Source organism: Chlorocebus sabaeus, chromosome 15 (genome assembly GCF_047675955.1).
Source record: "Chlorocebus sabaeus isolate Y175 chromosome 15, mChlSab1.0.hap1, whole genome shotgun sequence".
Taxonomy (NCBI): Eukaryota; Metazoa; Chordata; class Mammalia; order Primates; family Cercopithecidae; genus Chlorocebus; species Chlorocebus sabaeus.
Genome location: NC_132918.1, coordinates 86,744,834 through 87,891,378, shown reverse-complemented (window position 1 = coordinate 87,891,378; position 1,146,545 = coordinate 86,744,834). Strand labels below are relative to the sequence as shown.

General features: G+C 37.9%; 3 protein-coding genes, 1 long non-coding RNA gene, 1 other non-coding gene and 1 pseudogene across 11 annotated transcripts in view; 5 read left to right on the top strand and 1 right to left on the bottom strand.

Moving 5' to 3' along the window:
- Nucleotides 1–117,254, top strand: part of MB21D2 (Mab-21 domain containing 2) — a 118,200-nt gene extending 946 nt beyond the window's left edge. The window contains exons 1-3 of one of the 5 annotated variants that reach the window (XM_038002364.2): nucleotides 109,667–112,452; nucleotides 112,949–113,117; nucleotides 114,408–117,254. In XM_038002364.2, the coding sequence (XP_037858292.2) occupies nucleotides 112,976–113,117; nucleotides 114,408–115,672 (1,407 nt within the window). In that variant the 5' untranslated portion in view covers nucleotides 109,667–112,452; nucleotides 112,949–112,975 and the 3' untranslated portion in view covers nucleotides 115,673–117,254. Of the gene's footprint in view, nucleotides 1–109,666; nucleotides 112,453–112,948; nucleotides 113,118–113,874; nucleotides 114,006–114,407 lie in introns of those variants that run through there. The other 4 variants (XM_008009542.3, XM_008009541.3, XM_038002365.2 and 1 more) reach the window with 4 other exon arrangements.
- A 52,855-nt stretch (nucleotides 117,255–170,109) lies between these two features.
- Nucleotides 170,110–170,271, top strand: LOC119626113 (U1 spliceosomal RNA). Its single transcript, XR_005242296.1, has one exon. It is a non-coding gene; the product is annotated as a U1 spliceosomal RNA (small nuclear RNA).
- Nucleotides 170,272–172,236: 1,965 nt separating this feature from the next.
- Nucleotides 172,237–757,667, top strand: FGF12 (fibroblast growth factor 12). 3 transcript variants are annotated; one of them, XM_008009538.3, is made up of 6 exons: nucleotides 172,237–172,342; nucleotides 172,511–172,653; nucleotides 545,481–545,591; nucleotides 570,483–570,586; nucleotides 735,766–735,964; nucleotides 752,933–757,667. In XM_008009538.3, exons 2-6 carry the CDS (start codon nucleotides 172,641–172,643, stop codon nucleotides 753,049–753,051), a joined length of 546 nt encoding a protein of 181 aa, XP_008007729.1. In that variant the 5' UTR covers nucleotides 172,237–172,342; nucleotides 172,511–172,640; the 3' UTR covers nucleotides 753,052–757,667. The 3 variants fall into 3 exon arrangements, with proteins under 3 accessions (XP_008007729.1, XP_037858296.1, XP_008007726.1); XM_038002368.2 differs by lacking the exon at nucleotides 172,511–172,653 and having other exon boundaries at nucleotides 172,276–172,342; XM_008009535.3 differs by lacking the exons at nucleotides 172,237–172,342; nucleotides 172,511–172,653 and adding an exon at nucleotides 495,237–497,440.
- On the top strand, nucleotides 216,005–216,561 carry LOC103241917 (small ribosomal subunit protein uS12-like). The gene has a single exon (XM_038002369.2). The coding sequence runs from the start codon at nucleotides 216,056–216,058 to the stop codon at nucleotides 216,485–216,487; it is 432 nt and encodes a 143-aa protein (XP_037858297.2). The 5' UTR covers nucleotides 216,005–216,055; the 3' UTR covers nucleotides 216,488–216,561.
- On the top strand, nucleotides 362,136–362,228 carry LOC119626089 (small nucleolar RNA U13; annotated as a pseudogene).
- LOC119625619 (uncharacterized) lies at nucleotides 446,035–497,165 on the bottom strand. The gene is made up of 4 exons (XR_005241784.2): nucleotides 497,080–497,165; nucleotides 480,616–480,711; nucleotides 464,202–464,314; nucleotides 446,035–460,798 (listed from the first exon to the last, which is right to left on the bottom strand). It is a non-coding gene; the product is annotated as an uncharacterized lncRNA (long non-coding RNA).
- Nucleotides 757,668–1,146,545: the final 388,878 nt, after the last annotated feature.

Genomic DNA, 1,146,545 nt, shown 5'->3' with positions numbered 1-1,146,545 from the left:
AACCCATTCCCCCTTCTCGACCTCTTCCCTTCTCGGTTTCCTTCCCGAGCCGGTGCCTGGGGTATAAGCCATCTCCGTTCCGCCTCTCTCTTCTTTCTCCGCGGAAAGCCGAGCTGCCTGCCTTCCCCTCCTTACTATACTTTACGCCGTGTCTCCCTTTTCCCCTGTTCGCTTGCTCTTTTGTTAATTTCTCCGCCACCGGGGGCTGGCAGGCAGGTGAGGCGTTCGCGGTGAAGCTTTGCACAGTTGGGGGAAGCCCCTGGAAGCGGGTGCGGTCCAGGTGAGCCCCTGAGGTGCCTTCCCTTGAGGGATTTGGCTGCCGGAGGCAGGGACCTGCGCCTTCCCGACGCCGGCTCTTGGGTGCTCTCCCGAGCTGGGGAGAGCGGAGACGGCTCAGGGCTCTGGCTTGGCGCCCGAGCGACAAGTTGCTTCTCTCGTCTGGCGGCGCGGCGCTGTCATGCCGAGCCCCCGGTGGCCAAACTTGTTGGGTGTTCCCGAGTCACCCGCTGAAGTAGTCTGGGCGTCCGGAGTTCCTGCAACTTTGATTTGCAAATTGACTTCCCTCTGAAGCGTTCGGAAGCATTTCCGGTGCTTCTCCGGGGCTCTCGCTGAGCTCGGAATTCCTAATTCCCAGCTCTTCTGTGACCGGGCGCCGAGCTCTGGCCGCAGAGGAGCGCCGGTTCCCTGCTCTTTGTGTATTGTCTTAGCGCTGACCGACGGAGGTGCCCAGAATTTCCAACCCCGGAGACGTCGGGGGCTAGAAAATGTGCCCCCCACTCCCACCTCCAGCCCCTCACCTACGGCTCCTGAAACATGATTGAGTGCTGTGTAAAGGAACATAATTGAGCCAGGCCCGGGAGACCGAGCCCACCCTCCCCAGGTGTCCTGCCGTTGGGATTATTGCTACTGAGGTGTAGTGTGAGTTTGCCAGGCGCCTGGGTTGTAGCTTGCGGCTCCGCCAGTGGATCCGTGGCTGTCATGCGGTGCGTGGCCCGCGGTCAACATTCCGCAGACCTGGTACTCCAGGGTAGTGCTGCTCTAACGCTCGTCTCTGTGTGTTCTCTACAAATAGATCAGCCAATTTTCCGGGTGTTGAAACATTTGATTGGAAAAGGTCTTTTGGCCACAGAGGAAAACAGGGCTTTTCTATTTCTCCTGCAGTCTACTTGGGTTTCAGTTGGCTGTTGCTGCTTCTATCCTGGGATACCTTCTTCCTTCTAGGTTTTCTTCTTCCTCACTGCCCAAGGAGGGGGTAATACAGACTGAACGTGTCTGTGTCCGCTGGTAGTTGTTCACGCGTTGGGAAGTTGGATGAAACATGTTAAAACTCTAGGATGGTTTTTACCTTTTGCGCCGCACTCTCCAAGTGTATCCTACGTTGCGTATGGGGTTGAAAAACTCTTTTTATTGACAGATTCGACCGTTCAACTATTTAGATGAATAGATGAATTAAATATATATATGTGTATATATTGAAATTAATAACCTGGTAGGAGTGAGCTTTCAGAGGGAAGCCTAAAATGCTTACAAAGCCAAAAGCCAACATAGTGATTGTCGGGAAGGTGGGGGGACACACAGAAGGCTGAGGGCAGGTATTTAAGTTGTTTAGTCAGTCATAGCTTTTCTCTGTGGCACAAATAATGGAAGTCTGCCATTGTGTTAATACAGCCCCAGATCATTTCTGACGTCACTTGCGTAGGTCATTTACTAGAAGAAGGTACTGGGTCACCACCAGTTAGGGTAGTCATAGGTCAGGAAATGGGATAATGTAGGGAGGGTAAGTTTAAGTGCCTGGCTCATTAGGAACTTCTGTACTTAACTCCATAGCTGATACACTGAGTCAGCAAAGCTTTTATCCAAATACAAAGTAGTAAATTATTCTAGGGTGCTTAATTTTTGCATGTGTTTAATGCCATGGGTGGCATTGTGTTGACAGGCAAACTAGATTTGCTTCTATTCCTTTTTACCCAGTTGACCTTGCAAGCAGTCTTTCTTGCCCCCTGGGAATTTAGCATTTCCACCTACAGGAGAGAAAAGCCAGGAGAATGTCATTGAAGCCTTTTGCCCCTCTGGACACTAGAAGGCAGATGGCAAAATGAGCTTGCCTGTGTGTGGTGCTGCATTCATTTGCGAGTTCCTTGCTTTCCTTTAATGAGTTGCTGGCTGCTCTAGACAAGTGGAGGTTTGGCGACAGCAAGGGTTCCTATGTGGATTTACTTTTTCTAAAGCAGATTTTGGCTTGGCTTAAAGAACAAAATCATTTTTTTGTACACTTTGTTTCACTTGCCACAGCCTTGGTTCTTTAATGAATATGCAAATGAAGTCTCTTAATGACCCCTAGCTGGTTAAGGTGTCACTTGGGTGGCACCAGGCCCTCATTTCAGGGAGTTGGGGGGGCAAGTCCTCTTGGCTTTGTTCTGTATCTGAGCTGCACCTGAGGATTGTTAGCAGCTTACACATATTATCCCCTCACGCAGAATGAAGTGGCCAACCATGAATTGGGTGCAAGCCTCTTTAGTGGAGCTGAGAAAAATACTGCCTCATGTTTCAGGCAGTTGGCGGGGGTGAGGCATGTTACTCTCTTTCTGTAAGGTTGTTAGCCAAGTCTGAAGCCCCTCCAGCTTCACAGATCCTTTTCATTTTGTCTCGTTTGGAGGAATTTTACACTGAAGAGCAAGGAGGTGGTAGACAGCTGTCGTAATCAATGACCTGTCAACACCAAGACACTCCACTGTCTTATCAAAGCAGGGTTCCGCACAAGCTGTGGGGTTGATCTGAGCCTGCTGGTGGTCACTCAGGTCTCTGGGATCTGTCCTGATGCTCTCTGTTTGTAGAGATTCTGATTTTTTTTGGAGGCAGGTGTTAGCTGCCATTGTCTAGATTCACTTCTTATTCCTCTATATCTTGGTCTTTTAGGAGAATGATTGGTGTTATTAGCTAGTTAATATTTGAGAGCCCAGACTGTGCGAGAGGCTGGCAGTGCATAATAAACACCATTTATCAAAATTCAGGGAAATTGCCAGAGTTCATTAATGTTTTAATAATATTTTGTATTTGCATAATGTCTCCGCCAGCTCTTTTGTTATCTTCATTCCCTGGTGAGGCTGGATGGAGACTGGTTTGTGTCCCCATTGAACAGATGCAGAACAGGGGGTATGCAGATGCTGGAGAAGGCAGGAAAGAGACAAGCTGTCACCTAACCTACAGACCAAGTGGTCGGTACCATGGCATGATTTTTACGGTAGTTAATCATTTACTAATTGTCTTCTCAGGGCCAGGACCCTCACATAGACTTTTCAGGAGGTATTGCTTTCCCATTACATAGATGAAGATCTTGAAATCTAGTGGGGTTAAGAAACTGGATAGCCAGGGTCACGTAGCTAATAAATGGTAGAGATGCTACTAACACTCAGATCAGCCTTACTCTAAGATGTGTTCCTCTTCTCTTACTTGAGATTATTAACAATAGATGCATAAAATCCAGAGGAGAGGCTTTGTTTTAAAAAATCACTTCTTCTTTCAGGATTTTGTTTCTGATTTTAGCTATAAGTTTTAGCATAATGTAAGTAGATTTCTGGAACAGTCTGAGTTCAAGTATTCTATAATAAGATCTCCTATTTGAATTTTTGATTGAGAAAATCATAGTAATTATAATAAAATGTTAAAATCTATAGTTCCATTCCCAGTCTGCCTCTTGTTGGCTGTGTGGTTTTAGTATTCTCTCTCTCTTTTGTGAGACAGGATCTTGCTCCGTTTCCCAGCCTGGAGTGCAATAGTATGATCATGGCTCACTGCAGCCTCAAATTCCTAGGCGTAAACGATCTTCCTGCCTCAACCTCCCTAGTGGCTAGGACTGGAGGTGTGTACCACCATGCCCAGCTAGTTTTTTATTTTTTTTAATTTTTGTATAGATGGAGTCTTACTGTGTTGCCCAGGCTGGTCTGAAAATCCTGGCCTCAAGTGATCCTCCTGGCTCAGCCTCCCAAAGTGCTGGGATTACAGGCATGAGCCACCATGCCTGGCCAGTTTTTTCATTTATTAAACATGGATAACAGTAATGCATTGTATTTCAGAACTGTTATGTCAGAATGTGAAATTACTTTGCTAACTAAAAATACATACATGAGTTTATTATTTAAATAAATGTTTGTTTATTTATTTATTTGATTATTTATTTGAGGCACGGTCTTGTTCTGTCACCCAGGCTGGAGTGCAGTGGTGCAATCTCAGTTCACTGCAATTTCTACTTTCCAGGCTCAAGTGATCCTCCCACCTCAGCCTCCCAAGTAGCTAGGACAACTGGTTAATTTTTTTTTTTTTTTTTTTTTTTTTGGAGACGGAGTCTCTTGTTGCCCAGGCTGGAGTGCAGTGGCACAATCTCAGCTCACTGCAACCTCCGCCCCTGGGGTTCAAGCAATTCTCTTGCCTCAGCCTCCCAAGTAGCTGGGATTACAGGCATGCACCACCACACCTGGTTAATTTTGTATTTTTTAGTAGAGACGGGGTTTCTCCATGTTGGTTAGGCTGGTCTCGAACTCCTGACCTCAGGTGATCGGCCCGTCTCGGCCTCCCAAAGTGCTGGGATTACAGGCGTGAGCCACTGCGCCCAGCTACTTTTTTTGTATTTTTGGTAGAGACAGGGCTTTGCCATGTTGCTCAGGCTGGTCTCACACCCCTGAGTTCAAGCGGTCCGCTTGCTTTGACCTCCCAGAGTTCTGGGATAAAAATGTACTTTCTTAGAAAATCCAGTGAACTTAAATTGGAATGATTTCTGCAGCTTGACATCTGAAAGAACTTTGGAGTACAATTAGGGTAGCCCAGGAGTACAATAGGGTAGCCCAGGTACTATTGGCTCGTACTATGTGCTGACCGTGGTGCTAGCTACTTTGCCTAAATCCATTAGCTCATGTAATCTTTTTTCCACAACTGTGTAAGCATCATGACTATTTTGGAAGTGAAATAGGTGTTATTATCCCCTTTTAAAGATGAAATGGTGAGGCTCAAAGAAAGAAGTCAAGAACTTAGGCCAAGATAATTCAGAGTTTGAGATTGAATCCAGTTATTCCTGACTCAGAAGCTCATGTTCCTTTTACTGTAGTAGCAATTGGTTTCCATCACTTTTGGGTGAGACATACTACACTTAGTAGCCTGCCTAGCCTGGAGGAGCAAAGATAATTTCTTTTGTTTTGAGATAGAGTTTCGCCCTTGTTGCCCAGGCTGGAGTGCAGTGGTACGATCTCGGCTCACTGCAACCTCTGCCTCTTGGGTTCAATCGATTCTCCTGCCTCAGCCTCCCGAGTAGCTGGGATTATAGGTGCCCACCACCATGCCTGGCTAACTTTTGTACTTTTAGTAGACATGTGGTTTCACCACGTTGGCCAGGCTGGTCTTGAACTCCTGACCTCAAGTGATCCACCTGCCTTGGCCTCCCAAAGTGCTGGGATTACAGGCGTGAGCCACCACGTCCTGCCTGAGATAATTTCTTTTTGTCTTCCTGTCTGTCCCTCTTTCTCTCCCTCTTTGTTTTTTCCACGCATCTGACGAATACTTTATGAATGTAATAGTGTTTGCCAATCAGCATGCAGGGCTCTGAGGATAAAACGGTGAGCAAAAATTTGAGAAATTCATAAGGGCCTTTAGGGACCCTTCCCCTATTTCCTTTGCCCACCAACTCTAGCAGGATATTTTGCTGGCTGTTTCTCCTCCCAGGACAGTAAGTGCCATGTGGCCACTTCAAAGATGGAAACCACGGTGTGGTGCTCCTGGACCTACCATAGTTCTAGGCACTTTCCACATCGCCAGAGTGGGTAATTTTGAAGCCCTACCTTTCCAGCGTTTGATTGCTGCTTTTCCCCTCATGAATTCCCCCAGCAGAATTGGCCGTGGGAATTTATCATGCATTGGTGTTTCGTGGGCCTCCAAGTGCCTGGGAAGTTCGCGACCAGAGTTGTGTCCGCTTACGTGCTACATCTGTAGAGTAGACAGGATAATCTCGGAAGCTTGTTCCATCTCTGAGAACATTATGTATCCCAGGCAGGGGATCCCTCTAAACATTGATTTTTGTGCTAGTTTGGATTGGTTTCAATTCCCCCTCCGTGGTTCTGGGCGGTGGCTGCCTTTCATCCCTGAGAGAAGAGGCCTAGAACTGTTGACAGTCCTGGATCTTCCTGTCATTCCTTGTCGTGCCACCCATTGGATAATGCAATGCTCACAGTGAGGCTGAGCGCCTTTTTAATTCACAGAAATATTAGATTCTAACAATTCAAAATCTCTGGTCCCATTCAGACCTATTGAATCCAAATCCCTGGAGATCCCCAGATGAGCTGCTCAGCATTTCGACATCCTGTCCCGTGTTAGGCCTGATGTTCTGCATTCTCTGTTCTAGGCACAATGAGCGTGATTCCGGTTGACTTTTGAGAGTAGAACCAAGCTACTGAGCCTAATGAGCAGATAATGTCTGTCCGCTCCTGGAAAGTAATAACAGAGTTCAAGAACCACCTGGGACAGAGACAAAGCGGCATACTGAGTGAGACAAGGGTGTTCACTCTGTCACAGGTTTTCGTAGGACTTTACACGATTGTATCATTTAATCATCACCGTTACACTTTGAGGTGGAAAAAAAAGCTGTGGTGAAGCCTAGAATTAGAAAAATACAGGAATTCCTCCAAGTTTACCAGCAAGTGAGTGGCATAGGTGGGACTTAACCAGGGTCAGGATGAATACAAAGGCCTGGTTTTTAACAAGGACAATATCCTGCGCTCAGGAGGGCCAAGAGACTCAGATTTTACCTCTGAATCCGCAGTTATTAGTATTTGCTGTGTGACGTTGGGCAAGTCACTCAGACTTGAAGCCTCAGTTTCTAAATCTATAAGTTGGGGTTAATAATTATATGTACTTCATGTGTTCAGGTGCATTCAATTCTGAATCTGAAAGCTTTTATATAAAATATGAGAAAAGGGAATTTCTGAGTTATTGTACCAGCTCTGTTTTATACTATGTGGTATGTGTTTTACCCTAAGTCTCCTAACCTATGTTGGGCCTAATTTTGCCCATTTTCCAATGATAGAAAGTATAAAGGAAAAAGTAAAATCACTCCTAAACTTTAATCACTATTAACATTTTGATGCGTATTTTTTTCTAAACATCTATGTTATACATATGCTTATACCCAGACATATGCATACATTTACATAACAGGGATGGTGTGGGATCCATGCCCTTCTATTAATAGTAAATTTATCAATATGCTGTCATCTACTGCATTTTAAAAGAGGAGCTATAAGTTGAAACCTGTAGAATGATGTTTTCCTAGCTTCTTTCATTCATCTCTTTTTGTTCCAAAGAAGATGCATTTCTAGAACTTAAAGCACATTCTGTTATTTATGTATATATGTATGAATGACAGGTCTCACTCTTGCCCAGGCCAGAGTGCAATGGCACCATCACGGCTCACTGTAGCCTCGACCTCTTGGACTCAAGCGATCCTCCTACCTCAGCACTTCAAGTACCTAGGATCTCTCTCTCTCTCTCTCTCTCTCTCTCTCTCTCTCTCTCTCTCTGTCTCTCTCTGTCTCTTTCTCTCTCTCTCTGTCTCTCTCTCTCTGTCTCTGTCTCTGCCTCGGATTACAGGCATGAACCACCGTGCCTGGCCGAGCCGTTTTTCTCTATCAGAGTTCCCTAACCTGGGTTCATGGAAACAACATGAGCCTGTGAACTTGAGTGGGGAGAAAGGACATCTTTATTTGTATTAACCTCTAACTTAAATATAGCGTTTTCTTTCAAGATGGGAAACCATAGTGTTATTAGTGGTACATACGTTTTTGTTACCAATAGAAATCCCAGGCATCTTTATTTCACATTACAGTTGTTGCAGATATCTCAAAAAATGTTTACTGCTGCTTTGAAATTATGGTGGATATTATACTTGCTGCTAGATTTTATTATTTAAGGCACTAATAATCACATATGGTACTCTATCACAAATTTACTTTAAAATGCATTTTGTATTTTAATACTGATTTTCTTGGAAATCTTGTGTGATGTTATAATATTCGTTTAAATATGCTATTCTCTGCAGGGATCTATAGGCTTCTACAGTCTGTTGAGAGGATCCATGTCACAGAAACAATTAAATGTCCCAGCTTCTACAGATGGCCTTCTGACACCTTATCTGTGCTTTATTTTTCTCTCCCAGCTCGGATGCCACTTGACTCATGAAGCCTGCCTATATCTCTTCGAGAAGAAGAAAATTTACCTTTCCTGTGTTTCCGCCTAATGCCTGGTCCCTTTTATGGCCCTTAGCCTATTCTTTCCCATGCTGTAAAGAATCCCTGGCTTATATATCTTTACAGCACCCGGGGGGTCATGCACCTAGTAGTTGCTCACTAAGTGTGATGTGACTTGAGTCACTCTTTGAAAGAGCTGTTCCCAGTGAAGTTTTTTATTGCAGTCTCTGAGAAATCAGCACTTTCTAACCTTGTCTCTTTATGATTTTTAAAAATCCATTGAGCTATGCTATATCATGTTCTCTGGAATCAAGAAAATCTTGATCTTATCTCCTTATGTGGTAGAGGGGTGCAGGGCAAGTTTTTCTACATTTCTTAAGACCTATCCTAGGGCAATATAAGAAATGTCCGTAGTGGTTGCTGTAGCTTGTTGACTGGAAACAGCAAACTGCAACTCATGACTCATAGGAATGTTCCCTTTCTTGTGGACCCCAGTGTTTCCTCACAGGCATGTTAGGGCACTTCTGGACCTCTGGCATGCCCACACTCAGGGCTTTCCAGAATGCACAGTGGGCACACGTTATCTTTCTCATTATGGCGTTTGACGTGCTTATCAGTCATCCTCCCAAGTGTTTGGATGGTTCATCTGGAATGCAAGTTGTAGGAATCCTTTATTATTATAAACTACTGTTATTTGCCATCAATCATAATTTACCTTTGCACAGTGCTTTATAGATTACAATAAATATTCACATCTGGTACGGTATTATCCTTAGGTGAGGCCTTTGAGAAAGGTTGTAGAGGAACTGTTAATCCCCATTTCTAGATGGGAGTACTGAGACTCTGGGAGCTGATGTGCCTGAGTTCAAGGTCACAGAATCAGTTGTAGATCAAGACTCCAACCAGCCGCAGTGTCTTCTGCCACAGTCAGTATATCACCTGGAAAGAGCTTGCAGACTTTTCTACCCTTCGCCATCTTTCTTGGGTTGCGGGGGTTGACTCCATAGTTGCAGACAAGGGAAGGATAATAGGTTTCATTCCCCTTTGGGCCTCTCCGCTGTCCACCTGAGTCAAGGGTATACAGGGGGTCAGTCTGACTGAGACGGGAATGAGTAAATACAAGCCCTATAGACATATTCATTCCCCAGGTCTGATTTTTAGGCCTTGCCCAACTCGTCCTTAGGGCTTGTGACAGTGTTTACAATAGACCTGGGTAAGTACTTGCCCGCTGAGTAATCTCTTTTAAGAACTGTTCATAATTATGCCCTTCTATGAGGCCCTGTTTCCAGGAAACAGCTATCTGTTTTTCATCCACTTAAGTGCCTTTTCATGAATTCACTCTACACAAGATAAAGAGATAACTAGGGACAGTGCTGCTATGAATAAAGCTGGCATGGGAACTGTTCAATTTGTTTATATTTTATATTTTTTCCTTAACGCAAGAAGACTTGTGAGTTAAGTCAGTAGTGGGAGTTGGTATAAGTCTTGTTTAGACTTTTGTCTCTTCCAGCTACTATTTGAATAGCTACAATGTGTGTAGAATAGTGTTAAGCATTCATTCATTCATAAATTCATTCAACATATGCTGGCATGCCTGCCACGTGCTAGTGTAATTATTGGTGCAATTACTGTGTCAGTACACAGAGTAATGAATGAGAACCAAGACCACTACCTCCATAGATCTTCCTTTCTCTGGAGGATTTAACAAAATGAAGCATGCAAGTGAACAGGGGTGTGTGCTGTAAAAAAACAAGAAGCAAAGAATATGATGATGGTGGGCAACTGGGTAGGATAGAGTGAGGAATGGTTGAGAAGCCTTCCCTGAAGCAAAGACGTTTGAAATGGAAGCAGCAGCAGCAGCAGCAGCAGCCATCTGAAGACTGGCTGGAAGTGTATTCCAGGTAGACAGACAGCAGGTGCAAAGGCCCTGAGGTGAGGGGTAAACTTGAAAGGAGCTTTCAAGGTGGCTTAAATGTTAGCAAGTTTAATTTGGTCTCCATAAGGAGGAATGGTCTATGTTCAGATAAGGTCTCTGATGGGGTGGGACTGCCTGCCTTGGCATGTAGTGGGCTTCCTGTGGGTAAGGTAAGTCCTCTGATGGGGTGGGACTGCCTGCCTCGGCATGTAGTGAGCTTCCTGTGGGTAAGGTTTTCCAGGTGGGACCACACTTTTGCTAGACTCCTGTTAACAGCATTCAGGGATGGCGGGGTTGGGTAGGAGGAACGCAGAAAAGTTGGATTACAAGTCCTCAGAAGGCCCTCTGTAGCCTTGTGATTCTCAGATTTTACCCCTGATAGTCCTAGGCCAGAAACAGTGACTTCTACATTCGATGATTTGTGGTTCAAACTGCAGTTTTCATGGGATGGTGCTGACAGGCCTCTATTTTTATCTAGTCCTCCACAATTTACAAAATACTTTCGTATGTATAATCTGATTTGATTTATTCCTCACAGCAACCCTAGGAGGTATTATTATTGCATCTGTTTTAACACAGGAAGAAATGATAATCAAGAGAAGTTAAGTAACTCATTCAAGGTCACTAAATGGTGGAGGTGGGATCAAACTCAAATCCTTTGAAACTCACCTCATTCTTCATATTACAATAATTTTTCTTTTCTTTTCATTTCCTTTTCTTTCCTTTTTCTTCTTTTTGAGACAGGGCTTGCTCTGTCACCCAGGCTGGAGTGCAGTGGCGCGATCTCAGCTCACTGCAGCCTCAACCTCCTGGGCTAAAGCAATTTTCCCACCTCAGTCTCCTGAGTGGCCGGCACTGCAGGCACACACCTCCACGCCTGGCTAATCTTTTCTTTTCTTTTCCCTTTTCTTTTCTTTTCTTTCTTTTTTTGAGACAGGGCTTGTTCTGTCACCCAGGCTGAAGTGCAATGTCATGATCTCAGCTCACTGTAACCTCCACCTCCCAGGTTCAAGCAATTCTCCTGCCTCTGCCTCCCGAGTAACTGTCATTACAGGCGCCTGCCACCACCCCTGGCTAATTATTGTATTTTTAGTATAGACGGGGTTTCACCATGTTGGTCAGGCTGGTCTTGAACTCCTGGCCTCGTGATCCACCCACCTTGGCCTCCCAAAGTGCTGGGATTACAGGCGTGAGCCACTGCACCCGGTCACGCCTCACTAATTTTTAAATATTTTGCAGAGATAGGGTCTCCCCACATTGCCCAAGCTGGCAATAATTTAAACACAAAACAAAACCTTTTCTACCCCATCCCACCCTGTCACAAGGAATGGAAAGGGGATGATTTCTGGTCTGGAGAAAGGCATTGAGTAAGGCTCAGAGAAAGAACTAAGCCAGCAGACTGTAAGCCTGCCTGTGCCTGATGGGCATTCAACCGTGAGCACTGTTTCAGGCTGCTTCAAGATCACCCTTTTAGCAGCTGCAGCTGTTCTTAATAGCAGCTGCTTGCGCGGATTGTGTTGTGATTAATAAAGGCAACTCAACAGTTTGTTCTTTCAACTGTGCCCTTGGTGTGCACAGCCTGCATTGCATACAGTTTTGATTTGGAACAACTCAATCCTACGGGCATATGGTGCCTGCGGGCTCATTACCCTGTTGTGAGAAGAGATGGTCCACCTAGGTCAGAGCTGCTGAGCCCAAGACCGCCCAGGGACTGGATGGTAAGGAACATGAGTGGTGGGTGGCTCAGTAAATGCCGACTCCTCGGTAAGAGTTGGGGATGCCAGGGAGGCAGGGGAGGTTAGTAAATGGAGATCACCTCTTGTCCCTGTTGTGTGATGGGGCCACTGCCCTTCAACACCTGCCCGTTGTTCCTCCACTGCAGTGGTTCTGGAACGTCAGTGTGTATCAGTGTCCTGCTTGTTGAAACACAGACGGCCAGGCCCCACTTTTACAGTTTCTGATTCTGTAACAGAGCCTGAGAATTTGCATTTCTGATGAGTTTCCAGGTGATGCAGCCGCTGCTGGTTGAGGGACCACACTTTAAGAACCACAGCTAGGGGCCCAGGGCTGAGGGTCTGGGCTGATAGAACTTTGGATGTTTTGGATTTTTATGAAAAATCTCCAGGTTTTAAGTATTGAGAATAAATCAAATTGTAAAGAAACACCATGGGGTTTAAAACGATAAGTCACACAGAACACTGCCTGTCAACTTACGACCTCTGATCGGAATACTTTCAGGAAAGATCTTTTGCAGCCTGCTCTGAAAACTGAGACCCAGAGAAGGGTGGGAGTTCATCCACAGCATACAGCCAGTTTGGGGCAGAATCGTGACTAGAAGCCAGTTTTCCTGCTGTGTGTGTGTGTCCTTGCATACTGTCTTCTGAGTACATTTTCTCTTTGAATGGGAAAACGTTTGAAAATAATAATAACCACACTAAAATATTGCTAACTATGTTCCAGGTGTGGTACTAAGTACTTTATGTCTATTAGCTAAATCAGTCCTAACGCCAACACTGTGAGGAAGGTGCTTGTGTTAGGCTGTTCTTGCATTGCTATGAAGAAATACCCAACACTGGTATTTTAAAACAAGGTTTAATTGGCTCACAGTTCTACAGGTGGTACAGGAAGCATGGTGCTGGCATCTGCTCAGCTTCTGGCGAAGGCTCAGAGAGTTCCCAATCATGATGGAAGGAAAGTGGCAGCAGGCACTTCACATGGCGAATGCAGGAGCAAGCAAAAGTGGGGGGAAAGGTGCCCCCATACTTATAAATGACCAGATCTCTCAACAGCTCAGAGTGAGAGCTCGCTCATCACCAAGGGTGTGGCCCAAGCCATTCATTGGAGATCTGCCCCATGATCCCAACACCTCCCACCAGGCCCCGCCTCTAATGCTGAGGATTACGTTTCAACAGGAGATACCAGTTGTTAGGGGAGCAAATATCCAAACTCTGTCAGTACTATTATCCTTATTTTACTGATGGGAAATCTGAAACACAGAGAGGTTAAGTAATTTGCCCAAAGTCACAGAGCTACTAGTAGAGTGAGGATTTAACCCAAGAAGTCTAACTTCAGGCAGAAATTGACAAATAACTAAAGTTTTTTTTCAAAACTTCATGTAAAAAAGCAAAACAAAACCTCTTACCATGCAAAGTACAAATCATGGACAGATTCTTATAATTTTAATGCTGCCAGGAGACTTGAAAATTAGGTGGCTTGACTTCCTCCCTCCTCCTTTTATAGACATGGAAACTGAGGGCCAAAAATAAGAGGGGACATGATCATCCTGAACACTGCCTTTACTTTTGGGCAGAATGGAGGTTAAGTAAATGTTGAGTAAGTAATGCTTTCTAAGAAAGATACTTGCACCTGAGACAGTTGGCTTCGTAGCATTTGTGCCCCAGGGAAGATTCTACTGACTTTGAAGACAAGGAAAGTCACCTCGAGAGGGCTGTGCTTCAAGGTAGGGAAAACTTCCCCTGTTACAAAGCCACCTTGTAGTTTGAAGTTCTCTTAATTGCTATTAGAGGAAGGATGCTACATAAATAGCCTCATAGGCAAGGTGTATTTTTGGTCTGTCGTGTTTGCTTTGGTCTTTTGATTTGTTCCTCGTGTCTTTCTCTCTGGTTTCTTTCCTCTAAACTGTGACCTTTTCTTATGCCTGTGCTGTTTCCACAGCTTTGAATAGCATGATGACTATTTTGATCTCTGAACAATTAATATCTATAATAAGCAAGGCTGGCAGGCTGGACTCTGGACTATGGGACCAGCCTGTGACTGGGAGGAGCTGCAGCTGCATGGGCTGAACCATCTCCTCGAGACCTGAAAGAACCAGCATAACCTTCACTCCCTGCGGCTGGGCTTAGGGCTTAGGAGGATTTAGGGTGTTGTAATGGGATTCAGAGAATTAGAGAGGAGTTAAGCTAGTGGGAATCTTTCTGAGATCAGCTCATCCACCCCATCGTGTTACTGATGGAGAAACTTAACCCCTAGTGAACAGTGACTTGCTCAAGGTCAAACAGTGATGGTAGTGATGAGAATGATGAAATTGAGAAACTCTTCCCTCCTGTTTGCTAGGCGATGTTCCAAGTACTTAGAATTATTAATCCATTGAATCCTCATAACAGTCCTGTACTGAGAGTGCTGTTACCTGTCCACACATTATAGATAAGAAACTAAAGCCGGGAAATCACTTTGCTCGAGCTAGTGATAGAGGCTGGATTCAAACGTCGGCAGTCTGGCTCCTGCCCTCTTTGCACCTTCACAAAACCGACCACGCCGGGCTCTGTGTGGTTGCTGGTGTACAGAGGTGGGGTGGTGCCACACACTGAGCGGAAGAACAGAAGTGAGGGGTAGTGGGCAGGTGGACGAGATGACGGTTTTGCTCTCCTGGAAACCAGTTGCTGATGTGGTTCCGGTTCCTGGTCCAGAGCCTTTTTCACTCTATCGGTTGGTCTTCCTTGGCAGCTCCCAGGACAAACATTTTTTGATGCTTGTGATTTTGTTTATTGAAAAGTCCTTGGTATGAAATCTCATCCTAGCTACAGCCTCCTCCTTTTGGAAGTAAGAAGGTGTGTCCCAGCTAACTGATTGATTTAAAGAGGTATAAAGGTCAATGGGGCCCTTGACACTAAGTAAATGAGGGCAGCCTTATGAAGATGCAGGCTTTCCCCCGCTCTCCCCCAGTGGGTTCATTTCAGATGTAGAACATTTAATTAGGACATAGTTAATGTAGCCTGTCATTGTGGGGATAATGGGGGAGCACATCTATTTTTCAGGGAAAGGCAGATGCCAAATGTATTTTTAGGAAGTTGACTTTGAGGCCACAATTTATAAATTGAGTTGGGTTTTATGTGAACTAAGCGATTGGCCTCTTTAGTGCTGTAAGTGACTCTTACAGTGACTAAAAAGTGACTAATTATTTGTTAATATGAATAACCCTCCCAGCTTTCCTGCTTTCCGAGGGCATATGTTTGTATATCGACTTGTCTTAAAGCATTGAAGCATATTCATAGGATGGTACACAATTGGTTGTTGGGGTGAAATGACTTCTTGAGATCCTGGTGCTCATGATGCAGAGGATTGGAATTGAAATTCTCAGAGAAGCCTCGTTCCCAACATACTTACTCATGGTTTTCTGGCAATAAAGTCTTAATAGGAATGGAAACATTCATTTCTCCATGGAATAGTGAACCATCTGGACGTTGTAGAACCTCATAGGAAACAATTTAAAAATCTCTGTTTCTTGGGGAAGAGGATTGATGAGAAATGATCCACCTAATGTCTCTATCATCCAAGACCAACCAACCCTGGCTCCATCCTCTCTGCCATCTCGGGCTCTTCACCTGGGTATTATTGCTGCCTTCTCCATCTGTAGTTGTTTTTCAGTACTGTTTCCTTCCTGCATTCATACATCCATCCTTCATCAATTTCTTCAACAGAGACCTTGGAGACCTTTGTGCAGCAAGTCTTTTTTTTTTTTTTTTTTTTTGAAACTGAGTCTCACTCTGTTGCTCACGCTGGAGTGCAGTGGTGCGATCTCAGCTCACCACAACCTCTGCCTGCAGGGTTCAAGCGATTCTCCTGCCTCAGGCTCCCGAGTAGCTGGGACTACAGGCAGGCGCCACCATGCCTGGCTAATTTTTGTATTTTTAGTAGAGACGGGGTTTCACTATGTTGGCTAGGCTTGTCTTGAACTCCTGAGCTCAAGTGATCCACCCACCTCAGCTTCCCAAAGCTGGGATTATAGGCGTGAGCCACAGCGCCCGGCTGTTCAAACTCCTTAGCCTGTTCTACAAGGCTCTTGGAAACCCAGCTCCAGCCCACATCTCTAACTTCCTCTCCTGTAACCACTTCAGTTTTACTGCATATTTCTTGTATGCCTGCTATGAGATAGGCACCGTGTGAGGTACTGGCCTTGTATTATATGTTAAGGTAAAGACACAAACACTCTGAACATGTTGAGAGGTCCTCAATGCTCTTTCTCCTGTTGCGTCTTCAGCCACACACTGAAATCTCAGAAGCTCTTACTCTCATTTCAACCACATTGACCTTTCAGTTCTTTGAAAATACCACATCCTCCTGCCTACGGAGGCCTTTGATGGAATGCCCCATCTCTGTCATCCCACTTAACTCTTACTGATCCATGAGATCTCAGCTCCATCAAATCTCCACTTCTTGGGGAGGCCTTTCAGGCTAGCCTAGAACAGGTCAAATTTTTCCCTGGCCTTCAGCATCACAGGTTTCTTAGTTGTACCAGTCAGTTATGAATTTGCCATTATTTGTGCTTAATGTCTGGTATTTTACACTGCCATAGAAACTCAGTGATGGCCTTTTGTGTATCTGTTTCTGTCTTTTTTTTTTTTTAATTGCCTGAAAAGGAGATCAACAAATATTGCTGGTATTGTTGGCTATTTTACCTTCGTTCTTGAACGTGGGCAATTGGGTGGTACATCATTCATGATGAGGCACTAAGATGGCTATGAGTGTTCTGAGCTTTAAGTATATACTTTGATGTATTTTGGGAACTTATCTTTCCTTCCTGGTCTCCCACTTCTTTGTAGCATATAATCATGAAATGATAAGACTGACATCTTTTGAAATTGTCTAGTCCAGTTATTCCCAGCCTTTTCTAGATAGGAGAATTTCTTTTTTCTCAATTAAGAAAATTATGAGATAGTGATGCACACCTGTAGTCCCAGCTGCTTGGGAGGCTGAGGCAGGAGGATGCTTAAGTTTAGGAGTTTAAGACCAACCTGGGCAATATAGTGAGACCCCATCTCCGGAAAAAAATACATGAGGTTCATGTATTTTTCGTTGTATTTTTGCTATCAGTTATTTTTTTTTTTGGAAAAAATAAATAGTTATAAAATGCTACTGTGAATTTAATTATATAAATTAGTTTAAATTTTATCTTAATAGCATCTACATGTACTTAAAATGTAGTAGTATATTTGCATGAGAGATAATACTATAGCACCAATAACTCCATGCCCGTGTGGTCTCTCAGTCGGGAATCAGCTATTAGTATTGGTCCTTTATTTAAAAAAAAATTTTTTTTTTATTGGGACAGGGTCTTGCTCTGTCACCCAGGCTGGAGTACATGATCACAGCTCCTGGGCTCAAGCGCTCCTCCCATCTCCACCTCCCCAGTAGCTGGGACTACATGCCCTCCCAGCTAATTTTTGTATTTTTAGTAGAGGTGGGGTTTCACCATGTTGGCCAGGCTGGTCTCGAACTCCTGGGCTCAAGTGATCCTCCCGCCTCGGCCTCTCAAAGTGCTGGGTTTACAGGTGTGAACCAGCATGCTCAGCCTTTGGTTTTTTATTTTACATGCATCATATTTGGAACTGGTTACCTGTGAGCTTATACCACCCTGCCCCCATATGTGTTCGATCTGACCAGCATGCTGTTTGTAAAATTTTGGAGCAAATATTTAAAAGCTGGGAGATTGTCTTGAAAAATTGGAAGAACTAGACATGATTTCCTGTATGGCCATAATCACCCGGACTGAATATCGGCTGCCTTCTCCAGACGTGCCACGTTTTCTTCAGTTTGTCACAGTCCTCACTAATCTCTATCTTATGGCAAGTTACTGGTAAAATGGGAACTCAAAACCGAGTGACCTTAACCCTAGGTTCATGGGGCCTCCTGTCAGTCTCCACAGAGGCTGTGAGCAGGAGCCCTGGGGTCAGGGGTCCAGAAACCTGGGTCTTTGTCTTCCACTGTTGCTGACTAGTTTGGTGACCTTGAACGAGCTATGCAACCGTTCTGTTTGTTGCATAGTTTGTTGCATCAAACTAGTCTCTCTGACTAGTTTGACGACTTTGAACAAGCTATGCGACCTTTGTTACCTGTTACCACATTCTAATAAATACCTCATGGATCCCATCAGGTTGTTTAATCTACTGAGGGAAAATCGTTTGCTACAAGTTGCAGAACTTGTTTGTTGTCAATTTCCCTGTTTTCTGTTTCCTTGTCTCTTTTCTCCTCCTTCCATAGAGGAATTTACTTCTTGTTTCACCTTGATGGTTCATTTTAGAAATCCGAGAAGGCAACCATTGGTTTTCCCTCACTTTCTCATCTTGCTGTTTCTTCCACAGGTCGTGTCTGGAGGCAGCTCTGCTCCTTTCATCCCATGCTCTTTGCTCCTCCTAGGAGCTCCTCCACAGCCATAAGCAAGCTCCTGCAGTGACACCCGAGACACCCCAAAGCTGGAACTTTTCTCCCAATATCAGAGTTCTAGCTGGATTATTGCCTGTTGAGATACTCAGTAACTAGCCAATGATGGTAATTATTTTGGTGTTGCTAATATCCATGAACTGCTAACAGGATACTGGGCTAGTAGGGGAAGATTTGGTTTCCAGTGGCAATGTCTTTGAGGCAAAATTTGTGGTTGTGTGTTAAGTTTTCATTGTTTGAGATGAACAACACCAGTGCTTTTGTCCTTGTGGATCTGGAAGGGAGGATGGGCATCAATGCCACAGAAGAAGAAATAAATATGAAGGAAAGCTGGGTGTGGTGGCATGCACCTGTTGTTCCAGCTTCTTTGAGGCTGAGGTGGGTGGATCACTTGTAGCCCAGAGGTCGAAGTTGCGGTGTACTATGACCACACCTGTGAATAGCCACTGCACGACAGGGGGCAACATAGAAAGACCCCATCTGTAAAACAAAAAAAGGCGAAGGACGCTGGGTGGTGTGGTGTAGTGGGAAGAGAGAACGTGGACTTTGGAGTCAGGCAGACCTACCTGTTACAGCTCGTGTGGGACAGCTTGTGTGACCTTGGGCAAACTATACTTTCTGAGCATCAGTTTCCTTGTCAGTGTAATAGGGATAAAAGAATGTGTTTCATCTTCTAATTTTATAGCCACGTTTTTTAAAAAAGATTTTGTAGAGGATGAATGCCAACTTCATAGGGCTGTTTTAAGGATTAACTTAATGCCTGTGTCGTGTGTTCAACGAGCAGCAGAGTACATAAAACTGCACTTCTCTTCCATGTTTTTGTGGAAAATCCTTTTTTTCTGTCTCCTGAAGTAGGATTAGTTTGTTGCCTGTGAAAAGAAAAGTAGCATGAAGTTGTCTGAATAAAGGTCTAGTGTGATTCTTTGTGCAAAGAATTTGACTCAATGGTTTCTTAGTCCAGGCATGGTGGCACACATCAGTAGTCCCGGCTACTTGAGAGGCTGAGGTGGGAGGATTGCTTGAGCCTGGGAGGCGGAGGTTGCAGTGAGCCAGGGCCGTGCTATTGCACTCCAGCCAGGACAACACAGTGAGAGCTGGCCTCAAAAAAACAAAACAAAATGAAACAAAGCAGCCCCCAAACACCTTGAGTAGGTAGAATGAAGTTCCTAATGATTTTCTAAATATCTTATAAATACAAAAAAGCTAGATTTTCCAGGAAACTGAATGAAATTGGCTTTTTCTTTAATAGTTTTCTGGATGTTTTAAAAGGTATATAATTGGCCAAACAGGGTGCTTATTCCAGCCGCTCTGTAAACCAAGCCCAAGAGGGCCTTCAGAAGCGGGACAGAGCCTCTGCTTCTCTGCAGTCAGTCGTTGGCTTCCTTGATTGAGGACCTCTTGCCTGGCTGGATTAAAGTGATTGAAATAGATTGAAATAAAGCTGAGGTTTCAAACGGATGCTTGTATTAGTAATTTTTCCATAGAACAGAAGAGAGATAATTGAGGGAGACCTGATTTGGAGATGATGGGGACTATGTCTGGGTGTGGGAGTGTGGAACTCCCTCTTGAAAGTCTGCATATGAGATTTAAGATTCCACTAATCTTCTTGAGGGTGAAGCTGGTGAGGTGGGTTGGGCACCTGCTGGTGAAATGAAGAAGGTGAGCGCTGGACCAGAAGGAATGGTATTAAGAAAATACTCCTGTTCCTTCAGGCCCCTCGAGAAGCGGGAGCCATGGAGTGATTTCCCTAGCAGGCCCCCTCGGCCCCCTCCCCCCAACCCAGGCCACCTGTTTCCTGCTTCTGTGTGGGACTGGCTGGTTATGTGGAGAGGGTTGGTGAAGAAAGAGTTGGTGATGAGTTTGATGCCCAGAGAACCCTCTTAGACTGAGGCAAGCTCGGGAATGTGCTCTGAGATGTCAGACAAAGAGGAGATTTCTTTATCAGTGTTTGGTTTTCTTATCAGTCTTACCTGTTTGTGTTGTGATGAGGTGAGAAAAAGCCTAAAGGGAGGTTTCCCTTGAAGGAGAGCTGCCTGGTGAAACTGGTGCACCCTAGTTACAATGCATGCACCTGTTACTCAGGGGAGAGATGGAAGAACGGGGTGGGAAGCAGCAAGAGGATTCTTCAAGAGTGGAGGGGTGGAGATTCATCTCAGTTTGAGCAATAAAGTGGAAACTCCAGTCGCTTTCTCAGAAAAAAATGTTATGTTACGGACATGGGCAAGATGTTTGTAAGACTGGCAGCTTTGAAATGTTCCCAGGTTTGTTTCTCCAATTACCTGTCGCCTCCCTATAAAATGAGAGGTGAACACCTCTCAGGTGAAAATAGTCCCTGTGCTTGTCTTCAAGGGAAGCCAGGTACAGGATTGGGCAAAAAGCTGCAGAAACCATGTTCTACTCAAAAATCCTTTGGAGGCCAGGCTTGGTGGCTCACACCTGTAATCCTAGCACTTTGGGAGGCCAAGGTGGGTGGATTACTAGAGGTTAGGAGTTCGAAACCAGCCTGTCCAACATGGTGAAACCTCGTCTCTATTAAAAATACAAAAAAGTCAGCGGGGCATGGTGGTGGGCACCTATAATCCCAGCTACTCATGAGACTGAGGCAGGAGAATCACTTGAACCTAGGAGGCAGAGGTCGTTTTGAGCCCAGATTGCGCCACTGCACTCCAGCCTGGGTGACAGAGCTCAAAAACAAAACAACACAAAACAGAAACAACAAAAATTTGCTGGGGAGAGAAGAGCTTGAACAGGGAACAGAATGGGAAAATGAGGTGGCTCTTTAAATTATTTCTTTTTTCGAGACAGAGTCTTGCTCTGTTCCCTAGGCTGAAGTGCAGTGGCACGATCATAGCTCACTGCAGCCTCTAACTCCTGGGCTCAAACAATCCTTTTGCCTCAGCCTCCAGAGTAGCTGGGGCTACAGGCACAGACCACTACACCCAGCTAATTTTTGAATACGTAGTAGAGACAGGGTCTCACTATGTTGCCCAGACTGTTTTCAAGCTCCTGACCTCAAGCGATCCTCCCACTGTGGGCCTCCCAAAGTGCTGAGATTACAGACATGAGCCGCCTCCCAGCCAGGGGTGGCTCTTTAAAGATGTGGGGGGTGGGGATCACGCACTGGTTTTGAAAGGGAGAAAAGTGCTTGGACATGGGGGAATGCCTGGACTGGACCGTGAGAAACGGGCAGGGAAGCCCGCCTGAGGCTGAGTGCTAAGTGCTGAGAATTGTTGAGGATATTTCCCAGATGTTTCAGGAAATGCAATGTTCTCCCATGCAATCAAGGGGTGTTGGCAGCCTTCTTCTGTCACTCACTGTGTCATCTTCAGCTCATCACCTCCCCTCTCTGGCCCTCACTTTCCCCAGCTATAAAATGAGGAAATTAGGCTTCCCTTCCTAGTCTGTGATTTTAGGGCTGCATAAGTAGAGTCGTCTCTTATTGATATCAAAACCTGTGTCGGGTAGCTATACTTTTGAAATGATGGGTTAGATGTAGAGATTTGCAGTTGTGGTCGGTTTGAGGGCAGTGATTTATATTTCCAGGAGATCTTTGGAGATCAGTTTCTGTTCTCATTCGAAGAAGTGAAGACGTCGTGTCACTTGACACACGGGGAAGCCCACAGCCCTGCCTGTGACTCTCAGAAGGCTGACTCATTAAACTCCAGGGACGCTTTGACCTGCATTGGGAGGTTGGTAACTTGGCCCCTGCTGCTTCTGGTGGTGCGAAAGCTCTGGGCAGCTGGCTGGGCTGAAGGTAACTGTGCCTTGGAAGGTACCAAAAAGGCCCTGAGCAGTTTACATTGACTGTGGAAGCCAAATATTGTCGTGCAAATTAAGTAGGACACCAAAAGGGAAATTCATCTTAATCTTCTTTAAATACTTACTGCTCATTTGCCAAGGTTCTAAGTAATACAATTTCAAAGGTTCAGAGGTGTCTAATACAATTTTCCCCCCTTTGTACATAATTCTATGCCCTTTGTGTAATTCTGTTAGAAACATTAGGGTAATTATAGAGCTACGTTCTACTTTCCAGTTGCTATAATATTAGCCCTGAGTCTGCTTGTACCAGCTGTATTAATAAGCAGTGGCTATGGCTGAGTGCAGTGGCTCATGTCTGTAATCCCAGCACTTTGGGAGGCCGAGGAGGGCAGATCACCTGAGGTCAGGAGTTCCAGAGCAACCTGGCCAACATGGTGAAACCCCATCACTACTAAAAAGTACAAAAAGTAGTCGGGTGTGGTGGCAGGTGCCTGTAATCCCAGCTACTCGGGAGACTGAGGCAGGAGAATCCCTTGAACCTGGGAGGTGGAGGTTTCAGTGAGCCGAGATCGCGCCAGCCTGGGCATCATCAGTGAAATTCCATCTCAAAAAAAAAAAAAAAAAAAAAAAGCAATGACTACAGTTTAGCAGACTGAGCCTTTCTACTAGAGGCAGGCAAGGTCTTAACCTGGGATGAGCTTTGGCTTATTAATTCAAGGACCCAGTATCTAAATCCTCATCTGTAAAATGGGGACAAAATTGTCTGAACTCCCAGTGGCTAGATGTGGGGACCAGTGAGCCTGCTGGGTGTGAAGGCACCTTGGGAGCTGAAGATGGACCCTGCAACATGGGCGGTGGGGGTTATAATGTAGCACAATTCCTAAAGTGTGGGTCAAAGGAGCTGCTAATGCCACATGAATTTCTGAGTGGTCTTCTTGGGTGTGTGTGTCATGGAATAGAAATGTTAATATTTAATATCTGGGCTAATAATTGTTATAATTGTTTGACACAAGAGAATGTACAAGATGATTTTACTCTATGAAGTAAATGAGTTTGTTTTTCTCCCTTCTACAAACCAAGCAGTAAAAGTGCAGGTAGGTTACATAATAGGCCTCAAATCAAATCACCCATTTGATAGATAATTTGTTAAAACTTTGCTTTGTGTTCACAGGTTTTAGAGCTTTTCTTTTCTCATGGATCACATTTTTGGGAAGGGATTCCCATCACCTCTGTACCAGTAATTACAGCTGACATTTATTGAAGCTTGGTCTTTGCCGACGCATTTTACAGATGAGAAAACTGAGGTAGAAATGTTAAGTAGTTTACCAAAGGTCGTGCAGCTCGTGTGGAAGACCCATTTAAGCTTTTCCTATCTTAATCACAGTAATAAAAGCATTAATGTGTATTGGCTGTTTGCTAGGTGGCAGGCATCATGTTAAACAGTGTCCTCTAGAACCTCATTTGGTGTCACACCAAGCCTGCAAGGGCAGCCCTTGAAAGTGTTATGCAGATGGAGGACTCCTATCATCTCTCTTCTCTTGCAGTGGATTTGCAAATACCTCTCTTTTGCCTTTCTTTTACCAGCTTGGAAACAGCAAATGTCAGTGCCTCTGATGATGCTTTTCCTGCTCTCATTCTATTACATTAATTATTCTAATCCAGATATTATGAATCGGCTGCCTGCAGTCTGAATTTAGCTTGCAGCCTTGTCATGTTTTGACCCTCAATGTATTACAAATGCATGGTTGAATTAGTTGGCAATGTGTAAAACTTCAGGTGACCATATATAAATATGGATTTATGGTTTCTCATGAAAAATTGCGTAATACACCTACCTGTTTGAGATACAATGACTCACCCAATTAATTTGACCAGAAAACTCTGTAAGAACTTTGTACAAGTCAGAAGAAGGTGTTTTGTAGTTTAAATAAGTCTTCCCCTGAATGGTATTCCTTTTCTTTGAGATAAGCTGCTAAGAAATAATGTAAATGACCTCTAAAAATACAACGTTAGACTTGGATAGGAGACGTTGCCATCATTTTTCCCCCACTCAGGATAAACTGAGTTTTTATGAGTAATGTTTAAAATCATCATTCTTTCTTCCTCTCCCCATTTCTCTGCGTGGACCTAGTATTTAGGGACTCCTGAGAAGCACATACATCCTATGTCAATAACTGCCTGCCATGGAGGACGTAAGGAGGATCATGATGACGTAATGCCATATCCTCACAGCATGTATCATTTTTGCTGACATTCGCTTGTTTCAAAGGCTTTTACCAGATAGCACAATGACCTGGCTTCATGGCTTTCAGAATTTACGAGTTTGTACCTGCGCAGTCAGGAGTGGCAGGGTATGCCAACTGTTAACTTTAGAGGTAGGATTTTCTTTTTTTCCTTCCTATAATCATTGCTTAGAGATCAGATTGCAGCGGACTTTTTCTGTACCTAGAAAATTTTCACGTATGAAGTTCAGGTTTCCCTTTTGTCAGGATGCCCCATCAGACATTACAAGCTAAGCCTGCCCCCTTCTGAAACCCAGGCTTTCTTTTTTTTTTTTTTGAGACAGAGTCTCGCTCTGTTGCCCAGGCTGGAGTGCAGTGGCTGGATCTCAGCTCACTGCAAGCTCCGCCTCCCGGGTTTACGCCATTCTCCTGCCTCAGCCTCCCGAGTAGCTGGGACTACAGGCGCCCGCCACCTCGCCCGGCTAGTTTTTTGTATTTTTTAGTAGAGACTGGGTTTCACCGTGTTAGCCAGGATAGTCTCGATCTCCTGACCTCGTGATCCGCCTGTCTCTGCCTCCCAAAGTGCTGGGATTACAGGCGTGAGCCACCACGCCCGGCCTCTTTAAAGGACAAGTATAAGCTCTTTGTTTATTTGGTGTCTTGAGTTTCCAAGACTTGCTCAAATTATGATTTCCCTAAGTATATCGCATTGAAAATACCAGGAAAAAACCTTCTTAGTCTTTTTATTTATGTTGGGACTTTCCCCTGGCATCTGTGATCGGTGCAGATAGATCATCTACATAATGATGAGAATTTCTGTTTGCGCATTACCGTTAACTCGTTTTATATACTGAAAATGATCCTACATACCTGTTCTGTGAGGGAAGCAGGGACATGCTGCACTGTTGATTCCGTGAAGAGATTTTTTCCAGAAACACCAGAAGGATGTCAAGAAAAGGTTGCCCTTGGTTCTTGTTTCTGTTATTCTGGGAATAAATAAAAGTAAAAAGAATTTTTTTTTTTTTTTCTGAATAGTTGTAGTTTCAGAAATGGCATTAGACATTTCTTATTTCTTGAAATATGTCCTTCACAGTGAAGTCATTTGTGATGTCTGTCCTTGAATTTTTTTTTTTTTTCCTAGCTGACTAAGCAACACTTTTGTTATTTTATATTGTCAAACTAAGTGTTGACTCTGGATGTGGGTGTTCAGGACCTTAATTCTTTTATATTGGAGGTCGTTGGACTGAGTTTAATCCCAGCAGTGATAAGAGTTGCAATGTTTTATTGTTATGTTGCAGGCTGTACAAATAATTCACAAAACACTTTTCACATCTTTATACTCTGCATACATGGATTTGTCTTCTTTGTTAGGTATTTTGGCTTGGGCTTGAGAGTCACCCTGGAACAAGCCTCTGGAAACTGTATTTGTACATTAAAAAAAAATCTTCCTGTGATAAACTCTAGGGCCAGCAGAGGTAGGACCTGGCCTGGGCAAGTATCTTGTAATTTCCCTACAGGCTGCAGCCTCAAGGAAATGCTGCTGGAACTAGGTGCAATAAGACTTTTTAAAAAGAATAACACTCTCAAGTAAAAATTAAGTATTAATTGCAAAGTTAGAGCTTCAGAACAAAACGGCTTCTTTTAATAGCCAGCCCATTGAATTCTTTTCTGCCAGGAGCTCCTGCTGTCTGAGTCTATGCATTCCAGGCATTCCAAGCTCCTCTCTAGTCTGTTCTTACGTGCTTCAGTGTCTGAGTTCATTTTCCCCCTTGTTTATGTGTTATAAGTACTCTTTGAAGGTCCAGCCCCAAAACCATTGTAATAAGAGAACTCCTTAACCCTTTTGTCAGAAGGGTTTCCTCTGCCTGCCTGAACTACCTGTATATGTGTGTGTGTGTATCTGTTGAATAAATCATACATCGATTTTAATCCTTCTGCCTGGCGGCCTTTCCACTGGATTGCGTGCTTGCTGAAGGCAGGGACTTGGGTGGGCTCCTTCCATGCTCCTCCCAGTGGCTGGCTCCCTGTGTGAACCATAAGAGGCATGGTTTGAGCTGGTAGAGATGGGTCTGGAGTTCACAGGGCAAAGAGCGTAGCACCTGCTCCTTTACATCATTCTGCTGAAAGAAGCTAAGAATTAACATTTTAGGAAAAGTACTTGCGAAGAGGGGAGGGATTTAGTGAGTAAAGACCCAACAAATAAAATAGTGACAGAGTATTTTAGGTGAAATAAGTCATATAAACTACTTCGTGCTCACCTCGAAAGCACAATAAATGGGAGCTGTGTGATCCTATGGTAAGAGCTTAAGAATCGTCAGTGATAATCCCTGTCCTCCGGGCATTCATAGTCTAGCAGATAATAGAGCATTTCTGTGAGGACAGAAGACTTTGGTTGAGTCAGCCTGACAACCATAACACATTAGAGGGAATAACTGCATTTTGTGGATAAGATTTTCTATGGGTAGAAATTCTTTTGATTCTTCAGAGATGTTGATGGTTGCTTAGGAGCATGCATGCTTCAGTGAATGTTATTTCTTCATTTAGTGGAATTTACTAGAGCTTCTAAGATATTCTGCGTTTAACCTTCCTATAGTTTGTTAATGATTCCCAGCTCTTGCCTGGGCCTCTGCACTTTGGTCTCTGGATGTGTTTCTTAGTCATTACTTAATAGATTGAGGAGCAGAATCTTTCAGGGCATTAGATTTTCATGGCTATTTAAGGAGTTTAGGTGTGTAAGGCTGGTCCTGAAGGAATAAAGCTGATTGCTAGGATGTTTTTGTATGATGCTGTCTATTTTAGAGGTTCTCACTAAGTGAATAGTGATGCCTGGTGCTGGGGTGCAAAGGAGTCAGGAGGCTGTTTCCCGGAACGGAGGAGCAGTGTTGGTGCTCTTCTAGTCCCCATATATGCAATTTAAATAAAGCCTTGCTAGATTATCCCCTTGCAAATACTTGCAGCCTTTGAGTGCCCTGTTGCCTTGTTCCTCAATGTGGGACCTGTGAGGCAGCACCAGCACCTGGAAGCTTGTTTGAAATGTAGCGTTTCAGGCCCCACCCAAGCCTCACTGAAGAGAAACTGCATTTCCACTGGATCCCAAGGTGACTCAAATGCACATTCAAGTTTGAGAAGCATGTCCCTTCTAGAACTGCAAAAGGTAAAGCAGGTCTTCGGGCTGCTAGCATTCAAAAAATAGGATGCTTTTTTTTTTTTTTTTTTTTCCTAACATAAGAGCAAAGCAACCTGTTAGTAAAGTGAAAAAAAGTTTTTGGTTGGGCTAAGCCATTTTTAAAACTTTATTTTGGAACTTCAAACATATAAAAGTAGAGGCTAGTATAATGAACCCCCATATACCTATCACTGAGCTTTAATAGTTAGTTTTGTTTTTTCTGTAACCTCTACCCCACCATGGATTATTTTAGATCAAACCTAGACATATAATTTATCCCTAAATATATCTCTTTCCTTTTTTGAATATTGTGGTAAAATACACATAGCATAAAATTACGATCTTAACAGTTTCTAAGTGTACAGTTTAGTAGTGTTAAGTACATTCACATTTTTGTGCAATCAATCTCAAGAACCCTTTTCCTCTTGTAAAATTGAAGCTCTATAAATATTAAGCAACCTCTTTTTCCTTTTGAACACACCATTATCACTCTTAAGAAAAGTTAACAATAGTTGGGTGTGGTGGTGTGTCCCTGTGGTCCTAGAGGCTGACATATAAGGGCTGCTTGAACCCAGCAGTTTGAGGCTGCGGTGAGCTATGATCACGTCACTGCGCCTCACCCTGGGCAACAGAACGAGACCTTGTCTCTTAAAAAGTAAAGTTCGTTGATATCGTCAGATGTCTGGTTAGTGTTCACATTTCCCAGAGCGGATAAAGAAACCAAAGAATTTAGTTCAGCATCTTCTCGAAATGAATTGGTAGCCCTGTTTGTATAGTGAAGAATCTAGGGACGGTGGCGAAAGTGGAGATTTTTTTTTCCCTTTCCTTAACTTACAGCTTGATGGGATTTTAAATGAAGACTTAGTAATTTCCAGTCTTCTTGAGAACAGAGTTTTACAGTAGAAGAACATGGACTTATGGATGAGAACGAAATCTGAATTAGTCATTGCTTCTTAGAATCAGGCAAGATATTTACTCTTTCATTATTTTAGGTAAAAAGTTACTGTGAAAATTGAATTAAATTGGAATTAATGAACTAGAGTTATATTTCCAACAAAGGTAAAATTCAAAAACGTAAGGTTTAGAAAAGCAAGTTGTAGAATGACTAGTACATGACACCATTTATTGAATGTTAATATTATAAATTGCTTATGAATGCACACGTGTGGTAAAAGTATGAAATGTACTTTAGAGTGATACACTCATATTTCAGGATGGTAGTCATCTCTCTAAATGACAGGAGAGTGGAATGGAATAACTGTATCTGTAGCTTTTGTTATTATTATTCAAAAGCTTGAAGGAAGTGTAGCAAAGTGTCAAGATTTGCTAAAGGTGGCTGATGGATGAATGAGTACTCATGGTATTAGTTCTGTTATGTGTTTGGAAATACTACAAAAGAAATACCTTAAGAAAACTGGTCAGTGTATGTGAAAATATTTTGTGAACTCAAGTACTCAAGAATGTTAGCAAGTATGATTTTTATTTATACTCCCACCTCATCACAAAACAATGGAGACTTTGTAAAAAAATTATAAAAATAGGCCAGGTGCAGGGGCTCACACCTGTAATCCCAGCACTTTGGGAGGCCAAGGTGGGTGGATCACGAGGTCAGGAGTTCAAGACCAGCCTGGCCAAGATGGTGAAACCCTGTCTCTACTGAAAATACAAAAATTAGTTGGGTGTGGAGGTGGGCGCCTGTAATCCCAGCTACTCGGGAGGCTGAGGCAGAGAATTGCTTGAACCTGGGAGGCGGAGGTTGCAATGAGCCGAGATTGTGCCACTGCACTCCAGCCTGGGTGACAGAGTGAGACTTCGTCTCCAAAGAAAAAAATTATAAAAATAATTGAACTAGTGGGGTTTAAAGATGTAATGAAAATAATTAAAAAGAGCCGTTTGTGACGTGTGTGGGGTTGTCCAAAATTTGAACAAGCCTTCTGTTCATCACTTGAGACTCACGTGAAGTTCCAAAGAGTTAATGATGGTGAGCCATGGTCGTTTTTGTTTTTATTGGAATGTATAGTTGTGCTGCTTCCAAGGAGGATTTGAGGTGGCCGAGTCCCAGCTTGCTGTGGCCTTGTGGCCCTGAAAGCATCTTGTACTCAGAGAGCCTGCACATCGCCCTGTCATTTGTGCCTGTCCCGTCTCTAGGCAGCACTACTTCAGAGCCATCTGAGGCGAATGTTGGTTTTAAAGATGATTGAGAAGGAGATTCTTGGGGCTTCTTAGAGAGCTGTTGTGTGTTTAATTGCCTTTCCCTGTAGGCTGGCCTTCCTCACTTCAGGGTTTTCCTGCTGTGCGTGTGGAGGCAACTGATCAGTGTTCTTATTATAATAATCCTTGCCTAAAGGGTGTGATAAAGGTCACAAATTTGATATTTATTCATGAGTAGAGAACTGAAACCCATCACTGTAGATGTTCTTTCTGGCAATGGAGAAGATTTGGGATTTTAAATCAGAGTACGTGTCGTGGGAGTGGAGAGCAGAAATATTGTTAATTAAGCCACATTGACAAAAATGATAGAATTTATCTTGCCAAGAGTTTAAATAATGTGCAATTTATGCAGGTTGTCTGTATCAAGATCTCTTCGTTGTGGATGTTTTATTGTTAGTAATTAAATTGGGCTTACGATGTAGTCACATCCGGTATCTGAAGACAGCTTGAAGTCTGTCTTTAGTCTAACCCTTGCTATTATGATTTTATTTCCCTCACAGAACCAATTTTTGTCCTCTTAGTCATATTTATTGCTCTTACCTCAACTCTCAAATATCTCTAATCTTCCAGAAACATATATAATTATCTTTTAAGGGTCTGAATCGTGCCAGATGTAGCAGAAGAATTGCTTCCTGGCTCTTGCATGACACTAAATCTTTTTGTATCAGATTTTACCTCTGTAGAACAGGAATGACGCTCTGTCCTTTTCTATCTGAGTGATTCACAGATTTGTCCACGTATTCAGATATCTATTGGGCTCCTCTTATGTGTAGGGTGCTGTGGTGGGTGTTATGGGGAAGGCAGGCCTGGAAAGGGGAGAAATGTACACATGGGTGCATGTGCCGAGAGAAAAAGAGGCTCCATTCAGCCTCAGATTTTCTGTTCGACTTTGATCAGGATGGAACAAGACATGCACCTCCACCTACCTGCGTCTCCAACACTGTTGAAGTTCACTTCAATTTCAGTTGCCATATTGTTAAAAAGGAGAGAGGATTAGTACAAAATTAAGGAATGATTTACAGTGTTTGAATGGTGGAGAAGTTAAGGAATGATAGGTTTAGAATGTAAACAATAGCAATGAAGGAAATGCAGGAAAATGCAGTTCTCCGTCCCCACATGAATACTGGACCCTAACTTTGAAAGGCAGGGGAATGTCTCATCTGATACATGCCCCTGCCAAGGGCTTTGGACATGGCTTTTCATGTGTGTGAATCTAAATGGTTTTGACTCAACGTTCACCTACTTTGCTGTGACAAGGAGTCTCAGATGCCGAGAGTCAACCACAGAAACGGATCAAGCTTGAGAGCGTTGTGAGATTTCATCCAGATTTGATTGTTGCCTTCAGGCAGCAACACCACTATTAATATGACTTATTTAAATGGAATAAAAGACTCCCCTGTTTCTGGCAGTGAGATATCTCTAAAGGGGAATCAAGGAAGCCAGAATCAAGGTGATTTAAGCCTCAAATCAGGGAACTATTTAATAGTTATATATCTTTGGAGCTGGAAACCAGCATTCAGAGAGAGGTGACTCTCCTAGTATTACAAAGGCACTCCTGGGACTGGAACTCTGCTCTTTTGCTCTGCTGATCCCACTAAACTCTAACAGAGATACAACTACAGCTACCGGGTCATGTTTCCAGATACCTTCTAATGGATCGTTTCCTTTTCCGCATTCTTTCAGAGAATGGCCAAGGATTTATATTCCTGACAATAAATACAAAACCTAGTTATAAACTAAGCTACAAGCCATTTTTAAAATTCCCTGCACTTCAGCAGCTGTCAATAGCTGTCTTCCACCCTACCATTTTTAACCTAAAATATAAACGTTTATGTACATGTCTTTCTTCATGCTGTGCTACAAACTAGATCTTTTCTTATTTTTTTGTCAATAGGTAGTTTTTAAAAAGTTGTAAACATGACTCTCATACAAATACAAATAGCAATAGGTACATAGCAATGATGTATTTAACTCATTAATGAGGGAACCAGTAGGAAGCTAAAGCTGGTTCAAAGAGCGTTTGAGGAGCTGTGTAGTTAATAGACCCTGAAGAATACCGGCATAAGATTGCTAGGTTAGATATGAAACTGGTCAGGCCGGGCACGCGGGCTTGCGCCTGTCATCCCGGCACTTTGGGAGGCCAAGACAGGTGGATTACTTGAGGTCAGGAGTTCGAGACCAGCCTGGCCAACATGGTGAAACCCCATCTCTACTAAAATTAGCTGGGCATGATGGCTCATGCCTGTAATCCCAGCACTTTGGGAGGCTGAGGCGGGTGGATTACCTAAGGTCAGTAGTTCGAGACCAGCCTGGCCAACATGGTGAAACCCCATTTCTACTAAAAATACAAAAATTAGCCGGGTGTGGTGGCTCATGCCTGTAATCTCAGCACTTTGGGAGGCTGAGGCGGGTGGATCACCTGAGGTCAGGAGTTTGAGACCAGCCTGGCCAATGTGGTGAATCCCCATCTCTACTAAAAAAACAAAAATTAGCTGGGTGAGGTGGCGGCGCCTGTAGTCCCAGCTACTCAGGAGGCTGAGGCAGGAAAGTCGCTTGAACCCGGGAGGCGGAGGTTGCAGTGAGTCGAGATCGCACCATTGCACTCCATCCTGGGTGCTGGGTGACAAAAGTGAAATTCCATCTCAAAAAAAAAGGAAACTGGTTAATGTCCTGTAGGGCAATAAACCAGTAACATCTGGGGATCTTATTTCTACCAGGCAGAGAAATCATATACATCTATAATGGATAAAAATCTCCAAGTTAACATGTAACTTCATAAAGTCTGAACCGTAACCAATGGTAAACGGTCAGTGAAACACAGGTGCATCATCTCCTAGAGAATCAGATAACCCTTGGGTGCACCTATTAGACAGTACACCAGTATGGCATTGAAAGGACATGCTGCCTGCCTTTTGCCTTATTTCCAGGTGTTGCATGGTGTTTCGTCTTATCCTTAGTGTCACTGCATTTAGCCAAGGAGCATACACATTCATTCATTTGGCCATTTTGTTTAATAATTACTGAATGTGCAGGGCGCAGTGGCTCATGCCTGTAATCCTAGCACTTTGGGAGGCCAGGGCAGGCGGACCTGAGGTCAAGAGTTCGAGACCAACCTAACCAACATGGAGAAACCCTGTCTCTACTAAAAATACAAAATTAGCAGGAGAATTGCTTGAACCCAGGAGGTGGAGGTTGCAGTGAGCCGAGATTGCGCCATTACACTCCAGCCTGGGCAACAAGAGTGAAATTCCGTCTAAAAAAAAAATTACTGAATGTCAGTTTTGTGCCAAGTCTTAGGGTAGACATTAGACATACATAACTGAATAACAGACGACCCTTGCCCTCAAGGACTTCAGAGGCTATTCCATCCTGTGAAGGAAGTAGCCAGGCAAGAGTTCCCTTTGGGAAATGTTTTATTGTGGGATAAGCCAGAGGAATCATCCTTTTTGGCTCACCGTTCCTTTGGATCCCAGTGTTTATAAGACTGGGATAAAATGCAAATATCACAGAGAATGACAACCAGAGCCCAATACTTTTGGGGACAAGAACAGATAAACATTGATGCCACTTTGTTTTGTTCATGTGGCATTTATAGTGATATCCCTAGTGATAACATTTCACAGGAATTTTGTGTTGGCCGTCTGACATGACGGGCCGTCTTTGGCCAGTGCTGCCAGGTTTCTCCAGAAGCCTTCCTTTCTTGGCCTCCACAGGTACCGAAGAGCTTATTTCTCTTGATTTGGCCAGTTTGTGACAGAAGCTTCCGCAGCTTCTGAGACAAAGACCTGCCAGCGAGGCTGCTGTTTTCCCAGAAGGGTTTTGGTAACTGGTAGACAGCTCAAACTTCATAGCTGTCAGTACAGTTTTCTGAGTAACGCTATACGTTTAGGGTATTTTGTGTGTGTGTCAGTTAAATTTAGCTTCTCATTACAAAAAAAAATGGGGAGGGAAGGTGGCTGCCATTTGTTTTAGAACCCTAAAACATCGAGCTGGAAGGAGCCATAGGGATCTTCTAGGTTCCCCCTGCCTCAGAAACAGAGCTGCAGAGCCACCAATCATTAGCCTTTGTTCTCGTGGTGATTCACTGTTGGATGCAAGACTTTTGTCTAGTTTTGGGGTCCTTCCTCCATAATGCTGGTTCTCAGCTGGATTCGTGGGTGGGATATAGAAGTCCTCCAGAGGGGATAACGGATGCTTTTGTTTTAAGTTTGTATCTTTGTTTCTGTTTACAAAGACAGATAACTTGCTACCAAAAATGCAGTTAATACTGAAGGATATTAAAATGAAAGCAAAATCTTTCTGAAATCATAGCACCTAGAGATAATTACTGTGAACAATTTTCGGAACATCCAGACCATCTTCTATATAAATACGTACATCTATATATACAGACGTGTGTATAAATATATACATGTATATCTATATACAGACGTGTGTATAAATATATACATGTATATCTATATACAGACGTGTGTGTGTGTCTGTTCCTTATAATTTTCAGTAAGTGGGAAGAGCAAAATTTTCTTGCACTTGATTTTTCTATAATCTGAAAAATGATTGTCATCTTAAGCACTAATGCAAATATTTCCTATTGGTTTGTATTTTATTCATATTAGTAAATTCCCAGTAACGTAACTTAAACTTTTAATCTTCTTAAACTTCACTGTAAATCTAAAGACAGGTTATGTCTTTGGAACAGGTGGACGTGCTAACTGCAGAGATGTGCCAGCCTGGCTCCCTTTGAGGGAGGGCTTGCTGACAGTTGCAGGTAGTGCACTCTGCAGACAGCCTTCTGCTCCCTGTCAGCTCCATGAGGATCCGTCACCTCTGAGAGCTCCTCGCCCTAGGCCATGCTTTTCCTGGGGGACTTACATCTGGAGACATCTGGTGACAGGCAAGGTTGGAGTATTAAGGCTTACTGGACACCAGACACCCCATTGAGGCTTTCGTGGGTTGCTTTCTCTGCCTCATCCTGCTTCCTTTAAAAGGGTAGTTCTTCTAATAAATATCTTGAACCTCAAACTTTGTCTCAGCATCTGCTTCTGAAGAATCCAACCTGCAGCAGTGGATTCTATTGTGGTTTTTGTTGTTGTTGTTGTTGTTGTTGTTGTTTTGAGATGGAGTCTTGCGTTGTCACCCAGGCTGGAGTGCAATGGCGTGACCTCTGCTCACTGCAACCTCCGCCTCTTGGGTTTAAGCAATTGTGCTGCCTCAGCCTCCCGAGTAGCCAGAATTACAGGCACCTGCCACCACGCCTGGCTAAATACTAATTTTGTATTTTTAGTAGAGACGGGGTTTCACTGTGTTGGTCAGGCTGGTCTCGAACTCCTGATCTTGTGATCCACCTGCATTGGCCTCCCAAAGTGCTGGGATTACAGATGTGAGCCACCGCGCCCGGCCTTATTGTTTGTTTCTGGAGTGGTTGACTAGCCATTGGTGAGGCAAGAAATCCTGCCATTTCTCTTGCTGGAGTAGTCCTGGGAGCTGGTGGAGTCCTGGGAAGCTGAGGATCTGCCGGTCCATTCCTCTTCTCAGAGCGAGCTCATCCTCTCCTTGTCTACTCCCTGTCAGAGGTTTGGCATTTGAGGAATTTGGCCTTGGGCAAGGTGCTGAAGTTGACTGCTTTGTGGTTTTAAGGAAAAGCTTAAAAGGTTTTCTTGCTATGGGTATTCTCTGTAATAAAAATCCATTTTAATTGTTTATGACATTAATCAATGAAAGATTTATCTGTTTTGGGAGAAATTTCTCTAGAACAATTGAAAGCTTCTGCCTAAAAGTTGATTAAGAAAGATTTTTCTTTTTTGGCCTCCAACAGATATCCCCTTCTCTGCCCCTTCCTGCTTCCAACCTGCCACTCAATGAATGGTGTCTTCTGGGAAGCCCTCTATTTGTACAGCCTCTCCAATCACTTTTTAAATTCTAGGGGAAATTGTAATCTCACGAATCACCTAGAAAGGAATGTGACGATGGGAGTATGAAGACACAGTTCAGGCCTTGAGACCCGGCGGGGGTTTGTTCTAGTCACTGCATTTGCTCGAATGCTTTGTGTCTGTGGTTAATACTGGGAGTATCGGTGGACCTGGCTCTCCATCTTCTCAGAGTCCCCTTGCAGACCTTCACCCTTCACTTGAAGGCTGTGGTGCTGGTGACATCGGTGTGAAGAGAGCCACAGGTGCTGTCTGGTCCCTTGGAATCTCTTCTCTTTATTACAAAGTACCACTGGAGGCAGAGAAAGAGATTTTTGATCTTTCCTTCTAGCCCATGAAGCTCAGTTTAATTTGGAGCTTTTAACCTTGAGCCTTAACCAGCCCCTGCTGTGTGGATTTTAGAATCAGTGTGAATTTTAGGGAGATAAGGAACGCCTGCAGAAGTTTGACCATTGCTTCTTGAGCACCTCTTTCTGTCTTTTGGAGGAGAGTGGGGGCGCCTTTAGAATTACGCTGACATGGTGATTCTTTCTTCTTCTTCTTCTTCTTTTTTCTTTTCTTTTTTTTTTTTTTTTTTGAGAGACAGAGTGTTCCTCCATAGCCCAGGCTGGAGTGCAGTGGCACAGCCTTGACTCACTGCAAACCCCGCGTCCCGGGTTCAAGCGATTTCTCCTGCCTCAGCCTCCCCAGTAGCTGGCATTACAGGTGTGCACCACCACGCCCAGCTAATTTTTGTATTTTTAGTACAGACCAGGTTTCACTACGTTGGCCAGGCCGATCTCAAAATCCTGACCTCAAGCGATTCGCTCACCTTGGCCTCCCAAAGTGCTGGGGTTATAGCCCTGAGCCCCCGCACCTTGCTCTTCAGCACAAAGTGCCCATCCCATGGCTAGCATGTTGGCGAGGACAGAAAAGTAGAATTGCGATCTTCACAGTCAGGTCCGCAAGACATAGCTTATAGAAGTGCCGACACATTCAAAGACCTCACTTGCTTAATGGATGTTTTTTAAGGCTATAAAAAAGTTAATTTTTCATGAAAGGGCAAACTAGACCAGAAGATGCTGCTGAATAAGTCTTTATTCTATTGAAAGTAATAGGCAAAAACCTAATACCATAGAAATTGTTAAGCTTTTTATTTCTTCTCCAATTTTCTCTCTAAGGGGAGAGAGGTCTATAAAGGCGTTCATCTGTGTCCACTTTTTAAATGACTTGTCCTGCCACTGAATTTGCCTGGGGGAAGAGAACTCGTAAGTAGATAATACACCACGGAGTCAAGCCTTTTGGAGTCATTTTGTCGCTCTCTCCTTTTTTGGGTGTTGAGGTGAGGATAAGAGGAAGAATTGCTTGAAGATGTTTCGTAGGGGCAGTTTCTGCCTAGTATATGGCTTATCCCACCATCGCTGCCTCTCAATGATTCTTTTTTTTTTTTCTTTTTCAATAACAGGTTCATGTGAAAGGAGAGTAATGATTTATTTGGGAACCCGCAAATCCCTAACCCCTTGTGTCTTTGGCACTTTCAAGTTCTGACAACAGAAATGCCCATCAGAATTTATACATGGCAACTTCTGGACACAAAGGTGTGCAGAACACGTATATCAGTCTGCAGTACTTGCATGTGCGTTTGCTAGATCCTCAGCCCCAATCTGAGTAATTTGGTGTCACTAAGCTATTACTTATTCATAAAGACACATTGTATAGGAGTTTGAGCTAGATTCCTTGAGCTGAGTAACTACAGATACGTGTTGTACAATATGTATGTCAAATATATAATTATGAATATACAGTACACCGTGGGAAAGCCTCTAGATGAGGTCTTGTGGGAGAACAGTGAGATAACTGTAGTGTCACTGACACTGGTGGCCAAGGAGGCCATTGTGGATGAGTTGATAGACACGACGGGCAGAGCTCAGGGTAGAGAAGTGGGACTGGCATGAACAGAATTTCAGATATTGTTAAAGGATACGCATGACCTGCGTGGTGAAGGGTAACTAGTTTGAAATGGTTTGAACACTCAAAATGATTGTCGGATTTTATTCTTTTGAAAGTTTAACTTCATATTTTTTCTCAAATTATGACCTAGAGAGTTATGAGCTTTTTTGTGTGTTTGTTTGTTTTAATGAGCTCAGAATCATCTTGAATGATTTGAGAGGGTAATACAATTTAAATGCAACATAGGAGATGGTAACCTCCAGGAATTTCTTCCATCTTTTAAATTAAATAAACGAAGAAAGTATGTGTTCAGCCATGGTTTCTGTGGAATCCTTCAGGCCCTGGCTGACACAAATCCTGTTGTAGTATGGGGTCTTGGGATTGCTTAGAAATCCATTGCTTTTCTTCCGTTCCTTTATTCCTGTTTCTCTCCTTCTCTTTCATACATTCCACCCATAAGCATATATTAATTACTCACTGTGGGCAGATGCTGTTCTAAAATCCAAACTCAGGGGCAGAGGGTGGCTCATCATTTCACTCAACTAGCAGACTTAGAATTCTGGGTATTAAATAGCAGGTGCCATGGGAGCACATAGGAAGAGCATCCAACTCACTTTGGAGCCTGTAAGGAAGTTTTTAGAGAAAGCCGGAGCCTGAAGGAACAGTGGTAGGAGGTAGCCAGACCAAAAGGGAGGAAGGAGTGGGAAAGAGAGAGCATTGTAGCCAGAGAACATATTATGTTCAAAGGCTATGAGCCCAGGGAAAACATGGCTCCTGGGGGAGCCACAGGAAGCTTAGTATAACTGGGGGAGTGTCAAGAAGTGAGAGGGAGCAGGGGCTAGATCATAAAACATCAGCCTTAGGAGGTAGGGCGCTATCCTAAGGGCAGTGTCTATCGCGGTGTTTTAAGTGAGGAAGTGAAATGCCCTTTCGGAAGACCAACCACTGTGGCCACAAGGTTGAGAAGGGGTGGAATGGACTAACGAAGAAGACCAGTTAGGAAAGTGTTGACATAGTCCAGGAGAAAAGATTGCTGCAATAATCCAGGAAGCCTGAACTGGAGTAAGAGCAGCAATTACGGAGAAAACTAGACAGATTCAAGAGCTAATTAGAAGGCAAAGTGAGCAGAGTTGTTTTGATGTGGGTCGTAAGGACAAAGGCAGAAATAAATTCAAGATGACAGCCATGTTTCTGTCTTGGGCGCAAGGATGCGTGGTGGGGTCATTCTCAGGAAAGGACTACAGACAGCCAAAGGAAGCAGGTTGCAGGATGAGATAGAGTTTGGCATTGGGGACTGCTGAGTTGGCAGGGCCTGGGGGAACATCCAAGGAATTTTATTGACTTTCTACCATTGCCATTGGATGTCTTCACACTGGAGGTAGTGAGCAGAAAGTGTCAGAACTGTAGGGATTTGTGGTTTGGCAAGGGACTGTTAGTTTACGCATGAGGAAAGTGGACTCGAGAGAGCTGGAATAACTGGCTTAGGGGCACATAGGTACCTCCTGGTTAATCTGGGACAAGTACCTACGTCTTCAGCATCTGTCTGGGAGTACTTCCACTTCTATTGTTGGTTTAGTGACCTCTGAAAAATGTGTAGAATTGAGTGTATGTAGCCATGTTGTCCCTTGCTTGGGAAGAACTGCTGATAATAAAAATGTGGGCCATAAATCCAGGTAATCTCACTTGATTCCACCTGCCCTGTCTTAATATGATTATGGCAACTTTGTTAGGCAAGTGGCTGCTTAACGCCGTGGAAAGTCTTAATTACTCTTTAATAGCTAGGTACAGAGGGAAAGTGTTAATATTTAATCATTTGGTTGTCTCTAAAAAAAGTTTAGTATTCCATTTGTACATCCATTAAATGTATATATGCATATTTACTACATTTCCATTTCATTCCAGATTTCAGGGACACAAAATATTTTCTTTTTAAAGTATTATTGCTGTATAAACATAGCAAATTCAATGAAAAATTAAAAAATCCACCTACAGTCTTTCTAAAACAACAACAACAAGAAAAATTCAAGCTTTATGTTCTTTTAATCCTTTTCTCTACGCATCCATATGGCAATCCTGATTTATATTCTCTTTTCTAACTTTTTTCTTTCACCATAGATTTTACCATGCTGTTTATTCGTCCATTCATCCATTCGTTCAGCAAACAGCAGAGTATCTTCTAGATGCCAGGTAATCTGAAGGATATTAAGATTTATAGTAGTGTCAGTCCTCAGGAAACTGACACTTGGAGAGTAGGGGAATGGCTGCATGCATTACACATTAAGTAATAAATAATGACCAATAAAAATTGCAGTGGAGGCAGTAAACATGGTGTAGCATGGTCTTTCCATGTTGCAGATGTAACATAACTGCTTTCTGTTTGTTAATCACTGTTTCAGTCGGGTTCTCAGTAGAAGTCAGGTGGCACACCCAAATTAGGATAAATAGAAGAGTTTTTTTTTTTTTTTTTTAAAGGGACAGTTTACGAAGGTGTGGTTGGGGTGAAAGGAAACCACCAGGATGGTGCATCGTCAATGCAGTGGCTGTAAAGCACCCCTAGGCCTCACAGCCAGGGGAGGGAGAGATTTCTGAAACCCTGAAGATCATTTGGTAGAATGGATGCGTTGAGAGACTGGTTGAGGAAAGCAGCCATCCCAATTGACCTTGCAGAGGAGTTAGGAGAATGGATGCTCCAAGCTTACGTTCCTGTCTTCCTCGAATCTTTCTCTGTTTTTCTGCTGTGCTCCCTACTGACTGGACCCTACTGGAAGCCAGCAAGCTAGAGAGTCTCAGTGCAGTCTGTAGAGGTCAGCTTTCCAGGGCAAGGAGCTGGGGGGAAGTGAATATGAAGGGGCACACAGGATATCTAGCACAGACAGTCCATAAAAAGTTATTTTTAAGAGTGTTTTGATGGGAAGCACTGGATAAGCAACTATACATTCAGGATAATAAAGTAAGTGGTGGGGATAGGGCTGGAATAGGGAAACTGGGAGTTAGTGACATCGTTTAGGTAAATTTTGATGTTTGTGGATACATTTTTTTAAAACATAAGACAGTGTGAGGTTCATTAGTGTTATCAGCTTAAGTTCTATAAGGTATCCTAGTCATTGTTAGTGATAGAGCTTTGGGGAATGGACCTTGATTCTAGCTGTGGTTCTGACTCATTTATTCCTTTGTTCAGCCATTCATTCAACAAATGCTTTTTCTTCTTTTTTTACTGAGGTACAACTTTTGCATAGTAAACGGCAAAATTTTTATGTACAGCCCAGTAAGTTTTTACACAGTATACACTTGTGTAACTACTACTACTCAGGTCTATGGAGAGAAACTGCTAGACCCCCTGGATGCTTCTTTGTGCCTTTCCCATTCACTTCCTCTTGTACCCGTCTTTGGTCTTTGAGTAGACACTACCACTCATTTCCATTGGGAATCAACGGACATTTTTTACAGTACTTTCAGTGTGCTAGGCAAGCATTGTGCTCAGTGTGAAAGTGAAGAGAATAAATGCACTAAGGCCCAGTACTTTGGCTGGCCCAGGCAGGCGGATCACCTGAGGTCAGGAGTTTGAGACCCGCCTGGTGAACGGTGAAACCCCATCTCTACTAAAAATACAATTACCGGGCGAGGTGGCGGACGCCTATAGTGCCAGCTAGTCAGGAGGCTGAGGCGGGAGAATTGCTTGAACCCGAGAGGCAGAGATTGCAGTGAGTTGAGACTTCCCCACTGCACTCCAGCCTGGCAACAGAGTGAGATTATGACTTAAAAAAAAAAAAAAAAGAAATACACTAAGGTAGTCTTCTGTTTCCAGGGAGTGAAGCCCTCAGACTAGGACAGCAGGTCAGACAGTGGTAGAGGAGGGATAACAAGATAACAAGAGAGTGACGCAACAGAGGCTGCTTGGTGTCTCCGGTGGTGAAGTGGCCTGAATGGTAGGAGTGGGAAGAAGGGAAGGTTGCGGTGAACTCACTTGTTTCTTAGGCAGAGCTTTTCAGTTTGGGGTCGGGATGGGCTGTAGGTAGAGAATGAGGGTGGAGACCTGCAACTGGTTACTTCTGGCCCTGAGGAGCCTCTTCCCCTTCACCCTAGTATCATATACATATTATAAATTACATTATCACTCTCTGTGTGTGCTGTGATGAAGTTGGGAAGTTTCCAGGGGACCGTGCAGTCGAGTACTGTCATTCTAGAAATGCTCCTTGGAATATAGGAAGTGACACACTTGGGTATTGTTAACCATCACTTAACGCTAATGTAATTGTACTAATAGTAATTGTGTGTACGGCGACCGTTCTATTGTAGCCCTTGTCAAGGTGGAGGGAGGCAGATAGAGCCGGGGTAGACTAGGGTTTCATTCTGGAGACAGTGGGGAGGGTAGCACACGAGCAGTCCCCACGCTGATTGGTGTCGAGGACAAGGGTGTACAGGCAGGGGCGCAGCATTTTGAGTTGCTTGCCTGGGGGTGTGTGTCTTCTAAACTTGTGAATTTTATATTTAGTGTTTTGCTGAGTATCACCAAATTTGGGATCTGTTGGACTAAGCTACTGGGGAGCTAATGAATCACTTTTGCTGAGCTTCCTAAGGGAACAGAGGTCAGGATCTAATGGCACCGCTAATGTGTGTGTGAATGAAACCTTGGCTGGGACCGCTGTTTTGAAAGACGTAGGGTGGGGACCTCTCTGCTTTTGAGTTATTAATTTTCTATTGTTTTGCTCTTCTGACTGGGGGAGGGGCTTGTCCAAAGATGACCCCAGAGAAAATCTAGAACCTGATTCTGTTTCATAATTTTAGCCACCCCCGTAGGGAACATTACCTTCACCCATGATTCTTTTCTCCGTGTTGAAATATTTAGCCATAAAGTCAGAGCTTTGCAACTTTTTTTAAATTTTTTTTTTAAATTTTGAGACGGAGTCTCGCTCTGTGGCCCAGGCTGGAGTGCAGTGGCCAGATCTCGGCTCACGGCAAGCTCCACCTCCCGGGTTCACGTCATTCTCCTGCCTCAACCTCCCCAGTAGCTGGGACTACAGGTGCCCGCCACCTTGCCCGGCTAGTTTTTTGTATTCTTTTAGTAGAGACGGGGTTTCACCATGTTAGCCAGGATGGTCTCGATCTCCTGACCTTGTGATCCGCCTGCCTCGGCCTCCCAAAGTGCTGGGATTACAGGCATGAGCCACCGCGCCCGGCCGGCTTTGCAACTTTTGATCCTTAGACCCTAGGGGGCTAGTGCAGAAGGCAAACAATTATCTCCCTTACCTTGTGATACATTTGGTTGGTTTCTGTTTACCTTTTTTATTGTAAACGACCTCAAATCCTTTTTAGAAACAGGTGGGGTTTTGCGTAATAAATGAGTAAACTTTTCTTTATCCAAATCCAAACAGCCAGAAAGCCAGGTAAGGATTATTCCCACACCTCAGTTTTATGAGAAACAAACTTGGATCATGATTATATAAAAGAAAATGAGTGAAATGTTTAGGATATGTGGTAAGATGCGTTCAGCTCTACCTTCATCTACTGCACCAGTGGTTTTTCTATTTCAGCACCATGTGGTGTCTCTATCCGGTACCCAAGGGCATTTCTAGTTACTGAAGGGCCTTTTGAACCACCCGGGAGAGTCCTAGTAATTTTCCCCTCACACCCCTTGCTGCCAACAGTGTTGTCCCTATCATGTCACTCCCTTGCGTAATAGCTTCCATGGTTCCCACCATAGTTAACTCAAAAAGCATTCCTCTTAACCTGTTTTAGGGCCACTTGGCTTCTCCCCACCTCTGCAGCCCATCTTTGGCCTCCACCCTCTTCATTTTCTTGGCTCTGAGTTCCTTTGAGGCCCTTTATCCTGACCACTCTTGGCTTCAGATCTTGGAATATGCTCTGCCTTCCTTATTCTTTGGCCTTCTTCCCTGACTCTGTAAATGAGGCTAGGTTTTTGTTTTATTCCCATACCTGCACCTCTAATATCTATTTGTTGTTATAAAATATCAGCTCTTCTTTATAGAACGTAATCCCCATGAGGACAAACTCTATATTATTCTGTGTTCTGCTGTATCCCTGTATCCCTCTCAGTGTTGGGTAAACAGTCAAAGATCAAGAGAGATTTGCTGAAAAATTGAAATATATACTTTACAGGGGCTACACTTTTGGCGTAAGTAATCTATATTTAGTAGGTCCCATCAACCCGTAAATAACTGTCATTTTTCATAAGTTAGTATCCTTCCTTTTCTAATAAGCTTGGGTACATTCAGTTTGCAGGTATGTGTAACTTTTCATGTCAGGTGATTGTCAACAAGGGCGGGGTGGGTGGAAAGTGGATTCTGTGAGAATAGATGGACTCAGCCCCTGCCTTCGTGAATATGCCCGTGTTCCATGTGAGTTGAAGCTTCACAGGTGGAAACTTTCACGTTCATAATCCCCATTCATGGCCTTTTAATAACCTCTGAACTTGGCAGAGCAGACGTCTTTATCCCCATCTTACGACTAAGATACATTTATGATGACAGCAACAATGTCTTATTGAGAAGTTGCATCCAACATTTGCTCTGAGGGTGGTAATGACCAACTGTCCTCACACTGGTTGGGAGAAGAGAGGCATAGGATTAAAATAGCTATAGGAAGCCATTCCCAGTTGGGTCATAATGTATTTTGGCCTTAAGACATATGATGAGAAACCATCTGCCTGTTTCTACATGGGTTTTGCATTTTTTTTAACTCCTCAAACTTGTTAGCCTTTGCAATTTCTCCTCTCCTCTCCTCTTTCTTTCTTTCTTTTTCTTTTCTTTTTTTTTTTTTTTTTTGACAGAGTTACCCAGGCTGGAGTGCAGTGGTGCAATCTCAGCTCACTACAGCCTTCACCTCCCAGGTTCAAGTGATATTCTTTCCTTAGCCGGGGATTACAGGCTTGCACCACCATGTCCAGCTGAGATTACAGGCGTGCGCCCCCATGCCTGGCTAATTTTTGTATCTTTAGTGAAGGTAAGGTTTCACCATGTTTCCAGGCTGGCCTCGAACTCCTGACCTCAGGTGATCCGCCCACTTCGGCCTCCCAAAGTGCTGGGATTACAGGCATGAGCCAGTATGCCCGGCCAGCCTTTGCATTTTTAAGAATAAGGGTAAGCATGACAGAAATACCCATCAGATCCAATGTGCTCACTCATCGTGCTCGCTAGTCTTGGGCTTTAAATGTTTCTGGCTTATTTAATCCTTTTACAGATGAGAAGCTGAGGGTCAGAGGCTGCCATTTACCAGAGAGACACAGTCAGGAATCCTGACTAGGTTTCCTGACCCGTGTTATGGATTTGTGTGACAGAAGTCCTCCCTGTGGATTAGAAGAGACAGAGGAGCAGTCCTGATTGTGTGATTTTGAGGTTATTGTGTGTCTAAGCAGTCGTGGGCCAAGAGCATCAGTATTTGGTGGTGTAATTTATTTCCTGAGGATAATTGTGAGCCTTATTCTTCGGCTAGCCTTTCTGATAAATCTCAGCATCTTGCTCCAAGCTTAAGCATCATCCATCCAAGTATTACTGATATGCAGTTTGTTTTTTTTTCTTGGAATTGCTCTGCATGGCTGTAATATAATTTGAAGGCTGAAGCTCCCTTATTTCCTGCTGTTTGAGTATCTTTCCTAGCTCAGTTCAGCAGGTTATAGACAGTGCTGATGGCTGCTCAAAGCGCAGTGATGTTTTTCCTTATTGATAATGTCAGCGGCAGGCTTGTTGCTGTGTCCTGTGCAGGCTGGAATAGGCTCATTGATGGCAGATATGCTTCCTTCCTGCAGAACTGGCCATGACCCCAAGTGCAAGGTGAGGTCAAGTGTCTTTTTATGGGGAGGAGAAAGGGGAGTTTTCAGAACCAAGAAGCCAGTAAGAATCTGGGTAATTGGCAGCTTTTAGTTTCCTTTGGCAAAGCCAGGAAACCCAACTGTGACTAGAGCCTGGGTTGAGTCAGACACATACTACATGACTCTGGATAGAAGTGCTTTGGGGTTTGTTCCAGTGATTGGGAGACAGGATGGTTACAGCATCGGACCTCAGGTGGAGCCAGCTTTCAGGTGTTGGATTGTTTTATTCACTGTGTCAGTCTCCGCCACTACTCAAGCCTATCACATTATTCCTCTTTCCTTCCTTCCTTCCTTCCTTCCTTCCTTCCTTCCTTCCTTCCTTCCTTCCTTCCTTCCTTCCTTCCTTCCTTCCTTCCTTCCTTCCTTCTTTCCTTCCTCTCTCTCACTCTCTCTCTCTCTCTTTTTTCTTCTTTGGAGTGTCACTCTGTCACCAGGGCTGGAGTGCAGTGGAGTCTCACTCTTGTCACCAAGGCTGGAGTGCAGTGGCTCCATCTTGGCTCACTGCAATCTCCACCTCGTGCGCTCAAGCAATTCTTCTGCCTCAGCCTCCTGAGTAAGTGGGGTTACAGGCGCACACCAACATGCCCAGCTAATTTTTGTATTTTTAGTAGAGATGGGGTTCCACCATGTTGGCCAGGCTGGTCTTGAACTCCTGACCTCAAGTGGTCTGCCCTCTTCCTCTTATTTCATCACTAAATGCAGTACATTTCTTTTAACAACTAGTCTGTGGCCTACCTAATTACTTAATGTATCATTTCACGGACATAGTTGCACTTAGTAGCATAGTCCCCAAACTTACCATTTCATTGACTATGTCATTCCCCACTGTGCTTTCTATGATGGTTTGCTTAGCTAGCCACTCATGTCAGTCTGTTGGGTTATCTTATTTTTCATGATTTTATGTGGCAGTGAATTGTATGAAAGAGTTGCACTGATAGAATCCTAGGGATATTAGAGACCATCCTTCCCTGAGCATAGCGCCGAACAACCTTTTCATTTTGTGGACTGCAAAATGGAGCCTTGGTATATTTAAAACTTTGCCTATATGTCTTTTCCCCCCTTTAAGATGATTCTTTATTTTGCCACTGATGACTGATTATTTAGGAATGGAAAAAATCAAGGGCAAGTGAAACCCCTCTTTCCATTAACTAGCAGGAGTGTCAGCAGCAGCAAAATTTTTTTAAAAACTTAATACAAACTTGCTTAAGCAAAATATTAATTTATTAACTGTCAGTGATAAGTTCATGGGTAGAGTTGGCTTGATCAAAGGAGTCAAATGATGTCACTAGTCCTTGTTTCTTTCCGTTTCTTGGCTCTGTCTCCCACTGCATTTTCAAAGAGATTCTCTCCCCTTCTGCTTAGTTGCTTCTTCTGTTTCAAGTTCAGTGGGGACATGGATTCTGAAGAGTCAGACAATGAGAGTCCAATATAAGCATGCACCTAGCCCTTCTGTCTTTTGGATATGACTGCCGTAGTGAGGATGGGCTAAGAGGTGGAGGACTGCTGGCACACATGAAGATCACGGAATCAGAGTTGTTAGGGCTAAAAGGGCATTTATAGGTCCCTGTATCTGTTACTGATTGCTGCATAAAACTACCCCCAAACCTAGTGGCTTAAAATAATACCTTATTATATCTGGTGATTGTTTGAGTCAGAAATTCAGACAGGGTACAAAGGGGATGGCCTACAATTGCTCTATGATTTCTGGACCTCAGCTGGTAGCTGACCAAACATTTCTTCCCTTCCCTCATTCCAGTCTTCCTTCCCTCCCCACCCCCAGCCTTTTTGTGTGATTCGCTTGGCCTTTCTCATGGCATAGCAGCCTTAGTCTAAGTCAGCTTCCTTATGTGGAAGATCCGGGCTCCCAGAGAGAACATTCCAAGAGATATGAAGTGGAAGCCGCCAGTTTCTGAAGGCCTAATGCTGAAAACGAGCAAACCGTCACTTCCCTCTTACTCTGTTTGTCAAGCAGTCACAGAACCCTCTTAGATTCAAGGGCACAGGACCTGGCCCCAACCTCTTGATGGGAGAGTGTCAAAGAATATGCATGCAGCCATCTTGCACCTGCCATGGCCATCTAGTCACGCAGCCTTTTCTCAGATGAAAAACTTGAGGCCTAAGAGGAGCAGCTATTAGTCCAATTTCTCTGAGCCCTCTTTTTAGAAATCAAATAAAAAACAGCAACCAGGACAGAAGCCTATGCCCTCTAACCAGCCAGAGTACCTGTACTGACCACTTTCTGCTACCTTCCCCTTTTGCTCTGTGTCACTGAGCCATGGAGGTACATAGTGAGGTGACAGACAGGGTATATTGTTTTTTCTTTGCAAATAAGATGCTGACAAAATGCTGCTTGTCAGTTTTGAGGGAGCTGCTTTGCATCAGCCTCAGGCTCCTTGGCTCTGCTGGGACACCTTTCTCAGCCAGAGAGAGAGAGAGAGCGAGCCCGTTTTGATTGTGTTGTAGCGGGCATCTTTGCTTGTTGCATTAGGGCTGTGGAAGTTGGGGTACAACGGACTGAGGATTACAGCTCCTTATTTGAGCAGCCTTTTCCTCCCTTTACCCAGTACTCCTCCCATTCATTAGTGGTCCACTGATGCATGCCTGTTGGAAAGTCAGTCCTTTTATAACCTAATATTGCAATATTTTCTGGGTTTATTATCTCCCTCCAACCTGCGGCTTCACACCTTCTGATGTGCATGCATGCACACAAGGGAGAAAGCTGAGAGGGAAGGAAAACAGCTTTACCTGTTCCTTCTCCCTTCTGGGAGGAAGGAAAATGTACATTCTTTCCTCATGTAGGACTTGCTGTCAGTTTCTAGGTGTGTGAAGCAGGAGGGGAGGGATGGTCAGAGCACATGGTAATAGAGGGTATTTCGGCAACTGGTCAGAAATCCAATGAAGTCTCTTCTAAAGATGGGAACTTGCTTCTCTCCTGAGTTATCTTTTACCTGGTGTGAGGACAATTTTTATTTTTTAAATATTCTTACATTTCATGTATCATGCCTCAAAAACAGGCAGCCTACATGGATAAGCCAGACTGTTATGTTGATTTAGAATTCATTTACGACCTAGGGGACCTGAGAAAGAATAAATTAATTCAGAATTAAATGTGGATGTGTACGTGCATGTCTACATACATGAGCACACATGCATGCTGAGATGCATTGTATCTTTAACATTGTAAGTCAAGTAAAAAGAAATCTCAACAGCATACATATTGGGGTGGAGAGTAGGTTGAGGTGAATAAATTAATTAAATGTAACATTCTTTGATTTTCTTGCATCATTTCCTTCCCTTCTTAATCAGAGAAAGAGCGATCTTCTAACCAGAAGATGCGATCTAATTGATGTTCTTTTGTTTCTTTCATCCTAGCAAATTAAAGAGACTTTGCCAGTGATGTTTTTAGTTCTTTCAGGAAGAATGTGATTCCTGCTTACACTTGTACGTTGTAATTTTAGTATATATTTAAAGTTTGCTAAACATATATACTAAATATATACTTAGTATATATTTATAAAGTGTTTTCCTAACCTGAGCATTTTGGAATTCTGAGCCTTAGAGATGAACAATTAGCTTGAAGTAATGATATTTAAGAAGAAAAATCTATTGGTACACGAAGCTCAGTGGCTCTAGTCTCAGTTTCTGATGAGTTGATTTTATCACTACCCTTGGAATCAGAAACTTCTTTTTTTTTTTTTTTTTTAAAAGACAGGGTCTTCCTTTGTTGCCCAGGCCAGAGTACAGTGGTACAATCACGGCTCACTGCAACCTCAACAACCTCCCAGCCCCAGCAGTCCTCCCACCTCAACTTCCAGAGTGGCTGGTACTACAGGCATGAGCCCCCACACCCAGCTAATGCTTTAATTTTTTGTAGGGACAGAGTCTTACTATGTTGCCTAGGCTGCTCTCAAACTCCTGGGCTCCAGTGATCCTCCCACCTTCACCTGCCAAAGTGCTGAGATGACAGGCAGGGATCAGCAGCTTCTTTTGTTTCGTTTGTTTTTTGTTTTGTTTTATTTTGTTGTTATTATTATTATTATACTTTAAATTCTAGGGTACACGTGCACAACGTGCGGGTTTGTTACATATGTATACTTGTGCCATGTTGGTGTGCTGCACCCATCAACTCGTCATTTCCATTAGGGATCAGCAGCTTCTTAAAGGCCGCTGATAGAGACAACCATATGTTGCGCACAGAAGAGTGGTGGGGCGGGGTGGGGTGGGGGTGGGGGAAGATGGGGAGGGGGCCTGGTAGACCAAACCTGCTCTCTAAGCTTCATCACAACCGCAGACATCTTACAGCTTCAATTCTCGCTTCATCCTTAACACTTTTCTTAGGACTTCCAAATTCAGAACGCAGAGGTGTGGTTATTTTGATCATGTTTCTGAAATCTCTCTTACTTGTGAGATGAAGCAAAGCAGTACTTGCTCTTTTTGCCCTTCCAGTGGAATGTTAATGCAGGCACTTTGAATTTCTACATACTCCTGCTGAACCGTTTCTCCAATATACAATCCTACAAGCCCTTCTATATGCTTCTTATGAAAATCAAGCAAAACCATGAAAGGCGACAGCATCCCGGGAGCAGGAGACTGAGGTGTAACCTTGGGTCATCTTCTATGTTGCAGTTCACCTACCTCTGAGGCTCCTTCTAGCCTCATTCATGCCGATCGGCTCCCTGGGTTGCTGTAAGAATAAAGCCCAGGGACACATGAGAGTGTTCTGGAAGGGTGGAGAGCTCCACATGCAGGAGGTTACATAATTATGTTCTAAGATCGTTCACAGCTGTCAAGTGCGACACACTGACATCCTCACGCTCCTCCACTGTTGAGAAGCAGCTGTTACTTTCATTTCAGCCTCTCCCTTCTCCGTAGGCCAGATTGAGGAGAAATGAATGAATTAAAAATCTGTTGGGGGGTGGAGGAAACCATCTGAGGTGTCTTCTGTCTGGTTTTTCATCTGCGAGTATTTTAATATTCCCATCGAAACTGTAAGGTGGGTATATAAGCAGCGTAGGAGGAGGAATATGGAACTGGAGTCATTCTAAAAATGAAACAGTAGAAATAACAGTGCTCTGGGTGAGAGGGCAGTCACTGAATACGACTCTTAAAAATTGGAGTTAGAGGTCAGGCATTGTTGCTCACACCTGTAATTCCAGCACTTTGGGAGACTGAGGTGGGCGGATCACCTGAGGTCAGGAGTTCGAGACCAGCCTGGCCAACATGGCAAAACCCCATCTCTACTGAAAGTACAAAAATTAGCCAGGCATGGTGGTGGGTGTCTGTAATGCCAGCTACTTGGGAGGCCGAGGCAGGAGAATCGCTTGAACCCAGGAGGCCGAGGTCACAGTGAGCCAAGATCGTGCTATTGCACTTCAGCCAGGATGACAAGAGTGAAACTGTCTCAAAAAAAAAAAAAAAAAAAAAAAAAGCATGGTAGTTCACACTTGTAATTCCAGTTCTTTAGGAGGGCAGGGGAGGAGGATCGTGTGAGGCCCGGAGTTCAAGAGCAACCTGGACAACACAGCAAGGCCCCATTTCTACAGTAACAGTAATGGTATAATGATAACATTAAAAAGAGGACTGTCTGAGCACCTGCGGGGTTTCCTGGACCAGTTCACACACAAACTGAGGTGCTTCAGCACAGCTTTTGAGGTTTATTTCTTGTCCTTCCCTCCTTATTCCCCACATTTATCTGTGTCTGGAAGAGTTAGGCCAAGGCCTTTTGACGTGCCTAGAAAGTATTTCCCCACCTTGCTCACCTGACGCACACCTACTTTTTAAAGACGTAGCACAAACGTAAACTTTACAGAAAGCCTTCCCTGATACCCACTGCCACAGAGGATCATTCTTCACTTTTTCTTACCTCTGTGTTTGTAAGTGCCTCTGTCACAGCTTCCACTACTGATGTAAACACATCTGTCACGTTATGTTTTTACATTTTCTTGGCGGGGAATGTCTTAGTCCATTCAGGTTGTTCTAACAAAATATCATAGATTGGGTGGATTATCAGCCACAGAAATTAATTTCACACAGTTCTAGCATCTGGAAAGGTTAAAATCAAGGATCTGGGCAGATTCGGTGTCTGGCGAGGCTCCCTTTCCTGGTTCACAGACAGCTGTTGTTTCACTATGTCCTCACCTGATGAAAGGAGAAAGGGAGCTCTCAAGTGTCAAGTGCAGAAATCCCATTCATGAAGGCGCTGCTCTTACGACCTGGCCACTTCCTGGAGGCTCCATCTCCCAGTAACCGTCACCTTGGGATTAGGATTTCAATGTGAGTTTTGCGGGGACACAAACACTCAGACTGTAGTAGACAATGAGCTCTTTGAGGACAGAAATCATGTCTTCTTTGTCCTTAGGGCACTGCAGAAGTTTTGTCCCATATTAAGTACTCAGTAAATATTTAATAAGTGTATGAATGAGTTAAAAAGGAAAAAACTAAACTCACACCATGTGCTAACATTCCTTTTGATTTAAGAATTAGTGTTAGTGCACCATCACAATTCCCACTTGGAAAACAACTGTTAGTCCCGTAGATATAGCTGGAATGTCCCCGAGTTGGGTGTTCGTGTATGTTAGTTTCCTAGGGCTGCTGTAACAAATTCGGTGGCCCAAAGCAGATGTGTTCCCTCACAGTTCTGGAGTCTAGAATTCTGAACTCAAGGAGCTGGCAGGCCAGTGCTCCCTCTGAAGGTTTTAGGGGAGGATTTTTCCTTGCCTCTTCCTAGCTTCTGGTGGTTGCTGGCAACCCTTGGTGTTCCTTATCTTGTAGCCACAGCACTTCAGTTTCTGCCTCTGTAACCATTGCTACGGTCTGGAACGTCTGTGTCCCTCAGAATTCATGTATTGAAACCTAATCCCCAGTGCAGTAGTATTAAGAGATGGGACCTTCAGCAGGTGATTAGCCCATGAAGCCTCTGCCCTTGTCAGTGGGGTGAGTGCCCTTGTAAAAGAGGCCTCACGGAGCTGCTTCTCCCTCCTGCCATGGGAGTGTGCAGCAACAGGGCACCAGTTTTTGAGGCAGAGAGCAAGCCTCCCCCAGGCACAGAATCTGCCAATGCCTTGACCTTGGACTTCCCAGTCTCAAGAACTGTGAACAATACATTTACATTGCTTATAAATTACCAGTTTAAGGTATTTCGGTATAGCACCCCAAATGGACCACAATTGCCGTCTCCCATCTGCGTACGTCTGCGTCCAACTTTCCCTTTTCTCTGAAGTGTATGAGTCATTGGATTTAGGGCCCACCCTCATTCAGAGTGAGCATCCTACAAAGACTCTATTACAGTTAAAGGAGCAGGGGGAGTTAGGACTTGAACATACCTGTTTTGCAGGACACAATTCAACTGACAACAGTACGTTGGTCTTATCATGAAATCTTGACTCCTGAGCTCCTCAGTCTCTCCTCTAAATGGTCACCCAGCATCTGTTTCAGCACCCTGAGGAAGTTACTTCTTCTAGAGGTGAATTTCTATATTTGGGCGGCAGCTTTCTGAGAATTATTATTATTGAACCCAAATTTGTCTCCCTGCTTTCTCTATTATTCTACAATTCACATGAATATGGAATCCAATCCTACTTATGTTTCAGAGGAGAGAGGGAGCTTTAAAGTTTTAAGATGGTGCTCCTGGCCTCCTTTCTGAATGTTCCCAGTTCCTTCAAATCGTCATCCAGTCTGTCGTTTCCTTACCTCACTTCCTCCGTATTGGCAGAACTTCCAGGATGTTGGTTGAAGCAGGTGTGGTAAGAGCAGCACAGATGAAAGCAGATACATTTCCTTCCAGGCAGTCTACTTCTGTTCATGCAGCTTCATTCACACAGTCTTGGCCGCCAAAGCGCACTCTTGAAACATTTGAATTTACCGTTCGTTTCATGTAATGTTGCTGAACCATGTTCCTTGAGCGTTGTACCGTTGAGCATTTTGGCCCCAAGACCAGGGCTTGGCTCTTGTATGATTATATTTGACTTTGCTGTACTTGGCCTGTTGCCTCAGTTTGTTGAAACACTTTTATCATAATGTTGTCATTGCACCTTGCATGGTAATGGATTGTGGTGGGGGGAGAGTAGAGACATGGTCATGATAGACACGGGTCTATGTTTTTGTTTTTGTTTTTGAGACGGAGTTTTGCTCTTGTTGCCCAAGCTGGAGTGCAATGGCGCAATCTTGGCTCACAGCAACCTCCACCTCCCGGGTTCAAGTGATTCTCCTGCCTCAGTCTCCCAAGTAGCTGGGATTACAGGCATGCGCCACCACACTGGGCTAGTTTTGTAGTTTTAGTAGAGACAGGGTTTCTCCGTGTTGGTAAGGCTAGTCTCGAACTCCTGACCTCAGGTGATTCACCTGCCTCGGCCTCCCAAAGTACCGGGATTACAGGAGTGAGCCACCATGCCCGGCCCAAAATGGGTCTGTGTTAAAGGTCACTGTGCTGCTGCTTCATTCCCAAACACCTTATCAGAACAGGACCCAGATCTAATTTGGGGATAGCTATGGAAAAGGCTTTAGGATTTTGTACTGTTATTCTAGGCAACTGAGGAGGATGCAGCTCTCTCCTACCATTTAGCAGGGTCTCCTCTGACACTTGGGTACTAATTAGATGCACATAGATGCTGGCAATTCTAGCCCTTTTTATCTGAATAAATACATAGATGGTCAGAACTAGAACCACAGGGGACTTGGAAATGGTAACTTGAAGGATTGAGAACCGAGCCCCAGAAGTCAGATTTGCATACCTGGCTCCATCTCTTGTTTTGTGACTTTGGAGAAAGTACTTTGTAAAATTGGGTTAATAATAGTATCAACTTGTAGGGTTGTTAGAATAATTCCCATTTAATTTTAGCCAAGATGCGGTCACCAAGAGAATCTAAGAGCTGGAGAAGTCCAGGGATTTGCCTGAGGCCACTTGTGTGTCCACCTAAACCAGCAACGATGTTCAGCCTTTTAGTTTCTAGTTTAATGCTCTTTTTTTAAAACTACTCTAACACTTTAGAAATCATCAGCTTATGTTATTTATTTTCTCATTCTGCTTTTGTTTACAGAATAAAGGAAGATAAATCCATAGAATTGGTATTTAAAACCTTTCTCACTAAAATCCTGGTTGGGTTCCTCTGTGGTGTCTATGGATTTATTTCAGATGTGTCTGGATTAGTGGGGAGACATTGTTGCCTTCTGAGACAGGGACATAAGGAGGGGAAGTTGCCCCAGTCCTTACGTTTTCTCAAGACTTGATCAAGTCTCCCACCTCTGCTGGCAGAGCTGGCTCCCAGGGCGGGCTGGCACCATGTGCAGCCTGTCTGTGCATATTCAGCAATTGCTTGCATCCTAAAGCCACACTGTCTCCATTTAATTTGCAATGTGGACTCTATTTTCTCTCAATTTCTGTGAATTGGCGAGGTGCATTGTACCAGCTTTCTTAGATTGCCACCATCAATATTCTACTGCCTTTATTTTTTATGCACGTTAATGACTTTTCTCCTTTTGAAATATACTTGTTTCCCAGATCAGTCTTTGCACCGTTAAAATAAATACATACATAAATAAAGAAAATAACCCCCACATTTTAAAAAGAGCCTTCTACATCAGGGTCAGTTTCTGCCTGGCAGTTCGTGGCATGAATCTGAACTGGAGGTAGAAAAGCACGGCTCTGCTGTGCTGGGGAGACCCTGTTGGCTTTTCTGGGTGGGTCAGCACATCGCCAAGAGTGAAGAGGAGGTAGGCTTTTGGCTCAGAAAACTACTTGGCCGTGTGGGCACCAGTTTGGAGGCCTGTCCCGCATTCGTTGGCTTTCAGGAATCATCCTCCACCTCCCCCCACTTCCCACCTCCCTGAACTGCTTTCTAACAGGGCCTGTGTAATTGTGGGGACACGAAGGTGGTCTCCTGAGAGTGAGCGGTGGCCCTCCACCCTTGCTTATACGCTTTCCACATTTTGGGCTTCATTCTGCATCCTTTCTGCTTTAGTGTCATTTATGCATCTTACGTTTCAGACAAAGGAGCGCCTCACTGGTGTTATTCCAGCCCCACACTTCCCCGTCTGAATACTTTTCCCTACTGTTTCTTTCACCTGGGATGTTTAACTGTGGTCCCAGTTCTTGTCAATGGCTCCTTTTTCTGAACACCATCCATTTAAAGGGGATTTCAGTGGTGTCTTCTTCACAAAGCCGCCTCTGATTTCTGTTTTTATTCATTCGTTGATTCGTCCTTTCCAGAAGCCATTTTATTGAGTACCTAGTATGTCTGAGGCTCTTTGCTTGGTGCTGTGGATGAAGTGCTGAAGGAAACACACAGATCATTGCCCAGAGCCGTTGCTTTACTCAGGGCAGAGAGGAAAAAAAATGTATGTGTGGGATGTTAGATGCTAGGGCAGGGATGGCGTTACAACTTTAAATAGAGTGGTCCAAGAGGGAGGTCTTACTGGGAAGGTGAAATTTGAGTTAGGATCTGACAGCAAAAGTGCTGTCTTCTTCCCCCGCTCCTCATCCGGCACTGTCTCGGCTCTATTGTGGGCAGCAACCATGTCGGGGGTGGGGGTGGTTTGACAGGAGGGAGAGATGGAGAGACAGTGAAAGATACGAGAGTATGCATGTATCTCTGTGTGTCCACTCTTCCAGTGCCGTCTAGCATTTTTCCTCATGGTGCTTAATACATGATTTGGGAGTGAATATTTCTGTCAGGCTTGTGTTGCTGCTCTGCTCATTGAGATGAAACACGATTTGCTCTGTGTTGCGCAGTACTGCTCAGGGATGGGTTGGGATCCCTCTGGGTCTGCGGGCTTTGTGATGATGATGTTGGAGTCGGCCAGCATGGCTTTGCTGTGGCAGTTGCTCTGTGAGCCCAGCACACATGAACCCCTACCAAAGACTTAGTTTTCTCAACCTTAAAATCAGGAAGTTGACTAACTGATTCCTAAGAGCTTTTCTGGCACCCAGGTTTTTCCATTTTGTATGATAAAATTCTCACGGTGTGCAGGAATCCTTTGTGGATGATTCCAGCTCACAGATTGTTCCATGGTTTGTACGCTGTAAATAGAGCCTTTATTGCAGTACCTGTATACCTGCAAATAGAGGTATATTGTCTTGGACACTGTCGTCTTCCTGGGAGGATATCCTCTCCAAGTAGATTGTGAGCCGTTAAATGACAGGCCTGGGGACATACCTTGTGTCCTTTATAACCTGCAATAGACTGCACGTTCAGGGCTGGTTGATTCGTAGCTCCGTCTGTCTATCTGTCCATTTTTTGAGTTCCTAGAAAGTATGAGAGGTATTCAGTATTAAATACTAGAAATGCCGAGGGGGAAGTGTGAATCCTGATCTGCAGAAGTTCACAGCTTGTCAAAGGAATAACATTATTAGTAAAATACTTTGTTGTTTGCATGGTGCGATCACATTTGTTTTGATGTATTGATCTTCAGACATCTCTAGGATTCCGATAGGAATTATAATATGACGTTATATTTCAGTCCTTTAAATTCCAGGAATGTGACTTGGAAAACATTGAGAGAGAGCAGTGGAAATGGTGCTGGCGACATGGGGTTGGGAGCCCCAGCCATGAGGCAGTGTCCTGAGGGGCAGGGAGCTGACTGATGGGAGACATAAGTCTGTTCTCTTTTTTGGCCTCAGGTCCCATGTGTCTCTTATGATATAGGCATTAAAACATGTCAGCCTTACCTTTTCAGTGAATTTACAGATTTCTGCCACCACTGTTTTTGGTTTGATTTGTTTTGTTTTGTTTTGTTTTGTTTTTTGAGACAGAGTTTCACTCTTGTTGCCCAGGCTGGAGTGCGATGGTGCGATCTCGGCTCACCGCAACCTCCATCTCCTGGGTTCAAGCGATTCTCCTGCCTCAGCCTCTCCAGTAGCTGGGGTTACAGGCATGCACCACCACGCTCGGCTAATTTTTATAATTTTAGTAGACACAGGGTTTCTCCATGTTGACCAGGCTGGTCTCGAACTCCTGACCTCAGGTGATTCACCCACCTCAACCTCCCAAAGTGCTGGGATTACAGGTATGAGCCACCACGCCCGGCCTAAGGCCACTTTTATTATATGTGATTTTGCCAGGTCCATTGACTTATGAACTGAATTCCTCGTGCAGCGTGTTTCCACCTTTGTCCCATGTCACAGATGAGATGGTCTCAGAAGGAGGAATCTTAAAGAATCTTCCTCCCTGTCTACGTGGAAGACAGTCAGGATTGATCATATGCCTTCCTAACCCACAACCAGGGTTTTTTTCTCTTTAGCCTAATTGCTGTAATTTCACACATGTGGACTAGTCGTGCCTACGGGAGGAACCGGGTCCAGTGGTTGGGCAAGATGCGCACGCTGAAAGGGATAAAAGAGTGGTTTCTCTTTGAGTCTCCAGCAGCTCTAGGCTGCCCTGGGCTCCTTCTGGCTTGGGTTGGAGATGCCTGTTTAGAAATCTGTAGCTGTTTCTCCTCTGGCATCTAATGAATTCTGGCTGACTTTGAATGTTCCTTTGACATGACTGCAGTTCTTTAAAGCTCATCTTCCACATGGAATTCGCAGGTTCATTTAATTGTTTGGGAGCCAGATAAAAATGCTTTGTTCTTTGTTCTTACATTATCCCATTTCAGAATCTCCCTTCTCCCACAAATTGCCGAGACTGTTCAGTTTGAGCTTTCAATTGCTTCTCTCTGAGCAGATCTTTCAATTTATTTTGCAGGGCCTGTTGTTTTTGATTAGACAGTTAGAATATCAGCTGGGTTTCTTAATCTATTTATTCATATTTCTGCTTGCCTTTCTTTTTTCTACCTTTCAGTCTCTTTTATTGTGAAAAGTATGCAGTCATAGCAGCTATAATGAAGTACAAGTCCTTTTTTTTCTTGTTTGCTGACTGTAGTATGTGATCATTTTTTCCTTTGCTTATGTTTTAGGGTAATAATAATGTCATCATCATTGTTATTATTTTTCTTTTTAAATCAGTTACTATGCTTAGATCTCAAACAGACAGAAGATAATAAGTACATAAGAGAAAAACTTAAAATGGCTGTAATTTGGCCCGGCACAGTGGCTCACACCTGTAATCCCAACACTTTGGGAGGCCCAGATGTGCAAATTGCTTAAGTCTACAAGTTCAAGAACAGCCTTGGTAACATGGTGAAACTTCACCTCTACAAAAAATACAAAAATTAGCTGGGGTTGGTGGAGTGCACCTGGAGTCCAGCTACTCGGGAGGCTGAGGTAGGAGGATCGCTTGAACCTGGGAGGCAGAGGTTGCAGTGAGCTGAGATTGCACCACTGCACTCCAGCCTGGGTGACAGAGCAAGACTGTCTTAAGAGAGAAAAACAAAAACAAACAACCCCTGTGATTCAAATTTCAGAAAACATGCAAGGGCAATGCCAGGTGCTGAGGTAGAGCCACGAAAAAGATTAGCTGGGTCTCATCCTCATGGTGCTTACTGCCTAATTTCCCCCGTTTCCTTATTTCACCTTATAGCAATCTGGTAGGATAGGTATTGTGATTCTCATTTAACTCATGGGAAAACTGAAATTTAGAGGAGTGAAGTGACATAGTTAAAAGAATTGCAGCTGGATTTTAAACCTAAGTGTGGAGTCTCCGGGTCTAGTGTTAGAGTCTGTGGGCAAAGGACTGTATCTTACTGCCTCAAACAGACCTCTAAGAAGACCAGAGCATCCCCTCTGAATGCAGTCAGAGTCTCCTCCTGGTTGATTTTATTCTGAACTTTGGAAACATGACAGCATGTAGGTCTCTGATTCTGCCTTTGTCTTGCTTTATTACTATTATTTTCTTATTTATTAATTTTTTATTTATTTTTTGAGACAGTCTTGCTTCATTACCTAGACTGAAGTGCAGTGGTACGATCTCAGCTCACTGCAGCCTTTGCCTCCTGGGTTCAAGTGATTCTCCTGCTTCAGCTCCTGAATAGCTGAGATTACCACTTGGCTAATTTTTGTATTTTTAGTAGAGACGGGGTTTCGCCATGTTGGCCAGGCTGGTCTTGAACTCCTGACCTCAGGTAATCTCCCACCTTGGCCTCCCAAAGTGCTGGGATTACAGGCAGGAGCCACCATGCCCAGCCTGTCTTGCTTTATAGCTTCTTTGAAGCTTCATTTTCTATCCTGTAAATGGAGAGGTAGAAAAGGAGGGGGAAAGTGGAGAGGAGGTTAGTCATCAAGAGAATGGGTTCTAGAGTACATGGACCTAGTACTGAATCCTGGCACTTCTATGTTTTGACTCTGATTTTAGAAACTGGAGCTTCAGTTTCCTTATTTGTAAAATGGAGATGATACTGCATAGAGGCATACCTCAAAGATATTGTGGGTTCATTTCTACACCATTACTAGAAAGTGAATCACACAAATTTTTTATTTCCCATTACCCTATACTGTATTAAGTGTACAGTAGCATTTTGTCTAAAAATGTACATATCTTAATTTCAAAATACTTTATTGACTGGGCACGGTGGCTCACACCTGTAATCCCAGCACTTTGGGAGCCCGAGGAGGGCAGATCATGATGGCAGGAGTTCGAGACCAGCCTGGTCAACGTGGTGAAACCCCGTCTCTACTAAAAATACAAAAATTAGCTGGGCGTGGTGGCGGGCGCCTGTAGTCCCAGCTACTGGCGAGGCTGAGGCAGGAGAATTGCTTGAACCTGGGAGGTGGAGGATGCAGTGAGTCAAGATCGCGCCACTGCACTCCAGCTCTGGGCAACAGAGCAAGACTCCATCTTGGAAAAACAAACAAACAAACTTCATTGCTAAGAAATGCTGATAAGTATCTGAGCCTTCACATTTACTTCAGAACTACTCATTGGTACATGAGTTGCATAATGGATGTTGTATCAGCAGACATGAAAACAACATTAATTGTATTGTACATGTCCTTCAGAGTTCTTGAGTGACCAAGTGCATTGTCAGTGAGCAGAACTATTTTGAAAAGAATCTTTTTTTCTGAGCAGTGGGTCTCAACTGTGGGCTTAAAGTATTCAGTAAGCCATGCTGTCAACAGATGTGTTGTCATCTAGCCTTTGCATTTCCATTTGTCGATCACAGGCAGAGTAGATTTAGCGTAATTCTTAAAGACCTTAGGATTTTCGGAATGGTAAATGGACATAGGCTTCCATTTCAAGTCACCAGCTGCATTAGCTCCTGACAAGAGAGTCAGCCTGCCCTTTGAAGTTTTGAAGCCAGGCATTAACTTCTCTTAAACTATGAAAGTTGCATTGACATCTTCTCTGAATACAAGACGGTTTCATCTCCATCGAAACGCTGTTGTTTACTATAGCCACCTTCATGCGTTATTTTAGCTGGAGCCTCTGGATAACTTGCTGCAGCTTCCACGGCAGCACTGGTGGCTTCACTTTGTACTTTTATGTTACAGAGATGACTTATTTTTTTAAATCTCATGAGCCAGCTTCTGCTAGCTTCAAACTTTTCTTCTGCAGCTTCATCACCTCTCAGCTCTCAGAGAATTGAAGAGAGTTGGAGCCTTGCTCTGGATTGGACATTGGCTTTTGGTATTCTATCTAAACCAGTAAATCTTTCCCGATATCAACAACAATGCTGTTTAACTTTGCTATCATTCATGTGTTCACTGCAGTAGCACTTTTAATTTCCTTCAATAACTTTTCCTTTGCATCCACAGCTTGGCTCTTAGGCACAAGAGGCCTGCCTTTCAGCTCATCTCAGCTTTTGACATGCTCTCCTCACTAAGCTTAACTATTTCTGTCTTTCAACTTAGGGTGAAGGACATGTGACTCTTCCATTCACTTGAACACTTAGAGGCTACTGTAGGATTATTCACTGGCTTAACTTCAAAGTTGTTATGTCTCGAGGAATAGGGAAGCCCACGGGGAGGAAGAGAGCTGGGGTAACAGCTGGTTGTGGAGCAGTCAGAACACACTATGGATGTGATTCCTGGTGCTCCAAGACAATTACAATAGTAACATCAGAGATCACAGATCACCATGACGTATAATAACAATGAAAACATTTGAAAGATTAAGAGAATGACCATAATGTGACACAGAGACGCACGTGAACCCTCCTATCGGAAAAATGATATTCACTGGCTTGATGTAGGATTGCCACAGACCTTCCATCGGTAAAAATCACAACTATCTGAGAAGCACAATCAAGCAATGCACCATCAAACAAGGCGCACCTGTACCTGTAAGTCTTTTGAGAATTAAAAAAACAAAAACAAAAACACCAGAGATGTATGTGGAACATCTAGCATAGTGCAACATAAATATTTCCAGCTATTTTTCTGTTTGGGTCATTGATTCATTTACACATTCAGTGTGCATTCGTTGAGTGACACTCAGGTGGGAACACCACTGCTATTGTTGTAATCCCTATTTTGTCCCATGATGGGTACTTAGGGGCACAATAAGGCATTATGGATAAGACATGGTTAAATCTGCGGTGAGTGGCGAGCTGAAACGCCGCAGGTGTCCGATGATAAAAGTTACCTTATGTTAAATGCTACCTTAGTGTGAAAAAGCACTGGTCACAGAAGTGCCTCCTAAAGAGAAAGGAGTGTTAAATTCTTACAGGGTCAGCGTGGGATGGAATGACTGTTGGTTGGTGTGGAGATGTGGAGTGAGGGGTCCTGAAGTGGGAGGAGACCCTAGAGGGGCAGCGTGGTTGGTGGGTGTGGTTGGTCTCAAAGGCCAGGTTAAGGAGTCTAGATCGCTTTCATTCATTTGTCCATTTATAATGCTGGGACTATATGGAAGAGGGATCAAAGAGTCAATATACTAAATACAAACCAGGTCAAAGGCCATGAAAATGGTCTCAGAGAGAGAGAGAGAACTGAAGACTGGATTTAGGGCAGTGATAGGGAGAAAGAAAAGTAGTTAACAGAAATGAAAGATGATGGGATATTTTAAAAAGCACTTTTAAGAATCTGGATTTCCAGGAAGTCATGAAGGTAGGAACAGGAAAACCTGGAGTAATTTGGAAATGCAGCGAGACTGTTACAGACAGAGGATGGGGGGCATCTTGGTTAAAGTGACGGGAAGTGGGGGTCAGTGGTGGGGAACTCGTTCTGAAAATTCTAGGGCAAAATTGGAGAACTTGCCAGACAACTGGTCTTCACCTGCTTCTGGCAGTCGTCCATCTCCAAATTACGTTAGCCGTGCTAACAAATGGACATTGATTTTTATTTTGCTCTTATTGTTTAACATTTCCTGTATGTATTGCTTTTGGATTCAAAAAGATGCAAGAAACTGAATCTATTTTTTCTTTTCACTCTGAAGTAAAGAGACTGTTTTCCTTGTTTGAGGCAATTGCTTATTTCTCCCTCTTCTGTTTTTTTCTCCTTTAAAATGTTCTGCTACGAAGTGACCTCTAGAACCTGTATATGAAACAGGTTGCAAGGGTGGTTCTGCTGAGTGCTAGAAGAGATTTAAGAATTCTTTGCTGACTGCCAGTTCAAGCAAAAAGCAAAGCCAACAAAAACCTGCGGCTTTGAAACAAGGGCTGTTTGCTTCTTGTGGCGTTCTTTTGCCTCACAACCTTTCTTTCCAGTGTCTTCGCTTTTGTAGCAATTACATCGATCGAAGAGTGACCATACATATAGGTCTGCATTTTGGAAATGGGTGCTGTGCATCCTAAACAGTGTCTCTGAGTGTGAATCCTGGTGAAAGGATGAAGGAGGCGTCTCGCTCCGTATTTTCTCTCCCTGAACTGGTCTGTCTCAGTTCTGCTTTCTGATCATTTCCCCTGTTGGCAGAACCTGCCCTTGACCCTTGGCCACAGTGAATCTGTGTACACTGGCACGACTCCAGATGCCTGGGGGATAAAACTTCGCCCAAGTTTGCCAGTCATTCCTCGAAGCTGCCCAGTTGTTCCAGTCTTTGTTGATGTTTCCTAGAAAATTTTGGCTCCACGTTTATCGTGGTTCCTTAGTTTATTTGACAGCGTGTCTTGCTTTGTGGATACTTGAGAGGATACAGCAATAAGACTTGGGCACTGTCTTGGAGTAGCTCAAAGAGGAGGAAGATAAATAATAAGAACCTTTTAAACATTGGCCAGGCACGCTGGCCTACGCCTGTAGTCCCAGCACTTTGGGAGGCTGAGTCAGGGGGATCACTTGAGATCAGGAGTTCAAGACCAGCCCGGCAAACATGGCAAAACCCTGTCTTTACTAAAAAATACAAAAATTAGCGGAATGTGGAGGTGCATGCCTTTAATCCCATCTACTCTGGAGGCTGAGACAGGAGAATCGCTTGAATCCAGGAGGCAGAGAGGTTTCAGTGAGCCGAGATCACGCCACTGCACTCCAGCCTGGGCAACAGAGCGAGACTCCATCTCAAAAAAAAAAAAAAAAAAAAAAGACAAAGACAAAAGAAAAAAGTGTGCAATGTAGTGGTTTAGTATATATACAAAATTCATATTGATGACTATCTAATTTTGGAATATTTTTATTGCCCCCAAAAGAAACCCCATACCCATTAGTGGTCCCTTTCTACTCCCCCCTCCCCAGCAGCCCTTTGCAGACACAAATCTCCTTTCTGAATCTATGGATTTGCCTATCCTAGACATTTCATATAAATGGAATTGTATCATAGGTGGCCTTTTGTGTCTGGCTTTTTTTTGACTTAGCATAATGTTTTTAAGGTTATCTGTGTAACAATACTTCATTTATTTTTATAGCTTAATTATATGCTATGGTGTGGCTATACCACATTTTGTTTATAGGAGTCATATCTTGAGGGTGTTCTATGTTCATTGTTCCATGAGCTTTACCTTTTAAATTCATTTGTCTTCACAGTTACTCTACTTCCTAGGCAGAGTTACTGTTGCCATATTGCCGGTAAAGAAGAAGGCACACATAGGTTACACAGCGACAGAAGAAGGCGTAGACAGGTTACACAGCTAGTAAGTGGCAGAGCAAGCTTGGTTTAACTGCAGAGTCTGCGCTCTTAACCATACTCTTCCCGGCACACAGCATGAGTCACCGGAGAGAAGACGTATTTAAAAATGATTATAAACGTGGGAGGGAATTACAAAGGTCTTAACTGACTGTGGAGTTCAGTAGCTCAGAGTTGGGGGTGGCCTGTGGTGTGGGGTGGCTGTGACAGTGTGCTGTACTTCGAGGCCTTTGTACTGCCCTTCAGATGATGGTGCACAGTGGACTTAGGGCAGCACAAGTGATCTGGGCTTCAGGGAGACGGGGTGGGCTCCGGTCCACTGACAGGATTGCTCAGGGCTGATTCAGCAGCCTGCAGGGCTGAGCCTGAGGCCAAAGGCTTTCAGCATGTATGTGTATCTGGGTGGGGCCTGGCCTGTGCACGCAGGGACTTGATAGCAAGCACCTCTTTTCTGTGGAATGTGGAGAAGTACAAGCAAGTCTAACCATGCTGCCCAGCTCACCACACATGCGATGAAGGATGGAATGAATACGAGATGTGGTAGGTGGGTACTAGATTTGAGAGCCTTGAACCTCAAATTGAAGAGACCCTGCAGTGGCCTGCCTTGAGAGGTATACAGTCTGTCCACTTCTCTCTTACTCTGCTTAAGCTTGCTGTCTAGATTCTACTAGGAGATATCACCCAGGTGCTTTCCTTCAGTGTAGAGTCTATCTCCTGGGAGATCAGAATTCCCAGCTTAGTCTTTTCTTAGTGGAACCCTAGAAAATTGTTCTATGGGCCAGGCACGGTGGCTCACGCCTGTAATCCTGGCACTTTGGGAGGCCGAGGCGGGTAGATCACGAGGTCAGGAGTTCGAGACCAGCCTGACCAACATGGTGAAACTCCCTCTCTACTAAAAATATAAAAAATTAGCCTGGCGTGGTGGCGCACACCAGTAGTCCCAGCTACTCAGGAGGCTGAGGCAGGAGCATTGCTTGAACCCAGCAGGGACGGGTTGCCGTGAGCTGAGATCGCACCACTGCACTCCAGCCTGGGTGAGAGAGTGAGACTCTGTCTCAAAAGAAAAAAAAAGAAAAATTTTCTATGACATAATGTTTCTGTCTCTGACAGTTTAGTTATTCACTCAACAGACATTTATGAGGCATATTCTGTGCCAGGAATTGTTCTAGGCACTTGGGACATGTGAGTGAGCATATAATACAGAGAAGGACTTTTGCTGTCTTTATACTCTCCTGGCAGGGCAAACAGAATAATAAGCAATAGACATAAATTATGTTTTTTTTATTTAATGAAATAAGTGTTATATGAAAAAAAATGGAAGTAGAGCAAAGTAGAAAGGGATGTAAAGTGGTTGAAATATTAAATAAAGTAAGATGGTAACAGCCAGGTACGGTGGCTCACGCCAGTAATCCCAGCACTCTGGGAGGCCGAGGCAGGTAGATCACGAGGTCAGGAGTTCAAGACCAGCCTGACCAACATGGTGAAACCCTGTCTCTACTAAAAATACAAAAATTAGCTGGGCATGGTGGCAGATGCCTGTAATCCCAGCTACTCAGGAAGCTGAGGCAGGAGAATTGCTTGAACCCGGGAAGCAGAGGTTGCAGTGAGCCGAGATCGTGCCACTGCACTCCAGCCTGGGCAACAGAGCGAGACTCCATCTAAAAAAAAAAAAAAAAAGACGTGAAAAACTTGCACTTGAAGATGGTTAAAGAATTAGCCACAAGAGCATTGGAGGAAGAGTCTCTCAGTGCAGAATTCGGAAGGTTCAAGTAACAGGCTGGGAGGCAGGTGCGAGCATGGGAGCGAGGAGTGGTGGGAAGCGTGGAAGCCGGCTTGTCACTCCTCTGGCTAGCCAGAGGATCTTGGTTTGTCCTCATAGTGGAATGCCAGCCGTTTCAGGACTGAGCAGAGGGGTGCCGGATGTAGACATGTGCTTTAAAGTTCTCAATGGGTTGCCCCATTGAGAATTTCATAATGAAACTGAATTTGTGATATGTTAAGCACAATTAGAATAGACAGATTAGCTCAAGAAATAAAAAGTTACAAGAATCAAAAGTACTTATTTTATCTGGCTTGATTTGGAGCCTTACCTGGGCCAGAGTTTTTTGAAGATGCCCCCAGAGTTTAAAATTTATGTTTTATTTGTTGTACTCCTTTCTTCCCTCCCCATTAGAGATTTGTGGGATAGCTCTTTGGCAAAATGTCAGTGCAAATGTTTGTAGAAGTGGGTGAATGAATTAAAAAGCAGAGTAGGCATTTAACTGGCAGGCTGAAAGAAAAATGTCAGTTTCCGTGGGTTAAGCAGGATCTTTGCAGCATATTTAGCACTTGACTTCTTCCAAATTTGCCTACATGAAGTAACCTCTCTGTTTTCACACATGAAATATTTAAATAACTTTAAAATATGTGTGTAATGCCGGGTATGTGACCAGATGGAAGAACACTTCTTGGCCGAAAATGTAAACAAGCTGCCACCAATGTTAATGTTACAGCTATAGACATCAATGTATTTTGGTGGGTTATATTTTATTTTTGAGCATGTACAGTTCATCAGAGTTAAGCCCACACTGAATTCTGTTTGAATGTTTTTTTGATGGTCCTTCATATTTATTTGGATTTTTACCTGCCCTTCTTGTCTGGGATATTTTTACCCCATGTAAAATGGATGCGACTGTTTGTTTTTCAGATCATGTCCAAATAATCATTTCCATCTCTAGTTCCCCAGGGAAGAGTGTTATGCAAACAGCTTTAGGATGTTTTAGCCAGTTAATAAAGTAAGTTGTCAGGTAGGCTGAGGAGTTACTGAGTTTGTAGAGTCTGGACAACTGATTTGCTGCTGTGTTGAACTGGGAATTGCTGTTTCTCCTGCAAGAACTTTGATTTTGGAGCACTATGATGAGGGGTGTTTCATGGTTATAACTGTAGAACAAAGGAAGTTAAGTATCTGCTGTGTGGCACAGGCTGTCTCATTTAATCCTAGTGTTTCATGTGAGTTGATCTTATTTTGCAATGAGGAAAATTCGCCTTTTGGAGACACCATTTGCAAGATCCTAACTGCCAGTTAGTGGCACAGCTAGGGTAAGGACCCAGTTTCAACCTATTGAAGACCCCATTCTCTTTTCACCGTCTCTGGTTGTTTTTAGGGAGGGAAGAAGGTGATATTTGTCAAGCATGTCCCAAATGATTGGGTCTGACAGATTCAGTGTTTCTTAATCTCTAGATAATTAAATGGAGAAACTATGCCTTTACATGTTTATGAATTCATTTTCAACATTGAATCAGCAAAGTAATGTTGGGTCTCTGAGCCCCAATCATCTGAATCTTGTTTGACAAATAATCGTGTGAGTATCTGGGGGATTAATGAAGGCTTAGATTCCTTACAGCTCCCTTGACCTGGAGACGATGAAGACTCAGGGATGACTCTTTCCAAGGTGTTTCCAGAGCCTCTGCTTCCGTATGGTGATGAGTCTTCCCCCAATGGGGCTCTAACTGCTACCTCTAAATAAAGGAGTCTAGGGAACCCTGAAATCAGACCACGTGGGAGATTTTAAATTAATTGGCATTTAATCAAAATGTTTGCAGGGATGAAGGTGCCCATGCATGCAACTGCCAGTGTTTGTGCTTACACCTCCTATCTTGAAACAGGTATAAGAGAAAAGTGAAAATGAGAAGCCTCAAGAAAACCACAGACTCAAAGTTTCTGGTGTGAGGAGCAGGAATGATAAAAGTGGTCCTTGGGTTTGTTTATTCTAGGGAGTGCTTTTCAGTAGTGCATGTTCAGAATGTGGCTTGGTCAGATGATGGCTGTTCCTCTGATTCTGAATGAGACAGCGTGACTTTCCTGTTCAGGGTATTCTTGGTAGGTTTTAGAAAGAGATGTTTCTGAGACCCCAAATCTCCAGGTTCCATAAGAGGTGATGCTGTGAGCGGGCTAGGAGTTGGAACTGTGTTGCCGGTGACCCTGTGGGGTGGATTTGTTTAGGTACATGTGAACACATTGGGCCAAGGGCGTGGTTTGTGGCATTGGTGCAGGAGAGGAAGGAAGAACAGTAGAGCAGGTAATTAAATATAAAAACAAAATAAACAAAATACCAAAACTTAGTTATGAAGATTCACTGAAGTAATGTATATGAACTAGTCCAAGCCTGGCCTAGAGTAAGCACTCTATAAATACTGTTTTTAATGTTATTACTCTTGTTTTTATTACTGTTATTGTATGTATCTCAGATGTGCATGGAAGAAAGGCTTATATGGATTCATAAGATATGCTATGTAAGTTTTATAACATTTAACTAAAAGATGAGATAATGACTGTGATTAGAGTCTAAACCAGACAGATGATTGGGCATTTAATCAGAATGTTTCAATGACTTAGCTAAAGGCATTATTTTTATTTTATTTTATTTCATAGATACAGTTTTGAGACAGGGTCTCAGGCTGGAGTGCAGTGGCACGATCATGGCTTGCTGCATCCTTAACCTCCAGGGGCTCAAGTGATTCTCCCACCCCAGCCTCCCAAGCCGCTGGGACTACAGGTGTGTGCTACTAATGCCCGGTTAAGTTATTTTTTAATTTTCATAGAGACAGGGTCTCACTCTGTTGCCCAGGCTGGTCTCGAACTCCTGGGCTCAAGCAATCCCCCTACTTCAGTCTCCCAAAGTGCAGGGACTACAGGCATGAGCCACCGCGCCTGGCCCCCAGCCACTGGCCCCTGGCCTCTGGCATGATTTTAGAGCATAAAAGAATGTGGACTCCTGTGTACCACTCTTTCTGAGCCTCTGGTGGAGGGGAGTGAAGTAATATTTGACATTTCGGTCTCTGTTTTCCTCCCCTTAAGGCCCTCTGAGCACTCTGGTGGGGAAGGCAGAGATTATCAACCTGTTAGAGTGTGGAACCTTCAGACCTGAGGCAAGAATTATGGGCTAAGGAGCAGAGCTGGAGGATTTGCTCATCTTTGTGATCCTTCGGTCTTGGGATGGGAATTTATAATTGGAGCATAGGAACATAGATGAGGATGCTCAGCAAGTCAGGGAGTGGAGGGGAAACACTTCTTTATGGGAATTGTGATTCATAGCTGCAAAATGTTCTCTACCACAAAGCTTACCCTGGACTCTACAGTGAAATGAGAACCTTTGGGGATGCGAAAGGCAGTTACCCGAGTTAGGAATGGTACCTTGTCCTTCCTGTGACATGTAACTGATGGAAGCGGCTGGAGTTACTTTTACCCTGGCTCTTAATTATAAAGGGAAAAAAAACCTTACTCAGTACTTTATGTCATTTGAGGAATATGTGCTGGTCACCCTATCATCCTTCTGTTATTGTTCTGTAGGTTTCTTCATCATTTAGTCTGCAACTTCCGAGTTTCCCGAGGAACTGAGACAATGAATACATGTTTCTTTTACTTTTGAATCAAATTGACTTAGCAGCCAAATCAATAGTGAGTAGAGGATCACTCTTGTTTAAGAGGCTATTAATCACCAGTTGTAAACGTTCCAAGTGGGAACGAAAGGGGCAGAGCTTTAATCATGTTGGCCTTCCTTTGGAGGAGAAAAGAGAAAGAGGCTGCCAACTGCCTGGCCGAGAGATGGGAGGCTTGGAAACAGACTTTCTCCTACACATCAAAGGAGGGCTCTTGGCTTATTCAGGTTTCTCTTTTTCAGGCAAAACATGGTTGTATGTGAATGGTGTCCTTGTGAAGGAACAGGCTGGAATCAGACCGTAAGAGTTAATGTGAAGAAGGGGTCAGGTTGATGGGAAAGGGTGTTGAAGCATTTCCTCTCTCCCTGGAGTCTCCAGCCCATCAGAATTGGGGAGCTCTGTTTTAGAGGTGTCCCAGGGCTCCACCTAATCTCCCTCAAGAGCTTGTGCTGGCTCCATCTGCCAGAGGAGAGAGGTATCAGGAGACATGAGCTTGTAAACAGAAGTGGATGGGTGGTCTTTGGATTGCATTTTTTAAAAAATTTATTTTACTTTAAGTTCTAGGGTACATGTGCACAACGTGCAGGTTTGTTACATATGTATACATGTGCCATGTTGGTGTGCTGCACCCATTAACTCGTCATTTACATTAGGTATATCTCCTAATGCTATCCCTCCCTACTACCCCCTCCCCACAATAGGACCTGATGTGTGATGTTCCCCTTCCTGTGTCCAAGTGATCTCATTGTTCAGTTCCCACCTATGAGTGAGAACATGCGGTATTTGGTTTTCTGTTCTTGCGATGGATTGGATTTTAAGCTTTTGCATCTGCTCATTTACTAATCAGTTGGTGAAAGGAAGGGACAGGGGAAGCTAAAGAGCGCACAGCAATGGGGAGAGGCAACTAGAGATTGGCAGAGGTCTTAGGGAAGAGATACTTTTGCCTCTGAAGTAACCACATGAGTGGGGGCATCCGTCTCCTGACAGGGTGATGAAGATGGGGACATCTAATTCACATGAGCACCAAGCGACATTCAGGGCAGCGAAGCTGTCCACACTCCTTGCCTCCAAAAGTACGGAAGTAAAATAAAAATAAGCTTGACTGTTAGTGGGCATTGTGCGTCCAGGCTCCATCATCACCGAGGTAAGGACAGTGTAAGTGAGAGTGCCTGGCTGCACTAGATGCCCCGTGGGCTGGTGTGGCTGCAACACGGGGGGATTCAGGTGGGGTCAGGACAGGTTTCTAGCTGAGAGAGGCAGAAGTAGAAAGAAAAAAGTTGAGCAGGAATCAAACCCTGGACAGAAATAGCACATTTCATAATCAGCAGATGAAGTAAGCATGGTAGGAGAGGAGGAGTGGGAGTTCTGGGGCTGGGAGGACAGGTGCTCTGGCCCGAGTCTGCTAGTGTGGGACTCATACACAAATGGAGCATACGTTTCAGGAGGCTCCTTGTCTGATTGTGCATGGAGGTTTGCCATGGCTGCTTGTGAGCCTGGCTGGGGGCTGTGTAGGTACTTCTCTCTCGCAATCTTTTTGGCAGGTTGGCAAAGAAGAGGATATTTATTTCTATTTTATAATTTGGGTAAACAAGGCTCCAGGAAGTGAAGTAACCTGCAGGTCACATGGCTAAGTGGTAAAGTCAGGATGTGAATATAGGTTTTCTGTTACGATTTTTGGGATGGAGAGCGACTCTCTCTTCCCTGACCCAGCTGTCTTGCTATTTATATGTACATACTGTATACAGACGTCACTGTTTCCCAAGTAGAGATATGTTTATATTTCTGTGAATTTATCGTGTCTAACTTTCATGAGCAAATGTCCCTACCTCTATTGCTTTTTAATCTAAAAGGACGCTTGCTGAGCATCTCTGTGGTCCCAGCACAGTATGATGTTAGCAGGACTGGCCTCTACGCTGTGATGACAGTCTCCTTGTCTGATCATAGCAAGCAGAGAAGCATAGGTTACTCAAGCTGGGTTTTTAGCACGTGTTCCCCATAAGAAAGCTGACGAACATTCCACTCTGACGTGTCAGAGACAGGAAGGAGCTTTCTTTCAGCACTTGTCTTTTGTAGTTCCATTGACAGGACTAACTTAGTGACAGAGGATCCTTTAGTGACAGAGGATCCTTTAGCGAAGCTGCCGATGTGGGTGATTGAGCCTCTCCCTGCCCGGGGTTGAAGTATGTTATTCCCTTAGTAAATCTGGATGCCAGCCCCGATCTCATCTTCAGGCTCTCTGACCTGAGCTAGTAGCTTTAATTTCTCAGCCTCAGTTTTCCTAACTACAAAATGAGTGTAGGCTAAAAGACCTCCCACGCACACTAAGCTAGCTGGGCACTACCCTTGTATATCTGGGAAGGAAAGGCCACATGTGTTCTTTTCACCCCGAGGGCATGTTACTTCTTTACCTCCAGTCTCTTAAGACTTCTGTTGGTCAAAGACACAGTCTGCCAAAGGCTAGGGCCCTTTTGTCAGTTTTCCTGCCATACTTTCCACTAGAATGGCCCTGATTGCACTTAACATGCACAGTGGATATGACAACCTCGGAGTCATTGGACCATGTCCACTTCCCAGAGAACCAAAAAATTCCAGGATCAGAATGTTCTTTGAATCTCCATTGATGATTTTTCTTTTGTTGCATAGGATGACTTGATGAGATTGATAATACTAATATTGTTCTTCAGGCCTTTCCTCCTCAGACCTGTCACTGGTATAAAGGATTATTTTTTGAATTTTCTCTGTATTACTTCCATGTGTTCTCTTTTATTATCAGTATTATTAGTTGACTTCATTTTATTAAAGATAGTGTAATTTGGAGTCAGTTCTTGCGGCCAAGTTGATTTAAGAGGAAACGAGGCTTACATATTTACTATAATTTTGTGTCTATAACATCTACAATATTTATGGCATTAATTTTGTAGTGCGATGCACTGTGTACCAGAACAGCATGTTATATGCATGAACGGTGGTGCTTTGAGTGAAAAATGTGTCCTGCGGTAGCTGTGTCCTCAGGCATGGAACTAAATATGCACACATATTAAATGACCAAGTGAGTGCTTAGAAACCTCTGGCTCTGACAGGCAGCCACGGGAGGCCAGTGTTCAACGCGGTAGACCATGTTCCTGCCGTACTTCCCATTCATCTCTTCAATCCATTCCTACTTCAGCTGTGCCCCAGTTCAGCTCTTTGTTTCCCCCACTGGGTCGTTATGGAAGGCTCCTGGTTGACCTCTCTGCCTCTGGTTTTACAACAGCTATTTCATCTTTTATATGCCCCCCGAGTGGTGACTCACACTCCTAGCTACTGCCCAGTCATCTCCTTGCCTAAGGACCCTACTTGCGCTCCATTCCCTGTATAAAGTGTAGACACTCTGGCCTGCCATCCCTGGCTCTTGACCCACTGCCCATGGAGCTTTTTTGAAACCCTCTCACCCCTCTGCCTGGTTCACTTCTACTCGTGTCTACAGCACATTAGACTCTGCCACTTCTTACAAACTCATCCTTCCTTCAAAACCTGTTCCTTTGACAAAGAACCCCTAGCCTTCAGGGATTTCTTCCTCTTCCAAACCCTAGCAACCCCCAGCGTAGCCTGATGTATTAGTTACCCATTGCTGTGTAACAGATTACTCCACACTGTAACACAACAAATGTGTATTACCTCCCATAGTTTCCGAGGGTCGGGAATCTGGGAGTGGCTTAGCAGGTGGCTCTGGCTCAGAGTTGCTCATGAGGCTGTGGTCAAGTTGTTGGCCAGAGTCGCAGCCTTTGGAGCACTTGACTGGGCCGGAGCATCCACTTCCAAGCTCGCCTGTGAGGCTCTTGGCAGGAAATCTCACTTCTTCACTTCGTCCTCTCCGTAGGGCTACTCAACATCATGTCAGGTGGCGTTTCTAAAGTGAGTGATGAGAGAAAGAGAGACAGACAAAAGACTAAGATTGAAGCTGCAATGCTTTTTATAACCCAATCTTGGATGCAAAAACTATCACTCCTATTTATCACACTGACTGCTACCTTTGATACAAGGTGAGAGGTGACTAAGGGTGTGAACAGCAGAAGGTTAGGGGCCACCGGGGAGGCGGGCTGCTACACCTGCCTTCCATTGTTTTTGCGCGCATGTGTTCTGTTTTGCTAGCTAGCCTGCACTGTGTAAGTTTGTAGGCTGGTCTCCTTGACTGTGTGGTTCCCTTACTTCATCCAAAGTGCTTTTCATGAAGATACTTACTTTGTTTTCAGAATAATCTGTTGCCCTCTCCTCCTTTTCTAAGAGATACAGGTAACTGGGGCCCCAAAGGGTTGGTTATCTAAGTCAGTCTACTGTGTGACAGAGCACGTGAATTCGCTTCTAGGTCTTTAAATCTAAAACCTGTGTTCTGTCCACTATACAAATGGTATGCTGACTTTACTTTCTATAATATGTTTTCTACAACCTGCCTCTTGTCTATAAGCTTTGGTGTTCATTAAAAGGAACAACTTGGAAGCTCCCAGTGCTTGCAGGGAAGTATTTGTATATAACAATTTTAAGGTCGGAAAAGTTTCCAAGAAGTTGTCTTAAGCAACTAAAACCTCATCTTCCCGGCCTTCATCTGTTCAGCAGCTGCCTAGCCAAAGCCTCTGAGTTATTTGACTGTTCTGCTGATCAAGGGAGCTTAAGAGGCCCATACGAATACTGTGTTTTAGCAGTTTTTTTCTTATTAAGTCATCTGGGGAGATTCAGCTGGTCACCTCCTCCCACCACAAGAAACTTTCTACCATAGCGCCTTGCTCACCTGTTTCTAACAAGTCATGCTCTTGTGAACAGTCTCTGGGTTTTCTAGGTTTGGAGGGATTGCGCTGGAAATTCAGTTGGAAACTCTCCGAATAACGCACTCTGGATACCGCGACTTAGCTTCAGAGGGAGGTTCTAGGAAAAGAAAAGAAAAGAAAAGAAAAAAGAGAAAAAAGTCTTTGGCATACTCCCAAGCACAAAGTTATGGTGGTTGAATTCAGTAAAGGAGCTTTGATTTTCTTTTTCATTTTGAACAAAATACTGGTCCCTTTGGGTGACTTTGAAAATGTGTAATGTGTATGTTTCTAATTTCAGTTATTCGCCCTTTCCTGCAGAAAGGGGAACACCGCAGGCGCTTTCTGAAACTTGAACGCCTCGAGTTTTTGTGTTCCCTCTCATGATCATCTTTTATATCTGCAGGGGGACGTTAGACTTATTCTTGTAATGATCTTTAGATTTTTGGCTTATTCGCTAAAGACCTATCTTTTTGAAACATTTTTATTGAAGTATGTCTTCTACCCCCCAATGGTTGGAGGAATTTCGAATATTGTTTTCCAACCTCCTTTCTTATCTCTGCATAGAGATGCTTTTTATTTTTTACCTGCAGTGGCCGGGGGTTGGTTTAATGTTACATGCTTCTCCACGGTGAGTTTCCCTAAAACGGAATTTGTTGGATCTCTTTTAAGAGTCTGAACATACTGGGAAAAGATGAGAAAGGGATTTGAAAAAGAATTGAGAATGAACTTTCTCAAATACATCTATATTCCTAGGTGGTTAGAAGGTTGTTTTCCGTATAGATTGACATATAGATTGACATTTTCTTTAGCGGCTATACTCTGAATCAAATTCCTTCCTCTGGGGCTCTGGGAAAGCTCCCATTCTGATGACGGTAGAATTCTCTCTTGGTAGTTTGTTTTTACATGTATCTAGATCTAGACTTAGGTAAGTAATAGATACACACACACACCATAAATCTATGTGTAGACATATCTGCAAATACAACACATTTCCAGAAACTTCTATATTTATGTGCTGTTCCTTCTTACTGTCACCTTCAACATAAATGAACATTTAAACATTTAGGGAGCAGTTAACTGTAAGTCTTCAAGATGAGTTGCTTGATGAAGTCGCATTGGGCACTTGTTTAAGTACATTGTACAGGGCCCATCCAGTTCTAATTGCCAGGAACACCACAGGTAGGACAGGTTTAGCAGAAGGAAAACATAGTTTGGAGCAGGGAGATGAGGGCCCCAGAGAGAAGCAGAAGGCTGTTTTGCTCCAAGAAGAAGGTGTACAAATCCAGAGTGGGTACATGCAAAAGGAATTAAGGTGACCTGTGTGTGTTGACCTCTTCACCTTCTGATATGTATGTATTTTTGCTTATAATAAGCATGCTAGTAATTGTAATTGTTAATATTTACAGCACTCAGCTGGCTTTCCAGCACAGCCATGTACTTTATCTTCTTTAGCCCTCACAAAACCCGGGCCTCCCGCTCCCCCCTCACCACCACGAAGTCATAAGTAATTTTCCTTTTGTAAAAGAAAAAGGTCGTAACTTAGTGGCTAAGTGATGTACATAGCTAAAAGTGGGAAACCAGGGTCTCAAACCCAGGCTTTTTTGACTTCTAATTCAGTACACGATGTGCCTCTGTTCCTGACCTAAATGGGCATTCACCAGTTTGACTTCCAAAAAGGAAGATAATACAGTGGATACTTCCGTTGTCCCTTCTATCCCTGCTCCAAGATTCCATGAGGGCAGAGTCAAAATCGTGTATGTATTTTTGTATCTCTAATTTCTACTTCATTCTTGGCGTGACAGAAACATTGGAAAGTATGCTGGTTTAAAATATGTCCACAAATTATTTGATATTCACTTCAAAAGATGGAGCCCAGTTTTCTCTTGAAGGTGGGTTGGACCTAGTGACGTGCTTTTCATGCATGGACAAAAGTGGAAGCAATAGTGTGCAACTGTATAGACTAGTCATTAAAGGCACTGTGGTGGCCGGGCGCGGTGGCACAAGCCTGTAATCCTAGCACTTTGGGAGGCCGAGACGGGCGGATCACGAGGTCAGGAGATCGAGACCATCCTGGCTAACAAGGTGAAACCCCGTCTCTACTAAAAAAATACAAAAAAGAACGAGCCGGGCATGTGGTGGGCACCTGTAGTCCCAGCTACTAGGGAGGCTGAGGCAGGAGAATGGCGTGAATCCAGGAGGCGGAGCTTGCAGTGAGCTGAGATCCGGCCACTGCACTCCAGCCTGGGCGACAGAGCGAGACTCCGTCTCAAAATAAATAAATAAATAAATAAATAAAGGCACTGTGGTTTCCTCCTTGCCCTCTCTTGGATCACTTCCTGTAGGGGAAATAGCTGCTATCATGAGCACACTTAAGATGTCTCATATAGATGCCCACGTGTTAAAGAACCAAGGCCTTCTGCCAGCAGCCAGTGAAGAACTGAGGCCTCTGGTCAATGACTTGGAAATAGATTTTCAGCCCCAATCAAGCCTTCAGATGGCTGTAGCTCCAGCCATGAGTGATGTCGCTGCAGCTTCCTGAGAGAGCCTGTGCCTGTGCAGGCATGTAGCTCTGCTGCTCCTGGATTCTCAGCTTACAGAAACGAAAAGATAAGAAGTGTTTGTTGTTAGAAATCCCTAAGTTTGGGGGTGTTCTGTCATGTAATAATAGAAAACTAATATAGAAGTAGATGGGCGGTACTTCCGGGTTTCTGATGTTTCTGATACTGACTTGGTAAGAACTGTGATTTGTTGGCATTGGCTTCTTCTCAGTTGTTTTGTTTTCTTTCAACTAAAAAATGTGTGGCAGTTTTGTGTGTTTCTCAGATTAGACAGTCACCTGGGGATCATTTAAAAATACAGAATCCAAAGCCCCAGACTCATGACGTGGAATGTCCTAGAATGGCATTTTGGAATCTATATTTTTTTTGCAAAACCTTTTGAGATGATTCAGATGCAGAAAGGCCAGACTCATCCAGGGAATGTCATTTGGAAACCAGTGGGCGAGAGCCCTTTCCTTGATTCAGGTCTGACAATCAAGGTTTGCTACAGGAATCCTCCATTGGGTTCTCTCCCAGGAGCTCATCTTAATGCCTCTCTGCTGAGGGGCATGCCTTGGAATGATGAACTGTTACAGTCTGCAGCTTGTTCTCCCCTTGAGCTGCGTCTTGTGCTTGGTGGGGAGCCCAGGTCGGACAGGAATGGAGGATTGCCTGTTCAGGCCTTGAGTGTGACCAGGAGCCGAGAAGGAGACATGTTCCAGTGCTAATGTTGACACTGATGTACGGTAATACTCTTAACAATAGGCGTGTTTATGTGGGAATGTCTCTCCGTGTTTACAGCCTTCAGAAGGCCCTTTTGGGAAAGAAAGCCACTCAGAGGAGAATAAGTAGCAATGGAGAGCTCTCTCAGGAGGAAATGTGTTGGCTTTCTAGGGGGAAAGAAGAACTGCTAATACTTACTGTGGTCAGCAGATGCTGACATAGTTCTGGGCTCAAACAGGGCATATTTTAACATGTATTTTTTTAGTTCTTCAGTGTCATAATCCTAATTTAAAATGGGTTCTTCAAGCATTATGACCGTACCCTGGGTATGGTCTTTGGATGTCTATGCCAAGTGTTTTGGTGTTTTGTTGTACCATCTGCATTTTTTAAAAAGAAAAAAGTACAGATGTCTGAGGGTACCTGTTTCTTCCCATGAGCCGTGTTCGAGTACCTCTTCTGATGCTTAAGTAACTGGGTGACCTTGGGAAAATTAGTTACCAGCATTAAGATGAAAGTCTTTTCTTTAGAGAAAGGAGAAACCTAGGCAGGCTGATTGTATTGTATTAGCTTGCTAAGTCTGCCATAACAAAATACCACAGACAGTGTAGTTTAAACAGCAGAAATTTGTTTTGTCACAGTTCTGGAGGCTGGAAGTCTAAGTTCAACGTGTCAGTAAGTGTGGTTTCTCCTGAGGCCCCTCTCCTTGGCTTGCAGACGGCTGCCTGCTTGCTGTGTCCTCACATGGCCTTCTTCTGTGTATGTGCACCCTTGTGCATCCAGATATCTCTTCTTATAAGGCTACCAGTCAGATTGAATTAGGACTCACTCTAACAGCCTCATTTTAATTTAATCACTTCTTTAAAGGCTGTATTTCCAAATACAGTAACATTCTGAGGTTACTGGGGGTTAGGGCTTCAACATAAGAATTTGTAAGTCTACAACTTAGCCCATAACAAGCACCCAGGTTGCTTTTGTGTGTTAGAGTTCTGTGTGAAGCAATGGCTTGGGGTGGGTGCCAGGCACCCTTGGGTTTCTGTAGCAGAAGTAAAATAGAGTAAACTCCCTAAAGACATTTGATCCATTTTCTGCTTTTTCAGAAACATGCTCTGAGATTATCTCTGTGTTAGGGAGTCACCGAATGCTACCTTCAAGGAATGCCCTTTATTTAATATTAAAGGAAGCTGAGGTCCAGGTAGGGATAGAGCTATGTCTATAATTAGAGCTCTTGATATATAACCCAGTTCCATCCACTCAGAAACAAACCAGAGCATATAACCATATTCTCTGACCTCACTATTGCCTCACTCCAACACCTCAGAGACACCCAGCTTAGGAGTGGTGGGACTTTTTTTTCAACTCCGGAGAGGGAGGCTATAATGGTGCTTTACTGGGAATGTGCTAAGAACATTCTGAAAATAGTGGCATCCTGTAATCAAAAGCTTTTTGTCTGAGGGAAGGCTTTTTTTCCTCCAATCCTTTCTTCTTCTTGATCTTCCAAAGGAGGTCAGGTTTTTCTCCATGAGTTCTAGGATCAAGGCTAGTAAATCTGTAAGTTGGCAGAGTTTTGTTATATTTAAACAGAGGTAGAACAGAGACAATAGTAGAAGTGATTCATCTAATTTTTTTAGTTTAATTCCAGAGTTAAGATTGAAAATGATTATGATTCTTAATGTCTTAACAGTTTTAGACCAACAGACAGTTAAAATGTTTTAAGAAATTAGATCAAATTGTTATCATTTTTTTCCTGGAATCTGTAAGTGACTTGGGAATCAGAGCCTAGCATTTTTCTGGATTAAGTGGAATAAAATTTGCAAATGTGGTTGTATGTTTTTAAGACTTTTTTTTTTTTTTTAAAGACACTTTCCAAAGATCCATGGGCAAATAAAATGTGAATAATTGGCTGGGCGCAGTGGCTCACGCCTGTCATCCCAGCACTTTGGGAGGCCAGTGCAAGCTGATCATGAGGTCAAGAGATTGAGACCATCCTGGCCAACATGGTGAAACCCTGTCTCTACTAAAAATACAAAAATTAGCTGGGCATGGTGGCGTGCGCCTGTAGTCCCAGCTACTCAGGAGGCTGAGGCAGGAGAATCGCTTGAACCTGGGAGGTGGATGTTGCAGTGAGCTGAGATTGCGCCACTGCACTCCAGCCTGGCGTCAGAGCAAGACTCTGTCTCAAAAAAAAAAAAAAAAAAAAAAATGAAGAGTCCTCTCAAACATCTGTACCTCTGATAGAAAGCAATTGTCTGCACAATCCAAGGAACATTTCAGTCTATCCCGGAAAGAAATTCTGCCAGCATTGTATTGTTGTTCCCAATTTGTCTTGCTCTCACAGTAGAACAACTGGCACTTCCTTGTTGTGTTTGGCTTCCTTGTTTTTGTTCCTTGGCTGAGATGTGAAGGACTTGGGAGAAAGCTTGGGAAGGTCAGAAAAGTAGTGGCAGAAGACACAAAAAGTAGTGGCCCCACAGGAGAAAACAGCATGTGCAAAGAGGAGGCATGATGGAAAAGCAGTGGAATGGAGATGAGAAAATCTGGATTTTTGTCTTTTTTTTTTTGGATATACCTTTGGGGAAAATTACTTCCTCCGTCTTCATGTCCTTATTTGCATCATAACTGGATTTGTTTTGTTTTGTTTGTTTGTTTTGTTTTTTGAGATGGAGTCTCGCTTTGTTGTCTGGGCTGGAGTACAATGGCACAATCTCGGCTCACTGCAACTTCCACCTCCTGGGTTCAAGTGATTCTCCTGCATCAGCCTCCCGAGTAGCTGGGACTACAGGCGTGAGCCACCATGCCCGGCCTCATAACTGGATTTGAGTCAGAGAATCTGAGGGACCTCAGTGTCACTGAACTCGATTCATTCATTCACACCAATTGGCCGAGTACCTGCCATGTGCCATGTGCCTGCAGTGTGATTGATCCTGCAATTCAAAGATGAATGAACTGAGATCATTGACCTCAAGCTGCTTGGTTCAGTAGCAGAGACAGACATATGAGACAACCATTTGTGATGCCATGTTGAGTGTCATGGGAATACAGATAAGGATGGGATTAGCCTTGATGGAAAGAGAGGGAAGTCTGCAGGACTCAACAGAGGAAAAGATCTTTCCCTAGAAGAAGAAGGTGAAGTTAGCCTGGGCAGCCAGGCTGGTATGAGAAGAATCATAGAGATTGAGAAACTTCATTGGAACAACAGTGAGTAACACTACCACACGATCTAAAGTATTGACAACTCAGTCGTGTGCTTTTGAGACACTACGTACCCCCAGAGCTCTAGGGTTGATCTGCGGGTTGATATGGAAACCCTTGCCCCGTGTCTCCTTGCTCTGTAAGGCTGGAAAAGCATAGAGTCTATTTTTGTGCTCTGACTTCGTTGCCCATCTGTCAGAAAATGCCCTTTTCACAGCAGGGTTCTAGTGACTTAATTATTGTTTGTGAAATATTTAGAAGTTTAGGTCAAGGATGAATTTCTGTTGCGAAACTGAAGGCACACAAGTGTGATGTTTAAAAACGAAGTGGAAGTTTTTTGTTTTTGTTTCGTTTTTGCAGAAAAAAGATTTTTAATGGCTTGAAGGTGCTGCCATAGTTGCGTCAGATTGTCAGAAAATTATGTTGTACGTCGGAGGAAAAAAAGAAGAGCCTTTTGAGGAGCTGCTCTAAAATTATTTTTTGTTTAGTCTCTTAACTCTTTGGCTTGAATGAGTCATTGACTTTCCTTGCCAAGATAGGGTTAGCATTTGTTTTGTGTTTTAAAAGCAGGCCAAGGGATTGCCATGAGGGGAGACAACCCAAGCAACTGGAAGAAGAATTGCTAGAAATTGTGGTACAGTTGTTTAGTCTGAATGTGATTAGAAACAACAACAAAAATTACGTAACATTATTGATTTTAAAATTTGTTTTCTGCTTTCTTCTAAAAAAAAAGTCTAAAGAAAAAAGATTTTACTGTAATGTGTCCATTAAAATACAGGGCAAAGCTAAAGTCTCACAGGAAGGTTTATGTAGCAGGACATGTTTTATTTGACATAGGTAGACAGCTATTGTTTGAGCGCATAAATTTTAGATAAAAGATTCCTGGCAGTCTATGCAAAAAAGGAAAAAATGGTTGCCTAGCAACTTTTATTGATGGATTTAAAAGAGACAGGTCTGTCAGTAGAGGTACTCTTTTTTTTTTTTCTTTTTCTTTTCCAGATGGAGTTTCATTCTTTTCCCCAGACTGGAGTGCAGTGGCTCGATCTCTCGGCTTACTGCAACCTCTGCCTCCTAGGTCCAATTGATTCTCCTGCCTCAGCCTCCCGAGTAGCTGAGACTACAGGTGCACGCCACCACGTCCAGCTAATTTTTGTATTTTTAGTAGAGACAGGGTTTCACCATGTTGCCCAGGCCGGTCTCAATCTCTTGACCTCGTGATCTGCCTGCCTCGGCCTCCCAAAGTGCTGGGATTACAGGCGTGACCCACCGCACCTGACCAGACATACGCTTTCATATCTTTATTATGCAGATTTGTGAATATTATAAACATTGAATAGTATAATTTGCCATCACTTAAGTTTTCCAGCTGATGATAAACTTTACTTGGTAAGACAAGTTTTTTTGCATTGGCCTTCAGTAAAATCTTTCACTTAGTTGAAAACATTTTTATATGGGGAGGGGACGTAACTAAGGCAATCTAGGTTTGTGATTTTCTATTACAATTTGATCCAAGAAAAAATATCAGTAAGTGTGTCAATATTATCTTGTTTAGATCAGTGTTTTAAAACTTGTATGTTCGTAAGAACTGCCTAGGGCCCTTGTTAAAATACAGATTCCAATGCCAGCTGCAGATTTACTGAATCAAAGTCTCTAGGCAAGGGGCCTGGGTGTATATTTAACAAAGGCACCAAGTGATTTCTTATGCTCAAACAGGTTTAAGGAACACTGCTGTAGATGGTTTTCCTTGACTATTTTTTTCCTCTCAGCTGGGCTTTGTAGCAGTCATTTTGAGTATAAATTGTGATAGGAGCCTGAGGCAATAGCATTAAAAGTGAGTTGGCAAAGCCCAGCAGAGCCAGTTTAATTAGCTAGTTTGGATAACTGTAATGTCATTTCCCCTTCTCAAGCTGTGGTGCTTCAGGATGCTGCCCATCAAGTTCCTTCCAGGTGTCTTTTCATCTGTTATTCCATTGATCCTTACACCATCTCTGTGTGGTAGGCAGAACAAGTAAAATAATTGTATTTCATTGATTTTTTTTTTAAGATGCTCCCCTTTCTCACAATTGTACATCCCTAATAATAGTATGCATCTTAGAATTGATTGTCTAAATATGAATATTTTTTGCTATTCTAGTGATTTGTAAAGTAACGGTGCATCTTACATCCAAAAGTGTTGAAGATTTGACGAACTGCCATGGCTCCTTTCACAGATGAGTCATCTGAGATACTAAGAAGGTGATGTGACTGGAAAATTGCTACTAGTTGAGAAAACCCAGCCTCAGATCCATCTTTCTGTTCCTGTACTGGTTTTCTGCTGCTGAGTAATCAATTACTCCAAAACTGAGTGGCTTAAAACAACAGTAAGCATTTGTGGTCTCACAGTTTCTTGGAGTCAGGCATCTAGGAGTGGTGTAGTTGAGTAGTTCTGGTTTGTGGTCTCTTACGAGGTTGCAGGGCTGCAGTCATCTAAAATTTGACTGGGGCTAGAGTTTCCACCGGACTCACATGGCTGGCAAGTTGGTGCTGGTGTTGGGAGGCCTCGGCTCATCCCCTTGTGGGCCTCTCCACAAGGTTCCTTTGAAGTGCTGCAACATAGTGACTGGCTTCTACCCAAGCATGTGATCCAAGGAATCAAGGCAAGAAAAGGTTGCAGTGTCTTTATGACCTAGCTTCCGAAGTGTCATACTATCATGTTTACCTATTGGATTTGCCACACAGGCCAGCCCTCATTCAGTGTTCGAGGGGGCTACACAAGAGTTATGGGTATCAGGAGGTGAGGATCACTGGGTGTCGGCTATTTCCTTCAGACCACACAGCCTTTTAGACATGGTTTTGTCCTTATTAGCTTGGCCATCTCATACCCACAGGTCAGTCCTTAAATTGAATAAATGGAAACTCCCTGTGATTTATGTTCCTTTCCAGCGCTTCCAGAACTTTAACATGCCTATAGATCCACTGGGTCTTCTGTTAAAACACAGATTCTGGTTCATTAGGTCCCAAATGCAGGCTGAGATTCTTCATTCTAGCAAGCAGATGATGCCTTTGCTTCTGGGTCATGAACAACACTTTAAGTGGCAAAATGAACAGACAGGCAGACTTCCAATAGCACTTGCACTGCAACCCAAACTCTTCTCCTTCTCAAGATGTACTTGCCTCTTCCTTTTCTTTTGCAGAGAGATAACTGGTTTGGGGAGAAATAACCAGAAAAACAGAGGAGCCTGCCTCGTGAAGTTGGTTAGCAAAAGGGATGTATGAAGCAGATAAGAGCCATGCATTATTAGGTAGGCAGAGTATTGCAGCTGTGAGTCTGTTCATAGTGAAAGTCAGGTTTCAGACAGCAACAGCTGGGTGCTCAAAGTGGTGAGGTCATTAGCTTGCAGAGGGTGGGGGTGCGGAATGGAACCCAAACAGTGCTTAAAATGAAACATGTCAATGCATTATTCAGAACTCAGAGCTCAGATGTCCATCAGTGGATCCTCATCTTTTTTCTCTTCTCTCCCTTTGACACACACACACACACACTCACACACACATCTTTGAAGCATTAACATACTAAGAGTCAGAAAAACTCTATGTTCATAATATATTTTTTGAATAAAATGAAGAATGTAGCCTGATGTGGTGGCTCACATCTGTAACCCTTGCTCTCTGGGAGGCCAAGGTGGGAGGATGACTTGAAGCCAGAAGTTTGAGACCAGACTGGGCAACTAGCAAGATCCCAACTCTACAAAAATAAAAAATACAAAAAATTATCTGGGTATGGTGGCATGCACCTGTAGTTCTACCTACTTGGGAGGCTGAAGCAGGAGGACTCCTTGAACCCAAGAGTTCAAGACTAGCCTGAGCAACATAGCAAGACCCCTGTCTCTACAATAAACAAATACATTAGCTGGACATGGTGGTGCATGCCTGTGGTTCCAGCTATACAGGAGGCTGAGGTGGGAGTATCACTTGAGCCTAGGAGGTTGAAGCTGCAGTGAGCTGTGATTGTGCCACTGCATTCCAGCCTGGGAAACAGAGTGAGATCGTGTCTCACCATTTATAGATACACCATACATACAAACATAAACAGAAGAATGCACCAGAAGAGTGCACACATGAGGCATTGATTTGTCAAAGGAACAACAGTCATTATCTGAGGCTGCCCATTTAATGTCATCCAGTCCATACATGGCTGGTGGGAATGCAAAATGGTACAAGCACTTTGGAAAATAATGTGACACTTTATAAGAAAGTCAAACACACACCCACACTTAAAAAATGGAACAGCGATTGCACTTCCAAGTATTCATCTGAGATAAATGGAATTTATTTCTACACAAAGGCCTGTACACAAATGTTTACAAAAGGTTTATTCGTATTAGCAAAAACCCAGAAACGGGTGAATGGATAAATTGTGTCACATCTGTACAAAAAGAAGCAAGCTATTGATACTCAGCAAAGTGGATGGACTTTAAAAGCATCATGCTAAGTGAAAGAAGCTAGTCATAAAAGGCTATATACTGTGTCATTTATATGTCATTCAGGAAACAGTAAAACTACAGGCATAAATCAGAACAGAGATTGCCTGGGGGCTGGGAAGGGGATTAACTGCCAAAGGGTGTGAGAAAACTTTTTGGGGTGATGGAAATATTCTGTCTTAATTGTGGAGGTTATACAACTTTATACCTTTGCCAAACTTATCCAACTGCATCTTTAAAAGGGGGTGAGTTTTATTGTATATATAGTATACCTTAATAAGTATGACTTAAAAAAAATATATCAACCTGTCCAAATCTACCATTTTCCAAATGAGAAAACAGGCCCCAGATGAGGAAACGGCTTGCTAGCTCTTGTGAGTCAGCGACACAGGCATCTCGGGCCCCACTCCTACTGCAGAGGTGCGGTGGATCCTTGGTCTCCTGTCCCATTCCAGAGCACACTCCAGGTAGGACTCAGATGCTGATCTTCACTTCTCCATGCGCCATTGTGTGTGGCTTTTTAAAACCCACACTTGACTCTGCTGCCCTTTGGGCTGTTGACCTACAGTTTGGCTGGAGGGCTCCTAATTAGAAAATAAAACAAACTTGCATTCAGCCAGAATCCAAAGAACGTTGTATTAGTCCATTTTCCCGCAGCTGATAAAGACATACCCAAAACTGGGTAATTTATAAAGAAAAAGAGGTTTAATGGACTCACAGTTGCACACGGCTGGGGAGGCCCCACAAACATGGTGGAAGGCAAAATGTATGTCTTATATGGCGTCCGACAAGAGAATGAGAGCCAAGCAAAAGGGATTTCCCCAAATAAAACCGTCAGATCTCGTGAGACTTACCACCACGAGAACAGTATGGGGGAAAACCAATCCCATGATTCAATGATCTCCCACCGGGTCCCTCTCACAACACGTGGGAATGATGGGAGCTGAAATTCAAGATAAGAGTTGGGTGGGGACACAGCCAAAGCATATGGAACATAAAGCTACAGCAGGAACTTCTCTGCACATATGGCATTCTACTTTTATGGTGGGGAGGGGGAAGCAAACTATCAGTTTATTCAGAAGAGTGCCTTGAAGGACACTAAGTCAGTCTGGAAAAAACAGAATGTTCTATAAACACCAACATTTTGTTGCAGAAAGCAGGTAAGATGGCCGGGTGCGGTGGCTCACGCCTGTAATCCCAGCACTTTGGGAGGCCGGGGCCGGCGGATCACGAGGTCAGGAGATCGAGACCATCCTGGCTAACTTGGTGAAACCCCGTCTCTACTAAAAATACAAAAAATTAGCCGGGGGTGGTGGGGGCGCCTGTAGTCCCAGCTGCACGGGAGGCTGAGGCAGGAGAATGGCGTGAACCCGGGAGGCGGAGCTTGTAGTGAACCAAGATCGCACCACTGCACTCCAGCCTGGGCCACAGAGCCAGACTCCGTCTCAAAAAAAAAAAAAAAAAAAAAAAAAAAAAAAAAAAAAAAAAGGGCAGGTAAGATTTGGAATGAGCCAGACCTGGTTTTAGTTTCTGACTCTCCTTTCCCCCTTCATGCCCCTGAGTAGCCACTTAACTTCTCTGTCTGGGAAATAGTGACCGTAACTCATACATCACAGGGCTTCTGTGAGGTTTAAATAAGAAACTGGGAAATAGAGTACCTCTCCAGCGTCAACAGACTTCTCTAAGTGTCAGCACTGGGCTATGTGCTTCACACACATCATCTTAAACCCTCACAATCATGGTTCCCGTCATGGAGGTGAGCCAGCCCAGGGAACACAATCTGCCACGGATTATACCAGCTGGGCAGACCAGTGGTCATGAGTCCGTTTCAATACACGATTGTGGATCTGAATCAAGTTCTATTTATAAGATAATAGGTTGGGGAGCTTGGAAAGAGTGAAATTTTGCTTCTTAATTTGAGAAGCTTTCTTTGATACTTTTTGCTCTTTAAGAAAGAGAGGGGGCCGGGCGTGGTGGCTCACGCCTGTAACCCCAGCACTTTGGGAGGCCGAGGTGGGCAGATCACGAGGTTAGGAGATGGAGACCATCCTGACTAAAGTGGTGAAACGCCGTCTCTGTTAAAAAAATACAAAAAATTAGCCAGGCGTGGTGGCGGGTGCCTGTAGTCCCAGCTACTCGGCAGGCTGAGGCAGGAGAATAGCCAGAGCCCGGGAGTTGGAGCTTGCAGGAGCCGAGATCGCACCACTGTACCCCAGCCTGGGTGACAGAGCGAGACTCCGAGACTCCGAGACTCCGTCTCAAAAAACAAAGAAAGAAAGGGAAAACAATTGACGCCTAATTTGGAATGCGGAGTGAGTGCCAAACTTCAGCTGTCCTCCCCTATCTTATCTGCACTCAGCCACCTTCTGCGTCTAGAAAAAAATGCTCCAACCACCAGGAGACCTTGGGCTATTTAGGTTCCAGCTAATACCAGAATTGCAGGGAGATTCTCTCTGAGGGCATTCTCTGTAATCTCAAACTCGTCTGCCTCCTGAGATGAAGAGGCCAGTTTAACACTAGCTGACATGGGGTCAACTAGGTTTAGGGTTGACTTGTATTAAAATTTAATTTATTTTTCCCTTTTATAATCACAATGACATATAAGTAGGTTTTCCATCTTCACTTGAAAATGGTTTCTCATTCTGTCACACAGCCAGGCTAAATTTATAAAACACCAACTAGTTTTAATAGCTCAAGAAAACTGGCAAAATACCAACTGGCAAACCTACTGAAGACAATAGAATTGCTTCCCATTCTATATGTTTAAATCCCTCCACCATTTGCTACACGTGCCTTGACTCAATTTTCCTTTCCTGACTTGTCATCCAGTGCGAAGTGGTCAGTTAAACTTACATTCCTACAAGCCCTGTGTACCATTTTGTGTTACGGATGTTGTACTCAAAGGGCATAGTTTGGTCTGAAAGTAAGTATGCAAGGTTCTAGTATATAGAGAATATGATAAATGTTAAACCTCTGCATGGGGAGAAAAAAAGCACATAGTGTTTTAAGTACTAGAGATTTCTCTACTGCCCAGGGCGGAATTACTATCCTCCTGAGTAGTTTAGGAGCCTGAGGACCAGAAAAATTGGAGTCAAGACTAGTGGTCAACATGGGAGACTATAGACAGTTTCCCAGCAGCAGCCCAGAGCTGTGTCTGCTAGAGCACACCACATTCCCCTTGTGTAGGTTATTTAATAAATTCATTTCACAACCCATAGAGCACAGTAGGAAACAATGCAATTACTGAACCATTGGAACACAGCTGCCAACATCTTGTTTATTCAGAATTGTCCAAACACTTCCATGTGGGGGCGGGACTGATGCAATTTGCTGGTTCAACAGTTGACATTGATAAATTGGAGTTTCATTTCCTCTGCTTTCTGTTGGAGGTGCTAATGAGCATTGAAAGGCTGGAGAAACACAGAAGGGAGAGAAGGGAGAATCTTGCCTCATCTACATACTAAGTAATTGAGCCTGGAAGATGTAGACTTGACACCATTAGGTAATAGGTGGACACATTTGAAGTCACTAATAAGGGCCAAATGCAATTAGTGTTGTGAAAATTTTAATTATTTAAATTCCACTTGCAGATCATGTGGGCTGGAAGCTTCATTTAATAGGAGAGAATGTTTGCTTTTCCTAATTTTCTTTTATGTTTTCTAATTTTTTTCTTTTTATTTCATGGGCACTATGCCAACATTCCTTGGCTTCTGGAAAATGAGGGAATTGGACTAGATGATCTCTGAGGCCTCTTCCATACTCCATTGTTTGACTTGCTCTGGCATGAGGATTTGCCTGAAATGAACTGCATTCCCCTATGCACACATTTATCCAGTCCTCTGTTTTCCAAACCACTAATTTACTCATTTCATTCAACAGGCTTACCATGTGCCAATTACTGTGTTAGGAACTAGAAGTAAAGTAGCATCCAGGCTGCAGTGAGCCATGATAACACCACTGCACCCCAGCCTGGGTGACAGTGAGACCCTGTCTCAAAAAAATTAAGTAGGTAAGTGACCTGAACATCACCAGACTTCGATTCTCAAGAGCTGGCTTTCTGAATGGGAGACAGGAAAGTAGAATATACTGGGGCTCTTCTACATGGCAGAACATGAGCACATAGGAGGACCCCTAAGCTAGACATAATCAAGGACAGCTACTCGGGGTATGTAATGTTTTAGGCAGATCTTTTACATAAGAAGGTAAAGATTGGGAGGAATAAGCGTTTGGATAGACTTTGTTTTGTGTACCTCTCAGGACTTTCTGTGCACCTTTTCTGTACGTGGCATAGAAGAGGAACAACAAACTTTAATTAAACTTTCCATCATTAAAAAATTTAAAAATACATGAATGTTTTGCCATATTATTTGTGGCAACTACATCTCCCAACCTACTTGAGCAATTTATTTTTTCTTTGATCCAACAAATTGAACTTTTACAATGAGGGCCTTAGACACCGAGACCCTGGGCTGTGACATTGTTCTTATCCCCAGAAAAAGCTTCAGGTCCAAGTGGGAGGATGGATAACACGGTTTTAAGGGGTGAAGAGTCTTAAATTCTTCCTCGGAGTTTACATCCCTCAGTGATCTGACCCTGTTCTACTGTTCAGTGTTCTCTTGGTGAAGCTGGATATATTACTAAACTAGACAATGCCAGTTGTACTCACTGAGGTCTCTCAAAAACAAGTTCCTGAAATGCAGTGATTTTCACTATCTTTTCCTCAAAGGTTCTTAGGCCATCTGGATGTCCTCAGACAGAAGTATTTCTGCTATGTTTTGGCATAGGAAACAATTATTATTTCCACAGTTTTAATTTTTTTTCACTCTTTTAATGTTAGTTTGATTAAAAAATAAGTTTATTTGAATAAAACAGGTTAACATGAGTACCGGAGTTCTAAAGTAACCTTTTATACACATGAATATATGTCCTGCAGTCCAAGCTAGCCATAAATATTCTTTTTCCTGTCTCTTAAGCTCTCAGCCAGGAGAGTAGACTTATTTTGGAGAAGGGTGTTTTTTTGTTTTGTTTTGTTTTTGGGGGTGGTGGTTGTGGTTGTTTTTAAACATAGTTCCACTCTTATTTCCCAGACTGGAGTGCAGTGGCGTGATCTTGGCTCACATTGTGCAACCTCCGCCTCCCGGGTTCAAGCGATTCTCCTGCCTCAGCCTCCGTAGTAGCTGGGGTTACAGGCATGCGCCACCACGCCGGGCTAATTTTTTGTATTTTTAGTAGAGATGGGGTTTCTCCACGTTGGTCAGGCTGGTCTTGAACTCCCAACCTCAGGTGATCCGCCCACCTTGGCCTCCCAAAGTGCTGAGATTACAGACGTGAGCCACCGTGCCTGGCCAGAGAAATGGGTTTTGTGAATCAGTGAGTAGATGCAGTTAGGAATTCTCTAGCTGCAAGTCATTACAGGGATTGTCAGACATTTACTCAGTGTTTTTAAAGCAAATTGGATTCATTTTTTATGACGTTAATTAAAATGAAACCTAAACAATTTCTTTGCAGGTAATTGTGATTTTATTTTAAATGTGTTTGGTTAACGCTACCTATAAATACACTAGAACATAGGATCTTTGGTGTGAAAATAATTCAGATATGTGTTTTAAAGGTAAATTTTAACTTTAAATGAATATTACACTGGCTTATAAATGTATCAGATATGGCATATTTTATTATATTTTATCATATCCATGTAGTAGAAACTATGGAGATTGAATGTCAACTGAATGTTGCCATTAGGGTGATGGCCAGACTGTCGTGTAAGGATATAGCTTTACACATTTTCAGGTCATCTCATCACTTTGTATGGTAATAGTTGACTGATAGCAGGGTATCGGAGTGCTCGCTTAAGAACCAGGAGACCTTGCTCTCATCTTAGTTTTGACACTGCGTGGCCTGTAGCCACCAGCAGGACCTCTTTGGCATTCGGGGTTCTCATCCATACAAGGAAGCAGTTAGATTAGATGTTCTGAGGGCCTGTGCAGTTATAAGGTGAATGAATGTGATCAGTGGAATGTTTCCGTTTTGCACACAGAAAAGCAAAAGCCATAAAGGATAAAGTGACCTGACCATGGCCATGGGGAAAACCACTGGCTCATCGGGAATAGGTCAGACTAAGTTTTGGCCTTCATGCTTCCTCGTGGTCCCCCGGTAGAACTTCCCTGCAGTGGACCTTATTCTTTACAATGCGAGTTATTTGCATTTGCTCTTACATCTATTAGGAGAACTTCTATGTGGATATTCAAAAGGGGTGGGAGGAATAAAGTTACTTGGTGAGTTCCTATGCTATTAATGAGGTCTCTACCTCCATGCCTGTTGAGACTGGTATCTGAGGTGAACTCTTGTTACCTTTTCTGTTGAATCTTATTTTGGGGAGAAACCAATAATTGAAGTGAAACAGTGTAAGTGACTCTCCAATGTATCACAAGTTCTCTTCAACTCAATTTAGAAATATCTCCTATTAGGAATGAAAACTTGAAGCAGATGCCCCATTCCAACCTCCCACCCCACCCCACCCCACCCCACCTTTTTTCTTTTGAACTCTTATGCTTGTTTGTGGCACACTGAATTAGCTTCTCAGGGACTTGCTGTGAATAATACCTTCCTCACATTTAGAAATGCGCTAGGTATACATTTGTTTGTTTAGAATCAGATCATGTATTTCCACGTAAAGACATTTCAAATAATGCCTAGGTTCACAGGTGCCTTTTTTTTTTTTTTTTTTTTTTTTTTTTTGAGACGGAGTCTCGCTCTGTCGCCCAAGCTGGACTGCAGTGGTGCGATCCTGGCTCACTGCAAGCTCCGCCTCCTGGGTTCACGCCATTCTCCTGCCTCAGCCTCCCAAGTAGCTGGGACTACAGGCACCCGCCACTGCGCCCGGCTCATTTTTTTTTTGTATTTTTAGTAGAGACGGGTTTCACCGTGGTCTCGATCTCCTGACCTTGTGATCCACCCGCGTCGGCCTCACAGGTGCCATTTTAACTCAGTTTGCAACTGGAATGCAGTACTCATCCTGTTATCTTGGGTTTGGGGAGTAGGAGACTATATAGGAGAGGAGGGAAAGGAAGAGGAAGAGAAAAAACGTTGAGCACAGTTTTGAAATTGACAAAGCGTTTCCTGGGTGCTGCCTCTTGCTGCGTCCCTGGCTCCTACTTCTGTCCTCAGGACCTTTCAGGACCCCGACGGCCCATCGTGGTACTTTGTAAACCTCCAAATCACTGAGTCAACTCTGAATCAAACTCCCATTGTGGCACGGCAGGTGTTCTCTGCTGTGTTAAGAATATTGTTCTCCAATTCCAGACATCGAAACCAAAGAGTAAATGTTAATTAGCGCCTTAACTTCCGGGAAGCAATTTCCAGTTTCTTTTTCAGTGTGACAGTGAACCTAATTGGTAGAATTAGGCAAGAAGAGAGGGAAGGGGCAGAAAATTCTGGACTGAGAACTTGCCTCTAGGTTTGGTGCTCCTTGCTTGTGCCTGGATCTCCCAGCTTCCTTCATTTCTGGATCCTGTAGTGTTTGAAAGCTGCAGGTGCTTTGCTGTCTCCCAGGGCAATAGTGAAGTTGTGAGATGAGGTTGAGGAATGAGGCGGGAGCAGGTGTGGATAGTTCACACTACTCTGGACGAGATGTTTGTGAGTCCACTCCACCTTTGGAGTCAGACAGCTTGGTTCAGCTATCAGATCCACTGACTATGTAACTTTGAGCATTTGTTTAACTTCAAGGTCTTCATCATAAGAGGGCATTATAAAGATTTGTAACAATTCACAAGAAACCTTTTGGCCTAAAGTAGGTGCCCAGTAAATGAGTGATGTTATTAAGAGCCCAGGTGCCATCGGATAGTGACATTAGCAAGTTCTGGAAGGCAGCAGCATTAGTCAAATAAATGATGTGTTCATTGTTATTTGAAGGGTACATAATGTTCTATTTGTTTAAAATGGATTTGTGAGGGATGGGTGTGAAGGATGGCTTGAGGCCAGGAGTTCGCAACTAATCTGAGCAACATAGCAAGACCTCATCGCCACAAAAAATAATAATTAAAAAAAGCTGGGTGTGGTGACACCACCTGTAGTCCTGGATACTCAAAAGGCAGAGGTGAGAGGATTGCTTGAGCCCAAGAGTTTGAGGCTGCAGTGAGCCATGATCACACCGTTGCATTTCAGCCTGGGTGACAGAGCGAGCCTCTGTGTCAGAAAATAGGATTTGTGGGGATGGAAAACGGGGTGCAGCTGCGAGATAGGTAGTCTGAAGTTGAACCTCCAAATGCTGGCTGAGTGAGGCAGCAGAGCATCTCTGAGGAGGTTGGGCCTTTGCAGAGAGCCCGGGGCGGGACGCTGGAGGAATGTTTGACACAGTCTGAGTGGCCTTTACACAGGCACTTTCATCAGCAGTCATTCCTCGTCTGTCTATAGGCGAGAATCAATAACAGAAGAAGGTGACAAATCATTCATTGCCCGGAGACTGGCTGTAAATCCAGTGCCTGTTATTTTCTTTCTAATCATTTTAACAGAACTTATGTGTGAATCCTTTCCCTGCAACACAGAACCTCATCCCTGGACTTCGAAAGGCCTTTGGAAAGATCTGAAATTACCTTTTGTATTATCCAAAGTTGTTATCTCTGGGGAGTTCAAGGTCTACCTTCCTCTGTTGTGCTTAAGTTAAATCAGCATTCATAATGTCATTGTTTTCTTTTTTACAGTCTGTTTCATGACACTCATAAATTTTAGAGAAATCTGTCTGAAGGATCTGCATATGCCTCTATGTGTTTCTGGGGGGTGTGTACTTTTATATGTCTTAGCCCTGACTTGCTGTTATACAAACTCACTCTTAATCCCGCACCTCCCTCCCCTTTCTCTCCCCCACAGAAACACAAACACATTTACTTATGTATAGAGTCCGGAAAGTCAGAAGGACATTAAAAACCATGTATTCCACCCAGCTTACTTGGTAGCCAAGGAAACAGAAGCCTAGGGAGAGGAGGTGATCCTCCTACCCCCTTGTAGGGAGCACCAGGACTAGGCCCCGGGTGTCCTGCTTCAGGTGCAGAGCTCGTCCCCAGAGCAGGAGCTGCAGGGCCTGCTCTCCAAGCTGCCTGCACTTCTACAGATGGACGTCAGGTGCCTCCCAAGCTGGAATACCTGGAAATGGGTAAAAATAGTTGAACAAGTGGGTACAGTTGGTGAAGAGTAGTCTTTTTAGACAGCTTTGGAATGATTAGAGAAGGAACTTGGGGACCCCTCCAACAGTGGTCTGCATAGAAGATCTTTTGTAAGCACTGATTTATTTTTCTGCTGAGGGGCCAGCCTCAGGCAGAATTGGGAAATAGGCAGCTTGATATGATGCAGTGATTTTCTAACCCTTTCCCCATCTACCTTTTAAAACTACAGGACTCTTCCTTCAAATAGAAGCATAAGAGGAAGCCCAGTGTGTAAAACCGATCCACGTGGTTGAAGCGGGGGTAGGAAGCCCAGGTTCTGCTCACTTGACTCACACATTCTTTCCTTGCACTTCATCTTCCACCTCCACCCTCCACTTATTACAGGGCTCCTCCGGAGGTCCAGCCCTTGAGCTAGGTTTGGAAACCACCATTGCCGTGAAAAGCCAGTGTTTTGGATTCAGGCAACCCTGTGTTAATCACTGTGGGTAAACCCCTTCACCACTGAGCCTGACTTTCTAAATGTCAATAGAGGATTAAGTCTCAAAGATGTTTGCATGTAAATCTTAATACATAATATAACTGGGCCTTAGCAGAGTCTCTGTAAACATTGATTCCTATCTCTCTTTTCTTCTTCTCCCTTCCCTTTTGCCCCCAGATGGCCTCTCCCTCTTCAGGAGCCCTGAGACCTAGCACTCTTCAGACATGCTCAGCTATCCAGGAAAACTATGAGTCACTTATATTCCAGTGCCAGGTCAGGTCCGCCTGTCTTGCCCAAGAGCGTTTCCATTGGCAGTTCAGATTCTAGCAAAAAAAAAGCTCCATTCCTGCCTCTCGGATATTCAGTTAGGTGAGAGTTGGCTCAAACAATTGACATTCAAGGGAACTGTATTGAGGGACCTTGTAATCATTCATTTATTAAGACCAGCAGTTGGCCTTCTATCTCCAACTGAACACTGGTCTAGGCACTTATATAACAATATAGTATATATATTCCTTAAAATCTTCATATTCTGCACAATTGCATTCTGAAAACAAGCATGACTTATAGGAAAAGCAGGGTTACGAGCATATCACCCAAAACCTATTTGACTTTGTAAGCAGGACATTAACAAAAGCAAAAGAAACACAAAAAGATAAAGAAATACTACTCTAAAAAGGACTTTACCTTTAAAAATAGTTGAAGATGGCTTGATGGATTGTAAGGAAGAGATTAAGTTGTTGAATTTTGGAGACAAGGATACAGTAGGCAGCAATACAAAAAGAAACACCACATGCTTTCTGAAGCAAGAACCACATGTCCGTCTGAGCTGAGGACTCTGTGACTTGCTGTGTTCTGTGTTTGAGTACATTTTTTAAAGCTGCTAGTTCTTGATTGCACAAAATATTAGCATTCTAGGAAAACTGCATGTGAAAGCAATACAGCTTTTAATTGTGCTGATGTCATTTTTCTGTCTGCCAGTCGTGTATAAGCCGTTCATGTGACCGTGACATATTCTGTAGCAGGTCAGACTGTTTCCAGATCTCAGTGGCCTAAACCTCAGACACACAACACACGGGGATGCAGGTGAATAAGGCTCCGTTCCTGTCTTCAAAAAACTCACGGTCTTGTGTGAGACAGGAGAATGAGCTCAGATAGCTGTAGTACAAATGCTGTACGAAGGGGGACAGGAAATCATGTGTATGATTGTGGAGGGTGAGGAGGCAAAAGCTTTTAGGTGGGAAGAATTGGCAGGATTTCAGCAGGCAAGGAGGAGGGAGGGTACACAGAAGAGAACAAGTAGAGGCTTGGGGACTGGAAAGCACTGGACATATTCGGGGGACTAGCATATTGTGGGGGATCCATTTGGTGGTTGGAGACAATTCACAACATAGGGGAGCGGTTAAGACAGGGACGAAAATGGAGGTTGGCCTCAGAGTGTGGGAGGCCTTGGCTACGGAGATGGGGGCACTGTGCAAGGATTTTGAGCAGGTGAGTGATGTCATTAGAGCCCATCTTTCAAGAAGCTCCTTCTGGCAGCCTGTGCTGGATGCGCTGGTGGGAGCAGAGTGTAGTTCGGAAGTATTGCAGTTGTCCCTGTGAGAGATGTGAGGACCCTGGCTGGACTGTTACAGTGACACACAGTGGCATGGGGACCCTGAATGGACTGTTACAGGGACACACAGTGGCATGGGGACCCTGACTGGACTGTTACAGGAAGACACAGTGGCATGGGGTGTGCAGGGAGCACACTACACTACAAACATTTTAGGGACAGAATCTGAAGTATTTGTCACCTGAATGATGGTGCAAAACTCTGGTGGTGCCTGTTTGATGATGACAGATTTACTGCTTGCAGTGATGCTAGCTGTCATCATTGAGTCCTGTAAAAGATGATATAAAGCTAAATCAGTATATCTGGTTTTTCCCTTCCTTTCTCTCTCTCTTCTTTCCCTTCTTCCTTCCCTCCTTCCCTCTCTCCTATCTACCAGGTGCTTTGTGGTAATTTTTCATTCAAAGTGTTTTCTGTCCCTTACAAAGCTGACAGAGTTGTCAAGAGGTTTCACCCACTCAACCCACATTACTTGACGCACAGTTACTTGCATTACAAAGCACTGCATGAGGAGCTCTTGGTAATAAAGGGGTGACTCAAACACAGATTCTACCCTCCAGAGTCACATCTGTGCTGTTGAATGTTGAACCACATGACTACATTACTTATTAAAAACTAAAAAGAAAAACAAGGAGGAAGGTGGTAGAATAGTTAGAAAAAATATTGGAATATTTATTTTTAAAAGTCAGATGCCCAAATAACAGGATAAAGAAGAGTGTTATTCATTAACTTACAGAAGTGTGAACAGAATATGATTTTAAAAATGCAATTACATTTTCTCAGTATTGCAAAGTTCCAGAAACTGTACTTGGAGCTTTATGTAACTGTTTCAATCAAGTGTCACAAGAACCTTGTGAGAAAGATTGATATTCCCCCCAATTTTTTTTTTAATGAGGAAACTGAAGTTTCAGAAAGTCAAGTAACTTATCCAAATGTCACACAGCTAATAAATCATGAAGCTAAGGTCCACATTCAAGCTCGCCTGTATCCTAAATTAATAATCTTTCTATCACGTCATCCACATCATCTCTTCTGGCATCCTTCTTTTCTGTCTTCCTTGTTCACCTCAAAGCTGTGAATCTTATCAACGACAGATGTGACATCCCATCATGACAGCAGAATTGCTGCAAACAGCATGTGGGCATTTGAAATTCACCAGCAAGAAGCACTGTGTTCTGACTCACTTTGAAAGCATACCAGTAAAATCAGGTATTAATTTTAAAAATTTATGTTCAACTTCAGGCCTTACTTTTTGGATTGGAGCCAGTCCAATAACTAAAGAAAAATTAGGAAGGCATGACCTCTAGTGGAAAGACTGAAAACTTCATATGATTTTACTGGCGAGTTTCTCCTCAAACCACCTCTTTTTAGATTGGAATTATGGAATTTTTCATCCGAAAGTTACTCTCATGACAAGACTTGGGTCTGTGTACAAAATGTCATTTTTGTCACTATCTTAAAAATGAGATTTTTGCATCTCACAATCGTAGCACACCTGAGTCCTTTAATAACCTTTTTCAAGTCGGCACCATCTTTAAAAAAAAAAAAAATTGTCCTCTAGTCTTTTTGCCACTTCACTATAAAACCCAAACTGGACTTTTGGAAGGGACACAGTGTAAATACAGGTGTCTGTATTTAATCTATCGTCTCTAAATTCAACTCTGGGACAATTGATAGCTTTGGGAATTGTACACCTCTATTCAAACTGTGTGATCTTTGGTTTTGAGAGCTGAGCTGTAATTGTGCCCATCACTGCAGGTTTATTGCTTGGCTGCCAGGTCAGCTCGACACTTGATACTCACTGACCCACATATGTGCTCCCATGCAAAGTGTGGTATGAGCGCCAGTTGTCCTTAAGGATTCAGCTGGTCATGCAATCACTTTGTCTATGCTTGAGGTTGAATAGAGGACAAAAATCCGTCCCTATCTGATGGGTGGAGGGAGATAACAGGCCCTGAAAAAATAGCAGAAATCTAGCACAAAAACATCATTTTCTTTCAAAGTAAATGAATACCTGGGTGGTTAGAGATGAATGAATTCCCTGGTGGTACAGAATGAGACCTCCACATCCCTCCTGAATCTCAATTACTACCATGTTTCCAAAAGCCCGCCAAAGTTGTCTTTCCTGATTTGAAGAGTAGCCAATCTCAGCTCTTCAAGATCTTAGAGAATTACTGAGACAGTAAATTCCTTCCTGTAACTTGACAGCTTTGCCTTTACTGATTTCATGCAGTTAAACTTTCTACTTTGAAATTGAGAGAGAGGCGGTCTCAATTTTTAAAAGCATTTCAACATTGCTAGTTTTAAACACATGTCTGCTTGGAGATTATACTTCCGTCCTTGTGGGGTGAGACATGGGAACCTGCATTTTTAACAAGCCTCGCGGTTCGAGAGCCATATATGAAGTAGAGAGTTCTGGATTGAGAATCAAGGACTTTGGGTTCTATTTCTGGCATCTGTGCCAGGTGCAGCGCTGTGTCACCTTTGCTTTTTGGGCCTTAGCAACCTCATATGTACCATGGCAGTTGGAATAAATAACCTTGAAAGTCAGTTCTGGCTCCATTTCGCCATCATTTGGTTAATAATTTCTGGCTAGAATATTTGAATGCCACTGTTCATCCACCAACTTGCTCCATTGTTAGATGGTTGGGGGAAAGTAGATGAAAAAAGCCATCTGTCAAAATACGACTCTCCCATGTCAGCATTACGAGACTCATCTTTGACTCCCATGTCAGCATTACGAGACTCATCTTTGCCTTTGTCTAAGGCTTTTTTTATTGAGCAGGCGTGGATTTAAAAACACTGCAGCTTTGCCCTCTTAAATGATCTACCCGTGCTTTTAAACTGCAAATTTCAACTTCCGCAGAGGGCTTTTGCTGGTTGTTTTAAGTCTGACTTCTTTTGGTCTGAACATTTTCAAGCTCAAACAATAAAGTAGGTTTTTACCCACATACTGAAAGCAATTATCAGGTAGGCAATTCTGTCTCTGTAGATTCAGCTCTTTATTAGTCTGTTAGCCTGTCAGTATTTTTTTTTTTTCTGTCTGTTTTCCTTGGAAAAACTCATTTGATCCCTTAGTCCTTTCTTAAATTACAGTGATGGGTGTAGCTATACTAATCCGAACTTCTGGATGTATCAAACATTCCAGCTTTACACGATGGAAATACTTGTAAGACTTAATAACGTACTCATTATTTTTCAAAATAGCATGTTTTTAGGATATTACTGATTTGTGATTTGAAAACTAGATTGAGGAAATTAATATTTGAAATAACATTTACTTATTTAAATGAAGGCAAAAACAATAGAAGCAGGAGGTCATTGTGAATAAACCATGTGGAAGAAGCAGGAGGTCATTGTGAATAAGCCATGTGGAAAATTGATTAATAGCTATTAAGCACTTGGCTATCGACACTTAAAGACAAGTTATTTTTCAGGAAGGATGTGTGTGTATTTTGCTGGCATAGGTAAGGAAAGAAGGGAATCTTCTCAGTAACCCAGGCAGTCCGGCTCTAACTGTCATAGATTCCTCCCAATAGAGCACGCAGTACAGTTTGCGCCCTTTCTCCCACCTTGCAACAAATTGACAACTTGATGGGGAAAAAAGTGATCCTCTGTCTTTCCTTCAACATAATTGTGTGTGGCCAGATTAGTTTTAGTCTGGTTTAGGCCAAAGAACTAGGTGGATACTCTGTGTACTCATCTTGACTCGTTACTTAGGGCCAGGAGCCTCAGCCTCCACATCCCTGCAGTGAGAATTCTGGAGCTCCTCTTCAAGTAATTATAGGGAGCAAATGGGAAATGATTGTGGCCATTCTCTGGAAACCGCAAAGCATCATACAATATATGTATTGTTTATTTTGACTTGATTGAAGACAGGTTAAAAATTTTTCTTTTTATTAATCATCTGAGCTCCTAAAGTCTTCAGTGTATTTATTCACTTGTAGTCAGAATGAAACAATCTAGAAGGAAGAGTAGTGTCTTAACCTCATAACATCAAAGGCTGTTTCCTCTGATTTCTTTTTCTTTTATTCCTGGAACCTGAAGCTTTATTCATTAAAGAAAAAAAAATTAGCTGCAGTAGGTGCAAGCAGACCACTCTGCCTTGCGAAGAGCTCCTGAATATGCGTTGGGAACCCATTGTCAGCCATGTTGCTTGCCAAGACAAAGCGTCTTTCAGTCTTGGCTCAACCTAGATGATCCCTTCAGCTCCTAAATTATCAGGAGGATTTTCTCAGGGGAACTAAATGAAAAATTTGTAAGTCACTGGGTGGAACCTCAAAGTAAATAGGCCTGGGACTGATGCTTTTAATGTAGGCTTATCATATTTTAGCCCGTCGATGAGCTTGTTTTCCCGAAGATTTTATTCTAGGATTGTAAGACGTCGGAGCCCAGCTAGAAACTCTTAGTAAATGAGTAGAGTGTGGATGCCATCTCCTGGCAGTTTTTGGGAATGGCTTAGTAAGGAATCCATTGATTTATAGGTTCTCCACTTACACATCAAGGGAAAAAATACATGGTTTTAATCTTTTTAGAAATCAGGTATTAGACTTTGATCATAGATCACACTATAGTTATATAGTAACTTTTCTCCTGCTTCCCTGATGAGGTTATTGACTAAAAATCGTTGCTTTGGAGAATGTCCTAGAGCTAAATTATCCTCAAAGAACAAGAGGGGACGTGTCTGTATAGTTACAGTACAGTTCATTAACAAGCCGCTAGCTTCTCCTTCATCTCTTCTGAGCATGTGATGTGATTCCCTTGCTTGCAGATAGAGAGGCTCTGGAGCCTTTCATCGTGTCTCACAATGACAGTGTTGTCAGTCTAAGTATATCACCTGAGGGTTTCATCCTCTATAAAGATAGACTTCATTGGCCAGGCGCTGTGGCTCACACCTGTAATCCCAGCACTGTGGGAGGCCGAGGCAGCAGATCATGAGGTCAGGAGATCGAGACCACCCTGGCTAACACGGTGAAACCCCATCTCTACTAAAAATACAAAAAACTAGCCGGGCGAGGCGGCGGGCGCCTGTAGTCCCAGCTACTCAGGAGGCCGAGGCAGGAGAATGGCATGAACCTGGGAGGCGGAGCTTGCAGTGAGCGGAGAGCGCACCACTGCACTCCAGCCTGGGTGACAGAGCGAGACTCCATCTCAAAAAAAAAAGAGTTTATTTTAGTAAACTATGTAATTAGGCTACACCATCTGTTTATTGATTCAGCTTACTCTGCTGAACTTCTCTTGTGTTAGGGTGGGAGATACACAAGCCATCAGAGGGACACTGACAGGTAAACACGTAATTGATAATTAGTGTAAGCACTACGGCCGGGCATGGTGGCTCATGCCTGTAATTCCAGCAGCTTGGGAGGCCGAGGTGGGTGGATTATTTGAGGTCAGGAGTTTGAGACCAGCCTGACTAACATGGTGAAACCCTGTCTGTACTAAAAATACAAAAATTAGCCGGGTGTGGTGGCACACGTCTGTAATCCCAGCTACTTGGGAGACTGAGGCAGGAGAATTGCTTGAACCTGGGAATCAGAGGTTTCAGTGAGCCAAGATCGTGCCACTGCATTCCAGCCTGGGCAACAGAGCGAGACTCCATCTCCAAAATAATAATAATAATAATAATAATAATAATAATAATAAAACAAAAAAAACAAACACACACAAAAGAAAGTACGGACAAAAGGTGATTGAACAAAGAGACTAAACATATCATTTAGAATTATTTCTGTACAATTTAGAGGAATAGAGACAGAATAATCATCAACAGAGGCTGAAAGAGAAACATTGTTTTGGTCTTTAAATTTGACTTGAGGCTTTTATGTATGAGTAAGGTGAGTCTGTTTGAACAAAACTCCACTCTGAAGGTTGGTTCCTGGAGTGAGTTGTTTTTTTTTTAATTCACCTTCCCCAACCTTAATCCCCATTGTTCTCTTTGGAATTTAAGGGAAAAAATGCCTGTATCTGAAGAATATATGGATTTTTACCTCTCCAAAGCTTTCCAAAGGTCTTAAAAATGTCCCTTGGAAAGTGAGGAGAATTGAGATAACAACAGAGCAAGAAATAATAGGGAAGATGCTAGCTGTAAATGCATAGAAAAGCAAGCTTGCTGCTCTGAGAAGGCTAATGAACTGTTTTTGAGAATTGTTCCCAGATCTAGTTTTATAAGACGTGTAATGGATCTATAACTGGTTGTGGGAAGGAGCAAGTAATCCCTTATCATCAGCTTAGGCTTCCAGGCTCATGGCCAGTATGAAATATAATTTCATCAAGAATTATTAACAGACATGAGCCTGTCTGTCCCTGATTTACACCCCCCACCCACTACAGTTCCAGAAACAACAATTACTTTGCTGTGGTAGTTCACTTGGGAGGTGACACAAAGAAACAGGAGTGAGGGAACAGAGCAATTGAGACAGAAGGTAGAGAAGCCGATAAAGGTTCTGTCTATTAATAAGCAATTGAACGGGTTAATCTGAGAGGTTGTGTAGAACCCAATGTAGAATCGCGCACAGAGTCTGGGGAAGCCAGGGCATTTATCTACTGATTCTGCCCCATTGGTTGACAGTTGCCCCAGTGGTGTTGGTTCTCTTACATTAACTCCCCTGCACATCCTGGCAGTGGCTGGAGAGAGGTTGCCTTTAGGCAAAGGGGCAGAGTCACTGGCACTTGAGGAGAAGGGACTGGGAACATCTGGGGGACTGCCTGTCACAGCTGCAAGTGGACCCAGGGATGGGCTGGGGACACAGGGCAGGATATCAACAAAGTCACATACATGCATGTGTGCGTGCGCACACACACAAGCACACTCATATTAGGAACAATGTAAATTCAAGTGAGGTCTGTAATAACAAGGAACTATTATTCATTTTATTTAGATATGAGAGTGGTAGTTATACTTAAAAAGTCTTTAGACAAATGTCTTTGTCTAACTGAGAAAGTGTTGTTTCTGGGTAAAATTATAGATTGTCTGGGATTTACCTTAACATATTAGGCAAAAATAATGGGATAAATGAAATAAGAATGGCAAACATGATGGATATGTGGGAATTTATTATACTATTATACCTACCAGTGTATATGTTTGAAAGTTTCTAAAGTAAACAGTAAAACAAGTTAGTAAACTTGTCTAAAGTAAGACAGGGTCTTCTTTGACTAGCCAATGATAGATTGTAAGTCCTTTGGAGGAGGCTTCTTTATATAAATTGGGATCATTTTTAAACTAATTTAGCAAATTCGAATGTGTAATGTAGATCACCGATTCAGGATCTCTTTTACATGGATAGTGACAATTTTTTTTAGGGTGCTGGTCCCAAGGAGCATAATCCCTTATCACAGTTTGATGGATACCAGTTTTTGTTTTTAGGGAAGACACAGAATTCTTCGTTTCTTTCTCCATATCTCAGTGTGCCTGATAAGAGTTTGTACAGAGACATAATGTGACCCTGATAGATACTGCTGTGTCTGTAAAGGGAAAAGACTTTCTTGCTTCAAGGTTCAGTAAAAGCTCCTGGCCTTGTGGTTAGTATGTGTTTGGCAATCATGTTCCTGGCTGCCTCCACCAGCCTCCTCAACCTGGTAGTAGAAACTTAGGGAGGATGACCTTCAAATGAAGGCTCTGATGTTGGGTTAAAATAACATCTTAGACTACGCATCTGAATACGTGGGAATATTTTCAGAGTTTGTACTGGGAGCCTGAAAGAATTTCAAGGATGCCGTTGTGATTAAAACACTTGTGGAATGTTCTTTGAAAGTTGTCCAAGAGCTAAGTATGCAACACATACACACTTGCACACATGTGCACGCACATAGCTGTGTGTCTCAGCACTATCTTTTTATAATGTCATTTATAATCATCTCTTTCCTATGATCCTTGACCCATTTGCTCATATACTTTATTCCCCAGAGATGACTAAAATCAGTTTTTAATCTGTTCTAGAAATCTGTTTACTCCAAATTAGAATTTGTTCCATTTTTGGATGGAGAGATAAATTTCTACTTACTGTTTCCTATACTGTTTATGTGGCAGTTCTAAAGGCCCAAGGTATTACATTGTTTATTTTCTCCTAGGAAAACCTGTTTAATACAAGAAAGCAGCATAGGATCAACTTGAATTTGGATCCCAGGTCAGCTATCATGGCCATAAACAATTTATTTGACTGCTATTTTTCTTAATTTTCTTATCTGTAAAATGGGGACACTAGGCTGGGCATGGTGGCTCACGCCTGTAATCCCAGCACTTTGGGAAGCCTAGGCAGGTGGATCACGAGGTCAAAAGATCCAGACCATCCTGGCCAATGTGGTGAAACCCCGTCTCTACTAAAAATACAAAAATTAGCCAGACGTGGTGGTGCACACCTGTAGTCCCAGCTACTTGGGGGCTGAGACAGGAGAATCACTTGAACCCGGGAGATGGAGGTTGCAGTGAGCTGAGATTGCGCCACTGCGCTCCAGCCTGGTGACAGAGCAAGACTCCGTCTCATAAAAAAAAGGAGTGGAGGGGACACTATTGCCCACTTGAAAGGGCCAAGAAGATTGAACAAGATGACACAGGTAAAGCATTCGGCCTGTGCCTTAGTGCATGGTAGTGACATGAATGTTTGTGTCCTTCTGAGAGAGTCCTTGTCATGAGATGCATGTACATCAAACGTGTACTATAAATTCAGCTCTTCTTTTGCTGTTATGTGTGTCATTGCTAGTGCTAGTTATCTTGTGTAAAGTTGGTGAAGTCGACTGGAGGATGTGACAGCAGCAGGGCTGCAGGTTACAAATGACATAGGGTAGGCCAGATGAGAAGGAAGGGCGGCATCCAGCCTTTGGGCGTAATGCTCAGAGTATGGTCTTCTTACAGCCACTGTGACTGGGCCCACCCTGGATGGTCATAGGTGGCTCTAGAAGTCTACGTTATAGTTGTCTGTCTTTAGTAGTAGGCTCTTGGGATGGGCAGCCACCTCGGAAGACATCTATATACTGAGACTCCATCCCTGCTGAAGATTCTGATTGATCCTCTCGGGATAGGAAAGGTACTGCCTCCACAGGCAGCATTGCTAGAAAATTCTGCCGGATGAATGAGTATACAACATTACACTGAAAACGTCTCTCTCTATGTTCTACTCAGCGAAACCATATAGGTAAATTCCATTTCTTCTTTACTAGCACAACTTATCAGGTATTTGAAGATGGCTCTCATAGCCTTTTTGAATTTTCTGTTTTTCAGGCTAAACAATTTTCACTCCTCCTATTCCTCTTATGCGTTTTGGCTAGGACCTTATTCATTTCCTTCAGTGCTGTTATCTCAGTTTCTAATCACATGTTGATTCGTGTGTAATTATCTGATTAGTGTGGGAGCTGTTCATGCTGCATGTCACAGATTCCCAGTTCTCCCAGCATGTGGTAGAAATTGTGCTTGCTTTCATAGGTGTGGATGGGACCATGTGACTAGTTTGACCAATGATTTGTGTATGAAAATGATGAACGTCATTTCCATGCCAGAGCATTTAACTGCCAAACGAGAACCTCCAGAGCCGCCTTTTCCTCCAGTAGAGTGACTGTGAAGTTCTTTCTAGACATGGCTTGCTCTACCCATCTGGGTCCTCAATGAAGGAAAGAAAAGCACCCCCAATCCCTCCCGCCCCACTCACCCTTGAGGGTCATCTAGTGTGAGTGAAAAATAAAACTTGGTTGTTTCGAGTCGTTGAGATATTAGCTTTGTTACTCAGCATAACTTCACCTATCCTGATTGATACAATTAACACTTGGCTTTCTCACGAAATAATCAGCATTCTGCAGTGGGGGTGGTGTGTTTCTCTTCACCTTTGTCTCTTCAGTGTCTAGCACAGTACCGGCTCATCGGAGACGCTCATACTTACTGCGTGAATCAGTAAAATCTGAGGTTTGAATCCTATCTTTATCTTTGTTGCAATTTCTTGGACTTGGCCTACTTCATTATTTTTCTTCTAAAATGTAGACTTCCCCCTTCTCCTCCCCAGTTAAACACAGCTTTCCAGTTTCGGAGTAATTAAGATGTTTATGTATACGGAATAATTTGAGATGTTTACGTATACATCTCTAAGTGAGAAAGGAATGGAAACCGGACCCAGCTGGGTCCTGGGCAAAGGGTCAGTGATGGGGTACAGTTGACTTCGTTCCGAGCATCTCCATCACAAGCTTGTGGGTTCTTGTGAAGAGCAGGGGAGCATGAACGTGGTCATCCCTGATACATTTCTGTATCCTTACGTAGCTGTTTGACACCATATTGGCATTACTCTTGCTTTTCACTTTTTTTCTTTTTGGCCTTTCAAGAATGAGCCTTCTCAAGTGAACACCCTTCTTATAAAATGTCAATCTGTAACTTTTTACCCTATTGTGACTTTGGGAAGCTGCTAGGTAGGGCTGATACGACTCTCTTTTGAGTCTTGCCGGTAAGTTCTGAATGGCAAAAACCATGAGTTCTTAAACTATCCTAAGTACTGAAAAGAAAGAAAGGTCAGGACTTAGTTGATGGGAAAAAAATATATTGATAATATATTGGTATGTGTATGCATGTGCCAACAAACCCTGTTTACTGATTACCAACTAAGCACATAACCACACACTAAGTAATTTGTTGTGCATTTTCTCATTTTATTCCCATGACCACCCAACAAACTTGTACCAGTTGTTATTCTACAATTTTGTTTAAGGAAACCAAGGTCCACAGTGGTTGATGTTGGCATGAATGAACTGGACTTGAATCCAGGTCTAACTCATGTTCATTCTGTTTAAAATAGCTTGTAAGACTTTGACAAAGCCCACCAATTTTTAAGACCTTCAGTTTACATTTTTAAGAAGGAAAATAATGGAAGATTAGAGAGGCATTTTTTTCTTCCTGTCCTTTAGATTATTAGTAAACACTTTTATACACATATGCTGACAGGATTTCATATTATATTGTGCAGCAAATTCCATAATCCTAGTTTATGGTCAATGAGGTATTCAAGTTGATTGAAAGAAATGGTACACACAAAAAGCAGGTGCCTTCTAATCTAAAGTCTACACTAGCAATGCAGCAAAAAAATCTTGACCACAAGGAGGTTATAGATGTCGCCTAAGATAGGATCTTTCATTTGCGATGCCTTTTTGTGAGTTACTGTGCCAGATGCCTCACAGTTGACCCTTGAACAACACAGGTTTGAGCTGCACAGGTCCACTTATAGGTGGCTATTTTTCAATCAAATGCGGATTGAAAATATACTATTTGAAAAGGATATGAAACCCACTTACAGGACCAACGTGTTGTGTAAGCGGATTCCACAAGGTCAGCCATGGGACTTGAGTATGCACACGTTTCGGCATATGTAGGCGTTCCTGGGACCAAGGGATGATTGTGTATTGTTATCTTGTTTAGGAGGAAAGATACACCATGAACACAGCTCACAATGACACACCCTGTGTGTCGTGCCGCATGATGGCATCCACTCAGAGAAAGCAGCCTTGGCTAGCAGCAGTCCTGGTACAGCCGGGGAGAGAATACTTCATTCATTTCCCTTCCTCTGACATGTTTTGTGTGCCTTGCATGTGCTAGAGGCTTTAAATAGATTATCTTGTTTAATTAAACCTTTGAAATAACTCTGTGGAATCTGTGTTATTTGCTCTTCCAGTTTTATGTGTGGTAGGAAAAGGGAAGAACATATGGGGAAAATGAGCTAAATATCTACGATGTGCTTAGACATTTCATCACAATCCTGTAAGGGTAGGTTTTTATATGCATTTACTTACTTTTCATCAATTTGTTTGTTTTTTTAATAGATAAAGAATTGCTTAGAGAGGTTAATTTGTCAGCCTCACTTAAATAGTAAATGACAAGCCCAGGATCCAAGCCCAAGCCTGTCTTGAGTCCAGTGTTCTTGCATACATATCAGTACCAAAATGGGGAAATACAAAGGAAGACTCCTTTGAGAGACATCTTTTAAATCAGCCCTCTTACTATATGTGTGTGTATATATATATGTAGTTTAGTCAGTAGGTCATTGCCATTACCATATGTGAATTAATCAGTTTTCTAAAAAGTAAGATTATATGCAGTTGTCTCAAATTATGCAAAATAAAGCAGACTCTTTGACATATAAAACATACTATAATTGTGAGTACTAATAATTCAGAATATTATTGAAAAACTGGAAAGCTCCATTTTTGTCTTCTGTATTTCCAGGGTCTTACAGTCTATTTGGGAATACTAATGGCTCTCTCAAGGGAAGCCAGGCCCCCTCTTCCTTATGATAAGTGTGGATGGTCAGACATGCTCTGCCAGTTGTCCCAGGTCCCGCTAAAGATTTGACCAATAAAAATGCAAAGCCAGCACGTTGCCCTGAGACGTCTGCTGCTTCCCCCTGAAGCCACTGTGCATTGTCATGGGGAGATCAGTACGTATGTGCCATTCTGATCTTCGCACAAATGTTGGAATGCAACAATGCTGGTAGTCTGTCACTAAGGCCGTATGACCCCGAATGAGTGATTTCTCCTCTTGGAACCAGTTTTTCCTTCAGAGAGATGATTTCTGGGCATGAACAAGGAAAGGCCTAAAACCTTTTCCATCTGGGGTCATTAAGTATTTCATAGATGAGTGACTTTCTTAGAAAAAGGTGGCCATGCCCACTTCTCAGATGTTTCTCAGAATGTCAAGTAAGTTTGACGAAAATACTTCCGCCCTGGAAACATAAACCATACTATTTTTATAGGAAGGTTTTATATTGTTTATTGTCAACCAAGGAGACTTATCCTACGGGATGCATCAGAATCAAAGAAGGACTTTGTCAACATCATCCCACCCTATACCTTTCCTCCCATTAAAACCCACTGCTGGAATAAGACACTGTTTGTTACTGGTGTGTGCTACATGAGTTGGAGCCAAAAAAGGAAGCTCTTTTATATGAAACAATTAATATTACTGACATATTCAGGCATATATATATATATATTTTCAAAAGTATATAAAAATAAAATTTATCTAATTCTGTAACTTTAATTATAAGACATAAAAATTTTACTTTTTATAAATCTTTCTCCCTTCAAATATGTATGTGTGTATGTTTTAAATAAATCTATACAAGTACTATTTTGACTTATCTACTTTGTATTTCTTGAACTCTCTATTTGAACTTTCACAGACTTACTGGGGTGGGGTTGTAAAGACAACAAGAAATGATACTTAGTTTTTGTGCTCTAGTATTAGCAATCTGGCATTATATGTTTGCATGATGAAGGTTTGCAATTTCAATTTAGTGGAATATGATATAGTTTTATTCACTAGAACATAAAGAAGTCAGGGACAGAGTTCCATTTTTCACTGATATTCTAAAGATAATCAGCAGATAACTGAAAGCATGACATGAAATACATTCCTTAAACTTAGGACCTGAGTATCTCTATTAAAGGGTACTATTAAGATATTCTGAAGTAAAAACTCTGAAATATATCAAAACCAAGAAATGGAGAATCACAGGAAAGGAGGTTGAGTGGCAGTTTTACTTAAGAGCAAGCATATGCCAGTGCCTCCATGAAAAGAAGAGACCCACCCAAGGGACTAGCTATTCTCTATCCTTCTTTTTTCGTTTTGCTGCTAACAAGCTCAGTGGTGTATGTGCATCTTCCTTTTGTTCCCACGCCTACCTTTGGATAATCTCACAGCTAAACAGCCAGGGTCACTCGATCTTATCCTGCCATAATTACACAAAAAACCTTGGATCATTGCAGAGATGGCACTTGTTGGAACTGATCCGTACAGCCAAAGCGTACAGTTGAAATTTTCCCCTCCTCTGTCTTTTTCCCTTCCAGCCCTGTGTTTTGGTTGCATGGCAACCCATCTGCCATGATAGCTGATGTCAGCTCATTTTCACTTAAACTTAGCCCAGGAAAGTTTTCAAGGAAGACATTTGGGCTTGTATAACGCTGGGGAAGGCTCGAGTTGTGTTACTGTATCATTTGTAAAATTGCAGACTAATGGGTTCAGGGAGGCTAAATGGAAATGTGGATGTAAGAAGGGATTAGCTTCTGGAACAGTGTGGCCTTAGGGACTTTGTTTCTAACTTCTAGGGGCTTAGTAAATGTGTGTCTGCAGTATTCTTTCTGCTGCTAAAGGGCTTTCTTTACTTTACAAGGAATAAGAAGTGTTCAGAATTACCCTACCTCCTGAAAATTAGAATTTAGCCAAATACTTGATGTTGACTCCTTTGAATAAAGGATCAACATTTTAACGAGATGCATAAGCCTCAGTTGGGAGGAAAGAGAATATTTTATCAGTGGCAGGAATTTTCTAGTGTATATATTGACAAGTGAAAACACATTAAAACTTCTTATATCCAGCAGAGGGCAGAAGGGAGTTTAGCTATGGCTTACCCAAGACTCTCCAAACGGAATTGTGACAACCCGAGGCAAAATTCAGTGGCACTTTTGTAGACAGATTATCTCTAGGTTGTTAATGCACAAGTTACCCTGATTAGATAGACAAGTCTTAGCTGGTGGGCTCAAAGCCAGTTTTCTTCTGTCCAGGACAAAAGGATACATAGGATTTTCAGTTAGTTGTGCCTAAGAGGAGGCAACAGTGTGGTACTCAAATAACAATATAGCTTTAATAGATGCAGATCTTATTTACTAACCACAACACAGCATTTCACAGTGTTTCTCATGTATATTTATGGTATTCTGAATGCTAGAATGAAAGAATGTTTGAAATAATGAGGAGTACACTGTTTCATTATCAAATATATCTCACTGAAACTGACTGTTCCGACATGTGAGTTCATAAAATAATGAAAATGATTTCCACAACCTAATCTGAATCTGAGAAATCAATTTTATCCTTTAAAGCAATAACCAAAAGGTGGGGTGGTAGTATTTCTTTACCTGGCAAAGATGAGGTTAATATTAAAAGATAATGACATTTGAGAAACAGATCTTTGTCTTGGCATTTATAAGAACTTTCAATCCGGATTAAGTTTGGCTTAAAAAGAAAACATATTTTCCATGCTGAAGATGGTTTTTGCTTGGGTGGTAGGTAGTATCTTCTGTTTTGCTTGGATAGTATTTAGTATGCTGGGTTTCTCAGGAAGCAGCCTCTGAAATGGAGTGAGGATGTTTATGAAGCAGCACCCTTGGGATCTACACCTGTCGAAGTGGGGAAGGAAGCAGGTTCAAGTAGGAGAGGCTGAGCTTCCCTTCAGGCACATCATTCGCCACAGCCAACCCCACTGGGAACTCAGTTTGAATGGCCCTTCAGAGTATCCTGAGCTGGGACACTCCCACACCAGTCAGTTACTGGATGTGCACCTGCAACCCCCATCCCAGCCACAGGACCTGACCTGGTGAAGACGGCCTTCTGCAGCTGAGACAATCCTTAAGGGATAGCATTTAAGCAACTGGGATAAGTCCTTTATTGAAGAGGGACCTGGATGCCATATCACAGTGCAGATAGTGTGAGAAACAGCCAAGAAGTCAGGTTTGCTGGATGTTCTTTCTGGTGAATTGTTGACACTATAATGTTGGCTAACTTACGGTTTTAAAAAGAAAATGATAACGTGCCATATTTCTGTGTGTAAGGAAATGGTACTAAATAAAAGACTTTTTCATGGTTCATGTGGTTTGGAAAATAGGATTTTAAAGAGTGAAAAAGAGCACAATTTAATAAATGAGCGTTAAATTTTAAAGTATAATTGTCTTAGTTCATTCAGGCTGTTATATCAAAGGACCTAGACTGAGTAGCTTATCAACAAAAGGGATTTCTTTCTCGCCATTCCGGAGGTCAAGAAAGCCAAGATCAAGGTGCCTGCAGATTCATTGTCCGGTGAGGGACGGCTTCCTGGTTCATAGAGGGCTGTCTTCTCGCTGTGTCCTCACGTGGCAGAAGGGGTGAGGAAGCGCTCTGAGGTTTCTTTTATAAGGGTACCAGTCCCACTCAGGAGGGCTCCACTCTCATGCCTAATCACCTACCAGAGGCCCCAGCTCCTAATACTATCACATTGAAAGTTGGGATTTCAACATGTGAGTGGGGGGCACAAACATTCAGAGTATAACGATAATAGTAACAAAACACGTGCATATGGTTTATTTGATTTGGGATTGTCCTATGAAGAGCAAACGATGAATTACAATGAATAATGGAATATTATAATCATTTGTGATAGGTCTTTATGATCTTTGGGGAAATGCTGTTAAATAAATCACAGGATGATGCTGGTAGTTTGTCAGATAATCAAAGCATAAGCAAATATATAATGAAAGAGGGAAAACGTGTATGTTGTTTATGGAACAGTCATTTAAGTCTAGCCTTTAAGTATTTATGTTAATTCCATCTATTAATGCTATCCACCTATTAATTTCATGCATTTGTTCCCTTATCATTTAGTCATAGCTTCAATTATGTTCCTACTGCATGCGCGGAGTCTTCTATGCCTGCTTAATACATGAGACATGGTTCTCAAAAGGACTCACAATCTCATCAAAAATCACATTCGTTAATATCACCGCCAATTTAATCAGAAACGTATACAATTCGGGAAGACATCACGCTCATGGTGCGGAGTTTTCTAAATTTAATTTTCTCTTAGAAGTTTCAGTTTTATCATTGGCAATAAATGTTGTCAGTAGTTTCCTTGAAGCCAGGCTCATTTTGTTCATTTTTGAAGCAAATGTCTGCCAAATACCCAAATCTAAATAGCCCATAGTTTTCCATTGTTCTTTAAAGTAAAAATGGTGTTCCATGAACAAAGAAGCTAGTTCAGCTCACAACTCAGTTACGTGAGTGCTTTTCCTGAAGACAGATTTCCTATTTCAGTATAAGGAAGAGAGATTTTATGGTTGCTGCCATTTCATCACACAGACTATTAGGAAGATAATCTTTCTAATGGCTCAAAGGTTGAGATTCAATAAAATAACTTATTTTTCTTCATCAAGGATTTTCTTAAGTAAAACTGGGTTTTTAAAAACATTGCTAATGCATGTCAGTGGCAAAGAATCTACTGACTGCTAGTACAGTTTGCCATCAGTGTCTTGGCTGCTGCTAAAGCACTGGGAGTTTTATCCTCCATTGTTTTTGTGCCATTAGTACAATGGCAACACAGTAAAAAAGTCAAACAAGACTGGGCATGGTGGCTCATGCCTGTAATCCCAGCACTTGGGGAAGACGAGGTAGGAGAATTGCTTGAGACTAGGAATTTGAGACCAGCCTGGGCAACATAGCAAGATCCTGTCTCTTAAAAAAAAAAGTCGAACAATGTGTTAGTATTATTATAAAGAGAGTTCTGAACTCATTACCCCTGAAAATGTCTCCAGCCCACACTGAGAACCGCTGGTACAACGAACAGTGAAGTGCGAAGAGCCTGGGGAAGGAAAACTGCTTTGGCAAGAGATAAAAAAGGCCGAACCTCCTATGATGGCAGGAGAGATGGAGAACAGGGAAGGAGGTGAGAACCCTGGCAGAGGTTTCATGGAAAAGATTTGGCAGTAGAAGGGCAGCAAAGAGTTGAAATGTACTGAGGTTTTCAGTCTGCACGACTGAGTGGATGGCAGTTCCGTTAACTGAGATGATGACTGGGGGAAGAAGGGCCCTGGTTTATTATTGAAAATGATACTGCTTTTCACTAAGAGAGACAAATCTATCATAATTCTTCCATTTGGAAAAGGGTCGATTCTAGCACCAGTGTAAGAGTACTGTTGACCAGATCTGTGCAGCAGCCTGAGATCTGGTTTTGTACTGATAATGAATTTTGGTTCTTGGAACCTCAGAACATTCTGTATTCATGCATAAGACTCTTATGTCTGTGCTTCCTATAATAATGTTGTTTTTTTTTCTTTTTTATTTCTAGGAATGGTGCAAAAGCTGGACCAAAAGCTTCCAGTGGCTAATGAGTACCTGTTGCTCTCTGGAGGTGTCCGGGAAGGCGTGGTGGACCTGGACTTAGACGAGCTTAATGTCTATGCCCGGGGGACTGACTATGATATGGACTTTACCCTCTTGGTGCCAGCCCTCAAGCTGCATGACCGTAATCAGCCTGTGACACTCGACATGCGCCACTCAGCCTTGTGCCACTCTTGGCTGAGCCTTCGGCTCTTTGATGAGGGGACAATCAGTAAATGGAAAGACTGCTGCACCATTGTAGATCACATCAATGGTGCCACCAACTACTTCTTCTCACCTACCAAAGTGGCTGACTGGTTCTATGATTCTATCAGCATTGTCCTATCAGAAATACAGAAGAAACCCCAGCGAGGGATGCCAAAGGTGGAAAAGGTAGAAAAAAATGGGACCATCATCTCCATCATTCTGGGTGTAGGGAGTAGCCGCATGTTGTACGATATTGTCCCTGTGGTATCTTTCAAAGGTTGGCCTGCGGTGGCCCAGAGCTGGCTCATGGAGAACCACTTTTGGGATGGGAAGATTACGGAGGAAGAGGTCATCAGTGGGTTTTACTTGGTGCCTGCTTGCTCCTACAAGGGTAAGAAGGACAATGAATGGCGGCTGTCCTTTGCCAGGAGCGAGGTGCAGTTGAAGAAGTGCATCTCCAGCAGCCTCATGCAGGCCTATCAGGCCTGCAAAGCCATCATCATTAAACTGCTGTCCCGGCCCAAGGCTATTAGCCCCTATCACCTGCGGAGCATGATGCTCTGGGCCTGCGACAGACTTCCTGCCAACTACTTGGCGCAAGAAGACTATGCAGCCCACTTTTTGCTGGGCCTCATCGATGACCTGCAGCACTGTCTGGTCAACAAGATGTGCCCCAATTATTTCATCCCTCAGTGCAACATGCTGGAACACCTGTCTGAGGAGACAGTCATGCTTCACGCCCGGAAGCTGTCCTCTGTGCGCTCAGACCCGGCAGAGCACTTGCGCACTGCCATTGAGCATGTCAAGGCAGCCAACCGGCTGACACTGGAGCTCCAGAGGCGAGGTAGCACCACCAGCATCCCCTCCCCACAGTCCGACGGAGGGGACCCCAACCAGCCTGATGACCGTTTGGCAAAAAAACTGCAGCAGCTAGTGACTGAGAACCCAGGAAAGTCAATCTCTGTCTTTATCAATCCTGACGACGTCACAAGGCCCCATTTCAGAATTGATGACAAATTTTTCTGAGTGTTAGCTGACTTTTTTTTTTTTTTCCCGGTTCTTAAACTCTGATAATGTGTCGTGTTGGTTTATGATGCTATCTTTCTGTTTTTTACATATCCAGCCTAGATTGGATTTGTTAAGAACAAATTTTAAGTTTCCTGGTTCTGCAGGATGGTGCAGGCTCTGAAACAGTATATTACTATTTCATATTCTGCTTCTGATTTCATTGTTTACTTTTTGTAGTTATTGTCTTGCTCTTTAGTTTGTTGGAGTTTTTTTTCTTTTTAAGGAGATCTTGAGCCATAGATGAAAATGCCCATGAGTCCTCCTGCTTTTTTCTGTTTCATGCTTGGTGCAGATTTGTTCATGGGTATGAGGAAACAAATCTCTTTCTGACGCTTAACGATTCTATTGTATTATTTTTATTATTTTGCTTTTGTCTTTTTTTCTTGCGAGCTTTCACCACTACTGATATTTGAGAATCATATGAACCTGGGAACTACCTGGCGTGTTAGCTGGATTTGTTTATTTTGACCAGTGACCAGAGTAGCTTCCCCGTTTTCCACCAAACAATGTAAACTTTGAAAGTGATAATACTACAAATTGTGTTTTGGAGCAACTTCACTGAATGTAATTGTCCTCAAATCAGAGAACACTGGGTGGTTGGAAGGGTGTGTTTGAGTTTTCCAAACAGAATTACCGTTTCCAAATGTTAGTTTTAGCATATGTAATTATTTGAAGCCTTATTTAAATCCTGTTAAAGAACATACCATTATAATTATTATTTGCACTAATCTTTGCCATTGTCAGAACTGCAAAGTGTGTTTCAATATAAATTAACAACCACTCTTGAAATTCTATCATTTTTTCATTTTGCCCATTTCTCTCGATCAGTGGAATGCTTTTTTGCATTTGCTTCGTTCTCCTTCAATAGTGGGGTCCTGTTTTACCCTCTTTGATATTCCTGATTCCTGTCTTACTGAGAGAAGTTTTTAAAGCTTTATACATGTTGACTCCATCTAAAGCTGGGGAAAATACATGCTCGATAAAGTAGGTGTCTTTGTATTTATTCCTTTTGGGGTCGTCGAGGTAAGCTTCTTTTGTAAAGTCTCTGACTCTTCCTGAGGGTTTTGAGGAAAACTGGCGGGAAGAACTTACAATCCCCAAATAGAAGGTACCACGTTTGTTCAAAAGCAGGTATCGCTATAGAGCAGGAACCAGGAAATATCTGTGGGTGCAATCCTTGGTCTAGAGGTGTCCTGTCTTCATGAATGAAGTTACTTGCCTGATTTCGGTGCTGTAAGGCATTGGCTCCCTGTTTTCGTATGGACTCATGGCAAACTGGTGTTTAAGAGGTCAGGAGGCCTGCTGATCTTTCAAAGGACACCCATGATGTCTACTCATGGAAAGGTCAAGCAACGTGTTCATTTTGGTCTTGAATGTCCAAACTCATGGGTTGGATTTCGGCCAATTGAAATCAGACATATGCGATCTTGGGTTTTTGCATGGAAATTAATGTAATGCTTATAAATGAAAATGAAAACATTCAACCATCTAAGTCAAACACAAAAATAATAATAAAAAAGGAAACATACTGGCCTTGAAATTTTGTTGTTGTTCATTTGTAATCTGGGAATTATTTTCTTATTAGTATTATATTAGTATATTTATATATTAGTATATTTTCTTATTAGTATTATACTAACAGCAGTTTTCAATAAATGCAGCCATGGGCTTGCTAGTGTCTTTCAGACCAGTTGTCCGTATAGTGAACATCCAACATTCAGTCTTCCTCGTTCCCCAATTTTACTACTAGTGTCTATCCTTCATATGATCCTTGTCCTTCTCAGGAAATGATTTCATCCCCAGCACTGGAAACGCATCATAATTGGAAAAGCCGATCTGCACAAACCATCTCCCTGGCCACAACATGAACAAGGGACACAGGATGTAAGCCGCTCCAGTCAGGGCCATGCTCAGCGTTCCAAGGTGGAATGCCGGGACAGAAACATACACTCTCCCCGATATGGAAGAGAAAGCATTTGGATTCTTTTGCTACTGACAACTATCATGCAATCTTTATTTATTTATGTATTTATTTATTTTTCATATACTTTAAGTTCTGGGTTACATGTGCAGAATGTGCAGTTTTGTTACATAGGTATACACACGTCCTGGGTGATTTGCTGCACCCATCAACCCGTCACTAATGTTATCCCTCCCCCAGCCCCCTTCCCCCCCCGACAGGCCCGGGTGTGTGATGTTCCCCTCTGTGTCCATGTGTTCTCATTGTTCAACTTCCACTTAAGAGTGAGAACATGCGGCGTTTGGTTTTCTGATCTTGTATCAGGCAGTCTTGACTAGAGCTAGCTTTAGGATGAAGTTGACATTGGATGGCGTTATGGGAGCTGGGAATTAAAACATGACCCACCACACCCTCCAAGTCTTAGATCTCTCCTCCTCTAGACTTCCTAGTTAAATGAGTCAACACCTAAATTATTTTAGCCAGTTTGAAGTTGGCTCATCAAAATATTTAAACTGGTATACCAAACTACTTCAGTATATTTCAACTATTGCACTTGTCGTGTGCCTCTTTTCCTTCTTGGGATAGGTATCAGGGTTACCATGTATTTTATCTAAGAGCTAGTTTATGCTATCTGATTTGATTAATTTAAAAAGCCTCTATAATAACTATGCTTCTGCTAACGCCTGTTAAAAATGTATCATACTTTGACCATTACATTACACTTTGTACATTAAAATAGTTATAAACCATCGAAGTAGCAAGCATATTACAGCAACTGTTCCTTTAAACTATAAACTACCATAACTATTCTCTGAACTGGTGTCTCACATACACTTAGCAATATTTGCAATATTTTAAGTTCCGTGTTTTCAGATAAAATTCCATTACAGGCAAAAAAAACCAAAAAACAAAACTGGTTTCAAAGATCCTCTTGACCCTGGTTTTGTTTTGTTTTGTTTTTTGTTTCATTTTTGCCACTTCTAGTGAAGATCACTGTACAAATTCTTGGTTAAACTTATCAAAAAAGGTCCAGAGGCCTCTGGGCTCTAGTAATTTAAAAATCCTTTAAACAATTCCTGGAATTTCCTATTGGTACCATAACGTAGGACTTTTGGCTCAGATGTTGATCGGGGTAGAAATGGGATGTAGTCCAATACCTTTTCTTATCTGAAATTTAAGCAAACCATTGAGTTACTAACCAGTCTGTCCTTCTGAAGTTCAGAAGATTGGTTAAAATCACTTCTGTTTCAAGCACAGAATACAATGCCTTAAGGCTGGAGTTATAATTTTAACATTATACATGGCTGACTTTTTGATCGGGGGGATTTATAAGCTATTACTCAACAGGCCTTCAATTCTCCAATGAGGCCTTGTTTCACCTATTTTGAGAGTAGGTTATTCTCTGTCCTCTGGCTTTCTCTTCTGAAATGGAAGATCCAAAGATGCCAGTAAAGGTTGGCTTAGAAGTGGGTAGAGCCAGGACCAGACATTTTAAAAATATTTCTGAAATTACAGAATTATTTCAGATAAAATAAGAGCAGGCATATGTGGCTAATCTTACTTCTGTGTGGAGAGGTGGGAAAAGTGGAAAAGAGGGTAAGAGCCCCTAGTCACTTGTGTACCGTAGGCACACACGCACATACATGAGTGTGAGCACACACGTTTTTCTGTCACCAATTGGAGGTTTCTTTGGGGTGACTTTTATCATGCACTTCCTTGAAGAATTAAGCCCCCTGGTCATAACTAAACGTTGGTGGTTTGGAATCAGATCACTGCCTCACCAAGAGGAATTTTCTGAGTTGGAGTTCAACCTTTGCTGGTAATGCTGGGAAGGAAAAGGAGGCGTGTTGAGCAGCGGTGCTGGTCTCCCAGGGCCTGGGGGGACTTCCTGTGTCTTCAAAGCTCAGCAGTGGTCTTTAGAGAAGGTGCAGGTGCCTCACGTTCCATCGCGGTAAGATCTCTCCAAAACCTCTTTCCCTGAGTCACTGAGGGGCTGTTTGTCTGACTGTCTCAGGTAAGCATCTGGGAAACACTTTCTTCACTCTCCCATAGTCTTGCCTAGAGGATAACCCTTTCTGTCATTAAATGGAGCACTAGCTACTACTTATATTAAAGGAAGAATAGGGATCAATCTCTGTTGCTGTTTCTTTATTAATGTCAGGTAAATACAAATGTATTTTTTAGATTATTACAGGGATGTAATCAATGCCCGTCTTTGAGGAAAACAGTTAATTTTTAAAATGTACCTCTTGGCCAGGCACGGTGGCTCATGCCTGTAATCCCAGCACTTTGGGAGGCCAAGGTGGGTGGATTACCTGAGGTCAGGAGTTCAAGACCAGCCTGACCAACATGGCGAAACCCCGTCTCTAATAAAAAGTGCAGAAATTAGCTGGGTGTGGTGGCAGGTGCCTGGAATCCTATGTACTCAGAAGGCTGAGGCAGGAGAATAGCTTGAACCCAGGAGGTGGAGGTTGCAGTGAGCTGAGATCACGCCACTGCACTCTAGCCTGGGTGACAAGAGTGAGACTCCACCTCAAAAAAAAAAAAAAAAAGGCAACTCTTATGCTGTAATTTCTTCAACAGTTAAACAAATAATGTATAATCTAAACACTTTAGAATAAATATTCACCAATGGAGAATTACTTACATATCTAAAATTCTACCTTATGTTAATTACCTGGAAAAATTATTTTTTAGGACTGAAGCTGTAATAATTTACAATAATCGTGTTTCTCTATGCCCATTTCCAGTGCTATTCTCTTAGCAATGAGTTCAAAAGCAGCATGTTTCATAAACCATTTCCTATATCACACTGAAATTTTATGTTGATTTAATGTGACTGTTTTTCTGCATTTGAATTGACAGTTTTTCTCTGCGGTTGGGTCTCGACATTCAGCGATCATCAGAGACACCGTGTGACTGGGTTTGCGTGTTTAAGAATATGCAGGAAATCTCAGAAAAGTCTAATGTTAACCGTCATGTAAATACACTGTTGTTCAAAGATGTATAAAGACATATGTAGCCGTAATTTGGTATGGCAGCTGAGATGAGAATGTTTGCCCTCTGGACCACTCTCCCTCTCTTTTCTAGATGAATGGACTCCTAATGTGACCTTGGTGAGGGTGCATTGATATATTTTTCACTTGCCATTTTCTGCCTCGCCATTAGTCACAGAAGATAAAAGGGGCTAACTTTGGATGTAGTTGAAATTTTGTTTCTTTGATTTTTATATCCTTATCCGTAAAATGTGGATTGGGGTAGCTGTTCTAGCTTTTACTAAAATTGCCTCAGTTTCCAAATTAACCTCAAGTTTAGATCTATACATCTATCCACACACTTGGAATATTCATTTTGACAGAATCTTATTTTTAAAAATCTTACCAGGTTGCACCAACACCTACAGTGGGGCAGAGGAAACACTGAACACCTGCATGTGCAGTTCTTGTTAGATGCTTTCTATTCATGAGCCTATTTAAGTATCACAACAACTCTAAACACAGTAAGTCTAAACTTCAAGACTCAGGAATCAGGTAACCTGTTCAATGTTACATAGATAATTAAGTGGTAGGGCGGAGTCAGTGTTTGAACCCATTTGTCTGTTTCAAAAATTAGGAACTTTCTTCTGTGTTATCCTGCCTCTGGTATTAGAATCTATTTTTATTGTTTAGGAACAATTCTGTTATGTACCTGCATGGGGGGGCTGCATTCAGGTAACAGGTAAACCTTGGACTGTGTTCTGATGACAGAACCCTGAGTATTTCCAGAACTTTTCATCAGCAGAATAGATGGATCATTTAGAGAATGCTAAGAGAAGATAAATGACCATTTATGGAAAATTTTCTGTTTAGGGCAAGGAAATGGACCAAATGTCTCTATCATTTTAATTTCTGAGCTCAGAGGAGTAGGCAGTAGAACTGTTACTATTAGCAAAATACTACTCTTTTTAAAGATACAGGGAGAGAGGTATTTACGAATTAGCTACAAATGAAAGGTATGACAACTTTAATGGATCTTTCAGCTGGCCTTGATGTAAAAATCAAATACATGTAAATAGACCACTTGTATTTTTAAAACAGTATTTCTGTAATTTAGAGGGAGTTTTTGAATATTTTTTGGATGTGATACCTTTTAAAAATTCCGAGCATTTGTAGACTTTGGTAGACTAAACCCACTACAAAAATCTTACTGCTTGCATTTTATAAATCTATAATTTACCATTTACATTAATACTTTTTAATAGAAATTGGAATCTCAAACTAGTTTTTACAGACTATCACCAAACTGAAGATTGAGGTATGGTTTGAATGATGTCCTAGGTGATTGACCCAAGAGGCAAGACAGCATTCCTTGGTTATGATAGTTGAAGCTACCCTGAGATAAACAGAAGGTTGTTTCTGATCCTTGTTCCTTCCAGCCTCAACACGGCCTATGCTTGGAGGACCAAAGCAAGTATCTGCTATCATGAGCCAAACTCTTCATTTATGGGAATTAATACATCTAGAGAAACTTCCCATCTCACAAGATAATGATTAAAAATAAAGTCAGACTCGTCTGATCTTTTGTGGTGATGGGCAGGTACTTTCTATAATGATTGTTGAAATGTACCAAATGACTGTCCTCTGAAGAGGAACCTGTTGACGGAAGAATGTTCTGTACTGGGGAGGAAAGGGCGGGCTGAGGCAACCTGTGAACCAGTAGTGAGTATTTAGACAAGGGGCTGGACCACCTGGATGCAGATGGTTCTGACGTTAGCTGTGACACTTCAAGCAAAGCTTTCCCTTCTCTGGGTCTTGTTTGTTCTCATCATTTGTAAATTGAGGATGAGATGTGTGGCCTGTCTTTAGAGCCTTCGTGAAGAGCTGTTAGCTGTAAAAGAACAAACACCAAGACAACAGCTACCCACAAAGATTAAGCAATGATAAACTGTGACGGTTAAATGGGATTTGCAGATCCTGGCTGGGGCTGTAGATAAACTGAGATGGACAGAAGTGGCAGGGAGTGCTCAGATAGGTTGGAATAAATGAGAGGACGGTGCTTCTGCTTGTCTCGTCCTTTACATCAGGGTGGTATCATTGTTCTGAGACCTCTCCAAGGCCAGTCTCATGGTCATAGTCACAGATCTCTCTGTACCCTCTGCACAGCTGTGATTGTGACATTTTATAAAGCTGTTGCTTACAAAAGGATTTTACTGGAAAACAGAAACTATTTTTGGCTCTCAGGTCCTTAAATATAGTTCAAGTGTTGACCTTCACTAATTCACACATCAGTTTTGTTCAGCTTTTTTATATGAGAATCCTAAAAGTAAGCCATTTGGGGGTTTGCGTGACAAGAAGGTAAGTCTAGGTTGGGTATATAACCTGCTTAAATTTGATCGCTACCTACCATGTGTTCTCTGTGTGGTAGAAACCTTTGGGGACAGCGTCTCCCATCTGAATCCTGTGACTCTGACAAGATCACGGCACGACTGCAGCCAGCGGAATCTTCCTTGCTGTCATATTGACCTTGCAGTCATCTTGTGGTTTTCTATGCTAATGGTGTGGAAAAGAAACTAACAAAATATAAGAGAATAAATAACAAAGTCACAGTCTAAGAATGGCTTCCTTAACAGTGAAGGTCCTGGCCTAGAAGGTGTCTGAATTTTGGCATCACCTGCCTGTTTGTTTCACATAGTTCTATGCCCAGACCAGTTTCCTTATATTGTTCTTAGTGACAATTATATTGAATATTAAGTGGATGAAGAGACCACACCCAAGTTTCTACATTAATTTCTCTTTTCAAATTTCTGTTTTTAGATATCCTGGAGTCTTTTGATCAACACAGAAACCTCATGCTTCAGCCTATCCTTAATTCTTTTGGACCCTCCTTTTTCACTTTCCTATTACTTGTTAGAGAATCACTATCTTCTAAGTACTCCCGCTAGACAGCCAAAAATATTTTGACAAGCATTCTGAGGTTTGTACTGTAAAAATTGTAGGTATTAGGGGATTTTAAAATAAATTTAGAGACTGTGCTTTTTCAAGCTACACACTCTCCTAATTCTAAAACATCATGATGCAATAACCCTCCCCCTACCCCCATTAAGAATAATTTACATACATGGAAGGCCAAGTGGATGTTGAAGGGCTTTTCTAAATTTCTTCTGCCTAATTTGATCTCATAGAAGAACCTGCCCCACTAGAAAGAATTATTTATAAAGAAATGTCTCTATAGCTTGTTGATCTACACAGACTTTGCTCAAGTCTTGAATTTCCTATGGTGGGTAGGCACTTGTGGAGCTTTATTCTAGTGAAATGGGACTGAACATGAAGGGAGAAATCAGCTCCAGAAAATAGGGGTTCCAAATACACATACACACACATCTTTATATGAAAGCGTAGCGTGGTATTAGGTTAGTTTAAAACAAATAAGAGCTTCTGTTCTGCAGCTGTGTTTCCGGGTATGATTACAGCAGCTTCGGCTGGTGACCCATCTACCATTACTGGCCATGTGACTTGATTCCAGTTTCTTTTTCTCTCTACTTCAGCTTTCCCGAGGGCTATGTGAGTGTGTTAGATTTTGAATGCACACGTTAGGGGACACCACGATGTGCTGGTGGTTGGACTCCAGATCCCTCACCTTTCACTCAATGGGGGCAGCTCTAGGATTATTTGCTTTCTGAACTAGAATTTCCTCTAGGAAGTTATTTGGAAAAAAAAAAAAAAAAAAAAAGATGTCACTGTTTTAAGTATTAAAAAGCATGAGATGAGATTATCTCTAAAGGCCTTTCTAGCTTTCTAAGGGTCAGTAGTTCTGGAAAGCAAATGCTGATGTGTTGGGGAGTGAAGGATGAGTGGAAAACACTTCAATTAATTATTCACTCAACAATATTTATTGAGCACCGAGGCTCGACAAACCTTGAAAAACAAAACAAAACAAACAAAAAAGCCACTTTCCAGCTTTCTGGAGTTTTCAGTCTAGTGAAATGCGGATGAATATGGAAGAGAACATCGACCCTAGATGCTCAGATATAGAAACTAGCAGTTACGTAAAAATGCCATAATTTAAAAGTCGAAAACAAATATTGAAATCTATTTTCACATATTCAGCCCACACTGGCACAGTAAATTAAGGTTTCTCAAGTTTGGTACTGTTGACATTTTGGGGCCAGATAATTCCTTGTTATGGGGGGCTCCCCTGAGTATTACAGGACCCCTTTGCGGCATCTCTCGCCTCACTCACTACATGCCAGTAGAATCCTGCACCTCCAGTTTTGACAAACAAACATATCTCCAGACATTGCCAATTGTTCTCTGGGGAGCAAAACTGCCTCTGGTTAAGAACCACTGTAGTAAATAATTGTACCTTACTTATTATTTTTTTAGGGGTATAGACACATTTTACCTTACCTGTTATTTCCTTGGGGATACAGACAATTATGACTAGCTAAAAGTAACAATGCCCATCTAATGTTGGTTGTATTACATTTTTAAGAGTTGAAGTGCTGATGAGGTTTTCCAGAGTTCTTCATTCATCGCTTTTATGTTTGTAACTATTGAAGTGCTTGCTCAACCAGCTCATCAACCAGCATTTCCACTGATTCTGGTTACACTCTTCAAGATGTAGCTTTTTTCTTAAGGAACTGACAGTGTATACAGGAAGATACTGATTGTGTAGGTAGAAGTATAATGAGTAGCAAAACGAACATACTGAAAGGGTTAAATAAAAGACCAGATAATAGTTGTCATAGACGTTGAGTCTAGGGTGAAATCTCGGGCTGGAATATTTAGGGAAGATTTTGAAGGATAGTAGCTTCAAACCATGGAGACAATTGGAAAAGTGTTACAGAATGAAGGAAAAAATAGTGAATAAGACATGGAAAGACTACGCATGGGAAAGAAGGGCAAGAAATAGAAGTAATCATATTATTTCATTCACTGAGGTCTGAAAATGGTTCTTGAACTGTAGATTGAACTCAGGAAACATAGCTACAGCAGATTGGAGTGGAGCTGGAACCTCACTTCTGATCTTAACTTTTGTCAGCCTGGGCAATATATAAAGCAGCTTGACAGTATTTGAGATTCAAAAGTTAGTTGTCATTGAAATTACTTCACTATTAAGTAAGTTTCACGTGTGAACACTGTTCTACCTTGTTATTTTTGGTTGAATTCATAAAGAAACATTATCAAGTCGTTAGCAACCACTAATTTCCAAAGCCAGTCAAGGTTTATTAATAGTCACTAAGGGAAATTCTTTTCATCCCGATAAATTTCTGTCTCAGCCAGTGTCCCAAAATGTCACACACAAAAAATGTTTGCCATTGTTATGTTATTGACCTTCTGTGTGGTTGGGCAATTAAGAATATTCCTCTTCTATTTCTCAACAAAAATATTCAGAACTGCCAACAGTTAAGTATACAAGAGCGTATGAAGTTGACTGTTGATGTGACTGGTTCATAACACATAATCAAATATGGCGCTCAAAGTACTTGTTGATGAATAGTACAATGAACAACAGTAGGATTAAGCAGTGCATTTTCATAAATTTTGGTAAATTTATCCAACTAAAATTTTGTTCTGCTCCACCCATATTTTTATCATTATTAGTTGTCACACAGTTTTGCAGATTCTGCTTCAGATTGTACAGAATTAGTGTTTTTCTCAATGTCTTTGAAAATGTTCTCACCCATAATTGTACCACATACACTACTAGAGGCCAATTCTTTAGTCACATCCAACTCTGCATTGATTCCTCAAATAAACATCACTGAGCAATATTAATACCTGTGAACTCAACAAGAGCCAAGGAAAAACACTTACAATTATTTGTCTTGTTTTAAAAGTGACTGTTGATGGCTGGGTGTGGTGGCTCACGCCTGTAATCCCAGCACTTTGTGAGGTCAAGGCGGGTGGATCACCCAAGGTCAGGAGTTCAAGACCAGCCTGGCCAACAAGGTGAAACCCCTTCTCTTCTAAAAATACAAAAAATTAGTTGGGTGTGGTGGCGGGCGCCTGTAATCCCAGCTACTCTGGAGGCTGAGGCAGGAGAATCACGTGAACCTGGGAGGTGGGGGTTGCAGTGAGCTGAGATCGTGGATTGCACTCCAGCCTGGGCGACAGAGTGAAACTCTATCTCAAAAAAAAAAAAAAAAAAGTGACTGTTGATTTTGCTTCTGGCTTCATTTTGTCCTCTGTTGAGATCCCTCTTTCTTAGCCTTAAAATTCCATATTAAACTATGTTTACAGGTTGACCATTCTGGGAAGTATTTTCTAGTTACCTAGAGTTTCATTTCAGTTTATATAAGACTTTTTTTAAACCTGAGAAATCTTTCTTGAGTTATAGTTTTTAAATATTTGTTTTACAGCATTGTTTGACTTTTTCCTTCTGGAAATCTACTAATACTCATATCCTATTTCCTTTGCTTGTCTTTTATTTCTCTCATTGTCTTAAAATCGTTTTTTCTTTTTCCTATTTTGTGTTTTATTTATTTTATTTTTATTTCTTGCTATTTAAAATCATTTTCTTGAGATTTCTTTGTCTATTTTTATCTTCTAATTTACTCTTTTATTTTATAGAAAAAGAAATGTCCAACTCATAGTACGTTTGCAAGTACAATGCAAAGACTTTTATTTTTCTGAATATTTTAAGAGTATTGTATTAGACTGTTCTCATGCTGTTATAAAAAACCACCCAAGACTGGATAATTTATAAAGGAAAGAGGTTTAATTGACTCACAGTTCTGCATGATTGGGGTGGCCTCAGAAAACTTACAATCATGGCAGACAGGGAAGCAAACACATCCTTCTTCACATGGCGGCAGGAGAGACAAGTGCCATCAGGGGAAATGCGTGATGCTTATAAAATCATCAGATCTCTTGAGACTCACTCATTATCACAAGAACAGCATGCGGGGCAGGAACTGCCCCCATGATCTATGATCTAATCACCTCCCATGAAATCCCTCTCCCAACATGTGGGGATTACAATTCGGATTATAATTCAAGATGAGATTTGGGTGGGGACACAGAGGCAGCCCATATCAAGTACATAGTAAATACAATGTCCCATCACCACTGAAAAATAATTTCCCATTAACAAGGAAAATTTCCTGCATAACCACAGTACAGCTGTCGAAATTAAAGAATTGACGTGGGTCTGTTGTTATTATCTAATCCTCAGACTCCATTCAAATTTGGCTAGTTTTTCTAATACTGTCTTTTATAGCCAAAAGATCCAGTTCAGATTCTCACATTGCGTTTAGTTGTCCCATTTTTTCAGTCTGCTATCTAGCACCTTTTCTCAGTCTTTCCTTAAACTTAGGACCTTGACACTTCTGAAGATTACCAGCTAGTTATTTTTTAGACTATCTCTCAATTTAGACTTGTTGGTTTTTTCTACATGTTTAGGATTAGTTTTTACATCATTGGCAGTAAAAACATCAACTAGATGCTGAGTTTTTAATGCATTCCATCCTGTGGTACATTATTTACATTTTTTTTCCACTCAGTTAAGAAGTTGTCTGCCTGTTTCTCCATTGTGAAGCTTATTTTTTATTTTTTTATTTTTGCAGTGTTTTGTAAGGAGGTACTTTCAAACCATAAATATCCTGCTCTTCATCATATTATTACTTAATCCACTTATTTAAATTAGGATAGACTTACGTAGTTTTTAATTTAAAAGTTTATAATCCATTATTATTATAGTTTATTTCGATAATCAAATTGTCCCAGATTTGTCCAGTGGGAGTTTCTTAAAGATGGCTTCTATGTCGTCTTGAATTGATCCCCATCACTCTTTGAGCACTTCCTTATTTTCATGCACAACAAGATGTTGTGCTTATCTTCTTTGGTATTTTCCCTGCCTTGGCCCAGGTCTGCAATCATTCATTCCTCCAATCATTCATTTATTTTAATTTTATTTTTGGTAGAGAATGGTGTATAGAAACTAAAAACAGGTGCTAGGTATGCTAATTGCCATTAGTGTGTTACTTCTCTCAGGTCCTCTAGTGGAGAGAACTACAGTGCACACACACACACACACACACACACATCAGTATTTATTTCTATATCCATTTATAATTTGAAATTAATGAGGTCACACCAATACCCCAAATGTAATCTACTTTTGAAGGGTTCATTTTAGTTTCCTTCATTTTCATTTCAGCTTTCATGGTGTATGTTTATTTTCTGAGAAAACTGGCCTTGATATATTGTATTTGATCAATCTCTCTGTGTGTAACTAATCTCCTATTCCTTCTGTCATATCTTTGCCACCCAACCCGCAGTGTGGATCCCCTCTCATCCTGCTTGATCTCTGACATGGTCCCTGGGCTGCTGCCCTCCCGCTTGATACTCTCCTTACCTGGTAATGGACCTTCTCCGGGGTAAATGCCCACTCCCTCAACTCCCCAACAAACATGCATCATTCACATAAATACCTACTACACTTGGCCTTGTCTAATAATTTTTGGACTGAATCGTTTGAGGAGAGGGACGTTTTTTCTTTCTTAATTATTTTCAGAGATCTCTGAGTTCTTGTTTCATTTCTTCCTAGATACATAATTTCTGTCTTTTCACTTCTGAGATTTTCTATCTCTGATCTGTGCTATATCTTCAAAGGTTCAGTCATTTTCTTCATGCGTTATAGTTCATTTTCAAGTGCTTCATGACCACCTTTTTCTGTGTTGCAGTCAGATATGACAGGGCTTATTTTAATAGTTTTCTTGTAACTTGTATTTAAGGGGTTCAATTGAATTCACTTTTTGTTTCTCATGTTTAAATAAGGTGAATTTTTCTGGGCTATACAAAGGAGTTTCCTATTGGGTGGAAGAAAGGAAGTAGGGTTTCTTTCCCAGCTTCAGAGCTCAATAACGCTCTTCTCTGTTATCACCTTGAAAACTTAAAATATGGCCTCTCTGTGTGGCCAAGTTAGACTCAGTAACATTTCCTGCCTCTAGCTTTGTGTGCGGCAGCCTCAACTTGTTTGGGCCTTGGTTGGTGCTCTTTGCTTTAGACTTTGTTTTGCTGTTAGAGTACTTCCTTCCTTGAATCCGCCTCCTCAAAGACTTCCTGCCCCTAACTATGGAGGCTTCTCGCTCTTCTTTACCATCAGTGGCCCTCTGCTCTGCTCAGTTTGATTTTTGTTTCCAGTATTTCCCCCCTCGCCACCCCCCCTCCAAAATAGGACTTTATCCTTCTGGAAGAGAATACTTGGTGATTATGTAATTTTCAAAGGCCCCGACTTACTGTAGCACTTTTTGATCTATTGGTATTTACAGTTCTCACTCTGTGAGGGTCTTTGTTTAACAAATATTTTCCAGAACAACCCATATTGGTTTTCAATCAGAATGGTGTTTTCTCTTCTTGTGGATGAGCATTCATTGATACTTTTTAGTTTCAATAGCTTTTAGGGTACAGTAGTGAACTTCCACTATTCAACAGTTATTTCATGCAGGTCCTTCTGCTGTTGATGGCTTGATAACAAATGGTTTTTAGGATAATCTTGTTGAAGATGTTGTTCATGTATTTTCCCCCCTGTACTGATGGAGGTGTTTTTTTCTCAGAAAGTTTTGGTAAAATTAAAAACTACCTCATTCTGTGCTGACCCATGGCATGTGCTCCTGGTTTTGCAATGAAGTGAATTCTTCCTGGGCTAGTTATTTGCAACAGGAAAGTATGGAAGGGCCAGGAATCCTTTCTGCCTCAGATAGAAGTCCCACACGAAGCAGCGTTTGTGATTGTAAGGGGTTAAGTCCTATTCACGTTGACTAAGAAAAATCAGCAACCGCCGAGCGTTTTGGCCATCACAGATTTTCTCCCACCCTTCCGCATGGTAGCAGATACGGCATCTCAGAAGCTTGCTTTCTCTTGCTCCTTTCCTCATTTGTCCTCAATTCTATGGCTTCGCTGTGGTGCTAAAAGCAGTTCATTGAGGCTCCCAGGTGCTGCTTCCTCATCTCCAAACTAAAGGTCATTGCTTTTGCCCTTCTTAATGTGCCTAATATTTGGGAGGCGACTGAAGCCAGCTGCTGCTACTTGAGATCTGTAGTGGGTATGGCCCCTCCCCACTCACCTTCCCCTGGTCCAATTTTCACCACTCTTGACAGCTCTTCTTCAAATATGTGTGACTTAGAGGCAGGGGTGTTTCCTAGTTTTGTTTCAGAGAAATAAGGTTTTTTTTTTTCACTTCAATTGTTGCTTTCAATTAATCACTAAAAGAAGTGAGCAAAGATCATTTCACTTCCCCATCTTCACTCACATCTTGTCTTTTCATGTACTGAGATTTTTTTATTTTAGCTAGTCCAGATATTTTTGAGGTATTTTGTTAAATTGATTAATTGATATTTTTATACCCTTGAGGTCCCTTTCAGAAACATGAATTCATTTCATGTCAATATATCAGTAGATATTCTAGTTTTCTTCATGATTCCCATTACTACAAATGTGATTTCCACTCTTATTCCATTATATATTTTCTCAATAGTTGAACAGCTATAGAAAAAATTTAGTATAGACTGGGAGTGGTGGCTCTTGCCTGTAATCCCAGCACTTTGGGAGACCAAGGGGTATGACTCTCTTGAGCCCAGAAATCTGAGATCAGCCTGGGCATCATGGTGAAACCCCATCTCTACAAAAAAATACAAAAATTAACTGGGCATGGTGGTGTGTGCCTGTAGTCCCAGCTACTGGGGAGGCTGAGGTGGAGGATCACTTGAGCCCAGGAGGTCGAGGCTGCAGCAATCTGTGATTGTGCCACTGCACTCCAGCCTGGGTGACAGAGTGAGACCCTGTCTCAAAGAAAAAAAAATTAGTATCAAGGTAAGGCAGGCTTTGTGAATTTAACTGAAAAGATGGCCATCAAAAATTAATTTTAAGGATTTAAATGTTAAGAATTATCTGTGTCTTGATTATTTAAAGGAATTTCTATTAAAACCAACTAGGACTGATGCCATGTTGTGGAAGGCTTGCATTTGCATTTTTTAGAAGAGTTTTTATAGTTTTTTTAGGTCATAAGAGAGACAAAACCATCTACTTAATTCAGTTGTTTAATAAACATCGTGTGTCAACACTGCGCAGTCTTGGGGACACTGAGGTAAGACATATTCTTTGCTTCTCAGCTTCTCAGGAATTTATTTTAACAGATTAAACTGGCAAATATCCCAATGTTAAATAATGATTAAACTGGCAAAATAACCTGAGTTTAAGTTCTTTTGACAAATCTTTCATTTGATATGATCACTACTTAAACTAATTCTGGTAGGGTGAGTGCTATAATCTTCAGATGAATTATTAATTAGCTTTCTATTTCAGTCCCCGTCATAACTTGTAAAGCAGCATTTTTCAATCATATTTCTGTCCCAACCCAGCCTTCTCAAGGGATATTATGCAATACTATTAATGCCAGTAATTCACTGGGTTAGTGTTAGAACAGTTGAAAGAAGCTGCATGTTGGTTACCCACCATCCACCTTACACATGTGAATTATCTTTCTAGAGCTTATAATACTCAACAATTCCCTCACGTATGCTTACTGTTTTGTTATGTATAAGATGAAGTCACAAGTAACAGTTTTTCACTCGCTTATCATTATAATCTTTGTCCTGACTATCCCATTATTAGGGCAAAGATTATATTTTCCATTTTACAATTGACTGACAAGGCTGAGGCTTAAATAAAATGACGTGGATTCCAGCCTCCTCACTTTAAATGCTAGGTCTTTCCTCTGGACTAGGCTAAGGGCAGTGTCCCTTTGAATCTCTTTTAAGAGCTATGAAGAAGGCAGCTTTTAATTTACATAGCTCCTACTACAGATAGTACCGATCTGGCTGCCTGGTGCTAAATTTCCTTTTCAATTTAACTAGATAATCCTTTTCTTCTTCTATGCCCGACAGTGGTTCCTAGCGCTTCTTTATAAAGAGGAGCTTGAAAGAGCCATGTGACAGCCTTCCAACTCCGTATTTGGGGACTGACAGAAATTACAGAAGTTGCTTCTTTATCAAGACATCTCATCTCATCTTGCTAACCTTCCACCTTTGCTCAGTTTTATACCAATTTGTCACTCAGAACCAACTGTAATTTATGTTGAATAAGAGAAAGTATAGACTGCGAAATGAGAATAGTAAGGAAAATTACTGAGATATGATTTTCTCTTCTATTTTATATTTCATAATGAAAGGAGAACTATAAAATTATTTTATACCTTTATAGTCTTTAAGTGAGTGAGATAATACTCCCAAGGTAAGCACATATAGTTATGGGCAGATAATGAAAAAACAGTTCCTATATAGTGTTTTCACACAGTCTTTATTGTGAAATATGCCATTAAGTAAAATACATACACATGTAAATATGCAACTTCACTTTCACAAATTTTTGTAAACGTGAACACCCGTGTAACCGCCACCAAGGTCAAGAAACAGAACCTTTCCAGCACCCTCAGAGCCCATCGGCGCTTCTTCCCAATTCCAACCTTCTTTTCCCCTAATAAATGTAACGACGTCAAATTTTATGAAAATCTCTTCTTTTTATTTTCTTTATGTCTTCTTCCGTAGCCCTCTGCATTTTTAGATGATATAGTTTAGTTTGACTGTGTTTTAACATTTTGTATAAATGGAATCATTCTTTCATGTTTGGTTTCTCTCACTCAATTTTATGTTTGTAAGATTCATCGATGGTGTTTCAGGAAGCTGTAGTTTGTTAACTTCCAATGCCGTCTGATATTTCATTGCATAAGCACTCCACTATTTACTTAACTATTTGCTGTTGATGGATATTTAACTCGTCCCTAGTACTTATTAATAATACCATTATGGATATTTTCATCCATGTCTCCTAATACTCATACCTTCAAACCTTTTGAACATAACATAATCTTGGATTTTACCTATGATTTCAGAGTATGTTCTTCTTCTACATATGTTTTCTTCAGTGACTGCCACTTGTACTTGTTCAAAATTTAGATATCAAATTTAGGAGTAAACCTTTTCCTAGGTATGGAATTTTAAATATTATAAAAACCTATACCACGTATTTCTCTGTAGGCTTTATTGTGAATTTCTGGTGACGTATAAATGTTTCTACTCTCTATTCTATTCCTTGGTTTTTGTTCCTTCTGTAACAGTTATTAAAAGATATTTATTTAAAGCTCCTAATCCCTATAATAGTAATATAGAAAATCTTTTGCATTGTGTGGTAGTTGCTTTCATTAGAGACTTTGAGAGCACTTTATAGGCATTGTCTGGTGGAGAACATTTTCAGAAAGGATAAACAATTAGAATTCTGTATGAATTCATTGTGGTTTTCTAGGCTAACAGGAAAGGAAAAAGAAATAAGTGTGTTAGGAACACTGAAAGACTAATCTAGCATTTTCTCATTTATGCTTCTTGGTCAAGCATTTGGAGAAATTATTTGAAATGTTGAAGATTAACCAGAAGGGAAATGTCCAGATAGTAAGGAAGCCCAAATGGACATTAATTTATTTCAATAACTTTTACAGAGTCTGAGAGGCTTAGAGATTAACTCCATGAGCAGAGACGGTTTCAACCCCGAGGCTTAACCTACTATTATATCCATTGCCTACAACTGTTTCCAGAGACAAACATCATTCTGTTCTCCTGGGTCCACGTATGACTGCCTGAATGCTTCTCCAGTGAGGTTTATGACATCACCAACCACACAATGTCTATGTTGGTCAAGGTCCTCTTGGGGGCAGCAGAGCAGCAGTTGCTGTCTACTTGGCAGCTACTGAAGAGTCAGAGAAGTCCCGGAATTGAGGGAAGCTCCAGACGGAGAAGAAGACCAGAAGACAAGAGTGGAAGTGTCAGGATCAAGAAAAGATAAAAATGTATACAGCTATGTTCTGGAGGCAGATGTGAGCTGGAAGTTAAATACAGAGAGAATGTAATATTTGCTTTCTCATCAAATGTTTCCTCAGTCCTTAATTTGGGACAGATCTTCAGGGAGGTAATGAGGTCTCCGCCCAATGTCGTATTAAGACATACAAACAAGTACCATGAACTAAGTGCAATGAAGATAAGTAAAAGGTGCTGTGGGAATTCCAAAACAGTGACTGTGGGAGTGGGGAGGTGACAGATGGTGGAAGTGGCAATGGGAAGGACTTCATGTGTGGATGACATTCATCACAGGTCTTAGAGAATGAGTTGCCAGAGAAAGAACAGGGAGACATTAGGGTATATATTGCACACCTTGGCAATGATGAGCTGTTCAGCTGAACCATAACGTAATGTCCCTGTGAGGAAGTGGGGAAGACAAGGCAGTCAACTTTGCCATCCGTGCATCTCCCCTCTAAGCAAATATCTCTTTTAATATACTCTGAGGATAAAGTCCATGAGCGCTCTTCATCAATACTCCTTATTTCCATGGCTCTTTGAGGTTCTTCCTTAAGAGAATGAAGAATAATTTGTTTTGCAGAAAATTGAGAAGTTTCATTATCTGGTTAAAAGCAGAAATCCCCAAGGGAGATATGAAATATGAGCCCTCACTCTGCTACAACATCACAAGATCAGGACATGGGATAGGCAGAAGGGACTTTACTGGAAAGATAAAATGTGTCAACGTATCATTTAACCTCTGCTCATCGTTCCGCTTGGGTCCTCTTGGTGAGCCCTAGGCATCTCCAGACTCTCTGGACTTAAATTTTTAGTGTTATAGATATTGTTTATTTAATTATCCAAATTGCATGTGATAGGAACTTTTTGAAAGTCTTACTCTCTTAATGGACGTAGTATGATCTGACATGAATTTGTTTTATCACCCACTGTGAACTCAGCAATTTGAATTTCCTTTTTGCACTGGCTTCCAGGACAGTAGTTTAATTATCAATTGTGGTAATGATTATTGCTAAGACATATTAGAAATATTAAAGTTTGATATTAAAGTGGGATACAGTATGCAGACAAATAGTCAGGAGTTGTAATCCCCCATTCATTACAAAGAACTTGATGTTAACTGAAGATGAAATCTTTATTGCCAAGATGCATCTACATATATGGAATTTTCCTCTTTTTTTTCCTTTTTGCTTTTCTTCCTAGTTTTAACAATAGTGTCTTTGCCGATATGCATACATCTCTCTGGCCTGATATAACCCTTGATGGGAATATATACCACTCTCCTAAGCCCCATGCATATATAGGTCAGGCAGTTTCAGATCTGTACAAACCATGGTGCTAATTATGACACATGAAAGCAACAAGGCTTGAAAATATCAGAGTCTGACTTAGTATTGTTACTTACCATAGAAAAAAAAAGACCAAGCCCTGAAAAGTAAGGACATCAAAAATTTTACCTCCTGCTACACTTAGAAAAATAATTTTTAAGTGATTTTCATAAATGTAGGTCAAATTACATATCAAAGACATCCTAAATGTGCCACACTGTCACATTGTTTCTTCCACACAGTCCCTCACTATAGGACCATAATATTTCCCAAAGGACGGTGAGCCAGACTGCTTTCTCTAGCTTGTCCTCAGAACCACCAACATCTCACATCTATTTCCTTCTATATTGCATCAGATATATCTGTCCTTTTCTGTGTGTTGTATTTATTAAAACACTCAGCCGGGCGCAGTGGCTCATGCCTGTGATCCCAGCACTTTGAGAGGCCAAGGCGGGTGTATCACCTGAGGTCTGGAGTTCCAGAGCAGCCTGGCCAACATGGTGAAACCCCGTCTGTACTAAAAATACAAAAAATTACCTGGGCGTGGTGGCCAGTGCCTGTAATTCCATCTACTGGGGAGGCTGAGGCAGGAGAATCACTTGAACCCAGGAGGCAGAGGTTGCAGTGAGCCAAGATCGCAGCATTGCACTCCAGCCTGGGCAACAAGAGTGAAACTCCATCTCAAAAAAAAAAAAAAAGAAAAAGAGAGAAAGAGAAAGAGAAAGAAAGAGAAAGAAAGAAAGAAAGAAAAAACAGTCTTTCATTTTTGAGAAGGGTTACAATTGGTGATGCCAATATAAATGTAATTCTTAGGATTATATTTATTTTACATAAGTGCACCACTGTTTTCTTCTGTTACTTTACTGCATTTTATCTTTTATATGTATTTACCTGGATTCCTCTTGTGGTTACATTCTCTTTGAGAACAGCGCTTATATGTTTTTTAAAAAAATCTAGCAACCAATGAATTCCCTATATTCTGATGAAAATAATAGGTGCCTATTCCCCTCAGCTCTATTTTGCCTAGTTGGAAACATGACTTTAAAAGAAATTTGGGCAAATCAGTAGTCAGAGGTCTGGAAATCAAGAAAGCCCTGAGTTTTCAAGTCTAACTCTGGTGCTAATTTGCTCAGTTATTTTTGGTGGATTTTTTTCAGCATTGCTTTTCTTGTCTATAAAATTAAGGGATTTGGGCTAGATTTTCTCTAAAATTTCTGTCATTGTATAGTTCTGTAGAAACAAATTATTATAAACCTTGAACTATCTTTGATTTAGCCCTGATTACAATGAAAATTGAAGTCTGAGGCTATAAGGTGTTTTGTATTGTTTTGTTTTTGTTTTTTAAAGCAGGAACCTTGAGAGCCTGATATGCTGTTGACACAAGTGTTTTGAGAATAGCAGGTAATTACTAGCTGATTTTTAAATTGACAAAGGAAAAGGTTCGTAAATGTTTGCATATCTTCATTTACCACAAAATGTAAGTAAATCTGCACTTATTTGCATCTAATTATTAAGGAAATAGAGTTTATATCTCAGTTAACCAAAAGGGAGATATACTTTCCTATCATGTTAAAATATTTATTTTAATCGCAGTTCCAGGTGTTGTTGGCTTATGTCCTTGAAATTATTATAATTCCATGCATTTGAGTAAAATGTTTTTTATTAAAAACTATCTAAAGTTATGAACTGTTCACCATGGGAGGTTGTACATGCTTAGAAACTGTGATAATTAACCTGCTATGACCTCATCAATTTTGCTTTAATTAACTCAACCAGGGTCAACACCATAGTTTCTCTTAAAATGAGAACACATATAAAATGCTCTTCTCAGTAAAAAGTCATTTTACAAGTAAAGGAAAGGTCTCTAACTAATTAAAACACAAGATCAAATATTAATTTTTTTACAACTGATACTAAGAAATCTAAGTGATCTCAACATATTATTGAAAATTCAGCAACATAATGCTCTCTTTTTTGATAAAAAAGTTACATGAAATATCTTTAATAAATTTATTGCATTCCCAGGAAAGTAAAACCAATGTCATGTTTTGTTTATGGTATCTCAAAACAACTGACAAATACTCATGACATCAACCTCCTGTCTCAACACTGTACCTCCAGGGAAAAAATACTGTTGTGATTCTTGGTGCCAGTGTTAGTCTCTTCGTCTCCTCTGTACGCGATTCCAACTGTTGGTTGCTGGCTACTCTAACCCTCACAACTCAGGAAAAGGGTTAGGTATTATTGGCGAGCGTGGCTGTTTAGGTGATAGTAACAAGCACATACCCTCCTGTTGTCGTGGGTTGCTAGTTTACCTCCAGTTGGGTAGGGGAAATGAGTTGAAAAAAAGTAAGAGAACGCTTAGGTAAAATGTGAAGGAGTATAAGAAATAGGTACTTAGGAATTTTTCCACCATTGTCAATCATTACAAATTAAAAATGTATTGCTACAATGCAGTGATTACAATACACCGAATATATCATAGAAATGGTTCAATTGGTGACAGCTCCATAGCATATGGGCATGTAAAATATGAGTAGACATGTGTTTGGAGTTGAACTTCCAACCAGGCTGTCAATCTGACCACTTCAGCATTATCCCAAGCTTACTATAATCTTTCAGTGATTCTAACACCCCGGAAAATAACTTTCCCCTTGATTGCAAATACCAGTGTTATATGCACAGAACCCAGAATTTACTGATGGAGTGAAAACCTACAGATGGTTCCTTTCCTCATCAATTTACTTATCAAGAGAATTATTACATTAGTGACACGTGATCCTAACCACTGACCGCAGTTGTTTGGTTCGGGAATGGACACACTTAACTCAAGCTAGGTTAGAGTCACTTCTCTCTGAGATTTCTGATCTTCAAGCTAAGAGCTGTGTTGGTATCTCTTGGTTGGCTGCAAGGTTAGCATGTAAGACATCACTGGTGTTGGCAGCTATGTTTCCAAAGTGTCGACAGGACTGCTATAGTAAGGGTAGAATGAAGTCATTCCTAGAGAAAGCAGAGAAGAGAGGTGGGAGTGGGATGGGGTCGGGAATCCTGAAGACTCTCGAGTCCCCGATTCCAGCTGTTCCCGAAGCTTGCTATGGCTTTGCTATTCAAATAGTGTGTAAGATATATCCGTATTCTCCCAATGTATTCCCATTTTGCTTAAGCTAGCTGGAATTTTTTGTTTATATAAAACAAAATCTAACTAACACGGCTTTCTTTTATTATGTTGTGTCTGGTTACTAACAGTGTCTAATGGAGTTAGACAAATTCTGTTAACAGAAAGTGATACACATGATATCCATGGTCTCTACAGAATGTGCTTCAGTCTGAAGTTGAGGGTTATGAAAGCTAGTCTACCAATAATTCCCTATGTATCAATAAATGTGTAATTTTGACTGTTCAGTTAACTCAGAATGGCAGATATGAACATTCAAACATAAGAAGACATAAAGATATGAATGTGAGTCCATGTGTGAAATAGTTGCATGTCTCTTTAGGGGTGAAAAAATTAAGAAAAGTTGTATTTGAGGTAAAAGTTGTCTTTGAAACCATCTAATTCATTCTCATGTCTTTTCCGGATGGATGGACTTAGGCAAGAATGAAGATTGGTTTATAGCAATTAACAATATTACTGTGTTTTCTTGACTTGGGGATCAGTGTTCTCTGTGGAATTCTATGTGGATTGAAGAACATTAACTTGCGGTGTGACCTTTTCTCTCTGGGTCACAGTTTGTCCCTATGACCTGATTGAATCATACCAGATGGTAAATAAGATTCATTCTGGCTCCAATATTCTATGATTCAATAATTTTTTGCTGCATAAAATTATTATACAATGTTTATATATCTATATGGAAATTCTTAAAGAGAAGGAAAAAACTGAGAGGAGAAAAAACTAGGCCAGAAGGACAAAAAACCCGCAAGTAACACAAATTAAGACAAAAATATAATTGATTTATTTGTTGGCAGTTGACAAATTGAATTATTAAAGTCTTTTTAGGAGCCATCTTGCCATTTACATCTGGCTTATAAATAAATTTTACTATTTAATTTTTTTTAAATTTTACTTTAAATTCTGGGATACATGTACAGAACGTGCAGGTTCGTTACATAGGTATACATGTGCCATGGTGGTTTGCTGCACCCATCAACCCATCATCTAGGTTTTAATCCCTGAATACATTAGGTATTTGTCCTAATGCTATCCCTCCCCTTGCCCCCAAACCCCCAACAGGCCCTGGTGTGTGATGTTCCCCTTCCTGTGTTCATGTGTTCTCATCGTTCAGCTCCCACTTATGAGTGAGGACATGTGGTGTTTGGTTTTATGTTCCTGTGTTAGTTTGCTGAGAATGATGACTTCCAGCTTCATCCATGTCCCTGCAAAAGACATGAACTCATTCTTTTTTTGTGGCTGCATAGTATTCCATGGTGCATACATACCACATTTTCTTTATCCAGTCTATCATCGATGGACATCAGGGTTGGTTCCAAGTCTTTCCTATGCTAAATAATGCTTCAATAAACATACGTGTTCATGTGTCTTTATAGTAGAATGATTTATAATCCTTTGGGTATATACCCAGTAATTGCTGGGTCAAATGATATTTCTGGTTCTAGATCCTTGAGGAATCACCACACTGTCATCCACAATGGTTGAACTAATTTACATTCCCACCAACAGTGCAAAAACGTTCCTATTTCTCCACAGCCTTGCCAGCACCTGTTGTTTCCTGACATTTTAATAATCACCTTCTAACTGGCGTGAGATGGTATCTCATTATGATTTTGATTTGCATTTCTCTAATGACCAGTGATGATGAGATTTTTTCATATGTTTGTTGGCTGCATAAATGTCTTCTTTTGAGAAGTGTCTGTTTATATCCTTCACCCACTTTTTGATGGGGTTGTTTGTTTTTTTCTTGTAAGTTTGTTTAAGTTCCTTGTAGATTCTGGATATTAGACCTTTGTCATACGAGTGGCTTGCAAAAATTTTTTCCTATTCTGTAGGTTGCCTGTTCACTCTGATGATAGTTTCTTTTGCTTTGCTGAAGCTTTTCAGTTTGATTAGATCCCATTTATCAATTTTGACTTTTGTTTCAATTGCTTTTGGTGTTTTAGTCCTGATGTCTTTGCCCATGCCTATGTCCTACATGGTATTGCCTAGCTTTCTTCTGGGGTTTTTGATGGGGTGGCCTGCCCCTCCCCACCTGTGGGCATTTCTCCTTAGGTGGAACGAGAGACTTGAGAAAAGAAATGAGACACAGAGACAAAGTATAGAGAAAGAAAAAGTGGGCCCCGGGGACCGGCGCTCAGCATACAGAGGACCCGCGCCGGCACCGGTCTCTGAGTTCCCTCAGTATTTATTGATCATTATCTTTATCATCTTAGAAAAAGGGAAGTGGCAGGATAATAGGATCATCATAGGGAGAAGGTCAGCAGTAAGACATGTGAATAAAGATCTCTGTGACATAAGTTTGAGGAAAAGTGCTGTGCCTTGATGTGCATATGCAAACATCTCCATAAACCTTTTTAGTGCATAAAGAGCAGCATTGCCGCTAGCATGTCCCACCTTTCGCCCTAAGGAGGTTTTCTCCCATCTTAGTAAATAGAACATACAATCGGGTTTTACACCGAGATGTTCCATTGTCCAGGGACGGGCAGGAGACAGATGCCTTTCTCTATCTCAACTGCCAAGAGGCCTTCTTTCCTCTTGTACTAGTCCTCCTCAGCACAGACCCTTCACGGGTGTCAGGCTGGGGGAGGATCAGGCCTTTCCCTTCCCACGAGGCCATATTTCAGACTATCACATGGGGAGAAACCTTGGACAATACCTAGCTTTTCTAGGCAGAGGTCCCTGTGACCTTTAGCAGTGTATGTGTCCCTGGGTACTTGAGATTAAGAGAATGGTGATGACTTTTCACAAGCATACTGCCTTCAGGCACTTGTTTAACAAAGCACACCCTGCACAGTCCTAAATCCATTAAACCTTGAGTCACCACAGCACATGTCTCTTGCAAGGACAAGGTTGGGGGTAGGGTCACAGATTAACAGCATCTCAAATACAGAACAAAATGGAATCTCCTATGTCTACTTCTTTCTATATAGACACAGTAACAGTCTGATCTCTCTTTCTTTTCACCACAGGTTTTTATGGTTTTGGGTTTTACACTTAAGTTTTTAATCCATCTTGAGTTAATTTTTTATATAAGGTGTTAGGAAGAGGTCCCGTTTTTGTTTTCTGAATATGGCTAGCCAGTTTTTCCAGCACCATTTATTAAATGGAGAATCTTTTCCCTGTTGCATGTTTTTGTCAGGTTTGTCGAAGATCAGGTGGTTGTAGATGTGTGGTGTTATTTTTGAGGTCTCTATTCTGTTCCCTTGGTCTATATATCTGTTTTGGTACCAGCAGCATGCCGTTTTGGTTACTGTACCCTTGTAGTATAGTTTGAAGTAAGGTAGCGTGATGCCTTCTGCTTTGTTCTTTTTGCTTAGGATTGTCTGGCTATCTGGGCTCTTTTTTGGTTTCATATGAAATTTAAAATAGGTTTTTTGTAATTCTGTGAAGAAAGTCACTTGCAGCTTGATGGGAATAGCATTGAATCTATACTGTGGGCAGTATGGCCATTTTCATGGTATTGATTCTTCTTATCCATGAGCATGGAATTTTTTTCCATTTGTTTGTGTCCTCTCTTATTTCTGTGAGCAGTGGTCTATAGTTCTGCTTGAAGAGGTCCTTCATGTCCCTTGGAAGTTGTATTCCTAGGTATTTTATTCTTTTTGTAGCAATTGTGAATGAGAGTTCACTCATGATTTGGCTCTCTGTCTGTTATTGATGTTTAGGAATGCTTGTGATTTTTGCACATTGATTTTGTATCCTGAGACTTTGCTGAAGTTGCTTATCAGCTTAAGGAGTTTTGGGGCTGAGATGATGGGATTTTCTAAATATACAATCATGTCATCTGCAAACAGAGACAATTTGACTTCCTCTCTTTCTATTTGAATACCCTTTATTTCTTTCTCTTGCCTGATTGTCCTGGCCAGAACTTCCAGTACTATTTTGAATAGGAGTGGTGAGAGAGGGCATCCTTGTCTTGTGCCAGTTTTTAAAGGGAATGCTTCCAACTTTTGCCCATTCAGTATGATATTGGCTGTGGGTTTGTCATAAATAGCTCTTATTATTTTGAGATATGTTCCATCAATACCTAGTTTATTGAGGTGTTTTGTTTTTGTTTTTTTTTTTTAGACAGAGTCTTGCTCTGTTACCAGGCTGGTATGCAGTGGTGTGATCTTGCTCACTGCAACCTCTGCCTCCCTGGTTCAAGTAATTCTCCTGCCTCAGCCTCCCAAGTAGCTAGGACTACAGGTATGTGCCACCATGCCTAGCTAATTTTGTATTTTTAGTAGAGACGGGGTTTCACCATGTTGGCCAGGATGTTCTTGATCTCCTGACCCCTGGCCTCCTAAAGTGTTGGGATTATAGGCATAAGCCACCGTGCTGGCCCAAGAGTTTTTAGCAAGAAGGGATGTTGAATTGTCTTAAAGGCCTTTTCTGCATCCTTTCAGATAATCAAGTGGTTTTTGTCATTGGTTCTGTTTATGTGATGGATTACATTTATTGATTTGCATATGTCGAACCAGCCTTGCATCCCAGGGATGAGGCATTCTTGATCGTGGTGGATAAGTTTTTTGATGTGCTGCTGGATTTGGTTTGCCAGTATTTTATTGAGGATTTTCGCATTGATGATCATCAGTGATATTGGCCTGAAATTTTCTTTTGTTGTTGTTTTCTGCAAGGTTTTTGTATCAGAATGATGCTGGCCTCATAAAATGAGTTAGGGAGGAGTCCTTCTTTTTCTATTGTTTAGAGTAGTTTCAGAAGGAATGGTATAAGTTCCTCTTTGTATCTCTGGTAGAATTTGGCTGTGAATCCATCTGATCTTGGGCTTTTTTTTTGCTTGGTAGACTGTTAATTACTGCCTCAATTTCAGAACTTGTTATTAATCTATTCAGAGATTTGACTTCTTCCTGGTTTAGTCTTGCAAGGGTGTATGTGTCCAGGAATTTATGCACTTCGTCTAAATTTTCTAGTTTATTTGCATAGAGGTATTCACAGTATTCTCTGATGGTAGTTTGTATTTCTATGGGATCGATGGTGATATCCCCTTCATCATTTTAATTCTATTGTTCTTTTTTTCTTCTTTATTAGTCTAGCTAGTGGTCCTTCTATTTTGTGCATCTTTTCAAAAAACTGGCTCTTTGATTCATTGATTTTTTTTGAGGGATTTTTCATGTCTCTATCTCCTTCAGTTCTTCTCTGATCTTCATTACTTCTTGTCTTCTGCTAGCTTTTGAATTTGTTTGCTCTTGCTTCTCTAGTTCTTTTAATTGTGATGTTAGGATGTCGATTTTAGATCTTTCCCACTTTCTATTGTTGGCATTTAGTGCTATAAATTTCACCCTTAACATTGTTTTAGCTGTGTCCCAGAGATTCTGGTACGTTGTCTCTTTGTTCTTGTTAGTTTCAAAGAACTTCTTTATTTCTGCCTTAATTTCCTTATTTACCCATTAGCCATTCAGGAGCAGGCTGTTCAATTTCCACATAGTTGTGCGGTTTTGAGTGAGTATCTTAATCCTGAGTTCTAATTTGATTGCACTGTGGTGTGAGAGACTGTTACAATTTTTCTTTTGCATTTGTCAAGAAGTGTTTTACTTCCAATTATGTGGTCAATTTTAGAATACGTGCTATGTGGTGCTGAGAAGAATGTGTATTCTGTTGATTTGGGGTGGAGAGTTCTGTAGATGTCTATTAGGTCCACTTGGTCCAGAGCTGAGTTCAAGGCCTGCACACCCTTGTTAATTTTCTGTTTCATTGTACTGTCCAATATTCACAGTGGGGTGTTAAATTCTCCCACTATTATTGTGTGGGAATCTAAGTCTCTTTGTAGGTCTCTAAGAACTTGTTTTATGAATCTGGGTGCTCCCGTATTGGGTGCATATGTATTTAGGATCGTTAGCTTTTCTTGTTGCATTGATTTATATAATGCACTTCTTTGTCTTTAGATCTTTGTTGGTTTAAAGTCTGTTTTATCAGAGACTATTGCAACCCCTACTTTTTTCCGTTTCCATTTTCTTGGTAAATATTCCTCCATCCCTTTATTTTGAGCCTATATGTGTCCTTGCACATGAAATGGGTCTTCTGAATACAGCACACTGATGGGTCTTGACTCTTTATCCAATTTGCCAGTTTGTGTTTTTTAGTTGAGGCACTTAGCCCATTTACATTTAAGGTTAATATTATTGTGTGTTAATGTGATTCTGTCATCATGATGCTAGTTGGTTATTTTGCACATTAGTTGATGCAGTTTCTTCATAGCGTCATTGGCTTTATATTTTGGTGTGTTTTCGCAGTGGCTGGTACCAGGTTTTTCTTTCCATATTTAGTGCTTCCTTCAGGAGCTCTTGTAAGGCAGGCCTGGTGATAAAAATCCCTCATCATTTGCTTGTCTGGAAAGGATTTTATTTCTCCTTTTCTTACGAAGCTTAGTTTGGCTGGATATGAAATTCTGGGATGAAAATTCTTATCTTTAAAAATGTTGAATATTGGCCCCTGCTCTCTTCTGACTTGTAGGGTTTCTGCCGAGAGATCTGCTGTTAGTCTGATGGGCTTCCCTTTGTGGGTAACCTGACCTTTTTCTCTGGCTATCTTAACATTTTTTCCTTCATTTAAACCTTGGTGAATCTGATAATTATGTGTCTTGGGGTTGCTCTTCTTGAGGAGTATCTTTGTGGTGTTGTCTGTGTTTCCTGAATTTGAATGTTGCCCTGTCTTGCTAGGTTGGGGAAGTTCTCCTTGGATAATATCCTGAAGTGTGTTTTCCAGCTTGGTTCCATTCTCCCCATCACTTTCAGGTATACCAATCTATCATAGGTTTGGTCTTTTCACATAGACCCATATTTCTTGGAGGCTTTGTTCATTCCTTTTCATTCCTCTTTTCTCTAATCTCGTGTTCATGCCTTATTTTAGTAAGTTGATCTTCAATCTCTCATATTGTTTCTTCTGCTTGATTAGTTTGGCTATTGACACTTATGTATGCTTCATGAAGTTCTTGTGCTATGTTTTTCAGCTCCATCAGGTCATTTATGTTCTTCTTTAAACTGGTTATTCTAGTTAGCAGTTCTTGTAACCTTTTATCAAGGTTCTTAGCTTCCTTGCATTGGGTTAGAACATGCTCCCTTAGCTCAGAGGAGTTTGTTTTTAATCCACCTTCTGAAGCCTACTTCTGTCAATTTATCAATCTCATTCTCTGTTCAATTTTATGCCCTTGCTGGAGAGGAGTTGTGATCATTTGAAGAAGAGGCATTCTGGTTTTTGGAATTTTCAGCATTTTTGCACTGGTTTTTCCTTATCTTCGTGGATTTATCTACCTTTTATCTTTGAGGCTGATGACCTTTGGATGGGGTTTATGTTGTGGGGGCGCATCCTTTATGTTGATGTTGATGTTTGTTAGTTTTTCTTCTAACAGTCAGGCCCCCTCTTCTTCAGGTCTGCTGCAGTTTACTGGAGGTCCACTCCAGACCCTGTTCACCTGGGTATTACCAGTGGAGGCTACAGAACAGCAAAGGCTGCTGTCTGCTCCGTCCTCTGGAAGCTTTGTCCCAGAGGGGCACTGGCCTGCAGCCAGCCAGAGCTCTCCTGTATGAGGTGTCTGCTGACCCCTGTTGGCAACAACCTGCAGCCAGCCGGAGCTCTCCTGTATGAGGTGTCTGTTGACCCCTGTTGGGAGGTTTCTCCCAGTCAGGAGGCACAGGGGTCAGGGACCCACTTGAGGAGGCACTCTGCCCCTTAGTAGAGCTGGTGAGCTGTGCTGGGAGAATTCCTCTTGTCAGAATCCGCTGCTCTCTTCAGAGCCAGCAGGCAGGAAAGATTAAATCCACTGAAGCTGCGCCCACAGCTGCTGCCTCCAGGTCCTCTGTCCCAGGGAGATGGGAGTTTTGTCTGTAAGGTCCTGCCTGGGGCGTTACCTTTCCTTCAGAGATGCCCTGCCCAGTGAGGAGGAATCTAGAGAAGCAGTCTGGCCACAGCCGCTTTTCTGTGCCCAGCCCATACCTCCCAGCCTCCTTAGCACTGTCAGGGGAAAACCTCCTAAAGCCTCAGTAATGGCGGACGCGCCTTCCCCCGCAAGCTCTATTGTCCCAGGTTGACTTCAAACTGCTGTGCTGGCAGCAAGAATTTCAAGCCAGTGGTTCTTAGCTTGCTGGGCTCTGTGGGAGTGGGACCCACTGAGCCTCATCACTTGGCTCGCTGGTTTCAGCCCCCTTTCCAGGGGAGTGAATGGTGCTGTGTTGCTGCGGTTCCACGCGCCACTGGGGTACGAAAAAATACTCCTGCAGCTAGCTTGGGATCTGCCCAAACGGCCGCCTAGTTTTGTGATTGAAACCCAGGGCCCTGGTGGTGCAGGCACACGAGGGAATCTCCTGATCTGCAGATGGCAAAAACCACTGGAAAAGCATAGTAACCTGGCCGGGTAGCACAGTCCCTCATGGCTTCCTTTGGCTGGGGGAGGGAGGTCCCCGGCTTCTTGTACTTCCTGGGTGAAGCGACACCCCACCCTGCTTCTGCTCACCATGCGTGGGTTGGACTCACGGCCTCAGCAGTTCCAGTGAGATGAACTGGTTACCTCAGGTGGAAATGCAGAAATCACCCGCCTTCTGCGTCGGTCTCACTGGGAGGTGCAGATGGAGCTGTTCCTATTCAGCCATGTTGGCCCCTCCTGTTTACTTTTTTACTTTTAGTATAAGCACAATGTTTTTCAACTAAGAATACATCAGAATCAGATTCAGGAAATAATTCCATGAACAACACTTACAACTGTGGCCTGGAGGATGAAATGTATTATGTTTTAAAAGGTTTAGCTGTAATGATACTATCGAATTTATCATATCTTAAAGCGAGTTACAGGGCGAATATTGACAATAACGTGTTTCTGGGTAATGTAGAAATTTCCATAACATGTTAAGATAGACAAACTCAAACACAATTGTTTTCTAGAAAGAATTTGGCTTGAATCTTGGTGCCACTGCTTATTATCTGTGTATCCTTGGCAAGTTACCAAACCTTTCTAAGCTTCAACTTCGTTTATTTTTGTTTTGTTTTTTTTGTAAAATGAGGATACTATTTATACCTAATTCAAAGGATTATTGTATGTATTAAATGAGATAATGTGTGTAAAGGACTTACCACGGTGCTTTGCGTGCAGCAAGTGTTCAGTAGCTGCTCCTATTAGTGAGTCCTAATGAAGTACGCCACTTATACTGGAGATAACTCTGATAAAAAGAGAGCACCTACAAGCAAGGTGGACTCCAGATTTCTGTTAGCATTCCCATGAATAAGTAATCTGATTAAATCATGGACATGAAACTTTAATGATGAATTGGAAAATTGCAATCCAAACATATTTTACATGACTCAAAGTGATATTTAAGGCAGGGCACAATGACTCACACCTGCAATCCCAGCGTTTTGGGAGGCCGAGGTGGGCGGATCACTTGAGCTCAGGAGTTTGAAACCAGCCTGGGCAACTGTCTCTACCAAAAATACAAAATATTAGCCAGGTGTGGTGGCACATGCTTATGGTCCCAGCTACTTGGGAGCCTGAGGTGAGAAGATCGCTTGAGCCTGGAAAACAGAGGTGGCAGTGAGCCTGAGCAATAGAGCCAGACCTTGTCTCCAGGAAAAAAAAAAAAAAAAAAAAAAAAAAAGGATGGTATTTAATATTTATAGAGTCATTTGTGGTTTATGATACTTTTATATATAAATAAAAGCATGTTTATATATGTGGGTATAGGTATAATTTGAATTTTTTCCATCCACCAAATAACCATATTACTAACTCCATTATTTTTTAATTTTTTAATTTTAAATTTTTGTGGGTACATAGTACATAATTTTTGTGGGTACAGAATTTTACTGGGTACATGAGATGTTTTGATACAGGCAAGTAATACATAATAATCACATCATGGAGAATTGAGTATCCATCCCCCAAGCATTTATCCTTTTTGTTATAAGAACCCAATTACACTCTTCTAGTTCTTTTAAAATGTATAATAATGATCGAGACCATCCTGGCTAACACGGTGAAACCCTGTCTCTACTAAAAATACAAAAAACTAGCTGGGCGAGGTGGCGGGCGCCTGTAGTCCCAGCTACTCGGGAGGCTGAGGCAGGAGAATGACGTAAACCTGGGAGGCAGAGCTTGCAGTGAGCTGAGATCCGGCCACTGCACTCCAGCCTGGGTGACAGAGCGAGACTCTGTCTCAAAAAAAAAAAAAAAAAAAGTATAATAATGAAGTTACTATCAATTATAGTCACCCCGTTGTGCTATCAATTAATAGGTCCTATTCATTCTTCTAACATTTTTTTTTGTACCTATTAACCATCCTCCCCTCCCCCCAACCACACTCCTTCTTCCCAGTTCCTAGTAACCATCCTTCTACCCTCTATATTCATGAATTCAATTATTTTGATTTTTTAGATCCCACAAATAAGTGAGAACATGTGATGCTTGTCTTTCTGTGCCTGGCTTATTTCATTTAACATAATGTAATAATCTCCAGTTCCATCCAAGTTGTTGCAAATTACAAGATCTCATTCTTTTTTGTGACAGAATGGTACTCCATTGTGTGTATGTACCATATTTTCTTTATTTATTCATCTGGTGATGGATATTTAGGTTGCTTCAAAATCTTGGCTATTGTAAACAGTGCTGCAGCAAACATGTGAGTGCAGATATCCCTTCGATATACAGATTTCCTTTCTTTTGTGTATATACCCAGTAGTGGGATTGCTGGATCATATGGTAGCTGTATTTTAAATGTTTGCAGGAACCTCCAAACTGTTCTCCATAGTGGTCGTACTAATTTACATTCCCACAAACAGTGTACAAGGGTTCCCTTTTCTCCACATCCTCTCCAACATTTGTTACTGCCCCTCTTTTGAATATAACCCATGTTAATTTACTAGGGTGAGATGATGTCTCACTATAGTTTTTATTTGCATTTATCTGATGGCCAGTGATGTCGAATACCTTTTCATATGCCTGTTAACTCCATTCTTTAGATAAAGAAACTCTTTAGAGGTTTGATGTTTACATGGCTAATCACTGTTGGTACTGTCATTTAAAATCAGGACTTATGACTACTTCTGGCCCAGTTCTCTATTTAATTAATGTTTATTGAGCATTTATTAGGAGCAAAGCACTATGATGGGCACTAAGAGAAATATATTGTAGTGCACCCTTTTTTTTTCTTTTGCTCCCCTAGCACTTTCTTCGAGAACTGTCCCTTTGTAGGCACTTCCCACAATTTTCTGAGAACTGCTGCTACCCACCAAACTCACACGGTAGGGTGACTGAGAGAGCTTCTACATCAGTCTCACCCCAGCTAGCATAAGTAGCCAAAGGAACCACTCAATGTAAATATGGGAGATTCAGAAATCTTTTAATAGAATCTGCACCATGGTTCATGGAAGAGAGAAAGAGAATGTGAATGTGTGTGTGTGTGTGTGTGTATTTACTTTGGGTAAAGTGGACACTTGATACCTTCAAAACTAATTTGAATCTTTCCCTGAGAATTTGGCCTTACAAAAGAAAGTTATCTGTATATATGGACCGAAATATGTAGCACTGGGGAAATTATGGCAATTACATTCTACTACTGAGGAGAGGAGAAAGCCTGTCTGAGGTGAGAAGGAAAAGCCAAATTAATATTCAGAAGCCCATCAAGACGTGAAACAGAAAAAATCGGAAAGTGACTTTTTCATTGTTCTTGAGCCCAAAGGCAGTCTTTCTTAGAGTTTCGTGATCCACTCCAATGTTCTTACATTTTTTGGTTGTTAAAGTAGCAGAATTATATTTTTATTCTATGCAACAAAGATTTATAATTAATAAAAAATCAAGATTAAAGACAAGATTTCTGTTTCTATGAGCAAGAAACAATATTATATTTCTCAAATGACTAATATTAGGCTAATTGCCTAAGGACTATTGCAGAGCTTGTTGAAATGCAGATTCTAGGGCTTCTTCACCTGCAGGTTCTGGTATAGGATGGCTCCAATTTAGCCTAGACATCTGTGTTTTTAATAAACTTTTCAAATGAGTCCAATGCACAGCAAGAATTTGAAACCTCTGGCAGAAATACTTCTGTAAATATTTTGAGAACATGGCACTGTGACGTCAAGATGGTGCAGGCCATGTCAATTATGATACATCAGCTGTATTTCAGTTTGGGTACTGATTAGATGGTAAAATTAAACATTTCCTCTTGTGGGACTGTTATCCCTTTGATGTGTTAGGAGGAGGGGAAGAGAGAAAGCAATGTAGTCAGACTTGGGGGTTGGGGACAGGGGTGGAAGAACAAGGAAGAACTGAAGATCAGAATTGGAGATGGTATGTAGGAAATAGATTGCAGGTGGGCAGAGGGAATGGAGCCACTCCTCAACTTAACTCAGAAACCATTACAGTGTTAGGCATCCCTGGCCAGAAGCAACGGAAAAAGCAAAAGCAGAACAAAAGCTCTTTTGATGGAAGAAGCCACTGTCATGCCTCTGTGTCTCTTTTCTTGACCTGGCCACTGCTGCGAAGGTAGTTTATAGATGTAGTGGATGATGTTTACCTGATCTTTGCCTCCTGACCTCATGGGATATTGCCAGATGGGCATCTTGGGAGGAATTATTTCCTATCCCAAAATTGACCCTGCTGTAATTTGCATACACCTTAGCATCTTTCAGAAGTGCAGGCCATCAGCAATGCATGAAGCAGCTCTAACCACAATCAAGTTACAAGGACACTCATGAGAAGCTTTTCCATCTGAGAAATACAAAGAGCTCCGTTGATTTTGCTAACACCCCAGAGGTAAGTATGAGAGCAACACAATTTGTCTTGGGGGTAGAGTGAGGAGAAGGGATGGCATAAATGATTCTTGAGTTGTTTCCTAGCCTTGTCAAAAAGCATTACTGGGAAATGGAAACCGGGTGTGATTCAATTCCCAGCAGCTTAGAAAGTCATTGCAGGAGGGAAACTTAGAGATTATCCAGGGCGTAACTCTCTCTACAATTGAGAAACTGAGCTCCAGAGAAAGGAAGTGACGTGTCCCGTTTCACACTTCTAGCTGGTGGCAGAGAGTCAAGCTTAGAATTTAGACCTCCCAACATCGAGCTTAGCGTTCAATAGATGTAACCATGAGTAAGACTTCTGACTGTGTACAGGGCATGGGAATATAGCCAGTCCGAGAAACAGAATTCTAACAACAATTATAGTAGTCAGTTCAGGCTGCTGTAACAGAATACCACAGACTTAACTGTTCCGTGTCGTTATCTAATGGATTCTCGATGACAGATGTGTTTTAAACAACAGAAATGTATTTCCCACAGTTCTGGAGGCTGCAAAGTCCAAGAGCAAGGTGCTTGCTGGTGCCTGCTGAAGGCTTTCTTCTTGACTTGCAGATGGCAAAATGTGACTTTGTATGGTGTGTGGGAGGGAGAGGGGGAGGGAGAGCGCATGCACGCACACACACAAGTACACTCTGGTATCTCTTCTTATAAGGACACTAATATCATCAGATCAGGAACCCACCTTCGTGACCTCATTACCTAAACCTACATTACCACCTTATAGGCCTATGTCCAAATACAGTCAAATCAGTGGTTAGTGCCTTAACATATGACTTCAGGTGGGATATACAATTCAGTCCATAGTGATGACCGTTTCAGACTAGCCTGTATCCTCTGTCTTTGGTCGCATTGATGATTTAAATGGAGGCAGGTACTTTCTCTCACTGCCAGCAACAAAGCCACTGCTTTTGAAAGGAAGAGGATGCAAGAATACGTACCAATAATGATTTTTTTTTTTTAATTTCACTTTAAGTTCTGGGATACATGTGCAGAATGTGCAGGTTTCTTACGTAGATATACACATGCCATGGTGGCTTGCTGAACCTATCAACCTGTCATCTAGGGTTTAAACCCTGCATGCATTAGTTATTTGTCCTGATGTTCTCCCTCCCCTTGCCTCCCACCCCCAACAGGCTCTGGTGTGTGATGTTCCCCTCCCTGTGTCCATGTGTTCTCATTGTTCAGCTCCCACTTATGAGTGAGAACATGCACTCTTTTTTTTTTTTTTTTGAGATGGGGTCTCACTCTGTCACCCAAATTGGAGTGCAGTGGCATGATCTTGGCTCACTGCAACCTCCACCTCCCAAGCACAACTGATCGTCCCACCTCAGCCTCCTGAGTACCTGAGACCACAGGCACGCACCACGATGACTAATTTTTTGTAATTAATGACACCTTTTGTCTATTTTATTTTCTGTGGTGTTTCATTATGAAAACATAAAGGGCCATGGGAAAAATCAACTCAGTACAAGTCAACTAACATTGATGACTCTCTTAGAGGGACAAATGGAGTCACCAATGGTAGTTGATTAGATTGAGTAGTTATACAAATTGAGTAGTTGTATGGATGTACAATCCCTTATATAAAATTCTGAAGTCCAAAATGCTCTGAAATGTGATAGATTTTCTGTAAATGTATAGCAAACGCTCTTGGTCGCAAAATGTGTCATGTCCTTATATGAAGTTGTTTATACTGTTAGCCCACTTATTAATAATATTCACATGTTTTCTGAAGAAACACGAAAGCTTTCAATGATAGGTTCCTGCCCCAGATCCTGCTGGGGTGTTTTTAATATAGTAAGACAAACACTGAACGGTCTTTCTAAAATACAAATAAGTATAAACGTTGAAACGCATATGGCCCCAAAAGGTTTTAGACAAGAAAGTTTGAGTTTCTACTAAAGTGCATATTCTATTTCAAGGAGTAAAATTGCATGTAATATGTTAGCGGAAAGAAAGCAAAGCTAAGCAGGAGTGATTGCTCTGTCAAAGTCTCTAGGAAATGAGCCGATGTTGAGGCCATTGGAGCAGAGCAGGTGAGAACGCAACTGAGCCGCGTGGAATTGCCAATCCTCCTTCTGCCTGACTTCAGTGACTGCAAGTGGAGTCATGGAATTCTTCAAATAAAACGTTTAAGTCAGAACCTTTGGATCTGTATTATATAGGGTTCTGAGGAGGACAGCCATGGTGATTTGGAAAACAATATGCAGTTGTTTTTGTTTTTTTTTTTTTTTTTTTGAGATAGAGTCTGGCTCTCTTGCCCAGGCTGGAGTGCAGTGGCCGGATCTCAGCTCACTGCAAGCTCCGCCTCCCGGGTTCACGCCATTCTCCTGCCTCAGCCTCCCGAGTAGCTGAGACTACAGGCGCCACCACCACGCCAGGCTAATTTTTTGTATTTTTTAGTAGAGACGGGGTTTCACTGTGTTAGCCAGGATGGTCTCGATCTGCTGACCTCGTGATCCACCCGTCTCGGCCTCCCAAAGTGCTGGGATTACAGGCTTGAGCCACCGCGCCCGGCCTATATGCAGTTGTTTTTAGGAATCTGGCAATGCTATCTTATTGGGCAGACTGACCTCCAGGGAGAGAGAAGCTGACTTTCTGCTATTTCCTTCTTATGCATGTTTCTTTGTTAGAAATTAGCCAAATCATTTGACCTGCATGACTCCTTTTTTTTTTTTTTTTTTTTATTTAAGTGGGAATGGTGCAAAGTGCTTACTTTACCATATTCTAAATCAAGACATAAAATATCATTTTAAAAAGACTTATAGTCCCACACAGGCCTTGTTTGCAAGGTTTCATGACAGTACACCCTCTGGTTCTGGTAGAGTGACTTCAGGGCTGGGTGTTAAAGAGTCATGGTTCTAGTTTCAACCTCAATATTAATTTGTAGTGTGACCTTGAGCATGTCATTTTACCCTCTCTAGACCTGTTTCCACACCTAGAAATCAGGAGGCTTGGAAATAATGATCTGTGAGGTTTGTTTTGTGATTAATGCTGAACCTATGAATAGCAAGATGATAATGATTATATGAGGACCCTCTAGTTTGTTTAGCAGTTTATAGTTTATAGACAACTTCACATCCATTAAGTCACAACAAATCTGTTAGTATATGCTAAGCAAGTATAACACTGGAAGTATTATATAGAACATGCTGAGGAAGAATAATACTGAGATGTGTTATTCTCTTCCAAAAAAGTTAAGAGAAAAGGGACACTCCTGACCAACATTACAGAGCAAACTATTGTCCAATGACAAAAGGGACAGACCATGTCTCCTAACTTCCTAACTACCCACCCTGCTACTCGCCTTGTTATTTCTACTCCAGCTTACTACTTCACTAGTTTCAGAGATGGCTTGCTTAATGGCGTTCCCCAAGCAAACACACTTGTGACCCTAGTGTGGACCTAAGTGAATAGCATTTTTTTTTTTTTTTACATTTGACAGTATTGTACTTGGACAGAAAATAGCCAGATCATGTATTAGCTTCTGTTGCTCAAGAAGCTAGTTTTCCTTGTTAGCTGAGAAGACACTAGCAGATGCAATTTTTAAAATGTATAAGAAAGAAAGACAAAAGAGGGAGTCACTTCCCTCCCTGGGCCCCAGTGTCCCCATCTGTAAATGAACCTGGCATTCAAGGCCCTCTGTCTTCTGGCTCTGACCTTCACCAACAGCACTCCTCTCTCTACTCTAAGAACCCAGTTCCTCTATCGCCCGGGAGGCCAGCTCATGCTGCTTTTGCTTCTGTAACTCTCTCTTCCCTTATTTAGCTTCACTATTCCAATTCTTCTTGTTTTTAGGCCAGCACAAATGCCATGAAGCATTCTTTGAACTCCTCTGCTGGAAGCTAGTGTTTCTTCCTCACCTGCCAGTCACCTGTTTGACTTGTGGATGATGCTTAACAATTTCTGCCTCATATTGTAATCATTTGTTACTTGTTCTGTGTCATTATCTAATGGATTCTCGATGACAGACACATCTCTGTGTCCTGTGTCTTCTCCAGGAGTGTGGGCCTCACAAAGTACAAATTTAATAAATATCTGAACAAAGAAAGAATGGATGAGATTTGAGGTCCTTTCTAACACAAACTCTGATTTTAGAGTAACATCATACTCATCCTGAAGCAGGTTTAGTAAGAATTCATTTAGAAGTAAGACACCTTTTGCGAAGTTATTATAGAGACTAGTCTAATCAAAGAGTAAATGATCTTGGCTGAATTCTCCTTCTTTAAAAATAAATCCATTCAAAGGTAGATGCCATGTACTAGAAAACAATGCTACCTGGGTTTTCTTTGTTGTTTTTTTGGTGTGGGAAAAGTTAAATTTGAGATACGGTTCTATTTCTTACTAGCTGTGTGACTTTAGACAAGTCATGCCACTTTTCTAAGTCCTTTTTTTTTTAAACAGCAGGTAATGACATCTTCACAGGGTTGGGAAGAGTTAATGTGATAATGGATGTGAAAGCGTGTTGCAAACTAAAAAGAACCCCACACATAAAAAGGGTTATTATTATCATCACCATTATTATTATTTAAAAAGTCATTTCCATGGGATGTAAATGCAGTCTCTACAGCTCCTCTGGGCCTCTAAGTGTACAGACGGTATTTACAAGTTTATAAAACTCCCAATATGGAGTTGAATAACAGCCAATCAATGCTAATAGCGCTGGATCCTTAGTTACAGAGTGCTTTTCTTCTGAGATCAAGAGCTGTTAAAATCTAAATCCATCAAATTTTAATTAATTTCCATTCCGTAGATTGTCCAACAAATATTTGCTGCATGCCTACTATGTGTCAGGCAGCATTTTAGACAGTGGATGGGTCATTAACCTTGCTAACGATCTACTTACCTTATGGAAAACTGCACATCCACAGTATGTGCAGACAAGGCCAGGGGCAGGGATTCAGTCCAGAGCTTAAGGTGAGTAGTGACCTACATTGTGCTCAGTATACTTCTTTCATGAGCTGGAGCCGGGCCCCTTTGGTAAGAGTCATATATCTTCATCCACAGAAAACTGGGCCTTTTCCTTACTTGCCCATAATGAGAAATGATGTCAGTGGCTGAAAGACACATTGTGTGACCCAAGTTGCAGGGGTTAGGTTTCTGGGCTGCTTTGGTCAGCTCCGTTTCAGACACTTTGGAATGGAAAGTTTAAATGTAGCTACTGATTGAGAGAGATTTGAGTCTGTCCCAGAGCTGACTCCTGCAGAGCCCTGCTCCTGGCTGCAAACACATTTCACAGAGGTGCAATTTCACTTTTATCGTCTAGAGAGAACAGACTCTTTTCCAGTTGGAGGATTTTTAAGATGCTGGGATCAAAGCTCCACTTTCATGTGCGGTTGACTCAGAGAACTGGGAGTCAGCAGGGATATGGTGAGCATGTTTCCCATTTCCAGCCATGTAGCCTTTCAGACGTTTTCTACCAAAGGGTTCCGAGTAGGCCTCCATAGCTTTGGAATATCCCTAGCAGTTTCATCTAGAACAGGAAAATCACATAGATAATTTGCATCATCTTGAACCTGAGCAGGATTGTTGACAGTCATTTGACCCATTTGCTGAAGGATTCTCACTTTTGAGAAAGACCCGGAGATGACAGGGCCACCTCCCTCCAAAAGCTCACTATGGAGTGATTAAGAATATAAATAATTAGAAGGGATGACTCATTCAACAAATAGTCCGTGATAGAGCGTTTTTGTTTTTGTGTTTTTCCCCAAACCACACTCTTCAAAGAGTAAAAAGGATTTTATAAAACCAGAAAGTGTCCCACCTCACTTTTATTTCTGTAATGTGGTATTTGAGATACTTTTGTGGCTGACTATGAAAAATTTTGAAAAAAAAAAAAAAAAAACCACAAAGATGGTTTGTGAATGGGTGCATTCCAGAGGTGAGCAATGTCCTAGAGTCAGGGAAGTGGAAACTGATCCTGGGCACCAAGCATGGTCCTGTGAGGACAGACTGGAGAGTACAGCAGGCAAGAACTGGATAAAGAGTTTCTGTGGGTCACTTTGGCAGCCAGCTTAACTCTGTGAAGGCAATACTATGAAACTTTGAGAGTGCTCTTTGGAGGCATTTAAATGATTGACCATGTACAACCTAACTCATTCGTCTACAGTTATTATCTCACAATTTACCCAATCTCTTATATGTAATAGATTTATCTGAGCAACTGGAAAGCCAGCCTTTCCTCAAATAACAAGTGCCATTGTAATTCGTGATGGATAAAGGCTCAGAATGATCTACCACAGTGATTTTTCCAAGCACTTGTGATTTTGTGTATGTATCATTAATAATTGTCTTGCTTTTGGCAAAGTGGCCCTAGAAAAGTAGTAACCATCCTGAATGATTTATTTTATTTTGATAAATAATATATTGGCTTGGATGAGAAAAAAAAGAAACTCTCCTATCTTCCTTTTGATTATATTCCTTTGGATCACAGGCTCACCTTTCTCCCTGGTTTAAATAAAAGAAGTCATCCTATTTTTGGAAGTAGTTACTTCTTAATTCTTCACTTGATTGTTATAATATTCGTAGTGATTTGGGAATTACTGTATTTATGTAGTTGTCTAAGTGTTCATCAAAGTAATAAACTCACTTCTACGTTTAAGTGTTTCTATTTAAAATTCTTTAAGAAATTCATCGTGTGTGTGTGTGTGTGTGTGTGTGTGTATTTATGACACTACTCTTTTAAAAATACCCAGAGCCCCCAACTGACAACAGTGAGAGAAGTGTAGAATAGTTGATAGGACCTGGCCCTGGAATGCAAGAGTAATGGATTCTCCAGGGACTCTGCCATTTACCAGCTTTGTGATGCAAGGCAAGTCACATACTTGTTCTGAGCCTTGATTTTCCTTCAAGACAAATTCTCACCCTTTCCTGCCTCCAACTAATGTAGTAGTCCCCCTTTATCTCTGAGGGATATGGTTCAAGACCCCTAGTAGGTACCTGAAACTGCAGATAGTCCTCAACCCTATATATGGTATGTCTTTTTGATTTGAAAACAGAGATGACTACTAAGTGATTAACGAGCAGGTAGTGTATACAGTGTGGATATGCTGACCAAAGGGATGATTCATGTTCTGGGCAGGATGGAGCGGGACAGTAGAAGATTTCATCACACTACTCAGAGCTGGGTGCAATTTAAAACTTATGAATTGTTTATTTCTAGAATTTTCCATTTAATACTTTTGGACCCTGGTTGACTGTGGGCAACTAAAACCCTGGAAATTGAAACCATGTGTAAGGGGGGAACTACTGGAATTACTGTATTTATTGACTGTGAGGTGTGGTGCACTGCTCATACAATTATGCGTGCTTCTCTCACAAAGCTTAAAGCCTAAAAGGGTAGGGGGGCAAAGGCTCTCCAGCAGTTTAAGTTATCATGCTCCAGAAATGTTCAAGGTTCTTTGAGAGCCCAGGGTGAGAGCATCAAATCATATAGAGGATATGAGAAAGCTTCCTAGAGGAGCTTACATTTGCACTGAAGTTTGAGTGAAGTAGAAAGAGAAGAAGGCACAATGGTTTTCCAACTAGGGAGAGCAGCATGGATGAACGCAGAGGCATAACACAGCTTGCTGTATCTGGGGGAACAATGGGAGGATCTCAGGAGGAGGTAGGAGAGAGGATAAGCGTGGGAAAGGTGGGATCTGGGGCTGCAGTGGTGAAATCTCTTTTAGGCTAAGCTGGCAATACCAGTGCTGCTAATTATAACTACCTTTTGTTGGCTGAGTTGAAAATACAAGTTACGCTCATTTTTAGATTTCAAAGATTGGTAAAATTAGCATTGTAGAGTGCTTAGCTTTTTACCAAATAATCATTTCTAATATGCACTATACAGTTTCTCAAATGTCAACAAGTATTATCCAGATCTGCTGACTTAACTGAGATCAATTAACAATGTCAAGAGCTAAACGGTTATGGAAATGTTGATGTCCTTTTGTGATATAAAATTTTACAACTGTTCATTTAAATATTCACCCCAGTGCTTTGATAAACTGATCCAAATCTTAGCATATTATCGAGGATAATAAGGGTTTACTAGGTAGTATTTATCCTACTTTAGTTCTCTTGAGCATAGACATTCAGTAGATTTTTTATTTCTTGGCACAATTTTATGAGCATTCAAATTAAAACTATTTTTCATGTTTATTGTAGTAGTAACATATGAAAAGCTAAACAGGAAAATAAAATAAAACCTTAAATTCAAAATTGCAATGAGAGAGAAGTGTTGAAATTCAGTCCATCAATGTTTACTGAATCCAGCCACATGTTAAATTCAACCACTTTTTAAAGCTCTGTTTACTTGATTTATTTAACCTTGTGAACTTAGGAATAATCATTTACAAACTTGACAATAATGCAGTCAGCCCTCCATATCTATGGGTTCTACATCCATAGATTTAACCAACTGTGGATAAAAAATATTTCAAAAAAAAATTGCATTTGTCCTGAACATGCAGTGAACATTGAGTTTTTTTCTTATTATTATTCCCTAAACAATGCAGTAGGACAACTATTTACATTGTATTAGGTAGTATAAGTAATCTAAAGATAATAAAGTAAGTGTACATAGGTTAAATGCAAATACTATACCATTTTATATCAGGGAGTTGAGCATCTGTGGATTTTGGTATCCAAAGGAGGCCCTGCAGCCAATACCCCATAGACACCAAGGTTCAACTGTATAGACAAAGGGCATAGTATATAGAGTAAGTGGTTAATAAACTGTACATATCACTTACCAGGCTTTGTGCCAAGCTCTCTCTTGACCTTACCTCCAGGGCAGAGCAGTTGCAAGAGGTGAGCCAACAGGATTTCTGTGGGAGCAGAGGTGCCAGGAGAGGTAGAGCTGGAAGGGCTGTTATCCTGAAGGTTGTTTAAAAACACATGGAATTAAGGAAGAGAGATAAAAAGCACAGCTGGAAGTTGAATCTGGTATCATGCTGACTAGGGAAGTCAGTTCGTTAACACAAGTCAGACACAAACCTGGTGGCTAAGTAAAGAGAGAGAATCTAGGAGCAAATTGCTTAGTGAGTGGAGTCAAAAGATGAAGAGCTAAATTTGCATGTGGTCCATATTTCTTTGTTTGCAGTCTCAACAGCTTGGAAAGCCAAGACTGAACCCTTAAAGGAGCTGCACTGGGAAGGGAAGGTCTGGTGGAAAACTCATGCAAGATTCAGTCTTTGCAGGCAAGGAGCTAAATCTGACATGACAGGTAAACATGAAAACAGTCAAAACTTCAGATTTGGTAAACTCTCTGTTCAACTGAAATCCCAGGAGTGTTAAGGCTTCCTCCTCAATCCACATCTAGCCAATCTTCTCATCTTCTTCCAGTGCAGGAACACCAAACTGTTTACTTTTCCCCAAATCACCCTACATTCTCTTCACTGAGGCTTTTAATGCTGAAACCTCCGTCAGAAATGGCTTTCTCTGCTTCATGGAAAAGGCTTTTCAATGTTCCCTGCTCCTTCCCTGGCTGGGAAAATAAAGCACTTTCTCTCTTTTGGGTTCCTGTAGCACAAGTTTATATAAACACTAGTGGTGGAAGATGGCTTACCTACCAAGTATATGTCCTTGAGGCATGTACAAAGGTCAACATTTTAAATTCTGTAAGTATTCAGTTGCATTTTTGACCCTACTTCTCACTTGCTGAATATTTTGGGCAAATAATAGACCTTGGAGCCTCAGTTCCTTATCATTGTTGTTATGGGGATTTAATAATACAGTAGATGTAAAGTACCAGGCATAATGTTAAGCAAAATTTAGGATGTTTGGTTTGTTAAATTCAATCTTTGGAATTCATAATATAAATGAACATAAATGTAAACTAGTTGTGTAGCATATAATGGATTTTAGGAGCTACCTTCAGCTTAAGAAAGAATTTCCTAAATTATCATGCTGCCTTTTTGATAAATTCTTTGATGCCACACAAAGACAAGCCATTCTCTTCTCTTGGCAGTTTTACTATTTTATCATCATTATAACAATAAAATGGTGACATTTTAATCTTATTCAATATATAATCCACAAAGTTATTTAAGTCAATTTCGTAAGCTTACTTCATTTTCTCAGTGTTGATTTCTTGATTCTGATTTTCAGTTTATCATGAGATGGATGAACTATCCTGTTTCTTTTTTTCTTTCTCTCATGCCTTCCAGCTTAGTTGCATTCAGATTCCAGTGGGTCTCCCTTCAGGGCCTAAGTAATACTTGTTGCATGATCTCCATGCTTTAAACAATTGAAAAACAACAACAAAAAAATCCAAGTGGAGAAAAGGCACCATTTCTGTTGGCAATTCTCCCACCTCCATCTGTGCCGCCCCGAAGCGTCTGCTTTCTGTACTTACAAGACATTAGTCTTTTGGCACTATCATCCAGAGCAAATAGTGCTGAATGTAATAATAGCAAGTGATTTGGCATGTGCATCAATGTGAAAATAGAGTTTACAAATGCACAATAATGTATCCTGCAAGAATACATCATCTTTTTAAATGTGTTTCTTGAACATACTTATGTTCAGTGAGAAAAACCACATCCATTATTAGAAAGGTAGAGTGTCTCTTCATATTCTGGGAAAATTCTTGATAGATGATTGCTATATTTAGCCATGGAAGCTAACATCTCATTGAAGCGGGGAGTGCCCTCTGTTCAGGGAGAAAACTAAGAATTGGAGTATTTTAAGTTCCCTGCTTAAAAGAAGAAATAATTGGGAGGAAATCAAAAGAAGTGGACAAAAGGATCAAACAGTAACATTCAGCTACATTCAGAACTTGAAACTGGAAAATAAAAATCAATAGGATATTTATCATTCATATATTTCTTTTTCTGAAGCACTCCTTCTTTCCTTGACCAAGTCAGGATACTAGCTCAGCTCATGGAGGTCTATGGAGCCAGGCAAGGAGATTATTAATGAGGATTGTGTGTGTGCTGCTGGTGGTGGTGGTGGGAAGGTGGGTGTTTCAGGAGATGGGAAATCCAAGACCAGAGGGAGAAGAAAGTAAGATTAAAAACGGCCAAAGTCTAAGAAGCCAGGAGTGGAGACCTTTTTTTCCTCCAACTTGGAGATTCGGGGAGAAAATAGCAAGAATAAAGCAGGTTGATGGGAAACACTGACAGTGTTGATAATACTGCCCAATGAAGAACAAGCATGGCTATTCAAAGTTGATTTTTATTTGCTCCTGGGGTATAATGAAGAGTGAATAAATTGAATTGAAAGGTTCAGGAATATTTTCAGACTGCATTCATTTAATCACTCATTGACTGCTTCACTAACGAATTCATAATATAATTACTCTATGCCTACTAGATGCTGGGCACAATGCTATGTGATGGGAATACTCCATCTGTCCTAGCCTATTCAGGATTCTATAACAGAATACCACAAACTTGGTGACTTAAAAACAACAGAAATTTATTTATCATAGTTCTGAAGATGGGGAAGTCCAAAATCAAGGCTGCTGGTAGATTTGGTGTCTAGTGAGTACCCACTTCTCTGTTCATAGAAAGCAGTCTCGTGGCTGTAATTTCACATGGCAAAAGAGGCAAGAAGCTCCCTGGGGTCTCTTTTATAATGGCTGTAATTATATTTATAACTGCTTTGCCCTCATGACCTAATCATTTCTCATAGTCTCCACATCCAAACACTATTATGTTGGGAATCAGGTTTCAATGTATGAATTTTGGGAGAACACATTCAGTCTATAGCACTGCCTTTATAGAGAGACAGATATATAAATAAATGGCAGACATGAATAAAAAATACTGAAAATACTATGAAGATTAAGAGAAGGCTTCTCGTGAAACACTTTAACTGGGTTTTGAAGGATAAATAAGAGTTTCCTGAGCCAAAAAAAAGTGATCCCCAAGTTTATATCCAACCTTGTAGCTCTGTGAAATTGTATCTATCCCTTCTTCTGTATCACAGCCTGAATCATCTGCCAACTTGGCTTGTTGGCATGATGTAGGCAATAAAAATGAGATAAACAAGTAAAAAGATATAAGGGAGAGGGGTAATGAGGCAGGTAGGTGGAGATCATTTTGATGGGGTTTGTATTTCTTCATTCAGTAGCTGAGTGGCATTAGTGGGGCCTAGCAGAATACTATTTTTTCACTTCAACCTATTTTCTGTTATTTACTTACTTTGCCTTTCATCAACATGTGGAATTAAAGTGTAGTAAAGGTAGTAAAGTGACGATATAAGATAATGGCTAACACGACTTTGGATTCTAGCAGTTCCAAGTTCAGATTCAAAAAGTCTTCCCCTCTCAAGCCTCAGGTGTCTCCTCTATAAACTAAAGGAGTTGGGCTAGAGGAACTCTAGTGTTCCTAGAAGCGATGCTGGTCCAACACAGATGCTTCCAATATTACGGCTGGAAAGGGCCTTATAGACTGTTTTGTCAAAGTCCCTTCTTTTACAGAGTAAGAAACCAAGGATACATCTCAATCTTTCCAGTATCCTTTTTATAACAGCTACTACTTTTTAATGATTAATAGCTTGTGATTCTTCAGAAAGAAGGGGAAAATGTTTAATGAACGAATTTAGAAGCGATTGGGTAGGCTAAATAAGAAGTTTGTCTGTCATATAAATAAACATAAATTTAAGATCAGATGAACAACATTTTCCTCTGATACTTTAAATTGAGACAGATTTTAGGTGATGGAAAGGGGCCAGCAGCATCGGCATCATCTTATCACAACCCTAGGCCTAGAGCTGAGTATACAAGAGAACGCTCCGGGCAGAATAGCAGTCTTGGTTCCACCTCTAACTACAACTCTTAGCTTCCTTTACAGTCCTGTAGTCACCTTGCTAGGGCAAATGGTTAGAGAAAAAAAGTGTAAAAAGTTGTGGAAAATACTTTTTTAAAAAAAACTATCAGATATACAAATCCATTTGTCATTTTTTTTTTTAAACTGCAGAGTATCAGTACTATCAGCAATTAGTCATGAACCTCCAGGTCCCTGCTGATAATACCCTTGTGTTAATACACCTGTGGAGTCCACTATGCTATTGCATTCTTTTGCTGTTATTTAATTTTAGTGGGCTTAAATTACTCATTACTCTTTTCCTCCCCTTTAAACAGCAGGGTTTTTGGAACCAGTAGCATAGCTAATTGTTTTATTTCTGCATTTCACCTTCCCTGGGTAGCCGCAGTCGCTATGTGAATTGAGATTTGAATATAAACATAAACCATAAAGATTTTTCATCAATTAAGAGCACTACTAATAAAACAGAGCTTTGTTATTATTTATCGCATGAACAATACACTTGTATCACCTCTATCAGGCATCGTGTAGAACATATTGTGGAGGTTTCTTATTGGCAGCGACACATTTAGTATAGTTACCATTTTCCAGCCCTTCAACAAGAACTTCTGGATGTATTTACTAAGTGAAATAAATAAACTTCTGAAACAATGGTTTGCAGTACAACACACATAGGACTAGTCCTCCAACCTAAGAATGTATACAAGTTTGCATAGAGAGTGCCGTAATGAGATAGGTATCAGCAGACTACTTCTAGTCTTGTTTATGACTTGCTATTTGACTTGAGAAAAGTTGTCCCCCTCCTCCCTCCTAATGGGTCTTATTTCTCACTTTTGTTTAATAAGTATTTGGGCTACAAGATGTATGAAGTTCATTCCAACCGTGAAACTATAAATGTACACATTCTGAGTCCACAGATTCATGGTGTATCCCAGCACCTAGACTAGTGTCTTGCACATAGCAGCTTCTCAGTAAATGAACAAATGAGGGACTTTTGTTAATTTTTCTGTGACTGAATACTTGTATGCTATTATTACAAAAAGATTGAGCATCCATGTATTTGGAATTTTGAGGGGAGGGTGTGAGGAGTACAGGATGAGGAAATGTCAAATGTTCACCTTCTTTAGATGCAGCATTTTTTATGAAGCCTCTTTGGACTAAACGTTGATGTACATTTGGTCTAGTCTTAGCACCAGAACTCAAGGACTGGGTTGGTCTTCATACTGATCCTGAGCAGAGTCAAGAAGTGACTTTTGCATATTAGATTGCCAGGTTATTTCTTATCCCTAGAAGGAAAAGGGACAATCAACTGAAAAGTTTTATTTTCTAGTATCCTATTTTGACTGATTAAGGTTTTGACTCAAAACCTAAACATTAATGAAATTGGCATACCACATTTTAAGTGGGCATTATGCCAGTGTAACAGATGGACCTCGAAATTGTCAGTTGATAGCTTGTGTATAAATCTCTAATATCATCAAGTGGAGATAGTCCTTAACAAGAAATGTAAAAAATGTTTGTCAGTTGGCTTCCAGATGCCTTACCCATGCATCATTACACTGTTACACGACTCTGCAAGTCTCTTCAGATACTTAATAGCCCCCAGAGACATCACTGTTAGACTGTGTGGATGGGTAACTCCATGGAAAAATATACCCAGATGACCTGCATCTTCTGTCCTTTCCTGTTGTCTCAGACTATTCCTTACCTTCATTCCTTCCCTGAAACCTGAACCATTTTTATTGAACCATTTTTACTGAAGCTTTATCATGTGACCTTGCCTTTTTAGGAAGACCGTTCTTTCACTCTCACTCAAGGAAGAGAATGAGAACCTTGCACATAGTAAGCAATCAAGACATGTTTGCCTTCTGAGGGACTCTCTCTAACTTCTACAGCGTGGCCACTTTCACATAGTTTTGCCACGTCAATCCATCTTCTTCTTGTGCTTTGAAATTTTAATCTTCCTATTCTTTCATCTTCTATGACTAATTTCTCCCAGCCTCCTAGCTTGTTTGCAAAGGCATGGCCCACCTATTAGCTTGCTTAAGAGGAATACCTGAACTCAAGTGCAGAGAAAACTGAATGTAGGACTGACTATTTATGGTCTTTGCCCAAGAGTAAGCACTGAGCACACTTGTTAACTGACTTCCTGCCTCGTGGTGATCTTGCTGCTGCCTGCAGGTCACTTATGACCTAGTTTATGCCGTCAAGGATTGCTGATTGATGCTTCTCAGTTGCCAAGTGAATTGGCTTTATGGCCCTGAAAAAAAAAAAAGCTTTATCTCATTAAACTCATTCATTGATTCAATGAATATTAAATAAAACCTTCTAAGTATCACACACTCTTCTAGACGCTGGAAAAACAACAGTGACCAAAACAGACAAGGTCCTTGTTCTTGTAGAGCTTACATTTTGGTGACAGTTCGAACTGACACTCTCAGTGGAAACTGAGCTGACCATTTGTTTCATCTTAGAGTGAGTACTCATTTCTAGAGGTGAGTTGACCTCAATATCATCACCAAAAAGTCCCAATTGGCCAACTTTTCTTTTTTGTACATATAAAATACGTTATAAAAGATGTTAGTTATAAAAAATGAACAGTAAGAAAATAATTGGGCATAAATAAATGGTCACACATTTCTCTCAGTTTACATTCAGCACTTCTGGACAAACAGCATGAGTATATGGAAAAATTGTATGCGGGCTGGTAGTTGGTTTGGCATTTTAGCAAGGCTTTTAAAATAATTATAATGTAATGCCTTGCTGTTAATTAATTTCAATCATTTATATTATTTCTGTACATTCTAGTAGGAACTAAAGGTAGATGGTCATATAATTTATTGTTTGAGCCAGAACTGTTTTTGATGGGCAAAGGGGGCATTCTTTAAAAGTATGTTGTGACAATGAGTATAAAAAGGGAACATTTTGGGAAAACCAGAATGCACATTCACCCCAAATACAAGAAACCCAGTCTCACCTAATTCTTGGCATTTTGAAATAGCAAATTGCTACTAGTCTATTTCCTCTATTCCAGGATTATCATTAAGTGAGTTCATCATAACTAGATCAAATTATGTTTCATCAACACTTTTATGAAGCAATTCTTCCTTTAAATCCTTCCACTTTGGGATGTGGGGATTAGACCCTTTTCTTATTAAAAAGGAGGGGGCCTTCAGGGATTCCAGCTCTAATCCTTAGCTTAGATGGATCCAAAGCCCTATATATAATAGTACAATTTATTGAGTGACCAGTATTTTAGACACTTTTATAAGTATTATGGTCAGTCCTTACAACAGCTCTGCCTACAAGAAGATATTACTTACTTTTCCAGATTAAAAAAATGGGAACCAAATGGATTAATTGCCCAAGATGATACAGTAAGTAATAATAAGCAAACTGTATTTGAGCCCACATCTGTCTGGTTCCAGAATCTATTTTTTTCACTATGCTGTACTGTCTCTCTATTCAAATGTATGATAGAAAACTTAGGTGAGATGAAGATATGATGACGATCTCTCCCACGTACTCTGGAGTTTTGTAGCTCTGGTCCCAGACCCATACTAAGCATTTCTCTGCCTCCTTCCACTTTCCACTTTTACACTGGAGATTCACATCTGGTAGAGAAACCTGGAAAATGATAATAACTTCTTATGTCCGAAAGTACTTTTGCGCTCTCACATGGTCCCTGCCCTGCACTCATACCCCAACGCTGTGAAGCTCAGACTTCAAGAACTAGCTCTGTTTGTGTCTCCTCCAGGAAACTTTCTTAAAACCCTCAGGCTGGCTGCCTGCCAACTCTTCTGCACCTCCTACTCCACCTGTGACAACCTGTCTTATACCTTACTATAGCTTTTAAAATCATTTATGTTTCTATCATCTTCAATAGACTTTCTGCTTCTGTGGGGCAGAGATCATGTTTTATTCATATTTTAACCTCTCTGTACTCTGGGTTGCTTATCTTTAAAACAGAGATAATAATAGGACTAATCTCATAACATTTTATTTTATTTCTTAAATCAACAAATAATTGTACATATTCATGGGGTAAACGGTGACTTTCAATACATATAATGTAAGTGATCAGATCAGGGTAATTATTATATTCATCATCTCAAATATTGATCATTTCTTTGTATTGGGAAACTTCAATATCCTCCTTCTGCTAATTTTAAACTATGTAAAATATTATTATTAACTATAACCATATTACAGTGGTATAGAACACTAGAACTTATTCCTCCCACCTAGCTGTAATATTGTATCCTTTTACAAATCTTTCCCTCCTTCCCCCTACCCTTCCCAGTTCCTCCTATCCTTTGTTCTACTTTTTACTTCTGTGAAATCAACTTTTTCTTTTATCTTACACATATGAGTGAGAACATGTGGTGTTTAACTTTCTGTTTCTTAGGTTTATTTCATCAAACATAATGTCCTTCCATTTCATCTATGTTGCTGCAGATGACAGGATTCCATTCTTGTTTATGGCTGAATAACATTTTATTGTGTATATGTACCCCATTTTCTTTATGCATTCATTTGTTGTTGAACACCTAAGTTGATTCCATATTTTGACTATTGTAATAGTGTTGCAATAAACATGTGGGTGCAGATGTCTCTTTGATATACTGATTCCCTTTCTTTTGGTAAAGAAGATTCCCAGTAGTGGGATCGCTGGATCATATGGTAGTTCTAGTTTTTTTGTTTTTTTTTTTTGAAAACTCCATACTGTTCTCCATAGTGATTGTACTAGTTTACATTCCCACCAACAGTGCATAAGAATTCTCTTCTGTCTGCTTCCTCACTAGCATGTGCTTTATTTTCTTTGTCTTTTGATAATAGCCATCCTAAATGGGGTGAAATGATATCTCTATTTTAAAGATAAGCAACCTGGAGCACAGAGAGGTTAAAGTATGAATAAAACATGATCTTTGCCCCCACAGAAGCATAAAGTCTATTGAAGATGATAAGCATTTCTCTGCTGATTAGTGATGTTGAACATTTTTTTTTCATATATTTGTTGGCAATTTGCATGTTCATATAGCTTTATAAAGATAATATTCACTAAAACATTTAGAATCCTTATAGTGCCTGGCACATAGTAAGCTCTGAGCAATGTTAGGTCAATATTATCATCATTTTGTTATCATGGTGAGTGTAGTTAATGTCACATGGTAAAGTACACAAAAACATGCATGTTAAATGCTACTAATTCGTGAAACATTTTTATTGTTATCTATGTTCAGGACACTCTGTAGACTACACTGAAGAAAGAAAAAGAAGCCGTTTAAAAAATAAGGGTGGGAAAAAGGAACAAGATATATACATAAATTATTCTGATAAGAATAGAAAATAGTGATGGAAAAGTAAATCATCAGTTTTGGAACCATCAGTGAGCGGATCATCAGTGTTCTTGGTAGAGAATATTTTCAGACTGAGAGTATCAGGGAAGACTGTAGAAAGGAGATGGAGTTTTTGTTGGATCTAGAGGAAAATATAAGATTTGAATTTGTAGACACTTGTGGTAGGTAGTGGTTTGATGAGGTCAAGATCTGACAGCAATGATGATGTAAGCAAAGGTAAGAAAAATCTTGACAGAGGAGCTATTGTGATCAAGAAGGTGGTTCTCTCAGTCAAGGTTTGTCCATTGTACTCCAGATGCGCTGACCCCTGCAATTTCCCCACATGTGGGAAACCAGACTGCATAATTTGTGGTGGTGGGGGTCTGTGATCCCACATTCTCCTGGTTTAAAAAAAAGGAAAATATTGAGGTTTGTTTAGGATAATATGTCTAGGAGTTAAGCTTGGAGAAGAATGGAAAGATCTTGAATGTCAGACCACAAATTTTGCATTAAATTTGATTTGCTTTCTATTTAATAAAGCATCTGAGTTCTTAAAATTATGAATAAAAATAATGATAAATTATGAACTAGAAGGTTCTCCCTGTTCTTATTCACTGTAGATAATGGGAAGGCAGTTATATGAAAAAGCATTCTGGATTAGATGGCTTGCCTCTGCCTTTGAAGTATGACGCTTAGGTTCTGAACCCAGATCTGGCTCACCATGTGACTCTTATCACGTGCCGCTCCTCCCCTGCCTTTAGCTTCTCCATCTGTAAAGGCATAAATATGAAGAGTACACAGAGATGCATTCTAAAGATATCTCCTGTTCTAAAACCTTTGAGAAGGAATGAGCATGCAATGGGGTGCAGTATTAAGAGCAGAAATTATTTATCTCAATGAAATAGGCTGTTGTTCTTAAGGAGGAACACTACTCCTACCCTTAGCCTACTTTCTAAGCCTATTCAACACTGAAGAGAAATCCTGAGTTTTGTGATTCTTCCAAATATGTACTTTGGCGTACAATTGGAGAACCTAAAAATTAGTAGGCCCTAGGTTGTGGTCTCTGCAATCCAATACTCTTAAATGCTGAATGGATCCAGGTGTTGCTGACCCACGCAGTTCATTAGCGGGAGTCCTCCACTAATAATGTCCATGTGTGGCTGAACCATCCATGGTTAATATTTGTAATCATGGCCCTAAGGCATTGGAAAAATCAAAGGATGCCCTCTGAATCACCAGAAAAATATTAAATTAGAGATAACTCCAGGTTTCTTGTTGGGAGTACATTTTATTATATTTCAATGTTTTGAAAATTGTGACTAGAAGCCTACTGTGGAAGGATCTTTTGTGAGCTAGAGTATGTGACGAATCTGCACATCTCCTTCCTTAACCATTCCAGATAACAGGGTTTTCTGGATTTCTGGAGAATAAGATTATTATTCTCAAGGAGAGATGATCACCTGAGGAAAATCTGGACTATTGAAAAAAAAATAAAAGTAGTAAATCCAACACAATTTTTCCTATTAAACATTTTGCATATAAACTAAATACAGTGTGGGCTTTAGAAATATTTTTATATGAAGGTAGTACTTCAGGAGATTTTTGATTTTGCATCTTCCTCTAGAGCTCTGTACAAGAAAAATATTCTATCCCTGCAACTTCACAAAAATGATTAGGTATTGCATTTGGAAGTACTTATTATCAAAAAGGCGTCTCCCCACCTTTGGGGACTTCTTGCAGGTTGTTGGAAAAAAGCTAAAAAGAGCACCTCAAAATATCCTCAGTGGCTTTGTTTGAAGAACTTTAGAAGCCTTGGAGCCTACTCATGGAACAGTTTTGAGGTGGAGGCAGGCAGGAAAACACTGAGTCTGAGTAACAAAGAAGCGAGAGAACATTAACCTTTGACAGTTCCATAAGTACTCTCACCCCACTCTCGAAAAACAAAACAAAACACATACAGGAATATAGCAAGCAATGTGAAGTCAGTGGGGAGAGGAGAGGGAAGCAGACAGCTGGAAAGTTACTGCAGCAAGTGGAAAGAGAAACCCAAATTGTGAACATCAAAAACGATTCGTAAATCTCTCCTCTCTGCCTTCTGAATAAAACCATACCCTGCCTGGAGACACTAGCCTCCTCTAAGACTTCAGTAATTCGTCCTGATGCACGCAGTACCAGTCCAATCCATTTTCTAGTTTGCAGAGGAAAATCCGGTCCGGCGTTTATTTTTAGCAGCGCTTCCCTGTGACCGAATGCTACAGCTCCTCAGCTGGGATAACTGAGGACCGTATTGGGGAGCGAGGCGAAGGGGGCGGGGGAGCGGGAGGCGGTGAAAAGGGGAGGGGGGACGCCCTGCGCATGCGTGCCAGCGCCCATGCAAATCTGCTGTACATCCAGAGAGCAAAGTGGGATGATCTGTCACTACACCTGCAGCACCACGCTCGGAGGACAGCTCCTGCCTGCAGCTTCCAGACCCAGGTAAAAAAAAAAAAAAAAAAAAAAAAAAATCTAAGCGGGCACCGTGCATGCATTTCAATATCAGATGCGCGTCGCAACGTATCCCCTGTAGAGGCAATCTGCTGCTGCTCCTAAGTGTCCTTTGGTGGCTGATTGCAGCTTCAAGGTTTAAGAAATCCCATCTTTCAGGAAGCCTGAGGGGAAGGAAGGAAGTACAGGCGAAATCATCAGATTGGCTTCCCAGATTTGGGAATCTGAAGCGGGCCCACATCTTCCGGCCAACTTCCATTGAACTTCCCAGCACTCGAAAGGGACCGAAATGGAGAGCAAAGGTATGTGGTTGTCCCTATCGGGGGACTTCCCGCTGCATGTGCGTGTGGCCAAGGCAATCCTCGGCGAGGGGACTGCAGTGCTTGGGGAGCGAGCATCACACTAGGTCGATAGAGGAGGAGATGCTATGTCCGTTGCAGCACTGGGGAAGTGTGGCAGGAAGGCGACTTCTTTTTCACTCCCACAGCTTGGAAGACGGTGTTTAATACTCCATCAGTTGCGTAGTGAAGTGTGATGAGTTTTTTGGGGGGAGGTGGGGGGAGTCCCCCCAAAATGGAGGAGGAGGAGGTATGTGTTGGTAAAGCAATATCTTTTCTTTATAATGGATGGACTCAGATAAATCTATTTCATTTGCTTTAGAATTGCTGAGAGGCACGTTTGTATCTAATATCCAATAATGCATTGCTAAAAAAAAAAATGTTTGAATTTCACCACCCCCATCTCATGAAGATGGTATTTCTGGGTGTGTATGACCACATCCTACTGCATTTTGAATATATATCAGCAGAGAAATTGGGTCTATTTGGAACAGCATGCGTTAGAACTGACCTCTAAGAAGAACAGTGTATGGGAGTACTGCTTGGTTTCCGAGCATAATGCATTTACTAGTTCTGGACATGTATATTTCAATGTTCTCCTCATAAGCAAATCTGCATAATGTATACATACCAACTGATAAATGAACTGTAAAAATCAACTTCTGAATGGCATATTGAACACACATAAACACAACGAGTATTCTAATCACAAGATTAGATATCTTTTGGATTTAACCCCATCTATGCAGGTCTGTTTCTCCTTTTCCTTAAAACGCCCACCAGGTTGTGAGAGCCTTGAGTGATATGGTGGTCAGATATCCAGGAGGCATACTGGATGTATTTAATTCTGGTGAAATCAGAAGAAATGATGTCAACTTTTATGAAACTATATTCATTACCCAGAACTCGGGAAGCTATATTTGAAACAAGATTTTATTTTTAAACCAGGAATGTCAGTCACTGTGGTAATGTACTTAGGATCAGAGAATGGTGGTGAGTTACCTATTTCTGGGTTGATTAATGAAACTGGAGTGTTGAATGATAGCAGTTCTATGTTCAATACAGTATTTTAAGTATTTAATTGGCAGATTTAAAGTACTTGAACGTAGGCAAGCATTTACAGTATAAAAAGAGCTGAATCAACATGGATTAAGACTAGCCGGCAATTTTCAGTTCTGGCAAATTATTCTTATGAGACGTTGATGGGCATCTCCGTGTCTGACAATGATGTACACATATGAGAGAATCCATGTCTATAAATACACTTGAGGCGTATATTATTAACTCTATTATAAACTTCATTTTAAAATAAAAAGCCAGTCCTTAACACATAAAGGTTCGTAATATTCTAGTTGACTAAGTATTTCTGGGACATAAGGTTAACAACAGAAAAAGAGTATCATTTTACTATGAAACAGTTTTTCTTGCTTCGATGACACCTAGTATTTGTTCACTAAATTTAGTTATTTGACAAGGGTTCTTGGTAACAGTTTTGCCTCCAATGTATATACTAATTCCTGGGCAATCATAAAAAGAGGCTGTATCTCTCAGCAGTCATCTTTTATTTTCCTTCGTTGCCCGTAAAACATGCTACGTGTCACTCAGCATTCCAGGTGGTTTAATGGTCAGATTGCTAACAGTAGAGTTCTAGCTATTCTTTCAGTCTTTTGAGTTCAGAAAGGAGAAAGAATCTCAGAAATATATCCAGAAAGAATCAGTTCAGAAGTTCTATGTCAATCCAGACAGCAGTGATACAGTGAATCACAGCACTGATCCAAAGACAATGAAGACTTCTGCCGTAGGCCAACACTGTGGTCATTTTGCTGAGGTCCCATAATTGCCTCTGAAAAAAAAAATATGATGAAAGTCTTTATGCGTGTTAGTTCCTGGACTTTCTTAGTGAAGCTTTGTCAGCTGCTTGACAATCAGATCAAGAATGGCTTATTACTTATACATTGGCCTGACTTTCTAAGTTGATGCAAATGGCACAGCTAACGATGGTAGCTAACTTGAAATTTTTATTCCAGCCAAAAAGAGCGTATTAAGAGGAATGTGTATTGGTGCAATACTCTAATTGGTGCATCTTTCACGTTTTATGCTGCCATGTGCAAACTTCTTCCCCCGACAGATTCAAATCTAATTCTAGGAAGACATTCCCTAATGTATCTATATATAGTACTTTTCTATTAGAAACTCTTTAAAGATAGAGTCATATTGTATGATTCAGTTGAGGATTCCAGAGTTCTCTATCCCATACCCAGATCTAATGGCCCGTTTAGTCTTGAATCCCATCGCCAACACTTGACAACCTTCACATTACCTCTAGCATTTGAAAACCTTTCTTAGAGCAGTTGTCCAGAGTCCAGAAAGTTGAACTTCAGCTATTTACAAATAAGATCAATTTATTTTTGCTTCCTTATTTACAACTTTGCATCACTCCCTGTCATACACCATAAAGAAGAGAGGAAAATAAATCAATTGACTTGAGGTTCAATTCATGATGTAATTTCAGTGATTTTTGTGCACCATGTTCTTAACATTGTCTCAAAGCTTTGGGTTGGTACACAGTCCGAGCAGCTCTGATGGAATTTGTGCCTTGCATATCTTAAGGGCTTGAGATTCTTAAATGAGTTAAAATGTTTAGTATTTAGACAAGTGGTGCACAAAGTTGGCGGTACACTAGAATCACCTGACATACTTTCTAAACATACTCATCCTGGGATGGCACCCCGTACCAATGAAATTAGAATATTGGGGTGGAAGAAAAAAGCATATATGTTTCCTTTAGAGGTCCCTAGGTACAGCAGTGTTTGAAAACCACTGATTTAGACTCTTGATAGTCAAAATGTGCTTTGCAGACAAATTTTTCAGAACTGCAGAATCTCCATATTTACTCCAGGTCTATTGAGTCAGAATTAGAATTTTGACAAAATACCTAGGTAATTTGTATGCACATTAATGTTTGAGAAGCATGATTTAGAGTGAGGAAAGAGGCTTTTTTCCTTCCTTCCTTCTTCCTTCCTTCCTTCCTTCCTCCCTTTTCCCTTCCTCCCTTTCTTCCTTCCCCCTCCCTCCCTTCCTCTCCTCTTCCTTCCTCTCCCCTCTCCCCTCCCCTCTTTTCTTCTCTCATTTTCTAGCCCTTCTCCTCTCCTCCCCTCCCTCCCCTCCCTTCTTCTTTCCTCCTTTCTCCTCTATTCTCCCCTCCTCTTTCCTCTCCTCTTCTCTCTCTCTCTCTCTCTCTCTCTCTCTCTCTCTCTCTCTCTCTCTCACACACACACACACTCACCTCCCACTGACCCCCACCTATACCACACTTTTCTTTGTCTAGGTAGATTTCCAGCCTCAAGCTGGCTTATTACCTATAGAAACACCTGTAGAGCTTTTCAAATGTAAAGATGCTTAGGCCAAACCCCTAATAATTTGGGTTTAATTAGTTCTGGGGTGGGATCTTGGCATAAGTATTTTTAAATGGCTCCCAAGTGATGCTAATGGATGACCAGAGTTAACCACTGATGTAGGGCATTACTACTGGTGTTCTACAGACCGGCAGCATTTGCATCACCTGGGAATTTGTTAGAAATACAGAATCTCAGTCCCTACTCCAGATCTGCCAAATCAAATCTGGATTTCAACAAAATCTAATGGTCATTTCTATGCACCTTAACATTTAAGAAGCACTGGTGTCGATCTCGGGGAACTGATTGTATCTGAGAATGAATGACACCACTCCAGGCACCTCAGTAGAGAAGATTTGATATTATCTGACTAATAAATATGAAGGCTCGTGGATATGGGATCATGTTCTAGGTCTTCTGGTTGTTTTTGGAAACAACAAAAATGAAATGAAAAAGACACTGCATGTCTCATAGTTAGATCAGAAAACAAACTTACTTTTAAATACCCTTGCTGCTCATCCTCCAATCACTTACTTTCAATCCCAAATTATCCTTAAATATTTATTCTGTACGTTCATGTTAAGCTCCTGACAAAGTCTGCTGTTAAGTCATGGTAATGTGATGATATTTGACTACTTAAATCAAGGCACTTCTAACAGAGTAAATATAACTTTATCCTTTTCTATTGTCATAACTCTCTGTTCAACCCTTTTGAGATTCCTTTGACATGTCCCTTGCCACATTAAATTAATATTTTACTGGTATATTTTATATGACCTAAGTACTTGTGTGTCCCTCACATACTGGCATTTCTTACAATCAACATTGTGATTTTTGTGCTTTTTATTTAAACAAATATTTACTGAGCATCCGATATGTACCCAGTGTGCCTAGTTCTGAGAATGTGAAAGAAAACTAAAATGCAATCTCTGATCTTGACCATTTCACTCTTCCAGTTTCACCACTATATTAACCTTCTTGTGGGCAAAATCTGAGCCTTTAACTTTCCAGCAACCACCTAGGTGTCTATCTCAGGTAGAAAATTTTAGTTTGCATAGTGGGGACTCAGATTATATGCGTTGGATAGCCTTAATTAGTTTTTTAGGCCGACTTCATGGATCCAGAAGATTGTAAGTTGGGAGAAGTGCAGGAAACTTAGGTACCAGGAGGGCTCCCAGAAACATCAGTGTGATTCCAGAACTTGGAAGGGAGTGACTTGACTTGCTCTCTCAAGAGAGACCTGCACATATATTCCCAAGGAAGATTCAATTCTGTGTTCTAGATTTCATACCAGCCATCCGAGTTCAGTCTGGGCCATGAACCAACACACTTAAGGTATAGAAGAGTCATTTCTCTGAAGCCAGGATGATTTACGCTGCAGGGGAGAAAGGAAATGTCTATGCAGTCATTAGTACATCAGAACTGGAAAGTGGTTTTAAGAAGAGCTATTTTGCGGTTAAACAATAACAACAACAATAAGGAAAGACTGAGCCAGTATAGTGAGATAAGTAAAATATAATTCAGTAAAATCATGATATATAGTCACTGAGCATAGGAAATACAGGTTCTCACTCCAGCTCTCATGGTGTAAATTTGGACAAATCTTTTCCTCTCGGGGTATCAAGATTCTTAAATATCAAAGGGGGTCCAGTTCATTTAATTTAAAATACTGAGTTGCCACATTGTTCCAGGCACATTATTAAGTGCGGGGGACAGAGATATAAATAGTTTATTGACTTGCCCTCTAAAAGCTTACACTGTAGGGATATATGAACAGGATTAAGAGCTGTTGATTGCTAACATTTTATGGGTCTTCTCCATTCATCTTTCAGAGTTCTAGTAGGTTATCTGGGGGGCTAGAATATAAAGTCTTACAGTAATTAATGAGCTCCAAAGAGGCACTTAACATTCCACAGCCATAATTCCTGCCCTGCCTTTTGTTTCCCCTTTGGTTTATTTAAACAAAATTATTGTGTGGGAGAACATTTGAACTCAAGCTATGTACCTACTATAAAAGCTATTCCGCCTAGCTAGCTACCTGCCTAACCTGTTTCCTGCCTTAGATTATTGTGAGGCTTGTTAGCCTCAGTAATAGGCCTGGGGGAGGTCAACCTACTTAGCATTCCCTTATCCTTGTTCTTTTATGCTTTTAAGTTTTTGAAGTACCAACCTTATTAGGTATGGTGGTTTGTGCTACTGAGTGACCAATATGGGTTTGTTGCATCTATTAATTTTGGGTTTCCTGAATTGTCACGTATTTACACCCATAAATAACGTTCACGAAACACTTTGTACTTTTTCAAAAGGCTTTTAATATATACAATCTCCCTTAAGACCCTGTGATTGGGCATTTTAACTTTATTTTATGACAAAACAAAGGCTCGTAAAGACTAAATGACTTAGGCAACTCATCTTACCTCTGTTTCTCTGCAAAATAAGAATTCTTATACCCATCCCAAGTGCCATACCATAATATCATGATTATGAAATAAAACTCATGCTAATAAAGTATTTATAACTCTTTAGAACTATAATCTGACTTTCATCCTTTTTTAACTGTGTCTGTCTTTACTTACACTAGACTGTGAGATCCTGGATGGTAGAAACTGGTCGTCTGCCATTTTGGGAGATTTAGCAGCAAGTACATGCATAGACACTCAATAAATCATCTTCATTAACTCCCACAAAAACTTAAGTTTACCAAAAGGAATTTCTTTTGTGCTTATTCTACAGTTTTAATAGTAACTTCTCCAACACCTGAATTTGTCTCTGTTTTGCTAGGACTTAGTTTTGAGGCAGTTATATAACATCTTATGGGTCTGGGGATGGAGATGTATTGAGCCAAGTATTACACCTTGGATGGATTTAAAACATAAACTGTGTAAATTCTGGCCACTAACAATGGTCTCAATCAGGGGTACATCTCAGAACCACTGGACATCCTGTAATACCTGCAACTCAGATATTTAAGAAGCACTCAGGTGATGAGGATGTACATCCTCAATTATGAATCCACAGATAAGCTCCAAGATGGTTACTATGAAACTCTAACACATACATGTGTTCTTTATCAAGAGCACTGTAGGACTCCTACTGCATGGACCTTGTCTTTTATTATCACCCTCTTTAGAGTTAAGAGAGTGTGTGTAGAAGAGAGATTTCATTTCTGTACTACAGACTTGGGATTGAAAATAGATATGCAAAATAGATGGCAGGAGTTTGAGGCTAAGATGACATGCCATTTTCCCCAGCATCTTCTTCCTCATCTCCTTATTAGCATCCTTGTATGCAGAGCACGGTAGGATTTTTTTAGGATCTATGTCAATAGTTCTAATTTTAGCTTTCTCATCTCTCCAGTTACTTTTTGAAATAGTCCCTGTCTCCTTGTCTTTGGGAATGTGAGACTCCCACCCAGGGAGGCCGTGGTATTTAACTGCTGCGATGCCACTGATGGCACCTAGGCAGAAGTCCCAAAGGACACCTGTTGCCCCTTCACAGATCTTTTCTTTTTTCTTTAGTGCATACTCTGCCTGGCTTTTTACCTGAAACACGCCCCGTGACTAATGATTCAAAAAGCACACATAATTAAAAGTGGGACTTTAAACTACGTGAAAGAAGTAAAGGGAAGCTGCCATTCTGTGGTTAGGTTTTTGTTTCTCTCTTGTTTGTGGATTGGCCATTAGCCTGAGAAGCAGCCCAAAGGGACTACACTGCAGAAAAAGAATCCAGAAACTTTCAGAGGCCATTCAGAAGATAACTAAACGCACCAAAGATTCCTTTAACAAGCAGGCAGGAGGAGGCAGCAATGCCAGTGTCTCCCTACCTCATTCACTTCTACAATTATCACCCACGCGAAACAATCAGGTTTTCCTCGAATCCTCCAGTACTGATAGCACTCAAACAGATTGAACAAACCTCAACACAGGTAAATTGGGAGATTTCTTTTCAGATACTTGGAAACTGAAAAATCTAGATATGCTTTCTGCTTCAAAATGTGTTGGGCTGTTTTTCTTTCTTTTCTTTTCTTTCTTTCTTTTTTTTTTTTTTTTTTGCCCTTAGTCTCTTTCACATATTTTAATAAATTGGGGTTAGATTCTCTACAAACAAGACTATTATATAAGATTTATTATATGATCATTCTAACTGTTTAAATCTGGAAAATTTTAAATTAGACTATTTATACATTTTATCTAAAGAGTTTTCTTTCATTTCAAACTATTTTCAACATTTCTAGCACTATTTAAAATTGAATTTGGTTTACTTCTTTCTTTCTTCTGGGATTTAAAAGAAATATTTGCTATGTATCAAGATAAAGGTTTCCATGTAAATCACTGTTTATTTGCAAGCCTACAGATAATTTAAGATGAGATGAAATGAGTCCTTTTTTTTACTATGGGCTTTGATTTGCATTAGCATAAAAAACAAACAGATTATGCAAATATAGCAAAACCGTCAGTAACAATAACATAAATGTGAGGGAGACAACTAAAGCAATAGCACAGACCAATCAGTGCCAGTCTTTTAAAATAAGACCATTGGTTGATTGATTCAATAAGCAGTATTTCCTTAGAACCTGCTATTTGTTAGCTGTTCTAAGGCTGAGCCTTTCTACCTGCAGTGTGCACACTGGTGGGATTATGATATTGTATACTCTGGTGATACACTGAGGTATCAGGTGGTGCATGTTCCAATGAAATACAACTAATACTCTAATGGATTACTCTAACAGACTACTTAGATTATTCTAATCTAACCTGTTAAATGCTAGAAGATCTGGGATCAGGTTATGGTTCCTCTATTTATTCCATGGATGAACCTCAATGTACTAAATCTCTCTCTCTCTCTTAGTTTGCCCATTATTGATTTTTATTTTCTTGTTACAAAGAAATTGTTATTTTAAGCTTGTTTGTATTCTTTCTTGATCCTCTTTAGGCTTAACTTCTATAGAAAATAAAACAGCATGATCATAATTACCACATCAAATTTTAAGGACTCAGTTTGAGTTTGAGCTAGCTTTTCGATGCTGTGAATTGTTCAGCTGAAGTTGTTGGATTTATAACTCTATTGAGCAGTTAATGTGATTCTGAGTGAGAAAGCACGAAGACAGAGGAAAAAGTGCTACTTGGCTCAAGTTTGTATATAGCATGATTGTGACCACATAGGTCACAGTATAGTGTATGTCTGAATTGACGGATGGCTGCAGTGGCCTTGTGGAAAAGACCCTGTCTTGGGAATCTGGAGACCTGGATTTGAATCCTAATTCCCGCCCCATCTTCAGGTTGAGCTGGTGGCTTGCTTTCTATGGCCTTGTTCTTCATCTGCAAAACAAGAGTGGATTAGAGGCAAGATTCTTTTCACTTCTGGGATTGAAAAAACCAGCATTTGTGAAGTGTTTATATAGGAACTACAGTGGATACATTCCATTTCAAGATTTATGATCAGCTGCTTGTTCTCTCCTATCTCTTTTGGCGAACTTGATGGCATTTTTGCTTAGCAGATTGTACATTATGTTTTTATAATGTCTTTTCTTCACCCTCATATGTGTCCTCTTTACAATTAAGATGAGTTTATTTATACAACAGTCATATGTGAAGTTGATTTGGTGGATATGGTTTTCTTCTCTCTGCCAGCCCTAACTAGCACCTTCTTGCTAAAAAAAAAAAAAAAAAGAAAAAAAAGACAGACTAACAGAATAATGACACACAGTCCAAGGGCTGAGTGTTTTACTGACATTACTGATAGGAAGTTTGATTTTCTTCAGTTCTCAATCATTAGTAATATATTATTAAAAAACAATTGCACTCAGTCCTTCATTGCCTTCAAACAATTTAAAAACCAATAACTATGTCTTCCAATGTTTGATTTACTACTGATCATTTTAGATAGAAGAAGCATTTTCTACTACCAGATGAAAGTTATCCAAGGTCTAAGGGTTTCATGGTTAATAAACTGAATTTCTTGATTATGCAAAGAATAAAAGAAAGGGAAATATCTAACAGTCATTAACATGTTTATGAACATGAGTTATAATCAGAAGTGTTTATGACATACGGGTAATTATAAAAATAGTACATGTGGATATATGCACTAATTATAATAATGTAAAATTTGGTCATTGACAAATAGTAGATTGTATTATGTAAAAAGTGGCAATATTTGGATAATGATGATTGAATTATGAGTGGACTTTTATCCTTTTTCAAATCTTTTATCAATATTTTATTACAGTTTTTTCCCATAAAGCAGATTTTTTTTCTATGCTTTATGGGAAAAAAAAACTGTAATAGGTGTTGGACTCAGTTATAAATTTAAACAGATCCAGCTAAACTTAAAAGAGCTCTTTATTCTTCATGCTTTCATGCTTTATTCATGTCAAACATTGAAAGGACATTTGAAAAGATAACTGAGTCTTTTGAAATAATGCTTATGCAGCTTTTACTATGTTTAGGCACTGTACTTTACATATATTGACTCACTTAAGCCTCATAAAAACCCAATGAGGCAGGCACTATTGTCATCCCTATTTTTGGGATGAGAAAAGTCAGGCATAGAGATGTTAAGTAATTTGCCCAGGTCACACAGCTAGTAAGTTGCGGACTGGCTTCAGAGTCTATGAGCTTATCCACTACTTAACACCTAAGGCATACTTTAGCATAGTCTTATAAGCCAATCAACCTTCCTTTGTTACTGAAAAACTAGTCCCATTGTGTATGTACAGATTTTATTAACCTTCAGAATACCCAATCTCTGCAGGCTTAGTCTCACTCAAGCCCTGGGCCAGTGAGATACAGACCTGAGGAATCACTGGGACTTCCTGCCTGTTATCAGGTGGGTTCAAGAAAGAACCCACCGCTCTTATGTGCCTTAAGTCGGCTTCCACCCCTAGGGACTTAATTAAGCACCGGGTTGCAGATTCTTTTTCTAACCCTCACACTGAAAAACTGTTCTGCTTACCTGGGCAGCTCAGTGGTGTGGTAGAAAGATCATAAGACTTGAAATCAAACACATAACTAACAACTTTTTAGTCTTTGTAACTTGGGTAAGATATATTTCTGTATCCTTGCTTCCTAATTTGTACAATGACTCTCTTTCTAGATGGAGACAAATGAGGAAAATATATATAAAGAACCAAGCTTAAAATTAGTACTCAATAATCACAGCTGCTACTGTTGTTATTCTTGTTGTTAGTATTTGACCCTTAGGCTTACTACTTCCTCTGCTTCTATATGGGGCTGGATTCTTTACTTAAAATCCTTAAGATTCCTCTTCACCTTGCCTAGTTTTATTTCACTCATTTTTATCTGTTTGGAACCATAGAACGCCATGCAGTTGTGGTATGCAGTTTAAAACAATGTAGTTAAGATATACTCGTTTTAAATTATGCAATAAAAACTGAATAACAGTGACATCAATTGATTACTATACTGATTTTTTAAATCATAGGTTTACTATTTTATTCCCACTGTCTGGCTTACAATGAAGTCTAATTTCTTCAGAAGAAAGAACCTGACTATTTTAACAGGGATGTTGACGTCGTTGGTTGGGTCCAGGAAACATTGCATTGTTCATGTCAGAAGAGTAAGGACAACTTTCTGACCAGTTTTCGAACTTCAGTGTGTGCCAAAACACAGATCACTGGGCCCCACCCCTTGAGTTTCTGATTCAGTGAACCCGGGGTGAGCCTGGGCTTTTTTGTTTGCTTTTCTACAAGTTCCCAGAAGGTGCTGATGCTGCTAGTCTAGATCTTTGAGAAACCCTGGTGTAGACAATCTAGTCTAAGATTCTCTTGCACTTGGGAATTCAATCTAGAAATAGATGTGTATTTTGCTGATTATTCAGAAATATCAGAATAAGGGATCAGGGATAGCATTCTCATGAGGGAATTCCATAGCTTAAAAGAGGCAATGAGATCACACATAGACAATTAGACCAGCATTACCCACAACCACACTGGCTAATTAATTCATACAAGGATCCATGCTTGGACGTATCCATTTATCTGTGCCATGCACATTGCTTGTCACTGGTGCTAGACATGAAAAACCACGAAGTTACTGACCTCAAGAACACTTCACAAATTAGCTTTTGAAGATATGCATAAACAGAAACCTAGGAAGAACTGACAGTTGGCAATGCGTGTGAAAATTTAGATTAAATTTACTTTTACCATCATATTGTCTGTGTGTATTGCTCTGGCTAGCTGTTATAGGCCAGGAACCAATGACTAAGATAAGGTTTAAACTATCCCCTATTACACTAAATATATAAATGTAATCTTTTGGGAATATAGAGAGGAATTCGACATCTAGAAAAGAGCTGACATATGAACTCACTGTTGCAGAAGGGATAAAATGAAAACATTGGAAAATCATTCTAGGCTGTGAAATATTATATGCAAAGGTAGAGAGACATTAATGTACATGTAGTAACTAGGAAAAGATTAATGGATTGCTTACTTCATTCATCCAGTGTCCGTTTATTGTGCTGGACACTGTTTTAGGGGCTGAATATAGTACTGACACTCTTCCCTCATGAACCATGTAGGGTTGGGACAGGATACAGTAGATGATGAATCATGTAAGAAAGGAAGAAAGGTTGCAAGCGAATTGTGGAAGCCTGTTACAAATTATGTAATGTAGGTGATGATTTCATTTACATTTCAAAAACATTGATTACTGTGATCATCTTTAAAAAATTAGATTCCTAGGGCTTCTAGAATACAATTCTACTTACAAAGCTTTAATTATTCACTAGCTTTTCAAGAACACATCTACTGTGCAAAGCAAAGCATACGTACAAGCACACTGTCAGGGCCAGAAGAAATACTGTGACCCAGTATTTCACTCCGATTTTTGCCAGTCTCTGCTGCTAACACACTTCTCTTGCTTAATGGAACAATGAGTTTCATTCCTGTTCACTTTTGGCTCTCAACTCTCTAAAATTCCAGCATTGAAATTTATAGACTAGTATTCTAGGGTAAAGGTCCTTTTGAAAATAACCTTTTGAAAAGTGTCAGTCTTAAAAATTATTTCCTTAAGATCTATAAATTATTAAGACTCAGAATTATAACGAAGTAAAAATGACACCAGTACTAATATGCGTGCATTTTGCAACTGTGTTATATGAATTTTCTCAAACTCTTCTATGCTTAAATAGATGAAGACTCATGTCAGAAATACGTTTGTCTCCAAACTCACCCATCACTCTTTCAATGGCATATTTTTGATATTCTGATGACCTTTCTTTAGAGAAGACAGAATTCTAAAAGAGGGGTTTCTGAATCCAGTTCTAGTCTTGATTTTTATCTGCCTAATTCCTAGCTGAAGACATTGGGCAAGGGTCCTAATCTCCATAATCCTGGATTTCCTTATCTATATAACGGAGATAATAATAGTAGCTATTTATAGGGTTGTTTTGACTATTAAATAAGATAAGTATTTACCACACTACCTGGCATATAATAAGCATTCAATAAAATGTAGATATTATTATTTTAAGTATCTGGTACAAAATCATCGCCATGGGGTTTTGCTGAGTCTGATGGATTCGAGTTTGCTTAGTTGTTTAAATGAAATTTAAGCACCACACTTCCAATGTGTGCCTTCAGTTGTAGCTCAGTGTAGTGCTGTAAAGTATGGCAGCTCCACAAAGATTATGCTTTTGAATCAAACTCTTAAAACTGTTCCGGGAAGACACACCATACCAAACTGCATCATCATGATCAATGGTTGAAATCTAGAAAGCACCTTGTATAGGGAAGATCTCAGCTTGATTGGTAAAAGATTTATGAACAAGATTTTGAAGATGAAGGTCAGCAGATGATTTTCATCTAATAACCATAAGGTGCGGTTAGACAGATGGCAACGACAACCTTGTCTTTTCTCTGAGCAACCTCTTTTAATCTCAACTGACCCCATTGAATCGTGTCTTAGTAAAGACAGGAGGATGCTGGGGAACACACTGCAATCTCCTGTGATACTCAATTCCATCAGAAATGCTTCTGGAGCAAAAGCAACATAAAAACAATCTCTCACGCATAAAATTTGAGGTGATTTCTTCTTTCTTTTTCTGTTTTTACTTGCTATTTTTGTCACAGTTATAGAAAGTATGTTGTGAAATATAGTACTTTCTTGTCCTCTCTCCCATTTTTTTCCTCTACTATCACTTTCGACTCTTGTTGATATTTACCTTCATATGATAAACAATATTCTCTTCTTACTACCTCTTAATTTCTCAGCTCTTTTTATTGATGTCCCACCAAGGAAATAGCTTTCAAGTCTCTCCTTTTATCACATTCTCACCACAACATGCATCCTTTCCATCTCACCATCTTTCCAAGGCTGGTACATTGTTATTTTTGTTAGATCAGTATTTAGTAGTTGCATGATTATGATTATGTAAATACTTAGATGACTAAGACAAATTAAACTATGATTACTCCTCCTTTTGTCATAAGATTTTGTTTTTTCCGTGGTTGATAACTGTCTTATTTTTATGTGCCCAGCTTTCTACATACTTTGTACTATATTTAACTACAAGTCCCTGCCAGTTATCTGAATCGCATCTCAAGACACTCAGATGCACAGATATTCTATCAATTTCATCTTGAAGTACTATCCCTCAGAACCTGATGACTGGGTGCTATGTGCACACTTTTCTGTGTGCATTGCTTTGGACCTGGGGTTGCTTTATCCATCACCCTAGAAAATTTTTGCTGGTCTCTGCTTGGATCTCTTGTTCTCCTGCATCCTCTGTATTATTCTTTCTTAGCTCACTCTCTTATTTTGGTGGAATACATTCTCCAACAGCTTCCTAAAACAAAGGATACACAATAAAATTTCTGAGCCTTGTCATATTGGAAAATATCTTCATTTTTCCTCATATTTGAACAATCATGTGGTTAGGTATAGAATTCTAGGTTTAAAATAATTTTTCTTCAGAACTTAAATTACACCATTACAACATCTTTTTTTCTGCCAATTCTGGTCTGATGTCATTCTAACATTCTGATTTCTTATTTTTTGTACATGCCCGATATTTTTTTTTTCTCTGAAAACTTTTAGTGTCTATTTTTTTTCTCAGTGTTTTGAAAATTGATAATAATTTGCCTTCTTATAGTTTCATTTTCACTCATTATGCTGTGTATTTACTGTGGACACTCTTCTTTAATTCTAGAACATTTTCTTTAATTCTTTGATCTCTAGAAAATTGAAAATAATTTAGTTTTTGAAATTATTTTCTTAATGATCTCCTACTCTGTGTTTTATTTTGTTGTTGTTATTGTCATTTTGTTCTGGTATTCTGGAAATCTTAATTGTTTATATTTTGGATTATTTTTCATAGGTTTCTATTTTTCATATGTTTTATTTCCTATTCTCTATCTCTTTTGTCTTTTCTCTATTTTTTAGATTATAGGCCCAAATTTATCTTTTAATCTTTTTCTTAGATGTTATCTTTAATTTCTGGTATCAGATTTTTAATTTCCAAGAGGCTTATTTGTCAATTTTCTTTGTTTAATTTTATATTATGCCATCTTATTTCACAGATGCGATATTTTCTAATACTTTGCTGAAAATATTTATGATTTACGTTTTTAAAGAAGTTTTAATCTCCTTCCATAACCTCTGTTTCCAGTAAGCTTTTTGTTTGTTTTCATTTCTATCTTTCATGTTAGAGATTTTCTGAAGATGTTTTTATATTTGGTTACCTGTTCATTTTTAAAAGTGGGTGTAGGGGGCTAAAAAGGTGACTGGGAGCTTTGTGTACATGGGTGGGGCTTGTTGTCAATGATCTTAGTTTTAGAGTGATGTTGGTGGCTTTTCACTGTGGAGCTCCTGAGGTCCATATTTTAGGTCTTACTTCTTATGTTTCCCAAGATTCCTCAAAGAAGACTCTTTGGGAAAGACCTGGCTGTGAGGGTCCTGTGGGTTTTGGCAATCTGTATAAATCTTCACTTAACCTCCTGATTTTCAGTGTGGTATTCACTCTGCCCACTATGTAGAGAGTTTCTGCTCTGTCCAGTGCAAAGAACAAATATCTAGTCTTCCACTGGGATTGAGGAGGGCCGTTGGCTAGATGCTTGATGTTTGGGAGAGGATTTGAGGTTATCATACCATCCTAAAAACAAACTTTCCACCATTTTTGCATAATTTACCCTTTTCTCCTTCACCTCACTTCTAGACAAACCTGGTGCTACCACTTTCTAAACTTCTGGAGATTGTGCAATCCAAGTTAGGTTACCTATTGACTTTCTCCATTGCTGACTTAGGACTAAGCTTTCTCAGATCTGAAAAATCTACCTTCACCAGCTGGTTTTCCAGTTCTAAAATTTTCTTGCTGTTGTCTTCTCTCTCTTTTGTTCCATCTTTAAAGATTTATGCAAAACATATAAACACACATGCCGTTTATTGTACTTTTAATTATGTTTCATGTAGGAATGAAAGTAAAAGCCAGTGTTCAATATTTTATACTTACTTGGAAGTCTCTTTACATCCAAAAATACTAAATAACCCTGTGGAAAGATGCTCTCCATTCAGAAGTGCTTGATGTAGCATTTTGGGGAGTTCTCAGCAGTGCCCTGGCCAGCTCCCTCAGTTTATCCAATATACTGTAGGTTGTCAGACATAAGGGTCATTAAGGTATTCTTCCCTTGAGAAAACACCATGCAAATAGCTTTAAAAAGTTACTGGCTTAAGAAAATTACCAAGGTCATCTCCAGAGAAGTTTTTAACGTTACCTTTGACATTCTCATTCATCTATTCTTCCACTTTTCAAGCATACATTGGACACATAGCCTAAGCCATGCATATCGCCATGCGTTGGCAAAACAGGATAATGAATAAGTGACTGACCTCATGAACCTTCCATGCTATCATGGAAGACAGACACCAGTGTTCAACTTGCAATATGGTAAATGCCATCATAAAGATATTAACAAGTGCTAGAGACTCTAGGGGATGGGAGTGATTAAGTCTGCCTTCAAAACTCATGATTGGAAATGTGTCTTAACTCTCACTATTCAAGCGATAATTTTCCAGAACAATCCCCTTGCCAATTTGTAACTGGAAAACTTAGTACTTTCCTAGCACCATAATAGAGTCTTAACTTGGTCAGAAGAGAATTTGGAAGTCATTTTCAGCTTCTTCATTTTATCTGGAAAAACTGGCTCAATCCTAGTGAAGTCAGGACTGAAACTTAGGTTTCTTGAGTCTCATAGTAATACACTTTCCACTAAATTATAATGAGCCCCCACCCAAAAGCCCTATTATTTTTTGATATGACTGAAATTTTAATCAGTGGCTCTGAGTCTGAGAGATCTGGACTTACTGATTTTAGAAACCTCTAAGAAGTTCTTTCAAAGCAGTAATGTAAATGAAGGAGCTGTACTTTGGATATAGATACAAGACTCCAAACTCTGTCATGTAATGCCATAAAGAGAGAATGGCTTGGAGTTCTCATTGCTTCTTCTGAAAGCAGGGTTACCATTCTTAAACTAGAAGAACAGGGCTCTTTTTATTTGTACAGGTTAGTATTGATTGAATTTCAAATCAGCCAGCAAATTCAGGGGACAGTTGCCCGGAAGAAGCTTTAGTATATCATTTTGCAATATATTTTTGAGACATTTCTGTGTTTACATTGTCTTGAAAGCACACAACAGATGTATAAACATAGAGTTTAAACATTTTAGAGAGGCAGACAATGTTGTCTTCGGTGAACACTTAAGAATGTAATGTATTCTGTTAAATATATGGTTTCATGACTTAATTAAGAATTAGCAAATGGCATATTATGGGGAAGCTAAGAACTATAAAAATATATTGTTCAATTGTCAGTTCTTTATCAGTAATATAATATTAACAATAATTACATTCCTCATTCAAAGCACAATATAACTTGAAAGTGATATTATAATATCTTCCCAAAGTATATTAACTTTGTATTTCCACAAATGCTTAGATTGTAATTTTCTCAATAAAGCTTTTCCTTGATCCTCTTCTGCTAAGAAGTCCTTCTTTCCCTGGTCCTTCAAATCTCTCCTGTAGTGTTGATTTCTTTCTATGCTATACTATAGTTCCTTGGGTCCTATCTTGTCTTCTAGGCTGTGAATTTCATGAAGGCAAGGGCTATGTCTTCTTCTTTGTAATTTCAGAGACTTGGCACATGTTAAGCATACAATAGAAGATAAATTGAGTTAATTCTATAAGGACTATGTCATTCTGCTTTGTAATTTCAGTGACTGGGCACATGTTAAGTATACAATAGAAGGTTAATTGAGTGACTACTATAAAGCCCTCAATATATTAACATAAAATCTTTGTTTATTTAATTTTTATAGCACTTTTCATTATATCCGAGGCATAAAGTAGCTAAAGTCTCAGGGATGATGTACATGTAACACACACACTTCAAGATTTCCTTCTTTCACTTTTGAAATGCCTCTCATCTCTCACCGCAGTCTGTTAGAGCCCTCTAAATAATGGATCCTATTCCATATGACTAAAATTCCTGTTGTCCATGGAAGAAAGTCATCAATCCTCATCTCTGGGAAATCTGGTTCGGCATAAAAAGTTTCTCCTCCACCTTGGTGGAAGAAATTCCTATGCTGTTTCTAAAAATCAGAAAGAAAACATTCTCTGTTGTTCTCATTCTTTTTTTTTTTTTTTTTTTTTTTGAGACGAAGTCTCACTCTGTCACCCAGGCTAGAGTGCAGTGGTGCAATCTCGGCTCACTGCAATCTCTGCCTTCCAAATTCAAGCGATTCTCCTGCCTCAGCCTCCCGAGTAGCTGGGATTATAGGCACATGCCCCCATGCCCAGCTAATTTTTGTATTCTTAGTAGAGACGGGGTTTTACCATGTTGGCCAGGATGGTCTCAATCTCCTTACCTCGTGATTCATTTGCCTCAGCCTCCCAAATCACTGGGATTACAGGCATGAGCCACCGTGACCAGCTGTTGTTCTCATTCTTGAACAATGGGGAACAGCATGATTCTTTATTATTGTGTATGTGTGTTGTGATCCGTCTTCTGGTTCTCTTCCTTCTTGACAGAGACTGGATGTGCTGTTCTCGGTCAGCTCCCATGAAGCCAGCTCTGAACACCTCTTTGCATTCTAAGTACAGCCTTGTCATTAGTTGCATCCCTGGCATTAGTGACTGAAATTGTACTTCTCAGGACCTTTTGTGAGTCCCAACAAGGAGACTTCTGCATCGGTTCAAAGGGTGGTATTTCTGGAGCTACAACGATTACAACCTTTGTTGTTTAAGATAACCTGGGATTTCTGCTTCCTGAGGCCTGAGGTTAGAGGTGTTTCAGTTTCCTCAACTCAAAAGCGGAAACTGAAATAAATGGGGAATGAAGGCCTTTCTTGTCCTTGATGTGTGAATCCATTTTCTGAACATTCGTTTCGGTGACTGTCTTGTCCTTTTCCTCAACAATTCATCTGTTACTTTTGCATGGGTTATTCATCTGGTTAGTATCAACATTCTTTTGAAATCATATTCTATATTAATAAACACTTCACAAATTTACTGGGGAAGCCCCCTTAGAATCTTGATGTAATAGGGTTATGTGAATAATTCTTTTCCTTTAATTCTATCTTTATAACAAAAATTGCTGTGGATTGACGTACAGAAAACTAGATGTGTTGTAAAAAGGTCAGGGTTCAAGTTTGGCTCTGTGACCTTGGACATTTCATTTTATCTTTCTAGGCCTTAGTGTGTTGTAAGTGGAGGTAAATATCTTGCATCTGGGGTTCTTGAGGCAGGGATTCAAGGAGAGAAAGTATTTGGGAAGTGCTTTGTAAATGATATTGTACTATATGACAAGCAAGTTGTTATTAATAGAGGCCTGACTATTCCCAATTGTTTCTGCGTGGTCAGTTAGTTCTAGATGAATAAATTGGAGAGGACAGGAAGGAAGGAAAATGGCACTGGGCTGGGAGTCGGGTGATCTGGAATCCATCCGGGTGCTGTTCGGCAGTCAGTCGGTGACTCGATGTGACCTTGGCAAAGTCGCGTCACCTCATGTGCTTCTGTTACGTCATTGGTAATATGAGGTGGGCGAAAGAAAAGATGATCCAGAGACTTTTTTCCAGTTTATGAAAGCATGTGATTATTAGAGTTTACGTTATGAGATTATTATGTATTTAAGGATATCACTGAGTTTAGATTATTAAATCATAAGTCTTACCAATAGTGGGTCCAAATAATATACATATTTTGAATGTATAATTTTAAGGAATTATTTTAAAGAAAATGCCAAGACTTCATCTTTTAACCACTGAAAGGAACTAATGGAGTCTCCTATTCACTACATTTTTGTATTATATTTGGAAGGAATGTGTGTATTTAAAGGGAGGCTAAGGATTAACAGATGAAATTCTGTATAAAAAACCAATTGTGTCTAGCACCTAAAGCATATTTTGTGATATATTCTCTAGTTACTTTAAATTCGTTTGTTTTCCTTCATTTAACCAAAAAATGAATAATTGTTAAGAATCAGGCGGTATGCTCATCACTGTAGTTAAGAGAATTCCTGTTATAAGATGTGGTTGATCTAGTGTAGAAAACAGCATGGCTTAAAAATTATACAGGGATGCCTTGTGTCATTGTATTTTGCAGATGTTGTATGTGTTGCATATTGAAGCTCTGTGGAAACCCTGAGCTGAGCAAGTCTATTGTACCATTTTTCTAACAGCACGTACTCACTTCAGGTCTTTGTGTCACATTTTGGTAATTCTTACAATCTTTAAAGTTATTCTATTATTATAACTTTCATGGTGATCTGTAATATTTGATGTTGTTATTGTAATTGTTTTGGGAGTCCCACAAACCATGCCCACATAAGACAACAACTTAATCCATAAATATTGTATGTGTTCTGACTGCTGAAGGAAAAGAAACAAATTTAAAGTTACTAGAGAATATATCACACCAAAATCTGTTTTCAGTATTGTAGACATAATTGACTTCTCAAACAGAATTTCACCTGTTAATTCTTGTGTGTGTTCTGACTGACTGACTGTTCCCCCATCTTTCTCCCTCTTCTCAGACCTATTTCCTGAGACACAAAGATATTAAAATTAAGCCAATTAATCACCCTACAATGGTCTCTTAAATGTTCAAGTGAATGGAAGAGTCACATGTCTCTCACTTAAAATCAAAAGCTAGTAATGATTAAACTGAGTAAGGAAGGCATATTGAAGGCTGAAATACACTGAAAGCTGGGCCACTTGCCCTAAACAGTTAGCCAAGTGGTGTATGTAAAGGAAAAGTTATTGAAGGAAATTGAAAGTGCTACTCCAGTGAACACAGGAAGGATAAGGAAATGAAACAGTCTTATTGCTGATGGGAAAGTTGTAGTGATCTGGATAGAAGATCAAATCAGTCACAACATTTCCTTAAGCCAAAGTCTAATACAGAGCAAGGTTCTCTCTTCAATCCTGTGAAGGCTGAGAGATGAGGAAGCTGCACCATAAAAGTTAGAAACTAGCAGAGGGTGGTTCATGAGTTTTAAGGAAAGAAGCCATCTCTGTAACATAATGCACAAGGAAAACCTGCAAGTGCTAATGCAGAAGCTACAGCAAGTTATCCAAAAATATTTAGCTGAGAAAATCGACAAAGGTGGCTACATTAAACAGTAGATTTTCAATGGAGATTGCATAGTCTTCTATTGAAGAAAATACCAACTACAACTTCCATAGTGAGAAAGAAGTCAATGTCTGGCTTGAAAGCTTCAAAGGACAGGCTCACTTTTTTGATTAGGGGCTAATGCAGTTGGTGACTTTAAATGGAAGCCAATGCTCATTCACCATTCTGAAAATACTATGGCCCTTAAGAATTATGTTAAATATACTCTGCCTGTGTTTTATAAATAGAACAAAAAATCCTTGATGAAAGGCCATTTGTTTAAAGGACGGCTTCCTGAATATTTTAAGCCCACGGTTGAGACCTACTGCCCAGAAAAAGAAAGATTTCTTTTAAAATATTACTGCACATTTACAATGCACCTACTCATCCAAGACTTCTCATGGTGCCTGCTAACACAAGAGCCATCCTGCAGTCATGGGTCAAACAGTTATGATCCATGAATGATCAACAGCCATCCTGTAGCTGTGGATCAAATAGCTGTGGATCACAAGAGTACTTACTTACGAAATATATTTCGTAAGACTTAGTTGCTATAGATAGTGATTCCTCTGATGGATCTAGGCAAAGTAAATTTAACATCTTCTGGAAAGGAGTCATCATTTGAGACGATATTAAGAATATTTGTGATTCATAAGAGTAGGCGAAAATATCAATATTGACAGTAGTTTGGAAGGAGTTGATTTCAATCCTCATGAATAACTGTGAAGGTTTCAAGACTTTGGCTTATGTCTATAATCCCAGTGCTTTGGGAGGCAAAGACAAGAGGATTGCTTCAGTCCAGGAGTTTGAGACCAGCCTGGGCAATACAGTGAGACCCTGTCTCTACAATTTTTTTTTTTTTTAATTCGCTGGGCATGGTCATGCAATCCTGTAGGAGGAACTGTCAAACACTTGTCAAACCATCAGATCTCCTGAGAACTCTCTCGGTATCATGAGAACAGCATGGAGGAAAAACTGCCCCCATGATCCAATCACCTTCCACCAGGTTTCTCCCTTGGCATGTGAAGATTATGGGGATTAAAATTACAGATGAGATTTGGGTGAGGACACAGAACAAAACCATATCACAAGGTTTGAGAGGATTTACTCCAGTTTTGAAAGAAGTTCTACTGTGGGTAAAATACTATCAAACAGGATCACATTCTATAAAAAAAGTTTGTGAAAGGGAGAGTCAATCGATGTGACAAACTTGAGTGTTGTCTCCTTTTGAGGAATTGCTAAAGCCATCTCAGTCTTCAGCAACTATTGTCACGATCAATCAGCAGCCATGAACATCAAGGCCAGATTCTTCACCAGCAAAAAGATTACGAATTGCTGAAGGCTCAGATGATTGTCAGCAATTTTTTAGCAATGATGTATTTTCAAATTAAGTTGTGTATATTATTTTTTAGATATAATGCTCTTATATACTTAATAGACTATAATATCATGTAAATATAACTTTTCTATGCACTAGTAGCCAAAAAATTTATGTCACTTGCTTTATTGCAATATTCACTTTATCGTGGTGGTCTAGAACCCAATCCACTGTATCTGTAAGGTATGCCTGTATAAGGAAGATAAAACACAATTCTAAAATTATAGGATAAGGGATTAATTTTGCTGAAAAGATAGAGGGAATATAAAAACAGCATATGTAAAATGCTTTATAGATTATAAGTGTTTCTTATGTACTGTTTTATTTAAATATTAAACAGACTTTGTCAGGTATAGAATGAAATACTATCTTTTGGAAATCAGTTTGAAATCTCCTGCAACTCTCAAAGACTGAGCAATGTAGAGAAAATACTAATAATATATATTGTTATTTAAATAATTAAGGTGGATACCTACATGTAATCCAACTCTTTCAAATTTCTGAAAGTTTTGCCTAAAATGACTTAGACTAGTTTATTTATTTATTATTATTATTATTATTATTATTATTATTATTATTTTTAACAGAGTCTTGCCCTGTTTCCCTTGCCCAGGCTGGAGTGCAGTGGTACAATCTCTGCTCACTGCAACCTCCTTCTCCTGGATTCAAGTGATCCTGCCACCTCAACCTCCCGAGTAGGTAGGACCACAGGTGCATGCCACATACCCAGCTAATTTTTGTATTTTTTGTAAAGCTAGGGTTTCCAGGCTGGTCTTAAACTCCTGGACTCAAGCAATCTACCTGCTTCATTCTCCCAAAGTGCTGGGATTACAGGCGTGATCCATTGTGCCTGGCCTTGGACTGGCCTTTTTATATTTGAGCATGCATATTACCCTATTAGTCATTCTCTTTTTAAATAAGAAGGCTAGAAGAAAGTTTTCAACTTATATAATGTAGGTATTGAGTTCTATGTATGTTTTCAAGGTGAATTTCTCTAATACTTATAGCGCATTCGTTTGTGATCACAAAGCTAGGAGAAGCCTTAGTTCCATTATAGTCAAGATATAAAAACAACCTAAATGTCTATAGAAAGATAAATGGATGAAGAAACTGTGGTATATATGCAATAAAGTATGATTCTCCTTTAAGAAAGGAGAGCCTGACATTTGTGACACATAGATGAACTTGGAGATCATCTTGTTAAGGGAAATAAGCCAGACACAGAAAGGAAAATATTGCATGAGCTCACTCATATGTGGAATATTTTTTAAAAAGTCGAATACATAGAAACAGAGAGTAGAATGGTGGTTACCAGGTTATTAGAGCTGTGGTGGGAGGTGCTAAGGGAAGGAGAGTAAAAAGTTGCAGTTATGTAGGATGAATAAGTTTGAAGATCTAATGTACAGAATGAGCGCTATTGTTAATAACATTGTATTGTATTATATACTGGGAATTTGCTAACAGCAGATTTTAGGTGCTCTTACAAAAAGGTGCTATCTGAGATGATGGAAATGGTAATTGGCTTGACTGTAGTAATCATTTCACTATTTGTATATCAAAACATCATGTTGTACACTTTAAATCTATAATTTTAAAAATCATCTAACTTTACAGATAATGAATACAATATGCCTTTTTTCATAAAATAAATTTTTTTTCATAAAAGATGTGTCTCGCTCAATCACAAAATCAGGACTATAATTACGGTCTCTGAGATCAGTTTTCATGCCGCTATACCACAGCCAGAGTAAAGATCGCAGCAAGTAGAACTTCATTTGATATGGGAGGTGCCGAAAATTCTCTTGGTTGCTGTTTTTCTGTCAGCACAATATTTTTACATGAATTCTTCGAAAAATAATTAATGTTGTGTTTCAAGTTACTACTGCTTGTTGATGAAAAGAGTTTCACTCTGTAAAATATTTGACAAGATTTATTCTGAGTCAAATATGAGGACCATAACTCATGGCATAGCCAGAGGAGATACCAAGAGCATGTGCCCAGAGTGGTGGGGCTATAGCTTGGTTGTATACGTTTCAGGGAGACATGTCATCCGTCAACACCTGTAAGATGTATATTGGTTCCGTCTGGAAAGGCAGGACAACTCGAAGGGGCAGGGCTCCCAAGTTATAGGTAGAGTCAAAGATTTTCTGATTGACAATTGGTTGAAACAGTTATTATCTAAACACCACGAATCAATAGAAAGGAGTGTCTGGGTTAAGATAAAGGGTTGGGGAGACCAAGGTTTTATTATGCAAGTGAAACCTTCAGGTACCAGGCTTCTGAGGTTTTACCAGACTTAAAAAGGTGCCAGACTCCTCGTAGTGAATTAGCTCCTGGACCAGGGAAAAGATCGGGAAAGGGAAGAGGATTCGCTACATATTGTAGATTTCCTTACAAGAGACAGCTTTACAGGGCCATTTCAAAATATGTCAAATAAAGATATTTTGGAGTAAAATACTTCAATTTCTTTCACGGCCTGCTACCAGTCATGTTGGAATTTTATTGCTACAAAGAGTCTGTTTTGTCAATCTTAAGATCTCTGTTTGAATGCTAATGCTGGTCACTTGTGCCTGAATTCCAAAGGAGGAATGTATAATGAGGCATGTCCTACCTCCCTTTTCCCATCATGGCCTAAACTAGAGTTCCAGGTTTATTTTGGAATTCTTTTAGCCAAGAGGGGTTCTATAAGTTGCTGGGGGCCTTAGAATTTTATTTTTGGTTTTCATATTGTACAATACTAACATTTCAAGGAAGTTTGACTCTTTTGTGGCCTCAAATGCCTTTAATAATGTATCTGCTCAAACATGTTAAGTAGTTACACATAAAACAAGGAGATATGGTGGTCAGAATTATTGCTTCCATCTTTGCCTCATTTTCAGCGACAAATCTTTAAAACTGAAACATATCTTTTTATTATGATGTGACAGGACTTTATTTGGATTTGTTTTATTGCTAAGTAAAATTCTAATTTTACTTTATTTGAGCACATTAAATATAGTGAATCTTAAATTTCAATAACTGTACAATTTAATTTTTTTAAAAAAGCACCATTTTCTAGTTTCGTGAATGTGATCTTTGTTTATATGTTATATTGTTTGGATATAGTTAAAGCATTGTGTCCATTTTTGGACTGCAGTTTGGAAGAAGCTCATAAAAATAGAGAGGGTATGTATATAAAATGAGCACTTTAATGGCAGGTTAAGAGAATTGGCATTGCTTAACCTGAAAAAGAGAGAGCTCAGGAAATGTGCTAATTATCACCCTCAGGCATCTGAAGTGATTTTATGAAAAGTACTGTAGTTTTTCTTTCCACTTAGAAAGGAGAGATTTGGGACTTATCTTGTGTTAGAGGTGATGGGAGCATCTCAGGGATTTAGCAAGGGTGATTGCAGTTTTCACTTGTTAATATCTCTTAAGAGAAGAATACAATGAAATGATTACAATGAAAAGATTAGGTGTGATGAAGTAACTTACTCAAGCATGTGGCATTGTCTCTCAAGCTTTCATCCTAAAGATGATGAACTAGAAGCCCAGAGAGTGCTGGAGAAAGAACTTACATCAAGATCTTGCATCAAGCCTTACATCAGGGCTTTTGCATGTCTCTGCACTACTTCTGAATACTTACTGAGTGATCTAATATTTCATTAGAGTTGACTGCACAAAATTAATTGGAATGGGAGGTCAAGCTCAGGATAAATTGAGAAATGCACCTCTTTCCAAGTATTGCAGGCGATGGCTTATTTTGTTAGAGTGGTGACTTTCTGCCAGTGTGGCTAAAGAGAAATAGATGTGTTGATTTTGATTGATTTGCATTTAGAAATTATGGAATATTTGTAATGTGCCCTAGATCATTGTGCTCTTCTTTTACAAACTGGAAAGAAGTATGGAGGCGTGGATACATTGCACCCCACCATGACTGAATGGTTACTACTCGGAATTTTTCACACCCAGCAGTGGTGCTAATGTTTCATCAGGTATAGCTTTTTGAGAGCCATCATTACCACTGACTCATTCCTTTTCTATGGCTTGAAATTGTATAGGAAAGGGAAGAGTAGATAAGTTTAAAGAGATTTCCTTGTTGCAGAAAACACTAAGTTATAACCAAATGAAAGAGTTGCAAATGGCATGGATGATGTGTTGCCCAAACCCTCATCTGAGAGATGTAAAACTTGAAGCCAGGAAAAACACATGGCTGGTATTTGCAGACAGGTGAGGACTAGAAACAAGGGATGAGAAGGACAAACAAAACTGAAAGCTGCAAATGGGTGATAAGGATTTATCGGGAAACACTGATGGCAGGTTTTTAGTGGCTAAGACAAAGTTATCATCCATATCTTTAGACAGAAAGAGGGAAGACAACTCTTTCATGGCACATAACTCTCTTTAAAGCATTAACATAAAGAACTTTTCTGAAAGGGACAAAGGGACTGATCCTGAAAACGGAAGTGAACAAGGTGATGAGCACTCTGAAAGGCTGAGGTGTACCTCACAGCTAAGGTCTCACTGGTATTTTTCTTTGAAAAATGGAGGTGATTCTCACCTTTTAGGGGAAGATCTGTTGCTACTTGACCATCACTGGCGAGTATCTAACTGTTTCACATCTGCAGAGAACCAAAGGTAAATTATAAAGCTGATGGGAATATTAAAATTCATCATTTCTTCTCAATGCATGAATTTGGATTAATATTTAACTGTTCATTAAATTTTTGTATTTTGTCTTCTTCCTACTGTCAGTAAGGTTCAGTGGAATTGAAGTCTATGTTTACTCACTTTTATGGCTTCTATGCCCTCAGGATAATGTCTGACACATATTAACACTCAGTAAATATTTTTATTATTGTTGTTGTACATAAAGCCATTGCTCTTCTTATTTTTAGTATTATATGATATTGGTGTTTAGAAGGGACTTAAAACCTGGTGTAATTCCTGTATTTTGTGATAAAAGACTGAGGCTAGGAAAGGGCCTGTATAAACTTACACAGCTACATGAACGGAACTTGGTTATACTGACTTCATTTATCTCCTAGTCCAGAACAATACATTTTTGAGTAAACAGCTTTATTAGAGAAGGTCATATTTAGTATATAGTTTTGATGAGCATGACATTATCTGAGATTCAATACTTTAATAACCCTCTTATTAATTGATTAGTTAATTCATTAAAATGTTGATTTGTTAATTCACCAATATTTCTTGAGACATATTGTGTGCTAAGCACTGCTTTACATAGAGCAGTGAACAAAAGCCAGTAGAGTTCTCTGAGTTTATGATTTACCTTCTGTGATGGGAGAGAGACTATCAAATCAATAAAACATTTTATGTCAGATGTTGGAAAGTATCATGAAAAAAAAAAAAGATCAGGCAAAGGGATAGGGGATTCTAGGAGACATTAGGGGATTAATTTAGAATTTTACTTAGGGAGGTCATGAAAGACCTCACTGAAGAGGCAACTTTTGGACAAGCACTTGAATTAGGCAAGGGAGCAAGCAATGAGCAAGCAATGGCCTGTTTGGGAGAGCAGCATTTCAGATGGAGGGAACAGCAAATGCAAGTCCTCTAAGGAGTAGTGTGCTTGGCATATTTACAAAGCATCAGGGAAGCCAGTGAAGTCAGTGAAAGTGAGAATATTGGAGATGAGCTTTGGGGAGGCCACAGTACATCACCATCTTCTCATGCCCGATGTCTCCTGACCAGTGGCTTCTGTCACAGTCAAATCTCAGATATGCAAGGCAACACTTCAGGGACTAGTCAGTCCACCTTCTCCCTATTATAGGATGTTTTCTGCCATAACCAGCTCCTTCAGGCAAGTAACATCTGAGCTTTCTGCCAGGTTGAAATAATAAGTGCCTCCTGAAACTGAACTGGGGATGGGAGTTGACCTTCAGTGAATGCCCTTGTATATCAGACATTTGGGACAGTATCAATAATTTCCCCTAGAGAATGTGCATTTCTCTTCTGATGCGAGAGCCTCAGATTGCTGATGGGAGAGACAGAAATGCAAAGTAGTTTGCAAGAGGTGAACTTCTTTCTATTCTGTTTCCAAAAGCAATGCAAGTCTAATGTATACCTTTGAAGAGTTGTTGTAGACTCAGACTATGTTTCATTTAAGAGAGCTGTGTGTTTTTCTACGAGGTTCCTCAGAGCCCCTCTAGTAACCTTTGGGGAATCATTGCATTGCTAAATCACCACATTAGCCTGCTGCCTTCTGGAAAATGCTGATCCCATTGCTTCTGTCAGCAGGAGAAGTCAACCCTTGGGCTAGAACTAACCATATTGAGAACTAACTGAGAGGTGAGGGAGGGTGGGGAAGCCCTTAAAAAGAAGTTCAGATCTTCAGGGTAGTGTGGGGGTGCAAAAAATCCTAGGAAACGCTGTACTAAATAGAAAGCACCTGTTTTTATTATTGCTAATCACCAAATAGCTTTTTTTAAAAATGCATGACAGTTTATAAAGCTTTTCCCTATCCCTTACCTCATTTCATCTCCTCTTCAATCCAGTGTGGCCTTGTTATATAAAATGATACAAACCAGCACATCTGCATCACCCGAAGCTTGTTGGAAATGCCCCCCGCAGGCCTGCTGAGCTAGAATTCACGTTTAACAAGACTGCTAGCCCCTTAACGTTTAAGAACATTGCTATAAAGCCTACAGAACAATAATTTCTTCTGATTACAGTAAGGAAATAGAGAATCAGCCTGATTGGGTGACTAAGCCAAGGTCACCCATTTAGTAAGTAGTGAAGCCGGGCTTCATACCCAAGCTTTGTGCCTCCTGGTCCAGCAGCCTCTTGACTGCAGTCACTTCCCACTCCACAGTCCCTTCATAGCATGCCTGCAATGTACTAGCTTTTGAAAGAAAAACAACCCTTTTTCTCTGAACCCACCTGCTCTTATTTTCTCCACCAGCTGTTCTGGGCTACTCCCTCATCTGCTTGCTGATTCTAGAAATGCAAACACGCTGAAAAGCTCTGCAGCATTGCCCACATGGCGCCCTCAATGAGTGAATCTGATAAGAATTGCTAGCATCAGACACTTCCTCTCAGGGCTTCTGTGCAAAAACCTTCTGGCCTCACTTGGAGGAAAGGGTACGAATTCAGAACAAGACAACTGAGATAAACACACTGGAACACACTGGTGGGTACAAATGGGTTTTTCCACTATTGCTTACTGTTAGGAAAGGATTAAAAAAAAAAAAAGCTGAGCTTAACATCACAGAAAAACACATGTGCAGAGAGCTTCATGGCCCACCATTCAACAGAATCTTGCTCTGTCACCCAGGTTGGAGTGCAGTCGTGAGATCTCAGCTCATTGCATCCTCTGCCTCCCAGATTCAATTGATTCTCCTGCTTCAGCCTCCCGAGTAGCTGGGATTACAGGTGCATGCCACCATGCCCCACTAATTTTTGTATTTTTAGTAGAGATGGGGTTTCACCATGTTGGCCAGACTGGTCTTGAACTCCTGACCTTAAGTGATCCACCCTCCGTGGATTCCCAAAGTGCTGGGATTACAGTCATTAACCACCGGCGCCCTTAAGGATACGAAACGCAGTAAGTGAATGCCTCGTCCTCACGAACTAATTGACCCAACAAGTAGGCAAAACTTAGTCTATTGGGTAAACAATGCCTCATCCATAGGAATCATACTTTGAGTGAGGGAAAATTCTAATAGAATTTTAAATATTTGATTCATAGATCCTGAACTAGAATTCCTTAAGTAAAGCTCACTGACCTCCGGTTGAATTCTCACATTTTATTAGTCAGTTTGTTAACTGAAAAAACTGACATAAGATGTTTCCTGTGAACCTACTATGTACATGAGGGTCATCAGAGTGGGTGATGGGAAAGGTTCTGGTATGAGTGATATCTTCCCTAAGAGCCAGCAGTTTAACAGAATTCACGTATATGTACATGCCAAATGATAATGGAACACAAAGGGACATTTCTTCCCTTACCTTCCACCTCAAAGAATGAAGTCTCAACCTCAAAGGGACATTTCTCCCTTACTTTCCACCTCAAAGAATGAAGTCTCAATCTAGGAGGTGGCATTTGAATTATTTATGGACAGAAGGTAAGTTTGGGACATTCAGAGTCTGCAGAGTAGAGAAAGTCATGGGCAAGGTGAAAGGAACAATGTGAATAAGACACAATGAAAAATGCTAGGTTTGTATTTGGAATAGCAAATAATGTGTTGAATATGACTTGTAATCTATCAACTCAGAGACAAAAGAAATATGCTTTTTTCTTTTTTTCTTTTTGTATATATTTAAGGTTATAGACTTTTGATATACATAGACATAGTGAAATGATTACTACAGTCAAGCCAATTGACACATCTATCATCTCACATAGTTATCTTTTTCTGTGTGAAGAACCCCTAAAATCTACTCCCTTAGCAAATTTTTTGTGTATGGACACACATTATTCACAATACTCCTTATGCTGCACACTAGATGCCTACTTACCCTATACAACTGCAACTCTTTACCCTTTGACCTTCACCTCCCCATTTCTCCCCACCCTCCAACTTTGGTAACCAGCATTCCTCTCTCCGTTTCTATGTATTTGACTGTTTTTTAGATTCCACGTATAAGAGTGATACAGTGTATGCCTCTCTGTGCCTGGCTTATTTCACTTAGCATAATGTTCTCCAGGTTCATCCATGTTGATGCAAATAGCAGGGTCTCCTTTTTTGAAGGCTGTATACTATTTTACTGTATATATATGTGTGTATATATATATACACACACATACATATATATACACATACATACATATATACACACACATACATGTATATATACACACATGTATATATGTATATACACCGCAATTTCTTTTCCATTCATCTGTTGATGAACACATAGATTGTTTCCATTATCCTGGCTAATGTGAATAATGCTGAAGTGAACATGGGAATGCAGTCATCTTGATAAAGTACTGATTTCGTTTCCTTTGGGTATATACCCAGAAGAGGGATTGCTGGGACACGTGGTAGTTGTATTTTAATTTTTTTAGGAACTTGCATACTGTTTGTCATAATAGCTACACCAATTTACATTCCCACTAACAACGTATAACTATTCTCCTTTCTCACCACCCTTGCCAACATTTGTTATGTCTTGTTCTTTTGATGATAACCATCCTAACAGGTGTGAGGTGGTATCTCATTGTGGTTTTGATTTGCATTTCCATGAGTAATGACGTTGAGCACCTTTTCACATAGCTGTTTTAGATTTTTTTTTTTTTTTTTTTTTTTTTTGAGACGGAGTCTGGCTCTGTCGCCCAGGCTGGAGTGCAGTGGCCGGATCTCAGCTCACTGCAAGCTCCGCCTCCCGGGTTTAAGCCATTCTCCTGCCTCAGCCTCCCGAGTAGCTGGGACTACAGGCGCCCGCCACTGTTTTAGATTTTTATGTCCTCCTTGGAGAAGTGTCCATTCAGGTCTCTTGCCTATTTTAAAACTGAGTTATTTGATTTTTGTTATTGAGTTGTGGGTTCCTTATATATTTTGGATATTAACTCCTTATCAGACATATGATTCACAAATGTTTTCTCCCAATCTTTAGTCTGCTTTTTCATTCTGTTTATTGTTTTCTTTGCTGGGCAGAAATTTTTTCATTTAATGTAGTCCCACTTGTTTATTTTTTCTTTTGTTGCCCATGCTTGATGTCTCAGCCAAAAAACAACAACAAAAATCACTGCAAAGGAAAATATTAACAAGCTTTTCTCACTGTATTCTTCTAGGAGTTTTATGGCTCTATATTTAGATCTTTAATTCATGTTGAGTTGGTTATTTTGTAGTGTCTTATAATGTTCTGACTTTATTGTTTTGATGTGGATATATAGATTTCCCAACATCATTTATTGAAGAGACTCTCCTTTCTTCATTGTATCTTCTTCCCTTTTCAGAATTTAGTTGACTATATATGCCTGGGTTTATTTCAGGGCTCCCTATTCAATTCCGTTAATCTCTGTGTCAGTTTTCATGGTAGTATTGTATTTTTTTTATCTTGGTACTATAATTTGAAATCGGGAAGTGTGATGCCTCCAACGTTGTTTTTCTTTTACAGGACTGCTTTGGCTATTCAGGGACTTTTGTTGTTCCATAAAAATTTTAGAATTAATTTTCCAATTTCCATGAAAAGCGAAATTATAAGAGGGATTGTATTGAATCTGTATATTGCTTTGAGTATAATAATTTTAATGTTATTAATATTTCAATATATGAACAAGAGGTATATTTTATTTGTATCTTCTATTTGTTTCATCCTATGGTTTTCAGTATACAGATCTTTCACCTTTTTGGTTGAATTTATTTCTAAGCATTGTATTTTTTTTAATGCTATTGTAAATGGGCTTATTTTCTTGATTTCTTTTTTGGACAGGTAATATTTAGTGTAAAGATATACAATTGATTTTTGTATTTTTTTAATCCTGCAACTTTACCAAAACCATTCTAAGAGTTTGTTGTGAAGTCTTTAGGGTTTTCTACATGAAGGATCATGTCACCTGCAAATAGGATAGTTTGTATTTGGACACCTTTTATTTTATCTTTTCTTGTCTGGTTATTCTTGCTGGTACTTCCAATACTGTGTTGAATAGAAGCGGTGAGAGTAGGCATCCTTGCCTTAAGCCAGACCCTAGAGAAAAGCTTCTAGTTTTCTCCCATTGATTGTCATGTAGACAATTCATAAATGGCCTATAATATGTTGAATAAATTTCCTTCAACACCTATTTTTTGTGAGTTTTTATCATGAAAGGATGTCAAACTTTGTCAAATGCTTTTCCTTGCATTTATTAAAATGACTTTTTACTTTTTTTTTTTTTTTTTAGACAGGGTCTGTTGGCTCTGTCACCCAGGCTGCTGGAGTGTAGTGGTGTGATCTTAGCTCACTGCAACTTTCACTCTGCAGGCTCAAGTGATCCTCCCAACTCATCCTCCCAAGTAGCCAGGACCACAGGTGCTACACCACCACACCTGGCTAATTTTTCTATTTTTAGTAGAAACAGGGTTTCATCACATTGTCCAGGCTAATCTTGGATGCCTGAGCTCAAGCGATCTGCCCACCTTGGCCTTCTAAGTGCTGGGAATACTGGCGTGAGCCACTGCATCTGGCCTGATCATGTGGTTTTTATCTTTTATATTGTTAACATGTTGTATCGCATTGATTCATTTGCTTATGTTAAACCAACCTTGCTCCCCAGGGATAATCTCACATAGTCCCAATGTATAACTTTTTAGATGAGTTGTAAAACTTGGTTTACTAGTATTTTATCGAAGATTTTTACATCTATGTTCCTCAGAGGTATTGGCCTGTTGTTTTCCTTTCCTGTGGTATCTTTTTTCTGCCTTTCATATGAGGATAATACTGGCCTCATAAAATGGGTCTGTATGTATTTTTTCTACTTCTATTTTTTTAAATAGATGATTAAGATGGGTATTAATTATTCCTTAAATGTCTGGTAGAATTCAACCATCAAGGCCTCTGGTCCTGGGCTTTACTTTGTTGGGAGGTTTTTAATTACTACATTAATCTCTTTATGTGTTATTCGTATGTTCATGATTTCTCTTTCTTCTTGATTCAATCTTGGAAGATGGTATGTTTCTAGGAATTTTCCATTTCTCTTAGGCTATCAGATTTGTTTACAGATAATTGTTCATAATAATCTCTCATGTCCTTTTTATTTCTGAGACATTTATTGTAATGTTTTCACTTTGGTTTTTTATCTTCGTTGTGTCTTTTTAAAACTTCTTAGTGATTCAATCTAAAAGTTTGTTAATTTTATTTTTTCAAAACTCAACTCTTAGTTTTGATTTTTAAATAGTTCTAGTTTCTATTTGATTTATTTCTGCTGTGAGCTTTATTACTTTTTTTCTTCTGCTAACTTTGGATTTAGTTTCTTTTTCTAGTTTATTGAGGTAGAATGTTAGGTTGTTTGAGTTCTTTCTTCTTTTTAATGTAGGCATTCACTGCTGCCAACATCCTACTTAGGAGTGTTTTACAGCATCTGTAGTTTTTAGTGTGTTGCATTTCCATTTTTGTTTGACTTAAGAGAGTTTAAAATTTCACTTTTGATTTTTTTCTTTGACTCATCAGTTGTTTAGAAGTATTTACTTTAATTTCCACATATTTGTAAATTTTCTACATTTTTCTCCTTTTATTGGTTTCTAATTTCATACTATTGTGGTTGGAAAAGATACTTGATATGATTTCAATATTCTTACATTCACACAGCATTGTTTTGTGGCCTGACATTTAATCTTTACTCGACAATGTTCCATGTGCCATTAAGAAGAATGTGTTTTCTGTTGCTGAAGGATGGAATGTTCTGTAAATGTCTGTTAGGCTCATTTGTATGGAAGAGTAGTTCAAGTCTAATAGTTTATAATTGATTTTTTTGGTCTAGATAATCTATCCATTGTTGAAAGTAGGTATTGACACCCCCTTCTATTATTGTATTGCTGTTTATTTCCCCCTTCAGATCTATTAATATTTGCTTTATATGTTTTGGTGTTCTTATGTTTGGTACCTATATATTTATAATTGTTATAGACTCTTGATGCATTGACCCCTTTATCATTATATAATGACCTTCTTTGTTCCTTATAGCAGTTTTTGGCTTAAAATCTAGCTTTTTAGATACCTCTGCTCTCTTTAAGCTTCCATTTGCACGAAATATCTTCAGTCTGTGTATGGTCTTAAAGGTGAAATGAGTCTCGTGTCAGCAGCATATATTTGGGTCTTGCCTTTTTAAAAATAATTTATCTGCTCTATGTCTTTTGATTGACCAATTTAGTCCACTTACATTTCAAGTAATTATTGATAGATAAGGATTTACCATTGACATTTTGTTAATCATTTTCTGGATATTTTGTAGATCCTTCCTCTCTTGCTGTCTTACTTTGTGATTTGGTGATTCTTTTTTTTGTAGTGGTGTTGTGGTTTCATTTCTTTCTCATCTTTTGTGTATTTACCAAAAGTTTTTGCTTTTTAGTTCTCATTAAGCATATGTAAAACATTTTATAGTTATACCTATATGTCTACTTGAAGCTGATACCCACTTTGATCACAGAAAAAAGCTTTATGGTTCTACCATTTCCCCACATTTTATGTTGTTGATGTCACAGTTTATTTCTTTTTATATTGTGTATACATTAACAAGTTAATGTAGCTGTAGTTATTTCAAATACTTTTTTTCCTTTCAATCTTTATACTGGCACTATAAGCAATTTACACACAACCATTTCAGTATTATGGTATTCTGATTTTGACTATATATTTACATTTTCAGTGAGTTTTATGCTTTCATATGTTTTCATGTTACTAATTCATAAGCCTTTTGTTTCATCCCAAATAACTCTCTTTAGTATTTCTTACAAAGCAATTCTAGTGGTGATGAACTCCCTCAACTTTTGTCTGCGAATGTCTTTTTTCTCCCTCTTTTCTGAAAGATAGCTTTGCTATGTAATGTATTTTTGGTTGGCAGTTTTATTTCTTTCCACATTTTGAATACATCATCACTCTCACTTGGCTTGCAAAGTTCCTACTAAGAAATCTATAATGGCCTTATTGGCATTTACTTGTATGTGACTTGCTTTTTTTTTTCTACCTGCTTTTAAAGTTCTTTCTTAGTTCTTAATTTTTTATTGTAATGTATCTTGGTGAACTTTTCTTTGGGTTGAATTTGGTTGGATTCTTTTGAGTTTCATGTACCTGCATGTTCATTTCTTTCCCCAGGTGGGAAGTTTTTAGCCATTATTTTTCTAAATAATGGTTTTCTGTCCCTTTCTCTCTCTGTTCTTGTGAAGCTCCTATTATGCAAAAAATAACTCTCTCGATGGTGTCTTATATATCACATAAACTTTTTCATTCCTTTTTTCTTTGTTCTACTCTGACTATATGATATAAAACAATCTGTCTTCTAGATTGCTTATTCTTTCTTCTGCATGATCTATTCTTCTTCAAGCTCTCTATTCCATCTTGTTGTTCAGTCATTGTATTATTTAGCTCCAAAATTTCTGTTTGGTTATTTTTTAATGTTTTCTATCATTTTGTTGCACTTACAATTTTGTTCTTGTATTATTTCCTAATTTTTAAAAACTGTTCTTTTGTGCTCTCTTGTTTGCTAAACTTCTTTTAAATTGATACATATTTGTACATATTCATGAGGTGCATGTGGTATTTTCTTACATACATAGAATATGTAATGATCAAGTCAGGATATTTAGGGTATATATCACTTTAAGTATTTATCATTTCTATGTGTTGGGAACATTTCAAATTCTCCCTTTCAGCTATTTTGAAATATACACATTGTTGTTACCTGTAGTCACCTTACTCTGGTATCAAACATTAGAATGTATTCCTTCTAACTATGTGTTTGTACCTATTAACCAACCTTGCTTTATCGCCAACATCCATATACCCTTTGCATTTTCTGGTATCTATCATTGTATTTTCTACCTCCTGGACCTCCACGTGTTTAGCTCCCACATATGAGTGAGAACATATGTCTTTCTGTGCTTGGCTTATTTCACTTAACATCACCTCCATCCAATTCCATCCATGTTGCTGCAAATGACATAATTTTATTTTTTTTTATGGCTAGATAGTATTTCATTATATATATGTGTGTGTGTGTGTGTATCTCCCATATTTTCTTTATCCATTTGTCCACTGATGAATATTTAGGTGGATTCCATGATTTTGCTATTGTGAATACTGCTGCAATAAACATGGGGGTGCATGTATCCTTTTGATATACTGATTTCCTTTTCTTTGAATAAATACCCATTGGTGAAAATGCTGGATTATATAGTAATAGTATTTTTAGTTTTTCAGAAATCTCTATACTGTTGTTTTTCTGAGCTTCTTTAGAGAATTATTTTGAATTCTTTGTCATAAAATTCATGAATCTCCAATTTTTCTGAGATCAGACAGGATCGGGCATATTCAGGGTGGTATGGCCATAGACAATGGCCAGTTCTTTAAGGTCACTTATTAGAAGTTTATTGTGTTCCTTTGGTGTCATATTTCTCTGATTCTTCATAATTCTTGTAGACTTACAAAGGTGTGTCTGTGCATTAGATGCACGCATGCCTTTTCCAAACTTTATGAACTGGTTTTGGTAAGAGAAGACCCTCACCTGTGGCAGAGGTGGGGGGACGGTTAGAGGGGATACATGCTGGGGCATGCCATGGCACCAGGTGTAGTGGTGTGGAGCACCATGAATGGAGGTATACAGTAGCTCCAGGTCCAGGGGTGGATGTGGTGTCTCGTTGGCTCAGAAAGCTGGTTCTTGGTGGCAAGAGCTGTGTGAGGTCTGCTGTGGCTATGAGGGTCCTCAGCGGTGTCTCTGAGTTTGGTGGCAAGAGGCTGGGGCAGAAAGTGATGGGGACCAGAGTCAGTGGTGTGCATGTACTCAGGTGTGGAGGCTGGCTGAAGGCATGTGTGTGGCAGCAAAGGTCATTTGCAAGCTTGTGCATCGTGCCTGGCAGCAGAGGAAGGGGCTAGGACTGACTGCATGTGCTCATGTTGTAGCAGAGGTTGGCAGTGTACACATGCATGATAGCAGGTGTCAGCTGCAGGCTGGGACGGGGGTCAGGCTGACTCCATGTGTGTAGGCAGTAGTGGGCCTGAGCTGGAGATGTGCACACCTAGGCAGCTGCAGGGGCCAGTTCTGGGTACAAGAATAGTGGTGGAGGCAGGACCTGGCAGGTGGGGCCAGCTACTTACATATGCACAGCTGCAGGGGCAGGGTTGGGTGCATACCCTAGCCTGCTGCAGGGGACAGTCTTGGGTGTGGACATGGTGATGATGGCTGGGTCCCCGGGCCAGAGCTCCTTAGAGACAGCAGCTGTTCTTTGTTTCCTTTAAATTAGGCCAACCCAATTCTGACTTTGACTACTTCTCCTTGGTGGTGAATTATTTGTCAGTCACTATTGGACCTTATCCCACCTACTAGGCAGAGTCAAAGTTCTGCCTGGGTCTTATGAGCTGTAACCCATATGTGGTCATTGGCCACTGTTATGGAATATGTGCCATGTGTGGGGCATGAGTCTTCACTGCTACCAAGAACTGCCCTTTGCCTGGGGTTCAGCTCCCCAGGCAAGTCACAGGGTCACCACTCCCCGGAATGCTGCTGACTGTCTCTACCCGGCTTCCTCTTAATACCCCTTGTGTGTATGTTTTTAGTTCCAAAGAAAACATTTGTCTCATCTAGATATACTTTTTTTTTTTTTTTTGAAGTGAGAGACTATTTTATTAAAAATAAATCGGAGAAAAAAATCATTGTCTTTTTTTTTTTTTTTAATTATACTTAAAGTTCTGGGTTGCATGTGCAGAACATGTAGTTTTGTTACATATAGATATTCTTAAGAGATCTCTTTCCCACATGTACCTCCATCCCTAAGCCTTACACATCTCCTTGCTGAATACAGTCTTTTCTAAGACCTGTGATCTCCAAATAACTTCTAGTTTTCTTACTGAAAAAATACCTGAGTCAAGGAAATACTACCTTAAGTAACCCACTTTAAATAGCACAGGAAACAGAGAAGAACGAATGTAAGTTAATATCTTAATAAACAGCTGCACCACATTCAGAACAACTGGGGCATGAGGTTGGTGAGATAGAATGGTGGGTGCTCAGACTGGACACTTTTTGGGGTTTTGGCGATGGGGAGTGGTGTGGGGCGTCTTCCATTGACTTCAGTGACTCTCCTCACTAAGATCATACAAGCCTATATTTCAGTCTCGGTTCCAACTTTCTGACCCTTTTTATCATTTACAAACTTGCCTCTGTGCCTGTCTTTCCCTCTTCCTTGTTCCGAGCAAGAGTTGGCTCTCCTTTCATTTACAGCCAGTCAACGTTGCCCCTAGATCCTGTCACCTCCTGTGTCTTGTGGGATGCTGCCTCAGCACCTACTTCTAAGGTGCTGATATTTTCATCCTCTCTACTGACTTCTCAGCTAATGACATGCTCACATCTATCCTGTCTGAATACAAAATCAGCACATGAAAAGCCCTTCTTTTCACCTTCCAACTCTTTCTAGCTCCTTCCTTCTCCATTCTTCACAACATCCCTGATTGCGCCACACTGGCTTCTGCCTCCAGGGCTCAGGAGTGCCTGAGAAACAGCCTGTTCAGTGTCAGTCATGGAGACAGATGGGCTCTGCCACTGACCGTATATTCTCCTGGAGAAATATACTGTAAGCTTTTCTAAGTCCCATATTCTTAATGTAAAAAATGATAACAGTGAGGACAACCTTGAAATACTGTTGTCAGGATTCAAAAACAAAGTAAGTACATCTTTTCGTCACAGTCCTTATATATAATACATAGGAAAGATCTGGAAGTATTATTATTTTTCTCAAATATTGCACCCTTAGCCTGAAGTCCGAGCCTCTCCCTCTTCCATCCTTCCAGTTTTCTTGGGAAATTTCTGCTCATCTACTTCTACTGTCATCTGTGCTGGTACCTGCTGTCACCTCCTTCCCTACCTTTCCCCTTGTCTGATGTGCCCCCACTACTCTCTCATGATACCTAAGAAATTGTCTTACAGTTATTTGAATTTTTGTCTCCCTCTCAGTACTGCTTTGCGAGTTCTTGGAGAACAGGAACTGGGGTATAAATCTTATATCCCGTGCCTTTGTTGTGTTGTCGTGAGCACTCAAATGCTTGTTGAATTTAATTGTATTTCACAAACTTTTATAGTGCTTACTATGTTCTAAACACTTTAGAGATATTAACTTTGTAGGCCGGGTGCAGTGGCTAGAATCCCAGCACTTTGGGAGGCCAAGGCAGGCAGATCACGAGGTCAGATCAAGACCATCCTGACTAACACGGTGAAACCCCGTCTCTACTAAAAATACAAAAAATTAGCGAGGCCTGGTGGTGGGTGCCTGTAATCCCAGCTACTCGGGAGGCTGAGGCAGGAGAATGGCCTGAACCTGGGAGGCGGAGGTTGCAGTGAGCCGAGATCGTATCACTGCACTCCAGCCTGGGCAACAGAGCAAGACTCTGTCTCAAAAAAATTAAAAAAAAAAAAGATATTAATTTCGTAATCTTTACAAGGAAACTATGATGCAGATACTAATATCTTCATTCTACAGATGAAGAAACTGAGGCACAAGGAGGTAAATTTGCCCAAGGCCACGTAACACAAGTAAATAGGGGAGTTGACATTTGAACAAGGTCAGTCTCCCTCATCTACTTTGTGTTTATGACTATCTACCCTGGCTTAATATTATTATATATTCCTTGCCTGCTTGAAGGATTGTAATGAAAGTATGATATGAATGAACTTTGTAGACTGCAAAATATTGAATGAATAAAGAAAAAGTGTTATATAAATACAAGTCATGACAACTAAAAAGAGAGCATTATAAACATAACACTTTATAGAAATTTGATGATCATCATCAAAATACTCTTTTAAACCCTGATTTTTGTATCACTGAAAAGAGAGACTGCTATTCTTATATGCTTTTCAAAGGTAAGCAAAAACTGAAAAACAGTTTAACATATGTCACCTCTGGAGTGTGGTCCCACAGTCATTTTGCTGCAAGGATCGATTCTACTTGAGAACAGCTGTTTAGAGCAGATGAAGTTCCTAAAATGGCCCTGGAGAGAAAAAAGCAAACGGGCAGCTGCTTGACCTTTTTCCAAATGAAAAAAAAAACAAACCCTGATCAGTTGGTCTTGATTGGCGTGTTCAGAGTCAAGGAGCTTTAGATCTGTTTTTATAACAAATCACTCGTGATGATTACTCACTGCTCACTAACATTGTATCACAGATCTTCTGGTGGGTCTGATGCGTATTTCCATTTTAACCCCATTAACACAGGCAGCTTGGACAGCATATGCCCTCTCAGTGGTGACCTGTAGGGAAAAGCAATAGAAAGTGTTTCTGCAGATCGCCTGTGTCAGAATTACCTGGAAGGGTTGAACCAAGCAGGTTAATGGGATCAAACTTAAAACTACCAATTCATAACCTTTGGGAGAGGATTCTAAGATGTTGCATTGAGAGCAAGCATCCCCAGGATGAGTCTTAGGAATACGGGGACTGGGTATCATGGAGGGGAGACACTGGCCTCTTACAGCATCATTCTAGAACTTAAGTTGACCTTTCCCAAAAGAATTCCAGATTTTCTTTCTTCTGCTGGTTATGATCAATTAATTGACGCTTACTATTGCGCAGGGAATGGAGATTGAGTTGCAGCTGAACATAAAGATATTCCTAAGTCTGTTTTGGCTCAGTTTACGTTAGTGATTTCAATTCTGTTCCCTGTGCCTTTAGGAAGAAAAAAAGAAATGAATTTTCTGGATGACCAACATTTGAATTGCTTGAGAGTGATAAAAATAAGCCCCACAGAGTAGCATTTAAAGAGATGATATATTAGGGCTTTAGTCAACACCTGAATAATGATGGCTGCCCCCTAGAAAAAAATTTTTTTTTAACTTTGTAACAGCTGCTTAATATAGCAGGGAAATGTTTCTGTTTTAAGCCCTGTTAGGAGGTGCTGGTGCAGACAAGTGTGTCCTCTTTGACATCTTGGAACAATTTTTTATGTCATTCATCACACCAACATAACCATGATTTGAAAATGCTATCAGTAGCTAGTCTCTCATAATCACATAACACCCGTGCTGCCGCCAGAGCATACCAGTAACTATAAGCCAAGGAGCACTTGTAGAAGGTGTTTAGAGTCCATTTACTTGTCTAAGAACACATATAAATTATAATTATTGTCTAGTAGATATATTGTATGCAATGCTACAAGTCAAGTCTGACGCTAACCACTCAGAGTTAGCACTGACTCCACAGGTTAAGGACGCAACCCCCAACAAGATTGCACTGACTTCAGATGCCGGCTGCCAGTTCAGGTTCCTTAGGCCGCTTTCACCTCTCACCAACTGAATACAGATTCGGAAGGGGATTTCCCATGACCCTCTCAGGTTAGATAATTCACTACAACAATTCACAAAATCCGATAAAGTATGGTATTTAGGATTATAGTTCTATTATTAGGGATACGATTCAGAAGCAGCCAAATGAAGAGACACATAAAGGCGGGAGCCGTGGCTCATGCCTGTAATCCCAGCACTTTGAGAGGCCGAGGTGGGTGGATCACGTGGTCAGGAGATCCAGACCGTCCTGGCTAACACAGTGAAACCCCGTCTCTACCAAAAATACAAAAACATTAGCTGAGCGTGGTGGCGGGTGCCTGTAGTCCCAGCTACTCAGGAGGCTGAGGCAGGAGAATGGTGTGAACCCAGGAGGTGGAGCTTGCAGTGAGCCAAGGTCACATCACTGCACTCCAGCCTGGGTGACAGAGCAAGGCTCTGTCTCAAAAAAAAAAAAAAAAAAAAAAAAAAAAAGAGAGGCACATAGAGTGAGGTCTCTAAGAGTTTCAAATACTGAGCTTTTATGCCCTCTCCCCATCAGAGCATGTCACCCTTCTGGCACATTGATACGGTCCCCAGACAAGGAAGCTCGCCAGAGCCTCAAGATCCAAAGTTTTTATTAGGGTTTTGTTACATAGGCATGACTGATTGAGTCATTGGCCACATGAACAAAGTCAACCTCCAACTTACCTCTCCTTCTGACCCATGGCTCAAAGTTTCAACCCTCTAATTACATGTTTGATCTTTCTGGCAGGACTAGCCGCCATCCAGAGACACCTCCTTAACTCAAACTCAGGTGTGGTTCATGGGCCCAGCATGAATCACAGACACTCTGATGATCTGGGAAGTTTCAAAGGTTTAGAACCTCCATCCCGGAAGCCCAGGACAAAGACCAAATTCTTTGTTGTATAACACTGTAATTCTCAGAGGATGATATTTCATATTAAATAAGTCTTATCTATTGGGACCTTGTACAGTGTTGAGGAGGAATGAATCTTAGAAACGATTTAGTCTAGCTTCCTGCGCTGCTTCTCTCTTTCGCTCAGGCCGGTGGCGCCGACAGGATGGGCAAGTGTCGTGGACTTCGTACTGCTAGGAAGCTCCGCAGTCACCGACGAGACCAGAAGTGGCATGATAAACAGTACAAGAAAGCCCGTTTGGGCACAGCCCTGAAGGCCAACCCTTTTGGAGGTGCTTCTCATGCAAAAGGAATCGTCCTGGAAAAAGTAGGAGTTGAAGCCAAACAGCCAAATTCTGCCATTAGGAAGTGTGTCAGGGTGCAGCTGATCAAGAATGGCAAGAAAACCACAGCCTTTGTACCCAACGACGGTTGCTTGAACTTTATTGAGGAAAACGATGAAGTTCTGGTTGCTGGATTTGGTCGCAAAGGTCATGCTGTTGGTGATATTCCTGGAGTCCGCTTTAAGGTTGTCAAAGTAGCCAATGTGTCTCTTCTGGCCCTATACAAAGGCAAGAAGGAAAGACCAAGATCATAAATTTTAATGGTGAAAACACTGTAGTAATAAATTTTCTTATGCCAAAAAAAAAAAAAAAAAAAAAAGGAAATGATTTAGTCTAAACCTCTCACTTGACAGGTGAGGAAACTGAGGTCCAGAGGTGAAGGGAATCTCCCAAGTTAGTTACAGCAGAGGTGGAGCTGGAGTCAGAGTTAGGTTTAGGTTTTCTTATCTCAAGACCTCAGATTTGGGACCCGCATGGAAATTTTCATGCAGAATTTACATGGCAAACAATGGGGATTGGAGAAAATGTGCACAACTGTGTGTGCACAAGCTGTATGTGTTCCGGGGCTTATAGCAGATAATATTGGGTGTCTGCTGTTTAGCTTGCTTGTACCAGGGCTGCCATATGGTTAATGAGGGCTCTTTAAACCACTGCTGGGGAAATTACTGAAACATAAAACTTCAGATGTGTGTCACCATTTCTCCTGGTCTAAGGAAACCTATTATAAAAGAGAAATCAAGAGCCTGGATTCTGTCTGACTCAGTCAACTCACGAGAAAATGATGGGCAAACCATTCTACCTGCCACTGTCTCAACTTCTCCATCTTTATAAAAAGGTGGGCAGAGAAGAATGGTATCACAATGTGACACTATGGAATATCTATGAAACATGGTGTGTGTGTTTTTTTCTTGGGGCACAAATTATTAAAAATGCAAAAAAAAAAAATGCAGTCATCCTATGGTGACCCTCAGTATGTTCTCTTTCCTCCTCTTCTGCACAGAGGGGTTGGCTGACTAGATGATTTTTATGGCCCCAGCCAGCTTCTAGAGTAAATATCTGGGTGGGGAGGTCATCATTGCTCCCTGTATGCCCATCTGTAAAGCAAGAATAAAGATATTTCCTTTAAAAAAGGAGGATTTGGGTGATACTTGGGAAAGGAAAAAGTAGAAAACTTAAAAAAACAACTTCCAGTTAGCTGACTTTTTCTCTTTTATGCTCTTTCTTTATTCATTTCTAAATCCCTCTGGTCACAGGGATTTTTAAAGGTTGGTAGAGACAAGACAGAGGCCTCTACTGACTCCAGCTGAGCTCTTTGTCTTCTCCTCAGTCACTCCCTTCTCTCTGTTTTTCTCACCTTGCCAAATGACACCACAATCTACATAGGCACTCAGAGTGGGAACTTAGTCATTCCTAAGGCAGCCCTTTCCTCACCCAGTCTGACTTTATGTCACCCCTTTTAGCATCTCTAGTTTACATTGTTATATCCCTTTGGTTCTACTGTCTCAGTTCACACTCCTCACCTCTTATCTTCTGCAGTGGAGGCCTCCCTTAACTGGCCTCCCTTATTCTGACCCTTTATCATTTATAAGAAGACATTAATTCTATGATCTGTATTATGTTGAGCCAGGTGGCTTACAGTCAGAAACAGTATTGAATAGATAAAATGTTTACAAGTATATTCTTGAGCTGCCTATATTATTGAACAACTGAATAACCTGAAGACTTGTTCAGCTGAGCCCAGCACAGGCCCTTACTAAATGTCTTCATGTAAATACATTATTTAGTCTCATTTAAAGTAGCTTCCAAGTATTCCTGTTCTGTGATCTTGGAAGTTCATGAGCCTGGGCTTTATGGGTAGGGACACTTTTATTTATTATTATGCGTCTAGTATCTAATGACCTGGCAAATAGTAAGTGCTTAAGTTCTTGTGGACAGAATGAATGCAAGAATATACTTCCTAATGGACTTGGGAGCTAGGAGGACCCTCAGAGAAAACTTAATAGAATGTATTCATTTATAAATACAGATGCTATGGTTAAAAGAGAGGAAGCAAGTCACATTGCGCACCAGCGCTTGTCTGGCTGGGCTGTTCTTATGCCTCTCACGTTTCCTATTGGGTTTCCTGCTGTGCAGTCTTTTTCATTGCGGAGAGTTTTCTTCTGTCCGCATCAGACCTCACCTCACAGTCTGCCCTCTTTGGCTTTCACCATTGATGACCTGAATAACCCCTGCAATAACTCCTTTCTTCATAATCTCCCCCCACCACCACCTCCCAACCAAAGGCCACCACCACCTGCTTTTCTGCCTGAGTCCATTGCACTTATAGCTCCTCCAGCTCCTTGAACCTCTTCTCCCTGTGTCCTGGGCATAGTCCCTTGTCCCCTTTGCCCCATTTCCTTCAGCAGCCGTCATCTTGTTTTTCACCTGGTTATGGCATTAATCTTCTACTCACTCCCCACTTTTTCTAGTTCTTTGTTCAGAATAAGTTTTGGAACAGTGGTGTTCACTTCCAGATTTTTCTGAGGACCCAACAGAATTCCTCCCTTGACCCTACTGTATCTGTTTCTGACTTTTATAAACTGCTTTCTTCACATTGAGGCCATGTGAAACATAGGATAAGCTATTTTTTCCATTAAAGGAAAAAAAAGCCCTTAGTATAGAAATCTTCCATCAACATGGGAGCCAAAGAAAATGTTTGTCTTTGTTATTTCCATCTTTTAAAATGCAATGTTTTACCATCAGGCATGCACCTGGTGGCAGGGAGTAGAAGAAAGGATTTTATGCTCCCCCAACTCAGGAAGAATTACTCTCTCCTACCCTGCCCCTGAAATATGAAGTCCTCGGCTCCCAGGTCTGAAGCCCTATGGCCTGGTTAGCTGGCTCCCTTGATAATGTGCAGTTGTATGGAGAAGCCACAAAAAGCAGCCATCATGATTTAGAAGCTTTAGAATAATAAGGTGTTTGACCTTTGGGTGTGATCCCTGATTGGTAGTGGTGGGCAGGATCTGGGGTCTCCCTGTATGAGAAGATGAATCTAGATGTCTATCAATGATTTTTTTTTTTTTTTTTGGTTGGCAGGCTGGGGTAGGGGACAGTGAGGAGAAAGGGTCCTGCTCTGTTGCCCAGGTTGGAGTGCAATGGCACAATCATGGCTCACCATAGCCTCAAACTCCAGGGCTCCAGTCATCCTCCCACCTCCCACCTCCTGAGTAGCTGGAATTACAGGCATGACCACCACACCTGGCTAATGTTTGTATTCTTTGTAGAGATGGGCTTTTGCCATGTTGTCCAGGCTGGTCTTAAACTCCTGACCTCAAGTGATCCACCTACCTGGACTGCCAAAGTGCTGAGATTACAGGCTTAAGCCACCGTGCCTGGCTAGATGGCTTTGTGATCTGAAGTTGGAGCAGAACTGCTTATCTTTTGTGTCAACTCCGCATTTTCTGCCTATCTTCCTGTACCTCACTTTGTACATTATTGCATCCCAGACTTACCCTGCTGTTTCCATTTCCCATCTAAATATGACCTTCCATGCCTCCTCTATTTGCTGCATACCCTTACTCCACCAAGGAGCTTCTCACTATCTACTCATTTCTTTTTTGTTTAAAATACTTACTATTCTCCAAAGCTGGGATCCAGAGCAGAGATTCTCAAAAGTATGGCCCCCAAATCTGCACTGTTAACCTCATGAGGGAACTTGTTAAGAATGAGAATTCTTGGGCCTCACCCACATACTCCCTGAACCAGAAACTCTGGAGTAGGCCCAGCAAGGTCTTCAGGGGACTCTGAAGCATATTAAAGATGGAGACCCACTGCTCTGGAGTGAATTCCAGGTCTTCCACATTTCCCAGTGAGCACTGTCTAAGCACCCATTGAAATGGACCTTATGAAAGATAAGCTGGGCCTGGACTGGCTCGCAGGAAGGCCCTGGATTCTGTACCACGCCATGCACTGACCCTATTTTTCTTTATCCCATAAATGTTTATGGAGATCTTCTTATTAAATGCAAGGGAATATGGTGGGCTTCAGGGAAATTGCAGAAACAACTTAGCTATGAATTTTGCACGTATATAAGCTGTGGGGAAAGGAGGGAGGTTGAAGGTATATAAACAACTACCAGGCAAAAACTGTCAAATCATCTATGAGAAACTGAGAAAGTTGAGTGGAGGGAGAAATTGTTTCTTGGTTAGGGCATAAGGACATGAACGAATTTGAGTCTTTCAACGACAGTCATGAAATGCAGGTGGAAGAGCTGAGAAGGGGATCCCCACTGACCTCCAAAAAGTTCACAGTCGGGGAGAAAGAAGTGACAGTAATGGTGGCTCTCGGTGCGAGAAGCAGACCAGGATGGTGGTTTACAAGCATGAGCTCTGCAACCAGCTTGGTTTCACATTCTGCATCTGCCATTTATTAGCAGTGTGAATTTGAGTAATGTACTCAACCACGTCTTTACCTGTATTCCTCATCTGTGAGGTGGGAATAGTAAGAGTACCTTTGTAAAGGTAAAGGCACACTCATTGTGTGCTCATCTTTGTAAAGATGAGCACAAGATGAGCACAAAATAAGTGAAAAGCATTTGGAACATTTAGCCTGTCACATAGTAAGGGCTCATAGTAACTTGAGGTGAGTCATTTTGTTATTGAGTATTGTGATAGCAACTTGTGTAATTGAAAACCCGCAAATGAGTACCATATTGTGTAACTGTTTTTACGATGTTTTCCTCATGATGGAGTAGCCTTGGAAAGCATTTAGACAGTAAGCCCAGCTAGGCTTGCTCTCTACCAATACAATTACTTCGTGTTTGTAGAGAATGTAGTGTCAGGACCTAATCTGGAAATGACTCCAGTGTTTCCTCTTCTGATAAATGGGTTCTCAGTCAGCCTGCCCCAGACTTACGGATTAGGACTGCCAAATCCAGAACTGTTAATGCCCGGCAGTCCACTTAGGGTACCAGCTCTGTGTGAGATGGAAGACATGCAGGATCTGTCTTTTGCACCATCATATGTCTCTGGGTGGGGCAGCTTGCATTGAAAAATATAAAAAAAGGGTGAGGTCCCATTGCGTCCATTGGTGCCAAAGCACTCTGCTCAGGCATAGACCACGTGGCTATTTCATTTTCTCAGTTTCCAATTTTAGTTTCTATTCTTTGGAGCCTTTTGTATCTCTCTGTTAGAAGAAAAAAAAAGACAGTATATTGAACTAGCTAGTAAAATGACTAGAAAATATTCATATTTAAACAACTGGAAATTCTGTTCCAAGAGAAAAAAAATTCTCTCGTTGTATACATGTAAAACGCTCTGGGCCAGAACTCTGAGAGCACCACGGTGTGTCCTCGTTTGCCTGACACAACCTCAGGAGTTTCTCTCTGGCTTACTCACCTGTACAGGTGAGATCAGGAAGAGGGAGAAGGCTATGATCATCTCAGCCCCGAAGTTCACCAGTTATTATCAATGTGGGGCTCACTTTTGCATAGAGAACTAGGCCCAGTCAACTCTCAGTGTGGGAGTTGGGGGGGCGCTGATAGTTTGGATGATGAGGGAGGAGTGAAGTCACTGTCTGGCAGGCCATCTTTATTGTATGTGTTAAGGTATGGACTTTTCATGCTACACAAAGTCAAGCAATCTTTATGGCACATGTTTAGGCTGGAGTTAGGACGACAGTCACTACAGGTGAGCAAATCCAGACTGCAGATGAGCGACTTATTAGGTGCTGGAGGAACACTATGCCTCTAACTCAAACTCATTGAATTCGTTTTCTAGGGCTGCTGTAACAAAGTACCACAAACTGAGTGGCTTCAACAACACAAATGTATTTTCCCCCCATTCTGGAGGCTGGAAGTCTGAGACTGAGGTATCAGCAAGGATGGATCCGTCTGAGAAATATTAGGGATAGTCTGTTCCGTTCCATGCCTCTTCCTTAGCTTCAAGTGGTTTGCTGGCAATCTTCGCCCTTCCTTGGCCCCACTGCTGCCTTCATTTTTCCATAGTGTTCTCCTGTGTGTATATTTGCATGTAAATATCCATTTTTTGAGGATGCCAATCATACTGAATTAAAGCCCACCTAATGACCTCATTTTAAGTTGATTACCTGTGTAAGGGCCCTATCTCAAAACATGGTTACATTTTGAGTTACTGTAGGTGAGGACTTCAACATACGAATTTTGGAGAGACACAGTACAATCCAAAAACTCACATATAATGAATTCATTTCAATTCACTTGCATACATTGTTAGATGGAAAGAGTTAGCACTGTGGACCACAAAACAGGAAGCTTGAGGTCTACCTCTAATTTGCCGACTCTACCGCTAATTTGCAATGTGACTCAGACACTTTAAGGCCTCTTTCCATTTCATAGACAGAGGAGTTAGTGTTGTTCTCTTAGATTTCTTTCAACTCTGTGCTCCTAGGACTCTGCAGCTCTTTCTCTGATGTTCTTCTGTTCTGTCTAGGAAGTCTGATGTTGGGTGATACCATCATACTTACTCTTTTGTCTTGTAGTGATATGAGCTGGACCAGGGGTTGCTCCAACTTATTCCAAGCACTCATCGCAAGAGGGGAGGAAGAACTGATTCATGTTTTTCCTTGAACTTAATGCTAAATGGAACTGAGAATACTCACATGGTCTTCTGGTTTGGTGGCTGTGTGATGGGTTCCCAGTAGAGGCTTCCTTCTCGTCTACATTCTCCATTTGGACAGGCTTTGTCAAAAGCACATCTCTCCAGTTTCAGTTTACCTAGGATATGTCAACCTGAGTGAGTCTGACCACCTGGTGTGGTCTATTGGGTTTAAGACCCTTTTGGAGTATAGGCACCAGTGGATTTTGCTGAGTATTCACAGCCAATGCAAATGGTGAGCCACGCTGTGCAGACCTCGGTTGTTGCCACTGATCTGCCTAGCTATTCTTGAGTGCTTTGTGAAGCACATCAGGGAACTGTTGACTTGCAAGCATTTTAATAAGGTGTTTTGATTCCTAGTTTGTTCTTTAATGTTTCTTCTCTTTAAGAATCCTTTGAGCATTATTCTTCAAATATCGTAAGGTGACCTTTTGTGTATCTTGGACAAGGCACTTCAGCTCTCTGAGCAACAGATTCCTCATCTGTAAGACAGGCATAAAAACCTGTATTCTGCTCCCTTCTTAGGCTACAAAAATGGAGCAGATGAAATAGTGGATCATGAACACAGGGTTTTAAGGATGACAACCATGTGTCCCTGTTTATATCTGTTGTTTTGGGGTGATAATTAACGGCATCCCCTTGTACTCTCAAAAATGTCTGAGTGTGCATAATAAATTATATAATCCTCTTGTATTATAAAACAGTGAATGTAAGGATTCTTAGTTTTATCATTTATGTCACTATGTAAATTATCTTAAATTTTGGTTTCTTAGTCTCACTTGAAAAAAAAAGTAGGACTTTTTTATTTTTCTTACTTTGAAGGACAGAATAAGAGCTTTCTACCCACACTCTTTTACATAGTTGAATGTCATTGGCCACAGTGCATCCCAGGCAGACCCTGTTGCTGTGGTGTCCTGGGACCATCCAGGTCTAGCCAGTGCTCAGGTCATCCACAGGCTTCAATCACTCAACTGATTTTCTCCTACCACTTACTCTATCCCTAAGACTGTCTCCAAAGTGATACTGGTTTCTGCATTTTCTCATTTTCTTTCTGCATCTAAACACAAGTACTGAAGCCCAGTCTATTTATAGGATAAAAACCATGATCACACTTGTAGATAGATGATGGTAAAAAAAATAAAAACATGGAAAGGCTGCAAAGCTTAGGAAAGGGTATGATGTTCTTGCAAAGGGCTTGGCCTAAACCTATCCTTCTCTACACCCTTGCTGTGACAGACATTGTAAACCCCACTGGGCTTCTGTCTTCTGCATTTATGGCTAAAGCCAGGACACACACAGTTCTCTCCTAGTTTATAACACATTTTCTCCTTTGGGAAACAGCATTGCTCCATTAAAGTCTTGTTCCTCGACTAAGGCTGAGTAACAGGTTATATTCTTTCCTTGAATGAGCAGTTTTCGCCTTTGAGAATTTCTAGATTGGAGAGTACTCATTTGACAGAAACTTTTATTCATCTAACTGCATCTATCTTATTAATATTATAATTAAAATTTTTTTTACAATGGAAAGCAACTTGGGGATCACAAAATCTACTGCTGTCATCTCCCTTATACAGTGGAAGAAAATGAGCACTCAGAGGTTAGAAACTGTCCTTTAATTACAGAGTATGGGCCTTATGCCGGTCTGCAGGCTTAGGGTTTCTTTCTAACATACTCTCCATAGTCATTTGTTTATCATTTTGTTTTAGTCCACTGTATTGAATATAATAAGTGTTTACCAATGAACAATGCAATTATGGATGGACTGTGTAGTTTCTAAATATGTATCACAAGAATTGAGTCTGTGGATAGCATGCCTTTTGCTGCTTTTGTGGATTACAGTGGCCAGACTTTGGCATCAGTACTTTTTTTTTTTTTTTTTTTTTTTGAGGCGGAGTTTCACTCTTGTTGCCCAGGCTGGAGTGCAATGGCACGATCTCGGCTCACCACAACCTCCGCCTCCCAGGCTCAAGCAATTCTCCTGCCTCAGCCTCCCTAGTAGCTGGAATTATAGGCATGCGCCACCATGCCCAGCTAATTTTGTATTTTTAGTAGAGACGAGGTTTCTCCATGTTCGTCAGGCTGGTCTCGAACTCCTGACCTCAGGTGATCTACCTGCCTCGGCCTCCCAAAGTGCTGGGATTACAGGCGTGAGCCACTGCGCCCGGCCTTGCATCAGTACTTTTTAACATTCATGGTGTTTTGGTTAGATACAAAGCAACTGACCCAAATCTATGGTACATAATAATTTGTCACAAGGTTAATAACTACCACATGGGTTGTTCTAGGGATTACATGAGATACGACACAAAAAATCCTGAGTATGAATGTAAATTCCTTGAGTTGCAACATTGGATATAGGAGGAATCACTCAGTAAGAGAGTCTGGTCATAAAACACTCAGCAATAACTTTTGAATGAGTTAGGATCAAGAATTAGATGATTTGAAAAGGTGTCTGAGTGTGGTGAGTTCTCAAGGATCTAGAACCAGAAATACCATTTGACCCAACCATCCCATTACTGGGTATATACCCAAAGATCATTCTGTTATAAAGATACATGCACACATATGTGTATTGCAGCACTATTCACAATAATAAAGTCTTGGAACAAACCCAAATGCCCATCAATGATAGATTGGATATAAGAAATGTGGTACATATACACCATGGAATACTATGCAGCCATAAAAAAAGAATGAGATCATGTCCTTTGCGGGGGCATGGTTGAAGTTGGAAGTCATAATGATCAGCAAACTAACACAGAAACAGAAAAACCAAACATGGTCACAGCGAGGGGAACAACACACCCTGGAGCCTGTCAGGGGGGCAGGAGGAGGAGGAGAGCATCAGGACTAATGGCTAATGCATGGGGGGCTTAATACCTAGGTGACGGGTTGATAGGTACAGCAAACCACCATGGCACACGTTTACCTGTGTAACCATCCTGCACGTTCTACACATGTATCCTAGAACCTAAAATAAAATAAAATTTTTTAAAAAAGGAAGAGGTCTCTGGATGTAGTTTTTATGAATGTGGGCAACTTGTAATACTTAACTGGTTTGTCTCTGTATCAGAGTGTTCTTTACATTTTTCTTGCTGACACCACAGGCCTCTTTGTGGTTGCCCCTTTCTGATGCTCCTCAAGACAACCTGCTAATATAAGCAAAGAGTAAATGAGTGAGGAGAGCACCTCCTCATGTCAGGAAGCCAAGGGAGTTAGATCACCTGGATTTGCTGATTTCCTGGACAAAAACTGCCCTTTTAATCCTCAATTTCCTATTAAGGCCTGGTTCAACATTATCATTTCCCAGGGAGAGTCTTCAACTTGAAGCGATCGCTCAATCACTAAGAGCTTCCAACTAGAAGCGATCGGAAAACCACTGCAGCTGCACCTGCATTCTCTTATTGCCTTGTGGATTGGACTTTATGCCTTATTTTTTTCTCCATTTCCAAGTGTGCGCATAGTAGGAGCTCATAAAATGTCCACTGAAATTGAGTTGAACAGGAGAGATAAGGCAAGGAAACTCAGTGGATCAAGGCCAGCTCTTGCCAAGAGTTCCAGACTTCGTCTTTGTACCTGAGCTGCATATTTCTATGGCCTTGATGAATTCCTTGGCAGCAGAGTGTTCAACAACTGAAACATGTATGAAAATTTAAGCAAATTGGTCAATAAAGGGAACAAAACGAAGCCCACACAGTCTACTCTTCTGCTCTTTTACTTCTGAAGAAGCTTGTTTGTGTTATCACTTCAACGGTTTGGTAAATAACTGTGCCTTCTCCCTGATCTGTCCGCTGTGTTTGAAGTGGTAAAATGTGATTAGTCATGGGTGAAAGCTGTATATGCATCTTTCCAGGCTACATGGCAATATGTGTGCAGGAATTTGAGGTAAATAGAGATGAGTGCATGGATATCAACCTAGAATGACAATTTTAATACGTGTTCATCTATTTGGAATTTTCAGGTTTGTCCATACCAAACTTTTAAAAAAAGAACATTCTGATACCTTAGTGATTTCTTTCTTTATTTATGGCAACAGAAAAATCTTACTTTAAATACTCATAAAAATCCAGAGTTGCCCTCAAAGCATTTGGTCTGGGAGGTATGTATCAGAGGAGTTGCCTTACTTTATCACCCACTCCTACCCACCCTAGGCTCTTCTCACAACTATGAGATTCTATGAAACACATAAAGCCTCTGTTTTATTTCCTTTTATTGTCATAGTGCTGCAGTTTATTATAGAAGACTATTGGACTGGAAGTCAAGGGAGCCACGTTCTAGTCCTGGCTTGGCTGTTAACTTGCTTTAATGTTGAGTAAGCCAAACTCTCTCTTTGGGTCTCAGTTTCTTCATCAGTGAAATAAAGAAATTTGTATGAGTTCCTTGCTATGGTGATCTAAAAGATTGATAGTTTTATTTAAATCCAATTAATTATGAAAAATTATTTATTCCTTTCAACTTATAGTCACATAATTTTAGCAATGAGCACGGGATTCAGATTTCTTAGATGATGTCTGAATGTTCGTGTGTGTGTGTGTGTGTGTGTGTGTGTGTGTGTGTTGGCTAAGAAGCATAAGATGCTTTATTGAATGCCTCTACTTCACCACAGCCTTCAATTTCTTGCCTAACTAGAGGACTATTTCCAAGGTATAAAGAGTTATCCCATTTATCATTGTGTGTGATCTTTATAGAAACTGTATAAATATAATAAAGGGCATTTCATGTCCATCTTACAGTGGAAGAAAGGGCTGAAGCCTCTGGACTTGCCCCAAAACACACAGCTGGTAAGTGGTTATGAGTATTTCTGCCTACCTGTCCAATGCATCTACCAAATGTTGGGTTAACTTTTGACTGCTAGAAAACCAGTGATTAGATAACATGACCAATACATGGAATTTCCACTGAAAGCCCCACAAATATTTTGTCTTTAATAATTGATATCTTTGAATCCTGTTCACCTAATACAGAATAAATGGTAAATGGGATATAATCTCTAAATAGTTTCCAAACTATTCACCTGATCTCCACTTTTCTCCCCTGCAATACATATTTTACTGGACTACTAGAGATATTTTTTTCTAAAGCACAAAAACAATCACATCACTCTCTTTTGATGTTTTCCTGCTGTCTTCTTCAAAGCTCTGCAGGATAATCTAAATTCCTTTACTTGGTATAGAAAAACATTCATAACCTGGTCTTTGTCTTCCTCAACAGTTCCCTCTCTTTCCGTGCCTTCCATTTATTTATTGAGAACCTATTTTCATACTTAACGATATTCCAAGTTTCCAGGCTAGGATAGACATGAAAGCTGATAAATAAGGTAGACCTAGGTGATTCCCTGAGATTACCATCTACAATCCAGCTGAGCCAAATGTCATGGTTTTGACACTGCTCAGGCTGGATTGTTGTCCCGTTTTATCTATCTTCACTGTACCTGAAAAACATCTACTCGTCTTCGCAATTCAGTTTTTACCCCCTTCATGAAACCTTTCCTTGAGTCTCAAAGAGATTCAAACTATCCTTCAGGTCCCCATTATACTTTGTATGTTTATGATGACACGAATAATGCTTTAACCATTCTTACTGGTGTACTAGACTGAAGACTTTTTGAAAGTAGGGGATTCCATAAACATTTATTCAGTGCTTTAACTGTTTGTGAGTCAAAGTACTTTGCAATCAACAAACCAAGAACATTGGTCTATTTATTGTGCTCATATTATATGTAGAAAGACTGATCTGCCCATAGATCTATCCCAATGGATACATGTACATCAGATCCTGGCCTTTTTATTGTATGGCAATTTGTATTATTCACAACACTATTATTATCATTTCAAAAATATTATTGTTGTTAAAGATTGTTCATGTGTGATGATTACTCCAAAACATTTGGTCTCAGAAGAGCTACCTACTTCAAAATTATTGAAGATTTTGATGAGTTTTTATGTGAATTATATTTATTAATACCTACCTTATTAAAAATTAAAGCTGAGAAATGCAAAAATAGTTATTTGCTTAAAATAAATAAATAAATTATTACGTGCTACTATAAGCAATGTATTTTTATTAAAATAACTGTATTTTTGAAAACAAAAAAATTAGTGTGAAGAATAGCATTACTTTATATTTTGTAAATCTCTTTTAATGTCTGGCTTAATAGAAGACAGCTGGATTGTCATATCTACTTCTGCATTAAATATATGGCAAATACTGTTTTGGTTGAGGTATACTAAAAAAATCCAGCCTTGTATGGAATATAGTTGGGAAATGGAGGAATATTTTAATAATTCTTTTAAATTATTGTGGATATTTTTCTTAACAGTACATCAAAACTCAACCAGTCATTGTTTCTTAAAGGTTAGAGACAAAAGGGAATTCGAAGTCATATCAGTGAACTCTTTATATTCTTTCACATTACCTACCTTGTAATTTGAATGGATCTTTTACCCATGGAATTTGCTTTAATATCATATATTGATCATTTGAAAAATATTGGTTCACTAAGTCATGCAGCTCTTTCATATGTTGACACAGTTTATTACACAATGTCATCATCTGTCATGGAGCCTCTGGAAAACACATTATAAGAAAATGATAATGAAAACGGTAAATAACAATTTAGTATTATTGGAAAAATAATCATGACCTTGTGCTCTCCTTGTAGAATTTCTGGGGGCATCCAGGATTCTCTGGACCACACTTTTTTTGTTTGTTTGTTTGTTTTTTGAGACGGAGTCTTGCTCTGTCGCCAGGCTGGAGTGCAGTGGCATGAGATTTCAGCTCACTGCAAGCTCTGCCTCCCTGCAACCTCCACCTTCTGGATTCAAGCGATTCTCCTGCCTCAGCTTCCCGAGTAGCTGGGACTATAGGTCCCGCCGCCACGCCCAGCTAATTTTTTGTATTTTTAGTATACACCGGGTTTCATTATGTTGGCCAGGATGGTCTCGATGTCTTGACCTCATGATCCGCCGGCCTGGGCTTCCCAAAGTGCTGGAATTACAGGCATGAACCACTGCGCCCGGACCACACTTTAAGAGATGTTCCATTCTGTCAATCACACTCATATCGATGTTCAATTTCTGGAAAATTCCTAGCCATAATTACATTTCTTTTCTTCTATTTTTTCATGTTTTGCATTTTCTATCATCTTTTAACTTCCATTTCACTAATACAATATTCTACTCTAACTTACATACGATTTAACTTATCTATTGAGATTCTTTTTCTAATAGCCATATTTTATTTTTAAAAACCTTATCTTTTGTACTTGCCTATTCTTTTTTGCTCTAACATTTTTAAAACTACCTATGAAACATATTAGAGCATATTTATTTGCTTTTCACATTTTGCATTTTTCTTATTTGCTTCTTCTTATTTCCTAACTGCTTATTCTTTCAGTTTTTATCATGGTTATTAGTCCGTTCTTTTCTCTGAGGGTTCTAATCCTCCTTTTAAAAAGTCTTATTCAGATTTATCTGTTTTCTCTATTTCATGGATATGAATTATCCTGTAAGTTGGGTCTGGTTGCTTTATGTCCCGTTGCTGAGCTTTCTCATGTGCTTTAACATTCTTATTTGAGGTGTCATTTTCTTTGGAGACTGCTCTCTAGTACAGTAGGGAGTTTTGCGGTTTTTAAAATCTGGGACCTACACAATGCACAGCTCCAAACCAAGTCTCATGATAGCGTCTCAGTATGAGTTTTACCCTTCGTGGGTAGTCAAATTTCAGGTCCTGCATCCGTGTACCACGCAGACCCTGTGTACCAGCAGAAAACCAGCAGAAGCCGGATTTCTGCTTCTGCCCTCAGAGTGGCACATTTCTGGCCACAGACCTAGGAGAGTGGGAAGAACTCTTCTCTTTGAAGGTGGGCAGTGCAATCTCAGCTTCTGCATTTATTTGGAGAGCCTGTCTCAGATTCTCCTACTAGGCAGGAGTCATATTTGTCCCCCATTGAATATTCCCATTAAGAATCCTGACCCAATGTTTATAGATGTTCCCAGTTCCCTATAGACTAGTAAGTAGCTTTGTCTCCGCTTATTGCTGTGGGTTGCCGCTCTATTTCCACCAAGAAGAAATTTTTTTCATTCTTAGTTTAGAGTACGCAGTTTTCAATTATATATAACTATTTTGTCGCATCTTTTCGTTACTTATTCTACCATTTTTTTCGGAGTTCAGAGTGGAAAAGGGAATTTTTGGCATGTGCTTAATCTGCCATTTCTACCCGTTTATCCATTTTAGGAAAGTACTAATATTTGTTAAACCAATTCCCCATTCTTGAGCATTTAGGGTGTTTTTAGTTTCTTGTTACTACAATCATCACAATGATAAACATCTTTATAGCTAACCGTTTGCATGTATCCATTATTATAACCCGAGATTACATTTTAAGAAGTAAAACGAATGATAAGTTTTACCTTTTCATTATGTGTGTCTGATAACATTTTTCTTCCAGCTTAAAACCCCTCCTTGGCTTTTCATTTCCTTCAGGATAAAGCACTAACAACATACATAACATGATGTTAAAAATCTGTCAATATCTCACTCTTTCTGACCCCTTGCCTCCTGTTATACCAGCCTTCTCTGCCACACTTGCCATTCTGCCATTCTGTAGACAGCCTGTGCTCTCTCACTTCTGTCTTTCACTGTGCCTGCCCCTCTATCAGGGATACTTCCCCCCACCCCATGTCTTTGCATAGTAATCTCCTACTTTTTTTTTTTTTTTTTTTTTAATGGAGTCTCGCTCTGTCGCCCAGGCTGGAGTGCAGTGGCAGTGATCTCGGCTCACTGCACGCTCCGCCTCCTGGGTTCTAACGATTCCCCTGCCTCAGCCTCCCTGGTAGCTGAGATTACAGGTACGCACACCAAGCCTGGCTAATTTTTTTTTTTTCTTTCTATTTTTGGTAGAGACAGGGTTTTACCATATTGACCAGCCTGGTCTCTAATTCCTGACTTCAAGTGATCCACCCGTCTTGGCCTCCCAAACTGCTGGGATTACAGGTGTGAGCAGCCATACCCAGCCCCTACTCATCCTTTAAAACTCGGCTCATGTGGGCTTTTTGCTGTGAAGCCCTCTGTGACCTTTCCAGAAGCTTTTCTCCCTTCTATGCTATTATATAGATCCTCTATTAAAGCATTCACTACAGTTGTGTTACATGATTATCTCCACCACGAGGTTGGGAAATTCTCAAAAAATTGTTATCTGAATCCCAGCACTTAGCAGAGTGCATTATACACAGTAGGTACTCACTCAATGTCTAATCAATGAATGAGTGATATTCTATAACGTTGTGAATTGTGTCATGTTGTATCATGATTTTTTTCCTTTTGCTTCCACATGTTTTGGGTGAAGACTGTATTATGATGTCTTTATGTCTATCTATCTATCTATCTATCTATCTATCTATCTATCTATCTATCCATCCATCCATCCATCCATCCATCCATCCATCCATCCATCCATCTATCCATCCATCCATCCATCCATCCATCCATCCATCCATCCATCCATCTAAACTATTGTATTCTTTAATCTCTAATCTAGGAATGTGGTGTCAATCATATTGTTGGCACACTAAACATTTGCTGTTTGATTGACTGTTAAGCAAAATTACAGTATTGGTGAGGTTGAAGTGAGTTTATTATGAAGTTCTGCTGCAGGTCATTACACTCTAGGCTGTCAGGATATTTTCACGGAATATTCACTTTGGATGAGCCTCTTTCCCTTTATTAGTTTCCTCAGACATAAACAAAGGCTTTGGACTTGAAGACTTCCAAGGTAATTTCCAGTTCTAATAGTTGATCTTCTTACTCATAATTGTAATCCTAGGTCCAACACCTAGACTATGGCCCCTGTTCTATAAAAAATAAGTGAGCCTCGTGTTTCTTTTTTTTTTTTTTTTTTTTTTTTTTTTTTTGAGACGGAGTCTCGCTCTGTCGCCCAGGCTGGAGTGCAGTGGCGCAATCTCAGCTCACTGCAAGCTCCACCTCCCGGGTTCACGCCATTCTCCTGCCTCAGCCTCCCGAGTAGCTGGGACTACAGGCGCCCGCCACTGCGCCCGGCTAATTTTTTTCTATTTTTTAGTAGAGACGGGGTTTCACCATGGTCTCGATCTCCTGACCTTGTGATCCGCCCGCCTCGGCCTCCCAAAGTGCTGGGATTACAGGCTTGAGCCACCGCGCCCGGCCGAGCCTCGTGTTTCATAGTGACACTTGTTTATAGTATATTTGTATTTTGTGGAGTGCTAAACTAGAAGTTATAGCACTTGTATTTATGTTTTAACTTACATCTGGAAAAAGGATTATCTGAAGTCCCAGGAAGAAAGCTTGTAAATCCTTCTGGAAATGTTTTGACTACAAATGAACACCCATCCATATTTCTAGCGAATTTGAAAGTGATAGCAAAAATGATAAACCGTTTGCTGCTTTGTAGAGAAAGTCATAGACTGAAAATAAAATCTTAAATTAAGCAGAGCTATATAAAACTGAGTTGAAAACAGATATGAAACTCAAGAAAGCATCCTTAATTGATTATGGAAAAGAAAGGTATTTAAAATGAAATGACTTCCTTTTTAATGTTTATTTTATTGTTAACAAATTGAGAGCTATTGTTTTGGGATTTGTTCATTTCTAAAAATCATTCTCTCTTCTACTTCATGGGTAAGTTATATTGGTTTTGTTTCAGCTGCATTAGTACTAAGGATTATTTCTTAGTGGTATTAAAATTTGATGTATGTACTCAGTCATAACAAACAAAGTACCAGAAACTTTGATAATCAATTCAATTTCACCATTACTGATTGTGTCTTCTTCATGAAAGCTCTTATTCCATAACTAATTGAATTGAATATCCTGAATTCTGTTTTGAGTGCTGGTCCCACATATGAGACTTTAGATAAGGCATATTCTTTTTTTTTTTTTTTTTTTTAATTTTACTTTAAGTTCTGGGATACATGTGCAGAACATGCAGGTTTGTTATATGTGCCGTGTGGTTTGTATACATGTGCCATGGTGGTTTGCTGCACCCATCAACCCATCATCTAGGTTTTAAGCCCCGCATGCATTAGGTATTTGTCCTAATGCTCTCCCTCCCCTTGCCCCCACCCCCAACAGGCCCCTGTGTGTGATGTCCCCCTCCCTGTGTCCATGTGTTCTCATTGTTCAACTTCCACTTATGAGAACATGCAGTATTTGGTTTTCTGTTCCCATGTTAGTTTGCCAAGAATGATGGCTTCCAGCGTCATCCATGTCCCTGCAAAGGATATGAACTCATTCTTTTTTATGGCTGCATAGTATTCCGTGGGGTATATGAAGGCACATCCTTTATTGATTTCAGGTTTATCATTTATGGTAATGGCATAGCAATCTGTTCTCTTGCTTCAACTTATCTTTGGTTCAATCTTCATTTCCTTACCTTTTCCTATAATTGTTCCATGAACCATGATGAAGTTGATTTTTTTCATATTTAGGTAAAATTCTATAAAGAGGAACTGGGTCAAATTTATTTTTTTACTCTCTACCCACTCTCCTGCCCCATCCTATTACCAGTGTGTAACATGCATTTAAAAAATATTTTGTAACTACCTGTATTTCAATAAAAAACTGAAGCTCTTTAATATAGAAATCTTATTTCTCATTACCCTTAGATAAACCATGGTCCTGATTTTGCTGGATTTTCAGGATTAATGCACTAAAAATCTTATTGAATGACAGATGGGGTTTCTGGATAATTTGTTTTTCTTCTTTGCATTTTTCTGTGTTTTCTAGTTCTTCTCTACTGGGTAGGTATTATTTAGCTGTACAAAAACTAAATGTTAGTAAAACTCTAGATAGTAGACATCACGTCAATTTGTACTGGATTCTTCTGTGCAGAAAGAATAACAATAAATAATCAAACTGTTTGGGGCTGGCTTTTTGGTGACTTTTTTTGTTGCTGTTGTTGTTTTGAGACGGAGTCTCACTCTGTTGCCCAGGCTGGAGTGCAAAGGCATGATCCCAGCTCACTGCAACCTCCGCCTCCCAGGTTCAAGCGATTCTCTTCAGCCTCCTGAGTAGCTGGGATTACAGGTGCATACCACCACGCCCAGCTTTTTTTTTTTTTTTTTTTTCTTTTTTTTGTATTTTTAGTAGAGACAGAGTTTCACCATGTTAGCCAGGCTGATCTTGACCTCTGACCTCAGGTGATCCACCCTCCTCGGCCTCCCAAAGTGCCGGGATTACAGGCGTGAGCCACCATGCCTGGCCTTTGATGACTTTTAAAAACCTTCTTTGTATAAATTAGGGAAGTAATGCTGATGGTAGTTTTGGTGCTCTGAAAAGACCTCTAAAATCAGAAGGGCCAAGGTCCTAGAACAACTGTGGGGAGTAGTTTCATTCACTTGGAATGTCTGTGGCTCATTTAAAACAGGAAGTGCTCACACTAAATGCTCCTCAGTTGCTACTACTTGTCTAATCCACACAGTGGTAACTTTGTTGGATTATAATGTCTCTTCATTTTATTATGAAGGTATCTTTTTATATCTCACAATAGATTTATTTGGTTCACACAAAATGAAATGTTAAGGTATGTTACAACGAGGAGGACATTGGTTAACGTCACAGTTCCAACCACTTCCTCTTCCACGTATCTTGAAAAAGGTAGGAGCATTTTTACTCTTCACATGCATAGAACCACAATCAGCTTGATCACTTATTAGTGGTAGGATTGGAGAAGCTTGTGTGTACTATGTCCTTCAGGGGCTTCTTATCTAACAGGGGGATACTATTACCTGCCTTTCTATCTAATGGGATTATGCAATGCATGTGAAAATGCTAGACTAATTGCAAACACAGAACAAATGGATGCTGTCACCATTGTTGTAGGATCTCTATGTATGTGCAAAAGTGAAATCCTTGGAGACAAGCTGGAAGATTTTTTTTTTCTTTAGTATTTCTTCTGCCAAAAATATGTATTGATTGCAGCTGGAAGGAAACCATTCTGAGAGGGAAAATAATGTTGAATAGAAATCAGAGCCTGTTTGATATTTGACAGCTTGAACATGTTTCTTTATGTTTAATGATAATAATAATTTGACGTTTAAGTGGCTTCTCTGACATGAGAGCCCACTAAATCAGGAAAGCTATAAACTGATGAAAAGCTATCCCCAGAGAGATCACATGGAAGGGTAAATGGGACTGACCAGTGTATTTGACTGAGGGTACTCATCTGCCTAAGATTTTATGGGCTTCATAGGAGGCCTGTTCTGTGGCATGTGAATGACCCGAAAACAAGTCACCCACCAGCCTTGGACCTCATTTATTGAGATTCTACTATGTGCTACCCTCTGGAGTAGGTGCTTTGACAAAATTATTACATTTGACCTTCAGAACAATTCTGTGAAGAGAGTACTATTGTACCATTAATATCTGTAGGAAAACTCATACTCAAATATTCCCTAGACTACAATTATCATTAGGTCTTCTAATTCTAAATCTGGTACTCTTCTCATTTTATAGACCACTGCCTGACAACCACATATAACTGTATTAGTAACTACGCATTTATAAAGCACTTCTACACAAATTACCTTAATTGATTGTTACTTTTTCTGCCCCTAACTTTTCCAAGTCATGCTTGTGTGTTGTTTCTGTCTCAGTTCTGGTGACCTGCCTAAAAAGAACATTGCATGATCATGAACCAGAATTCTGGTATTGTCTCCTTCACCAATTAGCTTTGCTACTGAAAGCCCTGAAAGAGAAGGGAGTTGCCTCTACTGTAGCTCTTTGGTAGAAGAATCTAGAGGAGAACTCAGGCTTCTTGAGAATCAGGTCTCCCAATGATCTTTGGAGATAAAAAGTACTAAACATACAAGCATTTGTGCATTTGTTGAGGTCATTATTTAATTAAAAAGTATAATTATGATCTGTTCCTTCTGGTAATCAATAAGACTCTGACTCATAAAATGAAATAAGCGAAAATGTTGGTAGAAAAAGATTTACCATAAAGGTTTGCTCCTTATTTATAATGGAAATGATACTTAGAGACAAAGGAGAAGAAGCTGTTTAAAGCTTGCATTCGTTGTAGAAACCCCAGCTTGAGGCATTGAATCTGTAAAAAATGGAGACAGAGTTTGGGCTATACTTAAAAGAGTCTATCAAGGGCTCCTCTTTGTAGAGGACCCAAGTCAGACTTCCTAGAAGGTGAAACCCTATAGAAATCAGCTTGTCATAGCAAATGTATGTATTGGAGACTGACTCTGACCTAGGTAGCTTGCGGGTAATCCTTGGGAAAGATCATTTTAGAGGTTGAATTAATGAGATGGCTAATATGCTTATTGAAGTTATTGGAGACTATTTATTTGGATTTTGCAACAATTAAGATTTATGAAAATGAATTTGTAATGAAAATGAATGGTGGAAATAAGCTAATACAGGAAGTGTTCAGCTACCAAAGCAAACCTGCCTTTACAATAAGACAAGGATATTACCTCTGGAGGATGAATCACATATCATTTGAGATATTTTATTAAAGGTTAGCTGTGTCTCTCTTTTGAAGGCAGTGACTCTCTTTTGAAGGCAGTTGCTATGACTCCAGGGAGAATGACCTTGCGGCTACTTCCTTCTTTCTCTTACCTTTCCTTTTCTTTTCGTTCACCCTTCCTTTTGGACATGCCCTGGTGAATGAAGACTGTGGAATATGGAGTGAGGAATAAGGAAGCCTACTCAGGCTGAGTCAGATGCAGTAGGAGATCAGTGAAAGGGATTTTTCATTAGGGAGTGGGATGTGTTGAGGTGATAAAGCTTCTTGAAGTAGAATTTCATGGCAAGCGTGATATTGTCACTTGCCCATATTATGCAGCTTTTAAGTAGTAAAGCTACGATTTGAACTGGGTCTGTTTGTCTTGAATTCAGAGGCCCCAGGGAATTTACCAGATCTGGCTCTCATTGGTTTTGGATAGCAGAAGGTTGAACCTTGACATGTCAGTCATTTTTATTTGCTGGATTGATTACATTTTGTCTGGAACACGGTAATCTCAGACTCTGCTCAGTCTTCAGCTTAGGAAATATTTTCTTGATTATTATTTCTATTTCACTATTTAAGATTTGTTCTTAAGGATAAAAATTACTTGTAAAGATAAATCTCCAGTCTGTACTATTTTTATTTTCTTCCCTTTCATATCTTTCACCTTTTCTGATTCTTGGGAGAATTTCCTCTTTACATCCATGATTTAATTTTTTTTGAGACCGAGTCTCACTCTGTCACCCACGCTGGAGTGTAGTGGCGAGATCTCAGCTCACTGCAACCTCTGTCACCAAGTTCAAGCAATTCTCCTGCCTCAGCCTCCCAAGTAGCTGAGATTACAGGCTCATGCCACTATGCCCAGCTAATTTTTGTATTTTTAGTCAAGACGAGGTTTCACCATGTTGGTCAGGCTGGGCTCGAACTCCTGACCTCAGGTGATCCGCTCGCCTTGGCTTCCCAAAGTGCTGGAATTATAGGCATGAGCCACAGTGTCCAACTGATTTAATTTTTTTATAGTGCCAGTTTTGTTCTTTTCCAATTCCAATGTAGGATTAATTTGGCTATTGTTACCTTGCTTTTCTCAGCCAGGTCCCTTAATAATTTTAGACTATATTTCCATAAATTGTCTTTTTGTCTCATCATTTATCATCATCCCTAACCTTAACAAGTGTACTATTTCATATATTTACTTGACAGCCTAGAACAGACATTCCCAGTTTTTTCTTAATATTACATTATTATTATTATTTTTAAAGAACTAGGGTTTTCTTCTGCACTTTCAGAACAACTTTTCCTTACTCCAATGTTTATTTTATTTTTTTATTTTTTGAGGCAGAGTCTCGCTCTGTCACCCAGGCTGGAGTGCAGTGGCCGCATCTCAGCTCACCGCAAGCTCCGCCTCCCGGGTTCACGCCGTTCTCCTGCCTCAGCCTCCCGAGTAGCTGGGACTACAGGCGCCGCCACCTCGCCCGGCTGATTTTTTGTGTTTTGTGTTTTAGTAGAGACGGGGTTTCACCGTGTTAGCCAAGTTGGTCTCGATCTCCTGACTTCGTGATCCTCCCGCCTCGGCCTCCCAAAGTGCAGGGATTACAGGGGAGACCCACTGCGCCCGGCCCTTATTTCAATTTTATAGCATGGGTCCAACCTATGCTGTTTTTGTGCCCCACCCCCACCCCCAAATGTTTACTTTTCCTTGAGCATGAATCCAACCCTGGAGTTTTCCAAAAGCGAGGCTTCTGTTTTCCGTTATTCCCCAGTACTTCCCATGAGAGTGTAATAGGTTTGTACAAAGCTCTTCGCTAGTTTTTAGGCGGTCTATGAGTGTGGCTCTGCCTAAATGAGGAAGTATCTTCTGCTTGCAATGTAGAAGATACTTCTTTGTTTCTGAAGATAATTTTTCACCCCCTGTAAGCTGAAAATTTTCTAGTTCTTACTTTTCCAAAAAGAGAGTGTACAATGGTCAGAGCTCTTCCTACCTTCACCAGTACCCACTCACCAGCTTTACATGACGTCCTACTTGACATTTCTGTACCACTGGGCATTACAGTCTTCAACTTCTTCTATAAGGGTAATCCACTAATGCTGCTTTAGGGAAAAAGCAGATGTCACGGGAGAGAGAAAATCATCCTAGATGGCTTAGTTAACCATTTCCTTATTGTATTTTCTTATTATAATATATGTGGGAAGGGGGATGTAAGATTTCTGATTTCTGCAGGTTTGAGAGGCAGCTACACACTGGGAGTGACTGAAGGCTTCTGCTACTTTTCTAGCCCTGTATATACACATCAGCTGGGGATGAGGCCGCATGCTCATCTTACACAGATGAGTATTGATTTCTCCTGGGTACTGAAAAACTGTTGTTAGATATTATTAATTTACTTTTCATTGCTATAGTGATGTCAGCTCATATTTTTGGTTTTTGTGTATTTTAACGGGATGTCGGGAGGAAAAATATGAAATGCCATATGATGTATCAACACTTTATTTGTATGATATCACTCTAATGTATTGCTACAAACCTACCCTCGGTAGTTATAATTTGCTGGGATCCTTTTAGAATAGATGATGTCCATTTTTGAGCTCATGTTTTCCTATCCGTGGAAACCTCGCATCAGCAGCTGAAACCATCAGTTTTAGGATGACTTTCAAGCCTGATTTGTCCTGTCCCATGATCCACTCAAGGCACATAGGGAAGCAGCTTGGTGGCCTGGCTGGACCATTAACCTCTGGAAGGCAGGGGCCGTGTATGGCTTACCTTTGAATCCTGTGTACTTTGCAAAGGGCCTGGCACCTGGGTTTCTAGAATATATCAAATTATGTTTTTGTTTTTGTTTTTGTTTTTTTAGAGCAAATGAAAAGCCTGCAAAATTTCCAGAGAAAAACTCAGTCACCTTTTCAGGCACTGTGTCTTCAGCTTCTAATGGGATAACTATTTTGATATGTAGTGAATGAGGTTTTTAAAAAATCTTAACTGCAATGGTAATTTCATACTAATTATTGCACTGAACAAATAAATTATTTTCATTGAAAACCTAAGTGACACAAAACTATGATTGAAAAGAAAAGCAGAATTTTTAACTCTTCTCACACTAACCCATTATTTCAAAATAAGCCAAGTGCCCTGCTTTCTAGGTAAAGCTAATACACCCTAAAACTTCATTTACTAGTTAGCGTGCTCCAAACTCTGCATTGCTCTGCTCTCCATGATGATCTTCGTGCAGAGGCTGCAGCTTGCTCAGCTTCACAAAGTCGTGGCAGAATGTAATGAAACTGCTGGTAGCAGCATTTAGGTACCCAAGGGAACGTTCTCACAAGCCAGCAGCTGATCTTGAGTTAAAGAGGGAAGTGGTGAGCTACAAAAGCAATGCAGCACTCTGATATGCCAAGTTCTGAGTACCTGACCCCTGGCAGGTTCAGTGTCAGCTTTCAGCCTGCTGAGGCATGGATCCAGTTTACCACCTATTTTGTTTATGTAAAACTATATAGAAAATCTGTTTAAATGTGATCTTTTAAACAGTGGACTGATTGATTATGTAGCACATTTATCATGGTTTTTCTGTGATTTTTCAAGAATCACTGATGTGTCCTATTGTATTTTGTCCTAGTTAAACTTCACAGCATCTCTGTCAGTGCACTGTTTTGTATCTGCAATTGCGAAGTACTGATAAAGGTCCTTTCTCTTTTCCAAAGGAGCAATGATAGAGTGAAAAAAGAAAAAAAAAAACACCTCAAATGGTCTCGTGGGCCTCATTGCGAAATATAGTTTAGCCCAGAGTAAAAAAGTCTTTAAAACTTCATATTATCTTGCCACATTTATTACTTCTGAACATTTTATTAGGGTTTTGATCTTTTCTGCAATTTAAAAATGGGAGCTGCATGTCTGAAAACCAAAATTGTTGTTTGGAAATGTCTAGGAAATGTGGTTTTACTGATAAATTTGGGCTTAAGTGACAGTGGACATGCAGAGCTTGGCAGATGCATAAGCTCTCAATATAGTATAGCGAAATGTAGGATTTTAAAAATTATGATGATTAAAATGTCTACTACCTGTATTTTAAAACCACATGAGTCTCAATCTCATAGATTTAACAAATTCAGGTAGTTGGAACTCAGTTGTAAACCAAGAAATAAAGCCAAAAGGAATTTGGTGTGGATAAAATTGATACCCAGAAGCTTATATAGTCTCAGCTCTTCTTCCTTCTTACTTCCCTCCCCTCTCCCCCTACGCTATGGGACGTTCTTTTAGGAGCTTATTTTACAGTTCTAATAGTTCTTTTTTATTATTAATAATAGTTCTCTCTCTTTCTCTCTCTCTCTTTTTAATCCCATAGAAGACTGGAAGCATCTGAATGTAGGCAGAGTAGCTGTAGTTAAAAAGACGCAGTTCCAACTCTGCCAGGAAAGGCAGACAAAGAAAAATGATAAAAATCAGACAGAAAAACTCTAAAAGCATTGGGACTATCTAGTGAAGTGACAGGAAGCCCTGAATATTTCATTTGCTCTAATACAGGACAATGTGGATATTCATCATAACCACCCTGACATGTTAAGGGAAGATTAAATTATGTTCAATATGGTATATCAAATAAAGTTCAGAAATGCACAGTACATTTCAGGAAGCATTCTGTGCAAGTTATTGTCTTTATGAACATAAGGGAAAAAAAAACCTCAACTCACCAGAGAACATAGATATCCAGAATAGCAACCATTATATGATTACATATTAACCTTCCCATTGTTGATATGTACTGGGATCCTCTGTTATTTATAAGTGCTGTGACCTTGACTGTGGGACTTTATACTAATACCTATCCCTCAGCAATGTTCTGTAGATTCAATAAGATTTATCTTGTAAAGTTTTTCACATTGTACTTGCCAATTAGTGTACATTTAATAATTGTGGCTATTATGCATTTCAAGCTTCCTGTGAACAAAAAATACATTGGAAGTTGGGTCGTGCCAAGAATTACAGAGCGCACGTTACATTTTCATGAGCCTACACTGCTAGGTGTTTTCTTGTTGGGTACTCTGAAAAATATTACATGAACTAAAAGACTGTCAACATTGGAGAGAGTATGCCATAATCTTGAAGTAGCTGGCATTGTTACTAGATATGGATGGCATAAGTCTTTGGTTTGGAAGTGGGAGGCTGTCCTGTGCATCGCAGGATGGTTGGTTAACAGCATCCCTGGCCTTTGCCCACTGGATACCAGTAGCACCCCTCCTCCCACCCCAGTTATAACAATCAGAGATATAGGCATTGCTCAATGTCCCTGGGGGCCAGATCACCCCAGCTGAGAACCACTGCACTAGAGAAACAAATGTGTACATATGGAGCATGAGGTGTTAAACAGTCGTCACAGGTTAATGCTGAGTGTGTTTAAATTCTCATTCCTTTGTGCTATGAGGCTTTGACTACGTGCATCTGCTTTACTGTAATTCTCTCTCTCGCTCTCTCTCTCTCTCTGTCTCTGTGTGTGTTTGTGTGTCTTTTCACCTTATAATTTAGGTGTTGTTTAGTGACAGTTAAAGGAGAGTAAGAAAGGATTGGGATGAAACAGTGTGTTTTATCCCATATTTTGAGACTAAGTCTTCCCAGGTGAGCTTCCGTCACTGAATGGCTGTACATCAATTAACATACATTTATTGAGTGCATATCCTTCTAAAAAGTCCTGTGGCAGGTACTGCAAGGAAAATCATTTTTTTTTCCTGAACCTCCTGGACGAGGGAATTTCTTTTCTGGCGTGTAACGTTTCTTTTCCTGGCCCACGTGTCTGGGGGGCTAGTTCTTCTTCCCCTGTAGTCCCAGACAGCTTCTTTTCCTGTGGCTTCACTGACCTTTTGCTCTAAACTCTTCATGCTTATATTCACCTCTCCTCATTCCCCCATCTCTATTGCATCACTATGCAGGTTTGCAAACATCATCATCTTCTTTCTGGCATGACTCAGACTCCTGATAACGTTCCATTTCTGGTTGCCTTATTTAGGGAAAATCATCATCTTTTTCTAGCCCATATTAGCACGGGACACTGGTCCATCTATTACTCAGTCGCCCTTTAATTTCAAAATATAGTCAAATCAAAATTTTCTAGCTCTTTAGTTTACTTTTATTTTGGGGGACTCATCAGTTGTGATTGAATTGATCAACTAGTAACAGAAATCTAAGTAATACTTGTAAACTAAATAGAATTAATTTTCTCTTGACGTAGAAGTTAAGAGGCTGGTATGGTGATGTGATTTCACCAGCCTCTCAGTTGTTCTCAGTCCTTCTGTTCTGCATTCCTAGTCTGTAGCTTCCATCCTCAAGGTCAAGCCATGGTGGAAAGATGTCTGTCTATTGCAGCTCCATCACATCTGAGTTTTAGAAATAGAGATGTAGAAAAAAAGAAAGGCCTGTCAGTGGAATGCTTTCTGCTTCTCTGAAGTTCCTCTTAAAATTGTTTAAATTTTAACACCTATCTACAAGAGCGGCTAGGATATGTAGCTGGGCACATTGTTGCTATCAACAATATAGAGACTGTGTTAATAAGGAGGAAGTGAGAATAGATATTGGCCAGGCAGCAGATGTCTCTGCACACAGAGAATTTTGAGTGGAATTTATGTCATCGATATTATATATACCATATACAAAATAGGACTTTAAGAAGATTTTTCATAATCTATACAGCAAAATTTACTATGTTTATATTGAGTTATGACTCCTAACATTTGTTCCTTGTGCTTAAGTACAGAGTTGGAAGGATTATTTATCATTGCCCTAAGGAATGAGGGGGAAACTGTCACATTCCTCTGAAAAGTAAAAAATGTGGTCCATCAATCTAGTTGACTATTTTTTTTTCTTTCACACCGATCTGTCAGAAGTGGCTGATTAGCTGTGGGTTTCTATACATAGCTGGCGTTTATCAGAGAATATCATGAGGACACTCTTTCTCTCGAATATATGAAAACCATAAGCAGTTTCTCCATGTAAGGGAAGGAGTGGTACCCAGGTCTGTCAAACTGTGATGCAGGGTGATGTGGGGAAAGGAACGGACTGTGTTCAAGAAGCCTGTATTCTGCTTCACGTTGAACATTTCTGACTCTGTCACTTTTCCTCAATCGCTGTAAGCCTCTGCTTTTCATCTGTAAAATGGGACTAATCCTTACCTCAGCTATCCTTTGTTTCGTCCCTTCTTAAAGATACACTGAATGCCCATCTGTGGCAAGATACTAGGGTAGGACAGAGCTATTGTTAGGCGTAAATAAAATATCATGTAGAAAATCATATGTAAATTCAAAATGCTATTGGCTTGCTGACATGGAGATTATTTATTTATTTATTTTTTTATCATTTAGATCCAGATCAGATTTCAGCCATTCTTGGCAACAGATAAACTCTATTTCTCAAAAATCTAGTAGCAATCAATTATCTCAAACAAATTCTGCTGTCCTGTGTGACACTGCAACTACGTATTACCCATTAATGCTAATTAGGAAGGACCTAGGAAGCACAGCCAGATAACTTATAGTTTATTCCCAGTCCTCCTACTTGCCCTCCAAACTTCCACAAAACACTAGCTTCCTTTGTGCCTACTTCCAAGCCTAAAATTCTTAAGTATTTTTATTATTTATTTGTTTATACAATGACAAAATCCTGAAATCCTTCACATATTTGTTAGGCAACTTTAAATATTTGTGAAGTCTGAGTGGCACCCTCACCTTAAGAAGCCTAAAATGAGGCCAGGTGCTGTGGCTCACACCTGTAATCCCAACATTTTGGGAGGCCAAGGCAGGTGGATAAACTGAGGCAGGAGTTCTAGACCAGCCTGGCCAACATGGTGAAACCCTATCTCTACTAAAAAATACACTTATACACAAAAATTAGCCGTGCATGGTGGCATGCACCTGTAATCCCAGCTGCTCAGGAGGCTGAGGCAGGAGAATCACTTGAACCGGGGAGGCAGAGGTTGCAGTGAGCTGAGATAGCACCACTGTACTCCAGCCTGGGTGATAGAGCATGATTCCATCTCAAAAAAAAAAAAAAAAAAAAAAAAAAGCCTAAAATGAGGAATCTATATTGAAAGAGTTTTATTTATTTATTTATTTTGGTTTAATGAAAATTTGACCTGTTGTATTTTTTAATTAGAAATTATTTGCTTCCATGTTTTCATGCAGGACATACAGGAACTAATTAGAATATTTTTAATATTATAGATCTGTACTGCATTCTTAGAAGGCTACAGAACTCTGTGAAAGAAAACTAATTATTTGGCCTGCATGGTCTAAAAGGAGATCGGATCTAGTTGAGGAAAACTGCTGGCATTGGAGCATGACTTTGACAGATTTTGATGGGCACAGAAAGCAAGGCTGGCTGAGTATTCCAGGAAGAAACCAAAATGTAGGGACCAGAGAAACTCCTGGGGATTACTGGGGAAAAGTGAGAAGATTTTTAGATTGTTCTGAAGAAATGGACTGAATGCCCCAAAAACAAGAGCTGTGACTTATTTCCCGTCACCACTCACAGCCTAGTCATAGTGATGACATAAAGAGAGCTTGGTGATCGTTTATCAAACTGAATTACAACCAGTTTTAAGCAAACCCAAAGACTGTAGAGAAATGGATATGCCCACCATCTCTTCTGTAATTGTCGTGCTTAAATATGACATGGATGCTCCATAAAGAGCATTTCACAATTTCTATTTGTGCACCATTCAAAATATGATGTTACAGAAGGCTAACAGTAAGTTCTATGTCTCAACAAAAGTTTATTCCAAGGAGAGTAGGGCCACAGCTGGCATCCACTCAAATTAACAATGGGTGCTTAAGTCTCCCTTTCAAGTAGCCCTAAAAAGTGATGACTCACCACCTCAGCATAAATTCCTAGTTTTTTCCCAAATAGTCCATCTTGCAGGCTTCCCTGCCCCCTACATGCACACAACATCAGCCTGTAGATTTCAGGAGCGTGTTGGTAATTCTGGGTTAGAACTGATGTCTTTTGGTATAAGGATATTCAAATGGGCAGAAGTCCTTTAAAGCAGTGATTCTCAAATTTGAGTGAGTATCACAATCACCTGGAGTACTTGCTAAAACACAGATTTCTGGGCCCCACCCTCAGTTTATGATTTGGTAAATTTGTGAGATTAGCCAGAGAATTTGCATTTCTCACAAGTTACCAGATAATACCAATGCTGTTGATTTGAGTACCACACTTTGAGAACCAGTCTTAAGGATATTCTGAAGCCAAGAGCAAGTAAACATCCTCTGTGGCAAAGCTTGGAGAATGAAAAACATAGAGAGGATATTTTACTTTGCTGCCTCAGGACTGGTCTGGCTTTCTCTGAACAAAACAATGCCCACTCAGTCTTCCTCCTGCCATACAGGCCAAAAGAACTATCTTCCTAGGTGAGCTTTGCACTCTCATCCATCTGGGCTGTCACTCCTGCTCTTCTTTCCATGTTGGCATGCCTTCCCTTCCAGTGTTCACCTATTGAAATACTTCTCCCTCTTCAAGGCCTCCCTAAAAGCCAGAGGCTGTCTCTGATTTTCATGAACACAATGAATTGTTCAATGGGCTCCCATAGTTCCTTGCTTATATCTTTATGTCCCACTTGTAACATGTGCCCATCGCATACAATTCGTTTTATCCACTTTAACCTCTCCTGGAAGTGTAAGAGCTGGAAGTCCAGAAGGGCAGGGATCGTGTAAGGTTTGATATTCTCTGGCATCTAGCAGGGTGTCTGGCATAGAGTAGGTGCCTGGCAAATAGTTTTTGAATAAATTAATGAGCCTTCCAATCTCTTCTTGTCTCACTTAGCAACATCCTCTGCATGAATAATATGACTGGAGGGAGGGGTTGCATTGATACAGAATGAAGCTGAATTGAATCTAGAGACTGACAATTGAATCTTAGCTCTACATTTATTAGTTGCTGGACCTCATGCAGTACACTGAACCTTTCTGTCCCATCCTCTGTCTAAATCAAAGGGTTCTAACTCTCAGCGATGTTTCAAAGATTAAACAAGGCATGATACATGAGTGCTTTGGAAAACTGTAAATCCTATATAAATATGAATATGTTAGTTGCTTGATGTTTCCACATATAACAAAAGTATGTATATCTACAATGACCCAAAGTGACAGTGGTTTCAATATATTTTCTATAATGAACTAGAATAAATGTTTTATTTGTCCACCCATATTAAATGTGTTGCATGTAAGAAAACCATCTTACTTTTGTTTTTAATTTGTTTTATTTTTTGTCTTCAAAGGTGAGGAGGGAAAATGAGATTGTTGAATTGAGAAGCAGGCCTCTTATTTGCCATATACCAGTAAATATCACTTAGCCTCCTTCATCATTTATTATAACTTGAAACAATCCCTAGCTTGACAGGGTGTGAGACCTGGAAGACTCTAAGGGATATCATCTAGGCCCCTAATTTTACAGAAGAAGAGCTGCAGTTCAGAAAGAAGTCCCCTGCCCAGGTTCATATGTCTGGTTGGTACCCAGTTCACCCCACCTGAAGATCCCACCCTGAAGGCTGCAACAAATGTCAATTGGTCTGAGGAGGTCAATGTTCTGTTTGCTCGTCAGTCCTGGAACTAAGGTTTCTATCAACCCATTGACCCAAGTAATTAGAATGTTTTGCGTGTTTTGGAAATTCCCCTGAATTTACACACTTAGCTTCCTAGTAGATGTCTGTGCCTATGAATACAAAGGACATAGATATACAGATTTCATCTTAAACTATTTTTTGGTGTCTAGATAATCAATATCTAGGACAGAAACATTAGGACAGAAATATATTTAACTTAAAATCTTACTTACTGTTTAGAATTAAATGTTGGTCAATGAAACCCATTATACACTTTTCATGTTCATGTTATTCATATTTTTTAAGTAAAAATATCAAGATATCTTGTTGGATGATAGGACAGAATATTTAAAGTCATAATTGTCCTAGTGGACATACATTAATACATGACATTATTTTATTTTATATTTTAAAAAGTTGCTCTTTAAGAGATGATGTTTCATTCTTTAGGTCATGAATACTTTAGATTTATTCAGAAACTTTTATGGAACATTTTTGTGTGCCAGGAACTGTGCTAATTGCTAATAATATGAAGTTGAAAAATACACAGGTCTTGTTTGGAAGAAACTTATAGACTGACTAAAAATGTATTTAAGGACAAATTATAACAGTGAGGTATAATAAACTCAACAACGAGATAAATAATAGGTATAAGGTTGGCACAAGTACAAGGGAGTGGGTAGTTGTTTGGGTGGCTCAGGGAAGCTCATACAGTTGGGAACTGTCTTTCAGAATGAGTAGGAGTTTATCAAAAGTGGAAACTAGGAAAAGGATGGCAGTTCCAGTAGTGGAAATAGCAGGTGCAAAGGCATGGAGATGTGAAACAGTATGGCATGTTCAAGTGGTTGTAAGTCGGTAGACATCTCTGAAATGCAGAATTTGTGTAGGTTGGTAGTAGAAACTGAGGTTGAAAAAGGAGGTAGGGACAAGTTCCTGGAAGGCCTTTGAAGGCCCATTAAAATGTTTAAAGTATTCTGCAGGCAAAAAGGAGTTGGGAGTATGTGCAATTTTAGAGACAGGTGACACGATCAGATGTACACTTAAAGAAGGTATTTTGCTGTTTGTGTGGCCTCCCCCATGACTCTCTTTGGTTCTTCTTCCCTACAGTCTGCAACAGAGTGAAAGACTGTTTCCTACATGAAGTCTGTGAGAGAGGGAACAGGTTTGCATGTTGCCAAGTTATCAAAGGAAATAAATTTCCTTCAGAATCAGCTTTTTCTCCTGAAGCTGCTAGTAAGAAAAATATGAGAATAAACTTAAGCTGCATATAAAAAAGACTATTATCTTGTATGAAAATAATTCATAAGTTAAAATGTTAAAATAAAAGCCCAGGTGCGGTGGCTCACGCCTGTAATACCAGCACTTTGGGAGGAAGGGGTGAGCAGATCACTTGAGGTCAGGGGTTTGAGATCAGTTTGGCTAACCTGGCGAAACCCCATCTCCATAAAAAATAAAAAAAAATTAGCCAGGCATGTGATGGTGCACGCCTGTAATTCCGCATTCCTACTTAGGAAGGTGAGGTGGGAGGACTGCTGGCACCGGGAGGCAGAGGTTGCAGTGAGCCGAGATGGCACCACTGTACTCCATCCTGGAAGACAGGGTGAGACTCTATTAAAAAATAATAAATAAATAAAAAGAAATAATTAAAATGATATTTCAGTATAATTTTAATAAGAGAAAACTCGGGATGTTTATTACAACTCAAAGTTATAATAATAAGAAGAAAACTAGATTATCAAGATATCCTATGAATTAAGAATTAAAACGGTCATTAGTTAAGCAACAGAACTCTTACGGAGAAGTAAATGAATAATGAGATTTACTGCACTTTGGGAGGGCCTGTCTCTCCCCACCCATTGAACAGACATTACCACTGGGGTCACTCTACTTATTACAAGTGCTTACAATGGTATGCAGTGGCTGAGGTTTGGCTGTGGGGATCAGTCCTCTACTGTTGGATGAGGGATAGGTGAAATCACAGTTAGGAATTTTTCACTGTCTGGGACACTATCAGTTAAATCATATGATGGCTACTTATAGATATACTGATTTGAGAGCTAAGATAACTGCAATTAGATAGGGTGACTCAAAAGCCTTCAACTTTTTTTTTTTTTTTTTGAGACGGAGTCTTGCTCTGTCACCAGGCTGGAGTGCAGTGGCACGATCTTGGCTCACTGCAACCTCTGCCTCCTGGGTTCAAGCGATTATCCTGCGTCAGCCTCCCGAGTAGCTGGGATTACAGGCACACACCACCATGCCCGGCTAATTTTTGTATTTTTAGTAGAGACAGGGTTTCACCATATTGGCCAGGATGGTCTCGATCTCTTGACCTTGTGATCTGCCCACCTTGGCCTCCCAAAGTGCTGGGATTACAGGCATGAGCCACCGCGCCCGGCCAAAAGCCTTCAACTTTTGACACCCTGCTTGTGTTGATTTTTAACATGATAGAATGACCCCTTAAGATCGCAATTTCCCTTCCTCCACACTCAACAACATCTACTCTACCCCTCAAAGATAAGAATGACTTGAAATAATTCCAAGAATGAGCTCCTCGATTTATTTGAGAATCCATATTGGAGATTAATCAGCTCCGAGTTTGGTGAACTCCCTAACTGGCTTCTGACCCCATACTTCCATTTCAGTTTATATTTAGTTGTTACTCAATGGAAAGCCTTACCTCACAGGCAATTTATTCTACTCTCTGTAAGCATTGTTTAAAAAGTATTTTTTCCTTCTATTTTTCTGTTGCTCCCTTTTAATGCCGTTTCTCATCCTTCATATTTTGTGTAAATTTTGGAGCACAAAGCAGTCTTCAGAATGTTGGATGAATTTAACCCCTCTCTGTCTTCTTAATGAAATGAACTCTTAGGTTAGTGCTGGAAGAATAAATGGTGTGCAAAACACCCCTTCTGGTTCCTTGATGAATATTTTATGTGAGATAGAACCCAAAACCTCATTAAAACCCCAGTGTGTTATAACTCTGCCTCATTTTTGATCAGTCAGTCTTATCACTCAGCACGAAGGATGAGACTTCCTAATTGTACTTCTATAAGGTAGCGAGTGGCAACGTTTCATAAGACACATGGATCTTGTCATCTTCCTGTATCTGTGATGGATTACCAAAAGCCTTTTCAGTTTCTCTCCAGGTAAAAAATTAATCTTATGAAACTGAATTTCCAAAGTTCATTGTTCAATACAGACATAACTCATTGAGCCACAACTCGTTAAAGACAATATCAGTTTTCAAAATTAATTCTGATATAATCCGATGTAAGCAAACTCTAGATCTATCTGTATGTTAGTGTGTCATGTATTGACACTAACAGGATGCAAGGAGGTATCCAAGGACATTAAAAAAATATTTATTGATATACAATTTAAGAGCATAAAGTTTACCCATTTAAAGTATACAACTTAGGGGTTTTCAATATATTCATACAGTTGTGCATCTACCACCATTATCAAGTTCCGGAACACTTTCAGCACTGGAAAAGAGAACCTGTACCCATTCAGCAGTGATTCCCCATTTTCCCGTCTCCCCAGCGCCTGGCCGCTGTTAACCTACTTTGTGTCTAAGGATTTGCCTACTATGAACATTTCTTATTATTGGAATCATACAATATGTGGTCTTTTGAATCTAGCTTCTTTAACTGAACGTAGTGCTTTCAAGGGTCATTCTTGTAGTATGTATGAGTATTTCATTCCTTTGTATGCCTGAACAGAATTCTCTTGTATGGCTATCTCACATTTTTTTTATTCATTCCATAAGTTCTTTAGTTTCATCAAAGTGTTTTGTGGATTCCTCTTCCTACTCCCCGGACGAGAACATTTCTGGTGGATAAATTAGCCATATATAATGACTCATATATTTATGTTAATTGGGAGAAAGGGGCCCATTAGTAGATACCATACTGTGATGGAAATGGTCAAAATCTAGGTTTCTTTTGTAGGCTTTACTTCCCCTGCCTCTTTTATTAAACGTTGACTTCCTGTATCCCACACTCTGATGATTGATTGATGATTGATTGATTGATTTATATTGTGTCTCAAGCTATACATTTTCTCTGCATAAATAAATCTGTTTGAACTCACCCCTTTCTACCTCTCATCTTGGGTACATATGAGATGTCTCAACCACACTGACCTTTTTCAGTATCTTGAATACAAAACTAACTCTTTCTAAGTTTAGGGACTTCACATGTGCTGTTCCCACTTGGGGTGACTTTTACTTAGCCAACCCTTTACCAGACTTTCGCTTTAGTTTAAATGCCCATATTTCAGAGAGGCTCTGACCATCTCCTACTCCCCAACTCAGTCTAGATTACATGGCCCCTGCTATTCCTTTTTAATAGCACTCTACATCTTTCCTTAACTTAAAGTAAATTTGTTATCGTGGATTCGTTTGTACTGGAACGTTGGCTCCAAGAAGGCTATACCTTTTTTTTTTTTTTTTTTTTTTTTAACCTGTTTTGTCAACTGCTGTATCCTCAGCATCTAAAACAGCTCCTGGCACAGAATAGGCATTCAGTAAATATTTGTAGAACAAACATTTGACTTTAATTACCACTGTACTCTGATGACTGCCTACTTAGAATCTCTCTCCTAGACATATCTGATGCTCCTTTCTGGTATGGGCTGTCATCTTGACACCTCTATCTGAATGTTCCACATGTACACCAAGTCAGCAGTTCTGAAACTGGACTCGTTATCTTTCTTCGCCAACTTTGCTTCTACCTGCCCTGTTTAGTGGAATAAAAATTCTTCTTACTACCTAACCCAGAAATCTGAGCATCATCTTAAATTCTTTTCTTTCTTCAGCTCTTAATATCGAACTGGTCATAAGGTACAGTTGATCAAGTGTCCTAAACATTTCTTTAATATGTTTTTATTTCCACTGTCACTATCTTACTTTAATTACTTCTTTCCTCTTTGTTGTGCTGTTACGATATCCTCCTAACTCGCCTCACCCCATCCCAGTCTTACTTAATTCATACCTCACACCGCTGTGAGCTTTCTCAATCTAATAGTTGACCACGTCAACTGCTTTGCTTCAAAGCCTTTAGGGATTATTTCTTACAGGTGAGGTCCCAACTTCATTACTTGGCCTGCAAGCCCCAAGCTTCTTCGGCTTCAGCGGGAGCCATGTTCCAGTCATGCCAAACTGGTTTTAGTCCCCGAAATATGCTATGTTTTAACAACTGTGTGCCCTTTCCCATAAGGTTTCCTTTACCCACAAAGCCCTCTTCCTCCCATCTACTTAACAAACTTTAGTCATTTTTTAAGATTCTGCTCAAATGTCATATATTTCTCAAAGATTTGGCTAACTACCCTAGAAGAGTTAGGATTTCTTCCACCACACTCAATGACACCTGTACATACCTGAATAATAGCTTGAACCCTGTGGATGTAATCATCAGGACAGCGATCTCTCTCTAACACTAGACCTGAGCCCTTGAAGGGCAAAAACTCTTCTCTGCTGACCTAGGCTTCGGATGATGGCAGACTTGGGCTTAAATCCTGATTCTTATTTGCAGTCCCACAGCTTGGGTGTGACCTTTAACTCTTTAACTGAGAAGATGTGTGTAAAGTGCCTATTGGAGTACCTGACGTATAATAAGTATTTACTTAATAGTAATTCTTATTCATATTCTTTTTAATAATAGAAGTAACAATAGTGTCCCAGGTGTGGGACAGCAGCTGACATTTAGTACCATTTGTTGAATCAATGATTAAACAAAAATTAACTTTATTGTTGGTGAATCATGATGAAACCATCAGGCAATAAAATAGAAATGAACATAAACTTATGAGGTGGTCCAGGAAACAGGTGCACAGATATCTGACAACAGGGGTTTTAGCCTAGAGTGGTTGGAGAGAGGGCTGGGTGACTTGGACTGTGCTTCCCCCCAACTTGCTGAAGGCCAGATCTGAAAATCTGAAAGAATTCATACAAGAATCCAGGACTCCAAAGGTATGTTCAGACTAAGTTATTGATGAAGTTGTGGTTTGTTCTAAAAATGTATGGACATGATAACAGTAGCAAAGCAGCAAAACACATATTTACATTTTAGCAGTGGACATCACCAACTGAAAAAAATTGTTAGGGAAGCATTATGATCAAATGGGGATGTATGGGCACAAAGAGCCAGAAGACCCAAGTCTTCATGCTGGGTGAGTTGCTTTATCTTTTTTAGACCTTCATGTTTTATGTGTAAGGCTGGAAGTTCATCCTAGAAGGTTCTTTAGGTTTTTTAGCTTTTTAAGTTCTGAAGTCACTTGGTTTACTCTTCAAGTAGGGTGTCAGTGATTTCAGAACAAGAAAGCTTCCAATAAATTAAGACCAATTTATTTTGTGAGAACTCATTGAGGTGATTTACCACACGGTATGAATTCAACTGGTTTTTCATTTTTATTGTTTCATCAAAATTCAGATGCCAAAAAATTTCCCTTATTTGATAGTCTTTTCTGTGGTTTAAAAAATGTGGTCTAGCAAGAAAAATATACGTACTATTTATAATGTATATACCGATATAAAACAGTAAAAACCAGAATGATGAATGTATAAAAATAAGTGCCACTGGAAATGGACACTAATAAAGTTCATTAAGAATTCAAGAAAGCAGAGCCTTGAAGAGTGGACAGGATCAGAATATGAAAATTGAAAGGACATTCATATTATTTAAAAGAACAAGGAAAAATAGTGTAATATAACATGGCTGGTTTGGGAGTAGAATGAGGGACAGAAAGTATAACTTGCATGAAGGAGAGCTCATGGTGGTAAGATTAAAATGGTAGGTTGGGGCCAGATTGCAGACACATTCACTGTATGTATAATCTTTACTTTCAAGATTCACATTGGACAAAATCCCCTTTGGTGGCAGTTTCCTTACTGATTAAGACAATTGGACTACATGATCTGTAATAGTTCATCCAATCATAATTTTTTTTAAATTTTGTAATTCTCCATGCCAGGATGAATAAGTGATATTCTAACTAGCTAGCTAGAGATAGATAAATGGATATATATTCTGACTTTATCTATCTATTTATCCATCCATCCATTCTAAATGATCCCCCACTGTTTTCAGAAGCTTAGAATAGTAAAGAATTTCTCTGATATTTTAACTCTAAGTCTGAATTATTTTTAAAAAATCATGCTTGCCAGCTATGTGCAGAAAACTCTTTTGTGCAATATCATTCCCTGAAGAAACACTTATTGATTGTGAATATAGAGCCAGGTAATTTGCTACTGGTAAGAAAACATAATTGATAGCTGATCTTACTGTAAGTCATGGCATTTAGTAGTAAAAAGGAATCAAAGGAAAGAAATAAAGAGTAGGACTCCAGATGGATTGGGCAGGACTCCCCATCAAGCTCCTCATCAGGTTCCTGCTAGTGCTGGCATGGTGACAAAGAGCAGTGATGTGCTTCATCATTTTCTTTGGGCTACAAGTAAATGGCCCATCAAAATGGATTTCATGGCAAGTGCTGTGCTGACCTCCGATTAACATTTAATTGGAAATTCTCTTTTCCTTGAGAACCATTGGAACTATGTGAAATCTTTCCTTGGAGAGAGGCAATTCTTACTGGTGGGAGTTGCTTTCACTTGGTCATCTTAGTTTGACAACCTTTGAAAACCTTATTTGTTGAATAAGTAATATATGTATATGGCATACATTTTAAACCAAAGAATAATAAGCCTTTCCTAACTTCTTTGGCCAGAGACAAAAGTTCTTCCTGGTTATCTTTCTAGAGAGAACCATGGACAGGAAAGGACTATAATTGTTTTTATAACATTATCCTTTATTATGTTTTGGCTTTTCTAATCTCAGCTGTGATTATCTTCTATCTTTCAGGTGGAGTGCTGTTCTCTTAGGAGCACCTGAGTTCTAGGGTCAGGGCAGGAATCTCTTGCTCACTGAACAGTGCTCTTAGGAAAGTCTTTTGAATTCTCGGAGCCTGGTTTCCCTCTCTGTAAAGCAGCAATAGTAATTATTTCCATGGGCACCTTATGTGAGAGATTAATGGAATAATTTTGAAACAGTAAAGACTTACATAAATATGGTTTGAAAAGGAGGTGTCGATTGTTGAGAAATTAGGAAAAATTCTCAGACATTTGGTATCCTTGATGAAACCGTTTGATAAGCCCATGGATGTATAACCAAAACACAGAAGGATATAAATCAAGTTCTGGGTATGTCTAATTTATAAACAAAAGATAAGCTCTTTGCAGAACACATCAACATATTAAACATCTCTTCACAGACGTTCAGAGAAGGAGGGAGCGAATGTTTTCTGTGAAGAATCAGATAGTAAATATTTTAGGCTTTTGAATGCTGTGGTCTCTGTTGCCACTACTCACTGTCATTGTAGCATGAAGGCTGCTGTAGACAGCAAGCAAACAAATGACCATAGCTGGGTTTCAATAAAACCTTTTATTTATGAGCATGGAAATTTGTGTTTTATATAATTTTCATTAATCAAAAACATTTTCTTTTCAACCGTATAAAAATGTGAAAGGCCAGGCACTATGGCTCACAACTGTAGTCCCAACATTTTGGGAGGCTAAGGCACGTGGATCATTGAGACGATCCCGGGCAACATAGCCTCTGTCTCTACAAAAAAATAAAACAAACTAGCTGGACATGGTGACATGTACCTGTGGTCCCAGCTATTTGGGAGGCTGAGGTATGAGGATCTCTGAATCCCAGGAGATTGAGGGGGCAGTGAGCCATGATCGTGACACTGCACTCCAACCTGGGCAGCAGAGTAAGACCCTGTCTCACACAAACAAACAAAAAGTAAAATAAATAAATAAATACATTTTAAAAAAGTGTGTTTTAACTCTCAGCCTGTACAAAAATGGGCTACAGTCCAAAATTGGCCCATAGGTCACAGTTTCCCAAACATGAATTTAGAGCAAATTGTATATAGAAAAATGAACTTTTACCAACCAAAATTTTTATTTACTTACTCAAGTTTTTAACACATTTTATGTAAGACTGAGCCGACTGTGTGGACGTGGGCAGGCCATGTTATCCTCTGAACCTCACTTTTCCTCCTATAAAATAACGGAGGTACCATTCTATGACCTCTTAGGAGCTTTCCTTTGCTAATATTTTGTGATTTAATGTCTCTGAATAACCTACCTCTATTGGAGTTCATCTTTACTTATATGTGATATATAAAATTTGCCTGTGAAAGCCATTCTCCCAGCAAGCCTTTGGCTTCTATTTTATTTTATTTTACTCTTTTATTTTTTAAATTAAAAATAAAATTTATTGTCCATATTTAAGATATACAACGTAGTGTTATGGGATACATATAGATAGTAACATGATTCCCAAAGCAAATCAGATTTACATATCCATCATCGCACATAGTTACCCATTGTTTTTTGTTTTTTAATGTCAACAGCAGCTAAAATCTGCCCATTCAGCAAATACAGCACACATTTATTAGCTGTAGTCCTCATGTACCACATCCTCCACCTCTGCTACCTCGCAACCTATGACCTACATCCCCCATTTCCTTCCCCCATTCCCGTCCTGTGCCCCTGGTAACCTCTGTTTTATTCTCATCTTCGTATATTTCACTTTTTTTTTTTTTTTTTTTTTTAATGATTCTACATATAACTGAGATTCGGCAATATTTTTCTTTCTGTGTTTGGCCTGTTTCACTTACTGGCCTCCAGGTTTATCCATTTTGTGGCAAATAGGATCTTTTTCTTTTCTAAGGCTGAATAACACTTCATTGTATATACAACAGTCCTACCTTAGTGTCTATGGGGGTTTGGTTCCAGGACCTCCCGAGAATACCAGATCCACAGATATTCAAGTCCCTGACATAAGATCTGCATTACTTGTAATACCTAATACAATGTAAATTTTATAAAAATTATTTTTTTTCTGCATTTTATAGGGAATAATGACAAGAAAAAAGCCTGTACATGTTCAGTACAGATGCAGTTTTTGTCTCAAATGTTTTCCATCTGTGGTTAGTTAAATCCACAGACGTGGAATCCATGGAGGGCAGGCTGTGTATACCACCGTTTCTTTATCCATTTGTTGATGAGGGACACTTGGATTGTTTCCATATCTTGGCTATTGTGAATAATGTTACAATGAGTGTGCAGTTCAGATGTGTTTACAAAGTGATGAGTTCATTTTGGCGGCATATGCCCAGAGGAGGGATTGCTGGGTCTTGTGGTAATTCTATTTTTAATTTATTTAGATATCTCCATACTGTTTTCGATAATGGTTACACCAATCCACATTTCCACCAACAGTGTAAAAGGGTTCTGTTTTCTTCACACCCTTGCCAATGTTTGCGATCTCTTAACTCTTTGATAATAGCCATCCTCATAGGTGTGAGGTGGTTTTGATTTACATTTCCCTGATCATTAATGATGCTGAGCACCTTTTTATATACCTAGTGGTCGTTTTTCTGCCTTCTTTGGAGAAATGTCGATTCAAGTCCTCTGCCCATTTTAAAATCAGGTTATTTGTTTTTCTACTATTGAATGGTATGAGTTCTTTATAAATCTTGGATACTGATCCCTTATCAGATGTATGGTTTGAAAATTTTTTTTCCCCAATTCATAGGTTTCCATTTTATTTTGCTGATTGTTTCCTTTGTAGTGCAAAAGCATTAAATGCAGTGAAAACCAGAAGTGAATTTCTACATCTTTTTGGGCTCAGTTTGCCTTGGTTCCGAGGTTTCTGTTAAATTAGGTGTTTTGGATGTGCATTAACTCTTCAACACCTCCTGGGTACCATTTGGGACACTACCATGTTATTACTGCACAGCCTAGTGAATCTGAAAACATTTTATATCAGTGGGATTTTTCCCATCCAGTACTCCCACAAACGTGGGCTGTAACTCCTACTAAATGAGCACATCTATAAAACGGAGAACTAATACCTACCTTGTGGGCATGTGGTGAAACTTAATTAGTTAATGCTTCTAAAGAACTTTCAAATCCGTGGATAAAATGTATTATTCAATGGCTAAGAGCTGTCATTGTTTATTATTTCCTCTAGTATTTCCCAGTGAGTGCTTTACTATTAGGATATAATGGCAGTGATTTTGAAAGAAGCTGGCATTTGAGTTTGTTTGCAGAGTGCATGAAGCTACAGGTAACATTTTAATGAAATCTTTCCCTCCTCCCCACAGAGTCATTAGTACACAGATACTGCCTCCTTCTCTTAAAGCTTTACACAATTTAGTTGTATATAAGTAACATCATCATTGCTATAAAAAGAATCAAAAGAAAAAATCTTTTTCCAACTAAGACCAAGTGATTTAGTAACTTCATCCTTGTTTATACTTTTTTTGATGCTAAGCCTATGTTGAATGGAAAGAAGAACAATAAGTTGTATTCAGTAATTTACTAATAGTTGCAATTGACCTTTTATGTCGGTCAATATTATAGTTTGGATAAGAGCCACTTGAGACAGGCCCTAAGTTACTCTTCTATTATTTATATGTATACATATACACACACATATATATACACACACAAACACACACACACGTAGCTTTGGCAAGGCTTACGATTTTTAGATGTCATGTCATTTAATGCTCACTTGCAATAACATGAAAGCCAGCCAGCATGTTATGATATGAATAGAAAGAACACTGGCCTGGAGGCAAGCCACCTCTTTGGAGACTCAGCTTTTCCCCTTCTTAGCAGGTTTCTTCTCTTTTTGCGTTTCAGGCTTCTTGTTAAACTGGATGATTACACTTGATTTTCAAACTGTGCTTTTTGGAATTTAAGGCTTAGAACAGATGCTTCAAAATTTCTACCAACAGTTAAGTACTTTCCAGCAAATATTAAAGATTTATATGCCCAAGAACCCCCATTTATTATTTCTTCTTCTTATATATATTGTTTCCTTTTACATTTTTATCTGAAGATTTTTATTACTTAGGAAAAGAATTCTACTCTGTGACTCAAAAGATCCCTTCCAGTGCCGGCGTCCTATAATCTCTCCTCTCAAAGAAACTTGAGAGGAAACTTTAACATGACTTCCTAAAAATACAGCTCTTAGCACAGAGCCTATGACCCATTTAACAGAGAAGGAAAATGAGGCTGAATGCAGGGAGGTCTACCTTCTGAAAGGCACATTGGATAAGTGGCAGAGGTGAAATTTGAACCCAGGCAAACGGACTTCAGTGCCTCAGTACCACGTCAATGCCATATTGCCTACAGATGTTTGGGGCACCATGCTAATAACTGTCAGGGGCCACAGATATGCCACAAATGTTGTCCTCCTAGAGCTTATGGTTGTAATTTAAGCTGAAAGTAAATATGAGTGAAAGCAGTGAAAGAAATGCCAGGCAACCTGCACATCGGTGGCCAGAGGAGAGGTGCAGAACACGGCTATTCTGGGAGTCCTGAGAAGAGGGCAATAGAAACTTGGCATCACTGAAGTGTCATTATAAAACCAGCCAAAAGCAGTGTCAGCATTCCGCAAGATTTCCATTGCCTTATCCAAAGAAATAGGAGCGGGGGAGAGACACTATAAAAGGAAGAATAAAGGAAACATCTATTTATCAGCTGTGTTCTCAGTCATCCCTCGCTTGGCTGGGCTGACAGCCTACGATAATCAGGCTAAGGTGGTTTGTCAGGTAATCCTGTGCAGGCCCATAGCTCTTTGGCTTCCTATCACCTCCCTTCTCCCACCTCCCTAATCAGTGGTAACACTCTCTTCATTGCCCTTGCCCTTCTCCTCTCGTGGCCTTTCTTAATACCCTGGCCACATTGTATCCTTGTTTCCATTTCTGCTTTGAATTTAGTATTATACAAGTATAGCGTTTTGGAACAGTCCTCTCTGATAACCTCACTGTTGCTCTCCCGAGTGCCTGAGTCATCAGGGAGAAGTCCCCTGAGTCACCTCTGCTGACCAGTATGGCTCGGCCACCTCACGTCACAGAAGGATTCAGCAGGCAGGGTAGCCCATAGTTATGACTCTTCCTCAAACTCTGCACCCATTCTGATACATACACATGCACCCACACCCATTTTCAGGGGACCAGACACTATCATATCCTTGACTCATGAAGGAGAAAAGAAGTAAAGATGTAGCATGACACCTTGGAAGAGATTCATGAATCCATTTGTTAAGAGTTGACTTGTGCAGATTTCAACATGATGAAATGGTGGTTGTTTATATTGGTTGTTGAAATTTGTGCAGAGAACTTTCTGCAGCGATGGAAATGTCCTTTGTCTGGGCTGTCTAATATAATGGCCACATGTGGCATTTGAACCCTCAAAATGTGGAACTTGAAGTAAAACCAAGGAAAGAAATTTCAACTTTTATTTAATTTCAAACGTTTGACTAGTGGCTACCGCATAGAACAGGGTAGCTATGGATCAAAGTATCCAAATATTCAGAACTGGATCTAGTGTACCAGTGCTAATACTAGCACTGTGTCTTCCTAGTTATATAGCATATCTTATAAGGTGCGTTTCTATACATTACATGATTGTATTTGAGCAGAAAGGTCTGAGTACATCAAGGATTTCTATTTTATAATTATTTGTTGGAAGTACACACATGCCATTTATCCTCCAGATCCCTGTCTCAGTCTCAGAATCTTCCTCAATGTGGTGTTTCGGGTAGCTAGTGTCAACTGGTTGTATTTTTGAAGTGAGAGACACCTGATTTCTATCTTTGAGGTGCTAGAGACAACATATATAGTGTACTTTGATACAGACATTATCAATTAAGACTTGATGATCAAATGATCCTTAAGGTCTGATCATGAGATTATATGATTCCATCAATTAAAAGGGAATCAGTTCTACATCCTATCCAGACTTCTCCATAGCACTTCAGAAGAGCAACCACCTCTCTAGCACTAAAATACACTAAAAGGATGGCCCTCTACTTCCAATAAACTCCCTCCCCACACTTAAAAAAAAGAACAGAAAGAAAAACATCTACAGCAAGATTTTAAACCTTCTGTGGGTTGAAGTGATATCAAATAACTGATCGTTTTCTTTGGTTTCTGGATTAATGTATACACAGCGTTAGGCCAAGTCATAAGCATTATAAAAACTTACTAAGTCAAGCACTTTTAGGTACTGGTATAGTGCAGGGTTTAATGACAAGTTATTAAGTATTGTAAAGTGATGTAGCAAAATCAACAAAGCTTTACCAGGTTGTACTTAAGTTAAACAGTAAGTCTGTGTGATATATGCAATACCATATATATGTATCAATTCTAGCATCAAAATATACATATATATATGTAGGGATTTCAGTGATTTCACAGTGATTTTTAAAACACAACCAGGTTGGCCTAAAGCAAGAAGAGTTATGAATAAAGAGGTACTTGAAAAAAATTAGAACATTCTAAACACTAACACAGAGGCAAGTGATTCTAAATCATATTATAGCTCCATCTTTTTAAACTGTAAGAATGTCTTATAATTATTATGTGATTATAGTAATAGATCATAGTATTTTAAAAATTACTCTTGGCCGGGTGTGGTGGCTTACACCTGTAACCCCAGCACTTTGGTAGGCCATGGCGGGTGGATCACTTGAGGTCAGGAGTTCAAGACCAGCTTGGCCAACATGACAAAAACCTGTCTCTACAAAAAATACAAAAATCATCCAGGTATGGTGGCATGTGCCTGTAATCCCAGCTTCTTGGGAGGCTGAGGCAGGAGAATTCCTTGAACCTGGGGGGCAGAGGCTGCAGTGAACAGAGATCATGCCACTGCACTCCACCCTGGGAAACAGAGTGAGACTCTGTCTCAAAGAAGAAAAAAAACTATTCTCATCCCTATTGTGAACTTATACCTAAAATCAGTTATTATTTTTAAAACTTCACAGTTATTTTCCTCTTAAATATATAAATTAATTAATTTAGCTAATTAATTTTAAGTAATTTAAGTTTCTATAAAGTCATTTAAATATATAAAGTAATTTATTCATCTATCAGTGATTTATTGTACACCTTGGAACAAAGTATACTGCAGTATACACTCTTTTGAGATAGTAAGGTATGTTGCTTCCTCTCTCAGATGTCGGTGTCTCCTTTTGGAATTAAGTGGGTGTGAATGTGTGTGCATATATGTATATATAGTCATCCCTCAGTATCCATGAGGACACCCTGTGGATACCAAAATCCATGGATGCTCAGGTCCTTTATATAAAATGACGTAGAATTTGCGTATAACCTATGCACATCTTCCCCGTGTAATTTAAATCATGTCTAAGTTACTTTTAATCTCTAATACAATGTACATGCTATGTAGATAGTTGTTATCTGTATTATTTTTAAAATTAATTTTATTTTTATTGTATTACATTTTAGTTTTTTGGGGGGGTATTTTCCATCTTTTGGATTTCCATCAGTTGGTTGAATCCATGGCTGTAGAACCCATGAATGTGAGGGCCGACTGGACATACGTGTATGTGCACATGTGTATATGAATCTACGTGTGTAGGTATCATGTATATACAGAAAGAAAAAGATGAAAGAGGGAAAAAAGGAAAAAGGAAAAAGGAAGAATAGAGCATGATGAAAATTATATTTTGCTTCGTATCCTTTGAAGCAAAGAGGTAGTGCTATAGTAATTGAGGAGATAGATTTATATCTGCACTGGGCCTTTAGGAATGAATTCAGACCTAAATGGATTTCGAGCATGCAGATATGAACTGAGCAGACAGGGATTTCAGGAGAAGCAATAAGGATATACAGTTATAAAAAGCTAGAGGAGATGAAGGCACCTATCTAATTCACCTTGGTTAAACAAAGGTGCGTGAAGGGTTGTTGAGGTGTAAGAGCGGTTACTGAAAATGATGGCCAGGTGTCCAGTGTGGGTATCATGAGCAAGAAACCCTGAACTGTCAGCTGCTGGCTGAAGGGAGTTGAGGCTTCATATAGGACTGTCACCGAGAGTTAATACTGTGCTGATTATTGGAGATTAAAAGAAGTTGAATGAAGCCAGGGCTTTTGCAGGGTGACACGGAGTGACTCCAGTACTGCAGCAGCACATCCTAACTTCTCTGACCCGGGCAGCATAATGTAACAGAAAAAGGGAGTGAACTGGATAAGGGCTGAATATACTGTTGTTTTGGTCTTGGCTCCACATCCTATCACTTGTGTGATTTGGGGGAATCTTTTAACTCTTCCAGAGTGATGAATCGTGTTTTCCCAAATTAATGTCTGCCAAGAACTTAACTAAGGATGTGATCTTATTTGGAAATAGGATCTTAAATGAAGATGAAGCCGTATTAGCTTAAAGGGGGTCCCAAATCCAGTGATTAATGTCCTCATAAGAAGAGGAGAGGCCGGGTGCGGTGGCTCATGCCTGTAATCCCAGCACTTTGGGAGGCCAAGGCAGGCGGATCACTTGAGGTCAGGAGTTTGAAACCAGCCTGGCCAACATGGTGAAACCTTGTCTTGACTAAAAATACAAAAATTAGCTGGGTCTGGCCATGTGCACCTGTAATCCCAGCTACTCGGGAGGCTGAGGCAAGAGAATTGCTGGAACCTGGGAAGTGAAAGTTTCAGTGAGCTGAGATCGTGCTACTGCACTCCAGCCTGGGCAACAGAGTGAGATCCTGCCTCAACAAACAAACAAACAAAACAAAACAAAACAGGAGAGGGCACACAGAGAAAAATGCCAATGAGGGGATGAAAGCAGAGGCTGAAGTGATGCAGTGATAAGCCAAGAACACCAAGTATTGCCTGCAACCATCGGAAGCTAGGAGAGGGGCATGGAATACGTTCCCCCTCAGAGCTTCTAGAAGGAACCACCCCAGCAGCACGTTGATTTCAGAGTTCTGGCTTCTATAACTATGGGAGAATACATTTCTGTTGTTTTAAGATGCCCCTTTGTGCTACTTTGTTATGGCAACCCTAGCAAACAAATACACCTTCAAACCTTAATTTACTTCATTGTTAAAGGGAGATGATGACTCTTACCTCTGAGAGTTTCGATAAGAATTAAGTGAACCAGAATCAAATTAAGAATATATTTGTCAAATTTAAAGTGCTCTACAAATATCTGCAAATTAAAAAATCCATTTCCTAGCGTTGGGAAAGATATCTAACAGTAACTGAGCATTAACTATCTATCAACCAAAGCGTGAAGCACATCATGCCTGCTCTCTCGCAGTAGAATTAGCAATATTTAGTTGTCATTTTATCTGCTTGTCATTTGAAGCTTCATGTCAACAAAATTTTGTCAGTCTTTACTTACTAGGGGAAAAAGTGAGTGCAGTGGTTAAAATGAAATGATTAATGCATTTTCACTTTCTGGCAGGTTTTTTCTTTTAGTCAAAATCATTTCTTTTTCTCTACAGATAAGCAAAATTGCTAGGCTGTGGTTTAATAAGTAAAATATGCACACCAAGTTAAAATAAAAATTTCAGCTGGTGTTGAATTCCATGCTCTGGTTTTCAATTACTACTCACCCTCTCTTAGGAAAGTCACACTTCTCAGCTTCCCTGGATTAGATGGGGGGAAGGAGCTCCATGTACCACGTAGTAAGTGTAATCTGGAATTCCAGGAGAAGATGTATGTGTAAAGCTATTTGGCTCAGTTCATTTTTAGATGATTTGGTAACTGTTGGTTAATTTGTTTGCATTGCTCTCCTGAGAGAACTGTGAATTGCGTTCATTTGTAACATGGAAGCTGAAATGGAGCAGTTCAGTGATTTACCAAATGGGTAAAAGGAGTAGATGTTGCTGCTGGAGCTGGACTTCCAGGATTTTAGGACTCTACTCATTGATGAGCTTCCCCCACTAGCATGTGAAGACCCCAGGCAGAAGACCCACAAACTATTCCCGACCATGCTTTAAATGGCCAAAGAAGTTTTCTGGGTTTATATTCTATCACATATTGCAAAACCCATTTGCTCTGTCTTTAGCCTTCCAGTTTCCATTCCACGGCCTTATATGCAGAAATACACTGACTGTAATGGGGTATGCCCCCTGCCTTCAATGTGCCATGTCTAGTAATGGAGAGTGGAAGTTAAATCACAGTGTGTGAACTGGCATGCCATTTGAGGGCTCAAGTTTAAATAGACAAGGCCACTTCCTTTCAGCAAGAACGTGGAGGAATTATGTAGACCGAAACATCCAGGTGCTAAACTTGCCCATTGGTGTGGTACAAGGAGTTAGGAAAATTATCTAGGTATGGCTGCAAATGAGGGCTCAATCTGGTGAACAAATGATGTTAGCAAGGTTTTCAGTTATAATTAAGCAGTTGCTGTGGGAAGTCAGAAGTGCTATACCGTGTGAAGTGGCATTATGTTCTAATAGTTGGGCTAGATGTCGTGATGGGTGCTAGAGGGGTAGGACAACACAGTTAGTCTCAAATATCCAGACACTGGCATCAGAGTAGTAGGACCTAGTGACTAGCCTGAAGTTTAGGAATAGGACTCTTCTCTATGAAAGGGGAAGTGAAAAGCAAATTCATGCCAGCAGATAGATGGAGGACACTGAACTCTGAAGCAGGTTAGCAAAAAAAGATCCTTATTATAAGAACAAAGGCAACAATAGTGGCAATGGCTCAGGAACTGGAGAAAGAGATAAGGAACAAGCTGCTGGCAAGAAGGACTTCATATTTACGAACTTCAGAATATGGAACTGGAGACAGTTCAGTAAATTGTGTCATATGGCAAACTTTGGGGGGAAAGCCAGAATTGGAAGTGCCTGCTGATGTGAAACATAGCTTTAGCCTCAGCTGTTGGGGGGAAGAAGAGTGAAGAAGTTTGGAACCAGGCTAGGCCATAATATAGATTTTTTAAGAAAAAAAAAAAAGTAGGCTGGGCACGGTGGCCCACGCCTGTAATCCCAGCACTTTGGGAGGCCGAGACAGGCAGATCACGAGGTCAGGAGATTGAGACCATGCTGGCTAACACGGTGAAACCCCGTCTCTACTAAAAAAATACAAAAAAATTAGCCGGGCACGGTGGCCGGCAGGAAAATGGCATGAACCCGGGAGGCGGAGCTTGCAGTGAGCTGAGATCCGGCCACTGCACTCCAGTCTGGGCGACAGAGCAAGACTCCATCTCAAAAAAAAGAAAGAAAGAAAGAAAAACAAAAGTGAATATTTTTTTTGTAGCAGCAATGTGTCACACAGGTTAAGAACACAGGAAGGGTGAAAGAGATCTAGTTCAGCCTTTGTGAGTTATCAGGTGCATGACCCTGGGTAAATTTTTTTTTTTTTAGCCTTGATTTCTGTATCTATAAAAATGAAAACGTTTCTCTATATTAATATTTCCCAAATGGCAGGCCATGGGCTGTGTTAGGCTGTTCTCGCATTGCTATAAAGAAATACCTGAGACTGGGTAATTTATAAAGAAAAGAGATTTAATTGGCTCATGGTTCTGCAGGATGTACAGGAAGCATGACGCTGGCATCTGCTTGGCTTCTGGGGAGGCCCCAGGAAACTTACAATCATGGCAGAAGCCAAAGAGGGAGCAGGCACATCACATGGCCAGAGCAGGAGCAAGAGAGGGAGGGTAGGGAGGTACCCCACACTTTTAAATAACCAGATTTCTTGAGAACTCACTCACTATCACGAGGACAGCACCGAGGGGATGCTGTGAAACCATTCATAAGAAATCCACCCCATGATCCAATCACCTCCCACCAGGCACCACTAACGATACTGGGGATTACAATCCAACGTGTGACTTGGGTGGGGGGAACATATCCAGACCATCTCAGGCTGGCACTAAGTTGCTAATAAGGATCACCTAGGGAGCGTGTTAAAAATACATGTTCTTGTGTTATATCCTCGCAGATTGTGCTTGAAATACTCAGGGGTAGATCCCAGAAGTCTGTGCTTTGCACAGGCACTCCACGTGGTTATGAGGTAGGAATGGAGATGAGACTACCTTAGCCTGGAGACCGTGAAGTCTCTGCAACATTCTGCTTTTATTATTTTGTCTTCTTATCATTTGCCTTTGTACTTTTTTGTGTTCATGAATTGGGATGATGCTCAAAGATCCAATAAAGAAGTTTATCGGCACACTCTTTCCAGCAGTCACTTGACATCTGGGAGCCAAATGATGCAGGGAAGTTAGTTTTTATTGCTTTCTCAGCCCCAGCAACACCAACTATCAAAAGTCTAATCTAGAATCTGTTTTCATCTGACTTCTGAGCCCATTTTTGCAGATGCAGAAGTTTGCATTCTTGAGATCGCTGGTTTCCTTTTCCCATTTTATGAGGCTTTTCTGAAGCCTAACTGGTAACATCACCCCAGCATTTCAAACTCTTTAGAGAAAAAGTTTTCATAAATAAATATAGGATCAGTTGTGGTGATTGGGTGATTTCTATAGTCATACAGGACAAGGGAAAAACTGTCTGGAGTTTATCTTAGATGAAGTAAATCAACTTGCTGTGTTCGGTGGGTTACTTTTGGGGGAAATAATACGCTCCAGGGCCCACATGTTACCTTATTCTCCAGAAATAGCATTTCCTACTCATTAAGCAAATTAATTCTTTTTCTTTTAGAAGATAAATAATTTACAGATTCTTCCTACATTCTAAACCTCATAGAGGCAGTCATGATAGTCTGTTTTATCTTATATTCATATAAGGTTAAAATTAAAGATTATTAGAAACTTTGTAGTTTATAGAAACCATGTTCCAGAAAGAGGAAATGGTTTGCTCAAGATCACACAGTAAATTGGTGGCAAAAATAGTCTCAGCCTCTGGTTCATAGCTCTACATTCAGTGGCCAATAAAAATAATAAGAATATCCTCCATACCTATATTAGTCAGGGTTCCCCAGAGAAATGGAACCAATAGGATTGTGTGTGTGTGTGTGTATATATATATATTAATATCTATATAGAAAGTAATAGTAAAAACCACAATTACTTTTGCATCAACTTATATTTTAAAAGTATATATTTATGTGTATATATATATATACGTACATGTATATATACACACACACAAATATATATTTATATATGTATGTATACATATGAAACTTTGGTTGGAATGAAAAATAGTGTATATATACATATATACTAATATATATACTTATATGTCTGTGTGTGTGTGTGTATATATATATTCCTTTGGTTGGAATGAAAAATTGTATAGCCCCTCTGGAAAAACAGTTTGGCAATTTTTATTTGTGTTATGCTCTTGAGTTTTATTCCAGAAAAACAAACAGTATATTCCCACAAGAACCTGTATATGATTGTTCATAGCAGCTTTATCTAAAATAGCTCCAAAGTAGAAACAGCCTAAATATCCTTAAACAGGAGAATTTAGGTTTAACAAACTGTGTTACACTCATACTAGGAAATACTACTCAACAATAAAAAGAAACAAACTATTGATATCTAACAACGTGGATGAATCTCCAGGGAATTACACTGAGTGAAAAAAGCCAATCACAATGGGTTATTTACTGTATAATCACATTCATATAATACTTTTTAAATGACAAAATTTTAGAAGTGGAAAACAGGTTAGTGGTTTCCAGAGGTTAGAGATCGGTTGGTAGGGTGGGCAAAGGAAAGGAGAGTACATTTATAAAAGAGCAGCATGAAAAATACTTGTGACAAAACTAATTTTGATGGTGGTGACCTCCACAGGAACCTCTACATACGACAAAATTGTATGTAACTAAACACACATACACACACACACACACACACACAGTACAAGTCAAACTGGGGAGGTCCGTGAATTATGTAAATGTTGACATCTTGGTAGTAAGAGTGTAATAGTTTTGCAAAATGTTACCATTGGGGGAAACTACCTGAAATGTACACAGGTTCTCTCTATATTATTTCTTATAGTTGCATGTGAATCTATAATTATCTTGTAAAAATTTCAAATAAATGATATCCCTACTAATAAGCAAGTTAGCATTTTTCTTGTGCCTCAAAAGGATATTTTTATGCTTCTGTTGCTGGCAAGGACAGAGGAAAATAGATACTTCTATTCTGTACTGATGGGAGTAGAAATTGCTGTACTTTAAAACATAATTTGATATATTTAATCCTTTCGCATGATAATTTCACACCTGTGAAATTGTCCTAGGAAAATAATCAGAAAAATGAATAAAATTTATATATGTGTTTTATTATAGTATACAGTATAGTACATTATGATAGCAATAAAACTAAAAATAACCTACATAATAAAATATAGCATTTTACATATTTTATTAAAATTATATTTTCCAACAATATTTGTTAATTGGAGAAATGCCCCTGAGAGAATGTTAAGTACAAAATATAAGATAAAATTTTATTTATTATATTACAAACTGTGTATCAAAATAGATACCTGACTTCTATGCTTACTAGCTGTGTGATCTTGAGTGAACTGCTAAACCTCTCTATGGACTTGTTATCCGTGGAACAGGGATATAATAGGAATCGTTCATTTTCTTTTTTAATTAAATGATTATAGCTCTTCCAAGCATATCCTAGCATGTAGATTTTTAAGCTGATAACAAATAGCAATTGTATTTGGTTAGTAGTAATACTTCTCATATTTACACTCTTCTGTATTTTAAAAATCTTTAACAATGAGTGTGAGCATGTGATACTTTTTGTTTAAAAACAATTACTATAGGCCAGGCATAGTGCTCATGCCTGTAACCCCAGCACTTTGGGAGGCTGAGGTGAGAGGATTGCTTGAGGCCAGGAGTTCGACATCAGCCTGGGCAACACAGTGAGACACCACCTCTACCAAAATTTGTTTAAAAATTAACTGGACATGGTCCAGTTGAAATGCTGGGGCGATGTTACTAGTTAGGCTTCAGAAAAGCCTTATAAAATGGAAAAGGGAAACCAGCAATCTCAACTGAGCACACCTAGCTACTAAGGAGGCTAAGGTGGGAGGATTGTTCGAGCCCAGAAGTTGGAGGCTGCAGTGAGCTATGATAGCACCATTGCACTTCAGCCTGGGTGACAGAGCAAGGCCCATTCTCTAAATAAACAAACAAACAAACAAACAAATTGGCATGTATATGTAGTGTTTAACTTATTCCTTCTTACTCTAATCATGACTAATTCCTATCGATACTTAATTTATATCCAAAATGCCTACAGTTAGTCCATTTCTGAGAGAAAAAGACATGCACATTTCTACCCAGCTGAAATTTTCCTTATACATTCTCTTGGATAGTGACAGAGTCTTTGAATGGAGTATTTAATTTTTAATTTTAGCTATGCCCAAATGTAGGGTGTATACTTAAGGAATATGATTTGATCCTGAATAGCAGAAAAAAAGTGTTGAAAAATATTTACTGTTAATTTTGTTAGTAGATAATTAATTGACTGCCTGGAAAATTAATCATTGATGAGACCATGAAATAAATAACATATGCTAATTATTTCAAAAGATTGAGATGATACATTGGTGATGGGAATTGAAAACGCAAACCACTTACTGGGTCAGGTTATGAAGCATTTAATCATTTACTTATTCTTGGTGAGCATTTAATTTGTCTTTAAAATGGCAGTCATTATAGCAGCCATGAGAACATTTTGTAGACTTTATGCATTGCAGCACCGTCAGAGCAAAGAGCAATGTGAGGAAATAAGAAGCTACAGAATGCGAGTCAACAGGGACTGTCTTGTCTATCTAATATCATCTAGTTATCTAATTTTACCCAACAAACTAGCTATCAATTTACTTTTAACCCTTTACTCCTAACCCTGGGATCTTGTGAAAAATTGCTGTTCATGATATTAGGTTTTTAAGTTTAGAAACATGACATCTAATGACTGTTTTGCCCGTTATTTGTTTCCATTTTTATTTGTTCATGCCCTTTTCCTTTTTAATATATTTTGTGTTTTTCTTTTCAACATTTTATTACCTAAATACCCCGTGGGATAATGTAGACAACTGGTAACACAGTACTTGAAAAAATATGACTTTTTAAAAAAAGTTTATTTTCTGAAAATAGAGATATTTCCTTTATGTATTTGCTCAGGTTTTAAGAAGAAAACTAGAATCTGTATTGCTTTCTGAAAATCATTAGTGTTTGACGCTAGTGTTTCTTGTTTAACTCGTAAAAATGCAGTAACAGCCTGAACTTTTTAGTTTCTCATTTTTAAATTTTTAATATAGAAAAATAATTTCAAAACAGAAAACATTCAAGTGGCTATTAAACATATGGAAATACGCTCAATCTCAATCTTAATAAGAAAAAAGCAAACTAAAAATTAAACATCAATATACCATTTTTAAATCCACAAATTTTCAAAGATGAGAAAGTTTTGTAACATAACTCATAATACAAGTATAAGAATTGGTATAATATTTATCAAGGACAATTTGGCAGTATCTGTCAAAATTACAGATCTATGTATTTTGATCCAGCAATTCTACTTTCAGGAACTTACCTCAGATACCCTGGGACATGTGAAAGATGATTATGTAAAGTAATACATCATAAAATCATCTATAAAAGCAAAAGATTAGACACAACCTAAGTACTAACTAAATGGTGGCACATCTATAAAAGGAAATCCTTTATTTTTGAAACATAACAAAGCTTTTAATGTGCTATATGGAGTATTTCCCAAGCTTGTTAAGTAGACAGAGCAAAGGTACAGGGCCATGACAGTGGTCTGTAGCCTATTTGCTTCTTATGAATGTTTTCATGAAGTATCTCTGGAAGAATACAGTAAAACATGAGAAAATGGCTTCTCTATGGAAGGGTACTGAGAGATCGCAAATAGGGCATAGAGACTTTTAAAATGTATGGTCTCTTATACCTTTTTGTTTTTAAACTATGTGATTATGCTACCTAATAAAAAATTAATTTTACAATCATTGTATACACATATAATATATGGTAAATGGAAATGTTTAAGAGCAACTTTCTCCTTGCTACAAAGCTAATTTTTCCCTAATATAGTCCTTTAACAAGGAAGATGCTATATAATTATTTTATAATAATGATGAAAAATGATTTTTTAAAGTTTAAAGAGAAGAATAAAGCTTTGCAGCGTTGAAGTCAGTTTATTACTTCTACTTGTATTATTCACATGAGAAAAAATATGAATTAACGTCTAAATGAGTGAATCACTTTCCCCCTCTCCTTCCTCCTCTTCTCTCTGCTCCTCCTCCTCCTCATCTTCTTGTCTAGTTTATCTGTAATATTGGCTGATGTCAGAAGGATTTTCAAAATATATTCATAAAATATGGGTACATGCATGACAATTATAAATTAATATTTAGATATTCATCTAAATTATGTTTTTTCTGTGTTCATATAAATAGAAACAGGCCTAACTGCCTTTCTGCACATACCAGCCTTATTTTAATAGCGATTTTATTAGTTTTTCATTTGGTTTCATTTGGGATTTTTTTTTCAACTAAGAGATTGTTCCACATTTGCTACTGGGCTGTATGCCCTATGGATGTTTCTATGGAAAGTATTAGCACATTTCACTAATTTTTGCTATTATCAACTCTAAAGAAAATATGGAAAAAAGGGACTTAAACCGCGGAGCCTCCTAATGTCATGTCACCTCAATCTAGCTCAAGATATGGTGTGTTTTCACATTTAATTAACCTTCTGTCAAATCCTGTGATAACCTAGTCTTAAAATTGATGATGCAGTCGAGCATGGTTTTGGAGGCTCCATAAACGAAATATTTTTTCCAACATGCAGTTTTGGCAACTAGTGGTGATTACTTCTGAGGCTCCTGGAAGGGGCTGTCAATGAAGGGCTCAGATCTGAGAAGAGCCCTGAGAAGCTCCAACAGGGAATGATAGCGGAGAGAGAGGCGAAGTTGGTGAAGTGATTGAACTTCCTCGGTCTCTGGCTGCTTTTCTTACAGTCTCTCCTCCTTCTGCTGAATCTGCACGACAGTGAGTCATTTATGTTCTTTACACCTAAGGAGGACAGCATTCTACTGTCGGCAAATGTATGAAAGAACCTAATGGAAGTCTGGCTTCCCTCGTTCATAGAGCCTTGCTCTTTCGGCAAAACAAAACCAATACATCTGGATAACAAACAGAATAATGCAAAACAAAGTAAACACCAGGGACTATGTACAAAACAAAACAAAACAGCGATCACAACTTTTAGGGTATAATATGTGCAGGATTATGAAGAAATTCAGTTGACCTTGTGGCATCACCCCCAAATCAGTATTAGTAGCACTTTACACTGGTATTCAGCTACCAAATATCAAAATGTGTAATTTTAGCCAACATTGTAATCCCCCGATCAGAAATTTGATCCAGAGCTTTTAAGAAAAAGCATATTTGGCTTGCTTTAATTGTTTACTTTCTTTTGTCTCATCAGAAAAAGGATGATACCCCCCTCTGTGCTCTTGTAGTCCATTTGGCACTGACTTCACTTTTGCCTTGTTATTAGTTGTTTTCATGTCAAATGAACATGAACATGAACAAACTGAGGACAAAGACCATGTTATTTCTATCTTTATCTACCATAGCTTCTAGCAGGGGACCTTATAGCTTATAGCTTATAGCTGTAGCTGTTACATGGTTGATGTTTATTTGATTGAATTGAATAATGAGTGATACTTTGGTTATTCAAATATAAACAAAGGGGAAAGAAAGGGAAATATGTCTGGTTTGAAATATAAATTGGTTTTATTTCTAATATATTAAGTGCTTGCTGCAAATGTCATAATCCAGAAAGATTGTTCTGTGGTCCCTGGATCTAGGAGAGAAGAAGCTACTGACTTGCTCTCCTTGGTTGGCCAGGAAGGTCACCCTAAGTAAACAACAAAACCTTGATTACTTTAGCCACAAGTGTGTGTGTGTGTGTGTGTGTGTGTGTGTGTGTGTCTGTGTGTGTGTGTGCATTTTGGTCCTCGCCTGATGAAGAAAAGGGAGAAATCTGTTTATTTGTGGGTATGAGGTGTTTCACAGTTTATGAAGTGCATCTGTGCTTTCCCATGATCATATTTGACGTTCAAAACAATGTGAGAATACTTTGTCTAGTTTACAATTATGTAAACTAAGCTTCAGAACGGTTAAGTGATTTGCCTAAGTTCACCTAGTTGGTAAAGATTGGAACCAAGACTGGGGTAAAGCCCAATTATGTGGGGACCTGCCTTGAACTCCACAGTGATTCCACTGACTGGCGGTCCCTGCCCCCTCCTTTTCCTAGTCACTGTTTCCATGAGAGAATATGGTATGTCTTGTGTCAGGGTAGTGTGAAGATTGGAAGCATCTGACCCAAGGACTGGACTCCTAGTTTTGTGGTTTCTGCTCAGCGCATTCTACCCAGTGACTTACCTACTGTCTCATTGGTTAGGTGATAATTCTACAGAATGGCTCCACGTGAGGTTGAAAGGAGCACTCCTGGATGACTCTGTTCCCGCATGTCTCTTTCTTTCCCTTTGGACGGCTCCATAGCCTTCCTGTCTCTCAGTTGCCTCATTTTGCTTGATACCCTTGGGCTGAAGGAGGGCATGCTGTGGAAATGATTATATCTACATGCCAGTTGGCACAGAGAAGCCATGCTGTGCGTATTTCTTTGTGCCCATGCCATTTGACAACAGTAAAATTTAGTACTTGGCTTGTGTTTGTAAAGAAATTGGAAAAGAAGCCTTTTCTTCAGTGGGCTGCTCCCCAACAACTGGAAAGATCTGAGTTCTCAATCCTGGCTGGCTGCGACTTTCTTCATATACATCTGGCATTATTTGACTTCTCGTCACAGGGAAAATATTTGAGATAGAAGATATGTACCCATTTCCCTTATTGCCCCCAAAGAACTTGCATTATATCATTTCCACAAGTGCTGTTGGAGCACAGTACCAAGTGTCTTGCCAAGCCCTCCAGATTTCTTGAGGCCCCTTCTGGTTATGAGAGCTGCAGTTCTTAGGGCTGGAGGCAGGAGGATGTGTGCGAGTGTGTGTTCTTTTTTTATATATATATTTGTATTTTGCCTAAGATAATGCCTAAAACTTAATTTAACCCTGCTAGTTCCCTAAACAAAAGACACAATTTTCTCATCAATAAGAATATCTACTTTGTGATGGGCACTATGCTCCGTGAGTTATCTATGTTATCTCTACTCTAAAATAGACCTGCAGAGTGGGTGCTACTATTCCCAATATACTATGAGGAAAGTGAGCAACTCCATATTTTCTCTAAGATTACAGTGGCAGAACTTGAATTCCAAATGGTTCTTGCTGGGCTTCAAAGCCCATGCTTTTTCTGGTATCCGTTACTGCATAGATGAACTAAATAGAAACTTAGTTTTACAAAAGGTAGCAATTAATTTCACACACAGTAACTTTTACCCAACCTGCTACCTATGGGAAAAGATTCTGGACAGAAAATAAATTATAGAAGAAAAAAGAATTTCACTGAGGAAGTACATTTCTCTATAAAATTTTTGAGGAAGGAAATTTATTTGTGAAAATTAACCAGCTAAATGCACGTAGGAAAGGTGAGAGGAAAGTGTGCGTATCATTTTGGGGGTGGGTGAAAAAAAAACAATGGTTTTCAATGGATTTAAAGTCAACAATGGATTGCTTGAAGAGAATGCAAGGTTTAGGGGAGGAGATATTTGAAATTTTCAAGTTATATAGGATTATATTCCCTTAATTTACGTGACTAAAAATATGTAAGTAGTATGTTACAGTCAGATGATGCTGGGAGTTAATTCTCCAACTTTGCAGATGGAGGCTTATAACCTGGAGCTCATACTGCTGTATACATAACCCTAGAACCTGAGTTTCCTGAGCTTGACCTCAGGTCTCCTTTGTGAGCTGCCATGATGCGCTTTGGTAAGGAAGTAGACACCCCAGCTCTTTCAACTTACCTCAAAAATGAATCCAGAGCTCACTGCACTGATGTTGGGGGGCTCAAAGCTGGGAACATGGCAGTTCAGGCATTTTGATCTTAAGAATTTATCTGGAGACAATTCTGAAACCAAATAGACCTCGTAAATAAAACAAGAAGAGTCTTACAGACTAATGTTCTTAGTGAATGATATACTCAGGGAGGACACAGCACATTGGGTTTCAGAATGTAAAAGCTAAATAATGTGGACTCTTGATCAGCAGCTTGCCAGGCGAGAAGCTTGGGCAGCAGGTTGGTGGCATGCTGGCTAGCTTAGACAGGGTGGCATTTTTCCTACCGTATAGTTTTTATGCAGAGCACACTCCAAGCAAATGATTCTCAGCAGGGAAGGATGCAGATTTTTTCTAGTGTATTACAGCCACTGGGGTAGATGAAATATGGGCCCTGGAAGCCTTTTTGGCAAACTCTCCAATTACTGTAAGGAGTGCTTATAAAAGGAAGAATAATGTGGGCTCTTTTTTAGTCTATTGAAACCTTGAAATATTTTTCAGGTTTGAATGTGTGTGTGTGTGCGCGCGCGCGTGTGTGTGTGTGTGTAATTGATCTTGTTAAACTGAATCATGCATTTTTTGTGAATTCAAGGCCAGAATGTATTTTCATGTAACCTTCAATGAGGAGGGTGAGAGTGAGGTGGGCAAAAATGGAGTGTTCACAGGAAGTGGATGCCAATGGGAGTGAACCTGTGTTACGGGGGATTTGAATAAGAGTTCCAGTAAGCTCTTCTCACCCATTGAGCACGAATGACCACAGGGTATCCCGGTCTGAAACAATCAATAGGTTTCTCAATAAGTATTTTTGTCCTCCCAACCTATCTCATTGGAGAATTTCCCACATTATAGGCAAATTAAACAAGCAAAATCAAAGAACTTCTCATAGAAAGTGTCCAAACTGGGTTTACTACTTGGATTCTAAAATCTCACAACTGAGCAGGATGCTGCCATAGCAGTCCTCAAATTACCCCCAACTCAAAGTTGCCAATAAAAGTTCTGAGGTCAGTAAAGGCCTTGGCTATGATACCAAATGCCTCAGAGATGTCAGCAGGAGGTGCTCAGGGGAAGCTTGGCTAGAACGACTGATGGGAATACCAGTCAAGACCCAGATGTACTTCTTCAGCCTTGTCCTGCACCTTCCTGCCATACCCACTGGTCTAATCACCTTTCCCAGTTCCTGCCCACGTTTTCACTTCTCTTTGCTTTTTGTACATGCTTTTTTTTTTTCTGTGCCTGGAAATGCATGTTCCTTCTTTGAGGCCCAGTTCAAACGTCACCTGTTCTGTAACATCTCTTCAGATCCCCACCCATGGCAGGAGGAAGGAGGAATAAATTTCTCTCTCATCTCATTTGCCTGATAGAGGTTTCAGGCAGCCAATTAAAAAATCTAATAACATGCTAACCACTTAAAACAGGACTATTAAAAAAATGTATATGTAAATTAGCAAATGTTTACCAATTAAATTAGTCTTTAATTAGCTAATTTAAGTAGCAAACATTTACCAATCCCTTATATGTATAATATATATATTTATATATATTGACATATATATTTTTATAGGCCTATTTTAAGTGGTTAAAATGTTATATGATTTTTAATTGGCTGGCTGGGACCTCTATCAGACTGTAAGCCAGGTCTTATCTGTGCATTCCAGTCCCTAGCAAGTGTTTCTCACTTAGTAGGGATTGGTAAACGTTTGCTAATTTAAAGCGGATTCTTGGAACTGTTCTCACCCAAAGAACAAATCCTCTTACTATTTTTTTTAGTGTTTATGAGATAGTCTAACTTTGATCTATGAAGGCAGAAGGCACATTTGTAATTGAACAGGGTTATTACTTTTCTTTTTCATCTGTGACTCTCATCTGGAAGACTTAGCAGCTTCAAATGAGACTGAAATTAAAATTTTGAAGCCATCCATTTCTGAGCCAGAGTTTTAGAGAGACTATTTTTGGCTTCAATTCTGAGGAGAAGAATATTCAAATTTATTATTGATATGCTGACATTCTAATACATTAACTAACTCTTCTCATCTTGTCTATCATACTGTAAGTCTTCTTCCTTCCTTCTTTCCTTCCTTCCTTCCTTCTTTCCTTCCTTCCTTCCTTCCATCACTTCCTTCTAGAGGTGATAATTAGTTTTTAACAATCAATCTATTTATTATCTTGCCTTACATTAAATGGCACTAATCTGCCAAAACTTGATGGACTCGAGTCTGAGGTCATGGGATACACATTAAGTTTAGAGACCTGTGCCAGTATGGAATCCAGTTCTACTAGTTAGTAGCATTCTCTGGTTAACTTAGCGGACTTTAGAATTTTTTTTTAGTTCCCCATGATCTCTCTTTATAAAAGAATGTATTCTTTTTCACCTTAGTGATTCCATTGTACCATCAGAAAAACATACAGTAAGAAAGGACTTTGGCCGCCATTTCACCAAGCCCTCTACCATTCCTGTGATAAGGGGTTGCTTATGTTCATCTTGAATACTTCCGTTCAAAGCGATTTATTATCTTCCAAGTTAACACATTTCTTTGTTAGTCAACCTCGATTCTTCTTTGCCATCCTGGGTATACAGATGGAGTCATATTTATATCAATAACCCAAATTTATTTTCCTTTCCTATATATATGTTCTTAAAATACCTAGGATAGCTGAAGTACTCCCAGTGTTTCTGGGTATATCTGGATTGTGTGTGGAGGGTATTTCCAGACTATTCATAAACTACCATGTGGGTTTCAGACCCTGTTCAGCATCTACCCAGTTTTTCCTCTTCTACTTAGCATTTTCCTTGTCAATTTCTTCTCATCTCAATAATCCTACTAAAATTCCTCTACCTGGTGGTTGCTGGACCAACACTATCAAAATTACATGACAGCTCATTTGAAAGGTGGAGTCTTGGGTCCCACGTCAGACTCCACTGAATTGGATCAGCATTTTAATCAGAGCCTTAGGTCGGTTGTATTCTTACATAAATTTGAGAGGCATTGGTCTGTCTAAATAGTGCCTTAGGATGCCTGTGGCTTTGCCCATTCTTATAACACCAATTTCAGGACTAAAAGAGGTGCTTCTGAATGATTTCCAAACCAGAATGGTCAAGTTGAAGAAGGTTCTGCACAGAAAGTGGGAGAATGACTTCTTGAATTTTATGACTCCCTTTATCACTATGTAGCGTCCTAAGCAGCCACGTCCTGAACCCCCCTCTATCCATGGAGCTTTTTATAAAAATTGATCCTACAACCTTCCACCTCCCCCAGTTTCCTTCTGAGGGATCCTGGAAATGCTATCTACACCATTATGATTTTTTCCTATGACCTTTTCAAACTCCTCTTTAGGTTCTTAATATATCCCTTGCCTATTCTCCTTCAGTCTGAAATTTAAAAGCTTACCTAGAAATCAGTTGGTGCCAAGACCTTGTGGACCCACATATGTCACACACACATGCAAATAAGCCTGAATTCCTCCTGGAGTGAACTGGACCATCCCATATTCATTTATATTATACTGGCATTATACCTTCCAAAAACCTAGTTATTTTCTAATTTTTGTCTTCTGAAGCCATGAAAAATATGCTTTTAATCTCTCTTCCATGTAACTGTTCTTTAGGGATTTGAAGGTCATTTTATGCCCCTGTCCCCCAAACCTTCTCATTTCTACACTGCACATTCTCACATCTCTCACATGTTTCTCGTGTTTGATTTTTCAGTTATTTGTCCAGAATGTAGCTTAACTCTCTAAGAGTGGATGATACAAATGGATCACAAAATAAATTGATGATCACAAGCAGGAGATAGCAGAAGGCAGAGAGTAACAACACAGGACATTCTCGTATACATGAGGGTGTACAGAATGCCGTAGAAGATTTCCACATGCAACTAAGCTGGAAAAGAACTCTCTTACTTTACTACCTCTCATGCATCAAACAGATGAGCTACTCATCTTCTCTTCTCAAAATATCGCTGCCCATATTACTTTTTTTCACCAGTTTATTTATATTCTAGATTTTAGTTTCTCAGCGCTTATGCTGAGAACTCTTCAAACAACAAAATTCTGAGAGTCTATGTCTCAAAGGCTCTGTGTGTCCAGGGCTACTCAAATGATTGGATGTTGGAAAATACAGACTTAGGAATCATAATAAATCTGATGTGAGAAACGTTGTGATGGCTGAGGCTTTTATAAGTTGATGAGGCACATACCTAAATAAACATTAAGCTAACTTAGAATCATGGGCTTCACTGATGGTATTCCATTTCTCAGATTGTAGATCGTAATGCTTTAGAGACATACTACTTTTATTTGTTTAGTTAAACAAATAAAAATAAGTTAAATAGACCATCAGTGATTTTGAAACTTCTCTGAGGCTGTGACAATGTGGCACACCTTCTTTTCTTTGCCAATGACTCCAATAAATACAACTTAAGATAATTTTTTTTTCAGTAAAATTTGCTTTATTGAAATTGATTACATATAAGTATCTATAAAATATATTAGTTGTCAGTATATTACATTTGAGGTTATATGTGTTATAGCTTAAGAAAAGTATTTTTTGTAAGCATAAAACTAATAATTATCTATTGTAGAATTTTTAACATCATAATTGATTATATTTACAAAGAAATTAAAATCATCCATAATCCCATTACTTGTAGATAAATGTGATATTTTGATGTACTTTTTTCATTTTTAATCAATGAAATATATAAACATATACGAGTATAGTTATTGACTCTATGTAATATCATATTCTGCTTTTATCGCCTGACATATATTTCCATGTTGTTAAATATTCTTTGGCTTTAATTCTTGCATAACAAACCAGCACAAGAATATGCCATGCTTTGTTTATTTTACCATTATTTTCTTGCTGAACATTTAGATTGCTTTTAATATTTTATTGCTTTCACTGGAATGAATATTCTTATATATATATATATTTCGACCACTTCTGTGATTATTTCCTTATAATGGATTCTGTGAATTGGAATTGGTGAGTTAAAAATTATGGATATATCGTCGTATATTTTAAATGTGTGGGTGGTTTAGTTTGCCCATTAATTCAAATGCCACTTGGGTGGAGTGGATAGTGTGTATGGGCGCTGGGGGGGCTGTTAAGGGGTGAGAAAATGGAGAATTGGAGTTACATATTCTCAAGGAAAGAAAAGGAAAATCATTTGTTAGCAGATGATTCAAGATCTTAGCTGTTAAGTAATTTTAAACACTCTAAAATGTGATTTTATAATGATAAATCTCAATTCTATAATTATAGAGAAGGGAGAATTTCTAATCTTTCCATTTTTTAATAGAATCAAAAAGCACACACTCACATTTAAAGTGTGTAATTAGTTGTTTATCTTGGCATAACACTGAGATTGAATAATCTCTTTAAAATTTTTTTACAAGGTTGATATTATTTTCTTCCTGTCATAAAAGGAAAGACACACAAAATCAATACTGTAAACTCTGTGAAGGCAAAAGATGGCAGCTGTCCCAGGGAGTCTGTATCTCAGTCTCCCGTAGATCTCTTGACACGTGAAGGGTACACAGGAGATATCTGGACAGGGTAGAGAATCTCTTCCTTGTGGCTTCTGGAGTATAAAATAGATCTGGTCAAGATAATTCTATTTTCATCAAAATTCTTAGAGAGCGATATAATGGAGAAAATAATCCCTGTAAACAAATAAAACAAAAACAGTACGTAAAGACCATTCTGCAGGTGAAGTATTTAGAAGGTTGGAAGTGCCTGTCTAGAGTTTGTGGTAGATGGGATTTTTTTCTTAACCACGAAAGTCCAGGAACTCACAGAAAACACTTATCTCTCTTATTTTTCAAATGCCAGTTACCTGAAACTCTGTCTCTCTGTTCTTCCTTTGCCTTATTACAGTGTAAAGAATACCCAGTAACACCTTCAGCAATGTTTCCTTTTAAAATTTAGTCTAGTGGGACTGAGAAAAAAATGGATTAGAGTTTTAAAAAATCTAAATTCTACCATCTGTAGCAATACAAAGAAAACACACTATGCTCTGTTAATGTATTTAAGGTAATAAGCAAATTTAAAGAATAATACAGAAAAAGCTAGATAAATTAACTTGAATGAAATAGTTTTTTTTTTTTTTTTCCTTGAAATGGCTCAAGTCCTTTTCAAACTACCACTGAAGTTTTATAGGACTTAAAAAATCCATGGGAGGATATAGGTTTCTTCCTTCTTGTCACCAATTGAAAGCATTCTGAATACTAAAACTCTAACTTTATTCTCTTCACTTTAGTCTAGATTTAGAAATATAAGGGCAGATGAGCAAAGGATCTTTGTAGCAGATTGTTTCAAAAAAGGAGGATTTAAAAGAAAAAATTTAGCTTTAACCATAGAAAGTGTTGACCCTTACGAAAAATATTTTAAATACAATTGAAGGAAAAAAAGTATGAAGGAAATAAAAATTTAGAAATAAAATGATCTGTGGTAGGGATACACAGAGTGCTACACTGAACACACGTTCTCACCCCCCAGGCTCCTGGAGCAAGTATATATTCAGGAGGGATAAATAACAATGTCTTCAGTGGGAAGCAATGGACAAGAAACGCTAGGATGCTGGGGGAGGTCATGCCCTTGTGATCTTTGATTCAATAAGAAACCCATCCATCATTCCAGATTGATCATTCTTACCACTGATAAATGAGTTAATTTACATTCCTTTGTTTAATGACCTTATTACAATTGTAAATTTATAAGTGATGTTTTAGGATCTTATGCATAATTACTGAGAACAAAGTTTGCGTTTTTGAGCCTGTACACAGGGTTGGAATTTTACTAATCAAAGATTTCATTTTGGATGTTTCCAATAATATGAGTGTAAGTAGGAATGTGTCTTGGTGGTTTGCTTGGTGTACCTGGGATCACTCACCTTCTACTTCTCTTAACTGGGAAAATTGATCATACCTATTTTTTTTCTTTGAACATGCCAAGACTCTTGGCAAATATTTGTAAATTTTTATAAAGTATCTGGAAAATTGTGTTGAAGGTCTACAGGTCAAATAGCATTTGTTCTACAGAAGAGTCCTTATTGGACGATTTATTCATTACATCTTCTCAGAACCCAGATATAATAATATATTCAGATAAAGGTAAATGAATTTAAGTCCTATATTGTTTTGCTTTTAGTCTTTAGTGTCATATTTTTGTAGCAAACACCTTATCATACTGTTGCAGAAAATAAAACAGAGCAAGATATCTGTGGTATACTGTGATGGGGTTGTCTGTTACAATTTCCTCTATCATAAAAGCCATTAATATAAAAATGCTCATAAACAAAATGAGAAAGGGCTTGGAGACAATCAACAAGGGACAAATTTTACAATAAAATTACTAATCTCTTTTCAGAGATAATTTTCATCAAATAAATTGTACAAAAAGTCTTCAAGGAATAATTGACTTCAACAAGGTTTCCACTGGTCAGCAAAACTTTTTACTTTGAAGTAAAACAAAATAAAACAAAATAAAACCAGATCAGAAAATAAAGCAGTAAATAAGAAGTAATGCCTACATCTTCCCGCCAAGAAAAATGAGCAGGGAAAGGTCACCAGCTTGTGTTTTCAGGATTATTTGTCTATCCCACAGTTTGTGGTTCCAAAGTATTTTATCAGCATTAATTAGCTTTTCCCTTAAAATTTTGGAAACATTCAACTCAGAAGAGTTACGCCAATTTAAATCTCAAAGAAAAATTTGGGCACGGAGCATGTCTTGGAACAAGGGGTATAAAGGAAAACTGATTTCTATTTATTTGGTTTCCATTAAAACACCACAAGTTATTGGCTTAAATTTCCCTATTTTTTTATGTTTTGAAATTAATACATGTTCAGCTTAGAAGATTTGATATGAAATAAGCAAAAGATGAAACTATATAGCCCTAATAATGTTATTTCATAGCTATAGCTTGCAGGTCTTTTTTTATATCGTAAGTGGCTTTGTATCCTCCATCCTCACATTTTTTTCTTACTTTATGGTGACCATTTTTCCATGGCATTTCTCATTCTGCAAAGTATTTCACCATATAGGTTTATCATAAAGTATCTAATCAGTCTCCCTTTTAGTAACCATTTATCTATTTATTCTTAATTAAGATGAATATCATCAATTGAATATGAAGTCAATCATGTAAACCAAACACAGTTATGAAATTCAGATGTGTGTTACAGTTCCCAGTTTGGCATAATAAAGCAAAACTTGGTTTCTCTCTCTTCCAAGTGATTCATTTACTTTCAAAAGGCTGACAAAGGAAATGATATACAAACTTGGTCAATTAAGAAGTGCAAAAATGTGGAGAAAATATGAAAAAATCCAGGTAGATAGGAGCACCCAAAGTACAGGGTCATAGAAGGCAAACCAGAGCGTACTTCATCCGGTCACTATAAACCTTTTAAAATATAGCCATTTGACTGGCTTGTTTTCATGACCAAGAACTGGCTTTGGTTGCAATTCTACATGGCTAATATAAATGGGTATATAGAGAGTCATACGGTGGCATGAAGCCCAAGTATGATTATAATCTCAGAGCCTCTGCAGGCCTGTTTAATGGGATTGAACTCATCAGTGACTCTCGCTAGCATGTCTGCCTCATCTCCATCAACTCACTTGAGTGCAGAGCGATTCCCTAGAACACTGAATCTCCATGAAAGGAAATGGAGAATGAATAATTTCCCAAATTTATTTGAACATGTGACCATTTTCTCACCTAAAACAGCCATTAATCTTTCACAGATGACTACTGTCCTTTGGAACACAGTTTGAGGAACATCGCTCTGACTGGACAGCATTACTCTTTCTTGTACTCCTCTAGCACTTACATCTGTTGCTCGTTCAGTATCCACCCTTTTAATATGACAGCAGGAGTAAAACCTGGAGTGAATATTACAATTACCTGGGAAGTACTGAAGAATTCCTCTGTTCTTTGGATTTTCTGAAACCAGGCCGCAGGCATTGGTTTGGTTTTGAGTTTCTCGGGCAATTCTATTATGAAGCTGTGTTGAGAACCACTGCCTGATGATGCACTTTTTCTTTCTGTATTTTACAGAATATGTTTAGTACAGCTTCAGATGTCCTTAAGGCTAATGCAAGGACCTTGTAGATAATAGATTCTCAATAGATATTTGTTGAATGAATGAATACAACCCTAAAACATACTAATGCAAAAGTATCAAAGAAAGATCTAAAATCAAAATTAAAAAGGCAATCCCTAATAACTGCCTCCTTTTCTTACCACTGTGTATGTAGGTTTTAAAAGCTAGAAATAATTCCAATAAGTAGCCATACATTCTTTCCAAGGATACTCTGATCTTCCCAGAGGTTTAAAGAGTTTTCAATTCTACAAGCAAAGCAGAAAACAGAGCTTCTAGTTACGTAGCTTCCACATATGGCATTGCAATGGAGCTCGCCCTCCATCTTTTCTTCTTTTCTTTCTTCTGTAGCTGATTATTAAGTGATTAATATGTAATGAACACTATTGTAGGCTTTGAGATTATGCTAGTGGACACAACAGACGAAAGTTCTTGCCCTTACAGAAGTGAAAATCTAATTGGGGAAAATAAAGATCACAATAAGGGCTAAAGAGGAAAGTAAAACAGAAAAGGGTGTAGGGAGTATAAATGAGGCTGCAATTTTTATATAAGGAGGCTAGCTTAGGCCCTGATGAGAAGGTGTCATTTGAGTAAACAATGGAATGAGGTGAAGGAATATTTGGGTGACGACGTTCTCCAGGCTGAGGGCACAGCGAGGGCAGAGGTTCTGAGACATGATCACATGCCTGGTATATTCAGGAAACAGCCTAGGTATTAGGAGGAAGAGATTGTCAAAGAAGAAACGCGGAAGCCAGATCTTGCAGGACCTCGCAGGTTGTAATACGAACATTGGCTTTAATTCTTAAAGAGATGGAAAGTCATTGAGGCTTTTGAATAAAGGTGACCTGATCTGACATTTTAACAGGATCACTCTGGTTTCCATGTTGAATAAACTGAACAAGGTAATGAATGTAGCAGAGACCAGGCAGAAAGCAATTGCAGTAATCCAGATGAGATGATTGTGGTTTGGAACGAGGTGTTAACAACAGGAGATAAACAGTAGCCAGATTTTAGGTGAATCTTCCCTTTAATCTATGGACAATGTAACAAGAATGGAGAGAACACACAATTTCCTCCCTGGATGTACATCATCATAACTCTACTGTTCATATTGTCTTAGAGCTCAGCGTATATTTCTAGTCGCTTCCTTTTTATAATTGCAGACAATGTAAAATAAAAGGAAAATTTGATTCACATTCAGTAAGCTCTCAGCTTCTTTTGCTTGGATTCTGACTGACCAACGAGTGAAGGAATCTGAAGAGGAGATTTCTGTACCCAGCAGAGGGTGGAAATAGATGAATGTGAGCTTTTTTCTAATTCTGAGATTCTGTGATTCTGTGATCCTTAGTAACTCTGGAAATGGAATGTGCAAAGACTGCAGAATTATATATGATAGTGGCACCAATTGTCACAATACATTGGAAGCAAATACTAATGATCATGGATGTATTTAAAATATTTTACACCTGTCCTGGCACAGACCAGTCAGAACAGATGCCAACTGTAAACAACAGGCACAGCTATGCATCAGGCTGAATACTCGTTGTGCCTATTCTCAGGTGCAAGTCAAATTATATTTTAGCTGACACGGTCTGACAAAGATCTACGTCTGTTTGAACCAAGTCAAGTGAGCAAGTGTCGTGAACATGGATGTTGTGCCTAGGTTTGTGCCTGATATTTTGAGAAAAATATTAAAAGGGGTACAAAATACAGTTGTGACCTTCTGAGTGTTTTTAATCTGTTTCAGAAGACTACACTTTGCACTCAAAACAAACTAAGAATGTTGCAATATATGAGGCCACAACAACTATTTTAGGGGTTCTTGGCCTCCCACTAGCTTGCCTCTAACATAGTAACAGTGTCTTTCCTGAGATTTCAGAGTAGTGTCATAATGAAAGAAAACAAGCTTACTTGCAAGATATTAGGAATTGTTGACTTCATGATGCTTGCTGGCATCTTAAGAACAGACATGCAATGTCTCAAGCCAGCGTTCAACACACTAACTTAGGCAACAGCCGTATAAGGCAATATCTCTTCTCCATATTCATGATCCCTCCCTCCCACCCTGGTTTGGGTGCTTCCCAGCACTATAAGAAACAACAATCACAAGCCAAAGTATATCTGGAGAGTGGGAGAAGCACTCCTGCAAATGCAGCCTTTTCACACCCTTCACCCCCAATTTATGATTGGCTTCAGGAAAATCTGTGTTGTGTGGCATCTGATCAAGTATGGTCGAGGCCTGGATATGCATCATCTCTTCAGCATGTAATACAGTGAGCTGGGTAGAGGGTATGACTACCGTCCAGAATCAACACACCAGGCTCATGTAACAAATATGGAGAGTTTACAGCATTTTAGTTTATTTGACCTATTGAACCCCCGTCATTAAGAAGAATCTAGAGGAAGAAGAGAATGATCAAAGCTTTATCCAGAAGGAACACAGAATTTCCAAAGTTAGCTAACTACAGATTCTGTCCCTTGAGCTGGATGCCCATTATAGCTCAGCCAACTGCCTTTTTTAGTATCCTCCTCTTTAAGCCTGCCTCACTAGGCTGGTTACGTGCCAGATTATGTGGAACTGACCATGCACTTCTTCTGCATTAAATATTTCGGAGCTGGTAAATTTAGAACAACCTAAAGAGCCATGTTATGTCTCTCTCTACTGCTTATCAAATTGGCATAAGGGTTAGAGACTTAAAACCAGGAGCTGGATTTTCCCAGAGGACTGAATTATTTAACTGTCAGCAATTTTGAGGTTCACAGTAAAGTAGAAATAATGAAATCTGCTTCTAGATGTAAAAGCGTCTTCCCAGAAGGCCAGAAGGAGTTTGTAGCTTTTTCTGTCTGTTGGGTGTTCTGGGTGCTGCCTAATACACACTGTTTATCTGACCTGAAATGTGAGAAGATTTTGCCATAGGAGAATAAATTCTGTATAAATTTAAAAGGGAGGGTCTGCATGTGCTGATGGCTCCTTATGAGGCGATAGTTTGTCAAATTTGGTACATATTCCTCTCCTTTTTTAATTTTTAATTTTTGTAAGTATACTGTAGGTGTAGATACATGGAGTACGTGAGATATTTTGATACAGACATACAATGCCTCATAATCATATCAGGATAAATTGAATATCCATCACCTCAAACATTTATCACGTCTTTGTGTTACAAACATTCCAATTATACTCTTTTAGTTATTTTTAAATGTTCAATAAATTATTGTTAACCGTAGTTACCCTGCTGTGCTGTCAAAAGCTAGATCCTATTCATTCTATCTAATTATATTTTTGTACCCATTAACTGTCACCACTTCCCACTGCCCCCACTACCCTTCCCAACCTCATAACCATCCTTCTACTTTCTATATCTATGAGGTTTGATTGTTTTAATTTTTAGCTCCCACAAATAAGCGAGAGCATGCCAAGTTTGTCTTTCTGGGCCTGGCTTATTTCACTTAGCGATGACCTCAATCCTGCAGTTTCCTCATCTGTAAAATGGGCACAGTAATGGCAAGGGCGTGTTCCTAACAGGGTTGTTGTGATGCAGAATTCAGTCAGAGGAGGGACTGGCTCAAAGTAAGTGCTCAGGGAATGTTAACTATTCTTTTTTTTTTTTTTTTTTTTTAATTTTCAGTGTTCTCTGGGTATGTTAACTATTTTTATTTGCTCATGGTGACATGGAGAGAGCTGACAAGAAAATTTCCACCAACGAAATTTTTATGTCCTTTTTAAACATTGTCAAAGTTCTATGGAAATAGATGGGGAGCTTAAATAAAATCAATGAATCATGCATCAGAGTAACAAGAGTAATAATCATCCTATTTTCAAAACAGTGGATTAGAAATGAAGAAAACCTTTTACTCCAACCAAGGAACTGGCATATTTTTGAAAGTGTGCTATCCGTCAGGCATTTGTAATGGCATTGACATCATATTTAGTCTTCCCTTCACCCTGGCACTGCTATCAGCACGTAATAAACTAAATCTCTAGTTAACAGAAGCTCTAGTGGAAAGCAGGATGAAAACGCAAGTCTGATACCCCTGAAACTCCTCCTCTTCCACTAACTCCAAATACCACCACATTCTTCTTTCCTCCTTAGGCCAGGCCTCAGTTTTCTTTCTGTGGTGTTGAAGCACCTTCTCTCTGTGCTCCTCTCTTCTTTGCTCAGCAGAACTGCTTTCTGACGCTGCTCCCGAATGCATGGGGTTTCCTGGATAAGGTGGATTTCATGGGAACTGCTGCAGGATGTGGCAGCTTGATGTGGGTTTTTGTCCAACTTTAGACAAATAACAAGTCTCTTATGTCCAATAATCAATGGCTAACTAAAGACTCTGGTTGTAGTTGTTAAATAAACAACAATGAAAGCGTTTCAAAAGTTACAGAGAACCAGTCAGAGCATACATGGTAAAATTGTGACTGAATGTGTGTGTGCACCTGCGTGTGTGTGTGTACCTCTGTGTGTGCTGGGGGAGGGGGTTGTCCTTGAAGCTGTCTCTGCATTCTTACGAAGTTCCAGTAATAAACATTTGTGTTCACCTGGCTTACTCAGCATGCTGCTGCAATTGCTCTAAGATATTTCACGCTGTTTGGAAGAGGGGGATTTAGACCCGTGAGTCAGGGGGAAGACTGAAGTTTACTGGAGGTGTGGAGCAGGGAATTCCCAGCTGGAAGCTGTCTGATAGCCTGGACTTGAGTATAGAACAGATCCAGGTTCAAAACTTGTGCTGCTTTTAAATAACTGTGTGACGTTGGACAGCTTACTTAACCCCTTAAGCCTTGTTTCTTCCTGTGTAACAGGAAAATAACCGTGTCCATGTTACAAGATTCTCTGTGATGATCAATGAAGTAATGAGAATCAAGTACATGGAACATAAATTAGTGCCTAGTGAACAGTAATTATTAATATGCACTAATTTATTATTATCTTTTAAAATTTTCAACTTTTATTTTAGATCCAGGGGGTGCATGTGTAGGTTTTTTACCTGGGTATATTGTGTGATACTGAGGTTTGGTGTACAGTTGATCCCATCACCCAAGTACTGAACATAATACACAATGGTTAGTTTTTCAACCCCTGCATCCCCTTTCTCCATCCTCTTTTTGGTAGTCCTCAGTGTCACTTATGGCCATCTATATGTCCATGAGCACCCAATGTTTAGCTCCCACTTATTAGTGAGAACATGCAGTATTTGGTTTTCTGTTCATGCATTCATTTGCTTAGGATAATGATCTCTAGCTGCATCCATGTTGCTGCAAAGGACATGATTTTGTTCTTTTTTTTTTTTTGGCTGCATAGTATTCCAGGTATATATGTAGCACATTTTCTTTAGCCAGTCCACCATGGATGGACATCTAGGTTGATTTCACATCTTTGCTATTGTGAATAGTGCTGTGATGAACATATGAGTGCGTGTGTCTTTTGGTAGAATAATTTATTTCCGTGTGAATATATACCCAGTAATGGGATTGCTGGGTTGAATGGTAGTTCTCTTTTAAGTTCTCTGAGAAATCTCCAAACTTCTTTCCACTGTGGCTGCACTAATTTACACACCCACCAACAGTGTATAAGCATTCCTTTTTCTCTACAGCTCACCAGCATCTATTGTGTTTTGATTTTTTAAGAATAGCCATTCTGACTGATGTGAGATGGTATTTCATTGTGGTCTTGATTTTCATTTCTCGGATGATTAGTGACATTGAACATTTTTTTTCATGTTTGTTAACTGCTTGTATGTCTTTTGAGAAGTGTGTGTGTTCATGTCTTTTGCATCTGTATTCTTCTGTTTTTGTTGGGCCTTTTAAAAATGAGATTATTTGTCTTTTTGCTGTTCAATTGTTTAACTTTCTTATAGATTCCAGATATTAGATCTTTGGTGGATGCATAGATCATGAATATTTTCTCCCTTTCTGTAGGTTGTCTGTTTACTCTGTTGACCGTTGTTTTGCTGTGCGGAAGCTCTTAAGTTTCATTAGGTTTCACTTGTCAATTGCTTTTGAGGACTTAGTAATGGATTCTTTCCCAAGGCCAAGTCAATGTACAGAATAGTGTTTCCTAGGCTCTTTTCTAGGATTTTTTTTTATATTTTTAAATTTTATTTATTTATTTATTTTTGAGACAGAGTCTCCCTCTGTCTCCAGGCTGGAGGGCAGTGGTGCGATCTTGGCTTACTGCAACCTCTGCCTCCCAGGTTCAAGAGATTCTCCTGCCTGCCTTCAGCCTTCTGAGTAGCTGCGACTACAGGCGTGTGCCACGACACCAAGCTAACTTTTGTATTTTTTAGTAGAGACAGCGTTTCACCATGTTGGTCAGGATGGTCTCAATCTCCTGACCTCGTGATCCACCCATCTCGACCTCCCAAAGTGCTGGAATTACAGGCGTGAGCCACCGTCCCCGACCCTCTTCTAGGATATAGTGTGAGGTATTACACTGAAATCTTTAATTCATCTTGAGTTTTTGTATATAATGAAAGATATGGGCCCAGTTTTATTGTGGCTAGCCAGCCATCCTAGCACCATGTATTAAATAGGGAATCCTTTCCCTATTGCTTGTTTTTGTTGACTTTTTTGAAGATCAGATGGTTGTAGGTGTGCAGCTTTACTTCTGTTCCATTGGTCTATGTCTGCTTTGTACCCATACTATGCTGTTTTAGTTACTATAGCCTTATAGCATAGTTTGAAGTTGGGTAATGTGATTCCTCTGGCTTTGTTCTTTTTGCTTAGGATTGCTTTTGCTATTCAGGCTTTTTTGTGGTTGCATATGAATTTTAGAATAGTTTTTTCTAGTTCTGTAAGAAAAGGACATTGGTAGCTTGATAGGAACAGCATTGAATCTGTAAATTGCTTTGGACAGTGTGGCCATTTTAACAATATTGATTCTTCCAGTTCATGAGCTTGGAATGCATTTTCATTTGCTTGTGTCCTCTATGATTTCTTTCAGCAGTAGTTTATAGTTCTCCTTGTAGAAATCTTTCATTTCCTTGATTAGATGCATTCCTAGGTATTTTACTTTGTTTTTTGTGGCTATTGTAAATGGAATTGTGTACTTGATTTGGCTCTCAGCTTGAACATTATTGGTGTGCAGAAATGCTACTGATTTTTGTGCATTGGTTTTATATCCTAAAACTTTACTAAAGTAATTAATCAGTTCCAGGAACCTTTTGGCAGAGTCTTTAACGTTTTCTAGGCATAGAATCATATTGTCAGCAAAGAGATATAATTTGACTTCTTATTTTCCTATTTGGATGCCTTTGATTCCTTTCTCTTGCCTGACTGCTCTGGCTAGGACTTCCAGCACTATATTGAATAGGAGTGGTGAGAGTGGACATCATGTCTTGTTCCAGTTTTAAAGGGGAATGCTTCCAACTTTTACCTATTCATGATGTTGACTATAGGTTTGTCATAGAGGGTCTTATTATTTTGAGATATGTTCCTTTGATGCCAAGTTTCCTGCGGGTTTTTATCATGAGGGAATGTTAAATTTTATTGAAAGCTTTTCCTGTGTTTATTGAGATGATCATATGGTTTTTGTTAATTCTATTTATAGAGGGAATCACATTTATTGATTTTTATATGTTGAACCAACCTTGCCTCCTAGGAAAGAAGCCTACTTGATCATAGTAAATTGACTTTTTGTGTACTGCTGGATTTGGTTTGCTAGTATTTGGATGAGGATTTTTGCATTTGTCTTAATCAGGGATATTGACCTGTATTTTCTGTTTTTATTGGGCCTTTGCACACTAATTTGATTAGAAATGCCAGATACTCATAAACAGCAATGTTTTCCTGGGTCACACAGTGGTATCATAGATCTTTTCCTTAACAAGTATCTATCGAAACTTTGCTGTTTAGAAACAGTTGCATGCACACTGTAGCAGCAACTTGTACTCTCCTGAGAGTGGACACTTCTTGTCAGTGTAATTCAACTACACTTCACAGCTCTGAGAAGATATGTAATCATCGACATAGAATTTGATGGACAAGGTGGTGGAAGGATTTGCATAGTTAGCTTCTTCTCATTTTTTAAGTTTTGCACAAATACCACCCCCTGGGAAGGAACTTCCTTGACCATGATCTCTCAAATTCCCCTAACTTTACCCATAACCCAGCCAGCTGTAATCTCTTTCTTTTAGTATAATTTGTTTATAATTTTTTATTTATTAAATAATACATTTAATAAATTTTTTAAAATTATTTTTTGAGCTGTTTTAGGTCCTCAGGAAAATTGAGCAGAAAGTTCCTATATATCCTCTCCCTCTCACCACATACACAGTCTCCCCACTATCAGCATCTTAAACTGGAATAAGACATTTTTTACAATTTTGGTGAACCTACATTGACACATCATTATCATCCAAAGTCCATAGCTTACATGAGGGTTCTCTCTAGGTGTTATACATTCTATCAGTTTAAACAAATGTTTAATGACATGTATCCACCTTTATAGTAACATGCAGCATACAGTCAGCCCTCCATACTCATGGGTTCTACATCTGTGGATTCAACCAACTGTGAAACAAAAATACTTTTTTAAGAAATTGACAGTTGTGTCTATACTGAATATGTACAGACTTCTTTTCCTTATTCCCTGAAAAATATTGTATAACAACTATTTACATAGTATTTGCATTGTAGTAGGTATTATAAAGAATCTATAAATGATCTAAAGTACATGGGAGAATGTTTATGGTGATATGCAAATACTAAACCATTGTATGTGGATTTTGGTATCCATAGGGGTTCTGGAACCCATCCCCCAGCAATACTGAGGGATGACTGTAGTTTCACTGCGCTTAAAATCCTCTGTGCTTTGCCTATTGATCTCCCCGTCTTCACTAACCCCTAGCAACCAGCGACCTTTTTTTTCCTTCTTTTCTAAGCTGACCTATTATAATTGTACATATCTGTGGGGGTACATTGTGATTTTGCAATACGTGTAATGTATATGATCAGAGAAGGGTAATTAAGATATCCATTATCTCAAACATTTATCATTTTCTTGTGTTGGGAACATTCAATATCCTCCTTGTAGCTATTTGAAACTATATATTATTATTAACTATAATCATACTACAGTGGTATAGAACACTGAAACTTACTCTTCCTATCTAGTTGTAATTTTTGTGTTTTAATAGATCTCTCCCTATTTCCCCTGTACCCCTACCCTTCCCAGCCTGTAGCATTCTCTGTTCTACTTTTAACTTCTATGAGATCAGCTTTTTTAGCTTCTATATATGAATGAGAACTTTAACTTTCTACTCCTGGCTTATTTCATTGCATGTAATGCCCTCCATTTCCATCAATGTTGCTGTTAATGACAGATTTTATTCTTTTTTATGACTGAATGGTATTTCGTTGTGTATTTATATCATATGTTCTTTATCCATTCATCAGTTGTTGGACACCTAGATTGACTCCATATTTTGGCTATTGTGAATAGTACTGCAATAAACATGGGGTGCAGATGTCTCTTTGATATTGCTAATTTCCCTTCCTTTGGATAGATGCTCAGTAGTAGGATTGCTGGGTCATATAGTAGTTCTATTTGTAGTTTTTTGAGGAATCTCCATACTGTTTTCCATAGCGGTGGTATGAGTTTACATTTTCATCAACAGTGTGTAAGAGTAACCTTTTCTCTGCATCGCTGCCAGCATTTGTTATTTTCTGTATTTTTGATTACAACCATTATAACTGGAGTGAAGTGATACTTCATTGTGGTTTTGAGTTGCATTTCCCTGTTGATTAGTGATGTTGAGCATTTCATTTGCCCACTTTTAAATGGAATCGTTTGGTTTTTGCTGTTGAGATGTTTGAGTTTCTTGTATATTCTGGACATTAATCTTCTGTTGTATGAATAGTTTGCAAATATTTTATTTCATTCTGTAGGTTGCCTTTTCACTTTGTTGATTGTTTAATACTACCCAAAGCAATCTATAGATTCAGTGAAATCTCTATCAAAATACCGATGATGTTCTTCACAGGATATTTTTTAATCATAAAATTTGTATGGAACCACAAAAGACCCCAGATAGCCAAAACAATTCTGAGCAAAATGAACAAAGCTGAATGCATCACACTACCAGACTTCAAAATGTATTACAAAGCTGTAGTAACTAAAATAGCATGGCGTTGTTATAAAAACAGACACATAGACCAGTGGAACAGATGACAGTGCCCAGAAATTAGTCCACATATCTACAGCCAACATTTAATTTTTGACAAAGGCTCCAGGAACACTCATTGTGGAAAGGACAATTTCTTCAATAATTAGTGCTGGGAAAACTGGATAGCCATATGCAGAAGAATGGAACTAGATCCCTACTTCTTTTCCTACACAAAAATCAACTCAAAATGAATCAAATACTGAAATATAAGACCTGAAACTGTAAAACTACTAGAAGAAAACATAGAGAAAACAATTCAGGACATTGGCATGGGAAAGGATTTTATGAAAAAGACCTCAAAATCCAGGTAACAAAAATAAATATAAACAAATGGGATTATATCAGACTAGCTACTAATTTTACTGTCGCCATACTTTTTTTCCCTATAATGTCATATAGTTGGATACTTTATTTTTAAAACATATATGTTACTATTTGTATTATTTACATGTTTCATTATTTATTTTTTTCCTTCCTCTAGAATGACAGCTGCATGAAAGCACAGTCATTTTTTTACTTTTAAAATGTTGTATCCTCAGTGCTAGACTATGATGGTCTCAGAAAACTCTTCAATAAATATTTATTAGTTAATAAATGAGTAAATCTTCCCCCTATTAAAATTACTCTCATCCTTCTGCTAACATTAGAAACTGGTCATTGGAGATACTTACACAGTGGCAATAATAATATTGGTTGTCATTTTTATTATCTTACAGATGCCAGGCACTGTGGCATACATTCTAAGTACATTATTTTATTCAATTCTCAAAACTACCTTCTGAGGTAGGTAACATTTAACAGGTAATATAGGTAGTACATAAGTAGTCTAGACAATTTTTAGGTACAAAAATGAAATTCAGAGAAGTTAACTTACTGAAGATCACATATTTAGTAAATGGCAAAGTTAAGGCCTAAATTCAGAACTGTAGGATTCCAAAGTTGACATTCTTTATTATTGTTATTATTATTATTCTTTAAGTTTTGGGGTACATGTGCAGAACGTGCAGGTTTTTTACATAGGTATACAGGTGCCATGGTGGTTTGCTGCACCCATCAACCTGTCATCTACATTAGGTATTTCTTCTAATTCTATCCTCCTCTAGTCCCCCACCCCCTGCAGGCTCTGGTGTTTGATGTTCCCCTCCCTGTGTCCATGTGTTCTCATTGTTCAACTCCCACTTAGAGTGAGAACATGTGGTGTTTGGTTTTCTGTTCTTGTGTTAGTTTGCTGAGAATGATGGTTTTCAGCTTCATCCATGTCCCTGCAAAGGACACGAAATCATTCTTTTTTATGGCTGCATGGTATTCCATGGTGTATATGTGTCACATTTTCTTTGTCCAGTCTATCATTGATGGGTGTTTGGATTGGTTCCAAGTCTTCTTAAACATGTTGGAATTTAGTGCAAGAGGAAAGTGTATAGCTAATCCATTCCACTCTTTGGATTTGAAATATTGTTGCTTAATCTAAGTGCCTTGATATTTAACTCTGGTCCATTTAATACTTACACATCTGCTATTTGCTGTGCCATGTGCTCTAAGGTATCACCTGACTTTTCTTAGAAATGAAGACTTTTAGCTGTACTCCTGGCCTACTGATGCAGTATCTGCATTTAAACAAAATCTCCAGCAGCTTTGTATACATGAGATATGTATGTTGAGAAACACCACACTCTAAGGAATATCAAGACCCAAAACTCCCATGTCCTTGACTAGTGAGCAAACAAGGATCTTAGCTTTTAAAATACCTTGCACTTTAGGAGGCGACATAGTTATTCATGCTTATCACACTTGCTAGCACTCATAAACACTCAGAATTCTTACAAATTACACAAGGAATGAACTATCAGCCAGCTCGTAAGGCAGATAGTGTTGCCGAGGGTGAACAAGCCAGCCTCTAGCCCCTCGTCGGCATAAAATATTCTCTTACAGTAATGCATAGAAAATGCACTTTCTTTTTCTCTTGCTGTGATTCAGTGGTAGTGTGGGCATTTGGTGTCATGTTAGCTTTTCTAACTGTAGTTGAGTAGATTTCTGTAATACCAGTTAGACTGTAGCACTTCTGCAATTATGCAGTAATGTGCATTGCCAGGAAGGGCTGATATTTTACTACAAATCACAGAAGTGCTACTGGATGTCCACCAGGGAAGCTGTGGGTGGTCAATCTTAGCACAACTTGAGACTGCTATGTTCTTACAATAGGGAACAAAGTGTTGACTGTTTTCTAACATCTCTAGTCCATACAAACTCAATCTTCATTACCCACTTCACAGTTTATGAGCATTTATTTACACAAGGGAAAATGAATTTAGATACTCCAGGTAAGCCATCTATCCCAGCCTGTCTGCATCAAAATGCCAGATTGCCATCTCCAGTTTAGGACCCCTCTTTTTCCGGTGTAAGTTGTATTTCAGTCTGAGGATGAATTCAGCACTTTAATCAGTGCATTTGTTTTCTGCTTTGTCATACACATAACTGGCAAGTCTGGCCAGGGCACTGTTTGCAGATGAAATCTGCCTGTGCCTGGAATGCAGAGTGGCCAGTTTCTCTGATTTTTCTTCTCTTTCTCAGTCAACACAGCCACTCTTTCCATTTGTTTCCAGTTCTATGCACACTATAATTGTGTATATTTCCTTTCATGCCACTTATACTTACATTTCTGCATCTAGGGTGAATGCAATTCGTTCCATTTTCTCCTTTTTTTCCCCTTTGTGGCTCAAACTGTTGCCTTGTTCTTTCTCATTGATTCCTGCACTGCCAAACAGTCAAATAGAAATACAATATGTTGCACCTGACATCCATTTAAATCACCTGCCATGATGCTAATGCATGCTGGTGATTTCTTAGTAGTCAGTGGAAAACTGTATTAGTATTGCGATAATATGCCTATATTTGCTTTTTCTGGAATATGCTGTGGTTTGTACATGAACGATTCAATAAAATTGTGAGGATTTAGTGGGAATGAGTAATAACACTTCACCCAATATGTTCCTTAATGTTCAAATCCTAACAGTCCCAGCACACCCTTTTGCCCTTTCAATAAGTTAGGGTAGGAATTAGCTCTTATTGTGCATTCTCACTACTAAAGGCCCTGGATTAGGTACTCTATATGTACATTCTTAGTTTTACATATATTTTTGCTTAAACCTTACTAGAGATTAAAGTTTTAATATATACATATAACTTATTTTACAGGCAAGGGACTTAACATTCATAAAGTTAAGGTGATTTTTTTCAAGGTATCAAGCTGGTCAATGACAGAATGACGATTTGATTGACTCCAGCATTTATCCACTTTCTACACACTATCTTCCTCTTTGCAAAATTTTAAATTCCAGAAAGTTTAGCGGCCTCCTTGCTACCTGATGCTGATTAATTGGGTGGAATAGAGTCTATTTTTAAAATCTTATTCAAAGTATTCACTGCAAAGCTGCCGTGTATAAATAATTGTGTGTGTGTAAAATAGATGCTTTCTGTTATTTGTGAGTAATGTATTATGTGTCCAATTGCATTTTAAGAATCTTTTAGCTTATCCTAAATCCTCATGGCATTTTTAATCTAGTTTTCATTGTATGTCTGTAAATAATCCTGGTGAGCAAGACTGAAGATCGAGTGCTAGCCCTGGCTTTGCCATATGTTTGCTTTGTATCCTAGGGAAAGACATATCAAGGCTCTAAGACTTAACTTATTTATCTGTAAAGTAGAGTAATACACATACCCTATTCACCTCACAGGATTGTTGTATATACTGAATGAGATAATGAATATGAAAGGCTTAGGAAACCACAATCATACATAGAAATGTATCATTGTAAGTCATTAGGTGTTTGACAGGTCCATAGCATTCTGCTATGTTAGAAACTGCACTGAGGAGGCTACTAGGATTTCCTTGCCTTCAAAGAAGTTAAAACGTAGGCAAAAAAATGTAGTCATTGAACAAGGTCTTGACGTTTTCATAAATTTACAAAAATTACTCTTATTGTTTTCAATATCATCAGCAGTTGATTCTCAGGTACAGTAGGTATCAGGAGAAATACTATTAATTATTAATATGTTGTAATTCACATTTTAAGAGTATATTATATTATATTTTTGAGTCAGGGTCTGGCTCTGTCACCCAGGCTGGAGTACAGTGGTACGATATCAGCTCACTGCAACCCCCGCCTCCCGGGCTCAAGCCATCCTCCCACTTCAGCCTCCCAAGTAACTGGGACTACAGGCGTGCACCACCATACCCAGCTAATTTTTGTATTTTTTGGTAGAAACAGGGTTTCACCATGTTGCCCAGGCTGGTCTTTAACTTTAACTCAACTAATCCACCCGCCTCAGCCTCCCAAAGTACTGGGATTATAGGCGTGAGCCACCGTGCCTGACTTTAAAAGTTTTTTAAAAATAAAACTTACTTTACTAGGTCTTGCATTCAACTTGTCAAATTGCTACAGTGGAAAATGCCTTCCAATCTACCAAGACCAAATTCAACGCCTACCACTTACTACAACAATGACTGTCCACGTGTGGTCCCTGCACTAGCAACATCGGCATCGTCTGAGAAATTGTTAGAAATGAGAATTCTTGAGTCTCACCCCAGGCCTACTGAGTCAGATACTCTGGGGTGTAGCCCAGCAATCTGTGTTTTAACAAGCCCTCCTGGAGATTCTGGTACATGTTCAAGAGTAAGACCCACTGCTCTACTAAAACCTCAAGGTATAAGTCAGACGTTAAGAACTCAAAGGCTCACCGAGGCCAAGAAGGACACATGAACGAGGGAAAGGACTGGAAATAAGATTATCAGGAGTGGGAGGAGGAAATTGTGTTGAATTGGAGAGTTGCCCTTGCTTAATGGGAGCAGCTTGTGATTATTCTAGACATTGGTTGCCATTTAGGAATGTGAACCAGGTCCAAATATAATTTTCCAAAAGATGAAAGAAAACATGACTGTCTTACAAATATATAGTGAATGTGTCAAAGATTAATTTAACTCGGAATAAGAATTTAGTAAGATGACAGCTGGTTCAAAGGAGAAAATGAGAGGCTGGAATATTTATACAGTCAACAGAAATAAGAATACTGAAAGAAGATAAAGTTAGTTAAAAAAATTGGTTAATATCCTACAAGGAAACGAAACTGTTATCTATGGAGTTATTTATTCTATTGTACAAAAATACTTTACAATCACTCAGTCTTCTACAAGTTGGCATCTAACTTTATAGACTTGTAACTCTAATCAATAGTACACAGTAAATCTAACAATATTGCATCACTAGAGTCTAGGGCCTAGCTTGTCTAGGGCCTAGACAATTGTATAAATCTTAGGCAGGTATCTTAGTCCATTTTCTATTGCTGTAACAGAATATCACAGATTCGGCAATTTATAAATAAAAGAAATTTATTTCTTACAGTTCTGGAGACTGGGAAGTCTAAGACTGAGGGGTTGCCTCTGGTGAGAACCTTCTTGCTGCATCATAACGCGGCAGAAAACCTCACATGGTGAGAGGACAAGAGCATGTCAGCTCACGTCTCTCTTGCTCTTCTTGTAAAATCACCAGTCCCATCATGGGGGCCCAACTCTAGTGACCTTATCTGATCCTAATTACCTGCCAAAGGCCTCATCTCCAAAAGCCATCAACGTATGAATTTGGGGATTACTTTTCCAACACATGAAATTTGGAGGGTATATTCTATTATGATTGAATGAACATGCCATAATCCCTTTGTCTTATTTCCAAGGCCTGGATAATTTTTTCCTAACAAGCAAGTGTGACAGATCTTCTACCTTTAAAGGAAAACTGAGATCAGGATTTATATGTGAAATTCTTTCTTTAATAAATATAGGCTAAATAAAGTGTGCTTGAGGACTGGCAACTGTGGATTGCCACCTTGCAAACCAGGTATAAACCATTATTCAATTTGTGGACTCTAAAAATAGCCTATTCATCATGTGATGACACTCATTCTATTCATTGTATCCATTGTGTCCAGTTATGCACCCCGTGTTTCACTATTAAAGCCTGTTATCCAACTTTTGAAAATAGGCAGTCTCCTGTTCAAATGTCCTTACCAGACATTTCAAGCCTCAGCTCCACTACGTTCTTCAGAAAATTTCAGCAGATTTGCTCCTTTTGCATAACTTGACTCTAACAGACAAGCTGCTTACCCTCTTAATATTTAAGCAATTAAAGGCAAGACTGAGAATGAAAGTGTCTAGACAAAGTAAGACCAAAACCGTTTAAATCCTTCTTACAATATTCTTAGGCAGAGGAATGCAATTTGAGGATTTTTATAAAAAGAGAACTTTTTTTTTCCTGGTTTTTCCTTTGTTCTGGAGCCTTCTACCATTTGAGCCAGTATCTTTCAAGCCTCAGAGGGAGGGCAGAAGCAACCCAGAACAAAGAAATCAATGCCTAGCTTTGAATTGAAAAATGAACTTTTAAAAGTGCACCACAGAAAAAATAGTTTTGAAACCCAATGCAGGCTTCTTGTGAGATTGTTTTTTGGTTTGTTTGTTTGTTTAGTTACAAAGATTGATTTTGCTAATAAAGATTCAAAGTTTGGTGAACTCTCAATTTAGAGTTTGTTCATCCATTCATTCACTCACTCTACAATTATTTACTGAGTATCTATAAAGTGCCAGACACTGGGTATAGAGTAGCAAATAAAATAATCTGTTCTCATGAAGTTTATGTTCCGATGGGTGGAATTGAACATATATCAGCAAATAAACAAATATTATGTCAGGTGATAATAAGTGCCGTGGGAGGAAGAGGCAGAGAGAAGGAGAAGAGGGTCACAGAGGGCGTAGGGTTGATATTCTATATATGATCATGAGGGAAGGTCACACAGATGCATGGTAGCCGACCAGACCTGAAGGCAGTGAGGAAAAAGATATCTGGAGTCTAAGCAAGGGGGACAGCTTGTGCAGAGGCCTGAGGCAAAAGACAGCTAGAGCAGAGTGTTAGAGAAGAGGCAGGAAGGGCAGATAATATAGGGTTTCCTGGGTCAATATCAGAGCTTTGGATTTTATTAAGAATGAAGGGAAAACCAATGAAAGATTTTGCAGAACAGAAGAGTGATGCTATGTAAGTTGCATTTTAAAGGGATCACATGGCTGCTGTTCTGAATATAGATTCTGGAGAACCAGAAGAGGAAGCAGACCTGTGAGGAGGCAATCACAGTAGTGCAGGTGGAGGATGATGGTGGCTCAGACCATCATTGTAATGATGGGCAGGTGAGGAATTATCAGCTTCTGAATGTATTTATCGTAGTGAGTCAGAACCATGTGACACCAAAGGAGACAATTTTGTGCCTAATGGGCAGGAAGTAGCACTAGAGGAGCGATGAGTCGAGCTGAGGTGTACTGAGTCTCCGTGAAATGCTCAACCCCTCTTTCCTTTGCTTGATACCCAGCTCTGGAGACAAAGGGAAGATGGAGACCCTTGGAGAAGTTTGAGGGGATTCTGGGACAGAGGTTTTGTTTCTGTTTTTGCTTTGCTTTACCTGCAAGGACAACTGTGAGCCCTGTGGAGTATCCTGTAGCCTGCATGAGAGTATGATGGTAGAGGAGCAACAACTGGGCGAAGAGCTTGGGAAGATGGACAAGAGTGTTGCTTCTCAAATTCCTATACATTCCGCATGGTGAACAACTAAAAGTTTCCCATAACCCTAAGAAAGAAATAATGATAGGAGGGGAAAAAAGCCAGCAAAAAAGAAGGATCTGTGGCTAGGATCAGGAGGACACAGTTTGCAAATACCACTTTACCAGGACCCATGTCAGGGTCGGAGATGCTGGTAGCAGTAGACAAATGAGATTGGATTCCAATACCTAGAACCAGGTAGTTTGAAACTGCTACAGGGGACACCAGCAAAGATAGGGGCAAATAACGAAGACATAATCTCCTCTTCCAAAGAGGAGGGTTTGTCCTAACAGAGCTTTGTAAAATGTATGCAGTCTTCATCAACAAGACAACACGGATGAAACAACGTCAGACAAAAGGTCTGTTTACTCTGTCAGGCCCAAGTTGAATGGGGAGCAATTATAATTCTAGAATTTTGAACTAGATAAGAGTATCCAGGTATCCAGGGCTACTTGTCCTAATAGAGATTTTTTTCCCCTGCCTAATCTCTTTTTATTGTCCACATAGCCTATAGCAAAACAGAGTAGCAAAAGTAGTCACTTATAAGTAGTTTTTCTTATAATTTTTTTTCTGGCTAAACGACTGAGATTAGGTACTGTGGCAAAAAAAAGAAAAAAAAATGCTTAGCTTCCAATTTTATTTGTGGTAGGAATAGTCTAGTCCCAGCTTTCCCTCTACCCATACCCCTCCTTCATCCTTCCTTCCCCCATCCTTCCCCGAAGTCTTAAGATTCTCTGTCTGTAATGTGAAGGGCTTGTACAGAAAATAATTACAGTTCCTTTAATTCCAAACATGGTGGACTTTCTATTGCCACTTAAGCATTTCCAGCTATACCATCCCCTTTCCTGTGACTCACCTCAGTGTCTGGCACAATGCCTTACTTATATTCGGTACTAAATATCTCTTTGCCTTATGAGTAAATGATGCATGAGAAAGTTGACTGCAGCCTGAGCCCACTGTCGTGCCTTGCTGGAGGTAAAGGGCTTCATGGACCTTGGCCTGAACCCCATTGGAACCAGATTATAAATAAGCCACAACCAGCTTATTTCCTGCCTCTTTTTCCTCAGTGCTACCACTTAACTACTTTCTGGTTTAGTCCTGTAGAAAGAACAATAGGCGCGTTTCTCATTCCTTCTCCTTTCCTTCATTCGCAGCTGTTTTAAGGCATAAAAACTGGGAGCTGAGCACGTCCAGAAGTGAAAGATTCTCTCATGATGACAAATTGAGTCTCTATTTTTTAAAAATGTATGTAAGAGTCCTCAGAAGGGCTAATAAGAAACTTCCAACCCCCAGGAGCACTCAAGTAGAAGATGGATAGAGGACACTTCTTAGAGCAGCGCTGCTGCTTTGGTCTGACTGTGCCTATGAGGGAACTGGGTTTTGCCTGGTCTCCATAGATACCGCCTTCTTCCCTGACTTTATCTTAGACTCACACTACGTGTTTCCAATATGAGATAGCAAAGCACATGAATAGAAAATGAAGAGAGGTGATCTGATTGGACTGAGGAAGGCAAGGCCTCTTGAGACATAGACAGTTTGGTGTTTTGTTAGAAAGTCATACACATGGGAGGAAGATGGAGAGAGAGAACTGTGAGCAAAGGGGAGCAGAACAAAGTTTATGTCAAGAACAGCAAGCTATCAGGTCATCACTGTGAGTGGAGCTGTTTTTGTTTGTTTTATTGCGACAGAAACTTAAGTTGATGGCTCCACTTTTGAGAGGTTTAAAATCTAAGGCCAAGAAGTCTGTATTTCACAAAATCCATAATTCAAGAAAATGTGGCAAGGTCCATGTGATTATCTGCTAGATGTGTGGTACAGAGAGGAGTGGAACATGAGTAATCGTGACCCAAACCTCCATCTTTGGTCTTGAAGCAAAAGGAAGTCATTTGTTTAAAGATGGATGTATAAATAATTTATGTTGATAATTTTTGTGCAGCACTTTTATGGGGTTTTTGATTCAGAATAAATGCTTATCTACATGATTTCATTTATTTGTTCTGCTGAAAAAATTGTTTTCCTGCTAAAAAGAAAAACCTTCAAGTGTTTGTAAACCTTTCTGATTATCAGTAGAACATGTCAGCAGTTCTACTGATACGTTTACAAAAAATAGGGATAAATGAATTTGAAAGGTAGGAATTTAATTTCCTGAGAACTATATATGTTTTCTGAATGAATTAACTATTTATAAAGTACGACAATGTGCAAGGTAGTTTAGGCTTTACAATTTTTTTTTCATGGTCTGAAACTTTTCTCTTTATCTGTGTTCTGATTTTATATATTTCCCTGGTTCCATACATATACTGGTTCTAGAATGAATCACTACAGTGTCTAGTTTTACACTCATTTGTGCATGAATTTGATAACTGAAGCCTGAGTTTTAGGTTAAATACAGTGGAAGGGTGGAAAGAGCAAAGGACTTTGAGAGAAAATAACCAAGATTGGAATCCCCACTCTACCACTTTAGAGTCCAGTGGCCATGGGCAATTTAAAAAAAATCTCCCAAGATCATTTTTTTTCTCATCTGTGTAGTAGTAAAAACGATACCAACCTCCATCTTGGTGGAGAAGGGAGATAAGAGTTTCTCTCATAGGTGCTGAGCAATCGCTACTCTTCCCTCTTCTCCTTTTCCATAAAATATATTACTTGCTTGCATAGTCTTTCACCTAAAAATTGTCATTTTCTCTGAAAAGTCCACCTACTGTGTGACCTTAAGAAAGTGATTTCTGTACTCTGAGCATCAGTCACTCTTTATGTAAAGCGAGGGACTAAAGGAGATTGCTAGGGGACCTTACTTCAATTAGTGCCATTCAGTGAGCTTGGGGGATTTCACCTGCTTCTTGACTCCGCTCTTCCTTGTCTGTGCATTTTCTTCCTCCATCCCATGAATCCTACAGAGTTTCAGTGTGACTTACATAATGGGTGTTCTGTATCAGATATCCTGGACTTGGCTGATAAGATTTAAGCCTAGAAATAAGTTGATAGAATTTGCTGAGACCTACTCATGGAGCACGCAGTGTTTTTCCTCTTGTTAGCTAACTTTCTTTTCCATTCCAAAACATTGTGATTTGCAAGTCTTTAAGAATCTTATATCTTCTGACAATTTAGCACAACCTGCTTGTATAAAATGGTGTTATACAATCCAGTAGCAGTTCTTTTAAAAAAAAATGTCTTAGGACTTTTTTTTTTTTTTTGAGATGGAGTCTCACTCTGTTGACAGGCTGAAGGGCAGTGGCGCAGTCTCAGCTCACTGCAACCTCCGCCTCCTGGGTTCAAGCAATTCTCCTGCCTCAGCCTCCTGAGTAGCTCGGACTACAGGTGCGCACCACCACACCCAGCTAATTTTTGTGTTTTTAGTAGATGGGGTTTCACCATGTTGACCAGGATGGTCCCCCCATCTCTTGACCTTGTGATCCACCTGTCTCGGACTCCCAAAGTGCTGGGATTACAGGCGTGAGCCACCGCACACGGCCAATTGTATTAGTTTTTAATAGTAAATTCCTAAGGCCAATATTGCTGACTTGTATGTTTTAAACACAATAATTGTTGTTATTAGCTTGAAAATAAGCGAATAAAATGTGAAATTCTTAACCCGGCTGATACAGGTTTCTAGTGACCTCTATTGCACACACCCCTAATAGTCTCAGCACTTGGGTATTCTGTTATAGAGCTCAAGAAGTGGTCACAAATACATACAACAGCTAATAAGGTAAGACGATAATATGTTTCATTCTTTTACTCTCTAGAACAAACATTATAATTACTAATTTACCTCTTACCTAAAGAAAAATCCCAAGAATTCCAGAGTGCTTTAATGTAGTGGAAAGTGAACTCAAATAAGAAGACCTGGGTATAAATGCCGTCTCCCAGTTTCTAGCTGTATAGCCTTGGTGGGTTAATTTGAGTTAATTTTCTGAGCTTTAGCATCTTCATGTATAAAGTAGGAATAATAACCCTGGTATCCCAGGATGTTGCATGGATTAAAAGAGTTGATATATGTAAAATAACACTGTAAAGTCTAAAACACAAAAGTTAGCATTATTATACAATGACTTATTTCTTGTTCCTAACACCATTACTGTTATTGTTTTAATTTTATTTAATTTTTATCCAGATGCTGAATTATTTAATATGCCACTGTTTCGTAAAAACTTCTTTCTTGTTCCTAACACCATTACTATTATTGTTTTAATTTTATTTAATATTTTTATCCAGCTGCTGGATTCTTTAATATGGCACTGTTTCATAAAAGAACTTCTTTCTTATTCCTAACATCATTACTATTATTCTTTTAATTTTATTTAATTTTTTTATCCAGATGATGGATTTTTCTTTTTTCTTTTTTTTTTTTTGAGAGAGTCTCGCTCTGTGGCAGTGCAGTGGCGGGATCTCAGCTCACTGCAAGCTCCGCCTCCTGGATTCACGCCATTCTCCTGCCTCAGCCTCCCGAGTAGCTGGGACGACGGGCGCCCGCCACCACGCCCTGCTAATTTTTTGTATTTTTAGTAGAGACAGGGTTTCACCATGTTAGCCAGGATGGTCTCAATCTCCCGACCTCATGATCCGCCGGCCTCGGCCTCCCAAAGTGCTGGTATTACAGGTGTGAGCTGCTGTGCCTGGCCTGCATTCTTTAATATGCCACTGTTGTTAAAAAGTGCTATAAAATACAAGGAAATCATAGATGCCCAAAGAAAGTCTATAGAGTGATGAAATAATTAAATTAGGTAACCAAAAGTGAAGGCAAAAAATAAATGTATTGTCTTTTTCGCCCATGTGTTAAGAAGGTGGTGCCCAAAGTTTTAGAATTAGAAATTCTTTTTCCTCACATTTTCAGATTTGAGAGAGATTATGTATATATAATGAGAGAGAGGTTCTCCCCCTGTCACCCAGCTGGAGTACAGTGGTGCAGTCATAGCTCACTGTAACCTTAAAGTCCTGGACTCAAGTGATTCTCCTGCCTCAGCCTTTTAAGTAGCCAGGGCTACAGCTGTGTGGCACCACGTCTGGAAAATTTTTGTAAGATTAAAAATGTAGTGACAGGGTCTCACTGTGTTGCCCAGGCTGGTCTCAAATTTCTGTGCTCAACTGATCCTCCTGCCTCAGCCTCCCAAAGTGCTGGGATTACAAACATGAACCACCATGCCCCACCTGCGAGAGTGTCTTGAGTTGACTTTCAACATGAAATTATTTCTTTGTTATTATATATAAACATAAGGCTGATATTTAGCTGTCATGCTTGTTAAACTATTACAATATATCCACATTCTGCTGTTCGAAGGCCCTCCTACTACTGCCACAACCTCTGCCAGGAGTGCCCTCTTCACAGCCCAGCAACTTATTCTCCACTCCTAGAATAAGTGGAGGCCTCTGGAAACTTGTTTGATCACCAGGCATTCATTCTGATTGATGACCCTGCAGAACGGATTAGTAACCATTTGGAGTACCACTCTTACCAAGTTCTACATTGAGGATTAAGTGGCTGCATTACTACCAGAAGGTAATGTCTTTTCATTAACAGAAATGCCAGATAGAGCAGTTATGAGCAGCACTTTCCCTTCAGATGCCTTGCTGGCATTCACCTTAGAGATTTAATTTCATTCTGAAATGGGTTTAGACCCATAGCTCTTATATATATTATTCTGAGTAGACTCCCTAGGGTCAGTGATTCCAAAAAAGTGTAAGAATTATCATATTAGACTCTTTCTAAAACAATACATTATTAGATGTATAATGTAGAGACAGGGGGAAATGTGTACAAATGGAAGCCATACTAACAAGAAGTACAGTTGTCAGCAGTTTAACAGAAAGCATTTTAACAAGACTTGAATGATTTTTTTAAAAAGTCAAAGTGAGTGTGGACTAGTCTGCAGCAGGACATACGCACATTTCCAGCATAAACAAATGGATCTCTGTGGCGTTACCTAGACTTACATTTATATTTACTAAAGCTTCTCTATGAAAATGAGAGGATGAAATTTAGTCTTTGATACCCACTTCTGGAGGAAAATAGAACCTTCCTTGCTGGCTTCTTCCTTGCTATCCACTTCCGGCGAAGTTATATTGCAACATCGGCTGTGTCAGAGGCAATCAAGCTCTTTCTGGAGACACTAATGCCAATATTCCAAGCACTGTTTTGGAATGATGTAATAATATTAAGGTCAATAACAATAGCTGATTGTATAACTACATTTATTATTTGTCAGGTACTATACTGAGTTCTGTGGTTACATTCTTTCATTAAATCTTTGTAACAACCAATGAGATGGATATTATTATGGCCCATATATAGATATAGAAATTGAAGTTTAGAGAAATTAACTTGTGTAAATTTCCAGAGTTCATTAGGTAACTCATAAGCAGGAATCCGGAGCTTTTGTAAGCTCATAAACAGAAATCCAATGTAGGGTAGTACACTGTCTGCTTCAGTATTTCAATTATTCCAGGTCTTCAGTTTTAGAAGATGTGATTTACCTGCTTGTTACTTTTGCTTGTCTCATCTGGGTTATATCCCTCCTCCCCTGAAAAATCACAAGTGCACCAGAAGCAAAGACTCATACCTTTTTACTCAATTTGTGTATGTTGCCTTTCACGTGTACACTTGGTTAATTTTCATGTTTAGTAGTCATTATAACAATGATTTTTTTCTTTGATGGACTATTTCCCACTTACCAATGTCAAGTTATTTTCTTTTGATAATTTTGTTGAATAAAATATTTTCTCTTCATATGTTATTACTGCTACTACTGTACACTTTCTTCACTAGTTCTTAGAAATGTGGCTGGATTTCAACTAAAAGTATGTAAATACATTCAACTAAGTATAAGTAATCATGGGGTTTCATCGGTGAAGCTAAACTCTTAGACATAATGTTACATTGCTGTAAATACAGTTATCCCCTTCACCACCTCCATTCAAGGCAATTGACTATTGGCCCCAGTCTTCTACCTACAGTTGTTATTTTGCTGGTTGTGGGTGTTGAGGGGCTCAGGGAGTTCATGGAGGGCAAGATAAGGCTGAGCAGGAAATCTCAGGCAACCCCTCCTCAGAAAGTGTGGAGAAAAAAATTGGGTGCTGGTGTCCCCAGGATTCTACAGGCCCAAGCTCCTTGGGTCAAGCTGGTGAGATACATACCAGCTTGTTAGGTGTCTAGGAGTTTCAACTAATCACTGAGCCTAGAATCCCTTATGGACATTAAAGTGGGAGCAGGAAACTTGCCACCAGGTTGTGCCAAACCACAACTAAGTGTGGGATATGATCTGTACTGAGATGCCTGAAACTGCTCCCACCCCTCACTCCTGCTTACAGCTGGAAAGAGGCACAAAAATCATTACTATATATGGTAGAAAATATGGAGATTTATAGTTGAACAGACCTGGGTTATATCCTCTTGCTTCCAAGGTTTTTGTGGAGTCTAAAATAAGACAGGGGTCAGTGCAAGCAGGTAGGAAGCTCAGTGCCCAGCATTTACCAGGCACTCCATAGTATTGTTTGGACCTGACCTAGAAAGAATTGACTTGACCTGCAGTTTGTTTCTTAGGTATTGAATTCACCTATGCTAATGCCACATTACTTTACTGAAAGCAGAGTAACTTTTTCTCACTTGATGTTGAATGCAACCAAATAAGCCTGTTTCCAGAATGAGAATTTTTTATCTGAAAATAACTGAACCACATCTTGTCTTTAACCAATTCACTGGCTTTAGCAAGGCACCCAGCTAGGGCCTGGCATACACTATTGAAAAGCAGATGTCATATCCCAGAGGTGTCTAGAGATGGGGATGGCATTCCTTGTGGAGGGACAGAGTTTTGTGGGCATCTTTACAATAATTTATCAATAGAGGAAAAGTGACATTGCATAAAAGCCCAAGAGAGGCTTGAGACCCGAGGAAGTGTCTCAGCCAAGCAGAGAGAGCAGAGAAAGGAAAGAATCTTAGAAGCTGATAACAAGATAGCTTGAGGATCAGACAATACAGGGCAGCCTGGCACAATCCGGAAAGGTAGGAGACAGGAGTATCAGATTTTGTCTACCAACTGTGGTGATATGATAAGGCCAGGGATAAAGGATAAATAAATATAGAAAATGTGGCTGACATTCTGGTATGCAACTAAAAGAGCCAAACCCCTATGTGACATTGTCTGAAAGAACCTAGGGCAACAGTAGGCAGCACATTCAATGTAGAGAACCTCAAACTCTGAACCCATTGCAGTCTGCTTCAGAGATGCTTCTGACTTGAGATAAGGCCTCAGTGTATCTCTGGACCTCTCTGGACCTCTGTTTTCCACAGGGATCTCTAATATACCTTCTAGATAAAAATTCTTGTAATTATGTTATCATGATTAAAAATAAGACTGCAAATAATATTCTTAATTGGTGCAAATTTACAAGGCCGAAGAAGGTTGGCATACAACAGAGAAAAGGGCTATGGCTTTTCCATACTTGCAAGTATAGAGTCGTGCCCTCAGGAAATGCCCAGTGATTTGAAGGGTTAACAAGAGTATCAAAGAAACAGTAATTACTAAGGTTAATCTGCCAGTAATTATTCATCTCTTTTACTCCTTCTGAAACAGAGCATAGGCAATATCAGAGGAAAAAAAGGTGTGGGATGAAGCCAGCCCCACATCTCTTAAATGGCTCCTTATTGAAGTTAGAAATACCTGAATCATTAAACTCCATGATTCCATGGTCGATCAGTTTGATGTTCCTATGTATTTCTAAAGAAGATTATGAGCTCAGATGTTTTTTAAGTCAGCAGAACCCTATTCTTCACAGCAGCTCAGCAGGCTTTGTAAAGCTAGTCAGACTGCATTTTTTCCCAGGATTTAAATTAACAGAGAAAAAGATAAAATGATCATTTCAGAAGCAGCCTTTTAAGGCTTATAAAACAAGCTAAATTGGAAGTCAGGGTTAGGAGATAGAGGCTTTGTGAAATATGTCTGTAGAGACAGAAATCCAGTTACTGATGCCTCTCCTAGACACCTGTCTGAGTGTGGAAGCACAGGGGAACCGGGCAGATGGTCACAACTGTGACCTTGCTCTTCAATTGTAGGTAGGATGAAGTCAGGGGGTCTGAAAGTTACATTTTTTTCTGATCCATTTAAAAAAGATTCACATTTAGTATTCTGAAACTCAGAACTTCTTCAGTCTTTTTCTGCTATTATATGTGACTTAATATCCAAGTCTTGAATTTTTGAAACTGTTATTGTCAATTCAGAAGGGCTGAAAAGTACCACTAAAGCAAATCAAAGATAGGTTCACTCTCAGTATCAAAATTGTTTTTTAGCATCTATAACAATATTTTCTCTAGAAAAGGAAGAGCATCATATTGTGAAGATGCTTGGAAAGTATAAACTATTTTATGCAATAATATCATTAAACAATTCACATAGCTCATCTGATATCTTATGTACCTTCAATGTTTTCCACACTACACTAGGCCCCATGGAGAATATCAGAGAGCACAAAGCCAGTGATATTCACCATTAACTTGCAGAGAAAATAAAGGTGTGTGTTATTTGAGGGAGTGTATACTTAGATAGCAAACTGGATATCACTTAGCAATGCATAAAATAAAGATTTGGAAGCTGGAGAAATCAGTGAGAACTAAGGATCTCTTCATGGAGGAGATGAGATGTGACCTAGCTCTTGAAGAAAGGGGATGGTCTGGAAAGATTGAGGAACAGATAAAATCTCATTTAGGCCAGGCTATATGTGATGAGGGGGAAGGGAAGAAGGAACCAAATGAGCAAATTATAGAGTCAGGAATGAAAAGCGCACAGTGTGCATGCTTGTGTTGAGGCTAGGGATGTGAGGAAGGGAAACAGAGTGGGGTAGGCCTGGGGAGTACCTACCGAGAGCTCAGGTGTGGTAGTGTCAAATGAAGCTGAGAAGCTAGGCACATGCATTTGAACTGCCTCATTCATCTTCACCTTGATCCTGGTTCATACCCAAACCTTTATATCTATGTTCATAACGACTGTAAGGTAAGGATTTTTTTCTTTTTTTTCACTAGCTGTGGAAGCATTTACTGCTCCATTTTCTAATCACCAACCACCAGGACTGAGATTCTACTTTGTTTCAAAGCTATTCAAGTCAGTTTAGCTTCTGACCCTTAGGACTGCTCTCACTTCTTACATGGCATTTGAAGTTTTCTTTTCATTTCTCTATGTGCTGGACCCGATCTCATAGTGCTTAGTAGCTGGAAGGTTTCATCCTTGTCAAAAGTCAGCCCATCCTCTTTATAACTTGCTAAGCTATGTGTTAAGGTAGGAAATAGTAATCCAGTAATAACAATAAGTGAACATGATAAAGATACAAACTGTAACTTTAAGTTAGAGTTCCCCTCCTTTATAGGCTAACAATTCCCATTTATATTTATAGTATGTGCTTTAGAAGAAGATACAAAATAAAACATAACATTATATTTTATGTTAACGGTCTATGGCAGATTTGCTAGAATCCTAAAAATAACTTTATAGAGATTCTAAATACACAGCCACAATTATTTTTGAAAGCTTAAAACTATTTTTGAAGCTGCCATAATTTAGTTATTCTGAAATAAAATGGCAAAGTTTAATGCAACAGTGAACCAGGTTAACATCTATGCAGTTATATATAACTGCTTAATAATCAAGAGTTTGTTTTGGGCCTAGAATAATTTTAGTTTCCCACAAATCCTGAACAAATACAAATGTTGCAGAAATATTGTCAAATAGTAAAACATTGAACCTATCAGGACATTTGAATACCCCGAAGAGAGTAAGGCATTCATTGTTTTAAGCATTTTTATATTTATTTATAATCTTTTAGGTAACTAAACATAATGATATTTTAGAGATAAATGTGCTCTGCACATTGAGTAATTAAGAATTCACCATGCCATGTAGATTTGGATGCAGGAAAAGTTTGAATTATAGTGTATTTAGATTAAAAACCATCATGCCATCTGGGTTCTAAAGAATGGAAAAATTTGAAGTCTTCTAAAAGATTTTCATTTACGTTTTAAAAATCTTCAAAGTCAACAGAGAGTGATGGGAGTTGAATATTTCAATGGAAGGGGAGAGAACACTTGGCCTCAATTATAGAGAGTATGACAAAGTCAAGAAATCTTAGAATGTCCAATTGTCCAGAGTTAATATTTTTGACATTTTTTCATGTATTATTCCTGTATATATATATGTATGTGTATATATATGTGTGTGTGTGTGTATATATATATATGTATTTTAGAGAGGTGAGGTGTCATCATGTTGCTTAGGCTGCAGTCTCAAACTCCTGGCCTCCAGACATCCTCGTGCCTCAGCCTCCCAAAGTTCTGGGATTACAGGCATAAGCCACTGCACCCGGCTGTATTCCTGTCTTCTTTTTTTTTTTTTTAGATGTGTGGAAATATATTTTAACAAGCTTTGAGTCTTATAATTCTCTACATACTTTATTTATTTAGTAATAAATTGTGTTTATTGGCCCACATTATTGAAAGTTTTCTATATAATGTTGAATGATAACAATTATCTATGAAACAATGATTTCATAATTAACCATTCCCTTCTCACTGAATATATTACGTCCAATTTTTCTCTATTATAAAAACAGAACATTTTAATAGACATTTTATACATATCTGATTATTTCCTTCATCTCAAATTACTGTTCAAAATTCATGGACATTTTAAGCCTTTTCATATATGTATTTCAAATCAATAAATCTACTTCAGATTAAATCCTCACAACTTGAATTAGCATCATTAAAATTCTTTATTGAGGCCAGACGTGGTGGCTCATGCCTGTAATCCAAGCACTTTGGGAGGCCAAGGCGGGCGGATTGCCTGAGATCAGGAGTTTGAAACCAGCCTGGCCAACATGGTGAAACCCTGTCTCTACTAAAATTATCTGGGCACACTGGTGCATGCCTTTAATCCCAGCTACTCGGGAGGCTGAAGCAGGAGAATCGCTTGAACCTGGGAGGCAGAGGTTACAGTGAGCCGAGACTGGGCCACTGCACTCCAGCCTGGGTAACAGAGTGAGACTCCGTCTCAAAAAAAACAAAAAAACAAAACAAAACAAAACAAAAAAAAACCCTCTTTATTGAGAAGGATTTTTTGAAAAGCCCCAATGTGGGACATAGACCAATTGGCCTCATCAGACATAAACTATGTGGAGTTAGACCTTAGGGTCCCAGTATCTAAATATCATGGCACATTTCCTTAGCAAACTGCTCCACAGGTCAGCGGTCACTAGACGTTTCCTAAAAAAATTATTGAGTTGAATTTCAGGGAGAGCTTGAAGCAGTTTTCATCTCTAATCAATTTTTTTAAATAAGGGATTTCATAACATTTGCAAAAAAAAAAAAGTAAAAATTTGACTCCATGATAAGTTCCAGCAGCTTATTCTAATACCACACACTGGCTGTCACCTTTGTAGCCAGGGAGATAGCACACTGGAACTTGAACTCGATCACTGCGTAAGATCATACATAAAGTGCCTCACAAAAATAAGTAAATAAGCAAATAAAGAAGTAGGCTACAACATTGTGTGTCCTGGATTTCTAAAAAAAAGAAAAAGGAAAGAGCAACCATTGATTTAAAAGTCAAGAAGACCCTAGTCTTCCTCCCTCCCGATTGTAAGTTATTTAAGGTCAGGGAGCACGACGTCTGTCATCACCATTTCTCTCTACTGCCTAGGAGAACGCCCAGCAAATGGCATTCAGTAAAAGCAGGTTGCCTGAATGAATGAGTGAATAGATAAAAGAAATAATGAATAAAGGAATACTGAGCTTGAGGCTCTTAGAAGAATAACATGTGGGGTCGGGTGCGGTGGCTCACACCTGTAATCTGAGCCTTTTGGGAGGCCGAGACGGTTGGATCACCTGAGGTCAGGAGTTCAACACCAGCCTGGGCAACATGGAGAAAACTGTCTCTATTAAAAAATGCAAAAACTAGCTGGGCATGGTGGCACACACCTGTAGTCCCAGCTACTTGGGAGGCTGAGGCAGGAAAATCGAATGAACCCCAGAGGCGTTGAACCCCAGAGGCAGTGGTTGCAGCGAGCCAAGATCATGCCACTGCACTCAAGCCTGGGTTTCAGAGAGAGACTTCATCTCAGTAATAATGATAATAATAACATGTGGTTTACAGCAACATGGAAACAGGGCTTGTGTGGCCTCAGCTTACCTATCCTCCGGGGGATATTTTCTTGGAGATACAGGAAGTGCCTACCGCAACAAATACCTCCACTCCTTGCTCAGGGACATATATGTACAATTCAGTTTTGACTCTCTTAAATGTGTCTTGAGAAATTAAACTTTGAGTGGGTATGAGTTGTCTGCACAATTTTATCTTTCCTTGGTGTATGTGTGTGTGTTTTAAGAATTGCTTTTCATGGTGCTGTAACCAAGTGTTGTACCTTGAGAAGAGATAGAGATCTTAATTTTCTTTACTGGAAACAGGCTTATTACCAGGGTGCAAGTTAACCTTTTCCCAAATAGGAAAATGTTTCCTCAAAATGAAGACACATCATAGATGGAAACAACATTGAAACCCTGTATTTTAAAGATTGTTGTCTATTTCAGAAAAACCTTAATGATGAACATCAGGTCCTTGAAAAAGAACTAGTGAAAATCATTAAAAGAAAGGAGAAAAAGAAATGATAAACTTAAAGGAGTGTTGGAATAAAGATTTGGTGATAGACATTTTACAAACCAAGGCAGCGTGGGAGGTCTTCAATTTGTATTTTTAAATGTGAGCAGATGGGCTGAGCATTCTTATAGAAAGTGGATGTGTGTGTCTATGTGATGAAAATGTAGTTCATGAAGGCTGTTCCTTTGCAGGTGGGAATAATATGAGCTACTCGCTTTGCAATAATAGGAGAACTAAAATCAAATCCGCAAATCATTTTACATATGGTGACCCAGTTCTTATTTTCTTATTAACTGTCTGGGGAGTTGTTTTTTTCTTTTCATTTGATAATTTGAGTGAAAAAGGTCATATTATCAAAAGAAATCTGAATGTCCAGCAAGTAAAGATCAGACACATCATAGCAGAAGAATATCTGTTGTCTCCAAGGTTAAGTGGGGCAAAAATGAAGGACACACTTCCTACTTACAAATCTAATCTGAGGGGCAAAACTGCCATGAAATGAAGGAATAAGAGCAGTTAATAAATCAGTTTTGAATACAACACGTTGTTGTTATTGTTGTTTGATCTTAAAAGACAGTAAAGGGTTAAGAATGCAGACTCTGGAGTCACAAGGCTTGGATCTAAATCCTGGCTTTACTAAATATTCCTAACTGTGTGACCTTGGGCAAATCACTGAATCTTCCTTTACTCCAGTAAAAAGAAAGGACCAAGGAGAATAATAGTACCATTGACAGGGAAGTTTAGGAAGACTAAATTAGTTAATATATGTAAAGTGCTTAGAGCAGTGTCTGGCACGTTGTGATGGCTACATAAACACAGTGTTTTCATTTATTATTACTTACTTGGTATTAATTTGATATTATACAGATCACTAGAGTTTGAAATTATCTTTCAGACAAATGTACCAAAAATATTTTTTGTTGCCGTAGAGAACATGATTATCTTTCATGAAGTGACTGTGCAATGTTGCTATTTTAGATACCCTGTGCCCCACCAACCATAACCCCTTTCACTAGACCTTGCTATCTCCCTGCACCTTTCTTTGGAGCCAAATATTTACCCATAGTTACTGCTTGTCATGAAAAAGAAAAGAGCATTTTCTTTTGTTTCGTTTGAATTGAAGCATCCTTTTAGAGCTTTATCTAACAACTTCACATTAGTATTTTAAGATTTCTTGGATAAATTCATGTTTATTCAACCTATAAACTACAACTCAATTCAGGCACCTGCTATTTGCCAATACTATGCATATCATTGTGAGATTAGAAAGATGAATAAAACAGTTATTATTGGGGGAGTAAAGTACAGTGGTATTCAGGTATTTAAATATATAATGACAAATTATTTTATGAACCTCAATCTTATCACTTTAGTCTTAAGGGATCTCTATTTAAGATTCCTAAATTTTAGTGAATTCCTCTATGCCATATGGCAGAATTTCCTCTTCCTTTGTTCTCTGTCCCAGCTTTTTTCTAAGTCTGTTCCGGCTTCATCTCTCCAGCATTGCCAAAATGCACATAGCATTCCAGGTAAAGTTGGCAGGAACATGTTTCCACTTTGTTACATGTACCCTTTGTGAGTGTTTTGCTGCTGGAACTGAGTACATACAAAGGGCCAAATATTTTGAAGATAAGCACAATGACTCTCAGAACCATTTGTTCATTTAAAAAAGATTCTTTTTCTTGTACTGAGGACAATATGCTCATAGTTCAAAAGTAGAAAAGTATAGAAAAGAATAAAGAAACACAAAGCCATTTATGTTCTCACCACCAGAAAGAACATGGCTAACATTAGTATTATCTATTTTTCTTTTTTTTATTATACTTTAAGTTCTGGGATACATGTGCAGAATGTGCAGGTTTGTTACGTAGGTATACAGGTGCTATCATGGTTTGCTGCACCCATCAACCCGTCATCTACATTAGGTATTTCTCCTAATGCTATCCCTCCTCCAGCCCCCCATCCTCCAACAGGCCCCAGTGTGTGATGTTCCCCTTCCTGTGTCCAGGTGTTCTCATTGTTCACCTCCCACTTATGAGTGAGAACATGCAGTGTTTGGTTTTCTGTTCTTGTGTTAGTTTGCTGAGAATGATGGTTTCCAGCTTCATCCATGTCCCTGCAAAGAACACGAACTCGTCCTTTTTTATGGCTGCGTAGTATTCCATGGTATGTATGTGCCACATTTTCTTTGTCCAGTCTATCACTGATGGGCATTTGGGTTGGTCCCAAGTCTTTGCTATTGTGAACACTGCTGCAATAAACAGTATGATTTATTTTTCTGCCCTCCCCTGCCACCTAGCAGATTCGGGACTAAACTGTTGTTCTTCTCTGCCTTTCAAACTTAATATTAAAATAAGAGCATTTTCTTCCATATCATTAAGTAATCTTACATAATGTATTTGATGGATTTAATTATCATTTGTTTAATCATTCCCTTAGTATAAGGAGAGGCCATAGCATACAGATAAGACATTGACCTGATTTGCCATCAGTACCTTTCTAAGACATTACTCTTTACTTTGAGTCGCACAATACTTCCTTTTCTTATCTTCTTTTCCAATGAAACTTTCTTCTTAAACATTTCAGTGTTATGGAAAATGTGCAAGATTTAGAGTCAGTTATTCTAAAACTAGCTTGCGTGGTATTTGGCAAGTTACTTTATCTGACTTACCTTTAGCTCTCATCTGTGTGACGGGGTCATGTTTCCTGCCTTGTTACAACATAGTTGCTGTGTAGATGAAATCATGTGGTGAATTTGAAATTGTTTTCTGTATTATAAAGTGAGAGATGGTTCTTTCCCTGTGCTTTATTTTTCTAACCCAGAGGCAACTTTCATTATTTTTCTTCTTTTGTAAGCAGAAAAAAAAAGGCTGCATAAATGTGCTGGAAAAGACATCATTCCATTGCCTGACCTCCCAAAGGATTTGTTCATGTTTAACCCCAAGTCACCCCTTGCCCTCAGTGACCTGATTTATCTGATATTTAAAACAAAGGTTATTTGGATGGTGAAATTACAATTCTAAAATTTTCATTGCAAATAAAAAAATCTATTGATGAAAGAAAACCTTAGTTATTTTTTTCCAAGTACCTTTCTCATACTTATCATAGAATATAACCTTGTAGTAGTAACAATATCAACGTAATAATTACAATGTATTAAGTGTTCATAAAGTGGCAGCTAGGTGCTACAGATATCAACACCCTACAGATTATTTGTTGGGATGAAAAGTTTATCAATAGGCCAGAATCATTTAGAGAAGAGATCCAGAGTAGATCTTTAAAAAAAAAATCAGTCTGAATTAGAAAGAAACTAGGCTTAAGAGGGAGCAAAACCTAAATGCAAATAAAAGCAACTCTAATGGCTAAGTGGTACCAACAGAAGGAAAAGGAAAAACAAAGAAAGGACTTCAATATGGAAGTCCTAGTGAGAGGCAGAGAACACGAGTCTTTCCTCCTCCTCTTCCTCTTCCTTCTCTCCTCCTCTTGCTCCTCTTCCTCCTCCTCCTTCTCTTCCTCCTCCTCCTTCTCTTCCTCCTCCTCCTCTTCCTTCTCCTCCTCTTCCTTCTCTTCCTCCCCTTCTTCCTCCTCCTCCTCCTGTTCCTCCTCCATGTTGCTGTGTTAGCCCTTCTTCCACTGCACTGTGGATATTAGCAAAGTGAATGTCCTTTATTCCAAACCTGAGTACATTAGGGCAGGGCCAATGCCAATGCTTTGATCATCATTTTAAATTGATTTTTATAGCTCTATTGAGGCTTAATTGACATATTACATACTGTGCACAATTAAAATGTATAATTTGACAAATTTTGACATGAATCTATTACCGTGATAAAATTAATGAATATAACAATTGCATCCCCAGAGTTTCATTGTACGTGTTTGAACTCTTCCTATCTTTGCCTCTTCTCCATCCCTAGGCCATCACTACCTGCTTTCCATCATAATTTATTAGCTTGTCTCTTCTAGGCTTACTTCACTCCGTGTAATTATTTGAGATTTTAAAGCCTGTTATATATGATAATAGTTCACCTCTTGTTATTGCTTAGTTGTATTTAACTGTATGGATATACCATAGTCTGTTTATTCTTTTATCTGTTCATGGATGTGTACATTATCCATTATTGCATAAAAGATTATCCCAGAACTCAGTGGCTTAAAATAACTATTCATTATCTCACAGTTTCTGTAGGCCAGATATTTGGGAGCAGCTTAGCTGGGTGGCTCTGGTTCAGGGTCTCTCATGAGATTGCTGCTAACCTGTTGACCACTTCTGCATGTTCAGTTACCTGAAAGTTTGACTGGGCTGGAGGAGTCACTTCCAAAGATGCATTTTTATCCACTGTACCAATTATTGTACCTAGTACATAGTAGGTATTGAACAAATGTGTGTTGCTAGAGTAGGTTAAGCTTTGATTATGGAGGTTCTTACATTTTAGGCTAAGCAGTTGAACATTTGCCCTCATCTCCGCTAAGCAATGGAGAATCAGTGCAGGGATTTGAATGGGGAATGCTATGATAACCTATGTTCTGGAAGTCTGGTTTCATTGACAGGAGGTGGCCCTTTTTTGAGTAGGACAACATGAACTATCCAATTGTGCAGTGCTACTCAGAGGTTCAGAGGTTTATTTTCTTGATTTAACCTTTAAGCAAAAGTTTAGATGGTAAAGGGTCAGAAGCATAGCCCCTCCTGCAGAGCAGACATAGTGGATTTTCATGAGGCTCCAACTACACTTTTTAAAATTTATTAAATCTTAAAGACATGCTAAGAGTTGAGGCTTCATTACGTAGCAGGCTTCACAGATCTGCTAATAATGGCTCTATGGTACAGATAGGATATTTTCCCCTCTGAGGCTTTGTTTCTCCATATCCAAAATAAACCATATTGACTAGCTGACTTCTGCACTCCTTTTAAGTTTTAGGATATGTACTATGAGAAGTAGATTATTAATTGCAGAAAAGTCAGTAAATTACAGGAGTTCTGTATGTGATCCCTTCCCAAAGCAGCATCTAGCTTTATAGCTCAATGCTAATGTTTAATCTGGACAGGAAAGACACTATACTTCACTCCCATGATCCTCTGCTAGGGTGTCGCTAGGCAGAGGCCCTTACTTCAAGGGCACCTTAGGGGAAAAGAGGCTGGGAAAGGAAAAAAGTTGGTTAAACCTATTATTGCACTTTTGTTCCTAACTTAAATGAAGACTAAATGACACCTGCTGAATATGTAAGAAGAAGGGCATGGGTAAGATGGCAATTAAATGTTGCTGACACACCAGCAGTGTTGACATTTTAAAACTCAAACTGCTTTTGAAATGTCTTCTTGCTCTGTTTGTTTCTTATACCCAGATTTGGTTGGGTTTTATTTTTTCTAATGAGTATCATAAAAGTAACAGGTATTATGTCAGTCAGGGGTCTCTGGAGAATCAGAATCAATAGAAGATTATTTATTTATTTATTATAACAAATTGGCTCATCTGATTATTGAGTCTTGTCCAGTGTCTGCAGAGCCAGTATCCCAGTTTAAGTCCGAAGGCTAGTAGGGTGCTGTAGAACCAGGAAGAGTTGATGCTTCAGTTCAAAGGCCCTCAGGTAGGAATTTCTGTCTTAATCAGGGGAGAGTTAACCTTTTGCTCTATTCAGGCCTTCAACTGATTGGATGAGGCCCACCCACCATTACAGAGGTCAATCTGCTTTACTTACTCTACTGATTTAAATGTTAATCTCATCCAAAAACAACTTTGCAGGAATACTTAGAATAATATTGAACATATATCTGGACACTCTTTGGCCAGTCGAGTTGACACAGAAAATTGACCATCACAGTATATTGACTATCCTTTTTTGTTTTTTCCAGCTCCATAAGGCACCAACCATCCCATTTCCAATATTATTTTTAAGGCCAGTTCAGAAGTATGTTCCATAAGCACTGAGAACCCCTATCCTATAGGAAGAGAACAACTTTCCAAAATAACCTTTCCTAGTTCTGACCACTGAATATACAATGAGACTCTTTAGTATAAGGTTTTGCTCATGTTGCCATTGCTTTTGGTGTTTTAGACATGATGAAGGCTTTGCCCATGCCTATGTCCTGAATGGTATTGTCTAGGTTTTTATTTAGGGTTTTTATCAGAGTGAACAGGCAACCTACAGAATGGGAGAAAATTTTTGCAATCTACTCATCTGACAAAGGGCTAATATCCAGAACCTACAAAGAACTCAAACACATTTACAAGAAAAAATCAACCCCATCGAAAAGTGGGCAAAGGATATAAACAGACACTTCTCAAAAGAAGATATTTATGCAGCCAACAGACAAATGAAAAAAATGCTCATCATCACTCACCATCAGAGAAATGCAAATCAAAACCACAATAAGATATCATCTCACACTAGTTAGAATGGTGATCATTAAAAAGTCAGGAAACAGCAGGTGCTGGAGAGGATGTGGAGAAATAGGAACACTTTTACACTGTTGGTGGGACTGTAAACTAGTTCAACCATTGTGGAAGACAGTGTGGCGATTCCTCAAGGATCTAGAACTAGAAATACCATTTGACCCAGCCACCCCATTACTGGGTATATACCCAAAGGATTATAAATCATGCTGCTATAAAGACACATGCACACGTATGTTTATTGTGGCACTATTCACAATAGCAAAGACTTGGAACCAACCCAAATGTCCATCAATGATAGACTGGATAAAGAAAATGTGGCATATATACACCATGGAATACTATGCAACCATGAAAAAGGATGAGTTCATGTCCTTTGTAGGGACATGGATGCAGCTGGAAACCATCATTCTCAGCAAACTATCACAAGAACAGAAAACCAAACACCACATGTTCTCATAGGTGGAAATTGAACAATGAGAACACTTGGACACAGGAAGGGGAACATCACACACTGGGGCCTGTCGTGGGGTGAGGGAGGGGGGAGGGATAGCATTAGGAGATATACCTAATGTAAATGATGAGTTAATGGGTGCAGCACACCAACATGGCATACGTATACATATGTAACAAACCTGCACGTTGTGCACATGTACCCTAGAACTTAAAGTATAGTAAAAAAAAGAAAATTTCTAAAAATAGTCTAAGGGGTAAACTTTTAGCATTGTTTCTCTGTATTTGGCCCCAATGTATTTGTGCATAAAATTGTGCATATTTAAGTCCTTGGGTTTAAATTAAAGGGCTAAAATACTATACATGCCACTTTTGCATTCCTTTGAGTTTTGTTTGTTTTGTACTGTTTTTGTCACTACAAAACTTATGTTGCCCTTATATGGCACATTTTTCCTTATCGTATCCTTTCGATGAATTGTAATGACCATTTGTTCTCTGTTAAATGACCTACCTGCTCATCAGCATCACTGAAGGACAAAAGGCAAATGGAGCTTGACCCCGTGCATGATCATGTGAATTTTCCCCTTGCTACAAGAGTTCTTCAAACGGGCCTAAGGAAGATCAACTGGGTACTCAAGGAAGAAATCATTAAGTGCTAAATAATCATTTGGAGGAAGCTGTCAGTCTGATGCTCCTGGAGGATGGAAGAAGTGATAGAGCTCATTTTCTTCAATTAAGTCTCTTTCAAGAAGAAATGAAAAACAAAGAGGAAGGAAAACAGAAGTTGTGTTTATTAAAAGCTTCCATCCAGGATCTGGATTACTATGAGAAGGTTCGTGATGGGTCCTAGTTTCCTAAGCCTCAATATTCTGATTTATTCATTGTTCACTAAATTGTCCATCATATTCTAGGCACTGTGGATAAGTCAGAGATGTATAAGGATTGCTAAAATTAAAGAAAAAAAAAAAAAAAACAGCAATGGTGCCCAGGACCACTATATGGACCCTCAGAAAGTTCCCAGGAGGGGCAGAAACTCCTCACCTCTGGGAAGACCTCTCGAAGGCATGGGCATTGTGAGATCGAGGTAGATTGAACACCCAGGTTGCTACTTGGGCTGCTGCTGAGGAAGTCGGTGATGTGGCTTTGAGTGTGGAAGAAGCAGCTGCTCGGAAGCTGCTCACGTGGCTGCTTTGGTGTTTGAGGAGCAAGTGCAGGATCTTGCAAAAGCTAAATTGCTGCCCTGCCCTGGGGGAGCACCCTTGACACAGGACAGATTCAAAAGCACAGTCTGAGACTGACAGATTTCTTTGAATAAGGCCCGAGAACCCTATCAAGATGTTATCTTGTGGTCAGATGGATACTGAAAGCTTTTGCTTTCTCAGATGGGAAGTCTGGACCCGGGCAGTGGGTCCCCGTCCGCCCCGCGGCACCTTCTGCCTGTTGGTGCCGCGCTGCTCGCGCGCTCGGTCGCTCTGGCAGCGATCCCGGTACTGCATGAGTCAGTTTCGCGCTGAACCTCGGCATCATGGAGGAAGGTGCTATTTTAGGATAACAGGCATATGATCAGGGTTTTTTTGTTTTGGTTTGGTTTGTTTGTGTGTTTGTTTTTTGGGGGGCAGATTTCACAGACCGCGATGTTTGCATAAAGAGCGATCCTCCAGAATTCCTCCCTTTCTGCTAGAGCACAGAAAACAGTTTCACGAAGTCATTGTTACCTTTCCAGGAGCAACCGTTTCACATTTGACATTGACAGTCCATTCACTGTGTTAACAGCAGTAATTGCTTTAGAGCAGTTTAGTGTAAGATGTTTATGTGTGGTTAATAAGGTACATTCTTTTTTTTTCCTAATGGTAGAAATGAAAGCAGAGAGGAATTGGAAAGGTGTGGAGAAGCTCTGAAGCATCAGAAGGTTAATGGAATCATGGAACCCTAAATGAATAGAATTCCCCGTCTGTTTTCCCTCCCTTCTCCGTTACTACGTCATTTACTTTCCTAGGCTTCCTAGGACGGATGCCAAAAAGTGAACTTCCAGCTTAGAATAGTTATTAAGAAGGGATGTGCTAAGGTTATAATCTTATTTTTTTATTTAGTTTTATTTTTCTCTTACACATATTATTACTGTTACTTACAGTGAACTTTTTTTGGTAATAAGCCAAAATCAATACAAATATTTTATGAAAAGATAAAACAATGTATGGATGTGTGTGTGCAATTTCCAGGATTGTGAAGTTTGGGGATCTGCCTACTACTAGATGTGCTGTAGACAATATGGTCCTATGAGTATAGCAGATCTGATTCTTATGTCCACATGATGTACACTCTGGTGTGTGTTTTTTTCATAAATCCAGCTAACCAAACTTGGGGAAACTTCCGGACTCAGTCCTTAATTAGGCTGAGAGATCAAAGGTGACTCTGATGAAATCCCTACCTCCAGACACATCATAAACCTTTATCTTCTATAGTGTTTGTGCCAGCCCTCTTTGGCAATATCATTAATCACATATTTGGACTACAGATTTGCATGTTTTTTTCCCAAGTATTTATCTATAACTAAAATCTTTTTTTGGTAAATTTAACATACATATGCCTAAATGTCTGCTGGAGCTCTCTACTTGGATTTCCATAGGCAACTCAAATTCACTATGTTCCAATCTGAACTACCCATGGTCCTCTTCCCCATCGAAAACAAAAGCAAACACACACAACTACCCTGATGCTTGTATTACATCCTGTCTTAGTAAATGGCATCTCTGTCTTCCTCCTTGCTCAAGCCTGGACCTCGCTAATCATATTTCGTCCTCCTTCTTTTTTCTTCATCCTAAATATTCACTGATTTATTAAAACCTATAGATTCTGGTTCTTACTTGCCTTTGGAGCCTCTGCCTCCTTGCAATCATCGCTGGCACTTTTATGGCACTGGCTCAGTGTAGGGCCTTATCTTCTGCCTTCCAAAAATTGTCATAGCAGTGCTACTGTCCTCACGTCCTTAGTCCCATTCTTCCTCAATCATTGTTTTATACACATATTTCTAAAACACAAATATGAATTGTGTTCTCCCTATTACAACCTTCCAGTAATTCTCTGTTATCATCAGGATAAACTCATTTGCATGGCACGTGCGTTTCTCAATAAAGAAAATGTAAGATCTGGAATCAGACAGATCTGAGTTCAAATCCTCATTCTGCAACTTACCAGTTGTGTGACTATGACTAACCTCTCTATGTCTCAATTTCCTCTTCTGTAAAATGAAAATAATTTGGTGGCTACCCGTGATAAATCTTACTTAATTCCCCAAACACCTGCTTCTCCTCTAATTTTGGACATTATCTTTCCCTGGCCTTTGAAGTTAGGTGTTTAGAAATTACTTGCTTGGCCAAAGAAATGTAAGCACAATAGCTATGTGTCGCTTCTGTGTAGAAATAATTCAATTACTGGTACTGAATTCTCCAGACATTCCTTTGTTGAATGTGAAAACATGGGAATATGAGGGTTCCACAGGAATTAAGGAGATAGAATGCTGTGGCTACACACAGAAGACAACTGTCCTGAGGAATGACTCAAATCCACAGTAGACTATGTGTGGATGAGAAACAAACATTCATTAGATGAAGCAACTGATATTTGAGGGTTGTTACCTCAGCACAGCTTAGCCTACACAGACATTCTACCGCAAAGCCTGTTATGAGAAATTATATAATATACAAAGGCATATGCTATGATGCTTGGCCCCAAAGCAAGTGTTCACATAATGATTATCTTTGCAGACAATATTTTTTTTCTACCTTTCATTGCTCTACTTTATCCAAGGCACTTAACTAGTTGGTTTCACATTTCAGCATCTTTATACATGGTAATTATTCTGCATGTACTGTTTTCTCCTATTTTGCTCACCTCATAACATTTATTTAACCTTACAGAATCAACGTGAGTGTGCCCTTCATAAGTTGGCCTTTTATGAAGGACACACTTAAGTTGATTCTCGAACGTTGAATAAATGTGATCTCATACCTGAGTCTACCCATAGCCTAGAGTGGTCACGTGGGTTCTATGCTTATGTATGCACAGGATCTCTCTTTACTGCTTGCACACTATCTCACAGTGATAACATCATGTATCTATCTCTCTTATTGGGTTGTGGATTTCCTGATAGAAGGACTCTGTCTTGCCCATCTCTGTAGTCTCAGAATTTATTAAATAATCACAATAAGCAGAGATTTAATAAAATGTAAAAATTAACAAAAACACTCTCAAAACTAATGAGGGAATTAGGGTAACTGATTCCACTATAATATGACAAGTAATTGGCATAAAGTATAAATGCTCTCATTTCTCTGAAGCCTCACTGTTCATTTCCTCTCAGACCAAGAATGCTTTTGACTGTGACCATTGGCTGGTCTAACTTTCTCATTTTACAGATGGGGAGACAACCCAAGGAGGGGACACAGCAAAATGGTGTCAGATTTTGGAGCAGAGATCAGATATTACTGCTGTAAAGCAACTAAACACATGGAAGGGCAGGAGTCCATAATATGTACATGCATGAGCTCCCCGCTGGCAGCAGGAAGTACAGTCACAAGAGCATGACACTGGGTTGAATGGTGACCCTTAAAAGATATCCCCATGTCTTCAACCCTGGTAACTGTATATGTGATCTCATTTGGAAAAGGGATCTTGGCAGATGTAATTCTGCAGATGAAATCCATCCAGATTATCTAGGTGGACCCTAAATCCAATGACAAGTGTCCTTATAAGAAACACACGCAAAGGGCAGGGCATGGTGCTCACGCCTGTAATCTCAGAACTTTGGGAGGCCCAGGCGGGCAGATTACCTGAGGTCAGGAGTTTAAGACCAGTCTGGCCAACATGAAACCCTGTCTCTACTAAATATACAAAAATTAGCCAGACGTGGTGGCGGGTGCCTGCAATCCCAGCTACTCAGGAGGCCGAGGCAGGAGAATCGCTTGAACCTGGGAAGGGGAGGTTGCAGTGAGCTGAGATCGTGCCACTGCACTCCAGCCTGGGCGACAAGAGCAAAACTCCAAAAAAAAAAAAAAAAAAAGAAAGGAAGAAAAAGAAAGAAACAAAGAAGGAAGGAAGGAGAAAGGAAGGGAGGGAGGGAAGAAAGGAAAGGGAGAAAGGAAGGAAGGAAGGAAGGAAGGAAGGAAGGAAGGAAGGAAGGAAGGAAGGAAGGAAGGAAGGAAGGAAGGAAGGAAGGAAGGAAGGAAGGAAGGAAGGAAGGAAGGAAGGAAGGAAGGAAGAAAGAAAGAAAGAAAGAAAGAAAGAAAGAAAGAAAGAAAGAAAGAAAGAAAGAAAGAAAGAAAGAAAGAAAGAAAGAAAGAAAGAAAGAAAGAAAGAGAGACACGTGGAGGAGACCATGTGAAAATGGAGGCAGAGATTGGAGTTACGCACCACAAGCCAAGGAAGGCCTGGTGTTAACAGAAGCTAAAAAGTCAGGGGAGGATTCTCCCCTAGAGCTTTTGGAAGGAGCATAGCCCTGCGGACACCTTGATTTTGGACTTCAGACCTCCAGAAGAGTTGTTTTAAGCCCCCAAGGCTGCAGTGGGTTTTTACAGCCGCCCTAGAAAATGAATGCAGGCACCATTTGGAGGATACATGCTTTTCCCCCCAAGCATATTTCTCTCCAGTTAAGCTTTCTATAATAATCTCTAAGAAAATTTTTAGCCTTTGTTACTTAAAAAAAGAAAGCCCTTTCCCTTTCCTTATCTTTTCCCTTTTTTTCCTCCAACTTTGGTGAGGAATAACTTACAGCGCCAACCCCTTAAAATGTTCCCTGTTCTATTAAAAAAAAAAACTTAGATATTTTCCCCATTAAAGTTGAAGATAGAGTATTCCCATTCATATTATATTTCCCCTAGATCATATCCTAAAAGAAACAACGACAAAGGTTTGATCTTTGTCTGACCTTTGAGCCTCTGAGGTGCTTCTAGTACCTGGAGTAAAACTTCGATCTTTATCCTCCACACAAAGCATGATCCTTTTCCTGTTGACTTCTCAGAGTGGTGATAAGAAGTAGACAGTATCTGTGGGAGTTTTGTAAAGTGTGAGGTGCTATGTGGAGATAATGTTACTAGCATTACAGCTGCTATTTTGTATGAACTACATAGAGAATAGATGGAATCTGAGAATTCAATGCATAGCTGCCTCTAGGCTGCTGGCTCCTACTGCTTGTACACTATACTTTGCTGCCATCGTGTGGCCTTTTTGGTAGTTGTCAGTGTTGTTGGCTCTTATATTTTAATAGTTTTAGTCATAAATTTTATAGTTATAAATGTTCAGGATAAAAAAGTAATTTTTATTTTAGAAAAATACTGGTCATAGAACTGTGAAGTTTCTCAGTGTCTGTGTTCTTGTTTGAGGGAAACTAGGAGATATGGTTTGGAAATATCATTTAAAATATTATGACGGACAAATGTAGAGATTAAAAGACTGGGACGCGTCAAAGAGACAATGGAGAGTAATTGTAGACTTTAGAGAAACAAAAGCATGTACCCCATCCAGGGGTATCTGTAAAATACAGTTACAGGAATTCTAACATTTCCTGCAAATTTTCCCAGGCTCTCCACAGGTACTCACCAAGTCTTTTTAGCTTCTTTTCTCCAATATCTCTTTCATTTATTCTACACTCACCAGCCTTATGGCTATTGTGTATTTGTGGCCTTTGTTTCTGTCTGTCTGGATCATTTTAATACCTGGTCTTCCTATCTCCACAATCTCTTATTTATCTTTTATCTTGCACATGCTGCTAGAATGATTTTCATGAAGCACTATAGAAAGAGTACAGAATAGTGATTAAGAGTAAAGTCTGAGGCCAGACTCCTTAAGTCTGAAACTGAGATCCCTCAATTTGGCTCTAACTAGTGGAGTAATTTGGTAACCTGAGGAAAGTTACTTAAATGCCCTTTATTTCAGTTTCTTTACCTGTGAAATATGATACTAACAATGCCTGCTTCATATATAGTCATGCCTCTCTCTCTCTGTTTTTTGTTTTTTTTTTTTTTTTTTTTGAGACGGAGTTTCACTCTTGTTACCCAGGCTGGAGTGCAGTGGTGCAATCTCGGCTCACCACAACCTCTGCCTCCCCGGTTCAAGTGATTCTCTTGTCTCAGCCTCCCGAGTAGCTGGGATTACAGGTATGCGCTACCACAATCGGCTAATTTTGTATTTTCAGTAGAGACGGGGTTTCTCTATGTTGATCAAGCTGGTCTTGAACTCCTGACCTCAGGTGATCTGCCCGCCTCAGCCTCCCAAAGTGCTGGGATTACAGGCATGAGCCACCATGCCCGGCCTAATCATGCCTCTCTGAACGACAGGGATATGTTCTGAGAAATGCATTGTTAGGTAGTTTTGTCTTGGTGTGAAAATCGTGGAGCATACTAACACAAACCTAGAACATACAGCCTGCTGTACAACTAGGCTGTAGGGTGTAGCCCACTGTACATTAGGCTCTATGCTGTAGCCTGCTATACAACTAAGCTGTATGGTATAGCCTATGGCTTCTAGGCTACAAACCTATACAGCACGTTACTGGGCTGAATACTACAACAATTGTATTTGTGAATCTAAACATATGTTAACAAAGAAAAGACACAGTAAAAATATGGCATTATAATCTTATAGGACCACTGTACTATTATGCAGTCCATTGTTGACTGAAACATTGTTATGTTATGTGTAACTTTATTTCTGACACAGATAAAATGAGTGAATTCACATCAGTGCCTATAATTCAGTGTTCAACTAATATTTGCTATTATTAGCACTCTGATAGAATGCAAATTATTTTGAATGCAAGAATTTGATTTGTCTTGGCATCTTCGACTTCACCTGTCACTTTTAAGTTGTAGTAATTTGGTAAGATTTTTAAACATATAGGTGAAGGATCACTAAGCTTTAAGCCAGTTTACTTCTTGGAACTCTCATTATATTACCAAAATATGCTTAAGGTCATCCCATGGTTTGTCTATGCATTAATGTACAGAGAATTTTCCAACTTGCTAAATTTACAGTTAATAAACAGTGATTAATATTTATTGAGCATTTACCAAGTGAAAAGCTCTGTTCAAAATGTTTTATGTGGATAACCTCATTTAATACGTACAATAGTTTTGAGGTGAGTAGTAATATCAGCATTCCTATTTTATGTAGAGGAAACAAAGGTGTGGGAAAGTCCCACAGCCAGAAATAGAGAGTAGATTAGAACCAATGCAATTTGTCTCAAGAGCTTACATTCTTAAGGGAATTCTATGCTATAAATATATTCTCCTCTAATCTTTGGTTGCAGTCCTGAGATGCTGTTTCTGAACACCAAAACACAGAAACATTTGAAAAATTCCAAACCCAGTGGAATGCAGAATGCCAAGCTCATCGCTGCATTGAAGCTACATCAGGCCTCAATTTGCCGTAGCCCATTTTGGGAGCAGTGCTCCATGTGATAATGAACTGTGATCACTGGTTTCTGTTGTACTTGGATTTCTTTAAGTGTGCAGATGGTGTGGAGACCCCAAAGACCAAGTATTTTAAAACTTGTACAGTAGGAAAGATGATGATTCAATTCCAAAAGCAATTCATGAGACATATCGTATATCACCTGCTCCCTAAATGCTGGCTTGTGTTGGAAAGTCTTCCTGAGAATACTGTCCCTGAATCATCAAGTGGACCTGGAAAAGTGTAATCCTTGAGGTAAGTGGAGCATCCGGAACTTCTAGATGTTCCAATAAGTCTATACATGGTCGGCCGGGTGCAGTGGCTCAGCACTTTGGGAGGTCGAGGCAGGCAGGTCACCCGAGGTCAGGAGTTCAAGACCAGCCTGCTCAATATGGAGAAACTTCATCTCCATTAAAAATTGCTGTACATGGTGGCAGGTGCCTGTAATCCCAGCTACTCGGAAGACTGAGGCAGGAGAATCGCTTGAACCCGGGAGGCGGAGGTTGCGGCGGGCTGATATCGCACCACTGCACTCCAGCCTGGACTACAGTCTCAAAACAAACAAACAAACAAACAACCACTACACATGGTCTAGTTTTAAGTCTTGGTCCCTGCTAGTATATAGACAGGTTGAACATTGAAAAATGTAGGCACACGAAATGGTCATCATCCATTGATAATAAGAGCACATACCTATGTCTTGCAATACACTGTTCTTAAGCGTGATTTCAATCAATGAATTGAATCCTCATAAGAAGTCTATGAGACAGGTGTTCTTGTCATCTCTGTTTTCTCAGAGAGGTTAGGATTTCAAATCAGGCAATCTGGATCCAAAGTTCAAGCTTTAACTACTAAGGAATACTTCTTATCATTGTGTTTACCTATTGATAACAGCAGAGTTAAATATCATTTTATTAATTATGTAGAATTTCTCTCTTTGTCTCAGGACACTAATGAGACATCCTTGCTGACAAAGCACTACCCATGCCCACTGTCTGGATGTAATTGTGCTCATACTTTTAAACTTGTCAACTGCTAATCAAGATGTCATTCTCAAATCTTATCCTTCTTCATTGGATTCAGCTTGATTTTTTTCCTCTTTAGCGAGTAAAATTGAAACTACTCTGCCTCTCCTCAGTCTCCAGTATTAAACCATTGGCAGCAGCTGGTAACAAACTAGGAGGAGGATGGGATTGTGTGTGCAAGTCTTCATTGTTCGAGCAAGTGGTGCATGTGTGAGTTGTGAGCTTGGGGGCATGAAGATCCCAGTGAAACATCTGCCCCCAGAAGCATTAAATCTTGGGATATGAGGGATATTAAAGAGTGGCTAGACTAGCCATTCATCAGATGCTTAAAATTTGTGTCTACTTACCTGTTTTCAGTTTATACAACTTTTTAATAACATTCTGTTAATCTTAGATAGATCTAACTTTGTTATTTTGAACTGAAATTGCTTTACTTTTAACTTTAACTGTAGGTCCCAGTTCTAAAGCTCTTGAAATCACATAAAAAAGTCTAATATTCTTTCATGGCATATAAAAGCCACTTATATGTCCAGTATGAGTCTTCTCAAGATCCTTGGAGTCTCTCTGTGATAGGACTTTGATGTCCCTATTACCCTGGTCATACTCATGCAGCAAACAGTGTGTCTATGAGTGTGTAAGCCAAACAGCATTGGTTTCAGTATGGGAAATCCGTGTGAGTGTTTGATACAGAATGTTCAGGATAGGCAATGACAGTGTAAGAAAGAGAGACAATTGTCTGCAAGAGAAGCTTAGTGGATGAAACATAGTAAGTCTCAGATGCAGGGTTGGTATCACCCAGAATTTATCTTCTGTACCCCAATTTCCATACTAGTTGCCATAATGAAGAGTATACCTATTTATTGATGACAAATATGTTTTATTGAAAATAATATAAATTCACAGCAATTATTTGTCCCATGGCGACAAGATGGCCTATATAATTTTTTTATTTATTAATAAGAGCTATATCTAGTACAATTCTACTTCGTTGTGAGTTTTTTATTTCAAACAAGTTTTGAACTTTACTGAAGAAATCCCTTCATGCATTTCTTATTATTTACTTCATGTATGTATGAAGTAAAAATACATGCATTCTTTGTGTCTTTATTGTCCACTTAAAGTAAAATTTAAATGCAATAAAATGCATAAATTTTAAATGCATAATTTATTGAGTTTTGTTAAATGTAACCTGTGTAACCAACACATTCATCAAGACATACATCATTTCACTTGGGAAAATTTCCTTACATCCCTTCCAGTCAGTCTCTTTCCCACCCATCCACAACCAATCATCTAATTTTTCTCATCATACACTTGTTTGGCCTAATCTTGAATTGCATATAAATGAATTTTTTCAGTCTATACTGTTTTGAAACTTCTTCCTAAACAGAATTTTTGAGATCCATCATGTTGTTATTTATCACTAGTTAATTATTTAAAATTGCTGAGTATAAGGTCTATTGTGTAAGCATTCCATGGTGTATATATTTGTTTTTATTTTGGTAGACATTTGGATTATTTTCCAGTTTTTACTAACTTACATAAAGCCTCAGGAAATATTCATGTACAAGTCTTTTTCTTTCTTTATTCTTTTATTTATTTTATTATTATTATTATTATTATTTGCCATGTTTTAACTTCTCTTATGTAAAAACCCAGGAGTAGAAGTACAGGGTCATAGTGTAAGCTCTTGTTTAACTTTATAATGAACTGGCAAACAAATTTGCAAACAATCTGATACTATTTTAAGTGACATTTCTAGAAGTATTATTTTCTAATCATTTGTAACATAGTACACTCCCAATGTATGAGAGTTGCAGTTGGTCCATATGCTCACAAGTAAATAGTATTTTCTGGGCACGGTGGCTCACGCCTGTAATCCTAGCCCTTTGGGAGGCCAAGGCGGGCAGATCACAAGGTCAGGAGATCCACACCATCCTGGCTAACACGGTAAAACCCTGTCTCTACTAAAAATACAAAACATTAACCAGGCGTGGTGGCACGCGCCTGTAGTCCCAGCTACTTGGGAGACTGAGGCAGGAGAATTGCTTGAACCCAGGAGGTGGCGGCTGCAGTGGGCTGAGATCGCGCCACTGTACTCCTGCTTGGGTGAAAGAGTGAGACTCTGTCTCAAAAAAAAAAAAAAAAGAAGTTCCTCACCATCATTTTAATTTTCATTTCCCTGATGACTAATGATATTGATAACTTTTCATGTACTTATTGGTTATTGGTATACCCTCTGTTCTAAAGTGCCTGTTCAAATATTTTGCTTATTTTAAAATTTGTGTTTTCTTTTTATTATTGATTTGCAGAATGTGTGTTAGTGTGTGGGTCTGTGTGTGTATATATATGGCATATATATATGTTGGTCACCCCCCACTTCCCCCTTCCCTTGTAGATTTTCCTGTTCTGGGCATATCAGATAAACAGAGTCATATAATATGTGACCTCTTGTGACAGCCTTCTTTCACCTACCATGTTTTCAAGGTTTGCCCATGTAGCATGAGTCAATACTTTATTCCTTTTTGTGGCTAAATATTTTGTTGTATGCATGTACTATATTTTGTTTCTTCTTTTTAATAATCTGCTAGGTTTGATTTGCTAGAATTTTATTACTCTTTTCACACCTATGTGTATGAGAATATTAATTTGCATTTTTTTCAGTAATAGGTTTGTTAGATTTGTGACAGGTTTTATTTCTTCCTCTAATTTAGGAAAGAGTTTGTTTAAAATTAGCATTCTTCTTTCTTTAATGTTTAATATATAGTTTAGCAGTTAAACAAACCAAGCCTCCAGGTTTCTCTATGGGAAGGTTTTTAATTTACAAATTAAATTTCTTTACCAAGCAGAATTATATTTATTTTCTTTATTTTTCCTGTCAATTTTTAATTCATGCTTTTCAATAAATTCATCCTTTTACCTAATTTGAATATACTAACAAAAGGGCATGTATAATATATGCCCATAGAATCTACAATGACATGCCATATTTTATTCCTAGTATTGGTAATTAGTGTTTTTTTCCTTTTTTCATCAACGGTACCTATGTTAGGGTTTAACAATCTTATTACATTTTTTTTTTACAGAAACGCTTTGGCTTTTAAATTTTCCCATATTGTTTGTTTCATATTTTATTGATTTTTGCTCTTTATTATTTTTATTTATTTGGGTGTAATTTTCTCTACTTTTTCTGTCTTCTTAAGGTAATCCTTAGATTATTGATTTTAATTTTTTTCAAACATAAGAATTTGAATCTCATTTGTTTCTAAGACTTAGTTAAACTGGATCGTACAAATATAGAGTGATTTGTTTTCATGAACATACATTTTCAGAACTTATGTGATGTCCCTTGTTGTTTCTTCTTTTCCTTGGGTGATTTACAAATGTGCCGTTTCATTTGAAAATATTGAAAATTTTCTTCATCTTATTGAATTTTAATTCAATACCATTGTGGTCAGAGAACATACACTGTAAAATTTCAATATTTTAAAATTTATTGATACTTATGGTATATCATGAATGAATCTTGAACATTTTTAGCATTCGAAATGGATGTGTGTTCTGCAATTGTTGCAGTAGTGTCCTATAAATATCAATTAGATTAAAAGGGTTGAGATAGTGCTCAAATCTTTACTTACCTACTGATTTTTTAAAAATCATTAATGAACTTTAGTTTTTAGAGGAGTTTTAGGTTCCTAGTAAAATTGAGTGGAAAGTACAGACAGTTTCTAGACAGACACAACTTCCATTGCTATCAACATCTCCCACCACAGTGGTACATTTGTTGCAATCTATTGACACATCATTATTAATCAAAGTTCATAGTTTACATGACAGTTCTCTCTTAGTGTTGTGCATTCTATGAGGTTTGAAAAACGTATACCCCATCATAGCATCACACAGAATTGTTTCACTACCCTAAAAATCCTCTGTATTCTACCTATTTATCCCTCCCTATCCCTACCGCTTGATAACCACTCATCTTTTTACTATTCCCACAGTAACACTGAGCACGTTTTCAAACACCTATTGGCCATTTCTATGTCTTCTTTGAAGAAATGTCTACTCAAGTCCTTTGCCAATTCTTAAAATATTTTAAAAATTTGGTTATCTGTTGGTTTTGCTATTGAGTTGAAGGGATTCTTTATATATTTTGGAATTAACTCTTCGTCAGATATATGATTTCCCATTGTTTTTTCTCTTTCTTTAGGTTGGCTTTTATCTGCAGATTGTTTTCTTTGCTGGGCAGAAGTTTTTTAGTTTGATGTAGTCCCATTTGTCTATTTTTGCTATTGTGTTGTCTATGTTTTCAGTGTCAAATTCATGAAATCCTTGTGAAAAGCGATATGAAGATGTTTCCCGATGATTTCTTATAAGAGTTCTACAGTTTCAGATCTTGCATTTAAGTCTTTAATCCATTTTGAGTTTATTTTTGTTTGTGGTGTAGTATAATGGTTCAATTTCATTATTTTTATGTGGATATTCCGTTTTCCCAGCACCATTTGTTAAAGAGACTATTGTTACTCCATTTCGTAGTCTTGGCACTTATCTCAAAAATCATTTAACCAATATATATGGATTTGTTTCTGAACTCTTTATTCTATTCCATTGATCTATGTATCTGTCTTCATGCCAGTACCACATTGCATTTATTATGTTGTTTTGTAATATGTTGAAGTCAGGAAGTATGAAGCCTCTAGCTTTATTTTTCTCTCTCAAATCATTTTGGCTCTTCAGTGTTTTGTTGTTGTTTATTTTTGGTTCCATATGAATTTTAGATTTTTTTCCATTTCCACAAAAAATACCAGTGGGATTTTGATAGCAATTATATTAAATCATTAGGTCACTTTGGGTGGTCTCAACATTTTAACAATATTAAGTGTTCCAGTCTTGAACATGGGATGTCCTTCCATTAATTTGTTCCTTCTTATATTTCTTTCAACAAAGTTTTGTAGCTTTTAGTGTACAAATTTTTTACCTCTTCAGTTAAGTTTATTGCTAAATATTTTATTATTTTTGATGCTATTTTAAATGGAATTATTTTCTTAATTTCTTTTTCAGATTATTTGGTAGTAGCGTATAGAAACATAAATGATTTTTGTTTATTGATTTTCTACCTTGCAGCTTTGCTGAATTTGTTTATTAGTTCTGGTTTTTTGTTTGTTTATTCTTATATGCACTCTAGAATTTTCTCTATATACAATCATGCTATTTGAGAACAGAGATAATTTTACTTGCTCCTTTCTGACTTCGATGAATTTTATTTATTTTTTCTTACCTAATTACTCTAGCTAAGACTTCCAGTATGATTTCAGTTAAATAGAAGTGGTGAGACTGCACATTTTTGCCTTCTTATGGAAACATGTTTAATTTTTTACCATTGAATATTATGTTATCTGTTGGTTTTATATATACGGTCTTCATTATGTTGAGGTAATTTCCTTCTATTCCTAGGTTGTTGAGTTTTTTTTAAATGAAAGAGTATTGAATTTGTAAATTTGTAAAATACTTTTTCTGCATCTATTGAGTTGATGATGCAGTTATTACCCTTCATTTTGTTATTATGGTATATCACTTTGATTGATTTTTGTAAGTTGAACAATCATCACATCTCAGGGATATACATTACCCCTGGTAATAAATACATGATTCTTTCAGTGTGCTGTTGAATTTGGTTTGCTAGCATTTTGTTGAGAATTTTTACATCTGTTTTCATTGGGAATGTAGGCCTATAATTTTCTTTCTTTCTGTGTTTTTGTTTGTCTTTGCTATCAAGGCAATGCTGTCCTCATAAAATTAGTTTTGAAGTGTTCCCTTCTCTTCAATTTTCTAAAAGAATTTGAGGAAAAAATGATATTAATTCTTCTTTAAATGTTTTATAAATAGAATTCATAAATGAAGCCATCTAGTCATGGGCTCATCCTTTTTGGAAGACTTTTTTATGCTGATTCAATCTCCTTACCTGTAATTGGTATTGTTTTTTATGTCTGTGGCATCAGTTGTAATGTTGCCTCTTTTATATCTTTTTTTTCAGACTTAACTGTTTTTTTTTTTATACCTTAGCTAAAGGCTTGTTGATTTTCTTTATCTTTTCGAAATACAATTCTTAATTTTGTTGATTTTTTCCGTTGTTTTTCTACCTTGTATTTGATTTATTTATACTTTAATCTTGATTATTTCCTTTCTTTTGGTAACTTTGGGCTTAGTTTGTTCTTTTTCTGGTTATTTCAGCTGTACCATTAAGGTTTTTATTTGAGGGGTTTTTTTTTTTTCCTATTGCAGGCAATTACTGATATAAAATTCCCTCTTAGGGCTGCTTTTGATGCATCCCATACATTTTGGTATGTTGCGTTTTCGTTTTTATTTGTCTAGAGATATTTTTAAGTTTCCCTTTTGGCTTCTTCTCTGACCCAGGTTGTTTATCATTCAAGAGTGTGTTGTTTAATTTCCACGTTTGTGAATTTTTAAGTTTTCTTTCTGTTTTTAATTTCTAGTTTCAATCCATTGTGATTGGAAAAGATACTTCGTATAATTTTAATGTTCCAGGAGCTCAAACAACCCTATAGGAAATAATTTCCTTAAATTTGTTAAAACTTCTTTTGTGACCCAACACATGATCTATCCTGGAGAATGTTTTGTGTGCACTTGAGAAGAATGGTTATCTTCTGCTATTGAGTAGAATGTTTCTTACATGTCTGTTAGGTCCACTTGATAAATAGAATTGCTCAACTCTTATTTCCTTATTGGTCTTTTCTCTGTATGTTTGGTCCATTATTGAAAGTGGAGTATTGCACTCTCCTACTATTGTTGTGCTACTCCCCATTACTCCCTTCAGTTCTATCAATGTTTGCTTCCTAAATTTAGATGCCCATATTTTGAGTGCGTACATATTTATAATTGTGTACCTTCCTGGTAAATCGACATTTTAATTATGACATAATGTCCCTCTTTGTCTCTTATGACAGTTTTTTACTTGAAGTCTGTTTTGCCTTAGATAAATATGGTTACCATGATTCTCTTTGCTTACCATTTGTATGGAAAATCTTCTCCATCTCTTCACTTTCGGTCTATATGTGTCCTTAAATCTAAAGTGAGTCTCTTGCTTACATCTTATAGTTGAATCTTTAAAACAAAAACAAACATCCAGCCACTCTATGTCTTTTGATTGAAGAGTTTAAGCCATCTATATTTGCAGTAATTTCTCATAGGGAAGGACTCACTATTGCCATTTGTTAGCTGTTTTCTGTCTATCCTGTAGCCTTTTGGTCCTCCTTTCTTCTCTTGTTGTCTTCCTTTGTGTTTTGTTGATTTTTTTAAATTTCTTTTATTAAAAGAATATTTTTTCTTTCTTTTATTTCTTTCTCATTTTCTTTGTTGTATCTTTTATAGATACCTTTTTTTTGTAGTTACCATGGGGCTTACATTACTCATTTTCTAGTTGTAACAATCTCTTTTAAGCTGGTAATTTCAATTGTACATAAAAACTGCCCTTTACTTCTCCTCCCCATGGCATCAGTGACATCAGCTGTAATGTCTTCCCATACATACACTATGCTATACATGTCACTAAGTACATCTGTTAATTTTTTTTTCTTTGAGACAGAGTTTTGTTCTTCTTACCATGCTGGAGTGCAATGGCATGATCTCAGCTCACTGCAACCTCCTCCTCCCAGGTTCAAGCAATTCTCCCACCTCAACCTCCTGAGTAGCTGGGATTACAGATGCCTACCACTACGCCTGGCTAATATTTTGTGTGTGTGTGTGTGTGTGTGTGTTTTAGTAGAGATGGGGTTTCAACTTGTTGGCCAGGCTGGCCTTGAACTCCTGACCTCAGGTGATCCGCCCACCTCAGCCTCCCAAAATGTTGGGATTACTGGTGTGAGCCACTGAGCCCGGCCAATTACATCTTTTTATATTGTGTATTAACATGTTTTTATAGTTATGTTTTATCTTTCAACTTCTACACCAGAATTAAACATGATTCATGCACTACTTTTATAGTATCATACTATTCTGTGTTTTTCTATCTATTTACCTTTGCCAGCTAGCTTTAAACTTTCATATGACTTGGGGTTGCTATTTAGCATCATTTCATTTCGACTTGAAATACTCCCTTTAGTTTTTCTAGTAAGTCAGGTTTAGTGGTGATGAACTTCCTCTGTGTTTATTTATCTAAGAAGGTCTTTATTTCTCCTTCATATTTGAAGGAAAATTTTGCTGGATGCAGTATTCTAGATTGCTATTTTTTTTTTCATTCAGCACTTTGAATATATCATCCATGTGCATGCTAGACTGCAAGGATTTTCTCCTGACAAATTTTCTGATAGTCTTCTTGAGCCTCTCTTGTATGTGACAAGTCACTTTGTCTCTTGCTGCTTTCAAAACTCTCTCATTGTCTTTGATTTTTGACAATTTGATTACAATGTGCCTTGTTGTAGATTTATTGTGTTTTATACTAGTTGAAGTATTTTGGTATTCTTGAATATGGATATTCATTTCCTTGCACAGATTTGGGAAGTTTGGGGCCATTACTTCTTCAAATAATCTTTCCTTTCCTTTCTCTTTCTCCTCATCTTCTGAGACCCTCATATTGCATATATTGAACAGCTTGATCTTGTGCCATGAGTTTCTTAGTTTTTTTTTTTATTCTTTTCCATTCTTTTTTTTCTCCTACTGAATAACTTCAATGACCTGCCTTTGAGTTTACCAATTATTTGTTCTGCTAGATCAAATATACAATTGAACCCCTCTAATAAATTTTTCAATTAGTTTTTGTATTCTTTCATTCCAAACTCTCTGGGTATTTACAAATATTTTATTTTTGTTAATATTTTCCTTTTATTCATGAATCCTTTTTTTCTGAGCTCACTGAGCATCTTTATAGTGGCCATTTTAAAATCTATTTCAGGTAATGTATATACCTTTGTTTCTTTGGGGTCAATTTCTGGAGATTCATTTTGTTTCTTTTATTGAGCCATGTTTCCCTGTTTATTAAGTGCCTTATAACTTTGTGTTGCGATCTCTTCATTTGAAAAAAAAAAAAAAAAGAAAGCCACATCTATCAGTTTTTGTGGACTGGCTTTGTACAGGAAAAGATATTTACCAATCAGCCCAGCTAGAGATTCTAGAGAGCTTCTCGAACTTTTCCTATGGATGCGTCTTCTCTGGACTTGTGCATATAAATTCATTAGAGAGATTTGCCGATTTCTTTTTTTAAGAGTTCATCATCTCTTGCTCCCTCTAATGTCTGTGTTATTCAGAACTGCCACAAGATGCCTAGCTCTCTTTTGTTCTCAGTGGCTCCCAGGCTTCTACCAAATGTTGGGACACATTAGTGCACTAAGTCTGAAGACACAGAAACAATTCCCCCTAGAAAGCTCCCTGAAAAGCCAGACCACTAGAGGCATACTCCACTCTTCTCTTCTGGCATGATCCCACAAGGGAGAGACCACCAAATGGCATAGGCCTCTGTCTGTTGTATGTTATCAGTAGCAGCAGCAAGCTGCCCGGCTCTATTTTGTCGTCTGTGCCTTGCAAGTGCATAGAGTATTCCAGGTCCCTCCCATCCATCCTCCAAGACAGGCAAGACAGAATCTAATCCTGTGGGCAGTCCCTTGAAAGGTCAGAATGTTGGACACACACTTTAACTCTTTCCCTCCCCATGGATAAGCCAGGAGTTGAGGCTTCTTTTCCCCCCTACTCATTCTGTACTGAGCCAGAGGGGAAGGGGATAGAATTTTGGTGAGCGAGTGTTTGTTAGTCTAAACCATTACTTTTGTTTTCACTAGTCCCCAACCTGGCACTTTTTCTTTTCCGTGCTTAGATTCAGGCAGGAGATAAACCAGTTCCTTGGGCAGCCCCTGAAAAGTCTGAGTTTTGGGTGTGTTTTAGTCTTTTCATTTCCTCCCCAGAGAGAAGCCAGGAACTGGGACTTTTCCCCAGATTGCACAACTCTGAGCCAGGGGGAGGGACTATGGTGTATGAGTGACACAAGTTTTCTTACTGGTTTCAATGCAGTTGGTTTCATATTTGCCTGAGGTTCAGGAACCTCACAACTGGTTTATGGATTTCTAAGAAGGGACATTTGTCACTGAATTGCTGTTAAATGGTGTCCTATGAGGGGAAACTCGTTCTGGGCTTCTTATTTTGCCATCTTGCTCTTCTACTGGCTTTTTAAGCTGCACTGCTTTATTTATTTTTAGCAGTTGTATGGGGATTAAAATATGTATTCTTAATTTATTACTACTTACTTAGAGCTACCATTGTAGTATTTCATATAAAATGTAAGAACTTTATAATAGTATAATTGTATTTATACTCTTTCCCGTCTTTGTGGTATTGCTGTTATATATTTTTCTTCTACATATGTTATAAGCCCTACAATATAATTTCTTTTTTTACTTTGACCAGTAAGCTGCATTTTAATGACATTTGTAAAAAAAAATGTTGTTTTTTTTTTTTATATAGACTCATACATTCAGCACTTCTAATTTTCTTCTTTCCTGCTTGCTTATCTGTGCTTCAATCTGGTATCCTACTTCAGTTTGAAGAACCTTCAATAACAAATTATTATAGTGCATTTTTACTGGTGACAAATTTTCTCTGTATGCATTTATTTAAAATGTTTATTTTATCCTCATTTTTGAAGTATTTCCACTGACTCTAGAATACTGGCTTGACTTTAAAAACCTTTCAGTACTTTACAGCTGTTGTTTCAAGATCTTCTGGTGTGTATTTGTTTTTTATTTTTTTTTGAGACAGAGTCTCACCCTGTCACCCAGGCTGGGGTGCAGTGGCGTGATCTCGGCTCACTGCAACTTCTGCTATCCAGGCTCAAGCAATTTTCATGCCTCAGCCTCTAGAGTAGCTGGGATTACAGGTGCACATCACCACATCTGCTTAATTTTTGTATTCTCAGTAGAGAGGGGATTTCACCATGTTGGCCAGGCTGGTCTGGAACTCCCAGCCTCAGGTGACCTGCCAGCCTCAGTCTCCCAAAGTGCTGGGATTATAGACATGAGCCACCATGCCCAGCTGGACTGTATTTACTTTTCTGATGAGGAGTCCATCATCTTTCATCTTGTTTCCCTTCATGTGAGGGTTTTTTTTTTTCTTTTTGGTAGATTTTAAGATTTTCTTTTTACCATTATCTTTCAGCACTTTGATTATAATATAGTCAGTCAAGGTTTTATATTTACATGGTTTAGGGTTTACCAAATGTCTTGAATCTGGAGGGTAATTTTTAAAACAAATTTTGAATTTTGAATTTTTTTTTTTTGCCTTTTTATCCCTCTCTACCTTTTCTTCGCTCCTACTTTTTCTCTTCCTTCTCCTTTTCTTCTCCCTCTAGATTTTCACAAATAGTTGAATTTTCTGAGGTACCAGGGCTCTGCTTGTTCTTCTCAATCATTTTCTTTTCCTTGTCTTCAGATTGGTTAATTTATATTCACATGTTTTCAAATTCATTGACCCTTTATTGTAGTGTCTAATCTGCTGTTCAGCCTATCTAGTGAATTTATTCAGGAAAAGTATTTTTTGTTCTAGAATTCTCATTTAGTCCTATGTTATAGTCTTCCTTTCTCTCCTGAGATTTCCCAACTCGGCATTGTGAGTATATTATTTCTACTTTTTTCTTTAAGTTTATATATATAGCTCTACATATATATCTCTATGTAAATAATAACGTATCCACCTATGTATCTATATCTATTTATCCAGTTTTAAGGTCTTTATCTCCTCATTCCAACATCTCTATCACGTTGGGATTTGTTTATATCAACTTCTTTTACTTTTGACTATGGGTCACATTTTTCCTACATCTTTGCATGTCTAGTAATATTTGACTGTATGCTTGACATCATGGATGGTATGTTGTGGGATGGCATGTATTGAGTATGTTTTTTCTCTTTGAAGAGTGTTTAGTTTTATTCTGGCAAGTGGTTAATTTCTGGTGGCTTCTTTTGATTTTGTTAGAATGGATTTATACTTTACTTCAATTTTATCCTTAGTTCTATGGCATGGGCATTGCTTTAGGTCATGGTCTTTCCTCCTAGGCATGCTCATTCCAGCATCTTGACTGAACGCTTGAGTTGCTCAGTGAAGCTTTCTCACTGTGGCTGGGTTAGGACTTTAACATCTATGAGCACTGGTTAATGTCTCCATTCAGATGAGCACTGAAGGATTTGTCACTGCTGTAGTTGTTCTCTTAAGAGTGTCATAGAATACTTACCTGAACAAAAGTAGCCCATCGTTTGGCCAAGGACCTGAGGGCAACCCCTGTGAAGATTTCTTGCTTCCCCTACTCTGTGAAGCTTTCTCTCCTCAGTGCTCGGCCACACAAATTCTAACTACCTTACCAGCCCCAAACTCTGATCTGTGCCTTCTCCTCTCAGTAAAATTGTCATTCTCTACTTGGCCTCTGCCTCCCTTGCTGCCCTTGGAAAGTGACCCCGGGTAGAAAGCTGGAGTTAATACGGGGTTAACTTACATTTTCCCTTTCTCTAAAATATGACAGTCTGGCACCATTTGTTATCAAGCGCTTGAAAATAATGTGTTAATAGTTTTCCACCCAGTTTTGTAATTGTTTATGGCAGAAGGGTAAGTCCAATACTAGTTGGACTTTGTCATGGCTAGAAGCAGAAGTGTTGTTTTAATTTAATATTGCATATACAATCTATTCCTAGGGCTCCTGACCTAAAATAAATGGAGATAATTTTGCTTTTTGTAAAGAGAGAGAAAAAAGATTTTTGTATATTTAAATATTTGAGTATTTTAATGTATTTTTAAAATTTCATTTTAAGTCTTTTACAAAACCTTCATTGAATTATATTTTTTTTCTTAAGTTAACTCTGAACTCTCTGGTTATGTATCAGAAATTTTCCCCTGTGTACCTCCAAAATATCTTTTTCTGCTTACCTCCTACTTTATCTCACCTGATGCTCTAGTTGTGTTATATTATTTGTTCTTTTAAAACTGTACCCTACCTATGTAATTTTCTGTTTGTCTGAAATGGCCCTCTTCCTTTCTTTAAGGCTTAGCAAACTTGATATACTACATTCTTTGTTACTTATTTCTGCATTACTCATGGTTCTTCAGAGAACCATGGTTCATGGAACTCATGGTTCTTCAATAGGTGTTATATATCATAATATTATATCTGTGTAATATATAATGTAACATATGTAATATATAATATATTATATATGTAATATATGTAATTAAATTATATAATATGTATACATATATAATCTTATATATGTATTCACATATATAGGAAGGAAAGGAATATATTCTATATGTATGCACATACATATATATACGTATGTGTGTATATTATCTATGCACATGCATATATACACACATCTATATCTGTACATATACGTATATGTGTATGGTCTCTCACACACCTCACATCCTGTGGCTCACTCAAGTGGACACATAAAATTAACCATCCTGATTTCCTTTTTTCTATATATGTAATTATACATATACACACACACACACTCACACATATACACATATGTAAGTGTGAGTGTATAGATATATGTGTGTATATATAATATATATATAGAGAGAGAGAGAAAGAGAGAGACAGAGGGAGGAGATTTATTGTAAGAGATTGGCTCACATGTTTGTGGAGGCTGATAAGTTCCAAGGTCTGCAGTCTGCAAGTTAGAGACCTAAGAAAGCTGTTGTGTAGCTTCCATCCAAGTCTGAAGGCCTGAATACCAGGAATGCTGGTGGTGTAAGTTCCAGTCAGAAAGCTGGCAGGCTCAAGACCCAAGAAGAGCTGATATTTCAGTTTGAGTCTGAAGGCTGTAAAAGACCAACGTCCCAGCTCATCGCAGTCAGACAGAAGGAGTTCCCTCTTGCTCAGCCTTTTTGTCTATTCAGGTCTTCAATTGATGGATAAGGGCCACCCACACTAGGAAGAGCAATCTGTTGTACTCCATCTACTGATTCAAATGTGAGTCTCATCTAGAAACACCCTATAATCACACCCAGAATAATGTTTGGCCAAATTTCTTGGCATCCTGTGGCTCACTCAAGTAGACACATAAAATTAACACCCCAATTTCTTTTTTCCTATTTTCAAACATGATTTTATCCTCCTTTTCATTTGTTCCCATGTCTGACACTTTATACACTTTACTGTGAATAACCATTATTCTGTCATCAATAACAAATGTCTATTTTTCATTTTGAGCCCCTTTTCTACTTAGCACAATTTCAGGAGCTTGGACATTATTGCTGCTGCTTCTTTGCTTCCACACACAATCAATTACTAAGTTACGTTAATTATTAGAATCTGTTATTTTATTTTTATCACAACTGCATTTGCCATCATTTAGGCCTTTACAATTTGTTTTCGGGTCATCTTGGTTTTCTTTATCTCCATACTAGTACCAGCGTAATCCTCCTGAATCACATATTTGATTACAGCATACTAGGAGTTAAAATTTTTCAATACCTTTGAAGGATTTTTAGAAATCCAGATTTCTTAGCCTGAGCAGCTGTTAGTGTAATTAGCTTGCCTGGTATGGTTTAGGAAGCATAAACTATCACATCCACTTTAATGCCTATTAAGAAATGTAGCAGTGGTTTATAATAGAGAAGTGATGTAGAGATCTAGGAAAGACTTTTTTGATAGAAGCAACACAAGTGAAGTATTTTTTCAGGTTATAAGAGACAGGGTTATATTGTAATGAATTATTGCCACAGGAACACACTGAGATTAGTTATGGAATCAGCTTTCCTTTCCATTTTTTAGGTTAATGTGGCCAGGTTTTTTTTAATGCTGTGTGTTGTTATTGGTGAGATGAATAAAAATATCAGTAAGTGTGTTAGAAGGCATATAACACTACAACTGGGTAAATACATGATTGTCTTTCAATCTGTCTGCTCTGGAACACAATGGAGGCATTATTAGAGAATAGCTATCATCAGAATTAATAATAATGTTCAGAATCTTGCTAATACATACCTTGATGAATTAGTTAACCCCATGTTAGGCACGGTAGATGAGCCATTATAGTGTCACTGAAAATACAGGTGATAGCCACACAGTTGATATGAATAAATCTAGTAGAATCCTCTGGAAAGGGATTTAGAAGTGAAAAGGCTTGAAGTCTGCTCCAAGTTGAGTAATTATGTTGTTAGTGTTTCTGAGTGATTCATTTCCCTATGCCTCAGTTTTTTTCCATTTGTACAATGAAGGCATTGGACTGTGTAATATCTGAAATTTATATCAATTCTAATATTGAATTTGAAATTTAAGAAATATTTCCTATTCATGTTTTATATTTTTAAACACGTGTGTCAATGCTTTGAGAATGAAGGCCTTTAAGTTGCTTAACGTTATGTTGTCACCAATCCAACCGGTAACAGCTCTAAAGTCTCTCTATGCATTAGACACCAAAAATCCTTCTTCTCTCCCTCAGCATACCCCGACACTTCAAAAACAGGAAATGTGTATCTTTGGATGTTATTCAAATTTACTCACATAGAAGTAGTTACTCACTTAGAATAAATGTACTCACTTTGAAGTATGCTAAGAAGGCATTTTCAAATCCTGTAGTAGTTGAAAAGATTTTAAAATCTTGGTTTCATTTTTTGACTTCATTTCTGGTTCTAGTCATCTACATTCTGAATGTACAGAGGCCTCCAGTAAATTTTCTAGCTAATACTTGGGAAGCATTTTTAAGGGAATAGAGTATTATCCCCTAGCACATGTTGAAGAAAATGATAATAGAAGCTATAGAAAAAATAGTGACAGAAGCTACAGGGAAGAAAACGATCATTTTTATTGCAGTGACTGAAGGCAACCCTGGCCAGTGCTGTGATGAGACATAATACTAGTTTCATTGGTTAAGTTCTAGCCTTATATACCTAGAGCAGGTATTTTTAAGAACAGGTTGGAGAACGCTTCCTATTGGTTTTGGATTCAGTTGTGAATTCAGCAAGCTGTTTAGAATCTAGTATCATTTATATGTGGCCAATTTTACTGCAACATAAGCTATAATTTGTATAAATATTGAGATTTGTCCACAACAATATACCATTGTTAAATGGAAATATACCATATTTCCATTCAAAGATAATAACCTGTTATGAAGTACAATAATCATTTATTAGAGACAACCTTCCTGAAATAACTTGGCATCACTGAAGTGATGAAAGAGAGACATTGGCAGAGTTTATGGCAGAAGCAGAGACTCTATAAAGAAAACGGTGAACATGAGTGAGTTGAGAACTACGTATAGTTTGATTATGGATTACTCTACTGTGATCAGACTCAAAAAGACTAATTCATAGAGACTACTCATAAAAAAACATTTAATTAATAAGTCAGATGCCGATGGATGCATTTGCACTGGGAGAGAGACATCACCTGCTCTACTACCAGTGCAAATTGTCACTCTGTTTTCTATAAAGGATTCCATACATGGCTTGTAAAAAGCCTAAGAGTCATCAAAAGGTTTCTTTTGATATGTGAAATTAGTACAGATAGAGTTGGGTAGGTCTAAGGAATATTTGTGGAGGCTCAACTAGAATCTGGTTTGTCTTGCCCCACTCTTGTTTGTTTGAGACAGGGTCTCACTCTGTTGCCCAGGCTGGAGTGCAGTGGTACAATCTCAACTCACTGCAGCCTCAACCTCCTGGGCTCAAGTGATCCTCCCACCTCAGCCTCTGAAGTAGCTAGGACTACAGGTGTGTGCCACCATGCCAGGCTAATTTTTGTATTTTTAGTAGAGATGGGGTTTTGCTGTGTTGCACAGGCTTGTCTCAAACTGTTGGGCTCAAGGGGTCTGCCCACTTCAGCCTCCCAAAGTGTTGGGAATTATAGGCATAAGCCACCCCACCCAGCCCACCCTACTATTTTGTAAATAGTCATGCTTATTAGGGTATTGAGTGGCCACTCTTTTATTCACTCATTTGTCAACAGAAGTCTATTGAGTAGAGACTATGTGACAGAAATAGTTCTGGTCTCTAGAAATACGTTGGTGAATCAGATAAAGTACCTGCCCTCCTAAAGCTTACATTCTATCAGGAAGGAGATAAGCATTGAACCAGGGAACTACAATTAAACCCTTATTCTCCAGTTGTGGTTTTCGTGTATTCTTTATCTGTCAAAATATCCTTGTTTTTTTTTTTTGAAAAGTGTCAATTTCTCATGACAAACATGTTACAAATTCTAAAATTTGCTGCCCATTTTAAATTTCTCCTTAATTTATGAATATGTATATATATGTGTGTGTGTATACATATATATATATAAAATTGATTTTTCCATAGATGATCCTGAAAAGCTAGGATCACTGTGGTTTACGCCTAAAGTATTAGTGATGATAGGTTTAATTTGTTTAGTTCCTATTGTAAGCCCAGCAGTGTGGTAGTCACTTTATGTATAACATCTCATAGACTCCTTACAATACTCTATAATGAGGCATTCTTATCTATATTTAGAGGAAACAACTGAGACTCAGAGAGGTCACGTAAATTGTCTAAGATGACACAGCTGATAAATGACAGAACCAGCATTTGAATCAAAGTTGTCCAGGCTCAAAAGTTATGTTCTTTTCCACTACACCACTCTGTCCCTCATTTACTAGGTCTTTTCTAAGGCAATAATCACAGCTAGCTAATTACATTCCATTCAAAGATGGAGAAGTTACGACTTCTTACTTAGTTTATTTGGGTGGAATCCATTCAGAGCACAGAGATCCTTATGCCTTTAATGAATCAGATTGGACCACTTTTTTTTTTCAAAATCTCTGAGATCTAATTTGTCTTAGAGAGTGTAGCCAGGTGGTTCAACGTCCTTTGCCCAAAGCTCGAATGTCCTCTAAAAGTGAAAAGAAGCTCACTATGAGTAGAGACGGGTAATTCCAACTGTGGATGGATTTGAGGAAGAGAATATTTTTAAATATTGAGTTGAGAATTGTCTCCTTAAAGTACCAGCATCTACCACACTGAAGAATTATAATATTTTACCCATAAAAGAACCCTCTGGTTATTATGTGGACAATTTTACTTTCTTCTGGAAGCTACTTTTTCTAGCACCTAGAGTTTCGTTCTGTTTACCATGTATCACGCTCCTCGGGATAGGGGCCAGTTGAAACTAGCTATAGCTGTGGGACAGAATTCACAGTTTTGCTGGAAGGTAAACATTTCACAAAAGCTCTGCACATACTTGTGAAGGATTTTCTGTGGGAGAGAAAGATCAGTGGTTGTGGAGGAAACCTTTTTCAGGGGTCATTGAAACATCACTATTCACTGCTGAAGACTGTTATTTATGATGCTCACTGTCCTTTGTGATAAAATTTATCATGTGGATGCACATGGTAAATGTCTCCTGGAATTCAGTGCCAGGGAAAATATGTTGGTAATGATAAATTGGTACAATTGTCTTGATAATTAGAGCTTATACACAAGTAGTTGTGGGGGCCAGAGTGCAAGTGTTCGGTTGGTACCTACATGAGGGAATATCCTGTAGTATTTGATTCCCCAGGCAGTTGTAGTTGGCACAGAAATCCCCTATCATGCTATGCTAGAGAGTGCTGCTTCTCATAGGTGTTTCCAGTCATTGTGGGGCTCGCTTCCCTTGGACATGGCTCAGTTGATTGTGCGTGAGTCTTTGTACCAGCTTACTGATTATTCAAGTTCTCCTTAAGCTATCTCACCTGACTTCTCCTCCACCTCCTCTTCCAGGAGGAGAAAAAGTCAAAGTCCAGACAAAGTATTTGTGGCGACTGCCCTGAAATAGATGTCCGCTCTTAGACAGACCTACTGACTTACAAACTGAATGGAAATACCAAGGTCTGCTATACTCACGACTGTACCCTGATTGTGTGCCCAAGGTTATACAACTTGTGTGGGATAGACCTGGGGTGAAAGTCTAAAAAGTCTATATCCAGAATCAGCTCTCTTAAAACCTACAGTACAGTGCTTGACTATTAATACTTTAAAATAATAAAATAAGTGTGAAATCCAGACCCTAATCCTGTTTAAAAAAAATGTAAAATTTTAGGTGTTGTAGAGAGAAATCTATATGTTTTGATATTTGTTAAATAGCTCTTTTGGATAACTTTAATACTGAGATAAAATAAATTTGTAGTAAAATTCTCAGAAGGATAAGATAATTTACATGAGTCCACTGTCCAGATATCGAAACTTACTCCTTCTAAAAATTAAAATATAGAGAGGAAGGCAGAGCAAGATGGCCAAATAGAAGCCTTCATTGATTGCCCTCCCAGCAAGAATAACAAATTGAACAACTATCCACATAAAAAAAGCACCTTCATTAGAACTAAAAATCAGATGAGGAATCATAGTACCCAGTTTTAGTTTCATATTGCTGAAAGAGGCACTGAAGAGGGGGGAAAAGAGAGCCTTGAATTGCCAACAGTACCTGTCGCCATACCCCCAGCAGCAGTTGTGTGGCATGGAGAAAAAAAAATCTGTGTGCTTGGAAGAAGGAAACAGTGATTGTGGGACTTTGCATTGGAACTCAGTGTTGTCCTGTCACAGCAAACAGCAACACCAGGCAGAACTCAGCCAAAGCTAATGGAGGGAGCAATTAGACCAGCCCTAGCAAAGGGGAATTGCTCAGAACCAGTGAACCTGTGAGACATCAGCTTGAACAACAAAGGGAGTGCTTGCACTATCCATTCCCCAACCCCAGGCAGTGTAGCTTGCAGCTCTGGGAGATACTTCTTCTCTTCACCTTAGGAGAGGATACGGAAGAGTAAAGAGGAATTTGCTTGCAACTTGGAACCAGTTTAGCCACAGTAAGGTAGGGCACTAGGCAGAGTCCTGAGGGCGCCATCCCAGACCTTAATTCCAGGATTACATTTCTAGACACACCCTGGGCCAAAAGGGAATCCACTGCCTTGAAGGGGAGAACCCAGTCCTGGCAGGATTCATCATCCGCTGACAAAAGAGCCCGTGGACCTTGAACATGCAGCAGTGGTAGCCAGGCAGTACTCACTGTGGGCCTTGGCTGAGACTCAGAGACGTGCTGGCTTCAGGTGAGACCCAGCACATTCCCAGCTGTGACGGCTATAGGGAGAGAATCCTTCTGCTTGAGACAAGGGGAGGGAAGAGTAAAGGGGGCTTTGTTCCTTAGCTTAGGTACCAGCTCAGCCACAATGGGGTAGAGCACCAAGCAGAGTCTTGGAATCCCCATTCTGGGCCTTGGTTCTTGAATAGCATTTCTGAACCTAGCCCTGAACCAAAGGGGATCCCATTGTCCTGAAGAGAGAGTCCCAGGCTTGGCAGCATTCACCAACAAGCTGACTGAAGAGCCCTTGGGCTTTGAGAGAACATCAGTGGTACCCAGGCAGTACTTGCCATGGGCCTGGGGCAAGGGTGGCCACAGGGAGAAACTCTGTGCTTGTAGAAAAGGGAGGGAGTAGTGTGAAGGAGTTAGTCTTGTGGCTTGGGTGCCAGCTCAGCCACAGTAGAACAGAGCACCAGGTAGAATCCTAAGGTTTCTGACTTAAGGGACTGGCTTCTGAACAACATCGCTGGACCTGACTGGTGCTGGAGCAAACTCACCATTCTGAATGGAAGGACAAAAGCCAGGGTGGCTTTGTCACCTGATGACTGTAGAGCCCTAGGGCTTTGGGTGAGCCTAGGTGATAGGCAGTGGTAACTACAGAGCTTGGGTGAGACCCAGTACCATGCTAGCTTCAGGTCTGACCCAGCACAGTCCTAACAGTGGTGACAACAGGAGTACTCGTGTCACCTTTCTTCTAGTCTAGTTAGCTCAGCACAGAGCTGAGCTGTTTGGGAGAAAGTAAGGAAAGAGAACAAGAGGCTTTTCCTGGTAATCCAGACAATCTTTCCAGATCTAATCCAAGACCACCAAAGAAGTATCTCTGTAAGTCTGCAAGAACCATATTGTTACTGGGCTTGGGGTGCTCCCTAATACAGAAGGGGGTGCAGTGACCGGAAACTTAGATCACAACACCCAAGTGCCTTTGAATGCTTGGAAAGCCTTCCCAAGAAGGACAGGTGAAAACAAAAACAAAAACAAAAACAGACTGTGAAGACTACAATAAACGGCCAACTCTTCAATGCCCAGACACTGACAGACATCCACAAGCGTCAAGATTATCCGGGAAAATATGACCTCACCAAATGAACTAAATAAGGGAGCAACAATTAATCCTAGAGAGACAGAGATATGTGATCTTTCATTCAGAGAATTCAAAATAACTGTTTTGAGGATGCGCAATGAAATTCAAGATAACACAGAGAAGGATTTCAGAATGCCATCAAATAAATTTCACAAAGGAATTCAAATAATTAAAAAATAATTATGCTGAAATTCTGGAGTTGAAAAATGCAATTGAAATACTGAAGAATGCATCAGAGTCTCTTACCAGCAGAATCAATCAAGTGGAAGAGATAATTAGTGGGCTTGAAGGCAGGCTATTTTAAAATAGACAGTGAGGGGAGACAGAAAAAAAGAAGAAAAAAGAATGGGCCAGGCGTGGTGGCTCACACCTGTAATCCCAGCACTTTGGGAGGCTGAGGTGGGTGGATCATTTGAGATCAGGAGTTCAAGACCAGCCTGGCCAACATGGTGAAACCCCGTCTCCACTAAAAAAATACAACAATTTTTAAAAAGGCAGGCATGGTGATGTGCACCTATAGTCCCAGCTACTTGGGAGGCTGAGGGCCCCAAGGTCAAAGATAAAGAAAGGGTCCTAAAAGTGGCAAGAGAAAAGAAATGAATAACATACAATTTAGCTTCAATATATCTGGCAGCAGACTTCTCAGTGAAAACCTGACAGATCAGGAGAAAGTGGCATGACATACTTAACGTGCTGAAGGAGAAAAACTTGTAACCTAAAATAGTAGATTCAGTGAAATTCTCCTTCAAACATGAAGGATAAATAAAGATGTTTCCCAGACAAATAAAACTAAGGGGTTTTATTAACATCAGACATGTCCTCCAAGAAATGTAAGAGAGTTCTTCAGTCTGAAAGAAAAGTTTGTAAACGAGCAAAAAGAAATCATCTGAAGGTGCGAAACTCACTGGTAATAGTGTACAGAAAAACACACTACATTTTAACACCATAATTGTGATGTGTAAACTACTCACATCTTAAGTAGAAAGGCTAAAGATGAACCAATAAAAAATAAACTACAACAACTTTTCAAGATACAGATAGTGTAATGAGATATAAATAGAAATAGCAAAAAGTTAAAAAGTGGGGGGACACAATTAAAATTAAACTTTTAATTAGTTCTCTGTTTATGCAATAAGTATTAATTTGTCATTAATTTAAAATAATGGGTTATAAGATATTATTTGCATGTTTTATGGTAACTTCGATCAGAAAATACACAACAAACGCAATAAAAATCAATAACTTAAAACCTTAAAACATATCGTCAGAGAAAATCACCTTTGCTAAAAGGAAGACAGGAAAAAAGGAAAGAAGGAAGCGAAGACCACAAACAACCAGAAAACAAGTAACAAAATGGCAAGGGTAAGTCCTTACTTATCAATAACAACATTGAATATAAATGGACTAAACTCTTCAATCAAAACACACAGAGTAGCTGAATGGATTAAAAAAACAAGACCCAATGATGAGTTGCACTTTTCCTATAAAGACACACATAAACTGAAAATAAAGGGATGGAAAAATATATTGCATGCAAGTAGAAACCAAAAAAAACAGCAATAGCTATACTTACATCAGACAAAGTAGATTTCAAGACAAAAACTATACAAAGAATCAAAGAAGGTCATCACATAATGATAAAGAAATCAATTCAGCAAAATGATATAACAACTATAAATATATGTGTACCCAATACTGGGGCACCCAGATATATAAAGGAAATATTATTAGAGCTAAAGAGAAAGATAGACTCCAACTCAATAACAGATGGAGGCTTAAAAACCGCACTTTCAGCATTGACACATCATCCTGACAGAAAATTAGCAAGGAAACATCTGGCTTAATCTGCACAATACACCAAACGAACCTAATGTATATTTACAGAACATTTTATCCAATGACTGCAGAATACATATTCTCCTCAGTACATGGATCATTCTCAAGGATATACCATATGTCAGGCCACAAAACAAGTCTTAAAACATTCAAAAAATTGGAAGTTATATCACGTATCTTCTGTGACCAAAATGGAATAAAACTAGAAATTAACAAGAGGAAATTTGAAAACTATACAATCATATGGAAATTAGACAGTATGTTCCTTAATGACCAATGGGTCAAAGAAGAAACGAAAAAGGAAATTGAAAAAAAATCTTGAAAGAAATCATAATGGAGACACAACATACTGAAACCAATGAGATACAGCTAAAGCAGTACTAAGAGAAAAGCTTATAGCTATAATCACCTACGTCAAAAATTAGAAAACTTCAAATAAACTACCTAATTGTGCTTCTTAAAGAATTAGAAAAGCAAGAATAGAACAACCCCAAAATTAGTAGAGAAAAATAATAAAGTTCATAGTAGAAATAAGTGAATGTGAAATTAAGAAAACAATACAAAAAGCAATGAAACAAAATAGTGGTTTTTAGAAAAGATAAACAAAATTGAGAAAACTTTGGGCAGACTAACTAAGAAAGAAAAGAGAGAAGGCACCCCAAAAACAAAATCAGAGGTGAAAATGAAGACTTTACAACTGATACTGCAGAAATCCAAAGGATCATCAGAGGCTACTATGAGCAACTCTATGCCAACAAATTGGAAATTCTAGAAGAAATGTATGCATTCCTAGACACAACCCACCAAGATTGAACCACGAAAAAATCCAGAATGGGAACAGACAAATGACAAGTGACCAGATCAAAGCAGTAATAAGTCATCCAGCAAAGAAAAGCCTGGAACCTGATGGCTTCAATGGTGAATTTTACCAAACATTTAAAGAAGAACTAGTATCAACCCTACTAAAACTATTCAGAAAAATAGTGCAGAAGGGAATACTTCCAAACTTATGAGGCCAGTATTACCCTGATACCAAAACCAGACAAAGTCACCTCAAAAAGAAAAGAAAACTATAGGCCAATATCCCTGTTGAACACTGATGCAAAAATCCTCAACAAAATACTAGCAAACTGAATTGGATTCAACAACTCATTAAAAAGATCATTCATCATGACCAACTGGGATTTATTCCAGAAATACAAGGATGGTTCAGCATACACAAATCAATCAATGTGATGCGTTATATCAACAGAACAAAATACAAAAAACCATATGATCATTTCAATTGATGCTGAAAAATTATTTGATAAAATTCAACAAATAGACCAATGGAACAGAATGAAGAACTCAGAAGTAAATCTGTTTACATGTCTACAGTTAACTCATTTTTAACAAAGATGCCAAGGACATACACTGGGGAAAGGACAATCTCTTCAATAAATTGTGCTAAGAAAGCTGGATATCCGTATGCAGCAGAATGAAACTAGACTCCCTATCTCTAGCTAACCATATACAAAAATCAAATAAAAACGGATTAAAGGCTTGGCGCGGTGGCTCACGCCTGTAATCCCAGCACTTTGGGAGGCTGAGGCGGGCAGATCACCTGAGGTCAGGAGTTTGAGACCAGCCTGGCAAACATGGTGAAACCCCATCTCTACTAAAAATACAAAAAATTAGCCGGGCATGTCATGCACCTTTAATCTCAGCTACTCAGGAGGCTGAGGCAGGGGAATCACTTGAACCTGGGAGGCGGAGGTTGCAGTGAGCCAAGATCGCGCCATTGTACTCCAGCCTGGGGAACAAGAATGAAACTCCGTCTCAAAAAAAAAAAAAGGTGTAGGGGCGGTGAGGGGGATTAAAAGGCTTAAATCTAAGACCTTACATTATGAAACTAATAAAATAAAACTTTGAGAAAACACTCTGGGACATTATTCTTGGCAAAGATTTCTTGAGTAATACCCCACAAACACAGGCAACCAGAGCAAAAGTGGACAAATGGGATCACATCAAGTTAAAAACCTTCTGCAAAGTGAAGGATACAATCAACAAAGTGAAGAGACAACCCACAGAATGGGGAAAAATATTTGCAAACTATCCTTCTGACAAGGAATCAATAACCAGCATATATAAGAAGCTCAGACAACTCTATAGGGAAAAAATCTATTAATCTCACTAAAAAATACATGAAGATCTGAATAGACATTTCTCAAAAGAAGACATGCAAAGTGATATATAAAAATGTGCTCAACATCACTGATTATCAGACAAATGCAAATAAAAGCTAACAATATGTCACCTCACCTTAGTTAAAATGGTTTTTATCCAAAATACAGGAAATCATGAACACTGGCCAGCATGTGGAGAAAAGGGAACCCTTGTACACTCTTGGTGGGAATGTAAATTAGTACAACCACTATGGAAAATCGTTTGGAGGTTCTTCAAAAAACTAAAAATAGGGCTACCATATGATCCCACAATCCCATTACTAGGTATATACCCAAAAGAAAAGAAATCAGTATATCAAAGAGATTTCTACACTCTCATGTTATGGTAACACTATTCCCAATAGCCAAGATTTTGAAGCAACTGAAATGTCCACCAACAGACAAATGGATAAAGAGAATGTAGTACATATAACCTATTCACCCATAAAAAAGGAATGAGATTCTGGCATTTACGACAACATGAATAGGACTGGAGGTCATTATGTTAAGTAAAATAAGCCGGGCACAGAAAGATGAACTTCATATGTTCTCACTGATTTGTGAGAGCTAAAAGTTAAAACAATTGAACTCATGGGGATAGACAGTAGAATGATGGTTACCAGAAGATGGGAAGGGTAGTGGCAGGGAGTGAGGATAGTTTATGGGTACAAAAATGTAGTTGGAAAGAATGAGTAAGATCTAGTATTTGATAGCAGAATGGGGAGACTAAAGTTAACAATAATTTATTATATATTTAAAGTTAACTAAAAGTATAATTGGATTACTTGTAACAAAAAGAAAGGATAAATGCCTGAGGTGATGAATACCCCATTTACCCTGATGTGATTATTATGCATTATATGCCTGTATCAAAATATCTTATGTACCCCATAAATACACCCAGTATGTACCCACAAAAACTAAAAGTTAACAAAATATCAAAAGCAAAAATCTTATTTTTTATATATTTTTTCAAATGTCTTAGAAAATTCTCCACAAATTTTACAATTTTTGTTGATGTCTCAAGATCATTATTATGAATTTTAACAATTGTATTGCCCTGTGAAATACACTTTCGGAGACTTGTTAACAACTTGTTAGGCTGTCTGGTGTTATTTGTCTTCACACATGATGGCACCATGTATTGTGACTTTGGAGGGCAGGATATTTGTTGGTTTGTTGTTTGCTTACTTTTTTGCCATAAAATAGTTATTTCTCACCATATGTTTTTAAATCTGTCTATTTCAACTTTTGCTTCGTGGTAAGAGGTTAGCAGTCCTTTTCTGCTAAGAGCCAGATAGTAAATATTTTAGGCTTTATGGACCTCACAATCACTCGACTCTGAGGTTGTAGCCTGAAACAGTCATAGACAACACAGAAACAAATGGTTATGGCTGTGTTCCAATGAAACTTTATTTTCAAAAACAGGCAGTTTGCTGGATTTGGTGTGTGGGTTGTAGTTCTAGACTGTTGAGTGTGGTGAAATAGCCTTGTAGAGTAGTATGTAAAAAGGTAAGTAGAATTTTTAAAAATATAAATACATATTGTGTTAGGACACAATGAAACCCTACAAGCTATGTAAAATTTATTGCTGCAATTTTATGACAGCATTTGTGGGTGGTTAGATGTCTTTCTTTTGTCCCTTCTTTGCATCTTCTTTCAGGTTTGTATCTATGTGGCAGATGTTTGGGGTTATTGAATAAATGAGCTCTAGAACACTTGCTTCATATGAATACGTGCGTGTGTATGTTTTTGTATCTCAGATATAGCTAAATTCATTGTACCAATTAAGACCTTGCTAAGATTGGTTTGAGCTCCATTCTATGAATTTTAGAGCTCAGTACTGCCCACCCCAACCACCACTAAGTTGTATGCAAATTTTCAGTGTGAGTTTATATTTTCGTGATCTCCTCTAGCTCTTAATTCTGCTTCTATCCAATTATTTCATTTTAGAGACTGTACAGCTATCCTTGTTCTCTAAAAAATCTCTTGGCCATTTCTATACCTCAGACTCCAGCCTCTTACCATGGTTTTGGTTTTCCTTAGTCCCTTCCAGATGGCTCCCAGGAGCTCCAAATTCTTCTCACATTGTTCTGTAGATGAATTCCATTTCCTTCAGTCTTACTCCCAAATTTCTCTGACTCCTCTGTGCATGTTTTGATCTACCAAGATGCTTTGCTGAAGAAAGAAGACCTGTTCTCCCTTAATTGAACTGTCTTCCCAAGAAGGGAGTTTTAATTTTGAGTAGAATTTTTTCCCTATGGATATATGGATGAAAGACTGGGTGAATGAATGACTAAAAAGATGTTATACGGTACTGTATATTAGGATAGCTACTTCATATGGAGGCTAGTACCAAATATGAAAAATTCCCTGCCATAGCCAAAACACACCTTATATACTATTTCTGCTTTTACCTATAGGGAGCATTTTATTCATTTCTTGTTTCATTTTATAGCATATCCTAATAATGATTTTATTACAAAAGGAGTCAGGAATATCACTTCATATGATAGTCTACTAATTGTAGAAATAAAATATAAGATCATAAATTGTGTAAGGTAAAAGACTTAAAATCAAAGTATCCACTGAAACTTACAATAGTAAGGTGGTATTTCTATTTGGAGGAATGTCCCCAGATCTCCAATATTAGAAAAATAGTTATCTTATTAATATTAAATAGTTCTAAAATAGATATTTTAAAATGATTTTATTCAAAATTAATATTATTTAGTCATATATGAATTATCAGCCACTCTTAATTGTCTACAAAGAGCACTGCAAAGAACTTCAAATAAAAAGATACATTTTTAATAGACTAAAGAACATGGTGGCTCATGCCTGTGATCCCAGCACTTTGGGAGGCCAAGGCGGGGAGATCTGTTGAGGTCAGGAGTTCAGTACCAGTCTGGCCAACATCACGAAACCCCATCATTTCCAAAAATACAAAAATTAGTCAGGTGTGGTGGCATGCACCTGTAGTCCCAGCTACTTGGGAGGCTGAGACATGAGAATCGCTTGAACCCAGGAGGCAGAGGTTGCAGTGAGGTAAGATTACACCACTATACTCCATCCTGGGTGACAGAGTAAGACTCCATCTAAAAAAACAAAAGTAAAAATAAAGAACTTACAATCTGGTTTTGCTTCTGGAAGTGATAGAAATATGATTAAATGATTAGAAAAAATCAGAAGTGTAATATATGAGTAAGTTAATTTTTTAAAAACTCACATTTCCTGAGCACTACAGTAACCTAAACCTGGCTTCTTTGAAGTTTACTCAGTGTGTTGAACTGTAACAGAAAGCTAGCAACTATACTGCTTATAGTTTTTTCTTAGAATCACTAGAAAATATTTGACCAGAAAAAATAAATTCTGAGTGAAATTAGTTTTTTAAAAAAACCAAACCTGATCCTTTTGTAGTTCATAAGCATGATGATTGGGTGTTCACGTGCATGTGTGAGATATGCCTTGTCAAGACATCAGCACATTACCCATCTTATATGAAAAAAAAAAAGTCGTCTTATAAAAATTCACAGTGATAAAATAGGAATAGATAGGACACTGAATGCTTTGGGTTTGTTTTGTCAACATTTATGTTTTCAAGCAGTCTTGCTTCATCCAATTTTTATATTCTTTTGAGGAAAAATACATTGCCAGGAATCACAGTATGTAATCAAATCAGACACAGAACTATTCCCTACGGACTTTCTAGCCTGTGAAGAAAGATATGCCTGCAGACAACAGAAGAAATTGGGGTGCTTCTGACTTCAGGCTTTATGGAAGAGTTGATGTTTGGACTGGCCCATGGTAAACTTTAATAAACTAGAAGAGATACAAAGGACATTTTTGGCTGAGGAAAGAAGATGAACAAAGGCTAAAAGTTCCAAAGTCTATGTCCAAGTAAAGCAAGTGCAGGCTTATATTTTACTGTCTTTGATTTCTAAATTCAAGAAGCTCTGAAAACCATTGTGTGTGTTGTTGTTTTTCCTTAAGGTACAGACTGACCTGAATTGACAGGAGGCCATTTATAGTCTTTATTTATCCCACTTATGAGAATATTTATAGATTTTACTGCAGAAATATCAATGTATTTCATTATAGGTGCAGCCCCAACATATATGGCTTTTGCTAGTATTTTATACATTAACTGTATTACTTTAAAAAAAATACCACCTTGTTCCTCCAAAAACTTGAATTACAAAACACACTCAGCCTCAGCTGTTTCTGGTAAGGGATTGTAGACTTGAAGTAATTATGGGGGAAGTGATATTGTATAAACTATGTCCAGAAAGCTAGGTGAAGATTGTGCCAGTTCTTGAACACACCAAGTTACAGATTGTGGTAATTTGACTTTAGGCTACAAGGAACCATATACTTCAAAATATACTTTTGAAGAAGAAGTGAAATATTCAACCATTTTTAATCAAAATTGGTTTGAGTCCCTGAGCACATGCTATTTTAAATTTTTTCTCCATGCAATTACAAAAACTCTGAGTAAGATGGTGTCAGATGAAATGCCTTTTGAAAGTAGATATTTACATCCACCATTTGTTTACTTGTGATGGTGTGTAGGAGAAACAAGGTTAGAGAAAACAATTTCAGATAATGTCTACAGCTTGCTAAGTGTCATGCCACATAAATATGGTCAGAGTTTGATGTCCCCAAATGACTGTGCATTAAAAATACAAGAATTGTTTCATAGAAGAAAAAATGAACAAGCAAAAACCATAAGAAATAGTAATTTATTTCATATTTGGTCATTTTCCGTGCTAAAAATACCTGAAGGCAAATTCCAGAAAATTTGTTTCTGATTTGGTTAAGAAAATTAATTGAGAAATTAAAAATGTTATTGTCATTGTTGTGTATACAGTGTGTGTGTCACTCATAGTGAGTCTTTAAACTCTGCCTTTAAAAACAAGCATCAGAAGTTTGGTATAAAATCAATGTTCACAAATAGTAGAACTGCTATACTCCAACAACGACCAAGCTGAGAATCAAATCAATAACTCAATTGCTTTTAAAACAGCTACAAAAAATAAAATTAAAAAATACTTAGTAATATACTTAAGGAGGTGAAAGATCTCTACAAGGAAACTACAAAACAATGCTGAAAGAAATCATAGATGACACAAAGAAATGGAAAGACAGCCCATGCTCATAAATGGAAGGAATCAGTATAGTGAAAATGACCATACTGTCCAAAGCAATGTACAGATTCAGTGCAATCCCCATCAAAATGTCATTAGTGTTCTTCACAGAGCTAGAAAAAAAAATCCTAAAATTCATATGGAACCAAAAAAGAGCCCACACACCAAAGAAATACTAAGCAAAAAGAACAAATCTGGAGGCATCACCTTACCCAACTTCAAATTATACTACAAGACTATAGTTATCAAAACAATATGGTACTGGTATAAAAATAGGCATGTGGACCAATGGAACAGAATAGTGAACCCAGAAATAGACCAAATACTGACAACTAATTGATCTTCAAGAAAGCATACAAAAACATAAATTGGGGAAAGGACACCCTATTCAATAAATGTTGAAATGTACCAATACATGGGCTGGAAGCACATGTGGGCTTATATAATAAAACTTGGAATTGGTATATTTTTCAAGAAGAGTATTTGGTATCTGCCTTAGCAAAATTGCTTAACCTACTTCCTAGAAGTGGAATTCCAATCATTGAAAGTCTTTGCAAAGAAAATCAGAAAGTTCCATGTAATTCCCAGCTTATGGTTTTCCAGAAAAATTCTGCATTTGACTTCAGAAGAACAGAGAATAATAATAATTTTTATAAACATTATACAGCTCTCACTAGAGCCCAACGATGAAGAACATGTATTAGGTCATAGAAGTATTTTTTGATGCTGTAATCTCAACAATCATATTCTGACTATTTGATGTTCTTAGTGATTTTTATCACTTTATAAGTGATTTTTAAAAAATCACTTATAAGGATAAGATGCTGATTTTTTAAAACAATATTTATTTGATTTAAAAAGTATTCAATAATACTTTTGGAAAATATGACAATATAGAAATGCAGTAATAAGAATTGATATTGATATCTATTTACTTTTTTTGAGGTCCTATTGTCATTGTACCTTACATTTTACATACATTATCTCAGTTAAGCTTTACCCTGTTATATAATATTATTCACATTTTATATAAATAGAAACTGATGACTAGAGAGGTTAAGTGAGTGGCACAAAGTTATATGGCAGTAAGTGGTAGAGCAGAAGTCAAGCCCAGGAAATTCAATTCCAGAATGCATGCTCTGAGCAGCTATTCTCCCAGCTTCCCCACAATTGACAACCACCACCAAAATGGTCACTGAGAAATAACTACAGTTATATTTTTTGTGTATATGCTTTCAATATTTTCCCCATATATATATATATATTTATTTCAATATATAAATGAAATAATAAGGCAGACTGTTTTCTCACCTTCAATGTTGGCTTTTTGCTCATCAAACTTATGAAAACTAAAAGAATGGCAAAGGAATGATTTTAGTATATGCTAATCCAGAATGTAGGTCTAATGCTGAGTGTCTAGGTAAGACCATGGACTAAAAGCAACAAACAAACAAAAAGCACTATCCAAACAAGCTGCCATCAGACTAACACCTCCTGAGCAAAAGCTCCTTATATTCCTCAGCTCGAGGTGTCAGTGACAGCATCAAGCATGTGGTAGAAAATTAAAGGAGGGGGTTGATTTTCCAAATTTTATCTTCACATACCTTCCTTTCAAAATATAACAACCCAAAATGTTGTTAATAACTTTAAGTTTTAAATTTCACCTTTAAGAAAAGTATTTTCATTTGCTTTTAAATAATTATAAATTTTAAAAATAGGGATGACCAATAGATGTTTCATAAAAGGTTCTGACCAGAAAAAAAGAAAAAAGAAAAAATATCCAAACCTCTTTTTCAGAATGTACTAGTCCTTTTAAAGATCATCTGTAAATGGGGAGTCTGCTAAGTGCTAACCTCTATGTTAAGCATTTCCTTTTCTTTCTTTTTTCCTTTTGCCACAACAAACCTCAAGGCAGATTATTAACCTTGTGTTGCAAATGGGGAAAATGAGATTAAAATTAAGAAATGTGTCCATGAACACACAGCTGGGACTTGAACTCAGCAATGTGTAGCTCTCAAGTCTTTCTTATGATGTCATCTAAGAGTCTGACAACCAAACTGATCATAGTATCTACAACGTGGAGTGGACAACTGAAATGAAAACAGGAAAGAAAAAAAAAATCACCGCTCTAATAACGTGTGTAGCTGTAAACTATCTTGCTGTCTAATATTTTTCTGATAGTTTTAAAACATTAAACTGCAGGGCCAGGTATGGTGTCTCACTCCTGTAATCCCAGTTCTTTGAGGCAGGTGGATCACCTGAGATCAGTTTGAGACCAGCCTGGCCAACATGGTGAAAACTGTCTCTACTAAAAATAAAAAAATTAGATGGGCATGGTGGCACATACCTGTAATCACAGCTACGCCGGAAGCTGAGGCAGGAGAATTGCTCAAACCCGGGAGGTGGAGGTTGCAGTGAGCTGAGATCACTCTTTTGCACTCCAGCTTGGGTGACAGAGCAAGACTCTATCTAAAAAGAAAAAAAAAAGGCCGGGTGCAGTGGCTCACGCCTGTAATCCCAGCACTTTGGGAGGCTGAGGCGGGTGGATCACTAGGTCAGGAGATGGAGACCATCCTGGCTAACACAGTGAAACCCTGTCTCTACTAAAATACAAAAAAATTAGCTGGGCGTGGTGGCGGGCGCCTGTAGTCCCGGCTACTCAGGAGGCTGAGGCAGGAGAATGGCGTGAATGTGGGATCATGCCACTGCACTCCAGCCTGGGCCACAGAGCAAGACTCCATCTAAAAAACATATATATATATATATATATATATGTATATTAAAATACAATTCAGATACCACAAAATTTACCCTTTTAATGTGTACATTTCAGTGGTTCTTAGTATATGTACAAGGCTATGCAACCATCACCACTCTCTAATTTCAGAACACTTTCATCACCCTGGGAAAAAACCCCATCCCCATTAGCATTCACTTCTTATAGAATTTTGATGAAGTAAAATCCTTCAAAAGTTTTCTACTAAAAATCCAATTTTCTTAGATTTTTCCTTCAAACAAAGACAATTCTTAAATATTTTATAGCTATAGAAGAGAAATTATTAAAATAATCTCAAATAACAAATGAGCGATATTGCTGTTGTTGAATAAATCTTCAAGGATGAAAGGATGAAAAGGATTATTACTGGTAGAGTTTCCCAAAAGTCATAAATGTCAATAAACTTCTCCACCATATCATTACCACAATTTATTAAGCACCTACGATCTGGCAGGCAACATATTAAGATGGTCTATCTCAATTAATTCTGACAACAATTCTAAGGAAGTATGAATACTCACTCTATTGTACACATGATAACCACTGAAAGATGGAGCAGTCATCTCACCCAGTAAGTGTAAGAGTTGAGAAGTAATCCTAGGTCCAGTTTGATTTCAAAGCTCATGCTCTAAACACTAAGCTCCACCAAGTGACAGAAAGTGGATCAAAAGAGAATGTAGATGTCAAAATTTAAAAAAAAAAAAAAAAAACAGGAGGGAGAGAGGAGGATGAACAGAAGTGGGTTAAGGGTACAAACATACAATCCAATAAGAGGAATAAATGTAATGGTTGGTAGCAGAATAGGATGACCATACTAGATAAAAATGTATTATCCTCAGGTGATGGACACTTTGGATACCTTCCCTTAATTGCTACGCATTAGATATGTATAACATTTCTCATTCACCTCACTGATATGGTTTGGCTGTGTCCCCACCCAAATCTCATCTTGAATTCCCACATGTTGTGGGAGAAACCCCATGGGAGGTAGTTGAATTATGGGGGTGGGTTTTCCTGTGCTGTTCTGTTTCCCGTGCTGAATAAATCTCATAAGATCTGATGATGATATAAGTGGGAGTTTCCCTGCACAAGCTCTCTTCCCTTGTCTGCCACCATGTGAGATGTGCCTTTCACCTTCTGCCTTGATTGTGATGTCTCCCCAGCCAGGTGGAACTGTAAGTCCATTAAACCTCTTTCTTTTGTAAATTGCCTAGTCTCCAGTATGTCTTTATCAGCAGCATAAAAATGGACTAATACAGTAAATTGATACCAGTAGAGTGGGGTGCTGCTGAAAAGATACCTAAAAATGTGGAAGTAACTTTGGAACTGGGTAACAGGCAGAGGTTGAAACAGTTTGGAGGGCTCAAAAGAAGACAGGAAAATGTGGGACAGTTTGGAACTCCCTAGAGACTTGTCAAATGGCTTTGATCAAAATGCTGGTCATGATATGGACAATGAAATCCAGGCTGAGGTGGTCCCAGATGGAGATGGGGAACTTGTGAGGAACTGGAGCAAAGGTGACTCTTGTTATGTGTTAGCAAAGAGACTGGTGGCATTTTGCCTCTGCCCTAGAGGTTTGTGGAACTTTGAACTTTAGAGAGATGATTTAGGGTATCTGGCAGAAGAAATTTCTAAGCAGCAAAGCATTCAAGATGTGACTTGGGTGCCGTCAAAGGCATTCAGTTTTATAACTGAAAGAGAGCATAAAAGTTGGGAAAGTTTGCAGCCTGACAATGCGATAGAAAAGAAAATCCCATTTTCTGAGGAGAAATTCCAGCCAACTACATACATTTGCATGAGTAATGAGTAGCTGAATACTGTTCCCCAAGACAATGGAAAAAATGTCTCCAGGGAATATCAGAGGTCTTCATGGCACCCCTTCCCATGTCAGGCCTAGAGGACTAGGAGGAAAACATGGTTTTGTGAGGCCCATGGGGCCCGGGGTCCCCATGCGATATGCAGCCTAGGAACTTGGTGTCCTGTGTCTCAGCTGCTCCAGCTGAGTCTGAAAGGGCCAATGTACAGCTTTGGCCATGACTTCAGAGTGTGCAAGACTCAAGCCTTGGTAGCTTCAATGTGGTGTTGAGCCTGCCAGTGCAAAGAAGTCAAGATTTGGGGTTTGGGAAACACCACCTAGATTTCAAAGGATGTAAGGAAATGCCTAGATGTCCAGGCAGACTTTTGCTGCAGGGGTAGGCCTCTCAGAGAACCTCTGCTAGGGCAGTGCGGAAGGGAAATGTGGGGTTGGAGCCCCCATACAGGGTCCCTACTGGGGCACTGTCTAGTGGAGCTGGGAGGACCACCATCCCCCAGACCCTAGAATGGTAGATCCACTGACAGGTTGCACCATGTACCTGGAAAAGCTGCAGACACACAACACCAGCCCATGAAAGCAACTGAGAGAGAGGCTGTACCCTGCAAAGCCACAGGTGCCGAGCTGCCCAAGAGCATGGGAACCCACCTCTTGCATCAGTGTGACCTAGACATGAGGCATGGAGTCAAAGGAGATCATTTTGGAGCTTTGAGATTTGACTACTCCACTGGATTTCGGACTTGCATGGGGCCTGTACCCCTTTGTTTGGGCCAATTTCTTCCACTGCCTGAACCCCCATTGTATCTTGGAAGTAACAAACTTGGTTTTATTTTACAGACTCATAGGCAGAAGGGACTTGTCTTGTCTCAGATAAGGCTTTGGACTGTGGACGTTTGAGTTAATGCTGAAATGAGTTAAAACTTTGGGGGACTATTGGGAAGGCTTGATTGGCTTTGAAATGTGAGGATATGAGATTTGGGAGGGGCCAGGGGTGGAATGGTATGGTTTGCCTGTGTCCCCACCCAAATCTCATCTTGAATTCCCACATGTTGTGGGAGGGACCCAGTGGGAGGTAGTTGAATAATGGGAGGTAGTTGAATAATTCCTGTGCTATTCTCATATAATTAATATATGAGAATCACCAGATCTGATGATTATATAATGGGAGTTTCCCTGCATAAGCTCTCTACTCTTGTCTGCTGCCATGTGAGACATGCCTTTCACCTTCCACCATGATTGTGAGGCCTCCCCAGCCATGTGGAACTATAAGTCCATTAAACCTCTTTCTTTTTTAAATTGCTCAGTCTCTGATATGTCTTTATCAGCAGCATGAAAATGGACTAATACACCCATAAATATGTACAAATAAAAAAAATGAAAATAACAGTTCAGTCTAAACGGATTATTTACATAAGCCCAGGATGCTGCAGATGGTTATCTAGTGCTGGCTTCTAGAAGGATTATTGCGGTGATTTTCATATCTACATATTGAATGCTTACAATGCACACTTGCATAAGACCATAGAAAACAGATCATTCTGATCCTTCCATTTTTCATTATTTGTTAATTAACCTATAACACTACAAATGGAAACAATGGCAAAACTGGAAGTATACAACCTTTCAGACTAATACCATGAACCCCTTCTCCCAGGTCTTTTTCTGTTGGTCTTTCAGGATCTTTATCCTAAACCAGTCATCGTCTTAGTTTATTTCTGTTGTTATAACAGAATACCACAGACTGTGTAATTTACAAAGAAGAATACATTTAATTTTCACAGTCCTGGAAGCAGGGAAGGCTGCTAGCATCTGGTGAGGGCCTTTTTGCTGTGTCATATCATAGCAGAAGGCAAGTGTGTGCTAGCTCAGGTTTCTCTTCCTCTTGTAAAGCCACCAGTCCCATTGTGAGGGTCCCACTCTGATGATGTTATCTAATCCTAATTACCTCCCAAAGGCCCCACCTCCAAATTTTATCACTATATGTTTGGGGATTGAGTTTTGAACACATGAAATGTTGAGGACACATTCAAGTCATAGCACCAATTTAAGGGCTCCAAAGGCTCCTTTTCTCCTGGTTTGCATTTCTTTTGGATTTTTTCAAGACCTCCTTTATTTTTACCATACTTGAAACCATGTGGTAGGTGTGTCATTGATTTTTAGGAAAGACAGAAGGCATGACGCATGCTGCTTTTGTTGTAACTGAAATGTAAGGTTATAATAAATTTGATTAAGGCTTTATCTTCAGTCGAACCATATGGTTAACTGTAAAGAAACAGAATCATATAACAATTCTGCAACTCTGGGTAAAGTTTTCAGTTTAATTCAGCAGATATTTATTGACCATTTCCCATGTTTTGAGTAGCATCTGTATATGGGGAAAGGCAGAAATAGTAATATTTCATGATGAATGACTTTTATGACTTGCCATGAAAGGGAACAAAAGTGACGTGTGTGTGTGTGTCTGTGTGTCTGTGTGTATAAGCTTGAGATGAGGAACTGTATATAAACATGTGCCTAACTGTGACACAAGCTATGATGTGATAAGTGCCTCAGTGTTTCCTGATTCCTCTGTGGCTAAATCAACACTTCTACCACCTCTTTAGACACTGTAAAATCATGTACTTCTTTTGTGCAGCTGTTACAGTTGTAATAATATATTAGTTTGCATGACTATTTGGCTAAATTTTCAATAAGTACTTTGGCTTTTTGGAAATCAGAGATTATTGTGTGAAAGTTCTATGCTAAGAAATATGTGCAGTTAAGCTCCAAAGAATGGCACCTAATCCAGCCAGGAAAGGTTTGTTGACAGAGGTGATAATGAATCCAAGTTTTGAAGGGTGGGTATGAACTCACTAGAAGAAGAAAGAAAGCAGGATAGTCTAAGCAAGTGAAATATCATGTGCAAAAACATGTAGACACAAACACGAAACAGTGCAACTCAGGCAACGCATGGTGGCTCACGCCTGTAATTCCAGCACTTTGGGAGGCTGTGGCAGGCATATCACAAAGTCAAGAGATCAAGACCATCCTGGCCAACATGGTGAAACCCATCTCTACTAAAAATACAAAAATTAACTGGGCATGGTGGTGCACACCTCTAGTCCCAGCTACTCAGGAGGCTGAGGCAGGAGCATCATTTGGACCTGGGAGGCGGAGGTTGCAGTGAGCCAAGACGGTGCCACTGAACTCCAACCTGACGACAGAGCGAGTCTCTGACTCAAAAAAAAAAAAAAAAAAAAAAAAAGAAGAGAAAAAAACAATGAGACTCAAGGACATGGACTGAGTTAAGTTCATGTACAGAGATAAAAGAAGACAAGCAAATCATCGTAGGTTTTATGTACCAAACTTAAATTGTCGACTTAATCTTCAATACTATGAAAAGTTTCTGAAGAGCCACATTCTTTAGGGACTTGAGTTTTGAGGTGATTATTTTGGCAGTATGGAGGCCAAATTTAAGGCAGTTGGGATATTTTTGTAAATATGTTGTAGTAATTAGGCAAGACGTGATCAGGGCCTGAAGGAATAAAGTGATGGATGTTAGAGAAGTTAAACAAATAGTATCTATAATACTCTGATCAGAGATAAGTTAGCAAGCACAGTTTAGGATGGCTCACAAGACTTTGAATTTGGAAACTGGATAATTAGATGTAGTTGTTCATTAAAATATGGAGTTCAAGAAGTTTAGAGGGAAAGAAATGTGTCCAGTTGTAGTTATGGTTTTTTTTTTTTTTTTTTTTTAAATACCTGTGGATCCTTTAGTAGAGATTTCCAGGGAAACTTGGAAATGGATGATTAAACCTATGTAGGTATCTTGTCAGCAGACACAGATCCAGGAGTTATCAACAGTGCAAGAATTTTAATGTGTAAGAAGATGTCCAGTAACAGTAAAAATGGAGAAGAGACTGAAGCTTGGCAAATAGTAACACTTAGAGGATGGCAGAAAGAGAACTATGATGTTAATAGAGAAGTAGAAGGAAGACCAAGAGAAAAATGGTGTTTCTGAAGATGAGGAAGAGTTTCTTGAAACAGAATGATCAATAATTTTAACACATATAATTATTGCATATTTGTAGCATTAGGACAAAATGTGCCCATTGTATCTGGAATAGCATTGATTATGGTGATTTTATAAAAAGAACTTTGGTGATTGTGCAAGCAAGTGGCAGCACTCAGTGGGTTTAAGAAAGAAAAATACTGAAGTGAAGGTAGTACATATTGCCTCTTCTTTAAGATGTTTGTATGTTTGTGGAAGGGAAGAAAGAGGATAGAAAAATAATGCACAAAGGAGATTTCAAAATTCCACATGTGGCTCTTGCCTGGTATGTGAGAGTGGCAACTTTGGGCTTAACCTGTGTTATGCGCAGGCACAAAGATATATACATATGTATACTTGTGAATATATTTGTGTGCATAACCATCACCTTAAAGGGGCTAAAATATTCATTCTCCAAATTACTGCATGTCCAACAAACCTTCAATATGGATCTTAATGAACTTCTCCAGTTAACCCTTTTTCTCCTCCTTTTCCTACTCTAACCATTGCCCCACAACCACTTGTATTAGGACAGTTAAAAGCTTGCCATCAGGAAAGTTAGCCAAAGTCATAAGGTTAGACTCTTTCCTATGCCCTTTTCTGAAAGTTAACACTAATAGAAACCTCATAGTTTACCGTAAAGGCAATGCTTATTTTTACTGATCAGATCTTTAAATGAATGATTACCTTCTGCTTCTAGAAAGCAGACAATTTACAGAGAAAATTCAATTTCCAGGGAAAAGAAAAATGTCCTGAAATCATTTCTATGCATATTATCAAGTAAGTTTGATTCTGATGCTATCAAAATCAAGGGCAGCATCATAGCGTCTTTTAAAGAATATTGCACTAGGAAGGGGGCAGGGGTTCTGAGCCACTTAGTTGCAGCCCTGCTGCTGGGGGCCAGGTGACTTTTGAAGAAGTCAATGTTCCTTTTTTTTTTTTCTGTTAAAGGATGGAGTTAGAAAATAAACGTCTACCATGGGTTGACTTACGTTAAAATTTTATTCCCTAAAACCCCAAATGAAGTCATTCCACAAATACATTTCCTTCTCCTATCTGCAATTTGGAAGAACCTCTTCTTTACAAATGTCATGATACTACTCTGTGGTTTTACATGGTTTGCATCCCTCCTAGGCAATCAGAATTGCTCTTCTCATCTGTGCTATTGCTACAGGCTTCACATTTCTCTGTGCATTGTTTGTATAGCTATATATTCTTTCCATCTCTATGAGATAGTGAGTCCACTGAGGGCAGGGTTATATTTAAACAAAATATGCACTTGCTAAATGTGCGGTGAATAGAAATGAGTATTTTTAAATTCATTTAACAGGTGGACTTAATAGTATTTTATAAAATTTGATGACAGTTTTGTTCGGAGAGCTTGGATAATATGAAAGCTAAAAGAGGTTGAGTGAATCTTTATTATCAGACTTGGGTCGGGCTCTTTATTACTGTTTTGGTGTCTTTAATACTCAAGATTGTTGAAATTCCAGAAGGGCATGTGGGAATCAAACACGGTTTCTATCAATCACATGGAAGTAACTATTTTTCCCAATGTCACCTAAATGTAAGACTTCCCATTTAAAAACGAATATATAACTTAAAAATAAAATAAGAGTAGCAGCTCAGATTTATGGCAGTTTGGAAATTTCTTATCATTTACTCATGCATCCCTTCGTCTATCGAAACTTGAACTCCTTTTGGTACCAACATTCTCCTGTTAGGTGCTGAGGTTTTGATTCTCTCACTTAGGTCTTCTGATTCTCAGGCATCAAGACCATATCCCGTTGCAACTTAGAAATAACATTTCTAGTCCCTGTGTGTCTCCTTCACATTCCGGATTTTTGTATTTTAATTAAGCTTAGTAATAAATACGTTTTAAAAATCAAAGCAAAATTCCTATAATTGATTTTTGTTGTTATACGTTATTTATTTTGAAGAAATAATATGCATATGGTGCACTTTTAAATTATAAAATGGAATGCAGTCAAAAGTCAGTCTCCCTGTCTCTGTTCTGTTCTGCTACCTAATCTTTCTCCCTGAGACTACAACTGATGCCAATTTCTTATGTACCTTTTCAGAAAGAGTCCATGAGTTTATAAACATGAATGTATGCACATTCTTCTTTTCTAGATTACACAAATTGTGGCAAGTTATATATATATATATACACACACACACACATATATTCTTTTATATGGTTATTAAATTCAGTAACAAATTTCACAAATCTATTCATATCAATACATATAGTGTGGCTACATTAAAAAAAAATTTTAGCACATTACTTTATGGGAATATACCAAAATGTAAGTTAGTTCCCTACTGATAGATTAGTATCACTAGTATCAAATAGTGTTATCAACAATGCTGTACTGACTACTTTGTGCAGTTGTCACTATTGTATGCTTATACAACCATATCTAAAATATCTACATAAGAAATTGTCGAAGGGGAAATTGGCTTTTTAAAGTTTGAAGGGTAGAGACAAATAGCTATCCATAAAGGCATTAATGCTTACTTTTACCAAGAATGTATTTCCTTTATATTTACCATTTCCTTTATATTTTCTCTAGTACACTAAGTTACCAAACATTTTTACCCTTGAAATCTTATATGGTATTAATATTTTATTTTGGATATATTTAGTATTTCTCTCATGTGTGAATCTTATGACTTTTCAAATGTTTAAAAATAAGTTATATCTTCTATCTAATTCATAGACTTACTCTAAATTCTTTCTGGGCAATGGTTTTTAAACGTAACATAGAATTACAAGTATTTTTCCCAATTGGAAAATCACAAAAAGTCCCCATTTTTTCATTTCACCAATATTTAAATAAATTATTTCTTACATATTCTGGGTACCAACATATACAAACATAAAAGATATGAACATGAACACCAAAATTTGGAGGCGAAAAGCCTCATAGTCTCCTGGGAGGGAAAATATGTATGTGCAAGCTGAATAAAATAAATCCTATAATAGAGGAACTACAGTGTGCTCTGGGAACTACGAGGAAGCTGTGACTGCTTTGGGGGAGGAGATAGGAGGGAAAGTTTACCAGAGAGATGGCTGTGGTTTCTATGGTAGGTCTCAAGAAATGTGTGTAATTTATAGGGTCAGAGAAGTGTTCAGGTGATAGGAGAAAAGGGTGGAAACATCCATTTCGTATTGTGCACCTCTTTTAGTAATGAGTTTTGACTAATGAGCGATTTCTTTTTTTCCTTGACATTCATAAGTATTTATTATCTTGAACTGATTGGTCTCATATTTTGCATATTTTTCAAAATAATTTTTTGACCTCATATTTTACTACGATGATTTAAAAACATTTTCCTTCCATTTGAATTAGATAATTCATCTTTCAAGTTTTCTTATGGCCAACGAGCTCTGTGTTTATTCGAGACAACTTGTTAAAGTGCTATTAGAAGAGATGGAAAATGTCCAACTGCAGCAGCAAATCCGGGAGGTATCTATTCGAAGAGAAGAAAAAAGTTCTCAAACAAATGACAAAATGTTCAAACTCAATCGTAATTAGACATATGCAAATTAGAACATTACAATCAAACTGACATAAATGAAAAAGTAGGACAATACATTGTGTTGGTAAGGCTGTGGGAAAATAGGGACTCATATAGTGCTGGCAAGAATCTAAATTCATACAAGCCTTCAGGAGTGAAATTCAGCAATACTTAGCATAAATATCTATACACATACTTTTCAACCCAGCATTTCCATTTCTAGGAAGCTACCCTGGAGGCACACAGAGTGTATTTCTCACAGGAGTATTGGTTAGCAGTGTTTTCTACAATATGAAAATGCTGCACATAAAGTTACTTATTGCAGCATTGTTTATAATAGCACAATACTGGAAACAATCAAAAGACCACGACATAGAAGTGTGTGTGTGCATTCGTACAAAAGAAGCACAGGCAAGATAAACTAATAAGTGGAAAAAAAGAGTGAACAGGAACTGGCCAGGAGGGATAATGAGGGAATAACAATTACCAAGCTATACTTTTTGGTAAAGCTTTGACTGTAAGTACTATAGTAATGTTTCACACACCCAAATAAAAAAAAAAATTTAAGTTAATGAAATTTAGTTAAATAATCAAAATCAATGTGTATGGAATATAAGTTTACAATTGAATAACCAAATCACACTGAGGAGGATGGGCAAGTAAAGAAACAACCTAAGTCACTTTTAAAAGAAAATGAAATTTTGATTGGATACTGTAAAGTTCAAGACAAAAATAAGTGTATCTAAATACTGCACTCTTATAAGTGTTTCTCATAGGAGTATCAGTTAGCAATTCTCTAACTACCTTAAGTGTAGTAGGATTTAATAAATAAGTGAATATATTATAAATAACGAAAGTCGGGTTTTTCACTGTCAGAAAGAAGTTACAAATAAGGAAAAGGCAAAAAATAAAATGAACCTGGTGGTATTGACTTAGGATCGAAGTATTAATGATATCTATCTCTATCTCTACATGATATATCTGTATCTATCTAAAAAGATAAACCGATAGAAACGTAGAAATAAATATGATGTAGGTGTATGCGTATATAGATTTCCTAACTCTCTCTGCTGACAGCAGTAACACCGCAATAAAAATGAGCACCCTTAGCACTCAGATCTTGGTTGCTATATATTGTTCTCCAAAGAAAGAACTCAGACTCATTGGGCAATCAGTTGATTCCAGGACTAGGGTAGAGGGGACAAAATAAACTTGAAACATTACGTGATGCCAAAAAATTAAGGAACTGCTTAAAAAAATGGAGGTATGTCAAAAGGACACAATAATAAATCAGAAGGATCTCCCAATGGCTAAAGCCAGAACAATTTTAGCCACAAAATAAATAATGATAGTATTGGATTATAATCCTTAGAATAAATATCCTTGAGGCTATACCGATGTAAGTAAATAACTGAATGCATAAATAAATGCAGGAGAAGTAACAGCTGTTACAGAAGAATTCCTATTACTTTAGACAGAATAAAGGAAATACAAAAGTCACTGTTGGGCAAACGGCACAGTAATAATGTGCTTGCTTGTTGCAAGCAAGATCTGTCAGTGGATGCTAAAATCAGTGGATAAAAATTAGAGGAAAAACAGGACATTAGCACAGCATCAAAGTTTTTCCTCAATATATTTATCAATTGCAATTATAAATGAAAAAAATGTAACTTTACAGTATGGAAATCTAGTAGACATAACCTGAACCAGGCAATCAAGGTTAATATCACTAACTAACATCATGTACTCTCCCCGCTGCCATAATGATATACTAAGAAGGATACAACATCTCTTCTATGGCATTCTTGCCAAATGAATAACCTTAGACTAATCATTAGAAAAAATTGGACAAACCCAAACTGACATTCTGCAAAATATTTGACCAATACTTATTAGAAGTCCCAAGGTACTGAAAGACAGGGAGACCGAGGGACCATCACAGATTGAAGGAGATTCAAGTGACATGACAATCAAATGCAATATAGGTCCTAGTTGTATCTGGTACAGAAAAAGGACATGAGGGTGGGGGAGAACTGGTGAAAGCTGAATAAAGTTTGTAGTTTAGTTAATCACAAGGTACTAGTGTAAATGTTCCGGGTTTGTACACTGGTTATAAAAGTCATGGGAGGTGATTGGATCATGAGGAGGATGCCCCCATGCTGTTCTCATGATACTGAGGGAATTCTCACAAGATCTGATGGTTTTATAAGGGGCTTTTCCCTGCTTCAATTTTGCATTTCTCTCTCCTGTCACCATATGAAGAAGGACATGTTTGCTTCTACTTCTGCCTTGACTGTAAGTTTCCTGAGGCAGGCTCCTCAGCCATGCAGAACTGTGAGTCAATTAAACCACTTTCCTTTATAAAAAAAAAAAAAAAATAGGGAAATTGGGTAAATGGTAGGTATGGACGCTCAGTCTTATTTTACAACATTTGCATAAGTGGAAACTTATTTAAAGATAAAAAAGTTTGGAAAATAATAGAAGGAGATAATGAAGATGAAGAAGAGGAAGAGAAGGAGAAGGAGGAAGAAGAGGAACAGGAGTGGTAGGGAGAGGAAGGAAAACGAAATAAAAAAGAACAGAAGGAAGAAGAGAAATTTTAAAATAACATGTTTGCTTTTTAAAAAACAGTATGAAGATTGTATTTGAAAGTATTGCTAACATGAGAGGTACAGGCATGGTTCTGTGCCCTTTCACAGTCAATGGGCTATATGCATAACATGGAACAAAAATACCATGTTAGATATCATACTGATTTTCATCTTTTAGATTATATGTTGGTTTCTTTGTGAAAATAAATTTAATATCAGTTCAACAGATATTTTGCCATTGATATACTCATTAAAAGTTTTGCAACCTAGCACGACTCTTGATATGTTATTACCAATTCAACATTTGCTTCCAAACAGATAAATACAGATTAATGGCACAGCTGATGCCAAGAGTGAACAGATGCCTATGTTTAGTGTTAATAGAAAATATCTTAGATAAGTCACAATTTAAATATCTCAGAACTCCCTTACACAATTATTAATTTCCACAAACTCTTAGTAATTATTTTTAAAAAGAAAAAATTGGGGTACTAGGAATTCAAACACGTTCATCCATCATTATATACCAGAATTCCTAATCCTTCTCAAAAAGTGCTAACTTATTGTATTTTGAAGCCACACTGGTGAGTCACTTGCTAGAATTTGTCCAAGATGTCTAAGTCAATTAGAGAACAGAAAGAATGGCTAACTTTAAAAATCTCAATTAGAGACAGATAACATAATTTAAAATTTGGGTATTAAAACAATAATATATCTTGAATATAAAATTAAAAATATTATTGCCAGTACAATTTTGATTTTGGTTTATGGGATAATAAACAGAAAAGAGAAAAGATGAATGTTCTTGTTCAAACTAAAACACATCACTTTTTTACCCTTCATGTGCTCCTGGCTATTTTGTTTTGTTTTGTTTTGTCTTGTTTTGGGATGTTATGATACATGTAAAAACGAATTCTGATATATTGCTCAAGATACTTCAGAAAGACGGCACTCTATGTGCCTAATTGTGGAAGCGGGTGACAATTACATGAGGAGATGCTTTACAAAGCATGCACATTGAAATCCTGATAAGTGTAAGAACCTTTTTTAAAAAATAAAAAACTGTCTAAGTAATACAATTCCAGTGATCAAGTTTTTTATACTTACTTACAAAGTAGAAACTTACTTTGATATATATTATACTTACAAAGTATGAACTTACTATTATCAAATGTCCATACTATACAGTAAGAAAATATTTTGCATTAAAATGTTACATGCCCTCTGAACTCATCTGAGAGCTCAATAACAACAAAAAAATCTATAAATGTAATACTTCAGTTTGTTTTTATATGTACTGTGATGGACTGTTTCCTCTCTGGTCATAAGAATCACTGTGATGGCCACTTAAACAATACAGTACACCATTTGAATATTAATTGTACTGAGTTGGCTTTCCCACTCTGCATCTTAAACGTTTACAATCCTGTTGTGGAGTCAGAAGAGTCACACATAATTGCTCCCTATAATCAAATAATAGAACCACTGTATTAGACCTTAATAGTTTAACACCTAGAACGCAGGGAGGTTGGTAAAACACCTTATCTTGCAAAGATAATTAAAATCTTCAAAGCACTTTCACATGTTTTACCTAATTGAACTCTTGCCACAACCTTGCCAGGAGGCAGAGAGGGTTATGATAAATATAAAAACTGATGGTCAGGAGGTTATATGTGTTTTAAAATCACACATGGACCTGTTCACTCTGCTCACGTTCCGTCGAGGGAACCACGGCATTGTCCTGTTCATTTGCTATTTTTCCAGGAATAGCACTTTCCTCAAAGTAAGGAAATAGCTCTAGGCATTGGGTTCCAGAATAGGAGAGCTCTACTGGAAAACTGGGTTCCGCTGCAGCACAAAGGACTATTTTTAGATGTTTTCCTTTTGCTAATTGTCTCTCCCTCTGTGGGGAATTTCTATGGGTAGAATCCCAGATGGGCCAAGTTTCTCACTAATTCTCAGAGACAGGAAAGATGAAGCCATGGCTCAGGTTGCCCTGGGGCTGCATAACTTCTTCGGTGATGTCAGTGCAGTGGTCTTTAGCAAGATCTTCAAGGACCTTGGAGCTTAAAGAGCTTGTGATACCACTGAACAACAGGACTAAGAGGCGACTAGAAAGAAAGGCCTAGGCATATCTTTTTGAATCGTGGAATCACCCCAAATGACCTTTCCTGGAGCTTGAGCTTTCAGAGGAGCTAAGAGGGTGTGAACCCAGTGGTGGCTGTAAGCTCAAGCGGCCCTCCAGATGTTCTGGTTTTTCTTCCATCACCTCTGAGAGGAAACAGGAAGAGACTTCTTCCAGGCAACTTCAAACCTCATTTCAAGTGTTAGGGAACATCAGTGGAACCGCGAATGTTTAGCCTATATAAGAGAAAGAGGAAAGGTGTGATGCAAACCATTTTTACTCCCTTGCAGGGAAGAGCTAACCAGTTAGTGCTAGGCAGCCCTGAGACAATGGGTGGAACAAAGGTGAAGTCAGTTGTTGGCTCAGCCTCAGGGAAAACCTAACAGTTTTCGTGCAATGAATTACCTAGGGAGCTGCTGAGTTCTCTGCCAGCTGGACTATTCCAGCAGAAATTCACTGGTATGAACGCTGGCATTCATTGGAAAGTGAAAATGATTCACAACTCTAGAGGTGGGGTCTAAATAATAAGAATTGCAAACACTATTTTAGCACTTACTTTATAACAAGTGTTTTCTTAACTCTCAGGAGGTGTATGAGACAGATGCTATCTTTTAAAGATGAGAACATTGAGGGACAGAGAGGTTAAGTAATTTGTTCAAGGTCACACACCTAGTAGGAATTTGAACTTAGGCTGCTTGTCTCTAGTGTCTGTGCTCTTAACCACTTGCTGTATTGCTAAGTGTCCCCTAAGGTCCCCTCTTGCCCTGAGATTCCACATAGGGTGACTTCCTGTCACTTCGACAGCATTCTTCCCATGCTTACTCACTGCATTTCCAAAAGGGCATTGTTGGAATCATGAAAAGAAAAAAAAAAAAAAAGAGTCAAGGGGGCTGCTGGGAAAAAAGAAAGTCGAGATCTTTAAACTGATGGAGAAGCTGTCTGGTCATCTTGGCGGGCTGGCAGAGGCAGAGCCTGCCAGAAGACTGGCGCCAAAGCGAAGCGCTCTTTGTCTTCAGATTTCCCGCCTCACCTGCCTCCTCTCCCTCTGTCCCTTCTAGCCCCACTTCCCACTGCACCTATGCTAAGCTTTTCCAAGAGCCTGAAAGGCACGGGGACAAACAAGCACGCCGCTGCCAATCCTCTATGTCACACCCTCTTCCCCACCCAGATTGACGGGGAGACGCCCAGCGTGGTAAGTGACTTACCCAAGGACACAGAGCCCCGACCAGAAAACCCAGGTGTCCAGACTCCCACATCGGCACTCTGTCCACGCCTACGCACACCTGACTTTTCATAGCCAGCACCCAAGAGCTTTCTTTCTTCCACGTCCCCGCCTCCCTACCCCACCCCCTAGTTCCCTAGAGTCGCTTCTGACGCTCTGCAGCCTCCGGGGTCCAGCCCTCCCTGCGGGTGCTTCCCTTCCGCCGGATTCCCACGCCGGAGTCGCCCTGGGCCGCGCGGAGCCCGCGGGACCGCTGCCTTCCGGGCTCGAAGCCGCGCAGCCCTCAGCGTCCGGAGCCCGGGACGGCTGGGACACCGAGGTAGGCTCCCAGGGCACAGGGTCCGGCGCCGAGGGCAGGAGCAGGGGAGGTGCCACGGCCCCCGGTCCAGAAGGCACTTGTAAGGAAACACCGACCCGCAGTGACGTCCTCCGCGTCGTCCTCAGACCAGCCGCCGCCTCCGGAAGGTCTCAAGGGGCCGCGTTCGAGCCCACCGAGGGGTGGCGGCGCCTCTGGCTCTCGGAGCGCTGCCCCCGGCGGAGCGGCACTTCCTCGTCCCGGCTCGCCCCCTGCCGGCGCCCGGGCGCCCTCCCGCTCCATGTGCGAACTCCCCTCCACCTGGGCGCGCGCGATGGACTCGGGACCCGGCTGCCGAAGACAGGCCGCCTGTTGGTTGGACGACTAGCGCAGGTGGGCGGGGAGTTGACCAACCCCACACACGCGCTTCTCCATGAAGATTCTTGAGCTTTCTCTGAAGAAAGGAGTGCATATGCTGCAGTGTCTCTGTGGAAGGAGCCTGAGGTCCAGCGACAGCCCAAGTGGTGAGAACATGTTCTTTCCCCAGCCCCAACACACTGCAGAATGCCCCCCTCCCTTCTCCCGGGGCCCTCTCCGCCGCCCTCCTCTGCTTGATTCGGCGCTGCTTGTGTCGGAGGGAAGGCGTTTCCCGACTGGGGCCCCTCCGCTGGTTCTGTCTGTGGGTATTTTTTTTTTCTTTTAAATCCCTGAAGTCATCGACGCGTTGTAGGGGGAGCGCGTTAGCTTTCGCCGGGCGCGCCTGGGCTGAAACCTGCGGGTCTCTCTCCGAGCGCTGCTGGCTGTGACCTGCGTTCCCACCTTCTCGCGGCCCCCTCCTTGCCATTTGTGAGGGCGGCGCGAGGCTTGGAGTTATTCAGTGTCTCCAAAAAGTTGCTCGTGCGTTCCACAGGAGAGGGGACTTTTAAACAGATGGCTGGCAAGGCAGGTATCTTTTCTTTTTCTTGCTTTGTCTGTAAAGTAGACATCTGGCGGTGGTTAGGGGTACGTTTCCCCTGGAGATTGAGCGATTTCTGTCCTTGGCGCTGAAGCATGAGGGTCCCAGTTAGCCTTGGGCTTCAACCCGGTCCCCCGGGGAAGACTCTAGGGAGGAAAAGAAAGAAAATCAGACCCTTTGAATGAACTGAGATATTAAGAAAGGCCATTAAAAACTTAGTGGGGGGAAAAAAAACCCACCAAACTAATATCAAATAAGTGTGATTCTTTCTGCTGAAATCTTGCAAAATGGTGTGCTGTTTCACCACGTTTCCTCCGTTGTCTATCTCTAATTGTTTAAGGTTCTTTAAAAGGTTTGTATAAGTTATCTTTAAAGTGATGTGTCTATTAATCTTGCAAGTGCGAATTCAGTTTCTGTGTCTTTTGATTTTCCTTTTACAAACTGGGAGTGGGGTGTGGGGAGAGAACAATGACACCCTAATACATCTAAACAAGTGTCTTTTGCCAAAAAATATACGTTTTTGGTCCATGAATTCCAAATAACTTTACTTTTCAAAAATTTAACAACATTATACAAGATTTCGTGTTTAAAACTCCATATGTTATTTTGAAGAGTCTGATTCATTTGGTTATGGCACCTATTTTCACTCTGTTCTCGAGCTATGAAAATTATATTTGGAAAGATTAGAATATATGTAGGTTTCATTCATTCTTTTAGATCTTTGACTTTGTGGTTACTCATCAGTATAAATGAAATATAAAACTACTTAAAAAGAACTAATTAGAATTAAATAGAAAACTACTAATTTATGAAATTGCAGAACACACTTTCAAAATGAAATCAGCAACAAGATCTCATTTTTACTTGCATGTAGTTCAGAAGATTATTTATACATTCTTTTTTGCATTATATTTGTAAGTACTGAAAGGCATCTTACCACTATATTCTAAACGAAGTGTCTTTATGTTAAAGTTGCATGTTTTGATATACATATTTCAAGAAGCGAGTAGAGATGTGTGTTATCATTTCATTTTTCCTGGTCCACAGTAAATATAATATGAATAGATTATGACTTGGATATATGTCTCTTAGGAGTGAAAATTTTAAAACTGTTTAGGGTATGTAATGAAGACAGGGCAGTCTCTCATGTCAAATTAGGAAAGATATTCAATTTACCTGCAGAGTCAGTTTCGCAAATAGCGAAAGAGCCAAATAGAGGGGTTAACTTATGTGATTGGACAGCATAGTTTGTTGCAAGTATGGCACCGATTTAGTTGTAACAGTCTCAATAAGGCACTACCCATCTTTGAAACTCATTATTTTTATCTTACAACGGTGGAAATGATAGACATAGCCTTTTTTTTTTTTTTTAAATACATGTTTGACTATACCCTAGGTTTAACAGTGATTCTATGGAAACTTGTCTTTTATTTATATATGCATTTTTACTTAGTGCGGTAGAGGAATTCTTGTAAAATGGTATTTAGTTCCAAGTAGTGAAGTTTCCTTCCCACCCTTTCCACCGACAGAGGTAATATATGGTTATGTATCAGGAGACTGTTTCTTGGAACAAATTACCTTTTAGAAAATTGTGACTCTTTTAAACTTATGATCTTGTGTAACTAATATGGCCTTGCTGTTTCCGAATTAGTGCATAAATGTAAATTACTATAATAATGGTACCTACCTAATAGATTGTAGTAAACATTAAATGAATTAATAGCAACTAAAGATTTAGTCGAGCTCTCGTGGTATGCCAGGCACTGTTCTAAGAACTTTATATTATATACCTATTATTTATACAACTATATATTATATATATACCTATTATAGCCTATTATATACCATATGCTTAGTATAGTTTAGGTCTTTTTATTATTGTGTTCTATTTTAAAGAGATTTTTTTTTTCATATGGCCTGTGCCATTAGCATGACCTCACAGCAATTTTTCATGTAATATTGCCATGCCCAGTGTGCATATGCAAATTGAGGTAATGATATCAAATTTTTTTTTTCATGGAGCAAATGTATAAAAATAGAGCTCAAATGAACAACTCCAATTTTTAAAACTAACTTAAGGAGAACTTAAGTAATATTTTAAACAATGTCGGCATGGATAACAGAGTTTTATGCCAGCTGCTTCTTCTCCATTATTTTACAGTTGAGGGAGGTGAGGCCCACAGAAGGGAAGTGACATAATTTGTTACAATAAATTAAAAGATTCTCCTAACAGATTGCTGAATAGTCAGAATTATAAGCATTTTGATATTTCATTTGTTTTATTAAATGAATGGTACTAAGAAAATACAAACTAATCATTTATTTTGAGCTTTTTAGTATCATTAAAATATGTTATTGCTCCTGTTTTTCCTCTATGTTATCAGATATGAATGTCTTGTCTAGTTTATCCATCATATTAGTTTCTAAGTCCTTGGTACTGCAGTAGGATGGGCATAAGCTATCAAATGGAAGACAGTCTTAGACAAGGTTGAATGGATTGTTTAAGGCTAAATTCTGGGTCCCTTATGATCCTTTTTATTTCTCCATTTCTCAAAATGAAATTGTTTTAAGCATGTAGAGCCCATCCATTAAATTAAAGACATGAAGTTTAAGATGCTAAACAATATTGCTCAGGTTAAATGGCACTTGTACTAATCTGATAAACTATTAAGTATTTAGTTCAAAGGGAAAGTAAAGCAAGTGCATCTTTCTCTAGAGATAGAACCTTTACAAAGAAAAAGACTCACAGAAGAGTAGCAATTAAAACAATAGCTAATGCCTGTTCCCATTCCTCTCAAAATGTGGTCGGGGGAAAAGTGGAAGCAATCCATCAGTGTTACTAAGATTGCAGGTTTCTCATCACCTCAGCAGGAAAGACCATTATAATGTTGTAGAAGAGGAATTCCTGTCTTAACAACCAGGCTCCTGAGAAAACTGGGTTAGGCCTCAACGTGAAACAGAAGGGCAGTTTTTTGGCAGTAGGTCCCTACAGTAGTAGTAGTAGTAGTAGTAGTAGCAGGTGTGTGTGTGTGTGTGTGTGTGTGTGTGTGTGTACACAATGGCTTCCTTGCTTGCCTGTGTTATCACTTGGGCTATCTCAGAAAATCAACCTCCTTCTGTGTATAGTCATGATTCTTCTGTGTTATTTACTCAGGGGCTTCTCAGCCTGGTAGCCTGAAGGATTATCAGATACCTAGAGACTGAGCTAAACAATCACATCAAGTGGCCTTGATATGGAATTGAAACACTGTAGGCAAAAATAGCTCCACGATCCTACAAGAAAACACATAGCCCAAACTCTGTCTTTCCTAACCCCTGAAAACCTGTGGTCTTTTTACTATCACTATAGTTTAGCATTTTCTAGAATGCCATATAGTTGGAATAAGATAGTGTATAGCCTTTTTATATTGACTTCTTTCACTTAATAATATGAATTTAAGTTTCCTCCAGGTCTTCTCGTGGTGTAATAGCTTATTTCTTTTTAGCACTGCATAATATTCCATTGCTTGGATGTGCCACAATTTATTTATCCATTCACCTACTACAGCACATCTCGGCTGCTGCAAGACTTAGAAATTATGAAGAATAATGTTGCCATAAACATCCATGTGCATGTTTTTCTGTGAACGTAAGTTTTCAGCCTGTTTGGGTAAATATCAACGAGCACAGCTATTGGATTGTATAGTAACAGTGTTTAGTTTGGTAAGACAGTGTCAAACTGTCTTTCAAAGTTGCTGCACCATTTGGCTGTCCCACCAGCAATGAATGCAGGTTCCTGGTGCTCCACATACTTGTCAGTGTTGTCAATGTTTTGGATTTTGGGCATTCTAATAGGTGTGGAGTAAGTTCTCATTATTGACGCAATTTGCAATTCCCTGATGGCATATGATATTGAGTATCTTTTCATGTCCTTGCTTGCCATCTGTGTATTTTCTCTGGCGAGGTGTCTCTTAATGTCTTTTGACCAGTTTTAAATGAGGCTGTTCATTTCTCATTGTTGAGTTGTCATTAGCACTTTTCACCCAGTATTTTGGATCCTCCTGCTGGGCATATTGTTGGATGGCATTATCCCATTTATTGGAAGTTAGGTGTGGCCGTATGACTTGCCTCAGGCAAATGAAATGTGAGCAGAAGTGACATACTGGAAGCTTTCATAGCCTGAGCACAACTCACCTGAGGTTCTTTGCTGCTGCTGACGTTCAAGGCAGTGTGTACCCTTAGCCTGTGTGCCTGAGTATCTGTGATGAAGAGCCCTGCCATATGACCCATGATGGACATTTAATGCAAATGAAAAGTTAAACCTCTTTTTGTGAGTAACTTCAATGTTTAAGTTAGTGTATTATCTAGCTTGCCTTGGTTGATATGATAAGGCAGTGCAGCTTAAATAATAAGATTTAATGGAGAGTTACTGATCTGTGTTGCAGACTCTTTTTAGTTAAAGTGCTCTAATTTCTCTATGATACCACGTGTAGTATCTAATAAATAGATGTATTGATTTCTGTTTGTAGTCTTTTGATAATTAGCTTAGCATACCAAATTATGAGGTTTTGTTATTACAGTTCTAGTTAGTGTGTGTCCTGAGGCTAGTTGGTGCCTTAGTCCTTCAGTGATATTGATCTCTTTTCCAAAGGCGTAATTAATCCCCGGTGATGTTTTTCAAGAACTTTGAGATTATTCTTTCAAAGTAATTTAATTGTAATTGTATTTAACAATTTAATTGTAATTTAATTGTAAGACTGTAATTTAATTGCAAGACTCTGAAAAACTCAGTCGTTCCTTTCTACTTACTGTAAAATGTGGAAATTACCTTTTGCTGCTCACAATCACGTTATCTCCATTGCCTGGAAAGCAGTGACGATGTGGTAGCTTTCATCACTGCTGCAATTCTGCCAGGCAATGGAAACTGCAAATAAATGCTCCTTTACTTCTCTCAACTTATAAACAAAGAGTTGTGTGCATTGGGAAGAGTATCAGTGAAGTAGTTTATGGTGAAAGGATAGGCTCAATGCTCCCATCTGGGTCATGGGCCAGCAATCCATTTGCCTGGCTCTGTGTTAAGCACAGAAGAAGAGAGAAGGGAACGCAGACTTTTTCTGAAGGCTAGGATACTTGCACCGTGCCAATTCACCATCCTAATTGCCAGCCCTCCCTTCTTTCTTTCCCTCTCCATCCGAGAGTAGAAAGTTAGAGAAATATGTCTCTTGCTTCAGAGATTGCCATTTTCCAATTTAACAAAAAAATCCTTCAGGATTGATTGTATCTAGCTTCTGTTTTAGGCAATAGAGACTCAGCAGAGAGATCTATACCTATAAGCTAAAGGTATCAAACAAGGCCAAAGTGCCAAAATGAAGTAATTAGGAGTCTCAGTGTGTTTCAGTTCAACAACCCTTATTTGATTTAATGTTTAATGGTAAGAATCACCTCAAGGAAGGAATAATTAATTCAGTCTAAGATTCATGATAATCTCCCTGAGCTTGAAAAGCATTTAGGAGTTCACAAGGAAGTGCTGGGGTATGACAGATGAGAGCTTTAATGGAAATGAGTAGTATCTCCGTATATTTTACTGGAAAAATGTGTTTGAATAAAACTAAGATAAAGATATAAAAAGAAGCAATTTTTTACAAAAGGCAATTACCCTACAACTCAATTCAAGTCTACTTAGCTTTGTCCATATTCAGATATCCTGCAAAGTTACCTACGTGATATCTTTTCTCTGCTCTTGCTTCAATGTAAATCCATTTATTTACAGCCAGATATATTAGAAATCAGCTTCTTAGAAAGGTGCAAGTTCAATTCCATGGTACCAGAGCTATAAAGGGACATCCAGTGAGTACTTATAGATCTGTTCTCTCAATTTCTATGGAGTGTCTTAAAACAATGAAATTCTTTTTCTTTGTCTAATTTAGTGTATGCAATTGTTATCTTTATGCCATGTAATTTTCACTGCACAATATTATGAATGTCATGTTTGAACATTTCTCCTGATGCCATTAAATGTGGGGCATTTGCATTTCATAGGGTACCTATCAGAAAGATACTGTGACTCTTTTTCAGACAATCTCTCTTTCTGAAATGATCTTTCTTGTTTATACATAAGCTTCTAGTACCGACCTACCCCCTCCACTCATTACTGTTTATAGAAACGATAGCATTGCAGTTGGTGTCACTGATTGCCCACGTTGTTACTTCAATGAAGCCAGCTGGGATGCGATTGCATGGTCTTTAAATAAAACTTAGTGACACAAAATGAATCTCTTTTTTTGAGGGGAGAGGGGTTGTTGCTAGCTGGATCATTTTTCTAAGGCACTAATTATTTGCTTAACTTGAAGAAACTTGAGAACCAGTGAATCGCCATCTTGGTTCAGCATCTGACCTTGGCCCTAAGGAACTTGTGGGTGGATACAGAGTTACAGTCATTATGAAGCCATTCTCAAAATGATGATGATGATCCTTTTACCCCAACTCATTCCACCATTCTGCAGATAAGTCATTGACTAGAGATAGTAGACGTGCCTGTGGTTCCAGTTCCTCAAAGGCTGAGGCCAGAAGATTAATTGAGATCAGGAATTCTGGGCACAAGCAGCCTGGGGATTACCTGAAAGTGGTGAAAAGGAGAGTGAAAAGTTGGGGTTGCATTTTCTAAAACTGCCACGGTATGGAATATGGAGAACATCAACCATTACCTTTGATCTTTGGGCTTGCAAATCTTATCGTGAAATAAAGTAAGATAGCATTCCTCCTTACAGTTATGTAAGACAAATTAGGAAACCGGGACTTCCCCAGGTGAAGATTTAGGTCTATGTACATTATTTTATCCCGAAAAAATGTATAAATTTTAAATATGTTTATATCTATTTAAAATGTCTGTGTGTGTGTGTGTGTGTGTGTGTGTGTGTGTGTATTTGGTCAAATGCATTAAAAATTGCTAATGGCAGTATAAACTACAACTAAAGGCTAAGCCCCTTAACTGATTGAATGAACCCTGTCTCAACCAAGAGGCTCACCCCAGAAAAGCCTTCAAAGCCTTAAACACTGAGTTCATGGTCGTGACTAGATGGGAGGTCAGATTTGTACTGTTATATCCCCTCTGTTTTGCAGTTTGGACACCACTGACCAGCATTAATGTTAAAATGGACATCATAAGGCTGACAGAACAGATTCTTTGTGGCCGTAAATTAGCAAATTGTAAATAGAATCTGAGGTCATCCCAGGCAGGGGTTAAGTTATGCACCCCTACACTGAAAGAATGAACTATGTTGGCCGGGTATGGTGGCTCACGCCTGTAATCCAAGCACTTTGGAAGACTGAGGCGGGCAGATTTCCTGAGGTTGAGAGTTCAGGACCAGCATGGTGAAACCCCATCTCTACTAAAAATATAAAAAATTAGCTGGTTGCAGTGTTGCATGCCTATAATCCCAGCTACTCTGGAGGTTGAGGCAGGAGAATCACTTGAACACGGGAGGCAGAGGTTGTGGTGAGCCAGAATCATGCCACTGCACTCCAGCCTGAGCTACAGACGGAGACTTCATCTCAAAACAAAACGAAACAAACAAACAAAACAAAACAAAAAAACAAAAAAAGAATAAACTATGTTCTAACTACCACAAGGTATTTGTTTTTCTCTAGCAGCTAAACGGGCACTGGCTTTGAGATAAGCAATGTTGAGCAATTACAGCTCCACCAAATTCTAACTGACCCCCAGCTTCTCTTGCACAAGTGATAACTGTAGCTTTGATTGGACAAGAGATTGACATCAGTAACTTTCTCCTGATAAGAGACCACTGACCATGCCCTGGCTCTGGCTGACAGAACCTATGTACTTGAGCGCTTTCCTTCCTGTCCCTGCTTCACCTTTTGACCCACTGGGTCCAATTGTAATACACTTAATGTTAAGCCTCCACCCCAAAGTGAACATAGGTCATATGTTACATGCATATTTGTTCAGTATGCATGCATCAGAACTACCTTCATGAATATTCATAACTCCTCCTATAACCTGTTGAATAGCTATATTTAGCCAACCTATTTAGCATAAAGCTCCTAGCCCAACCCCTCCTCCTTCGAAGGTCCTGTCTCTGGTCTTTGCCAGAGCTACACCTCCCAGTCTGCAGGAATGGCCACCTAGCAGGCTGTTACCCTTGATAAGAAATAAAATTTCCTTCGCACATTTATCATTCTGTGATTTTTCAATTAACTGCAGTTACCTTTAGGGAATTTGACAGCTGAGAAGACTAGCTTTTTACTTTACATGTGTTTATATTATTTAAATTTTTATTTAAAATGTGTTTCTTTTATAATTAAAAACTAGTGAGATATATATACATATGCAGATTATGCAGTTTTCTCATGATAACACGAGACTTTGAAAATGTAAAATCTCCATAGAGTAAAAAAACTCTTATAAATCTATAACCCCAATATAATCTCTTTCATTGTATGCATGTGCATTTTTTAAACAAAAGTTATCACACAAACATTAATATGTGTTGTTTGTTTCCTTTCTATGGGACTAAACAATTATTCTAAATATGAAAAGAGGTACATATATTGAAATATTTGGAACATATATTTTTTCCAAAAGGATTTACAAGCAGCTGTTAGTAATGATTACTTGAGGAGAGAAACTTCTGAAGCAGCGGGAAAGAGGCTTTCCCGTTTTAGCTTTTTGCATTTCTGTGCTGTTTCTAATGATGTGTACATATTGACTTTATTTAAATATAAGTAAGGGTGTAACTAGGTGGGGAATAATGAATCATTTTCGTTTCTTTTTTTTTAAGTCTGTCTGTATTTAAAAATACTAATGGATATGCCATCTTGCAAAAGATTCTCTTAAACATTATTTTAAATTACATTACAGGTCTATACCATACTTATCAGTCTACTCAATGTCGTTTGATATTTAGATTTTTTTTTATGTGCTGTGGGCTTGGGGGAGGATATCAGTAATAACTTTTCTTTCATTTTCTTCCTTTGAACTCCCTCCTTCATTCTGAGTTCCAGACAACTGAGAAAATAGAGAAACTTGTCAAACAGATGGCTATCCACCTTCTTAGTCGATTGCTGGAATACTAGATTGGAGATGATCAAAATGGAACTTAGCACCTTTCTCCCAAAACTAAATCTTGGCACGTCTAACTCACCAGAGGGAAGGTCTGGGTCTGCAGAGAGGACTCATCTGCAGAGAATTCCCGCCTCATCTTTGTTGAACCCCAATAGTAGTGTCAGAGAGATCTGGACTCCACATCTGCCTGTAAAAGCAAGTCGAGGTCCTGACCCATTGGGGCCTACTCAGCAGCTCAGGATGTGTCCAGCCTGTGGCCAGGCTGATCCACAGAGAAAGAAACAACAGGCTACACTTCACGTGTTCAGTTTCCCCTCCGATCTCACCAAATGCGCAAAAGTTTTCTCTTCCCTGGAAAAGAGTGAGAAGAATGGACAGAAGGGTAAAGGCTCTTATTTCCGATACTCTGGGAAAGGCAGAAGTGCCTCTTTTGTGGGCCAAGAAGTAACTGTGGCAAGTGAGATAGCAAATATTAACTCTTACAGTGTGTAACTTTCAAAGGCATAGATATTCTTTTTTAAAAATTATTTCCACTTTTGTTTTAGGTTCAGGGGTACATGTACAGGTTTGTTATATAGGTAAATTGTGTGTCGTGGGGATTTGGTGTACAGGTTATTTCATTACTCAGGTACTAAGCATAGGACCCAATAGAAAGTTTTCTGATCTTCACCCTCCCCATACCCTCCACTCTCAAGTAGGCCCTGGTATCCTTGGTTCCCCTCTTAATGTTTATATGTCCTCTTTGTTTGGCTCCCACTTATAAGTGAGAACATGCAGTATCTGGTTTTCTGTTCCTGTGTTAGTTCGCTTAGGATAATGGCCTCCAGATCTATCCATGTTGCTGCAAAGAACATAATCTCATTCTTTTTTATGACTACATAGTACTCCATGGTGAATGTACCACATTTTCTTTATCCAGTCTACCAGTGATGGACATTTAGGTTGATTCCATGTCTTTGCAAAGTCAACAGTGCTGCAGTGAACATACACGTGCATGTGTCTTTATGGTAGAATGATTTATATTCCTTTGGGTATATACCCAATAATGTAATTACTGGGTCGAATGGTATTTCTGTTTTAAACTCTGAGGAATCATAAATACTCTTAAGGGTATTGATATGTCCTCTAGTGACGTACATTCCTACCAACCATATAATACTGTTCTTCAACCCCTTCTGCCTTGTGTACCTTTTCTGTGCTATGATACACTATGCCATATGTATGTGTTTAAAATCTTTATTGGGTATTAGAAAAACATATTCCATTGCATTTATTTGATAACCAGTGTGGGTTAAACCTTGTTTCATATTTTTTTGACCTTTTGTATTTCTTGTTCTCTTTATCTTAGCAAGGAAACATCTTTTTGTTTTTGAGTTTCAAGAGTATGGAAGACCTTTGTTCTAGAGCTGTGCAGTGACTTAGGATTTGAGTCTAGACAGTTTACTATTTTTCCATTTTTTTTTTATCTAGAAAATTTACTTTCTAGAGAGGTGCTTCTCTAACCCACTTTTACTTCTTTAGTTTTTAGTTGAGGAAGTAGAATCACGGCTTTGCTTTGCAGCTTTTATGTATGTTGGAGTATGTGAAACAGTGACACAGTGTGTCCAGTTTTGCAGTCCAATACTGAAAAACAGAGAAACAAGTACCCTCACTTTTTCTTGGTTTTCGATGTCCAGGCTATCCCATTTTCCCATCCTGTGCTTGAAGGATAATCCTGTTTTTACCATATGCTGATGCCCCAACTGCAATGTGTGATCACATTTGATCATTTCTTTAAAAAAAGGTATGTTTGTGCATTTATGCATTTTCTAATTATAAAGGTAGTACAAATTCATTCTAGCAATTCGAAAAAAATACAGATAAGCAAAAAGAATATTAAAATTATTCGTGTTCTCACCCTAGATAACTACTATTTACATTTGATATCCATTTTGTTTTACAAAATAGTATTATACCATATATTCTTCTATAAACTTTTCTTTTTTAAACCTAGCATTATATCAACAGTGTATTCCATGTTAAAATACTCTTAAAAGTATTTTGAATGGCTGTGTAGTAGTCACTTATATGTGGGGGGGATAATCAACTCAACCAATTTCTTTGCTTGACACTTAGATTGACATATATATGTCAATATATATCTCTATATATGATCTATCTATCTATCTATCTATCTATCCATTGTATCTCCTTAAGGGTGGCAGATCTTTTCTCCCCTTAATTTTATGTCTAGTGTTTAGCCTGGTGTTTGCCACCTTTAAGGAGTACAAAAATATTTTAGATTACATGAATGAATTCTGCTTTTTGGAAAATTCATCAGAGATTCAACTTGGGGTATTGGCCTCACTTATTGGCTCTACAGTTTCGGTGTCAGAGTGTCCCTAGTACCTACCACTGATGATTAGCAGCCTTGCGGGAACGGCATAGAAGGAGAGACAGGGTAGAGTACAACTAAAGCTTCCTCTGGTCTCAACCAACTTCTGTGTTACCCTCTCTTTGCCTGTGAAGACCCCAGGAATTGAGCAGTGTGCTACTCCATCCACTGACCACTAACTGTCGCTCTTCACTATGGAGCATCTCTCACCCTTGTGGAAGGGCATACAATTACGTTGATTCTCCCTTCTCTTTCTTATATTGAAGCAAGCATAGAGCACATTTTGAGATTTTCGTTGTTACATGACACAAGAAACAAATATGGTACTTAAAAGTCTCTGAAATTACTCCTTTCTTCTTGTACCCTAAGTTTTTGGGGCCATATAATTGAAGATGGAGGGAAGTTACATACAGACAGCAGAAGAGTCTATAGTGGTGAGAAAGAAGTGGGGAGGGGCAGAACATAATTCCAGAGAGTGGTGTTTGAAAGATAATTAGAATTTCTAATGCAATTTTTAAGGACCAGTTATTCTGTAAATCATGCCACCGTAAGTTATGGATTCCTATGTTTAAATGCCTAAATCATAATGTCAAGGAGTATTTCAGGGTTTTAGAGAAGAAGAAAACTGATGTTTAAGAAGGGATAAGAATAAATGAAACAGTTGTTGACTGATAACATTGGCAGAGACTGAGTGAGGGAGAGTTGGTTTAATGGAAAGTTTATGTTTGTTTTTGTTTTTTACATGCTAAGTGGAAGTGATGGAAGAATGAAAGAACCTCCTGAGATCATGTCATTGGTGGCTGGATAAGAGTTCAAAGAAAGGTTGAAAATTAGGTACATTGTATTTGAAATCCCAGAGTTAGATTGCTCCTAAATAGGGTATGCAGCCAATTGAACTCCATAAGGCCAGCAGACAGCCCTTGGGGCACACAATTGGGGAATTCAGTGGGAGGCAGAATCTAGAGGTTGAAGAAAGATCTTGTAGACAAAGCAGGAATTTATGTCCTGGCTCTGGCACTCGCTGACTGTATAACTGGGCTAGTTTCTTGGTTTTCCTGTGACTCATACATGAAATGGGGATTAATAATAATGATTAGTTTTTAGGAGTGTTCTCAGGATTAAACGTATCAATGTCTGTAAGGTGCTTAACCTGTGAAATCCTGGACAAGTAGTCAGTACTTTTTCTACTCCTCTGTTTCTTGCCACTCATCCTTCCTGGTGTTATAAAATACCAAATGCATGCTGTGAGTGGATGGTTTAACCTAACTTATTGCTTCTCTTAATTTATGGCAAACAAGGTGCACCAATCCTAAATCTTTGAGTATATTTGAAAATTTGATCTGTATGTTGAGCTTTTCCTTATTGTTTAAGACAGACCTTTATTCTGGCAAAAAGCAATGGGAGTGTATATGTAGCCTATTGCATTTCTGAGATTTCTGTTTATTTCCATAAAACTCACAATCGCCGGCCGTGGTGGGCAGATCACGAGGTCAGGACATTGAGACCATCCTGGCTAACACGGAGAAACCCTGTCTCTACTGAAAATACAAAAAAATTAGCCAGGTGTGGTGGCGGGCCCCTGTAGTCCCAGCTACTCCAGAGGCTTTAGCAGGAGAATGGCGTGAACCTGGGAGGCGGAAGCTTGCAGTGAGCCGAGATGGCACCACTGCACTCCAGCCTGGGCGACAGAGCAAGACTCTTAAAACAAACAAACAAACAACAACAAAAACTAACAATCACCATATCCATAGAATTCAGAAAAAAATTTCAGTTTGGTTTTTCATTGATAAAAGAATGTAAAATGGTATTGGGGAGTAATTTGGCTGTAACATGTAACTTGGGGGATAGTCTTTTAAGTGACTTTGGATCACTGATTTTTTCAGAATTCAGCATAGTAACACTACTACTGAATAGTCTATGGTGATCCATTTTCAACCCTCTCTTATGTTGCTAGATTATTCAGAGGATCAGGACAGGAAGCAAGCAAAAATCATACTAAAATTTAACATTATAAATTCTATAACAAACATTTTTGACCTCATTAACCTGTGACTAAAAAGTAAATTCACTTTTATTTCTCAAGTCCGGATAGCTAGGCTCATTCAGTAGATTGCCGATTTTTAATTTTCTTGCTGTTTTTCTGTCACCAAGTAATTTCTAAGAAACACTGCAAGTATTTATACACAAATTCCACAAATTTATCCTGGTGTTAATTTGACGTATCCACCAACTTTTCTCACTCAGAACCACTGAGATGCAAGAACTTTGCCACTCTCCTCTTTCAGTCTTAAGAAAAACCAGACTGTGGGTCTTTGGAATAATTTGCTGAATTCCTACAGAACACAGAAGTGTATTTACAGTGTAGGAAATGGAAATGTTAAGATAGATATTAGCTATCACTGCTTCTACAGCCCTTAGGCCATGTGGTCCCTGGAAGAGCCTCTTGGTTTTCTCTCTTTAACTCCTAGCCTAGATATGCATAAGGGATATTCTTTGTTTCCTCTAGCAATTAGGCGCTACTCCCAATTACACAGAGAAAATTCCTGCTCCCATTCCAACGTTAGTGGCTTTTCTTACTGCCACATGACTGAAGGTGGAGCATCTCTGTCTTTTAGGAGAGACACTTGTACCACAGGACATGGTCGGGCCACTCCTGGTCCAGAAAAAGTAATCACAGTAGTTATCTGTACATTTCTACGTGTGTGGATTATTTCATTTTAAATACTGGACGAGAAACACGAGGAGTCCGGCCCAAGTAGCATTACACCTTTCCATTATCTGTTATACAACGTAGATTGCAAAGAGATTAGTCTGGCATGCTCTTCTTGGGATGATCCGTTCTCATAGACTTTTAGGAAAAATAAGACAATTCTTCTAAGAATGATAAACAAGGATTTTCAAATAGGACAGCCAAATGCAGAGGAAAAATTTTTAAGTCTGCTTAGACTTGGTTCTGCTTAAAATATACCCAATGTAAATTACTAAACAAAATACTTAACACCTCGTTGGAAGCATCTGTTACAATGGTGGTAGTGGGAGGGGGGATTTCCAAGAACAAAGAATAGGAAATGGACTTAGATTTGTATGATTAGAAAGACTCACCAGGCAGTCCCTCTCAAAACAAAGTAATTTCTAGGACAAGGGAAAATTCTAATCTCTATCCTAGGGAGCAAAAATTACGAACACTTTCCAGATTGGTATCTATCTAGTTATAGGAGTTTTAAAGGCCAGCCTCATTGGTCACCCTACTGCTTGAAGAGTTGAATGTTTTAGGTTTGGAAAAGAATGACATTATGAAATACAGCTTCATTTACATGTTTTCTTCAACCAGCATTACTAAGACCTGTGTCATGTGCCAAGCAATGTGCCTGTATGAACCCTATTTTAAAAGAACTCATAGTTTGATAAGGGAGATAACAGGTGAGCAAAACTGATCCTAATTAAGATATTAATGATGTCTAAAGTGTGTCATTCTTAAACAGCACTGTCGTTGTTCTAGCAGAGACTGCTATGTTTGGAGTAGAAATAAATTCTCCCAAATATTTTTGTTTGTAGATTATCTTCTCTGGCAATTATGGTTGGCTGCTGTCATTGTGTACGTGTGCTCAGTTCAAATTCTAGTTGAGTGGATTGGTTGTTGTGTTGTTTTCATCACACTCAGCTGGAAATATTCTATTTGTAGTTACTGTTAGGCAGACTAGCCCTAGATGAGTCATCGTAACTATTTTGTTTTCTAAAATGCAATACTTATGGATTCCATGACTTCAATTGGAAGTAGAGTTCCTGGCCTTGGAATTGGGAAGGCACAGGAGGGAATAGAAGAAAAAATATATGTAGTTTGTTTTTAAGGTTAAGATACAGAAATGTTCAGAGAATACTGTAACAAACACCAATACACCTAAAACTTAGAATGAAAAAATTTGCTGACTTTATGTCATGTTTATTTCAGGTTTTTTTTTAATGAAGAAGTTAAATATTAGTGATGCAATTAAAATTATTAGAACCCTTCCTAGCTCTATTCTCCAATTCTTTTTTTCTCAGGTGTGACAACTTTAATGATTTTGGTGTGTCCCTCCAGTCCATGTGTTTACATTCTTAACATATATGTAATGGTTTTGAGTGTTTTAGACATCTGTATAAATGGTATCTAACTCTGCTGATCTCTTTGCATCTTATTTTTCACTCAATTTTGTGTTTTTGAAATGTATCCCTGTTAAAATAAATTTATCAAATTTAGAAAGAGGTAGACTGATGCGAAATTGTCAACTATAGCGGCTGAGAGTATGGACTATGGAGCCACGTTACGAGGTTTTACATGGCTCTGAGAGGTACCACTTATACGATCTTGAACAACCTTCAAGGTTGTTCTTTAGCCCCCCAGTCCCTCAATTTCTCCATTCATAAAATGGCAATAGCAATAGCACCTACTTTGTGGGGATTATAGTGAGGATTAAAATGAGTTAATTTATGAAAGCTCTTAGGATAGTGCTGGCACCTGTTAAGCACAGTGTAGGTATTTATTATCCGTATTTCACTTGGGAATGCGTATTCAGTCATAGTAGGAGAAACTGTCTTGCTTGGCTAATGTTCTCTGATTTCTTACATTCATGTTAACTAGAAAAAACATTCTGTATTCAGAGTTGGATTAGTCTCAGAAGCAACTGGGCATTGAATGAAGCAGAAAGAGTAGTAACCTGAGTAGGATAGATTAGGTTGTTGCACAGTGGACTGGCATAGAGGGAAATTTGTAGCATCTGCTGAGAAATTGCCGGACTATTCTGTGTGTGGTGGGGGGGAAGTTGGATTTATTATATCAGCAATACCACAGGGACAAAATGAGAATGGTCTGAAATCCTATTCCATTTTCTAGACCTTCCCCTCCTCTCTCCCAGGACTTGTAAATAGGTGCACTCTTGTCATCCCACGTTTTAAATGGAAAGGACATGGTTCTTGGTTGAGCTGGAACTAGAGTGAGCACTTGAGACTCAAGTCAATCCTTCCAGGTATGTGGGAGGAAAAATAAGTGAAAGACAATATGTAGAGCTGGGATTGTCCAGTGACTTCAGATCTGTGTCAGTTCTGCTTTCCAAGCCACATGGGCATCCTTAGCAGGTTCCTTATGACCAAAAATAGCCAGCTGTCTCAGAAAGGTGAAAGTGCATTTCTAAGGCAGACATTGACACTGACTGAGGCAGGACTTTGTTTTGATTGATCTTCTCGCCTCATGAATCCTTTAGGCATTACCAAGTTTCACTAATTCTAATGCGCCTTGCTGTTATTATTGCAACGAAGATTTCAGGAAGAGAAAATCATACCTGGGTTGTAACTTTCTAATGAAGGTTACAGAGTTTAAGTGCAGAGAGCATAAGTGACTTTAAATGCAGAATCTTAATATTGGGATGCTAGCAACAACTGGAGGCATTGAATGCACCCTTTTATTTGGCAGATGAATAAACTGAGGGCCAGTAAGCTTGAGATGTTTTTTCAAAGCCCTAAGTCTGTGTAAAGTGGCTGAATCTTTGAATCCAGAACTTGTACCCCTTAGTACACTTCGGATTTGTCGACTTGTGACTTGAGTTGAAATCTAGTTCTTTTGGTGCCACTCAATGCATGACTTTCGGCAAGTTTCTTAACCTCTTTAAGCCTCAAAATTCTGATCTGTAAAGTGATTATGATCATCCTTGTTTCCATCAAAGCATAGTGAAGTTTAAATGAAATAGTGTATGTCCAAAGCATAAAATAGAAAAAGCATGACACAAATATAACTTATTTATTACCACTGTTGTTATATTTGATTTATTCATAACACAAAGGCTATATCAGGGATAAAATAAAGCTTCATTTTATATTACTTTGGAGAGGATTTAAAGACAGAAGCAAATTATACCAACATGAACCTTACAGCTTCTTTGTCATAAGAGATATATCTTCCAATAGCTATTTTGTTGCACACATTTTCTTCTGACCTATTCTATTATGATGCTGCCTACAGAAGATGCTATCCTTATCAGTTAAATAGAAACTTTTCCGTCTGTGTTGTGGAGTGGGATAACATGATAGAGATTAATGCATTTTGTTGATTTAAACTTGTTTTAATGCATTCACCGGTGACTAATAACTAGACTCTTACAAAGTGTGTGGTAGTGGACTCCAATATCCAGACTTACTTCTATTATTAAAGGCTTGCCTCACTCTAGTTCTCAGTCAATGGTGAGCAAATACATACTCGATCAGAGTTTAATTCCTAGGGCCGACGCGCATTTTTATCTGTAATGCAGAGAGAACAGTTGAATGACATTTAGGTGTGGCAACCACAGTAATGAACACCAACTGTTAATAAAAATAACAGCACAGACAGAAGGAAAGTAAAAGCTCACATAAGCACTAGTGATTAGACATATTTAGACATAATTTGGTTTCTAGTAGGTGCCAGACTTTGGGCATACAAAGATAAGTCAACGTCTGCCCCAAGGAGTTCATGGTGTAGCCAGGGAGCAAATATATAGTCAAAAGTACATCCTCAAAAATAGGTGCTAGACTAAAGATAAGAATAATTATCCACAGGAGCAAACAGAGATGAAAGCAAGTTATCATTCAAGTTGCATTTTTAAATATAAATAGGCATCCACTTGGCATAGAAGGTAATGAGAAAGAACATTTTAAGTAAAAGGGAAAATGTGCACCAAGTCACGGGGCCAAGAAGGAACATGTGCTTCAGGCTCATGAGTTTGCTGTCTTTCATTTATTCCTTCCTTCATTTATTGATGGCCTACTGTTTGCCAGGTGCTATTTTAACTACTGGAGATTCAGTGGTGAGCAAAATAATGTTGATTTTGAAACCTTATTTTCTAGTGCAGAAGTAAAACAATAAACAAACAACTTGCCTGCGTAGAATAGAATGTGAAGTGGTAATAAGTGCTATAAAGAGAATAAACCCATTAAGGGGATAGAGAGTGAAAGGAAGAACTCTTTGGATAGAGCAGTTTTCTCCAAGGGAATTGCTTTTTAGTAAAGACCAAGGAAGTGAGGAAGCAAGCCAGCCTGCAGATACCTGGGGAAGGTGTATCCCAGCTGGAAGGAACAGCAGGTGGGAAAGTCCTGAAGCAGGAAAACATGTGGTATATTTAAAGAGGAGGAAGAAGAGCAGCGTGGCAAGAGCAAAGTGAGGAAGCTTGGTAAGAAAGGCGGTTGTTTGAGGTCTTACGCCGTGACACTTATTTTGGAATGAGGATTATGGGAAGACATGGAAGGGTTTTGGACAACAGTGGCATAAACCATTTATATTTTAAATGGATCCTCTGGCTGCACTATGAAAACAGACTCTTAACAGGGAGACCATTTAGTAGGTTATTCAGGATTTCTGGTGGGAGGTTTGGAATAGGGTGATAATGTGTTGAGTAGTGACACATGGTCTGACTTGGAATATATTTTGAAGGCAGAACTGTCAAGATTTGCTATTGATTGATGGTGGGATTTGAGAGAAAGAGAGGCCTCAAAGATGACTCAAGTAATTGGGCCTGAGCAATGAGGTGAAGAGTGATACCTTTTACTGATTTGGGAAATAGAGTAAATCTGTGTTGTGGGGTGGAGGTGGGGGAGGGTGGGGGAATAAAGTGTTCTGTTCGAATATGTTAAATTTCACATGGAGTAGAGAAGAGACATTGAAGAGAAAGATAAAATTCTGGAATTTAGGAGAGGCTCGGGCTGAGATATGAGTGTGTGATTCATCAGCATATAGATGGTATGTAGGACCACAGAACTGTATTTAGTCATGTAAGGAGTGAGTGTCAATATGGAAGAAACGAGATATAAGGACTAAGACTGCAATGTTCTGTATTTAGCCATCAGGAGCTAAATCCTACCAAAAAACCAGAAGGAGTAGCTTGAGAAGTAGAGGAAATTCAGGAGAGTGTGATAACACAGGAATTAAGTGAAGAGAGTGGCAGAAAGGAATGACCAACTTGATGAGCGATATCCACAATGTGCAGACTGGGAATGGATCTTTCGATTGGGAAACATGGAGGTCATTGGTAACCTTGGTGAGCAGTTTCAATGGAGAAGTGGGTGAGAAAGGCTGATTTGAAAGGGCTCGGGAAACTAGAAAGTGAGGTAGTGGTGGGGACAGTGAGTATGGAAAAATCCTTCTGTGAGAGTTTTGCAGTAAAGTTGTGTGGAGAAGTAAGGGAATGTGAGATCACGAGAACATTGTTTTTATGAAAAATATTATTAGCATATTTATATGCTGATGAGATAGATTGACTAGAAAGAAGGAAAGCTGATGTTGCAGGAAAAAGAGGGAGGATATTGCAAGTACAAAAGCGTCTTCCCATGGCTGGCAAATGCCAGGCTTGGACCAGTATATCAGAGTCACATCAGGCTCTTGTCAAACAGATTGCCTTGTCCTGCACCAGACCTCCTCTGTACCAGAAAGGTTCTGTATTTATATTTTAGAAAAGCTCCTCCCGAGATTATACTGTAGAACTAGATTTGGGAACATTTGTTTTAAGCAATGTAAGATGTTGCAGTGGTGGCAAGAATCCATTAGCTTGGGGTGGAAAGTTAGACTTTTTATAAATGTTTCATCTTGCTTTGGCTTTTCTTGGTTTTGAGTTTCCCCTGGTAAGAATGATAATAGCATTTGTGACTAGAGGCTGCTAATGGTTTTTGGAGTCCATGTGATTTCTTTGGGGAGTATTTACATAAGAGTCGAGCTCTATTTGTGATTAGAAAAACTTTAATCATGGATTTTAGCAAATGGTTTCCTATTTTTAAAAGTGAGGATTAGGCTGGGCACAGTAGCTCATGCCTGTAATCCCAGCAATTTGGGAGCCCAGGAGTTCGAGATGAGCCTGGTCAACATGGGGAAACCCTGTCTCTAAATATATATATATATATATATATATATATATATATATATATATATATATAAAAATTAGTTGGGGGTGGTGGCCCATGCTTGTGGTCTCAACTACTCGAGGCTGAGTTGGGAGGATCGCTTGAGTTTGAGAGGTCAAGGCTGTAGTGAGCCATAATTATGCCACTGCACTTAAGCCTGGGCAACAGAGCAAGACCCTGTCTCAAAAAGGTGAGGGCTATTGGATTTGGAATACAAAAGTCTGGGTTACAATTTTATCTCTAATTTAAAAACTATGTGAATTTTGACAAACTTCGTGTGTTACTTGAAAATGAGTGTGCTAATTCTTTCTTTAAGTTTACAGCATCCTGGAGTTTTGTAAAGATCAAGTAGGTCTAAAACACTTTATGATTGATAAAGACTTACACACATATATAGGTGGGTTTATATATATAATTTTCATGAATTGTGGAAAACAGCTTTTATAAAAACAATTATATACAGCATGATGTAAGTATCTTGGGAAAAAACATTCATATTCTACTGCTTGTGATGCAAAGTAAGACTGATTAAAATGTTTATGTATGAACACTTTATATATTCACATACATATATATAAGCATACATAGATATAAATGCATATGTTGTTATATAATTTTGTTCAGTATAGCTTTGTTATTAGGTTTCTTCAGAGATTAGGATGATTTTTAGATTATGGTTAATGAGACTGTAGAAAATGTATCAGTGGCTGGGTGCAGTGGCTCACGCCTGTAATCCCAGCACTTTGGGAGGCTGAGGCTGGTGGATCATGAGGTCAGGAGTTCAAGACCAGCCTGGCCAAGATGGTGAAACCTTGTCTCTACTAAAAATACAAAAATTAGCCAGGTGCAGTGGCAGGCACCTGTAATCTCAGTTACTCGAGAGGCTGAGGCAGGAGAATTGCTTGAACCTGGGAGGCAGAGGTTGCAGTGAGCTGGGATTGTGCCACTGCACTCTAGCCTGCGTGACAGAGCAAGTCTCTGTCTCAAAACATATATATATATGCATAGACCCTCCAATTCTTCCCACAGCACTTTCAAATATGTAGATAAGCCCTTGAGTTTCACTGGTGTTTCTCTGTACTACACCCTCTGTTTCAATCTGTGTTCCACATATTAAATGAATCACAAATGAGAGAAGGAATAGAATGCATGATACAGTAGGTTCTGCCTTTGTATTCCATGCAGATCACAAAACATTTGCAGGTGGGAAGGAGGAGATTATATTTGGTCTTGGGAATCATGATTTTCAAGGAATATTATCATACTAGAGTGCATCTAGGGAATAGTGACCAGGATATTAGTAGGATTTAGAATCATGACTCAGAAGGAACAGGTAAAGACTAAAAATATTTAACCTAAACAAGAGAGATTGAAGTAAAATATTATGGTCTGATGATTTCAAGGAAGTAGAAGTAGGTTTGAAAGATTTAGTTTGAAAAGCAGCTGTGTGCCAACAGGAAGTACTATTGTAGACAACACAATGGATGTTTCGGCTGCTTATCAACTTGGCAGTTACTGTTATTGTACAAACAGATGCTGGATGTCTGTAGGGATATTGCAGAGGGATTTAAACATCTGATATGAAGCAGAGATAAATGACCTATGAAGTGTCTTCTAGCTCCCACGTTCTGTGTCCAACCTAAGATGTTATGAGAGGAAGAGCTAGTGAATTTTCTGAGCTCTAATGGAGGTTGGAGGGGAAGCTACAGAGTAAGACAGAGATGCAAGAAATGCTTGGTTATGCTAAATGGTAGAAAATATTTCAGAAAGTGTCTGGAAACATGAAACTTGCCATTTGATTTCTGAAGTGTTTAGATAAATCTCTGGGTACATGCTGTTCTGTCAATTCTCTTCTGATCCAAGGAGTCAGAAGAGTGTCCTTGGTATATAGCTAGTTCTCTTCTAAACAACAGAAAAAAGTCATCCTCTGATAGGGTTTGGATCTGTGTCCCCATCCAAATCTCCTGTTAAAATGTAATTCCCAGTGCTGGAGGTGGGGCCTGGTGGGAGGTGATTGGGTCATGGGGGCGGTTTTTCCTGATTTAACACCATCCCCCTTGGTGCTGTCCTTGCAATAGTGACTTCTCCTGAGATCTGGTTATTTAAAAGTGTGTGGCACCTCCCTCTTTTCTCTCTCTTCCTCCTGCTCTGGCCATGTGAATTACTTGCTGCCCCGTCACCTTCTGCCATGATTGTAAGTTTCCTGAGGCCTCCCCAGAAATTGAGCAGATGCCAGCATCGTGCTTCCTGTACAGTCTGCAGAACTGTGAGCCAGTTAAACCACTTTTCTTTATAAAGTACCCAGGCTTAGGTATTTCTTTATGGAAGTGCAAGGCCTGACTGATACATTCTCTGAGGCTTTCTTATGTGTCCCTTGGAGTAGTAAAATTTGCTATAAAATAATAAAACCCTTAGCACGTGGACTTGGATAAGTGGATAAATTGGATGGAAGAAGCAACAATTTAATTTATGGGCCACTTAGTTAAGAAGAAGTCCATTTGACTTACTTAACAGCTAACTATGCTCCTAATGCAGAGTTTATGTTTTATACATAGACTCACAGATTGATGTTGCAGAGAGGAACTTTAGAGATAATTTAGTCCTTTCACAGATGAGCAAGGTAAGATTCAAGGAAGAAATCTGCTAAAGGAGCACAGTCTCAGCACCTAGACTAAGACCCAGGATTCCTGCTGTCATTGGCCAAGGCCTGCTGGAACTCTTTATATTTCCATTTGTGTCTTAAATTTGTAATTCCTATGATTATACGTTGAGATGACTATTTCTAAGTTTTCCTAAAAAGAAGGGTGGATTGCTTGAGCCCAGGAGTTCAAGATGAGCCTAGTCAACATGGTAAAACCCTGTCTCTAAAAATAAAAATTTCAAAAATTAGCCAGCCATGGTAGTACATGTCTGTGGTCCCAGCTACTTGGGAGGCATCATCACTTCTTACCTCTTACATCATCACTTCTTACCTCTTACGTCGTCACTTCTTACCGCTTACGTCATCACTTCTTATCTCTACCATCCTGTGTATAAATTGGAAAAATTTTGGAACTGACCCAGAGGAAAGCACCATTAAGGAGGCTTTTCTGACACCTAATGACATGTGAGGAGCAAATATCAGCTAACACAGTAGCCCAAAACTCTAGAAATTCATGCACCTTTTGAATAATTTTGTTATATTGATGTGCTCCTTTTTCTTTAAATCAACATATCTAAAAATCAATTAAGCTTTGTGCTAGTAATAGTATCTGTAAAATCATAAGTTTAACATGCTGTTTTTTTCTACTATAAAAGTAATTACTTTAATATAACCATACTTCTTTTTAACAGTTTCGTCTAGGTGTCAACTAATATAATTTTGTATACCATGCTTTGGGAAATGCTGAGGAAATGAGACTATTTCAGCAAACTTTCTGCAATGTGTAATAATTTCTTCTTCTCTACCCTCCCCATCTGACTACTAATATCTCAGTAATTTAAGAGGAAAAACATCAATACCTACCTGTGTGTATGTGTGTGTGTGTGTATGTCATTTTTATATACTTTTTCTTTCTCCATAAGGGTGGAGGAAAGAGGAAAGAATTGGAAACTAATTTGTTAGAAAAATGAATGAATCAGGTTACAATTGTATATTAACTAATGATAAGAATCTTTTTGCTGGAAAAAGTGATTAAGAAAATGTACAAAATAAGTATTTCATTTCTTCTTAAATATTGATCAGGTGTTTGCAAATTTATTCTCATTAGATATGTAAGACATAAACACAGCATCCTTTATAAAGTCTTTTTTTCCTGTGATACCACCAAAAAGTCCATGCAAACCTAAATAAACATTCCAAATTCAGTTTAGGAGATTTAAGTCTGTAGTATGAATACTCTTATATGATGAATGACACTCCTGTTTTGATCCCAGTGGTGATTGGAGCAATCTATCTTGTAGATCTACCATTGTGTTTGAGCTCAATTTAGTGGATGTTGCTTGAAGGAGAGACACAATACCTTGATCCTATATGAACAAGAATTTTTAATTTTAGTAAATTCATGGTTTTCTGGCGCTTTCTAGCCAGTGTGCATAATTACCTGTCCTCCAGCTCTTAAGAAGCCTTGTTATTTTACTCTAGTGTATTGTACAATAACTATAATTTTCTAGGTGTGACATGACATGAAAAAGGCTAGGAAATACTACTGGAAGACAATGGAGAACAATGCTTGTAGTTTATATGCAGTTTCAGAGTTTACGTAACATTGTATACATTAAGTCTCTTGAGATACATATCGATTTTGTGAGGCAGACATGATTATCTCCATAATTCAGATGAAGATATTGCAGATCTAATAGATAAAGTTGCCTGTATTAGTTTCCACAGCTAAAGGTGGTGTCGAGTGAAGGCTTGCAAATAAATTCATTACTTTTTCATCCAGTGTGCCTTCTACACTACAGCTGCCTTCAGAATTGCAAAACTTCATGATATTAGATTTTGAAAACTGAAAAACACAAAAGCACACACCAACAGCTGACTTTTGGTACATATGTTTTATAGAAAGCTATTTTGAAGTAAAACTCCCTTCAAAGATGATTGCTAATCTATCTGGTGCATTGCAGTGTGACATAGCACAGATGAGATCCTTGCCATCAGAGAGCTCATAGTCTTATGGGGACAAGAGGTGTTTACATATTCAGACATTGTAATACAAAGGAGCTTGGGATATCTGTTACACGGTAAGTGTAGACAAAATTCAATGGAGGAATAAGAGAGAAAAAGGCTAAATTGAAATGAAGAAGGAATCAAAGGAAGGGTTGTAGAAGAAATGTGTTTATGTTAATGATAATTCTTTGGCATGATTAAACTTTTTTTTTGCTTTGGAAAACAATTTCTTTAAATATCACATACAGAGGAATGCGTGAATCGTAGGTATACAGCGTGGTGTAATTTCACAAAGGGAACACAACCATGTGACTATGGCATAGATTAGAAAACAGAACATTCGCAGCATCCTAGTAGCTCTGCTCGTTCCTCCTTCCAGTCACTGCCTTCCCCAAGGGCAACAATTATCTTACTCTGACACTATTGATTAGGTGCCTGTTTTAAAACTTGAATCAATGAAATAATACAGTACATCTTCTTTTGAGCCTAGGTGCTCTGCTTAGTGTTATCTTTGTGAGATCTATCCATATTGTTGCATGTGGCTATAGTTGCAGTTTGTTCACTTACAGTGCCGTAAACATACCACACATTATCCTTTTTACCACTGGTGTCCATTTGAGTTGTTTTCAGTTTGGGATTTTTATGAATAGTGTTTTATATGCTCAATCTCTGTCTTTTTGGTAAAAATATATATATGTATATGTGTATGTATGTGTATATATGTATATATGTGTGTGTATATATCTGTGTGTATACACATACATATACATATATGCACATACACAGGTATGTTTATGTAAGTTTATATACAATATCCACATATACATATGTGTAATATAAACATATGTGCATTTCTTATTGAAATATTACTAAGAGTAGGCTTACTGAGTCATGAAATACACCTGTACTAACATAACTTTTGATGAAGAAAAATAAAGATGGCAAAATACTTCAGTGATGGAGGTAGAACCATTTACAAAATCCTGCAGTGAACCACAGAGAGAATTCAGAGGATCATGAGCAATTTGAGTGGCTATTTGAGAGCTAAGTGGAAAGTAGATTTAAAGAGAAACACAAGAAACAAGGTGAGACTTTCTTTTTTAGAAGTCCTGAGCTCCTAAAAAAACCCGCTGTATCACGTAGAAAAACATTCAGTGGTAAGTCACAGGCTTCAGTGTCTTCATCAAATGGGGATTGATTTTTCTCAAATGCTAAGTCTGAAAGTAGGCATTTTGCTGGATTTCACAAGGAACTTAGTATTTTTTTAACTTTTATTTTAAATTTAGGGGTACATGTGTAGGTTTGTTAAATAAACATGTGTCTTGGGGGTTTGTTGTACAGATTATTGTATCACACAGGTATTAAGCCTAGTACCCATTAGTTATTTCTCCTGATCCTCTCCCTCCTCCCAGCCTCCACCCTCTGAGAGGTCCCAGTGTGTGTCATTCCCCTGTATGTGTCTAGGAGCTGTCTTTCTGTGGTATCTTTAGCATGTTGCCATTTATACTCTGACTTGCTTTTTTAGTCTCGAGATAGTTGTTGCAGTTCCAGATATCAAGCCTGAATTCAAAGTAGCCAAAGGGTGACAGGGTGATGCCGGCTACCCTCGTCTCTTTTTCTCCTCAGAGGAGTAAAAGTTTCCCAAACATCCCTGCAAAGGCTCCTTCCCAAGTCTAATTACCGCAAGTAGGTGACTTCTGGCTAGAAGTGACGCATAGTATTATTACGTTTGGCTTACATTGACTATTATTAGCTACCTGGGACTAAGCACATTGTTGTTCTGAAGAAAACTGAGACTTTCTTGGCAAAGAAGGAAAAAAAAATAGATTTAGATAGGCGATTAAATGGGTGTTCTATAGCAATGATGGCAGTGGAGTGAAGAATGAATTAGGAGAAAGGGTGTTTTTGTAATGTACAATTTTATATTCACATAGAGAATTAGATAAAAGTGGAAATTTGTATAGGGAAAATTAAGTATTCCATTTGATGGTGGGAAACTCACTAAGTCTTTTTATTTGTAGTATTTTTGCTCTTTTTATTGTTATTTTTATTATTGTGATAATAATGATATCATGAGATTAAAAAATAATTAGATAATATGTCTTAAAGTTAGTTTGGCCCAGCAAGTCATCAGTTACATAAAGTGACTTTGTACCAGCTTTTCCAGAATAAAGTGAAACCAGAGCACAGGCAAGCATTGTGAGGTGCTGCAATTACAGGCAGTGGTGTAAAGAGATTTCTATGATGCATAAATTAAAACATCCTATCATAAGGCTAACAGATCCAAAATAGCCCCAATTTGGTCTTTCATGTGACTTTATTTCTATCTCTAACCTGCAGTTGTGGATTTCTGACAAATTAATTTATCACAAAATCAGTTGAGTTCGTGCACAGAAAGATAGCACATTGATTCAGACGTTGTTTCACAGCCGAAATATGTACTGCCCTGCAAAGAGAAAAATGGTCATATGAAGTTCTTGAGGTTCTTTTTGTTTTAAACCAGTCTTAGAAATCAGGTCAGTCTATAAATTCTGTTTCCTGACAATTGATTCCCTGCAAGCAGCAAGATGAGGTTCTCATCCAATTAAGGCTCACACAACATAACTTTTGTCTTTGATGGTCATTTGTTAATGTTTAATTTGGTGATAAGGTGGTAGAATTAATTTGGCAAGAGTTGAGGTTTTCTGTATTGAGTGGAAGGAAAGAGAAAGAAAAGAATCACAGCTGTGTCATCTCCAATGTAGTACTGATAAAGGTGGAACTAAAGGACTGAGAGATTTTCATTTTATGCTGAGTCTAATGAATGTCTTTTCTGTCCAAGAAGTTTTGCTCAGGGAAAGGAAGAAGAGGAAAGAAATGTGACTGTGATTGGAAGACACAATTTAGACCTGGGTTAAGCAATATTTAGGTAACTCTATTTTCATATGTGGTTATTAGTGATGGATGTGATATTTCTGTATTAGGAAATATTCCCCAGATATTTCATAATTATTGTATCTATTAGTATGTTTCAAGATTATATATTGAACCAATAGAAGTTACTTTTATCAAGAGGTAATCAATGAAGAATTTTATTATTCTGAGGGCTATTATAGATTCGTAATATAAATAGCTTAGGAAAATAGCATATAAGCTAGAAGCCATAGCTCATAGTTAAGTAATTGGTGTTGTTTGGAGAAGAAAGTGATATAGACGATGCTTCTATTATATTTTAGAGATCTCGTCAGCAAGCACGAGCATGGTTTTCCATTTAGCCGTCTCGTGTGTCCAGAGCACGTCTTGTGCTGCATGTCCGATAGCCTGGCATTCACTCACTACTCAACAAAATATGTACTGAGAAGCTTCCCATGTCCCACTACTCTAGGTACTGGAGTTACAGTAAAGGACAAGTTAAAATTCCCTACCTAATGCCCTTACATTCTTTTAGAAGCATTTATTTTTCATGATTTGGCTAAATTGCATACTCTCCAGGCAGATGAGAGTAAAGGGATAAAAACAGGCTTCAGTTAATCTCAACCCAAGAGGTTACACATAAAATACAATTAGGATTGTACGTTCTTTACATTTACATTTATAATTAATTAAATTATAAATAAAGCACTTTAGGCAGCATCTGTTTTGCCACCTGAAACACTTAATTTTGTATACAGTACCCTGCCCCTCAAAGGGTCCAGCCCTGACATGAATAGTAGATGTAAACAGTGCAGAGGGCCTGTGTGAATGTCTTCAGAAACAACCATGATCAAACAGGTGAGATTGAGACCTGAGGTAATGACTCACAGAACTGAAGCTAAGCACTAGGCTTGGATGAGCAGTGAGATAGAACAAGTTGATGTTTCATGCCTAGGTGTGGTCTTGTTCGAGAAACAATGGACAAAGCCATCTGGGACTAATAAGTGAACAAAGATCAGGCTTAGAAAAAAAAAGATCAAGTTGGCATGGTCTTTACCAAGGTTTTGAAGTAGCACTAGGAACAGCTCCCAAGGACTGTGATTGTTATTAGTTACTACGGTTCCTATGAGGAAGTAAAAAATAATAAATGCATCTAGCTGTAGCCAACAAGTAAGCAAAGTGAATGAGGTAGGCTAGTTCTTACACAGTAGGGGATTTGGAAGAAATGTGGCAAATATGAAATCACAGCAGTTTCCAAATGGGGAAATTAACCAGCTGCTACTCAACTCCAGCCAGTTGGTGCTAGGCAGGACTGCAGGCTCAATGTTACTGGATCTTCCAGAAAATAATAATAATAATAATAATAATAATAATAAACAAATCCAAAGATGCAGGAGGAAATCCAGATATTTTAAGTGAAATCTCATGATTTTAATAATTTTGCCAACTCAAATTAAAACATATAAAACACACTAGTAAACACAGTCTTGGCTCTAGTTCCTTTTAAGGCAGTTTTGGCTCTGAGTAAAAGAAGCTGTGTGCTTGTCCATCTATGAGTGTTCAGTGTTTATTGATGACACATGTAACCATCTTACCCACTGTAGCCTGATGTTCTCAAAATACAAATTAGATCATGTTTGTCTACTGCTTATGCTCCTCAGTGTCTTCCCATTCCACTCAGAATGAAGGAAGAACACTTTAACATGGCCTTCAAGGCCCTGAACAGCGTGCCTTGCTGTTCTTCCCCCTGCTCACTATTTTCAAGCCACAGTATTCTTTCACTTTCTAGGCTCTGCCAAACTTTTCCGACACTACAGGCTTTTAATTTTTTGTTCCCTGTTCTACAACATTTCCCCTTGCTATCCATGTTCACTCTTTGTTAACATGGCTCATTCTTTCATCTAGGCCTCATCTGAAGCAGTATGCCCTCTAAGAGGCTCCCACGGATCATTTAATACCAACTAGTCCTCCCAGTTACTCTGTTTGCCACAGGACCATTCATACACTGAATGCAATTTGAATTAAAAAAAAAACAAACTATTTGCTTTCATGTTAATTATCTGTGTCACTCATTTGAGTGTAAGCTCCTTTGAGGATAAGAAACGTCTATCTTGCTCACTAATATATAACTCCAGTGTCTAACACACAGGAGGCATTCAATACATATGAATGGATGGATCACTGCATTAAAGGACTTGAAAGCTTTGTGTCCTGGATATGTTGGTTTGGTGCTGTATTCTTTGGACCTAGATCTTCTGGTGCAGTGCTCCTCAAATTTAGGTAAAGGACTCACCTCTTATAATAAAAAGCCATATTAATGGCCATCCACTGTCAATTTAGGTTATTTTTACTATGTATTATATATGCACATATACAGCATAAAATTCTGTTGTTTAGAGTGCTTACAAAATGATGAAACTAGATAATTTACAAATTAAATTATAAACAAGTCTATCTAGAAACAATTCAATCTAAATTAGCAATATTAATTTAATGTTATAGGTGACGTTTTAATGACATAAAATTACCTCAGTTCAGATGCAGTTTTGTATTTAATGTTTCTATGCTCAATACTTACGCAGAGAATCTGTTCACGTAAGTATGTTGAATACAATTATATTACTAATTTCTTGGTTTTGTTACTTAAGGGAAATTAGACTTCATACCTAACTAAATCTTTGCCTGCTAGAAATCCTCAAATGCAAAATGTAATGATGTCACTAGAAAAAATTTTGGAAGACAGTTAATAAGACAGCATTACTGAAAACTAGATTTAAATGTTTTATGAATTAATTACTGGAATTGGGAACCGAGAAATTTCTCGTTGAATATTTGCTATTTAGTCTTACCATCAATGAATTATTCTAACAATGGTATTCTTAGAGCTGGGATTTTTGAAAGACATATGCCTGCTAAGTAAAATGTCTTCTTACTGCTGAAGCATTAATACCTAAACTTTCAAAAGTCTGGTGATTACTCCATTTTCTCAATTTGAACTACCACAAACAATGATTTCTTCAATACACAGTGATTTCATCTTACCTTTATTGAAGTGAAACATATCATAATAAAACCCAGAAACATTCGTTTCAAAATTTTGTGGCATTAATTAGTTTCTGTAAAGTCATTAAAGTCATTATCCAGATGCCTTGGAATATGTCTACTTCTAAATAATAGATATACATACGCACACATGCACACTTGTTTATAGATATAATACAGGTAGATGGATGTTTATGCGTATACATATAAAATTCAAATTTTAAATTTTAAATTTCCATGGATACTTCCTACTCCATCCTTACCTCATTTGAGAAACAGCGGATTAGAAGATCCAGCTGTGTTTCAACTCCCAGAAGTCCAGGCGTTGATTATGGAGGGTGGGGCTCTAGACGAGTCTTGAAACACGTAGACTTAAAATAAGAATACAAATAAAGAGATGAAACTCCTTCTAGAAAATGCATTGTTGTCTTTGAACTGAGCTCTGGTCTAGAAAATAGCCAACATGTTGCACAATTCTGGGAACACCATTCACATGGCTTTCTGGAATTGTGTTTCAAGAAATGACATTTCATATAAAGACAGTGGAAATGGTGCCCTTTGGGCCTGTGCAATGTGGGCCTGTCGATTCAGCCTGGGAGAATGCATAAGGTCCGCCCACCTTTATGGCAACTGTCCTCTCTTTTCACCCAGAGAAACCAGCTCTTCTCCTGTACTACCTCTCACAGCCAATCATTCACTTTGGCAACAGTTTAAATGATAATTCCCTCTTACAGAAATATTCACATCCTAAAAGTTAACTCCCGTATATTATGAATATGTCAATAATAGAATAATAAGCTAGAACAAACAGGCTGTATTTTGCTTTTTGTGGGGATATGCGAGCTGTAGTCAGCATATTTTATCATGCACTGACTGAAGGGTCTGTGTGGAATTTCAGAGTCTATATTCATGTCAGGTTCTAGAGCAAGTTCTAGATCAATAAAAATTGATGTTCTTTTCTTTTCTTTAGGAGAATGGAAGGATCTCCACTGAATTAAAAGAGCATCCAGTTGTTGAGTGTTCTTTTCCATAGAGATCAGAATCTTTGCACCTAAGTGGTGATAATAGAGAGTACTCTCTCAGAAAAACACTTGCTTTCACAGTATCACCTGTCCCCAGAGCGCCCTTCTCTTTAATTCAAGACCAAAATAGAGTTTGCTAGTTCATCTACTTCACTGGGCCTCTGTGGCTCGTCTTCATTGCTATCAGGGATAAAATCAGTTCCCCAGTCTTTCCGGCTCCGATTCTTGGATTCACCTTTAATATCCTACAATTTATGTTTTTGATATTGATAAGTCACAGATAATTAACATTTGTTCTTTATAATGTGTATTATGCTACAAGTGACTTCTCAAGAGTATAATGTCTCCCTCATGTATCAGCAATACGCCGGTTTGACCTTACAACAATTTTTATTTTCTATTGATGTCTGGCACAGCCCATGTGATTATTAGATGGGTTACATGTCTACCTTTACCACAAATAAAATACATTTTTTTTTTTTAATTCTAGGCTACTGCTTATTTGTTTTTTCTACCTGGAATGCCTTTGTGCTTCCTTTCAATGTATCCAAATAGTAACCTTCTTTCAATCTACACCTCAACCACACTTGTACTTGTTGGCAATTCATGCTGGAATGATCACTGTGTGCTCTGAATTCTTCTCTCATTTCCACAAATAGCTTATAACACTAATTCCCCTACACCATAAAAGTTATTTTCTCCTTCTGTTATTTTTGTTTACTTACTGAACTGATATTTACTAAAATATTTGTGAATTATCTCACTTTAGCATCTTAAGGAAATAAAACTGTATCAGGCATAATTCTGCTCATAAAGCCTTTACAGTTCAGTAAGAGAAATTAGACTTTTTTTAACATGTGACTGTTGTGTAATAGGTTTTCATTTCGTTTGGTTTTGCTTTTAAGAGCAAGCAAGTTACAAGTCAAGGGCTGTAGAAGTTTAGAGAATGAAGGATGACAACTAGTGGTGGTTTATGAATCCCCAGGAAAGAGGTGGCGTTTGAACTGGGCTTTAGGACCTAGTAGTCCATTAAAACATTGTAAATAGTAATACTGTATTAAAAGACATGAGTCGATGTTAAGTAGGCAGATAAAGAGTATTCTTCATGGAGGAATGATGAGAGCCAAGATATGTAAGTGGCTAACATAAGGGGTGCTGAGAAAGAGGTGTCTAGGAATGCTGGACAGCAGGGTTACTGGCAAGCAGAACTCGTAAAGATGAGTAGTAGGAGATGAAGCTGGAAACATATACTGAAGCCGGGTTGTAAGCTGCAGAAGACTATAAATTCTATTCTAAAATATTTGGACTTTATTCTTCAGACAATAGAAAGTTGGCAGCCTCGAACAAGGAAATGAATCAGTGTTTTACCAAGCACATTTTATCTTTCCAACTAGGTTAAATGCTATTCATTTTGTGGAAATCATATGTGAATAATAAAGATTTTATTAAGCTTTTTTACATTATCTAATATCATCCTCTTAATAGCTTTTGAAAATTTTATTATTCTTTTGTTTTACTGCTGAAGGAAGTGTGCCTCAGAAAGTTTAAGTAAACAGCACAAGATCACACCGCTAAAAGGCAGAGAGTAATTTAACCATGTCTCAAGATTCATACTCCAGGCTGTTCTTGTTTTATTTGTTTGTTTTTTTGAGACAGAATCTCGTTTTGTTGCCTACGCTGGAGTGCAGTGATACAATCTCAGCTCATTGCAACCTCCACCTCCCAGTTTCAAGCCATTCTCATGCCTCAGCCTCCTGAGTAGCTGGGATTACAGGCATGCACCACCACGTTCAGCTAATTTTTGTATTTTTATTAGAGACGGGTTGTCTCCATGTTGGTCAGGCTGGTCTTGAACTCCTGACCTCAAGCGATCCTCCCACCTCAGCTTCCCGAAGTGCTAGGATTACATGCGTGAGCCACCATGTCCAGCTCATACTGTTTTTCTTTACCATGGTACCTGTTCTCTTCTCGGTTCACTTTTTAGCTTTCCAGTAAAAGCTTAGATTATCATTTAATAAAATAATCTCAAATAATATATGAATATACTTATATTTTTTTCTCATACACATTTTGCTTAGTTCTTTTCAAATTCTAAAACACTAAGGTTGCAATCTCTTCTATGATTGAGGTTCAAAACTCAAATTTGGAAACTCATAGTGATCCCAATAATGAGGTGCAGTGTTCTTACCATTCTCAGCAGTGATAAGGTTGGCTTGTGATAATGACACAGTAGCAAACGTCGGGCCCAGGAGTCCCCATTAGTTACTATTCCTAAAAATCATCTTACCTTCTTCATATGACTCTTCTTTACTTCTTCATATTTAGACAAATAAAAAGATGTTTGAATATTCAGCAGTCTTTAAGATTCGGTTTATTATTCTCTGACTATAGGCTCTGTGAAAAATTGAGCAAAGATATTGCATAGCAGTTAGGATACTTTTGAGCAGAATTTACAGAAAATATGACTCAGTCTGGCTTAAACACCAGGGGATAACTTGATTCATTTGATTGGAAAACCCAGAGGTAGACCCAGCTTCAGGGTGGGCTGGTCGAGTGGTACATCTCTTTCATCAAGAACTAGATTTTTCTTCACTCTTTGCTTTGCCATTTGCGGTGTTACTGGCTTCGTTCTTAGATTTGTTTTGTGGCCACAGATAGGAGACTGCCTGAAGCAAACTTAGACTACTCAGCAGGATAGTGTGGGTACCACTGAACAACATTCATGAAATCTTTGTGGCCAGAGAATTGTTATTAATTGACGGGTATAGACCTAGTTTATCTTAAACAAACAAGATGCATAGGATTACCTTTATAGATGTGGATTAATTAGGACGTACCCCTAGTTGGAGATGGTGGTAAATCCTATCAAAAGAAATGACTGCTACCCAATGGAATCTGAAAAGACAAACTAGGGTCCAGTATACATCAGGATACATGACTTTTTTTTCCTCAGAGAGGATAAGTGCATTTTTAAAACCATCCAAGCTATTTATGCTCTTTTTCATTTGAGTTTTCTTTAAAATTTTTATATCAGCATACCCTTATATGAAATGCATTTTGAAGAATACTGATAAAAGTCATTCCTCAGCAAACCCTAGAGATCTTAGAAATGAATTTTCTCTTATATACAGTATTCTGAACAAGACATACAGCAAATAAAAAAATGTCATATTTCAGCATTATAGTTACTTGATTTTGAGGGGAGGTTAAATTCAGCCTGTTCTTTTAGAAAAATAAATTAAGCATATAGCGTATTAGCCAGTGCTACTCCTTTCCCTGCCTTCATGTTATGTCTGACCAATTATAATGGAGCCTTCTTTGATTTAATTTTAAATGGATCCTGGAGTAATTAATCTGTGTTAGCTCAGCATGCAGACAAAGAAAACACTTTGATCAATCAATAGTAATGGGTGAATGTCACAAGATAATGCAGTTAAGCTGTTTGGATTCCATTTTAGGTTTCACAATGTAATGACTTATTTTATTCTTAATGTAGAATATATCATGTGTGGAATAAGACTGTAAGTGACTTTTGCTATGTCCCATATTGCTGGTGGTTGGGACTTTCGACAGAAACTTTTTACGTTGCTTCAGTGTAGGGAGAGTTGGAAGAGGTCTCAATGTTTCCCCATAGTGAGATACCTGCTGTCTGCATTTAGCAATGACTCTACTCGATGGACAACTCTATTTGTAAAATACCTTTGTTCTTTTATTGTTTCTATACATGGCAGCATCATTTGTCTCAGATTCCTCTTGGAAAGAGGACTATCTTCTCTAGTAATAAGTATATCCTCTTTGCACGGACCAGCACAGCAATTATATGCCATTTATACAATGAATGACTTCCTAGAATTAGTCATGGGCTCTCATACTGATATTCAAAATCTTGTATTTAGAAGAGAAGTGAAGGAAGTTAATGTTGATACTTAAAGGTGGTTGTGCCAAGTGAAATGTTAGAATCTTATAGTCCAGGTTTTGTGGGAGAAAAATAGATTTTGTTGGCAGGGGTGAGAAGAATGGAAAGGTTCCTTTGCAAAGTCTTATGATTAAGTTTTTTCCTCTTTATTCTGTCTCTGTAATAATCCATGCTTAGTACTGAAATTATTTCAGTTGTCATTAGATTCTGTAATTCCCTTTTTTTGTCTCCACCCCCACAGAAAATAATTCTACCTGTTGGTGCCAGCCAAATATTCCCAGAGCAATGATATCCTCTCTGCTATTATCTTTTCATCATCTGCATGGTATTCCCCCGCTCCCCTAAATCCTTCTTTCTTCTCTTTCCCAATCCCAATGTTGTCTTTCAAACCCAGGCTGGCTCATATCTGTGCCACAAAACCCTTCCCCAATACTCAAGTCTATAAAAATTCCTGTTTGCATATGCTGTATAGTGTTTATAGGGTCTTCATTACCCGTAATCTTATTCTTTAGCCTAGCTCATGTTACTGTAATAATTTTTTAAATATTCTTACTTCTCAATATTCTGGGGGATGGTAAATGTAACTTAAATTGTGCAAACTCCAGAAACTGGGCACAGTGGAGGCTCTCAGTTAAAATGGACCAAATGAACCGGGTAGCATTGTCATGAGTGTAAAACAGGATTTTGTTCAACCAGACTAGGTTAGTAGATCCATTCTACTATTTTTCTCCCCCTCTTATTCACACCTACTGTTCAGGAGTAAGGAATCTCTATTTTGGTTTGCTAAGGAAGATAGGAGAGTCTGTAGACTTTTTTTTTTTTTTCATTTATCATTTTGTTTGGTGAAAGAGAAAACAGGTAATGCTTAAGGTATCCCAGGTTTTTTGAGTTGGACATCTGAAATAAAGAAGCCGACTAGATCTGTGTTATTGAGACTCTATTGGGCGATATGTCTTTCATTGGGCGATATGTTTCCATGGCACCTGACTCAGATGGAGCCTGGGACTTTGGACAGGTGGGCATCTGCTCAGGGACCCATTCTACTGCTGTACCTCTTGAGAGAGCTGCTACTGCTGCCTTCCGAAAGGATGGTGGTGTTAGACTCTAAATATAGTTGGCACTGATATAGTCTCCTGTGGCCTTGAAAGAGTCTTGCAAGTGGAATAATTCCTTTTAGACACTGGTGAGGAGAAGGAGGGAGGCCCAGGCACATTGCCTCCTCAAAAGGGAATATATTTCCTGTATCCAGAAAAAGAAGAACTAAAAGAAGGGAAGAATTTGGCTTTCGATAAGAACACTCATCTGCATGATGTTTCACAGTGTTTTTCAAACAGCATGCCTCTTTTAGGCTTCCATATTTTGATCAATATGTACAACCGGAGATTTATTTTGCCTTAGTAATGCCTGTTCTGCAGAAAAGTGGACTGAGCAAGTTCTAACCAGATAAAACTTGTAGTAAGAATTAAAATATATAGCATAACATCAAGACAACACCAACAGTATGTTTCATGCTTACTGGAATATGAGAAACTTTCTTTTGAGTTTATGCAAGTCAACAGTTACACTGAAACAGTAACTGAATTCTGCAGACCAATTAAATAAATAGTATGGTAGTTTTTAAAAGAATTTTCCAAACTTCTTTTTTCTTTCAGCCAGTGTTCACCTTTAACTACTTCAAGTATGCTTTTCCATAGTCTACTGTTTGAAAATTTTGTCTTAATCACAAGAAAACTGAAAATGACTAATAGATGATCAAAATATTTATTTGAAGAGTGAATGCAGTAGTCTCTTTGAAAAGTTATACTTAGGGAGTGGTCAAGAATCTTAGAATTTGTAAAACAAAAATTATACATTTATATAATTCTTTACCTTTACATAATATTTTAGCGTATTATTTCATTCGAAGCCTAAATGACTATCATGGGGTAGGAGGATAGTAGAGTATATACTAGCTACTAATTATGGAGTAGGAGGATATATAGTATATAGTTTGGGAGTCAGGCCAGGGTCTGGGTTCTCATCCTACTTTACTATTTATTAGCTGCAAGACAACAGGTAAATTACTTAACCCACATTAATAAGACTCACGTTTCTTATCAGTAAAATGGAGATAACTGTCGTACCTACTTCTTGGGTTGTGGTGATAAGTAATGGAGATAAACCTGGTGGTTGGAAAACAGTAATTGCTCAATATATATGTTCTGTGAGAGGTTAGGTAGGGCAAGATGTTTGCTTAAAAAGGTCAAAAGACTTGCCCAGGGTTAGAGAGCTGAAATGCAGTGAGATTTTAGGCCTAATGCCTACCAAAGATATTTTGATTTTAACGATGCTTAGCAAAGCTAAACACTGACCTTTGGCCTACATTTTTCATAAGCCAGTGTACTTATCGGTCATACAAAGAGGTAACCTATGGATCTCCATGTGGGAAAGCAATATCTCCAGAATTGAAACAAGTTGTATTTTTAAGTGATATAAAGTACCACCACTTAGCTCCTGGTTAGCAAACACCAACATTCTTGTTGGTGAGAGTTTTCTATTGTGTCATGAACCTGAAAGAATAATTGATCAAACAGCATATTAAACTATTATTATAAATATTTGGCTTCAAGTGATTTTCAAATCAACCGTATGCAGTCTTCTGCTACTAGTAATTTATAGCTAATTTTTCACGCCAGATCAAATTAACAATCAAAAGTATGTATTTTTGGACCAGATTTGACTCTTCCCCTCTCTCCATTCCCATTCTCCATTTGAATAGCTGCTATGCTTACAGAAACTGGAACTACAATATGAGTCTAGTGTTTAAAAATAAATATAATTATCTTATACAATCATTGGGAATAAAGTATCTTTGTACTGGTGACAATATCCTACCATTGTTTCTACTCATTCTTCATTTGTCTTAAATACAGGTAACTAAAAATCCTCTGTAAACTGTACTGCCACAGAATTTGTCTCATTATTGGGAAGACTTTGAGTCAGATATCTTTGGTTTGGGCCTCCAGATCCCCTCCACTCTCCTACCTCTGCTTTCTTCCTGGGGTTTCCCATATGGGCTTGAGTGTACTCTGGCTGCTTGTTGGGTTTGTCCAGTGGGAAGCGCTGGCAGGAGATAGAGCGAATAGAGAAAGCAAAGTCAGTCTTTATTCCTCTAGTTTCTTCCCTGTAAGGTGACCTCTGACTGGCCATGACAGAATGTCACTGCTCCCTTCTGGGTAGTTTGCACTCTACAGCTTTCTCCCCTGGATTTGGGTAGCCCCTCTCCTTGTTCCATTAAGCTAGTACAGCTCTGTTGCTACTAGCCCTGGGTTCCTACCCACTCCCTATAGTTTCTCTACACTTCGTTCTTCCTCCTGTAATTACTTCTTTTGTAAGTAAATCTTCCCCAAATTATCCAAACTTAAGAATGCTATATCCTTTTGGGATCTAGTCTGATATTAAGTTAATCATCCAAAAGCATTTATCAGATACTTGCTTGTATATGGCTCCAATCATGTCCCCCATTTAGGAGCCATTCAATGGCTCTCTATTGCCTTCAGAGTAAAGATCATCCAAACTCATTTACAACTTGGCTATAATCAGTCTTTCTTTACTCCCACTGGTCTCCTCCAGACAACCTTTATTCTAGCAAAACTAGACTGCTAGGTACTTCTCCGATCCTCAGTGTCTGACTTTGGGGGAGTCACTTTGCTTCTTTGTCCTCAGATCCCAAACTTTGAGCTTCTTTCCTGCAATTTTACATTATGTGGTGTTTGTGGACGTAGTTCCATGAAAAGTCACAGCGGGGATTAATATCAACAAAATAAACAGGGGGCATATTACAGATGGCTGTGAGGCTGCTGGACTTAATGCCATGGATCAATTCATTCATCAATTATTTATCAAGTACTTCCCATATGTTGTGGTAAAATGATGAGTAATTCATCGGGGTAATGTAGAGTGGTGGCAAAAGTCAGGCTTTAGACTCAAACAATTGGGATTCACATTTAGATTCTGCCAATTATTTGTTAGAGACCTCTGGGCTCCATTTTTTTTTTCATCTGTAAGCAAAAGTAACAATATTTTCCTCATAGATGAGAACTAAATGGTAGTCACTTTGCAGAATCATTTAGGTAAATGGATGCAGAAAAAAAGCTTCAAGATTGTAGCTATGATTATTTTTATGTTTTCCTGCCCTTTAAAATATAGAGCTCACATGTGATCTCTGAAGCCAATGTTTAGGCCATGTATGGAAAGTCTTTCAGGTGTCATCTCACCTGGAGCTGCAGGCTCTCTTAGGGATCACGTTATTCTATTTTATGCTGTTTGATGATGGTTTTGGAAGTTCATAGATTGTAACATTCTTTATTTAGTGGGCTAGACTATTTTTCAGAAAGATTTTATCTATCTGTCTATCAATCTATCTATCTATCATCTATCTACCAGCTATCATCTATGTATCTATGTATCTATGTATCTATGTATCTATCTATCTATCTATCTATCTATCTATCTATCTATCTATCATCTATCTACCAGCTGTCATCTATCTATCTGTCTATCTACCATCTATCTATCTACTATCTATCTATCTATCTATCTATCTATCTATCTATCTATCTATCTATCTTTCATTTACCATCTATCATCTATCTATCTATCTATCTATCTGTCAATCATTCAATCATCTATCCTATCTTTCTTTAATGATTTTAGGCTTCAAGTAGTGGACTACTGGAAGGATATTTTCTGGCTGTTAAGTCAGAATCGTATTTCAGACACATAGAAGTTGTGTTCATTCCCTGTGAATTTCCCTATCACAAGAACAGTTTCTGCACTGACTTGTAATCCTTTCATTTCATTGTCATTTAAAAATTATGGTATGAGAAGGTTTGGTCTAGAAAACATGAGCCTCTCCCGAAATACTGGAATCGATAATCACTTAAAGCACTCTGGCTTTTTCTGTTTGGCTTAGCTTTACAACTTTCCCATCAGTGGGTAGAAACATCTTTGAATTTGTGCTTTCCTAGTATTTTCTATATTTATTTCAGTATTTCTGGAAAAATAATTCTTGGAACAAGTTGGTATTTCTGGTCCTCTAAGGCCTGCAACCTTGTGCATCGTGCCCCCCTCATGACCGTCACTGACACCTACATTAGTCGTATGTTTTGTATGTACGTCACTTTTCTGTGTCCCAGTCATTCAGTTTATAGATTAGCCGGGAAAGGTCTTCCCTGGATATGGGTGGAAGCTCTGGAAAGGCTCAGGAACAAGCTATCCTTAATCCTTACTAATTGAGAGCTAGAATGGACCACTGATTAGGGTTCCATGGCATACTTCCAGGAGCATCATCATTCTTTACAACCCAACTTGTTGAATTGGATCAATGTAATGTTTGTTCTGTTTTGATTTATAAACCAATGGTTGAAAGCTACTTTAATTCAGTTATATTCAATAGTACTTGAGATACAGAAACTGAATTTTAATTTACTTAAGCAAAGAAGGAATTGTTAGAAGGATACCAGGACTGCTCACAGAAAGAACTACGTTAATGAGATAGATATGGGATTTCCAGAACTGGGCAAAAGACTCAAGAGCCCTCAGAACATTCTCTCAATTCCACTACTCTGTTTGTGGGCTTTGTTCCCCTTTTCTCCTTCCCTTCCTTCCCTTCCTTCCCTTTCTTCCCTTTCTTCCCTTTCTTCCCTTTCTTCCCTTCCTTCCCTTCCTTCCCTTCCTTCCTTTTCTCTCTTCCTCTCTTCCTCCCCTCCCCTCCCCTCCCCTCCCCTCCCCTCCCCTCCCCTCCCCTCCTCTCCTCTCCTCTCCTCTTTTCAAGTTTCACTCTTGTTTCCCAGTCTGGAGTACAGTGGCGCTGTCTCGGCTTACTGCAGCCTCCACCTTCCAGGTTCAAGCAATTCTCCTGCCTCTGCCACCCAAATAGCTGGGACTACAGGCGCCTGCCACTACGCCTGGCTAATTTTGTATCTTTAGTAGAGACAGGGTTTCATCATGTTGGCCAGGCTGGTCTCAAACTCCTGACCTCAGGTGATCCACCCACCTTGGCCTCCCAAAGTGTTGAGATTACAGGCCTGAGCCACTGCACCTGGCCTTCCTTTTTCTTTATACTTTTTGGGCATGGCTGCACTTTACTACAGCTGTGAACCCAGCAAAAAAGGTAGCAGTTTTCTCCAACCACCTCAGTATATAGAAATTCAAGGAAGGACCCTATCATCCTAGATTATGTTCATATCCAAGCATCAATCACTGTGACTGAGAAAACGAGGTGCTACAATTGGCCACATCTGGGTTATGTGCTTAAACTTGTGGTCTGGGAAGCCAGTGTCCTCTGATTAAAAGCCTTAGAAGAATTACTTGCCCCTAAAATGAGATGAGTATTGTTACTGGAAGTAGAGGAAGAAATTCTGCACTGACAAAAACAACAGATGTCCAATACACAAAGGGGAACTAATTTTTAAAGTTTTAATTTCCACATCATTAAACACAACCTGTTTTACTTTATTGCAATGCTATTAATTCAAAATATTTATTTAGTACCTTTTAGTGTGCCAAGCTGTAAAAAGGCAATATGATATCATTCTTATCCTTAAATTAAAATAAAACCAGTCTTCAATAATTTGCCCTATGCATAAGGTTTTCTTCTATGCTCTGTGTAAAGACCAACTATAAGGCGGAGTGGCTTACGGTAAATATTTAATTCATGCTCATGTACCATGAGCGCTTCAGGGCATGAGTCTGGGTGAGTGCAGTTCTGCTGTGTGTTTCTTTGCATTGTGGAACCTGTACTGAAAGAGCAACACCCCCCGTCTGGAGACGTGAGAGTCTCACGGTGGAGGGCAAGAACAGGAAAGCTTCAGCCGTCCACACACTTACACTAAAGCCTTCTGTTTAATCATGGCAAACGTCTGCTCGCAGTTCTTTTGGTCACACAGCCAGTGCATATCACATGATGGCCAAGCACAAAATCAATGAGGTGGGAATGTGGTCCTTTCCCGCAGAATGGATGACACGTCATTTGACAATAAAGAGAGATGTATAATCCTGTTTTAGAGAGGAAACGTGATTGAGGACAATAACCGAAAATACAACACTTACAAAGCAATATTGAATTTTCACTAATTCATTTCTTATGTGTTTCAGAAATGAAATATTGGTATATAAGTAATAATTACCATGAGTTTTCTTTAGTGTAGATGGAAATTAGATAGAGTGTAACCAGCTACATAATGTCTCTGTATTTCATTTCCTGGATTCACCAGCCATGTATACAGCCTTTAATGACCACTATGCCTTTGGTGACCCCATAATAACCATCAACTCAAGAGAAGGGATGGCAAGTAATGTCACTGGTCTAGAAAACTTGCTGGAAGTAGGCATGGGAATAAATTAGTGAAAGCACAAAGAAATCAGTGTGTCAGCCATTCTGAAGGTTAGGTCAAACCTCTGCAGTTTGAGGGGTGAGGTGTGGTTGAGAATTTTAAGTTACAATTGACTCCAAAACATACCTTATATCTTTAATTTCCTGTTTCAATCAAATGTTTTTCCATAAATTGAACACACCCTAAGAGTTAGAATTACAAAGATGAGTAAACTTATAGGCTCTGCACTGAAAGAAATCACAATGAGTAAAAACATGTCAATTATAGAAGTTTTTTCAAGTACAGAAACAGCACAAAAGAGAAAATGACTAAATCTTTCTGGGGCCTGCCTTGAAGGAGAGGGACCTAGGGAGAGACTTCTCAGAATAGGTGATAGGTGAACAGAATTTTGAATAATGGATAGGAATTATTTAGGTAGAAATTACATTTGTACTTCTCAATACCAAGTAATAACAATAGCAAGTACAAAGTCGAAATCACAGAGACACAGGCTTTGTCTTTTTGTTTTTAACACCCCTGGTCAGAACGAAGGGTATGTAGTGGGAGGAGGTGAGGAGACAGGGCTGAGGAGCCCAGCAGGGAGAGCCAGAGAATTAGAGAAAATGAGACATCCTCTTCCTGGAGTAGAGTGTGAATGACTCCCTCCCTTCCTCCTCCTCATTCCTCTGTGGCATAGCTGGATGCTCTTCATGAGTGTTAGCTTATTAGCCTTTTGGGAGTTTCCAGGGCACTGTGAGTCTTTGGAGGCCCTGGAATGTGGGCTTTGGGGGAACCTTCGGACTCTACCAGAAGATAGAAATCAGAGGGAGAAAAAGCCAGGTGAGGTGTGGAGTGGCATCCAGGTACCATGTGAAAGTGGAAGTGTTATGAAAGGAAATGTTAAGTTTCGTTCCGAGTATCTGCACCTACACAGTGATGTAGCTGGACCGGATGACCGGAGAGGCCGGGCCCAATATGGACGTTAAGGGGTTGTGGTGTCTACAGACTTAAAAATATTAGGCTGGACGCGGTGGCTCATGCCTGTAATCCCAGCACTTTGGGAGGCCAAGGCGGGCAGATCACGCGGTCAAGAGATCAAGACCATCCTGGCCAACATGGTGAAACCCCGTCTCTACTAAAAATGCAAAAAATTAGCTAGGTGTTTTGGTGTGTGCCTGTAATTCCAGCTACTTGGGAGGCTGAGGCAGGAGAATTGCTTGAACCCAAGAGGCAGAGGTTGCAGTGAGCCGAGATCGTACCACTACACTCCAGCCTGGCGACAGAGCAAGACTCCATCTCAAAAAACAAACAACAAAAAAATGAATAAGGTGAAATACAATCTATAAGCTTTTTTTTTTAAATCAGCGTGTGCAAGTATTTTAAACAGTGTCAGTGATAACATACTCTTCCCCTTAAAAACCTGCTGCTGCAGTTGCTTACAGTTGAGTTTTTAGAATAAATATGTAAGCTTGAAATTCTCACATTTTAAAATCATGTATCCTTGAGCACACTGTATTCTATCTATATGAAAGCTAATTTAGAGACTTCCCAGTTCCACAGTCAGTCCTCAATACATGCAAACTCAGCTACACATGTTCATTTTGAGCATAAATTAGCCATGGCTCAGAATATCCCAGCTCACTTCGAGAGCAGCTTGTATCTATCAATTCCTGGATTTAAATAGTAGATTTGAAATCAACAATAATAACACAGTTTGTGAAGATGAAGAAGTAATTTGAGTGACTTCAATTCCTGAGTGACTTCAATTCTGTGACCACTTGAAGAGCTTTTGTGCCTAGCATTTAAATCAGTGAAATAAAATATGAACCATGGTATACAATTTTTCCCTTTTCTAAAAAGTATATTAATGTAATTATTTTATTTCTTCTCATTATATTATTTTTATTTTACTGCTGGTTTCATTATATATAGAATTCAATAAACCATTTTTCACTGTTTGCAAATTTCTCTATTAGTATGATTAAAAATAATTTTATTGCGCATAGGAGAGAAATGTTACAAAATAATTTTTTCTGGTGTCATATGTAGTAGTTATACCACTGCTTGGCTCCTAAAGCTAAGAATAGAAGTAGAGACTCAGAGAAAGCTCTGTTCCCAGGCTGAAAACTGCATCTCAATGAAACATCCCCAAGAAGTACATGTCTGCAACCTTAGCATGATGTTTATGGAGCATCTAATCCTTGCCAGGCACCGTTCCTAGTACTGGTAACATCACAATTAACAGGCCTTGAGGAGCCATACGTTCTAGTGGGGAGACAGTGACAGTCATCCTGTAAAGTAAAATACTTTCAATGAAACAACCAGTGAAATGAAACAACCAGTGAAATAAAACTGCACTGGGGATAATAAAGGATAGAGGAGAGGTGATTTCGAAAGGCGGTCAGGCAAGATGTCTGGGGAAGTGCCATTTGATGAGAAGCCGGAAATGTGAAACTTTGGAGGAAGAAGAGTGAAGACAGAAGGGTCAGCCGCAGCACAGGCCCAAGGAGGTCAGGTTTTCTTTGTCCAGAAGATGGAGAAAGGGCTACAGTGACTGGTGTAAAATGAACATGGAGAATGAAGAGATTAGTTTTCCCTTGTGTGGGAAAAAGCCTAAGGAATAACTGATGTACCCTGATAATGATGAATGTTCATGACAGTTGTCAAACTCCATTACTAGGCCGGGTGTGGGGGCTCATGCCTGTGATACCAGCACTTCGGGAGGCTGCTTGAGGTTAGGAGTTCAAGACCAGCCTGGCCAACGGTGAAACCCCATCTCTACTAAAAATACAAAAATTAGCCAGGTGTGGTGATGGTCACCTTTAATCCCAGCTGTTCAGGGGGCCGAGGTAGGAGAATCACTTGAACCTGGGAGGCAGAGGTTGTGGTGAGCCAAGATAGAGCCATTTGCACTACAGCCTAGGCAGACGGAGACCCTGTCTCAACAACAGCAACAACAGCAGCAGCAACAACAACATTCTATTACCAAAGCAAGACATTTAATAGCCAATGTTGGATTTTAAAGCATCGTAATGCATTTATATTGTTCTCACGTGTTGTTTTGAATTAAAATACCTTCAGTGCTGAGTTTTAAAAAAACCTCTTACCCTTTAGCTTCTGGAGGCCTTGAATGACAATAAATTTAATATGAGTAAAAAATGTGTTTTTAAGGTAAAGGCTTATGTTATTTACTGGCCTTTGATTATTGCATTGACTCCTTACACACTGCCTACTTTGATTTTTACCTCCAGCGAGGACTTTGGAATTAGTTACAGTCTCCAATGCATCACACATAATTATCCTGGTTCAATGAAAATGCATTTCTCTTATTTTGTCATACTCTTTCCCTTTATATCCAGTTCCATTCCCCTTCCCATCATGATGTGCAGGATCTGATATCTCCTGACTCTTCATTCAACACTGTTTTTGAAGTCTATCCAGGTTCGGTTTATTGCACAGTTCCCACTTTTTGTATCCATTACCTTTTACGTTTCCCTTCCCCCAGTGATGGACACCCAGGTTGTCTTCAGTTGCCACAGCTACAAACATTCTGGGGATGGTTAATTACACACATTCCTTTATAGACCTTGAGTAAATAGCATAGAACAGATTCTCTGAGTCATAAACCATGTAACTACTTAATTTCACTTAGCCTAATTTAGATCTTTCACAATTCTACTTAGTTTGGTAAACATACACACTTTCATGTTGGCTGAGTAGGTTATTGTGGAGGACAAGCTCTGCTATTGTTTGTCCTCTGCGAGCCAGGTTTCTTATCTTTTGAGCAGAAGCTACAAGTAAAGAAGGAAGGCTATCATGAGCCCTATGATATTTGATTGGATTTACAGGTGTCAGTAGGAATTTATAGTATTTAATAGATAGACATAGAGAGAGAAATACAGGTGTGTACATGCAGGGGTTAGCAAATGTACATTTATTTCCTAGATCTATTGGCTGAGAGGGTCTAGAAACAGTGGCACTCTGTTTATAATGAACACAGTTAGCAACCAGATCTTTGTTTCATTTCTAAATTGCATTCTTTAATAAAAAGAGCCAGGACACCTTAGAGAAGTGCTGGGGAGGGGGAAATACCAGATGAGCCTGGAGCATCTTGTGATACTAAAAAATGAGGTAGTGCTTAGACAGGTACAAGGACTTGTGAGAAGAACACAGGAGCCTACCTAAAGGCTCTTGATATCCAAATCGGGAACAATTTGAGCATGAACATAATGGTGGTACTAGATTTTAATCCATGGGATAAAAGAAATAGCCGTGAATCTCTACTGGTATAAATAATCAAATAAACAAATGAATGGGGGAGAAGGGATCAGTCTTCTTTTCAGAAGAATTTCTATTAATAAATGTAGGTGGAAAAAGGGAAATAGAAAAATCACTATTCAGCAAACCCCACATTAATAATGACTGCAGATAATGTGCCTGATGGAGGCTAAAATCAGTGGGAAATTTTTGAGAAGAATAGATACTTAAATAGGCTCAGAGTCTCTTCCTAGATATATATTAATGACAAGTGAAAAGGCGGTAACTTTCCGGAGAAGAAACCTGGAAGATGTCAACTTAACCAAGTGATCCAAGTTAATCATCACTAGTAGTAGACATACTAACTAACATCAGCCCCTTGATACGATGTCTAAGAAGGACACAGCATGATTTTTGTGGCATCCTTTCAAAAAAAAATGTGCAGTCTCCATCTAATCATGTGAAAACAGCAGGCAGGCCTAAATTGTGAGACAGTCTACAAAATAACCCATCAATACATTGCAGAAGTGTCAAGATTATGAAAGACAAGGAAAGATTGAGAAAGTGTCGTATGTGATACACTGGAGGAGATTAAGGAGAAATAACACCACAGTGCAACTGGGATCCTGGATAGGATTCTGAAATAACAAGCGGACATTAGTGGGAAATCTGGTAAACTTTGAATAAGGCCTGTAGTTTAGTTAATAGAGTGCCAATGTTAATTTGTTGGTTTGGACAATTGTAACGTGATTGTGTAACCTGTTAACATTAAGGGGAGCTAGATGAAGGATGTGCAGGAATGCTACTCATTTTTCAGTTTTCCAGAAAGGATTGTCATTGAAACCATCAGATGGGAAACCCACTCTTTAGTCATAGGACTCCATGTCTCTTGTGTACTCATGCAAAAGGGGGCTGTTTGAATTTCTGTGTCAGGACTTCCCCACTCTAGGGAGTGGCTCATGGAAACTGGTGTCGTTGGTGAGCTGGTCCAGGGTCCACGCTCTTTCATCCTCTGCTCAGGAGGGAGGACCTTTGGTAAGTGCAAATAGCAAATCCATTTGAGATGTGTGCGGCCTGTCGTGCTCGGTGCCGGCCACTGAAGACTTGTCTGACAGCCTCTTCTAGATGTCAAAGCAAATGTGTTTTCTGAGACAGCTTTGCTACATGTTAAGTGTAGGACATTGGCCGGGGAGTCAGAAGACCTGTCTTAAGGTTAGGCTCTGCCATTTCCTAGCCGGGACGCATTGGGCATTCCGTGGTTCTTTGTGTGCCTAGTATTTCTATCTTTAAAACGGGCCTGAAGCTCCCATTTCTAGGAACTCACAATCATGTAGTCCTCTTTTAAAAGACAAACGGAGACCTTCCTCTCTGTAAATGTAGCTGTGTTTCTTGACATGGCATGTCAGAGGCAGCTAACCTGTGAATGTTTCCTTCTTAATTATGGTCATTGCAATACAACCTCCCACGTTTTCCCGTTCAGCACGGTGCTCTAGGCGTCCCGCTCACCTGTTCGGCCACAATCTGACTGCAGTAGAACTCTGCTGCCATCCTCTGGCTAATTCTAGGTACTGTAGGGCTGGGAAACTTGTTAAAGAGTAAATTGATTCAGGAATTTATGGAATCATAGACCTCTAAGGAGGTGGGAGATTCCTCAGAATCACCTAAGCCCTTCCCTTTGTTAAGAAGGAAACTGAGGCCCGTAGAGGGAGAGCGAACTGCCTTTTGCTACTTACTGATCCGTGGGAGAGTTAGGAGCGGAGCCCAGGCCAGTGCAGTGGAAATTAATTTTCCAACATATATGATGATAGGAAAAAGATTTTAGTACGACAAAAGTTGACTACCTGGAAAAATTCTAAAACCTTTTGCAAAGGGCCTCTCTAGATTCATCTTCTTTTAAATTTACTCTATGCAGATGTTACAAACAATTAAGAAAAAACCTAAAAAGTATAAATAAGAAGAGCCATTATGTATTGTTTGTGTAATCTTCCAACAAAATGGATATTTTAGCCCTAAAAAAGGCGGAACATAGCTAAAAATATGTGGCGAAATTATATTACTTTTTTTTCTCATTTCACTGAGGGCTAATGCAACTTCTTTACTGGTATAAACGTCTGTATACAAACCGCATTTGAGGGAACTACTTATAATCAGGAGAAGCCAGGGGCTCTGGATTTTAGTAACTGGGTCTAATTTCAACTCTTCCATACTCTGTGCGTGTGAAGTAATTTAACCTTGATCAGACCCCTGACCTTCTTTCTCTTGTCCCCCATTTCCTCATCCATGCTAGTGAGTAGCTTCCTCACAGGAAACTTACCAACATTAACTAAGAAAATTAAGGTAAAATTGGTGGTAACCTGCAAGCACAATAAATATGCTTATTATTTTATTGTAATTATGGAGTAAATCAAGATGGGGCAAAGAAATTTGTTAATGATGTGGAGAGCTCTCAGGAACCCCTTTCGTCTTCTGCTGGGGAGGGAACCTTTGGTAAATGCAAACAGCAAATACATTTGAGAGGTATGTACCTGTTGTGCTCGGTGCCGGCCACTGCATATGTGTGAATTTATTACATGTTTAATTTGGTCTCTGAGTGCGTGTGTGGGTGTTTAAGTGCTTTCCTGAGGATCTCGAAGACCACCCACACATTCTGTGATTTGCTGGAAATACAGGATTTAGTAGATACAGTCATGTGAACGACATAACAGCATTACAGTCAACAAGAGACTCGCCTGTATGATGGTAATTGTATAACATTATAATACCTTATTTCTACTATCCTATTTCTGTGTTTAGATATGTTTGGACACACAAATACTTACCGCTGTTACAATCACCTGTGGTGTTAAGTGCAGTAGCATGCTGTACAGGTTGGTAGCCTAAACAGTAGGCTATGCCGCATAGCCTAGGTGTGTAGGAGGCTGAACCATCTCGGTTTGTGTACGTGTGCTCCATGGTGATCGCACAGTGCTCACAGTAACGATCGCCTGATGATGCATCTTCCAGTCATGAATGCAGAAGTGTAGTTGCACTATCCACTGAAGTTTATTGCAGGGAAAGGAAACATGATAGGATCAACAGGGAAAAAGACAGAGACTGTAGAGATCCATGCGGAGGCTTCTAATGCTTTCTGTCTCCTCTGAGGGAGCACTGAGGGTGCTCCTTTCTTCAGCAGCAAAAAAATGCAGTAACGTGTATACAATGTTTCTTCCCAGGAAGCTCATGAGAGACTGAACATGCAAGGAAATTACCTGATGGGGGAACGGGGGGCGGGGGGAGGGGGGCAGTCACGTAGGCGTCCTCTGCCTAACAGCTATCAAAATTTAAGAAAAGTAACTATTCAGCATAAATCGCATTGTTTGTATAGACAGTCTGTGCACAGCAAACCATCTTTATCAGAGAGAGAATGGAGGGAACTCTCCATTGACCAGGTTTCCAGATGCCAGCCCTGGGCCAACCTTTCAAGACAGACATTCTAGAAACAGCAGCCTCAGTTCCACTTTCTTAACTTTTTTCCTGCACAGTCAAGATAGTTTCTACAGTGTAGAAACTGTAGCCTCTGAGTGTAGGGTGAGTCTTGGGTTTATTTTTATCCATATGGTTTTCAAAATTCATGTATTCACCTTATATCTGTATGTTAATTCTCAACTTCTACCTGATTGTGTATTTTTAGGAGGTGTTTCAGAATTTGGGATTTTTGAAAGAAATTTAAATATTTCACTGTTGCCAGGCTGAGTACTTTGAAAAGTTAAGTTTTCAGTGGACTCAAACGTTAGAGAAGTTTTATATTGCCTTATTAACCAGCTAATCTGCATTCAACTTAAAAAGTTCTTCAATGTAAAAATTATTCTATAAGTTTTAACACATATTTGGGATTTAATCTGTCCCAATTTAGACGCCAATGAGGAATTTACATTACTATACACCCACAGAAATATCATTATATAATGTTAAATAGAAGTTGTACTGTGTTATATTAATTATAAAATACATGATCTGTAATAAGAAAGGCCGTAATTAAAAATCACTGGATGTTTGGGGGCCTTTTCTCGTTAACATCAGATCAAAATGAGGTAGGAACTTGTCCTCCACTTTATGCTTCAGCTTTGCTCATTCAGCTTTAGTGCATTTTTCTTCTTAACAGCCAGACTTCTCAGAGGTGTGGCTGCACCTGCTGTGTCTACTGCCACACCTGTTTTAACACATTCAGACAGGCTTGCACTACCCTTCCCCAGTCCATAGGAAAGAGCTGTGATCAAAAATGATCAGCAGTATAGAACATACCCAAATTAGGTTAAATACTCTAAGGTAGAAGGAGAGGAACCTGGAACACAGCGTGTCAGAGGCAGCTAACCTGTGAACGTTTCCCTCTTAATTATGGTAATTGCAATATAACCTTCCACCTTTTCCCCTCAGACAGTGCTCTAGGCGCCCCGCTCACCTGCTTGGTGCACAATGGGGCTAACGCAGACCTCTACTGCCATCCATTTGTCAGAGGAAAAATTAGGTTAAATACTCTAAGGTGAAATATGTGTAAAGCAGAGCCCCTTCTCCTAAAGGCAACGTCTGCCATTCGATCCAGCAGTCCCACTGCTGGTTATCTACTCAGAGGAAAAGAAGTCATTATGTGAAAAAGTCACTGCAACCTCGGCCTCCCAGGTTCAAGCGAAAAAGAGACTTGCAGATGCATGTCATTACAATTAGCAGTTGCAAAAATAAGGAACCAACCCCAATGGCCATCAATCAAGGAGTGCATAAAGAAAATGTCATACACACACACACACACACACACACACACACACACACAATGGAATACTACTCAGCCCTACAAAGGAATGAAATAATGGCATTCACAGCAACTTGGATAGAGTTGGAGACCATTATTCTAAGTGAAGTAACTCAGGAATAGAAAACCAAACATCGTATGTTCTCTCTTATAAGTGGGAACTAAGCTATGAGGGCACAAAAACCTAGGAATGAGACAGTGGACTTTGGGGACTCAAGGGGAAGGGTGGGAGGGGGGTGAGGGATACAAGACTACACATTGGCTACAGTGCACACTGCTTGAGTGATAGCTTCACCAAAATCTCACAAAATCACCACTAAAGAACTTATCCATGTAATCAAACACCACGTGTTCCCCCCAAACTGATTGAAATTAAAAACAACAGCAACAACAAAACTCATGCCTGGGCCCCACCCTGAGCAGTGTAATTGGAATCTCTAAGGGTCGACCTAGGCATTGTATGTTTTAAAAACTTCTCACACCTGGCCGCAGTGGCTCAAGTCTATAATCCCAGCACTTTGGGAGGCCAAGCTGGGTGGATCACGGGGTCAGGAGATTGAGACCATCCTGGCTGACACGGTGAAACCCCATCTCTACTAAAAATACAAAAAATTAGCCAGGCGTGGTGGCGGGCGCCTGTAGTCCCAGCTACTGGGGAGGCTGAGACAGGAGAATGGCGTGAACCCGGGAGGCACAGCTTGCAGTGAGCCGAGATCCCGCCACTGCACCAAAAAAAGAAAAAAACTTCTCACGTGCCTCTAATTTGTAGTCAAGAGTAGAGCCATTGATCTAAGAGTAGGATTAGAAAAAAGAGGGTAGTATGGCAAGGTTGGAGAGCTTCACCACAGAGCCGGGTTTGGGTTGGGAACACTGGCAGGAGTTATATTATGGATGATAATAAAGCATATTGTTTTGCAGGTAGCTCTGTTCTTAATTTAAATAAACAAAAACAGAAACTAACCTAAAAAAGGAACACAACAGATGAATAGCAGCTACTCTGATTTAAGTGAGTTAAGGGACTAAATCCCCACCCGCAAGCTCTTCATCTTCCATCATCCTTTTCACGTGATTCCCTATCATGCCTAGAGCTGCGGGAAGCAGAGTTCCACAAGTCCCCATCTAGGTGCGAGCCACCGTGCTGGGCTGGGAAGGTGTCGAATGGTTGTTGGGAATCAAAACACACAACTGTTAAGTGCAGCTCCTGGGGTATGTGATGTTAACTTTTGGGAATGGCCAGGTAAGCTTGAAGAGTTCATCCCCAAAAGGTAAAACCATAACCAGTTGATGGAAAGAAGGTATGTCTTTTATTTTATAATATTTTCATAATTCCTTAGAATAGCAACTTTTTTTTTTTTTTTTTAAAGACAGAGTCTTACTTTGTCACCCTAGGCTGGAGTGTGTTGGTGTAATCTCAGCTCACTGCAACCTCTGCCTCCCAGGTTCAAGCGATTCTCTTGCCTCAGCCTCCCAAGCAGCTGGGACTACAGGCATGTGCCACGACACCTGGCATATTTTTTGTATTTTTAGTAGAGATGGGGGTTTGCCATGTTGTCCAGGCTGGTCTTGAACTTCTGGCCTTAAGTGATCCACTGGCCTCAGCCCCCCAAAGTGCTGGGATTATAGGCAAGAGCCACCGCACCCAGTCAACAACAAAATCTTCTGTCACCCTAAGGTAACAACTTTTAACAGCTTGGTCTATTCCTTTCTAATGTCTTTGATATCATTTTCCCTCCTCTATACCTGGGGATTTATTATAATTGCAGTTTTCCAGCTTTCTCTTTTCACTTAACACAATAGCATGAGCATGATTTCATATCCCCATAAACTCTTCATACATCATATTTTTAATATCCCTGAAAGCTTTTCATAAGCCATTACAGTTGTCTAGCTTCTACAGAGTGCTTCTCTTATATGACTGGATATTTAAATTGTTTACATTATAAATCAGTTATATGGATAATTAATACCTATCATTACCATATGAAACTTTATACATAAAGTCCTTTTTAAAAGTTTATTAAGTCTACTGTAGGCTTTCAAATCAAAAGCTAGGGGCATTTGGTCCTAATGTCCTCTCAGTGAACTGTCATATTAAAGAACCTTGGTAATGCCTTCTTAACTAGCCGAGACTTCTTAACTTGCCAAGAACTCTGTGTCAGTCTATTTTCTACTGTTTATAACAGAATACCTAAAACCAGATAAAGAATATAAATTTATTTCTTACACTTATGGAGGTTGAGAAGTCCAAAATTGAGGGGCTGCATTTACTGAGGACCTTCTTGCTGGTAGGGGCTCTCTACAGAGTCTTGAGGTGGCCAAGGGTATCTGGTGGCCAGGGGGCTGAGCATCCTGCCACACTAACTCAGTCTCTCTTCCTCCTCATGTAAAGCCACCAGTTCCCTTCCCATGATAAGCCATTAAATGCATGAATGGATTAATCCATTCATGAGGCACAGCCCTTAAGACCAAATCACCATTTAAAGGCCTCACCTCTCAATACTGCCACATTGGAGGTTAAATTTCAACATGAGTTTTGGAGAGTATACTCAAACCAGAACAATTTATACTCCCACTATGTTACTGACATTAGGAATTCTTAATAGTTTCAGTGTTTGTTAATTGTATTATTTTAATATACATTTCTTTATTACTAGTGAGTTTTAAAAACATGTTTTCAATTTCAAAATGAAACAAGCCAGATATTTTATTTGATTCATTTTCTTATCATCCAATAATCATTAAGTAATAATGATTTTTTTTTTTTTCGTGACAGAGATTCACTCTTGTTGCCTGGAGTGCCGTGGTGCGATCTCTGCTCACGGCAACATTCCCCTCCCAGGTTCTAGCAGTTCTCCTGCCTCAGCCTCCTGAGTAGCTGGAATTACAGGTGCTCACCACCATGCTCAGCTAATTTTTTTGTATTTTTAGTAGAGGTGGGGTTTCACCATGTTGGCCAGACTGGTCTCACACTCTTGACCTCAGGTGATCCACCCACTTTGGCCTCACAAAGTGCTGGAATTACAAGTGTGAGCCACTGTGCCCGGCCAAGTAATAATGATTTTCAAAAATCATCTCCCCCACACTCCTGCTTACACACATCCTTCTGTTTAGGGTCAGATAATTGAAAAGTGAATTCAGTTATAATCTCAGTTATATAGCTTGTAGGAACGAGAACATAAAATTCCTTTAAATTAAGAAATAAGAACCACATCGGATAAAAATACTGATTAGGATTTGATAGATATTAGTTTGTAATTTACCTTATAAATATAATGGAATTCCAGTCACTATTAATCCTTCACAGGAATTTTTACTCTTCTTTTACCTTGGAGCATTTAACCTAATTTGCGTATATTCTATAGTGCTCATCATTTTTTATGTCATGGTGCCAATATTTTCAATTATTCTAAATTAGGCAAATGTGTTCCATGAAGTTTCTGTTTAACTTTCTTTTGGATGATCTCAAGCCTGAATGTTTTGAGTTGGAGGCGTGCATGGGGATGATTTTTTTGGCATGTCTTTAAGCATGTTCCTCCCAATGTAATTCAAGGTGTATTTATTATTCAAAAATATCACAAACGTTTTATAATGTTCATTTACAAAAATCCCATTGTTTAAATAATTGCATCTTCTGGATAAGCTTCAACCTGTGAAAAAATGTGTCCTATATGTTATATATGTTATCACACTGAGTAAACATTACTTGAAACAGATCATGGATTATAGGTTTTTAAACTGGCCTCCATATCACTTAGCACAAACTGTGAGCCATACCAAGTGCTTAGTGAATATAAGTACTCTGGATAAAGAGGAAGGGCGCAAACACTTAGCAGCACTGTATGGCAGGAAATGCAAAGGAATTAAAAATGCTTGACTTTTTGCTCCAATTCAGTTAAAGCGATTGTGAGAAATTCATTTTAACTCTCTAAGCCCCATGATTCTTGCCCTAACCAACTTAGAGTGCTCTTGAAAGTAGCAAATTAAATAATATATAAGAAAAAAGTTTCCAACTGTAAAGCACTATCTAAATGAAAGTAAATGCAAAATGGATATATACACACACATACATACATATATATATGTATATATTTGTTGCTATTGTTTGTTTTTGTTTTGAGATGGAGTCTCACTCTGTCACCCAGGTTGGAGTGCAGTGGCATGATCTCAGCTCACTGAAGTCTCTGCCTCCCGGGGTTCAAGCCATTCTCCTGCCTCAGCCTCCCCAGTAGCTGGTACTACAGGTGCATGCCACAATGCCCTGTTAATTTTTGTATTTTTAATAGAGACAGGGTTTCATCATGTTGGCCAGGCTGGCCTTGAACTCCTGATCTCAGGTGATCTGCCTGCCTCGGCCTCCCGAAGTGCTGGGATTACAGGCATGAGCCACCGCACCCGGCCCAAAGTGGATATTTTTTAAGGGTAGGAAAAAAGTGACACTTTTCAAATGTTCAGAAGAGATGAAAAGAAATTCTTTCCATTTCCTCTGCCTTTTAACGTTAGGTTCAACAAGCATTTACTGAGCATAGCACTAGTCATTGATGGGAGAAAAATCATAAAGACGTGGAAAGTCAAAGTCCCTGCAACAAATGCAGCGAGCTCCAAATGTAGTAGGAGATGATCTGACATGCGGCAGGACTGGTGTTCTTACTGCAAACACAGGGCCATGGGAGCATTGTAAAGGGGTGACGGTGAGCTGCAGAGGGGAGGTTCGGAAAGCGTCTGTAGCCTGTGCTTGCTGGTTGCAGAGCATATGCACTCTGCTTGGGGGTGTAAAGGCACTTATGTGACATTTGTTTCAGAGTTGATTCTCAGAGACCTGATACATGAGCCTTATATTCCCCTGTCTTCCCTATATTGAGTTTTAAGTGGGCATATAGACCCATGCTGCATGTTTGCATGTCATTTGTTATTGAACAAAACCACTGAAACAGTTTTAATACGGAAAGCTTACATTTCTTTTAGTTGATAATCATCATCTCCTTACAAAACAACCATCCCTCTCAGTCCAGTTTTCGTGGCTTCTGCTTTGTTGCTGGGGCTGCTACATCTAGCTCTTTCATATGGATTTAAAATACATTCTTCCTACTTTTCTTGCTTGCTCCCAAACAAAACTAGAAAAATGTATATTTTGGGGATCTGCCATGAATTCGCTGGGGAATCTACAATTTCCCAGTGAAATTGAGGCTTGTTGTCTCAGTCAACTTTGCCAAAAACTTCATGTCTTGGGATGGGAACTAGAAAACACTGTAGACAGATCACAGTGGTTGAAAGGAAAGAGAACATGTTCCTTCTCCTGAGAGTGGTTTCACTCAGCAAGGGCTTTTGTGATTATCATGCAGAACTTGCCATCTGGGCAAAAGAATCTGAGAATGATACAAGAATGGCAGGAGACGGGCTGTGTTGAACCCTGGGAGAGGCGAAGATGGTTAGTGTGACAGGAAGTGCAGAGTTTATTATAGTCACAGCTCCACTGCCTACACAACTTGTTTTCCTCGCAGCACTCTGCAGTTTTAGAACCAACTATCACTGGTTTGTTCTTTCTCAGGAAGTTGAATGCATTGCGTTGTTACCCTGGGCAAATCTAAGGTAGACGTGAGGCTACCGTAAGGCCCATGTCTGGTTTAGGTAGACATGTGCTCCTGTCCCTCCAGTTACATGGGTATTTTATTTGAAAGTTGTTAAGAGCAAAGGTTAAATTCTTGCAGGAACCTGAGGAAATCCTACTTCTTAAATGGTCCTTTGTGGTCAAGCATATGCTAAGGGCTGAGCAGTGTACTGGAGTTTTAGCTTTGATGTCAGTAAACTTTTCCCCAAGTAAACAAGACCCCAAATATGATTCAAGTCACCTCTTACTTTTCTAGGCCCCTTTTTGCTTATGGGTTGTTTTGCTTCTGTGTCAAGAGATGAAATCTGTCTCTGCTCTGGAGAAGGCACTAGTTGCTGTGGCCATCCAGGTGGCCAGGCAGGCCTGCGTGGTTTTCAGTCGACATGCCATTCCTCTGGCTCAGCTCTGAGGCTGTGGGCAAAGCTCAGACGCAGGCAGGTTTCTGAATTTAGAAAAAGCTCCCTCGTCCTACCCGAACTTGAGCATGAGTAGGAATAAAATTTGTGTGATCCAAGTAGTTGGTTCAGCTGAGTCTTTTGGAAAAGGAACAAGTTCAGGCAAGGAAGAAAAGGTTGGCGCACGCTTCACATTTTCTTGGCCTACTATGACTGAGGTCTTATGCTTGTCCTTCTCATTAGGTCCCTATGTCATCAGAGTTCCCTAACTCCCCCCTCCCACAAGGTAGAGTTGGTTACCTTTCTTCTCGCCCCCCAACTCTTCCTTGTAAGTATTTGCATTATCACCGTGTCGGAAATGTACTTATGTCTGTTTATCCTGTATGACTCGAAGACAAGGTTGATCTAGATCATCTTTGTAGCTTAAAAGTCTAACACATCTGTCAGTACTTGAAAGGTACTCAATGAGGGTTTTCTGAATGATGTCGAATCACTTTCTGTCCTCTCTCTCTCTCTCACACACACACACACACACATACACACACACATACACACACACACACACACACACACAAAGCATACAGGCAGGAAAGATGATCTTTTCAGATTATTAAGAATTTTTCTTAAAAGGTTGTACAAATATAAGCAATTTTAACCATATTTTAACCAGTCAGATTAAAGCACATACGTCTTCAAAACTATTTTATTTTTTCTTCTGGAAACCATGCAACCATTCTGAATTTGATTCTATTATTAACCCATTTTAATATTTGAATCAATATATGCAATGTGCCCAAAGACAAGGCTCATGCAGAATGGTGCCTTGTTTTTGAAGACAAAAAAGATTAAAATGTGTCTGGTTCCCATGGGAATGTAGCCATAGACATCGAGCAATCAAATAAGATTCACAGTTTTGTAATGTTGTTACTGTGCAGCATTTTCCAAATCCTTTCGTTTTGAATGTAGCATTCGTAACAAATGCAAGTTAAACAATTTAAATTGACCAACTTATGTCTCCTGAATACCAGGCAATTCCTTTGAAATGAAAGAGAATCAGATGTAGGAAATGCCAAATTTTGTTGCCGTGTTATTTAGCATTCACAGCAAGAATTGAAGCTCAATTTTTAGATCTGATGAGAAGTTTGCTAACTTAACTGAGTTAGTGAAATCAAGCAGCCACAGTATTTGATAATTTAATTCTGAATTGCTATGGAATTCCAGGAATTATGCTACAAACATAGATAAGATGAAGTGTCTGCATGTATTAGCCTGTTTTCACACTGCTGAGAAAGACATACCCTAGACTGGGAAGAAAAAGAGGTTTCATTGGACTCACAGTTTCACATGGCTGGGGAGGCCTCAGAATCATGGTGGGACGTGAAAGGCACTTCTTACATGGCGGTGGTAAGAGAAAATGAGAAAGATGCAAAAGCAGAAACCCCTGATAAACCCATCAGATCTCGTGAGACTGATTCACTACCACAAGAACAATATGGGAGAAACTGCCTCCATAATTCAGATTACTTCCCACTGGGTCTCTCCCGCAACGTGTGGGAATATGGGGTTATAATTCAGGATGAGATTTGGGTGGGGACACAGTGAAACCGTATCATTCCGCCCCAGCCCCTCCAAATTGCATGTCCTCAAATTTTAAAACCAATTGTGCCTCCCAACAGTCCCCCAAAGTCTCAACTCATTTTAGCATTAACCCAGAAGTCCACAGTCCAAAGTCTCATCTGAGACAAGGCAAATCCCTTCTGCCTATGAGCCTGTAAAATCAAAAGCAAGTTAGTTGCTTCCTAGATACAGGGGGGGTGCACATATTGGGTAAATACAGCCATTCCAAATGGGAAAAATTGGCCAAAACAAAGGGGTTACAAGCTTCATGCAAGTCCAAAAACCAGTGAGGCAGTCAAATTTTACAGTTCCAAATTGATCTCCTTTGACTCCAGGTCTCACATCCAGGTCACACTGATGTAAGAGGTGGGTTTCCATGGTCTTGGGCAGCTCTGCCCCTGTAGCTTTGCAGGGTACAATCCCCTTCCTGGCTACTTTCATGGGCTGGCATTGAGTGTTTGCAGCTTTTCCAGGCACACAGTGCAAGCTGTAGGTAGATCTGCCATTCTGGGGTTTGGAGTAGGGTGGTCCTCTTCTCACAGCTCCACTAGGCAGTATCCCAGTAGGGACTCTGTGTGGGGGCTGTGACCCCACATTTCCCTTCTGCACTGCCCAAGAAGAGGTTCTTCATGAGGGCCCCACCCCTACAGCAAACTTTTGCCTGGGCATCCAGGCATTTCTATACATCTTCTGAAATCTAAGCCAAGGTTCCCAAACCTCAATTCTTGACTTCTGTGCACCTGCAAGCTCAACACCACATGGAAGCTGCCAAGTTTTGAGGATTCCACCCTCTGAAGCCACAGCCCGAGTTTTATGTTGGCCACTTTCAGTCACATCTGGAGTGGCTGCAGCAGAGGGCACCAAGTCTCTAGGCTGCACACAGCACAGGGACCCTGGGCCCAGCCCATAAAACCACTTTTTTCTCCTTGGCCTCCAGGCCTGTGATGAGAGGGGCTGCTGTGAAGATCTATGACACGGCCTGGAGATATTTTCCCTGTGGTCTTGGAGATTAACATTAGGCTCCTTGCTACTTATGCAAATTTCTGCAGCCAGCTTGAATTTCTCCTCAAAAATGGGGGTTTCGTTTCTATTGCATCATCAGCTGCAAATTTTCTGACTTTTCTGCTCTGTTTCCCTTTTAAAATGGAATGCTTTTAACAGTACCCAAGTCACCTTTTGAATGCTTTTGCTGTTTAGAAATTTCTTCTGCCAGATACCCTAAATCATCTCTCTGAAGTTCAAAGTTCCACAAATCTCTAGGATGGAGGCAAAATGCCACCAGTCTCTTTGCTAAAACGTAACCAGTTCCGAACAAGTTCCTCATCTCCATCTGAGACCATCTCAGCCTGGACCTTACTGTTCATATCACTATCAGCATTTTAGTCAAACCATTCAACAAGTCTCTCGTCTTCTTTTTTGTAAATGAATTTAATGAATTTTTAAATGAATTTTTTAAAAATTTTATATATATATATGTATTTTATTATACTTTATGTTCTAGGGTACATGTGCACAATGTACAGGTTTGTTACATATGTATACATGTGCCATGTTGGTGTGCTGCACCCATTAACTCGTCATTTACGTTAGGTATGTCTCCTAATGCTATCCCTCCCCTCTCCCTACTGTCTTCTTCTGAGCCCTACAAAGTGTTCCAGCCTCTGCCTGTTACCCCGTTCCAAACTCGCTTCCACAATTTGGGTATCTTTTCAGCAACACCCCAATCTACTGATAACCAATTTACTGTATTGGCACACTTTCACACTGCTGATAAAGACATACCTGAGACTGGGAAGAAAAAGAGGTTTAGCTGGACTTACAGTTCTGCGTGGCAGAATCATGGCAGGAGGTGAAAGGTACTTCTTATATGCCAGTGGCAAGAGAAAATGGGGAAGATGCAAAAGCGGAAATCCCTGATAAAACCATCAGGTCTCGTGAGACTGATTCCCTACCACGAGAACAGTATGGGAGAAACTGCCTCCATAATTCAAATTATCTCCCACTGTGTCCCTCCCACAACATGTGGGAATTATGGGAGTATAATTCAAGGTGAGATTTGGGTAGGGACACAGCCAAACCATATCACTGCATGTGTGGATTTATGTTATAATCTAGAAGAGAGTGCCTAGAGTTTGAGTGTGTAGGAATCATACATTCTCACAGTACTAACTCAATTCACTGCAGTATGGTTGAACTGAGTCTCCAAGATATTTACCCAACATCTATATAGCTAAACCCTGCAGGGTGTAATTCTTACCTTGCAGTCCTTATCTGCAAAGAGTTCATACATAAAATGTTTTAGGTGGTGGGATTTAAGTCATTTCATTAATTTTTTTAACTTTTAAATTATTTTTAAACATTTTTGTGGATACATATTAGGTGTACATATTTATGGGGTAAATGAGATTTTAAAATAACTTAAAGAATGAAATTAGATAATTTTACTTATTTTTAAAATATATTCATCAATTTTTTTCTACAATAAGCCTGTATCACGTTTATGATAAGAAAGATTAATCTTTGGAAAGTATTTTTAATGAGTTATTCAGAACTAGCTAATTGCAATGAGACTCCATTCTCTAGCCTGCTTGACAACAGGCTTTGGGCTAAGATATCTCTAAGTCTCAGATGACCTTTGCCTCTTAATTCCAAGTTTGATCAGTGGCATAACAAATTTGGTTTTCCAGTTTCTTTTATACATAATCCTGAAAGTAGAAATGAATTTTTTATAACTGTGTAGGTCCACAACATAACAATATATTTCTAATTTTAGAGCACAATTACATTTTAAATATTTTCTCTTATATTTTTCATAAATTGTGAAAATGTGATAGACGTTACCATGCTTTTATCATCCCTCAGATTTTGTCATATACCCAGAATTATCTGAAAAGGCTTTAGTCAGACCAGGCTTGTCATATTTTGTCTCAGTGTATGAGAAGATGTTGATACCTAATGTATCAATCCACCTTTTCAGAGTTTAGGTGATGTGAGTCAGGTTGAGGTGATAACATATTATGGACTCAAAAGACCAGTTACTGGCTTTCGGTGACCACCTCTGCAAGACCCCACTTAGTAACCACTTTGCTTCTGTCTGGAGCATCCCATGAACTGTGTGAAGTATGTTTTCATCTTTATGGTTTTTAATGCATGTATGTGGAATTGTGTTTGAGGGACCAACGGAACTGTTGGCATTTAGTATCATGGATTCATGTGGTTTTTCTGAACATATTCTCAATTACATCTACTAATATTCTGTGGAAAATCTTAGAATTATTTATGATAGTAGAAACTTAAAGCCATCTCAATATGCAGAAGCATGTTAAGACTAAGTGCATAAGAGCAAATCATTGGAGTATTATTCAGTTATTGATAATGTTATAAAAAGTTTATAACAACATGTATGTTTATATTTAATATATAATGTTAAATAAGAAAGTTATAAAATGTTATCATTGCATCTACTGCCATAAATGCAATACACTGTGTAGAAATTAAAGAGATCCTGTGTGCAGAAGGGGCCAGCGCTGACCATCTCTCTGTCTAAATATATGATGTTATCATTTCTGTTCTCCAGTAGATACACCGTGTTGATGCAGGGTTTCCTTGCAACCATTTCTCTTCCCAGAATTCCAAACAAGATTTGGGTTCAAAGACTTCTGTTCGGTCAGTTTCCACCTGATCAAGAGTTTCAATCTTCTTGTCATCACCCCATCTGAGTTGAGAACCAGAGTGACGGAGTGATTAGAAACCTAAGAGGCTCAGAGAACTTTTGATCCTTTTCTGGTCCCCTCTCAGAAACAGTATTTCTCCTCCAAAGAGTTTCTATGTCTGCATTTTATCTGGTAGAAACTTTCTGTACATCATATTATTCTTCTTTCCAACTCTACAGGCTTTTAATTTTAGGAAGTACTTGCCCACTCTTTTCCAAGCAATAAGTCTTATGGCTTAGCTTTGATCTTAGAGGTTCAATAAAAGTAAATTTCTCATCAGTAAGAGAAAATACATTGAGAACTGGGGGAGGTAAAAAGTATCCTCCCCATATGAAATTAATAATTAAAATAATATTAGAGAAGGTGGAAATATTATAAAAAACTGAGATGTCCAAGACCACAGACATCCAAAATAGATGTTGAACCTTGTAATGTCCCTCTCATTGTTGAGCTAACAATGGATTGGTTATGTACTAGACATCTTCTGAATGTGTCACCTGGCCCTTTCCCTACTGTGGCACCTCTCTCTCCTCAGATCTGCAGTAATTAACAATCCAATATCATTTTATAATTTTGATGAGATTCTTGCTAATGGTTTTGTGCCCTCTTTCGTTTTCTAGAAACTTCCTTTGCTGTATGAAAAGGGATGGAACCACGTAGTCTGAGAAACACGCCTTTGACACTTTGTTGTGTTTCTCTCCTTGCACCATGTTTATCAGACTTCATGGTTTAAGCCCTTTTTAGATTTATGAAGTAAGCCTTTTATTCCTGAATTTTTGTTTCATTTTCTCCTTCTACTATTCAATTATTTTTCCTTATTTTAGAAGTATCTCTCTTTCTGAGTGAATAACATTTCTAGACTGTATTTGTACCAGACGCTCCCCATGTTCATTTTAGTCTGCTGACGAAACAGGAAAATCTTTGTGTTTTTGACAAGGACTGTGGAACTAGAACACACAGGCCCTTCTTGTTCAGAGAAATGTAGGCCGGGCGTGGTGGCTCACACTGTAATCCCAGCACTTTGGGAGGCCAAGGCGGGCGGATCATGGGTCAGGAGATTGAGACCATCCTGTCTAACACGGTGAAACCCCGTTTCTACTAAAATACAAAAAATTAGCTGGGCGTGGTGGCACGCACCTATAGTCCCAGTTACTCAGGAGGCTGAGGCAGGAGAATCGCTTGAACTTGGAAGGTGGAGGTTTCAGTGAGCCAAGATCACGCCACCGCATTCAAGCCTGGGCGACAGAGCGAGACTCCATCTCAAAAAACAAAAAAGAAAAAGGAGAGAAATGTAGATATACATGTTTAACTTGTTGCCAAATTTTGATTAGAAAGGAAATAATAGACCAAGAGTATTGCATGGAGAGAGAAATATCTTTGGTCCTAAATATGTATCATTTACATAAATATTATATTTATTAAAAATACTTTGAGTTTATACAGAAGTAAAGTTTAAACCCAGGTTAGTTAAATTTGATTTAAACAACTGAATTTTGTTAACTAACTGATCAAGGCAAAGATCAATATGAGTGTGAAATTGGGAGACTAATCCCATGGGCCATCATGCTAGGAGAGCTGAGCCAAAGCCAAGCAGGAGACACGCACCATCCCCCAATAAAACAAGCAAAAGTGATCACAGACAGATCAGTACTAGACACTAAATCTCAACCCAAAAAAATGCAAATATTCTCTGAAGGAAAGCAACCGTAATTAATCATTTTCTACTAATACCTTTTAAAAAATTAAAGTGTTTTTACTTCCATTTTGGAATTCAATTCCCTAGGAGACAAATAGATCCTCAGAAGGTAAAGATATTAGATAGAATCAGATACGAGCTTGAAGTTAAATACGACCAAACCCTCCAAAATTAAAAAAAAAAAAAAGACGGGGGCATTCTTAATGACCCTTCAAGAACCAAGAACTTCATATGTTAGAACAGTCAGTTTCGGAATAATACCGAGCTATGTATGAAATATTTTAAAAATAAAATTTATAAGTTTAGATATAGAAGGAACAAAAGATTTTCAAATGTGATCAAATTAGTTTCCAAAAGGAATCAGATACAACTTTTAAAAGTGAAAAATATAATTGAAATTAAAAACCCAATAGATGGTTTGGAAGCATATCAGACACAGCTTTAAAAAGGAATAAACGAAAAGGGAGACATATATGAAGCGATTACCCAGATCATAATAATGCAGAGAAGGAAGGTAGAAAATATGAAAGAAAAGTTAACTGATACGGAGGACACAATAAATATCTAAGCTAGATCCAACTGGAGTCCCAGAAGGAAAGGATAAAGGCAGTTGAGGGAAAGAAGTGACTGAAAATTGTCTGGAATTATGGAAAGATGTGCATCATAGACACACAAAGAAACCTGCACATTAGGTAGGTGAATAAAAAATATCATTTATATACAATAAAATATGTTAATGTCAAAGAAATTATAGTGAAGTTTTAGAACACCAAAGAAAAGGAGATCTTAGGAGCAGCCAGAGAGAAAAGACTGATCATCTGCAAAGGAACAATAATTAGGTAAAGAGAAGACTTCTAAAAAATGGAAGCTGAAAGACCGGACCAATACTGTCCACATTCTGATGCAATCAGTATCAGTATCAATCACAGGTGAGGATGCTGAGTGGAGCCACACAGGCTGTGCACTCAGCAAATCCAGAGGGGTGTAATTCACATAGGATTTAGTTTGTGTAGTGTTCCCTGGAGTTGGCCAATGCAGCGTTAAACAGAATTTTGAATTCAGCAAAATTATCTTTCAAATATGACCTGAAATTTTTCAGGAAGTAGAAGAGGAAGCAATTTCAGCCTCATATCATGAGACTAATATAACCCTGTTACTAAAACCTGACAAAAATACTTAAGAAAATGAGTAGAGACTGTAGCACCTAACACAGAGCCACAGAAAATCCACAATAAAACATTGACAAATCAAATCCATCAATATATCAAAAGGATGATAAATTATGGCTAAGTGGAGTTTGTCCTTAGAAAAGAAGTTTGGTTTATCATTAAAAACTCACCAATCTATGTAATTCAGCGTATTAACAGAATAAAGGTTAAAATTCACATGATCGGCTCAACAAATACAAAATAAAAACAGTTAACAAAATTGAGCACACATTCATCACAAAAAAAACCTCCTAGCAACTGAGAAATATAAGAATCTTTCTCAATTTGATAGAAAATATGTACCAAAAAAACTATAGCTTACTTCAAAATGGATGGTTAAATATCGATCTTTTCTCCTATACTTGGGAATACGGCAAGGATATCCATTTTCATTACTTCTCTTCAATATTGTACTGGCGATCCTTACCAAAGCAAAAAGGCAAGGAAAAGAAGAAAGTCTATTAATGCTGAAAATGTGAATACTCTATAATTATCTATTCTACTTGAAGGCAAACATTCTAGCTAAAACTCTTACACATCACCAGGAGTCACATATAAGAATGGTTATAGAGGCATTGTTTAGCCTAGCACCAGTCTTTACCCAGGTTCCATCAGTAGTGGAATGCATAAATAAATTTTAGCAAATTCACACAATGGGCTATTATACAGCCATAGAATAAATTAACTACGGCTATGCCTTACTACATAGGTGAATCTTAGAAACAAATTGTTGAGTTAAGAAGCAAACTGTTAAATGCAAGATCCTAAATATATGTGATATTTACCAGGTCTTGACATATTCATTGTGTCTGGGACTTTTAGTAGTCTTTTAACTTTAGTGATCTCCTAAACCCTCAACATGACTTATCTTTAGTCCATTAAATACCTAAGGGTCTAAGAATCATCACAAACTTACCTTTTAATATGGCAATCTCCTGCTCAATAGTCATAATGACATCAAATAAGTTCCTGGTACAGTAGGCTGGTTTCAATTCTCATGGTTTGGCCATAGCAAGCCTTTTGAGTTTTCCTGTTGTCAAGCACAATGTATTTTAGACTGGTCATTCTCATAGTTCTTCCATTTCTCAGCTGATGTTACTATCTTTAAATCTTGTCTCTTGACACTTACAATGGCATAGAACAAAGAGAGTGTTGGAAAGTCAGGAGACTTGGATTCTACTCCTGATCATTCTTTACACCTACTAAGTTAACCTGAGAAATTGTCATGAAATGAGAAATATCTATCATAGAACACTGCCAATGTAGAAACCGTTGTGTTTACAGTTTGGGTAAAAATCACATCAGTAAAGTAATTCTTGTCCGAGAGTAACGTACAGCTCGGAGAAACCAAGGAAGATATGTATGTAGTCACCGTGCAAAGTAGAGCACAGATCATGATAAGAGAAACACAGGTCATTCTATGGGGCTTCCAGTGTTGGAGAATGAAGGGGTGGCCTGCCCCTCCACACCTGTGGGCATTTCTCCTTAGGTGGAACGAGAGACTTGAGAAAAGAAATGAGACACAGAGACAAAGTATAGAGAAAGAAAAAGTGGGCCCCGGGGACCGGCGCTCAGCATACAGAGGACCCGCGCCGGCACCGGTCTCTGAGTTCCCTCAGCATTTATTGATCATTATCTTTACCATCTTAGAAAAAGGGAAGTGGCAGGATAATAGGATCATCTAGGGAGAAGGTCAGCAGTAAGACATATGAATAAAGATCTCTGTGACATGAATAAGTTTAAGGAAAAGTGCTGTGCCTTGATATGCATATGCAAACATCTCCATAAACCTTTTTAGTGGATAAAAGCAGCATTGTGCTAGCAAGTCCCACCTTTCGCCCTAAGGCGGTTTTCTTCTTTCTCAGTAAACAACATACTGAGAAACACCAAGATGTTCCATTGCCCAGGGACGGGCAGGAGACAGATGCTTTTCTCTATCTTAACTGCCAAGAGGCCTTTTTTCCTCTTGTACTAGTCCTCCTCAGCACAGACCCTTCACGGGTGTCAGGCTGGGGGACGATCAGGCCTTTCCCTTCCCACGAGGCCATATTTCAGACTATCACATGGGGAGAAACCTTGGACAATACCTAGCTTTCCTAGGCAGAGGTCCCTGCGACCTTTGGCAGTGTAAGTGTCCCTGGGTACTTGAGATTAAGAGAATGGTGATGACTTTTCACAAGCATACTGCCTTCAGGCACTTGTTTAACAAAGCACACCCTGCACAGCCCAAAATCCTTTAAACCTTGAGTCACCACAGCACATGTCTCTTGCAAGGACGAGGTTAGAGGTAGGGTCACAGATTAACAGCATCTCAAATACAGAACAAAATGGAGTCTCTTATGTCTACTTCTTTCTATATAGACACGGTAACAGTCTGATCTCTCTTTCTTTTCCCCATGGGAGAAATCACTTTTCATTTTGTTAGTGGAGACTAGCCAAAGTTTCATGATTGAGGTGATACTGGAAGTGTCACACAAAGGTACTGAGGTGTGTTAAACAGGAAACTATAACCTATGGAAATGCTTTGGAAAAGGATTCTGGCAACTGAAATAAGTACAGGATTGACACATAGTTTAGTACTTTTCACTCTGTGTTAGACTATTAGATACAGAGGCTAACTGATCTCTTCATTATCAAAAATTGATCAGAGATGGTGACCAGCTTGGTACCGTGGATTCTTAATCCATGAAACTGTGTTATATTTTTATTCAGATTCTAATATTAGGAGCCAACTTTTCTTTCTATACTAAGTGAATGACTCTTGACTATTACCAAGAGTAAAGCATCTTTTTGTTTAGTTTGGTTTATTTGGATGAATCATAAAATGAATGCCTGATAGATACACTGTGGTCATTCTAATTGTATAGTTTATTTCATCAAAAGTTAGGATGTTAATCTACTCAGTGTCCTGTGTTGAGTTTTACCTGTCATCTGTGTTTTGTTTGGTATGCTATGTTCGGTTCTATCTGTGTTGAGTGTTACCTGTGGCGTCCCAAATTTGCTACATGATTAAAATTGGATATATTGTCAGTCTTCACTTTTTGCTCCTTAATAGGGTCTGCAGACCTATCTCTGTGTAATGGGCAGTCCTGGTGTAGTGCATAGTATGATATGATGCTTTTGTCTTTGAGTGTCTAAGAAAATGAGTTGGAAGGAGGTTGCTATAAAATGACACTGAGGTTAGTTATTTTATTGTATTAGGTGTTTCTTCCTTTCTTCTCCAACATGTTTTTATTCCTGGAAAGGGTATCTTGGTGCAGTGGGAAAAAACGGGATTTTAGATTTAGAATTTCTTGGTTTTAGTCTTGGCTTTGTCTGTGCTACTCTTGGATTTCATCGTCTTGAAAGATGGTGTATCAATTATGGCCAACTTGGGAGACAGAAACCGTACAGTCATTTGAAAAATGAGAGTTTAATATAAGAATTATTAATTGTAATGTGGATTGAAGTAACAGAAAATTGGCTAGTAAGAAGTACAAAGAATTCTATAGGATGCAGCAATATTATCTATAAATATTTGCTGCTGTCATAAGGCTGAGATACAGTGTCCAGGAAGAGTCCTCTAACCCGCCTCAGGCTGAGATCCAGACTCCCCTGGAGAGGGCATGCCCTTGGCTGATTAGGAATTATTGAAAAGTCACCAAAGTGCCTCCCTTCTGAGACTTGCTGGAAACCTGCCTTCTGGGGTACAGAAAAGCAATCCACAGGGAGATGTTGCCCTCAAACCTTGCTGCAGAGTTGCTAGAGTCGGTGCTGGGTGACGCTGTTTGCTGCTGGGCACTGTTGGTCACCAGATGCTACAAGAACCAAGAGACAGAGACGCCTTCGTCTGTAGGAATGGGGCACTGGAGAAACTGCCCTCTGGAGGGATCTAATGCGTAAGAGTGCGTAAGCCCTGCAGGAAGTGAGCCCTGGCAGGTGCACAGGAGCTTACCCGACAGCAGGGTGGTGTGGAACCTGGGATGCATGGTGTCTACATTGGGAAGTCCATGGCAAGATGATCACTGCGCTGGAACTGGGGACACAAGCTTACCAAGGGGCTGCACATTCCAGCTCTGTGAGCACCACAATTTGTGAATATTCTCCCCACAAATTAGCTGCTGACGGCTCTCCAAAACAAATAACAAGAAAATCATCGTAGAAGTAAACTAGAAGCAGGGAGAGAAACCACTTCCTCCAGCACCCTCTAGTGACAAAGCTTAATATTGTGTTTGCTGCAAAGGACAGAGACTTAAAGGGTTCAAGGCCATTGTTGCCGAGTAGGTAATGAAGGATGGATTTGAACTGAGACACAATAAATTGATAACTTGCATAGAGGAGGGGACAGATCCCTGCACGTATCTGAAGGACTGAATGAGGTTTGAATTTAAAAGCACTTTGTGTACACTAAAACGGAATACAAACATATACTGTTGCTGTAGTTATGATTCTCTGTAATTAAACATGATACTGACATAAATGGACAGTGCCAGAGTTGGATCGGACTGATTGTGCTGCAGCAAGTCTGCTGTTCTTGTTTTTAGGGAATTTATTTCAAGATTATATTTAGGAAATATTGCACCTCAATTTAAACTTATTTGGGTCTTCTAAGCTAAACTATATGGCATATTGGTGGCCATTAGTCAGTATAAAAAATAATATTTATTGAAATCTAATGATATGGCAGAATACATTTACTCATGCTAATATTGACATTACTGGCCCTGTTTTTACAACGAGCAGCTGAGGTAAAGTAGTTTTCTAAGACCATGCAGAAGGAAATAATCCAGGATTCAGTTCCAGCTTTTTCTGATTCTACAACCTGTGCTTCTAACTGAGAACCAAAGCATAGTATCACGCAAGCCTAGGATAGTGTCGAAGGGCCGTCACTTGGGAAACATGCGTATTTACTTTGAACCTTTCATGTCTGTGTCCTGCTTACAGTTCTGATGTATTGTTACCCCCCCCCTCCCAATTTTTAGGAGGATGTTTTTCTTTTATATTCAGTTACTTTTCAATAACTCACACATTTGACACTAGAAGGAAATAACAGATAAGCAGAAATTGATTTAGAGTGGGTTGTCTATCTCTAACATCAGAAAACGAACTTTTTGTAGAGTGCAGAACAACTGAGGCATGTTCGAAAGAAAACAGTTTTCCACATCATTCCACATCAGAAAAAAACAGATTTCTACAGCCTGTTTCATTTAGAGGTGTTTTCTGCTAACAATATGTCTAGACTGAAGCATGGCTAATAACAGGAACTTAATTTAATGGCTGCAAGTTGGAAATAACCCAAATGTCCTTCCACAGTGGCTTGGATAGGGTATAGTGCATGTTAATGTGTGCTTATGTGTGTGTGTATATATAAAATACTTTGAAGAAATGAAAATGAATAAACTACTTATACAAAAGCTTGGATGAATTTAAAAGACATAATATTGAGCAAAAGAAGTCAGGCAAAAAGGGCTGTGGGGTTCAGAAACAGGCAAAACGAATTTACGGTGTTGTAAGTCAGAATGATATTTACTTTTGAGGGTATTGCCTGGGAAGGGACATATAGGGCTTTGGGATGCTGTTGTGTCAAATACTTGATCTGCACGGTAGTTATGTAAGAGTAGACATTTATCAATTTCATAGAGTAGAAAAGATTTATGTGCTTGATCTATGTAATATTTTCAATAAAACATTTAAATATGGGTAACAAGTTTTTAAACATAGGAAAATGATAAGTATACTGTGTAATGGTGAAATGATTTCATGTTAGGTAGTCATTACATAAGTTTACCAAAAAATTTTACATGATAAGTCCGGGCACAGTGGCTCACGCCTGTAATCCCAGCACTTTGGGAGGCCGAGGCGGGTGGATCATGAGGTCAGGAGATCGAGACCATCCTGGCTAACTCGGTTACAGCGTTGAGAGGAAACAGATTAGAGTCCAGGTCTGAATACACTGTACTATTACCACTATGTAAACCAAATGTCTAGAAAATTTGTAGAAGAAAATGCATCAAATGTTAGCAGTACTATAGAAATGGGTGATTTTTCTTTTTACTTCACTAAGTTTTTTCAGATTTCCTGCAATAAATGTATAAACATTTTTAATAATCAGCTATACTAATTATTGAAAAAAATGCGTATTTGGACAGTGTCTTCATCTTTAAAGATCCCAATGTCTCCCATTACCTAATACTTAAGTACTCTAGAAAATGGCTCCAATCTGAGTCTGTATCCTGGATTCGCCCTGCTTCTGCAAATATTCTCTGTGCCTTCACCAAATTGGGCTTTATCATTTTTTTGTTGCTAATTCATTAAATAATTTTCAGGCATCGGTTATCTGCCAAGCACTCTAGGTACACTGCAACAAATAAGAGTGGCTGTGATTTCCTTTCCCTTGATTACTATTTCCTCTGCTGGGGAAGACAATGAATAAGCGATTGTCTTAAAGATTGATTAGGTTGAAGATGGGAAAAAAGTAGAATATTAAGAAAGTTTCTTTATAAGGGAGATCACTGATATCCAATCAAAAGAGGCAGTATTGCTGCTAAAGTTTTGTTTAAGCAAAGACTAAAAAGATGAATAGAAATCCGCCAGTTGTAAAAGGACGGGACAAGTGACAGTGGACAGGAGCAAGAACAATGGATTAGGGATCTCAGGAAGACTGAGGAATTGTTGGGAAGTGGTGGAAGAAAATACTGGAGGACAGGAGGGAGGTGAGTCAGAGTTGGATGTTTCAGATGAAGATTTCAGAGACGGTGTAAGTCCATGTTTGACTTGGGTGTGCATTGTGAGGCAGGATGGAGGAAAATATTCAAGGTGAGGATGCCAGTGGTCTGGGAACTGGTGCTGGATGCGTTACACATGCAGAGGCTGACCTCACTGGAAAGACAATGGAGACGAGTAGAAAGGAAGGACCATCTCTGTTTGCTGACTGCTGTCAGACTATGCATCTTTAAAGACCCACGGGAAGCAGAACTTCTATGAGGCCATCTCTGAATTGCCCAATGTGATACATGCTCTCATTCTTTTAATTCCATAGCATCTAATGGTTCATTGCATAAGTTGGTGCTCAATGAGCATTTGCTTAATTTAATGCTTCCGTGAGACATTACTATTAGAAACGGATGTGTTGAGCTGAATGAACTGTGTGTTTAACCTGCATCTATTGTTATGTTCCAACAGTTCAGGCAAATTGAATTGCCTATTCTGAAAGCAGTTTTGTTGAGAGAATAACAATCCATGTTTTTCAGTTGGTATACAGCCATATAGTTTAGAAAGAATTTCCATGCATTTGTGCTAAAAGGGTAAAACTATAGCTTTTTAAGTAGTCACTTAATGTTTATATTTCTGTTCAGTGTCTGGGTATAGTCTCACTTTTCTGTAGATAAACTTGCAACTCCAAATGACAGGCATGAATTCGAGACAGATGTCTCCAATGTCTGGAATCAAGACAAATTATATCACTTGGCTGTCACAAAGAATGCCTCTTTTGACGTTATGGAGCAATTTGTTTAATGACACAATTGCTAGGCTGTGGAACAGATGACTGTCTCCTTTGTTGCTTAGAATTCCTGGGGCACTGCAGAGAGCCAAGCAGTTGCAAAGTGATTGGTGTGTCTGGATAACGCTGTAGTCGCGGTGCCTGGGTGGCAGAGGAGAGGAACAACTTCGTTCTACCGGTGGCAGCTGCTCTGCCGCTTTAGGGAAGGTGGGAGGTTTGTTTTCTGGTGGCCATGCTGCAAATCTTTTTGCTTGGCTAATCATTTGAAGCCGTAAGATTCCAAGAACAAACTCATAAGAGTTTGGGATGAACTCTTTAAACCTTACCACGTGCAGAACGCTGCTGCATGTGTTCTGAAAGCCCATGTAAAGAGATGCGTGAGAGACCCCCACCGTTCAGAATTTCTAGGTGAAGATATGGATCTCTGATGAGCTAAAATAGGAAGGTGGAATCAAACGACCCCTGGATAAGGATGTTCTTGGCGTGAGGGACTCAGGAAAAGGCATCTGTTTGAATTTTCTGGAATAAATTGGGAACGCTTTCTAGAGGAGATGCTCTAGGAAGCTGGGCTATAAAAAAACTAGTAATAGTGTAATTTGCAAGAACGATGGCAATTCTATTCCTAAATTGCTTAATTCCTGGATTCAATGAAGAAAGCAGTGGGGTCTCTAACTGGAGTGCACAGTGTGCAAGAGAATCAACTAGACGCTAACCTCAAATGCCCCTTCCCAGGATTCAGCCTCAGAAATTCTAATTTAGTTGATACTGGGTAGGGCCTAAGAAGCTGCACTTAAAACAAAAAAAAAGCATAGGTGATTTCAATGCAAATGGTCTGTAAATCACACTCCTCCGTGAATTGCTGGTATTAAATATGAAAAGGTAACTTGTTTTTGCAAAATGGATGGTAGTTTCAAAGATAGAAGAGATTTTTCAGGAAAGATTTAATGGAAGGGTAGTAATTAGTGCTCTGCTTTAAAGCGGGAGTGGAATTTACTGCTCAGATACTATGTAAATTTTAATTTGAATGCAATCTACATAATTAGTGCTCTTTTTTCTTTCTTTAGGTTTCTGTTACAAATCCTTTATTTAAAGAAGTGAAGCTGGGGTTGTCCTTCACCTTAAATTTTACCTGAGGGCAGATTCATTGTACAGATATTTCTCCTGCTACTCAGAGAATCCCTAGGACAGAGAATTCATAAATTCAGGCTTCGCTTCACTGACTGGAAGGTGTTCAAGCCATTTAAAAATACAATTTTCTTAAACGTGTTTTGAGAGCTAAGCCGAAATTCAGTCTAATTTGCAGAGTGAAGCAATTTCCCTTAATTCCACGAGGTGGCGCTCGCCTACCATTGCTGGCCTCCTATGCGTAGCAAGCAGGGCTGTGATGGTGTCTAGAAGCAGAGAGAATCTGGGGAGATCCTGTCAGCATTATGGCATAGGCTTGTTTGAATTATTCTTAGAACATAGAATGACAATATACTCTGCTTTTTCCCCACTGGTTCCAGTCTTGTCTAATGCTGAAGGTCACATTATCTTGTTCCAGAAACAATGTTAGGATCAACTGGCTAACTAGAGCAAACAAAGACAATTTCACAGAAAGGCAAGAGAAAAAAAAAAAAAAAGACAAAAGGAAAAAACAAAGAGGTCTGAGTCAAAAGCACGGAATCCTTCTAATAAACCTACTGAATGGGAAGTGTTGGAAGGTGTGAAGAGAGAAGGAAATTATGGCGGATGATGAATTCAGGTTTGAAAAAAAGTGAGCTCAAATCTTTCTTCTCCTTTTTTCAAGGTCAGCTGTCAAGGTCGGACCAGAGAGAACTGGAGGGGATGTGGGTGATGTCCCACACTGTGGCATGCTGGGCCTTGGTTTTAGGGCTTGGCTACGGAACTCAAGGTGGCCAGACTGATGGTCATTTTCATATTTCTTCCTTGCAATGAACTAGTTAAAGTCCATGCAAATGTCTGTGGCTTGGTGAAGAATTACTACTTTATTAAGGAACTATAGGGACTTCTGGAACTCTGAGAATCCACCGTCCTGAGTTGAGAGGAGGTCTGTGAATCCCGGGATAAGCCCAGTGCCTTACACTGGGCCAACATTGCACCTTGCAGTGCCAGTGCTTCTCAGCCACTGTGTTTGAGCTCTCTTGTTGCTGCCTGCCCCACTTGCTGCTCTCCTGGTTCCCATAAGCTACAGAACCCCTGTGTGCGTGTATCATGGAGCAGAACTTGACCATGATGGGGAATTTCCATCCTGGCTTATTTTGGGTGAAGCAAATAAATAAATGTGAAAAGGGTAAAGCAAAGTCCAAATGAAAATGCAGATTTTGCTGAGCTAGAAATCATCTTTAAATTGTTTTTTCTTGTTTTCATAACTTATAAGGTATATTGAGAGACATTTTGAACTCAGGTCTTAACCAAAATTAAATATTGAGCCAAAACAAAATGATTAGCTGTAATTTTTGAAGCAGAATGCTGATTATGTTGCAACTGCTTTTCAAAATCTTCAGCGAGGAAAGATACAGTTAAATACTAAGCTAGGTATTCAAAGCTCTGCAACAACCTTTCCAGCCCGACTTATTACTACTCTCCTGCAATATTTAAGTGATTCATAGTTTTAGAAAATACCTTCTCTATTTTCATCCACATTTAAAATGTGCATGTAAGAGAAGAAAAGAATATTCCGTTCTGACTATCACAACTCAGTTGTGGATATAGGAGCTATAGGGACAGAATTGTACAAAGCAGTGAAAACCTCACTTAAGGTTATCTCTGAATACCACGCTGTTTACACATTTTACAAAGAGGATGGATATGCTTGAAAATGTCTGAATCCCTCTGTGTTGTATCAATTGAAATCTAGTCTTCCCAAATACAACTCATTCTTTCAGCTGAATCAAAGATCTTGTTAGTAAAGATGGAAGACATGTGGCTCCATTTCTCTATCTGAACACAATAACATGTTCTTTAGCTAAGGCCCATCTCAGTTACCGGGCAACATTCTTTTGGTACTCTCTGAATACAAGAATTCATTTAAATACTGAGATTTTGGGGTTTACTGAAGGTTAATTTGGAATTGATTACATTATACCAGTGCGATATTCACATTTCTTTATCATCTTCTCGCCAAAGGAAAAAAAAAATGATGTGTACAGTCTTGACCTCTTTTCTCTGTCCCAGATGGACAGTACATCTGTAACTTGATTGGGCGTCTTCAGATTATTTTCCCTCTGGCACCTAAAACTTAGAGCATCCAACAGACTCACCAGCATCTTAGTCTGTCTTGAGCCTATTATCTTGTCTTTTATAATATTGCTGATTGCAGTTCATTGTCCCATGCATTTATTCAATTAATAATCAGTAGATGTCCATACTGTGCCAAGCCCAGGGCTATACTGGAAGCGGCTTTCATCCACGAAGCATTGTTTTTCACTATGTAGTCAGTGCCCGATGCAGCGTAGTGAACGCTGGACACAGCAGCCAGTGAATGCACGGAGATACCGCGGTGAACAAGAGCCATGTGTTCCCTGCCCACTGAGCTTGAATCCAAGGGTAATGTCATCGACTTCTTTGAATCGTTCGGCTCTGGCAGTTTATTTTGCTCTGTAGATCCTCTGTCTCTACTTGGTCGTCCTGTAGGCAAAAGAAAGTCTCGCTCAGAAATGCTCTAATTTTGATCTATATATTACTGTAAATCAAAATTAGGCTTCTAAAATGTATGTACAATTGTTGGCATTAAAGTGAGTCAGCAGCAAAAGCAGTTGTATTCTTGTCCTTCTAAGGGAAACTTCAGCTATAATGAGTTCATCTAACCTAGAGAGTAAAATGCTGGTACAAGTATGGACCTTGGAACTACAAACAGGAAAATTCTGTAATGGATGAAATTGTTCACCTGGAAACCGGGCCAGTCTTTGAGAGGTAATTGGTACCTTTCCATATCTGCTCACAAATTTCTGGCCTTAGAGTTGCTAAGGACTCACTTGTTACACAGCTGTGTTTCCTACAGTGGAATTTCTCTTGCTATCTCTTGAACAAGAAGGAAATAATCCAGACCATCTTGGGGGTGAATCTGAGTGCTGCCGTTTCTCATTTAAAGGGGTCTTTTCGTACTGGAAATGAACAGTGCTTTCTGTTTATTGCTTCTTTCTTCATCCTCAAATAAGTAAAGAGTTTCTTTCTGTGACTCCCTGGATCTAGGCTGTGACAAGAGGATGTCAGGAAAAAAACGTGCAATATCAACTGGGAAAGGAGTTACAGGGAAGGAAACTGAGGCACAGAAGGAGAAGAAGCTCACCCCAGATCAGAGAGTCAGTGACTGAACTGGGGCTAGAACCCTGGTTTCCTGACTATGTAACTAATACTTTTTCTACTGGCTAAATCCTCCCTCAGATCCTCCAGTCAAAGATTCATTTGTTCATACCTTTATTTATCCAACATTTAGTCAGAAAAAGATAAGAAACGCTGTCCTAAGTTCTGTGATAAATGCCGTTGCTTTACAGTATACTATCTCATTTCACTGAATCTTCAATATTTATAACTGAGGCAATTGAAGCCCAAGAAAGTGAAATAATTTGCCCAGTTTTACGTAGCTAGTTAAGTGGCCATACTGGCATTAGGACTCAAGTCCCCAAAATAAATCTCTTTTTATTGTGCCATCAACCATTGCCAGTGCCCAAAACAGTGTTAGGGATTGGGAAATGAACAGTATTTAATTTATCAGATTGAAGTACTTTATCCTAGAGCATATTCTGCAATGTAAGATGTGGTTTCTGCTGTCACTGAGCTTGCACTTAACTTGGAGAGAGATTCTATATCCTTTAAAATGTAAGTAAAACTGCGAGTTAAGTGTCATCACCAGATTAGTATATATGATGGGACAGAGAACAGTTACTAGCTTCATGGGATGCTTAGAGGGACTGAAGGGTTAGGTTGTGTGGCTGACAAGGAGGGCATCAATTGCTTTACATTCTATTTGTTGAGTGATTAATATGTCTTAGAAGAGTAGAGAGTTAGGCTTTCAAATGTGGCAGATGTGTGAAAACCTCTTACCATCTGCAAAACAAGATTTTAAGAGATGTCGCCTGATATCCTTGCAGCTAGGAAAAAGAGGAGGGTTAGTGAAGGAAAATCGTGAAGCTCAACACATTAAGATTCAAATGTATGATTTTATGGCTCACAGTGTGTCTGTTGGCAGTATCCCTACATTCCGTGAATGGTATCAGACTATACATTTATTCCAGGAAACTTGACACATTGTTGCTCTCCCGCAAATCCCGTCTGACTAATCACTAATTGCCCCGCTGCCACCACGTCGTCTTGTATCTTTCACCTGAGCTGCTGAAAAATACTCCAATCCACCCTTCTGTGCTAAATGCTCCCTTCCCTTGATAATTTCCCAGACTACAGTCAGAGTGACGTTTTCAAAATCCAAATTTGTTCATTTTATCTCACTCATTCTGTAACACCATTCAATAGATTTCCTGTTGCTCTTATAACCAATAAAAATTGTTTTTAATGATCTACAAAGACAGTTTTTCCCAGTCTTTGAGAAATAATTTCCTCTTATCCTGCACACTCTTTCACGTGGCAGTCTTCCTACATACCATTCCCCATACCTGAAAAAGTACTTAGTTGGGTACCTCCACTCAGCCCTTGGAGCTCAATTCAACATTTACTTCTTCCATAAGGCTTCCCTGACTTCCCTCTCCTTATATTATGCTTTTTCTTTTCTTTTTCTTTTTCTTTTTCTTTTTTTTTTTTTTCTTTTTGAGATAGAGTCTCTCTCTGTCACCCAGGTTGGAGTGCAGTGGTGCAATCTCAGCTCACTGCAACCTCTGCCTCCTGGGTTCAAGCAATTCTTTGCCTCAGCCTCCCAAGTAGCTGGGATTACAAGTGCCCGCCACCACACCCGGCTAATCTTTTTGTATTTTTAGTAGAGACGGGGTTTCACCATCTTTGCCAGGCTGGTCTTGAATTCCTAACCTCGTGATTCACCCACCTTGGCCTCCCAAAGTGCTGGGATTACAGGCGCCAGCCACCATGCCCGGCCATGTGATGCTTTTATACAACATGTACCTCTCCTGCTCACAGATGCAATCTCCCATTTAACTTATATGATTTATTCCCATCTGTCTCTCCTACCACTAGATTGTAAGCTCAGTGGAGGCAAGAACCAGGTCTGCTTTTGCTCACCATTGTATACCCAAGCCAGTGAAATGCTCAGCACATAGAAGGAAATTGCTAAATATTTGTTGAATGAGTGATCCAAGAAAAATGGGACGATTCTGATTCTAGGAAGGGAAGATTAAGGTGTGGCTTTAAAAGGACCTTTATAGGAAGTTGCATTACATGCAGAAAAGTTTGATGTTCTTTTCAGCTCCCCTGAGGATGGGTAAAAGAGCTCTGCATTGTGTTAGACATAAAGAAATATTGGGATGAATTACCAGTAGATGCTCTAAAATCTATATAAAGAATACTGATAGTGTCAGAATGTAGGTTGACAGGAGAGAATAAAGGCTAGGTCAGTGAACTTCTGAAGGGGCCATTGTAGTAAATAAAGTTACTATTTTAATAAAAGCTTTAGGCGATTTTAAATTCCTGCTTGAGTCTTTGACTTAAATCCAAATCTGATTGTCCTTTATAATATTCCATAAGAATGTGGCAAAGGCAGTCAATCCCATGTTGGTGATACAATGTCTTGGATAATTCTCAGAGACCCACTGCAAACTGCAAACTAGTATCTGCAACTAGGTCCGTATAGTTAGTGTTGCAGTTCAGGACAAAGTGGGGGCTTACCCACACTTCATGACTCCCCCGTAGAAACTTTTGTTTTACATTCAGCCCTGTAGAGGTGCTTCTCTCAAGTCAACCTGTTCTGTTTCAGTTCTTCTGAAACCGGGGGGCTTTGTAAAGCTGGGGAGGCTGAGAGACTAAGAGGCTTTGATATGTGGAAGCACACGCATACTGACTTCCTTGGTCACACCAAAAAATGCCACTGCTACTGGTCAAGCATGAATGTCGTTATTGGAATACTCACAAATCATCGATCTTTGACGTGAATGTTTCTTTCCTTAGTGGTGTCTGCCTGATTATAGCAGCGAACCTGGTCTCTTGTCTGGGTACTCTTCTCTGGCTTTTAGCCTTCGGAGGCTGGAACAGAAAGAGGTTTATTAATTAGTGATTTCACTGCACTGGCACCAGGAAATACGAAGATCAGGAATCCTTAGTTCTGCCTCTGCACTGATAAGAGGAGCCCAATCTATTTTCCTGCATTCCTGAAGATGGCTTCTTCTAGATTGGCTATAAGTTTCCAGGAAGGCTTAACATCAGAACTTTGTATCAGTTTATACCTTCTCCAATTAATTTCAAAGGTGATAAGCGCAAGCCTCAAGTCGCATACATGCAAACAATGCATATCTTTGTTCTTAATGATTTTAACATCTGGATGAGAGGTAAGAGTAGAGGGTCATGAGCTATCATTGTAAAGTTAGAGGAATGAAGAAGAATCAAAGGTGGTAATAATATTCATTTAGAATCAGAGATGCTTTTATAGCACATTTGAGATTTTTTAAAGGGCAATAGGATCTCATCAATGGGTGAAAATGAGTAAAATCATATCCTTCAGTTTCAGGTGCCTATGTGATAACTTGCAAAATATGTACAAAAGGCAATTGAAAATAAGAGACTCAAGCTCAGTATATTTGCAGATGTTCAAGGAAAAAAGTTGGATTCATCACTACAGAAAGGACTTTTTTAGTCAGTTGAGGGGATATGACTGCCAAAGAAGAACAGAATTCAGAGAACACGTTTATTCAGGGACAAAAGAAGGAAGGAGAGGCAGGAAATGAAGCTATACAAGGGAGTGGGCAAAGAGTAGGAGGCAGGCCCTGATGCCCAAGGAAGCTGGAGACTTTAAGTAAGAGGGAGTCTCCAATAAAGCTTCTAGATTATGAAGAAGCTGAAGGAATAGATTTGGAACTGGGAACTGGGGGTTACTAGCAAGTAATTTGTCACCTTTTTTTTTTTTTTTTTTTGAGATGGAGTCTTGCTTTGTCGCTCAGACTGGAGTGCAGTGGTGCAATCTTGGCTCACTGCAACCTCCGCCTCCTGGGTTCAAGCAATTCTCTGCCTCAGCCTTCTGAGTAGCTGGGACTATAGGCGCCCACGACCACACCCGGCTAATGTTTTGTATTTTTAGTAGAGATGGGGTTTCGCCATCTTGGCCAGGCTGGTTTTGAATGCCAGAATCTCATGATCCACCCACCTTGACCTCCCGAAGTGCTGGGGTTACAGGTGTGAACCACGGCGCCTGGCCAATTTGCTCACTCTTACACATTCCGCTGACTTCCTTAAAACTTCTGGCTAAAGGGCAATGCTACCTCTCAACTGGTTCTTTACATGAATAGCATATTTTGTTAGTTCCTTGTATTTGATGAACTTCTTTAACAAAGATGGTAGTATTTCTATTTTCCTAATGTTTTTGAGAGTGGTGGTGGTAGTTTTTTTTTTGTAGTCTTTGCAGTTCTATCATCGGCCCTTCCTCTAGTCGCTAGCCTTTTATTTCCTCCATTTTTCCAGAGTTCTCCCTGCTCCCCTCTGCTTACTTAACTATGCCCCTTCTACCCGGCTTCTCTTGCTACAAGACATTTTAAGGAATTACACACTATTCATTCACAAGATGCAATTCAGACTATAGCACTCTCATCCTTAAACACCTCCATAGCCTCTGATTTTTAGAAAGAAAAGCCTGAGTTTCTTGGCACAGCATAGAGTGAGCACTCAAGAAATTTTTTACCTAGATAATTTAATACATTAATCTTTGTGTCCTTTAACATCTTCCCACCTCTGTGTTCTCTAGCACTGGAACACAGTCTGTGTTGAGAAACAGCACTTTGCATATAGTCAGCTACCCAAAAAAGGGGGCTGCATTCTAGTTTTTTCTGGGAATGCTACCTTAAGCGTAACTTTACCTAGAATTTCAGTCTACAGGGCAAGAAATCGTTGATCAGACAGGCTCTTCAGAAACATGTATAATCCTCAAAGTATCTTGAACATGCAGTTATTTTGGGAAAGTGACATTGTGTAATCTAACCCAGTGGCTGTCCAACCTGGATACACATTCGAAACACCTGGAGAGCTTTGTAAAACTACCGAAGTCAAGGCCTTGTTCCAGACGAATTAGCTTATTCATGATCACTCCTTTACAATGGAGGTTTTCCCAGTGTGGGTCCTACATCAGCAGCATCAGCAGCACCCGGGAGCTTGCTAGTACCAAAATCTCTTGACTCCACCTGAGACGTTTCGAATGAGAAATCTGGAAGTAAGGCCCGGCGATCCACGTTTTACTAAGCCCTCCACTGGATTCTGCTGTGTATGACTGTTTGAGAACCATTAATTTACAGCACTAAGCTCTGACTCTCAGTACCACTGTATCCCAGGGGCAAAGCTAGGCACGAAGGAAGGGGAGTGCTCCTCTCTGCTGTGGTACCGCTCTACAACAAAGTGTCTAATTTTTGGCCCAGGAGGCTTCTCGTCTTTACTAATTTAAGTGGGATCACCATCTACAATGGGAGTGAGCTTCTTGAAGACATGGACTATGACAATATCATCCTGAGGTCACATTCTTCTGTTTCCTTCAGAGCTCCAACCCCTAGCACAAGGCCTGGAGTGAAGCGAGTGTTCAGTAAAGATAAGGAGAAAGCTTTGAGGAATGCTGGGACTAGCCGAGAGAAGTAGACATATTCATTGTGGTGTGTTGGTTTCCTTAAATTGTGTTGTTTCAAAAAATATTCTTCAAAATAAAGATTCTTTTTAAAAATGCCAGGGAATTGTAAAACCTGGTTAAGCAAATGTTATTTATCATTTATGCTTCTGAAAATGTGATAACAAGGCTTAGCATGGTAACACATTGAAAATTACTCCGCACTGGGAAAATGATAGAAGCAGATTGTATCATCAGAGCCCAAACAGAAGAACAGGAGAAGAAATGCTTATTTTGATTTAGGCTTGATATATTTTATCAGAAAAGCAAAGGTGTTTCATCCTTCAGAGTAACTTGCCTTTTAGAAAACATAGAGTTTCTGAGAGAGAAAGACCTAAGGAAGTTACTAGGTACAGAAGACAAACGTGAGGCTCAGGAGGCTCATGCACAGCCCACTGGCCGAGCAATGCTGTTCTGGGACCGGACATTGGGTTTCCAGTGCGTCATCTGTCATACCACATGGTCAAAATGGGTCGCCAACTTCCCAGACCTTGCAAGTTCAGGACATCACCAAGCTGGGGATTATCACAGGGAGCAGTCCTGGGAGTAAGAAGCCAGATGGCCAGGCTCTTTTAGAGGCTTTTGCTAAGATCTCCTGTCTCTTTTAAGTGGTTTTCAATTTCAGAATTAAAATTTTTACTGTATTTCCTTTAGCAGTAATTAAAAATTCATTCTTCATTTAGCATTCGAAGAAATAAAGTTAGTTTTTTTTTTTTAAACTAGTGTTGGACTAAGTGAAAAAGATCTGAGATAAACCCAGAATATTCCCCCAACTTCACAGCCTTGAATGTTCTTCTAAAGCTTTCTGATTTGTAGTTTAAAGTAGAAAATAGAGACTTTATGCTTTATAGATCACAGAACATTGGAGCAGCTGTAAAATTACTTATCCTGTTGAGGAAAATGAGACCAAGATGGGGACAGGAGCTGGAGTTGTCCAAAGTGTCAAAGACAGAATAATTGTGAAAATGGGACCTAAAGCCAATTGTCCTGACTTTTTCTTCCATGCTCTTTAAACCCTTCGATGGCTAAGATAGCATCACTGAGAAACATGCTCCTGGACCTGAAAAGCAGTTGGATAAAAGTACTACTACCCCAATTAAATGGATAGAGAGGCCATCATGAGTTAGATTATCTTTCTTGTTTTTTTTTTTTTTTTTTTTTTTTTTTTAAATATCCTGATCATAGGGGTTTTAAACTAACAAACAGCATTCTGGGGGAAACGCTTTGAGACTGGCTTTTCGACCACAACAGAGTCAAACTGTATTTTGAGTAGCACAGCTACTCCTTATGGTACTTAAAAATCAACTCTGTGACTCAATTTTATTCCTAAAGACTCTAACTGTAATCAAGTAGAACAAACAAGAGACTCATCGCAGAACACTTATTTCCTTTCCTTTCTGCCAGATATATACACACGCACAGACACACACACAGGTATACCTGCACATGTACACATGTGCACATATGCCTGCCCACACACATGCACAGTCTCAAGCTTGCTCCTATGGCAGTCTGTGTAGCATACTGGTAAAAGGTGTGAAGGCAGGATTCAGGCTTCCTGAGTTCAATTTTACCTATGCACTTCCCTGGCTATGAGACTGGGCAGTTATGTAACCTTTCCATGCCTTATTTTTCCTATTCCACAAAGAGCTTGATCTGTCTCAGTTTTTCAAGGAAATACTGATGTCTTTCACTTCCCCTGAACAGAGGCTAATCAAGCCACAGCTTCAACAGTTCCTCACTTGTCCAGCCCCTTCCAAGTTCTGGGAGAGGCTCCCAGAGGTCGTTCACTTTTTTTTTTTTTTTTTAATTTGCAAAAGTGAGAATTTTTTTTTTTTCCCCACAATTGGTTAAGGTTGCTACATTTTTCTACTCGGCTATTGATCAGTTTTCCTCTGTTTAAGGGTGGTAGCGTGGTCATTGCCAGTTTTGGCTCTGGCTGAGAAGAAGTTGAGTTGGGGATACATTAGCTTGGTTTTGGTAGGATTGTCATTTATGTTTACAGTCACTTACTAGTAAGTCATTGCCAGCCCTCCTGATGTCAAAATAGCCAGAAATACTGCAGTTGCCCACTGTGCTGACTCAGTGTGGGGCAGGACACAAAACTGCATAGCAAGAGATTGAACCATGCTGTGAACACACCCCATGGAGAGGCGAATTGCACAGGAATTAATCGTGGAAAATTATTCCACGTTTCACAGCTCGTACGTGAAATATTTGAGAAACCAAGGAAATTGAGTTTGTTTTAAAATCAAATTTGATGCTAGTCCTCAATATTTACATGACACTAGCAATAATGAGTGGTAAACCTGAATTTAACAATTCTTAAGTTTTCACAATTAAAAATAAGTTAGTCACCCTGGAGGCAAGATTGATAATCTATTTTATAGAAAATATTGTAACATGTGTGTTATAGGATGAAAACATTTACAGACAAAAATGGTAAAGAAAAGGTATTAAAGCTGTGTCTGAATTTTGTGATGTTAATTGTTCAAATGTGCGATTTGGTCTAAATTCTTTTTCTTACATTTAGTAAATGTTTACCTGGTAAGTAACTTGATATTCATAATTTTGTATTATTTTCTTTAAGGAGAGTTTCCCAAATTACCTAAGCTTCAGGCCACATAAAACTTGTTTGTCCTTCTGCAGTTGACTATTTGTAAGAGGTGAAAGAGGACACTTGGGGCCTGTTTTCATCTAAAACGAGGATCAGGACAAGATTACTGCCAAATATCTTTAAGGACCATTCTGTATCTAAAGTACTGTGATTCTGTCTTCTCAGCACAATGACTAGGGTGCTAGGGTCCCTGGGGTGCTCTCAAAAAGAATGAATCTAAGAATGATGAATCAATGCCCTTTCTAGGAATTCCCTGGATAGAACATATGTGTGCGTTGGAGCGAGGGGTAGGAGAAGATTGATGACAGCTGGATTCTCAGATTGATCACGTTTGATGATCTGACGGGTACCATTCCCTAGAAATTGTGTGGGAAATCAGATTAGGTGGTACCCTCAGGGAATTCACCAATGCTACAGACCACCCTGACTCATTTCATTTAGGGAAGTATAATAGTTCTTTCGTGCTGCATAACAAATTGTTAGTTAAAACAGCATATGCTCATAGCTCAGTTTCAGTGGGCCAGTAACCTGGACACAGCTTAACTGGGTGCCCTGCTCAGGTTCTCACAAAGCTGCAAAGTGTTTTCCATGCTGTTGGTTCTCACATAGAGCTCAGGTCCTCTTGCAAGTTCATTCAGGCTGCTGGCAGAATTCAGTCCCTTGTGGTTGCAAGACTGACAACTGACATCCTTTTTTTTTTTTTTTTTTTTTTTTTTGCTAGATGTCAGTAATGCTTTCTCAGTTCCTACAGGCTTCTCTCAGGACCTTGCCCCATGGCCCTTCCCAGAGGCAGTTCACAACATGACAATTTCTCCTTTAAGGCCATTAGGACTCTCTCTCTGATCTGCTAAGGACGGGTCTTATACAGCATAATCCAGAGAGTGGTATCTCATCATATTCATAGTCCTACTTATGTCGAAGGGGAGTGGATTACACAGGGTGTGCATTCTAGGGGATGAGATTCTTGGGGCCATCTTAGAATTCTGTGTACAACAGAAGGGAAGGGCAATATTATTTTGAGTACCAACAGGATGCACTTATGTTTATTTATTTATTAGAATAATTTTGAGATAGTTGTGATTATCTCATTTTTCATAAGTAAGAACCTAATGTTGGAGAAATCAAGAAATTTGCCCAGAGTTAGAGAAGCTGAGTCTAAATTTGAATCTGTGTCTATTTGACTTGACAGTCTGGTCTTTTTAACATTCCACCTGGCCTCAGGAATTGATTGTCTGTCTGCAGAGAAGAGCATTTAATGACCTCTCTGACCACATCAGGTCAAATGGAATATACAATCACCTTGTGATGCGTCCTGACGCTCGTAAGGGATAGGATCTTACAAACATAATGTGCCCGTTTAATCAGAGCAATTCATATGGTGCAGTTTGAATGTTAGGCTTCTTTCTCAACAAAGTTTCAAGTTGTCCATCTTTAAAATTTCAGTTTAATTCATGAAATATTTCCTGTGTTTCCCATATGAAAAGCAGTGGATAAAATAAAAATTAATAAGGAAGATGTTCTAAACAATAATTTATATAAGAATCCTCATGGTAGAATAGACAGATCACTGAATAAGAATCTGGAGACTTGAGCATCCGTGCCTCCATTTACCAATGACTTCAACTTTCTTGCTCTCAGTTTCTCTCATCTGTAATACTTGTAAGGACACCTGTGAGGATCAAATGAAATAATTGAGGGACAATATTATAAACTGCAATTATTACAACCCAAGTTTTATAGGCTAACACAGGGCTATGCAGGGTGCTACAAAAGCACGAGGAGAGTGAAGGTTATCTCAGGGAAGTTGGAGAGATTTATTGGATGATGTTGATCTTTGAGGGATCCTCTTGTGGATTCCTGAGTAGGGATTAACATTTTCCCCTGGCAATTTTTCACCTCTGAGAGTATGTTTCACAGTGATGTACCATAAAGATGGGAATCTTGACCCTCTTATTATTACCACGGCCTGCCATTCTTTGATTAGAATAGACATTCTTAAAATTCCATGGAGGCCCGGTGTGGTAGCTCACACCTGTAATCCCAACACTTTGGGAGGCTAAGGTGGGAGGATTGCTTGAGCCCAGGTGTTCAAGATCAGTCTGGGAAACCTAGGGAGACACCATCTCTACAAAAAATTTAAAAATTAGCCATGCATGGTAGCACACCCCTGAAGTTCTAGCTACCTGGGAGGCAGGGGTGGGAGGATCACTGGAGCCTGGGAGGTGGAGGTTGCAGTGAGCCGAGATTGCACCACTGAACTCTAGCCTGAGTGTGAGAGTGAGACCCTGTCTCAAAAACAACAAACAAAAAACGGAACCAAAAAACCAGTATTCTAGTGGAAACTTAAAAAATTAATGTTAGCAGTAATTCACTAGCTGCTTCTGCTGCTATAGACCTTAACAACATCCCCTTCATATACCACGCATTTTCGTGCTCACTTGTCCAGAAGCTTCTCTGCATAGACTTGCTTTGTCTTCTTACATATTATTATTTGTTTATCCAAGTGTACGTTGGAGAAATGAGTTTTTGGTTATCATTGTAAACCCTATTTTACAACTGTAAAATCTGCATTATAGAAAATGTAGAAAATACACACAAATACAAAGAAGAAAATTTTAATCTTTCATAAATCACCAAATAGGGAGAAGCAGTATGGATATTTGCAGTTTGCACATCCATTCTTTATGTATTTGTATAAGTGCATATTTCCTCTATACACATCTACATAACATACTTCTTATATGTACTCATATATAAGTTGTCATACATATGTGCAATATACAATTTTAAATGAAATTGAGATTATATGTATTGTATAGTTTTGCATTCCGCATTTTCTCATACTATATTCTATTCCCGTATTTTATTTTATTTGCTAATATGATTTTTTAAAACTGCTCCATGTTTCTTCATGTAAATAGCATACTTTTTACCTCTTCTACTTAAAAATTATTTTGGTTGTTACCTTTTCACAATTTCTCTTACATAATCCAAATTATCTTTGAAAATAGCTGAACATGTCTTACCTCTCATGTACCATACCTACCTCAATGTGCCTAGCCAGTTATGGTCTTACCTTTTGAAAACATGGCAAGAGAAAGGCTCATTTTAAGTTGTATTTCTAGAATGCCTCTTATTCTTTAAGGTCTGGCTTTACTGTCATTCCTTCCTTCATATGAATCAATACTCCCACAACACTTTGAACAGGATTGCATTTGGTTTATTCTGCCCTGTAGTACACTTATTTATTAGGTTCTGTTACCTCCATTAGACTCTCAGCTACTTAAAGGCAAAAGTCATCATTCATTTTCATATCTTTGTTAGCACTTAGGACAGCTCCTGGTACATAACTGGTGTCAGTAAACATTGAAAGACGGTTATTGAAATAAGTCCCTTGAAGAATGGGAATTAAGAGGGAGGTGCCACAGGTAAGCAGACCTGGTCTATGTGGTGCTGCCCAGGTGAGAGGTGATGGAATGCCTGGATAAAGGGTTACCAGTGGGAATAGAAAAAAGATGACAAAAAGACATGTGGAAATAGCATAATGTACGTGTGTATTGATACATGTGTGCTGTGGTTGGGGTACATGAAGGAGAGACTATATCAGAGAGGATGCCCTGTTTTTCCTATTTAATGACCTGGTGAAGGTTAATGCTGTTATCCCAGCTGTTATTTGATAAGCAATGGGACAAGTTAGGCTGATTTGACATGCTGAGTTTAGTATTTCAAAAACATTTCTAGATAATAGAAGGCTTATGTAAGTCGAAGTTTAGATACAAGTCTATTTTACACTTTATGATAATACAAGTCATCATTGGAGAAACACTTGGTACTTGAGTTGGGCAACTTGACCTTCCAACCCCAGGATTCTGTGATTCTATCAGAATTGTTTTCCATTGAGCTGGTTTTATATTTTGAACTGATTTTCCATGTCTCCCTGTCATTTTTCATTACAGGGAGTAGAATCACAGTATAAAAGGAGTCTCTTGGTTTTCTTTAGTTTTCTAGTCACATTGGCAATAGAAATATAAGAATAAAGTGCTATATGCTTTTTAAATTCTCCTTCACACGTTTTCTTTTTAATACAGCTTTACCACCAGGGACTCCAGCTATTTTGTTTCTCCCCTTTAGCTAGGATCTAATCAGCTCCTTTCTATTTTGATTTCCAAGAAAATCAACCTGATACAAACTGTAAATTGAAAGGTTTCACCTACAACTGCTTACAGGCACCACTGAAGTTTCTCTTTTCAGAACCCAGCTCCTGTGTAAGTAGGGCGAGCTTATCTCTGAGATTCGCTGTGGGTGGTAAAGGCCGTTTTTGCCTTTGTTAGAGTGATCCAAGTAATGTCGCCATTCAGATCTCATTTATGTTGGAGTTCTCAAGATAACTCATATCATCTGTTCCTTCATTCCTTGGCTTACAAGATATCTTCAAAATAATATCTGGTGCTTGGGGGAAGTGGGTGGACTCCGTTGTGACTTGAGGTTAACATGAAACCTCAGGTATCTCTTGAAATAGAGAAGAGTTCAGTGGAATTTAAAAATTGTTGATATTGAGCATAGACCCAATTGTTTGAAAAACTCAAAGATTGAGAAATTCAGATAGCAATTATGCTCCCAATACACTGGTTATAGTACAGAAGCAGGTTGCTGTATTCAGTATCAATAGGAGTATGTCCTTCCCTACCTGTGCTCACTAAGACCTATCCAGCACTACCCTCTTGACGGTGATGAAATGCCTTCCCTCATTCCCCCTTTCATCTCAGGGCCAAACTCATTACTTTATGCATAATAGGACCCCAATAAATGAATTGAATGTCTTCTAGCCAACTTGCTTATTACTTTGAGAAATATTTGTACATTGTGTAGTAACTATTTAGAGAGTGGGAATCAAAAACTAAATGGCAGGGGTGAGGTTGAAATAATTGCAGGCATTTTGTTTCAAAGAAGATCTAGTTCTTTATTTTTAATTGAGATAACACAGATAAACTTTACCATCTTCACTGTTTTTAAGTGTACAGTTTAGTAGTATTAAGTACCCTGTTGTGCAATGGATCTCCAAAACTCTTTCATCCTGCAGAACTGAAACTCTACCCACTGAACAACAACTCCCCATTTTTCCCTTATCCAGCTCCTGAAACCACCACCCTACTTTATTCTGCTATGGATCTGATGCTTTAAATGCCTCATACAAGAAGAATAATAGAGCATTTGCCTTTTGTGGCTGGTTTATTTCATGTGGCATAATGCCCTCAAGTTCATCCATGGTGACAGAATTCCCCCCTCGTTTTTTTTTTAAGGCTGAATAATGTTCCATTGTTTCTACATACCACACACATTTGGCTTATTGATTTATCCATCAATGGACATTTGAGTTGCTTCCACTTTTTGGCTATTGTGAATATGCTGCTATGAACATATGCAAGCAAAGAGAAGGCCAAATTCTTAAGGTAATTATAATACTTCCAAAATGAGCTTATCTTAAAATTGCTAATGCTATTTAACTAAAATAGAATAGTGGCAACAGAGACAATCATTTTATTACCATTGAAAATCTACTCTGTGTGGCTTTGAAGAAAGCATCTGGTCTATCTATACAGAAGTATATTTGTTTGTTTGTTGCAAAACATATCTTAAGGGCCTTTTACCTCATTTTCTTCCTTGATAGTCTTTTCTAGCAAAATACACCAGCTGCATTTTTTTTTTTCAGAACGGCATTAAAAGATATCTTCTCAAATTCAAAAATATTGTTATCCACTTGACCTCATTTGCAAAGACAAACAAACACCAATATGTAATCCAACCCTCATGAAAAGTAACATACATTGTAGTTTAAACAAAAATGCATCAATATCTAACCAGATTTTCTTTTTTCTTATTTTTCATGGCAGCCATCACGAAGTACACCTGGCCTTTTGGGTAAAGTACAGGCACACAGTTCTAGAGAAGGAGTAATGCATGTAGAAAGCAGAGAGATTTTGTAATATTTTTAAGATAATGACTATCAATACTTTATGCAAAGGAGAAACTGGAGGAGCATATAAAGGAAGACAAGGAGAAAGAAGAGAAAAAAGGGGGAGTGTTAGGAAAAGAAAGAAAGGACTGCATTTTTCTCAGTCCACTTCTTTTTCCAAAATACTGTAGTATAGAGGACAAGCTCCTCCTTCCATTCCATCAAAATACAGCTTGCTCTTTGAGTGATCCTTCACAAGCCAGTCTTTAAGTGGTGCCAGTGTGCTTTACAGTTTAAAATTATTAATCTGTGATGGCTGTTATAAATAAGGGCAGACGTCTTAAGCTTCATGAAGAGGTAAGTTGATGCTGTCCTCTTCCCTCATCTCTTCCAGTGAACTTACGTATTTCAACTCAATATTAATTTGTGAAGTACTCTTTTTTTTTTTTTTTGAGGCATTGTGCTACGTGTTTGGGGTGAGTAGGGTAAACATAGTTTTTGCCCAAAATAAATTCATGATCTAATTGAGAAAGCCAACATATATCAGTGTATAAATAAAAGTACATAAAAGTGATCCATGGGTCTTTAAGAAGGATGAATAAACTGACTGGAGGAATGAGAGAAGGTTTCAAGGAAAAGACGGCAATGGAGTTGGGTCAAACACAGGAGAAGTAATTCTAGACAGAAGGATTACCATGTGCAGACTCACGGAGCTTTCAAAGCATATGAAATACTTGAAGGAACAACCTCATATGCTTCATCTAAAGTTAAGGTGCTGGAATAATTGATTCATAAAATCCCTCCTTCTTTCTATTAGTTTGTAAAATATATAGTTTTTTTCTCTCATATTTTACTGTTTCAAAATCTGACATTGTCACCAGTCTGGAGAAGTATGGGATTATGCCCAAATTTGGACTTCCTTCTACCATCTTCTGAAGCATCGCCCAATTGTGAGAATCCAAGAGAAGAGTCACTGTCAAATTTTAGATCATTTGTATATTAATAACATCCCAAGCAGTGTTTTTTCTTTTTTCTTTTTTAGGATCCAGATACTCTATTTAATTTTTCAAATGGAAACTTCTCTGAATTATCTGTTTGACAAGCCAGGAGTATAAAAATCAACATCATTATTAGAGTGGCTGCTTTCAGACATAGTAATTTATTTCTCTTATTTTCATACATGTGAACTGTTTCCCCCTTCCCTTCTTCCTCTCCTGACTCTTCCCTCTAACACACCTTTAATTAAACTGAATGTTTCTAGAAGGAGGAAGTTAGATTCCCTGCCTTCTAGGAAATCATGGCCAAGTAGAGGAGATAGACACGAATCAATGTAATGCAAGGTAGGAAGCTGCTTTACCTATGGCAAAACCAGAAAGTGCTTTTGACATTCAGACTTGGGTGGCGGAGGGGAATCCTGTTAGGAGACCACAAGAAAGTTGCAATTGAGAAAGATCTTGAAGGGCTTGAATAAGAAAAGCATTTTCTACCTGACGCAACTTGCTACACAATATTAACATCCTTTGGTTTTGGTTGGCAAAGCACAGTTGAAGTTCTAAGACATTCTCAGTGGCAGGTTACCTGAGTGCCTTGAGTCTGCACTCTGATCTAAGCAAACACAAAATCAAGAGGATATTGTTTCAGATGCCGGCAGGCATGAGAAGAGGCTGTGTCCTCCATACCTACTTCTCTGCTGGTGGCTGCAGTAAGTGGCTCTCTCTGTGTTTCTTGGAAGTCACACAGACGAGTCCTGCTCCCTGCTGCCAAGTCTTAGTGACATTGATGCTCTGTCAGAACGGTACCAGGGAATGCACTTCAAGAGCCTCTCAGTATCTCCTTTTGAAAAATTTTTCTCTTTACACATCTTCCCAGAAACATACTGCTGGACAGTAAATGAAATGGTGTAAAAACCACTCTACCGCTATTTGTATTTATTTACCAAACGAAGTAAATGCCTACCATATTGATTAGAATTAACATCAGATTGTCCTATCCAGATAATGCAAATTACAAATTGAAATGTTCATGCTAATTTGAAAATTTATCTGTGTTTTAGGTTCACTGAGAACCTAGAGTATGTTTGGCACTACTACATACATCATGAGAAAGTGTTAAACAACTTACACTCTTCTTCTTCTACTCTTTTTTTTTTTTTTTTTTCTGAGACGGAGTCTTGTTCTGTCACCCAGGCTGAAGTGCAGTGGCAATCTCAGCTCACTGCAACCTCCACCTCCCGGGTTCAAGCGATTCTCTTGCCTCAGCCTCCTGAGTAGCTGGGATTACAGGCGCTCGCCACCACGTCTGGCTAATTTTTGTATTTTTAGTAGAGACCAGGTTTCACCATGTTGGTCAGGCTGGTCTCAGACTCCTGACCTCATGATCCACCTGCCTCGGCCTCCCAAAGTTCTGGGATTACAGGTGTGAGCCACCACACCCAGCCTACACTCTTCTACTCTTATAGTGCTCTACAAATGTTATTGAAAAGTCCCAGGAAAAAAAGCTAGCATTTATTCATCACATACTATGTGCCATAAACCGTGCCAAGTAATTACTATAATGTATTTTTGTGTAGCTCAAAATAATCATATCAGTAAGTATTTTTATTTCTATTTCTATTTCAAAGATGACTACCAAACTGAGAGACAGTAAATTAGTAATTAACCTACATTTCTACAGTTATTTACTTAAATAATTAAAATTTAAAATCAGGATTCTGATTACAAGTCAAACACTCTTCTACTCTTGAGACAGTTGGTTCTTTTAAATCCTGATACTACTTATGTAAGTGTCTCTCTTTCAAACATAGCTAAGGATAAAAGTAAATGTGCTCACAGTCTCTCTAGCTCTTAATATAGTTACTGGGGTGTCACCATCTTTCTTTTGTATTACACTTTTTATCTCCTACAACTCTCAAGTAATTTAGGAAGTTGATGAAGAATATTATTATACATAGTGGATTGCCATCATCTAAAATGGGGTCATCTCTAGGGTAAAATATAACATCTGTTTGAAGAGCTACACAGATTTCCAAATTTGAAGCCTAATATATTTTCAAAAGTAGCATTAAACATAATGCAGTGTTCCCTTGTAGCTTCCTGCCTCAGTTTTCACTTTATACCTGTATTTGTTCAATTTTAGATGAGTAAAGAAAAGGATGTGATATTTTTCCCTCTGATAATACTATGAGGCTCATCACTCCCTAGCCCCCTGCTGTGCTAAGGATGGAGACTAACAGAGGCCATTCCAGAGACCTCGTTGGAATCACAGATTATCAGTGCTAAACCAGACCATGGAGGGCACCATTTCCTCCCTCCTTTTATAGATTAGGGAACTGGAGCCTAGCAAGGGGAGGAAAAACCCAGGATCTTAGACCAAGTTAATGGTAATAGCAACACCAAATCCAGGTCTTACACTACTTGTCCCTTGCTGTGTGTTATGTATAGCCGTGGGAGAGTTTGTGGATATTTATATGTGTTTTTCTACTTGTGGAAACAGATAACTTTTCAATAACATTTGTAAAGAGGTATAAACTTGGTGAGAGTAAGTGTAACACCTGTGAACTTGGTCTCTTGGAGCTTTGTCTCACGTGCTATTTATATCCATTTAAGAAAGTTGTAGTAAGACAGTGTCATCCCCATATAATTTTAATGTATTGAAATTTAGTTTAATATTATTTAACTTTAATGTAATGAATGAATCTGATTACTACTCTGTTGTACCACATTTAACCCAATTACTTTCATTAAAAACTACAATAGTACTTGACTGTATAGATTAAATTCTATCACAGTTCTCTTAAAAAACTTTCAATAGCTCTCTGTTGCCTTTAAGATGAGGCACAAATTCCATAGCAATGCATTCTATTCGCTAGTGATTTGTTATGATTTCTATCATTTATCTCCACACGTCTTATTTTCTCGACCTAGTAAACTGTTAACACTCTCCAAACACTGTTCATTCATTTACTGTTTTGTTTGATTGATTTAATTTTATTAATCATGAGTTTGACACATGAAAAATGATAGTAAGACACATAGGGTCACTGCCCTGGAGGACATCCCCAGCCTGACATAACCTTGATGTTTGCGGAAGCACCTTTGTGCTTTTCCTTTCCTGTCTGTTTAGAAGGCCTTTCTCAGACTTATTCCTGGGAGACTGCATCCCACTTTTCCTTAAGTGAGCAGTTCTCATGTCACTCCATGGTGAAACCTTGTAAGGACCCTTCTAATTGAGAAGAGTGTCCTTCTCTCCTGAACATCTCAGCACAGAGCCTACCTTTCATTCGTATGTGCTTCATTCTGTTACTACATAAAATACCAGGTCCATCCACTAGACAGTACGCTCTAAGGAGAGAAATTATATTTTATTTCTTTATGTCTCTTATGTGATCAGCAGTTTGGCGTGTGGTAGGTGCCCAATGACTGAGGGATGGATGTAAAAGGAAAAGCACATAAATGCTTTGGTAGAAAAAGTTGGCAGGAGACCGCTTTTCTTCCTCTCTTTCACTAGTTCTTACCATAGCATTTTAAAATTTTATACACACATATATGCAATATACATATAAAACAACAAATATGTATATACAGGACAACTCACCTTGTATGCATCTTGTATGTAGTATGTATCATATTTTATGCATATATATGTATATTGTATATGCATAAAATTATACAGTGCTGAGGCAAGAAGACTGGTGAAGGGATAAAAAAAACATGGTCTATTGCAAAGTTTTATATTGGTAAATAAAGAAATTGGTAAGATGTAAAGATATATGTGTGTGTTTTTGTGTGTATGTCTCTCTGTGTGTGTAAGGCGAATTATTGCTAAGAATAAACATTGTTGTTTACAGACTCTCTTCCTTTGGCATGTGATTCCAATTATATATATTCAGGACAAAGGCAAATTCATATCTTCGTGAAGTTTTCCCTAGACTATAGTTGTTTTAAAAGATAACTTGCAGGTTAATGAATACCCTAGCACCAAGTTGCAAGTTTTGTGTTTAATTGAATCCTTGAAGGCAAGATGCACAAGGGGGTGAACTAATTAAAGAAATTAGTTATGTGACTATCAGATGCTGCAACATCTAAAACATATATTAAAGGCAACGCCTGTCTTGAAATTACCTGGTGGAGAAGATCCTGAGGCAAAGTTTGCATCCTGCCTTTCAGCTGCTATGTATTTTTGGCATGGTACACCAGATGTTTTGCAAACAGCACTACCTGGTGAAGAAAATTCTCATTAGCATTACAAATAATTCTGTATTTTGATGATACTTCTATGGTTACAAAAATAGTTATGACTCTCTTATCCTATGCAATAAACCAGTGTGAGAAATTCCTACTGTTCTAAAGAATCCTGTTTTATTTGAAAATAGATGTCAGATGAACAGGATCTGGGGAAGTGGCCAGTGAAGAAATGCTTAACTAATTGGGGACATTTTGGGGAAAGCATTAATAGTCACTTTTTTGAAGATTTTATAATTCATTTGATCTTACCTGAAACAAATTTAAAGAGGGCAGGGTGAAGTAAAGGTCCGAAGAAGAAAATGAATTTCAAATTTCAAAGATCAGAACTAGAATGCTAATGCAACCTTGGGCCACTTCCTCAGCAGCCTGAGCTTCTGCTTATGCAGCTATAAATTAGGCATATAGTGAATGTTGATAATAATAAGTAACTGTCTTACTGAGTGGTTGTGAGGCTTGAATGGGAAGCTTCTATAAACTGTCATTTTGTACATACTAGTTTTTGTTAGAACTTTTTTTAGAAGCCTAAAATGTAGTCTTTAATAGAAAAATTAAACCTTACACCAGAGAAACCACTGATGCTAGAATCAGGAGCCTAAGCTGTATTTCTGCTTAAGCTACCAAGAACTGTGTGACCTAAAGCATATTGCACCTTTCTCAGTCTTCAATTTCATAATCTTTAAAATGAGGGCATAAGCCTGAATAATTCTTAAAGTTCTTTCCATTTCAAGTATTGTATGTGGTGATTCCATATCTAAATCTTTGCATCTAAGTCTTTATCATGAGAGTCTGCTGTATTCATTTTGGAAATGATCTTAAGAAACAAAAAGTTTAAGCTCTTTGCCCAGGCGCTCTCAATAAGCTAACAGCAGTTATACATGAGAACGAAAAACCCGAGAACTTAGCGACTTAATGCTGTGTGAAGTTGCTCTTCTAGATACATACTTAGAAAATGGCTCCCTTAGATTGAATACTCCAAAAAGAAAATCAGAGGTTGGTATTTTATGCATATTGCCCATATAATTTCTAAAAACACTCACACATTTTAGTGGCTCCAGGAGAATTGGTTAGCAAAACTATACATACTTTCATTACACAAATTATGCAACAGGGGGCTCTCTAACAAAGAAGAAAATTAGTGAGCCACACATTTAGGCCTGATTCTGCTTCAGAAGCAGGATTAAGTCTTACTCACAGTTTTCGAGGAAGTGGACGTGAGATGCTGTGCGATTACAGGGCTCAGTTAGAATGATAAACTCACAGAGCTGTCAGTGTCAAGGCTTACTTAGAAGATTTTCATTCACATCGGGTTTTCCCACCCTGCCCAGCCACGTGCTTTCTTTTCATAGAGAATAAAAAAGAAGAGCTATCATAGCCATCACTAGCACCAGAACTAGCACCCTTCCTCCCCCACTACACTGGGACCACAGAACTGAAAGGTGATTCATCCATTAGTAAGAGGCTGAACCCAAACTTGCTGAGTTCAAATCATGGCCATTCCCTTTGATAGCTGTATAACCTTAACCATGTTACTTTTTTTTGTTCCTCTGTTTACATGTTGACAATAATACCAATGTAATAGGGTGGTTGTGATAATAAGTTGATACATATAAGTGCTTAGCACTCGAAAAAATGTTTGCTTTAAATATTATTGCCTTTATCCAGTTACAGAGAAGTGCTTTATGGCACAAGATAATGAGTCAGGTTTAGTTCTTCTGGGGACTGAGGGAATCTAGCCAATGGCCTAGGGAAAGCAGGATAACCAATGCTCTTTTCACTTTAGTTAACTACTCTGGAGTTACTTTGGAAGATAACAGAAAATGCTTCCTACTTTGTTTTGTTTAAGTAATATGATGTTGGTGAGCTCTATATTTAGAGTCATAGAATTTTAGAGTAGAAAGAGACCTTAGCAATCATCTGGCTAATCTCATTTTAAGAATAAGGAAATAGAGACCAAAAAAGAGGAATAATTTGTCCAAGGTTCTATATTGAGTAAGTAACATCAGAATAAAAATTCAGGTCAGGCTAGAAACAGGTCCATTAGAATATATTTCCTCTGTTGACTCTCCTCACTGTAGAATTACCTCATTCTTTTATCCAAATTATTACAAAACTGTTCATCAACAGTTATCTAAGATTTATTATCTATATAGAAATTGTACACAGGAAAAAAAATACCAAAAGCCAAAAGCCAAAAAAAAAAAAAAAAAAAACTAAAGCAAAAACCTTTGAAGTCCAACTATGATAGGGATAGCTTTATGTTGTTTTGGGCCATCTCCACAGTTAACAGACATCTTCATACTTCTTTCCTTCACCACCAGCACCACTTATTCAGAGATAGCGGAATTCCAATTGAACTAAAATTGGAGAACTTAGCAGCTTCAAGAGAGTTTCGTTGAGATGAGTCATTTATTCTTTTTTTTTTTATGATTAGACTCTAAGTTCTGGGGTACATGTGCAGAACGTGCAGGTTTGTTACATAGGTATACATGTGCCATCGTGGTTTGCTGCACCCATCAACCCGTCACCTACATTAGGTATTTCTCCTAATGGTATCCCTCCCCTGGCCCTCCATCCCCCGACAGGCCCTGGTGTGTGATGTTCCCCTCCCTTGTCCATGTGTTCTCATTGTTCAACTCCCACTTATGAGTAAGAATATGCAGTGTTTGGTTTTCTGTTCTTGTGACAGTTTGCTGAGAATGATGGTTTCCAGCCTCATCCATGTCCCTGCAAAGGACATGAACTCATCCTTTTTTATGGCTGCATAGTGTTCCATGCTGACAATCTTTGCTACAGCTACTAAAGTCATTTTTTTTTTTTTCAAGTAAGCAGTCACATTGAAAATACTTGGGTGCTTTAGACTATATACTTTTTTTCCTTATTGTTTAGAATCTCTAAAACTGAGTGTCACACGTGGTTCCAGAAGTAATCTTCCCAAAGTAATCTTCATTAAAGGACTTAAATCATAAAGATCATTGGTTATTCTTTTAACAATTTCTCATTTTATGGATGAGTAAATTGATGTACAGAGGTTAAGTGACCTTTCTGTGGTCACTCAACTTTCTCACCTACTGGTGGAGCGCATGCCTGCTTTCTACTTTTAAAGATAATACTGTGCATGGAGTTAGTTAAACATTGTCAAGCAGGAAATGGGATGGTTGCCTTTCAACGCTCCTAACTTCATGCATGTTGTGGCCACTGTTGATTCTTGTTGAATATCTCTCCACCCTCTTCATTGCGTTCTGTAGCATTTCATTGATAAAACACTTTGTAAGACTTTTTTTTTCCAGTTTGTAGTCAGTTTTCTCCAATTGGTTTTGAGTTTTTCCAAATTGTGATTCTCCTTTTTCTTCCCAAAAAAATGAAATCAAAGATATTATATGATGAGTTGTGAGTGTGTACTGAGATTTAAGTATTTCTTTCTTTTTGCCAATAATTAAGTGTAGTAGCCCATTTGATGTTGCTAAAAACGAATACCCGAGGTTGGGCATTTATAAAGAAAAGAGGTTTATTTGGCTTGTGATTCTGTAGTTTGTATAAGAAGCATGGCACCAGCATCTGTCTCTGGGGAGAGCTTCAAGAAGCTTTCACTCACAGCAGAAGGCGAAGGGGAATCAGGCAGTGTCACAGTGCTAGAGAGGGAGCAAGAGAGAGAGGGGGTACATCCCAGACTCTTTTTAACAATTAACTCTCACATGAACTAACAGAGCGAGAACTCACTCATTACCATGGAGAGGGCACCAAGCCGTGTGTGAAGAATCTGCCCCCATGACCCAAACACCTCTCACCAGGCCCCACCTCCAATGTCGGCGGTCGTATTTCAACATAAGAGTTGGAGGGGATGAACATCTGAGCTATATCATTGAGTCTCCAGATTTCTCTGTGATTACTTTTAGTGGAATTGGTAGATCTTGTAGGAAACCACCATGACTACAGGCTAAAGTAAGTATTTCCTTTTCACATTTTCTAATATGGGCCTAACACTTAACCTGCAGAAGGCCTGATATGAGGGAACCATAGCAGAGCTCCTAATAGCCCAATTTCCACCCCCCGACCATTTTCTTCTGGTCTGTGCTCACCTTTAAGCTCATCAGCTTTTGGTTCTTTTGAGGTGCCTTACACCAAACTGGAATCTTTCCTACATAGGAATCCAAAAGAGTCAATGACCATCTTCCACAAAATCCACTGTAGTTTTGACGAACAACCTAGTAGCTTTTTATCCTGGCCTTTCCAGGGGAGCTTTCCTCACATGCAACTTAATAGGTTAATATGTTTCTTTTTCTTATTCTCAAATACCACAACTCAGAGGGACATTATCATTTAGGTTTTCAAACGTTTGTTAAAAAATCTACTCATTTAATCAATGACGCGAGCCTTTACAATACACATTTGATGCCATAGAGAAGTGTTTAGCCCTGTGCTTTCTTTCAGGGTTAGTAAAGATGTGCTTTCCATGACTATTTGCATGACTGTCTCCTTGAATCTTCCATCCTTCTGTCATTTCTCCCACATCCCCAGCAATCACTTTCATTATTGATTCATGATTCTTTATTTTCTCTTTTTTGTATCCTTTAAAATGAACAAAAGTTTTCCCAAGTATTCCCTTGGATGCAGTCTATAATGATTTTGATTCGCTCTCCACTCCCAGTAATGCTGACCTTAATCATTTTATAGAATACCTGTCTGATTTCTTGGAACCCACTTCCTATGGTGTTGCTCGTGATCTTGAGTGGAAAGTCTCTGATGGTGGGGAAACCACTTCCCCATTTTGCGATGCAATCTGTTCCATGGGTGGAATAGAGGCATCCAAGTTTGCCTGTACACACACAGAATATCTAGTTCTTAGTGTGAATCTCCTGCACACACAGGATATTCAAGTTCTTCAAATGCTTGAACATAGGCCTCACTTTCCTCAGTGTCTGTTTCCCCAGCTCTATTTGTTAACTAGTGTTTCAAATGGGGTCATGATCACCAAGGAACAAATAGCATGGATGCCCCTGACTTAGATTGTGGGTGACCTTAAATGATAAGTTATCTTACTTTTTTTTTTTTTTTTTTTTTAACATTTCAAGAATATAAATTAGCCTTGTAAGTTCATTTTGTGGATTCATCATCTTTAAAAAAGTCAAGAAGAGAGCTTTGGATTTGGAGTATGCTGAACTAGATTTGAATTCTGGACCTGACCCATATTTCAGACAATTAATTAACTTTCTATGCCTTTTAGTTTTCTCATTGTACCATGTGAATAACAATGTTGGCGTTGCCAGGGTTATTGTGAAGGTTAGTAAAACAACCTGTGTAGAGCCCAGGACTGTGCATGGTGTGCAGAAGGTGTCTAATAAATCTCAATGTCCATATTAGGCTGTTCCCACATTGCTATAAAGAACTGTCTGAGACTGGATAATTTATAGAGAAAAGAGGTTTAATTGGCTCACAGTTCTGCAGACTGTACAGGAAGCATAGCTCGGGAGACCTCAGGAAACTTAAGATCATGGTGGAAGGCAAAGAGGAGAGAGTCATATCTTACATGGCTGCAGCAAGAGCAAGAGAGTGAGAGGGGATGTGCTATACACTCCATACACTTTTAAACAGTCATGAGAACCCACTGTCACGGGAACAGCAAGAGGGAAGTCTGCCCGCATGATCCAATTACCTCCAACCTGGCCCCTCCTCAAACACTGGGATTACAATTCAACATGAGATTCGGGCACGGACACGGATTCAAACCAGAGCAATGTCCTTTCTATTCCCTACCCTATCCTTCCTGTCCCTCAAACACTTTTAACCTATAATTGGAACGCAGAGTTTTTTGACATTTTTCTGTGATTCAAAGGATTTGCCTGAAATTATATAAGGACTTGGTAAGGAAAACCCAATGACTTCTTGACTGACATCATACTGTTAATTCTCCATAGTCTGTGTTGAAGAAGAGCGTCTTGTAGCGAGGACTAATTCACCCCAGAGATACAGCTTGGAGGCTGTCATTAATTATGTTTGTTATTTCCATGGTGCCACGTAGTATGTGGCTCCTGGCCTAAGCATTGACATATTAACTTTTTTATTAATTATGGGCAGCAAAAGAGAGACTGAGCAGGAACATTGACATAAGACTATTGAAAGCCAGGGCTTAACAAAGAAAATTACAATGTGGAGAGTAATTTGCATCTAACATCTACATAACTTGATATGGTTCACTCTTTGGAGTCCACCACTCCAGACTAATATCTTAAAATAATCCCTATGAGATTGTTTTCCTGTGCACTTCCTGGCTTAATTCTGCTTGGTAGAGGATCTCTTCCTTTGTCTGTCAGCACAGCCATAAACATGGGCAAATTATTCAAAATCCAGACGCAAAAGAATAAGGCACAACCTCTTTTTTTGAATTTTAATGCACCTTCCAAGGCTCAGGTTTCTTAGATGTTGCCTGAAACTGTGATGTTTCCCTCACTTAGGGCATAAGCTTTCCCTTCCCTAGAGTGGTGTGGGTTTACCATCGGGTTTTCTCAGGGTTGCTGCAGGGTTTTATCAGGAGTTCAGTATCTGCTAGACGTACAAAAGAGATAAGGGAAACTCTCCTAGATTAAAACCATGTGTTTTTGACCATAAATTTATCAAACATTTATTTCTTGTTTTAATAGCCACTACTTAACTGATGCTATCAGAGATCAAAGGTGATTCCACTATTAATAAAAGCATGCCGAGGGTTTTGCTTAAGGTGATATTTGAGATTATTCTTACTCATCCTGAACATTTATTATTTTTAAGTCAAAGTTAAAAATCAACACATGCTGACAGAGTCTATCTTATATTCAAAACACTATACTACGTTCTTATAGGAGGAACAAAAATTCTAAGTCAGATTCTTACCCTCAAATTCTATGTCTACTCTTATACACAGGTCATTTTTAGAATTTTTTTGTTTTGTTTTTGGTAATGAATTCTACTTATCTTGGCATGAAGTCAACATTCTTTCCCTGCCTTTTGTCCTCACGAATTAATAAACGCTTTTGGTTACTTATCTTCTAAAGGCCAGTTATGGCTATTTTCTTGTCATGGCCTTTTATAGAAATGAGAGAAAGAACTGTCAAAATGCAATGAGGATCATGCTGCTTTTCCATTGCCATGCCATTAGCATACTCAACCAACCCGGAGATAATTTCCAGCCTACTTTTAAATAAATCTCTTCTCTTAAACTGCTGCTAGCTGACTACAATGTGTATGCATTATCTACAGTAGGCTGATGACCTCGTTAACACTTCCAGTTAACACTACAAGTTTAGATATGATTATCCTGTCCAAAACATTGGAGAAATATTGTTTCTTCCTGCTTCAAATACTGTTTAAAGAAATATTCTTATACATTATACCTGCTTTTCTGGAGAGCTGAGCATCGAAATGCATACCTATCTGTGTCTATCTATCTGTCTGTTTTGGCTGTAGACTTCGCAGTCACACAGACATCTACATCAATGCCTCCTTGATGTCCTGTTGCAGGTTGGATTAGTGGGTAATACTAGGCACAGGGGGATATTATTTTATGTAAAAATGATTTTTAAGTGAGTGACAGATTTTTATTACATACTTTCATGTACTATCCTACAATTCTTCAATGCTTTTAATCTGCTAAGACACTCCCCACATCTTGTTAAATTTTTACTGGGAGCAATTTTGCTTAGCCTAGCAAGGCTAATTTAGGGATATTTAAATGAAATATGCTATATTTCCTCCATACAAACATCCATCCACTCATCTGCTTATCTGTTTATTCATTCATTTATTCATTCACAGTTTTTCTCATTTGACAAATCAGTGCCATCATTTCAACCTATTATTTTCACCAATTTAGGTCTTATAATATAGTTATTTTACACGCAAATAAACTTCAACTCAGGCAGACGAAGTAGCTTTATGTAAAGATAAATTATGTACTCTAAATTGCATACTCTTTCTACTTAACATTTTACTCTCAGAGAATTCTACAAAATTAGGACAAGAAATGACCTGTTGGTCACCTTGTCCAAACTTCCATTTGATCCTCTGACAGTTTTTTTCTAATCAGTTAGTATATTTCAGTTATCTCCAGTAAAATCTTACTCAACATCAAATACCTGTGAACACAGGATCAGTGAGAGCTCTCATTAATTGTTACTTTCACAGTGTCTGGTGCTGTGTGCATGCAGAGGACAAAAATATGAATTTATTGTGGTTTTAATAGTGTATTTTGAGTGTCAGTCATGTCCTGGGTGCTGTAAGGGACGGCTATTTCAACAAGATCCATTCCCTGAAAATTTGGAATCTAAATTTAGAAATGAGAGCAACTAGGAATGGCCCATGGAGAAGGAATCTCAGCGAACATGGGTGACAGTATAAATGTGAGGATCATTAAACCATTTTAAGGTCATTTTAGTCATATTCTGAGACTTTAAAGTTGCCTACTCATTTTACCTGATGTCTGTGGCTCTGTTTGCCTTATTATATTCCTTTCTTCTGTGAACATGAGTGTGTGTGTGTGTGTGTGTGTGTGTGTGTGTGTGAGAGAGAGAGAGAGAGAGAGAGAGAGAGAGAGAAGTATCAGAACTGAAAATATAGGCCTAAATATGGGGATGGAGGTTGCTCAGAGCAGAAACCTAGGTACCATGTACCCTCTGAGGATATCGGATTTAATAGATAGATTAGACTTAGGCAGAGAATTTTATGGATTGTTGATAAAACAAAACAATCAACTTTGGAAATGTGAAGGCTACCCTTGAGTTACCTGAGCTTATTTCCTGATCCAAAGAGTTGATACCCCATTCTTCACTTTGGGATGACTGATGCATCTATTTGACTCAAAAATCTGGGTGGATGGATTGATGAATTAATTCATTTATGTGAGTATTTTTTATCTGACTATGTGCAAAGATTATTTTAAGGACTAGAGATAAGAAAGTAAGCAAAATAGACAATGCCACTGTCCTTATGGGTTTTACATTCAAATAGAGATCTTCTAGCCGAGTTTCTCTTTGAAAAGGAAAAGGGTTTTGTTTTTGTTTTTGTTTTACATTTACAAATATTAAATTTATTATAACTAAAATGAATTTAATTGTTCTCAGATTTGGCCACCTTATAGCTCCGTTTAAGGAGGTGATTTGTTAAAAACAAAAGTGCATTATAACTTGGTCAAATTACTTTCACATTAAGGAAAAAAACCTCTAAAAAGGAAAACAAGAAAAGCAATTCTTCAGTTTCACATAATTAAAAGAACAGGAGAAAGCACGTAAGCTACATATAGCTAAATTTACAAAACCAAAGCCAGGGGGATTTCTCTTCTGATGATGTGTCATAAAAAGGTCCACTGTCTTATATACACATGTATCTAATGTTACATTCCATCACCGTAAAAAGTCCCCTTTGCCCCCTCCCGCAAAAAGTTTCAGTCTAGTCTCCAAACTTGGAAAGCGGCGCTGGCTCCTGCTGCAAGTGCAGTTCGTTCTGGGTCAGCAGCACTGGGTTAGTGACAGTGGGACTTAGAGTAGGATTAAATGATGGGCAGTCTGTTGTGACAGGTCTTTCAGCATCCTTAACCAAGTACCAACCGTCTCCTAGGTGGTATAAGTCAAACCAATGTACATTTTTAAGGAATGAAAATGGAGGAAATTTACATTTCTCCCCTTGTAAGCTTCTTTAATTTCTATTTTAACTTAGTTTCCCTACGATTTTCATATTGAGCTCAACTTGAATTACTAAACTAAGAAGGAGAGTGTTTCAAGACCACCCTCCTAGAACCAAAGAAAACATAGTACCCTACCTTGGCCAACAATAGTAAAACCAGGAGTAGCTCCCTCATCTAGAAAAAGGTAAGAGTTTCACGGGGAGAGAATTTGGGATACTTGTTTCCTCTCCCTTCCAACACAAAATGATCTCTTCAAGGTCATTCACAAGACGTGAAACCATGTTAGAAGCTAGTGGATGGAAGTACATTTGGCATTCTCAATTTTCCCCTCCAGGTTACTTTAGTTAGGGCAGTAGTCACATTGCAGTTAGAAGGCCTGGATTAAACTCATAGATCTTCACTCATTGATTGTATGACCTTGGGCTGTCACATTACTTACTGGAGTCTCAGTTTGTGAAACTGAATTATTATTTTGCCTTTAACTTCCATCATAAGATTGTTGAAGAGTCTCAGTGAGATAATACATGGGAAGATGATTTGTAATCAGTAAAGAGTTACATAAATGTATGTGATTTGTATATTCTTATTTTATTGACTTTATTACATGATTGTAATTATTCATGGTGTTATGTTTTTGTTGACATAAGTATGACACAGAAGTAAAGGGGAAGCTCTGGAAATAAATTTTATGGGTGTGAATCTGAACTCTGGCAATTCTTAGCTGAGTGACCTTGGTTAAACAACTTAACCTCTCTGTCCGGGTTTCTTCATTCATAAAATGGTGATATGACAGAACTTACCTTATAGAGTTGTTGTAAGGATTCAACGTGTCAATAATTGTAATGCATTTATAAGTGTGCAGGGCACTTATCATTGGCTGACATTAATTATATCCATGTTTCTTATCAAAACACCTATTCTCCAAAACATTGAAAATTTCCCTATTTGGGCAATGAGGATCCCACTCTTCATCTGTGTCATAAAGAGGAATTAAATATATTCTCTTTTCTGTTTTGGAATATGACCAAAACCAGACGGACATATAACATGTAGTAATTCAGTTTTCAAATTGTTGAATAAAGCACCCTGAATAAATTTGCTATATAAAGGAATTTACAAATTATTAGGAAGTAGTTGTTTATATTGCTTTTGTCAGCCTATTGTAACTGACAATATGTCAGAGAAAAGCAAGTGGAAGTACAGCTACTTTATATAGTAAAATTCATGGAGAAAAGGTCTTCTCCCATTTGCTGTGGCAGAGCCCAGTGAGCTCATATTCACCCAACTTTGAGGCAGGGGCTGATTTCAGAGCAAGATGATGTAAGAGCAGAGCTAGGCTTCTTTGTGTTTTCAAGACAAGGACATTGACAATATTCCACTAATGAAAATTCTGTTTGCCATTACAGTGTCAAGGTTAATCATTCATTTCAAGTAAATTTTCAGCCTTTGTTAAATACATTCCAAGAGTGAATGATGATGCGTATGAATCATAAGGTGTGTTTTCTTGTTTTAAGAATCTGTATTTTATGTCAGGGACTTAATTTAAATGGAAATTTTAATAACAGCATGGTAATTCTCATAGTTTACATTATTATCACATCTTCTTTGAGCCTTGTAAGAGCCTAGTTAGTTAGGTACTGCTAGTATTATTATGGATCTGTTTTGCGGATGTGGTTTAGAGAGTTGAATAACGTGTCCAGCAGCATACAGCTACTGGGCAATTAAAACAAGAGCCACAAAAGATCATAATGTCATGAACTGGAAGCTTGTTGAGGGCAGAGAGATTGTGGAGGTGTATGGAATTCCCCAGTAACTGACAAAGCCCTGGATGCAATCTGTGAACAGTGCAGTGTTTAAAACGAATGTGTAAACTAGCCCAATAGTAGATTTGGAAGTTGAAAGACTTGGCCTATGAATAAGCAAAAGACCAAAAAGCCTCTGTTTTTCCTTTTAAAATGTGGAGATAATTAAGACTGCCCATGTTTTTATTTGTTTGACTAGAGGCCAAAAACATAGACTATATATATGTAACTAAATATAACTACATAATTATCATTTTGATATGCATTTGACAACTTTCTTCAAAGTAATTAAAACTTCTGCTCATAATGTCTTCAGAAGAGGAAGAAGAAATTCTTAAGTTGTTCAAAGAAAGATAGTGTAAAAATAAAAGTATTGGTATCCCTGAGATATAACCCTTTAAAATACCTGGTTGTTAATTTAACCCAAATCATCAGTAGGTTGGCTTAATTTCATTCCTGATCCCCAAATGCAAAGATATTGGAAATGTACAAGTAACTTTGGAGGAAGACTTATGAGATTTAGTGGCCCAAGTAGGAAACCTACGAATTTCTATATACAAAATAAACTGATTTAAGCATTGCTTCTGAGCTCAATATCCGTATATTTGGGTCCTAGCTAACTTCTTAAATTTCTTTATACTCACACCTCTTCTCACTGGGGAAATGGAGTAAATGATGCTGATGATGACTTAAAAAGCCAAAAAGCACTATGACAATAGCTGCAGCAGTGCGAGGAAAAAAGGAGTCTTTGTTGTCCGATTGAATCCAAACACTACGTTCTTTTAATAGAGATCTAAACACAGAAATAATGTTGCTCTCAGAAAGCTGACATTGATTGTTTTTGTTCTGTTCTTTAAATGCCTAACTTGATGTTGTCATGTTAAGACAGAGAGGAGAACTTCAAACAGCACCGGTTACCTTTTTCATCTTTCCTCCTAACTTCCTTCTCTCCTGTGCCTCTGTTTTGGTTACCTTCTGCATCAGCACACCCTCATATCTCATAAACCTACAGAAAAAAATCAGCAACACAAAGACTGAAGAATACACATCCTCTTTCCAGGTCTTTTGTAGGGGGTGTGGGGTGTGGGTGCACAGGACTGCAGTTCTGGAGAAATGTGCCATGTTTTACTTCTGTCTTCTAGTATTATTTAGTTTGCAAACATACATTAAACTCTGAAACTTTGACTCCTGGAGAAATTGTTAAGAATTTAGATTCCCAGGCTCTACCCATACAGACTTCCACTTCGTGTTTTGAGAGACCATCAGGAATCGGCATGTTAACAAGCATTTCAGGTGAATCTCATGCATTTTCTTTGGGGAAAAAAAAGCCATCCTTTTATTCATTCATTTGGCATTTTCCAGTTTTCAGAACGCTTACATATGCATATTCAGTTCTGCGAGGTAGATGAGAATGATTATCCCCATTTTGAGCATATAAAAGAGACTCCAAATTTAGCAATAATTTCCTCAAGGCCTCATTATACACCCCCTCTTGCCTATTTCTCTGGCTACTCCCCTTAGCTGACCTTCGTCTGTTTGGGTGTTTCATTGCAAGGCAGGGAGCCCCCAGAGCCCACTGCACTATCCATGCCTGCCTTGCTCAAGAATGAGAGAAGTCTTCTGTTAGCCACGGAAGGAAACTAATTTTATTTGTGGAATGTGAGCATTTTCCTAATTGATAGAATTACCGGTTGATGTTCAGTAATGCCCCTCACCCCATCCAGATGCACATATGGAAATGCATTCAGCCTTGCTTTGGGTCTTAAGGTATGTGTGCCTGTGTCTTTTTCACGTGTCTGGTTCTGTATTGCTAGAATTCCAAGGATATATCCACTGTCTTCATTCAGCCACACTGAACTGCTGCAGGGGATGTGTGCTCCCCAAATGACAGCTGGGATTCTCCCTTTCCTCAGGATGTCTTGCCTATTTAATCCTCCTCCCAGCTGTTTGTCCCATGAGCCCCTATCTGCCAGCCTTTGCTTTGCCCAGCTGGCAGCCTGGAAGGTCCAGGCCCCTGGGCATTGTAGGATGTTAGACTCCTGCTTGATCTGAACAGCGTCACAGATCTCAATCCTTTTCATCTCCCTCGTGAATCTTGGCTAGGCCCATAGGTTTGTGCTCGTATCTAGAGAGCTCCTGGGGTCCTTCTGAGTCCCACATCCATTTTCAGTAGCTTCCAGGGCCTGCATTTTCCTTGCCTTCTATTAGGATGTTTCCAACATACACCTGTCTGTGCTTGGAAATCATACATTTAATCCTGCCGCACTACTCTAGATGCTTAGTGAGGTGTCTGAAAGAGAGAGATGAGGGATCTCTCTCTAATGTGAAGAGAAATTGTAAGTAGAAACCAATAGCCGCTCCCAGACTTTATCATGAATGGAAGGTGGTTAACGCTTCATGCTGCATTTTAACTTGGAGAACTCCTCTGCCCAGTGTCTCTAACATCAGACATCATCACACTCACGTCTGGAGACCTGATTGCACTCCACAGCTTGTGGTTGACTGTCCTTGTCCACATCACTCCCTCACCGCACTTGGAGTGATCCTCTGTGCAGGTTGCTTATTTGGGCTCTCTTTTTAGGGGCTGAGCCTGCTTTGCAGCTTTCCAGACAGAACCAAGAAATCCGGGTTCCAAGAAGGAGGGAAACACTTTTTCCTGTTCCAAAATGAGCCATAGGTGGGGCCCACGATAAGGTCCAAGAGGTCATTGTTACTTTCTCCAGTGTTCACTTTCTCCCTAACTAAACAGAGAATTCTACGTGCTCAAGCTTATTGGAGAGAGTGTGGACTGCATTTTCTCAGCTCCCCCATCTCTCACCCCTGCTTTGCGCACCTAGGGTCCTCTAACCCTCACTGTGGTTGTGTCTCTCTTGTGGGAGGGACCGGACGGAGCGGACCCGAGCTGCAGTTCCCTTGCTCTGCCTCTGAGAATTTCTCATCCAAACCTCAATCACGTAGGATTGCGTAGAGAGGAGAAAAGGGGAGAGACAGAAAACACAGAGAGGAGGGAGAGGGGTGGCGGGAGGGAGGGAGAGAAGAAGGGAGTCTGGGAGCCGAGGGCGCGAGGAAAGGGAACCTGACTAGAGCGCGCTGTGCTTCCCAGCGCTCCAGGAGCCCGGCCCCCAGCTCTGCCCCACCTGGGCGCTCTTTCGCTCTTCCGTGGGTCGGCGGGCCGTGCGGGAGGAACTCTGGCTGCCACCAGCTCTGCGTCCCACCCGCCATCTCGGTGGCTCTTGCCCCTGCCCGGAGTTTCCTGCGGAGCTAACACTCCAGCTGAGCCAGCCGGTGGGGCAGCGGCGCCCAGAGCCTCAGCCCATGAATGGGACTCCGCCCTGAGCGCCCCCTCCCGGGCCTGGGGAGGCGGCGGCGGCGCGGCGGCGGGGGGCGCCCCGCAAGCCCGCGGCTCTGAGCGGCCACCCGCGCAGCAAGTTGGGCGAGTTGGCAGCCGCCCGCACCTGCCTCCTGGCCCCGGCCCCTGATTCCGCCTCCGGCCCCAAGTGCCCGGGTTGCGCGATCGACTGCCTCCCGCGGTAGCCCCAGGAGGCCTAGGGGCCCCGCCTGCGCCCCCGGCGCCAGACCATGGTGGGCAGCTCCGGCCAGGAGCCGCAGCCTCCGCGAGCCGACGTCGCCTGCAGCCAGCCCCCGCCCCACCCGAGCGGACGCGCGGGTGTTCGCAGCGCGCGGGTCACTTCCTTCCTCGGCCGGGATGGGCGGCGCGGGACTGAGTGATCGGCCTTGCGTCCGGCGGGTAATCCCCATCTGATCTGCTGCCTGTGAGCTGCTGACTGCCGGGGCGCGCGAGCCTGGGGGGCACGGGCAGCAGCGCGGCGATGACCTGATCCCGAGCCCGCCAGGGCGCCCCTTCCTTCCCTCCCTTCCCTCGCTCCCTCTGAGCCTGTGCGGAGACCGGCTCGGTGCGGCGGCCCCGGGTGGACCATGGCGGGGAGCTCCAGTTAAAGGCGTGTGGGCGCCGAGCTGGAGAGGACACCTTCGGCATCGCTGCCTTTTGAGGGGGCTTATTTAAACTACTGAGTCATTCCAGATTTAGGATTCCCTAAATAATCACCAACTGTGCCCGTCTCGTGCCGGAAAGCAAGCGGAAAGAGAAAGAGCGCCCACTCTTGGGACCCCGCAGATCGCCTCTCGCTGGTTTCTCCCCGAGGGGTGCTTGGCCCTCGAGGATATTCCCTCCCTCCCTGCCGCCCTCCCCCCTCCCTCGCCTCCCGCTCTCTTTGCAGTGCTGCTGGCCGGGAGTCGCTCTCACCGCAGCTGGAAACAGCTGCCCCCGCCCCGCGCCCCTACCCAGACTCCGGGTAACCGCTCCCACTTCGCGCCTCTGGGAATTCCAGAACTCGGGCGGCCGGCCCCTGGAAAGCCGCAGCCGGCGCGATGCGTTCTGTAGACCTCACCCTGCCGGGACGGACCTCCTAATCTTCAGAACCGCGGGCCGCAGGGAGTTAAATTGCTGCCTTCCTCTCCTCTCGTGCGGTTGGTGGCTTGTTTTCTAAAGGAACGTTTTATTCACTTTTTAGTATTTTCTACCCGGGGCGCGCTACCCGCCTGGGTCTAGACTCGGCTTTGTAAACGGGTTTTCTATGTATGTATGTGTAGGTATACTTTGGACACCTTACAACGCTTGCGCCTCTCCAACAGAGGCACGGCTTGTTGTTTTGGACATCGTTCTTCCCCTTCCACTTGGTACCCCGAACGCAGTGTGACTAAACTCCCCACTGCCCCTTGGACGCCGATCGCCCTGGGGTGCAAGTTTGGGGTGCAAACGTCTACTTCGCAAGAGGGCCTGGGACCGCCCCGCCCCCGCCGCCAGAGGTTGGGGAAGTTTACATCTGGATTTTCACACATTTTGTCGCCACTGCCCAGACTTTGACTAACCTTGTGAGCGCCGGGTTTTCGGTACTGCAGCCTCCTCAAATTTTAGCACTGCCTCCCCGCGACTGCCCTGTCCCTGGCCGCCGAGGTCCTGCCCTCACCCCGGCAGAGCGCGAGCCGGAGGGCGCAGTAGAGCCTGGGGCCTGGGGCCCTCGCTGAGCAGCTATGGCTGCGGCGATAGCCAGCTCCTTGATCCGACAGAAGCGGCAAGCGAGGGAGTCCAACAGCGACCGAGTGTCGGCCTCCAAGCGCCGCTCCAGCCCCAGCAAAGACGGGCGCTCCCTGTGCGAGAGGCACGTCCTCGGGGTGTTCAGCAAAGTGCGCTTCTGCAGCGGCCGCAAGAGGCCGGTGAGGCGGAGACCAGGTCAGTAGAAGCCCGGAGAGTGGGCTCCCCAGAGGCGGACACCCTCTCTCCCCTTCCTCAAAGCACCTCGGGATGCCGGTGGAAGGGAACCAGGATTCCTCTTTTACATTCTGACCCCTCTTCTCTCATTTCCAGACTTCTCTCTTTCAACCACTCTGTCAATTAATAGCTTCTTGCCCCATATTCAGCAAAAACACTTTCTACTTTGATCAATCCAGGGTTTGACTAGAAGAATTACATGTATAGATGCACTTATTCTAAAAGAGCCTGTAGAGTTCTTGAGGGGAGTGAGTGACCACCTCATTCATTCATTTATTCATTCATTGGTTCTCTCTCTCTCCTGCTCTCCCATCCATCCATCCATGCATCCATCCATCCATGCATCCATCCGTCCATGCGTCCATCCATCTGTAGAGTACAGTACTTACGCTGCACACTGAGGACCTAAGGATTAATACAGCTCTTCCCTTATCCCTCATAATCCATGATAGACACCTAGTAGACACCAGATGAACTTAAATTTATTATTTTTCCAACTCTTCCTCCAGCAACACTTGGCATTGCATATTTCAGACGCCCTTGTCAATTTTTCACCTCTTTTTTTTTCCCTCATGCCCTTTCACTTCCTTTACACAGTCTTCATTTTCCTGTTATTTTCTTCCAACCCCTCTCATGGTTTCCAAGGACTCTGCTCATTAACGTTTCTGTCCTATTACCATACTTAGCACACTCACACTTCTGGGACATTGAGGGAACAAGACAGTATACACAGTTTGGCTTCAAGGAGTGTAAAGAAAACTTCAGCTTGATCAGAGATTTTCATGGCATGGGCTTTTCTGCAGCCCTGACCACAGATGATTGTTTTGGATATGTCTCTACTTGCAAAGGGAAATTGGACACCCCAAGTTTCGACATGATGATTCCCAGCTCAAGCCAGGCCAGTGTTCCCAGCTTGAGAGAATGAAAGCAGAATTGCGGAGAGATCTGTGCTTCCATCAGACTGTTGGTTTTCTGGTTGTGGCTGCAGAACCATTTGCATTCTGCAGATACTCTACCCCTGTTGTGGACAACTGAAAGGCAGCACTGTCTAGAAAGGGAGCCTGCTCTGTACTCAGTTGGCTAGTTTGTCTCTTTGCAACTCTGACTGTGGTGTGCTGTTGGTTTCTAGCAATGAGGCACATGGATGGGTCCATTGGATGAAGGACCACACTTGGGAAGTCTGGACAAGTGGGGCTCAGAATTAGCTCAGAAATTTGGGATTAAGTCTTGTGAAGAAGCGACCCTGTTTCATTTTCCATTGAGTTTTCATGACATTGTCCACTCCATACTAGACTCATTTTCTTATTTTGTGATGATGATAAAGTAGTAAATCTCAAGAGCATACGAAAATAGTTATGATCCCAAGACAGGAGCTACTAGTCTGTATTATTTTATGTCCAATTAGTATAGCATGTTCATTTTATAAAGTGAAGATTTATGCAATAGTTTGAATTACCTCTACAAAGAAATTCACCTCGCGGAAAATAAAATAACCTGTTCTGTTGTGGAGGGATAATTTGGAGGCCTTCTTTTCTTAGGGCTTATGTGGTCTACAGAGAACTTTAAGGTTCTGAACTCAGTGTGACTTTTATATCTCAATCTCTGAGGTACGTGCTTGCGCTCTCGTTGGGATAATTACATGACGTCTTTGAGTTGATCCTAGTCAGCCTCTTCTAAAAAACAAGATAGTAAGAATGATAGGTGGATATATGTGAACGGATAAGATAAACTGATCCTGATCTCTGGAGTTGACTTGGAGATGATCAATGGCTTACTTCTGCATGGCTTTGTTTTCATGGCTTCATTTTGCATGGGAAGGAAGGACCGTATTTACTGCTTCCTGTGGGCTCTTCCTTAGCATCTCATTAGAAAACAGAGATTTGAGGCAATTTCTGAGTTTATGGTTTTCTTCAGTGTCCATTTAATTTGCCTCCCTTTTTCTTCTACATAGTGTTCACCTTATCAGAGAGGATCCTGACTAGTGACTTCCTATAGCTAAAGTGTCACAATAACAATCTGGCAGAGAGATGGCAGGACCTATTAAGACATTCTCAGTGCAAGGGCAACCTGCGTGTATTTGTATACCATTTCAGTTTGTTCTGAAGCTTAGCTTAGAAGAATGGGCGTGTGGTGTGTGGAAAAGCTTTTTGGGAAGATGATAGTGTGCTATTATCTTTACTAACAAAGCCAAATAATTAATCTGTTGATTTGCTGTCAGCAGCCATGATTCACATAGCATGGAATAAGTCTATTTATAGAGAGATAGCACCCTCCACATATCAGTTCCAGAGAGGAATCTTTAGCTGGATTGGGAGGAAGTTGCTAAACACCAAAAAGAAAACTATTTGAATCTGTTTTATAATCACTTTGATGTTGTAGTCACTTAATGTTTGACTTATTCTTGAAACCACTAGCCTTCCTAAGCCATATCATCGTGAACTAACAAAGTAACTCACAAATGGTAAAGTGGCGAACTGGAATAATTTGTCCTGATAAAGAATTTCCACTCTGAATTTCTGTCACTGAGACACATGTTCCATTGGCCAGACTTTCTAGGGGAGTGAGGCTTAGGAAGTGAATCTAAGGCAAGAGTTTGATGGGAAAGGCCACGGTTGTATTTCTGATTTCAGGGCTGACACATTGAGTATCTCTGCTTCTCTTTTTTCTTAGCTAACCAAGTTCTGATATATGTAGTGTTGATTTTTTATAAATATAGTGGCGATCCTGAAATTACCATGGCAAAGGGTTCAGATTTAAAATGACAGTAATGCAGAATGAAAATATGGGAAATGACTAGGTACGGCCTCACATCACACAGTTTCAGGGCCAGGGTGCACAGTGGATCCTTTTTGTGCAGCAAAATCTCTGTCTTTATAGATGAGAAATCCTGGAGCCATTGCAAGTTTCTAATTTATCTAGGGTTGCACAACTAGGTTTTGTCAAAATTGAGACTAGAACTAGATTCAGTTGACTTTCTTTCCTACCTTCTTTGCAACACAGTAGAAAGTATTGTCAACTAGTGTGAAGAACTGGATGTCTTCTGTCACAGTTTTAACCATTGGTATTATTGTTATCATTGTGATCATTATTTTATAATTAGAACAGATATAGGGTAGAGTAGAAGAGGTAACTTGTAGAAGAAGGCATAGGCTAAGGAGGCCATTGGATTTCAGCAATGACCACCCTATAGCATTATTGAAGACCTATAGGCAACATAGGGTTAATAAGCCCCTTAGACACTGTGTGGGCTGTAGATCTTTGAAAATGAAATGTTGGAGACCCTGAACTGGAAAGTTGGATGAGGCCATTGAACTGTGAAAAAGCCTTTAAAACATTTCTATTTTGTGTACTTTCTAATGAGAAAAGAGTGTTCTTATAGTCATTATTTGAGTCATTATTTATGTGTGAAAAGGCTGTATTAGTCAGGCACACTAGAATATTTTCCTAAATGTTGATACCACTTAATTTGCTGTATCTAGACTATTAGCACATCCGTATGAATTATATGCTTATTCATGTCCAACCTTTTGCTTTATTTTGAATAGAAACGCTAGTACAAATGATTGACTACAAAATGATGTATGTTTTGACTCATAAGTTATTACAGACAAAGGGTAAAACTCACAATCAAGGAGGGAAAGGTATTTGCAGAATCTGAATGTCTGAGTGGCCATGAACCTTGGAGGTCATCAATATTACTCTTCCAGTTTTCAAATGAGACCCTCTCTGGAAAGAGCAAAGCAATTGATTAAGCCTAAATCTAGGTATTTTAAGTGATGTGGGTGTTTTTATTATATTTCTATATAGCTTAGTTTCTTACCTCAAACCAGAACATTAAAAGAATAATCAATCAGGAAAAATCTATCTTAAAACCTAAAGGTCTTCAGAATTTTTTTATTATTTAAAGATTCAGTTTCATACACTGATCCCTTTAAAAAGTGATGGGGTAGAATTACCCTACATGGTAAAATAAATCAAAGTAGTAATTGTAATTTACCCAATTTTGTTGATTTTCATTTACCTTATCTTTCTGAGTCCCTGTTTCTGCTGTTATAAAAATTACGGTTATTCAAAATATTTCAGTATTATTTTAAATTGTTTTAGTAGATGCATAGTGTTTAACAGTATACTCAATCAACAGTTTTATTATAAAATATATCCTTTTGCATAGAGGAAGAAAATATCATAGGAAATAGAAACTTCAAGAAGAAAGTTGACAGTAAAGGTCAAATGTTTAATCATGTGATTTATGGAATATGAGTTAGATTTTTATAAATTGCAATAGTTTTGGCCAATATATAGGTCAAGAAGAGATTTATATGACAGGTGATATTTTACATTTATAGGAAGTACTTTGATTACATTTTCTCTTTTAAAAGTATGACTCATATCTGAACTACAAAATCAGCCTAATTAAATGATATTTGGCTTGATGTTTGTTAAAAAAATAAAACAGTGAGACCCCTAACTTTTCAGAAACCCATCTTAGGGTTTAAACTGATATTTTGAACATGCTTTTAAAATTCTTTTCTCTCTATAGCAGTGCGTTCTCATCAATAAATTATGTTTCCATTGCAAGAACATTTTAAAATAGCAGTTATTGTGATCTCTTGATTTCTTTCATCCCACAGAGATCTCATCAAGCCATAACTCGAGATTAAGTCTTTAAAGTTTTAATGAATTTGTTATTCTTGAACAGAAGGAGAAAAACAATTTATAGGAAATGAGGCAGTCTCTGCATTTGAGGAAGCAATAGGAATATTTTGGACGATCTTTAGAAATGTAAGCTTTGTCTCATAAAATTGTATTTTAAAAGGTCTTGGGCTTACTCGTATAGAAACACATTGCTTTTATTCTTGGTGAGAGAATAAATTTGCTCTGGAAAATTTGTAGATTTGCTTTGGAAAACGTGCTAATAGTGATTAATTTTTTCTTGTCTCTTCTTTGAATGCATGATCATCATGTATATTTGCTTTTGACATATAGAATTATTATAGATTTTATGATGGTTCCGCAAAACAGCCTTGTTAGACATAGGAGAAACACTTGATATGCTACATTTTGGATTTTATCTTCTGGCTTACCCATGGAATTACAGAACTTTTCTTATTTTTAAAGAAAGGCACACCACATCTAAAGGGCTCTGATTCCAAGACTACTTCCTAAGCATCTGTGAGTTGGGAAAAGCTTAGATGCAAAATGCCTATAAATTAATCATCTATAATAATAAATTTTAATAATAATGACTTCAGGATTTATAGAATTTCTTTACAATGTTTGCTTGTTTTACTTTTCGTAGCAGTCTGCTGAGATAGCCCCATCTTAGAAAAAAGAAAACTAAGCCTCAAGTGGCAATGAGACTCGTTCAGATTCATGGAATCAGAAGATGACTAAGTGTCACATGGCCCTCAGTCCCACACTGCAGATAATCTGCCTTTATCTCCCACCACACTGAGGGCTAGGAAGCCCTGAATCTGAAATAACTTAATGTGACTTGAAGCTGGGAAACTATTGTTGGGGTGAATATGATAAAAAGCTCAAGAAATGTAGAACATGATTACATGGTTTGTTTTGCTGTGTGTGTGGTCTAGAGCCCCCAGGGTGGAGGAGAGAAGTGGAAAGCTGATGGAGATCTTCAGGGCAGGACTGAAGAAGCAGTCCCATGGCTATGTTGTTATGTGCTGAGCGTCTTAGGCTCCTGGCTCAGATGTTCCTATCTGAATGCCAGGAGCCTTGAAGATATCAAGGGTTGCCACAGGGGATATCTAATGACCCTCTGGGAGACTTGGGCCCAGAGGGCCAGACTCTCTTAACCATAAACATAAACAATTGCTTCAGATGTTTTGGAGAGTGAAGAGGTTAACACCAAGTTAAAGAGAGCCCTGTAAGATTTAATCTTTTTGTTTGTTTGTTTAACTTAAGTGATAGCATAGCAGAATGATTAGGTACCTGGACTTTGGAGTGGGATGTGAATTCAAATTATGGTCTTATTATTTGTAAGAACATTAGGCAAGTTTCTTAATATCTTTGCACCTCAAAGATATCAGTTTGCTGATTTGTAAAATGAAGATATTACCTCTAACTTTTGGTCAAGAAATGCCTCTTTGAGGAAGAATCATTTAAGCTGAGCTGCAAAAGATAAAATAAGCATACAGGGATGGAAGAACATTCAAGGCAGAAGAGAATAACTTGCATGAAGATTGATGTGAGAGAGAGCTCGGTGCTTTTGAAGAAATTGAAGTATAGCTGGAGCAACGAGAACAAAGGGGAGAGGGGTACAGATGATGTTGGAAAGCTTGGCAAGAACTGCAGGACCTTGAGAAGCCTAAGATGAATTTTGTATTTTAATATAGGGTCCAAAGAAAGATCAGCAGTATGGGGTGATATCATTGCAACTTGTATTTTTAACTGGGCACTTTGGCTTTGGAGAAGAGAATGGATAGCAATGGAGCCAGAGTAGAAGCAAAGGAACAGTAAGGAGGCTAGGGCATCAGTCTGGACCAGCAGTTCTCAAAGTACAGTACAGAGGCCCTAGAAGCTTCCCGATAATCTTTTAGTGGATCCACAAGGTCAAAATGATTTTCATAAAAAATATTTCCTAATACCACTAGTTATTTGCCATTTTAACTCATTCTGTCACAAGTGTCCACTGGAATTTTCCAGAGACTGTGTGATATATCCACAATCATCTGTAAAAAGTACTAAAAGTTTCCTCCCTTTTCAGCCACGTTTCTTTATGAGGCCAGGTTATCCTTATGTACTTCATCCACAATAAGATATCAAAAGAGATTGAATGCAGAAGCAGACTTGAGAACAATGACTTCTATTAAGCCAGACGTTAAAAAGATTTACAAACAATTTATAAACTAGTTTTTTCATTAATTCCTTTTTGTTTGTTTTGGAAAATACAGATAAGTTTTATTAGATCATGCTATTCATGTTAACACTTAGTGGAGCTTATTATTGTATTAATAAACAAATAATCATTTGAAAAATTTCACTGTAACTTCTAAATACAGTAAATATTGAGAGATATAAACTACATAAGCACAAAAGCTCTTTGGGGGTACTCAATAATTTCTAGGAGTGTAAAGGATCCTGAAAACAGAAAGTTTGAGAACCACTGGTTTAGGTTATAGATGATGTTGAAACGAAGTTGGTGGCCATGCATATGAAAAGAATGGGTAGAGGCAGAATGAGCAGAACCTCATGAGAGGTAGACGATGAGTGGAGAGTGGAAGGTGCCTGAATGATTCCTGGCTGTGCTATTCCATCGTGAATTGCATGTTTGTGGAGATGGAATGGGGAAGGAGCAGGGTTGATAGAGGTCAAATAATGTAATTGCCCAACTAGAAAACACTATAGAATGTGAAGGTGGGGACTGCGCCTGGTGGCTCACACCTATAATCCCAGCACTTTGGAAGGCTAAGGCAGGCGAATCACAAGGTCAGGAGTTCGTGACCAGCCTGGCCAACATGGTGAAACCCCGTCTCTACTAAAAATACAAAAATTAGCTGAGCGTGGAGGTGGGCGCCTGTAATCCCAGCTACTTGGGAGACTGAGGCAGGAGAATCGTTTGAATCTGGGAGGCGGAGGTTGCATTGAGCTGAGATTGCGTCATTGCACTCCATCCTGGGCCACAGGCCGAGACTCAGTCTCAAAAAAAAAAAAAAAAAAAGAAAAAAAGAAAAAAGAAAAGAACGTGAAGGTGGAAGATTGGATTTTATTTATTGTTAATAGTTTTACAATACCCATATATATAAGGCTGTTTACTTTATACTTGAACTCTCAGGGAAACACTGAGTGGCCTTTGAATAGTCAAGTGACTTTACAAACACAAATTTTGTAAAGTACTCTTTTTCTGCCTATTGTTAGTGATTTGATTAGTTTGTAGTATTTATAGGCCTCCCAGACTCCATGCTTCTAACTTGGACTGACGGTTTTACATTTGAAGATTCAAACAACCATGGAGGGAAATATTTCAAGAAGAAAACCATAGTACAACGATGCTATGCAAATACTCTGCCGTTTTATGTAAAGGACTTGAGGATCCTCAGGTTGGGTATCCTTAGGGTGGGGGTCCTGTAACCACCACTCCTCACCCTGAACACAGGGAGGGATGACTGTACTCCATGCAGTCTTTTCTTCATTACTTTTTAGGAGTCAGTAGAGAGGACCCCTAAGGCCTAAGACCAAACTTGGTTCCCTAGAAGTAAAGAATGACATGGGACAAATAGGATCTGTATGTCATATCACAAAATGTTAGCACTTAGAGCTTATATAAGCCAGTGGTTCTCAGCCCTAGCTGCAAAATGAAATCAACTGGGAGTTTTTAAAATGTACTAATGCCAAACACCTAGAAAGTCTGATTTAGTGTGTTCAATCGGGGACCCAGGCATCAGCCGTTAGTTTTGTTGGCTTGTTTTGAACCCCCTATATGATGCTAATACGCAGCCAGGATTGAGAGTCCCCAACCTGTTCCAATTCCTTTATTTCATAACTTGTGGCCCTTAAACAAAATTAATGGTTTTATTAATGTCTTTAGCAACACATCCATGATGCCTAGAAATTTTATACACCAATATAATTTATAATGATGGTCTCTTCTGTCTCAGTCCATTCTGGTTGTTATGACAAAATACCACGCACAGGTGGGTTAAACAACAGAAATCTATTTTTCACAGTTCGAGAGGCTGGCATTCCCAAGATCAAGGTGCTAGAAGATTTGGTGTCTGGGAGGGCCTGCTTCCCGGGTCATAGATGGCCGTCTCTGCTGCTTTTTCAAATGGCAGAAGGGGCAAGGGAGCTCTCTGAGGTCTCTTTTGTAAGACCACTAATCCCATTCATGAGGGCAGAGCCTTCATGACCTAATCACTTCTCAAAGGCTTCCACTTCCTAATATCATCTTGGAGGTTAGGATTTCAGCATTGGGCAGGGGAGGGGCACGTAAGCATTCCATCCAAGGCACCATTTTTCTCTCTTTTTTTCTTTTTGCTTATATTTGAATCTTTCCTGTGCTTAATGATGTCCCAAAACTGAGCTACATCATCATATAGAATGCTTCCATGCCTCATCTTCTTGGTGAAAACTTCAGTTCCCAAGCACAGGACCTGGTCAGCACTAGATTTCTCAGCACTTAGCATACTGCCTGTGTCACTGCAGTTCTTCCGTTGCCATTAAATCAATGAGGAAATGATCCTGACTCATTGGGCAAGCCTCAGAGGAAGAAGGATTCTGAGGTTAGCATTTCTCCTTCCCACCTAAGGATGCTGAGATCCTGGGACTTCTCAGTTTCACAGGACTGGTTCGATTCTGAATTTGAACTCAGGTTTGTTTTTCCTAATCTAGTTTTCTTTCTACTCTGCCAGTCCTGGAAATGGACCTCAGTTTCTGTCTTTGAAAAACAAACAAGTTATATATAAGAATATATAAGAGCTAGCCTGCTGTGGTGGCTCACGCCTGTAATTCCAGCACTTTGGGAAGCTGAGGCAGGCAGATCACTTGAGGTCAGGAGTTTGAGACCAGCCTGGCCAACATGGTGAAACCCTGTCTTTACTAAAAATACAAAAGTTAGTCGGGCGGGGTGGTGCATGCCTGTAATCCCAGCTATTTGGGAGGCTGGGGCAGGAAAATCACCTACCCTGGAAGTGTAGGTTGCAGTGTGCCAAGATCGCGCCACCGCACTCCAGTCTGGGTGACAAAGCGAGACTCTGCCCCCTTGCCCAAAAAAAAAAAAAGAAAAAAGAATATATAAGGGCTTTTTTTTTTTTTTTGAGACATAGTCGTGCTTTGTTGCCCAGGCTGGAGCGCCATCTCGGCTCACTGCAAGCTCTGCCTCCTGGGTTCACACCATTCTCCTGCCTCAGCCTCCCGAGTAACTGGGACTGCAGGCGTCTGCCACCACGCCCGGCTAATTTTTTGTATTTTTAGTAGAGACGGGGTTTCACTGTGTTAGCCAGGCTGGTCTCGATCTCCTGACCTCGTGATCATCCCGCCTCGGCCTCCCAAAGTGCTGGGATTACAGGCGTGAGCCACCGCGCTCGGCCATAAGGGCCTCTTTAGCCTGAAAAGCCATTAACTATGGCTCCCCTCACCCCAGGAGAAACATTTGTGACTGGGAACATGAAACACAAATCTTTTCCCTGCTTCTTACTTGAAGGACAAGACTATTTTCTTAGTGTGCTTTTTTGGGTGTTCCTAACTGCATCCCATGGTTTAATTACTCACAATGCACTAATAAAGAAATCTGTCTAAAATATCAGTCTTTCTCTTGACACCAATTTAGGCTTATTTTGTCCCTCAAGAATTAAGAATTACATCAGTGTGCTGCGTGCTGTGTTATAGATTTTTTTTTTAAAGGGGGTTTGAAGGGAAGAGTGAAATTCGTGAAAGAAGAACTATAAACCTGGATAAGTTGCGTAAGTTATAAAGATAAAATAGAGTAAAAAGTTCATAAAGTTTTTTTTTTTTTCCAATTGCACTGGTGATTTAAATGTTGCATTTTAATTTTGGGAACTCAAAAGATGACCCAGATCACCTTCACAGTGTCCTAGAATCAGATAATGCTTTAAAAATCATTAAGAAACAGGGGCAGAATTTAAATAAGTGCCCAAAGTAGGGATCTGTATTCAAATTTCCTGGTTAGAATAGGTGTCAGGTTCTGTTTTCAGTCAAATAGCTCTAGCTGTCTACACAATATACCTTCTACACACGATATTACATTTGAGAAAGGAAAGTCATCCAGAGTCACCCACAGAGGCCGCAACAGAAAAGGTTCGTCCATATCTGAGTAATTAACATAAAATGATGGAAAATACAAAGGATCTCAAATTCTATGGAAACCAAAGTTTCTCAGTGAGGAGCGAGTCACATATATGTTGGTCTCCTGCTTTGTTGCTTCAAAGGATATTGCAGTGGGTTTTTGCAACTCGAGTCTAGCTAGGAGAAGAAGAGATGGCATATGAGATGATGGTTCAGAAGCTCAGAATTCTAGGAAAGGAAGTCACAATGATAGAAACCCAGGCATCCTCTGTAGTCTTCTTATAGGATATTCCTCTGAGAAACTGGAGCTTTACTTTCTTTTCGGAAAAGTAGAGAGGATTCCTCATGGCCTCGTTGCCTCACCTGTCTTTCCCTGACAATCCCTGGGCCATTATCCTCTGCAGCTTTTGCTCAGGAAAGGAGTTGGCAGCATTGTGGCCAGGCCGCCTCCACATTCTGCAGCTCTGGTTTCCCAGGCATCTATCTACTCCTCCCTCTCCACCTACAGGTCATGAGAAAAGCAGGACCAAGAAGGAAACTTGCTTTGAAATGATGCTTTTCCTGGTATTGCCACAAAGCTCCCTTCTTTGAAATGCTCCCGAGTGCGTTTTCTGGGTTCCCACATGGCTTTATGAGTTAGAGTTCCATTCATTATGATTCTGCTAATGGAACTACCATCTTGGTTGGGAGCCTGCCCCTTTGGGGTAAGTTTTAGTCTGGTGAAGATGGAGGTTCCTTGGTCCTAACTCTTGTTATTTTCACTGAAACTGCTGTTCTGCCTGCTGTTTTTTTCATGCTCAGCAACTACATTCCTTCTGAAGCTGGTTTTCTTTGAGATTATGTGGACACCTGTGAGGTCTGAAGAGCAGCAAGCTTTATGCACCTGGGTTCATTATTTGAATTCAAACTCTGGTTGAACTGGCACTTTGATTAAGACTTTTGTCTCAGGCCATTATATATCTTGCACTTGGAGTTAAGTACCTGTGACATTAGCCTTGAGATATCTACCTGGTAGGGTATATATGGAAAGTGTTGGTGGGTTTGAATTGGAAAACAGAGCTCATTACAATACACCTGCCCACCTCATGGAAGAAAGAAATGAGACTCATAATGGGTGTTAGGTCATACAACTATGAAAGGCAGAGCAAGGACTGACATTTGCGATAAGGCTATACCTTTACTGCTGCACCACAGCTGCCTCCTTTTGGGGCCCGTTGCCCAGTGCTGGTAGCAAGAGCTATATGCCTGTTCTGTGTCTGGAGCAATATAAATGTTGGGTAGCTGTGTTTAAATATCTATAGTCAAGTTATGTTGCTAGACACCTATTGAGTATTTGTATATCATGTGCTTGGGAGTGGGATATAGAAATACTGAGAAAATCATTGTCTTCTTTTGTGTAAGGTGGTATATAATTAAGATTTGTTAACTCTTGCCTGATTTGCGTTACTGTGTTCCAAGTTATAGTTTTGCTGTATTATTTTGGACCGTTCCTCCTTTAATGTCTATATTTCAAGAAAAACAGTAATTTCTTAATTTAAAAAAATTAGCCACAATCTGTCTTTTAAAAACACATGTGTGGGCTCAATGCCTGGTTAAGAGCAGACAGATTATTATTGTATCATCAATATGAATAGGCTCCACAATCAAGGTTCATTCTCCACCCTTCCCCACATACTACTCTAGCTGACCCAAACCTTCTTGACATTCATAGAACATTTACTGCATCTATCCATTTCAGTTCTTTTAGTTTATAGATGTTTTTATTTCTCCACGAGGGATGCCATTAACCTCCACACCTATCCTTCACTTACCCAGAGACAACCCCTCATTTATCCACTCTGCTGCAGTCCTGCCCATTCTTCAAAGCCCAGCTCAACTCCCATCTCTTCTGCCAGATCTTCGCAGATCCTTCCAGGTAGAATGAATCACTGCCTGCCCCAGGCTTTGTACCCTGCACTGTTGTCTGCAGTTAGTCTGTCTTCTCTTATAATTGCTCTGTAAGTACCTCTTCGTCTCTGCAGCTGGAGAGTGAGTTCCTGGAGGGCAAGGGCCTTGTCATTTCAATGCTTTCTACATAGTAGGTGATCAGAAATCATTCATCAAAACGAAATTAATTCCAATGGTGACTAATGTGCTCATGGCATCAGTACTAGTCAGGCTCTGAGGGAATTTCTGCATATATATGAAAATGTTGGGAAAGAAAATAAATCAATATTTTTGGCTAACACAAATATCTCTTCATTTGATATTATTTGAATATTTGATATTATTTGATATTCATTTGAAATTCCAAAAATATTGTTACTCCAGTTTAATTTGATATGTAACTGTTAGATAAATACTGAGAACGTCATGTCTTTACTTATTCCCCAACCCAACTCGTAATGGCCATCGCTTCTTATACTTAGTATTTACTTTGCCTAACACCTTCAAACTTTACCTCTTTCTTACCAGAGCACCCACTGATGCAGGGGGCAGTTTCTGTGGGAATGCTGAAAGAAGGAACATCTTTATATTAATTTATGTCTTTGCCCCAGAAACCTAGAAGGAGTGGGTGGTGCAGCAAATTTGGAAAAGGGCCCACTTCTATTTTGACTGGCTTAGGTTTCTTAATGTAAGGTTAATGAGGAATAACCTTTGCAATCGATTTCTGATTTAGTCATGTCTGGTCCTTACATTTACAGTTGAGACCAACAAGTCATTTTAGTGTTAAATACCCTTGAGGGAACATATTCACTCTGGTTTCACTTTCTTTGGTGAAGTGCTAAGTGATGGGGAAATACAGTATTGATTGGGTTTAATGAAAAAGGTTCTTTCTGTCAACTCTTGATTACCTCATTGGTTTTTCTTCTTTTCTCTTATTTTAAGGTTATTGATAGCAGCATTAAATAAGTCTTCTGTGTATGCTACAGTTCTCTGTATTTATTCTTTTTCTTGGTTTGAAACTCAACCTTTTTAAAAAGAAGATATAAATAAAAGAGGCTTTTGATTCAGTCTAAGGTAAAATGATGTCAGAGAAAAAATACTGGACTTGGAGTCAGAGTCCTAGTGACCTTGGGGAAGTCATTTTTCTTCTCTTCCACTTAGTTTCGTTATTTTCAGCATAAAAGGGTTACTATCAATGATTTCCGAAATTCCTTTCAGATTTATTGTTCTTGATGTATATTTATGGTGCTGATACTCAGGGAGGACAGGTGTATGTATTCCAAGATATCTGTATGTCAGATATAAGAAAATGGCTTAATGATGTTTGATATGAAGTTCTAGAAGATTTGATATATATTAAATGGAATATCACAAATTTAACAAATATATTTTTATTAGCTTCTCTGTTGTATATTCTTTATTTGTTCTTAGATTCATTCAATGGGACACAAATTTACTGTATTTCTAAATTTTCCTTATTTTAGTTTCTAGGATTTTGACAGGCCTTCAAAGTAGACCATTACATAAGTTTGGACCTCAGCCCCAGAGGAATTTAATAAAATAGTGGAACTAGTATTTGTTTTAATGGAAAACACATTTATTTACTACTGTAGTCTCAAAGATAATGTAACAATTTTTAAAAAACAGACAGGAAAGGAACCATGTGATTTTGAGTGAATGTTGGAGACTTTATGTCTGAGTAGGTTAATGTGTAATGTCATATTGCAGTACAGTTTTAAGCAATAGAAATGTGGTAAAGTATAGGATGCCATGGGAACTGATTGGAATTTTTGTGGAGAGGCAAATCATGCCTTAATTATCAAGTTTTTAGATTTCCCAGACTTGGAAAATAAGTTTTAGATATGTTTTCCACCAGGACTTCATCAATTATGGAAATTTTTAAAAAGACAACATTTACTAAATATCAGTCTTGACATTTTCTTGGAATCATCACGTTTAATATTATGGGCAGTTTGTGAAATTAATTTATGCTCATTAGTGATAATAGTAGAAGACTTGATAAGGAAGGATATGATTAAAATATATCCTAAAATGATATCTTAGAGTTTCTGTGAGTTTAATTTATGTGTATTATCCACATTACCGACTTCCATAGGTGTTATTGGTATTTGACCTTTTTCTTTTCTTCCCCCATTTCCTTTATCTGTGCAGTATGATTACAATAAACACAGGAAAATTCAGTTTTATCTTTTGTACCATTGATCATGTTACTTCACCAAAAAGAAGCTTGGCCTACTTCCTGAATTTGAAGTATAATACAAAATCAGTTTTAACCACGAGAAGGGCTTTTTCTTTTTGAGGAAAATATCCTAAGAGTCAGTTAGAGGCCACCTCATAGTGTGTATCCAACATGAGGAAACTTTTACAAAAACAATTTGGAGAGCTCCTATAGGATTATTTCTCCCTATTTACATATGAGTTGAGAGTGAATGTAGGATTCTACTGAATCACTGGCTAGTTTACTGTTTGATTAGAACAGGGTGCTAATAAAGTCATTTCTTGAGTTTAGTCCTTATGTAGAACATGGTAAAGAACAAAGCCTAGCATATTGCTTGACACGCAGATGTCACATCAAATATATTTGTTAGATGAGTCACCTTACCAATGACATAGGCCTAACAAAGCATGGTAAATGCAGATTATCACTCCTGGTGGAGAGGGAGAGTGAAAGGCACTCAGCAATGCTCTATGAATACTCATAAATAGAGCCATCTTCACATACACTATGAACTTTTGGGAAATTCGAGTTTGTTAGGTGAAATGTTTTGATTCTGCTCTATCCCACATATAGATAGAATTAAAAAGCAAACCTCTACCCCATTAACATTATAATCACAGAGTCTTAATATTGTAGAAAACTTCACAGGCAATGTAACTTCATATTTGAACCCACTGACTGCGTCACCACTGTGCATTCATTTACATTTTCAATTATTTGACAAACATCCATTGTCTACTTGTAATCTATCTAGTACTGAAGTATGGGTCAATAGAGAGAAAAAAAAGGCCTTTATCTTAAAAAGGTCGTGGGTTAGAGGAGATGCAGAACACCACAAATTACATGTGTAGTTCAGCTTGCTTCCTTCTTCCCTCCCTCCCTCCCTCCCTCTCTCCCTCTCCCTCTCTCTCTCTCTCACTTGCTTTCTCTCTCTCTCTCTCTCTCTCTCTCTCTCTCTCTCTCTCTCTCCTTGAGTTTCAGTCTTGTTGCCCAGACTGGAGTACAATGGCGCAATCTTGGCTCACCACAACCTCCTACCTCCTGGGTTCAAGCAGTTCTCCTGCCTGAGCCTTCCAAGTAGCTGGGATTACAGACATGTGCCACCATGCCCAGCGCCCTTCTATTTTATTTTTTATTTTTGTATTTTTAGTAGAGATGTTTCTCCATGTTGGTCAGGCTGGTCTTGAACTCCCGACCTCAAGTGATCAGCCCACCTGCCTCCCAAAGTGCTGGGATTACAGGCATGAGCCACCACTCACAGCTTTAGTTCAGCTTTCTACTTGAATCTTATGATCTTCAATGGATGACACATGCTGTCAGCTCTGATTATTAAATGATTTCCTCCAGTATTAATTCAAAATCTGTCTTTTGGAATCTTCTTAATTCAAGTCTTCTGAGAAACAAAAATAAAAACATAGGAAAAAATGTCAATCCCTTCTCTCCATAATAGTTCTTTAGATCAGCACTTCTCAAACTTGTGAAATGCAGATTCTGTTTCAGCAAGTTGGGGGGTGACTTTGGAATTCCCTCCCAGGTGATACCATTGCTGCCGGCCTGGTGCCCACACATTGAGTAGCAAGGCTTTAGTAAATGTAAATCTTTGATTATGCAACACTGCCTCTCCCCTGCTCCTCAATCCGTGTCTTACTGCCTCCCATCTAAGTCTCACTTAGTTTCTTAGTTCTTTCTGATACAAGGTGGCATTAAGCTCATCTATAGAAGTAATATCGAAAAACTGACATGTCAGAGAGACGTGGTCAGGTATTGAACTTTTCTAATCCTCACTTTTCTTGTCTGAAAATCAGGACACCAAACTTACCTATCCTAAATTTGGAAAGAATTTATTTGAGATGAAGGATTTACAGCACCTAGTATAAAACTGTATTTCATATAGGAGATTTGTTCACCTCCAGTTTATCAATATCATTGTAGAGGGTGTTGCTTGGAATCAAGTATAATAATCCAGATTTGGTCTGATAAACCCAGAGTAAAATCCCTTCAGTCGAGATTAGAATTTCTGTGAGGCCTTTAAGAGATCACTTTATCCCTCTGCACAGTAATATTTGGTTAATAATCCTTGCAACTGCTGTTTATAATGTGCTTTGAGAAAAGAACTTTATAATTTCACAGTAGGGATTTTATTATTTTTTAACGTTAACCAAACTCTTAGGATTTTCATGAGATGTTTTTGCCTGCATTCTAAATTAAGTCTCCAGTTGGTCTAGACCTCATCTGAATTGATTCAGGCACTTTCGCAGGTAGATTTCACAGCATGTAAACTATATGCTCAAAGGCATTACTGTGTGTTAATTTTAAGAATTCTGAGCATATTGTTGTCCACAATTTCATTGTTACAGTCTGAAAAGTATCATAATGAAGAGATATACATTTTGCTAGTCCCCAAACAGTACATCTTATTGTCCTCCTTGGGCTCATGCTTTTCTCTTTGCTTGGCTATGGTTTCTCCTTGGATAAGCTCATTTTTATTGACCTCACTTGTCTCCTCCATATTTTTGAGCCACAGATTAACATCTGAGCTCCTCGTCCATATTTTCCACTACATGCTAGATGCCTGCCGGTAGTTGTTCCACTGGTAACTCAAATGCAATTTGCCTTGATTTGAATGTATTATCTTCCTCCAGAACCCAACCTGCTTTGTGTCTCGAGTTTCCCCTTTTAGTCAACGGCACTACTAATGATACCTAGTAGACACTTAGCAAATATTGGTAGTTTTCTTACACTGACCCTCTTGTTTGCCAAGTTGGGGACTCCACTTATCTTTGACTCATCTCCTCATGTCAGTCACACGCCTCATTGACTCTGTCTCTGTAACGTTTTATTCTATTGTTTATTCATCAGGTACTAACTGAGGACTTTCTGGGAACTATAAGGGATAGTAAGATGAATTAGCACAGTCCTGGCCATCACATAGCTAACAGCTTTTGTTTCATATAACCTTTTCTTCATCCCTCCTGCCATACTTTAGGGGCTTGTTGTTCCAACCTGAAATGCTGTAAAATCTCCTACCTGGTGTCTCAACCTCCCTTTTCTTGAATCCCTGATTATTCTTCACACAGAATTTTTCAAAACATATTTAATGTCACATTACTTTCCTATAAAAACCTTTGCAGAGGTTCCCAATTCCTTACAAGAGCACCTTTAAATGGCTTTAAAATGACTGTACCTTTGTAAGATCTTATCTCATCCAATCTCTTTATCCTCTCTCTCAGCTGTATCCACAGCCCCCACACTCCAAGTATGGCATTTGAGCCAGGCCGGAGAAGATGAGAAGAATTTCAGTAGGCAGTAAGTGTGGGCGGTAAACACATCAACAAATAAATGAATAGAGATGGGAAACTGTATGGCTGCATGTCTCAGCAGTTAAGGAAACTCAGAAATACATGACACAAAAGCGCTTTCCCTCATTCCTCCATTTTGACATTTTTCACGTAGTGTGCTAGAATCTAAACAGCCATTTTGTATGTGTTCTAAGGAAGGAAAACCCATGGACATTTGAATGTTTTTCATAAACTAAGTGAACTAAGTCCGTGATTATGAGTCAGCGTACAGGACAGCTCTTTCTTTATATACCTGGGTTACCATAGTGCCATTCTTGGTTTAGATTAAACATTTTAAAATTGAAAAGGGAAACTTAGAACATGATAAGTAAAGGAAGTTCTTGTTGTTGTCCAGATATTATGGACGATGGTCTTAATCAGACATATAATCCTTATTTCACCATTTGTTCCTCGAAGTGATTTTTTGTGCCATCATCTAGTCTAATTGTAGTTTATATCGGACACTTCTGATTTATCAACTCTTGTAGAAATTATACATTTTGAAAAGTGGGTCTAATAATAACTAATAAGAGAATGGCTTTTTATTAACCTTTTGTATCAAATAAAGATTTTAAAATAATTTTAAGTAGAATCAAAATAAAGTTGAGTTGATCCAAATTTTTGTTCCCTTTTTGCTTCTTTTTATTTTGCTAGATCAAACATTAAAGATTATGAATGTTTAGTTTCTTTTTTAAAATCTAGAATAGACAAATGGAAATGCTAATGCTGAAAGGGTAGCATTAAAATGCACGTATGCTGTTCCCAACCTTCCCCTTGAGGAATTGTTTGATCTAGATTGTCCCAGACCTCAGGGGAAGATTGTGGAATATGTATTGTTTTTGTTGTTGTTGTTGTTGTTTGAGATGGAGTCTCCCTCTGTAGCCATGCTGGAGTGTGGTGGTGCCGTCTTTTCTGCTCACTGCAACCTCCAACTTCAGGTTCACATGATTCTCCTGCCTCAGCCTCCTGAGTAGCTGGGACTATAGGCATGTGCCACCATGCCTGGCTAATTTTTGCATCTTTAGTAGAGATGGGGTTTTACCATGTTGCCCAGGCAGGTCTGGAACTCCTGACATCAGGTTATCTGCCCGCCTCGGCCTCCCAAAGTACTGGGATTACAGGCATGAGCCACTGCGCCCGGCCATGTATTGTTAATTTTAGTCTTTTCACATTGGTTAGCCATTGATTATGTTTCGTTGTAAGATTATCCTTTTATTTTTTTTCTTGGTTACCTTAGTTTCCTTTTTATTTTTTGGCTTCCTTTTTTCAGTAATTTGGTATCACAGACATCAGTATCAGGAAATAAGTGACAAAATTTTGGCATCACTTTATATTTCATAAGACATAGTGAAAATTTTTGCTTATTTTGTTATTCTTTTCCATATGTTTCATTTTTTAAAAAAATTGAATATCTTTTAAAATATATTTTTCAAACTTGAATACTTCTTTATAGAATTCCACAGTCTGGCATCACATAGCAAGTTGCTTTCAAAATGTGAAATGTTTTTAAAATATAATTTATGATGACTTTAATTTTAAGAAAATGATGTTAATTTTTAAATTTTTATTTTACCTTCTATATTCTGTCTTCAACTCTTATTCCATGTATTACTGTATTGAATTTATGTGATTATAAGTTACACATCTTTCTTAATAGTATTAATTCTGTTAGGACATGATACATATGTGATTTCTAATTGTGATCTCTACAACATCTGAGAAAATATCTAGCACATAATTATATTTCTGTAGACAAAAAATAAATAGGAAGCACCTAACATATGTCAACCTCTATAACTTCACAAATTTTAAATAAAATGCAATATAAATTATGATACCTCCAGTATAATGACTCATTTACTGTAGCTGATATTACATTGTATTATAATGATTTGGATTGTCTTTGTCTTTGCTTATTTTTATAAACACTTACGTTTTATGTATTATTATTATTTTTTAGATAGGGTCTTGCTTTGTCGCCCAGGCTGGTGTGCAACAGCAGTGTGGTCACAGATCACGGCAGCCTTGACCTCCTGGGCTCAAGTGCTCCTCCTGCCTCAATCTCCCAAGTAGCTGGGGCTACAGGCACATGCCACCATGCCTGGCTATTTGGTTGAATTTTTTGTACAGATGGGGGTCTCTTTATGTTGCCTATACTGGTCTTAAACTCTTGGGCTCAAGCAGTCCTCCCACCTTTACCTCCCAGAGTGTTGGGATTCAGGTGTGAGCCACCCCCCCCACCCCGGCCTTATGTATGTTCAATTATATAAAATAACTAAGAGTGGCTATAATCAAACTTCAAAGTCATGACATTTCTATGTTGTTACTTTTTATTTTTTGGAGACAGTGTCTCACTCTGTCCCCCAGGCTGGAGTGCAGCGGCATGATCACACCTCACTGCAGCCTCAACCACCTGGGCTCAGGTGATCCTCCCACATCAGTCTTCTGAGTAGCTGGGACCACAGGCATGCACCACCACAACCAGATAATTTATATATATACATATACATATATATATGTGTGTGTGTGTATGTGTGTATATATATATATTTGGTTTTTTTTTGTAGAGATGGGGTTTTGCCATGTTGCCCAGGCTGATCTTCAACTCCTGGGCTCAAGCATCTTCCAGCCTTGGCCTCGGCCTCCTAAAGTACTGGAATTATAGGCCTGAGTCACCATATCCAAACTGTTTTGCTATTGTTTTATTGAAAATAATTATACTACTTTATTGCAAGAATGAAATAATAAGAAATCCATTTTTAGACATTTATTAAACATTATTGAAGCATGCCTGGCTTTTTCAGTTATTTTATTAATATGCCATTTTCTTTCTCCCAACTTAAACAATAGGAGACAGATTTGGTTGTCTGTCCTATAACTAGATGGCTAGATATACTTTTAGTTTATCTAAACCTTAAAATTTTGAGCTTCTAAATAGCCCCTAACTGGTCTTAGACTTGCCACATCTGTTCTGTGAAATCACAAAAGGGCCAACTATGAGATGTCATTTGAATTCTTCATGTGAGATATAATAGAATATTAACCAGCTCTTCAGTAGGGTGTTCCCAGATGCACGCATGCCAGGGAACATTGTGATTCAGCGATAGTAATGGGATCTGATTATGATCCTAGGATTTGCAGTGCAGTGAGACAGGAATACCATGGTTATTTCTCTATATTCTTTCTCAAATACAGTGCACAGCCCTGCTAGCAATTGCCCCTTTTTGTGTTCATATTACTGTTATTTATATTGTACAATGTATAGAGATATTCATATCATAGATAAGGGAGCAACAGACAGGTGAATGTCAACCTTATCGAAGGTTTGACACTTTTAACAATAAAGTATATACCTGTACCTGGAACATTGTAAGTGTTCATTGAATTTTAGTTTATTTTTTGCCTCCCCAGCTTTAGACTTCAATGCCAGTGTTCTTTATATTACCAGAGATTACCTCTCCCAATTGCCTTTTTATTGGGTAGGTCAGAAATAGTTTGATTTCTTCACCTACTCAATTCATCATTTTCAATTTGTGTTCTTCAGACACGTCTCTGTTTCTATTCATGCATTGGCTTGTATGTAGAAGGAAAAATAGAATAATAAATATTCCATAAATTACTCTAATGATTTTATCAGAGCCTCCCTTTAACTTTCATATTCATATTTATTCTGGATTCCAGCTGGGAGACAGAATTTATATTTACAGTAAATTTTTTTAAAACAAGAAAAGTAATTTTTAATGGAATTTGAATGCGGTTTTGGATGGTGAGGTTTATAAGTATTGCATTCCTGAGTCATAAATCAGCCAGAACTTATGACAGATGAAATTTGTGTAGGGGAAATCAAATAATGAAATGAGACTTAATAATTTCTGCAAGCCATATTTAAGATTTGTTCCCAAGATAAGCTGCAGCTAGCATATACTGTGTGTATGTGTGTGTATATATATATACATGTATGATTACACACTAACATAAACATAAATGTATGAGTGAATGAGCTATCAAGAAGAGTATTCAAGACCATGAGAAACTAGGATAGCAGTATGTATTGAAGTCAGCCTGGAACTGTGGAATTAGCTCTGGAGAGAGAAAGAGAAGACTGTGTTCCTGTTGGAGACAATGTCACTAATTAGGTGTGTGTCATTTATTCCTCATCTATTCACCCCATATTGAAAACTTACCATATTCTAGCAACTGGGCTAAGTAACTGTTGCTTAATCTTTCTGAGCCCCAGTTACCTTCATGTTAAAATAGTTTAATGAGAATACTAAAGACTGCTTTAATTCTTGGGCAGGGGCCTTTGTCTTGGACTCTACTCAGGCCTTTCTCCAGGCATGTCCACGTCTGTGGCAGCAAGGAGTCCATGGGAATAAGGGGACATGTTTACCTGGAGCCTGGGCTTCCCTATTCTGTACCACACTCTGGAATCCCAGAAGTTCCTACCCAGACATTACCGAGGCTGCTTCCAGGAGGCGTGTGCTCCTCTTCCTTGGCGGTACTTCCAAGGGCAAATTGTGTGGCAGAGAGTACATGCCCCTGGCCTGAAGGTTCACCAAGGCTGTTAGACAGAGGTGGATGTTGCTTGGACATGTAAACTATTGGGTCTATGTGAATCCCTGTGAGTCCCTGGCAGTGTCAGTTGACTGGAGCCCAGAGTGGGAAGAGAAGAGGTCTGAGCTATGAGTTGGGGGGTGAATTCGCTCAGTCTTGCTTTGTTTGGTGAAAGATCAGATCTGAGGAGCCCAAGAGATCTGTTTGAATTAGGAAAACACAATTTTCAAGTAGCAAAACTAAATATCCTTTATTTGACAGTTAGTTACCTTGATTTATAAATTTAAATATTAAACATATGATATGGGAGTCTCCATTTGTTCTCTTGCTTTAAGCCCTGCAGATATTAGGGCTGAGTTTGAATACTACCTACCTTAAAAGTGTGTGCTGTGAAACAAACAAAATATATATGTTAAAATTTCATTTAAATTAGAAAACATCGACATAAATTTAGGATATATCATAACAATATTATTATTTTTATATATAAATAAATACTAACTGAGCTCCATGGTAATGAGATACTGATACTTCACATAGAGCCTCAGCACACAGTGTTCAGGACATTGTAGGCACTCACTGCCACGGCCACACTGAAATTCATTTAAATATGACTAGCAATTTCATAACTTAGTCTATGAACCTGCTTCCTGAAAAGCCATTTCATCTCCCTTTTCCTCAAATCTATCTATCTATCTGCATTTCTGCCTACCTACCTACCTGTTGCTACTGTATATACATGCGGACATTGTAAAAACAGATGTCACCCAAATGAGAGTGACAGAGTTAAGAATTGAGGCAAGTTCTCCTGACCCTCGCAACAGTCCCTTTTCACCCTCTCTCTGCCTAAGGAATACAGAGGTAACTGACCATTCAGTGCATCTGTGCAGATGGTGCTCTGCACAATTCTTGGGATGTGACACTCACACAAACATCAGTGAATGTCACCCCCGCAGTCCGAAAGTGGGAAACCTGTGGTGGCTCCCAGGAAAAGTCATCCTCAGCAGATATTCAGTGTCGTCAGCAGATATTCAGTGTCGTCCGAGAGAGATTGTGTATGTTTGTGTGTGTATGTGTATAAGTATTTTTTTTTCTTTAAGAATTTTCATATATGTATTAAAAATCTTGAATGAGAATTACCTGCTATAAAGAGAAGTCACCACATTTGGGAGCTCCTTAGCACTTTTGCATCTGAATAAGCAAATTAACATCTGTTCTATCCTTCTTTCCTTCTGTTAGAATGAAGATGTTATTTCTTCTAGCTAAGACCAATCTCCTGTGTTCTAAATCTCATCCCCTCTCACCTTCGTAAGGAAGATACATCACCTTTTATCCCCTCTCTCCTAGCTTCTTGCTGTTTTCAATTTAATATGCTTAAATCTTTATAAAATATCAATAGTCCCCAATCCTTTTTCAGGACTGAAAGAGCGCCTACATTTCTTCTTTTTGATTTTTAACCTTTTAACAAATTCTGTATATTCACTGTTGGCTTTTCTTTACCTCTCACTTCTATTTCATCTTTTTCTAATCTGGCATTTGCACTCAACACTAACACTAACAATACTCTTCTTGCCACCGTTACCAATGACGTCTAATTTACCAAATCTAGTGGATACTTTGCAGCCCTCATTTCTGTGATTTCTTGATAGCAGTCAACACAGCTGGTTGATTCCTGTTTTTGAAATATTCTTTACTCCCACTTTTCTGGTTTCTCCTTAGTCTCCTTAAGCAGTTTACACTCTTTTCCATCTTTAGAGATCCAAGGCTGAGTCCTGGATCTTAAACACTCACTTTGTACTTTCATGGCTTTATTTATCAAAACGTCAACTACTGCCACATTTGTATCTTCAGGCAAGACTTCTCTCTTGAGTTCTAAACCTGTAAATCCGACTTCCATTTGGTGCCTCCAACTGAAAATATCCTAAACTTAATTTGTAGGTTTATTTCTACATCTGTTCCTCTTCTAATAGTTCCCTCCTCAAATAATGTGGTTATCATGTTTAAACAAAGTAGGTACCTTGTACCCACTTTGCCAATGGTGTAGAACCTCAAATATACAGCCATAAAACCTAAACACCTTTGCACAAATTTAGCCTTTGATTTCATCTACCTTTGTCCAAGAATAATGGCCTTTCTTTCCTTTCCAATTATTAGTGTGGTCTTCTATATTACCTATAGCAGTAAGTTTTTTTTTTTAATCTTTTTTTTTTTTTAAAATCAGAATCCTTGGAACCATGTCATGTTAAGGGAGTTCTGACCTCAGAAGTTTATCTGGGTTCAAAGACTTGTGAGAATAACTTGTTTTATTTAAGACTGCCTTGACTGCCTTTTCCCCCTCTGTTTTACTGTCACATCAGCACATCAATATTATAAAGAGGACACACAACAGCAAGGGTACAATTTCTTATAGCATGTGCGGCCTCCCCATTGGCTCTGTAATTTCTCACAGAGGCATGCCAAGCTCAGTAGTCAGTGCAGCTCACAAGGAGAGAAGTATGTTCATCAGCTCAGAAAAGTATCAACTCTGGGTTTTGTCTTCCATGCCATGCTGGGGTGTATATGTTAGTTTGGGGGAGATAGACCAGTGAAGGATCTACTTTGCTGTCTTCTAAGAAGATTCCGTCTGTGCCATGATTACGTACTTCCACTTTCTATTTTTACTGCCCTCCCACACATTTCCCTTTTTGCCCACATGCAATTAATAACTAAGTCAAGACAATTTTACATCTTCACAAACACTCCTTAATCCAAGTCACTGGCATCTCTTGACTGGCCGTGTTATTACTTTCTCACTTGTCTCCCTGCTCATCCTCCTATCTGTTCTCTTGCTGTCAGCCACTACTGAGCTTTTAAAGTACAGCTTAGATACCATTCTTACCCTTAAAACTTTTCAGTGACTTGCCATTACTCCTCATAAAAGTGAAAAGTTTAAAATATAGGCATTTCTTTTACAGGGTAATTTACATCCAAATTTAATAATTGTATATTTTGGGGTAATACAGCTTATTAAACAGAAATGATGAATATGTCTTATATAATTATGAATTATAACTGTTACACAATTTTAATTTATTTAGAACCAGCCTCTTTTGTTTGATTACTTGCTTTATGTTAGTTACAGCAAAGGAAGGAAAAACCATGTTATAGCTTGGGTAAACCAGCTGTTTTGTGCGACTGACTGTTTCTTATAGCAATGTATTTTTTTGTTGTTGTTGTTACTGTAGCTAATAGAGAAGACCACACTAATAATTGGTAAGCAAAGAAAGGCCATTATTCTTGGACAAAGGTAGATAAAATAAAAGGCTAGATTTGTGCGATGGTGTTTAGGTTTTGTGGCTATATATTTGAAGTCTACACCATTGGCAAGGGGGGCACAGGGTGATGAACTGTGGTGTAGCATTTGGTTGATGGACAAGCTCAATAGAAAGTGTTATGCTAGGCCGGGCGTGGTGGCTCACGCCTGTAATCCCAACACTTTGAGATGCCAAGGTGAGTGAATCACATAGTCAGGAGAACAAGACCATCCTGGCTAACACGGTGAAACCCCGTCTCTGCGAAAAATACAAAAAATTATCTGGGCATGGTGGCACATGCCTGTAGTCCCAGCTACTCAGGAGGCTGAGGCAGGAGAATGGCTCGAACCTGGGAGGTTGAGGTTGCAGTGAGCTGAGATCGCGCCACTGCACTCGAGCCTGGGTGACAGAGCGAGACTCCATCTCAAAAAAAAAAAAAAAAAAAAATATTATGCCAGTCTACATCACACTTCCTATATGTCCTGTGTGTCTGACTTTTTCCATTCAGAATTTTCCAAATGACCCTTGCTTTCACACTGCTTCTTCCGCCGTGCTCTATCACATTCCAAATGATCTGAAGTCCTCTTGAGCCACTGTCCAGACTCTTGGTCTTTAAACTCCAGCCACACTTTCCGTTGTTTACATTCACCAAAAAGTCCTTTCTGACCTTGAACCTTTTCTTTTACTTCTGTCCTTGTGTGGAATGTCATTATTTTTTGCTCCTCATTTTTTCTGACACGTACTCACTTCCTCTATCTAATTCCTTTTTCTTTACACTCATCTTCAGTGTTCTATCCTGAGGGAGCCATTTTTGACTCCCTAAGGATTAGGTGAGGTTCAACCTCCATAGCAGCCAGGACTCCTTCAGAACACTTCTTATATTTGGAATTATAATAACTGATTGTGGAACGATTTATTTAATTTCTTTCTTTTTGACAAGAGGGTCAATTTCATGAGGACAGTAGCCATCCCGCCTTGTTCATAGTTGTGTTCTTTGGCGTGGTGTCAAGACCAGGGCATTGGTGGAAGGAAAGATCAAGGTTAGGATGGAAGGAATGAAGGCAGGCAGGCAGTAGGTTTAGGTTATAATTTTTGCTTGCACCATATTTGGTATGTATTTTTCAGAATGTACATGGTCTTTGATTACCTGTACCTTGTTGTTATCGGTATTAACAAGGTCGTCAAGATCATTGTTGCTTTGTATAATAAGTGGTCAGGTGCTGCTTGGAGAAATGTGTCTGTCAAGATGTCCAACCATCTAGGGCTGTGCTATACAATATGGTAGCCACCAGCAACATGTGGCTTTCGAGCACTTGAAAGTGGCTAGTTCAACTGAGATATACTGTGATTGCAAAACACACAGTGTGTTTTGCAGACTTAGCATGAAGAAAATGAATGTATGATATTGCAATAATTTCTATATTGACTACTAATTTGGGATACATTATGTTAAATAGAATATGCCATTAAATATATACTATATATAAATAGAATACTGTATATAAATATATACTCTATATAAATAGAATATCTACTTTCACCTATATATTGTGCTTATTTAAATATGAGTGCTAGAAATGTTTGAAAATACTTACATGGGGTTTGCATCATGTTGCTATTGGATAGTACTGGCCTGGGCATGAAACTCAGCATTCTTTCCCTTGCTATTAGACCCCAAGGGAGAGAAAAGCCGTTCTGGTGAAATGAGGTGACCTTTTTTTTTTTTTTTTTTTTTTTTTTTTTTTGAGACGGAGTCTCGCTCTGTCGCCCAGACTGGAGTGCAGTGGCCGGATCTCAGCTCACTGCAAGCTCCACCTCCCGGGTTCATGCCATTCTCCTGCCTCAGCTTCCCAAGTAGCTGGGACTACAGGCGCCCGCCGCCACACCCGGCTAATTTTTTGCATTTTTAGTAGAGACGGAGTTTCACCGTGTTAGCCAGGATGGTCTCGATCTCCTGACCTTGTGATCCGCCCGCCTCGGCCTCCCAAAGTGCTGGGATTACAGTCGTGAGCCACCGCGCCCGGCTAAGGTGACTATTTTTAACAATGTGCTATGAAATCTAACAAGTTGTACTCTACTTTTCACTGTACAATCAGGGGCGAGTTTTTCTGATTTTGCCTTACTATATTGCTATCAGAAATTAGAATTTCTGTACATAAACACTATTTTCGAAATAAAATAATTGTTACCATTTGATAGTGTTTTATGGTGTAGAGCATTTATTTATAGTTAGATTATTTTTTCTCTCTCATGAACTTATACTCTAGTAGGCACCATCTATACTTTTTTTGCTAGATTCTAGAATGTGGTTTGTTATGTTTTCATTTAGGCAAATGAAAGTTGGTAAGATTTCAAGCTTTGAAATAAACTTGGAAATTTTTCTAATGTGACAGAAAATGTTGAAATCAACCATAAATTATCTCACAACCGATATTAAGTCCAGAACTCTGAATTTTAAGAAGATACCAGTCCATTAAGCAAACAGATGAAATATACTTTGCCTAAAGGTTTATCTGCAGTGCAGTCAATTGTAATTCTTAATAATGAGACAAGGAAGGGAAGCTTGGACACCTGGAACTGAAACTACACATCACCCATTTAATTATTAGTGAATATTAATTATTATTGCCTAAAGTTGGATCTGATTTGCTGTTCTTAGAGATTTCTGGCATAGCCTTTAATTTAAATCTTGTTATTAATTTCCAGTTATTTATTTCCCCAAGTAGTGAGCTATAAAAAGTATGTTATATACCACTGTGGTGTTTGAACGTGTTCAAATCTGGGTACTTTATGGTACCCAATAACTAAAACATAATATAATCGTAAGTCAGTGTCTTATCATTACCACCATTGTTTTAAAGCCGTAGAACAAAAGAGCTAAAAAAGATCTTGATGATCCAATTCCTTTAGAAAGCTGAGTAATGGAGTGAATGGCAAAGCCGGGACTGGGACTTAAGCCTCCTGAGTCCTAAAGCAGTGTTCTTTCTGCGGACTTCTCCTGAGAGTATATTGGTTCCAAAATGTGGTGACTGACTATTGTTAAATTGAGGAAATAAGGCAGCATCCTTAGGTATGTTAAACTTAATAAAAATCCACAGTTATCTATTTGTGTGCGAATGCATGTGTTTGCATGTGTGTGCGTGCTTATATGTGAAATTTTGATGTCATTCTGGGAAGTAGCCACTTTGTAAATATTATTGCTTTGCTAACGATTCCCCAAAGGACTGAGAGCTCTTTCAGTGTCCCTCATGTCTTTCTATTTTTTTCCTTTTATTGTTGAAGATAACAGAGTATAAAAGGACATTTTTTAAAAATAGACTTTTTTTAAAATTTATTTTTTATTTTTTTTTTAAGAGCAGTTTCAGGTTCACAGCAAAATTGAGTAGAAGGTGTAGGGATTTCTTATATATCCCTTGCCCCACACAAAATGACAATTTCTTAGCTTATCTCCAGAATACATGATTTTATTTGTATTTATTAATATATTTATTAAATAGTCATATACACATGTATTTATCACATAGTCATTTGGGAAACGTAGATATGAATTATGGTAGCTGAATGGCTGCTTTTGCAATTCACGATAGCAAAGTCATACAACGACCTATATACCCATCAGTGGTGGATTGGATAAAGAAAATGTGGTACACATACACCATGGAATACTATGCAGCCATAAAAAATGAAATAATGTCTTTAGCGGGAACACTGATAGAGCTGGAGGCCATTATTCTTAGACTAATGCAGGAACAGAAAACCAAATACCACATGTTCTCACTTATAAGTGAGAGCTAAATGATGAGAAATCATGGACACAAAGAAAGGAACAACAGACTCTAGGACCTTATTGAGGGTAGAGGTTCGGAGGAGGGAGAGGAGCAGAAAAAATAACTATTGGGTACTAGGCTTAGTACCTGAGTGAAGAAATAATCTGTACAACAGCCCCCTTCCCCACCATGGCATGAGTCTACCTGTATAAAAAACCTGCATATGTATCCCTGAACCTAACATAAAAGTTAAAATATGTGTATAGCCCACAACCCCATACCTGCCCCCCCAGATCCCCCCCAAAAAAGTGCTTTTGATTCTTGGAGTTTGGAGAAAAAGGATTAAAAATGAAACAAGAAACAACAAATAAATGTGATTTTCTTAAATCAGAATGTAAACTTATACCAAAGAATATTCTTAAAGAGCTGTTTGCTAAAATGACGAAAATGAATCCCTGCTCCCTTACTTTTGGAAATCTTAAATTGAAGTTTACTAAAATTATGTTTATGAATAATCTAAGGTTTACCTATTTAAATTTCCAGTTACAAAAGTAGTTATGTCTGTATCTTTGCATTTTTGGGAAAGTTATTTTAATAGTTAGAGGAGACCAGGCACTCTGGCTTACCCCTGTAATCCCAGCACTTTGGGAGGCTGAGGTGGGCAGATGGCATGAGCCCAGGTGTTCAAGACCAGCTTGGGCAACATGGCAGAAACCCTGTCTTTACAAAATTACAAACATTAGCTAGGCATGGTAGCACGCGCCTGTAGTCCCAGCTACTCAGGAGGCTTAGGCGGGAGAATCTCCTGAGCTCAGGAGTTGGAGGCTGCCGTGAGCTGTGGTCTCACCACTACACTCCAGCCTGGCCGACAGAGTGAGACACTGAGAAAAAAAAGAGAGAGAGAAAGAAAGAAAGAAAAGAAAGAGAGAGAGAGAGAGAGAGTGAGAGAGAAAGGAAGGAAGGAAAGAAGGAAGGAAGGAAGGAGGAAATAGTCAGAAGAAAGGGATCTCGTCTAACTTTGATCAATGTGTAATATCAGAAAAGTCATTTTTTCCTGCACTAGGGTTCTATTTCTTCTAAGGAGTGGGAATAAGAACAGCTTTCCTGACTGGTGGTTTGCAATTCTCTAAGGAAAACATCTCTTCAAATATGTTATTTTCCTTAAAGCAATAGAATAAACTATTCAAAAATTATTTTTCCTTTAAGATTTAAAATTTGGGAACATAAACTAATAAGCTCCCTATTGTATCCCAAGCTCCTTGGATAGTGTCTGACCCTGGGAGATTCTCAACTACTAAATACTGACACTTGGAAGGGATCCGGCAGATGTGTTCATGACTCAGTCCTTCAGAGTGTTTTTATGTCCTGTTTGCACAGTTCTAGCCACAATGATAATTTTGAATATTACACAGTTTTAATGTTACCCCCATAATGTACCACTTGTTAGAGGCATAATAAACATTGATGCCGAAATAAGACTTCGACCATTGTAATCCGAGCTGTTACGAAATGATTCTGCCTCCCACTTAAAATAGGTGAATCTGCTGGAGAAAACATAACAACAAAAATTAAAATGCATAGTTGCACTCAAAACCAAAAAGGGGAAATCACTACGTGCCAGAAAAGAAGAGGGAATTTATATTTATCGAGATGAGCGGGAACTGAGTTTCTGTACTTCAGGTGGCGATTACTAGAACGGCATAGGCATCAACAGGTGAGCGTTGGGCTTAACCTTTATGTGGGCACAGGAGGCTGGATGTCAGAGGCAGTGTCCTTCTGAGAGACGGTGATCTAGAAAAATTCCTATCTGCCAAGGAAAACTAAAAAGAACTTGATGTGTCCACCTAGAGCAATGGGTGGGAAGTGTCATCTATGAGGAATTAGAAACCCAAACGAGGACCGCTTCCTGGGTGCGGTTCAATATCAAACTGTCCTTGTTGGAATTCCAGACTGAGAAGCTAACGTAAGAACTTCTCTCTAGCTGGGGAAATCCGCGAAGTACTACAAGAGGCCAAAACAAAGCCTTTCCATGGGTTTCATAGTCCAGGGAAACACAAACAGCACAGCTTTCTCTGAGGAAAATCTCAGTCTGATAATTGAAACCATGTAAGGATATAAACCATCAAAAAGAAGAGTAAAGCACAACAAATTGCATAATTCATACCCCAGAGTTGTAGATATTAAGATGAATCTAAAATGAATTTTAAAAATAGTATTTAAAATGTTTATTAATTAAATGAAGCAGAAATCACAAGACAGGAAAAGGGCAATATAGAAAAAAAGGTGAATTTTAAAGAAAATAATTATATAGCGGCCAGGCGTGGTGGCTCATGCCTGTCATCCCAGCACTTTGGGAGGCTAAGGCAGGCGGATCCCCTGAGGCCGGGAGTTTGAGACCAGCCTGACCAACATGGAGCAACCCCATCTCTACTAAAAATACAAAAGTAGCTGGGCGTGGTGGCGCGTGCCTGTAATCCCAGCTACTTGGGAGGCTGAGGTAGGAGAATTGTTTGAACCTGGGAAGCGGAGGTTGTGGTCAGCCAGGATCATGCCATTGCACTCTAGACTGGACAAAAAGAGTGAAACTCTGTCTCAAATAAATAAATTAATTAATTAAATGGAATTAAATAAATAATAATACTCATATAGCAATTACAGTAGTAAGAAAGAAAGCTTACGTGTGTGTTCAAAAATAGGCGCTAAATAATAGAAGAGAAAATGATTGAATTGGAAATGAAAGCAAACAAATCAATTCTTCTGAGAGATTAATAGATGGAAAACATTGAATGAGATTTTAAGAGATAGGAAGTATATATAGAGAAGCTCTAACATGCATTTCAAAGGAGTCCTGGGAAAGGAGAAAAGGTACAATACCAGGTCATCTATAATCAAAGAGATTAAGATAGAGAATTTGTGAGAATTTGCAAAATACAAAAATTCATATGGACCTTTCCCATCATGTGGATTCTTAAAACAATCCACACCTGGGAATATTATAGTAATATTATAAAATCACATTATGATGAAGATACAATATTTTAAAAGAAGTCAGAGAGAAGAGACAGATTAACTACAAATGAAAGATTGCAGACTTGTCAGCAACAATAGTTGCTAGAAGATGGTGAAATTTTTTTTCAGAGTACTGAGGGAAAATAAGCATCTTTTTGATGTTATGTGTCCAGTTAATTGCAATCAAAAAGAGAGAGGAAGAAATAAACAAATGTAATGCCAAACACTGAGACATTTTTACACTTTAATAGATTGGTTCTTTATTGGCTCACAAAGAGGGGGTTGAGTCTAGGGGGAACGAGGGGTTACAATGGTGAGTGAAAAAGATGGTAAACATGTTTGTAAATCTATCATAAGAAATGAAAAAAATCTTATGACGAGCATTTCATGGGTTTAAAAAGAAAATAGAACTAAAATACTAGACAGTAATAGAAATATGTGGATTTGAGTTTTTAGCCATTTGCATTATTTGATAAAAGCTTAGTAATTAACAGTTAAATTTGGATTTTGTTAAACTACAAATTTATTTAGATGTGTAAGGGTTACTACTAAAATAATAGAAACAGAACTGTAATTTCCAATTCAAGATAAAGGGAAGGATTGGAGGGAGTATAAGGGAGACTAAATCAATCTAATTGAAGGAACATAAGGATAAAATAAAGAAGCAAAGAAATGCGTAATAAATAAAAACCACAAACTAAGATGATAGAAATAAAAACAGCTAAATCAGAAAATTAAAGTTAAGGCAAAATGACTGTAGTCATTTATTATGGGAATTTCAAATCAGATGAAAATTCAAAATCCAAATACATGATATTAATACAATGTTGAATGAGATAATCAAATTGCTTGATAATATACATGGCACATTTTTATGTTAAAATGCGCAATGCACAAAACGCAGTAGGTACTTTTTGTGAATATTTACAGAGGGAGTACAGGCACAAAAAGATGAATAGGAATGCTACCTCCCAAATTCAGAAATATGGTTGCATCTTGCTAGCAAAATAATGGAATGGAATTAAAGAGATGACTGTAATGGTTTGATTCTATAAAACGATTTGAGGCAATTATGGAAAATGCTAGTGTTTGTTAAATATGGGTGATGAGTACATGGTTATTTGAGAGGCAGTGAGAATGATAATCTGTTCTGTGGGTTCTGGAGCCAGGCTGCCTGTGCTCAAACCCTTACAGCCCTTCTACTTATGAAACATGGGTGAGCCATTAGGCACTCACTTCACTTACACCTTAGTATTAGCATCTATAAAATGAGAGAAAAAAATACTAACTTCGTAGAGCTAATACAAAGATGGAATGAGTAAGTACTAGACACAGAAATCATTTGAGTCCCTGGCTCATGGTAAGCACTATTAAAGGTTATTATTATTTTTCTGTTTTCTGCATGTTTGAAATAGTTCCTGTTAAAAAGGTAATTCAAATTAATAAAACTGTTAATGGATAGGTAAAATTATAATAAGTCTTCAAATCATAATCAAGATAATCTTCATCAAAGCAAATTAAATTTACTAATAAAAATTCCTATGTGCTACAAATAGATGTTTTTAGAGCCTCAATATCAGAGTTAAAGAAGAAAATCTTATGAACATTGTATCTAATTTGTTTTTCCATTTATGACTACAGAGGTGATCGAGGGACGGAATGGATTATGTGTGGATACATACTTGGGAAGAGTTTCAGTTTTTTAATCTTATGTGGTCACTAGAAAGAAAACACAGATATTCTAAAATTAAACCAGTTTTTATAAAACAAAGTACAAGATTTTGAAGCACCAGACAAAAAACCCAACATTTTTGTATTTTTGATTCTGTAACACATAGACAAAACTCAGCATACATTTTAATGTTTAGTTGTTCTCCCAAACATGTGCCCTTTAAAAATTATTTGTTGACAAATCATGCCTTTTCTTCATACAACGTGTGACATGTTAATGGGAAACTGTTTCAAGTTTTAAAATAGGTTATAGGTGTTAAAGTCAAGCTGGCCTTCTCCATAAGGTTTGAGAGAATCCTTATCTATGACCAGATCAATCCTTGCTGTACTGAATCCTGAAATATGCTTCTTGGAGTCGGCCATGAGAGAAGTAGACTTTTGGTCATGCATATCTACAGTCAGATCAGCCACCCTTGAAAGTATTGTCCTAGCACTTTGTCTGAAAACACTGGTTTCTTTATTCATGAGATCTTAGCCTCTATGTCACAGTCCATCATTATCAGTCACAGTGGCAGTTCCTTATACCTGTTTCACTTGTCCCTAAGAGCCTCCCAAAATGAATGAGTTACAGCACTCAACCCATGTTTACATATTTACAGTGTGTGTGTTATCCACATTTGATAAATATTTTCAGTGCTCTTTTGTGTGATGTACTATCAAGTAATAAATTAATTGTATTAGTATAGTTTGTCTAGATTATAATTTAATTGAAATTTTAATAATCTTCATTGATTGACAGTGGTAAGAGATGTATCTATTAAAAATATTTTCTCCATTTTTAATTCTAACATTAAAAATAGCTTGTAAGTATCTCTCTTGACCTGAGAATCCCTCAGGTTTCTGGGACCTAGACTTGGAGCCACTGAACTCTTCCAATACAGTCGTTTTATAGATGAAACCTGAAGCCCAGAGAGAAGAAACTAGGTCACTGAAAAAAACTATGTTTGCTTCCTATGTGCTACTAGGCACTATGCTAAGAACTAGGTATTTTGTAATAAATACAAGTTACATGGCCTCACCCTCAGGGATGCTACAGTCTAGAGTGGGAAATAGATAGTAAACCACAAAGAGAAGTAGCTGTCTAGTTACAAATTGGACTACCTGCAATGAAGGGAGGAAAAAACAAAACGAAACAACAGTGTGCTGCCAGATAATATCTGTACAAATGTGGAGGCAGATTTAGGTTGGAGGCCTAGACAAGACCTCTATGAAGTTGTATTTATGCAGCGACTTGAATTTATTTCAGGAAGAAATCAATCCAGGCAGAGGGAAATACATGTGCAAAAATCCCTGGGTCTGAACAGAAAGAGGGCACATGTGCCTAGAGCTTAGTGAGCCAGGGAGAGAGTAAATCGAGATGATGATGAAACCGTAGGCAGGAGCCAGATGGTGCAAAGCTCTCCCGGCCATGCTAAGGGTCTGACGTTTTATTGTAAATGAAATGGGAAGCTGCTAAAGAGTTTAAGCAGAAGAGTGGCATGATCCAATTTATACTGTAGAATATTACCTTGACTGTAGTGTGGTTTGGAAGGGAAAGAGTGTTAGTGAGGAGGCTATTAATGGAATCTAGCCCGGAGCACTTGATGGCCGGAACAAAGGTGGAGGCAGTGGGGAAGGAGAGGAGCAAACAATTGGAATTAGACCCCACATGTCTGGATCCCAGTGCCCTGCATATGCCCCTGCACCATAGTGCCTGAGCTTACCAGGGTCAAGTCTGATGGATATGTTCTTGGAACTCTCAACTGCTCTTTTGCCAGAAGTATTATTACACCACTAGAACTCACTCTGGTTGACCCTGCAAAAGCAAAGCATTTTTTTGTGTGTGTGATGTTATGAAAAGATGATAGACACAAATCGCATTTAACAACAATACTAATATACTTGCAGGTAATTTACATTTGGGGCGCATGAGGGAATTCCTCAGGCTTGCCAACCTGGGTAAACAGATCTCCTCTGATATCCAAGGCAGTTTCAGGACAAGTCCAACATTTGTGCAGCTCCCCTGATGTCAGGGAACTGTCATGCCTGTGCTCGCCCAAATAATGTGTCCTGTTCATTTGTTTCTGGTGCCAAAAGATGTGTCTGTGAAAAAAGAGACCAACTGAGAAGATTTTTCTATGCCAAATGAGGATGCTTTTATTACAGAAGACTTTCTGTGTGCATACAAGTGTCTGCATCCCTGCCACTTTTTTGTGACAGGAGGCCAAAAGCTATGTTTGCAACTCCAGTTTAGTGTTTGCTTTTTATTCCTGGCCCCTGGCTTTATAGATTTCCACAAGGTTTGTGGGCTGGTCACAGTTAAAGAAGTAGAGAGATATATTAGCACGTTAGAGTTCTTCAAAAGACAATTGATGATTAACAATGAGGTGTAAAGCAAAAAGCTTCCACCCTGGCTCTGGCCTGGATTAACTCTGTAATTTAGCACTAGCGATTTCACCTGTGTAAGCCTCAGTGCCCTAATATTATATGAAAAAAAGCCCAAGGATAGCACCTGCCTTAAATTATTTCAATGAAAATTCAGAGATAATCCACATAAAGTGCCTGGCATTTGTTAACTCCTTGGCATTTCCTTTCTGTGAGTGAAACTCAGGAGAATTTGCCTGTTGCTACTGCTTAACTAACCATGGATTTTCCTATCTACATTAATTCGGTCTGAAAGTTAAATCTACCATATGAGCATGGCGTCCTAGTCTTAGGGCACACTATAATGTGTATTCCTAATTTCTTAGAACAGCCTTTAGTTGAGTGGGTCTTAGTCATCTAAACAATTTCACAAGAAGCAAAGTATGGCTGTGCATGAAGAAATGAAATAGCTTTCTGGATACCATGCAGCTAGTTTGGGGTAAGATCAGGAAACCTCTGGGAGGCACAGAACGGGAAGATCCTGGTATGTTAAAGAACTCTGACTCCAGGGATTGGAAGATGCGCTGCCATGGGAATTTCCCCTCTCCCTGGTGTTTTGTTTCTTCATATGTAACATGAGCCTTGAATTCGATTATGCTGAATGGCTTGTCTGGCTCTGAAATCTTAAGATTTTAGGATTATCTTCGTGTTTGAAGTGTCTTGTGGTCTACATTCTTTGAGCCGCCTGGAAAGCCACATTCATTCCAGGTCTACTTCTCTGGGTGATCGTTTGAGAAAGACCAGGGAGTTGTAATCCAGTGAAGTTGACCAGGGTCAAACTCCCCTCCATGAACAGAGATTCTTAAAAGGCAAGAAGGTATTTGGCTTCATGGGAATGCCTGCGTTGAGCTTTCTTCACCCACACCTTCATTAATATTCTACATTTAAATAGTGCTCCCTTAGGAAGATAATGATTGATTTGGATTCGGATTCGGGATTTGGATTTACAACTGAAATGAGACTTTCATTCTTAAGGTGGCTGAAACGTTAGCACACGAAGCATAGTCAGTCCTCTGGCTGGCAGTTTTTTCCATCCCCATTGCCACTGCCTACGGAAGGCCCTTATTATATGGAATAACTCCGTAACTGGCTCCCATAACTGCAATATCACCCATTCTAACTCAGCCTTCACTATTGTCCCCGACTTTGACTTTCTAAAATACTACCCTCATAATTTTAGCCCCTGATTTAAAATCCTTCCCAATTTTCCCATTGCTTAATGCATTGCCTCTGAAGCATGTGGGGCATGACAGCCATTGGCATATGAAAAAAAAAACAATTACAACTTTTTTTTAGATACAGGTTCTCACTCTGTCTCCCAGGCTGGAGTATAGTGATGCAATCATAGCTCACCGCAGCCTTGAACTTCTGGGCTCAAGCGATCCTCCCACCTCAGCCTCCCCAGCAGCTAGGACTGCAGGTGTGCACCACTATGCCTGGCAATGACAACTTTTGTTTGTGTTTATCATTGATCCCATTTTAAAATTCCTATTTTGATTTATATTATACACAAAATTTACAGAGTGGCACATACGCATGGCATAAATTATACATGTACATATATGGAGGCTGTGGGATTAAAATATTTTACTGACAGAGAGGTATAATTAGAAAAGTTTGGAGATCATTGATTTAAGGAATAAACTAAAAGTTGTTATTAGCTTTGCTTAAGGATCCTCAAGTGTCCTGAACCCTGCTTCTTTTCTGCTGTCGCCTCTAGCCCCTGCATGCACCCCCGTATTTCCTTCACCCTGACCACACCCATCTACATGCGTGGTCCTTGCACATGCTAAGCACATGTGTCCGTCTGTGCCCTTGCTCCTGCTGGTGCTGCTCAAAGCAAAATCCTCCTGCCTATTCTAGGCTAACTATAAAATAGTGCTTCATCTTTAAAGCTTTTTTCAACTGCTTCTTGTCCCAGAACCTGCCATCCCAGGTAAAATTAGCATCCCCATTCTGTGATTCCATGGCATTTTTGTTTGTTCATTTATGACAGCACTTTTCATGTTCACTGAAATAATGATTAGTTGTGTATGTGTCTCCCTGATGAGGCCGTGGGTGCCTTCAAGGCAGGAATTGCATCTTACTCATCTTTGTACCCAGCACCTAGTGCATATCGGAAGTCAATAAACGGTGCTGGAGCTATTTTAAATTTTCATGAGCATATTACAGAGAAGAATCTAGGAGGAAGGGGGCTAATGCTATGAGGAATAAAATTGACTCAGTACAAAAACCTTGTCCCTATTGGCATTTCACATCTTAGCTCAGTTTTCCTGCCCTCCGTCTCCTGTCTTCTACAGCTCAGACTGCTTTGGTGAAGAGGAAACTCCAAAACTGCAGGTTTTTTTCTTTCCGTTTAGCTTTGAGACAGTGTGAAGGTTAAGGATTGCCTGTCTCAAGGTCATTCAATTCCTGTTGAAATGTGAGGCAACTCAGGGCTTTGGAGACTGTGCAGTTTATCGGGGAGGCTGCTGTGCTTGTCAGACTGTGTTCAGTGTGCAGGACCAAATTGGAAGAAACGCACTAGAGGCCAGAGGCATTATATTAAAAGGCTATAAGCAGCTAGCTCTTTGCACAAATGAGAAACTCCTTTGAAAGTCACAAGTGACCAAGGAAAATGCCAGGTATATCTTATTACTTTCGTTCCTTCAGCATACAGACACTCCTCATCTCCCTTGTGCCTGGCACTGTGTTCGGTGCTGGGATAGAGTTGATGAATAAGGTCTCTGCCCTGAGAAGTTCATAGTTCAGCAGCAGACACAGGGGTGTAAACAAGCACCTCTAAAATAGTGCACAGCTCTCCTAACCTGTGCACCACGGAGCTCTGAAGAGGAAGTGATTAATTTTGCCTCAGGGTGTCAGGGAAGACCCTGTGGAAGAAAGCAGTGCTTAGAAGGCTCTGGAGGACCCCTGGGCAGAGGAGGAAGGCAGGGGTTGTGCATTTCAGGCAGAGGTATCTACAGAAGCAAGAGAAAGCAAGTAGAGAAAGGACTGGCGGACTTTCTCATTAAAGGGTCTGTTGGCAAAGATTTCGGTCTTTGCAGGGTATAGGGTGTCTGTTGCAACTACTCACCTTTGTTGTTGTAGCTTGAAAGCAGCCAGAGACAATGCATGACTGAATGGGCATGGCCATGCTCTAATAAAACTTTATTAACCAAATTGGCAACCACAGGGCTACAGTTCGTGAACTCTTGGCATAGAGGAAGGATCTTCAGAGAGCCTCTAATCTGTTGGTTATTAATCTTTTCAATTATTAGGATTGTTTTACACTTACTGCTCCCTGCTCCTGAAAAGCATTTCTGTTAGATATCCTTTATGGTTTCCTTCCTCTCTTTCTTTAGGCCACTGTGATGTTATCTTCTATTCGTTCTGTCGACAATAGCACATCCATCCCTTGCATGCTCTATCCTTTTTTATTGCTTTAATTTTCATCATAGCACTTATATGAACATTTTATTATATATTTTATTGTTTATATGTTTATTTTCCATCTTCCTACTAGAATGCACGCTTTATGTTTTTACCTCTGTTATATTCAGTGGTGAGCTGAGCTGATGGTGCTCACCTCTTTCCAGCTTCACGTCTGTGTTCAGTGATGTCAAGTAGTAGTTTTAAATCAGTCATAGTTGAAGTATTTGCACTGTGGAAATCATCCCATGGACGTCTAGTTTTGGATTTTCTTTTCTGCTCTGTTTTTCTGGCAGGGGAGGGAGGTGGGGGAGAGTTGGTTTACTAGCATGCACTGATTATCCCTTTTGCCCAGAAGAATAACTGTCACAAAGGCTGCTGCTTAATAAATATTCATTTTTTAAAAATAAAAATGTGCCATTAGTGTCTGTTGATAAAGAAAATAAATATGCACTTAGTTACAGAATCCTCTTGGAATATTAGCACTTTTGGGGTTGATTCATGGCCTTCGGGTCGGTAGCTGCTCATGGTGTCTCTCATCTTCATTTGGCCGATGGGGAGATTGAAGATGACGAACAGGACCTGACTCATTTTACTCCACAGAGCAGATTATGCCAGGCTACAGTGACACGTCTTCAACCTTATCCTTTCAGTTCTGGAAGGTGTTCCTCTAGGTCTGTTCACCGCAGTCTCTTGAGTGAATTAGGGGCCTGAGGCCTGCTTCTCCTTTACTAAATAGCATATATTTTTAATGAATCCCCGTAGCTCAGTACAGTCGCAATTTTTCAGTGTGTTCAGAAGTCCAGGTAAGTTCTATCCCTTTTCAAATGCTTACTGTAGCTCATTTCTGATTTGTCGGAGACTTTGATTTATGGTATCTAAATATGCCCTAGTCTATCCCCTTTAGTCATGATTGGTCAGAAATATATTTGCTTACGAACATTTTCTAACCCTAATAATCTGATTTTGAAGTCTGCATCAGTGTAATGCTCCGGAAGCACTTGACAAGAATCGCATTTAACAGCTTCTCAATCTCAGTTCCTTCGAGTGGACAACTTTAAATGTTAATACAGAAGGCTCATTTGTAAACCCAAAGAGACTGATTAAAAGAACCCATCAAACTACTCCACAATCCATGTTTAACGTTTATAAAGAAGATTGCATTTTCTGGGTGCCTGGTAAACCTTGTTTTTAATTCCCTGTCTTACGCACCAACTAAGGAAACAGAAAAGTGAAATTGTATTTAGTGGACCAACCGGCTTATCCCAAAGCTTTCCAGGACACCAGGGTGAGAAAGGATCTTTCATTCTCACTCAGAGTGTCTCAGCCTCTGGAGACATCCACGTCCTTCACAGCTGCTCTGACCTGTAGTTTTTCTGCTGCTTTCTGGCTATATCCAGTGATAGAAAACTCACTCTTTCCTTAGGCAACCTGTTCTTTCTTTGAATACGATTAACAGAGAGTTCTTTATTATCTGCATACCTGGTAACTTTCACCCATGGAGGCACTCAGAACAAATTGGCTGCTTCTTATTTCTTTGGATTTTCAAGAATGTGGAGACAGCTCTCCAGATCCCCCCTTTTCTAGGCTCTCACATTCCTCCAAATCCCCCCTTTTCTAGACTGCACAGCCACTGTTAATTCAGCCATTCTTCCTACGACAGTCATTTATACCCTCTTTATTTGGCTCCCTTTCCTCTGGGCATGTTCCAGTTTTGCCAGTATTCTTTTTAAAGTGACTGAACAGTGCTAGAGAGTGGCTGTGACTTTGGGTAAAAGTGATGCATCTTCCTGGAATCTCAAAAAAACTGAAAAATGAGAAAAAAGTACCTCATACAGCCAGTTGTTATGCATAATAAATAAAACCATAGTAAAATGATCAGAAGCCTACCTGCCACGAAGGAGATGGGTTCAAAATATGGCCTTTGTTATTAAAAGTACTATTAATTCTCTAGATATGGCCTCCATTACATAATTTTCCTTAGTGTTATAATAGTTTTCATTTTAGATTGGAGTTTATATGTAGAATCTTTCTCTAAAGTTTGGGTATAGGTGAATACGCTGGCCCTAGAAGATTTTAGTATCAAAGATTGTATATACACATATTTCTTGCACAGTTTTCCATAACTGCTTCTCTATCAACCCATACTTTAATAACTGATGCACAGCTAGATACTCTCCCCTCCTTATTCTCTCCTCTCTTCTCCCTTCTTGCTCCCCAACCCTGTTTTAATAAGGTAAGAATTTTGCTCTTTGGAAAGGAAGGGATGATGTCCATTCTGTTTATAGGAACTGAGTTCTTGTCTGAACTCATCCGTGTGTTAGCTGTGTGACCTTGGATAAGACACTGTCTCTCCCAGCCAGAGTTTTGGTTTTTTTTTTTTTTTTCTTTTTTTTTACCTTTGAAGCTAATGAAGGAAAGTGTCGATCCTTTCCACGTCTAAAATTCATCCTATTTCCTATAATTGAATATTCATCCTGAGATGTGTGACTGGGACCCCTTGGCTCTGTCTCTGTTCTGGGTTTCCATCGTGTACCTAGGAAATACTCCGTATCACTAGACGGACTGTCAAGCTGGCAGGAACGTCTAGATAGCTCTGGCATGTGTCAGCTTTCTGAGTGGCTCTGAATTCAAACCTTCTGCTGAAATTGCCATGTCATCCTGATGGGAAGCAGTATTGAACTCGAGGTCCCATCCTTTACCTTCTTTATCACTCAGCCTCTTTGAGGAAAACATGTATTACTTGCTTTTTTGGCTGTACTTAGTATTTTTAATAAACCTATTATTTCAGAATCTTTTTAATTTATAGAGATGTGAAGATAGTACAGAGTTCCTATATACCCTATATCCAATTTCCCATAGTAACAGCTTACATTAGTGTACAATATTTGTCACAATTAAGAATCTATATCATTACAGTATTTTTAACTAAAATCCATACTTTATTCAGATTTCCTTCATTTTTACATAATACTCTTTTTCAGCTCTAGGATCTCATTCAGAATACCCTATTACATTTAGTTGTTATGTCTTTTTAGACTCCTTTTATCTATGACTTTTTCCTAGACACTCGTTTTCTTCAATGACATTGATAGTTTTTTTTTTTTTTATTTTTTACTTTTAACTTTCATGGGTATATGGTGGGTGTATATATTTGTAGGGTACACGTGATATTTTGATGCAGACATACAATGCATAGTAATCACATCATGGCAAATAGGTTATCTCTCACCTCAAGCATTTATCCCTTCTTTGTGTTATGAACAATCCATTTTGAGGAGTATTGGTCAAGTATTTTGTAGAACATTCTTTAATTGGCATTTGTCTAATTTTTTTTTCTCATAATGAGACTGAGGTTGTGGGTTTTTTGGAGGAAGATCACAGAAGTAAAGTACTATTCTCATCACATAATCTCAAGAGTACATACTATCAGCATGTTTTATAATTGATGATATTAACCTTGATCACCTGACTGAGGTAGTGCTTTGTTTGTTAGGTTTCTCCACCATAATATTACTGTCTCCTTCCCTTTCCGTATTGTATTTTTTGGCAGGAGGTTCAAAGCCCATTACACGCAGCCAATGGAAGTTTAATTCTTCTTCAGTTCACTGCCCAAGGGAGGTGTTTCAATGGCTGTCATCTTTTCTTTACCTGTTATTCAGGGACCCAATGTTCTTCCCTTCTGTTGCTTCTGTAGCCCCCAGGGCTATGTTATCTTCATCTGGCTGGTGTTAAGGAAAAGAGAATGTGGAGGAGAATGTTTGCTTTTAAAAACCTTGGCCTGAAAATGGCACACATCACTTCCACTTACATTCCATATGACACTCATTCATCTGCCAAACCCAACTGCAAGGGAGGCTAGGACATATGGTCTAGCTGGGTGCCCAGAAAAAAGAGGAAATGGATTTCAGTGAAACGCTTGCAGTATTTGCCATACCACTTTAGAGCACAAAAGGGAACAAACCAACCGTTCCTCCCCTACCATCTAATAATATGGCCATCATTTCATTAAAAAAAGAAAAATAGTAATGGAAGAGCATAATTTTAAAATCAAAGAGTCATATAAACTGAAAAAAAATTAGGTGCATAGAAAACCTGTTCCATTGACCCTATTTGTCTTAGTGTCACTGTTGTGTTATGAACATTTGTTGAGAACAGGCACTTACTTGCATGTCTGCATTTGAGAACCCTTTTTTCTATTCTGTCTGTACCAGGCTGCATCATGTCCAGAGTTGTCATGTTTTGTGTGGAATGCCTTTCCTCTGGTTTCCTTGCCTACAGCAGTCCTACTCATTCTTTAAGTGACAGATGAAGTGTCTTATCCCAACCTTCAGACAGAACTGGTCACTTGCTCCTTGGTGACATCACATCCCTGTGATTCACTTCCTCGTTTATCAACTCTCCCACACTAGTATTATATACAAATATGTTTCATGCATTAGACTGGGTGCTCCCTGAGGACAGCAATGGTTTTATTCATATCTTGGGTCCCCAAGCATAGTCTGACGAATAAATGTGCATTCGTTGAATGTACCCAGGATGCTGGATATGCTGAATATGCTGAAAAGTTGTCTCATTTTGTACCTCCTTTCTTTAAAATAGAGCAAAACATGTTCTGGCTTTCCCCCTTATAAAAGAGATCCTCACTTATGATAGTCGAGTCTTCATGGAGGAGGTGATGTTGAGCTGAACCTGGAAAAGTTGGTAAGACTTGATAGATGGTAATAGACATAAAAGATGCCAGTCAGGCTACACAGCTTTCTGTGCCCCATCTATGTTATATATGTTCAGGGTATTTTTTTCAACAGATGATCAAGTCTCCTTTGGAACTTCTATAATATAGAATGTTCATTTTCACATATCACAAGATAATTAAAACGCAGACTCTGGGCTTGTTCTGGCACTGCTCTCAGAGATGGGTGCTCAGAGTCTGATGCTCATTATCCTGAGCCGGAGTTCCCAACCTGAATTACCAGGGCTCCAACAGGGGATGGCTCCACCAAGGCTAAAGAAGTGTTTAATTACAGGTACAGAAAGAGGAGCGCGAAGAAAACAAACAATCATTTACAGGTTTTAACGACTAAACTGCCATGCATCTCATTACCAATAAAAAATGACTTCTTAAAGTGACTTTATCAAGCTTATTAGAAATAAAGTATGAATTGTAAGAAAGTTGTCCTCTTCCTCCCTTCTATCATTTTCTATCCTGTACTTTTAGCTTTAGTGGCTTTACAAGCTCAGTTAATATTTTACTAAAGCAGACGCTGGAGACATACTCTTTTCTCAGAATGCTGCTTTTACCTCCCTTATACCGTGTCCTTGATTTTCATAGTTGAAACATTAGACTTTAATTAGGATGTATATTTTATGGGTTTTCTAGTTCATACTTTGTCATTATTCATTTGAAATTTGCAGTGATTATAGAGTAGCACTTTTTAAAAATCTTACTATATAGGTACAAAAACTTGAAACTCAGATGTTAGTTAGATGAGTTGCTCAGGGCCACACAGCATTTGAGGTTCAAATCTATAGGTGAGTCTACCACATCAGAAGCTGCGCGTCAGCCAGGCAGCCAAAGGCAGAGGCACACAGAGAGCTGTTTGCGGCAACTATCACAAGGACAGAAAACCAAACGCTGCGTGTTCTCACTCATAGGTGGGAATTGAGCAATGAGAACACTTGGACACAGGAAGGGGAACATCACACACCAGGGCCTATCTGGGGTGGGGGGAGTGGGGAGGGATAGCATTAGGAGAAATACCTAATGTAAATGACGAATTAATGGGTGCAGCACACCAACAAAGCACATGTATACATATGTAACAAACCTGCACATTGCACTCATGTATCCTAGAACTTAAAATATAATTTCTTTTCCGAAAAAAAGAGAGTTGTTTGCAGCGTTAGCTAGCCATGTGTTTCCCCAACTTGTCCATAGTTGTGGGAATAGATGAGCCTATGGAGGAAGTGCATTGAAGACAAATCCATTCTTCTATTTCTGCCAGCATTCAAGGCAGAGGATTCTACTGTGCTCAAAGTAAATAGAGACTTACATGAAGGAACAAACAATCATTCAGTGTAACTTCAAGATTTTTATTGGTGAGGACATTGAAGTTCACAAATTTTAAAAATTGAATTTATTTAACTCATAAAGACAATACCTACCTATTAATTAGAATGCCTAGTTTCCAGGTCAGTTCTTTGCTCATCAGCCTGCTTCCTCATTCCCGATTTCTTTGACATGTCTTTTGCTTCTTAGGACTGCTGTGAAAAAGACGTGTTGATAGAGGCATTGCCCCATATTCCCAAATAATGTGAATGTGATCAAGTCACATGTGCAAAAGTCCCAGCGACAGACACTTGTTACAGGGTGTAGGCCAATTCTCAAAGAATTAATCACATTGAATGTTTAACTAGAATTCTCTTTTAGACCTAAACATTAATAAATGCATTCAGTGTAACACAGAGTGCCTACCATATTGCTGGGCAGAAAAAAGGCATTCTTGGTAAAGATCAGTTGAAAAAATGGGTGAAGGATGAAGTTGACTAGCTTAAATTCAGTGATTGTCCTTCTGAGGATACCATGTTGCTACTTTAGCAATCATGTGATTTCCATCTTTGCCTCAATTTTTATCTCTAGAAGCAGCATTTTTCTTTTTCTCCTCATTTTAATGAAATAATTAGGGCTATAAGTGCCCTAGAATAATTCATTTTTGCTCAACAATAGAGACAAAAATGGTGATGCGGTGGAAATTAGATTGTTGCTGGCAGCCAGCACTGCAATGAGAAAGCTTTAAATATTTATATTAGCTGATGCACAAAAATTCAAATGTGTTATACAAAGGTTAGTTTGAAAGTGTTTGTGTTTGAGGGTTTTTAAAAGTTGAGCAATTCTGGTTTGAAATACTTAGAGAAATATGTATGACTTGATTTTTTTTTTTTTTTTTGGACTGGAGAACTTTGGAATACTGAGGCTCCTCTCTGAAGAAGTTCGTAGTGAAGGTGAAATTTGCATTTCCACATATTTCCCAGTGTCATCTCATGGCCATGGAAGTTTTGCTGTTGCCTGTGCTTCTTCTCATCCAAACTATTCTTTCTGGCTGAACTTGATCACAAATTCAAAACCCAGGAGCTTCTGATGGAAAGCTGACATCCTACAGAAATAGAGGCCTTATGAACCTGGTTATGACTACTAGAAACTTAGAAATTACAGAAGCATTTGGCCTAAACAATAATTCTGAAATGAGACTATAATGTTGGTGAAATCTTGCAGTCAGACACCAGATGTGCAAAGGAGGAAAATAATTCACTTTTTAGCATGTCTCGGTATTTTCCTAATCATAATTTGCTTTTATTTATTTGCATTTAGTTTATTGCTAAAAGTGTTAAAGCTCTACCTCTAGATGGAATAAAAAGCATAGATATGCTACTGAAATACCCAACTCCCAAATACGTAATTCAATATTTAAGCTATTGGCATTTACGTATTTACTTACAGGATGTTTTTAACAATTTGTAAGTGTGCATTTGTGTAAGCCAAATAAAAATTTGAATAATTATTTTGTTTTGCAGAACCCCAGCTGAAAGGGATTGTGACAAGGTTATTCAGCCAGCAGGGATATTTCCTGCAGATGCACCCAGATGGCACCATTGATGGGACCAAGGACGAAAACAGCGACTACAGTAAGAAACATCAGCTTCTTACAGTCTGATTACAAATCAAATGTAGGGTCCAGTGTATCTTATACTTAAAGCATTGCTAAGCTGCCTTACCAAACTATGCCTTTCAAACTATTTAACTATTAGTAAGCTGGTGTCTTTTCCTTTATCCTTCTTGCTATGATTTCCTGCAGCAAATACACAGTATAGGAGGGAGGTTATGCAGGTAAGAGAAGGTAAGAGGCTTAAAGGTATTTCCTTTGGTCAGTGGGCAAGAATATACTCCCGTCACGGTGTTTGTAGGCAGCATGATGATAAACACTCCTAGGAACAATACAAGCACATCTTCCAACACAAGATGGTATTTAAATCCCGGAACCAAGAGATGAACAAGTTATAGTTCGATGATGAACAAGTTAGGTATTTCTCAGAACGCAATTTCTGACAGACAAAAATTACCTCTTAAGGTAAATACTGAGTACATGTATGTGTGTGAATATGTACATATGTGTGTGTGTTATATATCTATATATAATATACATATATGTTATTTTATGTTAAAGGCAAAATTGCTGATTTTAAAAGGAAAATATATTTAAATATCACGATTACATATGGCACATGTAATAAATATATATAACAGTAAGAAGATAATGAAGACTGATAGACCTGAAATGGAATTTAAATTTTTGGGGGGGAAATAAAAATGCCGAGCATTCAAAGATTAATAATAATTTCTCTGGATATAGTTTTTAAGTGATCTAACTTTAGAGTTGACAAGTTCAAAAATTAAATGCAATCATCAAGGTATGACAAAATGAATTTGCAGTCTAGAAAAATTTCAAATACAAGCTCCAGAGGCAAGATTGATAGCTCTCATATCTTTCAAATTTTGCATAATCATATACAGATACCTGAGGGCAAATTTGTGTCATTCTAAAATTATGTATGGTGCCATATTGTTTCCTAATGTTTGTCTGTCTTCATTGCTAGATCTTTAGTGTTGAGCACACAATAAACACTCATTGATATCTGTCCAAACAAGTTGTGATTCTGATGGATGTAATTTTGTCATCAGGCTGATAATCTACTAAACTGCATAAAGTAATATAGGAAGCTAGATATTTTATAGTGAAATATCTTTTAAATTATTAAGAAATATTTGAGAAAAAATTTAAAGTTCCTAAAGAATGAAAATGATCTTGTCCACCCTTTCTAAGTTATTCTTTGTTCAGTTAATATCACACATTTAGAATATAATTTACAATAGATAAAAGATCTTATTATAAAGAATTTCATTTCAGTTTTCTTGCTCTCAGATTTTTCGCTAAGTTGTTGATTGACTTATTTTGGTTTGCATTGGTGGCGTGTTTTTGTGAGAGCATTCTTTAAATGATTAAAGCTTTCAATTAAAGCTTCAATTAAAGCTCAGTATAGAAGAATCAGGATAGTTTTCTCTCCGTGTATTTTCATTTATTGCATCTGTCATTAAATGTCGATTTAGTGAGGCTACAAATATAGATGCAAGAACCAGGGAACCACTTAGTTGTGTCACTTATCTGTACTAACTCCAAGATATTACTAGTTCTCAGGTTTTATTTCTATAAAATGTGGTGGCTGGAGATGGTGATGATATATCAACATCTCTGTCAGCACCATCCATCTAACTTTTAAAAAAATTGAAAAATTATAAATCGATGAAGATAGAATCAATCCCTAAGTAAGACAATTAGCCATATTCAGTCTACAAAATGCTATCTTTACCCAGCCAACTATCTTGCAAATACATGACATATATCATGGGGCAAAGACAGAAGGGTGTGGAAGTGCAGGTTTGGGGTCAAGCTAGGACAAATCCTTCCTGCATTCTTTCTAGGAAAATGATTGACAGTGCTTGCTTTGTTGATGCTGGGTTAACTGCTAGTGTAAATCTACACCCACGTGTACATTTGTACCTTCCTTCATGCATATATACATATATATATATATATATATATATATATATATATATATATATCTTAGCATACTGTCATTATGCCTACCACACACAAACACACATACACACACACACACCAAAGGGCATGCATTGTGTCAAATACGTACTTTAAAAAATTCTCTGAACTCACAGATTTAAACTAATATTTTATTAAGATAAACTACCACACACACTTTTTAATCAATTGTTTTTAAAATCATTTAGGTGTGCAAAATATAAAGATTAATACAAGTTTATCTGGATACCTACCACTAGCTTTTTTAAAATTAATTAAAAATAGCGATATAGTTTAACCTCCTTGTTGTGATATCCCTGATGGAATCTTGCTTTCCTTCATTACCAGATATAATAACTCCCTGGAATTTTGTATATCTCATATATATGCAATTTAATAAAAAATTTTAATTCATAGCATTGTTTTGCATATTTTAAAATATTTTGTAAGTTAGAACATTATCATAAATATGTTTTATGTACTTTAATCCCCAACATTATGGTTGTGAGGTTTGTCTATGGTAATATATTTATTTGTTTTATTTCTTTCATTTTTGTAAAATATTCCACTGTATGAATGTATACAAACATATTTATTCATTTTCCTTTTTGTGTATAATTATTGTTTCTATTTTAAGGCCATTACCAATAGTGCTGCTAAGATCTATCTTATAGACGTTGAAGATGCCTTCTTTAACAGTCCTCTAAAAATTACACTTTTCACTTTGGAACTCTCTGTTTTCATATCCCACTTTCTGAAATATGTATTATTGCTGTTTATTTATTTTTGATCTTCCTTCCCAGAAGAATGCATGTTCCGTGAGTGAAAAGATTTTGACTGATGCCTCATGCACTGTTAGAACCTAGAATGAATGGTCTGTAACACATAGTAAGCACTCAATACAAAGTGAGTGAATGAATGACTAGGTGCATGAATGTCTCTGTCAATATGTACAAAGTTTCTGTAGGTCATTGGCTAAAATACTGTTATCCACGTTTTATTTTTTTGAGATGGAGTCTCACTCTGTCACCAGGCTGGAGTACAGTGGCGTGATCTCGGCTCACTGCAACCTCTGACTCCCTGGTTCAAGCGATTCTCCTGCCTCAGCCTCCCAAGTAGCTGGGATTACAGGCATGTGCCACCACGCCCAGCTAATTTTTGTATTTTTAGTAGAGACAGGGTTTCACCATGTTGGCCAGGATGGTCTCGATCTCCTGACCTCGTGATCCACCTGCCTTGGCTTCCCAAAGTGCTGGAATTACAGGTGTGGTTCTGCGACCGGCCCCACATATTTTTTAACTTAAAAAATCATTTAAGATTTCAGAAAAATTACAAAGTAATAAAAGTGAATTCCTTTATACTTTTTATCCAGCTTCTCCTAAAGGTATCATTTTACATAACAACATAATGATCAACGTCAGAAAATTAACAATTGTGAATATTATTTACAGAGAGCTATAGCTTTTATTAAAATCTTATCAGTTTTTCAACTAATGTGCTTTCTTCTGACCCCCTCCCCACATATTTTAATGAAGAATATCAAATAAAAATAAATAATTTTACATACACTTTGTCTGAGTGGGGATTAGAAGTAAAAATATCAAAGAAGGATTTAAATTCTACTCATTTCTTTTATAGAAAAATTATAAGCCTCTAAGTTGTTAAAATGTCTTTTCTTTCTCTACTTTGTGTGTGTAGGAGTAGAAGCAGTTGATTGTTTGAAAAAAGAATCTTGTTACTATGAGCATCTGTCAGAAATGTGTTGTTTGGTTCACTAGACATCATTAGGTCTAACCAACCTTACCATAGCATCTTGCACAGAACTGATAAAGACACCTGTTCTTTTGTTCATGAAGAAAAGACTAATTATATGTAATTGAGTACAAAACACAAATGGAGTTGTCGGCAGTAACAGATAAGAATCTCTGCAAATGTAATGATAAAAAATACAAAACTGTGTTGGAACACTGGAACAAAAAAGACAATGGCAGTTTGGAGGGTATTAATAGGAATATTTTACATAAAATTAAAAAGCTAATTATTTTGTTTCCTGAGTTACCATAAGACAAGACACATTTGAAGAGGTCAGAAATGCTAGGGAGAAAACAATGAAGATATTATAACCAAAGATACTGTTCTCTTTACCTCTGAATAATAAAATTTTAAGAGCCATTTGACTATGGAATGGGCTGCCTGACAAGTTAGTACAACGGTGAGACTGGAGATATTCAAGCAGATGCTGTCCTGGCACTTGAGGCAAAGGGAGAGGTTTACAAGAAAACTCCCTTGGTGTGGGAGGAGGAAGCAGAGTGGTGGTAGGAGGGCATGGTTTCAGAAATCAGTGACTTTTAAGGTCTCCTTTAGTCCTGATATTCTTTGAAAACTTATTTTGAATAGGTAAGATAAGTGTATGGTACCAAATTGTAAAGGCACAAAAGGGTGTGTAGTTGAGAAATAGCAAAACAGTCCCTGACAGCCAGAAGGTGGCTTGGCACTCCCCAGAAGACTTGGTCTCCTTCTGTTGAATATAGACAATTTCACAACATTTGAAATTAGACAAAGCCACTGAGACATGAAGGGTCAAGATTAAAGCAAGACCCTGTAATCATGTCTGAACACGACAAAAACAAAAATGTTTCCTAAACTACAAAATGACTAAATATGTCTCTGTCCTGGATTATGTGAGTGGCTGCTGCTTGTTTACCAAACACAGCTTTAACCTTGCTCTGTTCTTGCCTTCTAGAAAAGAATTACTAAGATAGTAGCCATAGAATTACACCCACATCCTTAGAGAATCCAATCTGGGGCAGATTCTCATTTCTTTGAGCCCTCCTTAAAACCACTTGCTACACACCCAAATCCTGTAAATCTTTTCTTAAATCCTCTTCCCAAGACACCCCAGTTCTGCTCTGGTGTGTGTGTTTCGTCCTTGCTGAGCATTATTAAAACAAACTTCGTTCAACTATGGGTGTGTTTATGATATTCACTGGAAGTCATTGATGCAGTCTAAAGCCATTTTCATTCACACCCCTCCATTGCCACCTAGGCACATGCTTGGTATTTTTCTGATATAGTCTATGCACTTACCAGCATGTATAATATCTATCCATCCAGCCATCTGTCTATATCTGTCTACTATATTGATCTATCGATCAGCACCTTCTTTTAACTTAAAATGTATATCTGCAAGATTTTTTCATATTAATACATCTTTAAATGGATAATTTAAATACTTAATTTCCTATTAGGCATTTTGCTAATACAAACAATCCCATAAAGAAAATCCTCCTATATAAATCATTTTTAATATATACAAATGTATTTATAGGATGGTTACTTAGAAGTAGAATTGCTGGGTCAAGGGTATGTGCTTTCTTCATTTTGAAAGGTATCACCTAATTGCTTTCCATTGTACAAATTTACTCTAAAATTGTCTGTTTCCTTATCATCTAGTCAACAAAATGTGTTATCAAACTTTTGGTTCTAACTGGTCGCAGTGGCTGACACCTGTAATCCCAGCACTTTGGGAGGCAGAGGTGGGTGGGTCACCTGACATTGGGAGTTCTAGACCAGCCATGGCCAACATGGTGAAAACTTGTCTCTACTAAAAATACAAGAAAAATTAGCCAGGCATGGTGGTGCATGCCCGTAATTCCAGCTACTCGGAAGGCTGAGGCATGAGAATTGCTTGAACCAGATAGGCGGAGGTTGCAGAGAGCAGAGATCTTCCCACTGTATTCCAGCCTGGGTGACACAGCGAGACTCTGTCTTGAAAACCAAAAGCAAACAAACACAAAACTTGGTTCTTTGTTACCTTAAAATAAATTTTACTTTTTTTCAAATTATGAGTCAGGTTGAACACTTGTTTAAAGGTGATCTGTACTTCCTTTTCTATGAACTGTCTGTGTATATCTGATTCTATGAAATGTCCTTTTTTATTTTTAGGAAATCTATATTTAAAAAATCAGTTTTTTGTTGTGATTTACCATTTTATTTTTGCTAATTCTGTTGCCTTTGATATTTTTTTTGCCATGCTTTATTCTTTTTTGTTTTATTTTAAATGTGTTTTTCTGCCCTCAGCTTTTCTTTCCAATTTAAAATGTCTTTATTTATCCAAAATTATTTAAAAAGTCTCCTGTGTTCTGTTTTTAGTAATGTATTCTTTCTTTTCTTATATTTGCTATTTAGTTAATCTGGAAATTATTAAGATTCTCTCAGTCTAGATTTCTAATACTTTATGTTCTTATCAATTATGAATATAAATATACTTTCTTTAGATTTTATGAATGTATTAAATTCACTATGAGTTTAGCATCAACAAACATTTCAAAATGTTCTGTGTCTGATTTTCAGAAAACCAATTGGAAATGTAAAAGTTTAGTCATTCAGTTATGTTTTCTATACAATACCAAACATATGACGTTTTGATACCACCAGTCACAAGTATATAGACACAGCCAAAGTCAGCAGAAGCTTTTATTGCTAAATTATCAACAGAAGTATGATCCATATGGTTAGTTGAGGAAAATTATGAAGGAAATCTTGTATTTGTTATTACAAGGGCATGCAGGTACTACAAAAAATTAAACAGATGTTCTAAATTTGTTAGAAATTTGTTTTCATTGACTATGTTTTAATTTTAAAGATAGTGCCTCCAAATAATATTTGTGGAAAATTTGAGCAAACACTAATTGTTTTCTTGAATGACTTATCCCCTTACTTAAAATCATGAGGGGATAACTCCTGCAGACTTTTTAGCCTCGACTCCTCACTTTCTTCTTGATCTTATATACATTTTTGATCATAACACTTCTACTCCCATGTATCTTTCTGGTCAGTAAAGCAAAACACGAGTCATTTGAAATTATATTCTTTCCTATTTACTCTGTGACTTTTTGTGGGCATATTTCTAGGCAGAATACATAGTAGTTAAAAATCTTATTGGAGCTGCTTAACCAAATGTATTCTTAGAAAGAGCTGATGACTGAGGTTGTCTTTGATCTGTTTTTGGCTCTGTGTGATGACTGGTGCTTTGGCCTTGAGCAAGTCACATAAACTTTCTCTGATTTATACAAATTCAGATAGTACAAAATTAGAGGAGCCAAGAATCGCTAAGATTTTGATAGTCTTTTATTTACTTCTGATATAGAAGTAAAGGTATGTTCAGAAAAACTGATTGACAACTTCCGCTTCCCTAAATACCCTTTGTTCTGAAAGATATGTTACCAGCAGACAGGAAATCATCAGTTTGCAAATCCCTGTGTGATGGTCTCAAAGTGTGTTTAAAGATCTAGAGAGCTGAACACATAAATGCTAGAACCAGAATTTGGGTCCCAGTAATCTGACTTGAGATTCTTTGCCTTTGAATTAGTTATTTAACCCCTCTCTGTGTTAAATTTCCTCATTTGTTAAATGACAATAATAATAATATTTAGATCATAGGGCTGTTGTGTAGATTAAATGGTTTGATTCCTTTAAAGTGCTTTAAGCGGTACCTAGAACACAGTAATTCTTAATAAATGTCATCTGCTATCATTGTTTTCATCAGTAGGAATGAGAGACCCTTTATTTGCAAGGAGCTCATGCACAGTGACCATTTTAACAGAAATACAATTCTTAGCAGTGGCAGCTATTGTTATATGGAAGAATTTGAAGGTGTTTACACTGGTGGGTATTGAAGAGTAAGTCAGTGATTCATAAAATGTCTAGTCCCTAGACCAGCAGCGTCTATGTATCTGGGAACTTGTTAGAAATACACATTTTCCAGCATCACTTCAGACATGCTGAATCAGAAACTGTGAGGCTGGGGCCCAGCAATCTGTGTTTTGACAAGCCGTCCAGATTATTCTGATGCACTGCAGCAAGTACAACTGGCATCTTTCCCCTACCCCCAGGATTTGAAGTGCTCACATTTGCTAATGAAGGCAATCTCTGTTCTGGGACTGTGAAGCCTATTTCTATGGGGATCTGACTCCTAATATAATAGGGAAAGCAGAGATCTGTAGGCACTGAAATTCAAACTTTCTACCATCTTAAACAGGTGTGAAATCTGTTACATTTTCATTAATTACTTGAAGAGAGTCAAAGCTCAATTCTGGACAGATATATGATCAAATATAAGTTTGGAGAATTACAAAAAAAAAGAAAAAAAGATGAAAAATATGTAGTGAAATAGGTAAGCCTGTATCACAGATTTGTATGTCTTGGAGCTTTTGCATATGCAAATTTCTTTGGCTTGTGAGGTCTTTGCCAATCTTATCCACAAGGCAAGCCACTCTCACCCTTCAGAACCCTCCTCAACTCATGTTTCTTTCGTCCATGTGAGGTCTTCTTTAGCCATCTCGTCTCAGCTGTCACCCCATACAAAACCCCACGCTCACTCACTGCAGTCTACTGTATTTGAGGCTTATGCATGTTTACAGCTGCACAAGTCACATTATATACTGCAATTCCTTATCTGCTTTTGTGTTTTCCCTATTAGAGTATGACTTCCTTATTTGCCCTTCTGCCTAGCCAAGCAATGGAGATTTTCCAAAACCTGAAGAGCTGCGAATGTGTTTCATTTAGCTGGCATGCCTGGGAAGCCCGAATGATTGTATGTAAGCAACAGATGCATCTACTTTTTTCCACATTTTCTTCCTACCTGCCTAGGCCCTGAAGACTTTTCAGTTTGAGATACCTGTGGCTTTCACTCAATGTTTGTTAAATCAAAATAACAGAACACAACTTTAAAGGAACAGTACAACCCCCTTAAATATCACCAATTTTAAGACAAAGTAGCTTGGGCTGTGAGTCAGACAGCCTGGTTTCCAGTCCAGGTTCTTTCTCTAAATAGCTGAGTGAACTTATTTAGGTCCCACAAACTTTCTGTTCCTTGGTTTACTTCCCCCCATCATTTCTCCTCTGAGGAATGAATCCTTTGTTTTCTAGTCTGTAAAATGAGGTGTTTAGAAAAGATAATATCCAATATCTCTGATAGATCTGAAATGTTTCAAGCCTTAAGTTGACCATGATTTTTGTTTTCACCTTTGAAAAATGGTAAACTTTGTATTTTAAAAACATTACAAAAGAAGGCGAAACTGTAAGAGCAAATAGTACAATCGTTTTTGCATTGAATTGGAACACAATAGTGAATTCACCACTACTTTCAGTGTATATGTACACAGATTTCAAGCAATTCTCAATACCCCTATTGCCACTCCCTAGTCCAAGCTACTATCCTCTTTGTATGGACTCTTGCAGTAACTCTCTAACTGGTCTCTTTACTTCAAGCTTCCCGCTGCCAGCCTATTTTCTATACAGCAGCCAGAGTGACCCAGTTAAAAGATAAAATGAAATAAACTCACTTCTGTGCTCAATCCCTTTCATCGCATATCATTTGGAGTTAAAGCCAAGACCTTTTTCCTATGACCAATAGCATTTTATATAATCTCAACCATTGCCTCCTTCATCCCTCCTCAAATGTTATCTCTCCTCTTTCTTTCCACTGGCCTTCTTGCTGTTCTCAAACCCGCCAACCATGTTCTTGCCTGAAGGCGTTGGGACCAGCTATTCCCCTCTTTCTGGAATGTCCTTCCAAATATCTAAATAGCTTAATCCCTCATAGTCTTCATACCCCACTCAAAAGAGAAGCCTTTTCTCGAAAAGATCTTTTCTGGTTAATCTACATACATCTCAGTCCCTGTCCTCAATATTTCAGTCTCCTTTGGCTACTTGAATTTTGTTTTCATCTTTAGAACCCTTACCACTATCTAATATACCTACTTGTTTTATTATGTCTTCTTACTACTAAAATATTACTTATACATACCATACATTTTTTTCATTCTATCGTATACTTGCTTATGCTATTTCTTCCACTAATTATGCCATCCTCTAAAAGCCTTTTGTCTTTGAAACCTATTTCTGATTTAACCGTACATTCTACTTTTTCTCTGAACAAACTGTACATCTCATGATTTTATGCTGTTTCATCTGTATGTATTTATTGTGTATATGACTGGCCGACTTCTTTTTGGTTATGAACTGCTTAAGGGCATTGACGATGCCTGCTTTAATCTCTGTGTTGGCCTGTAATAAGTTCTTAATAATGAGTAAGGCCTTGATAATGGATATGGATAAGTTCATAGATAGTAGCAATAGTATAATCATTATACCATTGAAACTGAAAGACTTAATTAGAATGTAATCTTCATGAGGGCAATGAGCTTTGCATTTTGTGCTGTTATGTCTCCAGCACCTAAAAGAATACCTGGCACATATCAGGTATTCAGTATTTGTTGAATAAATGAATGAAAGTGAATTCACAGAACAACCCCATCAAAAATGAATATGACTTTGTGTGACAATGCCCAGCTTGAAAAATGAATGCTAATTGGATCATGCCTGCATCCTGTTTTGAGAATGACAGATAATTTAAGAGAATTCAAAGGATGAGTAAGGAAATTATTTTCTATTATGAAAATAGGAAGAATATTGAGTATGCTTAGTTTGGAAAAGTGAATTCTATAGCAATAGTAGTAAAAGAACAAAGTGTTACATGAATATATATACATATATATTCATGTTGTGAATATATATATACATATATATTCATGTTGATTAATTATAGAGACATCATTTTCTTAAAATATGTAAATGGTATATTTGTCCGTAAGAGAGTGAGTCATTGTTTTTATTATTCATCTAAGGGCAGCAGTGTAAATTTAAACGTATGTTGCAGGAAAAAGAAAATATACACTCAGGTGTTTTAAGAATAAGAAACTAAAAAGAGAGTGTTTCTTGAAGTAGTGGAAAAGGGTATTAACGTTTTGATGAGTGAGAATTAGAGATTACTTTAAAATTCCTGAAATTCATTACTTTACTTTGAGGCTCTGAAGTGAGAGTTGATTTGCTCTCAGCTCAAGTAGAGTGAGTAGAATTCAGTTCTACTATATCCGTATCCTGTGCTCCATCTTCAACATAAGTTACTGATTGCAAGGTTGTATAGATTTGTCCATATTCTTCATGAATTGCAGCAGAGTTTCCTATATATCTCTGGTTTGATTAAGCACTACTTTTAGCCACTGACTAAATAAGGTATAAATTATAAATGTATACTCATATGGATTAGCATTTTCCAGGGCATGCTACCATGAAGGATAAAGAAGAACTACATATTTGGAATGAAAGATTTGGAAAATAAAATGGTCATCTATGTGTTAATCATTATTTCTTAATCTATGACTTGGGGACATATCAGATAATAATAACTGTTTGCTCAACACTTTCTAAATGTCTAGTACAGGTTTGAAAAATTTCAAAATTGTACTCAGTTAAGTCTTGTAATAACCCTATAAAAGGTACTATAATCATTTCTATTTTGAAGATGAGTCAACTGAGGCACAGGAAGGTTAAATAATTAGTCCATGGCCATACAGGCATTAAACAATAGACCCAGGATTTGAGTTCAGCAAGGTTAGTTCCAATGTTAATACCTTCACCCAGTTTACACTGTATCTCGAATTTATTTTTCCTGGTTAATATTTCCCAGTGCATCATAATCTCTTAACTCATACCTCTGCATTCTTCTGACAGCACTTTTAAAAGGTATTAAGAAGGCAACGTGGTTTAGTTCTAAAACATCATGGTAGTTTACTTTAGACAGGCTAAACAGTGAACTTGCAAGGATTTTTCAGTATGTTTGATGTATTTAAAATATAAATTATAACTTTTTTTAGAGATAGTAAACCATTGTACCATAATTTTAAAGATTTTAAATAACTCGGTTGCCTATTTCATATATCTGATTTGAGAAGTTTGAGGTGTGTAGGATGTGTGTGTCTTTATGTGGATATATATTTTCATGTATTATTCAGCAGCCTAGATAGAGTGGTACTGAACAGGCATCCAGCCAAGATCTAGTGAGGTCGCACTTGGTACATCTGCTTCCCTTGACATTGAGACCGAATGTGGAACACATACCTATGTCCAACTCTGTCTGTACAGCATTATTAATCCCTCTCCACAGTATTACAATTGAATTTTTACAAATATCCTAAAGAGAACTCCTTGCTCCTTCCTACTGAGGTATGAGCAGAAAACATCACTTTTATTGTTTCTGTAGTATGCACCAGAATGTTTCCCATACTTGAGGAAGCAGGATAGTGTTATAAATAGTCCATTTGATTTTAGGGACAGTCAGTCATGGATATTCTTATGGGTATCTCCACCTGCCAGCTGGATAAACTTGGGCAATTAGTTTAACACCTTGAAACCAGAGTTCTTCATCCACAAAATGGGAATAATGTGTAGGAGATTTAAGTTAATAATATCAAAACGTACCCTTATGGAAGGAAGTGGCCTGGAAAGTCTTAACAGGAGACATCAATGCTGACTGAAGACTGATCAAGAGCAATTTCAGGAAAAATGAAGGACTTGAGCTTTGACAAACTGGGTGAGAAGCCATTTTTGAACCACATCTGTAGTTTCAGCACTCTTTTAGGCCCTGGACCAACCTTCGTTTCTTTGGGAGAATTGATCGACGTCTAATTTAGATAAGATTAACGTCCAGGGCACTTGGAGTTTCCCTCTGAAGGGGTTGGAATGTACAGTTACATATGGGCTCTTCCCAGTCTTTGACACTACTGATGATCTGGGCGGAAAAGTGCTACCGAGACGTGAAGGAAGACAGCAGCCGCGCCTCATAGATCCATGTTCTCAACAATGGCTCCAAAATCTTGGTTTTTTGAATCAGTACGTCTGGATGAGGACCCACACTTTGAGAACCAAGCACACAGCACTTCTCAAACTTTAAATGCATTGTAATTGTGTTAAAATCCAAATTTTGATTCAATAATTCTTGGATACAGCCTGAGATTCTGCCTTTCCAACAAGCTCCAGACGATGGTGATGCCGTTCACACTTTGAGCAGCAAGGTTTGGTTCATTGATTGGTCAAAGGTTTGGGAAGAATCAGTATAGCATGTGAGCTTGCTAGAACTATCCCAGGTTATTGAACTTGCTTTCAAATTGTTGAATTGAAATTGTTTTCAATGATGAAGCATACTGGAACAATCTGAAGAGTTAAAAAAATACTTGTCTTCAATTCCAGGCATTTTTATTTAATTATTATGAGAGTAGTCTGGACATCAACATTTTCAAGCTTTTTAGAAGGTTTTAATATGCAGCAAAGTCTGTGAACCATTCAGCTAAATTACTCCTGGAGAGTTGGTTTTTTTCTTCAATTTTTAAAGTTTGCATTCCAAATTTGTATTATTATAACTTTGAGTCAAAGTTATACAATAAGATATTGATTTTAAAGTACAGTGCAAATCATTGCTGTTCTTTTGTGGAATGTTTCATGCTATTTTATTATAAAAGGAGGCCCTCAAGTGGGAGATGACAAATCAATGGCTCAAGTTACCCCCTCCTGTGTTCGCTGCAGACATCACTAAATTCTCACAACATTCATTGTTGCCTGGCTTCAATTGTCTCCTTAAGACATTGTTTCGGGCAGTTACAACCAAATGATTGAGTTTTCACATATGCCTGCCATATGCATGCTTTATTTTCATTAATAGCAACATATTGAAGGCCAACTGCGTCCTAGTTACTGGGTTACAAAAATGAATCTGATACAATTCCTGCCTTCTAGCTGTTCCCAGAGTATAAAAGGTTTTACATCTTAATGTAAAACAAAAAGTGTCACTGGTACTACCAAGTACTTAGAAGAATGACCAGATTTCAGAGATCTAACAGATCCTCAAAAGCCATAGTAATCAACAAGTTTGGGTTTAACCCAATTCTTGAAGAATGGGAACAAAATAAATAATTTTTTTTTTTTTTTTTTTTTTTTGAGACGGAGTCTTGCTCTGTTGCCCAGGCTGGAGTGCAGTGGCCAGATCTCAGCTCACTGCGAGCTCCGCCTCCCAGGTTCACACCATTCTCCTGCCTCAGCCTCCCGAGTAGCTGGGACTACAGGCGCCTGCCACCTCGCCCGGCTATATTTTTGTATCTTTTAGTAGAGACGGGGTTTCACTGTGTTAGCCAGGATTGTCTCGATCTCCTGACCTCGTGATCCGCCAGTCTCGGCCTCCCAAAGTGCTGGGATTACAGGCTTGAGCCACCGCACCCGGCCAAAATAAATAAATTAAGATTAGGACAGTTGTATTTCAGTTAAGGAGGCACAAAATTAGGAAGTGGAGAAAGCTCCCACCATGTTAGGGAAAAATTAACCCACTAGCTTGCATGAAGCAAAGAGATTATTTAGAAGTATCATGGGGTCGTATTTTAGAGTGTCTTAACTGACACTTAGGGGAGTGTAGGCTTTATATTGTAGGAAATGGGGAACCAATGCAAATTATTGAGCAGTGACTGAAATGCAATACTTTAGAAAAATTTTCTGACTGGAGATTATAGTAGACATGGGTTGAATGAGAGATTTTGAAGTAGAGAATAAGAAGGACAAAATCATCATTTTATTTTTCAAGTCCTTTTTTATCCCTTAATTTCCAAAAAAAAAAAAACAAAAAAGAAATCTTTCCACATTATGTTTATTTCTATAGATCCAGTTAATATTTTTGGAATTGGGCAGTCATATTTTCTTATTTAGGTATTAATGCTAATGAAGTACAAAGCTTTGTTTGAGCATATCTAAAACAACTTAAATAAGTGTGCTTCTATTGCCTGTGTGTAATTTTATCTAAGAAATACTAAAGATTTTGTACCTTTTGAGTAGAATGGTTCTACTTGGCTAAAAAATTACTTGTCAGGTTTTCACATTTTCTTATTATAGTCTGTTTTTCCCACTTTCTTCACAACCACTTGAATTGTTATCATTAGAATTTTATTTTATATCTTAAGAGCAATAATATTTTATAGCTTTGAGGCCCCCAGAATCTAGGTTCACAGCTTAACTTTTTCACTAGCTGACTTTATAACCCTGGGAAAACAATATCTCTGAGTCCCAGTTTCCTGGTCTGTAAAGACGGATACATAGTACACATGTGGTTACTTTTATCTATTTTAGACTTTAACTACCATGATGGCAGGTACCATCTCTGTCTTTTCTACCACTGTGTTACAAGTGCCTGGCACAAGGTCTGGAATATATGTGATGAATTAATGAATAAACCTAATAGGCCATAGTATTGATTTTGGCAACATAGTGTTTGATGAAAGGTTTATAGAGGATGCAAATCTAAAAGCTTCAAAACATGCAAAGATTTCTCGGAAGATGTTTCTGCCCATTGATCTTATGGACCTGTACTGTTCACTGAATTCTTCAGACGGGCTCCGAGACAAGTCTGTGTAAGACAAAGGGCTCCGGAGAGTGAGTAATGACAGGCGTTTGCTTTCATTATCGACGGTGATATGCCTCATTTCCATCTTAATGAAAAAAGAATCACGTTGAATTGACTTGTTAATTATGCAAATTTTTGAACATTTTTGAACTATCGTAAGAAAGGTTATATGATATTATCAGGATTAAAAGCCAATGACAGGACTTCTACCAGAGCTAAGGCAAACATTTCTACTACGGTTTATCAAAGAAAGAGATAACAATGCTGCTCATTTTTATTACGCTGAAAACCCACAGCGTATACTGTCAGCCAGTGCTTAGAAGAAAAATTTTAGTCTCTAAAGTCCCAAACCACTAGTCAGCTCGGTAAGTCAATAAATTCAGTGGGAAAATAAATCAGTCAGTTGGACTATTTGGCCAATTGTTTATAAAATAAGGCATCGTACTTAGTGAACCAATATAGCTTGAAGTATGTTGATGTTTACATTCTTAACAGTGTTTTATTTTAACTACGTAGTTGTTTTGCTTACAGGAGCTTCAATAATAGAAGATGAAATACGTTCTTTTTTTTCTCCCATAACATTTTAAGAAATTTAAGTTGAAATATGGGATAATGATCACCCAGCCATGTTCCTCCTACTATGAAAACTCCAGATGGGGAGATATGAAAACAACAATGGGAACAAAACCACTGGCAACACTGATAGTGATGCATTGTATCCTTTATGGTTTAAAAAGTGGTTTGTTTTTATTATCTCATTGATCTTCATAACAATCCAGTGAAACATTCAGAGCCAAGAAATGTTCAAAGTGGTTAACTCATTTATGCCTAGTGTTCCATTATTGGAACACTAAGCATGTGGGAGTTATTTATATCCTACTGCTCAAAGTCATTGCCAAGGTCTGATTGCAGAAATTCAAAAAATTGCAACCTCATTAAATTACCTGGAGTCACCAAGACCACAAAACTGTTAAATTTTAGAACTAGGGCTCATGACCCACAGCTGTGTCCTCTACATAGCTATGTTCAGTCCTCATCTGAGTCTTATTTCCTTGACTTAAAAGCTAAAAGAATAGGGCAAGTTACATCTTTCCTTTAATTTCTGTAAGAGATGCTGTTTTAGAGAGTTAAATTCAGTAACAACAATTGTTTAGGCTTTATTTTGAAATGCAATCTGGATGCAAAACAAAAACAAATACATATTTTATACTCTAAGAATCCCTAGTTTTCAGGGAAACTCAGACAAACATATAAATATGAATAAGCATTGTGATAAGTGCTGTGTATGGAATGCTGTGGAATTAGGGTAAGGGAATGAATAATTAATTTGCCTGGGTGAACATTCCATTGTACCATAATTTAACCACTTTTGTATTGGAAGATTTAAGAGCTCACTACTTTGCTGGATATTCAATAATAGCATTTTCCTATTGAGAATGGGGAGGGCGAATAATTGACTTAAGTAAATTATAAATAACAGAAGTAAATATTGATTTCATAACTAAGGAAAAACCAATTGAGTGGCCTGCAGATATTATAAATATTATAATTACAGATGTTATTGTGAGAGACTGTAGGATTTATTGTAAGAGAAAATAACCTGGTACTAACTTAACTTATAATTTAAGATTTTGTAGGGTATGATCTTATTCACACTCTAATAAAATATATTGATGGAGAACATTTTGAGATGTTGGAAATGATACTGAATTTTCAATGAAATCTAACGTTGAAAATGCACAGATTATAAACCCAAATATCTCCGTTCTGTCTCAGAATGTTTCCCTTGGGTTTTTAATGGGTCATAGGCTGCATCTTTTTCATTGGCCATTTGACAAAATAGACCTAGAATTTCTAAATACGACTGTACCCTTTTATACCTTTCTTCGTTACCAGCAATAACGAGTCTGTCCTTAGAAGTTGCTTGGAAAGATACTGGATTTATGAGTTCCAAAGACGATTTGTAATGAGCCTTTTTTCTCCTTCCTTCCCTCCTTTCTTCCTCCCTCTCTCCCTCTCTTCCTCTTCTTCTCTTTCTTTGCAACTTATTGGTTGTCACATTGTCTTCCTATGTGTTTTGGATTGTTACCTTTTTCTTACTGGAATAATATGGTGTGGATAATGTACAGGTAGAAATTAAGCTGAGTGAAACATAACACTTTTACAAAGTACATTTTTTGGTCCGATATCATTGGACAGGATGTTTATTTTTATTTTATTTTGTTGAGACAGAGTCTTGCCCTGTTACCCAGGCAGGAGTGGAGTGGTGCAGTCATGGCTTCCTGCAACCTTGACTTCCCGGGTTCAGGCAACCCTCCGACCTCCGCCTCACAAGTAGCTGGGACCACAGGCACACACACATACCTGACTACATTTTTTTATTTTTATTTTTGTTTTTACAGAGATGGAGTCTCCCTGTGTTTCTCAGGCTAGTCTCAAACTCCTGGGCTCAAGTGATCCTCCTGCCTTAGCCTCCCAAAGTGCTGAGATTACAGGCATGAGCCACCACGCCTTGCTGACAAGATGTTTAATATCTCAATTGTAACAGATTCCCCAAACTCTTTCCTTCCTCTTAACTCCCTCCAACCTTGCATCACTCTACACACACGTACTCCTATCCTCACCAGGCCCATACGTCCCATGATTCTGCCATTTCAGACTTTGTACCATGTAGGTTTTTTGGCTTTCCTTTAGTCTATGTGTAATACATATTATCTTCAATTTTTTCTTACATGCTTAATTATAAAAATGTGTCCTAGAAAAGTTACAAATAAACATGAGCAAGGAGAAACTACTCGTCATTCATTTATTTATTCAGCAAATATTGAATAACAGCGTCTAAAACCAAGATATCATGCTAGGCATTGGGGTTCATAATAAAAGTTTCTGGTGCCTTCAACTTGCCCTTAAGATAGTGGAAACCTCAGAAAGAGTCACAAATAAGAGTCTTTTCACTAGAGACCACATCTGTTATGTTCATCACTCTTTTTTTTTTTTTTTTTTTTTTTAGCTTCAGCGTGATATTTGGCATACAGTAAGTGCTCAATAAATTTTTATGGTAAGAATAAATGACTTCTAAGTCAGGTTTTTACAAGTGCTGTATGCGAGCTCAACTTACTAAGGCCAAGGTCCTACCCCAAAGGTTAGGATGGTACTTTTCATTTTCTCAATTCTTTTTCACTTTGTACCCCTCAGAGAAGTTAGGACTTTTATATACTGTTAAATGACTACTTTAAGTACTTTGACTACTTCAAGTAGTCAAATACTGAGTTTATAATAAAATGGCATTTTGCATATCAAGATGCCTAGCAGGACGCCTGAAAAAAAAGTAGACATTCAATGAGTATTATCTCTTTAGTTTTTCTTTTCTCATTTGTTACTTTCTCTCATCTTCTCCTTCCACTGAAGTTTCAACCTGAGAATGACTTAGGTTTTGTAGGTCCTAAAGCTTATGTGGGATTCTCCCTAAAAATATATATATAATTAAATGAAAATTAGATGCAAAATTGAGTATTTACAGTGAGAAAATAAACCACAAAAGTTTAAATTTTGAAAAGCTGGGAACTATCAAAGATGATAAAACTCAGGAAAATAATACAGTATTTTAATTAATTGCCTGATAGCAGCAAGTCTATGCATTTCCTTCCCATTATTGTGGATATATGATTTTTGAATGTCTTTCCATATGACAACGCTTTTTTATTATATATTTCTTGTAGAGATAAATATAAAGATAATTCAGTCTTTCATGTAGCATGATTAATCAAAGTGATCCTTTAATATTTTATAACTTGGAAGTGTTTATTTTAGGTTCACAGCTCATCATTATCTGATGATTAGTGATGTTGAGTATCTTTTCATATATCTGTTGGCCATTTGTATGTTGTTCTGGAGAAATGTCATTCAAGCCCTGTGTCCATTTTTTAATTGGCTTATTTGTTTTATTTTGTTTTGTTTTGTTTTTCCGATTGAGTCATAGGAGTTTCTTATGTACTCTGGATATTGAACCCCTACCAGATATACAATTTGCAAATATTTTCTCCCATTCCATAGGTTGCCTTTGCATTCTGTTGATTGTTTCCTTTGCTCTGCAGAAACATTTTAGTTTGATGTAATCCCACTTGTCTATTTTTTTGCTTTCATTTGCCTGTGCTTTTAATGTCATATGCAAGAAATAAATCTTTGCCAAGGCCAATGTCAACTTTTTCCCCTATTTTTTTTTTCTATGGGTTTTACAGTTTTAGGTCTACATTTAATTATTTAATCAATTTTGAGCAAATTTTGTGTATGGTATAATATAAGGACCCAGTTTCATTCCTTCATATGTGAATACCCAGTTTTCTCAACACCATTTGTTGAAGAGACTATACTTTCCCTTCATTACCTTTCCAATACCTTTTTTCCGTGAGGTTTTATGATTGAGCTTGGTTTATGGAAGCCAGGAGTACCAGCTCTATTATTTCAGTTTTTAAAATAAAAGAGTCAACTTTACAAAAAGATTTAGAACAAGATACCCCTTTTGGAAAGGAGAAGTTTAAGAAGGTCTTTGAATGTCAGATTAAATACTTGGACTCTATTTTGTATATAATTGTTGTATTTAGTCCACAAATGTTTACTGGGATTGCTAATATACACAGAATATATACTACCCTGCGTATTCTCTCTCTCGTTTTCTTTCTGTGTCTCTCTCTGTGTCCTCCTTTCCTTGTATTATACAAGTGTAGTTTCGATGTGAGTTTTGTTTTGGAGAGCTTACAATCTAGTTGTGGTTGGGAGAGGAAACAGATTTTTTAGAGGAATAAAACTATAAATTGTGATAAATATAGTCTGGATCCAGGAATAGGGCAGCTAAGAAGTGAAAGAAAGCACTTGGCATTTGGTGTGTCATTTCAAGTATGTCAGGGATTTCAGTGTGAAGATGTAGGGAGAGTGACATTCCAAGCAGAGGGAACTAAGTTAGCAAAAAGATGGAGTTTAGAAGGTAGGAGGAGGAAGAGCAAATTACTAGAAGCACTCAGTATTGAAGTGAAAGTGCCATGTAGCACAAATGTATGTTGTATATTAACCTTGAATATCAGGCTGAGATGCTTTAAGTTTCTAATTTCATTTTTATCTTAAAAAGAACTTTCACTGTAACAAGGAAACCTACATTCCTGGAAAGAATGTGTTTTTGTCATAACCCATATAATAACATTTATTTAATAAAGCTATGTACTTGTAACTGGGCTAGACATTACAGCAGCTACCCTCAAGAATCTTGCATTGTAGGGATAGAGACAGAGATATAAACAAAGAACTCTAAAACCATGTTCTAAATACCATTACCAAAATATACACAAGAAATAAGCCATCTGGAAAAGGGAAGTATTATTTCTGAAGGGCTTTGGGCAAGACTCATGGGGGAGTTCAACAAGGTAGGCCTTAAATGATGAAAAGAGTTGGCCAAATTTAGAAGTGGGAAGATAAGCTTTCCAAAAAGAGATAGAGGACAAAAGAGGACAAACTCCAGCCTAGTTAAAGATTGAGGGGGAACTTAGGAAATGGCAAAAAGCTCTGTGAAGCCGGTTACAGCAGATGGAAAGGGTGACAGGTGATAAGCTGGAAATGTGGGTTGGAGCCAGGTTGTAAAGGACACTGGAGACAGGGAGGAATCACTGCAGGTTGTAAGCAGGAAAATGGCATAAGAGGATGCAAGGGACTTAAAGAGTGGGTGGAGTCAAGTAGCCCAGTTACTATGAGTTAGGACAGTGGCTTTGAGGAGTAGTGAAAGGAGTAGCAAAGGGCTCTTGTGAGCTAGAGCCAGAGTGTGCTACTCTGAAGATAATTAATGGATAAGAGTAAGTCATTTGCCGCCTTTTGGGATTTTTAGGAGGCAGATGAGGACGTTTCCAGAGATACTGTGTTTAGCTTTTACCAATAAAGTCGCATTTCAAATCATTTACTGATTTTTAAAAATGGGCTTGGTATGTCTCACAAAGCAAACCAGCTAAAAGCCATTATCATCTTGTGGTTCATATAAAATTTTCAAACAGGTTTCTTGTTTTTGTCCCTGCCTAGCATTATCAGTTTACTGTCATTCTTCATGTAGGAAAAATTTTATAGTTGCTTTTCCTTCTATGGTGAGCTACGTAAACCAGTGTTCTTAGCATTTATCCTGGAAAGTCTTTTCTCCTTCTCACAGTAATTGTCAGTGAACTTAATATTTTCCAGTATCTGCTTTTATTTAAAATGAAGTACCTTGCATCTAGTTCATATCTTGCATATTAATTCTGCTTTCATTAGCATCTCTATCAGTTAGGATTAGAGTTGGCTCTGCATTGCACTGAGTAAAATAACAAGGACTTATTTTCTCCCATAAAAGCCAGACCTGGGTAATTGAATGTTGGACTTGTGCCACTGCTCCACAAAGCTCTCAGGGACCCAACTCCTTCCAGCTCACCTGCCAACACCCGCTGGGGAGTAGTCCTTGTTTTTATGGTTTTAGATGATCCAGCTACCATATCTCCATTCAAACAGCAATAGGCAAAGGTTGAGAAGGGGTGCAAATGACACCTATAAATTGTCTATAAGGAAAGATTCCTCCAGCCTGTAATGATGTGATGACTCACATCTCATTGACCAGTAGTGAGTCCATAGGACCTACATCCTACATCTGGTTGCAGGATATGTAAGAAGATGTAGCTGAATAATCTATTTATTTGCAAGAAGGTAAGAATGGATATTAGAGGAAATTAAAAGAACAAAAAGGGGAGGCCGAGACAGGTGGATCACAAGATCAGGAGTTCGAGACCAGCCTGGCTAACACAGTGAAACCCCATCTCTACAAAAAATACAAAAATTAGCTGGGTGTGGTGGTGGGTGCCTGTAATACCAGCTACTCGGGAGGCTGAGGCAGGAGAATCACTTGCACTCCAGCTGAGTGACAGAGCTAGACTCTGTCAAAAAAAAAAAAAAAAAAAAAAGAAAGAACAAAAAGATGAAATATGATGTTTCGAACAGGTAGCCCCATTAGAGAGCCTGAAAGCCTTTGTTTAGATGCATTTTCCCCTGGGTTAACTCCAAATCTTTTTGTGCTTCTAAAAATTAAGGTAATCATTCTGTCCTAAATTCTTCATAGCATTTATGGTTGAGGATCAAATATAATTAATGAACATATCAGCACTTTGAAAATTGTTACACAAATATAAAGTATTATCTTTTAAAGCATTAAAACAATCTGCTGAATATAAACTAAAAAGTATTACTGAGGCAATATGTCAGTTTTTACAGTAGCCTTATGGTAACTTTACCTGACAAACAGAAGAATTAGGTGGTCATGACAAATAGCTCTTCGAGAGGACATGTCTCTGTGAATCACTTTCAGAAACATGACAATGCATTTGGTTCTATCAACTCTGTGCAATAAGGATTATCATGTGCATTTTACAGATAGGAAAACTAAGGCAGAGAAGTTAAATGAATAGCTCAAAGCCATGTAACTTAGTGGAGGGTTTAGAAACTGTGTGTCTGCAAATCTCATACTCATAATCTGTGTTTTTACTCTAGTTTTCATATGGCACACATCTTGTTGCCCATTTGGTAAAGTCTAGATATCTAAGATTAGAGCGACAGGCTCGCAGTTATTTATCCTTATTTTATTTACATGGTGTTCTTTCTCATTTCCCCCCAATATAAATCAGATCCTCCAATCTGCCAGTCCCTTTCTGCATACACACATTACTCTGCAAAACCACCTAACTTCCTGCCTCACTAAAATGTTTTCTGCTCTTGGCTTTCTCAACTTCTGCTTCTTTAAGTGTCAACTCAGGTTCCATTTTCTGTGTAAGGCATTCCATGAATACTTCAGGCCACACAGAGCTTCCATTTTCCTGAACTTCTGTAATATAGAGAATATATATATATAGAATGCATATATTATATTTAATTATAGAAGTAAATTATACACTGTATCATATTATTCCATATGTCTTAGCTTTTTCTCCCCAACTAGACTTTGTCTAGTTCTTGTGTTTCTTAAGTTGTTTCAGTAACACAAGGACACTGGTAAGAATATAGCAAGAAATAAAACCAGTTCAAATCTAAATTGAGCCAACAATTAATCTATGAGAAACTACTTATAGTTTCTTATCTAGTCTCAGTTTTCATGACAAATGTGGAAATGGGTTCAAAGAGGCAAAAAAGACTGATCCGATGTCAACAGCTAAGAATGGAATCCTATTCTACCAAACCTGTGGTCTAAGGCTTGATCCTCTACACCTGTCCATTGAACATTGACTGAAAGCCAAATACTGTGAGAGTGTGTGTCTGCGAGTGTGTGTGTTTAGCTTACTATTGTAGGTTGAGAGAAGCCCAGAAAAATAGAGGCATCCCTGAATAACGGTAGCCCTTGAGTTAATTTATGTATATCTTGTATTAAAAACTAAGAAGACGAGAACCGAGAGGAATTTTATCAATAGAAAAGGTGGATAAGAACTTCTAATGAAGCCAGAATACTGAAATGAACTGCAGAGATATTTTCTTATGCATACAACCATGAGATACTTAATTCATATCCATGTTGCCATCTACAGAACCTAAGTATATGATTGCTTTTCTTCCATATGCAATGTGAATTGTTTCGGGGTGGGGGCAATGTTTTCTGTTTATGCTCATTTTGTGATCTCAAAAGTAACTGAAGTTCTACCAAGGACAGAAATACATTGTTGGAAGAAAAATAGAAGGTTCTCTTAGGTATCTTTTTTTCTGGTCTATGAATTCCATCTCCAAATGGACATATAGACTATTGAGTACTTTGAGTGATGAGCAACTCGAATATGTAAAGACTGCAAGGATGTTCCCATTTCATCTTAGGATGTTGAATTACTTTTGTCAAATTAATTCTTAATGGTTTTGAGTATGTGTGTGTGTGTGTATATATATATGTGTATATATATGTGTATATATGTGTGTATATATGTGTATATATACACATATATACACATACATGTATTTTTCCCACCTGGATATAAATATATAAAATATATCCTTTATAGCTTAAGCTATCTATCAATCATCTATCCATCTGTTTATCTTTCTTTATTTACATGTAAAAAATTGAGATATCAAGAAAAAAGTTTTGTCTGAATGTTATCACCAATAGGTCAGTAATTTTTGCATTCTTCTTCTGTGTTCAATATAACGTTTGGAACAACAAGGAAAAGACTAAAAACAAGAGCTTTGGACTGTTGTAAAGATAATATTTTGTTATTTCTTATGACTACAGATACATTTTCTCCTGTTGAGAATTTTTCGGTTCATATTATTTGTTAGAAAAAATTACCTTATATTACCCTGTTTGAGGGTAATTTTAAGGATCAGGAATCCTGAAATCTCAGATCCAGTTGGGCCTTTAGAGACCTTCTAATCCAACCCCTTTGTACAGAGTTTATGTAACTTACCTGAAGTTACATAGGTAATTAATGCCGGCGCAGGGTCAAGAAGTCAATTTCCCTCATTTTTAGACCTCTCTTTATTTCTTTCTCTCTCCATTTTTCTACCAAGTTCAATTAATAGGTTTTCATTCTCAAAAGAATTATCATAAGAAAAAAGATTATTTATTCAAAAGGTCACTGATCCTTTCCTCCTTTCTTTTTCTCCCCCCAGCTCTCTTCAATCTAATTCCCGTGGGCCTGCGTGTAGTGGCCATCCAAGGAGTGAAGGCTAGCCTCTATGTGGCCATGAATGGTGAAGGCTATCTCTACAGTTCAGTAAGTACATTGTAGTGTGTATTTGTGTGTATGTGTGTGAACTACCACTGAGAGGTAATGGAGTAACCATCATTTTAGGCAAGAAAATTGGAAGTTGAAGTCATTTTATATTTTGTGATCCCGTTTTTCAGGATTATTTTGAGGTTTTGTAATTTAGAGTGTTAAGGACCATGTCTTGTTGAATGACTATATTGCAGTTACTCTCCATGCAATATAAATTCGTTGTGTCTAGCTTCCATTTCTGCAGAGTATTCTCCTTTTGGAATTTTACCTTTCTGTCTAATTCAAAAAGCAAGACATTTTTCTTTTCTCTTGTTATCTCTCCTTTAAGCATAGAGGATGGCTCAGGAAGGAAAATTCTTCAATTTGTCTGGAAATAGTCTCTGTCCTACCATGGAGAAAAAAACTTTAATAATGGATTGTGGCTTTGTTTGTATTTAGTAGGTCTATGTTTTATCTACTGTGTCAGAGTCTCAGAATAACTTTAACTTAAAGGCAATATGAATTTATAGAAAGAGCTCTGGATTATGAGAAAGGATATCTGAGTTTTATTTGCATTTCATGTACTATCTTGATATCCCTTTGGGCAAATTATCTTCCTCTGCTGGCTTAATTTTGGACCTTTCAAATGAGCATGTTGGACACCATGTTGTATCATGTCTTCTTTCAAATCCCAAACTGGCAAAATTAGGTAGCATCAGTGGCTACGTTATCAGCACTGACATATTTTAAAGTGACGAACACAATTCTGATGCTTGTCTCACTCTCAGGATAATAATTTATGTGTTGAGGCTGGGCGCGGTGGCTCACGCGTGTAATCCCAGCACTTTGGGAGGCCAAGGTGGGCGGATCATGAGGTCAGGAGATCAGGACCATCCTGGCTAACACGGTGAAACCCCTCTCTACTAAAAATACAAAAAAATTAGCCGGGCGAGGTGGCGGCGCCTGTAGTCCCAGCTACTCGGGAGGCTGAGGCAGGGAATGACGTGAACCCGGGAGGCGGAGCTTGCAGTGAGCCAAGATCGCGCTACTACACTCCAGCCTGGGCGACAGAGCAAGACTCCGTCTCAAAATAATAATAATAATAATAATAATAATTATTATTATTATTATTTATGTGTTGAGAGAATGTGGCTGCACTGAATGGGGTGTGTGTGTGTGTGTGTGTGTGTGTATTTCCGCTTCCCTGTAAGAGAGTTGGCTATTTGTAGTTCATGAAAAAAATTTCATTGAAAATCATGGTTACAGATTTCCACCCTTACTTTCTATGATCTCAGTAAATAGCACAAGGTTATTTTGGAAGTTCTCGTATGTCTGCTGGATTCTAAATTCGCTATTGACTAGTTTTCATTAGGCTCTTCCAATGTTCAATTAAACAAATCTTTGGTATATGGGAGCTCAGAAATCGATACCCTCAAATATGGTGTTTTTACGTGCTGTACAGAAGCAGCCGCCTCAGAGTCTCTCTGAACTCCCTCTGCCTCCTGTGGCTCAATCCTGTGTCTCCCAAAGCACAGGATGAAGGTGTTCTCTGGAGTTCCCTTATCTGCCTAAGCTCGGACCTGCCAAAGAAGAAAACAATTACCTTTGGTCTCTTCCCGGAGTTTTCATTAACTGAACTCATATCACAGGAAGGAAGACTGAAGTTCATCAGTACACCTAGACAGCGTTTTGTCACAAACCGTGGTCTGCTCTGCAGATCCAAAAGACTTCGTCCCAGCTCATTGTATGTTCTTTAAGTTCATTGAACTCCCCCCAAAATCATTTGCTATCGCTATAAAATCGTCCACACCTCCCCATCGCCCTTTCCTCTAAAAAGAAGGGTATTGGCCGGGCGCGGTGGCTCACGCCTGTAATCCCAGCACTTTGGGAGGCCGAGGTGGGCGGATCACGAGGTCAGGAGATCAAGACCATCCTGGCTAACTCGGTGAAACCCCGTCTCTACTAAAAATACAAAAAATCAGCCGGGCGCGGTGGCGGCGCCTGTAGTCCCAGCCACTCGGGAGGCTGAGGCAGGAGAATGGCGTGAACCCGGGAGGCGGAGCTTGCAGTGAGCTGAGATCCGGCCACTGCACTCCAGCCTGGGCCACAGAGCCAGACTCCATATATAAAAATTAAAAAAAAATAAAATAAATAAAAAAAGGTATATAACCATGTATACCACATTTCACATGGTGGGGTGATCACCCTGTGATTCTCCCCAGTGCACGTTAATAAATTGGTATTTCTTTTCTCCTGTTAATCAGCCTTTTGTCCATCGATTTTCACTTAATCTACAGAGGGCGAAGGGAAAATTTTCCTTTGGCTCCAACAGGTACATCATACTTGCTTATTAGTAATACATCTGCCATTTGTATTACAATTATTGAAGTTAATATTTTACTCCTGAAAATATTCAGATCAAAATATACACTTACATGCTATATGTGTACATATACATTTTTTCAAAGTTTCTGCTCAAAATAACACTTAAATACATTTTCAGTCAAAATAATGGACTCTCTTAGTGTGTCACAGCTCTGACAATTGTTAATGTCCAGTTATTGTGAGTCCATTGTAAATGTAAGAATTAAAATAAGAAAAAATTTTGAATATTTCTAGTCTTACTTTAAAGATTTAATCAGTCATTAAATAAGCAGCTAAATGTAGACTGTATTATGTATATTTAAAAGGTCATAGTTCAGGTTATAATTCCACAGAAGCTGTAGAGTTCAGTTTATTAGACTAGAGTTGATCCCCAAAGGTCCATAACAAAGAAAAACACAGAAAGTTTGGCAACAGTATTGTAAGCAGGAGACAATTGTATAAGGGAAGGAGGGAGTTTGGAGGGATTGCTGGGTTGTGGTTTCATTCTCTGAAGCTTTTCAGAGATGCATTCCTTCCTTCTTTCTAGCTTAGAGCTGAGGTTAAGAGGAGGTGGGATCTTGAGCTACAAGAGGGAGTTTCTTTTGTGATGGAGTTTACCTTTGTAAACCTAGTGGGGTATCTAGATTTTCAGTTCTTCTCTCCACTTAAGTCAAACTTGCCTCATACTTACAGTCACAATGCTTTCCCCTGGTGAGTTAAAAATCATCTGTTAACTTTGACTTTCCTGAGATGTTTCTGGTATGCATTAAGGCTAGAATTTCTTTGAAAAGCAATTTTCTATGTCGTGGGCAACACTGTAGTTGGGCAACCAATAAGGATCATAACTGCAGTTTGTTGAGAGAGAGGAGAGGGCTGAGGCCAACTAAGAGAACCTAGATAAGCTTATTTAGAACCCAAAAGATTCACAAGTAGTATAATTTCTCTAGTGTCATTTACGTCATTTACCTGGCTTCTATTTATTTTTAAGCTAGGAATTAATTCACTTGTTACTTTTGATTTCTATTTCTTCACCAGGAAGCAGGAGGAGAGAGTGTCAAAGATGGAGTGACTGTTAGGTCTAAAGCACAGAGCTGTAATTTTAAGAGTTGCTCTGAAATTTTGTGTTTTAATAGGTGAGTTTAATCCATATGTATTTGATGAGATTATTGATGTATCTGGATATGTTTTTACCATAGTAGTTTGTATTTTTCTGAATTTCCTTTTGCTTCTCTTTTCTTCTTAAAAAACATTCTGTTGTTTTATTCACATGATTTTATTTTATTAAATTCTTCTGCAAGTTTGTAACCCTAGACTATATTTTTTATTCCTTTCGTGGTTAGTCTTATTTTTTAAAATCATACATAAATAACGACATACTTTGCTCAATATTTTTGAGTGTTTCTGTCTTCCTTTCCAACAGCTTATGGACATTATGGTGTTTTTTTGCTAGTAAAGACCACAACCTTTCTTGCTGCCAGTTTGATTAGTTGCGCTTTAAAATAAAATCATATGCACAATTAGTTATTTTATAACTAATTATTAAATTAATGAATGTTTTGAATAATTTGTATGCATAGAATTTTTGTTTGTGTGTGTATATCAAATTTGGTCTCTGATTTCACTTTTCTTCTAAACTAAACCTTTGATTGTTTTGTGTGTGAGGGTGTGTGGATGGTGAACTTGCTTTAATATCCATGAAAATGTCTTCGTTTCACTTTCATTCTTGAATTGCAGTTCAGGTAGTTATACAATTCTGAGTAGACCAATATTTTTCTCAGCATTTGGAAAATAATATTACGTTGGTTTCTGGTATCTATTGTTCATTAAGAGAAGTTGCCATCAGTTTCATATTCTTTCCTTTGTAGGTAATCTCTACAGAAACTTTTTTCTGTCCTGAAAAACTAAAATTCTGTATACCAATTGAACAACAGCTCTCTTTCCTCTCTTCCCCCAGCCCCTAGCAAACACCATTTTTTACTTACAGTTACAAGGAGTTTGACTACTTTAGATGTCTCATATAGGTGGAATAATGCAGTATTTGTGCTTTTTGTAACTGGCTTATTTCACTTAGCATAATGTTTTCAACATTCATCTATGTTGTAGAATATGCCAGGATTTCTTTCTTTTTAATGTTTAAAATATTTTAATGTATGTTATGTGCATTCCACATTCTGTTTATCTGTTCATCTATTGATGGACATTTAAGTTACTTTGACCTCTTGGATATGAGATTACTGCTGCAATGAACATGGGTGTACAAATACCTTGTCAAGATCTTGCTGGATTATATGGTAACTCTTGTTTTGTTTTGTTTTGAGAAAACACCATACTGTTTTCCCTATCAGCAGCATCATTTTCCATTCCCACCAACAGTGCACCAAAGTTCCAATTTCTTCACATCCTTGCTAAGACTTGATACTTTTTGTTTCTTTTGATAGTAGCCATCCTAACAGGTGTGAGATGATATCTCATTTTGTTTTGATTTGCATTTCTCTAATAACTACTAGTAATGGGCATTTTTTAACATACCTGTTAGTCATTTATAAATCCTTTTTGGAGACATGTCTATTCAATTCCTTTGCCTACTTTTTAATTGAGTTGTTTTGTGTTGTTGTTATTGAGTTGTAGGAGTTCTTTATAGATTCTGGCTATTAAGCCCTTACCAGATATATGATTTGCAAATATTTTCTCCCATTCTGTAGGCTACCTTCTCACTCTGTTAGTTGTTTCTGTTGACATGTAGAAGTTTTAAAGTTGCATATAGTCCTATTTGTCTATTGTTGCTTTTGCTGCTTATTCTTTTGATGTCATATCCATATAGTTGCCAAATCCAATGTCATGAAGGATTTTTCTATGTTTTATTCTATGTTTTTTGTTTGTTTGTTGTTTTTGTTTTATTTTTTGTTTTTTGAGATAGAGTCTTGCTTTGTTGCCAGGCTGGAGTGCAGTGGTGTGATCTCAGCTCACTGCAACCTCCACCTCGTGGGTTCAAGTGATTCTCCTGCCTCAGTCTCCTCTTATGCATAGATTTGTAATCCATTTTGAATTAATATTACATGTGGTATAAGGTAAGGGTCCCATTTCATTCTTTTGCATGTGGATGTACAGTTTTTCCAACACCACCTGTTGAGAGGCTAACCCTTCTCCATTGTGTAATCTTGTTGAAGATGATTTGACCACATATTAGAGGGTTTATTTCTGGGCTCTCTATTGTGTTCCATTGGTGTTTGTGTCTCTTTGTGCCAGTATCATACTGTTCGATTGCCATAGTTTTTTACTATGTTTTGAAGTCAGAAAGTGTGAGACCTACAGCTTTATTTATTTATTTTTCTTAAGATCGTTTTGGCTATTTGAGGTTCCTTGAGATTTTATATAAATTTTGGAATGGAGTTTTCTATTAACACAAAAAATGGCATTGAGATTTTGATAGGAATTGTATTGAATATATAGATTGTTTCCTGTAGTATGGACATTTGAAGAATATTAGGTTTTCTGATTTATAAACATGGGATTTCTTTTGACAATGTTTAGTAGTTTTCAGTATACACGTTTTTCAACTCCTTGATTAAATTTAAACTCACAGCGCCTTTTAGAAAGGAAGACCAAGATAATTTTAATGGTATTAAATAACTTTAAAAAATTGAGTAAATAAAAATTTCTATAAGGCATCTCTTTCTCAAACAAAAGAAGGTTAAGCATGTTGGAAACTTATCTTTCTGAAACACCTTCTTGGATAGTTCAGGAAATACCATTCTGTGTTACAATCTGTTGAAACAGATTTTTCTACAAATTTTACCTTATACATAGACAGTGCCTTTTAAAAATTTTGCTGTTTAACCAGTTTTGATTTAAAATGTAATATCCTTTAATGTTTTATTCTTTTTTAGTTTTAAAAGTTTTTGAAAAAAACTTGTAAGACCACCGACATTTTCTCAAATGTTCACAGTGCTTAAAGGCATTTCGGTTGGGAGTGAGGAAGGAGAGGTATATTTTCATTTTATACAGAAAAGATAAAAACCAAGTAAGTCCTTGACTATCCTCTATAAATTTACTCACATCTTTTTATATTTGAGTTGCTTGAACTGAAAGTTGTTTAAATAAAACAAATATAGATAAACATCATTTGGTATGACATTAGTTATAAAGCTAGATTTTCAAATTGTAGTTAGAACACTAGTGATATAATATTTTAGGTAACTTGATAGAATGGTATGTGTGATAAAATATGTAAAGAATAAAAACAATATTTACTAAAGTGCTATCACTGATACTGTTATGTTTGCTTTTTTCTCTTCTGTACCTATGTAACTCATAATTTTCCTTAAAGTTCAGCTCAAATCTTACCTGATATGTCACCTGTCTCCATTGTCCATCCTCTGTGAGAATTAGATGCTACTTCTGCTGTGATATCGGAGCACTTGACTTTTATTTTGCTGGTAGGCACGAATTACATTGTATTCATCTTTGCTATCTGGGCCGTCTGGGCCACGTATTTTTCCCAACCACAGCATTAAGCACATTCCCTGGGAAAGGAAGATTCTCAATAAAGACTTGTTGAATTTTAAAGAATTGCCTATTTCAAGTATAGATGGAACAAATTCCGTACAATTGTTGCACAATTAACTATGATTACATTGATCAAAGTTTAATTGGTAGTCTTACAAACCGCTGCACAAATGCTGGTTTGTCCTCAAAGCAATCTCAGCAAACCTAAAGTTTGTTCAATACATATTGATTGAAACTCTACCACATCTCAGGCACCAGACTGCGTACTGAGCATATAAAGGTGGATGAAATAGATACAATTCTTATTGTGTTATGGTTTGCTCTTATAATCATAATTAGTTAGCTGTTGTAAGGGGTTTAGGCCAACTACAAAGTTAGAGGGCAGAGTCCTCAAGACTACCCTCACTTCTGGCACCAACTGCAAGTTTGTGGCCTCACAGAATCACCTTTGGAGTGATAACTTTCCAGAAGAACTCACAGGACTCACCGAAAACCATGGTTATACTCATGGTTACAGTTTATTGTCAGGAGAGGCACAGATTAAAATCCGTCAGGGGAAGAAATACTTAAGGCAGGATTCAGTAGAAGTACCAAATGCTGAGCTTCTATTGTCGTCTTCCTATAGAGTCAGGACATGTTACTCTTCGAGTACCAACATGTGATAATACACATGGAGTGTCACCAACCAGGAAGCTCACCTGAGCCTCTATGTCAAGAGATGTCATTGGCACCTGTTATGTAGGCAGGATTCATTCATTGCCCACATGCTTGATCCCAGCCTCTGACTCCACAGATATTGTGTGACCCAAAGCCCCTACCCTAAATCATAGTGTTATTCTCTATTTAGCCCAAGGCTCTGAGGCAAACACAAATTACCTTCCAGAAACCAACGGCAATGACTGCACCTCTTTTGGGGCAAGTTCTTCATGTGTCCAATATTCAAGTGAAGTGAATGCCAAACTCCATAAATATGTACCTGTGGCTCTGTCTCCAATCCCACCCCCTCACTCTTCTGACTACATCTATTTTCTTACCCCAGCTCAGAAGAAGAAAATGATGAAGGAAAAGAAATGTATGGGTGTAATATCTGGCATATCAGCACTTGGGAAATGAAAATATAACTTACTGCTTTGTGTAACTTAGGAGCCTTGACATTTCCATCTAGGAAAATGGCGCTTAAAAATAATGCAGTTTGAACTTGGGCAACAGGTGAGAATCTATCTCTACAAAAAATTTCGAAATTAGCTGGAGATGGTAGCATGCACCTGTGTTCCCGGCTACAAGGGAGGCTGAGGTGGGAGGATTGTTTCAGCTTAGGATATCAAAGCTGCAGTAAGCCATGTTTGTGCCATTGAACTCCAGTCTGGGCAACAGAGCAAAACCCTGCCTCAAAAAAAAGCAATTTGTATAATTTGAAAAGTGGCTAGAATGTACACCTAGGCAAAACATTGGACCTTTTTTAATGAATAGTTTGATGTGCTTAGCACACGTATCACTGGCATTTTAGTGGTTAATATTGGTTAAAATGTTTTTAAAAGGTTTATTTTTTCTACCTACAGCTGTGATTTGTTTACTTTTTATAAACTTAGACTATTTATTGCCCAAATCTGAATTAGGTAGTTTATGAACTAAATGAGAATATTTTTAACTGAAGGATAAACTAAAGTCAAATTATACGAACACAGTTTTTTATTTGAATAGGGCCTTAACCTGTACCAATTGTATTTGAAGCTGAATTAGTGATAAAGATGCTTATTTTAGTCAGTCTATATTCTAATAAATAAGTAATATTATAAGTTCTTATCAGAGTAGCTGTAACCATGAAAGTAATAGTAACAGTATTAATGGCTGTACTAATGCAAATAATACACTGTACTTTCAGTTTTTGTTGTTTCTTAAGGACTTTTAGATTTCTATTTAATATCACAGCAACTCTGTGAGGAGAGATGGAAATGAACTAGTAGATATTGATGAAGAGCTGAGGCTTAGTGAGGTGCTTGACTTAAATAAGCCCATTCTGGTAAATAATGGAACTAGAGTTGAAATCTAGGTCTTAACTTCAAAAACCATGAGCTTTTCATAATACCATACTGCTCTTGGCCTTATGTGTAATGAAACCTTTCCATTGGAATGTGTCTCATATTTTCCCATGTGCTTTCACATAAACTGTCACATTTGAGCCTTGCAATAACTGATATTATTGCTGAGTGACAAAAGGTACGCTTGGGAAACAGAGACATTAAGTGACTAGAATGAGGTCACTCAGCATAGTGAGGTAGGTTAAGAAAAAGCAGCTTCTAGTTTAATATTCATTTCTTTAATCGATACTGCTTCTCCTGTTTGCTGTTGCAATTAAGGATGTGCCATACTATAGTGTTTCAACATAATATAAAAAGTATAATTTTTTGAAAGCCAGGGCAGCCTATCACCTTGTTTGTGATGGCTTTATTACAGTGATAACACCAATAACAAAAATCAAAGAGACTGCTTGATTGATGCATGTCCTTTGCACCATTTAGAATTTCTCCTTTAATGTGTTGCCTCAGTGCGAGCAGACAATGTCAAGACTGTGAGATGATGATACTGATTTTATATTGAAAAGCTGCATCAGGAGTTACTGAGAAACATGAGTTGGGGGTGGTGACTTCTGAGGAAGCAGAATGAAAGGGCCACTATTGATAACTCTGAGGAGAAGACTATTTGATGTCCACAAGGTAGGTGATAGGAGAAAGTAGTTGTTATTCCCTCCTCTAATTTCTTTTACTTCTCCACCATCATAGATATCCAAATTTCTCTCATCATTTAGGACCCAGTAAATATTTTCCCAATTTCTACAGCCCCAAATAACTTCCACATTTTATCCGTTGATGGGACATTTATCTCTGTATTTCCTTTCTTTTATTAGAATTTGTTCTTAATGCTTCTTATATCCTATCAGATGCAAATTCATTGGGGTTAGGGATCATATCTAATATAGATTAATATCTCTCATAGCACTGAAAACTGTAATTCCAATGTTCAGACATCTGCCGAAGTCTTGTTGAATCAGTTGATAGAGGCATCATACAGTTTAATTTTGGCAATAATTCACTGGCTCTCTGGACTTAATGGGATTTATAATAAATGTCCTGAGTATGAGCCTACACACTTTCCAGTTCAGTGACTCGTTCACTTTTGAGTAGTCTGTTTCTATTCTACTGAAGTGTGTAAAATTTACTAGAGGAATCTTACTGTTCATGCTTCTTCTCTACTGAGGTTGATATGGTGCTGTAGTTTTAAGAGCTGATAGTGCCATGGTTTTCTTTCTGTACTAAATACTGTGGTAAGGGAGAGGTAAAGATTAGCATGATATCTTCCTGGGAAGCCTCCTGGTTTTTACAGTTAATCTCTAACTGAAAGAATTCTGTTCCATCCTAAAAAGATACACAGACATATCTGGAATAGAGGTACAAAGCAGTTACCCATTCTGGAATTTGAGTTTCCTTATCAACTCACTTTCTCATGGAAAGTTCTGAAAGCTGAGGCATATTCACAGCTCTTTCTTGGGACAGCAAGTGAGTGGTATCTCAGAAAAGTGAAAGACGAGAGAGAGAGAGAGAGAGAGAGAAAGAGAGAAACAGGAACCTTAACTATTAATGTCAAATGAATCATAGTTTGAAGTTAATGATGCCTAAATAGAGAAAAGTCAAAGGCCAAATCATAGAGGCTTATTCAACAAGTAGATTGTTAGATATTCAGTTTAGATCATTTACATAATTTTTTCTTCTCATATACTCATGATTTGCCTCACCTTTGTAACATTCCTTTTTTTAAAAAAATTGGGGGCATAGCACCTAGAAAAGGATCATCTATTTTGCCTATTTCTTTTTTCACCCCATATAAATTTATCAAATGAACTGGAATTTTTTCCAGTTAAAGAAAGAAAGAAAATATAGAATTCTGTCAACCCAAGCACCTGGCAATTACTGCTTGCAAACATGTGACATGGGCTATTTTTTGTTGGGATTACATTGTCTTTCTTCAGAATCAACAGATTATTAGTTATACTTTCAGTAAGGATTGAGTAACAGTAAGCATCCATTTTTAACTTATAATGTATTCATAGTAAATAGTGTTGGTTTTCTTCTAAGAGTTTATAATTTATGGAAAATGTTAATACTTTAGCTCCAGGGCTAAGCTTAATTGGAAAATTAGCATATATGTTTCTAGTAACATTTTTCATTAGAAAATAAAAGCAAGGCTCAGCTTTTGAGAGCAGCCCTAATGAGGACCTTTGGTTAAATTATTTGAATATGATGCCAGATTTCATATTTTTCTTTTCCATCTTGTCATTAGCCACATTAGGCCAAAAAGTAGTCATATTTCCAACGTTTCTAAATTGTATTTTTTAGTCATCAGTGAATCAGGGAATATTAAGTAGTAATTTAAAATGTAAGCTTTAGAAATAAAACTGTGTTTGAATCATAGCCCTATAACTTACTTCCTTTGTGAAAACGTTGGAAAGATTTTTAACTTTCTAGATTGTTTTCTTACATGTAAAACAGGGCCCCTAATAATGAGAATATGGGCTTCATAGAATGATGTAAGGATGAAATGGAAAGATGCATGTAAAGCCTTACTGCAGTGTGTATACTGTGCACTCAACACTCAGTGTTAGCCATAAGCGGGAACAGTAGTAGCAGTAGATATATTTTAAAAAGATGCTCGGTGTACCCTCAGGCAGCTCCTTAGCATCAATCCATAAAGTTTCTGTGGGATTAATCTCACTGCTAGTTTTAGTGCTGGTTCCTGCTTTGCCTAATCTACTATCTTTAGTCACTCTAGTCTTGGGGGATTGCTTGAAGAGTATTTCTCATCTAGTTAGGGCAAATTAGCTTCAGGCTCAAGACTTTATCTGTTGAAGGAGAGTTGCCTTTTACTATTATTATTTTTAATTTTAAGTTTTGTGGGTACATGGTAGGTATATACATTGATGGGGTACATGAGATAGTTTATTTATTTGTTTATTTGTTTTATGTTTTTGAGACAGAGTCTTGCTCTGTCGCCCAGGCTGGAGTGCAGTGGCATGATCTTGGCTCACTGCAACCTCTGCCTCCCGGGTTCAAGCAATTCTCCAGCCTCAGCCTCTGAAGTAGCAGGGACTACAGGTGCACACCACCATGCCTACCTAATTTTTTGTATTTTAGTAGAGATGGTGTTTCACTGTGTTGCCCAGGCTGGTCTCAATCTCCTGAGCTGAGGCAATCCGCCTGCCTCAGCCTCCGAAAGTGCTAGGATTACAGGCATGAGCCACCATGCCCTGCCACATGAGATATTTTAGTACAGGCATATAATGATAAATAATCACATCAGAGTAAATGAAGTATCCATTACAAACACTTATCCTTTCTTTGGGTTCCAAACAATTCAATTATACTCTTTTAGGTAATTTAAAATGTACATTAGCTTATTGTTCACTGTGTTGTGCTATCAAACATTTGGCCTTAAACCTTCTATCTAACTATATTTTTGTACCCATCAACCATCCCTACTCCCTACATCCCCCTTTCCTGGCCTCTGGTAAGCATCATTCTACTCTCTATCTCCATGTGTGTAATTGCTTTAATTTTTAACTCCCACAAATGAGAACATATGACGCTTGTCTTTCTGTGCCTGTTTTGTTTCACTTAACATAATATCTTCCAGTTCTATCAACGCTGATGCAAATGACAGGATCTCATTCTTTTTTGTGGCTGAATAATATTCCATTGGGTTTATATACCATATTTTCCTTATCTATTCATCTGTTGATGGATAGGTTGTTTCCAAATCTTAGCTATTGTGAATAGTGATGTGGTAAACATAGGAGTGCAAATATCTCTTTGATATACCTATTTCCTTTCTTTTGGATATACCTAACTGTGGGATTGCTGGATCATATGGTCATTCTATTTTAGTTTTTGGAGGAACCTCCGTACTGTTTTCCATAGTTGTACTAATTCACATTCTTATCAACAGTGTTGAAGTTTTCCCTTTCTTCACATCCTCGTCAGCCTTTGAAGTTGCCTGTCATTTGGATAAAAGCCATTTTAACTAGAATGACATGATATCCCTTCATAGCTTTGATTTGCATTTCTCTGATGATCAGTGATGATGAGCACCTTTTTATATACCTGTCTGCCATTTGTAAGTCTTCTTTTGAGAAATGCCTATTCAGATCTTTTGCTAGATTTCCGTAGTTTCATACTTTGAGGTCTTAGATTTAAGTCTTCAATCTATTTTGATTTTATTTTTGTCCATGACAAGAAATAGAGGTCTAGTTTCATTTTTCTGCATGTGGATATCCAGTTTTCCAAGCACCATTTATCAAAGAGACTCCTTTCCCCAGTGTATGTTCTTGGAAACTTTGTCAAAAATGAGTTCTCTGTAGAGGTATGAATTTATTTCTGGGTTCTCTATTCTGTTCATACAGTGGTCTGCATATCTGTTTTATGCCACTACCATGTAGTTTTGGTTACTATATCTCTACATTATAATTTGAAGTCAGGTAATGCGATTCTCTCAGTTTTTAAATTTTTTGCTCAGGATACCTTTTGCTATTCTGGTGTGTGTTTGTGTGTGTGTGTGTGTGTATGTGTGTGTGTGGTTTCATGTAAATTTTAGGATTTTTTTTCTATTTCTGTAAAGAATGTCATTAGTATTATGATAAAGATTGCATTGAATCTGTAGATTGCTTTGGGTAGTATGGACATTTTAACAATATTGATTCCTCTAATCCATGAACATGGAATCTCTTCCCATTTTTTTGTGTCCTCTTCAATGTATTGAATCAATATTTTATAGTTTTTATTTTTTGTAGAGCTCTTTCACTTCTTTGGTTAAGGTAATTCCTAGGTATTAAATTTTATTTATTGCTATTGTAAATTGATTTTTAAAATTTCTTTTTCAGATTGTTCATTGTTGGCTATATAGAGAATGCCACTGATTTTTGTATGTTGATTTTGTATCCTGAAACTTCACTGAATTTGTTTATCAATTCCAAGAGTTGACTTTTTTTTTTTTTGAGTCTTTAGGTTTTTCAAATATACAATCATATAATCTGCAGACAAAAATAATTTTACTTCTTCCGTTCCAATTTGGATGCTCTTTCCTTCTTTTTCTTGTGTGATTGTTCTAGCTTGGACTTCCAGGATTATGTTGAATAACAGGAGTGAAAGTGGGCATCCTTGTCTTGTTCCCTAATCTTAGAGGAAAGACTTTCTGCTTTTCCTTGTTCAGTTGATGCCAGCTGTGGGTCTGCAATGTATGGCTTTTATTTCGTTAAGGTACTACCCTTCCATACCCATCATGCTTAGGGTTTTTATCATGAAAGGATGTTGAATTTTATCAGGTGATTTTTCAGCATCAATTGCAAAGATGATATGATTTCTGTTCTTCATTCTGCTGATACGATATATCACATTGGTTGATTTACTAATGTTGAAGCATTCTTGGATACCTGGGATAAATTCCACTTGCTTATGATGAATAATTTTTTTTTAATGTGCTGTGGAATTTGGTTTGCTAGTATTTTGTGTATTTTTGCATCAGTATTCAACAGAGGTACTAGCCTATAGTTTTTGTTTGTTTGTTTGTTTTTTTCTTTTTTTGAATGTCTTTATCTGGTTTTGGTGTCAAGGTAGTACTGACCTCACACAATGAATATTCCCTCCTCTTCTATTTTTTCAAATAGTTACAGTAGGGTTGGTATTAATTCTTCATTAAATGTTTAATAAAAGTATTCAGCAGTGAATCCACTAAGTCCTGGTACAAAGTTTCTTTTTTGGGAGACTTTTTGTTATAGCTTCGATCTCATTGCTTGTTATTGGTCTGTTCAGGTTTTGGACTCTTTCAGGGTTCAATCATGGTATGTTGTATGTGTCTGAGAAGTTGTCTTTGTCTTCTAGCTATAGTATTGGTGTGTAGTTGCTTAGAGTAGCCACTAGTGATCCTTTGAATTTCTGCAGTACCAGTTGTAATGTCTCCTTTTTCATCTCTGATTTTACTTATTTGAGTCCTCTCTCTTTTGTTGTTCATTGGTCTAGCTAAAGGTGTGTTGATTTTGTTTATCTTTTCAAAAAACCAGCATTTTTTTTCATTGATTTTTGTATTTTTTTAAATTTCAAGTTCCTTTACTACTGCTCTGGTCTTTATTATTTATTTTCTTCTCTTAATTTTGGGTTTGATTTGCTCTTGTTTTTTAGCTCTTCAGAATGCAGTGTTAGGTTTATTAGAAATGTTTTACTTTTTTATGTAGGCATTTATACCTATCAGCTTTCCTCCTAATATTATTTTCACTGTATCCTATAGATTTGGGTATGTTGTGTTTTCATTTTCTTTTGTTTCAAGAAATTTTTACATTTATTTCTTAATTTCTTTATTGAGTAAGAAATATTCAGGAGCATATTATTTAATTAGTTTTCATATATTTGTAGAATGTTCAAAATTCCCCTTTTTATTGATTTCTAGTTCTTACTCCATTGTGGTCAGAGAAGATACTTGATATTATCTCAATTTTTTTGAATTTTACAAGACTTGTTTTGTGACCTAGCATATAGTCTACCTTGAGAATAATTTATGTGCTGAGAAGAATATATATTCTGGAGGCCTTTGAATGGAATGCTCTATATTTATTAACCCTATTTGATCTATAGTGCAAATTAAGTTTGTTTCATTGTTGATTTTCTGTCAGGATGATCTGTCCAATGTGAAAAGTGGGGCATTGACGTCTCCAGTTATTATTTTATTGGGATCTCTCTCTTTAACTCTGATAATATTTGCTCAGTGTTGGGTGCATTTATGTTTACAATTATTATATCCTCTTGCTGAATTCACTCGTTTATTATTATATGATTTTTTTTGTCTCTTTACGGTTTTTGTCTTGAAATCCATTTTGTCTGATATATGTAGAGCTACTCCTTCTCTTTTTTGGTTTTCATTTGCATGGAATATCTTTTTACGTCTTTGTATCTGTCTATGTGTATCTTTCTAGGTAAAGTATATTTTTATAGGCAAGACCTCATTGACTCTAGTTTTCAAATCTATTCAGGTACTCTGTGTCTTTTGATTGGAGAGTTATTTCATTTACATTCTGTGTTATTATTGATAAGGAAGGAATTTGTTCCGGCCGCTTTGTTATTTGTCTAATGGTTGTTTTGTAGTCCTCTCTTCCTTTTTTCCTCTTTCCTATCTTTCTTTTAGTGGAGGTGATTTTCTGTGGTAGCATGTTTTAATTTCTTGCTATTTATTTTTTTATGTATCTGTTGTATGATTTTTGTCTTCAGGTTACCATGAAACTTGCAAATAATATAACCCATCATTTTAAATGGATGACAACACAGGTTGCATAAACAAACTAACAAAGAAAAAAAGAAAAAACTAATAAAAACTCTACATGTTGGATTCATCCCCTTGCCTTTAAACTTTTTCTGTTTTTTAAATATCTTATTATAGTATCCATGTCTTGAAAAGTTTTGTAGTTATTTTATTTATTTATTTATTTATTTAGAGACCGAGTCTTACTCTGTCACCCAGGCTAGAGTGCAGTGGTGTCATCTCAGCTCACTGCAACCTCCACCTCCCAGGTTCAAGTGATTTTCATGCCTCAGTCTCCCGAGTAGCATTACCACACCTGCCTAATTTTCGTATTTTTAGTAGAGGCAAGGTTTCACCATGTCGGCCAGGCTGGTCTTGAACTCCTAACCTCAAGTGATCCTCCCACCTCGGCCTCCCAAAGTGCTGGGATTACAGACGTGAGCTACTGCGCCCAGCCCAGTAGTTATTATTTTTGATGGGTTCATGTTTTAGTCTTCCTTTACAGGATGCGAATAGTTTATACACCACAATTACAGTATTATAATAGTCTGTGTTTTTCTGGGTATTTACTTTTGCCAGTGAGTTTTATGCCCTCAGATGGTTTCTTATTGCTCATTAACATTATTTTCTTTCAGACTGAAGAACTCCCTTTAGCGTTTCTTGGAGGACAGGTCTGGTGTTGATAGAATCCCTCAGCTTTTATTTGTCTGAGAAGGTCTTCATTTTTCCTTCCAGGATGTAGGATATTTTCCCTGGATAATTCTATTATAGGATACAAATTTTTGTTTGTTTGTTTCTTTGTTTGTTTCCCCTCCAGGACTTTAAATATGTCATGCTATTCCCTCCTCTTGGCCTATAAGGTTTCCACTGAGAAGTCTGCTGCCAGATGTGTGGGAGCTCCATTGCGTTCTTTTTTCTCTTGCTGCTTTTGTGATCCTTTCTTAACCTTGACCTTCAACATTTTAATTATTAAATGTCTTGAGATAATCTTTTTTGGGGTTAAATCTGCTTGGTGTTTATAACCTTCTTGTGCTTGAATATTGACATCTTTCTCTAGGTTTGTGACGTTCTCTATTATTATTTCTTTTGAATAAACTTTCTACTCTTATCTCTTTCTCTACTTCCTCCTTAAGGCCAACAACTCTTAGATTTGCACTTTTGATGCCATTTTCTGTATCTTGTAGGCATACTTCATTTTTAAAAATTCTTTTTTCTATTGTCTTCTCTGACCGTGCGTTTTCAAATAGGCTGTCTTCAAGCTCCCGACGTCTTTATTCTGCTTGATTAATTCTGCTGTTAAGAGATTTTAATGCATTCTTCAGTATGTCAATTGCGTTTTTCAGCTCTATAATTTATGCTTGATTCTTTTAAATTATTTCAGGCTCTTCATTTAACTGATAGGATTCTCAATGATTTCTCTGTGTTATCTTGAATTCTGTTGACCTTCCTCAAAACAATTATTTTGAATTCTCTCTCTCTCTGGGATTGGTCCCTGGGGTCTTATTTAGTTCTTTGTTGAGGCCATGTTTTCCTGGATGGTCTTGATGCTTGTGGATGTTCATCCATGTCTGCGCATTGAAGTTAAGTATTTACTGTAGTCTTTGCATTCTGAGCTTGTTTTACCCGTCCTTCTTGGGAAGACTTTGCAAGAATTCAAAAGGACTTGGGTGTTGTGATCTCAGTTTTTAGCTATTGCAGCCATACCTGCATTAGGGGACACCCCAAGCCTAGTAATGCTGTGGGTCTTGTAGACTCACAAGAGGTACCATCTTGGTGTTTTGGGTAAGACTGGGAGAATTTTATGGATCACCACGCAGACACCCTTGTTCCTTTCTCTTACTTTCTCCCAAACAAATGGCCTCTCTCTCTCTCTCTCTCTCTCTCTCTTTCTCTCTCTGTGCTAAGCTGCCTGGAGCTGGGGGTAGGTGACACAAGCACCTCTGTGGCCATCACCACTGGAACTGCACTAGGTCATACCTAAAGCCAGCACAGCACTGTGTCTCATTTATGGTCTGTGGTGAGCACGGCCTGGTTACTACCTATGTTCACTCAAGGGCCAAGGGCTCTATAATCAGCAGGCGGTGAAACCAGCCAGGCTTGTCTCACTTCCCTTCAGGGCAGCAAGTTTCCTTTTCCCCCATGTAGGTTCAGAGATGTCATCTGGGAGCCAGGGCCTGGAGTTGGGAACCTTGTGAATCTTCCTGTGCTCTTTTCTACTGTGGTTGAGCTAGCACCCACGCTGCAAAACAAGTCTTTCCCACTCTTCCTTGTTCTCTTTCCTTAAGCAGGAGAGTCTCTTCCTGTGGCCACTACCATCCCTGGCCCACAGCACACACTGCCTGGCTACTGCCAGTGTTCACTCAGTGCTCCTCAGTCAGCTTGTGGTGCATGTTGCCAGGACTGGGTCTCGCTCTTTAGGGCAGTGGGCTCACTTCTGGCTCAGGGCTGGTCCAGAAATACCATCCGGGAGCCAAGGCCTGGAGCTGGGTACCCTGGGAACCTGCTTGATGCTCTACTCCACTGTGGTCAAGGTGATGCCTAAGCGGCAAGAGAAGCCCCCCTTACTCTTTCCTCTCCTTTTCTCAAGTAGAAGGAGTCTCTTCCTATAGCTACTACATGTGGAGATGTGCTGGGACACCCTCGAAGCCAGCACAGTTTTAAGTCTCACCCAAGGCCCGTGGCCTCCACTGCTAATTATTCAGAGTCCAAGGGCTCTTTAGTCAGCCGTTGATGGATCCTGCCAGAACTGGGTCCTTCCCTTCAAGGCACTGGGTTCGTTTCTGGCCCAGGGCATGTCTAAAAATTTCATCCCGGAGCTAGGGCCTGGAATGCAGGCCTCACGACGGGTGCCCTATTGTATAGTGGTCGAGCTGGTATCCCAGTTGTAAGGGAAAATTTTCTTTCCTCTCGCCTCTTCTTTCCTTAAGCGGAAGGAAGATGTCTCTGCCATAGCTGCTAGCGGCACTGCCTGGGGTTGGGGAGGGGTGATGCAAGCATCCCCTTAGCCACCTGGGCTGATGTCTCACTAGGTCACATGCACCCCGAGTCCACTGGCTCCGCGCCCAGCTCAGCACCAGGACTTGTCCAGGAATTGCAAGCTTTGTTGTCTAGGCTGCATTTCAAGTTCATTTAGGACCTCAGTGGCAAGGCTTGGCAGAACTCAAGTTCTGACCACTAGGATAGACAGTTCACCTCTGGCTAGGGCTGGTCTGGGTGCCCCCTATATGGGCACCTGGAAGTTCTTCACTTTGCTGTTTTCCACTGTAACAGGGAAGCACTGAGTTCTAATGCAGAGCCCCACAGCCACTGTACTCTCCTTACCCCAAACACACAGATTCTCTCTCCATGCCATGCAGCCGCTAATGGGGGATGGGAAAGTGGTGATATAGGTGATTCATGACTGTCTTTCCTACCCTCTTCAGTGCCTCTTTCAGTGATGCGAAGTTGAAACTAGATACCATGACAATTCATCTGAGTTTTGGTTATTATGAAGTGTTTGTGTGTGTGGAGGTAGTTACTCATTTTTGTGTTTTAGCTGGGAGGACAACTGCTGGGGTGTTCTATTTGCCATCTTGCTCCACCTCAATGATCTATTATTAGTTTTTAAACTGGATTTGGAGCGGAAAAGATAAAGGGACTACAACCATCTTAATACCGCAGCGGGAGATCCTTTCTGTGAATGATTCCCACATTCAGACAACAGGAGGTCTGGTTCAAAACATGGGAAGCAACACGTTCTCATTCTCATCCTTTGAAGTTGTATGTGGAGACACACTTGAAGCCAGCCCTACCTCCAAAACTCTTAGTTACTGGAGCCAATAATTGCCCTTTTTATATAAATCATTTGGGTTACATTTTTATGATCTGCTAAACTGATAAATCAGTGAACCAATTTTTGAGAGTAGTAACATGTTCTGAAAAAGCTGAAGCTCCATTTAGTCCATGTCCTCCTTGTTGTTCCTGCCAAAGCATCACACAATGACCTTCTGAAGAGTTACGGCCTTGCTGTAGCTTTCTGGTCCACCCTGATTTCTGAAAGATCACCTGTCTTTATTAGTTCTACTTTCTCTTGCTGTTCTATACCCCAGTCTACAAAATGTAAAAACATTAGTAGTTTTCATATTTGAATATATATTGGGTTTTTAACAAGAAAATCCTAAAAAAGTATTGGTCGCTTATTTTTCCCCCTAGGATGACCTGGTTTTTCAACTTCTGGGCATTTTCCTTCTTGGAACTATCTCCTTATATAACTCACCTGGAGGGAAGTATATGACATAAAATAAAGCTACAGTCCAGGACTTTCATAGCCTTCAGGGAGAGGAAAAGAGAAAGAATGTATGTGTTCTAAATGCAAAGGGGAAATCCGTAGATTTTTTCAGCAGAAATTTGAAAGGAATAGAGGCGTGGCAAAGCAAAGAAGCAGAAACAAGTCATTCTTATGAACAAGTCTGTAGAGAAGTTGGCTCTTTGAACATATAGCGCTGAGAAAAAAGACATAAAACAACAACAACAACAATGAAACAAATTTTAAACACCTGTGATGGGGTCAAGTAAGAACAATGATAGACAGAGATAGATCACAGAGTGCAGCATGCTCCACAAGCCCACAGTCTCCTGTATTTATGGTATACCTACTGGTTATTTCTGCACCAAACAAAAAATCTAGTAGTTATGTTAGGGGAATATATAGAATTTAAATGGCATACCTTTCAGCCAGCTATAACTGAAATGAAAGACCTTTATTTTGAGGCCACTGTGAACATCATTCTCCCATGGGGTAACTCTATGTCCTGATTCATCCAGAAGAGTTCTCGTTTATGCCTGATATCTTAGTGTAATTATCGGTGGCACCTATTTAACCTTCTAAGGAATCCTGGATTCAGATTTTGGCAATAAGTATGCAGTCACCTTACACATGCCTTCCACATAATTCTACATGTAACTCAGTGGATAATTTGAGTTGTCCATACATGTGTGAAACCTCACTAAGAAGAAAGTTTCCTCTTCTGATTTTATTTCCTAAGACCAATTATTAATAACAAATTTCTTAGGTTTACTTTCCTGTATCAATGAGGAATTGAGTCTAGCTGTGAGGAAAGTGATGCCCATAACAATGGTTTAAAGGAATCCGAAGTTTAGGTTTCCCCATACACCCAGAAGTCTAAAGATACACATTTAAGGGTATTGGTTCATTGATTGACTCGACAGGCCCATTATGTCCAAGGCCTCTTTACATTTGCTTGGCTTTTCCTCCTGGCATGGATGGCTCTTAAATCCCCAGATAACATGAGACCTTTCTAGGCAGTAGAAAGGGGCACAAGGAAGAGATGGTGCCTTTATCAGGAAAACTAACATCTTCCCAGAAGTTCCAGTAGATTTTGCTTAACAATCCTTGGATAAAACTATATCACATGATGAACCTTAAGTTAAAAAGAAAAACAAAAAACAAGGTAATGCCTCTTTTAGCTTTTATTTTTTTGTTTTTTTAATTTTAATTTTTAATTTTAAGCAATATACTTTGCCATGTGTATCAAACCAGAGTTGCCTTAGTTTGTTTGGGCTGCTTTGACAAATTACCACAGACTGGTTGGCTTAAATAATGGACATTCATTTCTCACAGTTCTGGAAGCTGGTAAGCCCAAGATTAGCGGGGCAGCATGGCCAGTTTCTCGTAGGGGCCGTCTTCCTGTTTGCAGTTGGCCATCTTCTTGCTGTGTACTCACGCGGTGGTGGGCAGAGAAAGGGGAGGCACGCTCTTCCCTGTCTCTTCTTACAAGGACACCGATCCTATTTATGAGGACTTTACCCTTATGACCTGATTACTTCCCAAAGTCTCCACCTCCAGATAGCACCACATTAGGAATTAGGCTTCAATATATGGATTTGAGGGTAATAAAAACGTACAGTCCATAGCACCTGGCAGCAGCCACACCTCTCTAGACCAAAAACTTAACTGTACATAATATAAGACTTTAGGACAAGAAAGAGAGAGAGAAAAAGGGAGTAGACTGAAGCATAGATATGCATACATAGTCTCTTCATTAGATTGCATGATATCTTTCGATCACTGTAACTATTAGTTGACAAGTTTATGAACCTCTACTGGGAAGCCGAATATTGAATTATAGAGACTACAAGGAAGAGAGATTACCTCTAATTTTATTCAGGTCTAAATAAATTAGGACTCATCTGGGATTTGGAAACAGAAGCTTACTGCTTGATGAGTGTGTTCCCTGCAGATTGCTGGATATTACTTCTAAAATTTCTACAGCGAGGGCAAGGATGAATAAGCGTTACTACTTCAACCTTTATTCTTTGATTTCAGTAGATGGGAAAAGGTTCTCTCTGCAGGGAAATGTGGAAGGTTGTGTGGGAACTGAAAGCCCTACCATGAAGAAGGACATAGCTATGGCTTTGTGCAGTCATGTTTGCCTGTGGTTTCAATATAGCTATTCCTGAATATCCAGTGATCATCAGTTTGTCTATGATCCCATTTACCCAAACATTTACTACCTATTTATTTAAAAGTATTAATGTATCACACATTGTCTTAGGCATTGGAAGTAAAATGAAAAACATTCCATCTCCCATATTGGGAGAGCACAATAACATGTAAACAAATAAATGTAAACATTTACTATTTAGGATTAGTGCTGTGAAAGAATGAAATATATTTCTGTAATAGAGAATAATAGAGGAAGCTAATTTAGACAGAATTTCTCTGGAAATTTCTTTAAGGATATAATACTAAAGCTAAAACATAAAGAATAAAAGGGAGAGAAAATTATGCATCAAAACAGGGAAAAAGTGCCAATTCTAGAATTCATTCATTTTAATTTGTTCACCTATTCAATTCTGAATATTTTTACTTACCATGTACCAAGTTATAGATGCTTTAATCATGGTAGAAGACAAAGGCAAACACTATACTTTAATACTATAATAAAATATTTACATTGTTAGGTGCCATAAGAGAGAGAAGCAGGGTAATAGAAACATTAAATATTTTGCATCTTGGCATTTTTTTTTTTTTTTGAGATGGGATCTCACTCTGTTGCCCAGGCTGGAGTGCAGTGGCGCGATCTTGGCTCACTGAAATCACCGTGGCATAAAATTTTAAGTTTTCATTAGCTCTCATGAATTTCCTTGTTTTGTATTTGGATTATCTTTGCATTTTGACTAATTGTACATATAATCCAAGAACAAGATGTTTAATTTCTAAAAATGTATGTACTACTTGTTGAAATGCTTTCTTTATTATTTACATGCGTATGGAATTTCCACAAACTTTTTTAGTTATTTCAATGAAAAGATCTTGTTGCCATTGTCTGAAGACCTTAAGAAATCTGACTGGTAGAAAAAAAAATTTATAGGCTAAGTTTTCACATGACATATGAAAAAGTAACCCAAAATGGATCAGAGACCTAAATGAAAAAGTAACCCAAGATGGATTAGAGACCTCAAACCTATGGTTTTAGAGCTAAGACCATAAATCTCATGGAAGAAAGCATAGGAGTAAATCTTCATGACCTTGCATTAAGCAGTGGTTTCATGGATATAACATCTAAAGCACAACCAACAAAAGAAAGAATAGATAAGTTGGATTTCATCGTAATTAAAAACTTTTGTGCTTCAAAGAACACAATCAAGTGAAAAGTCAATTCACAGAATGGGAGAAAATTTTAAAAACCACATATCTGATAAGAAATTTGTATCTAGAATATGTAAAGAACTCTTACAACTCAATAATAAAAAGACAAATAACCTAATGAAAAGGGTGCAAAGGTTCTGAAAACAGATAGATAGATAGATAGATAGATAGATAGATAGATAGATAGATAGATAGATAGTCAATAGCAATGTGAAATGATACTCAACACCATTAGCCATCAAGGAAATGAAAATTAAAATCACAAGGAGATACCACCTCCCACCCGCTGCAAAGGCTATATTAAAAAAGACAGATAATAACACAAGTAGGCGAGAAATTGGAACTCTTATACACTGCTAGTGAGAATATAAAATGATGCAGGCATTTTGTAAGGCAGTCTGGCAGTTTCTCAAAAGATTAAGCATAGAGTTATATGACCTGACAGTTCCACTGCTAGGTGTGTACCCAAAACAATTTACAACAGATGTCTACACAAAAAGTCTTGTATGTGCATACCCATAGTAGCATTATTCATAACAGCCTAAAAGTAGAAACAATTCAACTGTCCATCAACTGATGAATGGATAAGTAAAGTTTGGTATAGTCATACAGTGGAATATTATTTGGCAATAAAAAGCAGTAAAGTTCTGATGTATGCTACAATAAGGATGAACCATGAAAATATTATGTGATATGAAAGAAACTAGTCAGAAAAGATATGCTTTATCATTTCATTTATATAAAATATCCAGAAAAAGCAGCTCTATTGAGACATAAAGTAGCTGTATAGTGCTAAATGGGGATGGGAGGAATGGGAGGGGTTCACGGCTAAAGGGTGTGGAGTTGCTTTGTGAGGTGAAGAAAAATTTTCTAAAATTAATTGGGGTGACGGTTTTACAACTCTGTGAATATTTAAATACCATTTAACTGTACACGTTGAATGAGTGAACTATATTGTATGGGAATTACGTCTTAATGGTTCTGTTATTTAGAAAGAAAATTTGTCCAAAAAATGCTAAAACATCAATTTAATCATTATTTAAATGAGATTAAACAGGAAATAAACTCATTGTTCTTTATGTATTCAATACACATTAATCGAATTACATTTTTTAAAGTAACACAGAGGTGTGAATTTCTTCACAACTGGAGAGGTGAGACAACATTTTAACACTCTGGTGTTGGACCAAAAAAGTGGAATAAGTAGTGGAAACAGTGGAATCCATGTTTCAATTGTGAAGCTGTGTCTTACAACTGTAAACACAATGATTTTCACCACAAAATAATGCAAGAAAAATTTTCCTGATGAAGAGTTTTCCTAGGACTGGGATTTAACTTTACTTACTGTGCTTGGGCTTCCAAATTACTATTGTCAGCGCTTAAAAAAATCATACCTATCTCTTAATGAGATGGTACATTTGGTTAGGTATTAAATTGCAAAATAGATTTTTGCTTTCTCTCCTTAGATCAATTTAAACATGTATTGTGAGATATTTTATAATATTTTGTACCTTAAAATGATACCTTTAAGCTATTTAATGAAAAACAGGTATAGAAATATATGTATCAGTTCAGCAATGTACATTTTGGTGCCTTGCATCAGAGAGAATATTACTTCCTAATAAGTATTTGGAAATTTCAATTTATGGTGCAGGTTTAAGTATAAATATTTTAAACAGGCTTTAATTGAAGTTTGAAGCCCATAGGCTTCTATAATCTTTATAGAAAGATACATGAAGACATACTTTCTATAATTAAATATTTATCTTTAGTTCATACATTTTATGATAAATCACTTAATGATCATCTCTAAGATATCAAAATAGCACACAGTTGAGGGGCAACATGTGCCTTCCACTCTCAGTTTAGTTTAATTCGCCTTCTTCATCGTTAGACATAATAAGCACATCTAAAGCCATTATAGAAGTCTATTTTGTGAAGTGTGACTATTAATCCAGATTGTATCTCTTGGCATTGCGACAAATACTTTACCAACACTTTTTTTGTGTTGTTACAACATTCTTATGTATGTTACTCAAGGTCAGTGACTGGGTTAATCAATATTACTTTCACTCATTCAATTAGATGAGATTGCATGCTCAATAATTTACCATTTTAAATATTTTGTATCTACTTCACCTTGTGTAGTTTAATTCAGGCCATCTCTAAAAAAAGAAGAAAAAAAGAGTAAAAGAAGAAGTACTCTAAAATAAATACTGAGAAGTACAGAGTTTTAAGAAGGATGAAAGATTTTCAACATAATTTAGCCTAGAATAACATTTTCTGATGGGTTCCCTCTAGATCTATTTAGACTCTGCTTGAACACGTTGAGGTCTGTGGGGGCATGCAATCCCAAAGGCGTCTCATGCCATGTTCCAACGGTTTGGTGTAGTGTAAAGAACGGTGTTTGGAAGCAGTTATACTTGGGTTGAAACTTCACTTCTGCTGCTGGTTCAATTTGGGTGATTAACTTAATGCTTCTGAGTTCTTCCTTATCATTTATTTTTGTTTTTATTATTATTATTATTTTTAGAGGCAGAAGTCTTTCTCTATCACCCAGTCTGTAGTGCAGTGGTGCAATAGTAGCTCATTGCAGCCTCGAACTCCTGGGCTCAAACAATCTTCCTGCCTCAGCCTCCTGAGTAATTGGGACTATAGGCCTGTGACCCCATGCCTGACATCATTTTTGAATTGGATATTTCATATCTAGCTTGTAAGTTTGGTGGAAGAGTTTAGAATGATAAAATAATATGTAATATGGTCAGATCAATAATTAGCACCAATAAATATAGTTCTTTCTTCCTACTCTCTATAAATGTCAAAACACTTGGCAGGATAAAAAATATCTCAGTGTAGTATGTCTGGTTTGCACGCAAAAAGTTTCTTATTTACCTATTTTGATTAAGGGAAAATGAAGTGATTCTTTTCCTTTTGTTCATCCTTCCTGTTAACTTCTGTATTACCTCTGTTCTCTTTTTTCTCCCCAGTCCCCAGTCTTGCCAGCTCTAGAAGAGTGACTATGTTGCTGCCCCCATTATTTTGTATTCCACTCTCTTCAGGGTGACTAGACACTGTATCTAAAACCGTCAGTGAATTCTAGGAACTTATATATATAATCCAAAATTCTTTGACTGACCTTCTAAATTGTTTAACAGTTTGACCCCAGCATAATTCTCTGGCTTCATCTCCATTTTCATTTACTTTTATGACATGTCTTCCTTTCCCTTTCAGTCATTTCATATATCTCACCTTTCCATACACTCAGTGAGTGCTCATGTCTTTTCCTGTCATCATTATTTATCCTGTCCTGTTTCTTCTTTAAGACCCAGTATACCTCCACCATGAAATCCTCGCTGTGTTTCCTGTTGAAACTTTCCTTATCCTTCCATAGCTTTTTGCTTGTACCTCTCTCCCCCCTTAGATTGAGTTTGTACTTTTGTCTCCAGAGCTGAATTATCAGCATCTTGAAGGCAAAGCCTGTGTCCAATTTATCTTCCGGTTCCCATCTACCAGTTTCCTGCAAACTCGCTCACCCCAACAATACCTCTGCAGAGATGAAGGCGTTGTCTGTTGCCACAGTTTCCTCAAATATATGGAAAAGCTTTGTGTCCTCACTGTAGCCACTTAGGAAACCATAGCAGATTGGATATTTGGGAATTTAATCTTAATGAGACTGACACAAGTTACGGTTTCTGCTTTGGTTTTCCCTGAATGGTCTAAATCATAAAAGCAGTCTTTCCACTAATGGCTGTGTTGTGCTCTTCATGTTATTCTCTTCCTTTGCACTTTGCATATTATTTTTTATGTCAATTTGGCGTGTTTATGGTTACATCTTTGCTTTAAAATGATGTGATAGCCAGAAATGAAGTTGCTCTTGCATGATAAATTGAGGGTGATTCTTTAATTTACAAAAAGCAAGTACTATTTCTGTAAATGAAATACAATATTTACATTGTATTTTATGTTTTACATTGTATATTTACAAAACATGTTTGTACTTATTGTTTCATAGGAAAGATAAGTGGGTACAGACCTCGAACTAATTTTTCTTTTTCTTTTTTTTTTTTTGAGACAGAGTCTTGCTCTGTCTCTCAGGCTGGAGTGCTGTGACGTGAACTTGGCTCGCTGCAAGCTCCACCTCCCGGGTTCACACCATTCTCCTGCCTCACCCTCCCGAGTAGCTGGGACTACAGGCGCCTGCCACCATGCCCAGCTAATTTTTTGTGTTTTTAGTAGAGACGGGGTTTCTCCGTATTAGCCAGGATGGTCTTGATATCCTGACCTCGTGATCCGCCTGCCTGGGCCTCCCAAAGTGCTGGGATTACAGGCGTGAGCCACTGGGCCCAGCCTGAACTAATTTTTCGATGCTTACTGTAAGATAATTTCTTTTGTATAATTCTGGAATATTTAACATTTACATAATTTAATTTATTAAAATAACTTATCTGTAATCTTTCCCCCACCCAATGCTCCATCAAGTAAAATGGATTGCTTTAGGTTTAATGGTTTAAAGGACCTTATTTGGTTTGGACTTTTAACAAATTATTATTTATTTATTTATTTATTTATTCATTTTTGAGATAGAGTCTCGCTCTTGTTGCCCAGACTGGAGTGCAGTAGCGCAATCTCGGCTCACTGCAACCTCTGCCTCCCGGGTTCAAGCGATTCTCCTGCCTCAGCCTCCCAAGTAGCTGGGATTACAGGCGCCCGCCACCACGCCTGGCTAATTTTTTTTGTATTTTTAGTAGAGATGGGGATTCTCCATGTTGATCAGGCTGGTCTCGAATTCCCAACCTCAGGTGATCTGCTCGCCTCGGCTTCCCAAAGTGTTGGGATTACAGGCGTGAGCCTCCGTGCCTGGCCTCTTTGATATTTTACATTTTAAATATTCTTTTATATTTTGTTTGTTTTGCCATAGATCTGCCAACGTCGCTTGCCCTGCAAATGGTTTAACATCCTATTTGTTTTGAGTGCTCTAGTAATATCTGAGGTTAAATGTGATTGAGACGGTTGCAAATTGGGTTCTGGTTATTTCCACATTTACTTGTTTGTTCTTTTAATGTCTGGTTTTTCATGTGAATATCGTTGGAGAGTGGTTTTCATTCTAGAAAGTTTTTAATGGTCTGCTAATTTATCATCTCAACAGTGATTTTCTTCATTAGTATTATAATTTAAAATGTAAGTATGGAGCATAGAGCTGTAGATAATTATAGTAAGAATTCATTTCTTAAGATTTCTAACGTGTGTTTCTTGGTCCTTATGCTCAAATCTATATTTACAAACAGACTGCATTTTTGGTGTCTTATTCTTCACAAAATGAAGTCCCTACTATCTAAGATATATTGTGTGAAAATTTAAAATGGAGTTGTACAGCCTAAGTCTCAGATGAAAAATGCAGAGGGAAGTAATTGGCCACATTCCAAACTCTTCTGAGAGACTGATCCAGTAGTCCAAAATGGGAAATGAAATTTCAGAAAAAGCATTCCCCGAAGAGGCATGATTCATCTTGCATGGCAGTAAATATAACTCTTTGAGCACTGTTATTTATTTGACCACTTCACTGGGGTCCAGGCTTGTCTATCTCTGCATATCAGCTTCTCAGCAAACTCTTAAAGCCCAATCTCAGTGATTCCTATAACAATAAACTGTTGTCTTTGTTGTTTGGTTTGTTTTAAAAAAATTCTGCCTGTAGAATTGAGAGATCTTCCAAATATGCCAGTTCTGTCTCTACTATCTAGCATTGTGCCCACTCTAGCTTTATCTATTTTTTTTAACTTTCAGTTGATAAAAGTGATCATAGAGGTCAGCTAGACTAAATCAGTGGCTTTTTTTCTAATATTCACCACAATTAGAATCTGGTCATTGCTGCGATCTCTAATATTAGAACTTTATTACCTAAAGCGTACCCTGGAGGTGATGATAAGGACCATTTTCTATTTATTGGGCCTTTTTTTGGTCCTAGTTTTACAGTCTGGCATCACAGAAAATATATGTTGATTACCTAACACATGCTTGGCACATGGTTAATGTTCTAAAGCTGTTGGTAGTTGTAACGATTAAAAGAATTGTTCTGTCTCTATCTCCATTTTATTTCTTATCTTAATCATTATCCATATCCATGTGTATCCATCTATTTGTCTTCCATCACATAAAATGATGCCTAAGATATAGTAAGTGCTGTAAAAGTGTTTGCAAAAATTATTATTTTTCACATAACGCATTTTCAACTATTTGTTTATTACATTTAAATACTATATGATGTGTGATCATAGTGTCCATGTGAATATTAACCAAATCTAATTCTTTCACAGGTACTTTGCTCATTTTAAGTAAATAAATTTTTTTTTTTTTGAGACGGAGCCTCACTCTGTCACCCAAGCTGGAGTGCAGTGAGGCAATCTCCGCTCACTGCAAGCTCTGCCTCCAGGGTTCACACCATTCTCCTGCCTCAGCCTCCCGAGTAGCTGGGACTACAGGCACCTGCCACCACGCCCGGCTAATTTTTTTGTATTTTTAGTAGAGACAGGGTTTCACCGTGTTAGCCAGGATAGTCTCGATCTCCTGACCTCGTGATCCGCCCACCTCGGCCTCCCAAAGTGCTGGGATTACAGGCGTGAGCCACCGCGCCCGGCAATAAATATTTTTTAATAAATAAAAGAACAAGTAAACAACAATATTATTAAATTTTGGAAGTGGAAGGAAACATAAATTATTGGGTTCAACCCCTTTTTATCAGATGAGAAAGTTGATTTGGACAGCCTGGACTTTTTAAATCCTTTCATTATCCGGAGGTCACTCTTATTTATACTGCCTCTCCTGGAATGTGGTATTATGTAATCTGTGCGAGCGATATTTCATTAGCTTCTGCCCTGGGTAAGTCCTTGATGACAAACGGCTCTCTAGGGCCACCAGAAAACCATTCATGGCCAACATATATCAATCAACAATACGGGATTGAGAACTAGAATTCATTCATTTGCCCCTTAGAAATATATGTTAAGAAAGTCTCTTTAGGTTGCCCAGGCTAATTTTCACCTCCTAAACTCAAGCAATCCTCCTGCCTCAGCCTCCCAAAACTCTAGGATTACAAATGTGAGCCACCATGCCGTGCTTCTTTGACCAGTTTTTTTGGTAGTGATTATGATGCCACCCAGAAAAATGATGCCCCTTTTTGTCTTCTCAGAGTATTCCATCATTGGAGAATCATAACCTGCAACTCACCCGGATTGGGGGTTAGGGCGTGTTTTTGTAGATACCTGGTTGCAGTAGTGGGAATTAGTGGCTTAGAGCTTCCATAATGGATGGATTTGTGTAAGAATTTCCAGCTTGTTTTGTCCCCTAACATATAATTGAAATCATATAAACAAAAATGTGCATTCAGAAAAGGTATCCAACAGCGTATTTTTGTGTACATTTTTTAAATTTATGGTAGAGAAATGTTCCTGTTTGTAATGACACTGGATCCACATAAAAACCCCAGAGATGGGCGGATCATGAGGTCAGGAGGTCGAGACCATCCTGGCTAACATAGTGAAACCCTGTCTCTACTAAAAATACAAAAAAATTATCCGGGCATGGTGGTGGGCACCTGTAGTCCCAGTGGCTCGGGAGGCTGAGGCAGGAGAATGGCATGAATCCAGGAGGCAGAGCTTGCAGTGAGCCGAGATTGTGCCATTGCACTCCAGCCTGGGCGACAGAGCAAGACTTCATCTCAGAAAAAAAAAAAAGAAAAAGAAAAGTAAAAACAAATATAGAAAGTTTCTAAAAGGAAATAGGGGTCACTAATATTAGTGTCAGACACAAAAACTAAGCTTCTTAACACTAGATCTGGGAGTCTTTTCACACAGTTTTTCATAGGATTTTCGTGTATATATATACACACACACACACACACATATATACACACACACATATATATATATACACACACACACACACATTTTTTTTCCTAAGCTTCCTTTATCTCTTATTTGAAAAATAACAGTTCTATCATATGCAGGAGTTTAGAATTTCTATTTAAGACTTTTATTTCTTTCTTTGTTTCACTGGAGGCCAGAATATTGGATGGGGTGTGTGTCTGGAAGAGTGACATCGATGGTTTGAGGACATGAGTGCTGAGGACTCGAGCAAACTGATGCGTAGAATCTGGCTGGGAGGTAGAGAAGGAGTGGGAGGTATATAGAGAAAGGGCAGCTCGACATGTATTTCTGGGAAGAAAAGTAAAACACAAGCAAAGCTATCATATCTCTGTTTAAATTTTTTTTTTTTTTTTTTACATTTAGCTGTTTGAGTTTGTATGAAAATGAGGCCTGTTAAAATTCCATTTTTTTGACACCCTGTAGTGGCATCAGTCATCCTAAGGACTAAGAAGTGACACACAAGAATGACAATAAGAAACAGTGTTATGCTCTGAGAAGTGGTGTAAGAGTTGTATTTAAAGTAGTCAAACATCTTTGAGATCTCTCTTCCTGCATTTGTAACAATTTAGTTTTCTTTCTTCTGTTTCCATCTTTCCTTTTTCCTTATTTCCCTCCTTCCTCTCTTTTCTTTCTCTGTTTATCTCTCTTGTTTTTCCTCCATTCCTCCAATCCTCCTCCTCTTTCTCCCTCCCTTTCTTTTTTGTTTTTGTTAGTATTTCTTTAATAGATATTTGTTAAGCACGTATTAGTAAGCTAGATGCTTTGGATGCATGTGCTACAAACAGTGATACAAAACTTCTGCTCTCATAGGAGCTTATACAGCAAGAAAGCTAAACAGTACAAAAATGAAGACATTCAAAGTGGGATCTACTAAAGTTTTGAGTATGGAATAATCATTATGAAGCAGAGAGGATATTTTAAAATTTTAGCTTAAAAGTGTAGTCCATGTCAGTAGGTCTTACTGATTTGAGTCCAGGAAAATACTGGCCATTGTGACCTGTTCTTAACTGTATAACAGATTCACCTATTGTAACATGTAAAGTATGGTATATGAGATAATTATATTATACATTTTTAATATTAAATATTACCGCAAGCAAGTGGAATTGAGTGAGAAATGAGAAACTGTAGTTCCTTTAAAAATTTTTCCTGTTCTTTCCTTTCTGTGCAGGAGAGCATTTTGGTAATAAGATAAAAAGTAGATACTCTGTTTAGACAGACCTGTAAGGAACTATACGCTTGGTAGCACTTGCTTAATCAAATATACCATGGACTATCCCGAATTTTTAGTTATGTGTTGAGCAGGAGAATGGCAATTTCATGGAATGGAGAGGTCATCAGGAGGAGACAGCAAAAGCAAAGTGCTCAGTGCCCAACAGAGGAAGCAGGTGTCTTGGGAATAACCTCTAGCATGCATGAATGTATTAAAAAGCTGTGGATGGTTAAGAGAGTTTTGGGCAATATCCCTTGGATACATGTGTTTGGGGTTCTATAGCATATTGCTTTGGGGGTCATTTAGTAGGAGTAAAAAACTCTCTCCAATTTAGCAACCCCTCAAGTTCTCACGGCATTAAATGATGGAATGATAATTGTTAGTTAACATTTTCGAGTGCTTACTACAGTCTTCACAGCCAGTGCCTGAATCATGTCCTAGCATTAGCTTCGTTGGGCAGGTGAGGAAACAAAGATGAAATAGCTTATTAGAGATTACCAAGATGGGAGCTGAAGCTATTAGCTATATTAAATACTGTTTCCCCAATAGTAAGAAAATGTCAGTTAATATTTATTTACATGAAGTTTGGCAGTTTGAAAGGGTTTTGATATCTGCTATATTTTGTGTTTAGCACAACACTGCTGTGCAATATGTTAGGCCAGGCAATGTGTGTATCTTATTTTAAGAGATGAAACAATTAAAACTCAGGGCAACTATCATGCCTAAGAACACATGGGCAGTAAGTGATAAAACTAACAGTCACCTTTAGGTGTCTTTAAAACCTAAGCGTAATCCACCACACTCTGATATCTGATATCCACCACATTCTGATATTTAAACACACAGGCATCTAATTTAAGGCAAATTTCCAATCATGCTATTGAAATTCTAATAGTCCCTGGTGCATGGGAATGTAAATTTCAGTCTCTTAGTAATTATCTTATGCACTAGGCAGCCGTCACTGGAGTTGCCAGATAAATGAGATGTCATTGCACTTAACAGCAAGGATCACTGCCGCTGGCTTTTGATTGGCTCCATCTGTTGCTAGGAGGAGTTGCTATCTCTCAGCAGCTGCCAACCAAGCAGGCATTTCTGAGTGGAGCTGAGTCTAGGTTGACAATAGCTAGAAAAGGGACATATCCTAACCTGGCAAGGACATCCTTCAAGTCGATGTTTTTGACTACTAGTGTGACAAAATTTCTCATGTTGATGCATTTCATTGCTTTTTTTGAAGCCCATTTTTTTCCATACTTAAATTTGTGTAATGGCTGACAGACCATATTCATGCACCTTACAGAAGAAAAAGTACATTGCAATTAACATATGAAATGCAGAATTTGGTTCCAGCTCTATTGGAAAAGTGATACATTGTTTGATTCAAAAAATAAGGATTGTTTTTTCTAAATAAGGACTCTGGGCACACATCATTTTCCTAGCAATTACAAAAGAGATTTAAAAATGTTCCCTTTAGGATTTTGATAAAAGAATGAGAATTGTCTGATTTGGGTGGCTTCCCATGTTTAAAATCCTGTTTATCTGCAATGTGACTGAAATAGATGCTGGGGAAGGAAAAGCATTATGTTCGTTCTTTCCCTTCTTGCCTTTACTTATAGTCTGTCTGCCTGGAATGTTCTTCACCTTGGTTAGCTAACTCCTCTTCACTCCTTAAGATCAGGCTCAAATACAAGACTTGTGACAAAACTTCCCACATGTACCTCTCCCATTAACACTTCCTTCCTTCCTTCTTAGTGGTCTCAGAGCTCTTCCTTTGTATGTCTAGGTTGATACTTAGAGCAGTAAACTCTGTATGCTCACTATTTTCTGCACGGCCTTTTCCATTCTGAGCCCATTGAATGTCTAATGTGCAAGGGCCACATTTTATGCAATTTGGAATTCCTGGGACCTAGTCCTGTGCCTGGCCTTAGCAAACACCCCTCCTTAAATCCCCAACACCAACGTCAAGACATTTAGTGAATTAGTAAGTGCATATTATGGTATATTAGTCTTAATCTCTGAACAGCTCAGTTTAATTTCAAGATTCTCAAAAGTGAGGCTTAAAAGGGGGAGAAATCCCACCCCAACAGCAAAATCTTAATTGTATGTCTGACCCCCTAAATAAATTAACTGCCTCCAATCATACACAAACGCAGATGTATTTGAGCATTTTCTCATGACAGTCTGAAAAATGGAGCACAGTCTGTTTAACCTGGAAGAAACCACACAAAGTCAGTTGCCTACAAACTCTATGACAGATGTGAAAGGAAGGCTCCCAGAGGAGACATGACCTGCCTAAGGCCACCCAGAGGGCTGGTGGCTCTACTTCAACACCTAGCAGGCGTTCTATTAGATTTTTTTCTCCCTCTCACTTGATTGTTCTGCAAAGCAAGTGTTGTGCTCACTTTTATATTCCCCATAGCACCGTCTTAGTTGTACATTTTGGATTCTTGGTAAATATTAAAATGAAATAGGGCTTCTCTTATTCTCTTCATCATATTCTTTTCATGGCCAAAGGTATAAGAGAGAAAAGATAGCTCTGATTTGAGAGTAAACGAAAGAAGAGGTGGTTGCTCAGCCTCCAGTCAAAGGATTAGATGGCGAAAGTTTGCCTCTTCCTCCTTGTTTCTTTCCCTGCTCCCTTCCTTACCTGACTTCTACTCCCATACTCTCTTTTCTTCTCCTCAAGGTGGAGAATCTACCCAATTTCTGCAGTGTGTTGAAGAGTGTCATAATTCAAAATACTAAGCAACAGTCCCCTCTTTTTCTACACGCTCCTCCCTTCATCTGGAACACCCTCCGTCCGCTCTGGCTGGCCAATTTGTGCTCATCTTTCAGGTCAAAGCTTCAACTCCACTGACCACGAGACTATGTATGCCTTTGTTGCCACAGTACTTTCTTCCTCCGTGGAACTTATCATAATTTTTTGGGTTCTTACTCATTTAATTCATGCCTGTCTCTCCAAGTCGACTGTAAGCTTCACAAGGTCAGAGACCATTTGTGGTGTTTCTATACCACTGGATATCTATCACCTAGCTTGTGGTACCTGGCACATAATAAGTGCTCAATACATTTTTACTTACTGGATGAATTGAGTAACTAAACAATGATTAGTAGTTATTGGCTATTTCCGCCAAGTGACTATTTAGTGGGACCCTGTTTCTTTAAGACTCTACTTGCAAGATAGAGAGAGTATTCAGTTTTCTCCCTAATACTTGTCTTGGAATGATTTCTCCATGCCCCGTGATTCATTTATCTTTACCTAGTCCTAACCTATCCCCTTCCTGATATTGCAAACTCCTTTCTGTTGCCCTTTTTTTTTCACAGTAATATTTTAAGTCCATTTTTCTTTGGACTTTCAATACCTCATTGTATTTTCCTTATGGAAAGTGACTCTCTACTCTTCTTTGTCCCATGCATTTGCTATGCTTGCACATTAACTGATTACTGGACAGTCTTTCGGGAATTTTCTTTTTCTTTGAGATAGAATATCACTCTGTCATCCAGGCTGGAGTGCAGTGGGGTGATCTCGGCTCCCGGGTTCAAGCGATTCTCATGCCTCAGCCTCCCAAGTAGCTGGGGTAACAGGTATGTGCCACCACACCCAGCTAATCTTTGTATGTTTTAGGAGAGGTGGGGTTTCACCATGTTGGCCAGGGTGGTCTCAAACTCCTGGTTGCAAGTGATCAGCCCCCCTTTACCTCCCAAAGTACTGGGGTTACAGATGTGAGCCACTGCACCAGGTCAGCCTTCAGGGATTCTTAACTATTTTGTGCCATGGATCACATTGGCAGTCTTGTGAAGCCTAGGGATTCCCTTTTTAGAATAATACTTTTTAATTTATAAAATAGAAAATACATAACATTACAAAGAAAATGAATTATTATGAAATATAATTATCTACAACTCTTGACTCTTCTCATGACCACCCCCAAGAAAGACCTGACTTGACCAAAATTGGCACCTGCCATGCTGCCCCCAGGCCCTGGCCCCAGGCATTTGGAAGGTAATAGATTGGTTGTCCAGGACTGTAATGTTGGGCTGTCTCTGTTTAAGCTAAAAATTAAGGTAAACTATTAGGTCCCTTCTGGACAGTCCCATTGTTACGTTTTATATAGCCTTTCATAATCAGCCTCAATGACAGGTATGTCCAGCAAATATCCAAATTGGTTTTAAAGTCAGTTGCATCATCATTTGCTGATATTTAAAGTAGATCATTATAATTTAGTAAGTACCACTGGTGGCTAGCTCTGGGAGGAGGGCTGCCATGTGACAGAGTAGGTAAGATTTTCCAACCCAGGACACCTGGCAGGTGCTATTAGCAGTGATACCAGGGTCTTCCTGAGCATCCCCTAGGGGTGGCAGAAGGGATTGCCTGTGCTCCCCTATGTTTTGCCAGAGTTTCTATTGGCTTTTGTGGGAGATGAACACAATCCGTAGAGAAAATAGGCCCCAGTGGGACAGGTGAAGCAATGAGCACAGGAAGAAAAATAAAATGCATAAATGCCTGAGGCAGCTTTGTAATTTCAATACTGAAATGAAGTCCTTCTAATGAGGAAATATCCAATAGAATCAATGTATCTGTGGAAAGACTATCTTAGGCTGGGATCTGGAAAACTTGAGTTCAATGACTGGCTCAGTGTTTTGTGCCTTACTCATTGCACAGAGAGTACTATCTACAACTTCATGTGGCATTCCAGTCGTTCTCCTCGCAGTGTGGAGTCACTCCTCCTCCCTTCCAGCTGTAAACTCATCCGGTAATATTTCATTAATAAGAATTTATGGAACATTTTTAGTGTATCAGCACGGTTAAGACATTCTTTGGGGAACAACACCATATCCTCCATAATGCCTAGGACAAAATTTAGCATAAAATGTGTATTTGAGGAGTGTTTGTAGACTTCTTGTATAATTCCATGTAAGTAATTATGGTGCACTATGCCATAGAAGTCTTTCAGCCTTTTATTCAAAAGAGACTTACATTATCTCATTTTGAAAGTACAATATACATTAGGAGAGGTAACAATCTGAGGAATATTTCAGACACATGAAAGAATAAGTCATGTCCTCAAACACTATAGAAGCGCACATTTACATACAACCAATCTGTATGGTAATCACAGGCCGATCTCATCCAGAATTTCTCAGTAACACAAATCAAGTTTGAATGTACGGAGTGTAGTCAAAAGTGCTATAATTTCAGATACAGATTTCTCCAAATTGGTGGTAGCAGGAAAAGCTATTTCTACTTCTTGGCCTTCGCTCAATCTGCAACAATCTTCTCCAATTTCTTCTGCCTATCAAAATCATGCAAAACCCAAGTGAAACTGCATCTTTTGTGAAGCATTGTTTTGAATCCTCACAGATATTGATTGGATATTTGTCCCTTCCGAATCACGTGTTGAAATTTGATCCGCTCTGTTGGAGGTGGGGCCTGGTGGGAGGTGTTTGGGTCATGGAAGCACATCCTTTATGAATTGCCTGGTGCCGTTCTTGAGGAATTGAATGAGTTCTCACTCTTAGTTCCCATGAGATCTGTGTGTTAAAAAGAACCTGATGTGTTCTCTTTGTTCTGTTGCTCCCTCTCTCACCATGTGATGTGCAGACTCCACCTCCCACGTCTCCTTCCACTGTGACCAGAAGTTTCCTGAGGCCTTACCAGAAGCAGAGGCTGGTGCCGTGCTTCTTGTAAAGCCTGTAGAACCATCAGTAAAATAAACCTCTTTTTTTTTTTTTTAGACAGAGACTTGCTTGTCACCCGGGCTGGAGTGCAGTGGCGTGATCTTGGCTTACTGCAACCTCCACCTCCTGGGTTCAAGTGATTCTCCTGCCTCAGCCTCCTGAGTAACTGGGATTACAGGCATGCACCATGCCTGGCTAATTTTTGTATTTTTAGTAGAGATGGAATTTCACCATGTTGGCCAGGCTGGTCTTGAACTCCTGACCTCAAGTGATCTGTCTACCTCGGCCTCCCAAAGTGCTGGGATATTACAGGCATGTGCCACCATGACTGGCCAAAATAAACCTCTTTTTAAAATAAATTACCCAGCCTCAGATATTCCTTTATAGCAGCACAAAATGGACTAAGGCATTTACCAAATAGAAGTATTTCTTTCTTCTTTTGTTCTCCGACCCTCCTGTTCTTCTATTGTTTTCTTTAACCATCTTCATTTTTCACTTACCTATCTATCTCTAGTTAATTATACACTTTATGAGATCAAGGGACAGATAACATTTTTCTCTTCTTGTTGCTAAATCATTCAGTGATTTGCAGATAGCAGAGTTCAACAAATGATGATTCATTGACTGATTAAATAAATGAACAAATAAATATATGAGTTAATGCAGCTGAGAGAACATTAGTTTTTTATGTTGGGATGACTGCTGATTGCTGTGTGCCATGCACTGTGTTCAGTCTTGGGTATACGATGGTGAACTTGTGCTTGCCACCACAGCACTAATGGCCTAATCTTTTAATAACGGTTACAAATGCCTTCTCAGTGTTATATTCAGAAATGTAGACATTCTACCATGTTTGAGAATGTGTGGAAAAATCTGTGACTCTTAAAAACTGAACACACTATTGGAGTACAGAAGTGAGCTTTCGAGAAATATAGTCAGCATAAAGAAACCTACAGGTTCAGCTATCAGTGCCTAAAAATATTAAAGATGTTAACCGTATCAAAACAGCACTGCTAACTTTGGGGGTGTTAGAGATTCTCTTTCAGTCTCAAAACAAGATTCCTTTTTGAACTTATCCAAACCATTTCTTGCTTGAAATCCTCAGTTTTATAATCAATTGCTCATTCTCCTGACAAATGAGTATTCTGGGGATTAATTATTGTAAAGCACTTTGCAGATGAAAGGCCTATATAAATTCTAAGTGTTACTGTTGTGTCGTGGGTGATGTGCCAGGGAAATATTGACAAAAGCCCTTATTTGCTAAAGCCTGCCTTGATGTATTAAACTCCTGCTATAGAACAGTGCCTCTGGGAGTCTTGTATATTCTTTTCTTTAGATATATGAATTGGCAATTAAAAATAATTACATTGCAGTACTCTGTCATGCCAATCAAGAAATCTGCATTGAACAACACAGGATGTGGTCTTTGAGTTCCAATTACCAAACAGTATACTTTTCTCTTCCCTTTCAAACAAAATAGTGCATGTGAACCAGTCTAGCAATCCAGGAGACGTTTTTAATTTTTAAAATTTTTGCTTCATTTCATATTTGCAGGAAAGTGAATGAATCAGTCTTGTTTATGGGCTATGACTCAAATCATGGGAAATTCTAGCCAAATAGGTTTCTCTCTTTTTATTTTTTTGAAGCAGACATACCTATATTTTGACCCTCACACTTTTATTGTTCTTGACAACATGTGCTGGTAGAGGGGATAGTAAAGTAAACAAATAACCATGTTGTGCCAAAAAGAAGTCTAGATAACGAAACTTGAACAAAGCAATTTGAAAGAAGTTCAGTTCTCATTTAGGGGCACTCTGCTGACTACCTGGATTTTATTCCTTTTGTAAACTTGCATGTCAGCCTGTCTTCTCTGAGTTTGGGCTAAAATGTGTTCAGGAATAATGTTACCAGTGCAAACGAGAGAAGAGAATTAGGCTATGCAAGCTAAGTACTCCACATGTTTTTTTCTGAAATCTAAAGTTTGGACCTTAAAAGTATTTTATTTTTAAATTTGACATCAAATTTGCACGACACTTCTTAAGGGATTGTAAAAGTTTCATACAGAATTATAGATGTGCATTAAACTTGTAAAGAGCAATATTTCATTTCTTATGGAGACCTAATAATGTTCTTTACAAAGAACTAAAGAATCTGTACAACTAAAGATGATAAATATTAATATCATGTTTTGGGATGTTGTCTTTTCTTATTAAATCAGGGCAATTTTTGAAGATTTGGTTTAAAAATAAAATGAGGCTGGGCACAGTGTCTCACACGTGTAATCCCACCCCTTTTAGAGGCCAAGGCGGAGCTATCACTTGAGCTCAGGAGTTTGAGACCAGCCTGGGGAACATGGCAAAACCTCGACTCTACAGAAAATATGAAAATAAGCTGAGCATGATGGTGTGTGCCTGGGGTCCCAGCTACTGGGAAGGCTGAGGTGGGAGAACCACTTGAGCCTGGGAGGTCAAGACCATGATTGTGCCACTGCACCCCAGCCTGGGTGACAGAGACCCTGTCTCAATAAAATAAAATAAAATAAAATAAAATAAAATAAAAACATTGTAGGCCAGGCATGGTGGCTCAGGCCTGTAATCCCAGCACTTTGGGAGGCCGAGTCAGGTAGATTGGTTGAGGTCAGGAATTTAAGACCAGCCTGGGCAACATGGTGAAACCCTGTCTCCACAAAAAAAAAAAAAAAAAAAAAAGGAAAAAAACAAAGTCAGTATGGTTGTGTGTGCCTGTAGTTCCAGCTATTTGGGAGGCTGAGGTGGGAGGATTGCTTGAGCCTTGTAGATGGAGGTTGCGGTGAGCTGTGATAGTGCCACTGCACTCAGCCTGGGCAACAGAGCAAGACCCTGTCTCAAAAAAATAAAATAAAATAAAATATTTAAATTAATTAATTAATTAAATATTTCTATTGCAGTTTTTAAATCATAGTTGTATTGGAATAGCTGTGAAAAATAGGAGTGTTTGTGATAAAAATAGTGTATACCAACTTGATTTTGACAAGTATTTCAGGGAAGAGATTTGATTTTGTATGAGATTCACTATTCTTTAAAGAGAAAATCTAGATTTACCTTTAAGACAGTCTATCAAAACAACCATTCTAGGTTGATATATTTTAATGTTGCTTCCTGTTGAAACGTTTCATTAAGATTCCTGCTGTGATTATATTTAGCTCTTACTCATTGGCTAGAAAATTAAAAGAGAAATGTAGACATTAATTTGATGTATCCACACTTGGATATTCTGTCTTCGAATTCTTCTTCAATATAACACATTATTTTGAGGTCTTATGTATGTTGAACAGTGATTCAGGAGAGATGGTACTGCCATGGGCAGTAATTGTAGTTGGGTGAGGCATAAGGAGATTCCTAACATATTAGTGGTGCCAGTGGTTATATTCCAAGGTCATGATGACCTAGTGGTATAAATATTTCCAAAATTAACATGCTGTTTTGTAGTGGATGATAAGTGAACTGGGAGTGAGGAAATCCAATTACTAGTTCCAGTCCTGCCACTGAGCCACACCAAAAAGTACAATGCATCGCCAGAAGGCTCTAGGTAGTTCTCTCAGATAGGTCTGCTTTTGTAAGCCAGAGAGAGCAGGAGGTGGGGAGGTGCCTGAATGCTAGCAAGAGAGTGAGGCAAGATTCAAACCTTTTTTCTCCATCACTCTGAGTCTGAAAGCCTCATCATTTTTTGTCACTAGAAACAATATGTTTACATCTGCACAGAACTCCTGTCTTTGATTGGTAGGATAATTAAGCTGCCAGAGTCCACTGGTATTATTGTAAGTTATGGTCTTATGGCCAAAATTCTGAGAGTTTGTGTCTCAAGAAACCAAACCTCTTGATGACTTCCTAGTTTTATATGCTCAAGGGAGCCCTCTTAGTGTTAAACAATATGTCTTTATAGAGAGATATTGTATTTTTCTGAAAGTAGTTACCTCATCTAATTAAAGTTTATTTACCCCGATCAATTTAGAAGATTGCTGTTGCTTATCTTTTATTTTATGTTAGAGTTGCAAAATGTTTCCCTATCGGCCAAAATATGTTGGAAAATCAGGAAGAAAGCAAAAAAGCATGTTAAACATTAAAAAGAGAAATTGTGATGTCTTTCTATACAATCTCATGCGCTTTACTTGTAAGTGTAGACATTATTCTGCTTTTGTGTGATCTGATATCTGTGCTTCTCCCAACCTAGGTTGTTTTGTTTCTTTGCCTAAGGAGATGGGAAGCTACACTTAAAAAGGAGAAAAAGAAAAGAGTGACAGCGATAACGGGGAACAGTGCTATGACTGGAATGTTTGTGCCCCCCTACATTCGTATGTTGAAATCCTAACTCCTAAGGTGGTAGTTTTAGGAAATGGGGCCTTTGGGAGGAGATTAAGTCATAAGGGCTCTCAAAAATGTCATAAGTATCCTTATAAAAGAGACCCTGAAGAGCTAGTTAGCTCCTTCCTCCAAGTAATGACTCAGTGAGAAGGTGTATTAATCTGTCTCACGCTGCTGATAAAGGCATACCTGAGACTGGGAAGATAAAAGGTTTAATGGACTCACAGTTCCACGGGGCTAGGGAGGCCTCATAATCATGGTGGAAGGCAAGGAGGAACAAGTCCCATCTTACAGGGATGGCAGCAGGCAAAGACAGAATGAGAGAGAAGTGAAAGCGGAAACCGCTTATAAAACCATCAGATCTCATGAGATTTATTCATTACCATGAGAACAGTACGGGGGAAACCACCCCCCATGATTCAGTTATCTCCCACCAGGTCCCTCCCACAACTTGTGTGAATTATGGGAGTAAAATTCAAGATGAGTTTGGGTAGGGACACAGACAGATGGCCTCATGTATTGACCAGAAGAGCAAGCACTTACCAGACACTAAATCTGCCATCACCTGAATATTGGACTTCCCAGCTTCTGGAAGTGTAAGAAATAAATTTATATTGTTTATAAGCCATCTGGTACAGCTTCCCAAACAAATGAAGATAAGCAAGAACTAGGAGAAACAACCCTGAATCAAAAGAAAAGGCAGACGAATGTTGAATATATATTAGAAAACATTCCACACAAAAAGAAGGAAAGTGAAAGGTACGGAATCTCTAAATCTTTAATTAATTATAAATGGCAGTCAGTGCTACATTCCTGAGAAGCCCAGTATGCTGAGACTTTATTCACGTGCATTGTTCTCTTAAGAACCTCACAAAATTTGCCACTTCCTTTGGATACAAAGGATCTCAAACTGATAGCAAATCAAAACACTAGAATAATCCCTAGATCAAATTAACCTTGAGGGCATGAGGATGTGGTGATGGACAGATACGTGAAGTTTTATTTTAGAAAACCCTTGAGAATGAGGTTCAAATTTAGCACTGGAAAAATGACTGGAAATCTCCAGATACATACACTTCATTTTCTCTTCTGTTAACAAACTGTAACAGGTAAATTTTCATGTGATTTTCTTTTATTTCCCAAGAGAAAGTGTTTTTCTTCCTCTAAATTCCACCTTTTTTTTTTCTGGAAAACATCACTAAGGCACAGAATTAGATTAACCAGAGAAAACTTTGATTGAGTTAAATGAAATCTCTCTCTTTCTTTCTTCAATCTCTTTCTCATCTGTCTGTGAAAGAAATTTAAATGAAATTCTGAGAGATCATATGATCAAAATTACCTCTCAAGAAGTCAGTTGTTGGCTCATGCCTATAATCCCAGAGCTTTGGTAGGAGGAAGTGGGAGGATTGCTTGAGGCCAGGAGTTCAAGATCAGCCTGAGCAATATAGCAAGACCCTCATCTTAAAAAAAAAATAAAAAAATAAAAACCTAGCTGGACATAGTCGCACCTGCCTGTAGTCCCAGCTACTCAGGAGGCTGAAGCGGGAGGATTGCTTGAGCTCAGGAGGTCGAGGCTGTAGTGAGCCATGATCACACCACTGCACTTCAGCCTGGGTGGCCAAGCAAGACTCTGTCTCAGAAAATTGAAAATAAAAAAGAAGTCAGTTGTTCAACTGGTATGTTTATGTTGAAGTGTGTTGCTTGTTGTTTTAGATGTGTATGTTTTAGATAGAAAGTGAGGCAGTCAGAGAGAGAGACTGACTTTACAAACCGGAAAATTGTATAGACCGTGAAAATCTTTTCTGTCATGTTTATTTCAGTATCTTAGACTTAAAGCAATTGCATACATATTTGAATAAATGAATGAATTTTCATTTAATATCCTCTCATTTTATTATTTTATAAGTAAGACAATATAGAAAGAGAATAGACTCAGATGTTTCCATTTTCCTTTATTAAGATGAGAAATTAGCACTAATTAAAGGTATTTTGAAGCAATCAAGGTCACTGTCCTCAAGTAAATTATCACAAATTCTCTTTACAAAACTTAGAAAAGGATGCTGACTCATTGCAACATACTGTTTTATGTTTGTGACTGTATAATATTCTGCAAACACTAAAAAAAAAAATTGTTTAGTATTCCCGACACGATGACCAATAAAATGCCACAAACACAAAGCATTTGAAAAGAAATCACATGATTTGTCAATAGCTACTTGGTCCATATGTGAACACAGTAACTTGCCCTTAGAAAGTCGCTTATAACATGCTGAACAAACTTCTGATTCTGAGCAATAATAGTAAGTAGTTTTAAATTTACTATGAATGTGATCAAAATTTGGTGTGAATTTTAGCCATTTTCATATTTTGGTTGAGTGTCAGCACATGTTTTGAGCTTTGATTGTGAAATTATTACGATTTGCCTTCCTATTTCTACTTAAGTTGGCGTTTCAAATTGGGTTAGATGCATGGTTCCAATGCCAATTTGATACACATGTTGTCAAATAGAGCACACTTTGCTTTTATGAGGACTTCGGGAAAATAGTTCTTTCTTCCTTTTAATTAAGATTCACAATCTTTTGCTCCATAAGTTTAGTGTCAAAGGTTACATAACTTTAGTATTTCCTTTAAAACATGGAAAGAATGTCTTTCTGTGGCTAATTTGTTTCCATATATTTATTTCCCCTACTTATTTCCATAGGTTTCTCACATTTATTCTATTAATATATACTTTTGCTCTGTATTAGTAAGCCAGTATTTCCCAGAGTATTTATTTGAGGAATATTTTTGGGTGATATTCTGGAACAAACCTCTGGCAATGGTGATTTTTTTCTTTTCTTTTTTCTTTTTTTTTTAGACAGAGTCTTGTTCTGTGGCCCTGGCAGGAATGCAGTGGTGCAATCTTGACTCACTGCAACCTCGACCTTGCCCAGGCCCAAACAATTCTCCCACCTCGGCTTCCTGAGTAGCTGGAACCACAGGTGTGTGCTACCACACCCAGCTAATGTTGTTTATTTTTTATGGAGATGAGATCTCACTATGTTGCCTAGGTTGATCTCAAATTCCAGGGTTCAAGTGATCCTTCTGCCTCACCTTTCCAAAGTGCTGGGATTACAGGTATGAGCCACCATGCCTGACCTGTAGTGATAATTTTTTAAAAAGTAACATCCCTAAGATTCTCAAACTCTTATGTCCATAGAATAATTAATAAATTAAAAGTGTTTATAAAAATGTATACACATATATCAGATATTCTTAATATCCAAGAAGCTCTCCTACTCGATGGTAGTAAATCACCAGATGATAATAAGAAAAGCAATTTATTTATGCACAAATACATGTACAGTCCATGAGCTGGAGATATGATATTTTAATATTATTTAATAAGCAAGGGGTAGTGACATTGCAGATGTAGACAGATAGATAAATACACGTACCTATATTCATAGAGGTGAAAAATACACACTTATATGTATAGATGTTTTTCGATGTATATGTGTATATACATGTATGTTATATACATATTTTTTGTATGTGTCCTTTTTTTTGAAGTAAATAACTTTATAACTTTCCAGACCAGAATTGATTATAAGACTCCTATATTGTTATTAATGAGGATACAACCTGCATGTAACTGGTGGGGTATTTTTGTGTTTTAACGAAGAGTCACTTTAATACAATACAATTTAAGAACCTGTCTTTTCTGTGTAGCAAGTGGAATTTCCCAGCTAGTTACATGAAGAAATAAGTATCATGATGTGTTGGAAACTTGAGAGGTCAAATCCTGGCCCTGCTACTCACGAGCAGCACAACTTGGGCAAATGAATACTCTGTGAGTGTCAGGTCGCATGCTGGGTGTTTCACATGCTTTCTCTTACTTAATCATTAGCCCATTTAGATGCTGTAAATACTGATCTACATTCCAGATGTATATTAGCATAGAAGCTGAATTTCTGAGAAGAAATGTATCTAGAGTTGCATGACTAATAAATGGCACACCACAGGGTTGGGCTTAGCTGTCTCCAATAGGCTTCCTCTTAACCACTGTAGCTAGGAATTGTACTCTATAGACAGATCGCAACTCCTACGACTTCCCCTTCTTTCACTGCTTTATGAAAAACTCCTACGCCTTTATCTGAAGCTGTGATTTACGTATTACTGTAACATAGAGATACCATCAGTAGGCAGTGTAGTGCAGCCCAATCTTTTAAAAAACTAATATTTTTAATTGAGAAATCGTAATTGCGTACATTTATGGGGTACAGAGTGGTATTCTGATATATATGTACAAAGTTGAATGAATAAGTCAAGCTAATTAGCATAGTTATCATCTCACATAATTTTCTGTGGTAAGAAATTTGAAATTTACTATCTTAGTAATTTTGCATTATACAATATATTAGTATTGGTTATAATCACTCTGCTGTGCAATCCATCTCAAAACTTATTCCTCTTGTCTAACTAAAAGTTTGTACCCTTTGACCAACAACTTCTTTGCCTTTCCTCCATCCCCAGCCAAGAGGAGATATTAGTTGGGTCTAACTTCCAGCTCCCATGCAAAACAATCATTTTGCAAATGTCACTTGATCTCTTTGAGCTTCAGTTTTCTCATCCATAAGAGAAAGATGATAAAACCTTTTCTGAAGGGTTACTGGAAGGCAGAATGAGGTACTGTCAGCTGTGTTATAAAATAAGTTATTATAACTGGGCTTGATATCTCCTTGTAATCCCTATTTTGTAAATTCTACTTATTCTCCTGGTAAAGAGAGAACTGGCATTTATTGGACATCTAATATGTACCAAGTGCTTTATTTACACTCATTAATATTAACTACAAACTTAGATATTTGATGTTACTCTAATTTTGTAGTAAATAAACAAAAGTTAAAAGTGGTTAACTCTCCCACATAATGAAACTAAGAAGAGATGCAGTGAATAATCCCACTCTGGATTGTTTGCTCTTCTCTCCTGCAGGCTGGAGCCAGGCCTGTGCAGTACCCAGCAAGATTCCAGTCTCTTCCTCACACATGTCGACTTAGAATGGTCACTGTATTTTCCCATTTGAATCCTCTACTCATTTTTTTCTTCATATCTTCCAGTGACTGTTCCTTCTTGTTTTATTCTTACCTTCCTTTTGGCACAAAAGCTGAGATGCGATCCTTTTGCTCCAAATCACCAGTCACATTATCTGTTTTGTTGTCATTGTAGCACTGGTCACTGTCTGAAATTATTGATGTGTTTAGCTAGGCACTGATGGACTCATTCAAAGGAATGTAAGTTCCACGAGACCAGGGACTTTGTCTGTCTTCTTTGGTCCTGCATCCCAGTACTTAGAATGGAGCCTGGCATTGTAAATACATAATCAATAACTGTTGAATAAATGAATGAAAGATGGCTATTTCTCCAAATCTATTTTCTATTGTCAGAGGCTGATCAAATCATTTTAAATATAACCTTCAGGTTCCTGCATGATTATCAGTGTTTTCCTTGAATGTCACCCAATTTCCTGGAGAGATTTCTTGGTGGTAATAGACTTGAGTATCAGTGAGTGGTTTCCTCTTGTAGTGGGATGTCAAGGGCACTCGGACACGGGGCTTTTTTTGGTATCATGAATGGTAGTTCTATGACAAAAGTTAAGCATGAGAGGCATGGTACATGTGAGAGCTTAGGAAATGTTGAAGATGTTTAAAATGGAAATACAGTGTTTATATCCTGAGTGCACAGTTTGCAGCCAATCTTTAAAGTGCTATTTCAAATAGAAAAATGGATTTATAACCAGGGCCCATGTTCCTTGGTAACCAGCACAAACTAGTTTTGGGATAGACTAAAATTTTGTCTACTTTGATATTGAAAAGCCATTTAATAAGAATTAATTGGAGCTCTATTGCTTGAGTACGTTTGTCATTGCCAAAATCCTAATTATGAACACTTTATAGTTGATGATTCAAGAAAATAGGATGGCCATGGATGAACTTTCAGGCTGTCAACTGGAAATGTGGAATCATCAATTAAGATATAACTATCATTTGTATTTTAAATATAAATTTCATCTGGATATCAGCTATAACAAAAGAGCATACCATAATTTAGTAGAAATTAAAAAAATTAATCACAGGCATAAATCTAATTTTGAAGGAAGATTCATGAATCCTTTGGGAGAATAGATACTATATTTTGTCTTTCTCTTAAACGATACCTAGATGGTTTATGTAATTGCACTTCAGCTTTGATAGTACTTCTTGATGTCCGTGTTAAGTGTATTCTGCATTAATTGCTATAAATTGCTCTAGTTCCTGCTGTGAATTTATTTTTCTGTTAGATAATTGTTTGTATTTTGTGAATGATGCATCTTTGTCACACAGAGTAGCACTGCCGTTCACAAACTAATTTTTTCCCTGCCCACAAATCGCTTGAAAACTTGTCACTTCTCACATGAAAAAATGCTCATCATCACTGGCCATCAGAGAAATGCAAATCAAAACCACAATGAGATACCATCTCACACCAGTTAGAATGGCGATCATTCAAAAGTCAGGAAACAACAGGTGCTGGAGAGGATGTGGAGAAATAGGAACACTTTTACACTGTTGGTGGGATTGTAAACTAGTTCAACCATTATGGAAAACAGTATGGCGATTCCTCAAGGATCTAGAACTAGATGTACCATATGACCCAGCCATCCCATTACTGGGTATATACCCAAAGGATTATAAATTATGCTGCTATAAGGACACATGCACACGTATGTTTATTGCAGCACTATTCACAATAGCAAAGACTTGGAATCAACCCAAATGTCCATCAGTGACAGATTGGATTAAGAAAATGTGGCACATATACACCATGGAATACTATGCAGCCATAAAAAAGGATGAGTTTGTGTCCTTTGTAGGGACATGGATGCAGCTGGAAACCATCATTCTTAGCAAACTATCACAAGAACAGAAAACCAAACACCGCATGTTCTCACTCGTAGGTGGGAACTGAACAATGAGATCACTTGGACTAGGGAAGGGGAACATCACACACCGGGGCCTATCATGGGGAGGGGGGAGGGGGGAGGGATTGCATTGGGAGTTATACCTGATGTAAATGATGAGTTGATGGGTGCAGCACACCAACATGGCACAAGTATACATATGTAGCAAACCTGCACGTTGTGCACATGTACCCTACAACTTGAAGTTTAATAATAATAAATAAAAAATAAATAAAATAAAATAAATAAAAAAAAAAAAAAGAAAACTTGTCACTTCTACCCAAAGTTGTGCCTATAATAAACACCCCAAATCCTGAAGCACTTTTGGAAGATTCTTTTTTTTATTCTAAAGCCTTTCCTTCAACTTATTTCTAGGGGTGATTAGTGATTAATACCTTATTAACCAGTAACTGACAATAACTACATTTTCTTGGTAACTGAGTTTATCAAGGAAAGTTACTACACCAGGAAGCCCTTTTTGACTTAGGCTGGGTCGAAGACGTATCTTTTGTCTGTGCTTCTGCTCTGAGGTGTTTATATTTGTCATAACATTTGCCACTTTTTTTATTTTTGTTTTTGAAAATAAGATAATGTATCCCTTTCCACTAGCAGACAGTGAGTATCTCAAAAGCAAATGATCCAGATGCCGTGTCAAGCTTTATAAACTCAAATTCTAGCATAGTTCTTGGCACACAATAAGTATTAAGTAAATAGTTGTTGAACTTGAAATCTAGGTGAATACTCTTTTCATTTACATTCTCAGAGTCATTTATGGTTTTGCAATCATTTGCCCCTCCACTGCCCCAGTCTACTTTGGGGTTAGTGGTTTTACTATTTTGGCTAGCTTTTTAAATGGAATCTCTTCTCACTTGTGCTAGCTTTCAGAGCTTTTCTAGTCTGCTTTGAAAATCTGCTAGAGTTTTTCAACTGCTGCTTCTAGTCTGCTTTGATGCAACAGACCAGATAGCTAAACACATTAAAACAATAAGCTAAATTTCACAGACTGTTAACCTCTGAAAAACTGCTGAATAAAGGTATATGCATAGCATTGTGTTAAATATCATGAAGATAAAAAGAAAATACAAGACACAGTTCCTCCCTGATTTATTTGGAAAGACAATATGCAAAAAGGGAATACAATTTGAGAATGAGATAACATATTCAGCAGTGAAATGTTAAGTGCAGATGAGGGTAAAGGAAATAACACTAAGGGAATTAGTAAATAAAGGAAGGTTCATAAATTATTATGGTAGGCTATATGATTAGATCTAAACCTTGAAAGTTAATCAAAAAGAAACAGATAGGGTGATTGACAAAATGTTTTTGGAGAAAAAAGGTTAGTATAGTCAAATGCTGTATTTTTCTTATTTTAAGCCTGGTAATCTTTAATTTATTCCGAGTCATTCAGACAATTCCATCTATGTTTGATCATTAATTTTCTATTTCAGCTTTTTTTTTTTAAGTTTGTAGATTGCCTTATTATCTTAGAATTGGATAGGATGGAAACTCTGAAGAGAACGTTTTGAAAGGATGACATATTTTACAGCAACACTTCCTTACATTGGAAGTGCGCATACCATGGCTCATACCTTACATTGGAAGTGCGCATACCATGGCTCAGCAGCAGGTACATAGTGTCTTCAAGTTTCCCTAAGTTGTCAAAACCCTCTCCTATCATGGAACTATTGTGTTATTTGATCACTTGTTGATAAAAATGAAGATAATTAAACAAAAATCAATCTCAAGAATATACTCAGAACAACCATAAACCATTGTCTTAAAAGTTTTATGAATATTAATGAACACAATAGATAAAAGGATTTCTTTTTCATTCAGTTATTTCTTCAGTAAGAATCAGTCCATTCCATTCTCTCTTCTGTACCTTTTTTGGAGATGATTTAACATTTCCTTGTTGAAAACCTTTGTATCTACCATTTGCAAGCATATGTGAAACAACCAAAACTGGGCATGATCACAGAAATCAATCAATTCAGTCAGATTGCAGGTCATGCTGAGCAACGGAAGAAAAGGTAACAGATTTCTTGCTGCTTTAAATTCCCCGTAACTCAGTAACGCCACAGTACTCAGTACTAGTAACAGTGAACGGAAACAGTGAGTGGGAACACTTGCAAACAGAGTCTACCATGGACGCATATTTGAGTTGGAGGGTTGTCTGATTCGGTGAGGACCTTTGGGAGGCTTCATGGCTCCGTCAGAAAATTAACCTCTCTCTGATGGGCGCCAACAGCACATGGAATGGAAAACGTAACCAGAAATCCAATGATGTACAATTCAGAGCTCCAGGATTGATCCTTTTACTCCTTAGCTTTTTAAAGTTCCTATTGTAGCAAAAGCATGTCTGTTACTTCAAGATTCAGTTGTCACCTCCTCATTGGAGTTTTCACTTGCTTCAGATGAATGAATGACTGGCCTTCTCTAAGCCTGCCATTCTTTGCTTATTTGACTAAGTTTGATATATTTTTGTTTAATTGATTGTGTATCCATCTCTCCTAAACTGCAGTCTCATCAGGGACAGGCACCAGGTTGTACTAATTTTTGTGTCTCCAGCACATTGTAAATACTCAAACATTTGCTGTCATACTTGAGGAGCACACGGTTAGTTCACTCAATTATCTTTGGTTATTTCCACCAAAAACAAGATAACCTTGAAATAGTCTAGAATACTGTCACAATAGGAAGTTATTTCTTTTACGTCATGCAAGAAGTTTTAATTACTAAAGGCAGCCATGAAAATAATTTTAGTTTGACCTAAAAGGTGGTTCACAGCATAAACACCAAAAATGAAAGTATAATTAGCTTTTTGGACATTTCAGTTTTATTAGAGAGAAAGTGAAACAAGAGCTTCAGAATTTAAAAGAATTTCAGGTTTTAATAAGAAAATGACAGTAACTGAACTACACTCACATGAGAGATTCTTAGAAAAATGCTTATTTACATAGACCATTTTTGAAAAAAATACAGGAGCAAACCATATCAATGATATTTAATTTACTCATGTTGCAGTCCCTATAATAAGCTGATATTCTTCTTAAGTCATTGACCTAGAAAATCAGTTCTTGATGTGAAGATATTTGCTTGAGATTGTAGTGAAAAGAGCATGAGGTTTAGACTCAGGAGGCTTGAATTTTAGTACTGGCTTGGCCCATTAGAAATAATGTGCTTATGGCCAAGTTCCTTTATTTCTTTGAGGCTTATGTAGCTCATCTGTAAAACGGAGATAATAATTCCACTCTCACAGGTATTAATTGCTTATCAACTACTAAGGGTCATGGGGATTAAAGTGGCAGGAGATGATTTATATTACATTTCATTTCGCAGGACAGCAGGTGCACTCAAGACTTGAACACTGCATTTGTCAGGTCATGGTAAATCCCAAATGGTACTTAGTATACTACAATAGCTTGCTATACATCTCTGTAATGTGTCTTCGAATAAAGGCTATGTCTCTACTTGTACCTTGATGGAACCGAACTAGTGTAGCTCCTGGGCAGTCCAATCAGCTTGTTGAATGTAAATCCCAGTAACGTACATAACCTCAGAGTCACCAGCAATCTGGTATGAGCCCAGTGCTTGCTGCATAACACCAGGGCCAATGGGTTAAAATCCAGCTTCCCCAGTAGTTTTCTAGGTGACTCCCGGAACTCATTTCAACACTTCCAGCCTGTTGATTCTATGACTTTATGAAAGCCAGTATATTACATTAGAGCTTGTCTAGATTTTATTGCTTTCTGAGTTAATTAGGAACTTGAGATCTGGAGTTTTGTTCTTCTCATTCTCTAACTCTATTGATTTGCCTTGAGAATCGTGACAAAAATTACTCTCTCCCTGTGGAATGCTAGATAAAATGCTGTTCTGCAGTGTGACCCGCTTCTCAAAAATCAAACAGATCAATACATTTTGTTCTTCCTATTTTTTTTAATCTCCTGTCCCTTCTGTCCCATCTCCTGGATTTAGCTAGAGTCTCATATCATTGGGAAGCTAAATTGCAAAGGTAATACTATGTTTTTTACATTTGTGTTGGAAACTTCCAGTGTAAAGATTATTTGAAAGACAGAGTAGGATATAGCAGCAATTGGGGCATATTTTAGCAGGTATCTAAAAGAGTTTTATCAACCAGATTTCCATTTGAGAATACTAATTGAACATCCACAATGGGCAGGGTGCCCTGTGATCATCAGCATGTCACCAAAGGTAAAATGCAAATATTCCATGATCCTCCTCATCAAGAACTTTCTAGTGTAGAAAGAATGTTGAGGTTTGGAGTAATGATTTTCTAGGCTCTAACTAGCAGAAAACAGGGGCAAGAGTGCAAATGGGGATCAAAGTACAGTTTTATTATTAGTGGCAGGTGTCTAGTAGTTGGAAAAGCTGCAATGAAGAATTCAGTGTTGCTCTAAGACAGAAGTGTAGGATTATTTCTGAGTCTCTGAATTAGACCTCAGGGCCTACCTGTGGAGAAGGCTGTGTCTTTAAGTGATCCCAAATGCTCTTATGCATTCAGCTTCGTGGAGTTTCTCTGGCAGAGCAGGAAAGAAGGAGGATTTCAGGCTTTTGTGAGTGCACTGAGATGAGAGAACCTGGGCTCTGTTTTAGAAGTGCTGACCGCATGGAAATAGGAGAGGAATTCTTTGTCACTATTCAGGCAGTGATATAAAGTAGTGCTTCCCCCACTGACCACTCTCCCACCACCTTTTAAACCTAAATAATCCTATTCATTTTTTACATGGCCCAGCGAACATCAAGTTTTGACTAATGAGATTACCTGCATCTCATATGGAATAAAGATGTAGGGGGGCCACTGAAAATTGATTTCTCTGTTGTGACAAGTAAAGGGGGGAAAATTTACCCTTCTAAGAGAAAATGAGATTCTCTTCCAACCAGTAGTGATGACGTGTGTACACAAATAACTATTCTAAGTAACATCTCCTAAACATTGAAATCCTATAGCTATTTAATTATATGTGTGTGAACATTATTTTCAATCCTTTTGTGAATAGAGCTGAATATAAATGATCAAATAAATACTTGTGCTCAACCTCATCCTTTAACGAAGAGTTTAGTTGCCTCTCTGATGTCAAAAAATTATTAAAGATAGTAATGCTTTTGTTTGGAAAGAAAACAAGGTGAATCACAATGTTCTACCCAGAGCGAATCACAACTGAAAAAGAACTTTTCATACTTTTATTACTATCATAAATAACATAAATAATAATAGTTCTTATAGACTGTGGTTCCATATGTGTTAACCCCAGACTAGGTGTTTTATGGTGGTTACATTTATCTAATATTTTAGATAACATTCAAAAATATGTTTTATGCCATTCATGTCATGAAAATTTTTCTCATACCTGTTGCATGAGAAACATTTACATTATTTAGATTATTTTTACATTATTTACATTTTTTACCTTTTTTACATTATTTATATATTTTACATTATTTTTACATTATTTTTCAAGGGCCAGTCCAAGAGCCATGTCATCTGAAAAGTCCCTCCCAGTTTTCCCTCACATACATCATTTCTTGATTCTAGGAAATGCTGTAATGCTGCCTGCAAAACATGGTCATCCCTTTTTCAACAGTACAAGGCATCCATTTTTTCTGTTTATGTGTATAGCTCTCAGGTCCCACTTACCTCATGGGCAGAAATTAAGCTTTACATGTCTCCTCGCTCTCTCCGAGTAATCACATCTGGTGCCTTATTTATAGTATATACTCTCTGCACTCTCTGTGCAATTTCTGTAGACTTGAAACTGTTCAAATGAATGCACTTCTTAATGTGGGAAATAAGAGTAAAATATTAATTCAAGGTCATATTGTTATATATGTTACAGCTCTCTGTCTCATATATATATGTGTGTGTATATGTACACATAAATATATCTATGTGTGTGTGTATATATATGAGACAGAGAGAGAGCTGTAACATATATATATCGATATACAGAATCTGTAGGCGTAAAGGCCTATGGAGCTTTTATATTTGACCCAATTAATTGACCTAGAACTCCTTGGAAGCCACAGTGAAAACAAAGATATAGTCATTTACATACTTACTTTTTTATTTTGGTACACAGTACACTTGGCCACTCCTTAAAGAAAATTTTCAAACATCTCGTACTGGGAGTGTGGAGGGACAGCACACAGTGGAAGAGAATCCAAAACAAAATAGCTCTTCTAGTATAAATTACTTTTTGACTAGAGTAATAAGGGGGCATGTTCTGTATTTAAGAATCTAGTAATTTTGCATTCTCTTGTCATCTAGATTCACCCGTTCAGCCAAGTTCATTGACTCATTCATTCATTTACTCAAAAAATATGTTGTGTTGAGTACCTACTATGTACCAGATGTTCACTTAGATATTGGTGAGAAATCTGAGAACAAACGGAGCTTGCATTCTAAGGAATTAATCAGACAATTGTTCAGAAATATTTAGAAGATTGAAAATATAACCTACATAATAAAATACATGTTTTACTCAGTTATGATTTATTAAAAACACCACATATCACTTATGAATGTTCTTAAAGTAGATGAAGTGGCTACCTACAGCAAATGAGTAAGTAGTGTGTGCTCTGTATGTCATGGCAGTCAGATGAGTGTAGGTTAATTCTTGTTTCTAATTTATACTGTTTTTGGAGATTTATGGAAACAGTTTTGCAGGAAATCTCCAAGTAGCCATTTTCACACTAGTATCTGCAGTATAATCAGGAAAGTATGAGGATTTGAAACTCTGAAGCCTTTCCACTCTAGGATTGCATAAGGGCTACAGGGAACAGCTTTGGAAGGGCTGAGGCACATATTCGTTGTGTTTTAGGCAAGCCCTGGTTGCACTGTACTCAGAGGACTACCCCTAATCCCTTCACCTCAGTCCTTTGGGATCTCTGAAAACTGTTTGCTCATGTGTTGCTAAGTGCCCAGGCTGAGGTCACAGTGCGACCTCCGGCAGCCTGGAGACATCTGTGAAGTCATTACAAAGATTATGTGTTTAATATAGAGCCTCTCAGAGGTGTATGTCAATGTCAACTTAATGCCAGGCCGCAGTATCTCCACACGTGAATACTGTCCCCCAAATTCGTGTCTGCTTCGAATCTCAGAATGTGACCTTATTTGGAAATAGGCTTTCTACATATATAATTAATTAAGGACCTTAAGGTGATGCCATACTTGATTCAGAGTGGGTCCTCCATCCAATGATTAGTGTCCTTATAAGATAGGGAGAAATGCACAGATACACAGGTAGAAGGCCATGCATGTGAAGACAGAGGCAGAGGGTGAGGGGACGTGGCTACAAACCAAAAAACACCGAAGATTTTCATTAACCCCCTAAAGCTAGGACAAGGCAAATTAGGATTCTTCCCTAGAGAATTCAGAGGGAAGATGGCCTTGCTGACATTTTGGTTTCAGAATTCTGGCCTTCAGAACTGTGAGACAGTAAGTTTTTGTTGTCGAAACCATCCAGTTTGTGGTAATTGTAGTGGCAGCCCCAGGAAACTAATACACCCCACACACTGAACGTGAGAGACTGCAGAAAGTGGAAGGAAAACTGCACCACAGACATCTGAGGCCCCGTCATTCAGTGTAGTGAAAAAGTGGAAAACGGCATTTCTCTTGTCAAATCCTTTTTGTAATGAAACAGAATTTTCAAAAATAAATAAGACTTCACAGAAGGCCTAAATTTTACATTTTTAAAACAGGCCTTCTGTGGAAATATATCTGAGATATCACATCAAAGCCTTAAACATTTAAACTAAAAATTAGAATATTTTAGCTTATATTATTGTTATTTATCCTGTTGTTTCTGGTTTTATTCTGCACCTATCGACAGTCTATAGTCAGATCCTAGCTCTTCAACTAACTGATTAACTTTGGCGAGTGACTCTTTCTGCCTCAGTTTCCTCACTTGTCAAATGAGGATGATAGTTCCTAGATATGGGTTCGTTGTGAGAAAAAAATAAAACCATAAGTGTAAAGCATCGGGAGCAGTATTTTGCACATAAGAAGGCCTAAATCATGTCAGATACTATACAAATTTCTGCTCAGCGACTTGACATTTGCTTTGAACAGGCACTAGAAATACAACTATTGATTTTACAATAGCAAAAGACTTATGTGAGAAGAAATGAAATTCTGAAAAACATTTTGTAATCACAGATAATTATAATATATATGGAGAGGAAGTAAAATATTGAGTAATTTTCTAATTTTGTAACTAGTAAGTAAAGAGACCAAATACCATGTTTCGTATTTTAAACTCTGAATTCTTGTTACATTTCTTATTTAATGCTAAGCTGTGACAAGGAAATAAATTTGTTATCTGCTCCATTAACTAAAATTTGTTTGGAAAAAAACCTCATTACATTTGCAAAGTAGCATTTACAAAACAAGCTGCCAAAACAGCTGTGCAGTTCTAAAAATAATAATAATGAATCTATGTATAACGCCATCACACTCTCTTGAAAAAAAAAACACATTTAGGCTTCTTTGATCTTTGAAACTGTCTTTTATTTTCATCCAGTTGACATGTTATAAAAATATTTTTGATTGCATGTTATGTTCAGATAGCGTTTTTTCAAAACTATCTCTTATGTAAATGTAAATTTTAAAAATATTTCATCAGCCCTGCAGTCAAATGTAAGGCTAAATTTTTTGCATAATTTAATATGCATTAGCTGCCCACCACACACATATTCTTTTAGAGCTGGAAATCAAATTCAAATCTGGAAGGGTCCCTGGAGACTCGCTAGTCCATTTCCTTAATTTAATCGGCATGGAAACTCAAGCCCAGAACATGTAAGTTATTTACCCCATGCCCCACAGCAAGATAGTTAGTGACAGACCTGTTGTACTGCCCTCCTTCCTTTTTAACTTTTGTTTTATTGTTTATGATACAGCTGAGTCCTCACAAATTGATCTAGGGGAAATCTCATTCAGGATTTCTGGTGTAGATGCTGACTTTGCTGCTCACTCACTATGTCACGTGCCTCGTCGATGGGACTGTAGGCTCTGATGCTCAACTGACAGGTGTTAATTGCTGACCATATCACTTGCTGGCTGTGAACTTTAATATCTCTGTGCCTCTGTTTCTTCATCTATAAAATGGGGACTATAATAGTGACTACTTCATAGGATTGTTATGAGAAATAAATGAAATAAATATATGAAATGCTTAGAAAAATGTCTGTCTATTCATTCAATTCAAGCAAGCTATTGATTGTCTTCAGTGGTCTCTCAGAGTCATTTTCTTTACCTATGAAATGAGAGACATTTATCTCAGAGTGTCTGTCTAGGTTAAATATAAGTTCTTTATGGGAATGTACATGATACATATATAGAGATATATGTGAACTCATACATTAACCAAGCATGACTTATAAGGTAAAATCAATGTACAAATTGATCATTTTCATTAACTGTCCTTTAAAAATTTACACACAGGGAAAATCTTCCCATGTCCTCGGATGAAACTCATCATTTTTCTTCCAGTTGTAAAACACTTATTCCCTTAACAAGTAAATTTCCCAGATCAATAGAACATAAACACTTCCTTTGTTATTCAAAGGTTATTCATTCCACACTCTCATCCACAATCAGGCCCTAACTGTGACATTCTTGCAGGAAGGCCATCAAAAATTTTAGTAACCTCCACTGCCCAAACCAACCACTATGGTTGATATCTTCAGGACTAGTTAGAACATGGAGAGGGAGGAGCAGGAAGGGAACCAGAGAACTATTACTTGACTGATACTTCAATAAGAATCTATTTGGGAGTAGCTCTTACCTACTGTAGTTTTTAAGGGATTTTTAGAGACTTCCCTTTGTGGCTCTCCAACTGAAACTGTCAGTTCAGTGATGACTCCTCACCTTCAAACCACTTTTCCATCAGCTCTTGGTTTTCCACTTTCTACCGTATGTAGGCTTTTCCTGTTATTTAAAGCCTCATTTCCTCTTATCCTGCTCTCTTGGACCGGAATTTTAAAAGACTCTAGGCTGGTTCTTTTTTACCATGTGGCCCCGTATCTGTTCTAGAAGTATTATACACTCATTCTCCTCTGTCTTGACCAGCTTTGGGAATGCCGTTCAGTCAAAATATAGGATGAGCTCCTCGCCCTTGCTTTCTACGTTCCTAGGTGGAACTATATGTTGACATTGGTGTCCTGTGCTTCTCAGTACAGTGGGAAGAAGATCAGAAACTCTCCATGGTCCTATTGAAGCCCTTTCTCTAGGTTTGAGATGAAGAAATTATCAAGCCCTACTCTTAAACTTTCTATGTCTTCCTTGTAGAATTTAGAGCAGTGTAACCAATTTCTGTGTTACCTATTTTCAGATTCCTATATTTTCTGGAATAAAATTTTAGAACTCATATCTTTTATTCCCTGATGCCTCAGTCAAAGTTTGTCATTTAAAAAAATCATGTTACATACGTAATGTCTATTCATCAATATATGTTAACACAGTGATGATTTTTCAGTCTTTAATATAGATAAGCCAACTGATTGGTAACAGGATCAGACCTTTAAAGGAGAAATGTGGCTGGGTGGGGTGGCTCACACCTGTAATCCCAGCACTTTGGGAGGCTAAGGCAGGTGGATCACGAGGTCAGGAGTTCAAGACCAGCCTGACTAACATGGTGAAGCCCCGTCCCTACTGAAAATACAAAAATTAGCTGGGCATGGTGGCAGGTGCCTGTATTCCCAGCTACTCGGAAGGCTGGGGCAGAAGAATCGCTTGAACCCGGGAGGCAGACGTTGCAGTGGGCCAAGATTGTGCCACTGCACTCCAGTCAGGGTGACAGAGTAAGACTCTGTCTCAAAAAAAGAAAAGGGGGAAATGTATGTGTACGGGATAGGAGCTGCAGGGACTGTGACAGCCAGATCCTCATACAGATGCTGGGCGGTGGACTTCCCTGCTCTGAATACACCCAAGGAGGAAAGAATGTTCACTGTAAAGACCCATGCAAACAGTAGTGAGCACTGCAACACAGTCGTAGTTTCTGCAAGCAATACTCATAGTTACCCAGTTAAAAATATTAAGGGATTTGCCTCTTTTGGACCAAAAGCTGCATGTGAAAACCCTATAGACATTGATCAAACAGCTGCCCCCACTGCAGACCAAGCATCATTCTTTGTTTTCCCTTGAAAACCATCTTTACTGTGTCTCTTGGTTTTGCAATCAGAGCAGTTATGCATGTGGACAGAAATATTTACAGAATGCTTTCTCATTCAGCCCAATAAAAATGATAAGTGTTTTATGACTGCCCCTCAAATTTGGCTCTCCTTACCAACTTGTGGCTTCTCCCTTCTGGCCTAGGCATATCTCTAACACCTGAAGAAACTTGAGGGAATATTTTCACTTAGAAACAATCTATTCTTTGATAGGAACAGCATGAATCATTTTATCAATGAATGGAGATTATACGGGCCAACAGAAAAAATTTCCTCTGCTGCCTTAAGGTTCACTGAAAATTATTGACAAGAGGCAGATTGAGAGGAAAAAAGCATATAAATTTATTTGATCATAGTTTTACATGACATGAAGCCTTTCAGAATGAAGGCCCAAAGAAGCAGGGGAATAATTTGTCCCTTTTTATTCTTAGGTTTAACGAAGTATGGACAGTATCCTGTAGAAATATGATTGGACAAAATGAATATGATTTAACGCTAATGGACTGAGTAAGGAAACTCAGTAAAACCTGTCTGTCTAGATTTTTCTTGGCCTTTCTGAGTACGTATTCCTTTCTTCTGAGTGTGGTGAGGACCCTTTCTGGAAAGGGAATCTTATTACCTATGGTTAAACAAGGTAGGTCAGATAATTTTTTCATAGCCAGTTTCTATACAGAAAGGTGGAGTGGGCAAGTTAGAGTAATATGTTAAGGTTTTTGGCTGGCTTCAGGGAAAAGGGGTTCTGGTTTCTATCACCCACCTTAGGAAAGAAGGGGTCTAGTTTCTATGGCTGACCTCAGGAAAAAATGGAACTGAGAGGCAGGAGGACAGGAAAAGGACAGAAAAAGATTGGGTTCTCAGGCCTTCAGTTGGGGGTATTGTTCTCTAACTTGCAACAAGAACATTAAAATGAGAATCATTTTCAGAAAAGCACCTTGGTTTTCTGTGAGTTTATAAGAAAACATAAATTTAAAACTAAGCTGTAACCAAAAAAGTAGTGAATCTACACTCTAGGACTTTGTTGGAACACATTCAGAACATTGTGATTTGCACTGGATGATGACTTAAACAAACCTGTCCGTTTGACTCAGCACTAAATTTCTATAATTCATCTAGGTTGTTGTGTAAGCCTGGGATTTGTCCATTTTACCCATGCATTTCCTCTTGAAATTGTGCTCTTGTGAGGGAAAGGAAACTTTAGTGCTTACACTTGGACTATATTTTCTGCAGTGACTGTACGATTGGTGAATCAGCTCTCCTGTCAGTGAGCATTTGTTTCCACGTTTGCTTTTTGAACACTGCATGTATGCGCCTCTTTAACTCCAAGGCTTGATGAGTCTCAATGAATTGCTGACTGTTAACATTGATAATCTGGAAAAGTAAGTAACATTATTCCATCTCTTATCAGTAGGTGTTGGTTTTATGTGGAGTGCTGTGATATATACAAGATGCTCTTGGTAATATAATTTATATTAGTTTCAAATTACAGGGAAAGGGATTCCAATCCATCCCGGTGAGGCGACAGTGAGGCAATATCCTTAGTTGGGAGGTTGGAATGTGGAGTTATCTAACAAAGTAGTCAGTCCAATCTCATGATTTATAATCTTTCATAATTTCCTGTAGAACAAGAAATAAAGTCCAAATTTTTTGGCTTGACATTCATATTTCTTCAAATTTTGTCCCCAAAGTACATTTCTAGTTGTTTACCTTACTTATACTTTACTTCAGTAAAAAGGATATCTTATCGTTCCTTGGGCAAACTCTCTCCATTATTTTTCTATTGTATTTTCCTGTATTGTTTCTACCAATCTTTTTAGTTCCCACTTAGAAAACACCACCTTCACAAAACCTTTTCTAGTTCCAACAGGTGGATATAATTCAAAAGACAAAATTACAACAGATTTTAGTTTGAAGATCCTAATTGTTTTTTATTTACCATTCTAGAATCAAGCAATTTTGCATTCTATAAATAGAATGAATATTTCAGTGAGCTGAGCAGAGGAGTTTGGTTTTAGAAACAGAAAAGGGTAGAGGAAAACAGAAATAGAGAACAAAAAGCAAATTGGTCTTTTCGAAGTTACCTTCCTTGCAAAGGTTAATGCAGGAGGAACTTCCTTGTTATGATAGCTAAAACTGGCCTGTTTAGGGATGTGACTCTCTCCTGATTGCTTAAAAGGTCAGATAAACAACTTAGTTTTGGCTTGGTGAGGAATTTCAGCATGTGTGACTCTATCTTGGTTTGGTCTTTTGGGCTTGGTGCAAGAGCTCAGTCTAAACCAATGGCTTCCTATAACTTTTATTTATCTATAAATAAGATCTGGTTACTTATAGATAGCTCTCATGCCAGGTACTGAACAAAAGAAATAATAGATACTAATCATCTTTAATCTAAAACATTAATACGCAGCTTCATTATCTATATTATTTGAAAAATCTGTTTTCAGTTTGTTAGGATGTTTTTTGTTTTTTTTTTTTTTCCTCTTTACGAACAGTTGAAGAACCTGCCCTAGGTTCTTAAAGCATGATTTAAAGAAACACTTAAACCATGGACTTTGTACTGATGGCATCCTTGGACAAAGAAAATGTGAAGCCTTCCACAGTGATGAATATGAAGGAAACAAATTTATTTGCAAAAGCTCTATGTTATTAGCAACTTTGTTTCTTTAGTGCCACACTGTGTCCTTGTCATGTCCTTAACTGAACATCAGTCATGCTAATTTGGACGAATGCCTACGTATCCTTAAAGTATTGACATATGACGTATCCTTGAAGTATTCACATATTATTGGATTCAACTTCAGAAAAGCCAGGAGATTAGATAGTAGCTGTAAGTAGAACCATTTCTTCTATATTCTCTCTCTCTCTCTTCCTCTCTCCCCTCTTCTCTCTCCTCTCTCTTCCTCTCTTTCTTGCCAAATTCTTAAACCCTGACTACCCTAGTTTACACCAAATAGTTTTTCTGATTAGCCATCAGTGTCACCGCCTTCCTATTTTTACTACTATATATCTTCTCTCAAGTGAGTTAATAGGTATAGTTCTGGTGAGGTATATAAACAGTAGGCAAACATGGAATTTTTGAAGTACTTTCTTCGTTATTTATTTTTGGTATGGCTTACTCTACATATTTTATATACATAAATACTTGTCACTGAATTTCTCACTGTAATATTTTGGTAAGTGTGCATACCAAATATGTTATTTTACAAAGATTCTTGTATTCGGGAAATTTTTACTCTGCTCTACCTTGATAGGTAATAATGTAATAGGAAGATTTATTCTGGAATTTCAGTATATCTCTGGATATAGGAAATAATCTTTCTTAACTCTACTTCCTTTTATTTTTTCTGTAGCAGTATCTTTAAACATGGAATATTGAGTATTTATATGATGTCACAAAAGGCAATTAGGATGTGTTAACCTTGAGGCATCTATTTTAGGTTTTATGTTGTAACAATCATCTTCAGCCTGGATAATTATCTGGCTGATGGCGATCAATCATTATGATGCTGATGACAGGCATTTTTCATTGTTTTCAGTTCTACATTTTTTTTTTTTTACTCACTCACTTGACATCCTGAAGACTCAAATCCTTGAATTAATCCACTGAGCAGGAAGGACATGGGCAGCAAGCAGAGAAACCAATTCGTCAGCTTGCTGTCTCAAGGTTGCAAAAACAAATTGAATCCTTCCATCTATTATTTTTACAAGCATTTTTTAAAGAAAAAGTTTTACAAGAGTGGAAGTAAATTTTCCAAAGTCTTGGCACGCCCAGTGTCAGATATACGTTCATTCATTTAACATTTACTGAGGGTGTACCACGCCCAAAGCCCTAGGGAAGAATATTGACCACCTTGAGAATGGTTTGCAGTCCAGCCACAGACATGGAGGTGCAAACAGCCACTAATGCCAAGAGATGCTGCGTGACTCCTTGAGCTCACATCTGGATGCATCCTGAGCTGTCGGTGAGGTAGAACTCTAAATATTGCCTAGCATGCAGCACTCTCTTGGAGCCTCCACATCTGTCTGTGCCCATAACCCAGCTTCAGCCCCAGAGAAACTTGGTCTTTTTGTCTTTATTTACAAGTTTGTATTTTGTGAAGTTTTCTTCTTTCTCCTTGGATCAGAGTATACTGTATGTATTTTCCCTTTTCCACTATAATGGAAGCTAAAACAGTAGGAATGGCAGTGTCTCTCGACCTCATTCATATGTATAAATTCAGAGTGCTAAGTGCAGACGTTTGAATGGATTTCCCCATTAACACATTTATGTAACAGCATAAGTGGTTCAGTAGCTTTTGTTGGAAGAAGAGGTTGATTTTGTTATGAAGGGAGTAAATTCCCTCATAGAGAACACTTTGCCCAAAAGTGATAAAACTAACTTGCCCTTAAGTATGTGGGAAGTATGGCTCTATCCACTTCACCTGTTCTCTTCTTTCCTTGAAACCAATCTTGCAAAACTGATTCTAAAAATGTATTCCCCATTTTCTTCTCATCTATCAAGGTTTGAAAAAGAGATGGAGGTTGAGATAGACGATATTTTTTCTTCTGAAACTGGAAGGATTTGTCTATGAAACAGGTTGTGTAAGTGATGGCTTGCCAAGGTTAGCAAATCACAAGTCAAGGAGCATCAGACTGGGAAAGGATCTTTCCTTTCATCCATGAATATTTTTACAATGGCTGTGATCAGCTGGGCTATTTTTGGGCTCTCTTGGTGATGGAGAGCTCCCTCTCTTTCAATGTGCACGTTCTCTGACACACAGGGAAAAATCAAGCAAGTTGGAGCCTTGTGACAAATGTGAGCCACAGTTATCCTGCCTCATCCCTTCGCTGTTTCTTCTTTGTTTTGCTCAAATAGGGAAGTATCATTTAAAAGAGTACCAAGCGTATCATATACTCATAGAGCCCCCTTCTCGATTTTAGGGGCTTTATATTCATTTAGTGGAGTGGTTTGTAACTTGCTGGTAATTAGGATCAACTGTGCCCTGTAATCATGCAGCCATATTTCACTGGTTACATTTTATTTTATTTAAAAAATGTTTTAAAGTAGTTTTTCACTTTCATGAAATGGATTACATTTTGACATGGCAATTTCACAAAATCAGATAATATGAACACATAACCTCCCCCTCCCCTTTCCTTGTCTGCAGTGGAACAAAGTTAGGGTTGAAATGAAGTGAGCCTTACTTGAAGCATAGCTGCCACAAAAAAGCAATAACAGTTATTGAAAATTCCTAGAATAAACTGTGTCTGTATGAAATGCTTTTTAAAAAAAATTTGGATTTGTCTCTGAGTGATTATTTCATTTTCAGATGACTCCAAGGAACTTGGGCTATTAATTTTTTAATGCAGCTCTCTGACTTTTCCAGGACTCACCATTATTTTTATTAGTCATTCCTAATATCACTTGGAGGAAAGTCAATATTCTTCCCTCTCCTGTCTTCCCAGAAAACCCTAGAACAGGATGAGAGAAATGAGCAGGACCACATCAGATTCTAGGCAAGAGTCACAATTAGAAGATCAGCTTTGAAGAGCCATTTTAAGGCGTCTCAATAAACCAAGGAGTCAATCTGTAGCCTGGGAAACTGTGAATCCTTTGGGATACTTCTTTTTATCGTGCTGCAAAACTAATGTCCTCAGCTTCTCTACCTCTTCCTTGGGACATATTGAATGTCTTTCAGACTCCTGCATTAAGTTGCCTTTGTGTTTGTTTATAAAACATTCAGATGTGATACATGAGATCGGATTGATCTAATTTAGGGATGAGGGTTGGGTAAGACTTCCCCCCAAACAGAAGTATTTGAATTGATATCTAAAGGAAAAGTTAGGAGTAAACTAAGTAAAGGTTGGAAGATACCATTAGTAGAAAGAACGAAGGCAGAGGTGACAGGGAAAGCTAGAGATAGGCAGGGAGGTGGGAAATGGTAAGTTAGGCTTGTAGGTTGGATTTCAGAGATGGGTAGGATACCCTGATGGGAGTTTAAATCAGGAATTCGGAGCCGCATCAGACTTTGCCTTGCTATTGTAACTTCCAGCAAATGGGCTGAGACTCAGAGTCACAATAGTTCTGGTTGACAGTGGTTATAGCATTCAACAATGCAGATACTTATGTTGACTCAGAAAAAGTTTAATGGGCGAATAATACAGAATACAGGAGAAAAGAATTTGAAGAGTGCTTGAACCTCTGAATTCATACAAAGCCAGCAGATGAATTGGATGTTATTAAATACATTGACATGAAGAAGGTGCTGTAGTTTCAAGCATGAGGGTTATTCTTCCTTGTTAATCAGAAATGATGCATGGATGTCTTATAAAATGTCCATGATATTTCATGCCAGAGTTAATGATTTTTAGATGACACTTGGAGAGAAAACTGTGGCAATGTCTAATTGATTGATCTTGGTCCAGTTTTTAAAGAACCATCCTTACTGCAGGAAATGAGGTTGCCTGCCAATATACTATCTGAGAAACTCAGAAGGGCAAGAAAAACCTACATATCAATTCAATTTAAATTGAATTTGAGGTGTTTTTGGTGGAATTCTAATATCCCACCAACACCCATTATTTCTCTCTATTTTCTTCCCATTGGATTAGTGGATTCTTTTATTCTCCTTCCTTCCTTCCTTCCTTCCTTCCTTCCTTCCTTCCTTCCTTCCTTCCTTCCTTCCCACTTTCCTTCCCTCCATCCATTCATCTGTCTTTCCTTTTTTTCTTCTTTTTAAAAATTTCAGCATAGCAGTGTTTTTCTACAATCTGGAGGAATATACGGGTTATATAAGTGTGGAAACATATTTGTCATTTTAGTTTACCTTTGCCGAAATTGTGAAGGATACCTAAATACCTATTATATACCTATTTTATATAATAAGATATAAAATACCTATTATATCTTATTATAAGATATAATAGTTCTCTTACTTTTTTGTGACCTGGCTCATCCAGAGTTAGTTTGTCACCTCCTGGAAAACACTTAACGTCTTATTTCTCTCCCAGTACCCTTCATGAGATCTGCTATGGTTCATAGTAACTTAGATTGAATTATTTTTCGTTTCTTAGTTCACTTTGCCCAATAATAGAAGGGGAGAAAGGAGGGATTTTATGAAATGTTGATATAGTAGGATAGCATGAGTGGAGAATTTCAAGAAAGTTCAGTTCTTTGCTCATGAATTGATTTAACAGTTACCAACTAAGGTGCAGGAAATTAAGTGCCATATTACATGTAGCCTGAGGCTTCTTGGAGAGAAGAAAAATGCTTTTGCTTTTCATTGAGCTGTGGGAAATTGTTTCAAGACCATCAGGAAAAGCTTTATTTCTGTGAAAAATAACTCTATGGTCATCAGAGAAAAAGGGCCTTGAATTTTATATTGTGAAAGATTTGTACTGAATAAACCACTAAGTCTTGACTCTATTGACCTTGAAATGCGGGAGGATGTGGAACACAAAATTGAAACTGTGACCCACAAAAGTTATTCTTTTTTCAGTAATACTACAGCATTACAAATATTCCATGTTCATTGATGAAACACCTAGTCAGTAACCTGAATGGATGTCAATTTCATTTCTCTTTATAACACAGGGCTCACTAACAGTCTTCAGACTTTCATTTATTAAACTCAGAAATTTGGCTTAATAAAATCATTTCAAAGAAGAAAAAAAAAGAGCTCTATGTATGAAGATATTCTTTGTAGTATTAGCTATAATAGTAAAAGATGGAAACAATTTAAATACCCAGTGGTATACAAATTATTAAATGAATTTACATGCCAAGAGGTAAAGAAATATTCTATGGCCATTAAGAGTTATTGGGTAGACTCTGCAACTGCAGAAAATTGGCTCCAACCTAGTGTTATATAGAGGAACTAAATAACTAGTCATAATAAATATAGCATTTATTAGGTCCTTTTAATGTGCCAAACACTTTTGAAGAGGTTTATGTTTATTAAGCCTAACAGTAGTATTATTAGGTAGTTACTATTATTATCCCTTATTTACACATGAAGGAACTGAGCAAGATTGCAGGGCTGATAACCCCTGGATTTGGGATTCAAATGTAGAAAGTCAGTCTCCAGAGTTCACATTTAACCAGTACTGTGCATACGATCAACAAATGCCTCTATGTACATTATGTACATTGATTACATCTGGTAACACTGAGTGCAGGTTAAAAAGCTAGGCGATTATAGAGAAATAAAATTAGTTAAGACTGCTGAAATTTGGAAGAGAGGCATTTTTTTTAAATTTTCTTTTATGTTCTAGTGGGTGTTTTTCACTATTTAAAAACGTCTTAGTAGGGCTGGGTGTGTTAGCTCATGCCTGTAATCTCAGCACTTTGAGCGGCCAGAGCAGGTGGATCACTTGAGGTCAGGAATTTGAGAACAACCTGGCCAACATGGTGAAACACTTTCTCTACTAAAAATACAAAAATTAGCCCAATGTGGTGGCATGCGCCTGTAATCCCAGCTACTAGGGAGGCTGAGGCAGGAGAATCACTTGAACCCAGGAGGCAGAGGCTGCTGTGAGCCAGGATCATGCCACTGCACTCCAGCCTGGGTGACAGAGTGAGACTCCATCTCAAAAAAATGAAAAATAAAAATAAAAATAAAAATAAAAATGTTTTAGTAATGTGTAACATTTGCATACTAAGTTCAAACTTTATTAAAGTAGGCTATTGTATTAGATTATTCTTGCATTGTTATAAAGAAATACTTGAAACTGGGTAATTTATGAAGAAACTAGTTTTGATTGGCTCACAGTTCTGCAGGCTTTAGAGGAAGCATGGTGCTGGCATACCCTTGGTTTCTAGGGAAGCCTCAGGAAGCTTACAGTCATGACAAGGCAAAGGAGGAGCAGGCATGTCACATGGCAAAATCAGAGCAAAGCAGGGGAGAAGCCACACACTTTACACAGCCAGATCTCATGCAAACTCAGAGAGAGAGTTCACTTATCATCAAGGGGATGACCTAAGGCATTCACGAGGCATCTGCCCCCATGATTCAAACATCTCCCACCAGGCTCCACCTCCAACATTGGAGATGACATTTCAAAATGAGATTTGAGCAGGGACAAATATCCAAACTATATCAGCCATCACATAGTATGAAAGAAAAGAGCTATCTATCCCATATGGCCTCTTATTCCATTTGAAAACCCATGTCTAGACGTCTGGTGTTAAGTCTAGTTTTAGATAAAGGCCACCACAGCACCCCAGATAGTGAAAGAGTAGATGCTTGAAGGATGAGCTCTTTGTGGAAAATTGGAAGCAGCAGAATTTGCTAGTATGTAGAACAGATAAGTGCAGTCTGGGTAATCAGTTTATAATCCTCTAGCCTATGATGCGAAAGTGACAAGGAAAATAGCTCCATCTGGCATAGGAAATATTTACGTTAAACATTAGAAAGAACTTCTGAGATTTCATAGTATTGTGCTGGGTTGCGTATTCATGTTTTAAAATAAAAGTTTTATCTTTAAATCTGAGATATCCATCCCTTGGGGGAACAAGGATACTCAAATAGAAACAGAAAGGATTCTTACAAAGTGGGAGGTGAAGCACCTTATAGAATAGAGAATATGTGATGTGAAAGGAGAACTGTGATTTATGTTAAACTTATTAAAGATGCATTTTTAGAAATTTGTGATTTTTTGGTGCAAAATTGTCTATAATGGATTTTTATGATTTTGAATGGCACAGAAATTATATTTTATAATCTAAAATGTTCTATAAAATTTTTAACATTGGGAGTCCATGAATAGGTTTAGGTAAATTATATAGCAAATTTCTGTATGTGCGTATGAATATTTTCAGGAAGGGAAGTCCATAGTTTTAATCAAATGTTTATAAATGTCCACAATGCCAAATTTACTACTATAACGTCTCCACTGATATGTTACAGGAAAGGAGAGGACTGAATGGTAATTTAGGTAGATAGATGACAGATAGATAGATGATAGATATAGAGACAGATTCATAAATATAGTGTCTTTCATAGACTTGGAGAATCTTCTTGGCCCCTGCTAATGTTGTTAATATTCTCATTAAAAAGAGAAGATAAAATCTTCTTATTAAACTCTCATTGGAAATGGAAATAACTAACATGTATTTAAATACCTTTAATCTATGGCCATCGAAAAGTGTAATGCATGGGAATTTTAGACGGGGGCTGCAGCTATACCTTGCACATTGTGTTTTGGCATAAAGATGGATCAGGGCATTGACATGATACACTGGGGTTCTTCCTGGAGACGCTATGCTGCCAGTCAGTCAAGCATAGTTATCTAAGATGCATTAATCAACCATATAACCTGTGATTCCCTCTCAGACTAAATCACCTCTCCAAGAACTAAGACTCAATTAAACCTCCATTGCTTACCTTAGTGACATCTGTTCTTCACATTGTCAGGAAATCTGTTGTCATTATTTAGAAAGCAGCCTTTCAGGTTTCATGTAATCGAAGACTACAGGTGCCAAAAATTTAAATTAGCATGAAACATCTGATTCCTCAAGGCATCACTTCCTTGAAGCACATAACCAATGAGAAGAGATTTGTTTCTCTTTTATAATTCAGGTTTTTATTGCTTTTACTTTAATAACTTTATTGAGATATAAGTCACTTCATAGATATTTTTTCTTGAGTTTCTTTTCCTTTTGTTAGTTTTGTAAAAGTGTACTTATGCATGTGTGAGGTTGTGTGTGTGTGTGTATGTGTGTGGTGTTTAAAAAGAGCAAATTGACTTTTGAAAAGAATGTGGTTAATAAAGCCATTTGGGTTAGTAATACAGGATGGAGTAAGATTGATGGAGCAGCAGAAAAAATTGGAATGTATTCGAAGTTTCTAATTAACATGTTCATTTTATTAGCTACCATTTTCTCCCTAAATGACTCTTTTGACTCTGGCAGTTGCTATTGCTATGACATATTTTAATTGATACCCTAAAGCCAAGTGGAATATATGTCTTCATAGGTAAAATATAGCAAGATAGAAATTAGACAGAGTCTAATATTTGACACTTATTGGAGAAAGCCTTTCTCTGACATACCTTTGACGGAAACTGCTAGTTAACATGTTGTCTATTATTTGGGAGGGCAGTAAACCTACTTAAATTGCTTAAAGTAATTTATTTAAGTGGGGGGTTACTTAAAGTAACCCCCCACTTGGTTGTTCATTTTCATCTTCATTCAGCTTTTCATTTGTTCAGCAAACATTGAATGTCCCCTATATATAAGGCCCTATCTGTGCTTAACATTACGCAAGTCCTGAAATTAATAAGAAATAATTTCTGCATTTAAGAAGGGTCTTAGACATAACCAAAGTACAAGGTAGGTTAAGGATCATAATATGACAGACTGGTAAACAGAATGCTGTGGAAACATAGAGGAAGCAACTAGTTTAAACTGAGCAGTCAGAGAAGATTGCATGAAAATACAGTATTTTGTTATGCTTTTGAAGTACGAGTTTGGCAGGTAGAGAAGGAGAAAGGGTGCTAAATACTTCCAACTTAAGGAAAACATTAATTTATTAAGTGCTTTTTTCTGTGCAAAACAGTCTGCTAAATGAATTCTTTCCTATGAGCCAATTCTTTATCCCCATAATGCATAGAAGAAAACGGAAGCTTGCAGAGATTCAGTTTATTTTCAGGCCAAAAGAAAGAGCAAGTAACAGAGTCACTGCCATATTTGCTAAACTGAAAGACATTTCTTTTTTTCATTATTGTGTCAGAGAGAGGTTGGCAAACCTTTGCTTAAAGAGCCAGATAGTAAATATTGTGGGCTTTTTACACTACACAATCTGTGTCACAATTACTCACCTCTGCCATGGTATACACCAAGCTCTCTGGTGTATAGCTTCAAAGCAGCCATATGCCATAAGTAAATGAATGAGCATGGCTGTGTTTAAAAAAAAAAAAAAAAAACCTTTTATGGATATTGAAAATTAAATTTTACACAGTTTTCATGTTTCATCAAATATTCTTCTTTTAATTTCTGAACTATTTAAAAATGTTAAAACTGTTTTTTGCTCATGACTCTACAGAATCAGGAGGTGGGCTGGATTTGTCCTGTGGGACATACTTTGCTGACCCTTGATGCTTTATCAATGCTTATCATGATAAATAATTAAGGAAGAAAGAGCCACTTACCCTTTATATGAGGCCCTTCGCATCACACAACTCTTGGGTCTTCATCTGATTCTTAGTCCATCTGAATAGCACTGCCTGCAATTGTGGACTCTGCAGTTTGAGTGACCAGTAAACTCCCAACACTGAGGAATATAACATCGCATGTTACTTCCTCTTACACAGATGCATCTGTTGAAAAATAGTAGGTTAAAAAATCATCTGAGATAAGACTTGACTCTGTTACTGAACAAAGAAATGTTTCCAGGCCAGCTCTTAAAGTGAGCAAAGTTATGTCATACTTAAGTTACCTTGTTTGTCAGTCTTTAAAGAGCAAGGGCTTTTTATGTTTTGTCCTTTATCTTCAATGATTCCCTTTTTTATTAAAAAATATGAAAAAAAACCCTGAAGGTTGACTTACTTATAAAGTGAAAATGATGCAAGCCTGATTATGTCCTTAGAAAGCATTGATGATATCCTGTACACTTGAATATACCTAGTGAGTTCTAACACACCTGAATGGCCTTGATGTAGACCAGAACATTTAGAGAGACAGAGACAAAGCAGCTGGCATCAGACGGTGGATCCCAGGGACCTTTTAAGGTTCACTAGACATTTGCTGTAAGTTTCTAGGGCTAGACTTCTGGAATTCCACTCTTGTTGGTTGAGAAGTAGAGTCTTGATAACCAGGAGTATATTAGAGATTTTCGTGGAGGTCTGTCTGACTGCAAAGGCTCTAGGAGTCAGGTCATTTTAACAGTATAAAGTATGACCTTGGCAAAGTATCTATCCTGTCTGTACATCAGTTTCCTCTTCTGGAAAGTGGGGGTAATAATAACTATTTCCTTAGGTTGATTAGAGGGCTAAATAAGAAAATAAATCATTTTAATTATTTTAATTACCCTCTTTTCGAATTTTTGTTTACCCTTTTCTCCAGAATTAAAAATAGAATTCATATTTTCTACATTCCTGATTTATCTATTATGAATGCAAGCTTTTTTTTTGCTTAGACCCTTTTGGATTCCACATTAAATGTGAAAAAAAAAATCATCTCTTATTTTTGTTTTATCAATATTGTCAAAAAATATGATATACCCAGGCAATTGTATTATTTAGCTTTTAGGAAAAGGTTTCCTTTTTGAAAGTCATTTTATTGATGGTTTGAATTAACACAAAATATTAGGTCAATTTAGTTATCGTGTGCTTGGAGAATATTTATTCATTCTGGAGATTTCTGGATGCGCTATATAGTTATGGTGATTTATGAAAACAAATCGGAATACTCTGCCAAATTTTTAACAAGAATCTAAGTCATAATGAGATATTGGTTTACTTGATGGGAGAATTGATTCATTTGATTTTTCCTAAGGGAAAACAGTGTTTCAGGCTTTAAAGATGAAATATGACACAACATTAGATCCTCTTTAGGCTCAGTAAGGAAAGTTTGCTTTAATTTTGCAGAATTTTGAAGCTCAGTTTTAGTCTGCATACTGATGTTAACTGTTTAAGATGATTTTGCATCAAAGAAGAGGAAGAATAGGATGTTTTGTTGAACTGCATTTATGAGCCTTAGAGTGCATATTTAGACTAAAGTGTCGTTCCATTTGGTCCTAAAATCTGTAGGGTACTAAGTAATGTTTTACTGGAGTTTTGATATATAGTATTGGAAGTTCATTTCCTCTGATTTAATTTCAAAACCCAATTTCATTTAGTTCAGAAAATTCCAGCATAGTCAGCATATCTCGTTGTTGTGTTTAAACCAGTGTTTTTCAACTTGGCTGCACCTGAGAACTTCATGGAGCATTAAAAAGGATACTTCATCCCTGGACTCATATGCATATTTAATTGGTTTGGAGTGTGGCCCAGGAATAGGTTTTTTTTCTTTTGTTTTCCCCCCTTTTTTGATATTTTTTTAAAAGAACACCAGATGATTGTAACAAGTAGTTCTGGTTGAAAACCAGTAGTATAAATTTGCATTTCTCAAACTGTAATGCATGTATAAACTGCCTGGGAATTTTGTTAAAATATAGATTCTGATTCTTCTGTAGTTCTGGGATGGGACATTGACGGGATTAATACTGCAGAGTCAAAGACCATATTTTCAGTAAGGAAAGGTCTAAGCTAAGTCCCAATTTAGTTAGAAAACATTTTTATAAATCAATGCCTTGATACTAAATAATTGTTTATGAAATAATTAGTGTTTACTTAGTTACTCAAAATAATGTCATACTCAACATTTTAAAATGGACCGTTTTTCCTGCCATATTGTTTGATTCAATCCTACATTTTCTGAGCACCTATTATATAGTCACTATTTTGCTAGGCTTGCAGGGAATGTACAGAGTAGAAAAATAGAAACCCTATGCTTAAATAGCTCAAAGAGAACCAGAGTGTTTATGCTCATGACCGTAATTCAAAGGAAAAGGCTGATCAAAAAAAATTTTTTTGATTTTATACTTAATTTTGAGGTATTGTGCCTTTTTGTTAGAGACACTTTTTACATTTTAGAAATTCTTGAAATCTGACATCTTTTCTTTCTCTCTCCCTCTCTGCAGGATGTGTGTGTGTGTATGGGGGAGTAGTTCTTAGGGGCTTTTATCTACTTTTTGATGAGTTTTTCCAAAGCAACTAGAGGAGCACTTGATTGGAAAAAAAATTACAGTCATGTGCCACTTAATGATTGGGATACATGTGAGAAATGCATCCTCAGGCAGTTTCGTCACTGAACAAACATCATGGAGTATACGTAGATAAACCTAGATGTCAGAGCCTGCTGCACACCTGGGCTTCATGGTATAGACTATGGTTCCTATGCTATAAACCTGTATGGCATTATACTGAATACTGTAGGCAGCTGTAGCATAGTGATATTTGTGTATCTAAACATAGAAAGGTACAGTAAAAATATAGTGTTCTACTCTTATGGGACCATCTTCTCATATGTAGTACGTTGTTGACCAACACATCGTTATGTGGCACATGACTATATATACCATAATTACATAATATTTAACTGTCTGCAGTCAGATCTAAAAACCATTTTGAAAACTACTCATATTAGAATACCTTTTAGAGCTTAACATGCAATGGAGACATTTTTTGTCTTCAAAAAAGTGTTTTTGAATCTCTTTCAAGAAATGTAACAAAGTGATCCACAGCTCAGTTGCCAAAGGAATTAAAAGCAAAGTTTATGCCTCCCCACGGCCAGCATACTTGTACAAAACAAATGTCAAAAGCTGCACATGGGGAACTTGGAATGGTTTAATTTACGTGTATGGAGTTAGCACAAAATTCATAGCAGTCTGTCACCAAGGTTTGTTAGCTAATTGCTGTGTTTTAAATAAGTGTGAATTTTAACAACACTGTTTAAGAGCCTGCTGTCTCCCTTCCTCTTGGCACACCTAGGGGTTCAAGCTATTATCTGAACACATTTTCTAATTCTTCAAGTACTAGGGGGGCACCTCTGTTGTCTTTGACAGTCAGTCCCCCTCCTTAATAAAATCAGCTAGAAACATTCTCAGGAAAACAGCCCATAAGGCAGAATTTTCATGGGCCACTGCTACTATTTTTTTCTTCACACGCTTCTTTCCCCAGAAAGCAAACAATTCAGACTGTCCCACGGGCTGCTGGAGATATCACATATTGAGTTTTCCTAGTCTGACTCTACATAAAATTACTTTAGGTAGGGAGAATTCATTTAACTAACTAAAAAACTCATATGTTTGTAACCAGTGTGTTTGACATAAGCTCATGATATAAGCAAAACAAATTTTCTTTTCTCTCTCTGTCCTCCTTGCACTGTATTACAGTGTGGCATAATTTTCATGTGTTCCTGGACATAACCTCTGGCAGAGCCATGACATCTCCACAGCACTACAGACACTTTAAATCACAAACAAAACACAGTGCCAATTTAGTAATTAGAATGGAGTCCAAGGTATTAATCCAAACTTAAAAGCTTGTGTAATCAACAGTGACATCCTCCCCCGGGTGAGGTTTGCTTGAGTGCGGAAGCCTGTGGTTGGGAGTGGAGGTATAGCATTTGTTCCTCTTTCTTAGAGTCTCTTACTACCTAGATGCTGTATTAGCTCCACAGGGACCAAGGTGATGTGTAGAGCAGAGGAGGTGTAAAAATAGTACAGTTCTTGTTTACCTGGGTGGCTTCATAAACCCTCGGCCATCCATGGCTGATGTTTGAAGTTGAGGTTTTCAGGTAGACCAGGCCAATATAAAAGCCATCTTTTTTTCCTTTCATGAATGTTTTCATGGAATCTTTAAAGATTCCTTTCTGGATTCTCTCACCCGCAGTTCCCTTAACTGACATTTCTATTGCAGATAATTCCTTTGTGCCTCCTTCGTCAGCCCCTGCGTACCTTGTGGTGTATGGCCAGTCTCTTTGTGGTGAGGTCCCTTTATCCCTGTACCACAGTTTAGCTTATCCAAAGTGACTCCCCACCCCCATCTGTCTTGACCTACATCTGATCCACATAAAACCCTATACATCCTTGGTTCTCACAACTTCTGGGGGTTGTACCCTATCTCAATATGGCAGCGAGTCAGACTTTCAGGCTCTGTACATATTTCTCTGGCATGGGTTAGAGCCTAGTAAAGTTTAACTTTTTAAGAAATGAGTCAGGGCCCTGTCCTCTATGTCTTTCCGTTGCGGAGAGATAACACCTCTCAGCCCTCCCTCCACAGAGGCAGGAAAGGGGACTCACAACACAGCAATCACTCTCTCTGGAGAAATCTGATAACAGGTTTTCTCCAAAATTCTATTTCTGACCCTTGGACCTCTATTTATACCTTATGCTACCTGAGAGGTCCAACAGTCATGGAATATGTTCTCCCACATCACATGTGTAAATTCTGCATATGGAGATGTGTGTAATATGCAGGTTGTATTATGGTAGGCACTGGGTTGATTCTACTGTGAAATCTGAGGCAGGAAGAATCCCAGTCCAAGGATCTGTTACGTATTTTAACAAGTTGAGGATGAACAGAATCCAATTTAGTGTGATTTCTTAGCCACTGAATACACACTATTAGTTGGGCACAGTAAAAAATTGGTGGGAGATCAAAGATGTTTAAAATATAGCATTTGTCTTCATCGGCAAACAACATATTTGGGAAAGTCGGATATGCTGTAAATAGGTAAATGTAGATGAATATGCCTGTGAGGTACACTTGCCTAAACTACCCTTTTATGGTATCTTGTAGTCTGTCAAGTCAGAAGGTTTTGTACTTGTCAAAGGGAAAACTAGTTTACTAGGCATAGGGACATTTTGACATGATGATTTTGGTTTGGAGATTGGTCATTGATTACTATCGTAGAGAAGCTTCAAGTGACAGAAGATTCGGTTGGGGAAGAAGAAAGATGTAACAGCAAAGTATAAACTTAGGCTAAGTCCACATATTTTACTGAGTAATTTCTGTCAGCAAAAGCATCCACAATGAAGATATTCAGCCATTAGAGACATATATGAGAATGCTACATAGAATCCCACCTATGAGATCAGCTAACTATTAAGAATTCTGGCGTTAGTCCTAGGTGTGAATCATTGATTGTGAAATCCCACACCTCGTTTATTTTCATTGCTACATCCTATGCTTCAGCAAACTTTTCCTTCAACCATTACCTAAAGTTAAACTATTTCCACTATTTTGTGGTAAGAACATATTTATTGTATTTTTGTATCTTATACAAAAAGAGGAGATTTTTTATTGTTTCTTCTTTGAGGAAATATTTTTAAACTCCCCTCAATCTACAGATTTCTTTAGCGAAGAAAGTACAAAACCACCCCTATTTCTACTTACAGACATTTCCTAAAACATGTTTTTCCTCTCATGGGAAAATTATTGCCATGAATATTTATACAGGGCATGTCAGAGACTTAGTGCATTTTACCCATACATTTAGAATTTCCTTGTTCCACTCTAATGCTTCTGGAGTTTTTAAATAACATAATTGTGCTCAGCTCACTCAATTCATTTTTTTTCTCTATTTTATGGATATATTGTCAGCTATATTTTACGTATAGAAAATTGTTTTACAGCCATTAAACCACAGCCTTAACATCTACTGTTATTATAGTTCTTATTCATCACCCCCAAAATAATTTTTAAAATTCCAGTACAACTGTTATCTTACGAAGCAGTATTTTCATTATGAAGCTTTCCCTTATTCAGTTTCTTAGCAAAACATTTTCTGATACTAGACCGATATTTTCCACTTAGATTCTGTTTTGCAGTCATATTAATCAAGCTCAACCCATGACCTTGAAACAGGATGAAATGGACGAATTGCCCTTGGGTATAATGAATTGACACAGGAAAAGCTACTCATGATGAATCTTAAATGCAACCAAGTAATTTGCTTAGATTCTCCAGAGAATGATTTTATATTCTGTATTAGGATGTGTTTAACTGAATAACTGCAGTTACATAAGTAATAGTGATGGCAGTGCAGATAAGGGGGATAAATATACACGCAAATGCAAACACGCACATCACACATACATTTAATAAAATCTGATTCGTTAGTGACGCATATTTCTTCAGTTGCTAAGCATTGATGACAGCATATCATGTTCAAAGATTTATAGAAACACGATTTTTCACAAGTCGTTCACTGCTTTGTTTCTCTTTATGTGGAACATGAATTTCTTTCATATATCATTACTTGAGGAAGTTCTAGTTATCACTCTGCCCATTTGTGTTCATCTGCTTTTGAGTCACCCAAAAGTTTTTATACTTTCCTTAATAGTATAAAAATAAAATGCTTCAAAAACCTTTAAATCTTCATATGGATTACCACAGAGCAAAAGATTAAGGTATCCAATATTAACCTTTTCCAATTAAAAAAAAAATGAATCAACTCCATACTGTTTATGCTTTAAATACATTTTTATTGCAAACAAACTATACTGTTTAAATCAATTGTGTTAACTGCTATTGTTTATTTTATTTATTTGTTTATTGAGAAAGGATCTCACTCTGTCACGCAGCTGGAGTGCAGTGGCGTGACTTCAGCTCACGGCAACCCCCACCTCCCAGCTTCAAGTGATTCCCCTGCCTCAGCCTCCTGAGTAGCTGGGACTACACGTGTGCACCACCACACCTGGTTAATTTTTGTGTTTTTAGTAAAGATGGGGTTTTACTATATTGGCCATGATGATCTCAGACTTCTGGCCTCAAGTGACCTATCCACCTTGGCCTCCCAAATTGCTGGGATTATAGACATGAGTCATTGCACCCAGCCCTATTTTTGAAATTATATTTATTATCATGTCTTATATTTTTCCTCATGCAAAATTTTCCTGGTTCCTCTCTCCCCTGCAAACAAACAAACAAACAAAAACAACCTTTACTTTGTAAAGTTTCTGTTCGTTTTGCTTTTTTTATTTTATTTTATTTTTTAAATTTTACCACTACCTTACTAGCATGCAAGCTTCACTGGTCCTGAATCACACAGGATAGGGTAAGGATTGGAATTTAGGAGTTGGATTGTCAGACATTTGCTGCATGTCAAGCCCCCTCAGAAGTCAAGCCGAAGTTCAAAAATAGAATAATATCGTTTAGAAGTTGCTCACCCTAATTTTGTATAAAGTGTAAATTTGTATTCCTTGTTATGAAATGAGGAGAAAGCCAATTTTCCTGTGACCGTGGAAAGACTCTTCCAAGGGAGACTTCTGGCAAAGTAGTATTTTCATGCTTAGGAGTAAAAACACAAACAAAAATCTCTCCCTAGTCAACTAACTAGAACATTTGGTTAACTCAACCAGTCAGCAAAATCAGCACCAAAATATGTTTCATGAAATAGATGAACTACACATAGCCACCACTGCACCATGTGTGGAAGTTAAAATGGCTCTGAACAGAAGATATGGAGAAACCTATTCTTTAAGAAGTCAAAATCCCAAGATAATGATGGATAAGGGTTTCAGAGAAATTACTCAAAAGTCAGGGATGAGCACGATTACAAGCAATATGTGTGCAACTGATATAGGGATTAGAGCTTCATCTGTCACTCCCTGATGTTGATATAGAGATCATTTGGGTGATGGACAGGCTATGTTTTGATTGCTGTTGAATAGGAAATTGGGTCTAAATAACATGGTGGCAAAACTAGGACATAAATGGAAAATTCTGGTTCTATAGCTAAATGCTAATGCTGAGACTCTGACAGGGCTTTTGATACCAATAAAATTACCCCCAAAAGATATGGGAAGGTACTTATTTAATCTGATAAAATGTGGGAAAATTAGAAAAGGCATGTAGCAATAATGGTACTGGTTTAATATTTTGAAGAATAACCAAGTATCATGATATTATCTGCACAGAGTGCTCTTACAGTTTTACAAAAACCAAGCACTAGTAGGATCTTACATTTAGTCTATGAGAGCATAATCACAATTTATGAGCTTATGGGAAACAGCTACTGAAGGGTGAGATTTTTCTGAGGAGCATAATTCTTGAAATCCAGACATGGAAACTAGTGATGGTGAAAACAAATATTAATTTCCGTGTAGTCACTAACCAGATCCAAGCTAATTAAACGAAAGTCCAAGAGCTCAATAAAACTCAGTTCAAATTGCCTGAGTTTAGGAATGCTCATTATTCATCTATTCTGCTATCTATCTGTGTATTTAATCCATAAATAATTTTATCAAATAAAACTGTACTTGAAATTATTCTTCAATAAGACTTTTAAAACCTACTTTATTATTTTTATGCTGTTGCCTAAGGAATCGATTTCATTTCGGTCTAATTAAAGTGACTCAAAGATAGAGCATTTTTAAGGGAGCAAGATCAACTTGATGTCAAAAAGTTTTTTTGACATTAAATGCTTTAAATATATGGCATGTACCATACCAAATAACATGCAAATTAGTATAGAACACATCATTTTTAAAGAAAGTTAACATGCATATTTTACTTAAAATATATAAATATATAAAATATGTACAATTTATTTTTATAAGTAAACATAAAATATGTAAATATCTATACAGTAACAAGTGTGTTGGTTATAGGTTTACGTGTGTGTGTGTGTACACGATAATAGTAAAGCAGAATTAGATTTGAATAGAGGGTACAAATCAGTAAGACAATGAATTGTTGCAAAAGTATCAAAAGATTAAAAGGAACAATGTATACTTGGTCAGATTATTGAAAGTTTCTATTATTTAACAATTATAAAATTATGCAAAATTATAAGAAGCAGGAAATCAAAGTAAATGACTAATTTGCATGGGAAGTAAGACTCTGTCTCATTGTAGCTAGTTGTAAGAATTATGACAGAAGATGAGGACAGGACAAGGACCAACTAGCTGGATTCACTATTCTTTGACATGAAGCTGAATATTTATGACAATGAATTCCTCATCTGGAATAGCGTAACAAGTTAAACCATGACAGAAGTGACTTGCAGTTTCCCTCCCCACCAGACACGATGTCAAAAAGCACTATCAATTTCATTAATGGGATGTTTTAACTCTTTATTTTGAAATGCCAACCAGAGTCTTGCCAGGTGGGTACATTCATGAAATGCCATATAACTTCAGGAAAGACATTAATGGCCACTGGAGATGTTCCATAGATTTAATAATAGACACATCTCTAGGAAAATGTATATGCATGGCTATGTTTAGTAAATGTAACATATTTCTTTCATGTTAAAAAGCACTTGGGGGTCAGACATGAGAAATATGTGTTTAAACTTTGACAAATACCATTATTAAATACTGTTTTAACAAAGTTAGGTTTACATTGATGACTAGTCAGAGATTGCAAATAATAAAGAAATAATAGTAGAGGATCAGGTTGTGCTTATATGTGATATGTAAAACAGATATCTAATTATTTTGTTATACCAAACGTGAATTGGAATTGATTGGAAAACTTTATTCTATGATATGCATTTTACCATGCTCCCAATTGTACACTGATAATTTAAACTTTCTAGGTACCATAACACTTTCTTCCCCTATAACTCAGCTTACTCAGGATGCACTTAATACGTAAAACTCTGAAATATTTTCTCTCCCCTGATAGATTCTAATTTTAATTAGTATACCTCTCCCCCAGCTCTATTCATTGGCTTTTGTTAGAACGACTGCAATGGGAAAAGTTCACAATATTTATAATATTAATAATTTAAACTTTTCTCTAACATTGACAATAAATTACCTTTTATTGAGGTCTTATAATGTGCTCAGCTATTTGATACATGCTCTATGAGTAGTATTTCTATTCATCCTTCCTGTAGCCTTTTATGAGAGAGTTGTGTTGTTAATTCTTCCCTCTCTCCCTGTTGCCATATTTTTTTATTAAGTACTTATGTAATACACATTACTCTTGCCAGGAGTCATGATTTCTCCATATCATCTTATTTCCTCCTTCCCTTTCCCTCTTCTTTAATAGGATTAGTTCCATGTCTAGGAGCAAAAGTCCAACATCAATAAAATGGTCTCTCTGTTCTCAGAAATATTATCTTCTGGGGATTGAAAGGAGGTGACTGAGCACTTTTGTAAAGTATGCAATTGAGAGGGTGAGTTCAGATCCTAGGAGCTTGCAAAATCAGACCATATCTCTTCATCCAAAGTCCGAATGTATTTTTCCTTCAGCAAAAAGTAGGGAGAGCCAATGATTTTTGATATGTTTTATATGCCGTTGGTCAGAAATAATCTCTGGATCCATTGATCAATTCATAAATACGTTTTTAAGGATATGCATTTCAACAGTTTTATTAAACAACTGGTATGATTTAGTTTCTTATTGTTTCTTTCCTTGGCATTAAAACCAAATCAGTTTCCCCAGGGTATAATGAGAGCAATGTTTAGAAAGGCAATAATGTGAAAAGCATACTCGATATAATGCTTTTTATTATAATTAATTTTTTAAGGGCTCTTTATTTTAATTTTACTGAGATATATATCTCATGTGAATTAAGTAGTATTTTTCACAGTATTTTTCCTGACTATCCAGTAAGTTTTTTTCTTTTCTACCGTAGCTGACGTTAATCAAAATTAAGATGATCAAAATTAAGGTGATCTTTGTGTTACTTGAAGACAAGTGATTATTTGTGGAAGAGTTGGCAGCAGAAAGCACTTTGACAGAGACATTGATTCTAGTTAGAAGCAACCAACGTAGGTACATACACTTTTATTTCCTCAGTCACTCTAGAGTTGGAGAAAACTTTTCTTTTCTTTCTTTTCTTCTCTTTACTTTTCTCTCTTCTCTTCTCTTCTCCTTTTTTTTTTTGAGACTGAGTCTCACTCCATTACCCAGGCTGGAGTGCAGGGGCATGATCTGGGCTCACTGCAACCTCCACCTCCTGGGTTCAAGGGATCCTCCAGCCTCAGCCTCCCCAGTAGCTGGGATTACAGGCACGCTATCACCACTCCTGGCTAATTTTTGTATTTTTTAGTAGAGACAGGGTTTTGCCATGTTGGCCAGACTGGTCTGGAACTCCTGAGCTCAAGTGATCTGCCCACCTTGGCCTCCCAAAGTGCTGGGATTACAGGCATGAGCCACCACACCTGGCTGATATTCTTTCCTAAGAGCCTGAATATTTTCTCATCCTAGAGAATACAAAATTTAGTCAGACAGGTCTCTGACTTTACCTAACGCTCAATCTATATCAAAAAGACTTACACACAAACACACACACAAAAATTAAACATGCAATTACTCTATCATCTTGTTCGCTGGTGTATCACTAGTTCTTATATAAATACCTAGCGTAGACTAAATCCTAAATAATGATATTGCTTCTTGTGAGGACTGATTTATAGGCAAAGTGCACAAATCTAATGTGTAAAGCTCCTGTGTAACCACTATCCAGATATTTGGAACCCTTCTACCACTCCCAGAAGTGTTCCTAATGCTCCTTCACAGACAAAACTCTCCAGCAAGAATTAACTACCCATGACCGGGCACGGTGGCTCAAGCCTGTAATCCCAGCACTTTGGGAGGCTGAGATGGGCGAATCACGAGGTCAGGAGATCGAGACCATCCTGGCTACCACGGTGAAACCCCGTCTCTACTAAAAAATACAAAAAACTAGCCGGGCGAGGTGGCGGGCACCTGTAGTCCCAGCTACTCGGGAGGCTGAGGCAGGAGAATGGCGTGAACCCGGGAGGCGGAGCTTGCCGTGAGCTGAGATCCGGCCACTGCACTCCAGCCTGGGCGACAGAGCAAGACTCCGTCTCAAAAAAAAAAAAAAAAAAAAAAAAACCAAAAAAAAAAAAACCAAAGAATTAACTACACTTTTGTTTTCTACACATATATATTTTTTTTCTGTTTTTGAACTTTATATAAATAGGATCATACTATATGGGCCCATTTGTATCTGGCTTTTTTTCCTCATGCAACTAAAAATATCTGATTTTTTTCATGCTGTTTTGTACGTCTTAGTTCGTTCATTATTATTGCAGTGTAGTATTCCTTTGTATTGTGTATACCACAATTTCTTTACCCATTCTCCTGATGATAGACATTTGGGTTATTTTCAGTTTGGAGCTATTATGAATAAAGTTGCTAAACATATTCTAGTCATTTTCTTTTGGGTGGGCATATATAGTCATTTGTCTTGGGACTTTGTATAAAAATAGAATTGCACAGTCACAGGCTAGCTATGTTTAGCTTTAGTAGATAGTGTCAAACATTTCTTGAAAGTTGGTGAATCAACTGATACACCTGTTATAGCAAATTTAGGAATGTAGCAGTACAGTAGACTTACAGACAATACGCAGCATGACTGAAGCAAAAAACACAACTGACTCTCTCAGAATCAAAGTGGGTTCTCATCAATGACAACATTTTCATGGTGCACTCCCTGCTCTTAATTAGGAAAAGATAAGTAGCTCTTTCTAGGAGAAACATGTAATATGAGTTTGAAGGCCCTGAAATATTTGATCAATAGACAAAAGTGAGTTGTGAGACAGAAGAGTTTCCATAGAATGACAAAGGATACCGATTTGTGTCCCAGTAGCTCCATTATTGACTCACAAGCAGCTTAAGACTTTTAATTTTTCTTATCCAAAACCCACAATCATAGGCAATGGCATATTTTGTCCTGGAATAAATATAATAGCATGTCTCACTTTTGCTCTTTCTGGATACTAGTAATTAAGTATGCTTCACCTGATTTCAGCATTTAGAACTCTATACTCTTTCTGGAAGGTCCAGGTTTAGGTGTTCTTTGACTTGTATGAATTTAATCTTCTGTGTTTGATTTTAAATAGATGAACATCCGAGTTAGGTCCTTCCTTTCTAGTCTACCAGAAATTAAAAAAAACCTTCAAATTAGACTTATTTGCCCCATAACATACTGAATTATTTACAGCACAGAGAAAGCTTCCATTTTATACTATGTTTTGATTCTCCAGAAAAAGAAGGCTATAGGTATCCTCTATTTTTTGTTTGATAAATTCTTTAAAAGCAATGTTCTAAATATATCAGAATTGTTATTTGAATTATTGTTAGCAGGAATTAGGTAGATAGGAAGAGTATGATCAGAATTTTATGGCTAAAATAGACTTGAAATATTTAAATCTTAATTTATTTTTCTAATATTTGAATATTTATCAAAAACATTTATGCTTGTATTGTGGCATAATTTTTTCTCAAGGTGTACATATCAAGTAGTTAATTAAATGCAGAATATTCTCTGGTGACCAAATATGAACAGGTACCCTGTTTTCTTGTGCTGACCATAACTTATGCCAAATTCATCAAAATGATGACTCTAATTTTTCCTGAGTGTGCACTAAACGAGCTAATGTTTAATGCTATCCCCTAATCAAAACTGTTTTTCTGTGGCTAAATGTGGCATTTCCAGTGCCAGAGAACCAAATTCAAAAGTTACCGGAATAAACAGAAATAGAAAGGCAAATTTAGGCATACCCTAAAATGTTAGGTTATTATGTCAGATTTAATATAAATGTTATTTGAATTCTCAGTGTTTTAGATTATCCACATGAGTGCACACTTCGAGTACTAAGCAGAATAGAGTTGACTATATAAATGAATCAATCATAATGTTGTTTTAAAAATATTTTAAAGTATCAGAGCAATGGCTTCCATATCTAAAGCAATCCTGTCTTCTAGTTAGACACCAGCCTTTCTCAATAGTTGGTTTTGTTGTAGTGTAGTCCTGGTGACAATGCCATTCAATGGTTTTTGGGTTTTTTTGATGCAAACTGCTTGAAAGGAGCCTCAAATTGCCTTTGGTCAGTGTCACATAAAAATTGATAGAATGTGAGTTGTAATGATTGCCTCATTGTTCAGACAACATTGAGAAGGTCACCTCACATGCTTCTCCCATTTTTGCAGTCTGACAGTAGGCAAAGTGCCACCAGAGGAAGAGAGGGGTTTGTTCTTTCCATTCCGAAGTTACTGTGTGAACAGTCTCAACTCATGAAAAGAATCAAGGCAAATAATGCCTTTACAAGCACCATGAAAAACAATCAATATTCTCTAGCAACGGAAGCTGGAGTTTTCACAAAGTCATTCTTAAGACCCTGATTCTCCATGTTGAAAAAAGAAACTTCTCTCTTCCTAAGGCCTCTATATTGCATATTGAAAGGTAGCATTCAAGACCCTACTGACTGCTCATGAAGTGGTGGAAAAATTCTTTTACTGAATTACTATATTTTAAATATTCTGTGGGGGCTGAGTCAGGAATTATATCACAAGTTTGAATCAGAGCAATTGTTTGACCAAACTTAATATCTTACACACATGTTTATCAAGTAGCTGCTGCATGCAGTGTTGTATGTAAGACTAATCAGGCAGGTTTTTAAAATGAAATACTAGATTCATACTTGAGTTCTCTATAATAGTGTTTTATTATCCAGCTGTCATTTAATGAACATCTGCTTTGTGAAAGGCATTCTGTTAGGGACCATGGATGGGAGTTATATCACATACCGTTCCTCAAAGAACTTGTGATTATTATTATAATAATAGTACAGTGTGCTGCATTTACATAGCCCTTACAATAAAAAGCTGCTACCATCTTCATTATGTAATAATTGCAACAGTTTCATTTTGGTCAGGGTTGACTCGTTTATCATGACTCTTTTGCATTTGTTAATCAAGTCTCAATTTGGGCCCCCAAACAGTTGTTAAAACTATTCAAAATTCTTCACTAACCCAATCAATAATCACTGATTGTAATGGTAGACAGAAAGTGGCAACAGTAAATATGGCTCATCAAACAGGTAGGATTTGGCGATAGATAAAATTAATTGTGTTAAGCTAAAATAAAATGCTTTCTAGAGAATTAACTTTGAAGGTTTTATATATCTGTATATTTATTTTGAGATGGTCTCTCTCTGTTGCCCAGGCTGGAATGCAGTAGTGTCATCACCGCTCACTGCTGCCTGGAACTCCTGGGCAGAAGTCATCCTCCCGTCCCAGTCTCACCAGTGGCTGGGACCACAGGCATGTATCATCACACCTGGCTAATTTTTCTTTCTTTTTTGTAGAGATGGGGTCTCACTATGTTGCATAGGCTATTCCCAAGGTTTTGTACGTATTATTAGTCCAGAAGACTGTTACAAATAATTAAAGGGAAACTTTGGGATCATCTAAGAATCTTAAAGATCTGAATACCCAGGATAGCTTAAAGCCACATTCCAGAGAATGTGATAAGTATATTCAGTGTTAGTACTTGTGCAACATGAATAGTGATACTTCCTAAATTCAGATAACTCGAAGATGTCAGGATAGGTGAAAGCAGTTGTGTGAAGAACATGAAAAGTGCCATATTGGGCCACATCTATACATCTGAAAATAGCTTCAAATAACATACTGTCAAGGTTGTTCTCCATGGTCATGTTTCAGTTCAATGTATACTTTAAATATGTGCAAGTTCCTTAATGGCTGTTTTATTAATTTGCTATTTGTGATCTTTATCTCAGCTCCTTTGAACATGTGTATTATAACTAATGGTTTGATGAAATTTGTCCTTGAGGAAGTAGATGTTCACAGTTTGATTCCATTGATTCTAGATAGTATTATGGAACAAGATAAAATTTGTTGCACCTTTTATTCCCCCTTTAGAACTCTCAGGGCTGATCATAGAGAATAAAACAAGAAAGTCTTGAAGGGTCAGATAGCTCAATTTCTTAAGCAGTAAATGGGCCCCAATTTAAAAAGTTCTAATTTTTTAGACATTACAATATGTGTTAATCCACCATCTGGCTTAACCATATGTCAGGAACAGTGCTTTCAGAAGCTAAATACTTTTCATTTTCAATATCCCTTATTATTGGTAAAGTCTTATTTAGAGCAAAATTCTACCTCACTCTTTTGGCCTTAATCTCTCCTGGAAGCCACACAGAAGCTGTCAACTGTCTTTTCCATAAATCTTTCCCAGACTTAACATCTTCCATTTTGCATACATTCCTTATTAAATGTGGTAGAATCAATAACTATATAATGAAATGATTTATTGGATTCTTGATCTTGGACTGTCATCTCTTGCCAGTGATCTCTAGGTGTGGATTCAGAAAACTGTCAGCAAAATGTGTGCCATCGTATAGACCCACATAGCCGAAATTCTCTCCTTATGCTCTTTTGACAGAATGCAAGTTGGCTGACCTTTAAATCATATTGTATTCATGCTTGTGAGGTGAGCAGAGTCCATTGAGCCATATCTAATTGCATGCATGGGTGATTGCAAAATACAGTAACCTTTGAGCTAGTAGAAACTGAATGAATGTTTTTTAGCCAGGTAGAAGAGCAAAATTACTCGCCAATTTGATACTTTACAATGAGGAAACAAGAAACAACTCTTCGGTGCTGAAGTCTCTGGGGATGGCAGATGAGTACATCTGCTTATTGACTATTTGGGATTAGGCTGCAAGCATGCCTACACATTTGGGTTTGTGCTAGGCAAATGTTTCCCATCAGCAAGTTTTAGCACCATTGCACATCACCAGTCTCCTTTCCTCAACATTCTGTTTTGTTTCCTGAGAGTTGCTTTAGGATCTTTTCCTTCCTTCCTTCCTTCCTTCCTTCCTTCCTTCCTTCCATTCCTCCTTCCCTCCCTCCCTCCCTCCCTCCCTCCTTCCTTCCTTCTCTCTCTCTCTCCTTCCTTCCTTCCTTCCTTCCTTCCTTCCTTCCTTCCTTCCTTCCTTCCTTCCTTCCTTTCTCTCTCTCTCTTTCTTTTTCTTTTTCTTTCTTTCTTTTCATTCCTTCCCTCCTTCCTTCCTTCCTTCTTTCCTTCCTTCTCTCTTTCTCTCTTTCTCTCTCTCTTTCTCTCTCTCTCTCCTTCCTTCCTTCCTTCCTTCCTTCCTTCCTTCCTTCCTTCCTTCCTTCCTTCCTTCCTTCCTTCCTTCCTTCCTTCCTTTCTTTCTTTCTTTCTTTCTTTCTTTCTTTCTTTCTTTCTTTCTTTCTTTCTTTCTTTCTTTCTTTCTTTCTTTCTTTCTCTCTCTCTCTCTCTCTCTTTCTTTCTTTCTTTCTTTCCTTTTTTTTGTGACGGAGTTTCACTCTTGTCACCCAGGCTGGAGTACAGTGGCATAGTCTTAGCTCACTGCAATCTCTGCCTCCTGGGTTCAAGCGATTCTCCTGCCTCAGCCTCCCGAGTAGCTGGGATTACAGGTGTCCACCACCGTACCCGGCTAATTTTTTGTGTTTTTAGTAGAGATGGGGTTTCGCCATCTTGGCCAGGCTGGTCTAGAACTCCTGACCTCAGGTGATCCACCCACCTCAGTCTCCCAAGGTTCTGGGATTACAAGCATGAGCCACTACACCTGGCAGCTTTAGGCTTTCTTATCACTTTTATATTTATGTCAATCAGAACCAGGTCCTATCTGGAAAAGCCTACTTACTATCTGAAAAAATAAGTACTTACAATCTTCAGTCAAGGAAAGTATATATCTATCTACAACATATTAAGCCTTTCAGGATTCCATGGGCAGCTCCAGTAAATTCAGTATAATGTTTGGCCCATTTATAGTTACATTTACTCCACTTATGTTAAAGATTAATTTCTTTCCCTTTTACTATTCCAGGTGGTTATTGATGTCACCTATTGTCACAGTGATTCTTTTGCTTTCCTTTTTTATATACTCATATTAAATAATTCTGTAATTATAATTCTAAAAAGATAAATTTTATAATTCATATTTTTCATTTATGAGCACTTGCCTTGAATTGGAACGTGCTTTTAGAGGAACCATTTTAAAACTAAAGCTATTATTTCTGGTAAATGTTTTGAAGTTATGTTTATGTTCTGAGGTTATTAAAAACAGAATTTTGTAATGTGATGAGATATCAAGGAACTAGGAATTCCATTTTAATTTTAATGTTTTTTCTTAAGTTTTTAAATGTTTTTTGAAGTTTAATGTGAACTTAAAACTTTGTCCTACTAATCACTTTTTTACTATGACATTTATTCAGTCTTTTAGCATTAGGGTCCAAAAAAGCAAGGACTCTGTTGCCTGTCACTTATAATTCTAGACAGTCTAGTAGAAATAAAATTTTCTCTGTCTTGTAAAGCCCTCTCTGAGTCTCCCCAGGCAATGTTACTGCCTCCTTCTCCTAGCCTCTTGCCATACTTAAGATTTGTGGCTGCTATTATAACACAGACCAAATTGTATTAAATTCTATTATATTCCTGTCTCCCTGAAAAATGATTACCATGCAAATTATTTAAGGGCAAGGAACACGTCTGTCTCTGTTTCCAGTACCTTCCATGCTACCTGGCATGTAATCGATGCCCATTAAGTATTCGTTGACTAAAGAGTAAATTGTGCTTATGCAAATGCATAATTACTTCCTGATTAAATATTTCTGATGCTCACACGTAGGAGGAAATGTTATGATTATGCCAATAGCTAATTGATGCCCAATAAATGTTTGCTGAGTAAACAGTAAGTCATTGGCCAGGCATGGGGGCTCACACTTGTAATCCCAGCATTTTGGGAGGCCAAGGCAGGAGGATAACTTGAGGCCAGGAGTTGGAGACCAGCCTGGGTAAAATAGTGAGACCCCGTTTCTCCAAAATAAAATAAAATTACCAGGCATGGTGTCATGTGCTCATGGTCCTAGCTACCTGGGAGGCTGAGATGAGAGGATTGCTTGAGCCCAGGAGTTCAAGGCTGCAGTGAGATTCAATCATGCCACTGCACTGCAGCCTGGGCAACAAAACAAGTTTCTGCTTCCCAAAGAAAATCCCAAGCAAACTAACTAACAAAAAAACCACAGTAAGTTGGGCTTATGCAAATGCACGATTATTTCTTGCTTAATTGTTTCTGAGGCTCACACTGAGAAGAAAAGAGTATCGTAGTTGCAATGAGTGTTGGAATTAGAATATTCAAAAGGGGCGGTTATTGCATGCTTGGGAGACAGAATCCCCAGCCTGTATAGAGAAGATAACCACTTGGTCCAGAGGAAACTCAGACTCGAAGTGCTCTGGGCCAGTAAGGTGAAGCTGCATTAATAGCTTCGTCTGTTGTGTTCATCTGTCAACATGAATTTTAAATTAACAAAATATGACTCATGTGGGCTAGTATTCTGGATTTCAAAATCAGCATTTGTTCATCATAGTGTGCATATCTTCTTTCATGTTTATCATAATAATCTTTTGTCAACTATTTTTAAACAGTTTATTTCCATTTGAACAGATAATACATTCACTTAACTCACAACCATAAGATACAAGATAAACTGAACAATCTCATCCCGCTTATCTCTATCTACTCTTTTCTGTAGGCTATCAATAGTACAATTTTCTTATTTGTCAGCTGGAGTTATTGTTATTATTACTTTTTGCTTATACCCGTAAAAGCAGATACATCTATTTACCTCTCTTTGTTAGAAAAGATAGCCACTGTTCACACTATCACTCCATTTTGCTCTTTCCACTTAATATTTCTTGGAGATTTTTCCAAATCAGTACACAGGGAGTTTCTGTATTTTTTAAAAGCTATGTGTTATTATACCAAAGACTGTGACATACATGATTTCATCAGTCCCATAATTCTGAAAGTTTGCCTCAATATTTTGCTATTATAAATAATATAATTACACATCAGTATTCTGCACATTTTATAGTGTATCTGCAGACTAAATTTCTACAAGTAGAACAGAAAGCAGAATATTTGTAAGTTTGCTAGATACTGACAAATCGATCTCCCTAGATATAGTAAGTATTTACACTCAATGAAGCAATATATGACACGACAGTGCCAATTTTTCTGCACTTTCACTAACACAGTGAGTTATGTAATTTTAAAAATATGATAAAAAAATCTATTCATTGTAGTTTTAATTTTTACTTCATTTATGATATGTGGTTTTTAGCATATTGTAACAGAATAGCTAACAGCCAATTTTATTTTAATTTTGTGTTACTTGTCACCTATCCTTGCCTTTGTTTTTATTTGGATCTTGGTCTTTCACTTATCTTTCTGAAGGAAGCCTTTTATATTAGGAAAGTTAGCCCTTGCAAATCCTTCCCAATTTCACCTTTTGATTAGTTTATGGTATTTTAAGTAATACAAAAATTTTTGCATTTTCGTAAGTACCGTGTGTTTGACAGACTCAACAGTATAATGATGTTAACTTTTTATTAATCATTTTTTATAGTTTCTGAGATTTTAAAATCTCCTACTAAGGAATACCTTCCTATTTCGTTGTCATTTAAAGTCATTAAAATGCCTGAAGTAAATTTATTGTTTAAAATTTTATACTTAGGTTGCATATACTGTACAGGGAATTTATCTTAAGTTTTTTTTTTTTTTTTTCGTAAAGCTGCCCTGATATTTTATCACAGTATTTTAAATAAACTGTCTTTTCCCCCTTAGTGTTAAATGCCACCTTAAATATAAATATATGCTTTACTTATTTGGACTTCTGTACTACAGGCTGTTCCAATTTCATGACTATCTATTCAAGTGCCAATAACACACTGATTTAATTATTGTAGCTTTACTTTATTTTTTAATAACAGCAAGTCTACCTCTTCTTTTAATCCCCACATCCCATACCAAATTACTCTTGTTTTTCATGATTGTCCTAGTTATTCTTTCTGATTTTGTTTTCTATATTAATGCTCGCATTAGGTTTTTCAATTCTCTCAAATTTTCTGTTGGTGTTTTATTTATAGATATACTTAAGGTTAATATTTTTATGAAGTTGAATCTGTCTAAGTACTTGGTATTGTTTTGATTCCATCAGAAGTATTTTGATAGTCTCTTAATATAGATCCCAAAAATTTACTATCAGTATTATTCCTGAATATTTTGTATTTTTCCGCCATGATCTTCTATAACAGAGGTTATTTGTATACATGAAGGAAAATGATTTCTGTATTTTAATTTTATACTGAGCTAACATACTAAATTTTCTTACTATTTTTCATAGTTGCTTAGTAAAATATACTTTTCTTTCCAAGTAAACAATAATATCAGCAAAATTAAATTGCATTTGTAAACAATAATACTAATTTTTGTCTTCTTAATCTTTTTCTGAGGTTATTTTCTTTTTCTAAATTATGTGGTCAAGTGTATCTGGAAGGGTCAAACAGCATTGTAGTAGGGGTTGGTTTTAACTGTTTTTGAGATGATTGGATTTTGACAAATTTCTTCCTTTGGAAATTCATATATTAGATTTTCTATTTTTGTTAATTTTACTTTAATATTAAGAATTTTATTCAGGTTTCATATTAATTTGTAGAGTTTATTAAAATAGCCTTTGATTTTTAACATTTTCCCTGACTGATCATTACTTCCTTGTTATTTCTTATACTGGGTGTTTGTGCTTCAATTGGAACAATTTTGATGCCCCCAAGGGGAAAATTGGCAATGTTCGTCAACGTTTTTGGTTGTTAGAACTAGGAAGGGGAGAGCTACTGGCATCTGGCTAGGGATGCTGCTCAACATCCCATAATGAACAGGACAGCTCCCACAACAAAAATTATCTTCCTTAAGTATCAACGTTGAAATATCCTGGCAGCTAAAACTTATTTATATTATTATATTTTTTCAAAGAGCCTACTTTTGTATTTATTTACTAGTCCTACCCTTTTGTTTCTAATTCATCAATTTATTTTAATCATTGCAATATTCTTCCTTCTACTTTCCTTAGGTTTCATGATTTTTAAACAAATTTTTGAATATGAATGCTTAATGTGCTTTTCTTTTTACTTGTTCCCTTACATAAATATTTAATGCAGTGATTTGTTTTTCTGAACACTGCCTCAGGTGTACCCCATAAATACTGATGCAATGTATTTTTATTATTTGTCTCTAAAAGTCCTGTAATTTTGGTCTTGATCTCTTTTTTGATTGAAGATATACTTAAGAACAGTTGGTTTTGTTATTTGATGTAACTTGAAAGCCTTTTTCTTTAATATGTGAATTTAGCTGTATGAATTTCATTCCTTAAAGAAATTTTTGCCTGCAGTCATAAGCCAGGCATTGTTCCAGGTGCTGGGGACACAGCAACGGACAAAACAGGCAGACATCCTTTCCCTCATGGAACTATCAATAGGGGAGATATATTTAATTTTAATTCTACCATAGAATTTCATATTATGCTTTTCCATCTTTAAAGCTTTTTGTATTTTCTTTTTGCTTACTTTGCGGTGGGAGGAGAGAAAGAGAGAGAGAGAGAGTTGCTTTTGCTCATTAGAAAGTTGGTTTTCTAGATCTGATATAATTTTTATAACCTAAATCCCCTGTTTCTTCAAACTGTATTTGATTCTCCACTATAACGCATTATGGAATTAGTATATTTGTTTTTCTTCATACTGCTTTTTCCTCTTATCCACTTGATATTGATTAATTCCATAATCTTTGTAGTGTTTTCCTTTGAGATATTAAATACATTTATACTCACATTACTTATTTTGAAGTATTGAAAATATCCTTTAACTCCTGGTATTATAAGTGAGAAAATTACCATACTTATCACTCTCCCACCCAGGCATTTAACATTTACATTCTCTTCTGTCACCTTAATCCTTGCATATGTTTAAATCATTGTTCAACAAATGTATAGATTCAAATTTCAGTACTCATCTTTTTACATAGTCTTTCAAAAATATCTTTCTGTTCAGTGAAATCCTTCTTCAATAAGAACTCATGGGAATAGTATTCCCTGAATTCTTACATGTTAAAAATTGGGTTTCGTTTGTATTTGTACTTGAACACTGTGGCTAGATATTAAAGACTTGGATTATATTTTTCTTTCCTTGAATATTTTGTGGGTGTTGATTCACTGCATTCTAGAATTAAATGTTGCTGTGTAGATATCTAAGGTCAGCTTTATTTTTTCCCTCCTTGTAATTGGCTTGTTCTTATTTCCTGAAAGCTCAAAAAAGTCCTTTCCTTACCCTTTAGGTTAGTTGCTGTAATGAGGTACAACTTAAGAAAAAATAGAGGATTTGCTTTGTTGTGGTGAAAAGCATGATAGTATCATAAAATAAGAAATTACAAATAATATACGAAGTGGAGATAAAGAGCTCCGAGAAACTAGGGGGGGAATACGTCTTCTGACAAAATACCAGACCAAGATTTTTATAGGATTTAAGCTGAGTCTTAAATAATTAGAACATGAGGACTGGAAAAGGAACAGAATACAGCTGGGTGATAATGGGACGTTGGGTGAGATAATCACTGTGTACTAGGTCATCTATTTTACCCAATTCTGAGCAGCTTCAAGTCAACAACTACTTCTGATGTGTCTTTTTATTTCCTGCAACTAGCAAAATCTTTTGCATATAACAGCTAAGTTTACGTTTATTGTTGCATGTTATCATTCTTATTGTAGCAGATAAACATATTTATATTGGTTTTCAGAGCAAAATAATAATAATTTTATCAGAAAATCATCTTAAATTCAGTGAAAAGTTGATAGTCCAAAAAAAAATATGTAATGGGAAATCAGATAAGCCGTTGTATTATTATTATAACATTGATTTATCTTTTTTTGAATGGCAATTATTGTCACTGCAGGGCTAGAAAAATCCAGAAAGCTCTCCAATATATGATAATTAGATATGGGATCCATCAGTCATTGTGTGGTGTTGAATAATAAACATATGGAAAAATGAAGCATGAATGCATCTGTTTTGTACTATGAGCCTTCAGCATACTAATGGATTACCATAAGGGTAGGGATTTAACATGCACAACATCTATGAAAAATGTATAAGTTAAGTTTCCTGGTTGAGTTTTTCTCTACCAAGAAGGTCATATCTTGGGCTTTCATTCAAAGCTATTATTTTCTGGGATCTTCCCCCTGCACCCATAGTGTCTAATACAACTTTTTCTCACCTTTCATTTTACCCTCTTTCGCTAAGACCTCAGATATTTACTGGGGCTCTCCAACCTTAAACTTAGTTGTGACTTGAGTTACACCATTAGCAGGATTACTAGTCTGTTATAACAGTCCCCAACCTTCTTGGCACCAGAAACCAGTTTCATGGAAGACAATTTTTACAAGACTGGTGGGGGATTGGAGATAATTTCCAGATGAAACTGTTTCATCTCAGGTTATCAGGCATTAGTTAGATTATCACCAACAGCGTTCAACCTAGATCTCTCATATGTGCAATTCACAATAGGGTTCGTGCTCCTTTGAGAATCTGATGCCACTGCTGATCTGACAGGAGGCAGAGCTCAGGCAATAGTGCTCACTCTCCTGCTGCTCACCTCCTGCTGTGTGACCAGTTCCTAACAGGCCACAGACCAGTACCAGTCTATGGCCCAGGAGTTGGGGACCCCTGGTTCATCACACACTTGAAGAACTATTGCTAGAATAAGCTTCACAGAATGAATGGCTTTGTCCCAATTTGGTATTAAAAGAGCAATTTCCCATCTCATTCTGTGCACCAAAATTCAGTGTAAGAGATCGGGGATTTGCTCTCACTTCTTTAATGGAAAAACAAATCTATCAAAATCAGTAGTCCTGGAAACATCAATGCAAACAAAGTTGACAAGTTTCCATGGATTTTTCTGTTATTCATTTTGAATAACATTAAAGTGCATGGATGCTATCATTTGTATGCAAGCCAGATAGAGAATAGAAAAGAGCTAGCTTTTTATATATCCCACAGGTAATTTTTGGGCTCAATTTATATTTTAGGCCATGTATACTTCTAGACGTTGCACATAGATGGCATGTCTTTTCATAAGTATGAAGACTAGGAAAAGTTACACACGAAGCAAGCTCATTCTGTGGAATTGGAATGTTGACCTGTATTACACTAAAACCTCTGCCTACATCAAGCAGTTAGAAAGATCTGAAATTAACAGCCTAACATTACAACTAGAGGAGTTAGAAACACAAGAGCAGCCGGATGCGGTGGCTCAAGCCTGTAATCCCAGCACTTTGGGAGGCCGAGAGGGATGGATCATGAGGTCAGGAGATCGAGACCATCCTGGTGAACACAGTGAAACCCCATCTCTACTGAAAAAATACAAAAAAAAAAAAAAACTAGCTGGGTGAGGTGGCGGGCACCTGTAGTCCCAGCTACTTGGGAGGCTGAGGCAGGAGAATGGCGTAAACCCGGGAGGCGGAGCTTGCAGTGAGCTGAGATCCGGCCCCTGAACTCCAGCCTGGGGCGACAGAGCGAGACTCTGTCTCCAAAAAAAAAAAAAAGAAACAAAAAACAAAACAAAACAAAACAAAGAAACACAAGAGCAACCCAACCCCAAAGCTAGCAGAAGAAAAGAAATATCCAAAATCATAGATTAATTGAATGAAATTAAGACATGAAAATTCATACAAAAGAGGAACAAGCCCAAAAGTTGGTTCTCTGAATGGATAGATAAGATTAATAGACCACTAGTTAGATTAATAAAAGTGAAAGAAGATCCAAATAGACACAACCAGAAATGACAAAGGTGACATTACTACAGACCCCACAGAAGTACAAAAATTCCACAGAGACTATTATGAACATCTCTGTTTACACCAACTAAAACACCTAGAAGAGGCCAGGCGCAGTGGCTCACGCCTGTAATCCCAACACTTTGGGAGGCTCAGGCAGGCAGATCATGAGGTCAAGAGACCAAAATCATCCTGGCCAACATGGTGAAACCCCATCTCTGCTAAAAATACAAAAATTAGCTGGGTGTGGTGGCACACATCTGTCATTCCTGAAAGAGATGGAAAGAGCTACTTGGGAGGCTAAGGCAGGAGGATCATTTGAACCTGGAAGGCTGAGGTTGCAGTGAGCCAAGATTGCACCACTGCACTGTAGCCTGGTGACCCAGCGAGACTCTGTCTCAAAAAAAGAAACTGAAATCCTGAACAGGCCAATAACGAGTTCTGAAATTGAATCAGTAATAAAAAAACATGCAAACTAGAAAAGACCCTGAACCAGATAGACTCACAGCCAAATTTTACCAGATGTATAAAGAAGATCTGGTACCAGTTTTACTGACATTATACTATAAAATAAAGGAAGAGGGACTCCTGCCTAACTCATTCTATGAGACCAGCATCATTCTGATACCAAAACCTGGCAGAGAAGCATGGGAAAAAGAAAACTTCAGGCCAATATCCTTGATGAACGTAGATACAAAAATCTTCAACAAAATATCAGCAAACCAAATCCAGCAGCACATCAAAAAGCTAATCCACCACGATAGAGTAGGCTTTATTTCTGGGATGTAAGATTGGTTCATCATATAAATATCAATAAATGTGATTCATCACAAAAACAGAGCTAAAGGCAGAAATCACTTGATCATCTCAATAGACACAGAAAAGGCTTTTAATAAAATTCAGTTCCCCTGGTTTTAAAAACTCTCGACAGACTAACCATCAAAGGAACATACACCAAAATAATAAGAATCATCTTGACAAACCCATGGCCAGCATCATACTGGATGGACAAAAGCTGGAAGCATTCCACCTGACAACTGGAAGAAGACAAAGATGCCCACTCTCACCACTCCTATTCAACATTGTACTGGAAGTCCTACCCAGAACAATCAGGCATGAGAAAGAAACAAAAGGTATCCAAATAACAAGAGAGGGAGTCAAATTATCTCCCTTTGTAGACGATATGATTCTATACCTAAAAAACCCCATAATCTCCACCCAAAAGCTCATAGAACTGACAAAAAACTTCAGTAAAGTTTCAGGATGCAAAATAAATGTACAACAATTAGTAGCTCAACAATAGCTGGCAGCCAAATCAAGAATTTGATCCCATTCACAATTGCCACAAGAAGAATCAAGTACCTAGGAAGACAGCTAACCAGGGAGGGGAAAGTACTCTATGAGAATTGCAGAAACTGCTGAAAGAAATCAGAGATGACACAAACAAAAAGAAAAACATTCAATGCTCATGGACAGGAAGAATCAATACTGCTAAAATGGCCATACTGCCCAAAGTAATTTACAGATTCAATACCATTCTTATCAATCAAAGCCATTTTTCACAGAATTAGAAAAAAAAATCTAAATCTCATATGAACCTAAAAAAGAGCTGGAATAGCCAAAGCAATCCTAAGCAAGAAGAACAGCCAGAGGCATCACACTATCGAACTTCAAACTATATTACGGGGTGACAGTAATAGATACAGTAGTAGGCTACAGTAAAATACAGCATAGTAGTGGTACAAAAATAGACACATAGATGAATATTAGGTAGCTCCAAAATAAAGTCACACACCTACAACCATGTGATCTTTGACAAAGCTGCCCATTAACAATCAATGGGAAAAGGACTCCCTATTCAGTAAATGGTGCTGGGATCACTCGCTAGCCATATGCAGAAGACTGAAACTGGACTACTTCCTTTTACCATATACAAAAATCAACTCAAGATTAAAAACTTAAATTTAAGACCTCAAATTATAAAGATCCTAGAATAAAATCTAGGAAATACCACTCAGGACATGACCTTGGCAAAGTTTTCATCACAAAGTCTGCAAAAGTAATTGCAACAAAAACAAAAATTGATTAAGTGAGACTTAATTAAACTAAAGATCTTCTGCATAGCAAAAGGCACCATCAACAGCATAAACAGACAACTTACAGAATGAGAGAAAATTGCAAACTATGCATCCAACAAAGGTCTAATGTCCAGAATCTATGAGAAACTTAAACAAATCAACAAGAAAAACCAAACAACCCCATTAAAAAAATAGGCAAATGACACAAATGGACACTTTTCCAAAGAAGACATTCACACAGCCAATAAGCATATGAGAAATGTTCAACATCACTAACGTTAGAGAAATGCAAATTAAAACCACAATGAGATACCATTTCACACCAGTCAGAATTACTGTTATCAAAAGGTCAAAAAATAACAGATGCTGGTGAGGTTGTGGAAAAAAGGGAATGCTTATACACACCTGGCGGCAATGTAAAGTAGTTCACTCATTGTGGAAAGCAGCCCAGAGATCGCTCAAAGAACTTAAACCAGAGCTACCATTGAACCCAGCAATCTCTTTACTGAATGTACACCCAAAGGAATATAAATTATTCTAGCAAAAAGACACCATAGTAGTAGGTTCATTGTAGCATTATTCACAATAGCAGACATGGAATCAACCTAAATGCCCATCAACAGTGGACCAGATAAAGAAACATGGCACATGTACATCATGGAATACTACACAACCCTAAAAAATAACAAAATCATGTCCTTTGCAGCAACATGGATGAAGCTGCAGGCCATTATCCTAAGCAGGTTAATAGAGGAACAGAAAACCAAGTATCACATGTTCTCATTTATAAGTGAGAGCTAAACATTGAGTACACATGGATACAAAGAATGGAACAGTAGACAGATATTGAAGGTGGAGGGTAGGAGGAGAGAGTCAAAAAACTACCTATCAAGTACTATGCCACTGTCATGTGTACACCAAACCCCAGTGATGTGCAATTTACTAAAGTAACAAACCTGCACATGTACCCCTGGACCTAAAAGAAAGTAGGAAAGAAAAATAAATTAATTAATTAATTAATTAGTACACGTACATGGGAGCCCACCATTGATTAATCTACACTTGGTAGGGTTGCATATGGAATTATACAAATTAGGAGAACTCTTTCCTGATATTGTGCATATATATCAATGCATCTGATCTTTCATTAAGAGTTTTCTGTACCCTATTAGAAAAAAGAACTTTGGCATACCTAATTAAGCATTTACGGCTTGGCTCCTAGAGAGCAAGAAGTATCAAAATCATTCCTTCTTGATTTACTATTTTAAAAAGAAAGGAGAGAACATGACCTGTTGATACAGACTGGTAGAAAACAACGATGAAGACATTTTTAATAGGCAAACTCATTTCCCATTGAAATGTCTTTCACTGCAGTGGGAAAGAGCAACCACACATAGCCTGGGTTTTAATGATATGACATTGTCAATGGGAAGTTACAAGAAAAAATAAGGTGTATTTGATTTATTGCTGAATTCTGGAAGGATTATGGAGCACTTGTCAGAATTTATTTCAAATCTTTGTTGAGAATTAATTATCTCTGTGTCATTGAGCAATGAAATGAATCTAGAAGTCCATCAGAGGAATTATCTTTGCATCTCCTAAGTAGTAGGCAGCACTGACTTTGGTCTCTGTTTCCTACTGATCAATAATTCACATTGTATGAGCTGATTAATCTAGTCGATGGTTTTCTATTAGGTTGGTGCAAAAGTATTCTTTTGTTTTGTTTTTTTCTTCTATTGAAAGTAATGACTAAAACCGCAATTCCTTTTTTTTTGGAGACAGTCTCGCTCTGTTGCTCAGGCTGGAGTGTAGCGGCGCCATCACGGCTCATGGCAACCTCTGCTTCCTGGGTTCAAGCGATTCTCCTGCTTCAGCCTCCTGAGTAGCTGGTATTACAGGTGCCCGCCAATACCCCTGGCTAATTTTTGTATTTTTAGTAGAGATGGGGTTTCACCATGCTGGCCAGGCTGGTCTTGAACTCCTAACCTCAAGCAATCCACCTGCCTCGGCCTCCCAAAGTGCTGGAATTACAGGCATGAGTCACTGCCTGGACAAAACCCGCAATTACTTTTGCACCAAGCTAATAGTTTTATATCCACCTGCTCTCATTTTAACAGCCCTAATTTAAATGCACAAAAATACAAATGTAAAGTGTTTGTTTGGAGTTCTACAGAGCACCTCTAACTCAATCTTTTCTCATTGTTGTTGGTGCTCTGTGATTCTCGATTTTTAGCTTAGTAAAAAAGTCGGGGGGTGGTGCTGTCAGCTGTCTAAATAGGCATTTTCAGATTTTCCATGCATTTTAAGGTTTGTTCAGCATGACTGAAACCTGCATGAATAATATATCAACAACATTTAAAATACAAAGAAGAATTCAGAATTCTGTCAGAGATATTGCCAAGGCCAGAGAGGATGGTATAGGTTTTCCCTTCACAGATGAAATTAATCAAAGACATTTTTACAGGTGAACTTTAAATTTTTCACATTTAATCAAATTTAGCAATGTCTAGAGACTATAAATCTAAACTAATTCAAGTGCTTAAAAATTAGAAAGGTAAATGATTTTCTTAAGTAGGTCATCATTAGCTTAAAGTGTTTAATTTTATTAAAGCTTTCATTTCTTGTTTTGAAAATTCCAAGACTATATCTAACATCTGTATTTTTCAACTTGATTTCCACAACCTGGGAGGTCGTAATTGCTGATACACTGTATGAATTTGATTTGTCATTCCTTACATTTCAAGGCTTCCTCCAATCCTATTAAAATTATACATTGAGACTCTTAACCTATGACCGTAAAAAATAAAGAGATAAAAAAAAGAATGATTACTTCCACCTGAAACTCTCGGTTAGTCTGACATAAGATTTCATTAAAATTAAGTGTGGGTGCTCAAGAATATTAAATAGCAACCTTTTGGGTTTTTTCTATTCTGTGAATTGTTATTTTCAGGTGACTTGGAATTAACATTTCTGAGAATTTCCTACTCTTAGCTGTGCTCCAAAGCATTCTGTCCTCTAATTATTGTCAGATTATGATACTGTCATCACCATTTCTCAAGGCAAGTTCCATATTTATCAGGCACTGAACTACATATTTGAAGGCAATCCCTGCCCTCCAGAAATGTGCAGTCTAAAATTTGCCACAGTGATGCAAAAAACACAAAAATCAAGAGTATATGTATATACCAAACACTTATGTAAAGGAATGCTTAATTGGAATATGAAACAGTAACACCATATATGTATCTGTCTAAATAAGTCCCATGGATTTGCCGAAGTTTCACATCACATAATTGGGATATCAAAACATTTTTAATATTGAATGGTAAGAGTGGATCTTGAAAGCATTGAAGTTACTGATTTCCATCCAACTTATGTGTGAATAAGTCTATGGGCAATATGGGTAAAATACATATTCTGATGCAGTAGGTATGGGATGGAGTCTGAGATTCTTCAGGTCAGTTCCCTTCCTAGGAATGTTGATGCCATTGCACCTTGACCACAGCTCAAGTAGCAAGATGTTAGATAATAAGCTCCATCATACGCATGACACTTTAAAGTTTACTACATTCTTTCTCACATAATGTATCATCCATTTTTACAATTATGTAAAGCGTGAAAAGTAAGATGTTTATTTTACAGGTGAGAAAACTGGAGGGAATGTGACCATTTCAAGATTCTCAGGTGCATGAACTTCTAATTAGTAAACATTGTGCAAGAGCTTTGTTTTTCCAATTCTTTGAGTAGATCTCTTTCATTTATCTAATGTTCCAAAGCTGTATGGAAATAGCATCTACTTCGGTTAGTTTATTTTCCATGACCATTCAAACTACTTACAATAGCCATTTATAAATTGCTCATAGAAATATATGTGTACCTCATTTTAAACTATTTAGCATGGATCTTCTTAGTCTCCAGGATCTGTAATTAATTTTCAAATGTCGTATTTTATCACTCAATAGTGATAGTTGACCTCTAACCTGGTAGCAGTACTCTAAAAAACAATTTTAGAGTTTCTGAAAAACAAAAATCTGCAATTATCAAGACACACTTGATTAGCCAATAATTAGTTTTGAGGTGGTAGAGAAACACTGGGGCCAGAATATCTGCATCTAAATTGTAGCTCTTCCACTTCCCCTGTGAATGAGGGAAGTCAGTTAAAAAAAGAAATGTGAAGGATTCCCACCTACCATTGGAAGAAGATACATTTTTTTCTTTGCTTTTCTCAAATGCTTGTTTTATACCATTATATAAATAAACATTTTACCAATATGGCTTGGTAAAATGGAAAGACATTCTTGGGTTCACATCTTAACTCTTTCGTCTATTCCTTCTGTGTGCATAAACCTCCAAGGGCTCAGGGTTTTTTAAAATTTTATTCACTTAGATCCATAAAATATATTGTGCATCAGCCATGTGCCAGAAATTAGACTACTTAGACTTAGTATAGAATGTCCTTACTCTCAATGAGCTTCAATCGTGAGGTGGGGAATGTCACAATATAATAAGCTCTACTATAGCCTGAAATTATCTGATCTGTAACATGAAGATTATAATACATATGTAACTCAGAAAATTATTGTGAGGATTGAATAGGTTCATTTTAAAAGAAACATAATTGAACTCTGTGACTGGAAATGTATTGGCCCTCACAATGTCTAGATTCCCTCTATGTTTTTCCACTCAGACACAGTATTAAAAGTCGTACAGAATAATTACTTAAATCCTGTAACTAAAGTGAGAATGTAAATCAGTGGAGCAAGTGATATTCTTTTATATTCATCTTAATGTTTCCATGCCCTAAGGAAACATGACTGTGGATTCCTTGAGAAGCTGACATTGAATTCTGAGCATTGTTTCTTTCCTAAAATAGTGATGATGATTCTGTATTTATCTTTAACACTGTAAGAATGCATCATTTCTCATTCTGAGGGAAGAAACAGCCGAGGGCATGGTGATTGTGATAAATTTTCCATTATTTTTAATATCTTGTCTGTGTGTGCTGTCCCAAGGTGATGAGCCTTGACAAGTTGACTTGGAAGCTTTGCTAAACAGATAAAACTCTGTTGTGGTAAGAGCAAAGTTGGTTACATTTAGCCTATTTCAATTTTTATATATCGCTAATGTCTGTAATGCAATTGTCATGATTAAATGTGATATGCTTGCTCAACAGAATAAGAGGTCAGGACACAGGGAAGGTGGATTTTTACCACTGTGATGGGTAATGCATGCCTCATGTCATCTTTAATCACTTATTTTTTTAATTGACAAATAATAATTTTATATATTTATGGAGTACAATGTAATGTTTTGATATGTATGCGTTTGTGGAATAATTAAATTAAGCTAATTTGTATATTCATTACCCACATACTTATCTTTTTTTTTTTTTTGGCGAGAACATTTAAAATTCACTCTTCCAACAATTTTGAATTAAACAACACATGGTTAACTATCATCACCATGGTGGGCAATAGATCACTAAAACTTATTCCTCCTGTCTAATCAAAACTTTGTCGGCTTTGACCAACATCTTCTCTTTCCTCATCCCCCCATGACTTATCTTTATTTCTTATAAACAAACTTTTAAAGTAATAGGTCGTCTTGCAGAAAATATAGAAAAGTAGAAAGAGGAGGGAACTAAACATTTGTTTGTGTTGAAAAATACTCTCCGTGCTTCAACTATTTGCAATTCTCTTTCGATGCTTGTCAATTCTGTTTTTTGCTGAAGTTGCTTCCGTTTTGAGCACAAATGGAAAATCGTGACTATGTATCACAGAGTTCAATAAGAAGTAATTGACCTGCGTTTGTCAATGATGGCTAGTTGGGAATGACTTTCCGTTCCTAGACTATGTTTTGACTTTCAGTCAATTTTTCCTTCAATTTAATATGCTTACAAGTTACCTCCTGCTCACTTCTCACTTACTATGGTGTGATAGATATTTTTTTCTTTTTTTTTTTTTTTTTTTTTTACTTTACGCTCTGGGCACTAAATGGAATTTAAGCTTTACCAGGTAGAAGTAAATGTTTTTTCCCTGGTTAAACATTGCTTTCCATATTCCATTAGTCAGATATAGGGAAATATGAGGAAGCAATTAAGGTACATTTCGGATGTTGACAGCTTAATGGTCTACTTCTGGAAGAAGATTGAACTGGCATCCTCATAAAAACAAACGAAAGGATATCTCATAAACCAAGGTGAGAGGCACAGGATATGCAGTTAAGGCTTAAATGTCTGTGTGTAAGTACAAGAACTGTGCTTCCTGGGTTTTACTTTTCTTTCTGAGATTGCTGCTAAAATAGTGATTTTGCTGATAGTAGTATGAGGAAACGGAGTAGTAAGACTTCATAAGATACGATCATTCCTTTGTTGTATATGTATGTGTTTTAGTCTGTTTGAGCTACTATAACAAAATATCATAAACTTGGTGGCTTATAAACAACAGAAATTTATTTGTCACCATTCAGGAAGCTGGGAGCTGAAGATTAAGGTGCCAGCAAATTCAGTGTCTGATGCAGGCCCACTTCCTGGTTCTTGGACAGCCCTTTTGTGCTGCTTCCTCACATGGAATGAGGGCAAACGAGCTCCTTTGAGTCACCCCTTTTTATCATTATATTCATTTTTTTAATTGGCACACAATATTGAATATATTTACCAAGTACAACATGATGTTTTGAAGTGTGTGTGTGTGTGTATATATATATATATATATGTAGTGGAGTGACTAAATCTAGCTAAGTAACATATATGATTCCTCACATAGCTATCATTTTTCTGGTGATTTGGCATTTCTCCAGTATACAGTATGTTGTAATTAAGTATATTCACCATGTTGTATGTTAGATCTCTCCAACCTCTTTTCTAAGGACACTAATCCCACTCAGGGGTGCTCTGCCCTCATGACCTAATCACCTTGCAAAGGTTCCACCTCCTGTTACCATCACCTTAGGGGTTAGGATTTAAGCATAAGAATTTGAGGGGAACACAAACGTTCAGACCATAACAGTATGTGTGTATGTATGTATGTGGATTTTATGTGTGCATTATACATAGATGTGTGCTTACTTATTAATGGCTGCAGTAATGGCATTTAATGTTGTCTTTGCAACACACACAATTCTGCCTTATTCTTATTTTAAGGATCTCAGCATGTTCATATTTCAAAATGAGATTGCTACATACAAAATTTAAGGGATACTGTGTTTTGAAAAAAACAGTTTGCTTTTTTACTCGGCATTCAGGCATAGAGTACCGACATTATGTGACATATTATGGTAATCACGCATGAAACAACGATATTCAAAAAATGCTTTAAGCCATGGGAAAAAAGCATACCAGCACTTCAAAAGAGGATGGTTTACTTAGTCTGGGGTATAGGACACATGAAGAGAGGTTATAGGAGAATGGGTCTCATATACCAAGTCAGGAAATATAGGGTTTTTTTTTTTTTTTTTTTTTTGCAGGTGGTGAGGAGCTATTGGAGACTTAAATGTGTTTTAACATATTCAGAAGGTTGTGCATTCATCACCAGTATCTAATTTCAGAAGATTTTCATCACCCCCAAAATAAATCCCATACCCACTACCAGTCACTTCCTATTCCATCCTTCCCCCAGCCACTGGCAGCCGTCAATTTACTGTCTGTCTGTATGGATTTGTCTATTCTGCACATTTCATATAAACAGAATCATACAATATGTAGCCTTTTATGGCTGGCTTCTTTCACTTAGCATGTTTTCGAGATTCGTCCATGTTATAACATGTGTCAATATGCCCTTTTTGTAACTGAAAATATTCCATTATATGAAGAGATCACATTTTATTCATTAATTAGTTGATGGACATTTCAGTTGTTTTTACTTTTTCACTATTATGAATAATGCTGCTATGAATATGAACATTTGTTTATACATTTTGTAGAGATATATGTTTTTAATTATCTCATATATACATATATATATATATGTAGGAGTAGAAGTGTTGGTAATATGGTAACCTGTTTAACTTTTGGATTTACCAAACTGTTTTCCAATGTGGCTGCACTTTTATGTATTCCCACCAACAACATACGATGATTTCAGTGTTTTTACATCCTCACTGGAGGCTTATAAGGAGTTTTAAGATTATAATTATGCATTAAGAATGTATATGTGGTAGCAAGAGTAGGATTGATTAGCATGAGGGAGAGAATGGAGGTGGAAAAATCAAAGATGAGATGATTATGCAAGTCAGGCAAGGGATGGTGGGGCAGAGAATGACAATGGAATGGAGGAGAAATATGCAAAATATTGAGTGCAGAGTAATGATGGCTAGTGAGGAGGGGGATGAGCATACTGAGGTTTCGAGGTCGAAGGGTCATTAAGAGAAGCAACGCCGGGCGCAGTGGCTCAAGCCTGAAATCCCAGCACTTTGGGAGGCCGAGACGGGCGGATCACAAGGTCAGCAGATCGAGACCATCCTGGCTAACACGCTGAAACCCCGTCTCTACTAAAAATACAAAAAAATTAGCCGGGCGTGGTGGCGGCGCCTGTAGTCCCAGCTCCTCGGGAGGCTGAGGCAGGAGAGTGACGTAAACCCGGGAGGCGGAGCTTGCAGTGAGCTGAGATCCGGCCACTGCACTCCAGCCTGGGCGACAGAGCGAGACTCCGTCTCAAAAAAAAAAAAAAAAAAAAGAGAGAGAGAAGCAACAATAATATTAAGGTTTAAGTTAAATTCAGCTTAGGATACAGACTTGCTGGCAGAATACCCAGAGGGAGATGGTAAGTGACTAATGATACTTTCTTAATGTGAAATACCAGCCTTGAAGTTGTGGCAAGTCTTCATTTTCTCTGACTTGTATTTGTGTAAGTGTGGCCTGTAGTAAGGATGGGCAAGGCAGGTATTGGTAAGAAATGCCGAGTCCTGGGGCCTCTGTCACATCTATTACATCAGCATTCCGGGTATGATATCAGGAATTTCTATTTTAACAAGTAGTTCAACTGATTAATTAATATACTGGAGTTTTACAATGACTGCTGTAACCTACTAGATAAGAAGAGGTCATTGCAAGAACCTCACTGGCAATGGCAACTTGAACTACTGTGAGGATTATGTACAGTTGAGAACTAACATTCAGGTTCAAGTTTTATTGACATCATGCCAGACACTGCACGCTTTTTCTTTCTTTTTATTCTAACTAATTTTCTGAGGTAGGATTATTATAATCCTCATTATAAAAATGAGAATTGAGCTTTGGAGGGTTTTTCTTTTAAGAGCAACTCAATGGCAGACATAAAAAGAAATTTAAGAATAATTTGAGGAAGAAAACCCCCCAAAAAAAGGAGCTATGAACTGATACTTACTTGTTAACCATTTCTTTTGCTAGTCCAAAAATAGATTATATTAAAATGGCAGAATTAAGAGATGGCAGAACTCAGATTTGAACACTACAATGTCTTTTCACTTCATCAAGCCATATTGATGTAATTTTTATTTACTATATAAAACAACGATTGGCTAGAAAAAAGGAAAAAGAAGTGTTATCTTCTTCCAGTTACATGTAGGAAATCCTTCACGTTTGTTTTTAAAGGACTGGAGTAGAAACTGTTTAAAATAAATGGACTTGTACATCATTATCTTCATCATCATCACCACTATCATCATAATACAGAAACAGTTCTCCAGTACCGTTTTGCTGAGCTGTGAGTGCTCTGCACCTTGCAAATACAGAAATGCTATATCGGTTTGTCTAGTAGTAATAATGGATTTTGTAATTGGATTTCAGAAAACACTGCAACAACTCTCCAGGTATCTTACAAAATCCCTACCCTGAGGCACTCTCTCAGTGGTAGTATTAGATTTGGGCAGTAGCCAAGGTGACCTTGATTTTGTTGCTAACAAAGCCTCTGAGGCTTGCAGAATTATCACAACTAACTCTATACACTTTGTCTTTCTTCATTTTATGGGCTAGAGGGAAGTGCTTTCTTGGTGTAATTCATTACATTAGACTTGAGAGTTTGGGGAAAAAAGTATTTTTGTCAATTTAGTCATAGTGAATGATGTAATAATATCATTATATTGTTTAGTAGTAAATATTGTAAAGAATATAGTATGTTACCATTTATATTTTTCCAATTAGATTATACATTTTTAGCTCCTCAAGGGCACTGATTATCCTAGCACAGTTTTATATTTCTCAATACATTTTGCATACACCTGTAATAGACAGTTAAGGCAAACATATAATTTATCATCCAAACCTGGATAATTTTCAAGTAAAATGAGATACCATTAATAATTTTGCCAGAACCATAGGCATAAACTGGAATTGGATATATGGTCACCATCATTAATGAATGCTAAAAAGGCATAACATTATTTCTCATATTATCTGAGGAGCCACAGAGTAAAATCTCATGATCTGGAATGTGGCTGATAATAGAAACCATTGCCCTTTATTCATTATTATATCTTTAGCTTTTATTTTCTTTCAAGAACAACTCAGTGGCAGACATAAAAAGAAATTGAAGAATAATGTGAGGAAGAAAAACTCAAATAAGACAGTAGCTATGCACTGATATTTACTTGTTAACCATTTCTTTTTGCCATTCCCAAAATAGATTTTTCTAAAATGGCATTCTGCTTCAGTTAGAGGGCTTTGTGTTGTTTTTAAGTGTAGTCACTGTAAGTTTCCTAGGTAACCTGTAATATTCAGTGTTCAGGCGCCTTTAGTAAGTAAAATGTGTTGAAGGTACATAGCTAAAGAAAAGAGTTTTAATTTAGACATTTGCAAGATCCCTTAAATGTGATTTTATTTGCTTTGAAAATATTAATAATTTTAAATGCACTTGACTAAGTTATATGTAGTCTTGGGTAAAGTATGGACAGAGGTGCAGTGCAGAATACATGCAACTGAAGAGGAAGCAAATGAAACGTGGGGGAGATTCTCAACAGCGTCATAATGGAGACACTGAGTCTTAACATTCATTTCTTAGAATTCTAATGAACAGTTGTTTTGCAGAACAAGTAATGAAAGTGTGCTGAGTTTCATCCTGCATTTACAAAGAGCCAGGATAAGCACTCAGTTTGGTGAAAATCATGGCCATATTTTTTGATGGAATAGATTTACCATTCCCCAGCCTGTTGTATCAGGTAACTTGATAGGTATCAGTCAGTATATTCTGAAGATTAATTTGGAATTTTTCCCTTTTTCACATGCAATAAAAGCATCATGTATTGATATAGCCTGTTTCCCAGATATTCTTATTATCTTTGAGAGTAGAGGAGAGACATATTTTTACAATTCAATTGGTGTCTGCCAACTCAGCCTTCCAAAGAACACCACACTGGAGCAAGGTAAAATCTGATGTGCAAGGAAAATACTAATTATTATTCTTTCCCTTTGAGTTTTCAGATGCTAACATTTTAATATTGAAAAAATAAATCTGGAATCCAATAATCACGTTTCAGGAGTTTGCAGAATTTTACAGAACAGAAGCAGAGGTGTCTGAAATGGAAACTGATTCTCCTCTCGACATTCTAAGGACATGGTACAGCCAAAGAACCGTATTTGAGTCTCTTCAATAGAGTCGGCTATTATGAATGTTGTATTTCAGGGTTCTTTGTGGAACGTAAGAGAATAAGAAACCCGGCTTTCATCCATCTCTCTTCACCTGTTCAGCACTAAGTACTCATTACCATGTTCATGGCCTTATCAGGATGACCCCCACCAAGTTTTACAGTCTCATCTCCCACTTCTTGCCCCGTTTACTTGTATTCTCTTTAGATTTGATTTATGGATAGCATCTGAATACACATCACACTTGTAACATTCTCTGTTCCTGTGGCTTCCTCTTCTTACCCCACCTTTTCTGGTAAAAATGTAGTTGGAATTATAAGACAAATATCTATCAAATGTTTCTCTATCTCTTTTGCTAAGGTATTTTTTCTTGTTTGTTTTTGTTTATATTTTGCTCCTTCAAATCCTCACACCATATAACCTTGGTGGTATTTATATAACAATTGTTTTATACTTGTTACATTCTACCTTTACACTGCCAGTCAGAACTAGAGACAGGATTAGATCTTAAATATTTTTGTGATATTTTCTTCTACATTTTATACTTCAGTAAATGTTTGTTGACCTGAATTACATTTTACTTTTAGAAGTCCAAGACTTGAACTATATGTCTTTCTTTATATTACCCATGCACATTGTTCTCTTGATTTGCCCCAGCTTTAAGCCTTGCCAAGTCCCTTCGTCCAAAATGTAGATATTTGAAGGACTATTGATGTTCTAAAGGTCCAGGAAGTTGGTTATTCATGATGGCTCTCTCTTCCGCCCTCTGGCACCGCTGGTGTTTATTAATGTGCCTTAGTATAAAGATACGGATCACATGCTTGCATCCGTCATGGTGCTTACAGGCATGAGAGTATCTCTCATTTGAGTAAGGCCTTATTAAATTCTATTAGTACTATGTAGGCATAGCATTTTACCTGGTTACAGTTTTTCCATTGGCTGATCTGTCAGATTAATGGCTTGCATATAAGAGCCTAAGGGAATGTGCAGAATTTGTGGCTTTAAGGTGAGAAGCCTCTGGAACATGAAGAAGGTTTCAAATAAAAAGAATACCAATCATGTATGAATGTGTGTGGGGGTCAGCCTTGTGAGGCTTTATCAAACGGAAAAGATCACCCAACTCTAACAAAGAGGAAATTGGAGAATTGTGTGTTTTGGATAAAATCCAAGCAGCACCAAAGGTAGGCAAGCTGCCATGTTTGGCTAAGACCCAGTCTTATCTCATTACCAGTACTCTTCCCCTTAAACCATCTTCTCACAGAGTCACACAATTACATTAATTTGCCTCTTTGTCTTTCACATGGTTGGTGCAAGATGCTTTCAAGATACAATATTCAGAGGATTTGTTTGTGTCTAAATTACTGGAATATTTAAAATCAAGTTTCCAATTGTTCAAAAATCCTTCAAAGAAACTTTTTGAAAACATATTTATGTCCATACGTTTCTAAGGCTTTTTTTCAATGAACCAATATTTACCAGTCATATCGAGCTTAGCACAGTCCTTATCTCATAGAAGTCAATTTTTATTTTTTTGGTTAACCTACTAGATGGATGATAGTTCCTAACTGACAACTAATATGTTGTCCGTGTGTGCATGTTTTCTCAGTATTTCAAGTGATGTATGAGAGGTAGAATAAAAACCTAAGGTAGTACAGAGTAGATCAAAACTACTTTAGATTTGATGGATCAAGGAAGGCTTCAGAAGGAAATGGTGTTTGGGACAATTATACTGTGAGAAGAATTTGGAGGCGATGGTAACAGAAGACAAAATTTGGTCAATCCAAGTGGAATGAAAGCATAAGTTGAAACATAACATTAAAAGTCAATATGGAGTAGGAAAGTTTAGACAATAGTAAATTATTTAGAGTTTAAAGTTAATAGGGGAGTAGAATGGTGAAGGAGAAGTGTAGAAATACAAGGAGGAGCCAGGTCATAGAGGGTCTTTGATGTTAGGTGGAGTAGATTGAATGTATTCAATGGTAAGTCACTGAAGAATTCTAAGCTGAATGAGTTTATGACTTGGCTTGCATTCAGGAAGACAAAACTGTCAACAGTATATAGGAGAGATTGGAGTGAGTAGATACTAGAGGCAAGGAAGCCAGAAACAGATTCAATTGTCAAGATAAGAAGTAATGAGGGCCTGAACTGGAACAATGGCAGTAGGACTGTAAGGAAAAAAAAACAAAACAAATGATTGTAATATTAAGAGGGTTGAATTAGCACTGGAAAAGAAAACAATGCCTGAAGCTTGGTTGGTGTCTTTTTGTCATAATCAGAAAGAGGAATTTCAGGAGAAAAATTAGGTCTGGGAAAATTAGGATGAACTTGGTTAGGGGATCTTCAAATACAAACACAGCTATAGGTAAGTCACTTAACTGAGTGAAAGCATAACTATAAGCAATAACTAACAGAGATGTGCAGGGTCTATGTAGTGCAGTGGTTCTCAAATGTGAGTGTGAGTCAGAATCACATCCACGTTTATGGAACACTTGTTCAAACACGGATTCCTGAGTCTCACCCCAGAATTTCTGATTGTGTAAGTTTTGATATGGCCTGATAATTTGCACTTCTCACATATTCCCAGGTGATGTTGGTGGTGTTAGTCAACCACTTTGGGAATTCACGCTACTGTAGCCCAGCTCTTTGTAGCATGAGGCACATGAGAATCATCTGAGGAGCTTAAAGGAAACATACCAATACCTGGGTTCAAACCACATCTATTATGTTACAACATTTCTGGGGACTTTTACTTTTTAAGTATCTCAGGTGATCCCACTAGGCACCAGGCAGAAAACCACTAGTCAGTTCTGATATTTAAAAATTAAAAATCGACCTGGCATGGTGGCTCACATCTGTAATCCCAGCATTTTGGGAGGCCAAGGCGGGTGGATCACTTGAGGTCAGGAGTTCAAGACCAGCCTGACCAATATGGTGAAAACCCATCTCTACTAAAAATAAAAAAATTAGTCGGGTGTGGTGGCATGTGCCTGTAGTCCTAGCTACTTGGGAGGCTGATGTGAGAGAATTGCTTGAATCTAGGAGGTGGAGGTTGCAGTGAGCCAAGATAGCACCACTGCACTCCAGCCTGGGTAACACAGTGAGACTCCATCTCAATTTAAAAATAAATAAATAAAAATAAAAATCAATATTTTTGTGTAAATGCTTCTAATTTTTATAACATTGCATTTACCAAATAAACAAAGACGTGGACTTCCAAGTTTGCCAACCCAGCTACACAACTAGGGCAACATCTAGCTATGGGTCACAATAGGCAGCTGAAAGGTAGGTCAGGACCCGGAAGATACCTTTGTATTGTGGTCATAGATCTAGGGATATATTTGTAACTTTTTAAATGTGGAGCAAATCTAGCAATCAAATGGAAATGATGAACTTTGATAGTTCCTAACTGACAACTAATACGTTGTCTGTGTGTGCATGTTTCCAAATAAAATGGTTATTTTAAAATGCTCTTCCTCTTTTCTGCCTTGGCCCATTTTTAGTCAAAGTACTTTGTTGTATATGAAATTATGAATCATATTGTATGAGCCCATTCTCGCACTGCTATAAAGAAGTACCTGAGACTGGGTAATTTATAAAGAAAAAGAGGTTTAATTGCCTTACGGTTTTGCAGGCTGTATAGGATTCTGCTTCTGGGGAAGCCTCAGGAAACTCACAATTATGGTGGACATAGGAAGGGGAAGCAGGTGCATCTTACATAGCCAGAACAGGAGGAAGAGAGAGACGGGAGGTGCCACACAATTTTAAACAACCAGATCACGTAAGAACTCACTCACTATCATGAGAACAGCACCAAGGGGATAGTATTTAACCATTCATGAGAAACCCGCCCCCATGATCCATCACCTCCCAACAAACCCTTCCTCCAACATTGGGGATTACAATTAGACATGAGATTTGGGTGAGGACACAGATCTAAGCCATATCACATATAATACAGATCGACTGGCCCTAAAGATGCCAGTGCCTCCTTATTTATTTCTCACATGCCACACATGCCTTATTTGTGAACTCCTTGAGTTCATAACATGAACTCAAGATGCCACAAGATGAACTCAAATTTAATGTTCTCCATTTATCTATATAAATTTCACTTTTTAGATCCATTAATAGAACTTGATTTCCTGACAAAGAAAAGTGACAAGAAGGGCCAGGTGCGGTGGCTCACGCCTGTAATCCCAGCACTTTGGGAGGTCGACGCGGGTGGATCACCTGAGGTTGGGAGTACAAGACCATCCTGACCAACATGGAGAAACCCCACCTCTACTAAAAATACAAAAATTAGCCAGGCACGGTGGCGCATGCCTGTAATCCCAACTACTTGGGACGTTGAGGCAGGAGAATTGCTTGAACCTGGGAGGCGGAGGTTGCGGTGAGCCGAGATCACGCCATTGCACTCCTGCCTTGGCAACAAGAGCTAAACTCCGTCTAAAAAAAAAAAAGTGACAAGAATTAATATGTCACAAATCATGAAGTACTGATGGCGGTAATGAGCCCTCGATCCTTTAAGTTAGGATTTTAAAAGAACTCAATGCATGTGTATGGTTACAAAACTATTTTAAGCAAAGCAATTCAGGGAAACATCTTCAAATTTGATTTTTTATATTTTTCTTAATGAAATACTAACATTTAATTCTAAGTTATCCATAAACCATTATTAACATGATGGCAAAGAGACGTGGCAGCCATTAAGACCTGCCTGCAGGTGGTTTACAGCTCCGTGTGTTTTTATTTTCATGTCTACGTTTCTTTCTTCTCTCTAGTAAAGAGCATTTACTCACAGCAATAGAGTCAAACTCTTGTGCCCACTTCTTCCCTAGGATTAGACTTCTTTGCTTCGGCTTGAATTTGGTTACCAACTGGTACAAAGTGAAAAGAGTGGAAATTAAAACTGAACCTGAGAAGAATATGGAAAAAGTAATTATTCAGTTTAAAAATAGCAACAACAACAAAAGCAACAGCAGACACTCATGTAGCACTGAAGGCGTTGGACAGTTTTATGTGCACTGCATGTATTAACTCATTTTATCCTCAAAACAAGCTTATGAAGGAGGTACTTTCATTCTCTCTCTTTTAGGGATGAGGAAACTAAGGCCTTGTATGGTTAATTGACTTGCACAGTGCCAGAAAGCTAGTTATTGCCTGGGTGGGGATGTGGAGCCAGGTTTTTCTGCCTGAAAGCAAATGTTCTTTTTTTTGTTTTGTTTTTGTTTTTTGAGACGGAGTCTCGCTCTGTCGCCCAGGCTGGAGTGCAGTGGCCGGATCTCAGCTCACTGCAAGCTCCGCCTCCCGGGTTTATGCCATTCTTCTGCCTCAGCCTCCCAAGTAGCTGGGACTACAGGCGCCCGCCACCTCGCCCGGCTAGTTTTTTGTATTTTTTAGTAGAGACGGGGTTTCACCGTGTTAGCCAGGATGGTCTCGATCTCCTGACCTCGTGATCCACCCATCTCGGCCTCCCAAAGGCTGGGATTACAGGCTTGAGCCACCAAGCCCGGCCGCAAATGTTCTTAATCACTGTGCTCTTCCATACTGTGTGCATAGCAAGTGCCACTCTGTAAACATGCTCTCCTTGCTGCACAGATTATAAATAAAACAAACACATTAGAAACATCAAGTTTCCCGATTCAATTCATTCATCTTCTCACATCCTTAATATTCAATTATTAAGATACTTATCAGTACAAAGAAAAAATTATTGTGAAATAAAGTGATAAGAGTTGGAAACCAGAGTTTAAGCCTATGTTTTCTCCACACTCTCTGTAGATTAAACAGATACTGCATTTCTCTGGGCCTCAGTTTTCTCACCTCAAAATGGTAGTTTTAAAGGTTATTTTCAGCTCCACAATTTTGTGAATTAAACTTGATTTCTGAGATAAAATGGAAAAGGGATAGGAGAACTATTTAGAGATTGGCTTGTACGTAATAGAAACTCACGTGCTTGTACAATGAGTAAGTCATGACTATATTCAAATTTTAATACAGATAAGGTAGTGGGATGCATAGAGAGGAGGGCAGCCAAGTGAAGAAGGAGGAGTCTTAAAATTAAGTCCTGTGAGGAAAAAATAATAAAAATCTGGACATTAGATGAGACTTTTAGGGAAACTAGAAAGTTGTTTTTATGTCATTGAAGAATTATATCAAAGAAATGGCTTTGTTTTATATGTCTACCACCAGTGAAGGATTGGCAGAATTCCTTCTATAGGGGAAAAAGGTTTTGGAGGAAGTAAGAAAGAGCAGTCTAATCTGTACAAAGATGGCTCTGAGCTATTTGGAGAGGCAATGAGAACTTCTTAACAGAAGACCTGCTAGGAGATAATAGGTACAAAGTCGGCAGGAGTGTTGTGGAAAAGCTGTCAGCCTTAAAATAGTCTTGAATTTATGGCTTTTTGGCCTTTAAGACCCATATAACCATGAGCCAGGCACTTATATTTGGGCCCAATGCTACGGATAATGTGTAGTAAGTAAAAATCTTAACTGAAGAAGCACCATTGCTCCAATGAACAATTGCCATGTGAGGTCCGTCAATTATAATACGAAAATTTAGCAAACAGCAGTGGTATGTAAGGGTAGGAAAGGCTTCTTTAAATTGCTGGATGATGAGTACCAAGTATTTCTCTTCTCTCCCTTCATCATTGACTCAGAAAAACAGACTCCGAGATGGAGATCAGTGTGGAGACTAATGAGCGAGTGGGGGTTATTTGAGAATGAAAGTGATATCAACACCTTTGAGGGAAAGCCAGGAAAAGGAAGACAAGAAAGCAGGGTTCCTCAGAGGGAGCTGTGAGTTAGGATGAAGCTTTGATGATGAGGACACAGCCATTCACTCCTGTGGAGAGTTCTGAAGAGCCAGTGACACTGTAAGCATCCTCTGATTTAGGGTGCACAGGATTGGCCCCATACCTCCATGCTGATTAGTCATTGCAAGGCAGCTGTCTTAAGCAGATCTGCGGGGGAGCTGAAAGCATGAAGAATTTCTTACAGCAGTTCTCCCAGCAGCTGTGGAACAAATTCATTCCTGAGGAGGGATCCGGGTTACACGTGAGAGCGCCTAAAACAATTGTTTTCATGTAGCTACATTTAAGTTGACAAATATCATCCTTTACAGAATGCAAGTTCCTAAAATCATTCTTCTCCAGACATTCTTATGTGATCAAAGATGTCTATGCTATTTAGCTTCATCCTAATGTTGATGTTTAAGACAGCTGTTGACCTTGAACTGACAATGCTTATGAGTTGAAATTTTTTTTTTTTTTTTTTTTTTTTTTTTGAGACAGAGTCTCACTGTGTCACCCAGGCTGGAGTGCAGTGGCCGGATCTCAGCTCACTGCAAGCTCCACCTCCCAGGTTCATGCCATTCTCCTGCCTCAGCCTCCCGAGTAACTGGGACTACAGGCGCCGCCACCTCGCCCAGCTAGTTTTTTGTATTTTTTAGTAGAGACGGGGTTTCACCGTGTTAGCCAGGATGGTCTCGATCTCCTGACCTCGTGATCCGCACACCTCGGCCTCCCAAAGTGCTAGGATTACAGGCTTGAGCCACCGCACCCGGCCATGAGTTGACATTTTTAATAATTTTTAACATGTCAATTACCAACTCGCCTTCTCTATGCTTGTTTCTGCTCTTGGGAAAGTTGCTTCATCGTAACAACCGAAACTATGTGAACACAGGGAAATGTGACTGATCTGGAAGCCAGTTTGTAGTTCCAGCTCCTTTTTTCTACTGTAACACACATACAGACCTATTTGGAGTGTGTCTGATGATGATGACCCATGTATCACTTGTCACTCCTCATTCCACATCTTCTGTTAGCAAAAATATTTAACAGCACCATTACCTCCCCCAGGAGAACATTTGCAAATAAAAAAGTAAAACACACCAAGATTCATGGAATAAACGTTATTGTGCTTACTCAAAGATTCGCTGTTATTTTTATTATTTCTAGCTTTGGTTCTGGGTTCTCCCACTTATTCAATAAGAAATATTGAGAAAATGTGTTGCCTTTGCTGGCTCCGAATTTCCTAAGCAGTAAAATGAGTGTAACACTGGTCTCTCGTGGTTATTGTGAAGAATAAACAAAAATGAATTAGTAAATGTAAAACGTGACACCCAATCATATGGGTGCTTGGTAAATGTTACAGTTCCCGTCTCCATCGAAGGAAAAATGTCACCTAGATTGAGAAATGACCTAATTCAGTTTGGCATTCTAGTAACGAGCATCATAATATTTGCAAATTACATGGACACACAGGGAGAAAAGTAGCAGTTTTTTTTTTTTTTTTTTAATAAAAACCTCCCTTTTCTTGACTCGGATCTTTCATGCCCTGGTACTCCAGGAAGTTCCCCAACCCTGGAATCAGAGCTCAGTCACAGTCAAATGGCCACAGCTTCCAGAGTGGTCAGTGAAACTGGAAGCTGCATTGGAATAAATGGGCCATGAAGATCCAATCTATTGAGAGTCACCACAGCTACGTTAAATAAGGAACAATTTGGCTGAATGACAGGCCTGTGAGTGATGTGAGCTACGTTCAATCTATCTGTTGAGCCACGGAGAGAGACAGTTCTTACGATTCTTCAACTCTTTGGAAGATAAACTCCTATAGTGACAGAAACTGTAACTTCCTTAAATGAGACAGTTAAAATGAAGTAAAATGAGAGCTAGACTTGATCTAAGACTTACTCCTGCCCCTTCTAAGCTGGGTGATCTCAGATAAGTCACTTGACTTATTTGAAAACTGTATCATCATCACTATAGTGGAAAAATAATATTTACTCTGGAAATAATACTTACTCTGGCTGTGCGAATGAAATGATATGCATATTTATAAATGAGAAAATAAAATGATATGAGCATTTATCAATTTAAAGAGCTTAATTCATGTCGGGAAATAGTGTTATTGGATTTAGAGTTTCAAACAAGTAGAAGGTGTTCCCTCTTAAAAGGGTAATTCCTATTCTGATTTACCCAGAGCTCCCTACTGACTACAAAAGCAACTTCCAAAAAAAGAAAAAAGAAAAAAAAAGAATTGGAGACACTTTCAGATAACCAGGGCTTAAAAACAGACAGATGCTCTCCCTTGCCTTCAGCTGCTCTGGCGCTTGCTTGCGGGACAGTTGTGCTTACAAAGGAGAAGGAAGAGTGACAGCACACAGGATTTTCTTGCCCAGAAGCGTAAGCACGTTCAGTGTGGAACCTTCTCGTGCAGAACTTTAGACATTGATGAAGACTGGTGAATCATAACCTGACAAGTTTTGCTGCAGGAAGAACATGGGACAAAGACCGTTGGTACCATTGCACTTCTGGGACTGGGACAAGACAGATAGCTCTGACAAGAGCCGCTGCCACTCCAGACAGGGTGTTTGATTTTTGTGTGTTTCTCTTTATTGTATTACACATCACTGATGCTAACGAGATTGTCTCCACCAAAGCTCAAGGACCAGCTATTGAAATTAGCAACAGAAATTACCAAGTTATCTTTTTATTTCTTTTTTTAGGCCTCACCCCCCATTTTTGAGAATTTTAATGTTGAGAAGAAAATATGAAAGGAGAGATTCTCGGTCTCCAGGATGCCACAAAATGAAGCACATTATTTATGACTGTTAAATGACAAATCCTGAAACTGCTTTGAGTCCAGGCAGGATAAAAGGTTGATATTAAATATGACCTTTGAGTTTAATGGTATCTAGCAGAAACCTTCATTTTGGCTGTGCAAATTGTGCTATAAATTAGTAGCCCAGTTTACTGCATTTTCACGCAGTGGAGTATAGGGGGCAGACAGAAAGCAGCAAATATATATATATTTCTTGTCACCTACCATCTTCTAAATAACAAGTTGTTTAAACTTAACCATTCTTCTCCCCACACTGTTTTACATAACACATTTAAATCCATTTTTTTTTTTTTTTCTGAAACTAACTGCCTGAACTAAATCGGAGGTGACGTTTTATGGGAAATCTCTTCCCTACACTGTCCTCAGTTTTCACATCTGCAAAATGACACTGTTCATGTTCATTATCAATATATTTGTTTCTAGCTCTAAATCTGCACCATATAACCTTCCTGTTTTTATTGTCTATGAAAGAATAACTGTTAATCATGACAACAACTCAGCAGTTTGCAGCCAAATAAGTGATACGAAGAGCAATCAACTTCTCAAAGATTTCAGTATTTAAAGGTAGGCCCTACTGTGCACATCTGTATAAATGACAGTGTTGCAACACAAAGAGGATGCATTTGAAAAAGAAGTTAGGCAAAACAGAAGTTAAATTGCAAATACATGTTGTTCAAGTTGCACAGTGGGCTATTTGGGGGAACGCTGTAGGCTGTTAAACATTCCTGTGTTTAATGTGGGAGAGACTTCACTTTGTAGCAAGAGTCTAAACTTGTGTGTTTTCCTATTTCTTCTAAAGCATGCAATTATGTAGGATTTATTATGTTATTTGAAAGGGAAAGCTATGTTGTATTATGTCTTTTGTTAAAACACCATGCAGCAGATCTAATACTTTCTTTAAAATTTATTGTTAAAATAACAATATTTTACAATATTTTTATATTTACAAAAAATAGCGGCCAGGCACGGTGGCTCACACCTGTAATCCCAGACTTTGGGAGGCTGAGGCAGGTGGGTCGCTTGAGCTTAGGAGTTCACGACCAGCCTGGTCAACATGGTGAAACCCCGTCTCTGCTACAAATACAAAAAAGTAGCCAGGCATGGTGGCGGGCACCTGTAATCCCAGCTACTCAGGAGGCTGAGGCAGGAGAATTGCTTGAACCTGGGAGGTGGAGGTTGCAGTGAGCTGAGGTCGCACCACTGCACTCCAGCCTCGGCGACAAGAACAAGACTCCATCTCAAAAAAATAAGCAAACAAATGACAATATTATGGTATCACACACTAAACCGCCATTGATTTTTCATGTCCAGAATTGATCTTTTCTTCTAATACGCTCCATCCAAAGTGTTCTCCTTTGTCGTTAATGATAACTCTACCCTTTCAGTTGCTTAAAAACAACCACAACTCTCAAAAGCATCCTTGATTCCTCTCTTCTTTTATATCCCACATATAATATTTGAACATTGCCATGACTCTGTTTTTCAATGATATGCATAATCTGACCATTTCTCACCTTGTCCACAGTTTCCCCCAAATCCAAGCTTTCAGTCTTTCTCCTCTGAGTACTGTAATCTCCTCCTTAATGGTGGGAATCCACCATTGCACCCTCGGAGCCTAATCCAAACAACAGGAAGAGTATCTTTTCAAGATATGAGACATTATGTCATACCTCTGCTTTAAACCTTGCAATCTCTCCTGTTTTCACAGTGGCTTACAGGGTCTAACCCTGTATACATCTCTGACTTCTCTCCTATTGTTCTTCTCTTTGCCTCCAGCCACCTGGCCTCATCACTGTCTTTGGTCTCATCTACCTTGATGAACTTATGAACCTCTTAAAATTGCCACATTCATTCTCACAACACCTTACCCCCATTTATATTCTAATAACACTTATTTCCTCCAGTATAATATTTATTACATTACTGTCTCCCTCTTCTACTCTCTGTTAGAATATAAGCTCTGTGATGGTAAAGACTTTTATCTCTATTCTTTGCTATATCCGATATGTAGAAATGTAATTCTATGACAAATACTGAGGTCAAGCAGAAGTACTGCAATTGTCATTTATGTTCAAGTTCATAAAATCCTAGGTTACTGTGTAACTTTCTATTCTTCCATCTCTTTTCTGTGTACCCTATGTTGACTTTCTAGAATTTTATTAAACTAGTTACACCCATCTTAGAGCTCCAGCCAAAGTCCCATATATTACCAGGTCTGTCCACCTTTGTGGGGACTTGAACTACTCCTGGCTCTGTGTAAGCTCCAAGAATTGTCTGGCTTTTTTCTTGTGTATTTTTTTTTTTCTCCCATAGCCTTGGGTAGTTTCCTCTCACACATATGCAGGTCAGTATCATCTAAATTATTTTCTTCTTTTAATCTGATACACTGACACCTGACTTCTAGCCACCTTGCCTCCCCTGGCTCCGTGAAATCCAGTTTCTGTTTCCTCAACTCAGTGAATCTCCTTGGCTGTTTGTGTTCTTTCTCTCTATGCCGCTGTCTAGACATTTCCTTCTGGGGCAATGCTCACTACGTTTTTTTTCTCTCAAGGATCACAGTTGTACACTGCATGTTTTCCAACATCTGAAAATCATTGTTTCATATATGGTATAATTTTTGGTTGTTTAAAGTGGGAAGTTAAATCTAGTCACTGTTACTGTACCATGGCAAAAACAGAAGCCCAGTGAAAAGCTCTAAGAAAGCTATTTTTTAATCTTTAATCAGAGGAGCATATAAGTGAGTCAGGTAATGAATGGTATACACCATGTGACTCACGTTCACATGTAGAACCTGCAAATTATCAACAGGAAAGCGACGCATTTTAAGTCAAGAACGTTTGGTTTCAGGCTGCACCAACTGTGGTTATTTGACCTGAGGCAGATTGCTTAACCTTCATTTCATTATCTGTTTGTATGGGAAATGGAAGTCCTGCTTTATTACAGAGTTACTTCAAAGATTAAATGTGGTCACGAATGTAAAAATTCCTGTCTCTAAAATCCTGTACTGATGTGAGGGAATATTCTTATTTGCATCCTCATCATTTGTGAAGTTAGAAAGTTCAGAATGACAAAACACTTCTCCTTAATTCATCTTGTGCATGTTTATCCTGATAATTTACGTAGACAAGAATACCTTCTCTTTTGAGATAACCCGTGTCAGGTAAGATTAATTTTTACTTTAAACAAAATAAAAGTGGTTTAAACAAGACAGAAGCTTATTTCTATTATCCAAAAAAGATCTGAAGGTCTACAGTCCATAACTAGCATAGGAATTCCCAGAGGACACTAGGAACCCAGGTTTCTATTCTTCTGTTTTTCCATCCTCATTGATAGTTTTCATCACCTCTTGATTCAAGATGGCTGCTGGAATTCTATCCATTACATCCACATTCCATGATGATGATGATGGTGGTGGTGGTGGTGGTGGTGGTGGTGGCAATAGTTGGACGAAGTAGGGGAGAAGAAAATGTTTTCCTCTAAGTCAAATCAGCTCATTTAAATCAACTTTTCTGAAAGTCCCATAATATACATTTGTTTATATCATATTAGCCTTAATTTAGTCAGATGACTACATATAGCTACAAGGAAGAATGGTAAATGTTGTCTAACTTTTTAAGTAATGTAGCCAAGTATAAAAGTATTTGTTTTGTTTCAAACACATTAGAAAAGAAGAATGAATACTGACAGACAATGTTCGGTTTCTGCCGCATGCTGTTTTTTAAATCAACAAGGAATTCTCTGCACTAGTTGAACTAGAGGTACTGTAAGGAACACTAATACTACACTTTATGCCCGGTGAGACACTCATAGACAGTAGCGAAGTTAGCGACCTCTCACGTGGCAACTGAGAGGCATTTGGTTCAAATTGAAATTTGTCTATTTTGAAAAAGTAAATTCACTACAAAGGAGTTGCTCCCAATAAAGATAGTTCAAAGAATGCTCTGAAAGCATTCCTCAGAGAGGGTTCCCAACAGTGCTTTCCGTTGTTTTAAAATTGAGATTATTCTACATTTATTTGTATTCTGGAAGTGACTCTGTTGATATTAATAATATATTGTTGTGAAATATCTGTTCACAAGAAAATACAGTATAATGAGATTAAAATAGTTTTTCTTTTATAATTTGGTATATATATATAATATCCAAATTAAAACATGTTCTTTAATTTATGTAGCAAAGGACATAGTTCATCTGATGACAAATTGTGGACAGAGAGAAGCACTTAACATAAAACTATGTATGAGAGTCAGGCTTAAACACAATAGAGGGTCTTATTTAGGGGCTCAACAACTACATTTCTAGCTATTTCTATTAACCTGACTACTCATATTGTCACACTTACTCCCAACAGTGTTTTGAGCAATTGTGGTTGAAATTTGTGAAATGCAGTCTATGGAATCTCATAACAGACATTCTCCTTATTCTAGTTTCTATATATCACATTGAAGTGCTTTTATCAATTGAATTTCCTTTTTCATTGAAAAATGATAACTTCAAACATTTTATCTTCATCCATGAAGATTTTTAATAAGAACACTTGAAAGTACATCTTTAAGATTTTCTTGACTCTCTCTGCCTCTATCAAATAGCTAATGAGCTGTAAAGGGATGCCTAAATGCACTAAGAAACTTCCTATTTAAAGGAACTCTGGGATCCTAAAATGAATCCTTTTGTGAAGCAAAGAATGTTTCTGCAGTGGAAATAATTACCCTGTAATTTATCTGGCCCGAAGTAGGACTTTCCTCTGCGTAGCTTTGTGAGTGTGGTTTACACTGAATGTCCTGCAGGCACCTCCACTTCAGTGTGTCTGAAATGGTGGCAGGGAGCCCAGGTAGGAGGCTGCTGCTGTAAGTCCTGACAGCAGCTTCTCTCAGCTCTAATTCATCAGCCACTCTGATGCCAAGGAGATATTTCCTGAAAAACAAATCCACTCATTTCACTGCCCTGCTGAAAACCTCTGTGGATCCCCACTGCACAGCTTCACCCTCTGCTGGATCCCCACTGCAGAGCTTCACCCTCTGCTGGATCCCCACTGCAAGCTTCATCCTCTGCTGGATCCCCACTGCAAGCTTCACCCTCTGCTGGATCCCCACTGCACAGCTTCACCCTCTGCTGGATCCCCACTGCAGAGCTTCACCCTCTGCTGGATCCCCACTGCAAGCTTCATCCTCTGCTGGATCCCCACTGCAAGCTTCACCCTCTGCTGGATCCCCACTGCAAGCTTCATCCTCTGCTGGATCCCCACTGCACAGCTTCATCCTCTGCTGGATCCCCACTGCAAGCTTCATCCTCTGCTGGATCCCCACTGCACAGCTTCATCCTCTGCTGGATCCCCACTGCAAGCTTCATCCTCTGCTGGATCCCCACTGCACAGCTTCACCCTCTGCTGGATCCCCACTGCACAGCTTCATCCTCTGCTGGATCCCCACTGCAGAGCTTCACCCTCTGCTGGATCCCCACTGCACAGCTTCATCCTCTGCTGGATCCCCACTGCAGAGCTTCATCCTCTGCTGGATCCCCACTGCAGAGCTTCACCCTCTGCTGGATCCCCACTGCAAGCTTCATCCTCTGCTGGATCCCCACTGCAAGCTTCATCCTCTGCTGGATCCCCACTGCACAGCTTCATCCTCTGCTGGATCCCCACTGCACAGCTTCATCCTCTGCTGGATCCCCACTGCAGAGCTTCATCCTCTGCTGGATCCCCACTGCAGAGCTTCATCCTCTGCTGGATCCCCACTGCAGAGCTTCACCCTCTGCTGGATCCCCACTGCACAGCTTCATCCTCTGCTGGATAAATGCCAAGCCCTTTAGCAAAGTATCGATAGCCCTTCACATTTTGGCCCTGACCGCTTTTCCAGCAACACTTCCTGGTGTTCCCCCTACATGCCATATGCTCTAGCCACACTTCACTTCTCCTCACTCTCCAAATACACTGAACATTTCATACTTCTCTGCATTTGCCTTTGGCTATGCCTGGATTCTCTCTGTCCAACATCTTTTGCACCTGAAGAATCCCTCCTTCCGCAAGCCTCAGCTCCAATATCACTGCTCCATCTTCCCAAGTAAAGTCCGTCGACTGCCTCTTTATTGCCATAGCAATCTGCTCATATCTGAGAGAACTCATTACATTTTATTGTAATTACCTTTATATGTCTCCACAACTAGCCTTTAAGTTTAGGAGGCATGACATAATAATCTTTTTATGTTGAAGGATGATAAAATTGGGATGTTTACTAAATCCCAGAAACTATATGCTCTACAAATAATATATCATTAAGGACTCTCAATAAAATTATGAAGTATTATTTTCATTTCATTGATGAATGGATGGATAGTCTAAGATGCTAGGGAGCTTTCTCAGGACTAGACTGCCAATACAGCCTATAGCCTTGATTTGATCTCGTTTTCTGATGCCAAAGTCTAGTTATTTTTTTCCCAACGTAATATCTTTCCTCCTCAAGATTTAGCACCACGACTGATGTCTAATACATGAAAAAGTGTGTGAAATCATGTTCTGCCTAACTTGAAAGTGTATGTTTACCCCCAGAGAATAGGATTTCCCACTATTGGAGTCAGTGTGAAGAAAGTTTCAGCGGCAGCTTCCAGGGGGCCCTCCAGGAGGGTTGAGAGCCAGGGCAGTGCTGTAGAGTTGGATACAGCCACGCTTTTAATAAAATGTTAAAATGTTAACTTCCTTTTGCTCACCATTTGTTTCAATGACAGCAAGGCAACTTTTGAGGAAAAAACCTTACAGGTAGGGTCCCCATCTTTCACCCTACCTTGTCGAAAATGTGTTTTTTTCTTTTTTAAAAAAGTGCCCAGAAATATGAGTGGGTTTTGTTTCAAAATGTGTGATATGGTTTGGAAACATTCATTTACTAATGTAGATTGAGTGCTGTTAAACTGGACTAAAAACCAAAAACAGAGAAGTGCATTCATATTTCTTATACAATTGTGCAATCTCAACTTGGTGGATGTAAATATAAACCTATTATACCTTGTTTTGTTCTTCTTGTCATTACTTTTAACTGTACTTTGTCAAATCCAGCTTTCCTGCTTAACAATGTACTGAGTAGATTCTATTATTCTCCAACCACTTGGTCCAATTTAGCGTAAAACTTTAATCTCATATCTGATTTCAGGCTATTGATCTTCCCTTTTGGAGACTAGAGCTGTGATCTATGATCCTTTGTTGGGTGGAGAGAAAGAGAAGAGGGTTCTTTAAGATTCCTCCTTCTGTTGCTACTTCTGGGCCTAGAGCATTCAGTTTTTCAGGGAAAGGGAAAAGGATGGAAAGGCAGAGGTCTGTTTATAAAGGCCCGTGAAGATACTGGAGTGATGTCTACGGCACTGCTCTGCATTGGCCTGGTTGTGTCTGCTGCTAAAGCTTCAGGGGATGTAGTTGTCTCCATGTGAGCAATATGCATGGTTTTCCTGGAGCCGTCTTCAACTTCCTGGGACCCTCTGTTGGTGAGGACCTTCTCAGAGAGACCTCTGTGTCTTTGATGACCCCATCAATGTTGCGCAATAGTAACACCTCCTCTGTGTAGAGCACCACATTCTTTGAACTGGACCTTCAATACGCATAGCCATGAGGAATCCAGAGGTCTTCTTCTGTGTCCTTCCAGGGATGCGAAGACTGGAATGGGGTAGTTGGCATCCTCGTCTTCTTCCATGCTTATCACACCACTTCAAGGCCTCCTCCATGATCCCATAATCGATTACAGCAGGGAGCCTGGTTTCCAAAACTTTTCAACAGAAGTGGGCACCATTTTCTATGTTCTCAAAGGCCTAAAACATGAGGGTGGCACAAGTCACTTTTTTTTTTTTTTTTTTTTTTTTTGAGACAATGTCTGGCTCTGTAGCCCAGGCTGGAGTGCAGTGGCGCGATCTCGGCTCACTGAAACCTTCGCTTCCCGGGTTCACATCATTCTCCTACCTCAGCCTCTCGAATAGCTGCGACCCTGTAGTCCGCCACCACGCCCGGCTAATTTTTTGTATTTTTAGTAGAAATGGGGTTTCACCGTGTTCGCCAGGATGGTCTCGACCTCCTGACCTTGTGATCCGCCCTCCTCGGCCTCCCAAAGTGCTGGGATTACAGGCGTGAGCCACCGCGCTCGGCCACAAGTCACATTTTTACAAGAACTTCTTAAGCACTCCCTACTCTGCCTACACCAACAGGACTACTATTTATCAAGCACCTAGTCCAAGGATAAGATACTAGTCTCTTCTTGCTGAGCACTTAAGTTTTAGGCATGATATTCTTGGACCTTCCTTCATTTAGCTTCAGGGAAGAGGGATATTCTCCCTTCCCCTAACTAACCCACAAGGAGGGAAGGGAACTGATTGTCCTCAGGAACGCTGCATCTCTCAGAAGACCTACGTCCAAGAAAATCCTCTCTCATCTCTCATTTTTTTCTTATATTAACATGGGGGTAAGATATAGTATGGTAGTTGGCAGTAATTCTTTAATCTCTTCATAAGTGCTATAAAGAGTAGATGGCTCTAATTCTAGGAAGCTTATTTAGAATGTGGGGTGCATAAGGTTGAATATTTTAATCTTGGATTTAGCTACAATTCCAGGACCACACAAAAATCTACTTGAAGACCTATTACACTAAGAGATTTTCTAAAATAGATTAATCATTTTTTTCTAATGGCTGTCATAATTTGTCCTACCAAAAGATAATAGAGGATACTTCTGCCACTACACATGCTTAGACAGCATTTATATTAGGAGGAATGAGCAGTCCAAGCTTAGGAGAGTAGAAAGTCAATAGTGAACAAGTCTAATGATGAGAAATGCAGAGGTAATGAGGCAGAGTTGTGCATACTTCTTCCAAGGAGTGACGGACAGTCCCAGTGCAAGTCTTTTTTTCTTTTTTTTTTTTTAATTTTTATTTGAGACAGAGTCTCATTCTGTCGCCCAGGCTGGAGTTTAATCTTGGTGCAATCTTGGCTCACTACAACATCTGCCTCCCAGATTCAAGAGATTCTACTGCCTCAGCCTCCTGAGTAACTGAGACTACAGGCGCATGCTACCATGCCCAGCTAATGTTTGTATTTTTGGTAGAGATGGGGTGTTGCTATGTTGGCCAGGCTGGTCTCAAACTCCTGACCTCAAGTGATTCACTCATCTTGGTCTCCCAAAGTGCTGGGATTACAGGCATGAGCCACCACTCCTGGCTCCCAGTGCAAATCTGAAGGTGAACTCCTGATATTATGGGACCTGCATAAAAGGCAACAACCTGACTTCACAGGTTATTAAAATGCAGCATATTTATCTACCTGGATTGTGGCACTTTACAATTCTTGCTCCAGTAAAGTGTGACTAAAATATATAGTGGCACTCTCTAATATAGTAGACGCTAAACACATATGACTATCTAAAATTTAGTTCCTCAGTCATAATAACCACATTTTGACTGCTCAGTAGTCACATGTGGTGTGTGTCTACTGTATTGGTGCAGAAGTATACCATTTCCATCATCAGAGAAAGTTCTGCTGTACCGCTTTGCATGTTGAGACTCTTATTTGCTCTGTGATAAAGACAATAGAATTTTCTTTCATCTTTGTGCTCAGATCTGCCTTGTGTGGGGCTAAAAGACATGGACTAGATGGATTCCTTTTCAAGTTTTTTTTTTCCAACTCAGTTTTGGGTGACCTTCATCTAATACCTAGACAAATTGAAAAGCGAAATTTGCCATCTGTCATTGGTTGGATCAAATCACACAATTATAACTAATAAATCTGACAGATTTGCTTTTCTTTAAATGACCACTTCTTTTTGGCCATATGAACTACTGGCCTTTATTTCTAAAAAGTGCAGTTATTCAGGGAGGCCCCTGACATGTCCAAAATTGAAATCATAGTAAAGAAAGTAAATTGCTGGGCATGGTGACACATGCTTATAATTCTAGCACTTTGGGAGTCTAAGGCAGGAGGATTGCTTAAGGCCAAGAGACCAGCCTGGGCAACATAGTGAGAACCCTGTCTCTACAAAAAATTTAAAAATTTAGCTGGGCGTAATAGCACACGTCTGTAGTCTGAACTACTTGGAAGGCTGAGAAGGGAGGATCACTTGAGCCCATGATTGTGCCATTGCACTGCAGCCTGTCTTTAAAGGCACTGTCTTTAAAAAGAAAAGAAAAGAGAAAAGAAAAGAATGTAAGCTGACTCATTTATTAGAAACATCTAAGCTACTTCTATTGCAACATGTATCCAAATCCTTAGACATATAGATATGTGATATTTACAGAAGAGGTTAGCATGGCCTTCCAAATCTTAACTTCATTTATACTTTTCAATAAGGGTATGTGCAAATGAATGAAAATAAAGTTTTACCTCCCTAGTCAGTTTCACATAATTCTAATTACTTTTAATTGGAGAATATCTTGTTTAGAAGGATCATTAAGCTAGTTGAAGGTAAAAAAACAGGCTATAAGACAAATGCATATGAAAGCTACAACTTATAAGAAAAGAAAATACCAAATTAGTTCTATCAGTCCTCTGGCCTACAGAAGAATGTTATTTTTACCTAGTGTGCATGTACACATACACACAAACACACACACACAAATATTTAATGCTTTTAAGTACATTGTTTTTAAAACATATCTAAACAATGTTTTGACTAGTCTTTCCCCCCTAATATTATATATAGACTGAATTTTTTTGGAAATAAAAGTAGTTCAGCCAATGAAATGCTTTAGCATTGTATCTTTTACCATCAAGCACTGTTTAGCAGGCTGTATTTCCTACTTTTCTTCATTGATGGAGCAAGCACTAGAAATACAGAAAATAAAGATAAAATAATCACAAGCTCTTAACCTTATTTTTTTCAGTCTTTATCGGCTTCACATAGAGAGCTGCTCGCTGTGTTACAGCACTTTTTAAGTTGCAAAGCCTTGTCATATACGTTATAATTTGTATTCCTCTAAGCAAGTAAAGTGGTAATTACTGATATCCTCAACTTTTTGGTGATAGGACCCACAGTTCAGAGATCCTAATGCTCCAAATTCACACAGGGAGAATAATAGAGCTCCCGTCACTACGTTCCAACAATATGGCCTTTCTGCTGCTATTCAGATATGAGACAAAATTAAATATTTTCTTGATTTTCCTTTTCAATTAGAGAAACTGTTGTCAAAAACAAAAATAAAACCTTCCAGATTAGCATTTGTTCAGTGTTGTATGAAAACAGAAAGTGCTTATTTCAATAAAAATAGTGTTTTTGCCTACATTAATTAGTACAGGCACATAGTAAACCTGTGCCTAAAACCAAACACAAATGGAGACAAAATTCTTGGGTAGTGGCTTTAAATATCTGGATATTTGCTATCATGTAGACAAAGTACTTATGACCTTCCAAAGCCTGACATCAAAACTCTATTTAGATCTTTCCTCTAATGCTTTCATTAGAGCTCCCGGACCAACCTCTTGTCTTGGGAACTGTGCCATTTCCTCAATCTGTCTGGTTTTTTGGCTGTTTCCTTCATCTTGCATTCCCTCTGCATTGGAACTTTCTGTTGGATATCTTACTTTCTGTTTTTTTTCAAGATCCCATCTCAAATGCCACCTCCACTTGAGACATTTATGTATAGAAATAATCTTTGGTGTATTTACTTTTGTCATCTGAATGAGACAAATGGAAAAAGTTGGCAACATAAATTATTCAGTCAATTAGGTAATTCACATTGAAGAAACATCCATATGTAAGAGATGATTAGTAATAAAGCCTTTTAAAGAATGTATTGTTAATAGCTATTAGTAGATTTGTTCTTGGTAAATAGAAAAACATTGTTCCCCAGAGGTTTATGTGTATATTCCATATCTGAAAATCAATGTGCACAAACATGGGGCTGTTATTAACAAAGTCATTAATTACAGTCCTGCTTGCTCTTCTGTTGTGAAGAGTATTCATTCATTTGCTTTCTCTGACTGACAGGCAGTAATGACTTCAATAAGCTAATGAGACATCTAGTTAAATAAGTATGATTTTAAGTTAGTAAAAGTGTAAACATAATTTTAATGAGTTCCTATGCTAATAGAGTTTCCATAGTTATGGGCTGATGGTGGTGTATACAGAGAGGGATGAATATAAGATTGGGTTCCTATTCAAGCTCTGCGGGTTACGAAATTTGTGGTCTGATTGGAGCTATATCAGCTCTCTAAACTGTAGTCTCTGGGCTTACTGCACGGAGATGCGGTGAGGATAATGTCAAATAGCACACATTGACATTGTCTTTTGTAAAATGACAAGTGTTAATTAAATGCATAAAAATGAATTTTAAAGACCTGTAGAGTAGGTGTCCACTCACACCTTCTTGATAAAGCTTTGCCCTTGCCTGCCCCTTTTTGAATAATTCCATTTCAGTGGTTGTATTCTATTTCCATTCCCCCACGCATATAATGAAATTTATTGTCCATCCATAATGTGTCAAAATTTGACTTTAGAAAACAGGACAATGCTAAAGAGATCAATCAAGAAAGCAGTGGAAATTACACATTTGGAACATAAAATACAGCTTAGCACCTTGACTCCTGTTCATACATCATCTCATTCCCTAAGGGTCCAGTGTTAACCAGCTAACTTAGTAAAGAGATGTATACCAGCGGCCCCAACAGATAACCTTTCACCATTAACAGAGGGATTATCTGGAGACATCTGAAGCCATACCCCTTTATGAAAACTTTCTGTGCTTTTATTAGCTTTTTTACCTGGCTCTCAAAGCAGGATGCTTTTACCATCTCTTAAAATACTGAGGTAGCCTACTCACTCATTTTTTTTTTTTCACACAAAAGCCTGGTTCTTCTGTCTAATGGGAGCCTGTTACTAATGTTCTGACAAATAATATAAAATACAGAACAAATTTGTGACATCCATAAACTTAAGGAGCATAGGCCTTGCTAGAGACAACTAAATCTGTGGTGCTGTAAAGAGTCGAGGTAGAATCTTGTTGCCCCCAATCCCTCTCCCATTTTAATGACCATGAGGGAGAGCAAGGATGTCTTGTCCAGGATCACGTGGCAAAAGGTACTGATGGAGTTAGGTCTATCTCACCAAGCACTCACTGACACTGCAGTCTACACTTGGGAGGCTTTGATCATCTCTGGCATGTGAAGATGCTCCAGTAATTAGTGTACACATATGGGGGAAACAATGTGGGAGTTTATTTGGCTTCCTATGTCAAAGTTTCTTTCTTAATTAATGTATTACATGTTATTTCTTGGATCTAGTGTTTTTCTGGTTTAAACTGGAGAAGGAAAAATAGTACATAGCAAGTGTTTTTATTCTTGTTTGTTTGGCATTCTCCTTTTATTATGATTTTAATATCTTCATGTTCCCAAACATGAGTAATTTCTATTGCCCCTTTTTTTTTTTTTTTTTTTAAGACAGAGTCTTACTCTGTCGCCTAGGCTGGAGTGCAGTGGTGCCATCTCGGCTCACTGCAACCTCTGCCTCTTGGTTCAAGCAATTCTCCTGACTCAGCCTCCAAAGTAGCTGGGACTACAGGTGCACACTGCCACACCTGGTTAATTTTTTTTTTTTTTTTTTTTGTATTTTATTAGAGATGGGGTTTCACCATGTTGCCCAGGCTGGTCACAAACTCCTGAGCTCAGGCAATCTGCCCACCTCGGCTTCCCAAAGTGCTAGGATTACACCTGTGAGCCACTGCACCCGGCCTTTCTATTGCTGTTTTGATTGACTTCTTTAGCATTGCTCTGTTTCCTGGAGCCAGGGAGCCATACCTTTCATCTCTAAGAAATTGACTTAAATATCCCTGAGCAAGTACATGTATATGATTGGCCTTTGATATATGAATCATTCTGGTCATAAACCTAGAAAATACCCTTTAGTCCATCTGAACTGTGATGGTTTTATTCTTGAGCTTTCCTGGCATAAGAGTAGTGTATGATACAATCACTTTCATCTTCACTGTTTTCAGAGTGGGAGGAGGAGGGAGCAGTTAGATCTCATAAACAGCTAGACTATCTTTTTATTTTTGGCCTTTTCAGATTGGCAAGGAATATTGTTTATGGCATCTTTTAATACCCACTTACAAGATTTAGCTTTTCTCAGATGGCCAAATAATTATTCTTTATTCCTGAACTTCATGCACTGGCTCTCAAAGCAAATGCGGGTTAGGTGAGCTTTCTACATTTATTGGCCTGCTTGTGAAAGAAGGCCACATATACATTTGACCTCCATTTGTTAGCTGGCTTCATTAAGCTACTTGGTATTTGCAGACAATGCTGTTTCTTTGTCCTAATCACCTCCTTCCCTCTCAAGAAAGTAAGAAATCTCAAATACAGAGAACATATGAACTGTTATGATGTATGTCTTACATGAAATGCTACCCTTGAGTGAAATGTTAGGGAGATTGAATAGAAAAAGATTGAATAGGAGCACAACTCAGTACACTTACTACTCAGTTTTCCTTTTCAATTTTATTAGCATTCTGTTTTAGGCTCATAGGCTCTTAGACATGGAACAGAACTGAGATTATCTCATCCCTTTCTCCCCTTGCCCCATTTTATGAATAAGTGAGGCCAAGAGAGATGAAGTAACATGTCAGCAGTTGCTACATTAGTTAGTATCGTTACTGACTTCAACTCTTTCCCATTTGTTCACACATCTTGCACATATCTTCCTTGAAACGGTGCTGAGAAGAGCTAAAGTAGCTTACTACTAAAGATTATTCTGATTAGTCTTTGTTTATTCTGATTAACCTAAACAACACATGTGTGAAATTTTCCAGAATGAAAAGGTTATATAAGTTTGAGATAGTCTGTTAATGAACTATTGCCCAGTAATGAAGAAACTACCTTAAAAGCCACTAAAAGTTGTGTCTCTGGAAGTGTCCAGAGAAGCTGAGTAAACAACATGAAATTTCCTTTTGATGGTGGACACTAGCATGTTGACCTTATTTACCTCTTCATTATAATAATTAGGACTTTTCAAAACATTCCTTAGTTGTTTACATATTTCTAACCAGTTGGGTCATGATATTGGTAATTACAAATTTCAGGAATTTGGAGAACATCAGATTTGCAAGCTTTTTTATATACCCCAAATCTTAATTTTCGTTGAATCTTTCTAATATCCTCAGCACTCTATTTTAGACTCATAGGCTCTTACACCTAGAGAACAGATATAGAGATATCTTGCCGCCTTCCTTCTCTCACCCTTTTTTCATGGATGATATAAGTGAGGTCATGAAAGGTAAAGCAACATTTCAACATTTACATATTTAGTGAGCATTATTACTGATTTGATTTTATTTTTCATTTGCTCATGGTGGTTTTTATCCTCAATCTAATGTACAGATTCTTTTTTACTCAGGTTAAAGGTTAGAAAATAGATATTAACTAAAGCAATGAAACAAATATTGTCAGTTTTAAAGGCCATTAATTCCCTAATCGCCATCAGTGAACATTTGCTTCTAATTTTCAAGTGCCTGAAAACATTTTGGTCATAAAAAAGTCGAACATTCTCTCCTAATCCTATTTATGTGATTCATTTGCTTATCATATCTTTTTATCAGAATACAAAATGCTCAGCCCTCTGCCTTTAGAATGGATGCACTGTTCTGGATTCTTTGGGGTTTTTCTTTTATTCAAAATTTGTACAAAACTATGCAGTTAAAAAGTTTGTTGACAGCAAATTTGCTGATATTGTGAGAGAGAAAGCTGAAAAAAAAAATTGGCTTTGTAGCTTGGCACTCAGGACCCCTGGAGGAATTTTTTGTTTTTTTTTTTTGAGACAGAGTTTCACTTTTGTTTCCCAGGCTGGAGTGCAAGGGCACGAACTCAGCTCACCACAACCTCCATCTCCTGGGTTCAAGTGATTCTCCTGCCTCAGCCTCCCAAGTAGCTGGGATTACAGGTGCCCACCACCACACCCAGCTAACTTTGTATTTTTTTTTTAGTAGAGACGGAGTTTCTCCATGTTGGTCAGGTTGGTCTCGAACTCCTGACCTCAGGTAATCCGCCTGCCTCGGCCTCCCAAAGTGCTGGGATTACAGGTGTGAGCCACCACATCCTGCCCCCCTGAAGGCTTTGTAAAGGCCATCACTATTCTCCCTTCATCGGTTACCTCATTGGTGACTTCGAGCACTGTAGAGGCCCCTTGGACAGGATGGAAATGTGAAAGCAACACATTTCCCTTCACTGTTTCAAATGCAGGGACTGATAAAGTCCTATGATCTTTATGGTGCTCACTCCAGATCATTTTATAAAAGCTAGACAAGAAAGAAAATAAAACAATGTAACACCGCCGTTCAAATGTCGTTACCTTCCAATTTCAATTTCATATAATGCAGACTTCGTTTTATCCCCAATATATAAACCTCACACTGAATATTAAACATCTTTAAAAATTAGTACAGAAGGACACATGGCTAGTGTTTAAAACTGGTTGCCTGATCTTGAAGTTCATAGTAATTGTCTATAGAGTTTTATGTAGGCACTGAGAAGAAAACAGAATTTAAAACAAAAATCACTATAAATACATTTTTTTATACTAGGATGTTCCAGAAAGGCTGATAGAAAATTGCACATGTACTGTCAAAGCACAGATTGTCGTGGGCCAAATCGAAGCAATCAACAGGAACAGTAATCCATTATTATTTTTAGATCATTAATTCTAAGGGAAATCTTTGAGGGGGCTGTTACCTTTCCTTAGATTTCTGGTAACTGCACATCTTATCTAACAAAAACAGAAACCCCAAGCATCTCATAACTGATCTCGTTCCTAAGGGTCTATTAAGTAGATACTGGTTTTCTGTCCACTGTCATATTAAGTTATTTTCTCTAACTACTGCCTAGTTGATTTCTTGCTAAAAAAAAAAACTTGTCTTTGCAAATATGGTCTCTGAAAATGGAATCTATAATTTTACCCTGTATCTTTGTTTGTATGCTCAAGACTGTCAAATTGTCACACACAAAAACTAAATAGATTTAAACGGTGGAAAGAATGCTATAAAATGCTGTCAAGTCTACCTTGATGGTTCACATTTAGAGTGTTATTTTTGAAGGAAAGTTAGAAATGTAGACCCTAGAATATTTTAGTTATTAATTTTATCTACATTTCACATTCTTAGCAGCCAAACATGTTGCTAAACAGCTTTATGGCATGGATGAGAATTTTTTTTTTTTTTTTTGTCTTGCAAGCAATTAAAGAGCTCTACTGTCCCATCAAATATTCTTATCTAATAAGCTCTAAGTAGTGGCTAAAAATGGAAAAGTGGCATTTCACTTCTCTATTGTTTATAATGATCTTTGACATTTCAGAGTGTTACATTTTGTTGTGTTCTAACACTCCCATTTAAAAACTTTGCCTGAGGAATTAAAAAATGTGCTATTTACCCAGATTATTTTTTTAAATCTCAATTTTTAAGGTAATATTTGGAACATTCTTTGGTGTCTTTTAAAATCAATGGACTCTTTTTTCATCCGTCCATTGAGGAACACTTAGGCTGATTCCATTATCTTGAGTACTGTGAGTAGTGCTGCAATAAACATGGGAGTGCAGATCTCTTTGAAATCATGGATGGAACTGGAGGATATTATATTATGTGAAATAAACTAGACACAGAAAAACAAATACCACGTGATCTCACTCATGTAGAATCTATAAACTCTAACCTCATAGAATTAGAGAATAGAACAGTGGTTGTCAAAGGTGGGGGTGGTTGGGGGAAGGGGGAATGAAGGTAATACAGTTAGATGGGAGGAGTAAGTTCAAGAGATCTCTTGTATAGCATGGTGACTGTAGTTAATGAAGACATATTGTACTCTTGAAAAATGCAAAGTGGATGTTAAGTGTTCTTACCACAAAAATGGTAACTAGGTGAGGTAATATATTTGTTACTTAGGTATATTTAACCATTTAACAATGCGTGTTCGTGTGTATACATATATAGATTTTATATATATATGTATACACACATACATATATACACATACATACATATATGTATACACACACGTTGTGAAATATGTGTATATATAGTTATACATTGCTTACAATGGGGATACATTCTGAGAAATTTGTCATTACTGCAAGTTCATGGTTGTGTGAATATCGTGGAATATACTTACAGAAACCTGGACCATATAGCTTATACACACTTACCCTATGTGGTACAGCCTGTTGCTGCTTGGCTACAAACCTGTCCATTTATTGAATAATGTACACAATTGTCACATAATGGTAAGTGTTTGTGTATGTAAACATAGAAAAAGTCCAGTAAAAACTGCAGTGTTACAATCTTGTGGGACCACCACTTGCACATGTGGTCTGTTCTTGGCCTAAATGTTGTGAGGTGTATGACTGTACTTCAAAACATCCTGTTGTACGTGATAAAGACATATAATTGTATCTGTCATTATAAACATTTGTAACAAAAATTATGGACTCTGACTTTTCTCTTTGATCATTTAAATGGTAACTACTTCAGTTGAAATAAAATCCTTATGAAAAATAACACAAAAGGCCAATGATAAATTGCGTATAAAAAATAATTTGTTTAGTTCCCGCTTCAATATGAGGGTTCACGATGCCTTTGTTGAAAGAGGTACACAATTGGCGGGGCCCCCTGGCTGTGTATGGGACTGTCAATCTGCGTCCTAGTTCTGGCTCCAAGATCACAATGGGAGACAGAACGCTTGGTGGAGGTGCTTTTCTTCATTAAACTGTAAACCACGTGAGGACAAAGTCAGTCAGCATCCTTCTTTTACCGCAATCTTTTGCATGATATCTGACCCAGAGCAGGTATCTTGTAAATCCTTGCTCTATGAATTAATTAAACCTTAACATTTAGTATTGGTTGCACTGTATTTTAATTTTTTATCGGTGAGAAATCTGACAAATATGTCATAAAAATGATCAAGTCCCTTACTAAAAAAGCATACATTTAAAAAGTCTCATTATAGTTAGGTAAAGTGAACAGAGACTCGACACTGTTTCAAAGATAATATCGGTTTTTAGACTGTTAATAAAGATACATTTCTTGGAGTATCCCGTGAGGAAAAACTTGGCACCCTCTGTATCCATCCATATGATAGTCATGGCTAGAAAGAACAACTCCACCAGGTATACACTATTTTATTTTTAGGTTGTCAAACATCTAAATGTATGAAAATAAGTCCATGTGGAAATACCCAGATGTTCAGCGCTGTGAATGAAAATTTCATCCAGAATAATATGAATGTATAGCTCTATGGCATTATCAGCGTCCATTAGACTCTAAGCCACACTTTCATTTTGTAAGTGGAGAAACGAGAATCCCCAGAGTTTCATAGCTCTCACTCAGCCTGATTCAATGATTCTAGTTACCACCTGGTCCCCCGAGGCATGCATTATCCTTGCGCTGGATGAGAAAATATTAATCTCTGGGTCAGTGTGCCAGAGAGGTTGAGCACACTTTGAAGCACAAGCTTTAACAATTTGGGCAGACCACAAGATAAGCATATTGAGCTACATCTCTTGTCATACATTTTACAAATTTCTGACCTGTTTGAATGGATTTCTGCTTTATATAAATCAGCTGCTTGAAGTAATAGAAAGCTATGCATTTTATAAAATATGTGCCTACGTTAAAACCTCTCCAATTTATTTTTGAACTTTATGTTAGGATCAGAAATACAGGACTGTATGAGTTGGAGAAGTGATGTTGTTTTAGCTAGGAAAATGCTGCTCTTATTTTTTCTACATACTACACATCCCTGCTGGCCCTGTATGTACATTTGGTAGAAAGAGAAGTTGAGCAAGCTATTTGTTCAGAGTCAAACTCAAGTACACGAAGATGAGCCGACTGTAATTGCTTTATATGACAGGCCAGAAGTATTCCTGAGAGTCACACTGATGGTACATATACAAACTGTAATACATTCGGAATAAAAATATCTTTAAAAAGGAAAGAGGACAGTGGCCACTTTCTAGTATTTAAAAATGTTTCAGTAAGGATTGGGGAGTCATTCCAAGATCGGTAGTCATGTTATTGACCAGCTGTGTTAAAAATGGAAGATGACGTAGGGTGAGACTATAGAGTGTGTTCTGGAAATGATACTCGATTTTAACCCAGGTAACTCTTACCATGAATCTTCAAGAGAAGAGGTATGCTTGGTAAGAGAATGTCAAATAAGATCATGATAATGTTAGGGCTGCTGATAAAGGAAACTGATGAGAACCTACTTAAAAGGAAAAGAAACTTGGATCACTGCTGGGGAATGGGTTTTTTATTACCTGTGGAAGAAAATGAGCACCCTTCTGAGTATTCTGTGCAGTCCAGTGTCGGAGTCTAAGACAGTGATGGAGTGATCGTGGCAGTATCATATCCAAGGCATAAGAGTTGAAGTTGTTCACTTGTCACCTCAGATCACATTATGTCTAAAGTAGGCATTCCTTTATTGGAGTCATATTTTAACAGGAACATTCACAATCCAGAATGTATCTAGAGCAAGGCAAGCGAGACCAGGAAGTAAGTCAAACCATATCATAGGAATCATTAAAATATTTAGAATATTTAAGAATACACATGGCATTTATGAAACTTTTTTTGGTCTCTGAAAGAAGTGAGCTTGAGAACCCAGACCATTGAAATGCAACTTCTGGTCTACCTGGATCAAATCTTGTCCTGCTCTGTGTTCTTCCCACTTCCCGAAAGGACAATTACAGCAACAACATTTCACTCAGTATAGGTGCTAAAAGTATTCTTGACACTGCTGCTTAAATGATTATTTATTGTCATTAATTTCATTTTTATTGACAGTTCATGATGCAAAATTCTTCTTATTTAAAATAACAAACATCTCAATGCTTTATTTACACAACGATATACTATGTATGCACTGATGTATTATGTGAATAAAAAATAACTGCAGGTATTCATAAATACCTGTTGAACCTGCCCTTAACACAACAATATAAAATTAAAGACACTTATTTTTTATTTTCCCTCTCAGGACCTATTTCTTTGCAAAAATCAAATGTTCTCCCCTTTAAGTTTGAAAATACTGTGATTCTATGATTCCACAGGGCAAGAATGCATAACAAAAGTGTGGAGAGAAGAAAAAAGTTACTACTAGTTATGTTAAAAACCTCTTTCAAGTGAGAAAATGTGTCTTGTTTCCTGCCCTGCTGTGTGTATATATAATTTATATGTAACATACAATTATATATTTATATGATATTTATCATATATAATATAATTATATATTTATATTATGTATTTATCATATATAATTATGGATTATATATAATATGTATTTATCATGTATAATATATATTTATCATATATATGCATATTTGAATAAAATAAAATACAAATTTTCTTCTATGAAAAGTACATGTAAATATATAATAATTTGAATAAAATAAAATACTTATAAATTTTTGTAAGTGTAAGAGACAATGAGAGAAAGACAATTTCCCTTTCTACCAAAAAGTCCATAATCAATAGCTAAGTAGTTCCATTTTGATCCACTTGTCAGAAAAGTATGAAGCTAGTAATAATTGTATTCTTTCTCCATTAAGTGAAAGGAGAGCAAGACTTCCAGCTCTAATTATGACAGATCTTCTTTTAGCATGTCCAAGTTTTTGGATCCAATGAGATTGAAGAATGATTTTTCTAGAGTTTGTCCTGAAGGTTTATGCCAGAGCACCAGATCTTACCACTGTTACATGCTCAGTGTATTTAAAGGCACATGATGTTATCCCATGCCTATGTGACAAACATACAATGAACCTAAAAATTATTCAGTGTAATTCCTTTCCCCTACTCTGTGTATCTCTCTGTATGCCTGGTATTTGTTTAGGGCGTTGTTATTAGTTTTTTAAGGGCCATTTTTAGGGTAGTTTTAGGCTCACAGAAAAAATTGAGAAACAGTTACGAAGACACCTCATATACTCCCTGAAGCACACATGCATTGCCTTCACATTCTTAGCATCTTCCGCATTAGTGGCACGTTAGTTACAATGTGTGACCCTGCATTGACATATCATTATCAACCAAAGTCAGTAGTTTACATTAGGGTTCACTCGTGGTGTTTTACATTCTGTGAGTGTGGACAAATGTATAATGACATGTATTGGCCATTATAGTATCCCACAGAATAATTTCACTGCCCTAAAAATCCTCTATTTTTCATGGATTCATCCTGACTTCCCCCTGGGATCCCTGGCCATCAACTGATCCTTCTATTGTCCTCATAGTTTTGTAGAACTTCATTATTTTCTATATGAAAATACTTGTCCATATTATGTCATGGTAGTCACCAATTAAAAGTATGGATGGGATAGATGTACCTTCAAGAAAAATTACAGAGGTGTCACTACAATATCTTGTCTAATTATACAAGATCTATTGCTTTCTTTTCGGCTCACTCTTACGATAACGTAAAGAAATGGACAGAAAGAATGAATATTCTTGTGAGGAAGTCATCATTCTTCAGATAAGGCTCATAAATAGTCATCTGTTGCACATACATGATACTTTGTAATTTGAAAGACCATTTCACTAACATTATCACACCATTTGTATTCTGATTCTTTTCATGGGGAGATGTTGACCTATTGAGATTTATAAAGAATATCTCAAAAAGAGTATTGGGCTTAGAGATTGTCAGGTTTTAATGATCAATGTATAGTTGGTTTGTGTAAAAAGAAGAGTGTAGCTCTGTTAAAGAATTCGTTAATTTTTCTTCTAAAACGTGAATGCTTTAAAATATTTTCAATGAATTAATCACTTGCCCTTTAGAATAGTTTTTGACATGTAAGGAATTTTTGAAACAAAACTTCACACTAGTTGCAATTTATAAAAGTTGTTTTTGTTTGTATGGTTGTTATGGGAAGATGTATTACTGTATAATAACTATAAAGCTTTGACCACTGTGTTTGATCCTAGAGAAGTTATATAAAAATGCAAAGTCTATGCAACATAATTTCAAAATAAGTGTTTTATATTTCTTATGACTTTAAAAAAATTCTTTTCCTTAGCCCTCATAAACTATGTACCATAACTTAAGTGTTTCCATGCTTTTTTCAATCTGTCCTGATCCATTAAAAAATGGAAAATTCCTCCTTGACCTTCTATGTTTCACATAGTCTTCCCCCCCACCATCCTCCCTTGCTCCTGAGTGTCAAACACAAAAGTCCTTAAAACATCCTGCTCAAAGGAAAGAGGAATGGGAGGGACTGGGTAGCCAAGCCAGAATCCTCTTTGCTGGGTATATTAGTTTGCTAGGGCTGCCGTAACAGAGTACCACAGGCGGAATGGTTTAAACAACAGAAATTAATTTTCTCGTGGTTACGGAGACCTTGGAAGTTCAAGATCAAAGTGCAGGGTTAGTTTCCCCTCAGACGTCTCTCAGTGGCTTCCAGATAGCAACTATCTTGCTGCCTCTTCACATGGCTGTTCTCTGTGCACGCCACATCTGGTGTTATTCTGTATGTTCAAATTTCCCTTTCTGATAAGGACACTAGTCAGCTTGGAAAGAGCCCACTCTAACAGCTCATTTCACTTAATCTAAAGGTTCTATTTCCAAGTACAGTCACACTCTGAAGTATTGGGAGGATAGGGCTTCAACATAACAATTCTGGGGTGAGAGAAGACACAATTTAGTTTATAACAGAGGGCAAAAGGAGGAGAGAGGTGGGTCACCTTTACATTTTTTAATCTAATGGATAAATACATTCAGTCGCCAGCTACTTTCTGTTTGGAGAGGTCAAATTTCTCTGTCATTTTGGAACTGAAAAACATGCCTATGTCACAGCAAAGGCTTTGACTCCATTAGAGATTATCTAATTAATATTTTCTTTCTCCACTGGATTCCTCCATGTATGGGAAGTAAAGGAAGAAAGGAGAACAAAAATCAAAGGAAATCAAAAAAGCCCCTTTTAGATGGCTTAAACAGGACTGGAGATACCATGAAACCGAGGCTCGGGAGGCCTACAGGCTGCTGGCTGGCATGAAAACAGTCAAGTAGTTCTTTGACATTGATGTGCCAGAGTCCCAGGCAAGTTTCTCCTAAATCTGTGTTAGCACACTCATGTGCAGGGAGGGGAGCCTGGGTAAGGTAACTCCAGCTAATTCTTAGAGAAGTGAAGATGAAGGCATCAAAGCCCTGAGTTTTCATTTGTCTTATTGTATTTCTCAGAAAATGTATTGTCATCCAGGTATCACATGACACAGTTAGTTGTTTCAAAAAACTTATTATGAAGCTTATTTCTCAACTGCCCGCTGCAGTTTTTGAAGGAAATAAATGAAATAGATCTAAGAATCATGGGACCCATAACCCTCCTTTTCTTGGTCCCAACTGTAGCCTCTTAGAACCAAGTCACCACCGCGCCACCTAGTGGCGGCATTGTCTAATTGGAGGTTAAGTGCCACCTCAGGAAAGCAACCTGAAAATTGAAGCACAAAAACACGTGCATAGTTTCAATCTGTCATCCCCGTTAACCTGTAAAAAGGACAGAATAACACTATTTGAAATGTGCTGGGTTTTATGGAGCAAAGAGTATGGAGGTCCTAGGCTTAGAATTCCTGCCATTGCATCATCTTTTAATTCAGGCTGTCTCACTAGTACCTCTTTGAATTCTAGATTTCATTCCTGGAATCACATGATTATGAAGTTATTAGACTATTACAAATTGATTTTTGGATTAATAAAATAATGCGTTACATGAATAAATACATGAGGCCACTCTTCTCCTTAGGAAACTTTCCTGACTCTCTGTGTCACTGGAATATCTCTGAAACTCCTGGGACTAGAAGAGGAATGTCTCCACTTTCTAAATCTCACTTGTCTTTCCGTTCTCATTTCCTAATACACAGATCTGCTACTATTTATTTCCGTGATGTTGTAACCACAACTGACCCCTCCATGTCGAGGAAAATTTACTATTCTTTCTTCCCTCTCCCTTCCCTTCCTTTTTCTTTCTTCACCTTCCTTCACTTTCCTTTCTTAGTTTTCTTTTTTTTCTTTTTTCTTTCCATCTATTCTATTTATTTTTCTCTCTCCCTTCCTTTCCCTCTCTTCGTTTTCTTCCAAGTTCCTACACATTCTTCAAGGGTCAATCAAATGCAGCCTCTTCTAGGAAGCTCTCCTTGGTCCTGATTCTTATTCAAGAAGGAAGCATTATCACTTAATCTTATACCTCATAGTATGGCAAACTCTTTGCAAAACCTGTTTGTTAATCTCTTCATCATTAACCAATTAGAACATGGACAGAATTTAAGTGTTAGCTAAACGACTACATGAATTACATAATTATTTTAGTGTTTATTGTGTAATTAAATAGCAAATGCTATTTTGTCAACTTCACATGAACCTTCTCTTTCTACCTTGACTGGATCATTTATAGCTGTTTTACATTAAAAATTTATATGGAAGTTGAGAATACAGGCAAAAATATGCTTATGGTTTTACTGACCTGTTTATGATAAATTGTAAGATATACTATATAAATTTTGCCTTTGCTCAAAAAAAGACTATGTATGTCAGAAACTAAAACTCATAGACTCTAGCATCATATCTCCTTCACATATTGTTCTGCCCTCCCACACAGTCGTTTTAAATACAGCTTTTCAAAATTGAATGCTAGAAATGTGCATGCTGATTCTATTAGGGAAAATGGTGAGATTCTATTCATGTTGAATACAAGCTAAATTGATGAGCTACTGTGACCCCTCTGCTACTTGGCTTCAAGTTAAGAGAACAGAAACAGCATTGAAGTTTTATAAAATGATGAAATTCAGATTAGAAAAATTCCAAGAGTCCTTTCAGCTTCATCTGTAGTAATACAGACTTCTACTAAGGAGAAAAGAATCAAAAATGCCAAGCTGCAAAATATCTGAAAAGAGCAGACTATGTTTAAGTGTGTTGGTACATTTCAGGGGCAACTAAAATCAAAAACTAACTGCTTATCAACAATTGAACCTCAGACTTTAAAACTGAAGTTTAGGCAGGTAAAAGAATTTAAGGTCAAGAGGAGACATGACTCATACTAAACAATAGATTTTTCAATTGTTCTTGAAACTGCCAACCCAGTTCTTTATTTTATTTTTTGCAGAAGAGCATGAAAATCAAAACAGGAAATGAATCAAAATTGTTTTCCTTTCAAATAAAGTAGCAGTATGCGCGCGCGCGCACACACACACACACACACACACACATTTAAGAGAAAATGAACTGATGGTTTTTGTAGTTGATAATCTGAAGAAGAAATTGTTTATTCATTCAACATTTCCAAAAAATAACTTTAATAGAATGAGTCTATAAAAATGAAGTAAATAGCCTTCTTTCTAGTAATCTTAATGTGTGCAGAACCACATAGATAAGAATAAATCATGTACATGTCACTAAGTATTTATCAAACAGCATTGTCTAAGGCTCTATGTAAGTCAGTGGCACCATGTAGTCATGAACCGAACAGGAACCCAGACATTTTAGAATGTATCAAAACAGTGGGTTTACTCTTAAATGATTCACATGTAATTCTCAAAGTATTAACATCAGAAAAGAAGTATTAGCATTTTCCTTATATTCTCCAGGTCCCAGAATGCCATTTGTTTGCTTTGGTTCATACATGTTAATGACATTTATCAAGTTAACATATATTTGAATTTCTACGCAATTGATTCTTAGTTCAAGAAAAAAAAATAGTATCTCTTACACCCAACATAAAATCACTATCTTTTGTAAACTAACATAGAATGTGAAGAGGAGATTGAATCATACCTGTGTTTATTCTCTCATATTGTAGGGTTCTTGAGATTGTATGCTTCAGTTTATATTTTTTTAATTTTTTTTCCCTCTGTCTTTCATCAATGAGTGAATATTTTCTGAAAAATTAAATGGCTTTTTTTAGACTACTGATCTATTTATTATTAGCTGTAACTTTTTTTTTTTCTTTTTCTTTTTTTTTTTTTTTAGACAGAGCCTCACTCTGTCACCCAGGCTGGAATGCAGTGGTGCGATCTTGGCTCATTGCAACCTCTGCACCTGGGTTCAAGCAATTTGCTGCCTCAGCCTCCTGAGTAGCTGGGATTACAGGCACCTGCCACCATGTCTGGCTAATTTTTGTATTTTTAGTAGAGATGGGGTTTCACCATGTTGGCCAGGCTGGTCTTGAACTCCTGACCCCATGATCCACCAGCCTCAGCCTCCCAAAGTGCTGGCATTACAGGCGTGAACCACCACGCCAAGCCTATTAGCTGTAACTTCTAACTTTCAATTCAAAAAATATGAAAGAAAAAAGAAAATGTTCACAGCTGGGTTAAGTTCTGAATTTTGTTAGCTATGTTGATTCGTAGAAAGTCAAGTGCTGGAAACTATCTGTAATAGGCTTCATAAGATATTACAAAGGCTATTTCGTCAAACCGCTCCCGACATGGAACAGGCTAGACTCCTCCATTCATGAACTCATTTACAAACAGTTGTGGAGGAGCTACTAGGTGTCAGATGCCAGCTACTGTGCAAGTATCTTATTTCAGTGAGAAATAAGACGGAGGCCGGGGTCTCAAATAAGTTCTATGTAGTAAGGTCATCATTGCAAATACACATGATATGTACTACAAAGTGATCGTTATGTTAAGATAGCCACAGATAAATAGCTATGATGGGAGTCAGAAGAGAAAGAGAGAATCTTCAGATGACAGGATCAGAGGCTGTTTTGTGAAGGGAGTTGAATTTGAACTAGATCTTTAAGAACAGGAGAAGTTTGGATTTGCAGATGTAGGTGGGAGGACTTGGCCGCAGGTGAAAGCACAGCAGTAGTAACAACAAATGAAATAACTATCAATTGTAATGAAATATGTGAGAAAAGATAAGCTATATATCAAGTATCCTAATAAGATGGATGCACATATATGAGGTGATTTAGCAATCTGATGGTAAAGACAGAAAATGTAAAGTATCCACATATATCTGAATTCTTCTTTTTATGGATTTGTAATCCAACACTGTAAATGGGAAAATAGGTAGGTAGATAAAACACATGTTTGGAGAATGATTTCATTTGTCTACCATTTTTGTAGGGTCTGCAAAGATGCTTTGAGGAAGAGACTTGCCAACTTTCAGCTTACTAGAGAAAATTACTCAAGGATCGAATCCTAAGTTCTGAATCACAAACAAATTGAACTCAAAATGTACGTCAGTAGGATCATGAGGTAGGAGTAGGGCTGTTGAGTTTCAGAGTTGGATTGGCCTTCTCCTGACCTTTCATCCATTGTTTCCTTTGCCCACAAATGGCAATTCTACTTTGAAAAGTACAGTATTTTCTCCATTCACCATCTCTAATTAAGACCATCAGTCAAGCTTACTCTGGTTTTATCCTGTTCATATAAGAAAGAATCACCCCCTTTTGCCCTTTGCCACCTCTTATATCACTAATGTCTGCTTTATGGAATCAAGAGCAAATTACTTCCTACCTGCAGCCAAAATGTCTAAAAGCAGAGAATTCACTCTAATAGGTAAGCAAAGTGAAAACAGCTATTACATTAACTGAAGCACATTGGTCAGTCATTTAATTAATGGAAAATATGCTGAATTAAAAGTAAAAGCCTATTTTATTTTTGGGGACAGGGTCTCACTCTGTTGCTCAGGCTGGCATACAGTGGCAAAATCTTGGCTTACTGTAACCTCTGCCTTCCAGGCCCAAGCTATCCTCCCACCTCAGTCTCCTGAGTAGCTGTGACTACAGACACCTGTCACCATGCCTGGGTAATTTTTTTATGCTTTTGTAGAGACACGGTTTTGCCATGTTGCCCAGGCTGGTCTCAAACTCCTGGGGTCAAGTGATCTGCCCGCCTCGGCCTCACAAAGTGCTGGCATTACAGTCGTGAGCCACCATGCCTGGATTATAAAAGTCTATTTTACTTAGTCATTCTTAATCTATGAAAGTGCATAAATCGTAAGCAAAGCACCCACTGTGGCAAAGAGAGGGCAGATCCCTGGACTGGAGACCAGGTTCTAATCTTTATTCTGCTGTTATTTAGCTCCATGGTCTTGATCGGGTTAATTCCTCCCCCTGCTCAGCCTTGCTTTTTTCATCTGTAAAGTGAAGAGTCAAACTACATATTTGCAATTCTAGATTTCAAGGATTCTATGATCACGATAAGGACAGAGCTTATGAACTTTCTTTTTAGTACCTTTTATGAAATTAAACAAGTGTACTGTTGGGGTCCGTGCCGGGGGTGGTGGAGAATGAAAGAACACACAAAAGACAAAGACACACAGAACATGGCGGCCGCACTCAGAGCCTCCGCCTCACTTTATATATACTCCATAAACCCCACGTCAGCAGAAAGAATGCAATGCAAAACAAACTTTCTTTTCCCACATGTAACCTTCTACTCAGTTCCTTGTTTCTATGCTCTTCCTTATCTGCCCGCCTTCTTGGCGCCTACGGGAGTTCATTAAAAGTTCAATTGGAGATACTGTCCTTGAGCCCTATCTATTCTCAGCATACTGTTTTCAAAGGCCCCTGCAGTGTACTTGTGATCTCTTTGTCCAAATGGTAGTATATCCAAAACATGATACAGGTAAATAATATTGCTGGGACTTTAGAAATAAAGCATAAAGTGAACCAGGCCTCTCTACATTCTTCTTTGGTGGTGAAGGTGTTAACTTTGAATTCTCATTCTGAGGACACATCATCATGGCAAGAACATTGCAGCAAAGATATGTTTTAAAAATCACAGCTCCGGCCTTTCAGTGCCATTGGAACTGTTTGTCTAGCAGATTACTCTTGAGGCTGTTGAAATGAATGTGGCTGGAGTGACAGTCCATGCAGGCTTGATTGAGCCTGAGCAGAAAACACCTGTGAGGTGTGCGTTTCCAGCTCCGCTAGGGATATGATGTCAAGTCTCAGCCTGCTGCCTGCTGGGTGTCTTCATGTTGTTGCGGCTTCTTTGCTTTGCTTAAAAAGAATCTTACATGCTCTCCAGATCCATAAAAAGGATTTGGGGTGTCTGCCCTACTGACATCAATGTCTCAACCATCTTGCACCACATGGTGCACCCCAGTCCACCTTTCTCCTTCGTTGACCATTACAGTCGCTCTTCACTGAGAAATGTTTCAGTCACTGAGCATTGTAATCACCTGCAGGAAGTCTATGTTTAGATCAACGTATAATTTAAACCCAATGAGCAAGCAAGTAATACAAACAAATTCTGGAGTTGTTTCTTCTGCATGGCCATAGGCATAATTTTATGTCATGACGGGGACATAAGACCCCCAACGAAAGCCCTTTACTGCATATTCTTAGGTGAAATGTCATCCTTTTCTGGAGAACCTACATCCTTCATTCCAGCTTTGATTAGAAAATCGGGTAGTGTTGGAGGAGAAATTTCAGGGCCCACTGGATGTTGGGATTGATCCAAATCATGAAAATACTGAAAAATGAAATAAGTATAATTCAAAGAATGATGAGTTTGTTTGCTTTAATATACATCCCTTGTATTGAGGTCCGAGGCAGTTCTGGTGGTCTAAGCAGGACATAGACGATGGGGTAAGTAAACATATTTATTCTCATTCCCTCCTTCACTCGACGAGTCCATTTTGAGATTGCCTATTTAATGCGTTCTTCATTGATTTTCTTCCTTCAGTAATTTTTCAGAGGAAGGGGCCATTCTTTTATGTGGGATTAGGAAAACTTATGGCATATCCTTATAAGTCATCTTTGTTGTGTGAGGCTGGGTAAGTACCTTTGCACTTCAGAATCTGTGTTTTATAAGATTTGAAATAAAACTCTATTAGTAATTGGAGGTCTGTAGTCTACATTTAACTAGTACATTAATTGTACTTGACCCAGAGTTTTTCCCCTAAATTCATTACTTGAAATAATAATACATGTAGAAAAACAAAATCTATTTCTTATATCTCTGCTCCCCAGCCATCCAGATCCCTTCCCAGGAGCCAACACTATTACCAGCTCGTGTAAGCTTCAAGACATTTTCCAATCATACATAATACACTCAAATACCTATTTGTTTATATGTACCAGTATTGAGCCTATCATTAATTATATCCAGTAACATTTTCCCTCAAATATGGTTCCTTTCAGTTCTTAAATTTTTATTGGGTTTTAAAAATCATTTATATTTGTTCTGCTGATATTTATTGTTTATTCATAATGTTCCTTTTCTTTTCATTGAGATATATTTTGCCTAGAACAAGTTTATAGTAGCTGTTTTAAAGTTCTCGTCTGCTGGCTGAGCATAGTTGATCATGTCTGTAATCCCAGCACTTTGGGAGGCTGAGGCAGGTGGATCACTTGAGCCCAGGAGTTCGAAACCAGCCCAGGAAACATGGCAAAACCCCATCTCTACTAAAAATACAAAAATTGGCAGGGTGTGGTAGTGCACGCCTATAGTCCCAGCTACTCGTGAGGCTGAGGCAGGAGAATTGCTTGAGCCGGGGCAGTGGAGCTTGCAGCGAGCAGTGATCCTGCTACTGTACTCCAGTCTGGGCAACAGGAGTGAAACCCTGTGTCAAAAAAAAGAAAAAAATTACTTCTCTTAATTTTAACATCTAGGCCACCTTGTGATCTTTTCTACTGTCTGCATAATTGAACATGAGTTACATTGTGCTGCTTGCATCCATGTTTTGTGATATGTTAGACATTTATACGATACATTGTAGAGTGTATTACATTATCTGCTAATACGGGTGTGTGTTTTGTTGTGGCATTTAGATTAATAACTAATAAATCCTCTTGCTCTTGTCATGCTGTGTGGGGTGTGTGTGTGTCTGTGTGTGTGTCTGTCTGTCTGTCTGTCTGTGTGTAGGTCTTGTCTTGACTGTTTTGGTTCTGTCTTTAGTCTGGGGGATGAGGACATGCTCACTTAGGGTGTGGTCATTAACCTGAACCTGTGGCCTTTCTGAGGTCTTCATTGAATGCCATCTTTGCTTAGTGAGGCCTCTGCTTTCTGACTTGCCTGAAAGTTTATCATATCCTAGCCCTGCAAAGCCACAGCTGTGTCCATTCAGCTCTCAATCCTGGAGCCGCCATTCTTTGCTGGGCCTTGAAGAGTCTCATCCTGAGCATGTGCTTTTGACTCTGTAAACCCAGGATCCTTAGGAGATCTCCGTACAGTCTCCTGCCCCTCATTCCATCCAGCCCCTTTTCACTGGCACCTTGCTCCACAAATTCAAGTCACCTCAGGAATCTCGAACTCCCGTTTCTGCCTCCTCAACCTCACAAAGGCACAGCGCTGTCCTTCAGCTTCACCTGCCCACTTCAGAGTTCGAAAGTACCCCTTGAAGAATGCAAGAAGACCAACACAGAGCTAAGCAAATACATGGTGCTTACCTCCTGTGTATCTGCCTTCTGTTAAAGATCAAACACCCACAGTTCCAGTTAACAAGTACCTGGAAACTGTTACCTCATATACCTTGTCCAGTTTTATAATTGCTTACATCAGGAAGTTAAGTTTGACACCAGTTAGTTTGACTTCATAGGAGTTGACACAGAAGTTTTAAAAATTAGGCAATCTCATGTAAAAAATATATTTTTTAGCCTTAGTTGATAATTTCTCATACCTTTTAGTGTATGAAATATGACTTTCCAAAAAGTAGAAGAATGTTTAAATTGAAATATGTGCATTAGACAACATCCCCACTTTCATCCTTATCCCAGCAAAGGAAGACAGAGGCTGAGGCACTAGAAGAACATATCTTGTCATGATTTCCAGGTTCAATCATAGTGGGACACATGGTTCCATATTGTGCACATGCTCACTTGGTAAGAACCAAAGGTATTTTCAATGGAGAACTGTGCTGCCCTCCAATATCTGCTCTAGATACATCATCTCCAGAACATTGAAGGTCCTGGAAATTATTTTGATGATAACAGTGAATTGTAACATAATACACCCCCTCACCTACTGGCTTTCTCCCGCCTCACTTCTATACTTACAGTCTTCTGGCTAGAGGCTGAGTCCAATGGTATTGTGGTATAATGCCTCATTAGGAGGTGATAAGAACCTGAAATCGCCACATCACTTTTCTCCAACTGATGGCACCAAATTCCTCTACCAGAGAAAGAAAAGTGATCTGATATCTGTGTGTTCTCTATATATAGATGGCCTAATTGAGCCTTAAGCAAGATAATCTTGATTACCTGTCACAGGTAAGAGATCCTCATGATACATTATGTGGATCCACAAATACAGTGACTTTTCTCTGCCTGCTGCTCAGACTACTGCGTTCTCATTTGTGATATCAGTTATCCCCTGAAATTGTAACCAGGAGTAAGGAGAGCGAGTAATAAGTCAGGCACTATATGCTTGACACACCTTCATTGTCTAGTCTAATAATCACAACCCGGCCGGATGCAATGGCTCATGCTTGTAATCCCAGCACTCTGGGAGGCCAAAGCAGGCAGATCCCTTGAGGTCAGGAGTTCGAGAACAACCTGGACGATATAGTGAAACCCTGTCTCTACTAAAATCTCTACTAAAAATACAAAAATTAGCCCGGTGGGGTGGCACACACCTGTAATCCAAGCTACTTGGGAGGCTGAGGCATGAAAATCACTTGAGCCCGGGAGGTGGAGATTGCAGTGAGCAGAGATTGTGCTGCTGCACTCCAGCCTGGGTGACAGAGCAAAACTATCTCAAAAAAAAAAAAAAATCAACCTTACAGTGATGATATAATTAACCTTAGCTTACAGATGTGAAGCTGAGTTTCAGAGAAATGAAGTAAGTTGCTCAAGGTCAAAAATCAAGGGTTTGAATATTTGTGTCTATCTACCTCCCACATAACATTTCCAGTACATCACAGGTCGCATTATTTTATGATGGCATAAATTTACCTTGTTTCCTTGTCAGATGTTGCAAAGAATGTGTTAACAAAGAACCTTTATTTTTAGAGGAATCAGCTCAGTAGTTTTCCAGTAAAAATTATTTCAAAAGTGTATAGACAAAGGTTTCCGTATCTGCAGAGCTGTTTTTTTTTAAGTTATAAAATTAGACTTGTTCTAGTCAAAGCAATCCCATTTTTTTTCCAAAAAAATTAATTCGAGATAATGTAATTTGGCATTTTCTTTGCCTCTTGTCAGGATGGAAAACAATAGTTCTCTTGCTTGATTTAATATCATTATGTCTGACAACAGAGTTAACAAAGTAGCAGCTAATATAGGAAGGATTTTCAAGTTCTCTCCATCTAAAGGCCATTAATGAAGTTAGCAAATCAGAAGCTTCACAACCAGATATCCAGTGATATTAACCGAAGAGACTCTGTCTCTGGAGTTGTTGGATGTAAATTGTGTTGGAAGAATCCCCAGTTGTTTTTGATTCCTTTCTTATACAAAACCAAATCCACAAGGTTGCACAGCAAACAGAGAAGGTCATTATATACGTTGAAAAGAGTTTAGGCCTGGCACAGTGACTCACGCCTCTAATCCCAGCACTTTGGGAGGCCACGGCAGGCAGATTGCCTGAGGTCAGGAGTTAGAGACCAGTCTGGCCAACATGGTGAAACCCTGTCTCTACTGAAAATACAAAAAAATTAGCCAGGCGTGGTGGCATGTACCTGTAATCTCAGTCACTCAGGAGGCTGAGGCAGGGGAATTGCTTGAATCAGGGAGATGGAGATTGCAGTGAGCCGAGATCGCACCACTGCGCTCCAGCCTGGGCGACAAAGCGAGACTCTGTCTGGGAAAAAAAAAAAAAGTTTAGATTTGGGTTTTTAGTTGGAAAGGATAGAACCAAAATCAGAGGCCCTTTTTTATCTGGCATATGCTTGAAAATTCAATAATTTCTACATTCCATATGGAGAATCATTAGCCATAATTACTAATGCAATAGCAAAGTCTATTTCTCTCATTAATTTTTCTTTGTTTGCTTTTTAAATAATAATATATTACCACCATTTCTTTGGTAGGGAAAGCTCTATTTTCGAAGAAACAATATTTTATATAGTCTCTTTAATTGTAATAAATTATTTAATATGAATAATATAGCTATAAAGTAAGACAAAAGTGACATTTGAGATTGCGTAATTTGGCATTTCTTTTTTATGCTTAGAGAAACTGAGAGCCTAAGAAAGAAAGAGGACTTTCCCATTGGATCACAACTTAGAGATATACAGGAGTAAAAAATTCAGATTTTATTATGTATTTTCACCAAATTATTTTCTTGGAGTCGATTCTTTTGTTAATTCCCACAACTGTTGAGAATACGAAAAGAACATAGCAATCATGGTGGCTACCTTCAAGAAGCTTAAACAAATTCATACGTGGTATAATGCCAGAAAGGGTCAAGTCACGAAGGAAAACAAAAGCAAGGTAAAGCGTTAGAAAGTGACTCAAGTGCTAAATTATGTAAGGTAGTCAAGGAAGCTTTCTCTGAGGTAGTTACATTTAAGCAGTAACCTGAATGAAATAAGAGACCAACCATGTTAATAGGTTACTGAAGACATTTTCAAGAACAACGAATATTGATTGTGAAGGATTTGAAATGGGACATGCTTATTGTGTTTCAGCAACAGCAAGGAGACCAGTGGCTGAGTACAATGAGTGTTCATTCGTTGGCTGTACATTCACTCGTGGGTTATCTCCGCCAGAGCAGTAAGGAGGAAATGGGGATCCACAAAGAGCAGAGTGAAGATGAGTTATAGTTATGGCATCATGTAATTATATTAACTATACCGTGCTACGAACTGCTGTATTCCTACTTGAGTTGGAAAGCATGCATTTGGCAAGGAAAGCTCTTGGGAGCAAAAGCGGTTGTGAGTAAATCACATAACATTCTTTACCTTTCAAGAAATTTATTCTGAGCAGATGTCATACTAAAATGTAGAAGCCTTTAATGTTACAATATCAAAGTTGTCTGTGAAAAGAAATAATGTCAAATAATTTTATAGACCTTTGTAGTTATCAAAGAACTTTCATATCTGTTAAATAATTTGATCATTACAAGACCCTGAGTCTGGATAGTAAACGTATCTTCAGTGTACAAGGGAGGAAGTTGAGGCTCAGAGAGGTTAACTGGCGTGCTAAAGGTCAGGTAGAAAATTGTCAGTGAATGACAAATCAGAAATTTAGATAATCCAAATGATTTTCCAGAAAATATTTACTGTTTATTTCTCCATGTGTCCTGGACGATTCTTTTTTCCTATTCTCTTCATTTGATGTCTTGATATAATTATTCTGTAGGACCTTGTAAGTGGTTACTTTTAACTTAGGCAGTTTTACAATCGATATTAGTAAACCAAACATGTAAGCATAAGCATTGTATAATATCATGGTCTGGAATGGAAAATAAGAAGGGGAATGTGTTAGTTGGAGACAGAATGGAAAATATTTTTTTCTTGAATAAGTTATGTGACCCACAATGTTATATTTTCATCTTGAACAAAATCTACTTGCAACCTATAAGTGAATGGTTGTTATTTGTTATTAAAATTGCCATATATCATCAAGTAGGGAAAACTTGATATTGAAAGAAGGACAAAGATTTTGGGACACAATATTTGTCATTTTACTTAATCTTCAATACATTTTTAATGTGAGAATTATTGCTCCCAGTTTAATGTAATAGAAGAAGAGATTTTTAACAAAATTCAATAGCATGCCCAAGTTCATCCAGGTAAAGGGACTGAGTCAGTACTGTCAATTAGTTCTATCCCATCAGGTAATCTTTGCTGTTTCCCTGACTTAAATTATTGCCACATTTATTTAAACAAGGATAAACTGGGTGCTGAATTGCTTGGTTTCATAAAAAGCATTGAAGAGGATTATGTCCCTATATTGTCTACTATAGAAGCAAGAAAAACCATCGTGATTCAAGACAGAACACATTAAATACTAAAAGACATATCACATACTATGAGAAGCGAAAGGAAGGAAAGTTTGCTGTAACCCAAAGAGACTTGAAAGAGCACCTATTATGGCTCCCTTAGATAGAGAAATAGAGAGAACAGCTTGAGCAGAGCACAGCTTGAGGGTTAGGAAGTGGGGGCATTGCAAGGAAGTAGCGTTTGATGAAAACAATGTTGACAGTGAGAGTCAAACCTGAAAAGATATAGCATTTTATCCATATATTCGTTCAAATCTCTAAATTTCTGTCTATTTATCCTTCATGATGTTTATATCTTAAGAGGAATTCCATTCAGATGGGGGAGTGGGAAGGGCCAAAGATGACACAGTTAGAGGCTAGCTAGAGAGGAAAGCACTTTTCCTGGTCAGTGGCAGACCCTAAGAGGCCGGAAACTGTAGAATTTCAGTTGTCTAAGTGCTGGGAGAAGAAACAGGAAGAAATTCAGTGTTGGAGAGGAATCAAGGTAGAGTATGAAACTATGAAGTTGGGGTCAGGGAGAATTCAAGGGAGAGTAGGTTGGAATCCCATGGGATGGGGAGAGATTAGAAGGGGTCCTGAGTGATCCATGTTGGGCTCACATAGGGTTCCAGCGTTCATTCATCATCTGGATTAAAATGAGTTGGAGATTTTAACTTTTGAGGCAAGGCTAGGGTGGACAGGTGTTTGGAATGTGAAAAAGAATTGGTCAAATGTTGGCTTGATACCATGACAGAACAAAAACTCAGTTCTGCAAATGCTGCTAAAAGAGGGAGCACTCAAAAATAATTTGAGAACACTATCAAAATATTCATTTTCTGCTGAAGTCAAAGTCAGTGTAAGTTGAAGAATGGACAGATTTTGAAATAATAATTTTGAAAAATAGACCCATCATTTCACATATCTATACATATGATATAGAATAGAACCTGGGGGTGTTTCTAATTCAACAGATTTCTATAAGTTTGCTCTGATGCCTACATTGAATTGAGGGCTCAAGACTATAGGAAGAAGAAACACTCATGAGATGCAACATGACTACTGGTTATTCTTACAAAAGAAACAAAATCCTCCTTATTATAATGATCATTTACTCAGTATATGATCAGTCATTTTACTTAATCTTCAACACATTTTTAATATGAGAATTATTGCTCCCAGTTTAATGTAATAGAAAAAGAGATTTCTAACAAAATACAATAGCATGCCCAAGTTCATCCAGGTAAAGGGATTGAGTCAGTACTGTCAATCAGTTCTATCCCATCACGTGCATATAATTTGATTCAGTGCATATAATAGAAAGAATTCTATTATATGCACTGAATCAAAGTGGCTTAGGATTTTATCACCTTTGACCCCAAGCCTGCCTGTTACTATTATACATTAGATTTTTTGTCAATCTGAACACACATTCTATAACCACAGAACCCCTTCTGAATATATGTGATTGCTAAATCTTTACCAAAAGCTTTAGATTATTTTTTAAATGTCTACATATTTGTAACCTGCCTTAGCTACTCCTATGGCACAGGTGCTGGATGTTGGATCGGATATAAACATGTGTGACAAAAGCAGAATTGAGTGCCTTGTTATAGAATTCATTGTATTTTTCCTGCTACCTGAAAACTCAATAATGATGAGTTGGAGGTTTTAAAATTCTAAACGTTTATAATACGCATCCATATGCATACTTTTCCTTAAAATAACTCAATGTATGGTTCAAAATGTAAAATCCAGAGAGTTGTAATCACTTACCTAAAATCCACAGCTAATATGTGTGGAGCCAGAAGGAAAACCCTGATTGTTTTTTTACTCCACGTGTAGGGCTTTGATTTCTTATTACAAAAAAAAGAGGTATAATAGCAAATATAATGTAAATTATTTGATGCCCAATTCCATATTGAAATTGGAACCGCACATATATTGTGAAGGTTCTACTTAGAATGACTCTCCAAGCTGGTTCAGTGTCATTAAGATTTCCCTTCCAGTTTATAGGGGAGCCTGGCTGTGTCCACACAAGTGCCTGCAGCAAACTTCTGCCATGTTTCCACCCGGAAATGTCTTGCCCTGGTCAGGTATTAATAGCTGCCTCATTTTCAGATTCTGACTGCATAGCCCTGTTGGAATTATACTGAATGGAAAACTCCACTTGGCTTTTCATTGCTGATTAGGACCTGAATGCTGTGTAAGAAATCCCCCGTTTCTCAATGTAGTAGTCCAAAGCCCAGTTCCTACCTAATGCTGTTCCTGGTTCAGGACCCCAGGACTCCAGCTCCTGCGCAGTATCTGTGACTTTTACTGTTCCGGGAGGGAATTTTAAACGAGTATGAAACAAACCTGAGAGTCATTATTTATTAAATGAGAGTGTTATTTTTCTCATGTATAAATGACAATGTAGTAATTATACATCACTGATATAGTTTCTATAATAATGACTAAGGCTTGCTCAAATCAAGCTTGGAGTCAAAAGCAGGATTGGCTATGCAGTAGGAAAGCAATGTGTGGCACTGGAAGAAGTACTGAAGCAGCAGCGAGGAGCCCGCTGTTCAACGCAGGGTCTGGATCTGCCTCTAACTTCCTGTGACACTGGGGACAAATATTTCACTATCATGAACTTTCATTACCTTGTTAAATAAAGGCGCCAAATTGTACTGTCACTAAGCAGCACTAAGCAGCTTTGTATCTATCTTCAAATGTACATGTTTCTGTGATGTACATTCATAAGAAGGTTTTATCACTATCTACATATATGACGATATGTACTTACACAAAACAGGGATTATTTATTCCCTAACTTCTTTCTAAAGTCTGAAATCTTACACGTAGAATGTATTGCTTGAACTTTCCAGAGTTCCTTAGCATAGCATCTAGGGTTAATACTATGTTGGTTAGTATTGGACTAGATCTAGGGGGAAAAAAAGCTTTGGGATTACTTTAGTTTGTTTTTAAAAGAAAATGAACCTAAATCTGTACCTAAATTTAAGCATTTTAGTAATACTTTATTAGTCCTAGAAGAAAACCAGAAGTTAATATGATCATTGAAATTGAACCTGAATTAGTTTTATCCATTTTACTTGGCAGTGATTAAACTCTGTCCTGGCAATATTGAGCCAAGCCCTTAGAAGAGCTGGTTTTCCTTCACATGGGTTATCATGTAGCCCTGTGCTGCCAGGCAAGGAATGTGCAATAGTTTTGTTCCTTCCCTCACTTTCTTTAGTCACCTTATCTGATTTTCTTTTATTTGAGATATCAGTTGAATGCCATGTAATTTACGTTTTAAAGTTTATGCATGCTTTAGTGGGTTTTGGTACATTCGGAAAGTTTTGCAAACACCACCAGTATCTAATTCCAGAACATTTCATCCCTCCAACAAACAGTCACTCCACCCATATATCCATCTCACCTCCTTCCCCAACCATTGATACTCACTACAGTCACTCCACCCGTATATCCATCTCACCTCCTTCCCCAACCATTGATACTCACTACAGTCACTCCACCTGTATATCCATCTCACCTCCTTCCCCAACCATTGATACTCACTACAGTCACTCCACCCGTATATCCATCTCACCTCCTTCCCCAACCATTGATACTCACTACTCTACTCACTATCTCTGGATTTGCTTATTGTGGACATTTCATATAAATGGAATCATACAACATGTGGCCTTTTGTGTCTGGCTCCTGGCACTTAACATAATGTGTATGAGATGCATCCTTGTTGCCACATAAATCAGCATTTCATTCTCCTTTGTAATTGAATGATACTGCAGTTGCATTCTGCAGAACTATCACACTATATTTATGCGTTCATCACTTGATAGATGTTTGGGTTGTTTCCACATTATGAATGATGTTACTATGAACATTTGTGCACAAGCTTTTGTGCAGACATATGTTTTCATTAACCTTAGAACTAGACCTAAAAGTGGAATTGTTGGATTGTGTGGCGACTGTGTGTTTTACCTTTTGAGGCACTGCCAACCTATTCTCCACAGCTTCTGCGTCGTTTTACATTTCCACCAGCAATGTATGTGAGCTGCAGCTTTTCCACATCCTCACAAACACTTTATAATGTCCATTTTTAAGTTATAGCCATTACAGTGGATGTGAAGTAGTATCTCATGGTCATTTGTTTCTTTGATTCTTAAGCTGGTAGTTCACTTAAAACTGAAAGTACTCTAAGAAATCACATTTCAGTATTCATATGAACATAATATTAATTTATTGCTACTCTTATTATTTCAGTATCTACAATCACCCTTCTCCAATTTTCTCTGAGGAGTGTTTTCTTGGACTTTTTTTGGGGGGTGGGGTTTGGATCAATTTCATTCTGTCACCCAAGCTGGAGTGTGGGGTGTAATCTCTGTTCACTGCAACATCCACCTCCCCGGTTCAAGTCATCCTCCCACCTCAGCCTCCTGAGTAGCTGGAAATACAGGCATCCGCCATCACACCTGGCTAATTTTTGCGTTTTTAGTAAAGACGGGGTTTCACCATGTTGGCCAGGCTAGTCTCGAACTCCTGACCTCAAATGATCTGCCTACCTCAACCTCCCAAAGTGCTGGCATTGCAGAGGTAAGCTACTGCACCCCAGCCTACTCCAGTTTTCTTAGTCTCATTTTTCTTAGTCTGTAATGTTAGAACTATTCAAAAATAAGCTGGGTGCAGTGTGCACACCTGTAGTTCCTGCTACTTGGGAGGCTGATGTGGGAGGATCTTCTGGGCCCAGGAGTTTGAGGCCAGCCTAGGCAACATAGCAAGGCCCCATCTCTTACAAAAAGAAAAAGGAAAAAAAAGGAGAGAGAGAGAACACTCTCTACAAATAAGGAGATTAGCATGGGAGTATCACCTACAAGGACATGGTTTCAACCAACCCTATTCCTCTATTCATTAATAACTTAATTTCAGGTTTGCTTGCATTAAATCATGGGGGTCTCACATTGAAATTCTTCCAGTACATGGAGAGGAAGATGATGACTATGGTGAATATGTCTGACATGTAGGACTCTTGTTTAATTCAGCTGAAGAAGATGCAATAGCATTTGTGTTTCTTCTGCTTATCTCAGAAGGGGAGAAATTTCTTCTTTCCACAAAATAGATTTTGTTCATGTGACATGTCAGGATATGATTTTATTGTATTGATTTTTAAATCTCATCATAAGTCACTAAACAAGACTCAGGCAGAAAAGGTGAGCCTGAGAGGCGGTGATTATGAAGCAATAAATGTGAACTCTGGCATTGACTCAGTAGTTTTGTAAATGTATATTTGAATTAATCATATAACCTTTTGGTTTTCTCACTTACCAAATGTTGGAGTTGAAGTACAGGATCTTACGGTTTCTTCTGAGACTAAAACTCTCATTCTGTGTTTCACTGAGGTCAATAGTAATAGGAATTACGGTTAGTAATTTTCTTCAATATAATAGTAATTTTTTTCTATTACTTATTCCTGGGCTTTTTATCTGAGATTTTGATTACTAAGGAAAAAAAGGTTTTAAGGAAATTAAAGAGGAAGTTACTGACATTAGGAAAAGTGGTGATTTTACTGACCAAGCTGTGGCTGTGTAATATGTTTTTGTATATACAGAATAGTCTCTTCAAAAGCACCTTGTGTGCCTGTGTTTGCTGTGGTTATATGTGATTTTGATTTCCAGGATAAATTTTAGTTCCTTATTTACATGTTAAGGGCGAGTAAATGAGGAATGGCCAATGGCTTTAGTTTACAAAACATATTGCTAGGATCAGAGCGCAGACTTGGCCACAGTCCTGAATGATTTTCACCTAGCTTCAAGCCTGAGCAAATTGTTATCGCTGGGGTAAAGGTTGGCTAGAAAGGAAATCATGTTTTTTGATTTTGTATGATGAATCTTTATAACCAAAGGCTAATAGAAACTATGTGTCATTGCCTTTCATTTGTTAACAGAGGACATGGATTTCAAGCTTATTGGATTTCAGCATTTGCTGATTCACCTTTAAATCATTTCTCTTTTTTTTTTCTACAGGATGTTTTCACTCCAGAATGCAAATTCAAGGAATCTGTGTTTGAAAACTACTATGTGATCTATTCTTCCACACTGTACCGCCAGCAAGAGTCAGGCCGAGCTTGGTTTCTGGGACTCAATAAAGAAGGTCAAATTATGAAGGGGAACAGAGTGAAGAAAACCAAGCCCTCATCACATTTTGTACCGAAACCTATTGAAGGTATGAAACCAACTGACTGTCTTTGTTGGACCCTTATTTGTGTGTTGACATCAATTCTGCTCCTTGCCCTTGTGCTCCAGAGAGCGTGCCTGGAATGTAACAGATCGGAAGAAGGATTCAAAACAAATATTCAGAAAACACAATAGTATCTTTTTTATTTATTTATTTATTTATTTATTTATTTATTTATTTATTTATTATTTATTTTTTTTTTTTTTTTGAGACGGAGTCTTGCTCTGTCGCCCAGGCTGTAATGCAATGGTGCAACCTCGGCCCACTGCAACCTCCGCCGGGATTCAAGCAATTCTCCTGCCTCAGCCTCCGTAGTAACTGGGAATCTCTTCCTATTAAAAAAAAAAAAAAAAGGAAAATTCTATTACAAATACTTGGCACTTGAAAAAATGCCTGAGTATAGAAGCTGGAAACATTTTGAAAGTAGAAAAGGAGTGGTAGTTACTATCTAGTATGTAATTTCCTCCTTTTCTAAGCCTAATAATTTAATTTCTCAAGATCCACCCTTGAAAAACAAATGATAGTTTTATATTTACGGTATTACATTGCGTCCTTCTCAGGTGAGCTTACAACCTTTCCGCTCATAATCATTTAATACTTACTCTGTTCATTTATTTCAAACTGACCATTAGAATAAACCTTTTTTTTTCCCTGAGGAAACCGATTTTTATCCTCATTTTATAGATAAAGAAAAGTAATTTAAAGTAATTAAGTAACCAGTCCAAGACTGGTTGCTACTTAACCAGGACTAGATAAATACAGAACTGGGATTGCAGTCTAAGAACCCTAATGTCAATGCCTATGGACGTCACCTTTGCAATGTATTGCCCTTCAATCTGAAGTAAGCCTATGAACATGCAAATACTCAGAAAAGTCAGTGATAGCAAAGCAGAAATGTTATACTAGGATGCAACTTGAATAGTAAACTAATTTTAAACCATGCAAAATTGAGCAAGGTATACATGATATGATGAGAAACACTCATATTTGTAAACAATCAGATAAAACAGCTAATGGAATGCCATATTCAAGCTAGCCAAGAAAGAATTAACAATGCATCACTTCTTTTCTGGTGAATTCTAACAAGTTTTATTTCCTACTCAGTAAAAAAATTTAGACCAGATGATTCCTAAAGTTCTCTGGCAATGACATTGTATGGCAGTGTTTATAAGCCCTTTACTGTAAAACCATGTTCTTTCATTGAACCTAGCGTAGAATTTACATGTAAAAATGGTCTAAACATATTTTGTTTATCTAATTATTGAATAAACAAGTTAGAGCTTTATGAGCTATTTCCATTATTTGTGATTTTTTTTTAAAATGAGGGAATAAGATGAAAGGCATCCTAGCTATAACTTATCTTTAAATAGATTTTAACAAACATGGCGGCTCACACCTGTATTCCCAGCAATTTGGGAAGTTGAGGCAGGTGAATCACTTGAGGCCAGGAGTTCAAGGCCAACCTGGCCAACATGATGAAACCTTGTCACTACTAAAAAATATGAAAATTAGCCAGGTGTGGTGGTACACACCTGTAATCCCCACTACTTGGGAGGCTGAGGCAGGAGAATCCCTTTCAACCCAGGGAGGCGGATTTTGCCAGGAGTTGAGATTGTGCCACTGCTCTCCAGCCTCGGCAACAGAGAAAGACTCTGTCCCAAAAATAAGTGAATAAATAAATAAATAAATAAAGTTTTTGATAATATTTTTCCATAGGGCAGGTATTAAGCACATAACTAAATGACACTTCTAGGAAACGATTAGAAAATGATAGCTCCATAAGAGATTAGCTACCTTGCTGCTAATAGGTTCACCAAAAAAATTATTGACTATTTTATTTGTAATGTTTAAAGGCATTTTTGTAACCCCGTAAGCCCAGTGCTAATACTGTCAGCATCCTAACAGAGTCCAGACTGCACGGTAAATGAGCCCTTCGTTTGTGAGGGGAATTGACCTCTGATGGAGGAAAAGCCAAAGTAGGTTTTTTTTAGTTTTGGGTTTTGCTTTTTTGTTTGTTTGTTTACTGCTTATTTGTTTTTCAAATATGTCTGCCTTTATACCAGTCCTGCTGGTGTTTTCTCCTGAATGTCAGGATTCCCAAAATTAAGCTCTGCGAGTTTGAGGGTGGTTAAGTCCTACACTGATAACACAATAATAATTACCCACCAGCCCATTTCCCTTCACTCTTTCACATCTCATCCTGTGTTTAGAGAACAGGAGTGTTAATAAGGGGTTTCAGGGTCACCTATTCTGATAGACTGACTTGATATTTAAGCACATTACTATGTACATTGCACATAAACCTCTACTTACATGGGTCCCCTCCCCTGGCATTTTGGACAACAGCACAGGCTTCCTGATTCTCAATTCTGCCCTTTCAGAGTATTGTTCAAAGCACAGATAAGTAACTCCCCCAGATGTAAAGTGTTTTAGTGGTGGCCTCCCCCTTTAGCATTAGATACAGCAGCCAAATACTCTGACAAAGAACAAAATACAGTCTCCTCCTTTTCTCCTCCCTCCTCCTTCAAGAAGCACATTACTCAGCTCCTGCAGGTGATGAGTATTCAGAATCTGGTTCTTACCTTCCGGAAAAAAAAAAAATTCTGTGTACTTTGCAAAGATTTAAGCTTCAAGAGCTGAGTCCCGGAGAGATAAATATATCTGCAAATAAGATCACTAAGGATCAATTGAGAGCCATCTGTAGAGAAGTATTAAACTTGGAATAAAGGAATATTGATTTATTTCTCCCAATTTATTTTGTAGTGGGGAGACAGTGCTAACACGCGCACACACACACACGCACACACACTTGGGCATATACATGTTATCCATTTTCTTTGTTAGAACTGGTGCTTTAAGCTCATAGAATCTGATTTAAGTCTCAGAAGAATGTAAACTGCTGTTTCCCAAACATCAGTATCAGAACCATCTGTAGTGTTCTTAGAAGCTAACAGATTCTCAAACCAAATCTCCGAAGTGATCTGATGTTTTAAACCCAGGTATGACCTAGGACTCCATAGGTTTACAACCCTGTCCAGGTGATTTCTGATGGCATTGAGTTTGAGATGTGGTGTTCTGAATTTGGTGTTTCTAAGCTCCTTTTGGTCACATCTGGCCATGGATGATTTAAATTTATTCATATCATTGTGATCAATATATTGGACTAAATCTAATGTAATATAAATTGTCTCTTTGACATGAAATTTAGTATATTATGTATGTTACATTTTTACATTCCCTACTACTATTAAGACAGGTATATTTTAGTGCAGGGTTAAATTACTATATGAAGTTAGTAGAGGTAGTACTAATTATTTTATTAAAGTGACCTCCTAGAGCAACCCAATGAAAATCAAGTAACCAAGAATACAGAAGTGTCTCATTCTTTGGGTCAAAATTTGGCAATGATGTGCTAAGCAATTTTTATTTGAATGAAAGCAAGTGTATTAGAGAAGTCAAGAAACAGAATGGCTACTCCATAGGCAGAGCAGCCTTGCTAAGTAATTTTGAGAAAATAATTTATCTCCTTCCACCTCAGTCATCTCTGAAGATAAAGTCTATTATAAATTCCACCTGCTTCAAAGGAATAATATGAAAATTAGACATTGTAGAAAGTTGGATTTCTCAAGAGAATTCCATCAGATCAAATATGAAGTGCCTTTTTCATTTTATCTTAGAAAAAGGACATTGTCTTATTGTGTTTTGTATTGGAAAAATGCTGTGAGATGTGGCATTGTGTTAGAAATTAAAGGCAATGAAAATGGAATCTGGAAGGAAAATAATAATCCCTTCAAAACTACATAATAAGACACCAAAGAACAGAGCAAATCAGGAGTCCTGATGTTGTAAAGCTCCAACTGGTAGGACACTAATGCCAAATTTGGTATTTTTATTTCAATAAACTGGAAATAGAAATAAATGCCTTGGTTCTCTTTTGGACCCAACCATACTAAAAGACAAAAGCAGAAAGATAGAGCAAAAAAGAACCTCTCTGCCAGTAATTGTTTTAATTACAGAAAGGATAATAGCTGCAACTCTTTCTTTTGCGTTTTGGATTTCTGCCAGCCTGTGATACTCCTGCAAACCATTGTAACTTCTTCAAACTAGCTTTTTCTGGTTTTTGAATGTAGTCTTGAATACAACCCTCCTACCTCTTCCCCACACATTCTTCCTCTTTCTCTCTCTCTGTTCCTCATGCAAATATTGCTTTTTCTTTCTTTCTAAATGAACATATAGATGCTTTCGTTCACAACATCTCATAACTCATTATAGTAAATATGTATAGCACAGTGAATGCATTTCTAAGGCAATGCATTTCTTCCAAACCAGCACTTAAAATTCTCCTACAGTTCCAAAAGGATTCCATGTAACATTAATTAAGGTGTGAAATTGCTTTATTTAAATTACCCACACCCTTCTATGATCTGCTATTAAGACAATTAAATATCTTCAATGGTGCATTAACTAACACAGCAGTCTAACCTTTTAGCTTCTTGGAAATTACAGAGGACCAAGGAAAATTCAATTAAATTCGTAGTAATAAAATGATTAATCATATTTAACTTGTCTTTGATGGTAACTAGTAGTCGATGGGGGTTCTTTATAGAGTTTAAATTTTTAGTTTTATTAAAAACAGAAGTTTGGAAAACAGAATTTGTCAGAACAACTACAGTGTTCCCACACGCAGACTGTTCAACTCTCCACTACAGAGTGACATTGACACTGAAAAATTAATACCTGCTACTCCTCATTACTATTAGTACTCTCAAATTTCAAAGGATCTGTCAAGAATACAGCAGCAATATAAAGTGATGATTAGTAGCAGCTATGCTACCTTATATTCCATTTGAATGGCATATTGTCATTTCAACATGCTTTCTGAACCAGAGTATCATTTAATAGCCACTAAATCGTTGGAAGTATGAAGGTTAAGATTTACTATCCCTGTTTTAAACACGAGGAAGGTGTCATTTCTAGAGGTTAACTCACTCAAGTGTATACAGTTAGAAAGAAGCAAAACCAGAGCTGTTACCTTGTAACTTCAGATGTCATGCTTTTCCTACTATAAATGTGATGTGATGTGATTGTGTGTGTGTGTAAATAGGCGTTGTCATTCCTTAAAGTCATTCAGTTTAGTTACTTAATCAGTTGTGTCTGTGTGCGTGTATTTGTGTGTAACTTCTTAGGAATTAGAATCTGCAGAGGCAAGACATAGATACAAATATGTATTCTTAGAAGACCCAGGTATATCTCATGGAAGAATTAAGGACAGCAACTCTACAAGTTGAGTGTACATCAGAATTACCTAGAGAGCCCACTAAAGCATAGATTGCTAGGCCCCATCTCCTGAATTCTTAATTCTGTGGGTTTGAGTTGGCCAAATAATTTGCATTTCTTAACGTTGTTGCTGTTGGTGGTGGTGATTAGGGGTTATGCCTTGAGAATCACTAAGTTTGGGGAACCGTCTGATGCAATGATCCACAGAATCTCTTTCCTTCCTAGACTCTGTAATGTACCAAATATACAAGGAAAGGTAAGGGTGGTCGTCAACTTTCTTGGTTTATTTTCTTTTTCATTTATTTTTCTTATTTTTCTTATTTCTGTGAAGATGAGGCTTATTATTTGATTATTCAAATAGCACTGAACTAAAGGAGCTTGATAAATATTGTCCACCGTATAGTATTCCTTGCTCCCTTTGTGTCAAAGTCATCAATTTTATGTTTATATTGGTCAATTTCAGGGAACTCAGCCCAAGTTTAGGACCTTAGAGAAAGTAAAGATCCACTGACTTTAAAGGTAAAAGAAAAATCAACTTTACTCCAACCAAAGACTTCTTCAGTTAGTCACTGTAGCATAGTAGATAGGAATATTCATTTGGAAGATGACTATGAAACACCTACTAATAGCATCTTTCACTGTGCTAATGGGGACGCAGTAGTACTCAAGGAAAGACAATTTTGACTTGATAGTGTTTATGTCTGAAAATGGGTAAAAAATACACAATTAAAAATAAGCAGGCATTTTAAAACATCACTAGAGATTAGTTCCAAGAAAAAAAAAAAGTGGGACTGTATTTAAAAGGATGATGAAGGTAAACTTTTTAGGGAAGATGACATAAATGACATTTGAACAGTAATCTGAATGAAATTTAGTAGTAAACCATGCAAAGATGTGGTACAAGGTTTTTGTAGGCAAAACTGACAGATTCCAAAGGCTGTTATAGAATCTGAGCATGTCTAATAATGAGCAAGGAAGCCAATGTGACTAGAATGGATTAAAGAAATGGAAGGTAGAAGATGAACTTAGAGGGAAAGCAAAGACCGTATAATTTGAGGGCTTGTAACCACCTTTAGGACTTTAGATTTTATGGTTAATGTGATGTGGATTCATTATAGATTTTGAGCAGAATTGCAGAGAAATCAGCCAGGATCTTAAGCAAGATAATATCAGCTTGGACTCCAGGGTTTTATAACTAGAGGTAGAGAGAATGACTTTGAATTTATTTTGAAGTTAAACCTGAAAGAGCATGCTAATGGATTGGATGTAGGTGGTTAGATAAAGAGAGAAATCAGAGATGACTTTTAGGTGTTAGGCATGATCAACTGGGCGAATAATGGGTCTGTGTGCTGAAATGTGTACACACACACACACACACACACACACACACGCTATTTAAATATGACATTTTTAAAATCACTTCTAATCCCCTAGTACTGGTTATTACAACTCAGGCACTACTGACATTTTGGGACTTTGGGTTGTGGAATTCCTTGTTGTGAGGCACGTCCCTGTGCATTGGAGGCTAGTTAGCAACATCTATGTCCTCTGTGTTCGGGATACCAATAGCAAATCATCCTCTCTAGTGGTGACAGACGCGTCTCAGATATTACCAAAGATTCGCCGAAAGCAAATTCACCGCCGCTTGACAACCACTGCGCTAGGTTCTATGACGCTTTTCAAACGCGGAGACTGTCTTGTTTCGAAAAATTATTCCCGTGTGTGGAACCTTCTCACATTATAGAACATTAGTAAGACCACCCTGACCCTCATCGCTATCGTTGTGACAAGAAATGGGGAGAATACTTGCCTGGTTTCTTCACACTGCTAAGCAAATGAATGTAGCTGCTGGCTGACTCCTGGGGAACACTAACATTTACTGGAAAAGGAGGCTCCTGCAAAGGAGAATAAAATAGAGTAGCCAGTGATTTAGCAGAAAGACTAGGCTATTTTGATTGATGTTCCAGAAGCCAAGTGAAAACATCTTGTCAAAAAGGAGGAAATAATTAACTGTATCCAACACTGCTGGAGTGTCTAGCCAGTTGCTAAATGAGAATTGATCATTGCTTTTGTAACTCGTGGTCAGTAGTGACGTGACGTGAGTGATTTCAGTGAAACGGAAAAAAGTCTGACTGGAAAGAATTAAATAATAACTGGAGGCAAAGAAAAGAAGAAGATAATACTGAATATTAAAGTTCTTTTGAGAACTGCTATAAAAAGGAAGTAGAGAAATGAAGAGGGAGTTGGTGAGAAACATGACAGTTACATAGTAGGGTTATTTGTTTTTAAAGCTATTTCATATATTTATATACTGATGGGAACAATCTGGGATAAGCCGAAATTGGGATTACAGGAGAGAGGGACACCAAAGAACACTGAGTAAAAGGGCTGGGATTGAGTGCACCGTGGCGCTCTAGATTTAGATAAGAACAGGACAGTGCAAGCATTTTAACAAGCAGGAGTCAGAACATGTGAGGGGCAGATGTGCATAGGTTGATAATTCTTTGCCATGGAAACGTTTCTCATCTGATTCTCCTTTCTAAGTGAAATACAAAGTCAGATAGTATATTGTCTTGGAAAATAAAGAAAGAGGAAGAATTAGAAGGAGAGAGGGAGAAAGAAAGAGAGAAAGAAGGAAGAAAGAAAGGAAAGAGAAAGAAAGGAGAAGAACGAGAAGAAAAAGAAGAAAGAGAGAGAAAGAAAGGAGAAGGAAGAAAAAAGAAAAGAGAAAGAAAAGAGAAGAATGAGAAGAGAAAGAAGAAAGAAAAAGAAAGGAGGGAAGAAAGGAAGGAAAGAAAGAACGAATGAACAGAAAGAACGAAAGAAAGAAAAGAAAGGAAGGAAGAAAGAAAGAAAGAAAAGAAAGAAAATGAAAAGCAGGCAGGCCTATTTCCTGAGTCTGTGAGAGAAAGAAAGAAAAGAGAAGAATGAGAAGAGAAAGAAGAAGGAAAGAAAAAGAAAGGAGGGAAGAAAGGAAGGAAAGAAAGAACAAATGAAAAGAAAGAAAGAAAAAGAAAGAAAGAAAGAAAAGGAAAGAGAAAGAAAGAAAGAAAGGAAAGAAAGAAAGAAAGAAAAGAAAAGAAAGAAAGAAAGAAAGAAAGAAAGAAAGAAAGAAAGAAAGAAAGAAAGAAAGAAAGAAAGAAAGAGAAAGAAAGAAAGAAAGAAAGAGGAAGGAAGGAAGGAAGGAAGGAAGGAAGGAAGGAAGGAAGGAAGGAAGGAAGGAAGGAAGGAAGGAAGGAAAATGAAAAGCAGACAGGCCTATTTCCTGAGTCTGTGGAGGGGCTGAGGTGGTATTGGAAGCTTGAGGTGCAAGGAGCAGGTGTGAAATAAGTCACTGAGAAGAATGAGAGAGCGGATTGACCAGAAAGATGCAGTAGAATTCCAGAAAGTGTTGTGTACCACCACCATGAGGTTTGGGGTCAAGATTTTGCCGTAAGACCAGTCAACACAGTTTTATGTTTTTCAACATATTTAGACATACTCAACTGTTAGGCTATCAGCTTAGAGCAGGGGCACCAGGGTTAATCTCACATGGATTTTTTTTTTTTTTTTTTTTTTTTTGAGACGGAGTCTCGCTCTGTCGCCCAGGCTGGAGTGCAGTGGCCGGATCTCAGCTCACTGCAAGCTCCGCCTCCCGGGTTCACGCCATTCTCCTGCCTCAGCCTCCCGAGTAGCTGGGACTACAGGCGCCCGCCACCTCGCCCGGCTAATTTTTTTTTGTATTTTTAGTAGAGACGGGGTTTCACCGTGTTCGCCAGGATGGTCTCGATCTCCTGACCTCGTGATCCGCCCGTCTCGGCCTCCCAAAGTGCTGGGATTACAGGCTTGAGCCACCGCGCCCGGCCTCTCACATGGATTTTAAAGCTGACTGCCCTGTATTGCTATATTACTTTGGACAAGCTACCCTCTTTGTTTTTCAGTTTACTCAACTGCAAAACAGGCCACTAAAAGTATCTATTTTTAGGGTCATTTAAAAAACTGTTTGTATGTATAATGTGCAGGCATATAGTAAGTGCTCAGTTAATGTTAGATATTATTATGAGGATGACTACTGCTTAATAAGAGAGTACCCATAGGATGGTACTTGGCACCTGGTTTATTATAGCTGTGTGCTTTATAAATAACAGCAATGCCCAAGATTTTACTTTTTTCATACTTTTAAGACAGTCATTGTTTCACTGTAATTTTTTCAGAAGAACTTTATAACTAAAATAGAAGGTATTGTCGAATGCTAAAAGTTGTAAATAGGGAAATATGAGCCACCACGATGGCAAGGAAAGCCTGCATATTCTGATAACTGCATTCTCAACACAGGCACCAGCGAAAAGAATATAATAGAAAAATACCAAATAGAAAGCTTGCCCTGGAAAAAAATCCATACCTAATCCTACAAAGAGAAAATGGATTTTTTTTGACAATACTTCAAAGCTCAGTGATATATATTTCACATTTCTCCTTTTCTGAAAGTGTAATTATTCACTTTAAAATGAAGCAAGAACTAAATAAATAGAACAAATACCATATATCACCACAAAGTCAATATATTATGGTCTGGTTCTCAGCAAATATTGCATGTTGTTTGTATTACCAGAACTGCAGGGCTTTCCATGGCTACAAGGTCAGTGCATGCTGGGACAGCTGTTAAAATGAAAACCTTCACTGTGCTGGGTCACCGGGTAACTACTGTCTATCTCCCAAGTGCATTCTGCTGACATTCAAGGGTTAAACTGGCGATTCCTAGTAAACACTGTGCTTTGAAGTAGTACATACTGCGAGCTGTGTTATTAGAAACCCTTGCTTGTCCTTGTGTCTAAAAATAAGGAGGAACACTCTTGCACCAAATCTCTACCTTATTTTCACTCAGAAAGCTGGGTTGAATCTCTCCGTTTCAATCTACGATAGCTCTAGAAAAGTCAAAAGCATGAATAGAAAGAAACATTAAGAAGAAGGAAGAAAATTGAAATGTAAATCAGAATAGAGGAAAAATAAGAAGAAAAGAAGTGAAATAAGACTGTGCTTTGAAGAAAGAGTACTGAAGAACCAAAAGGAAATGCTTTCTCTTCAAAACATTATCTCATTTTACCATTCGTCCAAAACTATTACGATGACACATGCATTAGAGGAACAATGATATTTTATCTCAGAAATATCCTGGGGTGGGGGGAAGCAAATATTTATTTTCCTACTCTATGTACTTGACAAATGAATAGAAACAGGGCAAGCAGCTTGATCAAGGACAACCCAGAAAAGCCAGATGAAAGCGAAATAACATTGTTTATCATGCAGGCCTTGCATCTTTAGGACACTGAACATTCTTGAAATGTGGGTACTGAAAGTGTGTTGGAAAAATAGTATCAAGTGCAATCAGAAAGAAACAAAGTTTAAAATCAGTCTTATGTTAAGTACTATCTATAATATCATACCTGCTGAAAATAAAATCTGTATCACAAGTGTAGCCCCAAGGTCCTGAGTGAGACATGTTAACCAGTAACATCCCACATTGTCTAAATTAGAGGATTTGTTTCAAATTTCATATGGGAAGTGCCACTGAATCTGAGTTTTTGTGAAACACGATTGGGGAACTGGAAAGACAAGAACAATAGGAAGTTTCTATTTGTTTGTTTTGTTTTTGCATTATTTCCAGTCTAGAAATAACTGCTTATCATAAGAACTAAAATATCAAATTTTGTTCTCATAGTTTAAGTAGACTCCAATGCATAACACAGAGGAAACAGGAAAAAAAATTTTTTCAGGAAAAAAAAGAGATTTAAAAAAAATTCTAGCACCTCCTAAAGCACAGTGGATCCATTCCTGGTGAAATAATATTGTTCATTATAACAGAAAGAGATGGAAAAAGTCCCTCTTGAAATACATCGCACTTTGAACTACCACAAATCAGGGCACTAGGAATCTTTCTGGTTAATAATAAGGGTCCGATTATTAGGAGAAGAGAGCCTTAATCTGGCACAGGATAAGAATAATTTGAGAACCACAGTTTAAGAGTTGTAGAATTTATGTAGCTATTGAAGATCAGAGCCTAGACAGTTCTCTGGACATACTTGTTAAAGGTTTCCGCTCATTGCTTAATAGCATGTGATTAGAAATTAATAGCAGAACTCCAAATTCTAGTACTGATATTTATATAAGATCATGAATAAATTTTACTATAAAGTACATGTGATTCCCATTTTCTATGTGATATTAGTAATTCTTCATACTTGTTCATAGCCAAAAAGTCAGAAGCAATGATACTAGTAATTCTTAATTTATTTTTTGTTTGTTTAGGCTTCTTAAATAAAGCTCCCCCTAAAACAAAAGAACATGTTTTAGCATGCCCAAATGAACCCCACCTTTCAATTGCATTCGGAATTATGGTACTTGGAAGGGGTATATTAGATAGGCAGTGGGCCCTATACACGTAATGGGTCTTCAACTAGATTTATTCCTACCAAATTGTGATTGTGTTTGCAAAGCACCAGAACAACTCATCAAAGTTTCAAATGCTGCCAGCCTTTCCTTACAGAGTTCATTCAATGAGATTCAGTTTGAATGATTTTTCTTGACTCTACTGACTAGTTGTATCCATATCATGTAAACGTAGACATTTTTCTACATAAAGGAATTAATAGATTTTTCTTTATACACTCATGTCTGATGGACATTAACTCTTCATTTACTATTATATCACTTAATTAACTAAGTATAATAACTCTTCATTTACCATCACCTTGAGGCTGATCTGTATGATGGTCATGGTTTAAATTTTCTGGCCTGGAATTCAGCAAGGTCTGACACCAACTAGCCTTATCCTTCTTATTCGTCATCACCTCCCTGTTTTACCCAGTCTGGTAGTGTTTATTTTTGCACTTACAGCACATCTGAATTAGGACTAGCTACATTGTATGTGCTCAGTGGCCACATATGGCTAAATGGATGCTACACTACGCAGCACAGTCCTTGAGTATTTTCATCAGATTCCTCTATCCTTTTCCTCACCCTGTACCTCCTCAATTGTATCTCAACTCTCTCTTCCTTAATACAGTTCTAAAACTAAGGTTTTTGATTTTTGGGGAATTGCTGGTTCTTCCTATGCCAATAGAGCACCTCTGGCTTTAATAGTCATTTCTTATACCTTATACTCAGGACAATTCAGGACAAGTTGTTTGTGTGTTTGCTTTTTATTTGTGGTAAAATATGATAATACGAAATTTACCATTTTAATCATTTTTAAGTATATATTTCATTGCCGTTAAGTACATTCACATTGGTGTGCAAACATCACCATCGTCCAACTCCAGAACTTTCTCATCTTCCCCAGCTGAAACTCTGTGCTCGTTAAACGTGAAATCCCCATTCTCCCCCAGCCCCTGCCAAATACTGTTCTATTTTCTGCCTCTGTGAACTTGACTACTCTAGGGATCTCACAGAAGTGGAATCACGCGATATGTGGCCCCTGGTAACTGGCTTATTTCACCCAGCACAGTTTCTTCAAGGTTCATGCATGTTGTGGTATTTGTCAGAATTTTGTTTTTAAGGCTGAATAATATTTCATTATATGTATAGGCCTCATTATATTTACCCCTTCGTTTGTCAATGGACATTTTGGTGCTTCCATCTTTTGGCTAGAGTGAATAATCCTTCTACGGACATGGAGGTACAGATAGATGCTGGGGTCCCTGCTTTCATTTATTTTGAGTGGACACCTACAGGTGGAATTGATGGATCATATGGTACATCCATATTTAATTTTTTGAGGAGTCACCATTTCATTTTCCACAGTGGCTGCATCAATTTACACTGAAGTAGAAATGCATAAGGGTTTCAATTTCTCCACATACTCACCAACTCTTGTTACTTTCTTTTTTGGTTTTTTTATAACAGCCGTACATTTTCTTTTATTACCATTTCCGAATGACTTTAGGAATATTTAGTGAAGTTAAGGCCAACTTAAATCTTGATTAACATGCAGACGTAAGAATTCAAACACTGATATGTCAGTCATTTTACATTGTTTATTGAATAAATTATGGTATTTCTGATTTTATTCAAAACTCTTAACTAGGACCTTGAAACTCTACACATTCATCCTGGCCCTGCCACTACCCACTATCCGACTTTATGGAAGTGGCTTAATTTCTTTTATATTTAAAAAATGAGGGTGATAATTTCTCACCTACTATATTCACTGGGTTGTTATAATCGTAAAATTTAGTTAATCAATTTAAAATTGCTTGGAATACTCTGAAATGATAGATTTATTCAAGGACTTATCATTGAGGCTGCTATATACGTCATGGTGATTTTCGTTTACATTTTGCACATGTAATCCACTTTAGAGAACACTTAAGCCTTGTTTTCTTCCTCAATTTTGTTTCATTATTTACCATGTACATTCAGAATCGCAGTCATTAAGTGTAATGCAACTATGGATGGTAGTAAGTCAGTTATATTACTGAAGGGAGGTACTTTCTTCTTTCTTGGCTTTCTAATTGGATTATGGTCTTTTAATTACATTGTAATTCAGAAATTTGATTGAAACTTATTCCCCTTTATTTGTCAGCTTCTTAAATCAGATATATTACTGAATCCTAGGTCCTGTAAATAACAATGAAAATTAATGCTCAAGAAATTACATTTAATCTATTGCTTTGACCAAGGTTTTGCTCTCTGTACTTGTATTTGCATGCAATTTCTAGAATAACTTTAGTTTGCTTTCTCTGAACATCTTTTTATCTTGGCTAACCAAGAAGTATAGAAATTAAAATACCTATTTGATTTATTGAGGAGGAGGCCAGTCTTCATCGGTGAACTGGAAAACCTACCCTTTACTTGTCGTTTTCTAACTGGGACATGAACTAGGTTTTCAAAACCCTTAATTTTATTACTCCATTTAGTGCAAAGATTGGGAAATTAGAAATTGAGTTGTATGAGAAAAAGAGCAAATTTTACATCTTGCGGTGGCACTGGTGAGTTTGGGTCTTTTTGAAACACTGTATGTTTTCAGATGTCAGTTTGCAATACCTCTCAATATAAGGATGGCCCGCAGGGTTAAATTACTGGAGAAGTTATCTGCAGTGGTAATTATAATAGTAACATTGTGTGCTGACACAAATGAAGTATTTTATGTGCAAGTGAGAAAGAAAAAAAAAAAGATACAAGTGAATGTTTTGGGTAGAATCTGTGGCATAAGAAAACTAAAAAGGAAATTGCAACTCTAAGAAACTCAGCTTAAAAAATGATAAAAATGGCCGGGCGCGGCGGCTCAAGCCTGTAATCCCAGCATTTTGGGAGGCCGAGATGGGCGGATCACGAGGTCAGGAGATCGAGACCATCCTGGCTAACACGGTGAAACCCCGTCTCTACTAAAAATACAAAAAACTAGCCGGGCGAGGTGGCGGCACCTGTAGTCCCAGCTGCTCAGGAGGCTGAGGCAGGAGAATGGCGTGAACCCGGGAGGCGGAGCTTGCAGTGAACTGAGATCCGGCCACTGCACTCCAGCCTGGGCGAAGAGCGAGACTCCGTCTCAAAAAAAAAAAAAAAAAAAAAAGATAAAAATACACACTTTAATGAAAATTTAAAAATTTATTCTTCAAGTATCCCCAAATGAAGCTTAAGAATTTGCAGGTCAAAATATATTATTTTTTAGAAAGGAGATTTTTGTAAATTCTTTGAGATTCTGATTTAGCAATCTGTAGTGCGGCCTGCAGATGTTTGAGTTTTCAGAGCTGATTAGGTGACAGAGTTGGGAAGACCTATTTTATGGTGTCATATGAATAGCGTTCCAGCTGAATCACTTCGTTGCTTCTTGATGTTCCCTGTGCAGTTATATGTAAATGGTTGTATTTTGCACAAATAAAAAACTATGACTTAATTTTGGAGTTTTTAATTATTTTTATAATAGAAAGAGAGGTAAGAGCCATTGGACTTAGGGAACTTCAAGATTCTGGCAAGATTTTCCATAAGGATCTTCTATTTATTGAAACAAAACAAGAAAAAGAAAGACAAACTTGAATGACTTACTTGTATCATTTGAAAATTATCTACTCTCTGAGCTGGTTTCCTATGTATACTCTGTTACTTCAGCCAAAGGCATTTAGTCCTTTGGGGATGCTGGAAGAGCCATCAGTGCAGTAATTGAAATACTTTAAAATCTCATTAAAATATATCTGGCTAATTTGCATAACAGCCTTAGCACACATATTTTATACATATATTTTCTGCTACTCATAGTGTAGTCTGGGTTTTATCAGCATCAACATCACCTGCGATCTTATTGAAAATGGAGACTCAAGCTCACTACAATCCTTCTGATTCATAATCTGCATTTTAACAGTATTCCTAGGTGATTCGCATGTACAGTAACATTTAAGAAGTTCTATAATTGAATATGTTGGAAGAAATCTGTCTCCTCACCAGTCTCAGGACACTCTCACTTGTACTCTAAATTCTGTTTTAGTCTAGTTTTGGATTTAGAATACTTTCAGCCAAAACAATTTATTTCTATATTCTCTGAAGATCTGTTATTCAAAATGCTCATAAAGAAATCAGCTCCTTACGTTTCATAAACATTTTTTGGTACTTGCTCTATGCAAGGCATTTAATCTTCATAAACATGCTATTTTTCATTTATGAAAATGTGTCCAACTTAACAAGGCTAGTAGATGGCTGAGTCTGGGTGTGGATCCAGGTCGCGTGGTTCCCAAATCGGTAACCACGCAAAGTTCAAGGGAGGAGGCTCTTTGATGTTGGAAGTAACATTCAAATGATTAAACCTTTGTAATGATGATTCAATAGGTGGAGATACCTGTTTGTTCCTAAGCCGAGGATAAAAGTAACTCCTGATATTTTCATGAGACATATCGTATACTCTTATCTAGTCACATTTGTCTATTTCACAACAGTATAATGAAGCTGAATTAATGTGTTTTGTAGGAATAACTATAATTTGAAAGCATTGTTCTTCCTAAACAATTATCTAGGAACAGCCGTGATGGCTCAGAGATGACTGAAATTTACAGCCAGACAAAACAATAGAGGAGAAAAGAACCGTTTATATAGATGTGAACGGAAGTCTCATGCTTGCATAATCACATTCCCTATTGATGAATAACTAAAAAGTCACGGACTGTGTTTCTTACTTTGGGTAAATCTAGGGCAGTCGGGGAAATTGCTTCTTCTTTTTTCCTTTTCTTTGTCCTCCCTTATTTTTTTACATAGGATGCCCTGGAAATGGCAATACATATTTCGGTTTGATACGGCATCATATTTCCTATGGTAGGGTAAAGATTAGGAACACGTAAATAAATACTTTTTTACCAACCCAAATTAGACTGCAGATTAAGGACCAAAAAGTGGAATATTTCCCATGTCTCCTCTGACTCTGGATGAAAATCCTGTTTTCTAGGTTAGGAAACTGTAAAGATTCAAGCCTTGTCTATGAGAGAACAGAAACAACTTAAATGTCTATAGTTCAAGAAAAGTTTAAAAGTTTATGACTAAAAGAACTGGAAGAAAATTATGTGTATCCACTGAATATGTTGTCAAGTTAAAACTGTTTTTTATAATGGGAAGAAGAGCTTGTGATGAGAGTGAAGAATATTGTAAAATCAAATTTGAAAAGCTTATTGAAGCAAATTTATGTCCACTATCGTAAGTAATTTTTGTTATTTTGCCTTTCAGTGTGTATGTACAGAGAACCATCACTACATGAAATTGGAGAAAAACAAGGGCGTTCAAGGAAAAGTTCTGGAACACCAACCATGAATGGAGGCAAAGTTGTGAATCAAGATTCAACATAGCTGAGAACTCTCCCCTGCTTCCCTCTCTCATCCCTTCCCCTTCTCTTCCCTCCCATTTACCCATTTCCTTCCAGTAAATCCACCCAAGGAGAGGAAAATAAAATGGCAACGCAAGACCTAGTGGCTAAGATTCTGCACTCAAAATCTGCCTTTGTGTAGGACAAGAAAATTGAACCAAAGCTTGCTTGTTGCAATGTGGTAGAAAATTCACATGCACAAAGTTTAACACACTTAAAAGCAAAGGAAAAACTAAAATCAGAACTCCACAAACATTAAATAAAACTGTATTGTTATGCGTAGAAGGCTAATTGTAATGAAGACATTAATAAAGATGAAATAAAGTTATTACTTTAAAGGAAAGGGTTTTGGAGAACTGAACTCACAAACTGATATTATATACTAAATAGCTTAAACTCATGATAATGCTGCGATGTGTGGTTTTGCTTGATTTTGTATTTTATTTGGGCATCTGGAATTGACACACCATTACATTCTGTTTGCAGGATTTTTTTGTAACCATGGAATTGAACATTTCCAAATTATAAACTATTCTAATACCTGTAAAATATATAGCCAGGAACCATTTATCATCAAGAAAAGAGTAAGAAATTATTTTTGAGATGTAATTTAAGATTGTCTTATGTAAAAGGAAAGTCTTGTATTGAATAGCCTTAACGAATTTAATTATTTCGTAAAAATAATTTCAAATTATCCTAGAGTATAATATTTTTATCAAAGATATTATTTCAGAAGTTTTTTGTTTTTTGGTTTTTGGGGTTTTTTTTTTTTCAGTAATTTAGGAAAAAAAGTTACTGTTCTAATGCTGAAGTGACTTTTGGGAATTCTTTGCCAGTGCCATGTCTAGGTGGTAAGATATAAGTTACTTGCTGTTAGCATTTGGTCTGATTTTTTGCTTTGTGGACACCTTTGAGTATAAGTGCATGTTTTAGAAAGCTTTGTATCCTGTCTTGCAACAGGAAAGAAAGAAGAGGGGTTTTACATAAGGAAATAAGTCCTAGGAAATTAGTCAATGCAAATTGCATTTGCCTTTGTACCTTACCACAGTCTTATATTGTTTTTTAAACTCTGCCATGAAATTTGGAGACATGACTGTGAAATTCCTAACTTACTATCTTGTGAAGCCAGTAGCTAATTTGTTGCTACACACACACATACACACACACACACACACACACACACACCCTCATTTACAAGTCTAGTTTGCAATTCGTTTGTTTCCTAGAACACAGAAAGGTACCAGTAATACACTAAATTTTCAAGGGGTGTAGAGAAATAATATGGAATTAGCAGCTATGACTCCAGCAGACAGGATTGTGTGAGCAGCTTAAAGTAGCAAAATAGAACTCAGTGTAAGAGAAGGCACATACATAGTTAAGAATACTAAAGTATTTTTAAAAATCAAGGAAGCAATAAATGTTATATCATTTGCATTGGAATAAATAGATCTATTTAGTCCTACAAATCAAGAGTGGTGTAGAGACATCCAAATTTAAAGAAAAAAACCACACAAAACAGAATGTTAAAAAATGTATGCAGATTTATGGATATTACCAATGAGAAGACATAGCATGTAACTTCTCCTATATCTCTACTGTCCAGCATGTATTGTTCCAAATACGACTCCCTAAATATATACACTTTGCAGAAGCTCTAGGCCCTCACCTCAAACCTTGCCATTGGTTGCCGTATTTCAAGGTCAACATAGTTTCCCTCACTTTACACAATCATCATTCTTCAATAGTGGATCATATCCTTCACCAAGTATCCTATTTATGTTATCTAGAGGTTAGCAGAAAATGAAATGAAGCAATTTACCTAAGCAGTTGGGAAGAACAAATGTTATGCATCTAGGCAAAGATTTTGAAGATACATTTGTAAGAGATATTTGTTTAACCAAAATATTTGGAAAGTAACAAAGACAGACATTTAAATTTTCTAAAAATGGACTTGCTCTTCTAGGAAAAGAATACCCTTGGGGAAAAAAATATAACTCTAGCTGTATTTCTTCTTGTCACTCTTGATTCAACTTGATTATAAATACACCTGTCACTACTAGAACCAAAAAAAAAGAAAAAAGAAAAAAATCCCAAGCACAAAGTTTATTTTATTTGAAAAAAATTAAAAAGAAACCTCAACACTATGGGACACTGGCTCTTTTAGCATGAAATGACTTGAGCTTTTGTGGTGATACACACAGATACACATTCATCAGTGAAACAATTGATGGTTTCACAAATAATACAATTGATGAAATTCATAAAAAATCAATCACAATGGTGATTTCATGACAAAATATATTTAAGTTGGATATGAAAAAAATAGAGATATGAATCACTAACAAAAGTCCTCCCTCTATTTTCAGTGGCTATTCATCATTTATCATCTAGACTCACATTTATCTCCTTCTGATAGCAGTTAAGAAAGAATTCTAACCACCCAATTTGTATATTGTTTTTCTCTGTATTATGTTAAGCAAATGTTCACTGCAGTAAAATGTTTTGGAAATTAGCTTTGTCTTATTTCCAGTTTAGTTCAGAGAATTAATTGGAAACCTTGTTTCTTTTATACATAAACCTGACAAAAAAATGTAGCTTACAGCAAAGGGTCACTGTTAGCTTAACTGCTGCTTATGTCTTAAGTACATAAAACCTTTAATAGAATAAGCCAGTAGTCACTGAGTTTTTAAAAATATTACCATGTGTAAACATATAATATCCAACTTCATCCAAAAATATGATTGAGTTTAAGTACTTTGGTTTTCAGGCATATTTCAAGTATAATACTTCTTTGATTTTCATTGTTCTGATTTCTGGGTCTTCAATTCATTCATCACCTATTCCTTTTTAAGTAAAATAAGTTTTATTTTTTGAGTTGCATTGGGATTTTTCCCAGGAAAAATATGACTTTTAGTAATGCTTTGCAATTGGCTGTGCAGATATAAATTAAGATATGTTTATCCTGAGTTCTTATTGGAATATGTGTCAAAATCAACGAGCTTAAGAATGAAAACAAAACTTTTGAGCATCTCACAAAATAGCTTTCTGGTCAATATACCTTACTTGATTTGTAAGCTCGGAGAATAAAGTATAGAAACAAGTGGAGCTGAAGTTCCATTTGCTAATTCAGAGACTTTTGTGCTTCTGCAAATTGGAGGGCAGCAAGCCATCCTATTCTCATAATAATAGTTTTGGCTTTGAAATTTACATACAAATTTAATAGCATATTTTTAGCCATTATGGATTGGTGCAATAAAGAGATATCAATGTAATGCAATGTGATGCTTTATGGGCCTCATTCTAATTCAGAAAGCTGGTTTAAAAGAACTAAGACTCTTCTGTTTAATAAAATAACAACAATCTAATATCTAGATTGGTGATCCTGCAGTGTCACCAGTGGGAGATGAGAGTATTAAGACAAGAGTAAGGACAAGGAAAGACTTAAAGGTTGCATACTGAGAAGTTTGGAATTCCTAATTTGGGAGCATTGATTTCTTGGTGAAGAAGTAAGTATGACTACATTGCCAGTAATTTTTTTAAAACATAGACCCAGAAATAGCAAATCTATTTCACCCTCATACCTTAGTCTACAAGGCCTTGCTCTTGAGAAGGTTTTCCATGATATTGCTTAATTTCATCTGCAAGATGAGACGCAAACATAAAAATTCCCTGCTCATTTTAATACCATGAAAGGCTGAGGTTATTTCTCTGTCATAAAATTGTAAATAGCATTTTTTAAGTCAAAATTACATTTAAAACAGTGGATTGTTCTACAAATATATATGTGTATATATACATATGCTTCTGAAATAAGGATATATTATATAGAGTTTTTATTTGATTTGTGGTCTTTAGTCATACATAGTCAAAAATAAAGAGATTTGAATGCAAAACTTTATACATTAATGTATATTTCTAATGATAGTACAAATTGCCACTTTATAATAAAAAAGAAACAGGTGGGAATAATAATCAAAGCACACGTTCCTTCGGTACTTCGGTGATTTTTAATCCCCCTTGTGATGCGCAGGAAATTATTTTTTAGTTACAAAAAGTTATCTTAAAAAGCTATACTTCCCAATACAGATTTCATGATAAGTCCTATCAAATTGAGAATCTGTGGTGAAAGATTAGGAAAAGGATGCTAGATGCTGATCTTTATTTTTCAGGATTTTTTCCTGGAGCCCAAGTTAACAATTCAATATTTAAATCTAAGTTAAGTGAAAATTAATAATGTTCAGAAATGATATATTGAGCTTTAGTAACAGATGGAAGCAAAAATAAGAATATTTAACGTTAGCCTTAAAATAATGTAATAAAAATTGCATCATTAAATGTTCCATTAGTTGGAAAGAATGAGCTGATGTTTCTTTGTCTTTGCTCCAAGTACAATTTGAAGACAATGCCATTCATTTTACTCAAAATTGTTCAAAAAGTCCAGAACATACTCCCATGGCTAGAATTGGTATTAGCTCCAATACAAGGTTAAATGTTACAATCTTAAAAAATTATTGACACTGAAATGTTTAGTAAACATGTTGTATGAGAAACTAAACAAATTAATGTTTCATTTTTCCATTAAAGCACAGATTATTCAAATCATTGTTTTCTGAGCTCAGATTTGTAAAATGTTTATACATCATTACCCTCCTGGAATTTAAAACAATTAAATCCTGAGATGCTCATGCACGTAGACAAAATATTGGCACTTTTTTTTTAAACATTAAACTTCTTTGAGAAGTCTACCAATTTTTTTTTAGTGTGTTTATCCTATATTGCTGAAAAAGTGCTGTTTCTCTTAAGAAAAAGATCACAAATTGATTTACTGATGGGAAAGATGTCCAATTTTGTTGAAGAGTCGAAAGAAAAGTAAATGTTTCTTTGTAATTATTTAGCTACTTGTCTCAACCTGACATCTTGCTTTCAAGGATTAAGAACTAAGGTACGTTCATTTATTCTTTTGTTCATAACATACCAACTAGAGGCTCAGTTGAGTTTAGGCATCATAAACTAAACTGCAATCTCAAAAACAACAATAACAAAGGCAGACACATAAATAAACAAATAATGCAATACCTGAAAGTATGTGCTATGATAGATGCCAAAAAGATTTTCTATACCACTGAGGAGCCAACAAAGGCATCATCAGGGATTGAAAAAGAACAGATATTTGCTGAGTGATAAAAGGTAGACGACAAAGGCCTCTCAAGAAGAGAAAATCATGTGAAGGAAAGATATGGACACTTGCAAAACAGGGCTTAGTTGGGAAGAATGTTCAGAAAAGGAGGTGGAAGAAAAACTGAGTTGAGATCAATAAAAATGAAAAGTTACTCAAAGGTTTTCCATACAGCCTTTGTATTTGAACATCTGTATCTGCTAGGATGCTTCTGGTTGCTCAGAAAGAATCCCCAAACCAAACTGGCTCTTCATCTCGAATATCTAGGTACACAGCATCACCATCAAGGCTTAATTTGTCTGTAGTTCTCTCAGCTCTGTCCACCTCCATGTATCACTTCCCTCTTGGAGGCAGAAGTTCCTTTAGAAGTTTCAGAACCTGTATGTGTATATAATCTATTCTCTATTCGAATCCCCCAGACAACATCTTACATTTCATTGGCCTGATTTAGATCATGTGTCCACACTTTAGTGACTGACCATGGCCAGAAATTTGAGATATGTTGACTAGCTTAAGTCAACCAAGACCTGGAGGTTGGATTGTCCCCAAAGATCCAAGTCTGCATGGTTGAGGGGTAAATATTTGAATGAAATTCAGAGCCCTTTTATTAAGAGGAAATGGAAATGAAGAGCAAAAAGTGGCAAATCTCTACTACTAATGAATAGATGTATTTTCTATCACAAGTCATTGGATATTCTAAAAATCAGCAGAGAAATGCAAATATTGGTTAATTAAATCTACTGCCATAAACCATAAGAACAAACAAAAGCACTGATAATTCAATTTCCTAAGCATTATTAAGTGACTGCTACGAAGAAGGCACTGTGCGGGTCACTGATGAAGAGAAAAACAGCTGCAATTTTAAAGAAAAGTGGTACATTTGACAATAACTCAGTATATCTGATATGTTCAGTGCTTTTAGATGACTCTCATGGAGGGGGTTAGAAAATGCAGTTTGCTTATTCTAGATAAGAAGTTCATATCATATCTACTTTTATTCATACCCATAGAAGCACTGCTAGGATTAGGCCATTAGAAAATGCTGCACTTCAAAATCACCTGCAACAACCGTGCTTGTCTTTCTTGAATCTCCTCTACAGAACATAGCACATGTTTTGAACACTTTGGATGGCACGAAGTGTATTAACAATCCAAACCACCGTATTCCATTTGTGGAAAGTATTGGTTTTATATTTATATTGGCATCAAAACCTTGGGTTACCATCTTTCAAAAAAAAGTCTTGATTTTCCACTGACTTTCAGGTTTGTTTTTTCGAGAGGATCGAATACATTTTATTTAAAAGTAATGTGCATCTTCTGAGCTCATATTTTCACAATTGTTTTTCTTATGAGTGTAAAATAATATTGCTGTTGTCATATTATTTTTCTAATTCTTTTTGACAACCTTATCTGAAAGGCAACATATCTTAATTTCTGTGCTATGTCTCTTATATATGATACCTACTTGTATATTAACCCTGCCTACCCGTTGCAACTTGCTGTCTTGAAAAATATGTTCCTGATCCAGAGAGGCACACAAAGACATACACAAGAAGAACATTGCAGGAGGAGGTATTTAATATGTGAATTGCATATCAGTCATGCTGTGACTTGTCTATAATGTCATTTTCCTTGCCTGTTTCATCTTTTTGTTTCTTATATGCATTTTCAGTTGTACCACTGCTTCATTGACTGACTTAACTCTCTGAATTTATGATATTTTCCCTAGTGTTTTGAGTGATTATTTTCTATGCTGACAGCTTCACCTCATAAACATACCCTCATAATAGACCTAATTGGTACTTTACCTTTACAACCAAGAAAATAGTGGCTAAATTAAATTGGAAGGTTGTGGATTTGTTTGCTTTTTTTTTTTTTTCCTGTAATGATTAACCTGAATACAGGCATTCCATATGTTATTTGTACCATTAGAAGACATCAGGAACAAAGTCTCTGCAATTCAATGTACTTTTTCTTCAAAGTGCCATTTATTCACAGTCCAAAATGGCTGCTCTAGTTGTAGGTGTCACGTTCAAATTTAGGACACAGGGAAAAGGAAAACAGGGAGGTAGAAAGATGTGGTACATGTACCATGGAAGCATCTTTTCTAGAAACCCCCAGCATAAGTCTCACGGGCCAGAACTGGAGGTTCATGGGTAATGAAGAAAAAGGAATTGAAATTGGGTAAGGAATTAGACACTTCTATCACAAAATGTGGACTGCCCTTGAGGTTTGTACTGGGCATATTCACAGCCTCTTCCATTGTCTAGTACATCCTCTTGCTGACAGTACTAAAACCAACAGGTTATATGGTCTAGGTTAATGATGTTGTTGTGCTCCAGGATACTTGTTTCTCCAGCAAGCTGAGCCACTGTCATTTCTGATCTCCTGTACAACAAGGAAAGTAACTAACCTACATGCTGTTTGGGTGTTCCCTGTAAGAAATCAATGAGAGGCACAAAGGATGTATGAGGAGATGAGTTCTTTCTTTCAACACTGTCGATTAGAATAGCAATATTCTCTAAATCGTGTACCAAGAAATCCTGGTCAGGTCACCCTAGAATGATAGAGCATAGATGCTATTACTTTACCATATCTAGTTCACTAGGAGAATGATCATCACAACACCCCTCTTTGGGGTTCTCACTGAATTAGAAACTTGCCCACACTACTAGCAGATGACCTGTGCTGGGACATCTCAGCCCAAATGTGAACTAATCATGGAATTATGGACAAGAGTGACATGAATCTGCTTTACTAACTCACTCTCCATCTTAAATGCTAGAGTTATTTTTGACCTATCTCAAAACAAGTGACTGTGACCTGTTAGAATATAGCCAGCATAATTGTCCATGGACTTGCAGATGGCCACCCACTTCTCGGATACAGAGTATATAGTTATCTGGAACTTAGTTTTGGAAGCAGGAATTGGAGGGATTAGCTCTCTCTACTTCCTCACTGTTTCCCCCATCCAAAACCCAGTACATCATTGCCTCTATAGTTAGGGCCTAGGCTCTGGTCAAGTGTATGTATCCTTCTTCCAGATGGAGAAGTCTAAGAGGTATATCATCAAGAATGCATAAGATGATTTCATTTTCTTGATTTCGTTTCTTCAAGGAAACAAAAGTAATTGATTATTTCAGTACCTATGTAGTTATCATACATCATTACTATTTAGATTTCATTACTATTCTTGCTTAGGATATAGTCATTGGTTTGTAACCTCAACTGCATATTAGAATTACCTGATAACTTCTAAAAAATATACTGAGGCTTAGGCCCCACCCCTAGAAATCCTGATGAAATCGGTTTGGAGTAAAGACAGGTGATTCTTTCTTGCAGATTTGAGAATCACTCCACTGAATGAACCCTTAATAAACCATAGTTAACATTTATTAAGTGCCTAGTCAAGGCTGGTTGGAGTTGACTTTCCAGAGAAATTTTAAGTTGTAAATGTGCGTAAGAGTTATGAGTAGAAGACTCTCTTATGACAAGGTTTAGGCAATTTGAATAGCAGGTGATATCAGATGCCAAGCTTCTGCAATGTCCCTGCCATATTTCAGCATCATGCCTAATCTCCTAGAGGTATCGTAGTGATATATTTAAAGATTTCTTGATATGGAGCTTGGCCTTATATTAAGCTGTTGCCTGAATATTCAGAGTTGATTCAAGGACAACTACTTCTGTGTGAATCCAGAGAAATACTTGTTTAAGCAATCGCATTATGTGAGTGCTTACTTCATGAACAAAATATTTGGATCTGAATTAGGTTAATAAATGTGGTTGCTGTCTTGACATAGTAGCCCCCCAAATTATTAAGAACATGTATTTAAAATCTGGAGCTTTACAAAAAAAAAAGTGATATTTTTTGCTTCTGCTGTAACGGTTCACAATGCTACTTTATTTAGTAGTGTGAACATGTTAAGATAGACTTCTCTGTTACTTGGAAAGGAGTTCACTTTCCCCTGACAATACAGTCCTGGCTATGAATGTCTCTTAGCTCATGAGTAATCAGATTTATTCTCTTGCATCAGAGCACCCATTCTCAGGACAAAATTAAGTTACAATAGCTTTTTTCAAACTTTTACTCAGAGTACACTGTCTCCTGCAACCAAAACTGTGACACTTGTGTTTTATTTTTTTTTTTCTTTTCTTTGCCCAGCCCTACACTCTAAAAACCAAGAGGTAACATATGACTCTACCTAAATTACATGTACAGTGACCGAACCCATCATAAGGAAGAAAACAGAAATCTGTGTCTCCTCCAGAAAGCTAGAAAGCTAGGTAATTCAATAGTGTGTGTTTCTGTATTTTACTACTTAAATCCATGTACCCTGTATTTCTCTAGTCCTTGCCCTTATTCTTTCCAGAAGACACACAACTTGTCTCATAAAGTTCCTTGATTTGCTCCAAAAATAAGGGAGGGAAAGTCAGAAAGTCGCTATAGATTACTCTGAGTTTCATTGCTTAGAACCTGCTGAATACAAGGAGCATATATCGAAAGAATATACCTGGTTACCAGGTTACTAGAATGTATGCAACTCTCCTCAGGAAAAACCTACAGAAATTTGCCTCACACTTCCTTTTTTTCCCAAGAAGCATGCTGGAAATTGGGTCAGATCTAGTATTGTCGTCAATTTTATGTGTCAACATAACTGTGCCATAGGGTTCCCATATAGAAACATTCTCTCTGTGTGTGTCTGTGAGGATGCTTCCAGATGAGATTAGCATTGGAATTAGCAGTGCCAGTAAGTAGATTATCCTCTTCAATGTGAGTGTCCATCACCCCATCTGTTGAAAGCTTGAATAGGACACAAAAATGAAGGAAGAAGGAATTTACCCCTTTTGGCTTCCTGCCTGTCTCCTTGAGCTGGGACACAGGCCTTCTCTTACCCTGACTGGGATTTGCACCTTCAGCTTTCTGGCCTTTGGATTGGAATTACACCAACAGTTTTCCTGATCTCTAGATGGCAGATGGCAGATCACGAGACTTTTCAGCATCCACAATTGTATGAGCCAATTCCTCGTAATAAATCTCCCCTCTCCTCCGTGTGTGTGTGTGTGTGTGTGTGTGTGTTTCCTATTAGTTCTATTTCTTTGAAGAATCCTGACTAATAAACCTAGTATGATCCCTATGGGGTTGATGCCACTTTAGCCATTATTGACTACCTCCCTATATGATGACAGGCTTTTTCAATGGCTTTCCTAGTAACACATTCCTCTGGCACAAAGTCAGGACCTCCTGACATTTAACTCTGAATTCAATCCTGAAACAATGCAATCCAGCTGTTCCCACTTTCTTATTCTTTATCTCAGCAATACTATTTTGTAAAGTAGTAGGAAGCAATATCTAAGAAGTTAGAAAAACTGTCCTCTAAATCTGGTTGCTGTAGGATCTTGAACTATTTATTTCTCCTCTAAATCTCTGTTTCCTCATTGTAAGACAGAGACACTTTTCAAAGCAGGGATTACTTTGATTGTCTAATATTCCTTATCCACCCTAAAAATCTGTGTCTTTTAATAGATGTGATTTGACCATTTGCATTTGATGTAATTCTTGATATGTTTGGATTTAGGTTTATTGTTTTACTATTTGTTTTCTGTTAGTTTTTCTGTTTTTTCATTTCTCTGTTTCCTGACTTCTTTTTTGTTATTTCACAAAGGATTACAATATATATATTTAACTTTTTACAGTCTACTTAGAATTAATATTTTACCACTTTTGGTTGAATGTAGAAAGATTACCACCATATAGATCACTTTAGCTTCCCATTTATGTAATGATTATATACATACATTGAAATCTCATTAGACAATGTTATAATTTCTGCTTTCAACTCCCACACACAATTTAGGAAAAAAAATTTGCCATTTTTATTGTTGCTTTTATTTATTTATGTATGTATTAAAAGACATAGTCTCGCTCTGCTCTGTTGCACTGCAGTGGCACAATCTCTGCTCTCTGCAACCTCTGCCTACCAGGTTCAAATGATTCTTGTGCCTCAGCCTCCTGAGTAGCTGGGATTGTAGGTGCATGCCACCATGCTTGACTAATTTTTGTTTTTTTAGTAGAGATGGGGTTTCACCATGTTGGCCAGGCTTGTCTCGAACTCCTGACCTCCAGTGATCTGCCTGCCTCAGCCTCCCAAAGTGCTGGGATTATAGGCATGAGCCATTGTGCCCAGTCTCCTTCATTCTTAGTGTTCCATGTTTCCGTCTTATATTAATTCCCTTCATCCTAAAGAGCTTTTTTTTTTTTTCCTCCCCCCCACAATGCTTTTAGATCAGGTCTGCAAGGCAATAAATTCCCTTAGTTTTTCTTCTTCTCAAAGTGTTTTTATTTCAACTTTATTCCTGAGGGATATGTTCACTGGGTATAGAATTCTGAGTTGAAAGTTACTTTCTTTCAACACTTCCTTCTGAGCTATATCACTGTTCTTCTATTAGTAATTAATCTTTTTTTTTTTTTTCTGGGTGCCTTCTGGGCTTTTTTCTTTGTCTTTAATTTTTAGCAGTTTGATTACGGTGCTTCTGGGTATGGATTTGTTTGTTTTTATTCTGTTTGGCATTCACTGAGCTTTTTGAATCTTTATGTCCAGTTCTTTTGCCAATTTGGGGACATTTTTACTGATTACTTCTTTACTTTTTTTTCTGCACTGCACTTCTCTCCTTCTGGGACTCAAATAATGAAAACACTAGTTTTTTTGTTATTACCCCACAGATGTCTAATGTTCTATTTGTCTTTTGATTTTTAAAAAACTTTCTATTGTTCTGATTAAATCATTTTTATTGATTTTTCTTCAAGTTCATTGATTCTTTTCTCTGTCATTTCTATTCTGCTACTGAGTCTGTCAAAGGAGGGTTTTAAATTTTGTTTTGTCTGTTGTTTTGAGGAAAGTTATTAGTGTTATTATTATTATTATTATTTGAGACGGAGTCTAGCTCTGTAGCCCAGGCTGAAGTGCAGTGGCACGATCTCGGCTCACTGCAAGTTGTGCCTCCTGGGTTCATGCCATTCTCCTGCCTCAGCCTCCCGGTCTACAGGCGCCCGCCACCTCGTCCAGCTAATTTTTTGTATTTTTAGTAGAGCCGGGGTTTCACCGTGTTAGCCAGGATGGTCTCGATCTCCTGACCTCATGATCCGCCTGCCTTGGTCTGCCAAAGTACTGGGATTACAGGCGTGAGCCACCGCGCCCAGCCTACTGTTGTTATTATTTTTATAGTTCTAAAATCTTCATTTGGTACTTCTTGACAGCTTCCATTTACTTTGTGTACTTTCTATTTTTCCTTTGGTTTCAAGAATCAGATAATTCCAACATCTCTGTTACCTCATATTTATATCTGTTGATTGTCTTTCCCTAGGGAAATTGAGATTTTCCTGGTAGTTTACATATCAAAAATGTTTTCATTGTATCCTGGACATTTTGAATATTATGTTATGTTATGAGACTCTGGGACTTCTTTAAATCCTACAGAGAATGTTAACATTTTCATTTAGTAAGAGTCAGCCTGGTTAGGTTCAGTCTTAAGTTCCAACGTGCCTCTCCTATGTGGTATGGTTGCAATGCCAGCATAGTTTTCAGGCGCCCGCCACCATGCCTGGCTAATTTTTTGTATTTTTTAGTAGAGACAGGGTTTCACCATGTTAGCCAGGATGGTCTCGATCTCCTGACCTCGTGATCCACCTGCATCGGCCTCCCAAAGTGCTGGGATTACCAGCATAGTTTTCAGAGCATTCAGAGTACTATTTGGATCAGTCCAGTTCATGTGCCACCTAGTGGCCAGTCTCAGACATTGGGCAGTGGTGTATCTGTTCAGTTGTGTCTTTTGTAGGCTCAGTAACATCAGATCCACATGTGCAAGCTTGGGAAGGAGTCCAAAATTTATAAACAATTATTTGGAATTGATTTCCTGAGTTCCTTTTTCTCCATAACTTTGATACTTTCTAGTTCCTTGGGGTCCTTCTGTGTCGAGGAAGCCAGGGTTTCAGTTATCCCACTCTGAGGTGCAGTTGTGAAGTGTGCCCGCATCCAGGTCCGAACAATGAAAGGACAATCCAGATGGACGACAATGGTGCTCAGCCTCACTCTCTTGGAACCAAGGATCCTCTGCTGAAGATATGGGAGAGGAGTCCCCTTTTATCCTTGGTTTTGCTCTTGGCAGTGTCAGTTACCTGTGGCCAATCAAAGCCTGAAAATAGGTGTATACGTGACAACAAGATACACTGAGAGAGAGAGAAAGAGACTACATTCACATAGCTTTTATTACAGTATATCGTTATAATTGTTCTGCATTATTATTAGTTATTATTGTTAATCTCTTACTATGCCTAATTTATAAATTAAACTTTACTGTGGGTTTGTGTAAGAAAAAATATATGGAGTTTGGTACTATTGGTAGTTTCAGGCATGCATTGGTGGTCTTAGAACATATTCCCCACAGATAAGGGGGGAATGCTCTAATAGAAAATTTCCTCACCTAGAATTTTGGCTCCACAGGATCGCATAGGAACTAGGCCATGGGAGAACAGAAAAAAGAAAGAAAAATAAAACCGGACATTTCCACACTCTTTCTGAATATTTTAAGTTCCCTTTCTTGCTTCTTGAGCCAGAACTAGAGAGAACTTCTTAGAAGCCAGAGTTAGACTTCTCCTAAGCTCTCTCTGCCAGCTCCTTTGTGATCACTGCTGTGTTGGTTGTGGGCCTTGAAGGGAAAAAAAAGTGATACATTCATCGGTATTTGAATTCTGGGCTTCTTCCCCAGTTTGCCTTCTATTTATCAGGGTCCTCAAAGAGCTGCTCTGTTGCGTCTGTCTAGTTTTTATTCAGTGGTGAAGACTGAGTGACCAGTGTTTATTCCATCTTGTCCAGTCAGGACCCCTGATATTCTTTAACCCCCCCCAAATTTAAAGACATTTATTTATATTTCAATTTTTTTACCTAGTCAGTTTTCTGAATGAAAATCTCCCCTTTTCCCCCTCAGAGTTGACTTAACAAATGAAAATATAAAACCTAGGAGAAATGAACCTAAAACATCAAATATTCCAATACTCTACCAATGCTGTGTGATGTGGGGAAAAGTGAAATATCCCCATCTAATCCAGTTGACACCTGGATATATAAAATGTGATACTGTATGACTTTCAAATTATAGTTTTTGAAATAGTATTTTAAAAAGTAAAGAAGGTGTGAAAAACTAATTTAACCTTTCTGTTTAATCCACTGATTCGTGTTTAGAAATTTGGCCAAAACATGGCCCTCATCATAGAGCCATCCTACAACTTTTGTTACAGCTTAGTGCTTCAAAAGAAATATAAAAGCTGGCTGAAAATGCCTACACCACAAATACCTGACACTTTTCCCCCCAGCAACATCTACAGCGTGACAGAGTAAATGGGGCACTGAGGGGAAAGTCCACAGTGACAGCTATTCATGATACATTTCCTCTGTAAATAAACAAATGCACTTTATGCACGATTATGTCGGAGACACATTGACTAGGAAGTTTGCAAAATTTATTAACAGAAGACTCAAAGAGATTGGGAAAAAATATGATTTCTCCAATACCTACATAATAATCACCAGGTATAAAATGCCAGTAGGAACATGTATACACTGCTATTTTGACAGATCCTCCAAAGAAAATACTTTATTAAAATTAAGGGTCAGTTCCAAATTTTGGTTATGTGAGACAGTTTTTAAATGTAGCTAAGGTTTTCTGGACTATATGTAGTCTTATTTATTATTTATTATTTATTTTTTTAGAATAAATACAACTGATTTCATTCCTCTCAGAATCATGTTACATTTGTACCTAGATGTAATTTGATTCTTCAACTTTTCACACTATTTTATTTCTTTGTGCACCAATCTCCTCTATTGGACTGTAAGCATTTGAAGGCCTGAAATGAAGTCTGTTCAGCTAAATTGGCACAAAACTGAATTTAATAATTTTTCATCAAATTGTTTCAAATGTGAAAAAGACCAGTCATAAAATTTCAATAAAAGGTAATGGGTTTTTGAAGCTGACCACATCAAAGAAAAATATCCTGGCAAAACATATTTTAAAGAACACTCATGAAAAATTCATTTTCTGCAAAACAATTCTTGCAAATTAACTATACAGTATGTGGCATTTACTGTACTACTGCTTGATTTTTTTCTTCCTTTATTCAAAGTGACTTTACTGGTAGAAAAACGTAAGCCAGTATTCTAAGTGGTGTGTGGGTATGTGGGAGTCTTCTCTGAGCACATATCTTGTTAATATATAACGGAACATTTGCATATATTTTAACACCCACATCATCTTCTAAATTGCTCTGCTGAAGTCTATACAGCTTATAATCAAGTCAAATGGCTTTATGCCTGGGACTCTAGTTGAAACTATCTCAAGGCTACGTGTCTCCTTCTGTTGGGTTCAGATTTAATAGGAAGAAAATTTTGGTTATCGAAATCTTCACTCTAGATGAATCTTCACCATTCTATGGTTTTTCAGGAAGCAAATGATATAGAACAGGGTTGCCTAACAAATACGTGTTGGGAGCCACATATATGATTTAAATTTTTCTAGTAAGCATACTAAAAAGGTAAAAAGAAATCGGCAAATTAATTTTTATAATACAACATATTTAAGCCAATATATCCAAAAATCATAATTTCAATATGTAACCAATATACAATTGATTGTTAATAAGAAATTTTGCAGGCCGGGCGCGGTGGCTCAAGCCTGTAATCCCAGCACTTTGGGAGGCCGAGACGGGTGGATCACGAGGTCAGGAGATCAAGACCATCCTGGCTAACACGATGAAATCCCGTCTCTACTAAAAAAATACAAAAAAACTAGCCGGGCAAGGTGGCGGCGCCTGTAGTCCCAGCTACTCGGGAGGCTGAGGCAGGAGAATGGCGTGAACCCGGGAGGCGGAGCTTGCAGTGAGCTGAGATCCGGCCACTGCACTCCAGCCTGGGCGACAGAGCGAGACTCCGTCTCAAAAAAAAAAAAAAAAAAAAAATTTTTGCAGTCTTTTTTTTTTTTTTTTTTGAGACAGAGTCTTGCTCTGCGACCAGGCTGGAGTGCAATGGCACGATCTCGGCTCCCTGAAACCTACACCCGCAGGATTCCAGTGATTCTCCTACCTCAGCCTCTCGTGTAGCTGGGATTACAGGTCCCCACCACCCACGCCAGACTAATTCGTTTTGTATTTTTAGTAGAGACGGGGTTTCGCCATGTTGGCCAGGCTGGTCTCAAACTCCTGACCTCAAGTGATCCACCAGCCTTGGCCTCCCAAAGTACTAAGATTACAGGCGTGGACCACTGCACCTGACCTGCGGTCTTTTTTATACAATGGTTTCACAACCTGGTGTTTATTTTTTATTTACAGCACTTCTCAGTTCAGACTAGCCACACTATAAGAGCTTAGTAGCCACATGTGGCTTATTGGAAGCACAGATTTAGAAAAAAACCCAAAATGAAAAGACTGGAAGACACCATTGAAGTACTCATCCAGCTGCTTATATAATGTTTGGATATTACCTTAATATCCAGAAAGACTTCTGTAATCCAAAATGCTTTCCAAGTCTCAGTACCCTACTTGGTTTGACACCACCTTCCTGCTTCTCTGAGCCTCCTGCAAATGCCACTCTCTTTGTTCTAGCCTTACGGGACACCTTTCCATTGTTGAATCTCTACTTGGATGTTTCTACTCAGATCTGTGGCATTCATTGTTTTCCTCTATACAGAATACAATTTACTTTTACCATCCTCAGTTTAAAAATTATTTCAGCTCCCTGGTTTTTTTGAATCACCAACTCCTTTCAGGTTTCAAATTACATTTCTCTTTCTTGAGGAAGGTGTCCCTGAGTCTCCAAGAGTTTTCTAAGAGCAGGGACTGTCCCTCATATGAACTGCTGTCTTTACAACACTTACATGGAGGTTCTCCTTCTGATAAAGAAACACACAAATCAGGTGATACAGACATAAACTAAGTACATAGCAGGTGCTCATTTAATAGTGCTTGAATGATGGCTAAGTGAATGAAAGAAAGATCGGAAAGAAGAAATGAGTTGCTGAAAGTCTCATAGCCAATAAAGGATAGGTCCCAGACAGTAGTCCAGTTGCGCTCACACAATTCAAACATTTAAAGAGATTACAGTAAAAAAGAGACTTATCATTACAGGGTGAAGAGCAGAATTACAAATCAACATGCATACATTCAAGAATTTGGGACTATGGCAAACTTACCATTTCTAAAGACAACATAAAATACACACTGCTGATGGTTTTGTGTGCTGGTGTAACTGTTCTTGAAAACAATATGTTTGTCGGTAACTAGACCATACTTATGATCCAGCCAGGCCACATTTGGATATGCATCTCACATTCTAATAAAAATACCTAAAGAGAAAGGCTTGAAGATGTTCATTGCAACGTTGCTTATGGTGGCAAAGAATTGTAGACAGTGTAGTTATCCTTCACTGTGGCAGAGGGAGAGGTGGACGATTAAAACATGGTGGATACACTCAAGTGAATACTACACCACAGTTAGAAACAATAGACTTGAAGTGTATGCAGCAACAATAGTGCATCTCAAAAACATGGCACTAGTAAAAAAGTAAGGAAGAAAACAAGATATTTATGTAAAACACCATTCATATAATTTAATAACACACATACTCATACAAAGGAAACAAACACATTTTAAATATGCATACATAAATATAAGGATATGCAATCAACATCAAAATATCAAAATGATTATACATAGAGGAAGGATATAATGGTAGTGGGGAATCAGGGCAAAATAAAATCAAATAAATGTCTCATACAGGTAATGGATCATTAATTGAGAAGTATAATTAACCTCAGAGATTGAAATCCAAAAATTAGAAGCAAAATTGAAAAGGAAAAACAATAAAATATATATGTTTAAAATATTTACCTTGTCTAACTCATTTATACTCTTGTTAGTTGTACTTCTTTAAAATGTCTTTCTCTCTTCTATCCTTTCATTCTTCTTCACCTTTTCTCACCTCATTCTCCTCTCCTCCCTTCCCTTCTCTTGCTTTCTCTTTCTCTTTTGACTCCCTTCCTTACCCTCTCCAACACTCTTCCTTTCTCTTTTCATCTTTAACTAATTTACAGTGGTCATTTTAGAGGTAAACAGCTGTTTTAGAAGTTCAAGAGGGCTCTGTATTGTATTGCTAATCATCTAGTTTATGAAACAGCTTGTTAAGTGGACACAGCAGCCACGTTGCCTACATAAATAACTTGGCCAAATTATCTCCTAACAAAAACAGTGCTTATGCCTCCCTTAGTTATGCGTCCTTCTTAACTCAACTCTCAGTGCTGCATCACCAATGTATTTTTTTCAAGTGTTCACTTAATCTTATTTTGTTAGATATTCATTTTTTGACAAAATCATTTTTTGAATATACTTAGATAGTCCCCCTCCTAGGTGATACACATATAAAGATTGATATAATAATATAATTACCAAATTCTGGAAGATCCTGTATTAATGAAGAGGCATATAGCAAGGAAGTTAATCATAAACTAAGATTTACAGGATTGGTTACATAACACTCTGCTAGGGTTAGTTTGATATTAGCCTTTTTGACCATGTATATATTTTTTCATATACTAAGCCCAAGTCACTGCCAGAGATCAAATAACAAGGAGCTAAGAACAAATACTAACATCAACTCAATTCTTTAGAAGAATGCCATTTATATACCACGCTCTCAAGATGGAGGAGGATACACAAGACGTTTCCCTACTGTTATTAAGAAAATTATGGGCCGGGCGCGGTGGCTCAAGCCTGTAATCCCAGCACTTTGGGAAGCCGAGGCGGGTGGATCACGAGGTCAGGAGATCGAGACTATCCTGGCTAACATGGTGAAACCCCGTCTCTACTAAAAATACAAAAAACTAGCCGGGCGAGGTGGTGGGCGCCTGTAGTCCCAGCCACTCGGGAGGCTGAGGCAGGAGAATGGCGGAAACCCGGGAGGCGGAGCTTGCAGTGAACTGAGATCCGGCCACTGCACTCCAGCCTGGGCGACAGAGCCAGACTCCGTCTCAAAAAAAAAAAAAAAAGAAAAAAGAAAATTATGTGGTGGAAGCTAAGCACATAATCTAAAAAATAAAATAAAATACCAACAAAGATAAAGAAGGAAGTTAGCTGTGGCACAAATATTCTGATTTATTCGTCCAAACTAGGCACATATCCTACATTGTTTAGAGGATTAGGGAGTGTTTCATGGGAGACTAGCATTCAGTCAGAAAAACAGTATTGGAAAGAAGACACCTGGGACAACATACACAGCAGCCAGAGGCCAAGATGTATGCGGCATGTATGAAAAATAGTAGAGACTTTATTATGACTGAGAGAATGTGCGAGAAGAGCAGTACTGAAGCTGCAGTGATAGGTTCGAGACAAATCTTGCAAAGATATTAATGACAGAATTTAAAACATGGATCCATGTGAGATTTAAAACACTGTGGCAGAGGGAGAGGTGGACCTAATGATAGGTTTATAAAAGTAACTGGGATATAGGAATGTCATTTCATTTATAACTGATTGACACATCTCATCAAAGCATCGGTTTAAAAAGGGACACTGGAGGTTGTAAGTTTGTAAACCACGTTTTTTAAAAATAATGATATTGACACCACAGTAAACCACTTTAAATCATTATATTATTTATACAGCATTTTTATTTTGATGAAAGACTTCTCTAGATGGGATTCTATAGCTGAGAATTACTGCTATACTCGATTCCCTTTTTATCGGAAGAAGGAATTATTAGTGCCCTTTTTTCTGTCAGCCCAGTTGTCTGAAGCTCCCTTCTCTGCATGCCATTTATATTCATTGTTCTTGAGAGATTTCTTGTTCATTTCTTGTTCATTTTCTCATTGAACCGTCTATTTAATGTTTTTACATTCAGTGACCTTAAGATTGGTTTAAATAACATTTTCATTTATCTAAATTAAGATATGAGAGAACTAAAATGCCTTAGTATGTGGTATTAATTCAGATAAATTGACATTGCCACTTACACTTTGGATGAATTTCATTTTGTAATTCTGGCTATTTTAGAGAACATTTGTTTCTAGTATCCATGGTGAAAATTCAGAAATCTGCTCCCTGGTGAAGTCTGGTCTTTGGTTATGGCTAAATTGAAAGATCAGTACAGATTAGTCCGATTTGACTGAGAAAGCATATTATATTAGTATACAATTCAAATCGTCGTTTGTCTGTAACCTCAATGTCTCATTTACTATTGATTCTTATTGTATTGATAAAAACGTGAAATGTTGACATCAATCTTCCTCTCTGATTACTAAATAATGTCAATTATAATCAACGCTTAACTAAAATCTCTTCTGGCCTGAGAAATTAAATTCCATCAAAACATTTTAGAATCAGAATCTCCCTAAAACATACATTCTATTAATTTCATGACTTTGATACACCGATGCTTCAGTGAAACTTGAATGCAAACAAGAAATCTTTGTGGTTTTTTTTTTTTTTTTTTCCTGAGTCAACTTGGCTAAGTGGGAAGTTCATTCTCTCAAATTCTTTTTCTGGGTGCTTCTAACTCAGGATTGACAAAAATAAATATTTGCATGAGGCATAGAAGGAAGAAGTGAAGCAGGAGCTCCTGCTTCCTGAAGATCATAGCAGTCAAAACATTGAAAGATGAGCCTAGAGGTACTGGTGCGGTTCAGCATGTCCTCACTTATCACTCATTTATGTCTAGTTCTTTCTGACTTGGGACCCTGCTAACCAACTGCAACGCTGGGCTAACCATAAGATGCAGAGGTGACAGTTTTCCATAGAGTTTCCTAACAGCTCCACATGGTGGCCACACACCAACACATGGACATGCCTGGCTTCCCAATTCCCCTTGCCAGTGCTTCAGACTGGCAGCTTAGCAACCTGACTCGAATCCTCCAGCTCCTCCATTCTAAACCTTAATCTTCATCTCTTTTCATAGCTGAGTAACAGCCAACCCTTATAGTGAAGTCCTCGTTCCGTAATACTCCTAGTGGTTCTTCTTTCCTGACTGAACTTTGACTGCTACAGTCCCTGCAGGTAATTTCATTGTAGCTATTGGTAAAGAAAAGGAAATAGTTTTTCTTCTGAGCAATTCCCTTTTCCCTAATGGAATCTCCCTTCGACCCAAGATCCTCTTTACTGTTTTGGCTCTAGAAGGAACTTTGTTCTGTTCCATGAAATCTTACTTCCTCTGCGTTCTTCTCTGTGAAGCAGAAATAATGACACAGTCATACGAAATGTTCTGGAAGTTTTCTTTAGTAACTAGCTTTGAAATTTTTAAAAGTAGACACTAATAATGTACATCCAATGCTCAGAATTAGTCTTTAGTCATGAAAACAATGTTTCAGCTCATATCCAAATATGTTTATTAAAAGGATTTGTATTCACAGGTGTATATAATTGAAATAAATATCTGAAGAAAATAAATGTGAAACGAACATTAAAATAATTTTCAGCATTGTTTTTCTCTTCTAGTAAATTGTGTCAATGTTTAGGCAAAGATAATAACTGATGGGGGAAGATTTTTATGAATAGAGAGTATTCAATTCATGTATAAGCCGGTCTTTACCTTGATATAAAATTTGACCTAGAACATTGTTATGATTTGTGAGTTAGGAGAATAGGTTAAAAAGTAAAAATCCACTAAAAAGAAGAAAGGAAGACAAGAAGACAGTAGATGCTGAATTCTGTACTTTCATTTGCATCATTTCAATGGAATATGGGAGTAGTAACAGTAACTACAGTATCTGTCACATGGATGAAATCAATCTGAAGTGAAGAAATGTAAGGAAATGATAAAACTCTGTTCAAATGACCATCATAATTATGATGATTGCCCTTTCATTTTTTCTCTCTTTATCTCATACTCATAGGCATTTCTTGCTGATATGAGCTAATTAGATAAAATAGTCCATAGAACTCTGCCAATGAGACATGCTCTGTTCCCAGGCAACGGATGTTTATTTTAAATATGGTTTTGCAGAAGCGATGGTTTGTCATTGTCATCTAAGTCAGAAGTGACATTTAACAATGGAGACCTTAAGGGAATTGGATTTTCCAGCAGCCTAATCAATTCAGGTCAGCAAACAGTAACTGACCACCTACATTGTACTTTCATGCTCATTCGCTTGTTGGGAAGTGTAAGCCAGGCCCTTAGTTTAGAAACAGAAAATCAGAGATACATCCAGCCTGTACAAGCCCTCCTCTCCGTTTCCACCACTGCAGGGATGACAGTACCAAACATTATTTTAACACATAATAGAATATATATTAAATGCTATAATAAAGATTTAAACTAAATCTTAGAAGAGGAGGTTATAACTGAGTGGAGGAAACCAGCATTTCAGTCAGAATAAATGGCCTGAGCAGAGGTAGAAGGTTATGAAGATATACTCAAGGCCACTTGAAATGTTATTAGGTGTTGCTGGCTAGTGAATATCCCAAGACCATCTATTAAATGCTGTTTTCCAAAGTTCAGTGATTTAATAATGACATTCACATTTTTCTCTATCCAAAGATTTGCCAAATATACCATTATTTATTTTTTATTTAATTAATTTTACTTTTTAGCTAAAATTCTTCTAAGCATCTAGGCTTGATATACTAGTAGTAATTTTCCTAATGAATATTAAATATATTAAAATTACTGATATTAAGAATTCTACTCATCTAAAATAATATTGTGCATTAATAGTGACCTGTTACTATACACTGAGAAACTTGTTTGTGGAAGATGAAGCACAAACAAGAAGACAGAATTATATCAAGGGCTTTGAATTCATAGTGTAGATCGGACTTTATGCTTAGGTACAAAAATGTTAAAAATTGTTGCAATGCTCAGAACTGTGCACAGTGATTTAATACTAGAAGCACTGATATTAAAAGGTGGAGAGAGAAAATTAGATAAGGCAAAGACTGATCTCCATTCCAACTTCATTCTTTAAGAGCCATCTCAAATGTTACCTTAAATGAAACCTGCCCTGCCTTGACCAGCAGCTAGTAAATTGCTTGTCTATGCTGCATTCTAAGTATATTTATCTATAGTGCACTGAATCTAGTACTTTACACATACATCCTGCTCTTCTGTGGATTTGTCAAAGATGTGTCTTGTTCATAAGTAAATTTCCAGACCTCCAGAGTACATGGAAAATACAAAGGGCTAGAGTTTTTGTAAATTATAAAAATAGGATAATAGGGAGACTAGATAAAATCTCCTTAATAACCTAAAAATTAACTAATTAGAGTCTACAATAAGAGGAGATGAATTCCAGAGATTCTTAAGAGATAGAATTATAATATCTGGGTGAATAGAGATATCCCAGATCAAAGATGGTTCTCAAATTTCAGTCTGTTTGCAGAACATAACAGAAGGAACAATATGTCAAGTAAAAATCCAGCGACTGGGAAATGGTGGTTTCTGAGCCAATTCCTCTGTTTCACTTCACTCCTCCAAGATAAAACTGTAAAACATGTTTATATATTTGTGAGATCAGTTATACACAGGGCTTAATACACCACGTTGTTGATTGAATGTATGAATAGTTGATTACTGAAATGTAGCTGTGTTGTAGTGGAAGAACAAATAAACTTTTTTCTAGTTTTGGTTCTGTCACCTGTCACTGTTTATCCACAAACTGGGCATTCTATCACAGCAAACTGCAGCTCCTCCAATAAGCCAGTAGCTGTGATCATCACTTCCCTGCCTTTTTTGCATGTTGCAATGGTTGTGAACATGGTTTTAGAATTGCTTCTGCTCTTGTATCCACAGCAATGTGATCTGTATAGAACAATCAAAGTGTGATCTTTACAAAACATAAACCATGTTACTTTCCTTCTGAAGAGTTTCAATAACTTCCTGTCATACGTAGTTTAAAATCTGTACAGCTTACGAGGAGCATAGGCAGAGTCCTTGCACATCATGTGTTCCTTATTTGTTCAGAACTATATTACTAGCACGAGTACAGTGCCTGGCCCATAGTACATGCCAGTAAGTCTTGTTGTTTGTTCGTTTGTTTGAGACAGAGTCTTGCTCTGTCACCCAGGCTGAAACGCAGTGGTATGATCTCAGTTCACTGCAAACTTGAACTCCTGAAGAACAATCCTCTTGCCTCAGCCTCACAAGTAACTAGGACTATAGGAGTGCACCATCACACCCAGCTGATTTTTAAATCGTTTGCAGGGATGGGGTCTTGCTATGTTGTCCAGGCTGGTCTGGCCTCCAGCAATTCTCCTGCCTTTGACTCCAAAAGTGCTGGGACTATAAGTATGTACCACCACACCCACCCATGGTAATAAGTATTTAATAAATATATGAATGCATGATAGAATGAATAAGTAAATGAATGGGTTGGCTGTGACCTCCTGGCTAAGTAGTTGGCAGATTCAAAGCTGGAAGATGGGTTTCCTAATGCCAGGACCCTTTATTTCCACTGTCTCAAAATTGTTGTAAGCCACAAAATTCTCTTCTTTTACCCCTGCGGTACCTAGGCCTTAATTTTTGAGGTGTTTGTCTATAGCTAAAGGTGAGCTCTCTGGCTAAGAATCATGTTACAACACAAAATTTACCATTCATTTTAGCTGGCAAGCACAGCTTTTTGATCTCATCTGTTTACCATCTGATCTTTATAGTACACAGAGACTGTTCACATATGCATTTTCATTTTGTAAAATGGCAATATGCATTTATCTGCTTCTTATTCATACATTTTACAAGATAGATACCTCCATTTAAAATTTATTTTGGCAAAGTGTAATACTATTCCAGCATTTTATAAATGATAAAGAACGAGGTTAAAGAAGGATTGGATTCATCATGTAAAGGTTAAATAATTCTGATTTTAAGGAATGAATATCAATTGCCCTTTTAAGATGTGTTTGAAGAATTCTTGTCATTGAGGGAAACATTTTTCAAGAGTCCATTGAAATCCATTCAAGTGTAAGGAGAAGGCTGGAGAATGTATGGGAAACAGATGACTTTTGCATATTAAGGTATTTTGAATTGTACTCTTCTTGCCATAGGAATATGGGTATCTTTACAATCAGGTATTCTTGCAAAATTGTAGCATAGCTTTGTGTTAGCTTTAAACACTCAGAAAAAGGATTATTGAAAAAGGAATGAAATTCTGGCAAAACAAACAAACAAACAAAAAAACCAAAACCACCTCAATACTAAGTAGTTTAGATTGTTTGAATGAAATATTTCCCATGCTGTTAAATTTATATCCACTTTTCTATGCTTTATTAAAGGAGAGTTCCGTTATACAAAGATTAGAGGTGCACCAAAAACAGCTAATATATCTTACTGTTTTCTAACTCTGACTTCTTCACACATAGGTCAACGATTTTAGATGAATTACTTAACTTTCCATGTATTTGTTTCACCATTTGTAAACTGAAAGAATTGGACTTAAATGATCTTTGGATTCTGGACTTCACAGACTTTGGACATAATAGCTAAAGTAGAGATACATTCAGTATTTGCAGGATGGATTGGTGTGTAATATCTCAATAGATACACATAAGTAGATTTAAACAGACAAAATACTTGGTAAACTTAGAAACACTATATATACATGAAAATTAATAGATGATAAAATGAATATGCAGATGGGTAAAAACAACAAATATGTAATTGAACACTTAAAGAGGAAAAACTCTGAATAAAGACATACAGGGGATGGTAGAGATGGTCACAGAAAATGACCATAGAGAGTATTATGAAGATTGCAAGATTAGACATTGATGATGTAAATTACTCCCTTTCCAGATAAAATAACCCATAGATGTTTATGAATCATGTTTATATTATTATTGCTGTTACTATTACTTTGATATATTATTTATTATTGTTGTTTTCATTATTATTACCATTAAGATAGCAGGCATAAGACTGTACACAGAATGGCTGCAGTGTAGAGAAGATGAGGATCTCCAGGAAGAAAAAAAGAGGTCGTTCTCACTAGAGCATGCCTTTTAATTGCCAAGCAATTAATAGTGTACCCATTTTAAGCTTTAGTTGCACTCAACTCAAAAATCTACTTTACAGGATAATTGGCCTTTCCTTGCCTATCTCTTTGCTTCTTGCAAGGGGTAATAAAAAACAGACTCTCGATGAGTAGGAAGTTTCTAAGATGCTTAGCCTTGATATGTAATTTTCAAATATGTGCTTTTTTATGGATTTTTCTGTTTTTAGCTTAATCTCTTTCTGCTGCTGCTTCCATTGGGCCTTTTCATCAGACAACTCCTTTCTTCCCTTTCAGAATATAAGTTCCTTTAAAGTTAGAGGTAATATTCTCTTCACTTCATCCTCTTATTTCCAAACATGGTTCCTGGCATACAAAGGGTGCTTAGTGATTTTCTGAATGAGCTATAGTATGCAAATTATAATCAAATTCATACCCCTAATGTTGTACACACCTAAATTCGATTTACAACATAATTTATGGTGGTAGTCTGTATACGGACAGGTTTTGTTGTTCATTAAAATAAAATCACAACCTCCTTCCTATACTCTCAATATAATAATTTTAAAACTGTACTAAATGTTAGAGTACTTAAAATTATTGATGTGTTCAGAGACAGAGTAGTACATAATTCAGTACCAACAGGACATCGTCACAAATTTGGAATTGTGCTCACATTTATGGAAAAATGATTTGCATTCAACTGAGAATAAGTATTCATTTATTTGATAAATATTTATGGAGCACCTGCTATTAACATTAATTTTTCTAAGCATGTGGGATACAAAACTTTCTCTATGAAGTTTATCATTCAGGGAGGAGAAACAAACAGTAAATAATAAAAATAACTAATAGATCAACTGTGAAGTATGCTATAAAGCGCTATGTGGGAAATACAGAGATGGGACAGTAGGATCTGGTATGTGGGTTGACGAATATTCTGTAGGCAGTTTATATTTTATATAAAGGGAGTTAGTGAAGGTATTATTGGTAGGATGATATATGAGCTAAGACTTGAAGGAGAGGTGAGATCTAGCTAAGAGGACATCTAGAGGAAGAGTCTTGCAGGAAAAAACAACATGTATGGAAAAAAATATAGAACTGCAAGAAGGCAATTATGGCAGATACCGATGGGTCAGATGGAAAGGGAAGAATGTTAGTAGAAAAATACTTCAGATTGGAAGCACCGTATCCAATGAATATTGAAGGAATTTGTAAAGGTTTAGTTCTATTCTAAGTAAAGTGGCTCAGCACTACAGGATTTTAAACAGAGGAGTGACAAAGCGGACATATTATCAAAGGATCATTCTGGTTGATATGTTAAACAGAGGGCAGAGCTAGGAACATGGGCACCTACTAAAATCTGTTTTACATTAAAGTGGGAAATGATGATGACTTTAGCCAGCATGGTAGTAACTGAGATGAAAAGTGGTTAGATTCTGGATGAATTTGAATGTAAACTCTACAGAATTTGCTGATGTATTAGAAATAGCTGTATAATAGAGCGACAGAGAGAAGTCAGGGATAAATATTTTCCACCTGAAAATAATCAAGCATTGTCTGTGGGTCATAGTAGCTGTTGATAAAATGTAGTTTGAATAACATAAATAATACATCACTTCGTGATTTAATGTATGTTTTATTTGGAAAGGCATAGATACTGATGTTCTAAACTCAAGAGAAGTGAACTTAATTAGCCAAAATACGAAGTAAAGAGCTGAGCCAAAAGTAGGCCCTAGATAAACATAGGCACACCTCATTTTATTGTGTTTCACTCTATTGCACCTCACAGGTACTGCATTTTTACGAATTGAAGGTTTATAGCAATCTTGCTTTGGGTAAGTCTGTGGGCACTATTTTTCCACCAACGTATGCTCACTTCATGTCTCTGGGTGAGGTTTCAGCAATTCTCCCAATTTTTCAAACTTTCTCATTATTATTTTATCTGTTGTAGTTATCGGTGACCAATGATTGTTGATGTTACTGTTGTAATTATTTTGGGGAGCCACAAATCACACCCATAGACTACTGTAAACAAAGTAGCCAAAAATAATAATAATAATAATAGAAGGAAGAAATAACTCTTAAAGTAGAGCAATCCAAAAGCTCCTGAACCCAATCTTTTTGGTTTTTATGGAACCTTTATTTAATAGGCATGATTGATCATATGGTTGGCCATTGGTAATTAATTCAACCTTTAGTCCCTCTCCCCTCCCTAAAGGTTAGAGGGTTAGGGTTGAAAGTCTCAACCCTCTAATCCTCCTTTGGTCTTTTAGGTGACTGGCCCTCATCCTGAAGCTATCTAGGGGCCCCCAGCCACGAGTCATATCATTAGTATACAAAAGACACTTATCACTCGGAAGATTTCAAGGGCTTTAGGAGTTGTATGTCAGGAAATGGGGACTAAGACCAAATTTATATTTCATAGTATCACTGTCCTACTGACATATTAATACACATCTAATGTTCTGGGCTTATATTTATATACTGTGTGTATATATGTACATACACAAAAAACTAGATTGTAATTAACAAAGAATGGAGATGAGTGTATATATATACACTCATCACTGATGCATTTATTCATTATTTCACTATTTTTATGTATTATATACTTATATATAATATATAATATAATATCATATATATACACACACTCATCTCCATTCTTTGTTAATCACAGTTTAGTTTTTCCTAGGAAACCTTTCATGCTTTCATGTCGGTGTTAGAGGGCTCTTCTCTGTAGTCACATAACCCTGGGTACATGCTCTACTGTAACATTTACTGCAATATATTTGCCTACTAATATGTATTCTGCCTGATCAGAGTATAAGATCCACGCGGGCAGGAACTGTATTTTGTTCACTGCTATATTGCAAGTATATCCCAGCACCACACCTTGAACACAGCGGGTTCTCAGAATATTTGTGTCAAGTTTTAAAAATAAAAAAAGTGAAACAATGAATAAATGAAACGATGATTTGTTTCCACGAATTATTGCCATAGCAATCCCCAAACTCAGATATATCACAATGCATAATTGAGAGCAAATAAAGACGTTTGTAAACACTGCTAATTGGGTTCACTGTGAACTCATCATGTTGTAATGTTATAGCTGCTTTCCCATTGTTTTTCTCCAGTTGACTCTGTAATCGATGGAAAAGTTTTTCACCTTCTTAAGGGTCTTATTGCTACCACTACATTTTTGTATACATGATTGTCTCTTCTATACGAGGATAATGTCAAAGCCAATAGAACTCGTTTTAACTACTTCCTCTTTTCATTATGTTTGCCTCAATTTTTATATCCACTAAGTCTTTGTTTTTCTATCTGGAGAAAAGAAACACACCTCTACTTTAAGAGTTATTTCTTCCTTCTATTATTATTGTTATTATTTTTGAGACAGGGTCTCACTCTGTTGCCCAGGCTGTAGTACAGTGATATGATCACAGCTCACTGCTGCCTCCATCCCTAGGCTCAAGTGATCCTTCCGCCTCAGTCTCCTGAGTAGCTGGGACCACAGACACATGCCACCACACCTGACTAGTTTTTGTATTTTTTGTACAGATAGATTTTTGCCATGTTGCCCAGGCTGGTCTGGAACTCCTGGGCTCATGTGATCCACTCGCCTCGGCCTCCCAAATTGTTTGGACTACAGGTGTGAGCCACAGGACCTGGCTATCCTCCTTCCGATATTTTAAAATTTTCCTTGTATCTGTATTCTCTCCTGATCCCTTGGCCTAGTGACATGTCCAGGTCTCTGACAGTCTTAAATAATCAAATGCTCATATCATTAAAGCATCTCTTTATTTCACTACTAAACAACTTGGAAGGACATTGAAGAAATCTTACCTGCAATACGTCACCCTTAGGACTTCTCTCATATTGTGCTTTTCTCATTTGTTACTGTAAATTACTAGAATAGATTTTGAGAGTCTGGTCGGATGATATGTTTTGCTATGTCTATAGTTGGCATCATCTCGGCTCACTGAAACCTCCGCCTCCCGGGTTCAAGCTATTCTCCTGCCTCAGCCTCCCCAGCAGCTGGGATTACAGGCACTTACCACCACACCCAGCTAATTTTTGTATTTTTAGTAGAGTTAGGATTTCACCATGTTGGCCAGATTGATCTCAGACTCCTGACCTCGGGTGATGCACCCACCTTGGCCTCCCAAAATGCTGAGATTACAGGCGTGAGACACCACGCCCAGCCAAGTGTCCCATTTCCTTTGACTTCCATGACCCCTCCGTGTGTTTCTTCTCCTATACCTCCAATAGTATTTTTTCATCTCCACTTATTTCTTTTGTCCTTCCTGTCATTAAAATATGAATATTTACTAAGTATATGGTTTTGCTCTCCTTCTTCTATTTCTCTTCATACTCTTAAGGATCTTATATACTTCTTACTTATCAACTACCACCATATGCATGAACTACTCCATCTGATGGTAAAAACTTTCCTCTCAACTTCTTGAGTATTTTCACATGAAGTTTCTGAAATTGCCCTGTCCAAGATAATGGCCACTGGCTACATGTGGTTGTTGACCATTTGAAATGTACCAAATCTGAATTGAGATGCATTATAATTGTAAAATATGTATTATTTTAAAAGACATAGTATAAAACCTAATGTCAAATACATAATAATTTTTATATTAATTACATGTTGCAATTACAATATTCTACATATGTTGGCTTATATAGAGTATGTCAAGATTAATTTCTCCTGCTTCTTTTTTACCTTAAATTATAATTTTATATAACTTTTAATTTAAAATGTCCAGGTGACTCCTAGAAAATTTAAAATTAAGACGAGTTCCCATTATATTTTGATTGGACGGTGCTTTTTGAAAACTCCATAATACTTTCCATATTCCCTGTTAATCCAGTGTCTCCATCTGATTTATTTTGGATGGAGCAGCAGCTGTTTTCCTATCCCCTTTGCGTTTAGTCCTGGGCCTTCTTCGACCTTCCTGTCTCACAGCCCTTCTCCACCATATACTCTCATTTCGACCTTGTGCTCATTCATTCAGTCAGTCATCAAGCCTTATATTTAAACCAATTAAGCTGAATTAATTATAATCCTTGGAGGATTATCCACCTCCGAGGTGGATGTTTTTCCTTTAAACTTAATCTGACTCCATTTTTATTTTGGTTTCTATTCTCACTGTTCTGTCCTAAACAGTTTTAGGAACTGAACCTCTCAAACTTAGACTTTTTTGCTCCTTTAAAGTATCCTACATATCATTACTAAGTAAACCTCATTAAACATAACGTACCTCTACTCCAAAAGTTTTAATTGCTCCTTATTGCTTACTAAAGTGCAAACCTTTTAATCATTGTTCAAAACTACCGATCTTTCCAATTATAACTCTGACCTCTCTAGATAGTTTCTTTTCCTTTCATTAGCCTTGAGTTTTCTCTAGTCAAGAGGTTTTCAAGCACTCACAAATGCCTACCTTTTCATCTCCATTTATTGAAAGCAGCCTAGAAGTTCTAACATAAATGTATTTTTTTCTCATGAATTTGGCTACAAATAGTCCTCCCATGGCAGAATTTCGGTGGTACTTCATCTTTTATGGCACTTTCAACTTTTTAACTTGCTTGGTATTTTTCTATTCATTGTTCATTTTCTACTTGAGAAGTTCTCTAAGAGCAAGAATCACAGTTTAGTTATATTTATAATCATCCCCATGGGTTATCATGGCATGTACCATGACTAGTGCTAAAAGTCATTTATTGGGTGAATAAATGTGTGAGTAAATTAATGGATAATGATAGAGTCATGTCTTTCAAAAATTAAGGATTTTTTTCTTTCTGGGAAATTGCCTCCCACAGCAGTAGTAGCACAAGTTTTTAGTTATTGCCTTATGTTTTTTTCTCCCAACTTAATATGCAAATCATTGACTTAAAACAAGTGTTTCATTTACTGATGAAAATGCTTAAGACAACAAAAACAGGGCATATTAGGAATCAGTGGAGCTGCTACATCTGTATCTTTTTTAACACCATCTGTCTCCCAAGTTGCTAGATGAATCCAAATCCTATCCAAATTTTGCCAGTCTGCAACAGTAAAATGGTTCAATGGCAATTTTAGACAGATTGAACATATTTCAATTAGACAATTTAGTTGCAAGAGCATTGTCTTGGTGGATAATCCTCCAAGGATTGTAATGAATACAGCTTAATTGGTTTATTAAGTAAAATTTACAAAAGCCAGGAGTCTGAGTTTGAAAAACTTATTAGTGATGTATGGATTTTGCTTGTAATAGATGTGATGAGCTCCTGTTGTGGAAGAATTGCTGATTGGTTGTACATGTTGAATGACTATTCTGGCTGATTCAGAAGAAGCATCTGTAAACACAAGTATATTTTTAAAATAATTGTGACATAATATACACCTAGAACTAAGGCTATACATTGAGCCTCGGTGTAGTGCCTTATCAAGAAATCCTGGCCTGAGAAACAGAATTTTAAGATTCTAGGCCTGAATACCTAAATTATAGAATGTAATTAAATTTCCTTAGTCATTCAGTAAGGCCATAGTCATAAATATCATTATCATTACAGAGTACTGAAAATTAAGCCTTTCCATTTGCACATATTGGTAGACAGACAAATTAAGATCTGGTGTTCATTCCTTGTATAACAATACCTATATTTGTATAATTTAATATTTAGGAATATCTGAAGTTAGTGGTAAAATATATGTTCTTAACATTTGTTTGTTAAATCCACATACCTAACTCTATGAGATGACACAGACACACAATAAAAAGCAAAAATCATTCTGAGTTGGAAACAAATTTTATATTCTAGATTTCTAAATCCCTCATTGAAAAATGCGGGAAAGAGAGGGTTAGAAAAAGCATGACAATCCTCATGAAGACAGTTCTCCAAAGTCAGATATCTAGATAGTTGGTCAATATGGAATCAAAACCCATGTTATTAGCTTCCCAGATGGCTACTTAGGTGACTTTTACAAGTAACTAGCAAACTCTTGTTTCCAAAGACTGACATAGTGAAGAAAATCAATAGAGCCTCTAAAGGTGAAAAAGTGATTGGGAAGCTAAAGAAAAACCCAGAGAAATACAGTCTAAAATTTCTTGATTCTAACTATTTATACACAATTTAACAAGAAGCTAACCATGATTTCCAGAAAAATCTCTTTCATTCCACTAAATAATTACAGTCATCACAAGGTACAAATATTTTTCTAACTTAGAACTTTATTCTTTAGTGTTATCAGAGAACTATAGTGTACCTTATGTTACCATGGGGATAAAAGTACATTAAATTCAAATCAGTATGCATTTTAATATTCTATGCTTAAAGCATTATTCTGAGCAGTTTGGGTGATAAATATATAAAAAATTATGAATATATTTGCTAATATTATACTTTATAAATTCCTTGTTATTTGAATTCTATCCTCCCTGAAGATATGTTTAAATCCTAATCCCTAGCATCTGTGAATGTAGCCTTTTTGGAAATAAAGTCTGCGCATGCAGTCAAGTTAAGGTGAGGTCATTAGTGTGGGCTCTAATACAATAAGACCAGAGTCTCTATAAGAAGAGGAAGTGGCATGTGATAACACAGACACATAGGGAGAACACCACGTAATGACTGGCAGAGATTGGAGTGATGTAGCTGCAACCCAAGGAATGGCAAGGATCTATGGGCACCCCCAGAAGCTAGGAAGAAGCAAGGAAGGATTGTATCCAGAATCTCTGAGGGAGCATGGCCCTGCTGACACTAACCTCCAGACTTCTAGTTCTAAGAACTATGAGAGAATAAATTTTTGTTGTTTTAACCTATCCTGTTTATGGTACTTTGTTACGGCAGCCCCAGGAAATTGGCACTATTGTTCATAATTATCAAAATTTAAATCGCTCAGGGTATCCCCTACTTTGAGCTTAGACATTCGAAAATTATAATAAAGAAGACTGCATATGCAAAGACAAAAGACTCACAGGAAGGTAGCTTGGAGACTGGTCAGATTTGGCATGGTTCCTGGTGGGAACTGTGGAAAGGGAACAGAAATACTGAGATAGGTAAGTACGGCACTCTTGAAAAAGGCACATCGATGCTGAAAACAAATGAACTACATACTTCAAATTATTTCATTCATTTCCATAGCCCTAGGAAGAGAGAGAGGATGTGCCCATGTTTTATTATCTCTAAGTCTAAGGAAGAAGAGAAAAACCAAACAATGTGGGCCACTTACAGCAATAAGAATCTTATTGTTCCCACCTCATTAGATCTTAAGAACGTTGGAGAGTAGGCAATATAAGTAGGGAAATAAAATCAATAACTACATTGGGGATATACAGCTCTACACTTTTAATAAGGGAGGAGACCACCCCTCACATCTTCTTATGCCCAATTTCTGCCTCCAAATAAAGAAGAAGTAAAAACTAAAAGGCAGAAATGAAATCCACAGACAGACAGCCCAGCGCCGCACCCTGGGCCTGGTTGTTAAAGATCAACCCCTCACCTAATCGGTTATATTATCTGTAGATTACAAATGCACAGTGAAAATCCCTACCTTGTTTTGTTCCGATCTAATTACCAGTGCATGCAGCCCACAGTCATGTTCTCCCTGCTTGCTCAACCAATCACGACCCTTTCACGTGCACCCCCTTAGATTTGTGAGCCCTTAAAAGGGACAGAAATTGCTCATTCAGGGGGCTCGGCTTTTGAGACAGGAGTCTTGCCAATGCTCCCAGCCGAATAAACCCCTTCCTTCTTTAACTCGGTTTTGGAGGACTTTTGTCTGCTGCTCATCCTGCTACATTAATATCACATGAATCTTTAGATTTATAAAGGATGGTGAATAATTCCTGAGAGCAGCAAATGTTAAGTCATAAAACTCTGTGTATCTGAAGCCTACCTCTTACTGTTTCTTCTTAGTAAGTCAATTGAAGGTAATTGGAGATTAATCATTGATCAAGGAGAAAATCTGTTTGTGTCATGACAGAGTCAGAGGTTTTTGTATTACCAAATTTTAAATAAGATCCTCTTACTTTCACACTTTTTTTCTGGAAAATATTTTAATATTATTAACTTAATACTTTTTTAAATACTAGTAGAAATTCACACTTATTGTGTGTTTTCTATGTGCCAGGAACTACTAAGTGCTTTATATGAATTAACTTTTTAAAAAACATCCTTTGAGGCTTTGGCAGATGATAAAGCAAATGAAAGGTAGTAAAGTAACTTGCCAAGAGTCATACGCCTTAGAAGTGGCTGAAGTTAAGTTTCCTTAGCAGCGTTGCTCCCTAGCTCTGTACTAAACCATCATCCTTTTCTGCCTCTCAGAGCTATATGTTGTGTATGATGTTAAACCACATGTAGTACTTACTACTTTTTGTTACATCTATTTTATCAAGTCAAATACCAATCTTCATATATATAGAATGTCATCTCCAAGAACCACAGGGTAAATTAGATCATTCTTGATCCACTTCCTCTCACCTTCCATTCTTTCTCACCATAAATTGTTGGGGACATCTACTGGTCTGCTCTATGAGTCATCCTCCATACTTGATTTATAAAATCCATATGAGTGTGGCTCTTACCATCATAACATGACATTGTCCTTTACTGCAATGTAAACTCTTTCATATCAGGCAGGAACAACTCAGGATTACTGTGCTTGCAGAGAGCTAGCTCTTTGTGTGTGTGTGTGTGTGTGTGTGTGTATCCTCTTAAATTGCATTTTGTAAACAGAAGAAAAACAAGTGGCCAATCAACAATAAGTGAAAGTAGTAAGACTACCTCATAGAGAATATTTCTGATTCAGAAGGAATATCTTTCTTCCACTTTATGCCTTGTTAATTCCATCATAGGTAAGAAAGACCGTATATTATCTGCCCTGACAATGTCACACAGATATTATACTGATCAAAGTCTAAGTTGATTTATCAATAAATATGAGATGGTCTTACCAATGGGTTGCTATTATCTTCTGCTGTTTACTTATTGCTTGTGCATATTTTATTGTGTTTTCCAACTTCAGTCCATCTTCTAAGCCAAATGTTGAAACAGTTTTCACATGGTAACATTTCACCTTACATTATTTACTTCCCTATTATGATTCATATGTGAATATGTTAATAAACTTGGCATTTTCTAGGTAATAGATTTATTATTGTCCCAAAGAAATGATCATTTGAAAGTATCTATATCTATCTGTATGTCTTTCTCCTCTTTTTCATTGTTTGAAATGAAATATACATTCCCTCGAACTGCAGGAGGTGGCAGCATGAGGGGAATAAATTGTTCCAGCAAAAGAAAAGGTTGGTTAGCACAGCTGGCATGCCTGAGTGTGGGTAATCATCCAGGACATCATTGAGCTAAGGCTTCTCCCACTGATCTTTCAAATAATACCTTTAAGCTGAGGACTAAGAATACAGCATCTGTCAGTTCATTTACTAATTAAAATAAGTACATCTCCATGTGGTTAAAAAGACATTAAAAATTTTAATGTTATGTTCATGAAAGAGATAAATTTATAAATAAAAATAATCACACCACTTTTTTCCCAATTCTCCCAGCTCAGCCTACAAGTTGATTCCTTTTTTTTCCCCTGGATTTTATGCTCCAAAATCCTAGGCAGGAAATAAATGGAGGATTATCTCCTATGGAATCACTGATTTAAGTGACATTTGGTGCTCTTATAAGAGGTGTCTGAGAACGTAAAATTTGCCCAAAGGTCTTGTGAATAATCATCAGGATTTCTCTTATCTAGCTATGGGTACATACTGTAGTCCTCTGGAGAAATTAAATCACTTTTTCTTCCTACTATGCAGGAATATATTGGGGAGCTTCTTTCTTATTCAGCTCCTAGAAACCCTCATGTTAGAAAAGTACCTGAAGATCCTCAGTTTCAATGCCTCTGAAGACTTTGAAGTGGAGCAATAAGAAGCTATTGCTAAAGGTGAACAGCAGGGGCACTTGCTTTGGTCAGGGAGAATGTCTTATTTCGAGGACTGCAAATTTAAATTCTGCATTCTCCTTGTTTGTATCTTGGCAATGATGCCCAGAAGTTCAGTTTTGCTCTTGTCATTGGAGGGATCAAAGAACAGCACTGAATTCTTTTTTGTAGTCACCATGACGAAGTTCCAAATCTATTAGTGTTTTGACATATCATGAAAGCCCTGTGGCTGTGAGGACTCCAGTATATGGAAAGGAATCTATTGGAGGGCATGAAGGATTTCAATAAAGTAGGCAATGAATTTTGTATAAAGTCTAAATGGGCTTTTATTCTTTAACAACCAAGTGCCTGCTAATACTAGACTTACCCAACACTTCAACAACTCATATTTAGATGAAAAATTCATGGGTCTTTAAAAGTCTAACACTGTCAACTTAGCACTTATTGGCCATTTACTTTGTGTGAGGCTCCATGCTAAGCAACATGGGGAAATAAAGAGATAAATAAGACAAAAGTCATGCTCCCAAGAAGCCACTATTTGTTTGAACCGTCAATCTCTCTGCCAAAAGTTCCCTTGCCTCCTCAGAACTTCTGGAAAGAACACGCTGTGACTTCACAGGTAACATTAAAGTAAAGTAAATATAATTTGCCTTATTATTTTAGATTTTTACAATGATCCTTGAAATAACTGGAGTTACCAGTTATTATAACTAGATACCCTAAATCATGCCATAAACAATCTTTTATATGCAAATACATTCCTTGAAACTGATTTTGCACATTTACAAAACAATGACCAACGCTTTGGATATTGACCCTATGTCACCAAGACATCTTATAGTAGGTTCTAGTGGACAAAAACTATGCAAAGTAATTCAAATTCTTAAGAAAACATATTGGACAACCTAGCTATGGCATACACAGTTAGTCTCAAGTAATCAGAATACTTCATTAAACTGAATATGAAAATCTTGGAGTATGCTTGAAGGCAGCTTAAGGTTTCTGTGTACCTAATTATGTATGTGTGTGTTTGCATTTGTATATAAAGAGTTCATTGTTAGTACTTTTCTCAGCATGGATTCTGTTCAAATTAACGAAACGAAGATTTTGGTTTTACTTTCCATTATTCCAATGTCTAAAAATTTAAGCCAGAAAGAAGAGACGTGACAGTGAATTTACTTACAGATGCTGATCTGTAAAGTAAATGTAGCCTAGTTTTTTTTTTTCCCTGTTTCTGTCTTCTAGTCCTCTTCATAATCTGTCCAATAATCTCATAATTATTCAAACAGTTCTGGTGCTGCACACAGAGCACAATAAAGATTAGCACACCATGCTTCAGCAGTTCTATAGTCATTTATTATCAAGATTAGACATTCTCAAGAAAATCGTGTTTTAACTAATTCTACTTTGAGGATTCAGTAGAAGGAGAGAATGAGATAGAAATAGGACAATCACACTTTTTAAAACTCTTTTTCTGTTTTTCATTATTCAAGTAACAGTAAGGAAGGTAACGCATCAGGAAGGAATATACTATCTAAACATTTTTAAAGAAAACATACATAATTACATCTTAGCTCTACTTACGGTAAAATTTGAGGGCAATGACTTTTTCTGCCTAAAATCTCCATGTGGCTACAAAAATGTGTGCATAATGTAATAATAGAACATATTTACTAATATTACTATAACAAAATAAATATGATCTCATTAATAATCTCGGATGTTTTTTTTTTTTTTTTTGAGACGGAGTCTTGCTCTGTCGCCCGGGCTGGAGTGCAGTGGCCGGATCTCAGCTCACTGCAAGCTCCACCTCCCGGGTTTACGCCATTCTCCTGCCTCAGCCTCCCGAGTAGCGGGGACTACAGGCACCCGCCACCTCGCCCGGCTAGTTTTTTGTGTTTTTAGTAGAGACGGGGTTTCACCGTGTTCGCCAGGATGGTCTCGATCTCCTGACCTCGTGATCCGCCCGTCTCGGCCTCCCAAAGTGCTGGGATTACAGGCTTGAGCCACCGCGCCCGGCCTAATCTCGGATGTTAAACTCAGCTTTAGTATTATTATAACAAAAACACAGTGTCATCTATTTTTTATTTTAGCCATGATGTTAGATCAACAAATGAGTTTGCTCTCAGGATATTTCAAAATCTATTTTGTTTTCCCTCAGGAAGTCTTGATAAATCAGTAAGTGTTGTTAAATATCTGTATATTTTTTCAGAACATAACTTTATTGAGATGTTTCTTAGAGCACTGCTTTCAGTGAGATGCAGTTGGAAGAGCCTTAGACTTGGACATAAATACCTGGGGTTCAAGTTTTAGACCTCTTAATAACTACAACTTCAGTAATGTATTAATTTCTGAGTATTAGACTCATTTTCCTGAACACGGTGGTATTATTCCTTTCTTGCAGTGCTTCAATAATACCCTAGGTCAAAATCAATTTGTAAACTGAAATGCACTACTTGCTTGTGCATTATCATAGCAAATAAATACATTGCGTGTGTATGGTGGCAAAAGAATTGGACAGGACACCTACCAAAATGGCAAGAAAAACTATTTAAGACTATTGCAATTGGGGGTCAAAATTACTGCAGTGGGGAAGAGATTGAATTCAACTCTGCAGAAACAAAAAGTGGGAGGATTCTTAAATGCTGGGTGAATTAATGGAAAAGTACTGGAGGGTATTAGGGGAGAGGTTGGTCAGTGTGATTAGGCCATCTGTGTTCGCTAATTATTGCTTATTGAAGTTACATTCCCACATTCCCCACAGAGATTGGGAAATAGAGGCCCCAACCTTTTTTTTTTTTTTTTTAAGACGATGTCTCACTCTGTCGCTCAGGCTGGAGTGCAGTGGTGCGATCTTGGCTCACTGCAATGTCTGCCTCCCAGGTTCAAGTGATTCTCCTGCCTCAGCCTCCCGAGAAGCTGGGATTTCAGACGCCTACCACCACACTGGCTAATTTTTGGATTTTTGGTAGAGATGGAGTTTTACTATGTTGGCCAAGTATTCTTGAACTCCTGAACTCAGGTGATCCGCTCGCCTTGGCCTCTCAAAGTGCTGGGATTACAGGGGTGAGTCACTGTGCCTGGCCTGCCCCGTCTTTCTTGATGATTACATTTCAAAGTCAAGATGATGGGAGAAGATTTACCTCTTAAGAAGGCAGAGGCAGAGAAATAATTTACAATGGCAAGTGTTCTAAAGTGAATGCTCTAAGTATAAGAAAAGGAACTTTGGTGGCCTGTGGTCAGAAAGAAGCCTGTCTAAAGTTCAATCAGTCTGAGGATGCCGTGGTCAATGTGTATCAAGATGGTAAAACTCCACAGGGAAAAACAAACAGCTAAATCAGCAGTCACAAATCTACGTTATATTCCCTCTTTCTGTTCACTGTTGACTGACATTCAGCTATCAGTGCCACTATATGCTGAAATTCCCTACTGTATGCTGAAAATATAGTAGCAATTTTGGGAATTTATTTTTGGTATTGGAGTTGTAAATGCATAATTAATTATAGGCAAGTGCTTAAACGATAACAATGACAAGGACATTTGCAGTGAGTTTTTTTTTTTCCTGAGATTTATTGATGTACATATCCAGATGAACTTATGTCATAAAAAATATATGCAGACTTTGCCCCTTAATTTAGGTAAATAAAGTAAGGGTTTCTTTCACACAGTGTTGATAAATTCCTTCAGACATTGCTGCCAGAGACTATTGCTGCATAGACTATTATCCATGCAGAGTCACATATCTTTGGACAGCTTAATTTTTCCTGGGTCCTTGCTCCATGCTTCTGTGGGGGAGGTATTTGACCTTCTCAATCCTTTTTTCAATGATCTTGCATTTTTATTGCAGTGGTGGAACTCAGAGTTGCTAAACAGCACTTGTTTAATATGGTAGGGGTGTTCTTTGACCACATTAAATTGTTGAATCTTGACAGTATTTTCTGATATAGCCAGTGACTTGGGTGCTCATTGATTTAGGGAATAATGAGGTTCGGAATTTAAATTCCCACAATTCATTACAGTGAGAAAATGAAAAACAGCAATTGCATTGTTTAATACCTCATGGTTATAAGGTACCACCACACACATGGATTTATTTGCTTCTTACAACAATCTTGCAAATTTAGTAAATCTCGACTTCATTGTACAGGAAACAAAATAGGTTTAAGGAGATTCTGTAACACGTAAAAATTTGCACAGAGTAAGGGATAGATCTGGGTCCGGAAGTCTATTCTGCAGGGTAAGAGAAACAGCAGGGGGATAGTGGCCAGAATACAAATTTTAGAAACACATCAGATCTTGCGCGCAAATACTTTACTGACTAAATTGTTTTATTTAAATTAAGTCAAATCTAGCAATTCTTTCTTCATTTATAAAAAATAAAAAATTAAAAATCTCATAAGTGTCTTACCTATAAAAGGGATTTTTATACATTAATTGTCATTCCACTTTCTATCACATTCTCCTCTTTCCCTCTCTGGCTGTGAACACATTGTTCTTTCTGTCATATCATGCATTTTTGCTAAAAAGTAAAATAAGAAATCTGAATATACGATTCTATAATTTTAAAATCAACTTCAGGTATAATTTCCATACAATAAAATTTACCCATTTTACCTTTATGATATGATGACTTTTGATGTATATACACAATAGTATAAGTACTACCACAATCAAGATTCAGTGATAATTCATGCCTCTTTTTTCAGCATTCTTTATCCCCAATTTCAGCAGTTGGCAACGTTAAGGTTTTGTCTTTTCCAGAATGTCACATAAATGGAATCATACAACGTGGAACCCTTTGATTCCGGTTTCGTTAATCGTCTGTGTTGATACAGGCATCAACTGTTGGTTGCTTTTTATCGCTGAGTGTGGATGTACCATAATTTTTCTGTTCATTTACTTGTTGTTGTACATTTCATTTGTTTTCAGGTTTTGGCTATCGTGAGTAAAGCTGCTTTAAACAATACACTGTAAGTCTTCCTGAGGGCATGTGATTTCATTTTTCTTGATTAAATACCCATGAGTGGAATCACTGAGTTAAACGAAACTATATAGTTAATTTTATAAAAAACTTCCCAACTGTTTTTCAAAGTGGCTGTGTCATGCCCGTCTGTGTGAAGAGACCACCAAACAGGTTTTGTGTGAGCAACATAGCTGTTTATTTCACCTGGGTGCAGGCGGGCTGGGTCTGAAAAGAGAGTCAGCAAAGGGAGATAAGGGTGGGGCCGTTTTATAGGATTTGGGTAGATAAAGGAAAATTACAAAGGGGGATTGTTCTCTGGTGGGCAGCCAGAATGAGCCAGGAAAAGGAATTTCACAAGGTAATATCATCGCTTAAGGCAAGGACTGGCCATTTTCACTTCTTTCGTGGTGCAATGTCATCAGTTAAGGTGAGGCAGGGCATTTGCACTTCTTTTGTGATTCTTCAGTTACTTCAGGCCATCTGGGCATATAGGTGCAAGTCACAGGGGATGCCACGGCTTGGCTTGGGCTCAGAGGCCTGACAGGCTGTAGGATTTTGCATTCCTTAGAGTACTGTTTTAGAATTCCTGTTCTCTACATATTTAGTAACATTTGGTATTGTCAGCCACTTTACCCATTCTAGTGGATGTGCAGTGCTATCACACTGAAGTTTTGCTTTGCATTTTCATAACGTTTAACAGCAACTGGCATCATTTTATGTGCCTCCTGGCCTTTATTAAACTACTTTTCACAGCAGAAATTGAACAGAACTCTGTTTTATTCAACTGATCTGTAAGTTTATCTTTTCTCAGATCGAACACTGGCTTGACAACTACAGCTTTAGAGTAAGTGTCATAATAAAGTAGTACAAGTCTCTCAATATTTTACCGTTATTTTGGCTACCTGGGAGCATTCACATTTTTAAATAAATTTAGGAATCAGCTTATCGGCTTGAACAAAAAGCCTACTGAGATTTTGATTGGGATTGCATTGAATATGCAGATAAATATGGGAAGATTTACTGGCTCAACAATATCGAGTGTTCAGATCCATCAATATATTGTATTCTCCATTTATTTAGGTCTCTAATTTCTCTGAGCAAAGTATATAGCTTTAGCATACATGTTTTACACATATTTTATTCATCTTGAGTATTTTGTGTTTTTGACGTTATTGTAAATGATATTGATTTCTTAATGACAATTTATTGGGATTATGCTGATATACACTTAAATTTTGTTTATTGACCTTGTATACTATGAGTTTCCTAAAATCACTATCTGTTCTAGCAGATTTTTGGTATACCTTATGCTGTACAACAACAAAAACCATAACTTTTTGGATACAAAAGATTTTACTTCCAATATGTTTTTCTCCTACTTCTTTTTCTCAATGTATTGCAGTAGCTATTACCGGAATAGAAGTGGTGGAAGACATTCTTACCTTCATCCTGATCTTAAGATGAAGTCATTTAGTTTTTTTTAACCACTAACAATATGATATTAGCTGTAATTGTTTGTTTTGGTAGAAGTCTTTTATCAAAGAAATACGTCGTTAGTTGCTGTCTTAATTTAATAACTGTCTTAATTTAATACTTAATTTAGGAGAGCTAAATAATTAAACATGAGGCCAAAGTACATAAGAAAGTGGTAGTCTTTTATTGCAAATATGCACACACTCTCGGTAGAAGTTCTCCGGTCCTCAGGTGTGGGGGGGCCAGGGAAGTCCGGCGTTCTCCGGTAAGGTTCTCTGACCCACGAAAACGGGGTTGAAGAAGTCACGCCGGCTCCTGCCGGCAGCGAACTTTTATGCGTTGGTACTGGAAGGGGGAGGGCAGTGGGCGGGATAAGGGCGTGATAGGGGCGTCTCCATAGGCGTGGCCGGGTAAGTTTCAATCTCTTCGGATTGACGTCACCTGGCGCATGCTCGGTTGATCTGCATCTTCTCGGGCTCGGGCTGCGTTTTCCTGCAGCGGGGGAAAGTTGGTGAGGAAGAACCCGGAAGCAACATGGATTGTGCCTTCTTGTTCACCTTCCTCCATCTTGTCCTTTCTCCTTCACCCAAACAGTTGCCTTCCACACCATTGGTGAGAAATTTTTTTAACTATCAAGAAAGAGTGTTGCTTTCGTCAGTGTTCTTTCTGCATTTATTGATATGATATCTTTTCGATATATTGCTGCATGTTGAGTATAATTTACTTATTCTCTAATTTGTTGAAAAAGAAGTGTCAAAATTTCCAAATTTAATTTAAACTTATCAATTTTTTCTTTAAATTCAATTGTGTTTTATTAGAGACAGGGTCTCACTCTGCTACCCAGGCTGGAGTGCCGTGGCATGATCATAGCTCACTGTAATCTCAAACTTCTTGACTCAGAGGGCCCTTGTGCCTCAGCCTCTTGAGTGCTAGGACTGCTGGTGTGTACCACCACACACACATACTTTTTTATATTATTTTCTGGAGGTAGGATCTTGCCATGTTACCCAGATTAGTCTCAAACTTCCGGCCTCAAGCAATCCTGCCACACCCTCCCAAAGTGCTGTAATTATAGGTATAAGCCACCACACCCAGCCTAAATCCAATTCTTGAAATGTATTTTGAGGCTCTTAGGTGTATATATATTTAGGTTTTTAATGTCTTCTTGATGAATTGACTTCTTTGTTATTATCAAATGGTCTCTTTGTAATTTCTTATACTTATATTGTCTGATATTAACATGGCAATTTCAGTTTTCTTTGGTTTAATGTTCGAACACTATATCTGTACCCTCCTATTATTTTATCCATATATTTGTTGCTAAAAATATTTTTAAGACAGCATATAGTTTGGTTTTGCTTTCTTATTCCAACAATTTTCAACTATTAATTGGAATTTTAATGCAATTATTGCTTAATATGATTTTTAAACTTTTAAGAAGATAAAATTTGAGAAAACTGTCTTTTGCGCTTAGCCACATGTGTGCCATCTCCAAATGCTCTTCATTAATTTGTGCAGATCAACATTTGCATCTGTTATCATTTTTCTTCTGCCTGAGAACTTCCTTTAACATTTCTTCTAGGCCAGGTGTAGTGGCTCATGCCTGTAAATCCCAGCAGTTTGGGAAGCTGAAGTGGGAGGTTTGGTTGAGGCCAGGCATTTGAGACCAACCTGGACAACATATCAAGACAGTTCCTCTACAAAACATGAAAACATTAGCTGGACATGGTTTCTTATGCCTATAGTCCTAGTTACCAAGGAGACAGAAGTAGGAGGATAGCTTGACCTCAGAAGTTCGAGGTTACAGTGAGCTATGATTGTGCCATTACACTACAGTGTGGGCAACAGCAAGACCCTGTGTCAAAATAAAATAAAATAAACATATATATATACCCACACACACACACACACATTTATGTATATATACAAAATTCTACTAGAGCTATATATATGATACTACTATATATATTTTTATATATATATATAAATTTCTACTAGAGCAAGATTGCCAGCAGTGAATGATCTCAGCTTTTGTTTATCTAAATCTGTCTTTATTCCAACTTTATTTTTTGAAAGATAGTTTTGCTCTATGTAGAATTCTAAGTTTACAGCATTTTTTCCTACAGTACTTTCTTAGTATTTCTCTATCTCTGGCTTGCATAGTTAATTTTTACTTTTTAATTTTTTACTTTTTATTTTTTTCACTTTTATTTTAGATTCAGGGGTACATGTGCAAGTTTGTTATGTAGTCATATTGCATGTCATGGGAGTTTGCTATACAGATTATTTTATTACCCAGGTAATAAGCATAGCTACCTGATAGGTAGTTTTTCAATCCTTAACTTCCTCCCACCTTCCACCTCAGCAGATCCTAGTGTCTGTTGTTCCTTTCTTTGTGTCCATGTGTACTCAATGTTTAGCTTCCACTTATATGTGAGAACGTGTGGTATTTGGTTTTCTGTTGTTGTGTTAGTTCACTTAAGATAATGACCTCCAGGTCCTTTCATGTTGCTGCAAAGACATGTTCTCATTCTTTCTCATGGCTATATAATGTCCCATAGTGTATATGTACCACGTTTTCTTCATCCAGTCTACCATTGATGGGCATCTGGGTTGATTCTATGTCTTTGCTACTGTAAATAGTGCTGTGATGGACATATGAGAACAATTTTTGGTAGAACAATTTTTATTCCTCTGAGTATCTACTTAATAATGGGACTGCTGGGTTGAATGACATTTCCGTTTTAAGTTCTTTAAGAAATTGCCAGATGGCTTTCCACAGTGTCTGAACTATTAGGTTCCTAGCAGCAATATAAAAGCATTCCCTTTTCTCCACAACCTCACCAGTATCTGTTATGTTTTCTTTTTAATGATAGCCATGCTGACTGGTGTGAGATGATATCTTACTGTAGATATGACTTGTATTTCTCTAGTGATTAGTGATGTTGAACATTTCTTCATATGCTTGTTGGCCATGTGTATGTCTTCTTTTGAAGAGCGTCTCTTCCTGTCTTTTGCTTACATTTTAAATTAGTTGTTTGTTTGTTACTTGTAAATTTGTTTAAGTTCCTTATAGATTCTGAATATTAGACCTTTGTTCGATGGATAGTTGGCAAATATTTTTGCCCATTCTGTAGGTTGTCTGTTTACTCTCTTGATAGTTTCTTTTGCCCATTAGTTTAATTAGGTCCTATTTGTCAATTTTCATTTATGTTGCAATTGCTTTTAGTGTCTTTCTCATGAAATCTTTGCCAGGACCCATGTCCAGAATAGTATTTCCTAGGTTATTTTCTGGGATATTTATAGTTTTAAGTTTTACATTTAATTATTTAATCTATTTTGAGTTGATTTTTTATGTGATATAAGGGTGGGTACCATTTTCAATCTTCTCATATCCCTAGGCAGTTATCCAAGCACTATTTATTGAATAGGGAGTCCTTTCCCCACTGATTATTTTCATCAACTTTGTCAAATATCAGATGGTTGTAGGTGTGCAGTTTTATTTCTGGGCTATCCTGTTATAGTCGTCTATGCGTCTATGCGTTTTTATACTGGTGTCATGGTGTTTTGATTACTGTAGCCTTGCAGTGTAGTTTAAAGTAGGGGTATGTGATGACTCAAGCTTTGTTTTTTGTTTTACTTATGATTGCATTAGCTATTCAGGCTATTTTTTGAATTTTAGAATAGTTTTCTAATTATGTAAATAATGTAATTAGTAGTTTGATAAGAAGGTATTAAATCTTTAAATTGCTTTGGGCAGAATGGCCATTTGAACAAAATTGATTCTTTCTATCCATGAGAATGGAATTTTAAAAATTTGTTTGTGTCATCTCCGCTTTTTTTCAGCAGTGTTTTGGAATTCTCATTGTAGATATCTTTTCAGTCCCTGGTAAGCTGTATTCCTGGGTATTTTATTCTTTTTGTGGCTATTGTAAATGGGTTCATGGTCTTTTTTAAAACTTTTAAACATTATTTTTAAAAACTTGTGTGTACATAGTAGGTGCATATATTTATGGGGTACATGAGATGTTTTGATGCAGGCATGCAATGTGAAATAAGCACAGTGTGGTGAATGAGATATTCATATTCTTAAGCATTTATCATTTGAATTACCAAGAATCTAGTTAATTCTGTAAGTTAACATATACAATTAAGTTATTACCGACTATAGTCACCCTATTGTGTTATCAAATAGCAGGTCTTATTTATTCTTTCTATTTGTTTGGTACCAATTAACCATCCCCACCACCTCCTCAGCCCCCCACTACTCTTCACACCCTCTAGTAACCATCCTTCTTTTACGTCCATGAGTTGAATTGTTTTGATTTTTAGATCCTGCAAATAAGTGAGAACATGTGATGTTTGTCTTCTTGTGCCTGGCTTATTTTGCTTGACAGAATGATCCTCAGTTCCATCAAAGTTGTTATAAATGACTGGATCTCATTTTTAATGGCTGAATAATACTCCATTGTGTATATATATGTGCCACATTTTCTTTATCCATTCATCTGTTGATGGACACTCAGTTTGCTTCCAAATCTCAGCTATTGCAAACAGTGCTGCCATAAAGAGGTGTGCAGATACATTTTCAATATACTGATTTCCTCTCTTCGTATATGTGCCCGGCACTGGGATTGCCAGATCATATGGCAGCTCAATTTTTAGTTTTAAGAGGAACCTCCAAATTGTTCTCCTTAGTGGTTGTACTCATTTACATTCCCACCAACAGTGTACAAGGATTCTCCTTTCTTCACATTCATGCCAGCATTTGTTATTGTCTATATTTTGGATATAAGCCTTTTTTTTTTTTTTTTTTTTTTTTTTTTTTTTGAGACAGTCTCTGTTGCCCAGGCTGGAGTACAGTGGCATGATCTCAACTCACTGCAATCTCTTCCTCCTGGGTTCAAATGATTCTCCTGTCTCAGCCTCCCAAATAGCTGGGATTACAGGTGTGCACCACCACGCCTGGCTAATTTTTGTATTTTTAGTAGAGACACGGTTTCCCCATGTTGGCCAGGCTGTTCTCAAACTCTTGACCTCAAGTGATCTGCCTGCTCCGGCCTCACAAAGTGCTAGGATTACAGGCATGAGGCACCGTGCCCTGCTGGATATAAGCCTTTTTAACTGGAGTGAGATTATATCTCATTGTAGTTTTGATTCATATTTCTCTCATGATCAGTGATGTTGAACCCATTTTTTATATGCTGTATGCTGTGTGTAGGTCTTCTTTTGAGAAATATCTATTCAAATCTTTTGACCATTTTTTGATCAGATTATTAGATTTTTTTCAATAGAGTTGTTTGAACTCCTTATATATTCTGATTATTAGTACCCTGTCAGAGAGGTAGTTTGCAAATATTTTCTCCCATTCTGTGGGTTGTATTTTTACTTTGTTGATTGTATCCTTTGCTATGCAGAAGCTTTTTTTTTTAAATTTTAAGTTCTGGGATACATGTGTAGAACGTACAGGTTTGTTACAGAGGTATACATGTGCATGTTGGTTTGAAACCTGTCTTCTGGGTTTTTTGTTTGTTTGTTTTGTTTTGTTTTGTTTTTGAGATGGAGTCTCACTCTGTCACCCAGGCTGGAGTGGAATGGCACCATCTCGGCTCACTGCAACTCCTGCCTTTAAGTCATTCTCCTGCCTCAGCCTCCCTAATAGCTGGGATTAGAGGGGCATGCTGCCACGCCTGGGTAATTTTTTTATTTTTTAGTAAAGACAGGGTTTCACCATGTTGCCCAGGCTGGTCTCGAACTCCTGAGCTCAGGCAATCCACTTGCCTTGGCCTCCCAAAGTGCTAGGATTACAGGTGTGAGCCACCTTACCCAGCTGTCTTCTAGGTTTTAAACCCTGCATGGATTAGGTATTTGTCCTAATGCTCTCCCTCCCCTTGCCCACCACTCCCTGACAGGCCCCGGTGTGTGATGTTCCCTCCCTGTGTCCACGTGATCTCATTGTTCAACTCCCACTCATGAGTGAGAACATGTGTTTGGTTTTCTGTTCCTGTGTTAGTTTGCTGAGAATGATGGGTGCTATGCAGAAGCTTTTTAACTTGATGTGGTCCTATTTGTTCATGTTTGCTTTGGTCGTTTGTGTTTGTGGGATATTGCTCAATAAATCTTTGCCCAGACCAATGTCCAGGAGATTTTCCCCAATGTTTTCTTGTGGTAATTTAATAGTTTGAGGTCTTAGATTTGAGTCTTTAATTCATTTTTATTTGATTTTTGTATATAGTGAGAGATAAAGGTCTATTTTCATTCTTTTGCATATGGATATCCAGTTTTCACAGAACAATTTATTGAAGTCAACAATTTATTGAAGTGGGTCTTTTGTGATTCCATATAAATTTTTGGATTTTTTTTTCTATTTCTGTGAAGACTGTTATTGGTATTTTTATAGGGATTGCATTGAATCTGTAGATTGTTTGGGATAGTATGGACATTTTAACAATATTGATTCTTTCAATTCGTAAACATATTTTCCCATTTCTTGATGTCCTGTTGAATTTCCTTCATGAGTATTTTATAGTTTTCATTATAGAAATCTTCCACTTCTTTGGTTAATTTCTAGGTATCAAATTCTATGTATGGATATTGTAAATGGGATTACTTTTTAAATTTCTTTTGCACGTTGTTCACTGTTGGCATATAGAAATGCTAGTGATTTTTGCATATTGATTGTTTATCCTGCAACTTTGCTGAGTTTTTTTTTTTTTTTTTTTTACCAGTTCTATTAGTTTTCTTGTGAAGTCTAGGTTTTTCCAAATATGAGATCATATCATCAGCAAATAATAAGAATAATTTGACTTCTTCTTTTCCAGTGTGGTCGCCCTTTATACCTTTCTCTTGTCTGATTGCTCTAGCTAGGACTGACTGCCAGTACTACACTGAATAACAATAGTGGCAGTGGGCATCCTTGTTGTGTTCCAGTTCTTACAGGAAAGGCTTTCAGGTTTTTTTTTTTTGTATTTTGTTTTTTTTCCCCCACTCAGTATGACACTAGCTATGGGTCTGTAGTATATGGCTGTTATTGTGTTGAGATATGTTCCTTTTATACCCAAATTTTCAAGGATTTTTATCATGAAGGGATGCTGAATTTTATCAAATGCCTTCTCAGCATCAATTGAAATGATTGTATGGGTTTTATCCTTTATTCTGCTGATATGATGTATCATGTTGATTGATTTATGTATGTTGAACCATCCTTGCATCACAGGGATAAATCCCACTTGGTCATGATGAGTAATCTTCCTAATATATTGTTGAATTTGGTTGACTTGCATTTTGTTGAGAATTTTTGCATCGATAGTTATGAGATATTGGTCAATAGTTTTTTTTTTTTTTAATGTGTCTTTGTCTTATTTTGGTATCAATGTAATACTGGCCTCATAAAATGAGTTTGGAAGTGTTCTGTCCTTTATTTTCAGAATAGTTTAAGTGGAATTAGTATCATTAGTTCTTTTTTAAATGTTTGGTAGAATTCAGCAGTGAAGCAATCAGGTCATGGGCTTTTCCTTACTGGGAGACTTTTTATTACATCTTCGATCTCATTAATTGTTATTGTTCTGTTCAGGTTTTGGATTTCTTTCTGGCTCAATCTTGGTAAGTTGTATGTATCTAGGAATTTATCCATGCCTTCTAGATTTTCCAATTTGCTGGCATATACTTGCTAATAGTAGCCACTAACGAGCCTTTGAATTTCTGCAGTATCAGTAGTAATATCTTCCTTTTCATTTGTGATTTTATTTATTTAGATCTTCTATTTTTTTCTCAGTCTGGCTAGAGTTTTGGCAATTTTGTTTAACTTTTCAAAAAACAACTCCTTGTTTCGTTGATCTTTGGTATTTTTTAATTTCAATTTCATTTATTTCTGCTCTGATCTTTATTATTTCTTTTCTTCTACTGATTTGGGGTTTGGTTTGCTCTTGCTTTTCTAATTATTTCAGATGTATTGTTAAATTTTTTAATTTGAAGTTTTTTCTTTCTCTCTTTTGATATAGGCACTTACAGCTATAAACTTCCCCCTGAGTACTGCTTTTGCTGTATCCCATAGGTTTGATATATTGTATTTCCATTATCATTTGTTTCAGGAAGTTTTTCAGTTTTCTTCTTAATTTCTTCATTGACCCACTGATCATTCAGGTGCATGTTTAATCTGATGTATTTGTGTAATTTGTGTAATTAATACCAAGAGGAATTTCCAAAATTCCCTTTGTTATTAATTTCTAGTTTTATTCAGTTGTGGTCCGAGAAGATGCTTGATATCATTAATATTTCAATTTTTGAGTGTTTTAAGACTTGTTTTAACCTAACATACGGTCTATCTTTGAGAATGATCCATGTGCTAAGGAAAAGAATGTGTATTCTGCAGCTCTTGAATGAAATATGCATAATCTATTAGATCCATTTGGTCTGTATTGCAGATTAAGTCTCATGCTTCTTTGTTGATGTTCTGTGTGAAAAATTTGTACAATGCTGAAAGTGAAATGTTGAAGTCTCCAGCTATTATTGTATTGGGGCTATCTGCATCTTTAGCTCTAAGAATATTTCCTTTATATATCTGAGTGCTCCTGTATTGGGTGCATGGATATTTAAAATTGTTAAATGCTCTTGCTGAATCAACCTCTTTATCATTACAGAGTGACTTTCTTTGTCTCTTCTTATAGTTTTTGTTTTGAAATCTATTCTCTCTGATGTAAGCATAGCTACTCCTGCTCTTTTTTGTTTCCATCTGCATGGAGTATATTTTTCCATCACTTTATTTTCAGTCTTTGTGCTTCTTAGTAAATGAAGTCTTTCAATGGGTCTTGCTTTTTTATCCATTTACCCAGTTTACGTCTTTTCATTGAAGAGTTTAGTCCTTTACGCTTAATGTTGTTATTGATAAATAAGGACTTACTCCTGGCATTTTGCTATTTGTTTTCCAGTTGTTTTGTAGTATTATCTTCCTTTCATTCATTCGTGTCTTCCTCTAGTGAAGATAATTTTCTCTGGTGATATTATTTAGTTTCTTGCTTTTTATTTTCTGTGTATCCATTGTATGTTTTCATGTCTGAAGTTACCATGAGGTTGCAAACACTATCTTATAACCCATGATTTTAAACCTGAAAACAACACTATTTGAATAAACAAACAAACAAGTGGAAAGAAAGCTAATAAAAACTCTCCTTAACTTTATCCCCCCAGCTTTTAACTTTTTGTTTTTTCCATTTCTATTTTATTTTACTGTCTATGTCTTGAAAAGTTGTTGCAGTTTTTTTTTATTGGTTCATTATATAGTCTCTCTACTTAGGACAAAAGTAATTCACACACCATAGTTACAGTGTGATAATATTCTGTGTTTTTCTATATACTTACTATTACCAGTAAGTTTTGTACTTTCATGTGATTATTTATTGCTCATTAATGTCCTTTTCTTTTTGGAGAAGTACTCCCTTTAGCATTTCTTGTAGGATGGGTCTGGTATTGATGAAATCCCTCAGCTTTTGTTTGTCAGGGAAAGTATTCTCCTTCATGTTTGAAGGATATTTTCAACCAGATATACTATTTTAGGCTGAAGGTTATTTTCTTTCAGCACTTTAAATATGTCATGCCACTCTTTCCTGGCCAGTAAAGTTTCCACTGAAAAGTCTGCTGCCAGATGTATTGAAGCTCCATTTTATGTTATTTATTTCTTTTCTCTTGCTGCTTATAGGATTCTTTCTTTATCCTTGACCTTTGGGAGTTTAATTAATAAATGCATTGAGATAGTATCATTTGGATTAAATCTGCTTGGTGTTCTGTAGCCTTTTGGTGCTTGGATATTAATAGCTTTGTCAAGGTTTGGAAAGTTTCCTGTTATTATCTCTTTAAAGAAAATTTCTACCCCTATCTCTTTCTCTACCTTTTCTTTCAGGCTGATAACTCTTAGGTTTGCCTCTTTTAGGCTATTTTCTGGGTCCTGTAGACATGCTTCATTCTTTTTTCTTCTTTTTCTTAATCTCCTCTGACTGTGTATTTTCAGATAGCCTGTCTTCAAACTCACTAATTCTTTCTTCTGCTTGATCCATTTTGGTATTAAAGGACACTGATGCATTCTTTATTATGCAAATTGTGTTTTTCAGCTCAAGAATTTCTGCTTGATTCTTTTTAAATATTTCAATCTCTTTGTTAAATTTATCCGATAGAATTTTGAATTCCTTCTCTGTGTTATCTTGAATTTTTTTGAGTTTCCTCAACACAGCTATTTTGAGAGCTTGTTTGGAGTTCTAGCAGGGGAATGCAGCTACTGATATACACTTGTCCAAAAACCAGTCCTCCTCTATTGGAGATTGTCATTTTCTTTGACCAAGCACCCAGCTTTGGGAAGGATGCACATGGAGCAGTGAGGGAATAAGGGGACACCTGCCTAGCCAGCCAGATCAGGTGAATCAACTGTGGACATCATTGGGGTGACAGATGTCACAGCCAGATCACCCTCACATTCAATACAGCTCTTTTGAATTCTCTGTCTGAAAGATCACATATCTCTGTTTCTCCGGATTGGTCTCCAGTGCCTTATTTAGCTCATTTGGTGAGGTCATATTTTCCTGAATGGTATTGTTGCTAGTAGATGGTCTTTGGTGTCTGGGCGTTAAAAGAGTTAGATATTTATTGTAGTCTTCACTATCCGGGCTTCTTTGTAGCTCTCCTTCTAGGGAAGGCTTTTCATTATTTGAAAGGACTTGGGTGTTGTGACCTAAGCTGTTTCTGTTTTAGGGGACAGCCCAAGCAAGCAATGCTGAGGTTTTTGCAAACTCATCATTGCCTTGATGCTTTGGACAATACCCTGGAGAATTATCTGGGTTACCAGACAAAGACTCTTGTTCTCTTTCCCTATATTCTCCTAAACATACAGAGTGCCTGTCTTTGTTCTGAGCCACCTAAAGCTGGAGATAGAGTGACACAAAAACCCTTGGGGCCGCCACCACTATTATTTTACTGAGTCAAACCTCAAGCCATCATAGCACTGGGTCTTGCACAAGGCCTGCTGTAACCATTCCCTGGCTATTGCCTATGTTCCTCAAGGCCCTGGGGCCCTACAATCACTATGTGGCAAAGCTAGCCAAGTTTGTGTCCTTCCTTTTAGGATGATGAGGCCCCCCAGGCCCTGGGTGGCTCCAGGAGAGTGGTCTGGGGGTCAGAGACTAGAATCACCCTTCTTAGAAGTCTACCTGGTGTTCTATTGCATTGTGGCTGAGCTGGAACTCAAACTAAAAGATTCAATTTATTCCCTCTTCTTTCTCCTTTCTCAAGGCAAAGGAGCCTCACCCCAGCCACAGTCACCCCTGACCATGAAGAGTAATGCCACACTACCACTAATGTTCCCTTAAGGCCCAAGGTCTCCTAAGTCAGCTTGTGGTTAATGCTGCCTGGCCTGGGACTCACCCTTCAGGGAAGTGGGCTCTCCTCTGGCCCAGGATAGGTCTAGAAATGCTGTTCAAGAGTCAAGTACTGAAATTGTGGACCCCAAGAGCCCTCTTGGTGCTCTAGCCCCCTGTGGCATAAGGTGCAAGACAAAGTCCCCTTCACTTTTCCCTCTGCTTTTCTCAATTAGAAAGTTTTGCCCTGTAGCTATCACAGCTGGTAAGGTACTGTGTCTCACTTGAATCCAACAAGTCTCAGAGGCTCACCCAGTGCCATCGATGTAGTACCTGGGTATTGCTGCTGGTTAGCCAGGGGCCAAGGGCCCTTCCGTTAGCAGGTGAGGAATGCTAGCAGAACAGGGTCTTTTCCTTCAAAGCAGAGGGTTCTTTTCTGGTTCAGGGTGTGTCTAGAAACAACATCTGGGAGCTAGGGCCTAGAATGGGGGCCTCATGACTGACTGGTGCTTATCCTGTTGTGGCTGAGCTTGTATCCATGATGTAAGACAAAGTCCTCCCCACTCTTCCCTCTCCTCTCCTCGTGTGGAAGTAAGGGGTCTCTCTTGGAGCCAAGACCTGTATAGTCTGGGGTTAGTGAAGGGTGATGCCAGCAACTCCATTGGCTGCCCCAGCTGGTGTCTCAGTGTGTTGCATGCTACCCAAGTCCACTGTCTCTGGGCCTAGTTCAACCCTAGGGCTCACCTATGAGCTGCAGTCCTCGTGGCCTAGACTGCCTTTCAAGTTTACTTAGAGACCCACAGTACTTTGGGCCCTAGTGGTGAGGTCTGCAAGTACTCAAGTTTGGATGGACCACTGGGATGGGCGATTTCCCCATGGCTAAGACTCGTTTACATGTTCCCTCTGTGGGCAGGATCCAATCAAGTTTGTTCTGGTTTTCCATCCTGTTCTAACAGGACAGTGTTGAGCTCAATGCCTCACAATTGCTGTGTTCTCCCCTAGTGCCCGAAGAGCCACTACCTGGAGTTGGGGAGGGGCGACGTTGGTGATTTAGGAATGTTTTTTCTCTCTTCAGTTCCTCTTTCAGCAATATGAAGTTAAAACCAAGTAGTGTGAGTGATCACCTGATATTTGGTTTTCATGAAGGTGGTTTTTTCTGGGTAGATAGTTGTTAACTTCGTGCCTTTGCAGGGGAATGGAGCTTTCTATTCTGCCATCTTGCTCCCAGCTACTCGGGAGGCTGAGGCAGGAGAATTGCTTTAACCCAGGAGGTGGAGGTTGCAATGAGCCGAGATTGTGCCATTGCACTCCAGCCTGGGTGACGAGAGCGAGACTCCGTCAAAAAAAAAAAAAAAAAAAAAAAAAAAAAAAAAAAAAAAAAAAAAAGAAAAGAAAGAAAAAGAAAGAGAAAGAATGAAAGGAAGGAAGGAAGAAAGATGGAAGCAAGAAAGAGAAGATACAGACTTTTGTACATTGATTTTGTATCCTGAAATCTGTGATTTTGTTTATCACACCTAGGAACTTTTGGGCAGAAAGTATGGGGTTTTTTAGGTATAGAATCATATCATCTGCAAACAAAGGCAGTTTCACATCCTCTCTTCTTATTTGTATGCTTTTTATTTATTTCTCTTTTGTTCTGGCTAGGATTTCCAGTACTATGTTGAATAGGTGTAGTGAGATTGGGCATCCTTGCCTTGTTCTGGTTCCCTAGGGGAACGCTTCTAGCTTTTGCCTGTTCAATATGATGTTTACCATGGATTTGTCATAGATGGCACTTACTATTTTGAGGTATGTTTCTTGAATGCCTTATATTGTTGGGGTTTTAACAGGAACGGATGTTGAATTTTATTAAAAGCCTTTTCTACACCTATTGAGATGATCCTTGTGTTTTTTGTTTCAGTTCTGTTTATGTGATGAATCACATTTATTGGTTTGTGTGTGTTGAAACGATCCTGCATCCCAGAGACAAAGCCTGTTTCATCATGGTTAATTAGCTTTTTGATGCTCTGAATTTTGTTTGCTAGTATTTTGTTTAGGATTTTTGCAACTATGTTCATCAAGGATATTGGCCTAACGTTTGCTTTATTTGTTGTGTCTTTGCTAGGCTTTGGTATCAGGATAATGCTAGCTTCATAAGACTCATAAGACTGAGTAGGGAGGAGTACCACCCTCTTAATTTTTTGGAATAATTTCAGTAGGAATAGTACAAGCTCTTCTTTATACATCTGGTAGAATTCACCTGTGAATCCTTCTGGTCCTGGGCTTTTTCTGGTTGGTAGGCTTTTTACTACTGATTCCACTTCAGAACTCATTATTGCTCTGTTCAAGAATTCAATTTCTTTCTGATTTGTTGCATGCTTCCAGTAATTTATCCGTTTCTTCTAGGTTTTCTAGTATGTTTGTATAGAGGTGTTCATAGTGGCCTCTGATGTTATTTTGTATTCCTGTGGGATCAGTAGTAATTTCCCCTTTGTGATTTCTGATTGTGTTTATTTGTATCTTTTCTCCTTTTTATTATTTTTTTAAATTAGTCTAGCTAGGTTCTTATTCTTTGAAATAACCCATTCCTGGATTTGTTGAGCTTTTGTATGGTTTTTGCACATCTCAATTTCCTTGAGTTCAGATCTGATTTTGTTTATTTCTTTTCTTCTGCTATGTTGATATATTGCTTATTTCCTGTCTTCTTCTTTTGGGGTTGGTTTGCTCTTGTTTTTATAGTTCCTCTAGGTGTGATGTTAGGCTATTACTTTCAGATATTCCTAACTTTTTAATGTGGGCATTTATCACTATAAACTTCCCTTTTAACACTGCTTTAACTATACCCCAGAGATTCTGGTATGTAATATCTTTGTTTTTATTGGTTTCAAAGAGTTTCTTTATTTCTGCCTTAATTTCATTGTTTACCCAAAAGTCAGGCAGAAGCTGGTTGTTTAATTTTCATTTAATTGTATGGTTTTGAGTAATGTTCTTAGTGTTGATTTCTGTTTCTACTGCATTGTTTTCCAAGAGCGTGGTTGATCTGATTTTGATTATTTTGAACTTACTGATATTGTTTTATGTCTGATTGTGTGGTCAATTTTAGAGTATGTGCCATGTGCAGAGTAGAAGAATGTATATTCTGTTGTTTTTGGATGGAGACTTCTGCAGATGTCTTTTAGGCCCGTTTGGGCAGGTGTTAAATTCAGGCCCTGAATAGCTTTGTCCTTCCTTCCTTCCTTCCTTCCTTCCTTCCTTCCTTCCTTCCTTCCTTCCTTCCTTCCTTCCTTCTTCTTCTTCTTCTTTTCTTTCTTTCTTTCTTTCTTTCTTTCTTTCTTTCTTTCTTTCTTTCTTTCTTTCTTTCTTTCTTTCTTTCTTTCTTTCTTTCTCTTTCTTTCTTTCTCTTTCTTTCTTTCTTTCTTTCTCTTTCTCTCTCTCTCTTTCTTTCTTTCTTTCTTTCTTTCTTTCTTTCTTTCTTTCTTTCTTTCTTTCTTTCTCCTTCCTTCCTTCCTTCCTTCCTTCCTTCCTTCCTTCCTTCCTTCCTTCCTTCCTTCCTTCCTTCTCTCTCTCTCTTTTTTTTTGTTTTTGACAAAGTTTCACTCTTGTTACCCAAGCTAGAATGCAATGGCATGATCTCGGCTCACTGCAACTGCTGCCTCCCAGGTTCAAGTGATTCTAGTGATTCTCCTGCTTCAACTTCCCGAGTAGCTGGGATTACAGGTGCATGCCACCATGCCTGACTAATTTTTTGTATTTTTGTTAGAAATGGGGTTTCACCAGCTTTGTTAGTTTTCTGCCTCGATGATCTAATATTGTAAGTGAAGTGTTGAAGTCTCTCACTATTATTGTGTGTGTTTGTCAGTCTCTTTGTAGGTCTCTAAAAACTTACTTTATGAATCTGGGGCCTTCTGTGTTAGGTGGTTATGTATTTAAGTTAGATCTTCTCATGTAATTGAACCCTTTAACATTATCTAATGCCTTTCTTGTCTCTTTCGATTAGAGTTTATTTAAAGTCTGTTTTGTGTGAAATCGGAAAGGCAGCCCCTGCTTTTGTCTGTTTTCCATTTGCTGGGTAGATTTTTCTCCATCCCTTTACTTTGATCCTGTGGGTGTCATTGCATGTGAGACGGGTCTTCTGAATGCAGCATACAGTTGTGTCTTGCTTCTGTATTCAGCTTGTGACTGTGCTTTTCAATTGGGGCACTTAACCTATTTATATTCAAGGTTAATATTGTTATGTGTGGTTTTCATCCTGTCATCATGCTGTTAGCTGGTTATTATGCAGACTTGATTGTGGAGTTGCTTTATTGTGTCAATGGTCTATGAATTTAAGTGTATTTTTGTGGTGGCTGGTAACGATGTTTACTTTCCATGTTTAGCATTTCCTTAAGGATCTTTTGTGAGACAGGTCTGGTGATAATGAATTCCCTTAGCATTTGCTTGTCTGAAAAGAATTTTACTTATCCTTAGCTCATAAAGTTAGTTTGGCTGGATATGAAATTCTGGATTAACATTTCTCCTAAAGAATGCTGTGTATAGGCCTCTAATCTCTTCTGGCTTATAGGATTTCTGCTGAAAGGTTTGCTATTTGCCTGAAGGGTTTCTCTTTGTAGGTGAACTGTCTCTTCTCTCTAACTGCTGTTAATATTTTTTTCTTTCATTTCGACCATGGAGAATCTGATGACTATGTGTGTTGGGGATTATCAACTTGTATAGTATCTTACAGGGGTTCTCTGCATTTCCTGAATTTGAATGTTGGCCTTTCTAGCAAGGTTGGGAGAATCTTAATGGATGATGTCCTCAAATATATTTTCCAAGTTGCTTTCTTTCTCTCCATGTATTTCAGGAGTGTCAATGAGTCATCAATTTGGTGTCTTTAAACAATTCCATATTTCTCAGAGATTCCATTCATTCTTCTTAATTCTTTTTTCTGTACTTTCGTCTGGCTGAGTTATTCTGCAGAACCAGTCTTTGAGCTCTCAAATTCTCTCCTCAGCTTGGTTGATTCTCCTGCTAATACTAGCAATTGTGTTATGAAATTCTTGAAGTGAGTTTTTCAGCTCTATCAGATCCGTTTGAGTCTTTCTTAAAAGGGCCGTTTTGTCTTTCAGCTCCTGTGTCATTTTATCGTATTCCTTAGATTGAGTTTTGACTTTCTCTTGAGTCTTGGTGTTCTTCTTTCCTATCCATATTCTAAATTCTACATCTGTCATTTCAGTCATTTCAGCCTGGGTTAGGAGCCATCGCTGGGGAACTAGTGAGGTGATTTGAATGTGAGAAGACTTGCTGGCTTTTTGAATTGCCGGAGTTCTTCCGCTGGTCCTTTCTTGTGTATGTGGGCTGATGTTCCTTCAGTCTTTTAAGTTGCTGTCCTATGGATTTTTTTTCCCCTTTATCTTCTTTGATGCCCTTGGGGCTTTGATTGTGATACAAGGTGGGTTCAGTTGACTGGCTTCATTTTTAGAAGATTATAGGGAGTCAAGGCTCAGCTCGCTACTCCTGGGCTATGAACTCTAACTCTGGTGTTCTGGTACTAGGTACCTTGTTTTCTTCTCTGCCCCTAGAGGTTAGGAACCTGCTGTGCTGGAGGTGCTGAGGTGTTGCTGGTTCACCAGCCACCACACTCTGAAGGGGAATGCTGGCCAAAGCACTTTGTTGGGGTGGTGGCCGTGGAATCTGTGCTCACTCATCTGTGTCAGCAGCTGCAGCAGCACAGTGGGGTGCATGCACATCTACTGGGGTGAGGCAATGGTGGTAGAGGGGCAGTGATTAAGGAGATACAGTGGTTTAAGACATTGAACAAACTAGTGGAGGTCAGTATTTTGAAAAATCTAATTATAAGAGAGAAAATGGAACTGAGATCGGTAACTAGGTTAGGAGATATGTGTATGTGGATGGGTGTGTGTGGATGGGTGTGAATGCTTTATCTTCAAGAGAAAAATATATTTCTTTGGTAAAAATTATGTCAGAAGAAATAGGTGAGTGAAGGAGAAGAATAATTTCTTGAGAAAGAAAACATTGAGGGTTAAGAATGTAAAAGGAGGAGTTTGTGGTAGAGTAGCACGCATATATAGAAGTACAAACTTATTTATCTGAAGCTGGTGGACTACTCACATAGTCTAAGAAACCATAAAATATAACCCCATTTCTTAACACAATCTAATACATTAGTTGGCCAGACCAGCAAAATGTTTATTAACACTTCTATGTTATTAGACTTCTATTTCCAATTCATTAAAAATTGAGACAAGCGGACGAAAGGCTGACTGCTGTGACTCATCTCACAGAAATTTACAAACCTATTAGCCAAAACTAACCACATCAACTTGCATGCATATTAAAACTGAATCAATAAAGTGACCCAATTCTTTAATTTGTTGATAATGTTTTCTCTTCTGATATGCAAATACAAGATCAAATGGCCTATTGTCTCTTAAGGATTCTGTAATCCCAGGCAGTAGTTTAAGAAATGCAAGACAAAGAAAGATACTTCTCTTTTGCTAGTAAAGTATCCATTTTTTTAATTAACCTCAAATTTAATATGTTAAATAGATTATATCTTTAAATAGATTAGCATTAATATATTAAAATTAAGCTTATTGACTTGTGGTTTAAGCTCTGACCTGTAAAAAGAATGAAAGTCATCATTCACATTCTTACAAGAAAAAGCTGAAAAAAACCCTGAAAACAAATGTCTTTTCTGGAACTCATTAGAAAACTAAGGTTGCAGGGCAAATTCCCACTAAAAAATCTGCAGTGATGAGACAATCCAGAAAGTAACAGCCAAGATCTATTTACATGGAATAGAACATGTTGGTGCCATAAAATGCTAAGAACACTTAATTTTCACACGTTACTGGAGACTGAATATGGACTAATATGAGAATGAGAACCTCCTAGGGACAGTCGTAGTGGAGAATATATTCAAGGGCTTTATATCCAGGTACCCCAGCAGATTTTTAAGCTTAATTTCTCCAGAAATGGGAAAAAATGAATAATCATTGTGATATAGGTCCAGAGCATTTTTACGTATCAAAGACCTACCCTCCAGGAATGAAATTTTATCAGACTCTACCTACCGGAAGTAAGAACACTCTCACCCTTCCATTCCCTTTTAGCCTTCTTGTTTTATCTAAAGGCAAAAATCTATACCACTAGTTTGACACTTATGATGGTCACAGCCTCAAAAGTCCCCAAAATTTTAGGATTAAATGTCCACTAAAATTTAATCCTAAGATTATAGAGTGCTTTTCCTCCCTCACACTTTACCACCACCAAGGAGAGTTCCAACATGTCAATGGCAAATTACGACTGAGTTTTAAGATGCTGGCTCTGAAGAGTGCATAGGGAAGTCTGAGTCAAGAGTGAGATAACAGTAAGGACAACAAAGTTATTTAAAACCTCTGACAATTGCAGCTTCAGCAAACATTAAACACAGCCCAACTTTTAGCCAGATTAATGGGAATTTTAACACTAAAACCTGTTTGTCTGTTACCTATCACCACATATTCAGCTTTTGACAACATATTGTAAGTCATTCCAAAAGACAAAATGAAGTCTGAAGAGACAATGCAATTATTAAAATGAGACTGAGATATGAGAGAGATGTTGGAATTATGAGACAGGGAATATAATATAGCTATGATCAATGTGTTCAGTGCTGCAATGGAAAAAGGAGAAAATGTAAAAGAACAGATATATACGTTTAAGTGGAGAATTGGTAATCCTAAGAAAGAATCAAAAGGAAATACCACAAATCAAAAACACTGTCACAGACATAAAAAATGCCTTTAATGTACTAATTGCAGCACTTGACATTGCTAAGGAAAGAATTAATGTGTTAAAAAAAAACATTAGTAGAAACGTCCCAAACTGAAATGTAAAGAGAAAAAAGGAGTGAAAAAATAAAATTAAAAACCAGAACAGAACCTCCAAGAACTATGGATGTAACAATAAAAAAAAAATGGTATTTGGAGTAATCCAGGAAAGAAAGAATGTCACAGAAAAATATTTGAAATAATAATGGCCCAAAACTTTCTAGAGGTAACAACAGCCACCAAACCACTGGATGAGATTGGATTAGAGAACCCTAAGCAAAATAAATATGACAAATCTACATTTATTTATATCATATTCATACTAAAGAAAAATGAGAAAATCTCGAAAGGAGCTGGGAATAAGGAGTGGGAAAACACCTAACTTATAGAGAAACATGAAAAATAATTAGAGTGCACTTCTCATTAACAAAAAAAAATGATTGAATTAACAAACCAAGAAAAGACATAGGTAGATCACAATGTGCATAGCTAAGTTGTAAGAAGTCAGCCTAAAACGCCTTCAATTGTATGATTACAACTATATGACATTCTGGAAAAAAAATAACAAAACCATGGAGATTGTGAAAAGATAGTGATTGCCTAGGGTTTAGAGTTGAACAAGTGAAGCTCATGGTAATTTGAGAGGTGGTGAAGCTATTCTGTATAATATGGTAATGGTTGATACATGACACTGTGCATTTGTCCAAACTCATAGAAATTTATAGAGCCAACAGTGAATCTTAATATACACAAATATTTAAAAAATTATTTAGTAAATTGGAAGACCCCAGAATGGAATCAATAATGTAACAAAAAAACTTACCTGTATTGCAAATGTATGAACCAATCTCACTGAAAGGAATGGGGAGGAAAAGATGCTGACCTAAGGAAATTTGGAAGTGAGTAGAGTCTGGAAGACTAAAAGCAAAAGAAACGGAACATAAGCTCTAGACTCTAATTGATAAAACTGTTTTCCCTGGGAGTATGAGTTAACAATTCTGAAAAGACTATACATATATACTTGAAATGGACAATTAAGCAAAGGTATGGAGAATGGTGAGAATCAGATTTTTCACGATTGGAGTGGAAGGGTACAGACAAGCAGTAAGAAGAGGTTCAAATGATCCAGTGGTAACAATCAGCCAGAAACATCAGTATAATCTCATTTTTAGTGTAATGTAGACATATGTGTTTAAATATAGAAATATTTGTAGATATGTGTGTGGAGTCAGAGTATACACCATAACCAGTATTAGCTGAAGGTAGCAATGAGTATCCCAGTAGCAATGAGCACACTAATGCCCTGACTCTGGTTTCTAAATCCATTATCCAATAACAGGAGCCAAGGCTCCTTAGATAAATGATTGATTCTAGGATTGGGCAGGAAATATACAAGATGGACCTGGAGCATCTTGTGGTGTCGGAAAGGAGGACAGTATTCCAAAGCAAAACAAAACAAAAAAAACCAATATGATGATAGTGGTATGCCAAAAAGACACATGAACCCACTGAAATTGCTTCCAATGATCAAAGTTAGAAAACTTTGAGCAACAGAATAAAGTAGTATTAGTTTATAACTCAAAGTACTGATATGAATAAATGATTGAATAACAATAAATGACTGCGGGAGAACAGACAAATCTTCCACTTCAAATAATTTATGTAGAAAGCCATACTTAGAGGGCTGGAGCCAAACTCCCCACACCTCAAGTGTAGCCTACACATAGTGACTTCCTTCTAAAGAGTGCAATATGGAAAGGGGAGGGTAGGGAAGAGTAACATTGGAACGAGACAAATTGATGAAATGGAAACCTGACAAGTGCTGCCGCATCCAGGTAATCAAGTTTACCATCAACAGTGATAAATCCTGTGCATAGTATGTGCTCTGGATGTGAGACAAGTGGTGCTTTACCTAAGGGATCATCCTCTCAAAAGCCAATAACCTCAGTGTATTCATGAGAAACATCCCCAATTGAGGAATATTCTACAAAACTCTTGATAAAACGGCACAACTTAAAACTGTCAAGGTAATCAAAAACAAGGAAAGACTGAGCAACTTTAACAGCCAAACGAAGCCTCAGGAGACTTGACAACTAATTGTAATATTGTATCGCATATGGGATCCTGAAACAGAAAAGGGACATTAAAGTAAAAACCAAGGAAATCTAAATAAAGTATCAATCCTGAAACAGAAAAGGGATATTAAAGTAAAAACCAAGGAAATCTAAATAAAGTGTCAATTATAGTTAATAATAATGTATGTATATTAGTTTAATAATTCTAATCAGCATACCACATTAAATGTAAGATGTTAATAATAGGGGAAACTGGGAGTGGGTATGTGAGAACTCTCTGTATTATTTTGGAAAATTTTCTGTAAGTCTAAAACTGTTCTAAAACAAAAGGTTCATTTAAAAATAAGCTTATCAACTTTTGCAAAATGTCATTCATCCAAGAATCTAATTTAGAATTGAGAAGTCATTCTCCTCTTTTTTGTATTCCTCAGTGACACATGTATCACTAAGTTCTAATTTCACTCCAATTTCTTTCTAATTTACTTTTTTGGTCTCAGTGTATCATGTTTGCTCCAATTCTTATCATTTTATCATGTTCTCTGAGACTAGGGGTCCCCAGCCCCCGTGACACGTGTCAGTACCTGTTAGGAGCCAGGCCACACAACCGGAGGTGAGCAGCTGGTGAGCCGGCAGAAGCTTCATTTGCTTTTACAGCCACTCCCCCGCTTGCATTACCACTTGAGCTCCATCTCCTGTCAGATCAGCGTTGGCATTAGATTCTCATAAGAGCTCAAACCCTATTGTGAACTGAGCATGTGAGGGATCTAGGTTGTGCACTCCTCATGAGAACCTAATGCCTGATGATCTGTAGGCTGCAGCTCTAAGAGGCTGCAGTTCAGAGTGGCACGTGCTCCTCTTTTGGCTAGCAGCATAACTAGACAACCTGATGAAATAGCAGAGGATACTGAGGCACAATTGTTAGAGAGGATGAATGAGTCACAGTGGTACGCAATCCAGGTTGACAAGTCTACCGATGTTGACAACAAGGCAACAGTGCTTAATTTTGTGCAATGTATTTTTCAGGAGTATGTTCATAAAGATATGTAATGTGCACTCGCATTGCCAACCAACACCATAGCTGCAGAACTATTCGAGTCTTTGAATGATTACATATCGGGAGAACTAAATTGGTCATTCTGTGTCAGTATATGCATGGATGGAGTGGCTGCCATGACTGGGTGACTTTCTGTTTTCACTACTCGAGTCAAAGAAGTCACTTCTGAATGTGAGTCTACACACTGTGTCATCTATAGAGAAATGCTGGCTAGCTGAAAAATGTCACCTGAACTTAACAATGATTTGCAGGGTGTGATTAAAATTATCAGCTGCATTAAAGTGCATGCCCTTAACACGTCTGTTCGTGCAGCTCTATGAGGAGATGGACGCAGAGCACACGTGTCTTCTCTTACACACAGAAATGAGATGGTTTTCTAAAGGTAGATGATTGGCCAGAGTTTCTGAGTTATGAGAGTCGCTGAGCCGCTTCAGAGGTTTCTTTTAGAAAAAGTCACCATTGGCAGCACATTTTAGTGACACAGAATGGATCACAAAACTTGCTTATTTGTGTGACATTTTCAACCTGCTCAATGGACTTAATCTGTCACTTCAGGGGAGAACAACAACTGTGTTCAAGCCGGCAAATAAAGTGGCTGCATTCAATGGCAAATTGAAATTATGAAGGTGATGGACGAACATTCGAATTTTTGACATGTTCAAACATTAGCAGAGATTTTGAAAGAGACAGGGCCTTCATTCTCCCAGCTGGTGCATAATCACCCATCTCAGTTTTCAAAAGAGTTTGAGCATTACTTCCAACCACAAAAGACCCCCAAACCGGGAAGGAACGCGTCCACGACCCGTTTGTGAGTAAGCCAGGTGAATCAACTTTGTCTGTTCTACAAGAGGATCCACTGCGCAGATCGCAAATGATGGTGGCCTTAAAAGTATGTTTGAGACAACTTCAAATCTCCATATATTCTGGATTAAAGTCAAGGGGTAATATCCAGAGATAGTCACAAAAGTACTGAAAAGCCTACCTCCATTTCCAACATCCTTTCTTTGTGAATCAGGGATTTCTGCAGTGACAGCAACCAAAACAAGATTACGGAATAGACTGGACATAAGCAATACACTTAGGGTCTGACTGTCTCCCGTGATCCCCAGACGGGACCATCTAGTTGCAGGAAAGCAAGCTCAGAGGTCCCACTGATTTTCTTATGGTGAGTTGTATAATTATTTAATTATATATTACAGTGTAATAATCATAGAACTAAAGTGCACAATAAATGTAATGCACTTGAATCATCCCAAAACCAGCCCCCCCAACACTGTCTGTGGAAAAATTGTCTTCCATGAAACCAGTCCCTGGTGCCCAAAAGGCTGTGGACTGCTGTCTCACACTATCTGAAGTTTCCTAATTAGCTCCATCCCTAACTGTTGCATACTAATAAATGTATTAATTAATGTGTTAAATGCTTAGAAAAGAGTGGAACTTGAAAGACGTTACAAACTTTTTTTTTTTTTTAAGGCCACTGATTTAATAGGTTTGACAGTCCTCAGGTTATTTGAGGAGAAAAAACAGTGATGATTAAGATGACCATATTAATTAAGCTGTTTGCTTCCTGCTTTGGTTCTGTTGCTACACTTAAGCTGCTTATCTTCCTCATGTAGTCCTAGAGATATTATTTCCCAAAGTTCTTTGCCAAGATATAAATTCTGTGATGGTCTTCCAGTGTCTCATGAGAACTTGTTTTGAAGTTAGGGCATTTAGGTGAATGGCTTTACCTATTCATAGCTTTGGGATTCAATGTGCTCTCAAATATGTAATTAGAATATTCATATTACATATTTGATAATCTATTGACCTTCCAAGAATTATTATGTAAGTTACTAATTGTCATTGTTTCCTGGAGCTAGAATGAATTCTTGATGAAGTAGCAAGTAACAGAATGATTAATTTCATATGTATCTTTTAATGAATACCCAAAGATAATGTAAACTGTTTATGATTACTTTTTGTGGACTTTCACATGAGAGAAATAAATATACATTGATTGCACATTAACAAAGCTAGCCTTTTTGAATTACATGTGATGATATTTAAATTTGATCTAAAATCCTTTTTCAGTTTTGTATTAAACCTTCATAGTTATAGTACATCCCTGTGATGAAATATGATCACCCATAAATATATATGTTCATTAATATTTTGGGGGGAACACACTTAATGCAAAAAATGAAGTCAAGCTACATTAGCTGTATTAGTTGCTCAAATCCATAAAACAACATCTGTCCTCCAGGTAAAATGTTCATTGATTTTTCGATGTTTAAAAGATTTTGTTTTAGGATCTGAAGCTTTGTGTTTTCAGTTGGTCAAAATGTTTGACAAGGGAGCCTGAGGGAATAGTGAGAAAATATTTGATTTTGAGGCTCAGATTTTTCATCTGAAAGAGAGTTAAAATGGTATCTACCAGGAACTGCACTAGCATACATCAAACTACAAGGTTGAAAAAGCAGCCTTTGATTTGTTTTATCTTCCTGGAAGGCATGCTTATCAGAAAAGATTAGGAGTGCACAGTTAATGCTACCAGCAGGACTGCCACCCCTGAAGCTTTCATTAACCATCTAGGACAACCTATTCTTTTAGCGTTGTGAAACAATTGGTAATGTGTTTTATGTTTCTCAATCTAATGGCATTTGTGAATGTTCCCTTTGGAGAAAAAAGTAAAATCTGGAGCCATAAAAAGCAAACACTTAAGGAAAAAAAAAATTTAAACAAGTTCTGACGAAAAACAAATGAAGAACTAAGATGTTCGTAAATAAGATAATGAAGATAATGAAAGGGAGAGGCTGGAGTAAAAGAAGGTGCACCTAAGAAGAGGGAATAGATGATTTTGGCAAGCAAAAAGGAAACATAAGGCTGAAAAACAAGTGCAAACAAAAGGAAGGGTAGAGGTAAATTAAGAAAGTATTTATAAAACAAATACTGTGAGAGTGAAAATAAAAAAGGACAAACAATATGAGTGGCCATAAAAGGTGGAAAGGAAAGGGCCAATTATTTAAAAGCTGTTAGTGCTCTCAAAAGGCAGTGAACCTAAGGGTGGTAGTAATCCTCAGAGCCCTAAAAACAAGAAAAGCTAGCTGTCATTCCCCTTACTTGCTTCCAGCTTCTAGCATGTAGACCTGGAAGCCTTTCTGCTGCCCCAAGTGCCTCGTGTTGGGTTGAAGCAGGCTGCCTCAGGACAACCCGTCACTCGGACGGCTTGATCCCATATCCAGGCTAACCAGTGTGTTGGTATAAGTGGTTTTCAAGTAGCTGCCATGGGGGGAAAAGTCATAGGATGAAAGGGGAAAGAGAAGAGGTCAAATCACCATTGAGCAGTAGTCAATCAAAGATGAAGACTGGAGAGTGATAATGTTGCTGGGTAGTCCTAGCATTCTTTTTCTTTCTTTCTTTGTTTTTGTTTCATAAGCAGTTCAGATGGTATGCACATTATGTAATTCTGCAGCTATCAAGCAAACCTTTTCTTCCCCTTCTCCTTACCTTCTCCAGAGTAGTAGTTATTTTCTAAATGCAAGGGTCAGATGAACAGGCCAGAAGAAATTTACCAACCTCCTTCTACACTTTCAGTCTGCTTCCACCTATTAAACGTAGGAAAATAGTCAACAGAAGCATTCCGCATCAGGGGAACATGGGCCAGAGGTCAGAGCAGCCTTTTCTTTTCTCTCACTTGAATCCTTTTGAAGAAAAAGTACTGCTATTGAGTCATAATTCAGCAGGGGCTGTCATTAGTGACAGACCAAACAGCCAGGTGCCACAGTTCGCCACTGGCTTCCAGCCTCCTCATGCAGCTGCCAGCAAGTGGAACCGGTAGTGGAGAGGGATGGCTCACTGGAGCAGAGCCAAGAGGAGCGAGAAGCTAACAGGCACCTTTCTGCTGTGAAAAGCCAGGCAGTACCTACAGTGTAATAAGAAAAAGCAGGAAAGAATGGACCAGGCAAGGTATTTTGGAAACTGAAACACATTTTTCAAGGTAGCACAAACAGCGGAGCCTCTGAAAGAAGAACACGGCATGTCAAGCATTCTGATCACTTAACTTTATGATTGGCTTTTGAAAACGGAACAAACTACTAAGCCTGCAAGCTGGATATTAAAATAATAGAGATGATGAAATAATATTTGTTAATCATGCTTAGCACACTACAGAGTCATGCAAACACTGCATTCTCAAGCTGTACAATTTAGCCATTAAAAAAAGAGTAAGGAAGTTTGTATCTGTTCTTTAACTTTAAATGTTAAAAACACAGTCTTATGTCTCACCACAGCCCTTTGAGGCTGACAGGGTAGAGATTATTAGCCCTTTTATGCAGAAAATGGACATAGCATCAAGAATGATTGTAAAACTGTAATTGTTCTCTGACCATGAGTTCATTATTTGCTCTTTCTCCCTTGCCACCCGGTCTTGTGGTTCATCTTCTAAGTAAAATTGAATATGGAAGGGAAGAATCATTTTTCAGCTGCAGCATTTTCTGAAGTACCATCACTAGACCTGGACTAAAGCTGAGTTTTTGATGGGGACAGGTCCCCATGTTTTCTGTCTTTCATGCTGGTGTAACGTGTCAGTTTAGCCCAAGTCCTTCTATTTTCCAGTGTAATCTCTGAATCTCTATATGATCTTGGGCTTTAGGTTCCATTTCCAGGAAATGAGAGATTTAGGAAATTTTTCTTCCCTATGTCTTGCCTCCCCCTCCCCCATAGTCCTGACACTCTAGGTTCTGCAGAAGCACTTTAGCAGCCTCACTGTTGAGAGCCGGAGCTGGGGAAGGAGCAGGAGCAGTGCTGGTTTCGGACCACATGTCACTGCAGCTAGTGCACCCTATTTTTATCTGGTTGATAGGAAGTGCTTTTCAGTAAAATTTAGTTTAAAGAAAGGGCACTCTCCTTTGAAACTTAAAAGGTTTGGAAAGCACTAACCCGATGATTTCCAAATTCCTGCCAGCTTTGATATCATATGATTGTACGTCTCCGATCAATATTTTTAGGTTTAGGTTGGAGTGTGCTAACTCTTTCAAAATACAAGGATCTTGCTGGATACTCTGATAAAAGGCTATACATTTGAGATCAAAACATTCTAACTTTTATAACAAGGAGAGGTCCCAGCATGTGGCAGCTGAAGGGCATTCAATTTGATTCCTTATTTTTCTTTCATTGGCCAAGTCAGTGGCTGATGAAGTAGACAATGAGGAATTGCTTTCCTCATTCTTTGCATCTGCTGCAGTGAACCTGCACTCTCTTCCCTCTAAGACTTAGTTTCTTATCTATAAAGTATGTTAATAATACCTATGTATAGTATCATTGCAAATAGCAAGTGGAATAAAATATTTAATGTGCTTAGCACAATCCCCTGGCAAATTTTGGTGCTCAAAGATTGTTAGCTCTCTCCCCATTCATTCCTCTGACCTAATCCATCCTAAGGTCTTTAACAACATGTTAATTCATCTAGTCCATCTTTTTTCCCCTTTTTTGAGATAATACACCATTTTTATCAGCAAGGAATATTCACTCTTAAAGATGTAGTCAGGTATTAAAAACTTACTCAGTTATAGAGACCAGGCAAGTAATGTGAATTGAAAAAAAAATAAAAAATTCCTAATGCAAAGTGACAAGGATTGGTTTGGACTGTGGCTAACTGCTTGTTTTTTCCTGCCTGAGCTTTGCCATTGGGACCAGTGGGTTAAGAGAGGCTGGATATCTGCTTTCTCCTCAGAAATTAGCCACTTAAAAATGTTGGTTCATTTTCTTCAAACCAAAACACTTTTATGTAGTGACTTTGGCAAGCCTAAGGAGTGTTTGTTGTACTAATTTGGAATGTGGGGAGGTGGATGAGAAGATTCTGAATTTATTTTATATGTTTCAAATTCACACTTCCATACAATTGTCTTTGAGGTCCTTGGGTAACTGGATCAATAGAAGAACCAAGGACTGACCCTGAACTTTTCTTTGTTTCCACTTTTGTCCTCCATTTCCTAAGTGACAGCTAATTTAAATTGAGATTATTTCAAGGTCTGAATTCAGGGGTCAAGTAGATAGAAATAGAAAAGGAGACGTGGTATGGACTTTTAATGGGCAGTTTTCAATAACTTATGCAGTCCACAAGTGAACAAGTTGTCCAAACAATCCACTTCCAGAGAGCCCTAAAGGAGCTGCTAGTTGGACATATTAAAGTTTGAGGTCTAGAGAGTTCAGAACTGAAACAGAGGTTAGGATAATTTCAGTTCTTCAACTAATGGGCTGTGCAGTGATATACCTCTGCCATCCAGATGGCCTGTGAAGAAACTGCTCCAGGGCAAATGTCCTCAAAACTTAAAGTGCATTTGAATCACTTAGAAGACGTGTTTTTCTTTGTGACCTTTACATTTATTTCTCCTGATTATAAAATTAGCGGTTGTAAATCTTTTTTTGAAAGAACTAAAAAACACAAAGGAACAGAGAAATACCTCTTCTGTTTGCAGCTACTCATAGTTATTATTTTGTCATATTCTCTTTTGACAGTTTTTTTTTTTTTTTTGACATTGACTATTTAACTGTCTGATTAAACAAACACAGAAGCAAGTTTTTTGGGTTTATATAAGCATACATTTTGTATTCATAAAATTTCTGGCAAATATAAGCAAATCACAATTTATTCCATTAGTTAATTCTTGACTATTTTACTATAATTCTCACTTTCTCTTCATTCTTTTACCCCTTGAGAGCAGTGTTCTTAAACTCTGATATTAGAATCTTTAGAGTAGTTTTTGAAAAATACTGATGCCCAAATACCTAACGATAGAATCTAAAAAAAGGATGGGCACTTAAAAATTGTTTTTATTTTAAATATTAATAATTTTATACTTATAGAAAAGTCACAAAAATAGCACAGAGAGTTCCCATTACCCTTCATCCTGTTTCAAATAATGTTAACATTTTATTAATTACAGTACAATGATCAATCAAAACTAAGAAGTTAACACTGGTTCAATACTATTAATTAAGTTACAGACTTTATTTGAACTTTATTTCAACACCAGCTTTTCCACTGTGTCTCCTTGTGTTCCAAAATAGAATCCAATATTCCATATAGTATTCAGTAGTTATGTCTTACTTAACCTCAGCCATCTTCAATCTGTGATACTTCCTCAGTCTTTCCTTGTCTTTCATGATCTTAACACTTCTGAAGAGTTCTGGTACAATATTTTGGAGAATGTCCCCAATTTGGGATTATCTGATGTTTTCTCAGGATTAAGTTGATTGGAGAAAAATATCATAGATGTTTGGTGTGCCCTTCTTAGTGCATCAATATATTTTATTACTGGTTATATTGACATTGGCAACTTAGTTAAGATAGTGTCAGCCAGATTTCTGCACTGTAAATTGCTATTCCTTCTTTTTATAAATAATAAATATTTAGGGGGTGATATATCAAATATACACGTATTGTCTTACTTAAACTTTAACCGACACTTTTAGTATTCCAAGGAACTTGCCTGCAACAGTTGTAACTGTGAGGTTTAAATAGTGATTTAAACATTTTTTTCTTTTTCAGTCTATGTTAATGGGAATTCTATAAGGAAGAGATGCAATCCTTTTTCTCCTTTTGTGTTTATTTAATCATTTGTTTGTATCAATGTGGAATCATGGATACATATTTTACTCTTTGGGTTATAATTCAATATTGTAGTTACTTACTGTGTTTCTCAAATTATTCCTCATTTGACCTTTGTAAACTCTTCCAGGTTAGCTCCTGCATAGATTCTACATGCCTTGATTCTTTATTTATTTAGTTCATTAATTTATTTTTTTCTGGCACCACAAGATGCCTCAAACTCAACTTATATTTTCACTTCTCTCCAGCCCTGATATCAAGCTCTTCTCCAAGAAGTTTGTTTGTTGTTTAATTGGAAAATGATATTAAGAAGCTAAAATATGTGTTAGGTATTATCACTGTTAATAGGATATCACTGCTTCTAGGACTCCTCAAATGTCAGAGCTAGTGAATAAATGCATTAAATGCATGTATAGTAACCCATGTATATACACATGTATATTTATGTCTATACATATCAACATATATATATATATAGAGAGAGAGTTTAAAAACCAAAAAGCAAAACATGAGTGTATTAGTTCATTCTTACACTGGTAATAAAGACATTCTCAAGGCTGGGTAGTTTATAAAGGAAAGAGGTTTAATTTACTCACAGTTCAGCATGGCTAGGGAGAACTCAGGAAACTTACAATCATGGTGAAAGAGGGAGTCAACACATTTTTCTTCACATGGTGGTAGCAAGGAGAAGCGCAGAGTGAAGTCCGGGAAAGCCGCTTATAAAACCATCAGATCTTGTGAGAACTCACTATTATGAGAACTGCATGGAGGTAACCGCGCCTATGATTCAATTTTCTCCTGCTGAGTCCCTCCCACAACACATGGGGATTATGAGCACTACGGTTCAAGATGAGATTTGGGTGAGGACATAGCCAAACCTTATCAATGAGTTTATACAGATACCTCCAATTCAAATCCAACCACACAGGGCTCCTCCTAGCATTCTCCCTTTTTCCTTCCCCTCTTTTTTCCTCTTTATTTTGAATTCTTTCTTTAATGGTGAGAAAACTGGCTCTCATCATATATCATATATTTACTTATCAGTTCACTCTTTGGGTAAATAAAAAGCAGTTTCAGAATTGCTAATTCGTAACCCTTTCAGAAACTAACTTACTCAACTAGAGTACAATATTTATATACAGTTCCTTTTGTCTTTAGCTTTCCAGTATCCATTTTAAACACTGCTGTCCAAAGTTACTTAGATTAGATCCTTTCTTCACTACCTCTTCAATGTGGTTGTGTCCTTTATTTATAGTGCAGTGAGAATGGTCACAATAGGCATTCTGTTTTCAGTTTCTTGATTTCCTCCCAATACTTGTTTATTTTTTAAAATTTAAATTTTCATGCTGTAGAAGTAAGTCTGTGATGCAGAGTCTTACAGTCTTTCAAAAATGCATGCAATTGTGTACCCACTATCACAGTATCAAACAAAAAGTTTGAACATCTCAATTACTCCCTTTGCTTCTCTTACACACCTAACCCATCCCTACTGCCCCCTGACAATGCCAATCTTTTTACTGTTCCTATAATGTTGACTTCCCCAGAATGCCATACAAATGGAAAAATGTAATATATAGACTTTTGGATTTGGCTCTTTCATTTAGCAAAATGCCTTTAAGATTCAGACATGTTGGGCTGGGCACGGTGGCTCAAGCCTGTAATCCCAGCACTTTGGGAGGCCGAGACGGGCAGATCACGAGGTCAGGAGATCGAGACCATCCTGGCTAACCCAGTGAAACCCCGTCACTACTAAAAAATACAAAAAAACTAGACGGGTGAGGTGGTGGGCGCCTGTAGTCCCAGCTACTCGGGAGGCTGAGGCAGGAGAATGGCATAAACCCGGGAGGTGGAGCTTGCAGTGAGCTGAGATCCAGCCACTGCACTCTAGCCTGGGCAACAGAGCCAGACTCCGTCTCAAAAAAAAAAAAAAAAAAAAAAAAAAGAAGATTCAGACATGTTATTGTATGAATCAAAAGATTGTTCCATCTTTACTGCCAAATACTATTCCATTGTATGGATATACCCCAGTTTGCCTAGTTACTTGTTGAAAGGCATTTGAGTTCTTTTCAGATTTTGGAGTTTCGAACAAAGTTGTTATAGACATTTATGCATAGGTTTCTGCGTATTTGGGTTTTCATTTCACTTGAGTAAATACTTAGGGGTGGGATTGCTGGGTTATGCAGTATGTGTATTTTTAACTGCCATTTTCCCAAAGTGACTGCACTATTTTGTACTCCCACCAACAATGTGTGAGAGTGGGATCTCTACATTCTTCCCAGCACACAACATTGTCATTTTTAAGACATTACATTTTTGATGGTAAAATAGGTCTGGGTAGGGACATTTTGTTGTGATTTTGATTTACATGTTTCTAATGACTAGTGAGTTTGAACATCTTGTGTATTTATTTTTATCTACATATCTTCCTTATTTTGTTGAGAACTTTTGCTTTTTTTTCCCCTTTTTTAGATGTTGTTAGAATTCTTATATACTTTAGATAAAAATATTTTATCAGATACGCACTTTGTAAATATATTCTTTTAGTCTGTGGCTATAAGTAAACTTATCTTAGTAGTAGTATTTTCAGTGCAAAAGTTTAAAACTTTGGCAGCATACCATTTGTTATTTTCTTCTTTTATACATTTTGTGTTGCCGTGGTATCTTTAAAAAATAAATGCCAAACCAAGGTCACACAGTTTTTTTCTTGTTTTTATCTAAAGTTTTATAGTTTTATATTTTACCTTTATACCTATGATGGATGCATTTAAACATAATTTTTGTAAGAGTTATGAAATTTGTATCAAAGTTTTTTTGCATATGGACATCTGCTTTTAGTTCTAACAGTTTTTAAACAAAAATGTTTAAAATACATACACATTTAGGATTATTATGTACTCTTGGAAAGTTGACTGTCTTTTAAAAGATAATGCCCCTGTTTAACCTTAATAATAATACTTACTCTGAAGTATAATTTATCTCATTAATATAGTTACCTCAACTTTCTTTTGATAAGTATAAGCATGGAAGATTTTTCTTCATCCCTTTACTTTCAACTTATCTGTTTTTTATATTGTGATTTTTTGTGTATAGTAAATACTTTGATACTGCTTTTTTGTACACTCTGATAACAATTATTTTTTAATTGGAGTGTTTATATGATTCCTATTTACTATTTAATAGGATTGAATTAATATCAACAAATATTTTCTATTTGTTTTATCTATTCTTTCTGTTTTTTGTTTCTACATCTTATCTGGTATTACTTGAGTGTATTTTTATCTCATTTTATATCATCTGCTGACTTATTATTTATATCTCCTTTTTATAAAGTTTTGTTAGTGATTGTCTTAAGGGTTATACATTTTCTTTCTTTTTTCTTTCTTTCTTTTTCTTTCTTTCTCCCTTTCTTTCTTTCCCTCCCTCCCTCCCTCCCTCCCTCCCTCCCTCCCTCCCTCCCTCCCTTCCTTCCTTCCTTCCTTCCTTCCTTCCTTCCTTCCTTCCTTCCTTCCTTCCTTCCTTCCTTCCCTTCTCTCTTTCTTTCTCTCTTTCTTCTTCCTCTCACTCTGTCACCCAGGCTGGAGTGCAGTGGCACAGCCCCAGCTCACTGCAATCTCTACCTCCCGGGTTCAAGCAATTCTCCTGCCTCAGCCTCCTGAGTAGCTGGGATTACAGGCACGCACCATCATGTCAGGCTAATTTTTGTATTTTTAGTAGAGATGTGGTTTCACCATGTTGATCAGCCTGGTCTCAAACTCCTGACCTCATGATCCACTTGCGTCAGCCTCCCAAAGTGCTGGGATTACAGGTATGAGCCACCGCGCTTGGCCCTCTCTTTCAATATATATATTTAAATACAGATTACATATATATTTAAAATTAATTGGAGACTTTCTTCAAATAACATAATATTCCATATGTTTTGTTAAGTTAAACATTCTCATTGTTTCTCTCTTATCCTTTGTACTATTGTTTTTATGTCTTTTACGTAAGCTATAAATACAAAACAGATTGCTACAATTTTTGCTCTCAAGCCAGTTATATTTTAAAGTAATTTAAAAGGAGAAAAAAGTATATTACCTTAATTTATTTTATATGTAGTTCTCCTTTCTCTTTGTGACACCAACTTTTTGTCTGGTGTCATATTCTTTCTATCTGAATAAATTTCTCTTTCATATCTTGTAGATTATGTTTACAGGCAGGAAATTCCCAGAGTTTTTGTTTTTCCAAGGCAAGTATTTCTTCTTCATTCTTGTAAAATAATTTTGTCTAGTATAGAATTGTGGTTTAATACATTATTTTTTCTTTAACATTTTAAAGATATCTATTATTTTCCAGTTTGCATGATTTCTGAAAAAGAAGTCTACTATCATTTTAATCTTTGTTCCTCACGTGTAATGTGTTTTTCTTAGTCTGCCTTCAAAATTTATGTATTCTGTTTTTTAGTCGTTCAAACCTAACATGCCAGGGGGGTGTGTGTGTGTGTGTGTGGGTGGGTGTTTGTGTGTGGTGGTGTTCCTATTCCATTGGCTATGCCTCACAATGGATCCGTCTCTAGCAAGTTACTTGTTACTTCATGTATGCAAACCTGGAGGGGAGTGGAGGGCATTTTCTGTAATGAGTGCAACTCCTTAGGCACTCTGGGACATAGTTGCGTCATCTTCTCAGTGTTTCTGCCCCTCACCCTGCATAGTTCTGCATATAGCATGCATTTACTCCTCATTACAAACACACATGTTAATTATAATGCTTGTGAATAATGTCTTCTTAGCAGAAATCTCCATTTTATTTAGTGTTGGTCAGACACAAGACTCTGCAATTATATCTGTAAAAGTGCCAGACGCATAGTAGCTGTTCAGCAAACAATGGTTATTTTCTTCTTGCCTCTGCTTAAAATGTGGGTATCTTAGGAAATGTTGTCAGGAGGGAATGAGTACCTGGCCAAAGAACAGACCTTCTTTTGTGCTAGCATTATTTTGAACCTAGACAGACTGTCCTTTTGCTTTGTTAATCTGGCAATTACTTCTTTACAGAATCAGCAATTGACAAGGTCACTCTGACCTTCCTCCAGCCAAACTATTATGTTAGAATGCCTACTGTGCTCTAGCACATTGACTCATGTGGTTTCCGGGGTTTGTGAGAATCCTGCCACATTTATAAGATTATTCATGGTCTCTTTGCATTCAGGTACAAATAAACACATAACTAGCACAAGTCATGTGTACATTCTATAAACATTTGCTCCAAAAAATAAGACTTTTTTTTTTTCTGAATTGATGGCTTTTACAAAAGGCAGTGCATTTCAAAAAAATCTAATTTTTAAAAATTAACATTTCTAATAATGAAATCTCCAATGTCTATTTTTATTTTCTACGGCATTCTGTTAAAATATAGAACATTAAGAAAATGATTTTAGTGACCCATATATTTTAAGATATTTTTTTCTCTGTTGTTTATTGATCAGGTTGTTTTCCCTAGACTGATTAACACTGAAGATTAATAGACAGGAATGTAATTACCTAATTAGAAACAGAGGCTTCCCGTGTAGCCAGCTAATCCTCATTTAACTTTTTCAGAATGGTTTATCCCAGTTATTATATCGAGCAGTGGATCTGTTCAGTTGAGACCTAGACAGACTTGAAGGACATGAAAAAAAAAAAAAAAAATAAGAGAGATGGAAGGAAGATGAATCATACACATTCTTATATTAATTTTTAAGGATACATCGTATAAGGAAATGTTCTTTTGAAAATTTATGGCTATTTTAAAATATTGGGGCACAATGTGTGGCAATATGAGCCCTGTGATTAAAGTAATCAAATGATGTCTATGCCTCCATCGCCAGTAAAGTGCTCCTTTACCCTTTGGTGTGGTTGCTTCAAGGTCTTTCTTGAGCAAGACCTACTTCTTTATGTCAGATTTGTGTTTGACTTCTCTGTTTTTTAACTTTGTTTTCGAATTGTGTTTCTTATATTTTACCAAGGTAAGCTTTTTTTTTTTAAATGTGCTTTGATTATCCCCCCGCAAAATCTTAAGTACATCCATCTAGTAACTATCACTTCTATATAACCATTCTCTTCATCTCTATTGGTTGCTGCCTTGCAGCCTAGTAATATTCACATATTTTCCCTGTTCCTCTCACAGTACCCCACCCACCCTTCCTTGTTACATTCCACCTATCAATGTCTTCTTGAGGGACTTTTTCCTTAGTTCAGCTAAGAGCCAGGTCCTTATCACAGGGCCACAAAAAATTAGGCTTGCAGACCATTTGAAAGACGAGAATAATGGGATTTCTTGGGGAAAAAAGGATAAAAGGGAAACAGCGACTCTCCACAAAGCCAGAGCCCCTGGTGGTGCGCTTCTCGCCCAGCAGTTTAAAATCCCAGGTTCTAAGCTGGGCGCGGTGGCTCACGCCTGTAATCCCAGCACTTTGGGAGGCCCAGACGCGGGGATCACGAGGTCAGGAGATGAAGACCATTCTGGCTAACACGGTGAAACCCCGTCTCTACTAAAAATACAATAATTAGCCGGGCGTGGTGGTGGGCTCCTGTAGTCCCAGCTACTCGGGAGGCTGAGGCAGGAGAATGGCGTGAACCCGGGAGGCGGAGCTTGCAGTGAGCCGAGATCGCGCCACCGCACTGCAGCCAGGGCGACAGAGCGAGACTCCGTCTCAAAAAAAAAAAAAAAAAAAAAAAAAAAAAAAATTCCCAGGTTCTACACAGGAAGGGGAAGGGCCAGGCTCCCCCCGGCTGGAAATGGCTCCACCCTGGGGCGCACTCCTCCCAGTGCACCGACTGGTTGGAGTTTTGCCAGGATGCCCTTCCCACCTGGCTGTCTCATTGTCATTTGCGTATTTTTTCTGTTTACGTCAAACTCAGCCTGACTGACTGCATCTACTTCCTCACTATCTAGTCATTTTTTTCGTCTCAACATTTCTAAGTATTTACTCGGTTCAAAGAGCCACTAATTCCCCCAGATTTGTTATGACAAAAAATGATTCACAGACCCTTTTTCCTTATTTCCTCTTATCCAGAGACAATTACTCTTTGTGTATGTACGTTAATATCTCTAAATAATTTTTTTTTTTTTTTTTAGTCTGAGTTTTGCTCTGTAGCCCAGACCGGAGTGCAGTGGTGCCATCTTGGCTCCCTGCAACCTCTACCTCCCTGGTTCAGGCAATTCTCCTGTCTCAGCCTTCCCAGTAGCTGGAATTACAGGCGCCCACCACCATGACCGGCTAATTTTTGTATTTTAGTAGAGGCAGGAATTTCACCATGTTGGTCAGGCTGATCTCGAACTGCTGACCTCAAGTGATCCACCTGCCTTGGCCTCCCAAAGTGTTAGGATTACAGGAGTGAACCACTGCCCGTGGCCCACTATTTTCTTATTTCCCACTACATATATATATGTGTGTGTGTGTGTATGTGTATATGTGTGTGTATATATATGTATGTGTATGTGTATGTGTATATGTGTGTGTATATAATATATATATATATATTTTTTTCAGATTTGGCACTATTGACTACTCACTATGGTAGATGAGAATTTAGGTTCTTCCCACTCCAAATCTCCAAAGATGTGTGCAAACCTCCATCTTATTCTTCCATAAGAGATTTATTATTATTTTGGTTAGAACAACCTTCAGTCTTGGAAATTTTTCTTGAGTGAGTCCACTGCTTTTTCCCTCTGCTTGCTTCATCTTTTTGGATTACCTTTTTAAAAATGCCTTCAACTTTATCCTACGAAAGTTATATTAAGTTTTACTCTTTTCCCTCAAATTTTAATTTTTATAAGGTATCTTTTTGTTTCATGAATAGTTCTTTTCCATAATTTTGAAATTTGTTTAATGAATGTAATATAATATCTTATTTCTTTGAAAATATTAGTAATACATTTAAAAAAATACCCTTTTATTTGCGTAGTCTCAACTTTCTGCAAGTTGTTTTCTTCTGTCTATTGCTTTGGACTGCCTCTTCCATGTCAGCGGCTTTCTATGCTTACCTAGTGATCCTGGCTGTCTCTTTATATTTGAGAGTGTTGTGGGCTAAAAGGCTAACTAGAAATTCTGAGTATGTGGATGAGTCTCACTGACACATCATTTCACTGTAACAAGATTGGGCTAAGTCATTTGTTAGAGAACACGTGAAGTCCAAATATTTAGGCTTTTATTTTATTGGAAGTCAGACTTCATAAGACCCTTCTGATCTTTAGTCTGGAGGGTCAAGGCCTAGCTGCTAATATTTTGTGAGTGGGAAAAGAAGGCTGAGAGATCAGCATTTTATATGCATCAATTTCTTTGGTCTCTCTGTTTGCATAAATGATACCAGCCCTAGACCATCCCTTTTGTCTGTCAGTCCAGAGACCCTCTGCTGTCAACTTGGTTAAGCTGAGAAATATGTTTTCTAGACTCTTTTCCTGTATTCTTCTATGTTAGAGTGGTAAAAAAAAAAAAAAAAAAAAAAAAAAACACCAAAAAACCAAAAAACAAACAAAAAAAACTTTAATAAGATTCAGAAGAAAGAAATGAAGCATCACTCAATACACTGTAAAGCTCTTTTCATGGTCAAATAGGTTAGACACACATTAAGGGTTTGTCAGGTTCCCACTTGTCCTCCCTCTCCTGAACTTCACATTCAGTGTTTGCTTGCAAAGTGTTTGCCATGCTGGCAACAGGGACCTCAGGCCCACAGTTAGATGCTTTGCTGAAGATCTGTAGGCATAAGAGCTACCTAAAAGCAATTGCATCTCCTAGACCTTTCCATGAGCTTCCTCTCTGCAGTCCCAATTCACTGTTGGACATGTGTGGCTTCTTGGATGGAGTGGGTGGTTATTTCTCTGATTCTCCACGTCTTCTACACTTGTGTAAATCCTAGTTGCCATGACACACACCTAGTTACATAACACTCATAGTCACCCTGCTTCTCTGTCTGAACCTTGATCGATTCTCCGCTTTGATCTCTTCAGAGGATAAACCTGCCATTGTCTGCTCAGAGGTGTGCTAAAATAGAAGAGGTCTTTGCAAGACATTTTAGAAAGAGTTGGTTTCCTAGGTGGAACTCGTGTGGTTAGAAAGGAGATCACTTCTCAGCCGGGCGCAGTGGCTCACGCCTGTAATCCCAGCACTTTGGGAGGCCGAGCTGGGCGGATCACGAGGTCAGGAGATCGAGACCATCCTGGCCAACACGGTGAAACCCCGTCTCTACTAAAAATACAAAAAATTAACCAGGCGTGGTGGCGGGCGCCTGTAGTCCCAGCTACTCGGGAGGCTGAGGCAGGAGAATGGCGTGAACCCGGGAGGTGGAGCTTGTAGTGAGCCGAGATCGCGCCACTGCACTCCGGTCTGGGTGAGAGTGTGAGATTCGTCTGAAAAAAAAAAAAAAAAAAAGAAAGGCGATCGCTTCTCTAAACACACACACACACACATATACCCACACACACCCCGCTCCACTTCACCGACCACTCCCAGAGTTATCTAGTGCTATCGGTTCCTCAAGTTGGTTCCTGGCTCTTCCCATTGCAGTCTTAGGGTTTGGCTTTCTCCGTGCTGCTACATCAGTTATCTTTATTATATCTATGTTCTAGCATTCAAAATTTTTAGTTTACTGATTTCCCTGCTCCTATTCCCCCCATATTTGTAGATTTATGCCTTAAATATTACTTGATATTTCAGTGGGATTTCGGTTTTAGTGGGATTTCACCAGGAAGTAAACTCAGAAACATATAGTTAATTCACTGTATTTCCAAAATCACCCCATTTTCTTTCAAAATTTATGGCCTGGCTACTGGCTCTCAACCCTACTACTGTTCCTTTTTTATGAATAACCTAATTGTCACATCGAAGGGCCTATTTTTTGAGTCCTTGTTGTCCTTATTTTTTCTTCAGTATTTGACAACACTGACCTTCCTGCTCCTGTATTTCCTTTCCTCCCTCCTTCCTTCCCTCCCTTTGGCTCTCCCTCCCTCTCTCCTTTTCTTCCTTGTATACTGTCTCTACTCTCACTAACATTTCTGGAGTATTCATTTTATGTCAGCTATTCTGTTAGGCATCACCTTTTCTCTTCAGAGGATGCCAGAAACTTAAACCAAAAGACTGGAGAGCAGAAAAACCCTTTACATTATATTGTGTCTTCATTGATAACATGTGAATAATTCCTCCCACTCAGCGAGGAAATTACAGGTTGTAAATTACCTCATCCTACCAGGATTTAAAACAGACAGCACATCAGTCTGCTGGACTGCCTCCTCCTAAGGCGGCCTGGCTGTCCATTGTTGTAGGGTTTACACTCCTCTGCAGAACATCTGGTTAATAGCATGTGGGCTTTGGCTCTTCGGCTCTGCTAAACTAAACACTGAACAGGGAATCCAGTGAAGACATGAGGAAAGGGCCTTTTCCAATACACTGGAGACAAGCGTTCAGGCTGAGGGAGGAGATGGCCTTTTGTTTTTGTAAGACATCCTGAAGTGGAAGTCAAATGGAGCAACCCAGTAAGTAACCACCACCTATGGTCACTGTGGAACTCTTAAGGAGAAAGAACGTGGTTTTCTGCAAATAAAAATCCTGGTATGTTTTTTAAAACTTCATGATACCTTTTTATAGGGCAAGTACAGAGTATTACCTTCAGATTCATTTTAATTAAAAAAAAACTTAGCTAGAGAAACAGAGTATTTCTCAAAAGGGCTTAGAGAAAATGAAAAAGAATTATTGGTGCTTTAAAAGAAAAGAAAGACTGAGAAAATTCAAACAGCAGTAGCAGCCACCATTTTAATTGCAAATATCTATGCAGCAGGCTACTCAAAGTTCTCTATGTGGTAGGAGAATGAGACTAATTAGTAAGAGGCTAATCTCCTGTTTCATCTTCACTAATTAATATTTCACTTTTGATCCTCCTTGCTCTGATTTGGGTAATATCCACATAAAGAACCTGAACTTTCCAGAAATAAATAAAGAAAAAGAAATAGAAACATGATAACCTCTAATAGTTTGGGAAGACAATACTCCTAGGAGAAGATAGGACAATTCACCATTTCTTCTCTGGATGTTTCAGAACTAGAGTTCAATGTAGTCATTCCTCATTATTTCTGGATTCCATATTTGCAAAATTGTCTACTTGCTAATATTTATTTGTAACCCCCAAATCAATATTTGTGCCACTTTCCTAGTCATTTATGGACATGTACAGAACAGCAAAAAAGTCGAATCATCCCAGATACAGGTACCTAGCTGGGAGTGAACAAGAGGATACTCTACCTTCTTGTTTCAGTTCTCACACTGTGAACAAGTGTACTTTCTGTGGTCTATTCAGTACCACACATTTCTCACTTTTGTTATTTTTGTTCATGTTTTCACTGGCTCCTGAGTGTAGCGCTGAAGTATTGTCTAGTGTTCTTAAGGACGAGAGGGACGTGATGTGCTCTAAGAAGAACAAACGTGTTAGATAAACTTAATTCAAGCATGAGTTATACTGCGGTTAACCATGAGGTCAACATTACTGAATCAACAATATATACTAAATAAGGTGTCTTCAAACAGAAACAAATAGAAAACAAGGTTATGTGTTTATTAACAAAAATGCTGTGACCAGAAGCTAACAAAAACTTAATTATATATTTTCCCTAGGAGCAATGGTTTAATATTTCCTAATTCAGTGTTTGCTGCAACTTTATAGAGCAGAACTACTGTGAATAATGAGAACTGACTACATATGTACAAATAGAGGGAGGTCAAAAACTAATTTGAAGCCCATAATATCTGTACTATATCAAGTACATTTACCTGCTGTGTATGTGTTTACATTTTGTTCTAAAATTTCTGAGATCCTTCTTGGGTTCATTCAACATTTATAACCCCCACCCTCTTCCTCAGCCTTCAAATAAACAAAAGTACTTTTACCTGAAAGCTATAAAATAGTGTGAGATCCTAATGGGAAAATATTACTGCATTGTCACCTGAAAGCTTATGCATTTTTAGGACTACATAGAAGAGTAAACAGAAGAGTTTTACTCTTACCTTTATTTTTCTGCTTTTTAAATTTGAGATTCTTGCCCACTATTGAACTGTGAAACACATGATTTTAGTCTTTCAAGAAGCTACAGTATAATGAAAGACATTTTTAAATTTTCTATGTCAACAGAAAAAAAATCAGAAAATACCCCTTAAAATAGATGACAGTTTAGTTTCAGGATAAATAGGAATTAAGCAAATAAAAAAGAAAAAGAAAAAGAGGGGAATTCTAAGAAAAAGGGAAGGTACATTTGGGTTGAAGGTAGTTGGCATGACCCTGACACAGGTGCAAGAGAGGGCATGACAGGGCATGGTGGAGATGCAGGCAGAGCTCACTGTATTTAGGGACTTAATGATTAAACGAGAAGCTTGACCTTCCTATAGTAAGCACATAAAGTGGGGCCATTGCACATTCTTATTTACTTCTTTGCTCATGTATTTACTTATTTTAGAATGACCTCTCTGGCCACATTGTGAAAGATGGATGAAGCAAATTGAATTAAAAAAACAGTGATGTCATGAAGAACACTCAGGAAGCTATTTTAATATTTTTATTGTAAAATGATGAACATCTTTACCAAAGCAGTAGCAATGTAAAGGAAGAGGTGCGTACAAATTACAAGGGCATGTAGGTCTTAGGATTTAAAATGCAAATCACTAATTGAATATGGGAGACAGCTAGAATCTAGAATGGCTCACCAATTTTTACTTGTTTACATTAGTTCTCTCTCCTTCAGATTTTGTAAGTTCCATGAACAAACATTTTTTAAGAAAATATTAGATGCGAAGTACTGAATAGAAACTGGGACTATGACAATGACGTCGACGTGATCCCTGACTTTCAGACGGCAGCAGAGGGAGGAACACTGAGCCAGTAGGTGATGTATACTAAGTTATCACACAAGTGAAGTGAGGGTCTTCATCTGTCCAGGGTATAATTTAGATGATTGCCATGGTATGTTGTAAATGTAACGCTGTAGAATTCCAGAACTCCTTGCCCAGTTATTGCCAGATCCCAATTTGGTGGTTACTATGGCCTTGAAAATGTGTTAAGCTATAAAACAATGTGAGATCCTAATGGGAAACTATTACTGAACCGTCACCTGAAAGCATACCCATTTTTAGGACTACAGAATGTGTGAAAGAACTTCTTGTTTTCAAATTGTGGTAGATAGAGCTCAGTTCCTACATTATGAGTTATCCTACATCAGCTCAGATGGGAAGCTCAAAGTTGTTTTAGGTCAAGTTCCATGGAAACAGAATCGAAACTGAGATTTCTATACAGGAGGCTCATAGGAGGGTGTATTCACGAAAAACAACTCTAAGGCAGTGGGACAAGCAGGACTGATTGGTCACAGGGAAAATTTAAGTCGCAATGTAATTAAAATGGAGGTCTCTTCCCACTCTCCGTGTGTGGGTGTAATCTCTGGAGTGAGGGCGGCTCTTTAGTCTCAAACTTTGCCAAAGAGTCTGGCCTTTGTTTTATGGCATCCCGAGTTATTCAAAGTCCTTAAACAGGGCTTGTAAATTTAATTGAAGCAGCACCCTTAGTTAGGTGGGGACTGTCTGGAAGGGGACACACCTGGGAGCCACCAGCAATCAACTCTCTCAACAGCTGTAGTATTGTATGCCTGGATTCTGAAGAAAACATCTGGATAGGACAACAAAGAATCTACCGCAAAAGGCAAAGCCAGTTCGGCCTAATAACAAAATATCCAGTAGCACTCTCATTTCAATTTACCATTCCTTGAAACCTGGACATAAATTCACCCTATGTCCACTGCACCTTTGTAATTATTTCTTTCTTCTAGGTGTGGAGATATGTCTGTTCACTTATTAATTTGTCCTCAATCAAATGTTTCTTCTTTTCTATGCTCCTTTGCCTCTTTTCTAGCAACGTTTTGTTTCTCTCCATTTTTTGCCCAAAGCCGACTTCTCCCTTATTAGCAGGAACACATCTTTAATCCATCTCTCTTTTAAAAGGCTGACAATGACTTTACCTAAAAGCTAATGTTTCATTCAATTATTAAAATATAGAGGTGCTCCCCTGGATGCCCCTGAAGTTATACACAGCCTTCCCTGAAGTTCAGTAACTCCAAAGCAGTAGGAACTACATCTTGCTCAATTTTTGTCTATTATATCTCTATCGTCTAGTAGAGTAACAGGCACAAAGTTAATTGGGATAAAGATCAATTAACTGTTTCCCTCTCATCTTTTGATAATGGAAATCAAGCATTTTAGGTGAGTATGTGAGCACCCTGCTGCCAATATTTTTACTGTTGTTGTTGCATAATTGCACCATGTGTGCCCATGTGACTAAATCTGTTTCAGTACTAGGTGAGTGTAAGTAACTATCTGTACAACCTCATGGGCATTGTAGACTCCTTATTTTCTTCTCGCTGCTAGCTGGTAATGGTAAAGACTTAGAGTATAGTAAACACCCTCTCAACCAGTCCTGTATTGCTCACTTCTAAACTCTAACATTAGAGACAAAAGTGTTTTTCTTCTTATTATTATTTTTTTAAAAAACACTGTATTTTTTTTTTCAGGGGCGGTGGAACATTTTTCTTGGATCTCAAATTTTTAACCATTTCCTTAAAATAAAACATGATTGGCTGGGCGCGGTGGCTCACGCCTGTAATCCCAGCACTTTGGGAGGTCGAGGCAGGTGGATCATGAGGTCAGAAGATTGACACCATCCAGGCTAACACGATGAAATCCCATCTCTACTAAAAATACAAAAAATCAGCTGGGCATGGTGGTGGGCGCCTGTAGTCCCAGGTACTCGGGAGGCTGAGGCAGGAGAATGGTATAAACCCAGGAGGCCGAGGTTGCAGGGAGCCGAGATCACGCCACTGCACTCCAGCCTGGGCAACAGAATGAGACTTCATCTCAAAGAAAAACAAACAAACAAACAAACAAACAAACAAAAAATGACAATAACAATTCCTGGAAGTAGGATGCGATTATGCAAACAGTGGTTATGTGTAACAGGGATAAAGTTGCAGATGGAAAATTCACAAATATTGTGAGTCAGGAAACTGGAGAAAGTAATTATGCTATGGCAAAATGTTTGGTAAAACTGTTGTTGGCATAGCGTGGAAGGCAGATCATGTCCTGAGATTGTAGCTCTGAGGAAATTAGTTGACAAAATTCAGAATGATTCCGTATACTGGCTGTTCCTCATATGTTTAGCAAGTGGCTACAGAAAGGAAACTGACACAAAACCTGTCTAGGTTTGACGTGGTTATGGATTTCAGAAGAGTGCTGGTGAAGAAGGCTTATTTGTGTCTAGGAAGTTAAAGAGATGGGATATCTAGACATTTTGAACCTTTCAAAGTTAAAAAGTCTAATGATGTCTGTGTTTCAAACAGCAAGAGATAAGATTATTGCTTAAAGTTACCCAGATGTAAAGGTCAGATCAAGGACATCCATTGTCTTTCTATTATTTTAATTGGCTTCATGAGGAGAAATATTACAGTTTTAATGATTTTTACCTGTTGAGATGTTTAGATGTGCCCCCTTTTACTTGTACTGACTGGAAGCAAAGAGATTAGATGTCTACTAAATCTCTGTGGGAATTGTATTGACCACGAAACCAAAAGCCTCCTCTACAAAAAAGTTTGTGATATCCCTGAACAATACTTGAGTCTTCAAACCTTCACTGGCAGAAAGTGGGCTATGAAGACTGCCCAATCCCAAAGAGGGAACATTCTCCAACTCATCTTACATCAGATTTGATCATATATGATAAAGAAGGATATCACGAGGGGACAGAGCAGAGGACATGGTGAACAATGAATAAAAGAGTTATGGCCAGAAAGCAGAAACCACGAGGAGCAGGATAGGTGAACCAAGGAACCTACCTCAGAGCCAAGGTAGGAAGTCATTGTGATTTCTTTCTATCAGGTTTTCATAACTGCTATGAAGCATTGACTACTTTGTGTATCCCGTTCTTACCTTTTTCTGAATGCTTACTTTGTTATAGTTATTTTGTTTCTAGTCTATCGATATGTATTAGAAAATAGAGGAGAAGATATCTTACCATGTAGGCAATAGATTGCTTGGTTTTGAAGAGCCAAATTCAGGTATGATAAAGAAGATTGCACGTCACAAAATCCTGGATTGGGGGCTGGATGCAGTAACTGCATGGATGCTTACATGGCCAGAGTGGTGAACTGAGGGTTTGCAGTTAGAACTGCTCCTAGTTTATAGTTTTCCATGCTTTCTTTTAGAAACAGATACTTTGATATTTAGCTAGACTCATTATCATCCAACAACACAACTCTCTCCTTGTTGCTTCTATAGCTAGTTGTCACCATGTGACCAATTTTGGCCAATGGTATAGAAGAATTGATGCATGAAATTATTTGCTGGACTTTCTCTCCTTCATCGGCTATGAAATGGCAACAAATGTACCTACTGTGAAGTCTTATGTTTTACGTGGCAGAACTTCCCTGCCAGCTCTGGACCACTGAACCATGACATGGATGTCTCTGGATGTTGGGTTAAGGATAGACTCTAAATTGCCAAGGATGGAAATGAGGCAATTAGGAGACTATTCCAGGAACTTGAGTAAGAGTTTAAGACAATGGGTTGGGCAAGAGTGGTAACCTAATGAGATTCTGAATACATTTTGACTTTAGGGTCAACAGGATTTCCTGACATATTGGAAATGGAGTTTCAGAAATATAATGTTAGGGGTGTTTTCCATGATTTTAGTATGAGGAACTGGAATGAAAGAATTCCCATCATATAAGATGTGGAATACTGCAGGTAGATATCTATTGGAATGGAAGATCAGGAGCTCATGTTTGGCCATGGAAAGTTGGAAATGTTTATTCACTCTATAAGTTGAGATTTTGAAAAGACAGTTGATAATGTGCATTTGAAGTAGAGAGAGTAATTTGGAATGAGCATACTCATTTAAGAATTTTCAGCAGTTATTTAAAAATTATTTCCCCAGCTTTATTATAAAAGGTTTCAATTGGAAAATATTTCTAATATAAAAAAGTTATTAGAAACATTAGGATAATTCATCCCTAAGTGCTTCAGACAGGGTATTCCACCACATTAATTATAATATCAGTGTCACATCGAAGAAAAGTATTTTCTCAATAGTATTTAATACCATAAATAATATTTATGATATTATCCAATAAAACTTTAGTAAGACCATCTTGTCTTCTCCAATTATCTCAAATTTATTATCATAAAATAATAACATATTTCCTTTTCTTTCTTCAAATCACAATATAGTCAAGGTTCAAATATTGCATTTGGTTATTATGTATCTTATAATCAGAAAGCATTCCTTCACATCTTTTTGCCATGAAATTGACTCTTCTAAATGACCAGATTAGTATTTTTGTTGAGTATTTCACATTTCAGATATGTCTAATTGTTTCTGCATCATGTAATAATATTTTTGTAACACCTTTATTTTTAGTAAATTCACAATTAGGTCTAATGCCTTAAATATGTTTGGTTAAACACATTTGTCGAGACTACTAGTGGTGCTAAATGTGGTCACACCTCTAAGGGGATTATGTGAACCTATATTTCCGTTGTAAAGATACACACACACATTTAGACCCCCGCCCCCGGTTTATAAATGTGTATGCGTTGTGTAGAAAGAGGGATGATTTTTTGTATTGTGCATTTTGGATTCTTTCTCCAGCAACTTTTTGTTCCTAATAGTTGTGGCAATTGATGATCCTTGCCTGAATCAATTACTTTACAATTGCAAAATTGTGATTTTTTTCCAATTGTAACATTGTATATAGTATGTATGCTAAGGTTTGGATCTGTGTCCCCATCAGATCTCGTGTTGAATTGTAATCCCCAGTGTTGGAGGTGGGGCTTGGTGGGAGGTGATCGGATGATGGGGGTAGATTTCTCATGAATCGTTTAGTGCCGTTACTGTTTAATACTGTTCTCATGATAGTGAGTGAGTTTTCATGCGATGGAGTTGTTTAAAAGTATGCACCACCTGCCCCTTCACACTCTCTTGCTCCTTCTCTGGCCATATGAAGCGTGCTCCCCTTTTGTCTTCAACCATAATTGAAAGCTTCCTGAGGCCCTCCCCAGAAGCTATGCTTCTTGTACAACCTGCAGAACCATAAGCCAATTAAATCTCTTTTCTTCATAAGTTACTCAGTCTCAGGTATTTCTTCAGAGCAGTGCAAGAATAGACTAATGCAATATATTTACTGGCATTCTCCTATAAAGCTATTTTCTTCATCAAACAAGAAACTCATTTCTGTATATAAAGACCAGGTAGATAATTTTACTTTAATTATCAACTTTTCAGAGTAAATCTTTGGTGAAATAGTCTACTTGATGATGGTAAATGAGTTTTTTTCTTCTCATTTTTTAATCTCTCTATTCATTCTTGGATTTTTGTTTACTCAATATTTTACAATCAATTAGAGTCGGTAATTTTTTTTTCTTTTTTTTTGAGACCGAGTTACCCTCTGTCACTCAGGCTGGAGTACAGTGGCACGATCTTGGCTCACTGCAACCTCCGCCTCCTGGGTTCAAGCAATTCTCCTGCCTCATCCTCCTGAGTAGCTTGGATTACAGATGTATGTCACCACATCTGGCCAATTTTTGTATTTTTAGTAGAGACGGGGTTTCACCATGTGGGCCAGGTTGGTCCCAAACTCCTGACCTCAGGTGGTCTGCCTGCTTCAGCTTCCCAAAGTGCTGGGATTACAGACCTGAGCCACTGTGCTTGGCTGAGTCCTTCAGTTTTTGATATTCCACTCTCAAAATGTTCACAAAAGAAACCCATTCAAGCCGGTGTCTGTGTCCCTTGATACATTCCAATTAGTCTTGGATATTCCTTTTCTTTCTGGCAAAACAAGATGTCCCAGTATCACCTGAATATTGCCAGAGCAGACATAAGGTCTTCGATAATTTTTGATTCCTTTGCACAGAGAATGGTGTTTAGAAACCAAGGTCTGTCTACAGATGTGCTTGTTGCTATTGATGCCTTTGTTTCCAGATTCCTCTGGTGGATAAAACAAAATACATTTTAAAACATAGTAAGTTCCAAATAGATATTTCCAATTTCAATTATTCCGTATTACAGGACATTTCATAACTGATAGAAGCCTGTTACTGAGTTTTCATAAAGCTATTCAAAACCTACATTGCCTTTAGAAGATAGAGATTTCCACCAAGTGACACATATCCCTTAGGTCTTCCATGCCTAATTCTCCTTTGCTGTCTTATATGGGGGAGGTTAGTGAAAGGAAGAGGGAGAGAGTCTAAAATATAAAATGATATTTAAAAATAATATATTGAGATGTTGCTAGCTCAATGATATTTTTTTTCAGAAAGTGTTTCTACAAGAAAAATGGGATAGAACCAGATGGAAAAATAAGGCCAATAATTATATTTTTTGGCTGCTGTAATTTTGGAAATTAACATAATAAACCTTATATAAATACACATGGTATAGATGAATATTCTTCCGAAAGCTTTCAAGTATCTGTATGTACTAATCATATCTGGCTTCCTCCTTTGCAATTCCAACAAAAATTTCTTTCAGCCAATAGAATGTCACTATACATCTTCAAATTTCTGTGTCTAATAGACCCTTTTAAGTCCTTATCTTACTTGATGGCTTTGTGGTATGCAACCCAAAGTTACGCTGCTATGCTTTTTGTTTTCTGTGACACGGCCCTTTTGCTCTGGACTTCTTTCTACTCTTTAGGCTGCTTTTTTTCTTACCTTCCTGTATGTTCCCCTATCTTTCTGCCATTTCTTTAAAACCATGGTAACCCAACATTCATCCGTTGGCCTTTTATCCTCAATATATGAGTTCTTGTTTTACCAATGCACTTTTATTTCTTACTTACTATTCCCTGGACCTGTTATAAAAGTTTTATTGCTTGCTTTCCTAATGAAAATAAGTTAAAAAACAAAAGCAAAACTCTCTGGCAATTCAAAAGTCTTCTTTTGGTCTGTGGACCAAATTTGCTTTGTAGTGGGTACGGGTGGTTATAACAGAGGCAAGTGAAAATATTTAACACCTTTAATATAAATGAAAGGCTTTTTTTGTGTTCAATAGAACAAAAGTTTATAATAATTTCAGTTAAGACTTAGACACTTTAAATGTGGTGAAATCATCTTTGCTGGACCTATTTTGTGGACAAAGATATTTGGATTCATATCTGATTTTCCAAATAAAATTAGAACCTGAAAGTTGATTTTTAAGTTATCCTTTTGGAACAATTGCCCTTTAAATGCATTTGGAATAAATGCAGATAGGAGACAGAGACAGAAGTGGCACTTGGAATGAATTCCCATACATTATATGAATAATGATAATTGTGGCTCTATATTTTCATGATGAGATAAATTTAATCGACAAATGGGCTGCCATGGAAATGACTTTCAAACGCACCTCTCATTTATTCAAGGTTAAAACTGTGATTTGATTGCAACTACAATTTATTATTTCTTCTCTGATACAATTTTATTTATTCTTTATGATCCACACTAAAAATTACATAGTTTGACAATATTATAAAATGTGGTAGGCTTTTTGGTACTTTACCTAATTAAGTAAAATAACAATTTACTAAGCACCAAGAATAACTTAGGCTGATTTTAATGAGCTTTAGGTAATTATGAAATATAACTTAAGAAATATTCCAACTGATCGAGGTTCAAAAGCTGAGAATATAAAAGGACTTGCTTAAATTTATATCTCCTAATATTTCTAGTATTCAGCTAATAGATTTATTTCATTGATTTGTGTTAGTATTCAATTTATTCTCTTGCCATATATTCAACAGAGAACATTATTAAATCAACGCGAAGTATTTGCCAAGATGAACAAAACCATTCTTTATTCTCTCAGATGCATTATTCTAATCCAGTGGAGGTTTGTTTAGCCCAAAAAAGAGAAAAATAATGCCATATCCAGAGAAGCAAAATAAGAGACTGAAAAGTCAATATTTATATCAAAATTTCAAAGAAGATTAGAATTTAAAATTGATAATGACTGGAAAGTCACAGAAAAAAAGGTTACTTTAGTGATTTTAATATATGTGAAAATACCCACATACACACTCCGATCTAGAACATACTTACGTATTATACATGAGCTCATTTGTTTAACAGCATTTGCTAAATGTCCTAAATATACTATCTCATTTTGAAGTTGGCTTTGAGTTTATAGAATTTCTAAATCTGTAAAGATTTCTAAAATATGGAGCTATTGTGGAAATATTTACTTCAGTACTATATAAAATGAAACCAATGCTAGTCAAATATGTAATTTTTTATTTTATTTATTTTTAATTTCTGTGTGTACCTAGTAGGTATATACTTATGGAGCATATGAGATATTTTGATATAGTCATATGCATAATAGTCATATCAGTGTAAACGGGATATCCATCACCTTTATTCTTTCTTTGTGTTACAGACAATCGAACTATACTCTTAGTTATTTTTAAATGTTTAATTAATTATTGTTGGTTGTAGTAACTCTGTTGTGCTACCAAATACTAGATCTTAATCATTCTATCTAATTGTATTTTTGTATTGATTAAGCATCCCATTCCCCACCCCACTCACTACTCTTCTCAGACTCTGTTAACCTTCCTTCCTATTCTCTATCTCCATAAGTTCAATTGTTTCCATATTTAGCTCCCACAACTAAGTGAGAACAAGTGAAATTTGTCTCTCTGTGCCTGACTTATTTCACTTAACATAACGACCTCAAGTTCCAACCATCTTGTTGCAAATGACAGGATCTCCATTTTTTTTTTTTTTTTTACAGCTGAATAGTCCTTCATTGTGTATTTGTACCCCATTTTCTTTATCAGTTCATCTGTTAATGAACACTCAGCTTGCTTTTAAAGATTGGTTGTTGTGAATAGTGCTGCAATAAACATGGGAGTTCAGATTTCTCTTTGATATACTGATTTGCTTTCTTTTGGGTAAATACTTAGCAGTGGGATTGCTGGATCATATAGTAATTGTATTTTTAGATTTTGAGAAACCTCCAAGCTCTTATCCATAGTGGCTGTACTAGTTTACATTCCTGCTAACAGTGTTCGAAGGTTCCCTTTTCTGCACATCCTCACCAGCATTTATGATTAAAACCATTTGAACTGGGTGGGATAATATCTCATTGTAGTTTTGACTTGTATTTCTCTGATGATCAATGAGGCTGAGCACATTTTCATGTATCTGTTTGCCATTTGTATGTCTTCTTTTGAGAAATGTCTATTTGTATCTTTTGGCCATTGTTCGAATTATTGGTTTTTTTTTCTATTAGAGTTGTTGAGCTTCTTATAGATTTTGGTTGTTAATATCCCATCAGATGAGTAGTTTGTAAATATATTCTCAAATTCTGTGGGTTGTCTCTTCACTTTGTTGATCGTATCCTGTGCAGTACAGAAACTTTTTAAATTGATGTGATCTCATTTGTCCACTCTTGCTTTGGTACCTGTGCTTGTGGGCTATTACTCAAGAAATCTTTACCCAGTTCAATGTCCTGGGGAATTTCTCCAACGTTTTCTTGCAGTGGTTTCATAGTTTGAGGTATCAGATTTAAGTTTTTAATCTATTTTGATTTAATTTTTGTATTTGGTATGAGAGAGGGTCTAGTCTCATTCTTGTACTTACGGATATCGAGTTTCCCCAGCGCTATTTATTGAAGGGACCATCCTTTCCCCAATGTATGTTCTTGGCATCCTTGTTGAAAACGAGTTGACTTGTAGATGTGTAGATTCATTTATGGGTTCTCTATTCTGTTCCTTTCACCTATTTGTCTGTTTTTATGCCAGTGTCATGCTGTTTTGGCTACTACAGCTTTGTAGTATAATTTGAAGTCAGGTAATGTGATTCCTGCAAGTTTGCTCTTTTTGTCCAGGGTAGCTTTGGCTTTTCTGGGTCTTTTGTGGTCCCATATAAATTTAAGAATTGTTTTTTTTATTTCTGTGAAGACTGTTGTTGGTGTTTTCACAAGGATTGAAATAAATCTGTAGATTGCTTTGGGCAATATGAACATTTTAACAATATTGATTCTTCTAATTCATGAACATGGAATATCATTTCATTTTTTTCTGTCCTCTTCAATTTCTTACATTGTAACATCGATGTTTTACAGTTTTCATTGTAGAGAATTTTTTGTTAAATTAATTCCTAGATGTTTCATTTTATTTGTAGTTATTGTACATAAGATCACTTTCTTGATTTCTTTTTCAGATTGTTTGCTATTGGCATATAGAAATGCTACCGACTTGTGTATGTTGATTTTGTATTCTGCAACTTTACTGAATATGTTTATCAGTTCTAATAGTTTTTTTTTTTTGGTGAAGTCCTTAGGATTTTCCATATCTAAGATCATACCTCTGCACACAAGGATAATTTGACGTTTTCCTTTCCAATTTGGATGCCCTTTGTTTTTTCTCTTTTGTCTGATTGCTGTAGTTAGTACTTCCAGTACTATGTTGAATAGCAGTGGTGAAAGTGGATATGCTTGTCCTGTTCCAGATCTTAGAGGAAGGGCTTTCTGTTTTTCCCCCTTCAGTATGATATTAGCTGTAAGTCTGTCATATATGGGTTTTATTTTGTTGAAGTGTGTCCCTTCTATACTTAATTTTTTTAAAGCTTTGTATCGTTAAGGAACGTTGAATTGTATCAAATGTTTTTTCCAGCATCAATTGAAATGATCTTGTGGTTTTTCATTCAGTTAACAAGATGTATCACATCAATTGATTTGCATATGTTGAACCATCCTTTCAGCCCTGGGATAAATCCCACTTGGTCGTAATGAATTATCTTTTTAATGTGTTGTTGAATTCAGCTTGCTAGTATTTTGTTGAGGATTTTGCGTCAATTTGTATTATGGATTTTGATCTACAATTTTCTTTTTCTTTTGTGTCTGTCTTGTTTCAGTATCTGTGTAATTCTGGCTTAAAAGAATGAGTTTAGAAGTATTCTCTCCTCCTCTATTTTTCCGAGTAGTTTCAGTAGGATTGGTATTAATTCTTTAAAAAATGTTTAGTAAAATTTAGCCGTGAAGCCATTGGGTCCCAGCTTTTTTTTTTTTTTTTTTTTTTTTTGTTATGGGTGGCTTTTTGATTCACTGCAAACTCCATCTCCCAGGCTCAAGACATGCTTCCACCTCAGCCCCTAGAGTAGCTGGGACTACAGGTATGTGTCACCATATCTGGCTAATTTTTGTATTTTTGTAGGTATGAGGTTTCACTATGTTGCCCAGGCCAGTCTTGAACTCCTGAGCTCAAGTGATCCACTGGCCTTGGCCTCCCAAAGTACTGGGATTACAGACATGAGCCACCATGCCCGGTTCTTAAGTATTCTTTAGTTCTTCATTGACCCACTGGTCATCCAGGAGCATTTTAATTTCCATGTATTTTTATCATTTCCACCATTCCTCTTGTTATTGATTTCTAGTTTTATTCCATTGTGGTCAGGGAAGGTACTTGATACAATATCATTTCTTTTTTTAAATCTTTAAAGACTGTTTTGTGGCCCAAAATATGATCTATCCTTGAGAATAATTATCGTGCTGAGAATAATGTATATTCTGCTGCCATGGAGTGAAATGTTTTGTAAATATCTATTAGGGCCAGTTGGTTTATAGTGCAGGTTAAGTCTGATGTCTCTTTGTTAATTTTTCTGTCTAGATGATCTGTCCAATGCTGAAAGTGGGGTGTTAAAGTCTTTAGCTGTTATTGTATTGGGGTCTATCTCTCTCTTTAGCTCTAATAATATATGTTTTATATATCTGGGTGCTCCAGTGTTGGGTGCATACGTATTTACAACTATCACATTCTCTTGCTGAGTTGACCCCATTATCATTATATATAATGACCTTTGTCTCTTTTATAGTTTTTGTTTTGAAATCTCATTTCTCTGATACAAGAACAACCATTGCTACTCTTTTTTGTTTCCATTGACATGGAATATTTTTATATATTCCTTTATTCTCAGTCTCTGTGTGTCTTTATAGGTGAAGTGTGTTTTTTTTGTTGTTGTTGTTGGCAGCAGATCATTGGGTCTCTCTCTCTCTTTTTTTTTTTTTTTAATCCACTCAGTTACTCTATGTATTTTGATTAGAAAGTTTAGTACCTTTACATTCAGTTTTATTATTGATAAGTAAGGACTTACGCTTGCCATTTTGTGATTTGTTTTCTGGTTGTGTTTTTGGTTTTCTCTTCTTTCCTTCATTTTTCCTGTCTTCCTTTTAGTGAAGGTAATTTTCTCTGGTGATATGTTTTAATTTCTTGCTTTTAACTTTTTCTGCATCTGTTGTTTGTTTTTTGATTTGAGGCTACCATGAGGCTTACAAATATTATCTTATTACAGATTATTTTAACCTGATGACAACACTAATTGCATAAATAAACAACTAACAGACAGGCAAATGGAAAACTAATTAAAATGGAAAACTAATTAAAATTGTACATTTTAAGAACTTTTCTCTACTGTTTAACTTTTGTTATTTCTATTTTCTTTTATACAATCTGAGTCTTGAAAAGTTGTACTTATTAATTTTGATTGGTTCATTTGTTAATCTTTCCATTCAAATAGTTTATACATCACAATCATGGTGTTATAATATTCTGTTATTCTGTGTACCTGCTATTACCAGTGAGTTTTGTGCTTTTGGAAGATTTCTGAGGCATTTCTTGTAAGATGGGCCTGATGTTGGTAAAATATCTCACCCTTTTTTTGTGTGTGCTTTTAAGATGATTTATCCTTGACTTTTGAGAGTTTGGTTATTCAATGTCTTGTAGTCTTATTTGGATTAAATCTCCTTGGTGTTCTATAATCCTCTTCTACTTGAATGTTAACATAATTCTCTAGGTTGGTGAAATTCTCTGTTATTAACTGAACAAACTTTCTATCCCAATCATTCTCTCTACTTCTGCTTCAAGGCCAATAATTCTTAGATTTGCCCTTTTAAGGCTATTTTCCAGATCTTGTAGGCATGCTTTAGTTTTTTTCTTTCTTTTTTATTTTGTCTCTTCTGTATATTTTCAAATAGCCTGTCTTTAAGCTCAGTAATTCCTCCTTCTGCTTGATCAATTCCGCTGTGAGGAGACTGATGCATTATTCAGTATGTCAACTGCATTTTTCAGCTCCAGAATTTCTGCCCGATTCTTTAAAACTAATTCAATCTCTTTGTTGAATTTATTTAATAGGATTCTGAGTTCTTTCTTTGCGTTATCATGATTTTTTGATACTTCAAAACCGCTATTTTGAATTCTCCATCTGAGAGGTTTATAGGTCTCTGTCTCTCCTGGATAGATCACTGGTACCTTACTTTGTTTAGTGAACTCATATTTTCTTGGACATTCTTGATGCTTATAGATGTTCACTGGTGTCTGGGCATTGAAGAATTTTGCATTTATTTTAGTCATCACAGTCTGGGCTTGTTTGTATTGTCCTTTTTGGGAGGGCTTTCCAGGGATTCAAAGGGACTTGGGTGTTGTGATCTAAGTTTTCAGTCACAGCAGCTGCATCTGCATTAGCGAACATTGCAAGCCCAGTAATGTTTGGCTCTTGCAGACTTATAGAGGTATCACCTTGTTGAACTTGGGTAAAATCTGGAATAATTCTCTGGATTACCAGGCAGAGACTTTTGTTCTCTTCCCTTACTTTCTCCAAAACAGACTCTCTCTATATATACTGAGCAACCTGGTGTTGGGGGAAGGGTGACACAAACACCCCTATGGCCACCACCACTAGGTCAGACCTGTAGCCCGCACATCACTGGGTCTCGCTCATGGCCCCTGGTAACCACTGCCTGGCTACCACCTATGTTTGTTCAAGACCCTAGGATTCTACAATCAGCAGGTGATGAATCTAGCCAGGCTTCAGTCCTTTTCTTCGTGACTTCGAGGTCCCCCTGTTCTTGGGCAAGTCTGGAAATGGTGTCTTAGAACCAGAGCCTGGAACTGGAACCCTTAGGAATCTGCCTCGTTCTCTATTACAGTAAGGCTGAGCTGGTACCAAAACCACAAATCACAGTTCTTCCCACTCTTGTCTCCTTTTTCCACAGGCAGAGGAATCGCTCCCCATGGCCACCACCATTCCATGCCCAGAGCGAGTACTGCCCGGCTACAACTAATGCTCATTCAGTGACCAAGAGCTGTTTGGTTAACCTGTGGTGACTGCTGCCAGGCTTAGGACACTGCCTGTAGGGTAGTGGACTCCCCACTGGCCCAGGGCAGGTCCAGAAATGTTGTTCTAGAGCCAAGGCCTGAAACTGGGGACCCCAAAAGCCTGCTTAGTGCTCTACCCTACTGTGGCCAAGCTGGTATATAAGCTGATTTTTGGTACTTATGAAGGTGCTTTTTGTGTGGATAGCTGATCAATGTGGTATTTCTGCAAGGAGTACAATTGATGGAGGCTTCTAGTTGGCCGTCCTGATCCACCTCCCACATGTGTCCTTTGAAATATCCTAGCCACATTAAAAAACGTAAAATTAATGGTAAAACCCATTTCAACAACATATTTAATTAAACTCAATCTATCCAAAATATTACTGTTTCAACACATAACTGCTATAAATTCATTACTGAGATATTTTCCATTTTTTCATACATTTTCTAAATCCACTCTGTGTTTTATACTTTAAGCCCGTCTCAGTTAGAACTGGTCACCCTTCAGGTGCTCAACAGCGACGTTCACTAGTGGCTACTGTATTACACAACACACGTCTGTATTGTTGAATTGTGTAGTTGTGGACTTGCATGTGTTTATCAAAATTAGCTATTAAAAAAACTTTGTGGCCAGGCGTGGTGGCTCACGCCTATAATTCCAGTACTTTGGGAGGCCGAGGTGGGTAGATCACAAGGTCAGGAGCTCAAGATTAGCCTGGTAAACATGGTGAAACCCCGTTTATACTAAAAATACAAAAATTAGCCAGGCGTGTTGGCCCAGCTGCTCAGGAGGCTGAGGCAGGAGAATTGCCTGAACCTGGGAGGTGGAGGTTGCAGTGAGCTGAGATTGTGCCAGTGCACTCTAGCCTGGGTGACAGAGCAAGACACCGTCCCCCCCCCCAAAAAACCAAAAAAAACAGAGAAAACCTTTGCAATTAACTTACCTTTATCCTTCATTCAGCTTATGCTAGGTATCTGTATTAGTTTCCTTAGTTTCCAATTTTTTCTTTTTTCTTTTTTTAACAGACCACCTCAATTAGTGACTTCCAACAACACAACTTTATTAGCTTATAGTTTTGAAGGTCAGAAATTTAAAATTGGTCAGCAGGACTGTATTCCTCCTGAGAGCTGTAGGAAGAATCAGTTCCTTGCCTTTTTCAGCTTCTAAAGGCTGCCTTTTTTTGTTGTTTGTTTTTCTTTTTTTTGGTTTGTGGTAGCATCACTCTAATCTATTCTCCCATCGTTATGTCTCTTTCTCTGACTCTGGTTCAAATGTCCCCCTCTCATAAAGACCTTGGTGATTATGTTGGGCCTACCTGGATAATCCCAAGACAACCTCCTCATCACAAGACCCTTAATTTAATCACGTCTGCAAAGTCCCTTTTGCCATGTAAGGAAATATATTCATAGATTTTGTTGATTAGGAAATGGGCATATTTAAGGAAGACAGCCTACCTACCACAGTACCCAATCTGTTCAAGGCAAGATCAAGTCTAGAAAATTGTCCAAGAACTATTTATAGAATTGTTAGTTGTAGCTCAAGGACCTAGGGTTTGGATTCAAAAAATGACAATGGTATTCATGTAGTCCTTTGCCACAGATGTGTCTAAAATAACAATAAGATGATCTCTCATTTTGTGAAATGCAGTAACCCATCAAAACGCCTTTAGTAATTAGTCATGGACAGATGTGTCAATTCCCAAATTGTGTTCACTTTGTGCAACTCTGCTTATTTTTTAGCTGTTCGTACACCTGGTTTCATGATTTGTCTATCTTCAGCCACTCTAATTCTAGTCTCTCTTGCTGTCTCACTTCCCTTTTCATGAGACTTCATCTGATTCTTCAAATGTGCCCTATTTTCTCCAACCCAGGACCTTTGCATATGCCTTGTTTTTTTGCCTGAAGTACGCTTTACCTCCCTCTTTAACTAATAATGGTTTTAAGAAATTTTTAAAGACATAGAACCAATTAATTTCTCACCTCGTCTTTCTCTTTCTTTCATTAAGTAATCATTAGACTGAACTGATCACTCCTGTGTGTATGTTAGGCAAACATAAGACAGAGGCCTCTGGTTACAGAATCTTAAGAGATGTTTTACTCACTCCCAGCCCAGTCAGAGACAGGCAACGGTTCCTAGATTACTCTTCTACAAAATGATCAGCTATGTATGAGTTCAGACATTATGTAGGGATCTCAATTTCAATTCTTTATTTTATGTGAGTATAAAGGCCTCCTCTGCTTTTGACTTGTGGGCATTGGAGAAGTCCCAGAGATGTAAAGCTCATAGTCTCTGTTGACAAAGTCTGCTTCTGTTTACACTGTTTTGTGTTGTGTGTTGTCCTTGAGCTTCATTTCTTTTCTTTTCCTTTTCTTTTCTGTTCTCTTCTCTTCTCTTTTTTCTTTCTCTTCCTTCCTTCCTTCTCTCTCTTTCTTTTCCTTCCTTCCTTCCTTCCTTCCTTCCTTCCTTCCTTCCTTCCTTCCTTCCTTCCTTCCTTCCTTCCTTCCTTCCTTCCTTCCCTTTCTCTTTCTTTCTTTCTTTCTTTCTTTCTTTCTTTCTTTCTTTCTTTCTTTCTTTCTTTCTTTCTTTCTTTCTTTCTTTCTTCTCTCTCTCTCTCTCTCTCTCTCTCTCTCCCTCTCCCTCCCTCCCTCCCTCCCTCCCTCCCTCCCTCCTTCCTTCCTTCCTTCCTTCCTTCCTTCCTTCCTTCCTTCCTTCCTTCCTTCCTTCTTTCTTCCCTCCCTCCCTCCCTCCCTCCCTCCCTCCCTTCCTTCCTTCCTTCCTTCTTTTTTTTGACGGAGTTTTGCTCTTGTTGCCCAGGCTGGAGTGCAATGGCATGATCTCATCTCACTGCAACCTCTGTCTCCCAGGTTCAAGCCAATTCTCCTGCCTCAGCCTCCCAAGTAGCTGGAATTACAGGTGCCCGCCACCATGCCTGGCTAATTTTTTGTGTTTTCAGTAGAGACAGGGTTTCACCATGGTGACCAGTCTGCCCCCAAACTCCTAACCTCAGTTGATCCACCGGCCTGGGCTTCCCAAAGTGCTGGGATTGCAGGCATGAGCCACTGAGCCCGGCCTATCCTTGCATTTCTTATCAGCTGGGATTTCTCTTTTTTGCAGACTCAGCTATATGTGTAAAAGGATGCTCGCTATATCTTATAGTACGTTTCTAGATTGTTTGCTGAGCCTTTCTCTGTTTTTCTTCCACATTCCAAGAACGAGAAGTCTTCAGCACTCATTTATTTTCATTTATGTTCTTTAGCTTAATTCTAAAAACCACGTTGTCATCTCTACATCCTAGAGAAATAAAACAAAAGTCATGTATACTCTAGAGAAAAAAAAAGAAAAACTGGTTTATGGAAAAACAACAACAACAAATAAGAAAAATAACAAAATAATGTCCATGGGAAGGCCTTATACTTCCTCTTTCTAGGTGTATTTGAGAGAGATTATATGTGATTGACATTACTATTCATTTTGTGTTTCAGCCATAGCACCATTCAGTGAGCAGTTGCCACTCATAAGCTGGTAGCCTCCCAGACTACAAAGTGAGGAGGATAAAAGAAATGCTATTTTAACTGAGGTAGGATGGAGAGAGAATTCATGCTAATGTACAAGGTTTAGTGCGAACAGAGGAACCCAGGGACAGACAGGATACTGGCATGCCTGAAGCTCCTATATCCTTATCTAAAAAAATAGTCACCAGTATGTTGTATGCATGGCACATTAAGGTCACCTAGGAATTTTCATTGTTTATTTGCGGTAGACAGTAGACATATTTCCTAACAAATATGTTCTATGGCGCTGAGCTCCGTACGTACTTTTCAGCAATTTTACATATCTTTTATTGTGGGTATTCCATATTCAATGGAGTGCTCAGTAATAGAAATTTAATACTTAGAAATCATTTCTAAAATGCACAGAGTATGACACATCAGTTAAATTCAATTTTAGAAGAACAACAGGAGAATAAATATGTAATTTAACTGCATATTTGCATATTTATTTAAGTTTAAACACATTAGGTTACATCTTCTGGCTTTCATTTTGCTCCTCCCCACCTCACTACTCTCTCCCTCTCGTTTCTTCTTTCTCTGTCTCTCAGCTATGTATCCTCCAATACTAAAATCTCACAGGAAGTAAGGTGATCAAGTTGACCAGTGATAAAATTCCGGAGAATTTTATCTCCGGAATGTGGTGTAACTCAAATAGATATTAGGGGGCTGCTTAATCATCTTTTTCGCTGCTTAACTTAGTCTTAATATGTGATTTAGGTGTCAAAGAATATTTAGAGTTGTAACATAATACATTTTTATCCATTTTTATGTTGGTAATAAACATCAAATAAAAATAAATTTTAAAAATATTTTCTTAATTTCTCAGTCTTTACTCCTCTACAACTCTTTATTCATCTTGAAATTTCTGCTGCATGTATTGCCTGGTCAATGTTTTATAATGATTAGCATTGAAAACAGCATGTATGACATAATCTCAACTGCCTCAGCAGCACACTGGCACTGTGACATCTTGGTGCTGGCGAAGTGTCTTTCTCCTAACAGGGCACAGCTGTACCTGCCGTGAGGGTTCTGGGCTTGGTGGTTTTCCTTTGACTCAGCAATATTCAAGGACTAGTTACCCATCATTGAAAAAGAAACACCCAGTCCACTCTCTCCAGTGCTCTTCTGTCTTGAAAAGGGCCTTTCTCCCATTATCCCTGGTAACTAATTGTTTACACAATAGTGTGCCTATTTAGTGAGCTCATCTATCATCAGAGATGAAAAAACCAGCATTAAAATGACTAGCTGAATTGAAGGCTAGTGGTCCAGATGAGCAGAGCTAGCAGAAAAGAAGTCCTAGTGTAAGAAATTCAATTTTAAAGTGTGTCTTTAAATACATGTGACAGCTTGCCCCAATTACTGGACAAACCAAGAAAACAAATAACTGTCTACATGTTTGCGACGCAAAGTGATGGGAAATATATTTCTGCTTCTTTTTGGTATGAAGTACTTGTAAAAATAATTGAAATGTCACTGCCTGTTTTCAGATCAGTCTTGCTTTCTTTCCATGTTTGAATTGGAAACCAAGACATCCGAGCTTGCATTTCAGCTCTGTAATTAAATAGCTTATGACCTTGGGCCTGCCATTCTGTCTTTTGAGCTCTTAGATTCCTAATCTATGAAACAAAAGATTGGATAAAATGGTTTCAAAAATCCCTCCAGGTCTAAAATCATTTTATGTTGTAGAATAGTAAGTTGTTCAATTGTCTAGGGCCCTAGCAAAATAAAATCTTATTTTTAAAGTATTTTTTTCAAACTAATTAAAAAGAGGCAGTTTATTTAATGGCCTAAATCAGTGCTTTAAAAACATTAATGTTCAGTTGAATCACCTGAGATTTGATGATGGTGCAGATTGTGATCCAGCAAGTCTGGGGTGGGGCCTGAGAGCCCACATGTCTTTCAAGTCACCGGGAGGTGCTGATACTGCAGGTTTAAGTACACATTGTGATGAGCAAGGACCTAACTAACTGTGGGGATTCTCACAGAGATATGGTCACACAGATAGTCTCTCTGGAACATACAGACGTGATTATGATCACCCAATCAATGTTTTATTTTAAAGATAACATTTAAATGTTTTTCTCTAGCTAACATCAAATAAAAGTAAACCTTCAGAATATTTTTAATTAACCTTTTCAATACTTTATTTGCATTTAAAATTAAATAAATTTAGTTGTGTTACTTTTTACATAATTTACTGATTTTTTTTTTTTAAACAGTTGACTGTTTTGGTCTCCTATCAGTAAAAATATGATGCTTTGTCTCAACTTGCATCTTCTCTCTCCCCACAAAAGGACCTCAGAATGCTAAGTTCACGCTTTAGAAAGTTATCATAATGATGCAGCTGGGAATAATCACTGTATTAAAAAAAAATCCTGTATATACAGGTGCCATGGGATTTATTTTCAAGTTCCATTAACATTTCTCCTTTCACTCAGTCTAATTTATGTGAGGTCCTGAACCTATGAATCTCATATTAATTTTGACAGCTGGTCTCTGCCTCAAAGCCAAAGAGCTCGAAGATGTTTTATTCACTCCATCCCTTGCCCCGCTACCTCCACCCCACCCACACACCAGCTTTAGTCTGCTATAATCAAAGTCCAAATGTAAAGACAACATGTTGTTAAGTCAATTAATTAACATATTGCTTCTGGGATGAATTTTTTTGTTTTCGACGTGGTAATAATGCTTCTATTTTTGAAGATAAAAATCTCTTCTGCACACTAACAACTAACATTACAGAACCTTTCTTGTAATTACCGCAGTGATTCTAACTATGTTAAGTACTTCCTAGACTCAGGCTCTTGTCAGTAGGGATCTGGGTCCCTACAAATACTAAGTCTCATTTATTCCACAAATTAGATTCTCTTTCTAATGAAGAGCTGAGAGTTTATGCCAATTTAAGTTCTAGAATATTGTATTATCATCGTTGTTGTTATTCTGATGGTGGAATAGATCCCAGAGGCACTAATGGAGCTGGAGAGGAGAACTGGGCTCTTGTTCTAGAGAGAAGTTGTGAAACAAAAGAATCAGCTAAGAAACTTTTCTGAAATGCAATTCTCAGTTGTTATTTATTCTGTGTCAAGATCTTCATGGCCCGCATTATGATGCATTAGGTCTGAGTAGATCTCCAAAACTCAGAATTTAACAAGTATCATATGTGATTCTAATGCAGGTGTGCATCGACCATATTTTGATAATAATTTCACTTGTACCTTCAGTCTTGAACAATTGAATATGAAAACCAACATCTGAAAATATGGGCATTTAGAGTCATAGAGATTCTTAGCTATGTAGACTACTGCAACTTATAGTCAAACTTCAAATATAAATAAATTTAATACAAGTCTGTGTTTATCATGTAGCTGGATGCATACCTATCATCCCTTCAAAAGATGAGAATGATGCCAGCATTGTGTGTTGAGTTGAATTATTGAATGCAAAGCGTAGAAAGACCTGTAAATAAATGTTTTTGAAATTGAAGCTTTCACCTGTTTTCAAAATAGATTTTTGACTCAATTTACTCTAGATACTCTAGATTATCCTTCGGATATTGCCTACATACACACACACACACACATACACATACACACATACACACATACACATACACATACACATACACACACACACACACACAGAGAGAGAGAGAGAGAGAGAGACTCTATATAACCAGTATAAGAATGTACTACAGGTATATTAAAATGACATTTTTTTCCGTCTACATTAGAATTAAAGTTACTCAGAGGGAAAATATTGAGTACCTTACACAGACCAGAAAATGTATTGATGACTTTATGATAATTTATGAACTAGGAAAGGTAGACCAGGTACTTTTACTAGTGTCACAAATCACAGAACATAAACTGAAAAAAACCAAACAGCCAAAAAGCATTTTTTGTTTTGGTAAGAAGCTTGGAACTGCTAACCTAGTTTCACCCCTTCACTGTAGACATTAGGATCATAAGGTGTACTGATAAGTGACTTGTTAGTTGATGAAGAGCCAGAACCAGAATTAAGCCTCTGAATTCCAGTCCATGGTTTCCTACTTCAGTGTACAATTGGTGTCCCTTGTTGTTGAACAGTAAATACATCATACAACTATATTTGTTTCAGTGTGCATTTCTTAAATGTAACTAAAAGTTTCTAAACGTTCCTAAAAGTGCTTGGAAAGAAATGGTATAATGTGTGTGGGTATTATAAACACCGAGTTCATAATGATTATTCTGATTGGAAGGACAGTGAAATAGGCAGGCGAAATGACAAGGTTGTGGGTGGCCTTCAACTCTGTTAGGAATACTTTATTTTTTAACAGGGGTTCCTGTGCATTTTCTAAAAAATACCGTAAGTAATTTCTAAATAGATTTTTAAAAAGACATAGTGTTCTGTACATCTAAAATTAGTGTGGATTTTGATGTGTACAGTTAATGGGTCAAGACTTATTCTTCTTACTTTTAGACCTATTTGGTCTCCCTCCTTCCTCAATATGCACTTGCATATTGTGTAAAAGATGTTATGTACTTCCAATTATAAAAACACACACAGACTGGGCACTGTGGCTCACACCTGTAATCCCAACACTTTGGTAAGCTGAGGCAGGAAGATCACTTGAGGCCAGGAGTCGAGACCACCGGGGCAACATAGTGAGGCTCTGATTCTACAAAAAATAAAAATAAATAAAATAAAATAGATAAAAACACACACCATAATATTACCGTGTAAACTTTTCTCCTATGCCATATTTCCACCAGGGATTTATAATAATTAGAATACTATTTTCGCCAACCACATGTATATTTACTCTACCATTCCAAACAGGGTTATCTACCCCAAAAGATTATAGGGTAAACCATCTCTCTTCTTAAAGAGATGACGGCAGAAAATAATATGACAATTTAAATAGCAATGATGAGATTATATACTAATGTATTAAATGAAGTTGTTATTAAATTTTTAAGAAAAAGAGTAGAAATATAAAAATATTGTAGTTGTTATTGTAAATCCAAGGGATAATAAAATATAAATTGTTCCTTTTATTCTTTTTTTAATAAAATTTTATTCAACACGCAAAAATTTATGAAATAAAGTACAACTGATTATTGCACCAATTTTGAGGAAGAAAAAAATGACATTGCAACAAAGGAAGTTATCTATCTTCATGGGCATAAGGTGTAGTGCCACCAATTGAAATTGGTGCCAAAATTATTTTCTGGCTATTGTAAGGATTTTAAGTAAAGCCTTTTCATTGAAAATCATTCCTTCGATTATCCTAAATATAAAACAAATTATATAAAAATATCTGTTTATAGATTCTGAAGTCTCAAAAGAAATTCAGAAGATATTACATATAACCCTCATTCTGTTTCTCTTTTAGCCATCATTTCTTCTTGAATCTCTCTGGGGATGAGGATGCCTACCATGTTCTGATGCAGTTTATTCTATAACTGGGTAGTGATAACTTAAAATATTCTTCCTTATATTGAGTTGAAATACTCCTCTTGGAATTTGCTCCTAGAGGTGCAATTCCGAATCGTGATAACACTAAAAAAAATACTACCACCTTTCTTTTAAAGACTTTCCTTTTGTAGGATAAACAAAATAGTATTAGCTCCTTCCAATATTCTGATTCAATGAAATGTTAGCTGAAACCATCCGCCCTTCTCTTGAAGGTGCTATGGTATCTGTGTTTCTAAAGTAATGTGTCTAACTTGAGAGTTAAACTTATGCTCAGACACATAAATTTTAACAAGGTTTTGTATTTCAAGCAATCAAATGTTAAATACATAAGTCAACCTAGGATACAAGACTCTAATCCCGCCTCCTGCTTCGTGTGTCTCTGTTTGGCCTGTGCATGGAGAAGACTGTCCAGGTCTTCTTGCTTTTTGCTACTCTAACCAGATAATTTGTGAGTTTTCAGTCCCATATGTAACCCCAGACCAGATCTGGTGAGTAAATGCCTGGCCTAATAGTGCTTAGGTTCATATGAGGAAATATTATCACCAACAAAAACAATAGAAATACCTGCAAATGGTTGCCTACTATGATTTAATTAAAACCTCTATTTGGGTGTTTTACAGAATGTAAAAAAATCACAAAATATTTTGTAAGCTTTCTATTTTGATATAATTGTAGATTTATATGTAGTTGTAATAAATAATATAGGGAGCACCTGTATACCCTTTAACTATTTTCCACCAATGGTAATATCTTATATTACTATAGCACAATATCATAACCAGAGAATTCACAGAGAATCCATTCATCTTATTCAGATATCACTAGTTTAACTGTGTGTTTACTTGTATTACCACAGTGGAAAAACAGAATACTTCCATCAGGAGGATCCCTTATGCTACTCTTTTGTAGCTACAGTCAATTCAATTCTTCCTACCATTCCTAACCCTGGCAACTAACTACTAACCTTTTATCCATTTCTGTAATTTTGTCGTTTCAATAATACTCTACGACTAGAACCCTACAGTGTGTATAATCACTTGAGATTTTTTCCACATTCACCATAAAGACCCATCCAGGTTGTTGTATGTGTCAATAGTTCTTTGTTGTTTCATTTTCCTTTTTATTGTTGAGTAATATTTTGTGGTGTGGATGTATCACACTTTGTTTAACCATTCATCCATTGGAGGACATCTGGGTGTAGCATTGGGCTGTTATGCACTTTTTTTGTACAGGTTTTTGTGTGAACATCAGTTTTCATTTCTTCAGGTTAAATAACTATGAGTGCAATTGCCCGGCCATATGACAAATGCTTGCTTAGTTTTTAAGAAACTGCCAAACTATTTTCCAGAGTGGCGATCTTGTTTGACATCCCCATCAGAAATACAAATCTGACACGGCATGTAAAGCTGTCTTCTATTCCAAGAACTCATTCCAAGAGCGTTAACGCTGGTTATTATTGGCTTGTTATTTTAACCATCTCACTATTGGAATTAAAGTACCCTTCTAGGATTTTTTTGCTCTTTACGTCCATGGAATGGATAGTGCGTTGCACTGTCTAGACCCACTTCAGGGGTCAGGCTTTCATTCTGTCAGGTGCTGAAACTATTGTCTACTAATAGCTCACAAATACAATAACTCTTTCTACGATTTGCTCTGGACTGAAGAGAGCTGCCTCACTGAAGATGAGACCCCACCCCGTGATGCAACCGGTTAAAAACTGCTTGATGTGGGAGTACAATGACTTGGCCCTCCAGACTTAATCTGGGCCAGCTCAGCTCCAGAGCACTCCATGGGATCACCTGCGTTCTCTGTTACAACTACATCACGGTTCAATTCCTCCGTATGCCCAGTTCTGCTTTCCTTACTTCTAGGAGTTGATCTTTAGCGCACACCCTCAGAAGTTCTGCTGCATATAAATCCATCTCCTTTTCCAAGGAACCCAACCCATGATGGTTGATATTAGGGTACCAGGGGTAGTACAAAGACAGATACTAAAGTGGAATTTGAGAGGTGCATCACCTACGAGTTGGTACGAGGAGGAATGATAACCTTGGCAAGATATAGCAGTACAGTTGTCCAATGTTTCACGGATAGAGGACTGGGAAAGTATCTTATTGGATGAAAAAGCTCTTCTGGTACAATGTATCAGGAAATTGAGAGGTACGGGGAAGAAGTCAATAAAAACCTTATGGGATTGGATGACTGTTGCTGGGAGCTATTGATGCATTGGAGAAAGATAGTGGAAGCCTAAATGTGATTAATCATTAAGAAGTTAAAACTCATAGGGTGCCCATGCCATCATATAAACTTATTTAATCAGAATAGATGAGCAAGATTTGGCAAATAGGTTAGAGGTCTGGAAAAATACATGGACAACAGATATTAAGACATAAAACCTATAAAGATTCAGATATCTGCCACATTAGAGGAACTGTTAAGTGTTCAGAGGTTTAGGGCAGCAGTTGGCAAACTGTTTCTGCAAATGGTCAGATAGTTAAGATTTAAGGCTTTGCAGGCCAGACACCATCACAACTACTCAAGTTTGCCATTGAAGCACAAATATAGCCAAACACAATTTGCAAATGAATGGATTGTATGAAAATACAACTTTACTCACAAGAAAAAGGCAGTGGGCTAAATTTAGCCTGTGGCCAGTAGTTTGTTGACCCCTGGTTTTGAGGGCATAATAGGACATCCTCTCCTTCCCAACGTAAGGGACAAATGAATATGATGTAAAACTTCCACCACTAGGAAGGAAGCACAACCTCTTATAGGCCTCTTTGGGGTGAAGCTAGCATATTCCATACTTGAGAATACTGCTGTGGTCTGTTTACCTTGTGAAATGGAAGGCTGTCATTTTTGAGTGAGGTTCACAGTAGGAAAAAGCTCTGTAGAAGTTCAGACTATAGTGTAAGCTCTCCCAGTAGCAGAAGACATATCTATGGTGAACAAAACATGTCAAAACAATCCTTAGAACATGCTCCAATGAGAAAATCAAAGCTAACACAGCTAGTTAGTGGTGGAGTTGAGGTTTATGTATAGATTTGCCTGGACTGTGAGAACAGACACTTAATATTACCTATACTCCTTAAAACAACAAGCATAGTCTTGCACAGCATAGGAATCAAGTAAATATATATTCAACTGCACTAACAGTTTTGTGGTTTAGGCAAATAGGGAGTATTTGTTAAGAATTGAATCTGCTTTGTGCCTGACACACATTGGCAAAAAAGAACTTTTCGTTAAACACATTTAAAGAAAGACTCAGGTGATTTTTTTTTATTTGAAATACACAGCTTCAGGATTAAAAGGATTCTAGTTTATGGGAAGAAGCTTCATCGGGAGTCACAGTTAACTTTGTGTTTGGAAATTATTAGTAATAGTTTTCTTTTTACAGAGTCCACAGATGCATGGAAGTTTAACAACATATTCCTTGCCACAAGCAAAGAACTGATTCTTTGTTTTTCTCCTTCCTTATTAACAGAAGGATTATGCTGTGTTTTCAGTCTGGTTTTTAAAAAGAAAGCCATAAGGCTTTGCTACCAAGTAAGATCACATTTGTAAGAAGATCCTTATTAATATTTGGAGAGTGTTAAATATTCCTTAATGAGAAGCAAGACTGGGCAGACTTATCAAGATATCTGCTGGTTCCAAGCCCAGAGTACAGATCGAGAGGCGGAGCAAACTCGTTTCTGTTCCTCCTGGGATGCCAGGAGTGTTAGCTGCCACTGGGGTAGAATTTGTATCAGAGAGGTCACAGGGCCTGCTGAATGAAGCTGAGGGAGGAAAAGATGTGTATTGACAATGCAAATATACCAAGGAATAGCTCTTATTAAGGCCGATATGTCTGCAGGCAGCAAATGACAGTCAAATTTTATTACTTTCAGCATTTATATAACACATGGATTGTAACTTTTGGCCTTGGGTTCCTGGGTGGAAAAAGATGAGATAGTTAATATCTGTTGAGAGCTTATTGTGTGCCAGGCACTGTGACCATAAGTAACTATCATGCTTTATTTGCTGGTTAAGAAAACATAACTATCAGCTTTATTTGCTGGTCAAGAAAACATAACTATCATGCTTTATTTACTGGTTAAGAAACAAAAAATTAAAGGCAACAGTTTTCTCCTTTTAAGATCGGCTAGTTAATTTAGATTATTCAATCCCTTCTCTTCACTACTAACAGGAGGTCAGTTATAGGTCATAAGTGCATGACAGTATTTTTCAAGTTTCCCTGAATAGATCAGATTTTATCTCATGTTCCCTGTGATTGTAATAAAATTTGACAATGTACTGAATATTTTATATTTGGACTAAAAAATTGCATTGCCTGGATTTTCCCTTGCTGTTGGAAATGTCAAAAAATTGAGAAACTTGCTCATGTACTTTTGGATGGAATGCATTGTATGAAGACACTGAAAAGTCTACTGGAGTGTCTGATTAGTCCTCATTTCCAGTGGTCCGTATAGTTCTAATTCAATGTGGGCCAATGTGGTCATTAGTTATGGGCCACACGGTTTCTGTACAAAGTAGCAAGCACTGAGTTTTTTCATTAAAATATTTTTTAAAATTTTAATTGCAGTGAAATAGTAAGTATTTTAAATGTAACCATAAAGCTTTAAAGGCATTAATTTAATGAACAGGAGAGAACTTGGAACTATATACATCTACTGGGTCATGGCAAGGCCCATGGTAAGACAAATGGAGAGGTCGATCTAAAACCAGAGAGCAGCTGAGCTGAGGGTTCAGTGTGCATAACCTGTGCCACTAGTCTGGGTAACAGTGGGGTAGCATGGCACCTGAAAACAGGCCAAGGCTCAGGGTTACTTCTCCAGAGGTATGTACAGTAGAAACAGTACCTTTTTAACAATAAGTATAGGTAAATATATTAAAGATTCAGATTAAATATACACTCAAGTCATACCTTGCTTCAGTATTATGCCTGGTGTTGGACTGGACACACACACACAGGCGCACACACACACTCTCTCTCAATATATCCTCCTATCAGCAAGGTGAAGTGGACAGAGGTGATCCAACTTCATACGTCCTTGGAGATTGCTGAGGCTTCTTTCTGTATAAATGTCAATTAGATCAAGTTGATTAAGTTCAGTTGGTGGTGTTCAGTTCAATTATATCCTTGCAGATTGGCCTGAAGATGGATTAATCAATTACTGGTAGAGATGTGTTCAAGTCTCCACCTATAACAGTGGATTTGTCTATTTCTCCTTGCAGTTCTATTAGTTTTTGTCTCACATATTATGATGCCCTGTTGTTGATACATACATATTAAGGGTTGTTACGTCTTCTTGGAGATTTGACACATTCATCTTTATGCAATGCCCCACTTTATCCCTGAGAATATTTCTTTCTCTGAGGTCATCTTTGTCTGAAATAAAGATATATATTCCAGCTTTCTTTTTATTAGTGCTAGCATGGTATATATTATGTATTTACTTTTGAGCTATCTGTGTTTTTATATGTAAGGTTGGTTTCTTGTAGGCAATATATAGTTGGGTCTGTTTCTAACACTCTGATAATCTCTGTATTTAATTGGTGTATTTAGACAATACACATATAAAATCATTATTGATTTAGTTGGATTGATAGTTGCCATGTTTATAATGGTTTTCTATTTTCTGCATTTGTTTTTTGTGACTTTAAAAAATCTTCCCTTCTTTTGCCTATTGTGACTTTGAGCATTTTACAAAGTTCTATTTTCTCTCCTGTTTTAGCATATCAATTATAATGCCTTAACAAAGCTTTTAATGGTTGCTATTGGCTTTGAAATACACATTTGCAGCTAATCCACTTTCAAATAACACTACATTCCTTCATGAGCAGCACAGGGACCTTGTAACAAAGTCCATGTGCTACCCAGTTCTTCTCTTCTATGTTCCCTTATAACATGGCTGTCTTTTATTTCACTTATCCAAATGCCATAAACATCCAATATACTGTTACTTTTAGTACTCTGAATATGTAGTTATTAGACCAATTAAAAATCAGAGAAATGAAATCTAAATTAACACAATTATATTTAAAAATTACATTTTGAGCATTTCCTCTTGTAGAAAAATTGTTATGTTTAAATGCTGTGTCAGTATCGGGAGCTTTTTATTTTGCCTTCATGTATCACTTTTATGATACTTTTCCTTTCATTACGAAAATCCAGGTTTCTGAATTCTGTCATTTACCTTCTCCCTGAAGAACTGCCTTTAACATTTCTTGCAAGGCAGGTCTGTGGGCAACAAGTTTCTACAATTTTTGTTTTTCTTAGTCTTTATCTCCTTTACTTTTGAAGGATAATTTCATCATATGTATAATTATTGATTTTTTTCTATCAACACTTTAAATATTTAATTGCAGTGTCATCATTTTTACATGGTTTCCAACAAGAAGTCTACTGTGATTTGTACCCTTTTTCCTCTATAAATAAGGCTTTTTATTTCACTCTGGCTTCTTTCAAGAATTTTCTCTTTGTTTTTGTTTTTCTCAATTCTGATATGGTATGCCTAAGTATATATATATATATTTTGTATTTATCCTGCTTGTTGCTCATGGAGCTTCCTGAATCTGTGGTTTGGTGATTATCATTAATTTTGGAAAATCCTCAGTCATTATTACTTCATGTATTTATTAGGCACCATTCTCTGTCCTACCCTTATGGTATTCCAATTTCGTATGTGTTATCCCTTTTGAAATTGTCCTACAATTCTCGAATATTCTGTTTTGTTTTCTTTTTTTTAAATTTATTTTTCCCTTTGCATTTCAACTTGGAAATTTTTTATCGACATATCTTCAGTCTCACTGACTCTTTTCTTGGTTGTTTCTGGTCTACTGATGAACTCATCAAAGACATTCTTCATTTATGTTAATTTTTAAATTTATATTTTTTGGGTTTTTTTTTTTTTTGTATTTCTACCTCTCTGCTTACATCTGCTCTTGTGTGTTGTTTACTTTTTCTATTAGAACCTTTCACTTATTAATTATAATTATTTTAAATTACCTAGCTAATAAATCCAACATCTATACCATATTTGAAGATGGTTCTGATACTCGGTTTATCTCTGCAGATAATGTGCTTTTTTTTCTTATAGAATGGTTTATACTTTTGGTTAAAAGGCATGACGTACTATGTAGTAGAAGATGTAAATAGTTCTACGGTGTGAGATTATGTTTACCTGGCTAGGAGCTGGCCCATGTTCAACGTTTGCTGTAGCAGTAGGTGCCAAAAGTTTTCATTTTCCCTATTGCTCTTGTTTCGTCTGTCCTTTTTGGGGGGTTGTGGGGGTTCCCTAAAAACTCTTTCCTAAATGGAGTCTGTGTCTTGAAGCTCTTGCATTTGTAATCCACTATTATTATATTGGAAACCTGTTGATATATCATTAAATAATAAGAGAGTGAAAACATTCTACAATATTTTGATGAAATCTCAGCCTTTTGGAGAGTCTTTGTCTCTGAACTATATAATCTTCACAAGTGTTTCTTGGCTTCCCCTCACCTTCAGATGAGACAGAAAGGCAAAGGGAGCTGGAGTTGACCCTACCTTAGGTCATTTAGCACCCAGTAAAGTCTTTTCTATCGGAGAGCAAGTCTTCACTATGAAGAAGACTTTATATATATTTCAAAATGGTTAGTTTCCCTCTTGCCCAGCCAGACCTGTCAGGGGATTTTTCTTCGTCCATTTTGAGGATCTTGTAGGGTTCCTAGAGGTAAAACCACGTAAATACGGGGGCTTCATTAATATTATGGCCACCAAGAGTTTCTCACTGTCAAGTGAGTCTGCATTCAGGCTCCAGAAATTCATAAAAATTATCATTTAAGTGCTACTAGAAGTTCATGGGCCATTGGCTTTTGCTCCAGAAAAATAAATCTTGGCTGTGTGTCTCTTGATGTGCCTGTGTCTTCAGATTTTGTAGTGATGCCCTTTGACCTCAATTCCCTAATCTGTCCAAGAAATGTCATTGATTTTTAGTTTGTCTAACTTGTTCGTATTATAAGGGTGGGCGAAAGGCTTTCCAAACACTTTGTATATCAGAGCTGAAACTAGAAGTCCAGATTTATTTCTCTTGTTTTGAAGTTAAACCCTAACTTTGCATCCCAGTTGCAGCCGTAGCTATGATACATGGTGGTATGTGTGTGAGGCACTGTGTTAGGAAACCTAATTCCAAAGCACAATATTATGAATTATCAGAGTGATCTGTGAATAAGTTACAAAACCTCTCTCTGAGCTTCAGTTTTGTATCTCTAAATCTACTAATATTTGCCTAGATTGGTGTTGCTTTAGATAAATCTTAGTAGAAGAGCTTCTCTTTGGTTAAAAAAATGGAAACTCTAGAAAAGTATAAAATAGTATTATCAAATATTTATTAACTCAGTGTTAAATTTGAAGTTCTAAGGTAAATTGAATTTCTAAAAATTTAAATAAGTCATTCTTAGTAATTTATATATCAAAGAATATTGGGCTCTGGAGTCCTAGATGTCTAATAAGAAGATTATAGTATTAATGATGTTTTAAAATTGATGCTTGCAAGAGACAGTCCTTTGCCATCTTCTGATTCTTACACATTTTGAAAATAGGATAAAATACAGATAAGACAATACATACGAGATAAATACATATAGGCTAAAATATATTCAGGTGTTCAGGATATTTTTATGCTGAACAGAGAATAAAATATTGCTAAGGATTTACAAAAAGTTAGTTTCTCCTTTTGTAACATTTTACATTTGTAATTAATACAACATATATAATAAGTTAGTTTTCTCTAGGTATTATATGCCATGTCAAAGTTAATTATTGTAATTTTAACTATGGACTACTTTTAATCACTTAATATTAATTACTCATTTTTAGTCTTTTTACCAACTGTTTTTCTGTCTATCAAAAAGAAGATAACTCAAAATTTCTTTACTGGTGTTCTCTTCTCATCTTTTAAACTGATTCTTATCATGGCATCAGCTGTGATTCTAAATGCACTAAGGAAATGTGAATGATATTCAAAATTCTTGGAAAAATGTTTAAAACACATCAAATGAAAACAGTACATTTTTGTCTTATAAATACAAGGTCCACAACTCATATATAATTTATCCAGTGTTATTTAGGACAAATGACTTGCCTTCCACTAATAATATAAAAGAAAATAAAACCAAATTCCTAATTTGAAGGGGAGTGCACCTAATATAGAGAAATATGTGTGATTTAATCATATATTGTGATCTGAACACTCTCTCTCTATATATATGTATAAATATATGAATATGAATGCAGTTTGAAAATAATTTACACAAAGAGGATTAAAGTGAGGTAAGGGAAGCTTCACAAGGGAGAAAATATGTCTTAAAGAACAATATTAGTTTTCAAGATTGAGAAAATAGAGATGGTAACTTCAGGTACCATCAATACGACTGGTATTAGCTGGTGTGGAAGAAAAGTAGGGTAGTGGTAGGTAAAGCTGTAAAAATAGGCAGAGACCAAATAAGAAACAGCTTTATATGCTGTATGGATAAATTCTATCACAGCATATCATCAAATGTTTCAAACAGGTGTTTAGGAAAAAGTGGTGAATACGGTTCAATACATTTTTTTGGAATTACTTTTCTTTATGGGATTTATTTTTTCTTCTAACCCAGTGGACTATTGCCTTGTTTTATTTTTAAGGGTTTATTTATTTAAAAAAACAGGTAGAAGTTAATAATAAACAATATCTATCCTTTCAGATGTTTTCAAATAGGAAGGAAATACAAAAGAGGTTACCGAGTGTCTTTCCCTGAGAAATCTGCGACTAAGAGAATCTTCTCTGTTAGAGAAACTTTAAGGAAAGCTAACTAGAGATAGGTTAATGAATGTTGCTAGTGAATGACCTTACTGGGTCCTCCAACCAAATGTTTCAGTAATTCTCTGATTTTTAGAGTTGCAAACAAGCTTTGCGAGTTCATGATAAAATTTGTAAAGCAGCTTATGGTTTACAAGGATTAGTGGGGCTCTGTGCGTCCGAGGATTAGCCTTTATGTTTAATGTGCTTGCCCTCACAGACGGAAGTGACACTGCTCCTTCAGCTTCAATAGGCGATGCACTGTCAATGATTTTTCCAGTCCTGGCAACACTGAACTCTTTCTTGTGGTCAAGGTCATGCACATTGTTGCTAGCTTTCAAATGTAGAAAAAGGGGAATTTTGTTTACCTTTTAAGAGACGATTAGGAGGAAGTTCATAAAGGCACAGAATCTCTGAATGGGAACTTTTCTTAGGGCTACTTAATTAGATCTTTAGTTGGATTCAGAATCTGTTCAGGGTCTCATCTGATCGTATCTTTGAAAAGATGAGATAGCGTTGAAATTTCTCATGGGGAATGCCTGAGGACAATCTTTGTGCTTGCTGAAATATACTGAAGTTTTATGTCAGGTCACTCTTTGGAACAAGGGTTTAGAGGCTCCCCAAAAAGGAAAATAGCAAACAAAAGGGGGAAGAAATTCTAAAAGGAAAAAGCTGTGGAACAGAAAAACAAAGAATAAATAAAGATAATGCCCGTTCAATTACTAACCCTCAAGGACACTAATATCAAAGAGTGTCCTACAGCTAACAGAGGTATGCATATTCATGGAATTAAAATTGATTCCAAATCACTCAAATTTTTCCATAGATGCCCTTGTGGAGGTTCAATATAGGCAGAGCTTTGATACCTATTTCAGGTCTCCAACCACCTTTAAAAATCTGACAGAGGGGAAAGGAGCCTTATTACTCACACATTTAAAAGATTAGTATGTCTGTAAAGCAGAAATTTTAATCTACATTTATTAGGTAGCCCCAAATTTACTTTTCACATCTTACTGCTAACATGTATCTGTTTCATATACACAAAACTTTAGGTGTCAGATGACTCAAAATAGCCATTCTTGGGAGGCTGTAGTGTGAAATGTTGTTGATTCCCAGAGAAGCACTGTTTGGTAATTAACTGTAATTGTTGGTATAGCTCTCCCTATTCATGTTAAAATGGCTCATGAACTTCCCACAAGAATCTGTAATGATTTGTGTAACTTGTCGTCATTGATATCCTATTGCTCCAGTTCTTTCCCTGTTCATTTTATTCGTCAATCTGAAGAGGCTATGGGAGCCTAAGACCCAAGTACCATTTGTACTCCGTTTGATATCAGCTGAGTGCAAACTGCATACATTCTAATTGTGTAATATTGTGATATTTATTTTTATTTCCATAGTCCTAAGATCATAGTCCTAAGTTTATATAGCTCTAAAATTTAAGATCATAGTCCTAAGTTTATATAGCTCTAAAATTTAAATACACTGTAAGGATTCTTAAAGACTTACAATACTCTGTATCCTCCAGCCTTTGTCATCCAGACTGGATCTTATATGTAACCCCTTTATATACATATCCCCACACAGATTTTGAATTTTGGACTTTAGAAAGATCTTGCTTTTCTTATTGATTTGAGTGAATGTTTGATAATCTAAATACAATGTTTCTTCATATTTTCAGTAATCCATGTTTTAGAACATTTATCTAGTTCACTTTTCTTCCTTGTTTTTAGGATTAAGACAGATGTTCTCTATAATATTTCCACGTTTTTTTTTTTCCTTATATTCCATTTGGATGGTTAAAATGCATGGCTTGACCCACATTCTGCTACAAAATGACCAGAATATTATCAGTGGAATTTTCATAAAAAAGGAAAATTTAGGTAGTGAACCCATCGCAGAGCAAAATTTGGGTGCAGAATAGTGGTATACTTGAGCCTTTCTGTGCTATGTAAAGGACTCCCCTAGCACTGATAATAAGGAAATTTGTAAAGTCATTCACTACCTCTCACTATTAATAAATGCCCAGCAAGACAAGAAGAGTGAAAATTGGCTGACTTGATTAAAAGGGACATTGATCTTTGGAGGGAGAAAGATCATACATGGAGATGGAACCTCCACGAGGGTATCCAGATTCTTTGTTTTTTCTCTGCTGTTTTGGTCTTGTAAAGTCTGTGAATACTGGAAAAATGTCCAGATCTTAAATCTGTAGAACTTGAATTCTAGGGATTATGAAAAAAAAAAATTAAGAAAAATTAGAATTAGGGAACTATGAAACTTCACTTTGTATGGCTTTTGAGTGCTTATAATTATTAAAATCAAACAACTCCACTCTACCTTTCATGTGAAAAATGTGTCACAGTAGTTTGAGAAAGTTTTATATAATTTACCTGATAAGTTTACTTCTTTCCCTTAAACAACTTTTTCTATGACACTCTTTGGATATGAATTATTTTGACCTCTACAGAACATACTTCAGTTTGCAGAATTGTGTTTGGGGGATCTGTATGGAAGGATTTCTCAAGGTAACTGCAGAGGGAGGAGGCTCTATTGCCAGAAGCTGATTCATTAATTTTCAGACAGATTCATGGTTTGTGAATCAACAGACGAGAATTCTCTTGGCTAGAAATAAGAGAGATTGCAATAGGTTCAGTGACAGGCATCTGTTATGTCTGCCAGGGAGCTGTACAGTTCAGTCAGTCTTCAGTGATTTCATCCTTCTTACATTTCTAGAGTTGAATGCAGATGTTATTTAAATTGAGTTGAGCCAGAGGAGTTTTTTTTTTTTTTTTAACGATAATTGTGATCTTATCATTTTCTATCAATATTACTGATACAAACAGTGGGATCTTACTAGTGTGGTACTGATACTCTAATAGTTAACGTATGTTTTATCTATATGGCTACTTCCCTAGCTAAGTCAGTTATATGTTATTTATAAATGATAGCTATATCAGATGATGGATCATTTGACTGTAAGAAACAGAAACCTACTGGACCTAACTTAGACTAAAAAAAAAAATGTATTGGTAATATGGTAGGCAGCTTTTAAAGAATCAAACAAAAGAAAATGAATTACCAATACTCAAAAAAAGAAAAAGAAAAAGAAAAACAAAGTAGTTCTTTAAAATAGCTGATTGATCCAGTTTTGTTGGGTGGTCTTCTCCCCAGACTAGGAGGGGGTGCATTTGTTGATGTTGCCACCAAGATTACATGCAATGCTGTATTCCTAAATGAATATTGAGGTGCTTTTATCAAAAGAAAGAGGGATGGGTGCTGACAGTGTAAAGCAATGGATACCACTTCATAAATCTGCAACTGAAATTCTCAACGAATGTCTATGAAGAGAGTTTAGCATTAATCTCAAGCTTCACATTCATTCCTTCCTTCATTCAAGAAATATGTGAATGCCTCTTTTTGCCAGGTCTTGTCTGTGAAAAGACAGATATACTCCCAACTCTCACCAGATATCTCCTATAGAGATATCCTCTCTTTCTAGTCCCTCTCTGACTTTACTGAGGCACAACTGACAAATAAAAATTGTACATATTTAAGATGCCCAACGGATATTTTTAGATACATATGTATTCTGATATGAAGACCAAATCAAACTAAGTAACATATCTATCACCTCACATAGTTACCGTTTTCTTTTTTCTTTTTTAAAAAATCTTTTTGTGACAAGAATACTTAAGATCAACCTTCTTAAGAAATTCCAAGTACACCATACAGTGTTGTTAACTGTAGTCACATTACTGTACAATAGATCTCCAGAACTTCTTCATCCTGCAGAACTAAAAATTTGCATCTTTTGATCAATGTACCTCCATTTTCCCATCCCCCTAGACTCTAGGGCTCTAAACCTCTATAATAATAGACCTCTACAAGTCTATATTTTAGACTGACTTATTTCACTTTTCATAATGTCTTCTAGGTTTATACATGTTATCACAAATGGCACAATTTCCTTTCATTTTAGAAGTTGAATAGTATTCCATTGCTTATATATGTGTGTGTATATAATCACATTTTCTTTATCCATTCATCCATTAATGAACAATTAGGAATATATTGCTATTGTGAATAATGCTGAAACGAACACAGGAGTGCAGATATCTCTTTGAGATAATGATGTAATTTCCTTTGGGTTTATATCCAGAAGTGGGATTGCTGGATTATAAAGTAGTTGTATTTTTTCTTTTAAGAGACAGCATCTTGGTCTGCCATCCAGACTGGAGTGCAGTGGTATAATCATAGCTCACTGTAACCTCAAATTCCTGGGCTCAAGCGATCCTTCTGCCTCAGTCTCTCAAAGTGTTGAGATTATAGGCATGAGCCACCATGCCTACTAGTAGTTTATTTTTATTTTTTTAGAAACTTCCTTATTGTTTTTCATAATGGCTATATCAATTTACATTCTCATCATCAGTGTACAAGGTTTTCCTTTTCTCAACATTTTCACTGACACTTATCATTTTGATAATAGCTATTCTAACTGGTGTGAAGTGATAGTTCATTGTGGTTTTAATTTGTATTTCCCTGATGTTTAGTGATGTTGAACACTTTTTCATACATTTATTGGCCATTTATATGTCTTCTTGAAGAAGTGTCTATTCAGGCCCTTTATCCATTTTTTAATCAGGTTGTTTTTTGTTGTTTTATTTTGTTTTTGCTATTGAGGTGCATATGTTTCTCATGCATTTTGGATATTAATCCCTTATCTATGTTTGTCAATATTATCTTTCCTTCTGTAGGTTACTTTTTTTACTGTATCGATTGTTTCCTTTGTCTGTGAAGAATCCTCTTGGTTAGATGCAATCCCTTTTGTCTGTTTTTGCTTTTGTTACTTGTGTTTTTGTTGTCATATCCAAAAAAAATTGTTGTGCAACCCAATGTCAAGAAACTTTTTTCTTATGTTTATCTAGTTTTCTCTGTGTTTATTTAACTTTTTCCCTAGTTTTGTGGATTTAGGTCTAGTGTTTAAGTCTCTGGCCTGTTTTTAGTTGATTTTTGAATATAGTGTGAGATAATGGCCTAATTTATAAGATACCAAATTCAATAGCACATTAAAAGCATTACATAACATGATTGAGATTTATCTCTTATATGCAAAGATGTGTCAACATATGCAAATCAATCAAACACATTAACAGGATGAAAGGAAACAAAACACATGAGTATCTCAATAGATGCAGAAAAGTATTTTTCAAAACTCATTTTATTCAAAACATTCATTTATATGGAACTCTTGACAAAATAGGTATAAAAGAACTTACCTCAACACAGTGAGGTCCATATACTAAAATCCCACAGCTAACATCATAATATGTGGGAGAAAACTTAAATATTTTCCTCTATGTCCTGGTAGAAGGCGAAGATACTCCCTTTTGCCATTTCCATCAAATATAGTACTGGATGTCCTATACAGAGCAATAAGACAAATAAATGAAATAAAAGGTATCCAAGTAAAGGAAAAGGAATGAAAGGAAGAAAGAAGTAAAACTATTGGCTTGCAAATGACATGATCACATACTTTGAAAACCGCATAGACTTAACAACAACAGCAGCAACAACAACAAACAGAACTAAAGAATGAATTCACTAAAGTTGCAGGACACAAAATCAAAATATCAAAATCAGTCATGTTTCTATATAAAAACAATAAACTATCTAGAAAGGAAATTATGATAATAATCCTACTGACAATAGCAGCAAAATGATAAAATACTTAGGAATAAACAGTGAAAGAGATGAAATTTTGTGCTGAAAATGATAAAACATTGATTGTGTCTTCTATAATGGAATAACTAGACAAAAATGGAAAGACATTCTGTGTTTATGGATTGGAAAGATTAATATTGTTAAAATATTCATAATACCCTAACTGATTTACAGAATCAATGAAATTTCTATCAAAATCCCAATGGCATTCTTTACAGAAATATATATATATGTAAACAATTCTCATAGAACCACAAATTCCAAGTAACCAAAAAACCTTGAACAGAAAGAACAAAGCTTGAGGCCTTACATTTATTAATTTTAAGATATACTAAAGAACTATTGTAATCAAAACAGTATGGCACTGGCATTAAAAAAGATGTGTAGACTAATGGAACAGAACAGAGAACCAAGAAATAAATCCACACATCTACAATCAACTCATCTTTCACAAAGTTGCCAAGAGCACAAAATGGACAAAAAGATGGTTTCTTCAAGATGGCATTGGGAAAACCGGATATTGACATGCAGAGATAGTGTCTCTTTACCATATACTGTCACTGATTACCATCAAATAAAACATTATTTATTAGGTGGAATTAACATAAAATGTTTCTGATATCACCTTTATTTTCAATTAATTTTAATTAGTAGACAGTGGGTAACCACAAAAATAATGATACAAATACAACTGTCTTGAGGAAGTATTAATCTGATGGTGGTCTGAAGAATAAACTCTTAGGGAGAGTGACAGAGGAGACTAAAATGCCAAGTAATTAACAGGAGATTATCAACTGCTTTCATTCTGATAGAGTCCGGAGAAAATATCACAATAATAAGTTTAAAATATTAATACTTAGAGCTTAAGTGATTTATATGCATAAATGTATCCTTTCCCATAATTATTTATATTTCTTATTTTATTCAACAGTACAAGGGAGTTAATAGATAAGGTAATTGAAGTAGAAAAAGATTTGCCTTAAACTTCTTATTTAGTGAATGGAGGAGGTAAGATCAATATAGATTAACGTACCAGCACTTTGATTCTTTAACATTCCATAGCTATTTAATTATTGGTAGGTAGAGAAAATTGAAAGGATATATTATGAAGAAAGCAGAGACAGTGGGCAATAAATCTCATATTTTTGACTAGGACTAGCTATGGGGGATGATAGTTAGGTTTCCCTGTCTCAATTAAAGCTGGATATCAGCAGGGAATAATTCTTTCCTGGAACCTTTGTGACACAAACAACTTAATATACATTTTATCAATAAGTTTAAAAAATAAATTTATGAACATTAACCTAATTTTTAATAATGAAAAATCTATGATGGGAAATCAGATTAAGCAGCTCAGATTTTCTGTCACATCTACTGATTAATTCTCAGGAGGAAGTGTGCATATGAGTTTGAATTTTATTTCTTAATACTTGTTTTTGTCGGGAACTTTATGCAAACAATGGGATTCTCTGTACTGGGTCCTTTTTGCATTTAAATGTCTCAATTTAAAATTTTTGTTTGATTTTGAATTAATAATGATTTTTCTTATTTGGAATCTTATTACAAATTTATTTATCACATTTCGTATTTCCATTTTCCATTTCCCAGCAAGTCACACTTATTTTTCAACAGGGTAGGCAAGAATCTATTAAACCACATTTCCACTTTTGTAAATATCAAACACTTGTGGTTCCCTAAGTAAAGTTGACCTTTTTTGAAATTATTAATGACTGTGGCATTTAAGGAAGAAACATAGGAAGAATAAATGAAACATTTATAAAACAGAATTTTTATACATCCATAAATAAACATTATAAATATAATTACTCTTTAGTTTATAATGCTGCAATGAAAATGACAGTATCATGTGTTCATCCTGTTTTTCCAGTTTCTCCTCAACAACAGGGAAAGAGTAAGAAATTGTGGATTTCACAGGAAGACAACAACAACAAAAACTCCACAACCACCAATCTTTTCCCAAAGTGTTAATATTGATTGGCTACTTGCATAATCTTTTTTTCTACCAACATAAAAAAATAACAAATTAATTTTTCCTATTCTATTGCAAAATATAAGAAAAAAAATTGAGTTTCTTTTTTGTTTTTTTGTTTTTTGGTATTTGCCAATCCATAATTTTGAGAATTTATCTTACAGAGAGTCAATATGCAAAGGAAAAAAACATTATCTTTGAGAGGAGATGAGAAGAGACTTTATGTTGAAAGACAGAGATAATAGACTAAAAGGAAGGAAGGTTCAGTATTGAAGAAAGTGGAACTATGGGATAGGAGAATGAAATGATCTTTGTTTATTTGATTTATAGTATTAGGTTCAATGGCTGCGCCTTTATGGTGCTACAAGTCTTTGCTTAGAATATATTTGTAAACAATGATGCCTTTGTTTCACTGAAGTCTCACATTGAAATCTTACATGCTATGGTTTGAATATGTCCCCTAAATTTAATATGTTAGAAACTATTCCTTAATTCATGTGTTGATTGGAGGTGGGGCTTTGGGAGGGAGTTTGGATTAGATTAGATCATCAGGGTGGTGCCCCCATGATGGGACTTCTGGCTTTATAAAAAGAGGAAGAGAGACCTAAACTGGCATATCCTTGCCCTCTTGCCGTGTGATGCTCTCTGTCATGTTATGACTGTACAAAAGCCCTTTCCAGAGCCTGCTGCCATGCCCTGGGACTTCTCAGTCTCTGGAACCATGACACAAATTTATTTTCTTTGTACACTAGTCAGACTCAGTTATGCTGCCATAGCAATAGAAAGCAGACGAAGGCACCACAGAACTCTTCTGATCCTGAGAAATCAAATATTGGTGAGAACTAAACATGTTTTCATAAAATAATGGAATCTGAAGCCAAGAATCTGAAACCACATTTACAGAAACTCAACCATTCTACATACTCTTCTACTGACTATATTAAGGGAAGTGCATGGAACTACATTTACAGGCTGTGTAGACTGTGTAAGCACACAAGTCAAAAGTGTGGAGGATAAATAATCTTTGTCAAAGCCAGGGAAAAGACCTAGGTCCTCCAACTCATCTTTCCCCCTACAATTGATATTTCTTTTTATTTCCCATTTTCAGGCTACTTTCCCAGACAAAAAGACATAATTAAGTTTGACAAGAAAGCATTATTTGTGTATAAAGATAAATGTTTTAATACTCTCACACATTTCTACTTTATTCCTTGATAATTCAGGATGTTGACACACAAAAGTGTGACTAGAGAGGGATAACCAGTATGATAAAGAATTAGCCAACATCATCGTGTATAGAAAACATATAAAAGGACAGAGAGTGAGGGGTTTAAAGAAAGGAGTATATTAAAAGCTATCTATGATCACTAGGCTGTCCTTAGAAAGATGAAAAATGCTTATGTTGGGCAATATCAAAAGATAAAACTATTCTAGGGACATACAGTTTACAGCATAATTGATTTCACTTTGATATAAAGGAGACACATATATATACACACACACATTATATATATATATAAATTGTGCTCTTATTGGGCCTCATACTCATTTATTATTCATTAAGTAACATTTATTTACTGCTGGGTATGAAAATTAATAAAACATGGGCTCTACTGTGGTGAAATCATGCTCCATCCAGAGGCAAGGCACAGTACCATACATATAGTAGAGGGTGGTTAGGACTGTAATAGGGATAAGTACCAAATGATCCTTTGACACTTCACAGGCAGTAAATGTCTTGATATCATGAACTTTGACTCGTGATCTGTCCCACTACCTAGCTTTGTAAAAGAGAATGCTTAATATTTGAATGAAGTAATTAGATCCATCTATCAAAGAATAGACTACTTTGATGTACATTGTACATGTGTACTCCCTCCTAGGGAATATTCAAGAAGCAAGACATAGCCCAGTTTGAGATGCAGTGGAAGTCATTTCAATATTGGTGAGAAGTTTGAAATAGATGAATAACCAGTAAAAACTCTCACAGTCTTAAGTTTTTGTGGGTCTGTCGCTAGGATAGAAAAACAAAAATTCATTCTTCACTTTCTTACCATCCCAGCCTTAATAAATGTATTTCTTTATGAAGAGCTCAGGAGACAATCTATTAATAGATTTTCATACTGTTAAAATTATGTTAACAATTTAAATGTTAAGTAGATATTATAAAAATAATTGGATACTGTTGAGGTCTAATTATCATATCTCATTATTAAATTGAAAACATTTTCTCCAAATAATGTAGCACCTATAGGAAAATAAGGATTGAAAACCAAAGCAGCCAAGTATTCCCCTCACATTGACTATGTTTGTGAAAACTGCTTTGTAAGATATGGTCTTCTTAAAATTCAAAATCCCAAACAGGGAAAGGTTAGAATAAGGAGGCTATTAAGTGATTTATGCTGACAAAGATCAATTAAGATATTAACAGTATAGACCTTCTGGAATCTGCTTCATTGAGATATACTTGTAAGATACCATTCTTACTCTAAAGTAAATGCTTTGTTTGTGTTTAAGAGTGTCAGCTTGTAGGTTTAGGTGATGCACCCAAATTCTTCAGCAAGGGAGGAAGAGAGAGAGAGAGAGAGAGAGAGAGAGAGAGAGCGAGAGAGATGGAGAGACAGAGAGATGGGGCTCGGGGAGGGTGTGCTTGAAACTGCAACTGCTCCTTGAAGAAAAGTTCCATTTATTTATACAGAATATGAGGTATTATGGTGAATATTTACCAAAAGGAAGTATTTTATCAAAATTTAGAGGCTTGAGGATTGATAAAACCTTGAGAGTTGTGGGCAAAGTATGGCTGGCGATGGTGGCTCATGCCTATAATCCCAGCACCTTGGGAGGTGAAGGCGGGTGGATCGCTTGAGTCCAGGAGTTCACACCAATCTGAGCAACATGGAGAAACCCCGTCCCTGAAAAAGAAAAAAAATATTTTACAAAAACTACCCTGGCCTGGTGGTACATGCCCTGTAGTCCCAACTACTCAAGAGACTGAGGTGGGAGGACAGCTTGACCTCAGGAGGTGGAGGTGGGAGGATTGATTGAACTCAGGAGGCAGAAGTTGCAGAGGACTGAGTTTACACCACCACACTCCAGCCGGGGCAACAGAGCCAGACTCTACTTTAATAATAGTAATAATAATAAATATGATGAGAAAATACTTTATTTTGTATAACTTTTCCAGTTTATATAATATTTACTAACAATGATAATCTCTCATTAATTTTCATAACAATCTTGTGAGGTCTTGAAAAATATATCTTTATAGATGAGAAAATAAGGATCAGAAAATTGATCTGCCTAAAGATATCTTATTAGAAAGTGTGAGACTCAGAACTAAAATCTAGGCCTCCTGGTTCCAAATTTTTTGCTCTTTGGTACTCTGTATAGATGAGAAATTCACCTTGAAAATTACATATAAAGTAGGTAAAACATGATTAGAGTAATGACTCTGTCTGAAAACATACGTTTGGCACGACCTCATCCAGAGGACCATATGAGATACTTTGAATACATTTTGTGTGTTATAGGCAAACATTTCCCTTTCTGAGAACCATGGAAGCTAGTGGGAGAAAGCGAAAAAAACATAATGACCTATAAGGAAAATCATAAGAGACACAATTTCACTAATCCTCAGATTCCTTCTTTATTTAACAAGTTTTTCCTTTTTGTGTGTAGTTTTTATTTTATACATTTTTACATAGTTAAGATCATGTCTTAGTTACATATTATATCTTTATTTGTTCACATAAATCATAATCAATTTTCAATGTCACTTAAATTCTTTGTAGGTAATATTTTAATTATATGTGTAATGTAAATACATATACAATATTTATAATACATATAAAATACATATAAAATATGTGTGTATGTAAATACATATACAATATTACTTCAATGCTTTTCTAATGTTAGACATTTAGGTTGTTTCCAATTTGTGACTCTTTCAGATAATATTATGATGAAATTATTGCTACCATTTTAAAAGTAGAATACTATTACCTATATTGTGTTGTTTTATTATATATATCATTAACACTTATACAACATATATATTTTATTTATATATGATTTATATAATTTATATCAATAGAAATAATTAGAATGGGCAGAAATTATGAATCTAATCTAGAGATGCTCTAAGTGGTAAACGATAGATAGATGGAGGTAGGGAGAAAGAAGGAAAGATGTAGTAAGAAAGAGAAAGAAAGAAAGGGAGAAAGGAAGCAAAAGGGGGAGAGAGAGAGAGAAAGAAAGAAAGAAAAAGAAAGAAACAAAGAAAGAAAGAAACAAGAAAGAGAAGAAAGGAAAAGAAAAAGAAAAGAAAGAAGAGAGAGAGAAAGAACGAAAAGAAAGAAAGAAAGAAAAGAGAGAGAGAAGGAAGAAAGAAAGGGAAAGAAAATAGTTTAAGCAAGGAAGCATAATGAAGGCATTCTGGGACAATGTATTTAGAAACCAGGGGATATATTTCCTTAGAGGATAGGAAGAATTATATGTAAAGCAAGAGCAAAAATTGTTAGGGATGGGTTAAATGGGTTGGTACATATTTATTATTTGAAGATGTTAGCATGAGCAGTGGAAGTCCTCTTTAGAACTGTGATTACTAGAGGAGTCTTAGAAAACTTGATGTATTAGTCAGGGTCCAAACAGGAGACAGAAAACACAGCAGTAGTTTGACAGAGTTGATTTCATGTAAATAACTTTAATTAGGTATAAAGTTGCCAACAAATAAAGAATAATTCTAAGGTGTAGGAGAGGTGGAAACTGTAGAAGTTGCTGCCATCTTTATGGCGGAGAAAACAAGGAGCAAGGGAGGAAGTCACACTGCTTAGGAGGGAGTTCTGCTTCTCTGCTGCTGGTGTCTCTGCGCTCAGAGATCAGGCCTCATGGGTTCTGGGACTCAGACCTCTGAGGAAGGGGTGCTGCTGCTACAGGAACAACTGCTGACTATTATGAGGACAAAGCTTTCTTGAGGTCCTGATCATGAGAACCACAAGGTCACAAAGAGCCCTCAGGAAAACACAAAAGCAAGTCCTGTCTTCTTCCAAGCATGGAGCCTCCCTGTAGCCCTTTTTGTTGACCAACTTCAATGGAAAGGCAGCCAAAGCACAAGTTTGTAGTTCCAGCCTCAGCATTTCAAAATAGAGTATAAAAGGGTGGCTTTGAAGTTGAAAAATATCTTAACAACAGGCACCATTCATATGTTCTCACATGGATTAAATAAGAGGAAAATTGACATTTATTTAGGATAAGCCTCTCAGCCAAAACTCCTTCTTCACTTCTTGGATTTTGGAAATGGAAAAGCTTAAAACTAAAAAATTCCAAGTATCATCTTTTGATGCTTTTTTAAAAAAGGGAGCTACATTAAAAACAGCACATGGGTCAGAGTTCCTACTTCACCACTAGATTATCTGCTATGACCCTAAGTAAATTATTTCCTTCTCTTAGACCCAGTTTACTCTCTAATCCAATGAATCTATGTCATTGTATCTAATAAAGGTTTCATGAGAATCAAAATGAGGTGTCACACAAGTGCTTTGTAAATCACCAAATCATTGGTTTTCTTTCCAAATCCAGATAGTTTCTAATATGACAGGATGAATTTCAGCAATAGCTCTTGTATTTATTTTATATTTATTCTTATTATAAGCACCTTAGTTTACTTGCATATTACATAAACCTTTCCGAGCAGACTTTAATATCTGACTTTATTTTCTCTCTTATGTGTATTGCAAACATTGATGGATTTTTGGATTAATCTTATATATTATTGATTGAAATGCATCAATATCTTATCTCCCTATTGCTCAGTAACTTCAGTCTACACTGCCCAAGTTGTGATCACATACTATTTCACAACTGTTTTACATCTTATTACATCTTCATCTCTACCTACATGTGCTAATGTCTTTCTCCACAACATATTTTTGTTTAATTGAAAATAGGCATATTCTCCTTTGACCGTCTACAGCAGAAAAGTTTATTCTGTGTGAGCACATGGTGCATGCATGTTTGTATGAAAATCTCTCTATTTTATAGCATATTATGTCATTTGTTAACAACGTTCTCCTTAAGAGGTGGTAAGCCTTCAGGGATTAGAAGTCATTTTTGTACCAGTGCCTCTTGCAGTACTTTGTAGGTCATAAACAGACAATAGACTTGTTGCATAATGTATTAGAGGAAGACTTGGCAGAACTTTGTGTTCAGTGTGGTACAAGGGATGAAGGAGACAAAGAAACCAAAGATGACTCATAGTTGTGAGCCCAGGAGTGTTGAGGACTTCATGTAAGATATAAATTTGGAAAAGATGGATTAGAGGAAGGTCATGGACATTTGTAAACATGCTCAGATTTAGTTTTAGGAGAATGCTTAATTGAATTTATTCAATTATTAAACTTTTTTTAGAGATGAGGCAAAAGAACAATAAGCGATGTTATGGTCCGTAGATTTATACCTTAGAGGTTGAAATTTAAAACAAATAAGTAAGTGAATTTCTTAAAGCCTAAGAGAGTGCCATTCACAAAATAAAATTTATTAAACAGATACCACGTGCAAGGATACATTGGTGAATACAGTGGACAAAGTTCTTAACTTGTGAAGCTTGCAGATTTACTGCTGTAAATGGGTAGAGGCAAGATAAAAAAAAAACCCATAAGTATGGTTTCTTTCATATTCAGTCATTCAATAAATATTTGTTGAGTGTTATTCATAAACTAGTTTTTGGGCTATATTCTTGGGGACATAGCAATAAATATATCAGAGAGTTTATTGTCTTAAAAAACAAGGAATATAAATTTGATGAGTATTATGAGGTGCAATAGAGTAGAGTGCTTTGAGAACAGTTGTCATGGGTACTCAACCTAGAGTAGGCTGTTAGGAAAGACCTCTTGGGAGAATGAGGCGTAGGGATGCATCTGGTGGGAGAAGTGTATTTTGGCAGAGAACATCACAATTGAAGAATCAAAGGTGAGAAATAGTATATCAAGTTCAGGAGTGTAAATAACACAGAATGAAAATATGGTAGGGATGCAGTGTAGTGTGTGTGAAAGGACTAGAGATACAGGTGTGCTCACATAATGCGGAACTCTGTAAATTATGTTACTAACTCAGAATTTTATTTTAAGCATGTTGTTAAGCCACTTGTAGCTATGAATAATTGATAGAATAAATTGAACTCAAAGAAGCTATCACCAGAATTTGGCTCTAATTTCCAAAATTACTACCTTTAACTGAATGGTGTCTACTTTCCTTTCTCTCTTCTTTGATAACATTCTAGTAAGATCTCTCACCCTCCAAATTTTAAAATTGCTTTATTGAATTATAACCCAATTCAAAACTATATACAAATTTAAATTGTGCAATTTAATACATTTTGACATATTTACATTCCCATGAATCCATCATCACAACCAAGACAATGCACACATGCGTCACTCCTTAAAGTTTTCTCATCCTCTGTGTCATCCTCCTTTTCTCATCTCCCTTACCCTACTTTAATTTCACCAGCCCTGATCTGCTTTCTGTCACGGTAAATTGGTTTTCAAATTCCAGAGTAGTGTGTAAGTGAAATAAAACACGTTCATTTGTTGTTCTTTCTGTTTGTCTTCTTTCACTTAGTATAATTATTTTGAGATCCATCCATGCCTTTGTATGTATCAATAGTTCATCCCTTTTTTATAGACCAGCAGTATTTCATTCAGTGTACAATACTTTATTTATCCATTCACCTGCTCTGAAGATTTGCTTTTCCTCACACACTTGGGTTACCAGTACTCAGCTGAAGACTTGAGGGACCTCACTACCACTATCTAGAACTCTTTGTTTGCTCAGCTCTTTCTTCTCCAGTATTCTGTCTAGAGAGAGGCGGATGACTTGACATCCTGGACCCTCCAGTCTGTCTTAAATGAGGGAAACCACTGGGCTTTTTTAGGTTCCTCTCCCTGCCTCTCCATAGGGACCTAGAACTCTCTCTTTGCTTAGCTCTTTCTTCTCCAGTACTCCCTCTAGAAAAAGTGACACACGATGACATCACTGTACCCTACAGTCTGTCTTAATTTAGCGGGACGGCTGGGCTTTTTTCAGATTCTTCTTCCTGCACAGTGACCTGTATACTCTCTATAGATTGTAAGCTGGGGGTTATTGCACAAATTACTTTATTTTTTCCCTCCTCAGTGAGGAATCATGGTCCTGGGCTGCCTGATATCCAACATCTAAAAACTGTTGTTTCATATATTTTACCTGGTTTTGTTCAGAGTTTCCATTGTAAATGTAAATCCAGTCCCTGTTTCATCATCATGGCTAAAAGTGGAAACTTCTTTTTGGTAACATTCAGTTATAAAAGTCTTATATTTATAACTATGACTTATTTTAATGTATTAAAGATAGAGTCGAGTCCAACAACAAAATGCCAGCCTCTTGTTCATTTCTATGCCTCACTCCTCTTTTTAACGGATGCCTCACTCCTGGCTCAGGGATCTGCGGTGGGAAAGAAGTCATCACCTGTTTTCTCACTCTTCCTCTGGCTCTTTCAATTATCATAATTTCTCAGCTGTAGACTCTTCTGAGGCTGGAGCAGGGGAATGGAAGCGAGACGAAAGGCGGGTGGGCTTTAGATAATTTTTAGTATTTTATTTGTACTCTTTGGTTCGATGCCCTTGATATTTGCTAAAACTCTTTCATGAGTTGCATTTCTGGATTCTTTGGAGGCTTCACAGAAACCGCCAAATGACACTTTCCACGTATCTAGGAAATATACCTTCTGACAGGACGTTTGCAAATGCTTCCTCCTCCAGCTGCTAGGTAGATATGTAACCACATTCACCCTTGATGTCTCTCTATCTCACCAGGCACCCTACTGAGATGAGTTCTTTTTAAAAGAGCTACTTTCCATGGCACCCATTTTGGCGAATAGAAAATTCATCATGCTTACCACACCAAGTAGCAGGAAGGCAGGCTTGCCACGCCATCCCCTGCTTCCTTGCCCTAGTCTCCAGTACTGCTCCAGCTGGCCTGTAACCTCCAGAATCCTCCCGCTGATATGCAGGTACGAGTTTCTAAATAATGCACACACATACCCTTCCTCTCCCTAAGTGACGCATCTCAAGTTATCCCCAAATGTCTTCATATTTCTTTAGTCTGGTAATCTGCATATATATCTTAGTAATTTAGTAAACATTCAGGAACAAAGGACAATGGCAGTCCCCATTTTTTGCAAGCAACTCAATCTCCCAGATGTTTTTTTGTCCTTAGCATTTTCCTCACTTGGCTTGAGAGGCTGATAATACCCCTCTCTTATTTTTCCCTTAAGGAAGGGTAGGATTAATATTAAAGAATATGTTAATATTAAAAATATGTTAGTCTTCCATTAAAATAGATATTTGAGTTTCTAATGGTTGTTTCATTCTCTTTGCTGTGTTTTAACAAGTCCTGCATGAATGTATCTAGAAACTTTCTTTAGAATGTGATTATGCTGATTCATTCCCACCCAAAATTCAAGACATAAGGAATTTTGTCCTTTAACATCTTGTTGAGACTGGATCAAGTATTCCTTTTGGAATGATCACTATAACTGCAGTGTGGGAAATAGAAGAAAGGGAGGACAAACAGGACATTATTTATTTATTAATACTTTGTTCTTAGCTTTGTTGAGGTATGATTAACACCTATAAATTGTATATATTTTAGGTGTACAATGTGATGTTTTTGCTAAATGTATACATTGTGGAATGACTACCACAATCGAGTTTACATTTCCAGCAACTTGCCTATTCATTTTTTGTGTGGTGGGTCGGGGAGCAGAGAGGTGAGAACACTTGAGATCTACTTTCTTAGCGAATTTCGAATATAGGACACATTGCTATATTAACTATAGTCATCATGCTGTACATTAGATCTACCGACTATTTGTCTTATAACTGAAAGTTGGTATTGTTTGGCCAATATCTTCTCTTTTCTCTCATATTTAAAAGACTATGGTTTATAATAATTCCAGGTATCAAGCTGAAATTACTCCTGAAAGATATGGAGAACAGTTTTTTTTTGTTTGTTTTTGTTGTTGTTAAATGCTTCAGAGACACTGCAACTGGGATCTAAAATCCTGGGGAGCCAGCAGTAAGGGTGTTGAGTCTGCTACTGGTAGAGACAATGATTGGAGGTGGAGGTCTCCTTTAATTGTGTCGAAGACAAGGAGATTTATTCTATTTGTCTTGGTTCTCCTGTGGCTCATAGTCCAGGTTCTCTAATTTCAAATTTATGGGACCAAACCATTAACTCTCGCAGGAAGTATGAAAACCATCTCGAAGGGTATTTCTGGCCTACCAAGGAGGGTATGTTAGATGTAGAAAATTCCTCCTGTATTGTTGAAACCAAATTTAAGAGAAGCTTTAAATTATCTTCTTAGTACACGTTTTTTTATACCTCAGGGGAATAGATCATTTAGACCCGTCTTGGAGCAGTTCTTGGGGCATGGTTTGGCATGTTTGTCTCTTATTAGGCTCCATTTTTCTAAATCTTAGTTAAAAAGAGGGATAAATTTAGATAAATCAAATTTCTATTCAAATGCCATCTCCTCAGAAATATTTTTTCTATCAAAAGAGCAGCTATCATTTTTTATCCCTTTATCCTACATTATTTTCCTTTATAGCTCATCTTATTACCTGACATTATTCTCTATATTTTTATATTTATTTATTGTTTGTCTATCTCATTTAAATGTTAGTTTTATGAGGATAGAGAATTAGTGTGCTTTATGAGGATAGAGACTTAGTTACTTCTGTATCTCCAGTGCCTAGAACAATGCCTGACATATAATAATCGTTCAGTAAACACTTGTTGAATTACTATGTTGAGTAGAAGACTGTACTTTTGTTGAAGTTCTCTCTCAGCACAACATAATTTCCATTTTTTTTAATTATTACTATTATTTTTGAGATGGAGTCTTGCTCTTTCGCCCAGACTGGAGTGCAGTGGCCCATCTCAGCTCACTGCAGGCTCCACTCCTGAGTTCATGCCATTCTCCTGCCTCAGCCCCCCAAGTAGCTGGGACTACAGGTGCCCGCCACCACGCCCAGCTAATTTTTTGGATTTTTCATAGAGACGGGGTTTCACCGTGTTAGCCAGGATGGTCTCGATCTCCTGACCTCGTGATCCGCCCGCCTTGGCCTCCCAAAGTGCTGGGATTACAAGCGTGAGCCACGGCGCCCGGCCATTTCCATTATTTCTTTGTAAGAACTCGATGCTGAGGATTTCCCTTCACAGTGTTATCTAACCCTTTTATACAGCAAACAGTCCCAGTACTTGGCATGACATTGCAGCTAGACATGGGATCCAAATATCTAAGGGGGCATTGTGGAAAGAGACAGTTTATCACAGGGACCCATGCCCAGGAAAACAAATAAAGAGTCCAGTTACCTGAGTTGGTGTTCTCAAAACAGGAAGGGCTCTTTTACTAGAGTCGGAACATATAAACCAGTCAAGACGGCTTGATTATGAGCCACTTTAATCCTGAGCCAGATGTTGATGTTGCTTTGGACTAGAGATTGGATTGTTAACGACCTTTGCACGAAACTCATCCTGAAGTGGAAGGTGAAGTAGCTCCACCCGAGGGAGAAGGGAATATGAACTGTGAAGAAGCAATAGACGCTTCGGGCTTTCATGTAACTGTGGCAACAGGAATCCCAGTCAGTTTGCCATGATGTTGAAATTGATGGTTACCAAAATGATCAAAAAGGACTTGCTTCACTAAAGTGACCAGAAAATTTCAGTCAAAATTATCAATTGGGCAACACTTTTAAAACATAATAGAATGGCCATTTGTATGACTAAAAAAGTATTCATTTTTAAAAGTTTCAGGGAACATTTCTTTCTGGTGTTCAGGGTCCATCGAAAAATCAACGACTGCTTAGCAGCAATACAGTTGGAATTAAAATCCCATTAAATCTCACTTTGTGAGTTTCCCTAATTAAAGTCTCACTGTACATCTCAGTAAATACTTATTAGAGGAATCATTAGGTGAAGTCCCAAATTATTAATGTTTGAATATAAATACCAAATATGCTACAGCGAGTATCCAAATGTTTCACACAGTGTCATTAATTCAACTGAATTAGTCTGGAAAATATCATCAGACACGTCTTCAATGTCAGGGAGGGTAGCAGGAGGGGCTGCTACTCTCCCTGATGATCATGAACTTCTTTTTCCTTGTCCTCCTACATTTACTCTAATTCAAGCAAAACGGCATTCATTTTTGGAGAGTTATGAACAGGATTATCTCAAAGATGCCTTTCAGTCTCAAATCCCTTGTACCTTTAATTGTGCTTTTCAGAGTTCTCTGTTTTCCTACCAACACTATCAGAGTCCTGTGTGTGAACTGAGGTGAGGATTCTGGTCAGGCAGACACTTCAGTACATCAGAGCAACTCTACTTTTATCTCTTTTTTATACTGGAATTTGCAGTATATTTTCATTTGATGACAGTGTTTTGTGTATAAAAGCAAAGCATTTTGGGGGCAAAGAAGATACAGTGGAACTGGGTACAAGCCAAGGAATCTCTAGATAAAAGACTTTTTTTGTTGTTATTCCAAAGGTCATTTAAATATGGTTAGATCTATCACCTCTATTATTGATTAATATTTAAATATATTTTGTCATATCCCTCAATTATCAATGCATAAGTACCACTTTTCTGAGGAAAGGAATATTGATGCATCTCAGCCTGCTACTTAAGTGAGATAATTAATGTATCTCTGGAATTATCTATGCGTGGTAGACCTTGATTATTTGTCCGCAAAGGATAACCAAAGTCATTCCCAGGAATAAATTACATATGTTTAAAAAACATATTGAAGAGACTAATTTCTTGGAAAAAGCTTCTTCTTCGTATTAACACAATACATTTAATTATCACAATGAGAATGCAAAAAAAAATGGTATTTGAAGAGGGAAATTAAAAGGGTGAGGGACATTCAGAATCCAGAATAAATCACAACGTGAGCCCAAATAAGGTAAATCTTTTGAGGAAATTATAGTTCAACAATAATTTGATATGACACTTCTCTTTTTTTTTTTTTTTCTTGAGATGGAGTCTTGCTCTGTTGCCCAGGCTGGAGTGCAGTGGCGTGATCTCAGCTCACTGCAAACTCTGCCTCCCAGGTTCAAACAATTCCCCTGCCTCAGCCTCCCGAGTAGCCGGGATTACAGACATGCACAACCACACTCGGCTAATTTTTGTATTCTTAGTAGAGACAGGGTTTCACCGTGTTGGCCAGGCTGGTCTCAAACTCTTGACCTCATGATCCACCCACCTCGGCCTCCCAAAGTGCTGGAATTACAGGCGTAAGCCACTGCGCCTGGACCAAAACTTTTCAAATATAGTATCCAACTTGGCATTAATATTAATCTTAGGTTCCGTACCTTGGGAAGAATATGAATTGAAATAGGAGATATATATTTGGGTAATGATAGAACAATGCTTATTGTGGCAGGGAACCTCTGATTTAAGGGCAACATTGAGCAGTCTGAGTTAAAAGACAAAGAAGCGGGGTTCTGAGCTAAGCTTCACCAACCGTTACTGACCATACACAATTCACATTCCCTCTCTAGGTTCCAGTTTTTCTATAATTTGAAGATGTTGAATTAGTGATCTTAAAAGTTCTTTCGGTTATAGCACTATACAAATGAAAACAAAATAAAAAGCTTGGACTCAAAGCACATGTGGTATCCCAATGAACTGATTTCTGACAAAACCCAGTTGAGTTTAAAAAAAAAAAAATGTGATTTTATAGCAGCAGCCTGTGTGCAGGGGGCAAACAATTTTTAAACCAGAAGATAAATAGAAGGAGTGATTGTAAGAGGTTATTAAGAAAACTGAAAAGAATACATTTGGCATTAATGAGGAAAGTGAACACTGCCTCTTGAATTATTTTTGCTTGAGAGGAGAGTGGCCTTTGGCTTCTCACCTCTCTTTTGGTTGACTTTAATAACTGGGATTTAAGTCCCACCAAAGTTGAATACAAAATGTATAGAAAATTCCACTACACACACACACACACACAAATCCTTCCACAAATTGCCACTATGTGTGATAGTTTGCCACTAGGTGTGATAGTTTGCCACTAGGTATGATAGTTTGCCACTAGGTATGATAGTTTGCCACTAGGTATGATAGTTTGCCATTTGAGACATATCACTGAGCATTCTTAGTTGCAAACAACAAAATTCACTCCAATAGTTTTAGTAGGAAGTGATTTGTTTGAAGTCTATTGGCAGCACCAGAAAACCTGTATAGGCCAAGGGGACTGGGTTTAAATGCTAAATATCTAGGAAAAATATGCCTAAGGAATAGCTGTCCAGGAGTGATGCCAAGGGAATGCTGTGGCAAAACAGCATTTTCATCAGTTGATCTTTACAGCTGATTATGCTCAGAATTTTATGGTTAGGTATTGCCCCCCCTTGTGGATTTGAGTATTTTTCTCTGATTCTGGCCAATTAGACACAATCTGTATTGTCCTCACCATCGTGAGGTGAAATCCATGTTGTTGAGCTTATAGATAACTTACCTTCCTGATTGTAGTCAGGAGCCCTTTGAGCAAATACTAAAATACTTGAAGAAAGAGACTACGACTACAGTACAATTTTCACATTTTTGTAACACTACTTCAGAGGAATCTTTTTTGGTGAGTATTCACATAAGATATAACTATTCTCACCTTTGGCTCATATCTCTTTCTCAGTCTTCTTTGTCAATAATTATCCAATTTTATTCCTTCCATGTGACTGTCCATTGGGTGAAAACTTTAGCCATTGCCAATCAATTGGTAGATCTCTACCTCTGATCCTATCACTGGATGTACCGTAGTTTGTTTAAACATTAATGCATTGAAGGACATTTGTGTTGCTTCCAATTTTTGTCTATTCCAAATAAAGCTCCTGTGAAACATCTAATGTAAATTTTTATAGGATGCCATGTTTTTGTTTCTGTGGAATAACTGTTCCCAAATGCAATTGTTTGTTATATGATAGTTGGATGTTTATTTTGTTTATGTTTTTCTTTTTCTGTCTTTTTTTAAAGAAATTGCCAAATTGTTTTCTGAGTGACCTATTTCTCTACACCCTCACCAAATTTGGTGTTTTCACTGTTTTTGGTTTTAGCCATTCTGATAGGTGTGCAGTGATCTCAATGTGATTTTACTCTACCTTTCCCTAATGACTAATAATGTCAAACATCCTTTCATGTGCTTATTTGACATCTGTTTATACTATTTGATGCAATGTCTGTTCATTCAATGTCTTTTGCCCAATTTATTATAAGATGTTGAATTATATGAATGCTTTACATATGCTAGTTATTAGTTTTTTCAATGGATACGTGATTTCAAATATTTTTTCCAGTCTATAGAATATGCCTTTACTTTCCTCACATGGTCTTCTATAGAACAATAGTTTAAAAAATTGATGAGGGCTGGGTGCGGTGGCTCATGCCTGTAATCCCAACACTTTGGGAGGCCCAGGTGGGCAGATGACAAGGTGAGGAGATCGAGACCATCCTGGCTAACATGGTGAAATGCCGTCTCTACTAAAAATACAAAAAATTAGCCAGGTGTGGTGGCGGACACCTGTAGTCCCAGCTACTCGGGAGGCTGAGGCAGGAGAATGGCGTGAACCCGGGAGGAGGAGCTTGCAGTGAACTGAGATCGTGCCACTGCACTCCAGCCTGGGTGACAGAGTGAGTCCGTCTCAAAAAAAAATTGATGAGATCTAACTTATCATTTTTTCTTTTGTGGGTTGTGCTTTTGATGTCAAGTTTAAGTACTCCTTGCTTTTAGCCCTGCATCCTAAAATTAGTCTCTTATTCCTTGATTTGTGATGACTTGGTTGAATTAGTTTTATCAAATTTCCAGAGAAATTTACACTTTATATCCATCTGATGAGGGGAGAAAGGACCGAGAGGAGTGGAAAACCATGGGCAATGTACTATGTCACAAAGAGCACAGTTTTGGGTGTCAGATAGACTCAAAAGTGAATTGATCAGTTTGGCAACACATTGGCTATGTGTCATTGGTTGATTTACTTCTGCGTATATCAATTTTTGATTATCAAAACAGGAATAAAGTATCTGTATCACAAGTTGGCATTATAGATTAAATAACAGCATTTGGCATTTGATATGTACTCAATAAAGAGAAAAAAACAAGCTGTCAAGATTAATATAATTTATCATACAACAAAGCATGTGTTGGCATTTATTGGTGTAGGGGAATTTAGTTATAACATCTTGTATTCTTATATCGCCATTCAGGGTACTGAAGAAGACAGAAACTTGAGGTATTATTTTGAAGTAAGAGAGCATTTCTTTGGATAGCAATAGGGAACAGAAATCACCAAAGAAGATATAAACAAAAACACGAGCGTGTTGGGAGATGTGTTAGATATAAGCAGTACTCCTTAGCGTCTTGCATTCTTCTCTGTTCTGGTCAAACAGAAGACCTCACCTGCCAGCCCTTTGTTTTGGTGGTGACGTGTGACAATATTTGGCTAATGGGCAGTGAAGAGAAATGGCATGTATCACTTATGAACTGAGGGAGCAGACCACTCTACATCATCCTCTAGCTCTCTTTTCCCTTACTGTGGCATCCTAGAAACTATGTGACATGTTGGAGCCACAAGTTAGAAGTAGGTTTTAGTTCTACGATAGTCACCAGTGGAAGGGAGCTGCCTATGTGTGGGTCTTCAGAGGACTTTGAGTCAGTAAGAAATAAACTTTTCTGTGTGAAGTCAGTGGCATTTCAGTTTATTTCCACAGCTTGAGCTAGCCAATTCTTACTAATATAGAATTTTTTTTTGAGGCAGAGCGAACTGGGCTCACTGCAAACTCAGCCTCCCAGGTTCAAGTGATTCTCATGCCTCAGCCTCTCAAGTAGCTGGGATTAAAGGCACATGACAACATGCCTGGCTAATTTTTGTAATTTTTTTTTTTTTAGTACAGATGGTGTTTCGTCATGTTAGCTAGCCTGATCTCAAACTCCTGACCTCAATGATACATCCACCTTGGCCTCCCAAAGTGCTGGAATTACAGGCATGAACCACCATGTCCAGCCCAGAATATTTTCCAATAATGGTCACAGCTTAGTCTGGCAGTGCTTCTTACTACAACTCAACAGCAGGGTACATCTTAATATGTTTACATTCAAATGCTCCACTTTTTGGAAGTGAACTTGTGGAACTTAAATGTGGGTTAAAAATAATTTATAGCAAATTAAAATAGTATTATATATTAAATATAATATATATCACAATATATGGATTAAATTATTTTTATTTAAATTATCAATAAAATATGTTGCAAACAATAGTGACCAATTAATTTTAATGTAATCTTTCATGCTGATATTTTTAATCTTCACAAATATGAGACTGCATCTTATTTAATATTAATGAAGTTTTTATCTTTTTGTTTTGCATTTGGTGCTAGTAAGAACTGAGAATTCTAATTTGAAAGATTTACTATTGAATACTACAAAATATATTTCACTTTGATAAAATATTTGTAGGATTTTCTTCTAAATATTAATCTGGAATTAAAAAGGGGATTTATTTACTTGAAGATCATTATCTGTAGAAACAGATTTTTTTCTGTAATAGGAAAATCAAAATCTATCATCATTCTACTTGAAGAAATTATTTTTTGTCTCATCTTATTTATTTATTTAAGACAGAGTCTTGCTCTGTCACCCAGGCTGGGGTGCAGTGACGTGATCTCAGCTCACTGCAACCTCCACCTCCCATGTTCAAGTGATTCTTCCACCTCAGTCTCCCAAATAGCTGGGATTAAAGGTGTAAGCCACCATGCCTGGTGAATTTTTTTTTTTTTTTTTTTTTGGTATTTTTAGTAGAGACGCAGTTTTGCTGTGTTGGCCAGGGTGGCTAATCTTATTTTCCTATACCTAAGAATGACCAATCTTTTTTTTTCTTACAATGATACCAACTGCTGTGTAATTGAAGGAAAACTAATTTGGACCATAATTGGATATAATAAAATGTTAAGACTTTTTTCTATTACTCTACCTACAAAATAACTGATTTTTATCTGAAAAGCGAGTAGTTTGTCTTTAAAATTTTAAATCCATCCAAAGACTTTCTTAACTGTCTTAACCCTAAAAGTGAATTATAAATACTTGCTGAACACTTATTAGCATTTATTAATAACATTTCAATCTTTAAGTATTTGCAAAAAATATTTTCTACCTTCTTTTCAAATATACTATTATTTACTAGATATTAGCACATGTAAGTTCTAGATATAACATTTTACTCCTTTGGAGAGCTATCTTAGTTTGGTGTGCAAAAATAAATGTTCATATTAGCCATTCATAATTTAGCAGTTATTTAGATCTATATGTTTTAAATGTATTAATTATTTATAACTTACATTACTTCTATAGTGTGGTCAAATTAAGTAGCTAGGGTTTGGGTAACTTCTTTATTAAAAAAGAAAAAGTGTGATCTTTGTGCTTCCTTGTGATATTAGGCCTCTTACCTGCAGACTTCTTTTTGTTACAGAAAAAAAGATCCGAATACTGTCAGCCTGGAGTGGAATCGAATGAGCTGTGTATGAACAGCTGTCCTAAGCAGTTAGATTCCCTGAGCCTTTTGCAAAAAGATAAGTATTTCATGCCCTGGAAAGGGAGCCTGGAGCTTAACAATATAAAAATTGGAATTAGTGGAGAGTACTACAACATCTGAGGAGCTCCATGATCTGAAACTAACTTATTTTGTTTACCACTTCATTATATGACGCTTAGCATTACATTCATACTGCATGAGACTATTCCCCATTTTTGACGCAACACTGTACTTTTACTCACTTCGGGCACCCTGGCTTATACCATCAGCCTTACACTCTTACTTTTCCCTCCTTCCTCCCTAAATGTTCAAGCTCTACGTCTTCATTTGGGCCTTAAAGAGTAAATAGGTATTCTATATATTGAAACAACACCTTACAATACTTTAAATCCTGAAGAGTGGTTTAGATAACACTTGCTCTCTTGCTTTCATGTTAATGTTACTATTTTGGGGGGATGTTTCTGGATTGGTTTTCTTGATAGATGAAATGGCCTGCGAATGCAGTCAGTGAGTTGGAGTTCATGAAGGTATTCAGGGTTGAATATCTACAAAGTCTGCTTTTTCTGCCTTGGAGAACTGTGGTTTCATGATTGAGTTTGTCAGATGGTGAATAAGCAAAGAGAAAACAATCTTCATGAAGTTTCAGCTTCATTGCCAAAGAGTGGTTTTCAAAATGGCAATTTGCTGCTTCCATGTTGTAGTGTAACATTTTGTTTACCCTCAGTTGTTAAAATCAATTGCGGTTGGTTGCAATTCCTGACGGGCCTACCTTTATAATGTAAGGTTTGAATAATTTGTCAAAAGCGCTAAGCTCCAGATTTATAGAGTTTCAAAAAAAATTTTAAAAAACCTTTGATTTTCCCAAAGTGATACTATGAACCTTTGAAATGGCTTGACTTTGCCCAGTGATCAGGTTTCCCTGCAGAGCATACAGGCTTTGTGGTCGGTATTTTGATCCCCAAAGGAATGCCTTTTGGAAATGCCAAGCTAGCACAAATGCTAAAGCTTATAAGTGCCTGCTGCTCTACTACTACTGTTGTGTGTCTTGTTGAAGTTTCCTTTATGTACTTCAAAGACATTGAAACAAATCAGAAAACTGTATCAAGGGGTGAGGGAAAATAGCAGGAGAGATTACATTTCATTGTTTCTTTTATTCTTCAGCTCTAGTTCCTAGACTTTCAGACAAGTAGAGTGAGATGAAAGATGGTGCCTGCTGTTTTACTGAAAGAGTCTTGGTTCCTGTTGCTCAGGTACAAGCTCTAGGATTAATATATCATAGCTGTATCTTGAGAATGTCTTAGTTCTCTTCTGGCAGACAGAAATGCAGCTGTGCATTTTTAGGGCATGCAACTGGGATAGGAGAAAAAAATAAAAATGACTTTAGGCTTATTGTGGCCAAAGAAAGACTTCATAAGGAAACAAAAAGTTTTAAGGCTTTATTGGATTATTTTCACTCTCGTTGTTGTGTATATTTGGGAGCTTATTGAGCTGTTGTTGGGAGAAGCATGTTGGACCAGAAATCCATAGAACTGGGGATTGGAATTATGGCTTCAACATTCTCGAGCTCTGTGAAATTGGCCAAATTACTTAGTTTCTTTACTTATCTCTTCTCCTTTATAATAGCACAGATTGGATAATCTCAATATTTTACACTTTACAGGACAATTGTGAGGCTGAAGCATTGAAGAAATGTAAGGAATTATTGGAATTGCCTCACAGAAGATGGGCCCAGCAGATCTTTGGTACTTTTCCCAACATTTATATAAACACATTATCTCACCACGTGTTTGCTTAAGTAAGATTGCAGATTTCAGTAGGCATACTCACCAAATTGTGAATCTGGAACTGGGAAAGTAGATTGGTCTGCGATTTTCCCTGGAGTCATAGGCTTTTACCAACAGAGTGTTCAAATTTCTACCTTGTTTACGTTTTGGATTGGGTACCATGTGCTAAAGGAATGTGCAGTGGCCTGAGTAACTCCTGCTATTTTCAAGAAGGTTCTGCCTTAGGAGTTAACTACAGAATAGTAACACAGTGGATTAATGTGGTACTTTTTACTTTTCTCCTTTTTATTATTTCCTTCCTTCCTGCCACAAACAGCTGTGCACTTACAATCTATCTATATGAACAAAAGAATTATTCGTTCTAGTACTCACATTTGCTTGTAGGAGTTCGAATTTTGTTAGCATGAGTTTAAGTCTTTAGGAAATTGGATATGCAATATCTACTTAATTTTTCAATTTATCTGTTCATTGAAGGAAAGGCACTATATTTCAGTAGAAACAACAAGAAAATATGAATACGATTTTGGTGCACTGATTTCTTGTTTGGCCATTTTTCTTTCTGCTGACGAAAGAGAGTCTGTAAAGAGATGAAAAGATCTATTTGGAATAGACTATGACTTGTGCAATGGAAATACCTTTTATTTTGGCATTGAGGGTGAATGGAGAAAGGGTCTACTGTGTTTGCATCACGCCTCTATGAAATAAAGCATGGCATAGTATTTATGCCACTGTCTTTTTCCATTCAGTGTTGCTATAAAGGAATATCTGAGGATGAAAAGACATTTATTTGGCTCATTCTGCAGACTGAACAAGAAACATGGCACCAACATTTGCTTCTGGTGAAGGCCTCAGGCTGCTTCCACTCGTGGTAGAAGGTAAAGGGGACTGTTTTGCAGAGATCACACGGTGAAAGAGAAAACAAGAGAGCAATAGACGTGCTGGGCACTTTCTAACAACTGACTCTAGCAGGAACTAATAGAGTGAGAACCCACTCACCGCCCCAACACCCCATCCAGGGAAGACATTGATCTGTTCATGAGGAATCAGTGCCCAGCACCCAAACACTTATTAGACCCCACCTCCAACATTGGAATCAAATTTCCACATGGGATTTGGAGGAAACAAACATCAAAAATATAACACCTACTGATACCTTCTGTTCTTATAGTCAAGATTCTCACTGTGAATAGATAATAAAGAAAGAAGAGAAAACCCATACCACCAACCTAAGCTGTTTAACTCAATTTTTAATTTAAAAATATATGAATAAGTAAACATAAATCAATTAGCAGAAATTTCATCAAAGCTAGCAACACAAAAGATAATGAAAAAGGGGAAAAAGAAAAGAAAAAAAACAACTAACTCTGGATAAATCAATAAAATTCATGGAAGAAAATATAACTTTAAATGCATTTCATTTAAAAGCTTACAGCAATCCAATGATTTTTTTTTCCATCAAATAAACCAACATGCTCCTTTTAGAAAGGAGAAGTCTTCAAAAAGGAAGAGTTAATGTCAATTTAAAATATTGGCCAAATTTTTTAAAGTTAACAGTAGAACTGGAGAAAAGTTCAAGTAAATCTTGTAGAATATTATTTAAATGAAAATGTAAAGTTTGACAGAAAAGATGAAAGACATAGAGAGACAACATCCATCTACATGAAAATAAAGGGGGGAAATTTTGAAGAAACCTCAGAAGAAATATATACAGTGCTAAGCAAGGTTAAAGGAGAAAGATAGAATGCAGCAAAAACAAAAAAAATAAAAAATTATTTCCATAGGTTATTTGGGAACAGGTGGTGTTTGTTTATAGGAGTAAGTTCTTTAGTGGTGATTTGTGAGATTTTGGTGAACCTGTCACCCGAGAAGTATACACTGCACCCAGTCTGTAGTCTTTTATCCCTTACCCTCTTCCTGTCTTTTCTCCCTGAGTCCTCAAAGTCCATTGTGTCATTCTTATGCTTTTGCATCCTCATAGCTTAGTTCCCACTTATGAATGAAAACATACAATATTGCTGTGAGTTTATCATAGATGACTTTTATTACATTGAATTATGTCCCTTGTATGCTGATTTTGCTGAGAGTTTTAATCGTAAAGCGATGTTGGATTTTTTCAGATGCTTTTCCTGCATCTATTGAGATGATCATGTGATTTGTTTTTAATTCTGTTTATGTGGTATGTCACATTTATTGACTTGCATATGTTAAACCATCTCAGCATCCCTAATATGAAACCCACTGGATCATGGTGGATTATCTTTTTGATTTGTTATTGGATTCAGTTTGCTAATATTTTGTTAGGGATTTTTATATCTATGTTCATCAGGGATATTGGTCTGTAGTTTTCTTTTTTGGTTATGGCCTTTCCTGGCTTTGGTATTAGGGTGATGCTGGCTTTATAGGATGATTTAGGGAGGATTCTCTCTTTCTCTGTCTTGTGGAATAATGTCAACAGGATTGGTACCAATTATTCTTTGAATGTCTAGTAGAATTCTGCTGTGAATCCATCTGGTTCTGGACGTTTCTTTGTTGGTAATTTTTTTTTTATTGCAATTTTAATCTCGCTGCTTGTTATTGGTCTGTACAGGGTATCTAATTCTTCCTGAGGTAAGCTAGGAGACTTGTATCTTTCCAGGAATTTATCCATCTCCTCTAGGTTTTCTAGTCTGTGCATGTAAAAATGTTCATAGACTTGAATGAACTTTTGTATTTCTGTGGCATCAGTTTTAATATCTCCCTTTTCATTTCTAATTGAGCTTATTTGAATTTTCTCTCTTGGTGAATCGTGTTAATGGTTTATTAATTTTGTTTATCTTTTCAAAGAACCAGCTTTTTATTTCATTTATCTTTTATATTTTCTTTTTGTTTCAGTTTCATTTAGTTCTGCTCTGCTCTTGGTTATTTCCTTTCTTCTGCTGCATTTGAGTTTGGTTTGTTCTTGTTTCTCTAGTTCCTTGAGGTACGACCTTAGATTGTCTGTTTGTGCTCTGCCAGCATTTTTGATGTAGGCGTTTAGGGCGATGAACTTTCCTCTTAGCACCCCCTTTGCTATATCCCAGAGGTTTTGATAGGTTGTGTCACTATTGTCATTCAGTTCAAAGAATTTTTAAATTTCCATCTTAATTGCGTTTTTGACCCAATGAGCGTTCAAGAGCGTGTGATTTAATGTACATGCATGTGGATGGCTGTGAAGGTTTCCTTTGGAGTTGATTTCAGTTTTATTCCATTGTGATCTGAGAGAGTGCTTGATACAATTTCAGTTTTCTTAAATGTATTAAGTCTTGTTTTGTGGCCTACTAGATAGTCTATCTTGGAGACAGTTCCATTTGATGAATAGAATATGTATTCTGCAGTCGTTGGGTAGAATGTTCTGTAAATGGGTATAATATTCTGTAAATATCTGTGAAGTCCATTTGTTCCAGGGTATAGTTTAAATCCATTGTTTCTTTGTTGACTTTCTGTCTTGATGAATTGTCTAGTGCTGTCAGTGGAGTATTGAAGTCCCCCACTATCATTGTGTTGCTCTCTGTCTCATTTCTTAGGTCTGTTAGTAATTGTTTTATGAATTTGGAGGCTCCATGTTACGTGAGTATATATATTTAGGATTGTGATATTTCCCTGTTGGACACAGCCTTTTATCATTATATAATGCGCCTCTTTATCTTTTTTTAACTGCTGTTGCTGTAAAGTTTGTTTTGTCAGATATAAGAATAGCTACTCCTGGCCGGGCGCTGTAATCCCAGCACTTTGGGAGGCCGAGATGGGCGGATCACGAGGTAAGGAGATCAAGACCATCCTGGCTAACACGATGAAATCCCGTCTCTACTAAAAAATACAAAAAAAAAAAGTAGCTGGGCGAGGTGGCGGCGCCTGTAGTCCCAGCTACTCGGGAGGCTGAGGCAGGAGAATGGCGTGAACCCGGGAGGCGGAGCTTGCAGTGAGCTGAGATCCGGCCACTGCACTCCAGCCTGGGCGACAGAGCCAGACTCCGTCTCAAAAAAAAAAAAAGAATAGCTATTCCTGCTTTCTTTTGGTGTCCGTTTGCATAGAATGTCTTTTTCCACCCCTTTACCTTAAGTTTATGTGAGTCCTTATGTGTTAGGTAAGTCCCTTGAAGGCCGTAAATTGTTGGTTGGTGAATTCTTGTCCATTCTGCAATTACGTATCTTTTTTTTTTTTTTTTTTTTTGACAGAGTCTCGCTCTGTCACCCAGGCTGGAGTGCAGTGGCGGGATCTCGGCTCACTGCAAGCTCCGCCTCCCGGGTTCACGCCATTCTCCTGCCTCAGCCTCCTGAGTACCTGGCACTACAGGCGCCCACTACCACGCCCGGCTAATTTTTTATATTTTTAGTAGAGACAGGGTTTCACCCTGTTAGCCAGAATGGTCTCGATTTCCCATCTCCTGACCTTGTGATTTGCCCGTCTGGGCTTCCCAAAGTGCTGGGATTACAGGCGTGAGCCTCTGTGCTTGGTCTAGGTATCTTTTATGTGGAACATTTAGGTCATTTACAGTCAATGTTAGTATTGAGATGTGAGGTACCATTCCATTCATCATGATATTTATTGCCTGTGTATCTTGTTTTTTTTTAATTGCATTTTTGTTTTATAGGTCCTTGAAATTTATATTTTAAAGAGGTTCTGTTTTGGTGTGTTTCCCGGATTTGTTTCAAGATTTAGAGCTCCTTTTAGCAGTTTTTGTAGTGCTGGCTTGGCAGCGGAGAATTCTCTCAGCATTTGTTTGTCTGAAAAAGGCTGTATCTTTGCTTCATTTATGAAGCTTAGTTTTTCTGGATACAAAATTATTGGTTGATAATTGTTTTGTTTGAGGAGGCTTAAGATAGAGCCCCAATCCTTTTTAGTTTGTACAGTAACTGCTGAGAAATCTGTTGTTAATCTGATAGGTTTTCCTTCATAGGTTACCTGGTGCTTCTGTCTCACAGTTCTTAAGATCCTTTCCTTTATCAGATAACCTGATGACAGTGTGCCTAGGCGGTGATCTCTATTGATGAATTTTCCAGGTGTTCTTTGAGCTTCTTGTATTTGAATGCCCAGATATCTAGCAAGACCAGGGAAGTTTTCCTTAATTATTCCCATAAATATGTTTTCCAAACTTGCAGATTTCTCTTCTTCCTCAGGAATGTCGGCTATTCTCAAGTTTGGTTGTTTAACATAGTCCTAGATTTCTTGGTGTCTGTGTTCGTATTTTATTCTTCTTTTTTCTTTGTCTTTGTTGGATTTGGTTAATTTGAAAACCTTGCTTCAAGCTCTTAAGTTCTTTCGTCTGCTTGTTTGATTCTGTTGCTGGGACTTTCCAGAGTATTTTGTATTTCTATAAGTGCATTCATCGTTTCCTGAAGTTTTGTTTTTTTATTTATGCTATCTATTTTATTGAAAATTTCTCCCTTCATTTCTTGTATCATTTTTTGGATTTCCTTAAATTGGGCTTTGCCTTTCTCTGGTGCCTCTCTGATAAGCTTAATAACTAGCCTTCTGAATTCTCTTTCAGGTAAATCAGGAATTTCTTCTTGGTTTGGATCCATTGCTGGTGAGCTAGTGTGATTTATGGGGGGTTTTAAAGAACCTTGTTTTGTCATATTACCAGTCAGTTTTCTGGTTGGTTCTCTTTTGGGTAGGCGCTGTCAGAGGGAAGGCCTCTGACAGCTCAAAGCTGTTGTTCAGATTGTTTTGTCCCAGGGGTGTTACCTTGATGTAGTACTCTCCCTCTTTTCCTAGGGTTGGGGCTTCCTGAGAACAGAACTGTGGTGATTGTTATTTTTCTTCTGAATCTAGCCAGCCAGCAAGTCTACCAGGCTCCAGATTGGTCCTGGAGGTTGTCTGCACAGAGTCCTGTGATGTGAACTGTCTGTGGGTCTCTCAGCTGTGGATACCAGCACCTGCTCCAGTGGAAGTGGCACGGGAGTGAAATGAACTCTGTGAGGGTCCTTAGCTTGGGTTGTTTAATCCACCGTTTTTGTGCTGGTTGGCCCTCTGCTAGGAGGTGGCACTTTCAAGAGGACATCGGCTGCGGTAGTGTGGGGAGGAATAGGTGGTGGGTAGGGCCTTAGCACCGCCACAAGTATATGCCCTTTGTCTTCTGCTACCAGAGTGGGTAGGGAAGGACCATTAAGGGGGGCAGTTCTAGGCATGACTGAGCTCAGAATCTCCGTGGGAGGGTCTTGCTAAAGCTGCTGTGAGGATGGGTATGTGGTTCCCAGGTCAATGAAGTTACGTTCCTAAGAGGATTATGGCTGCCTCTACTGTGTCATGCAGGTTGTCAGGAAAGTGGGCAAAAGCTGGCAGTCACAGGCTTCACCCAACTCCCACACAACCTAAAGGGCCATTCTCACTCCACTGTGCCCCCGCCGCAACAGCACCAAGTTTGTTTCCAGGCAGTAGGCAAGCAGGGCTGAGAACCTCCCCCAGGTAACCCGCCTCCCAGCTGTGAAGGCAGAGGGGGCTTTTGTGCTCATCCCAGCTGTGGAGTCTGCACACTGGATTCACAACCTCCCCCAAGTTCTAGCCAGGAGACTTCTCGATCAGTTCAAATTGTTACAAAGTTCAGCTGGATGTTTCCTTCTCCCTGTGGCCTTTACCCAGTGGCTCTGGCAGCCCTCCCCAAGGACTCCTGTGAGACAAGGCAGAAATGGCTTGCTAGGGGACCCAACAAGCCCACAGGGCTTTTCCCACTGCTTCCTCTACCCTTGTATTTTGCTTGGTTCTCTAAAGTGACTCAGCTCCAGGTAAGGTCAATTCTTCTCCTGTAATCCACACCTTCAGGTGCCCCAATGGGAATGTGTGTTCAGGAGTGGATGATCCCCTTTCCCACTTCCACAGTTTAGCAATCCACTTCCTTCAGAGGGTCTGTGGGTTCTCTTGGCTCTCCTGATTTATTCCTGCAGTCATTCTGGAACAAAAGTTCATAATACGAGCCTCCAGACACTGCTCTGTCTGTCTGAGTGGGAGCTGCAGTATAGTCCTGCCTCCCCTCCACCATGATCCTACCATTATTGGAACCTATCCTGGTTTAATTCTAGTAAAATGTCAGGTTAGTATAAACTTAGTAAAAACTTCTTCTTCTCTACTTCCTCCTCCTTCTTCCTCTTATTAAAGGAAAACTCTCTCTCTCTCTGGAAGCTCTTTTGGATGTAGTGAAATCTAATAACCTTATGTGAAAAGAGAAGATCTGAAGACTTCTATAGGGAAAAAAAAGAAACAATACTCAAATTGTGTACCTATAAATTAGCAAACAACAGATGACATCATACTTTTCATCAGTTAATGAGCTCTTAGAAGACAGTGGCCTTAACTGTTCTGATAAAAAAAATTAAATCTAGAAATCTCTATACAATTGGACTTTTATAATCCCTAGGTTTCACATCTGCAGATTCAACCAAATGAGGATTGAAAATATTACACTCTGGAGGCTGAGGTGAGAGGATTATTTGAACCCAGGAGGCAGAGGTTTCAGTGATTTGAGATCACAGCACTGCACTACTCTAGTCTGGACCCTAGGGAACAACGTGAGGATAAAAGGAAGGAAGGGAAGGAAGGAAGGAAGGAAGGAAGGAAGGAAGGAAGGAAGGAAGGAAGGAAGGAAGAGAGGGGAAGGGGAAAGAAGGAAGGATGGAAGGAAGGAGAGAGAAAGAAAGAAAGGGAGAGAGAAAGAAATAAAGAGAGAGAGAAAGAAAAAGAAAGAAAGAAAAGAAAGAAAGAAAGAAAGAAAGAAAGAAAGAAAGAAAGAAAGAAAGAAAGAAAGAGGAAGGAAGGAAGAGTTAGAAAGGAAAGAAAGAAAAAATATTAGAATAGAGTGAAGAGACAACCTATGGAATGGGAGAAAATATTTTCAAATCACATATCTGACAAGAAGTTAGTATCTAAACAAAAGGAACTCAACTCAATAGTAAGAAAACTAAAAACTCAAAAAAGATATACAAATGGCTCACAGATATATGAAAAATGATCAACATTACTAATAATTAGGGAGATGAAAATTAAAACTATAATGAAATTGTATCCCACACCTGTTAGTATGGCTATTATCAAGAAAAAAGTAACAAATTCTGGTAAGGCTGTGGAGGAAAGGTAACCTTCATATGCTGTTGTGGGGAATGCAAAGTAGTACAGCCATTATGGACAGTTGTATGGAAGTCCATCAAAAAATTGAAAACAGAACTACAATAGGATCTAGTAATCCCACTTCTGGGAATATATGCAAAATAAATGAAATCAGTATGGTGAAGAGGTATCTGCACCCTATGTCCATTGCAGCATTATTCACAGTAACAAAGACATGGAATCGAAGTGTTCAATAACAAATGAATGGATAAATACACTGTGACAAACACACACACACAATGCAACACTATTGAGCCTCAACAAATAAGGAAATTCTTCTGGCATCGTAGATAAACCTGGAGGACTTACACTAAGCAAAATATGCCAGGTTCAGAAAGACAAATGCTGCATGATCTCACTTACATGTGGTATCTGAAAGAGTGAAACTCATAGAAGCAAAGTGTAGAATGGTGGTTCCTACAAGCTGACGGTGGGGGTGGAAGGAGTAGAGAGATGTTGCTTAAAGGGTACAGAGTTTGAGTAAGGATGAATAAGTTCTAGGGATCTATTTATAGCATAGTGAGTTGATAATAATATATTGTATGCTTAAAAGTTGCTGAGCAAGTAGATCCTCAATATTCTCACCACTCATTCACACACACCAAAAAATAACTATGTGTGGTGATGGATATGTTAACTATCCTGATTGTGGCAAATATGTTAATCATCCTGATTGTGGCGATCATTTCACAATGTATACATCTATCAATACATCATATTGTATGCTGTGTATATAAGCTATTTTTATTTGTTAACCATACCTCAATAAAACTGGAGGGAATAAAGAAAAAAAAGATACTTGATGAGTTATCTAAAGAAAAAAGAAATTGAGGCATTGGAGACAGAGAAGAATTAAGACTTCCCAGATATTCCTTGAATATGGTTTTGGTTTTGGAGACAGATACTTATGTGAAAAATCAAAATATAAATAAATTACAATCTAAAGTAAAATTATCTAAAAATTGAAGAAAAATAGAAAATATTTGAGAAAACAAAAGTAGCAATACAACAATAAAAATAATAAACATTTAAAACAGCATTATAACAACTATTTATATAGTATTTATATTGCCTTAAGTATTATAAGTATTCTGGAGATGATTTAAAATATACAGGAGAATTTACATAGGTTATATGAAAATGCTGTATTATTTTATATGAGGAGTGTGAGCATCTACAGATTTTGGCATCCATGATAGTCCTGGAACCAGGACCCTACAGATACTGAGGGACAACTATACATAAATTACCATTGATGTGTAATTGACAAATAGATTTCTTCAAGGACTCATAAAGTTTATATAAAATAATACAAGGGTATAGTTAGGCAAAATGAAAATGAAATCCAAGAATGAGGAAAAAAAGTGAGAAATGATCTTCAATGCTTAGTTTATATGCTAAGTCAATGCACACACATATACGCAAGCACAAATGAAAGCTTAGCATCTGACATTGAATATGCTTAGGATGGCACTTCTACCCCGCCTTAGTAATCAAGGAAAAGACTCAGATTTTCTTAGAATAGACTAAAAAAATGAAAATGATTCAGAGAAACTTTTTAATTTTTCTCTACAAACTATGTATTTCTTGGTAAACTTAACTTCTTAAGTTGTAGACCTACTTTTGATGCCAATCAGGGTTGCATATGGCAACAACCAATCCTTGCTATGTGAAAACCAACTGATAACAAATGTCACCACTATTCTTCAACTGCTTGTTGAAAGTTGAAGAAAGAATCATATAAAGTTGGTCAGTTAATAGGGTTGTAAAAAAAGAATCATATAATATTGGGCTGAAAATGAATAAATGGCTAGGGGTTATTCTGAGTGACAACTTTGCAATGTTGATGTTGATTACATTGTTAATTTAGTAAAAAGAAAAAAGTGCTTGAAATTAATATCATAAAGAATGCATGTCACCTTACTTCCAGTGCACCAGAACAAATGTTCTGTTTATTGGCAGGTACGTAAAAATGGGCGGGTGGGGGGAGGCATGAGGCATATTGCGAATCTGAAGCCACTATACCAGAGATACAAATCTGAAAACATGTATGTTCATCTTATTTTAATGATTTTTCTTTAGATAGGAACAAAGTAGGTTCTCTTGCTTAAATGGTCAATTTGGGGCTTCTTGCATTAGTTTGGTCAAACCCTGTGAGAAAAATGTAGCCCACAGTGTCTGGATGGGAGGTAATTTTTATCCAGCACCTGGGCAATGAACCATGATGTGAATGCAAATCCTCGTTGAATGATTACATGTATAGCACTACCTGTGTTTTCTAAGCACTCTTTTAGTCCTATTCATACAGAAAGTGATCAAAACAGGTAACATATTTTGCCCTGGTAACATAATGGAGCTTAAATCCCAGAGGTAGAATATAGAAAGAGTAAAGTATATGATATGTTAGGTGATAAATGCTATAGAAGAAAATAGAGTTAATCAAAATGCCAGAGATTTGTGTTCAATTTTTAAGAGAGTAGTCAGGGAACGTTCTCTGAAAAACTGTCATTTAAGCAAAGATCGTTATAAAGTGAAGCAATGAGTCATGGGATAACTGGGTGGAAATAAGTGGGCTCGTATGTGCCAGGAATACTAGGAAATCCAGTGTGGCACACTGAGTGAGGAGATGAGTATTCTGAGATAAGCTCACGGAGTTGAGGGCAGGTAGTAGGCCACATCGGACTGGAGTTGTATGCTTCCCTATAGTGGCCACTAGCAACTTTTGGCTAGCTATTGAGTTCTTGAATGCTTGTTTAAATTGAGGTATGTATTAGATGGAAAGTATACACTGACTATGTAGTGTAAAGAATGATAATTATCTCATTAATACATTTTATATGGATTACATAGCAAAATGATTATATATTGTATTTATTGGGTAGAATAAAACATTTAAATATTAATTGATCTGCTCCTTTTTATTTTTTAAGTGGTTACTAGAAAAAAATTGTGGCTACTGGCTGGGTGTGGTGGCTCACAATTGTAATCCCAGCACTTTGGGAGGTTGAGATGGGTGGATCACCCAGGATCAAGAGTTCGAGACCAGACTGGACAACATGGTGAAACCCCATCCCTACTAAAAATACAAAAATTAGCTGGGTATGGCAGCTTGCACCTGTCATTCCAGCCACTCTGGAGGTATGAGGCTGAGGAACAACAATGCTACTACATTTAGGACATCCATTTATGCATTTCTCTGTCTGTTTTCTCTCTCTCGGGTTTTGTTTGTTCGTTTGTTTGTTTTTGTTAACCTCTATTTATGGTAGCCAAAGGGAAAGAGAATATTGTCTTTAATATTTCAAAAAAAGAACTTCTTTCAAAAAATGTATTTCTATATTACAGCTACTCGGGAGGCTGGGGCAGGAGAATCATTTGAATCTGGAGGCAGAGGTTGCAGTGAGCCAAGATCACGCAAAGCAAGACTCTTGTCTCTAAAACAAAAAACAAAACAAACAAACAAACAAAAAACCATGGCTACCTTTATATTTCTATTGGAGAGCATTGTAGACCATTATAAAGGTTTTAGCTTTTACTCATAGGGAACTAAGGAGCCTCTGGAAGGTTATGAGTTGAGAAGCAGCATGATTTGACTTCTCATTTAATAAGATCACTCTGGCTACTGTGCAGAGAACGGACTATAGAGGGATGAAGGGCAAAGCACTACATAGGAGACAACTTCAATAATCGAGGCAAGAGGTGATGACAATTGGACCACAGTGAAAGCAGTGAAGTCTCAGATAATTTTTAAATGTTTGTTTAGGCACAGTTGGTGATAAACTGGGTGTAGAATTTGGAAGAAGCCAAAGATAAGGTCAAGATTTCTGACTTAAGGAAATAACAAGTCTGGATTTGTCTTAGTTAATTAAGTTGAGATCAACTTCAGGAAGAACAGGTTTTAGGGGGAAGATCAGAAGTTCAGTCTAGGACTTACTAAAATTTGATATACCTGGATTTTTCTGATAATATTAATTATTTATATTCTAGTTAATCAGATACATATTGCTTAACTAGTTATTTTTTATATATATTGCAGCAATTAATACACTTTTGCATTAATCTCATATATTCAGAAGTATTCTGTTTAATTTCACAGATGGTTAATTACTGCGTCAAAATGTAAGAACATATTTAAGGTTCTTGAATATATGACAAAACGTTTTTCAAAACTAGTACATAATTGAATACTCTTACCTGAAGTGCATAAACATGTATGTCATTTTTCCATACCATTACCAGCCCTGTATAATATACTTTTAATACAACTGCTAATTTTATAGGTATTTTGACAACTTTGTTTACATTTTCATTTCTTTTAAAAATAACTTTGAGATTGAACCTTAATATGTTTGTGTAATAACTTCTTTTGTACATTATTTTACTATTTAATTTTATTTATGAAATGTTTCTAGGTTTACATATTTTAATCTTCACTTCCATTTCTCCTGAGATCATTGATATATTAGACTGTTATCACAGGGTAATAATAACAAGCTTAATTATTATCAATACAATATGTTTAGTTTTCTGTATACTAAAGTGATAGCAACCTATTCTTCTATTTCACTAACTTTATAAACATACAGGTAGCCTAAGTGAATCATTATAGTCTATTGTATTAGCACTGAAACATGCTGATAACTGAGGGCTGTTGTTTTTCTTCCTAGCTTTTGGAAAACTAAAGATTTATAATAGATGCTACCTTTATTTCAGAATGTCTACTTTACCTCTTCTCAAACTGGAAATACATAATCCTGAATGGTTCTTAAGGTATAAGGCTGAGGAACACCAATGCTATTACATTTAGGACATCATTTCTCTCTCTGTCTCTCTTAGTTTTTGTTTGTTTTTGTTAACCCCTATTTATGGTTCCCTACTCTAGACACAGTGGCCAACCCCTTATGTTTTCTTTAGAAGACACACATTTCAAGGCTGTAATATAGAAAAACATCTTTTGAAAGAAGTTCTTTTTTTGAAATATTAAAGACAATAATCTCTTTCCCTTTGGCTACTAAATATAGTCTATGTCCTATACCAATTTTGTAAATATGAAAATACGGGTTCTCTGATCTATAAATAGAAAGAACAGTACCCAGACTTGGCATCTGTGAACACACAACACTTGTAGAATATTTTTAGAGACCATCAATATTACTTGGTTTTTGGGGGAAACCCCACCCCTGATATTCAACGTGGGTCGTCAGGGAGTAAAACGTGTATCTGTGGACCAAACCGATGCCACTTCTCCGCACCTACCAAAGGGGATTGGGTTCCCACATGTACTTAGGAAAAAAGAAAGACCACGTGGGTGCCAGACATCAGGAAAACCCCACCCCCGATATTCAAGTTGGGTTCTTTTCTATTTCCCTAAGCATTGGCTGGTCTGAGAAATAAAGGCAAAGAGTACAAAAGATGGAAATTTTAAAGCTGAGTGTCTGGGGGAGACATCACATGTCAGCAGGTTCCGTGATGCTCTCTGAGCTGTAAAACCAGCAAGTTTTTATTAGTGATTTTTGAAATTACAAAAATGATGTTAGAGAAGTTCACCATAATGTCCAATTTCACTCCCCTAGGCAGAGCATGGACTGACCAGGCCATCTGATTTCAAAGGCATACTGCCTTTGTGGTCCCAAATGTGGTGTGTACATCTATGGGCCCTTCCAGTTTACCTGTGAAATAGGAGCATTTACAGCAACCAAGTGTTGCGGGAAGTCAGGGACCCCGAACGGAGGGACTGGCTGAAGCCGCAGCAGCAGAACATAAATTATGAAGATTTCATGGATATTTATTAGTTACCCAAATTAATACTTTTATAATTTCTTATGCCTGTCTTTACTACAACCTCTAAATGTAAATTGTGAAGATTTCATGGACACTTATCACTTCCCCAGTCAATACCCTTGTGATTTCCTATGCCTATCTTTAATCTCTTAATCCCATCATCTTCGTAAGCTGAGGAGGATGTATGTCACCTCAGGACCCTGTGATGATTGTGTTAACTGCACAAATTGTTTGTAGAGCACTTGTGTTTAAACAATATGAAATCTGGGCACTTTGAGAAAAGAACAGGATAACAGCAATGTTCAGGGAACAAGGGAGATAACCTTAAACTCTGACTACTAGTGAGCCGGGCAGAACAGAGCCATATTTCTCTTCTTTCAAAAGCAATAGGAGAAATATTGCTGAATTCCTTTTCTCAGCAAGGAACATCCCTGAGAAAGAGAATGGCCCCTGAGGGTAGGCCTCTGAAATGGCCCCTTTAGGGGGCAGCTGTCTTTTACAGTCAAAGGCAAAGGGATGAAATAAGCCCTGGTCTCCTGCAGCACTCCCAGGCTTATTAGGATGAGGAAATTCCTGCCTAATAAATTTTGGTCAGACCAGTTGTCTGCTCTCAAACCCTGTCTCCTGATAAGATGTTATCAATGACAATGAGTGCCAGAAACTTCATTAGCAATTTTAATTTCGCCCTGTCCTCTGATCCTGTGATCTCACCCTGCCTCCATTTGCTTTGTGATATTTTATTACCTTGTGAAGCATGTGATCTCTGTGACTCACACCCTATCCCCACACTCTCTCCCTTTTTCTCAGTAGTGTTTAGAGAATGAGTGTGTGTGAAAATGCTTCCAGCTTTATTTTGTCACAAAACACAAAGAAAATTATAAAAGGATTTGATAATTTACATGGTAAGTAAAAAGGGCATATATAGTAAGTTAAATGATTTTAGTTATCTAATTGTAGAATGACCATCCATTTTCCAAATAATGATATTTGGGAGTGAAAAGGAGTGCTGAAATAATAACAATTTATAATTTTAAAATTTTATAGTTGTTACCAAAGTCAGTAAAATTCAAGGTTCAAGACCAGTCTTACAGTCACCCAAATCTGCCCACAATTTTGAGAGGCCTACTGCAATGAGCTTGCCAACTGCAATGTCTGAGGGAACAGCCCTCCAGGACTCTTCATCTCAGACACAAGCTGCAAGTGTAGGAGTTCTCAGGCCACCCTGACTTCATACCAGCTGCCTACAAACTTGAGGGTTCTTATGATCATTCACAGCTTTAATAATTAGGTATATGCTAACTGGCTCTGGGCATGTGAATTTGATACCACTGTGTTTTCTGCTGTTGTTGACTGATGTCCTATAACATTAATTAGATCCTGTTAGTTATGGTGATCATTTATTCTATATTTTGGATTTTTGCTTAACTCCTCACCATTACTGAGAGAGTGCTGACATCTCCAATTATGATTGTAGACTTGTGTATTTACTCTTTCAGCACTATCAGTTTCTGCTTCTTTTATTTTGAAGGGTTTTTTGTTGTTGTTGTTATGAATATATACCTTTATGTAGTAGTTATGCCTTTTTGGTGAATTAACTCTCATATCAACATGTAATATTTCACTCTATCCTTGTTAGTTTTCATTGCTATGATGTCCACTTTGGCTGATATTAATATAGCCATCCAGCTTTTCTTTGATTTCATGTTTGCATGGTATCTATTTTTCTCCTTTTAACATACATCAATATATTTGAAGTCAGTTTACTAGAGACAGTTTATAGTAGGAATATATTTCAATATCATTTCTGATAATTTATTTCTTTTAGTTGGAATGTTTAGACCAATAATATTTAGTGTAAATACAGGTATGCCTGGAAGTTAGTCTACCAACTTATTATTTATTTTGGTCTGTTCTTTCTAATTTCTGTTACTCCTTTCCTGCACCCCCATGTGTTACCTGGATATATTTTCATACTGTATTTTAATTTGTCTACTGTGATTTTGACTGTGTCTCTGTGTAAACATTTTTATGGTTTATCCTGGGATTACAAAATATATACTTAACTTTCCACAGCATATTTAGAATAATTCTTTTACCACTTCATTTGGTTGGAAGTAGAAACTTTACCACCCTATAGGTCTCTCATTTTTCCCTCCTTTATGCTATAGTTTCCCACATAATATATATATATAAACTGAAAACCCCATGAGACAATATTATACTTTTGCTTTCAACCCTCAGTCATATTTTCAAAAACTTATGATGAGAAAAACATTCTATTACACATAAAATATAATATCTAATGAAAGTATGCATCTCTAAGATATTAATCAATTCTATTCTTCCTTCATTCTTAATATGTCAGTTTTTTTTTCTAGTATTATTTATATTTTCTGTGAAGAACTTTCCCTAGCAATGCTTTTCAAGTAAGTCTTCAGGCAACACATTTTCTTAGTTTTCTTTATCTGAGAAAAAAACATTTTATATTTATTTATGAAGACTGTTTTCAGTGGATATTGGAGCTCACTTGACGTTGACTCTTTTTTTTTAGCATTGAAAAATATATTATTTTTTTCTGGCCTCCAGAGTTTCTTATGGGATCTGTAACCATTCTCATTGTTGTTTCCTTAGAAATAATTTATCACATTATTATGGATATTCATAGAATTTTACTTTTTCTTAATTTTCAGCAGTTTAATTATAATATGCCTATGCAGCGATTTCTTTCATTCTATCATGTTTGGGATTTGCTCAGTTTCTTAAATCTGTAGGTATATATCATTCACTAAACTTTGCAAGTGTTTAGCCATTATTTATTAAAAAATATTTTCACCCCATGCTGTTTATTTTTAATTTCTGATATTTCAATGATACAAGTATCAGACTTTTTGTTGATATTTCACAGGTCCCTGAGACTTTGCTAATATTTTCATTGAGATAAAATTTATAGGTAATAAAATTCACCTATGTAATGACCTTCATCAGTGCTGTTTATTTCTTCCAGTGGAATCTGGTTATTGTCAAGTGTATTTTCATTTTGGCCAGCAAAGCTTCCTTTAATATTTCTTTTCAGGGAAGTATGCTAGAGACAAACTTTCTTAGCCTTTGGTTATCTGGGTACGTCTTGATTTTTCCTCCGTATTTAGAGGAAAGTTTTGCTTCATGTAGAATTCTTTGTTTGCACTCTCTGTCCCTCTCTCCCCAGGACATTAAATGTCATCCCATTGTCTTCTGTCATACCTTGTTTCCGATTAGAAATCAGCTGTTAATCTTATTGAGGGTCCCTCACATATGATATCCACCTTTTTTGTGCTGCATTAAAGATTCTTTATTTGTCTTTTTCTTCTGATTTTTTAAATGGTGAGTTCCCTCATATCTTTGAATTTATCCTAATTAAGGTTTGTTGAGCTTCTTAGATGTGCAGCTTAACATTTTTCATCAGATTTTGCAGGTTTTTGGCTATTATTTCCTAAAATCTTTCTATCCCATTTCTCTGTTTCCTCTCATTCAGGGGGTATTATCATGTATATTTTAGTGTGGTTGATGTTATGCCACCCATCTCTGAGGCTCTGTTATTTTTATTTAATCTTTTTTTTTTCCTTTTAGTCAGGCTGTAATAATTTCAATTGATGTATTTTAAAGTTTTTTAAAAATTCCATTTCTTTTTTACTTCTTTATTTCACCTACTCAAATCTACGGTTGAGTGCCTCTAGTGCATTTTTCTTCTCTTTTCTTTCTTTTTTTTTTTGAGGTGAGTCTCACTCTGTCACCCAGGCTGGAGTGCAATAGCACAAATTTTGGCTAATTGCAACTTCTGCCTCCTAGGTTCAAGTGATTCTCCTGCTTCAGCCACCCAAGCAGCTGGGATTATGGGTACCTGCCACCAGGCCTGGCTAATTTTTGTATTTTTGGTAGAGACAGAGTTTCACCATGTTGGCCAGGCTGGTCTCGAACTCCTCACCTCAAGTGATCCATCCACCTCAGCCTCCCAAAGTGCTAGGATTACAGGTGTGAGCCCTGAGCCACCATGCATGGTGTGAATTTTTTATGTCAGATGTTGTTCTTTTCACCTTTAGAATTTCTATTTAGATCTTTTAATTGACTTCTGTCTTTATTGATACTCTCAATTTGGTGAGACACTTTTCTCATAATTTCCTTTAATTTTCCAACATAATCCTCTTCAGCTGTTGGAATATATTTCAAATAGCTAGTAGTATTTCTCTTATAAATCCAACGTCTGGACTTTTGCAGGGAAAACTTCTATTGAATGGTTTCTTTCTTCACTCTATGCATTTTCTGTACTTTTTTGCATGCATCATAAATTTTTACTGAACACTGAACATGTTAAATAAAATAATAGCAATTCTGGATATGAGATCTTTCTCCCCTCATCCTTTCACAGTTTGTGGTTGCTGTTTGCTGCTGGTGTTTGTTCAGTAAATTTTCTGAAGTAACTCTGTATTTTTTTTGTTAAATGTGGCCACTGAAGTTTCTGCTTACTTAGTTGGAGATTAAATCACTTATGATTAGACAGAGATTTACTTAAACCCTCAAACCATTAAGACCTAGTATTTTCTGAACATCTCTATGTGCATATTGGAGTATACTTTCAATACTCAGTTAGGGAGCTTACAAATCCAGCTTCACGTTCACTTCCTGCTTGCATAAGACCTCATGATTAGCCAGTGATGACAGCCTAGGGCCTTTTGGGGTCTCTCTTGAGCATGTGCACAGACCCAGGCAAGAGTATATCCTTTGAGATTCCTAAGAACATATCAGAGCTTTTCAGTACCCTCGCCCCTATCCCAGCATGGTCACCTCATTACTTTTTCCTTTTAAGCTTTTTGTTTAGCCTGTTGTTTTCTCTAAATAGTATCACTGCCTCATGAAGCCATGATGCTAAACAGTTGCTTCTGATTTTATTCAATGAATAGACTTGGAGAAAAAGCTACTGCCACTGGGAGAATTCTGAGTCAGTTCAAATAAAAGCCACCTTGCAAGTGGGGTCTTTCAGGAGACTACCAGACAGGACACAAAATGTTCCTTCTCTAGGAATAAGGCTTTCAAGGAACTCCAATTATATTCTTTTCCATCCAGTGGCATCTAGCTGTTGGTTTTCAGTGTGATTATGTCACAAATCTCATTGATACTACCAACATTCAGCCATTTTTCTTAAAAAAATGCTTCCCAGATTACTAAAAACTTTTAATTTTTAGAACTCTGAAAAAGTTGATTCCAACAATTTTTGCTAGTGTCTTCATAGTTTTATGGATGAGACAGTTTTGGAGGTTCTTACTCCATTATTTTCACTGATGTTCTGTATCCATCTTTTTTTTTAACTTTTATTTTAAGTTCACAGGTACGTGTGGAACTTTGTTACATAGGTAAACTTGTGTCATGGGACTTTGTTGTACAGATTATTTCATCATCTAGGTATTAAGTCTAATATCCATTAGTTATTTTTCCTGATCCTCGTCCTCCTTCCACCTTCCACTCTCCAATAGGCCCCAGTGTGTGTTGTTCCCCTCTATGTGTCCATGTGTTCTCATTATTTAGCTCCCCCTTATAAGTGAGAACACGTGGTATTTGGTTTTCTGTTCCTGTGTTAGTTTGCTAAGAATAATGAACTGCGTTCTTTTGATTATTGCATAATATTTCAATGCATGATGTATACTCTGGTTTTATTAGATGGATGTTTGTGATGGCAGCAGCCTCTCCAGATGGCCTGCAGCTGCCACCATGCCAGCTGCAGCAGGGGCGTGCAGCCTGAGCTGCACACTCCAAGAAGCTGGCGGAAGCCTGGGACAAGTGGGAACCCTGCCCCTTCCAAGATGGAGTCGGAGATCCCCAGGTGCTGCTGCAGCTGCCCAAACCATGGCTGCAGACTTGGGCTTCCAACTCTGTGCAGCAGACAGTAGTCCCACCCTCCTCAGTGGAGTGGCAGCTGCCCAAGTTGTGGCTGCAGATCTGAGCCTCCCTATGCCCTCGAGGGGCCAGGACCAGGCAGGAGCCTTGCCTCCCTGGGTGCAGCAGCAGGTGCCCAAACCATGGCAGCAGACCCAGGCCTCCCACTTCAGACCTAGGCCTCGTGCTCCTCAAGTGGCCCCTCTCTTTCCTCAGCAGCTGCAACTGCCAAAACCATGGCTGCAGACTCGGGCGTCCTTGAACTCTTGGTGGTCCAGGAAGACCCCCCTGCCCTTGCAGGCTCAGAAGTGCCTGCTCCTGATGCCTGGCTTCTCCCTGCTGTGAGTTCCCTCTCTGATGGAGCAAAGTCAGGGCCCAGCCCAGGCACCATAAATGACAGCAGGAGGCAGACAGGTTCCTGGGTGGAAGGGGGTGGGTTTCTGGTGAGGCCTCAGCTTCAGTCCAGGGAGGACCTAAAGGCTGGGGGCCGGCTGCCAGTCCCACCACTGGAGTGGAAACTTGTGTTTCCTTTTCCCAGCTCACCTATGGCCAGTCATGGACTAATCAGTGTGTACTTTCTGCCCCCTAAAGCCCATAGAAACCCTGGGCTCAGCCAGAGCTCAGCAGAGAATGGGTGACCAGCTGCACAGAGGAGCTACCCTCTCTGTTGATAGCTGGAGAACATCAGGGGGACCAGCAGCAGAGAGGAGCTTCCCACTCCAGGGATGACCTGCCTGCAGAGAGGAACAACCCACCACATGGCCTCTTCCTCTCTGCTGAGGGTTGAACACTCATTGTGACACCATGGCTGCAGAAAGGAGATACCTATAGTGCGTCTCTGAGCTGTTCTACTGCTCAATAAAGCTCCTCTTCGTCTTGCTCACCCTCCACTTGTCTGTGTGCCTCATTCTTCCTGGTCACAGGGCAAGAACTTGGACTGCCCAATGGCAAGTCTAAAGTCTAGAAGACCTGTAATACAAACCGATCTGAAACATGACCTTTGCTCACCACATGGTGGGCAAAGAGAGGGAGAGAAGAGGTTTAGCCCTTCAAGCCAGGGCTGTGACTCTCTTTGAGGCCCTGTGGTTCCTGGCACCTCTGAACTTCGGGACACCACTGCATTTCCTGGTGCCAGCTGGGGAAGCTGCTTGCAGTGTGCCTGGTCCAGCCACAGCCTTGCAGAGAATTGCTACCTGGAGTTGCCCATCCAACTGCAGCAGCTAGCATGCCTGAATATGTGCAGTGACTGGGTCCCATGCTCACTCGCTCACACACCCCTTACCCCTCCACTCCTGGCTCATCCTTGGCAGGCATGGGATCCAGACCCATAGCATGAGCCAAGTGCAGCCTGCCAGGCCAAATGGGTGGAATGAGCTGGGCAGGCCCAAGCAAAAGTCAAGCAGGGGTGCCACTGGCCACACAGGTTTCTGGCCAGAAAAGCAACACTTCAAAGATCCTGTAACATTTGGAGTGTTTCCACTTTGGGGCAATAATAAATAGAACTTCCGGTAATCTCCTTTTTTTTTTTTTTTTTTTTTTTTGTCTTTGGTGATTCTGTTCTCATGGAATTGCATCTCTAAGTAGAAATGTTAGGTCATGAGAGTGGCATAATATCAGCTTTAATAGATATTACCAACAATTTTCTAATATGTTTTTATCAATATATCCTCTCACCAGCAATGTTTGAGAGTTCCAATTGCTCTATACACTAACCAACACTTAGTATCGTTAGTTTATTTAAGAAAAAAGTTTTAGTCATTCTAATAAACATATGTTGGTATCTCATTATGATTTAAATTTGCATTTCCCTAGTGAATAATAAGTACTTTTTCATGTATTTACTTGTTACTACAATATCTTATTTTCTGAAATGTTTACTTAGGACCTTCACCTATTTTTGAAAATTAGGTATTTTAATACTTAATGTTTTGAAGAAGCTCTTTATATGGAATTAGAATAAGTACTTTTCAGATATTCATATTATAATGTCTTTTCCAGTCTGTGACTTACTTTTTCATTCTTTTATTGATGGCTTTTAAGGAAATAAAATATTATTTTTTTACTTTTAATAATATTTGTATATATGTGCAAATACGTGGAATATATATTGTGTGTGTGTGCATATGTAATTTTTTCTTCTATATTGCTAATTTTCGTATTCTTTAGAGGAACTAACCTAATGCTTTTGGTTTAAATACTTTTAAAGTTTTATACATCTAGATACCTCGATTTAATTTTTATTTTCATATTAATAGTTTTAAGGTTACATTTTGGGGAACTGGAAAAGTAACTTCCCCAAGAACTGAGGAAGTGACTTTCCCAAAATCACACACTAGTTGGTATTGCAGCAGATTTCACAACAATACCCTTTGATTCCATTGATATTTATGTGTGCTCCCAATTAGCAACAACCTCTAAATAATAAAAGAAACATATCCAGTGTATTTTTTTCTAGACCTTTCTATAATTTGATTCTTCAAAATTCAGACTATTCATTTTGTATAATTCTAATTATTTTTTCATAAGTCACCTAATAGTTCCAAAAGCTTCCACAAGTCTGAGACTTTTTATCCTGACCTGACAGAGGTATAGAAGAAACTCCTCAAAAAAACTGCTTTTATGAAAATTGACAGCTTATATGCATCCCAAAAAGCACCATTTTTTCCTTTGCTCTGAAGCCTGATTTTTTAATCTACTAAAAAATAAAAATAAAAAATAGAAAGAAAAAGAGAGAAAAAAAGATGAAAACAAGAGAAGGCATCACAAAAGATCACCATACCAAAGAAGAAAACAGCGTCTCCTGATTGCAGTGTTAAACAAGCCCTTATAGAAAACAGTAGCTTAGAAATACGATATTTCAAATAACTTACAGAAGGTATTTTGAGTGATGCTATAAAATCTTTCATATTTCCTATTAAAATTTATAAGTGATATATAAATAATAACAGTGAGTATACATATTTCTCAAAATGAAATATCAAATGGAACTATTTTTGTTGGCTAAAATCTCACAGGGCTTCCTAGGTACAGTTGATACATATACTTCAAATGTCATTTTACACTCTAGGCTAATAGCTGCTGGAAATTGGTGGACTCAAACAAATTTATACTAAATGAATGCATATAAATGCCTTGGAAATAATCAATATGGTCATATCTCAGAAATTCCACTTACTTTGTAGTTCCATTGAGGTCACACCTTCTATATTAATCATAATAATTTTAACGGAATAGATATAAACTGCATGTAGAGTTACCATTTTCAGTCACCCATCTTCAGGTATTGGCATCATCTTTTTCATCACCTCTCTAGAGTCTGATATCTAATCAATTGCAAAATCTTGTTGATTTGGCACTAGTAGTGGGAGAAGGGGAGATTCATCACTTGTTCTTCATTTCTTCAACTATTACTTTAAAGGAGGCACTATTATTGTTTCCTTGAGCAATTGCAAGAGCTCTATTCAGATTCTTATTTCTCCCACATTTCCTTAATCAAATCAATTGTATGCTGCCTGGTTAACTTTTCAACAGTACTAACAAGATCATGTTTTGGTTTTGTTTGTAATCTTCCAATGGTTTCCATTTTATTTAGACAATATATTCCAAGTACTTTTAGCCTGAGATTCGAGTTTCCCCATGACCTGTCACTAGGTCATATTTTTCAAATATATTTTTTCCATTACTCCTTTCATAAATTTATTCAAAACTTCAAAGTCTCTAAGATTTTCATACTACGTACTACTGTTTATTGAAATACTTTTTTTTTTCCCCCCCCTCTGTTGCCCAGGCTGGAGTGCAGTGGTGCAGTCTGGGCTCACTGCAAGCTCCGCCTCCCGGGTTCACGCCATTCTCCTGCCTCAGCCTCCCGAGTAGCTGGGACTACAGGCGCCACCACCACGCCTGGCTAATTATTGTATTTTTAGTAGAGACGGGGTTTCACCGTGTTAGCCAGGATGGTCTTGATCTCCTGACCTCGTGATCCGCCCACCTCGGCCTCCCAAAGTGCTGGGATTACAGGCGTGAGCCACCGCACCTGGCCTATTGAAGTATTTTATAGCAATGTTTTTAACCTTCTTGCCTTGAAAAAACCTTGACAAACATATGTAATGGCTAGACCTCTTTTTACAAGTGATTTTAGCCTTTTAAAAAAGGTCTTACTATGGTGTCCAGACTGGAGTGTAGCAGATATTCACAGGTGTGATCATAGCACACGATAGTCTTGAACTCCTGGGCTCGAGATCTTTCAGCCTGAGCTTCCCAAGGGACTATAGTCTTGTGCCACCACATTCGGTGGATTTTAGCCATTTGTTATAAAAACACAAAAAAAAACCGACTATCAATCACGAAGGAAGGTTATTTCAGCTCTGGCAAGTGTTATTGATAGTAAAATGAAAGGACTGTGTGCTGATCTGCTAATTTCTGTTTGGTGAAAGGAATCAACTATCTTTAAGATAGGATGGTACTTTCTGGTCAAGGAGGTCATACTTCAGTTAAATATTTTAGATAAAAATGAAATAAAAATGAAGAAACCCACTTTAATTAAAGTGAAAAATAGGCCAAATGGGCTCACTTCTATATTATCGTCTGCTGTTTCACTTACTAAGAACTTGTTATCATTTCTCTCTAGCACAAATGGACAGTATTAATGCACATATATCCTTTAAGTTATTCTGGTTTTAATGAGATTCAAACTTTCTTCTCCTGGAGGGTTTTAAGAGGTAACTTACTGTTAAGAACTAGATTTAATGAAACCCCATTTAATCAAAAGTTTTGGGAACATGGTATTTCACATAATTGAATTCTTCAGATAACTCAAATTTACCCTCTATAATTTTCTTTAATACTGTTCGAAAATGGATTAACTCCATCGTTCTCCATAGCACAGGATATTGGCCTATGTTTTCTTGATATTGAGGATTATCAGTATGAATATCCATTATGTCATCACAGAACAATACAGTGTACCCATGGTGGCTTTAATATCGTCTTCTCTAGTGTTGTGGGGTTAGTTGGCGTTTCTTTCATAATAATTTAGCTTCACACTAAGAATACTTATTTGGTTCTATTTTTTTTCCCCTATTTCCTGTTTTGATCTTTTGGGAGGTGTAAAACAGCCAAGTCGAAATCAGTCACTATATATTATGTAAAAGGGGCAAAATACCTTTATATGGTAGTTCACAATTTATAAAGCTAACATATTGTTTTGTGTAATAATCAGTGTAAAAATGAGTGCTAGATATCATTATCTTCACTCTATAAATAAATACGAACTCAGAAAAGCAGACCAGATTTTGTTAAGTCCATATAGCCAGTAAGTTTTAACTGTAGAACTTGAACCCTAAGCTTTTGACTCCATGTACAATGTATTTTGCATCATAGCAAAGTTGTCAGTAATTTTCTGATCTTTGTCAGCTTCTTTTTTTTTTTTTTTTTTTTCAATTGGGTTCAAAACTGCCTGAATAGAGGTAAAGTCTCCTGAAGTAAGGTTACTGACTAGATGTTGGTTACTGTGCTTTTTTTATCTAGCAATACAAAAGCTAAATACAATTCAGCTCTACTCATTGTAAAATACAGTCCTGGATACCTTGACTATCAGACATTATTAATTCCTAGAAGACATCAAATATGGCTGCTTATATGGACTTAGAGAGAATCTACCAGATGTTCATGGGGACACTTAAGGAATTCTTTTTAATAAATAGTTATTAGAAAAAAATACAGTAAGAACTTCCACTTGCAGAGGTTCCTAGCTGAGTCCAAACTAAATTGACACACTATAGGGGTGTGGATTTAGGGAACTAAAGTCTGAAAGAAGCAGGCTTCCAAATCTTTCTATCATGTGACCTTGTGGCAGAGCAGAAAAAGAGAAAGTTGAAGATAATGGGAAGATGGGCATAGACTCTTTCTCTTCATTTAGAATGGATTTAATGTCCTACAAAGAAAAAGGTTAGTCTTGAAGCTGAAGACTCTACCTTCATAAAATATTACACAAGTCTCTGGATATAAGGAGTATTTCCTAGCACATGATAAAAGTGACTCCTCATTTGAATAAGGGTATCCTTTCTATGTTTATGAGACCCCAAAAAATTGTGGCACTGAGAATCTAGGTGTGTTTTCCTAGAAATCTTGCTCTTGTGGTGACCTCTTGGAGGGCAGAGATTGAAATAAAAATGGGATAAGTAAAGCAAGAGAATAAAAATAGAAAGAGAATTTAAAACTACCATTATCTTGTGATGACTATACCTGACTTTCATTTGTGAGAACACATGTGAGAACTGTGAGTGGTAAGTGGAAGAAGACAGAATCAGAATGGGAAGAAGGGGATGTATAGGAGAAAAAGACTGGATTTTTTTCTGTTGATGAATATGAAACTTCTTTAAAGTCCATAGGCCGGGGACCCAGGCAGCATTGTTCAACAGTGCAAATACAGATAAAAGCAAGGACAATATAGGTCAGTTGGATATTGTGGAATTTTTCTACTATAGTAAAATGGAGAGAGTTTTTGAAATTGCCAAAGGTTTTTTAAAAAATGAAGCAAGTTTCTTAGATTCCCTATTTAAGAAAGATTCTAGAAAACGAGGCGAGCACACTACTCAATTACTAAATATCTGTTTTCTTCTCTGCTAGAAGACTAATCCTTAGGCCAGATCAAATAGAGCAGATGATCTGAAAAATAAATTTTGTCTGTAGTAAGATTAATATAGCCATCTATTTTAATAAATTTAGGCTCCTAGTTGTATAAATTTATTTGCTAATTTATTAGGAAAGCATAGAGAATCAGGTGGATGCCTGAAAACTAGGTTTATCTAAAATGATTTATGTTTAAATTCACGAAAGAAGAGCTGTCTCCTAGAAGCCACAGCGTATTCAAGCAGAAAAGAACCCTAAATATCAAGTGCGACTTAATTTTCAAAATAAGGAAATTAAATCAAAGGGAAGGAAATTAATTTGGCACAAGTGAGTCCTAAAAAATGTATCAAGCTCTTGACTTTTGCTCAATGATTTTTTTTCTTCTCTTTGTCACATTCAGGTTCTTTAGAGATAATCTCAGGCATTGCTGTGAGAAGGTAAAATACACCAACTGCTAAAACCATATTGAGGCTAGAGTAAGGCAACTCATCATTATAAAGAGAATTTAGTTTGGTAGATGACCATCTCATTGATGCTCAAATTTTGAGTTAGACAACAAATATATCAATCACTGAGCAAATAGTAAGGACAGCTTCTTATTACATTAAATAAAAGGACTGGAGATAGAAAAATCAAGTTTACTTTTGAATATTCTAGTACAAAGTAAGAAAGAGAATACTAAGATTGTAGATATTTTTAACAAAACAGAGAGGAAAAGAGCAAGAACAGCTAATAACTGGTTAAAAAGCATTTGACACTAGAAGCAAAAAGGATGTGATTAGTGTGAGATGTTTCTTTTCCCAAAAAGTGATAGATTTCCTTAGTGCTTTAATAATAACATGGCAGTGTCTGTATTTCCCCAGGAATATTTTATTCAAAAGAAGTTGCTCAATATAAATGCCTGTTAATAGGCTATAGCTCATAAAGCAATAAGTTATCTAGGTACATCAACAAAGGGAGTATAAAATTACATAGTAAAACCTTCTGGTTGAACCAGATATCAGAGAACATGGTTTATGGCTTTGAAAATGGAAAATGAATTTATAGTTTGAAGTGTCAGGAAAGATAAGCCTGCACTTGAATATTCTGTGCCCCATTAACTGATAGTATGTTTCTCTTTTTAGTAAAAGCCTAGAATAAAGCTTAATATATAGTATAGAATGCTGCCTTACATGTCCAAAAAAGCCAAATTATTATAGAGGCATGATTTCTGCTTTGAAAATTTTATTAAAAATTTTTAACAGCTTAATTTTTATGGACCAGATGTATATTGTATATCCATTATGTGCCATACATGGTTGTAGGGACCACTGGAGATTCAAACATGGTGACCTCCCCTGAGAAATGTATTATTTATGAAGCAAACACTTACTGTGACATAAGACTGAGAGCCATCTGTTGAAATAGATGCACAAATAGAATCTACTTTGACAAATGTGAAATAGTAATGCAAAAGGACAAAAAGAGATTCATCTTAGTTTGGGTGTTTTGGAAATACTTTAAAGAGAGACAGGGTTTGGAGAGTTGACCCCTGAAGCAGAAGATGAGCAGAGTATTCCAGGCAGGAATTGTGTCCAGGAACAGGAATGTTCCCAGTAAGCTTGGAGACAGAGAAAGGAATTGGCTGAGGCTGCAAAACAGGAAGAAATGGAGAGATACAGAATGAAGGAAGGCTTCTGTATGTTGTTTCATTTCCTGTCACTGTAAACCAATTCGTCATGTGGCTTTTGTGGGAGATCACACACAAGAAGGCTCCAGGAACAGCTCATGGAAGGGTCCTGAACCTTCAGATGAGAGATGGAAGCAGTGAGCTTCCTGCTGTATATTTCTTGCAGCAAATTAGAAGCAGAGACTTCTCTATATCAGCAGTGACCTCCTTCGTACTCCTCTACTTCCTCAGGCAGCATTTATCTAAACTCAATCTATCCTAGTTCCTGGTTATGTTAAATTTATCTCCACTTCTTACATTACCTGGAAGTTCATTCTTTTGTGTCTTTTTTTTTTTTTTTTTTTTTTTGAGTTGGAGTTTCGCTGTTGTTGCTCAGGCTGGAGTGCAATGGCACGATCTCGGCTCACCATAACCTCCGCCTCCCTGGTTCAAGCGATTTTCCTTCCTCAGCCTCCCGAATAGCTGGGATTACAGGCATGCACCACCATGCCCAGCTAATTTTATACTTTTAGTAGAGAAGGAGTTTCTCCATGTTGGTCAGGCTGGTCTCGAACTCCCGACCTCAGGTGATCCACCCACCTCGGCCTCCCAAAGTGCTGGGATTACCTGCATGGGTCACCGTGCCTGGCCATTCCTTTTTGTCTTATGCTCATGCTGCTCACAAGCTACTCCTCACTGAAATATTTTTCATCCCTTATTGGCTTAGGCAGCTACTACTCATCCTTCAAGATTCATCTCCAATAATACTCATTTCTGAAGGATTTTCTCACAGCACCTAGGTAGAATAAGTCTTAGTTCATCCAAAACTCTTAGAACATTCCATATCACACACCTCAATAACACGTGTATTTGTGTCAACTTCATAAGAAATTCAATAAGGAAGTATAGCTGAATGGGATTATTAAGATCTGTTGCCTCATAGAACATGTTATCATTATGAAACTGATTGGAATAAATTATGAAATATGTCTACCTCTTCAATAGAAGCTCAGTCCCAGGAGAACAATATCTCTTTGTTGCTAAGATCTAGCCTAGTTTAACCTGGCTACATATTGGCTTAAAAGATGACTGGAAAAAAAAATCCAATCATTTATCCTCATTTGGTTCTATATTACATCTTAGAAATATTTTCTCCATACAAACAGTGCATTACACTGCCAATTAGTATTTTAAAACTTTTGAATATATCATATCTAAGAGCATTTTGCATAAGAAATTGCACAGAGAATGCTTTTTTAAGTTATTGCATCTCTCTACAAACAAAAGTACATGTGTGAAAGCATTACATTTTAATTAATCATCTCAGTGAAGGATGATGTCCATTTTCTTTGCAATATTAATCACTTCCTATCACAAAGAATGCATCTCTACATACCTATACGTACACACACACAATTAAAGCAGGTTGATGTTCTACTTATAAGCCTGGGAAGATAAACAGAGAAGACATCTTTTAATGGTAAAGAGTAGCAAAGCAGTGATGACTTAGTATATGACTGTTTATGGTAATAAGTAAGTTATTTAAGTCATTATGATATGCTTAAAATACTTTCCTGAAACAGGTTGTTTTTTTTTTTTTTTTTTTAAGAAAGAGCTGAAAAACAAAACAATATGTGTAAGTTTCATGTGTTGTATTGACACTTTTTATGGTCTGATAGGTGGAAAATCCTATTACTGCCCAATAATATTTGTATAGGAAAAGGGTCATATCACAAGATTTAAGAATGAAAGATGTGAGGAATCAAGTCCCACAACCTACTGTAATTCTAAAGCTTTTGGTGCACAATTAAAAGGACACCAGGCTGGGCATGGCGGCTCATGCCTGTAATCCCAGCACTTTGGAAGGCTGAGGTGGGTGGATCACCTGAGGTCAGGAGTTCCAGACCAGCCTGCCCAACATGGTGAAACCCTGTCTATACTAAGAAATAACAACAACAACAAAAGAAAATTAGCTGGGCATGGCAGCGGGCACCTGTAATCCCAGCTACTCGGGAGGCTGAGGCAGGAGAATCACTTGAACCTGGGAGGTGGAGGTTGCGGTGAGCTGAGATTGCGCCACTGCACTCCAGCCTGGGCGGCAGAGAGAGACTTTGTCTCAAAAAACAAACAAACAAACCAAAAGACACCAGGATGTAGTTCTATAAATATGACTGATTCAGGAATTAATAACAGCATGTGGTTGAAGCTTTAGATAATAGATGACTATGTAATTGGGCATAATTTATTCACTGCCACCTTTTCCAGCTACCTTTTTTTTCTTTTTTTTTCCCAGCCAGTGTGTGTTTCTGATGCCAGTCATCTCTTCCTTCTGTGCCTACTTTGTGGAAGTCAATTATGGAAGAAAGAACATCCCCTTCACGTACTTTTTTGCTTTTTCTTTTTATGATTATTCATTTAAAAAAATATTCCTGGGATCTGTATTTTAAGCTGATGTGATGAAAATAGAATGAGCACGCTCCTGGAGAGCATATTTCGTGTCACCTGCTGTGTAATAGAGAATGTGGCCAGCCATTGTTCCCACTTCGGATGAGGTCAATTCTGAATCCTAGGAGTTTTTCACAGTGTCTTTGTGAGTCACAGTGGGACCACATCTGGTCGTTTATGCTAATGAGGTGACTCACAGCAGGGCCCCCTAGATAGCTTATGCCAAGGAAATGACTCAGGATGGGAGGCTGGCCACAATAGAAAGGCAGACCAGGGGATGCCATGCTTGAGGCTTTGAGCTATGTGATATCAGTCGGAAATCTGTGGAGACTGTAAAGGTAAACGGAGGCTGGAGCCGAACCGGGAACGAAGACATGGCAAATGGCAGTGAGAATAGCCTTTACTAGGACTCGCGGGCGAGGTTCCTCAGTCCAAAGGTGCGGGCCGAGGAAGTCGCGCTGAGGGAGGAGGGTAGGGGCTTTTTATAGCCCGAGAGGTAGGGAAGCTGGTTGTGCAAACAGGGCCTGGGGGGTCTTGAAACTACTAGGGCAGGAGTTGAGTAAGGGTCATGAGGAAGGGGTCTTTGGAAACTGTTAACCGAAACTGCTGTTTACGAACTTGTGGAATGCAGGTGAGCTGCATGTCATGGGGCAGTGTGGTTGCCCAGCTGGAACCTCTGACGTATGCAAGTCTGTGGGTGTGTACAAAGAGGAGGGGAAGTCTCGAACAAAGGGCCTGCTATGCTGGGTGGCGCCACCATGTCGGGTCTAGATTCCTGCCTAACAGAGACTGGGTTCAACTATGTGACCTATGATTGAATAAGTCATACTTAGTTAATGAAGCCCCGATAAAAACTTTCCACATCAAAGCTGAGGTGGGTGTCCCTGGTTGGCACTCCTCTATGTGCTGTCACACGTGGATGTGCTGGAAAAGTAGTGCATCCTTGGTGACGATGGAAGCTTTGCAACCGAGAGCTTCCCACACCTTGCCTTAAGCATCTCTCTCTTTGGCCAATTCTGATTTGTATCAGTTTTGATATAACAAAATGGAAATCATAAAAATAGTGCTTTCCTGAGTTCTGTGAATCTTTCTAGCAAGTTATCAAACCTAGAGAACAATGGAAGCCCCTGAAATTGTAGCCGGCTGGTGTAAAGTGAGGGTGGCCTGAAGACTCCTAAACTTGTGTCTGGTGTCTGAAGTGAGGGCGTTAGTATGGCAGATTGTGTCCAAAGCCTGTGAAGTTTGGCTTAACTTTGAGTATTTGTTGTCAGAACCCATTATACCTACATTATTTTTTCCGTAAGGATGAATTTGAGCACAGGGAAAGCTCACTGAGGTTCTCAGTGTTGTAATGTGTTAGGGAAAAACCTGAGAGGGGAAATGAGGTCTAATCTCCCTCATCCCAGTTCCTTATGTTATACCATGCTAGATATTAACACAAAATCTTATCTTTATATCCACAATAAAATTGTGATAGAGAATAAATCAAAGCAAGGAGAGGAATGGGCTAAGAATGTGAGCAAAATCCCACAGCTCTTAACTACTATTTATGGAAAGCTTAGTAGATGCTAGATGCTTTGCTAAGCACTTGAGAGTCATGGTCTTATTTAATCTTCACAATACATTTCTTCAAAGATCTCCATTTTACAGATGAAGAAGCTGAGGCTCATGGAATCTACGAAACTTACATCAGGCAACAAAGATAAGAAGTACAGAGTTAACATATTGGGGAGGCAAAATAAAGTCTTACAATAACAGATTCTGGAGGCAGTCACCCTTGATTCCTAAACACGCTTCATTTGAACGGTGACATGTTTTATGATTAACCTTTCAATCCTTTCTACAAAGAAATACTGTATTTTAAATTAAAAAGATTTTTTTAAAGAGCTAGTATGTGAATCCAACGCAATCTCTCCCTTCAATCACGTTTTTTCACTTTATTTTTCATACTTGTAGTTAAGAAGCAAGTTTAAATTTTTAATGAAAAAACAAATTTTGTATAATTTTTTAAAGAGACTTATTCTGAGCCAGTATGACTGACTACTGCTCACCGAAACAGTCTCAAGGAGTCCTGAGAAAATTGCCCTAGGCAGTTGGATGACAGCTGGGTTTTATACATTTCAGGGAGGCAGGAGTTACAGGCAAAGAGATAAATCAGTACATGGAAGGTATACATTAGTTCCACCCAAAAAGATGGGATGTCTTAAAGCAGGGGCTTACAAACCACAAGAGGATTCCGAGACTCTTTAATCTGCAAATAAAGGACAAAACTTTGTCTAAAAACTTGTAGTTAGCAGGAAGGAATGTTTAAATTAAGATAAAGATGTGGTGTCAGTCAGCTATAATGTGACCTGTTTAGCAAGATGAATGTGCCGCAGATGTGACTTAACACTTGCCTTGCATGGCCTTAGGTTTTGTTTATAATTTGGTATCTTACTGTCACAAAGAGTGTTCTGTCAGTCTCAGGATCCCTGTTCTAACATTCCTGCTGGTCAGTGGTTGTGCCTTAACTCCAAAAAGGAGGTGGTATAATGAGGAGTGTCTGACTTTCCTTCCCATCATGGCTGGGGACTCAATTTTTAAGGTTTCTCTAGGGTCCCCTTGGCCAAGAGGGTGCTCATTCATTCAGCGACAGGCTTAAAATTTTATTTTTTAATTTACAAAACTATTTGCATGAGATTTTTACTTGCTTTTATGAAAAATTTTAACAGGAACTATTAAATTGATAACAACCCATTCAAAGTAAAAATGCGGACTCAACATTGTGTGGCCTTGAGAAAATTTCTTGTCTAGTTGAAGAATCAGCTTTTTCTTCAGTTAAATGGAGACAAGAATGCTAATTGCATCTTGTGGTTGCTGTGAGATATAACTGCCTAGGTCAGTGCCCAGCACATAGCAAGCACTTGACAATAATTTCTACCAGAGCTTGCATTGTCAGCAATTTTATTGATTAATATCACTCAAGTGATTCAACTATTGCTGCTAAGTAAAATATGTACTTCTCTTTTGTATACTTGTTTGGTAGATGAAGGAATATTGAGGAAGGAATCAAATGATATAGGACTTAGCCTGATGGTAAACTGGTTGACTTCAAGCTTGCTATTTTACTTTAAAAATGACAATTCTCTGAGTCAGTGTGAATGTCAACTCAAATAAGAAGATATATCTCAGTGGAATACTTCGAGTTAAATGCAGTACAGAACATATTGACAACATCAAATTGATCTAAATAAATGATAAAGAATTCACCCCTCTAAAGCTATGCCCAGTGACTCACACCTGTAATTCCAGCACTTTGGGAGGCCAAGGTGGGTGGATCACCTGAGCCTGCGGGTTCAAGACCAGCCTGACCAACATGGAGAAACACCATCTCTGCTGAAAATACAAAATCAGCCAGGCGTGGGGGTGCATGCCTGTAATCCCAGCTACTCGGGAGGCTGAGGCAGGAGAATTGCTTGAACCCAGGAGGCAGAGATGAGCCAAGATCACACCATTGCACTCCAGCCTGGGCAACAAGAACAAAACTCTGTCTAAAACAAACCAACAAATAACAACAACAAAAAATTCATCTATCTGTATTGGAGATGTAGAAATTATCCTGTAAACCTCATCAGCATATGTAACACATTTGTGAGACGTGGTTGAAAAGAAAAATAATTTTCAATTGGAGCAGAATGCAAATTGATAACTTAAGGCAATAATCACTTATGAAGAAAATATTACTAAAATATTGAAAGGAGTACATGGCTATGGAAATTACAAAGAATGAAGGAGCCAGGATTCCCCCTCACTCAGGGCCAGATCCTCCCTGCAATGCTGTTTTACTCAATTCCTTCTGGCATCTACATTGTCATGATTAAGTAGGATAAATGTTTTTCACTTAGCTTTGGAGTGTGTGGTAGAAAAACAAGGCCGAATTACCAAGAATAGCAAAGAGCCTCTCTAAATTACTTCGTGTCTCAAGGACACAAGACTGTGTGCAGAGGTGAAAAGCAGATAAAAGAAAAACTGACTCACACAGCAACCACAAGTTATGAAGTTTAACTTTTCTCAGTTGATTAGAAAGAACTGAAAAAAAGACCTGTTCATTGCTTTTAAATAACCTGATGCTTTTCTTCCTTTAACGATATGTATGCGTCCTAGGTCCTCATTTATTCATTAAAATCTACAAAGCTATTAACAGCACAATGTGAGGTATAAACATTTTTGTTAATTAGAAGGCATCCCGTTAATTAGAAAATTTATTAGACAACCAAGTGGTTCTGTGAATTAGCTTATGGTCAATTCTGGGAAATAATACTATTTTCTAAAATATGAATACATTTGAGGGTAAATTTTTAAAAATAAAAGATCTGGATAATAGGATTCATTAATCACTGGAAGATTGTGTGTGTGTGTGTGTGTGTGTGTGTGTGTGTGTGTGTAGAGAGTCAAGGTTGCCAGCCCTAGAAGCATATTAACCTTTAGTGTGTTAAAACTTGTATCATAATAGTATATACCTGTAAAAAGTAGTATAGATACTCCTGTTACAAGATGCCTGCACTAAGCACCCTCTTGTAACTTTACACTAAAACAGCTATGAAGACAAAAAAAAATTGAAAACTAAAAGCGATGAAAAACTAGTACTATAATTATGAGGCAGATGCAAATGACTAAAATTTGCAAAGTTTAGCTTACAATTTATCTTGCTTTTCTTTTTAAAATACATTGTTGCCCAAAATATAAATTGATTCATCTTTATTTATCTGGGCAGAGGTTCTGTAGCCAGAATTCAACATGGCAGTTAGTAAGGAAATAAATGAAGATCACTCAAATGGGAACAAACAAAAGCTATACAGAGCTTGCTACAGCAAGGAAGCTAACTACCACCATGTGTGCTTTACGGAGACTCAAAAGCAGATAGAGGAATGGGGAAGCTTTGAAAAAGAAAGTTTTGTGTATGCCCTGAGAAGAGACTATTGACATGGGGATGTTGAAGGCAGGCTAACTAGAAGGAGAGCACCCTGTGAGATTGGTTTAGGGTGTATATTCGGCTTTCTCTGGTTGATCCTAAGTTGGAAGCAGGAACAAAAGGCTGTTAGTTATCAAGCCTTGGCTATTTGGGATCTATTGCTACAGGGGTTATTGTTTGGCTTCCTGGGCTGGTACCATCTTCCTGAGTTGGTTACTGTAAAGACTAGGTAGGCTTCTTGGACTGGTTTTGTAGGTAGCAGGCTGGCCTACTGGGCCGGTTGCTGCAGTTTGTGGTTAGAATTCTGTGTTTATAAACGGACTGCCTATGGTGGATTTGCATATTCAGTCTCTCATAAGAATTGGGATCTGGCAGTGACATGTGGCAATTGAGAGGGATAATCCTCACAAGAAAAGTACCATAAAAGTCAACAAAAGTGGGCAGCCACAAGTATCTACGTTTGCTAGCAATTGTGCTTTTTATGTATTACATCAATTTAAATTAATGAGGAACCTGCCAGAAGGAGACAGAGGAAGATGCTACCTGCAATAGTTAATTGGATAAAAGCCAGTTCAGTGTTAGATGCAGAGCTGTGCACCTATGACAACCTTCTCCTCAGCTAAAGATCTCAGGAGGGTTACACCACTTCCCAAGTGGACCCAGGGAAATTCCAAGGGTTATCCAATGACAAGACTTTGTCTTTTTTATGAAAATGAGTAAGAAAAAATAAACTCGATTAAATTTAGTTAATTTTTTATTAAAAAGGAAGAAAAACATTTAAAAAATCAACATATACTTTAAGGGAAAATTCTACAGCATAAGAGAGCAAACACAGCATTCAGAAGACTCAAAGGAATTGCATAACTTCAGAAAATGTTTTCTTGCTGGATCCAAAAGAAAACCACAGTAAACTGTTTTAAGATCTTCATTAAAATTAAAGAAGACATGTCTTCTATGAAAATGGATATGAAAGTCATAAGGGGAAATTTTTCTCTGATGAAAATGGAGATGGAAGAGATAAGCAAATATGTAAAGAAAACTGAAAACTAAATAGCAGAATATGAATCTTCATTGGAAGTGTCAAGTCAATGATATAGCTCATAAACTTGAAACTCCCTCAGGATGAGAGGAAAAATGCATATTTCTATAAAAGATGAAAGACACAACTGATATGGCTAGGGAGTAAGCCAAAAACTTACATGTAATTGATATTTCTGAGGAAGAGATAGAAACAAGGAAAGAAAAAAGCTATCAAATAATAATAATGATCATATGAAATAATTACAGCTAACATTTGTTAAAGGCCTGTTATGCCTCAAGCTACATGCCTGTATTTTATTTTGATTGTTAAATTTAATACACACAACAGTACTATGAGTAGTTATATAATAACTCTAGTTTAAAAATGAGAAAATTGAGCTTAAAAGGGTATAATAATACTCTCCTAAGTCATTAAATGAAGCTTTGCTCATACAATTTAATTTTTTAAAAAATTCAGTAAATATATGGACCCCTACATATATTTTACCAAAAATTTTTGTACTGTTAATAAGAAAAATGCAAGTATTCTAGCTTTTCTTTCTTTCACTGTCATCTCTTCCCTTCCTCCTCCTCCATCCCTCCCTCCTTCTCTCAGTAAAAAATTCTAACTAGATGTGTTCTACCACCACAACCAAAAACTCATTAGGAAAGACTGCTATGTGTCTGTAACCAACAGCTATTTTAAGTTGTAGTTTACATGACCTGTTGGCTGTATTTGTCATTGTTGATCAACGCTTCTTAAAATTCTCCCTTTCTTTGGATCCTATGTTGCCATGCATTTTTGCTTTACATATGCTATCCTATCTTTTTGCCTGTAAGAAATCCTGGCACAAAGTAAACTCTCAATACTTACATGTTTTGTTTTCATATTATAAATTCTGAGACCTTGAACTTTCACCAACTGATGTGCAAAATTCTACTTTTGCAATGCCAGTGTTCATGCCCCTGGATAACTTCAGAAAGTCTCCAGTTTAATGTGATCTTTAGTTCAAAAGAAAATATTTGTTGAAGTATCTCAAGTCTACTTGAGCCCAAAGTAAACTGAAATGGAAAATGCAATCTACCATTGTTATGTTTTACATTTTAAAATTCTGTGAAAATGACAAAGAGTCATACTTTGGAAAGTCAAACATACATAATAATCCGGTCTTTAAAAGTTATCTTAATGAGAATAGGAGGAAATGGGGAATCACTGTAAGCTGTGAATGTACCTCATTGCTTGAATGCTCCTGCCTTTCCTGTAAATGATTTTGGTTATGAGGAAAGAAAAGAGGCATATAAAGAGAAGGTAAGAAGACTGTCCACTCCCCAAGTGAGCCTCATTTTCCCCATCTGGAAAATGGAGTAGTTCTACATATCACAAGAGGCACTGAGTATAAAAATACAAAGCAGAAGTGTGTTTTCACATAAAATTATTTTATGCATTAATCCATTTATCCAAAAAATGAAAAATTTTTGGATAAAATGTAAAGTACTATGTGGCAAGTACTTTAAAAAACAGAGACATATCATGAGATAAGTACAATGCTCCAAAAAACCAATGTTCTGATGGAGAAGATAGGCCTGAAACCAAATGACCCCAGAACAATTTAATAATTGCTATAAAAGAGACATGAACAAAATGTTGCTAGGTGTCTCATCATCTCTTCCTTTAACTTTTCCAAGTTCCCTGTCAATATCTTAGGTCTTATCCTTATGGAGTCTTTTCTCTTTTTTTAACTACTTCTTAATTGAATTATCATAGTTCTCTCTCAGGTTCTAGATTGTCTCATATCCAGCATATTCCCCACCTGACTGATGGTTGATTGTATTGAAATATAGATATGAACATGTACTTCTTGCCTACAAATTATTTGACAGCTTCTCAATGTCAGCAATTAAATTCCATGCTGCTTAGTTGGGCAAAATCTTTCCTAACATACCTCCTATCTAGCTCTCTAGTCTCATCCCCCTTCACTCCTCTAGAAACATGCGTAGTTCCAGTTTTAACGAACTAGTTATTTTTAAAAACTAGCAGATTATTTCCCTCACCTGGGCCTTCATTCATGCTATTTTCTTCTTCATTCATGCTATTTTCTTCTACATGGTTAACAACTCATTTCACATGATTTTAGCTTAAATATTAGCTTTTCGGAAAGGCCTTCCTGACAACTCTACCTAATGTAGCCCTGACTTAATCCTCTTCTATATTGGCTTCCCTGCATCATGTCATCCTGTCACTGCCTTTTTCTTTGTGTGTGTGTGTGTGTGTGTGTGTATGTGTGTGTGTGTGTGTGTAACGTTAGTTTTCCCCATTGGAATACTGAATCTTGAGGCAGGGAAATTGTCTGTTTTGGTTACCATTTTATCCTTCCAGTTTAGTACAGTTTCTGTAACATAATGGCTGTTCCATAAATATGTGCTGAAGAAGTAAAGTAAGCTTGCCCATATACCAAACAGATTCACAAGCTCGTTCTGCTTCCGCATGACTCATCTGCATTAAAGACACAAAAAATTGGGGCGTTTGATCTTGATCCTAAATCCAATTTTCTAGAAAAATAATCATGCCCTACAAGGATATGTTGGTAGTTTAAATTGGAACGAGAAATTCCCCCAAATCCCAAAACACATTCCCCCATTTTATGATGTTCGATTTATATAGAGGCCCACGTTAAAATTAAGCAAAGCTCTTAATTTTTTGGCTCCCCATCCACCTCACATTAATCTTTAAAATCCTGTTCCTGCCTTTTGTTTTTTTCTATACCAAACTGTCCTACATATCTGCGGATTAATGTTGTGGCTTCATAGTGACAAACATGTCATAAAAATGTTAAAATGTGTGGCTTGCTTAATATGTCTCAGTAATTTCCTTTGTTCCTATTTGACATGTGATGCATATATTTATTTAATAGATGTTTACTTGAAAAGTGCTCTATGCAAAGCACTGTGGGAAGCACTAGCAGGAAATGTAGACTCCTTCTCTGCAAATGCTCAGCATAATGTTGGGAATGTAAAATTATTCAATACAAATATAATTGACAATAGCAATTTGAAGAACTCAGATGAGATTGGAGGAGGAAGACTTGAATCATTTTCGTGGATTGCAGAGTAAATTACTGTGTGACATTTGGCAAGTAACTTCACCTTTCTCAGCCCTAGTTTCTTATTTGTAATCCGGGATCCGAATTATGTAGCACAAAATTAAATTTCCAATGTATACAGGTCTCTGTAAATTTAGGAAATTAAAACTTAAGCAATGAAGTATTTATCAATTTGTCAAATATTAAATGAATAACAATTATTTGGTAAATTTCTTTGGAAATGGACATTCTTATAAACTGCAAGCAGATATGTAAATTGGTACAATCTACTTATAAGGCATAAAAATGTGAGCTGAGCATCGAATTCTTATTTACAAAAATTTTCATTACAGCAACATTTTAAAAATAGCTAACTGCATAAATATCTAAAATTAAGAAAATAGATTAGTATTTCATCGTCCATTTTAACCTTTAATTCTATTTCTGGAAGCTATTTAAAGTCCCTACAATGTGTCAGACTCAGTTTCAAGTGATGTATTTGTATAACTCAATTTAATTTCTACCAAAAATATATGAGTTAGGCACTGTTAGTACAGCCACATTGCAGATGAGGTAATAGTGAAACAATTAGCTTAGTGCCTGGCTGAAAAATAATAGGGTAAGTATCGAATTGACACAACTTAACTCCACAGTCCACGCTCTTAGGCATGGTAGCAAGCTCCATTGTACCATGCCATGAATGGTATGAATCCAAGGTAAAATATAGTCGAAATAATTCAGCAATAATAGATGAGAACTGATGAGTATGTAATGGTAGTACAAGCTTACCATGATGTACCACTTATAATGATAGTAAAAATGGAAAGGGAAAAATAGCCTGGGATATGTGTGGCAAGCATTGTGGAGAATCAGACTAAATGTTGAGGGAAATAAAATAAGTTAATGGAGTTAATCAATATGGAGATCAATAAACAAAATAATAATGCAACCACTACTTATTAGGAGCTTACTATGTTTTAAATGCTATGCTAGTCATTTAATACACCATCTTACAAATTAATAAGATTTGATTAGTAGAGATAATTAAGTTGGATTTCATTTTAAACTCCTGGAGTTTGAGGTGTCCAAGGGGCATCCTATTGAGATATTTATAGGGAGTGCAGATGGAAGTGAAAGATGCAGAATAAATCAGACGCTAGCAGGAGATTCTTCCCAAGAGACATAGGAGTCTCAGGAAGCATAGGGTTAAATTGGTATCTACATATCATATAGTATATGTGTCTCTTCATTGTTATCAGCATTAATTCTATAAGTTGCAGAACTCACACTTATCCAAAAGAAGTCAGCTCTTTATTTTTTGTGTAACTGATCTAATTTTTCTTATTAGCCCTTACCTACTATGTGGTAACAAAACAAATACACAAATAGGCAAACTAACTTTAACAATTTCTATTATCTTTAATAGATAATAAACAATTTAAACAATTTCTATTATCTGAATGGTCTTGGTGTACATTACTTTTCAAAATTAAGAAAAATGTAGAAGAAACAGTATAAACTCCAGTGATCAATCACATACATTGAATAATCGTTAGCATTTTGCCAAGTTAGTTTTTCCTTTTTTTCTCACTCTATTTTTAGAGTTAATCATAAACATCATTATATTTTACCTCTAAATATTTTATATGTATCTCTAAAAATCATTTTTTCCTTTATATGTTTTCTATGACTATTGTACGTTAAAAAGTAACAATATTATGCAGTCTATTTTTCAAATCCCCTAATTGTCCCCAATGTGTGTTTGTATGAGTTTGTTCAAAGTGGCATCAAATCAAAGACATCAGCTGAATTTCGTTAAGTCTGTAAGGTTTTTTGAAATTTAGAAATGTCCTATGTCTTTCTTTTCATATACCATTGACTTGCTGAAGACACTAGGTGGATTGTCCTGTAGAATAACCCAACATTTGGGTTCCACTCTTTGAGAGAGACTATTTTGGATGATGCTGGATGCTTTATACTGTGTCATGTTAGAAGGCACATGACTTCTAGTTTTCCTGCTGTTCATGACGCTAAGGTGGGTTACTATGTTACAGAGCCTGCGCAGCCTCTCCCGGCCGTGCTCCTCCGCTTCGCGCCGCTACGTGGGCCTGCTGCGCTGCCGCCCTGGACCTTGCCCCTGCCCCTGCCCAGCTCCATCGCCTTCACCATCGTGGCAATGCCCAGGATGACGGCAGCAGGTGCCACCAGGATGGGTGCCGGAGCCTCATGGAGTACGTAGGAGGAAGAGCAGCCTCTGCCATGCTCTTCTGTGGCTGTATCATGCTGGTGACCTGTTCCATTCTCACCACCTTTGCCCTCTGTGCAGCCCCGATGCTAGTCCTCCTGAAAGTGAGTTGGAGGCCTCCTTGCCCTGGCTGCTGTGTGGCAGATCATCTCCCTGGTAATTAACCCTGTGAAGTACACCGATACCTTCAACCTTCACGCCAACTCTGCCGTCACATCACATCTGTCATTGGCCCCAATTATCCTGATTGGCTGTCCTTTCTCCTTCTGCTGCGGCCTGAAGGACGAAGACAACCTCCTGGGCGGCACCAAGCCCTGGTACTTCCACATCCGCCTGATTGGGGAGGAGAGCCAGAGAAGACCCTGCTGAGAAGGACTCCAGAGGAAGAAGCTGTTTCCCTAGGCGACTTCCAACCTATTTTGGGGCAGTGTTCACAATATTAAACTAGTAGAAAACGCTACAATGATTTGGGAGAAAATATGTGTTACAATTTCATATTCACATATATATGTTCTTTGGAGCTGACGTGTTTGTTTTCACTAACCTTGTATCTATCCATAACAGTTACATTACATTTATAAGAGAAGATGAACATGAAACGTACCACTTTATAAAGTAAAAATGAAAAAGCCTCCAAGATTTAATATTTCCAGGAAGAATGGACTGTATCTATTAAGGGCTAAGGAGGAGAGAGATATTGGTAAAAAATGTCAGTGACCAAACGTTCTAAAAAGAAATGCAAAACAAAATATTTTTTGTTATTGAGCCTTCAATTATTTAAAGATGCAAAATGGTTTCCTAACTACATATCAATTGTAAGAATTTCTCTTTAATATCTTGAATAATTCACCGTTTTTGCTAAGCTTCACGTTGACTTTACATGCCATTTAGGAAATGATTGTTTCGTGGCCAAAACATGTTGCAGTGGTAAGGCTTTCTTAAACAGTAAAATGTTTAGATGAAGTTTTCTCTTTGAAAATTCTCACAGGGTGAGGGTGTGGGAAAATGCTGTATTAATAAATAAATAAATCTGCACTGTTTTGTGTCTGCATGTTCAGTACCAAAGTAGACTGGGATGAAAGATGGACTGGGTCTAATTCATCATGACTGCTAGTCCTGATTAGGTTGTGTAGCAAAGCATTAGAAAGGCCATTCCCATCACAGGAGTGCTATTAAAATAGCCTAAGAAGAAGAAATAGTTTTTTTTTTCCCCCTCAGGCCTAACTGGGTTGTAATCATATAGACAAAGCTTCTGGTAGATTGCAACTGCAAGCAGACACCTACATATAGTTGAAAAATCTGGTCTTTTTTGGTAAAGAGATGTGAAATGTCTGATGTAAGCCATGCAACAGGGATGTGAGTTTCCCTGAATGGCATCTATATGATATGTCAGATTAATTATTACTATTTTTTACCATTTGTACTTACATAATGAAAATGAGCTCATTTTATATTCAAGTTATTACTTTGTAAGTTGTAGAATATGCAATTAAAGTTTTAATTGTGAATTTTTCCCAATAAATGAGGTATTCTAAAAAATGAGTTTGCATAGTTAGATTTCCCCTGGCAACCAGATATTTTATGGGTTGATATTTTGCATCCATGCAGTTATTCTGCTCTCTGTCATCATTTCACTTAATAGTTTCAATGTCCACTGTTGATCTTTGCTTGAAAAAATCATTTTATTAGGGTTGCATGACTCAATCTCTTTTTGATAAATATTCAGTCTTTCAAACATTTCACACCTCACAAAAATATGTACATTTTCCCCCAAAGTGATAGGTGCATGAGAGAGTTTACCATGTGCTTGAAGAAAAAAAAAGAGGCCCTCAAATCCACATAGAAACTTCTAGATTCTCTTAACTATGGGTGTTCTTCAACTTCCGATCTATTCTCTTTTGTCTTAGACAGGACCTGGTGCTGCTACCTATCTGACTTTGCATCATCTGGGTTCTTTTTGGTGCTACATGACTTCTGCCTATCATCTACCACCAGCCCCATATTGTCCCTGGCTTAGGCTGTCCAGCACAACACATTGCCACGAGGTTTCCTCATTCTGTGCTAAGATGTGTACTCCATGGAAAGACAAATGCTATTAAAACTGCTGACACATGTATATCAGACCACTGTGAAACCACAGGATTCTTGAGTCTGTTGCACATAAAGCAAGTATGGTTTGGGAAATAAGATGAAGAACTAACCATTTTGGCTTGCCTAAGCTTGAGAGGTTTCCAAGGGAGCAAGAATTTAATGCTAAAACTGGGGTATTTCTGTGAAAACCAGGACAGTTGCTCATCCTATTGGAAAAGCCAAAAAGAGGTCTTCTCTTAGCCTAATAGTACCACGCTGCAGGGTACACTTGACTGGGGCTGCTCCAGGCTGGCCTGGGACTGACACACACAGCGGTCGTTCCAAGCCCTCTCTGCTTTCATATCCCTCTCAGCATCTCCAACACGCCTCTCTTCTGGCACTTTGATCTGGAGATGGCTGACGGGCAGAACTGCCCTACCCTCTGCTTTGTTGGCTCAGTGGAATCCTTTCTTCTCCCACAATCTCTTTGGCAGAAGATATATGTGTTTCTGTTTTGCTTTTCTCTTTTTGGATATACAAGGTTTTTCTTCATCCATCGGTGAGACAGCCTCGGTGTTTGCTTTTTCCAGGCCATATTCTTTCTGACTCAAGCCTTAGAGTTTAGACTAGTAACATCCTTACATGATTCACTAGTTATAGGGAGTTCTCAAGGCTTTGGTTAGAATTTAATCAAAATTCTTTAATACAAATGCCTTTCTGCCTCAAGTATAAGATCTCATCAGCTGCATTTATAGCAATCCAATTGATTCGTCTTGTCAATAGCTGTTGAACAGATCTGTCCAAATGTTCAAGCACGGGAGATGTTTTCTCAAATGTACATATGCTTACCAAGCCAGGAAGCTCAGCAACACTCCTCTTATGAGTGCTTTACAGAGGGGTGCCATCGTCTTCCAAGAAAATGAATCTTTCTTCCCCAAGCTTGAGGGAGGAAACACAGTAAAGACTGGGTAAAGGCTAGGGTACAAGAGAAAAAGATGGCCTTCTTTATAAGGGAACCTGATTGAGAAATATTTCAAAATTATTTTATGTCAAATATCCATTTTACTTCAAAGGAAATAATACCTGTCATGTTTTAGGATATAAAGTTAAATTTATGGTGGCTTTAAAAATCATGATATATTAAAGGAAAAAAGGCTCCTGAAAAAAGACACACTAGAAAATTCTGCTCTTGCTACTTTCATGATGTGAGTTGGCTTGATGATGGATTAAATGGAATTTGAAAGCATCTGGAGAATATTCTAATACTGGTACTTCTAAAATGTTTGTGAATATTTTTATTTCTCAGTCAGGCTCAGTCAGCATTTTGCCTGACATCCATTTATATGGTAGATGTTATGTGGCTAATAAAATTCTCTAATATTTGTAGGCCATATGGCATGTACCTCTTAAATTATCTTGAGTGCTGTGACTATCAGGGTATAGGTATCACAGGAAATCTACATAGAAAGTGGAATGATTTATTCTACAGAGCTTGTAGAAATGGGATATAAAGTCATTTTTTTCTGAGTCTGTTCAACATGGTTTTCTGTTATAACAGACTGTCTATTATATCTCGACTGGATTAAAAACTCCCAGAAGACAATGTGCCTTCTGGAAGAGAGAGCACATAGGTCTTTCCACGTTTTTTCTATGAGGAATGCCATAGACAAAGAGGTAGTGTTGGGAGTAGAGTTGCAAAATTTAAGGAGCTGCCTAAAGCTCAGCAACCAAGATAAATATTTTAATGCAGTATTTTTAAAATTAAAAAGTTATGCAAATGCATTAAATAGCAACTATTAATATTAAAATAAAGATGGGATAAATCCTATGGAGATTTCTTTCTGCTTCAGGCTCTAGTATAGTTCTGTATGGCACTACAAGAAAGTTCTCCAAGGAAGGACTTGCTGCCCAGCTGTAAGGTCAGCTGTTAACATTTTTAGTGTCTGTCTTAACTGCAGGTTCCTCCCCTCCCTGAGGTCAACCCTTGCCAGGATGTCCACATGCATAACTGACGGAGGCAGAGGTAGAAAGGCCTAGCTATTTTGGCCTGATCAGAGAAAATTCTGAGGCATTGCTCTCTTCAGAATTCCTTGCCAGATTGGTCAGGCTTTATCTCATGTGCACCTCAGTTCAACTTCTTCTTCAGCCCAATTTTGTTTCCCCCGCCTTCCTTCACACGTGTTGATCTTTAAAACATCTTGCATCCGAAATTCTGACTTAGTATCTGCGTTCAGAGGACCCAACCTGTGACTGGGTTACAGCTGCTGCCAAACCCAGCTTCATCTAGGTACTATGGTTTAGATTAAAAATGTAAGTTTGCATATTCTCTGGTTTCTTTTCTTAAAAATTTAAAGGTGCTGTTATACGTCAAGCTGTTTGGGAGAATAGGAATTGACTATAGACAATTTTCTAGCAATTAACTGCACACACGCAGTTATAGCAGACAGAATTATAAATAATATTCTCTCATAGCTACACAGTGGTTTTACTATTAAAAAATCAGTCCAATCTCAAAGTGCATTTAACGCCCTGTGCCCAGATTTGTTAGGGTACCAATTTCTCATGGTTAAAGTTTGCATTCTTCTTTTTGGTTTACATTTCTTTTTTGTTCGTATTTATCACATGATCTCATATCAGACTAGTAATATCCTTACATGATTCACTAGTTATAGGGAGTTCTCAAGGCTCTGGCTAGAATTTAATCAAAATTCTTTAATACAAATGTCTTTCTGCCTCAAGTATAAGATCTCATCAGCTGCATTTATATCAATCCAATTGATTCGTCTTGTCAATAGCTGTTGAACAGATCTGTCCAAATGCTCCAAGTGCAGGAGATGTTTTCTCAAATGTACAAATGCTTACCAAGCCAGGAAGCTCAGCAACACTCCTCTTGTGAGTGCTTTACAAAGGGGTGCCATCGTCTTCCAAGGAAATGAATTTTTCTTCCCCAAGCTTGAGGGAGGAAAAAATATGTTTTGGGTTGAGTGTTACCAGAAAGATTGACTCCCTTGAGGTAAAGTCCTTTTCATCTATGATATTCCCTCCTCTTTCCCTATCTTCTTCCTTTCTTCCTTCCTTCAGCAACTGCAGAGCCCCACCTTAGCTGAGGGTCCCACTCTTCCTTGGCTGCTCACGTTTAGGAAATGCTGCATTCTACCTTATGCCTTCCAGCCTCGAGGAGGTTTGAATTTTAGTTGTTCTGTGTTCACTGCATACAAGTTATATCTGTATCCAGGTAGACAATAATTTTTTCTTCACCAGAATGCCTCCGCCACTCCCCAGCCAAAAAAAAAAAAAAAAAAAAAGTTACTGGCTTGGGACTCAGAACCAAAGGGTTGTAGTATTTGACCTACTGCAAATATGGTACCTGACGTTGATTAATCGCCTGACTTGTCTGAATTCCAACCCTTCTCGCTGGTCTATGGAGACATTCGCTGAATTGTTGTTGACGCTTTCAGTTTCAAAGCAGAACGACACTTTGGGTCTATTCTAGGGATAGCTTTGAAAAATTGCATGTGTAGTCTTAAAGATTTAGTAGGATTGTGGATATATGTGAGGGCTATGGAGTGAGTTATGGATATGAATTCTAAGGTTACTATATAATAGTTAGAAGGCTTTCAGCATATCACGCAACCTCTCAGATTCTTAGTCCATTTATATGTGAACAGAGATAAAGGGGATAATAATAATTAATTTCCATGGATATTTGGAAGAATTGAGACTCCTCTCATCAAAAAAGAGTAATTCATGGCTTGGAATAGTGAGTTTATATTTGTTTGTCATCATTATCATTGGAAAATGTGCAGTATTTTTGTCAGACTCTCTGTTTTAAATTAACATTTTTGCTTGATTGTATTTAGTTTCTGAGTTTATAATAGGTATTAATTTGCATGGTTTTGTAATATATATGGTGCTTTGAGCTCTCTGAGGAAGAGCATTATGTAATTAGCAAACATTATTCACTGCTCTGATGTGTGAATACTCAAGGCTCTAGACACATCTATCTTAAAGGAAATATTAACTTCAAAATCTACATAAACCCTATAAATACATACTTAAAACACACTGACAATTTGTAATTTTTCACTTTTCTGTTAAAAGGAAAAGCAAAGACAAAAAGTTACCATAGTACAAAATGTATGACATGATTATGAAATGCTAGAATTCAAAACTCTAGTATCAATTTTCTGCAGATTAAATATAAGAAATGATAATTAGGACTCCTGCCAATCTTTGACAAATACAATCAAAATTCTGTCTATATGTGTTTGAGTTATGCACATTTCCTTAGTGTTATATTAGCTTTCCACATTTGCATATAAGTTAACAGCACATTTACCAATTTTAAAAATCATCCTCATTATTCTGTTAGAAGAAAATAGACATAATTAACCCTTTGTATTATGAGAAAATAGAGGCACAAAGAGTTTAAGTCATTTGCCTATGATCCCATTAAAGACTAAATTTACACTATTGCCAATCTGGTAATGGTCATCTATAAAACGTAAAGAGAATAATGATTGTTCCAATTTTATTGGAATGTAGATTTGAGGTGTAGGTTAGAACAAGTTGAAAGGGTCCTTGAAATTAATGTTAAGAAATTTGGGTATTTATATGAATAGAATTGAAGAGAAACATTTGAAGGCTGTGAAACAAACGACTCCCCATATCAGAACTGTGGTATGAAAAGATTAATTTGGAGGAGCCATGAAGATCAAGAGGAATAGAGGCAGACTGGGTGATTGCACTAGTTCAGAAAATAAGACAATGATGATCAAAACCATCAAGGAAGCAATCTAAATATAGAGAAGACTAAATTGTTAAAAGACTTGGGAAAATAGGGATTATAGAAATTAAAGAGGGTACAATGATTAAATCCCTCTTATTTACCTGAGTTCTGAACCAGTCAGTTGTTAAATAGGACAGAGGAATCCAGAAGATATAGATAAAGACATCAGCTTAATGGCCTGGGTTTTTGGTTTAGCTGGACTGTAGACAGTTGTCTTGCTGCACTGTAATTAAACAATTTGGCTGGATAATTGTAGGCCTACCTGACGTGGATGCCTTTGTAACTAGCCATGGAGAAGTGGAGAATGCCTAGAATGTATGTTTTTGGTTGGCAATATGCTTCTGAAAAAGCAGGAAAGTTGAAGTTCAACTGAGCATGGCTAGTTCCTCTTTCCAAATTTGCTAACCAGAAAGTTACCTCTCCTCTTTTCAGGAACAGAGAACAAATGGTAAAGAAAGAGACCAGGATTGACCAAAAGATTATTCCAGGGAAGTTCTTCCACAGGAAAACATGAAGACTTGGAAATAAGTGAAAAATCGTGAAAAAAATCATCCCTGAATGACTTACATTTAACTTAAGTCTGTAGGAAATAATCCATGACAAATTCAGCCTAAACCAGGGTTTTCCAGCCTAAGCACTAATAAAATATTTGGCCAGATAATTTTTTTTTTCAGAGATGAGGTCACACTCTATGATCCAGGCTGGAGCACAGTGGTGTGATCACAGCTCATTGCAGCTTCAAACTTCTGGCTTAGCCTTTCAGGCAACTGAGGTTACAGACACAAGCCACCCCACTAGGCAGATATTTCTTGTATAGGGGGAGCACTCTTGTGTGTTGTAGGATGTTGAGCAATACCCTTGGCCTCTACCTACTAAATGCCAAGTCAACATCACACCTCCAGTTTTGATACCCCAAAAAGTTTCCATATATTGCCAAATGTCTTTCAAGGAGCAAAATCTCCCTCATCTCCCAGTTGAGAATCATTGACCTAAATGGGGAAGGCTTTGAACCATGGCTTTGGGATCAGGTAGGCATTCCTGTATCTCCATGACCATTCTTTTTATGCCCTTGGAAATCTAAGCTTTAATGTTTCTAAATACATTGTGTTTGAGTCTCTGCAGGCATGTTATCTTAACTTTTGTTTAAATTTGAAAATACTATGTCTATCATTATGGGGAAATACAATTTTCCTTGACCCTGACATTTTGGAGACATATTGATAGCTGGAAATGGCTGGGAAAATGCTACTGAGAATTCCTTATGTATAACACTTATCCTAGTTTGGAAAGAAATATTTTAGTTTTAAAATATTTTTAAAACCCTCTATGTCAGGGATAGAAGACTATACAACTTTTATACAAGGAAATAGGTAGCACTGTGATTAGTAACACCCCAGTCATTATTGCTTTTTAGGCATTCAATTATGTGCTCTCTGAAGATATTTTAGCATTGGGCTTTATTTATTTAATATTCATCTGGAATATAAATAAAGGGGGGGTGCCACTCACTATAGCAGATTTGAAATACAAAATAAAAAGTCAAAAAGATACTATTTTCCCCCCTACAATTGTGGTTAGCACAAACAGCATTAGGATTTAATAACCACACTTAGGTTCAAGGCTTAGTTTTTCTCCTGACTAGATTCGTTACCTTGAAAAAGTCATTTCACTTTTCTGGGACTAAGGGGATGTGTGGGAGTCAGAGCAACCTTCCACAGTGCTGTGTAGTTGCTTACATGGATTGGATAGTTGTTTTCTGATTCATAGTTGTCCTGAAAGCATGCCTTTGTCCCCTAAGAAGGCTCCCCAGTTGGTAGTTCTTGAAGTTTGCTGTATTTTTCACTGCCAAACTCAGGCCCTATATTACAGACCTGTAGTCCCAGCTCTTCAGGAGGCTGAGGTGGAGGACCCCTAATAGCCAGAAGTTCCAGGCTGCAGTGCACTGTGATCACACCTGTGAATAGCCACTGCATTCAAGCCTGGGCAACAGAGTGGGACAACATTTCCAAATGAAAAATTTTAAAAAGTCAAATTCCCATTCAATTACGTAAGCCACTGTAGCGCAAAAATGACGTTTACCCTCAACCTAGTGCTTTATTTTCTCCTCTTCTCTTAGGCTCTAGCCTTGCGATTGTTTCCCAGATTTTCAGTGCTTTGTGGCTTCTTTGTTATTTTCTGTTGTTTTCAAGGATAGGTGAGTTGCCACTATCAGAAATGGGAAATCTGATACATTCAATATAAATAATGGGTACACTGAGTAATATAACAATTGGAAAGCACTACAGTGTAAGTATTGAGAACAAGTCCATGAAACTCTTGGATTATTTATTTCAATTTTTACCAAGGTATTTATATTTTTTCATGTTGAATACATCACTTTATATTACATTTTGCCTTTCTAGTGTTTTATACACAGTGTAATACACACAAATGAATATTTCTATTCCTATTTTCATTTAACATTGGTGAAAGGTATAAATAATAGTAAGATGAAGAACTCGTATCCAATGTGTAATTTAAACTGAATATTGTAAATTTTTTTAACCCCAAGAGTGAACAATTATTCTGAATTTTGCATTTATTAATCCTGTGCTTTCTTGCATCATTCTTATGTTGTTACATATTGATCACGTTTTTTGTAACAGTGAAAATTTCTATTATACACACTGATTATTGAATAATATTTCATGAATTGTATATACTTGTTTATTAAACTCTTCAATATTAGACATTTGGTTTGTTTTCACTTTTAAAAATAAATCATGTTGACTGCGTGCTGTGGCTCACGCCTGAAATCCCAGCACTTTGGGAGGCCGAGGAGGGCGGATCACGAAGTCAGGAGTTGGAGACCATCCTGGCTAACACGGAGAAACACCATCTCTACTAAAACTACAAAAAATTAGCTGGGCAGGGTGGTGTGTGCCTGTAGTCCCAGCTACTCGGGAGGCTGAGGCAGGAGAATCACTTGAACCTGGGAGGCAGAGGTTGCAGTGAGCTGAGATTTCACGACTGCACTCCAGCCTGGGTGACAGAGCGAGAGACTGCGTCTCAAAATAAATAAATAAATAAATAAATAAAATAGAATAAAATAAAATAAAATAAAATAAATTAATTACGCTGTTATTCATCTTTAGGCATAAGACTTCCTTTATATGTTTGTATACTTGGGATATAAGATCAAGAAATTAAATTAAGAAATTAAATAATTTTTTAAAATCTTTGATTTTGCACTTAAATTTTTTTCAGAGAAGTATGCATTTTTTTTAATCAGGGTAGTATTGTAATTAATGAGGTAGAATCTTTAATCAGACCACATGAGTTAAAGCCCCAATTTCCCTTCAGCTAACTGCCTGCTTGGGCAAGTTTTTAATTGCTCTGTGTTTCTTTCTTTCTTTATGTTTGTAAAGTTATACAAACAAAATACCTACTTCATATGTTTTGAATATTTAATGAAGTAATAGAATTTACATAAATATGCTGTATGCAAAAGATTTAATAACTGATAAATATCAGTATCAATGTGAGTGTGCTGTACTAACAACATACTATTGTGAAGAATAATTTGTATATTTTAAGAAATATTTAGCAGTATCTGAAGTAAAAATTATATTTTTAGTTTATGTTTCTTTTAATTACTATTTATTTTTATATATGCATTAACTATATATTTTATAAATCAGGAAGCCATAACTGTTTCATTGACATAAAGGAATATTTGTATTCTTATGAATTTTTATTAACTCTAATTACCAAGAAATTTAGCTGTTTTTATACAATGCTTTTTGCAAATGTTTCTCCTATTTTACAATTTTTCATTTTGTTTTTGTTTGAAGATACAGATTTGAAAATTTGCAACGCAATAAAATGTTTGGATTCTATCTCTGGTGACTTCTCCCATTGGAATTATGTTTAGCATGTGTTTCCTTATCTTAGAAAATATTAGTCTAAAAATTTCCTTTCAGTTAAGCCATTTTACTTTTGAAATTAAATACATCAGGAATTTATTTTGGTCTAAGTTATGATATTATTTATGCCTCCTCATTAATTCCAAGAGCTATTCAGCAGAAATTCTAGAGTATTGAAGAAAAAGAAGTTGTTATTGGAAAATGATTATAGTGTCTCTCTTGCCAGTAGCTCTTATTAATTTGTCTTATTGTTGTTTGTTCCAAACTGAAGAGCTGAGCCACCAGTGTTTCTCTGTTAAGTATAATATTTGCTACTGGATTTCAGAATAACAGTCACTTTTCATCACATGAAAAATACCCTTCTATTTTGGATTTCTCAGCATTTTAATGAGGAATAGTTATTAAACTTTATTAAATTTCTTTCTCACATTGTTAGAAACGTCCATTCCTTTCTCCAATATCTTTTTAAAGGGCCATGCACAATTGAGGAAAATATGCAAAACAAATAGTCTAGGTAATTGCACATTCTGTACTTTTTAAACTTCTATATCACAGTTGTACATATTTGGGGGAACATGTGATATTTTAATACATGTATAAAATGTGTAATGATTAAATCAGGGTAATTGGGATTTTGGGCAACTCAAACATTTATCTTTTGTGTTGGGAACATTACCATTATTCCCTTCTAGGTATTTTAAAATATATAATACATTAATGATAACTATAATTTCTCTACTGTTGCACATTCTGCATTATTAGCTAAGGTTTTGAATCTAGTATCTTAGATGTTAGGCTCGGATCATGTTCTTTCTCATACTAAGCTAAATTCTCTCTATTAATTTTTTCTATATAACAATGTAAAGAAGTGATAATAATAATGATGCTGAGAGTTAATATAATGATGACAATGACTATAGTTAATACTTCTTGAATGTTTACTATATATTACTTCAAGTGCTAAACTTCTCATGCTTTATTTTATTTAACGTTCTTATTAAATGAGAAACAGAGAAGTTAAGAAATACAACAAACAAGGAGCATCTAAATGGAGATGGGGTGAGAGAACAGACATTTGGAATGTGGAGTCAAGACACTCACCTTTATTTCACGGTAAGACTTGCTTCTGTATATTTTCCCGTCAATGACCTCGTTGGAAAAGTTTTGTTGGCCTGGCGCGGTGGCTCATGCCTGTAATCCCAGCACATTGGGAGGCCGCAGCGGGTAGATTGCCTGAAGTCAGGAGTTCGAGACCATCCTGGCCAACATGGTGAAACCCCATCTCTATCAAAAATACAAAAATTAGCCAGGCATGGTGGCGGGCACCTGTAATACCAGCTACTTGGGAGGCTGAGGCAGGAGAATCGCTCGAACCTGGGAGGCAGAGGTTGCAGTGAGCTGAGGCCACGCCATTGCACTCCAGGCTGGCTGACAAGAGTGAGACTCTGTTTAAAAAAAAAAAAAAAAGGTTTTGTTTTGTCCTGATTTCTGTGTCTCAAGAAAGACCCAAGATATCACCTTAAAATACTTTTATATTCAACATTGTATGAATAGTTGAACTCTTTACTGGGATTTGAAAGAGAAAGATAATGGCATGCAAGGAGAAATAAGGGAAAATGAGATGCCCTGGTTATTTTTAGTGTTCTAGAAAGTTCCTGTTCAAATAGATAATTGCAGTGTATTTCTCAGGTTAGTGAAGCTTCTGCATCCCAGAATTCTAGCAGCAATAGGGTTTAATACTTCTTTGATACTGTTTGTACTATTTTCCATCAGAAGATGGAGCATATGGTTACTAGTTTTTTACAGTGTTTCTAAACTTTTCCTCATAATTGATGTAATCGGGGTAAAGTCTCTCTGGATTTGGGTATATTTCTTCATCCATATTTAGTTTATATTCCTGTTGCTATATTTTCTTTCTTTTGTTTCTGTGATATGCATTTTAATAGGCTGGGAGACAGAAATCTACAAAATTCCCTGGTCACATAACCTAGAAATCTAGTTTACTATTTAACTATAAAGTGCTGTTGGATTTATTGAGTCTCACATGTAGGATTGTTTGCACAGATTTGATCATTTTGTTACTGTATTAATCAGTTGAAGCAAATGTCTATCTGGCACAATGTCCAAAAATAACAGATACTTGAAGATTAACACATAAAATAATTTTAGTGCTGCTGGTATTAGATAAGTCCACAAGACATCTTAATGGATTATAATTTTAATTGTACATAGAAATAAGTGGCTCACTAATTGCTTTCTGGTCATGAAAATGTTAACATATCTTGAATAGTTGACCACTGATGACTTGAAAATAATACTTAGTTGAAATATTTACAGATATGAAGAAATAGGTATAGCCAATTTTGTAAGATGTGAAAAGATGTAAGCTAAAGTCAGATTTTAAAAAAATGTAGATCAGTAGTAGCAATTTAAAAACTGAGTGACAACAGGAAGCTCACTTACTTTCCCACCTGAAACAATCTAAAGAAAAGGGAAATATATAAAACAATGATTTTTTTTTTTTTGAGATGGAGTTTTGCTCTTGCTGCCCAGGCTGGAGTGCGCTGGCCCGATTTCGGCTCACTGCAACCTCCGCCTTCCAGGTTCCAGCAATTCTCCTGCCTCGGCTTCCTGAGTAGCTAGGATTACAGGCACCCACCACCACGCCCAGCTAATTTTTGTATTTTTAGTAGGGGCGGGGTTTCACCATGTTGGCTAGGCTGATCTCGAACTCCCAACCTCAGGTGATCCACCCGCCTCGGCCCCCTAGAGTGTGGGATTACAGGACTGAGCCACCGCACGTGGCCTAAAACAACTATTTTAAAGACACTGAATATCAGGTGATTGTGGACAGTAATTCTTGTAATAGCCTATTATTTATCTCAGTTGACTGCATTCCAAAAATTTCCAGGCTGTAGAACAGGAAGGGGGAACCATGGCAGAGCCTACAGAATATCTGAGTTGAGGGGACAGAGTCTGGGGAGATCAAGGGGCACCAGAGGGTTCAGGGTAAAGTAACGGGGGCAAATGTGTTTAGAGACAGAGCTTTGAGATCTGCAGAGTTCCCTTTGGTAATTCAATAGAGTAATGATATCCACATGAGGGTGAGAAAACTAGCTAAGACTGAGGAAGAACCGACTGAAAGAATTCGAGGCAACAGTGCCCAAGATAAAACAGGCCCAGAACTAGTGTCTGTTTTCACAAGCCACGCTGGACAAAATAAATACATAAATCACTGATGGGATATCCAGTAGAGTGCTCAGATATGTCCTGCGGCAGTAGTGGGAACGATTAGCCTTAGGCTGAGTATTTCTCAGAATCCAACGGACAAACCACAAAAAGCAAGATTCTAAAGAACTAAACCTTTTCAGGTATCTTGACAGCACCTCAGAACAAAGCTGAAGAAGTTTTATAAGAATACAAAAGTCTTCAACGCTCAACTAGGTAAAATTCAGAGTCTGATATCCATGAAAAATTATTGGAATACCAAAAGAAGGAAAACACAATTCATAATGAGGGAAAAACAAGCAATCAATAAAAATGAATACAGACCTCGCATAGACATTAGAATTACCAGTAAAGAAAATTAACAGACCCTTTACCAAATAATGGCTGCAGATGGCAAATAAATGCATGAAAAGATATTCAACATCATTAACCACTGGAGAAATAGGAATGAAAGCCATAATGAGATATCACGACACATCTACTAGACTGGCTAAAATTAAAATTACTGACTATACCAAATGCTAGTGAAGACCTGATAGAGCTCGTATTCTCATTCATGGCTGAGGGGCATGTAAAATTGTACAAGCACTTTCAAAAACAGTTTGGCAGTTTCTTTAACAATTTAAATATAAACCTAACATACGATTCAGGCATTTCACTCCTTATTGGTAAAAAATCATATCGATTACAGCTTTCTACTAATAAAGCTGTGAACATTTGTACATAAGGCTTCATAGGGACATACGCTTTACTTCTCTTGGGTGAAACTTTTAACTCTAAAAGAGTAGAAAGCTTGTCCTTCTTATCCACTACCCCAACTTAGTGCTTAGCAAGTGTGTGGCCATGGTAGAAGTTAAAACATTCGTTGACTAAAATAATTTGATGTATTAGAGACTTTGTCCTGTCAAGAGGTCAGCAGATGAAGAAATTATGGCTATATCAATACCATGGACTATTGCTTCACAGTAAAAGAGAAGTGCTATTGATTCGTGCAGCGAGATAGATAAATCTCAAGATAATTATGTTAAGTAGAAGAAGTCAGACCATAAAGAGTACATGCAGTTTGATTCCATGTATGTAAAATTCTAGCCAATTAAAAGTAAGCCTGGCATTAATAATGACAGAAGCAGATCAGTGATTACCTGGGGAGTCAGAGGGTCAGGAGGGGTGGGAGGGAGAAGTAACAGAGGCATCTGAGGAAAGCTTTGGGGGTAATAAACATGTTCACTACCTTGATTGTAGTGATTTCATGGGTATATATGTACATCAACACTCATCAAGTTGTACACTTTAAATATGTGCCATTTATTATGTGTCAATTACATCTTGATACACGTGTTTATCACACCCTCCTCCCCCAAATAAAGTAACAACTGTCAGCTCTTAGGATCTTATTCTAGCAACAAGAATGTATTGGAGATATGCAACTGTCTGTTTTCATACTTCCCTCTCATTTGCTGTTTTATCTTCTTTGGATTGTTCTTTAGCTATTGGTCCTTCTGAGAATTCTCTACCTCCCTGCTCTCTCTATGTGACCTCCTTAAGTGAATTCCTTATACTTTAATGTCTTCAAAACACCAAATATATTTCTATAATTTACATACATTTCCATAGCTCCTGATCTAAATACAGCTATATCTTGGAAATGTTTCTTACCCTGTTTTTTCTCCTGTTACTTGAGACAGAAAGAAATTCTGTTCGTAATGGAGAATGTTCTTTGTGTATTTCATGGTTGCTTTCCACCTGCACCTAAAACAGAGAGCATCTTTCTCTGATCTTCACTGTGAGAGTTTGGTGCAGAAACTATGATAGAGTCGGTGGACACCGAAGATCTCAGGAGTTAGCCTCCATCAGTTCATCAACATTACTCTCTAAGTGCTACTACCAGTAACTGGCTCTGGCAGGTTTTGCTTCAAGCAAGCTTATCTTGATTGTGGTTCTCTGTATTTGCCTGTCTCAAAATTTTGGAGTGGTGATTTTTCCCATGACCTCAATTCTCTAATCTAAAATAAGGTGTTGATTTTCAGTTTGTTCAGGGTTTTTTTGAAAGTTTTTCCGTGTCAGAGCTAAAACGAGATGTCATTTGGTTGTGTGCATCTAAGAAGGCATTACTCTGTGATTAAAAAAAAAAAAAAAGAGTAAACTATCAAGGCACGAGAAGACATGGAGGAACCTAAAATGCATGTTGCTTTGTGAAAGAAGTCAGCTGAAATGGTTACATACTGTGTGATTCCAACTACATGGCATTTTTAAAAGCCAAACTATAGATGGTAAACACAGCAGTGGTTGACAACATTCAGGGGAAAGACAGGAGAAATGAATAGGTGAGGCACAAGAGATCTTTAGGGTGATGAAACGATTCTGTATGATACTGTAATGGTGAAAACATGGCAGCAGACACTTGTCAAAATCCACACGACTGCACAACACAAAGAGCACTAATGTAAACTATGAACTTTAGTTGATAATGTATTTGTTCACTAGTTAAATGCACCACATTGATGCAAAATATTAATAAGAAGGGAAACTGTGTACTTGTCAGGAGGTGGCTATGGGAACTCACTATACTAATTGCTCAATTTTTTTTCTGAAAAAATCTAAAACGATTCCAAAGGTAGTCTATTAATTTAAAGTGTACCAATCAGGAAAAATGATTGAGGAATTTTCTTGAACTGGGATCACGGCAAAAATCATTTTATTTCTATGGAAGAAAATTAAACAGTTATAAATTTAAAATTAAAACATACCACTTGAAATGACATAATAATACAAAGTACCTGGAAAACTTTCTAGTAAAGGACGTGTAAGATTTGATGCAGGAAATTATAAAACTGTATTGAAATATATATACTAACACATAAACAGAAAGATAGGTCTCATTCACATATGGAAATATTCAATTTCACAAGGAAATGATTTCCTCCAGAATGATTCATATATTCAGTATAATTTAGCAAAGTTGTAAAAAATGATAGAGAATATAAATAATCAAAATAACCATGTGCCTTAGTTCATTTGTGTTGCTATAAAAGAATACCTGCGGCTGGTAAGTTATGATTCATGATTCTGCAGTCTGTGCAGGAAGCATAGCACCAGCGTCTGCTTCTGGTGAGGGGCTCAAGAAACTTCCACTCATGGCAGAGGGAGAAGGGGAACCAGCATGTGCAGATCACATGGTGAGAGAGGGAGCAAGAGTTAGAGAGGAGGTGCCAGACTCTTTGTAACAACCAGCTCTTGAGGAAACGCGCAGGAACTAATAGATTGATCATGGCACCAAACCATTCATGATGGATCCACTCCCTTGACCCAGACACCTCCCACCAGGCCCCACCTCCAACACTGGAGATCAGATTTCAGCATGACGCTTGGTGGAGCCAAACAAACCAAATCTAAACCATAGTACCAGGAAGAACACATTTCCTCACAAATTTTTACTACTTGTTATAAAACTATAGTACTTAAGACCTATATTAACCTAGTTTTAGATACTCAGACCAATGGATCAGAACAGCACAGAGAGAGACCTACATAAACATGGGTACTTGATTTCATAGAGGTGATTTTACAGATCACTGGAGTAAAATCGAATTTGAGAATTGGTAGGAGAATATTTGTTATCCATACGGAAAGACAAAATTGAACTCTAAATAATAATGCGACCGTTTATTGAAAAAAATCAATGTTATTTACATTAAATTTCTAAATGTAAAAGCTAAAATTGTAACTTTAAAAAACTCATGTAGAATATCTTATATTGGTATAGAAAGCAAAACACAAAAAGACATAAATCATAAAAGAAAAGATTGACAACAAATCTATTACAGTTACAAAATTTTAATCCAAAAAAATAAAGATACCGGACATTGGCTGGGTGCAGTGTCGCATGCTTGTAATGCCAGTGCTTTGGGAGGCAAAGGTGGGCTTGAGCCTAGAGTTCAAGACCAGCTTGGGCAGTATGGCAAAACCCCATCTCTACAAAAACTGCAAAACTTAGTTGGGCATGGTGGCATGCACCTGTGGTTCCAGCTCCTCCTGGGGCTGAGGTGAGAGAATAGCTTGAGCCCAAGAGTTCGAGGCTTCAGTGAACTAAGCCCAGATTGTGCCACTGCATTCCAGCCCGAGTGACAGAGCAAGAACCTCTCACGAAAAAAAAAAAAGAGTAAAAAAAGATACTGGACGTTGAGACACAAACTGGGAGAATCTATTTTCAACATATAAACTCAGGAAATAATTAGCATAAACAATGGGCAAAAGAGTTAAGAGAGATTTCAGAGAATAGGAGAAACTAATAGATAATGAAGTAGCCCATGGACTCAATATGCTAGTTATAATTACTAATAGAAAAAATTAATTGGAAAGCATTCAAAGATACATCTTCACAACTAGCAGATTGTCAAGAACTACAGTCTGAAAATGTCATGATTTGGTGAGGTTTGATGAATTAGAATCTCCCATGTACTCAGGGATACATAAACAATAGTAAATGCATCAGCTAGTTTGCAAAATATTTTGGTATTGCCTAGTAATCTTGAAATGCACCTACTCTGTCCAACAATAATTACCATTCTGAGTATAACCATAGGAACCCCTGGCATATGCATGCTGGGAGATATGTATAAGACAGTAGCATTCTTTATAATAGAAAAGAAAAAAGCAGAAATCACTCAAATTCTCTGAAATGGTAGGACGAATAAAGGAATGATAGTATATTCTTTAAATGAAAACATATTGCAGTGAAAATAAATGCAATATAGCTATAGTCATTGAGTGAACTTCTAAAATACAACACTAAGGTAAATAAGCAAGTTACAGAAGAATATATGCTATATAATTCTACTTATAAAAGTCCAGAAAGAGTAAAAAATAATTTATAAGTAAAAGCAGAGGACGATTAACATGCTGTTCGGGATAGTGGCTACCTGTAGAGGGGCATGAGTAGTATGCAATTATAGAAGAGAGAATAGGAGATTTCTTCTATGGCATAACATTCTGTTTCTTGGCATAGGTGACGGGGTACAGAGTTGCTTGTTTTATCCTTTTTTCAAATATACATATATGTATTTACATACTCACATGTAAGATATATTTAAATCTGAAGAAAATGAAAAATTAATTAAAACTGTAAAAACTAACCATACATTTTTCTCTTGAAAACCTAGGAGTAACTTTTAGAAAACTATGCTTTTTTATACCATTTAAAAAGTTATTACTTTTCACCTAAAAAATACGTCCATTTATCTTGGTGTATTCCTTAATTCCTCAAATCCCCTTTGTAATTTGTAGATAAGATATCTAGAAGATTTCATCAGCATTCACATTTTATAACACTATCTATATGCTGATAACTCAAAAATCTATCTCTACCGCTCAGGTTGATATATTGTGTTCCGAATTATTATTTGTAGAGTCTTAGTGAGTATCTTAACCTTAAATTTTAAGGGTTTGAAAAGTATGACTGTACTAAGAAAAATATTTTAGATTTTCTAGAGAAGAAAATTTGGTCAAAGAGTAGAAAAAAGTAGGCAGTTGAAGAATCTGAGGTCCCAGAATCAGAGGGTGATTTTAGATTGAGCTAGTGAGACAGCTAGAGGAATAAAAGGCTGGGCTTGGAGTGAAATTTTGGAGCTTACATGCTTTGAGATAGAAAATTCCTGGCCAGTAGTATACTTCAATCCATTTTTATCATGATTACTTGAAGTGTATACATAATTGGAAGATTTTGGAGAAGAAACAGGTAAGGCATTTATTGTTCCAAGTCACCAGAGAGTATAAAATAAAGTGGCAATGTTATACCAGACACCTAAAATAGAACAAACCAAAACGTTGTGGTGACTAAGGCAATAAAGTTTGGCAAAGAAAGTTATAGCAAAGTTGTACAAATCTCAACAAAACCCAGACTTTTATGTGTGGAAGAATGTGGTAGGAAGAATTCTAAGATGAACCCCATGATCTCCACTTCCCTATATTATGCCTGTAATAACCGCTAAAGGGATTTTACCGATGCAAGTAAGTCTCCTGATCAGCTGACTTTGAGTTAATCAGAAGGAACATTATGTAGGTGGGTGTGACCTTTTTTATATGAGCTAGCTAGATTTAGAAGCCAGAAGCTGGGAAGTCAGAAAAATCCAAAGCATTCAGATAATTATAATTATTTAACTTCTTTTTATAATCTTATGATAATTTAACATTTTATTAGTAGTTTTAGCACATGCAGGAGAAAAGCAAATTAGATAATGGGGCAAACATTGGAAAAGAAAATATAAAAAATATCTCACTGTTCTGCTGAGAGTGTGTACCTTGAAAACTAGTTAAAATGACTAAAATTAATAAGTAAACATTGTATGTTGGCTGGAAGAAATGCAAATATATAAGTACTAACTTTTTCTACTTTAGAAAAGTAACAGACAGGAAAACATAAGAAAGTATGTTCATAATAGCAACAAAAGCTATTTGCAACAAATGTAACAGTCAAAGTATCAGAATATTTAACTGAATGCAAGATCTTGTAATCAGCCATTTTGAAAAGACAGATCACCTACAATAGGGATTGAGAAATACTCTGGAAAAATCTAAAGATTTTGCAGGCCTTATATAGTTTCTGTCATGTATACTTCTTTGTTATTTTGCACAACCTCTTAAAAATGTGAAAAACATTCTTAGCTCATGAGCTGTACAAAAAGAACACAGGCAAGATTTGCACCACAGGTAATTTGCCAAACCTTGACCTACAGTAGATTGACCTTGAGAATGGCATCAGACTTTTCTTCAATATTAATGAAAGCAGGCAGTCAGAGGAACAGTATCTAAAAACAGCTGATGGTATGAAAGTATCAATATATAATTTTGCTTCAAGAAAAATGATCAAATTAAAGCTATTTTCATATCCATCCAACTAGGAAAGTAATCCTAGAGGAACAGTCTAAGTGTAAGAAGTGATGCACTATAATAAAATGGTTACCAAAAAAGCAAAAATCATGTAAACCCAAACACTGTTTATGTACTATAGTTATTATTGTGCTAAATATAAAATTAAAATTAAAGATAAAACTAAGGTTACCAAATTTAGTATTAAAATTATAGGGTAGGCTGCTCTGTCTATGGAGTAACCATTCTTTTGTTTCTTTACTACTCTTGTAAACTTGCTTTCACTTAAAAAAGTAAATAAATAAAAATAAAAATATAGGGCACTCTGTTAGATTTCAATCTTTGGAAAACAACACAAATTTTTAGCATAAATATGTGCCAAACACTGCTCTGGTCTACATTATATTATAAAATTATATGTTGCTTATTTGAAATTCAAATTTAACTGTTAGGCCTGTATTTTTCCAGCAACTCTGGACAAAACTAAAATACTTGGAAACATTTTGAGCCCATAAATCTAAATACTTTTATTGTGCGAGTATGCAGGTTCAGATACAGTTAATATTGAAATTATAATAATGCTAAAATGTTATTGTCAATTACTAAAACAATAGAAATACCATTCTTTGGAGAGGCTAACAAAATAAGTCTGTTGAGATGATTCAAGAAATAAGCAGAATGAAAGTGGAATAAAGGGAAAATTATTAAACAATGATACTTAACTCTTCAAATTTGGGATGGAAAGCAAGGAAGAAGGAAAACACATAAAAATAATACAAAAATTTAAGTAAAAGTAAAATGTGATTAAAAAGTACAAATATATTAATTATCAGGCATTGCGTAAATGAAATCAACTATCAAAATTCAGCAATTTGAGACTGAATGTTAAAAACTAGCTACGTGGACTTAAAAAAGAATTAAGGTCTAATGCATTGAAAATGTTGAAAGAGAATGAAGAGAGATGTGTTAGTAGAATAGTACACAATGAAGATGGTGGAGCCGTATCAATAGCAGACAATACAGACTTAAAGACAAATGAAATTAAAGATGACAGTGTCACTTTATAGTTATAAAAATCTAATTAGCAGAACATGAGCGATAATTTTAAATACTTAATTACTCAATAAAATAGCTTGAAATATTGACGGATTTACAAGAAAATTAGACAAATTCACCACACATCATAAAAATTCAAAACACTTTTCTGACTTACCGAAGGACCAAGCAGATTTTTTGGTACCATATGTTTATTGCACATTTAGGTTTTCCACCCTGTGGATTTCTTTCTTTTTTTTTTTTTTAATTGGCTTTTATTTTAGATATAGGGAGTACATATGCAGGTTTGTTACATGAGTATATTGCATCCAGGTAGTGAGCATAGTACCGAATAGTTGGTTTTTCAATCCACCCCCTTCTCCCTCCCTCCCCTCTCTAGTAGCCTATGGTCTCTTTTGTTTATATGTCCATGCGTGCTCAATGTTTAGCTCCTACTTGTAAGCAAGAGCATGCAGTATTTGGTTTTCTGTTCCTGTCTTAGTTCACTTAGGATAAAGGCCGCCAACTCCATCCACGGTGCTGCAAAGGTCCTGATTTCATTCTTTGTTATGGCTGTGTAGTATACCATGGTGTACAAGTACCACATTTTTTTAAAATCCAGGCCAACATTGTTGGACACCTAGGTTGATTCTATGTCTTTGCTATTGTGAATGGTGTGGTGATGAACACACAAGTGCATGTGTCTGTCTGGTATAATGATCTATTTTCCTTTGGGTATACACCCAGTAATGATGTCACTGGGTGGAATGGTAGCTTTGTTTTCTACTCTTTCAGAAAGCTCCAAGCTGCTTTCCATACTGGCTAATTTACATTCCCACCAACAGTGTGTAAGTGTTCCCTTTTCTCCGCAGTCTCACCAGAATGTCACGCGCATCCCTGTAAAGAGACCACTGACAGACTTTGTGTGAGCAACAAGGCTGTTTATTTCACCTGGGTGCAGGCGGGCTGAGTCCAAAAAGAGAGTCAGTGAAGGGAGATAGGGGTGGGGCCGTTTATTATACGATTTGGGTAGGTGGTGGAAAATTACAGTCAAGGGGATTGTTCTCTGGTGGGCAGGTTCGGGGATCACAAGATGCTCAGTGGGGGAGCTTCTGAGCCAGGAGAAGGAATTTCACAAAGTAATGTCATCAACTAAGGCAGGAACAGGCCATTTTCACTTCTTTTGTGATTCTTCAGTTACTTCAGGCCATCTGGATGTATATGTGCAGGTCACAGGGGATGTGATGGCTTAGCTTGGACTCAGAGGCCTGACATTATCCTTCTTTAACAAACAATTGCTGACTTTGTTTTTCTCTTTCCTCCAAAATCGCCAAGGGCTCTACTTACTGCTTAAAAGGGAAGACTCTGTACATTTTTAAATGTAGAGTGTTGTTTTTACCTAAATCAGTCTGGCCTGGTGTATGACAACATAAAAAACCTCAAGGATAGAGCCCAAAAACTCACCAACCAAGCAAGTAATTAGGTTGAACCCCCTTGGGCACTCTCTAATTGGATGTCCTGGGTCCTCCCAATTTTTAGTCCTTTAATACCTGTCTTTCTCCTTCTCTTATTCAGACCTTGTGTCTTCCGTATAGTTTCTCAATTCATACAAAATCGTATCCAGGCCATCACCAATCATTCTGTACAACAAATGTTCCTTTAACAACCCCACAATATCACTCCTTACCCCAGAATCTTTCTTCAGTTTAATCTCTCCCATTCTATGTTCCCAGGCCGCCCCTAATCCTGCTTGAAGCAGTCCATTCTCTCTCCAACCACCCCACCAAAATTTTCGCTGCCCCAACACTTCAACACTGTTTTATATTATTTTTCTTATTAATATAAGAAGACAGGAATGTCAGGCCTCAGCCCAAACTAAGCCATCATATCCCCTGTGACCTGCACATATACATCCAGATGGCCTGAAGTAACTGAAGAATCATAAAAGAAGTGAAAATGGCCTGTTCCTGCCTTAACTGATGACATTACTTTGTGAAATTCCTTCTCCTGGCTCAGAAGCTCCCCCACTGAGCATCTTGTGATCCCCGAACCTGCCCACCAGAGAACAATCTCCTTTGACTGTAATTTTCCACCACCTACCCAAATCCTATAATAAACGGCCCCACCCCTATCTCCCTTCACTGACTCTCTTTTCAGACTCAGCCCACCTGCACCCAGGTGAAATAAACAGCCTTGTTGCTCACACAAAGTCTGTTGGTGGTCTCTTTACACGGACATGCATGACACAGAATATCTGTTTTTTTGGGATTTTTAATAACAGCCATTCTGGCTGATGTGAGATGATCTCTCATTGTGGCTTTGATTTGCATTTCTCTGATAATTAGTGATGATGAACAATTTTAATATGTTTTTTGGCTGCTCATATGTCTTTTGAGAAATGTTTGCTCTTGTCCTTTGCCCGTTCTTAATGGTGTTGTTTTTACTTATTGAGCTGTTTAAATTCCTTATAGATTCTGGATATTAAACCTTTTTCAGATGTATAGTTTGTAAATATTTTCTCCCGTTGTATAGGTTGTCTGTTTAATCTGTTGATAGTTTATTTTGCCATGCAGAAGCCCTTTAGCTTCATTAGGCACTACTTGTCAATTTTTGTTTTTGCTACAATTGCTTTTGGTGACTAAGCCAAAAACTCTTTGCCAAGGCTGATATCGGGAGGGTATGTCCTAGGTTTCCTTCTAGGATATTTATAGCTTGAAGTCTTACATTTAAATCTTTAATCCATCATCAATTCATTTTTGTATATGGTAAAATGTAGGGGTCCAGTTTTATTCTTCTACATATGGCTAGCCAATTATCCTGGCATGATTTATTAAATAGGGAGTCCTTTCCTCATTGCTTGCTTTTGTTGGCTTGTCAAAGATCAGATGGTTGTAAGTAAAAGACTTAATTTCTGAGTTTTCTATTCTATTTTGTTGGTCTATGTGTCTGTTTTTGTACCAGTACCATGCTATTTCGGTTACTGTAACCTTAAAATATAGTTTGAAGACAGGTAATGTGATGTGTCCAGCTTTGTTCTTCTTGTTTAGAACTGCTTTGGCTATTCAGGTTCTTTTTTGGTTTCATATGAATTTTAGAACAGTGTTTTTTTTTTTGTTTGTTTTGTTTTTTGTTTTGTTTTGTTTTTTAGTTCTGTGAAGAATGACATTGGTAGTTTTATAGAAATAGCATTGAATCTGTAGATTGCTTTGGGCAATATGGTCATTTTAATGATGTTGATTGTTTTAGTCCATGAGCATAGACTGTTTTTCTTTATTTGCGTCATCTCTGATTTCTATCAGTAGTGTTTCTTTCAGTAATGTTTTCTCCTGTGGAGCTCTTTAACCTCCTAGGTTAGCTGTATTCCTAGGTATTTCATTTTCTTTGTGGCTATTGTAAGTGGGATTGTGTTCTTGATCTCATTCTCAGCTTAGGTGTCATTGATGTATAGGAATGCTACTAATTTTTCTTTATTGCTTTTGTATCCTGAAACTTTACTAAAATTATTTATTTGTTGCAGTAGTCTTTTGGCAGAGTCTTTAGGCTTTCCTAGTTATAGAATTATATTGTCAGTGAAGAAAGATATTGTTTGATTTTTTTATTTTCCTATTTGGATACCTTTTATGTCTTTCTGTTGCCTGACTGCTCTGGCTAGAACTTCCAGTACTATATTGCATAGGAGTGGTGAGAGTGGGCATCCTTGTCTTGTTTCAGTTCCTAAGGGGAATGGTTCTAGCTTTTGCCCATTCAGTATGATGTTGGCTATAGGTTTGTCATAGATGCTCCTTATTATTTTGAGGGAAAAAAAACAAAAAGTAAACTTCAGGCCAATATCCCTGATGGACATAAATGCAAAAATCCTCAATAAAATGCTGACAAACCAAATACAGCAGCACATCAAACAGTTAACACACCATGATCAAGTAGGCTTTATTTCCAGGATGCAAAGCTGGCTCAATATGAACAAATCAATAAATGTGATTCAACATATAAGCAGAATTAAAGGCAGAAATCACATGATCATCTCAACAGATGGAGAAAAAGCCTTGATAAAATCCAACATCCCTTCATGATAAAAATCTAAAAATCCTCAACAGACTAGGGATCAAAGAGACATAGCCCAAGCAGATTTGTATAAAATTGCACTTCTATTGAAGATTTGAACAAGGTATTATACACGAAGTTTAAACAGTGTGTGTTATTCTCAAACACATGCAGAAAACTGATACAAGTTTATCCTTTATTATGTTGTAAATTGGTATCAACAAATTGCTTAAAAATAGCTTTCCTGTAGGATAGCCCTTAGCAAATTTTTTTAATGTAAAAGGCCTAAATAGGCTTTGCACAGCATACATTCTGTAATATAACTACTTACTTTTGCCATTGTAACACAAAAACATTAATAGAAAATATTTAAAAACATGAGCTTAGATGTGTTCCAATCAAAGTTTATTAGAAAAATACCTGGCAGGCAGTAGTATTTGGCTCAGAAACCACAACTTGCTAACTCTTGATATAGAATGCTATCTCTGAACACAACATAATTGTTAGAATAAATAACCAAAATTTTTAAAATTACAATGCATTTAGAAATTTATAAAAGACATTGCTAAATAACTCATTGGTCGAAAACTTAATGAAAACTTCACATTACTTAGAACAATAATAATAAAATAAGCAATAAAAGCACTCCATAGGAAAGCTTATAAACTGCAGAGAAAGGGACTGTGTGAAGGAAATGTATAGTTGTAAATGTTTATATAAAAGAAATAAACTGAAAATTATTAATTATATCTCAATTAATAGAAAAAAATGAAGAGGTTGGGTGTGGTGCTCACGCCTGTAATCTCAGCACTTTGGGAGGCCGAGGTGGGCGGATCACGAGGTCAGGAGATCAAGACCATCTTGGCTAACACAGTGAAACCCCGTCTCTACTAAAAATACAAAAAATTAGCCAGGCGTGGCGGCGGGCACCTGTAGTCCCAGCTACTCGGGAGGCTGAGGCAGGAGAATGGTGGGAACCCGGGAGGCGGAGCTTGCAGTGAGCCGAGATTGCGCCCCTGCACTCCAGCCTGGGCCACAGAGTGAGAGTCCGTCTCAAAAAAAAAAAAAAAAAAGAAAAAAGAAAAGAATGAAGAGTAGGAAAAATCAACAGAAAAAACATAGTGAAAGAAAAAGTATACATTCACGTTTTCGTCTGATATCATTTTCCTTCTGCCTAAAGAACTTCTTTTAACACTTCTTACAGTGTGACTATTCTGATCATATTCACTCAGCTTCTGTATGTCTGAAATAGTTTTATTCCTCCTTTTATAAAAGATATTTTTATCTGGTAAAAAATTCTAGGTTAAGAGTTTTTTCGGCACTTTGAAGATGTTGCTCCACTATCTTCTGTTTTTCATTGTGTCTGATAAGAAATACACTGTCTTGTGTATTTGTTCTCATTTTTTGTTCCTCTGTATCAGATGTCAACAAACTATATTCTGTGGTTTTTAAATAAAGTTTTATTGGAACACAGCCGCACCCATTCATGTAAATATTGTCTATGGTTGCTTTCATACTACATTGGCAGAGTTGAGTAAATGTGACAGACTGTATGATCCCCCCAGGGTTATACATACATATGTAATCAAAATAATGTATTTTTATAAAATTATAAAATGTATATATTTTTATTTTATTTTTATATTAGATGTCTCTGTATGTGTATGTATGTATATTTTGAGACAGGGTCCCACTCTGTCAAATAGGCTGGGAAGATCTTGGTTCGTTGCAATCTCTGCCTCCCATACTCAAGTGATCCTCCCACTTCAGCCTCCCCAGTAGCTGGAACTTCAGGTGTGCACCACCATACCCAGCTAATTTTTGAATTTTTTTGTAGAGACAGGGATTTGCCATGTCACCCAGGCTGATCTCAAACTCCTATACCCAAGTGATCTGCTCACCTCGGCCACAAGACCTAGTATAATATCTGAAATTTTACAGAAAACAATTTTTGACTTCTTGGTATGCCGTTTGCTTTTCTCTCTTGCTTTTAAAATATTTTTTCCTTAACAGCAGTTTGAAACAGTTTTATTTTCACAACTCTTGGTGTCATTTCCCTCATGTTTGTTTAGAAGCTTGGGATTATTAAACTTACGGAATCTGTGGTTTTTTAGATTTTACCAGATTTTAAAAACTTCTGGCCATTAGTTTTTAAATTTTTTTTTTCTATTTTCTGGCCCACTTCCCTTTGGAGACGTGAATTACTCTTATACTTTGCTGTTTGGATTTTTTCCAACTGTTCACTAATCTTCTGTTATTTAAGTCATTTGGCATTCTATGTTTCATTTTGATAGTATGTCTTCAAATTATGTTTTCAAATTCTCTCATCTAGAGATCTAGATGTTTAAATACAAGAAGCTCAAAAAACTACTGGGAAATTCTTTGCAAAAATATCATCACCTAGGCACATATTCATCAGGTTATCTACAGTCAAGACAAAGAAAACAGTCTTAAGATCTGTGAGACAAAAGCATCAAGTAACCTATAAAAGAAAACCTATCAGAACAGATTCACAGTTGATTTCTCCACAGAAACATTAAAGTTACATCCTCAAGGAGCGGGGGGTGGGAAACAAATTAAAAGACAAAAAACCCAGTTGAATCAAAAATAAAGAACAATTTGAACAAATATTCTACCCAAATGAGAAGGAACCAGAAAAGTAGTTCTGGTAATGTGATAAGTTAGGGTTCCATAACATCCTCAAAAGATCACAGTAGCTCTCCAGCAGTGGATCCAAGCCAAGAATAAATCTCTGAATTGCCAGATAAAGAATTCAGAAGGCTGATTATTAAGCTACTTAAGGAGATGCCAGAGAAAGGTGTTTATTTCTTTAGTGACCTTCCTAAATCAGTTTTGTAAAGACTGTACCTTTTGTTTTGTCTATCCGTGACCAATGACATGTTTGTTCTTTGAGCCTGGTGGTCAGTTAGTGATTTGGCAGAGATTTCTTTAAATGTCTAGAGCCAGGGGGTGAAAAGCATACGCTTTTCGCAGGCTGGCTCTGTACTGGGGTGCCCTTTCAATGCTTATTCAGGCCACTTAAACTCTTCTTTAGCCTTCCCCTCCTGCTTGCACAGAACTGAAAGGTCAACCAGAAATGAAAGCTTAGGGTCTTCTCAGTTCTCTCTGAGCACGTGTCCTGCCCATGGCATTCACATTGCCTTCTAGATTTCCTGGTATAGGTGCAGTTTCTCAAAGCCTTTGTTCTCTTATGCATCTGCTTTCCCAGCATTTTGCTTGCAGATTTTTGGTTTGCTTGTTGCTTACCTCAGGTGGCTACAACTAGTACAGGATATTTTTCTTTAAATATTGTCAATACTGTCACGTAGGAGCCCACCCTGTCCATGAGAAAGCACTGAGGTGCGCAAAACAGAGGCAAGCTCCCAAGTCAATGCCTTAATTAGCCACCTACCAGGCCAGTGCTGACAACCACCTTTTTCAGAGAGGGTACACCTGATGATGAACGTTACCCATAACAGATACAGGGCTCTCCAGACTCAATTTTTACTCAGCAATGCAATCAAACATGGGCAAAAGATATATGGAGACAAATAAGCACATGACATATGCTTGACATTAGCCTTTAGGGAGATGCAAACTGAAACCACTACAAATGACCCCTATATAGTTGCTAGAATGTTTACAATTTGAAAGACCGATCTTACAAAATATTGAAAAGTATAGAAGGGAGCTGAAATTCTCATGCTCTGCTTCAGGACTGTAAATGATACATTTTGGAAAACAGTTTGAAAGTTTTTTAAAAAGTTAAACATATGCCTATCATTTGATCCTGCTGTTCCACTTCTAAATATTTACCTAAGAGAAATGAAAGCTGATATACACACAAAGATGTATGCATAGCAGTTTTGTTTGTAAACACCCCCAAACTGAAACCAAACAAATGTCCATAAAAGTTTACTGGGTTAACAAATTGTATTATATCCACCCAAACAAGGAAACAAACCAAAGGAATGGACTATTGATACATACTACAATATGGATGATTGTGCTGGTGTAAAGGTCACTGACAAAAAAGATTATACATTATTCCATTTATACAAAATTTTAGAAAATTAAAATGATCTCTAATGTCAGTAAGCAGGTCAGTAGTTGCTTGGAAAAGGGATACTACTTGGTGTGACAGTAAAGAAAAACTGTTACTAAGGGGTCTAAGGAATCTTTTGAGGTGATGGATATAATATTCATTATCTTGACTGTGGTGATGGTCTTACTTACACATCTGTCAAAAATTATAAAATATTTTGTTTTAAAAATGTGCAGTTTATTATGTGTCAATTCTACCTTAAAATCTGTTTTCTTAAAAAAAATTAACAAACTTTAAAATATCAGTGAAATTTAAAAATCTCTAATTAATTAACTTATCAAATTGACTTAAGAAAAAAATTGAATGACCATCTGATAAATTAGCACATTTTATTCTTTAAAAATGTGTAGTTTATGTCGATTATACCTTTACAAGCTTTTTAAAAAAAAGTCAAAATATTTTTGTAATAAATTTTAATACATCAGTAAAATAGAAAAAATATTATAATTTAATTCATGGAATTGACATGAAAAGAGAATGAAAAAATTGTTTAAAATCCTTATGGAAAATCACAGACAATGTTCACATAGTTTCACTGAATGTTCACAGAACTGATCATTTTGATCCTACATAAATTCTTCTAGGGGCTACTCAAAAGACGGTACTCAAACTATGAAACTCTTACATCAGTTTTCTTTGTATCTATTTTCTGAGCTATTTTTTCAGACAGGGTCTTTTTTGTTTGTTTTGTGTCTTTTATTTTAATTTTTCCATATGGTAGCTTAGTTGTTCTAATCTGATATTATGATTTTGTTACCTAATTTTATTGTTATCTTTAGATTCAATATGCATTAATGCCATATATTTTCATTTATGATTACTTCTCATCTTTTAATGGGAGCTGCTTATCCTGGCCATCTATTCTCTCACAATCCTATTAATGTCTTTGCCTTTGTTTGATGTTTCAGTATTCAATAGTCCCACCTTTTAGGTAAGTAGGAGCGTTTTCTTCTTATAAGGCCCGTGTAGTAGTCAGGGTTCTCCAATGGGACAGAACCAATAGGATAGACATATGAAAAGGAGTTTATTAGGGAGAACGGGATCACATGAGCACAAGGTGAAGTCCCACTACAGGCCGTCTGCGAGCTGGGGAAGAAAGAAGCCAGTAGTGGCTCAGTCCGAAGCCAAAAGTCTCAAAAGCAGAGAAGCCAACAGTGCAGTCTTTAGTCTGTGACCAAAGGCCCAAGAGCCCCCAGCAAACCACTGGTGTAAGTCCAAGAGTCCAAAGGCCGAAGAACCCAGAGTCTGATGTCCAAGGATAGGAGGAGTGGAAAGAAGTATTATCATGGGAGAAAGATGAAAGCCGAGAGACTCAGCAGGCAAAGCTTACCCCACTTTCTTCTCCCTACGTTGTCCTAGCCACTCTGGGAACTGTTGGATGGTGCCCACCCACACTGAGGGTAAGTCTTCCTCTCCCTGTCCACTGAAACAAATACTAATCTCCTCTGCCAGCACCCTCACAGAGTCACCCAGAAACAATAGTTTACCATCCATGTAGGCATCCTTCGATCCAATCAAGTTGATACCTAATATTAACCATCACAGCCCATATGTCAGTTTTGTTAAAATGCGATTATGTACTTCTCTTGAGCTGACTGTCATTAGTAACAGCAAAGATAATCAAATCCATTGTTTTCCCTCTACACTGTCACAATTCTGCTATTTTGCCAAAACTGCTTGTCAAAGCAGTTTAGCTTATAGTGCCTTGTCTCTGCCAATCATCAATGTAGAATGTGGCCCTTGGGATTTTCACACCCATGCATGCTTTCCAGACCCTGCTGTTTCAATGAAGACATCATTAGTTGGACAACAAAACTATAGTACATGTTTCTGAATGTGCCCCATGCAATCTACATAATATGCCCATTCTTTATTTCTTCCTTTTAAACGGTTGGTCCCATATCCACTGTGTTTGAAAATTGTCCATTACAGGTTGTAGTTAGAAGGAGTCAATATTTGCTAATGTCATTGAAAATGGTACTTTTACTCTGCATATTGTACTTTTTGTCTATTCAGTTGTCTCAGTAAGAAAGAGTGAAACAAAATTTTAAGATGCTGTTTTGTTTCAGGTATATGAGAGAATAGTTTGGTAATCTTAAAATTGGAAAAATCTTAAACAACATATGAAACTCAAAAAATATAAGGCTACATTTTGATAGATTTCTCTTTGTGGAGAAAGGAAAAACAAAAGTCATATAAAGTAAATGATACAATAATAAAATTTGAAGGACCAAAGAGAGCCACAGTGAAAATATATATAATGTTAGAGCAGACAAATCCTTAATAAAATTATGCCAAAGTCAGTGAGGACAAAACAAAGAGACAATTTTACATGAAAGTTTGCATAGAATATGGACCAGTTTTTAAAATGTGTTAGAATGTGAAGAGAAAATGTTGAACTCACAATTAAATGAAAAAGTAAAATTAAGCCCGAATGTTTGCAAATAGGCACAGATAGTAGACAGCATGTAAATAACATTTCGGAGAGCATTTTGGTGTTATCTGTTATATCCAGCTACTTTAATCCAATAACTTTGACCACCTAAATCTCGAAATTCCTGTTACAATAATACTGGCATGCGTGCAAAGACGGATATGTTCATGCATACATACATATAAATTGATATTGAAGCATTTGGTAATAGTGAAAAATTTTAAATACCTTAAAATGTTGACAGATAAGAAATCATTAGATTATTAAACATGTGTAATATAAAATTATTTAGAAAGAATGAGGTAGATTTTAAGAAATGTGCTAGTATAGATGATCTCTGTAAAACTTTAATTGACAAAAGTGAGTTGAAAAAATACTATTACAATATATTCACAATCACTTCTAACAAAGAAACCAAGAGAGAAATCAAATCTAGTATGCATTATGTGTTATACACACACCCATACACACATACACACCCACACACAAACACACATACACACACACACATACACTTAGTAACGTTCTGGTATTAAACATGTTACATTGATGGCCACATGTGGTGAGATTACACCTGTAATCTCAACACTTTGGGAGGCCAAGACGGGCAGATCATTCGAGGTCCAGAGTTCGAGACCAGCCTGACCAACAAGGTAAAACCCCATCTCTACTAAAAGATACAAAAATTAGCTGGGTGTGGTGGTGGGCACCTGCAATCCCAGCTACTTGGGAGGCTGAGGCGGGAGAATTGCTTGAACCCGGGAGGCAGAGGTTGCAGTGAGCTATGATTGCACCACTGCACTCCAGCCTGGGCAACAGAGCAAGCTCCCATCTCAAAACAACAACAACAACAAAACGTATTTCTCTGATAATAGTGGTTACTTCTGAGTAGTCTGTGCATGTGAGATATTAACTCAGTTTTCGTTTATATTTTTTTGTGTTTTAATTTTGATTTTTTTATTTGTAATTTAAAATAACTTAGAAAGTGTACAAAAAAGAACTTATCCCCCAAGCAAACAGGTGCATATGAAGTGCTGGTCCTTACCTTCCATGGCCTGGCTATTTCTATCCTCTGAGCCTTCCCCATCCATCTAAGTTCTAGAACTCTATTCTAGATGTAAATAATTGATTGCAGTCCTCTAAAATGTCCTTATTATTTCCACATCAGCTTGTTCAAGTTAATGTTCAAGTTTCCTTAGGCTTGAACATTAAGTCTCCACCCTACCTTCTATCCATGTCTTGAACTTAGCCTTATTGTCATTATATGGTTTATATGTAACTCAGTGTAAAACTTTCACTATTCCAGATCAGAATTTAAAAATTCAATTTTTCTGATTCCAAATCAGGTTGTACCTATGTCTGTTACGGCAGTTGTCACTTTACTTTCTAGCTTCGCCTTTGTCTTTGCCTTCACTGACAAGATGTATAAAATCTAAATAGATTCAAAAAAGGAACAATGAAAAAAGAGCCTATGTGTAGTTACCAAATAGTAGATACTAGAAATTCGTAAACTGAATATTTCTTTTTCTTTTCTTTTCTTTTTTTTTCTTTTAGATGGAGTCTTGTTCTGTCGCCCAGCCAGACTGAAGTGCAGTGGTGTGATCTTGGCTCACTTTAACCTCCGCCTCCCAGGTTCAAGCAATTCTCCTGCCTCAGCCTCCCAAGTAGCTGGGACTAGAGGCACACACCACTACGCCCAGGTAATATTTTTTGTGTTTTTAGTAGAGACGGGGTTTCATGGTGTTAGCCAGGATGGTCTCGAACTCTTGACCTCGTGATTCGTCCGCCTCAGCCTCCCAAAGTGCTGGGATTACAGGCATGAAACACCACATCCAGTCAAACAACATTTCAACACATTTGGACATTTTGAGGTTGCTGTTGTTCCAAACTCCTATCTAAAGCCTCAAAGAGGGAGGCCTAAAACAAACAGATAGAAAGTAGCGGGATCAGAATTTGAGACCATGACTAGATGACTACAGAGCCAATGAATTCTTATTACTTTGGCAACTTGCCCTTTTTACTCCCATGGCCTGGCACTGTAGCTGACTCTGAAAGTTCTCAACTCACCTTTAACAGACAAATACATAAACAAACACCATGCTTCATGGTATTGTGTTTTATACAAAAACAATGAAGGTAGGTTTCTGTCCTCCAGCGTTTCCTAGTTTACAACATGAATAACCATAACACAAAATGCTCCACATAGTGTGAGAGAAGTAAAAATAAAGCTGATGTCGTGTAAGGTAAAATATGACATATGTTGTAAGGAATGGAGAAGCATCTACAAAGGTGTCATGGAAGTACTGGAATAATCATTTGCAAATTAGGTAGGATTTCACTATGTAAAAATGGAGGAGTTGAGGAGATAAGGGAGATCAGGAGTAAGCATTTCTGGTTAGGAAAAGGCACTAATAACTGTTAAGTAAAGGAAATGTTTACAGAATTGTTACTAATCCGGTCTAGAATAAAGTGGTGACATTAAAATCAGGTCAGAGAGATGGAACCTTGCTCTGTTGCCAAATGGAAGAGTTTGAAGTCATTTGTGTCTGGAAAAACACCACCAAAATCTGTGTTTTAGCCTAACTTGGGGGTGTTATGTGGGGTTAAGGGGAGGAGAATGTGGAGACAGACAATCTGTAGGAAGTAATCCCAATCATTGACATGAAAACTATTGAAGCTTAAATGAGAGAACAGGTAGGAACAATGGAGAAAGACCTGACCCAGATTAATTAGGGAAAGATTATGAACAATTTTACTTCTTGATCCTTGTTTCTTCTGTTTTATTAAATCTTGGTGTGGTGTTCAGGTCTAGTTATTAAGCTATGGTTTCTGACTAAGAATAAAATAATCTGAGTATTAGCCTGAAAGGATCAATATTGTACATCTAATCATACCAAAATGTGAGCTAGTTTTCTGAAATATTCTACATTTCAACAGTACAGGTTTCTAATACCTAATAAAGGATCCTAAAAAACAAACAAATCAAAATGTTACTTGTATTGATAAATGAGACATTTTCATTTTTAATAAACTATAAAGACAACTGAAGTTATTAATTTCTATATTATATAGTATTTACATCAAATGTGCCCCTTTCAGATAGACAGGCTTGTGATACATTTTACAGGAAATCATGGCTGATAAAAACTGAGTAGAAACAGATGGACTGGAAGTTTTCCAAAGGCCTTACAAAAATATTTGTTATGAAAATGTGAAGAGAATTTGCCTGGAACACTGATTTAAAATTCACATCATTGTTGACGCTTTAAAATGGCAGATTTCGGAATTGAAATGTCTTTGTATTTCCTCCAATTTCCCTCGTATTTGCCAGATTTAAAATGAAAAGGCATTCTAATTGGAAATTAGCCTTCAGTACTAAAAGTATTTATTTTAGTACATACAATTTTGTTACTAAGAGCATGGTAAGAGAGTAAGGGAGCAAGTGAGATTATTCTTTAAGTCTAAAAGATCAAATGACATATGTATTTTACCTTATTTTTAGGTATGGAATACATTTGAACAGGCATATTCTTACAAGGCATTGCAAACATGGGAAATAAGTAGTAGGATGTCTTGAAATCTTACTGAGAAATTTGACTGGTTTTGTGAACATGGTTCTATATGCACTACTTAGTTTTGGTGATGTGATGGGAATTTAGTGAAACCTTTGTATGGGTTATTTTGTATGAACTGGCCATGAAGGTGGCTCTTTCTTACATTTTAACATGAAAGACAGCAGGAGCATATGACAGTCCAGAAATGCTAGATATCAGGGACATTTTGCTTCCGTGAATACTGGTGAGTGTATCTGGAAGAAAGTGAATCTACTAAAATGAAATGTTGAATCACTTTGGTTATATATTCCAGGCAAATTCTCTTCACATTTTCATAACAAATATTTTTGTAAGGCCTTTGGATCCACTGTCACTGAATTAAAATATGCTCTTGTAGTCAATGATTCAATGTGGTCACCTCCATTAAATGTTAAAAAAAGCAAAAAACAAAACAAAAAAAATACCCCCAAACCCAAAACAAAAACAGGAGCCTAAAAAATTAATAAATGAAAAGAAGAAATGAAAGGAATGAGAGTTATAAAGATAAAGAGGTAAAATTAAGCTGCGGAGGAAGCCTGGAAATAATAGAGGCAAATCCTGGGCTTCCTGCCTATCTTGTCCTGTGAACACCTCAATTATAACTGAAAGTTCTTTCTTCTACACCCTCCTGACATTTTAAAATAATATCCCTTGCAATAGTTATTCTTGTTCTTAGTTTATATAATGGTACATTTTTATTCATGAAGGAACATTCCATGAAGCCAGAGACTAACTAGTGAGAGACAATTGTTAAATATTCAGAATTTACCAGTTAGTTGAAAAGCTTTGAGTAGCTAAAACTGGCTTTGCTGGGCGTATTTCATCATAGAAATTGGAAAACAGCACAGATCAGAACTTGGTTTTTGAAGAGCCTGTTTACCTGCACACTATTGCATCATTCCTCTTTATATGACTTTTACTCCTTAGCTCAAATTTGCCTCATTCTGTTTTTTTCTGCCTTTAATACACCTACACTGGACTCTGAACAGCGGCTATAACTCTTTTACATAGCTTAATTACTTATGGCGTGAAAGCATAACTGACAAGTGAAAGAATAAGTCAAAATATCAAAAGCATTTAGAATTATGCTTGCCATATAATCTGTACATTTTAAATATTTGTCAAATTAATCAATCAATAGTCCCAATGCATTTTCAGCAGGAAGAAAAAATGCGTATTTGTTGTATTAGTCCATTCTCACACTGCTATAAAGAAATACCCAAGACTGAGTAATTTATAAGAAAAGAAGTTTAATTGGCTCATGGTTCTGCAGGCTGTACAGGAAGCATCATGCTGGCATCTGCTTGGCTTCTGGGGAGGCCCCAGGAAACTTATAATCACAGCAGAAGGTGAAGGGGTAGCCAGCACTTCACATGGCTGGGAGCAGGAGAAAGAGAGATAAAGGGGAGATGCTACACACCTAAAAAAAAACGACAAAAAACAGATTTTGTGATAACTCACTCACTATCATGTGAACAGCACCAAGGCAATGGTGCTAAACCATTCATGAGAAACTGCCCCCATGATCAAATTACCTCCCCCTGGGCTCCACCTCCAACACTGGGGATTACAATTCCACGTGACATTTGGTGGGGACACAGATTCAAACCATGCCAATTGTGAGTGGATAAAAGTTCAAAATAGTTCTAGGTCAATGGTTCTAGAACTTTGCTGGGAATAAGAACTACCCGAGAAATAAAACAAAATGCAGATTCCCAAGGTCCTAGCCTCAAGGAATCTTGACTTATTTGGTCTGTGGTCATTCCTGGAAATATGCATAAGCCAAAAATTTCCCAGGTATTTCTCATCCAAGAAGCCTAATCTGCATTTTAAACATTGTTTTTCTAGTTTCTTAGATTCTTTCAATATTTGAAATCCTGTTCAAAATACTTGTAGGTTGATAATTAATTAAACAGATACTTAAATGGGGCATTTTATATAAACAGTATTGTTCAAGTGTTGTATAATTTTTAATTCATATAATTCTCATAACAACCTTAGAAGTAGAGACTATTATTCTAATTTTCCCAATAAGGAAACTGAAGAATGATAATTTAAGAAATTTGCCCACATCACAATCATGCAAGTAAGGTAATTCTGTAGATTCACATATAAGACCCCATTGAAATCACAGTAACATAATTATTCATTTTAGCAAGTGATGATTTTCGAATCATTCCACATCAATTATCTTTTCTGACCTTCACAATACCCTTTGAAATAGATTTGGCAGACATTATTATCCCCATTTGAAAGAGAAGGAAACTGACGCCGAGAAGATTCAGAGTTGGCTCAAGGTCACATAGCTATGGACAGATCTATCATCCAAACTTAAACAGATTGCCATTTACATGTATTTTGTTTTTCAATCCAAGTCCGACGGCCTTTTCGTTACACTCACAATATTCTTGTGAAGTTTGTTTTTGGCAGTTACCTACTGGTAAGCTTCTCACTGTCTCTTTGTGTCCTGCAATACAGATAAAGCCCGCATATTGTTACGCTTTCACAGAGAAGACATGATAGACACTGGTTTTTCAGGCAGTCTCAGGTTGTTGCAAAGTAAAAGGAGACCAGTTTTAATGTTGTCATCCCCCAAGTACAGGATTTCCCTGAAAAGTCTGCCCCGTGCAAGTCGTTTACAAATCTTCCTCTCTCTGATGCCAACGCCTAACCTGAACCCTACAGCAGACACTTCTGGGTTCTTTCACTTCCTAATGGTTTTCTCATGGGAGATGTCTGAGCTCTACAGTACTGACTATTTTTATTTAATGTTTTGATTGATACTAAAATAAGAACTTCCCTAGTTTTGGTGAAGAAAGTCTTGAACCGTGAAAGGATGGATTCTATTCTCCATCAAGGCTACCCTTAAAAAAAGAAAGGGTAAGCCTATTATGATTGCCATCTTACCTTCTAGTGAGTTGAAGTCCACAGACATTACTTCTTTAAAAATTAAGAATTGGAATTTGAAGGACAGAAGAGAAATCACATTCATCAACTTATTAGAGTAATAAAGACATGTCTCATTTTGGCTTGTTATTTAATCATTTTTCACCAGGCACCACCTTCCACTCAAAACCAGAGGACATACATTGTCTTTCCCAACAGCATTTTTCCAGTTCTGGGAATTTTTTGTGTTACAGATTGTACTTACAGAGTACTGTCTGTTCTGTCTTTCTGGGGCTTTTTAAATGTTTGAAACCACTGTTATGACACCCCTAGAAGCATGCCATCATCACTCAACTCTCCAGATATTTGCAGAACCTTTTTTGCAGTCTTGATCATTTTTTGATCTGTGTAAGTCATTGTATCCGTGTCCTTTCTTTCTATTATACTTGGAGTCAAGGCCAGGGTTTGTTTGTGTCTCCCTCCCAGTGGTTTGTACAAGGCCACACACATTTGATTTATTGAATCTGAGTGGAGAATAAAGTTAGACATTTAACTGACCCAGGTTCTTTGATTATTGGACTAATCTGGATAAAAATTAAAAAGAAAAAGAAAGAGGAAGGAAACATTAATATATCTACAAGTTCTAAACTTTCATTCAGAATAGTACCTCATATACTCTCAGCATTAATCCATTATCTGAGGATCTGATAATTATTATGATTACAAGATTTTAAGACATGTTTTATTATTATTACTTTTCTTTGATTCTGAAAATAAAACATTTAACAAAAAAGTGACAGAACACATAATTTATATCTAATCAAATTTTAAGTAAGTTAAATTGACCTTTTTTACTTCTCAAAAATAGAAAATCTTCTAGAGACTAAATTTACTAGCAACTTTTAGTTGCTAAGAAGCCAAGATGTTGCATCCTCTTACACTGCATTAAGGGTCATTAGTACTCAAGATGGATTAAAAAGCTCTAAAGCAAGGTAAAAATATAAATCTATTTAAGTGTTTCTTGAGAACAGAACAGTACAATCATTGGGTAACTGGATTATTCCGTCTTTCTCTCACATTTAGAAATAGGTTGCCACTGGGGATAAACGAATTGCAATGGAGTTTGGTATTGATTTTTACTGAACCCCATGGAGCATCCCTCTAAATATTCTATTAGGATAAGTTTTTCAAAGGTCAGACTTTTCTCCCAACTTCTGAAAGTTAATACCATTCAACCTAGTAATTTTCACAAACGTTCTCTACCATGAGACTCTTCTGTAGTAGGCCGTATACCCAGTGGCAATTTGTATCAAGTTTTATTTGGCTAGAAAACAAAAATTATAAATTGATAAAATTATTTAGGGCATACTATGACATGCATATTAAGTATATTATTCAGATGATCTATATATTTCAGGGTTTATAGAATACTTGCAAAAATAAATTACTTAACCAAATTTTATTCATTATTCCTAAAATACCCCATGGCATTTCAATTCCCTGCTAATAGAGGCAAATTAGTCATTTATCTTAGGGGACACAAATAACTGACATTAAAATTTTAAGTCCCTAAACTCCAGTCTGCTTACCTAGACTGCCTTTCATCTACATTTCATTTTCACATTCCAGAAATTTTTATGATCTCTGAAACAACAAATCTGACCCAGATAGGATTCTTCTGATTTTAAGCAGAAAATAGTCTGGTTTTATGTTTTTGTGTATACTTGTGTGTGTGTGTGTGTGTGTGTGTGTGTATGTGTATTTTGGGTTTCATTGCAGGGTTGAGTGAGATACATAGAGGAGGGACATAAAAATATAAGCATGGGTTACACTCACAAAGTGGAAATTAAAAAAGATTCAGATGAATCCTTTCTAAGTATTAGAGAAAAATTCAGAACCAATGTTAAAAGTGTATCTTTTCTCTGATTAAAGTAAACGTCAAGCTATTTTTGCATTCTTGCTAATTAAAGCAAACTTCCTAAAAGCTAATTGAGACGTATTTGGGACTTTTTGAGATTGACTCAGGTGTCTTCACTTTCTCAAGGAATGAAAATACATCTTTAGGAAACTAAGACTGCCAAATTCCAATAAACCAAAATACATACATGCTAGGCACCAGGCAGTCTACTGATGAGAACAGAGATTTAAGAGAAAACTTTTCACCTTGAGGTCCTTTGTGACTATGTGGAAAATTAAGACATGTATAACTAGAATATCGAAAAACATAAAAATGTAAAATTGTCATTCTACTAAAAGAACTGCAATGTCCTCTTCAATGCTTAGAGCCCAACTTCTTATACTTTTTGCAAGTATAAGTTCACAGTCAAATTCACAGTTCAATATGGAATTACAGATTTTCAGGTGGGAAAGTGCTCTAAGTTAGTATAAGAATTATTTGGGAGGCTGAGGTGGGTGGATCACTTGAGGTCAGGAGCTTGAGACCAGCCCGGCCAACGTGGTAAAACCCCATCTATACAAAAAAAAAAAGTTAAAAATAAAAATTAATTAGGCATAGTGGCGCATGTCTGTAGTCCCAGCTACTAGGGAGGCTGAAGCAGAAGTATTGCTTGAACCCAGGAGGTGGAGGTTGCAGTGAGCCGAGATTGTACCACTGCACTTCAGCCTGGGCAACAGAGCAAGACTCCGTCTCAAAAATAATAATAATAAAAATAAAAAATAAATTATTAGGGACAAATGTAAGCGAAGATGCAAAGCTAGAGGTAGAGAGAACACTGAATAAACTTTTACTAAAGAGTGTATACTTAATTCTTTTGGTGGTTATGTCAACACGGAAAGCCCTTAGCCTTTATGTACACTAGTTACATAAAGTCGGGACTCCAAAGGCTATAACAGCAGTCAACTATCACCCTCCCTCTGCCAAGTCATAACAAAAACGCAAGAAAAATTGCCCTGACACTCAGTGAAGCAAGATGAAAGAACAAAACAAATATACCTATCCCTGGGATCTGGTGCATACAAGTCAGCCAACAGGCTGAACTGCAACTCGAATTAATGTTACCTGCATGGTCCAAAAAAAAAAAGTCTCTTTAAGGTGAAGGAAGAACCACTAGTGGCTCTAGCCTCTTGAAAACATAAACCTAAATGATCTCTGTAACTTACTAGGCTTATAGGTAGTCTCATAAATATATTGAAGAAAAATAAGAAGCTCAAAATAAACACACAAAATAAACATACACCATAAATAAAATAAGCAGAAACAGACCCAAATATGTTTCACATAGTTATGCACAGATGATGACATAAATGTGTTTACTGAGTTTAGACATATAAAAGCAATAATAAATTTGTATAAGTCTTTTTTTTTTTCTTTTCTTAAGATGGAGTTTTACTCTTGTTGCCCAGACTGAAGTGCAGTGGCATGATCCCGGATCACTTCAACCTCTGCCTCCCGGGCTCAAGCAATTCTTCTGCCTCATCCTCCTGAGTAGCTGGAATTACAGGTGTGCACCACCAGGCCTGGCTAATTTTAGTGTTTTTTTGTAGAGACAGGGTTTCACCATGTCTACCAGTCTGGTCTCGAACTCCTGACCTCAGATGATCCCCCTGCCTTAGCCTCCCAAAGTGCTGGGATTACAGGCATGAGCCACCTAGCCCAGCCCCAGAAAATTATTTAAAATTTATCAAACCACTAGAATTTCCAGAAATAAAAACTTTTAAAAATCTCAAATAAAAACTCCATAGAAGATACAAAATAGGAGATTAGACATGGCTGAAGAAGGAATTAGTTAATTGAGTTAATATAGACAGCAATAAAATGAAGGAAGTGGGAGATTAAGATTGAGATGCTCTAAAATATTTTTATTCGCATTTCAGAAGGAAATAAGATAGAGAATGGAAGAGAGAAAAAAGATTATGGCTGAGTTTTCAAGAACTGATAAAAGAATAGAATTCACAGGTTCAAGACTTCTAACAAATTCCACGTATGACATAAATCAACATCCGTACCTAGACATATGATAATTAAATTTCAGAATACCAGATACCAAAAGAAGCTCTTAAAGCAGTCATAGCAGAAGAATTTTCTTTGAAGGAACCGCAGTTCAATTTAGAGCTTATTTCACAGCAGTAAGAGTTGGAAGCCAGAATACAGCAAAACAAAATCTCCAAGAGTCTGAAAGAAAATAATTACTAAATTAGAATTATATATCTTAAGAATTACTCCTTCAAAATTGAAGTCGGAATAGACATTTTCAGAAAAGCAAAAACTGAAGAATTTTACCACTATGTAAAATTATAACAGATGCACTTTAGGTGTAAAGAAAGTAGTTCCATAAAACAAATCCGAGAGGTAAGAAAAAATACAGTTGCAGTACATTCTAAATATGTGGGCTAAACAAAAGGTGCATGAACTACACAAAACAATGTTGTTTTGCAGGTTAAAAAATTGCAGCATTAGAACTCACAGTAGTAGGTCAGGAGTGAAGGTAAATGGCATGATAGTGCCCCAAGTTGTCATATTACTCGAGGAAATCAATTATATATGTCATAATTTCTGAAGTATCACTGAATCATTAGCAAGTGAATATATTCTGAACAATGACAGAAAAAATGGGACGATAATGATGAAATGATACACCTGGAAAACAAAAGAAAGATGAAAAAGCAAGAAAGGAAATGAAAAACACTACAAACAAGAAACAGAATAACATATAGATATAAATCCAAATATATTAGACATTACAGTAACTGGAAGTGAAAAGTATTTTATTTAAAATTAAGAAATTTTTTAATTGGACTGAAAATAAATTCAAACTCTTAATTCTGGTTATAAGAAGATTATGTATAACATAAGTTGCTGAAAGACTGAAAGTAAAATATGGGGAATATCTTACCATGTAAATAATAACTAAGAGAAAGCTCACAGACTATGTTAATATTGAATGAAATATACTTTATCAAAATAGTATTTATTTAAATACAAGGAAAATCACTTCATAATTAGAAACACCCCATTCACCAGAAAGATACAAGTTTAAATTGGTAAGCTCTTAATAATATAGCTTAAAAAATAAATAAGCCAAAAACTGATAAAATTACAGAAAGAAATAGACAAATCATGTTGGAGAGTTTTAACACAGCTTTCTCGGTAATTAATGAACAATTAAACAAAAATTCCAGTAAATCTACTGAAATTATTAATAGTGGGATCAACAGAATGTACTTAATGCATATATATTAGACACTGCACACAGCTAGAATATAGAAACTACTAAGAACAGGTGTGCAGATAACAAATCACACCACTCTAAAGGAAGCCACATTCCTCTAGTATGTATGAATGATTCTCCCTGCCATTGGGCAATAAACAACAAGCACGACATTACATGGTAGCGCTCTACTTTTAAGGCACAAACTGAACATTTATACAATTAGATTGTATCCTTGACAATTTCTTTGCTAAGGAACTGGTTCCAAAGAATAGTCAAGTCTAAGCTGGTCTAAATGATTGCTGTCTTAAATTGCTCAGAATGATCATTGTATCTAATCTGTAAGGCATTATCATTGCTTGAGAGAAGATGTGATTTTGTTTACATGAAAATAGTAAATGAAAAATGTTGGTATCTGTAATACAGATTCTAAATATGTTTTTTTGTTTGCTTGTTTGTTTTGAGATAGAGTCTCCTTCTCTCACCCAGGATGGAGTACAGTGATGAGATCCTGGCTCATTGCAGCCTCCACCTCCTGGGTTCCAGCAATTCTCCTGTCTCAGCCTCCCGGGTAACTGGGATTACAGGTGGGCACCATTAAGCCCAGCTAAATTTTGTATTTTTAGTAGAGACGAGGTTTCACCATGTTGACCAAGTTGGTCTTGAACTCCTGACCTCAGGTGTTTCAAACTCCTGCCTCAGGCTCCCAAAGTGCTGGGATTACAGGCATGAGCCACTGGGCCTGGCCTGTAGTACAGATTCTTAATTTAAACATATCTGCATGAAAAAATAATAATGACCAGATTTTAAATTTTCTGACCAGACAGTAAAAAGAGGCATTTGGTTTAGAAGATAGAAACCACCAAAATATTTTCAATCAGCTGAGAATGCGTGGATTAATTTTGAATAAAGGACGACAATCAGCACACCTTTTAGTGAGCCAGTTTACTTTGCTCTGAGGAGAGAATAGATTCAATGAAAGATCTAACTTTCTAGAACACTGCAAATATGGATAGCTTCAAAGGTGAATAATTCTGTCTTTTTATATAATTATATAACAGACAAATTTATATAATTAATTTACACTCATGTTTGTTTATACAGGACTAACTGTAGAACGCAAAAAGTAAGTAAAGTAAAAATTTGCACTCTCAAGATGATTTGGGAAACAAGGGGTGTTATTGGGCCAAAGATTTCCTATGACAGGTCCAGAAAAGATAAAGGAAATGGAAGCTAGCCTTCAAGGTACAAACATCAAATGAATGCCTATGTATTTCTCAACTCAGAGCTATTACTCTAATTTTTCCCATAGTAACCCTAATGTTGTGTTGGAGCCAAACAGGAGAATGATCATTGGAAATATAATGAATGGAAGGAATAATGCTTTTTTTTTTTTTTTTAAGGCTGTATGCTTTATTGGAAAATTTTTTAGGACAACTGTTTTTATAATATTCTTAGGTTAAATTATATCTGCTGCTTTTATAAAAAGGGTTTTATACATGTATAAGTAATAGCTCCCAAATAAAACTTTTAAGTAGTTTATGACAAAAGAAATTTCATGAATGGTTTATAAGAAATATGTTACTTATATATTGTCCCTGTTTCTATATTTTAAAAAATCATTAGTTAGAAATGATATTTTAACTCTAGTCATTGCAATATCAGTGTTCTACGTTTTGAGGACTCACTATAAACATCTAAAAGAGAAGCCTTGTGCTTAAAATTAAAAGCACCAAGTTCTAGTCCTGACTGGAAAAGAGACCTTCAACAAACCACTTTTAACATTTTTTTCCCACTCATGAAGGGAACTTTCAATATGAAATCATTGTGTATAATGCTATACCATTCTGTAAGTTTGTATTACCTTTTTACTAAGTGCACATATTGCAGTGTGGCTAGAGTTCCATTCACTGAGGACTACATCATATTTGTCGCTGGAAATACGTTCTTCATTAATTGAAAAGATGTAACACTATCTGATTAAATTGGTCATCTTTTAAAAGAAAACTTAAATTTGCTAGTAAAAAAAATGACAAATTGGTTTACTGGTCAGCTCTGTTATTCAAGGCTCAAATGATTGTCTGAAATTGAGCCTGATAAAATTTACTTTTCATTTTCCCACAATGGAAAACTGGCTAAGACATTTTGGCAGGTGTCTCCTTAGCCAGCCACATTTCCACAAGCAATACCTGTGTGTGATTTTTCTTCTTCAGACAGTTTCCCAGTAATGAATGCTTGTATCAGCTCTCTGTAGATGGATACTTTGCACTTTTTATCTGAAATTTTTGTTTTATTTTCTGCTTTAGAGAAAATCCTTTTCTTTGTTGGGAAAGGTAGATAAATGTTTAATGTGTCGTAGAGGAAGTCATCTTGTTATATCCCGTTTCACATTGTGTCAGTGTATATACACAGAGAGTACCTACTATGTGTAAGGCAGGGTGCTTTGTCCGTGATGATGAATAAGATAGAGCTCTTGTCTTTAAAGAGCTCACAGCCTAATGAAAGAGCACTGAAATCTCAATGGCAGGACTATCCGTAAGAAATAATGATATACTCTGGGAACATCATGAAGGAATGACTAATCATGCCTGAGGGATATAGGGAAGGCATCACACAGGTGGTGACATTTGGACTCAATCTTGAAGAGTGGGTAGGAGTTTGACAAGTGAAGAAGAAAGAGGAAGGAGAGTATTCTGACAGGGGGAACATCGTGTTCAGAGGTAACAGTTTGTGAAAAGACACGATACACTGAGAGAACAGGGCAGGAAGAGTGTATCTTTTATTAGACATAGAGTGAGATAATGCTGATAACATCAGTGTGCAGGATACATTGAAGAGGAGAGACTGTAGGCCAAGAGAACAAATTGGAGGAGTTAAGATGTAGGTGAGATACAATATGGACTTGGAAAAGGGTAGTGTCGCTAAATTAATAAGAAGAGCAGAAAGTTGTAAAAAACATTCCTAATTTGCAATCAATGAGATTTTAGCATGGGTTTTAAAAGATGTGAATTTGACATAGAAGGTGAATGCCTTAAGGCAGGGATTCTATTTTGTTTATGCTTTAAGCTGGTTCCAATGTTTGCAGGGGGCTCGTATGGGAGAAGAAAATGCTCCCCTCAATCACATTCTCCAAAAGTGACACTCTTCAAGTTTCTGAAGATGCTGTGTTGATTTATGATGGTGAAGCCTGATGATAACATGATAGAGGAAGCAAGTTGAAAGGGAGAGTCTTTTGCTTTGTGTGTGATTAGAACGTGAGTGTTTAGACCATGATGTAAACAGAACATGAGGGAATGGTGGTGCCACTTTATGCCTTCTTCATCTCCAACCCATTAACAAGATCAAGTTCCCAGCCTGATCCAACTCTTGACTTCCTTCTCCTGATGTCAGAACTTCACAATCATTGTGACTGATTTGTGCTTAATCAGTGCCTATTAAATATACGGGTTTAAAAATGAATGAATGATGCCAAAATCCAACTGACTACATAAACACTGTGTGGAGATCTAAAAAAAAAAAAAGTAGTTAAATTACCCAGTGATCAATCTCGACAGATAAAGACAAAAGAAGTTCTGCCATCTGTGTACAACACAGTGTGGATCATTACAATAAAATGTGGAATGACTTTATTATCTAAATGGGAAAACAAAGAAGACTCTATAAATTAGCATTCCCAGAAAAGAGAAATGTATGTGTATTGTGTGCAGTATAGCTGGCAAAGGGGCAAAAGTTATAGGATGGGGCTAAAAATGTTGGCAAGGGCCAGAACAGGCATCACCCTATAGATCACCTTAAAGTTCGCCTTTTATTCTGAATGCAGTAGACAGGCATTACATTATTTTAAGAATATGGGTAAGATGACAAGATTCATGATACAAAGTTAAATCTGTCTGCAGTGAGGAAAAGTTACTAGGTGAGGACTACAGCGAATGGCAGAAAAATCAGCCAGAGATTTTTTTTTTTCAGGGATAAGAGTGACTTAGATTAGAATGGTGGCCTTGGAAATCGAGAATAGAGGATGGATTTAACAGAGCCTTAGAAGGTAAAAATAAAAGTTTATAATGAATTGGAAGTGGGTGTGATGGTTAAGCAAAAGGGGACGTCAAGATTTCCAGTTTGTATGACTAGATGGACTTGACCATTAGTCAAGTCATGACTGACTTGCATGGTAGGGCCTTCCATTGTGTTAGGAGAGGGTAGAATATTACCAGTAGGTGGTAGAGAGGGGACAATATTTTAATTTTTGTTTTGAAGATATCCAATTGGAGATAACAAGCTTATGAAAGGGTCTAGGATGGAGACATCAATTTGAAAATCATCTGCAATACATAGTAACCAAAGACATTTTCCCAGTGAAAATATTTGATATGAGAAAAAGAATCTACAAATCAGTCTTGAGGAATTCCAAATATTTAATGGACAGGTTGAACACATGAAACAGAAAGGATATAACCAAAACAGGCAAGGCTAACTCAGGAGTATGTGGGGCCATGGAAGCCTAGGGAAAAGAGAGTCCTTAGAATGAGGGAATGATTAACTACACAAAGCACTGACAAGGATTATATTACACATGGACTCAGCAGTGTCCACTTCGTTCAGTGACATGATGATCCTTGGTGAGCCTAGGAAAATCTATTTCAAGAGAGTGATGGAAGCGAGGCTGGAATGTTATGACCAGTGAGAAGAAGGAGGTGAAGAAATAAACAGTAAAGTATAAAATGAGGTTGTTCAAAATGTTCAAAAATATTGAAGAAAGAGGTAGTAAGAGTAAGGAGGGAGAGAGAGAAGATACAGATTTAAAGAAGATCCTTTCATTGTTGTTGCCGAGACCTTATTTTTCTTTTAATAGGAGAGACTTTACCATATTTCCACACTTGACCATCACTCATTTGAGAGGGTAAAGAGTTTTAAAACGAGTTCCTCAGAAAGTTCAAGAAGGTGACATACTGAATCAAAGGAAGGCAAAGAGATAATAGAAAACATGGCATCGCACAGGAAATATTTCCATTGGTATATCCACAACTTGATGACAAAAATGAATACAGTTTTGAAGAAAAATAAATCACTATAAAATGCATGGATTACAGTCATTTAGTGCTGGCTATACCACAGGTTGCAGGATGCGCTCAGTTCTAATCATTTCAAAAGTTGTGTAAAGTTATAAGTAACTTCATTCTTCTGTCCCTCACTCAAGTGAAGCAGATTGGAATGCAAGTAGAATACAATTATAGGGATAATTTGAATCTTCTAAAAATTATTTTTAAAATATATACTTAATCATTAGTAATAAGGTATTTGCAATGCATTTAAAAGTCAATGAAGACAAGAATAATATGAAAACACTGAATGTAAGAATTGCCTCTTTGGATGGCAGTAACTTTCATACACAAGTGTGTTTTATACCAATAGTCTGGAAGAAAGAAAAACTTGTTGCACAGTGGAAAGATATGGAAACTGGAGCAAAAACATACCCTACTCTTAAAAATCATATTTATGCATAAAGAAATGTTTCATTTAGCCTTATAAATTAGTTTAGTTTCTCTATTGTTCCTGGTAGAATTGTCGCTTTTAGAGGATTTTTCCATATTGCTTTTGCTTGAACAGATATTAACACCTTAATCTTTTGGTATTACAGAATTATATATGCTTATCTGTGAGACATTCAGAAGACTTCTCAAAAGTACAAATGAGGAGTAGAATTCTACTCAGGGAAATGTGGTTTGACCTTGTCTACAAACTTGCTGTCTCAATTAGAATGTACATTTTTCTTGAGCAGAAAGGAACCTCTGCGATTACAAGGTCTTCCAGCCTGGCTCAATAACTTTTGACAGAGGCTAAGTGTAATCAAAAGAAACTGAGGACAAAGGTTATCATTCTCTTTTCCTATCAAATACCAAAACATCTCTTTTAGCTTAGCTTGTGCAGAGAAGTTAGATTTTATGAAAAGAACTCTAACACTGAGTAATTATTGGCCAACAAAAAGCCAGGATTAGGTGTCAGATTATGAACCCAGGTCTTCCACATTTGAAAGAGCTATGGAGGCTAACAGTGTTTTCAGCAATAAATTATCCTGGAAGAGCTACAGGGAATCAGGTAAACTAACATAACCAATTAAGAGTTGCAAGCATTCCCATAAGACAAAGGGGGACTATTGTGCCACTACCTTCAGGAATTTAAGCATAACAGTTAGATGCTAAATTTTAGATTCAAGTATCTTTTAAGCCTATTCTACAAAAGCAAATGTGAAGTTAATACAAATTCTGCATTCACAGTTGGCAGCATAATGGAAGCAAATCTCTTGCTCAGACCGGCACCCAGGGGATGGAATGTCCCACTTAGTTACATGGCTTTTTCTGAGAGTCTCCAAACCCAGAGGAAATATACCAAGGATGATGGATGAAAGAGTGAAATAGAATTGTCAGTCTGTAGCTGAAGCATTGATCAAATGGCTGAGTAGCTAACATTTCACTCAGGAAGACCTTGAAAGAGAGATTACATAGACTTGAGTTTCTCCATACAATGACTCTGATCTACAAATTAAATTTTTAAATTTTTTATCCAATTGAGATGACTCTGGCTTTTTTTTTTTTTTTTTTCCACAAGAATACAACGACTGCGATTGTTTTCCAGTGGTTTCTACATACCACTTTGAACTTTCTTGCCAGATACTCCTTTGTACATACCACTTTGAACTTTCTTGCTGGATACTCCTTGTGAAAATTGGCAAAACTTCACTTCATGGTTAAAGAATGACTTGAGAATATCTAGAGGTTGAAAATATCTACATTGCTTATGAAGGACTTTTTAGGCAGATATATCTCAGCATTACTGGTTTGTATTTGTAAAGACTTGATTCATTTTCTGTCACAAATAAATGTTCACATATTAACTGACTTTTATCAAAGAAAAAGTTACAATTACAAGCCTTCACATGGATATTTATAACAGCTTTGTTTGTAATTGCCAAAACTTGGAAGCAATGAAGATATTTTTCAGTGGAGGAATGGATAAATCAACTATGTTAATATTAGAAAATGAAACTACTTTTCAGTGCTAAAAAGAAATTAGCTTTCAAGGCATGAAAAGACATGGAATAAGCTTAAATGCATATTACTAAGTGAAAGGAGCCGATATGACAAGGCTATACACTATGTAATTCCAACTATGTGACACTCTGGAAAAGACCAAGCTATGGATACAATAAAAAGATCAGTGACTGCCAGGGGTTAGGCAAGAGGGAAGGATGAATAGTTAAAGCAGAGAAGATTTTGTAGGGCAGTGAAACTATTCTGTATGATGCTATTAAGGTGGATGCACATCATTATACAGTGGTCAAAATCCATCCAATGTACAACACCAAGAGAGAACCCTAATGTAAGCTATGAATTTTGGACAGTAATGATGTGTCCATGTAGGTTCATGGATGATAATAAATGTACCACTTTGGCATGGGATGTTGATAGTGGAAGAGGCTGTATGTGTGTGGATCAAGGAGCTTGTGAGAACTCTGTACTTTCTGCTCAATTTTTCTGTGGGCTTAAAACTACAGTTAAAAAAAGTCATTTTTTAAATTTTTAATTTTTGTGGGTACATAGTAGGTGCATATATGAATGAGGTACATAAGATATTTTGATACAAGCATGCAATGTGAAATAACCACATCATGGAGAATGAGGTGTCCATCCCCTCAATCAATTACCTTTTATGTTACAAACAATCCAATTACACTCTTTTAGTTCTTTAAAAATATACAAGTATGTCATTATTGACTATAGTCAGCCTGTTGTGCTATCAAATAGTATGTCTTATTCATCCTTTCTAAATATTTTTTTGTAACCATTAATCATCCTCACCTCCCCCACATCCCCCTACTACGCTTGCCAGCCTCTGGTAACCATCTTTTTACTCTCTGCCTCCATGAGTTCAATATTTTTTATTTTTAGATCCCACAAATAAATGAAAATATGTGGTTGTGCCTGGCTCATTTCACTCAACATAATTATCTGCAGTTCCATCCATGTTGTTGCAAATGACTGAATCTCATTCTTTTTTATGGTTGAATGGTACTCCCTTGTGTATGTGTACCAAATTGTCTTTCTTCATTCATCTGTTGATGGACACTTAGGTTGCTTCCAAATCTTGACTATTGTGAACAGCACTGCAACAAACAACGGAATGCAGCTATCTCTTCAACATCATGATTTGCTTTCTTTTGGGTATATACCCAGCAGGAGAATTGCTGGATCATATGGTAGCTCTATTTTTAGTGTTTTGAGGAACTGCCAAACTGTTCTCCATAGTGGTTGTACTAATTTACATTCACACCAACAGTGTATGAGGGTTCCCTTTTCTCTACATCCTCGCCAGCATTTGTTATTGCCTGTCTTTTGGATGTAAGCCATTTTACCCGGGGTGAGATGATATCTTATTGTAGTTTTGATTTGCATTTCTCTGATGATCAGTTATGTGAGTACCTTCTCATATGCTTTTTTGCCATTTGTATATCTTCTTTTGAACAATGTCTGTTCAAGTCTTTTTCTCATTTTTTGATAAAATGATTAGAATTTTTTTTTTCCTGTAGAGTTTTTTGAGTTCCTTGTGTACTCTGGTTATCAATTCCTTGTAAGAGAGTTAGTTTGCAAATACTTTCTCCCGCCCTGTGTGTTATCTCTTCACTTTGTTGATTATTTCCTTTGCTGTGAAGAAATTAACACAACTAATTTGATGTGATCTCATTTGTCCCTTTTTGCTTCGGTTGCTTGTGTTTGTGGGGTATTGCTCAAGAAATTTTTGCCCAGTCCAATACCCTGGAAATTTTCTCCAAACTTTTTTTGCAGTAGTTTCATATTGTGAGGCCTTAGATTTACATCTTTAATCCATTTTGATATGACTTTTGTATATGGTGAGAGATAGGGGTCTAGTTTCATTCTTTTGCATATGAATATCCAGTTTGTCACCATTTATTGAAGACACTGTATTTTCCCCAGTGTATGTTAAAAGAGTCTATTTCAAAGAAAATAAAAATAGCTCTTTATGACCCATGTAACTCTTTGTCTGATAGTGGAGGAAGAGAGAAGAAGGATGGCAGGAAACGGGAGTACTGTTTCTCAGTGAGCAGCATCGGAAAACTGCAAGCATTTTGTGTTTCCTTTATCTACTTATGGTACCAATGTTTGCATTAATCCTGACCCTCTGTATTAATTACTGCAAGACATTTCAACTATGGAATTAGCAAAAGACGGGGAAGATTAGATGAAAAGAGCTGGCATTAGGAGGGTATCATGAATTAACCAAACTATCAACACGAATTTCAATTCATTATGGTGAACTGTGTGCACATATCATTCCTCTTGCCTTAAAATAATAGAAAAATAATTTTCAAAAGGTAAACAAAAACTGTTAATATATATTTTATTAGACAAAGTGAAAGTGGAAGAATGTTGATGGATGAGTAGCAGAGAACCCTGAAAGACAGACAATACCGAGGGAGAACGGAAGGCTGAGAGAGAGTCCATCCGGTTCGCTGAACGTTAGTGAGGCTCTGGATTCAGAGAGGGCCGAGGAATCAGATAATTGTGGTAGGAAGTGGTAATAAAATTATGTGGTTTAATAGAAGGTTTTAAAACAGCAAGCTATTTTCCTTCTCTCTTTCTCACACCCACTTAGAACAACTTTGAGCTGGCTTGGGAAAACTTGGGAATGAGTTCAAGGCAACTGGGGAGGTGTGAATCAGAAGAGTCTTATGAAACTTGATGGTTAAAACATTCACTCGTGAGAAGCAGAAGAATTATGAATTTGGATGCAAAGAAATTACAGATAATTTTAGCAGTCTTCTTGACTTTTTAGTGAAGAACATTTACATTACCATAAAATGTAAATGATATGATATGTTTGTGAATGTTTTGAGTTGATCTGTGGTCTCAAACTCTTGAGAATGTAAATATTAGTCACTTAAGAAATGTAAAAGTAATGTGTAAAGCTGGGCGCGGTGGCTCACGCCTGTAATCCCAGCACTTTGGGAGGCTGAGGCGGGCGGATCACGAGGTCAGGAGATCGAGACCATCCTGGCTAACACGGTGAAACCCCGTCTCTACTAAAAATACAAAAAATCAGCCGGGCGCGGTGGCGGGCGCCTGTAGTCCCAGCTACTCAGGAGGCTGAGGCAGGAGAATGGCAGGAACCCGGGCGGGGGAGCTTGCAGTGAGCTGAGATCCGGCCACTGCACTTCAGCCTGGGCAACAGAGTGAGACTCCATCTCAAAAAAAAAAAAAAAAAAAAAAGTAATGTATAAAAAACAGGCATTGGAAGTGGAACTTGGGTTACTTACCACATGGAGAGCCATTTAGTAGCGTATGAATGAGGAGACAAATAGGGAGTCTATGGATTATGACATGAAAAACATAGGGTTTAGGAATGCCTGTCTGAATGTTGAAGTGAAAAGAAATTAGAATAGTGATATAATTACTGGATTTAAATAAATAGAGCGGTAATATTCTTAAGCTAAATTCTTACCTCTTAACACGATATAAAGAGACAAGGCCTAAAGTGTCAAGGCAATAAGTAGTAGAATGAGACTGTGAATTATTTAGCTTATTGATTGCCTCAGAGGAGCAGAACTGGTAGAAATATGTGGTCAGTCACCGGATTATAAGTTTGTTATGAATCCCTTTTTAATACTTGATTTTAAAAATTATTCAATTACTTTGATTAGAATTTGCAAAAAATTAAATATTGGAGTAATATCATCTTATTTTGTTAAAAATTGTAGGAAAACAATATTACAAAATGAATCCATAATTAGTATGAAAAATTATTTAGTTGAGTGTGTTTTTTAATAGCTTCATTACTTTTGACAATATTTCTTTCCTTTAAATCTGAGTTGAAACAGAAAATGCTTTATACAATTCCAGATTTCCAAAATTTGAACCTAAAGTTGATCATATAACAAATAAATGATATGCTAGATTACATTCTGTTCCTTTGCCTACAGAATCAATGTCAAGTTTCCTAATATCTGATTCAATGAACAACTTCTACCAACTTGCCACTCCGGTATTTTTTCACTAACCATAGTAGTTTATGCAGGCTTTTGAATAAGGCTATGCTCATTTCAGTCATACCTCTGCTGTACACAAGTTGTATGATCTTGGATAAGTTCTGTCATGTCTCAGTATGAGTTAAATTACACAAAGTTAGTTTTTGGTTACCTCTTTTGCGAAATTGGAATCATTATTTTTATCAGGAAATACCTTCCAAATGCTTAGCATAGTATCTAGCATCTAGAAAGTGTGGAATAAATCTTAGTACTATCAATATTTCTGGAGTTTTCTATATACAAAACTTTCTTCATGTAGCCCATATTACAGTCTCATTGTTTTACTCACTAGAATTTGATTATAAAATCTTCCTTTTGTAGCATTTTGCTAGCATCGTCATTTACTTAACACTTCATTTTACTTATTTTAAATGCTTCTCATTTAGAGGTGTAGGTTATACTCTTTTAAGAGTAGAAACTATATTATATTTAATTTTCATCCTAACTCATTAGTATGGTGCCTGACATATGGGAATTAAAATAAATTTTCTTAAAAATAAAATGGTAAAAACACTCTAGAAGTTATCTGGAATTCTTAACACACACTTCAGAATACTGGCTTAGGTATTTGGAAGTATTTATAATTTCCAGATGTTTTCCAATTAACTAATTCCTTTACTCTTTAAAAATTTGGTAAAAGTGTTATCATTATTCTCATTTAAAAAAGATTTAACGTCAACAAGGTACCATGAAGTTTCCACATATTTACTGATCTAGAATTTCAATCATGAGTAGTGATAATTTAAATAATTTCTTCCAAGTTATTGCTTTTACACTATGCCATGTCCCGTTTTGGGGATTGTTAGAAAGTGGTTTAACTAAGACTGAAACACAGGTTATCAAAATTCCTAACAGTATTCTATTACTAAACATTTCTGGCTTTTTTCCTTAGAAAATACGAGAGAAAGAGAAACATTGTTTCATTTGTTCTTGATAATAAAATCCAAAAGAATGGTTTTTGAAATTCAAGAAAGACATTGAGCATAGACTGCCAAAATGTTTATAAAGTATTAAACATATAGGATCGGGTTTATAATATAGGGCATAACATCTAGAAAACAAAATGGATTTAAGATGCTTAGGCACTTTTGTTAGTCACAATATCAATTTTATTGCTGTTTAAAACCCAAAAGTTATTTTGTGAGAGTCACATATGTTATATAATTTACTGAGAGAGGTATATGTTGTATCATTTAATGACTTCACTAAAATAGAGGCATATATGTTAGATGGTTTAATGATAAGACACCCGGAAGAAAATGAATCTCAGCCGTTATTTCTCTGTCTGCCTTTGTCTAAATCACTCCAAGTCTCTATGTTTCGCTTTCCTCATCTGCAGCTTGATGCACTCAATGTTCCTTTCCAGTCTAATGTGCTACAGTGCTATGAACATCGCTTTAAAATAAAATAAACAGCTAAACAGAAAAAATTAGAGGAGGGCGATTACTAAAGACTTTGAGAGAGAGTAGTATCCTTATCTAATAAAGGACATTTTCTGTAATTTCAGGATGACTAGCTGCTGCTTTTCATAATTATCATAAAGCTTGCTAAATTGACAAAAATGGATAATATGTTGTGATACTCTATCCACAAAAATAAATACGTTTCTTCAAGCTGAAAAAAAGACTTCACACTTTAACAATGATTTCCATTTGAAATGACTTTATAGAAAATGACTTACACTCCTTCACTCTAAATTACAGTACATTTTTCCCACTGCATTTTTTTTAAAAACATACCTTTAAATTTGGAACTCCCTTTGGGTGACTGAGCTACAAAGCATCTGTAAGATGCAGAAGCTGCCAGAAGGAATGCTGTTACTGACAGGGGAAGATTAATAGCAATATTAGCAGTCCAGATTTGACCCTCTGATAATCTGAGACCTCTATGAAATAGTTATCTCAGAATTACTGTTTCTATGGTGTATTTATGGAAAGGAACTAGGGCAGTGAGTGGAAGTTTCCAACTCTAGCAAATAATTCTGGAATTTAAATTTATTTAATATCAAGAGAGAGCACTATATATGAAACCACGTGTGCTTTTATTTGAATCACATTTCTAGAAGCAGTAATTGATTATGTTATTAAAGGAACTCCTAAAGAGTATAGTATTTTATCAGAATTTTATTTTGAGAGTCTATAAAAATAGTCTTATCACAGCAGCCTCTAGTAACATGAACAGTGAGAGAAAGCCAAGGACCATCTCTGTTAAAAACAAATAGATTTTTAGGCCTTCAATGCACCATATGTCACTGCTGAATATACAGCTTTCAAAATGTTCATGGCCAAGGTATAAATAAATACAGCTTATTCATTACAGCAACAGGGATTTCTATTTGTAGTAAAACATGTAGTGTGGATCCTCTAGCTCCAGATTTGATCTTCAGTTACAGGCATTCGTTATTGACTGAAAAGCCTTCTACAAATATCAAAAAAGATCCTGTAAAATTTTAGTAAGTACATTTTTGGGAAGCAAAGGAAGGTGCTATAGCTTGCTGCTACTTTTGGAACTGTCTTGCTTTTCAGAGCATTGTCACTGTAGGACTGAAGCATATGTGAAAATTCTAATGATCGTACATAACTCTCTTCCCTGTTTATTTATTACTTCTGTTTCTCAGACCGCCTCAGGATAGTACACAGCTGAGGGAAAAGGAACACAGAACTGTTAACAGCTTGACTTCAAGGTAACAGATGAAACACTTGCTTTCACAATTTCCTTTGACATTTGATAGGATATGGAAATTTGGGAAAGTGTGAGGAGAAGAGGAAAGTTTAGTCTAGCAAGTGCATTCACATCACATGTGGATAAAACAAAAGAATGGCGACTCTTCTATAGGCATTTTCACAATAAGATTAAGACTAATGGAGTTATTTATTACCTTTAATTATAGGCATGAGCATCTGGTAATTAGAACACATTCATAAATTAAAATATCTTCAAATTATATAAATTAGAAGTTTTGGGTGTTTTTTTCACTCAAAAATGTTTTGGGGAATAAATGAAAGAAATTATACAAATAAATAAAGTACTCAATAATTTATGTGGTGAGAAGAGTTTGGGAAGGCCAATAGTGGCAAGATTGATATACTGCGTGAAGCCCTTATTTTATTAAAGCTGGACCTGAAAATTGAGTGACATTCAGCCTTTACCATTCCAGGCCTTACATTATCCATTTTGACTAGTAAATGCCTGGAAAAGAGAGCCAAAAATTCCCTTCCACCATGACATTCTAGGATTATATAAAAGCATAAATTTAAAAATTTGTCTTACTGACTTCTTTATTATAGACATTGCTTTTCTGGCTTCCTCATCTGTAAGAACTCTTTATATTAGTATATACATATATATACATACACTGTTATCTGAAGTACACGTAGAAGTAGTCACAATGTACGATTATATACAAGATTTTATGTTCACCTGGAATCTGACAATATGTTGACATCTCACATGGCTTCTTAGCAGTTTCTTAGCTAAAATGGTTATATTCTAAATATATTATAAATCTAATTAAAGAATAACTAATGAAAATTTAAAAATTTCTCTATAAATTTTAGCCAATTATCTGCAGTGCTTGTAAAAACAATCATATTAACGTAACTCACTTTGTTATTAAGTTCTATTTCCAAAATTAATCTTCAAACATAAATATTAAAATGTCAGATCCAACCATTTTTTTTAAGAAGTCCTGTAAGTAGTCTAAGTAGTATCTTTTTATATAAGAGCTTCAGAATAATCTAAAGAAATAATACATTTCTGAATCTTGTCCCCCAAGCTCCCATACATTAAAACATACTTGGAGCATGTGCTATGTGTGACTAGTACTCATTTCTAAATAGTGCTTTGCCCCCCTCAAAGCAGTTAACTAACCCCTAATCATCAAGACAGCTCATGGAGACGGTGAGAGGTGAAACTTACTACTCTCTGTATGGACTAGAGTTCAGTCCTATCTTGCATAATTGCAGACCCTTGGGAAAGAGGATGACAAGCTACAAAAGAAATGGCAATTTCAGAGATTGACTCAGAGAATTAGTTCTAAAAGTTAAGGTTGGCAAAGCAAAGGGAATGACTAGACAGATAAACAAGCATTTTCAAGCAACATGAAGAAATTCTTTTCCCTACCTGTTCCCTAATTTCATTCTCTTTGTTTTGCCTTCTCTGTAGGGCTTACAGTCAAGAACTTGGGGCGACTGGAGATTCAGCTTGCTTCTAAATGTCTGTCTGTATAAACCTTTGGATTCTCAACTGTGTTTTCATTTTGGAGTGCATATAGTCATTCCATAGAGATCACCTATAACAAAATTCAGAGTAGAGTACTGATATTATAATATTTTTGATTGTTGAGAAAAAGTTTTTAAAGAAGATTTATCAGCTTGATGTTTAGAGTAGATGATCAGCAAAACGTATTGGCCATTTTTCCTGTATCTGGTAGATTATAAAATTATTCTTCACCCATGCTGCATTCTGGTGTGTCATGGGGGTTCCTCCAACTATACTGCTCGGTAAATAACAGGAATTTAATAAACATTATCAAATGAAATATTACAAGAAAGGAGTTGGTCTTCTCAGTTCATTAGCAAATGCCTATATTGTATCCATTTGTTGAACCATTTGGTTTCACCTAAAATTTACCTTCACAGATTAACATTATGTCCAGTCTTCTTTAATAATGTGATTTAAATATTAGTAAGTTGAAATAGAGTCATTTGTTCGATATGCATTTATGCATATAGTCTGTATATAAAAGACTCTTTGAAAGTGAGCAAAATGTATTGCATGTCCCTGAGTTTACAGATCATTTTAGGGAAATTGACATCAATGTAATTACCAAAATGTTATCATTAAAACAGATAACCAAATAGGAGAGGAGAAACAAACTGATTTTTACCTGTGGATCAGAGGTCTTTTCAAAGAACCTGTGATGAACTTTCCACAGGATGACAATAGTGGGGAATGGGTATTTCTTCCATTAAAAAAGCACGTGAAAGGACATAAGGCCATGAAATAATAACTATATTAGAGAACAGCAAATATTTTTTATGTGGTTGGAGCCTAAAATGATGATTTAAAAGATTTGAGCACAAATTGGGGAACTTCTAGTGAAAGGTGAAAGGAGCTAAGATATTTAGAGAAAATTTTCTACGAAGTCTTTTTTTCTATACATTCACATTTTTTAACTTGATTCAAATTATATGATAAAACCCTATATATTTACATATTCAGAATGCATGGGTTTCTTCTCTTCAGCTCATATTTCTTGTAGACGTATTCCCACTGAGATAGTTTGAACACATTCTCCATTATTAAAAATTTTAGTATAAATTAGATTTTGTGTTTGTTGGGAATTTGTAGTTGAGCATTTTTACTCTCAAAAAATCAATTATATAACATATCTAATGAAAAATGTACATTAGTATTTAGTCCCAGAAAATTTTAAATCTTTCTTGATGCAATGGTAAGTTACCTCTTTTGTGATAAAAATCAGTCTAGCTTTCCATGTTCTTAATTTTGCACAGTGCATCAGGATATTCAGTTGATGCTTTGTAGCTTAGGACACTGATTGGTTTCTGTTAGCATCAATTCTTATTTTCTTTTTCTCATTTAATATTTTGTTACTTATGCCCTTTGATAAAACTCTTCAAGTTATTTATGCCAACATAGATGACTTAAAAAATCAACATCTTAGGCAATAGTGATATGTTTCTATTATTATTATGACCATCTTTTGCCAATTTAAAAATTGTTTATTTTTCACCATTTTCAAAATAAAATGTATAAAATATTACTATATTATGGCCGAGTGTGGTGGCTCACGCCTGTAATCCCAACACTTTGGGAGGCTGAGGTGGGCAGATCACGAGGTCAGGAGTTCCAGACCAGCTTGACCAACATGGTGAAACCCTGTCTCTACTAAAAATACAAAAATTATCTGGGCATGGTGGCGCGCACCTGTAATCCTAACTACTCAGGGGGCTGAGGCAGAAGAATCGCTTGAAACCGGGAGGCAGAGATTGCAGTGAGCCGAGATCATGCCATTGGACTCCAGCCTGGGAGACAGAGTGAGACTCCATCTAAAAAAAAAAAAATTTACTATATTATTTGAATATTACTATATTAATTACTATATTATTGAGTATTTGTAGAATATAGGAATTAGAATGCATAATATAGTATAGTAATATAGAATATAGAGTATTATTATATTAATTACTTTATTATTGAGTATTTGTAGAATATAGTAAACATACATATTTGGATGTGTTTAATATCAGTACCCATCTGAGTAATGTTTTGTTTCAAGAAGGTTTAGCTAGTATATTCTGAATCTCTTTTTATTTTCTGCTCTTTTCAATCATTTTGGAAAATTCAATTTTTAACTATGCTAATATAAATTTATTGTAAAAATGAATGGCAATAACTAGGCTTCCCTTTAACAACTGTAGGAGAGTTCATGTTCTATGAGCTAATGGTTTAATTAATCAACGTTTTCTTTAGTTTGTCCCTATTTCACCCTGCAGGGTTTCAGAGGCAAGAGGACATTTGAATAGAGTCACAATTCAGTTTGGAGAGCATATATTATCTAAAAATTAAGAATACAAATTACTTAAATATCAAAAAGAATAAATAAAATACAAGTTCTGCTTCAGAACAACACAAAGCCTAGTACCAAGGATAAAATATACGAATAAAAACAATAACACTCACTATAAGGATATTAGTGCACTGTAGTGTTAACAATTTGGTCTCTAGAGGTGCAGATTTGCCAAACCTACCAATTACAAGTTGGTGTTACTGGGCAAGTTCTTTAGTGTCCTCATTGTAAATAAACAAGATACTGGTATATTCCTTTTAGGGTCAATACAAGTATTAAATGAGAAAATTGATTGACATTGCTTAGAACTTTACGATTATTATTATGAGACACAAACATGAGAGATTTAAAGTACTATGAGGAGAGGAGCAAAACAATACATAGTAATTACTACTGAGTGATTTAAAAGGTAGCAATTGGATTGGACTGGGCCATAGGATTTTTATTTTTGACAGGTGCAGTCAGTCATTCTAGGATTTATGTTCAAATGCTGGAGGCAGAAAAATTGGCAGTTAAGACTGACTTGGAATATGAAATTAATGTGAGGAAATACTGAGAAATGGGGCTGAAAATATAGATAAAGGTCAGAGTGTAGAGGACCTTATCTGTCAATCTGCCTCAAAGATTGCTTAATTGTGGTTATCTCTTAAGTGTCAGATTGTTTTCTCTACAGATTTTTAAGCAACTTGTTATGTGATTCCCAGTCACGTAACCTTCACAATATTAAGTAGACTTTAATTCTTACTAAATATTATAGGTCTTATAAACACTCAGAAATTATCACATTACCCCACAGGCATGTATAAACACACACACACACACACACGCACACACACACACACACACACAGAGAGAGAGAGAGAGAGAGAAAGAGAGAGAAAGATATTTCAAGGCAAACCTGTAGTAGCATTGTTTAACAAATATTGCTAATGTAAATAATATTACGAAGACAATAAACTGTATGACCACATTTTGTGAAGAAGTAAGATGACTGTTAAGAACTCAGAATAATGATTGAGTCAGTAGACCAGGAGTAACTTTTGCCTTATTCTGTAAAAATAATCTTATTGTTGATTTGCCCTCTTCTCTCTACACAAACTATAAACAGCAGTAAAGGTGAATAAAAATATAATGTAGAAAATGTTCCTCAGCACTATTAAAGTCCACAAAGTAAGAAAGACAGCAGAGTAAAAGCTGTCCTCTAACAATTGATTCTGTCAGTGAATCCCTGCAGGGGATAAGAACATCCTGATTTGTATGTACCTGCTTTGAATATTAATCTTCCACTGTTTAAAGACTTAAAAAAATAGCTTTGATAAGCCTTTATGGAGCATCAGTTCTAAGCTAATTGCCATTCTAGGCTCTGATGGAGAGGGCAAGGGGGACACCGTTGAGAAAGTCATACATTTCCTACAAGGCAAACCATGTATAAGTGCCAATACAGTCCGTTCCATACTTAAAATGGTTTGATTGACAATATTTGACTTTATGCTGGTGCAAAAGCAAGAGCATTCAGTGGAAAGCGTCCAATACTCACAGGATGCTGAGCAGTGGCAGCAAGTTGCAGCTCCCAGTTGTCCACATGATCACAAGGGTAAACAATCAATACCCTACCGTGTACTGTGTCGCCAGATGACTTTGCCCAACTGTAGGATAATATAAGTGTTCTGAGGACATTTAAGGTAGGCTAGGCTAAGCTATGATATTTAGTGGGTTAGTGGTAGTAAATGCATTTTTGACTTGTGATATTTTCAAGTTACAATGAACTTACCAGAATGTAATCCCAACCTAAGAGAGGGGGCATATATAATAGGTTTCACTGGATGCAGGATGGAGGTTAATTCCTCAGTGTCAAGGCAAAAAAATAAAAAATAAAAAATAAAAATCATGGGGTCACAGAGGCAGTGAAATGTAAGTTGGAATTTGAAGGATGATTAGGAATTGTGTAGTTTAAAGTGTTTTCCACATTGAGAATACTTTGAGGAATTATTTAATTGGAAAGATCATTCAGGCCAAAAAAGGTAAGAAAAGACCTAAAACTGGAGAAGACCAAGTACCATATTCAGGAAACGGAGCTAATGCGGTCTTTTTGATTACAAGTCAATTTTACATATTATCTCACTAAGCCTCACAACAATATGCGAAATAAAAATAATTTATCTCCATCACTCAAATTTTAATAGAGGAAAATGACAAGGCTGCATGACAGGGTAGATAACTTTGGGCCAAGGGTATTCATCTTTAATGTGCATACTATTATCAGTACTATCAGCAGCCTTAACAGAATAAAGAGGGAGGTGTGGGGAAAAGTGGGAATGTAGAAGAGGGTATCCATAGTGAATGTGAGAGCCATATGCTGTGGTATAATAATGGAAAGGACTGGCCATGGATAAGATGGGGATTCTAGAAGCTGACTGCCTTGGGTACACTCCTGACACATCTTTTCCTCTTGTAATTTTTGGTAAGTGATTTAACCTCCCTGGACCTCATTTTATCATCTGTAAATTTGAAGTGATGATATTAATAACTATCTCCAAGAGCTATTTTGAGAATTAAATAAGAAGCATAAAATGCTCAGTATAATGCCTATAACTTTCTCAGAGAGTAATACCTATTAATCATCATTAGATTAAAAAATCTGGTATCATCATTACTATTACAACTTATTTACTGTACAATGAATAATAGAACTCTACTAAGTTTAGTGTCACCTTAGAAAACTCAAATGTGGAGTGACTTTAGTTAGGTGAGGAATCCCAGGACCGTCTCAAACCCCAGTGGTCTGATGCTTAGACATTTAGGAATCAAGTTAGCTGTATTCTATTTGTAACTCCAGGAATCCAGAGAACTCTGTCATTAATAACATCTGATGATTTCTGTGCCCAATTACACCATATATTTAATTCTTCCTTGTAGTGAAGTTATTTCAAAAGTGCGGTTGTAGTTAATTATGTAAATATATTTTGCCTCACTCCCATTCTTATGTAACTGAAAGTTCCCTAGTGACGTGGACTAGGCTAAATGTATCTTTGTATACACCTTCATGACTAGTTCATAGTAGAACTTTAACAGTCATTTTTATAATGAGTACCCTCCTGGGTGAATGGAGAAATTATAAAATTTTAGAAAATCCCAAGGGCATCATCATTTTTCACTGATTTTTTTGGTCCTATTCTCCATAAATAATTATAGAGTTCATAATAGAGCCAGAATCTAAGTTTTCTGAGGTCTTGCTGGTCCAGTTTTTAATTCTTAAGAATGGAGCACTCTTAAGGAGCTTTTTATTTTAGCCTATAAAAATAATCAACTGTGTTCTTAGTTCAAAGACAGTAGGTATGAGTTAGGTGATCTTTCAAGTGATGGGAATTGAAGCATGTCCTTTTTGTCTCAACGAAACTACAGATAGATTCTCCAGCCTCAATGACCCTATTATCTAACACAGGAAAAGTGTCAGAATAGGTCATTTTTGACAGAGGAATAGAAATGGGAAGAGAGCATTGTGAGTGAAGGAAGAAGATTTGAGAACACAGATTTATTATTTTTGCTCTCTGTGACTGAATAGAATGAACTTTGAAAAGGAATATAAAATTGCCACCTTTTACAAAGTATTTTCACAGATACTTCACTTAAGCATCAGACAGGATTATAAGACAGGTTATCTTTATTATTTTCCTATTACAGCATAGATTCTAATGCATTATGCTATTCCATTTTGTCTGAAAATAGGTGGTTAGAAAAATGACCAACAAATTAATGGTAATTTTAGCAAGCTCTCAGTAATACTGCATGTGTTGCAGGTCTTTGAAAGAGCAGAATGCCATTTGGTTTTACTTTTGAATGCCTTTTGTAAGTGACTTACCTTTTAATTGGTGGTATTTTGATTATAAGAGTACATTAGAAGATTGTTACTTTCTGACAGTAATGTATTTTATTTTTTGAAGAGGACTGAGAATTATTTCTGATTTATTACATTCTGGAAGTCTGATAGGTCTCATAGCAAACAACTATAATTTCACAAAGATAATGAGCTACTCTCGTTTATCTTCTGGACCATTTGTAAAATGTGTCTTCATGGTAAAGTGTTCATCCTAAAACCCGTTCAAGTGTAAAAATAATACCTTAAAATAATGTTTTGTTTTCAATGGAAACTTTTAGTGAACTCATAATGATTCATTCAGGAAAAAAATAGAAAAATATCAATATCTAGCTTTTGAATTATCAATTTAATCGTTCTAACCTTTTTGGGAAATTAATATTTGAACTGATTTGGGGGAGGAATTCTATTTTAATCTCGATTTTAACATTGTTTTAATATTATCAGAGATAGCTATGCACAAAAACTGATAGTAACCAGATCAATTAGGATTTCGTGTACAGTAAATAATAAAACTCCTGGTTCAAAGTTGCTTACACTGTAAGGGAATTTATAATTTCACTGTGATCTACATTTTAGCATTTTCCCAACTTCTCTACTGATATTTCCTGGGTCACAGGATTTTAAAACCATGTAAGTGTCCTCAGGAATGGTGATAGGAAATTTCTGCATGGATATATTTTTTCCATGCAGAACAAAACAGACACGACGTTTCACAGTCTTTATCCATGCCCTTTGCAATTTGACTTAGTAGTTCCTCCCACAGATAAGTGAAATATATTTCCCTACCTCTTGAGTCAAACCTGCTTTGGCCACAATAATGTAGCATAAATGAAATTGTGCCAGTTTGTAGCACCGGCCTCAAGAGGTCTTGAAAACTTCCGCTTGCTTTTTGGGAATTTTGCCTCTGCCATGTGAACAAATTGGCATAAGACCCTGGGAGGAAGAGAGATGACGTGGAGAGAGCCAAATCACTGCATTTGTTCTAGCCAAGGTTTCAAGAATGAGAGAGAGTTTAGTGAAGATCAGCAACACCCGACTCACTGATTACAGGTAGCTGCTGACTGAAACTAGAACCACCAAACTGAGCCTAGCAAAAATGGCTCACGCTAGAACTTTACACTGAATGCATAGTTTCAATTTTAAACCACTGAGTTTGAGGGAGGTTTGTTATGCGGTAATAGCTAACAGGTAAGTTCATATATCTGGAAATCAAGAAGCTGAGTAAGCTTCAGGGTGGATTGATACAATTTAAAAAGATCATCAAGGAGTCAGATTCTTTATATCTTTTTTTCCTCGTCCATTCTCTGTGTTAGCTTTATTACTAAGTATCAGCTGTTTCTGGTATGTCATCAACAAGTACACAGTTAAGAGAAAGTTTCTTACATCTTCTCTTCTTTGCAAAGAAAAAATATATCCATGCAGAAATTTCCTATCACCATTCCTAAGGACACTTACATGTTTTTAAAATCCTGTGACCCAGGAAATATCAGTAGAGAAATTGGGAAAATGTTAAAAAAAAAAAAAAAAAGTATTACAATTTTCATGCAAGGATTAAAACCAATGCCAACATTGAGATGTTACTGGTGAGAAGAAATCTGCTGAAGGTAAATCAAAAGCAAGAGAAGAAAATGCTGACATGTGGCATCAAAGTTAAGGCAAATGTTTTGGGGATCTGAGACAGTAGTATCAAGGCCAGAAGTGGTCACCATCGACCTAATCTGTCTTGCCTGTAGCTGTTGCTATGTTATAAGTGTATGTTTCTAGTCTGTGTGCAGCTAGCAATGAGCCATTGTTAAAAACAAAATAAATATTAATAAGTGCACATATGAACTTTATTATGTTATTCCAAAAAAAAGTCTTTTTACTGAAATAATCTTTTCAGAGGATTAAGTCAAGTATCTGTGAATTTATTTAGCGTCCATAGAACTTTATCTTATTAATCCTAAAATGTTTTTAGTGGATTCTTCAAGGTATTCACATGCAAATAGATCAGTTTATCAATTCTCCCCTCCCCTCTCTTTTTTTTTTTTTTTTTTTTTTTGCAGTGGAGTTTTGCTCTTGTCACCCAGGCTGGAGTGCAGTGGTGTAATCTCAGCTCACTGCAACATCATCCACCTCCCAGGTTCAAACGATTCTCCTGCCTCAGCCTTCCAAGTAGCTGGGATTGCACGTGTGCACCACCACGCCCGGGTTATTTTCATTTTCTTTTCTTTGTTATTATTATTATTATTATTATTATTATTATTATTATTTTTAGTAGAGACAGGGTTTCACCATGTTGGCCAGGCTGGTCTCGAACTCCTGACCTCACGTGATCCTCCCACCTTGGCCTCCCAAAGTGCTGGGATAACAAATGTGAGCAACTGTGTCCGGCCTGTGTATTCCTTTTTGATAGTAGTAGTTTATGTGTTATTGCATAAGTCAGAATTTCTCAAGTATTATGCAGACCAAAATAATGAAAAAACAGTAATGGTTAAACCAGGAATTAAAAAAAAGTATCATTAAAATGCAATTGTCTCTAATATTTCACTACTATTTATGATGTTTTCCCTTGAAGAAACTTAAAACACTGGTTCCTTAAAAATGGCTATAAATAGTATCTTCCTAGTGTTTTCATTGCCCCACATATAAAATAAGATCTTTTGTAGAATGTTAACAAAAAGTTACGATACCATGGAATTATTTTTCCTTTTAAAAAACATTATGTCAAAAAAGAACAAAATTATACTCTATTCTTTGCAGCAACATGGATGCAGCTGCAGGCCATTATCTCAAGCAAACTAAGACAGAAGCAAAAATTCAAATACCACATGTCCTCACTTATAAGTGGAAGCTAAACACTGGGTACACATTGACATAAAGACATACGTAATAGACACTGAAGACCACAAGAGTGGGGGGGTGGGAGAGTCTCAAAGGTTGAAAATTTACCTATTGGATACTATGCTCATTTCCTGGGTGAGGGGTTCAATTGTAGTCCAAACCCCAGCATCATGTGATATACCTTTGTAAGAAACCTGTACATGTCCTTATACCCTTAAATCTAAAATAAAAGTTTAAAAAAGAGTTAAGTCAACAATATTTTAAAACATTTTATAAATTAGCCACGGTGACTCACGCCTGTAATCCCAGCTACTCAGGAGGCTGAGGCAGGCAGATCACAAGGTCAGGAGATCGAGACTGTCCTGGCTAACACGGTGAAACCCCATCTCTACTAAAAAATACAAAGAAATTAGCCAGGTGTGGTGGCATGCGCCTGTAGTCCCAGCTACTCAGGAGGCTGAGGCAGGAGAATCGCTTGAACCTGGGAGGTAGAGGTTGCAGTGAGCCGAGATCACGCCATGACAGAGTGAGACTCCATCTCAAATAAACAAAACAAAACCAAAAAAAAAACCCCAAAAAACAAACAAAAAGTTTATTAAAAATTTAATGTATCAAAAATAGAGTAAAGGGTAATGGAGCAGTATACATAGCTAATATCTAGACTGAAGAATTATAATAATTTTGCCATTTTGACTTGTCTGTTGTGTGTACATATTTTAATCAAATCCAAGCCAAATGGCATTTTACCCCTAAATACTCTAGATGAATATCTGAAAAAGACAAGTAACATTTCACACATAATCACAACACTCTCACATATTATGATTAACACTAATTCTTTCCGATCAAATTTCCCTAATTGTCATACAATGACTTCTTATTAGTTGGCTTTTAAAACAGGATCCAAATACGATCCAAACTTTGGAGACATATATATATACACACATATGTGTGTATGTATTAGATGTCTCTTTTCTCAGTAATCAAAAATCTTTTAACTGTAGTGAGGTAAATTACAGGCATTACTAACTGCTTAGTTTAAATAAGGCGAACTAGTTAGAATCCCTATAGAATGATACTTGAAATAATATTATTTTTTCTGCCAAGATATGCCAACCAGCCAACCAATTAACCAACCAACCAATCAGGCAGCCAACTAACCAACCAACAGAATCTGCTGGGGATGTAAAAATCAAAGGGGTAACTCAAACTTTTGAAATGAGCAGGATCTAATGGAAACTCTTCCTAACTTTGCACACTAATGATTTAGTTACAAAGATGAAAAATAGGTAAATATGTTATATTCAGAATTCATTTTGAAAATTCTGATTTTAAAATAATGCCGTAATTTTATTCACAGAAAACCTGTTGTATATGAAAAATATGCCAGTATATCTTGTTTCCATATTAAATACTGAATTATGGAGACTAAATTATGCTTAAGTAAAAAATAAACTAAAAAGCCGAGGTACAATTCCTCACACCTGTAATTCCAGTGTTTTGGGAGGCCAAGACAAGAAGATAGCTTGAGCCCAGTTTGAGACTGCAGCCAGCTATAATGGCACTACTGCACTCCAGCCTGGTGACAGAGTGAAACTGTCTCTAAAATCAAAAACTGAACTTAAAAGTCTCAGCACTTTGGTGCAATCTGATATGGGTCAAACATTTCAAGAAAAATAAATTCCTGATCAATGTAACTCAGGAATATATACATCAAAATCCTCAATAAAATATTTAAAAATTTAATCCACCACGTGTAATTTATCTTAGGAATGAAAAATTGATATAACAGGTAATGAAACAATGTAATCAATCAATACAGTACAGCAACCAATCAAAGAAGAAAAATTACATGATAATTTCAATGGGTGAAGACACAAGTAGAGAAGGGAAGCTGAGTCTTTGTATCTCAGAAAAGAATAGGATTTACTCTATTTTTTAAAAAATCATTTATGATAGACTAAGAGGTCTAAAGCCACAAGCTGGAAAAACAATTTTTACCTATCCTTCTGTCATGAAATTTCAAGAAATTTATTTCATTTAAATACAAGCAGCAAATAACAATTAGCATGTTCAGGGAGTACAGACAGAAGCTAAACTGCAGAAGTTGTTAGCATACTAATGTTTTTCCCTGATATAGTCATCTATTGATTGCCTTGAGGATACACCACAAAATTCTAGAGCTAGTATTATAATGAAGAATTAAATGGTTGTGGAGGTCAATGCTAACATTTTCTCTTACTGTGCTTAGTAGATAATATTTTTTGTTTCATCTTAAAAGATCCTAGTATGCCTTTACAGGTACACTGATGTACCTGAATTAGAAACTGGAATCGAGACTGGGCGTGGTGGCTCATGCCTATAATCTGAGCATTTTGTGAGGCCTAGGCTGGCAGTCACCTGAGGTCGGGAGTTCGAGACCAGCCTGACCAATATAATGAAACCCCATCTCTACTAAAAATACAAAAATTAGCCGAGCATGGCATGCACCTGTAATCTCAGCTAATGGGGAGGCTGAGACAGGAGAATCGCTTGAATCCCAGAGGTGGAGGTTGCAGTGAGCCGAGATCACACCATCACACTCCCATCTGGGCAACAAGAGCAAAACTCCATCTCAAAAAAAAAAAAAAAAAAAAAAAGAGAAAGGCTGGGTGTGGTGGCTCATGCCTGTCATCCCAGCACTTTGGGAGGCTAAGGCAGGTGGATCACCTGAGGTCAGGAGTTTGAGACCAGCCTGCCCAACATGGCAAAACCCTGTCTCTACTAAAAACACAAAAAACTAGGTGGGCGTGGTAGCAGATGCCTGTAGTCCCAGCTACTCAGGAGGCTGAGGCAGGAGAATGACTTGAACCTGGGAGGCAGAGGTTGCAGTGAGCTGAGACCGCACCACTGCACTCCAGCCTGGGTGACAGTCTCGCTGTGTCTCAAAAAAATAAATAAATAAAATAAATAAAAAAGTGGAATCCATATTAATAGTTTTTGAAACTAGATTTTATTTTTCACTCCAAGAAACATGGGAATCAAACTTTATAGCATACTTTAACAGTCACAATGGGGTTTGATATCCCTTGAAATACCTTTCTTAGAGGCTGGGCATTGTATTTTTATTCTACTGGAAGGTCTGAATTTACAATATGAAGATCATTTCAAGGTTGGGCATAGTGGCTCATGCCTGTAATCCCAGCACTTTGGGAGACCCAGGCGGGTGGATCACCTGTGGTCAGGAGTTCAAGATCAGCCTGCCCAACATGGAGAAATCCTGTCTCTACTAAAAATACAAAAATTAGCCCAGGGTGGTGGTGCACACCTGTAGTCTCAGCTACTCAGGAGGCTGAGACAGGAGAATTGCTTGAACCTGAGAGGCGGAGGCTGCAGTGAGCTGAGATTGGGCCACTGCACTCCAGCCTGGGTGACAGAGCAAGACTTCGTCTCAGGAAAAAAAAAAAAAAAAAATGTTTCACAGTCAAGAGTTAGCACTGAGAGGTATTAAAAATTATCGTTTCGGCTGTCTGTCAAATTGTTCTAACTGGACTCATGGACTAGGCTTTTCTCTATAATAAACATGCAATCCCAGTGGCATATAACACTCAGATCTCTAGACTGGCTGAAGTTAGGCTGACCAAGTTTAACTTCATACTGTGTCAGGTAGCACGGCTCTGCTTAGTACTTTCAGTAGGTTAGCTCAGCAGCTCTGTTTCATGCGTCTTGTTTCACCAGCCAGCTAAGTGAATATGTTCTTCTCACAACAATGACAGAGGCAGAAGAACCTAATGAAAACAAACAAGTTATGTAGTCAAAGCGACCTTCAAGTGGGCAGAAAAATACTTCGTTCACACTGAGGCCAACGTCCGGGTGTCGATGAGGAAGGCTTGGAGAATGTGGCCAATAATTTAATCTGATAAAAATTAAAGTCATTTTCCCAATAGCACACTGATCACAGATACTAAAGTATTAGTCTTTCTGTCTGGTATGTTTGAAATACTTGGCTCCAGGAATGCCTTATGGATAGGCACCAATTAAAGAGCACAGGCTCGAATGGCATATTACATAGAATATTTTTTGCCCTGTCTATTTAAATTGGCTGACTTGCATGTCCAGATTCAACTTCTAATCCTGTCACTAGTTACCTCTATGATTTAGGACAATGTTTCTCAAATGTCGACATGCATCAGAGTCACCAGATGGGCTTTTTAAAACAAGATTCTGGGCCCCAGTTCCAACATCTGATTCAATCGGTTTGGTGGATTTTATGCAGCTAGATCAGCTGCCACCTTTTGAGAAATATTTATTTAATGCATCCAAAACACGAATCACTAATAATCACCTGATAATTGGTTTCTGTTTTAGGAGTCCCCAGGATTTCTTTCTTTTTATTTTTACTTCTTTCAATTTTGAAGATAAATGGTTTTCCTGACCCTGTCCTACTTGCTCCATCTTGTATTTATAGACACCAATAAATCTGAGGGGATTTTTTACTTCAGCTGACTTGAGTTATTTACAAGTGGTGGTTCTCAAGCTTTTATGAATATCAGATGAGCTTGTTTGCCTCATCAGCTAATTGAGCACTAAGAGAGGAATCTGCCTTCATATTAATTAAAAGCTTCCCGTATTTAAATGCATCAATATAAATGTGATTCATTTCAGCAAACAGGTGTTCAGTCCCTACTCTAACACCCTCAGGTAAATGAGAAAACAGTAGAGTTAAGAAAAGGTCTCTACTAATCTCTGTTGTTTTTTTTTTAAATGAATTCCCTACACCAGCAGACATCTATTATCAAAGACTATCGAAGATATAATAAAGGTAAAAACCATTCATTTCTTCAGATGCATTTAGGAGATGGCAAAGGCCAGAGCTGGTAAACATGACACGTTTTTAAAAGAAGTGTGAAAATGCAGATTGAAGAGCATGGAAATGGCAGTGATAGGAATCCGTTCGCATCTTGCTACTGCTGCTCAGATAACAGAATAAAAAACAAAAAGCAAGTTTGTTTAGGAGCTGAATACTCTTCTAAATTAACAGGGCTTTTTACAAAGAAGATTTTCCATCTTGATGTTTTAATCTTCTTTGCATAATGTGACTAAATCTAACATTCAGGGACTGTAAGAATAGCAAATGTAATCCATTGTGCAAATGAACTAATCAGGATATTAGAAACATGTTCTCAATATCGCAGACCAAATCAGTAACAAAGATAGGACTAAAATAATTGATTTGTGATTCCTTCTATCATTCCAGGACTCATATGCTGAACAAAATTTTCCATTTCTCTCTTTCAGTGAAAAATGAAGATTTTCTAAAATGCAGGAGGTAATCAACCGATACTGCCAATGAAAACAGAGGGAGCATTTTAAACAGTCCACTTCCTTTTCCTTCTTGCTGCAAGCATTATTAGCATAGCCATCCATAAAAGTAATCTGATTTTGCCTATTTATTTTAGTTTTGCCTCTATATTCTTATTAATGACTGCTGCACACTTTTTCAAGATAGTTATAACTGAGTGTTAAAAATAATGATTTACATTTGTAAGGCAAATCCACCCAAGAAAAAAAAAAAAAAAACGATGATTGCTCTCCTTTGAGGAACATCTTCCCTTTTCCAATTGCTCCGTTCCTTCAGTCGCCGGTAGCCATCATTTCACTTTTTACATCTATGAGTTCAACTTTTTTAGATTCCACATATAAATGATATTATGAGTTGCTTGTCTTTCTGTGCCTGGCTTATTCTACTTAATATAATGTTCTCCAGGTTCGTGCGTGTTGTTGCAAATGACAAGATTTCTGTTTTTTAAAGGCTGAATAGTGTTCCTTGTATACATGTCTTAGTCTGTTCTTGCTGCTATAACAAAATACTATTGGACTGGGTAATCTATAAATATTAGAAATTTATTTATTGGACTGGGTAATCTATAATAGCTAGAAATTTATTTACCCCAATTTTGGAAGTGAGGACGTTAAATATCAAGGCTCCAGTAAGCTCAGTGTTTGGTGAGGACTGTTCCATCGATGCTGTCTTCTCATGGTGGCATCCTCACATGACAGAAGAGGGGAAGGGCAGATAGGGGGAGCTCTTTGAGCTCTCTTTTATAATGTAACTGAATTAATCTCACTCATGACAGCAGAATCCTTATCACTTAATCACTTCCCAAATGCTCCACTTCTTAAGACCACCAGATTGGCAATTGTTTCAATATGTGAATTTGCGGGGACACATTTGGACTATGGAGAGAGATATATATATAAAATATTTTATATATATAATTTATAGTCTGTGTATATTATATATATGGTGTGTGTATATTTTCATTATCCACTTATTTGTTAATGTACATAATTATTATTTGCAACTTGAAAATAAAGTTTAAAAAACTACAATGACTCTTTCAGATAATATGGAGACAGGAAAGTTACTAATGCTCCAATTTCAGAATCAAAAAGAAAAAAATGTACAATATGTTTTACAGTTGAAAGAAAACATTTAAGACCTAAAAGATTAGTGACTGAAAAGTCATTAAAGCTATTTTAATTCAGTACTGTTAATTTGTAAATGAGAATAATCAAAGCTTACAAAGGAAAAAAATGATCACATAGTCAATTTGTTCTTTATTTGAAACTTACCAAACAGGCTGCTACATGAACTAAATTTAATAGAAAATCCCTTAATATTTTCTATATCTCCAGGCCAGTAAGGGATATAAATATGAAATGAGAACAGCATCAACCCTGGAACTTTAGTTGACAAATTAAAACATAAAAATGACATTTGTGTGCCCTTTCACAGTGAATACAACAAATTACCATAGTACAGAATATAGTCAAGAAAACATCTTTGAAAAGTTACAAACAGTACGTTATTTGGCTGTGATGTCAATGATATTCATTTGCTGGGTATGGAGTTGAGGAGATCTTAGAAATACTGGGGAAAGGGCTTTGGAGATTCCCTATACGTGTATCAGATTTGGGGAAAACGTTTTAAAGGAAAGTGTGAGCAAAACTACAGATGAAAAACTTTGGGGCGTGTATAGAAAAAGAAGATACTTTCATATGGATTTTATATAAAGGAGTAGTGAGAGACAGTCTTCAGAATTAAACAGGATCTTGACAAGCAGACCAAAGAGTTTGGATCATACAGTCTCTCTCTTGCGTCTCTCCATCTACTGATGGCAATGCCGTTCTTAAATTGGGCACAATAAATTTCACTTAAGCATTCAATGAACTCATTTGTTCTTTCTTTAGATTTTCATGGTAATGTTCAAAATTATTCAAAATCTAACCATTTGATAAGAATTCTGTGAAGATCTCTAAGTGAGCTTATGAGAACACAGAGATGCATAAAATATGGCTCCTTTCTTCGAAGAACCTGCAGTTAAATGGGACAGAGAGCTGTGTTTAATGAAAGCTAAAATGTAGCTTTGCATAAGGCAGTGGAGAAACCATTTTTCCTGAAAGACTTCCCAGAGGAAGTTACATCTAATTTAACGCTTAAAGAAAAAGGAGTTTTCCAGTTGGATAAAGAGGAGGAAGAATATTCCAACACAGCATTTATAAAGGGCAAGAGGCAAAGGCTGAGTGAAATTAGAACAGGCAATTGTAACGGTCACAACTATTTAAATACTAGTAGGGAAGAAGTGCTAGGAATACTGCTCTTATCCATAGGACTCTTCTTCCTCTAAAAGTCTCCGAAGGAAAGAAATGCACAAGGAAACAAAGAATGCTACACGCACACTTTCTGATTAATGAGGCCTTTGACTCCACACTCCAGGACTCTGTTAAGTTGTCCTGTATCACACACACTGAGTCGCTCTTTTATCTGACCTAGAGGACGAACTGCTTTTCTTCCCAATAAATTCAAACCACAGTGTTAGAATTTACCAACTCCTTGAGATAAAATATCATTTCTGCTTTCACTAGAGGAATGGAAGAGAGAGCTATAGAAAGCCTAAAGTTAGGCCCTCTGCTCCCAGCTCAGTGTTGAGCGGTCTGACACAGTTCCCTCTGGGCTTTGCAGACAGGTGAGTGAGCGTCAGCCTGGATGGACACAGGGTGGGGAGAGAAACCCATCAGAGAGAGGGGAGGCCTGTTTACTAGCAGTCCAGGTCTTCTAGTGTAGTTACAAACCATATAGGAACTAAAAGACAATACAGTTGATAATTATTGGAATTGATCTGTTCTATACTTATTCTGAAATGATCATATTTGTATTTGAGAAAGAAAACTCAGATGCTAGTGTGAAAGTTGAATAGATATAAAAGTATAGCTAAGTCACAGGGACCTCTGTAAGAAACATTTCAAGCTTGTTATAATGCCAGAGTCTGGTTTGTGTCTCTGGGTATTGTTAGCCCTATATAATCCCATGAGCATATTGAAAAATCCAGCACCAATTTCTATGAGACCATCATACCACAGCTAATTTAGTGCATTACAGATATTCAATTTCTGCAAGACACATCAAAATTTACTGTTAATATATCTTTGTAGAGAGCCTTAAAAATTTAATTGGTCATGATCTGATTTGGTTTTATTACTTAGCTGAATGTTCCCAATTTGAGTAAGTTTGAAAATTAGAATAAACATTTACTTCTTATTTGGCTTTAGCAAAAAGTTAAATTCATGATTTGTTTGCCAAAGATCCATTACTCAATAATAAACATTTAATATGAGATCAATAGAGTCCACTCCTATGCCAATTTTAGTTAGTTAATTGAGACTTCCTGCCAAGCTGAAGAATTGTGGATTTATTTCCCTTTCAGAGGAAGCATTTGACAGGAATCCTAAATTAGAAGATTTGTTTATCAACTCTGCTTCAGCAGTGCGAATTCCCAGGTTAGATTTATTGTTTGCATGGAAATTTCATTTAGATATTTTCATTATTTCTTAGATTATACAGACTGGTTTAGGCTCTCATTTGAAGTATTTGGGATATTTGTCAAATACCTCAACATTTATCTACTCTTAACGATTTCTTTTTTTAACTGAGCTATAATATTGATCTTTTAAAAGTGCACAGTTCAGTTATGTCTAGTACTCCAAAAGTTGTGTAATCACCATTATCTAATTTCAGAACATTTTCGTCATCCTGAAAAGAAACCCGTACCCATTAGCAGTCATTATTCGTTTGTCCCTCTCCCCAGCCCTGAAGGTGGCTGTACTATAGCTTACAATCCCATCAGCAATGTATAAGGGTTCCAATTTTTCCACATCCTCACCAACACTTGTTATTGTCTGTCTTTTTTATTATAACTATCCTAGTAAGTGTGAAGTAGCATCTCACCATGGTTTTTCCCTAATGGGTACTAACGCTGAGCATCTTTTCATGTGCTTATCAGCCATTTTTGTCTTATCGTCTTTGGAAAAATGTCTACTCAAATATTTGGCCAGTTTTTAATTGGGTTATTTGTCTTTTAGCATTGAGTTCTTTATATATTCCATGTACTAGGTCCTTATTAAGTAGATAATTTTAAAACATTTATCCTCCAATTTCTATTTTATGGACAGATTTGTTGTCAAATTTATTTATAAATTTAATAGTACCTTTCAGCTTCTGGCATTTCTTAGCAGAATTAATCACTCTCAGGCTTTAAAATACCCATGACAATATTACCATTCTAAAATAGTGGCTCCCATCATAGTTATCATATGTGTATATGTAAACATTGTCAAATTGTTAAGCAATATGGTCTGGGGTAATCAATGAACAGAATTTGCATTGTACCATTGAGGAATTTGCATCTTGATTACACTTACCCATTAACATTTTGTCAGTCAGGATTTTATCTTTATATAAAGTCAATGACAAGATAAGTACAGGAGAGAGTCAAGTGCTAATAATTATTTTTTTAATTTGAAAAATGAAGAAATTTTAAAAGTTATCTAACATAAATGTAAAGATTTTTAGCAAGTATCCAAATACCCACATCAAATATTAAATAATTAAATTTTCTAGAAATGTTCTAGATAGTTTATTAATTGACTATATAAAAAAAGAACATTTATGGCTGGCTCCTAAAATAAAACTTTTGATGATTACCTTGTTCTTTGAATGGTCTAAAAGATGATGTTCCATAAATACAGATTGTCAAGTCCTGTGGGTAAGAAAGCACAAACCACAGTGATTCATTGGAATCACTTTTGATTATGTTTATACCCTTGGAAAATAAGTTAAAATAACCATTCTTACATATATTATTTGTCTATTTATTTTAGAGACAGGGTCTCAGTCTGTCACCCAGACTGGAGTACAGTGGCTGGATCATAGCTTACTACAGCCTTGAGCTCCTGGGCTCAAGCAATCCCCCTGCCTTAGCTTGCTGATTAGCTAAGATTACAGGTGCAAACCACCATTCCCAGCTAATTTTTATTTTATTTTATATTTTTAGAGACAGGGTCTCGCTGTTTCCCAGAGTGGTATCAAAATGCTGGTCTCAAGTGATCCTTCTGCCGTGGCCTCCCAAAACACTGAGTTTACAAGCACGAGTCACCATACTTGGCCATGTTATTTAAATCAAAGTTCAATACATTGATTGAAGGATAATCTAAGCAGAGAATCTGGAGTTAATCATCTTTGTGTACAGTTGTAAATTTGGGCTTCATATAACTATGTGGTTGGTTCTACTAACAAATTTCCATCTTCCTCTGGTATTTTACTATATACCTATACACATCAATTCTCTTAGAGGATAGTACAACTAGTGCTCAAATAAGAATAAGAATAACTCATAATGGAGAAAGGACATGGTAGAGGAACCCAACCTGCAATATTGCCAAGAAGTACCTGTGCTGTAAAGAAAAAAATGTCCAAAATCACATGGCAATAATTAATTTAGGTAGATATGAATAGATGGATAGATCTTCCTTACTTTCTTCATGTACATTTGCCACACTTATAGGAAAAATCCATTTTGCTATTATATTCTGTATAAAACAGTCTATGAGGATTTTCATTTGAAAGCTGATAAAACTAAAAGGTATTTGAAATAAATACTTAAACATTATAATTAATAAGAATAAAAAACTATGAATAAAACAACACTTTGGCACATTTAAAGTTAATTAAATTATTGCTCTGGAAGTAAATAGAAATGCTTTCTATGCTAAGAGATATTGATGATGAGAGTATAAAAAAAGTCTTACATTTATAATGTCATATCTAAATTTACACATTTTGTTCACTTTAGGTTTTCTTTCTTTTTTCTTTTTTACTGACCTGGAAACATGCAAAAGGAGTGGTTACAAGACGTATTTCATCCTCCAAAGTATTATATTATTTAGAGTTAATATTTGCAATAATGGTAAATATTTTTGGCTAATTAAAAATAAAAACAAATTTTGTAAATCTGATAAAGGAAATCTGTTTTTTTGGAGCGGGGGATGGAATTTCACTCTTGTTGTGCAGGCTTCAGTGCATTTTAAGTTTTTTAATTTGTGGTGTTGTCATTGTCGTCGTCGTTTTTTTAGATGGAGTCTAGCTCTGTCACCCAGGCTGGAGTGCAGTGGCACAATCTCTGCTCACTGCAACCTCCACCTCCCGAGTTCAAGCAATTAATTCTCCTGCTTCAGCCTCCCAGCTAATTTTTTTTTTTTTTTTTTGTATTTTTAGTAGAGGCGGGGTTTCACGATGTTGGCCAGGCTGGTCTCAAACTCCTGACCTCAGGTGATCCACACACCTTGGGCTGGGTGTGGGATTACCAGAATGCTGGGATTACAGGCGTGAGCCACCCCACCTGGCCGGAAATCTTTAAAATATGTGGCAGGTACCATATTAACGGTGAATTTTTGAAAGTTTTTCTTCTAAAACATTGTCTGTGATAAACACCACTTTTTAACACTTGGCCACTTGGCTGGGTGTTCTAATGACTATAACCAGAAAAGGAAATAAAAGGCATAAACATGAAAAAAGGGGAAAATGTTGTCATTATTTACAAATGACCTATTTTGTACGTATAAACTCTGAACAGTCTACAAACTAAGTATTTAAATTAATGAATAAATTCAGTGAGGTTCCTGGACACAAAGTCAATTGAAGCTAATTGCATTTAAATACAGTGACAAATATTTTTTAAAATTAAGAAATTGGTACTGTTTATAAAAGGATAAATCTAAGTGTTTTACCAGAAAACTACAAAATAATGGAGATGAAAATTAAAGGAGTCCTAAAGAAATATAGTGAAATATCATGTTCAAGGATTGGAAGACATAATTTATAAAAATTTCAAAACCCCATAAATTGATCTGTATATTAAAAATGAAATATCAATCAGAAACCTAGAATCTTAGAAATGAATTTTTAGTTGGGGGGAGGGTGATTAAAAGCTGGTTTTAAAACTTACATGGAATCACAAATGACAAACATTTGTAAGGCAATTTTTAAGAAAAACGTATTTGGAGAATTTGCATTAATGAATATTAATACTAATTATAAAATTATAGTAATAGAATAGAGTCCAGATTCATATCTATGAATATTAATGTATATTTGTATATCATGTTATTATATATTATATATTAGTTATAATGTAGATATGAATACATATGTTATATTTTAATAATATATAGATTTACATTAAAATATATTATTTATGTTAATTATATTGATATAAGATATTAATTATGTATTGTACATAATATTATATAGTATATAGTATATATGTATTATGATGTAATTAATATATTTTACATATATATGGTCACCTGATTTATGACGAAGGTGACACTACAACACAGTGGGGGCGGAGAGATTCTTCTCGGCAAACAGTATTGACAAAAGAGATACCCCATCCCATACGCAAATATTAAGCTGTGATAGATCTAAATATAAAATATAGACAATTTAAGTATAAAATGTAAACAATAATGCTTTTAGAAAGAAGCAAAAAAGATCTTTGAATTTTTTGATGATTTAAGATAGGCTTTCATCAAAAGGACATAAAAAATTGGTAGCCAAAAACTTAGATGAATAGGACAAATTAAGATTAAGAGCATACATTCATTCGAATATAGCTTTAAGAGAATGAGAAAGACACGAGGTGTGGAAAACATTTGCAATACACATATATGTGACAAAAGTCTTATATCTAGACTATATAAAACAAAACAATGTTAAAATGCATAGAAGCTAATAGAAAAATGAGGAAAGACTTCAGAAAGCACATTATAATAGAAGACAGACAAACAAAAAGTTGCTTAATATTTAGTCACAAGAGAAACACAAGTTAAAACTAAAACGCTATGCCAATCACAGCTGCCAAAATGGATTAATACAAAGAAAAAAGTACTGAGATTTACTTAAGTTAGGAACAATGGGAAATCCTATCCACTACTGAGTAGAAGTATAAATGTAAGCACTTTGGAAAACTGACACTATGTAATCCAAGAATTCCATGTCTAGGCATGTATCCAATGTAAATGCATGTTTATGTGAACTTTAAAAATGTTCATGAATAGTTATTGCAGTGCTCCTTATTGAACTAGCCATCTACATTGTTGTATAGATGGAATACCATACAGTGATGAAAATGACAAATCTTAATTACATACAACACACATGGTTCTCACAAATAAAGTGTGAAGCAAAAGAAGTCACATTTAAAAGCGTGCATACCTAACGCTTTCCTTTACACAAAATTGAAAATAGGCATAACTTATCTTCGTTGGCAGTCAGGATGGTTGTTAATTCTGTGTGGTGAAGTCACTGGAAGGGGAAATGAAAGAGGCTTCTCTCGTGCTTGTAATACTGCGGGTCTTAATATGGGCGTTCATTATGATTATGTACCTGTTTTCAGCTTATAAAAAATTAATTGCAGTTTATACTCATGACCCTTCTGCTTTTCTCAATTGTACTTCAACAGAAGTGTAGAATAGGAAGTTATCTAGCTGCGTTAAGAATATGTAGCAGAAAAGGTATATATTTATCTGCATAATTTTTACTTTTCGAATTATTTCTTTAGGATAAATTACTGATAAAGAATTTCTAGATAGAAAATGTAAAATATTTTGCAGTTTTCACTGTAATATTGCCAGAATAGTGTCCATAAATAAAGCCGGATTGCTATCAAATTTACATACAAAAAAGGCAATCGTATCTTTGTAGCCTTAACTGTATTTGATCTTAACACGTTTTTCCGTTATTCCAAGGAGCCTATTATTTTTGAAATTTCATTTAATTATACTTCAGATATTGACTTACTTTTTGTTTTTTCTTTTGGAAGAATTATCTATACATATCTTTTCACCATAACTAGGCCAAGAATTTCGCTCCATGTTTAAATGTCAGTCTGCAAAGATATTCCTGTCCTCAATGTCAAACAGAAGGAGTAATGTAACACACAGTTTTCAGATAGTCATGAACTAAGAAAACAATCTAATAGATTCTGTGCTGTGTAATTATTAGTCTCTATCTGCTGAGTCAGAGCTCATGAGAGAAACATTAGGGGGCTTCATGTCTCTCACTGATTGTATGTGCTACATCTATGAACTGTAAATGGGATTAACGTGGATACAGTCAGGAGAGGTTCAACAGGCAAACTTTAAAATAATCATTTTCTAACTGGAGTGATACACTGCAGGTTTCTCAGTAATGTGGAACTCTTGGGGACCTGATTCATTTGGCCTTTGACTTCATTTAGCACAGTATACCCACAGGAAAACTTTATGGCGTTTTAAGTGTGTTTGTTATCTTGTATCATTGCTTACACAACCAGAGTTATGTTTGCCAGCTCTATTTTTTTTTTAGGCCATAGTATTTTTCAGTTTTTGTCATCAGACTTTGCTCTTATGCACTTAGTTGAATGGGGAAAACATTGTTTTTACAATTGGAATATGTCTCAGGTTTGCCATAAATAATTTTTTAAGCAGATGGTTTAAAAAAATTAAATGAAAGTTCCACATTCAAAAAGCGTAACTTTGTTTTCTTCATCAGATCTTTCACTGGTCATCTAATTGCTGGGTCTCTGGAGTTGATTAAGGAGCTGACTATAAAACCTGGGCCTCTATTGCCATCAGAAGTATTAATGGCAAATTGTCTTTCTAGTTTTCAGTGTGACAGTTGGTAATTGTTCAAGAAAATCATGATTGCTATGTCCCTTCTCTTGATATGCAGAGTTTCAAGAAACACAAGCCAATTTTTCAGAGAAATAAAGCTAATGGTATTATATATTTCAGTTTTGGGAATGAGTTCATAAAAACACTTTGTAAATGTGAAATATTTAAAGTTCATCCATATTAGGCAGTCATTACAAACTTATAGATTAGTGGTCAATAAAATTTTTAGTATGATCAAGATCACCTGTACGGTTTATCACAACAAAGATGGTTGGCCCCACCCCTAAAGTTTTGATTCATTTTGTTTGCATTGCTAATAAGGTCCCAGGTGATGCTGATGCCTCTGGTCAGGAGATTTCACTTTGGGAACCACTGATATAGATAAAAGCTGTAGTTCAATGGCTAGGTGGAGAGGCAACTAGAAGCTGTTTCCCTGTAGTTCAGGTAACTTCATAGCTTCACTTCCATTCTAGAAACTCTACTGGAATGTACCTTTTTGAGGGTCATGTTATTTTAAGAATAATATTATTTCTATTTTATTTACTGATATGGTTTGGCTCCACCCAAATCTCACCTTGAATTGTAATAATCACCAGGTGTCAAGGGTGGGACCAGGTAGAGCTAATTGAATCATGGAGCCAATTTCCACCATACTGTTCTCGTGGTAGTGAATAAGTCTCGTGAGATCTGATGGTTTTATAAATGTGAGTTCCCCTGCACACTCTCTCTTGTTCCCTGCCATGTAAGACATGACTTTGCTCCTCCTTTGCCTTCTGCCATGATTGTGAGGCCTCCCCAACCAGGTGGAAATGTGAGTCTACTAAACTTCTTTCCTTTATAAATTACCCAGTCTTGGGTATGTCTTTATTAGCAGCATGAGAACGGACTAATCCATTTACAAAATGAGTCATTAGTAAGTATTATATTGTATTGGTAACAAATTCGGTCACATCACAAGTGTGCTTGAGCACAGCAGTTGAGACTGGCTCTCCAAGGGAACAGCTTCTAGTTGCCTCTCCAACCAGCCATTGCTGCTGTCTTCCTCTGATGTCCCAATCTTAGCCCCACCACTCACTTCAGTTATTCCCCTGACCCCTGCCCTTGTCCTCAAATATTCTCCATGATGAATGTTCTGAAGTTCTACAGTGTCTATCTGCATGCTCCAGAACCTTCTCTGCAGTCTCTCCAGTGATCACTGCCAAACAGTAGGCCAGTTATTTTTTGATACATTCATGTTTCAATTATCAAACACCCAATCCCATCCCCATAACCCCTCCCCACCCTGTTTTTTCTTTTCACACAGCTTCTGTGTCTTTGGATTACCTGGAAATCTTCAAGTGATAGAATTTCAGTGAAAGTGCTAGAGATCACTTCACCACAGTATCTTTATGAGCCTTTTAATACCATTTTCATGAAAGCACTTGGGCAGTGCCCTCTGAAGGTGACACAGAAAGCAGGCCAGTCTTTCTTGCATAGCCCACTGAAAACACTCTTTTACTCAGCACAGCTTGACCTACATTTTCTGATGTGCCCTGGCCATGGCATGGTCTTAGGCTTCTCTAGGAAACCAGAGAGGTGTTCATCACCCTATTGAAGGATCTCAACTCACCTTAAAGAGCAGAGCAAAGGGAGAGCTCCATCCTGCCCCTCACAGGCAGGAAGACTTAAAAAAATGTCAAGTCAAGCTTGCATCACAGTTCCCAATGCTGGTATTCAATTTAAGCTCTAATAATGACTCTCAATTAATAACATAAGCCAATGCAAAAGGGTGATTTTATGCCCAGCTACTTGTTGTTTTAAGTGAGAAAGGTTAAAGCATGCCAGCCCAATGTTATTCTGTCTTCTCTGACTACTTGTCTGAATTTTTATATACTAAGTTAATTTCAAACTGCACTAAACACATTTTGGCTCTCAGGGTTGTCTCCAGTTTTAATCTACTTTAATACAGTACGCATTGTTTCTTTTAAAGTCATGCAGCTTTGTTTACATTTAATAGAGTTTATCTTTAACTCAATTCAGGAAAGCATGCTGTGATATCCTGCTGTTTTTGCATCCTGGAATAGCCTTGTCTCTCGTGCCCCAACCCCACTCCTTATCCATCCATGGAAAGTCTCATCTTTTGAGGCACAGCTCAGATTCCTGCTCCAATTATCCTTTCCATCCTCATGTCCCTTGGTCTGATCACCTACTGGGTGATTTTACATCACTTGGCCTTATTTGAGTCATTTTTTATTCTCCATCAGTACTTAGTAAGGTGCTCCCCATATAGAGCTGATCAATAATTTATCTTAATAAAAATCACTAATGCATTAAGTAGTTACTAAGTATTAATTATGTCTCTGATCCTATGCTTTCTCAGTTTATGAGATTATCTGAAAACTGTGACAGTTTACACCTTATATTTGAAGATAAAGGCAGAGATATCTTTGTAGACTGAAAGAGAAAGAAAACATGGTTGCTCTCCCAGGGAAACTTGTAGTCTAAGGAAAAACACAGGTATGCAAACCACAAAGTACAAAACAGGGTAACAGTTTTCTAATAGAAGTAACTCCAGAGTGCTCTGACAGCATTAAAAAAGATAAAAATCTTTAATTCTAGGGAATTGGGGAGGAATTTGCATAGGGGGTGACATAGGAGCTGAATCTTAAAATACAAAAATCACTGGATAGCAGAGGAAAGAAAACATCACCTAGACTGAATGGCATATACAAATCACAAAGCTGTGAATAGACATGGTAGGTTGGGGAAAGCGTAAGTAGTTTATTTCCTGGAGGGTTTCATGCAACAAAGAAAGTTTCAGGAAGTGAATTTGTGCTTCCAGCATTAGCCAAAATACTTTTGCCTCCTATTTACATCTTTCTAAATGTGTAGTCCTCTATAATGGAAGGCAAGGGAGTTAATGAATGTAAAATCACACCTCTACCAGTCAAGAAAGCACTCATTATCATTGCCATTAATCTCTCATGAATTGCATCTCTAAAGACGGAAAAATCAATTAGGCTATTTGAGATTCAAGACAGTAGACCTATCGTTCAGAAATATGGCATCATTTCTTGGTTTTATTCATACAATTGGCGCTTATTGAGAATCGACCATTTACATGACGCTGGATTGATTACTAGGTACAAACACAATTCAATCAATGTCATACAGGAAAAGACAGACACAAGTAACAATATTATACAATACATATTATACAACATTTTACAATATTGTACAATAGAATATTTTAAGCATATTCTTATACAGAGAATATGCTTAGTGTAGGAGTGTAGAGCTGAGAATTATGACTCACAGCAAGAGGAATATGGGAGTGCTTCAAAAGGAAGGTAGCAACTTTGGCGAATTTTCCACTAAGGGTAGCATTTGAAATGGGGGAAAGGAATCTTAGTCAGAGAAATTGGAACAAAAACAGTCAGCGAGTTGTAAATGAGTATAATAAGTTTAGCAATCCAGATAGCCCATTTTGATTTGGGAGCTTCTTGCCTTGCCTCTCAGGGCTAATACACTCGTAAAAAAAAAAAAAAAAAAAAAAAAAAAAAGAAACATTTTGTCACTAATTAATTTTACAAGATCTAGAGACTGATGAAATGAAGAGCACCTGAAAGTTCAAATTAAATAATGTTATTCAACCAAAACAGATGAAATAAGCAGTTTCCCTAAAAAGAAAGAAAAAGAAACAGTTGCTGCGAACGTTTTCAGAGCCACACATAAATTGTGTTCTGTTGGTGCCTTTGAGATATAAATTATTTAAAATAAATTATGGAGATTTATCTTAAGAATAAATGAGAGCATCATCGCAACAAAGCAGGAACTTCTTCCATAACTGTCTGCATCAGCATTATTAGGGTTCTGGAGAAGCCATCCTTGGGTAAGCCTTGTTTAAGGCGTTATTTATTTATGGTTAAGCTTCCTTAGACTTGGAAGCACTGAGGCAATATGCTGATGGCTCAGATCAACAGAACACACTGAGTAAGCTGACCTTTGCTGTTCTTTGGAGTGAATAATATTTATGAAGCTAAATTTTCTCTTAGAGTTCAAAGCATAGAGCAGAACTGTTACTCAGATTCTGTCACTCAATAGAAAGAACGAGGGCCTGGAATTTGGAGTCAGAAGGTCTGAAATTGAGTTGTAGTCCTACCACTTACAAGCTGTTTGATTTTCATCAAGGCACTCAGTCTCTCTGAGACTCCATTTCTCTCTTTGAATACAAGAATGAGTAATATATGCATTGTCTACACATTTGCTGTGAGAATGACAAGGTGTAAAAAATCAGTGTTTTACATATTTATAATTTCCCAAATTTATATTATTACTTTAATAGTTGGAATCTCAGTAAAGAAGTGTTGCTGTAACTAGATTGAAGCAAACTGAGGATTTTCTTATTTTTCCTTTCCTATTACCTATTAAAATTATCTGCCCAGAGATCCCATTTAATTTTGCTTGTTTATATTCACGTTTTCTTTTTCCTCTCACACTTTCTTCTAAAGAAAAGCAATTTAAAATGACAGTTTCTCACTCTTAGGCCTTTTGCCATTTCCTCAAATTGCAAAGCTTCTCACATTAGCCCATCTGGTATTTGGAGTAAAATATACACCCCCGTGATGTGCTAATTGTCTTAAGAATATGGCCTCACAATTGTAATTAGTTCTTTTTACACAGTTTCTTCCTGTCATGGATAGTATTTTGGTGAATAAATGATAATGTGGGATTGTCTGTGTCAGAGCAACAGCCTGTTGTTTTCTAGAACATGCATCTCAGAAGCCAAGAGAAGATTTGCCTTCTGTCGAGGGCTGCAACTGTCCTTGTCACTCTATTGCTACACTCTCTGTGGAAGCGATCTCAAAATGTACCCTGAGATAAGATTAGGCAGATCAGTTTCTGAGGTAGAAAGCAATTAACGTGCTAAAACATTCTTTCATTGTACTCCAAAAAGACAGAAGCTGAATATAAACACATTATTAAAATATTAATGCAGACATAATCAGAACTGTGAATTTAGCATGTCTGAATGTAATTTTTTAAATCTGGTAATCACATACAGTATTTATATGCTATGTATTTTTTTTTTTTTTTTTTTGAGATGGAATCTCGCTCTGTCCCCCAGGCTGGAGTGCAGTGGTGTGATCTCAGCTCACTGCAAACTCTGCCTCCCAGGTTCATGCCATTCTCCTGCCTCAGCCTCCCGAGTAGCTGGGACTACAGGGGCCTGCCACCATGCCTGGCTAATTTTTTTTGTATTTTTAGTAGAGTCGTGATTTCACCATGTTAGCCGGGATGGTCTCGATCTCTTGACCTTGTGATCCGCCCAGCTCGGCCTCCCAAAGTGCTGGGATTACAGGCGTGAGCCACCGCGCCCAGCACATATGCTATATATCTTTATGTAACACTCAATTTTATTGAGTTGTAGTCCTACCACTTACAAGCTCTTTGACTTTCATCAAGGCACTCAATCTCTCTGAGACTCCATTTCTCCCTTTTTATTTTATTTTATTGGTGAAAAGGAGTTGATTCTGCCAACAAGCATGCTAAGACTTTAGCAATATTTGGAATGAGAAAGAAGATCTGGGAGTTATTTTTCCAAGGATATTGAGCAACTCATCTCTAATGGCAGCTCGAGGCCAAGGTGCACCAATAAGAGCACATAAACACAAAACTGCAATGTGTTAAACAGTGCGTTACAGATACATTTCTAGAGAAATAATAAATTATGAGCTAAGGTGGAGGTGGTAGAAATGGAGATAAATATATCAAAGAGAAATTGGGAAAATAAAGTAGACAAGTGTGAAGAAATGTTTGGATATGGGGGTTGAGGGAGGAAAGATTAAATAGTAAAGGATAATTTCCAGGTTTCAGGTTTGAAGTAGTAGGTGGTACTAATAATTCATATGGAAATTATGATGGAAAATTAATTTTAAATTAGGACAAAGGGTCTATTGATAATTTGAACATTCTAACATGGATATGCCTTTGGAGTTCAGGTAGAAATATCCAGTAAGTAATTGAGTTGTTTGAGCTCCCTATATATTTTGGACACCGTGAGAATATAAATTAGTACAGCCATTATGGAAAACAGTATGGATGTGTCTCAAAAAATTAAAAATAGAACTACCATATGATCCAGCAACTGGGTGCAGTTGCTATGTTATAGTTCTGTGTGTGTGTGTGTACATACATACATTTATTTACTTATTTTATAAAAGAAATCAGTATGTTGAAGCGATATCTGCCCTCTCATGTTTATTGCAGCACTCTTCACGATAGCCAAGATATAGAGTCACCCTAAGTGTCCATAATGGATGAATGGATGGAGAAAATGTGGTATATTTACACAATGGAATACCATTAGGCCAGGAAAAAAGAAGAAAATCCTGTCCTTTGCAACAACATGTGAACTTGGAGGACATGTTAAGTGAAACAAGCCAGGCAAAGGAAGACAAATACCATATGATCTCACTCACATGTGGAACCTAAAAATCTAAAAATAGCTGATCTCATAGAAATAGGGAGTAGTAGAATGGTGGTTATCAGAGTCTGGGGTCGTATGGGAGAAGGGGGATGTGGAGAAGTTGATCAGAGGATACAAAATTGCAGTTAGCTAGAAGGAATAAGTTCAAGAGAGTTAATGTACAGTGTGGTCACTATAGTTAATGATAATATACTGTATTCTTGAAAAATGCTGAGTGGCTCTTAAAAATTCTTACCACAAAATGATACCATTCTGGACATTGGACATAGGTTCTGGCAAAGATTTCATGGCAAAGACTCCAAAAACAATTTTAATAAAAACAAAAATTGACAAGTGAGACCTAATTAATCTAAAGATCTTCTGCCCAGCAAAATAAACTATCAACACTGTAAACAGAGAAACTACAGAATGGGTCAAAATGTTTGCAAGCTATTCATTCAAAAAAGGTCTAATATTCAGAATCTATAAGGAAGTTTTAAATGAATTAACATGCAAAAAAAGAACTCAACTAAATATTGGGCAAAGGACATGAACAGGCACTTCTCAAAAGCAGACATACATATGGCCAAGGAGTATATGAGAAAATGCTCAACATCACCAATCATTAGAGAAATGTAAATCAAACCACAATGAGATATCATCTGATACCAGTCACAATGACTATTACTAAAATGTCAAAAAATAACAGACACTACCAAGGTGGCAGAGAAAAGGGAATGCTTATACACTCTTGGTACAAATGGAAATTAGTTCAACCACTGTGGAAAGCAGTTTGGAGTTTTCTCAAAGAATTTAAAATAAACTATGGTTTGACCCAGCACTCCCATTACTGGGTATATACCCAAAGGAATATAAATTATTCTACCATAAATACAAATGTATGCATATGTTTATTGCAGCACTATTCACAATAACAAAGACATGGAATAAACCTAGTTGCTCATCAGTAGCAGACTGGATAAAGAAAATGTGGCACATATACACCATAGAATACTATGCAGCCACAAAAAAGAACACGATTATGTCCTTGCAGCAACATGGATGAAGCAAGAGGCCATTATCCTAAGCAAACTAACAGAAGAACAGACAACCAAATACCACATGTTTTCTCTTCTAAGTGGGAATTAAACATTGAGTACACATGGACACAAAGAAGGAAACAATAAATACCAAGGATTGCTTGAGAGTGGACAGTGGGAGGAAGGTGAGGATTGAAAAACTGCCTATCAAGTGTTATGCTCATTACCTGGGTGATGAAACAATCTGTACACAAAATGGCAGCGACATGCAATTTACCCAGGTAACAAACCTGCACATGTATCCACTGAACCTAAAATAAATATTGGAAAGAAAGATAACCATATGAGATAATGCATATATTAATTAGTTAGATGTAATTAATACAAAATTATACATTTCACAGTGTATATATACTTAAAAACATCATGTTTTTACATGATAAATACCATTTTATCTGTCAATTTAAAATAAATAAATTTGAAAATAATTAAAAATTAAATAAAGAAATACCCAGTAGGCAATCCAGATAGGCAGCTAAGGTATATTTGTATGGAGTTTGGAAAACTATTCAGTCTGAATTTATAGATTTGGGATTCATTTATATATAGATTCTAATTCAAACTATGAAGTGGGGAGGAGTGAGAAGAGCACAGAAAATGGAAAATACCTCTGAAGGATAACAAGGGTGGGCAGAGTAAGAAAAATTAGCGACAGAGTCTTAGAGGGAATAGTTAAGAAAGAAACTGGGTGTTAATGATCTCAATGGAAGAAATAAGTTTTAGGAAGGAAAGATTGGTCAATACTACTGCCAATTTAGACAAAGGTTATAGAGTATTCATTGAAATTCGTACCTGGGATGCCTTTATTGATTCAATGGAAACTGTTTCAATTGAGTGGTTTTGGCACAACCACCAGTGGGCTATGCAATGACTGGGAGAAAAGATTTTTAGAAATGCAAACTGCAAGCATGGATGGAAAGAGAAAGAGAAAAATATGCTCATTATATGCACAGAACGATGTAGGTTCAAAGAGCTTATCAGTTTTCTGGGTGAGGAAGAAAAAAACTTGAGGAGTGATACAGTCCAAGAAAATAAATGGAGAAAGAATTCAGAGGTAAAGAAGAGGGAGGAAATAATAAGTGGAACAAGAATTGTGCAAGGTTAAGAAAGGTTGACATTCAAGTGTTTAAAATTCACATTTATTATGTCTTTTACCTTTTATTTTAGGTTTAGGAGAACACGTGCAGGTTTTCTTATCTAGGTAAATTGTGTGCCATGTGGATTTGGTGTGTGAATTATTTCATCATCCAGGTAGTAAGTACCTGATAGGTAGGCTTTCAATCCTCTGTTTCCTTCCATCCTCCACACTGAAGGAGTCCCTAGTGTCTATTGTTCCCCACTTTGTGTCCATGTATTTTCATCATTTAGCTCCCACTTATATGTGAGAACATGTGGTATTTGGTTTCTATTCCCGCATTAATTTGCTAAGGATAATGGCCTCCAGCTGCATCTGTGTCCTTGATGAAAAGGATATGTTTTTATTGTATGGCTGCATAGTATTTCATGGTATATGTGTACCACATTTTCTTTATCCAGTCTACACATTTAGGTTGATTCCATGTCTTTGTTGTTCTGAATAGTGCTGATTTTTAATTCTTTTTTTTTTTTTTTTAATTATAGAGACAGGGTCTCACTATGTTGCACAGGCTAGTCTCAAACTCCTGGGATTATAAGTGTGAGCCACTGCTCCTGGCTTAAATTCACCTTTAAAATAAAGAGAGGCACCTCCTTCTTCTTGGAGAAGGGAGTGAAGAAGGTAAAGTTTCACTCTACATAAGTTCAGACAGTTGGATGGGAAATCAAGGCAGTCTCAACGTGTCTATTCATGTCTATACAAGCTTTTATACGCTTGCCTTGTTATATACACAAAATTGGCTTTGGGAGGGAAATATGTACAAACTATTGGTTGATCAAATTAAAAAAGAATAGTCTGAGTCATATTTTTTAATGCTGTCTGTGAACTACATCTAAAACATTTTCCTGTCCCAGCATCTAAGACTTGGGGCCTGAATTAAGCAATTCACAAAATTATAAATTATCTTCTTTTCTTCTAAATCTTTACAGAATTGTTTCCTTAACCTAAAATACTGGGAATTGAAAATCCAATAGTTTCTCGGTTAGAAAACCTTTCTAGCACATTAAAATGCTATCAGCAGATAACTTTCTAGAGATAAATCTTAATATTTTCAAAGGGAGTAGAAATGCATTTGTTTTCATATCAAGAAGGATGTCCCTTCGGAGAGGACTATTGATTTCGAAAAGAATAATGGCTGATTAAAAATAACAGTAGGGGTGAGAAATGATACTGCCGTAATTTCTTAGTAAACATAAAAAATCAGATTAGTCAATTAAGTCCAAATACGTCGAATTCTTGCATGCCTTCAGAAGAAACAACTTCTGCAATACATTCAGGACAAAGATTGCACCTTGATCATTTCCAAAACTCCAGAACCTGGCACAATATCTAGCATAAGAGTAGAAGACAGAAAGCGTGGAAACACATGTAAAAGTAAATAAATAACTGGCATTGAATGTAAAACAGAAAAAATAAGTAATAATGAAAGAAAGAAAGAAAACATAGAAGGGTTGAATAAACCACGGTACATGACCTCCAAAGAGTAAGAATTCTTGTCTAATCAGGTGTAAAGTGTCCTGATATGACGGTCTCTGAAGGTAAGGGCACATCTGGAAGTTATGTACAGTTCTGGGTGCCAAAGAGGACCTCACAGAACAGGAAATAGTCTAGAAACCATGTCATGGGAGTTGGAACAATTATAGCTGTGGAATCAGAAGAAGAGAAGAGCAAATACTTATAGAATAATTGTATGTAAGGTTAAACTAATTCTTGTTATTTCAAAGGGACGAACAGAATAGGGGTTTTGATTTCTTTTTTGGAAACTGTTTTTTTTTTTTTTTGAGACGGAGTCTGGCTCTGTCGCCCAGGCTGGAGTGCAGTGGCCGGATCTCAGCTCACTGCAACCTCCGCCTCCCGGGTTCACGCCATTCTCCTGCCTCAGCCTCCCGAGTAGCTGGGACTACAGGCGCCGCCACCTCGCCCGGCTAGTTTTTTTGTATTTTTTAGTAGAGACGGGTTTCACCGTGTTAGCCAGGATGGTCTCGATCTCCTGACCTCGTGATCCGCCCGTCTCGGCCTCCCAAAGTGCTGAGATTACAGGCTTGGGCCACCGCGCCCAGCTGGAAACTGTTAACTATCAAGGAAGGGTTGAGTCAATTACCCTATTCAGTTTGTAGCACGTTTCCATCACTGATTTTTACCAGGTTTTATCCATTTAATTATTCCCTCTCTCCTCATAAGTGATCTACTCTTACTCTACCCCATAGGCAACCATGTTTCATATGAATCTTTTTATTTTTCTTTTTGAAAAGCATATATTAAGTTTTATTATATTATATATTATTGGTCTTAATTTTTTTCAAATGATTTTTTCCAAACAATTCTAATACCCATTTGTTATATTATGTATACATCTAATCCATTGCTCTTAACTGCTGCATAATACTCTACGGTGGATATCTACCTTGCTTTACCTATCTGGTCCCTGAATGACGGGCAACGGGATTGCCTCAAACATTCACACTTCCTGCCCCCTCATATCACCACTACAAACAAACCAGGAAAACCATTTTTGCATGTGTCCCTTTTTGGACCTATGTGAGAATTTATTTAGATGTATATTGATCGGGGTTCTTTAGAGAGAGAACCAATAGGATATATCTGTAGATATGGAGAAAGAACTATAGATACATGAGAACGGACTCATTAGAGAAATTACCTCACACAATGATGGAGGCTGAGAAGTCTCACAACAGGCTTTGCGAGCTAGAGAACAACGAAATTACCTGGCTTAGTCTAAGACTGAAAGCCTCAGAACCAGTGAAGCTGATTATATATAATTCTCAGTCTGAGGCACAAGGCATGAGAACTCAGGAAGTTGCTGGTGCATCCTTAAGTCCAAAGGTTGGAGAACCAGAAGTTCTGGTGCTCAAAGAAAGGAGAAAAAGAGTGTTCCAGCTCCAAGAAAGAGAATAAGAGCAAATTCACTTTTCCTCTGCCTCTGTTCTAGCCAGGCCTTCAGCCAATTAAATGGTTCCTGATCGACTTTGGGTGAGGGTAGATCTTCCTTACTCAGTCTACTAATTCAAATGCCAGTCTCTTCCGGAGACACCATCACAGACATAAACAGAAATGATACTTTACCAGCAATGTGGCTATTCCTTAGGCTGGCTGACATTTTACATTAACTCTCACAAGATATGTACGCAAAAAAAGAATTGCTTTGTCAAAAGTTATTCCCATGCCTCATTTGCCTAAGTGGTACAGGATTACTCAGCAGAATACCTGCCCCGTTCTCTAATCTCGCCAATAGTGGATGAAGCGTCCTCTCCTTCTAGCAATACTGATATTATCCAGCATTCTAATTTTTATCAGTCTAATAGTGGTAAAATGGCATCTTATTATAGTTTTAATTTGTATTTATGTGGTCACTATTGATTTTGGGTATCTCTTCTCATGCTTGCTGGTTTTTGTTTATCTGTAAACAAGTCAATGTATAGCCTTTTAAATTTATCTATTATAGTCACGTTACTTGTAACTATAACATATGGGAATTTCTAGTCAAATTTGAACGTCAAAAATAGTTTTTCCCATGCTAATTGGGCCTAGGGTGTCCTTAGTTGAGCCGCAAATCTTTAATCTTTTTTAAGTTTTATTTTAAGTTCAGGGCTACATGTACCGATTTGGTGTATAGGTAGACTTCTGTTGTGTGTTTTTTTTTTTTTTTTTGAAACGAAGTCTTGCTCTGTCTCCCAGGCTGGAGTCTCGGCTCCCTGCAACCACCGGCTCCCGGGTTCAAGTGATTCTCCTGCCTCAGACTCCCCAGTAACTGGGACTACAGGCGCATGCCGCCATACCCGGCTAATTTTTTCTATTTTAGTAGAGATGGGATTTCACCGTATTGCCCAGGCTGGTCACGAACTCTTGAGCTCAGGTAATCCGCCCACCTTGGCCTCCCAAAGTTCTGGGATTACAGGCTGTCATGAGTAGTGGTTTTTTGTTGTTGTTGTTGTTTGGTACAGATTATTTCATCACACAGATATTAAGCCTGGTGCTCACTAGTTATTTTTTCTGATCCTCTCCCTCCTCCAAACCTCTACCTGTGGTAGGCCTCAGTGCGTGTTGCTCCCCTCTATGTGTCCATGTGCTCTCATCATTTAGCTCCCACTTATAAGTGAGAACATGCAGTATTTGGTTTTCTGTTCCTGCGTTAGTTTGCTAAGGATAATGGCCTTGAGCTCCATTCATGTTTCTGCAAAGCACATTACCTCATTTTTTTAATGGCTGCATAGTATTCCATGGTGTGTATGTACCACGTTTTGTTTATCCAATCTACCACTCATGGACATTTAGGTTGGTATCATAAGCTTATTTTTTATACAATTAATTTCATTGTAGTTTTTCTCTATGGGTTACTACTTAATAAAATTTTAAAAAGTCTTTCTCAGTCATTATATCCTGAAGGTAAACTGCTAAGTTTCCTTGATATATATATATATATATATATATAAAATATATATTTAAAATGTATAGTAGACAACTTATTACTATTATATAGTAGTACATTATTATATATATATAATTTGCTCTAACATAGAGAAAAGTTTTCTAGGCATTAGAAATAATCTAATGAAATTTTTTAAAAAGAAGAAAAAAAACAATTTACCTTGGAGGACACTAAATGTCTCCACTTCTGAGATGTTTGAGGTTGCTGTGCAGGGTCATTGACAAATAAGTTTGACTAGTTTATATGGTTAGGTCTTAAAGAGAGAGGTTGTGAACACTTGCTGATGACTCTCTGTAATAGAAAAAAATGTGAAAATAGGCAAACTCTCCCTAATTATGGGAATAAAAACCCAATTATGATTTATCTATTCAAGAGAATATTCCATAGCAATAAGGATGAATGATGCACATGAAGACATAAAAACATGAATACATCTCAGATGTAATCTGGGGTGGAAACATCAAATTGCCTACCATACATTATGGTATGAAATTATGTAAATTATTAAAAATTATTAAATTATAAATTCTATTGTTTAAAACTACCTTTTGGAAAAAAAGTGTTAGAAAGTTATCACAACTGATAGTGGAAGAGATAAACAAGGAATAGGGAAGCTTTAGCTATATAATAATATTTTATTTAAAAGAGAACTTTGAATCAAAAAAGGCAAAATGTTAAAAATGGTTAAATCTGAGAGAGGAACCCATGTATGTGTCTCTTATACATTATGTTTTACACTTTTTTATAATTTAAAATATTCTAAAGTTTAAAAAATGACAAAGAAAGCAAATTGAAAAACATCTGAAGTTTATTGAAACAATATGTTTCAGAAGCTGATGGTTATTGAAATGCAACCACATATGTTTACTAGACTCAGCTGTTTTAGTAAATTCAGCTGCTCGACTCTTTGAAATGAATCTCTATGTCCAGACATCATAAAAGATTCAGCAGAGGGCAGGTTGATGGTGTAGAAGATTATCTATTCAGGCAGTCTAAAAATATTCTTTTGGGGCATTTATGAAATTTAGGTTTATTAACTATAAAGTTAAAAAACTCAATTAATAGAAACAGTTCTTCAAAAATCTGCAGAAAGGCCTGTAAGACATCACAAGGGACATCTTACGTTTCACATTAGGAAGAAATTAAACATGTAATTGGATGCTGTAAACCCTAAGCTATCCAAAAAAATCCAATGTTTCTAGTTCTGGAAACCTACAGGCTACAAATGAGAGATGGATAGTTTTGCCTCCCATCATTCCACAGATTCCTGGTCACCTCGTTTGCTGTCAAACACCCAAGTACTTCCGGAATAAAAACCTCAACATTATTTATTCTTCAAAATTATCATCACCTCAACTCTACTCTTGAGATTATCTGCGCCTGGACTTGTCTGACACAATTTTCAACGAATTTCTCTCCTCCCAAACCGTTATACTACATATTTTGAACTCATGATTTCTAATCAGCAACAGATCTGAATTTCTTTAAACATTCACCTAATATCACTATTTTCCATGTAGTTCTTTGGAGAAGGGATTATTTCTTTTCTTAAATATCACATGCCTCAGGGTCTAAAAGAGAGTGAGTGTTCTCTTTCTTTCTCTCCCCTACTTCTAAAATGTTTACAAACTCTTTTCTCCAAATTTTTGGTCTATGCCAGCAGGTTTTACCACCTGTTACTCTTCATGGTCATTTTCACTTTCTGACTCTCAAGTTTCTTCCCTTCATTGACTGAAGACTTTAGTTCCTGAATTACTACCTTCTTTTCTTCCACTACACATCATTTCCAAATTTCAATATTTTGTCACTCCAGTCTTAACCTCCTCATTACCAATTATAGTGTTTTATACCTACTTCTGTCATCTTGTCCTTTGGTAACATCTAACACCTTGGAATCACTTATAATTTCACTACCTAAAAAATAAAACAAAACAAACAAAAACTCAACTTCCTACCCTCTATCCTGTCACCCACACCTCCTAGGCTTCATGCTCACCTGTCTAGCATTTTTACAACTTTTTAAAAGTTCCTTTGAGACCTCAATCAATTGACCCTATCCTATCTTCACTCTCCTTAATCCCTCCCTTCCTTTTTTAGACTATGTAATACAGAATCACACACACTGCTTTGCCAAGACTTGTGACTTTCTCATCTTTCCCTTCCTTTGTTATAATAGTCTTGAACTGTAGTGAAGTTTAACCATCTGTCACTGCCTGGAAAATTGGACACTGATGAATGAAAACACAACACCAAATTGACTTGTCTCACTATAAATTCTTGATGACAAATTTGAGTCTTCAATGCTGCCTGGCAATTCTGCTACACTTCCCTAAACTTTTTTCCTACTCCTTCAAATAATTATTTTATGCCCCCTATTCTCTCTTCAAAATTCCAATATGACCCAACCTCCCACTAACTAAAACTCAGCTATTGACCTTGTCCCATACTGTATTAAGGAAGTAGAAGCCACTGGCAAGGGAAGTCTCTCATTTTACCACAACCAATATATTCTGCCATCCCTCTGTTACTAAGATGGAATGTCTCTGCCCTTTTCAAGGGAGCCCTTCATCCTCACATGCTCTAGATCCACTGCCGCCACCTAAGTATAAGCCATAATTACCTCTTGCCTATATTGCTGCAACAAGTTCCTAATAACTTTTCTCTCTGATTTTCCATATTTTCCTTTCTCTTGCCCCAGTACAATACATTCACTACCTAGGAGTCAGTGTTCTTTTATAAAGATGTATCATATTTTATCACACCTGCTTAAAAGCTTAAAACCATCCAATGGCTTTCCAATTAGTATACAATTTAAAATTTTCATGTTGATTAAAAAAAATACATAGTCCTTGGTTACTATTTCACCTCATCTTCTGTTGTTCTCATTCCCCTTTTCTCCAGCCATGCACTCTAGGCTGATTCCTGTTGTAGAGCACTTAAATTTGTTATTACTTCTGCTCAGAATGCTCGTCTCCTCCATATTCATAAGGATGGCTCCTGTCTGCCCTTCAGATGTTGGTTTTAAAAATCATCTTTTCAGAAATGACTACCTTCATTATACAGTAATCCAACTTTAATTTCTGTCACTAAACTGATTTACATGTGTTAATGGAAATACCGCTATCTGATATCTAGAGGAAGAAGACAAGGGAAGTTGATTCACGGCAGACTGCTGCCTGCTACAGGGTTGCTGAATTCACAGTTCTCACAAAATATCAGCAAGGAATAAATCTCTCACTTTTATAACAGCAAGTTATTGGGTGGTTTGTTTTCACAGCAAAGCTGCTCAATAACAGCTTGTATTAGTATAACTATCTTGAAAACCACATGAACTAGTTACCCTCTGAAACTCAGCAAGGACACAGCTACCGTGGAGGGAATAATTGTGTGAGCTTTAAAGAAAAGGCAGCTTGCTGGGTGGAAGAGTGGGATGTTATGTTCTAGGCAAAGTGATATATGCAATGGCCTGGGGAAAAGAAGGTATGTGAAATGTTTACAACATTCTAAGTTGTTTAGTGAGCTGAAATGTGAAGAGACTGAGGGAAAAATGAGAAACATGAGGAAACAATAAGCTGGACCAGACTGTAGAGGGCCTGGAACGTAACCTGGGTCCTATCTATAGTCTAATAATGTAAGCTTTAAATTACGGCTGCTTTGAGCACAGCCGGGTATTAGAAAGTTTACTCAGGAGGGAGTTTGAAGTGCCCTGGGAACCGTGAAAAGACAGCCAGGAAGTTTACGGAAATAATCTTGGTAAGCTATTTTGAAGGTTTGGAATAAGATAATCAGATATTTGATTATTTCTAGATGAGGAATCTGTGAGACTAGACAAGAGTTTTTTCACTTTTCTTCTTTTTGTTTTAGTCTCAGTGACTCAAAGGCTCTTATATTTTTCTATATCTTAGGCAATTAATACATTAATTACTTACTTCTAAACAGGAGAAAAAATATAAGCCATCAAGGCGGTAAAAAGGAAAGACCAAATGTCACTACTTTTCCTTTACACATGATCTGATTCCCTGTCCATGCCCCTCTATCCTTTATTTAAACATCACTTTTCTGAGTGTGGCATTGTTTCAAATGGTAAAACGTATCACAGAAAATCAAAAGTAATGGCAACACAATCTCTGTTTCTCCGTCTTCTGCCTATTTACTGTGTGCCACCTTGAATTATTTTGGAACAAGCTGTCATCAACCAGGTTGTCAGTCACAATCTCCTTCATTCATCCCTGAATGCTCTTACTTTATAGTTCTCATAACACGAGCTTTTCATTCACTTTTTCAAATCTGTATCTGTAAGTTACACTTCTCTTTTGACCTTTGGTTCTAACCACAGACAGACAGACACACACACACGCGCGCACACACACAGACACACACACACCCCTATCCTTAGACACTTCCTAATGCAGTTGGCTCACAGAATGTATGGTGATATTTTTAAACGAACTTTCTTGAAACTGAGAGAAGAAAATATGGGAAGTAATCTGACACACAAAAATGAGACAAAAATGTTCCTATTAGATCACGCAAGTAAACTGAACAGTAAACCTTGGCAACCCTTTATGGTAGTTATTGTTTCTCATAATTTAAACACATATCAACATACGATTTCATCCTTAAAAGAATTCTATAGTTTACATTCATGGAAAGTATTTGAATAAAAAAAGAATTCTATAGTTTAGGCTAGGTACATAGATCATGCTGATTTTATAAAAACCATACATAGTCCAGGAGTGGTGGCTCAAACCTGTAATCCCAGCACTTTGGGAGCCTTAGGAAGGAGGATTGCTTGAGGCCAGAAGTTCAAGACTGGCCTAGGCAACATAACAAAGCCCAAGTCCCTAGAAAAAAAAAATTAAATTAGCCAGGTGTTGTAGCATGTGCTTATAGTCCTAGCTAGTCAGCAGGCTGAGGTGGGAGGATTGCTTGAACCCAGGAGTTCAAGGGTGCAGTGAGCTATGATGACACCACTGTATTCCAGCCTAGTCTATAGAGGGTGACCCTGTATCTATTAGAGGGAAATAAAAGAGCAACATGTCAGTTTGTGGCAGGGTCAGCTTCATGAGCATGTGATGTGTGCAGTCGTACAGAGCCCTAGAAAAGTCTGTGCTTGATTCAATCCTCTGTGCTATTGCCAACAGAAAGTTTTTGAACATGGAATCTTACTTTTTGATTTTGCACTGCAACTGTAAATTATGTAGGTAATACTGGGTTTAAGAGATGAGAATTATGCAAGGATACACAAAAACCTACTTGGCAGATTCAAAGAAAAGAACATCGAGATAACTTACTTGAATTATGCAAGGATACACAAAAACCTAATTGGCAGATTCAAAGAAAAGAACATCGAGATAACTTACTTGCAATCCAATGACGTTTTCTTAACTTGGTGCTGCCTAAGATCAGATAGTGGATCTGTATCTTCTGAACTGCCTTTTCCAAGTTTTGTAGCGTGTAAAGGCACTTTAACTACAAGCCTATCAACACTATATCCAATACAGAAGAAACAGTGAGACTCGACGTTTATTTTTCTCTTTATTGAAAATAATATCAGATCTTAGGCCAAGTGTTTTTGACTGAGAATGAATAGCTAGCAGAAAAACGAATCCTAAGACACACTCATTCATAGGGAAGATGGTTGTGTGTTATTAAAACAGATGGACTTCCTGAGGCTGACAGCTTCAGTTTGAAGTAACAAGGCCATTAGGAATAAACAGAGTGCATATGAACATGTAGAACAATAGCTAAATGTCTTATTTGTATAAATGAAAATTATAAAGACCATTAATTGCCCACACACTGATATTGTGCCCCTCTAACTCTACCAGGGATTAACTGAAAACTTGTATATTGGGAAGATATGAAGGAAAAGATAGTTTGCCTTTAACTTTTCAAATACCCATTTCAAAAAATGACATGCCTAAATCTTCCAGAGATGCATCATTTTACTACAGTTAAAGAAATTCTCTTCAGGCAATATGTATGAAAATATTTTGAGAAGATCTGTGCACTTTTCAACAATACTGGGACATATAAGGTGCAGGCAATGAACGTTTTGGCTTTTAGAATGTAGGTACAAATTAACTAAAATAGAGCAAAATTAAAGGCACAAAGTGCTTTCCAGTTTTCCACTTAGGGCCTTATCAAAAACTCTTCTCTTTTTTTTGATACAGGCATACCTCATTTTTTACGCTTCACTTTATTGCACTTTACAGATTTATCTTTTTTAAGAAATTGAAGGTCTGTGGCCACCCTGTGTTCAGTGAGTCTACTGGTGCCATGTTTCAACCAGTAGGTGCTCACTTTGTGTCTAGTTGTCACGTTTTGATATTTCTCACAATATTTCAAATTTTAAATTATTATTATAATTTCTGATATGGTGATCTGTGATCAGGGATATTTGATGGCACTATTGCAATTTAAGGAAGAGGGACGCACACCACCAACTTACCCACAGAGATGGTAAACTCAAAAGATAAATGGTTTTTTGTATTCTGACGGCTCCACTGACTGACCATTCCCCCATTTCTCTCCTTTTCCCTGAGATTAAACAATATTGAAGTTAGGCCAGTGAACACCCCTCCAGTGGTCCCAAATGTTCAAGTGAAAGGAAGAGTGGCCCTTCTCTCACTTTAAATCAAAAGCTAGGATGACAAAGCTTAGTGAGAAAGGCACATCACAAGGCAAGATAGGCCAAACTCTATGGCGCTTGTGCCAAACAGCTTGTGAGTGCAAAGGAAAAGTTCTTGAGAGAAATTAAATGTGCTACTCTAGTGAACACACAGATGATATGGAAATGAAACAACCTTGTTGCTGATATGGAGAAAGTTCTGAGTGATTTAGACAGAATATCAAACCAGCCAAAAACATGCCCCTAAGCCAAAGCCAAATCTAGGGCAACATCCTAACTCATTTCAATTCTCTGGAAGCTCGGAGAGGTGAGGAATCTGCAGAGGAAAATTTAAAACTAGTAGAGATTGTTTCAGGAGACTTAAAAGCAGAAAGGGTCTCCATAGCATAAAAGTGCAAGGCGAACCATTAAGGGAGTTGCTGATGCAGAGGGTTATGTGGAAGATCTAGCTAAGATAATTGATGGAGATATCTACACTAAATAACAGATTTTCAGTCTAGACAAAACAGCCTTCTGTTGGAAGAAAATGACATGTAGGACTTTCATAGCTGGAGAGTAGAAGTCAGTGCCTGGCTTCAAAGCTTCAAAGGATAGGCTGCCTCTCTTGTGACGGATTAATGCAGCTGGTGACTTTAAGGTGAAGCCAATGCTCATTTACTAGTCCAAAAATCCTAGGGCCCGTAAGAATTATGCTAAATCTACTGTGCTCGTGCTCTGCAAATGGAACAACAAAGACTGGATGATCACATATCTATTTACAATATGGTTTATTGAATATCTAAAGCCCACTCCTGAGACTTATTGCTTAGAAAAATAGATGCCTTTCAAAACATTACTGCTCACTCACAATGCCCTCGGTCACCCAAGAGCTCTGTAATAAAGACATATAAGGAGATTAATGTTGTTATCATGTCTGCTAGCACAATGTACATTTTGCAGCCTATGGACCAAAGAGTAATTTCAACTTTCAAGTTTTAATACTTTAGAAATGTGTTTTATAAGTCTAAAGCTGCCATTGACAGTAATTTTCTGATTGATCTGCACAAAGCAAATTGAAAGCATTCTGCAAAGAATTCACCATTCTACATGCCATTAAAAACGTGCTTCATGGTAAGAGGTCAAAATATTGACATTAACAGGAGTTTGGAAGAAGTCAATTCCAACCCTTATGGAGGACTTTGAAGGATTCAAAACTTCAGTGGAGGGGAAGTCACTGCAGATGTATTGGAAACGGCAAGAGAACTAGAATTTGAAGTAGAACCCGAATATGTGACTGAATTGCTGCAATCTCATGATCAAATGTGTATAAATGATTAGTGACTTTTAATGAATAAGCAGAGAAAGTGGTTTTTCAAATGGAACCTAGTTCTGGTGAAGACGCTGTGAACATTGTTGAAATGACAACAAAATATTTGGAACGTTACACAAACTTGGTAAAACAGCATAAGGTTTGAGAGGATTAACTCCATTTTGAAAGAATTCTTACTGAGAGTAAAATGCTATTAAACAACACCACATGCTGCAGAGAGTCAATTGATGCAACAAACTTTTTTGTTATCATGTTTTAAGAATTGCCACAGCCACCTCAACCTTCAGCAATCACCAGTTTGGATAGTCAGCAGCCATCAACATCAAGGCCAGACCATTCACCAGGAAATAATTGTAATTTTCTGAAGCACAGATCATTTCCAGCACTTTTTAGCAATAAATTATTTTTAATTAAGGTATGTGTGTATATGTATGTGTGCTCTGTCACCCAGGCTGGAGTGCAGTGGCGCAATCTTGGCTCACTGCAAGCTCCGCCTCCCGGGTTCACGCCATTGTCCCACCTCAGCCTCCCGAGTAGCTGGGACTACAGGTACCCGCCACCATGCCCAGCTGATTTTGTTTTTGTATTTTTTTTTTTTTTTTTTTGAGACGGTGTCTCGCTCTGTCCCCCAGGCTGGAGTGCAGTGGTGCGATCTCGGCTCACTGCAAGCTCCACCTCCCGGGTTCACGCCATTCTCCTGCCTCAGCCTCCCAAGTAGCTGGGACTACAGGCGCCGCCACCACGCCCGGCTAATTTTTTTTGTATTTTTATAGAGACGGGGTTTCACCCTGTTAGCCAGGATGGTCTCGATCTCCTGACCTCGTGATCCACTCGCCTCGGCCTCCCAAAGTGCTGGGATTACAGGCGTGAGCCACCACGCCCGGCTGTTTTTGTATTTTTAGTAGAGACGGGGTTTCACGGTGTTAGCCAGGATGGTCTCAATCTCCCGACCTCCTGATCCACCTGCCTTGGCCTCCTAAAGTGCTGGGATTACAGGCATGAACCTATTGCACACTTAATAGACTACAGAATAGTTTAAACACACCTTTTATAGGCACGAGAAAACAAATAAAAAATATGATTTGCTTTATTCAAGTATTTGCTTTGTTGCGGTGGTCTGGAACCAAACACACAATATCTTCAAGGTAGGCCTGTATGGGTGACATCAGTGAATTTTTAAATCCTTTTATGTTGTAAAAATACTTTGAGGGAAAGAAACTACTTTAACTGTGTTGCATTTAAAATTACTTTTAAAAATGTACCTTAATGATACAATTCACATGTAAGTACTATCAAAGGTAGGACCTGGCCAGGTGTGGTGGCTCATGCCTGTAATCCAAGGGTTTTGGGTTTTGGGAGGCTGAGGCGGACGGATCACGAGGTCAGGAGTTCGAGACCAGCCTGACCAACATGATGAAACCCCCTCTCTACTAAAAATACAAAAAAATAGCCAGGTGTGGTACACACCTGTCATCCCAAATACTCAAAAGGCTGAGGCAGGAGAATCACTTGAACCCAGGAGGCAGAAGTTGTAGTGAGCTAAGATCACACCTCTGCACTCCAGCCTGGGCAACAGAAGGAGACTCCATCTCAAAAAAAAAAAAAAAAAAGTAGGACCTATCTCTTTTGTTCATAAAGTATCCTGTTCATGTAGACCAGTTCTTTCACATGGTTTTCATTCAGTAAATATCCCCTGAATAAGTGAATAGGATTAGGTTGAAAATACAAAAGTCTAAAGAAGTTATATCTGTTCCTTAATATGACAAAATTTGTGATCAACAGAAAAAACATATTCAGAATTACTCCAAGATATTGACTACAGAAAGCAAAATTCTGATCAATTATAAATGCAAACACAGCAGGAAGAATTTTCAATTGTACCAGATTGGCTTGTCTGATTATATAAAGGGAAAGTCAGTGAAGTTAACTGTTTTAAACCAGAAGTATACAGCTGGTGCCTCATGGGTTGTATCAAACAAGCAGATGTGTTTGTGTTATTTTTTAAAAATTGAGCCAATTTCTTAAAAATAGTAAGGAGATATCACACAGAAGTAAAGCTTTTCTATAAAAATATAAAGATCTTGTACTACCAGATCTACATTTCCAGACAGACACAATTTGCTGAAGATAGTAAGCTGCTGATCCCAGTAACAGACCATAGATACAACAGCTTTCTGTAGTCCCCACCAATCATTTCTGCCTCTCTGATATTTTATCTTGCCTGTAATTAATTTCATTTCCCTATCTGACCCCTGTGTGAACTTCAGTTTGTGACTGTGCTTCAAATAACCTGAAGATTAATTGGCATGCATGTTATCTGACTTTTATCTGAAGATCAACTATAGTGTGTGAATAAATTCTGATTCTATCTACTAAAACCTTGTGTAGGCAAAGACAAAATTATATCCCTTTTTAAGGAGGCAGGTTACAAGTGTATTCAAATGGAATATTGTTTTCTGACCTTCCAAAGGCATTGCCAAGCACTCACCACTTATTTTATTTTATTTTATTATTGTATTTTTATTATACTTTAAGTTCTGCAGTACGTGTGCATAATGTGTAGGTTTGTTACATAGGTATACATATGCCATGTTGGTTTGCTGCACCCATCAACCCATCATCAACATTAGGTATTTCTCCTAATGCTATCCCTCCCCTAGCCCCTCACCCCCTGATAGGTCCCAGTGTGTGATATTCCCCTCTCTGTGTCTGTGTGTTCTCATTGTTCAACTCCCACTTATGAGTGAGAGCATGTGGTGTTTGGTTTTCTGTTCTTATGCTAGTTTGCTTGGAATGATGGTTTCCGCCTTCATCTATGTCCCTGAAAAGGACATGAACTCATCCTTTTTAATGGCTACATAGTATTCTGTGGTATATATGTGCCACATTTTCTTTATCCAGTCTATCATTGATGGGCATTTGGGTTGGTTCTAAGTCTTTGCTGCTGTGAACAATGCCACAATAAACATATGTGTGCATGTGTCTTTATAGTAGAATGACTTATAATCCTTTGGGTATATACCTAGTAATGGGATTGGCTGGGTCAGATGGTATTTCTACTTCTAGGTCCTTGAGGAATTGCCACACTGTCTTCCACAATGGTTGAACTGATTTACGCTCCCACCAACAGTGTAAAAGCATTCCTATTTCTCCACATCCTCTCCAGCATCTGTTGTTTCCTGACTTTTTAATGATTGCCGTTCTAAGTGGCATGATATGGTGTCTCATTGTGGTTTTGATTTGTATTTCTCTAATGGCTAGTGATCATACGCTTTCTTTCATATGTTTGTTGGCTGCATAAATGTCTTCTTTCCAGAAGTGTCTGTTCATATCCTTTGCCCACTTTTTGATGGGGTTGTTTTTTTCTCTTGTGAATCTGTTTAAGTTCTTTGTAGATTCTGGATATTAGCCCTTTGTCAGATGGATAGATTGAAAAATTTTTCTCCCATTCTGTAGGATGCCTGTTCACTCTGATGATAGTTTGTTTTGCTGTGCAGAAAATGTTTAATTTAATCAGATCCCATTTGTCTATTTTGGCTTTTGTCACCATTGCTTTTGGTGTTGCAGTCATCAAGTCTTTGCCCATGCCTATGTCCTGAATAGTATTGCCTAGGTTTTCTTCTAGGGTTTTTATGGTTTTAGGACTTATGCTTAAGTCTTTAATCCATCTTGAGTTAATTTTTGTACAAGGTGTAAGGAAGGGATCCAGTTTCAGCTTTCTGCATATGGCTAGCCCATTTTCCCAACACCATTTATGAAATAGGGAACCCTTTCCCCACTGCTTGTTTTTATCATGTTTGTTAAAGATCAGATGGTTGTAGATGTGTGATATTATTTCTGAGGCCTCTGTTCTGTTCCATTGGTCTATATCTCTGTTTTGTTACCAGTACTATGCTGTTTTCGTTACTGTAGTCTTGTAGTATAGTTTGAAGTCAGGCAGCATGATCCCTCTAGCTTTGTTCTTTTTGCTTAGGATTGTTTTGGCTATGTGGGCTCCTTTTTGGTTCCATATAAAATTTAAAGTTGTTTTTTCCAATTCTTTGAAGAAAGTCAATGGTAGCTTGATCAGGATAGCATTGAATCTATAAATTACTTTGGGTAGTATGCCATTTTGATGATATTAATTCTTCCTATCCATGAGCATGGAATGTATTTTTCATTTGTGTCCTCTCTTATTTCCTTGAGCAGTAGTTTGTAGTTCTCCTTGAAGAGGTCCATCACATCCCTCATAAGTTGTATTCCTAGGTATTTTATTCTTTTTGTAGCAATTGTGGATAGGAGTTCACTCATGATTTGGCTGTTTGTCTGCAATTGGTGTGTAGGAATTCTTGTGATTTTTGCTCATTGATTTTGTACCCTGAGACTTTGCTGAAGTTGCTTATTGGCTTAAGGAGATTTTGGGCTGAGATGATGGGGTTTCTTATATATATAATTGTGTCATCTGCAAACAGAGACGTTCAACTTCCTCATTTAGTACTTGAACACTCTTTATTTTTTTATCTTGCCTGACTGACCTGGCCAGAACTGCCAATGCTATGTTGAATAAGAGTGGTGAGAGACGGCATCTTTGTCTTGTGCCAGTTTTCAAAGGGAATGTTTCCAGTTTTTTCCCATTCAGTATGATATTGTCTGTGGGTTTGTCATAAATAACTCTTATTATTTTGAGATACTTTCCATCAGTGCCTAGTTTATTGATAGTTTTTAGCATGAATGGCTGTTGAAGTTTGCTGAAGGGCTTTTCTGTATCTATTGAGATAATCATGTGGCTTTTGTCATTGATTCTGTTTATATGATGGATTATGTTTATTGATTTGTGTGTGTTGAACCAGCCTTGCATCCCAGCGATGAAGCTGACTTGACCGTGGTGGATAAGCTGTTTGATGTGCTGCTGGATTTGGTTTGCCAGTTTTTTTAATTGAGGATTTTTGCATCAATGTTCATCAGGCATATTGGCCTGAAATTTTCTTTTTTTGTTGTGTCTCTGGCAGGTTTTGACATCAGGATGATGCTGGCCTCATAAAATGAGTTAGGGAGGATTCTGTCTTTTTCTATTGTCTGGAATAGTTTCAGAAGGAATGGTACCAGCTCCTCTTTGTACCTCTGGTAGAATTCAGCTGTGAATCTGTCTGGTCCTGGACTTTTTTTGGTTGGTAGGCTCTTAATTGCTGCCTCAATTTCAGAACTTTTTATTGGTCTATTCAGGGATTTGACTTCTTTCTGGTTTAGTCTTGGGAGGGTGTATGTGTCCAGGAATTTATCCATTTCTTCTAGATTTTCTAGTTTATTTGCATAGAGGTGTTTATACTATTATCTGATGGTAGTTTGTATTTCTGTGGGATCAGTGGTGATATCCCCTTTATCATTCTTTATTGCATCTATTTGATTCTTTTTTCTTTTCTTCTTTATTAGTCTGGATAGTGGTCTATTTTGTTGATCTTTTTAAAAAGTCAGCTCCTGGATTCATTGATTTTTTGCAGGGTTTCTCTTGTCTCTGTCTCCTTCAGTTCTGCTCTGATCTTGGTTATTTCCTGTATCAGGGAAAATCCCACCCCCGATATTCAACATGGATTCTTTTCTATTTCCCTAAGCTTCAGCTGCTCTGAGAAATAAAGGGAAAGAGTACAAAAGAGAGAGATTTTAAAGCTGGGTGTCTGGAGGAGACATCACATGTCAGCAGGTTCCGTGATGCTCCCTGAGCTGTAAAACCAGCAAGTTTTTATTAGCGATTTTCAAAAGGGAGAGGGAGTGTACGAATAGAGTGTGGGTCACAGAGATCACATGCTTCACAAGGTAATAAAATGTCACAAAGCAAATAGAGACAGAGCGAGATCACAGGACCACAGGATGGGCAAAATTAAAATTGCTAATGAAGTTTTGGGCACACATTGTCATTGATAACATCTTATCAGGAGACAGGGTTTGAGAGCAGACAACCGGTCTGACCAAAATTTATTAGGCAGGAATTTCCTCATCCTAATAAGCCTGGGGGCACTACAGGAGACTGGGGCTTATTTCATTCCTTTGTCTTCGACCATAAAAGACAGCCTCTCCCAAAGTGGCCATTTTAGAGGCCAACCCTCAGGGGTGCATCCTCTTTCTCAGGGATGTTCCTTGCTGAGAAAAAGAATTCAGTGATATTTCTCCAGTTTGCTTTTGAAAGAAGAGAAATATGACTCTGTTCCTCCCAGTTCACCAGCAGTCATAATTTAAGGTTATCTCCCATGTTCCCTGAGCATTGCTGTTACCCTGTTCTTTTTTCAAGGTGCCCAGATTTCATACTGTTCAAGCACACATGCTCTACAATTTGTGCAGTTAACGCAATCACCACAGGGTCCTGAAGTGACATACATCCCCCTCAGCTTACAAAGATGATGGGATTAAGAGATTAAAGTAAAGACAGGCATAGGAAATCACAAGGGTATTGATTGAGGAAGTGATAAGTCTCCATGAAATCTTCACAATTTATGTTCAGAGATTGCAGTAAAGACAGGTGTAAGAAATGATAAAAGTATTAATTTGGGGAACTAATAAATGTCTATGAAATCTTCACAATTTATGTTCTTCTGCCATAGCTTCAGCCGGTCCCTCTCTAGTTCTTTTAATTGCAATGTTATGGTGTCAATTTTAGATCTTTCCTGTTTTCTCTTGTGGGCATTTAGTGCTATAAATTTCCCTCTACACACTGCTTTAAATGTATCCCAGAGACTCTGGTATGTTGTGTCTTTGTTCTCATTGATTTCAAAGAACATCTTTATTTCTGCCTTCATTTTGTTATTTACCCAGTAGTCATTCAGGAGCAGGTTGTTCAGTTTCCATGTAGTTGTGCACTTTTGAGGGAGTTTCTTAATCCCGAGTTCTAATTTGATTGCACTGTGGTCTGAGAGACTGTGATGATTTCCCTTCTTTAGCATTTGCTGAGGAGTGTTTTACTTCCAATTATGGGGTCGATTTTAAGAGAAGTGTGATATGGTGCTGAGAACAATGTACATTCTGTTGATTTGGGGTGTAGAGTTCTGTAGATGTCTATTAGGTCTGCTTGTTCCAGAGCTGAGTTCAAGTCCTAGATATCTGTTAGTTTTCTGTCTCATTGAGCTGTCTAATACTGACAGTGGGGTGTTTAAGTCTCCCACAATTATTGTGTGGGAATCTAAGTCTCTTTGTAAGTACTTACTTTATGAATCTGGGTGCTCCTGTATTGGGTGCATATATATTTATGATAGTTAGCTCTTCTTGTTGCTTTGATGCCTTTACCATTATGTAGTGGCCTTCTTTTTCTCTTTTGGCCTTTGTTGGTTTAAAGTCTGTTTTATCAGAGACTAGGAATGCAACCTCTGCTTTTTTTTTTTTGCTTTCTATTTGCTTGGTAAATGTATCTCCATCCCTTTATTCTGAGCCTATGTTTGTCTTCGCATGTGAGATGAGTCTCCTGAATACAGCACACCGGTAGGTCTTGACTCTTTATCCAATTTGCCAGTCTGTGTCTTTTAATTGGGGCCCTTTGCCTGTGTACATTTAAGGTTAATATTGTTATGTGTGAATTTGACCCTGCCATTATGATGCTAACTGGTTATTTTGCCTGTTATTTGATGCAGTTTCTTCATAGCATCAATGGTCTTTACAATTTGGTATGTTTTTGCAGTGTTGGTACCAGTTGTTCCTTTACATGTTTAGTGCTTCCTTCAAGAGCTCTTGTAGGGCAGGCCTGTTAGTGACGAAATCTCTCAGCATTTCCTTTTCTGTAAAGGATTTTATTTCTCCTGTGCTTATGAAGCTTAGTTTGGCAGGATATGAGATCCTAGGTTGAAAATTATTTTCTTTAAGAATGTTGAATATTGGTCCCCACTCTCTTCTGACTTGTAGTGTTTCTGCTGAGAGATCTGCTGTTAGTCTGATGGACTTCCCTTTGTGGGTAACCCAATCTTTCTCTCTGGCTGCCCTTAATATTTTTTTCTTCATTTCAACCTTGGTGAATCTGACGATTATGTGTCTTGGGGTTGCTCTTCTTAAGGAGTATCTTTGTTGTGTTCTCTGTATTTCCTGAATTTGAATGCTGCCCTGTCTTGCTAGGTTGGGGAAATTCTCCTGGATAATATCCTGAAGAGTGTTTTCCAGCCTGATTCCATTCTCCCCATCACTTTCAGGTACACCAATCAAATACAGATGTGGTCTTTTCATATATTCCCATACTTCTTGGAGGCTTTATTCATTTCTTTTCACTCTTTAATCTCTAATCTTGTTTTCTCACTTTATTTCATTGAGTTGATCTTCAATCTCTGATATCCTTTCTTCTGCTTGATCAGTTTGGCTATTGATACTTGTGTATGCTTCATGAAGTTCTCATGCTGTGTTTTTCAGCTTCATCAGATCATTTGTGTTCTTCTCTAAACTGGTTATTCTAGTTAGCAATTCATCTAACCTTTTTTTCAAGGTTATTTGCTTCATTGCATTGGGTTAGAATATGCTCCTTTAGCTTGGAGGAGTTTGTTATTACTCACCTTCTGAAGCCTACTTCTATCAGTTCATCAAACTCATTCTTCATCCAGTTTTGTTCCCTTGCTGGTGAGGAGTTGTGATCCTTTGGAGGAGAAGAGGCATTCTGGTTTTTGGAACTTTCAGCCCTTTTGTGCTGATTTCTCCCCATCTTCGTGGATTTATCTACCTTTGGTCTTTGGAGTTGGTGACCTTTGGATGTGGTCTCTGAGTTGACATCCTTTGTGTTGATGTTGATTCTATTCCTTTTGGTTTGTTAGTTTTCCTTCTAACAGTGAGGCCCCTCTGCTGTAGGTCTGCTGGAGTTTGCTAGAGGTCCACTGCAGACCCTGTTTTCCTGGGTGTCACTGGCAGAGGCTGCAGACCAGTAAAGATTGCTGCCTGTTCCTTCCTCTAGTAGCTTTGTCCCAGAGGGGCACCTGCCAGATGCCAGCCAGAGCTCTCCTGTATGAGGTGTCTGTCGGCCCCAACTGGGAGGTGTCCCCTAGTCAGGATACGTGAGGGTCAGGGACCCACTTGAGGAGGCAGTCTGTCTCTTATCAGAGCTTGAATGCTGTGCTGGTAGGTCCACTGCTCTCTTCAGAGCTGCCAGGTAGGGACATTTAAGTCTGCTGAAGCTGTGCCCACAACCGCCCCTTCCCCTAGGTGCTCTGTCCCAGGGAGGTGGGTGTTTTAACTATACGTCCCTGACTGGGGCTGCTGCCTTTTTTTCAGAGATGCTTGCTCAGAGAGGAGACAGTCTGGCCACAGAGGCCTTGCTGAGCTGGGGTGGACTCCACACAGTTCAAACTTTCAGGCGACTTTGATTACACTGTGAGAGTGAAACCACCTACTCCAGCCTCAGCAATGGTGGATGCCCTTCTCCCTACCAAGCTCGAGCATCCCAGGTTGAGCTGAGACTGCTGCTGTGCTGGCAGGGAGAATTTCAAGCCAGCGGATCATAGCTTGCTGGGTTCTGTGGGGGTGGGACCCACCTAGCCAGACTACTTAACTCCCTGGCTTCAGCCCCATTAGCAGGGAACTGAATGGTGCTGTGTCGCTGGCATTCCAGGCATCACTGGGGTGTGAAAAAAAATTCCTGCAGCTAGCTCAGTGTCTGCCCAAATGGCCGCCCAGTCTTGTGCTGAAAAACCCAGGACCCTGGTTGTGTAGGCACCAGAAGGAATCTCCTGGTCTGCAGGTTACAAAGACCATGGGGAAAACACAGTATCTGGGCCGGAGTGAACAGTACAGTCCCTAATGGCTTCCCTTGGCTGGGAGAGGGACTTCCTCGACCCCTTGCACTTCCCAGGTAAGGTGATGCCCCACCCTGCTTAGGCTCGCCCTCCTTGGGCTGCACCCACTCTCCAACCAGTCCCAGGGAGATGAACCAGGTACCTCAGTTGGAAATGCAGAAATCACCCGCCTTCCACATCAGTCTCTCTGGGAGCTACAGACTGGAGCTGTTCCTATTCGGCCATCTTGTCAGCCTATCCGCACTGACCATTTATTTAAAGGAATCTCAAATAGAATTTTTATAGAAAAAATTCAATGAAAGCACTCAACATCCAATAGCAACTCTTATTTAAACAGTATAGCATGCTATAAAACAGTAGTGGATATAAACTTAGGAGTTCAATAATTTGATTCCAGCAGCTTTTTACTTCCAAATTTGACTCTGAGACAAAGAGAGCTATATAAACAGATTTACAACTAGAAGGCAATTAACCCATAACTGGAAATAAATTTGATCAGGACTGAAATAAATCAAATACATTAAAAAACTGTAAAGTTATTAGTGCATACAAGCAGCTGACAAGTAACTGGTCCCTGAACTGGAATAGATATTAATGAAAAAAATCAAAATATTAAATGTATATTGTACAAAAACAGAGTATATGTAATCTACATAAACAGTGTGGCAGTTGTGGTGAAAAAAAGTGCTAGGAAAGGAGTCTTATGATAGCCTGAAACCAACTTATAAAAATGTCCTCGGGTCCATCTGCAGTGATAACCTACTTGAGGATGGGACCTGCTTTTAGGTGCCACCACAGTCACCTAATTCAGTGGTGTGTTAATTAGGCACCTCCTATCTAACTATTATGTAAAGTTTAATTTGGGCTATTGTGAGTGATGTTGCCATGACTATGTATATACATCTTAAATGGATGTAAGCACCAGTTTCCCTTCAGCATATACCCAGGAATGAAATTGATGTGTCCTAAAGAATATAAATATTTTAAATTTTATTACTCTATAAACAGCCTTCTTGAGTAGTTTTACACTTTTACACTTAAACCAACAACATAACACAATTCTATTTGTGCTTACACTTCATATATTTTCTGTCTTTTTCATCAGAGCCTTTTCTTGGTGCCTTACTGTAGTTTTAATTTTCGTTTTTCTGGTGACTATAAAGGTTGATCTGTGTAGATAACCTTTTCTTTGTGAAGTATCTGTTCAAAAGTCTTGCCCTATTTTGTGTCTTTTTTTAGCTGTTTTGATTTTGCCTATTTTTATGGGCTGTTTATCCTTTTATCCGTTCTTTACTGATTGGTCAGAATTCTTTGTACATTTGACGTATGAGTTCTTTGTCAGATATGCATGTTAAAATTCTATTCTCCGAGTCTCTGTGTTGGCCTTTATTAGTGTAAATTTAATGAAATTTAATTTATCAATCTTTTCCTATATGTTTAGTTCTTTATGTGTCTTATTGAGAAAAATTCTGGCCATCCCCAAATTATGAAGATACTCTTTTTTCTTTTCTTTCTTTCTTTCATTCCTTCCCTCTCTTCCTTTCTTCCTTCCTTCTGTCTTTCTCTCTCTCTCTCTCCCTTCCTTCCGTCTTTCTCTCTCTCTCTCTTCCTTCCTTTCTTCCATCTTTCTCTCTCTCTCTCTCTCTCTCCCCCCTTCCTCCCTTCCTCCCTTCCTTCTTCTTCTTTTTTTTTTTTTTTTTGAGACAGAGTCTTGCTCTGTCACCGGGGCTGGAGTGCAGTGGCCGGATCTCAGCTCACTGCAAGCTCCGCCTCCCGGGTTCACGCCATTCTCCTGCCTCAGCCTCCTGAGTAGCTGGGACTACAGGCGCCGCCACCTCGCCCGGCTAGTTTTCTTTGTATTTTTTAGTAGAGACGGGGTTTCACCGTGTTAGCCAGGATGGTCTCGATTTCCTGACCTCCTGATCCGCCCATCTCGGCCTCCCAAAGTGCTGAGATTACAGGCGTGAGCCACCGCACCCGGCCCCTTCCTTCCTTTCTTTCTTTCCTTTCTTTCTTCCTTGACGGAGTCTTGCTCTGTCACCAGGCTGGAGTGCAGTGGCACCATCTTGGCTCACTACAACCTCTGCCGCCCAGGTTCAAGCAATTCCCCTGCCTCAGCCTCCCAAGTAGCTGGGACTACAGGCACATGCCACCACGCCTAGCTAATTGTTTTGTATTTTAGTAGAGATGGGGTTTCACCACGTTGGCCAGGATGGCCTCGATCTCCTGACCTCGTGATCCACCGGCCTTGACTTCCCAAAGTGCTGGGATTATAGGCGTGAGCCACTGCATTGTTTTCTTTTTACACCTACTTTATAGCCCAGGATATAGTTTCTTTTGACAGATAACCTATGCACACTTGCTAACAATTGGATTCTTCAGTCATTGGATGAATTTTTCCAGTAGGTCAAATCAGTTAATTATATTGGTCAGGTATTCTCAGTAACTATTGTCTGCATGATCTGAAAATTATACAGAGTTGTGTTGAACTCTTCAACTAATCCCGGAAATATGTGAAAATTCCTAAGATTGTTAATTTGTCTATCCTTCATTTTAGTTCTGTCAAAATTTGCTTTATATATTTTAAAGCTGTTATTTGACACATACAAATTAGGATTAAGAAATCTTCCTTTGGAATTGACCAATTGACCCTTTAATTTTATAAAACATCTCTTTTTATTTCTTCTAATCCTATTTCCTTACTTTTCTGATTTTAACACCAACTTTTTAAATTGTTATATTTTTTCCTATTTCTTACAACTTTTCTCTGTTCTTATATCTGAAATGTGTCTCTTAGAAACGCATATACTGTAGGTATATAGAGTTTGACATTATTTTTGTTGAAGTGAACAAATCATTTTCAATTAATGTAATAACGATTATAATTGGGTTAAAATTTATCATCTATTTGTCCTTTGTTCTTTCATTCTTCCTTTTTCATCTTTTCTATGTATAGGTCATCTTTATTATTCCATTTCTGTCCTGCATTACCTTTTAAATTACACTGTCTTTTACTGTTGTTTTAGTGGTAACCTTAGAAATTAGAATACGCATTTCTGTTAATACTGTCTGCTTTAAATTCATACGTTGTCACTTCCTAATCATAATAAGATTACTACATTTTTACCTTTTTATTGACTTTATGCATTTTGTGTTTCTGTTTTCAAATATTTTACTCATATATATGATCAAAATCTTACATATCATAATGTTTAATACCATGACTCTATTGTTTCAAACAGGTAATATTTATTTTCATATGCCCATATGTTTAACATTTCTGTAACCATTCAATCTTGTACTCAGTTCCATGGTTCAATCTAGAATATTTCTCTTTGAGCTTCTTTTTTTTTTGAGACGGAGTTTTGCTCTTGTTGCCTGGGCTGGAGTGCAGTGGTGCAATCTCAGCTCACTGCAACCTCCGCCTCCTGAGTTCAAGCGATTCTCCTGCCTCAGCCTCCCAAGTAGCTGGGACTACAAGCGCCCACCACCACACCCTGCTAATTTTTGTGGTTTTAGTAGAGAAGGGGTTTCTCCATGTTTGTCAGGCTGGTCTCAAACTCCTAACCTCAGGTGATCCACCCGCCTCGGCCTCCCGAAGTGTTGAGATTACAGGTGTGAGCTACTGTGCCCGCCCCTAGCTTTTATTATTATTATTTTTTCTTTTCTTCCTTTTTTTTTTTTTTTTTATATGGAGTCTCGCTCTGTCGCCCAGACTGGAATCAGTGGCGCGATCTCGGCTCACTGCAAGCTCCGCCTCCCGGGTTCCCGCCATTCTCCTGCCTCAGCCTCCCAAGTAGCTGGGACTACAGGCGCCCGCCATCATGCCTAATTTTTTGTATATTTAGTAGAGACGGGGTTTCACCATCTTAGCCAGGATGGTCTCGATCTCCTGACCTTGTGATCTGCCTGCCTCGGTCTCCCAAAGTGCTGGAATTACAGGCAAGAGCCAGCACGCCTGGCACCTAGCTTCTTTTAATATTTTTTAATTGTATTTTTGTATTCCTCTCATAGTTTATATTTGTCAGTTTAAATTTAGAGCACTTGAAAAAATATTTTCCCTATATGATTTTTAATTTTTAATGTTTATGTGTATATAGTATGTACACAGAATTATGGAGTACAGGAGATATTTTGATACAGGTATATAATGTGTAATTATTACATCAGGGTAAATGGGGTAGCCATCACCTCAAGCATTTATCATTTCTTTTTGGTACGAACATTCCAATTATACTCTTTTCGTTATTTTTAAATGTACAATAAATTATTGTTGACTGAACGCACCCTGTTGTGCTGTCAAATACTAAATCTTTTCCATTCTACCTAACCATGTTATTGTACCTATTAACCACTCCTGCTTCCCACCCTCTCCACTATCCTTCCCAGCTTCTGGTAACCATCATTCTACTCTCTTTCTCCATGAGTTCAATTGTTTTAATTTTTGTCTCCCACAAATAAGTAAGAATATGTGCAGTTTATCTGTCCATGCCTGACTTATTTCACTTAACATAATGTCCTCTAGTTCCATCCATGTTGTTGCAAATGACAGGATCTCATTTGCTTTTATGGCTGAATAGTACTTCATTGTGTATATGTACCAGATTTGCTTTATCCATTCTTCCATTGATGGACACTTAGGTTGGTTCTGAATCTTGCCTGTTGTGACTAGTACTGTAGGAAACATGGGAGTGAAGATATTTCTTTGATATACTGATTTATTTTCTTTTGTGATTATATCTAGCAGTGGAATTGCTGGATCATATGGAAGTTCTATGTGTAGGTTTTTGAGGAACTTTCATACTATTCTCCACAGTGGCTGTGCTAATTTCCTTTCCCACAATAATGTACAAGAGTTCCTCTTCCTCTACATCTTCTGCAGCATTTTTTACTGCCCATCTTTTGGATAGAAGTCATTTTAACTGGAGTGAGATGATATCTCATAATTTTGATTTTCGTTTATCTGATGATCAATGATATTGAGCACCTTGGCATATGTCTGTTTGCCATTTGTAGGTCTTCTTTTGAGAAATGTCTATTCAGATCATTTGGTCATTTTTAATGAAATTGTTAGATGTTTTTTCCCTATAGAGTTGTTTGAGCTCCTTATACATTCTAGTTATAAATACCTTGTCAGATGAGTAGCTTGCAAATACTTTCTTCCATTCTGTGGGTTGTCTCGTCACTTTGTTGACTGTTTCCTTTGCTGTGCAGATGCTTTTTAACTTGATGTGAACTCATCTGTCCATTTTTGCTTTAGTCTCCTGTGCTTGTGGAGTATTACTCAAGAAACCTTTGCACAGACCAATGTTCTGGAGAGTTTCCCCAGTGTTTTCTTATAATAGTTTTATAGTTACAGGTCTCAAATTTAAGACTAATGTTTCTTTTAGCAAAGATCATTTGGTGATAAATTGCCTGTGCATGTGGGTGTCTATTTGTGTACAATACATTTTTATTTTATTTTGAATTTTGAATAGTATTTTGTTACATATAGAATCCTAGGTTGCCTTTTTTTCATTCAGTACTTTTAATAGTCATTTTTTTCTTGATGTGTTAATATTGTAGTTTGCTTATAATATTCTGATGTACTGAGGTGTGGCTTTATTTTTATTATTTTACATTTATTATTTTATTTTAGATTCAGGTGGTATGTGGGCAGGTTTGTTACACAGGTACATTGCATAATGCTGAGGCTTGGGCTTCTAGTGAACCCACTACCCAGATAGTAACCAGAGTACTCAGTAGGTAGTATTCCAACCCTTCCCTACTTAGATGTGGTTTTATTGTATTCATTCTGCTTGGGGTTTCTCATGTTCTTGAATGTGTAGGTTAATACGTTTCATCAGATTTGGAAAATACTGTACTATGATTTTTTCAAAGATTCCTTTGTCTTATGTTCTGTATCTCTGCTGCTCTCTGTCTTCCTTCTGAGATCCCAGTTACACAGATGTGAATATTTTGAAGTGTCATGCATATCTTGCACTCTTTTATTCCCTTTTCCTTGGAGCTGTGATTTACCTGTCTTCAAGTTTCTAGTTCTATCATCTGTTGTTTCCAGGCAGCTGTGAATTCTTTCCTTCAGTCTATATTTCACATATCTGGCAGTTTTTACAGTTAATTCTGGACATAGTGTATGATATGAACATCTAAGTTATGTGGTCTATCTCTAAAATATGTGAAACTTTGTTCTAGAAAACTGTTGGATCATCAGAGGTAACATTAATCTTGTCAGAACTTGATTTTAGGTTTGTTAAACTAGATTGCTTTTAGTCCTTCCTTTACTTTTATGTCTTATCCTTTATTTTTAGGACAACATCCTTAGAACATAGCTTATGTGGTATTTTAATTGAGATCCTGGATCTCTCCACTCTGGTTAAGTATGGCCTTTCAGATATTTGATTAGTTTTTTGGTCTCTCCACAGATGTCATGTCAAAGCCTTCTCAGAATTTCGTGTAGCTCACGTGCAGTTTAGTAGTGAGCCAAAGATCCAGGGAGAAATCTCAGCAACTATTGTAGAGGTTTCTCTATGTAATCCTCCTCTAAACTATCTTGCCTCCTAAATCACACTTACCTGGGTAGCCCCGCACTGTGATTTACACTTTCTCAACTCATTTAGACCAGCACACTTACACTGTGTATTTCTGTATTACATTTTTAAACTGTCTCAGGGAGAAAGCTAGGGTAAAATTAGGGATCCCTTTGCTTCCTCCCTTCTCTTAATAATTTCAGTCATGCATTTGTTTCTATCCAATGCCTGCAAATCATCATTGCTGCAGATTAAGCGTGATACCATTTATTCTCTTGTGAAAATCATCCGGATATTTTATTTAATTTATCTTTGGCCTCAGTAATCTTCCTGTTATAGCTAAATTGCTATAAAATTATTGAGTTACCAACTGCGGATTTTGTATTTTCCTATTCCAGAACATGCATTGGTTGCTGTTTATAAATTCCAACTCAGTTAATATTTTCTACCACTTCATCTATTTTATTGATCTTTCATCCATCTTTCGTAGCACATCAGTCATAATTATTTTAAAGTCTTCCTCTTCCTCCTCCTTCTTCTTCTATAGTCTTGAAATATTACGTAGAATTAGTATTATTTCTCATTAAATATTTTCCAGTGAAACTGTCTTAACTTGGTGTTTTCTTGTATGGAATATTTAAAACTACATGTTCAGTTCCTCTAATAAGAATGGAATGATTCATATTTATTCTTGTGTCGATGTTGATAGTTTGTGAATTCCAAGGAATTGGTTGATTTTCATATGTTTTATAATTTATGAAAATAGATTGTTTATATTAATTCCATATTTTTCTTTTAGTATCTGTGGAAACAGTAGTGATATGTTCTTATTCATTCCTGATGTATTTGTGTCTGTTTTTTTTTCTCAGTCAAACTAGTTAAAGTTTTATCAGTTTTCTTAATCTTTTCAAAGAACTAGTTTTTTGGTTTTATTGATATTACCTATTGTTTTCTCTTTTTTAATTTTATTAATTTTTACTGTAATATTTAAATTTTTTTTCCATCTGCTTATGTCAAGTTTAATTTACTTTTCTTTTTCTAGTTACTTAAGATTGAATCTTGCATTACTAATTTTTTTGTATTTCTTATTTTCTAATAGAAACACTGAAGGTCATAAATATCCTTTTCACTTTAGCTGCCCCACTTTGGCTGCATTCAACAAATTTTGATTTTTTACATTGCAATTTTTACTTAGTACAAATATGTTTAATTTGTTTAGAATGTTTTCTTTGATGAATGGGGTGTTTAAAAATGTATTTCTTAATTTCTAAATATTTAGAGATTTCTCAGATATTTTTCTGTATCAATTTCTACTTTAATTCTATTATGGTCTAACAATCCACTTTACATGATTTCTAACCTTTCATATTTGTTAAGATTTATTTATGCAGTCTATCGTGAATGTCCTATGCACAGTTGAAAAGAATGCATTTTCTGTTATAGATGGTGGAGTGTTCAGTGTATGTCAAACAGATTTTGTTGGTTGATTATATTCTTCAGATCATCTAGAACCATACTGAATTTCTGCCTACTTGTTTTATCAGTTATTCAGACAAGTGTGTCGAAATACTCAACCATATTTGTGGTTTGCCTATTTCTCTTTTCAGACCAATCACTTACTCTTGCATGCACACTGAAGCTTTGTTTTTAGGTAAATATTCCTTTTTATTGTTATATTATCTTAAACAATTGACCCCTTTATCATTATGTAATGTCTCTATCTTTCCCTGATAATGTTTCTCCATCATTTTCCTTTTAAACAACCTAAACTGCTTATATTTAAAGCATGTTTTTTGTAGAGAGTGTCTAGTTAGGTTTGCTTTACTTGATTATTGTTTTGAACTTTTATTTTAGGTTCGAGACATGTGTGCAGGTTTGTAATATAGGTAAACTCGTGTCACGGGGGTTTGTTATACAGATTATTTTGTCAACCATATACTAAACCTAGTACCCATTAGTTATTTTTTCTGATCTTCTCCCTCCTCCCACCCTCCACCCTCCACCCTCAAGAAAGGATGCTGGGTATTGTTCCATGCACACTGTAAAAAAATGCATTCCGTTTTATTTGTGAGGTAATGGGATTGCTGGGGCAAATGGCAATTCTGTTTTTAGCTCTATGAGGAATCCCTACACTGGTTTCCACAATGGTGAAACTAATTTACATTCCCACCAACAGTATATAAGTGTTCCTTTTCTGCTGCAACTTCACCAGCATCTGTTATTTTTTGACTTTTTAATAATAGCCATTCTGACTGCTGTGAGATGGTATCTTACTGTGGCTTTAATTTGTATTTATCTAATGATCAGAAATATTAGTTTTTTTCTTACATTTGTTGACTCCATGTATGTCTTTTTTTGAAAAGTGTTCATGTCCTTTGTCCACTTTTTAATGGAGTTTTTTTTTTTTTTCTTGTAAATTTGTTTAAGTTCTTTATAGATGCTGGATATGAGACCTTTGTCAGATGCAGTTTGCAAAGATTTTCTTCCATTCTGTAAGGTATCTGTTTACTCTGTTGATAGTTTCTTTTGCTGTACAGAAGCTCTTTAGTTTAATTAGATCCAATTTGTCAATTGTTGTTTTTGTTGCAATGGCTTTTGGAATCTTTGTCATGAAATCTTTGCAAGTTTCTATGTTCAGAATGGTATTGCCCAAGTTGTTTTCCAGAGATTTTACAGTTTTAGGTTTTACATTTAAGTTTTTAATCCACCTTGAGTTGATTTTTGTATATGGTGTAAGGAAGGGATCCAGTTTCAATCTTCTGCATATGGCTAGCCAGTTATCCCAGCACCGTTTATTGAGTAGGAAGTCCTTTCCCCATTGCCTGTTTTTCTCAACTTTGTCAAAAGTCAGATTGTTGTAGGTGTGCGACCTTGTTACTGGGCTCTCTATTCTGTTCCATTGGTCTATGTGTATGTTTTTGTACCTTGCTGTTTTAGTGACTGTTGCCCTATAGTGTAGTTGGAAATCGGGTAATGTGATGCCCCCAGCTTCGGTTTTTTTTTTCTTCTTACAATTTCCTTGGCTATTCAAGGTTGTTTTTGGTTCCCTATGACTTTTGACGTAGTTTTTTCTAGTTTTGTAAAGAATGTCATTGGTATAGCATTGAATATATGAATATCCTTTGACAGTATGGTCATTTAATGACATTGATTCTTCCTATCCATAAGCAGGAAATGTTTTCCCATTTTTTGGTCTCATCTATGATTTCTTTGAGCAGTGTTTTATAATTCTTATTGCAGACATCTTTCACCTCCCCAGTTAAATGTATTCCTAAGTATTTTATTCTTTTTTGGCAGTTATGAATGGGATTGCGTTCCTGATTTGGTGCTCAGGTTGGCTGTTGTTGGTGTATAGGAACATTGGTGATTTTTGTACATTCATTTTGTGTGCTGAAACTTTACTGAAGTCATTTATTAGCTGAAGGAGCTTTGGGGCTGAGACTATAGTGTTGTCTAGATATGGACTCATGTCATCTGCAAACAGGTATAGTTTGACCTCCTCTCTTCCTATTTGGAGGCCCTTTATTTCTTTCTCTTGCTTGATTGTTTTGGCCAGGACTCCCAATACTATGTTGAATAGGAGTGGTCATAGAGGGCATCCTTGTCTTGTGCCAGTTTTCAAGGGGAATGCTTCCAGCTTTTCCCATTTATTATGATGTTGGCTGTGTGTTTGTCATAGATGACTCATTGTTTTGAAGTATGTTCCTTCAATACCTATTGTATTGAGAGTTTTTAACATGAAGAGATGTTGAATTTTATAGAAAGCCTCTTATGCATCTATTGAGATCATCATGTGGTTTTGGTCTTTAGTTCTGTTTTTGTGATTAATCTTATTATTGATTTGCGTATATTGAAACAACCTTGCATCCTAGGTATAAACGCTACTTGATCATGGTGGATTAGCTTTTTGACATGCCACTGGATTTAGTTTGCCAGTATCTTGTTAAGGAATTTTGCACTGATGTTCATCAAGGATATTGGCCTGAAGTTTTCTCTTTTATATTGTGTCTCTGCCAGGTTTTGTTATCAGGATGATGTTGGCTTCATAGAATGAGTTAGGGATGAGTACCTCCATCTCAATTTTTTAAAGCAGCTTCATTAAGAATGGAACTAGCTTTTCTTTGTACATCTTGTAGAATTTACCTATAAATTCATATGATCTTCGTCTTTTTTTGGTTGGTAGGGTATTTATTACTGATTCAATTTCAGAGCCCATTATTGGTCTGTTCAGAAATTAAATTTTTTCCTGCTTCAGACTTGGGATGGCATATGTGTCCAAGATGTGGTTCCAATTGTCTCAGTTTCCATTTACCACTAATTGGCATCCAGGTAGGCCACATATTACTTAAACCAGTAAAGTGAATGCCACTTTGTCCTTAAGTTATTCCTCTAGTAATAACTTATCCATATCTTCTAGATTTTCTAATTTTTGCATATAGAGGTGTTCATGGTAGTTTCTGATGGTTATTTGTCTTTCTGTGGGGTCAGTGGTAACATCTCTTTGGTCATTTCTCATTGTGTTTATTTGGATCTCCTCTCTTTTTGTCTTTATTAGTCCAGCTAGTGGCCTATATATCTTATCATTTTTTTTCAATAAACCAACTTCTAAATTCATTGGTCTTTTGAATGGTTTTTAATGTGTCAACTTCTCCCAGTTCAACTCTTGTTATTTTTTGTCTTCTGCTATCTTTGAGGTCGTTTTTTTCTTGGTTCTATAGTTATTTTAGTTGTAATGTTAGGTTGTTAATTTGAGATCATTCTAACTGTTTGATGTGGGTGTTTAGTGCTATAAATTTTCCTGCTAACATTGACTTAGCTGTGTCCCTGAGATTCTGGTATGTTGTATCTTTGTTCTCATCAGTTTCAAAGAACTTCTTGATATATGCCTTGATTTCTTTATTTACCCCAAAGTCAGTCAGGAGTAGGTTGTTTAATTTTGCTGTAATTGCATGGATTTGAGCGATTTTTTTCAGTCTTGACTTCTGCTTTTATTGCATTGTGGTCCAAGAGTGTGGTTTGTATGATTTTGCATTTGTGGAACATTATTTTATGTCCAATTATGTGGTCTATTTGAGAATATATGACATGTGGCTATGAGAAGAATGTATATTCTGTTGTTTTGGGGTGGTATTTTTTTTTCTGTCTATCAGATCAGTTTGATCCAGTGCTGAGTTCAGGTCCTGAATATCTTTGTTGATTTTCTGCCTTGATGATCTGTCTAACACTGTCAGTGTGTTGTTGAATTCTCCCATACTATTGTGTGAAGTCTAAGTCTTGTTGAAGGTCTCTAAGAACTTGTTTTATGAATTTGGATGCTCCTACGTTGGGTGCATGTATGCTTAGGATAGTTAAGTCTTCTCGCTTAACTGAACCCGTTACCATATGTAATGCCCTTCTTTGTCTTTTTGGATCTTTGTTGGTTTAAAGTCAGTTTGGTCTGAAATTAGAATTGTAATCCCTGTTTTCTACCATTTGCTTGGCAGGTTTTTCTCCATCCCTTTATTTTGAGCCTATGGGCATCATTGCATGTGAGATGGGTCTCTTAAAGGTGGCATACCACTGAGTCTTTCTTCTTTATCCAGCATGCATGGGACTTTCTTCTTTATCAGGCTTGCCACCCTGTGCCTTTTAATTGGAGCATTTAGCTCATCTACATTTGGTTAGTGTTGATATGTGTGGATTTGATCCTGTTATCTTGTTGTTTGTTAGTTACTATGCAGACTTGCTTGCGTGGTTTCTTTATAGTGTCACTGGTCTGTATACTTAAGTATGTTTTTGTAATGGCTGGTAACAGTCGTTCCTTTCCAAGTTTAGTGCTTCTTTCAGGAGCTCTTATGAGACAGGTCTGGTGGAAATGAATTCCTTCAGCATTTGCTTGTGTAAAATGGACCTAATTTCTCCTTCATTTATAAAGCTTAGTTTGGCCAGATATGAAATTTTTGGTTGAAATTTCTTTTCTTTAAAAATATTGAATACATGCCCCGACATCTCTTCTGGCTTGTGGGGTTTCTGCTGAGAGGTTCACTGTTAGTCTGATGTGCTTGCCTTTGTAGGTGACCAATCCTTTCTCTCTAGCTGCCTTTAACATTTTTTTCTTTCAACCCACCTATACCTTTAATCAACAAAAGTTTAGCAGTTTTAGTTTATAACAAGAGTTTTATAGTTTATAGCAAGGAGTTTCCTGCTCTAACAATTTTTAAAATTATGTAGATTATTTACAACTAGATGAAATAAGTCCATTTGAAATAGAAACTTCAAAACATCTGATTTTTGAAGGTAGTAACAGCTTATTGGAAGCAATTCTGTGATTGGAACTCAAATTAAAATGGGATTTTGTATTGATTTATTTTCTGCTCCTGTTTGACTCATGTCTGAAGATAAAAGTAATTTACAAAGTTTAGTGAATTCTTAGATGTGACTCCAATTGTCTGAGTTTCCATTTACCACTAATTGGCATCCAGGTAGACCACATATTAAACCAGTAAAGTGAATGCCACTTTGTCCTTAAGTTATTCTTCTAGTAATAACAAGAAGAAACAAAACCAACTCAGAATAGAATAACCCTCAGAGCCTCTAAGAAATACTTTTTCTCCTACATTTTCTGTCATTTTATCTCCTATTAAAAGAAAAACTACTAATACTGTGAATTTTAAATTAATATGCTTATATTTTCAATGTATAGAGAGGATTTATATAATTCTATTAAATTCCAATAACAAATAAAGATTGACTGAATCTTTGTAATATATTAAATCTTAATTATGCTTATTTCAATGTGGAAGCTAATTCTCTTAGGAGAGCATTCCATTCATCTGTATTCAATAAGCAGTATAGCAGACTCATAAAACATTTATAAATGGGCAAATGCAATTCACCTTTAATTATATAAACAGTAGTGAAATTACACTTATTCAGGAATTATGTGGTCATAATGTGCCACCATCCAAGATGACTGCAATCTGAGGAGTTACTGAAGGGAATACCTGCCAGGGGTTCACTTGGAGAATCTGAAAAAAGGGTTAGTCACAATGACATGAAGTGGTACATGGGTTCACTAAAGAGGAGAATGAGTGAATCATGATTGTATTGATTAACAGTTTTCTGCTCATATACTTCATCAATCTTTCAATGAATGTTTATAACTGCCTTTTATGAATCACCCTTTATAGGCATGAGAATTAAAAAGTGAATAACATATCAGCCTTTGCCTCGTAAAGTAGAGGAAATAAACACAGACACAAATGGGTTAAACAAATAGACCATGGTAAGTGCAAAATAATTATCTGGATACACAAAGGAATACATAAGATATTGTGTCTGAAGGGTAGGGGATAGTTGAACAAAAGAGGTTGTGTAGGCCTTTTGCATATTGGGGAAAAAATTAGGTATATTAATAAAAACAAGTACAAAGGGCAGATACTTAAAACATCATGACATGAGGCATTTGCAAGCAGTCCAATCTTACAAGGTAATAGTGTTTGAGGATTCACTGTGACAGAGAAGATAAGAGCATTAGACAAAAATTATTCCATCAAAATCTTTATATGCCTCACACCAAGGAGCCTGGATTATATCTCACAGGAAATGGTGATCCATTGAAGGCTTTAAGAAAAACCATAACCCAATTTCTATTTTCCAAAAATCCTCTGGTATCTTGGTGTTCCTTCGAAGCAGAGCCTAAGACAAAGACTTATGATGGGTTGTTTATTTTCCAGATGGTCCCAGATAGAGTGGAATTCCTGGGATAATGAGGCAAGGAATAAGGAAAAAAGAGCATGAAGATTTAATATTGGGGTCACTATTGTAGGCAATGCCTGTTTGTTTCTATCTGGAACTTTTGAGAAATGTACAAACATTTCCCAGAATTATCTGTCTGAATAATAGGAAGTGGGAATGTTTATTCATTGGCTCCTTTTCACAATGGGTCAAGGGTTGCACCTGGGGATTTTAAGTCCCCCATTTCTGAACTATACTTGCACTCCCAAAGTAAGTTCCCAGAGACAGCCCTGGGTCAGAAAATAAAGACATTTCATGTGCGTTTTGTGGAACACTGTCAGAAAAGAACTATTTTCTGAAGGTTGTGAATATGGACATGGAAATCATAGAATACATATCTTCTTGGAGTACAGATTATTTGATAGCAAGCATAGTACCTCAGGATAGAAATATGAGAAAAATATGAATAGGTATAAGAAAGGCGAGCAGCTTTCCTGACTGTAATATATTAGGAGACAAGGTTGATTATATTATTAGAGACTTTGGTAAATCTTGGTTCTGGCTGGGTAGTTGGCTTGGGTACTGTGCATTCAAATCTTAACAAATGTTTTTACTGTGCTCAAGTAAAATCTTAAATATTTTTTAATGGGAGGATTCTTAGCACAGTGGCTGTTGTGGCTAGTTGATCACCACAAGATTGCATTACAAAAGTTTTCATTTAATTTGCGTTATAGCCTATGACATAACTCTGTGTGTGCTAAAATATTAGCAGCTTTGGAAGTTCCATATATTTGGTGCCTTTGTTACTTGTCGTTAGTGTTTTCCAAAGCAACAGTGATTTCCAGTGGTTTAATGTTTACATCAGCATTTCTCTTCCCTCCATGCAAGGCTTTTATATGACATGTTGATTTATTTCTTATGGCTCATTTCCTTTATTTCACAAACATCAGTATAGGCAATCTTTCAAAACCTGCTAGGAAAGCCTTCAAACACATAAGAACATATTTGTCTTTTTATGATGGGTATTTATTTATTTGAGATGAAGTATTGATAAGAATCTTCATTGTGAACATATTTAAGATAAAACATAGACAAAGCAATTGGGAAGTCTCAAAAACAAATGCCTCCACAAAGACAGTGAACTAGGCCTTTAATATTGTAAATATTGGATATCAGTAATGCTTGATTCCCCTGCCCTGAAAGTAAGTTATCAGAATATTAAAGCTTGTTAAAACAACTAATAGATATTTTAATACTCAGTGTGCTATTGCAGTTCCTTCTGCCTTCTTATTTCCTTATGATTGCTTTTAAATGTAGAGTTAGTCTTCTGTGTATCTTATCCACAGCATAATTTTATAAAAATAAGATGGAATATTTTTCTGTGTCATAATTAGACCAATTATCATTAAAGCCCCTTCTTTAGGCAGTGGATCCTGTTTTACTCTCACTGTATCCTGTCGAGGATCAAAAATACTTTTCAATAATGCCTTTATGATTCTTTGCTGTTAATAACACACCCTGAATTGTTTGTGGCACCTATTGTATTTTCTTCAACAAATACAATTTCTTCTCCTGGATTGTCTAAATATGGTAACTCCAGGGCATGCGTTATTGACAATGGTCCTGGCTTGCTGGGTTTCGTTCTTCTCAGTTAATCTCTCCCCCAGGAAATGACTGGCCTTGAGAGAATCCTTCAAACATATCTCGTATAGGGACAGGTAAAGAAAATGGAGGTAGTTAGAAATAATACAATATTAATTCTCTGTAAATATTAGAAAGATTATCAAATGGAAGAATTTTGTTTACTGCTCTCACTGTTGGAAATGAAAAGAAAAAATATTTGGGTTTGGTGTAAAAATAACAAAGATATTCCCAAATTTTGTGACTAAAAATATCACCATAAGTGAATACTGAAGATGTGAAATCATCCCCCAAAATTTATATTTGAGGTGTTGAATGGACAAAAAAGCATGTTAATAAATATCACAGTTAACAAATATAGGCATATGTTTGGGACAAACATGAAGTACAGCTTACAGGTAGAATTGATTTAAATTTGAATAAACTACTTGCATTAATGAATCTTCTAAAACATTTCAAATAAATGTCAAATTATAAAAACTTACAGTGACAAATCAATAAACACCTCTTACCCACCACCCATTTTGTCATATTCGCTTCAGATTTTAGATAGATGATAGATAGACAGATATGGATAACATTACTGTTACAGCTGCAGCCTTACCCACACCATGTGTTTCTCTCTAATCTCAGTTCCTTATGTTCTATCCAAGAGGAAACCACAGTCTGAATTTACCTCAGAAAGCCCAGGAATTCCAGGGATATTTTTATATTGTTACACAGTATGTATGTGGTGTATGTGAAAAATGTATAGCTTCATTCACAGTGTTAAAAGATGTATAAATAGATATGAATATATCAATTTTCAGTTTGCTTTTCTTCTTCAACATTCATGTTATTGATGTCTATACTGATTCATGTAGTATAACCTATTTATTGTAACACCTGAATAAGTATAACAAAAATGACCATTTTTAGAGGTGTAAAAATTTATGTAGTATGCTTTTTCATTTATTTTTTCAGTTATTTTATTGTGGCAAGATGCACATAACATAAAATTACCATCTTAACCATTTTTAAGTGTGCAGTTCACTGGTATCAATCACATTAATACTGTTGTGCAAACATCACCGCCATCCACCTTCGGGACATTTTTCATCGTGGAAAACTGAAACTCTATGTTCATTAAACAATGACTTCTAATTCTTCCCTCCCCTCAATCCCTGGCAACCACCATTCTATTTTCTGTCTGTGTAATTTTATTATTTTTTAAAACACACACACAAACAAAAAAACCAAAACACCCAAGAGAAACGTATTGTCTCACAGTTCTAGAAGCTGGACTTCTAAAATCAAGAGGCAATCAGAGTTATTATTTCCCTGAAACCTGTGGGGGAGGAATCTGCTTTTCCTCTGTCTAGCTTCTGATGGCTTACCCACGGTTCTGGGCATTCCTTGGCTTGCAGCTGAAGCACTTCAACCTCTTCTCCATTGTCACATGGCAGTTTCCCTGTGTCTGTATCTCTGTGTCTCTTCTCCTTTTATATGGGACCCACCTTAACTTCACTAGGACCTGTTCTTAACTCTACCTACAATGGCCCTAGTTCCAACCCAGATCACACATTTTAAGTATTGGAGGTTTGTTTCTATGAATTTGATTGCTCTAGATACCACATATAAGTGGAATCATACAGTATTTGTCTTTTTCTGACCGACTCATTTCAATTAGCATCAAGTCCTCAAGACCTATCCACGCTGCAGCGTATGTCATAATTTTCTTTCTAAAGCTGAAAAATATTTCACTGTGTGTGTGTGTGTGTATATGTGTGTGTGTGTGTGTGTGTATACATACACAATAAATTGTGGTATATATATTTCACTGTATAAATATATACAGTAAAATGTGGGGCATATATATATATGCCACGTTTTGCTAACCCATTGGTGGTGGGTGGACACTTGAGTTGATTTCATGTTTTAGCTATTGTGAATAATGCTGCTATGAATTTTGGTGTAGAAATACATCTTTGAGAATCTGCTTTCAATTCATTTGAGTATATACCCAGCAGTGGAACTCCTGAGTCATGTAATTTTCTTTTAATTTTTTGAGGAACCGTAATACACTATTTTCCACAGTGGCTATACCATTTTACATTGGTACCAATAGTGAATAAGACTTAAAATTTCTCTGCATCCCTGCCAGCACTTGTGTGTGTGTGTGTGTGTGTTTATTTTTATGTGTACATAGTAGATGTATGTATTAATGGGGTGCATGAGATATTTTGATAAAATATAAAATACAGTGTGGTGATAAATATGGAAGTGCATATATCTCTTCAATATACAGATGTTCTTACTTTGGAGTATATATCTACAAGTGGGATTGCTGGATCATATGGTAGCTTTATTTTAGTTTTTTGAGGATCCTTTAAACTGTTCTCCATAGTGTCTGTGCTACTTTACATTCCCACAACAGTGTAGAGGGGTTCCCTTTTCTCCACATCCCAGCTAGCATTCGTTATTGCCTGATTTTGGATAAAAGCCACTTGAGCTGGGGTCAGATAATATCTCATTGTAGGTTTCATTTGCATTTATATGATGATCAATGATGCTGAGCATGTTTTCATAGGCCTGTTTGCCATATGTGAGTGTACTTTTGATAAATGTCCATTCAGATATTTGCCCATTTTAAAATCAGATTATTAGTTTTTTTTTTCATATTGAGTTGTTTGAGTTTCTTGTATACATATTCTGGTTATTAATCTTTTGTCATAAGAATAGTTTGCAAATATTTTTTTCCATTCCGTGGGCTGTCACTTCACTTTGTGGGTTTCCTTTGCTGTGCAGGAGCTTTTTAACTTGACCTGACCCCATTTGTCCATTTTTGTTTTGTTGCCTGTACTTGTGGGTATTACTGAAGAAGTTTTAACCCAGATCAAAGTACTACAGAGTTTCTGTAATAGTTTCTTTTAGTAATTTCATAGTTTGAGGTCTTAGATTTAAGTCTTTATTCCATTTTGATATGATTTTTTAAATGGCAAGAGACAGGAGTCTAGTTTCAATCTTTTACATATTGATAGCCAGTTTTGCTAGCACCATTTACTGAAGAGACTATTCTTTCCGCAGTGTATATTCTTGGCACTATTGTAAAAAATGAGTTGAATGTAGATGTATGAACTTGTTTATGGGTTCTCCGTTCTGTTCCATTGTTCTATGTGTCTGGTTTTATGTCAGTATCACGCTGTTTTGGAGTACAATAGCATGGTAGTTTAATTTGAAGTCAGATATTGTAATTTTCCAGATTTATTATTTTTGTTTGGGATAGCTTTGGCTATTCTGGATCATTTGTGGTTCCTTATAAATTTTAAAAACTTTTTTTTCTATTTCTGTGAAGAATGTCATTGGTATTTTGATGGCAATTGCATCAAATCTGTAGATTGGTTTGGGTAGTATCAACGTATTAACTCTATTGATTCTTCCAATCCACGAACTGGAATATCTCTTTATTTTTATGTCTTTTTCCCATTTCTTTCATCTGTGTTTTACAGCTTTCATTGTAGAGATCTTTCACATCTTTGGTTAACTTAAATCCTACATGTTGCATTTTAGTTGTGGCTATTGTAAATGAAATTGCTTTCTTGATCTCTTTTTCAGATTATTCACTGTTAGCATATAGAACTGATTTGATTATGTAGGTTGATTTTGTATCATGCCACTTTATTAATTTGTTGATCAGTTTTAATTGCTACTTTGTGGACTCTTTAGGTTTATCCAAATATAAGATCACAACATCTGCTAACAAGGATAACTTGACTTCTCCTTTTCTGATTTGGATTCCCTTTATTACTTTCTGTCATCTGACTGCTCCAGCTGGGACTCCCAGGAGTATGTTGAATAACAGCGGTGGCAGTGGGCGTCTTTGAGGTGTTCCAGATCTTAGAGGAAAGGCTATCAGTTTTTCCCTGCTCAGTATCATACTGGCTGTGGGTCTGTTATATGTGGCCTTTATTTTTTTTTTATTATTTGCTTTTATTCAGTTTTCTCATTTTTCTTTTTTTACTTTAAATTCTAGGGTACATGTGCACAACGTACAGGTTTGTTACATATGTATACATGTGACATGTTGGTGTGCTGCCCCCATTAACTTGTCATTTACATTAGGTGTATCTCCTAATACTATCCCTTCCCCCTCCCCCCTCCCCACGACAGGCCCCGGTGTGTGATGTTCCCCTTCCTGTGTCCAAGTGACCTCATTGTTCAATTCCCACCTATGAGTGAGAACACGCAGTATTTCATTTTTTGTCCTTGCAATAGTTTGCTGAGAATGATGGTTTCCAGCTTCATCCATGTCCCTACAAAAGACATGAACTCATCATTTTTTATGGTTGAATAGTATTCCATGGTGTATATGTGCCACATATCTTTTTCCAGTCTATCATTGATGGACATTTGGGTTGATTCTAAGTCTTTGCTATTGTCAATAGCGCCACAATAAACATACGTGTGCATGTGTCTTTATAGCAACATGATTTATAATCCTTTGGTTATATACCCAGTAATGGGATGGCTGGGTCAAATGGTATTTCTAGTTCTAGATCCTTGAGGAATTGCCACACTGTCTTCCACAATGGTTGAACTAGTTTACAGTCCCACCAACAGTGTAAAAGTGTTCCTATTTCTCCACATCCTCTCCAGCAACTGCTGTTTCCTGACTTTTTAATGACTGCCATTCTAACTGGAGTGAGATGGTATCTCATTGTGGTTTTGATTTGCATATCTCTGATGGTCAGTGATGATGAGCATTTTTTCATATGTCTGTTGGCTGCATAAATGTCTTCTTTTGAGAAGTGTCTGTTCATATCTTTTGCCTGCTTTTTGATGGGGTTGTTTTCTTCTTGTAAATTTGATTGAGTCCTTTATGGGTTCTGGATGTTAGCCCTTTGTCAGATGAGTAGATTGCAAAAATTTTCTCCCATTCTGTAGGTTGCCTGTTCACTCTGATGGTAGTTTCTTTTGCTGTGCAGAAGCTCTTTAGTTTAATGAGATCCTATTTGTCAATTTTGACTTTTGTTGTCATTGCTTTTGGTGTTTTAGACATGAAGTCTTTGCCTATGCCTATGTCCTGAATGGTATTGCCTAGGTTTTCTTCTAGGGTTTTAATGGTTTTATCTCTAATATTTAAGTCTTTAATCCATCTTGAATTGATTTTTGTATAAGGAGTAAGGAAGGGATCCAGTTTCAGCTTTCTACATATGGCTAGCCAGTTTTCCCAGCATCATTTATTAAATAGGGAATCCTTTCCCGATTTCTTGTTTTTGTCAGGTTTGTCAAAGATCAGATGATTGTAGATGTATGGTATTATTTCTGACGGCTCTGTTCTGTTCCATTGATCTGTATCTCTGTTTTGGTACCAGTACCATGCTGTTTTGGTTACTGTAACCTTGTAGTATAGTTTCAAGTCAGGCAGCATGATGCCTCCACCTTTGTTCTTTTGGCTCAGGATTGTCTTGGCAATACAAGTTCTTTTTTGGTTCCATATGAACTTTAAAGTAGTTTTTTCCAATTCTGTGAAGAAAGTCAATGGTAGCTTGATGGGGATGGCATTGAATCTATAAATTACCTTGGGCAGTATGGCCATTTTCACGATATTGATTCTTCCTATTCATGAGCATAGAATGTTCTTCCATTTGTTTGTATCCTCTTTTATTTCATTGAGCAGTGGTTTGTAGTTCTCCTTGAAGAGATCCTTCACATCCCTTGTAAGTTGGATTCCTAGGTATTTTATTTTCTTTGAAGCAATTGTGAATGGGAGTTCACTCATGATTTGTCTCTCTGTTTGTCTGTTATTGGTGTATAAGAATGTTTGTGATTTTTGCACATTGCTTTTGTATCCTGAGACTTTGCTGAAGTTGCTTATCAGCTTAAGGAGATTTTGGGCTGAGATGATGGGGTTTTCTAAATATACAATCATGTTATCTGCAAACATGGACAATTTGACTTCCTCTTTTCCTAATTGAAGACCCTTTATTTCTTTCTCCTGCCTGATTGTCCTGGCCAGAACTTTCAACACTATGTTGAATAGGAGTGGTGAGAGAGGGCATCCCTGTCTTGTGCCAGTTTTCCAAGGGAATGCTTCCAGTTTTTGCCCATTCATTATGATATTGGCTGTGGGTTTGTCATAAATAGCTCTTATTATTTTGAGCTATGTCCCATCAATACCTAATTTATTGAGAGATTTTAGCATGAAGGGCTGTTGAATCTTGTCAAAGGCCTTTTGTGCATCTATTGAGATAATCATTTGGTTTTTGTCTTTGGTTTTAGTTTAACAGAAGAGTTTCATCCATTTACATCCAACGTTATTATTGATAAGTAAGGACTTACTTCTGCCATGTTATTATTTGTTTTTCATTGTTTTGTGATCTTTATCTTTCTTCCTGTCTTTCTTTTAGCAAAGGTGAATTGCTCTGGTTATATGCTTTAATTTCTTGCTTTTTTGTATGTGTATTCATTGTATTTTTTAAAATTGAGTCCACCATAAGGCTTGCAAATAAAATCTTTTAAATCATTATTTTAAGCCAATGACAACACTGATTATATAAACAAACAAATAAACAAGTAAACAGAAAATTAATAAAATCCCTACATTTAACTTCATTCCTCTGCTTTTTATCTTTTTGTTATCTTTATGTCTTATTGTACTATCTATATGTTGAAAAGTTATTTTAATTAAGATTTTTCATTGGTTCTTTATTTACCCTTTCTATTAAAGAGTAGTTTACACACTACACTTACAATGTCATAATATTCAGTGTTTTTCTGTGTCTATTATCAGTGAGTTTTGTACCTTCAGATTATTCATTATTAGTCATTAGTGTCTTTTTTTTTTTCAGATTGAAGAACTTTAGCATTTCTTGTAGGGCAGGTCTGCTGTTAGTGAAATCCTTCAGCTTTCATTTGTCTGGGAAGGTCCTTATTTCTCCTTCATGCTTGATAGATATTTTCACCGGAAACATTACTCTAGGAAAAGTTTTGGTTGTTTGTTTGCTTTTTCTTTTTCATCAGCTCTTTAAGTACGTCATGTCACTCTCTCCTGACTTGCAAGGTTTCCATGGAAAAGTCTGCTTCCAGACATATTGGAGCTTCATTGTATGTTGTTTCTTTTACCTTGCTGCTTTTAGAATCCTTTCTTTATCTTTGGCCTTTGAGAATTTGATTATTAAATGCCTGGAGGTAGTATTCCTTGAGTTAAATCTGCTCAGTGTTCTATAACTTTCTTGCACTTGAATATTGATATCTTTCACTAGGTTTGGGAATTTCTGATATTCTCTCTTTGAATAAACTTTCTAACCTTATATCTCGCTCTACCTCCTCTTTAATGCCAATAACATTTATATTTTTCCATTTTGAGGCTATTTTCTAGATCTTGTAAACATGCTTCATCCTTTTTTATTCTTTGTTCTTTTGGCTCCTCTGACTGTGTATTTTCAAATAACCTGTCTTCAACCTTATTCTTTCTTCTGCTTCATCAATTCTGCTGGCAAGAAACTCTGATGCATTCTTCAGAATGTTAATTGCATTTTTCATCTCCAGAATTTTACTCGACTCTTAATTATTTCAATATCTTTGTGAAATATATAAATAGTATTCTGAGTTCCTTCCCTGCGTTTTCTTGAATTTCATCCTGTTTCCTCAAAACAGGTATTTTGAATTCTGTGTTTGAAAGATCATATATCTCTCTCTGAATTGGTCACTGGTGCCTTATTTAGTTCACTTGGTGAGGCCAGGTTTTCCTGGATGTTCTTGATGCTTGTGGATGTTCATCAGTGTGTAGGCACTGAAAAGTTGTGTATTTATTATAATCTTCTCACTCTTAGCTTATTTGGATCCATCTTTCTTTGGAAGACTTTCCAGGTATTCCAAGGGACTTGGGTGTTGTAACTATGTCTTTTGTCACTGCTGCCATATCTGTATTTGTGGGCACCCCAAGCCCATCAACACTGTTCCTCTTGCAGACTCATAGAGGTATTGCTTTGGTGATCTTGGTTAAGATGAAGGAGAATTCCCTGGATTACCAGGCAGAGACTTTTGTTCTTTTCCCTTATGTTCTCCCAAACAGTTTCTCTCTCTGAACTGAGCTGCCTGGAGCCAGGGGAGAGGTCACACAAGCCACCCTGTGACCACCACCACTAGAACTGTACTGGGTCAGATCCAAAGCCAAAACAGCACTGGTACTTGCCCAAAACCCATGGTGATCACTGCCTGGCTATTACCTATTCAAGGTCCAAGGGCTCTACAATCAGCAGGTAGCAAATCCAGCCAGGCCTGTATTTTCCCTTCAGGGCGACAAGTTTCCCCTGCCTCAAGTGGGTCCAGAGAGGCTACCTGGGAGTCAGGACCGGAATTTGGGCACCTTAGGACTCTACCTGGTGCTTTATTTTACTGCAGCTGAGCTGGCAGCCAACCTGCAAGACAAAGTGTTTCCCACTCTTACCTTACCTTTTCTCATGCAGAGGAGTCTCTCCCTGTGGCTACAGCCCTCAGACTCTTGATGAGTACAGCTTGGCTACCACCAATATTCACTCAAGGCCCAAGAGCTCTTCATTCAGCTTGTGGTAAATGCTGCCAGGCCTGAGTCTCTCCTTTCATGACAGGGGCTCCCCTCTGGCCAAGGCCAGGTCTTGAAATGCCATTCAAGAGCCAAGGCCTAGAACTGGGGACATAGGAGCCTGCATGCTGTTCTCCCCCACTATGGCCAAGCTGGTACCCAAGCTGCAAGACACAGTCCCACTTACTCTTCCCTCTCCTGTCCTCAAGCGAAAGGAGACTCTCCACAGACACCACAGATGGGAATATACTGGGTCATATCTGAAGCCAGCATAGCTTTGTATCTCTCCCAAGGCCCATGGCAGGTATTGCCTGGATACTGCTGCTGATTGTTCAGGGTCCAATGACTCTTTAGTAAGCAGGTGATGACTCCTGCTAAGACTGGTTCCTCCTCTTCAAGGTAGTGAGTTCCCTTCTGGCCCAGGGTGTGTCTAGAATTGTCATCTGGGAGCTACAACCAGGAATGGAAGTCACATAACTCTGCTTTGTTCCTTATTCTATTTTGACTGAGCTGGTATCCTAGTTACAAGTTAAAGTTCTCTGCACTCTCCCCTCTCCTCTCGTCAACATAAGAAAGAAGTCTCTCCTGAAGTCAGGAGCTGCATTGTCTTGGGTTAGGGTAGCTGTGAGGCAAGCACTCCCTTGGTCACTCCAGCTGGTGTCTCACTAGGTAATGTGCTGCAGAAGACCACTGACTCCAAGCCCAACACAGCACCAGGATTTGTCCAGGAATTAGTCTTTGTGGCCTAGACTACCTTACTAGTTTATTTAGAACCCAGATTACTTTAACCCACAATGGTGAGCTCTGCTGGAACTGAAGTTCTGAGTACTGGGATGAATAATTTGCCTTTGGGTCGGACTGGTCTAAATGCTTCCTCCATGGGGTGAGCTGGGTTCTGCCCCATGTTGCTATTTACTGTGACAGGCAGCACCAATTTCCAGTACAAAGTTCCACAATTACTGCAGTATCCTTTCTCAAGTTATCAGATTCTTTCTCAGTGCCATGTGGCTGATGCTGTGGGATTGGATACAGTCTTTCCTATCCTCTTCAGTGCCTCCTTCTTAATATGATGTTAAACCCAGGTAGTGTGATTGCTTGACAGATTTTTAGTTCTTATAAAGGTGCCCTTTTCTGTTTGGGTAGTTATTCAACTAGGTGTTTCTGCAAGGAGGATGGCTGCTGGAGGCTTCTATTTGGCCATCTTGCTCTGCTTTCCCCTCCTACTCTGTGTGTGTGTGTGTGTGTGTGTGTGTGTGTGTGTGTGTGTGTGTGTGATAGTAGCCATATTAATTGATGCGAGGTAGTGTCCCATTGAAGTTTTAATTTGCATTTCCCTAAGGGTTAGTACTCTTTGCATGTGATTTGTATACTTTTTTTGGAAAAATGTTTACTCAAGTCTTTTTTCCCACTTTTGAATCAAGTTTTTGTTGTTGTGGTTGTTTTTAGTTTTAGTTCTCTCTATATTGTGGATATTAATTATCAGATATATGGCTTGCTAATACTTCATTCCATTCTGTGTGCTGCCTTTTTACTCTGTTGATAGTATGTTTTTAAAATTATTTTCATCTCTTAAATTTTCTGTTTTGGTCATTTTTTACCCTCGATTTGATTGAATTGTTTTTCTGTCTTTTGTTTGTTTGTTTGTTTGTTTTTGTTTTTTTTTGAGACTGAGTCTCGCTCTGTCACCCCGGCTGGAGTGCAGTGGTGCGATCTTGGCTCACTGCAGCTTCTGCCCAGGTTCAAGCAATTCTCATGCCAGAGCCTCCTGAGTAGCTGAATTCTTTCTAATTTTGTTTCCTGTATTTAAATGATCTGATATTAGGTGTGTAAATGTAGATTCTTACATCTCATTGTGTTGAAACTTTTGTGAATATAAAGTATCTTTCTTTGTTTTTATAACCTTTTTTGATATAAATTTTTTTTTCTGATGTCAATAGAGTCTTATCTCTTTCGGTTACTATTTGCAAGGAATACACTTCTCCACACTTTTACTTTCAACCTATCTGTTTTCTTAGATCTAAAGCAAGTTTCTTGTACACAGCATATAGTTGAATTAACATTTTTTCATTTATTCTGCCAATCTCTGTTTCTTTATCAGAGAACTTTATCCATTTATAAAGTGATTACTGATAAAAAAGAAAAAAGACTTCTGTTATTTTGATATTTGTTTTCTATGTTTTACAATAATTTTGTTCCTTATTTCTTGCATTACTGTCTTCTTTTATGATTAGTTTATTTTTTTAAAACTAGTGAAATATTCACATTTTCTTCCTTTTTCTTTTGGTTTTTATTTTGCAGTAATTTTCTTTGTGATTACCAAAGTAATTCCCTTTAATATTCTAAAATAACACTATAATTTAAATTTATAGCACATGAACTTTACTAACACAGCAAACCAGTGCTCCTTTAAAACTGCCTGTATCCCTTTATTTCCATTAATTTTCTCTTTTTGACATGTGAAACTCAGAATTTTACTGTAAAGTGTTATATTTCTTTTCTTCTTAGTTTCAAATTTTATTTTAGATAGCGAAGTATGTGTGTAGGTTTGCTACATGGGAATACTAAGTGGTGCTAAGGTTTGGGGTACCAATCCTGTCACCCAGGTCATGAGCATAGTACCCAATAGGTAATTTTAAAATCCACAATCCTCTTTTCCCTTCCCCCTGCTAGTAGATCTTAGTGTCTATTTTTCCCCATATTTATGTTCGTGTGTACGCAATGTTTAGCTCCCACTTATAGGTAAGAACACATGGTATTTTGTTTTCTGTTTATGCATTAATTCACTTAGGATCATGTCGTCTAACTACATACATGTTGCTGCCAAGGACATGATTTCATTCTTTTCATGGATGCATAGCATTTCATGGTGTCTATATACCACATTTTCATTAGCCAGTCTACCAGTAATGGGCACATTTGTTGATTTCATGTAATTGCTATTGTGAATAGCACAATGATGAACATATAAGTGCATGCACTTTTTGGTAGAATGATTTATTTTCATTTGGGTATATACCCAGTAATAGGATTGCTGGGTTGAAACGTAGCTCTGTCACATTGTTTGGGAAATCTCCTGACTGCTTTCCACAGTGACTGAACTAGTTTACATTCCCACCAACAGTGTATAAGTGCTCCCTTTTCCTCAAACAGCCTTGCTAGCATCTTATGATTTCTGACTTTTGAAGAATAGCCACTCTGACTACGATGAGATGGTATCTTGACTAAGATGAGATGGTATCTCATTGTTGTTTTGATTGGCATTTCTCTGAAGATTTGTGATGCTGAGCATTTTTAATATATTCATTGGTAACTTGTATGACTTCTTTTGAGAACTGTCTATTCATGTCCTTCGCCCATTTTTCAATGGGGTTATTTAATTTTTCTTGAATTGTTTAAGTTTCATAGAGATTCTGGATATTAGGACTATATTGGATATATAGCTTATGAATAGATTCTCCCATTGTGTACATTGTCTGTTTCCTCTATCAATAGTTTCTCTTGATGTGCAGAAGCTTTTTAATTTAATTAGGTTCCACTTGTCAATTTTTGTTTTTGTTGCAATTGCTTTTGGAGACCTGGCCAAAAATTATTTGCCAAGTCCAATGTCAAAAAGAGTATTTCTTAGGTCGTCTTCTAGGATTTTTGTAGTTTGAGGTCTTACATTTAAATCTTTAATCCATCTTGAGTTAATTTTTGTGTATGTGAAAGGTAGAGGTCCAGCTTCAGTCTTCAGCATATGGTTAGCCAGTTATCCTAGCACTATTTGTTGAATTTGGAGTCCTTTTCCCATTGCTTGTTTTTGTCAGCATTGTTGAAGTTTAGGTGGCTCTAAGTATAAGGCTTCATTTCTCAGTTTTCCCTTCAGTTCCATTGTTTGATGTGTTTGGTTTTGCACAAGTATCATACTGTTTTGGTTCCTATAGCCTTATAGTATAGTTTAAAGTTGGTTAATGTGATACCTCTGGCTTTGCTCTTTTTGCTTAGAATTTCTTTGACTGTTTGAGCTCTGTTTTCCTTCCATATGAATTTTAGAATAGTTTTTCTCTAATTCTGTGAAAAATGACATCAGTAGTTTGATAGAAATATCATTGAGTCCATAAATTATTTTAGGCAGTATGGCCATTTTAATAATATTGTTTGTTTCAATCCATGAGCATGACTGCTTTTCCGTTGTTGTTATCTCTGATTTCTTTCCGAAATGTTTTGTGGGCCTTCTTGTAGAGATCTTTCACCTCCTTTGTTAGCTGTATTCTGAGGTATTTTGTTTTCTTTGTGGCTATTGTAAGTGGGATCGTGCTGCTGACTTCACTCTCAGCTTGGATATTGTTGATATATGGAAATGCTACTGATTTCTGCACATTGATCCTGCAACTTTATAAAAGTCATTTATCAATTGTAGGAGCCTTTTACCAAAGTCTTTATGGTTTTCTAAGTACAAAATCCTATTGTCAGTGAACGGAGATACTTTGACATCTTCTTTTCCTATTTGGAGGTCTTTTATGTCTTTCTCTTGCCTGATTGCTCTGGCTAGGACTTGTAGTATTATGCTGAATAGGAGTGGTGAGAGTGGGCATCTTTGTCTTATTCCAATTCTCAGGGGGAATTATTCAATCTTGTGTCAATTTAGTATGATGCTGGCTGTGGGTTTATGATAGATGGCTATTGTTATTTTGAGATATGTCCCTATGATGCCTAGTCTGTTGATATTTTTATCATGAAGGGATTTTAGATTTTATCAAAAACTTTTTCTGTATCTATTGAGATGATTACATGTTTTTTGCTTTAATTCTGAATATGTAGTGCATCATATTTCTTGATTTGCATCAAGAAATGCAAATGAACCAGCCTAGCATCCCAGGAATAAAGCCTAGTTGAACATGATGTATTAGCTTTTTGATGTGTTACTGGATTTGGTTTGCTAATATTTTGTTGAGGATTTTTGTATCTATGTTCACCATGGATATTGACCTGGTTTTCTTTGATCATTATGTCTCTGCCAGGTTTTGATATCAGGCTGATGCTTGCTTCATAGAATGAGTTAGGCAGGAACTCTTCATCCTTGATTTTTTGGAATAGTTTCAAGTTTCAGTAGAACTTACATCAGTTCATCTTTATAAGTTATATGGCTGGTGGAATTCAGCTGTGCATCTATCTGGTCCATGACTTTTTTTTGGTTGGTAGGTTTTTTATTACTGATTCAATTTCAGAAGTTTACATTGGTCTATTCAGGGTTTCAGTCTCTTCCAGGTTCAGTCTTGTGAGATGGTGTGCTTCCAGGAATTTACTCATCTCCTCTCGGTTATCTAATCTTTGTGCAGAAATTGTTCATAGTAGTCTCTGAGAAACCTTTGTATTTTTGTGGGATCAGTTGCAATATCATTGTTTTTTCTGATTATACTTACTTGAATCTTCTCTTTCTTTTTCTTTATTAATGTAGCTAGTGATCTATCAATCTGCTTTTTGAGAAACCAACTTTTGATTTCATTGACCTTTTATATGGATTTTGGCATATCAATTTCATTAAGGTCTTCTCTAATTTTAGTTATTTCTTTTCTTCCAGTAGCTTTGAGGTGGGTTTGTATTTCTTTTGTCCAATTCCTTTGGTTATAGAGTAAGATGGTCAATTTGAGATCTTTCTAACTTTTTGATAAGGCCATTAAGGGCTATAAACTTTTCTCTTAACACTGCTTCACCGCATCTGAGAGATTTTGGTAAGTTGTGTTCCTATTTTTATTAACTTAAAAGAATGTTTTGATTTCTGCCTCAATTTTGATACTTGTCCAGAAGTTATTCCGGAGCTTTTTGTTTAATTTTCATGTATTGTGTAGTTTTGAGAGATTTCTTTATATTGATTTCTATTTTTATTGCACTTTGGGCCAAGAGTGTGCTGGTATGATTTCAATTGTTTCTTAATGTATTGAGACTTGCTTTATGACTGAGCATGTGAGTTCATCTTAAAATAAATTCTGTGTGCATATGAGAGGAACATGTAATCTGTGTTTGTTGAGTAGAGTGTTTTGTAGATGTCCATTAGATCCAAGTGGTCAAGTGTAGCATTTAAGTTCAGAGTTTCTTTGTTAGTGAGTGTTCTGCCTCTATATTCTTTGTAATGCCACAAATGCAGTATTGAAGACTTCCATCATTATTCTGTGGTTGTCTAAGTCTTTTGTAGGCCAGGAAGAACAGGTTTTATGAGTCCACATGCTCCAATGTTGAGTTTGTATATATTTAGGATAGTTAAGGCTTCTTGGTGGAGTGTACTTGTTATCATTATGTAATGACTTTCACTGTCCTTCTTATTTATTTATTTTTCAAATAGGGTCTCACTCTGTTGCCTAGGTGAGAGTGCAGCAGCATAACTCCAGCCTCAACCTCCTGGGCTCAAGCAATCTTTTCAACTCAGCCTGAGTAGCTGGTACCACAGGCACATGGACCATGTCTGGATTTTTTTTTTTTTTTAGACGAGGTCTCACTGTGTTGTCCAGGCTGGTCTTGAACCCCTGAGCTCAAGCTGTCTTCCAACATCAGCCTTCCAAAGTGTTGCGATTACATGTGTGAGCCACCATGCCTGGCCTTTCTTAATTTTTATTTGTTTCAAATCTGTTTTATCTCATATAAGAATAGTGACCCCTGCTCTTTTTTGTTTTGTTTTGTTTTCTGTTTGCATAATGAACCTTTTCCATTCTTTTGTTTTGGTCTGTGGGTGTCGTTACATGTGAGTTAGGTCTTTTGAAGACAGCAGTTGATGGGTCTTGTCTTTTTATCCAGTTTGCCACTCTATGTCTTTTAAGTGAGGCATTTAGTTCATTTACTTTCAAGGTTAGTATTGATATGTGGAATTCTGGTCCTGTCATAATGTTGTTAGCTGGTTGTTATATAGACTTGATTGTGTAGTTGCGTGATAGTGCCTATCTGAAATGTATGCTCTCGGCATTTGCTTTTCTGAGTAAGGCTTTTCTGAGTAAGACTTTATTTCTCCTTCACTTTTTCTTTGCATTGACCTTGGTGAATCTAATGACTATGTGCCTTGGGGATGGTCATCTTGTATAGTATCTGTCTGGGTTTCCCTGTATTTATTGGATTTGCATGTCAACCTCTCTAGTGAGATGAGGAAAATTTTTGTGAACTATATTAAGTTTACATTTTAGTCTAATCATTTGCACAGAGGTAGCCTACAACGATTGAAAAAAAAAAAAAAGTTCTGGAATAGGAGGAGAATCTGACTTCCAGAATTACCACACTAATAGTTTCAGATGACTAGTTTGCAACAAAAATGTCACAAGGCATATACCACAAAATAGTAAACAATGGCCAATTCAATGGGAAAAAAAATCCAGAAAGCATTCCACAAAAAAGCTGGTGGTAGATCTACTAGTCAAAGATTTAAAACAACTTTCTTACAGATGCTCAAATACTAAAGGAAAATATGGAGACATTTTTAGCAAAAGTGTAAACAAAATGGAAATTTAAATAAAAGAATAGAAATCCTGAAAAGAAACCAAAAAGGAATTATGCAACTGAAGTACACATAAAACAAAATTTAGAAATTCACTATATTTGAATCTGATGACTTAATTCTTTACCAGATAGTTTATTTTATCCCACTAATATTTATTTATTTGGTTTTTAGGGGTTTTTTTGTTTTGTTTTGTTTTGTTTCGTTTTGTTTTTTTGAGGCAGAGTCTTGCTCTGTTGCCCAGGTTGGAGTGCAGTGGTGTGATCTTGGCTGACTGCAACTTCTGTCTCCTGGAATCAAGCAATTCTCTGCCTCAGCCTCCTGAGTAGCTGAGATTACAGGTGCTCACCCGCCACTCCGGGCTAATTTTTTTTTTTTTTTAATTTTTTGTAGAGATGGGGTTTCACCATGTTGGCTAGGCTGATCTTGAATTCCTGACTTCATGATCTGCCCACCTTGGCCTCCCACAGTGCTAGGATTACAGGCATGAGCCACTGCGCCTGGCCTTATCCCACTAATATTTAATGGGATCACCTTTATGTAAATATTCATGTATACATATGTGTGTGTGTGTGTGTGTGTGTGTGCCTTTACTTCAGTTTTTCTGTTCTATGCCATTGCACTGTTTATCTCTGTAATATTACAACATGGTCTCAAGTGTTATAGCCTGTCAATCACTTTAGATATTGGGTAGAGAAAGTACTCCCTACCTTTTCTTCTTCAAAAGTCTTAGCTATTTTAAAAAATTTTCCACAATCAGCTTATTAAGTTTTACAAAAATCTCATACATTGTATTGAAATTTGATTGCATTTCTAGATTAATTTAGGGAAAAGTGGTTCCTTTAGGAAATGGAATCTTCAAATGCAAAATATGTGATCTTTATTGTTTTTCTGTTTAATACTCTGACTTGTTGGGAACTAGCGTAAAGGTCACTCTTGCCATGCAAAGAGACTGGCAGCATTTTTCCCCTACCCTAGAGATCTGTGGAACTTTGAACTTAAAAGAGATGATTTAGGGTATCTGGCAGAAGAAATTTCTAAGCAGCAAAGGGTTCAGGAGGAAACAGAGAATAAAAGTTTGGAAAGTTTGCAGCCTGATGACACAACAGAAAATAAAAACCCATTTTCTGGGGAGAAATTCAAGCCTGCTGCAGAAATATGAATAAATAACAAAGAACCAAATGTTAGTCACCAAGACAATGAGGAAAATATCTCCAGGACATGTCAGAGACCTTCATGGCAGCCCCCCTCCCCCATCATAGGCCTTGAGGCTTAGGAGGGAAAAATGGTTTCTGGGTCCAGGCCCAGACCCCCCCTGTTCTATGCAGCATCAGGACATACTGCCCTGCATCCCACCAGCTTTAGATCCAGCCATGGCTAAAAGGGGGCCAATGTCCAGCTCAGGCTGTTGCTTCAGAGGGTGCAAGTCCCAAGTCTTGGCCACTTACACGTGGTGTTGGGCCTGTGGGTGCACAGAAGTCAAACACTGATGTTTAGGAACCTCCACCTAGATTTCAGAGGATGCATGGAAATGCCTGGATGTCCAGGTGGAAGTCTGCTGCAGGGGCAAAGCCCTCATAGAGAACCTCTGCCAGGGTAGTGCAGAAGGGAAAAGTGAGATTGAAGCCCCCACAGAGTACCCAACAGGGCAATGCTTAGTGGATCTGTGAGAAGAGGGCCACTGTCTTCCAGACCCCAGAATGGTGTATCTACCAACAGCTTGCACCATGCTTCTGGAAAAGCCACAGACACTCAATGTCAACCCATGTAAGCAGCCAGGCTGTATCCTGCAAAGCTGCAGTAGCAGAGCTTCCCAAAACCATGGGAACCTCCCTGTTCAATCAGCATGACCTGGATGTGAGACACGGATTCAAAGGAGATCATTTTAAAGCTTTAAGGTTTGACTGCCATTCTGGATTTTGGACTTGCATGGGGCCATTAACCCCTTTGTTTTGGCAAATTTATTCCATTTGGAATGGGTGTATTTATCCAATCTCTCTACCCACATTGTATCTAGGAAGTAACTAACTTGCTTTTGGTTTTCAGTCCCATAGTAGAAGGGACTTGCCTTGTCTCAGATGAAACTTTAGACTGTGGACTTTTGAGTTAATGCTAAAATGAGTTAAGTCTTTCGGGGGACTCTTGGGACAGTATGGTTTTGAAATATGATACATGAGATTTTGGTGGGGGGGCAGGGGCAGAATGATATGGTTTGGCTATGTGTCCCAATCCAAACCTCATATTGAATGTAGTTCCCACAATCCCCACATACTGTGGGAGGGACCCAGTTGGAGGTAGCTGGATCATGAGGTGAGATTTTCCCATTCTGTTCTTTTTTTTTTTTTTTGAGACAGAGTCTCACTCTGTCACCCAGGCTAGAGTGCAGTGGTGCAATCTCAGTTCACTTCCAGCTCCGCCTCCTGGGTTCACACCATTCTTCTGCTTCAGCCTCCCAAGTAGCTGGGACTACAGGCACCTGCCACCACACCTGGCTAATTTTTTGTATTTTTAGTAGAGACAGGGTTTCACCGTGTTAGCTAGGATGGTCTCAATCTCCTGATCTCGTAATCTGCCTGCCTTGGACTCCCAAAGTGCTTGGATGAACCACCACACCCAGCCCATTCTTTTGTTATGATAGTGAATAAGTCTCACAAGATGTGATGGTATTATAAAGGACAGTTCCCCTGCACATGCTGTCTCACCTGCTGCCATGTAAAATGTGCCTTTGCTCCTCCTTCACCTTCTGCCATGATTGTGAGGCCTCCCCAGCCATGTGCAACTGTGAGTCCATTAAACCTCTTTCCTTTATAAACTACCTGGTCTTGGGTATGTCTTTATTAGCAGCATGAGAATGGATTAATACAGTAACTAAATACATTTTCTACCTGTTAGAACATTATAACTCATTTTCTGTTGAAATTATTCATTAAAGCACAAGAAAGAGAAAATTAATTTTAAAATATTGTAGCTTTATTTTCTTTTTCTATTAAGATAATGTTATTCAGTGACTCCACTGGGATGTATGGCACTTTGATATAGAAAATGTACTTACATGTTCTCCCCAAAATTATTAAACTTACAGCATTTGTTATACTATACAATAGTTATTTCAACTATTCTTAGAACCCCACCTCATTCTTGAGCTTAATCCAATCCAAACGTAAGGACTGTGAGTGCAGCAAATAACAAGAATTGGGAAAGAGATGGGGGAGATGAAAACTGTGAGAATTTCAAGGATGGATAAGAGTTAAGAATATCTGTTGTACACATTGAGAAAGATAATTTTGAAATGGTTTCTTATTTTACTTAACTTCTTTTAAATAGCTTAAGGAAGAAGCATTGTAAATTAAGTAATATTAAAATGTTCTATTTAATCAAAATATACAGTCTATTTGGGAGACGTAATTATACCTGTGCCTTGTAACTATTTGGTCTTCACAGCTTTTACACTGATTATGGATTGGGGAAAAAAGAACAAAATGTTAAATTAATATCTTCCTTAAAATAATCATACAAGAAAGCTAGCTCCGGAGGGAACAGAATCTACCGAACATTGGTTGGGCATACTGTGGTCAATTCATTTACAATGTCTAATATACTCAAAGTCCTAAGATAAACTGTCCTGCCCATATGTCCCTTCTGTGAGCATTGGTCTTAGTGCCTGCAGAAAGACTGGCCATATTCTGCATCATATGACTCACTGCCTCTACTAATCATAACTCATTAGGTAAAGCCAGGCATCTCACTCAATGTACACCAGTGTTTAGTCTGGCCTGTGGGTTGTGAGATATCCTTGTGGCCAAAGCTAAAGAAAGACCAAACATAATGATTTGAGAGTTCTTCCTAAAGTCTCCACTAGGGAAACTGTGAACTTGGAAATAAATGAACAAGTAAGTGGGAACAAGGAAGAGAAGCTATAAGAAAGATATTATAGAGAGGCAGGGACAGAGTCAAAGAATGCTGCTAAGAGACATTAAGAGAAACCAGAATAAAAGAGCTCTTGCTATTAAATAGGCAGTAAGTTTCCAGAGCCATGTGATAGACTGAATTATTGTTCAGGGTATATTCCACCCTGTCACCCAATCCATTGGAATGTACTTCCTTTCCCTAATTACTCTGTGAAATTGGCCACTGCCTTTCTTTAGCTCATGAAATGGGAATACACATGATGTGTGGGGCTTCATTTGTCCTCTTGTGATAGTAAGACCTACCATGAGAAGAGTATGTTTTAGAAAACTCATAAAGCCAAAGGGAACTCACTGTGCAAGAAGCTCAGCCATAATCAGCTACACCTGAGCAGTCCCACAGAACCGTGAGCAAGTAAAGTAAATTTCTGGGGTTGTAAGGCCCTGAGATACTGAAAAACACACACACACACAAAAATGTTCAATAAAAGCTCATTATATACTTCCACTTTCCAAATATCATTTCAGTTTTCAAAAGGCATAGTTATATGGATATTTCTGCATTCTTGAGGGTTTTTATTCACATTGCCATCATATTGTCACATTATATGCTCTGTATTTGTGGTACTACAGGTAGTTTCCCTACTTGAAACCAAAAGAGGCCAATGCAAGGTCTAAGACACCCCAGTTAAAAGCTGGTTAACAGAAAATGTATTCAATTATCTTTTTAAAAAAACTTACAGATACTATAGGAGGTCTGTATAGGAGAAAAAAAAAAAACCTCTAAACAAATACGATTAAGCATCGAAGCATCAATAAACACCAAAAAAGTGCATCCTGGTTTTATAAAAGCACACTAACACTTTTAAATTTAAAAATTAAATAAAATGAAAATATATGGCAAATTGATTAAAATTAGAGTTGAAACTAATAGAAAATAATTTCCAATACAGATTTATAAAAGCTTTCATGTGGTTACTAATTCAGAGGTGAATAAAATAATTAAGCTACAAAGCTTATTAATCTTTTGCAAAAACCAATCTGATAAACATGTTGCTCCTCATTATTTCTAATTGCCAGATGTCTTTTCTGTGCTTCTGAAGACTATTTTCCAATTATTTTAGTGAGGATTCTCATTTGCACTCTCATTAATTTTGTTAAATCCTATCTTATTATATTACTTAAAAATTTTTGTTTGTTGCTCAAATATTTGTCTGCTATACAAGTTCATATCTTTAAGAGTTATGTCTTTATTAAATAGCTATGACAAAAACCTGAGTTTAATGTCAGCTTTAAAAATATTTCCTATTTGTCATTGGAACATACCAAATATTTATTTTAGAATTTTTTAAATATTTGAATGACTAATGTTAACTCCCTTATTGTAGAGATGAGTAATTGGAAATCCAAAGTGGAAGTCTGAGTTTCATTGGTGGGTTTGTTGCCTACATTCACATATGTTTAATGGCAAACCAAGCCTAGACAGAAGGCTTTTTCATGGTAAAGTTGTCAATCTTTACACTTGTTTTTAGTTATTAGGTAACTGTGTGTAGTGGGTAAAAAGTTTTCACAATTTCGTATTTTTTTGGTGGACAGGGAGGTGGTGATGATTTATTTGTTTATTTCTCCTCTTTATTCATTTAAGAAAAACATTTCAAGAACCAATTGTTTAAGTAAATAATCTGGAATATAATTTAAAGCTGAATTCTGATTTCCAGGATGTCTCTGCCAGTGTAATATCAGGAAAGAAAATATTTATATCTAGAACAGTAAAATGGAGTATGCATGAAGTTGTCAATAATGTCTTCATAAGCAGTATACTAAAAAGACATGACTGTTCAAAAAAATCTGTTTCTTAACAAATTAGATGTATTTTTTTTGTTTTGTTTTTTTTGTTTTTTGGCAAACCATAAAAACTGGCTGGCTAAGTTAAGCAGTAAAAAAATTATTGTAAGCATAAATGTTCACAGAATCAAACGGAAGTCTAGAAAACCTAATTTAGAAATTATTGCAGTTCTTAAAGATAGAAGTAGCAGGAACATATAAACCATCTCATCAGGATATTACCTGTAGAATAAATGAGGTTTATTTTTATTTTCTTGTGTCACTCTGCTGACAATAAGAAACTCCTAGAGATGTGTTAATTTACTTAATTGGTTAATTGGATAATGTGGTCAACTCTTGGCTAGGAAAGAGCAGGCCAATTTAATTAACTGCCTTCCAAGTTTGCACCCAATATGAGATAATGGCCTTTCCCCTACCCCCCTAAAAATTTGCTGCTATTATTCAAAAAAGAGAAATGGATAGTGGGCAGACAAAATTTAACAAATAATCAGTGTAATCATTCTTGTTACACCAAATCCACATATATCTTTTGTCCAATGAGTATAGGATACTCCACATAATCCCTGTCTAACAAAATACATCTGCCATGTCTACCTGTAAACTCCTTCAACCTTTCTCCAAGAGAAAACAAGCAGTTTCATGACTTATTTTTGCTTAATGTTCTGGATCTACTATAGAAGTTTACTCTTCTCCTAGTTTCATCAGAATGCTAACTCTTACTCTAAAACTATAGGGAGCCTATTGCTTATTTGTTAATGTATATATATTAGGGATAAAAAAAATTGAGAAATCATTAAAAATAGGCAAATACATTTGAATAGGTAAAGAAGGAAATTGGTAAGGTTCTTTCAATAACTAATCCTAAGGATAGAACCGGTATTTATTTTTTCCACAGCCTCTTTTCCACAATGTCTTCCATGATCCCTTCCCCTAGTCAGGGTAATTTATCTCCACTCATGTTCACCAAATCTTCTTTTCTGAGGAATCTGGCTGTTTGATGATCACACAAGTAAATATGTAGCAGTTTCTATTAAACTTTACCCTCAAGAGTGGTATAAAAAAGAGAAGTCTTAAAGATTAGATAGGTTCCATCCATACTCTTATTTGCCCTCATTTCATAGCTGCAAACCTTTCTCTTTATAATCATTGGAGTCAATCATTCCAGCTAAAATAAATATATAGTCCCTTTCTGTGTCTGATATGGTTTGGTGTGTCCTTACCCAAATCTCATCTTGAATTATAGCTCCCACAATTCTCACATGTTGTGGGAGGGACCAAGTGGGAGGTAATTCAATCATGGGTGGGTCTCTCTCATGCTGTTCTCGTGATAGTAAGTCTCATGAGATCTGGTGGTTTTATAAAGAGGAGTTTCCCTGAACAAGCTCCTTCTCTTTGCCTGCTGCCATCCATGTAAGACATGACTTGCTCCTCCATGCCTTCTGCAAGGATTATAAGGCCTCCCCAGCCATAATGGAACTGTGAGTCCATTGAACCTCTTTCTCTTATAAATTACCCAGTCATGGGTATGTCTTTGTTAGCAACATGAGAACAGACTAATACAGTAAATTGGTACCAGTAGAGAGGGGTGCTGCAGTAAAGATACCTGAAAATGTGGAAGTGACTTTGGAACTGGGTAACAGGCACAGGTTGAAACAGTTTGGAAGGCTCAGAAGAAGACAGGAAGATGTGGGAAAGTTTGGGACTTCCTAGAGACTTGTTGAATGGCTTTGACCAAAATGTGGACAATGAAATCCAGGCTAAGGTGGTCTCAGATGGAGAAGAGAAACTTGTTGGGAACTGGAATAAAGGTGGTTCTTGTTATGTTTTAGCAAAGGGACTGGCAGCATTTTACCCCTGCCCTAGACGTTTCTGAAACTTTGAACTTGAGGGAGATGATTTAAGGTATGTAGTGGAAATAATTTCTAAGTAGCAAAGCATTCAAGATGTGACTTGGGTGATGTTAAAAGCATTCAGTTTTAAAAGGGAAACAGAGCATGAAAGTTGAAAAATATGCAGCCTGATTATGCAATAAGAAAGACAAACCCATTTTCTAAGGAGAAATTCAAGCCAGCTGAAGATATTTGCATAATTAACAAGTAGTCAAATGTTTATCACCAAGAGAATGGGGAAAATGTCTCCAGAGCATGTCAGAGAATTTCAGAGCAGCCCTTTCCATCACAGGCCTGGAGGCCTAGAAGGAAAATATGGTTTCATGGGCCAGGCCCTGGGCCTCTCTACTCTCTTCAGCCTGGGGACTTGGTGCCCTGCATCCCAGCCACTCCAGCCATGGCTAAAAGGGGCCAAGGCACAGCTTGAGCTGCTGCTTCAGAGGGGGCAAACCTTGGCAGCTTCCACATGGTGTTGAGCCTGTGGGTGCATGGAAATCAAGAATTGAGTTTTGGGAACCTCCAGCTAGATTTCAGAGGATGTATGGAAATGCCTGAATGCCCAGGCAGAAGTTTGCTGCAGCAGTGGGGCCCTTGTGGAGAACCTCTGCTAGGGCAATGCATAAGAAAAATGTGGGGTCAGGCTTCAATTTTGCATAGAAGAAAGAGTTCATGGATAGAAAGTTTGATCTGCAAAAGAAATAAAATGCAAGGAAAATGGTAAGCATGTGGGAACATAAAAACAAGCAATGAATGTATAAAGTAACAACTCTAGTACTAATGATACAACAACAACAACAACAGCAACAACAGTAACCTCTTGGGGTTTTAGAAAACATAAAACTAATACAGATGATAATAATAGCACTTAAGTCAGTAAAGTTACAATTCAAGTTAAACTCCTCTAATATCTTTGTATTTTGGGAGGAAAAGGTAAAGACAATAGTTAATTTTACAATTTAAGTATACAGATTAAAACACGTGTCATAATTTTGTAAAGAAATTGGAATATAGTGCAAAATTTATAAGTATTAGAAAAAAGGCAGATTAGTAAAATTATTTAATTCACACTAAAGGAGGAATAAAGAGAGAAAAGAATTAGTGAATTGTAGGGATAGAAAACAAAGCCAGTAAGATAGACTATAGACCACAAAGCCTCATATATGATCTAGAAATATGATCATTCTAGATCATATTTGATCTAGAATACCACCTCCAAGCACTTTACATTTCCCAGAGTATACTACTTGCAACTAACCCTTTATTGCCATTTTCTTTATTATATCTTTTCTTCTCAGCAACATAAATTCTGACTAACTTAAACACCACAGTCAATGATGCTTAATAACAAAATTAAGCTTCAGAAAGAGACAGAACCACAGCTTATCCAAGAGTCTAAATAGCAAAAGCAGTCTTATACGATCCCATAACCAGAGTAAACATCTCTAACAACTTTTTCTTTTTGACATATAAAAGTTTATTAAGGTAATCACTTTTCTTTTTCTTTAAATTTCAAATTTTATTTTAGATTCAGGTCTATGTGTGAAGTCTTGTTACACACGTATATTGAGAGATGCTGAGGTTTGGGGTACAGTTGATCCTGTTACCAAGGTAGTGAGCGTAGTACTCAACAGGTACTTTTCAGCCCTTGTCCCTCTCCCTTCCTCCCCACTCAAGTTGTCCCCAGCATCTATGGTTCTCATCTTTATGTCTATGTGTACCCAATGTTTAGCTCCCACTTATAAGTGAGAACATGCAGTATTCAGTTTCCTGTTTTTTGTGTATAACCACTTCTTGTTACCTTGCATTCCTCTATTCAACATCCAGACTTCTAAGGAGAAATACATCACCAATAAGTTAGACTGCTGTTTTTAAAGGAAGAAGTGCAATAGGGAAAAACAAAAATAATAAAAATACATATTATGTCTTTTCAGTTCTAGTACTTTTTAATGTTTCACAGTACCTGCTATTATAAGGAAATACCTTGACTGTACATATACAGTCAATTCTCATTATACATAGTAGTTACAGTCTATAAAGTTGCCCTCACTAAATTAGCATTTATTGAACCACTGCTCCTAGGAGAAATACAGGGTTAGGTTCTTGTGCACAATATTTGTGTTAATTGATCAATAAATAACTTTCTTTTCTGTGTGTCACTGTTTAAAGACATCTCATTTAATATATGTTGTTGATTTAGGAACATTTTTCTCATGTGCAACAGTGCTGTAACTCATGCCTGAATGAAGGTTATTTAACATGTATTTTCTCCATAAGGTACAACACATCCCTCTCATGTTTAGAAACACTCGTCAATAAGTGCACTTGAGGGTCATTTTAAACAGAAAAATAACCAAAAAAGCACAAAAATGCAAAAACCATGTCACTAAGTAGAACATGAGAAGGACACTTGTCTGTAATAGGAGTGTCAAAACAAGAATGCAGAATATTGGATTGTTAGATCAAAGCTGGGTACGTGCACATTAAATAACTCAAAATTTTGGCTGCTCTGCAGATGTCCATGAAAATATCATAAGTATTGATTTGGGTGTTACAAAGAAATTTTAGCAAGTAGATGGATTCACAAATAGAGAATCTGTAAATAATGAAGATCAACTGTACATTTTTCTCAATCCTCAGGTGGAATGTCTACATAATGTCACATTAACTGTGAAGTCTGGCTCCAGTTACAAATCTTGTGATATTTTTCAGGCCCGACTGTATGCAGTTACAAATGCTTTACTTCAGCGGTCTCAGGGGACAAAACCTGTCCTCTGCACACCAAACTTGGTGTACAGCCAATCTGTGGCAGGCTCTGAAGGGAGTTGCAGTCAAGGACTCAGGCCCCTCAGTTAGTCATTTTCATCACATGTTTGCATTTCTAGCCCTGGCACCTTCGTTCCTGGGTCTCTTTACCTGAAGACTTTAGCAGAGGTCTTTTTTTAAGTGCCTCTACTGAGGATTCCTTAGGAGAGGAGAAAAGGAGGAAAGAGAAACCTTGAGGACACATTTCCCTACTCTGACTGAGTACTCAGTATTTTTCACACTAGCCCTTTCCCCCTTGTCCCTCCTAGACACAAGTGCCCATAAATCTGCTAGATCTTTTCTTTGGGTTTCCTTCAACAGTGAGACTGCTTCCACATCTGTGCTGATTTACCTGACCTTCAACCAATTGTGCCTGTCCCTGGAGGATAATGAAACCAGAGTGAGTTGGTGCTTTCTCTGGGTTTTAAACTCTTACTTATAAAATCGCAGTAACTGATTAAAGCTTACTTATTACTTTAATTTTGGCTCGTTTCTTTAATTAGCTACTCCAATACACAGCGGCTCAGCTCTCTCTTTAGCTCAGTTGATCTCCTGAAATGAACTTGTATGAAACTTACCATATTTCGTAAAAGGTTTTAGAAATTCTTTGGTGTATCCCTTTAAAAATTGACAGATGAGGAAAGAAAGCCCAGCTTAATTTATGTACTAGAAAACTAAAGCTTGAGATTTGGCCTGCCTCAAACTGAGATCAAGGTTTTCAGATTCTAAGTCCCAAGCTTTTTGAACTCCATAGAGCAGAATTTTCACTTTAACCTGATTATTTTCTCAGTAGTGATATATCTCAATTTTCTTAAAAATCCTCAAGCCCTGTAGGGCCTTATCTTTTTGTGATTTGGACATAAGTTTTATGATACAGTTCCCGAAGTGAGAGCATGCTGAATTTATTTTAGGACCAAGATGGAGCATAGTGTGTTAGTACTAATGAATGTGTAGAAGAGAAGTAGGAGAAATTAGAATTAGTTGGTATATCAATAGAGTACTTGCAGCAGAGTAGTTAACACATTTCTTTCAGTTGTTTATGTTTTTGTAACTTCACACTTAGATTGAACTCCTTAAAGGCAGAAACTATGATTTCCTTGCCTCTGCCATCCCAGTACCTTTTTCCCTTGTACACATTTTATTAAATAAGTATGTTAATGAATATATGAACAAACAGATGGCTTTTTATAAAACTTTGTCTATGTGGATGTGATTCAAAAACAAATGACTCTTGGTCATTCTGTGACATTCATCTCATAAGAACACAGAACGCAAAGGATATTTCTTGTCCTTTGTGTGCATTTAGCACTTTGAGTGCTCAATGAAGAACCTTATTTAATAGTCTTTTATATTCGATCACTTAAGTTAGGAGCATCCAATCTTTTGGCTTCCCTGGGCCACATGGGAAAAAGAATTGTCTTTGGCCACACATGAAATGCACTAACACTGACAATAGCTGATGAACTAAAAAAAATCTCATAATGTTTTAGGAAAATTTATAAATTTGTGTTGGGTCATATTCAAAACTGCGTGGGCTACATGTGGCCTGCAGGCCGCAGGTTGGAGAAACTTAAGTGGTTAGGAAGAAACACTAGGTACTGTACCTGTTATGCATTTTCAATAGAGAAATAGAGACACTAAAACTCCATAATAATTCACAGAAGATATAAACATTATTGATACGATTCTATTCTTATGAGATCTTCACTTATACTATGATTGCCTCTGATATAACTGTAAACCAGTTGAGCACTAATCATTTCTATCTTCTTCTTTTGTGTATGAATTTTGGCAAATAATCTTCTAAAAGTAAAATAGCAATGAGATTATACTATCACTGGAGTGTTTACAACAAGAAACTTTTGAAAACCAAGAAATCTGGATAGTATATGTATTATTTGGTTAGTGCAGAAGTAATTGAGGGTTTTGCCATTACTTTTAAAAAGTGTCAAAGCGTGCAATTACCTTTGCATCAATCTAATAGTTCCTGCTCAGGCATCTATGAAGAAATACCTGAAATTGGGTAATTTATAAAGGAAAAAGGTTTAATTGACTCACAGTTATGCATGGCTGGGAAGGCCTCAGGAAACTTACAACCATGGTGGAAAGGGAAGCAGACAAGTCCTTCTTCACAAGGCAGCTGAAGAGACAGAAGTGCTAAACAAAGGGGGGAAAGTCCATTATAAAACCATCAGATCTCATGAGAACTCACTCACTATCACAAGAATAGCATGAGGGTTACTGCCCTCATGATTCAATTAACTCCTACCAGGTCCCCCCCATGGGATTATGGGAACTACAATTCAAGATGAGATTTGAATTGGGACACACAGACAAACCATATCATTCTGCCCCTGGCCATTCCAAAATCTCATGTCCTCACATTTCAAAACACAATCATCCTCTTCCAACTGTCCCCCGAAGTCTTAACTCAAAAGTCTAAGCATTAACTCGAAAGTCCAAGTTCAAAGTTTCGTCTGAAACAAGGCAAGTCCCTTCCACCTATGAACCAGTAAAATCAAAAGTAAGCTAGTTATTTCCTAGATGCAATGGGTGTACCAGCATTGGGCAAATACACCCACTCCAAATTGGAGATATTGGCCAAATCAAAGGGGCTACCGGGCCCATGCAAGTCTCAAAGTCAACAAGACAGTGATCAAATCCTAAAGCTCTGAAATAATCTCCTTTGATTCCATGTCTCACATCCAGGCCACACTATGCAAGAGGTGAGTTCCCATGACCTTGGGCAGCTCCACCCCTGTGGCTTTGCAGGGTATAGACCCCCTCCCAGCTGCTTTCATGGGCTGTCATTGAGTGCCTGTGGCTTTGGGTGCAAGCTGTCGATGGACCTACCATTCTGGGGTCTGGAGGACAATGGCCCTCTTCTCACAGATCCACCAGGTAGTGCCCCAGTGTGGGTGCCCTGACCCCGCACTTCCATTCTGCACTGCCCTAGCAGAGGTTATCCATTAGTGCTTCTCCCCCTGCAGCAGACTTCTGCCTGGGCATCCAGGTGTTTACATACAGTCTTTGATATCTAGGTGGAGGTTCCCATTAATACTTTATGCTCTAGGGTACATGTGCACAACATGCAGGTTTGTTACATATGTATACATGTTGGTTTGCTGCACCCATTAACTTGTCATTTACATTAAGTGTTTCTCCTAATGCTATCCCTCCCCAAACTCCCCACCCCACACCTCAATTCTTAAGTTCTGTGCACCTGCAGGCTAAACACCATGTAGAAACTGCCAAGCCTTGGGGCTTGCAACCTCTGAAGCCATGGCCCAAGCTGTACCTTGACCCCTTTTAGCCACAGTGAGAGCAGTTGGGATGCAAGGCACCAAGTCCCTACGCTGCACACAGCAGAGGGGCTCTGTGCCCAGCCCACAAAACGATTTTTTTCCTCCTAGGCTTCTGGGCCCATGATGGGAGGGGCTGCTGCAAAAGTCTCTGACATGCCCTAGAGACATTTTCCCATTGTGTTGGTGATTAACATTCAGCTCCTCATTATTTATGCAAATTTCTGCAGCAGGCTTGGGCTTCAATTTTTCCCCAGAAAATGGTTTTTCTTTGCTACCGCATTGCAAATTTTCCAAAATGTGTGCTCTGCTTCCTCTTGAATGCTTTGCCACTTATAAATTTCTTCCACTAGATACCCTAAATCATGTCTCTCAAGTTTGAAGTTTCATAGATCTCTAGGGCAGGGGCAAAATGCTGCCAGTCCCTTTGCTAAAGCATAGCATGGATTATCTCTATTCTAGTTCCCAAAAAGTTCCTCATCATCATCTGAGACCTCCTCATCTTGGACCTTATTGTTCATATCACTATCAGCATTTTTTGTCAGAGCCATTCAACAAGTCTCTAAGATGTTTCAAACTTTTCCACACCTTCCTGTCTTCTGAGCCCTCCAAATCTCTAGGAAGTTTCAAACTTTCCCACATTTTCCTGTCTTCTTTCTATCCTCCAAAACTGTTCCAATTTCTGCCTGTTATCCAGTTCCAAAGTCGCTTCTACATTTTCAGGTATCCTTATAGCAACACCCTACTATCTCAGTACCAGTGTACTGTATTAGTTCCTTCTCACACTGGTATGAAGAAATACCCAAGGCTGGGTAATTTATAAAGGAAAGAGGTTTAATTGACTCACAGTTCCATATGCCTGGGAAGGCCTCAGAAAGTTTACAATCATGGCAGAAGAGGAAGCAAACAGGTCCTTCTTCACAAGATGGCAGGAGAGAAAAGTGGTAAGCAAAGAGGGAAAAGCCCCTTAAAAAACCATCAGATTTCATGAGAACCCACTCACTATCCTGAGAATAACATGGGGGTAACTGCCCCCATGAATCAATTACCTCCCACCAGGTCCCTCCCATGACATTATGGGAGGATTATGGGAGGATTATGTGGGGATTATGGGAACTACAAGATGAGATTTGAGTGGGGATACAGCCAAACCATATCAGTCTACTAAAAGTAAAAAATTATTTTATAAATACCACCTTTAATAATCTAGAATTCAGAATATCTCACCAAAAAAAAAAAAAAAAAAAAACAAAAAACCAAAAAAACAGAATAAGAGTAAAAATAACTATGGCCAACCCACAAACAGAAGCAGGACTTGCAAAAAGCAGTAGCTGTGTAATGGAAGCAGTTGAAAGAGGAGGAAAATCCTCAAACTTGGTTTCTAGCTGGCTTAACTCAGTACATGGGTGCTAGCAAAGAATGAATAGCAACTTCCAAAGGACAAAGCTGCAAGCAGTGTACCTGGTTATTTACTTCGTATAAAATAAAAATTACCTTAGAGTGAGAATAAATACATATATGTATATATGCTCATGGGCATAGTGGTCAGTGGTCTGGTCATCCAGTTAGAAACCCAGAAGGAAAAGGACTGGATCATTGACAAGGAATTCAGAGGTAAAAACACATAAGTAGGCTTAAGGGAGTAAACAAAGTGAGTAAAATGTTTAGACCACCTGTTACCACATACCATGAAAGAATCACCAAACAATCAAGTAGACAAAATGACTTGACCAGTTGACATTAATCGAAATTGGTCATGAGCCACCCTAGAACTGGTATGGTGGTCACATGGGTATGGGAGACACAGTGGCAGAGACAGAGGCTACACATTAGTCTAAGAGCATGGACTCATAAGGCCTACTAGCTACATCTGCCTCTCAGAATTCAGGATGTCTGCAACAGAGACCAACGTTGAACCCCTGATACAACAAAACTCCTCTAGGAGTTCATTGGCTGTTTGGAAATAAAGCCCACAAAAATTCAGGAGTTTTCCACATTGGTGAAATTTTTAGGGACCCAGTGATCTGAAGCATGCCACAATATTCCTTCCAAGGTGAAGGACAAATTCGTACATCTGGCCACTAAGAAAAAGATGCAAGAACTAATGACCTTGGGATTTTGGAATCACAGTGTATCTTGTTTGGGCATGCTCTTTATACTGTGATAAAATGACTAATCCAAAAAGCTGCCTATTTTGAGTAAGGCTCAGAACAGGAGATAGACCTGCAGCAGACCCAGGCTAATCAAGCCTGAGTCAGCCATAGTACAGATTCAGGTTTTTGACCACAAGCTACACCACCTTCTATGGATAACTGTTCTCCTTTCAAATACAGCTTTCAATAGTTTTTGTCTTACTAGCGGGCTTACCAGAGACAGATACTTACTATGGGTCAATTTATTACCATACAATCTGGGATGCCCATCATATGGGTATTTTCTAACCTATCAAGTCATAAAGTTGAGTATGCATAGTAGCATTCCATCACCAAATAGAAATGATATATAAGATAGTATTAAATAAGTCTCATGGATAGATGGCAGATATTGCCATTGTTCATACTCGTTGCCACTTTCCCTCTTGCTTCTTAACTGACATCTGTATCCTCAAGGAGAATTTCTTCTGACCAATGACTAAAGAAAAAGAAATGTGGGTTTGGCAGCTTATCCAGCACCACATTCCTACCAGGGTGTCTCTGAAGGACAGTTGTAGCAGAAAATTTTTCCAGTAGGCATAATTTTTTTGATTAATCAATTTTCATTATTGTAGCAGTGTTAGGCTTACAGAAAATTGAGACAATAGTTCAGAGAGTTCCCATAGACTTCTCTCTCCCAACTTGTCATTTCCCACTACAGTTTACCCTATTAATAACACCTTGGATTAGTGTAGTACATTTGTTACAGTTGATAAACCAATATTGATACATTATTACTAACTAAAGTCTATAGTTTACAGGAGGGTTCACCATTTGTGTTATCTATTTCTATGCTTTTGAAAAATGTATGATATTATGTATCCATCATCATAGTATTTTACAGAAGAGTTTCAGTGTCTTAAAAATCACCAAGATTCATCTTGAACCCTTGGCAACAATTGATATTTTACTGTCTCCATAGTTTTGCCTTTTCCAGATATCACATAGTTGGAATCATACAGTATGCATATAGCCTTTTCAGACTGGCTTATTTTCTAAGCAATATGTGTTAAGAACTCAGCTGGTAAAAGCTAGCTACCAGATGTTGAGGTGTTCCATTAAAACTACAATCCAAAATTAAAGTAATAATCACTTACTACAATGTATAATAAAAACAAAGGGTTAAACAGGAAAAAACGCTAGTTTCTTCAATGTCCCATTTTGTCCCTATGGAATTGTGCCTGATGAAGGTCAAATATATCAGTGCTGATATGAGAATATCACTGCCAAGGAATCCCTGAACAAAAAGCTCCTGCTGTTTTATGATCCTGGTGGGGAGGGTAGAGAGAAGCAAAAGGGCTAAGAGTGGAAAAGTACTGAATCATAAGTCAGAGTAGAGAAGCGTCTTCAAGACCCTCCAGTGAGGTGGTCATGGCATAGACATCTGAGAAAGGCCTCAGCTGAGGGCTTGCATAAGTGTGTGGCCAACTGCATGGGGAAGAGCGGTTGCTTAGTTCTTGATTATAACTTCTTCTTTCAGACTGGGCATCAAGTCTGGTGTGGAGAGGTACTTTCCCAAATGATGCCTGCCAGATAAATTCTTTGTAATTATTTACAGGTGTTAGGACTGAAAGATAACACAGCACTTTGGCCTGGAGCTGAACTCCTCAATGTTCATTTAAAGTTCCTCTATATCTTTTCTTGGCTTTATACTTTAATTCTCTTTTATCATGAAGTAATATTCCACGGAATGGATATATCATGTTTTTAAAATTATTATTCATTCACCTTTTGAAGAACATCTTGGTTACTTTCAGTGTTTAGAAATTATGAATTAAGTTGTTTTAAATATTCATGTGCAGGCTTTTGCATACACAAAAATTTTTCACTCATTTGGATAAATACCTATGAAGACAATTGCTGGATCGTGTTAAGACTACATTTGGCCTATAAAACTGCCAAGCTGACTGGGTTCAGTGGCTTACACCTGTAATCCCAGTACTTTGGGAGGCCAAGGCAGGAGGATCACATGAGATCATGAGTTTAAGAACAACATGGGCTACATATTGAGACCCCATCTCTACAAAAAATAAAAATAAAAAATTAGCTGGATGTGGTGGCGAGCACCTGTAGCCCTAGCCATTCAAGAGACCAAGGTGAGAGGATTGCTTGAGCCCAGGAGTTTGAAGTTATAGTGATCTATGATCATGCCACTGTGCTCCGACCTGAGCTGGAGGTCATGTCTAAAGGAGGCAGGCCCTGTCTCATAGAAATAGAAATTTAAAAACCTTCCAAACTATCTTTCAAAGTGGCTGTACCATTCTGCATTCCCACCAGCAATGAATGAGTTCCTGTTGCTCCACGTCTTTGCAAAGTGGTCATGTTTTAAATTTTAGCCATTTAAAAAGGTGTGCAGCAGTCATTGACTTAATTTGCAATTCTCTAATGCCATATAATATTTAACACCTTTTTAATATACTTATTTGCCATATATAACCTCTTTAGTGAGATGTCTTTTCAGACTTTTGGCCCATTATTTATCAGTGTTTTAAGAATTTTTTGCGTATTTTGGGTACCAGACGTTTATCAGATATGTATTTTGCAAAGATTTTCTTTCGGGTTGTGTCTTGTCTTGTCTTCTAACAGTGTATTTTGTGAAGTTGAAATCCAACATATCAATTTGTTTTATGGATTGTACTTTTGATGTTGTATCTAAAAATACATCACAAAATTCAAAGTAACCTAGATTTTCATTTGTGTTGTCTTCCAGAAGTATTATAATTTTATGGCTTACATTTGGTTCCGAGATCCACTTTGAATTAATTTTTGTAAAAGGTGTAAGGTCTGGGTCAAGATGCTTTCTCTTTTATGTGGATGTCCAGTTGTTTTGGCACTACTTATTGGAAAAGCTGTTCTGTCTTCATTGAATTGCCTTTGTTACTTTGTCAAAGATCAGTTGATTATATTTGTGTGGTCTATTTCTGGACTCTGTTTTTTTCCCACTGATCTATTTGTTCTTTCACCAACACCACATTGTCTTGATTAATATAGCTCTGTATTTGAGTCTTTAAGTCAGGTAGTAGCAACCCTCTGACTTCGTTCCCCTTCTTTAGTATTGTGTATTCTATCTGGGTCTTTTGCCTTTAGAGTCAGCTTCACAATATCCACAAAATGATATGCTGAGATTTCAAAAGCCATCATTTGAATTCATAGATCAAATTCAGAATAGTAGGCATGGTATTGAGAAATAGACATGATTTTGCACTTTGCTTAGAAGCTAGGATACAGATTTACACTGAATAGACAGGTGGTAGCTAATAGTTTGGGGCTGCTGGTCAGAAACTTGGAAGAAGTACAATGGGAAAACTCGTGAAAAGATCTGAGAAAGAAGTATGTAAATGGGCCTTTCAAATAGTCACAGAATTTGAAGATATTTGTGCCCCTGTGAATTCTCATCAAAAAACAACTTCTGCAGTAGAAGGTAATAAGATGGATAGAATTATCTATTCTGATGACATCTGTCAACTTATTTTCTTGGCTATCCTGTTTATTGTGAGCCCAAGTACTCATGATAAAATGGTTGTCTTGACAAAGATGAAGGTTTTGCACGGGCTTAGCAGTACAGACTTTCACTCATCAAAGCTGATCTATCTTCAGCCACAACTATGCGTACCATATGACAACAGCAGAAACCAATTCTTACCCCCTGATGTGGCACCAGTCCCCAGGAAATCAGCCACTCACGTGGTGTCAGATTAATTACACAGGACTACTTCCATCAAGAAATGTGCAAACTTTCATCCTCACTGGAATACAGCTTCCTCTGGGATGTGTCTTCCCTGCCCACAATGTTTCTGCCAAAGCAGTTATCTGTAGATTCAGGGAATCCCTTATTTACTATCATATTTTTCCATATAGCATTGATTCTAACCAAAAAATTCACCCAATAGCAAGTAAAGTGAGACAATGAACTCGTGGTCTTTAAATTTCCTAGTCCTATTATATTTTCCTTTATCCTGAAGTGGCTGACCTAATAGAACATTAGAATGGCCTTTTGAAGACATAATTATGCGTGCCAGGTACGGGACACTAGTTTAAAGGCTTGGAGCAATGTCCTCCAAGGTGTAGAATATGGCTGAAGTTGGAAACAAATATAGATGTTGTTCTCCCATATCCTGGATTGATGAGTCTAGTAATCAAAGGGTAGAAATGTGAGCGGCTGTGCTCACCAATACCTTTGTGAGGCACTAGCAAGATGTGGCCCTTCTGTCAGTGCTACTTGGGACTCCACTTGCCTAGAAATCATAGTTTCCAAAGGAAAGAAACCTCATCAAAGGACAGAGTAATGCTTTGATCAAGGTACATGGTCATGGTTTCCACAAAGTGGAAGGAGAGAAAGCCATCTGGCCGGTTTGTGCTCCTCATCCTAGGGAATCTAGAAGGGAGAAGGGGATTGCTGTATCTTCTGGGGCAATTGATCCTGACTTTCAAAGGGAGATTGGGTTGCTGCTACAGTGAGGGTAAGGAGGAAAATATCTGGAATGCAGGCAATCCCCTATGTTTCTTCTTATTACTCATATGACCTTGTGACTAAAGTCAGTGGAAAACTGCAACAACCGAATATAGGAGGAAATATTAATTAATGGAATATTCCAGAACGTCTAGGAATGAAGGTTTTGTCACTCCATAAGGCAAGGAACTAAGACTAGCCAATATGCTTGCTAGAGGCAAATGGTATACAACACAGATAGTGGAAAAAGGTATCAGCTTATAACTGGCCATGTGATGGGCTGTAGGCACAGAGACTATAATAGTTATATGCATCTATTTATATTAATATGAATACATTTATGCATATATCAACTAGTTTTCATTTTCTCCTCTCCCACTTCTCTATCATCTGACATAAAATATGTTAATAGAATTTAACTTTATATCTCAGTATTTAAATTATAAAATATCAAAGGGAGAATATGACTCAGAAGAGGAATAAATATCACTCAAAAATAGATAAAAGGACTTTGCATCCTCTGTTGAGGAGAAGGTTGTCTATTTCAGTATTCAAGAAGAATAATTGCATTATGTTTGGCAAAGGCATAATTTTTCTGTTGCCTTTATTTGGAAATTAATTTAACAATATTTGAAAAAATATGCATGTGGATGCCAAATAGGCAAGGAGTGGCCTGTGGAGGTTTTGTATTAGGTCATCTTAACTAAGCTGGAGTTATATTTCCCAGAATTTATCCTTCTATATTGTTCTGGCTCAATGTGGGTCACAAGAGACTGTTTGCTTGAGTTTTGGAAAGCAAAGGAGCTGTAGAAGCCATATTATTTTATGCTCCAAAGGTCAAGACGATAAAAGCGGACACTGCTGCAGCTCTCACACAGTGTCATGGGCCAGCAGGCTCACTCCGTGGGGTGGGGTCAGCAGCAGGTTCACAGCTCCTCTAGCTCCTGGAAGTTGATTGTCCTTCTGCAGCACCCCCTCTCCTGGGTCAGGTGCACATTCAGCAGCATCATAGCTGGAGGTTTAGAGGCAATGTGAGACTGACACATGTTCTGGTTTGCTCCTTTCTCCGGGTTTCAACTTGTCCTTGCACATATGTCCTTAAAAATCTATCTTTCCTTCCTGACTGCTTTCCCTTCAGCCCCAGCACAGATGCAGAAACTGCCACTTTCTACAGACTGATTAACCAATTCTTGCAATTGTGTGAGGTCAAGTTCTTATATATAATAAGTATATTGTTTGATGTCGCTCACAGCAGTTGTTTCTTTGATTGAATCATAAGTTATACACCTATCTTTGCAAATATCTTCTACTGCTCTCTCTCTCTGTCCCTCTCCCTATCTCATTTGATGGTTTAAAATGATGATTTATTCATGCTTCAATTTTCATTTCTTGGATTACTGTAGACTGAACATCACAAACTCCCCTTTTAAAGTTTACTTATTCTTATAGAAATTCCTGCCTTTTTGTTCTTTGAATAAAGAAGTTTCATAAATATTTTAGATTTGTATTTCATATTGCTTTACATGTTGAAGTCTCTTCTTGATTTTTAGCTTTGCTCCTGATGTCCTATAATGAAAAAATGTTCTTAATTCAAATGTGTTTTTTACCCTTTGGTTAGTACTTTTGAGATTTTAAAGCTGTTTTATCTCCCATCTTAAATATTGAGGTATGTTTTTTTTTATTCCCAGTGTTTTTAGGGTTTTTATCATGACGGGATGTTGAATTTTATCAAGTGCTTTTTCTGCATCAATTGAAATGATCATATGATTTTTATCCTTCATTCTGTTAATATGGTGTATCACACTGATTGATTTGTGTATGTTAAGCAATCCCTGTATCACATGAAAAAATCCCACTTGATTATGATGAATGAACTTTCTAATGTGTCATTGAATTCAGTTTGCTAGTATTTTGTTGAGGATTTTTGCACCAATATTCATCAGAGATATTGGCCTGTGGTTTCTTGTTTGGATTTGTCTTTGTCTAGTTTTGTATCAGGGTAATACTGATCTCGTAGAGTTAGTTTAGAAATATTCCCTCCTACTCTATTTTCCAGGATAGTTTGAATAGGATTGGCATTAGTTCATCTTTAAATGTTTGGTAGAATTCAGCAGTGAAGCCATCATGTCACGGGCTTTTCTTTACTGGGAGACTTTTTATTACGGCTCCAATCTCATTACTTGTTATTGGTCTGTTTGGGTTTTGGATATCTTCCTGATTCTGTCTTGGTAGATTCTATGTATCTAGGAATTTGTTCATCTAGATTTTCCAATTTATTGACATATAGTTGCTCATAGTAGTCACTAATTGATTCTTTGAATTTCTGCAGTATCAGTGTAATGCCTCTTTTTCATTTCTGATTTTATTTATCTTTATCTTCTCTCTTTTTTTCTCAGTCTAGCTAAAGGTTTCTCAATTTTTTAACTTTTCAGAAAACCAACTTTCCATTGCATTGAGCACTGATTTTTTGTGTTGCTTTTTCCTTTCAGTTGCATTTATTTCTACTCTGATCTTATTTATTTTCTTGTGCTAATTTTGGGTTTGGTTTGCTCTTACTTTTCTAGTTCTTCAAGAGGCATCATTATGTTGTTCATTTGATGTTTTTCCTCTTTTTTGATGTAGGTACTTATAGGTGCTTTTACTGTATAACATGTTTTGATATGTGTGTTTCAATTATCATTTGTTTTAATAAATTTTTCAACTTTCTTCTTAATTTCTTCTTTGACCCACTGTTCATTCAGCAGCATGTTGTTTAATTTCCATGTATTTGTGTAGTTTCCAAAATTTCTCTTGTTACTAATTTCCAGTATTGTTCCAATGTGGTCAGATTAAATGCTTGATATTATTTCAAATTTTGTGAATGTTTTAAGACTTGTTTTGTGACGTAACATATGGTCTATCTTGAGAATGGTCCATGTGCTGAGAAAAACAATGTGTATTATACAGCTCTTGGATGAAATGTTCTGTAAATATTTATTAGATCTATTTGGTCTATAGTGCAGATTATGTCTGATGTTTCTTTGTTGATTTTCTATCTGGGAGATCTGTCCAATGCTGAAAGTGGACAGTGAAATCTTCAGCTATTATTGTATTGGGACCTATCCCTGTCTTTAGCTCTAATAGTATTTCCTTTATACATCTGGATGCTTCAGTTTTGGGTGCATATATATTTAAAATTACTATATGCTCTTGCTAAATTGACCTTTTAATCATCATAAAGTGACCTTCTTTGTATTTTGTTATAGTTTTTGTCTGAGATCTATTTTGTCTAATATAAGTATAGCTACTCCTGTTCTTTTTTGGTTTCCATTGGCATGGAATAGCTTTTCTCACCACTTTATTCTCAGTCTATGTATGTCTTTATAGGTGAAGTGTGTTTCTTGTAGGCAACACATCTATGGGTCTTTTTTCTTTTTTTTTTCTTATTCTTCCAGCCAGTATACATCTTTTAATTGGAGAGTTTAGTCCATTTATATTCAATGTATTATTGATAGGCAAGGATTTATTTCTGCCATTTTTAAATTTGTTTTCTAGATATTTTGTGGTCTTCTCTTACTTATTTTTTGCATTCCTGTCTTCTTCTAGTGAAGATCATTTTCTCTGGTGACATGATATACTTTCTTACTTTTCCTTTTTTTGTAAATCCATTGTATGTTTTTTGGTTTGAGGTTACCAGGAGGCTTGCAAATACTATCCTATAGCCAATTATTTTGGACTGATCACAACTTAACACTATTTACATAAACAAACAAATAGAAAACTTGCATTAACTTAATAAAACTAAAACTAAACTAAAACTTTATAAAAATTTGCATTACCTTAACCCCCTCAATCCTTAACATTTTGTTGTTTGTATTTGTATCTTATTTTACTGACTGTGTCTCAAAAACTTGTAGTTTTTACTTTTGATTGGTTCATTCTTTAGTCTCTCTTCTTAGGATAAAAGTAGTTTACACAACACAATTATAGTGTTATAATATTCTGTGTTTTTCTGTGTTCTTACAATAATGAATAGGTTTTATACTTTCAGGTGATTATTTTTTCTCATTAATTGTCCCTTTCTTTCTGATTGAGTTACTCCCTTTGGGATTTCTTGTAGAACAGCTCTGGTCTTGATGAAATTCCTCAAGTTTTGTTTGTCTTGGAAAGTCTTTATTTATCCTTCTTGTTTGAAGGGAATTTTCACTGGATTTACCATTCTAGGGTAAAAGTTTTTTCCTCCAGCTTTTTAAATACGTCATGCCACTTTCTCCTGGCCTGTAAGGTTTGTACTTAAAAATCAGTAGAATATATTGGAGCTCCAGCCATATGTTATTTGTTTCTTTTCTCTTGCTGCTTTTAAGATTCTTTCTTTATCCTTTATCTTTGAAAGTTTGACTATTAAATGCCTTGAGGTAATTTTCTTTGGATATAATCTGCTTGGTGTTCTATAACCTTCTTGTAGGTTGTAGAACAATTTGTATATTGATATCTTTCTCTAGACTTGGAAAATTCTCTGTTATTCCTTTGAATAAACGTTCTACCCCTATCTCTTTTTCTACCTTCTTTTTAAGGCCAATAACTCATAGATTTGTTCTTTTGAGGCTATTTTCTGATTCCCATAGGTATGCTTTATTGCTTTTTATTCTTTTTCTTTTGAGACCTCTGTGTATTTTCAAGTAGTGTGTCTTCAGGCTCGCTAGATTTTTCTGCTGCTTGATCTGTTCTTCTATTTAAATCTCTGATGCATTATTCAGTATGCCAATTGCATTTTTCAGCTTCAGAATTTCTGCTTGATTCCTTTTAATTATTTTAATCTCTTTCTTAAATTTATCCGATAGAATTATGAATTCGATCTCTGTGTTATTTTTAATTTCATGGAGTTTCCTCAACACAGTTATTTTGAATTCCATATCTGAAAGGTCACATATCTCTATTTCTTCAAGATTGGTCCCTGGTGCCTTATTTAGTTCATTTGCTGAGGTCATGTACTTTTCAATGGTGTTCATGCTAGTAGATGTTCTTCAGGGTCTGGGCATTGAAGAGTTAGGTATTCACTGTAGTCTTTATTCTCTGGGCTTATTAGAAGATTCCCTTCTTGGAAAGGCATGCCAGATATTTGAAAGGACTTGGATATTGTGATCTAAGCTATAACTACTTTAGGGGGCACCCCAAGCCCAGCAACATCGTGGCTCTTACAGACGCACAGGGATACCACCATGATTGTCTTGGACAAGATCTGGAAGAATTCTCTGGATTACCAGGCACAGACTCTGGTTCTCTTCCCTTACTTTTTCCAAATGTACAGAGTCTCTGCCTCTGTCCTGAGCCATCTAAAACTGAAAGTAGAATGACACAGGCACTTCTGTAACTACCACCACTATGACTTTGCTGATTCAGACCTGAAATTGTACAGCACTGGGTCTCCCCCAATGCCTGCAGTAACCATGCCCTGGCTACTGCTTTCTTTTGCTCAATGTGCTTGGACCTCTATGATCAGCAGGTGGCAAAGCCATCCAGGCTTGTGTCCTTCCCTTCAGTGAAGCAATGTCTCTCAGGCCCTAGGTGGGTGCAGAAGTGCCACTGGAGAATGAAGAACTAGAGTCAAACATTTCAAAATTCTAGCTGGTATTCTATTGTATTGTGACTAAGCTGGCACTCAAACCATGAGTTGCAGTCCTTCCTACTCTTCCCTCCCCTTTCCAAAGGCAGAGGAGCCTCAACTCATAGCCACCACCATCCCTGGTCACTACCACCAATGTTCCCTTAAGACAATGGATTAAAAACCCAAAGACTTCACAAGTCCATTTAAGGACTCTTAAATCAGCTTGTAGTGAATGTTGCCTGGACTAGGATTCACACTTCAGGGCAGTAGGCTTCTGTCTGGCCAGGAGTAGATCCAGAAATGCTGTCCAAGAGTCAAGTCCTGGAATCAGGGACCCCAAGAACCCACTTGGTTCTCTGCCCTTCTGTGGCCCTGCTGGCACCTAAGGTGCAAGACAAATCTCCCTTTGAGAGAGGTGTCTAAGGAAGAAGGAATTCTGCCTCCAGACTGCCTTCAGACTGAAGCTGCAACAGCAACTCTTTCCTGGGTCTCCAGTCCACTGTCCTGCTCTTTAGGTTTTAGACTCGATAGTCCTCATAATTGCATGAGTTAATTTCTTAATATAAATCATTCTATTATAAAGACACACGCATACGTATGTTTATTGCAGCACTATTTACAATAGCAAAGATTTGGAACCAACCTGAATGCCCATCAGTGATAAACCAGATAAAGAAAATGTGGCACATATAAACCATGGAATACTATGCAGCCATAACAAAGAATAAGTGCATGTCCTTTGCAGGGACATGGATGAAGCTGGAAGCCATCATGCTCAGCAAACTAACACAGGAACAGAAACCAAACACCTCATGTTCTCAGTCATAAGTGAGAGTTGAAAATGAGAACACATGGACACAGGGAGGGGAACATCACACACTGCTGTCTGTCAGGGGCTGGGAGGCAAGAGGAAGGAGAGCATTAGGACAAACACTTAATACATGCAGGGATTAAAACCTAGATGATGGGTTGATGGGTGCAGCAAACCACCATGGCATATGTATACCTATGTAACAAACCTGCACATTATGAACATGTATCCCGGAACTTAAAGTAGAACAAAAACAAAAACAAAAAACCTCTCTCTCCTCTTTCCTCTTCCCATAGACACCCCCTGACACACACACACACATGAACACACAGAAACACACACCACAGAGTTTTCTTGAGAGAATTGCTACTAATAGAGTAATCAATATCTATTTTATCTATTTAATCTTGTCTATTCCCTGCAACAAATACCCTAGCCTGTTATTACCTGTCTTTGACCTCTTCTGCCTGACTCCTTTCTGACCACCCTAGACCTTCTGCCAACCATACTCCTAGCGCTAATAACCAACATTCCTTCAACTCAAGAGTTTCTCTACTTTAAAAAAAAATAAATTGGCTTATTAGAACAATTTCCATGCAACCTCTTTTAAATATTTATATTTCCTGAGCAGGAATTTGAGAAGCAAGCTTTTAGATTTTATTAGTTCACCATCTTGTCATAGACTTTAATTTCTCTACTGATGTATATATCCTCTGTAATGTTTAAAATTTGATATCATCAACAATTTAAAAGCTTTTCTGAGTCATTTCACTCAAATATGTAAATAACACTACTACTTATCAACAATTGTGTCAATGAGATTACCAGTGACAAAAATGATAAATAATGCTTTATAAAGGTAAAACACAAGTCAAATTATATGAAACCCATATATAACTGCCAAATTTCTTGTTGTTCTCTCAAATTTTGGAAAAAATACAAAAATAATGTTAAGTATAAAGTAAAACAAAATGTCAAAGTGTCAGATTAACAAAATTATGACATGCAAATATAGAGTAACTTAAGACAGATTGTTTAATTCATAAATAGAAGAAACAATAGTGTCGTTTAAAGAGTATGTGAGGACCAGAGATTTTATATAGTCAGTTGAAAAAATATACTGAAATTATTTTGCTAAGTTAGACTCCTATAGGGCAGCAAACCCATATTTTTTGTAGATATCTTTTCTATAGAACAGAAATCATCTGCATCTCTACCTTTAAAAAAAACCTGCAAAATACAAGTTAGCAGGTAATTTGTCTAAATCCTGGTTCTAATAAAAGAGACAGGCCTCTAGATAGATGAATAATTCCTACAAAGGCTTATTTATTTATTTTTTTTTTTTTTTCTGAGACGGAGTCTTGCCCTGTAGCCCGGGCTGGACTGCAGTGGCCGGATCTCAGCTCACTGCAAGCTCCGCCTCCCGGGTTTACGCCATTCTCCTGCCTCAGCCTCCGGAGTAGCTGGGACTACAGGCGCCCGCCACCTCGCCCGGCTAGTTTTTTGTATTTTTAGTAGAGACGGGGTTTCACCGTGTTAGCCAGGATGGTCTCGATCTCCTGACCTCGTGATCCGCCCGTCTCGGCCTCCCAAAGTGCTGGGATTACAGGCTTGAGCCACCGCGCCCGGCCCTACAAAGGCCTATTAGACAATACTCCAGTATTAAAATAAAATGACATGCAATAATCCTTGGTCTTGTTTCCAAATTTTGGCTAATATTTTTCAATGATAAAAAATTTTATATAGTCTTGTAAATCAGTCACATTCTCCTTCTCTTTATCATTACCCATTTTTTGACCTTTTTAAGTGTTTAATTCAAGCATAGAGAGTATGAATCTCAAAACACTAAATAAGGCTACTAGTTTGTACCTCACAAATCTTAGCAGCTAGACAGAGGGCTTTTTCTGAACTGCGTATTCTAGCAATGGACAAATTGCTAGATATATACACCCCACCAAGATTGAATCAGGAAGATACTCAAAACTTGAACAGATCAATAACAAGTAATGAGATAGAAGCTGTAATAAAAAGCCTCCCAATAAAGAAATGCCCAAGACATGAGATGGCTTCACTGCTGAATTCTACCAAACATTTAAAGAAGAAGTAATACCAATCCTACTCAAACTACTCCAAAAAATACAGTAGGAGGGAATATTTCCAAACTCATGCTATGAGACCAGCATTACCCTAATACCAAAATCAGACAAAGACACATCAAAATTAGAAAACTAGTGGCCAATATCTCTGTTGAATATTGATACAAAATTTTATATTGTTGAAAAACATTAGCCAAAAATCCTCAACAAAATACTAGCAAACCAAATTCAACAATACATTAATTAGAAAGTTCATTTATCAAGATCAAGTGGAATTTATCCATGTGATACAAAGACTGTTCAACATACGCAAATCAATTGATATGATACTCATATCAACAGAATTAAGGATTAAAACCATATGATTACTTCAATAAATGCTGTAAAAGCATTTGCAAAAATTGACATCTCTTTATGATAAAAATCCTCAAAAACTGGGGGATGGAAGAAACATACCTCAACATAACAAAAGCTTTATGTGACAGATCAACAGCTAGTATTATACTGAAGGGGAAAAAACTGAAAGCCTTTCCTCTAAATTCTGGAACATGACTAGGATGCCCACTGTCACCACTGTCACTTAACATGGTACTGGAAGTCCTAGCTAGAGCAATCAGACAAGAGAAATAAAGGGTATCCAAATTAGAAAGGAAGAAGTCAAATTATCCATGTTTGCTACTGATTTAATCTTATATTTGGAAAAACCTAAAGACTCCACAAGAAAACTATTAGAACTGATAAATTCAGCAAAGGTGGAGGATAGAAAATCAACATACAAAAATCAGTAGCACTTCTATAAACCAACAGTGAACAATGTGAAGTAGAAAGTAAGAAGGTAATCTCATTTACAATACCCACACATAAAATTAAATACCTAGGAATTAATTAAATTTAACCTAAAAGATGAAAGATCTCTGTATTGAAAACTATACAACATTCATGAAATAAATTGAAGAGGACACCAAAAAAAAAAAAAAAAAGAAACATATTCCATGTTCATGAATTGGAAGAACCAGTATTGTTATAATGTCCTTACTATCCAAAGCAATCTACAAATTCAATGCAATTCCTATCAAAATACTAATGACATTTTTCACAGAAATAGAAGAAATGATCCTAAAATTTATGTGGAACCACAAAAGACCCACTGTAGCAAGGCTATTCTAAGCAAAATAATAAAACTAGAGGAATCCCATTACCTGACTTCAAATTGTACTACAGAACGATAGTAACCAAAACAGCATAGTACTGGCATAAAAACAGACACATAGACCAATGGAGCAGCAGGATAACTCAGAAACAAATCCACACACCTTCAGTGAACTCATTTTTACAAAGCTGCCAAGAACATACACTGGGGAAGAGACAGTCTCTTCAATAAGGGGTGTTGGGAAACCTGGATATCCTTATGTAGAAGAATGAAACTAGATTCTTGTCTCTCACCATATACAAAAATCAAACCAAAATTGATTAAATACTGCAATTTAAGACCTCAAACTGTGAAACTGTGAAAAGAAAACATCAAGGAAACTCTTCAGGACATTGATTTTGGCAAAGACTACTTGAGCAATACTCCTCAAGCACAGGCAACTTAAGCAAAAATGAACAAATAGGATTACAAGTTAAAAAGATTGTGCACAGATAAAGTGAAACAATCTGCAAAGTAAAGAATGGGAGAAAATATTTGCAAACTACCCATCTGACAAAGGATTAATAATCAGAATATATAAAGAGCTCAAACAATTCTATAGGCAAAAAAATCTAATCTTATCAAAAGTTGGGCAAAGGATTTGAACAGACATTTCTCAAAAGAAAACATACAAATGGAAAACAGGCATATGAAAAGGTGCTCAATGTCATTGATCATCAGAGAAATGCAAATCAAAACTACAAAGAGATATCATCTTACCCCAGTTAAAATAGTTTATATCCAAAAGACAGACAGTAACAAATGTAGCTAGGATGTGGAGAAAAGGGAACCCCTTTTCACTGTTGGTGGGAATGTAAACTAGTACAACCCCTATGGAGAATTGTTTGAAGTTTCCTCAAAAAACTAAAAATTGAACCACCATATTATCCAGCAATCCCACTTCTGGGTATATGCCCAAAAGAAAAAAAAAATCAGTATATCAAAGAGATATCTGCACCCCTGTGTTTGTTGAAGCACTGTTTACAATAGCTAAAATTTGGAAGCAACCTAGGTGTCCATCAACAGATGAATGTATAAAGAAAACATAGTACATATACCAATAGAGTACTATTCAACCATAAAAAAATATGAGATCCAGTCACTTGCAACAACATGGATGGAACTGGAGGTCATTATGTTAAGTGAAATAAGCCAGGCACAGAAAGACAAGCATTACATGTTCTCACTTACTTGTGGAATCTAATAGTGAACTCAGTTGAACTCATGAACATAGTAGAAGGTGGTTACCTAGGCTGGAAAGGGTAGTCGGGGGATGTGGGGGAGGTGGAAATGGTTAATGTGTACAAAATGATAGTTAGAAAGAATAAATAAAACATACTATTTGATAGGACAATAGGATGACTATAGTCAGTAATAACTTAATTGTACATTTTAAGATAACTTAAAGAATATAATTGGATTGTTTGTAACTCAAAGGGAAAATTCTTTAGGGGATGGATAGCCCATTCTCCATGATGTGCTTTTTTCACATTGCATACTGTAACAAAACATCTCATACGTACGTACTATGTGGGTACATAGCTACTATGTGCCCACATAGTATTTGTCGGTACATACCTACCATGTACCCACAAATTTTTAAAATTTAGTTTTAAAAATTAAGAAAATAGTTATTTGCAGATGAAACATTTTTTTCACTCTCACTCTGGTTCCCTCTCTTACTTTTCCTGAAACTCAGGACCATAACCCTTGTATAATTTTTGTACTCGAGTTTTTATTTTTCTCATATTTAGCCAATTTATCTTCTCAAGCATCTTACTAAAAATAATGTTTTATTTTCCATAATATTGCCTCTTTAAAATAAAATGCACAAAATTTTATTTTCATATTTGATATTTACTTATGATAAGATGCAAATGCAGTGCTTTTTGATGTCCATTATTATTAAATAAAAAATTATACTCTTATGTAACTTTAAATAAATGATTATGATAATGATGATGCTGGTGATAATGAGGATGATTAACCTCAGTAGAGCACTCAAAGTTTACTGATGCTTTTACTTTCCCTATCTCATTTAATTCAAATTAGCCTTCCCAAAATTGCTTATGGGTAGACTATGCAGATAGATATCTTCTTTATAAGGCAATAGCACTGGGGTAACAGAGCAAGTGATTTTATTACCTTACTAATACACTCTATATCCACTAATTAAACTCAGATTTCTCTGAATCCAAATTCCGTTTTTTTTTTCCCACTGTGTCATTGTGTGACAGTACTTTGTGAACTGCAAACTGCTATACAAACGTGCAAGGTTACCATTACTCTGTTTATTATTTCCGTCCCTTTGTTCTGCCTCTGTACTACCGTGTATCTTCATTCATTCAGCAGAAAGGAATTAGGTAAGACATATTTGCATGGGTGAAGCCTGTACAAGGTTAAAACTGAAGCTTCTCTTCTAATTGTTAAGCAAATGAATTGGACATTCCAATCTGTAAAAGGGTTACAAAAAATGCAAAGTCTGATGCTCTTCTCAATTTTCTATAGGAAGTCAATGTGTCCAGCAGATGACTCAGCAGAATGCTCTCTGGAAAGACCCTTATGAAACAAGGCTGTTTTCACTGGACAGCATATTCTTCTTTATAAGGTTTGTGGTAGATTACATAATTTCTGAGTAACTTAATGGACTGCATAAAGGAGAAATATAAGGGGCTTTTGACTATACATATATATGCATATACATGTTAAAAAACAAGAAAATGAAAAGCAAAGCCATTCTGAATTGCAATCAGCATAGTAATCATTGCCATCTTCAGTTGAGGGAACAATTCTGACTCTGATCTAACCTGTTTTCCAAACTCTGTGTTCTATATCCCATCTTTAGCTTGGCATTTACTGCTGGGATTACCGTAGGCAACCAGCTGTTCTCTACCAAAGGGAACAAAGCCAGGACTCAGTTGGAAACAATCTAAGGCTAAAATCCTGCCATTTAAGAATAAGTGAGAACCAAAGAATTAAGAAGACTTAAAAGAGTTGCTGTGAATCAATAAAATAGACAGTTTTGAAAGGGTAACTGGGTTTTGATCTTCCATTTTTAAGACTCTATTTAGATGATATTTCATAACAAATTAGGCATTTACATTTCTAAAAGTTAGTACTGAATTTAAACACATATGAAAATTTTGTTACTTATTTTTCAAAAGAAAAATTAAATTCCTGATTTTTCAGGTTGTAAAGTAAGGAATGAACACAATCCAGTTATAGCAAACACATTTTTTACTTCCGAATAATGCTTTTGCTGTCTCACATTTTATTTTTACTCATTTTCTTCTCTCAACCTCAGTGTTCTTACTTAACTTTTTATTGTGTCACTGATGACTTTCAACCTATTATCAAAACTATAATCCCTAACCTTGGGACAAATGGATAAACACATAAAATTATGTAATCACTTTATGAGTCCCTGGAATCCTATCTTTTGAGTTCAGCTGAAGAATCTTTACTACACCTGTAATGTCCTTTTTATCCTTTGCTGTTAAATTCCAATTCAACTTTCAAGATTTAAGTTGAACATGCCACTCCCTATGTAGTCTTTTATATTTCTATCTCTCTATGCAAGTTAATATTTATTATTCCCTCTAATATGCTTGTACCTCGATTAGAACCATTTATTCATTTTCCTTAGCTTCCTTCATTCAACATTTATTAAATAGGCATCATAAGACTAAAATGAATAGAACAATTCCAGCCCTCAAAGACCTATCGCCTCACTGAAGAAACTCATAGTTCATCAAACTATGTGTTTAATGTGATCTTGTGAGATAAGTACTAATATATAGTAGAGGAAATGCAATGGTACTACAATGAAAAGGATATTCAATATGTCTCGTAAATATAATGAACCTGATTTATAGACAATTTTGCAGTGTACCAAAAACTCTCCAACAACTCATCCTCATTGAATATTCACAATGTTGCCAGTTGCATTATTAATAACAATTACATTTGGCAGTGGATAAATTCACCATTAATTAACCTGGGATTCAAAGCAATGTCTTTTAACACCAAAACCAATACTTCACCCATAGTATGCTCTTTTTCTAGGCTGGCTTAATTTGCCTTAATCATGTGTCCCTCTTCCTATTACATTGTAAGTTTCTCAGGTTAGTATACCACATTTTAAAAAATTTTATCTTATCTCTCTTTTTCTCTTTCTCAATTCCCACCAAAAAAGCTACCACATATATGGTTGATGCTTAGTAATATTTTTGTTGAGGTTCCATTTTGTATTTGTCCCAAAGTACTTGACTAATCCCCTAGTTGGGAAAATGGCACGAACTAATTTTATGAAGCTCCTGTAATGTAGTAGGCACTAGACTAGGCAATTTACGTGTGTTATCTAATTTCATTCCAATAACTTGAAAAGTAGAGATTTTGATTTTCATTGTAGATGGGGGACCTAACACTGAAAAAGCTAAGTAAATATCATTAAAGTCACAACATTTATAGACGGCTGTGTTAGGTAATATACCCCAGCTTAAAATCACCTGATGGACCTTTTCTATGATTTCAATGATTATCCAGGTTGATTTGCAGTTTTGAGGAATAATGTAAATATTAGCTAAGGAATAATACAGAATTAGGATTAAATTAATCTAACAAGTCAGTCAACAAATGTATACTGAAAACTAGTGTGTGCCAGGCACTGTTCAAGGAAATGTGGATACAGCAATGAGTAAAACGACATAGTTCTTGCCCTTAAAGTGTTTCCATTCTAATTAAGAGAGCAGATAATGAGCAAATCTATAAGTAAATATGTGTGCCACATGGTGACAATAAATGCAATGCATATAGGGGAAATGGGATATGAAACCTAGAAAGTATGGAGGGGAGAAGCTATCATTGAACATTCATCATCAGATGAAATTTGAGTGAAACCAAAAATGTAGAAAATAACCCATATGTTCATACAAAGAAAAGTGTTCCAGGAAGAGGGAACATGTGCTCACACTCTGAATTGCAAAGAGCCCACGGTTGCTAGAGCAGAAGGAAAAGTGACAGATGATATGGACTAATGATGGGGATAAAAATGCCCAAGAACCTTATAGACCATTTTGAGGGCTCTATTTTTCATGTTGGTTTTTTTGCTTTTTGATTTTTCATAACCTGAAATTTAATATTCTGCTTTTATCCTGAATCAAATGTAAGATTACATTGTGTTAATCAATTTCAGAAATTACAGGTTTTCCTCATTGTTAATGAGAGAATATAATAAGGTGCCCTATACAAACATTAAACTGAGCCTGTTTTGTAGACAGCAAAAATTTATTTATCATGATTTTGGAGGCCAGAGGCCCAACATCAGGATGCCATATGGTCAGGTCCTCATGAGGCCTCTCTTCCTGGCTTGCAGGTGACCTCTTCATCCTGTGTCCTCACATAGCAGAGAAGGTAAGGTCTTCAGTATCTCTTATTATAAGAACACTAATGTCATCATGAGGACCATGCCTGGCCAATAAAAGAAATTGTTTCAAGAAAAGGTGACCAATTGTTTCAAATGTTTGGGTATATCAAATTTTATGAAGATCAGTGCATTACTAACAGAGGTATTAGTAGTGACCATGACAAGAGCAGTTTTACTGTAAGAAAAATGAAAGACTTACATGAATGGGTTCAAGAGAGAACAAGAGGAGAGAGAGTGGAGATAGTGACTTTATTACATAGCAATTTTTGACCTTCAGGCTACTATAGTGCTAAGTGACTAGAAAGCACATTAAGATATGACAGAGTGAAAGACTAAGATTTTACTACTTCGCTGTATGAAGAGAAACTAGTTAGATATTGTTGCCATCTATGAACTCATGGTAATGCCCCCCACCTTGATTTGGAACTCATTCAACTTAAAATTATAGGTCGTCTGTTCACTGTAAGCCACTATGATATACTCTGGACTTATAGATATAAATCAAATAACTGAAAATGAAACATATTTAAAAATTAAAGCCAACTAGAAACTTTTTAACATAGTTCACCTCAAGAGTTTACCAAGATACCATCCTGGAATCTGGAGTAGAAATACTTTGTTTTACTTCATATGTAATGCCAAAAGTCTTGAATATTTGGTTTTCCAGCTCATAAAGGATTAGAAACATAATATTAGACTGAAGTTTCTAATAACAGAATGCATTAAATGTGATAATTTGATTGAAAAAGTGGCAAAATGTTGGAAAAATTAAGTGGTAGATGTAAGGAATCAAAAAGTAGGACAATTAGGCCCATTTGGAGGAGAGAAAAAATAATCTATATTCCTTAGAGTGGCATGAAATTAATACTGCTAAAGTCATCAGCTACTATGCCAACTCTCAAGGAATCAGAGCATATAAAATGGTATTTTCCATGTTAAATAGTTTTATATTCAAATGTACTGGCTCGCGTATTTTTCTTCCTTGTTCCTCCATTCTTTTTAATGTCACTTAGATAAACTTAAGATACCTACAAAAATGTTGGAAACTCATATTCCAACTGCCTTGAATACTTGAAGAATTAGCTTATTGCTCTTTTTTTCTTAATTTATTTATTTATTTATTTATTTTTTATTATTATTTTACTTTAAGTTCTAGGGTACATGTGCATAACGTGCAGGTTTGTTACATATGTATACTTGTGCCATGTTGCTGTGCTGCACCCATCAACTCGTCAGCACCCATCAACTCGTCATTTACATCAGGTATAACTCCCAATGCAATCCCTCCCCCCTCCCCCCTCCCCATGATAGGCCCCAGTGTGTGATGTTCCCCTTCCAGAGTCCAAGTGATCTCATTGTTCAGTTCCCACCTATGAGTGAGAGCATGCAGTGTTTGGTTTTCTGTTCTTGTGATAGTTTGCTAAGAATGATGGTTTCCAGCTGCATCCATGTCCCTACCAAGGACACAAACTCATCCTTTTTTATGGCTGCATAGTATTCCATGGTGTATATGTGCCACATTTTCTTAATCCTGTCTGTCACTGATGGACATTTGGGTTGATTCCAAGTCTTTGCTATTGTGAATAGTGCCGCAATAAACATGCGTGTGCATGTGTCTTTATAGCAGCATGACTTATAATCCTTTGGGTATATACCCAGTAATGGGATGGCTGGGTCAGCGTATTGCTCTTAAAGATATTGTTACCATTTATGCTTTAAAAAATAATTCATTGTCATGTCCCCCCGTCACACACGACACTCACATAATATAGATATTCACCTTTGCTTTTGCTTATCTTTTACTTTAAATTCCAAATGGAGGTCGTTTGTTTTTACTGAAGTAAAATATATCAGTAGGAGATGTTTCTTGGAGTTTCAAATAAAGTGAGTCACAGGGATATAACCTATTGTTTCCTTTTTTAGTTAATTTCATCAAAACCTTCCATTTCCATACCCCTCTCAAGTTGAATATCCTGGAAATAGTCACTCCGATGAGCATTCTATGTGCAAGTCATTTGTTAAAGAAGCAATTCCAGAAACAAATGAGTAAGGGAGTAGGGCATGCAATACAAAGAAAGGGTAGGATCCAGCAAGAATGCAATTTTAGTACCGACCTCAACTTCTTCCCACCCAGGATATCAGGAAAGTAAATTATCCTCTAATGCTTTTCCCAGTTCAACACAAGCAAGCTAAACTTTTCTACTCTCACACCAGTTATTCTGTAGGCTGTCTGATAGAGACATTTGTTTCCAGGCATTTAGAGCTCTTTCCTGCAAAGAGAAAAGAAAGTACAAAGGCATGCAGGTGCTGGGGCAAGCACAGACAAACCTGGTAAAAGCATCAGAGGGGGACTCGCAGAGTACCAACAATGTCCACTCATGTGAACCACAGATCTATCTTTAGCTGCTCTCATTCTCACTGCTCCGAAGTCTTACTGTTCATTAAATGCTGTCAGTTTTACTTCTGAAATGTCTTTCTTTTTTAAATTCCCACTGCCACTGCTGTGGTTGGGGATCTTTTTTCCTCTAACATGGATATCTACAGCAGTCTCTCATTTTTAGAGGTAGGTCTACCTGTTTCCAAATTTTTCTCTCCCTCGTCATTCATCTATTTTGCATCAACGTAGATGAGTGATTTCCATGAAGACTAGTTACACTGTTACTTCTCTCCATAAAACATAGTTTTGATTGTGGGATTTATTTAATCAAAACTTTCTCACCATAGCTAATAGAATGAAGCCCAACTGCCTTGTGAGTCCATGCAAAGTTTTCCAAAATCTAGACTCAACTTACCTTTCTGGTGCAGTATTTCACCATACCAACTGAGGCACCTTTATGTAAACCATTCCCAAGACTCTTCATTCTCTGAAGAAGCCTATGAACTATTATTATCTCCAAACCTTCATTCATTCTATTTGGTCTTTTTGGTACATCCCCACTTCTACCTTCATCTCTGTGCATTGAAGTTTCACCTATTTTTCATGGTTCAAATGGAATACTGTCTCCTCTGTGATCCTTGGTGAATCTCCAGTCATGGCTAATTACTTCTCTCCCCATTGTTTGTGTTCCTACGGTACATTATGTCTACACCTCTAATGATATGTTCTTCTTTAATTTATAGCAATTCTACATGTAAATCTACTCTACCAACTGTGAATTCTTTAAGACAGGTATAATGACTTATTTGCCATAAATCCCTAGCTCCTACAAAGCATTGTCTGACACATAGTAAACTCTAGTAAATAATTGCAAAGTTAATTAAACAAAATATGCTTCCAATAGTATATGGATAGTATATGCACTTGAAATAAATGATAGTAAGGGAAAAATAAACGTAGGAAATATAACTACAGAGAAAGAGTATATATTTAAATTATATATGTGTGTATATATGTACATATAGGCACTACTTCCTTTGGTTAAGATACATATATATATAAAATACATATATATATGTATATAGGCACTACTTCCTTTGGTTAAGATAAATGAATGCATGATTTATCATTATTTCATATGCATGTGCTCCTAACCCTAACATTATAATACAGATAGTCATATGTTGAATCAGATGTTCTCACAGAAGCAGTTTTCTATTTCTTTTTTTGATTGGCAAATGTCCTGAAAAATCATTCATTCACTTCGGTTTCTTGTTGGTAAAGTTCTCATCTTGGGTTATTTTACTCATGTGAATAAAGCCTTATTCCAGGAAAAATATGTATTTAGCAATCAGCAATGGAAAAAGAATCAATTCCGTTTATGAGCTATATACGATTGTTTAAAGGGAAGGTGTTTTAGCTCATATTTGATGCTCATTGTTTAAAACTGTGGAACCAGTGTACTAAGTATATATTCACCACTTAATGTAAGTAGGCAGATACATAAACACATTGACACATAGGTAAAATTCCTTACGATACTATGAGTGATAGGATTTTAATGTCCTCGAATGTCTATTTAGATTGAATTTAGGAAAACAAAATTCCACATGCTCTGTAGCAAATGTCTAAGATACCCTTAGACACCCCCCTTCACAAAGTCCTTCTACAGACATTAGTCCACAAACTGATGGCTTTTGTCTAAAGGCACGAGAATATGCTCAGATAGATGTCTGCTAGAGATTTAATGCCCACAGACTAACCCACAGTCATTGAGGGCTAGAAGTTGGTGGGTGATAAACTTTGAATATTTGTCCCTGCCAAAATCTCCTGTTGAATTGTAATCCCCAGTGCTGGATGTGGGGCCTGGTGGGAGGTGTTTTGGTCATGGGGGTGGATCCCTAATGATTTGGTGCTGTCTTCATGATAGTGAGTGAATTCTTACAAGATCTAGTCGTTTAAAAGTGTGTGGCACCTCCCTTCCCCTCTGTCTTGCTCCCACTCTGGCCATGTGATGTTTCTGCTCCTGCTTTGCCTTCTGCCAGGACTGAAGACTCCCTGAGCCTTCAACCAAAGCTGAGCAGATGCCAGCACCATGCTTCCTGTAAAGCCCAAAGAACTGTGAGACGATGAAACCTCTTTTCTTTATAAATTATCCAGCGTCAGGTATTTCTTCATAGCAATGCAAGAATTGCCCAATAGAGTGGGCAAATACTCTAGAACATTTGCCCTTCTTTGGAAGAGTTCTGAGATATGTTTTTACATTCAGTTTCTCGTGGGTCGCTGAGAAGACAAGCCTTGGTCAACCACCATAGTAACTGATGTATGACTGCATTCTTTATTGTCTTTCCTTGACTATCCTACCTTTCCTGACTAACCACTTTCTTTTAGTGCTTCCTGGGATCACCTTGCACATAAGCTACTTGTACCGAAATCCTATCCTTGTCTCAAAGTCTGTTTTGTTTTTTGTTTTTTGTTTTTTTTGGACGGTGTCTCACTCTGTGGCCAGGCTGGAGTGCAGTGGCATGATCTCGACTCACTTCAACCTCTAACTCCCAGGTTCAAGTGATTCTCCTGCCTCAGCCTCCCGAGTAGCTGAGACTACAGGCGTGCATCAACAAGCCCAGCTAATTTTTGTATTTTTAGTAGAGACAGGGTTTCACCATGTTGGCCAGGATGGTTTCCATCTCTTGACCTCATGATCCACCCACCTCGGCTCCCAAAGTGCTGGGTTTGCAGGCGTGAGCTACCACACCCAGCCCACAGTCAGCTTTTTAGGGAATCAATACTTAGACAAGTTTCTATAAAATAATACATTTTCTAATGTGGGAAACATATTTTTGAGTTTACTTTTTGGTCTTAAATGTGTTTTCCATACATGTCATTTATTTTTGAAGACTGGCCATTTTACTCATTAAGTAAATTTCAATGTGTATATAAGCTAGTATATTTTTCCAAACTGTGCTACACACACACACACACACACACACACACACACAAACACACACACATACTCAAGTATACATTATGTACTTGAATTTAACTTTGAATTAAATTAGTAACTTGTTTTCTTGGTATTTATCTTTCTTTTCACCTTCAAGCTCGTAGAAACAACTTTCTTATGTACTTCATCATTTTCTGTTTCTTTCTTTTGGATGAAAACATCAAAACTCTCCTTATAATCACATTTCTTGCAATTTGCTATTTTAGTTATCATTTGTAGCTTGAAGGGCATATTTAAGTAGAAAATGTATTATAATTTTTTGGCTTCTTGTTCAATTTCATTAAAGTCAAACCATATTTTCTGTATGCTCTTTTGATATTCAGTATAATATCCTCACAAAATCAGGTATGTGACATCATTTTATCCAAATATAACTATTATTATTGAATTATCCTCTAATTATAATGGTTAACCTTTCCCTAAATCTATTTATACAAAATTTGTAATTATGGAAAGAGAGAAAAATGTGGAGGAATATGAAGAAGTGGTTTGGGTCTTAAATTTTGGAATGTCAGAATTGACTATTCAATCAAAGCAATTTCTAATTAAAAAAAAAACTAAATAGATTGTTTTTCAGTTTCTTCTATTTTGGTTTAAGCTTTTTTCCTGGTAATTTTAGAATTCCAGATTAAGATCACACTGAGCATTGACATAAATCATTTACTTTTATATATATATATAGGAAAAAGAACTTGCTGTCAAAATATGTATTCAGTTCTTTTCAGTCATGCGAAATCATTTCTATAGATCAACTCATTTTTAGTTTTTCCTTGAAGTTTTGAAATAGTTCTAAAATGCAATTGGGAGATACCTTGAAACACATGCTCTGACACAACCACAACTATCCATGCATTCACTAGTTTCATTATACATATACTGAGCACATTTATATACAACTCTCTTTGGCCATATAAAGAAGAAGAATGAAACGTGATTCCTGCTCCAGCATAGGTTATGATCCAGTAATAATAAACTGACACATGAAAAGCTACTCTAAGTACTGCTATGTACACACAAAAGAACCTGAATATGCCAAAAAAGTAAAAATTATTTCTAACTGGGTAAGAGATAAGAATTCACAAAAGAACAGGCACTTGTGATAGCACTGGAAAATCAACAGAATTTTATAAAGTAGATTGGGTAAGGTGGGGGGTATTCTAAGGAGATAAAAGCAGAAGCCAAGACAGGGAGGTGACAGGAGACAGCACAAAAGAGGAGTGAGTAATTTGATGTGGTTTGGGCATGATTATTTAGATGCAGGGAAGAAACGCACAACTAGATGTGGCCAAACGTAGTGTAATATAACATTGGATATCTCAGAGGACTTTAATTTTAGTATCAATCCATCAAAGTCAGACTACTTACTGAATAGTCTAAACACATTTCCAGAATGTGACTCAGTTGGAGTAATTCTTGAGATTGCTGGAATGATGTGAGATATTACTAATGGGGTGGATGAGATACAGGACCTGGCTGAGCTTGTTTGCTAGCTGAAATTAACCCTTCTATTTTTTGGAGAGAATATGGTAGGCCATAGATTTATCCGACGTCATAGAAGTTAGTTAAAATCACTTGTTACAAAAACAATTACAACGTTCTAGTTGTTCTCTTTGCCTCCTTTGAGCAACTTTTGAGAAACCTATATATATATACACACACACACACACACACATATGCATACGTATGCACAGAGACAAACATGTGTGTATATATATGTATTTATATGTGTGTATATAATATATATATAATTGCCAAAATTTATACTATTGGTTACATTTAGATAGGGTCTACTTCATCTTACCATAAAAGTGATGTAAAGTGATTAATTCAATACAGAGATAGGAAACATAATTTTTTAAGTTTCAATTTTTAGAAAAAATAATCAAGAAAAAGATATCCAACAGTTCAGTTAGTTCTCAGCAGGTACTTGTTTGGTGCTAACTAGGATCTTCAAGTGTGTCCTGTCCCAAATTCTAATATTAGAAAGTATATCATGACACTCAAAATGTTGACACCACTGTAGTTAACATCAAGGACTAAAGCATAATTTACTTTTATCACTGGAGACATCCAACAAAGTTTAAGAAGTGAAGAAAAACAGGTTCATCAACTAGTATATCACACGTAGTACTGTCATAATTATTTCCCAGTTGTTTATCCCTACCAAATATATTAAGGTGTGGGCACTTTGCCAAGATTACTTGATTTCAAATTTCACAAGCATATCCAAATTCTCAGCGGCTTAACACAATAACAGTGCATTTCTTACTCCAATCATAGTCTAATGCTAGTAGGCAGAGGGTTGGGAATTCTCTTCTCTATCTTTATTTAGGGACTTAGACTCATTTCATTTATTAATTTTTTTCCATCCCTTGGGTCTTTGAGTTCCCCACTGAATGCCGATAAGCCAGGAGATGAGGGATGAGAGAGAGTACACGAAGACTCTCATGAGAATAGTTTCAGGAGCTTTAGGCCAGACCTAGGATTGGATATATGGCTTCCACGTATGTTCCAGTGGCCAGAACCCCATTGCATGGTCCCACCTAACTGCAGAGGAATCAGAAATGTAGTCTAACTATGTGCCTAGGACAGAAAAGTGGAATGGGATTTGGTGAACCCGTGTATCATCTTTGTTTTAAGTGAGACATGGCCACTGTCATAGAACTCTGAGATCTAGAATATTGGGACTAAGACACAATTTACTTTATACTGGTCAGAGAGTTGTGTTAAGTTATGGCTAGCCTTCTTTAAGGGGGGTGCTGAAAACCCAGAAAGATAAACTCAGATTATCTCCTGAGAAAGTCTACCAGAGTGGAGACAAACATACAAAAGCATAACATACATGATGAAAAGTTGAATAGGGTCTTATCATTGGGAAAAAAAAAAAAAAAGACAGGAAAGGCTAGGATGTAGAAAAAGAATTCAATTTAATGTATTGGGTTTTAAATATGAAATTATAAACAATGGATAAAAATTCCAGAAAAATAGATCTGATTAAATCTGAAAAAGTAAAAAAAATAAAAGATTCACAAAGGGTAAACTACTACTTTGGAGCATTCAGAGCTCTAGTTATTACATGTTGAAATTGCCATCAGTTTTTCAGGGTTCTCTGGGAAAGATCAGGCATTAGATGGAAAATTTTAGCAGCCAATCTCTCAAGTTTTTATAGTCCTGAAATTCTAGATTCTGTGGCTACTTTTCGAACTGTGCTTGCTCACTGTGAATGTTAACCTAAGAAACTTGCTGCAGCTATCTTCTTCTGCTCCCTCTTAAATCTGAAAAATGTTTAAATGCATATGATCCCGTCTTATGCCATTTATTTAACCTCACCATAAAAAATTCTAATACTATTTGAAATGACTTAAAGTGACTTTTAAATGTCCGCCAAATTATTATCCTTTCTTTAATTTTGTATTTGGAATCAAAGAAGGAAGAATTTGACTTCCTATAATAATCTTTCTCTGTTTCATTTCAAGAGGAAATTTATTGGTGGGCTGGTGGTCAGTAGTCTGCAGCTTTATATTTAGTGTCTACCGTATTATGCGAGAGGCTGGGGAACCCAGAATGACCTGGCAACATTGGGGGTGATCAACTGATCAACTGTTTCAGTGAAGTTCTCCTTAATCCAGTAGTTGTCTCTAAAAATCTTTTTAGTGGTTTTACTTTTCAAGGTTTGATTCCATATCCCAAAATTTTATATTTTGGAAAGTGTCTGTGAAACATGTTTGTTTTTTTTTTTTCTTCCAAGGTATTTCATTATCCTTAGTGAAATTGAATATTGATCCCTTTCACTTAGTTTTGTACTCAGTGAAAATTCTGAGCCCTCAGACCTAGTTTGAAGACACAGCACATAATCCTACATGTTTTCTTAATTAACTCTCTCAGTAGACTTAGCTTTTGCAATTAACATAACTTTTCTGCAATAAAATATTGAGATTGTGTTGCCATATGTGCTATTTGCAAGCAAACTTCTGTGAACCAAATGACTTCTTAGCCTGAAAATTGTGATGAGTTGGACTTTTAAACTTTTACTCAATCATTAGAAATTTTTAGACGATGACTGTTTTTCTAATTACAATTAAATATCTTTAGTCCTCTTTGGGAACTTTAAGTCCTTGAAATCAGAACAAACTGGACTGTACTGGGGATAGTTTAAGATTAAATCTTAGTACTACTTTTTGCATTAGTGAGCAGAATGCTGTGTTATAAGCTAGTGAGGCACAAGGAGGAAAAATTGCTGACTTTTACATTGTAATTGTGGTTAAGTCGTGATATTTTTCTGAATTTTATATAACCATGAAATATTGATGTGAAGTGACCTTGGAAGAAAGTTCCACGTATCTATTGTAGAAAGCCCTCCAACCACACTCTATGAAGTAATTTTTCCGTCTATATTCATAACTCTAAAAGCAGCAATCTCACAACTTGCAAGGTAGTTCATTATCTTCATTGCTGTGTCACACAACTAACATTAGAGAAGACTATTCTGTATATTAAGCCAAATCCTGCTTATACTTTTGTATACAACGTAACAGATTTCTTAGGAATTAGAAGGTTGTAATCAATGCAGATTATAACATTTTATTTGAAATAGTTACTATATTATGAATTATGACTACCCTATGTAATATTTTTGCAGAAATTGAACTTGAAAACATATTTACAGCCTAGATGTTGGGGTTGCACCTTCTGTAAACTCTAAAGGCAGTTTATAAATTAAAATGCATGAGTGATGCGACTCTGCTATATTTATGCTGAGGAATTAAATAGCAAAATCTAGGTATGACTGTCTAAGTAAGAGAGGTTATTTTTCTTTTATTTTTGAATATATCTTCTTTATTACTTTACAAATTTAATGTTCTTTCTCTGTCTTTCTCTTTCATCCTACTTCTTTCCTTTCTTCTTTCCATTCTTCCTTCTTCCTTTTTCTTTCTTTTCTTTTTTCCTGTACATTTGAACAAACTAATAAGAATCAGAAATTTTGCCTCTGCTTTACTCTCCATTCTGAATCAATAAATGTATGGATCAATTACATGAATCTCATGAAAGTTCTGAATATCAGCTTTATAGCTACAGTCTTTTTCTTTATTGTTCTTTTCACTTTTGTCCCAGTACAGTTTCTCTTTTTACTCAAATATGGTAGTTTAGCAACTCATATACAAAGCTTTTATTTGAAGATCACCAACTTATTCTGAATTCCCAGTAAGAACAGATCCCCAGTTACTCTAGACACCCCTAATGGAAAGTCACTTGCTGGGAGGCCTTTAGAGCTGAACATTCCCAGAATGTTAAGACTTACATTTCTTGGACACTGGACACATCCCACCTTCAGTTCCAGAATTAACTTTTATAACTGGGTTAGGTTATTGTTTGATCACCTAACTCAAATAAGTACTAATTTTTTGAGGTACTAAATGTTGTTTGATCTTTGTGATGTAAATCATGAATTTATAGTTTATAAAGCTATTTGAAATATGTAGTGACTCAATTCACCTCAAATCATTTGAATATTTTTAATTATTCATAAATTTCTTTTTTTTATTTATTTTTATTTTTATTTTTAAATTTATTTATTATTATTAAGCTTCAAGTTGTAGGGTACATGTGCACAACGTGCAGGTTTGCTACATATGTATACTTGTGCCATGTTGGTGTGCTGCACCCATCAACTCGTCATTTACATAAGGTATAACTCCTAATGCAATCCCTCCCCCCTCCCCCCTCCCCATGATAGGCCCCAGTGTGTGATGTTCCCCTTCCCGAGTCCAAGTGATCTCATTGTTCAGTTCCCGCCTATGAGTGAGAACATGTGGTGTTTGGTTTTCTGTTCTTGTGATAGTTTGCTGAGAATGATGGTTTCCAGCTGCATCCATGTCCCTACAAAGGACACAAACTCATCCTTTTTTATGGCTGCATAGTATTCCATGGTGTATATGTGCCACATTTTCTTAATCCAATCTGTCACTGATGGACATTTGGGTTGATTCCAAGTCTTTGCTATTGTGAATAGTGCTGCAATAAACATACGTGTGCATGTGTCTTTATAGCAGCATAATTTATAATCCTTTGGGTATATACCTAGTAATGGGATGGCTGGGTCATATGGTACATCTAGTTCAAAAGTTAATGACTAACCATCATTTATCTCCTGCAATATGATTATTATTCCTTTTTGGATGAAAGAGAAATGACTAAATATGTGAGATTTCTTATAGAAGATAAAACTCTCTTATTATAAACTTGTTGACTTTTTTTTTTTTAAAGTATTTTCTCTATAAAACTCCAGGCAAACTGTTGACATTGGTGCCAATTTGATAATGTTTAATCTGTGTCTTTTTTGACAGTATTTCACTGATGTATTTATGTAAAGTATCTGCTATAACCTTGTATAGTACATTACATGATAATCAGATTTGAACCTTCCTTCTGGGGACACTGTCTCTCAGGACATTTTATGCACCATGTCAACAAGGTAAGGCACTGACATTTCTTATTTATCCTGAAGAGTGATACTTCCAATTCTGTTCGTTCTTCTACTTGATAATTTATTATAGCACACATGGAACATTTGATTGTCATCAAACATCTTGCAAAATAATTGATGTGAAAGTTACAGAAAAGGACACAGAAAAAGTTGGATCAATGTGACTGATAAAGAGGGACTATGAAAATAACCCCTGTCAAAATTCCCAAGATCTTCTTTAATAAAGAAATTGCAGCTAATATGTTTTTAAAGCTCATTTTACCACTCTTGCAGAAAGAAATAGTCTTAAAATAAAGACAAGATATTCTTAAAATTCTAAGCCCAGAATCCATTCCTAAGGCATGCTGATTCATTAGTAGCTTAAATTATGTAATACTCTTTTTAGCAGCAAATGCTACAAATAGTTGACATTTAATATCCCTCAGGAAGATGGGCCTCAGAAGTAAAATGGTATATTTACATCCAAATACCAGGACCAAGGTAGTCACTATTCAAGAATATTCCCAAGCAAAAAGATCTAAGTATAGGAATACCTGTCAACTTTTAAGTTTTTAATTGTATATAAGATCTTCTTTATCATTTATCAAATCTGTCAACAATTAAGTGGTTCTCCCATCTGAAATGCAATTTAAAGCAGCTAAAAGTCTTTCCATTTTGACAAGTAAGCACAGGCATTCTTAAGATCAAAAATGTATCATTCATAATAATATCAATGTTCTTTTTGTAGGTTTTATAATAAAAGTTTTATAACTTTTATTATAAAATTGATTCTTTAGCATTTGTTATTAGTAAAAATTAGGCAGAATTATATGAGAATTCCATATATTCATAAACCAGATCATACATTATCAACTCCCGGCCAATCTTGCTGTATCACTAGCCCATTTTCCAACTGCTCCATTCACAATGGCCTCTCACTCTGCCAATTTGATTATTTTGAATGAAGTCCCTTCAGGTTGTGTTTTACTTTTGATTCCTTGGTGATGGTGGTTTTCTGTGTTTTTGCTTTTGATTTTTTTGGTAAAGGACATGTTATCCTTTAACAAAGGGCATCACATAAATAAGTCTGATCACTACGGTTTGTTAAAATGTGTGTTACTTAGGTGTGGAAATGAAGAAAGGAACAACCTTATAGTTGTCTCACAATAGTTTAACACCTGTCCTGGATTAAGGCCATAGACCACAAATCTACAACAATTTGATCTTCAACAAACCTGACAAAAACAAGCAATGGGGAAAGGATTCCCTATTTAATAAATGGTGCTGGGAAAGCTGGCTAGCCATATGCATAAAATTGAAACTGGACCCCTTCCTTACACCTTATACAAAAACTACCTCAAGATGGATTAAAGACTTAAATGTAACACCCAAAACTGTAAAAATCCTGTAAGAAAATCCAGGCAATACCATTCAGGACAGGCAAAGATTTAATGACAAAAACATCAAAAGCAATTGCAACAAAGGCAAAAATTAACAATTGGGACCGTTTTAAACAGAAGAGTTTCTGTATGCAAAAGCAACTATCATCAGAGTGAACAGACAACTTATGGAATGGGAGGAAATCTTTGCAATCTATCCATCTTACAAAAGTGTAATATCTAGAATCTACAAAAATGTAAACAAATTTACAAGAAAAAAATGACAAAAAAAGTGGGCCAAGGACATGAACAGAAAAGAAGACATATACACAGCCAACAAACATATGAAAAAAACCCTCAACATCACAGGTCATTAGAGAAATGCAGATCAAATCTACAATGAGATGCCATCTCATACCAGTCAGGATGGCCACTATTAAAAAAGCCAAGAAACAACAGCTGTCGGTGAGGCTGTGGAGAAGTAGGAATGCTTTTTCACTGTTGGTGGGAATGTAAATTAGTTACACCATTGTGGAAGACAGTGTGGTGATTCCTTAGACCCAGAACCAGAACTAACATTTGACCCAGCAATTCCATTACTGGATATATGCCCAAAGGAACATATATTATTCTATTATAAAGATACATGCATGCGCATATTCATTGCAGCACTGTTCACAATAGCAAAGATATGGAATCAACCCAAATGCCCATCAATGATAGACTGGATAAAGAAAATGTTGTACATAAAAAACCATTAAATACTGTGCAGCCATAAAACGGAATATGTCCTTTACATGAATGGAGCTGGAAGTCATTATTCTTAGCAAACTAATGCAGGAACAAAAAATCAAACACTGTATGTTCTCACTCCTAAGTGGGTGCTGAACAATGAGAACACATGGACACAGGGAGGGGAACAACACTCACTGGATCTGAACAGGGGTGGACTCACTATACTCGAGTCAAGGGACTGGTAAAAGAGACCCCATAAGGGAGGGAAAAAAAAAACAGTGAAAAGTGCATGGGTCACCTGAGGACTCTTAAAGTTAACTCTGAGAAAAATCTAATAAGAAACATGGGCTGGCCCCATTTCTGGAAGTTAATATGTCTGGGCTGGGTTACTATACAAAGAGCAGAAGGTCAAAATGGAAACCGTCAGGGGACTCCTCCCTACCCAATCAGGTTGATGATTAATGTGACCAAGATGGCAGCACCCCAAACTTTAAGATTTGATGCCTGCCATGTCTTACCTTGTGAGAATTTTAAAAATCAGAGACAGCTCTTGCAGGTAGACAAATATCTTTTCCCTGAACCAGATACAGGTTACAGTAGGGCATCACCCTGCCCCAGCTGTGATAATGTATGATGGATGAACAAATTTCAGTGTTGGATAATAAACATGGGGTGGGTAACTCAAAGCTGGAGACCCTTGAAAGATAAACTACATCTGTCCAAGGGCTCCCCAACACCTCCAAATAACTGCCAGAATTTAGAATGCAATCCTGTACTCATCACCATTGACAATCCAGCTGTTCTAGACTAAGAACCAAAAGTAGCATCTCGTGTATATGGGTTGGGGCAGACATCACAGGGAAAGACCCCCTAGGGCGATTTGCTCTCAAACTAATCAAGAACTTGACTCCCATTTGCCTGGGATGACTCCAAACCCACACCCTAATAAACATTTCCGTCTTCCAAATAATGACCCTAAAAGGGTAAAAATAATTGAGGTAAATGATTTAAAGCAAACCTTAGAAACTGAGACAGGGTATGGGGATATGAATGTCTGTGTTGAATGGGTCAAATTTTTGGTACAAACCCTCAATAAGAGTAGCCGCTATGCATGTGCTGTGGTGCTGCCGGATGACCGCAGGCACAGGTGGTTATGTTTCCCCTAGATACTGATCTAGGATACTGATCCTGAAGGAATGTGTTGTGTGTTGGCTCTATACCAGCACAAAGACGCATGGGGAAATGAGACTTGTAGGAGTCTGTCATTGCTCCTTCCTGCATTGCAGAGGTCAGATCCCAGAGCAATCCCCTCATTCTCTGTAGGGAATATGAACGATTCCTCTTCCTTCTCTAGACAGTGGGCAGAGTTCAGTGAGCCTGTGGGAGAATCTGGACTTGTACCCACATCCTAAACATCACTGGTGAGGCAATGGCAATTACTCAGCTCTCCATATACCCCAGGCTGATGACTGGTGGTATTGTGGGAAAAGGAACCTCCAAAACTTGTTACCATCCCAATTGACCAGGACTTGTGCTTTAGTCCAACTGGCCATTCCCTTCACCCTGGTATTCCATAAGATACCCTAAAATACACATGACCACCGAAACAGAGAGACTCAACAAATTATTTTGATCCCAATATATATGTTGACTCTATAGGAGTCTCTAGGGGAGTACCTAATGAATTTAAGGCCAGATACCAAATAGCTCCTGGGTTTGAGTCAGCACTCTTCTGGTGGTCAACTATTAATAAGAGTGTTGATTGGATTAACTACATCTATCATAATCAACAGAGATGTATCAGTTATACTCAGGATGCCGTCAAAGGCATGGCTAGCCAATTAGCCAATTAGATGCCACCAGCCGAGTGGCCTGGGAAAACAGATTTATGCTCGATGTAATTAACTAGCAATAAAGGGGGCATATATGTCATGCTGGGTGGGAAACTTTGTACTTCTATCCTTTGGTACTCGGTACTTCAATACTGCCCCAGATGGGACCATCACAAAAGCTTTACAAGGACTAATAACTGTAGCCAACGAACTGGCAGAAAATTCTGGAGTTAACAGCCCATTTATGGGTTGGATAGAAGGTTGTTTTGGAAAATGGAAAGGCATAGTATCTTCAGTTCTTACATCTCCTATAATTGTGGCCAGAGTCCTAACAGCAGTGGAGTGTTGTATTACGCCTTGTGTAAAGGAACTAGCACAGAGATTAATTGAAACAGCTAGTAATAAACAAATGCCCATGACTTACCAGTAAAATACCTGCTACTATTAGAAACCAAATTAAGCTCATTCTCCTAGGAGGAAGAAAGTAAATGACTTCTAGAGCAATTCAAGGACCAAAAGGATTTAAATGAAAATGAGACCAAAGGAAGTAAATAGAAAAGAGGAGGTAATTTATGAGAAAACATTTTAAATGATCCATTTTCAAGGCACGATAAATCTAAGCACTGGCAGCCAGACTGTGAATGTAACAAACCTCACAGCCCACGCTCCTAGAAAGTCATGATAAGTGAACAGAATGTAGAACAGGGGTCAGCCCATAAAAGGGAAGAAAGTTTCATTATTGGGAAATCAAAACTTAAGCAGAGAAGGGGACCAACATATAACCTTATAAGGGGGATAATGAAACTTAGGTTTCATCTGAGAAGATTGTAACTCCACAGTACTTGACACTTGCATACTAGGAGATAAATTGCCTGCCATAGCTGCCCTGGGTGTGCCCGCCTACTGGACACCTGATCTTGCAAGACTACTATTAAAAGTCTCACTTTCACTGCTTCCTGCCTCTGAGTCCATTCTCTGGGTTTGGATAGAGCATGTTTCTCACAGTCCTCATGCTGAATTGGGCACAGAGATAATGGACTTGGGAGATATGCAACACACTGAGACACTAGTCAAGGGAGTGCTGACATCACCCTTCTCCAACCCCAGGCTGTACAGCTCACACCTCCAAAAGAGACCCCTGCCTTCCACTTATTGAGAAGAGAGGGAAGAGGGGAGAGGATTTGTCTTGCATCTAGGATACCAGCTCAGCCACAGCAGGAAAGGGCATGGTCAGAGTCCTGCAGCCTCTGTTTCAGGTGCTAACTCCCAGATGACATTTATAGACACACCCTGGACCAGAAGAGAACTTGCCACCTTGAAAAAAAAGGACCTAGTCCTGCCAGCATTTATTGTCTGCAAACTGAAGAGCCCTTGGGCACTGAATAACCAGTAGTGATACCCAAGTACTACATCAAGGGCCTTGGTGAGCCTCTGAGACTTGTTGGCTTCAGGTGAGAATCAGCACATTAGAAACCAAATTAAACTCACATAACTGGTGGCTATGAGACAGCCGGGTTGGAGGGAGTCCCTGGAAAATCTTCAACCAGCCTGTGCTGGTTGGGTGAGCCACAGAAGTTTGCACCCTTTGCCGTGGTGAGGAGCCTGGCCTCTCTCTTCCTGTGTGGAACCTGAGGATTCAAGCTATGGATGGGAAGCGCTCTAGCAGGGAATCTGGTCTTGCAAGAGTCCCTGTTTCCACCTTTTTTCTTTTTCACCCAATAAAACCTAGTCCTACTCACCATCAAATTGTCTGTGAGCCTGAATTTTCATGGTCATGGGACAAAGAACCTCATCTTTACCTAAACTAAGAAAAAGTTCTGCAACAGCTGTGGGACAGAACTTCTGCTTGAGAAAAGCAGAGGGAAAAGTAAAGGAAACTTTGTCTTGCACCTTACCAACACAGCCACAGTGGGGCAGAGCACCAAGTGGGCTCTTGAGGTCTCCAGTTCTAGGACTTGATTCTTGTACGGCATTTCTTGACCTGCCCTGGACCAGAGGGAAGCCTACTATCCTGAAGGATGAGTCCTAAGCCAGTAACATTAATGACAAGCAAGCTGCCTTAAGAAACCTTGGGCCTAGAGGCAACACTGGCGGTAGTCTGGCAATACTCCTAGGGTGGGGTGGTTATCACCACACCCCAGTTAAAATGGCTTATATCCAAAAGACAGGCAATAACAAATGCTGGTGAGGATATGGGGAAAAGGGAACCCTTGTACACTGTTGATGGGAATGTAAATTAGTACAACTACTATGGAGAACAGTTTGGAGGTTCCTCAAAAAACTTAAAATTGAGCTACCACATGATCCAGCAATCCCATTGCCATTAGAAGTAAGCATGCTTTAGCAGAAATATAAGGATTTCAACATGATGGAACATCCCGCTCCTCTTTTGTAACATAGTTCAGGGTAGCTGTTCAGGGTCAAAAAGAAGAGGAAATTGTTCTCTATATTCATTCAAAAGTGAGGTTATATGAAGTTTTCTGTCTTCATATGCGACTTCTAAGTCCTCTCAAGACATCATTATTGTCATCCTACCCAAAAAAAGAAAAAAAATGGGCATGAAAGAACACTTGTGGGAGCTTTTATGATCCATGACAGAAAGTGGTACATATAATATCTACTCTAATTTCATTAGAAAATACTGATATATAAGGCTGATAAATGTAGTAGAAACAGTTGCTAAATAGCTGGCCAGTATGAAAGAAGAGGTGGGGGTGAAGATTTTGACAGACGTTAACTGTCTCTGCCTCAGGGTAACGTGCATATAAAAACCTCCAAGATAAGCAAGAAGTACTTTCCTTTTTTATAGCCAAATTAGAGGTAATTAAAAGCAAGCATTTTCTAATGGAAATATAATGGAGCTGTTATCTATGGAGCTTTTGGGGAAAGTGTGCATAGAGGTGGAGGGAGGAGACAGGGTATATGGTTGGTACAAGGAAGAAGAAAAAATTACAAGAGAAAAGTGGTACCATTTTTCCTTATAGTTTATGAAATCTAAGTGTATTCTGTTTGCAATCAGACTGTGTGATATTTTACAACAACAGAAGTACACAAATACCCAAGTACCCTATGTAAACTTCAGGAGCACAGACAGGTATAGACTTCAAGAGAACAGGAAACACTATACTGAACTGAGGCTCTATAAAATGGGAGAGAATATCAGTATGAGCAGTAGGCAGTGTATATATACTGCAAAGGCAATAGGGCCCAACCAGTAAGACCTGTCAAATTTGCACCATTATGAAGGAGGTACAAGACATTGAAGATAGGGAATTTGATATCAAGGAGCAAAGAGTCTTACTAAGGTCATATATGACGGAGTGAATTACTTTTTAATGTATTCTTACTTTGCAATCAACTTGTATGTGTAAGTCTGTGCCAAGAATGTTTTCATTATAGGCCCCATGCCAGAATAAAAGATACAACCCAGGTCTAGGACACTGTGTCTTACACCAAACGATAAGAGATTCATTGAAATCAATGAAAAACAAAGTTACCAAAAAGATAACAAACAATATCAGGTATATAATAAGTTAATGGTGAGTCAAATGGAAGGGAACATGCACATTATGTTTTTAAAGAATGCCATCATATAGAAGAGAAATAAAATGTATTATTTTGACTGTCAAGGATAAAGTCAGCAAGGAAAAGTAGAAACTTAGGAAAGCTAAATATTTTGTTTTAAAAACAACTTTCTGTTTATACTTCAAAGGTAGAATGGGAAGCCTTGGGAGAAAACTTGAACTCCTCTCAACTAGAAGATTGCAGGAAAGGTCTAGTTGATCAGTTGGAAGAAATGCTGCAGCTAGGGGAGGTGGATGCTAGGTGATAGTTCTACATGGTGTTGAGGTTTAGAAGCCAATACCTCAAAATAAGGCACTTTGATACACTGAACTGAAAAAGAAGCCTCAAAGCTTCTCTGAACTACCTTATTTCCCTCCACCCAGCCCCTCGCTCCTGTCTCTTAATCCTCTATCTTTCCCGAAGCACAGGAAAAAATTGTTTTCTGAAGTTCTCTTATCTGCCTAAAGCCTGGACCCAAAACAATTATGTCTGCTAGGGACTTCAGTTTTCATTAACTGAACTAACATCACAGGAAGAAAGACTGAAGCCTGTCAACACTCATGGGCAGACTTTTGTCACAAGTCATCGTCTACTTTTCAGGCCCAAGGGACACTATCCTAGCCCATTGTCTCTTTTTTAAGCCCATTGAATTTCCCTGAAAATCATTTAATACTCCCCCTAAAATCATCCACACTTTCCCGTCTTCCTTACCACTAAAAAGTAGAATATATAAGCATTTCTGTCCCATTGGGATTTTGGGTAATTGCTCCATGATTTTTCCCTGTGCATGCTAATAAATTTGAACACCATTTCCCCTGTTAATTTGCCTTTTGTCAGTTGAGTTTTTCAATGATATGACAGAGGGCAAATAAGTTTTTCCTTGGTCCTTACAATGGCTTTTAGGTTCCTGCCAATGTTAAAATCGTCACTTCATGACATAAATGCAACAAGACAAAATACATCCAGAACTTTAAAATAATGCAGATGTGCTGAGTCATATTTCTTTGTGTGCAAAAAGTGGGTTTTTTTTTGTTTGTTTTGTTTTGCTTGATTTTTTCTGTGTTTTTGGGAAGTTTGTTCAAAAGTGATAAAACTCAAACCGACTTTGCATTAGACACAATAAATGTATTGCTCATTCTTACTTGCTAAAAAGTAAAAAAAAAAGAGCTACTTCCTATAGAGTATAGATATTCCTATAAGCATTTCTTAGTTCCTAAAACTGCCAAGAAATCAAGATAAGGATATATTCGTTAATACACCTACTTTATTGATGGAGGACATAAGGTGGAAACTTATTGCTTAAGGCAAGACACAAAGGCAGAGAAGGAAGCAGAGAATTACATCTCTTTTGACTTCTCCTTCAGTATTTGGGGCCCTCACTGCAGCTGTCACCTAAGTATGTGTCTTTCATATTGATTACTATTATTGTACATTTGTTACTAAGAGTCCAAAATTACTGGCCTGAAGTTTCAAGATAATCAAAAACAAACAAGCCAAAATAAAGTCACTTTTTACTGTTGAGAGAGAAAAGATTATTAAAGAAAGAAAAAAAGATTGAGAGTTGCCAAAAAATCCTTGATTTATAGATCATATAGGTTAAAGACACTATCCTTGCTTGTATCATTCCATAGTACTAAAAAAGCTTTTTAAATAAAGTTCTTATTCACATTTATTTCAAAAGTCCAGAGATCTTGGTTAGTGTTTTTGTTTTTATGCCACCGGCTCTGCTTATATTAAATTTTCAACTTCAGTTGCTACTAACTTAATTTAAGCCCTAATCTATTCCATGGACTATCGCAACGCTCTCTTAAAGAATCTCCTGAAGTCCAGCTGTTGAGTGTTCAATCCATTAATGCTACTTGGATAAACATTCTAAATTTTAGACTGTGTTATATAACTCTTTGTCCAAGAGAGACCTTCCATTGAATACAAGGTAGGTCCAAAGTCCTTAGTCCAATATTAAGGTCAACAAGTTGACACAAAAAGACTTGGAAAAAATCTCGTTATCCAGTAGCTTCTCACATATATTCTTATACCTTCATAATCTAGTCATATTAGGGCACACTTCATACCAGTTTTAAAGAGTCACATGCTTTCTTGCTTCTGAAAGCCACTTTGACCACCTGCTACATTTCATACCTTCTTAACAAATGTCTTTTCTAGGCGTCAAGCCCAATTCTCAGGTAAAGTCTTCTTATAAGCCTTTCCTAGACTGCTAGGTAACCATGAAATCATCTCAATTCCATGTATTTCCATTAGATCTTAAAATCAGTATTATATAACCCCTATTATTTATGTTAGAATTACACATATGACTGCCTATCGCTCTTTTTCAGTCAAGGTTCCATCAAGACTATATAAAACAGACCAATTAATTTAACAGAAAAAAATATATGAGTTATTGGATATATAAATATTAGAAGACTGAAATACAAATAAGGAAACACTGAGATACCACAGAAATATTTTCTGCAGGAAACAGCTACCATTCCTGGACATGAGGCTAAAAAAAGGGAAGAGGTAGGTGTTTTTAATAATTAGTATTTGAAAGTGGTTCCCTCAGAGCAGGAGCCAGACCTCTTCAGAAGGAAGGCTGACCAGCTTATGCTGTTAGAAAAGAAACTTGTGGAGCTAGGACGCAAACTTTGAGAAGCCAGCACTGTTTGGTGCTGGTATTTCTCAGGGAGTACCATGAGATTGGTTGGGGGAGTGAAGATGAAAAACAGAAAACTCCTATCAATCCTACAATGAAAGTACTATTATGTTACTAGGAAAAGATTTGGTCCATAAAGGTACTCTCTTATTTGGTGAATGAATTACACAAATCACTAAAGTCTCATTTTACAGATGAGATTCTGAGCTGTAAAGGAAAAGTTGTTTAATGTTATTTTACTCAGTGTGTTCTGAGGATTTAGGTTGCATTTAAAAAGTCAGTTTTTGAATAATACTCTTGTATCATCAAGATAGTTAGTATTTAAATTCAAATGTACATTGATGAAAAGAAAGTAGACTTTCACTTCATGAGTTAATCTTTTGCACCATGATAGCAGTGACATTCAAATTGAGTG

What these genes read in the sequence shown, in the direction of transcription:
- LOC103241917 (XM_038002369.2), top strand. Translation starts at nt 216,056, where the DNA reads ATGGGCAAGTGTCGTGGACTTCGTACTGCTAGGAAGCTCCGCAGTCAC.
- FGF12 (XM_008009535.3), top strand. Translation starts at nt 497,242, where the DNA reads ATGGCTGCGGCGATAGCCAGCTCCTTGATCCGACAGAAGCGGCAAGCG. An exon ending in GGACGAAAACAGCGACTACA is followed by an intron (nt 545,592 to 570,482) that starts GTAAGAAACATC and finishes TTCTCCCCCCAG; the next exon opens with CTCTCTTCAATCTAATTCCC. An exon ending in TGTACCGAAACCTATTGAAG is followed by an intron (nt 735,965 to 752,932) that starts GTATGAAACCAA and finishes TTTGCCTTTCAG; the next exon opens with TGTGTATGTACAGAGAACCA.